The sequence below is a fragment of the Macaca nemestrina genome, chromosome 1 (genome assembly GCF_043159975.1).
Source record: "Macaca nemestrina isolate mMacNem1 chromosome 1, mMacNem.hap1, whole genome shotgun sequence".
Taxonomy (NCBI): Eukaryota; Metazoa; Chordata; class Mammalia; order Primates; family Cercopithecidae; genus Macaca; species Macaca nemestrina.
Genome location: NC_092125.1, coordinates 156,699,118 through 157,852,550, shown reverse-complemented (window position 1 = coordinate 157,852,550; position 1,153,433 = coordinate 156,699,118). Strand labels below are relative to the sequence as shown.

Genomic DNA, 1,153,433 nt, shown 5'->3' with positions numbered 1-1,153,433 from the left:
TGTAGATGATATGTAAACAAATAGGTGTGACTGTATTCCAATAAGGCTTTCTTTGTAAAACAGGCATTGCAGACTATACTTTGTTGATCCCTGTTTTAGGTAATTGCAGAAAGTCATGAAACAGTGATTAAAGCAAAAATTGATACTGGCTCAAAAAAAATTCCTTAAAATATACCAATTTTCTTATTAGGAATTAAACATGGGCCAGCGATGTTCAGATACTAGAGGAATTGTCTTCGAAGATGTGAAAGTGCCTAAAGAAAATGTTTTAATTGGTGACGGAGCTGGTTTCAAAATTGCAATGGGAGCTTTTGATAAAACCAGACCTATAGTAAGTAATATAAGTTGACAATCCTTATAGGATCTTTTATTTATTACATTAAATAAGTAGTTTTACTTTAAAATTGTATGTTTAGTGTGTTTCTCTTTTTAATATCTGCTTATTTTTTTAAGGATCTAGGAGAAATACTGTTACTTTTCTTTTTTTTTTTGAGACAGAGTCACACTCTGTAACCAGGCTGGAGTGCAGTGGTACAATCTCAGCTCATTGCAACCTTTGCGTCCTGGGTTCAAGAGATTCTCCTGCCTCAGCCTCATGAGTAGCTGGGACTACAGGCACCCGCCACACTGCCCAGCTAATTTTTGTATTTTTAGTAGAGATGGGTTTCATCATATTGGCCAGGATGGTCTCAATCTCTTGACCTCGGCCTCCCAAAGTGCTGGGATTACAGGTGGGAGTCACTGCACCTGACCATATTGGTACTTTTCTTAATTTTTTAAATAATTCTTCAACTTTTCTTACTATCCATTATAGAAATTATTTTAGCAACTACAAAATTACTGTAGTTGGTGCTAGATTTGGAGAGGCAGTCCACCCTAAATATGATCATCCTGTTAATATGTACTCACTTTCTGTTTTCACTCATTAAGAATATTTCCCCTAGTAATGTTTCTCTTGTTAAACAAAAGGAATGACTTTCTTCTAGAGTATGATACTATGCCTAACAAATGCCTCTTACTACCTTTAATTAACAAATAATATAAACTTACATGCCTATTCCCCGCTTCCCCCCAGTTTCTTGTTGCTGTACATCACCTTCTCTTTGTACACTCCCTAACTTAGACACTTAGGTAGGTATTATGTGTTTTAAAGATAACATGAACTTTTGCTTTATAATATGTTAAAATGCTAGGTATCTTCTGGTGCTGTTGGATTAGCACAAAGAGCTTTGGATGAAGCTACCAAGTATGCCCTGGAAAGGAAAACTTTTGGAAAGTTACTTATAGAGGTAATTTTAATACTGCTTGCTTTGTTCAAATGTAAAGACACTCATTATCATTTAATATTTAGAAATGATTTTTAAACCACAAACTAATCAATTTCTACTTTGATAGCAGGAAGATAATGTGCTTTTATCAAGATGAGTTTCAAAGACAAATTTCTTTTTAGATTGTGCCACTAACTGTTGGTTACTTCTGTATCTGACACTGTGCTATACGTTTTTTGTTTGTTTGTTTGTTTGTTTTGAGATGGAGTCTCGCTCTGTTGCTCAGGCTGGAGTGCAGTGGCACAATATCGGTTCACCACAACCTCCGCCTCCCGAGTTCAAGCAATTCTCCTGCCTCAGCCTCCCGAGTAGCGGGAACTACAGTTGTGCACCACTATGCCTGGCTAATTTTTGTATTTTTAGTAGAGATGGGGTTTCACTATGTTGACCAGGCTGGTCTTGATCCACCCACCTCAGCCTCCCAAAGTGCTGGGATTACAGGAATGAGCCACCAGGCCCGGCCTTGTGCTATGCATTTTAAATACATTTTCTAATTCTCTCAGTAACACTTTTTTGAGTAGTATTATCTCTTTTAAGGATCAAGAAACTGAAGCTCAGAGGTATCAAATGATTTGTCCAAGGCTACACAATTTATAAGTCACAGATCCAGAATTCTATTTTATACTTTTTTTTTTTTTTAGCGGTGGTGGGTGGGGGACAAAGTCTTGCTCTGTCGTCCAGGCTGAAGTACAGTGGCGTGATCTGGGCTCACTGAAACCCCCACCTCCCGTGTTCAAGTGATTCTCTTGCCTCAACCCCCGAGTCGCTGGGACTACAGACACACACCACCACACCCAGCTAATTTTGGTATTTTTAGTAGAGACAGGGTTCCCTTATGTTGGCTGGGCTGGTGTTGAACTCCTGGCCTCAAGTGATCTGCCTGCCTCGGCCTCCCAAAGTGCTAGGATTACAGGCCTGAACCACTGCACCTGTCCTATGTTATATTCTTAATTCTGTTACTTCCCATCTCTTCTCGAGTGTCACATAATTTTAGTACTATAAAGAGTTGTGTCTTCCATGAATTTCCAGGGTAATTCTTAAGTCTTACCCTTCAAATATTGATGCCCCCCCATTATCTGTATTCTCTCCTGCAACTCACTATGAGTTGTATAGTGAACCTCCTATTTCTTTCTCTGTTTTTCTTTTTTTGTTTTTTTTTTTTGAGACAGTGTCTTGGTTGCCCAAATGTGAGTGCAATGGTACAGTCATGGCTCATTGCAGCTTCTCAGGATCAAGCAATCCTCTCACTTCAACCTCCTAAATAACTGGAACTATAGGGGCACACCATCATGCCTGCCTAATCTTTTTATTTTTGTAGAGATGGGGTCTCACTGTGTTGCCCAGGCTGGTCTCAAACACCTGAGCTCAAGCAATCCTTCCACCTCCGCCCCTCATGAGCCTCCTATTCCTATCTCCATTTGTCAGTGGTTCTCTAACTATCTGTCGCGAAAGACCAGTTTGTTTTAATTTCCAGTTAAACCATTATTTTTGTAAAATATAAGAATGTCACAACAATATTAAATTGCTGTAAAAGTTTCTAAATGCTTATTCTCATCTTCTGTACCATCAACCAGTAACAGTTTGTGAATCGGCACTGTGGACAAACTTGTATTAGCACTGCTCTGTGTCCCTTAACCTTAGTTTCGTAATTTATCTTTCTGCACTATATTCTAGGTAATTTTTTCAGATCTGCTTTCTAGTTCGCTTATCTCGTGCCTAATCTATTTAATCTATCTATTGATTTTTTTATTAATGACTACTTTTCATTTCCAGATGTTATATTTGTTTTTTTCCATTATACTTTCTTTTCAACATGGTACCACCTTTTCCTTTTTTGTCATTAATCATGTAAAAATTCTTCATTTATAATCAATTTCAGATTTTTTTGTTATCTTCAATTCTTAGGGTGCTAATCTTCCAAGGTGTATTGTGTCTCCTAACTCTTTTATGGTCAGTTATTTTGCTTTTATTTTTTATTTGTAAACAACTTATCTGCAGGAAGTACTGTATTTCTCAGAGCATTATAGAAGCATATTAGAAACTGGCTTTTGTACTTTTTTGGCACTTTTACTAGGTACTCCAGAGATTTCACCATTCTAAGAGCTGTTATTTTACATTCATTTCTCGACTTGGGGACTCCTGTATCACAGAGGCCATGTACATTGATCCCACACATTGAGAAACTCCCTACATTCCAGTCTGGGCAACAGCGTGAGACCCTGTCTCAAAACAACAACAGTAACAAAAGACCTTTTTTTTCTTGTTCTTTTTTTAACCCTCCTGGGCAAGAGAAGTACAAGGGGTTGGAGAATTCCCTTTCCTAGCTAAAGGAAACCGTAACAGACGGGACCTGGAAAATCGGGACACTCCCACCCTAATACTGTGCTTTACCAACAGGCTTAGCAAATAACACACCAGGAGATTATACACTGTGCCTAGCTCGGAGGGTCCCACACCCACAGAGCCTCGCTTACTGCTAGCCCAGCAGTCTGAGATCGAACTGCAAGGTGGCAGCAAGGCTGGGGAAGGGGAATCCGCCATTGCTGAGGCTTGAGTAGGTAAAAAAGTGGCCAAGAAGTGTGAACTGGGTTGAGCCCACTGCAGCTTTGGGAGGCCTGCCTGTCTCTGTCGACTCCCCTCTGGGGGCAGGGCATAGCTGAAAAAAAGGCAGCAGAAACTTCTGCAGACTTAAATGTCCCTGTCTGACAGCTTGGAAGAGAGTAGTGGTCCTCCCAGTATGGATTTTGAGATCTGAGAACAGACGAATGGCCTCCTCAAGTGGGTCCCTGACCCCCGAGTAGCCCAACTGGGAGAGACCTCCACCAACTGACACCTCATACAGCCGGGTGCCCCTCCGAGACGAAGCTTCCACATGAATGATGAGGCAGCAACATTTGCCGTTCTGCATTATTTGCAGTTCTGCAGCCTCCGCTGGTGATACCCAGGCAAACAGGGTCTGGAGTGAACCTCCAGCAAACTCCAACAGACCTGCAACTGAGGGTCCTGACTGTTAGAAGGAAAACTAACAAACAAAAAGGACATCCACACCAAAACCCCATCTGTATGTCACCATCATCAAAGACCAAAGTTAGATAAAAGCCCAAAGATGGGGAGAAACCAGAGCAGAAAAGCTGAAAACTAAAAATCAGAGCACCTCTTCTCCAATGGAACGCAGCTCCTCACCAGCAACAGAACAAAGCTAGACAGAGAATGACTTTGACGAATTGAGAGAAGAAAGCTTCAGACAATCGGTAATAACAGACTTCTCCAAGCTAAAGGAGGATGTTCAAACCCATCGCAAAGAAGCTAAAAACCTTGAAAAAAGATTAGACGAATGGCTAACTAGAATAAACAACGTAGAGAAGACCTTAAATGATCTGATGGAGCTGAAAACCATGGCACGAGAAGTACGTGATGCATGCATAAGCTTCAGTAGCCGATTTGATCAAGTGAAAGAAAGGGTATCAGTGATTGAAGATCAAATGAATGAAATGAAGCGAGAAGAGAAGTTTAGAGAAAAAGAGTAAAAAGAAATGAACAAAGCCTCCAAGAAATGTAAGACTATGTAAAAAGACCAAATCTACGTCTGGTTGGTATACCTGAAAGTGATGGGGAGAATGGAACCAAGTTGGAAAACACTCTTCAAGATATTATCCAGGAGAACTTCCCCAACCTAGCAAGGCAGGCCAACATTCAAATTCAGAAAATACAGAGAATGTCACAAAGATACTCCTCGAGAAGAGCAGCCCCAAGAAACATAATTGTCAGATTCACCAAAGTTGAAATGAAGGAAAAAATGTTAAGTGCAGCCAGAGAGAAAGGTCGGGTTACCCACAAAGGGAAGCCCATCAGACTAACAGTGGATCTCTCAGCAGAAACCCTATAAGCTAGAAGAGATTGGGGGCCAGTAGTCAACATTCTTAAAGAATTTTTCAACCCAGAATTTCATAGCCAGCCAAACTAAGCTTCATAAGTGAAAGAGAAATAAAATTCTTTACAGACAAGCAAATGCTGAGAGATTTTGTCACCACCAGGCCTGCCTTACAAGAGCTCCTGAAGGAAGAACTAAACATGGAAAGGAACAAACGGCACCAGCCATTGCAAAAGCATGCCAAATTTTAAAGACCATCGATGCTAGGAATAAACTGCATCAACTAGTGGGCAAAATAACCAACTAACATCATAATGACAGGATCAAATTCACACATAACAATATTAACCTTAAATGTAAATGGGATAAATATTCCAGTTAAAAGACACACACTGGCAAGTTGGATAAAGAGTCAAGAACCATCAGTGTGCTGTATTCAGAAGACCCATCTCACGTGCAGAGACACACATAGGCTCAAAATAAAGGGATGGAGGAACTATCTACCAATCAAATGGAAAACAAACAAAAAAAGCAGAGGCTGCAATCCTAGTCTCTGATAAAACAGACTTTAAACCAACAAAGATCAAAAGAGGCAAGGCCATTACATAATGGTAAGGGGATCAATTCAATAAGAGCTAACTATCCTAAATATATATGCACCCAATACAGGAGCACCCAGATTCATAAAGCAAGTCCTTAGAGACCTACAAAGAGACTTAGACTCCCACACTATAATAATGGGAGATTTTAACACCCCATTGTCAACATTAGATCAACAAGACAGAGAGTTAACAAGGATATCCAGGAATTGAACTCAGCTCTGCAACAAGAGGACATAATAGACATCTACAGAACTCTCCATGCCAAATCAACAGAATATACATTCTTCTCAGCACCACATCACACTTATTCCAAAATTGAGCACATAGTTGGAAGTAAAGCACTCCTCAGCAAATGTACAAGAACAGAAATTATAACAAACTGTCTCTCAGACCACAGCGCAAGCAAACTAGAACTCAAGATTAAGAAACTCACTCAAAACCGCTCAACTACAAGGAAACTGAACAACCTGCTCCTGAATGACTGCTGGGTACATAATGAAATGAAGGTAGAAATAAAGGTGTTCTTTGAAACCAATGAGAACAAAGACACAACATACCAGAATCTCTGGGACACATTTAAAGCAGTGTGTAGAGGGAAATATATAGCACTAAATGCCCACAAGAGAAAGGAGGAAAGATCTAAAATTGACACCCTAACATCACAATTAAAAGAATTAGAGAAGCAAGAGCAGACACATTCAAAAACTAGCAGAAGGCAAGAAATAGCTAAGATCAGAGCAGAACTAAAGGAGATAGAGACACAAAAAACCCTTCAAAAAATCAATGAATCCAAGAGCTGTTTTTTTAAAGATCAGCAAAATTGATAGACCGCTAGCAAGACTAATACAGAAGAAAAGAGAGAAGAATCAAATAGAGAAGAATCAAAAATCAATAAAAAAAGATAAAGATCACCACCAATCCCACATAAATACAAACTACCACCAGAGAACACCACAAACACCTCTATGCAAATAAACTAGAAAATCTACAAGAAATGGATAAATTCCTGGACACATACACCCTCCCAAAACTAAACCAGGAAGAAGTTGAATCCCTGAATAGACAAATAACCGGCTGTGAAATTGAGGCAATAATTAAGAGCCTACCAACCACAAAAAGTCCAGGACCAGACGGATTCACAGCCGAATTCTACCAGAGGTACAAAGAGGAGCTGGTACCATTCCTTCTGAAACTATTCCAATCAACAGAAAAAGAGGGAATCCTCCCTCACTCATTTTATGAGGCCAGCGTCATCCTCATAGCAAAGTCTGGCAGAGACACAACAAAATAAAGAATTTTTAGACCAATATCCCTGATGAACATCGATGCAAAAATCCTCAATAAAATACTGGAAAACCAAATCCAGCAGCACATCAAAAAGCTTATCCACCATGATCAAGTTTGCTTCATCCCTGGGATGCAGGCTGGTTCAACATATGCAAATCAATAAAGGTAATCCATCCTATAAACAGAACCAAAGACAAAAACCACATGATTATCTCAATAGATGCAGAAAAGGTCTTCGACAAAATTCAACAGCCCTTCATGCTAAAAACTCTCGATAAATTAGGTATTGATGGAACGTATCTCAAAATAATAAGAGGTATTTATGACAAACCCACAGCCAATATCATACCGAATCGGCAAAAACTGGAAGCATTCCCTTTGAAAACTGGCACAAGACAGGGATGCCCTCTCTCACCACTCCTATTCAACACAGTGTTGGAAGTTCTGACCAGGGCAATCAGGCAGGAGAAAGAAATAAAGGGTATTCAATTTGGAAAAGAGGAAGTCAAATTGTCCCTGTTTCCAGATGACATGAGGGTATGTAAAATAAGACCTCTAACACTGATCCTGCCCTTATTTTTCAAAGTTATTATCACTACCCAACATTCTGTTATATCAGTATTTGTTTATTGTCTCCCCTCACAGTCTCACTAGAATGTAAGCTCCATATGAGCAGGAAATGTATGTTTTTAGAAACCTTTCTACTCCTAGCACTTAGATGTCTTGTGCTGTGAACTTCTATTTTATTCATAAAACAAACAGTGATTGAATACCTACTCTATTAAATACTAATAATCAGATGCTTTCCCTGTTCCAGGCACTATTCCAGGTGCTTAACATGTATTAACTCTAATCTTCATAATACTCTGGAATAGGTACTGTTATTTCCATTTATCACATGCAAAATGATTAGGCCCATCTAATAAATTATGGAACTAAGATTTGAACCAAAGTAGTCACTTGTATCAGGAAAAACTCTCTCAAACCATGTTTTTCTTCTGTTCTCAACACCACAAAAATGATCAACACAGAAGAAGACTTCTATGACCAAAGATGTGGGAGGATATTCCACACACACCAAGCAACAGACACTAGCTGGGTATCCTCTGACTTAGTTCCAACACTACCTACCCAGAGATAGCATCAGATCCCACAGGCTTAATCTCACAAGACTGCGCCTTCTTTTCCCCCAGTTGCAAGTCCTGGCCTCCAGAACTTCTGGCTGACTGGCTTCAAGTTGGGGTTCCCATGACCCCGTCTGTGAATTCCAGTAATTTGCTAAAGCAGCTCACAGAACTCAGGGAAACACATTTACCAGTTTATTAGGAAGGATATCTAATTTTTTAATTTTTATTTTATTTTATTTTTAATTTTTTTTTCAGACAGAGTCTCACTCTTGTTGCCCAGGCTAGAGTGCAATGGCGTGATCTCGGCTCACTGCAGTCTCTGCCTCCTTGGTTCAATTGATTCTTCTGCCTCAGCCTCCCAAGTAGCTGGCATTACAGGCACCTGCCACCATGCCTGGCCAATTTTTTATTTTTATTTTTAGTAGAGACAGGGTTTCACCATGTTGGCCAGGCTGGTCTCAAACTCCTGACCTCAGGTGATCTGCCCACCTTGGCCTCCCAAAGTGCTGGGATGACAGGTGTGAGCTACCACGCTCAGCCAGGAAGGATATTTTAAAGGATACAGATGAAGGAAGATGCATATGGCTTCCATGCCCTCCCTGGGAATTTCACCCTATAGGAACCTCTGGAAGTTCTCCAAACCATGTCCTCTTGAGAGGTGAAGCCAGCTGGACTTCCTGGGTCCAATGGGGACTTAGAGGACTTTTTTGTCTAGCTAGAGGATTATAAACACACCAATCAACACTCTGTAAAAATGCACCAATCAGCACTCTGTGTCTAGCTAAAGGATTGTAAACACACCAATCAGCACTCTGTAAAAATGCACCAATCAGTGCTCTGTGTCTAGCTAAGGATTGTAAATGCCCCAATCAGCACTCTGTGTCTAGCTAAAGGATTGTAAACACACCAATCAACACTCTGTAAAAATGCACCAATCAGCACTCTGTGTCTAGCTAAAGGATTGTAAACACACCAATCAGCACTCTGTAAAAATGCACCAATCAGTGCTCTGTGTCTAGCTAAAGGATTGTAAATGCCCCAGTCAGCACTCTGTGTCTAGCTAAAGGATTGTAAACACACCAATCAGCACTCTGTAAAAATGCACCAATCAGTGCTCTCTGTCTAGCTAAAGGATTGTAAATGCCCCAATCAGCACTCTGTGTCTAGCTAAAGGATTGTAAACACACCAATCAACACTCTGTGTCTAGCTAAAGGATTGTAAACATACCAATCAGCACTCTGTAAAAATGCACCAATCAGTGCTCTGTGTCTAGCTAAAGGATTGTAAATGCCCCAATCAGCACTCTGTGTCTAGCTAAAGGATTGTAAACACACCAATCAGCACTCTGTAAAAATGCACCAATCAGTGCTCTGTGTCTAGCTAAAGGATTGTAAATGCCCCAATCAGCACTCTGTGTCTAGCTAAAGGATTGTAAACACACCAATCAGCACTCTGTAAAAATGCACCAATCAGCGCTCTGTGTCTAGCTAAAGGATTATAAATTCACCAGTCAGCACTCTATAAAATGGACCAATCAGCACTCTGTAAAATGGACCAATCAGCACTCTGTAAAATGGACCAGTCAGCAGGATGTTGGCTGGGACAAATAAGGGAATAAAAGCTGGCCACCCCAGCCAGCAGTGGCAACCTGCTCCAGTCCCCTTCCACGCTGTGGAAGCTTTGTTCTTTCACTCTTCACAATAAATCTTGCTGCTGCTTACCCTTTGAGTCTGCACCACCTTTAAGAGCTGTAACACTTGCCACAAAGGTTCACGGCTTCATTCTTGAAGTCAGCAAGACCACGAACCCACTGGAAGAAAGAAACTCTGGACACATGTGAAGGAACAAACTCCAGACACACCATCTTTAAGAGCTGTTAAAGGTCTGCAGCTTCATTCTTGAAGTCAGTGAGACCAAGAACCCACTGGAAGGAACCAACTCTGGACACATTCTTGTGTGTTCATGGAGGCTTCATTACATAGGCATGATCAATTAAACCATTGGTCATTGATGATTTAACTTGACCTTTAGCCCCTCTCCCCTCCCTGGAGGTTGTGGGGGTGGGGCTGAAGGTCCTAACCCTCTAATCCTGCCATCGTCTTTGCAGTGACCAGCACCATGCTGAACCTATCAGACAATAGACAGCACTTTGGAGATCCCAAATAATTTAGGAGTTGTACGCCAGGAAACGGGAACATATTTCCATCCTATAATGTATCTTGACCATATAACTAACTCATAGAGCACTTACTGTCCCTTATTGAAAGTATTTATTTTATGTCTTCTATTCAATTCTGAGTCTGTACAGAGTCTAAGAAGCATCTTTTAGTTGTCCTTTCCTCTGTCTTGGTATCTGATACAATGCCACATGATTTTTCTCTATCTGTAGCAACTTTTTTTTTTTTTTTTTTTTTTTTGAGATGGAGTTTCTCTTTTGTTGCCCAAGCTGGAGTGCAATGGTGTGATCTCGGCTCACCACAACCTCCACCTCCCAGGTTTAAGCAATTCTTCTGCCTCAGCCTCCTGAATAGCTGGTATTACAGGCATGCGCCACCATGCCTGGCTAATTTTGTATTTTTAGTAGAGATGGGGTTTCTCCATATTGATCAGGCTGATCTCAAACTCCCAACCTCAGGTGATCCGCCCACCTCAGCCTCTCAAAGTGCTCTGATTACAGGTGTGAGCCACCGCACCCAGCCAGCAAATTTCTTTTAAAAAGTCCTAGCAGAGGCCGGGCATGGTGACTCACACCTGTAATCCTAGCATTTTGGGGGGCCGAAGTGGGTGGATTCCTTGAGCCCAGGAGTTTGAGAACAGCGTGGGCAACATAGGGTGACCAGGTCTCTATTTAAAAAAAAAAAAAAAAAAAAAAAGCCGGTTGTGGTGGCTCAGGCCTGTAATCCTAGCACTTTGGGAGGCTGAGGCGGGTGGATCACCTGTGATCAGGAGTTTGAGACCAGCCTGGCCAACATGGTGAAACCCTGTCTCTACTAAAAATACAAAAAAAAAAAAAAAAAAAAAAAAATTAGCCGGGCGTGGTGGCACATGTCCAGCTACTCGGGAGGCTGAGGCAGGAAAATCGCTTGAACCTGGGGGTCGGAGGTTGCAGTGTGCCGATATCGCACCACTTCACTCCAGCCTGAGCAACAGAGTGAAACTCAGTCTTGGAAAAAAAAAAAACAGTGCCAGCTAAAAAGTCCCAGCTACTCTGGGGGCTGAGGCGGGAGGGTCGTTGAGGCTGCAGTGATCTTAGATCATGCCATTGCATTCCAGCCTGGATGACAAAGTGAGACCCTGTCTCAAAAAAAAAAAAAAAAAAAAAAAAATAGGCAAACTGAAATTGAAGGACATTTTACATAAAATAACCAATCAACATTCTTCAGAAGTGCAAAGACATAAAAGGTAAGAAAGGATTGAGGAATTGTAATAGCCTGGGAAAGAATAAGAAGAAATAACTAAATTCAATGTATACTGGTGGAAAAAGAACATTAGTAGAAAACTTGACCAGATTTGAGTAAGGCTTATAGTTTAGTTGTTAATACTATACCAGTATTTCAGAAGAAATAACTAAATTCAATGTGTAATGGTGAAAAGAAAAAGAACGTTAGAAAACTTGACCAGATTTGAGTAAGGCTTATAGTTTAGTTAATACTATACCAGTGTTAATGTCCTGTTCTCAATCATAGCACTATGGTTTGGTAATATGTTAACATTAGAGGAAGCTGGGTGTAACTTCTATAAACCTAAAATTAGTTAATGAAAAGGTTTTTGTTTGTTTTTTTTTTAAAAAAAAAAAAAAAAGGTCAGGCGCAGTGACTCACGCCTATAATCTCAGTACTTTGGGAGGCCTGAGTAGGAGGATTGCTTGAGGCTAGGAGTTGCAGACCAGCCTGGGCAACATAGCAAGACCTCGTCACTATAAAAAAAAAAAAAAAAAAGCCCCAGGAAAAAACTTTTTTCTCAATAAATATCCTTTAACTTTTTTCTTTTTAATTCTAGCACCAAGCGATATCATTTATGCTGGCTGAAATGGCAATGAAAGTTGAACTAGCTAGAATGAGTTACCAGAGAGCAGCTTGGGAGATTGATTCTGGTCGTCGAAATACCTATTATGCTTCTATTGCAAAGGCATTTGCTGGAGATATTGCAAATCAGTTAGCTACTGATGCTGTGCAGATATTTGGAGGCAATGGATTTAATACAGAATATCCTGTAGAAAAACTAATGAGGGATGCCAAGATCTATCAGGTAAGGTTAAAGATGATTTTTTTGGTTTGCAAGGGAGAGAGAATATTCATAAATGACAAAGTAGATTTCTGATTATTTAGAAATTTTATGTCCCTAGTAGCAATAAATGACTGTCATATATGGCTGTGAGCCAGTTTTTGGAATTAATTAATAGAAAGAAGAATGTTATTTGTGATTAAGTATAAGTCTGAAGAGAGAATAGGCTAAAAAAACAAATGGTGCAGACATATATATTATGTTTGGATTAGATTTCTTTGAGTTTTAACATCTTAGCTAATTGTGTCCCAAACTTTTCTCTCCAAAAAGTATGCATGTCATTTAAAATTAATTATTTTGATTTGAATCTTGCCTGACAACTATTTAATTTATTGTAACTATACTTGGAGTCAAAAACCAACATGAAGAGACAGTGATGTAGATGAATTCCAAATTAAATTAGTAGTCAAAAAAACTTAGAAGGAATTTAGTAAAAGGAAATATAAATGTGCATGTTCTCTACATGTGGCTTAAGTAATTACTTAATAATTATCACATTCTTGCTCCTCGGTGTCTCTGCCCTTGCTCCCCCTACACCTAGCAAATTATTTGACTCATCCGGTCATTTGAAATATTGAGTTCGAATCAGAAGGCTAGAGTGAGAAGGAATGTTAGACATAGTGTGGCCTCTCCATGTAGACATGAAAAAACTGAGGTCCAGAATTTGTGCCTTATCCAAAGTCGCTGGTTTATGTGTTGATACTCTTCCTCTCCTAGAGCCTTTAATTATAATTATTACTATTATTATCATCAACCGTTTAGATTTTCTCTGCCATCTGAGAAGCTGAACTAATAAATGGCTAAAGTTAGAAGTTTAGAATGGAAATAAGGTCTGACTCTTGAAATCCTCCCAGCATTTTTTCTTTAGCAACTCTGTTCCATAGGCAGTGGGAGAAAAAAAAATTTAAGAATAAATGACTTAAGGAGACAGCTAGGTAAGTACAGTTCAGAAAAGTTGGACAAATATTTTGGCCATAATGAACTTCAGTTTTCCCAATTTTTCTGAAATGTAAATATATTTTCTTTTTTCTATGTTTTGAATACTCTTCTCCAAAATTTTGATACATGACTTTTTATAATAACTTAAACCCATCTTTAGAGAATTCCATATTTTCAGACTTTCACAAAATCAGGTTTTGGAATCTATAGGCTACAGACCCTATATATGTTTTGATTCAGTTTTATATTATAATGCAGCTTATACTACTATCTAAAATGTTGAATAAATCAAAGTATTTATGTACTAAAAATATTTAACCTACACTTATTTTTTTTTGCAGATTTATGAAGGTACTTCACAAATTCAAAGACTTATTATAGCCCGTGAACACATTGGCAAGTATAAAAATTAAAAAAATTACTGTAGAAACATTGAATAACTAGAACACAATCCACTGTTTCAGCTCCAGAAAAGAGAAAGGGCTTTAATGTTTTTTCCAGTGAAAATAAAAATAAATCCTCTTATATTAAATCTAAGCAACTGCTTATTATTAGTAGTTTATACTTTTGCTTAACTCTGTTATGTCTCTTAAGCAGGTTTGGTTTTTATTAAAATGATGTGTTTTCTTTAGTACTACTTTACTTGAATTACATTAACTTAGAAAAGTACATATGTTTTGTTATTTTGATCTCTTAAGATTAATGTCGCAGAAATTTCTTGGCATTTTATTTTTGTAATGACAGAAAAGTGGGCTTAGAAAGTATTCAAGATGTTACAAAATTTACATTTAGAAAATATTTTAGTATTTGAATACTATCAACTTGTCAGTGACTTTGCAGACTTAATGATATTATTAAAGTTCTTTTTACTGAAGTTTGGAAAGCATTTGCTTTCAGTTTGGCACAAAGAGTTAAAATTTTGACATTCATATTCTCCTAATTTACAGCTACAAGAACTTTCTTGAAAATCTTAATTCTGAACCCATATTTCACTTACCTTATTTAAAATAAATCAATGAAGCTTGCCTTAAATTATTTTTATATGGCTGTTGGTCTCTAGGTAGCCTTTGGTCTATTGTACACAATCTCATTTCATATGTTTGCATTTTGGCAAAGAACTTAATAAAATTGTTCAGTGCTTATTATCATACCTTTCTGTATTTTTTCCAGGAAATTTCATTACTTCATGTAATAGTCTATATTTTGTGTATTTACTATGATGAAAAAAAGTCGTTTTAATTTTGAATTGAATAAAGTTACTTGTTCATTTTTTATTAATTATATTTTTAAAGACCTCAGAAAATATAAATATGAAATAATATAAGAACTCAAATCTCTGAATTTAATATTTGTTTTTAATTCTCAATATCAAATAGTGCTAAACTGGTATTATTAAAGTTATACTAAATGGAGTGCTTTCTGACATCATATCTCATTCTCCATTTCTCTGACATCAACCATGTCCTACATTTTAATTCTGTTCTGACACTATGCAGCTGAATTAGGCTTAATCCCATAAGGCTGCCCTCACTTCAGAGGCCAGTCATAAGTCCTGAGTCCCCAAGCTACCCATACTCTGTCCAACATGGCTGGAAATTCAAGTATTCCCATGACCCTGCCCTCAGGTTTGATAATTTGCCACAATAGCTCACAGAACTCAGGAAAACACTTTACTTACATTTACCTGTTTATATCATAAAGGGTACAACTAGGAACAATTAATGAAGAGGTACATAGGGAAAGGTATGGAGGGAGAGGGGAGATGCAGAGCTTCCATGCCTTCTTCCATCTTATTACCTTCCCTGCATGTCTCTGTATTCCTCAACTTGGAAGCTCCCCAACTCTCATTCAATAGTTTCCATCGAGCTCAATCTCCAGTCCTTCACTTCTCCCTAGAGGTCCAAGGTGAAAGCTGGAAGTTCCCAACTGTATTAGTCTCCTAGGGCTGTCATAAAAAAACTAGAGACTTGGTGTCTTAAATAAATTTATTTTCTCACAGTTCTGGAAGCTAGAATTTCAAGATCAAGGTGCCATTTGGGTTGTTTCTAGTGAGGCCTCTCTTCCTGTCTTATAGACTACCACCTTCTGTGTCCTTACATATCCTCTTCTCTGTGCATCATGAAGGGTTGGGTTAGGGGGAGCTCCTGTGTCTTTTTCTCCTCTTCTAAGGACACTAGCCCTGTGAGATTAGAGCCCTATGCTCGCGACCTTAATTAACTCCCTAAAAGATCCTATTTTCAAGTACAATCACATTTGTACTTCACACAAATGTGTGAAGTTTCAACACAGAAATTTTGGAGGGACACAATTCAGTCCATAACATCACCCTCTAATGACTTAGTCCTTCTGGTGACCAGATTCTTCCTGAGATTATCTAGGAGCCCCACCCTAAGTCATCTCATATGCCAAATTCAGGTATGATTGAAAAGGTTTCTAAGGAATAACAGAAGATACTCCAAGCACTCAAGAAATTCCAAGGGTTTTAGGAGTTCTGTGCCAGGAACTGGGGACAAAGACCAAACAAATTTCTTATACCACACTGAATTACCAAAATAAAAATCTAATCTTTTACAAATATAAAATATTTAAATGACATTTCCTTCATGCTCAATGATGAAATTTTATTTAAATGATACAACTTGAGATTGGTAAGGAAATTTAGAGAATTCTTAATTGCTATTATGTAGAAATGAGAAATTAAATAGAATGTATATATTTCAAATGCAAATTTGAATTTGCAATACAGAGGTGCAACCATTTCTAAACATAAAGCTTCTAGACATGGGCTGGGCATAGTGGCTCGTGCCTATAATCCCAACATTTTGGGAGGCTGAGGTGGGAGGATCACTGAGGCCAGGAATTTGAGGCTTCAGTGAACTGTGATGGCACCATTTATACTTTATCCTGGGTGACAGAGTGAGACCCTGTCTAAAAAGAAAAAAAGGGCCAGACGCGATGGCTCATACCTGTAATGCCAGCACTTTGGGAGGCTGAGGTGGGCAGAGCACAAGGTCAGGAGTTTGAGACCAGCCTGACCAACATAGTGAAACCCTGTCTCTACTAAAAATACAAAAAATTAGCTGGGCATGGTGGTGGGCACCTGTAATTCCAGCTACTTAGGAGGCTGAGGCAGAAGAATCACTTGAACCTGGGAGGCCGAGGTTGCAGTGAGCTGAGATCATGCCATTGCACTCCAGCCTGGGCAACAAGAGTGAAACTCCATCAAAAAAGGAAGGAAGGAAGGGAGAGAGGGAGGGAGGGAGGAAAAAGAAAAGGTTTCTACACAAGATATAAATGTACTCCAAAAGAAGGGAGGGAGGGAGGGAGGAAGAGAGGAAGGGAGGGAAGGAGGGAGGGGAGGGAGGGAGGGAGGGAAGGAAGGAAGGAAGGAGGGAGGGAGGGAGGGAGGGAGGGAAGGAAGGAAGGAAGGAAGGAAGGGGAAGGAAGGAAGGAGAAAAGAAAAGGTTTTTACACAAGATATAAATGTACTCCAAAGCATTATGATGAGATTACAGTATCCTTGCTAACAAAGATTAAGCACTTACGTAATTTTGTACCATTTAAGCCTTTTTAGTCACAAGTAACAAATGAATTTAAGCTACTTTAAGCAAATATGTATTTTAAGTATGTGGAAATGACTCATAGATCTGAAAGGCAGGAAAGGAGTCAGTCTCAGGAAGAGACTAAAACCAGAATAGTCAGTCCTCAGGAATCCATGAAATATATGTAGTCTTTTGCTAACTCTCCACTTCTGTCATATTTTATTCATTGTTGCTCTATAGCCTAACTGTCTCTGCTTCTTTGATCCCACGATAGAATCAGACTTCGCTGTAGCATATTTCTATTTTGGATTGACCACCACATTTATAAGCTTGCTGACTAGGGCCATTATAAGAAGGAGGGTAGGTACAGTCATGGACTACAAACGTGACTGTTAGCTGCCTCCATTAGTGAATTGATGGTTCCTAGAGAAAACATAGTTTTACATGTGATCTGGTAGTTTTACCAAATTTTAATGAATGTTTAAGGAATCTACCAGAGTCATCAATTTGCATAGAGGGAGAAGAATTATTCAGTGACTCCTCTGGATTAAAAAAAAAAATCGTCATTGATATGACTTCTAGAATTACAGCCATTAATTTGAATACATTATCAAATAGTACAAAGGGTCTTTGGAGATTAAAGATTAAATTCCACTGGCAACAGTGTTTTTTCTTAATATGTGAAAGACTATATTTAACTCAATGGATGAGGGAACTAGTACGAAGTTAAAACTGGTATAAGGGAGAATTTGAAGAGCAGATAATAGGCAGTAATAAATGCTTAAAAGAATTTGCTAGGCTGGGTGCAGTGGCTCATGCCTGTAATTCCAGCACTTTGGGAGGCTGAGGCGGGCGGATCACCTGAGATGGGGAGTTCAAGACCAGCCTGACCAACATGGAGAAACCCTGTCTCTACTAAAAATACAAAATTAGCTGGGCATGGTGGTGCATGCCTGCAATCCCGGCTACTCGGGAGGCTGAGACAGGAGAATCACTTGAACCTGGGAGGCGGAGGTTGTGGTGAGCTGAGATTGTGCCACTGCACTCCAGCCTGGGCAACAAGAGCAAAACTCCGTCTAAAAAAAAAAAAGAATTTGCTAGTAGATTAACCATATCCTATAGGGCAGGGGTCCCCAACTCCCAGGCCACAAACCAGTAGCAGTCTCTGGGCCATTAGGAACTGTGCTGCACAGCAGGAGGTGAGTGTTAGGCGAGTAAGCATTACTGCCTGAGCTCCACCTCCTGTCAAATCAGTGGCAACATTAGATTCTCCTAGGAGCACGAACCCTATTGTGAACTGCACACGTGAGGGATCTAGGTTTCGTGCTTCTATGAGAATCTAATGCCTAATGATCTGAGAACATTTTTATCCCCAAACCATCTCCTCCCCCCCCCCGCCACCTTCTGAGTCTGTGGAAAAATTATCTTCTACAAAACCAGTCCCTGGTGCCAAAAAGGTTGGGGACCACTGGTATAGGGCAATAAAACCTAATGGGACCATCTTTTTTACAGAGCAGAAATTAGTTGTAGTTCAGGTTCAGTTGCATTACTTTCCATTTTTTTTTACAATTTAACATCTACATTTACAATTGTATAACAGTCTATCCAATAAAAAGACAATGGTACATATCCTATGAGATAATATGCAGAGGATCCATTAGATAATACCTAGCACACGACTAAAGGGATACCCAATAATTTATTGTATCCTTTTTCAAGGCTTTGACAGTGTTTCTTAACAGTCTCTTCCTTTTCATCAAAAGGAATTTGCCACAAATATTCCTGATCAGTAAAAAGCAAATTTCATTAGGTTTATCTGGATTATTTGCCTAGGTACAGCAAGAGAGTTCATTAGTCACGTAGATCTCCTCAAATTTACTTTGCAAATCCAGAACCATACAGTACTGAACAAATTACTAAGGCCACAGGATTAACTTCTGTCTGAAATTTTTCATCAGAAACCGAAAATTGAACTTTTAAAAGCCTCTATAGCTTGACATCCCAAGGCTGGGGAACCAAATCCAAGAAACTCTCCACTAGATTTCTCCTGTAGTACCTAAGAACTTGGGTGAATCTCTCTCCTTAACATCTTCAAAATTTGCTAGGGTTCCTGGCCTGCTGAGCATTGCTCTTCCTTACCACTGACAAGACAAACATTTAAGCCAGGCACTTTGCCAGTGTTATTGACCTACAGCTTTGTAGGCATTGATTCTACATATAGTCAACTTGTTTTCTAATAACAGGCTTATCATAACTGATTAAATTAGAATTATTTTCAAAAAGGACACTCTAGGTATGGCCCTCATGACCTAATCAATTATCCTGGTAAAAAGGAGGTCAGATTCCTTTTGAATATTGCTATGAAATAAAAGGAGATTCAGCACATTCCTGAATTCTGAGGCCTTAGAATCACATGCCATTTTAAAATGTCAGGGCTGGGCACAGTGGTTTATACCTGTAATCCCAGCACTTTGGGAGGCTAAGGTGGGAGGATTGCTTGAGTCTAGGAGTTCAAGACTAGCCTGGGTAAGATAGTGAGACCTCATCTCTACAAAAAATTAGAAAATTAACTAGATGTGGAGATGCACACCTGTGTTCCCAGCTACATAGGGGGCTGAGTCAGGAAGATCCCTTGGACCTAGGAAGTCGAGGCTGCAATGATCCATGTTCACACCACTACACCCTAACCTGGGTGACAGAGCAAGACCCTGTTGCAAAAAAAAAAAAAAAGAAAATTTCAGTTTACAAAAGCGGAGTACACGAAATTGAAATCAATAGCTTATGAAGAATTTTAAAGGGCTTCCTCATATACCATAAAAATAGAACACTACATCAACAATATTCCAATAAATAAATAACCATGATTAAATTTCTCTCATCAGTTCATTCAGTCCTGTGTAATTATTCTGCTGGAAATTGGGTTGGTGGACTGCTTTCATGAATCAGTCTGTTTCCAGAAGAGAGTCCTAGAAATGCAGACTCAGTTCACTGCTATGGCTTGAAAGTTGTCTAAGCTATATCTGCTCAGAAGCCTGTACCCATGAATCTATTTTTTGAAGAATTTATCAGTAGTCCAAAGCACCTGGTTCTTTCCATGAGGCTCTAAGACTGCCCTTTCTTTAAAACACAAATTTGGCTTCTAGTTTATAGCAGAGCCCTTGAGCAAGCATCAGAGTAGCACAGAAATTCTGTGTACATGGCCAAAGCTAAATGGTGTTTGATAAGGTTTGGCTCTGTGTCCCCACCCAAATCTCATCTTGAATTGTAATCCTGGGGGTGATTTCCCCCATAGTAGTCTCAAGATAGTGAGTTCTCACAAGATCTGACAGTTTTATAAGGGGCTCTTACCCCTTCGCTCTCTCCTCTTTCCTGACACCATGTGAAGAAGATCTTGTTTCCCCTTCATCTTCCGGCATCATTGAAAGTCTCCTGAGGACTCCCCAGTCGTGGAACTGTGAGTCAAATTAAGCCTCTTTCCTTTATATATTACCCAGTTGCAGGTATTTCTTTATAGCTGTGTGAAAATGGACTAATACAGTGTTAATTACTTAATATCAGAAAGAAAGAATACAATTCTTTATTATAGCATAGCTACTACATTTCTTTGGAGGGGGATCATTTTTATTTGAATAAATGTAATAGAATATTCAGTGAAAAGTAATCCTTTCTTAAAGGATTGGGTGGTAGAATTTAAGAAAGGATTACTTTTCACTGAGTATTTTCCTGTTAGGCAGCTGCTTTTTGTAATTCTGTGCATTCACAGATATATATTTTTTCCTTTGTTTCCCACATAAATAGCATACTGTACGGTTTGTTGCTTTCATTTTATGTCTGTTTCCACTTGGTATATTTTAAAGACCTTTCCATGTATGTAGAGTTTCTTCCTTCTCTTTAATAGCTGTGTAATGAATATACCATAGTTTATTTGACCATTTGATGGTCAATTAACTTTGTTTGTTTGTTTGTTTGATTTTTGAAATGCAGTCTTGCTCTGTCACCTAGGCTGGAGTACAGTGGTGTGATCTCAGATCTCAGCTCACTGCAACCTCTACCTTCTGGGTTCAAGCGATTCTCCTGTCTGAGCCTCTCAAGTAGCTGGGATTATAGGCGTGTACCACCACGCCCAGCTAATTTTTGGTTTTTTTTAGTGGAGACGGGGTTTCGCCATGTTGGCCAGGCTGGTCTCAAACTCCTGACCTCAGGTAATCTGCCTGCCTCAGTCTCCCAAAGTGCTGGGATTACAGGTGTGAGCCACTGTGCCCGGCCAATTGAATTTTTTAAATCTTTTACTATTACAAAGACCGCTCCTGTGGTTATTCTTGCACATAAGTCACTTCACAACAAAGGGGGTATATTCATAGGATAAATACCTAGGAATAGAATTTTCAAATGTAGTTCAAGAATTGGGCTAGGGTCGGGGGCTCACATTTGTAATTCCAGCACTTTGGGAGGCTGAGGCGGGAGGATGGAGGATTGCTTGGGCCCAGGAGTTTAAGACCAGCCTGGGCAACACAGGAAGACCCTACTTCTTAAAAAAAAAAAAAAAATAGCTGGGCTGTTGTTGATGCACAGTATGTTGATGCACACCTTTGGTCCCAGTTCTCTGGAGACTGAAGATGATCTCTTGAGCCCGGAAGTATGAGTCTGCAGAGAGTCCTGATCCCACCACTGCATTCCAGCCTGGAGAACAGAGTGAGACCCTGTCTCAAAAATAATAATAATAAAAATTAAAACTGAATTGTTAGAATGTATGCTTCCTACATATATTTCTATTTTGCTTACCACTGTACCCCCAGAGCTTAGAATAATATTGGCATATTCTAGGCATTCAATACATATTAGTTGAATGAATTTATACAGTAGGAAGTGAGGTTTATTTTTCATTCCTTCAGCAGTTATTAACAATCTGAATAATGTTACTTTTTGGGTCTGATGCTTACATTATTCTTATTTCAAGCCTTGCCTTTCCCAGGATATCTTATCAATCTCTGTGTCCCTCTGTTTTCCCCTCTACCACAACTCTCTCCCATCTGATTTACAGGCACATTTTCCATAGCATACTAAGCTTGCCTTTGTCAGAGAATTTGACGCAGATTATTTACCAACTATCTTTCCCACTAGGCTCCTTCAGGGTAGAAGCATTTCTTATAGGGCCAGCTATGTAGCACATGCTTAATACTTAATGCTTATGTTTACATAATGTAAATTTAGATGATTATCACTCTGTGGCTTTTGTCAGAGCAAATGCAAATGTTCTCCAGAAAAAAGAAACACCTTCCAATTAGGCCCTAATATGAGCTGACAACGAAAAATCTTCAAAATAAATAAAGAACCAATCAGCATGAAATAAAGTCAACAGAAAATTAAAAATAACACATTTAGGACCTTGATATGGTTTGGATCTGTGTCCCCACCCAAATCTCATGTTCAACTGTAATCCCAATGTTGAAGACGTGGCTGGTGGGAGGTGACTGGATCATGGGAATGGTTTCTAATGGTTTAACACCATCCCTCTGAACACTGTCCTTGTGATAATGAGTGAGTTTTCGCATGAGATCTGGTTGTTTAAAATTGTGTGATGCCTTTACCCTGCACCTTTTCCTCCTACTCTGGCCATGTAAGACTTGCCTGCTTCCCCTTCACCTTCTGCCATGATTGTACGTTTTCTGAGGCCTTTCCAGCTGTGCTTCCTATATAGCTTGCCGAACCATGAGCCAATTAAACCTATTTTCTTTATCAATTATCCAATCTAAGATATTTCTTTATATCAATGAGAGAACAGACTAACACAGACCTCAAGGCTCCAGATATTAGAATGATCAGATAAACAGTACAGTTGGCCGTACTGTGTTTCTGTGAGTTCATTATCTCTGGATTCAACCAACCTCAGATGATAAATACTCAGGGGAAAAAAAAATTCCACAAAGTTCCAAAAAGCAAAACTTGAATTTGCTACATGCAAGTACTACCTTAAATCCACACAAATAGAGTGATATGTAGGCATCTTATTAGATATTATAAGAAATCTAGAAATGATTTAAAGTAAATGGGAGGATGTGCATAGGTTATATGCAAATACTATGCTGTTTTATAGAAAGGACTTGAGTATCCTTGGAGTTTCATATCTCCAGGGGTTCCTGGTACCAGTACCCCTGCAGATAACAAGAGAAAACTGTATAAAATAACTCAACGTGAAAGATGTAAAGAAATTTGAAAAATCACATAATGGAAAACAATAGGAATCTATCAAAACAAACAGGCAGATCTGAAAAATAATCAATTGGAATCTGAAATAGTATTTCTCAAGTTTTAACATGCATAGGAGTCCTTGGGGAGCTTACCAAAATGCAGAATGCGATTTGGTACGTCTAGGATGTGACTCAGACTCTGCCTTTCTAATAGCTCTCAGAGTGATTTTGATGCTGCTAGCCCATGGACTTTAAGTAAGAAAATACCAGCATATAGATTGGAATAAATTACCCAGGATGCATCACAGAAAGACAAAAAGGTGAAAAATACAAGAGGTTAAGAAATGAGAAGGATGCAACAAGAAAGTGTAACATGTCAGCCAAGTTCAGTGGCTCATTCCTGTAATCCCATCACTTTGGGAGGCTGAGGTAGATGGATGACTTCAGGTCAGACGTTTGAGACCAGCCTGGCCAACATGGTGAAACCCTGTCTCTACTGAAAATACCAAAAAATTAGCCAGGCATAGTGGCACACGCCTGTAATCCCAGCTATTCAGGAGACTGAGGCAGGAGAATCACTTGAACCCATGAGGTGGAGGTTGCAGTGAGCTGAGATCACACCACTATATTCCAGCCTGGGCAACAGAGAGACTGAATCTCAAAAAAAAAAAAAAAAAAAAAGGAAGTCTAATATGTCAACTAAAGTCCCAGAAAGGGAGATGTTAAAAGAGAGAAAGCCCACTCCTTACATTTGCAGGGCCTGGAGCAAAATCACAAGTGCACACCCACATACCATATAAGAAACATTTAACAGTTAAAAGTTAATACCCAACCTAATCCACAGTTAAATAAAATATGCTCTGGGCGGGTCATGGTGGCTCACATATGTAATCCCAACACTTTGGGAGGCCAAGGTGGGTGGATTGCTTGAGGCCAGGAATTCTAAAACAGCCTGAGCAACATACTGAGACCTCCTGTCTCTACAAAACACACACACAAATTAGCTAGGTATGGTGGCACATACCTGTAGTCCTAGCTACTTGGGAGGCTGAGGTTGGAGGATCACTTGAGCCTGTGAGGTAGAGGATGCAGTGAGCTGTGATCACACCACTGCACTCCAGCTTAGGCAACAGAGCAAGACTCTGTCTTTTAAAAAAAAGGGCTGGGTGCGGTGGCTCATGCCTGTAATCCCAGCAGGTTGGGAGGCCAAGGTGGGCAAATCAGAAGGTCAGGAGTTCGAGACCAACTTGGCCAACATGGTGAAACCCTGTCTCTACTAAAAATACAAAAATTAGCCAGGCATGGTGGCGGGCACCTGTAATCCCAGCTACTTAGGAGGCTGAGGCAGGAGAATCACTTGAATCCGGGAGAGGGAGGTTGCATTGAGCCGAGATAGTGCCATTGCACTCCAGCCTGGGCGACAAGAGCAAGACTTCATCTCAAAAATAAATAAATAAATAAATAAATAAATAAATAAATAAATAAATAAATGTTCTGGCAAGGCACAGTGACTCAGGCCGGTAATCCCAGCACTTTGGGAGGCCAGGAAGAGAGGACTGCTTGCATCCAGGAGTTCAAGATCAGCCTGAGCAACATAGTAAAACCCATGTCTACAAAAAGTAAAAAATTAGCTGGACATGCTGGCATGCACCTGTATTCTCAGCTACTTAGGAGGCTGAGGTGGGAGGATCACTTGAGCCCAAAAGGTCCAGGATGCATTGAGTGGTGATTGTGCCACTGTACTCAGCCTGGGGACAGAGTGAGACCATGTCTCAAAAATCTATCTATCTGTCTCTCTCTCTCTCTCTCTCTCTCTCTCTCTCTCTCTTTCTGTCCTCCAGCTTTCATAATTATACCTTCATGACAACCCAGAATGCCAGGTTCAAATTTAGCCAGCTTGAACTTAGAGTCATGTGCTAGAAAATGACAGATTAGGAAAAGATCTCTCTTGGCCTGTTCCTTTCCTTATACCACTTCAGGGTCTTGCATCACAGTGCGTTTTGTACCTATGCATGTGGACATCCTAACCTAGACATCCAAGCTCCCTTCATACCCTGGTTACATCAATGCTTTGGCAACTCCTTGGGACATGTGGTGCACATGCCAGCAAATGATCTGCCCTTTAAGGCAAGAACCCAAGGAAGATACCCAAGTTGAATTTGGAAGTGGTCTGTGGGGCCATTTGGGTAGAAAAATCCAGGGAGGGTGACCTGAAATACCATCTAGTGGTGTAGAGGCTGATTCTGGGTGGGCATGTCCACTTGATTCCAGGGACTCCTTGCTGCATGTAAAGGTATGTGGCTGTAGGAGGACAAGAGCAGGACCCACCCTCTAAACATGGGCCACCAATCCACCTTACCTGTGTCTAACAGATCATGTTATTGTATCAGATCATGTTAGAAAATTTTTATGAGTGATACATTCTCAAATACAGAAAGTTCATCAAATACTAGGTAAAAGAAGTAAAAGTAAATCCACAATTCGAGGCATCTTCATGAAACTGCACAAAACAGAAGACCAAGAAAAGATCTTAAAAGCAGCAAAAGAGAATTACCCACAAAGTAACGGTTAGATTGACAAATCAACAGATATCTTCTCTTTTTCCTTTTTATGTATGTTTTAAATATATATATATTTAACAGTCCCATGTGTGGAGGGTTGACTTTCAGTAGATCACATCAAGCGAGCTGCTCTGCTCCAGAAGCAGTTCCTCCAAGTCTGGGTTAGCACCAGGGACCACACAAATGAGCATTGCCTTATGGGCAAGGGGGCTGTGATAATGGTTTGGCTTTCTGTCCCCACCCAAATCTCATCTTGAATTATAATATCCAGGTGTTCAGGGAGAGACCTGGTAGGAACTGATTGGATTAAGGGGGTGGTTTTCTTCATGTTGTTCTCCTGATAGTGAGTTCTCACGATATCTGATGATTTTATGTGTTTGACATTTCCTCCTGCACAACACTCTTCTCTCTCCTGCTGCCTTGTGAAGAAAGTGCCTACTTCCCCTTCATCTTCTGCCATGATTGTAAGTTTCCTGAGGCCTCCTAGGCATGCAGAACTGTGAGTCAATTGAACTTATTTCTTTTATAAATTGCCCAGTCTCAAGTTTTGTTTTTGTTTTTGTTTTTGTTTTGAGATAGAGTCTCACTCTGTCACCCAGGCTGGAGTGCAGTGGTGTGAGCTCAGATCACTGCAACCTCTACTTCCTGGGTTCAAGTGATTCACCTGCCTCAGTCTCCCCGGTAGCTGGGATTACAGGCGCCCACCACCATGCCTGGCTAATTTTTGTATTTTTAGTAGAGACAGGGTTTCACCATGTTGGCCAGGCTGGTCTTGAACTCCTAACCTCAAGTGATCCGCCCTCCTTCCCAAAGTGGTGGGATTACAGGTGTGAACCACCATACCCAGTATAGAATCTTTAACCCACAAAATTCTTTGAAGAGTCATCTGTGTGAAATAAAGCCATTTTCAGATAAACAAACTGACAGTTTTCTACCAACAGAAAATCTAGTGAAGTGAAATCATTAAAGGAAGAGAAGATCACTCCAGAAGGACAGTGTGCTATGCAAAAGGAAATAGTTAAATGAATTGTGACTATGTGGGTAAAAAATTGGCCTATATTAGGCTGTGCGCAGTGGCTCATGCCTGTAATCCCAGCACTTTGGGAGGCTGAGGCGGGCGGATTAAGAGGTTAGGAGATCAAGACCATCCTGGCTAAAACGGTGAAATCCCGTTTCTACTAAAAATACAAAAAAAAATTAGCCAGGCGTGGTGGCAATGTGCCTGTAGTCCCAGCTACTCTGGAGGCTGAGACAGGAGAATGACATGAACCTGGGAGGTGGAACTTGCACCTGAGTGAGCCGAGATCATGCCACTGCACTCCAGTCTGGGCGACAGAGTAAGACTCTGTCTTAAAACAAACAAACAAAAATTGCCTATATTAGATGATGATAAGATAGTATTTATGAAGTTAACAAAAAACATAACTAAAATACTAGAGAACAAGTCCAAGGAGGTTGAAACATTTGAAATGTCCTAAGGTTCTTGTACTATTGGGAGACAGTGTTAGGATATTAACTATACACATTTTTAATTATGCAAGGTAAATTTCAAAATAGCCACTAAATTATTAGAATTCATAACTTCTAAACCAGAAGAAAAGAAAAAATAGAATAAGAAAAAATTAAGATACTTTTTTCTTAAAGGCAAGAAAGGCCAAAACAAAACCATAGGAAAAGTGGAACAAATAGGAAGAAAAAATTTGGATAATAGGAACAAGCCCACAATAAACAAATAATTACATGTAAATGAACTGAGGTTACTGGTTGATGATGGACAAAAAAGTCAGCCATATTTCATTTACAAGACACACTAAAACATAAGGGCACAGAAAGGTTAAAGATAAAAAGTTGAAAAAAAACTCTTAGAGGTAACTATTAACTAAAAGAAATCTGTGGAAATTAACATTTAACAAAGACTTTTCAAGATAAAACATCTTATTAGGGCTAGATATGGTCATCATTTAATGATAAAAGGGTATGCCTTGTACAATAGCTGTCTGTTGCCTGTAATCCCAGCACTTTGGGAGGCTGAAGTTGGAGGATCGCTTGAACCCAGGAGTTCAAGAGAAGCCTGGGCAACATAGCGAGACCTTGTGTCTATAAATAATTAAAAAATTAGCTGGGGGTCGTGGTGCACTCCTGTGGTCACAACTACTTGGAGGCTGAGGTGGGAGAATCTCTTGAGCCCAGGCAGTTGAGCCTGCAGCGAGTGGAGATCCAGCCTGTGTGACAGAGCAAGACCCCATTTAAAAAAAAAAAAAATTGGCCAGGCATGGTGGTGCATCATGATGTAGTCCCAGCTACTAAGGAGGCTGACGTGGGAGAATCACTTGAGCCCAGGAGTTCCAGGTTACAATGAGCTATGATCCAGCCACTGCTTGCTAGCCTGAGTGACAGAGCAAACCCTGTTTCCTTTCCCTTTTTATTTTTTTTTAATTCCCTACAAATGAACAATAACAAAACAAAATGCTCAACTCAACAAAACTAGATCATTTTAAATTTACATGCAGGCCAGTGTGGTAATGGCCTGTAATCCCAACACTTTGGGAGGCCAAGGCAGGAGGACTGCTTGACTCCAGGTGTTGGAGACCACCCTGGCCAACACAGAAAGACCCCATCTCTAAAAAAGAAAAAAGTAAAAACAAACAAGCAAAACAACCTTACACACATTTAATAAAGTATCCAAAACTATAAATGGGAAAAATGAACAGAATTACAGGAAGAAATGAAGAAATCCATCATCATAGTACATTCAATACTGTTTCTCCCTCTCAACTATTGATAGCCAACACATGTCAGTATGTCAGGAATACTTCTCCAAATCCTTACTTAAAGCAGTCAATTTTAAGAGGACAAGGTGCCAATATTTTCTAATGAGTGTTCAAAAATGCTTGTTCAGTGCGAAAGACGAGAATGCACAAACCAAAATAGCTGTAATACACACAGCAAATCCTAATTCTGTGGAAAGCTAGTAAAAGGCACACAGGCCTTTCTTTTTTGAAAGTAACTTCCAGCCATTCCAAGATAGCTGAATAGGAATAACTCCGGTCTGCAGCTCCCAGCGTGATCGATGCAGAATATAAGTGATTTCTGCCTTTCCAACCGAGGTACCTGGTTCATCTCACTAGGACTGCTTTGACAGTGGGTGCAGCCCACAGTGGGTGAGCTGAAGTAGCGTGGGGCATCGCCTCACCAAGGAAGTGCAAGGGGTCAGGGGATTTCCATTTCCTAGCCAAGGGAAACTGAGACAGACTGTAAATGGGACACTTCCACCCAAATACTGTGCTTTTCCAATGGTCTTAGCAAATGGCACACCAGGAGATTATACCCTCCACCTGGCTCGGCAGGTCCCATGCCCACGGAGCCTTGCTCACTGCTAGTGCAGCAGCCTGAGATCAAACTGCAAAGCAGCAGCCTAGCAGGGGGAGGGGCATCCACCATTGCTGACGCTTGAGTAGGTAAACAAAGTGGACTGCAAAGCTCGAACTGGGTGGAGCCCACCGCAGCTCAGCAAGACCTGTTGCCTTTGTAGACTCCATCTCTGGAGGCAGGGCATAGCTGAACAAAAGGCAGCAGAAATATCTGCAGACTTAAACATCCCTGTCTGACAGCTCTGAAGAGAGCAGTGGTTCTCCCAGCATGGAGTTTGAGCTCTGAGAACAGACAGACTGCCTCCTCAAGTGGGTCCCTGACCCCTGCGTAGCCTAACTGGGAGAGACCTCCCAGTGGGGGCCGACTGACACCTCACACAGGCAGGCACCCGTCTGGGACGAAGTTTCCCCAGGAAGGATCAGGCAGCAATATTTGCTGTTCTGCAATGTTTGCTGTTCTGCAGCCTCTGCTGGTGATACCCAAGAAAACAGAGTCTGGAGTGGACCTCCAGCAAACTCCAACAATTCTGCAGCTGAGGGACCTGTTAGAAGGAAAACTAACAAACAGAAAGGAATAGCATCAACATCAACTAAAAGGACATCCATTCCAAAACCCCATCTGTAGGTCACCAACATCAAAGACCAAAGGTAGATAAAAACCACAAAGATTGGGAGAAACCAGAGCAGAAAAGCTGAAAATTCTAAAAACTGGAGTGTCTCTTCTCTAAAGGATCACAGCTCCTTGCCAGCAAGGGAACAAAGTTGGACAGAGAATGACTTTGACAAGCTGACAGAAGCAGGCTTCAGAAGATCTGGAATAACATACTTCTCTGAGCTAACGAAGGATGTTTGAACCCATCAAAAGGAAGCTAAAAACCTTGAAAAAAGATTAGAGGAATGACTAACCAAAATAAACAGTGTAGAGAAGACCTTAAATGACCTAATGGAGCTGAAAACCATGGCATGAGAACTACTTGACGTATGCACAAGCCTAAATAGCCTATTCGATCAAGTGGAAGAAAGGGTATCAGTGATTGAAGATCAAATTAATGAAATAAAGTGAGAAGAGAAGTTTAGAGAAAAAAGATTAAAAAGAAACGAACAAAGCCTCCAAGAAATATGGGACTATGTGAAAAGACCAAATCTACGTCTGATTGGTGTACCTGAAAGTGATGGGGAGAAGGGAACCAAGTTGGAAAACTTTCTTCAGGATATTATCCAGGAGAACTTCCCCAACCTAGCAGGCACGCCAACATTCAAATTCAGAAAATACAGAGAACACCACAAATATATTCCTCAAGAAGAGAAACGCCAAGACACATAATTGTCAGATTCACCTGAAATGAAGGAAAAAATGTTAAGCACAGCCAGAGGGAAAGGTCGGGTTACCCACAAAGGGAAGCCCATCAGACTAACAGAAGATCTCTCAGCAGAAACTACAAGCCAGAAGAGAGTGGAGCCAATATTCAACATTCTTAAAGGAAATAATTTTCAACCCAGAATTTCATATCCAGCCAAAAGCTTCATAAGTGAAGGAGAAATAGAATCCTTTACAGAAAAGCAAATGCTGAGAGATTCTGTCACCACCAGTCCTGCCTTACAAGAGCTCCTGAAGGAAGCACTAAACATGGAAAGGAACAACCAGTACCAGCCACTGCAAAAACATGCCAAATTGTAAAGACCATCAATGCTATGAAGAAATGGCATTAACTAATGGGCAAAATAACCAGCTAACATCATAATGACAGGATCAAATTCACAGATAACAATATTAACCTTAAATGTAAATGGGCTAAATGCCCCAATTAAAAGACACAGACTGGTAAGTTGGATACAGTCAAAACCCATCAGTGTGCTGTATTCAGGAGATCCATCTCATACATAGGCTGAAAATAAAGGGCTGGAGGAAGATCTACCAAGCAAATGGAAAGAAAAAAAGGAGGGGGGGGTTGCAATCCTAGTCTCTGATAAAACAGACTTTAAACCAACAAAGATCAAGAGAGACAAAGAAGGCCATTACATAATGGTAAAGGGATCAATTCAATAAGAAGATTTAACTATCCTAAATATATATGCACTCAACACAGGAACACCCAGATTCATAAAGCAAGTCTTTAGAGACCTACAAAGAGACTTAGACTCCCACACTATAAAAATGGGAGACTTTAACACCCCATTGTCAACATTTAGACAGATCAATGAGACAGAAGGTTAACAAGGATATCTAGGACTTGAACTCAGCTCTGCACCAAGCAGACCTAATAGACATCTTCCAGAGGTACAAAGACCGCTGGGACCATTCCTTCTGAAACTATTCCAATCAATACAAAAAGAAGGAATCCTCCTTAACTCATTTTATGAGGCCAGAATCATCCTGATACCAAAGCCTGGCAGAGACACAACAACAAAAAAAAAGAATTTTAGACCTGATGAACATCGATGCAAAAATCCTCAATAAAATACTGGCAAACCGGATCCAGCAGCACATCAAAAAGCTTATCCACCATGATCAAGTGGGTTTCATCCCTGGGATGCAAGGCTAGTTCAACATATGCAAATCAATAAACGTAATCCAGCATATAAACAGAACCAAAGACAAAAACCACATGATTATATCAATAGATGCAGAAAAGCCCTTTGACAAAATTCAACAGCCCTTCATGCTAAAAACTCTCAATAAACTAGGTATTGATGGAACACATCTCAAAATAATAAGACCTATTTATGACCAACCCACAACCAATATCATACTAAATGGGCAAAAGCTGGAAGCATTGCCTTTGAAAACTGGCACAAGACAGGGATGCCCTCTCTCACCACTCCTATTCAACATGGTGTTGGAAGTTCTGGCCAGGGCAATCAGGCAAAAGAAAGAAATAAAGAGTATTCAGTTAGGAAAAGAGGAAGTCAAATTGTCCCTGTTTGCAGATGACATGAGTGTATATTTAGAAAACCCCATCATCTCAGCCCAAAATCTCCTTAAACTGATAAGCAACTTCAGCAAAGTCTCAGGATACAAAATCAATGTGCAAAAATCACAAGCATTCCTATATATCAATAATAGACATACAGAGAGCCAAATCATGAGTAAAATCCCATTCACAATTGCTACAAGGAGAATAAAATACCTAGGAATCCAACTTACAAGGGATGTGAAGGACTTCTTCAAGGAGAACTACAACGACTGCTCAACGAAATAAAAGACACAAACAAATGGAAGAACATTCCATGCTCATGGATAGGAAGAATCAATATTGTGAAAATGGCCATACTGCCCAAGGTAATTTATAGATTCAATGCCATCCCCATCAAGCTACCAATGATTTTCTTCACAGAATTGGAAAAAAAAATACTGTAAAGTTCATATGGAACTAAAAAAGAGCCCACATTGCCAAGACAATCCAAAGCCAAAATAACAAAGCTGGAGGCATCACGCTACCTGACTTCAAACTATACTACAAGGCTACAGTAACCAAAACAGTATGGTACTAGTACCAAAACAGAGATACAGACCAATGGAACAGAACAGAGGCTTCAGAAATAACACCACACATCTACAACCATCTGATCTTTGACAAACCTGACAAAAACAAGACGTGGGGAAAGGATTCCCTATTTAATAAATGGTGTTGGGAAAACTGGTTAGCCGTATGTAGAAAGCTGAAACTGGATATCTTCCTTATACCTTATATAAAAATTAATTCAAGATGGATTAAAGACTTAAATGTTAGACCTAAACCCATAAAAACACTAGAAGAAAACCTAGGCAATACCATTCAGGACATATGCATGGGCAAGGACTTCATGACTAAAACACCAAAAGCAATGGCAACAAAAGCCAAAATAGACAAATGGGATCTAATTAAACTAAAGAGCTTCTGCACAGCAAAACAAACTACCATCAGAGTGAACAGGCAACTTATGGAATAGGAGAAAATTTTTGCAATCTACCCATCTGACAAAGGGCTAATATCCAGAATCTACAAAGAACTTAAATTTACAAGAAAAAAAAAATGCCATCAAAAATTGGGCAAAGTATATGTACAGACACTTCTCAGAAGAAGATATTTATGCAGCCAACCGACACGTGAAAAAATGCTCATCATCACTGGTCATTAGAGAAATGCACATCAAAACCACAATGAGATACCATCTGACACCAGTTAGAATGCCAATCATTAAAAAGTCAGGAAACAACAGATGCTGGAGAGGATGTGGAGAAATAGGAACACTTTTACACTGTTGGTGGGAGTGCAAAGTAGTTCAACCACTGTGGAAGACAGTGTGGCAATTCCTCAAGGATCTAGAACTAGAAATGGCATTTGACGCAGTGATCCCATTACAGGGCATATACCCAATAGATTATAAATCAAGCTACTATAAAGACACATGCACACATATGTTTATTGTGGCACTATTCCCAATAGCAAAGAATTGGATCCAACCCAAATGTCCACCAATGATAGACTGGATTAAGTAAATGTGGCACATATACACCATGGAATACTATGCAGCCATAAAAAGGATGAGTTCATGTCCTTTGCAGGGGCATGGATGAAGCTGGAAACCATCATTCTGAGCAACGTATCACAAGAATAGAAAACCAAACACCACATATTCTCACTCATAGGTGGGAATTGAACAATGAGAACACTTGGACACAGGGCGGGGAACATCACACACTGGGGCCTGTCATGGGGTGGGGGGCAGGGGGAGGGATAGCATTAGGAGAAATACCTAATGTAAATGATGAGTTAATGAGTGCAGCAATCCAACCTGGCACATGTATCCCCATGTAACAAACCTTCACGGTGTGCACATGTACCCTTAGAACTTAAAGTGCAATTTAAAAAAAAAAAGTAACTTCCAATATTTTTACTATCTCTGAAGAAGTGTTTGTGGTGGTCGTGGTGGTGGGGGGAGGGTGGTCTGTGTTTGTGGGGGGGGGCGGGTATAGGGCTGGACCTTGAGATGGACAAGACAAACAGGAAGGAAATGTGAACATTTCATTAATATTCATTTTAAAAAGATTCATTGAACACTTACTATGTGCAAACAGGCACTCTACTAATTAACAGCCATTTCAGATTTTCAGAGTGCAAAGGGCCTCAAGAACAAATTATTTATTTTTATTTTTTTGAGACAGGGTCTTGTTCTGTCTCACACCCTGCAGTGTAGTGGCATGATCACCGCTCACTGTAGCCTCCACCCCCCACTCCAGAGCTCAAGTAATTCTCTCACCTCAGCCTCCACAGTAGCTGAAACCACAGGCTTGGGCAACCACGTCTGGCTCATATTTTTATTAATTGTAGAGACCGGGGTCTTGCAACATTGCCCAGGCTGGTCTGGATCTCCTGAAACTGCCTTTGCAAAATTATAGCTGAGGAAACTATGGCAGTGAAAGAAATCAGACCTAACCGACTCCATTTTGCTTCTAACTTTTAAGCTGTCCTTGTTCATTCCTGAGCCTAGGCTGAACCAACTTAGGAAGGAATTCAGTTTATTGTTTGACTCTGAAACAAAATTGATAATATCCCTTTCCCAAAAAAACTGCTTGCTTGCCTGGGGACCAGTCTGCCTTTGCAGGACTAACAGATTAGCTACAAGATTAGAAATTACAGTTTAGAGGTCATGCAGCCTCTGGCTCCAAGTGTCTGAATCTCCCCAGATTGCTCCTGGGGATAACATCACTATTGTAAAATCTAAGATAAGTGCTTGACATATTTTGCAGACCCTGCTTTCCATGGATCAGCTGAAACCACTCAGATTGGTAATTTGGCCCAATCAGTTCTGCCATCCTACCCAGGAACAGAAAACAGCAAGAAAAACTCACTTCTACCCACTATGAGTCCATCTTTAACCTGACCCATCAGCACTCCCTACTTCCCAAGCCCCTACTCGCCAAATTATCTTTAAAAACTCTGATGACTAGTAGGGGAGACTGAGTAAGAATAAAACTCCAGTCTCCTGCACAGCCGGCTCTGCATGAATTACTCTTTCTCCATTGCAATTCCCCTGTCTTGATAAATGGGATCCCCGTCAGCAGCAGGCAGAGTGAACCCCAATATTGGGTGGTTACACTTCTAGGCTCAAGCAATCCTGCTGTCCGGCTTCCCAAAGTGCTGGGATTACAGGCGTGAGCCACCACGTCCAACAGGAACAAATGATTTCTTAAAAGCAACTCAAATATTTAAATATTATTTAAAACTGTTTCTGGACAAATCGGAGGGACTTTGGGACAAGAATATGGTCGCGGGACTTTGAACGCAGGCAGTGAAGACACCTATGAGCCATCAGTGGGGTCCTACGGCAGCCGTGGATCTGTTCTGCCTTGCAGGCGAAAGTGTGGTCAGCTATATCGGAGCGCCATGGGGGCCTGAGTGGCGCATCTGCGCAGGCGCCGGGCTCCTAAGTATACCCAGGAACTGACCCTGATCTCTCTTTTCCCTGTTAGACATGGTAAGTGCGAGTCAACCGCAGCTGTCCTGATGGGTTGGTAGCAGACAGGGTAGGGTAGGGTAGGGTTGAGTAGGGTTAAGCACACTGGTCACCTTAGGATTGGTTTCCTGGTGCTGGAGAATGATTAAGACACAGGCCTTGAAGATTTTTTGAGTGTGAAATATTACTCAGCATTTTTTGCAGACCTCGCGGGCAATGCCGCTTCTGATTTTATCCAGGCCTTCTGTAGGGAGGGCCTGTTAGAGTTGAGCAGCCCGATTTCTTAAACCCTCTAAAAAGCTGGGGCTGATTGGTGGCTTTTTGTTTTTTTTTTTTTTGGAGGGGGGATGTCAAAAATTTCTTTAAAATCGTTAGTGATGTGGTCTCGCTTTAAGATTTTTAGTGGGATCAGAGGAAAATTCGGTACTTAATCACTTCCGGTAATCTTCATGACCTATTATTATGACTACTGTGTACTCTCAATGAGGAAGATAAAGATACGAAAAGAACTAGAGCCACATCACATGGGGACTTCTGCAAATACAGATACTCGGATTAAAGGTGGAGAAGATGGAGCTAAAGGAACTACTTATTTAATACATTTGAACAACTTTTGGGGTATTTAGAAGGTGCTTTGAAACCTGCATTTGATAAGCAAAAATTCACTTGCAAATTAAGGGCCAGTTAGATAAAAAAATATGTATATATGCTCTCTGCCACATGTAAACCGTAAATTGTCCTGAAATGATAAGCTTTGATATTCTATGGTGTTTATTTTTTACTTACCTTTTTGAATGAAAAGTGAACAACAAGCAATGCTGGTGGTAATTTTTTGGGTCAATGATGAGCTGGCATGTATTCTGAATCTAAAGTTGATTATTAATACTTTAGCTCTAGAATTACTCTGAGACCTGAAAATTACCTGAATCGTGACTAAGATGGAGCTCGAATGACTTAAGTTCTTTTTTGTTAGATAGAATTTTTTTATGTTTGTTTTGTTTTTGAGTCAGGGTCTCCCGTCGCCCAGGATGGAGTGCAGTAGTACAACCTCAGTTCACTGCAGCCTTAATTTCCTGGCCTCAAGCGATCTTCTACCTCAGCCTCCCTAGTTACAATTTTTAAATGGAACATTTTCCTATTACAAGATTAAACGAAGTGAAAATTGAGATGTATGTTGAATCTGTGCTGTGGGGCAGAAGAACATTGTAGAGGTAAACATTGATGGATTACTGCTTTTTTATTTTGAAAGGGCACTCCACAGAAGGATGTTATTATCAAGTCAGATGCACCAGACACCCTATTATTGGAGAAACATGCAGATTATATCGCATCCTATGGCTCAAAGAAAGATGATTATGTATGTATGATTTTATGTTGGAAAGTTTATTTTAAAGAAGTGTGACAGTCATAAGCGGTGATACAGTATTTATATTTTATGTCTTAAAATGGCATCCAACTCCATGCAGAGAACTGAGGATTTCCTGTGCCTTTGAACTTCAGTTAAGTGTGCTTTGGACGTCTGAGATTGTGGGCTTATTAGAATCGCAGTATTCACCTATACTGAGAGGGCTTGCCAAAGTAGATAAGGGTTTGAGGTACAAAACGGGTTTCCCTTTTTGTAGTTAGAAGTAATACTTTCAAGGTCAATGATGTTTTGGCATGTATTATCTGAATCTATTGCTGATGTGTAATAACACTTTAGCTCTAGAATTACTCTGAGACCTTGAAAAGGTTTTACCTTAAATTTTTAAATTTCAAGGAAAACTCTCTGGGACGATCTTAGCAAAAAGTAGTAAACAACTTAGTTAAGAGTAAATGTTTTTCCCTGTAGTATCCAAACTCAGTTGTCTTAAGCTTATCTACCTATTTGTGGGATGTATGTATTAATTTTTTACTTAAGTGTTAGGTTCCCATAACCTTGAAAATACTCTAGTAGCAACGTTGAAAATACTCTAGTAGCAATCATGGAGTTAAGGCCATATGGATGGGGCTGGACTCGTTTCTGCCTTTATCTGCTATCTATGCCCTGAATTTGGGTTAGTAGCAAATTAAGATGTACCACCTGTTAAAAAAAACTTTTTTTTTTTCCTTTTGGGAGGTATAACCTCACTTTGTTGCCCAGACTGGAGGACAGTGGTGCGATCTGGGTTCACTGCAACCTCCACCTCCTGGGCTTAAGTCAGCCACCTGAATAGCTGGGATTACAGGCGCATTCTATCACGCCCAGCTAGTTTTTGTATTTTTGGTAGAGACAGAGTTTTGCTATGTTGACCAGAGTGGTCTCAAACTCCTGACCTCAAGTGATCTGTCTGCCCCAGCTTCCCAAAGTGCTGGGATTACAGGCAGGAGCCACCACCCAGCCACAAAACTTCTTAAAATGTAATGCATTGTTGAGTGTGGGAAAAATTTGTTTCTGGAATCCTAATACTAATTTTCATCTATCATTGATTAGCCACTGTTTTATCTGGGCGTAGACATCTTTAGAATGTTTACGGCATTTTGATTTTTCATGAAGTTATATAATTTCCTAATAGATAGTAAGTTTTGTACAGAGTCCACATTAAAATAGATGTCCGATAAATATGGTATAGGTACTCGGAAAGAAATACTGTCCCTGAACTTCACTGATGAAAAAGGTAGATGCTTTTCTGTCTTTGGCTCATGGGAGAAACTAAAGCCCTGTTTGTATTGTCAGCCATAGATGAACTAATCCTGTGCTTCTCAGATAATTGTTTTTTTTCTGATTAATAGTTGTGTCTGAAGATGGCCTCTAACGTTGAGCGGCACAAATTTTAAACTCAATACTGATTAGTGCCATTAAGGTCAGGAGAGGTAAAAATAGCAGCATGGCTAATAAGTTACCTTTGTGTTTGATCTCTTTATAACCTGTTTTCAGTTCAAACTGACACATTTAAGAATTGTGTATTATTTTAGGAATACTGTATGTCTGAGTATTTAAGAATGAGTGGCATCTATTGGGGTCTGACAGTAATGGATCTCATGGGACAACTTCATCGCATGAATAGAGAAGAGATTCTGGCATTTATTAAGTCTTGCCAACACGAATGTGGTGGAATAAGTGCTAGTATCGGACATGATCCTCATCTTTTATACACTCTTAGTGCTGTCCAGGTAAATACTAATTAAAATTGCAATGATCTTGATAGTGTGTTCTCTTACTTCAGAGTTGGAAATTGAAACTATTAGGATTTGGTCAAAAAGTTTTGTTACAAGTGAAGCTGTCCTACAAGGTCAATGATGTAATGGCATGTATTAGCTGAATCCAAAGTTGATGTGTTTCTAAAATCACACTGAGACCTTGCAGGGTAAAATTTTTATCTTCAGTATGTGTAAATACTGTTAAATAGCTAAGTGGATCTGTTTGATTTTGGTATTGGTGAACATCTACCTGGTTTAAAGTCTTTCTGGTGCTGGGTGCTGAGATGGGAAGATCAGGACTTTGTGTGTATGTGAGTTAGTACATTTGAGTATCTTGGAATGCCAAGTTAAAGTTTATATGTAGAAAAATTATACTTTAAAGATTTGGGTTTTGATAATATCTGTAATTTTATTGAATAATAGGAGAGTCTGCATATTTGAGAAAAGGCTATATACAGAGACAAAAGGAGCGCTTGGCAACTTAAAAAGAGTTGAGCATAAGATTAGAATAAACCTGAAAGGGGTATTTACCTAATACTTGTCTTTATTGCAGATTCTTACACTGTATGACAGTATTAATGTTATCGACGTAAATAAAGTTGTGGAATATGTTAAAGGTCTACAGAAAGAAGATGGTTCTTTTGCTGGAGATATTTGGGGTAATGTCAGATTTAGTCCATTCTACCCAAAATACCAATATTAAAGTGTACTGGTTTTGCTAGTAACCAGTTTATAAGTTTTTCATCTTTTCAGGTCCCACTAAGCAGCTGGTCTAACTGGAGTTAATGGTCTGCTGGAACTTCCAGCATGCACTGTGGTAGTTATATCAGCATACAGGAGCACTGGAACAGAGGGGGCCAGTCTAAAAGATAAGGTAGGTGGAATTTTTTTTCCCCAATATTTGGTGGCTTTGTAAAGTTTTTTAAAAACTACTTGCTGGAAAGGGAAAAAAATTTTAAAAAAACTTTACAAACTTGCTGAATATTTGAGTGGAGGGAGGGAATAGAATTGTATTTGATAAATGTAGATAATCTCTGCTTTAGGGATGAACACAGTGCAGGCCAGAGAGACCAGCTGCTTCATGGGATGTGAAAAATCTGCTTTTATAAGGTAGGGTAAGTTTATTGCATTATTAGAAATTGCCTAATACTTTTGGTTCTATTAGTTTTCTTCTCTTTCTGGGCATTCTTTAAGCAGCTTAAGATAATTTGCTGTGACTTTTTTGTGGCAGGGTCTTGCTCTGTCCAGGCTGGAGTGCAGTGGTGCAGTTACTGCCCACTGCAGCCTTGACAGTCCACGCTCATGATCCTCAGGCCTCAGCCTCCTGAGTAGCTGGGACTGTATAGGCTCATACCATCACAGGCAGCTATTTGTTTGTTTGTTTATTTATTTTTTGGTGGGAGGAGGCAGAGTTGCTGGGGTTGCAGAGCTTTGTTGCCCAGGCTGGAGTGCAGTGGTGCAATCTTGGCTCACTGCAACCTCCTCCTCCCAAGCTCAAGCAGTTCTCCTGCCTCAGCCTCCAGAGTAGCTGAGACATGCACCACAACACCTGGCTGGCTTTTGTATTTTTAGTAGAGATGGGGTCTTCTGGCCTCATGTGATCCTCCTGCCTCGGCCGCCAAAAGTGCTGGGATTTCAGGCCTGAGCCACAGTGCCCAGCCCCAGCTAATTTTTTAAAAAAGTTTTTTGTAGAGATGGGGTCCTGCTATGTTGCCTAGGCTAGTCTCAAACTCCTAGGCTCAAGTGATTCTCCCGCATCAGCCTCCCAAAGTGTTGGGATTATAGGCAAGAACTACTGTGCCTGGTCAATTTGCTGTTATTTTTGACAAAGGAATTTTCTTGGGAAGTAAAGGCACTTCAGATTTAGCTTTCTTCCTGACTACCCTAAAGTTTTTACTTTAGGGTAAAAAAAAGTAAAGCTTGAACTCAATTTAAAGTAGTAGTTGTGCAGAGTTTGTTTTTAGATGACTCATGTATGATTTGGTAACACCTGCCTTGATTTGATCTCTTTTTATTGTAGGAGAAATTGATACAAGATTCTCTTTTTGTGCGGTGGCAACTTTGGCTTTGTTGGTAAGCTTTGAATATTTGAAATGATTAAAGTTCATGAATGCTCTGGATTTTTTTTTTTTTTTTTTGTCTGATCTGCTGAATACTCTGGAATTTAACAGGTTTTTTTTTGTTTGTTTGTTTTTTTCTGTTTGTAGGGGAAGCTTGATGCTATTAATGTGGAAAAGGCAATTGAATTTGTTTTATCCTGTATGAACTTTGATGGTGGATTTGGTTGCAGACCAGGTTCTGAATCCCATGCTGGGCAGGTAATTTATTAACACAGATGAAAATTTATTGTCATTTTGGAAGCAAGTGTAGTAAAATAGGAAAATGGGTTATTTCGGTGTTTGTCAAATACACATAAAGTTAATGACTGTAATATGGCATCTTAAGAATTGCTTAGTTGCTTTCATTGCTTTGCTTTATATACTATATACCTTTCTCTGTCAGTGGATCCCTCTGACCTAAGCAAACATAAGTAGGTTTGTAAGCACCAAAACACATTTTTTTCCACTAATTTTTCACTAACCATACAGATAAAAAACACACACACACATTTTTCTTTCTGCCCTGAGATAAATGATGAACCTCCTTTCTTGTGTCAGAGAACATTGAATATGTGAATGGCTGCGATTTACTAACCATGAAGAAATTTTGACAGTAATATTTCAGTACAGAATTGCAAACTAGTAACACTATGCTTGGATTTGTTCAGATAAGTGGTATTAATACGTGTTTGGAATTTTAAGTGTCAGATCGAGAAGAAAACCTTAAAATATAAAGTGGTGTTTTAATAATTTGAGTAGTTTTATCACTTTTACTGTCAAGGAATTATTATACACATATACTTTATGTCTGTAATTTTAGATCTATTGTTGCACAGGATTTCTGGCTATTACAAGTCAGTTGCATCAAGTAAATTCTGATTTACTTGGCTGGTGGCTTTGTGAACGACAGTTACCTTCAGGCGGGCTCAATGGAAGGCCAGAGAAGGTATTGTTTGATAAGCTCTGTTCTGCTGACTTTAGAACCTTGAGTGAATGCTGCAGCTTTGTCTTGCCTATTTCAATATTGTAAATTGGCCATGAGCTTATTTATTAACTTTCCCTCTTGCAAATTTTCAGTAATGCGTCCTACTAAAAGACTCCCCTTGGCAAAAGTAGAGCCCCGTGAGTTGAAATACTCATTGATCCTGATGTCCATTTCCAGACAGTCTTGCACAGGAATCTCCATGTTTAAGGACAGTTGGTTTTGGCAAATTGGATTTTTAAAAAATTAGGCTACAGAATTTTTGTTTACAGTCTTCTTATTTAAGGAATACCCAGATAATTTAGTTTGGAGAGAGGATATTATTAAATTTTCCTCCACATGATAGGTCCCTATATCAGGTCTGTAAGGGACAAACAGTGAATACTCATTTGCAACTATGTGATTTTCCTGTAGAGCAAGTGCAGCCATAAGTGGTAAGAAATGAATGGGTATGACTGTGTTCCAATTAAAATTGTTATGGACAGATATACTTATATTTCATATGTCAGATTTTTTTTTTTTTTTTTTTTTTTTTTTTGAGATGGAATCTTGCTCTGTTGCTCAGGCTGGAGTGAAGTGGCGCCATCTCAGTTCACTGCAACCTCCGCCTCCCAGGTTCAAGCAGTTCTCCTGCCTCAGCCTCCCAAGCAGCTGGGACTACAGGCGCACAGCTAATTTTTGTACTTTTATTAGGGACAGGGTTTCACCATATTGGCCAGGCTGGTCTCGAACTCCTGACTTTGTGATCCGCCTGACTCAGCCTTCCAGAGTGCTGGGATTACAGGCGTGAGCCACTGCGCCTGACCCAGGACTATTTTTAAATGATTTACAAATGTAAAATGTGTTCCTACACTATAGTCTAGATTTGACTCAAGGATTGTAGCTTGCTGTGCCCTCTGAATGGGACGTGGTGGTACAGTAGCTGGGATTACAGGCGTGCGCCACCACGCCCATCTAATTTTGTATTTTTAGTAGAGATGGGGTTTCATCATGTTAGTCAGGCTGGTCTCAAACCCCTGACCTCAGGTGATCCACCCTCCAAAGCCTCCCAAAGTGCTGGGAGTACAGGCATGAGCCACAGTGCTCAGCCTGTATTTTTATTTTTAAACCTCAGTTTTTCTGAGTGACAATGGGCAGAGAAACACCCACAGTTGCTGTCTACAACAGAGTGGAATAAAAAACTTGAGGAACTGTCAACAGAAAAATGGGTGGCCGTGCCTGGGCCTGCATTTGCTCACAATCTAGGGCAGCTTCTAATGGGTCTATGCGTTATTCAAGGATCTCATTAAAATGCAGCCTTGGGTGGGATTTTCTTCCTTACAGACTTATGTCACCATAGTTTGAAGAGCTAGGGTTTAGTTGAATTTTAAGCAGGTGTGTACCCACCTGGACAGTGCTGGTAGAAAAACAGAACTGTACCCATGGATTTCATGATTATACTACTAGCTTCTTGGTTAAGGGGCTGAGTTAGGCATTTGTTGCAGATAGAAACAAGGTAGATGCACGCTTATCAGTGAGTACTGAGATATTTAGCATGGTTACCTATGAATTGGAGTTTGGTCTCTTCTTACCCATTAATTGATTATCTTTCATTCTAAGCAAGTATTTCATACCCTGCATGTCAGTATATCCCTGGATTTCGTCCCTCCACATGGTTTGACACTTAGAACATCAGATTACTTGAGAGTGAGACTTAATCCACTTTTAAATTGTTCTCAAAATTAGGGAAATAAAAGAGAATGAAATTGTGGCAACTTTTTTCCCTCCTAGTTACCAGATGTATGCTATTCATGGTGGGTCCTGGCTTCCCTAAAGATAATTGGAAGACTTCATTGGATTGATAGAGAGAAACTACGTAATTTCATTTTAGCATGTCAAGATGAAGAAACGGGGGGATTTGCAGACAGGCCAGGAGATATGGCAAGTAATATTTCTGACATATTTGTATAAATTATTTTAGTGTCGCATTCCTTCATGGTTCCATGGATTTCCAGGGTGGTATTCCAAGTGTTGCTTTGAAAGCAGTGTTTTTTTCTATTTCTCGTAGAATGTATGAAGGATATAGAACAATCTTACAGAAATGTCTTGTCGCCTGTTGCTAACAAAATTAGTATATGGTAAAGGTCAGGTATTAATGATTTGAAGTTAAAGAAGTTTTCATTTTGTAATCTGTATATAAATTCTTTTTTAAATAGGTGGATCCTTTTCATACCTTATTTGGAATTGCTGGATTGTCACTTTTGGGAGAAGAACAGATTAAACCTGTTAATCCTGTCTTTTGCATGCCTGAAGAAGTGCTTCAGAGAGTGAATGTTCAGCCTGAGCTAGTGAGCTAGATTCATTAAAGTGAAAGCTGCATAGTATAGTTTTGCCATTTTAACATTTCTGTATTTGAAGTGCTTATTAAATCTAAAAATGAATACTGTTAATATTTTGTACATTGTGTTAAATTAATTTTAATAAATTATATAATTATACATATTGTAAAATAAAGACCTGTATTTTATTTTCTGCTCTTTATTCTGAAGTCCTGTTATTCTGACTACAGTTTTTTGTGTATACTTTTGTGTCTGTTATTTATGTTCAATAACTGAGCTAATGTAGAAGAACTCTAGGTTTCTACTTGATTTTTCTCCCATGTATACCTTTCATGTGTTCTATAGCAAGTTGATGTAAAATGGTTTGTCAACAAGAATGTTAACTGATGAAAGTGGATAGAACCCATACATGAATTAAATGATGCACAAAATAAATGGTTGTTGAAATTTGGAAATGATTCATAGGTTTGAATATGGTTATTCTGAATTAGTCACAGACTTAGGTTAAATGGCAGTCTACCATCTTAAAATGGGGTTGTGATTCGGACTGTACATTTTTTTTAGCATTTTATATATCAGAATTACCCAAGGAAGGGGTTATCTTCAAATAAGGAAACACTAACAGTTGAGTTGATGGTCGCCACAGTATTTTTTTGCACCTATCTTTTTCTTAAAAAGCTAAAATGGGTACAATTCACTTTTTTTTTTTTTTTTTTGAGACAGTCTGTTGCGCAGGCTGGAGTGCAGCAGCATGATCTCGGCTCGCTGCAACCTCTCCCTGCCTGGTTCAAGCAATTCTGCCTCAGCCTCCCGAGTAGCTGGGACTACAGCCTCACACCACCATTTCCGGCTAATTTTTTTGTTATTTTAGTAGAGTTGGGGTTTCACCATGCTGGTCGGCTGGTCTCAATCTCCTGACTTCGTGATCCGCCCGCCTCGGCCTCCCTAAGTGCTGGGATTACAGGCATGAGCCACCACGCCCTGCCTAAAATGGGCACAATTACTCTTTAGGGGTTTACAGTTTTGGTGAAAATGAGGTATTCTCTGTTTTTAAATTTTATTTTTTAGAGACATGGTCTTCCTTTGTTCCCCAGGCTGGGGTGTAGTACAGTCACAGCTCACTGCAACCTTAAACTCCTGGGCTCAAGCAGTCCTTCCACCTCAACCTCTTGAGTACCAGGGACTACAGGCACCTGTCACCATGCCCACTATGTCCAGCTGATATTTTAATTTTGGGGGCAGGCAGTGTCTTCCCCAGGCTGGTCTCCTGAGGTGAAGTGATCCTCTGGCCTCAGTCTCCCAAAGTGCTGGGATTACAGGCAGGAGCCACCATTCCCAATCTGAAAATAAGGTTTTTTTATGGAAATTGAGATTTTCTCAAGTATGTTTGGAATACCCTGTGCAATAATTATTCCAAGAACAGAGACGTTCTTAAGGACTGTTGCCATTGCATGTGGGTAAACTGCTGTGCATAACTGGTTTATTGAGATACTCAACAGTGACAGGATTTCAGTAGTGGTGTAAATGTCTTCTAATAACTTCTATATGACAGTATCCAGATAATTGCATCATGGTTAATTCACGGATCTCTGGTAAGTTGGTACTGTTGGCCTTATTTAAGGAATTTTCTTTTTTTTTTTCTTTTTTTTTTTTTTTTTTTGAGACGGGGTCTCGCTCTGTCACCAGGCTGGAGTGCAGTGGCCGGATCTCAGCTCACTGCAAGCTCCGCCTCCCGGGTTCACGCCATTCTCCTGCCTCAGCCTCCCGAGTAGCTGGGACTACAGGCGCCCGCCACCTCGCCCGGCTAGTTTTTTGTATTTTTTAGTAGAGACGGGGTTTCACCGGGTTAGCCAGGATGGTCTCGATCTCCTGACCTTGTGATCCACCCGTCTCGGCCTCCCAAAGTGCTGGGATTACAGGCTTGAGCCACCGCGCCCGGCCTATTTAAGGAATTTTCTAAAGGTCACCATTGCAAAGCTGGAGTTTGAACTTCTAGTATGCTATTAACTGATTTATATGTTAGAAACCACAGTACTAGAAATTGGTGGATGGGGAACTGTTAACTGAGAGATCTTACCCAGTTAGTCTGTCCCTGTTTCCTACTCTACTATGCACACGGCCATGTGCACACTGTCTTGTGATAATATAACCAGATCTTTCCTATATTTGGTCACAAGATAAACTTTAGGTGAGTTATACTGTGTGAGCATTACACGTTCTCATTGTGTCAAAGGCACTGGGTGTACTGTGTTTGGTGGTTTCTACATTTCAAGATAAGCTAGTGTGCTTGGATGTGTGGGAAATGCCTGTATCATTTTGCAATAAGGGAGATTGGGTGCTGTGATAATAATGGGGCTAACAAATTGGGTGGTAATTCATGGGCCTTGCAGAGTTCTGGTCAGTCTGATACCTGCAGGCTGAGGAGGTTCCAGTGAGGTTCATGTGGAAAGGGATGGGTTTGGGAACTGCTGGAAGCAGGGTCGTAGACCTGAAGCACGTGAATCCATGTGGAAAGCTGAGGCTGCAGGCGCCTGCGCAGTGCAGCTTAGTTCGTCGGCGCGCAGTTCTCCCGCCCTTTCCAGCTGCGCATCTTCCGTAGTTGGGCTACGCGAGGGGGTGCTCAGAAACCTCACACTTCTCGGGTCAGGGAAGGTTTGGGAGGATGCTGAGGCCTGAGATCTCATCAGCCTCGCCTTCTGCCCCGGCGGTTTCCCCGTCGTCGGGAGAAACCCGCTCACCACAGGGTCCCCGCTACAATTTCAGACTCCAGGAGACTCCTCAGAGCCGCCCTTCAGGCCAGGTGGCCTCTGCATCCACCCCTCCCGGCACGTCAGGAGCCGCGGGCGACCGGAGCAGCAGCAGCAGCCTCCCCTGCCCGGCGCCAGGCTCCCGGCCTGCTCAAGGCAAGGAGTGGTTGGGTGGAGGAGTCTCCTTGAGGCTAGAGGCCGGCAGTTCATGGAGGCTCAGGGACACGTGCGTGGTGGTTACCACAGTGAAGTTCAGTTGTGGTTTGATTGGGGCGTGAGATCAGAGTGCCCTGGGAGTTTGGTCTGGGTGATTAGAAGCCTTGACTTTTCAAATTGGTTCTATTGCAAGACCTTGATTGTGGATGGCTCAGTTCTGAGGAAGGCTGAAGTATCCCACATAACGTCCCTCAGAGTGTCTGACAAATGACAGTTTGTGCGTGAGTTTGCTGATAGAAGTGGTGAGCTGATCTTTGACTGCTGAATTTAATTCTCCAAATCCTGCTAGGGTGGGATAAAATAGAATAAATTGAACATTTCATCTAATTCAGGAAAATAATACGTTTAGTATTAAAAGATGTGGGCTGGGCGGTGGCTGACGCCTGTAATCCCAACACTTTGGGAAGCCGAGGTGGACGGATCACTTGAGGCCGGGAGTTCTTTCTACACCAGCCTGGCCAACATGGTGAACCTTCCAACCCCATCCCCCATCTCTACTAAAAATACAAAAATTATCTGGGTGTGGTGGCGCATGACTGTGGTCCTAGCTACTCAGGAGGCCGAGGTGGGAGGATGGCGAGTCCAGGAAGTCGAGGCTGCCGTGAGCCGAGATCGCGCCACTGCATTTCAGCCTGGGTGACACAGTGAGACCCTGACTCAAAACAAACAAACAAAAAAGATGCATGTCCTTCAAATCATTTATTATTTTACTAGTCTCTATTCATGACAAAGCATCACCATTTTTCACACACGATTGCAACACAATGGTAAAGTAACAAATACCAACTCCAGTGGTCATTTTTCAGTTCATCTCATGTGACCTTTCTGCTGCATTTAATGTTCTTAATTTCTTTATTTTTAGAAACAGTCTCGCTATGTTGCCCAGGCTGGTCTCAAACTCCTGGCCTCAAGTGCTCCTCCTGCCTTGCTCTCCCCAAGCATCGGGATTACAGGCATGAGCCACCACTGCCTGGCCTATTTGACTGGTCTTCTCTTAAACTCTCTTAATTTGGCTTCCTTGATTCCACTTGCCCCTGTTTTTCTGCTACCTCCTAGAGAATTGCTATGCTCACCTTTGTTCCCAAATTATGGGCGTGTCATTAAAGCTTTTTTCTTCCTAGGCCACTTCTACCTAGATGTGAATAACTCCACAACTCAGATCTCATCTACACTCCAGACTTATTTCAGACTGTCTTCTGAAGTTTTTATTGATGGACTAATGGATACCTCAAACTCACTATACGATTAATGAAATTCCTCTCTGCTTTTTTTTTTTTTTTTTTTTTTTTTTGAGACAGAGTCTTGCTCTGTTGCACAGGCTGGAGTGCAGTGGCATGATCATGACTTACTGCAGCCTCAAATTCCTGGGCTTAAGTGATCCTCCCACCTCAGCCTCCCGAGTAGCTGGGACCAAGGTGTATGCCCCTACAGACGGCAATTTTTAAAATTTTTTTTATAGAGACAGTGTCTTCCTACATTGCCCAGACTGGTCTCGAACTTCTAGGCTCAAGCGATCCTCCTGCCTCAGCCTCCCAAAATGCTGGGATTACAGGCATGAGCCACTGCACCTAGCCCTCAAACTCCTAAGTGTTCTGCCGTCCTTCTAGCTTACTTACTGTACCACTTACTTATGTTGAAAATGATCTTCTCATGTCCCTTGCCACTTGAATCAGTAGACCTGTATCTGCAGGTAAAAGATCAAACTCTTTTGAAGGATAGCCAAAGCAATTAGGATCAGTGTCTCATCTTTACAGATTTATCCCCCATCATTTCTTAATATTTATCCTGCTTTCTAACAAAGCTGAGCTACTTGCAATTCCTCTAAAGCAACATGCATGTTCACATTGTCAATCTAATCCCTCTCTTCATCAGATGCTTTGTCACCCACTTATTTTATCAGTAATGATAACATTCACTAATTTATATATACCTTCTTTGTTCTGGCTTCTTACTAGGCAGATGGTATCTTTGATCCTCACAATAATTCTGCAGAGTAGATTTTTTTGTTCCTGTTTTACAGATAGAACCAAGGCCCAAATAGGTGAACAAAGGTCCAAATTATGTTAGCAGCTGGGGATAATAATCTGCGCTCTCAAGGAACTTAAGGTTCAGTAGAGAAGACAGACTTAAAAATCAACAAATACACATTTAAGAGATAACTGTATTTGAGGTATTTACAATTTTTGAGGTATTGATAATTAAAGTATGGGGACAAAAGTGGGAAAAGACGTTTAACAGAGTAAGTGCACCTTGAACTGGTCTTGAAGAATAAGTACAAAGAAGAATGCCAGCCAAAGGGAAAGAGGAGAGAAGCTGGAGTGCATTCTTGAGAAAAACACATGCAAAGGAAAAGAAGATTCATGTAAAACTGCAAATAATTTTGCTTGGCTAGAGCAGGAGAGTGATCTATGTAGATAAACTTGGATGTAGATATAGTTGTGAGAATTAGATCTGGGAGACAAATTTTGCCCAGAGACCCCCATGTTCAACACGAGGTCTCTGGTTTTGATGACTGGATAGATGGTAGTAGTAGTTTCTGATACTGGGAATTTTGTAGGCAAAGCAACTTTTAGAGGGAAGATGATGAGTTCTGCTATGGACATGCTGAGTGTGAAGAGCCTGTGGGATATCCATATATTTATATTAAAATAATTGAATATAGGAAACTAGGGCTAAGAAGAGAGAAACTTGAGGGAAATATGGATTTGAAAGTTACCAGTATGTTGGGACCAGAGCGGGGAATATGAAGATTATATAGCAAAATAGAGGTCAAGGAAGTAGGAGGAGAATTAAGACAAGTGAATGAGTTTCAAGAAAGGGCATATAGTCTAAAAGTAGTCTGAGAACAAGAAACAGCCTTCTCCATCTCCAGTTTCCCTATCTCCAGTTTCTGGCAACCACTCTTCCTTAGCTCCCTAAAGCCTAAGAATGCTAATGGAGCACATTTTATGCTGGTTCTTTATGATAACACCCCTACACCCTGTCCACACCTTTGCAAATATTCTCTTTATCAAATTATCCCAGTTTGAGTGTATCATTAATTCCTGCTGGAACCCATATAATGAAGTTATATTTTACCGTATGGTGAGTATGGGGAGACACATGGGAATTGTAAGAAAGAGAGATACTGATCAGATTTGTTTTTCAGAAAGATTACTGGTGATGATTCGAAGAATAGATTAGAGAGGTGTAATACTGGAAGCAAGGAGAAGAAGTAGGAGACTTGCACGAGGACCAAAGAAGATTCAGGCTTAAAATGGGCTGGGAGGAGTAGAGAGGGCTTTAAATTTTAGTGATGTTAAAAAAAAGAATTCTAGGACTCAGTCACTGAATGTTAGGGTTGATGAAGGAGGAGCTGAGAATGTCTCCTAAGCTTATGACTTGAGTGACAAGGGACAAGCTGGTACAACTGACCACACTGGTAATAAAGAATTAATTTTGAGGGAAAGATAGAGTTCACTTCTGGACATTTAGAATGCTGGGAAGATATCTAAAGGTTTATGCCCAAGAGATAGATATAGTGTTCTAGAGCTACATCATCTGATAGAATATTCTGTGATAATAGAAACGTTTCATACTAATGCTGTCCGATATGTTAACTAGTAGCCATATGTGGCTTTTGAGCATTTGAAAATGTTGCTAGTGTGACTGAGGAACAGAATTTAAATTGTGTTTAATTTTGATTTAGTTAAATACTCACATGTGCCACTTTATTGAACAATGCAGGTATAGAGCTGAGAATGGTTTTTGCACTTTTGAAGCATTAAAAAATCAAAAGAATATTTTGTGATATTAAAATTATATGAAATTTAGAATTCAGTATATAGAAATAAAGCCATTTTAATTGAAATATAGCCATTCTCATTTATTTATGTATTATCTATGACTGCTTTTCTATGATAGTGTCAGAGCTGAGTAATTGTTACAGTGATTATATGGCCCACAAAGCCTAAAATATTTGCCATCTGGCCTTTATTTAAAAGTTTATGGGCTGGGCATGGTGGCTTATGCCTGTAATCCCAGCACTTTGGGAGGCTAAGGTGGGCGGATCACCTGAGACCAGCCTGGCCAACATGACAAAACCCTGCCTCTATTAAAGATACAAAAAAAAAAGGAGAAAACCAGCCAAGTGTGGTTGTGCACACCTATAATACCAGTTACTTGGGAGGCTGAGGCAGGAGAATCGCTTGAATCTGGGAGGCAGAGGCTGCAGTGAGCTGAGATTGCGCCATTGCACTCCAGCCTGGGCAACAAGAGTGAAACTCCACCTAAAAAAAAAAAAAAAAAAAAAAAAAGTTTATGCTGAGGCATGGTGGCTCATGCTTGTAATCTCAGTGCTTTGGGAGGCTGAAGTGGGAGGATTGCTTGAGGCCAGGAGTTTGAGATCAGCCTGGGCAACGTAGCAAGACCCCATCTCTATTAAAAAAAAAAAAAATTAGCTGTGTGTGGTGAGGTGCATCTATAGTCCATAGTTCCTCAAGAGGCTGAGGCAGGAGGTTACTTGAGCCCATGAGCTTGAGGCTGCAGTGAGCTGTGATCACACTACTGCACTCCAGTCTGGGCGACAAAGTGAGACCTTGTCTTTATAAGACAGTAAAATAGACTGGGCACAGTGGCTCCCGATTATAATCCCAGCATTTTGCGAGGCTGAGGTGGGAAGATCACTTGAGCCCAGGAGTTTGAGACCAGCCTAGGAAACATGCCAAAACCCCATCTCTACAAAAATACAAAAAATTAGCCTGGCATGGTGGCATGAGCTTATAGTCCCAGCTACTTGGGAGGGTGAGGTAGGAGGATTGCTTGAGCCCAGCAGTTCAAGACTGCATTTAACCAAGATTGCACCACTGCATTTCAGCCTAAGCTATAGAACGAGAATCTCACACAGAGACAAAAAGGAAAAATTAAAAGTTTAGCAACCACTGGTTTACAGTTTAAGAGAGTAGTTACAGCTATATACGAAGGCTTGAGAGTTGTCAGAAAATAGATTTTAATACAAACAAAGAGGAGAGATATGTCTGGAGATGTATAATGTTGATTTGTGAGGGAAAGCTTAAAAGTATAGAGCCCTGGAGGCCAACAGTTAAGAGGCAGAGGAAAAAGGAGATGGCAAAAGAAACTAAAAGTGGTTTAAAGAGAATTCAAGATAGAGAGTTGTGGAAATCAAAGAGAATAGGAGAACAGAGCCCAAACATTTTAAATTTTATTTTAGAACTTCTGTGTGCCAAGAGGCTATGCTAGGTTGTTTATGTACATTATTTAAAAATTTTATGACAATCCTGTAAAACAGGTAATATCTTACATCAGTAGATAAGTACCTAAATAAGGAACTGAAGCCAGTTGAGTCTAAAACTCTACAATGCCATTTGCATGGGGGAGAGAATTTCAATGAAGACATTAACAAGAGAAGGTTAAAAGAGGTCTAATAATTATTATACAAATGAAACATATGTCTTAGTCTATTTTCTGTTGCTTTTAACAGAATACTTGAAACTGGGTGATTTATAAAGAAAGAAAACATATTTCTTGGAAGTCTGGAGGCTGGGAAGTCCAAGGTCAAAGGAGGCACATTTAGTGAGGGCCTTTGTGCTGTTGGAGTCTCTGTAGAGTCCTGCAGTGGTACAGGGCATCACATGGAGAGGGAGCTGAGCATGGTAACTCAGGTCTCTCTTCCTCTTCTTATAAAGCCACCAGTCCTACTCTCGTGATAACCCATTAATCTATTAACTCATGAATGGATTAATTCATTCATGAAGGCAGAGCCCTCATGTCCCATCACCTCTTAAAGGCCCCGCCTCTCTCCTGCCACACTGGGGATTAAATTTCAATGTGAGTTTTGGAGGGGACAGATATTCACACCTTAGCAACATATCTGGTATATTTGAAGATTAAAGGGTAATTTATGATTTTAGCCAGAGTGGTTGCAGTGAACTTGTAGAGGCAAAAGCTATATTAGCATATTTTCATATATTTATCAATAATGTCATTAATTTTGTTATAATCTGTTTATTTTTAAAAATCATTTTCACATGAAGTTTTATAGAAAGTGAACATAGTGGCTGGGTGCAGTGGCTCACGCCTCTAATCCCAGCACTTTGGGAGGCCGAGGCGGGCGGATCATGAGGTCAGGAATTTGAGACCAGCCCAGCCAACATGGTGAAACCCCGTCTCTACTAAAAATACAAAAATTAGCCAGGCATGGTGGCGGGTGCCTGTAATCCCAGCTACTCGGGAGGCTGAGGCAGGAGGATTGTTTGAACTCAGGAGGTGGAGGTTGCAGTGAGCCAAGATCATGCCACTATACTACAGCCTGGGCGACAAGAGCAAGACTGTCTCAAAAAAAAAAAAGGGGAAAAAGAAGAAAGTGAACATGGTATAAATTATAATGATTAATACATCACTGCATAATTCAAATATTTAAGAATTGACTGTTAATTTTTCAAATTTAGGTTCATACTTTGGAAACAAAAGAGCTTATGCAGAAAACACAGTTGCATCAAACTTTTCTTTTGGTGCAAGCTCATCTTCTGCACGAGATACTAATTATCCTCAAACACTTAAAACTCCATTGTCTACTGGAAATCCTCAGAGATCAAGTTATAAGAGCTGGACACCACAAATGGGATATTCAGGTAAAATAAGTGGAAGATGAACCTAGATGATCTTTTGAAACTTAAAAGTTTTGTAAATTATAAATTAGGGTTATCGAGTTCATTTGAATTTATCTATAACTGATATGAATGAAAAATAAATACATTAGTTTACCTCTATCCAAAATTTGAGTCTAGATTAATAAGGCAACATAGTGTCTGATATTGTTTGGTAATAAATGCAGGTCTACATTATTTTAACCATTCTGACAAAAAACACACAAGAAAGAGAAACCTCTCCCTTTTATACGTGATATCATTTAAATCTAAAAGTTGACCCTGATATTACTAGTGAGTGGTTTTTTTATACTTAAATTTTAATTTTTATCTAAATCTGTGAGATTTTCTTGAAGAGCAGATAGATAAAATAGGTTTCCATGTATAACAGTTTTCTAAGGTATATACAACAGAATTTCTTGGTTACAGGGTGTGTTATGTAAATGCATATATTTACAAGATAATGATAAATTACTTTTTAAAGTAGTTCTACCAATGTATAAATGGTGGTTAAGTTTATATTAGATCTACAGAAGTCAGTTTTAGCACTGTAGTAGAATATGACCTTCTGTTTTTTGTTTTTTTTTTTTAATTTTTTGAGACAGAATCTCGCTGTGTCACCCAGGCTGGAGTGCAATGGTGTGATCTCGGCTCACTGCAACGTCTGCCTCCCAGGTTCAAGTGATTCTTCTGCCTCAGCCTCCTGAGTAGCTGGGACTACAGGCGCTTGCCACCACGCCCGGCTAACTTTTGTATTTTTAACAGAGATGGGGTTTCATCATATTGGTCAGGCTGGTCTTGAACTCCTCACCTCATGATCCGCCCACCTTGGCCTCCCAAAGTGCTGGGATTACAGGTGTGAGCCACCGTGCCTGACCCTGACCTTTTTATTTTTAAGGAGAAAATAAATACCAAGTTCCAGTGGAAATTCAACAGACATACAAAAGACATCTCTAAAGTTCTAAAAATACGTTTATGCTGTTATCTCTCTGTTGTAAATAACATAATAATGAGCATCCTAATGCATAAAGCTTTTTTCTGAGTCTCTTATTATTTCCTTAAAGCGCACCCTTAGAAGTCAAATTACTGAAACATAGGGAAATTAGGGAAATTACCTTTTTTATTATTTTTTTTAATTACCATTTTTTGTTTTGTTTTTGAGACGAAGCCTCATTCTGTTGTCCAGGCTGGAGTGCAGTGGTGCCATCTCGGCTCGCTGCAACATCCACGTCCTGGATTCAAGTGATTCTCCTGCCTCAGCCTCCCAAGTAGCTGGGATTACAGGCGTGCATCACCATGCTCAGCTAATTTTTGTTTTTTTAGTAGAAATGGGGTTTTGCCATGTTGGCCAGGCTGATCTTGAACTTCTGACCACAAGTGATCTGCCCACCTCGGCCTCCTAAAGTACTGGGATTACAGTTGTGAGCCACCATGCCTGGCCAAAATTACCATGTTTTAAGGATCTCAGATATATTGCCAAATTTCTTTCGAGAACTGGGCCAATTTTTAATTCTATCAATAGTGTATAAGGAAAGCCAATCTTACTCTATCCTCATCATTACTAACTTCTAAAATTTATTATGATTATTGGCCAATTTAATGATCATCATCATCATAAGATTATTATTAGCCAATAATCATAATCATAATTTTATTGGTTAATTTATTGGTTATTATGGTATGCTCTATTAATAATGTGTAAGAGTCCACTTCAACATTTGATATTGTCAGACTCAGTATTTTTCAACCTAACAGTTAAATACTACCTATAGTCTGAGTTTGCATTTTCCTAATTACTAGTGAGATTATCTTTTTCTGTACTTTTGGGCTATATATCTTTAATAATATTCTGTGAAATTAATGTTCATGTGTTTTACTCATTTTTCTTTAGGCTTATTTTTCTGGATTTGTAGCAATACTCTATATATTCTGAATACTAAATTTTTTTTTTTTTTTTTTTTTTTTTGAGAAGGAGTCTCGCTTTGTCACCCAGGCTGGAGTGCAGTGGTGCGATCTCGGCTCACTGCAAGCTCCGCCTCCCAGGTTCACGCCATTTTCCTGGCTCTGTCTCCCAAGTAGCTGGGACTACAGGCACCTGCCACCATACCCGGCTAATTTTTTGTATTTTTAATAGAGATGGGGTTTCACCGTGTTAGCAAGGATAGTCTCGATTTCCTGGCCTTGTGATCCGCCCACCTCAGCCTTCCAAAGTGCTGGGATTACAAACATGAGCCACTGCGCCTGGCCTTTTCTGTTAATTTCTATGTTTCCAGTTCTTTTTTAACTCCGATGGGTCATTATGTCTAGCTGTGTGCCAATATCACACCATCTTTAGCTTTATTATAAGTCTTAATATTTTGTAGGACAGCCCTACCACCATTACCCTCCACAGGCTACCTTATTTTTCTTTAGAGTAGCCTTGGTTCTTCTTGGCCCTTTGCTTTTCCATATCAATTTTGGGCCAAGTTTTCAAGCTCCACCAAAAAACACATTGAGGTTTTGATTGAAATTATAGTTATACTGAACCAACAGATCCTTTAGGGAGAATTGAAATAAGAGGCTAACTGGTATCTATAGATTGCATTATTTTGTCCTCTTGATTAAGAATTTCCTCTACAATAGATGGTAGACATTCACATGGGATACAAATATTTTAAATTTTAAATTTAAGATTTATATTTTAAATCTTAGAGATCCATTTATATGCTCAAATGATCTTGTCACCAATCTGTCAATCATATTTCTTCCAAGTCCCAGCCATCTAGGTAAACCATTATCGACTGCTTATAAATGAATCTAAATCTGTACTTCTGGCCATCTCTCATTCCAGACATGGTAAACAACCAAATGTACTGCTGAAAATTCTGCCCAGATGAGAGATCAAAATGAACAGGCCGGACTTGGTGGCTCATGCCTATAATCCCAACACTGGGAAACTAAGATGGGAGAACTGCTTGAAGGCAGTCCAGCATGGTCAACAAGTGAGACCTCGTCTCTACAAAAAAAATTAAAATTTGCCAGGTGTGGTGGCATGACTGTCATTCTAGCTACTCAGAAGGCTAAGATGGGAAGACCACTTGACCTCAGGAGTTTGAGGCGCAGTGTGCCATGATTTCATGCCATTGCACTCCAGCCTGGGTGACAGAGCCAGACTGTTTAAAAAAAAAAAAAAAGTCAAAAAATATAAGAAAATAGTAATGAATATAGAATATCTCAAGCAAGGAAGGAGGAGTTTCTTAGCAGAAAAGCAGTGGAAGAAATTATACAGAGAAAGATTGTCTATGCAAAAATAGAAATTTTTGAGATAACGAAAGTATCAAGATTAGTAGCAACTGTAAATTACTGTCATTGATTTACACAGTTCCCATAAAAATATACTGGAAAACCTTAAGACCTAGTAAACATTGTATAAAATGATGTAAACATCTCTAAAAAGGAAACAATATAGATAACAATGGATATATTAAATTATGTTCAGTTTCAGTAGTACTTTTAAAAACACAGATTTAAGTGGCAGTCCATTAAATTAGCCAATAATCATAGTCATAATGAATTCTAGAAGTTAGTAATGACGAGGATACAGTAAGATTGGCTTTCCTCATACACTATTGATGGAATTAAAAATTAGTCTAGTTCTCAAAAGAAATTTGGCAATATATCTGAGATCCTTAAAAATATGCTTTGTTTCAGTAATTTGAGTTCTAAGGGTGCATTTTAAGGAAATAATAAGAAAACCAGAAAAAACCTTTATGCATTACGATGCTCATTATTGTATTATTTACAACAGAGAGATAACAGCATAAATGTACTTTTAAAACCTTCTAGGAAATGTCTTCTCTGTGTACTGAATTTCAACTGGTACTTGGTTTTTATTTTCTAATTAAAAATAGGAAGGTCATACTCTATTACAGAGCTTAAACTGACTTCTGTAGGTTTAATATAAACTTAATCACCATTTATAACATAACGTTCATGGGGAAAAGGTTTCTGAGACCTGAACACATAGATTTTTAAGTGAATCCCTAAGTTTACTGTTGACTCAGATAACATAAATACTTAAGTTTTTTGTGGGCATTGTAATAGAAGAATGGAAGAAGAAATGAATCCAGGTCAGGGAGGGAAAAGAGGGAGGAAAAGGAGTTAGTAAAAAGGTTGACAAGGGAACAAAAGACTAGTTTGCATCTTTGAAAATAAAATTTTAGAAATTTTTGGTCTGGAAAAAAAAAAAAGAAAAAATAAATTTTTAGTCTGACTTTTTTCATATGCTAATAATGCCCTATATTTGAGTAATTTCATATACTTTATAAAACACTTCTATATGATTACATTAATTCTTATAATAATCTTGTGAAAAAGTTTGGTATTTCTAGTTTATAGATGAAGAAATGGTAGTTTTAAAAGTTTAAAAAATTTACCTGAGCATTCATAGTTTGTAAGGCACAGATCTCAAAATCAGTAATGTATGTAATGGTTCATAGCACCAGCTCTGGAACTAGACTGCCTGGGTACAAATGCTGTCTCTACCAGTTACATTGATGCCTCAGTCTCCTTATAGCTAAGTGGAAAAAATGATGGTGTCTATTTAATAGGATTGTTGTAATAATTATGTGAGTTAAACTAATTAAAGAACTTAGAACATTCTTGACACTTAGTAAGCACTTAATAAATGTTGGATATGTTATTATAATTTTAATTTCCACATTACACAGGTATCTCATAATTGGAATTCATAGTTATATAATGCTTAATTTTTTTGTTTTTTTTTTTTGAGAAGTTCTTGCTCTGTCACCCAGGCTGGAGTGCAGTGGCATGAACGCAGCTCACTGCAGTCTCAACCTCCTGGGCTCAAGCAAGCCTCCCATCTCAGCCTCCTCAGTAACTGGGACCATGGAGATACATGCCACTACACTCAACTATTTTTCAGGGTTTTTTTTAGAGCTAACATCTTGTTATGTTGTCCAGGTTGGTCTCAAACTCCTGGGCTCAAGTAATCCTCCCACTTTGGCCTTCCTAAGTGCCAGGATTACAGGTGAGCTGCCATGCCCAGTCCCAAATAGCTTTTATTTTATTTTTTTATTTTTTGAGATGGAGTCTCACTCTGTCACCCAGGCTGGAGTGCAGTGGCACAATCTCAGCTCACTGCAAACTCCACCTCCCAGTTTCAAGCAATTCTCTTGCCTCATCCTCCCCAGTAGCTGGGATTACAGGCACACGCCACCACACCTGGCTAATTTTTGTATTTTTAGTAGAAATGGGGTTTTGCCATGTTGGGCAGGCTGATCTCAAACTCCTTACCTCAGGTGATCCACCCACCTCGGCTTCCCAAAGTACTGGGATTACAGGGTTGAGCCACCACACCCAGTCTCCAAATAGCTTTTAAATGACAGAATAAGGTAAATAATCTGTTTTCTGACCCAAGTCCTTTTATGACTCCATTCCAATAAAATAGAAAATAAGACAATTTAAAATTTGTTATTTCTAATTGTGAAGTCACTTTTTGGCAAAATGCTCTGAGAATTAACATTTTTATTTGGTCTAGTAATGAAAAGTTATTTTTTGATGAGAAAAAAATGGTTATTTCCTTGTCTGTTAATACAGTAGCCATGTCCTAGACTAGATATGCTTTAAGATCTTATGTGAAAGAATGAGAAATGATTATTATCAGGTTGGGTGTGGTGGCTCATGCCTGTAATCCCAGCACTTTGGGAAGCCGAGGCGGGTGGATTACCTGAGGTCAGAAGTTTGAGACCAGCCTGACTATCATGGCGAAACCCTGTCTCTACTGAAAATACAAAAATTAGCCGGGCATGGTGTTGCATGCCTGTAATCCCAGCCACTTGGAAGGCTGAGGCAGGAGAATCACTTGAATCCAGGAGGCGTAGGTTGTGGTGAGTCGACATCACGCCATTGCACTCCAGCCTAGGCAACAAGAGCAAAACTCCGTCTCAAAAAAATAAATAAATAAATAAAAAATAGAAATGATTATTATCGATGTTTATATCTTTTCTTTATTTAAAAATTTACAGCTTCATCCTCATCTGCGATTTCTGCACACTGCCCATCAGTTATTGTAGCTGTTGTAGAAGGGAGAGGACTTGCCAGAGGTGAAATAGGAATGGCAAGTATTGATTTAAAAAACCCCCAAATTATACTATCCCAGTTTGCAGACAACACAACATATGCAAAGGTAAGTATTAATAATCCTAGAAAATGGCTGCTCTGTTAGGCAATATCTAGATCTAGATTTTAAAGTCAGTGCCTTCCCAATTTGTTTACTTTTTGGTAGAATAAAGGTTATTCATTATGTCAATGTAAATACTCGGAATTAAAATAAAATTGTCTTGTATCTGATTTTTATTTTTTAAATATATTTTGTCCAAAAAGAATGTGCTTTACTGTTACTTGAATAAGCTATTGTTAGTATTAGTTTCTAAAATTAACATCTTCAAATTAATAATTTCTGGATTTATTCCAAAGGTAATACATGTGATAATGTGGTATTGATCATAATCCTTAAAGACACAATCCCAAATGCCATAATCCCAATGTTCAAATCTTGAAAGATCAAAATCCTTAATGCTGAAATCCTGAAAGCTTAATTCTAGGGAAGGGATTAATGTGTTTTTGGTTGTACACAAGATAGTTGCATCATGTTAGACGCATCATATTAGGCAGAACTACTACCTTGTTATTTTCTTTATTTGGAAATTAGGTATGGTTTAAGGAGATGCATAGGGGTGCTAAATTGGCAAGGGATGGACTTGTGGATTTAAGTATAGGTGACAACTTGACTTTAGTAAAAAATACCTAGTAAAGCATTATTTGGGCTATGTCTGTGAGGTTGTTTCCAGAGATTAGTGTGTGAGTCTGAGCGGACTAGGTGGTGAAAATCTGCCCTCAGTTTTGGTGACCACTTTGCAATTGGCCAGGGCCTAGAGAGAGCAAATGCAGAAGTTGAATTGGTCTCTCTCTGAGAGCTGGGACAGACGCTTCTGCTGCTGCCTTGGACATCAGAAATTTGACTCCACAGAAGTTCATTATCATAGCATTGACTGTGTATAAGCATTGTGTGTATGCATAAAAATGTTGAAATTTGTTTGATAAATGAAGACATGTCCTTTTTGTACATCATTTATTTGTGAAAGATAAAATTTATTTCTTGAAATCTCAGCTCTTCAGGCAACTGTGTATGTGGTGACCCCTAGAAGTTTTTGATCTAGCTCATCAAAAGACTTAGATTGTCCCTGGTGGTATTTCAGATGACTGTATTTATGAAGCTTGGTGCAGACAATTACCAACCACAGTGATATGCATTTATACATTTTGCTATTTGACTAATTTCTATGTTTTGACTAATGTTTTTGTGAATACAGTTTGTCTGCTCATAACTGTTATTATACCTGTGTGACTGTCATTAGTACACTTAAGTGTTTATGCTTTCAAAAATATATGTTATTATTGCCTATTTTATTGTGTAAAGTGGTCTATGAATTGTTCTGTTGTGTTTTTGTTTCTCAAATAAATCCCCTTTTAAAAATGCAACTCAATGTCTTTAAAATTGTTTTTGAAGTTATTTCTTCCAGAACTGTGTTTTTGGGATTTCTGTCTTTTGGTATTGGGATTTTGGCGATTTTTAGACTTCAAGGATTTTGCTCTTTTGGGATTTTGACATTCAGGATTATGCCTTTTGAGATTGTGTCTTTCAGGATTATGGCCCAAACCTGTCCTAATGCTAACTCCAAAGGGTTATTCCCACTAAACTGTATTTGAACTATATTTTTTCAGAGGCAACGAAAGCTAGTATCTTAGATCAGTCATAATTTAGCCTCTTAACTTCTTGCCTTCACTTCTTATTTTGCCTTCATTTTATATCACTCATCATTCATTTGGTCCGCTTGCCTATTGTCATGGGAATTTGCGTGATCTATCAGGTAGAGGTAGTTTACTCCTAATTTCTATGTTATTTAATCCAATTATTATTTTATTTTATTTTTAAAAGGTCTTGCTCTTTTGCCTAGGCTGAAGTGCAGTGGTATGATCATGACTCACTGCAGCCTCCCACATCAGCCTCTTGAGTAGCAGGGACCACAGGCATACACCATCACATACAGCTGATTTTTAAATTTCTTTTTTGTATAGATGAGGTCTTGCTCTCTTACCCAAGCTAGTCTCAAACTCCTAGACTCAAGTGATCCTGCCCCCTCAGAAGCTGAATTGCTTCTCAGGTTCCCAAAGTGCTAGAATTATAGGCATGAGCCATTGAGCCTAGTTAATTATTATTTTGAAGATGTGATCTAGTGTTTTATTTCTAGTGTTTCATTATTTTTTGTTTCTCTTCCCTTAGTTCCTCTTTATGGTCCTCCAGTATGTAGACTTCCCTTTCCTAATAATTAATTTTTTATTATTCTTAACAACCTTGATGATATTAGTATTGCGTACTAACTACATCTGTAGGTGTTTTATACTTTTATACAATTTCAAAAGAGTAGGAAAAAAGTTTTTAAAAAACAGGAATGTTAGACAAATTGAGAATTTCTGTGTTTAGAATAGTTCTAAGAAATACACCTTATTTTATGAAAAGCTAAGGCATAAGGCAGATGTTTCTCATCTGTGTTTACGTACTTTTCAACACTTAATCTGTACCAGTGTGGCCATACTGATTGTATTGCCATAGTTACCCTTTGTTTTTTGAGACAATGTCTCACTTTGTCGCCCAGGTTGAAGTGCAGTGGCACAATCTTGACTCACTGCAACCTCTGCCTCCTAGGTTCAAGCAATTCTCCTGCCTCAGCCTCCCAAGTAGCTGGGATTACAGGTGCACACCACCATGCCTGCCTAATTTTTGTATTTTTAGTAGAGACAGAGTTTCACCATGTTGGCCAAGCTGGTTGTGAACTCCTGACCTCTAGTGATCCACTCGCCTTGGCCTCCCAAAGTGCTGGGATTACAGGCGTGAGCCACCTTGCCCGGCCCATAGTTACCCTTATTGGATGTATGTATATTTTTCATGGAGATGGATAAAATACTAAGTATAAGTATTTATTTTAAAAAAATTTATTTTGGGAATACATATTTGATAAGTTCAGATTAATTTTTGAACTTAAGGCTGTTAGAAACTATTACGAGTAAAATATAGCCTATTTTATGACAGTATTTTATATTAGTAGTTGTATAGGAGATATATGTTTAATATACTACCATTAGAAATATATACATATATATTTTGTTGTTGTTGGTGGTGGTGGTGGTGTTTGTCTGTTTGTTTTTGAGACAGATTTTCCCTCTGCTGCCTAGGCTGGAATGCAATGGTGCCTAGTGCAATCTCAGCTCACTGCAACCTTTGCCTGCTGGGCTCAAACAATTCTCATGCCTCAGCCTCCTGAGTAGCTGGGATTACAGGCATGCACCACCATGCCTGGGTAATATTTGTATGTGTGTGTATATATATATATGTATTTTTTTTTTTTTTAATAGAGACAGGGTTTCACCCTGTTGGCCAAGTGAGTCTCGAACTCCTGGCCTCAAGTGATCTGTCCACCTCAGCCTCCCGAAGTGCTGGGATTACAGGTGTGAACCCACTTGGCTAGAAACATATTTTAATTGAAATATATCATTAGGACAGTTATAATTTTGTGTATCTATGAATTAATTTTAAATACTTATCTCAGAAAAATACGAACTTTTTTTTGTTTCCTAAGCTTTATTTAAGAAATTATTCAAATGATTTCAGGTGATCACTAAACTTAAAATTTTGTCACCTTTGGAAATAATAATGTCAAATACTGCTTGTGCTGTGGGGAATTCCACCAAGTTGTTCACTCTGATCACAGAAAATTTCAAGGTAAGTGATGTTTACTGTTTGTAACATTCAAGATCTAACCACTTATTTATTTATTTATTATTTATTTATTTTTTTGAGATGGAGTTTCACTCTGTCACCCAGGCTGGAGTGCAATGGCGTGATCTCATCTCACTGCAACCTCCAGCTCCCGAGTTCGAGCGATTCTCCTGCCTCTGCCTCCCGAGTAGCTGGGACTACAGGTGTGTGTCACCACACCCAGCTAATTTTAGGATTTTTAGTAGAAATGGGATTTCACCATGTTGACCAGGCTAGTCTCAAACTCCTGACCTCAAAAGATCTGCCCGCCTCGGCCTCCCAAAGTACTGGGATTACAGGCATGAGCCACTGTGCCCAGCCCTAATCACTTTATTTAAAATTTATTTAGTAATATCATTATAAAGAACAATAATTTTAGTAACTTTATATTTAGCATCCTAAAGTAGTCACTAAATACAAATCCTAATCTAAGGGACTATTAATACAGATAATAAAAATGATAAGGAATTTACTTATTTGATTTGGCATGCTTGATCTACTTTAAACAAAAGAAAAAATGTTTTAGGTAATAAGGAAGTTTCTCCCATTATACAAGAGGCAGACCCATAGAGAAAGCATAGGTTTCCCTTACACGTATTTTCCTGGAAACTACTTATTGTGCTGTCAGACTGGTTGAAATTGAAATTCTTAGGAGATAGCACCTATCAGCAAGTACCTTTTTCTATAGGGAATTTAATTTGTATTACAGAATTGTTTCAGCTTCCCCTGGTAACATGTGCTGCCTTACGATTAGCCTGCTACTCTAGTGTCCATCTGTAGGACTGTGGTGGATAACCACTGTGGAACCTTATCCAGCAAGAATGTGGACTGTGGCTCCAAACCAAGTAGACAGCATTGCAGTTGGAATAATTCCTTAGGAGTGCAAATTATTTTCAAAATATACTATATATATATATATATATTTTTTGAGACGGAGTCTTGCTCTGTCACCCGGGCTGGAGTGCAGTGGCTGGATCTCAGCTCACTGCAAGCTCCACCTCCTGGGTTTACGCCATTCTCTTGCCTCAGCCTCCCTAGTAGCTGGGACTACAGGCGCCTGCCACCTCGCCCGGCTAGTTTTTTGTATTTTTTAGTAGAGACGGGGTTTCACCGTGTTAGCCAGGATGGTCTCGATCTCCTGACCTCGTGATCCGCCCGTCTCGGCCTCCCAAAGAATATACTGTATTTTGTTATGTTTGTAGACTTATCTTTTACTTTAACATATTTGGAACCAAGCTGAGGTTTGGAGTCTAATGAGTTCCTTTCCCATTCCTAATATATTCAGCATCTGCAGTCATATAAGATTTGTCATAGTGCTCTTAGAGATCCTGTATAGATGAGCTGCCTTTGACTCATTGCCAGAGATAGTCCCTATTCTAAATCTATTGTCTCATTAGACAAATCACTTTATCTGTTCTTTTTCATTTATAACTTTACACTTCTTTTCATTATGCCTATTTATCCATACCTTTCCAACTTTCATGTTTTGTTGTTGTTGCTGTTGTTGTGATTAGGTCTTATAATTCTTTTGGTTGTAAGTAACAGAAATCTAATGCAAACTACCTTATGCAAAAAAGGAAATGTATTGGCTTATGTAACTGGGAAGTCAATGGTTGAATAGATCCTGTTCCTACTGTCAAAGGTAAACAAAGCCAAACACTAGCTAAATATTTTAATCAGTAATATGCTGTCACAACAGAGAAAAGAGTCCAGTGTGGACTGAATTGAACTTCAGTTTATACTGGGCATTTTAATGGGAGAATAAGGGAATAAGGAGGAGTAAGCACAAGCTCATTAGAGTCAGGGAAGTAAAAAATTATTACAACAAAAAGTAAGACCGGTTGCGGTGGCTCATGCCTGTAATCCCAGCACTTTTGGAGGCCAAGGCGGGAGGATCACGAGGTCAGGAGATTGAGACCATCCTGGCTAACGTGGTGAAACCCTATCTCTACTAAAAATACAAAAAATTTAGCCAGGCCTGGTGGCACGCGCCTGTAGTCCCAGCTACTTGGGAAGCTGAGGCAGGAGAATCACTTGAACCTGGGAGGCGGAGGTTGCAACGAGGCGAGATCGTGCCACGGCACTCCAGCCTGGGCAACGAGCAAGACTCCATCTCAAAAGAACAACAACAAAAAATCTGGGTTTGCTGACTGGCACTTACCGAAGTTAGGCTCCTACTCTCCCACAGAGAATAGGAGACAGGGACCCTATCTTTAGGTGTTAAGTGGAATACACAGTTCCTTTTTTTTTGGCAGCCTGAGTTTTCTTAGGCTGGCATTTTACAAGAGGTTAAGGTCATCCTAGGGATGTGACTTTGAACAGTTAGAAACACTGTTAGTGTTTCGTTCACGTCTTTATAGGCTGGATGGAGGGTAGTTGAGAAGAAGGCTCATAGTAGCCCAGGTAGAGTTTGGTCAAAGAGAGAATCTTTATCACTACTCTCATTCCCCATATCATCCTTTTTCTACTGCAGATAGTTTACTTCTATGAGATTTAAGAAGATGATTGCTAATGGCTCAAGGTTGATGTCGTCTCAGCTTAGCTAACCCAAAGGGAAAATAATTTCTTTATTCCAGTGTCCACGTATGAATTCCAGGGAAGGATACTGACTGATCCTGCTTTGTTCATTTTCTCACACATTAGAGTAATCACTATTTCTTGGGGTAGATACACTATGATTGACTAATCCTTTTGCTGTGGGATGCAGAATACTATGATAGCTAGGCCTTCCAGAATCACATGGAATGGGGGATAAGTCCTCCAAAGGCAAAAACAACATAATTTCAGTACATTTGAATAGTAAGGCAGTACAGCATAGTGCTTAAGAATAGAGAAGTCAGATTGTCCCAGTTTCAAATCTTGACTCTAAGTAACCTAGTACATGACACTTAGCTTCTTTGAGCTTCAGTTTTTTAATCAGTAAATTAGGAACAATAGGAGGTACCAACCTCCTAGAGAATTGATATTGTATATAGGGTAATCAGAGATGGCCTTGTTGATAAGGTTACATTTGGGCAAAGTTCTGAATGGAGTGAGGGAGCAAGCCATGGAGGTATTTGTAAAAGTATTCTAAGTAGAGGGAAAATTCAGTATTATTATTATCATTATTACTATTATGACTACACTTACCATAAGAAGACCTTCATTAACCAGGTGCAGTGGCATGTGCCTATCGTCCCAGGTACTTGGGAGGCCAGAGTGGGAGGATCACTTGAGCCCAGTAGTTCAAATCTAGCCTGGGCAACATAGTGAGACCCCACTCTTAAGAAAAAAAAAGGACCTGCATTAAATCAAAAGCAATATGAAGTAAAAGGAAAATGGACTTCAAAGAAATCTAAATTTGAGTCTCAGCTTTGGCACAGATCAACTGTATAATATCAGAAAAGTTACTTGACTTTTCAGAATTTTATTTATATGAAAACCAGAGTTAATAAGATATGTCCCTACTTGGTCATGATATTTTTTTCATTCTTAACAGCTCTTATGTAGTCCATTGATATAATATTACCTTTTCTTAACCATTAGTTTTATTCAAAGGAGGCAAACCTTTTACTTAACAACTTGACGCTTTTTAAAAGTTCCACACTGGTAATTCCAGCAATTTTGGAGGCCAATGTGAGAGAATCACTTGAGCCCAGGAGTTTGAGACTAGCCTGGGCAACATAGGGAGAACTTGTCTCTGCTTAAAAAAAAAAAAAAAAATTAGCCAGATGTAATGGTGTGTGCCTGTAGTCCCAGCTACTCAGGAGGATGAAGCAAGCAGATTGCTTGTATCCTGGAGTTCAAATTTGTAGTTAGCTATGATCATGCTGCTGTACTCCAGCCTAGGCAACAGAGTGAGACCCTGTCTCAAAAAGATTATAATTTTCTCTTTGTTCTAAATAAATTCAATTCACTTTATGTAAATAGTATATCATAAATAGGTAGAATTGGTGTTTTCATCTTTTCACCTAGGACATTATAAGAATCTACCCTTTCTCAATTATGATAGACTATGGAAAGATGAATACAAAACTGTGAAAAGTTATTTTCTATACAAAAAATTACTAAAAGGTATAGACTGTCACGTTTATTTTTATTATTGTATCTAACATATTCCCTTAAATCTCATAAGAGTAAGGTCTAATAAGAGATACAAACTGTACTATAATTCACTTAGCGAGGATAATCATTTTTATATAAATAAGAAAAGTTCTTATGTAAATGTTGAAATTTTTATACAATATTTAAGTCACTTACCTAGTTACGAGCATGTGTTTAAGAAAGCAGTTTTGGGCAAGCGCATGGTACTTCAAACTTTATTTTGAAGTTAAAACTTCTTTTCAGAATGTTAATTTCACTACTATCCAAAGGAAATACTTCAATGAAACAAAAGGATTAGAGTACATTGAACAGTTATGCATAGCAGAATTCAGCACTGTTCTAATGGAGGTTCAGTCCAAGTAAGTTATGTATTTATTTATTTTTTTACTAGCCCACAGCTACCAATATCATATCAAGTAAGTTATAACTTAAGGAAAGCAAATAAATCTCCAGTGTGAGTTCCACAAGGGCAGGGACTTTTGTCTGTTTTGTTCTCTGCTGCATTCCTACCACCTGGAAAATTCCCTGGTTCATAATAGACAGTAATTATTGAAATAGTGAAATAGTTAACTAAAATTTATACACAAGGCATATATTGCTAACTTAATTTATATAGAATTTTTCCAAATTAGTCATAATCTATTGGCCTAATTGTTGCTACTCACTTTGGAGTGAAAAGCTCAAGTAGCTATAGTAAACTGGAAATGTGAGGGCATAGAAGCGAAACACAGGTGAAGATGTGTTCCTGTTTCTTTCTATCTTTACTCCTAAAAGATTCAGCATGAGACAGAGAATGATATTTTTGGAACACATATTTCCTAGAACATACGAAATAGATACTTTCTTTGAGCCAGATTAGATTACCTGTTTACTTAGTTAATAACAATCATTCTCACTGAGATCATAACATACTTCTCTATACATTGAGACTTGATTCTACCGTTAAAGTACCAGATTTTTCCAGGCTGGGCACAGTGACTCATGCCTGAAATCCCAGCACTTCGGGAGGTCAAGGAGTTTGAGACCAGCCTCAGCAACATGGCAAAACCCCATCTCTACCAAAAATACAAAAATTACCTGGGTGTGGTGGTACATGGCTGTCATCCCAGCTACTTGGGAGGCTGAGGCAGGAGGATTGCTTGAGCCTGGGAGGTGGAGGTTGCAATGAGCCGAGATCATGCCACTGCAGCCCAGCCTGGATGACAGAACCAGACCCTGTCTCAAAATAAATAAATAAAGTATCAGACATTCCCAACATTATCTGAATACTTAGAATGGTACATCAAAAATTGATGCAAATTACCTTTGATTGAATGTTATCTCCTAAAACAGGATTTATCAGAATTTAAAGTCCCTTAAGTGTCAGACTTGAGCAAATTATTTATTTTCATTAATTTTTATGATTTAGAGGTTATTTACCTAGTTTTCAAAAATATGAAATACCTGGTGTACCTTTTCCTTTTGAGTTTAAGCAATGCTATGCAAATATTTATAATTTTTCTTAAATTAAGGGGAAATAGATAATTTTTTAATATTAATGACTTATAGTGATGTATTATTGGTCATCTTTTAGGTATTACTGCCTTGCAGCTGTTGCAGCTTTGTTAAAATATGTTGAATTTATTCAAAATTCAGTATATGCACCAAAATCGCTGAAGATTTGTTTCCAGGGTAGTGAACAGACAGCCATGATAGATTCATCATCAGCCCAAAACCTTGAATTGTTAATTAATAATCAAGACTGTAGGTAAGATCATCCATTTTTTTCTTATAAAATATATAGGTATATATTTTTTTTCTATAAATAGTTACTTTAAAGTTCTTTTTTTTTTTTTTTTTTTTTTTTTTTAAATTTTGAGATGGAGTTTCACTCTTGTTGCCCGGGCTAGAGTGCAGTGGTGCGATGTTGGTTCACTGCAACCTCTGCCTCCCAGGTTCAAGAAATTCTTCTGTCTCAGCCTCCCAAGTTGCTGGGACTACAGGCATGTGCCACCATGCCTAGCTAATTTTTGTATTTTTAGTAGAGATAGGGTTTCACCATATTGGCTGGGCTGGTCTCAAATTCTGGATCTCAAATTATCCACCTGCCTCGGCCTCCCAAAGTGCTGGGATTACAGCCATGAGCTGCTGCTCTCAGCCTAAACTTCTTTAAATTATTTGATGGAGAATTGTATTTAAGAGGTAGGGTCTTGCTATTTTGTCCAGGCTGGTCTCAAACTCCTGGGCTCAAATGATTCTCCTGCCTCAGCCTCCCAAGTAGCTGAAATTATGGGCACAAACTGTCATGCCCAGCTAATGGTGGAGAAATATTGAATAAGCATATTTTAAATCATTGTACTGTTATTGCTGAACTGGTCAGGTGTTTCACCAAAATCAAGTTTTAAAAAGATGTTTGTACTAAATAACAAAAAGCAACCCCATTCAGAACTGGGTAAAGGAACTTAATAGACACTTTTACAAAGAAGATAAATAAATGGCCAGTAAGTACTCAAATATTTGTTGAGTATTAAAATGAATCAGGTTTTTTATATGTATTATATGAAGTTGTTCCTTTATGAAAGGAACTTAATAGAGCATATGAAAATATGCTCAACTTTACTAGTCATTAAGGATCTACAAATCAAAACCACAGTTAGATACAACTTCACATCCATTAGGTTATAGGTTAAAATTACTCTGTCTTTGACTTTCTATGATATCCTATGTTATCATAGCATAGAAAATCAATGACCAAGCCTGGTAGTTATTACAAAGTGTTTTATATTCAGTTTTACCTTGTCATGTTTCATACTTTATCATTATTTGTCATTATCATTGTCAAACATTGTTTGACTTCCTGCTATGTATTAGGGATACAGATACTTAAATAATAGAATGTCTGATCTCCAGGAGTTAGTATTATAGTTGAAAGGAACAATTGAGAAGTCTTTTCACAGACTTAAATGAAAGAATCCTCAGGTTAAAAGATGGATATTCTACCTACTGAACTATCTGAATAGCTGCAATGCTTCCATAGGCTTACAGCCTGTTCAGTGCAGTCTTACATCCATTGATTTCTATAACAAATGGGAGGTTCATATGTGCCCCTTACTTCCTTTGTTCCCACAGAAATAAGTTCTCAAAAAAAAAAAAAAATTGTACATGTGATGGGAGACCCCCCGCCCCAGCCAGTTGGTATGAGTAGTTTCCTACAAATGTGTTTAAATTGGTATGACTAAAATCTGGTAGAATGATGACTAAATCTTAAAAGTCATTCTTGTTTCCTCTCCTTTCACACCTCAGATTTGATCCATCAGAAAATCCTCTTGATCTAGCCTTCAGAGTATATACCAGTGCTGGATCACTTCTCACCATTTCCAAGGCTACCACCCTAACCCAAACCTCTATCATCTTTAGCATAAACTACTATAATAGCCTCCTAACTTTTCTTTCTGCCCTCTTCTTACCTTCCTATAGTTTATTCTCAACATATTAATAGTAGTCAGACTGTGATATCCTTTTAATCCAGAAATCAGATCTTGTAACTCTTCTGCTGAAAACTTTCCAGTGGCTCTCCTTACATTTACAATAGAATCCAGACTCTTTGGCCTACAAGGACTTCTGTGTCCTGGCTTCTATCAACTTCTTCATTCATCTCCCTCTATTCTTACCCCCACTTGCAAAGCTCCACTAACCTTGATCTTCTTTTTTGTTCTGGAGCCAGACTTCCTGGGCTTAAATTACTGCCATGCTACTTACTTGGAAATCTTAGACAAGTTACCTAATTTCCTTGTATTTACGTTCCTTCTGTTGTAAAATGATGTGGCCAATAATAGTGTCTCTCTCATAACATGGTTATTAGAATAAACAAGTTAATACATTTAAAATGCTTAGAACAATTCTGGGTACATACTAAGTATCATTTTATGTTAGCTATCCTCATTATTGTTGTCATGATTCCCATCCCATCATCATCGTCTTTGCTGCCTTCTTTTTTAATCATTCAGTTCTCAACTCTACTGTCAAATTCATAGGGAAGTCTTTCTTAATCAACCTAACTAAAGCAACCATCCTGGTCCTTCTCTGTATATTCCTGTTTTTTTAAATTTTTTAAAATTTTTTGAGACGGAGTCTCACTGTGTATCCCAGGCTGGAGTGCAGTGGTGCAATCTCGGCTCACTGCAAGTTCCACCTCCCAGGTTCACGCCACTCTCCTGCCTCAGCCTCACAAGTAGCTGAGACTACAGGCGCCTGCCACCCAGGTCCAGCTAATTATTTTTTGTATTTTTAGTAGAGACGGGGTTTAACCGTGTTAGCCAGGATGGTCTCGATCTCCTGACCTCGTGATCCACCTGCCTCGGCCTCCCAAAGTTCTGGGATTACAGGCGTGAGCCACCACGCCTGGCCTGTTGTTGTTTTTGTTTTTTTAACAGTTTCTGTACCTGAAATTATTTTCTTGATATGATTATGTGTTTATTGTTTTTATTGTTTATTTCCCCTTCCTCTTTGTCTTGTCTTCAGTCATGGTCAGTAAACTGACAAAAGTTATTGGCAATGGCTGGGTGCCGTGGCTCATGCCTATAATCCCTGCTCCCTGGGGAGGCCAACGTGGGTGGATCACTTGAGGTCAGGAGTTCGAGGTCAGCCTGGTCGCCATGGTGAAACCCTGTCTTTACCAAAAATACAAAATTTAGCCGTCATAGTGGCACACCTGTAATCCCAGCTAGTCAGGAGGCTGAGGCAAGAGAATCATTTGAACCCTGGAGGCAGAGGTAGCAGTGAGCCTAGATAGTGCTACTGTACTCCAGCCTGGACAACAGGGCAAAACTCTGTCTCAAAAAAAAGAAAAAAGTTATTGGCAATCGCCATTCGGCTGTAAGGTCCATGAAGATAGGTATCATGTCCATCTTGTATGCCCAGTGTTTAGCATAGAGTTTTGAATACCATAAGGGCTCAAAAAATATTTGTTGAGTATTAAAATGAATCAGGTTTTTTATATGTATTATATGAAGTTGTCGAATAAATAGTTCAACTAAATGCATTTTTTTTTGTTTCTTTGTTTTTATTTGTTTTAGACAGAGTCTCACTTTGCAGGCCAGGCTGGAATGCAGTGGCACAATCTCGGCTCACTGTAACCTCTGCCTCCCAGGTTCAAGTGATTCTTATGGCTCAGCCTCCTGAGAAACTGGGATTACAGGTGCCTGCCACTATACATGGCTAATTTTTGTATTTTTTTTTTTTAATTTTTTTTTTTTTTAGTAGAGATGGGATTTCACCATGTTGACCAGGCTGGTCTTGAACTCCTAACCTCAAGTGATCCACCTGCCTCTGCCTCCCAAAGTGCTGGGATTACAAGCATGAGCCACCATGCCTGGCCAGCATTCTCTAGAATAGCTCATTTCTTTATAAATCACTTAGAAATTATGAAATTCTCTTGTACTTGTCATTAGAACTACATGATTATAGTAAATACTTATTTTAACAATATAAAATCCCTCCACCGTTAAGGATATATTATTGATATCTTGCTATTATGGATGGAATAAATAGACTAGAAAACTTTATATTAGTCTGAATATTGTAACTGATCTATAAAAGAAGTATAAAGTACAAGGAGATTCTATTCATCCTTGTTAAAGTGTAGTTCATTGACCAATAGCATATTTGGGAGCTTGTTCAAAATATATCTAAAAACATTTTTTTGAGACAAGATCTCACTCTGTTACCACACTGGAGTACAGTGGTGCAAGTATGGTTCATTGCAGCATCGACCTCCTGGGCTCAAACAATCCTCCCATCTCAGCCTCCTGAGTAACTGGGACTAAAGGCCTGTGCCACCATGTCCAGTTAATTTTTAGTTTTTTGTAGACACAGGTTCTCACTATATTGTCCATGCTGGTCTTAAACTCCTGGGTTCAAGCATTCCTCCTGTCTTGGCCTGCCAGAGTGTTGAGATTATGGGTGTGAGCCACCATGCCTGGCCCAAAATGTAGATCCTCATGCTTTTTCTTAGACCTACTGAATTAGAAACTCATGTAATTGTATGCACAGCAAAGTTTAAGAATCATTGCTGTCGATTATAGGATTGTTTAATTACAAAGTGAAATGAAATTTTCTTGCATTCTTCTTTGTATTCTTAATGACATTTCTTGTGTTTTGAAAGGAACAATCACACTCTCTTTGGTGTTCTAAATTATACTAAGACTCCTGGAGGGAGTAGACGACTTCGTTCTAATATATTAGAACCTCTAGTTGATGTTGAAACCATTAACATGAGATTAGATTGTGTTCAAGAACTACTTCAAGATGAGGAACTATTTTTTGGACTTCAATCAGGTAAATCAATATTATTTAATGTTATAAATACAAATTATTAAAAAATGCAATTGACTTAGTTATTTTTCCACTTTTCTGAAAGACAAGTAGTGGTGTAAATTCTTGTATTCTTTTATGAAAGCTATTTTCCTGAGATTTTCCACTGAATCCTGTAGTAAATAATTTCAGAGGTACATTATGTAATATATTTTGATTTCCTGTATGCTTTCCATTTTTTTCCATTTTTTTCCATTGATTTCCATTTTTTTCTGTTTTGTTGTTGTTGTTGTTGTTCATAGATACCTTATACTCTTTTTCTCCATGGTAATCCTCAAAGATGGGAAGATTTGTCCAGACTAGGTAATTATCAACAGATGGGATGTAGTAGTTTCCTAGGCTGCTCTAAAAACTAGTACATACTCCATGGTTTAAAACAACAGAAAGTTTTTGTCTTATAGTTCTGGAAGCTAGAAGCTGAAAATAAAATGTCAGAAAAGCCATGCTCCTTCTGAAACCTATAGGGGAGAATCCTTTGCCCCTTTCTAGCTTTTGATGGTCACTGTCAGTCCACGATGGGCCTTGGCTCACAGGCTTGTCATTGCAATCTCTGCTTCTATTGTCATGTGGTTTTCTCCCTGTGTGTCTTCACATTGTCTTCTTATAAAGACACTAGTCATGTTATATTAAGACCTACCTTAATAACCTCACATTAACTTGATTACATTTGCAAAGACGCAATTTCCAAATAAGGTCACACTTACAGATACCCGGAGTTAGGACTTCACAATGTCATTTGGGGGTCACAATTCAAGCTATAACATGGGATAAGAAAACTGCCCTTGCCTCAGGGTCTGTTTCTGGAGAACTCAACCTAACACAGTCACCAACAGGCATATTGCTAATTTTTTTTTCTTCACTTTAAGTTCTGGAATACATGTGCTGAAATGTTCTGAACATGCAGGTTTGTTACATAGTTATACATGTGCCATGGTAGTTTGCTGCACCTATCAACCCATCATCTAGGTTTTAACCCTTGCATGCATTAGGGATTTGTCCTAATGCTCTCCCTCCCCTTTCCCTCCACTCACTGACAGGCCCCAGTGTGTGATGTTCCCCTCCCTGTGTCCATGTGTTCTCATCGTTCAACTCCCACTTATGAGTGAAAACATGCAGTGTTTAGTTTTCTATTCCTGCATTAGTTTGCTGGGGATGATGGTTTCCAGCTTCATCCATGTCCCTGCAAAGGTCATGAACTCATTCTTTTTTATGGCTGCATAGTGTTCCATGGTGTATATGTGCCACATTTTCTTCATCTAATCTATCATTGATGGGCATTTGGGTTGGTTCCCAGCCTTTGCTATTGTAAATAGTGCTGCAGTAAACATATGTGTGCGTGTGTCTTTATAGTAGAATGATTTATAAATTTTGAGGTATATACCCAGTGATGGGATTGCTGGATCAAATAATATTTCTGGTTCTAGATCCTTGAGGAATCACCACACTGTCTTCCACAATGGTTAAACTAATTTACACTCCCACCAACAGTGTAAAAGTGTTCCTATTTCTCCACATCCTCTCCAGAAACTGTTGTTTTCTTACTTTTTAATGATGGACATTCTAATTGGTGTGAGCTGGTATCTCATTGTGGTTTTGATTTGCATTTCTCTAATGATCAGTGATGATGAGCTTTTTTTTCATGTTTGTTGGCCACGCAAATATCCTGTTTTGAGAAGTGTCTGTTCATATCCTTTGGCCACGTTTTGATGGGGTTGTTTTTTTCTTGTAAATTTGTTTAAGTTCCTTGTGGATTCTGGGTTTTAGAGCTTTGTCAGATGGGTAGATTGCAAAAATTTTCTCCCATTCTGTAGGTTGCCTGTTCACTCTGATGATAGTTTCTTTTGCTGAGCAGAAGCACTTTAGTTTAATTAGATCCTAATTCTCAATTTTGGCTTCTCTTGCCATTGCTTTTGGTGTTTTATTCATGAAGTTTTTGCCTATGCCTATGTCCTGAATGATATTGCCTAGGTTTTCTTCTAGGGTTTTTATGGTTTTAGGTCTTTCATTTAAGTCTTTAATCCATCTTGAGTTAATTTTTGTATAAGGTGTAAGGAAGGGATCCAGTTTCAGCTTTCTGCATATGTCTAGCCAGTTTTCCCAGCACCATTTATTAAACAGGGAATCTTTTCCCCATTGCTTGTTTTTGTCAGGTTTGTCGAACATCAGATGGTTCTAGATATGTGGTGTTATTTCTGAGGCCTCTGTTCTGTTCCATTGATCTCTATATCTGTTTTGTTACCAGTACCATGCTGTTTTGGTTACTGTAGACTTGTAGTAGTTTGAAGTCAGGTAGCATAATACCTTCAACTTTGTTTTCTTTGCTTTGGATTGTTTTGGCTATATGATCTCTTTTTTGGTTCCATATGAAATTTAAAGTAGTTTTTTCTAGTTCTGTGAAGAAAGTCACTGGTAGCTTGATGGGAATAATGTTGAATCTATAAATTACTTTGGGCAGTATGGCCATTTTCACAATATTGATTCTTCCTATCCATGAGCATGGAATGTCTTTCCATTTGTTTGTGTCCTCTCTTATTTCCTTGAATTCTTTTTGTAGTTTTCATTGAAGAGGTCCTTCAGTTCCCTTGTAAGTTGTGTTTCTAGGTATTTTATTTTCTTCATAGCAGTTGTGAATGGGAGTTCACTCATGATTTGGCTCTCTGCTTGTCTATTATTGGTGTATAGGAATACTTGTGATTTTTGCACATTCATTTTGTGTCCTGCGACTTTGCTGAAGTTGCTTATCAGCTTAAGGAGTTTTTTCGCTGAGACTATGGGGTTTTCTAAATATATAATCATGTCATCTGCAGACAGAGACAATTTGACTTCCTCTCTTCCTATTTGAATACCCTTTATTTCTTTCTTTTGCCTGATTTCCCTGGCTAGAACTTCCAATACTATGTTGAATAGGAGTGGTGAGAAAGGACATCCTTGTCTTGTGCCGGTTTTCAAAGGGAATGCTTCCAAGCTTTTGCCCATTCGGTGTGATATGGGCTGTGGGTTTGTCATAAATAGCTCTTATTATTTTGAGATAAGTCCCATCAATACCTAGTTTATTGACAGTTTTTTAACATGAAGGGGTGTTGAATTTTATCGAAGGCCTTTTCTGCATCTATTGAGATAATCATGTGGTTTTTGTCATTGGTTCTGTTTATGTGACAGATTACGTTTATTGATTTGCATATGTTGAACTAGCCTTCCATCCCAGGGATAAAGCCAACTTGATTGTGATGGATAAGCTTTTTGATATGCTGCTGGATTCAGTTTGCCAGTATTTTACTGAGGATTTTCACATCAATGTTCATCAGGGATATTGGCCTGAAATTTTCTTTTTTGTTGTGTCTCTGCCAGGTTTTGGAATGAGGATAATACTGGCCTCATAAAATGAGTTAGGGAGGAGTCCCTCTTATTCTATTGTTTGGAATAGTTTCAAAAGGAATGCTACCAGCTCCTCTTTGTACCTCTTGTAGAATTTGGCTGTACATCCATCTGGTCCTGGGCTTTTTTTGGTTGGTGGACTATTAATTACTCCCTCAATTTCAGAACTTGTTATTGATCTATTCGCAGATTCAATTTCTTCCTGGTTTAGTCTTGGGAGGGTGTATATGTCCAGGAATTTACCCATTTCTTCTATATTTTTCTAGTTTATTTGTGTAGAGGTGTTTTTAGTATTCTCTGATGTTAGTTTGTATTTCTGTGGGATCAGTGGTGATATCCCCTTTATCATTTTTTATTGTGTCTATTTGATTCTTCTCCCTTTTCTTTTTTGTTAGTCTGAATAGTGGTCTACTTTGTTAATCTTTTCAAAAAACCAGCTCCCAGGTTCATGGAGTTTTTGAAGGGTTTTTCATGTCTCTGTATCCTTCAGTTCTACTCTGATCTTCGTTATTTCTTGCCTTCTGCTAGCTTTTGAATTTGTTTGCTCTTGCTTCTCTTGTTCTTTTAATAGTGATGTCAGGGTGTCGATTTTAGATCTTTCCCCCTCTCTGATGTGGGCATTTAGTGCTATAAATTTCCCTCTTAACCCTGGTTTAGCTGTGTCCCAGAGATTCTGGTACATTGTCTCTTTGTTTTCATTGGTTTCAAAGTACTTTTTTATTTCTGCCTTAATTTTGTTATTTACCCAGTAGTCATTCAGGAGCAGGTTGTTCAGTTTCCAGGTAGTTGTGCAGTTTTGAGTGAGTTTCTTAATCCTGAGTTCTAATGTGATTACACTGTGGTCTGAGAGACTGTTTGATTTCTATTCTGTTCCATTTGCTGAAGAGTGTTTTGCTTCCAATTATGTGGTTAGATTTTAGAATAAGTGCTATGTGGTGCTGAGAAGAATGTATATCCTGTTTATTTGGGGTGGAGAGTTCTGTAGATGTCTATTAGGTCCGCTTGGTCCAGAGCTGAGTTCAAGTCCTGAATAACCTTGTTAGTTTTCTGTCTCATTGTCATCAGATTCACCAAGGTTGAAATGAAAGAAAAAAATGTTAAGGACAGCCAGCGAGAAAGGTCAGGTTATTTACAAACGGAAGCCCATGAGGCTAACAGCAGATCTCTCTGCAGAAACCCTACAAGCAAGAAGAGAGTGGGGGCCAATATTCAGTATTCTTAAAGAAAAGAATTTTCAACCCACAATTTCATCCAGCCTAACTTAACTTCATAAGTAAAGGAGAAATAAAATCCTCTATAGACAAGCAAATGCTGAGGGATTTTGTCACCACCAGGCCTGCCTTACAAGAACTCCTGAAGGAAGCATTAAATATGGAAAGGAAAAACCAGTACCAGCCACTGTAAAAACACACCATAATATAAAGACCAACAGCACTATGAAGAAACTGCAACTAATGTGCAAAATAACCAGCTAGCATCATGATGATAGGATCAAATTCACACATAACAATATTAACCTTAAATGTAAATGGGTTAAATGCCCCAATTAAAAGACACAGACTGGCAAATTGGATGAGTCAAGACCCATTGGTGTGCTGTATTCAGGAGACCCATCTCACGTGCAAAGACACACATAGGCTCAAAATAAAGGGATGGAGGAATATTTGCCAAGAAAATTGAAAGCAAAAAAAAAAAAAAAAAATACAGGGGTTGCAATCCTAGTCTCTGATAAAATGGACTTTAAACTGACAAAGATCAAAAGAGACAAAGAAGGCCATTACATAATGGTCAAGGGATCAATACAACAAGAAGAGCTAACTATCCTAAATATACTTGCACCCAATACAGGAGCACCCAGATCCATAAAGCAAGTCCTTGGAGACCTACAAAGAGACTTAGACTCCCACACAATAATAGTGGAAGACTTTAACATCCACTGTCCATATTGTTAAATTTAATGGACACCTTAGTTCCCTTATTTGAATAAGAAAATTGCCCTGGGCAAAATACATCAACAGAAGCTTCTCAAAAAGAAGACATACAACCGACCAATAAACATATGAAAAAATGCTCAATGTCACTAATCTTCAGAAAAGTACAAATCAAAACCACAGTGAGATACCATCTCACACCAGTTGGAATAGCTACTATTAAAAAGTCAAAAAATAACAGATATTGGCAAGTCTGCAGAGAGAAGGAAATGCTTATACATTGTTGTTAGGATTGTAAATTAGTTCGGCCTCTGTGGAAAGCAGTTTGGAGATTTCTCAGAGAACTAAAAATAGAATTACCATTCAACCCAGCAATCCCATTACTGGATATATACCCAAAGGTAAATAAATTGTTCTCCCAAAAAGACACCTGCACTCGTATATTTATTGCAACATTATTCGTGGTATCAAAGACATGGAATGAACCCAGGTGCCTATCAACAGTGGACTGGGTGAGGAAAGTTTGGTACATATACACCTTGGAATACTATGCTGTCATAAAAAGAATGAAAACATGTTCTTTTTGGCAGCATGGATGTAGCTGGGGGCCATTATTCTAAGTGAATGAATGCAGAAACAGAAAACCAAATATTGCATGTTCTCACTTATATGTGGGAGCTAAACATTGGGTACACATGGGGATATAAAGTTGGGAACAATAGATATTGGGGACTTCAAAAGTTGGAGAGGAGTGGGGCAAGGGTTCAAAAATATTGGGTACTATGTTTACTATCTGAGTGCTGGATTCAGTCAAAGCCCAAACTCAGCATCACACAATGTATCTATGCAACAAACCTGCACATGTACCCCATAAATCCAAAATAAATTTTTTTAAAAAAAGGAAAAGAGGGGAGGTTCCAAGATGGCCAAATAAGAACAGCTCCAGTCTGCAGCTCCCAGCATGAGTGACACAGAAGATGGGTGATTTCTGCATTTCCAACTGAGGTGCTGGGTTCATCTCACTGGGGCTTGTCAGACAGTGGGTGCAGCCCATGGAGCAGGGTGAGGCATCACCTCAACCAGGAAGTGCAAGGGGTCAGGAATTCCTTTTCCTAGCCAAGGGAAGCCGTGACAGACAGTACCTGGAAGATCGGGACACTCCTAATACTGCACTTTTCCACTGGTCTTAGCAAATGGCACACCAGGATATTATATCCTGTGCCTGGCTTGGAGGTTCCCACACCCACAGAGCCTTGCTCGCTGCTAGCACAGCAGTCTGAGATTGAACTGCAAGGCAGCAGTGAGCCTGGGGGAGGGGCATCTGCCATGGCTGAGGCTTGAGTAGGTAAACAAAGCGGCCCAGAAGCTCCAACTGGGTGGAGCCCACCACAGCTCAAGGAAGCCTACCTGCCTCTGAAGACTCCACCTCTGGGGGCAGGCCATAGCTGAACAAAAAGCAGCAGAAACTTCTGCAGACTTAAACGTCACTGTCTGACAGCTTTGAAGACAGTAGTGGTTCTCCCAGCATGGAGTTTGAGATCTGAGAATGGACAGACTGGCTCCTCAAGTGGGTCCCTGACCCCCGAGTAGCCTAATTGGGAGACATCTCCCAGTAGGGGCCGACTGACACCTCATACAGCCAGGTGCCCCTCTGAGATGAAGCTTCCAGAAGAAGGATCAGACAGTAGCATCTGCAGTTCTGCAGTATTTGCTGTTCTGCATCCTCTGCTGGTGATACCTAGGCAAACAGGACCTTTAGCAAACTCCAACACACCTGCAACTGAGAGTCCTGACTGATAGAAGGAAAACTAACAAACAGAAAGGACATCCACACCAAAACCCCAACTCTATGTCATCATCATCAAAGACCAAAGGTAGATAAAACCACAAAGATGGGGAGAAACCAGAGCAGAAAAGCTGAGAATTCTGAAAATCAGAGCGCCTCTTCTCCTCCAAAGTAATACAGCTCTTCACCAACAACAGAACAAAGCTGGACAGAGAATGACTTTTGACGAGTTGAGAGAAGAAGGCTGCAGAAGATTGGTAATAACAGACTTCTCCGAGCTAAGGAAGGATGTTCAAACCCATCATGAAGAAGCTAAAAACCTTGAAAAAAGATGAGACCAATGGCTAACTAGAATAAACAGTGTAGAGAAGTCCTTAAATGACCAGATGGAGCTGAAAACCATGGCACAAGAACTACGTGATGCATGCACAAGCTTCAGTAGCCGATTCAATCAAGTGGAAGAAAGGGTATCAGTGATTGAAGATCAAACGAATGAAATGAAGTGAGAAGAGAAGTGTAGAGAAAAAAGTAAAAAGAAATGAACAAAGCCTCCAAGAAATATGGGACTATGTGAAAAGACCAAATCTACGTCTGATTGGTGTCCCTGAAACTGACAGCGAGAATGGAACCAAGTTGGAAAACACTCTTCAAGATATTATCCAGGAGAACTTCCCCAACCTAGCAAGGCAGGCCAACATTCAAATTCAGGAAATACAGAGAATGCCACAAAGATACTCCTCGAGAAGAGCAACTCCAAGACATAATTGTCAGATTCACCAAAGTTGAAATGAGGGAAAATGTTAAGCGCAGCCAGAGAGAAAGGTCGGGTTACCCACAAAGGGAAGCCCATCAGACTAACAGCAGATCTCTCAGCAGAAACTTTACAAGCCAGAAGAGAGTGGGAGCCAATATTCAACATTCTTAAAGAAAATAATTTTCAACCCAGAATTTCATATCCAGTCAAACCAAGCTTCATAAGGGAAGGAGAAATAAAATCCTTTACAGAAAAGCAAATGCTGAGAGATTTTGTCACCATGAGGCCTGCCTTACAAGAGCTTCTGAAAGAAGCACTAAACATGGAAAGGAACAACCAGTACCAGCCACTGCAAAAACTTGCCAAATTTTAAGGACCATCGATGCTAGGAAGCAACTGAACCAACTAACGAGCAAAATAACCAGCTGACATCATAATGACAGGATCAAATTAACACATAACAATATTAACCTTAAATGTAAATGGGCCAAATGCTCCAACTAAAACACAGACTGGCAAATTGGATAAAGAGTCAAGACCCATCAGTGTGCTGTATTCAGGAGACCCACATAGGCTCAAAGACACACATAGGCTCAAAATAAACAGATGGAGGAAGATCTACCAAGTAAATGGAAAACAAACAAACAAGAAAAGCAGGGGTTGCAATCCTAGTCTCTGATAAAACAGACTTTAAACCAACAAAGATCAAAAGAGACAAAGAACGCCATTACATAATGGTAAAGGGATCAATTCAACAAGAAGAGCTAACTATCCTAAATATATATGCACCCAATACAGGAGCACCCAGATTCATAAAGCAAGTCCTTAGAGACCTACAAAGAGACTTAGAGTCACAATAATAATGGGAGACTTTAACACCCCACTGTCAACCTTAGACAGATCCACGAGACAGAAAGTTAACAAGGATATCCAGGACTTGAACTCAGCTCTGAACCAAGTGGACCTAATAGATATCTACAGAACTCTCCACCCCAAATAAACAGGATATATATTCTTCTCAGCACCACATCACACTATTCCAAAATTGACCACATAGTTAGAAGTAAAGCAATCCTCAGCAAATGTAAAACAACAGAAATTATAACAAACTAACACTCAGACCACAGTGCAATGAAACTAGAACTGAGGATTAAGAAACACACTCAAAACCACTCAACTACATGGAAACTGAACAAACCTGCTCCTGAATGACTATTGGGTACATAATGAAATGAAGGCAGAAATAAAGATGTTCTTTGAAATCAATGAGAACAAAGACATAACATACCAGAATCTCTGGGACACATTTAAAGCAGTGTGTAGAGGGAAATATATAGCACTAAATGCCCAGAAGCGAAGGCAGGAAAGATCTAAAATTGACATGCTAACATCTCAATTAAAAGAACTAGAGAAGCAAGAGCAAACACCTTCAAAAGCTAGCAGGAGGCAATAAATAACTAAGATCAGAGCAGAATGAAAGGAGAGACACAGAAAACCTTTCAAAAAAATCAATGAATCCAGGACCTGGTTTTTTGGAAAGATCAACAAAATTGATAGACTGCTAGCAAGACAAATAAAGATGAAAAGAGAGAAGAATAAAAAAGATGCAATAAAAACTGATAAAAGGGATATCACCACTGATCCCACAGAAATACAAACTACCATCAGAGAATACTATAAACACCTCTATGCAAATAAACTAGAAAATCTAGAAGAAATGGATAAACTCCTGGACACATACACCCTCCCAAGACTAAACCAGAAAGAAGGTGAATCCCTGAATAGACCAATAACAGGCTCTGAAATTGAGGCAATAACTAAGAGCCTACCAACCAAAAAAAGTCCAGGACCAGACAGATTCACAGCTGAATTCTACCAGAGGTACAAAGAGGCACTGGGACCATTCCTTCTGAAACTATTGCAATCAATAGAAAAAGACAGAACCCTCCCTAATTCATTTTATGAGGCCAGCATCATCCTGATACCAAAGCCTGGCAGAGACACAATAAAAAAAGAGAATTTTAGACCAATATTCCTGATGAACATCGATGCAAAAATCCTCAATAAAATACTGGCAAACTGAATCCAGCAACACATCAAATAGCTTATCCACCACACTCAAGTTGGCTTCATCCCTGGGTTGCAAGGCTGGTCCAACATATGCAAATCAATGAATGTCATCCATCATATAAACATAAACAAAGACAAAAACCACATGATTATCTCAATAGATGCAGAAAAGGCCTTCAACAAAGTTCAACAGCCCTTCATACTAAAAACTCTCAATAAACTAGGTATTGATGGGATGTATCTCAAAATAGTAAGAGCTATTTATGACAAACCCACAGCCAATATCATACTGAATGGGTAAAAACTGGAAGCATTCCCTTTGAAAACTGGCACAAGACAGGGTTGCCGTCTCTCACCACTCCTATTCAACATAGTGTTGGAAGTTCTGGCCAGGGTAATCAGGCAAGAGAAAGAAATAAAGGGTATTCAAATAGGAAAAGAGGAAGTCAAATTGTCCCTGTTTGCAGATGTCATGATTGTTTATTTAGAAAACCCCATCATCTCAGCCCAAAATCTCCTTAAGCTGATAAGCAACTTCAGCAAAGTCTCAGGACACAAAATGAATGTGCAGTAATCACAAACATTCCTATACACCAATAACAGACAAACAGAGAGCCAAATCACGAGTAACTCCCATTCACAATTGCTTCAAAGAGAATAAAATACCTAGGAATCCAACTTACAAGGGATGTGAAGGACCTCTTCAATGAGAACTACAAAGCACTACTCAACAAAATAAAAGAGAACACAAACAAATAGAAGAACATTCCATGCTCATGGATAGGAAGAATCAATTTTGTGAAAATGGCCATATTGCCGAAGGTAATTTATAGATTCAATGCCATCCCCTTCAAGCTAACAATGACTTTCTTTGCAGAATTGGTAAAAACTACTTTAAAATCCATATGGAACCCAAAAAAGCACCTGCATTGTCAAGACAATCCTAAGCCAAAAGAACAAAGCTGGAGGCATCACACTACCTGACTTCAAACTAAACTACAAGGTTACAGTAACCAAAACAGCTTGTTACTGGTACCAAAACAGAGATATAGACCAATGGAACAGAATAGAACCCTCAGAAATAATATCACACATCTACAACCATCTGATCTTCGACAAACCTGACAAAAACGAGAAATGGGGAAAGGATTCCCTATTTAATAAATGGTGCTGGGAAAACTGGCTAGCCATATGTAGAAAGCTGAAACTGGATCCCTTCCTTACACTTTATACAAAAATTAATTCAAGATGGATTAAAGACTTAAATGTTAGACCTAAACCCATAAAAACACTAGAAGAAAACCTAGGCAATACCATTCAGGCCATAGGCATGGGCACGGACTTCATGTCTAAAACACCAAAAGCAATGGCAACAAAAGCCAAAATTGTCAAATGGGATCTAATTAAACTAAAGAGCTTCTGCACAGCAAAAGAAACTACCATCAGAGTGAACAGGCCACCTACAGAATGGGAGAAAATTTTTACAATCTACCCATCTGACAAAGGGCTAATATCCAGAATCTACAAAAAACTTAAACAAATTTACAAGAAAAAATCAAACAACCCCATCAAAAGTGGACAAAGGATATGAACATACACTTCTCAAAAGAAGACATTTCTGCAGCCAACAGACACATGACAAAATGCTCATCGTCACTGGCTATCAGAGAAATGCACATCAAAATGACAATGAGATACCATCTCACACCAGTTAGAATGGCAGTCATTCAAAAGTCAGGAAACAACAGGTGCTGGAAAGGATGTGGAGAAATAGGAACACTTTTACACTTTTGGTGGGAATGTAAATGAGTTCAACCATCGTGGAAGACAGTGTGGCGATTCCTCAAGGATCTAGAACTAGAAATACCATTTGACCCAGCCATCCCATTACTGGGCATATACCCAAAGAATTATAAACCATGCTGCTATAAAGACACATGCACACGTATGTTTATTGTGGCACTATTCACAATAGAAAACACTTGGAACCAACCCAAATGTCCATCAGTGATAGACTGGATTAAGAAAATGTGGCACATATACACCATGGAATACTATGCAGCCATAAAAAAGGATGAGTTCATGTCCTTTGTAGGGACATGGATGAAGCTAGAAACCATCATTCTGAGCAAACTGTCACAAGGACAGAGAACCAAACACCACATGTTTTCACTTATAGGTGGGAATTGAACAATGAGAACACTTGGACACAGGGTAAGGAACATCACACACCAGGGGCTGTCATGGGGTAGGGGGAGTGGGGAGGGATAGCATTAGGAGATATACCTAATGTAAATGACAAGTTAACGGGTTCAGGACACCAACATGGCACATGTATACATATGTAACAAACCTGCATTTGTTCACATGTACCCTAGAACTAAAAGTATAATAATAATAAAAAAAAAAAATGAAAAAGAAAAAGGAAAAGAAGGTTGCCTTTGCAGCCTGGCTGTTTGTCCACTGTCATGGTGGTGCAGTTTTCTTCTGAAATCTGTAGGTGGAAGGATAGTTTATATGTACTACTCTTTATCCAGGTTTTGGTTGCTTGCAGCTTGGTCTGTCTTCCATACCTCCAGTTGCCTGTCTACCCCAGCTTGTGTTCTGGTAGTCTAAATGAAAGTGGTGCATTCAAATCTAGAAGGCATTTGCTACCTGAGTAGGTTTTCTTCAGTCCAATTCCAAATACCTTTTATTAGTGTAGTTCCTTCAAAATTCTGGTATTATATTGACTGTGACTCTGCCTGTCCAATGTTGTTCAGTATGTTCTTTTTTAAATATATATATATTCCTGTGTATTTAGTATTGGGAAAGGCAGAAAGAGGCCATTTTTAACTATCCTTTCTTTTCTTGTTAACAGCAACATCTTGTTGGTCTACCTGTACCTGCCATTTAGTGTAATACCTAAGTGCCAAGAATATGAAAAGTCATTTAATCATGTTACATTGGTCAAGCTGCAACCATTGTTATCTTTTTAAACTTTCTGCTACCAAATATGCATTTTTACTTATCTACTTTTCACTCCCTTTGTTTAAGCCAGAAGTGGTATTCTCTAGCTAATTCCTCCATCTGTGCCCTGGATCCCATATTGGCACTTATCTCCTATATCTTCATTATTTTTCTCAATATGGCCTTCTTCTAAGAGGATTTAAACTTCCTCATGTCTCTCCCATCTTTGTAAAAACTCTCCCTGGACTTCATCTTCTCCAGCTACCACTATATCACTTCTCTATTCATAGCCAAACCTGTTGAAAAACAAATTTCCTATGCTCACTATCTTCTCTTCATCAGCACATCTCAATGTGCTGCAGTCATTTCTGTGCCCAGTACTGCGCTGAGACTGCTCTTGTCAAGGTCACTGGAGCAGATCTTGTTGGTTCTCTGTACAGATCATCTTGGATCCCTTTTACCTTTCAGTGTGCACCTTTTGCTGTTCTGTGTGCCTAATGGCCCACACCTGGACTCTTTTCCTAGGCCTACCTTCAGACTGTTAGAGCCCTTTGTTCTTAATCGCAGAGTACCCAAAATGCCTGGTAGCCCTTAAATGACTGTATGGTGTGAAGGTATGAAAACCCAGCTCTTTCACATTGATTTGGCAAAAACTGGAATATAACTTAAACTCCAGAATTCCTTTGCAAGATTAGTTGAAGTTACCTTCCACATAACTTCGCCTGAAATCACACTGTTGGTTGGCTTAGTTTCCCTTCTCTGTCCTTTTTCACTGCTCTACTGGTTTCTTCTGGAAGCAGAGTCTTTTTCTCTTTCTTTCTTTTTCTTTTTTCTTTTTTTCTTTCTTTCTTTCTTTTTTTTGGGGGGGGGGAAGGTCTCACTCTGTTGCCTAGGCTGGAGTGTGGTAGTGTGATTTCAGCTCACTGCAACCTCTACCTCCTGGGTACAAGCAAGCCTCGCACCTCAGCCTCCCAAGTAGCTGGTACTACAGGCATGTGCCACCACACTTAGCTAATTTTTATGTTTTTGGTAGACACGGGGTTTCACTGTGTTGCCCAGGCTTGGAAGCACATTCTTAATAAGTTACTGGCACATAAGTCCTTGCCTCAGTGTCTGTTTCTGGAGAACCCAACCTAACACAGTCAACAACAGGCAAATTGTTAAATGTAATGGACACATTAGTTCTCTTATTTGAATAAGAGAAATATCCACAATTTATTTGATACTGCTGAATATCTGTCATTATTGAATTACTGCCTTTCTTTGCTTCTGTGATTACACAATCTCCTGATTTTCTTCCTACGTCTTTGTGGTTTCCTTCTGAGTCTTTTTAATATACTTATCTTCCTTTGTTTATTTCCTAAATGCTATGGCTCTTCAAAGATATGTTCTGGGTTGTCCTTTTATCCTGAATGTCCTTATTATATGACTTACCCAGTTTCATGGTTTTATGATTATTATTCACATAGTCATGACTTCCAAATTTACATCTGATACCCAAATATCTCTCCAGACCTTTGGACTCAAGTATCTTATCGCCTTCTGAGCATTTGCTGTGATCTGCACGTTGTGCTTCTCCAAAATTCATATGTTGAAGTCCTCACCTTCAAGGTGATAGTATTAGGAGGTGGGGCCTTTGGGAGGTGATTACATCAGGGCAGCAGAGACCTTATGAATGGGATCAGTGCCCTTATAAAAGAAGTTCAAGAGAGACTCCTTGCCCCTTCTACCATGTGAAGATACAGCGAGAAGGTGCCATCTATGAGCCAGAAAGTGGGCTCTTACCAGACACTGAATCTGCCCAGCACCTTGAGGTGAGAACTTCCCAGCCTCCAGAACTGTGAAAAATAAATTTCTCTTGTTTATAAGCCACTCAGCTTGTGGTAATATTTTATAGCAGCTTGAATGGAATCAGAGCATTTATTAGGTGTTACTAAATCACCTGAAACTTAATGTGCCCAAACTGTGCCTTTTTTTTTTTTTTTTTTTTTTTTTTTGAGACAGAGTCTTGCTGTCACCTATGCTGGAGTGCAATGGTGCAATCTCAGCTCACTGCAACCTCTGCCTCCAGGGTTCAAGTGATTCTCTTGCCTCAGCTTCCCGAGTAGCTAAGAGTACAGGCAGCCGCCACCACACCCGACTAATTTTTGTATTTTTAGTAGAGATGGGATTTTCTGCATGTTGCCCAGGCTGGTCTCGAACTCCTGACCTCAGGTGATCCACCCACCTAGGCCTCCCAAAGTGCTGGGATTACAGGCGTGAACCACTGCGCCCAGCCACCATCTTCTTTTCTAAATCAGTTCTTCCTGGTTTCAGTGAGTAGCTCCATATCCAACCTCTTTATGCAAGCTAGATACATGAAAGTCATTCTTAACTCTTACCTTCCTTCCATTCAGTCATCAAATCTGCCACGTCTCCTTCCTATAGACCTCTTGGATGTATCTGCTTCTTCTATCCCCATGGCTGCCACTGCAACCCAGGATACCTTAATTCTCTCATCTCATTTCTTATAAGAGCCTCCTATTTGGTCACCCTTCTTCAACCTTGCTGTTTCTAGCCTCTTCTTTACATTGTTGCCTGAGTGATTGTTTGAAAACATACATCTGAGCGTATCACTCTGTATTCATTTCTTAATGTGGATATAAAACATCACCACAAATTTAGGGGCTTAAAACAACACTAATGTATTATCTCACAGTTCTGTAGGTCTGAAATCAGTTTCACTGGGCTAAAATCAGTATGTCAGCAGGTCTACATTTTTCTGGAGGCTCTGGAGAGGGAGTACATTTCCTTGCTCTTTCCACTTTCTAGAGGCCGCCTACAGTTCTTGGCTCTTAGCCCTTCCTCTATCTTTAAAGCCAGAAGTAGAACATTTTCCCTTCCTCTGACTTCTGCTTTTGTACTTATATCTTCTCTCTCTGACTCTGATCCTCCTGCCACCCTCTTGTAAGAACTCTTACGATTACACTGGGGCCAAGAGACAATCCAGGATAATCTCTCTGTCTCAAGACCCTTAATTTAATCCCAACTAGAAACTTCCTTTTATCAGTTAACATATTCACAAATTCCAGGGATTAGGAAGCAGGTCTCTGTGGGGAACTGGGGAAGGGTGTTGGTTACTATACTCATCTGCATAAAATCCTTCAATCTTTTCTCTTTAGATTCTCTTCTCACAACTTTTAGATTAAAATGCAAACTCTTCCATATAGCTGTTTTCCTGTAATCTCCCACAGCATCTCTTGCTACTCCTCACTCTCCATTCTGTCTTCTAGTCTAAATGAACTTCTATAAGTTACTTGAACATATCTGCTGTCATTTTCTGGCCTTGGAACTCTATAATTTTTGCCTAGAATACCTCCTCCTCCTTCCCTGCAACTCCTTCTCCCAGGCTTCTGTAGCTACTGCAGTTCATCTTTTACCATTCCAGTTTAGATGTGACTTCTGCTACAGGCCTTTCTGATACCCCAAGTCAGTGTTAGGCATCTTTAGTACATGTTTCCTGTAGTATCTTATTATGAAACTTATTTTACTGTATTGTAAATGCATATTTTGTTGGATAATTCTCATATAAGGCTAGGACATAACAGTTTAACATATTTGTTAAACTATTGATTTGCTGTTGAATCTGTTGAAATTGTTTTCTGTTATTCCCAAGACAATACTGTTTGTATGATAAAATTTTGATGATAAACTTGGATTTTTTTAAACTTTAATTTTCATATATTTTAAGTTTTTAAATTCCTTATGACTGAAAATTTCAAATTGATATCTATAAATAAATGTTTCTCTGTTTTCTATATCTTTTTCTGTCCTTTTCTTTTTTTCTTTTTTGAGACAGAGTTTCACTCTGTCACCCAGGCTGGAGTGCCATGGTGCAATCTCAGCTCACTGCAACCCTGCTTCCTGGGTTCAAGTGATTTTCCAGCCTCAGCCTCCTAAGTAGCTAGGATTACAGGCACCCACCCCCACACCTGGCTAATTTTTGTGTGTTTAGTAGAGATGGGGTTTCACCATGTTGGCCAGGCTGGTCTCAAACTCCTGACCTCAAGTGATCCACCTGCCTTGACCTTCCAAAGTGTTGGGATTACAGGTGTGAGCCATGTTTTCTATGTCTTAATGGTTTGTAATTTATCTTAACACACAATAAAGTAGGGGAGCAGGGCATAGGGCAGAGTGGGAGGGTAATTTTTACAGTTTATTAAAATACGAGAATCTAAACCTTTAAAAAAAAAAAAAACCCAGTACCTCCTTTATTATAGACATTCTATAGGTGTTAGGGATAAAAAGATGAGGAACATTAAGCTATATCTGTCCTCAAGGACCTCACATCCATGTTAGGGCAATAGAACTCTAATTAAATAATTTTGATACAATGTGATAAATGCAATAGCAATTGAGTAGTTCATGGGAACACAGAGAAGGGAGTTGGGATAAAGACAGAATCCAGATGGGATTTGCAGGAATAATATTTCAGCTTTGTCTTAATCTTAAAAGAAGGAGTAGGATTTTAGCAACAGGAGAATCCTAGCAGTGATATTCGAGATGAAGGGAACATGCCTGTGCAATGTATGTTGATGTCCATAGGAGTAATGCAGATGTTTTTTGGATATAGTGGTTAGGATAAAGATCTGGTATGCATGCCATTGGCTATGATCTTGACCAGTCATTTCCTTCCCTCTCTCACTTCCTCACTCCCTCCCTCCCTCCCCCCTCCCCCCCCCCTCTCTCTCTTTTTTTTTTTTTTTTTTGTTCTCTCTTTCTTTCACAGGGTCTCCCTCTGTCACCCAGACTATAGTGCAGTGGCACTATCATAGCTTACTGTAATAAACCTCTGGGTTCAAGTGACCCTTTTGCTGCAGCCTCTTGAGAAGCTATGTCTACAGGCCTGCACCACCATGGCTGGCTAATTTTTACACTTTTTGTAGAGCCAGGGTCTTGCTCTGTTGCCCAGGCTGAACTTGAACTCCTGACTTCAAGCAATCCTGTCATCTCAACCTCCCAAAGTGCTAGGATTGCAGGCACAAGTCACCATGCCTGGCTGTACTTAGGTTAATATAAAAGAGCTAGCTGTATTTAAGGATTGACCAGTAGTTATTTATGACTTAAAGCCTTGGGGAATGGCAGGAAATGAGGATTGAGACTAGACTATGAAGGGCCTTTTTATAATGCTAAGAAGTTTAATTTTTTTCCTCAGGCAATATGGAGCTGACCATTCTGAACCTAGAGAGTACTGATCAAATCCTGTTTTAGAAACATTCTGGTTGTAATGATAGATTTGGGGAAAGGAAGAAAGAGGAGTCTGGAAAGAGAAAAAGCAACATAAATGAGGGTTTAAGAGAGTCTGACTAGTAGAATCACACGTAAAATGTCATAATAGTATTGTGCCATACTGAATATAATGAATATTATAACCACAATCTATTCAGCCTATTCTAATTTTTTAAACTTTTGGCGAAAAGAATCAAACTCTGTAAAATATTTGAAGAGATTTATTCTGAGCCAAATATGAGTGACCATGGCCCATGAAAACAGCCCTCAGGAGGTCCTGAGAACGTGTACCCAAGAGAGTCGGAGTACAGCTTGGTTTTATATATTTTAGGGAGGCATGAGACATCAATCAAATACATTTAAGAAGTACAATGGTTTGGTTCAGAAAGGCAGGACAACTCAAAGCAGGTGGTGGAACTTCCAGACTATAGATACATTTAAACATTTTCTAGTTGACAGTTGGTTGAGTTTATCTGAAGACTTGGGATTAATGGAAAGGAATGTTCAGGTTAAGTTAAAGGATTATGGGGACCAAGTTTTATTGTGCAGAGGAATCTCTCAGATAGCAGACTTCAGAGAGAGAGCAGGTTGTAAAATGTTTCTTACTGGACCTGAAAGGATGCCTGGCTCTTAGTTGATTATCTTCTGGATCTGCAAAGAAAGGAAGGAAAACAAAGGGGTAAGGGGATTCTCTATAGAATGTGAATTTTTCCCACAAGAGACTTTGCAGGGCAATTTCAAGGCATGGCAAGGAAGTATATTTGGGGGTTAAATATTGTATTCCTTGTTTCATAATGTTATGCCAGAGTCAGATTGAAAAGCAAGTCACAATATACAGGGCCAAATAAAACCCATCTGATGAGAATCTATGGTTTGTAGGGCATACCTCCCCAGACCCCTTAGGTAGGAATTTAGGCCAGATAGAAAATCAGAGCTTAGTCCTCAAAACACAGTTTTAACATAATGAATTACCATAGAAATGGAAAATTAGAAAGGGGACAGTTCTAGAGGTAGGCAAACTGAAAACTTTCAAAAGACGCCTGACAGTTTGAACAGGTAACAGATTAAATAAACATTTTCTTATTTTGTGGTTATCTTTTTTTTGAGGGGAGACAGAGTTTCACCCTTGTTGCCCAGGCCAGAGTGCAATGGTGCAATCTTGGCTCACTGCAACCTCCACCTCCTGGATTCAAGTGATTCTCCTACCTCAGCCTCCCAAAGTGCTGGGATTATAGGCATAAGCCACCACACCCGGCTCTTATTTTGTATTTTGAGGGATAACAGCATGACACCACTTTGAGAAAGTGTTAGTAACTCTACACAAAAACTTTTAAGGTTATATATTACAGTGATAATAACCATGAGTCCTTAAGAAACAGTTATCATTATTTACTGTATTTCAAGTATGGGGAAATAAGTACATTTTTAAACAGTCTCTGTTAAATGGTTACAGTTTATTACTTATTTATATTTATTTTTATTAATTTTTTTGAGACAGAGTCTGGCTCTGTTGCCCAGGCTGGAGTGCAGTGGCACAATCTTGGCTCACTGCAACTTCTACCTACCTGGCTCAAGCCATCCTCCCACCTCAGCCTCCTGAGTAGCTGGGACTACAGGTAGGCACCATCACACATGGCTAATTTTCATATTTTTTGGAGAGACAGGGTCTCACTGTGTTGCCAAGGCTGGTCTCAAACTCCTGAGCTCAAGTGATCTCCTGTCTTGGCCTGCCAAAGTACTGGGATTATAGGCATGAGCCACCACACCTGGGCTGAAATGGTTAAAAGTTTTTTTAAAAAATACCTGGGGATATTTAAAAGAGATGGATTACAGTTTTCTATAAGTTTATTTTTGTAGCACACTATAAGCTGGAAAATAAATTGAGAAGAATAAAATAAGTTTTTGAGTGGTGGTAAATGCAAGACACTTTACACATTGTCATAGTCTATTTGTGTTGCTGTAATAAAATACCTGAGACTGGGTAATTTATAAAGAACAGTGATTTATTTCTTACAGTTCTGAAGGCTGGAATCTGCAAGGTTAAGGGACCTGTATCCGGTGAGGGCCTTCTTGATGCATCACCCCATGCCAAAAGGCAGAAGGACAAGAGAGCACACGTACAAGAGAGAGAGGAAGGGGAGCAAACTCATCCTTTTATCTGGAATTTACTTCCAGAACCCACTTCTGTGATAATGGCATTAATCCATTCATAAGGGCAGAGCCCTCTTCACCTAATCACCCTTTAAAGGTCCTACCTCTCAACAAGGTTGCATTGAGATTAAGTTTCTAACGCATGAACTTTGGGGACACATTCAAACCATAGCATTCTGCTCTTGGCTCCCCCAAATTCATGTCATTCTCACATGCAAAATAGGCCTAAAGTCTTAACTCATTTCAACACTTACTCAAAAGTCTAGAATCTCATCTGAATCAGATATGTGAGACTCAAGGCATGATTCATCCTGAGGCAAATTCCCCACCAGCTATGAGCCTAAGAAATTAAACAAGTTATCTACTTCCAAAATGTTGGGACAGGCATAGGATAAACATTCCCATTACAAAAGGGAGAAATAGGCAATAAGAAAGGAGTAACAGACCCAAGGAAATCAGTTCAAACCTCACAAGGAAAATAACAGTAAGTCTTAAAGCTGAAGAATAATCTTTTTTGACTCCATATCCTGCATCAGGGGCACAGTGGGTTAGAAGTTGGACTCTCAAGGCCTCAGGCAGCCTCAGGGCTTAGTCCACTCAGCAGCTGTCATGGTTTGCAGTCTCATGCCTATGGCTTTCTCAGACTGGAATTACATGCTGGTGCACCCTATAGTTCTGTGGTCTCAGGGTAGGGAGGTGGGGGGTGATTACCCCACTCCCATGGCTTTACTAGGCATTGCCCTAGTGGGGACTCTGTGAATGATGGCCTCTGTCCTATGGCTCCACTAGGCATAGTAGGGGCTCTCTGTGGTAGGCTGTCTGTGGTGGCTTTGCCCCATGATAAGTCTCTGCCAGGGCCCCAGGCTATCCTCAACATCCTTTGAAATTTAGGCAGAAGCCACCATTGCTTCATACCTCTTGCATTCTGTGTGCTTGCAGAATTAGCACCACGTGGAGACTGCCAAGCTATACAGCTTATACCTTCTGGAGCAGTGAGTTGAGCTGCAGCTGGGCTCACTTGAGCTACAGCTGTGGTGGCTGAGCAGTGCTATGCCAGAATTGAGGGAGCAGAGTTCCAAGGTGCTGCAGGGCAGCAAATGCTGAGGTCTGACAAGCACGTCGCTAGAAACCTTGCCCTCAAGGTCCTAGCTTCCCTAGATCTCTGAAATGTTTTTGGAGTCATTTTCATTGTTTTCATGAATAGAACCTGGCTTCTTTCTATGCTAATATTTTTAGCAATCACTTGACCACACCCTTACTATCCTCTCCTGAACATATATTTATGTGGCCAGGCTGAGAGTTTTCCTTTTTTTTTCTTCTGCTTCTTTAAAAATTATAAATGTCATCTTTAAAGTATTTCTCTCTTCTCTCATTTTACTGTGAGTCACTGAAAGAAGTTATGCAACATCTTGAATTCTTTGCTGCCTAGGTAGCTCTTCTGCCAGATATCCTAGTTCATTCCTCTTAAGTTCTGCCTTCCACAATGTCCTAGGACATGGATACAGTTCTGCCAAGTTATTTGCAACTGTGTAACAAGGATGGCCTTTACTCCAGTTTCCAAGATTTTGTTTTTCAGTTCCACCTGAGTCCTCATCAGAATGGCCTTTACTGTCCATATTTCTACCAATGTTCTGATCATGACCCCTTAAGTAGTCTTTACAGCATTCCAGACTTTTCTTACATTTCTTTCCTTTTTCTGAGCCATCACTAGAATTGCCCTTAATGTTCTGTTCATGGCAATCTGCGTTTTTTTCTAACCTGCTCCTCCAAATCCTTCCAACCTCTACCCATTCCCATTACTCAATTCCTAAGCTGCTTGCACAGTTTCAGGTATTTGTTTTGGCAACAACCCCAGTCTTGGTACCAATTTTCTATCTTAGTTTGTTTTGTGCTGCTATAACAGAATATCTGAGACTGAGTAATTTATAAAGGACAGAGATTTATTTCTTACAGTTCTGCAGGTGGGGAAGATCAAAGTTGAGTGGCTCACATCTGGCGAGGACCTTCCTGCTGTGTCATAACATGGTGGAAGGGCAAGAGAGCATGCATGCATATGAGAGGAAGGGAGCTGAAATCATCCTTCTATCAGGAACTCACTCTCATGATAATAGCATTAATTCACTCACAGAGGCAGAGCCCTCGTGGCTTAACCATCTCTTAAAGATCCCACCTCTCAAGACTGTTGCATTGGGGATCAAGTTTCCAACACATGAACTTTGGGGGGCATATTCAAACCATAGCACAGGTATTGCCTCACTTAATTCTCACAACACACCCTGGGAGGTAGATGTTATCAGCATTTAAAAGATGAGAACAGCTATTGTTTACAGAAGTTAGGTAACTCTTGGGAAGGTTATGTGGTTAGTGGTTGAACTATACTTTTAAACCAAGCATCTTTTAAGTATCATGAAGAAAAGTAGAGATCAAAAAGGTGAGAATAAAATTATGATAGACAATCTCAAAACCAGAGAAGTAGAGTTTCAAGAAGGAAGGTAAGTCGTGTTGCTATAATGGAATACCTGAGGCTTGGTAATTTACAAAGAAACGAGTTTATTTGGGTCACAATTCCAGTGACTGGAAAGTCTAAGAGTATGGCATTGGCATCTACTCGGCCTCTGGTCAGGGCTTTCATCATGCATCATAACATGGAGGACAGTCAAGGAGGAAATAGACATATGCAGAGAGCAAAATGAGGGGCATCCTCACTTTATAACAACCTGTTCTTGTGTGGGAACTAGTCCCTTTCTGTGTAAACTAATCCAGTTTTATTAAGGGGTTAACTCACTCATCTCAGTAGGAATGGCACTAAGCTGCCTGTGAGAGTGGAGCCTCTGTGACCCAAATGTTTTTCCACTAGACCCCACCTATTAAATGTTTTATCTCCCAATATTGCCACACTAGGAATTAAAGTTTCAACATGAGTTTTGGTGGGGACAGGCAAACCACAGCAGAAGGGATGGTTAGCAGCATTAAATTTTGAGGTGAGATTGAGTACTCAAAATTAACAAAAGGACATTAGAATTTAGTTATATTCATTTTGCATGTAAGATAAAGAAGACAAGGCCGGGTGCGGTGGCTCAAGCCTGTAATCCCAGCACTTTGGGAGGCCGAGACGGGCGGATCACGAGGTCAGGAGATCGAGACCATCCTGGCTAACCCGGTGAAACCCCGTCTCTACTAAAAATACAAAAAACTAGCCGGGCGAGGTGGCGGGCGCCTGTAGTCCCAGCTACTCGGGAGGCTGAGGCCTGAGAATGGCGTGAACCCGGGAGGCGGAGCTTGCAGTGAGCTGAGATCCGGCCACTGCACTCCAACCTGGGCGGCAGAGCGAGACTCCGCCTCAAAAAAAAAAAATAAATAAATAAATAAATAAAAAATAAAAAAAAAAAGATAAAGAAGACAAAACAGGTAATATTTGCAGGTAGAACTGCTCTATTTTATTCTTTGAGGATAGTATTTTACATAGTCAGTATTTTCAACTGTACCATAAAGTTTAAATACTCACATTTGTTTGTTTGTTTCAGTTATATCAAGATTTCTTGATACAGAGCAGCTTCTTTCTGTTTTAGTCCAAATTCCAAAGCAAGACACGGTATGTTTTTGTATACATTTTGTATTATATTATTATACATTATATGATGAAACTTGTCTTAATGTAATGTAACAATTGGAAAATATCAAAATGTTTTGGGAAAGTCCTTCATTATTGATATCTGGAGTATTTTATGCCATTGTAGAGGAAACTTTTTTCCTAATGTATTTTCCTGTATGTTATAGTGAAATTTAAAATTTCAGTCAGGCATAGTGGCTCATGGCTATAATCCCAACACTTTGGGAGGTCAAGGCAGTTCAAGACAAGCCTGGGCAAGAAAATGAGACCCCATCTCTACAAAAAATCAAAAAATTGGCTGGGCATGATGTTGCATGCCTGTAGTCCCAGCTACTGGGGAGACTGAGGTGGGAGGATAACTTGAGCCTTGGGAGGTCAAGGCTACAATGAGCTGTGTTTGCATCACTGCACTCCAGCCTGGGCAACATAGTAAGGCCTCGTCTCAAAAAAAAAAAAAAGAATTGTTTTTTAGATAGTTAAGGAATTGGCCTATTTTTACTGATCAAATATTAAGGAGTTGTATATAATTTTCAAAAGTCTTAGACTATAATAATATTTGCCTAATAAATAACTAAAATATATTAAAGCTGAAGAGTTTCGATTCTTCTTAAAAGTGATCACTATGTGAAGTTTGATTAGTCTTCAAATACTATTATTATTATTATTATTTTTGAGATGGAGTTTCTCTCTGTCACCAACGCTGGAGTGCAGTGGTGTGATTTTGGTTCACTGCAACCTCTGTCTCTCAGGTTCAAACAATTCTCTTGCCTCAGCCTCCCAAGTAGCTGGGATTACAGGCACCCACCACCATGCCTGGCTAATTTTTGTATTTTTAGTAGAGATAGAGTTTCACCATGTTGGTCAGGCTGATCTTGAACTCCTGACCTCAAGTGATCTGCCCACCTCGGCCTCCCAAAGTGCTGGAATTACAGGTGTGAGCCACCATGCTTGACCAAGTCTTCAAATATTCTTAACCTTTAAGAATGAAACAAAACCTTTACTGGATATTTTTCAAATTTAAATAGTGCTTACGGGTACATTCTGTAAAGAAAGTAATAGCTTTCATTCTTCCGTTTATGATGAACGGAAGAATATTTACTATAATGAAATACAGGTATATTTTCGCCCATATGTGTAAAAAGAAAAGAAGTCTTGCACATCAATAAAATTTAATTTATAATTTGATGATATTTGTAAATCCATTGAAAGCTAATCTATGTTTGGGAAGCCTTTTTGTATTATAAAGAAAATACTCTTACAGTTCATTTATAATAAAAGCATCACTAGACTGAAAAGCTTTAGCTGTTGGGCAGGCACAGAACTGAGTTTCCTTAAATAATTGAAGCTGCTTATACTTCAATATTTACAAATGGAAAGTAACCTAAAACAACTGATGTTTGGAATTAAATTAGCAGCCCTCATAAAATAAGTTTGGAAGTATCCTTTCCTCTTTAATTTTCTGGTAGAGTTTACATAGAACTGGTATTATTTCTTCCTTACATATTTGGTGGAATTCACAAATGAAGCCATTAAAGCCTGAAATTTTTTTGGTAGGAAAGTTTTTAACTATAAATTCCACTTATTAAATAGGCATAGTGCTCTTCAGGTTATCAGTTTCTTCTTGAACGAGCTTTGGTAGCTTGTGTCTTTCAAATAATTTTTCATTTCACCCAACTTTTCAATTTATCAGCATAAACTGTCTCATAATACCCTTCTTATATCTGTAAAATTGGCAGTGATATACTCTCTCATTCCTGATGTTGATAACTTTAATATGTTCTCTGTTTTTCTTAATCAGCCTGGCTCGACGTTATCAATTTTATTGGTATTCTCAAGGAACCAACTTTCTATTTCATTGGTTTCTCTTTTTTCTCCTGTTCTCTATTTCACTGATTTCTGGTTTTATCACTCTTTTTTCTGCTTACTCTGTGCCTACTGTTCTTTTTTGAGGTTGTAAAGGAGGAAGCTGAAGTCATTGATTTGAGACCTGTTTTCCTTCTAATATAAATATTTTAGTACTATAAATTTCTCTCTGAGCAATGCTTTAGCTGTATTCCACAATGTTAGATATGTTGTGAATTCTTTTTCATTCGAAAAGGTCAAAACACGTTCTAATTTATTTTAAAAAATTCTTTGATGTACGGGTTTTTAGAGGTATGTTATTTTATTTACAGTATTTGGGGACTTTCCAAATACCTTTTTGTTACTGGTTTCTAACTTAATTCCCCAATGGTCACAGAACATGTATTAGATCCTTTTAGCTTTATTGACATTGTTTTTATGGCCCAAAATAGAGTTAATCTTAGTAAATGTTCCATGTGAACTTGAAAACCATGTGTATTTTACTGTTGTTTGTTGGAGCGTTCCATAAATGTCAGTTTGTTCGAGTTGTGTGGTAGTGTTCTTCAAATCTCCTATATCCCTAAGGTGTTTTACATTTTTGTTGTTGTTGTTGTTGTTCTTTTTGTTCTATCAGTTATTAAGAAAGGAGTGTCAAAATCTCTAAATGTAATTGTGGATTTGTCTATTTTTCCTTGCAGTTTTATCAGTTTTTATCTAATGCGTTTGGAATCTTTGTTATTAGGTTCATACACATTTAAGATTGCTATGTCCTCTATAAATTGAGACTGTTATCACTATGAAATGACCCTTTTTATCCCTAGTAATATTTTTGCTATGAAATCTACTGTGTCTAATATTAATATAGCCACTCTGGCTTTCTTTTGGTTAGTGTTGGCATGGCATATCTTTACCATCCTTTTGCTTTTAACTTATTTTTGTCTTTACATTTAAAGAAGGTTTCTTGTAGGTGAGATATAGTTAGATCTTAACTTTTTGCATGCAATCAGAGAATACCTTACTTTTAATTGAGGTATTTATTACATTTATTTATTACTTTTATTTATTGCTTAATAAGATTATTGATATGTTTTATTTAAATATGCCATTTTTTTCTCATCTGTTTGCTCCCTTTTTTCTTTTTTTCTGCCTTCTTTTGTATTATTTTTTATGATTCCATCTCATTTCCTTTGTTGGCTTATTAGATATAACTCATTGCCTTTATCAGCTTAATTATTGATTTAGGGTTTATAGAATACATCTTTAGGTGAATTCAGTCCATTTTTGTTTATTTTTTATTTTATTTTTTAAGACAGAGTCTTGCTCTGTCACCCAGGCTAGAGTGCAGTGGCGCCACCTCGGCTCACTGCCACCTCTGTCTCCCAGCTTCAAGTGATTCTTGTGCCTCAGCCTCCCTAGTAGCTGGGACTACAGGCATGTCACCATGCCATGCTAACTTTTGTATTTTTAGTAGAGATGGGGTTCCACCATGTTGGCCAGGCTGGTCTCAAACTCCTGACCCCAAGCAATCCACCTGCCTAGGCCTTCCAAAATGTTGGGATTATAGGTGTGAACCCATCAGACACAGCCTCAGTCCACTTTTAAATAATATTATAATACTTTACATATGATATAAGAGCCTTGCACTAGTATACCATCATTTCCCTCTTCCCTACAATTATGCTATTATTGTAATAGGTTTAACTTCTACATATATTTCACAATTCATTTTTAAAAATAAGACAGCTTTATTGAGATGGGATTACATAGATTACAATTCATGCATTCAAAGCCTACAATTTAATTGTCTTTAGTGCATTCACAGAGTTGTACAACCATCACCACAGTCAATTTTAGAACATTTTAATCATCCCCAGAAGCAATCCTGCACCTACTAGCAATAACTTCCCATTCCTTCTAACCCCCTTTCCCCAGCCTTAGATAACCACTAATCTATTGTCTGTCTCTACAGATTTACCTATCCTGTACATTTTATATAAATGGAACATTTAAAAATGTACAGGTAGTCTTTTGTGACTGGATTTTTTAACTTAGCATAACGTTTTCAAGTTTCATGTTGTAGCATTTATCAATACTTTATTCTCTTTATTGACAAATAATATTACATTGTATGGATATAACACATTTAGTTTATTGATTTATCAGTTGATGGATATTTAGGTTTTTTTCACTTTTGACTATTATGAATAATGCTATGAATATTTGTGTGCAAGTTTTTCTAGGTACATACATTTTCATTTGTCTTGATATATATCTAGGAATGGAATTGCTGTGTCATGTGATAACTCTGTTTAATAATTTGAGGAACTGCCAGATTGTTTTGCAAAGTCACTTTATCATTTTAGGTACCCACCAGCAGTGTTTGAGGGTTCTGATTTCTCCACATCTTTGCCAAGAGTTGTTATTATCTTAGTTTTTGATTCTAGTGAGCCTGTTGGGTGTCTCATGGTTTTGGTATGCATTTCCATGATGACTGACAATGTCGAGTATCTTTTTATATGCTTATTGGCCATTTGTACCTTCCTTGGAGAAATATTTATTCATATTATTTGCCCATTTTAACTTGGGTTGTTTGTATTTTTATTTCTGAGTTGTAAGAGTTCTTTATGTGTTTTGGATACCAATCCCTTATTGTATATATGATTTGCAGATATTTTCTCCCATTCTGTGGGTTGTCTTTTCACTTTCTTGATTATATTCATGTTAATCCCCTACCAGAAAAATGAATACTTAACTCTTTTTTCTTCCTTATCTCCCATAAACACAGATACTTACATCCCTACTTTTCATCACCCAGTATTATTATAACAGTTTTAGTTAGATAAAAATTATTATGAAAATTAGTATGTTATACAGAGCTGAGCCTGCATGACTTTTTGTGGGCTTTTCCCCAGAAATTAGTAACTACTTTTCTTTTCCTTTTTTGTTTTTTTTTTTTTTTTTGAGATGGAGTTTCACTCTGTCACTCAGGCTGGAATGCAGTGACGTAATCTCGGCTCACTGCAACCTCCGCCTCCCGGGTTCAAGTGATTCTCCTACCTCAGCTTCCCAAGTAGCTGGGGTTACAGGCACCCCCCCCATGCCCGGCTAATTTTTATATTTTTAGTAGAGATGGGTTTCACCATGTTGGTCAGGATGGTCTCAAACTCCTGACCTCATGTGATCTTCCTGCCTCGGCCTCCCAAAGTGCTGGGGTAACAGGCATGAGCCACCACACCTGGTCTGAATTTTTTTATTGTTAGATTCAAGTTACACAATATTGGCAGAAATATCACAGAAGTGATGACGTGTTCTTCTCATTGCATCTTCTTATATGGCACATAATTTTGATTTGTCTCATTATGATGATAAGTTTGTATACTTGGTTGAGATGGTGTAAAATTGCTGTACAATTATGATTTCCCCCATTTCATTAATAAGTACTTTGTGGGGAGGTAGCTTGAAACCATGTAACTATTTTGCTCTTCTTTCAATTTATCCAACTTTCGATTTATGTGTATATGTATTTAATCCATATGGACTGATGATTTTATATTCAATTGGTTATAGTCTATTACTGTCAATATTTATTTTGATTCTCACATTGTCTCAGATTTGACCTGTGCAAACCTCTTCTAATTTGCTTCTATGCTCTTTGGAAATGCATCCACAGTTCTTTGAGAACTTTATCATTTTCTGCCTCAAGAAAATAAGCCAGGCTTATCTTGTACTTTCCTTGGTAGCCTTTGAATCAACTATTTCTTCCAGGAGTCCTGGTTCATTTTAGTGAGGAATGGTATTAGAAATCAAGATATGAGCACCAGGTGTACTTATTGCTATTGGGGTATCACCGTTCTAAAACCCCTCATGGCTAGGGAATAAGTGTGTGTGTGTGTATGCGCATAAATATAGATATTGACCTCTATATTTATTTCTGTATTTATCTATACAAAATAAAATTATGTGTTTGTACCAATACTTCCTATTTCAATTTACCATCACAGGGTTCATACTAGTTTTCTCTCTTTCTGTATTAGTAACGCTCTTCTCTGTCAATGAAAAACCTGATGAGAAATCCTATTATCCAATGAGCAGTCCTCATTATTCTTAATATATTAATATATTTGATATATTCAGGAGAAATACCAATCTCCTACATCTGCCACTCCCTCCCCCATGCAGATACCATCTTCACTCTGCCTATGCTCTAGTACTCCCTGCTGAACGGTCTTCCTATGCAGAAATCCTTCTTACCTCTCTCGGGCTCAAGCTGCCCTTCTATGCAGCCTACTTGGAATCCAGAACTGTGTCAGAGTTTCCCTCTTCCATCAGGCGGTTAGCCTGATGTTCATATTCAGGCTCATATACCCTTGCTAGGTAGACCTTCAGTTTAGATGCCTTCCTGGCCTCCTGTGCTGTACCACCCCTCCGTCCTTTCTCTGCTCTGGCTTTACCTCCCCCACACCAACGATGCTCTCTTCTTCCTATTTGGGCCCTAACAACTAATACTACATCACATTGTTCGTATTAAAATAAAATGATTTTTCAGTATATATGGAGGGTTCTTCACTTTATTTTTGAAGATGTTGCTAGCCTAACCTTTTTATTCTTTGCATTTGTTTAACAGTATTGTTGGAATCAGTAAATGTTTTAGGATTTTCAGACACTTAAACATGAATAATCAATATAAATATAAACAAAGTACCACAGTTAACGTTTATGATCTTTTGCCAGATGTCACTGCTTTGGATGATATTTTTGAATGAAAAATATCTTAAATACTTAAAGAACAGTTTTTACTTATAAATAGCATATTTTACATAGAAAAATGCAATGCAGTTTGATAGAGCAAGAAATGGCTACTTTACATAGATAATTAGTATTTGTATTAGTTTAGTTTTTTTTCTTTCTTTCTTTTTTGAGACAGAGTCTCACTCTGTTGTCTAAGCTGGAGTACAGTGGTGTGATCATAGTTTACTTTAGCCTTGACCTCCCTGGCTTATGCGATCTTCCTACCTCAGCCTCCTGAGTAGCCAAGACCACAGGCATGTGCTACCACACCCAGCTAATTTTTAAGTGTTTTGTAGAGATGGGGTATTGCCTTTTTGCCAAGGCTTGTCTTGAACTCCTGGGCTCTAGCAATCCTCCCATCTTGGCCTCCCGAAGTGCTGAGTTTATGGGTGTGAGTCACTATGCCTGACCTGTATTAGTTTTCCAAGGCTGTGTAACAAAACACTATGAACTGCACATCTTAAAATAATAGAAATTTATTGTCTTACAGATTTAGAGGCTGATAATCTGAAATCAAGGTGTTTTAGGGCCATGCTGTCTCTGAGAAACCTGTAGGGGAATCCTTTCTTGCCTCCCCCTAGCTTTTGGTGATTTGTTTACAATTATTGCCATTTCTTGGCTCGAATCTTCTAAACTCCAATCTGTGTTTCCTCACCAAAGGGTGGTCTCCCTGTGTGTCCACATGTTCACATGGCTGTCTTTGTATGACATCAGTATTACTGGATTGGGGGCCTACCCCACTCCAGTATTACATCATTGTAACAATTACCAACTTCTGGAATGACCCTATTTCCAAATAAGACCACATTTTGAGGTACGGAGGGTTAGAACTTCAACAGAATTTTTTTGGGGGAAACATAATTCAACCTTTAACAGTGTATAAGCAAAGGCTGTGTTTCTATTTTACTATAAGAAAGAATTAATCTGATTGCTGTCAGATTATACCTCGCAGCAATCTCTTTATTGTCAATTTATATAACATATAGTATTATACAGTCACACAGTTTCATACACTGTCACTAGTTACAGGAATTAGTAATATACATCTTTTTGCACTAGACCATTTCTGGTTAAATTAGGAAAAAATATCACTTTGACCAACTAGTTTTCTGAGAAATATCTGTGAATAGCTTGCCTGCTTCTATACTCAGTTTGACTATCAGATTTTAGAAAAGTTCTCTGGTCTAGGTTTAAGGTAATTCAGCATACTAAGAATCTGGGACCTTTTTTTCTGTTCAGAAAAAAAAAAATATAATTGGTGCCATAAGGTTTTTAAGGGTCAATGTTACTTCACATCCTTTTTTTGTTTGTTTGTTTTTGTTTTGTTTTTTTTTATATACTTTAGGTTCTGGGTTACATGTGCAGAACGTGCAGTTTTGTTACATAGGTATACACATGCCATGGTGGTTTGCTGCACCTATCAACCCGTCACCTACATTAGGTATTTTTCCTAATGTCATCCCTCCCCTAGCCCCCCACCCCCCATAGGCCCCGGTGTGTGATGTTCCCCTCCCTGTGTCCATGTGTTCTTTGTTCAACTCCCACTTATGAGTGAGAACATGCGATGTTTGGTTTTCTAATCTTGTAATAGTTTGCTGAGAATAATGGTTTCCAGCTTCATCTGTGTCCCTACAAAGCACATGAACTCATCCTTTTTTATGGCTGCATAGTATTCCATGGTGTACATGTGCCACATTTTCTTAATGTGGACATTTGGGTTGATGGACATCTGGGTTGGTTCCAAGTCTTTGCTATTGTGAATAGTGCCGCAATAAACATACATTTACATGTGTCTTTATCACAGAATGATTTATAATCTTTTGGGTATATGCCCAGTAATGGGATTGCTGGGTCAAATGGTATTTCTTGTTCTAGATCCTTGAGGAATTGCCACACTGTCTTTCACAATGGTTGAACTCATTTACACTCTCACTAACAGTGTAAAAGCACTCCTATTTCTCCATATCCTCTCCAGCATCTGTTGTTTCCTTACTTTTTAATGATCACCATTCTAACTGGCATGAGATGGTATATAGTTGTGGTTTTGATTTGCATTTCTCTAATGACCAGTGATGATGAGCATTTTTTCATATGTCTGTTGGTTGCATAAATGTCTTCTTTTGAGAAGTGTCTGTTCATATCCTTTGCCCGTTTTTTGATGGGGTTGTTTGCTTTTTTCTTGTAAATTTGTTTAAGTTATTTGTAGATTCTTGATATTAGCCCTTTGTCAGATGGATAGATTGCAAAAATTTTCTCCCATTCTGTAGGTTGCCTATTCACTCTGATGATAGTTTCTTTTGCTGCACAGAATCTGTTCAGTTTAATTAGATCTCACTTGTCAATTTTGGCTTTTGTTGCCATTGCTTTCAGTGTTTTAGATGTGAAGTCTTAGGCCATGCCTATGTCCTGAATGGTATTGCCCAGGTTTTCTTCTAGGGTTTTCATGGTCCTAGGTCTTATGTTTAAGTCTTTGATCCATCTTGAGTTTATTTTTATATAAGGGTAAGGAAAGGGCCTAGTTTCAGTTTTCTGCATATGGCTAGCCAGTTTTCCCAACACCACTTATTAAATAAGGAATCTTTTCCCCGTTGCTTGCATGTGTCAGGTTTGTCAAAGATCAGATAGTCGTACATGTGTGGTGTTATTTCTGAGGCTTCCATTCTGTTCCATTGGTCTATATATCTGTTTTGGTACCAGTACCATGCTGTTTTGGTTACTGTATCTTTGTAGTAAAGTTTGAAGTCAGGTACTGTGATGCCTCCAGCTTTGTTTTTCTTGCCCAGCATTGTCTTGGCTATGAGGTTCAATATGAACTTTAAAGTAGTTTTTTCCAATTCTGTGCAGAAAGTCAGTAGTAGCTTGATAGGGATAGCATGGAATCTATAAATTACTTTAGGCAGTATGGCTATTTTCGTGATATTGATTCTTCCTATCCATGAGCATGGAATATTTCTCCATTTGTTTGTGTCCTCTCTTATTTCCTTGAGCAGTGGTTTGTAGTTCTCCTTGAAGAGGTCCTTCATATCCCTTGTAAGCTGGATTCCTAGGTATTTTATTCTCTTAGTAGTAATTGTAAATAGGAGTTCCTCTCTTCCTATTTGAATACCCTTTATTGCTTTCTCTTGCCTGATTGCCCTGGCCAGAACTTCCAATACTATGTTGAATAGGAGTGGTGAGAGAGGGCATCCTTATCTTGTGCCAGTTTTCAAAGGGAATGCTTTCAGTTTTTGCCTATTCAGTATGATATCGGCTGTGGGTTTGTCATAAATAGCTCTTATTATGTTGAAATACATTCCATTGATACCCACTTTATTGAGAGCTCTTAGCATGAAATGCTGTTGATTTTTGCTGAGGGCCTTTTCTGTATCTATTCAGATAATCATGTGGTTTTTGTCGTTGGTTCCGTTTTTGTGATGGATTACGTTTATTGATTTGTGTATGTTGAACCGGCCTTCCATCCCAGGGATGAAGCCGACTTGATCATGGTGGATAAGCTTTTTGATGTGCTGCTGGATTCGGTTTGCCAGTATTTAATTGAGGATTTTTGCATTGATGTTGATCAGGGATATTAGCCTAAAATTCTCTTTTTTTGTTGTGTCTTTGCCAGGCTTTGATATCAGGATGATGTTGACCTCATAAAATGAGCTAAGGAGGATTCCCTCTTTTTCTACTGATTGGAATAGTTTCAGAAGGAATGGTCCTAGCACCTCTTTGTACCTCTGGCAGAATTCAGCTATGAATCTGTCTGGTCCTGGACTTTTTTTGGTTGGTAGGCTATTAATTATTGCCTCAATTTCAGAACCTGCTATTGGTCTATTCACAGTTTCAACTTCTTCCTGGTTTAGTCTTAGGAGGGTGTAGGTGTCCAGGAATTTATCCTTCTAGATTTTTTTCTAGAATTTCTTCTAGATTTTCTAGTTTATTTGCATAGAGGTGTTTATAGTATTCTCTGATGATAGTTTGTATTTCTGTGGGATCAATGGTGATATCCACTTTATCATTTTTTATTGCATCTATTTGATTCTTCTCTCTTTTATTCTTTATTAGTCTTGCTATTGGGATATCTCTTTTGTTGATCTTTTCAAAAAACCAGCTCCTGGATTCATTGATTTTTCAAAGGATTTTTTGTGTCTCTTTGTGCTTCAGTTCTGCTCTGATTTTAGTTATTTCTTATCTTCTACTAGCTTTTGAATTTGATTGCTCTTACTTCTCTAGTTCTTTTAATTGTGATGTTAGGGTGTCAATTTTAGATCTTTCCTGCTTTCTCTTGTGGGCATTTAGTGCTATAAATTTCCCTCTACACACTGCTTTAAATGTGTCCCAGAGATTCTGGTATGTTGTGTCTTTGTTCTCATTGGTTTTGAAGAACATCTTTATTTCTGTCTTCATTTTGTTATTTACTCAGTAGTCATTCAGGTGCAGGTTGTTCAGTTTCCATGGAGTTGTGCAGTTTTGAGTGAGTCTCTTAATCCTGACTTCTAATTTATTGCACTGTTGTCTGAGAGGCAGTTTGTTGTGATTTCTATTCTTATACATTTGCTGAGGAGTGTTTTACTTCCAATTATGTGGTTGATTTTAGAATTAGTGTGATATGATGCTGAGAAGAATGTATATTCTGTTGATTTGGGGTGGAGAGTTCTGTAGATGTGTATTAGGTCTGCTTTGTTCAGAGCTGAGTTCAAGTTCTGGATATCCTTGTTAATTTTCTGTCTCGTTGATCTGTCTAATATTGACAGTGGGGTGTTAAAGTCTCCCATTGTTATTGTGCAGGAGTCCAAGTCTCTTTTTAGGTCTCTAAGGACTTGCTTTATGAATCCAGGTGCTCCTGTATTGGGTGCATCTATATTTAGGACAGTTAGCTCTTCTTGTTGAATTGATCCCTTTACCAATATGTAATGGCCTTCTTTGTCTCTTTTGATCTTTGTTGGTTTCAAGTCTGTTTTATCAGAGACCAGGACTGCAACACCTGCTTTATTTTGCTTTCCATTTGCTTGGTAGATCTTCCTCCATCCCTTTATTTTGAGCCTCTGTGTGTCTTTGCATGTGAGATGGGTCTCCTGAATACAGCACACCAATGGGTCTTGACTGTTTATCCAACTTGCCAGTCTGTGTCTTTTAATTGGGGCATTTAGCCCATTTACATTTAAGGTTAACATTGTTATATCTGAATTTGATCCTGTCATTATGATGCTAGCTGGTTATTTCACCCATTAATTGATGCAGTTTCTTCATAGCGTTGATGATCTTTACAATTTGGCATGTTTTTGCAGTGGTTGGTACCCCTTATTCCTCTCCATGTTTAGTGCTTCATGCAGGAGCTCTTATAAGGCAGGCCTGGTGGTGACAAAAATCTCTCAGCGTCTGCTTGTCAGTAAAGGATTTTATTTCTCCTTCACTTGGGAATCTTAGTTTGGCTGGATATGAAATTCTGGGTTGAAAATTCTTTAAGAATGTTGAATATTGGCCCCCACTCTCTTCTGGCTTGTAGGGTTTCTGCTGAGAGATCTGCTGTTAGTCTGATGGGCTTCCCTTTGTAGGTAACCTGACCTTTCTCTCTGGCTGCCCTTAACATGTTTTCCTTCATTTCAACCTTGGTGAATCTGACAATTATGTGTCTTGGAGTTGCTCTTCTTGAGGATTATCTTTGTGGTGTTCTCTGTATTTCTTGAATTTGAATGTTGGTCTATCTTGCTAGATTGGGGAAGTTCTCCTGGATAATATCCTGAAGAGTGTTTTCTAACTTGGGCCATTCTCCCCATCACTTTCAGGTACATCAATCAAATATAGATTTGGTCTTTTCACATAGTCCCATATTTCTTGAAGGTTTTGTTTGTTTCTTTCCACTCTTTCTTCTCTAACTTGTCTTCTCTTTTTATTTCATTAATCTGATCTCCATTCATTGATACCCTTTCTTCGCTTGATCGAATCAGCTATTGAAACTTGTGTATGCTTCATGAAGTTCTTGTACTGTGGTTTTCAGCTCCATCAGTACATTTAAGCTCTTCTCTACATGATTATTCAAGTTAGCCATTCGTCTAACCTTTTTTCAAGGTTTTTAGCTTCCTTTTGATGGGTTGGAACATGCTCCTTTAGCTCGGAGAAGTTTGTTATTACTGACCTTCTGAAGCCTACTTCTGTCAACTTGTCAAACTCATTCTCCATCCAGTTTTGTTCTCTTGCTGGTGAGGAGTTGTGTTCCTTTGGAGGAGAACAAGTGTTCTGGTTTTTGGAATGTTCAGCCTTTCTGCTCTGGCTTCTCCCCATCTTCATGGTTTTATCTGCCTTTGTTCTTTGGTGTTGGTGACCTACGGATGGGGTTTTGGTGTGGATGTCCTTTTTGTTGATTTTGATGCCACACCTTTCTCTTTGTTAGTTTTCTTTCTATCAGACAGGCCCCTCAGCTGCAAGTCTGTTGGAGTTTGCTGGAAGTCTACGCCAGACCCCATTTGCCTGGATATCACTAGTGGAGGCTGCAGAACAACAAATATTGCTGCTTGATCCTTCCTCTGGAAGCTTTGTCCCAGAGGGACACCCGCCTGTATGAGGTGTCTGTTGGCCCCTACTGGGAGGTGTCTCCCAGTTAGGCTATATGGGGATCAGCGACCCACTTGAGGAGGCAGTCTGTCTGTTATTGGAGCTTGAATGCCGTGCTGGGAGAATCACTGTTCTCTTCAGAGCTGTCAGGCAGGGATGTTTAAGTCTGGAGAAGCTGTCTGCTGTCTTTTTTTCAGATATGCCCTGACCCCAGAGGTGGAATCTAGAGAGACAGTAGGCCTTGCTGAGCTGCAGTCGGCTCCACCCAGCTGCAGCTTCCCTGCTGCTTTGTTTACACTGTGAGGGGAGAACCGCCTACTCAAGCCTCAGCAATGGCAGAGGACCCTCCGCCTGCCAAGCTCCCATGTCCCAAGTTGATCTCAGACTGCTGCGCTACCAAGGAGCAAGTCTCTGTGGGCGTGGGACCTGCTGAGTCAGGCATGGAAGGGGATCTCCTGGTCTGCCAGTTATGAAGACCATGGGAAAAGCACAGTATTTGGGCAGGAGTGCTCTTCCAGGTACAGTCACTCACAGCTTCCCTTGGCTAGGAAAGAGAAATCCCCTGACCCCTTGTGCGTCCCAGGTGAGGTGATGCCTCACCCTGTTTTGGCTTGCCCTCCATGGGCTGCACCCACTGTCCAAGCAGTCCCAGTGAGATCTACCAGATACCTCAGTTGGAAATGCAGAAATCACCTGTCTTCTGCATCAATCTCGCTGGAAACTGTAGACCAGAGCTGTTCCTATTTGGCTGTCTTGGAAGTGTGGTCCACTTACCATCCTTTAAACTAAGGAAAACTTTAGTTTTGGGAGAATCGGTCAGAATTGTAAATGTTTTTCTCACCATTGTATTTTTGTCCTTTGTGGAGGCTTTTTGTTAGACTTTACAGATCAGATTTAGTAACCTTTAGGAAAACTTAAGCAATATATTTAACTTTATACATGATTCATGGCTTTCATTATTTCTTATAATGTTTCTGTTATCATTTTTTTAACCGTCTGAAAATAGGTTTTAAAGGGCTCTTTTCTTATTTAATATAAGCACAAATCTCTTAATTAAATACAGTATTTACTGAGTTCAGACTTGTGCTGGTTAAACTGAATGATTTGCTAAAACTTGTGAATGAACTAAATGCTTTCAGATAATTTTCAGTAAGAAATTGTTTGCCTAAGATAAGTTCTTATTCTTTCTTTTTAAGAATATTGATTTCTAGAAAATGCATGTTTCTGATCATAAATGTTGACTAAAATTAAAGCTTAAATTTCTTATCTTAACACAATTTTCTTTCTATACAGTATCTATAACCATAGCACTTAATGTATTGCATTAAGAATATTTGTGTTTCCCACTATAAATGCTTAAAATACTTTCCCCAACATTTGAAAAATTTATATTAAACATATTTTTCTAAGTTTTATCATGAGTTTTTTGCATCATTTTGAGTAACTTTTTTTTAAATGATTTCAGACTGCCATATATAGAGTATCTGAAGTATATGACTCCTTTGATTTATTCTGTGATTCATTTTAATAAGTATTGTTATAAGTGCTAAAATACAGTAAGAATTATAGCTCTGATCCAGAAAAATTTATACTCTGATGTTATATTTGGGTAAAAATAAAATAAGCAATTACAGCATAGTATTATCTAGAACTGCAAGGGATCTGAGATTCTACCCTACTTGCAAACTAGCTAGTTGGCCTGCCATAGTTTCTTAGATGCTGACAGAAGGCACAAGATGCTTAAGTCAAAGAGAAATTCAAACATGCTGTTATCACTTCTTAAAAAAATACAAAATGGCTTTTTTTGCTTGTTTTTACTTCCCCCTCTACTTTTCTTCTGTTTCTCTGTAAAGCAATATTTTTCGGAAGGATTATCTATAACTGATATATCTAATTTTGCTTATTTTCTCTCCAAACCTATTCCAAACAAATCTTCGCCTCACCAGTCCACTGGAAGGATTATCTGTAATTGGTGTATCTAATTATGCTCCTTTTCTCAAAGCCACCCATGATTTCCATATTGCTGAATCCAGTGGTTAATGGCAGCGCTCATCATGCTTGACCTAGCAGCAAAATTTGACTCAGATGAACACACTCATTTCCCATTTTCTTCTTTTGCCTTCCATAAGAGTACTCTTTTCTTTCTACCTTCTTGTTTATTATTATTTTTAGCCTTTTTTAAAGTAACAAGAAATAATATATAGTACAGAAAACTGTACAAAATAAAAATGTAGTGCTACGTTGATTTATCACGAAGTGAACATTCATGTAACAACCACTCACGTAAAGAAATAGTTATCATCAATACCTCAAAAATTCCCCTTCTTCTCCTTGCCATCCGTTATTTTCTACCTGTCTCCAAAAGGAAACCACTTTTAGTAATCATTTCCTTTGCTTTATAATTTAGTTTGACCTGATCTATTAAAAACTTTATATATAAAGGAATTATTCAATGCATATTTTTTATGCCTGACTTCTTTGAGTCAACATTATATTTGTGAGATTTAACCATGTTGTTTCAGGTAGCTTTAGGTCATTTATTTTCACTGCTATATGATATTCCACTGTATATGAATATGCCATTATTTATCCATCTCATTATCCATTTATCCATTTATTATTCATTTATCCATTTCAACTCAACTTTTGAGTTGCTGACAGCTTTGCAATAAAAAATAATACTGCTAAGCAACCTTGTACCCATCTCTTAATGTAATTGTACATATGTTTTTATTTGGTATATAGTTAGGAGTGGAATTTCTGAGTCATGGCGTATGCATATATTCAACTTTGGTAGATAATGTCAAAATGTTTTTCAAAATGATTTATCAATTTATCCTCCCATCAGTGTATGAGAACTCCAATTTGTCTTCCCCAAACCAGATATTACTGATTTTAAAATTTTAGCCATAGCGTTTTGATAAACAGTGGTTTTAATTTGCATTTTCTTTTTTTTTTTTTAATTAATTTATTATTATTATACTTTAAGTTGTAGGGTACATGTGCATAACGTGCAGGTTTGTTACATATGTATACTTGTGCCATGTTGGTGTGCTGCACCCATCAACTCATCATTTACATCAGGTATAACTCCCAATGCAATCCCTCCCCCCTCCCCCCTCCCCATGATAGGCCCCTGTGTGTGATGTTCCCCTTCCTATTAATGAGGTTGAGCATCCTTTCACATGTATATTGACCATTTGAATATCTTCTTTTGTCAAAATATTGCTCGGGATTCTTACTTATTTTTCTATTGGGTGTATCTGCTTTTGTGTTTTGTGGAGCTTCTTTTCACATATTAGATATAAGCCCTTTTTTGGTTATGTGTGTTGCAAATATTTCTTCCCACTTTGTAGTTTAATTTGCACTGAGTATTGTGGGATAGATGCTGTTGCTATGCTACCCACGTTGCCTTGGTATTCACTTTTGTGCAGGAAGACTTCTTGCTTGAAGCAGCTGAGACTCTGCTTTTGGAAGACATTCTCTGGCCATAAGAGAGGCTGGAGGGTATTAGGGAATTGATGCCCTGGCAGCAGCTCTTAACCAACACTGAATAGGAGTTGATGAATAAATACCCCATTTTCCTTACCTCTGGAGATAGCTTCTGAAACTTACTCTATGCCATCTCTCAGATGTCTCCATTACATCTGAGAGATGGAGACAAATTGGTAACTTGATCATTAATGTCTCCTGTACTGGTATTCTTTCCTTCTCTGTCTTACTTCCCCACCCCCTTGCCTGTTTTTGCTGGAATTACTTTTTAAAATAAATTATTTGCTCTCAAATTCTAGTTTCTCAGAGTTGACTTTTGGAGAACCTAACTTGACTTAGTAATATCTTTTGATAAATAGAAATTTGTAATTTAAATGGATCTAGTTTATCAATTTTTTTTCCCTTCATAGTTAGTGTTTGCTATGTCCTGCATAAGAAGTCTTTACCTACTCTAATATCTTGATTGTACCCATGGAATTTTGATCTATGAAGGTGATTGAATGGTAACATGGAGATACTAATGCCATTGTTTATTACTTAAAGTTCCCAAGAGGAGAGGGCATGTCAGGCAGGACCACCTGGGGATGTACTAGGGTTGATTGAGAGGCAGAAGGAGCAAGGAGAAACATGGGCAAAACCCCTTATTACTACAGTACCAGGAAGTTGCTAGGTAGGGAAGTCGCCTATTGGTCAGGAAGTAAAACACAGATGTTGAAGTTTGTGATTGGGGGTTTCGTAATATGATTTTCACATGCCTGCAAAGGCCAGACTGCAAGGGAGATGTAAACAACTTTAGCTATTAGTTTCATCATGTGATTAATGGATGCCAAATCATCAATTACAAAATCTATAAAAGTTAATTAGAACACACAAGGCCATGAAGATATTCTTCTTTATTAATTCCAGATATTTTATTGTTTTACCTTTTATGCTTAGTTCTACAATCCTTCTGGAATTAATTTTTGTGTGTAGGTTGAGGGAAGGGCCATGTTTCCTTTTTTCCCATATGAATTCATAATTCTACTGGTACTGTTTATGGAAAAGACTCTCCTTTCCCCACTGTTCTGCAGTCAACCTTCGCCATAAATCAAGTGCCCATATATATGCTTAGCTCTGTTTCTAGACTCTTTATTCTGTTCCATTGGACTCTCTGTTTTTATGTCAATACCATCATTTCTTAATTACTGTAATTTTATTAGAAGTTGACATTCATTACAGTTAGTCTTTCCACCTTGTTCTTCTTCAATGGTGTGTTAGCTATTTTTGGAATTATCCCCCCGCCCTTTTTTGAGACAGGGTTTCACTTCATCACCCAGGCTGGAGTGCAGTGGTGTGATCACTGCTTACTGCAGGCTCAACTTCCTGGGCTCAGGTGGTCCTCCCACCTCACCCTTTGTGTAGCTGGACCACAGGCATGTGCCACCACACCCAGCTAATTTCTAATTTTTTTTTTTTTTTTTGTAGAGGCAGAGTTTTGCCATGTTGCACAGGCTGGTCTCAAACTCTTGAGCTCAAGTGATCCTCCTACCTCAGACTCCCAAAATGCTGGGATTACAGACATGAGCCATTACTCCTAGCATGAATTATTCTCCTTAGCGATAGTGATGATAGTTGTTTTCTGTAGCATATTTTATTTATTTTTAACCTTCCAGTTAGTTTCAGAGATCCATTGTAAGAGAACATGACATAACCCATTTGGGGCTAGCAACATTTATTATGGAATTTTTTCTAAATTGATACATATGGTCACAGAACAGTCCCAGTATTGTGCAGTGGGGCTATAAACCAGGATACTTCAAAAAGAAACATCTGGCTAGGCGTGGTGGCTCATGCTTGTAATCTCAGAACTTTGGGAGGCCAAGATGGGTGAATCACCTGAGGTCAGGAGTTTGAGACCAGCCTAGCCAACATGGTGAAACCCCGTCTCTATTAAAAAAGAAAAAAAAGGAAACATCTTCATATCAAGTACATTATGTCATAATTGTAGTATCCTAAAACTCTACTTCATCTGTCAGTATTAGTAAATTAGTCCAGACACAGGATCCTTCCTCATTCCTCCAGGTTGGGTAATACTGCTCAACTCTAGAGTGCAATTTAATTTATATAAAATTTATTAATAAAATTTGGAATGTCGATGTAGCTTTATTTTGGCAAACTATAATTCCTAGCAGATTTATGAAAATAGTTTTACTTGAATAAACAGGAACCAATGAGGGAAATCCATGTTGTTCTATAACTATCTGCGAGGTTTGGATTCAGCCTTTTAAAATATCATCTATCTACAAATACTCTTTGTGCCTTTTTCAGTTAATATTACTCTCTTGGTGCTGCTCAGGATTGGACTGCATCTCCTTTTGCTATTCAGTTTAAATTGAACCCAAGAGATTGAAATAGAAATGAAAATTGGATACAATGAGATAAACTCTTCTCATTTTCAGACTTTTGGGAAAATAGTGCACTAGGTTAATTATGGTGGGCCAATAATTTTTTTATCATTCTTTAGGCTTGCATTGTGGCTAGGCTGATATATAAAAATATATGGAATATGCGAAGAGTAAGAATGTTCAAGAGGAAAACCCATTATTCTATTAAATACTTACTTATGGTGTCCATCCAAATTTGGGTTTTTATCTTAACAGGTCAATGCTGCTGAATCAAAGATAACAAATTTAATATACTTGAAACATACCTTGGAACTTGTGGATCCTTTAAAGGTAATTTATATGTGTGTGTATCATACAAAACATGTCCAGCATTATTTTTTAACTTTTTGTTCAGAAAAAATTTCAAACTCAGGGAAAATTGCAAGAATAACATGGCGAATTCCCCATACTTTTTCTCCTTGTACATACTTTACACACACATACACATTATTAGCCTTATTACACTTACTGAACCATTTGAGAATAAATTGCAGTACCTAAGTACTAAAGTAGTAAGTACTTAGGAGACTAAAGTCTCCTAAAAAAAGATGTTCTCTTATATAATCATAATATTATTACAAATTCAGAATAATTAATATGATGTAATACTATTTTATAATATGTATCCCGTACTCAAATTTTTAAAATTGTTCTAATAATGTTCTTTATAGCATTTTTTCCTGATATAGGGTCCAATTCAGGATCATATCTTATATTTAATGCCATGTTTTTTAAAACTCCTTTGAAGTGGAAAACTTTCTCAACCTTTGTTCATGATACTGACATTTTGAAGCATAAGGGTCAATTTTTTAAGTAGAATTTCATTTCCTCAATTTATGTGATTGCTTTCTCCTGATTAAATTCATCTATGCATATTTGGCGTTAATACCCTATGATGTATCCTTTTTAGTACATCACATCAAGAGGCACATCAAGAGGATATCACCAATATCTTGGTGATATTAACTGATCAATTTCTTCACTATAAATTCAGATTTTCTTTTGTGATTAATAAGTTATTAATCTATGGAGAGTTATATTGAGAATGTGTAAATAACCCCATCCTCATCAAACTTCCACTAATTGATTGTAGAATAAATTGATGACTCTTACCTGAAGTAATTATTACTCTGATGGCTACAAGATGATTATTTTCTCATTAACTTTTAAATACTACACTCTGTAAAACTTGTTTTTGTTAAAGTGATAAAGGGAACTGATTTTGAAAGAGAAATAATGAAAAATATGGAATAATTTTATTATAGAAATTATTCTAATAAATATTAACATGGTTTGGCTGTGTCTCCACCCAAATCTCACCTTAAATTGTAAGAATCCCCACATTTCAAGGGCAGGGCCTAGTGGAGATGATTGAATCGTGGGAGTGGTTTCTCCCATACTGTTCTTTTGGTAGTGAATAAGTCTCACAAGTTCTGATGATTTTATAAAGCAGAGTTGCCCTGCACATGTTCTTCTTGCCTACTGCCATGTAAGATGTTACTTTGCTCCTCATTTGCTTTCTGCCATGATTGTGAGGCCTCCCCAGCTATGTGGAACTGTGAGTCAATTAAACCTTTTTCCTGTATAAATTACCCAGTAATGTGTATGTCTTTATTAGCAGCTGAGAACAGACTGATATAGTAAATTTTACCAGTAGAGTGGGGTGCTGCTGTAAAGGTACCTGAAAATATGGAAGTAACTTTGGAATTGGGTAACAGGCAGAGACTGGAACAGTTTGGAGGGCTCAGAAGACAGAAAGTTGTAGGAAAGTTTGAAACTTCCCAGAGACTTGTTGAATGGCTTTGACCAAAATGCTGATCGTGAGAGGGACAACAAAGTCCAGGCTGAGGTGGTCTCAGATGGAGATGAGGAACTTTTTGGGAACTGGAATAAAGGTCACTCTTGCTATGCAAAGAGACTGGCAGCATTTTCCCCTGCCCTGGAGATCTGTGGAACTTTGAACTTGAGAGAGAGGGTATCTGGGGAGAAGAAATTCCTAAGCAGTGAAGCATTCAAGAGGAAGCAGAGCTTAAAAGTTTGGAAAATTTGCAGCCTGAGGATACATAGAAAAGAAAATCCCATTTTCTGGGGAGAAGTTCAAACCAGCTGAAGAAATTCGCATAAGTAACAAGGAGGCAAAAGTTAATAATCACCAAGACAATGGGGAAAATGTCTCCAGGTCATATCAGAGACCTTTGTGGCAGCCCCTTCCATTACAGGTCCAGAGGCCTAGGAATAAAAAATGGTTTTCTGGGCCCCCTTGCTCTGTGCAGCCTAGGGACTTGGTGCTCTGCATCCCAGTTGCTCCAGCTATGGCTAAAAGTGGCCAACATACAGCTTGGGCCATGGCTTCAGAGAATGCAAGCCTCAAGCCTTGGCAGCTTCCATGTGGTGTTGAGCCTGCAGGTATATAGAAGTCAAGAATTGAGGTTTAGGAACCTCCACCTAGATTTCAGAGGATGTATGGAAATGCCTGGATGTCCAGGCAGAAGTTTGCTTCAGGGATGGGACCCTCATGGAGAGCTTCTTTCAGGACAGCACAGAAGGAAAATGTGGGGCAAAAGCCCCCATACAGAGTCCCAACTTGGGCATTGCCTAGTGGATCTGTGAGAAGAGGGCCACTATCCTCCAGACTCCAGAATGGTAGATCCACTGACAGATTGTACCATGCACCTGGAAAAGCCATAGACACTCAACACCAGCCTTAAAAGCAACTGTAGAGTTCACGGGGCTGTACCCTGCAAAGGCACAAGGGTGGAGCTGCTCAAGGCTGTGGGAGCCCACTTCTCGCATCAGTGTGACTTGTATGTGAGACATGGAGTCAAAGGAGATCATTTTGGAGCTTTAAGGTTTGACTGTCCCACTGGATTTTGGACTTACATGGGGCCTGTAGCCCCTTCATTTTGGCCATTTTCTCCTATTTGAAATGGGTGTATTTACCCAATGCCTGTACCCCAGTTGTATCTAGAAAGTAACTAACTTGCTTTTCAGTTTTACAGGCTCATAGGCAGAAGAGACTTGCCTTGTCTCAGATGAGACTTTGGACTGTGGACTTTTGAGTTAATGCCGAAATGAGTTAAGACTTTGGGAGACTCTTTGGAAGGAATGATTGGTTTTGAAATGTGAAGACACGAGATTTGGTAGGGGCCAGGGGCAGAATAATATGATTTGGCTGTGTCCCCACCCAAATTTCACCTTGAGTTATAATAATCCCCACATGTCAAGGACAGGGCCAGGTGGAGATCATTGAATCATAGGGCAGTTTCCCCCACCCTTTTCTCTGGTAGTGAATAAGTCTCACATGATCTGATGGTTGTTTAAATGGGGAGTTCCCCTGCACATGTTCTTCTTGCCTGCTGCCATGTAAGACATGACTTTGCTCCACATTCACCTTCTGCCATGGTTGTAAGGCCTCCCCAGTCATGTGGTATTGTGAGTCAATTAAACCTTTTTCCTTTATAAATTACCCAGTCTTGGGTATGTCTTTCTTAGCAGCATGAGAATGGACTAATACAAATATATATAGTTAAATAATGTGGCAAAAGACTTCAAAAATGTCATCACCTTTCTTGTAATGAAATAAATGGAATAAATCACCAGAAAAATATTGAGAGATTTCATGAAACACAAATTTTAAACTTTGGTATGTCAAAAGCAAAGTAAAAGGCAAAGATAGGAAAAATTTATAACAAATGACAGTGTATTAGTCTGTTTTCATACTGCTATAAAGAACTACCCAAGACTGGGTGATTCATAAAGGAAAGAGATTTAATTTACTCACAGTTCAGTATGGCTGGGTAAGCTTCAGGAAAGGTACAATCATGGCAAAAGGAGAAGGGGAAAGAAGGAAACTTTGTTACAAGGCAGCAGGAAAGAGAGGGAATGCAGGAGGAACTACCATACACTTATAAAACAATCAGATCTTGTGAGAACTCACTCACCATCATGAGAATAGCATGAGGGAAACTGCCCACATGATTCAATTACCTCCATCTGGTCTCTCCCTGGAAAAGCAGGGATTGTGGGAATTATAGGGATTATAATTTATGATGAGATTTGGGTGGGGAGACAAAGCCTAACCATATCAGACAGACAAAATACTAATTTCTGTCATCATAAAACTCATGTAATTTCATAAGAAACTATTGAAAAGCCAATGGAAATATGGAAAATGACCCGAAGAAGGAAATCAAGGTGATTAATAAATAGTACCAAAAATATTAACCTCATTATTAATCGAAGCAATACCAATTAAAACCATAGTTCTTATCTGTCAAAGAAGCAGACATTTTCGTTTATCTTAATGGATGTAACTCATTTCTAATTAGAGATCTATGAGATAGACAACTTATTAAATAGCTGATAAAAATACAAATTTCACGTACTTTACAGGAAATTGTACTGGAAATGTTTATGACATATATCTTTTGATCCCGTAATACTACTTCTAGAGATTTGTCTGAAAGAACTTTTCAGAAATGTTGGCCAGTATTTATGTCCAACAATGGTATTGTTTATTTATAATTGTTACAGTATTATTTATTTATGTCAGTGAGAAATTGTAAGTAGAGTAGAACTGCAATAATTACAGGAAGAGACTATTTTCTTTCCATAGACTGGAATATTATGAATTATTAAACATTTTTGCCTTGAAAAGTTTTTTATATGTATGATATAGTGTAAGTTGAGCATCCCTAACCGAAAAGTTAAAAATTTTAAATGCTCCAGATTCAGAAACATTTTGAGTACCAATGTGATGTCACAAGTGGAAAATTTTACATCTTGATCTTACATAATGGGTTGCAGGCAAAATGCAGGTACTCAACACAGTTTATTCAGCATCCTCAAGGGAAAAAAGACCCTCCCGGCTCCCTTCATCTGTAATATATCTTTTCTGTGCACTCCCAGATTATTCTCTGCAAACATGCCCACAAAGGGTGATACAATGACACAGTGGCAGGTCAGATGTGCCAATGGCAAGTTTCCATGATGTCCCACATAGGGCCAAGACTGATGTGCATTCCTGTTTTTTGCTTATTGCCTGCTTGGTCTAGTGGTTAAGATAAAAAAAAAACAAAAAACAAAACAAAGAAAATGTCATAAAGGCCTGCAGTAACAGTGATAAGAAAAAGAGGAATCACTTAAACGTTTATATATAACACAGAAAGTCAAGCTGTTGGAGAAACTGGATAATGGTATAAGTGTGAAAGGTCTTAAAGAAGTGTATGCTGTTCGAATGACTGCCAGATATGACCTAAAGAAACAAACAGATAAACTGTTTGAGTTCTATGCTGAAAGTGATGAATAGAAGCTAATGAAAAATAGAAAAACACTGCATAACATTTTTAAAAAAAAAAGAAAGAAAGAATGGGTCCATCTGCTTTGCAGTGAACACATGTCACTTAATGGTATACTGATCAGGAAACAAGTGAAGATGTATCACAATGAAATGAAAATTGAAAGGAACTGTCAATATTTAACAGGCTGGTTGCAGAAATTTAAGAAGAAAATGACATTAAATTTTTTAAGATTTATAGTAATTGAGCATCTGCTGATCATGAAGCATTGGAGAAATTCATTGATGAGTTTGCCAAGGTCATTGCTGATGAAAATCTGATGCCAGAACAAATCGATAATGCTGATTAAACATCATTGTTTTGGCATTATTGCCTCAGAAAGACACTGACTACAGGTGATGAAGCAGCCCCTGTGGGAATTAAGGATGCCAAGGACAGAAAACAACTATGCTGGGCTGTGCTAGTGCAGCAGGCGCATGTACGTGTAAATGTGCTGTCATAGGTAAAACCTTAGGTCCTCAGTTTTCAAGGAGTGAATTTCTTACCAGTTCATTATTATGCTAACAAAGAGGCCTGAATCACCAGGGACATTTTTTTTTTTTTTTTCCAATTGGTCTCACAAACATTTTACATCAGCAGCTCGTGCTCACTGCAGGGAATCCGGATTGGATGATGATTGAAATATCCTGTTACTCCTTGACAACTCTTCTGTTAATCCTCCAGCTGCAATTTTCGTCAAAAATAATGTTTATGCCATATAATTTCCTCTAAATGTGACTTCATTAATTCAGCCATGTGACTGCGATGAGAGTATCCTTAGATCAATGAAGAGTAAATATAAAAACACTTTTTAAAATATTTTTAATTTTTATTTTAGTTTTGGGGGTACATGTGCATGTTTGTTATGTGGGTAAACTTGTGTCTTGGGTGTTTGTTGTACAGATTATTTCACCACCAAGGTACTAAGCCTAGTACCCAATAGTTATTTTTTCTGCTCCTCTTCCTCCTCTCACCCTTCACCCTCAAGCAAACGCCATTATCTGTTGTTCCTATCTTTGTGTCCATGAGTTCTCATCATTTAACTCCCACTTCTAAGTGAAAACATGCAGTATTTGATTTTCCGTTCGTGTATCAATTAGCTAAGGATAATGGCCTCCAGCTCCATCCATGTCCCTGCAAAAGATGTGTGTGTGTATATATATATATATATATATATCTATATATATATATATATCTATCTCTGCATAGTATTCCATGATGTATATATATACCACATTTTCTTTATCCAATCTGTCACTCATGGGTATTTGGTTGATTCCATGTCTTTGCTATATTGTGAACAGTGCTGCACTGAACATTCATGTGCATTTGTCTTTATGGTAAAACGATTTATATTCCTCTGCGTATATACCCAGTAATGGGATTGCTGGGTCGAATGGTATCTCTGTTTTCAGTTCTTTGAGGAATTGCCACACTGCTTTCCACAATGGTTGAGCTAATTTACATTCATACACCAACAGTGTATAAATGTTCTTCTTTCTCTACAAGCTCACCAGCATCTGTTGTTTTTTGACTTTTTAATAATAGCCATTCTGACTGGTGTGATATGGTATCTCATTGTGGTTTTGATTCACATTTCTCTAATGATCAGTGATACTGAGCTTTATTTTCATGTTTGTTGTCCACATGTATGTCTTTAGAAAAGTGTCTGCTCATGTCCTTTGCTTACTTTTTAATGAAGTTGTTTGTTTTATTCTTGTAAATTTAAAAACACTTTCTTGAACAGCGTGCTAGCAGCAGTGAACAGAAGCATAGACGTGGAATTTTTTTTTACAGTTGCAGTCTTGCTCTGTGCCCAGGCTGGAGTACAGTGGCATAATCATGGCACACTGCATCCTTGAACTTCTAGGCTCAAGTAATCCTCCCACTTTTCCTGAGTAGCTGGGAGTACAGGCATATGTCACTATACCCACCTAATTAAAAAAAATTTTTTTATAGACAGGGGTCTCGCTATGTTGCCTAGGCTGGTCTTGAACTCCTGGCCTCAAGCAATCCACCTGCCTCATCCTTCTGAGTCACTGGGATTACAGATGGAAGGTTTTCAAAAGGAGTTTAGTATGAAGAATGCCGTATATGCTGTTGCCAGTGCTTGCAACATAGTTACTAAAGACATGGTTGTACATGCCTGGCACAACCTCTGGCCTGTGATGCTGTTCAATGATGATGATAAAACAAGGTGGTGACTTTGTAGGATTCCATATGTCAAGTGAGAAAAAATTATGTCTGACCTCCCAAAATATGCAAAATGTATACTTCCAGAGTCTGTCAGTAAGCTGGAAGAAGTGGGTGTTGAAGTTTGTATTTATTTATTTATTTATTTATTTATTTATTTATTTATTATTTGAGATGGGTCTCACTCTGTCACCCAGGCTGGAGAGCAGTGGTGCAATCTCAGCTCACTGCAACGTTTGCGTCCCAGACTCAAGCCATCCTGCCACCTCAGCCTCCTGAGTGGCTGGGACCACAGGCATGCACCACCATGACCAGCTAATTGTTTGTATTTTTGGTAAAGATGGGGTTTTGCCATGTGGACCAGGCTGATATTGAACTCCTGAGCTCAAGCAATTTGTCCACCTTGGCCCCCAAAGTGGTGGGATTACAGGTGTGAGCCATGGCACCAGGCCAATTGACATTTTTAACATCAATAATGAGGCTCCAGCTGTTCATTAATCAACAGATGATGAAATAGACAAAATGGTTCTGATTCAAGGTGATCATGACAGTAATGACGATGAAGATGGTGCTGTAACACTGCAGAAAAAATGCCTATATATATGGTAAAAATGTTTGATGGGCTTGTTGAAAATCTACAGTTTTTATTAAGCAAAATAAAATTCCTATTTTTACCGTATAAGAATGGAGCAGCACACATTCATAACAGAGCAAGAAATCATGTCAGTTATAAAATTAAAGAGAAATTTCTATGACAAAAACCATTATTAATGAAGCAGATGACTCTAGAGGAAACATTTTAAAAAGCTGGCCAGCAAAATGCCTCCGTATCCTTAGCATACCCACTTCCTGGTCCCTTAACTGTTTCTGATGTTTAATCTCACTTAGAAAAATAAAGTACAGCTTACTGTAACCTCTTAATCAAAATATAGCATCATAGGTGGATACTGAAAATTGTTAGTTGTTGCTGTTGTTTAAGAGCTAATGCAGGTACTCTGGGGGTGCTACCGTGCTGTTACCCTGAACACATTTTTTCACTGTATTAATGGTATGTCATTTTTTTTTTTTTTTACTGTTAAGTACTTATGGGTAAATAAATGTTAAAAAATGATTGCTTATTGGTAGCATATAAATTCAGAGTTGGGAATGATAGTGATGCCAAACAATCACAAATAAGTGACTGAAATAGTGACACATTTGCTTTCTGGTGGTTCCATGTACACAGACTTTTATGCACAAAATTATTTAAAGTGTTGTATAAAATTACCTCAGGCTATGTGTATAAGGTGTACATGAAACATAAATGATTTTCATGTTTAGACTCAGGTTTAATCTCCAAGATATCTCATTGTGTACATATGCAAATATTCCAAAATCTGAAAAAGATCCAGAATCTGAAACTTCTGATCCCAAGCATTTTGGGTAAGAAATACTCAACCTGGATTAAGTCAGGGGTTGGGGAAGGAGCATACAATGATATAAAATTATTTATTTTAGATACTGGCAGGAAATATACTGTAATATTTAGAATGTTTGTCTTTGGAATGATAGGTTTAATTTTTTTCTTTCAGTTTTGGTGAATTTTTTAGTTATCTGTCTGTGCATATTATTTTCTGTTCATAAGCAAAAAAAGTTATTACCATTGCTTCATATCAAACTAAAAACAGAGGTAATAGTTAAGCTACATGTACTTTCCCCTCTTCTTTTCTGTTTATTTAGTTAGTGACCCCTCATAGTTTTCATTAAGCAAAATAAAATTCCTATTTTTGCTATACAAGAATTGAGAAATTACTCTATTTATGAATATACAAAGCATTTTTTTGTTTAATGTATATCTAACCTAAATTTTGGAATTATATGTAGAGTACTCTAAATGTACAACAGTAGTTGTTTAAGTACCTATATCTATAAGTAGTCGGGTGTTAACAATTAGTAGGGAGGCAAGAAAAATAAAAATTATAATAAGCAGTGAATGGCACTTATTAGTCATGTACTCTTTATCTGGAAAAAGGGAAAGATACTGTCTATCCTCAGCTATATAGCTAAAAATATATTTTATGGGGATATAAATGAGGAAATGAAGAAAGCACTTGGTAAACTATAAAGTATTAAACAAATGTAAAATAATATGTTTGAATGATCTTGTAATTGATTATCCTTAACTTTTTTATTTTATTCTTTACTAGATTGCTATGAAGAACTGTAACACACCTTTATTAAGAGCTTACTATGGTTCCTTGGAAGACAAGAGGTCTTTGTCACTCAACTGTTATTAAAAAATAAGATTATTCTCCTCTTCCTGATCATAACCGATTTTAAATACTCTAGTTGTATTCTATGGAACAATTACTTGAGTTTTGGTTAACAGAATCTTTAACCTATTCATCAAAATTCTAATTGTACATTTCATGTTATAAGTACAATAAATAGGGTAACAACACATTGATTATTTGTGTTAAAAGACAATTAGAATAGCATGAGAACTTGAAATCCATGCACAATTTTAATATTTCTTTTTAAAGCCATTCTCCATGGAAAGACTTGCAAATAATAAAAATATATTTCTTCATTTTGTTAAATCATGAAGGGTCTAATGTAACAAAAAATAATAGATATAAATATTGAATACAATCTAAATACTGTTTAATTTTAACACTATTAAATTATTAGCAGTAGTTGTGGACTGAAGAACTACTGGTTCAGTCCAGACCTTGGTTCTGAACTTAAAAGATTTGTGATACCTAAGAACTATTCTTCTATTAATTGAAGAAATATACCCTGTGTGAGGTCACACATTGAAGTTAATAATAAAACTGGCTTAATTACAAATAAAATATAGAATGGAATGAAGGAAAAGTTGAGGAAAATATATGTTACCAGATTTCTGGTTTGCATAATCACTGCACTTTACCACTGATAATTGTGAGGTTCCTGTTACGCTGTCTACATATGTGTTTAGTGACCATTGCCTCTACTGAAGGCAGGGATCATATGTTATTCTTCTCTGAATCTCTTCACCTAGCGAAGTGCTTGATACATGGTGTAAGTTAATGTTTATTGAATGAATGAGCATGAAGCTAGAATTTTTATAACAGTTCTTTAGAGATATATTTTGTACCCACAGGCACATCAGTATATGTAATTTGTGAGCTCTATTAGCAGATGTAGAATTTGTTCTTGGGTTCCTGATGCTGTTTTAGACTAGTCCTGACTGATGAAACAGTTTAAATATGAAATAGTCACAGCTCTAACTTAAGTAAATTTAAATATTTGTTGCTTAATTAGTTATTTCAAAATAACTTTGAACAAAAATTTGCTATCATCAACTGTGATTCAAATTATAAATTAAAATAACTCTTTGACTTATTGTCTATAATGTTCTTCTTTTGGCCTTAATATTAGGTTTGGAATCATACTTGAAAAGATTAAAACAGTAATTAATGATGATGCAAGATACATGAAAGGATGCCTGAACATGAGGACTCAGAAGTGCTATGCAGTGAGGTCTAACATAAATGAATTTCTTGACATAGCAAGAAGAACATACACAGAGATTGTAGATGACATAGCAGGTAGTTTATTTATTTGATAATGTTTTTCTGTTTTGTAGGGATGAAACAGCCTTTTCAGGACATGCTGTCCTTTTTTGCTGCTGATGACTAGCCATACATATTTTACATTTATTTTTTGTTACCAAAACATAAGTTTAGCATGTAGTGCCATTTAAGGAAACAGCATATGTGGCAGCCTTCATACTAAACTCCTTTTGAAAACCTTCCATTGCCAGGTGTAGTAGCTCAAGCCTGTAATCCCAGCACTTTGGGAGGCCAAGGAGGGCTGATAGCTTGAGTCCAGGAGTTTGAAACTAGCCTTGGCAATACAGCTAGTCTTTTGTAGAGACAAAACGTTGTCTCTACAAAAACTGAAAAAATTTGCCAGTCATGGTGATGTATGTCTGTCGTCCTAGCTACTCAGGAGGTTGAGGTAGGAGGATCACTTGAGCCCAGGAGGTTGAGATTGCAGTAAGTTATGATTGTGCCACTGTGCTCAGGCTGGGCGACAGAGTGAGATCCTGTCTCAAAAAAAAAAAAAAAAATTATTAGAGTTTGAAAGAGCAACAAGACCTCTTATTTATGTATAAAACAATAAGAATTTAAAAACCATATGACTTTAAAACAGAGTGGTTTTCTCATTAAAATTTATTTATTTTGTTTTGTTTTTGTTTTTCTTGTCTCTGGTCACCAGGAATGATATCACAACTTGGAGAAAAATATAGTCTTCCTTTAAGGACAAGTTTTAGCTCTGCTCGAGGATTTTTCATCCAGATGACTACAGACTGTTTAGCCCTACCTAATGATCAACTTCCTTCAGAATTTATTAAGGTTCATTTTAGAGTGGTTAGGAAATTATTGTTGCTGATTTTATAGAATTACATCTACGTATTTTGGGGACTTCTTGAGTTTTACAAGCCAAATTTCTGAATGTTCGATATCTTCTCCTATTCCTACCCACCTACCTAATTAATATACTAATCTAAGAGTGGTTTATAAGCTTTTGCAGAAATATCAAACTCAGTGTTTTCCACAGTTCTGGGAGCCTAGTGTAAGAAAAAAAGGAAAATGAAGAAAGAACATCCAAAACCTGTTTATGAAAAAAGAAATTAGGAAAATACCACACCATTTGCCTGTTAAAGGTTTTAAAAGTCCTGAAGTAAAGAAATCTACTTAACTTTAAAAAAATCTAATATTTCCAAATCTTTGTACCACAGGAATATTTTTTCCTATATAGCTCCTTTACAATATACCAGTTTGGGAAAGTCTAACCCACTCTAACCTTTGTTCTGTCTGCTTCCTGGGGGTACTTTTTGATAAGAACAAACCATTTAGCTTTCAGGCTTTTAGAGCTTGAGTAAGATTAGAGATTTGAGTTGAGGTTCAGATATAGGACAAGAGCTGCAACAGGGGTCGGAGATGGAGTGAGGATCTCTGATGTCCATCATGCATGTTACTTGGTAATAAGATGTAGTGTTTTTAACATTTTAAGAACTATCAGAATAGTCATCCCAGATGAACTAGGTCAAAATATCCTGCTTTAAAAAAATGAATGTATGGGTTAAAAAATTTGGCTTTATCCTTTGAAGTGATCTTCCTTTTATGTTTCACAAATGTTATTTAGAACTTTCTTTGTGATACCGTATCTCAAAGATTAAAATGATTAACTTAAATATCCATATTTCTGTTCTTTAAAATCTTATGTTATGTTTCATAGTAGTGTGCACTTATCTTGACATTTGTTTTTTAATCTCCCAGCAGATTTCTAAAGTGAAAAATTCTTATAGCTTTACATCAGCAGATTTAATTAAAATGAATGAAAGATGCCAAGAATCTTTGAGAGAAATCTATCACATGACTTATATGTAAGAGCATTTGAAATATTTGAATATTGAATTAAATTGGTTTAATTTGAGAAACTGTTACAATTGTATTAGTTTAATTGTTATCTAATTACAGACAATTGTAGAATTAAGTATGTTAGCAAAGGAAGTCTGTCTTTGTGATTAGAATCACTGAGCCTCACGGAAGCTTCGGGGAAGATCTAATTGCAAACAAATACTATTATAATTGATATTTCTGTAATATGCATTCTACCATGATGTAGAACTTGGCACATCATGGGCTTACCTGGGCTTCATTCAGTTTATTCTTTTTCTATGGTCTGTAAGTCCTCAGCTCCTTATACCTTGATAGTAATAATTGAATAGCAGTATCACAATAGTGTCAGTTCTTTTGCTGGTCATGAAATAGCAATACAGCCAGAAAGAAGAAGTAGAAGATTTAGAACACTTATTAGGCTGAGGTAATAAAGAGAAAAGTTGGGCTTTCAAGACAATTTCAAGGCATGTACCACAAACATTTTAATATATAGTAAGTTTTGGGTACATATTTATCTTTACAAGAGAAAAACTTTTTGCACTATATCACAGTATAACTCTGCCTTATAAAAAAAATTATATTATTCAGATATTGTGTCTGTGTGCACGTGTGTGATGAGAGAACAAGTGTGAAACAGAAAGAAAAAATGGGTGAGAGAGAAAATGCATATAGCTTTTGTGTTGAACTTAACATTTGCAAATTCATAAAGTGATTAGCAAATGGGATACTTCCAAGTATAATGAGGGCTTGATTTGACCTATATCAAATATTTTAATAATAAAAACTTATTTTATTAATATCACATAAAAGCAGTTATTTCAAAAATGTGATGTTAATACACCAGAAGATAGATTCTTTGCCACTAAGTAGCTGTGATCTTGAGTAAAAACTTCAATTTCCTCATCTCTAAAATGAGACAGTCGAACAATAGGCTTTATGTATAGTGTATAACTCAGGTGTGAATATTATTTTACTTCAGGCAGTGAATTTAATATTATTTTACACTTACAATGTGTGTCCCTTTTGAAAAAACATTATTACATGTCTTACCAAACATGTGTTTTCAGGATAGTGTGCAAACTGCTTAGTGAGATTTATGAACATATTCATTGCTTATATAAACTATCTGACACTGTGTCAATGCTGGATATGCTACTGTCATTTGCTCATGCCTGCACTCTTTCTGACTATGGTAAGTTGCTTTCTTTGGAATAAACATATTGCATACTTAAATTTGTATTCCTTTCAAACAATTTGATATAATAGTTATGCCATTTAAAATTTTTAACTTGAAATAGAGTCTCTTGCCTCTGGTCCTAGACAAAGACACAAAATAAAGAAAGTGAGATTACCCTTAAAATTTTTTTTTGAAGTAAAAAATTTTTCTCTCAAAAATTGGCAAACCAAAAAGAAAAAATTGCAAGAAACTAAAGATTCCCTGAATAAGAAAGACTGCAAGAGCTGTCTCCTTGGTAAAAATGACTATGATCTAAATTTATAAAGTTCAAATCTGAATACTTATTAGAAGCAGTGTGATAAATATTAATAGAGAGAAATGCATCTCCAGAGTGAGCATTTTAATCCACTAGCTCCTTAGATGTGAACATACCAAAATTAGGAATTATGTAATTTATTTTTATATCCCAAATCTATACAAAGGCCATGAATATAAATGTTAAGTAATTTTCTCATGTTAAATGAATACTTGGAGTTAGTGCTTTGACATTTCTTATCTAACTTACCAGTTATTACCATACTCCAGTATGCAAATTTACTGGACTAGTATGTGATAATTATGGTTGAATAATTGTAGACTTCATTACATTAAAAACATTGAAATTTCTAATGTAAATCAGCAGTAAAATTCATAAAATGTTATGTTAATTTAGTTTTATGGGAAGTATCTAAAGATTTTTTCATATTTCTTATGGATATATTAACTTTTTCTATTGGTATTTTATAGGCCAAAACTTTTCAAACTTTTATATCTCCTTTGGGTCAAAACTGTACTTTAGGGGTCAGATATTCCAATGGTAGTTTTTTTTTTTTTAACTATTAAGAGATTTAGTATTGCTTCATTTTAGTTTGAGAAGGATCATTCTGAAACTCCATATCTATAAAGAATGAATTTTTGAAGATACTTAAAATTTTTTTTCTAACTTCACTTTTATGATGAATGTTTTCAAGTTTATCTATGCATTTTAGATAAAGGTATGTAACATTTTGGTTTTCACATATCCTTTCACCCTCTTCCTCCTCGCCTCACCTCAGGTGATATCCATAGAGACCTGATCCTTATTTGTTTCTATAAATTAGCAAATTATTTGTGTTGATCTTCTCTATTCTCTGAAATTTCCTTTTATACAACATTTCTACATAGGCTTATAAATAATTATTTTTATATTTGATTTTATTCTATAATCTTACCTCAACTTATAAGCTAGGTATTTGAAACCAGTCTGGGCAACATAGCAAGACCTCATCTCTTTAAAAAAGAGTGATGAGAAGTTGTGGCAGGTGCCTCTATTCCCAGCTACTTGGGAGGCTGAGGCAGGAGGATGGCTTGAACCCAGGAGTTTGAGGCTGCAATAAACTATGATTTTGCCACCGCTTTCCAGCCTGGGTAACAGACCAAGACCCTGTCTCTAATAAATACATAAATAAATGCTAAGTGTGCCAAATTTGAAATAATATTTAAAGTAGGGAAGTAGTGTTTAAGGTAGAGTAAGTAAATGTGCAACTCTATAGTACCAGTAACAAATTATGAATTTTTTTTTTTTTTTTTTTTTTTTTTTGAGACGGAGTCTCCCTCTGCTGCCCAGGCTGGAGTGCAGTGGCCGGATCTCAGCTCACTGCAAGCTCCGCCTCCCGGGTTCACGCCATTCTCCTGCCTCAGCCTCCCGAGTAGCTGGGACTACAGGCGCCCGCCACCTCGCCGGCTAGTTTTTTGTATTTTTTAGCAGAGACGGGGTTTCACCGTGTCAGCCAGGGTGGTCTCGATCTCCTGACCTCGTGATCCGCCCGTCTCGGCCTCCCAAAGTGCTGGGATTACAGGCTTGAGCCACCGCGCCCGGCCGCAAATTATGATTTTTAAAGTACAATCAATGAGTACTTGGTTCTTTTTTATTTTTATTTTTATTTTTTTGAGACAGGGACTCACTTTGTCACCCAGGCTGGAGTGCAGTGACACAGTCTCAGCTCACTGCAGTCTTCACCTCCCAGGCTCAAGAGATCCTCCTATCTCAGCCCCACAAGTAGCTGGGACTACAGGCATGAGCCATCACGCCTGGCTAATATATATATTTTGTAGAGATAGGGTTTGACCATGTTGCCTAGGCTGGTCTTGACCTCCTGAGCTCATGCAATCAAGCAGTCTGCCCTCCTCGACCTCCCAAAGTGCTGGGATTACCAGCATGAGCCACCATGCCTGATCTACTTGGTTCTTTTTAATTTACACAAAGCTGAAAATTTTATAAACTATTTTGGAGCTCAACAATGGTAAAGAACTAAATTCTAGAGTTCTCTAGAAAGTGAATAAAAGTTGTGATAGTGATTAGAGTGTGTCTATTATAATTTAGAAGAATTTGGGTGGGGATTTGGGATAATATAATACCTTAATGTTATTATTCCAAATTGACCAGTGTGAAAATCACTAAGATATAGAGAGTACATACACACTACAAAATCTTTGGATGCAAATATATTAATCTTTAAAAACCATTCTATTTTTTTTTTTTTTCTTAAGTTCGACCTGAATTTACTGATACTTTAGCAATCAAACAGGGATGGCATCCTATTCTTGAAAAAATATCTGCGGAAAAACCTATTGCCAACAATACCTATATTACAGAAGGGAGTAATTTTTTGATCATAACTGGACCAAACATGAGTGGAAAATCCACATATTTAAAACAGATTGCTCTTTGTCAGATTATGGCCCAGATTGGTAAGTTATAGCTTTATTTATAATGACCAGTTTGACACTCTTTTCAGAATGCTTTGTGCCTAATTTTTTTGGGTCCATGTGCCTAATTAACCCGAGAACAGTTTGGAGCAGATTCTGTTACCTAAAAATATTACAGTGTGTCTGTTGTGTACTATTCAATATTCATTAAACTTCATCCAATTTCAATTGCATTGCACTAAAATGTTTTTGGGATACTACAAAAGTGGGACCATTCTTACTATAACTATTAAAGTTTCATCAATTATTACTAAACTGAATCATGCAATTATTTCTGGTTCAAAAACAAACCTTGTGAGAAAAAGTGAAATGAGTAGGTTAAGCTGTTGCCTTTAATAACCCATGTGAGTTTTTTTCCAAAATTATTAAATATAATATTGAGCAGAGAAACATTTCCCTTAACTTGAGGGGTACCAATAACTTGACTATAGCAGTTGATATATTATACATACACATGTGCATATATTTATCTAAATGGCTGTCACTGAGCCAATATTGTCACCTATTTCTTAATATGGATGCACAGCTTAACTCCTATCTCTGAAAACTGGATTTCCTTGAGAACTGTATGAATCAGCGATGAGATACTTGGCCAAAATGAACTGGTTCTCAAGCAGGGGTGGTTTTGATCCCTTACCTCCCAACTCCCAGCATTTGGCAATATCTGGAAACATTTTTGGTTGTCACAACTGAAGGGAGTGTAGAGTCCAGGAATGCTGTTAAACATCCTACAATGCACAGAACAGCTCTCCCTCTCCACACTCCCCAGCCTTCCTCACCCCACCATACACACACACACAAGAAAGATTTATGGAGCCCAAGTTACTAGTAGTGTCATGGGTGAGAAACTTTGGTCTAATGTAATGATTTGTAAGGAGAACAAAGCAATAATAATATTGGTGATACAGTATAAATTCACCCTTAGTACTGGGACAATCAGAGATGCATGAGTTAATGAAGAGTAAATATTTTATTGATTTTGTAGGTTTATTGGAAATAAAAGGACATTTTAGCTAATTTCCCTCCCCTTATAAGAATACTGACTGCTTCATGTAAGACATAATACTTCTATTTGAATAGCTATGAGGAACTCTGTTCTATAAAAAAGCAGGCTGTCCAATTGCTGGACAGCCCTAATTTAATTAGAGTATTCATTACACTGAACTGAAACCCAATTTCTATAATTTCAACTCATTTATCCTTATTATTCTATATACTACAGAATAATCTAGTATTTATTCCCAATATTGGCTCTTCAAATACTTAAAGATAATGATACTTCTCTTGTCACTGACCATCTTAAACCTCTGAAACACCTGAAACATATATAATATCTCATATAGTCTGACCGTAAGACACAAGTGGGACTTGAAAGGCATGGAAGTTAGGACCATAGACTTGGAAGGTAGATCTAGCTTGTCAAGTTACTAGCTGTGTAACCTTAGGCAAATTGCTTAACCTCATTAAGCCTTGGTTTTCCTATCTGCAAATAAAAACTATGGTAACACTTACTTCTAATAATTTTTATAAGGACTGAGGTAATAAAAATAAAATGCTATGGATTTGAGGGGAAAGTATGAAAAAGAAGGAGACTTCCCAGGCAGAGGTAAGAGCATGTTCTAAAACTCAGAAGAAAAAAAAAAATACTATGATGTGCCCAAGGAACTACAAAAAAGTAGTCCAGAGGCTTTGTACTTCCTTTGCTTCATAGAGCAAAGAGTAACTGTAAGGAGTAGCAAGGTATAAAGTTGGAGAGATGGGCAGTAATTAGGTCATGGAGGGTTTTAGGTATTTACCTGAGAAGATTGAGCTTTATCCAGTAATCTGTAGGGAGCTATTGAAGACATTTAGTAAGAGAATAGTATGATCAGATTTAATTTTTAGATAGATCATTCTAGCTGGTGCATAGATGAGAGCTAGACTAGAAGCAAAAATACCAGCCAGGAGGCTTCTGTAATAATCTAGATAAGAAAGGTTGAGAAACTTTTTGATGGAGGTTAAGAGAGCAGAGAAAATACAAACATACCGCTTAATAATATATGCTATGTCTGTATATATATAAGGTATATATATAAAATACCTTCCATATGTAATATAAATATATATAATATACATTATATATATTATATATATATAAAATACCTTATATATACTACCCAGTATATATATACACTCACACTGGGTCCTGAGCCTCCACTTTTCATTTGTAAAATGAGAAAAATAATACGCAATTTATTGGGTTATTTTGAAAACTAGGAAGAGTGGATATAAAAGACCTAGTATGTCGAATGGTACAGGTGCAGTTATTATAATTTCGACTGTTATGATTATTACTTTTATTTTCATTAGTATTAGCCTGACTTTTGGTCTCTTTTCTTGCTACTCCTTATTCCTCAGAGTTAAGCCCTATTCTTTATCCTTATTTTTGTTTTCAATCTTGGAGTAATCTGGCTTTGTTTTTTTTTGCGCCTACTATTTCACAATTTTATCTATACAGAATTCTGTATATGTGGTACGTTTCCCATTCAACTACTTGTATGTTTTATCTTCTTATAATGTTAGAATGCCTTTTAGATTTTATTCTATATTGAGACGGGTGCATTAATCAGATTATTTGTTTTTAAGAAACGAATATTTTAGATGAGTTAGCTCAATAACTTCTTGGGCAGAAACAGTCTTGTGGGTGAAAATTCACTTTTTCTTTTTATTAAATGTTTTGCTTTTATTTTGCTTCTGAATGTTTCTGCATGTTTGTAATCACAGATATTTCTTTATATCTTTTTATAATGATTTTATTAACTTCAGCTTTATAGGCATTTGCTTCAGATTTTCATATTTCTTTTTAAAATTTATTTTATTTTTGACATAATAATTGCACACATTTAAGAGATACATAGTGATGTTTCAATGCATACCATGTATAATGAATAGATCAGTATAACTGGCATATTCATAAGCTTTATAAGCATTCCCTTCACATTTTAATATTTTAAATGTTCTTTATCATTCAAGTAAGTTATTTAAAAATTTTATTGAGTTTATAACAGTCTCTTTGTTATGTACTTGAATATTTACTGTCTTATTTGAACTTCCAGATAACTTTGTACAGTAGGTAGGGCAACTGTTTTTTGTTTTGTTTTGTTTTGTTTTTTGAGACATAGTCTCGCTCTGTCGCTTAGTCTGGAGTGCAGTGGTGCGATCTCGGCTCACTGCAAGCTCCGCCTCCCAGTTCACGTCATTCTCCTGCCTCAGCCTCCGGAGTAGCTGGGACCACAGTTTCCCGCCACCACTCCCGGCTAGAACTGGGAAAGTTTAAGTGCTGTTTAAGCTTGTATAATAAGGAATAGGGCTGGGGTCATGTCTTCTTTTTTTTTTTTTTTTTTTTTTTTGAGGCGGAGTCTTCACTTTGTCGCCCAGGCTGGAGTGCAGTGGCACCATCTCGGCTCACTGCAAGCTCCGCCTCCCGGGTTCGCGCCATTCTCCTGCCTCAGCCTCCCGAGTAGCTGGGACTACAGGCGCCAGCAAACGCGCCCGGCTAATTTTTTGTATTTTAGTAGAGACGGGGTTTCACCGTGTTAGCCAGGATGGTCTCGATCTCCTGACCTCGTGATCCGCCCGCCTCAGCCTCCCAAAGTGCAGGGATTACAGGCGTGAGCCACCGCGCCCGGCCGGGCTGGGGTCAAGTCTTCTAAGGCCATATCTAGTGTTCTTTCTACCATATAATCCTTGTAAATAATCTGATAAGTGCAAAATGTAATTAGTACTTATATTTTATAAACACATTTCAATTTATCTTGACCTTATATTTTACAGGATCATATGTTCCAGCAGAATATTCTTCCTTTAGAATTGCTAAACAAATTTTTACAAGACTCAGTACTGATGATGATATCGAAACAAATTCATCAACATTTATGAAAGAAATGAAAGAGGTACCCAAACAAAACTTTTCTTATGTTAAAAACATTAAATTATCTCACTAATGGTCAGTTACTACATAAAATATTTTTATACTAAAATATGCAAATGTGCCTATACCCTTTTCTAAGAGCCAGAGGGCAGTCAGAGACAGCCTCCTAATTTCCAATTTAAGTGGAAATGGAAGACAATGTTTTATTGAAAATACAATTTTAAAAGAAAGAGCTAGTGTTATTAAGTAATAAAAGCGTGCCTAAATGTTTTTATAGGGAATAAGTAAAAGGCTTCAGGAAATGATAACTGGTTCAGTACCATTTTGCATAGTATTTATTGTTCTTTATAGGCTCGATTTTAAAACAAAAGATTACAGTGTTAGAAGGCTTCCAAAAATCATCTTCTTTTTTGTCCTTATAGAAATTTCACTTCCTGTACCAAAGTATCACCTATTTCTGATTGAGCAAACATCAAGTAGCCTTTAGAACTAAAGGAATTAAGTGTAACTCTTGGGATATCTATATTAAGAATTTAGGATCACTGATAATTTTCTTCAAGTAAATAGGTGGTGACTAAAGTTATCATTTGTCCCACAATTTATGTAATTATTTATTGTGTATTGAATATCTATAACAGATTGTAGCAATATATCAGGCACTTAAGGTATATTTTTAAATCATCCTAGCCCTCAAAAAGCTTAGTGTCATAGAAAGGTAAAATGTCCATCAAAATTACTATTGTGTCATAATATAAGAAAGGTAAAATTCTGTTTTTGAGAAAGAAGTTAATAATCTTCAGTGGAAAAGAGCACTTCTGTCAATTTAAGTCTTGGTCTCCATTGGTCATGGATTTAAACTGATTTGTTAAACCAAGAATCAAGACTTAGGTGTTTTTTCTTAAATTTTTCTTTACTTCATCTTTACAGGATATAGAGTAATACTTAAATAAATTTGAGAGATGGTTTTGGATATTTTATAGCAGTAATTGATTAGTCATTTGTGGAGAAGAAAATGACCTTCTTTGTGCTTAAACATTTAATTTATTGCTTTTCTTCACTGTATCTAAAGCATCAATATTTTAGATAATCATTATTTACTCTATGTTGTCTCATATACATATGCATATGTGTATGTATACATCAGCTATTCTGGAATTATTAGTCATGATATTTTTAGAAAGGAAAACAATATATTATTTTCTGCTCAGCAGGACGTCTCTATAAAGATACATTTCAGATAAACTTATAAAGAGACTGCGTTTCTCCTCATTTTTTCCTGTGATATTGACAGCTGTTTGGTTACAATGAATAAATATTAAAATTATATATTTCAGATAGCATATATTCTACATAATGCTAATGACAAATCGCTCATATTAATTGATGAACTTGGCAGAGGTACTAATACAGAAGAAGGTATTGGCATTTGTTATGCTGTTTGTGAATATCTACTGAGCTTAAAGGTATTCTTTTATTTTAAGTATATTAATTTTGAGTCATTTTATGTATCCTTTTATTATTATTGAATTTTACGGACACCCACAAATAGCTTTTAAAACAATTTAGATAGTAAACACATATCATAGCATTTATATTTTTGTTCCTTCATTTCCAATGAAAGTGGGAATCATTAGTTTGATAGCCATGATATAGATAAGGAAAAGATGAAATTGAGAAATTCAAATAATGTGAAATTAGTCAGTTGGCTTTAATTTCATCAAGTTAAGTAGCAAAATATGAAGGTCTTTCAGTAATTGTCTCCATGTGCAATAATGTTGACTATGATGTTACAACAGGAAGGAAAGCACTAGGCAACTCAGGTAACTTTACAGAAAATCTATTTTACCTACCTAAAATTTTATTGCTTTAAAGAAAGTAGTTTTTCACATATCAACTATGTAAAACATGGATTTTTACTCTATTAAATTAATTTACAAAATATCTTTTTAAATGATCGCTCACAATATATACAGATATGAACAAAACTTAAATAAAAATACTTTTTCTTATTTAAGATACCTTAAAATGTCCCTAAGATGAAGTTATTTACCTTAAATGAAAGTCCATGATGATTTATTTATTTTTATTTTATTTATTTATTTTTTGAGATAGGGTCTCACTTTGTTGCCCATGCTGGAGTGCAGTGGCACAATCTTGACTCACTGCAACTTCCACCTTTCAGGCTCAAGCGATCCTCCTGCCTCAGCCTCCTGAGTAGCTGGGACTATAGCCATGCACCACCACGCTTAGCTAATTTTTGTATTTTAGCAGTGACGAGGTTTCACCATGTTACCCAGGCTGGTCTTGAATTCCTGGACTCAAGTGATCCACTCACTTCAGCCTCTCAAAGTGCTGTGATTGCAGGCTGAGCCATCATGCCCGGCTCATAATGATTTATTATATAGAATGAGAAAAATCTATTTTATACTTAAGGGTATGTGATAAATCAAAAGTAATGTTAATAAATAACATTAGTCTTTGTAATTTTGAATGTGTCAGTTACAATTTCTCATATAAATAAGGTGCATGTCTTACTTAAGATTAAAAGCTAATTAGTGCCTCTGATGGTTAATTTTACATGTCAGTTTGACTGGGCCACAGAGTGCCCAGATGTTTGGTCAAACATTGTTCTGGCTGAGTCTGTGAGGGTGTTTCTGGATGAGATTAGAATTGGTAGACTGAGTAAAGCAGATTGCCCTCCCTAATGTGGGTGGGTTCCACTCAATAAATGCAAGCCTGAATAGAACAAAAAGCCTTCCAAAGAGTAAGAGGAAACTCCTCCTTCTTGGCTGCCTACAATATGGAAGGCAGCCTTCTTTACTACCTTCAGACTCAAACTGAAACATTGGCTTTTTCTGGGTCTGGAACCTGCCAGCTTTGGACTGGAGTTGTACCATTGGCTCTCCTGGACTTATAGCTAGTCCCTTTTAGGCCTTGGTACTTGTTAGCCTTCATAAATCACGTGAGCCAGTTTCTCTCTCTCTCTCTCTCTCTCTCTCTCTCTCTTTCTTTCTCTGTCTCTGTCGCCTGCCCTGCCCCCCTCTCTATTGGTTCTCTTTCTCTGGAGAACCTTAATACAAATCTTGGTTCTGATATGATCTGACAATAGTGGTAAGTAAAATATCACTATCATATACTCTTAATCAACTGCTTGTAAGCAGCAGAGATCCAGGTGATTGTATATATGATACTTCTAAACATTTTTGGCAAACGAATGAATATAATGGCTGGTTGCTCCTAGTGTCATTAGACAAAATTGGGAAAGCAAAGGATGAACTCAAGGATTCAAATTGCCAGCTCAGGCTCCCACCTGAGGGACTTCCAGGCACCGCCCATCACATACCTGGTGAGGGCCTGCCTGTCACTACCTGGAAGAACCAGGCATCACATGTGTCCCTAGATCACAGCAGGGGGTCTGTAAGAAGGGCAGAGTTTCTTAACCTGGGATCCATGTATCCCCAGGGCTGCATGAATCTGAAAACTTGAGTTCAGGAGCCTCAACTTAGATGGGGAAAAAAGCCTCTTTATGGTCACTAACCTCTACTCAAAATTGAGCCTTTTCTCCCAGGTGAATGCAGGCAAGGAAGCACACCAGGGTTAGCAGTAACTGTGCTTTCCCTAACTAGTTCTGTGACAGTGGCTGTAGACACCAGGAAATGTGCATCACCTCCTCACTGCTTCCAAAAGCAGGACTTAATTAGCCTTGCTGCTATTTAATGCATTATTTAATGTGTTAACTTAGAAGCATGTGTGTTACTTATCTTTTTAACTAAAAAATTTTAAATAACAAAAAAGCACCAAATTGCCAGCTCATTGCTGCATAAATGACTTAAAAGCACCTAAATGTGCCCTGAAGGAAATTTTTATCTCCTATAGTCACCGGGTTGAGATTGCTGAAAATCAAACTCAGAATCTCATCCTGTCCCAGAATTACAACACAGGTTGAATTCCCAACTTTATAGGGTATCTACTGTTAAAGTGAGGGCATTAGTTGACAAGGAATGGGAGACTACCAGTTGGAATAGGAATGTGTAGGGAGACACTGATGAAGCTGGGGACATTTAGGCCCTAAATTCTGATGAATCATCTTTGCCAGTAGAAGAAACCACTTCACCCCATCTGAAGGGATTAACCTAGCATTACCTGAGGAAACTGTAATGGCATCCCAAGCAATGCTGAGTCTCCTCAAGACCCACTTCCACCACATTTCTTTGCTTCTAGACCTATAACTAGATCTCTAAAGGTGAGGTAAAAATGTGACTATACAGAAGTACATTACACTCTGAAAGAACTACTAGAATTTTCTACTTTATACAGACAGAAATCCAGGAAACATGCATGGGAATGTATTCTAAGGCTCTGGGATAAGGGTTGGATTAGGCCGAAGTTATTGATATGGGCTTACTAAGCCAGGTATGCATTTAATGTTGCAACTCAAAGAGTTGGAAAGGGATCTAACAGTTTGATTGATTGGCTGAAAAACAGACCAAAAGGTGGCCCACCATGAATGAGTTGCCTTGGTTTAATGTAGAGGAAGGGATTCAAAGCTTAGGGAGGTTGGAATGTTAGAGTGGGTTTGTCATTTAAGATCACTTACCCATCCTGGGAGAGTCCAGATGACATACCCTTTACCATGAGTATGAGAAATAAGTTTGTGAGAGGAGCCCTGGCAGCCTTGAAGAACTCTGTTATCACTCTTCTATGTAGGACAGACCTTACGGCCCACCGTAAGGCCTTCACTGCAGGCACTTAATTGGAAAACCCAAATGCAATAGGAATAATTGGATCCCAGGGTGGTAGGGGCCAAGTTGTGACACTCAGCCACCAAAGACAAGGTGGATAAGTTACTGTAATGGGAAGCAGAGTTAAAGCAGCAATCAGAATAATCTGACTTACACAGACCTATGGCATTGGATAGGAGTGCTACTAAATTCTGACTTGATCTGAATAAGCTTAAAAGTTCTAGGTTGAGGTTTCATGCATGAGATCAGCAACAGGAGCCTGCAGTCACCAAGACTGACCTGGATGTAGCCATTACTGCGTGCTCAGTCTGCTGGCAGCAGAAACCAACATTGAGTCCCCATTATGGCACCATTCCCTGGTAGCAGGTTGATTACACTAGACCACCTCCATTATATTCATATTGGAATAGCCACTTATTCTGGACATCAGTTTGCCTTCTGTATGTGTAATGCTTCTGCCAAAACTAACCTCCATGGACTTAAAGAATATCTTATCTGCCATTATGGTATTCCACACAGCATTTCTTCTGACCAAGGAGCTTACTTCACAGCAAATGCAGTGCTGCAAAGGGCCTGTGCTCATGGAATTCACTGTTTTGACTGTGTTCAACAACCATCTTGAAGTAGTTGGTTTGATAGACTGGTGGACTAGTCTTTTAAGGACTCAATTACAACACCAACTAAGTGGCAGTACCTTTCAGGACTAGGGAAAGGTTTTCCAGAAGGCTGTATATGCTTTGAATCAGCTTCCAATATATGATGCTGTTTCTCCCATTGCCAGGATTCATGGGTCCAGGAATCAAGAATTGGAAATGGAAGTAGCATCACTCACCATTACCCCTAGTAACTCAAGGGCAAAATATCTGCTTCCAGTTTCTATAACCTTGCTCTGATAACATAGAGGTCTTAATTCCAAAAGGAGTATGCTTCCACCAAGAGACATAGCAATAACTTTTTGACCTGGAAGTTAAGACTCCTGCCCAGCCACTTTGACTGTCTTATGCCTCTAAATCAGCTGGCAAAGAAGAGAGTTATTGTGCTGGCTGAAGTGATTGATCCTGATTAGCAAAGGGAAATTGGACTACTACTCCACAATGCAATAAAGAAAGAATATGTCTGGAATACAGAAGATTCCTTAGGGTATCTCAGTTCTGTCACGCTCTGTGTTAAAGGTCAGTGGAAAACTACAACCCAATCCAGGCAGGACTATGAATGGCCAAGACCTTTCAGGAATGAAGATTTGATTTACCCCACTAGTTAAAGAGCTCTGACTAGCTAGGGCTTGCTGAAGGCAAAGGAAATACAGAAGAGGTAGTAAAAGGAAAAGGTAGTTGTAATTACCAACTACAACTCTCTTACCAGTTACAGAAATAAGGACTGTCTGTAATTGTCATGATTATTTCCACCTTATTTTGTGTGATGTTTTGGTGTATATATACACATATATTGAACAAATATTTTCTTTCTTCTCTTATTCTCTTATAATGTAACATAAGATGCATTGACTTCACATCATATTATTTAAGTATTGCCAATTTCACATTATAGTATTTAAGTTATGAGATATCAAGAAGACCTAACATCACTCAAGGACGTTACCTCCTTTTCTGGAAAAGGGGTTAGTGCTTTCTCAGTTGTACTGAAGACAGTTGTATCATATTAGAGGGAAGTATGATCTAATTATTGTCTTCATTTGTAGATTAAGTGTGGTATAAGGAGATACCTATGGATGCCAAGCTTTCAAAGGGTGGATTTGTGATGGATAGTTTTATGTGTCAACTTGGCAAGGTCATGGGGTGCCCAGACATTTGGTCAAACATTCTGGGTTTATCTGTAAGGGTGTTTCTGGATGAGATTGGTAGACTGAATTAAGCATATTGCCTTCCCTAGGGTGGATGGGTCCCATCCAATAAATTGAAAGCCTGAATGGAAGAAAATGACTGATCCTTCTAAGAATAAGAGAGAACTGACTGCCTTCAGTCTGAAATACTGGTTCTTTCCTGCCTTCAGACTCAAACTGAAACATTGGCTCTTTCTGAGTCTAGAGCTTGCGGGCATTTGGACTGGAGTTATACCATCAACTCTCTTGGGTCTCCAGCTTGCTGACTGCAGATTTTTGATCTTGCCAGCCTCCATAATTGCATGAGCCAATTCCTTATAATAAATCTCTTTACACACATACACACACACACACACACACACACACACACACACACACACACACACACACACATATCCTATTGGTCTCTTTCTCTGGAGAACCCCATCTAATACAGTATCTGTTTTCTTTTTTTCTTTTTTTTTTTTTTTTTGAGATGGAGTTTTACTCTTGTTGCCCAGGCTGGAGTGCAGTGGCGTGATCTCAGCTCACTGTAGCTTCTGCCTCCCATGTTCAAGCATACAGTATCGTTTTCAAAGTATTCTACAATAGTTTAAAATAGTGCTTTTAGTATTACTTTACAATATTATTTTCTAATGTAAATAATTTAATAAAAATATAATATTGCTACTTACTTTTAAATTTAATTATTATTTTCTAACACAGTATCCTTAGTGCCTAGCACAATCCTTGCAATGTATAGGGTCTGAATAATTATATGCTAAATTGAATTACCCTGAAATAGAGTTTAAAAAGTTACTCTAATAGATTGGTTTGGCATATAACTTTTAAGGACATTATTGTTATTGAATATAGTCTCTACCTTTTAAATAGCTTACTATGTTCTATTTTCCTGTAGCTTTATAAATTTGGTATTGTTTTATACTCCTTTTGATTTGTTGAGTAGATATTTAAGAATTTTCATTTTTATGTCATATACAAAATTATTCCTTCCTTTGCTTTTCACCTTCCATAGTTGATAGCCATTTTGCCAATCAATTATTTTTACTGTCTTAATATTTAAATTTCCACTGACTACCTACCTAATTGGTCACTGATAATGTCTTAAAACATAACCAGTTATTCAGATCTCTATCTGCCTTAGTAAATTCTGGGCTGGAAATCTTGTGCTAGCTGTAAATCACTTGAACCACTTTCATCAAAATCACCTAAAGTACTTATGGAAAATGTCATTTCCTGGGGTCCCACATTAGAACTATTGATTGAGAATTTTTCAGGGGATATGTACCAAGAATTTGCATCTTTAACAGGCTCTCTAAGGGATTACTAATGTTTGAGAGCCGTTATCTTAATCGGTGCTGCCAATCTTTCTTTTTCCTCTGCCAGTACTAAACACAATGAAATCTAAAAACTAGAAACTTTTGGAATTTCACATACCTAAAACAATCTTTTGATTCCACTGCCAAAACCTACTTACAACTAGGGAGGCAACTTTTATAGTGAAGTTTTTTAAAAATTGAGGAAAATATTATTTTTTTGCATGTGAGTTACCTTCCTAATAAATGATTACCTCAATTCATAGCTTTGTTTCTGGTAAACTTCATCTTTTCAATATCTTCAGATGTATTTCTTAGGATTTTATTTTCAGTTTTGTTCTCTTTCCCATAATGTGGCACACATGTCTGTGTACAAACATAATAAACATATCTTCTTCATTTAATATAAACTCTCAAAACATTTTAAAATAGATTGATATTAGCCTCCAAATTATTAGTTTTATTCCTACATCTCTGCCAAGCTACTTAGAAAATTAAACTAAAATTTTATGTTCACATAGTTAAAATAGAATTTTCCAGTTAATTTTTAAAGTACTAATATTCACCATCTGTTATATATTCCAGGCATTTACATTGTTTGCTACACATTTCCTGGAACTGTGCCATATTGATGCCCTCTATCTTAATGTAGAAAACATGCATTTTGAAGTTCAACATGTAAAGAATACCTCAAGAAATAAAGAAGCAATTTTGTATACCTACAAACTTTCTAAGGGACTCACAGAAGAGAAAAATTATGGTACTGCATATAGAAATTATACCTATACATTCAAATACTATATATTCTCCTAAGACAAACTTTCATCTCTTCTTTACTTGGCTGTCAATCTAAGCAAATTTTCTCATTCTTTTGAGTGCTTCTATTCTCTTAGATTGTATTTTCTATGTCAAATTCATTATATCTAGATATAGATATATAAATCTTTTTAAATTTTTATGAGCCAGTAACTATGTAAAAATACAGTGACAACTGAAAACCCTAGAAGTATTAGTTTCCTTAGAAAATGTAATTTAGCTTATATTTGCAAGTTATATAATGAATTGAAAATTACATATTTTCTACACAATCTTTCAGTAGCAGGGTCCTTCCTCTGTTTTCTTCAGGTTCTGGGTACTTGAAAATTAAATCTAAAATCTTAAAAGGGTATGTATTACTAAACCATATATATATATATATATATATTTTTTTTTTTTTTTTTTTTTTTTGAGACAGAGTCTCGCTCTGTCGCCCAGGCTGGGATGCAGTGGTGCTATCTCTGCTCGCTGCAACCTCCACCCACTGGGCTCAAGTGATTCTTCTGCCTCAGCCTCCTGAGTAGCTGGGACTACAGGCATGCACCACCATGCCCAGCTAGATATTCTTAAACCTGGTTAGATACTTTCTATTTGAATCATTAACTCTCACAGATTCAGAGAATTTTCAATTGGTCTGTACATATAAGTTTCAAAAATTATTTTAGCTATGGATATGACCCTTTGAGGGAAAAAAACCATCTTTGTTTTGCTATCTGAAATGGGAAATCAACTGGATAACTTATTTGTATCAGATGTTTAAAATTTATAAGTCTCAATTTCATAATCTATGACATGGGAATAATTTTTAATATATGGAGAGTTGCAAAGATTCAATGAATTATCAAATATGAGCTGTGTGGCACAGTGCTTAGCAATTACTAACGTCTCAATAAATTTTGATGTTGCTTCTATCTCTAAAGCATTAAATACAGTAAGCTACTGGCATACAGTAGAAAGCCTGTATGGCATTTATACAATAAAATTAAGCTCTGAAAACATGAGAATTATAATTAATACTTTGAATTTGCATATAAATTACTCACCTACTGTTATATCTTCTGAAAAATTCCTGTCTCATTGATTTAGGTGGGTGAATGTTTAGCTGTAGTGTTATCTCTGTGACTAGCTATTATCTTCCCCTAGAAAACTCATATGCCTTTTGAAATTCTGTTAACCAACTATATTTGCAATTGGAATTTCAGTATTATTATTTTCTAACTATTTCTTTTGTTCCTGATATCTGAGCTATATTGAGAGGTAACTGATGTTCTAATTTGCCTTATGTGTCTTGGATAAGTAATTAAATCTAATAATTGGTAAGTTGTCATCCAGAATTTTAGAAAGCTTAATTCTGAGAATTATTGAGTAGTTCGGAAATGCCTCTAGAAGGGAAGTTTAAATCTGTGAATAAAAGATTAATACTAGTTAAAACAAGCATAAAAATGCCAGCAGTAATAATATCGAAGTCAATTTAAAACAAACAATTCTAGGATTAAAAGCTGCAGAGGTGTCATCACTTCCACCATCAATTGTCTTGGATGCCAAGGAAATCACAACTCAAATTACAAGGCAAATTTTGGTAAGAAACTTTGTTCTTATTTGTTCTTCAAATTAAAAAAATACTTTTAGTGTAGATTTTTATTATGACCTTTGATCTAAATATATAATAATTAATATAAAATTAAAATATTAAAAATTAAAACCTAATTTCTAAACAAAGAAAATTATTGTTACTTCTTAAAACTCTTTTGGTTTGGTCTATTATAATCCTCACAGCAAATCAGCTAACAAGCTAGGAGATAAAAGTTAAACAGCCCAGTTTCTAAAATAATTGTTGCTATACTAACTTTATGATGAGAAAATAAATCTATTTTAAGTGGACATTGAAAACGAAAATCACTCTGCACAATATTTGTATAATTATATATTTTTTATAGTTTTCAAAGCTTTTCTACTCATATGTAAGCCTCATAACTCTTCATGAAGTAGTCAGGTCTTTATAGTAAAAGATTAAAAATGGGTTACTTCTACTCTTAATTTTACAGGTTCACAGAGGTTCAGTGATTTGTTAGGAAGCAGTAGGTTCAACACTAAACTCACGGCCGGGCGCGGTGGCTCAAGCCTGTAATCCCAGCACTTTGGGAGGCCGAGACGGGCGGATCACGAGGTCAGGAGATCAAGACCATCCTGGCTAACACGGTGAAACCCCGTCTCTACTAAAAAAAAAAAACAAAAAACTAGCCGGGCGAGGTGGCGGGCGCCTGTAGTCCCAGCTACTCGGGAGGCTGAGGCAGGAGAATGGCGTAAACCCGGGAGGCGGAGCTTGCAGTGAGCTGAGATCCGGCCACTGCACTCCAGCCTGGGCGACAGAGCGAGACTCCGTCTCAAAAAAGAAAAAAAAAAAACACTAAACTCACATCTGTTGACTCGAAATTTGGAAAATTGTAGTTGGTTGCTTTATATAAGTGTTTTTTGGTTTTTGGGTTTTGTTTGTTTGTTTGAGATGGAGTTTTGCTCTTGTCACCCAGGCTGGAGTGCAATGGCACGATCTCAGCTCACTGCAACCTCTGCCTCCTGGGTTTAAGCGATTCTCCTGTCTCAGTCTCCTGAGTAGCTGGGATTACAAGTGCCCACCATCACATCCGGCTAATTTTTTTTGTAGTTTTCATAGAGATGGGGGATTTCGCCATGTTGGCCAGGTTGGTCTCAAACTCCTAACCTCAGGTGATCCACCAACCTCGGCCTCCCAAAGTGCTGGGATTACAGGTGTGAGCAACCACACCCAGCTGCTTTATAGTGTTTTGAAAATGCAATGTGTTCAGTAAACTGACCTAGGTGCAGTGTGATATTTCCTTAATAACAATTTTCTATGTCCATCACTCTTTCTTAACCTGTCTTCCATTTTTAATTCCTCTCTCCTTTAAGTTCCTCTACTGTCTATGACCTCACTTGCCTAATTATCTATTTGAATCTCTTCGTCAGAAATTTTAACTGTGCTGTACTCTGAAGAAGCTCTTATTACCTAACTCTTTAGAGTTCTTCTTACCACATTTCATTTATGGGCCACCTCTCCACTAGCCTTCTAGTAGGCTTTGGTTCTTCTAATGAAGTTTGAAAAGTATTCAAAACAAGCTAATTTTATCCACTGCAAATTAATATATTCTGATTTTAGTTGAATATTTTACAGGCTAATTATGATTTTTTTTCTTTTTTTAATTGATACTTAATAGTTGTACATATTTTGGGGGTACATGTGATATTTTGATACTTGCATGCAATGTGTAATGATCAAATCAGGGTAGTTGGGATAGCCATCACCCCAAACATTTTTCTTTAGTTCGTGTTGGAAATATCCCAATTCTTACCTTCTAGCTATTTTGAACTATACAACAAATATTAACTATAGTCACCCTACTGAACTATCGTACAGTAGACTTTATTTCTTCAGTCTAACTGTATTTTTGTACTCATTAACTGACCTCTATTCATCTCTTTCCTCCTCCGAACCTTTCCTAACCTCTAGTAACCATCAATGAGCTCTTCACCTCCATGAGATCAACTCTTTTAGCTCAGGCATATAAGTGAGAACATGTGGTATTTGTCTTTCTGGGCCTGGTTTATTTCATTTAGCATAGTGATTCTTTATCCATGTTGCTACAGTTGCAAGGATTTCATTTCTTTTTTGGCTGAATAATATTCCATTGTGTATATGTACCACATTTTCTTTATCCATTCATCTGTTGATGGACACTTAGCTTGATCCATATCTTGGCTATTGTGAATAGTGCTGCAGCAAATGTGGGAATATAAACATCTCTTTGATATACTTATTTTCTTTCTTTTGGATAGATGCCCAGCAATAGGACTGCTGGATCATATGATAGTGCTATTTTTAGTTTTTTGAGGACCCTCCATACTGTTTTTCATAGTGGCAATACTAATTTACATTCCCATCAACAGTGTATGCACATTGCCCTTTCTCTATCCTCACCAGCATTTGTTAATTGTCTGCCTTTTGGATAAAAGCCATTTTAACTAGGTGAGATGATATCTCATTGTGGTTTTAATATGTATTTCTTTAATGACTGATGATGTTGAACATTTTTTCATATACCTGTTGGCTATATGTTTGTTTTGTTTTTTAACCTCTTTTATTTCACTTATGTTGTTCCCTCTGCTAAGAATTTCATTCCTCTTCCTCCATCTACCTCATCCCTATAATTTTTATTTAACATTTTTACCTAGCTCAGATGTGAACTTCCCCCAAGAAACTTCCCTAGGTTTTTTTCCAGTGGAGCAATGAACTCAGTTCTTCTTCTTAAGGGCCCCTTTTCACAACAACTATGATGTAGTTACAATAATATACCCACATTGCCTATTTTTTGTTTATTTTTATTTTACTTTATTTTAGATTGAGGGGGTACATGTGCTAGCTTGTTACATAGGTATATTGCATACTGATGGGAGTTGGGCTCCTAGTGTACCCAATAGCCAAATAGTTAGCATTGTACCCAATAGGTAGTTTTTAACCCTTGCCACCTCCCACCTTTCCCCTTTTTATCCCCAGTGACAGTTATTTCCATCTGTGTACCCACTGTTTAGCTCTCACTTACAAGTGAGAACATGCAGTATTTGGTTTTCTGTTTCTGAGTTAGTTCATTTAGGATAATGGCCTCCAACTCCATCTATGTTGCTGTGAAGGACATGATTTCATTCTTGTTTATGGCTATATAGTGTTCCGTGGTTTTCTTTACGCAGTCAACTATTGATGGGTGTTTAAGTTGGTTTCATAACTTTGCTATTCTGAATAGTGCTGTGATGAACTAGGTACAGGTGTTATATATGTGTATATTTATATAGTTCTTTTAGTTCTTTGAGAAATCTCCGTAAGGTTGAACTAATTTGCATTCCCACCACCTGTTGGTTATTTGTATGTCTTCTTTTGAGAAATGTCTATTCAGATGTTTTGCCAATTTTTTAATTGGGTTTATTTGGTGGGATTTTTTGCTATTGAGTTGAGTTCCTTAGATGTTTTGGTTATTATTTGTTTGTTATTATTTTGCTTATTTGGTTGTTGGAAGGAGAGTTTGAAAATATTTCCTCCCCTTCTGTAGGCTGTCTCTTCACTTTGTTAAGTTTTTTTGCTATGCAGAAGCTTTTTAACATAATGTAATTTTATGTCTATTTTTGCTTTTGTTGCCTGCACTTTTGAGGTTTTACCCAAAATGTCTTTGCCCACATTAATATCCTAAAGCATTTCCCAATGTTTTCTTCAAGTAGTTTCATAGTTTCAGGTCTTACATTTAAGTCTTTAATTCTTTTAGATTAGATTTTTATATTTGGTAAGAAATATAAGTCTGCCTTCATTCTTCTGTATATAGTTATCTATTTTTCCCAGCACTATTTATTGAAGAGACTGTCTTCTTGGTGTCTTGTTGAAAATGAGTTGACTGTAAATGCTTGGACTTATTTCTGGGTTCTCTATTATGTTCCATTTTTCAATGTGTCTGTTTTTATGCCAGGACTCTGCTGTTTTGGTTACTATGGCTTTATAGTATATTTTGAAGTCAGATAGTATGATGTTTCCAGGTCTTTCTTTTGGTTCAGGGTTGCTTTGACTATTTGAAGTATTTTGTGGTTCCATATAAATTTTAGGATTTTTTTCCACTTCTGTGAAGAATGTCTGTGTTACTTTGATAGGGATTGTATTGAATCTATAGATTACTTTGAATAGTGTTGGCATTTTAGCAGTATTTATTCTTCCAATCTGTGAACACATTTTAGCAATATTTATTCTTCCAATCCATAAATGGGATTTCTTTTTGTATTTTTTCAGTTTGTTCATTATTGACATATACAAATGTCACTGATTTTTATGTTTTTGGTGGAGTCTTTAGGGTTTTCTAAGTATAATATATCATCTGCAAAAAGGATATTTTGACTTCTTCCTTTCCAGTTTGGATGCCCTTTGTTTCTTTTTCTTGCTTAATTGCTCTCGCTAGGACATCCAGTACTATGTTGAATAAAAGTGGTGAAAGTGGGTGTCCTTGTTTTGTTTCAGAAGTTAGAGGAAAGGCTTTCAATTTTTACTTCCATAGTATGATTTTGTTGTGGGTTTGTAATGTATGTCCCTTATTATTTTGAGGTGTGTTCCTTCTATACCCAGTTTGTTGAGAGTTTTTGTCATAAAGGAATGTTGAATTTTGTCAAATGCTTTTTCAGCATCTATTGAATTGATCATATGGTTTTTTTCCTTGATTCTGTTAATATGACATATCATATTTATTGATTTGCATATGTTATATCATTCTGGCATCCCTGGGATGAATTCCATGTAATCATGGTGAATGATCTTTTCAATATGTTGTTGTATTTGGTTTGCTAGTATTTTGTTGAGCTCTTCATTTATGTTTAGTAGGAATATTGGCATGTAGTTTTCTTTTTTTGTTGTTTCATAGTCTGATTTTGATATCAGGGTAATACTAACCTCATAGAATGAGTTTGGAAGTATTCCCTCCTCTGTAGTTAATTGAAATAATTTGAGTAGACTTGGTATTCATTCCTCTTTAAAAATATCTGGTATAATTCAGCAGTGAAATCATCAGGTACTGGCTTTTCTTCTCTTTTTCTTCTTCTTTCTTTTTCTTTTCTTCTTCCTTCCTTTTTTTCTTTTCTTTTTTTTTTTTTTTTTTAACAGGATCTTGCTCTGTTGCCTAGACTGGAGTGTGGTGGTGCAATCCCAGCCCACTGCTTACTTGACCTCCTGGCTCAAGCAATCCTCTTACCTCAGCCTTCCAAATAGCTGAGACCACAGGTACACACCACCACATCTGGCTAATTTTTAATTTTTTTTCTTTTCTTTTTTTCTTTTTTTTTTTTTTTTTTTTGCCGAGATGGGGGTCTCCTTATATTGTGGGGTTTTCTTTGATGGGAGATTTTTTATTATTACTTCAATGGCATTATTCATTATAGGTCTATTCTTGTTTTCTATTTCTTCATGCTTCAATCCTGGTAAGTTGTATGTCTCCAGGAATTTCTTTCTTTCTTTTAGGTTTTCCAATTTGTTGGCATATAGTTGTTTACAATAGTCTCTAATGATCCTTTGTACTTCTGTGGTATCAATTGTTATGTCTCCTTTTACATTTCTGATTTTGTTTGGGTCTTCTCTCTTTTTAGTTGGTCTACCTAAAGATTTGTTTGTCTTTTGTATTTATTTTGGTTTCAACTTCATTTATTTCTGCTCTGATCTCTATTATTTCTTTTCTTCTACCAATTTTAGGTTTGGCTTGTTTTTGCTTTCCCAGCTTCGAGAAGTACCTCATTAGGCATTTTCTTTTTTTTTTTTTTTTGGAAATGTTTCTACATTTTTGTTGTAGGTGTTTATTGCTATAAACATTTCTCTTAGCAATATGTTGCTGTATGTCATAGATTTTAGTATGTTGTGTATTTTTTTAAGAAGTTTAAAATTTTTCTTTTTAATATCTTTATTGACCCATTGATTGTTCAGGGGCATGTTATTTATTTTCCATGTGTTTATATAGTTTCCAAAAGTTCATTCTGTTATTGATTTCTAGTTTTATTCCATTGTGGAATAAAATATACTTCATATGATTTCAACATTTATGAATTTATTGACACTTGCTTTGTGGCCTAATGTATTGTTTATCCTGGAGAATGTTTCATGTGATGATGAGAAGAATTTGTATTCTGCAGCAGTTGGATGGAATGTTCTGCAAATGTCAATGAGGTCCAAGCAGTCTAGAGTGTAGTTTAACTTCAGTGCTTAATTGTTGATTTTCTGTTTGGATGATCTGGCCATTACTGAGAATGGAAGGTTGAAGACTCGTACTAGTATTGTATTGCAGTCTATATCTCTCTGTATATCTATGAATTTTTGTTTTGTATATTTGGATGGTCCAGTGTTGGGTGAATATATATTTATAATTCTTATGTCTTCTTGCTGAATTGACCCCTTTATTATTATAGAATAACATTTTTTGTCTTTTTTTACAATCTTTGACTTGAAATCTGTCTTATCTGATATAAACATAGCTACTCCTGTTCCTTTTTGGTTTTTATTTATCTGGAATATCTTCTTCCATCCCTTTACTTTTAATCTAGTATGACTTTATAGGTGAAGTGAGTTTCTAGTTAGCAGCATATAGTTAGGTCTTTTATTATTATTATTTTTTTTTTTTTCAGGCAGAGTTTTGCTCTGTCACCCAGACTGGAGTACAGTGGCTTGATCTCAGTTCACTGCAACCTCCACCTCCCAGGTTCAAGCGGTTCTTCTGCCTCAGCCTCCCAAGTAGCTGGGAATTACAGGCACCTGCCTGTACACCCGGCTAATTTTTGTATTTCTAGTACAGTCAGGGTTTCACCATGTTTTCCACGCTGTTCTTGAACTTCTGTAGGTCTTGTTTTTTAAATCCATTTGTGTGTTTTAATTGGAGAATTTGGAACATTTACATTCAATACTATTACTGATAAAGACTTACTACTACCATTTTGTTACTTGTTATCTGGTTGTTTAGTAAGTGCTCTCTCTCTTTCTTCCTTTTTGATTAAGTAATTTTTTCTGGTAGTATATTTTAATTCATTGCTTTATATTTTTAATATATATATTATAGGTTTTTAATTTATGATTATCATGAGGCTTATAAAATATCTTATAGCTATAACACATTATTTTAAACAGATAACTACTTAGTTTTGACCATAGAGGGAAGAAAAGTAACAAACAATGGAAAAACTAAAACACTCTATACTTTAACTTCATTCCCCTGACATTTTGATTTTTTCTTGTCTCTGTTTACACCTTCTTATGTTGTCTATTTCTTTAAAGGTTTCTGTAGTTACCATTTTTATAAATGTATCTTTTTCTTTTTCTTTTTTTTTTTTTTTTTTGAGATGGAGTCTCACTCTGTCGCCCAGGCTGGAGTGCAGCTCCATCTTGGCTCACTGCAAGCTCCGCCTCCCGGGTTAACACCATTTTCCTGCCTCAGCCTCCTGAGTAGCTGGGACTTCAGGTGCCTACCACCACGCCAGGCTAATAAATGTGTCTTATAGTCTTTATGTTAGAGATATGAGTAGATTACACATCACATTTATAGTATTAGAGTATTCTGAATTTAAGTACTTACATTTACCAGTGAGTTTCATACCTTCAAGTTTGTTTGTCTTTTGCATGTTAGCATTCTCTCCTTTCAGATTTAAGAGCTCTCTTTTAACATTTCTTATTATATGGGTCTAGTAATGATGCATTTCCTCAGCTTTTGTTTGTCTGGAAAAGACTTTTTCTCTCCTTCACGTTTGAAGGAAAGTTTTGCTAGGTATAGTATTCTCAGTTTGCAGCTCTTTTCCCCTCAACACTTTGAATCTGTTGTTCCACTCCCTCCTGATCTATATGGTTTTTATTGAGAGGTCTGTTGCCAGATGAATTGGACCTGCTTTATATGTTATTTGCTTCTTTTCTCTTGCTGCTTTTAGGATTCTCTTTCTCCTTGACTTTTGAGAGTTTGATTATTTTATCATTTGGGTTGTCTTATTTGAGATGAATATATTTGGTGTTCTGTGACCTCTTGTACCTGGATATTAACATTTTCTCTAGGTTTAATAGGTTTTCCATCATTATTATTTCTTTAAATAGGCATTCTACTCTTTGCTCTTTCTCAATTCTCTCTTGAACACCAGTGAATTTTAGATTTGTTTGTTCAAGGTATATGTATGTGTGTGTGTGTGTGTGTGTGTGTGTGTGTGTGTATCTCTTTCAGGCTCTCTTCATTCCTTTCATTCTGTTTTTTGTTTTAGTTTGGTTTTTTTTCCCCCTCTGACTATATCTTGGCTTACTGCAACCTCCACTTCTTGGATTCAAGTATTTCTTGTGCCTCAGCTACTCAAGTAGCTGGAATTACAGGCATGTGCTGCCATGCCTGGCTAATTTTTTAGTGAGAGAGGGTTTCACCATCTTGGCCAGGCTGGTCTCTAACTCCTAGGCTCAAGTGATCTAACTACCTCAGTCTCCCAAAGTGCTGGTATTATAGTCATGAGCCACCATGCCTGGCTCATCTCTCTGATTCTTTCTTCTGCGTGATCCATTTCTTTTTTGGAGAGCCTCTGTACTTTTTTTCAGTTCAACAAATGTATTTCTCAGTTCCCGGGTTTCAAATCTGTTTGCCATTTGATTTTTTTAAACTTTCATCTGTTTTTCTTTTTGTTGTTGTTGTTGTTTTCAGACAGAGTCTGGTTATGTCTCCCAGGCTGGAGTGCAGTGGTGCTATCTCAGCTCAGTGCAACCTCCGCCTCCTGGGTTCAAGCAATTCTCCTGCCTCAGCCTCCTGTGTAGCTGGGATAACAGGCACACACCACCATGCCTGGCTAATTTTTCTATTTTTAGTAGAGATGGGGTTTCACCGTGTTGGCCAGGCTGGTCTCAAACTCCTGACCTCAAATGATCTGCCCACCTTGGCCTTCCAAAGTATTGGGATTACAGGTGTGAGCCAATGTGCCCGGCCAAACTTTAATCTCTTTATTAAATTTCTCTGATAAATTTATCAATTGTTTTTTCCGTGCTGTTTTGGAGTTCATTAATTTCCTTAAAACTGCTATTTTGAATTCTTGATCTGAGGGCTCACGTATCACCATCTCATCACAGTGTTGATCACCAGCTCCTTGCTTTGTTCATTTGGGGAGGTCGTAGTTTCCTGATTGCTGTTGTTCCTTGTGGACACATATCTATGTTTTTGCAATGAAGGATTAGTTTATCTTCAGTATCTCACTTGTTGGACTTTCTAGGTTGTATGTTTGCTTGGAAGTTCTTTGCAATTGTCTGTGATTCCCCTTAATCTTAGATTGTTGCCTCCTTTTCAGCACTAGATGGCACCTTAAGCCCAGAATTTCCTCAGCTCTGGCAAATGTCTGCAGTACTGCCCATCTCAGATGGTAGCGTTCTTAGAGGGGATACCTCAGTTGTGTGGAAAGTCTGGCTAGGAGTTTATACCCGGATGACCTGTGGCATCTGCTTCCTCTAGCATGGTGCTGCTGAACAGCCACACTGATTTGGTGTCTCCTTTGACTGAAATGAAGAGTAGTTTTACAGGCTGGAGTTTCTAATTCCACTCCCCTCTTTGTCTCTAGCTGCCCTCAGGCAGTTTTCACTAGTGGTGCTTCCTGTGGGTTTAGGCAGGAATGATTTTTCTGCAAAGGAACCCAAGATGGTGGGGAAGCTGGCTATTCACCTCAATCTCACTTTTGCCAGAGTAGAACAAATGAGACTGGGAGGAATTTTCTGTGCATGATGCCTGGCAGATTGGGGCAGGGGCATTGCAGATAGAGAGCTTTCTTTCTTGTTATTGTCTGCTCAGAGTTTCTCACTTCTCTGTGTCCCAGTTATCATTTCAGCCTCAGATTTGGCTTCTCAGATGTTGCTGGTGTTAATCTGTGCTCCGGATATTTGCTTTTGATTCTCTGTGGGGAGAGCAAAGGCAGATTGCTTTTACTCTGCCATTTTGTTAATATCCAGAACTGTATTTTTTTCTTTTGTTTAATTATATACTTCAAGTTCTGGGATACACGTGCAGAACATACAGGTTTGCTGCACCCATCAACCCGTCATCTAGATTTTAAGCCCTGCATGTGTTAGATATTTGTCCTAATGCTATCCCTGCCTTTACCCCCCATCCCCCAATAGGCCATGGTATGTGATGAGAATTGTATTTTTTTTTCTTCTTTTTATTTATTATTTAGCTTCTTTTGCAATAACTCTTTTGAAACAGTTTCACTCTTCCTGAACTCTCAATCACCTCACTCTCTACAGATAATATGCCTCCTACTTTTTAACAAATTTGAGGTCATCGTTATGAGTTCTTGAACCTTCCCTCCTTCAAAATTTTGTTTTGAATATTTCTGTTTCTCTACCATCTCTCTTCCATCTTATCTCAGAGGAAGAGACTGACTTTCAGACAAAAGGTTAACTTTTCTACCATTTAAAAAAAAATCTCCACTAAGGTATTACTTCTCAGTTTCCTTTATTCTCTTTTGCATCTTTAATATTTTAGTCACAGGCTTTTCCTTTCTCTATGAGTATGCTTAGATTTCTCCCTAAAATTCTGCCTGTTTACTTTTGAAACTATTATTTCATTTTCTTTTTACTGCAAATTTATCAAAAGTTTACTTCTTTCATTTCTCATGTTTACACTGAGTCTTATTGTCATCACTCTACCTCAAGTTTTCTCTTAAATACCAATTTATTATAAAATCCTTTGTCCTTCTTTTCACTTCTGATCTTCCATGATCTCTCTATGGCACTTGACACTACCCTTGTTTTCTCTTTTCTTAATTCTGCCCTCTCTTGGCTATGTGGAATTATTCTCTCCTGGATGTTTTCATTCTCCTACCTGTTTGATTACTTCTTCTGTTCCTTCTTCACTAGTGCTTTTTCTTTTCTTTTTTTTTTTTTTTTGAAACAAGGTCTCACTATATTGCCCAGGCTGGTTTTGAACAAACTTCTGGGCTCAAGCATTCCGCCCACCTCTTCTTCCCAAAGTGCTGGGATTACAGGCATGAACCACTGCACCCAGCCATCATCATTACTTTTTCTTATTCATCATCATTACTTTTTCTTATTCCACTTACAAGTTTCTATTCCACTTAAAAGTTTTTATTCCACTTAAAACTTACAAGTTTTTATTCCACTTAAAAGTTTCTAAGATTTTTGCCCTTGTTTCCTTTCTTTTTAAAATCTGCACTTGGTGATCTCATCTTTTCTCACAGCATCCATCATCATTTCTGTTCAACTCTGAATCTATACATTTTTCTCCGTATTTCCCCTTCATATCTTAATCTATGTTTAAAAGCCAAAGTTAAATTTATCATCTTCTAAAAAAAATTCTCTTATCTCTTCACCTTTAAGTCTCTCAGTGACCCACCAAAGTCATATATGGATCCTTCCTCTTAATCACCTGTCCTTAGGACTATGCGTTAAGTTCTCTCTCTTTTTCAATCTATTTTTTACACTTCTACCAGATTGTCTCCTAATGCATGGTTTTTATTATGTAGTTTGCCTACTCAGAAACTTTTAATGATTTCTTACGAAGTAAAGTTGAACTCCTTTGTCTAGTGTAAAAAGTCCTCTGTAATTCTCAAAATATATTTTAGAATTACCTGCATTAGAATTGCCTGAGATATGGGGTACCATACTAGATTGTCAAGGATCTCCTGTGGCTCAGGGATTTGCCTTCTTAACCAGTCTTTATGTGATTGTAAACCTTGTTGGCTTCTGCTTTATGATTTTCCTTTGTTTTCTACGCCAAGCTTACATTTATATCACTCAGTTTCACATAATCTACATTTCTGCAATTTCAATCTTGTAAATTAAATTGCTTGTCATTACTACATTGAATTACTTGCCATTTCATCATATTGACCTGATTGTGTACCATGCTTTCCAATGTACCTGCTCTAACTGTTTCCTCTGTGGAATAACTTCTCATCTAAGCTCTTTTATCTATCAGGATTCATTCCAATACTCCATCCTATTCAAGCTTTTCTTGGCCTGAGCTGGAAGTGAGTTTCCCTTCCTCTGAGTATTTTGTGGCTGTTTTATGGGACTTTTTATAATTACCATAATCAGTTACTTATAAACAAGCCTTTTTTTTTTAACCATTAAGACTGTAAGCTCCTTGAGTTCTGTTGTCATGTAAGGTTTACATTTTTGTATCCCCCATAGATATATAAACATAAGCTTAGAGGCCTGGAACGTAGGTGATAGTAGATATTCAATAACTTTTTTAAAATAATAGACTAATTGGTAGCTGATCAGTGTACCAAATAGATAGATGGGTGAATATATGATAATCTTATTCTACCTCATAAAATCTTACTCATTTTTCCTATAGTGAAAAGTAAAAAAAAATCTGGAGTTGCTTGCTATTATGAGTTGAAGGGATTATATTTCAGGGAAACTCGCTAAGAGTTAAGATTAAAAAGTTAAGTTTAAAAATGCTGATTCCTCTATCTAGTTCAGGCAAAGAGGTGAAATGATAATTTTCTAGGTATATTTGCAGTCCCGAAGTTCAATTTAAGACCAAGTATCTAAAGAACTTCTACATTCCTGTTTTAAATATTATTTCTTGGGTATCCTGAAGTTTAGTTTATTAAAAATTAAGGCATAATTTTAAATAGCTATTCATATTATTTATTTTTAAAATGTAATTTACCCCTCAGGCAGTATTTTCTCTTAGGCTCCAGCAGTTTCTATATATGTACTCTCTTTAGGGGCAAGCAATTTTCTGATGACTCATTCTGTGTGCCAGTTTATCTGTTGGGGAATTAAAGTAAGGAGATATCAGAATAGTACTCTTTGGCATCATTTAAAAGTAGCAATGAGCAATGCTGTTCTCCCACACCTTTTTAATGAGAAAGTGTTTGTAGAACCTATCTCTGGTGGATTTTCTATTACTTTTTGGTATTATGTTGAGAAATCTGACCTATTTAGCAGAACTTTTTTCATTGACAAGTAATTTTCAAGAACATAAAATCTGTGATAAAGTAGCAGATACTCAGAAGAAATTATATTCTTTCAAATACAATATTTCTTTTATTTCTTCTTGTATATTCTTTCCTTGTTGGAGGAAACTGATTTATTCAAAGGAATTAGTTAACCCTTGAGTTCCATATGTCTATGGAAGGAGATAGAATATTGCCAACATGTGGTTTAAATAAAAATTATGATATTCATATATATATATACACACACACACACACACACACACATATATATATATATATATATATTTTTTTTTTTTTCAATGACAGCAAAACCAAAGGAGCACCCCTGAGATGGAAAGACAGAGAGCTGTGTACCATCTAGCCACTAGGCTTGTTCAAACTGCTCGAAACTCTCAATTGGATCCAGACAGTTTACGAATATATTTAAGTAACCTCAAGAAGAAGTACAAGGAAGATTTTCCCAAGACTGAACAAGTTCCAGGAAAGACTGAAGAATAATAACAATTCTAATGTAATAATATATCTTAATTCAAGGAACCTAGAATTTATTTTTCTTCTCAGATATAAGGAAAATAATATTTTCCAAATTTCATATTTTAACTGAAAATGACATTATATTAACGGCACAATTGTCATCTATATATTCTACATGAAAAATATTTATTGTAACTTAAATGAGAACTACTTAAAGGAATGGTTTTTATGTTAGGAAAAAATACAATATACCACTTTTTTCTCACAAAAATTCACATTAGTAAGACCTAAGTTTATTTATACTTACAAGTTATAATTTAAAATATTATTGTAAATACCCTAGTTTAATAAACACCTTTCTTTTTAGGTCTGGAAACTTTTTTGAGCTTTTCTTTTACATTCTATTCTGAAGTAATAATGCCCTATAACTCAACAGTTTATTAATTAGTACCCCCACATTCCAACACTGGAGGGTTCTGAAGTTCATCAGAGTAATTTTGGAATCACTCTGCTAAGTGAGTAATCTCAGCATAAAGGCCTAACATAGACAAGTTATTCTTTTCTCGGGCAACTAAGTGTCTGGAATTCAAGGTATACATTTGAATTATTTATTTAGTAAGCTACAGTATTCATAGTAATTTGACCCCCCAATATTATTCGCAGACCACTTAGGGCCATATTTTATTCTGTAACAATTAATATTAATGTTTGTTGACTTTATTAAACTCTCAGCATTCTAAGTAATTATTAGTAGTCAAGTATATCAAAAAAGTTATAATTTAAATGATACACATATTATTTTGGAAAAGTAAATGTAAATTATTGTTTGTTTTACATTCAATTCAATATATATTAAATGTCTTGTTAGATTACTTATATTCCCTATTGTCATGTTTTAGAGAAACTATCACAATATATTTGACTATTAGCTATGTTTTAATTCACAGCCTCTGAAATGAATTCTATTTTGTGTGGTCATTTCTTTTTGTTTATTTTTTTTTTCTTTTTGAGACAGAGTCTCACTCTTGTCCCCCAGACTGGAGTGCAATGGTGCGATCTCGACTCACTGCAACCTCCACTTCCCTGCTTCAAGCAATTCTATTGCATTAGTCTCCTGAGTATCTGGGACTACAGGCACTGACCACCATGACTGGCTTATTTTTGTATTTTTTGGTAGATATGAGGTTTCATAATGTTGGCCAGGCTAGTCTCGAACTCCTGACCTCAGGTGATCCACCTGCCTCGGCCTCCCAAAGTACTGGGATTACAGATGTGAGCCACTGCGCCTGGCCTTGTGTGTTCATTTCTTTTTTTTTTTTTTTTTTTTTTTTTTTGAGACGGAGTCTCTTTCTGTCACCCAGGCTGGAGTGCAGCAGCCGGATCTTGGCTCACTGCAAGCTCCGCCTGCCGGGTTCACTCCATTATCCTGCCTCAGCCTCCCCAGTAGCTGGGACTACAAGCGCCACCTTGCCCGGCTAGTTTTTTTGTATTTTTTTAGTAGAGACGGGGTTTCACCGTGTTAACCAGGATGGTCTTGATCTCCTGACCTCGTGATCCGCCCGTCTCGGCCTCCCAGAGTGCTGGGATTACAGCTTGAGCCACAGCGCCAGGCCTAGGTGGTCATTTCTAAAGGCTGTTAGGTAATTTAGGTTTGTGGCAAATTTCAAGAAGACACTGAGGAGGAAAAGGCATGGCAGATTGGGGTGGCAGGAAAGAAAGAGAGGAAAGCAATAAAAGGTGGAAAGGGAGTAGGCAGTGAGGAAAAAAAACAGGCAAGCAGAGACGAGTGCAACATATCAAATATGCTGAATATCATTTCCTCAAATACATTCGCTTCTTTTTAGATTTAACCTCAATGTGAAATTCCACCAAAGTTTTAAGACATTTTTCATCAATTAAAGCTTTTGATGCAAAAACTGCAGCCAAATGATTAATGTCTTTTATTCTAGAATTGAGATACTGAAATAAAAACAGGTTTATATCTTCTTAAAATTAAATTACTTCTTCTTAAACCATTTTGTGTGTAGCAGAAACATACAGAAAACCAAATCAAATAAAGATATAATTATTATGTCATGATACTATAAAATGAAGGTGAATACTAGGGAGACAATCCATTTCTTAATTTTAAGATCGATTTGCTCTACTCTTTCGTTCCTCTTTGCCTTTGCCTTTTTCTAATATTATAGATCATTATCTCATAATCCAGTCTTTCAAGGTAAATGCCCATAATGTGTTAGCAAACTCCTTTAATTTCCACCGTAAAGCCATTATTTTAGCCTGTTCCACTTTTCTCCTCACAGGATAAAATCCTACATAAGATAGTCTTTTTCAAGTTTAGGGGTTAAATATGTGGGGGGTGGAGAAGAAACATAGCTTATTCTCATGCCTAGGAAGTAATGCATTTATTTTTACATTTACATTCAATAAAATTAAATTTTTTGGTGTATGGTCCTATGAATTTTAGTACATTTATGGATTCACGTAACCACCAGCAAAAACCACCAGAACAGTTCCATCACCCCAAAAGACTTCCCTGGTGCTGTTCCTTTGTAGTCAAATCTTTCCCTGACCCTTAACTTTAACCCAGCAATCACAGGCCTGTTTTCTTTCTCTGTAGTTTTGTTTTTTCCCAGAATGTCCAACAAATGAAATCCATATAGCATGTAACCTTTTGAGACTGGCTTCTTTTGCATAATGCATTTGAAATGTATATGTGTTGCTGTGCCTTTTTATTGCTGACAAGTATTTCATTGTTTATATGTGCCAGAGTTTGTCATTCTTTCATTCATTGAGGGACATTTGGGTTTTTAGTTCTCAGTGATTATGAATAAAGCTACCATAAACCTTCCTATACAGGGTTTTTTTGGGAGCATAAGTTTTCATTTATCTAGATTAAATAGGAGTAAAATAGCTGTGTCATATGTTAAGTGTATGTTTTATTTCATAAGAAGCTGCCAGTCTTTTCCAGAGTGACTATACCACTTTTCATTCTCATCAGCTATGTGTGAGTTCCAGTTGCTCCTTATGTTGACTAGTACTTGGTATTGTCAGCTTTCTTTTATTTTTTTAATTGAGCCATTTTAATAGGTGTGCAGTGAGTAATGCTTTTCAAAAAATTTTTAAAGCTATTCTGATAATGTTTTTAGCCAGCAGTGATGTTTTATTTCTCTTTTTTCTGTTTTTTAACTACTTTTAGCCTCTCTGAAAGCACATTTTAAGATCTGTTCCTTCAAGCAAAAGTTTTAGAGTATTACTTTTAGAAATCTATAAAACAAATCTAATTCAATAAATATTTTCTATGAACCAGACAACATATTAGGTGTTAGAGGTACAAGAGATAGGATGTTTGACTTTGAGAACCTTGGGTGTAATAAAGAGAAAAAAACACATATATTAGGATTGGAGCACCATGTGATAAGTGCCATAATAGAGGAATGGTTAAAGTACTGGAACCAAGAGTATGTAATGCTTGTTGGTCAAAGGGAATTTAAAGGATAAAATATATTGGGTTTTTAGGAAGGAAAAGGCATTTTAGATAGATCAGCATATGTGTAAGTAAAGATATGTGAAGCAGGAAGCAGCTTAGTTTAGCTAGAGGATACAGTGCATATGAGAGAGAGTGAAGCTAGGTGCTTTCCATCAGTTTCTCCTATAAACCACTGTAGAGTTTTAAGGCATGTTTGCCCTTGGGGGATTGGCAAGGGATGGTGGTAGTAGTGATGGTAGTATAACATGATTAGATTTCCATCTTAATAAGATCATCTGGGTGTTAGCATGAATGATTTTGAAATGGGCAGTTGAAACCAGAGTCAAGGAGACCAAATAGTTTAAGAGACTGTTTTAGTAGAGTTGATGAGGGTTAAAGGTAGAAATGATGGGAATGGGACAGATGCGTGTGGGAGGAGAGAAGAGTTGAGTGGGCAGAGTGCCTGATGAGGGAGAGAAGACACTGATTTGAAAGATATGTCTTTTGAGGGAATATGGTTGGAGCTGGAGGTCATTATCCTCAGCAAATTAATGCAGGAACAGAAAACCAAACACCGCATGTTCTCACTTATAAGTGGGATCTAAATGATGAGAGCACATGGACACATGGAGGGGAACAACACACACCAGGGCCTGGAAGAGGGTGGAGACGGAAGAGGGAGGGCATCAGGAAGAACAGCTAATGGATGCTGGTCTTAATACCTAGGTGATGGGATGACCTGTGCAGCAAACCACCATGGCACACATTTACCTGTGTAACAAACCTGCACATCCTGCACATGTACCCCTGAACTTAAAAAAAAAGACAAAAATGTTTTAAATGTGAAAACAATAAAAAAGATAGGTGCGAGTGCTAACCCTCAATACCTCAGAATGTGATGTTTGGAAATGGGATTATTGTGAATGTAATCAGATAAGACATGACAGGTGTCCTTATAAGACCACATGAAGACAGAGGGGAACACCATATGAAGACAAAGGATTGAAGTGATGCAGCTACAAGCCAAGGAAGGGAAACCACCAGAAGCTAGAATGAGGTAAGGAAGAATTCTTGTAAAAGCTTTAGAGGGAGGAGGGCCCTGGTGACACCTTGATTTTGGACTTGTAGGATTCACAACTGTGAGATGAGAAATAAAGTACCCAGTGTGTGGCACTTTGTTACGGCAACTCTAGGAAACTATTACAGAAGGGAAGAGTTCAGTAAGATTCTGGGTGGTGTTGGATTTATCATGTTGAGAAATATGGAAGTAATCAGAATTCCAGTAGGAAGAAGTTCCTGAAACTTAGTTGCTGCTTATTGCCCACCCTTTAGAATACGTATGAGACATAGTCAATAAAAGTGAAGACTAGACCAAATTTATTAATCTTTCTTAGAGTTGAAGACATACGAAGAGAAGGATGGAAGAAAAGGATGAAAATTAGAGAATAAATGTCAAAAGATTTGCTGAGGTATTTGGCCAGATAAATTGCTTCATCTGGATCACCAATCTAGTGTTTCTTTATGTGCTAGACTAAAGGTAGCTTTTAGGCTTTCTTTATATTAACTTATTTTTAACCAAAATATATAACTATTTTACATGTTTCTAGTAAAGGAAATATTCATGTGAATAGCCCATCTATAATATGTACTTCTATATTTATGAGCTTAAAATATGCTGTTATAAACATTTTAATAAAGTATATAAGTAAGCATTTCTGTAATTCAATCCTATAATGTATTTTTACTTCACCTAAATGGAAGTAGAGGGAAAGAAAAAGCAAGTAATCTGGTTATATTTCTCCATGTCTTTGCTACTTTACTATTTACATTCTGTTCTTTAGACACTGTAATAATAATATTCACACAGTTTATGTTAGTACAAGACCAGAGTGAACACTCTTTCTGTGAATTGTCACACTTTGATAGTACCCAGACTGTGAGTGAACGGTGGAATCTGCTACTGTCCGCCATAATTTACTAAGACAGATCCTAAAATATATAGTAATAAGGTGGGAACAGATGCTTATTGTCAAGAACTGTGAAGAGTCTGACATTTTTACCCTAATTGCAAACAAGCAGTTTAGCCTGCCATAGCTTCATGCTTGCTGTCAGAAGACAAGAGATTCTTGGGTTAGAAATAAAGGACTTTATTACTAATGGCATTAGCAAGTAGCATAAGATTCATGCTTGTGTCGATTCCACTTAGATTCACCCTCCAAGATATGGAGTGGGCCAAGTAGATGTGGACACAGTAGATTTGTGTCACAGCTGAGGAGCTCTGAGCTTGGGAAATTCCAATCTTTTATAATGAATTTCAAGCAAACTTGCTCAACCTTTGCCTCAGAGGAAGAAATTACTTTTGTATAGTAGACAATAAACAAACCTGCTCTCTGCTCCAGTGGAAGACACTATCTCTATCTCCCAAACTGCTTACTATACAAACATTCTTGAAAAGCTAGCCCATAATGGAAATTAGTGCCTCTTCTCCTGACAGGAAAAACATGAGAGAGATCCATAGAGAACTGTCTTCCAAGTTTCATGTTTGCACATAGTTGTAGAGAAAAAAATCTAATACTTAGAAAGTAGCCAAAAAATTGTCTGAGAAAACTCTATTTTTTTTTAGATAAGTTTCTTCGTGATGAAAGAACATACAGATTGAACTGATATTTTCATTTTTGTGTAATTTGGATCAAAATAGTTCATTTTTCTTTGTGTAAAATGCATATAATTTATTACATTTAATGACGGTAATGGGCAGAGTCACATAATGATTAAAAAGTGATCCAATTAAGATGTTGTGTGAAAATATATTTTCTAAATGAATGTTCAGTGCAATAAAAACTTACATGAAGTTAATTTTTATTAACTTCTAAGCCATACATTGGTAAGCATTGTTAAGGAACTTAGGACATTGACGTATGTTAGATTTCTAAATTCAGATAGTTTTGTAGACGAGCAGGAATTAGAAGTGAAAATATTCCATCTGGGAGCATATTGTTGGTTAATAGTTGATTCCTGATGGTTAGTCTGCAAAGATGTAATAGTTCACATGGATCTTTGTATCTTGTTGAAGGAATGTAATCAAACCAATTTGAAATAATTGGACGTCTTCCTAAACTCAGCTGTGTCTGAAGAAAAGCAAAATATTTTACTTTTGTAATGTTTTGTAATTTGGATTGGTCCAAACTATTAACACTTGTTTTTAAATTTAGAAAATAGACAATAAATTTATAAAACCCTTATAACCTTTTTCCAAAGCATTTTTACTTGAGGCAAGTATTTTATTCCCATTTTTTTCACAAGGATAAACTTTAAATAATCTATATGTCTAAGGACACAAGGCAAAATTTTTTTACAACTATGAATCCGATCAAGTTTTTAATTTTAGTTGGATTGTACTTATATTTTATCAACTTCTTCCTGAAGAGTGGTTATGGTCAACTTTGCTATATAGAATTATCTGGGAGACTGTAAAAAATACCAGTGCTCAGGTCCTACTCCACAAATTCTGATTCAACTAGTCTGGGGTTGGACACAGACAATGAAGTCCTAAAAGTTTCCAAGGTGATATCAACTATTGTAGAGTAATGCTTCCTACACAAGAAAGTCTGACAGGAGGCCTGTCCAAATAAAAAGATGTCTTTTAAAGGTTTAGAAAGGCATCTTTTACAATATTTAATATTAGGGGTCAAATGTTAATAGATTGACTTAGGAGGAAAAAACATTGCTGTATTACAGAAATATTCTCCACTAGAACATATACTCCACAGGCTACATGATACTATTGTTTATCTATTACATATATAATGCATTCATTATTCAATTATTTAACTATTAAAGAATATATGCTTAGCATTGTGATAGGTGCTTGGGATAATTGCTAGTGTAGGTAAAACAGACACAGCCTCTGTGCTTACAAGACTCCTGGTATAGAGGTAGAAATATCTAAACATATATTTACAATAAAATATATGTGCTGCGATAGGGAAAACTAGTGAGAAGTGTGGAAATGCAGAACAGAGGCATTTAAAGTGTTCTTTAAGCAGTTTTAATGCTATTCTTTATCTTCTTGCTCAATGCTATTTTACTTTATTAAACTGCAATTGATTGGAACCCAGCTATACATTTTTCGCCACTTAGGCAGATGATTTTGGTAAACTCACTCTATCCTAGTGCTTTTCTACTAGGGTTGTATCTCAGGAATAGCATTCATGGAACTGGTTGAGAATTGATATGTTCTGTAACAATTATGCAGAATTAATACTGGACCAAGGACAAGCAAGTTTCTGAAAATGCAAAAAAAAAAATTGTTTTAAAAATGGGCTGCCAAAATAATTTGATAAATTTGCTTTGCTTACAGTTGGCTCAGGCATTCATATTCACTGCTGAGGCATTAAAGAAAAAAAATAGTAGAGTTATATCTCTTACGAGTTTATTTCTGATGTCACACCATTAAAGATTAGGGGAACTACTGGATTCCTTGCTGATTTTATTGGTTTAAATTTATAGGGGTAGCTTTCTCTCTATTAAACGGACTTATTTCTTGCTACTAATGGGCATAATTCAATTCGATGCTGACACTTGCAGTTCATTTTGACAGGGTACCCTATATGCTGTTAATTGTTTTCTCTAAATTTGATTTATTCCAGAAACCTTATTATTAAGAAGGTCTCCACATTTCTGAGGGATAGATATTTTCACTTGAACAAATATTTTAAGCCTTTATTTATATTTTTATAATACTTGATGTTGCTTTGAGAACTTGAATGGAAGAAATCTGTTTTTTTACATATGATTGTACTTGTGGGGAGAAATGTAACCCTTATTTTGAAATATTCTGTTGGAAAGGAGGTCTGTTAAATTTTTTTATTTAGTTTTTAAAGGACAGAGACATCTTAAACAGTTTTAAAAATATAATTAGGATATTATATATATCTACTTAATACTAAAATGAACTATACATACACTTAATTTTCTTTCATATTTCTAAAAACGTAAGAAGTAAAGGACTGTTTGAGATTTTCCCTATTATTTTTATTAATATATACTCAATGATCTGTCACTGGACATATTCTGTAAATTAAAAATTAACTGTATTCTTTCCTTTACAGTTTAATCTTAAGATTCACTAATATTTGAGCCCTTTTTTAAAAAAAGTAGTTTTCTTACCTTTATTTCTTTGACTGAAATGACAGAAAGCACTCTGGAACATAGTACCAAACATGTTTTGGCATCTTCATGGATGTCAGCCAATTCACGATCAACCATTACTCTTACTCTTGAAGGGTAGAGTACTATCGTTAAGACAATGTTGATAGGGTTTTTTTCTCTTTCTAAGATTCCATATTGCAGTAGTATTTTGAAGATATTAGACTGTCTTGTCTGAGCTACATAAAAGAGAGGTGTGATGCCACTTAATGGACTTGGACAGTATACTGGTGTGAAAGTTCTGTGAATTAAACAAAAAAAACTCATTGGATATAGAATTAAGAAATGTGACAAACACTTTATCTTGCTAGTAATGGGAAAATAATAGTATTATCTTAAGTGTTAAATGTCTTAAATGTAACTTTATATGTTTCTTTTTTTTTTTTTTTTTTTTTCGAGATAGAGTTTCCCTCTTGTTGCTCAGGCTGGAGTGCAATGGCATGATCTCCGCTCATCTCAACCTCTGCCTCCTGGGTTCAAGCGATTCTCCTGCCTCAGCCTCTTGAGTAGCTGGGATTACAGGCATATGCAACCATGCCCAGCTCATTTTGTATTTTTAGTAGAGACAGTGTTTTTTCATGTCGGTCAGTCTGGTCTCAAACTCCCAACCTCAGGTGATCTGCCTGCCTCAGCCTCCCAAAGTGCTGGGATTACAGGCGTGAGCCCCTGTCCCCAGCCTATATATTTCTTAAAAGGAGTTTTCCACTCTATGAATCTAGACCAAACTGAAGGTTAAAAGAAAACTCCTACCAAACACTTAAACCCCATTTATGTTGTAAAAATAAACAAAACCAATTTATAATATATGTAAAGTGTTTACTTTTAGTCATAGCAATTCTAGTTGAGAAATCTATACAGCTTAGGACAGTATTACAAAACTGATGTAGCTCTGGAAAAAATAAAATGGAAAAGAAGGACAGAACTTTTTGATTTAACTTTATTAATAGAAAGAATTATGTGATCATTTGCATATCTTTTTGTTTTTGTTCTTCTTGATTATGTACCAGACATGAGCTTGAATTGAGTTTGGAGATTAGGAAAGGAATAAATACAACTATCTTAATTCTACCTTTTTCACTCTAATAAAATTAGAGTTGGTTGGGCTTAGGAAATGTAAATTATAATGAGAACCATATCAGGTCCCTCAAGGGCAGAATTTTTCTTCTTGAGTAAAATTTTGAGTCTGCTCTGAAATCTTGTTTTCCCTAGAGTGTCACATGATGGCTAGACTTAAAAATTTCTCTTCCCTTATGATGGAAATGAAAACTTCATTTTTTAAAATGGTATATACTTCTTGCAGTTGTTTGATTTAATAGACTTTTATGCTGTTATTTTGGTCAGAGTAAATATTATTGTGGTGTCGTTGACCACAGGGGATTTTATGTTAGCAAGCCATAATTTTGCCAAGTAATATGGTTTTTAGGCTAATGAAAGGGAAATTTTATTAATGATTTTTGTCTGTAGAATTCTCTTGACTGGCCTAATAAAATACTGCAGGGCAGTACACGAAGCATAAATACTGCTTTTAGGCAACTACTCAGAGCAAGGAAAGTCTTATGCAAAAAGGGGAACTTTAAGACTACATATATAGTACTTAGGTAAAATGGGAGGCAGCATGGTATAATGGTATAAACAATAGAGACAAGTGTTCTAGGTTCCAAGGTTTGACTCTGAATTGGCTGTGTGATTGTTGGGCAAGTTGGCCTCTTTACATCCGTTTCCACAAGCATTTATATACTCATTTGCTCATTCCTTCATTACCTGATTTATTTAACACTTGCTTGCCTAGAGTGTACTAAGGAGTAGATACACAGAGATGAAAGATATAGTTCTTGACTATTACCATCTAGTAAGGAAAACACAAGAAATTGTATTAATACAATACAAGGTGATAATCACAATGATAGAAGCATGCTCAGGGTACTATAGAAGCACTGAGGAGGGGTACTTAACTCTATCTGAAATAGTCATTTCCTATAGGTTATCCAGAAACTAAGATTTGAAAGATTAGTAGGTGTTTTCCAATAAAAAGATTTGAAGGAATGTTTTAGGCACAAACATAAACCAGCATTGGAGGATTGCTATACCAGAACTAGCTATAGAAGATAAATGTTTTGTAATAGATGAGCTTTTTTCAAGTTGTTTTTGAAGAATCTGACAAAACTAAGAAAAAAGAGTTTTTCTGGTGGAAGTCCTAGAGCCCTTACCCCTACTAGTTCCTCATTCAGGTCTCCAAAAAGTGTAGTTGGAAAGTCACTGGACCAACTAGTTTATCTCCAAAGCTTCACCAAACTCTGAAATGCCAGGATTTTGTAATTTAAAAAATAGTGATGTGTAGTGCAAAGTAACATTTTAGAAATCAAGATGCAGGTTTTTGTCATAACTCTGTCACTGGCACTATACATACATATACATATATATACACACATATGCACACACATATAGAAAGAGAGAGAGGATATTTCTGTGTGTACGTATGTATAAATGTGGATATGTATTATTTCCTCTCTCTCTCGTGGAATCATCTCCAGACCAATAATGTCCTGGGCATCTCATCTTTTTTACAAATACTTCCAACACATGGAGAACTTCTAAACTACGTATCTTTCTATATTACCTATCATTGGTAAGCAGTTTCCCAAACTGCCACTGCATCCAGGTCTTTCCCATTTCTTTGCTTTGTATATGTTCTTCTCCCCCGCCTTTTTTTTTTTTTTTTCCAATTCTGCGATAAGTCTAACTCATCTTTATGAGACCTTGTCTAATAAACTCTTTTGTGAAGTCTTCTTTGATTACCCAGATATATCTCACACTCCTCAGGGCACTTTGTACCTAACTACATTAAATTTGATCTTTTGGAAAACTTACTTAACACCTCTAAACTTTTGTTTTCTCATCTTCAAAATAAATGGATAAGCAGAACAATTTACAAAATTGTAAGCTCCTGAAAGACAATAATTTCATCTTAGTTGACTACTACATATTTAAGTGCCTAGAACAATGCTTGGCCCATATTAGGCACTCAAATATTTGTTCATTGAACTTTTTTTACTGAAAATTTTGACTATATATGTGATAGTAAAAAATTCCTTGAATTTATCCTGTAGCTTTCAGACCTAACAAGATTTTTGTTGATGTGTAATCACTTAAACTTTTCAAAGGCAATTTAATGTATTCGTCTTGCTTGTTCTTAAGAAAATATTTGACTTAAGAACCTTATAAGTATGGGAATTCTGGAGACTCAGAGGCAAAATATACCATAAGTGGTCATTATTAAGATTTTGAGATATTAGTTGATTCTAAGATATTAAGATTGACATTACCTTTAGAAGATACTGAATGAATACTGAAAAATGTTGAAAACATGACTAAAACTCAAATAGGTTTAAAATGAGATTTAAAAGTCTAATCTGTACCCAAATGACATATGATTAATCCTCATGTTTAAAGAGTATATTACTGTAAACCAGAATTTGCTTAATCTGTACTGACAGTTAATTATAGCAGTACTTATATGGATGAAGTGCAGCAAGCAAAGCAAGAATTAGTTTTTAAATGTGAGGTTAATGAACTGAACCTTTGGTATCTGAAAACCTGTCATAATGCTTATGAAATGGGGCATAATATTTCCATATAGACATGCAGAGAATGATTCAGTTTTTAGCTATAATTATTTCTAATTTTTTCCCTTCTCATTCTCCTTCAATTTCTAACTGAAAAATTTGATAGGTGCTTCTCCAGAATAATTTTATGTGTGTGATATTTCACACAGTTGTCTTTCTTAAAACTATGTTTTCCTTTTACTCAGTTGGGCTAGTCTCTCCAAGTTACCCATTTATCTCTTTGGCTATTTCTCCTCAACTATCTTTCACTGGCTCCTCTTCCTCTGCCCTCGACATCTAAGTAAATATGCATGGCCTTTAGACCAATTTTATTTGACTATTCCCAGGCAATTTTATTTATGATCATAACTTCAGTCCCTGTCCATTTATTTATTTCAACAAATATTGAATGCATACTATATGCCAGGAACTGTTTTAGGTGCTTGGGATATATCCGGAAACAAAATGAAGATCCCTACTCTCTTGCTTATATTACAGTGATGATTAACAACAATATAGCATGAACATAGTAAACAAGCACATTTTATGTTAGAAGGTGATGAGTGCTTGGAAAAAAGAATAAGTCGAGCAGAATAAGAAATATGGATATGCTGTGGGTGGGTACAGTCAGGGCATCTTTAAATATTAAATAAGATGATGGAAGAGTACATCTTTGAAAAGTGGCATTTGAACAAAGACCAGAAGGAGGCGAGGAAGTTAAGCATTTGGATATTTCAGGGCCCTATGGCGGGAGAGTGTGCCTGGAGTGATGAAGGAAGAATAAGGGAACCAGTGTGGCTGAAAGAGGGCAGAGGTAATGGGATGCCACGTTATTTAGAGCCTTAAGGATCACTGTAAGAACCTCACCTTTTACTCTAAACCAAAATGACAAGTCATTGGAGGTTTTGAATAGAAGGGTAATGTGATCTGCCCTTTGTTGAGAATTTGTTAAAGAAGGAAGGAAATCACTTAGCTTGGAACACAGTAGTGGAGACAGCCAGATGCTTTATATTATTTGCAGGTAGAACCAACAGATATCCTAACATAGATGTGAGATGTAAGAGAAGATTAAGGATGGCACTGTATATCTAGCCATGTACTGCACATCTCTACCTCGATATCCATTAGGCAGTGCAAACTCATGTGTCCAAAACTGATTTTATAGGTTTTTAAAAAATATTTTACCTTGATAAGTTTGTGGTATGACCATTTTGGTGGGCTGAATAATGGCCCCTCAGTATGGCAAATAGGATTTTGCAGATATGATGAAGATCTTGAGGTGGGAGATTAACTAGGTGTGCCCAATGTAATTGCAAGAGTCCTTATAAGTACAGAGAATGCTGGAAGGAGAGTCAATGAATAAGATTATGACATTACAGTGTTAGCTTTGAAGATGAAGGGGCCATCAGTCAAGGAATGTAGATGGCCTCTGAAAACTGGCAAAGGCAAGGAAACAGATTCTTCCCTAAAACCTCCATAAGGGACCGGGCCTACTAACAATTTGATTTAGCTCTATAAGACTTATTTTGGACTTTTGAACTCTGGAACTATAAGAACTAAACTATAAATTTGTGTTGTTTTAAGACACTAAGCTTGTGGCAATTTGTTGCAGCAGCAACAGGAAACTAATACAACTTTCAACCACTCTCAAAATTTAGAAATCTGAAGTTTAACTCTTTCTTCTCTTAGATCTTCCAATTCTGATCACTTACCGTGTCTTGTTATTCTATCTAAAAATCTCTCTCCTTTCTCCCACTGCTACTGTTTTAGTTTAAGTTCTCATTATAATTTACCTGAACAGTTGTAGTATCAAAGGGCAACCAGAAGTTGGGAGGGATGTTGGCCGAGCAGAATTAGTTCTCCCCTCAAAACTATTATAAATACACATGCAAACTAAGTACACACACTTTGCATGTTATGCAAATTCAGCCTCAGGGATCTTCTCTAACCACTTCGTTTTAAAAAAATTAGATCACTTTCCCCCAACTCTTCCTGCATAGAACATTATACTTGGAGTGCTTGAGTAGTCTACTAACTGGTTTCCCGGCCATAGCTGCAGCCTATTTTCCCAAAATCCAGTGTTCAAATGGGGCTGATGAATCTTTTTAATTCCACAAGTTGACTTTCACTGGCCAGGCATTATTCATGGTGTAAATTTCATCTTCCTCAGTCTGGCCTACAAAATCCTTCCTTCTTTCAATTACAGTCTTCATTTCTCTTACTACCTGATTCCTATCTCACTCTCTAGCTATTACTAAACTGCTTTTAGTCATAGGATACAACAATATTGTTTGTATCTACCTTAGTTTCAGTCATCCTCCTTCTATATAGACTATGTGTCTTGTAGAGAAAGAAAGAAAAAACTCTTTGCTATCTTTTAAAAATCAGTTTAAGACATCATCTATTCTATTGAGCCTTCTCAGATACCTACTCCTCCCTAATGGTGTTAACAATTTCCTTCTCTGCTCTCTCTACCTGTACATGCTTCTATTTTTGTACCTAGAGTGTGTTTATAATTGCTGTTTACATTTATGCCTCACTTACTAGTATATGAGCTCTCTAAAATCAGAAAATATGTCTACTTTGTTTTTGTATCCCCAATAAATAACATAGTGTCTGGCACTTAGAAAATGCTTAATATTTATTATTGTTATTTGAATGGAATGATATCTTCTCCCTTTAGCCACCTACAATCTGTCACACTGTGGCGTTTAGATGATTTTTGCAGGTTTGTGGTGAAAATGAACAAACTTAAGTTTCTTTCCCTTGTTAATTCTATCTCCTCTCCTCCAGGGAGATATAATAGGGAAATTATCAAATTAGAGTGTAAACAAGGGAGGATGACCAAAGAATGATGTTGTCGAAGTAAAGAACAACAGATAATAGGAAATATGGGGTATTCATTATGAGGACATAATAGGTGTGTTCAAATATTTGAGAAGTTTTCATGTAGAAAAGAGTTAGCAGACTGATCTTTATAGCTACAGGGGCAGGGTTGGAGAAATGCAAGACTTCAGTGCAGTACAGGAAAGAAGAATCAAATAAAACTGTTTCAAAATTCACTTACTCACTCAACAAAATCCTGATTGAGCAGTTGCTATGTATCTGACATAGTTCTACACACTCTATCCGCGAGGATAGATCGTGAGCAAACCAATGAAAAAAGGAACAACAGTAGATAAACAGGTCAGTGATCAGCAGGTGCAGAACATTAAAGTAAAATAATATAATGACTGAGTGGTTTCTTTAGATTGTGTGAGTAGGAAAGGCCTCTTTGAGAAGATGATATTTATACTGTGACCTAGCTGATGAGGAGGAAGACCCAAGTGAATAGATTTTCGGACAGAGGGAGTGTATTATGAGGCCTTATGGCAGGAATGAACTTGAAGATGTTCAAGAAACAGAAAGGTTTGTGTGGCTGGAATATAGTGTTCAAAAGGGAGAGTAATATGAGATTGGGTTTCGGAGAAATACAGAGTGATCTTTCATATAGGGTTTTTGTAAAAGGGGGTATTGTTTGAATTCTATACCCCTTGTATAAAATCATTGTAGTGGAAAAACTGGAGGATTTTAACTATGGTTGATATGAGCCATTTTGTGTTTTTAAAAGGTCACTCAGGCTTCTGAGTCAATAACAGATTACAGGAGTTGACAGGGAAGAGTGGAAGCTGGATGACTCTTTAAAAGTCTATTCCAGTTTTCTATGCAAGAGGTGATGGTGGGTTCACCTAGATTTGGAATGGAAGAGATGAAAGGAGACGAAAAGAAATAGAAATGATTGGGATATATTTTGGAGATAAAAGGACTTACTGATGTGTTGAAGCAAAGGAAAGAATCAAGAATAAATCCTAGATTTCTGCCTTGAGCCACATGGTAGAGAAACAGGTACTGTTAATCGGGGGTTGGGGGGAATTCTGGGGAAGGAAAAGGTTGGCAGAAAGGGGGGTGCATTAGATCAGTATTCTGCTTTGTTTCTATTCAGTTTGAGATGCCATGTGGCAATGTCAATTAATTAAATATAGAAGGAGTTCAGAGCTCAGAGGCAAAGTCCACACTGGGGATAAAGATTTGAGAGTCATTGGCATATACATCATATTTAAAGTCATGTGACTACATATATTATATATATTCAAACAGTTATATATACAACTACTTATATAGTTATATAACTATTATGACTAGTTATATTTATATATTTATATAACTAGTTATATTTATATTAGTTTTAGTTATATATATAAAACATATATAACTATGTATAACATGTATATATATGTATGTATAACTATATATATAACTATATATATATAACTATATATATAACACTAGGAAAAACAAGGACCCCAAGGCAAAGGAATGGTTTACCTCAGGAAGTAGTTAACTCACGACTACTAGAATTGTTTAAGAAGAGACCAGTGAGCATCAACCAGTGATGCCCTACAGAGGGTTGCTGTCCAGGGTAAAGGTCTGCTAATGAATTCTTAGGCTGCATCCAAATTTAAAATTCTGTGATTCTGAAAAGTTCAAATGATGTTGCAATCCATAGAATTGGCTTGTAATGGATTTTACATTTATGCAAATGATGTTGCGATCCATAGAATTGGCCTGTAATGGGTTTTACACAGATACAATGGATGCATCTAAGTTGAAATTTATTAATTTTAAACCTGTCTTAAGACAGTTGTTAATAGCACTCTATCATGTTCCACTGTGTTTCTCTGTTTCATTTTCCTTACAGCTTTCTCCTCTCTGCTTCCATTTTTAATTTTAAAAAATTTATTCTCTCTCCCTCTGTTTGACTCAATTTTTCTTTCCCATGGGCCTTCCAGGGCTATAGACAGGCACTTTTTAGCCCAGCTAGTGACAGTTAGCTTTAGAAGATTTGCTGATTTCTGCTGTAATTACAAATATAATGGTTACTTAAAACACAAAGTACTGTGTGGTAGTTTTGTTTATTGTTGTTTCCAAACCACAGCTATCAGTTCATGTACTTTAGTAATCATTAAGTAATGAAATCTAGTGGTTCTCCAGTACCATAGGATACACAATCAGGGAAAAACTCTGCTTTAGGCAGAACCTAAATTGGTTTAGTCTTTAACTGATCTTGTCAATTTTGTTTTTTATTGCATACATGCATTTATCATTGCACCTAGTACAGAGCTGCATACATAATAATATGATTAATAAATATTTTGCTGAATGCATGAACACATGAATGTTTTATTCAGATGAATATCTAAAACCAAAGAATAAATTAAAGTTAGTGCAAACTAGGTAACTTTAAAATCTATATTACAGGCGCTACAAAGAGGATACACTGGAGATTTTATTTTCATAAGATCCTCAGTAGTATGCATTAGGTAGATTGACATGTGAAGACAATAAAAATTTGGTTCTATTATCGATAGCATCAGGTACTTGACCTTCATTGTGCTCAAATTTGGAGAATTTGGAGTCCAATTTATCAACGTTTAACACACAAATAGGGAACTATTGTGTTTAATAAGTATTACTATGTGAATATTTGTGCATATTCCCAATTGTACTTTGAAAGTCAGCTTATAAACATATACAAATATAAAACCTCAGGATTCTCAGAAATAGGAGATCATAGTATTACACAATATAGTGTCTCTGTTTAGTTAGAGAAACATGTTGTTTAGCACTAACATGTAAGCTGTGTAGAGCAGAATCACTAATGATGTATTGGTACATAATAATTTACATATAAATTAAAATGCAATACATAATGAAGGAGTGAAGGAGTGAACAACTGGTCAAGCAATTAGGTGAGAATTCCTTACTTCACATATAGCCACTATACATGTTAATTTTAGAAAAAAGAAGCACTCTACTCTCCTAAAGGTAAATTTTCTTGTTCTATAGTGAAAACGTATGAGATTATTACCTCCATATCAGTGCCAGGTTACAACTTCTGTCTTGAACATAGTCTTTTGTCTTCTTGAGAAGTAATTCCACAAAGTCAGGATTACCTTTTCTGGCAAAAACCCAGTACAGAATTGTATTCACACATATTTCAGTAAAGTCGAGGTTAAAACTTACTTCAAAACGGTATCCTGATTTTTCCACAAATGCAATGTAATCTGTGAGTAGTGCGTCAAAACCATCCAAATCCACATATCTCAGAATTTTGGCCAGTGATCTGTAAATCCTTGGTTCATAACAGTGATATCCCCACTGACCCAAAAACTGTAGGGAGGGTCTTTTAACAATTTTGTCAAGGAGATTGCAGAATATATTGCTCCTTGGACAAGAAGTCTTACGACATAATTTAGTAGATTTACTCATTGTTACTTATAGCAGCAGTATAGAAATAAAATCAGAGGTAAGCATACTGTAATCCTCCAGTTACATATTTTGATAATGTGGTAGGCTTTACTCCACAAACAGAAGTGCCCTTTAAACTGTAACCAGAAAAAATAAATATTACCACAAAGTACTGGATGACATCACAATAGGTGGAGATTCCTCCACAATAGGTAGAGGTCACCAGCATAAGTCAGAGGGGATATTATATGTAACTGGTAACATTTGAAAGAGACATATTGGACAGAAATGGCAAACGTGAAAGCTAAGATACAATATATTTAATTTTCTAAGAATTCAGTTGAGGGTAGTCTGCATTGTTTCTCAAGTTCTGCATGTTTCTTCAGTAGACTACATAATAGTAATAAACAGATTGATTATCCTTTGTAGGCTATTATGTAAGAAGACAACGATTGCTAGAGTGAATAAATTCAAGTGTTGTTCTCATGTTCTGCGTGAATACTGTATGCTCTCGCTTAATCCTCACCAGTTATTTCCCCTATCTTATAGTTGAGGAAATTGAGGCTTACACAGATAATTTTTTTGTTGTTTTTTGTTTTTTGAGACAGGGTCTCACCCTGTCACCCAGGCTGGAGTGCAGTGGTATGATCATGGCTCACTGCGGCCTTGACCTCCTGGGCCCAAGCTTTCTCTCACCTCAGCTTCCCAAACAACTGGGACTACAGGCATGCACCGCCATGCCCAGCTAATTTTTGTATTTTTTGTGGAAACAGAGTTATGCCATGGCCAGGCTGGTCTTGAATTCCCGAGCCTAAGTTATCCCCCTGCCTCAGCCTCCCAAAGTGCTAGGATTACAGACTTGAGGCACTGTGCCTAACTAAGGCTTACATAGGTTAAGTAACTTGCCAATATGTTCATTCCCAAAGAGAAAGAATGTCATGCAATATTAACCAAAATTTAAAAACTTTGTTTTAGATTTTTGTTGTTGTTGTTGATGTTGAGACGGTGTCTCACTCTATTGCCTCAGCTGGAGTGCAATGGTGTGATCTCGGCTTACTACAACCTTTGTCTCTCGGGTTCAAGCAATTCTCCTGCCTCAGCCTCCTGAGCAGCTTGGATTACAGGTGCGCACCACCACACCCAGATAATTTTTGTATTTTAGTAGAGACGGGGTTTCACCATGTTGGCCAGGCTGGCCTTGAACTCCTGACCTCGTGATCCGCCTGCCTTGGCCTCTCAAAGTGTTGGGATTAGAGACGTGAGCCACTGCATCAGGTCTTTTTTTAGAATTTTAAATTTTACAGAAATTGTTCCCTATAAACCAGGCAGAATGTATACAATTCAGGCATTAAAGGTACGTCAAGTTTGATATGGTGTCCTCACCCCACTACAATAAAGGGGAAAGATGTTATGGTTGTTTTTATCATTATTCTGTAGTTAATGTTTCAGCCACCTTTTTATACCATTCACAGAGTGATCAGTCTTAACAACCTTGGGTGTATGTATTAGCGTTTTTAAAGGTAATTAAATATATTATTTTTCCTTTTGCATGTTTTTCTTTAAATAGTGAATAATGTCTCTTTAGTAAGAAAAAATTATGCCTTTAGATTTACTATAATATGCGTCTACTAATATTACATTTTATTTTGTAAACTCTAAACTGTCTTTTCCCAGCTGGACAACCTAATTAAACTAACTACATATTGTCATCTTTCTAAACACCAAGTTTCGTTGTTTTCTTTCACTTTTTCTGTTTTTTTTTTTTTAATTAAACTGTTTTACTGATTTTTAATACAATACATAAAACTTATAAAAAGTTGAAACATTATAGAGCCAGCAACAATTCCTCTCCGAGATAATCATGCTAGCAGTTTTGTGTATAGCCTTTCAAATGTTTTTGCTTATGTGTGTATAAAATTTTGTCTTTTTTAAAAAAAGAATACAGATACCTAATCTGAAAAAAATTTGTCATTCTTATACAAATAGGATAACATTACACATGTCTTGCTCTATGAGTTACTTTTTATTTCTATAACAATGTAGTATTATTACCTTTGTATGACCATATATGGCCATACATGCTAACTCTGTGTCCTACTTGTTACATATCAGGTACTGTTTTAAGTGCTTTATATATTAACTCCTTTAATTTTTACTTCACAGATAAGGAAGCTGAAATGTACAGCTTAAGTGTCTTTCCCAAGATCATTTGTCTAGTAAGTGATAAAGCTGGAATTTGAACCCAAAGAAAATAGGGCTAGAGACTCTCTCTACTCTCCCCTGGTTCTCCAAAGTGAGCTACCTTTCCATTTTTATGGCTAGTTTATGAAGTGCAGTCATGAAACAAGAGCTCTACAATTGTATGTCAAAAAGCAGAAGATAGATAGTAGGTTAATCCTGCTTTTGGAAAAAAAGTATTCAGAATATACATTAAAGTAATATTAATGTAAATCTGTGGATATGAAAACTTGAGTGATTTTTTTTCTGTTTTTTCTTTATACTTTCTTGATAATTTGAATATCAGTGTGTTTTTTTTTTTAATTACGAGAAACAAGTCATGCTCACTTTGAAAATAATAACTATAACATAGTAAGTCAAAGCTGTTACTGCATTAGTTCTTTAAAATTCTTAAAAAGTTGGCCGGGCACAGTGGCTCACGCCTGCAATCCTAGCATTTTGGGAGGCCAAGACAGGCAGATCACTTGAGGTCAAGAGTTTGAGAACAGCCTGGCTAACATGATGAAACCCTGTCTCTATTAAAAATACAAAAAAAATTAGCTGGCTGTGGTGGTGTGCACCTGTAATCCCAGCTACTTGGGAGGCTGAGGCAGGAGAATGACTTGAAACTGGGATATAGAGGTTGCAGTGAGCCAAGATCATGCCATTGCATGCCAGCCCAGGTGACAGAGTGAGTGAGACTGCCTCAAAAAAAAAATATATTTTTAAAGTTATTTTCACTGCTAATATAAACATCAAAAATATATACAGTAGACAACCTACTAATTAATAACACTAGCTAACATGTACTGAGTTCTTGAGTACTTACATTGTACTAGGTGGGTGCTTTATATGCTTTTTTCTCATTTAATCATCATAATTTGTTTTATTTTACCCATTTTATGGTTGAGGAATCTGAAGTTTCGATTGGTTAAGCCACTTGCCCAAGGTTATGCAGCTAGTGAGTGGCAGTGATGTGAACCAAATTTGTATCCACAGTTCATGTTCTTTGCGTTCAGCTGCCTTCAAACTTTGGTATAGCTATAACATCTATACTAGAGTATATCTTATACATTTCATATTTCTAGAAAGCCCTCAGTAAAATAATTAGAAGTCTAATGGCACTGAAATATATTCCATGCTTTAATAAATGTCCTGACTTAAAGAAAGAAAAATGTTACATACATATTTCATACATTATATGCTAATTATTGAGAAAGAATGAGTTTCAACTAAATATCTTACCTGGGCTTTTCAGTACTTAAGATTGCATAACCTAAACATAGATTGAATGTTGGCCTTTATGTATTGTAAGTAGGCCAAAAGCTATATAGGTCCCAAATGCTGCCTGAAATTTCTACTCACTTATTCTTTTATGTTAGGGCATTTCAGACTTAGTTGTTATACTTGAAATCATTATTACTAACTAATGCTTGAAGTAATTTGTTTTTATTGTATTCCTAAGCCTATAACCTGGCTCGGTGCAGCTACATTTTGTTAATAAGAGGGAAGCATATCAGGAAAATCTGAGTGCATTGATTTACAAATTAGGAAAGCATAAAAGGTGTAGCACAACAGCACTAGACAACTGAAGTAGTCACCTACCTAAGGAGAGATGCCAAGGACAAAGTTGACCAGCTAAGCACTTTCTCCAGAAATGGGATTTATAGGTAAGTCATAGATGAGTGACAGGTTTGTATAGTCTCAGCAAACTACAAAACAAATGTCAGTTAAGAATGACTTTGATGGATTCAGTAGTACAGTTGTTACATAATTATATAAAATTAAGCTTGTAGAAGTTCTATTCTATCTACTCTATAAAGTTTACACAGGTTGAGCATCCCTAATCTGAAAATCCAAAACCCAAAATGCTCCAAGATTTGAAACTTTTGTGGCTCTGATATGACATCAAAAGTGGAAAATTCCACACCTGACATGTTTGCTTTCTGATGATTCAATGTACACAAACTTCGTTTCATGCATAAAATTATTTTAATATTGTATAAATTTAACTTAGGCTATATATATAAAATGTATATGGAACATAAATGAATTTCATGTTTAAACTTGGATCTCATTCCCAAGATATCTCATTATGTATATGTATGTAAAAATTCCAAAATTTGAAACAAATTCAAAATCTGAAACACTCTGATCACAAGCATTTTGGATTGGGATACTCAGCTTGTATTAGCCCTTTTACCAGGCTTGGCCATTCTCAATACCATTCATGTCTAGTATTGATTCATGTATTTAAAAGAAAATACAAAGCAAAAATATATTTGAGAGAAGAGGAATTTCCTGATTTTTGAAGTATGGGTAGGATCAGTGTGAATTTCCAAAGGCAGAGTATCCATGTCCATGTACATATTATATGATGCCTTGAATATATTTTAATACCTCAATGTCAGCTTTACAAAATATCTTAAGATACATGGCAACCTGGATTTTTACTGTTCTATTCATGAATTGAGACAACCCTCAGGAAACACTTGGACTCATAATTTTGGTTCCCTCAGAACTTTGGCTTGCACAGAGCTACAATGGGTAGACTTGTCTCCACCTCACAGTATCTACTCAAATTTGTAACACAATCTTTAAACTTAATTTTAACTCAATTTTTGAGTTAGAGTGTTTTAAGACATAGCCTTGGCCAACTTTTATGTGAGTTTTCCTTGGGACTATGTCTACCCCTCAGGTTAGTCAGTTGTGGCTTAAAAAGGCAGAAACCACAAAATATCTAGTATTACAGTTAAATTTTAAAAATAAACACACAGGTGACTCATATTGAGCATATTGGAAATATGATTACTTGCAGAAAATCGTAAGAACATATGTGAAATTTTGACCCTTTAAAAACAAAATCAAAGGTCTAATCTTTTTAATTTATACTTAAAAGTCTCACCATGCTAGATATCCTAGGATTATGAATTCCTAAAAGCTATTAACAGATTCTTTTATTGTTTGTCACTCTTCTATTGAGCTATGCAAATTTCTTTGAGATAAACACATTTAAGGTAGAAAATACCATCAGAAGTACATTAAAATCCAGACTTCACTTTATGTGTAGAAATCATGTGGTATTTTACCCAAGTAAGAATGGAAGGTTCTTACCTTCTCTCTTCCTCAGGAGAATGTCACCTCTGCCACTTAGGTGTCATTTTTCCGCTTATCTTGCATTGTGGTCAAAGAAACAAATAACATAAAATCTCCCCTCTTCCAAACTTTTAAGTGTAAGCAAATATCTAGGACTTTTTCATTTTGCATGACAAAAACTGTATGCTCATTGATTAGAAACTTCCCATTCCTCCCTCCCCAGCCCCTGGAAATCATCATTTTACTTTCTGCTTTGTTGAGTTTGACTACTTTAGCTACCTCCCATAAGTGGAATCATGCAGTATTTCTTCTTCTCTGGCTTATGTCACTTAGCATAATGTCCTTAAGGTTCATTTATGTTGTGGCATATGGCAGGATTTACTTCTTTTTTAAGGCTGAGTAATATTCTGTTGTATATATGTGGCACATTTTCTTTATCCATTCATCTGTAGGTGGATATTTAGGCTGTTTCTACCTCTTGACTATTGTAGACAATGCTGCCACAAACATGGGAGTGGAAATATCTCATTGAGAACCTCTTTTCAATTCTTTTATATAAATATCCAGAAGTAGAACTGCTGCTGGATCATATGGTACTACTCTTTTTAATTTTTTGAATCAATCATTTAAAATCAATCAATGATTTTAAGTGTTAAAATTACCCCTCTATTTGAATAATCATTTTACTATCCTGTTCTATTTTAATATGTGAATCTTCAGTTTGAGCAGTACATCATATAGATAGAGATTTAGAATCTATTCAGTCAAAGAAAGCTTGTGATATAAATTTTAATTCTTTCATCAGTCATCTCCCCCAGCCCTCCTTACTGTTTTCTATGATGGCTGCACAATTTTATATTTCTACCAATAGTGCACAAAGGCTCCAGTTTCTTTATATCCTCAGCAATGTTTGTTGTTCTCTGGTTGTTTTTTGTGTTTTGTTTTGTTTTTTTAAATAATGGCCCATCATAACAGGTATGAGGTGATAGCTCATTGTGGTTTTGAGCCTCTTAACTGGTTTCTGGATATCTAACAAAGATGAAGCACATAACATAGTAATCAGTATTTTAGGGAATTCAAGCATAAAATTATTAGAATCTAGCACTCAACCAGTGGTCAATTGACAGCTGACATTTGAGAGACAGAAAAATCTAAGGGACAAAATAATTACGCATTCTATAGCTTATCCTAACATTTCTGCACTCTTAGATTATCACAAATTAGTTTCCAGATATTTTGTTAAGCCACTGTCGTGTGGCTCCTTTTAATAATGGACACTACCTAGTATAATCAATTTTTAAATGAGATATAATTTACATGCTATAAAATTCACTCTTTTAAAGTGTAATGAGCAAAGTTTTTAACCAGAGTTTTATTGAAAAAGCTCCAAATTTTTTTGTTTTCTTTTGAGATACAGTCTCGCTCTGTCACCCAGGCTGGAGTGCAGTGGCATGACCTTGGCTCACTGCAACTTTTGCCTCCCGGATTCAAGAGATTCTCCTGTCTCAGCCTCCCGAGTAGCTGAGACTACAGGTGTGTGCCACCATGCCCAGTGAATTTTTGCACCATGTTGGCCAGACTGGTCTCCAACTCCTGACCTCAGGTGATCCACCTACCGCAGCTGAGATTATAAGTGTGAGCCATTGCGCCCAGCCCAAATTCTCCAGACTTTTAAATTAACGTGTCTTCTATAATTTGATTCCCTTCCATCTCCTAGAAAAAAAGGATTTGATATTTATTAATAATTCAATGAAGGCATTTCTGTAATAAGCTTAGACAACATTACCCAAGTACATATTTTTGCAATAAAACTGAGTAACTTGAAAATATTGGCAGTTGTCAAGAATTACTTTGGGACTCAGAACATTTTTTATAGCCTCTATGCTCCTGTGTCAGTAACACAATTGATTTTAAGTGTTAAAATTACTCCTTTATTTGAATAATCATTTTACCGTCATGTTCTATATTAATATATGAATCTTCAGTTTGAGCACTGCATCATATAGGTAGAGATTTAGAATCTATTCAGTCAAAGGAAGTTTGTGATATAAATTTTAATTATTTCATCCATCATCATTCTACTTTAGGTTTTAAACTTTGTAAATTTGTTTTACAATCAGTTTACATATACGTGTGTGTGTATAGATATACAGTCATGCATCACTTAACAATGGGGACAGATTCTGAGAAATGCATTGTTAGGCTATTTCATTGTTGTATGACTATCATACAATGTACTTACAAAAACCTCAATGGGGGCGGGGGGCATGCCCAAGATGGCCGAATAGGAACAGCTCCAGTCTTCAGCTCCCAGCGCGAGCGACACAGAAGACGGGTGATTTCTGCATTATCAACTGAGGTACTGGATTCATCTCACCAGGGAGTTCTGGACAATCGGTGCTGGTCAGCTGCTGCAGCCCGACCAGCGAGAGCTGAAGCAGGGCAAGGCATCGCCTCACCTGGGAAGCGCAAGGGGGAAGGGAATTCCTTTTCCTAGCCAAGGGAAACTGAGACAAACAACACCTGGAAAATCATGTAACTCCCACCCTAATACTGTGCTTCACCAAGGGTCTTAGCAAACGGCACACCAGGAGATTATATCCCACGCCTGGTCCGGAGGGTCCCACGCCCATGGAGCCTCCCTCATTGCTAGCACAGCAGTCTGAGATCTAACTGCAAGGCATCAGCGAGGCTGGGGAAGGGGCACCCGCCATTGCTGAGGCTTAAGTAGGTGCAGACTGACTCCTCACACCTCACACGGCTGGGTACACCTCTGAGACGAAGCTTCCAAAGCAAGAATCAGACAGCAACCCTTACTGTTCAGCAATATTTTATCTTCTGCAGCCTCTGCTGCTGATACCCAGGAAAACAGGGTCTGGAGTGGACCTCAAGCAAACTCCAACAGACCTGCAGCTGAGGGTCCTGACTGTTGGAAGGAAAACTAACAAACAGAAAGGACACCCACACCAAAACCCCATCAGTACAGCAGCATCATCAAAGACCAAAGGTAGATAAAACCACAAAGATGGGGAAAAAGCAGTGCAGAAAAGCTGGAAATTCAAAAAATCAGAGCAGATCTCCCCCTCCAAAGGAATGTAGCTCGTCACCAGCAACGAAACAAAGCTGGATGGAGCATGACTTTGACAAGTTGAGAGAGGAAGGCTTCAGTCAATCAAACTTCTCAGAGCTAAAGGAGGAACTATGTACCCGGCACAAAGAAACTAAAAACCTTGAAAAAAGAATGGAAGAATGGATAACTAGAATAATCAACGCAGAGAAGTCCATAAATGAACTGATAGAGATGAAAACCATGACATGAGAACTACATGACAAATGCACAAGCTTCAGTAACTGACTCAATCAACTGGAAGAAAGAGTATCAGTGATTGAAGATCAAATGAATGAAATGAAGCGAGAAGAGAAGTGTAGAGAAAAAAGAGTAAAAAGAAATTAATAAAGCCTCCAAGAAATATGGGATTATGTGAAAAGACCAAATCTATGTCTGACTGATGTCCCAGAAAGTGATGGGGAAAATGGAACCAAGTTGGAAAGCACTCTGCAGGATATTTTCCAGGAGAACTTCACCAACCTAGCAAGGCAGGCCAACATTCAAATTCAGGAAATACAGAGAATGCCACAAAGATACGCCTCAAGAAGAGCAACTCCAAGACACATAATAGTCAGATTCACCAAAGTTGTAATGAAGGAAAAAATGTTAAGGGCAGCCAGAGAGAAAGGTCGGGTTATCCACAAAGGGAAGCCCATCAGACTAACAGCAGATCTCTCAGCAGAAACTCTACAAGGCAGAAGAAAGTGGGGACCAATATTCAACATTCTTAAAGAAAAGAATTTTCAATCCAGAATTTCATATCCAGCCAAACTAAGTATCATAAGTGAAGGAGAAATAAAATCCTTTACAGACAAACAAATGCTTAGAGATTTTATCAACACCAGGTCTGCCCCACAAGAGATCCTGAAGGAAGAACTCAACATGGAAAGGAACAATGGGTACCAGCCATTACAAAAACATGCCAAAACGTAAAGACCATCAATGCTAGGAAGAAACTGCATCAACTAACGAGCAAAATAACGAGCTAATATCATAATGACAGGATCAAGTTCACGCATAACAATATTAACCTTAAATGTAAATGGACTAAATGGTCCAATTAAAAGACACAGACTGGCAAATTGGATAAAGAGTCAAGACCCATCAGTTTGCTGTATTCAGGAGACCCATCTCACAAGCAGAGACACACATAGGCTGAAAATAAAGGGATGGAGGAAGATCTACCAAGCAAATGGAGAACAAAAAAGGCAAGGGTTGCAATCCTAGTCTCTGATAAAACAGACTTTAAACCATCAAAGATCAAAAGAGACAAAGAAGGCCATTACATAATGGTAAAGGGATCAATTCAACAAGAAGAGCTATATCCTAAATATATGTGCACCCAATACAGGAGCACCCAGATTCATAAAGCAAGTCCTTAGAGACTTACAAAGAGACTTAGACTCCCATACAATAGTAATGGGAGACTTAAACACCCCACTGTCAACATTAGACAGATCAACGAGACAGAAAGTTAACAAAGATATCCAGGAATTGAACTCACCTCTGCACCAAGTGGACCTAATAGACATCTACAGAACTCTCCATGCCAAATCAACAGAATATACATTCTTCTCAGTACCACATCACACTTATTCCAAAATTGACCACATAGTTGGAAGTAAAGCACTCCTCAGCAAAAGTAAAAGAACAGAAATTATAACAAACTGTCTCTCAGACAACAGTACAATCAAACTAGAACTCAGGACTAAGAAACTCAATCAAAACCGCTCAACTACATGGAAACTGAACAACCTGCTCCTGAATGACTACTGGGTACATAACGAAATGAAGGCAGAAATAAAAGGTGTTCTTTGAAACCAATGAGAACAAAGATACAACATACCAGAATCTCTGGGACACATTTAAAGCAGTGTGTAGAGGGAAATTTATAGCACGAAATGCCCACAAGAGAAAGCAGGGAAGATCTAAAATTGACACCCTAACATCACAATTAAAAGAACTAGAGAAGCAAGAGCAAACACATTCAAATGCTAGCAGAAGGCAAGAAGTAACTAAGATCAGAGCAGAACTGAAGGAGATAGAAACACAAAAAACCCTTCAAAAAATCAATGAATCCAGGACCTGGTTTTTTGAAAAGAGCAACAAAACTGACAGACTGCTAGCAAGACTAATAAAGAAGAAAAGAGAGAAGAATCAAATAGATGCAATAAAAAATGATAAAGGGGATATCACCACTGACCCCACAGAAATACAAACTACCATCAGAGAATACTATAAACACCTCTACGCAAATAAATTAGAAAACCTAGAAGAAATGGACAAATTCCTGGACACATACACTCTCCCAAGACTCAACCAGGAAGGAGTTGAATCCCTGAATAGACCAATAGCAGGCTCTGAAATTGAGGCAATAATTAATAGTCTACCAACCAAAAAAAGTCCAGGACCAGACAGATTCACTGTCAAATTCTACCAGAGGTACAAGGAGGAGCTGGTACCATTTGTTCTGAAACTATTCCAATCAATAGAAAAAGAGGGAATCCTCCCTAACTCATTTTAGGAGGCCAACATCATCCTGATACGAAAGCCTGGCAGAGACACAACAAAAAAAGAGAATTTTAGAACAATATCCCTGATGAACATCAATGCAAAAATCCTCAATAAAATACTGGCAAACCAAATCCAGCAGCACATCAAAAAGCTTATCCAGCATGATCAAGTGGGCTTCATCCCTGGGATGCAAGGCTGGTTCAACATATACAAATCAATAAACGTAATCCAGCATATAAACAGAACCAAAGACAAAAACCACATGATTATCTAATTAGATGCAGAAAAGGCCTTTGACAAAATTCAACAGCCCTTCATGCTAAAAACTCTCAATAAATTCGGTATTGATGGAACGTATCTCAAAATAATAAGAACTATTTATGACAAACCCACAGCCAATATCATACTGAATGCGCAAAAACTGGAAGCATTCCCTTTGAAAACTGTCATAAGATAGGAATGCGCTCTCTCACCACTCCTATTCAACACAGTGTTGGAAGTTCTGGCCAGGGCAATCAGGCAAGAGAAAGAAATAAAGGGTATTCAATTAGGAAAAGAAGAAGTCAAATTTTCCCTGTTTGCAGATGACATGATTGTATATTTAGAAAACCCCATCATCTCAGACCAAAATCACCTAAAGCTGATAAGCAGCTTCAGCAAAGTCTCAGGATACAAAATCAATGTGCAAAAATCACAAGCATTCTTATAACCAATAACAGACAAACAGAGAGCCAAATCATGAATGAACTGCCATTCACAATTGCTTCAAAGAGAATAAAATACCTAGGAACCCAACTTATAAAGGATGTGAAGAACCTCTTCAAGGAGAACTACAAATCACTGCTCAGTGAAATAAAAGAGGACACAAACAAATGGAAGAACATACCATGCTCATGGATAGGAAGAATCAATGTCTTGAAAATGGCCATACTGCCCAAGGTAATTTATAGATTCAATGCCATTCCCATTAAGCTAACAATGACTTTCTTCAAAGAATTGGAAAAAAAAAAAACTACTTTAAAGCTCATATGGAACCAAAAAAGAGCCTGCATCGCCAAGACAATCCTAAGCCAAAAGAACAAAGTTGGAGGCATCACACTACCTGACTTCAACCTATACTACAAGGCTACAGTAACCAAAAGAGCATATTACTGGTACCAAAACAGAGATATAGACCAATGGAACAGAACAGAGCCCTCAGAAATAATACCACACATCTACAGTCATCTGATCTTTGACAAACCTGAGAAAAACATGAAATGGGGAAAGGATTCCCTATTTAATAAATGGTGCTGGGAAAATTGGCTAGCCATAAGTAGAAAGCTGAAACTGGATCCTTTCCTTACTCCTTATCCAAAAATTAATTCAAAATGAATTAGAGACTTAAATTTTAGACCTAAAACCATAAAAACCCTAGAAGAAAACGTAGGTAATACCATTCAGGACATAGGCATGGGCAAGGACTTCATGTCTAAAACACCAAAAGCAATGAAAACAAAGGCAAAATTGACAAATGGGATCTAATTAGACTAAAGAACTTCTGCACAGCAAAATAAACTACCATCAGAGTGATCAGGAAACCTACAGATTGGGAGAAAATTTTTGCAATCTACTCATCTGACAAAGGGCTAATATCCAGAACCTACAAAGAACTCAAACAAATTTACAAAAAAAAAAAAAAAAAAAAACAAAGAACCCTATCAAAAAGTGGGCAAAGGGTATGAACAGACACTTCTCAAAAGAAGACATTTATACAGCCAACAGACACACGAAAAAATGCTCATCATCACTCGCCATCAGAGAAATGCAAATCAAAACCACAAGGAGATACCATCTCACAGCAGTTAGAATGGCAATCATTAAAAAGTCAGGAAACAACAGGTGCTGGAGAGGATGTGGAGAAATAGGAACACTTTTACACTGTTGGTGGGACTATAAACTAGTTCAACCAGTGTGGAAAACAGTGTGGCAATTCCTCAAGGATCTAGAACTAGAAATACCATTTGACTCAGCCATCCCATTACTGGGGATATACCCAAAGGATTATAAATCATGCTGCTATAAAGACACATGCACATGTATGTTTATTGTGGCACAATTCACAATGGCAAAGACTTGGAATCAACCCAAATGTCCATCAGTGACAGACTGGATTAAGAAAATGTGGCACATATACACCATGGAATACTATGCAGCCATAAAAAATGATGAGTTAGTGTCCTTTGTAGGGACAAGGATGCAGCTAGAAACCATCATTCTCAGCAAACTATTGCAAGAACAGAAAACCAAACACTGCATGTTCTCACTCATAGGTGGGAATTGAACAACGAGAACACTTGGACACAGGAAGGACAACATCACACACCGGGGATCTATTGTGGGGAGGGGACGATAGCATTAGGAGATATACCTAATGCAATGACCTAATGCACACCAACATGGCACATGTATACATATGTAACAAACCTGCACGTTTTGCACATGTACCCTAGAATTTAAAGTATAATTTAAAAAAGGGGAAAAACAGGCCGGGCGCGGTGGCTCAAGCCTGTAATCCCAGCACTTTGGGAGGCCGAGGCGGGTGGATCACGAGGTCAGGAGATCGAGACTATCCTGGCTAACATGGTGAAACCCCGTCTCTACTAAAAATACAAAAAAAAAACTAGCCGGGCGTGGTGGCGGGCGCCTGTAGTCTCAGCTACTTGGGAGGCTGAGGCGGGAGAATGGCGTGAACCCGGGAGGCGGAGCTTGCAGTGAGCCGAGATCACGCCACTGCACTCCAGCCTGGGAGACACAGCGAGACTCCGTCTCAAAAAAAAAAAAAAAAAAAAAAAGGGGGAAAACAAAAACAAACAAACAAACAAAACAAAACAAAACCAAAAAACACCTCAATGGTTTAGCCTACTATACACATAAGCCATATGGTATAGCTTATTGATCCAAGGCTACAAACCTGTACAGCATGCTAAATAGTGTGGGCAAGTATAACACAAAGGTAAATGTTTTTGTATCTACACATAGAAAAGACACAGTAAAAACAGTATAAAAGGGCTGGGGGCAGTGGCTCACATCTGTAATCCCAGCACTTTGGGAGGCCAAGGCGGTTGGATCACGAGGTCATGAGATCAAGACCATTCTGACTAACACAGTGAAACCCTGTCTCTACTAAAAATACAAAAAATTATCCAGGTGTGGTGTTGGGCACCTGTAGTCCCAGCTACTCAGGACGCTGAGGCAGGAGAATGGCGTGAACCCGGGAGGCAGAGGCTGCAGTGAGCCAAGATAGTGCCACTGTACTCCAGCCTGTGCCGCAGAGAGAGACTCTGCCTCAAAAAAAATAAATAAATAAATAAATAAAGATTTTTAAAAAACGGCATACCTGTTAAGGTACTAACCATCAATGGAGCTTGCAGGACAGAAAATTGCTTTGGGTGGGTCAATCAGTGAGTTGTGAGTGAATATGAAGGCCTAGGACATAATTGTATACTATTGTAGACTTTATAAACACTGTACAAATTAACTACGCTAAATTTATTTAAAATTTTCTCTTCTTCAATAATAAATTCATCTTAATATAACTTTAAAAGATAAAAGAAATTTTGTGGATACACAATAGGTGTACATATTTATGGGGTACATAATATGTTTTGATACAGGCATGCAGTGTGAAATAAGGACATTATAGAAAATGATGCACCATGTGAAATAAGCACATCATGGAGTATTCATTTCCTCAAGCATTAATCTTTTGAGGTACAAACAATCCAACTACATTTTTAAGTTATTTTAAAATATACAATTATTATTGACTATAGTCACTTTATTGTGCTATCAAATAGTAGATCTTATTAATTCTTTCTATGTTTTTGTACCCATTAACCATACCCACCTCCCCACCAACCACCCCACTGCTATTCCCAGCTTCTGGTAACCATCCTTCTACTCTCTGTGTGCGTGAGTTCAATTCATTTGATTTTTTAGTTTCCACAAGTAAGCGAGAACATGTGATGTTTGTCTTTCTTTGCCTAGTTTATTTCATATAACATGATCTCCAGTTCCATAGGTGTTACAAATGACTGGATCTCATTTATTTTATGCCTGAATAGTACTCCATTATGTATATGTACAACATTTTCTTTATCCATTCACCTGTTAATGGACACTTAGGCGCTTCGAAATCTTAGCTATTGTAAACAGTGGTGCAGTAAACCTGGGAGTGCAGATATCTCTTCAGTATACTGATTTCCTTTCTTTTTCTTTCTTTTTTTTTTTTTTTTGAGATGGAATCTGGCTCTGTCGCCCGGGCTGAAGTGCAGTGGCCGGATCTCAGCTCACTGCAAGCTCTGCCTCCCGAGTTTACGCCATTCTCCTGCCTCAGCCTCCCGAGTAGCTGGGACTACAGGCTCCCGCCACCTCGCCCGGCTAGTTTTTTGTATTTTTTAGTAGAGATGGGGTTTCACCATATTAGCCAGGATGGTCTCGATCTCCTGACCTCGTGATCTGCCCATCTCGGCCTCCCAAAGTGCTGGGATTACAGGCTTGAGCCACCGCGCCCAGCCCTGATTTCCTTTCTTTTGGGTATATACCCAGCAGTAGGATTGCTGGAACATATAGTAGCTCAACTTTTAGTTTTTTGAAGAATCTCCAATCTGTTCTCCATAGTGGTTGTACTAATTTACATTCCCACCAACAGTGTAAAAGGGTTGCCCTTTCTCCACATCCTTGCCAGCATTTGTTATTGCCTGTCTTTTGGATACAAGCCATTTTAATAGGGGTGAGATGATATCTCACTGTAGTTTTGATTTGCATTTCTGTGATGGTCAGTGATGTTGCACACGTTTTCATTTGCCTGTTTGCCTTTTGTATGTCTTCTTTTGAGAAATGTCTATTCAAATCTTTTGCGCATGTTTTGATTGGATTATTAGATTTTTTTCTCTAGAGTTATTTGAGCTCCTGATATTCTTGTTATTAATCCCTTGTCAGAGGGGTAGTTTGCAAATATTTTCTCCCATTCTGTGAGTGATCTCTTCACTTTGTTGGTTGTATCCTTTGCTGTGCAGAAGGTTTTTCACTTGATGTGATCTCATTTGTTCCTGTTTGCTTTGGTTGCCCAGATCAATATCCTGGAGAATTTCCATATTTTTTTCTGGGTTTGTTTCTGGGTTCTCTATTCTGTTCTATTGGCCTATGTGTCTGTTTTTTGTTTTCATTTTTGCCAGTACCATGCTGTTTTGGTTACTATAGCTCTGTAGTATAATTTGAAGTCAGGCAACGTGATTCCTCCAGTTTTGTTCTTTTTGCTTAGGATAGCTTTGGCTATTGTGGGTATTTTGTGTTTCCATATAAATTTTAGGATTGCTTTTTATATCTCTGTGAAGAATGTCACTGGTATTTTGTTAGAGATTGTATTGAATCTGTAGATTGCTTTGGGCCGTTAAGACATTTTAACAATATTGATTCTTCCAATCCATGAACATGGAATAGTTTTGTTTTTGTTTTTGTTTTTTTTCATTTTTGATGTCCTCTTCAATTTCCTTCATCAATGTTTTATAGTTCTCATTATAGAGGTCTTTCTCTTCTTTGGTCAAGGTAATTCCTAGGTTTTAAATTTTATGTGTGGTTATTGCAAATGGGATTACTTTTCAAATTACTTTTCCACATTCTTCACTGTTGGCATATAGAAATGCTACTGATTTTTTTATGTGGATTTTGTATTTATCAATTCTAGTAATTTTCCTGTGGAGTGTAGAGTTTTCTAAATATAAGATTATATCATCAGCAAACAAGGATAATTTGACTTCTTCCTATCCAATTTGGATGCCCTTTATATTTTTCTCTTGTCTGATTGCCCTAACTAGGACTTCCAGTACTATGTTAAGTAACAGTGGTGACAGTGGGCATTCTTGTCATGTTCGAGATCTTAGAGGAAAGGCTTTCAACTTTTCCCCATAAAGGTACTGCCTTGATGGTCTTGGGCAAGAGCTAGGAGAATTCTCTGGATTACCAGGCAGATACTCTTCTTCCCTTCGTTTACTTTCTCTCCAACATACAGAGTCTCTTTCTCTCTCTGTTCTGAGCCACCTAAAGCTAGGGATGGAGTGGCATAAACACCCTGCTGTCACTACCTCTGTGATTGCACTGGGGAAGACCTGAAGCTAGCACAGAGCTAGTTCTTGTCCAGGGCCTTCCCTGTCCATTGCCTATGTTCACTCAAGGCCCTGGGGCTCTACTATCAGCAGGTAGAAAAGCCAGGCAATCCTATGTCCTTCCCTTTAGGGTAGTGAGGTTCCCCAAGCCCCAGGTGGGTTCAGAAGTGTTGTCCGAGAGTCAGGGACTAGAGTCAAAAAACTTAGAAGTCTACCTGGTATTCTATTATATTGTGGCTGAGCTGGCACTCAACCCACATGACACTGTCCTTCCCACTCTTCCTTACCCTTTCCAAAGGGAGAGGAGCCTCACGCTATAGACACTGCTACCACAGGCCATGAGGAATACTACCAGACTACCACTGATGTTCCCTAAGGCTCAAGGTATCTTAAGTCAGCTGTGTGAAAGCTCCCCAGCCTGGGACTCACCCTTAGTGATGTAAGTTCCCCTCTGGCCCAGGGCAAGTCCAGAAATGCCATCCAAGAGTAAAGTTCCGGAGTCGGGGATCCCAAGAACCCACTTGGTGCTCTACTCCCCTGTGACTGTACTGGCGTCTAAGGTGGAAGACAAAGTCTCCTTTACCTTTTCCTCTGCTTTTCTCAAGCAAACGGAGTTTTGCCCCATAGCCACCATAGCTGGTTATGTGCTGAGTCTCATCTGAAGCCAGCAAGTCTCAGAGGCTCACCCAAGGCCCTCAATGTAGTACCTGGGTATTGCTGTTAGTTATTCAAGGCTCAGGGGCTCTTCAGTTAGCAGGTAATGAATGCTGGCAGGACTGGGTCCTTTAAAGTAGTGGGTTTCCTTCCTGCCCAGGGTGTGTCTAGCAATGTTGTCTGGGAGCAAGGACCTGGAACAGGGGCCATAACTCTGATGGGTGCCCTATCCTGCTGTGGCTGGGCTAGTGTCTTAGGTGTAATACAGTCTTCCTCACCTTCCCTCTCCTCTCCTCTCCTCTCCTCTCCTCAAGCAGAAGGAAGAGGTCTCTTCTGGAGCCGAGAGCTGTGTAGCCTTGGGTTAGGGGAAGAGTGATGCTGTCACTCCCTTGCTGCCCAAGCTGGTGTCTCGGGATGCCATGTGACCACCCAGTCCGTTGTCTCTTGCCCTAATTCAGCACTAGGACTTGCCTACAGAGTTGCAGTTTTTACGTCCCAGATTGCCTTTCAAGTTTACTTACAGACAGAGTGCTATAGCCTTGGTGATGAGCTTCGTAGGCACTCAAATTTGGACCTCTGAGATAGGTGCTTTCCCTCTGGCTAGGGCTGGTTTAAATGCTCTCTTTGTGGGCAGGTATCAGTTGAGTTTGGTCTTTCTTCTTTAACAGAATAGCGCTGACTTCAATGTCTCACAATTGCTGTGTTCTCTCTCCCTTAGTTCCCAGAGATGCTATCAGCATCACATTACTGCTACCCAGGGAGGAAGAGGGATGGCAATGTTGATTCAGGATTGCTTATTCTATCTCTTCAGTGCCTCTTTCAGTGATATGAAGTTAAAATCTCACCTGATTTTTGGTTATTATGAAGGTGATTTTTTTTCTGAGTAGTTAGTTGTTAACTTGGTCTCCTTGCTGGGGGGGACAATGGGTGGAACTTTCTATTCCTCCACCTGACTCCACTTCTCCATAAATATTCAAAAGTCTAATATTCTAAGACAGTTACCAATCAAATTTCTGATTAGCAAGTTATGATATGTAGTTGAGCGGTCATTAGAGTTAGAACTACAGAGAGTGTTAAAAGTGGGAGAGACTTTAGAAATGGTTTAGCTTAACTCCCTTAGCATATGAAAAAACTTAGGCTCGGAGAAGGTAAAATTACTTTCCCATAGTCACATAGCCAGCACTCAGGCAAGCCTAGATGAAAATTCAGATCTGGCTTTTAGTCCAATGCTGCTTTTCACCATATGCTCTGAAATTAGCTCTGTTGTGATAAATGACATGGCAGATGAAGTGACAGAGGTCTTTCTTTTATCATTTGGAATGAGAGTATTGTTTCTGTGTATGTGTGTGCAGTTCCTTCAAACTTAATGTCGACTTTTGTGGAAGAAAGATTTTTCAGTTTTGCTTACTCATGCCTTAAGCCTCAACCTGAAACTGACATTTCTCTTTGTCAATAATCACTTGTTCCCATACATCATTGGGGTATCACTTCTTATAATATTTATCAAACTGCCTTGTAATTTCATGTTTACTTTCTTTCTCTGCTAGGCTAAATTTCATGCCTTGTTCACACTTGTACCTTCAATGGCAACTAGCACAGTGCCTTTCACTTAGTGTTCTACAATTATTTATGCAGGAAATAAATGAATAAATATTATCTGTTTTTAAAATAAAGCATTATGGAATAGGTATGGGGACCAGATATCTTATTTCAGCAAGAACAATCCCATATCTCACTTCAGTTTCCCATTAGGCCTGGTAACATGTTCCTAAAATGATTTTTCTTGATACATTTAAACAAACATCTTTCCGGAGCCTACCCCTTACTTTATTATTTTTTTTTTTCCAGACTTTGGGATCAGACAGTTATGTGTTCAAATCCCAACTATGTGATTTTGGGCAAGTTACTTAACCTCTGTGAACTTCACTCTTCTTATTTGAAAAATGGAGACAATATTATCTACCTTACAGGACTATTGGTGAGGATTAAATGACACAACAAATAGAAAAGTATAGTATGTTGTATGTAGCAGGTATTCAATAAATGCTCATTCCATTTCCCTCTTCTCCTTAACTCCATTCCTTCCTTTCTCCTGATTTCTTTTCCTTCCTTCCTTTCTTCCTTCCTTCCTTCCTTCCCTCCTTCCTTCTTTCTGTCTCCTACCTCTGCTTTTTTGGAAATGAAAGAAATGCAGCATAGTCAAAGCTGACTTTTTCTTACAGCAAAGGTGCTCTACTCAGTAAATTACCTTTAGCCTCAGCTTGCCTCTAGGACAGCCTCTGTTTTTCTACACTCCATTTTAACCCGGTTTGCCTTCTAGTCTTCCCCACTGGCTCGCAGAAATCCAGTTATTCTGCCATATACCTGGTGGTCAATAGGCATTCTATAGCAAGATAACAGTAAGAGAGAGAGAGAGTGAGAACAGGGGAACCTGCCAGTGTCAGAGACAGTAAAAACTCCAAGAGGTTGTATTGATTGCAGAAGGCTGTTCCAGAAGCAGCATCTTGGAATGCCATTTAAGGCGCAACTGAGAAGGAAAAGGGGAAGGCCACAGCTGTTTGTTTTTCTTGCTCTTGATTGTTAAGGTTGCCATTTCATTATCTTTCAATCAGGCTTTATTGTAAAATGTTTTTAGCCAATATTAGAATTAATATTTTTAAGAGGTCTAATGTGAAAAAGAAGAGCTGAGCTAAACCGCATTCTTGAACTAAATTAAAGAAAAGAAAATCATAAAAATAAAATTATTACCAAAACAATAACTGGAAGAAAGGGATCTCTTGACACAGATGATCTTGTCTAGGTTCAGAAATTGAGGTAAAATGAGAAAGCAGTGATGAGGCAGCTACTGATGAGGTTCAAAGTAAACGATGAATGAACTGGCCAGGAGTTCAGAAGAAGGTGTTCAGGAGTGTCCTATTCAATATAGTGTTGGAAGTCCTGGCCACGGCAATCAGGCAAGAGAAAGAAATAAAGTATTCAATTTGGAAAAGAGGAAGTCACATTATCTCTGTTTGCAGATGACATGATTGTATATTTAGAAAACCCCATCGTCTCAGCCCCAAATCTCCTTAAGCTGATAAGCAATTTCAGCAAAGTCTCAGGATACAAAGTCATTGTGCAAAAATCACAAGCATTTCTATACACCAATAACAGACATACAGAGAGTCAAATCATGAGTAAACTCCTATTCACAACTGGTACAAAGAGAATAAAATACCTAGGAATCGAACTTACAAAGGTTGTGAAGAACCTCTTCAAGGAGAACTACAAACCACTGCTCAAGAAAATAAAAGAGGACACAAACAAATGGAAGAACATACCATGTTCATGGACAGGAATAGTCAATACCGTGAAAATGGCCATAATGTCCAAGGTAATCTATAGATTCAATGCCATTCCCATCAAGCTACCAATGACTTTCTTCACAGAATTGGAAAAAACTACTTTAAAGTTCATATGGAACCAAAAAAGAGCCCTCATTGCCAAGGCAATCCTAAGCCAAAAGAACAAAGATGGAGGCATCACACTACCTGACTTCAACCTATACTACAAGGCTACAGTAACCAAAACAGCATGGTACTGGTACCAAAACAGAGATATAGACCAATGAATGAGAACAGAGACCTCGGAAATAACAGCACACATCTACAACCATCTGATCTTTGATAAACCTGAGTAAAACATGAAATGGGGAAAGGATTCCCTATTTAATAAATGGTGCTGGGAAAACTGGCTAGTCATATGTAGAAAGCTGAAACTGGATCCCTTCCTTACACTTTATACAAAAATTAATTCAAGATGGATTAAAGACTTAAATGTTAGACCTAAAACCATAAAAACCCTAGAAGTAAACCAAGGCAATACCATTCAGGACATAGGCATGGGCAAGGACTTCATGACTAAAACACCAAAAGCAATGACAACAAAAACCAAAATTGACAAATAGGATCTAATTAAACTAAAGAGCTTCTGCACAGCAAAAGAAACTACCATCAAAGTGAACAGGCAGCCTACAGAATGGGAGAAAATTTTTGCAATCTACTCATCTGACAAAGGGCTAATATCCAGCATCTACATAGAACTTAAACAAATTTACAAGAAAAAAAAAAAAACCCATCGAAAAGTGGGCAAAGGATATGAACAGACACTTCTCAAAAGAAGACACTTATGCAGCCAACAGACACATGACAAAATGCTCATCATCACTGGTCATCAGAGAAATGCAAATCAAAACCACAATGAGATACCATCCCACACCAGTTAAAATGACAATCATTAAAAAGTCAAGAAACAACAGATGCTGGAGAGGATGTGGAGAAACAGGAACACTTTTACACTGGTAGTGGGAGTGTAAATTAGTTCAACCATTGTGGAAGACAGTGTGGTGATTCCTCAAGGATCTAGAACTAGAAATACCATTTGACCCAACCATCCCATTCCTGGGTATATACCCAAAGGATTATAAATCATGCTACTATAAGGACACATGCACATGTATGTTTACTGTGGCACTATTCACAATTGCAAAGACTTCGAACCAACCCAAATGCCTAGGCGACAGAGTGAGGCACTGTCTCAAACAAAACAAAAATTACCACAAACTTTGTGATTTTAAACAATATAAATTTATGTTCTTTTTTATATTCTGCAATTTAAAGCTTTTAATTTAAGAGTAAACTTTAATGTCAAAAATGCAAACTTGGGGAGGGCAGAAAGATCACGCACAAGGCTGCCACTTCACACGTGAAGGGTTGATTGCACAGCGGCCGAGCAGAGGTGCTCCTCACTTCCCAGAGGGTAGGTGGCAGGGTGCAGGGCAGAGGCGCTCCTCACTTCCCAGATCGTGGGCCCGCCGGGCAGAGCTGCTCCTCACTTCCCAGACAGAGGTGGGGCCGGGCAGAGAAATTTACTTTCTTAACAGTTCTGTAGGTTAGCAGGGCTGCATTACTACTGGAGGCCCTAAGGGATAAATGGTTGATAAAAGGCCTGTGGAATACATTTTCATTCTTGCGTCATTATTCTCCTTTTGGTTTTTAGGTTCTAGTGGCAGCCTGCGTTTCTTGGTTTATAGTCCCTTCCTCCATCTTTAAAGACAATCGTGTAGCATCTTCAAATCTCTTTCCTTTCTCTCTTTCTCACCTCTGCTTCCTCCATCATTTCATCTCCCTGTCTAACTCTGACTTTCCTGCCTCCATCTTTCCTTTGTAAAGATCCTTGTGATTACATTGAGCCCACATTGATATGGCTAATCCAGGATAATCCCCTCATCTCACGAGTCTTAATCACATCAGCAAAATCCCCTTTGTCAAGTGATCAATATATTCATAGGGTCTGGAGATTAAGATGTGGATATTTTGGAGAAACATTATCCTGTCTAGTGAACCATCCAAAAAGATTTTTACCAATATATAATCCTATTAGCAATTTATGAGGGTACCTTTATGCTAAAACCTAACCAACTCTGGGCATTAAAATTTTCTTAAAACTTAACTAATGTGATAGGGAAAACGGTGAATTTCCTTCAGTGTTAATTTGAGTACTAGTGAAGCAATATTGTTCATATGTTTGTTGACAATTTAAATGTTTTGTTGCAAATCAAAGCCACAATGAGACACCACCTTTCTCCTGCAAGAATGGCCGTAATCAAAAAATAAAAATTAATAGATGTTGGTGTGCATGTGGTGAAAAGGGAACACTTACACTCGATGGTGGGGATGTAAACTAGCACAACCACTATGAAAATAGTGTGGAGATTCCTTAAAGAACTAAAAGTAGAACTACCATTTGATCCAGCAATCCCATTACTAGGTATCTACCCAGAGGAAAAGAAGTCATTATACAAAAAAGATACTTCCACACACATGTTTATAGCAGCATAATTCACAATTGCAAAGATATGTAATCCGTCCAAAAGCCCATCAATCAACGAGTGGATAAAGAAATTTTGGTATATATACCATGGAATACTACTCAGCTATAAAAAGGAATGAAATAGTGGCATTCACAGCAACCTAGATGGAACTGGAGACCGTTATTCTAAGTGGAGTAGCTCAGGAATGGAAAACCAAACATTGTATGTTCTCATTGTATGTGACCTCTGCTATGAGGATTCAAAGACATAAGAATGGTACAATGGACTTTGGGGACTCAGGGGAAAGGGTGGGAAGGGGGTGAGGGATAAAAGACTACACCTTGGGTACCGTGTACACTGCTTGGGTGATGAGTGCACCAAAATCTCATAAATTACCACTAAAGAACTTATTTATGTAACCAAACACCACCTGTTCCCCCAAAACTTATTGAAATAAAAATAAAAATAAAGAAATATAAATTTATTGTTTTGTGAATAAGTAACACCTACTATTACTCTTTCTTTTTTTATTAAAGTATTTGTCTTATCATTTTTTAAATCAATTTGTCAGGATGTCCATTCTGTGTTAGTCACATGTATTGTAAAATTTAGTTTAATTTAAAAAATTATTTTGAGATATATATGTGGACTGGGCAAGGTGACTCACGTCTGTAATCCCAGCACTTTGGGAGGCTGAGGCGAGTGAATCATCTGAGCTCAAGAGTTCAAGACCAGCCAGCCAACATGATAAAACCCCATTTCTATGAAAAATACAAAAACTATTAGTCGGGCATGGTGGCAGGTGCCTGTAGTCCCAGCTACTCGGGAGGCTGAGGCAGGAGAATCACTTGAAACTGGGAGGTGGAGGTTGCAGTGAGTTGAGATTGCACCACTGCACTCCAGCCTGGGTGACAGAACAAGACTCCATCTCAAAAAAAGAAAGAAAGAAAAAAGAGATACATATGTGTGTTTATATACTTGTTAAAGTGTTCTGAAGTTTAGTCCATCGTTGTTTCTCATTGTCATTTTTTTAATGCTTAGAAAGTCAATTCTTACCATCTCTCAAGATTGTATAAAATTAATCTGTATCAACACCTAGATTTGATATTTTTTCAGTTTACATATTTAGTTATTTTCAATGATTTTGCAATTAAGTTTTGGTTTTCCATGAAGAAGAGATCCAACTTTATATCCAACAAAATAACCTGTGTCATCCTTTGATCACAAAAACACTTCCTTTAGTATATACCATATATATCAATCTCAAAAATGAATGTTTCTGGGCTTTCTAATCATTACATTTATCTATTTATGTCTTTTTGGGTCAATACTTCACAAAACAATTTTCTAGTTTTCTGTTATCTTTTAATAATTGCCAGTTCAAGTTTATCCTCCTCGATGATTTAGATTTTTAAGTTGTGTTTATATCATGGTTGAGTTCTCCTATATTTGATAGGAACTGTACTTGTTTTATGAATTAATATGAGGAGAATAAACTCTTTTTAATATTGAAGCTTTTCATCTAGAAACTTGAGATGGTCATTCATTTATTTAAGTCCCTTTTTAGGTCACTCAAAGTTTCATTGTTTTCTTTATATAGGACCTCAATACATTTCATAATACACTTATTCCTATGTATTTTATATTTTTTGTTTTTATTCTGAGTGGGATTTTTCCATTATGTTTTCTAACTGGTTATTATAGAAATATAGGAAAACTCTTGAATTTTGAATACTTATTTTGTTATCAGAAATCTTACTGGGCTCTCTTATTAATCTTTTTAATTTCATTTTTTTCTATTTCATTTTTAGTTAGTAAGGAGTATCATCTAAAAATACAAATAATTTTGACACTATGTACAATAGTTACAGTTCACATTTTGTTTCCTACCTTATTATATTGTCTAAAAATTTCAAGTTGGTGTTAAATAATTGTTGCCAGGGGGCTTCTTTGCCTTGCTATTGCCTTTGAAGGAAATGTCTGCAGTGTACCAAAGGATCTTCCTTTTCCATGGCAGATGTTGATTGTGAGGCACTATTTCCTGCTGAGCATACAGTAAGCTTAAGAATTCTTCACAGAGTACTTTGGGTACCCACTATCAGCCAGCTGAAAACGGCATGCATACAGGGGCTTCTATGCCGTCTTCTTCTCTTGCTCTGTTTACTGTTAAGTATGAGCTTAGCGACTGGGCGTGGTGGCCCACGCCTGTCATCCCAGCACTTTGGGAAGCTGAGGAGGGCAGATCACGAGGTGAGGAGACAGAGACCATCCTGGCTAAGACAGTGAAACCCCATTTTCACTAAAAATACAAAAAATTAGCTGGACGTGGTGGCGGGTGCCTGTAGTCCCAGCTACTAGGGAGGCTGAGGCAGGAGAATGGCGTGAATCTGGGAGGCGGAGCTTGCAGTGAGCCAAGATCGCGCCACTGCACTCTAGCCTGGGCGACAGAGCGAGACTCTGTCTCAGAACAAACAAACAAACAAACAAACAAACAAAAAAGAGAGAGAGAGAGAGATTAACAAGAGAAAAGCATAGAAATTTACTTAATGTTATTATTATTTTTTTTCCAACTTTTAAGTTCAGGGGTACATGTGCAGGATGTGCAGGTTTGTTACATAGGTAAACGTGTGCCATTATGGATTACTGCACAGATCATCCCATCACCCAGGTATTAAGCCCAGCATCCATTAGCTATTCTTCTTGATGCTCTTCCTCCTCCCTCCACCCTGACAGGTGCCCAGCGTGTGTTGTTCCCCATCATGTGTTCATGTGATATCATTCAGCTCCTGCTTATAAGTGAGAACATATGGTTTTGGTTTTCTGTTCCTGTGTTAGTTTGCTGAGGATGATGGCTTCCAACTCCATCCATGTCCCTACAAAGGACAGGATCTTGTTCCTTTTTATGGCTGGCTGTGTAGTATTCCATGGTGTATATGTACCACATTTTCTTTATCCAGCCTATCATTGATGGGCATTTAGATTGATTCCATGACTTTGCTATAGTGAATAGTGCTGCAATGAACATACACGTGCATGTATCTTTATAATATAATGATTTATATTCCTTTGGGTATATACCCAGTAACGAGATTTCTGGGTCAAATGGTATTTCCGCCTCTGGGTCTCTGAGGAATCGCCACACTGTCTTCCACAATGGTTGAACTAATTTACACTCCCACCAACAGTGTAAAAGTGTCTTTTTTCTCCACAACCTTGCCAGCATCTGTTGCTTTTTGACTTTTTAATAATTGCCATTCTGATTGGCGTGAGGTGATATCTCATCGTGGTTTTGATTTGCATTTCTCTAATGATCTGTGATGTTGAACTTTTCTCATGTTTGTTGGTCGCATGTATGTCTACTTTTGAGAAGTGTCTGTTTATGTCCTTTGCCCACTTTTTAAAGGGGTTGTTTGCTTTTTTCTTGTAAATTTGTTTAAGTTCCTTGTAGATTCTGGTTATTTAATGTAAGTTTTATGTGACATGACAGCCTTCAGAAATAAAGATTCAGAGATGACTTAGGCTGCTGTTAATGCTAAAAAATAACTCAAATACTTTCAGAACAATAGTATCACCCAGCAGTTGGGATTATTTTCCTTTCTTATTTGCCTTCTGTCTTGACTTTTTTTTTTTTTTTTTTTAAGATACCTAGATTGCAAGTGGTCTTAAACCTTTGGAGTTCAAGACTTTTAAAAAATGGCTAAATAAATAATCTTTACATGTAAAAGGCCACTGATGCCTACCTCTATTTAGAGCAACTATTGAACTCAGCTGCTGAGGGGCTTCAAGACAACTGACCAGAGACATCTCCTACTCACCTCCTCCACAAAGGAGAACCTAAATAGTGAGTAGATAATCACACTTTGAATAGATCATCCAGGAGAGAGCACTGGAATTCAATGGAGAAGTGACAGGAAACACCTAAAGCAAGGAAGAATAAGAAAGAGAGGCAACCTGCTTGACCAGGATCAGCTGGGAGCCAGGAGAGACTCCCCAGTGCAAGGAAAGGTGAGAGACCCCCAGTGGGCCCCCTTTCCACCATGCACTCCTGCAATCTTAGCCATGGGAGAGGGCCTCAACTCTTACAGGCCTTGAAACTAACATAGAGAGCTTCCTGGAGACCACACAATGGCACTGCTCCTGGGTCCCACACACTCTCAGAGACCTAAGCAGCTACAGCAAGGTGCCATTATGAGAGCCCAATGCAAAGAGACTGCACGTCACCCTGGGGCTCAGCAGCACCTGCATTTACATATCCCTGGAGCCTCACTGACATCCTTTGCATGCAACCACTGCTGGAGCTAGCTCTGATGCTAGGGCCAAAGTGCAGGCCACAGGCTGCAACTGCCTTCAGCAGTGAAGCCACTGTGCACTTTCACATGCCTAGATAGTTTCCTGCCCGTGGCTGTTACTGCTGTGGACTGCTGCATGTGGATTAAAGCTTGTGTGGAACACAAGCTGCCACTACTGGAGATAAAGTGCAAGCCAAGCACAGGCTGATGCTGTTAGGGCTGAAGTGTGAGTGAAGCACGTTTCTCACTCCCCTGTGTACAGCTGATGCCACTGAAAGCAACCCTGGCCTCCTCAGTTTCAAGGCTGTAGTGCATCCCTGAGTACTCTGCCAGGGGCCTGGGAATCACCCTGCCCCTGCCCACCACAGTCAGTGTCTGTACACACCATTGAGAGGCCTGAAGACAAGTCTGCCTTGCATAGCTTCATACCCCACCCCTCAGTGCTAGAGCACACAGTCCTGAGACCTGGGGAATTATACAGCCCGGGTCACCACTGTTGGTACCTGAGTACTTCTCTAGAGCTGCTGAGGTTGGACCCACCCACCCTGCTGCTACCATCACAGCTGGAACTTATCTTCATGTGTCATTTGCGGACCTGGAAACTAGCCTGCCCCGCTCATTGCAGTCACCATTAAGACCAGTGTGTATCACTTGGTATGCAGAGGATTTTCCTGCTGCTGCTGCCACCATTGCTCATGCCATGCCTGCTACCCAGAGGCCTGAAAACCTATCCATTTGTTTGGCTCACTGCTGCTGCCACTGGCATCTGAGCAAGATGGCTATAGGCCTAAGAATCAGCCTGGCTGGACCTGCTATTACTGGTGCCAGCATACATCATACTGGGGCACCAAAGGCAGACATGCTTAACCCACTGCTGCCATCACTGAGACCTGAAGACTGGCCCACCTGGTATCCCTATTCCTAGCAAAACTTCATCACAGCCTCTACTAATAACCACACTCTAAGCCATAAAGGAAATCAGACTCAAATAATACTGTTTACATCCAAAGAATCACACCAAGACTGCAGTACTGCATGCACCCAGAATTATAGGCAAAGCACCCTACCCAACACTACAGATGCATTGTCAGGAAAAGGTCCTCCCCTACAAAAGCAAATTCAAAAAACTGGGAGAAGCAACCATTGGACTAGTTGCACAGATGTCAATATAAGGACACAGAAAACATTAAAAAGCAAGTAAATGTGACACCTCCAAAGGAACACAAGAATTCTCCAGCAACAAATTCCAGTCAAAAATAAATTTACAAACTCTCAGAAAAATTCAAAATATTGATTTTTAAGGAAGCTCAGTGGAATACAAGAGAGTACTGAAAAACAATAATAAAAAAAAAACAATTCAAGTCTGAATGAGAAATTTATCAAAGAGATAGATATCATTAAAAAAAGAGCCAAACAGAAATTCTGGAAATAAAGGACTCATTGAATGAAATACAAAATACATTTGAAAGCATCCAGAATAGACTAGATCAAACAAAATAAAAATCTCAAACTTGAAGACAGGTGTTTTGAAATAATCCAGTCAAATAAAAATAAAGAAAAAAAAAGAACAGGCAAAGACTTCCTGACATATGGAAGTCCATAAAGTGCCCAGTTAGTCAAAATTTTGGAGTCCCAGATGACAAAGAGAAAAACAAAAGGGACAGAAAACCTATTTAGGCCAGGTGTGGTAGCTCATACCTATAATCCCAGCACTTTGGGAGGCAAAGGTGGGTGGATTGCTTGAGCCCAGGAGTTTGAAGCCAACCTGGGCAACATGGAAAAACTCTATCTCTTAAAAGAAAGTTAGCTGGGCTTGGTGGCACACATCTGTAGTCCCAGCTACTCAGGAGGCTGAGATGGGAGGATTGCTTGAGCCTAGGTGATGTAGGTTGCAGTGAGTCAAGATCACACCACTGTACTCTAGCCTGAGTGACAAAGTGAGACCCTGTCTCAAAGAAAAAAATAAATAAAAAAGAAAAAGAAAATGTATTTAATTAAGTAATAGCTGAAAACTTCCCAAGTGTAGCAAGGCATTTACACGTGCAGATACAAGTTGCTCTGAGATTCTCCACTGCACATTATAGCCAAAATGTCTAAAGTCAAAACAAAGAGAGAATTATAAAACAGCAAGAGAAAAGCATCTAGTCACCTATGAAGGAACCCCCATCAGACTAACAGTAGATTTCTCAGCAGAAATCTGTAAGATTTTGAATATAATGATATATTCAAAATACTGAAATCTATGTTCTTCCAGGCACAGATATTATACTCAGCAAAGTTAGCCTTCATGAATGAAGGAGAAATAAAGTCTTCCCTAGACAAGCAAAAGCTGAGGGAATTCATCACCACTAGACAAGAACTACAAGAAATGCTTAAGGAATCCTACATTCCAGATGTAGGATAGCATATATCTATATGAAAGCATAATATCTATCATCATGGAAGCACATGAAAATATAAAACTTACTCACAGAGCAAACACACAAACAGGGAAAAGACTCAAATGTTGCCACTATATAAAACCACCAAACCACAACAATAAATAGTGAGAGAGAGAGAGAGACAGAATATACAAAACAATCAGAAATCAATTAATAACATGGCAGAAATAAGCCATATCAATAATAACCTTGAATGTAAACAGATTAAACTTTCCATTTAGAAAATATAGACTGGCTGAATGGATAATAAAACATGACCCGTCTGTATGCTGCCTACAGGGAAATCATTTCATCTGTAAAGATATGTAAAGACTGAAAGTAAAGGGATGGAATAGATTTTCCATGCAAATGGAAACCAAAGCAAGCACAAGTAGCTATACTTAGACAAAACAGAGTGTGAAAACAGTAAAAAGAGACAAAATGGGTCATTATATAATGATAAAGGGATTAATTCTACAAGAGGATATAATAATTATAAACATATATGCACCCAACACTGGGGCACCCAGACATATAAAGCAAATCTTATTAGATTTAAAGGGAGAGACAGACTTCAATAAAATAAAATTGGAGACTTCAACACCCAACTCTCAGCATTAGACAGATCATCTAGGCAGAAAATTAACAAAGAAACATTAGATTTAAACTGCACGTTAGACTAAATGGGCCTGACAGACTTTTACAGAACATTTCATCCACAGCTATAGAACATACATTCTCCTCATCAGTACATCAAACATTCTCCAAGATAGACCATATATTAGCACACAAAACAAGTCTCAACAAATTTTAAATAACTAAAATCATATTAACTATCTCCTTAGTCCACATGGAATAAAACTAGAAATCAATAACAAGACAAACAATGATGAAAGAAATTATAGAGGATGCAAACAAATGGAAAGACATCCCATGCTCATGGATCAAAAGAACTAATATCATTAAAATGACCATACTACTCAAAGCAATCTAAAAATTCAATGCAATCCCTATCAAAACACCAATTTCATTTTCACAGAATTAAAAAAAAAATCTTAAAATTTATATGGAACAACAACAAAAAAGCCCAAAAAGCCAAAGCAATCCTGAGTAAAAAGAACAAAGCTGGAGGCATCATAATATCTGACTTCAAAATATATTATAAGGGTACAGTAACCAAAACAGCATGGTACTGGTATAAAAACAGACACATAGACTAATGGAACAGAATAATCTAAAAATACATCCACATATTTATACCCAGCTGATTTCTTTTTTTTTTTTAATGCAGTCTTGCTCTGTCGCCAGGCTGAGTGCAGTGGTGTGATCTCAGCTCACTGCAACCTCTGCCTCCCAGGTTCAAGCAATTCTCCTGCCTCAGCCTCTCAAGTAGGTGGGACTATGGGTGAGCGCCACCACATCCAGCTAATTTTTGTATTTTTTAGTAGAGACGGGGTTTCACCATGTTGGCCAGAATGGTCTCGATCTCTTGACCTCTTGATCTGCCCACCTCAGCCTCCCAAAGTGCTGAGATTACAGGCATGAGCCACTGCTCCTGGCCATCCAGCTGATTGATTTCTTTTCCTTCCTTCCTTCCCTTCCTTCCTTCCTTCCTTCCCTCCCTCCCTCCCTCCCTCCCTCCCTCCCTCCCTCCCTCCCTCCCTCCTTCCTTCCTTCCTTCCTTCCTTCCTTCCTTCCTTCCTTCCTTCCTTCCTTCCTTCCTTCCTTCCTTCCTTCCTTCCTTCCTTCCTTCTACAGGGTCTTACTCTGTCACCCAGGCTGGAGTGCAGTGGTGTGATCTTGGCTCACTGCAACTTCTGCCTCTTGGGTTCGAGTGATTCTCCCAGCTTAGCCTCCCAAGTAGCTGGAATTACAGGCATGAGCCACCATGCCTGGCTAATGTTTTAGTATTTTTAGTAGAGATGGGGTTTTGCCATGTTGGCCAGGCTGGTCTTGAACTTCCAGCCTCAAGTGATCTGCCTGTCTTGGCCTCCCAATCAACTGATTTTAAATTAAAGCTGCAAGAACATACAACAGGGAAAGGACTCCTTCTTCAATAAATGATGCTGGGGAAATTGGATATCCATATGCAGAAAAATGAAACTGGACTCCAATCTTCTGTTGTATACAAAAATAAACTCAAGATAGATGAAAGACTGAAACATAAGACCTGAAGCTACAAAACTACTAGAAGAAAACATAGCATACTCACTTCAGGACATTAGCATAGGCAAAGATCTCATGGCTAAAACATCAAAAGCACAGATGAAACAAACAAACAAACAAAAACCAAAACAAGAAAAACTGATAGAACTGTATTAAGATATTAAGCTAAAAATCTTCTGCACAGCAAAGACAATAAACAGAGTAAAGGGATAACCTGTTGAATGGGAGAAAATATTTTTAAACCATTCATTTGACAATGAAATTATATCCGAATACACAAGAAACCCAAAACAACAATTAAAAAAATGAATTCAATTAAAAAGTGGGAAAAGGATGCAAATAGACATTTCCCAAAAGAAGATATACAAATGGCCAACTGTTGTATGTGGAAATTTTTACCATCACTAAAATGGTAAAAATTTTTTGCATCAGGGAAATGCAAATCAAAACCACAATAAGATAGCATGTTATTCTAGTTATAGAATGGCTACTATTAAAAAGATAAAACATAGCAGATACTGGCAAAGATGGAGAGAAAAGGGAACTCTCACATACTGTTGGTGGTATGTAAATTGGTACAGCCACTATGAAAAACATTATGGAAATTTTTTTTTTAAGTCTAAAAATAAAACCCCCATGGATCAGAAATCCCAATATTGGATATTTATCCAAAGGAAAAGAAATCAGTATGTCAAAGTGATACCTGTACTCCCATGTTTATTGTAGCACTATTCATAATAGGAAAGATTTAATCAGACTAAGTGTCCATCAAAGGATGAATGGTTAAAGAAAATGTGGTATATATACATACTTGAATACTATTTGACCATAAAAAATAATGAAATTATATCATTTGCAGCAATTTATATGGAACTCAAGGTCATTAGGTCAAGTGAAATTAGCCAGGCACAAAAAGACAAATACCATATGTTATCAATCATATATAGAAGCTAAAAAAGTTCATCTTATAGAGGCAGAGAATAGAATGATAGATACCAAAGGTGGGAAGGGTGTAGGGGTGGAGTGGAGAGGAGACAAAGAGAGGTTCAATCAGTACAAACACAGTTAATAGAAGATATAAATTCTAATGTTCAATTGCAGAGTAGGGTGACTATAGTTAGCAACAATGTATCAACAGTTAGAAAACAGGATTTGAAATGTTCTCAGCACATAGACATGATACTCAAGGTGATGGATACCCCAAATACATTTACTTGATCATTTCACATTCCATGCATGTAACAGATATTCACATGTACCCCATATATATGTAAAATTTTATGTATCAGTTTAAGAAATCTTTTGAAAAAGAAATAAAGACTCAAAGGAACAAGAAAATCTGTATTTTTATGGGCAGTAATGTAGAAGTATGATTGAAGGACAAAAAGTTATGTTATAATGGTGATAAATTAGGAGGAACTTGGCAAGGCTGTTTGTTCAGATTCTTCTTGGTGTCCCTGTGACATTCCTTCCCTCTGGGTATAGGACGAGACACTGATCACATAATGATATTCATGGGAGAAGGGAAGGAGAAGGCCAGAGAGTGACCCTCCCAGCTTTCATGGCCTGTTTCAGGGAAGAAGGGAATGGGAAAGGTGAGAGTAGTCTTCCTGCTTCTGCTGTTTTCTCAAATGCCTAAGTGCTATATTTTGGGAACACTATCAGTGCTAGAAAAATTTATGGTAAAAAGGTATTACTGGCCTAACCAGTAATAATGGATCTTTAACTTCAACCCAATATATGTTTTTCTTAATATAAAAAGTAAAATAGAGGTTCCTCTTCAAAGACTTTCCTCCCCAGTTAATTAGGAATAAATAGTAACTTCTCTTAGAAGCAAAGTTTATTCAAAGACTTGTGCTAACATTCTTAAATATCTGCTAGCCATGATAAAGAAATTGATGTACTTTTATGTTCTTAGCTCCCACAATTTAGCCTAAATATTTGCCCTGGCATGCTTTTTATGGTCCAAGCAAACATTAGGTCATAGCCTGTTCTTCTTCCTTATTTGAAGGTGTTTTTACCTTTTTCAGCATTCCACAAGTTACTTCCTCCTTCCTTTGTTCTCCTCTACCTTTGCCTCTTTTAAAAAGTTCTAAGTTGCTAGCCAATTGGGACAAATACAGAATGTGAGGTCCTGTTCCAGCCAATGGAAACTGGACACAGCAGTAGATTGGACACATCAGGTTGTAAGTGACCCCGTCTCCTTTGTTCAATGTACTCTCTTGGCAAAACTGCTGGGGAGTATACCCTTTCTGCAGGAAGTGAAAATGGCCTTGCTGAGTAAATTAAGTTTATGTTCAAGTGCTATTTCTTTATGGCACCAGGGAACAAGCATTTAAAACACTTAATCTCCTCAAATTCCTTTTACCAGAGAACTCCTTCTTTTAAAACTTTTTTTATGAGATGGCCTTACTTGTTTTTACAGTTTTATACTTCTAGACTTTAAAAAACTGTTTTCTTGTCCTCATCAGATAATCATTAACTACAAATTTTCATTGTTGCCAACTAAAACAATTACTGAATTGTCTCTACATTTTTATCACATCAATTCAATATACATTGATATTATATCAAATTATATCACTTATTAGGTAGCTTTATACGTTTTTTATTTTTCAGAGAAAAGTTGGTGTTATATAAGGGTAAAATTAGTAGGCTGTTATGTATCCATGAGCCATTATTCTCAATGTTAAATAATACTCAAATTACTTTCTTTTAGATGAAAAGAGATGACTTCAGTGACTTTTCTTTTATAATTCAGTGTGAAGCTAGCTTGAAGCTATCTTTAAATGCAACTCAATGTGATGTGCCTGCCTGAGGCAACTGACATTTCAGATTGTGATTCTCTTCACCCCAAAAGCAAGAAGGTCTGCTCTTTTCTGTAGTTAGAGCTATTTTAATGAAGTTAATTTAAGAGGTCAGAATCCAACTTGTGACTTCTCAGATTCTTTCATTTGCATTACAAATCATTTAAGGGAAAAAGGAGCAACTGACTAAAAGATATTGGTGAAGGACTAGAGTAAAACATTATTAATGTGAACTGTTATTTTGGAAAATCTGATCATCTAGACAGAGGTAATGAAAGCCATTGGACAAAATGCTTTGCAATGGAAATCAGTAAGAGTTCATTGGGGAGATTAAACTATTCACTGGAACAGAATTTTTAATCACTCTCAGTATCTGAGAATACCAGTTACATGATGCCCAAATCACATTATGAACAACCCCTTCCTGTTTTTCAGGCCATGAGGAAAAAGAAGTGATTCTTGATCATTTGGTCTTGTGCATCACTCTGTTGGCTAGCATAACTATGTGAATAGATGCTGGAAACCAAATACAGTAAGTCTTCATTTCATGTCCTTGATAAGCCTCTTGGAAACCTATGCAACTTTAGAAGAAACTACTTATAACAAAACTAATTTTACCATAGACATATAGATAGATAGATAGATAGATAGATAGATAGATAGATAGATAGATAGATGATAGATAGATATAGATAAAGAGTTAAGTTTCTAAGACATATTTCTGATCACAAAAACATCACTAAACTTTAATTTTTTTAATTTTTAATTTTTATTTTTGAGACAGGGGCTTCCTCAGTTGTCAGGGCCGGAGTGCAGTGGTGTGATCATAGCTCACTGTCACTTTGATCTCCCGAGCTCAAGTGATCCTCCCAACTCAGCCTCCTAAGTAACTAAGATTACAGTTGTGCACCACCACACTCAGCTAACTTTTTTTTTTTTTTTTTTTGTAGATATGGGGTCTCTCTATGTTTTCTAGGCTAATCTCAAACTCCTGGCCTCCCAAAGTCCTGGGATTACAGGCATGAACCAGCATATTGAGCCACTAAACTTTTAAATAAAGACATAAAATGCTTTTAATATTAAGCATTGAAATACATGTGAACTATTCATACATTTAGGATTAATAAATATAAACACAATAATTATTTTCCCAGTTTTTGGTGAATCAGTAAGTGATGGCAGTCATGGTTGTTAAATCAAGGAACATCTCCTATTATCATGCAGTTCAAAAACTGACAAACAGGGTGGGTGCTCTGTGCACTTTCGTAGCTCATCATTTATTGTCATGTGTCTGTATGATTACCACTTACTTTATGAATTTTTATTTGACAATAATTTATATTCATTCATTCATTTTTCAACTTGCTTATTAGAGTTCAGGGTCTTGGGTGGCCAGAGCCTATCCTGGCAGCTCAGGGCACAAGGTGGGAGCTAATCCTGACAGGATGTCTCTCCATCACAGGGTGCACTTACCCCCACGCTCATTCAGACTGACACCATTTAAATGCACCAATTCCACACACATGCACAGCTTTGGGATGTGGGAGGAAACTAGACAGCCCAAAGAAAACCTATGCAAACATGGGGAGAATGTGCAAACTTCACACAGACAGTGGCCCCAGCTTGGAACTGATTTTTTTTCTCATCAATGTTATAACAAAATGATGTTGAATGAACCATTATTGAAAGGTTTGCCATACCAATATTTATTGACTATCTAGGCAGTGTCTTGCAGAAGACATAAAGTAAAATCAATGTGTGGTATACTTTCTTAAAGCTAATTTTAGTTTAAAAATAAAGTATTTTGTCAAATGAAAAGATTATTTTGTTGTGGGATATCACTGAATTTTGTCAGTTGTCATTTCTGTGCTTAAATGGGTATTGATCATGTATGTGAATTTCTAACAATTTTCTTGTAAACAAATGGAGGAACAAAAGCTTATTCTCTCGCAAAACAGCGAGTAAGCAAACAAAACCGCAAGCCAATAACTAACAGACATGCATATCCGCAACTCCCATCAGCTTCCTGATAACATGAAAAGGAGTGAGAGATTTGTTTATGTTTGTTTTGTTTTGTTTTGTCTACTTATGTTTGGGTAAGACATACTATGGGTATGTAATCATACTATGGGTATGTATTCATGGACAAATGATCATTCTCTTGATAATCAAAAGGACTGAATATCAGCTGTGGAGGGAGATAGAAAGACAAAAATGGACCCAAGCCATGAAAGTTTTAAGTTTGTAAATACTGTACATCTTTTTTCTTGTTCCAGAATTTTATTACATTTGTATTTCTCTGGGAAGTGGCATACAATTTTATAATCAAGAGGAACAAGATAGAATCTTTTGTGCCTTCTGCTGTGGTTGCTCAGTTGTGGTTTTAATTGTTGCACCAGCAAGGAAATAGATGGCTTTAATTCTAAAGGATTAAGAAGACTTGAGCAATATATGTATGCAGAAGGTAGAGGCTGGAGCTCTTAGGAAAACTAGTCAGCCTTCACACATCCAGTAAGCAAGTTAATGAACTCCATTGGTAAAAGATAAATGAAAAGTGACATTTCTTTCCTTCTTTACTACATGGTTAGTTATTTTTATTTTCCTATGTAATAGGCATGATTTATGTAAATAGCACTTGTCTCTAATAGTGAAATGAGCATTGCATAGAGAATGAGAAGAACTGGATTTAAACATGACACTACGGTTAATTAAATGTATAATTGTATCCAAAATTCCACATTTAAACTCCATGGGTCTTCAGTTTTCTCTTTTGCAAAGTGAATCTATTTTAGCACATAATTTCTAAATTCTCCAGCTCTTCACTAAATTATCTAATATCTAGTCCAGATTCAACTTTCCCCAAATGTCCTAAGATGTGTTTTTAGAGTTTTTGTAAAAATATAAAACCAATAGAAATTCACAAATTGCATTCAATTTTTTGTCTTTTTGGAGTCTGAAACTGTTTTCAAACTCCTCTCATAATATTGACTCCATGATGATTATGGACTATCCTACATTCTGAATTTGTCTGATTATTTCCTCATACTGAGATTTAACTTCTACCTTTATCTGCTATACTTTCTTTCTTTTTTCTTTTTTTACTTTGTTTTTTTGAGACGGAGTCTCACTCTGTCGCCCAGGCTGCTGTCACCCAGGCTGGAGTGCAGTGGCAGCAATTATGGCTCACTACAACCTCTGCCTCTCAGGTTCAAGTGATCCTCCTGTTCACAGACCAAACTGAGGGTTGGGCTGCTATTTCTTATGGCCCAGAAACAAGATGCAGATGAACTGGGGAGGAAGAAAGTTTTTATTTCTGTAACCAGCTACAGGGAGAAGGCCTGGAAATTATCACCAGACCAACTCAAAATTACAAAATTTTCCAGAACTTATATACCTTATAAGCTATATGTCTACATGTAAGTGTGCATTAAATCTAAAGACATAAGTGGTTAACTTCTTTTAACCTATAACTAAGGTCTGAGTCCTGAAGACCTTCTTCTGGAGCCTCAATAAGTTTACTTAATCTAAATGGGTCTAGGTGCTGGGGTGATTACCTTTATCTTGTCGCCTGCTAAATCATAAAGGTTTGGGACATTCCTTTAGACCCTGTGGAGGCCTGGGGAGTTTCTTCAGACTCCCAATAAAACTTGTTTAATCCTAAAAGGGTTCTGTTAAGAATTCTTCTGTTATCTTGTCATGCTTCAAGGCCCAGGAAAAACCTAGGCAAAACTCTTGGTGGGCTCTTTGTTACATTCCAGCCTTTGTATAAGGGCACTGGCTCAATCACCTTTTAATGTTTAACCTAGCTACTCAGTCAGTGCTGGGACAGTTGTAATGGAGGCCTGAATTAATGAGAACTGGCCTGCCACACTCCCTCCTCAGCCTCCCAAGTAGCTGGGACTACAGGCACATGCCACCACTCCTGGCTGATGTTTGTATTTTTAGTAGAGATGGGGTTTCACCATGTTGGCCAGGCTGGTCTTCAACTCCTGACGTGAAGTGATCTGCCCACCGTGGCCTCCCAAAGTGCTGGGATTATAGGCGTGTGCCACCATGCCTGTTATATTTTTTGTAATCTAACTTCATTAAATTCAGTGTAGCATTTTTTATAAGATTACTTCATAGGTTATATTGAAGTACATTTTGCATCATACCAGAAGTTACATGACATCATACTGTCCCAGCATTAGTGAAACGAAGTTTGATCCTTGATTAAGGTGGTGACTACCAGATCACTCCATTTTTTTTCCATCCAATTCATATATTTTATACTTCCTTGATTTTCAATGTCATTTCAGGACGTTTTATTACTATACTCTTGGATTTCCTAAACATACATTCATCCTATCAATAGCTGCTGGCTAACCTTCTAATCATTTTCATTATCTCCTTGGAGCAGGTATTCCCAGTTGCCTATTAGTATCTAAAATCCTTACCTTGTTGTGGTAGTCCCACAACACCTTATATTTTGTGGTCTCTTACCAAGCCCCTTTCTATTCCAGCTAAATTAATTTGCTTTTTGTCTTCTACACATGGTCTTTTCATTCTCACCTCTGCCTTCAATATCTGATTGCTTCCTCTGTAATCTCCCCTGTGACTGCCCTGGCTTATCACCTCCTTTATGATTTATCCCAAACCACTAAAATCATTCTCAATATTCAGTTTTTCCCAGTGGTCAAATATTCAGTTTATGGCATATACTTTTATAATTTTCAATACAGTGTTTCTTTCAACTGGAAATAATAAGTTTTCAATATAAGGATTATATTTATTCAAAGCTACAGTAATTGAAAAAGTTGAAATAAGATTAAAATGTGATAAAACTATTTAAAGAATAACTTTTTTGTTTTTATATCCATAGCCACCATCTCTTACATAAGAATATGAGTCAGCATAATGATGATGAATGAAAGTACTGTTCTTTATAAAGTCAAGGAAGCCACCTTGTGAGACTAGGCTATCATTCAGCAGTGTTGTGAATTTTCCTTTCTAATTTCAGGTTAGGTGTGATTTTTATGTGGCCTATATTTCTGGAATTGGGCAGTTTGTTCCAGATGGAACTTTTATGACTATGGTTTGCTAGGAAATACTGCTGGGCTTGCAGATCATTCATTCACTGATAAACTGAATTGACTTTCCCATGTACTTAAGTCAGTTTTTCAGTGTGATGTAGTGAGAGAAAACTGGATTTGGAGTCAGGACAGGGGTTTAAGTACAGTCTCTGCTATTTACCTTATGTGTGACCTTGAGCAAATTCTTTAACCTATGAATTTTATTTACCTCACTACAAAACAAAAAATAATATCTTACCATGAATACTTCATTATGTTGTTGCAAAACACAAATTAGGTATCGTGAAAAATCCCTTGTGATTTATAAAGTGCCATCAAAATACACAGGGTGATTATTTATGTTTTTCAACTCAATAAGGAGATTAATAGCTGCTTTTTGGGAAAAATTTCTAGTTCAAAATAATAAAATATTTGTTTTTGTAAAGTGGGAAAGATAGATTTAATTGGGATTTTAAGAAAGCAATATGGTTGAAAATAAAGAGGAAAAAGGTAATTCATTTTTATCTGAATTCCCTTTTGCCATATATGTCACTCATTTTCTCTGCTGTCTTTATTCCTTCTACATTATAACATTGTGTGTTTTGTTTTGTTTTTGTTTTGGTTTGGTTTTGAAAGTTGTGCAATAACATCTTGGTAATTTTTTTTAAATACTGATCCACCTCCTAGTTTTCAGGCTAGCTTTACCCTGTTGAACAAACTTCTCTACCCTTCGCATCCTTTTTTTCTGACATTTTTGCTGTAAATCATGTTCAATCAGTTAATTACGTGATTAATATTTATGGCATACTTATCATAAAAAAGTCATTCTCTTATTAATGTAAAAATTTAAAAATTCATAATACCTTTCCTGGATTCCATTTATTTGGATAATAAACTATACTGATGACCTACTATATTCATGGTTATATAAAAACAGCTTCTATTCTCAAGAAGACTTCATGTGAGTCTGAGAGACAAACATAGAAAGATCTTAACAATAAAGTTATTGGTATGGAAATGAGAAATAAAGAAGAATTTATAGAGAACAAATCATTTATAAGTTGTTCCAAATGGAGAACCTATTCATTGTAAAATGTGGTAACTTTCAATTATACCAGGTGCTGAGTTTTATTTAGAGAATATTTAGGAATCGTATTGTGAGACTATTTGGAAAGGGATTCATGATCTATTGGTGTGTAACAAATTACCCTAATATGTAGTGGAAGTCACACTCTCTCTCTCCTGCCACATTTTATTGATTAGAAGTCACTAAGTTCAGCCCATATACAAAGAAAAGAGAATTAAATAATCCAGTTCATTAGTACATTTTATACTTTCCATGCAACATTGTCACTAAGCTTTCTGCCTCAACATAATGAGGAGCCCCTCTCCTCCAGTTTCCAATAATGTTTTTCTTATTTTTCTTTAAGTCCTCACCAGCAGCCTCCCCAAAGGCCATTAGGATTCTGTTTACACTCCCCTCAAAGTCCTTTCAGCTTCCTCTCAGTTCTTGGTTCTGAAACTTCTCCCACACTTTACGTTTTTATTACAGCATAGTACCATTTTCTGTGCTAAAATCTTCATTGATTATCTACTGCTGTAAAACAAATTGCCCAAAATGTAGTAGGTTAAAACAATAACAAACATTTTTTATCTTCACAATTTCTGTGGGTTAGGAATGCAAGAGTGGCTTAGCTAGGCATTTCTGCCTCAGCCTCCCTCTTGAGGTTGCAGTGAAGATGTTGGCCAAACTTACACTTATATGAAGGCTTGATGGAGGTGGGATAATCTGTTTCCAAGGTTTCTCACTCTCAGGGCTGCTGAGTATTGTTGGGAGGTTTCAGTTTCTTCCAATGTGGCTACTTGAATGTCCTCATAACATGATGGCTGATCTCCTCTAGAGCAGCCAATCCAAGAAAGCAAGGTGGAAGTGACAATGTCTTTTATGACCTAGTATTAGAAGTTACAAACCATCACTTCTGCCATATTCTATTCATTAGGAGAAAATAATTAAGTCCTACGTCCTGAATGGTATTACCTAGGTTTTCTTCTAGGGTTTTATGGTTTTAGGTCTAACACTTAAGTCTCTAATCCATCTTGAATTCATTTTTGTATAAGGTGTAAGGAAGGGATCCAGTTTCAGCTTTCTACATATGGCTAGCCAGTTTTCCCAGCATCATTTATTAAATAGGGAATCCTTTTCCCATTTCTTGTTTTTGTCAGGTTTGTCAAAGATCAGATGGTTGCAGACGTGAGGTATTATTTCTGAGGGTTCTATTATGTTCCATTGGTCTATATATCTGTTTTAGTACCAGTACCATGCTGTTTTGGTTACTGTAGCATTGTAGTGTAGTTTGAAGTCAGGTAGCGTGATGCCTCCAGCTTTGTTCTTTTGGCTTAGGATTGTCTTGGTGATATGGGCTCCTTTTTGGTTCCATATGAACTTTAAAGTAGTTTTTTCCAATTCTTTGAAGAAAGTCATTGCTAGCTTAATGGGGATGGCATTGAATCTATAAATTACCTTGGACAGTATGGCCATTTTCATATTGATTCTTCCTATCCATGAGCATGGAATGTTCTTCCATTTGTTTGTGTCCTCTTTTATTTTATTGAGCAGTGGTTTGTAGTTCTCCTTGAAGAGGTCCTTCGCATCCCTTGTAAGTTTGATTCGTAGGTATTTTATTCTATTTGAAGTAATTGTGAATGGGAGTTCACTCATGATTTGACTCTCTGTTTATCTGTTATTGGTGTATAAGAATGCTTGTGATTTTTGCACATTGATTTTGTATCCTGAGACTTTGCTGAAGTTGCTTATCAGCTTAAGGAGGTTTTGGGCTGAGACGATGGGGTTTTTAAAATATACAATCATGTCATCTGCAAACAGGGTCAATTTGACTTCCTCTTTTCCTAATTGAATACCCTTTATTTCTTTCTCCTGCCTGATTGCCCTGGCCAGAACTTCCAACACTATGTTGAATACGAGTGGTGAGAGAGGGCATCCCTGTCTTGTGCCAGTTTTCAAAGGGAGGGCTTCCAGTTTTTGCGCATTTAGTATGATATTGGCTGTGGGTTTGTCATAAATAGCTTTTATTATTTTGAGGTAAATTCCATCAATACCGAATTTATTGAGAATTTTTAGTATCAAAAGCTGTTGAATAGACTTCATGTCTAAAACACCAAAAGCAATGGCAACAAAAGCCAAAATTGACAAATGGGATCTAATTAAACTAAAGAGCTTCTGCACAGCAAAAGAAACTACCATCAGAGTGAACAGGCAACCTACACAATGGGAGAAAATTTTTGCAATCTACTCATCTGACAAAGGGCTAATATCCAGAACCTACAAAGAACCCAAACAAATTTACAAGAAAAAAGCAAACAACCCCATCAAAAAGTGGGCAAGGATATGAACAGACACTTCTCAAAAGAAGACATTTATGCAGCCAACAGACACATGAAAAAATGCTCATGATCACTGGTCATCAGAGAAATGCATAACAAAACCACAATGAGATACCATCTCACAGCAGTTAGAATGGCAATCATTAAAAAGTCAGGAAATAACAGGTGCTAGAGAGGATGTGAAGAAATAGGAACACTTTTACACTGTTGGTGGGACTGTAAACTAGTTCAACCATTGTGGAAGACAGTGTGGTGAGTCCTCAGGGATCTAGAACTAGAAATACCATTTGACCCAGCCATCCCATTACTGGGTATATACCCAAAGGATTATGAATCATGCTGCTATAAAGACACATGCACATGTATGTTTATTGTGGCACTATTCACAATAGCAAAGACTTGGAATCAACCCAAATGTCCATCAGTGGCAGACTGGATTAAGAAAATGTAGCACATAGACACCATGGAATACTATGCAGCCATTAAAAAGGATGAGTTCATGTCCTTTGGGGGGACATGGATGCAGCTGGAAACCATCATTCTCAGCAAACTATCACAAGAACAGAAAACCAAACACTGCATGTTCTCACTCGCAGGTGGGAATTGAACAATGAGAACACTTGGACACAGGAAGAGGAACATGACACACCGGGGCCTGTCGTGGGGTGGGGAGGAGTGGGGAGGGATAGCATTAGGAGATATACCTAATGTAGATGACGAGTTAATGGGTGCAGCACACCAACGTTGCACATGTATACATATGTAACAAACCTGTACATTGTGCACATGTACCCTAGAACTTAAAGTATAATAACAAAAAAAAAAGAAAGTAAATAAGTCGAATGCACAATCAAAGGGAGGGGAATTTGGCTTCTCCTTTTGAAATAAGAAGTGTCAGAGAATTTCCAGACACATTTTAAAACCACACAATCTAGATCCTGCTCTTATCCAGTAATCCCTCCAAAAAGATCTTGAAGAGAATGTGCATAAACACACACACACACACACACACACACACACACACACACACACGAGGAAGCAAGGCAAATCTGCAATTTGACCCCAAAGTCCAGCAGCATATAACTCCAGGTCTACAGAGAATTTTTTTACTGAAGCTAGATGGGTGTGAACAACATAAAAGCAGTCCAAAAGGCTCTTATGTGTTCTTCTCCTCCAAAGCTAACCATGCCAGGAAGGGAAAAGTGGAAGGAGCACCTGTGAGAGAAGATAGGAAAGCCAAGAGAGCAGACATGCAGAGCACATTTTCTTTAATGCCTAGAGTTGCTTGCCTCAGGTTTCTCCAAATAGGGTAGTAACTCCAGGGCTTCTTTTGTGTTGGGGAAAAAAAAGTCTGGAAAAGGGGTAACATAGATGATGGAATTTTCTTAGGGCAGCTGTAGTGTTCTTACCATTCCAGGCCTATGAATGAAAAGAGAAGAGGAGTGGCCCAACATATGCATTCTGTAATGTTTGATTAACAAAGAGACTCTACTCAGTAGCATAGTGGTCAGTATCATGTCCTGAAAACTTACCAGTTCATAGCAGCAGACATCTCCTATTTCAAAGCACAATAACCTGGGGACTAGGGTTCAAATTTCCCCAGTTTTTCATTTTTATCCTGTTAATCTAGTTGGCTTAACCATAATAATAATGGTCAATCTAAGTGTGATTGTGGCTCTTGTGGGGAAAATATCAGCAGCACATTGAATAAGTCCCATTGATTCCATTTGTGGGACTCCTTCAGAAATCTTTCCTACTACAGCAATTGAGATCTAATATATGGGCAGTCCAGGCCTTGAGTCCCTTTATGTATGTCCCTTGATATTGTCTCTAGAAGTTTCTGGAATAGATTAAGCCTGGAGACCAAGTTTATCCCATGATCACCATTTGCACTATGCTCACTTCATTCTTCAAGGAAACCTTTTTTTTCATTCCTGCCACCTAAATGATGTTCAACTGCATTGGCCAATAAAACAGGGTAATTAAAGTGAATGTGATTCTAAAGCAAAGCCCAAAACACAGTTACATATCATAAAAAGGCTCCAAATTTTTTGTCACCATATTAAATTTTAGAAATCTCTTCTCGTAATCAACTACTATTCCCACATTCCAGAGTGATTCTCAAACTCTGAGTGATGGTTCTCCTAAGACTTCCAGCTCTTTCTAGGGTGACAGAGGGAGGCAGGTGGAAAATCACGCCTTTCCTACACTGTCTTCCACCATCAGGAAATTGGTAAAATTGGATAAAAGACGAAGTGTCAAACTGTCTCTCCTTCACTAACCCTCTTTTTTTACTTCTTTTCTTTTCTAGCTCATTCTAAACAGATAAAGGAAGGGTTGTTATCAAACAGATTCTGCTGGAAGACCACAATGTAGCAAAGCATGTGGTGGAGAATCTAGCACTGATAGACTCATTAACTCTGAAAGGTGAAAGAAATACCTTGTTCTTAGCAATGAAGTGTTATCATAGTATTGACACAATCCTGTTGGATTAATACAAATGATTTATGTGACCCATCTAGATTCCTGTTCATGTCACTGAAGGTCCTCTTTAATACAAGCCCCATCTACCACTTCTGTGTTGCTCCCCTGACCTGTCCACTGCTTGGGTCATGGGAAACCACTGTCTTTTCCCCACACCTACTGCTGTTTCTATGCTCTGGTTTGTTTTTATATGCTTTCCTGCTCCCTAGGATTGCTCTTCCTTCCCTCTCTTTTTCCCCATCATAATGACCATGGTTGTTGTTTACTCCATCCTTAACTTCCAGATTGAGCAGACCACTTCTTCCTCGCATCCTCATTAAATTCTGGACTCCACATTGAACAGTACCTAGATTGTGATCTCGTTGAGAGCAGAGAGTACCTCTGAGTCTCACCGACCTTTCTGTGTCTAGTACCAAGCACAGTGCCTGGCAAAAATAAGTGTACAATACATAGTGATCTGAATTGAGGTTCTGAATGGAATTTCCTGTATCCAATTTGTTCATCACTCTGTGAGGATCTCTATATCTACTCTTCTATTTTTACTTGGAAGATGCATTTTGGGAACAGGTCATTGAAAACAACTTACATTATGTTTTCTCTGCATTCTCTGATTGCATGCCTTTTGTAAGAATATTTTGTAGACAGTACTTCTGTCACTCTTATGATGTAGGTTAATATCACTGTATTGAATGAATAGCTTATTTATTGAGCTGCTGTTTTTCTCATAGACTCTTTTTCTTTTAGAAAAATATAGCTTTGACAGATAAAGGACCTGGAATATCTATATATAAGAAAAAAGAAAAGATATACTTGGCCTCTAAATTCCTGACACTGTAATAAGCCAACTTTAATAACATTGATTTAATAACTAACCCAACATAGATCTTGAAATCACTCAATCTATAGTTTCTTTAAAGCAAATAATTCAGCCAACAGAGACACGTGAAATGAATGATAAGCAAGGATCATCAATACTATGATATATATTCCATGTCTTGAGTCCCAGAGAATAATGCTGGGATAGTTTCATTCTATAAAGAAGCCAAAACAATTTATGTATTTTGACTATTATGAGAAAAGCAATTGCATAGTAGTTTGTGCTACTGTGTGCTAGGTGCTGTACTTGGTAAATATTTTATTACTTCATTTAGACCTTACTACACTATTGTATGAATCAGCCTTCTCCAGGGAAAAGGGACCAATAAGATTTATCTATCTACATATCTTATTATACATACATACATACATATACATACACACGCATATACACATATATGAAGAGATTTACTAAAAGGAACTGATCTATATGATTATGGAGGCTGGCAAGTCTCAAGTATGCAAGTGGTCAGTAGGCCATAGACTCAAGACAACCAATGGTATAGTTCCAGTCTAAAGGCTGACAAGCTTGAGACCCAGGAATACTAAGACCCGTTCAAGTCCAAAGCAGGGAAAAAGCCAATGTGCATGTCAAAGGCAGTCAGGCAAGAGAAATTCTGTCTTACTTGGGGAATGGTCATCCTTTTTGTTCTATTCAGACCTTCAACTGATTGAATGAGGTCCACCCACATTAGGGTGGGAAATCTCCTTTACTCAGTCTACCAATTTTAATTTCATCCAAATATATCCTCCAAGAAACACCCAGAATAATGTTTGACTAAATATCTGGGCACCCAAGGCCCAGTCAAGTTACCATATAAAATCAATCATCATCACGCCTTAGTATAAGTTCCACGACTATACTATCCCTGCTTTTTAAACGAGAAACAGTGAGAGGTGCTATAATTACTTGTCACATACAACTGGTAAATGACAGAAACTTTGCTCCAACCCAGGTCTGACTGACCAAGGCACAGTGTTTAAAAAGAGATCAGCATCTGGAATTTAGACAGAACTGGGGTTTTTGTGAGAATTACATTTTTAAAAAAATGAACCACAAAAGAATGTATCACTGTGACTGGCACACAAGCTCATTGTAGCTAATATTATTATTAGCATTAAAAGCATTATTATTAATTTGTTAATATTATATAAACCTTTCTATCCTTAGAATAGTTGATAGTGAGAATACCAAAATGGACGTTAAATGAAAATATATGTGACCAATATTTTGTTTGATCATTATCAATCTCTATTCCTTTTCTTGCTTTTGTGATATAGAGATAAAAAATTGTGAGTCACCAGACAATTAATTTCTCCAACATATCTTCTTGTAAAGATAATATTACCTTTGGCAGAGATATACCTCATTCTTGCTGATGTCATTAGAAAATGACAAGGTCAACCAAAATGAGAAATTGACAGCGTTCCTCTCTTTCCAGTTTTTAATAAGTGTTGTCAAAAGAAATAATAATCAGATTTGAACTTGTTTGTCCTTGAAGTGTCTTTTTCTAAAGGCCTCCTAGGAAATCTATTGTAAGATCAAAAGCAGTTGGGAAAAAGTAAAAATCACTTATGTACACTTCCTTACTCTATTCTATGTGATAGAAATAAAATACTTATTCACTGTCAATGACCTGGGCACTGTGATATTTGCATTCTTTTTTCCTAAAGAGTAAAAGAATGTTAGTAAAGGAAGCTCTGATAAATTAATAAGTCATGTGTTCGTTCTACTGTGTAAATACAATACAGACTTTTAGGGAATAAATGGGGTTTTCAGACCTTCAGCCTCCTTTTTAGAGCAATACTTCAGGCAAAATTGTAAAATTAGTTTTTTGTGTGTGTGTATGTGTGTGTGTGTGTATATATATATATATATATTCTTCCTCTGCTATTGAGTCTCCTATCTTCCGTCACCCTCAGGGACCAAAATCTTCATGTTCTTTCATCTTCACATTTTGTGTTCTCAGCAAAGGATGTGGTATCACCTTTGAGATACCATGACATAAGAATTATTGTACTCTTTCCACATATCTCCTTTATAATTGAACAAACTTTGTAATTTAAAAAGCCTTAATTTTAGGCATCAATGGGATTGAGGAGGCATTTGCTAAAATTAGAGAAAACTTCCTTGAGTTGCTGAAATCACAGCGTATAGAAAACAGGCTAATTCTCTGCTTTTCCTAGACATTAAGGCCAGCCTGCTTGTTTCTCATTTTCTATCTAACACAGTCTCTCCATTTCAGCCACGTGGGTCACAGTACTAATCACCCTTACCTGATTTATATTAGGGCTTTCTTTATCTAGAAACCACTAGTACTGAAGAAGCCTAGTCTTCATAGGCAAAGACTTCATGTCTAAAACACCAAAAGCAATGGCAACAAAAGCCATTAGTGCTTTCTTTATCTAGAAACCACTAGTACTGAAGAAGCATAGAATCAATACTATTGTCGGCCGGGCGCGGTGGCTCAAGCCTGTAATCCCAGCACTTTGGGAGGCCGAGGCGGGCGGATCACAAGGTCAGGAGATCGAGACCACAGTGAAACCCCGTCTCTACTAAAAATACAAAAAATTAGCCGGGCGCGGTGGCGGGCGCCTGTAGTCCCAGCTACTCAGGAGGCTGAGGCAGGAGAATGGCGGGAACCCGGGAGGCGGAGCTTGCAGTGAGCCGAGATCGCGCCACTGCACTCCAGCCTGGGCAACAGCGTGACACTCCGTCTCAAAAAAAAAAAAAAAAAAAAAAAAGAATCAATACTATTGTCTTCACTATTGTCTTCACTCAAAATGCCTTCCACTCCTCTCTTGGGCAATCCATGCCCCTTACTTCATCTGAGTACAACTTAATCCAAATTCTCCTCTCTCTAGCACAAACAGTTTAATTGAGAAATGAACCATCCTCCAAAGAAACAACTATATCAGAGTATAATGTAATATATACAACAGTATCCATTTGTGCATGGGCTGGTGATAGATTCATTGTCCCAACCCCTAACAAGCTTATCTTCTTGTAAGGGACACAGAGAGATATACAGAAAAAATAACATAGTGAGGAAGATTCAACAGGAGCAAATGGCCCAGGGTATAATAGGAACATAGAGGAGGGATACCCATGTGTAAGGGTGTATTGTTGTTGGTTGGCTAGCCCTTAGAAACTGCATCATCTTGTTTCTCTAACTTTGCTAAGTAGCCAATGCATTATAGCTATAAAATATATTATTTTATTCTAATAGGACCAATTAAAATATATATCATAAACAATCTTTCCTGCAAAGGCAGTAGTAGTGAGATACATGAGCTCCATTAGATCTTGTTATCTCTTACTCTCAGCATCTCACGCTTAACAACAAAGAGACTGCTGGTTCATATGCAACCCAGCTTCCCTCTCCCTGGTGTGGAAAGGTGCTCACTGAAGTGAAGTCCTCACAGCCATACCAACAAGCAGTGTTTGACATGCGGTTGCCTGCAGAAACAGCCAGATGAAAGGTATTTAAATTTCTTTTTTTTTTCCTTTTTTTAAAATTATACTTTAAGTTCTAGGGTACATGTGCACAATGTGCAGGTTTGTTACATATGTATATTTGTGCCATGTTGGTGTGCTGCACCCATCAACTCGTCAGCACCCATCAACTCGTCCTTTACATCAGGTATAACTCCCAATGTAATCCCTCCCCCCTCCCCCCTCCCCCCTCCCCATAATAGGCCCTGGTGTGTGATGTTCCCCTTCCAGAGTCCAAGTGATCTCATTGTTCAATTCCCACCTGTGAGTGAGAAAATGTGGTACTTTGTTTACTGTTCTTGCGGTAGTTTGCTGAAAATGATGGTTTCCAGCTGCATCCATGTCCCTACAAAGGACACAAACTCATCCTTTTTTATGGCTGCATAGTATTCCATGGTGTACGTGTGCCACATTTTCTTAATCCAGTCTGTCACTGATGGATATTTGGGTTGATTCCAAGTCTTTGCCATTGTGAATTGTGCCACAATAAACATACGTGTGCATGTGTCTTTATAGCAGCATGATTTATAATCCTTTGGGTATATACCCAGTAATGGGATGGCTGAGTCAAATGGTATTTCTAGTTCTAGATCCTTGAGGAATTGCCACACTGTTTTCCACACTGGTTGAACTAGTTTACAGTCCCACCAACAGTGTAAAAGTGTTCCTATTTCTCCACATCCTCTCTAGCACCTGTTGTTTCCTGACTTTTTAATGATTGCCATTCTAACTGCTGTGAGATGGTATCTCCTTGTGGTTTTGATTTGCATTTCTCTGATGGCGAGTGATGATGAGCATTTTTTCGTGTGTCTGTTGGCTGTATAAATGTCTTCTTTTGAGAAGTGTCTGTTCATATCCTTTGCCCACTTTTTGATGGGGTTGTTTGCTTTTTTCTTGTAAATTTGTTTGGGTTCTTTGTAGGTTCTGGATATTAGCCCTTTGTCAGATGAGTAGATTGCAAAAATTTTTTCCCATTCTGTAGGTTGCCTGTTCACTCTGATGGTAGTTTCTTTTGCTGTGCAGAAGTTCTTTAGTTTAATTAGATCCCAATTGTCAATTATGGCTTTTGTTTCCGTTGCTTTTGGTGTTTTAGACATGAAGTCCTTGCCCGTGCCTATGTCCTGAATGGTATTACCCAGGTTTTCTTCTAGGGTTTTTATGGTATTAGGTCTATCATTTAAGTCTCTAATCCATCTTGAATTAATTTTCATATAAGGAGTAAGGAAAGGATCCAGTTTCAGCTTTCTACTTATGGCTAGCCAATTTTCCCAGCACCATTTATTAAATAGGGAATCCTTTCCCCATTTCTTGTTTTTGTCAGGTTTGTCAAAGATCAGATGGCTGTAGATGTGTGGTATTATTTCTGAGGGCTCTGTTCTGTTCCATTGGTCTACATCTCTGTTTTGGTACCAGTATACCATGTTGTTTTGGTTACTGTAGCCTTGTAGTACAGTTTGAAGTCAGGTAGCGTGATGCCTCCAGCTTTGTTCTTTTGACTTAGGATTGTTTTGGAAATGCGGGCTCTTTTTTGGTTCCATATGAACTTTAAAGCAGTTTTTTCCAATTCTGTGAAGAAAGTCATTGGTAGCTTAATGGGGATGGCATTGAATCTATAGATTACCTTGGGCAGTATGGCCATTTTCACAATATTGACTCTTCCATTTCTAAGGCACTAGGAGATTATAGAGAGCAATGATTGGCTTGCTTACCGGCACAGTGGCTCACGTCTGTAATCCCAGCCTGACCAACATGGAGAAACCCCATTTCTAATAAAAATACAAAATTAGCCAGGTGTGGTGGTTCATGCCCATAATCCCAGCCACTCAGGAGGCTGAAGCAGGAGAATCGCTTGAACCGGGAGGCAGAGGTTGCAGTGAGCCGAGATTGTGCCATTGCACTCCAGCCTGGGCAATAAGAATGAGACTCCACCAAAAAAAAAAAAAAAAAAAAATTGGCCTGCATAGATTTGAGTTTATCACTTACCAACAGTTTGACATGGGAAAGAGGATTAAACTCTTCATGGCTTGATTTTCTTATCTATAAAATGGAGTAATAGTACTACCTCATAGGATTGATATGAGAAAGAAATGAGATAAAGTTCTTCACACTGCACCTAACTTAGCATATTAGTTTTCTAAGCCTGCTGTATAAAATCAGCACAACTAAGTAGTTTAAAACAACAGAAATTTGCTGGGCATGGTGACTCATGCCTATAATCGCAGCACTTTGGGAGGCCAACGTGGGTGGATTACTTGAGGTCAGGAATTCTAGAACAGCCTGGCCAACATGGTGGAACCCTGTCTCTACTAAGAGTACAAAAATTAGCCAGGTGCGATGGTGCACACATGTAATCCCAGCTACTTGGGAGGCTGAGGAGAGAGGATCGCTTGAACCCAAGAAGCAGAGGTTACAGTGAGCTGAGATTACACCACTGCACTCCAGCCTGGGTGACAGAAAAGACTCCATCTCCATCTCTCACCACTCCTATTCAACATAGTGTTGGAAGTTCTGGCCAGGGCAATCAGGCAGGAGAAAGAAATAAAGGCTATTCAATTAGGAAAAGAGAAAGTCAAATTGTCCTTGTTTGCAGATGACATGATTGTATATTTAGAAAACTCCATCGTCCCAGCCCAAAATCTCCTTAAGCTGATAAGCAACTTCAGCAAAGCCTCAGGATACAAAATCAATGTGCAAAAGTCACTAGCATTCTTATACACCAATAACAGACAAACAGCCAAATCATGAGCAAACTCCCATTCACAATTGCTTCAAAGAGAATAAAATACCTAGGAATCCAACTTACAAGGGACGTGAAGGACCTCTTCAAGGAGAACTACAAATCACTGCTCAGTGAAATAAAAGAGGACACAAACAAATGGAAGAACATTCCATGCTCAGGATAGGAAGAATCAATATCGTGAAAATTATCATACTGTCCAAGGTAATTTATAGATTCAATGTCATCCCCATTAAGCTACCAACGACTTTCTTCAAAGAATCGGAAAAAACTGCTTTAAAGTTCATATGGAACCAAAAAAGAGCCCACATTGTCAAGACAATCCTAAGCCAAAAGAACAAAGTTGGAGGCATCTCGCTACCTGATTTCAAACTATACTACAAGGCTATAATAACCAAAACAGCATAGTACTGGTACCAAAACAGAGATATAGACCAATGGAACAGAACAGAGCCCTCAGAAATAATACCACACATCTACAACCATACGATTTTTGATAAACCTGACAAAAACAAGAACTGGGAAAAGGATTCCCTATTTAATAAATGGTGCTGGGAAAACTGGCTAGCCATATGTAGAAAGCTGAAACTGGATCCCTTCCTTACATCTTATACAACAATTAATTCAAGATGGATTAAAGACTTAAATGTTAGACTTAAAACAATAAAAACACTAGAAGAAAACTTAGGCAATACCTTTCAGAACATAGGTACAGGCAAAGACTTCATGTCTAAAACACCAAAAGCAATGGCAACAAAAGCCAAAACTGACAAATGGGATCTAATTAAACTAAAGAACTTCTGCACAGCAAAAGAAACTACCATCAGAGTAAACAGGCAACCTACATAATGGGAGAAAATTTTTGCAATCTACTCATCTGACAAAGGGCTAATATCTAGAATCTACAAAGAACTTAAATTTACAAGAAAAAAAAAAAACCATCGAAAAGTGGGCAAAGGATATGAACAGACACTTCTCAAAAGAGACATTTATGCAGCCAACAGACACTGAAAAAAATGCTCATCATCGCTGGGCATCAGAGAAATACAAATCAAAACCACAATGAGACACCATCTCACACCAGTTACAATGGTGATCATTAAAAAGTCAGGAGACAACAGGTGCTGGAGAGGATGTGGAGAAATAGGAACACTTTTACACTGTTGGTGGGACTGTAAACTAGTTCAAGCACTGTGGAAGACAGTGTGGTGATTCCTCAAAGATCTAGAACTAGAAATACCATTTGACCCAGCCATCCCACTACTGGGGATATACCCAAAGGATTATAAATCATGCTGCTATAAAGACACATGCACACGTATGTTTATTGCATCACTATTCACAATAGCAAAGACTTGGAACCAACCCAAATGTTCATCAATGATAGACTGGATTAAGAAAATGTAGCACATAGACACCATGGAATACTATGCAGCCATTAAAAAGGATGAGTTCATGTCCTTTGGGGGGACATGGATGCAGCTGGAAACCATCATTCTCAGCAAACTATCACAAGGACAAAAAACCACACACCTCATGTTCTCACTCGTAGGTGGGAATTGAACAATGAGAACACTTGGACACAGGAAGGGGAACATGACACACCGGGGCCTGTCGTGGGGTGGGGGGAGCGGGGAGGGATAGCATTAGGAGATATACCTAATGTAAATGTTGTGTTAATGGGTGCAGCACACAGACATGGCACATGCATATATATGTAACAAACCTGCATGTTGTTCATGTGTACCCTAGAACTTAAAGTATAATAAAATAAATAAATAAAATGATATAACAAATGTATGAAAAAAAAGAGGCTGGAGGGAACATGTTCGCCCCTTCTACCATGTGAGGACCCAACAAGAAGTGGCCATCTGTGAAGATGGGCCCTCAACAGCCACTATCTGCTGGCACCTTGATCTTGGACTTCCCAGCCTCCAGAACTATAAGCAATAAATTCCTGTTATTTATAAGTTAAAAATAAAAAAATTTAAAAAGAATCCATCTCAAATTAATAATAATAATAATAATAATAATAATAATAATAATAATAAACAGAAATTCATTGTCTCACAGTTCTAGAGGCTAGTATTCAGAAATCAGTGTGTCAGCAGGGCCATGCTTCCTCTGAAGGCTCTAGTGAAGAGTCTTTCCTTGCCTCTGTCAGCATCTGGTGGTTGCTGGCAATCCTTGGCGTTCCTACATTTGTGGACACATCTCTCCAACTTCTGTCTCTGCCATTATGTGGCTTTCCTTGTGTCTGTCAGTGACTTCATGGGGTCTTCTTTTGAAGTCACCAGTCTTTGGATTTAGGGCCCACTTCTATCCAGTATGGTCTCATCTTAATTTAATTAATTACAACTGCAAAGACCTTATTTCCAAAAGAAGTCACATTCACAGGTTCCAAGTGAACATGAATTTTGAGGGACACTATTCAGCTCAGTACATCTAATAGTCATGGAATAACTGTTAGTTAAAACACATTCACTTGTTTCACCACATAAAAAATCCCAAAGCATAAGTTCACCCACTCACACAGAGGGGATTTGGGGAAGATAGAGACTTAAACATGGCCTTACTTTTCTTCATCCCCCACTCCGCCTTATCCATTTCTGATTCTAAGAGCAGATGGGGCTTCCAGTAGAAGGCTTTAAGGGTGGGAATGAGGTTGTTCGAGGGAGTGGGTACAGGAACAACTTTTTTCTGGGTCACTCCCGGGGGAGAGTTGATATCAGAATGCATGGTTTCCCTGAATTTCAAGGAGCTTTGGAGTAGCTTAACAGGCAGGCTGAGTCCTTTCTTACCCAGAGAATGAGCAAATGGGATGAAATTGGGTACAGAGGTGATGGATGGGGCCCAACAGCCTCATTGCTACTATAGTGCTTCTTCCCCAAAAAACAGAGACCAGGTGTGCCTTCTTCCATTTGCCTTTGGTCATTCAAGGTGCCCTAGAAGCTGCATCCGAACTCCAATAAGCAGACAAAGGAAAATAACAAGCACATCATGGGTCCAGGTAGAGACTAAAGAAAGGAGCATGCCTCTTGGAATGGACTCTTATTGAAATGCAGCTGCTTAGAGAAGACAAAGGATAACCTGGATAAAAAAAACAAAAAGCAGACTTAAGGATATACAAGGAAAGCACAAAATAGATTGTCCAGAATTGAAAACATAATTTACAAATGAAACATCAGTAGATGAAGAAAGAAGAACATAGTTCCTGTCTAGAGCTATGTGCTGATTTGAGACATCAGATTTCTGAAGACACAGAGCAAATATTTACATTCAAAAAATGAAATCATGATGGAAAAGAGAACAGACTTAGAGAAAAGATCTATGGAGCCTAAAATGGAAAAAATAGAAATTCCAATTTAAAAAAAAGCAATAGATGGATGAGAGAGCTAAAAAAAAGACCTGACTACTGTTTGAAAGTGCATACCACATTTTAGGAAAGACTGAAAGGAAAAGACTTAACTAGGCATATCCTGGTAAAATTCCTAAATTCCAGTATAAAGAGAAAACCTCACAAAATTCCAGGCAGAAAGAAAAAGTGGTTAATTAGACAAAACAATCAGACTGTCTTTGAATTTCAGCAATACTTGAAGTGGTAGAATAACATCCACAGATGGCTTAGAGAAAAGGACTAAAACCTAATGATCCAATACAGAGGCAATATACAATTCATGGGTCATGCAAAAGGAAAGATGTTTTGGGCCCTGTGCTCTACCTAAGGAAAATACATGAGAAAGGACACCAAACAAATAAGTTGGAACAGAGACTTAAATGTAAGGGAAGATGAAGAAGAGAGGAAAACATGTTTAGAAACAAGAAAGGATGCTTAACTGAAGATATAAAAGGAGCCACAGATACAATATAGAGAATACTAAGTGTAACTTTTTAACAATAAATTTGAAGACCTAGAGGAAATAGATGTTTTCCTAGTAAAATGCAAATGATGAAAGTTGGCATAAGAAGAAATAGAAAACTTGATAGGCCAATTCATGTAGAAGACATTGAAAGTATAAAAAAGATCACTATTTAAGAAGGACAGCAGAATCAGAAAGTTTCTCAGCTGAATGTTATCTAACTTTTAAAAGAACAGTTAATTCTCGTGTTTTTTAAAACTATTTCATATATAGAAAAAGATGAGAAGTAACAAGATTCATTTTATAAACCCAATTCATTTTATGAGTTCAGCATTAATATGGAAGGTTGACAAATAGTGAAAAAAGGAAATTATAGCCAACTCCAATTATGAATATAGAGGTTGCCAATATGAGGGTCGGGAAGAGAAGGATAAGGAACTTTGAGAGTATCGAATCCTGAAAATAATAGTTTATTTCTGCCCTTCATCAATCAAAACTAGATTTGACATTGATATATGACAGAATAGCCAAAATTACAGTGGCTTAAATGTGACAAATTTAACTTTCCAATTCATAAAAAAAGTCAAGAGCCAGGTTGTCCATGACTGACACACTGACTCTTCAAAGTTATCAGGAACCCAGGCATTGTCTTTTGTCATCGCTAGACTTCATTCTCCTAGTCCAAGGTGGCTGCCAGAGCTCCAACACTCACACACATCTGCTACATCTGTAGCAGCAGGATAGAGAAAGGGATACAGGAAAAAGTTACAAAAGGCGTATACTAATTATATTTTAATGTGGGTTACCTGAAATTGCCAGTCAGCACTGCTGTTTATAGCTTGCTGGTAAGAATTTAGTCTATTTGCCACATCTAGTTGCAAAGAATGCTGGGAGTGTGTGTTCGTTTTTTTTTTTTTTTTTTTTTAATCACCTTGGCCATAGGCACCATTACAAATCAGAGCTTCTGTGACATAGGAAGTGGGAGAGATCAGATATTGAGATCCAAAACTAGCTACCTCTGTTCCATGTTTCCTGGGACAAAAGCAACTCCCTGTCTGCAGGAAAGAAGTACATTAAAGTAGGCAGTGTTGAAGAATGGCTTTCCTTCCATGTTTCCTTCCATGTTGTTCCTTTAAGATGCCAATGTTCCTAAAAAGGTTACCTCCCAACTCACATCCTAAATAGCATAGTCCAGAGGGCAATCCATCTCCACATGGATGTCAAAAAGGCATTTCAAACCTGACATTTATAAAATAGAGCACTTGCTCTATTGGCACCCCTGTCCAAACCTATTTCTTCTCCAGTCTCAGCTCTCATACAATACCATCACCTGGCCAAATGCTCAAACCAAAAACCTTGGAGTAATTTTTTATTCCACTCTTGTCTTCACTACTCCCCTACCCCCTTACCTTCATTGCATTAGTTCTACCTCCAAAATCTAACCCAAACCTACCCACTGCCCTCCATCACCACTATTTTCAACCCTTGTCCAAGCAACCATCAACTCTTGCCTTGTTGCCGAAATATCCTACCTAGTCTTTTCCTTTCCAACCTCAGCAACTAATGATCTGTTCTCCGCATTGGAGACTGAATGATATTTTTACAATCTTTTTTTATTTGATATTTAAAAATTAAAATAATAATTTTATTTCATCAGTTGAAACAACACAATCCAAATGTACATAAAGACAAATCTAGTCGTCTTCCCTGTTACCCACACCCCTCTGAGGTCACTTATTAACCTCCCGGTTTGTCTTTTTCCTCACCAATGTCTGTTTACACATGAACTTATACACTCAAACAGATACACGGATTTTACTTATGTTTTCTGAAAAACAGTGCTCATTATTCAGCTTGTTAGCTTGTATTTTTATTTTTTATGTACATTGTATCATGTCTTGAGGAGGGGAGTCTCTTATTTTCAATAGGGAGAGTTAAGCCTCTTTTAACTTGTATTTGCCCAGTTGGCATAGTCTGAGCTAGGTAGGAATTAAAGAAGTAAGTGGCTGAACTAGGAATTAGAAACCAGTGGGCTAGCAGTTTGCCACATCATCTCTTAAGCAAGCTATAGGTAAACAGGAAAATGTCAACTGCATTCAAATAACTTTTCTGAACCCAAGGTACATTCTTTAGAAATGCCACTGTATTTAAACAGCTACCTTGTGTGCATGCTCATGGTTGTCTAAGTGCCCACCCTAAAGGTTGTGCCAACTTACATTCCCGTCAGTATTTTGTGTTGCCCTTTTCCCGCCATCCCTGTTAAATTTGGGTGAAAGTGATCTATCCCTTTTAATAAATTACTCTTGTTTAAAAAGATAGGGAGCTGTGGACTGCCTACCTCATTATCGGGGTGCAGAGTAAACAGTTGAAGAAATATTTTTAGAATGTCAGACTTCTTCTTAGTAGTTTAATAAAACAACAACTGAAAAATCTACTTCCTGACATGACTTTCATTCACAGTTGAAGTCGGGAAGCAAGAACTGGTTTGAATAGGTTTCTGTTTTATTTGAACAACTTGGTTATTTCATATTGGAGTTCACTGGTAGGTCATATGCTGATAAACCATTTTCCAAACTTTAAAAATGATTGCTGATCTAGATTAGAAAATAAGTAGATTTGGAAATGCTCTGAAAGCCATTGGTGAGAAATACTCTGTGTCAGCTTTCAGATAAGCGTGACTGTCCATGAGCTCCCTGGTCATTTAGGGAAGCTGAGCTATTGCCTATGAAACTTCCTGTGCAGTGTCTATGGCGAAGTGAGCTGAAAGCTCCATATGGTTGAATGAACTGAAGAGCAGAATGCCCGTTGGCTACGTGTTCCAGGATCATCGGCAATGTCTGGGTTTCCAGTTGGCCACACAGAAAATGGGTTGCTTATAAATTATTGTTTTAGTGTCAGCAAATAAAGTTATCATGGGTCGTATTTCCTTTTATACTGGATAGAGTTTCACTTTTGAAAAGATCTTTGCATAGTGTGTTTCTTAGTTTTTTCTTTTTTTTTTTTTTTTTTTTCCAGTGAGTGCTGGGAGCTTAGAATTGCAACAGCCTCCCTCTGTTTAGCCTTTTTTTTTTTTTTTTAACATTTCCAATTTTTTGCTGCATTTCATGAGAGTTCTAATGTCCTAGTCACACTACAATGATTTTCATTTATAGGATAAAATGGCACCCACAGCATCAAATTAAACTTTTTAAATTAAATCAGTGGTTAAAAAATTAACCCTGTGAATAACAAACATGTATATTATATATATATATAACTAACATATATTTAACAAATTATAGTTTGCAATGCCTCTCAATGCATATTTTATTCAACCCTCGTGCCAATTATGTGAAGTTGGAATTACTGTCCTCCCTATTTTGCAAATAAGAGTTGGGTTACAGGAAGAATAAGTGACTTGCCCAAGTCATACACCAATAACTGGTGGAAGTAGAACTCATGCCCATTTTTTTTTCACATTCTAAGTCCTATATCTTGTCTCCTCCTTAGAAGCAGCAGTATTGATTCATTCACTGTTTATTTACTCAAATGTTTAACAAATGTAACAAAAACAGTGTTGGCACTGAGTTGGTTCTTAAAACACAGGAAACAATAGGACACAATCCCTGCTTTGATGAAGCTTGTAGTCAAATGGGGGAAGACAGTCAGGTAAACAGGAAGTGATAACACAGAAATGTCCATGCTTTGTTAGATAAACTACAGGGAATAATGGGAGCCGTAGAGAGGCACCTAACACAGTGGCACAGAGGGAATGATGGAGTGGTCAGCAAAAGCTTTCTGGAAGAAGTGATGTTTAAGATGAGACAGTAAATAAGAATTTGTGGTATGAAACAGAGAAGAATATTCTGGGCTGATTGAGCAGCATGTGCAAAGGCCCTGAGGCAGGACAAATCTTGCTTTGGAAGGGAAGTGCTTAATAGGCCAGCATGACTCAAATACTAAGTGGGGATCAGAGTCATAAGACAGTCAAGGGAAAGCTGAGCAAGCTGGGCCTTGAGACGATGTTAAGGAAAGCCCTTGCAAATCTCCTAGGTGGAGAATAATGTGTTGGCTATACTAACTTGTATTAGTCTGTTCAGGCTACCATGACAAAATACCATAGGCTGAGTGACTTAAACAACAGAAGTTTATTTTCTTACAGTTCTGGAGGCTAGAAATCTAAGATCAAAGTGCCAGCAGGGTTGGGATCTGGTGTTGCATCTCTTCCTAGCATGTATATTGCCACTGTCTCACTATCCTCACATGATCTTTTCTCTGTGTGTGTGCACAAAAAGAGAGATCTTTGAGAGCTCTTCCTTTTCTTATAAGGACCCCAGTCTTATCTGTTTATGGATCCAGCCTTATGTTCTCATTTAACGTTATGTTCTCATTTAATCATGAAGGCCCTATTCTAAATACAGTCACATTGGGGGTTAGGGCTTTAACAAAATGAATTGTAGGGATCAAAATCCAGTGTTATAGCACTACCTGAAGAAGGCTACTCTGGCATGAGTTTGGAATGAATGGGAGATGAAGTGAGACTAGAGTAAGGGAGGGCAGATAGGAGATTATAGTAATAAAAGAGGTGACGGATGACAGTGGCCTGTACTGATGCCTGGTGACTATATCTCATCACCCAAGTATCTGTGGCAATTTCATTTGGTGAACAAAAGGCAGACCTGCCTGAGCACTGTCTAAAGCTAGCAATGTGAAGAAAGGACTCCAGGTTCCTAAACTACCCCAACAACAACCATAGAGCCCCCAGTAATGCAAATTTCACTCAGCTGGCTGCCCAGTTAATGTGCCAAATCTTTGAATTGGTTTATAGTTTACCTTCTCCAGATACACAGAAACTTCTTCCTTGATGATAGTTTTTGCCTGCTTAGTCAAAAGCATGCAACTGACATGTAGTAGACATCACAGCCACTCTGACTGGTTTTATGTGATAAGAGTTGTAGTTGTCTGAGAATTAGATACTGATTCATGTCATGTTTCATGTATTAGATTCTCATCTAATCAAAACATTGCAAAAACATCATCTCCTAAATGTGAAATTACTCTGTGAATAAATCATAACGGGAAGCTTTCAGGCAAGCCATATTTAGGAAATGAAATTTAAGTAGGAGAAATTACAAAAGGGATAGGGCAAACAATTACAGTTCTGAAAATAATCATTTATACTCTCCTAGTACTTGGTGTTGGAGAAGCAATGTGGCGAATAGAAGAGAAATGCAAATTGAGAGAGTCTACTCAATTAAGCAGGATATCATCCTCTGCTACTTACAGAAAATAAAATCTAACCTCCTTAGCATGGCATACGAAGCCTTTCAGGGTGTTTCCTCACCAGGCTGTTCTGCCTTGTATTCTTCCCTCACATGTTTCCCCCTTCCTGGACTATCCTTTTCTTGTTTGCCTATTGGTCAAATTCCTATTTACTTCTCAAGTTTTTGCTTAAGCATGACTTCCTCTCTGACAGTTTTTCCATCTTCTGTGCTTCCCCACCCACTACATTAAGTTCTTTTTCCCTGCATTTCTATTGTACCCTGTTATGCTTCCATTACAGTACATTATGAATGCACATACAGTTAATCTTCATTTTTCACAGATTCCATATTTGTGAATTTTCCTAATGCTAAAATTTATTTGTAACCCCTAAATTGATATTTGCATCACTTTCCTAGTCATTGTGGACACATGCATGCATAATGGCAAAAATATTGCTTCACCTGACACACATTCCCATCTGAGATCAAGTTAAGGGACACTCTGCTTTCTTCCTTTACCTCTCATACTGTGAACATGTGTCCATTTTGCAGTCTGTTTGGTGCCATGTTGTCTCATTTTTGTGCTTTTCATTGGTGATTTCCCCATCTAGAATGGCCCCCAAAGATAGTGCTGAAGGACTGGCTGGTGTGCCTAACCACAAGAAGTCTCTGATGTGTCTTAAAAAGAAAATACGTCTGTTAGGTAGGCTTCACTTAGGCATGAAGTATAATGCTGTTGGCTAGCACTGTATTCAATGCCAATGAATCAACAATATTTATTAAATAAGGTATTTTTAAACAGAACGCCGCATAAAACAAGGTTACATATTGATGAGTGGACAAAAAAAATTTTGTGACCAGAGGTTCACAGGAACTTAACCCCATGTTTCCCCTTGGAGCAATGGTTCAATATTTGATAATTTAGCATTTGCAATGACTTTATAGAATATGATTCTCATGAATAATGAGAAACAACTATATTCATATATTTGTGTACCTATAAAATTCCTTGAGAAATGAAACCATCACCTTTGTGTACCTAACACTAGCATTATGGTTAATATAAGCACACGGTTGGTGCTTAATATTCTTGACAATAATACCAAGGGATATTTCAAATACTGATTTCATTGGCCATTACAGGTTCTTCCTTATGCCAGTCTACCAAGAATACCTGCTTAAAGGCCAGGCAATTACAAGTCCCTTTTAAATATTAGCTTGGGCATAAGCTCTTAAAAAATTGTTAATGGTCTTAAACATTTATTGATTTAAAGGGATTGTGGCATTACTGAGTTGGGAGTTGAATAACTCTAGGAAAATTCAAGACATTATCTAGTATACACAGACAGACAGAGGCCACTTAAAACAGATTTGCTACAGCAGTGGGTTTCAATGGTAGGGCCTAGGAATTTGTATCTTTAACAACGACCCTTCATATGTAAGATGTTAACAAAACACCATGAGAAACAGTGCTATCAGGTGTTCCTTACTTAGTTGTCTTCTCTGGGGATACCCAAAGGGATCTTTAACTCTGGTAATTTTTCAGAGAACTAAAGCATTTTTGTGATGCCATAAATTTTAAATATTTTACCATCTGTGTGCATTTACAAAAAACTCTTCTGGGTCTATTTCACCTTTTTTTCACTAAGGAGCAAGTGGTGATCAGTTTGACTAAGAGTTCAGCTTAATTCTACAATGTCTTTTAGTGTCTTTCACTGCTCTTGGCCCATGCAGTCCACTCTGAGCTGGGATATTAGCTTCAAATTTGGGTGCTCTCTTAAGGCTAAGTTTTAGGGTAGCATCAGGATAGGCTAGGTTACACTGTGTTAGCAAGCAACCCCCAAATTCTCTGAGTTTGAAAGATGAAAGTTTATTTTTTTCTAATACTACATGCTTAACTTGTGGTGGCAGGGACAGTGCCCACTAATGCTCATTCAGGCACCCAGGATGATGGAAGAATTATAATTTTACAACATTTCTATTTCAACACGGGGGTTCGGGGTTTGCTGTGACAGTGAAAATAAGCATGGAGGATAATGCGCTAGATCTTAAACGCACCTGTTCAGTAGTGGCACATCATTTCTGTTCTCATTCCATTGGCCAAAGCAAGCCACTGGCTATGCCTAACTCCAAGAGAACAGAGAAGTATAATCTTCAGTATTCCCAAAAGGAGAGAAGAGAAATATTGGGGAATATTTGTAATTCCTACTATAATCTAATAACTAAATACTAGATTATTCACCTTTTCCCCCACATCTAGAATACACTCCTTACCCTTGCTCCCTGCAAGAGAGAGAACTCCAAATCCCCATGAAACACTATGAACTAAAAAGAGGGACCCCTCCCTCCCTCCCTACCTTTCCTATAGAATAGGACAGGATAATGTCAATAAACGTTCACATTCTGTGAGAGGAAGAATGGTAGACATATAACAGTAACTGGTCTGGAGCAATTCTGAAAACTCACTAGGCATGTGTTGATTTCCTACATTGGAGGTAGAGAACATTCCTTGATTTAACTCCATTCAGATCTCTAGGAGAGTCTCCCAGTCCATTAATCCCTACAGCCCTTGGCTTGGCCTTCTAGGAGGTACTTTCTTCTCTATTATCATCCTTGGCCATGAAGTGTGCTTTGGGTGATGCTGCCATCTCAACATGGGTCTTCAGGCTTTGCTGTGTCAGAAGTGAAGAATCATACTCCGAATTTTAAATGCTTCTGCAATAAAGTGCATTGTGTCATTTTGTTGGCCAAAAACAGATGAAAACTAACTGAAATGGGTAGGGTCATGTAATCTTCCCATGTGCTCAGGAGAGAAGAACTCAAATACAGTGGTAAGCCTTGGTATTGTTTACCACACTTAGTTTCTATTTATGAGCTTACTTGCTTAAAGAGCAGAGTTCCAGCAGACAGACTAGGGCTCAGGGCTGGCTTTGCTATTTACTTTCCCTGAGAATTTAAATAAATTACTAACCTGTTAAATAAACCTCAGTTTCCTTATCTATAAAATAGAGATTATTAAGAGTACCTTCCTCCATGGGTAGCTCCAAGGATAAATGCATGTCAAGTATATAGCAGCAAAGTGTGTGGCAAAGTAAATTCTCTCAAATGTTAGCTATGGTGTTTACTACCCTCCTGATCACAGCATTCTGTGCTGGAAAATTCTGGAGACTACATTCTTTTCACAGAATAGGTCTTCTCAGCTGTGGGGTTTATAATCCACCCCCTGCTCCCACTGGATTATTGTTGAATGCAATGGAATAATGAAGAGGGATTTTTGTTGTTGTTATTGTTTGTTTATTTGTTTTTCTAAGACAGAGTCTCACTTTGTAGACCAGGCTGAAGTGCAGTGGCATGATCTGGGCTCAGTACAACCTCCACCTCCTTGGTTCAAGCAATTCTCCTGCCTCAGCCTCCCGAGAAGCTGGGATTACAGGTGCCCAACACCACACCCAGCTAATTTTTGTATTTTTAGTAGAGATGGGGTTTCACCATGTTGTTCAGGCTGGCCTCGAGCTCCTAACCTCAATTGATCTGCCAGCCTCAACCTCCCAAAGTGCTGGGATTACAGGCATGTTGAAGAGGGATTTTATGAGTCTTTTGTTGGGCAGGGCTTCTTTCTGAGAGCCCCCATTTTTGTAGCACCATGACACTTGCTGCACAGCATCGTTAATCATCTTTCTGGCACAGTAGTTAGGGAAATTTTATTTATTCACTTCATGCCCACCAGCCAAAGACTCCCTCTAAGACCATCTGTTTCATTGCTTGAGTCATTGAACACAATAGGACAATATACAAAGATTTCTGAGAAAAAGCTGAATTTCAGCAAATTCAGGATAAATTACAGGAAATCAATGAATGATAATACTGTGAGGTTAAAAAGTACTCTCTTAAGAATATGTCCTTTGAGCCTTCTGGGTACTGCTAATGACATCTCTTTTTTTCACTATCTTGAAGCAAGATTCATAAAGGATGTTGTCTAATTCCTCCGCACCAATGGAAAAATGCCCAGCTGACTCCCACAAAGCATTTTGGAAACTCATGATGTATCGGGAATTATAATTATCACCTGGAAGATGAAAATATGGGAGATTGCTTCTTGCCCTCAAGGAATTTCCAATCCAGTGGGAAGAATATGGATAGGTGAGCTGAAAATTCCATACAATGTGTTAAATACTCCAACCGAAGATTAAACAACATGAAATGGATTCTCAAACAAAAAAACAACTTAGGTCTACCTAACTTAGGTTTACCTGCAGTGTTAAGATTTAGTTTAGTTGCCATGGCATGTGGACTGAATTGATCATCAAAATGCAGTTGGTAATTTTGTACTGTGACATATCTAGACCACTAAATCATGTTCACTTTATTATCTTGGGATAATAAACCAGAGTTTTGGATCCTATGAGATCTCCCTTGGCCTTATTACATTTTATAACAGCCGGATAACCTGTTACATTCATTTTGTTTGTTTATTTTTATCCTGGCCTTGTTTGTAAAGAACTGTATATAAAATAAAACACTCCGTTGATTGACACATTGGCATCTGGCCATCCCTAATCAAAATTCATAACTTCACCTTTCTAGTGTCTCTTCCTCAGGAAACTCAGAGATAGATTGGTGAATATGATCTATCAATTTGCCTTTCTTTTCATTGGAAATGTGGAAATATATATTATTTTGGCATACTGAATTTGACCTTTTCCACACCAGTATTTTATCTGCCTGGGACAAAGGGAGTAAAACAGTCAGTAAAAGCAGGTCAGAGGGGAAGATTGCCGATGAGAAAGAAAGCTTGATTCAGAAGGGCAGTAGTGGCATTCACAGTGTTTTTGAAGTACTTAAGATATTGTACTCTCTCAAGAGAAACTATCTTCAACAAGTAAAGAAGAATGTCAGGAAATTGTGTAGCTCTTGGAAATAGCTCTCCATCAAAGAGTGATGAGAGAGCTTTTTGAAAGCATGAACCTTATGGAGTGGGGAGCCTAGGTAATACCTAGACGGTCATCTAACAAACTTTCTGAGAGTTTGGTCATTATCTCAAAATTGAGAAAAGATTGTTAAATAAGGAATTAAACACAAATGTGGGCTAGAGTCCAGCTGTCAAAAAGTAAGACAAATCTGACACCAGTATCTAGTTAGACAAATGCATAAACTAGCCCGGCTAGCCTAGGCCGAGCAGCCACACAGCGCTGTGCGGGTTGTCAGGTGCACAGCAGCACTCCACTAAAGGGAATGTTATCCACCATTGCAGATCTGTGCATTTATTATTTGGGGGCAGATGGCAGTAAAGTGTCTTGCTCTAATAATAAATCCATATGCTAGAACAATGTCCTCACAGGTGTCTCAAGGAGGGGACTCCTTTTCTAATTTGCACAGAGCAGTGTATGGAGTAGCAGCACCCTAACTCCTGCTCAAAAATAATGAGCTCAGACATTCGTCAGCATTTTTTGGTGTTTGAGTCCATTCTGACAGGATCGTGTCACCAAAGCTCATTCATTCATTTGGCAAACAACGACTTGAACATCTGCCGCATGCCAGCCACTGTTGTGGGCACTTGGACACAAGGGAGAAGAAAACAGACAAAACTTCCTGCCCTTAGAAATCTTTCCCTCCAAAGTGAACTTTTAACGAGGAGTAGGAATAACAGAGGACAGGGAAAGAGTGGTGCAGAGGACCATGATCAGGCTTTTAGGACAAAAAGATTCTGCATTTAATCCCAGTTCCAGAATGGCATGGCCTTGGGCAATTTGACTCTTAGACTATTTCTCTACAGAAAGGTTAATAATACTTTCCTCATTGGGCTTGTTGGAAAAGTTAAAGATAAGATTCTGGAAAAACCCTTTTCGTGTGGAGCTTATGACACAGAAAGTATAAAATTGATGGTGGTAATAGTTATTGTTGTAATTATTGTCTAAGTGAGGATAATAGCACAGACAATCCAATTCTGAATCTACTCCTGGACAGCAACATCTGCTAACCGAGGCTGCCCTGAAATGGAGGGAGGGTGTTAGAACTGGAAGTTTTATTTTACTTCTGTGTAAAACTTGTTCTCTAAACCTCACTGAAGAAGTCTAGGATAGTGAAAACAGGACAGACCTCATGACCTATGTGAGAAAAAAAGACTTTAAGAAATTAAGACCCTAATAATCTCTATGGAAATGGGGGTTAAAATGAGATTCATCTGAGATGGCAAGGCCATGCTTAGTTATGTTTCTGCGTGTTTCCAGAGGGCATGAGTTTGATAGGAAAGAGAGATTCAATTAGGAGGCTGTCATAGGTCAGCTCCAGGAGGCCAACTCTGAGACAGGGATTTGCATGCAGGAGGATTGTTGAATGTGCTACTAGGTTCAACAACTGTAGGAAGCAAGGAAAGCAGGATTGGGCAGAAGGGGAAATTAAACTGTGATGTATTGAAAGAGGCCTCACCTGAACTTATAGGAGCTCTGAAGCTGGTGGCTCTTCAGACCTAGCTAGAATTGGAAAGAGGGGGCCAGGCTTTTATTCTCATCTGTCATCACTGAACTGTTAGTGCATGGAGGGTGTCCTTGAGGAGAGTGACCTTGAATGAAGTGGCTCACTTCAGAGGAAGGCACATCCCATTGAGGGACTCAGCTGAGAGCTGCCAGCTGCCAACACACCCAGCAGCTGGGAAACAAGTGCTGCAACCCTGGAGGGAAAGAGCTGAGCAGAGCAACTATACAGAGGTGAAGTCCACCTCCAGGGCAAACCCATCCATAAAGAACCCTGCAGACAGATGGGTTAGCAGTGCTTCCTAATCTTATTCTCATTGTGGCATATCAAAAATAATAATATGTGTATGGTACACTGGGTTAAAAAAATTAGGCTGCTTTTTTTTCAGAGGCAACAGGCTCAGAGACTTCAGCTGCCTGCCACATGGCAACCAGACAGCCCTGAGGACTGAGGGGATCAAGGTTTCAGCAAACTCATTTAAATAACCTGAGCCTATGCACACTGCTTGGGAGGTGGTGAATTAAGGTCTTAAGGACAGGTTTTGGTGTGTGCAAAATGATAGGAATCTTTTGGGAAAGGCATGTGGTCACTAGTGTATAATAAGTAAACATAATTCCTCCTGTCACATTTGCGTAAGGTTCACTCTTTGAGTACCTTAATTTTTACAAAATTAAAGGCTAGGCTCCAACTGATGATGTGTCTTCACTTTGAATCTCTTCACCCTAACAAAAGGTTTGAGACCCATGAAACATCCCTAGGTCCAGAGACATGGATTTAGTTTCTCTGGGGCTGCCAATTACTTCGGAACCCAGAATTCAGTTCGTTATTATGTAGCCTAATTGAGGTGCCCCTAAAATAAATTATTGATTTCTTTTCTCTTTTTTTTCCATCTGTGCTGCTCATTACAAAATGATGAACAGTGGAGAGCCGTGCTATGTGCTATGTGCTATGGCTTGTGGTCTCTGTCTGACTGCTGTTGTCCATCACACATATGCAAGCCAATGCCCTGTTGACAATTCTGTTATTAAGCAACATGTCACACATTACAGCCTAGGGTTGAAAATGTGTTTTGTTTGGCCCTTGTATTAGGCCAATTTTGTGTTGCTATAAAGAAATACTTGTGGCTGGGTAATTTATAAAGAAAACAGGCTTAACTGGCTTGTAGTTCTGCAGGCTATATAAGCATGGCACCAACATCTGCTTGGCTTCAAGTGAGGGCCTCAGGAAGCTTACAATCACGGCAGATAGTGAAATGGGATCAAGCATGTCACATGGCAAGACTTGAAGCAAGAGAGAAGAGAGGCACCACATACTTTTAAACAATCAGATCTTACATGGTACAAGTATACGTATGTAAGAAACCTGCACGTTGTGCACATATACCCTAGAACTTAAAGTATAATAAAAAAGAAAGAAAAAAATCAGATCTTGCATGAACTCACCCATCACCATGGGGTTGACACTAGTCATTCATGAAGGATCCACCCCCATGATCCAAACATCTCCTACCAGGCCCCACCTCCAACACTGGAGATTACATTTCAACATGAGATTTGGAGGAAACAAATATCCTAGGCATATAAGCCCTCATAGTGTTAGTTCATACAGTATATATTTTTTAAATGTTAGTTTCCAACTTAAAAAGAAATTGAGAGATTTATGAAACACTCAAACGATCTGGAAAGGTAGGCTGTGATTTGACCTTCTTTTTTTTTTTTTTAGAGTTTTAGAGGGAATCTTGCTCTGTTGCCCAAGCTGGAATGCAGTAGCATGATCTCAGCTCACGACAACCTCCTTCTCCTGGGTTCATGCAATTCTCCTGCCTCAATCTCCCGTGTAGCTGGGATTACAGGCGTGTGCCATCATGCCTGGCTAATGTTTGTATTTTTAATAGAAATGGGGTTTCACCATGTTGGCCAGGCTGGTCTCAAACTCCTGACCTCAGGTAATCCACCTGCCTTGGCCTCCCAAAGTGCTAGGATTACAGGTGTGAGCCACCGCGCCCAGCCGAGTATACCTTCTTGAGATGGGATTTGGACTCGGGTTTGTCTCAGTCTCCACCATGTCCTAGTCTCTCCCTACCCAATTGCTTCAATCATTTTTGTTATTTGCTGAACCCTATAAGAGTTTGATGTTTCGTTTGTATAAAGTTTGGGGAGGCCTCGTGAGACTTCTAATAGGCATTATAGAAAATGATGAACATTAGTTTTGGGGACAAAATAGGTATTGTAATCGATTGGTATGACTTTGATTCATCAGGCTTGAAGTGTGGCCAAGGTCATGGGAGCCTATAGGTGGTATCCACCAGGGAAGAAAGCCAAGCAGCAGCTGCTGATGAGGAATGGCTGTGGAAATGGTGAGGTAGGGGAACCCTCCAATGAAACTTAGCAGTAAAGACCCATAGTCAGAAATAGGTTAATAACATGCAGCTACTGAAAAATATGGGTCAGAGAGTTCAGGGGATGAGTCAAAAAATGGGTTCCAGGAACGTAATAAGAGGAAGGAGTGAAACTGGAAAGATACCCACTTGCCTATGGTGGCCAAGGGTTCCCCGACATTGGTCTTGCCTCCTTTGTGTATCAGACTCTACCTGTGGTTTCTAAGGGTACATGGACTCAGCCTCTTGCACCTTGAGGGACTCATACAGCTGATAAACAGAAAAACACTTGACTGAAAACAAATATATTTGTTTCAGGTAGTATTCTGTTCCAGTCCAGTCCAAAATACTAATATACCGACTGTTAATGACCAAAGTAATGTATTATTTATGTAAACAGTATAAGCACAGGAAAAATTAAAATTTAAAATCAGGTAATATATGTTATTGGGTCACCGCTGTAGACCAGCTCCAGGTAAGATAATGGATCAAATCAGCCCTCTCCCAATAGATATTGCATAGCGTTATTGAACTCCCCAGGAAACTTGCTGCTCTTTTTCTCCTTCTGCACAGCTCCATACCTTTCACAAGCAGGAGGAGTTTTAAGTCACTTTTTAGGTACATGACTCACATATCTTGTCTTTTGTATGAGATTTTTGAATGCTCCTTGTATAACAATGGTCACAATGATCAATCTCAGACCCCTTCTCCGTCTCTTCTTCCCTTCCCTCTTGATCTCTTTCACTTGCCTGCCCTGCTTTCTCCTTCTGCCAACATCCACCTTGTCTGCCTCTCTTACTTTTCTTGCATTTCTCTTCTTGTTGTTTTCCTGTTTCTCTGATTGACAGATAACTAGTTTCTGTTTGCTTGCTGAACTTTAGAGTTCCTTCACATCCTGTGTGTGTCTCTCTCTGTTTTTATTTCTTTGATGAGAAAAGCAGACCCTTAAGTCTCCAAGGAGTTGGAGCTATAGAGGTTAGAGCTCTCACTTCAGCCTGAGGACAGCTTACCTCTTCCTTTGTCTTTTGTTGGGGATAGGGATCTCCCTCTTTCCTACGGTTTTGGTGGCCTTTGGCTGGAAGTTTGAGGAATTAGGTACAGCTACCAAATTAGTTATGTTTTGAGTCATTTTGGCTCATCATTCTTATATATGAATCAGCCCCAATGCCCTGTCAACAGGTGAAGCCATGGAGTCAGTAAGAGACCAGAGTGTAGGTGTCTGAGAATTATTCCACACAGCTGGGCCAATGAGACACATAGTTTGTTTAAGAATAAACAAACGAGACAAAAATAGCTTGAGAAAGACTGGGAAGAACTGTGAAGTTACTATAGCAAGAATCTATACAGAAAGAGAAAGGAATTTTATTTGAACATATTTTGTGGCCATCTGAGCAGAGGCTGCTCACATGTTCCTTCCAGTTGTGAACTAGAAGTGACCTTAATGACAGTTGATAGGAACAGCTCCTTATTCACAGAAATTAAAGAGAAGCTGTAAGTGTTCCAAGTGCAAACGTGTGGCTCAAATAAGCTCAAGCCTTAGCTGCCTGTGTGTTGAATGAGGTTGTATTAATATTGATTCCCAAATCTCACTGGTTCCACACTTGCCCCCACTGTGCATGATCATCTCTCTCCACCTCTCCTGTCCCCCAGACATATAAGGGTGTCCTCATGTCTTACATGGAACCAGGACCAAGGCAGCTACTAACTGTTGGCCTTGACAACTTAGCCACTTTCAGGTTGCCACTGAGTGTAACTGCCCACTTATAGCTGTAAGTGATGTATTTGTGAGCCACTATCTCTCTTGGAGCTGGGTCAGTGTTGACATGGTGGGTAGATCCAGGTGTTTTATCTTGGTGCTGCTTATGTTCCATCTTCAGTGAGGTAAGGGGGAAGCAACTCCTATCCTCTGTGATGTGATTGATATTGTGTGTTCGTGTGTGTGTTGGGGCACTCACAAAGCAGAGTTGTTTGGATCCAAGAATGTTACAAGATTTTGTGAAAGTACTCTTTCAGCTTATGCTCCAGCAAATTCTCCACCTGGGAAGTGGGCCTGCCAGGGCTATGCTGCTTTCAGACCCTCTTATTGCTTCATTTGAGGCCAAGCCAAATTCCTCACCATAGGAGAAATTCCCACTGAGGGTCTTTGCACTTCCCCCCACCTCTTCTGCCCCAGTCATGTGCATGCTATATTTGCCATGCTGTGAACAAGATTCAAGCATTTTTCACAAAGACCCTCAGTCTCTACAAAAATCAATGTGGACAAACATAAACTTGGAGGGCTACCCAAATATATCCAGATTTTATCTCAGGACTGGTCTTGAACAAAAGGGTCAGTGAACATCCTACTTAACAACCTCAAAGGACAACTTGAGGCCACTTCAAAATACTCATCCCCAAAATTTCAATCTACTTGTCTCTACCACTTTATCCCACTTTTACTCAAGCACTAGAATTGCAGACGGTTTTAAAATTCGTTTTTCACATTTCTATGCCTGGCTTATTTCATTTAACACAATGTCCTATAACTCCATCTATGTTGTTGCAAATGACAGAATTTTCTCCTTTTTTAAGGCTGAATAGAATTCCACTGTGTGTACATACCACATATTCTTTATCCATTTATCTGTTGATGGACACTTAGGTTGATTCCATAACTTGTCTATGACGAATAGTGCAACGATAAACATGGAAGTGCAGACATTTCTTCAATGAATTCATTTCAGGATTGCTGGTTTACATGATGACTCTGTTTTTAGTTTTTAAAGGAATTTTCACACAATTTTTCATAGACTTTACTACTTTATATTCCCACCAACAATGTAAAAGAGTTTTCTTTTCTCCACATCCTTGCCAGCACTTGTTATTTTTTGTCTTTTGATTATAGCCATTCTGAGAGGTGTGAGATGATATCTTATTGTGGTTTTAATTTGCATTTCCCTAATGGTTAACAATGTTGAGTATTTTTAAATATATCTATTGTCTATTTATATGTCTTATTTTTATAAATTTCTATTCATGTCTCTTGCCCATTTTTAATTAGTTTTAATTAGTTTTTTTGTTTTATTGCTATTGAGTTGTTTCTGTCTATATATTTTGAATATTAACCCTTTACTGAATGTAAATATTTATTTCTTGCATGTATTTCTCCTAATCTGTAGGTTGTTGCTTCACCTTGTTAATTGTTTTATTTGCTGTGCAAAAGCTTTTTAGTTTGATATAAATTCATTTGTCTATTTTTGCTTTTGTTGTCTGCACTTTTGGGGTCAAATCCAAAAACTCATTGCCTAGGCCAATGCTGTATAGTGTTTCCTCTGTGTTTTCTTCTTGTAAGTTTATGGCTTCTTATCTTACATTTGAGTATTTAATCAATTTTGAGAAGTTTTTTGTATATGATGTGAGATAAGAATCTAATTTCTTTTTTTTTCTTTTTCTTTTTTTTTTTTTTTTTGCATGTGGATATCCAGTTTTCCCAACACTATTTATTGGTGAGGTTATTTTTTGCATTGTGTGTTTTGTGTTAGTCCATTTTCACACTGCTATAAAGAACTGCCTGAGATTGGGTAATTTATGAGGGAAACAGGTTTAATTGACTCACAGTTCAGCATGGCTGGAGAGGCCCTTGGAAACTTACCATATGTAAGGTGAAGGTGAAGGGGAAGCAAGGCACTTTCTTTACAAGGCTACAGGAAGTAGAAGTGCTGAGCAAAGGGGGAAGAGCCTCTTACAAAACCATCATATCTTGTGGGAACCCACTATCGTGAGAATAGCATGGAGGAACCACCCCATGATTCAATTACCTTCACCTGGTCTCTCCCTTGACACATGGGCATTATGGCGATTACAATTTAAGATGAGATTTGGGTGGGGACACAGCCAAACCATATCATTCCACTCTGGCCCTTCCCAAATTTCATATCCCGTTCACATTTAAAAACCAATCATGCCTTCCCAACAGTCCCCCAAAGTCTTAACTCATTCCAACATTAACCCAAAAGCTCAATTCCAAAGTCTCATCTAAGACAAGGCAGGTCCCTTCCACCTATGAGCCTGTAATATCAAAAGCAAGTTAGTTACTTCATAGATACAATGGGGGTACAGGCACTGGGTAAATACACCCATTCTAAATGGGAGAAATTGGCCCAAATGAAAGGGCAACAGGCTCCATACAAGTCCAAAATCCAGTAGGGCCATAAAATCTTAAAGCTCTGAAATGCTCTCCTTTGACTCCATGTCTCACATCCAGGTCATGCTGATGTAAGAAGTGGGCTCCCACAGCCTTGGGCTGCTCTGCCCCTGTGACTTTGCAGGGTACAGCACCCCTCCCAGCTGCTTTCATGGGCTGGCTTTGAGAGTCTGTGGCTTTTCCAGGCACATGGTGCAAGCTGTCAGTGGAGCTACCATTCCAGGGTCTGGGGGCTCGTGGCCCTCTTCTCACAGTTCCACTAGGCAGTGCCCCAGTGGGGATTCTGTGTGGGGACACTGACCCGATATTTTCCTTTCACACTGCCTTAGCAGAGGTTCTCGATGAGGCCCCCTCCCCCTGGCCCCCACCTCCCGCTCCAGCAGCAAATTTCAGCCTAGATATCTAGGCATTTCCATACATGCTCTGAAATCTAGGCAGAGGTTCCCAAGCCTCAATTCTTGACATCTGTGCACCTACAGGCCCTACACTATGTGCAAGCTGCCAAGGTTTGGAGCTGGCACCCTCTGAAACAATGGCCTAAGCTTTACATTGGCCCCTTTTAGCCATGGCTGGGATGCAGGGCACCAAGTCCCAAAACTGCACAAAGCATCAAAGCCCTGGCCCTGGCCCAGGAAGCCATCTTTTACTCCTAGTCCTCCAGTCCTGTGATGGGAGGGGCTGCTGTGAAGACCTCTGACATGCCCTGGAGACATTTTCCCCATTTCTTGGGATTAACATCTGGCTCCTCATTACTTATGCAATTTTCTGCAGTCAACTTGAATTTCTCCTCAATCAGTTTTTCTTTTCCATCACATCCTCAGGTTGAAAATTTTCCAAACTTTTATGCTCCACTTCCTTTTTAAACACAAGTTCCATTCCAAACCATCTCTTTGTGAATGCATAAAACTAGATGCTTTCAAGAGCACTCAAGTCAGTTGTTGAACACTTTGCTGCTTAGAAATTTTTTCTGCCAGATATCCTTAATCATCTTTCTCAAGTTCAAAATTCCACAGATCTCTAAGGGAGGGGCAAATGCTGACAGTCTCTTTGCTAAAACATAGCAAGTGTCACCTTTATTCCAGTTCCCAAAGTTCCTCATCTCCATCTGAGACCACCTCAGCCTGATATTGTCCATATCACTATTAGCATTTTGGTCAAAGCCATTCAACAAGTCTTTAGGAAGTTCCAAGCTTTTCCATATTTTCCTGTCTTCTGAACCTTCCAAACTGTTCCAGCCTCTGCCCATTACCCAACTCCAAAGTTGCTTCCACATTCTAAGGTATCTTATAACAATGTCTCACTGCTTTGGTATCAATTTACTATATTAGTCGGTTTTCACACTACTAAAAGAATTGCCTTAGACTGGGTAATTTATAACGGAAAGAGGTTTAATTGACTCACAGTTAAGCTTAGCTGGAGAAGCCTCAGGAAATTTACAATCATGGCAGAAGGCAAAGGGGAAGCAAGGTACCTCCTTCTTCACAAGGTGACAAGAAGGAGAAGTGCTGAGTGAAGGGAGAAGAACCCCTTATAAAATCATCAGATCTAGTAAGAACTCACTATCATGAGAACAGCATGGGGGAAACTGCCCCCATGATTCAATTACCTCCAACTGGTCTCTCCCTTGACACGTGGTGGTTGTAGGGATTATGGGGTTTTTGGGGATTACAATTCAAGATGAGATTTGGGAGGGGACGCAAAGACTAACCATATCAGTATTTTCGGTACCTTTGTTGAAAATCAAATGACTGTACATGTGAGTGCATTTCTGGGCTCTCTATTCTTTTCCATTGGTCAATGTGTCTTTTTTTTTTTTTTTTTTTTTTTTTTTGCCAGGACCATGCTGTTTTAATTACTATAGCTTAGTAGTAATAATTTGAAATCAGGTAGTTAATCATGTTATCTTATGATCCATTTTAGTTCTGTGATATAAGCTGTAGTCTCCTTTTTCATTTTTGATTTTATTTATCTGAGGCTTCTCTATTTTTTTGTCTAGCTAAATATTTTTTAATTTTATTTTTTCAAAAAACTTACTGTTAGTTTTGTTGATCTTTTGTATTGTTTCTCTAGTTTCTATTTTATTTATTTCTACTCTGATCTTATTATTTATTTCCTTCTGCTAACTTCAGGCTTAGTTTGTTCTTCTTTTCCTAGTTTCTTGAGGAGTAATGTTAAATTGTTTATTTGAGATCTTCCTTTTCAATATATGCATTTATTGCTGTAAATTTTCCTCATAAAACTGCTTTTGTAGTTTCCCATAAGTTTGGGTATGTTGTCTTTCCATTTTTGTTTGTCTCAAGGTATTTAAATTTTTTCCTTTTGATTTCTTCATTGACTTATTAGTTGTTCAAGATCTTGTGGCTTAGTTTCCTTGTATTTGTAAATTTTCCAAAATTTCTCCTGTTACTAATTTCTATTTTCATAGCATTATAGTTGGGAAAAAATCATTGATATAATTTCAATCTTCTTAAATTTGCTAAGACTTGCTTTGTGCCCTAACATAGGATCTATCCTGGAGAATGTTCCATGTATGCTTGAGAAAAATGTGTATTCTGTTGCTTTTGGATGGAACGTTCTGTATATGTCTGTTAGGTTCATTTAATCTAAACTGTTCATATTTAATGTTTTATTGTTAATTTCTTGTTTGGATGATCTGTCCATTGTTGAAAGTGAGGTATAGAAGTCCTCCTATTATTATTAGATTACAATCTATCTCTCCCTCATATTCCTTAATATTTGTTTTATACGTTTAAGTGCTTTGATGTTATATATTTAAAATTGTTATATTCTCTTGAATAGTTGAGCCCTTTGTCATCCTTATCTGCCTCCTTTTACAGTTTTTGACTTAAAGTACTTCGTGTTTACTTTGTCTGATATAAATATAGATATCCCTGCTCTCTTTTTGTTTCCATTTGTGTCAAATATTTTTTACCCCTTCACTTTCCATTTACGTGTTTCCCTGAAAATGAGGAGTCTCTTGTAGGCAGCATATAGGTGTGCCTCCTCCTCCTCCTCCCCTTCCCCCTCCCCTCCCCATTCTCCCCTCCTCCATTCCCTCTCCCCCTCCCCCTTCCCTTCCCCATCCTCCCCTCTGTCTCCCTCCTTCTCCCCCTCCTCCTCTTGCTTCTCCTCCTCCTCCTCCTCCTCCTCCTCCTCCTCCTGCTGCTGCCGCTGCTGCTGCTGCTGCTGCTGCTGCTGCTTCTGCTGCTGCTGCTTCTTCTTCTTCTTCTTCTTCTTCTTCTTCTTCTTCTTCTTCTTCTTCTTCTTCTTCTTCTCCTTCTCCTTCTCCTTCTCCTTCTCCTTCTCCTTCTCCTTCTTCTCCTTCTCCTTCTCCTTCTTCTCCTTCTTCTCCTTCTTCTCCTTCTTCTTCTTTTTGTCCATTCAGTCACTCTATATCTTTTTACTGGAGAATGTAATTCATGTATATTCAAGATAATTATCAATAGGTAAGGACATATGATTGCCATCTTGTTCATTGTTTGCTGGTTATTTTGTAGATACTTTGTTTCTTTTTTCCTCTCTCGCTGTCTTCCTCTGTGGTTTAATGGTTTTCTACAGTGGTATGCTTTGAATCCTTTCTATTTTTATTTTGTTGTTCTACTAAAGATTTTTGCTTTGTGGGTGAGGCTTCTATAGAACATCGTATACTTAAAATATCCTATTTCAAGCTGATAACAACTTACATTTGACTGAATACAATAACTCTATACTTTTGTTCCCCTTTCCCCACATTATGTGTTTTTGATATCAGAATTTACATTATCTTGTAGGAGCATTCCTTGACAATTGGTTTCAGCTGTAGTTGTTATTAATAGCTTTGTCTTTTAATCTTCCTGCTAAGGTTAAAATTGCTTTACTCACCACCATTACAGTTCTAGGGTACACTGAATATGGCTCTGTTTTACTTATATCATTACGCTTTGTGTTTTCATGTATTTCATGTTATTAATTAGTAGCTTTTTGCTTTAGCTTAAAGCACTCCCTTAAGTAATTCCTATAAGGCGTGTTCAGTGGTAATGAACTTCCTTAGGTTTTGTTTGCTTGGGAAAGTTTTTATTTTTCCTTTTCTGAAAGACAGTTTTGCTGGGTAAAATATTCTGAGTTGACAGTTTCTTCTCCTTTAGCGCTTTGAATGTATCATTCCACTTTTTCTTGCTGGGTTTCTTCTAAGAAATCCACTGATGGTCATTTGGCACTCCTTTGTAATTGATGTATTTCTTATCTCTTGCTGCACTAAGAATTCTTTCTTTCTCTTTGTTTTGATATCTTGATTATTATCTGTCTCAATAAATTATACTTTGGGTTGAATTCAGTTAGATACCTTTGTGTTTCCTAACCTAGATCTTGGCATCTATCCCCATATTAGGTACATTTTGTGCCATTATTTCTTTAAATGTGCTTTCTGACCCTTCTTCCCTTTCTTCATCTGCAACTCTTATTATGGGAAAGGTTGGTCTCTTAATGGTGTCTTATGATTCCCATTGACTTACTTTATTCTTTTTCATATTTTTGTCTTTTTGTTCCTCTAAGAGGAATAATTTCAAGTGTTCTCTTTTAGCTCACTGATTATTTCTTCTGCTTCATCTGCTATTGAAGCTTTCTATTGAATTTTTCAATTCATTAGTTGTATTCTTTATCTCTGGAATTTCTATATGGTTCTTTTTTATTGATTCTCTTCTTTGTCAAACTTTTCACTTTGTTCATGTGTTATTTTCCAAATTGTGTTTAATTTCCTAACCATATTCTTGTAGTTCACTGAAATTCTTTAAGAAGATTATTCAGAATTATTTGTCAGTCATTTTGTAGAGCTTTATTAGTTTATTTTAGAGGTATCATTATTTTTTGATTCTTCATAATCCTTGCATCCTTACATTGTTGTCTGTGCATTTGAGGAGATAGCCTTTCTTATGGCCTTTAAAGGTGTTCTTTGGCAGGAATAGACCTTCACTATTCATTCTAGCCTGTGATTCTGAAAAGGACAAGTGGTAATAATTCCAAGCAGGCAGAGCTTGTTGTAACTTCTCTACAACTCAGTTTCTTGCAAGTTCTCAGCTGGGTTGCTACCTTTACTCTGATGTTGGGTGGGGCTGCTGGCTGGATTCTGCTGTCTGGCAAGATCACTGACTGGGCTCTGTTATCAGGTGGAGCTGCTGGCTGGATACTTGGGTGGCTTCTGGCCAAGTTGGTCACCAGATGTATTCCTGGCTGGGCAACTCTAATATTTGGAATATGCAGTTGAGCAGTGCTGCAGTCAGGGTTCTGAGATTAGGCAGAGTTGCTGCTTGGAACAGGTGGGACCAGAGGTTATGCTCTTTAGAAATCCCTGGTTGACTGGGAGGCAGAGGTTGCAGTGAGCTGAGATCATGCCACTGCACTCCAGCCTGGGTGACAGAGCGAGATTCCACCTAAAAAAAAAAAAAAAGCCTGGTTGAGGATTGCCTCCTTGTCAGGGTGGATCTGTGGGATGGGCTTTTGACTGAGTTGAGCAGCAGTTTGACTTCCTGGGCTAAGCAGGTATGGCCTCTATGCTTTTTCAAAATGTATGAAGATGAATATGATAGTTAATATTAGGTGTCAACTTGATTAGATTGAAGGATGCCTAGGTGGCTGGTAAAGTATTGTTTCTGGGTGTGTCTGTGAGGGTGTTGCCAGAGGAGATTGACATTTGAGTCGGTGAACTCGGAGAGAAAGACCCACCCTTCGTATGAGTGGGGACCATCCAATTGGCTGCCAGTGCAGCTACAGCAAAGCAGGCAGAAGAAGCTGGGATAAGCTTCCTTGCTGGATGTTATAGTTTTCCTTCTTTTCCCCATGCTGGATGCTTCCTCCAACTCCTCTTCCCCTTGGACCTCAGACTCCACATTCTTCAGACTTTCGACTCAGGGACTTGCACCAGTGGCTTGCTGGGGGCTCTTGGGCCTTTGGCCATGCAGTGAAGGCTGCACTATCAACTTCCCTAGTTTTGAGGCTTTCTGACTTGGACTCAGCCACTACTGGCTTCTCTTCCCCAGCTTGCAGACAGCCTATTGTGGGACTTCACCTTGTGATTGTGTGAGCCAATTCTCTCTAGTAAACTCCTTTTCACATATACATATATTTTATCAGTTTTGCCCCTCTGGAGAACCCTGACTAATACAATGAGAATCTCCCTGCTTGGGCAAGAACATTGGGCAGGCTTTTTGGATGAGTGGTGCCACTGCTTACTTCCATGGTCAAGTAGGCCTTGTCACTACACTTCTCCAAAATGGACAGAAGTGAGTATCATTGTGCCTGGGCAGGTTCACTGGGGAGGTCTCTGAGGCTGGGTATGGAGACTAGCTGTCACTCAAGCTAGATTAACTTCTTGTTATGCTTCTGAAGGTGACCAATTCAGCTTGCAGATAGGCTATGAAGTTGATTGATATCTCTGATTGGGCACCCCAGTTGGAAGGAACACAGAGGTATTACCAAGATCTGCATGCTAGTCACTATGACCTTCCTTTCTTTGTTTCTACTTGATCCTGGGTGGTCTAGCCATTATTGCTACCAACAGTGTATCCCATAAGGTGAGACCAGAATGGATTTCCTGGAATGCATCTCAGAATGTTAGGAAAGCTGGATGACTGCCTCTAGTCCTCTTTTCTCCCTGTATACATTGTGGGCCCAGGTCATCCTCTTAGTCTGGTGTTGTGTTGGAGGAGGGAAAGGGATATTATGCTCAATTTGAGGCCATTCTTTTTAAACTTCGATTTCAGTTTTCATGCAGTTATGTGAAACATGCGGGAATCTCAGGCTTGTATTCAAGTATTGGGGCTTTCAAAAAAGTATTCTGGTCTGTGGGTAGTTGCTAGTTAAACATTGGGTGGGGAAGAAATGGAGTCTAAGACCTCCTATTCTGTTTCTTGCTGATGTCACTAAGGAAACTTTAAATCACTTGCACTGACTATACCTTCTTCTCAGGATGTACATGAGAAAAGAGGGTAATTATTTTCAAAGAATGACAAGAAAATCATATTTATTTCCAATATTTATTATTTCCCATCCTACCATCAGCTTAGAAGTCCTTCCTTCATAAGAACAAAACAAGCCAAAGAAAAGACACTTAACTTCAATCATGACCTTTTTATGCAGCTGCAGCTCCTGTTCCACCTCCTTTCTTATACTGCTGAATATCCAGATAGTGGCATCGACATGCATGGTTTCCGATTCATTACTTCCTACTCCCTTCTCAATCTCTTGCATTATGATTTCACTCTCACTGATCTGGCGAAACTGCTCTTTGATCTTCAATTGATCTAATTGGCAAATCTACAAATCAGTTCTTATTCTTAGCTTCCTTGCAGTGTTATTGAACATTGTATCCTATTTAAAACTCCTTTTTAAAAATTTCTTCACAGCTCTTAAGCTTCTTTTCTTCATCTTGACTTTAGATAACCTCATGACTATATGCCTTGGTGATTTTTTTAATTTTTTTAAATTATATATATATTTTGAGATTGAATCTCGCTCTGTCACTGCGACTGGAGTCCAGTGATATGATGCTGGCTCACTGCAACCTCCGCCTCATGGGTTCAAGCAATTTTCCTGCCTCAGTCTCCCAAGTAGTTGGGACTACAGGTGTGTGCTACTATGCCAAGCTAATTTGTTTTTTGTATTTTTATTAGGGATGGGGTTTTACTGTGTTAGCCAGGATGGTCTCACTCTCCTTACCTCGTGATCCATCCTCCTTGGCTTCCCAAAGTGCTGGGATTACAGGCGTGAGCCACCGCACCTAGTCGGTGATGATCTTTTTATGATGAATTTACCAGGTGTTCTTTGAGCTTCTTGTGTTTGGATGTCTAGATCTCTAGCAGGACCAGGGAAGTTTTCCTTGACTATTCCCCCAAATAAGTTTTCCAAACATATAGATTTCTCTTCTTCCCCAGGAACATAAATTATTCTTAGGTTTGGTCATTTAACATAATCTCAAACTTTTTGGAGGTTTTGCTCATATTTTAAATTATTTTTTCATTGTCTTTGCCAGATTGGGTTAATTCAAAGGCCTTGTTTTTGAGGTCTGGAGTTCTTTTTTCTACTTGTTTGATTCTACTGTTGTAACTTTCCAGAGTATTTTGTGTCTTTCATTTCCAGAAGTTGTGACTATTTTATTTATACTGTCTATTTCTCTGGAGATTTTTTGGTCTATATTCTGTATTATTTTTTAAATTTTCTAAAGTTGTTTTTCATCTTTCTCTGATGCCTCCTTGAGTAGCTTAATAATCGACCTTCTGAATTATTTTCCTGGCAATTCAGAGATTTCTTCTTGGTTTGGATCCATTGCTGATGAGCTAGTGTGGTCTTTTGCAGGTGTTAAACAACGTTGCTTTGTCATATTACCAGAATTTTTTTCTGATTTCTTCTCATTTGGTTAGACTATGTCAGAGGAAAAATCTGGGGCTCAAGGGCTACTGTTTCAATTCTTTTGTCCCACAGGGTCAAAAGATGTGGTCCTCTCCCCCTTACCCCAGATGATGAAGATTCCTGAGAGCTGGACTGCAGTGATTATTATTGCTCTTCTGGGTCTATTGGTCTTCCACCCAGCAGAGCTACTGGGATCCAGGCTGGTAATGGGGAGTATCTGCAAACAGCCCTGTGATGTGATCTATCTCCAGGTCTCTTAGCTGTGGATACCAGCACCTGCTCGGGTGGAGGCAGCAGGGGAGTGAAGTGGGCTCTGTGAGGGTCCTTGGTTGTAGTTTTGTTTAGCAAGACCCATACAATTGGGTCTTGCTTCTTTATACAACTTGCCACTCTGAGCCTTTTAAGTGGGGCTTTTAGCCCATTTACATTCAAGGTTAATATTGATACGATATGTGGTTGTTATGTAGACTTGATTGTGTAGTTGCTTTACAGTGACAATGGCCTATGTACTTAAGTGTGTTTTTGTGGTGGTTGATAATAAATAGTCTTTCATTTCCTTATTTAGCACTCCCTTAAGGACCTCTTGTCAGGCGGGTGTGGTGGTAATGAATTTCCTTAGCATTTCTTTTCCTTAAAAGGATTTTATTTCTCCTTCACTTATGAAGTTTAATAAGGCTGGATATGAAATTCTTGGTTGGAATTTATTTTCTTTAAAGATGCTGAATATAGGCCAGGCATGGTGGCTCACGCCATAATCCCAACACTTTGGGAGGCTGACGCAGGCAGATCATGAGGTCAGGAGATCAAGACCATCCTGGCTAACATGGTGAAACCCTGTAACTACTAAAAACACAAAAAATTAGCCAGACATGGTGGCAGGCACCTGTAGTCCCAGCTACTCAGGAGGCTGAGGCAGGAGAATGGCATGAACCCAGGAGGCAAAGCTTGCAGTGAGCCAAGATCGCGCCACTACACTCCAGCCTGGGTGACAAAGTGAGACTCTGTCTCAAAAAAAAAAAAAAAAAAAAAGAGAGAGAGAGAGAAAGATGCTGAATATAGGCTTCCAATCTCTTCTGGCTTGTGAGTTTATTCTGAATAGTCAGCTGTCAGCCTGATGGAGCAGGTGACCTGCTCCTTCTCTTTAGCTGCCTTTAACATTTTTTTCTTTCATTTCCACCTGGGAGACTCTGATGACTATGTGTCTTGTGGATGGACATCTTGTTTAGTATGTCATATGGATTCTCTGAGTTTCTTAGATTTGCATGCCAATCTCTCTAGTGAGGTTGGGGAAATTTTCATGGACAATATCTTCAAATATGCTTTCCAAGTTGCTTGTTCACTCTTCCTCTCTTTTAAGGATACCAATTTGTAGATTTGTTCTCTTTAAATAATCCCATATTTCTCAGAGGTTTTGTTTATTCATTATTCTTTTTTCTTTACTTTTGTCTGACTGAGTTGATGTGAAAACTGATCTTCGAGCTCTCAAATTCTTTCTTCAGCTTGGTTTATTCTGCCATTAATACTTCTGATTGTATTATGAAATTCTTATAGTGATTTTTTTCAGTTCTATCAGATCATTTTGGTACTTTCTTTAAAATGGTTCTTTCATCTTTTAGCTCTTGTAATGTTTTACTAGATTCCTTAGATTTCTTGGATTGGTTTTCACCTTTCTCCTGAATCTCATGATCTTCACTGTCATTCTATCTGGAATTCTATGTCTGTCATTTCAGCCATTTCAACCTGGTTAAGAGCCATTCCTGGGGAGCTAGCATGGTCATTTGGAGGTAAGAAGACATTCTGGCTTTTAGAGTCACCAGAATTCTTTATATTCTCTGGTGCTCTTGAGGATTTGACTATGGTATAAGTTGGATTCAGTTGACTGGCTTTATTTCTGGACATTTTCAGGAGGCCAAGACTCAGCTCAGCACTCCTGTGCTGCATGCTCTACCTTTGGGAAGTTGAGACCAGGCCCATGGCTTTGTTCTCTGGCCACTTGAAGTTAAGCACCTGCTCGGCCTGAGGGGCTGAGATATTCCTGGTCCACTGCCAACAACAGTCCAATGGGTGGGAACGGGGGTGTCCTGGCAAAGCACTTGATTGGGATGGCAAGGTCTGCTCATGTGCATGCACTGCTAAGGCAATGCGGGGAGGTTGCAGATAGGTGCATGCCAAGGGTTGGGGGGGCACTGTCTGCAGGAGCTCTCTGATGGTTTGTGGAGTCTACCAGTGAAGAAGTTACATTAGTGGCTGCTGGGAAGTGTCCTGGTTGGACATTTGAGACTGTGTTGTAAGCAGGTATGGCCAGGCAGGGACCCAGGGAAATGTTGGCAGACAGGAGGATGCTCAGATCAGACTGACCGCATCCCAAGAGCAAGATAACTCTTTTCTGTCCAAGTCCAACAGTCAAAGAAGGCCAGAGCCATCTAGAGGAGTGTGGAAACCCTTGGGGATAAGTGTCCTTGACTGTGCTCCACTGTAGCCGTTCCCATGCAAAACCCTCTGGGCTTCACACTAGCTGCAGTTACGTCCCTGATAAATCTCCAAGCAGCACTCCTTGACATCTCAAATGTCCATGGGAGTTGTGGAGTCTCATGAAGCTAAGATTCTGGAGGTCTATAGCAAGACTGGGCCACTCCATACCTATTTAACTCACCTGTTCCTCTGGAGCCACCTGGGGCTAGAAGCAAGTATTGGTGCTAGGCCAAACTTCCTTTTTTTCTTTCTTTTTTTTTTTTTTTTTTTTGAGAAAGAAAACAGTTTTATTATTAAATAAATATTAAACCAGAATGGGATGCATATCACAAGCAATCCACTAAGAGCTTACAAAGACAGAAAGGAATCTCACCCTTTTATAAAGCTAAATAGATACAACCCATTACATTCATGTTTTCAAGATAAAATTGCTAACATTCTAGTATCTTTTTGAGTGGAAGTAGACTTTGCAATTTGGAATCAGGTGAGGGCTGACAAATTTCCACAATCCCCTACGGGACAATACTGTGCCCCCTGAGGTCCATACCCAGATGTGAAATTGATGGGTTGAAGCATGAGCTCACTTTCAACTTTGTTAGAAATAGCAGTGACTCTCCAAGTGACCCTGCTGACTTATAGACCCACTCACAGTGCATTCGCGGTCCAGTTGCTCAATATTTGTTATGTGAGCTACTGTTATTGGTTATTGGGTGTTCTTTTCTAGTATTGTCTGTTAGTATTGTTTGCTTAGTTTTCATTTGAGTTGTTTATCTTTTTTCTTTATCAATTTGTTCGAGTCTTTTAATGTCATGATATTATGGGCACTACAGTTTTGTAGATATATATGAGCAAAACATTTGTCCAGTTTATCTTTTCATTTTTATGGTATGTAATGAACTGAAAGTGCAAATTTTAATACCTTGGGTTTATTAATATTTTTCCTCATGGTTTTTGATTTTTGTGTTTTGTGTGAGAATCACAAATACCTGTGGTCAATATACCCTAATTTTTAAAATCTTGGGTTTTTACATTTAAGTTTTTAATCACCTGGGATTTATTTTGTTTATAATGTGAAGTAGGGGTATATGTTTATTTTTTCCACATTGAAAAAATTAATTATTTTAGTATGATTTTTTTTTTCATTTCACCAAGTTGTGATGGAATTAGAAGGTTTTTTTGAATACTTTATCCTCTACCCAATGACCTTTGATGCTGCATGTGTCCTGTATTAGGATTCTAGATATGCATGGGTCAGTTTCTGGGATCCCTATTGTTCCATTGGTCTTTTGTCTACCTCTTGCCAATCTCACACTGTCTTAATTACTACAGACAGAAAATAATACTTATGTTAAATAGGACAAATAGGAAAATAATACTGATGTTAAGTAGGACAAATCCCTCAATCCTTATGATATGTAATGAACTGAAAGTGCAAATGTTAATACCTTGGGTTTATTAATAGTTTTCCTCTTTAAAATTTTTATATTTGTTATTGGTCTTTTGTTCTCCCATATACATTTAAAAATCATATATATATATATATTTTTTTTTTGAGATGGAGTCTTGCTGTGTCGCCCAGGCTGGAGTGCAGTGGTGTGATCTCTGCTCATTGCAAACTCCGCCTCCTGGGTTCACACCATTCTCCTGTCTCAGCCTCCCGAGTAGCTGGGACTACAGGCACCCACCACCATGTCTGGCTAATTTTTTGTATTTTTAGTAGAGACGGAGTTTCACCATGTTAGCCAGGATGGTCTTGATCTCCTGACCTCCCCCCTCAGCCTCCCAAAGTGCTGGGATTACAGGCTTGAGCCACCATGCCTGGCCAAAAATCATATTAAATCCATGAAAACTTCTGGATTCTCAGGTGAAATTACATTGGATTGATGAATGAATTTTAGAAAAATTGACATTTTTATTATATTGAGTCTTTTTATTCATAAACATTGTGTATCTTTCCATTTGTTTGAGATATCTATAGTATCTTTTAATATTTACAAAGTTTTCTCCATAAAGGTCTTCTGTATCTTTGGTTTAATTTATTTCTGGTTACCTTTTATATATATATTTGCTACTATTATAACTGGTATCTTTTAAAAATACATTTTTCTGTTGAGGTTTAGAAATGCAGTTAAGTTTTATATATTCATCTTCTATTCACCAAATTTTCAGGGGAAATTATTATGAATTATTAATGATTTATTAACTGAGTAATTTATTAATTTTAAGTAATTTCTCTTTAGACCACATCATCTGATAATAATGTATCTGATTTTAAAATCTTACTGTCCTTTTATTTCTTTTTGTCTTCCTGTATTGGTTTGAACATCCATTGCAAAGTTGAATAGAAATATGATAGAGGATTTTTTTTTCTAGTTTCTGATTTTAAAGGAAAGACTCCTAATGTATAATGTATATCAGTGAGTATAAAGTTTGCCATAGATTTTGGTATACATTCCTTATTGTTTTAAGAAATCTTTCTTCTATTCCTAGTTTGCTAAGTTTTTTAAAATGTAACTAATGAATGTTGAATTCTTTCAAATGTTTTCTTCTGCATCCATTGAGATGGTTATTTTAAAAAATCATTTTAATTGGTAAAATCATGAATAGACTTTTTTTTTATTGTTAAGCCATTCTTGAACTCAGGGCATAAATCTTAATTGATCACAATAGCCTATTTATTTATCTTTTCATACACACAGATACATTATTAAATAAGATTTGCTTATACAGTAGGTCCTCAAATAATGTTTCATTCAATGTCATTTCTTTATAACATTGATGACAAGACAAAAAAGTTCTCTGGCTGGAGCCACTCTCTATGTGGAGTTTGCATGTTCTCCCCGTGCCTGTACAGATTTTCTCCCACATCCCAAAGCTGTGCACAGATTTTGTAGGTGCCCTAAATGAATTGACGTGTCTGAATGGTTCCAGTCTGAGTGAATGTAGAGGTGTGTGTGAGGGCACCTTGTGATGGAAGGTTGTGTTGTCCAGGACTGGTTCACAGAAGAGGATTCAGCTACCCATGATGCTGACTGGAATAAGCAGGTGGGAAAATAAATGAATAAATAAATATAATCTATTGTCAAATAAAAATTCATAAATCAGACCAAAATCATACAGATAAATGACAATAAGCAATGTGGTGTAAAAACACTCAGCAAGCCTGCCCTATTTGCCATATTTTTTAAACTGCATGGTAATAGGAGGTGCTCCTTACAATTTTTGCTTTGCAAACTTTTATCCTTGACTTAACCCATCACCATGAGAACTGCTAACACTCACTGATTCACCAAATTTGGGTAAATAGTGATCTTACTTGTTTTTATTTATCTTTCTTAATTGTAAATATAGCTCCCTTTTATTTCATTGTTTAATATTAGAAGTGTTTTGGGTCTTTATTTAGAAGTCTGGTAAGTTTTTGTTACCAGAAATATGCCATAGGAACTCTCTTGTTTATACCAATTAGCCTAAGATAAAAGTGAATGAAATAAGATAATAATGAAAACAATTATTGAAATAATTGTTCATTATAATGAAAGCAATTAGAAATTGTTTTCATTATAAATAAAATCAGTCTTGGACAAGACAACCTTCCATCACAAGGTGCCCTCACACACACCTTCACATTCACTTAGACTGGAACCATTACTTAAAGTTGCAGTTTCAAAGAACCTACTGACAACATTTAGTGAGGATATACTGTGTTATATTTAGGGTTTTCTCGATCTATCTCTCTGTCTTTCTTTTTCTTTTTTCCATATTCCAAATTGAGATTGGTAGTTAAGGCATTTTGTCTTCCACTCCCATAGCTCTCATCAGATGAATCTCAGCTCATTATCTCCAGCCCGACATTTCTCCTGAGCTCTGGGCCACACATTTTTACCTCAGTACTTCATTTGCACATGCTCAAAAAATTGTCTTCCACCAATGGCTGCTCTTTTCTCTGAATTATTTTAACCTAAAAATTACCTTTGATCTCTCCTCTTTGCTATATTTCATATCTGATTAATTTCCATAGTCTGTTAGTTCTGCTATGTGACATATCTTTACTTTCTCTCTTTTCATTTCCATCCTTACTATCATAATCCAAGTCCTCATTACTTTTTCCCTAGATTATTACAAGAACTATCTAACTAGTCTTTCTCGCTGCAGATTTGATTCTTACCCCCATTCTCCCATTCTAATCTACAGATTCTGCCAGGTAATCTTTAAAAAGTGTCTCTTTCATCATGTCAGTCTCAAGAGCATGCTGTGGCTCTTAGTTGTTTATGTAATAATTAAGTGCTTCCTGCTTGACATGTATCTCCAATCACAGTTTCCATCAGTCTCCTTCAGAACCTATTTTCCAGCCATACAAGTGGTTGTTCCTCAATATGTCCTAGCATTTTCATCATGTAAACTTCTTCTACATTGACCTTACAATGTCTCTGACTCAGAATCGTAAGCTATCATAGCTCATAGCTAGTGTTTATTGAGCACGTATAATATTCCAGGTAGTGAGCCATGATATCCTTTTCAGTGATCACCATGGTCCTGTGATGGTAAAGATTGCTGCATCGACTGCGTGCTTACATGGTCCAGGTACTGTTCTAGGTATTATTTCACTTAATTCTCACAACAACTCCACAGACAGGTGCTGTTATTATCCTTAGTTTTCAAAGGAGGAGATGAGATATAGAGAGGTGAAGTAGCTTTCACAGGACTATACAGCCAGGAAGTTGCAGATCCAGGATTTGAATGCAAGTAGTAAGGTTCTAGAATCTCCATGCCTTACCATTATGTGGGAGGAAGCTGATGCTTGGAGAAGTAGAAAAACTAACCCATGTGTGCAGAACTTCAGGGGCATTTGTTAATGACCCTGTCTCTGATTCTCTTATTTTCTTTTCTAGACATTCACTTCTCCAGATCCTCCCATGTTTACTGTAAAGTCTAATTCCCGTACTAAATCCTTTAATCCCCTAATACATGGCTCTGCTTTCCTAACTGAACCCTGACACACTCACAGTACTTTCCAGCTCAGATATAACTTTCATAGACATGATCTCATTTATTCCAAAGCTTTTCTGAGATTCAAATTATTATTATTATTTTTTCTTTATGAGTCTCCTTGAAAAAACCCTAAGCCTCTCAAGAGTGAAGATGGTAAAAGAAGAGAGAAATGCTCTTCCTGTAGCGCCCTCAAGTCTTAAGTGAGAAAATAGATACAAAATATAGGAGTCACAGTTCATGCATTTGCCAAAGGAAAGTAATTCTGTACTTCCAGATGCTTTTGCAAGAAGGTAGAGGTTTGCAAGTCTGGAGGACAGCTCCTGGAGATGAAAATAAATTCTACGAGTTTACTGGAGAGTTTTATTTCCTCCATATGTTTGTACATTTTTCTTTCCTTATGTTTGTGATTCATCTCTGGCTCAAGAGATGTGTGGTGCCGGGGGATTGATGGCCGGGAGGGCTGCAGAAATGGTGTGGACGGTTACTGCAGTGATGTGATGCAATTCTTGGCATTTGCACAAATATGAAGTGTTCAGACAGTCACAGGGTGGTGGAAGTAGCTCTGGGAACCCTGACTTTTACTGAAATCACCTGATTTTAGGTGAGGCCAGGAGATCACAGAAAAGAAGATCGATAGCAAACTTTTATAACAACTTTGAGATAGCCTTAGCTATGAGTAAACACTTTCACTATCAATCACAACATTGTTAGCTTTGATGAGGCCTTTGATGAGGCTTTCCAGTGCTTACTGTTCTCTGTCTTCTGCCTTCATGCTCCCTGGAATTTTATTGTCTCCCTGATAGGCTAGTTGAGATGTGGATGAAATAATCTATGTAGAGCATTTGGCACTTCCGCAGCTCCTCCCATGTTTGCTTGGCTCAAATACCTACTAAACGGCCTGCTGCGTAACAGACAATTTGCCTATTAGTTGGAAAACCAGAAATAATACCCAGAATGCCTGACTTCTATTCTGGTACCCCTTTTACATTAACTTTTTTTTTTTTTTATGTTATGTTACATAATGCTTACTCATATATTGCCTTCATATCCCACGTGGCAAAGCAGATACATGTGTTGTAACACCTTATTGGTTAGAGACTGCCTTCCTGGTTCTACTCATTACATTCCAATCATGGCATATCCTCTAAACTTTCTTTTCCCTTCATAAATTCTCTTTTTTTCCCTCACAGTTTTCCTTAGCAGGTTAACTATTAGTTGTGTCTGCTTGATGTGGACACCAGGTGGCGCTGGAAATCAGATTTGGAGAGGCAGTTGTCTAGGGAACCGGGCTCTGTGCCAGCGCAGGAGGCAGGCTGGCTCTCCTACTCCAGGGATGCTCATCCAGGAGGGAAAGATTGCATGCTGGACACACTAACCTTCAAGAAGTCTCTTCTCTCTCTCGTCATTTAGAAAGGAAAGAAATTGTTAATTTTTAAAAATAAGTCAAACTCGAATTTTACAAGAAAGTCCACCTCTAAACAAAGCTCTACCACACCCTGCTACGAAGTAATCCAAAATTGATAGTTTCTTAATGCTCATGCAAAGCCCTCCCTGAGAATGACTTTTCCATTTTCGTAGCAACAGAAAAAGGAGGCAGAACATAAGCTCTAATAAGAAAGGTAGTTACTCAGACAGGGATAAAGAGACTCCAGGGGGAACTGAATTGCAGCCTGGAATGAGAAATATTACCATACTTCATAAATGCTAAGATGTCATTGATTTTAAGTCTCCCTGCTGTTTCATTTGCGGTAAGGAAGAAAATAGTCCTGCCAACTAAATTGAATCGTTGATTGTAAGGCCCAATCTGATTTCAGAGATATTTAAATGGGAAAATCTTTCTGTCTTTGTATTAATAAATACAGTAACTCTAAGGAGAGTATTCAGTCAGTTGCCTTCTAGTTGTCACTTAGCCTCCCCCTCAACCTATCTCTACCCTGGAGCACCTAAGAGATGGCTTGAAAACAACCAAGTTTACAGGACTTCCAGGAGAATGGTTCTTGGTCTTACTGAGAGTAAATACAGACTGCTTCCTTCCACTTCTCCTTAGAGAGCTAAATGAACCCCTGTAGTCAATGATGACTCACTGCAGCCACTAGAACAGGGGTTGGCCAGCTATGGTCCTTGGGCCACATCTGCCCCAACACCTGTTTTTATACACTGCAGAAGTTAAGAATGGTTTTCACAGATGAACATTTGCAATTAATTTGATAATAGGGAGCATTAACTATGACTCCGATTAAGAGAAATGTTATGCCTTCTAAAAGTATTTAATCTTGTCATTAGTAGACTTGTATTATAAGAAATTATATTCAATTATTATTATTATTATTATTATATTTTGAATTTTGCCAATAATACATTTGTGGAAATTTATTTTACCTCTTGTTACATAAGTAGTTACATAATGTCATCAACATTGCCACTTGGGCTGAAAAGCGTAAAATATTTACTGCCTAGCCCTTTACAGAGAAAGTTCACAGACCCTTACTCTAGAGCAAAATGGAAATTATAGGTTAGTCTGTTTCAATCATCAGTAAGAGTGCCAAGATACCTGAACATAAGTCAGGCTGAATAAATCAGCTTGCTGTAAATGGCCAGATCCAATCAATAGATGCATAATAGAAATGTGGCTATTAAGTAATGAGATTTTTGAAAACACTAGATTTCCACATACAAAATTAAAATTATAAAATTCGTGCTATTCTACCCAAAGTAGACACCTAGAGAAATTCAATGGTTATTTTAAAACTCTCAGAATGGTCTTTAAAACTAGTTTATGAACCATGCAATGAAAATCTATTATCCATTTCTATTAGCATTTTTTGAGTATGTGCTAGGTAAAATGAAAGACATGGATGGGGTAAAAGATGAATTACATATTGTAGCTTGAACTTTATAATTATATTTTGTTTTGACCTCAAATAATGTTTACCTGATTTCAATCACTAGATTTAACTTTAAATTACTTTGAAAAAGTTTATAAAATATGCCCTCAATGTTTGAAGATGCATTTCAAACTAAAGATATTGGGCCTAGCATGGTGGCTCATTCCTGTAATTCCAGCATTTTGGGAGGCTGAGGCAGGAGGATTACTTTAGCTCAGGAGTTCAAGGTTGCAGTAAGCTATGATCATATGACTTCACTCCAGCCTGGGTGATGGAATGAGATCCTGTCTTTAAGCAATAAAAATAAAATATATTGATATGCTGCAATCACAAAAGAGAATTTGTAATAGAGTTTTTTAAATGTCCAGAGCAGTGGCACAATTGCACAGCCTCCTAACGTGATTGGGAAGAAATACTCTCTGGAAACTATCTAGCATACACAAGACTAATGTTTTTGATAAAAAGTTCATTCTGATATTTTATGATCACACTTCATATATTCACATACCACACTAGGCTACGACTTGGCAAGGAACCAATTCCTTATTTTAGTTGGAGGAAGGGCTATATATAAGGAAGTGGGAAATTTGATACAAAACTTTAACTTCTCATAGGGGAATCCCTAGGTGCTCTCCACTTGAAAAATCATACTGCCTCAGAATTAATGGTCCTGATAATGTTGAATCCCCTCTGCTTGAATCTTGGATTTACAGCTGATTTCCTTACTGAAATCTGTATCTGATATTGCTTTCCAAGGATGCTGGACAAGTTAATTCTGTCTAATTCAGACTGTATTTCTGAAAACAGGGAGAGAGATTGAGAATGGAGAGAGGGAGTGAAGAACAGAGACACATACACAGAGACAGCAAGAGACACAGAGACAGAGGAATTGAGAGATACTGAGAGAGAGGTAAAACAATGCAAGACAGCAAGTGTGGTCTGCATCTGCTTAGGCGTTAGGAATTGGATTTAAAGTTGAACAAAGAAAAATGGGAGGACCACTCTACCCTCCTGTTTGTCCTATTTATGTAACAATGTAATCGTTTATATCTCTATTAATGTAACTTGACCTGACGCACTCACTAGACTGATTTTATTTCTTTCAGTAATTTTCTGTTATTGGTTACTTTCAAAACTATGTCTCTGATTGGAACAAAGAGAACTGTATATTCAGGGACCTCTGTAAGTTCACTTTTATTAATTATCAGTTAGGATCTTATAGTCAGTGAATTTGGCTTATCGTGGCTTTAGCACAGATGGTAATGTACTTACTGGTCTCTGAAATTCCCGTTTTGGGGGCATGGAGGCAGGGATCTCTAGAAGATTTTCGCCAGGGCCACATCTATAAGAAATATTGGTATATTTATATCAAAATGTACAACTTCCTTTAAGCAACTTTTAAATTACATTTTATTATTTATGTCCTTAAGGCTGTTTGTGCCAATCTTTCCTTTCCTTAAAGAAATCAGCTCATATTAAGTACATTGTTTTACCTTGAAGCTTATGTTAACAGATGAAAAAGGGTTTGGGGAAAGGAGAAGAGTTAGGGTATGTCATCTTTGAACTAAAGAGCGTTCCAGAAGGAGAGATGCAGTGCCAGCCAGTCTTCCAATGTTTTGGGGAACCATGATGAGATGGATTATTTTCAAGGCTGTCAAGTCTCAAGCCTTCCTTGGATTTTCAGTATGGTAGTGTAATCAAGATGGGGATATAACCTTGCTGAAGCCCTTGCTGTCTCTTCCACCAAAATGGCAAAAGATCACCTTCAGCTTGCTTATAAAACACCCATGTTGAAATAACATTTGTAGTAAAGTCATGAACTCTTCTATACATTGGTCTTTCTTTTGTCTGAAGTGCATTCATGTGAATGTACAAAATCTCACCAGAAGCAGAATTCATGTCAGATAGCCCCCTAAAAGAATTTTCTCCTGGGAGGGAATGCTGAGTGTTTTGTTTTGTTGTGTTTTTGACTTGTATTACAAATATTCTGTGCATAGAGCTGTCTGGAACTGATTATTCACTGAAGACTGCCTTTGTATGTTTTTAATGTTCATCCAGAAGATTCAGCTCTGGCTCAACAGATAAAGGACTTCATATATTTGCACAGTCAAAATATTTTAATTATTACAAAATGAAGAGAGTTGAAATGCCTTTTTAAAATTCAGATGCCTGTCTGTTGTTTTTAAAGTCTTGGATACTTTGCTTTTTTACTTCTGCATAGGGTCTGCATGATGTGCCCTGTATCCACATGGTGCCTATGATAGCAGCCCCTGTGAATGGATAGCAGTGAGTATAAATATAACTGGGATTACCCCTTGAAGCATCCCTCTATAATAATATAAAGAAATATGATTCTAATAGATCTGACACTTCTTAGATAAAGTATTTATGCTTAAATTTGCACACACAAGCTTCAGGTGACACCTGCAAATGTTAACAGCTGTAAGAGAGATAGGGCTGGAAATACAGTGGTGGTCATGACTGCCAACTTAGAACACAAGATTATAACTTATTCTTTTGTAAACTTTCCATAACCTATCCTATTTAAATGTTTTCTTTAGTATCACTGGGTACGAGAAAGAGCTTCATAGTGCTTTAAGTTTCTTCCTCACTCATATTCTATGGACCACAGAACAGATTTCAATTCAATACTCCAAAACTACTCTGTGTGTGTGTGTGTGTGTGTGTGTGTGTGTGTGTGTGATCTGTCGACTACATAGAATTTGCAGACACTAACTACTTTTGATGTATTAATTTTTAATCCCAACAACCCAATGAGGTATATTTTATATTTTATTTTTTTTTCCAAAGGGATAGCTACTAACACCTAGCTCTATACTAGCTAGTAATCATACTAATAGGTAATCATACTACCTATTGGTTTATTCCCTCCAGGTTTCCTATTTTACCTTTGAGCAGAAGTAATCTGGCAAGGGATCTTTGGTTTCACTAAGGGCTATGAGGGGAGACATGGCGATGGTTATCCTGGCATCTCTGAAGTGTCATCTTCTTCCCTGTCTTATTGGCCATGCATACTGGCATGGTGGAGAGTTCCTGGAAGACTTTCACAGAGTCATGGGCCGTAGCTAACATGCTGCAAGTCAAGCATAGCATTTTCTTTGGTTCTCAAGCATTTTTTGTCACACTGCCTATTACAGGGATAACACTACATGGGGGAGATTATATTGTTTTATGAAATATTTTTTATAATATGTTTTGTAATATGTTTTATTATTATTTGGATTAAAAAACAGTGGAAGTGCAGTGTTAGAATTTTTGGTGACATATTAACTGTACATTTTATTGGGCTAGGGTCAGTGCTAATGTTTTATGTTTAGAAGTTTGCTATTATTGTTACTTAAATTTTCTACAGGCTGAAAGTAGTCTTAATGGAGACCTCATCTCCATTCATGTTTATAAGGCAAAAGTAATCTTACTCTTTGAGGTTCATTCGCAGATTTGAAAATCATATAGATTGGTCTTAGAAATCAATTTGCAGTGTTATTGTTTGAATATGGCATGTATTGGGTTTTTCAAAGGAAATATGAAATCTTCTTAAACTCATATCAACACCCTCAATCTGCCAGATGGGACGAACTTGATGAAAATCAAACAACTGCTAATTTAGCAAATTGGGAAGGTAAGAGCGGAGATGGAAAATCTATACTCAGAAGAACTTTTTTCTCAGCAGATTTATATTTAAATAAGCCAATCAAATGAGTTGCCTTAAAGGCCACAGTCATAAGCATAATTCACCTCTCTTTGGTTGTTGGAAATTGAGAATGTTTGTTGGAAATTGAGAATGTTTAGTGTTCTGAAGAAATAACTGTCTTTTTCTTTTATAAGATAGTGAATTACATTATCTTTAAAGGAAAATTCTGAAAGTAAGTTTTTTGGTGATTATAAAAACCCTGTGGTTATTAATTCAGCCGAATACTTTTGAAGTCTTTCTCCCTTTACATTTTGGACTTTTAGTTTTAATTCTTCCCTCCAAAATTTGCTGCTTCTCCTCTTGCCATTATCTTTGGAAAGGCAAATATTTGTCTTTTTCCAATATGAATGATCTTGCTTTTTCATTAAAAAAGTAACTGCTGATGGATAAAACAATGAAAATATGCAATGTTTTCCCTCAAGGCATTTAATTCACTTGCCTTTTCATCTTTGAGATTGTCAGTTCTGATAAAATTTTAGTGTAAATCAGCAAAACATTTGGCTTATTAAGAAGGGTCAAACTACACAGAATGCTAGTCCACAGAACTTCAGAGAATCCCTGAGAGAATTCTAAGGTAGTATTTTTGGCTACATTTTATAAGGTGAATGCCCTTGGAAATAGCTGTCAGGATGTTGATCTTTGAAGCTTTAATACCTTAATTTTCTTGTCATTTTATTTCCAACTTCTTTTGCATTATTTTACCTGGACAAAATTCACCCTTCAGTCAAGACACATTTAGGATAATAGCTGTCAGGGAATCAACTTGTTTTCAGGAGGTTTTTAAAGCATTTTGATTTCTTCAACTATTCTAAATTGATGTAAAATGGAGAGTTTTTCTCTCTAGAATGCAATTTATTAAAATACTATAACTTTGTCAATAAAAATGAGGAAGCCTTACCCTCTGTGGTTTTTCTTCTTTTTAAAGATATCTGACCATTGCTGAAAAGCCCATTGTATTGTATGTATTTGTTCATTTGACTATCATTCTAATAGATTATGAGCTACTCAAGGACAAGGGTTGTGTCTTAATCACCTTTGTATTCCCAGAGGTAGTGCAGGGCTTGGCACCCAGTGGATACTAAACACATGAAAACAAATGACTGTAAGTTAAGAGATGGTCCTGGATCATGCTTCTAATTCCCAACAAGACTGAACCAAAGGCATCCAAGGGGCATAGTTGTAGCATATCTTATATTTTAAGAGTCTTTAAAGAAGAATGGTCAGCAAAATTGTATGCAACATGTAGCATATTTACACAGTACACTTCCCAAAGTGCTTACATTATCACATCTATCCTAATAATTAAGTGATGTAGTATTGATCCTGGTTGGGTACTGCACATAGTAGACACTCAATAAATACCTGCTGAATGAGTGAAGGACTAAAAAATTTAGCAAATGAGGGGTTTAAAACACAAATCAACTGTGACTGACTTAAGCAAGTTAACATAAGAATTTGAACTAAACTCCTAGTTTCCTGAATTGGTAAATATATTGTGTTATCTCTTATTTCATCTCTGACTTTACATAATAAGGTGAACACTTCCAGATACTTGTGTTTTAAAGCTTACAACAGCTTAATTAGGGGGAAGGCCAATATGATGTAGTGTAAAATTAGAAGTATACAATATTTTTTAAAAATGGACTTTCACATCCTTCACTTGGTGATATGGTTTGGATGTTTGTCCCCTCCACATCTCATGTTGAAGAGTAATCCTCAGTGTTGGAGATGAGGCCCGGTGTGAGGTGTTTCAGTCATGGGGGTGGATCCCTCATGAGGCACCCTTCCTGAAGTAATGAACTCTCACTGTTAGGTCATGTGAGAGCTAGTGGTTTGAAAGAGCCTGGCAGCTCTTTTGCTCCCTCTCTTGCCATGTGGTATGCTGGCTCTCTCATCATCTTCTGCTATGATTGTAAGCTCTGAGGTCCTCACCAGAAGCTGAGCATATATTGGCACCATGTTTCTCATACAATCTGCAGAACCATGAGCCAAAATAAACCTCTTTTCCTTACAAATTACTCAGCCTCACATATTCTTTTATAGCAATGCAAAATGGACTAACACACTTGGTTTCCAGGATATGATATTCTGTTGGTTTTTCTTCTACCTGAGTAGCTGAGCCTTCTCAGCCTCTTAAATACCATCTATATGTTGATGACTCCTACATTCATATCTCCAGCACAGTCCTCCCTCCCAAACTACAGACTTGAACAATAAATTGCATACTTGACACCTCTACTTCAATGACTCACAGACCTCTTAAATTCGCCACATGCAAAACAGAGCTCCTGACTACCCTCCCACAACTTGTGCCACCTACAGCCTTCCCTATTTCAAAGGATCTTCATTGTTTCAGTTACTCAGCCCAAACACTTGGAGACATCCTTGACTCCTCTCTGTATCTCAAACTTAGAAAGTCTATATAATTTACTGTGCAAACAAGGTACTTTCAGAAGGAAAGAAACTGCTATAACCAGTTATGACCAGATGGCAATTTAAGCTGGGATTGTTCAGGGCAAAACAAATTCGTATCTCCCCACTCCTAACCCACATCTAAGCCATCAAGAAATGTTAGCTGAACCTTTAGAAATGATCCAAAATCCACCAACTTTTCACCACTGCCAACTGTTATAATCTTGCCTCGAGTTACTGTTAGTGTCTCTCCTGGATTCTCCAATAACTTCCTAACTGGTCTTCCTATTTCCACCATTCTCTCATCCTGTCCAAACTCAGTCCCAGGTTTGTCATCCTGTATGCCTACGCCTCTGTGGTAGGGCTTTTTCAATGTTTCTGCTTCCTCTCTTCTTTGCAACTGTTTTAGAATATTTTGTGTAGGTACAACAATACCACAAACTGAGTAATCTATAAAGAAAATACTTTTATTTCCTATAGTTCTGGAGGTTAGGGGGCTATATTTGGTGAGGGCCTCCTTCCTATGTCATCCCATGGCAGAAGGCAAATGAGCAAGAGAACATGTACATAAGAGAGAAGGAAGAGGACAGACTCATCCTTTATAAGGAACCCACTCCTGAAATTACTGAAATAACTGATCTACTCCTGCCATAATGGCAATATTCCATTCATAAGGACAGAGGCTTCATGACATAATCACCTCTTAAAAGTTCCACTTCTCAATACTGTTGTATTGGGAATTATGTTTCCAACAGATGAACTTTGAGACACACTTTCAAACCATAGCATTTCACTTCTGGTCCTCCCCAAAAGTTATGTTCTTCTTATGTGCAAAATGCATTAAGTCCATCCCAATAGTCCCTAAAATCTTAACTTGTTCTAGCACCAACTCAAAAGTCCAAAGTACAGTCTCATAGGAATCACGTATGGTTGAGACTCAAAGAACAATTCATCCTGAGGCAAATTACTCTCCATCTGTGAGCCTATGAAATTAAACAAGTTATGTACTTCCAAAATACAATGGTGGGAAAGGCATAGGCTAGACATTCCCTTTCCAAAGGGAAGTAACAGAAAAGAAGAAATGAGAAACAGAAACATGTCCCAAGTAATTCCAAAAGCCAATGGGGCTAACAACATTACATTTTAAGACTCCAGAATAATCTTTGACTCCCTTGGCCAACTTCTGGACACACTGTGTGGGGATTAGGCATCTAAGGCCTCAGGCAGCCCTGCTCCCACAACTTTGCTGGGCTCAGCCCACTCAGCACTCTCACAGGTTGGAGTCTTATGCCTACAGCTCCTCTAGGCTGGTTTTACACACTGGTAGGTCTACAGTTCTGGGGTCTCAGGCATGGTTCCATTCCCTCAGCTCCATTAGGCCTAGTGGGGACTCTCGGCAGTGGCCTTCCTCTCACAGCTTCACTAGGCATTGCTCTAGTGGGGACTCTCTGTGGTGATTCCAGCCTTGTAACAAGCCTTTGCCTGGGCTTGAGGCTGTCCACGACATCCTTTGAAATCCAGAGGAAGCTATGCACCAATAATTCTTGCATTCTGCGTATCTGTAGAATTAGCACATGGATGTCACCACGGCTCACTGCTTGTGCCCTCCAAAGTGGAGGATTGAGATGAACTTGGGCCTGCTTGAGCCATGTTGGAGAGGCTGAGGAGTGCTACACTAGAATATGGAGAGCAGAGACTGAGGCATCCTTGGGCAGTGAGCCCTAAGATAGAGAGGGTACCTGATATGGTTTGGCTGTATCCTCACTCAAATCTCATCTTGAATTCCCAGGTGTGCGGAAGGGACCCAGTGAGAGATGATTGAATCATGGGGTCAGGTCTTTCCTGTGCTGTTCTTGTGATGGTGAATAAATCTCACGAGATCTGATGATTATATAAGGGGGAGTTTCCCTGCACAAGCTCTCTTTGCCTACTGCCATCCATGTAAGATGTGACTTGCTCTTCCTTGCCTTCCATCATGATGGTGAGGCTTCCCCAGCCACATGGGAACTGTAAGTCCAGTTAAACCTCTTTCCTTTGTAAATTGCCCAGTCTTGGGTATGTCTTTATCAGCAGCATGAAAATGGACTAATACAGTACCCTAGGTCTCTCTTTTGACCTATTTTGTTCTCCTAGGGCATAGGCCTTTGCACTCTGGGCCATGGGCACTGGTAATTTTCAAAGGGCCTTCCAGGTTATTCTTCCATTGTTCTGATGAATAGCCCCAGGCATCATTCTACACATACTAATCCCTTTATCAAATGGTTGCTTGGCTCCATCTTTGATTTCCTCTTCTGAAAATGTCCTTAATTTCTTACCACACAGGCAGGCTGAGAAGCCTTCAAATCCCTTATACTGCTTCTCTTTTAATTATAAATTTTGTCTTTAAATTATTTCTCTCTTCTATTTTACTATATGCAGTTAAAAGAAGTCAATAACTCCTTTGATATTTTAATTAGAAATATTTTCCACTGGATATCCTAGTTTATTGCTCTTAAAGTCCCTCTTCCATAAAGGCCTAGGACACAGACACAATTCTGCAAGTCCTTTGCAACTGTGTAATAAGGATGGCCTTTACTCCAGTTCGTATTACCTTTTTCCTCAGTTCCATCTGAGACCTCATCAGAATGATCTTTGCTATCTATAGTCTATATTTTTATCAACATTCTGTCAAGACCACTTGAGTAATATCTCAGAAGGTGCAGGGTCTTGCTTCAACTCTTGTCTTCTGAGCCCTCACCAGAAGTTCCCGTAACACTTCATTCACACTTCATTCACAGCGATCTAGACATTCTCTAGCCTGCTCCTCCAAATTCTTCTAGCCTCTGCCCATTACCCAATTTCAGAGCCACTTCCACATTTGCAGGTATCTGCTATAACAACAGCCTCACTCTCAGTACCAATTTTCTATCTTAAAATGTTCTCACATCTGCCAGGCATGGTGGGCCACATCTATAATCCTAGTACTTTGGGAGACTGAGGTGAGAACACCATCTGAGGCTGAGATTTCAAGACCAGCCAGGGCAACATTGTGAGACCCTATCTCTACAAAAAAATTTAAAAATGTTCTCACATCTGGCAAGGAACTTCTGGATGAATTATTCCATGGCAGACGGTGGAAGGGAAAGAAAGCACGTATTGGGGCAGAGAGGGGAAACTCATTCTTTATTAGGGACACCAGTCCTGCAACAATTAACCCACTCCTACAATAATGGCATTAATTCACTCATGAGGGAGAGGCCTTGTGACCTAATCATCTCTTAAAGGCCCCACCTTTCAACACTATTGCATTGAACTCTTTGGGGGACACACTTAAACCATAACAGCAGCCAAATTGTCTTGTATTTGTGGCACATCTTGGGTGGAAGAAAACCCCTGCCCCTACCCCAGTGGTAGGAGACCTCAGTGGTGTAGTTCTTCTATGTCTTCCCCACAGGTGGAGGGTTTTCTCTCCCCCCTCCCTTTTTTTTTAGAGGCAGGGGCATTGAGTCTTGTGTCTTGTTTGGGGGTGGTGACATTAGGATTCACTGCTCTCCCCAGTGGTTTAAGATTTTTGCTCCATATGGGAGAAGGGACCTGGGAAGGAATTATACCCTCAGGTAGGGCTAATCCCATTCTACATTACCAGGGTGGGTCCTCTCCAGAATCCCATCTGTCCGTACTCTTCCTGTGGTGGTTTGAGAGAGCCTGCTGGAGTGCAAACTCCTCTGTGTCTATGGCTCCCAGGGCTCTTTCCTGTCACAGTAGCCCACACTTGGCCTTTAGCAGTGTATTAACATTTTATTTGATTTTGTCTTACCCGAGTGCACCGTGGCTGGTGCCTCCTTTGCCTGTGCTCTGCTGTAGGTGTACCAGTCTGTGCATCCCACTCTTGATAGGGCTTATTTCTAATTGGGATTTGGGTAATTTTGTAGCCTTGCCACTTCAGCTGTCTCTGTTAGAGTGAAAAAAATACTTTTTCCAGTTTTGTTACACTCAGGCAGAAGCAGAACTTGGCTCTTGTTTTAATGATGTACCTCTGACCCAAATTTTCTGGAATCTCTTTTTGAGAATTCTCTTCTACATTGAATATCCCTGCTTTGTAGCACGTTTTTACTCTTTAAAAGTGAATTTATTCTTTTAGGATAGTTTGAAGTAATTTTGAAATAAGTTTGATCAATAAATGTGTAAACATGCTGAATACTGTTGCTTTTATTAACCATAGACTCATACAAGATGAGGCTATATAGTAGTAATCAGAAAGGACTATAAGAAAGTGTGACTTAGCCCATCCAGGTTTGTTTCATCTTGGAATTGCTTTGATCTGATATTGAGACAGCTGCACTGGTTATTTGGAGGAACCATAGAGGCAGGAAAGAAAGGAAAGAAAAGGTGCTGTGTAAGCACTTTACGGGGGAAGCTCGACCCACTATCATCTATATCAACACTGCCAAACATTCACTAAATAATTATAACAACCTGACTTTAGGCAATTGGGCACATGCGTAGCTTCCTCTCTAGAGTATGGCATGATAGGAGAAATCAACTAAAATTCAAGGATCATCTCTGTTACTTAAAGCTACGCAAATTCCAGCATTTCATTCAACCATCCTGAGTTTAATTTTCCCATCTAAGAAAACAGATAAGCATAGCATTATCCTTGCAGGGTGGCTGTGAGGCTCTGTCAAAATAATGTATGGGAAGTGCTTTGTAAAGACCTAATCCAATGTTAGTTGTTAGTGATGAGGTTTTATTATTTTGTTTGTGAGAGATCTATCACTATCATAATTATTAACAATGATAAGTGTTTATTGAGTATTATATTACATTAATCTATGAGATTTGTAAAATTAATGACTGCTTAATAAGTAGAAAAAATTTACTTTTTTGAAAAAGAAAGTATAAGCTTACTCTTCATTAGATAAATCTGGGTCACTAAAAAAAATTCCTCTTTAAAAAATATTTTCCTTCACTCCTATATTATTTGTTAATATATTCCCTCTGACACATCGGCCTTAGGTCAGATGTTTTATGCAGTTTTATGTTTTTTCCTGTGTTGGGATATCTTTTATAATCAATGTGCATATTGCTTTACTACAAGTGATTTTAGAGAATGTGGTAGTTTTATTATATATATTTATTACACATATTTTTATCATATATAATATATTTTATTATAAAATTTATTTAGTTTTACTTAGCTTTTATATATTGCTGGAATATATGTTTTATACTGATATAAGTTGTTACATATATATTTATTCAGATTGATTTTAATTATCCTAAGCACTTTCCATATATAAACTAATTTAGTCCTCACGACAGCCCTCTGAGGTTGGTAGTAGTATTACTTCTACTTTACAGTTGGGGAAACTGAGGTATAGAGAGATTAAATAATTTGCCCAGGTCCTATGCCTACAGAGTGGAGAAGCTGGGTTTCACAGCTTGCTCTAGACTGTGTGCCTGTAACCAGTGTGTAAACTGCCCAGGGGCTTCCCTCTAGACAGGGACAAAATACCTTGCCTTACAGAGGAAGATGTGATGGATTACCCAGAATTTCTCTTGGGCTTCCAGTTATAGGCAGGTACCCTTTCTTCTCTCCTGTTTTCAGAATAAAAGTTAACAACTGCCCTCATTCTATATGGATACCTTCTACTCTTGTATCCATCACAGGCCTGATAGTGGGTGTTCAATAGAGGCTCAATACGTGAATAAAAAGAGACTTCCAGGCAAGGCCTTCCTAACCAAGCCAGGAGTAAAGTCAGATTTTGGCAATAAATTACTATTATTTTTCTCTTTGTCCCAATCACCAGGGCCCAGGTCCTTCCTGCTCCAGAATGGGTCTGTGTTCGAGCCAGAGGTGAAGGTGTGATGGGGTCAGAATGAGGTTCTCTCTTTTGATGTTAAATGAGTGGGAAAATAGTGAGTTGGCTTCAATAACAAACTTAGAGGCAAATTTCAAGTCTTGACATTTTTATTATTGAGGGGTATTTCAGACTGACAGATAGTAAGAGAAGGTAGGTTATGCTGACAAACAGTAATGAGATATTCATTTTTTTTGTTGAGTTTCTAAGTCAGCTTGGAAAACTATTGGCTTATCTCCTTTCAAGCCAGCTTGGACATCTGTCACAGATAGAAGAAACATGCTGTGTGATGATGCTGAATGATGCTTCTCCCTTTGGAATGTACTGCCTCATCTTGGAAAATGTCACCAGCTCTTATGCAAATGGCTTCTAATCCCCCTTTTGGCAACATTTTGCAAGTTGTAACTTCAGCTGATGGTGCAGAAACTTTGGTTAGCTCATCTTTAACAAATTTATTAGCAAACAGAATGATCCTGAATGACTGCCATGATCTTGGACAATGGCATTGACTTAAAAAAATTTCTCTGCAGCCCCTAATTATGTCCCAAGAAGGCCTTTTTTTCTGTTTTTATTAGCAAACTTTAAACTTGAAATAGGCAAGCAGCTACATTCTGTGGAATTTGGCCAGTTATGTTGTATTAATGGAGGCCTGGATGACAAGCAAATGTTCCTTGACTTCTTTCCAGTTGTGGCTTTGTGCAGTGGAAAGCCATCATTCAGGATCTTCCCCAAGCCTGCATCATGGTTCACCTGGGATCCTGTACTTTCAAATTGCTGTACATGAGATTTCACAGAGATGTTTACAGTGATGATTCACTTGATATTTAATAACATGGTCTGGTATCCAGTCACATGTTTACAGTGTCTTGAACAAATATTTGGATCAAGGAATGTCCAAAAAGCAATTCTCTAAAATCTGTATTGTGAAGAACTAACAGAACAAAATATCTGTAAAGTGGAACTTTTTTTCATGATGAAGCCATGACGAGGATATAAGTAACATCTTCTGCCTTTTTCTTGGTAAAAGAGGATGCTGGCAATGTGCAAGCTAAGATATTCATGGAGTTTTAAACTGATTGTCCCTAGCATTAGAAAAAGAACAGCAGGAGAGGCAAACAGCTTATATAAAATGCCCTGTTCATATGAGGGTGAGTATTAGATTTGAAAGAATCATCATCCTTCTGCAAAAGAAGAGAGTTACAAAGGCCTAAGAAGAACATTCTAGCAGACATGGAGGAACTCCTCATTGTGACTAGAAGCCCCTTGGAAATCCTGTTAGATTCGTTGATTTCTGTTGCAAGTATCTGTGTGTACCCAAGCAATGCCCAAGTGTGCCTGGAGTGGGGGCCTTCTAAAGGAAATCTCTACTCATCAGATGATTCCCTATGGGATGCTTCCAGGCCATCTCAGGCCTCTAAGGAGATGCTCTTGTGTCCAGCTCTTCCTCAGCATCTCGGAGGCTTTAAAGTATTTGGATGAACCAAGTAGATCCACATGGCAAATATCTGCTGAAGTACACATCTATACTAATAGGATAACATGAATTATGAATCGCCATTTTAAACCATGCCTGCGATAGAAGAAAATGACTGCAGTTTCAGCATCAAAGTGACAACATGCATTAACCCCCTGGAGTCACTTCATGACCCCTCTGGATGCACCAAGGTGAGTGAAGGTTCCCATGGTCAGGAGGATAAAGAATCAACACCACCACCTGTCATGGTCACTTCAGTAGCTGGTCAACTTTAACACATTAATTAATGCCTTCTTTCAGACAGCCATAGGGTTGAATGAAGATCTAGCCTCTCTTTTCTAAGACAAGAACTAGAGAATATCTTCCCACTGTTATTCACAAGTAAAGAGGGCATTGGTGGAGAGCAATAGTGAATCCAGATAAACTGGTACAAATAAAACAATTAAAGAAGCTGGCGCTGTTTACAGATCAGCAGTAGGAAGGCTCATCAATCAAAAGTTGTTTTGCTTTGTGGCGCTGAAGATAATTATAGTTATATAGCTAAGACTATAAAAGAAGTTCCAATACTGCCCTAACCTGGTGTGAGACAACAGAATCTCTGTAGTGGACACCATGATTGTTGCCCCAATTTCACTCTCCCCATTGTACTCCAGCCTTAAGGTTTGAGAGCTGACCCCCAGTCAGGGTGAGCTTATCCTCTTTCCCAAAACTAGAAGTTCAGAGCAATGAGACTCAAGGAAAGATTTGCTAGAGGCTTCTGGGAAAGAATATGTTACACTTAAGAGTTTCTGGAAGTGACTTTCTCTCTTGATGAATGTGAACAAAACAGCTGTGGTACTGATTGCTACCAGCAGCATTCCTATGTCCATGAGGAGAACCAGCCTTAGGAGTAAGTGACCTCTGTGGAAAGACAGTAGATACATGGAAAAAGAACCTGAGTTCTTAATGACATTGCTGGGCACCTGGGTAAACCAATGCTGAGGCACACTGTATTTCTGGACTTCTTAGCACATGTGCCATTGCCTATCCTTGTTTTCAGTTTGAGTTTGATTAACGAATCGCTGCTGAAAGTATTCTTATATACCCATTATTTTGGCAGACCTTTACACAGGCACCAAGAGAAATTATAGATCTCCCTGGTTAGTTCAACAATCAAGGGATGGCCACTCTGTGCAAAATTTCAATTGCAGTATGTGAGATTTCAGAGAGGGCAGTAGTACACATGGATGAATCACCTAGAGTTTAAACATGATCTAGTGTTCACTCATAATAAGTGTTTGGTTATAACTAATTTCTGTTGTGTTAGGATAGGTAGTCCAGGAATCAGACCCTACTAGATGGAATTGATGATGAAGAGAGTAGCAGAGGAAGTCTGATGAGATATTACTAGCTTTAAAATATCCTAACAGGCTTACTTTCAAACAGGACTTAGAGATAAAGATCAAGATTGTGACTAGCTTGGGGAGGTTTGTATGCAGTACAAGAAAATCTGTATAAATTGGGGGAAAGGGCACCACTTTGAAATCTTTCCATTATGAAATACCACTGAGACATGAGACTCAGCTCACCTCTGTTCTGAAGCAAATAGTACCAAAATGTCATCTAATATTTAGCGGTGACATGAATTTATGTGGTATTTCAGGCTATTTATTGCAAACATTTATATATTTATATTTTTTTCAAACACTGGGGAGTTTCAGTAAAGGCCTCATTCTCTCCCTTCCTCCCTCTCTCTTCCCACCCTCATTCCCTTTTTCTCTCACTCTGACTCTAGGTCCTTCTCTTGTTCATCTTTCAAATCCTTGGTTCTTATTCTAGCAACAACATGGGTGTGGGTAATGTGCACTGACATACTTCATCTTCATTTCTTTTTATGTTCATGGGAATTTTCATAGCACATTGATCTGTGCTTTCTATAAGTCTATTATAAAATGTTTATTGGATTTTTTGGGTCTTCCTGATACTAGACAGATCTTCTGAAATTCAGTTATTCTTTTTTGGTTTGTTTACAAGATAAAAACCATCTAAGTGTCTGGGGCCCAAGGCCTAAAATCCTCAACAGCAGGGAACTGTAGTAGTCACCGCTCACCATGTCGTTTTCTTCTTCTTGTCCTTGTTCTTCTTACTATTTTTTTTTTCCCAGCAAAAATTGGTTACTTTGCTTCTATAGCCTATTGAAAGAACTGACTCTTGGTAGTAGGAATGAACCAAAGAATCTTCTGACTGTTTTAAGACAAAAAGCCTTGAATGATTACAGCTAAGACTACAACAAAGTGAAAAGATTTTGCAAAGCCCAGATAAGATAACATTGAAATCAACATCACTAAACATTTTCAGTAATTCCCTCTATCACAAAGCTTTCTGTGAACCTCTCCACTGAAATAAATCCTTTTATTTTTAGTAGCTCTCTCACCTTACCTGTACCTCTCTTCTAAGATTGGCTTCATTCTGGTTGACTGTATAGGCTTTGGGCTGTGTTTTATTCATCTCCATATTCTGGTATAGAGCTATGAGGTACATAGCACATGTTAAGTTAGCACACAACTATAAAGTTTTAGAGGCATTAGGCCTCACGTACATAATAAATATTTATTGAGTATCTACTCAGTACCAAGCACTGTTCTGGGCACTGGGACATACCGTGATAAGTAGGACTGTCAAAGTCTCTGCTCTCATGGAGCTTTCACTCTAGTGAGAGACTGACAATACACAAATAATATGGAATATAATGTCAGGCAGTGAAATGACAATGGAGAAATAAAGAAGGATAAGAGGATAAAGAGGATGGGTGGGATGAAGTTAGAGCACTATATTGTGAGAACCCAGAGATGACAAAGGGGTAAATGAAGCAATGAAAATATCTGAGCACTCTAGGCAGAGGGAATAACATTAGTGGAACAGCAAGAAGGCCAATGTGACCAGCAGGAATGCTCAGAGAGGAGGTTGAGACCAGCAGAACGGGACCATGTGGGATCTTGTAGGCTATGCAGTAGTTTATTTTTAATATGGTGGGAAACCAATGGAGGGTTTGGACAAGCAATGGACAAGAAAAGAAGTTCATTTTTAAAAGGTTGTCCTGACTGTAATATTCAGAATGGATTATAGCGGGACACAAGTGGATGCAATGAAACAGATTTGGACAAAATAACTTCAGTCTAAGTAGACTAGAGTATAGGTGATAAGGGTGGTTAGCAGTGGTTAGATTCCCAATATAATTTGGAGTTCAAATTATCAGGGCTTGTTTTGAACTATTAAAATTCTCCTAGAATGCATGCACTTTACAGAAGTTACACTGAAGTGAAGGCTGATACTTGACTGCTCAGGCTATAATCTAACACGGTGGTTCTCAAATTTCTTGGTTCCAAGACTACACTCAAATGTTATTGAATACCCCAGAGAGTTTTTGTTTATGTGGATTACATCTATGGATAAATATGTATTTTTTAACATATTGGTTGATTCATTTAAAACCAACAATAATAAACTTGATACACAAATTATATGTTAACAGAAATAACACAATTTTGTGAAAACTATTTTTAAAACAAAAACATTAGTGAAAATAATGGCACTGCTTTACAGTTTTGCTAATTTCTTTAACATCAGAAGACAGCTGGCTTCTCATTTCTGCTTCTGCATTCAGTCTATTGTGATATAGCATATCACGTAACTTCTGAAAAACTTCGCTGTACACAGGTAAGAGAATTTTAAATCAAGTTTAGCCTAAAGCTGCCTCCTTACATATTTTAAGTTCGGCCTAAAGGCTTCTCTGTACATCATGAACTGTCACCTAAATAGAAGGAAGGAAGGAAGGAAGGAAGGAAGGAAGGAAGGAAGGAAGGAAGGAAGGAAGGAAGGAAGGAAGGAAGGAAGGAAGGAGAAAAAAATTAATAAAATAAACAGAAACAGGCTTATAGACCAATGATAAAGAGGTGACAAAAGAGAAAGGATTTCTGTAGCGGGAGTGGGAGACTAATGATAAAAATTGCCTTTGGATGGCTCAGTGGTTCTCATGTCCATTAGCCATTCTGATCTAACAAGTCAGTTTTGCTCAGGCAGCCTGGTTCTGAACTGTGTGCCCTAAGGCCTTCCCCACAGAGGGGGTCCAAGGAGGAGACATATACATCTGAAGCCATATGTTGGTCTAACATTACTCCATAGGTTGCAAAAATAATCACTGCCTAAGCTTTTCCATCTCCAATGCCAACACTTCATTTCTCCAAGTGTAATTCTGGCTTTAATACTATGTCATAAAATCCACCGTAGGTGAATGTGACCGAATATAACATAACCCAGTGCCCCATTTGCCTGGATCAGAAATCCAGGGAGTATACTCAGACAACCCCAGTAGTGAGGGAACAGGGAGAAACTTTATCCTCTCCAAACTAAGCATCAAGCAAAACTCAGCTTGTCTTTCCAGGAAACACAATGGGTCAGTACATGACATTCAAAACCAAAACTCTACTAACACTCAACTTTTGCCAAAAGGAACCACAGGAATCTACAACATCTTTACATGGCCTTAAATATCAAAGTAATGTGTAAGATATCAGAACAGGTATTTTTTGTTAATCTCTGTATTTATCTTTTTGTTATTATACTTTAAGTTCTAGGGTACATGTGCACAACGTGCAGGTTTGTTACATATGTATACATGTGCCATGTTGCTGTACTGCACCCATTAACTCATCATTTACATTAGGTATATCTCCTAATGCTAGCCCTCCTACCTCCCCCCACCCCATGACAGGCCCTGGTGTGTGATGTTCCCCTTCCTATGTCCAAGTGTTCTCATTGTTCAATTCTCACCTATGAGTGAGAACATGTGGTGTTTGGTTTTTTGTTCTTGTGATAGTTTGCTGAGAATAGTGGTTTCCAGCTGCAACCATGTCCCTAAAAAGGACATGAACTCATCCTTTCTTATGACTGCATAGTATTCCATGGTGTATATGTACCACATTTTCTTAATCCAGTCTGTCATTGATGGACATTTGGGTTGGTTCCAAGTCTTTGCAATTGTGAATAGTGCTGCAATAAACATATGTGTGCATGTGTCTTTATGGCAGCATGATTTATAATCCTTTGGGTATATACCCAGCAATGGGATGGGTGGGTCAAACGGTATCTCTAGTTCGAGATCCTTGAGGAATCGCCACACTGTCTTCCACAATGGTTGAACTAGTTTACAGTCCCACCAACAGTGTAAAAGTGTTCCTATTTCTCCACACCCTCTCCAGCACCTGTCGTTTCCTGACATTTTAATGATCGCCTTTCTAACTGGTATGAGCTGGTATCTCATTGTGGTTTTAATTTGCATTTCTCTGATGGCTAGTGATGATGAGCATCTTTTCATGTGTCTGTTGGCTGCATAAATGTATTCTTTTGAGAAGTATCTGTTCATATCCTTTGCCCACTTTTTGATGGGGTTATTTTATTTTTTTCTTGTAAATTTGTTTGAGTTCTTTGTAGGTTCTGGATATTAGCCCTTTGTCAGATGAGTAGATTGCAAAACTTTTCTCCCATTCTGTAGGTTGCCTGTTCACTCTGATGGTAGTTTCTTTTGCTGTGCAGAAGCTCTTTGGTTTAATTAGATCCCATTTGCCAATTTTGACTGTTGTTGCCATTGCTTTTGGTGTTTCAGACATGAAGTCCTTGCCATGCCTATGTCTTGAATGGTATTGCCTAGGTTTTCTTCTAGTGTTTTTACAGCTTTAGGTCTAACATTTAAGTCTCTAATCCATCCTGAATTATTTTTTGTGTAAAGTGTAAGGAAGGGATCCAATTTCAGCTTTCTACTTATGGCTAGCCAGTTTTCCCAGCACCGTTTATTGAATAGGGAATCCTTTTCCCATTTCTTGTTTTTGTCATGTTTGTCAAAGATCAGATGGTTGTAGATGTGTGGTATTATTTCTGAGGGCTCTGTTCTGTTCCATTGGTCTATATCTCTGTTTTGGTACCAGTATCATGCTGTTTTGGTTACTGTAGCCTTGTAGTATAGTTTGATGTCAGGTAGCGTGATGCCTCCAGCTTTGTTCTTTTGGGTTAGGATTGTCTTGGCAATGCGGGCTCTTTTTTGGTTCCATATGAACTTTAAAGTAGTTTTTTCCAATTTTGTGAAGAAAGTCATTGGTAGCTTAATGGGAATGGCATTGGATCTATAAATTACTTTGGACAGTATGGCCATTTTCATGATATTGATTCTTCTTCTCCGTTAGCATGGAATGTTCTTCCATTTGCTTGTGTCCTCTTTTATTTCATTGAGCAGTGGTTTCTAGTTCTCCTTGAAGAGGTCCTTTACGTCCCTTGTAAGTTGGATTCCTAGGTATTTTATTCTATTTGACGCAATTGTGAATGGGAATTCACTCATGATTTGGCTCTCTGTTTGTCTGTTATTGATGTATAAGAATGTTTGTGATTTTTGCACATTGATTTTGTATCCTGAGACTTTGCTAAAGTTGCTTATCAGCTTTAGGAGATTTCGGGCTGAGACAATGGGGTTTTCTAAATATACAATCATGTCATCTGCAAACAGGGACAATTTGATTTCCTTTTTTCCTAATTAAATACCCTTTATTTCTTTCTCCTGCCTGATTGCCCTGGCCAGAACTTCCAACACTATGTTGAATAGGAGTGATGAGAGAGGGCATCCCTGTCTTGTGCCAGTTTTCAAAGGGAATGCTTCCAGTTTTTGCGCATTCAGTATGATATTGGCTGTGGGTTTGTCATAAATAGCTCTTATTATTTTGAGATACGTTCCATCAATACCAAATTTATTGAGAGTTTTTAGTATGAAGGGCTGTTGAATTTTGTCAAAGGCCTTTTCTGCATCTTTTGCGACAATCATATGGTTTTTGTCTTTGGTTCTGTTTATATGCTGGATTATGTTTATTGATTTGCATATGTTGAACCAGCCTTGCATCCCAGGGATGAAGCCCACTTGATCATGGTGGATAAGCTTTTTGATGTGCTGCTGGATTTCGTTTGCCAGTATTTTACTGAGGATCTTCTCATTGATGTTCATCAGGGATATTGGTCTAATGAGCCAGGCACAAGCTTCCAAAGAAGTTCTCCTGAGTTCTACTCAGTCTTATAGAACATAAGCCCAGCTGCTGCTGAAAGTAAGACAGCTTGAAATTTCTGTACTGGGTGAAAGGTGGCCACAGCGTCAGTGACCTGCTTACTCCCCTTATGGAAATGGGACTTGGTACTCTGCTATGCATCTGACACCATTGAGAAGGGTTATTTGAACCCGGTGGAGCTGGTAGCAAAAGTCTAAATGCCTACTGGCTTACAACTAGAACACATGAACCCCATTGGATTGTCATAGTGTAGTGTAGAATTTATCTTTTTTTTTTTTTTTAATCTCCAAAACTTCTTCTTTTTCTTTCTCTTTTTAAAAATGCAAATGAGAATGGCACTGTTGTCTCAGGGTTTTAAAGAGCAGAGAGTACCTGTTGTGCAGTGATGTGTGACTGAATACAGCAAGGAGGTTAGAGACACATCGTCAAGAGCTAGGTGCAAATCCATGGGCTTAAGAAGGCCATGACTTATTTACAACTTCTTATTTGCCACTGGCATCATTTGAATTTTTATAGGTTTTACTGAAGAGCAATATACATATATTGTTCTCTTTTGGAAAACAACCGTGTCTGAAGTGTTCCTGAGATTCTTGTAACTGTTATCACTTTGTTTTCGCAGTTCCAATTTAGCACAGAATAAAATCTGGTATGTGTTTGTGAAGATTTTGTGTCTACATGGTCATCAGGTAAAATTCCTTTCTGTGTTGTGAAAAGAGGCAGACTGAAGTCATTAGTCACTGCCAATGTCGTATCAGTTCTTGCTGGCTTACTCTCGTAGCACTGGAGACATTAATAAAATGGGCTGCCAAGGCCCCTTGCAGGCAAACTTGTAACATAGGAAGCAATTATCTTTGGTTGATTCCCTCTCAAAGGCAGTGGGTGTTGTAGTGTCAGTGAAAAGAATTAAGATCATTGGCTTTGCAATCAGAGAGATCTATGATTGGATTCCGTTTCCTCATTTATTGGTTCAACAAATACTTAGTAAGTGCCTACTAAGTGCTGGCCTCTTTTCCAGGCATTGAGATGCAATAGTAGGAAGGAAACAAACATGGGTGCCTGCCTGTTAGTTGGGGAGGCAGCCACTAGCATCCAGGTGACAGGCTCCAGGCTCAGCCTTATGCTGAGCAGTTTTTTACCTTTCAGCTGCAAACCTTCCTTTCTATACAGTACTCCACAGGACTGGGCTAGGACTCTTTCTCCCTTGCCCACTGGCTTCCTGTATAGGTCTATATATCAGTCTGTCTGCATGCTGCTAATAATGACATACCCAAGACTGGGCAATTTACAAAAGAAAGAGGTTTATTGGACTTACTGTTCCACATGGCTGAGGAGGCCTCACAGTTATGGTAGAAGGCAAGGAGAAGTAAGTCACATCTTACGTGGATGGCAGCAGGCAAAGAGAGCTTGTGCAGGGAACTCCTGTTTTTAAAACCATCAGATCTTGTGAGACCCATTCCCTATCACAAGAACAGCATGGAAAAGATGCACCCCCATGATTCAATCATCTCCCACAACAGGTGGGAGTTACAAGATGAGATTTTGGTGGGGACATAGAACCAAACCACATCAGTCTGCAAATAGGGATGCTAGAGGGAGACTAGCATCTAGTGGGAGAAGGGGCTTTCTTCTTTTTTTTTGTTTTGTTTTGTTCTTGTTGTTCCTCTCAACATCATCCCAACAGTGACCTTGGCCTGACAGCACAGTTGGTTCCAGTCTCCAGCCTCTTTTGAAAACCTGAGAGCCAGCCTGTTGGTATGTTCTCAGAAGTAATAGCAAGAGCTGGGTCATGCTCCTCTTCAGAGGTCTAAGCCCCAGCTCTTTCTATGAGCTTCTGGGCTGTGATTATTCCAACCTCTTCCCTGAACAGCAGCTGCTCCTGCTATTGTACATCAGAGTTAGCTCTGTGATCCCTGTTGCCTATTCAGCCCTCCACCATCTGGAAAACCAAGTCCCTGCAGTAGATTTTATGTTAAAATGCTTCATGTGGTTTTTGTTTTCTTGACAGAATCCTGATATACTCATACCATACAAGCTTATCTTAAGATATTTGAACTTTGTAACAAAGATGCTGAGGAATAGTCAACTGGTTATGAAGCACATCATCCTGGTACATTCACCATTTTCAATAATGAAAAAAGAGCAAGAGAGTACATTTATGTAGTCACATATTTTGTATAATTTCAAAGAGGGTAAAGTAAAAATGCCCGTGCTTACTTTCAACAGATCAACATGACATTTTTGTGAAAATGAAACACATCAGGGGTAGCTTTCCTTACACATTTGTTTAGACCTACAAAAGAAATAATTTCATGACCTACCAAACCATAACTGGATAATATAAACCCATATTCTTCCAGTTTTGTTTATTGGGAACAAAGCTTCTGCTCACGGTCATTCTTCAACCTCTTTTCTGCAAATTCATTTTATTTCTATCATCTCCTTATATGATACAGATTAATTTAACCTGAATATGTGTGGATTCTATTGTAAATAATGCATTTAACAACAATCAATAATGCACTCATATCCACTTTTAAGCCCTGCCCTTACTACTTCTTGATGTTAATTTCTAAGTATAGAATGCGCTTTTCCCTAAATGCAATCTAGCATATAATGCACTGGATTTTGGAGAGCCAACTTTATTTAAATAGGATCAGTGACTCCCTCTCAGATATTGATATGCAATTTCAATCCTGTCAGATCTATAATTATACACTTAATAATCTTCTACTATGAAAGGAAAACAGTAATCTGTCTATCTGGCTAGCTAGCTAGCTACCTATCTAAATATCAAGCCTGCCTGTCTCTCTATTTGCCATGCCCTTTTAAAGTTGCTTTAACATGTTCCAATAGATGGAAGTCTGGCAAGAAGATATAGGTCTTTGTTCACAGACAATAGGAAAAAGTCTAAAATGTATAAGCTCAGTTTCACTTAATTTTAAAGATGAACAAACAAGGTGCCTCTAAGTGGAAGACTAGAATGAGTTTAATTAAGAATTAAATGTCCCTTGATGAGTCCTTGTACAGATTTTATAAGTTGCTATAGTTCCCAATAATTAAAAAGTGAATCACTATAATGACTCAGTAACATACCCTTTTATAAGTCAGATTTTACCCTTTCTTGTTAGTTTTTGATTGAGGAGGACTTCTTTAAATTGTCAGTTGAAAGATCATGAAAAAATAATCATTGATGATAGATCACTGTGTGATTTCTGGCATCTAACTCAGGAGATAAAAAACTGGTAAGTTAGAACTCTTCATTTCCATCAGATGATTACTCAGCACTTATATGCATTAAAAGATGGTAATAAAGATTGAACTGATGTTGAATCCTGTTTCATTTCACCATTAAATAATATTCATCCAAGCTTACCTTAACTGAGAAAGAAATATATTGCATTCAGAAGTGGATTTCCAATAGCATTTTACTTTGTACAATAATTACATTTCAAAATTTGAAACATTCATTTAATCAACCATGTACCACTAATAATTGTAACAATAACACAATACAGAAAAATAATTTAATACTTACAGCTTCATGTTTACAAAACAAAAAACCTTTTTTCTTATAATTTTCAGTTTCAAAATATATTTATAGCAGAGAAATATGATAGGGCTATATAAAATATTTCCAGGCATAACATCATATTACATTAGGGCAAAATTATGTGAAGGAAGTGGAAGGAAAAAACTTCACAAAGAGGCAAAATATTAGGTAAAATGTCCAGTCATCAAAGAGCATGGTCATTGATGTTGTTTGCCTCTGTGTCTCCACCCAAATCTCATCTCGAATTGTAATCTCCACATGTCAAGGGAGGGATGTGGTGATGATTGGATCATGGAGGCAGATTTCCCCCTTGCTGATCTTGTGATAGTGAGTTCTCACAAGATCTGGTTGTTTGATAAATGTCTGACACTTCCCCCTTCACACGCTCTCTCTCCTGCCCCCTTGTAAAGAAGGTGCTTGCTTCTCCTTTGCCTTCCATCATGACTGTAAGTTTCCTGAGGCCTCCCCAGCCATGCAGAACGGTGAGTCAATTAAATATCTTTTATTTATAAAGTACCCAGTCACAGGTAGTATCTTTATAGCAGTGTGAAAACGGACTCATATAATCATGTATCTTTTAAATAGATGATGATGGGTATAAAAACACTATGGCATTTAGATTTCTGGTTTTTTTTTTTTTCAGTATACTTTAAGTTCTAGGGTACATGTGCACAACGTGCAGGTTTGTTACATATGTATACATGTGCCATGTTGCTGTGATGCACCCATTGACTCGTCATTTACATTAGGTATATCTCCTAATGCTAGCCCTCCCCACTCCCCTCACCCCACAACAGGCCCCAGTGTGTGATGTTCCCCTTCCTGTGTCCAAGTGTTCTCATTGTTCAATTCCCACCTATGAGTGAGAACATGCGGTGTTTGGTTTTCTGTTCTTGTGATAGTTTGCTGAGAATAATGGTTTCCAGCTGCATCCATGTCCCTAAAAAGGACATGAACTCATCCTTTTTTATGGCTGCATAGTATTCCATGGTGTATATGCGCCACATTTTCTTAATCCAGTCTGTCATTGATGGACATTTGGGTTGGTTCCAAGTCTTTGCAATTGTGAATAGTGCCACAGTAAACATACATGTGCATGTGTCCTTATAGTAGCATGATTTATAATCCTTTGGGTATATACCCAGTAATGGGATGGGTGGGTCAAACGGTATTTCTAGTTCTAGATCCTTGAGGAATCGCCACACTGTCTTCCACAATGGTTGAACTAGTTTACCGTGCCACCAACGGTGTAAAAGTGTTCCTATTTCTCCACACCCTCTCCAGCACCTGTCGTTTCCTGACATTTTAATGATCGCCTTTCTAACTGGTGTGAGATGGTATCTCATTGTGGTTTTAATTTGCATTTCTCTGATGGCTAGTGATGATGAGCATCTTTTCATGTGTCTGTTGGCTGCATAAATGTATTCTTTTGAGAAGTATCTGTTCATATCCTTTGCCCACTTTTTGATGGGGTTATTTTATTTTTTTCTTGTAAATTTGTTTGAGTTCTCTCTAGGTTCTGGATATTAGCCTTTTGTCAGATGAGTAGATTGCAAAACTTTTCTCCCATTCTGTAGGTTGCCTGTTCACTCTGATGGTAGTTTCTTTTGCTGTGCAGAAGCTCTTTGGTTTAATTAGATCCCATTTGCCAATTTTGACTGTTGTTGCCATTGCTTTTGGTGTTTCAGACATGAAGTCCTTGCCCATGCCTATGTCCTGAATGGTATTGCCTAGGTTTTCTTCTAGTGTTTTTATGGTTTTAGGTCTAACATTTAAGTCTCTAATCCATCTTGAATTAATTTTTACATAAGGTGTAAGGAAGGGATCCAATCTCTTTCTACTTATGGCTAGCCAGTTTTCCCAGCACCATTTATTGAATAGGGAATCCTTTTCCCATTTCTTGTTTTTGTCATGTTTGTCAAAGATCAGATGGTTGTAGATATGTGGTATTATTTCTGAGGGCTCTGTTCTGTTCCATTGGTCTATATCTCTGTTTTGGTACCAGTATCATGCTTTTTTGGTTACTGTAGCCTTGTAGTATAGTTTGATGTCAGGTAGCGTGATGCCTCCAGCTTTGTTCTTTTGGGTTAGGATTGTCTTGGCAATGCGGGCTCTTTTTTGGTTCCATATGAACTTTAAAGTAGTTTTTTCCAATTCTGTGAAGAAAGTCATTGGTAGCTTAATGGGGATGGCATTGTTCATTGCATTTGTTTAAAAATGTAATGAAACACTTCATATTGCTGAACACGGTGGCTCATGCTTATAATCCCAGCACTTTGGGAGGCCAAAGTGGGCAGATCACGAGGTCAGGAGTTCGAGACCAACCTGATCAACATGGTGATATCTCATCTCTACTAAAAATACAAAAATTAGCCAGGTGTGTTGGCATGCACCGGTATTCCAGCTACTCAGGAGGCCAAGGCAGGAGAATCACTTAAACCTAGGAGGCAGAGGTTACAGTGAGCCGAGATCGTGCCACTGCACTCCAGCTTTGGTGACAGAGCAAGACTCTGAAAAGAAAGAAGAAAGGAAGAAGGAAGGAAGGAAGGAAGGAAGGAAGGAAGGAAGGAAGGAAGGAAGGAAGGAAGGAAGGAGGGAGGGAGGGAGGGAGGGAGGGAGGGAGGGAGGGAGGGAGGGAGGGAGGGAAGGAAGGAAGGAAGGAAGGAGGGAGGGAGGGAGGGAGGAAGGAAGACTTGATATTTATAAGTATTTATAATATGCTGAAATTATGTCTTTGCACCTACTTAAACTAATAGTGAAGTCTTTTAGGTAACAGCCTAAGGATATGTACAGGAGTATCTAGTCTTTCTTACTTATTTTAGGGGACAGAAGTGAGAAAATTTGAAGACCTCTAGCATACAGAGACCAGCAATTAGCCAGTTTAGAATACATAATTCAGGGTTTCTTAGTGATGGATGCTATCTCTGCATCAGTGAAGAGATTCCGCATTCAACAACAGAGGATATTTTACAGGATTCCCTGATGTTCTTGGACACAGGACACCATTTCTCAAAGGCTGATCACTGCATAATAATAACAACAATTATAAAACTGCATTCAGCAGCTGGGCACAGTGGTTTATGTCTATAATCCTAGCACTTTGGGTGGCCATGGTAGGAGAATCACTTGAGACCAGAAGTTTGAGACTAGCCTGGGCCACAAAGCAAGATCCTATCTCTCTCAAAAGAAGAAAGAAAAACATTGCATTTAGTATTTTTCTTAATCATACATTGAGGAAAAGGTTTTAGAACTAAAATATTGGGATTCCATTTTTAATATCAGACTCTATTTTTTTTCCTTGTGCACTGTAGTGTCACATGGCTTATCCTCTTAGTATACTGTTTTGGTGTAAATCATTTGTATATCTCTTACAGTTTGCTTAGCACATAGGAGACAACTAATAAATGTTGATTTTAATTAAAATTAAATAATATAAAGACCAATTGGTCTTCATGGTTCCTTTTTTTTTTTTTTTTTTTTTTTTTTTGAGACAGGATCTTGCTCTAATACCGAGACTGAAGTGCAGTGGTACAATCATGGCTCACTGCAGCCTCCACCTCCTATACTCAAATGATCCTCCCACTTTGGCCTCCCAAAGTGCTGGGATTTCAGGTGTGAGTTGCCATGTCCAGCTTAGACCTTTATGTTTTAAAAAAAGTAGGGCTTCAACTTCAATAAACCAATTTAACTCTAGATAAGTAGAGAGAACTGGTGCTTCATTCCGTAACTACCACAGCTTAGATAACATCTCCAACCCAGCCATGTTTCACTAGCCAATGGGGAAACACTGGTTACCTGTCACTTTTAATTGTATGCTAGGACTGAAAGTTCACAGACACTTATTTTTGAATAGGACTTTTCAAGTCTGCAGAGGTTATTAGTTGCCGAACTCTACAACTTTCAAACTCCTGACTCTGTAGGTTCCTGCCTGAATCTGTTGCCTGTAGACATAACTACAGATTGTAAAAACCATGATTATTCTGGGCAGATATAAAGCTCTTTGCATTGCACACAGCAGCAGTGGAAAAAACAAAATTAATCTTGCAAATGTTATTGAAATGTAAATGTCAACATATTCTCAATTGGATATGAGCATTCACAAACTTGTCTTCAGGCACCAGGGGTGCTCAGAGCACTTGAAAAGGAAAATCTCAACTCTGAAAGACAAAAGCAAAGATGCAAGCAGTTTCCTCATGTTCTCTGTTTGCAAATGTGCTTAGCATGGGCTCTGTCAAATCCTTGTTCACAGAACCCAAACTGAGTCATTCTATTTAAATAAGCTGTTAGTGTCCTCTCTCTTACTTTCTTCGAAAAAGTGACTATATCACTGAAACTGCTCTTATGCAAGATTTTCTCCATTTCCCGCCTCCAGCCTCGCAAGCTTTTGCCCTAAAATTGATTCCAAAAAGCAGCCAGGACACATACCCATGGAAAGGGTGTTCTGTGCCAATCCAACCTTCCTGAAGAGCAAGCAGTCTCTTTGCTTCTGCAATTTCACATGATCATACCATAAATAGTCTGCGGTCGATACTAGTACGCTTTTCATTTACATTTTACAAGGTTGGCAAGGCCACTCTCAAAATAATTTCACCAATCAGGTGACATGTCAAGGTGTCTCTGAGTTGTGTACCTAAAGTTAATTCTTTATTTTCTTAAAACAGCCAAGAAGGGATTTTGAAAATAGAAGAGGAGGCATCAACACCGTAAACTTCATGGCTGAGTTATTTTGTGAGAAGGATAAGCCTAAAGTAAAAATCTTGGATTTGCCTCTGTCCTTGAACATGCTATCTGGAAAGAGTTTTCTTAAAAGTATTGTTGTGAACACATCCATTTCCCCAGTATAGTTGAATGCAGGGTTTAATAAGTAGAATGAATCTAGTCTTAGTTCCTGTACTGCTTGTACTTTCAATAACCTCTATATTTGAATAACACATTTCAGTAGATACGTTTGTTAGTGTTGACCTTGTAAGTTGATGAAGAAAGGGTAGTACTACCAACCCTGAGAGGATAAAGAGAATTCTGTGTGTTTTACAAACATATATTTATCATTTTGAATTTATATATAGTCAAGGATGCAACTCCTCCTTCAATTTATATAAACTCTTGATGGTTTCTACAGGTATCCCTCCCTATAAATATTTTATTAGCCGAGACAGAGCGTTCACATACATTCTCAGTAAGAAGCGATTTTAAAGTCAGAAGTTCAGAACCATTAGCAAGTCTTCCTGCAATGCTGCAAAGTAATGGAAATTCTTAGACAGACTCAGCCAGTTTGGTCTTGTTTAGTGAGGGGATGCACTGAGTAACCCCATCTTCAGGTACCTGTAAAATAACAGTAAGATGTATCCCTGAGGGTCCCGGTCGCACTTGCACCCCACCCCATCAGGAGAATCAATCATGACCACAGCCCCTTGATACTCACTATCTTGGCTACATTGAGGCTCCAGGAGCAAACAGTTTAAAAGCTGCTCATCCACCATGATGAGTTTTGAGGTGCTTGGAACTTCTCAGAAAAGAGATACATTATGGGCATTAATCGTTGCATCAGTAAAGAGGAGCACGTGGCTGCAGAGGCGAGAACAATTAATAGTCTGCTCTGTTAAGAGGGGAAGGGATAATAGATTAGAGAGCACTTAACATTGGCACCACTGAAGGCAGTATGGGAATTGATAGGTCGGAGTGAGGGAAAATCTTGTGCCACTGCTAACAAACCTCCTAAACCCTTAAGCTCCCTTCAGAGAATGCTGCTTTCCTCTTAGGTCTTGCCTGAACCCTGGCCAAACCCCCAGTATAAGTCCATCCCTCCAGACCTGTTGAGTGGAGCTATTATTCTTGCATAATGTGCACACTACAGGTGGAAAGTTGGGGTATGTGTTTGCTAGTGTTCTCAGGTACCCACTGTCACTTCACACAGGCCTGCATTTACCCTGTGTAAAATTCATACTTTTGGGAGGCTGATCCCACTAAGCTATACCACAGTATATTTGGCACACTGTTGCTTATGGAGCCCTAATGTCATTTTATTTCATAGAAGTCTCTAGCTTTCACTATCACTCTCCGTTCCAACTACTGCCATAATTGTAGGATATTTCAGGATCCTGGAGGATAGAGTGAGCTTCCAAACCTCACAATTTCCCTGGACTTTCTAAATTCATTGCATTTCTATCACCTAGGATGAGACCTATGGGTTCTCCTTTACCTCTTCCTCTCTATATTAAGCCCTACCTAATTCTTGATTCTTGAATCCATCCCTACCACCATGCCCTAGTTCAGAATATTGTGTCTCTCCATTTCCTGATATCTTCATCCAATCTCTTTTCTGCGTAACCACCAATATGATATAGTTTATTTAAATATAGCCGTGTCAGCTGGGCATGGTGGCTCACACCCGTAATCCCAGGACTTTGAGAAGCCAAGGTGGGTGGATCACTTAATGTCAGAAGTTTGGGACTAGCCTGGCCAACATGGTGAAACCCCGTCTCTACTAAAAAAATACAAAAATTAGCTGGGCTTGGTTGTGCACGCCTGTAGTCCTAGATACTCAGGACTGAGGCTGAGGGAGGAGAATTGTTTAAACCCAGGAAGCGGAGGCTGCAGTGAGCTGTGATTGTGCCTCTACACTCCAGCCTGAATAAATATATAGCCAGGTCAAATCTTTATTTAAATACTTTACTTGCGTTTTCTATCAATTTTCTACCAGCTGGTATTCAGGATCCTTACCATGACATAGCTCCATGAGTTAACCCCATCAGTTGCTTCCCACTTATCTTTCTAGTTCATCTTTCCATGCTCACCACTCTCTGTCTTAGACTTTGTGGACAGCAAGATTGAATGGCTTGTAGCTCCTTGTACATACCATTCTATGCCTTGCTTCCATGGTTTTACTCACACTCTTCCCTGTGCCTGGACTGCCCTTCCATTCTCCCCATTCTACCTTAATGTACTCCTTAGGATCTACTGTGTGATACTCAGTGGGAAGGCTTCTCACACCCCATGAGTTCAGTAATCTTCCTTCAAGCTCCCCAACTAATCTGGGCACCTTTCCAGCAGTGTACTCATTACTTTCTACCACTTATTCATTGGAATTGTCTACTTATGTTTATCTTTCCTTATCTAGACTTAAACTATAAGTTCCTTGAAGTCTTAGAAGGCATCTTATTCAAATTCCTATTTCGATACTTGGCACAAAGTGGTTATAAGTGAAAATAATGATAAAAACAGAGACAAAATAATGAGACCCCCTTAAGCACAAGGCATTTAATAGACATTCACATATCATGTATCATTTAATCCTCACCACAGCTCTAAAAGCTGTTTACTGTTATGCCCATTTATATCAAGGCAACTCAGATTCAGAGAGATGGAACACCTTGTCCAAGGTCACCTGTCCAGGGAACGGCAGAATTAGGATTTGAATCCCATTTATTTGACTTCAGATCACACATTCTGTTTACCACAACCTTCACAACATGTGAAGGTCATCCTGAAAGGATGCTCTGCTTTCTGAATCATAATGAGTTGGAGGGGAATGAGAGCTGCTGATAAAGGTAGCACTTTAAGTGTCTAGCTAGTCACCACACTCCAGGGCAAGCACAGCATTTCATCATTGCCTGCATTTCTACATCCTTCACCCATGACAGTCCTGTGGTCGTGACATTCAAAGATATTTAATAGATAGACTTACTGGAAAATGTAACTGACTCATGGAGCAAAGAATGGCATAAAGAACATGCCATTCAGATTTTGGTTACATAAGTAAATTGAAGACATTACAGAAAAGGAGGACCCATAGACACTGTTTTACTTAGTGTTTTATCCCCATGATTCGTGGATTTACTTATATGCAGAATTCTTAAATATAAAATTAAAGTTATCAACGTAATTAACAAGTTTAGCATAGCTACAAACTTTATTTTGAAGATAATATAAGTATGTGGAGTCAGAGATATTCCAGAAAATAGAGAAAATATAGGTGTTATATCTTAAGAACCACCACAGTGTAGTTACAATATGTATTGCATAGATGAAAACTATGCATATTTCAAAACAAAATTTCTGTGACTTAGATTAGCATCTGTCATTATGGCAGCTGCAAACCATCCCCAAAGAGTCTCATCTTTGCGTGGGGTTCAAGCCAGCCCATTAGTCAATATTAGATCAAAATCCCTCTCCATGATGCTGGTAAATGGATCTCATCTAATAGAAATGCGACAAATATTTATTGAAAACCTGTTGTAAGACCTGAGCTAGGCTCTGTGGAGGATATGAAGATAGCACATCTCTCCCTTAAGACTCTTACAGAACAGTCACAGATTAAAAGTTAAATCAGAATACAAGGTGTTATATTGAAAGTGGGTCACACAGACAGTGGCTATTACCAGCTCCCCTTACCTTGGTTGATATTTCCTCATAGCACTATTTCCTGAAGTTGTAATATATAAATATATATGTAGATGTGTGTGTACATACATTATCTGTTACTTAATGATGGGGATACATTCTGAGAAATGCATCATTACCAATGTTGTCATTGTGGAAACATCATACAGCAGACTCACACAAATCTAGATGGCACCTAGGCTACACACCTAGGCTATATGATATAGCCTATTGCTCTGTTCCTAGGGTACAAACCTGTACAGAATGTTACTGAGCTTAACACCATAGGCAACTGTAACACAATGGTAAGTATTTATGTACCTAAACATATCTAAACATAGGAAAATAAAAATATACTATTATAATGGTATGTGACCACTGTAGTGGTCACATATATGTGGCCCTTCATTGACCAAAATGTTGTTATGTGTCGCATAACTGTATAGCTGTCTGTCTGTCTATCTATCTATCTATCTACTTACCTACCTACCTACCTATCTCTATCTATCTATTGATCTCTATCTCTGTATCTACATTTATCTGTATCTGTATATAATTTTTGTTGTTGCCCTAGTCTTCCTCACTAGAATTTTAAGTTTAGTAATGGCAGGGACTTTGTGTGTCTTGATAACCATTGTATTCACAGCAACTACAATTCCTGGCACATAGTAGGTGTTCAGTAAATATTTGTTGAAAGAATGAGTGAATTTGGAGAAGAGGGAAATTACTATAAACAGAACTAATTAAAGAGCAGGGGGCATTTCATTTAGTTCTTGATAAATGAAGATGATCTGGATAAAGGCAGGGAGCTATTTCAGGATGGACATTTAACAAGGGCAAAGGTGAGCTGCAGATAGACTTTCCTAGATGGACAGTATTTTTCTGTTGTACATTATTTAGCCATAGGATTGGTTGGACCAAGTAAGGAGTTTTCTCTAGAGTGTAGGCACTAGACCTATTTGAGAGACTAATTCACTTAGGTCAAAACAATTTCTGTTTCTCCAAGTTTGTGGCAGTCTGTCTATGCTTGTAATTGCGGTTTCTTAACACTACCTAGGACTGCATGTTCATTGCCTTGCCTGTAGTAAAGGTCTGTAACCAGGCCTGTTTTGAGCAGGCTGTCAGCACTGATGGGCTAAAATGTCAGCTAACCTGAAAATGACACCTCTTCACCAGTGTATTTTGCAGAAAAATCCTTCAGAGCAAGGGCATTGACTCTTTCAGTGTGTTTTAATTTTTGTACTTTCCCCCATATGCTAGAAGTTTTATCTATCTTGATTTTGCTCTCAAAGCACCCACAAAGATTGATAATCAGTGACTGAGAGCTCAGAACCCCATACATCCCTTATCAATCCTCCAGATATGTCTGCATGAAGACTCAGATGTGTGCCGGGCTGGGTGACTTTGTCATGGAGGTCATCCTCAGCAGGGATTAAGTTTGTATATCTCCACTTGAAATTCTAACTGGGTGATCCAAGTATTCTTATCTCAACTTGGAACATACGTAGAAGCTATAACATTATTAATTTGTTGAACTTTTAAACATTCTTCTTTGCTCTTGGAGTTTCATCAAATGTGCTTTGTGGCTCAAATTTTTGCTTCAAGTTTTAAAAATGAGCTGCAGGAAGCTTTTACATTTTACTTTTAAAGATAACATTAAAATGGCCAACATATATTAGGGCTTTGGTTAATTTTTAAAATTAACCAAAATGTTGATTGTTTGAATGGACCCTGTTGTTTGAATGGAATCTTCTAGGGATCCCCAGTATATAAAACAGATCAGAAGAGAATTGCTCTGGTTAGAGAAGGAGGCCCAGAGCACCCTGGGCTAGGTTCCTGCTCTTTTTCCTCCTACCCCACCCCTGTAGCAGGCAGTGTTCTTGAACTCCACCCAACACAACTTTAGAACCAGTGAATTAAAATGACAAAAAGCCAGGCATGGTGGCTCATGCCTATAATCCCAGCACTTTGGGAGGCCGAGGTGGGCAGATCACTTGAGGTCAGAAGTTCTAGACCAGCCTGGCCAACATGCAAAACCTGTGTCTCCTAAAAATACAAAAATTAGCCAGGCGTGGTGGCATGTGCCTGTAATCCCAGCTACTTGGGAGGCTGAGGCAGGAGAATCGCTTGAACCCAGGAGGCGGAGGTTGTAGTGAGTGGAGATCGCACCACTGCACTCCAGCCTGGGCAGCAGAGTGAGACTTTGTTTCAAAAAAAAAAAAAAAGACACACAAAAGAACATTTAGTTGCGTCACCATGAAGACCATAAAGATGGTCATTCATCCAGGGTTCACTCTGTAGTGTTATTACCCTAATTGCACTCTTCACTCCTGACAAATTATGCTACCAATAGTATGTTTATTCTTCTGAAAAATTCTCACTCCACATGTGCTGGGAATTTAAGGTAAAAGAGTATAGCCTGCATCATATTCTAGATAAGCATAAAGTATCCTGTCAACAGTATAAATGATTCTTGTGAAAAATGGAAACTTTCACTTGCAATATTATTTGTTTTGCCTAAACTCTTAACATTTCAGTCATTTAGTGTAAATCCATAGTTGGTGCACAGAACAGGTGACAGATCTGAGTTAGGAAATGTTAACATAGCACTTTCAATGCCACAAGGAGCTCAATGATTTATAACTTCTGTTAATCTTCAGGAGTGTCCCCCACAGATCCTACTGGTTAATGATGCTATTGCTACTCCTGCCCCGATGGTGCAACGTGGCTATGGAACTTGTTATAGGGAGATATAGTAGGTGCTGAATACATATTGAACTTTTCACAGGCATGGGATAGGTCAGAAATTAGGTTTGGCTTTCACCCTTTGATCCTCTTCAAGAGACATGCTCCTTTCATGTCACCTACAAATAGAAAATAGCCAGTGTTGCAAGCTATTAATTGAATTTAGAATCATAAACTGTAGTGTAAAAACATTTATTTAAAATAATTTTATAAAAATATACCAAGATATCATATAATTAATTAAATTTAGCAAAGGGTAACCTTTATGTTGTGAGGAGGGTCATACGTTAAAAGGGTATACAAGGTTACCCACTAGATGAGAGAAGAAGATATTAGAACATATTTAACTTTTATAGCATTTTACAAATTTTCTATTTTTGTATCTTTCATAATGTACATGTTATTATAGCATCACAAGTACATATTAATAATTTATGAACCCATACATTTATGTTTGAAAGATTTTACTAATAGTCTATGAGAACCACTTCATGTGGCTCTCACTGCACAAAATTGAGTTCCCTATTTTATTGCTCAGTGGTTTAGATGAATAAGAGCCAAAGAGAGAGGCAGAGGGATAGAATGAAGACTGGCACCCAACAGGCCTGTGTTTAAATCCTGGCTTGACCAGTTGCTACCCTGGCCATCTAGGACAAGTTTGCATCTCTGAATATCAATTTCCTCATCCATGAAAAAGGGATAATAATGTCATTATTTTACATTGGGTAATTTATTTACAGTGTATACTAGAGTATTTCACACAAAAATAATATCTATTATCATTTGTGAAATTCACTATTCAAGTTGTCCTCCAATTTGTCACATATTCAACTGTCAGTAAAACATGGTTACATTAAAAACATAAATAATGTCCAGTCCCTTGGGATAAAAAGAGGTCCAGATTTTCTCGTTCTTTTCAACTCTTTAGCCATGGAGGCTACATCCTGCACTTATTAATCTGTGTATTGAGGGAGGAGGACCCCTGATTCTTGTCTTTGATAAGCTCTGCTCAGCCATGGCTGGATTAATGCATGTCCACGTCCACATTACAGGATTCAGTAAGAAAAGAAAGTCAGCTCACACTATGTGGTTAAAGATAATGGAAATGTGCTTATTAGAAGTCTTCCAGAGAGAAAATTTCTTAATTACTTGCTTTTGATCAAAATGAAGGTAAACAGAAGCAATTCTGAAGCAAGCCTTGTTATTGTGTTTTTCTGAACACAGTATGCAAGTCTGACAATTAGGAAGTAGTTTTCCGCAGTTCTTTCACATTTGTTTGAGTCTCACAGAGTTTGCAACCAAACTAATAAATAAGGGAGCCAACTCACATAGTTTTTAGAAGAAAGTGATATATAATTAATGGAGTTTACCAAGAACAAATCTCATCAGAGTAGCTTAATTTTTTAAAAAAATGAGTTATTAGTCCAGTTAGTCAATAGACTGCGATAGACACAATGTGTGTGATTTCAGAAAAGCATTTGCAGGATATATCATGGCAATTTTATGGTCAACATGAGAAATGTGATCCTGACCATGCCAGGATTAGGTAGGAAAGATTGTAACCAGTCCATGCAGGACATGGAGTGATTAGGTTCGTAAGGCTTTGAATGATTGCTTGCGGGGGGATGGTTAATGATGTAATTTTTTGTGTGTGCAACAGTGATCCTTATGGTTTTAGTGTTTAAAATATTCCTCAAATAACTACAGGTTTCAGAAAAACCTGGTTGCTTTAGAAAGAATGTAGCCATGGTAGAAAATGCAGTCAGACAATCTACACAAAAAGAAACCTAGACCTCCGGTTCCAAAATGGCTGCATAAAAGCAAACTAGCTTTACTCCCTGCAACAGAAAATTAAAAAGCAAATATGCAGTGCCGAGATTACCACCAGCAGTATCCCAGAACTCATATGAGAGGAGACAGTTCCTGGACCACAGAGAAGTGAAACAACTTCCAGCACACAATAAGAGAATCAAACTTCCCTATCTGAGACATCGCTCTCCACAATCTGTATGGCACCTAGTATGTGAAAAATTTTCCCCAACTCACAGTTTCGACACTGGAAAGTGACACTGAGGTTAACACCCAGCTTCCCTCCATCTTGAGTTTTCTGGAGAGAGACCTGTCCCTGCCTCAACCCGCAGGAGGCATCAGGAGTTCTTGAAGGGAGAAATATCCCCAAGGACAAAGGGGGAGGCCAAAGACAAAGGGGAAAGACAGGACTACCATCCCCAGCCCTGGAAACTCTGCTCTGTAACTCAGCCAAAGGAGAAGCCAAATCAGAGTGGCTGTTCGGCTGCACCACACTGTAGAAGGTTTTTTTCCATACATCCCTTGGGCATGAACCCTAGCCAGCCTTCCCACACTACTGGGATATCCCCTCTGAGACCTCCACCATTTGAGGTGAGTGGCACTCTGATTGTTTACTACAATCAAGACAAACCTGGGCTTAAGGCAACATGTAGTGCCAAGAAGACAGTAACCTAGCAAGGGAGGGCGGGTGGTGGGAAAGAAAGAAAACCAACAGATAAATTACAAAGAATCTCTAAGCAAACATAACCAATTAAAACCTAAACAAATCAGACAGAGGACTGAAATAAATAACAAATCATTCAATAGAAAGACGTATTTATGTACATCCACAAGAAACAACAGCAAATGGGAAACTATGACTTCCTCATATGGAGAAAGCAAGGAACCAGTGACTGACCCCAATGAGACTGTGATGTGTTAACTCTTTGACCAAGAATTCAAAACAGCAGTTTTAAGGAAACTCAGTGATCTCCAAGATAATGCAGAAAAGCAATTCAGAAATTTATCAGATAGATCTAACAGAGATTAAAATAATAAAAAAAGATCTAAAATAAATAAACAGTGGTGCATCCAAACAATGGTGCTAAAACATGCTAAAAGGAAATGAACTATCAAGCCGTGAAGGGTGTGGAGGAACTTTAAAATGTATATTACTAAGTGAAATAAGTCATTTTGAAAAGTTTACATACTATATGATTCCAACTGTATGACATTCTGGAAAAGGCAAAATTGTAGAGACAGTAAAAAGATCAGTAGTTTCCAGGGATTAGATAGGAGGGAGGGGTGAGTAGGTGGGGCACAGAGGATTTTTAGGGCAGTGACATTACTCTATGTGATACTATAATGGTAGATACTTGTCATTGTACATTTATCCAAACTTTCAGAATGTACAACGCCAAGAGTGAAGCCTCCTGTAAGCTACAGACTTTGGTTGAAAAGGATGTGTCAATGTAGGTTCATTAACTGTAACAAATGTACCACTCTCATGGAGGATGTTGGTAATGGGTGAGGCTATGCACATGGGGATAGGAAGTAGATGGGAACTTTCCATACCTTCTTTTCAATTTTTCTGTGAACCCAAAACTGGCTTAAAATTAAAGTGTATTAAAAATCAAAATAAACAAAACAAGAGCTCCAAAGCTACATCATCACACAATCACTTTGTTTATAAGTATAGCAGTGGGTCAGATTCTTCCATAGTAATCTATTGATTAAAATGTTTACTATGGTCAAGACATGAACAAAGACTATTACCATGTTTCTGATTAGTAATGAAAGTCTTGAAGAGTGGTGGGTTGGTAAGTGTTTAACAACTAGCTCTTTAGGAAAAACAAACAAACAATGTATGCATATAGATACCATAGAAATAAATAACCTCAAGTACACAGATAATAAGATAAGTAATAAGAAAATAAATAGCAAATGATGGGTTTAGAGTGTTTTTTGCCTTTTTCAAAAATGCTTTTAAGCTTTTAAAATGTTTTATTTTGAAATAATTTGAGATTTACAGAGTTACAAGATGGTACAGAGTGTTTTCATATAACCCTCACCAACAAGCTTCCTCTAGCTTTAACTTATTACATAACCATGGTCATTTGTTAAAACTAGGAAATGAACATGGGTATAATATGGTTAAGTAATGTAAAAACTCCATTTAGATTTCACCAGTGTTTCCATTAGTATCTTTTTCCTATATTCCAGAATCCCATCCAGGATGTCATATTGTATTTAGTTGTCATGCCTCCTTGGTTTCCTTTGATTTATCAAAATTTCTCAGGCTTTTCTTCTTTTTTCATGACTTTAGTTTTTAGTATAACTTATTAATTGTATGTGTACTTTTGAGTTGTTGGCTTTATAGGTTTATAATTTATTAAAGCAGTTGCCCAAACAGTGTGGTTTTATGGATCGATGTCATATGGATAGAAGTTACTAGGGATAAGCCCACAAGAATCTGTCATTGGTCTTTTCTCCTCAACAGTTTTACTAATGACTTAGAAAAATCTATTGCTGTCATGAAAATCGTATTAGCAAGTGACACAGATGGGGAAGTGTAACAAATATGTTGGATAATACTTCAGAACTATGGGGACCACAACATGATAGGCAAATCTAACAGCATAAAGTATTACAGGGATGAATGTATTACCCAACAATTAAGTTAAGTAATGTGTGCCAAAAAAAAAAAAAAAAAAAAAAACCCTCTATTGCTGAGCCTAGAGAGATGTGATTTAAATGAAGTGCATGTTAAAAACATGTTTAGAGCTTTAAGATTATTCATGTTTCTTTTGTGGACAGAATGGCTACCCGAGGGACTGGTAAGAGGTAATGTGAATGCCTGGGTTCCAATCAGGAGCATGATCTCTCCTCCATATGAGGGAGATAAAAATATTTTCAGGAACATACTAGTCCAAAATTGGGTAGCTAGTCTAAAATGGTATGTGATAAGAATGATCTAATTTTCAAGGGAGAGTCCAGAATCGTAAATAGCTGTTGCCTAGGGAGGTATGAAGAAGGACCTGGAAAGGTGAGGCCAAGCAGAACTCTCTGCCAATGAACAGGTAGCCACAGAGGCTTTGTATTAGGTTTCTGTAACCAAGGGGAAGGAGGGTGTTCCTTGAGGTTAGAAGGTACCCTCTAAGTTAGGGAATGGATGATTGCAAGTAGAATATGCGCCCATGATGTCATTTTCCTGCCAAGAATCTATTTAGCTTGCTCTGCTTCCATAGAAATACAATGTCTATCCTAAAAGACCTGATAGTTGTATCTGTATTGATCAGCCAAATTCAGAGTATTATGGTGAATAATTCTAGATACCAAAACCCTGGCCATTTTAAAGGGAGGTAGGGTGAATGATTAGAGACTGTAAACAACGCCATGTGATAAGCATGTGAAAAATTGAAGGATGCTTAGCTTAGCAAAGAGAAGATAAAGGGGAAGGAAGATGGCCTTTCTGAGTATATGAAAAGCTGTGTCATGTGGAAACACAATTAGACTCAGACAAATGAATGGGCACTACAGAAAAATAAATTTTAGCTCAAAATACAGAAGAGCTTTTAATTATGAGGGCTGTCCAAAAATGGATGAGGCTATCTCAGGCAGAAGTGTTCCAGTAGAAGAGAATAAACATTTGGTAGCCATGCCGTCTGGATGATTGATTTAGATCTGTGATATCATGACATGTGTTTCTAAATGTGACAAAGTGCCTATCTAGCTGGTCGCTAGTGGAATAATATTAGTATAACATAGATGTTATGTTGGATCATTTTGGGCTCACATCAGCTCTTTAATCTTTGGCACTACTGAGCAACCCTCGCTGAATGTAACTTGCCCTCATGCTGCTGAAAACAGACAGCCATGTAGCACAATGCGGTATCCCATGTCTCTTCTGTCCAGGTTCATCTTAGCTTAGTTTAACCAGGTATTTTGACTTGGACGTGTTTGTGCAGTTCTTCCCAATATTTGTGGTTTTTAAAAACTCAGTACTTAACCTTTCTCACACTCTCTTCCATCAAACCAACTCCCCTCTTTCTTTCAAGGTTAAGTCTTATATTTACTATATCCATTTTTAAAGGCATTTAACCTTTTAAAAACCAAGCTGGTGTTTTTCTATTAGCAGTGTTTTTGTTAATGGCCTTCTTACCAAGTTACATGTAGTTTCGGTAGTCTGTTTTTGTGTCTATTTTGCCCATTAGCCCAGGAATTTTAGTTTGTGATTTGGAAGAATAAATGATGACAGAACAGAATTGCCTGTATTGAATGAAGTGTTGGACTTAGAGCAATGGTTCCCAATCCTGATGAGACATCATAATCACCAAGGGAACCTAAAAAAACTTCAAACCTGTAGGGCCCACTTCAGGACCTCCCAGGGGTGGGACCTGTAACATTGTGTTTTTAGCAAGTTCCTTTGCAGCCAGCCTGAAACTAGCTGTGAAGCTGTGATTTGGAATCACTAGACAGATGACCTCTAGCTTCACACTTTTAAGATGCTACCCACCTCCCCTGTCATCTATTACAATGAAACACACACTATCCTTGGAATAGTGAAGCAGCAAAACATACATCTCAATGTCTACATGGACAGCTGCCCCCACTGCACTGAATTTTATGTATCAAGCACAGTATGTTGAAACCCTGGACATTGTGCAAGATAAACATCTCCAGTTAAAATAGCCTTCAAGTCAGAAATGTCTTCATATCACTAAAATTTTAGCTCTCAAGAACATTGTGTTTATTGAGCAAATTTAAAAGGTGAGCTTGTCTTTCAGCTGAACAGCCAGAAATTTAAACAGATTAAGAATATTCTGAAGTTGGAATGCAAATTGACAATAGGACTCTAATTTGTGACTATTTTCATCCCAACCAACATGGTACATTTTGATATCATTGGAAATCTTTACTTGCAAGAGCTGTTATTAGAATAGGAAGGGTGGGGTGGTCAGGATGGAGGTATGTTTACTCTGCAGCTGGTCATTAGCCTGGAACTTGCTCAAGTCCATTTTATGGCCATTAATTTCAATGCTCCCATTAGAAAATTTACTTCGAAGGCCATTTGGATGACATCTGCTCTCCTTTCAATCTTGTCTTCTCCCCTCAGTAAATGTAATTTCCACAGTGACTGCTTAACTGACAATTTTAAGCAGGCAAATCTTGAACTTTCCACATTAAATAGGAATCTAACTTTTTAGAAAGTTATCTATAGCGATGAAACGTTTTCTTAGTCTTGTGCTGAAGTATAAATAGGCAGTTGAGCTATGGGCCTACTGCTGTCGAATCTTGATAAGAGAAATGACAAGAGGTTTGAAGAAGAAGAATAAGAAAAACCTGATATAAAGCTGTGCTTCAATACTTTCAACAAATTATGGGATATTAATAACCCATCCCTCGTTGTCTCGTGTGCAGGAGGCTTATTGCAGCAGAACAGAGATTATGCCCTCCCTTGCGTACCTTGGTTGTCTGGCAAAACAAATTTAAAACAGGAAGCTTAACTCACAAATCAAAGATAAAAAATATTCCTTTTAACATTTCCTTGAAATTCTAGAGCTGTTCAGCAACTGCTTTCGCTTGCTAATGAGTTAAGATCTCATTAGAGTGGCAAGTGATTCTGTAAGCCAGAAACCCTGCATTTTGCAGATACTGGTCTCAAAATTGTCACCACTTGCCTTGACTTCTTGGCCTTCTGTAGGTCTTTACAACAAAGAGAGAAACCAGAATTGCATTTCTTCAGTCCCTTTATAGAATTATTTGACTACGAAATCATACTTCATTGGATAAATTTCTGTAGGTAAGCAGAAGATATTTGAAATATTAATAACATGGGAAAGGTAAAGGGGTGAAAGCAAGTCCTTTGTGGAAACTAGAATCCTTGCTATCCACCATCCTAAGAAAGAGCGTGAGATAAAAGTGAGAATATTTTCTGAGCCCTAAATTCTCTTAAATGAGCAAGAGTGAATTGAAGCTTTCAGTGGTCTCCAAGCTACTTAAATGAGAGGCCCTAATCCAGAACAAGAAGAGTTACTGAAAATATAAGCAAGAAATAAGAGGAGAGAAATAATTAAGAAGGGAAAAGAGGAATAAAAGTAGACAAGGATGAAAAGAGAACAGAATACTTCATACCTCATATACTATGTTTGATACATTGTATACAGCAACATCTTAGAAATATCATTTGAAAACTACTGTTCACTTTCCCAGGAAATTAAATATTAAAACAGCTTGTTGTTCGTTTTGCTACTCTATTGTGAGTTCCCTCTATTGTGATTAATCTTCCTCCAGTACTACCATACACCTAGCACATAGTAGACATTCAATAAACTGGAGGAGGGGGAGGCAGCGGGATAATGTTTGCCTTTTTATTTTCAAACTCATTCCATTTTTTTGAGTAAGTATTATGTTCATGTTGTTATGAACTGAATTGTGTTGCCCCTCCTTGCTCCAACATGCATATTTTGAATCCCTAATCCTCAATATGACTCTATTTGGAGATAGGGCTTCTGAGAAGATAATTAAAGTTAAATGCGGTCGTAAGAGTGGGGCCCTAATCCAAAAGGACCAGTGTGCTTATAAGAAGAGGAGACTTGGGGAGCGCATGCATGCAGAGGAAAGACCATGTGAGGACACAGTGGGAAGGAGACCACCTACAAGTCAGGAAGAGAGGCCTCACGAACCTAAGCCTTCTGTCACCTTTGTCTTGGACTTTCAGCCTCCAGAACTGTAAGAAGATAACATTTCTGTTAAGCTACTCAGTCTGTGGTATTTGATTATGGCAGCCCGAGCTGACTAAAACAACATGGCCCTAAGATTAAAAGGTAACAGTGAAAAGTCTTTACCCTTGCCGCTTTCTCAAATGATTATATCCTTCCCTCCCTTTTAAACAGTATGCAGCATGTTAATGAATGACTTTCTGGTGGACCATGACTAATGTGTCCATCAGTAATACAGTGGAATCTAATAGGCTGTAGTAGAGTGATACCCTTATAACCAGGAGATATGCAGGACTTTGAACTATTACCCTTTTTGATTCTCACACTGTGGTAACTTTCCATTTTTGAATTTTTAGAAATAGTTTTTAAGATTTTTTTCTCCATCAGTTAACAGCTATTATTGGGGCTATAAATGTGCTTAACACTAGCATCTGCTCCACTTATTGCTGATTACCAAATTTGTTAAAATTGTTTCTTTTTTAAACAATCTTTATTTTATTTTAAGTTCCAGGATACATGTGCAGGATGTGCAGGTTTGTTACATGTGTAACATGTTTGTTACATGTGTAACATGTTTGTTACATGTGTACATGTTTGTTACATAGGTAAACATATGCCATGGTGGTTTGCTGCACCTACCAACCCATCACCCAGGTATTAAGCCCCAAATATGTTAGCTATTTATCCTGATGCTCTCCCTCCCCCTTGCCCCAGGCCCCACAAAAGACCCTAGTGTGTGTGTTGTTCTCCACTTTGTGTCCATTGTTCTCATTGTTCAGCTTCCACTTACAAGTGAGGACATGCAGTGTTTGGTTTGCTATTCTGCGTTAGTTTGCTGAGGATAATGGCTTCCAGCTCCATCTATGTCCTTGCAAAGGACATGATCTCATTCCTTTTTATGGCTGCATAGTATTCCATGGTGTATACGTATCACTTTCCTTTATTCAGTCTATCATTGATGGGCATTTGGGTTGATTCTTAAAATTGTTTCTAAAGTAGAAGTCAGTAATACCTAAGTGACAGCTAAGCTTTCCTGTATAAGGTAAGCACATGGGCTTTGATTTCTCTTTTACTGTTTCAGAAGTCAATTTTTTAAAAATGACTTAATTTATTATTTAATTTAAATTAAAATCATTTAATTTAATTAATTTAATTAAAATTATTATTTTCTAGTTCCTGCCTATGTTCTGGTAGTTGAGGTTGCCAGAGAAGTGATTTGCAGTTAGCATTTTGTATTCATAACTGACTGTTCCTCCTCTGTAATTTCACAGTCTAAAATGTCCTGGTTTTGCCAGGAGGTGGCATCAGTTTGCCTGGTAGCTTACAGTTATGAACCTTGCATTGTTTGCCTTTGAGAGTTTCAAAAATGTCCACCTATTCTCAACCGATCAGTTTCATATATCTGCCCAGATGATTTGATATACAAACAGAAAACTATTTGGAGCAATATACTTCAAATTAAACAAGAAGCCCTCTTACTTATATGTGAGCTTTTCCATTACACATGCATGTGATGCTCTCTGGAAAGGTGTATGGTGGGCAGTGCTCAGGCTGAGGACTAAACTGTGAACCACTGCTTGCTAAGCATCATCACTGCCATAGATTACAACTAGACAGATGAAGACCACTCTCTATTATTCTCTCCCGGTCCAGAAAAGGAGCAGCAGCTTTCTTGCTCCTTAGTCTAAACTTAACCATGCAATAAAACATGACCATTTCCCCATATTTTTATTCAATTTGGGAGAATCAGCCAGGCCTGGATGTACCTTTAGTTCTTTCACATGAGTCTGGAGTCTGAAAGATGTGAGTTCAAATCTTGATTCCAGCACTTACTGGCCACATGACTGTATCAAAGTTTCTTGATGTCTCTACACCTTGCTTTTTTATATGTAAAATAAGAATATTCTTAGTATCTATGTCATAGGGCTGTTGTTAGGATTAAATGAGGTGATATGTGTGAAGAATTTCTTGGAACCTTTTGGCATGAAGATCAGTTTATTAACTATTTATGGGCTACTTTAAAAATTGAGAGTTGGAATATATTTAATTCCCTTAGAAAGAATGTATATCCATACAAATTAAATTACCTACATTATTTAATAGAAGAATGTCAGTGAGAAAATGGCATGCTCATTATCCCCAGCGATTTTGCTATCAGGGCACAACTCTGATCTTTCATTGTGGAACTAACTTGTGAGTCAAAAGGGATCCACAGACCATGGGATGCTCAATGCTGGAACACAATACTAATAGCTGATGGATAATTTGACTGATTAGAATGACCTATCACTTATCATTATCAATAAATCATAGCATGTGAAACCATACTGCATACCTTGAATATTGTTGCTTCAACTCTCATTCTCCTCTCATAGCACAAAGCATTTTGCTTAACAACAGCCACATTCTTATTAAAGTGAGCCCACAGGAAATGTTTGAAAATGGTAGCCTAAGACCGGAATCACATGAAGGTTTGTTAAAATGCAGATTTCTGAGGCCGGGCTGATTCTGGGAGTAGGAATTAAGACTGCCAATGATAACAAATTTACAGAATTATTGCCCTGAAATGTACAAAGGTAGGCTTTTTAGTCTCTTTCTTGATTTTTCCGGTTTTTTTCTTGTGCATATTCTCCAACAAGAAAGCAGTTAATCTAGAACAGTGATTTCAAACCCCAGCTCCCACTTGCTTTGGAATTGCACATTGGGAGCTTGATTTCAAAGGTGTGTAGTGAAGCTTGGATCATTCTAATGTTTCTCCAGAAATCACAATTCTGACAATCCTAATTTTATCAAAGCTCTATGAGTGCTAAATAGTTTTTCTGAATAGAAGACAAATATCTTTCTCTTGTTAATTCTTTTATTAAAAGATACATAACAGTATATTTTATCCTACTCTAGCCTTACATGAAAACCTAACCCCAAGACTGTATATGATGTAGTATTTGACATTTTGAATAAATAATGGAACATCTGGAATCTTCAAAATCAACCTAGAAACTTCAGTTTTGCACAAATCTGTTAATACTCTAGGATCTGGATAAACAAATTACATTGCCTATGCTGAGTTAAACCAGATTAATGAAACATTATAAGTATCTCAGTGTAATACTCCAGATTTGATGTAATCCACCTCTGCAACATATAGCTTTAGAGAGGCACATTCCCCTTTGCCTCAGAGAAGCCATCTTTTTCCCAGACTGTCATCCTCCGTGGCTATCACAACTGGCTCACTTATTTTTTAAGTTAAATTATTTGTCTTCCATGTAGTTGGAGAAAGTCAATTATCTTAAAAACTTCAGTGTTTTCTTGTTGGTTATCTTCAAATGTGACACCCACATGAGAACAAAGAAAACTTTTTGAAAGGTCCTGATGAAGGTGGAGCAGTTTTAAAATTACCCAGGGCTCAGTACTCAACTTCTCAGTGGGGAGCAAATGTCCATCCTGTGAGAGGAAACTCCAATATTCAACAGGTGTAATGAGTCCAAAGTCCCAGGACTCAAGGAATACACTCAGCACTTTGCCTGAAGTCATGTATGGGCAACAAACACTTTAGTACCTGCAACATTATAGGATAAAGGCCATACTAGCAGGTGATGAATATCATGCCTTAGGAACTCCAAGCAGACAACGATTTTCTGTACTTTGCTTTAGAGGTGAGAGCAGCATTGGAGGCTCAGGGAAAGTGACATACAGAAGACAACAGCTGCATTTTGGTTGGAGGTAATTTGAAGATGTTTGTTATTTCATATGGTAGGGATGAGGGAAAATGGGTTGTGGAGAGAAAGGTCTACTTGTTTACTTTCCGTCTCCTGTGGAGTATTTGACATCTGGGAGTTCCAAGTAGCATTTTTAAAGCTGTGTTTCAGATCACCTTTATAATTTTCAATTGGCAATAATCTCAGATGCCCCAGATGATCTTTTACACTTTGGTTAGATATTGTGATGATGCCTTTATAACTACTTCAAAAGGCTGAACCACTGGCCAAATTTTGAAAAGTAGATCATCAATCCAGAAAGTGTGACACTGTGTTCACACACAACCAAGGATTGCAAATGATGCAATTTTAGCACCATATTCTTCATCTAAGACAACTTACCAGAATCCTTTGCATAAATTAATAGTTAAGATTCTCTTTATAGTTCTCCAGTGATCCAATAGTGCACCTTCTCTAGTGGTTGACTATGCGCAGACATCAGTATCTACACAGAGTCTAATCAAGTTGTCCAACTAATATGCTGAGATCCCTGAAAAAACCCAGGAATTTTCAGAAAAGCATTAGTTACCTCTAGAAGTGTTATTTCTTCCACTTTCTTTCTCATGTTACCAAATAGTTTCGCATTAGCTCTAAAGGAGGTAATCTACTTACTCTATCAGGTCCCTTATCTGTATTTTCTGTGGCAAATAATTCTGTTGACTTTGCTCTGAATAATTACCAAGAGCTCACTTAACAGGGCCATAATTCTCTCCCCATCTGACTGAGGAATGTTCTTAAACTCCCTTAATCATTCCAACCCACATTCTTTCAGTATAGCAACAGCGTGTCTGTAACTTTTGTTTCTTTTAATTCAGGATCATCAGAGTGGGTATAAAACAGTGACCACCTTTCATAGAGTGAACTATACTTATACTATACTTACAGTGTTTAATATATATTATCTCATTTGATCCTTAGGACAAAAAGTTATATACATATATGTGTATCTATAAATGTATGTATTTATTGCTTTTTATAGGTAGTACTGAAACTACAGTTCAAGGGCAGTAGCCCAAATTTACTCCACTAGTGAGCAATAAACTCGGGATTTTAAACAAGTCTTTGGTTTCAGAAGTCTATTTTGTTAAGGCTCATAAAATAATTCTTTGGTGTAGCAAAGCCCCTTGCTCATTTATATAGACCACTTTAAATGTATTGAGTATATTAGTTAGAAACATTTTGAATACTAGTGACAAAAAAAAAAAACAACAACTAACTCAAGCTAGCTTAGTAAAAAATGGAAACTTATCAGTTCAGTTGTCTGCAGGAGAAAGCAGGGGTGTGGCTGAGCACAGGCCCATGGAGATAGGAACTCTTGTTCTGTGAGGCCTCTCTTTCTCTCCCTCATTTTCTTTTCTTTTCTTTTTGCACACCACCTCCCGCAACACACACACCTTTTTTTTTTTTTTTTTTTTCCCAAACAAGCTTCTTTACATAATGAGAAGCAAAGCCTTCAACAACATCTCTAGCTGGTTTGGGTTAGATGCCCATCTCTGGACTCATCAATTGTGGCCAAAACAATGGAGCCCTGTCATGTGAAGCCCCCTTTAGAACCTCCACATGTCTAGAATCAGGAAGAGAGATTCCCCGAAGAGGGAGGTTAGCATTCCTGGGAGGAGGGAATTACATGATTTTCAACTTATATTTTCATATGGGTAGAAATGCATTTACCACACTCCTAATGTAAATCAGAATTTCTGATTTTCTGATGCTCTAACCACATTTCCTAATGCTACATTGCACCCAGCACAATGTCTGGCACCCAGCAGATGTTCAACTGCCATTCTTGAAAGTATAAATACATTTCACCCATTTTCACCTTCATTCTACTGCTTCATCAAAAATATTTTGTATTTTCTTACATTCCATCTGGAAGTCTATAACTTAGTACCCATGTAATAAGGGATTTGGCACTATCACCTCTCTAAAATAACATGTGAAAATGGTAAGCATTCTACGGTTTTCTTGGGGAGACTTTTTTTTTTTTTTTGAGATGGAGTCTTGCTCTGCTGCCCAGGCTGGAGTGCAGTGGCACAATCTCAGCTCACTGCAACCTCCACTTCCCTGGTTCAAGCAATTCCCCTGCCTCACCCTCCTGAGTAGCTGGGATTACAGGCGCACATCACACCACCTAATTTTTTTGTATTTTTGGTAGAGACGGGTCTTCACCATGTTGGCCACACATGAACTCCCGACCTCAGGCAATCCGCCCACCTCGGTCTCCCAAAGTGCTAGGATTACAGGTGTGAGCCACTGAGCCCAGCCAGGGAGACATTTATTTTTAAAAAGCAAGTGTATCTTGTCATTGAGATGCTCATCCACAACAGTAACAAACCCCATTCTAACACCAGCTTTGTGGTTTACCAAGTGATGTCAACTTCCCAATGTGGTAGATGACAAGGTGTGTGTATAACTCGCATAAAAGCCAGGGCAAAGAGTTGAAACCAGCCTCATTGTCTGGGTGTTACTGGAAGTCCTTGTTATCACGGCAGAGGAAATCAAGGATGCTGACACTCCAAAGATCAGGTTAGAGCAGAAGTTTAATAAGCGAAAGGAAGAAAGCTCTCGGGAACACAGAAGGATCCCAGAAAGATGGGTTGCCATTTTACAATGAAATGCAAGGGTTTTTGTAGACAAGCTGGTAGGGAGGGGTGTTTCATTTACATAAGACTCGAATTTCTGACAGTTCCCACCCCGCTTTTTCTAGTGCTCATGCGGGCTCCTTAGTCTTTTTTTTTTTTTTTTTTTTTTGAGACGGAGTCTCGCTCTGTCGCCCAGGCTGGAGTGCAGTGGCCGGATCTCAGCTCACTGCAAGCTCCGCCTCCCGGGTTTACGCCATTCTCCTGCCTCAGCCTCTCGAGTAGCTGGGACTACAGGCACCCGCCACCTCGCCCGGCTAGTTTTTTGTATTTTTTAGTAGAGACGGGGTTTCACCGTGTTGGCCAGGATGGTCTCGATCTCCTGACCTCGTGATCTGCCCGTCTCGGCCTCCCAAAGTGCTGGGATTACAGACTTGAGCCACCGCGCCAGGCCTCCTTAGTCTTAAATTACTCCACGTTGAGTATCTCTTCCCACTGCGCATGTGTGAAAAAGGCCAGGAGGCAGAATCCTCCACAGTGGACTCTCCTGGTCCAGGGTAGCTCTTCTTATCAGTGCTGCTGCAGGCACTCCCAGCTGTGCAAGCCTCCTTGTCTGAGTATTTCCAAGAAGGGAGAGGACTGTGCTTACTGGGGCCCACTGGATGGCTGTCTGTCACACAGGAGGCCCCTTTCTGTGTTAGAAGCTGCTTTTTGTTAGAAGGACCCTTGCCCTATCTGCCTAGTTGATTTCTTTCTCTCTCCTCTCACAGAGTGTCACAGAAAGAACTCCAATCCATCAAGCAAAAGTAATTAACAGCAATTCAAATCTTTATTGGACTCTTAGAAAATAAGGATATCTAATTTGTAGCTCCCACATAGATTTTTGTCTCCACTCCTGTTGTTTTTAATTAATTCAATAATATTTACTAAATGTCTCCTATGTGTCAGACGTGCTTCCACAGCCTATAGAGCCTGCATGTCTCCCCTCCCTGAGTTCCCCTCTTCACTCCTTGGATTCAACTCTCAACTTCAAACTGAGTTTTGAAGTCAGTCAGGGGTGGGGGAGGGTGGTTCGGTTTTTTTGTTTGTTTGTTTTTGAGCGGGAAGTTTTGCTCTTGGCGCCCAGGCTTGAGTGCAATGTCGTGATCTCAGCTCAGTGCAACCTCCCCTTCCCAGGTTCAAGGGATTCTCCTGCCTCAGCCTCCCAAGTAGCCGGGATTACAGGCACCCGCCACCACTCGTGGGTTAACTTTTTTTTTTTTTTTTTTTTGTATTTTTGGTAAGACGGGGTTTCGCCATGTTGGCCAGGCTGATCTTGAACTCCTGACCTCAGGTGATCCGCCTGCCTCGGCCTCCCAAAGTGCTGGGATTACAGGCGTGAGCCACTGCGCCTGGCTGGGAGGGTGGCTCTTGACTTACCGGGCCTCCTCTCCCTTCCAAGGTCTTCTTTAATTCTGTACATTATTTTACTTATTTCTCACAAGTACCTTGATCTTCATTTGTGAAATCTAGTGACCCAAATGCGGCTCCTAACCTCCCTGGGAGTTGATGGGGGTGGGGTTAGGAAGAGAGGGGAGAGAGGAAGAGCTGCTCTTCCCAAGAAGGGTTTTTGTTTTGTGTTGTGTTTATGTGTTTTGGCTTTTGGTTTTTAGTAGATGGGGGATGTGCACGTGGGAGGTGAGGGAGAGAGCAGACTGCAAACCCTGTAACTGATCCATTTATTATCTGTTCTTTCAACTGAGTAACATGCTTTTCAAAAGTGTTTTTCTATGTTTCAGAGACAGAAAAGGGGAGACAAAGAAGAAGAAAAAGGAGGGGAAAAGGTAAACGAAAGGAAGAGAATGAATTGCAGCTGAGGAAGTGGAAGAGCGAGAAGCGCTTCCAGATTCCAGGTAACCTCTTTCTTTGACTCCTGATTTGTCACTCATCTCCCTAAATGCCTTAATGACCTGTAACACAGGTGACTCACATGAAGGCCACATGGTGTATGTTTCTCTCACCACTGTCTGCTATTGAAGACATAGGATTTAGTTTTGGGAAGATGTGTGCTGGAAAAATAAAAAGCAGACACAGTGGTTGAATGCAAAATGAATCATAGGAATTATCCAGTAAAATGGCTTAAAATCATATTCCAGGCTCTGAAGTCATGGAAAGTCTGTCTTAATGCATTGGAACCTAATCTAGTAATTTCACCTGGGTTTCCCATCCAGGTATCTCTTCTCTAATTTGTTCAGAAGTAAACAAATTAACAGCTTTTAAACAGCCAATTGCCATGGACATTGATGAAATCTACAGGTTTCATTACTTGATGTCTAAAGACATTTCTTCCTATTTACATCAAAAACACTTTGGAATTCTTAAAGACAGCAAGCCTTTATTTGAAAGAAATACACGTTGAAGTTCTTTAAAGATGAAAGCAGAACTGTCTTGGAGCTGATGCTAAAGCAGAGTGAGAAGACCACATGTATTTTCAAATAAATCTTGAAAAACTCCTGAGACTTGGGAAAGGGTGTAATAGAACACTGCCTGTAGCTGAGACTCACAGAAGCTTATCACAGCATAGAAGAAATTGATGGAAAACTCACATGGGCATCAGAAGTTTCCTTTTATTGGAAACTTTTGCAGTTTTGGAGCCTCCTTATAAAGACGTGAGTTGTTAACAGGCATCTAAATCTGGCACTAGAAACAATTGAGATGATTTTACAGTGTATCTGCCCAGATCCTCACTACTAGATTTTCTGGGTATTTTCTTATTTTTGACAGTTGTCTCAATCAAATTCAGGCAGTCTTTTAAATTTCTGTCTAAAATTAACTGGCATTTTCAGGTATATTGGCATCATTTTAAAATCCACTTATTTTTAAGAACATTTGAATGTGAAAAGAGATGTATATGCAAACTGTTGGATCAGGCAAGTTTCCTTCAGGCTGTCTGGATGTGTCTATCTATAGCATTTGGCAAATACCTAGCTGTCACTCAAAAAAGATAGCTGTATGTTCAAAGTTAAATCTGAAGTACCTACTTGAAGTCTGCTTTATTTATTTTTTTAATTTGGCCAGTTCATTCTTGGGGAATGGAAAGAAAGGAAAATGGCCAGGCACAGTGGCTCATGCTTGTAATCCCATCACTTTGAGAGGCCGAGGTGGTTGGATTACTTGAGGTCAGGAGTTCAAGACCAGCCTGGCCAACATGGTGAAACCCCATCTCTACTAAAAATACAAAAATTAGCTGGGTGTAGTGGCACACGCCTGTAGTCCCAGCTACTGGGGAGGCTGAGGCAGGAGAATCACTTGAATCCGGGAGGCAGAGGTTGCAGTGAACCAAGATTGTACCATTGCACTCCAGCCTGGGCGACAGAGTGAGACTTTGTCTCAAAAAAAAAAGAAAAGAAAAAAAAAAAAGTGGAGGAAATGAAAGGAAATGTTTCCAGCTATTTAACTTAATTCCATATACTTTAAAATTTACATTGAACATTAGCGAGTTCTTCAAGTGAATGGCGAGTATTAGTCTGTCATTTTACATTAGAAGCAATGGGCTTAAGTCCTCAAACCACATTATAGCTAGACAACACAAAATGTTCTTCCTTAGTGTTAATTAACTCAAATACTCAGGTCAAAGGTCTTTATTTTGGCCTATGAATAACCAAATACTGATAATCCACTTTGCTGATTGAGATTGCAAATCTACAGATTTTGGGGGATTGAAGTAGGTTGTTTTTTGGGGGGTTGGATCTGGAGTTTGTAAAAATCTGTTATGCGGCTAAAACAACTGGAATTCACCTCTTTGTCTCTGAAATCTTAGAGATAAAGCCTATATCCTTAGTATATAGCCTGGGGTTTAAAGAGAATTGATGCTGATGGACTCTTGGTTGCCTATGCCGTATCCTTTCTTCTTTGTTTCTACCAGAACCTTGATTTTGTTTAGATATCTCCTCCTGTCTCACATAGTCATGCATTTCAGGGGAAGCTGACCCCAATCCCACCTCTAGGTGAGGACCTGATTGGCAGAAACATGACAATCTCATCCCCTTGCTCATGTTTAGTTCAGTGATAGGCATGGGGCATGGCTCTGGCCAGTGCAACTAGAGGCAAAGTTTGCTGGGTGGGGTCAGACGAGGAGTTTCAAGGACCGTTTCTGAGAGAGGATTATAAAGATATATTTCCCTTTTTCCTCTGAATGTTGTTGTATTTGGATGTGATGCCTGGAGCTGCTGCAGCTATGTTGCTACCAGCCTGAGGTTAATGTTGATATGAGGAAGGGAGAGCAGAGTAAAAAAGAATCTGGCTCTTCAAGGGCCATGATAAGCCACTGAATCAGCTAACTACTTCTAGACTTCTTTCTTTGTGAGACAATAAATTTCCCTATTGTTAACACCATTGGGTTTCTTTTATTGCCAGACAAATGGACCATAACTGATAAAGCTGTCTGCAGGGATTTGGAGCCTTGGTCGATTCGGTTGCTGAAATAGCTTTTCTAGTGCCACAACTTACAATAATGTGGGCTTTAACTATTCTATCAAAAATGAAAGCTGTATGAGACAGTTCAGTTGAAGATATGCCATTTTAGAGCAAGAATCAAAGCTAGTCTGTGTGATTTGGGGTGATCCAACAAACTTCAGTGTCACTTATTAAATTGGGCTGAAATTGCCTCTATTTCCCAGAAGTACTTTCAGGATAAATTCAATTATATAGTTTTAAAGTACTTTTAGAAGAAAGACATGTCATGAATTTGAATAATGATAGCCTTTTCTGACATGTCTTTATATCCATATAAGAACAAAGGCTTCTAGCATTTCCTCTCTCCTGAGTCGATGGAGTAATCATGCTTGTATGCCATTGTAATTTCAGTGGTAGCAAAGAAAAAAAATATTTAAGGATGTCCTAGAGAAAATCACTATAGAGATGAACTTCTCAGGTCCATTCCCAATATACACAGACCAAATAGCCACCCATAAGTGACACAGACGTATACAGAATCTCAGAACTAGACTTTTGACACCCCAGTGGAGTGCAGATTCTATAACATCATGCAGAAATGAACAGAATGTTTTTGAAGCAAGTTTAAAGACAAAATTAATATTCAGTTATTTTAAGAGGAGAAACATACTATGTGGATAGACTGATTCAAGCTGAAAAATGTTAAATTTTCATGAGCAAGAGAATGAATGAATACAATTGAATATTATGCAGCAGTGAAAATTAACAGACAGGATGTACCTACATTTACAACAATGAACCACACATGTATGACAATAAACAGAAAAAGTAAAGCGTAGAAGAATGTATACAATATGTTCATATTAGTATAAAATATAATACCATGTAAATTGAGACTGTTCTTTAGGGATATTACATTTATAGTGAGTATAAAGAAACTCATGATGATGATAATCAGTGCATTTAGAATACCTGCTACCTTTGAGTATTAGGAAAGGGAATGTGATCAGAGGGAGAAGCAAATGGGTACTTTACACTTTAAATTATATTGGAAATATTTTATTCTTTAAACTGAATAACAAATGCATGAATCTTCACTCTATTATTTTTACAGTTTTATTGTTTGTGTGAAATTTTATAAGATGTGTACAATAAAACAAAATAGGTCTCTCAGTTTTATCCCTGATGGGAGACACACTGGTACTGAAAATGTTCTCAGCTGTGTGAGAATGACAGTCTTACTTTTGACTTAGAAGATTCTAGGTTCACTGTTGACTGTAGTGTTTCTCTAACCATATAAAGAGGGAAGCTCCTTGATACTTATATAAAAGAGCCAGACAAACATGTGAGCCTAACTAGAGTCTCTGGTTAGTTTATTATTATTGTTTTTCTTTTAATCCATGTCGAATGTACTACACTGTACTCTAGCAGGCAGAATTATACTGCTCAGATACTCTTCCCCTTGCAAGGTAATTGTCATGGCTCTTTTTATGCGTCAATGTGACTGGCTCAGAAGATGCCCAGATATCTGGTTAAACATTATTTATAAGTGTGTCTATGAGAGTGATTCTAGAAGAGGTTAGAATTTGCATCGGTAGACTGAGTAAAGTAGATGGTTCTCCCCAGTGTGAGAGGGCATTATCCGACCTGCTGAGGACTCAAATAGAACAAAAAGGTAGAGGAAGTTTCACTTTACTCTCAGCATCTGGCTGCCTAGGCTAAGACATCTGTCTTCTTTCTTCCTTACACAGGGACTTATACCATCAGAGTTCCTGGTTCTCAGGCCTTCGGACTCAAACCAGAGTTTACAACACTGGCTTTCCTGGGTCTCTCCTTCTCAGCTTCTCCAAGTATGTGATTCTATATATATACACGTGTGTGTGTGTGTGCTTATTTATTTATTTGTAATCAATTCAATTAATATTTATTTTAATTCTTTTCATTAATATAATTTATATATTTATTTTAATTTTTATATTTTATATACATAAAATCTTCTGTTACTTTGACCCATTGTCCCACTGTCATCTCGCAATAACTTTTCATCACACATCTCTCCTTCATGGCATTTAAGGCACCTATATTTATATTTATTTGTGTAATTAATTGGTCAATGTCTGTTTTCCAGACAGATTGCAAACTCCAAAAAGGCAGACTATCCTGTTGTACTCACTATTATATTCCCAGAGCTTAAAAAAGTGTTCAGTGTATACTGGCTGAATTAATTGAATAAAATAAAATAGGATCACATCATGTTTTTTTCTTCACTGTAGCCTACTGACATAAAGACTTTAAATTTTTCTTAGTGACATACGAAAATGGGTTACTGTTTTCCTTCCCACCATGTCTTTCTGTTTCATTTTTCTTGATTATTCCTAACACTATTTGTCTATTTTATGTTAGGTTTCTCAAACTAAAGCCCGACTTGGGATAGGTGATACCAGGAAACATGAGGAAGGCAATGAGGAGAGTGACGCAGTAGAGGAGCCCAGCCAGGGAAGGAGACGGGAGCAAGATTCCGATCTGAGGGAAGAGGCACCGCATGTCCACACCCTCAGAAGACTGGCTGGTCTTCATTCTGTGGTATAACTAGAAGCGGGGAATTGAGTGGGGAGCTGGAAATTACGCATCTTGGAGGAAGGGCCAGTCAAATTAGTTGGCCACGGACTCATTGCTCATGTAGATTCTGGGGACGCAGTGTGGCATAGTGGTTGAGATGCAGGCTATAGAGTTAGACAGACGTGGTTCAGACCGAGGTAGGTTTGAGATCTGTTTCACCAGTGTACCTTATTTGGGAGCTTTGGGCTGTAATCAATAGAAAACCTAACCCAGATGAGCTTAAACAATAAGGAAATGTATTGACAGCTGGAAATTCAAGTTCGGGTAACCTTCAGGGTCAGCTTCATCCAGTGGCCCTTTTTTTTTTTGCCATATTTTCCTCCCTCAAAAAGTACATGTACTTTTCTGTGTCTGCTTTGTTCCCAGGCTGGCTCCTCCCTTGGTGATTGTGCATGCATGCCACCTTCCCAACATCAGCCTTTTTCCTCTTCTGGGAGATCCCAGATTTTTTTTTTTCTTATTGTAAAGACAATATATGTTCATTTTAAGAATTTGTAAAATAAAGAGAATAATACATAAAAATTAAAATGATCACTAATTCTTCTATTTTGAAAAATCTCTGATGAGCATATATATATATTTGACATATACTTGTGTATATCTTTAAGATATATCTGTGTATATGCATGTGTGTAAATATCTCATCATGTATGTTAAAACAGTTTGGCTTTCATTTATATTCTGTTTGCCAGATTTAATCTTCTCTTATTAGACATTTTGTTGGGTTTCAATAAACATGACATTACTTTTCCAGAAAGAAATTAATTTGGACTTTCTATAGTTGTTTAAATCTAAATGACCAAGTTGTGCCTTTTATGCAAAGGTATTAAACCTAATTTCCTTGCAGCAGGGTTTCTGTTGAGTTGATAGTACTTGTTTTTACTTAGAACACTTAGCCGATTTGAAATTGAGCATTAGTCTTCTGGTTTTGCCTTGTGTTGTTTGATGTTGGATTTGAGAATAATTTGCCTGGGGCCCTCTTAAACCCACATTGAAATAACTTCCTTGTCTGGTGATTTTTATGTCAGAAAAGTTCCGTGAACTTGTATCATATTTACTCCCTGGTGCAAGGTTACTGTGCTCTCTGGGGCGTTCCTGTACACATACGTTTATGAACATAAGGATAGTAAATTGATTGTGGAAAATTCCCTTTATACATATAGAGGAAATGCTTCTTAACAATATATACATTCTAAGTCTAACACTGCCAAGAATATAAAACCCCAAATCCCTAGCCTGTGAAACTAGATTTGTGTGTGTGTGTGTGTGTTTATATGTGTGTGTGTCAAGGCACAGAGCTTGGTCCCCATCACCTGTGGGTAATTAGCTGGAACTGCGGGGTGCATCTGGCTATCCTTGTAGATATCAGTCTCTGTTATGCAGAACCAATAATGGTTTCTCATTCTGGAAGCAAACCCCTGCTAATCTTGGTGAAATAGCAGTAGCACTCACAGCAGCTCTGCTTTGATTAAAAATTAATGGTGATGTGGGCACTGGGAATTAATTATGAGCTGTGAAATCTATGTCTGATATGTTTAAGAAAAAAGAAAACTATGACTGCTCAAAATAGACTATTTTCAGTGCATTTTGGATGTTCCCTTTCTACCACAAAAAAGGTTTAATTGATTTCAATAACTCCTTTTTTGCTCTTTTTATTAAAAAAATACACAGTTCTAAGTGCTTGTTTTGCTCTTCAATGATTAAAAAAAATCAAATAGTTCTTCCTTCCAAATAATTATTTCTAATAAAACTGGTAATACATTCTTAATTTTGCCGGCAATTTGGGTACAAGAATGTTTATATCTATTGCAAGCTTAGAACAATAGTAATGAAATCAGAAGAGATTTATTATTTGCTACTGTAACTTGTTTAATATTTGTTTCTGTTAATTATTTGAATTACATGAAATATATTTTGCATGAAATCTTTCAGTATGAAGGAACAGATGCTTGGGAAGATAGAAAAGAATCCTTTTGCTTTGGGAATGTTTTCTCCTATTTTTTTTATGATTTGGAATTTGGTGCTTTTCCAAGGTATTCTAGATGCTTAATGAGGTCTGGTAAGGATGATATGACAGGCTTATAGGAAGTGCTAATTTTTACAAATGAGTTCTTTCAGGATTTGCCCTCAAGATTTTGCTACCCTACGTTTTAAAAGAAAAAGCTCAAAGTAAGGTACTTATGTCCTGAAGTATCTGTAGGGCATGCTCTTTCCTTCCTTCTTCCCTCCCTCCCTGCTCCCTCACCTTTTCTTCCTTCTCATTCATTTATTCATTTAATGATTTCTTCATCCCCCATTTTTGATTACCTTAGGTGTTCACTGCACTTGGTTCTCTCTGAGACATGAAGATAAAACAAAGCCCTAATGAGCCTTTATTTAATCCTTATCACAACCCTATGGGTTAAGGTTAAACTATCATTTCCATTTAAGAAATCAAGGCTTAGAAAGTTAAGTCCTTGGTTGCTCAAGGTCGCTGAGTTAGTAAATAATAGGTTAGGGTCTTTTTTTTCTGTCTTTGCCTCCCTTGGAGCGAACCGTCTCCCTATGTGTCAGAGATGGCTCTGAACCCAGATCTGTGGGTTTCCAAAATGTAAGCTCATTACCCTACACCATTCTGCATTAACACATGAGATAGAAAAATGTGAGAACGATGAAGCATGATTTAAATAGACTCAACTAAAATGTAGATGAATTCATGGATGATAAAATCTTCAGGAAGTTAATTTAAAAAGATACCATTTATTGTGCACTATTATGTCCAAGAAGTATTTACATTAGTTATCACTCCTTTTTTTATTGTGTGTGTAGTTTTTTTTTAAATTGTTTAAATTACACTTTAAGTTCTGGGATACATGTGCAGAACGTGCAGGTTTGTTACATAGGTATACACGTGCCATGGTGGTTTGCTACAGCATCAACCCATCATCAACATTAGGTATTTCCCCTAATTCTATTCCTCCCCACAAGTCCCCCACCCTCCAACAGGCCCCTGTGTGATGTTCCTCTCCCTGTGTCCATGTGTTCTCATTGTTCAGCTCCCACTTAAAAGTGAGAACATGCGGTGTTTGGTTTTCTGTTTCTGTGTTAGTTTGCGAGAATGATGATTTCCAGCTTCATCCATATCCCTCCAAAGGACATGAACTCATCCTTTTTAATAGCTGCATAGTATTCCATTGTATATATGTGCCACATTTTCTTTATCCAGTCTATCATTAATGGGCATTTTGGTTGGTTCCAAGTCTTTGCTATTGTGAATAGTGATGCAATAAACATATGTGTGCATGTGTCTTTATTGTAGAATGATTTATAATCCTTTGGTTATATACCCAGTAATGGGATTGCTGGGTCAAATGGTGTTTCTGGTTCTAAATTCTTGAGAAATTGTCACACTGTCTTCTACAATGGTTGAACTAATTTACACTCCCACCAACAGTGTAAAAACATTTCTATTTCTCCACATCCTCTCCAGCATCTGTTGTTTCCTGAATTTTTAATGATCGTCATTCTAACTGGCATGAGATGGTATGTCAATGCGGTTTTGATTTGCATTTCTCTAATGATCAGTGATGTTGAGCTTGTTTTCATATGTTTGTTGACTGCATAAATGTCTTCTTTTGAGAAGTTTCTGTTCATATCCTCTGCCCACTTTTTGATGGTGGTGTTTTTTTCTTGTAAATTTGCTTAAAATCTTTATAGATTCTGGATATTAGCCCTTTGTCAGATGGATAGATTGCAAAAATTTTCTCCTATTCTGTAGGTTGCCTGTTCACTCTGATGATAATTTCTTTTGCTGTGCAGGAACTCTTTAGTTTAATTACATCCCATTTGTGAACTTTGGGTTTTGTTGCCATTGCTTTTGGTGTTTTAGTCATGAAGTCTTTGCGCATGTCCAGAATGGTATTGCTTAGGTTTTATTTAGGGTTTTACGGTTTTAGGTCTTACATTTAAGTCTTTAATCCATCTTGAGTTAATTTTTGTATAAGGTGTAAGGAAGGGGTCCAGTTTCAGTTTTCTGCATATGGCTAGCGAGTTTTCCCAACACCATTTATTAAATAGGGAATCCTTTCCCCACGTCTTGTTTTTGTCAGGTTTGTCAAAGATCAGATGGTTGTAGATATGTGGTGTTATTTCTGAGGCCTCTGTTCTGTTCCATTGGTCTATATATCTGTTTTGGTACCAGTGTTATTCTGTTTTGGTTACTATAGCCTTGTAGTATAGTTTGAAGTCAGGTAGCATGATGCCTCCAGCTTTGTTCTTTTTGCTTAGGATTGTCTTGACCATGCAGGCTCTTTTTTTGGTTCCATATGAAGTTTAAAGTAGTTTTTTCTAATTCTTTGAAGAAAGTCAATGCCCTAAGTAACTTATAGATTCAATACTATCCCTATCAAGCTACCATTGTTATCACTAACTCTTGCTGAAATCCTATAAGAGTTGCCCCATCTACAGATGGAAAACTGTGGCTGGCTTTAGAAAGATTATCTTGCTGAAGACCGTAGATCTAGTAAAAGTTTGGAGATTTAAAGCCAAGTGTGCTTGATTTAGGCTCTTCTCATGACACCACGTGATCTTTGGAGGATGAAGTCATAGAGAGCCACTTGCTATGACACAGAGGAATCAACTAGAAGTTTACATATTCTCTTATTGGGTGCTTAGCATATGCCAGCCTCTGTGCCAAGCACCTAAGCTACAGCAATTGTGGAGAGACAGATCCTTCCCTCTAAAACCTACTGTCTAGTCCTTCTGACACTGAAATCAAAGCTGCTTTTAGCCCACTGTCTATGAGAACATTTCTGACATAGCTATCTATTTTGACTAAAAGTGGTGCATAATAAAGCCATATTTCTGAAAATGTTAATTAGGAAATCAGTTTTCTGTTTTCATTAAGGACAAGTGTCTTTGGTGAGGAGAGGAAAGAATAAAAGTTAATATTTGGTGAAACACTGGGCCACACTAACCGTCACATTAACCACAGGAAGAAAGTCAGCTTTGGGGTTTTAACTGTTTAGAGGCCTCTTATTAAAAAAAAAAAAAGTCATTTGAAGTTGCTATGGCTACATTTTATTCATAAAGGTAAAACAATTGAAAAAGTGGCCTAGAGAAATAATAATAAAATCATGAGCCAACATTTGCCAGGTGCTCACTGCATGCTCGGCACCATACCACATGCCTACATGTGTCATTTAATGTAATCCTCATGACAACCCCAGCAGATAGCCTTATAATTCTCATTTTACAGAGCAGACTGAGGCACAGACAAGTACAGTTAATATGCCCAATGTCAAACAAAATAATGGGAATTTGAACCTAGGTAGTTTATGATCCAGGTTGATTAAATTCATTTAACAATTGCTCATTTGTCCATTTATTTTGCTCATATAAACACAGTATAGCACTCATTTCACTTAATTCAACAGAGAGTTTTGCTTCAAGCCTTTTAAAGTGTCATAATTACTCATTGTTATCACAAAACATTTATTTAGCACCAACCACATGCCAGGCCTCATACTAGGTGACCAATATACACAGTGTTTGGCAAAAGCTAAGGTAATGTTTATCTTTTAGGTTTGTGTTTTATGTAAGTCCCTACAATGTTATATCTTCTCATAATCTTTCTGTAGAAAATTGCAAGCTGGCTGCAGAATAGCAATGAGTTATTTTTTTCTATTCTTTCGTGTAAGACATAATTCAGGTTATGAAAAGGTCTGATTTCATAAACCTATGATTAGGCGAGGTAACATACAAACATGGAGATTCATTCAGGGTCTAGTTTTTACGGTTTTCTAAAGTCCATATGAGAACTCCAGTGTGTCTTCCTTTAAAAAATATATACCTTGTTTTTGCAAGATGATCTAGGGGGTAAGGTAAGATTGAGGTCACAGGAAACAAGGGTCCATGAAAATTCAGTGCAAGGCATTGGTTATTGTGGTTGTTGGCAGTCAGAGAGCGATTAAGTGAGGACCGTTGCAGCATCCTTCCTCCGGCAGCAGCAGGAGCGGGGTGACGCTAAGCTGCCTGTTTCCAGGCCACTCATTGTGGCTTTGATGTGCTGTGTCTGCACGTCATTCCCCAGTTCTGATCTCCAGCATTTCATTGTCAGCCACAGCCAGGGTACCCCGCTGCCTCTCACTTCCATCACATGGCCAGCCCCAGGGAGACTGGTTTTTAAAAAATAAGCCTGTCTTGCTTCTCTGCAGATGGAAAGTTTTACGTGAGAAATAATCCAGCTGAGTGTTTGCTCCACAGTTTGAATAAGAATGAACTGGCCGGTGGCTTAGTAGGGATTCGGGTCAGGAATGTGTTCTGCTGTCAGAAGGGAAAGTTAATGGTGGAAATTTGTAAACTGCTGGTGTTGAGTTGACATAATATGTATGGTCTAGTAGGATTAGGAATTGGTTCTAGAGTTACACACGGGTTCAAGTCCTGATGTTGCTCTTCACTAGCCACTCCTTGTGAGCCTCAGTTTTCCTTCCATGAAACTGAGGAAAAAGTTGATGCAAGAAGTGAAGAGAGAATGCAGGTACAGTGTTTAACATATTGAATGCAGGTACAGTGTTTAACATATTGAAGGCAGGTACAGTGTTTAACGTATGGAAGGCAGGTACAGTGTTCAACGTATGGAAGGCAGGTATAGTGTTTAACGTATTGAATGCAGGTACAGTGTTTAATGTATTGAATGCAGGTACAGTGTTTAACATATTGCCTGACACATGACAAGTGCTCAGTTAATGCTATTTTTTTTTGGTCATTTTGGTCTTTATTTTATGGTAAAGGGAAAGCGATCCAATGTTTTTAAATCTTCTGCAAAATCATGGTTACCAATGGCCTAGAAAATAATGAATAGTGTTAACTCCTTCATATCAATACCCTTTCCACTAATATTGTTTCTAGAAGAGCCAGCATGATTATGCTTTGATTTGCTAGCATGATTAAGCATATAACAGTGTTAACAGTCAACTAACTGATGACTTTATCAGGGAAGCCTCCATTCTTATTTTAAATTTCCTACCTTCTTTTCTTCCTTTTTTGAGACAGTATCTCACTCTATCACCCAGAATGGAGTGTAGTGGCGATTGTAGCTTACTGCAGCTTCAACCTCCTGGGCTCAAGCATCCTCCCATCTCAGCCTGGTACTTAGGCATGCACCACCATGCCTGGCTAATTTTTAAAAAATGTCTTGTAGAGACAGAGTCTCACTATGTTTCCCAGGCTGGTCTCAAACTCCAGGGCTTAAGCAATCCTCTTGCCTCAGCCTCCCAAAGTGCTAGGATGATAGGCATGAGCCACTGCACCTGGACTCTCTTTGTAATTTTATCAGATTTACTTTAAATGCTTTGTGGTTTTAGTGTCAGAAACATATACATTCATACTTATTTTACTCTTTTGGTGTAATTTTCTTATATACAACCCCTCTTTAGCCCTGATAGTACTTTCTGATTAAGTTTTCTTTTGTCTGGAATTAATATTGAAGCATCAGTTTTCTTTTCTGTGCAATGGAATAAACTAGTGATACACATAACATGGATGAATCGCAAAAAACATTAAGCAGAGTGAAAGAAGCCAGACACAAAGATTACATGCAGTCTAAAAGCATTTTTTAAAAAGACTCTTGAAAAAATAAATCTAATTTACAGTGACAGAAAGCAGGTCAGTGGTTACTTGGGGCCAAGCATGGGGTGGGGAAATTGACTGGGAAAGGGATGACGGAAACCTTTCGTGGTGACACAAATGTTCTGTATCTTGATTGTGGTGGTAGTTACAAGAGTATGATCAAACAGTGCTCTTAAAACGGCTGTACTTTATTGTATATAAAGCATGTTTCAGTAAAGTTAAATAACAAAATTCTGATCTGATGGATTTCTGTCTTTTTTACAACATGGGTTTATTTAGCCTTAATTATTAACAGCAATTGCATACTTCAAAGATTTCTAGATTGATAGTTATTTTTCCTCAACATTTAAAATACATTATTCTATTATCTACCTATTGTTGCTGAGAAAACAGTCAGTTCCATTGTTAGTATGTCTTATTTTCTTCTCCCTGGAGCTTTGTTTACTTCTTGTTTTGGATGTTGTGCATTTTCAGTAAGATGTGTCTAGTTGTATATTTGGATTTATTCTGCTTAAATTTTGCTGTGACTTATTACTAAATATAACAACGTTTTTCTTTAATTGTGGAAAGCTTTCAGCCACTATCTCTTTGGATATTGGTTCTCCATCCTCTCCATTCCTTCCTTTTGGAATTCCTATTAGATGTATGGATTAAACTCATATTTTAACTTTCTAGTATCTTAATATCCCTTAGATATTTTATGTTTTTAATATCTTTTTTATTTGTGCTGCACTTGTGCTAAAATAATTTCCTTAGGTCTATCTTACATTTCATTAATTCTTTGTCACCTGTGTTGGGATTTCTATTTCAATGAGTATACGTTTTGTCACTATAATTTCAATTTCATACTTTTCAAATATGCCTATGTGTTTTTTAATATTTTCTACCTTTAGCTCTTTGGACATGTTAATCATGTTTATTTCTAAATCTCTTTCATCTTCTTCCATTATTCCAAGTCACGGTGTGCCAGTTCTGCTCTCTGCTGTATTTGTGTCCTGTTTCCCTATGTGGTTTGTAATTTTTGATCACAAGCACATTTTCAACAAGGTTTGTGTACCATGGGACTCTCATGAGGCCTGAACTACAGAAGTGGTTTGGGGTTTGCCTCTGTCAGGTCCCTGGAGGTTTCATTGGCCCTAGATTAATTTCTGTTAACGTCTGTGGTAAATTGTGTTTCTGGAGAAGACCACAACAATAGACCCCCTCCCAATAGCTCTTTTGTCATGTGATCTTGCCACTCCTCCATCAAGAGGTGGAGTTTATGATCCCTTCCCCTGATTCTGAGCTGCCTGTGACTGACTTTGATTGATAGAATGTGACAGAAATGACACTGCATCACTTCCAAGACTGGCCTTATGAGACTCCTAACTGTTGCTTTCACTACTTGGAGAGCTCCCTCTTGGAGGCCAGTCATCATATTAAAAGCATAACTAACTGGAGACCACTATGTGGTGGAGAAGCCCATGCTGTCTACACATAGAGGGAAATGGCATATCAATGAATTAAACATGAATGTGAAAATTTCTTGGCCCTTTCCATCTTACTCAGCCCATTGGAGCCACCAGCTGAAACCTGGGGAGTGAATGAGCCCAATCCCGAGTGGAGCAGAAGACCCATCCAGTGAAGCCTGGCCTGAATTCCTGACTAACAGGTGATGAGGAAGTAGTTTGAATTCACCACCTAGCCTTGGGATTCTGATTCTTGTAGTCGATCCTTTTCCACTCATAGCGTAGGCAGTTGGGAACATGTCTTCTCATTTCATTAGTATAGTGGGTGAAACTTTTCAAGTGTTTCACTGGGGCCCTTTCTAGTCAGATTAGTTTACTGCAATGACTAGAAATGCATCTTCATTCATTATGGCCTAGGTTAATTCTTGACCCTTCTGGCAAAACTGTCTCTCATCATCATAAAGAAGCATAACATATACAACTATTCCCTCTCTCATGCCACCCCTCCTCTCAAAAACATGTAGTGGTTTCCAATTTTCTATGAAATAAAGCTCTTGTTTTTCAGTTCCAGATATTTTTATCTAACGAAAGGCCCACATTTCTTATTTATTTATTTATGTATTTATTTATTTATAAGAGATGGGTTCTCAACATGTTGCCCATCTGGTCTTGAACTCTTGGCCTCCAGTGATCCTCCCACCTAGGCGTCCTAAAGTGCTGGGATTACAGGTGTGTGCCATCGGATCCAGCAAAATCTCCACTTTTCTTATCTCACTGGTCTACATATCTGTTTCTCAGTCAACCTAAACTTTCTCTTCTTCCTCTACATACCCCCATTCCATATCCTCTCTCCATAATTTTACTCATATCATTCTTTTTGCATGAGATATCCAATGCTCTGGTGTTCACATTTAGATATAACCTATCTTTCAAACCCCACTAAATCACCTCCTCATCTATAAAGCCTTTTTTTGATAACCCAAGTTGTAATGTCTCCCTCCCTTGAAGCCAAATATTTTTTACCTGTCAATGTCTTATGATTTCTACCTTCTCAGATTTTTAAAGCATTGTGGTTTAGAATAGAAGTTGACAAATTACAGTCCAAATTACCAAATCCAGCCCACTATCTGTTTGGGGGAAATAAAGTTTTATTGGAACACAGTCACACTCATTCATTAAGATATTGTCTGTGGTTACTTTTGCACTACAATGGCAGAGTTGATTCTTTGTAAGGGAGACCAGCAAAACTTACAATATTTACTGTCTGGCCTTTTACAGAAAAAGGTTGCTGATCCCTGATTTAGAGCATGAAAATTGGATTTTGCATTACACTTTTACTGTAAGTTCTGGGATACGTGTGCAGAATGTTCAGGTTTGTTACATAGGTATGCAAGTGCCATAGTGGTTTGCTGCACCTATCAACCTGTCATCTAGGTTTTAAGTTCTGCATGCCGGTATTTGTCCTGATGCTCTCCCTCCCCTTGCTTCCCATCCCGTGACAGGCCCCGGTGTGTGATGTTCCCCTCCCTGTGTCCGTGTGTTCTCGTTGTTCAACTCCCACTTATGATTGAGAACATGCAGTGTTTGGTTTTCTGTTCCTGTGTTAGTTTGCTGAGAATGATGGCTTCCAGCTCATCTGTGTCCCTGCAAAGGACATGAACTCATTCTTTTTTTATGGCTGCATAGTATTCCATGGTGAATATGTGCCACATTTTGTTTATCCAGTCTAACATTGATGGGCATTTGGGATGGTTCCAAGTCTTTGCTATTGTAAATTGTGCTGCAATAAACATATGTGTTCATGTGTTTTTATAGTAGAATGATTTATAATCCTTTGGGTATATATCCAGTAATGTTACCCCTTAATATTTACCATCTGTATGATTCACAGCTTGCTGTGAAGGCCAAGTGACAGAATATGAATGTACTCTTTTGGAATCTATGAAGTATAAATGTAGAGTGTTACTGTTTCTATTACTTTTGCCTTAACTCAAAGTATGTTACGGTTTGCCTCTGAGTAAACAGTTCTTATAAGGAAATGGAAATAAAGTAGAAACAGGGTGGTGTCAATGAGATACCAACTTATTCCTGCAAGAATAACCATTATCAAAAAATAAAAACAGATGTTGACAGGGACGTGATGAAAAGGAAATGCTTTTACACTGCTGTGGGAATGTAAACTAGTACAACCACAGTGGGAAACAGTGTGGAGATTCCTTAAAGAACTACAAGTAGAACCACCATTTGATCCAGCAATCCCACCGCTAGGTAATTACCCAGAGGAAAATAAGTCATTATACAAAAAAGATACTTGCACACGCATGTTTATAGAAGCACAATTTGCAATTGCAAAAATATGGAACCAGCCCAAATGCCCATCAGTCAATGAGAGGATAAAGAAATTGTGATATATATATATATATATATACACACACACACACACACCCCCACACACCCCCCATAGAATACTACTCAGCCATAAAAAATAATAAAATAAGGGCATTTGCAGCAACTTGGACTAGAATTGGAGACCATTATTCTAAGTGAAGTAACTCAAGAATGGAAAACCAAATATCATATGTTCTCACTCACAAGTTGGAGCTAAGCCATGAGGATGTAAAGGCATGCGAATGATACAATGGACTTTGGGGACTTGGGGAAAAGGGTGGGAGGGAGTAAGGATAAAAGACTACACATTGGGTACAGTGTACACTGCTTGGGTGATGGGTGCACCAAAATCTCAGAAATCACCACTAAGGAACTTATTCACGTAACCAAACACCACCTGTTCACCGCAAAACCTATAGAAATGAAAAAGAAACAGGGTGGTGCTATGCTGGGTATTATTGCATTCTTTCTATAGCAGTGTATAGATATGTGTGCACAAGCAACGTGATCTAGATAGGAGCTTCAGTAAGCGGAGACCTATATTAAACTTAGAGAAACAGAGAAAAATTTTCCTTTGTAAGCTCTGATGCGGAACAATGTGACTGTAGAATAGACACAGGTTAATGCGTACCATCACATCTTTGGTACACATCTTTGCTGTGTAAAATGTCCACCTGAAGATGAGATTTCAAAAGTGAAAAAGTTGACATTGTCCTTTCTGTCTTGAAATAATCTCACAGCTTTTGTGTTTCTGTGGAGGCAGATTTTGAACATGGAATGTCAAAGATGATTTCTCAGTGTGGATAAAATAAATGAGATGCCATTGTTAAAAACAAAAAATGAGGCCAACTCCACACTGACAGCTCAGAGATGGTTAAGAAAGCCCTGTTTCTAACCAAATCACACAGCCAGTGGTAGTTTAAAAGAAGTAATGTATGTCCCATCAGGAAATTTTGCTTCTACATCTCTTCTGGGACGTTATTAGATTTTCTTCTAGGAAGGAGACCAGTAAGCTACAAATTGTTTTCTCTACTGTTTGTGCAGTGAAAACAGTGGGTGGGAGGGGAGCGTTTAAGGAGTCTGGCATTCTGTGGGGGCATCAGGGCCTCTTTAATTAGAGGGAAGCTGTCAGGGAAGATGGACAGTGTTCCCTTTGTTAGGGCAACACAGTGTCATTCAAAATCATATTTGTTTTTAAACTCAGTGTATTTGCACACAACCACAATGAGATACACAGTTTAGATGATGCATGAGAATCCTGATAGGAGATGTTTGCTTTCAAAAATAAAACAAATAGTGACACAGGCTTTTGAAAACCAAGAGTTGCAATGAGGGTGCTCTAAAAAGTTCACTGTAACTTTGAAATTTGCTGGTAAATGGGTTATATCAGCTTGAGGGGAACTATAATACACATGGGTACTTTGAATATGAAAATGGAATAAAAACTGTTCTGACAGTAGAAGTAAATTTTACAACACTGAATCCTTTTTTGCTTTTTTTCTTTCTTAGGCATCTTCAATTCTAAGTAAATTCATACAACAATAAAATGATATAAACTGTTAAAACTTTTCAATTTCTAGGACTTGCGTTAACTTGGGCAAGATTAAGAGGAGATATTAGTGTCTGCATAACTTAATGATGATATTCACATCATCCAATAAATTTTATTTTCTAGAACAAATTGCCTATTATGGCTAATCAATAGTGTACTGATACCTTAATGAAGCATTTCCTTTAAGAGAAGTGACCTAGGGTGGAACCTGTTGTTGACATTTGACCCAGGTCACTGTGTATATAAAATGCCCTGTGTTGTGCTTATTTTTTTATATTGTTTTATTGTATGCACTGCTGGATTACCCAGTAGGCAAGCCACACATTCCAAAAGTATCAATAAAATAGGGGCATGAAAAAAGAAACAACTAGAGATGGTCAAGAAATTGATGTATAAGCATCAAAGTAATTTTCATGAAAGACAAAAACCAGACTCTATTGGACTTTGTTACAGCTGCTACAGTCAGGCACCACATAATGATGTTTTGATCAGTGATGGGCCACATATACAACAGTGGCTCTGTAAGATTATAATGGAGCTGTACTGCATAGGTGTATCATTTTTCCTTTATACCATATTTTTTACTGTAACTTTTCTATGTTTAGATACACAAATACTTAAAATTGTGTTACAACTGCTTACAGTATTTGATAGAGTAACATTCCGTAGAGGTTTGTGACTAGGAGCAGTAAGCTGTACTATAAGCCTAGATGTGTAGTGAGCTATACCATCTATGTTTGTGCAAGTATACTTTATGATGTTTACACAATCATGAAATTGCCTAATGATGAATTTCTCAGAACATATCCCTGTTGGTAATGACGATATGAATTTTAGCAAGGTTTCTATGTTAAATTATACATTGGGGGAGGGAACACCACAAAATTTTCAATGCTTAGGCCTTTAAAAGTCATAATCAGGCCTGATTACATGTCACATCATAATTTTGTTGGATCATAGTAGGCTTTTTAGAGAAAATCAAAGAAAGAAAAGACATAGCCCCATAGGCTCCACAAGGAGCCTACACGAGCATGAGAAATATACCCAGGAAACAATTAGAGACCTAATCAGTGTATAATGTAGTTATAATTGTGTTTGTTTGATGTTTTATTTCATTTGACTATGTTGTTAACTCTCATGTTGAGAGAGGACTTTATTAAATTGTTAAATACCCATTTGTTTGAAATATGGGTAATTTGCAGTTACTGATTACATGTCATGAGACATGACCCACCACACTGCAGGTATCTCTCCATAGTTGAAGTTTGCCTGGCTATAGCCCAATAGACTAATGACTGTGGAAGTGAGCTACATGGAACTCAACTAACTGGAGCCTTCAAATAATTGGATTTTTACCTCTGGTACTATTTTTTCTGTTTACAAAAGAAGTAATGCCATGACAATAACCCAGAGAAATGTTTTTAAAGTGGGTTCCTAATTGTGGTTCTGAAGCAGTATATATTAAGCCCGATTTCCTGGCCCACTTCCAGCTATAGTTCTGCTCAGTGAAAACTATTATTGCTAAGGATGATGCTGGAAAACCCCAACTTTTAAAGAAGTATTACTTTTGTTTGCAATATTGAAATAAAGTAGGCAAACAGATTCAGAAACATTTTTTAACCATAAGAATTGAGGCAGAAATGTTCTGTGTAACTCTAGTTCATTTTACTGAAGCCACAGTTTTATTTATTCGGCTCTACTTCTATCATTGAGGTAATTAAGTTTCATTGTGTCTGGTCTGACATCTTTCTTAGAATATCCAAGGATGGCAGCATTTCAAAATAGGCCTACTAAAGACATTCACCCACAAAGCCATATATGTGCCCAAAAAGTGTTTTCTGAGGGGGAAATCTCTATTCCCTCTTTGGAAAATTTCATTGAGTTGAAATAACCCTGAGGCCAAATTGCTGGTCTAAGGAATAAAATGTGTGGAGAGAAACCAACATCTGGTGAGGACCTACTATTTGCCTATTGTTTTATCTATATTACTTCATTTAATTCAGTAAACCAAAAAGTATCTGAGACATGTGTCAATCAATTTAGAAGTTTATTTTGCCAAGGCTAAGGACATGCCCATGACACAGTCTCAGGAGGTCCTGATGACATGTGCCCAGGGTGGTTGGGCTACAGCTTGATTTTACACATTTTAGGGAGACATAAGAAATCAATCAGTACATGGAAGATATAAATTGATTAAGTCTGGAAAGGTGGGACAACTCAAAAGAGGGCTGTGGGCTCCAGGTCACAGATCGATTCAAAGATTTTCCAAATGCCAACCGGTTAAAAGAGTTAATCTAAAGATCTGGAATCCATAGAAAGGAGTGTCTGGGTTAAGATAAAGGGTTGTGGAGACCCAGGTTCTTATTATATAGATAAAGCTTCTTGGTAGCAGGCTTCAGAGAAAATAGATTGTGTAAATGTTTCTTATCAGACTTAAAAAGGTGCCAGACTCTTAATTAATTCTCTCCTAGATAAAGGAAAAGACCTGGAAAGGGAAAGGAGTTCTCTACAGAATGTAGACTTTCCCCATAAGAGACAGCTCTGCAGGGCATTTCAAAATATGTCAAAGAGGTGGGGCACGTTGGCTCACGCCTGTAGTCCCAGCACTTTGGGAGGCTGAGGTGGGCAGATCATCGGAGGTCAGGAGTTCTAGACCGAGCAACATGGTGGAACCCTGTTTCTACTAAAGACACAAAATTTAGCTGGGTGTGGAGGTGCATGCCTGCAGTTCCAGCTACTCAGGAGGCTGAGGCAGAAGAATCACTTGAACCTGGGAGGTAGGGGTTGCGGTGAGCCTAGATTGAGCCATTGCACTCCAGCCTGGGTGACAGAGCGAGACTCTGTCTCAAGAACAAACAAACAAACAAAATATGTCAAAGAAATGTATTTTAGGGTAAAATACTTGGACTTCTTTCAAGGTCTTCTATCTGTCATGTGATGCTATATTAGAGTCAGGCTGGAATTTACTGTTACTGCTACAAAACGTCTTAAGATCTCTGTTTTGGTGTTAATGCTGGTCAGCTATGCCTGGATCCCAAAGGGAGAAGGGTATAATGAGGCATGCCCAGCTCCCTCTTCCCATCATGGCTTGCACTAGTTTTTCAGGTTAATTAAGAAAGCCTTTGGCTAAGAGGAGGGGTGTATTCAATTGGTTGGGGGTGGGAGGGTTAGAATTTCATTTTAGGCTTACACTTCTCACAAAAAAACACTTCTAGAGATATTTGCATTCTTATAATCTTCATTTTTCAGATAAGAAAGCTTCAGCTGTATTTTTGCCAAAAATATTTAACCTGCATCGAATCATGAAGAAATAATCAGGCAAATCAAATTTGAGGAACATTCTGCAAAACAACTTTTCAAAATGACTGTTAAAAACCACTCTTCAACACTGTCAATGTCTTGAAAGACAAAATAGGAGAACTATTCTAGATTAAAGGAGATGAAAGACAAATGGTAAATCAAAAGCAATACGTGATCCCTGTTGCCTTCCTGACTGAAATCAACAATAGGGAACATTGTTGCTACAAAAGGGAACATTAAAATATGGTCTTAAATGTGATAATGATGGTGTAGTTATGTAAATGAATATTCTTGATATTATAAGAGACATGCTAAAGTCTTTAAAAGTGAAGTGTCTTAATGTCTGCAACTTACTATCAAATGTTGCAGGGGTGTGTGTGTGTATGCATACACATGGGGAGAAAAAGAAAGGGAGATAAAGGGGAAAAGTAAATGTGGCAAAATATTAACAAATGTTGAATTAGCCAGGAACAGTGATTTGAGCCTGTAGTCCCACCTACTCAGGAGGCTGAGGTGGGAGAATTTCTTGAGCCCAGGAGTTCGAGGCTACAGTGAACTATAATTGTGTCACTGAACTTCAGCCTGGGCAACGTGGACAGACTATCTCTTAAAAAAAAAAAAAAGGTAAAACAAATTGATGAATCTCTGTAATGTGCATATAGGTTGTTCTTTGTATTATTCAGTTTTTCTTCAGGCTTGAAATTTCTCCAAAAAAAAAGTTGGGGAAATCCGAAAGGATGCTGAGTTGCAGAGAGGTAAAATAATGATAGCAAAGTTGAGGTTTAAACCATGGTGTTTCTGCTTTAGCTCTGGTCCCAACTCCCTGCACACAAGTTACCTCTCATCTGGCTGGGAAAATGAGAGGTCACTCTTGAAAAATTGGCTCACAATACAAAGAAGTATATCCCAACTCACAAATGAGTCAGAGTTACAGTAAAGACTGTAGGAGTTTGGAAGAGGAGTTGATGCTGCCGTGCCCTAAGGCCAGGATTTGTATCTCTTTCTTCAGGGCTCCATGTCCAGGTTCTTGCATACAGTAGGCACTCAAATAAATTTATTGAATAAGTACTTCCTGTTAGTATTGGCCATCCTATGGATTGTGACTTTTGAATTAGACACTTAAAGATGAGTTAGATTTTGATTACTGAAAAGAAGGGAAGACTATCCAGGTAAATAAATGGCATGTGAAACACAATGCAGGGCAGGGAAGAAAAGTGGGGAGTGAGGGGTGGGGAAAAGCTGGATAAACTGATAAAATTATTTAATAGCTTATCCTTAGGTCTCATCACTTGCATAGACTTGATGAGATATTATTTTGTGTTCGTGTTTTTCTTCTTCTTCAGCATATTGTTCTTACTGCTTCCCCTGCCCCACACCCATTTTGGATTAGGAGAAGGAATATTGCTTATTGCGAGGGTCAGCCTGGGTTTTAGCCTTAAACATGCCAAAGAAAAATATCTGGGCACATTCACTCTGAGGGGCAGAGCTAGAAGAAAGCTTTTCAAGACGCCAAGAGTGTTTCATTTGACAGCACGTATTCGCTTTTATTCAAGATGAACCCCTATCTAAATCTCATTATTTTGCTATTTCTCATCCATGAAGAAGCCACTTGCGGTGCCCAAAGAACCCTAGCATGCCAACTGTTAGCATGGCTAGTGCGTGAGGTCTCTAGCACTATGTACCCTGCAGAAATGTCATCTCAGATGCATCATTTTGCTAAGTAAGTGCCCCTGCTCAGTGCCAACACTGGTTTGTCTTCTGAATGGGCATGCTTCCTAGAAATTACCCTTTAGCTGACCCCACAGCACAACACACATGACATGTTTAGTGATGTCACTCCCGTTCCCTGGTTGCAGACAAGAGACGCCAGAGAAGAGCAGGAAGTTTAGCAATGAGGGAAATAGAAAGTGTTTATTTTATATCTCTCATCAGAGGCTCAATGCCAGACACACACATTTCAGGGCTCAGCACACTGAACATGCAGACATACATGGAATCCGCAGTGAGAGTATGGAGAATACAAGTGGAATGCGGGACCATAAAGAGACGGGAAGATCAGAGTTATGTGTAATAAAAGAGCTTTAATACGTTGTAAGAAAAATTTCGGGTTTCAGGTAAAGGAGGATTTTGAAAAGATTAGAACTTTTGGAGCTGGGGAATTCTATAGAATGTTGTGAAATTCCCTCTTTAAATACTATGGATTCCTTTCTGAGATTCACTGAATTTGTACTATCTTGTCTGAAACAGAGGGTTAATTCAGAAGTCTACTTAAGACACTATTAACTTTTTTTTTTTTTTTTGAGATGGAGTCTCGCTCTGTCCCCCAGGCTGTAGTGCAGTGGCGTGACCTCGGCTCACTGCAAGCTCCGCCTTCCGGGTTCACACCATTCTCCTGCCTCAGCCTCCTGAGTAGCTGGGACTACAGGCGCTCACCACTACACCCAGCTAATTTTTGTTTTTGTAGTAGAGATGAGGTTTCACCATGTTGGCCAGGACGGTCTCAATCTCCTGACCTTGCGATCTGCCCACCTCCACCTCCCAAAGTGCTGGGATTACAGGCGTGAGCCACCGCGCCCGGTCAACACTATTAACTTTTATGCAGTAGTCAGATATGCATGACTGCTTCATATCATTAAAGAACAGAGCAGTTTTGCCAAAAAAAAAAGGTACTACTATATTAACTTTCTTTGGTTTTCCCTAGGCTTAACAAGTGGACTTTTGGGTTTGCTGAAGAAGAAAAAGAAGGAGAAGGAGAAGAAGAAGAGAAATGTAATTAACAAGAAAAAAAACTTATTTGAGGGCTATGAACACCTTGAATATTTAACAGAATATCAGCTACTCATCTGTAACTCATCTGTAACCATTCTCTACATGGCTAAACTTTTAGTAATAATGTAGGTATTTTCTGGCCAAGAGAAAGATAGGATATGTGTGTGTGTGTGTGTGTGTGTGTGTGTGTGTGTGTGTGTATAACAGAAGAAAATGAAAAGAAAATAAAATAAAGGATATTTTGGAGTCAGTGAGTAAATATTTACTTTTAGAGCATAGCAGGTTTTAATGGAATATGATGTCTAGGACTGGAGGAGAAATAACAAATTTACTTACTTATAATTACTTATTATTTTTACAAACTCTACTTACTAAAAATTATTTGAGACAGCTCACATTTATCCAACAAACAGTGCTGAACGCCTCATATATCCTTTGCCTAAATTCGTTGAGACTAGGTACACAGCACTACAGGAGTCAGAATTCATAGTGGCATGTACAAGGAATGTGATCATAGTAGGAGGCAATTCTCTATGGACTTCCTAAGTTTCTGTATGTCTTGTGATAAGAGCTAGAGAATGCCTTTGTTATAGATTATCTTTTCAAGGATATTTGCATTATTGACTAGCCTTGGGGGAGAAAAAGGGAGAGACAGAAAGACAGAAAGAATATTTCCCTCAAGAGCAGTGCACCAGCATGCTTACTGCCTATTATAAAGTATTTGAGTTCCCTAAGCTCAGGATTTTTTTCTTTTAAACAAAACCCACAGTGGCTTGGTTTTCTTCAAGTTACCATGTGGGAACTGGGGCTTGGGGAATGGGTGCAATTGCTGTAATAAGTAGTCCCATAACTGTAAGCAATAAATAGTTCTACATCTCTGGCCCAGGGGTCCTGTACCTTTATCCAACAGACATAAAAATGTGTAAATAATTTCTTAGTTTGCATGTGGGGTACATTTTCAGACCCTTCACAAATTTTGTTATTTGCTTTGAGTATTTGCATTTTATTCAGACAAATACTTGAGCCAAACTGGTACTTTCTCAAAGAAAAATATACCCTATCATATTTAATTTTCTTGTTAAATTTAAACTCAAAAACCTCCCCAGGGGAAAATGAGTAAAAGATGTTGTAAAAGAAAGAAGGGTCAAAATGGAGTGATAAGAGTACCAAAAATAGGCTGGGTGCAGTGGCCCATGCCTGTAATCTGAGCACTTTGGGAGACCAAGGTGGAAGAGTTGCTTGAGGCCAGGAGTTCAAGACCAGCATAAGCAACATAGCAAGACCCCCATCTCTATTTAAAAAAAAAAAAAAAAGTAAGCAAACAGACAAACAAAAAATACCAAAAATAATGAAAAACAAAAAACAAGTCAAAGAAAAGTAGTGCATAGGCATTAAACTTTTAAAAATGTGTTTAGACAAATGTTGTTTAAAAATATTTTAGATTCATCCCATGGTTATGCTAACAGACATACTTTTCCTGAAAATATGGACAAAGGCTAGTTTATAGGGAGAGAGGTGGTTGGCTATTCTTCGCCAATTTTTAAATGGCAAAGTTTTATTACCATTAAAGAATGGAAACAGACCTCTGTGAATAACTCATTTAAAATGTAAGCTGATGAAAGAATGAGATAGACATTTTTCTAGTGTTCAAATTATGCAGTGCTTGTCCTAAATACTGCTGAATTCACCACTTGGAAGGGAAAACTAATCTTATTTGGAACATGCCATTATTTAGTATGTAATTTCTTACTATTTCTTAATTATAAAGGTGTCAGTAAAAACCACAAACTCAGTTATTTAAATCTTTGATGCTTTTGAAAATCTTCATCTATTAGGCAGAACAGATTTATTTATGAATCTATTAATTACATTTTAATAAAAATGAAGATGAAATAAAGTGAAACAAACTGAAAAAGAAATCATAGGGTTAGTGAATCATTTTTAACTACACTAAATATTAAATAAACACAATGCACCATGGCTGATTAAAAAGTACTACATACAGTGATTTTTTAAAAATCATGATATAAATAAGGTAGCTTCCACTTAGAAGAAAAGTGTCACTGATTTCTCAATCAACTGAGAACACCCACAGGGATAATCACAGGCCACTCTTGTCGTTAAACATGAACTCAAAATCCGTCCAAATCAAGTAATCAGTCTGATGATTAAAAAGTAGAAAACGCCTTATAGAGAAATATAAGATGATCTGAGAATATCATATGTGATGAAGGAAGTAATAACACATCCAAAGTTTCTTACCTAAAACCTTTGAGCAGCATCCAGAATGGTAGGACAATCTGATTTTCAATTTCATACATTTATGGTTGCTAGCATCTTTCATCTGGAGTTCTTAGTTCTCTCTTCAGAGTTGAATGAATCGAATCAGATTAATCAGCATTTACTGAGTATGAAAGGTACTGTATTTCCTTGCTGGGGGCATAAAAAGGTGAAGGCTGCAAAGGAAAGAACAAATCAGTAAGCTTACAATCTATTAGGGAAGTAAGGCTAAAAATAATAACAAAAAAGATGTAGATAATAGGTCAAGTCAACACTAGAAAAAAATTCCACCAGATAGGATGTGACTCATTGCCAAAATAATTTTGCAAACAGTAATTGTTGGAATTCAAAGAGGAGAAGCTACACTAGACTAGGGTGGTCTGAAAAGGCATCAAGAGCCAAATGGGATTTGATCTGGGATTGAAGGAGGGTGAAATCTAGCTGAATAAAGAATGCGAAAGTCAAGACAGAGGTTGGCAGACTGCTGTTCGTGGGCCTCATTGGGTCTGCAGATTGTTTTTCTACATCTGCAGAACCAAAAATGGATTGTACATTTTTAAATAGTTAAAAAAACAAAGAATAATATTTCATAGCACTGAGAAGTATATGAAATAGAAATTTTAGTGTCCATTAAAAGGTTTTATTGGAACACAGTCACTGCCCATTGTTTATATCTATGGCTGCTTTTGTACTACAATGGCAGTGTTGAATAGTGGTGACAGAGACCAAATGGCTTGCAAAGGCTAATATTTACTGTGTGGCTCTTTGCTGACAAAGCTTGCCAACTGTTGGTGTAAGAGAATAACGGGCAATGATTATGGAAAGAATGTTGGCAGGCCTATAAATTTATCAAGAGGCCACTGAAAGTTTTGACTATAGGAGGAAGCCCATTCACAAATTGTTTCTGCTTCCTATACACATCACCTGGGCTTGCAGGGCTTGCAAATGTTTGTTAAACCAACAAATGAACCAGGATTTTCAGATTCCTAAGTCACTTGTTGCTTTATATCTGTTGCTCTTGAAAAGAATGAATGGCTTTCCCACAGGGGACATGCCCTTTACTCTCTCTGTTTGTCTGCTCCACCTTCACACAGGTGTGCTCGGAGCAGCTTGATACATATTGACATTGTTGGGCACAATAACAATACCTTGTGTTTCAGGGGTTCTGTAAAGAATGTACTTAGGTGACTTCTTTTTGGACCTTTTCTCTTTGCATTGGATGATGTTGTTCTTCTATCTTTCAGGCAATAGTTCAGAAATAGATACAAACAGGAGGGTTCAGGGAGATTCCTGGAAGGGGATGGTATTGACACGAAGAATTAGCAAAAATCGTAGCTCTCTCCAGAGGGTTTCTGAGGGCCAGACTATTCGAGAAAAAATGGTTCAGGCAAAATAAACTGCAGCAAAACCCAACTGTCGGGCCCTCTCCCCCGGGTGTTCCCATCAGTCCTGCATGGATGCACTTCAAATACCAACTTTCCACTCTAATCTTTTAGGGCAGCATGTAACTGGGCCTCACTGAGAGGAGATATACAAGAAGAGTGTAGAGAAACACACATGAGAGAAATCTCACAATAAAAGGAAACAAACTCTGGGAAACATGGTTAAGAAATATCAGACTCAATTAATAATGGAGCCCTCAACAGCCTTGGAGAGATCCAATACAAACTTAATTCAAACTACATGCCAATGCTTCCAGCCATATTTTCTTTTTTTTTTTCTTTTTTTTTTTTTTTGAGATGAAGTCTAGCTCTGTCAACCAGGCTGGAGTGCAGTGGCATGATGTTGGCTCACTGCAACCTCTGTCTTCTGGGTTCAAGCAATTCTCCTGCCTCAACCTCCCAAGTAGCTCAGACTACAGGCGTGCACCACCACACCCGACTAATTTTTGTAGTTTTAGGGGCTTCACCATGTTGGTCAGGCTGGTCTTGAACTCCTGACCTCAGGTGATAGGCCTGCCTGGGTCTCCCAAAGTTTTGGGATTACAGACATGAGCTACCATGCCTAGTCCATATTTGCTTTTAATTGATTATGTTTTTTAAGAAAAATCTTAGAGGGAAACTCTTTAAGAAAAACAAATCAGGTTAAAAACTACATTCTTCTAGGTAATGAAAAGTAGGTAAACAACATTAGTTGTGGATTTTTAAAAAATTAAAAACAGCTTTTTTTACTGGTCCATTTGAAAACAAACTTTGGGAAAAGATGGAATCTTCCAATAGCTGAGATGAAGTTAAGGGGGAACATTACTGAATATAATATTTAAAAAATGTAATTTTAAATCATGCATAACTTGTCTTGGAGTTCATCCCAGGTAAATATCAGTATAGTCAGGGATAATGACGAATTCTGGATTAGAACTGTGTAAAGGTTTGAAATAGCAGTAAGCTCAAGTCCTGGGAATGCAAACTGGATGACATTTTGAAATGTCCTACTATCAAAAAAGAGGGAAATGAAGCTTAACCCCATATGTCAGTGTATTCTCATAAACAGCTACCTAAAAGGGCATAGCCACAGATGCACTTAAACACAACTACAGACACACATGTGGACCTAGACACCTAGATGCCTACTTTAAGATATGAAAAATTTCCTAGGTCACAATTACAACAGTGCAATGGTTTCTAGAAAAAGAAGATCATTTCCTATCCTGGCTCAGAATGTTAAAAAAATGACTTTCCCATAACATTTTCTAATGGATCTTCCAGTCACAGTCTCCTATGGAGGCATAATTTATGTAGTGGATGACAAAAAGAGTTTTATGATATCTGGAATTCATTTAAAATCTTTAGATTGGAAAAATTGAGATCCAATTAAAATCTTAATAAATGACTCTGTGTTGCATATAAATATATTAAATTAATATATGTGCAGGCTGAAATTGGAGAAGTTATGAGAGTCAGCATGTTAATTCTATTTCTATCAGGGAACTAACTGTATGTTATAACTCTGAGAATTACGGGGTAATGGGGCTGTTTACATTGAAGCAAAACTGAATTTAATTTACATTGAAGCAAATTTTCACCCATGACTTGTCATAACTCACTAAGTCTTCACTTTGAGGCATGGTGAAATCTCACTAGTGAAAGGCCTCTGAGGAGACGGAAGATGGACCAGTTGGAACCAAGAAGAGCCCTAGGGAGGATGAGGTAGTGAAAGGGCCAGTCCCCAAGGATCTCTCCATGAAGGGAAGCAAAGGCTGGCAGGCTGCTCTGTGGCACCACCAGGTAGCAGGTGAGATACAGCAGTGAGAATCTTTGATTGGAAGTCATTCTCATGCACAGAAGGTGGTAACAGCTTGGTTGGTGAGAGACCAATGAGAAGTGCCGGGTCTTTGTTAAGGTGGGACCCAGGAGCTGAGGGTTGAAAAATACAGCGTGAGTGCATCTATCCGGTACACTCAGATTGATACTCACATTCTTGCCCTAGGTTTTGCATCCTAGTACGTATCCCAGGGAGGATTCATACTTACCCGAAGTTTTCCTATGGCTACACTAAGACAACAGGTGAAATCTGAAGAGTGACAAATGACAGAGATTGGGCTTCTAACATACTGGACAGCTGAATGTAGCAGTTAAGATAGCAAACCCACAAGTCCCTAGATTCAAACCCCTGTTCCCCTAGTTACCAGCTGGGGGTGATAACATCCATGTGGATGTTGTGAGGATCAAATGAGATATTTTATTTAATTGAAGGATGCTTCCATTTTGTTATGATTATTTTTGGAAATAGAAACTCTTGGCTTTAAGTCACAACGTTAGAGCTGGAAAATTATGGTACACCTATGGACTTGACTAAGCTGTTCCTGTAGTCTGGCCAGTTTTAAAACAAAAAAAATCCTGGCCACACACTCCTACCCTCCCAGCCCCAACAAACCTGGCTGTAACTGCATTCCCTGATAGGTTCAAAATCTGTTTTTATTTTCATCCAAAAGCTTTTTTTCTTTTCCAGACATCAAGAGTGGTCCATCTAAAACAGTGATTGTTAAGATTGTTTTGTAAACCTTCCAGTCCAGATTTATTCTAGAACTTGAGTTTGTTTTTAAGATTGTTATGATGAGATTTCTAGTTGTATTTAGACATAACTTTTGGATGCTAATAAAACATAACACCTTGGGAAGTATGGACATGGGTGGGTAGAAATTTAATGGAGAAAGCCATACCCAAGTAGATTGAGGGAGTTAGTAAAGGCCCCATCATGGCATACCCAAGACATAACATGTTAAATGTTTGCTCCGTTGGTGTTCATCCTCCTGAGACACCCAAGGTTGATGGCAATCATTCTACTCAGCTTCTCCCACAAATCTATCTTTAGTGGAAGATTTTCTTCTTTACATAAAGAGCTATCATTTAAAAAGTGCTCATAGTGCTAGAAATTGAGCTGAGTGCATTTGCAAACATTATTATCTCATTTAATTCTCTTGAGGATAGATACTATTAGATAAGGTAAGGATTAAAGAGAGGTTAAGAAACTTGATCAAGGATACCCTGCAGGGAAGTCCTTAGCGGGGCTGTTCACTAGGGCCTGCTGTTTCGCTTTCCGGATGTACAAACTTCCTGGAGAGAACGATGTGGTCTGCCCACCCTTGCCCCTTTGCCCTGCTGTTCTGCCAGGCCCAGACCCTCTTTCCTGAGAACTTTGCTTCCAATTTGGCTAAGGCCTTTTCCATGTTATAGTATCATGTATCTTTTATTCTTATCTTTCGCACTTAACTGTGAGCCCACGTTGATGTTAGATATCCTGAAAGTCATTCTCCTATCCCTGAAAGGTCCTCAATATTTTTCCTCCACTTAGTGGAAGGGGAATAAAGTTTATTCCTCCATTTAGTAGTAGCTCAATAAAAAAAAATTTGTGGAGTTAATCAAGGGATGAGTGAATGAATGAAATACTGAGTTTTCCTGGCCCATGAAGGACCGTGAGCTACAGCAGCAAAGTATATCGTTCCGAACAAGGAGTTCTTACTGAAAACACGCTGGATCTGTAAGGCAGAGGAGGGAGCGGCGGGAATAAGAAGTCGAAGATCAGGGTGGTACCCCAGGGAGACTGAAGACGGGAGCTTCCCATGGGACAGGCAGTTTATCCACAGGCTCAGCTTCTGCAACCTCCTTCCTGTGGTTACTCCTGCTCTCTGAGAATTTTGCAAGTTCTCATCAAAGAAAATACCAAATTCCTTGAAAGCCTGATTTCTGCCTTGTGGTTTGTGAGCCAATCTCATGACACCACCAGCCCACAGTGCTTTCTCCGATTCCATGGAGGCAAACTAGATGGGGCTTCTAGCAAGTGAAACTTCTTTTGGGTAAATATTTGGGGGTTGCTTTAACATTTTTCTGATAGACCAACTGGTAAAAATCTGTGTGTGTACACGGAATGCTTTCTCCCTTCTGCAATGCGCTTACTCTATTTGTAGAAATAACTGCTTCTCTTAGCCGGCTCTTGCTTGAAGCAGGGAAGAGCAAAGTCCTGTCATGTACACACACACACTTTATAAACATATATTGTACAATCAACATGTACATATCTAACACAATATACACGCGTGCATCCTGTATCTGTAGACTGTATATTATGCACATACGATTTCATAAACAAGCTTGTAGCAGGAAAAGGCAATAATCCATATATTGTACACACATATATGTATGTATAAAATACACACACACAAAATATACCATACACAGTGTGAGGTTCATGACGGCTTTCATTCGTTGATATTTGTGCTCCCTTATTAGTGGCAAATTATTAATTTTAGATAAGCCCATCACAGAGTGAAGGCTCAATCCTTGAACAGCCCAGGGAGAACTTCGTTGCTACTTTTGAAACACCCTTTGATGTGCCCAAAGTCTGTAGAAAGGCGATGCCACACGCACTTAAGTTTGACAAAGTGTGAAAGGTCTGTAAAAAGGAGTTCTCTGATGTGTGAGAGAAGACGGAAGCGAGAAGAAAAGACCGTTCTCTGGCCCCCCGCGGGACCCAGGTCCCTGCCTGCTGCGGAGCGCACTCGGTGCACGCCGAGCCGCGAAACATTCACAGAAGAAAACAAGAGAAAGAAGTAGCAGGCACCGAGGGGCCGCCGGCGCCGGCGCCCGGGACGGCACGTGACCCGGGGGCGGGGCCGCGCGGGCCGCGGGCCAGTGGATGGGGACGGGGGCGGGGCCGCGGCTCGGGGGGCGGGGTCTGTGGCGGCGCAGTTTGCCCCGCGGTCCCCTTATTTGGATCTGCGGGAATGTGGGCTGGAGCGGTCCTGCCGCGGTACCAGCCTCCATCCTGCCCCCGGGACTGCCCCTGACCCAGGCGCGCCCACTGCTCGGTGGCAGGAGGGCCGGCGGAGCGCCATGGCCTGCATCCTGAAGGTAACGACTCGGATCTGTGGCTCGGACGCGTGGTTGGCCAGCCCCTTGCTGCTCAGAGGCACGGAGTCAGCCGCGGTCCCACCGCATCCTCATCTCAGTTGTCTTTTCCTGGCATTGATTTTCTTTTTGTTCCTTTGGCAAATGCATATGGAGGGAGATTCTGAAACATGCAGCTGGCACAGCTTCTTTTCCCACCATTCCTGCCTGCTCGCGCCTGCATTGAAGGAGCTGCAGACTGTTGGCTCCAGGGAAGAGCAGGGCTGTGTGCCGAATAATGGGGATGGTAGGGAGAGGAGGGGTGTTCCCGCGGGTCCTGCGGCTCTGTGGAGCCTGAGGCCTTTCAGGGGCCACGGGGAGGGGTGGAGTGGCTAGGCGTGAGTTGCTGGTGGTGAGGGGCACAGCGCTTTTAATGGAGGGAAGAGTGGAGGTGGTCTCTACTGTGCATTTGATCATGTGAAGACAGAAACTTCTGAGTTTACAGGTAGTCCCTTAGGAATGAGTTTTCTATGAGATCTGCTAGCTCTGTGTGCCCTTAGCTCTACTTTGGAAAAGTTCACACGAGGATGTATATGTTAGTAGAGAACCTCTCCCTCTCCTTATGCTCATAAATTTGAATAGACAAAATGATTTTATACTCTGTCAAAGTGCGCTCAGCCACCCCTTCTTTGTTGAGTTTTCTTTCTCCAAGACCGGATTCTCAGCCTCAACTGAGCATCTTTCTGGGTTCACAGACTTGTGGCCTCAGGTGGGAGGACTTGGTGTGAGGAACTCACTTAAAAAGAACTTTCTATCCCACTGGTAGAGGCTTCCCCCACCCTCGATTTTTTTTTTTTTTTTTCCACTACTTTTCTACAAGTACATAACCTGGTTGCATGAATCAAAAACATGCACAGCATGAAAGTTTCCTGGGCCTTAACTGGAGAATGCAAAGACCTATTTGTCCAAGCATGGGGGAACTGTGTGACGAAGGAAAATACCAGGAAACAATTCGTTGTTGTTGTGTTATTGTGAAGTAGCATTTATTCGTCTATAAGATGATATGAAGTCATCTACTGCTGTTCTGGTTACCTGAATCATTTTCTAACGTGCCTAGTGTTAATGATGACAATAACAGACTAACCTCGTAGAACTTGTTTCCCCTTCTTTGCATAAAGGAGATCAGAAGTTTCCTGTGACCTTTCTGAACTTCCTCTTTTTGTTTCAGAACATTTTCCAGGACATAACAAATGGTAGCAAAATCATGAGAAAATAATACATCAGTATGACAATATGCGATATTTAACCTGGAGGCTCTTAGCACAAGGACTGAGATATGAGTATGAGTCATCTTTACTATTCATTGTGTTACTTGCTGAAAGGGACATTGAAGAGCATGATATTTATTGTTGGCCATCTTTTTCCCTTTTGATTTCTCCCCTGCCTTGTCCTATACATGTGGTAAACATCTTTAATGCACATCCCAACTACACATGAATCTGGTCCAATCTGTGTCTCTTCTAGCACTTCACACTGCTCTCAGACATTTGGGACATTTCTGTCCACCTTGTCTTCCCTCCACTGAAACTGATCTGGGCTTTAGACTCAGAAAGATATGTCTGGATGCTGGCTCTGCCCACTGCTACCTCTGTGATGTTGAACAAGTTACTTAAATGTCTCAGGGCCTTAGTTTCTTCAATATAAGATCAAAGTAGTGGCACCTGCTTCACAAGGTTGCTGTGAGGATGAAATAAGGTAGGGTATGAAAAATACTTTGTGTCACAAGGATTTAATATGTACCATTTTTTCCTGTAACATATAATAATAAGTGCAGTTTGGTTGATCCTTACTATATCCTCAGTCTGTTTCTCATAACTGTTATTTTTTATAAAATACAAAATGTCTTTTATTCTTTAATCTTTACATAAAACCCTAAAATATAAGTATCATTGTTTTAAACCCCATTTTACAGAGAAGAAGTCTGAAGCTCCCTAGTTTAAGAGATTTGCCCAAGGCCACACAGGGTTAATGACAGAGATCCTGGATTTAGACCCAGATATGTCAACCTTCCATATACTTTACTGCTGTTCCAATACTTTCCCAGGTGATGACTTTTTTTTTTTTTTTTTTGAGACGGAGTCTCGCTCTGTCGCATTCCAGGCTGGAATGCAGTGGCGCAATCTCCGCTCTCTGCAAGCTCCGCCTCCCGGGTTCTCCCAGGTGATGACTTTTAAGATGTCCTAATACCATTCAGTTCCTAACACCTTTGAGCAATCACTTTCTCTAGTCATGGTCTAGACAGTCTGGGCTGGGTCTTTTTTCTTTGTTGTCTTTGAAAAGCTACAAATGGAATAGTGCAGAATACAGGTTTCAGTCCAGAGACCTGAGTTCTGTGCAAGTTTGGCCTCTTGCATATGATTTTAGACAGCCACTGTAACTTGGAGCCTCAGTTTTCCCATGTTGAAGTGTTCATAGACTTATAACCATTGCGTTACAGGGTTGTTATGAGGATAAAACTATGGACTTTTTTTTTTTTTTTGAATGAAACATGTTCTGCCATTTGCTGGACCTGGACTTAGTGTTGGCATCTGTAGAAAAGGAAAGGTTTTCCTCTGCCCTCTTAGTTTCTGTGCCTGGTCCTGATAGCTAAACTGACAAAAGGCATACTAACAGAGGAAAAGCATACACATTTTATTTGATGTTAATGTTTTTATGTGTACCATAGAGGGCTTCCTATATAAGAAATAAAGACCCAAAGAAGGGGAGAGGCCTGAGAGTTTATAAAGCATTTTAATAAGGAAGCATAAATTGTGGAGATGTGACAAGACAAAGGGAAAAGGGAATTTGGACTGGGGCAGTCGATTGTGAGAAAGTGGGAAATGTATGGGGAAAACTAATGGAAAATAGGTGAGTGTTTTTAGTAGAGATTTATCTTGGTGTTGACTCTCCATCTTTGATCATAAGAATGTTCTCCTCTTCCTGGCACAGGGAAGGGACATTTCTCATGGGAAATTTTATGCCTTGCTTTTAGGTAGAAATGGGGAGGTCAGAAAGCCCTTCCTGTATCTGCTTTTTCTCAATTGCCTTTAGCTCAAAATAATCAATATGCCAAAGTGATATATTTTGGGGTGGCCTGTTTTGATTCCTTTTACATCACAAGATGCATAAACCATTGACCCCATTCGCAAATGGCTTACGGTTTAGTAAGGGTGATAGAAAAGTAAATGAGTGCTTAGGTTATAATGTGAAGAATGAAACTACATAGGTCCATGGAGGGCATAATAGAAGCCTGGAAGGAGAGAGCAATTGCCCCGTCACTGGGTAGTTCAGACAGGCTTCCCACTGATGATATTGGAGTTGTGTTTTGAAGACTAAATAGGATTTACTATGATGGAGCTTGTGTTTTAGAAAGATAACTTTTGAGGCAGTGCCAGCTTTCTTCTGTGGGCTAAGACTTTAATCTTCTCAACAGAATTTTGCAGTAGATTTTACTATCCATTTTTACAAATGAGAAAACTGAGATAGAGAGATATTGATTAAAGTATCATTACTGCCTACACAATAGTGGCCCTCACTCAGAAGAGACCCCCATGCTGTGGCAGCTAATTTTGGTCTTTTAGGGGATATGGAACGATCCCCTCAAGGTGCTGTGCATGCTGAGGGCCCATTCTGCCAATATATAGGGCTAGTTCTCAAACAGAATGATGATCACCTCATAATCGTTTAATTTTGGAATACAGACTTCACATTGCCTGGACTTTAAAGCCAGAAATATGTGAGCTTTAATTATGGCTCCACTCCTTGTTAATTATAGAGCCATAGCAAGTTTCTTGATTTCACTACCTCAGTTTCCAAAATGGGAATGATCATGCATTCCTCAATGGGTTATTCTAAAGGTTAAATGAGATAATCTGTATATTAGTTATATTGCAGGGGGAAGAAGAAATTCTGAATCTTAGCAGGTTTATTTCTTGCCATGCTCCTGGTTAGGCAGATCTCCTGTGTAGCTCTACCATTGAATAAAGAATCAACTCAAGGACCAGTCTCTTTATTATTATTATTTTGAAACGGAGTCTCACTCTGTTGCCCCGGCTGGAGTGCAGTGGCATGATCTTGGTTCGCTGCAACCTCTGCCTCCTGGATTCAAGCAATTCTCGTGCCTCAGCCTCCCAAGTAGCTGGGACTACAGGTATGTGCCCCCATGCCTGGCTAATTTTTTGTATTTTTAGTAGAGACGGGGTTTCGCCATGTTGGCTAGGCTGGTCTTGAACTCCTGGCCTCAAGTGATCTGTCTGACTTGGCCTCCCAAAGTGCTGGGATTACAGGCATGAGCCACCGTGCCTGGTCTAGGACCAGTCTCTTTTCATAGTAGCTCTGGTGTCTTCTTGGGCCCCAGAGCCCTTGTCAGATTCTCTGTTTTCAGCAGCTCCAGCAGACAGATTACAGGGAAGATCTTGTGGGGGTGTTTAAAAAGTCTCTCAAATTTGATAGACAGGAAAACTCTTAGATTCAATTTGTATTTATTTAATCATTAGTGAAGTTAAGCTTTTAAATTTGTATTAGTCATTTGTCTTTCTTCTTTTATAAATTATAGATACTTTAACATTTTATGCAATAAATCCTATCCATATTTTGTTTTATGATTTCTACCTTTGGTCAGCAGGTACATTTTTAGCACAGTGTCTTGTACACTTTTATTTTTTAAAAATATAGGTGAATTGTATTAACTTTTATATTGGAAGTGGACACTGAGTGGACATGTGGACACAAGAGCCTTGTGAATCATTTCTGCCGTCGAGAAGATTATGGTTTTACTAGGTGGATGAGGCTTATGAACATGAAGCGGTTAGCTGATACGATAGATGCATGACTAAGCCACAACTACCTTCTCTCCAGTTACCTGTCCTCATATATTTATCTTGATTGATAGGTAATTAGATGAATGATGATACCAAGTTACGAACTTGGTGTCTTCTAATTTCCTCTTCCTCCCCCTGCCCCCGATCTAATCCTTCTCTACAGTGCATCAATTCTGTCTCAGGAAAACCTCTCAGCTCTGCCCCTTCCTCTCCATCCTTACTCCCTCTGCCTTGTTCAACTCCTACTTTAGAGTCACATCTGTGGTCAAGCCGTCGCCTGCCTCAGCAGGCTTCCTCCATGCTCCTGTGGTCTAAGTTCTTGTCCCTGTAGTAGCAGGTATTACCATGTACTGTCAGTAAACTGCTTTCATGCCCAACTCTTTTTTTACTATTAACTGTTAGGGAGCCGCAGCCTTTCAGTGTTTACTGAGCATCTGTAAATGAATTCTGTTCTTACCCTAAGTGAGATTATAGACTTAGTGAGAAGGCAAATAATTAAACTAGGAATGAAAACTATGCAAATTACTTTGAAAGTTACACCTCATGGCATGGGAGTATATGGGTGGGGCGGTGATGGTTACTTACCTGAATGTGGAAGGCAGAAAAGGCTTTGTTGTATTCAACTTGGTGTTCCTAAGAACTAAGCTGGCTCTCAGTAGGTGCTCCTTAAGTGTTTGCTGAATGTATGACTGGTGTTACTAATATTTTTTGATGTCAGTTGTAGACACAGGTCCAGCTTGTTTTCTGAAAACAGCTGAGCTCTTCAAGGATGTGGCATGGATTTTTTAACTCTAATGTATAGCAGGCAGATTAGAGCTCGTCAGTTAATTTGCTCCTTAAATTTTTTCTTAGTATGTTTCTTGTAGGTAGGTCTGTTATCATTCCTCATATATAATCTGGGGCCAATTTAAAATTTGGGGTTGGGGGGGCGGGGAGATGGGAGAACTGGACTAGAAGGAGGAAAAAAGGGAAGTGTAGGTGTGGTTTAACTTTTGTCATGATCATTTTGGTTCCCCAGATGAACAGAAACAGATAAACCAAAAAAACCCAGAAAACAAAACAAAACAAAAAAAAAATCAAAACCCAAACACCCACAACCAAAAGATTGTGTGGTTCTCAAACGATGAGGTCTCAAAGCATTTGAAAACAGTGTGGCTTCACTGAGACTGGAAAGCCACAGGGACTTCGCAGGTACACAGATGATAAATCTGAAACCGTAGGATAACCCTGGCAAGTAGACAAGTCACTTCATTTAATAAATCTGCTATGACATTTCTTACTGCTGCCCAGGAAATGCTGAATTCTCAGCAGCTGCCTGGCCTAATTTCAAGTCTTACAGTGACTGAGCAGATGCTTTTGCTACGTTTATCAGCACACTGTGGGGAATGAGTGGTTTGGGTAAAAGTAGTGTTCTTTGGATGGACTGATAACAACGGCAACAATAGGTGCCATTTATTGAACAGCCAGAGTGCTCAGGCTGGGTTCTGTGCTAAGTAAACTTTTATTACAAATGAAGACACCGAAGTTCAGAAAACCTAAGTAAATTGTCCCATGTCCTGTTGTAAGTGTTGGAGGTGGGGTTCACCCTGGCTTTGTGTGGTTATTAAGCAGGGGTGTTCAAACTTTTGGCTTCCTTGGGTCACATTGGAAGAAGAATTGTCTTGGGCCACACATAGAATACGCTAACATGAATGACAGCTGGTGAGCTAAAAAAATTTTTAAAAAAGCAAATCGCAAAAATACTCTCATGATGTTTTAAGAACATTCACAAATTTGTTTTGGGCCACATTCAAAGCTGTCCTGGCTGCGGATTGGACAAGCTATAGAGTTTGTCTTTTACCTTCAGTGCCAATTAAGTAAATATTTATAGGGATTCTGAATTTATTTCACCATCTTCTACCCCAGGCAATATCCAGTCTAGACAACTTCCTAATCTGGTGGCCTGATGGGGATCACTTTTAGCTGTGTTGTTTTTATTTGTTCCTCTGAGTTTCCTTTGTGACAGAGGAACTAGAGGAACTAGAGGGGCTGCAAAGACTGAGGAGATAAGAAGGTTTTAATTCTGTTTAACTCTGTATAGATCTTTAACCCTGGGCAAGTTATGTGAACGTGTATGTCCTTTTTGCGGGTGGGAGTGAGGGAGAGTTGGACTTACCCTGAGCGCAAGCTTCAGGGCCCTTCCAAGGTTCTGGGAAGAGACCCTAGCATTTTGGTATTTATAATTTTATGTTCATTTTATCAAGGAATCCCACAAATTATATACATTTCAGGCTCTCCAACCTAGATCTGCCCCGGGGTGGTGTTGGAGACCAAAAGAGATAATGCTTGTGAATGCACTTTGCAAAGCAGAGTGCACCGCACAGGTATGAAGTGGAAATGGCAAAAAATATTATTAGTAGTATTAGTACTGGTAACAGCTGGAATCGAGGAAACCTTTGTTGAAGGACTAGTGGGAGAAAGAAGGGGTTTAGATCTGAGGAAAACAGAGGAAGCCTATTAAACTTTCTAGTAAACGACTGAGCAAAGTTAGGAAAGCTTCTCTCCAGGAGAAAAATTTCTGTTTGTGAGAATTTAACACACATTTATGCCTGAGGGCTAGGAGTTGAATGAGGTTCTTTTCTGTTTCCTTTTGTTAGGGAACAGTGGAGGAAGGCATTTTTCTAATTGGAGGGAGTAGATTTACAAGTGCTACCTGGATCCCATTACCAAAAGCTGCAGTTAGCTCCTGATTATTAAAAGGCTCATTATTCAGTTTATGGATTATCCAGACCCGTTTGCCTCCAGCCATTCTGATGTACACTTTTTATGCCTTTTACTGCCAATTAGCGACTTCACCTGCGCAGGCAAAAAAAAAAAACGGGTGCTAAACCCCAAATTGGTTCATTTCTCTCCTTGTTAGCAGCTCTGTAAAGGTTTGTCAGCAGGAGAGTGGGCCTGGGAAAAGGTTCAAATGAGGTGAAAGGATTATCTGCGCTTTCTCTATTGCTGTCTCTCTCTCTACTCAAAAATTGAGACTAGGCTCTGGTTCTGATTGTAAACTGATTTAAAGTCACTAAGTCAGAGACCTTGGCCTGCGATACTAAGAGAGTTTAATAAACAGCAGTCCTGGGGTAGGGTGACATTCTGTAAGGAGCCCCTTACCCCACACTCCATATCTCCAGGCCTCTCTTTCATTTCCTGGAGGGGTGGGGGCCAACAACATCTGGTACTTGAGAGAGTAAGGGAGAAGTTAACTCCTAAACAGATTTGTCGGAGGCCAAAAAAAGAGGATACTTGGGTCATTTTCGTGTTTTGTTTTTTTTTTTTTAAAGGTGTGTGTTTCTGTGGACACATAGTAAATATAAATGTACATCCACATTCATTCAATTTTATCTTAATATTTACTCAGATTTGAAAACTATCACACGTAAAATCCTTTTCTGGAAGGGACTTCTCTCTGATTTCAAAGGCTATTTGGTTTTTTAGTGAGTTTATTAGCTCTGCATTTACTAGACACAAAATAAAAACTTCTTTGGTCAGCTATGAAAGCTGTTTGCGTCTTGCTCTGAGAAGATCATGATCACAAGGGATTTGGAAGTAACATGTGTATGTTCTGGGTTGGAAATGAGTCCTGATCTGGGATTAAAACCTGGTTGCAATAGTCATCTTAGATTTTGAGAACTAGAATGAGCAAACGACTGTTGTGAGTTGATCCCCCTCCTTGGGACTAGTGGGATATATGCACTTGCAGCGAGCCGGGCTGTGATTCCTGGTGCTGTTTGCTGCGTGACTGGCTGCAACAATGGGCTGGACTCGAAAGAAAGAGAAGTGAAAGTCTCTCTTTGTGAAGCATTTGCCTCATCAGAGAAAGTGGTACCCAAGAAAAGACGCTGGAGCTGCTCTCTGGGGCGTGGGCAGTAGGAAGACTGTGGGGTGCGGAGGTCAGAGCTAGACCGACTCTAAGTCCCATTCTGGCTTTGTGATTAATATGAATAAAACAATAATACCCTTATTTCATGGTCTGTAGCAGTGCTGTCCAACAGAAATATAATGTAGGCTATTTATGCAATTGTACATTTCCTAATAGCCATATTTTAAAAAAGCAAAAAAGAAACGTAGAATTTAATAATGTGTTTTATTTAACTTGATATATCCAAAATACTTCCATTTCAAAATGTACTCACTATAAAAATTAATGAGATATTTATAGCTTTTTTTTTACAAACAGTTCTTAAAACTCGGTGTATGTTTTACACTTACAGCGTCTCTCAGTTTGAATTCTAAATTTTTCATCAGAAATACTTGATTTGTGTTTTGATTTGACTAATGTAAAGTAAAAAAGTAAGTTCACTCGTCTAAGTTGAATTGTGCTTAGACCTTTTCCAATAGCTGAATGGAACATTATTTTTTAAAGATAAATTAATTAAAATGAAATGAAATTTAAAAAATGTGGTTTGTTGGTTATGCCAGCCATGTTTCAATGCTCAAAAGCCACATGTGGCTAGTGGCTCACATGTATTGGACAGCATGCTCCTTCAGGTATTCATCTTCACCATCAGAAGAGACCACTAGACTCAGAGACAATGAGAGCAGTGTAAGGGGCTGCAGAAAGGATTGGCCCCCGGGTCAGGTTCAGATGGGGAGCACACACCTGTTGGATGGACTCCTAGCAGCCAAAGGCTGGCGACTGATGAGCGAGTAATGAGTGCCTGACTCAGGGACACATGCGATGAGCCTTTGATGAGCCCTTGAAATTTTATCTGAAAATGTAGTCCTCGGTTTCACCATGTCCTGAGCCTAATTTTCCCCCAGATGTTGTGCAGCTGTGAATTTTCCCAAGGGAGTGCTGCTTTGTGGGATGTGTGAGTTGGCTCTTTGGTCTCAGTGTGGTAGTGTGAACTCCTGGAGGCTTTGAGGGCAGAGACAGACTTGATGCACTTTTATTTGAGTTGTTTCATTGCTCCAGGAGGGTATTACACATATGGGAGCAATTTAAATGTCCAGAACAAACCACATGTCTTCTTTTAAGTCAAGAGAGCAAGGTGATTGCAGTTTCTTTGTTCGGTTTGCTTATTTTTTACTGCTTATTTCTGTGTGTATAAATTCAGCGACACGCTAATAGACATATGGCCAATGGTGCTTAGAGAAAATCTGTTTGTAAACCTGAATCTCTGTTTTGCCCACACATTTCCATTGTATTCCTGCCCTGCTCCAACTCATTGTCCTAGATCATCCAGTGTTAGCATTTTTTTCATGAGATGAACATTTCGTTATAATAATGACAGTAGCTGTCATTTGCTGAGAGCTTTCTCCATGTCAGGCAGCCTACTAGGTAGTTTACAGATATTTGTTGTCTCACAACAACCTTCAGCATAAGCAGGATTGGTTTCATCTGACACATGACAAAACTCTGGCTTGACAACTTTACCAGTATGAGGGTGCTAGACTAGGGTCAGCAAACTACTTTCTCTAGAACAAGCCTGGCTTGCTGCCTGTTTATATGCAGCTCCTGAGTAAGAATGGCTTTTGTGTTTTTAAATGGTTGAAAAAAAATCAAAAGAAGAATAAGAATTGACAGGTGAAAATGATATGAAATTCAAATTTTTTGTCCATAAATAAAGTTTTATTGAAACACAGCCATGCTTATTCACCATATCTGCTTTCATGGCACAAAGGCAGAGTTGAGAAGTTGAGATGGGTACTGTATGACCTATAAAGCCCAAAATATCTACTATCCATCTCTTTACAGATAAAGTTTGCCAACCCTTGTGCTAGGCTGTTGAGTTCTTTCAGTGGACTTTAAGAACCACGGTGAAGAGCAGTGTGGTTCTTTCATGTCTGGCCAGCGCCAGGCCTCATGCCTCACACTCTGAATGCTGCGGGTATTTACTGAGCATAGAGCTAAACACAGTGTGTGGAAGAGGAGACGAAGCTTAGAGAGGCAAGTGACTACCCAAAGTCTGAGCTCCTAACAGTTATGTTGACCTCAGTGCTGCAAAACTTGAACTACATCAGGACCACTGGAAGGGGCGGTTGTACTAGAGTTTGCTAGGCCTTATCACCAGTTTCTGATTCTTCCAGTCTGGGGTGTGACTCAAGAATTTGTATCTCTAACAAGCCATCAGGTGATACTAGCACTGCACATCTGGGAACCGCACTTTGATTAACCCTACCATGTGACATCCAGCTCAATGAACAGTTGTCGAGTTATGGAAATTGCAGAGCATGGATTCAAACCCATGCATTCCCCAAAATAAATTGACTAGAAATTTAAATCAATTTAGAAATTTAAGTGCAGTGTATTCCAGTCAACTTTCTTGGCATTGTAATAATGAATGCCTTCATTGTTTTCATTCAACTCAAGATTTCTGATGCTATGAGGCTCAGGCCACCGTACACATTGAAAAACTTTTTGCTTTTGCACGAGCTAGGGGCTGGGTCTAAAATTAACCCCTCGCTGATGGCATCACTTGTGTGTTTCTGGAAAAATCCGTTTATGATTATTTCTAAACCAAGGAATTTTGTTCCTGCTGATTGCATATCAAATCCTTTCTCATACTTTGGACCCCCCCACTTCTTTGCTGGCTAACAGGGAGAATTAGGGGTGCAGGAAATAGCTTTCACAGTTAGATTATGCTGGCTTTGGTTACAAAAGTTAATGCATTAGTGCTAGAGTTCACTATCTTAATTACTGGGTTAGTCTCATATTTAAAAAGTCATTATTTAAGGATTAGGAATGGGAAGATCGAAGACTGGTGAAAGATGATAGTTTTTTTTATGTTGATGATTCATAGCCTTGTTTTAGACTTTTATAAGTAATAAAAAGCACTGGATACTGCTGATTTAGTCTCTTCCTATAGGCTCATATTTGTGTAAAGAAGGAAATCGCTCTGTAAGTTTTCCCTTTTGCTTTCTCCTGGCTCTCTATTTCTGTGCCTTTATCTATAGTGCAGCCTATTTTTCTGATGTTCCTTCATCATCTACAGTTTTCATGCCCCTTCCCAATACAGGTGTTGTAGGGATCATTAGCTAGGATGTCTAAGGAACCATACTATCAGCCCAAAGGAAGGGAAGCTTGGTGAACTCTTAAAACCAAGTAGATGAAACCATCTTGCAGAGTCCCAGGATATAAGCCATTCCATTAGGAATCCTTCTCTGGGAAATATGAATCATTGCTGGGCCTGATGTAAAATCACTGGCATGGCATTCATGACAGCTCACCATGTCATCCCTCACACCTTTGCCATGGCCTGGAAGCTGACTTCACTACTACTTGTGTTTGTTCTTTTATTGCTGACCTTGTCAACCAGGTCATTCTTTCTCTCTTCCTATTTCTAAGAGAAAATTCATTCCCCAGAAACAGCAAGTACCTGAACTATTGCCACTTTATGTGTGCTGCCTTATTTATTTTTCCTCTCATTCTTTTGGCTGGGAGTAAGAGAACCTTTCTCTCCTACCTGGTTTATGTGGCCTGTTTATCTGTTCGTTGGCTGGTTTGATGTTTATTTAATTTTGCCATGCAGCTTAACCTCAGCAGCCTGGTTTTATGGCTTGATTTGAGCCGAGAGTTCTGCACATGACTTCTAACTTGTTGGTAAATTAAGGTTTGTTTTTCTCTCACCCATCTATGACCCATGATTAAAACCTTATTTGAAGAAAGGATATCCAACCCATATACCACTCTAGATTTCTGTGTTAGAACTATTGAAATCCACTATACATTATTTCAGATTTATGTAGGTTAAAGGGATCTGGGTTTGACCTTTTCCCCACTTATCTTCAGCAAATAGAGACATGTGAAGGGGAAGTTTATTTATCAAGCACTTATAGAGAATCTAAGTACTGTGGGTAAGAGGAGGGGTAGAGAGAATGGAGATAAAAGATTCACTGAAGATCTAATTTTTTTTCTAGGGAAATTTAGGGTGTGTATGAATAGTGATAAAAATTGCAACAATAGCTTACATTTACTGAGTGCTTACCTGTACTGTGTTGGGGCTTTATATTTGTGGATTATCTCTTTTTATCCTCACAGGCTTATGAGGTACATCCACCTAGGTGAGGAAATGAAGGCTTGGAGAGGCTGATTCACCTCTCAAAGGTCATACTACTAGTAAGAGAGGGGTTATGCTTTGAATCCAGGAGTTTGGCTGAAGTAAAATACATTTCCTAGAACATATTACTAAGATCATACACAGATAAACTTATTTGTAACTTGCCCATGATAATAATAACTTTAATGATACAGTAACATCAGCAAAGATTTTCTGGACACTGACTATATCATAGGCACTGTATTTAATCCATACACATGATTTCTTTTAATGTTTAACAATCCTATTAGAAATCTATTTTATCTGAGGAAACTGAGGCTCAGAGAGAACTTAAGTTCTTTGTCCGAGGTCACGTGGCCAGTGAGTGGAACACCTGTGGTGTCATATTATTTGTATAATTGTTATTGTTATTAGCTAGCAGTTACTAAATGCACTAAGAACTAGGCATTGTTCTCAGCACTTTACATTTATTAATTCATTTAATCCTCATTTTACAGGTAAGGAAACTGAGGCACAGAGTGGTTAAGGTTACAAAACTGTTACAGTGGTAAGATTTGAACCCAGGCAATTTGACCCTGGAGTCTGTAACAGACACACCTATGATCACAGACTTTGTTTCTTTTGCCACTTTGGTGGTCTATCTCCTAGAGCAGAGAATCACTAGTACTATTACAAACCATTCCAGTAACAAATTAACCTACTTAAAAGGAGCTTGTGGAAATGAAAATATAACTTGAATTTTGACTTGAAATAAACTGAATTCTAAAAATCCTTTGAGGCTTTTTAAAGAATGTATTTGAAGAAGTTCCAATCAGATCAACTTAGGAAGGCCCTCTTAGGTCAAATCAGACACGGAGGAATGAATTTTCTTGTGGTGTTGAGCATAAGTCCATCGTGCTGCTCAGGTGGGGAATGCCAGGCAGCTTTCCTTCTTTGCTCCCCCTGTTCTCCCCTCAATCACTCATCTTTCTAGATAAGGCCACAGAACACCCAGAGTGATCTTTTAAAAAGTAAATAAGATCATGGCAGCCTATTTGTTTGTTGACCTGTCAGTCAAAAAACTAAAAGGATCACAACAAAAACTAAAGGGATCACAACTGTTTTGTTTATCGCTCTGTATCTATCATCTAGCACAACGCAGTCAACAAAAGAATGATGAAATGAATTAATTTTAGGCAAAAAATTAGCACGTGCAAAGATATGGTGGCATGAAGGAAGAGGACATTTTGGCAAACAGTGAAAAGTTGTGGATGGCTGGCACTGAGCTGGTTTTGGGAGCTGGAAGAGATAACACAGTTGGGTCAGATCATAAGGATCATGTCGATTCTGTCAAGGAATGTGGATTTTATCCTCTAGAAATGGGGAAACACTAAAGGATTTTTTTTTTTTTTTTTGAGACGGAGTCTCGCTCTGTCGCCTAGGCTGGAGTGCAGTGGCGCAATCTCGGCTCACTGCAAGCCCCATCTCCTGAGTTCATGCCATTCTCCTGCCTCAGCCTCCTGAGTAGCTGGGACTATCGGCGTCCGCTACTAAGCCTGGCTAATTTTTTTTTTTTTTTTTTTTGATTTTTAGTAGAGGCGGGGTTTCACCGCGTTAGCCAGGATGGTCTTGATCTCCTGACCTTGTGATTCCCCTGCCTTGGCCTCCCAAAGTGCTGGGATTACAGGTGTGAGTCACCGCACCCAGCCACACTAACGGATTTTTAAACAGAGTTCTTGGGTTGGCTCTGTCCATTGTATTTTGTATTTGGAAATTACTTGTCTCAATGATAATTTTGCTACAATGATTGCACGTGGGCAATTTCAAAAAGAACTTTGAAAGTTAAAATATGCCAAAGATGTAAGTGTGCTTGTTTATGACGGAGCTTGGAGTTGCATGTATCAAATGGGTCAAGCCAATGACAACATCACTAAACGTTTTATACAAATAGGTTATTAGTTGTACAGCTTGTTAAATTTTCCATTTGATGAAGGGAATCAAGTTTGAGCATTATCTCTTGGGTCATTTAGACGATACATTGTGGATTTATGGCTCCTTTTGGTAGAGTCAACTCTTGACATTCAGTTGACAGTATTGTCCTTAGGGAGGATGCTAGGTGGTTCTTCCTTCAGAGTCACTATATAGCAGCTGTCTGTGAGTCCTGCCTTGGAAAGACAATATTATTCTTTCAGCAGCTACTATTTATTGAGAACCTACAGTGTGGCAGATGAACTAATCATGTTACCTTATGTAGGTAAACTTTATAGCATCTCTTTGAGGTAGATGTGTCCCCATTTTACAAATGGAGACCCTGGCTCAGAGAAGTTAAGAGTAACTTAGAGTTAGAGTGCACTTACATACACCTGGGTGTGCACCGAGAGTGTGCTCATATACACCTAGAAGTTAAGAATAACTTAACTTATCTGAGCCACGGTTTCTCCATTGTAAGTGCTAGTGGGGCCAGGGAGTAAAATTCAGAACTGTCTGACCCCAAATAGCTTGCTTTTAACCATCTGGTCTTCTACCTCTGTAGAGGAGAGAATCATTTAGGAAGCAGCTAATGGAAATAATTTTGATCTGAATTAAACTGATTATCTTTTGAAAGTCAAGAAATTCCTAGAACTTTTCTTTGATGTTAAGAACTTTTAAACTAGGTTATACTTAAGAAGACAGTTTATTTAACTGGCTTAGTTCAGGTCAGACCTGGTGGAATTAGTCTCACTGATAAGCAGATACTTGAACAGAATCTTGATGAATAAGCATGAGCGTTAACTTCAGGCTAACTGGCCGGGTGGCTGTGCCTCCTGGTCTACCCACCGACTGGTCTCCCTGCCACAAGTTCCTCTTCTTCATTTGTCACTCTTTTATCAGTTCTTGGCACAACCACCAGAAGGAATTTTTAAAAGATGCATATAAGATGATCTCATTCCCTTCCTTATCTGGTCAGTGGCTTCCTCTTTCATTTGGAATACATTATGGTCTTTGAATTATGACTCCACAGGCCTACATGATCCCTTTCCAGTCTCCTCCAAGGCACTCAGCCTCTTATTGTTTATTTTCTAGCTACTCTGGGGTCTTTTCAGGCCCTGAATCCGAAACATGACATTTGTGGAAAATGATGGGAAGTACTTTACGGCTAAAGCTTAGTCTGGACTCCGGGGGCTGGTGGGAGATTAGGTAGACTAAGGGGTTTGGACTCGACCTTGTAGGTAATGGAACACTTTTGAGACATTTTTAGCACAGAACTAAGTGTAATGGAGCCACTGAGCTGGGGAGTAGAATATTCTTCGTTGTCTTTTTGTCTTTTTAGAGTGCTCAGAATCCCTGCATTGCCACTGGTCATTGCCCTTTGTATGTGGAAATGACCTGTTCCAATTATGACAGCCTTGCAATTGCCTTGGCAGAATGTTTATCAGAAAGTTGTAAGTTAAAACATGGCAATGACATCTCTTTCCTTGTGTGTCATATTTAAGGCGCATGTTCTCTGAAATCAAGAAGCTGAGCTGGGATCTTGCACTGGCCCCAGACCACACTATGTTGTGACCATGCTTCAGTGAGAATGTGTCACCTGTAAAATGAAGATAAGCAAGAATATCAGTCTGTTTGAAAATGCTAATAAAAGTAAAATATTCTTGGCAAATAAAGCTATTAATGTAGGTGTTGAAATTTTCATTTAGTCAGGGCAGTCCTAAATTTAAATGTAACCTTTTGAGCCCTTAGATCATTGAGTTAAGACTCTTTCTCATGTGGATGAACAGTAAATGCTTGTGATCTGAAGATGTAAATTGGGAGGAGTAAGGGACTACTGGCCCATTATGCATTAATGCCCACTGTTTGTTTCCCTGACTTACAGTGTGGCTCCATATTATTGCCCTCAAGGCAGCTGTTGATGGAGTCATCCTATGCTCCAAACCTTGAGCTAAGCACCACATATAGTCATGGGCCGCATAACGATGTTTCAGTCCAGTCAACGACAGACTGCCTATCTGACAGTCTTCCCGTAAGATTATAATATCACATTTTTACTGTATCTTTTCTATGTTTAGATACACGGATACTTACCATTGTGTTACAGTTATTATACATACAGTGTACAGTACAGTGATGTGCTCTATGGGTTTGTAGCCTAGGAGCAATTGGCTATACCATGTAGCCTAGGTGTGTAGCAGGCTACACCATCTAGGTGTATGTAAGTGCACTCTATGATGTTCACACAACTACACCTAAGGATGCGTTTCTCAGAACATACCCTATCCTTGAGCCATTCATGACTGTATGTATATGTCAGTTAAAGCTTATAACAATCCTGTGAATCTGTTTTTTCATACTGCTGTGAGTTTGGATTGTTTTTGAAGAAATGCAGGCTTAGAGAAGTTAATTGCTTAAAGTCAGAGAGTTAGGAGATCCTTCAGTTTTGACGGATGTCAACATTCGTGCTCTTAACCCCAGCTCTGTCCAAGTCATAAGACCGTCCTATAGACAGGCCAGAATGGTACAGGTGGAAACACAGGAAGAGATCTCCTTTCCTATAGACCTTAAATGAAAATGTCTCTTGGACCATCTTGTCTGAAAGCCCATCTTTTTGGGTTTATTTCTCTGATTAGAGAGATACTTTGTTTTGCCTAATACATATTTTTAGCAAGTAGTACAGGCATCAGTCTTTTGTAAACTCTTTCAGATTTAAATAAGGAAGTTCGCTGTTTGAAGGACTTTGTGGCTAATCCCTTGGTAAAGAAGTATCTTATAATTGACTATGAATGTCTTAGTAGCTATTCTGTTTCATAACTTGACTTTCAAAAAATACTAACGGCAAAAGATAACATTTTTTTTGATAAGTACCAGGTGCTTTTAGAAGCAATTTTTCTGGGAGTTTCTAATGTAATCATCACAGCAACCCTTCAAGATGGGTGCTGTTATTGTGTCCATTTGACAGAGAAGTAAACTGAGGTGACAGAGGCTAGATGCAGGGATGGCTTCATGGCATGTGACCTGCATGATCACACAGGACCCCATATTTAGAAGGGGCATATGCTTGGTGTAATATTCTGCAATTATTGTCTTAAAAGACTTCATAATTTTGAACAAGGGCCCTGCATTTTTATTTTGCATGGAGCCTCATAAATTATGTGGTTGGTCCTGCCTAGCCAAATTGCCCAAGGCCATTCCTCGGGCAATTGAGCAGCAATGTTGAGGTTCAAACCCAGACTGCCTGGCCTCCAGCGTGACTGCCTGGCCTCCAGCATGTGCACTTTCATTGTGTCCTCCTGCTTCCCATATTCCCATGTTCTTCAAACACTGTCCTCCGTCTTCTTTTTCTCTGGACATGTCTTTAGAGGCAGAAGCAGGTGGTTTGACTCATGTCTGTTGAATTCTTCAGATTCAGAATTTATTTGTTGAACTGAATGTTTGATACATACAATTTCCTAATTAGGTTTGTGGGAGTGCAGTAGTAAAGATTTGAAGATATGGCAAGAATTGCATATCCTGGCTATAGTAAAACTCATAGTCTAAAAATAAATGAGAATAAAGTGGAAACATTGTAACATATTTTTTTTGTATAGCTTTAATGGAAAAAGGAAAGGAAAGAATACATATGAAAGGAAGGCAGTCCCTTGGCGCTCCCTGTCTCAGTGCTGTGCGCTGTGGACTGGGGACACTTAATTACTACATACAATTTTATAGACTGTTTATGAGAAGCTTCTATTTAACTTTTCATGGATTTCAGTAAAGGAAAATATAGAAAGATAGAGGAGGATTTTCATCACTTTGGCAAAAACTGTTCCTCCATGATCTATGGCTAGAGCCTGAAACTGCCCAAGTTCCATCTCTCAGCATTTTCTGAGAACTTTCTGTGAAGAGAAGTTCAGAGGCCAGTAAAACAAGTGTGGTCACGAAGAAAATCAGAACATGACTCCCCCAAATCTGCCTCTTTGATATAAAATTATTTTTGAGCTGAAGGCAATTAAGAAGCAGTAAACAGGGGAAAAGCTCTCTTTATCCTATCCATTTTCTGCCTAAAGACAGGATATAAATCCTCCTCTACTGGAGACAGCTCTAGACTCATCAACCCAGAGACAACGCCAGGGGAATCTGCAAACTAACCTCACTTCATCAGTTTCCTCCTATAGATTTACCTTCCCACAGTTTCCCATCGTTGGAAGCCCAAAACCTCACTTCTTTGTCCTTTTCTTGACAACTGTATTGTGCTTTGTTGAAGATGCCACATAAGCCAGAGTTCTAAGCCGCTGCTGTGGGTTACCTTTCATTGAAGTTTCTCTTGTGTGATGTACACTGCATGCATTCATAAGTTGTTTGTTTTACTTCTGTTAATCTGTCTTTTATTACTGGAGTTCATCCCAACTAAGAACTTATGGGACTTGGGGGAAAATTATTTTTCCTCCCTGACAGTCACTGCAGGGCAACTGAGGCTCTGACAGAGGGAGGCATCTGCCACAGGAACATGAGGAAAGCAGCTGATGGAGTCAGGAGGAGTCTAGAAGGGTCAGGGGAATTGTAGTTGTAGAGAAGAGGGAAAGAGTGTTCATCTATGGAGGGAACAGTAAGAGCAAAGTCACGGAGGCGAGGGAGATCACGGTCAAGATGAACTGCAGTATTTGGCCCTGGGGGAAGTGTAAGAAATGTAGGTGGGGACCAAATGTTAGTGTGCTAAGTTAAGGATTGTGGATTTATATATCTCAAGGCATTAGGGATGGTGATCATAACATCTAGCATTTATTGAGAGCTTCCCAAGTGCTAGGCATGATTTAATCCTATAATATCTTTATTCTCCAACACCCCTTTGGGGTCAGTTACTAGTCTCATTTAACAAAGAAGAAAACTGAGGCACAGAGACTTTTAATAACTTACCTAGGGTCACACAACTAGTATGTTTCAGAGCTGGGATTGTGAACCAGGAAGTCTGGCTCCAGAAACTGTGTTCCTGATGGCAAAGTTATACCGATTCCAGTGATGGAAGAAATTTAAGTAGAAGAAACATGGACATAATTTACATTTCCCAAGATTGTTCTAGTGGAAGTGTGGCCTGCTGGGTGCAGTGAGATGAGCATCTCTGGTTTTGCCACCACAGAAGCTATGAATACATGTTCTTTAAAAACGACTTCTCCTCTCTTCCCTTGGTATATGGGTGCAATCAATTCTGGCTTTAAATACCTTCTCCCCACTCTTTCTATCTCTGAACAGATTCCTCACTCCCGCCCTCCACCATTTCTTACTCACTGACCTTTATGTTACTTGATCATCACTCAACATCACTCATCAACCTAGCCTTCTTTCTTCTTCCTCTTGGTACTCCTCTCTACATTATAAACATCTATGTAGTTTCTGGTCACCTGTATGTATACCTATTAGGTGATATGATATGTACACTCAATGGTCATTATTAGTACATGAAATGACTGAGGACCCTGGAGGCAGGAATGGAGTTAGAGTCCTTTGTGTTATTATATCCCTGGAATCTGGGGGGCAGGCAGCAGACTTCTTTGGACCTCAGAGATAATCTGGGCATAGTAATCATACCTGCTCTACTGGTTGTTGTCAGAAACAAAATGAAATAAGATGATATACTTTGTATAAATAGTGTTCACTGGCTACATTGTCTCTAGTATAAGCAATTTTATTTGCAATTTGTACTCTGCTTGTTTTGATATCATTTATGGCAACTTTATGAATTATAGCATTTCAAACCTGGAGGGATCTACGCAGACAGTGGTTAATTAGTTGATATTTAGAAAGACTGGTTAATTCACTGCCAGAATGGAGGTGGGGTGGGTGGGGAGGATAACTGTGTTCTCCAGGCAGTGGGTCAGACTGTTCCCACAGTGTAATCTTACCCATATCACTTAACCTCTCTGGGCATCTGTTACCTCCTGGAAAATGAAGGCAAAGCTGCCTACTTGTAGGGCTGATCATGAAGAAGATTGAGATGTTTTATGTAAAGTGCTTGCACATAGCAAGTGTTCTATAAATACTATTATTATTTTCATTCCTGAAAACAAAGGAGTTAGTATTCTAGTGTTGAGTGTCGAAAGAGTGGGGGAAGGAGTGTGGGAGGGGTTTATACACTTTCCTTCCCATCCTCTCAGTTGTCCTCCCTCATCTCCACTCCCTCCATCTCCAATCTTTTCTCCCCTCAAGGCTGAATGAAATTGAATGTCTTGTAAACCTGTGCAGCCTTTGCCACGGGGCCCTCAGACATGCCCTTCTAACATTCTGACATAATGGATGAAAACGTGAACAGCTGACAGTCATTGATTAAATCTCCAAATGTTTCACTCCCTCACATGTGGGGATGGTGCCCTCTGCCTGGTGAACCCAGCCCAGGCAGAGATTGCAGGAGCTGGCTCTGTTGGTGGTGGGCCTGGTTACCTAGATAACGTTTACCTGTGCTGATGACAAAGGGCCTGTCACTGCCTCCTGATGCATGCAGAAGAATATTAAGTTTGCGGGGAGATGGAAGGAAACAATTTTCTCTTGAAATGAGGTAGATGCAGGTGTTAATTTCTTTGGAGTGAATTTTCTGTTTTCAGAGAGGCAGGGGTAGAGCTTAAACAACACAAACTTCCGGCTGAAAATACTTAATTTGTGAACCTGGCAAGCCTCTTAAGAAAAAAAACAATCCTGGTGCTGGGACTGTTAGGCTTCCTGTCTTTTCAGCAGCTTATTTCATTTATTTTACTGCTTTGAAGGATTGGAAGTCTCTGAAGGCCATTTCTTTAATGACTTGGAATATTAATGTAAAAACTTGCTTGTTGGACAATACAGTGAATACTATAGCTTTGTCTCTAATTGACTTTTCAGTCCTTCACTCTGTAAAGTCCCCTCCTTTTAAGACATTTTCTTTATTTTGAAATATAATGTATTTTATATTTATAAATTTTATTTATAAAATATGTTTATTTTATAAATAAATCAATAATGAAGGAAAGTGCACCAAACAATTAAATAGCCCAGTGATTTATCATGAAGTGAATACATTGGTGACTGCTGCTGTTAACAAGGTGAGGACAGAACATCGTAGGTGTCCCAGAAACAGCCCTTCTCCCCACTTCCAACCCTTCCCTTCTCTCACTCTCCCAAAGGAGATTGCTGTCTTGGCTTTCCAAAGCAAATAAACAAAGTTCTTACTAGAAGTTTGTTCCCTAAGCGTTCATTTCTAAACACTCTGGTTTAGTTTTGTCTCTTTTGAATTTCATGTAGATGAAGTCATAGAGCATTTTTTTTTTTTTTTTTTTTGAGACAGAGTCTCGCTCTGTCACCCAGACTGAAGCGCAGTGGCGCGATCTTGGATCACTGCAATCTCTGCCTCCTGGGTTCAAGAAATTCTACTGCCTCAGCTGCCCGAGTAGCTGGCACTTCAGGCACGTGCCACCACACCTGGCTAATTTTTGTATTTTTAGTAGAGACAGGGTTTCGTTATGTTGAATCAGGCTGGTCTTGAACTCCTGAACTCAGGTGATCCACCCACCTCGGCCTCCAAAAGTGCTGGGATTACAAGCGTGAGCCACTGCGCCCAGCCAGAGCATTGTTTTATGTATGGCTTCTGATATGGTTTGGCTGCGTCCTCACTCAAATCTCATCTTGAATTGTAGTTCCCATAATCCCCATGTGTCATAGGAGGGACCTGGTGGGAGGTGATTAAATCATGGGGGTGGTTACCTCCATGCTGTTCTCGCGATAGTGAGTGAGTTCTCATGAGATCTTATTGTTTTATAAGGGGCTTTCCCCTTACTTTGCGCTGCACTTCTCTTTGCGGCTGCCATGTGAAGAAGGACATGCTTCTTCCCCCTTGTGCCCTGATTGTAAGTTTCCTGAGGCTTCCCAAGTCATATTGAACTGTAAGTCAATTAAACCTCTTTCCTTTATAAATTACCCAGTCTTAGGTATGTCTTTATTAGCAGCATTAGAACTGACTAATACAGCTTCTTTTTTTCAGTGTTATGTTTATGAAGTTCATCCATGTTGTGGTGTATAGCTGTAGTTCATTCATCTTACTTTCTATATTTCATTATAGGAATATTCCACTATTTATCTATCCACTTGGCCACTGATGGATATTTGAGGTATTTCCAGTTTTTAGCTATAAATGCTGATGTTATGAACAGTCCTGTATCTTTCTCTTGGGGCACATGTGCGTGCATTTCTATTGGTTGTGTTCCTAGAAGTGGAATTGTTGGGGCATAAGATATATGTTATCTTTGGCCTTAGTAGTATAAAAAGGTTTCGTTGTTGCTTTTTAAAAAAAGCAAAATAATTGCTCTCATACAAATACAAAATGAACATGTGTCAAAGATGTTATTTAACTCATTAATTAATGAGGAAACCAGTAGATGTTAGCAGCTGGTTCAAAGGAGAATAGAAAGGTCCATGTATATGTGGGCAATAAGAGATGAGGAAATGAATTTATTAATAAAGGTGAAATGAATCTATCCACAAGGCAATAATTTGTTGCATTTCCACCATACATAATTCACTTGCATTTCTATGGACAGGAAGAATTTGTATCATTATCAGTTTTCTGCAACTTAAATAGTTGTAGAATAGCTGAAAGACATAGAGAGGCATAATAACACAGTAGGGTGCATTAGACTGCACACTCAGTATGCTTTTTTTTTTTCCTTCCCTTTTCTAAATCTTTCACAATTTTTCCTGAGGTAGATAATACCAACCTGTTTTCTAAAGTTAGTATATCAAATTACTCTTCCACCAGAAGTGTCACAGGAGTTCCTTTTGCTTCTAGCCAACAATTGGTTTAAACTTTTGCCATTCTGGTAGGTATGCAGTGGTATCTCTTTGTGGTTTTAATTTGCATTTCCTTGATTAAGAATGAGGTTGAACACCTTTTAGATATTTATTAGCTATTTGAATATCTTCTTTGTGAACTGCCTGTACTAGTCTTTTCCCCATTTAACAAAATGGGTTGTCTTTTACCTTTTTGGGGGGTAGGAGTATTTTATATATATTTTATGCATTAATATGTATTTTCCAATCATATGTGTTGCAAATATCTTCTTCCACATTTTAGCTTGTCTTTTCATTCCTTTACCGTGTCTTTGATAAACAAAACAATTATACTACAGCCCATTTTCTTAATTTTTTATTTTACGATTAATGATGGTTAAAATCCCTCCTTAATAAATCTTTCACCAGTTTGATTTCATGAAAATATTTTAGCATATTAATGTCTAGAAACTACATTATTTTGCCTTTCAAATTTAGATCTAAAATCTATTTCGATTTTAGTTTTCTGTATGATGTAAAATAGGGCATCATTTTTTACCCCAACGTGCTATCTAATTTTCCTGGCATCTTTCATTGAAAAGACTGTGCTTTCCCTACTGCTTGGCAGAGACACCCAAATGTTCATATGTTTGAGTCTTTTTCTGGATATGTTGCTAAATTCTATTGATTCATTGATCTATTTGTTCATTTTAATACCAATACCACACTGTAGTTTTTTATAATAAGTTTTATAATAAGTCTTTATTTCTGATAGAGCCAGACCTCCCACCTTGCTAATTCTCTTTGAGGCGATCCTGGCCCCTTTATACTTCCTTTGAATTTTAGAATTAGCTCATAAAGTTCCACAAAAACTGTGGATCTTATTCACTGAGTTTTTATTTAAGACTGCATTGAATCCTTAAAAATTCCACTTCTAAGTATTTATCCAAGTGAAATGAAAACATATGTCCACGGAAGAGTGGTACCTGCACATGTACATAGCCCCTTTATTTGTAATTGTTCCAAACTGGAAACAACCAATGTGTTTATAAAATGTAAAACTGCTAAGCAATAAGAAGGAATGAGCTGTTGATACATGCAACAATATAGATGAATCTCCAAAACATTACATTAAGCAAAAGAAGCCAGACATAAAAGAGTATGTAATACGTGATTCTATCTATATGAAGTTTATAACAGCCCCAACTCTACAACAAAAATCAATCAGTGGTTGACTGGAGTCAGGATGAAGTGGGGAGATTAGTGGGAAGAGCTTTACAGGGGCATGTGGGTACCAGCTGGGGTGATGATGACAGAGATCACCAAAACACATTCTAAAAATGTATATATTTTATTGTAAATAAATAATAATACTTTATTAAGTTTTTTTTAAAGATTCCATGAACTCTATAGATTTGTTTAGGAAGAACTAACATTTTTACAAATTGAGTCTTCCTAGGAATATGTTATATAACTCCAAGTACTATTGCATTTCAATTCTCGCAATAATATTCTTTTGTTTTTACATAGATATTTTTCATATTTTTCAAATAAATATTCACTTATTTTGAGGTATGGTTAAGTATTTATGATACAATGGAAATAAAAAAATTAAATTTAATTTTGCTTATAGCTGGTTTATAGACATGTAGTTTTTATTTACTGAAAATTATATCCAGAAATCTTGTTACATTGACTTATAATTTTTTTCTGTAGATTCTTTGGATTTCTACATCCACAATGATATCATTTGCTAAAAATGACACTTTTGCTTCTTCTTTTCTAGTTGTGTTATCTTTTATACCTTTTTTTTTTTTTACCTGATTGTACTGGTTACAAAAATTAATACAATGTTGATATCAAAGAGAAAGTTGTCAACATTTTATCAATGTGTTAGGTTTGCAGTAGCGTTTTTATAGATACATTTTAAAGGAATTTCCCTTCTATTCCTCCTTTGCTATGAAGTTTTATTCATTAATGGATGTTGAATTTTATCAAAGCTAATCTTGCATCTATTACAATTATTATATGTATTTTCTCCTTAATTCTAATAATGTAATGAATATTTGTAAAATGTTGAACAACCATGCATTTCTGGAAGCAACCCAATTGGGTCAAGATGGATTCACATTTTCCTATGATGTTATATTTGGTTTGCTAATATTTTGTTTAAGCTTTTTGCCTCTATGTTCATTAATGAGATAGACCTGAAATTTTCCTTTCTCATAAAGTCCATGTCAGGTTTTGATTATCGAGGTCATGCTTAAAGTTAGTTAGGAAATGTATTCTCTTATTGTTTGGAGGTTATTTGGGTATGATCAGTATTGCATCTTCTTTAAATTTCCGGTAGAATTATCTGGTGAAGTCATCAGAATCTGGTTGTTTTTTCTTTGTGAGAAGTTTTTAAATTATGCATTAAAATTTTTTGATGGACAATTTTTATGCCAGTTTTAGATTCACCAAAATATTGAGCAGAAGGTATAGAGATAACCCATATAACCCTTGCCCCGTCCCTGCACAGGCTTCCCCGTTACCAAGATCCCCCATCAGAGTGGGATATTTGTTACAATTGATGACCCTAAATTGACACATCGTTATCACCCAAAGTCCATAGTTTATGTTAGGATTCACTCTTGGTTTTGTACATCCTGTAGGTTTTGGACAAATATATCCACCATTGTGTCATGCAGAATAGTGGTACTGCCCTAAAAACACTCTGTGCCTGCCTATCCATCCCTCCCTTCTACTGTAACGCCTGGAAACCACGAACCTTTTTTTCTGTCTCTATAGTTTTGCCTTTTCCAGAATGTCATATAGTTGGAATCATACAGTATGTAGCCTTTTCAGATTGGCTTCTTTCACTTACTAATATGCATTTAAGTTTCCTCCATGTCTTTTCACAGCTTGACAGCTAATTTCTGTTTAGCACTGAATAATATTTCATTTTCTAGGTGTACCAGAATTTGCTTATCCATTCCTCTACTGAAGGCCAGCTTGGTTGCTCCAAGTTTTGGCAGTTATAAATACAGCTTCTGTATTCATAAACACAGAATAAACACCTATATGCAGGTTTTTGCATGTACATAAGTTTTCAACTCCTTTGGGTGAATGCCAAGGAGAGTGACTGCTAGACTGTGTGGTAAGAGTGTTTTCAACACTTCCTCATGTTGATCTTTTATATTGTATGTTTATTTTCAGTTCACTCACTTCTGCTCTTTATCCATTTCCTTTCTTCTATTTTCTTTTGTTTCAATTTACTGATTTTTAAAAATGATTTCTTGAAGTGGTTAGTAGATTCTCAAATTTTGTCCTAATGTATTTAAACAATGGGGTTCCCTTTAAGTACTGTTTTTGCTGTTTTAGATGAAATCATTTTATTATCATTCAGTTAAGAGTAGTTTCTAATTTGTACCAGCAATTTTCTAACCATCTTTTCATTATTGATTTTTGACTTCATTGCATTGTGAGCAAAGAACACACTTTGAATGATTTCAGTGCTTGAAATGTGTTGAGATGTGTTTGATTTCGTAACGTCTGGCATATTTTTATACGTGTTTGCTATGTGCTTGAAAATAAGGTATATCCTCTATTTGTTGAGTGCAATGTCCTATATGTTTATTTGGCCAACTTGGCTGGTTATGTTCTTCAGATTTTCTGTATCCTCACTGATTTCTTTTGTCTTTTTTTGTTTTATATGTTTCTGAGACAGATACATTAAAATTCCATAATATAATGCAGACTTGTCTTTCTGTCAATTGCAAAGGCTCTTCCATATACCTAGTAAGACTTTCTGCTTTATAGTCTATCTTATCTGATATTAGCAAAACCACACCAGTTTTCTTTCAGTTAGTATTTGCCTGGTGTGTGTGTGTGTGTGTGTGCGCGCGCCCATTTTAATACTTTTAGTTCCTGCATTTCTATAGCATTTGTTTTAGATGTGTCTCTTGTATACAGCATATGGTTGAGTTGGACAGAATTTGTCTTTTAATTGCAGCATTGAGTTTTCCTACTCTTAATGTAATAATACACGAATGGGTTGAAATTTACTATTTTATTAATTTGCTATCTTTCTTTTAGTCCTGCTGGTTCCTTCTTCCAGTTTCTCCTCTTTTTCTCCCTTCTTTTGAATTGAGGATTTGTTGTTGTTGCTTTTAACCATTCCACTTTTTAATGTCTATTACCTTGGAAGTTTTATATTCTTTCATTATTATTTTGGTGCTTACACTAGAGATTATAGTACGCATCTTGACTCAGGTCTTAGACAACTTTAATGGCATTTATCGCTGTCTAGACTTCTGTGTCATTGTTATGTATTATACTTCTATACCTTTCAGATGCCCAAGACATTATAATTATTATTGCTTTATTCAGTCATAATTCATTTTGATTAATCATGTATTTATTCTTTTCTTTGTTCTTCATTTTGTTTTCTTGTATTATTTATCTTTCATCTGGGAGCACTCTCTTTTTACCTGAAGAACATCCTTTAGTATTTCCTTTATTGTAGGTGTGTTGGTAACAAATTATTTTAGTTTTTATCTGAAGTGCTTTATTTTACTATCACTCTTAGGGATATTTCTTGTGGGCATAAAGTTCTAGGCTCTCAGTTATGTTCTTTCAATACTTAAGAGATATTTTATTTACTTCTGGCTTTCTTTATTTCTGTTGATAAGTTAGATGAAAATCCAATTTTCGTTTCTTTTTTCCCCTTCTACTGATTTTAGTTTTCTTTTTTTCTTTGTGGTTTTAGCAGTTTTATTGTAATTTGCCTAGGTGAAGTTTTCTTTTTACATTTCCTGCTTGGGGTTTCTAGGGTTCTTTGTCTTGGCTCCTTCTAAGACCTGATATCTTTCTTCAGTTTTGGAAAGTTCTTAGGCATCATTCGTCTTGTCAAATATTGCTTTTCCCCATTCAGTCTCTTCTTTTCCATGAGCTGTAATTACATATGTGTTATACGTCCTCACTGTGTCCTGTAGTGTCTTATCCTATATTTTCCATCCTTTTGTCTTTCTATACTTTATTCTAGTTATTTTCTTCTGGCTTCTAATTCCTGCTTCAGTTGTTTCTGATCTTCGTTTATTAAGTTATTAATTTTAGTTAATGTAGTTTTAGGCCTAAAAATTTCATTCGACTCTCTCTGTTTCTGAGTTTCTCATTTTTATGGAGACTGGGTAGCCTAAACAACAGAAATGTATTCGCTCACTGTTCAGGAGTCTGGAGGTCAAGGTGTCAGCAGCCATGCTCCCTCCAAAGGCTCTAGGGAAGAATCCACCCCTTGCCTCTTTTAGTTTCTAGTGGCTGTTGGCCTTCCTTTGCATGTAGCTATCTTGCTGTCTCTCCATTCCACACGGCCTTCTCCTCTTTGTGTCTGTCTTAAAATTTCTTCTGCCAATCTCTTATAAGAATATGTGTGATTGCATTCAGGGTTCATCTTGATAATTTAAGGTAAGTCCTCCTCTCAGCACCCTTAATTCAGTCACATCTTTTTCCATATAATGTATTATTTGCTCCTTTGAATAAGGTAATATTCACAAGTCTCAGAGATTAAAATGTGGACATATCTTTTTTGGGGCCACCTTTTAGCCTGCTATACCGTTGTATGTTGAAATTCTCAACTTTATAATTTTATCTTTCTATAAATAGGAATAGTTTTTACAAAAAGTCTGTTTCAGATAATTCTAGTATCTGGAGGCTTGTGGGTGGGTTTCTATTTCTGTTATTTCTTCTGGTTTTGTTTATGTCTTCTTATCTCCTTATGTGCTTGGTTATTTTTAATTGAGTGTGAGACAGTATATTCGTACAATTTTTTACAGATATAATTTGAGGTCAAGATTGAGGTTTCTCAACCCCAGAGGGATTTACATTTGCTTCTGCAAGCACTTGGGGGCATTAGAATTCTGGAAGCATCTGATTTTAGTTTCAGATATTGAGATGGCTTGAAGATGATCCATAGTCCTCTGCAAGGGCCTCTTAGCTCTCTATTCTCCCTTTCTGTGAAGACACAGCTCTTTGAGGAGCCCAGTCCAAAGCAAATGATATACCTGGTCAGTTCTCCCATCCTTAGCGGGACTTAAACACAAATCTTTATTTCCTTGGCTCCTCAGTACGTCGTTAGGGGAAAAATAGGTACAGAATGCCAGCCTCTTTTGTCTGGACTTCTTCCTTCCCTTGATCCTGGCCTGATGCTTTTTTTTTGAACTTTCAGATGTTTTAAAGCATTTAATAAATGCTTTTTCTCTCTTCTACTTGTCTTCAATGGGAAGGTGTATTAGTCTGTTTTTACACTACTGATAAAGACATACCTGAGACTGGGCAATTTACAAAAGAAAAAGGTTTATTGGACTCACAGTTCCACATGGCTAGGGAGGCCTCACAATCATGGTGGAAGGTGAAAGGCATGCCTCACCTGGTGGCAGACCGGAGAAGAGAGCTTGTGCAGAGAAAGTCCCCTTTTTAAAACCATCAGATCTTGTGAGACTTATTCACTATCATGAGAACAACACGGGAAAGACCTACTTCCATGATTCAGTTACCTCCCACTGGGTCCCTCCCACAACTTGTGGGAATTCAAGATGAGATTTGGGTGGGGACACAGCCAAATCATATCAAAAGGTTTATCTGGCATATCTAGAGGGTCATTATCAGAAACAGTAGTCTCTCTGAAGCTTTTCTCTTCAATCCACCTTAAATTTTTATGATTAAAAATTCCAAAAATTACAGAAGTTGAGAGAATAATACAAATATTCTCCCATCACTCAAATGCAACCATTATCAAGATTTTGTCACATTTGCATGGAAATGTTCACAACCTATAAGAAGAGAAAGTTACAAAGCAAGGCAATATCTCAACTCACAGCCATCCACTCACCTCTAATGGCCAGCATCAGAGACAGAGACTTCTGCCGTGGTTACTGCTGTTCTGAGCTTCTAGCACAGGTGTGCCCCTAGCTGATGTTCAGTGAGCTATTGTTAAATGAATGTGAATTCACAGAAGAACCATGGACTGTGGGAGCTGGAGAAGGTCTGGCTTGTCATAATGAACCACGGATTACAGATGGAGATGCTGACATCATGAGATTTGAGATGTGCTATAGGTCACACAGGTGCATGCGAGAGTTAGGCCAAAGTCTCAACTCAGGGCTCTCTCCACTTTTCCACACTTCCTCCTCACTTTGCTAGCTCATTTAACTACCACTTTTTCTTCCTTTCTGATAACACTGAAGTTTAAGAGCATTTCATTACAAGTGTGATGATACAATGTGGTATTAAGACATGACAAGGCAAGTTTTATTGGCCGTTACTATTTGCCTCAAGTGAGTGGCAAAGCCTTTGACCACTCGAGGCGTATATTAATAGCCCTATAAAATACATCCTGGATTGCTAGTGCTATTAGCGTCTGGCTATTACATTTTTTAAATATATTGTACAAATACCACTTCAAACAATTTTCTTACTCTTTTTTTTTAAACTGGAAAGATTAGCTTTTTTATGAGAGACAATTCTTCACATGCTGGAGAAAATAGAATTGTCAGGTAACACGGAAAGAGTATAAGCTCTGGAGTCGTACCAAACTGTGTGCAGGTATTTTCTCTACTATTTATCATCACTATGACATTAGGCACTTTTCTCTGTCAAATGACAACAAGAATGCTTGTCTTTTAGAATTCATATGTATATAAAACACCTGGCACATGGCCTTGAACATAATGAGTGGTCAATAAATCTCATATTTTTGTTGTTGTTGTTACAGTAATGATAATGAAATCCAATGGGAAATTTTTTCTTTTAATTAGTTGATTTATTTGTAAAACTAAAAATGTTGTTGTTACAACAGATCACTGTCTTGAAGGGCAATCTTTGTTTCCTCTCTAGCTCTCATCCCTTGGAAAAATGAGCTGAACCATGTTAGTTGGTACAAGAGGGGCTGACAGAACAGAGTTTTGATAAATGTACAAGATAATTCTGGAAACTCTTTGCCATTTCCCTCCTACTCAATGCTGCTGGGACTTTGAGCTCATTGAGGCAGTCTAAAGGCTGTGCTTTGACTTCAGCGCTGTGCCTTGTGCTTGGGATAATTGTGTTTTCCATTTGATGGCCCCCAATGCTTTGTGTGGGAATTGGATGGTGCACCCATGCTCCTCAAATGCTGATGCAGTCATGTCACTTGGTGGGGGGAGGTGGATCATCAGCAACAATGTACTTTTTTTTTCTTTTTGAATTAAGCACACAAAAATTCATAATCTAAACATGAGGGACATTAAGTTTTGGATGGAAGAGAGTGAATTTTACAACAATAACAACTAAAAGCCCAGGGCAGAGAACAATGATTGAAAACAGCTTGCTGAAGTATATAAATAAATAAAAGTATCATTTCCGAAGTATCTTTCCTTCCCTAGGCTCACTGCCATTGTCATGGGAAATGTGTGCATGGCAGCATTTACTCTGAAGTAATAACATGGATACATTACCGGTTGCTCAAGACTTGTACATAGAGTCTGAAGACAAATTCTTCCTATCTTGCTGAGAAATTAACTTCTGTTTTTCCCTTCCTGTGAGCCAGAAGGGTAATCATCACATGCTGTTCAGTCATGAGTTTATGGAAAGAAACACAGGCTTCATTCAGGGTCTTCACCAACTGGGTGGGGTTGGATTGGTCATGGAGGGAACTTTCACTATGGGTTTACAACTGTACTGCAAACATTTCTTCAAGTCTGGAGCAAACTCAGCCCCTCTTTCCTGACTAACTTCTTCCCTGACTAATCCAGTGAAGACAATGGTTGATGAGAATAATAGCAGTTATTGCATATTAAGTATTAATCAGACATGTTATTCTTTAAACACATTTTTGCTGTTTTTTTCATAATAATCAGGCATCCAATGAGATCTGCCCTCTTTTTATCCTCATTTCACTGAGGAAGAATGGTGGCTCTGAAGACTTAAATAACTTGCCTAAGCTCACAGTTTTAGAAGGTATGGCCAAGACTTAAACCCAGATTGGTCTGATTATCAAAGTTGTGTTATATTCTTAACCAGTTTTCTACTCTTTTATGTACCATGATTATATCCTTGCCTTATAAATATTCTTGTATGTGGTATTATCTTTGTCTTATTATTCATAGTACACAGGGGCTTTTTTTCTTCCTACTTGCGTTTCCAGTTCCTTACTTATTAATCCGTGTGAGCTTTTTGTGATTGCGCCCTCTTTTCTCTTGCCCCACCCGCCAGCCCACCTCCTGTTCAAATATACAGCCCTGCGAGTAAACACTATGGGCAGCCCATGTGTGTAGGCTCATAGGAAGATGCAATGTGGAGAAGAATGGAAGCTTCTATGGCAAATCTAGGTTCTTTTTTCTGTCCACTCCTTCTCTCTGCACCCAATGTACTTTATTTTTTGGCCCATTTATGCTCCTGTGTGCCCCTTCATCATCCTCAGAGTCTGTACCCTTGGCATTTTGTCTGCAGACATTTATATCTCCTGGCATTGAGGCTATGGATCTCTAATACTTGAATTGATTTCCAAAATTAGGGAAAAGAGCTGTGATTTAAGCTATATATTTGGGCTGTTTGAGTTGAAAATGATGAAGAGTAATGTTTGGTGTAAGAGGTGGGAGGCAGGACTGTGACGTGGTCAGCTGACTCTTCGATGTGTAGTAATGGTCTGGCACCGCCAGTCTCTCACTGTCTTCTTGAAATCACCTCTAAAGAAGAGTTTGATCTGGAAGGTTAAGCCTGGCAGTAGGCTGAAGCTGTTCTCCCTGAGTGCATTTATTCATTTATTCACAAAGCAGTTACTGGTCTATGTGCCTCAGGATTCCTAAATCTCATTGAATCACCAACCCTTTTATTGAAAGCTACAGGCTCTTTTTTTCACAAAAATTCACAGAATACATAACATGGTTTTGCGTGCAATTTGAAGGGATTCACAGATCCTTTGAAGCCCTTCTGAGGACTGCCAGCCAGGACCCCTAGCTTGGTGCACTACCTTTCTTGTTTAATCACATTCTAATCTCCAAATCAAGGCCTTTTCCTTTGTGAATAGAGATAGAAACTCAGCTCGGATTCTTTGATGGAACTGTATTCAGCCAAGTTGTGTTTGCTCATCACTGAAGCTTTAAGAGATGATTAAAGAAACCAAGTAACTGTGTGGAATTACTTATGATAAAAAAGGCATCTGTAGCAAAGGATCGATCTTCAGAGGAGTTGTCTTCTGAGCCTGGGTGTGAAGGGTCTCTAAACTATTTTATGGGAAATTTAAATCCCTCGATTGAAACAAATTATCATAGGAGGGAAGAAAAAGTAAATCTCAGTAATGGTTAGGTGTAGTGGGTTAAATATTTGCAAAAGTCTTGGTCATTTTGAAAACGGTAATACCAATGCAATGAGTTCTGAAATCTGTAGACATAGTTGTGTGTGTGTGTGTGTGTGTGAGCACGCGCGCGTGTGTGTGCATGTGTATGTGTGTCTGAAGAAAATAAAAATTTTCACATCTAAAATAAAGGCACAGTTTCCTTTGGGGTTCCTTAGTTCACAGCAGTATGACAGCTAATCAGAATGCTGCCACACTGTGATTCTGTTTTTATATTATTTAATTAGACGATTTAAAGATTCTCTGAAAAATCTGGTGCAGCCTTTGTGTTCCCGGGAAGAATCTTACATAACTTGGAGTCCTAGAATAGAGGAGGAGAACAGTGGTACCCAGGCCTCGTTTGCTGTTATGGTTTATGTCACAGACTTGCTATGTATGACTTCCATCCACACAGACAGAAGTTGACAGGTTGCAAAGGAGTGGATAAAATTTTTTGCTGACTTTTCTCCTGGCTACACTCTCCGTACTCCCTACCCATTAAGAGTAACGGGAGAGTTCCTGAACTAAAGTGGCATCGTGTTTCCATGCAGAAAACCAGAGACTCCCGTAAGCTGAGCTGAGGTAGGCAGGGCATGAAACCCAAGGGCTGCAGGTTTGTCATTTTTTGTTAAGAGCTGTGGCATAATTGGCTCATTGTCTAGAGCCTTCTGTAAGTTATTCTGCAATATTCCATTCAAAGGAAAAGCAGTCAAGTTCTGTTTCCACCTTTCTAAAGCCTTTGGTGGTTCCTGTCCATTGGGTGTGTGTCCTGCCCTTTGCCTCACTGTCTCGATATAGCATGTGAAGACCAGCTTCCTCTCTGGTCTGGCGGATCTGTTCTCAGGCTGAGCAGAGAATGGCAAAGGCTGCATCTGCATTGCTTAATCCTGGCGTTGTCTGCCTGACAGGGCACCATACAGAGCTGGGGCTTTCAGGCACACTTTGGGTGAAGTCATTCTTCCCTGAGGACGTGTCAAAACTGATGAAGAACGCTAAACAATGGCTAGCCCAGCATTGGTCTTGGGAGTGTGTTCTTTCAAGCACAGGTTTAGGTTTGCCCTTACTTCTATTGTTACCTCTATTAACACATTATGAAGGTAGATTTCCACTGGGAAAAAAAAAAAGACCAGAATTTGAAAATGTAATACAGTGCATATTCATTACTAAGATTATAAGAAAGCCTTTGAGAAGATCAGGCAGTAAGCTGAGAATTATCATTGAAGCTTAATTTGTTTGTTGGATATCTGGATGGAAACCAGCAGGACTGGCCATTCCCTGTTCCTCTTTCACAGCCCTTCTTCTGCCCAAAGGGCTCATTCAAATTCTTTTTCATTTTTTCAGCCCTCCACATATGTGGAGAACCCTCATATTCTCCACATACCTTTCTCCTCTGGAATCCTGCTCTAAAGAAAGAAATGGGTATCGGTCACCTATACCTTTTACACCTTACTGTGAATGTCAGGATAGTGTATAACCTGGATATTGATACTCCCAGGGCATTTAAGTGTTATCGTTTACTGTGAGTTAGAAGGCTTTGCCTTCTTTAAAAAGGAAGTAGAAGCCATGCTTAAATGCTTTCAGAAACAAACCTGCACACTTTGTGCTTTGCCCTATTTTTGAATCATTTGTCTTAATGCTGTGACTTTGTGAGCACAGTGTGTATGAGTCTTGGGAGAAGTGAGGACCTGCAAAGTTCTGGCTTGCCACTAACCTGCACTGTGGCTTTGGGAGTGTCAGCTCCCTGCATCATTGTAAAATGAGTCGGTTGTATTAGGTGATCGCTAGAGGCCCTTCTAGACCTGAGAGTCCGAGGATAAAGTTGAGTGCTAAAGGAGCACGCTGTGTAGACAGATTGAAAGTGTCCACCAGTGAATGGTCTTGAAGCAACAAGGCTGTCTCTTCATGGTCTTAGGTCCCAACAAGTTCAATATAAAATGGAGGAAATGTTACAATTTTAAACACTGGTACCAGCGTTTCCCTTAGGGGGAGAATTGCCTTTGCGTGGGAAAATACTGTGATAAGACATTTGGAGTAGATAGTGAAACACTGAAAACATTAGTATCTGGGAACCTAAACCAAAAAAGGATGATTAATCTCTTGTACACAAGAAAGTAAAAGGGATTTGCGCTTTGTTCAGCCTTATGCAGAGGTAGAAAAGAAAATAGAGGAGAAGAGACAAGAGGTGGAAGAGAGAGAAAATCTGGAAAGATGGCAGAAGACTGGATGCTGTGTGTCCTAAAAGCCAGTAAGAAAGGCTTAGAGATGTTAGGAACTGTAATGTCTAATGTAAGATAGTAATTTAGTTTACTGTGTGTTTTGCTCCCTAGTTTCTGTGACTTACCAATCTTTAGTTACTCACAAATGGTTTTTGAGTGAATTATTTTGTGAAGACTAGGGAAGGCATTGAGGTTTTTTGTTTGTTTGTCTGTTTTTTGTTGTTGTTGTTGTTTGTCTAGATTAATGTGGAAACAGCTGGTATGGAAATACATTATTGCAGGCAGAGGTGACTAGAGAACATAGCCCCACCTAGAAAATTGTAGATGTCTTAGTGAGAGGTTTGTATCTCCACTAGGCATGCAGTTTGGAGGTCTCTAGCCAATCTCATCTAGATCTTCCAGGGCTGGTCAGGTGGGAGGTTCCCAAATGGCATTATTATGGGGCCTTATCTGCAAGCGCAGAACTCTGTTATGTTCTAATGATGGATGAGCCATTTTGACAAATTTGCAAGACTTTATAAGAAAGAAGTCTTATGGAATGTGTTCTTACATACTTTTTTGGTTTATTTTTTCTGTTTTTTTTTTTTTTTTTTTTTTCCAAGATGGACACTCAGTCTGAGTGTTCTTATGTACTGTTGATTGTACCTCTAAGATGATGTAATGACCTCATCTCATCTAGCTCTCAACAATGGCCCCCTTTTGGCCAGAGGTTATTTGACTGCTTCAGAGAGATCTGGAAAACACAATTCCTTAGTTTTATCTGTGGCCAGTTGTTTCTCCATAATGACTGTTTTGTCCACCATTGTTTTCTGGGATTTCTGAGGAAAATTCTGAGACAAGTTACTCCTTTGTTTGTGGAAGTTAGTTTTGGAAATGACAAATGAAATGTCTTTCTTTTTCCTTTTTTTTTTTTTTTTTTTGGAGATAGAGTTTCGATCTTGTCACCCAACTGGAGTGCAATGGCATGATCTTGGCTCACTGCCTCCTGGGTTCAAGCAATTCTCCTGCCTCAACCTCCTGAGTAGCTGGGATTACAGGCACCCGCCACCACGCCCAGCTAATTTTTTTTTTTGGTATTTTTAGTAGAGACAGAATTTCACCATGTTGGCCAGGCTGGTCTTGAACTGCTGACTTCAGGTGATCCACCCGCCTTGGCTTCCCAAAGTGCTGGGATTACAGACATGAGCCACTGCGCCCAGCTGGACAAATGAAATTTCTATCCTAAAACAATATACATTACCTAATCCCAGGTGGGTAAAAAAATGTGTATATATTTAATGGTTGCTCTGAAAAAATATAGAAAGCATGGGTTCCAAAATATTAGCTATAGTAAGGAGTCCCATCATGGTTTTCATGGCATCCTATCCTGTACTTGTATGTTATCGCATTTGTAAAGATTGAAATTCATTACTAATGCAGTTGGTTATCAGTTTCTTTCCTAGAACAGGGAGCAGCTGTCCTGCACCAGGTCCAGGGTAGTGTAAATGACACCTCAGCAACAGAATGATTTTCTCTAGTTTTACAGTTTCTGCGGTGAACATATTATTTTTCCTAATTACAAAATATAAATCTCTTTAAAATGAAGCATGCATAATAAAGTACTCAATATTACTTTTAGGAAATTCTATTAGTGCAACTGAAGAAAAGGCCTACATGAAATAACTAGAATGGAAAGGAACAAGTTGAGGGATATATATAAATGGTAAGGTTCTCACTTTGAGAGGCCAAGGCGAGGGAATCACTTGAGGTCAGGAGTTCGAGACCAGCCTGGTCAACATGGTGAAACTCCCATCTCTACTAAAAATACAAAAATTAGCCAGGCATGGTGGCTCATGCCAGCACATGCCTGTGATCACAGCTACTTGGGAGGCTGAGGCGGGAGAAAAACTTTAACCTGGGAGGCAGAGATTGCAGTGAGCAGAGATTGCGCCACCACACCCCAGCGTGGGTGAGAGAGCGTGACCTTGTCTCAAAAAAAAAAAAAAAAAAAAAAAGTAGATTTCTGCTCTTGGATGTAAGTGCTCGATTGTAGAGAAGATATCCTAAAGAGAGTCCACAGTGTGAGTCCATACCCCAAATAGTCAGTAATTTACATGGCAACTTTGTTTTGCCTTCACTTAAAATACTGGCTTGGTGTATATTTTGTTGTCTGTCCTTCAGAATTGGATTTTGCGTTTTCAAGGAGAAAAATAAATGAGACTGCTACTATAGGATCACTTGTTAGATATATTACATTTCAGGATATATTTACAGGCACTTCATGGTGGAAATTTGGCTCTGGAAGCTTAGGCTTGGTTTTGGTATATTTTCTGCATGTCAGTATTTTTCAGTATGCCTCTAAGTAAACCAAGTAGCTCCTCCTCGCCCTCAACACCTGGCATGATTCATGACTGATTTGGGTAGCTGTAATTTTTCTAATGTCAGTTAGAAGGGAAATAATTTAAATTTACTACATGCCAATCATATTCCAAAGCCATACTTAGTATTAAAACCACAGAAGGAGTCATTTACATTTAACAGGAGCTGTGGGTCTTAAGCAATGATCATTTGGTAATGTATGTTTTGATTTTAGGTTAAAAAGAATCTTGATGTTGTGGGATTTCTGGTTTTCAGATGAGTGGCTAATAGCCTGTTTTTAGAAAGACATTGGGGACGGGAGCCTGTATTTGACTTCTTTGAGTACAGAAATTCTGCTTCTTGGTGGACCACAGTTTGACTTTGTTTTCAGGGTTACCTTGGTGTAACAAAGCATCCCTTATGCCTTCAGGGCTGTCCTTACCAGCCATCACCTGCCAATTGGTTCCTGTCTATGTCAGTGTTTTGAATCAGAAAATGAGGTGTGAGAAATACTTTATTTGGTTTTAGACCACTCCTACCTTTTGGGTGCTATTACATTTGAAAGTTTAGGATTTGACCTAGTTCATTTGTTTTTTTTTTTACTCTAAAATAGGTGTTAAATATATTTTGAGCATTTACTGCTGGAGGGCACTGTAGTAGGTACTATGGAATTACATACAAACTAGAGAGACAGGCTCTGCTCTCATTAAGCTTATTGTATGATAGGAAAGAAGGAAAACAGCAACCAAAAAGCTACGTAGCCCTTTCACTGCAGAGTGGTCAGTGCTATGGTGTGGACAGAGTGTCCTGAGGGAGTCTAAGTGGAAGATAAGTTGAGGGAGAAGTGGATAGAGAGTGTGTGTGACCTTATGCAAAGGCATTGGAGTAAAAAGGTGCATCTGTCATTGAAGAGAATGAAAAAAAAAAAAAAAATACAGGGACAGGAGCTCAATGAGGGAAGGTGAGTATGCCCAGACCATGAAGTCTCCTGGGCTGCAGTGAGGACTTTGCACTCTATGAACTAGGAGTGTTCTACCCACTTAAAAAAAGACATGGAGGGGACACACATTATTTTATTTGCCTGCAGCTTGACCAGCTCTCCTTTAGCTCCTTTCCCCATTCGGAAAATGCTTCTCCATTTCTCTAGCTCCCTGGTTACCATGGAGGCAGCCATGTTGTTTTAAGCTACTCTGTGTCCCAACCACAGGTGATTGATCCAGGGGTTTTATTTGATTCCTTGGGGGTATTGGAATTGGATTATAAAGTGAAGAGCTGTTGGAGGCCATGTTCTGTCAAGCAGCCTAAAGAGCAGAGATGGAAGAATGAAGCAAGACCACAGAGAGTATTTAAAGTAAAATCTGGCCGGGTGCGGTGACTCACACCTGTAATCCCAGAACTTTGGGAGGCCGAGGTGGGAGGATTACTTGAGAGCAGGAATTCAAGACCAGCCTTGCCAACATGGCAAAACGCCGTCTGTACTAAAAAATACAAAAATTAGCCCGACCTGGTGGCGTGCGCCTGTAATCCCAGCTATCAGGAGGCTGAGGCAGGAGAACTGCTTGAACCTGGGAAGCAGAGGTTGCAGTGAGCCAAGATCTTGCCACTGCACTCCAGCCTGGGTGGCAAAGTGAGACTGTCTAAAAAAATAAATAAATAAAATAAAATCAAGTAAAATCAAGGAGGGACTGCATATTCTTGGGCCCTCCACATGCTTCAGACGCTGGCTCCAGACCTTTCTGACATGTATCCTAGTCTTGGATTCTGTAATATAACAGTATTCCCCTAAAAAGTCTTCTTTCCCCACTTTCTGTTTATACTTGCCACAGTTAGTTTCTGTCACTAATGTAAAATTATTTTCTCTATATGTGCAGGTATTTGTAGATGTGTATAATAATTTTGCTTTAGGGCAATCTTCTGATTGTAAATGGGCCTTAAAGCTTCTTAATTCATGGAAAGTCAATTATCCTCTAGTTCAGTTTGAGGATACAAAGGGACAGGAGAAGTTAAGCTCATCTCATGTTTCCCAAGAATGTAAATGTGATGAAAGGGAACTTTGCAGTCTAAGCAAAAACAATTGGACAAGATAACTTATGGACTTGAGTGTAAAAACTTAATAAGAAGTGAACTTTTACTTGTAGCATTCTCTCTGATGTGAGTCTTTCTAGCCCACTCGGGTTTTATTTCTTTTTGAAGGTGATGCAAACAGCAATATTATTAGCATAAACCTAAAATGTGGTTTATTTAATATAACCGTGACCAACTGCATTTTCCTACTTCTGTCTTTGCTGCATTATCAACTCTTGGAGTGTGTAACTCTGCTAATGCAGGGTTGTTCATTCAACCTCTGAGCCTGCTAATTCAAATGAACAGTCCTTGCCAACCACTGCTGAGCTTTGAGAAGGTCTAGCCTAAAGATGGGCAAATTAATGACAATTCCACACTGTGGTAAGATCAACTAGTCTGGTTATCTGGTAACTAAGCTAATTGGGAAGCAGTGTAGTATATGGGATAAGAGCAGGCTGTGTGGATTCAGACCTGTGTGGGAATTCCACCTCCGCTATCTGCATGCTAGATGACTTCAAGCAAGTTCCCTGATCTTTCTGAATCTCAGTTTTCCTGTTGATAAAATGAGGTGATAATAGTACCTACTTCATGGGACTAATATGATTTGGTAAAATAATATTTATGAAACACAGTAAGTTTTTTTTTTATTATTTTAAGTTCTGGGATACATGTGCAGCACGTGCAGGTTTGTTACATAGGTGTACTTGTGCCATGGTGGTTTGCTGCACCTATCAGCCCATAGGGTTTTAAGCCCCACATGCATTATATATTTGTCCTAATGCTCTCCCTCCCCTTGCCCCCGACCCCCTGACAGGCCCGGGTGTGTGATGTTCCCCTCCCTGTGTCCATGTGTTCTCATTGTTCAACTTCCCCTTGTGAGTGAGAACATGCAGTGTTTGGTTTTCTGTTCCAAGACACAGTAAGTTCTTAAGTATTAGCATTATTATGGATATTATTTTGTAAAGCAGTACCATAATGCCTAGAATTTGATAAATGCTGTTTGCTCTTTTACCGTAAAAATGTACCTATCCATGGCCAGGCGCGGTGGCTCACACCTGTAATCCCAGCACTTTGAGAGGCCAAGGCGGGCAGATCACGAGGTCAGGAGATCGAGACCATCCTGGCTAACATGGTGAAACCCATCTCTACTAAAAATACAAAAAGTTGTAGCCAGTGCCACAGAGCCCAGAGCCACTGCTCTAAAATGTAAATAACCAAAAGGATAGAAGTCTTTTCAACCATTTTTGTAGCAGAATGAAAGCTTACCTTCAGCAAGTACCTGGTTTCAAACTGCTGAATTACCTCCTGTTATGAAGATGTGAAAAGTTTATTTGGCATTGAATATAAACAATTAGCATACACAGATAGCCTCTTCAATCTCCAGGTGATTTTAGGATGAACTATATATGATGTGGTACTGTAAATTCTTCTACTTATGGACTAATTTTGGTGACCATCTTTCTGTCTCTGCAGTCTCTTAAGCAGATTGACTATGATGCGTGTCACATTCAAGTTTGATTGTGTAATAAAACAGTTTTCTTTCTGTTCAAAAAAAAAAAAAAATACAAAAAGCCGAGTGTGGTGGCGGGCACCTGTAGTCCCAGCTACTCAGGAGGCTGAGGCAGGAGAATGGCGTGAACCCGGGAGGCGGAGCTTGCAGTGAGCCGAGATCGCGCCACTGCACTCCAGCCTGGGCGACAGAGCAAGACTCTGTCTCAAAAAAAAGAAAAAAAGTACCTATCCATATCTTTGAAACTTCAGTGAGTAAACATCTCCCCTGATTTACCTGTCTTTGGACAGCAGGTTAAGAATCCCTGACATAAACTGACCTTCTCACTTTGTAGACAGAAATTGAAACCCCAAAGAGTAGCAATTTTGCAGGGTCGGGCAGAGCTGGGTCTGGAGCTTAGGGGCCTGTCTCCTAATTCAGTGCTTTACCAACAACACTGCCTATTTCATGTGCAGATGCCCTAGGGCATTCTTGGGCTACATCAGTATGTATAAAGAGACACATGATGCTTGCAAAAGGTACAGTTAGAGACTTTCACAAACCCCCAAACTTGTGAATATGGAAATGCTTATATATTCCTTATTTTTCCCAAATCATATTTCTATAAGGATTCTCATTTCCTGTGCACATTCCTTTTTTATGTGAATACAGTTTTCCTGAAGTATCTTCCCTTGCTCGATGGCAATTTTTTTTTTTTTTTTTTTTTTGAGGCGGAGTCTCACTCTGTCACCCAGGCTGGAGTGCAGTGGTGCAATCTCAACTCACTGCAGCCTCCGCCTCCCGGGTTCAAGCGATTCTCTTGCCTCATCCTCCTGAGTAGTTGGGATTACAGGTGCAAGCCACCACGCCTGGCTAATTTTTGTATTTTTAGTAGAGACAGGGTTTCACCATGTTGGTCAGGCTGGTTTCAATCTCCTGACCTTGTGATCCACCTGCCTCGGCCTCCCAAAGTGCTGGGATTACTGGCATGAGCCACAGCCCCCGGCCGATGGCAATTTTTTACGAAGAACCTGAGTTTGTAGTCACTTCACAGGCATTACTGCACCCAAGGACAAGGGAGGAATCTCCAAGTTTTATTGCCAGAAAGTTGCTGGGCCCTTCGGACCTACATAGCTATTCTAAACACTGGGTGCATCAACCACAGGATCCAAGTTTGCATCTCACTGAAATTTCACACTGGAACATGTTCTTTGGAATTCCTCATGAATAACTGAAGCAATGATTGTTAAGTCCTTTAATGCTAAATATTTACTCCAGAATGGTCCCATTCTACTGGACATTGGTCAGACTGCCATGTTCCATTGAGGGTCATATTTAAGAGAGCTGTGGACAAACCCAAGTTCACATAAGAGCATGCAGTGAGGATGGGGAGGAGTTCTAGGAGTTGAGTTATGTGACGGATGGTGTATTTGACCTGCACGAGAGATGAAGAGGAGTAATAAAAGCCACCATCAAGTATTTTAAGGCTGTCAGAGGAGGAGGGATTTTACTTACTCTGTCATACTGGATTTTTCAGGGAGGCATATTTTAGACTGTTTATTTAAAAGAGTTCGGTGAAACTTGAACAACAATAGTAACTATAACAATTAAGTCTGCCAGTTATTGAGCATTTCGTGAGTATAGAGTCCTATGCTAGGTGCCCTCCAGGGATTGTAATCCCTGTTTTACAGATGATGAAACTGGGATTCGAATAGGTTTGGGAATTGGTCCTTCAGTGGCAGGTCCATAGGACTCTAAAGCCTCAGGAAGAGCAAATGCCTCCATCATAGAAGGCATGAGAGGCTGTAGGAAGAATAGGTTCTGTGAGCACAGGGCTGCCTTGTATTCCACCCCGGAGTGCCCAGCACGGGGCCTGGCCTCTGCCAGTGGTCGGCAAATGGATGTGCAATGGACACATGAACGGACTCCGCATTTGGTGGGAGCTTTGAATTCTCTGACTGGACTTGAAGGACCTTCCAAACTCACTAATCATTTAGGTGGAAATAAAATATACATCCCCATCACTTGGCTGTTAAATATAAACTCGTCACAGTTAAAGTCTGGCAAGGCTGGACTGGGGGAACAGTGGCAGTTCCTGAAAGTGCTGAGGGTGGGATTTTCCTTACACTTCTATTAATTGGATGTGTCCAGAGTGAGCTGGTGTTTCCTTGAGAATTGTGGCCACATACTGCCCTAAGTGCTGCTCTCTGCATTTTGTGGCACTTGATGGGATATGATGAGCTTTGTGGGAACAAAAGACTTTAAAAGGTCTCTGAGAAATGACTCCTATTGCCTTTGGGTGAGAGGCCGATTTATAGGAATAGCAAATGCCTTATGTTAGTGGCATACTTTGAACACTTGCCATAGAATGTCTCCTTTGATCTTTGATAGGTAAAGAAGATAAAACTCCCATTTTGCAGAAGACACTGAAGCTCAGAGATATTATAGGACTTGCTCAAGGTCACATGAAATTCCAATCTTTCTCTGAGCCCCAGGGTCAGTTATCATCTGTCTACTTGATACCTCCACTTGGATAGCTAATGGGCATCTCAAATCCAGCATGACCTAAACAGAGCTCCCGACTCCTGCTCTTTCTCTGAAGAGCACTGATGCTCTCTGTTTCAGTAAATGGCATCCCAGGGAATCCAGGTACATCAGTTTCCTATTGTTGCTGTAACAAATTACCACCAACATAAAAGCTGTACAGATTTATGATTTCACACTTCTGGAGGCCAGAAATCTAATGTGGGTCGGCTGGGCTACAGTGCTTCTGGAGTCTTCAGAGGAAACTGTTTCCTTGCCTTTTCCAGCTTCTAGGGGCTTCTGATATTCCTTGGCAAGTGACTTGCATTACTCTGACCTCTGCTTTCATCATCACATCTCCTTGTCCGACTCTGGCCCTCCTTTCTGACTCTGCCTCCACCTTTCCCTTATAAGGGATCTCTGGAATTACACTGAGGTTCACCCAGATATTCCAGGACAATCCCAGCCCCTCAAGATCTTTAATTTCATCACATCTGCAAAGTCCCTTTGGCATGGAAAGTAACATATGCACAGGTTTTGGAGATTAGGATATTGGAATTTGTGGGCCAATCTTTTGCTTACTACAAGGGATCACCCTTTGTTCTTTCATCCAGTCCATCAGCAAGCCCTGCTGGGCTCTCCACCACCACCACCTCACCTGCCACCCTCACTCACCTGGGATGTTTATGCCAAAACATCCCTTCTCATCTCCCTGCTTCCAGCCTTGCCTCCTCACTGTCTGTTCTCTGTATAGCAGCACATTTAAAATGTGGGTCAGATCACACCACTGCCCTGCACACAAACCCTCCTGGAGGTTTATATCATACTCAGAGAAAGGATACCCATATTCCTTGTAATAGTTCTGGGCCCTACTGTCTGCCCTTGTTGGCCTTACATTTCTGACCTCCTGTCTTCCACTCTCTGCCTCACTCACGCTGTTCCAGCCCTCTTGCCGTTTAACCATACCTGGAACATGCCTGGAATGTTCTTCCCTTAGATATCTGCGTGGCTCTCTGCCTCCCTTCTTTCATGTCTCTGCTTAAATTTTACCTCTGCAGGGCTATCTTCTGTGTCATCCCACCTGACCTGACACTGTCAGTGTATCCTGCTTTATTTTCCCATTCGAGCACTTGGCACGACTACCATATATTGCGTATACAGTGCTTGTAAGTGTATCGTCTACCTTTCTCCCTCAGAGGGTAGTTCCATGAGGGCAGACAATTTGCATTTTCTCAGAATCTGGAATGATTACTTGTGCATAGTAAGAGCTCAGTGAGTATATAGAGGAAACCTAAGGTTTAAATCTAGGTCTTCTGGTTCTGGATAGAATGTGCTCTTCCCTTCCCCATGCGTTATCTTCATAGGTGGTTAAAGAAAAGTATGATTTTGTAATATCAGCAAAGTGGTTGTTTTCCTAACACCTTCCCAAATATCAGTCAGCACAGGTCAAACATGCCCCTGTGTCTGCTCAGAGGCAGGCAGGTGAACGGGTGAACGGCTCTCTCTCTCTCAAGCCAATGAAGGGCTGTCTGCTCTCTGGCAAAGCACTGAGCTATTTACTGAGAATTTCCCAAGGTGAACTGAAGACTCCTTGAAAGCCTCCTTCACTGGCTATGCACCACTTGTAATTATGTGCACACATTTTGTAACCCTCTCATGAGAGGTGGGACCGTGCTTATAGTGTTTGCATACCCCAGAGTTACTCCCTGACCAGCACAACTTTTTGGGAGAGTTTAATATGGGGGTGATTATGGTTGAGAATGTTCACTGGACCCCAAAGCACCTCCCATATTCCGGATGTGTGCGTGAGCTGCAAAAGGGGTACGTGAGCTCCAGGAACAGGTGACATCATTTCCATCAGCTCAGCCAGACTGTATTGTGCATATACCACGTGCTGGGGACTGAGATGAGAGCTACAGACACAAAGCTCAAACAGCTCCAGCTGTTGCTCTGGAGGAGCTTGTAGTCTGTGTCAGTGCTACTTAGGGTGGGGTCTGTGGACCAGCAGTATCAACATCACCTGGACATTTATTAGAAACACAGAATCTCTGGACCCCCCCAGATTTCTTGAATCCAGATCTGCATTTTCACAAGATGTCCAGGTGATTCCTCTGCACATTAATGTTTAAGAAGTTTTGCTGGCTGGGCGCAGTGGCTCACGCCTGTAATCCCAGCACTTTGGGAGGCGGAGGCAGGTGTGTCACCTGAGGTCAGGAGTTCAAGAGCAGCCTGGCCAACATGGTGAGCCCCTATCTCTACTAAAAATACAAAAATTAGCTGGGCATGGTGGCAAATGCCTGGAATCCCAGCTACCAGCTACTTGGGAGACTGAGACAGGAGAATCACTTGGACCTGGGAGGCAGAGGTTGCAGTGAGCTGAGATTATGCCATTGCACTCCAGCCTGGGTGACAGAGCGAGACTCCATCTCAAAAAAAAAAAAAAGAAACTTTGCTATAGGGAAAGTGACAAACACATAAGCAGATAATTACCGCACACAATGAGATTGTGTTGTGTTAAGAAAGGGAAGAGCAGGAAGCTGCCCAGAGAGGAGCGTCCACTCTAAGTGAGTGTGTGAGTGCATTTTTTGTGTGTGGCCAGTAAGGGGTTAGGTATAGTGCTTGGTCAGGAATAGCTGGCAGAATGAGGTCATAGCTGAGGTAATGTTTGAAGGAAGGAGTAAATATTTTATTAATAATAATCATAGCTTTCACCTATTGAATACTGAATAATAGTATAACAAATAATAGTAAACACAAGTAGTTCTTAGCATGCTCCAGGCCCAGTTCTACTAATTTTATTTTATTTTTGTTTGAGAAATTAATTTTGTGGGCCAAAAACAAATTACTCTGTCACCCAGGCTGGAGTGCAGTGGCACGATCTCAGCTCACTGAAACCTCCACCTCCTGGGTTCAAGCAGTTCTCATTCCTCAGCCTCCCAAATAGCTGGGACTACAAGCACACACCATGACGCCTGGCTAATTTTTGTATTTTTTGGTAGAGATGGGGTTTCACCATGCTGGCCAGGCTGGTCTCCAACTCTTGACCTCAAGTGATCTGCCCACCTCAGCCTCCCAAAGTGTTGGGAGGCATGAGCCACCATGCCTGGCCTCATTTTAATTTTGAATGCATTTGTTTTAAAACATTAACTCATTTTAATCTTTACATGTCTTTGTGAAGTACACATGATTATTATCCCCATTTTCAAGGGAAGGAAACTCACTCACTGAGGCCAAGTAGTTTGCCCAAGTTGACACAGCTAGCAAATGTTAGCAGTGGAACTCGGGTTTGTCTTTAAAGCCTGGTGTATTAACTACATGAGCACAATTCTGTCTCTCTTCTTCGGTGTGTATGCATGTGTGTGCACAAGCATGTGCATGTATGTGTGCTTGCGTGCATGAGGGAGAGAGGGCGAGCACCTGCTAGCTGCATGGTGTTACTAAAGTACAAAACAGGAGGTGAGGAAGGTAAGGACATGTGGGAGATGAGGCTGGAGAGGTAAGCAGGAATCTGCTTTCATTTCATAGGCTTAGGTGCCAATGCTTTGACCTCTTCTTCTCTCAGGAGTGACAGTTTCTAATGAACAACTTTTGGGGTTATCAGAAGAGAAAAGAACACTTTTGGTTCCAGATGCGGCTGTGAGGGTCTCAAAAGCTGGAGAAAAGAGGCAAGCAGAGACTGGGTGCAGCGGCTCATGCCTGTAATCCCAGCACTTTGGGAGGCTGAGGCAGGTGGATCACCTGAGATCAGGATTTTGAGACTGGCCTGGCCAACATGGTGAAACCCCATCTCTACTAAATTAGACGGATGTGGTGGTGGGTGCTTGTAATCCCAGCTACTTGGGAGGCTGAGGCAGGAGAATGGCTTGAACCCGGAAGGCGGAAGTTGCAGTGAACCGAGATCACGCCATTGCACTCTAGCCTGGGCAACAAGAGTGAAACTGTGTCTTAAAAAGAAAAGAAAAAGAGGCAAGCAGAATTTAGTGGAGCTCCTGACTATGATTGCTGGAGTGCCAGGTGAGCCCCAGCTGGGCAATTCGATTCATTTCGTTCCTGCCCTTCCTCCTTGGGGAGCCTGCCTTGCTGCTGATGAGATGGAAGTAGAGAGCCGTGAAGCTGAGTCCCGTTAGCATCTCTGTGATGAAGAAATCATGTGCATTCTTTCGAGGTGATGTGAAGAGATGACTAAAAGGTTTTGAAAGGTTCCAGATAGAAATCTTCTTAGATGGCATTGACTGGGCTGGGGAGGGGCCCGTTTCTGTGGGTGAGTTGCAGTCCTCCCTACTTGACCTTGCATAATGTAGTCTGTCCCTGGCTGCAGACGTGCCGCTCTCCACCGACTGTGTATTAAAAACCTGTATTGACTGATTCCTAACAGGGAACCAGCTCTGATTTCCATTTCACAGCAGCTGTCATCTGTTCTACTCTTCAGCAACAAACACAGGGTCAGCCTGTCCCCAACTTTTTTCCCTCTTGTGATAGTGTTAAAAAGCTCCCTAATTGTCCCAGTCTTTCTTTACCTGGATTTGATATTCTGTCTGCTACCTAGGCCTTTCAGAGACCTCCTTTTGATCATCTACTTCTTCAGGGGTTTTTGTTGTTGAAATAAAATTTGGGGAAAGGTGAAATATTTGTATACAACTATTAATCTTCATTGTCCAATATGGTAGCTACTAGCTGCATGTGGCTCTACCGAGCACTTGAAATGTGGAGCATCTGAACCAGATGTGCTACAAGAGTAGGATACACACCAGATTACAAAAGACTTGATTAAATAATGTAAAATATCTCATTACTAACAAGAAGGTAAAATAGCTCATTGATAATTTTTATATTATCTAGTGAGTATTTTGGGTCTATTGGGTTAAGAAAATATATCAAAATTTCACTTATTTCTCTTTACTTTTTGTTAATGTAACTACTAGAAAATTTAAAGTTTCCTATATGGCATGTGTTTGTAGCTTGCATTACATGTCTCTGGGGCAGCCTCTCTCTAAACCCATTTGACCAGGAGCAGCCAACAAGGTTTCTGTCTGCTGGAATCTATATTTAGAGTCAAAGGTCAGTTAGTTTAATTCCACACATGGGATTTTTCCCTCACCCCTTCCTCGTTACCTGTTCCCCGGACCTCATTATCAGATCTTGTTCAGGTTTTGGGCACTGCACCTATTGATTGATCCCTCAGTGGCTGCTGGTTGGCTCTTTGTCCCACCTTCACCATCATCTGATCTTTCTGGGACTCCTCAGCAGGCTCCTCTGGGTGGGCTATAGCCCTAAATGTGAGTGATCCTCACAGTTCTGACCCCTCCTCCACCTCTCTCCCCTCTGCTCCTCTTCCCTGGTTTGGGACTCAGATTCACATTGAACCTTTTTAACTGGCAGGGCAAACCTCTGTGGTCCATCTGGAAAGAGCCGTAAAGCATCCTTCGTCACCCTGTTTTAGTACCTAGAATACACTCTGAAGATCAGAAGCAGTCTCTCTGTACAAGACATGTGTTTCCCATCAGCAGACAGCAGACTCTTTTGTAGCTGGGTTCAAAATCTTTGTTGTTGACCGCATCTGGCATCTTAGCTTTTGTGACTCTGGGGGTATACCTTTTGGTTTCCCTGCCTTTTCTTTAACACCAGATCTACTTCATCCTGATACATTTTTAAACACCAGTCAGGATATGCCATTTGTGTTCATGCTAAAGTCTTCACTGACACTCACCACACCAATCTCCTGCTTTTATTCCCAGTTACTATGTTAGAATCCTATTTAGATAGATGGAGCCAATTGAGCGGGCCCTGCAGAAAGCCATATTCAGTTAGTGTAAATCTTCCTGCTGGTGTTGGAGACAGCAAGGTCCCCTGGGATTCTGTCTGGAAATCTTATTGGATTTTCAAGACTTAAGTTAATACAGAGATCCTGCCCCCCCAGATAGTATAGGGCCTCGTTTCTTTGCCTTGAAAGATGTTTTTAGAGGTCTGTCTCGAGAGTCTCGCTGATAAGGAAGTTACTTCAAATATTTCAAGAGAAATGACCACAAAGAGTCTTCTATTTTCTCAACATTTTTTTTCTCTCCCTGCCCGTCCATCTTTTTAGTATTTTTTAAATGCCTGCCATCTACATTTATTTCCCTCTTTCTCTCATGCACTCATTAACCTTAGGCCCCTGTTTCAAATGGAATTAATTAGTAACCATAAAACTTGGTAAGTGATGGCCTTAAGGGAAAAGTCTTTCTTCTTTCCTTCTTTCTTTTCCCTCCCTCCCTCCTTCCCTCCCTCCCTCCCCTCCTTCTTTCCTTCCTTCCTCTCTCTCTCTGTCTCGCTGTCTTTCGTGAGGAATGAACATACCTTGTAGACATAACTGAATACATTTCATGATACTGTACTTTTTTCTTTTCTTAGTCAAGTGAACATCTTCCTTAGTGACATACAGGATACTGTCCCCTAACTCTTGCTCTGGGACGCAGCACTCAGCAGAACAAGAGTGTGGGCTGTGGATTCAGAGCCGTGAGTTTGAGTCCCAGCTCTCCCTTTATGCTGAGCAAACAGTGTCGCTGTTCTGCAGTTCCATTCCCATGTTTGTAATGGGGGCATGACCATATCTGCCTTGCCATATTGTGTTCAGAACTAAAGGTGATTGTGCATGTAAAGTGCCTCACTCCCAGTGGACTTTCAGGCAGCCCCAAGTGCTGCGATTTATTCAGTTAAAAAAGTCAAAGGAAGAGTCTAAATACCTCTCATCGGAATCTTTGATACACGTCTTGTCTCAGCCTTCTTGAGTCTAGCAAGGATGTGACCGTCATACCTTCAGTAAACTAGATTTTTTACTTCTAAAAGACGTTTATTAGGCACATAAGAAAATGATGCTAACAAAGTTCAAAATTGCTCAGTGTTGCAGTGATTTTTTAAAAGGGAAGTTTTGAGGTAGTTTTGAAGTAGATTTATCTTCTTCAGAACTTCTGTGAGCTCATTGTAATGTGCTCTGTGAAATGCATATCCTCAAAACATGGGTGGTTGTATAAATGAGGAAGCTGGCCTCATGGATCCAAAGCATCATGGAGAGGCCCAAACAACTTGCTGTGGGGAAGACTGACTGCCCCTGGGGTTTTTAATCAGCATGAAAAGCCACCTGGGGCCCCAAACCATTAGTAATGTTTTAATTGGCAGCACAGTAATACTGTATCTACTTTGGCTTAAAGATATAAATTTCCTGCTCTCTCATAACAGATGGTGATGAGGTGCATGGTAACTAAAGGAAGCATGGCAAGAACTGTGTTACTTAATGGCAAATTTGAAATGGAAATAAAGTGAAGGTTCTGTCTTTATTTACAATAAATTTCGTGTGTTAAATGGACTTGTCTATTCTTCTATTTTACTGTGCGATTGAATAATAAACATTTATTATGTGCTTCTGGCATGCACTGTGTTAAATATTTTACATGGATTGTGTCATGGATCCCTCACCATGATCCTGAGGAAAGTATTATTGCTGCTTTTAGTGGCATCAAATGTTGGAATAAAGTCTGCAAGGGCACCTGGTAATGTGTCAGCGATGTCTGTCTTCTGAGATGAGACAGTGATAAAAGGGCTGACTGCCCACCTAGGGAGGCAGTCTCATCTCCCATTACTGCCAGGAGCCATAGAAAGTGAGCCTGGAGGCTGTCACCACCAGGTAGGTGACCCTGTGCACACCCTCCCATTTCTCTCATCACATTAGAATAGTATCTGCAGTCTTTACTCTCACCTTTAAGGCCCTACATGACCCAGCTTCATCTTCTGTTATTCTCCCTATGTTCTTTTTTCTTCCTCTGCTTGATGTTCCTATGTAGCAGTTATTCCTACCTGACATTATGTTATGTGTCAGACAGGAAGATCAGGCTGCCAGTCCCAGGTGGGCATTGTCAACCTGTGGAGGATAGCAAAGAGTATAACACCACCAACCGCAGAAGTCGGAGCCCATTGACCTTGGCCCCTGCATCGCTAATGGGCTTGGAATCCCCAAGGAGACCTCAGCACACAAGGTGCTGGTTGGAACAATGCTTTCTTCACAGAAAGGAGAAAATGCACAGCAAGATCAGCATCTGCAGCATGTGCCAGTCTCCCATGGTTAGCAGTTCCCTCCAGATAAAGTAGAAGACTGTACACAGGCTGTTCTACTGCAGGAGATCATCCCATTCCCCCCTCAAGGGGAGCAGATATACAAGTGGACTGGCCAAATGCCATATGATGCATACACTTAAGCAGTACAAGAAAGGTTTGTCCCCAGAACAAGGAAAAACTTCTCCCAATGAGGAAGAAGAATCTGGGAGCCAGTGGCAGCTGCAGATGAGGGAAGGTTCCTGGTCCAGGGCACTGACTGGGCAATCCTGGGGAGGGATGACAGGCTGAGCAATGGCTGCTTCCCCCACAGCACATCCCCAGACCCTCATCAAGATGCCAGGACAAAAACCTCAAACATGTCACACCCAAGAGGACAAAGAGCAAATATGCAGTGCTTGCATAGTCACCACTGAAGATGGAGGTATTTTCAGCATGGTCCTAGAATGAGTCTCATGGCTCACAGCTTCCCTGCCCAACTGAGATAGCACTTTGTCAGGGCCACTAACAGGGCCAGTCCAAGGAAGATGATCAGTCCAAGGAAGATGGCCACTAACAGGGCCAGTCCAAGGAAGATCATCCCAACAGCCCTGGTTCTCAGCCCTGGTTCTCCCTGGTTCTCAGCCCTGAGCCCCAGGTGCTGGGATTTAGTCAGTTAAAAAAGTCAGAGGAAGAGTCTAGTGGATACACAGGTTTACAGACAACAATCATCCTGCTTGAAGGTAGATTGCTTTTCCTGAATACTTGATGTACACACAGCAAGATATGTTGGCAATAGCATGGACTCTGCCCTGGAGAATCACCCAGGCCATCTTTCCTAACCCAAGTGCTACCACCTCTGCAGGAACACATTGCTGTTGCTGTTTACCCAAACCTCTCTGCCCTGATCATCCAATCGAGGCAGTGAGGTTATGTCTTGGACAAATTTTGCATGTCCTATAACATCACCCACCTCTACAGGGGAGTTGGGAGTTCCTGATGCTACCAGGGGGATTTTGGTATTGTGGTGTTTTATGACCCTCTCCTTTCCTGTGGGGTCCCAAGGAGGTGAGAAAACTTGGGGAGGCATAACTTCCAAGTTAGAATAAGGGATGGGCGTCCCCGTCAGGCACTACCACTGCAGGGACCACAGACCACTCCAGGCACAGTGTTCCAGAAGGAGAAACTAAAGGAGTGATTGGGTGCACAGATTGAGATGCCTCAGTCACAGCCTAATCAGGTGACTGCCTGCTCCTCTACCCCTGCGAAACTCAGGATTCTCCAGTGTGCATTTCAGTGTTGTTTCCCTTTGGCTGGAGTGCAGTGTCAAGTGTCCAAATGGCCCCAGTGAAGTGAGGGTATCACCCTGTTAAGAATCCTTCTTTACATCCCTTCTTTAATTGTTGATTTAGTCTTCCATTCCACTGCTCCATGGCTCTCTTAGCTTATGGGTGGTGTGAATGTGGGAGGTGCAGCATATGCCATGGAATTGTGCCCATTGTTTTGTGACTTGTGCTATCAAAGAAGTGCCCTGATTTGATTGGAGTTCAGTAGGGTACCCAAACTCATGGCAACGATTTTTTTCCAGGGAAACTATTGTGGTACTGGCATTCACATGAAGCACAGAGATAACGTTCTAAACCTTAAGTAGGTGTCAGCTGCTGTGAGGCACCAGAAGAATCCACGGCTGGGTGTTAAAGATCCAGTATGATCCATCTGCCAAATGAGTCTGCCGATGCCCCTCACGATAGGTCATAATTCTCGTCATACTCTTTGGGCTGATTGGTGGGAATTGCACCACATTCTTGGCTTCTGTGTCTTCAAGGATTACACCCATGGATTTGGCCCATTCCTGCATTTGAAATGGGATTCCATGACTGGTTCATTGAAGCACCCAATGTGTGACCCTTCCAACTTGTTTTGGACAGGCTCTGATACCTTAGGAATTCCCCTTGTGTTCTTATTTAAGAGGCACTTTGCTGGGAGCATATACATGAGTGATAAAGATTTGCCCATTTCATGCAGCAAACTTGCCATAGTCCCTGTTGCCACACAGGTTTTTGATAGTTCAGTCATGTAGTTGCCAGTCTCCTGAAGAAATGGCTAGACCACCACCCAGTAATCGGCAAAGACGTAGCAAGGTGTGTGGGGTAGGGTGGCTTGTACACCATTACCACCACACAAAATTCAGCCCCATGGGCCAAGTGTTCTCTTCCAGTTTCAGGTAAGAATGGGTCTCCATGGTGTGGGTGGCTGTGGGGGGCACAGTGGACTCCATCAACTCATTTTGCAGAAGCCTGGGTAAACTAGGCCATGCCTTCAGCTGGAACCTCTTCATCATGGCCCACATGACCAGGGAAGGGACCAGCGCTGTGCTCCCTCTGGCAGGGTGGCCACCTGCTCATGTAGTTGACCCCTTGGGGTCCTGGCCTGGTTCAATCTTAGATGTAACATTTCCATTTGATGATGGAACCCTCCTGGGCTTGTTGGGTTTTATTAGTGAGATTGGTGAGAACCCAAGTAAGGATGAGCACTTCAGCCTCAGAATCACATAATGTGCTTTGGTAGTGAGATGTTCAGTCTCCACCAGAACCCAATAGCAAGCAAGAAGCTGCCTATAAAGGGTATGTATTGGGCAGCAGCTTCAGGCAGCTTGTGTGTCCAGAATCACAGAGTTTGCACCCCGCCCAGAGGTGGTTTCCTACTGCTACTGATTCAGCATGTTGGGTGCTGTGGACATCTGAAGTTTCATGGGGCTGGCAGGCTCCAAATCTCCCACTCAGAGCCAGGGCCTGGGCCATGGCTTGCTGAGCAGTTTTCATTGCTCATTGCTGAGAAGTGCCCCATTTGAAGGTTGCTGTCTTTTGTGCCACCTTGACAAGAGGGCCAGAAGGATACCCAGATGGGGTATGTGTTGTCTCCAATGTCTGAAGAGATCCACCAGCTGCTGTGCTTCTATTTTATCAGTGGGAGAGCCAAGGACTGTAACTTCTATTTAACCTTCTCCGTGATACTCTGTTGATTTTATGCCCAGATGGTCCTGAGAAATTGTACTTGTTGGGTAGGTCCTTGAATCTTATCTGGATTTATGGCCCAACTGGTGTTAGTCCTCGCATTGGTGATCGAGCAAAAAGCCAAGGCCACTTAGTTCTTCAGTGGGACTCACAAAGAAGATGCCATCTATTAAACCTGACTTGGGCTTGCTGTAAATCAAGCCCTACCCATTGCTGACGAATGGCAGGGTCATGAAGGGACCCCTAAGGGAAGACAGAAAAAGTGTATTACAAGCCATTCCACAGGATGCAAATTAATCCTGGTCTTCCTGCCCCTGGGAAATTGAGAAAAAGGCATTGGCCTAGTCTGTGACAGCATACCAGTCTCCAAATGAACTGCCACCGACCCAGAAAAACGGGATGATCGCCAGCACTCAGGGGTCAAGGCATTTGGCTGCAATAGTCCAAGCCAGCCTCTGGGGCACGGAGGCTGATGTAGCCTCTCAGCCTCCCTGTGTTGGAGGCCTTTTTGACCATGATATTAAATTGACAAAGTTGTTTGATGCACTCCTGCTTGCGCCAGGTAATTTATTCTTGTATTAAAAGAGTAATGTCTTTCTTTCCACAATGGATATGGGCTTGGGCAATTCTGGGAGGAGGAAGAGGAGGAGTGTATTTGGCTCACATGGCTCAAATATTGCTGTGGGGAGGTGCAGTGCATATTCCTGCAGGTGACCCTGGTTTTCAGTGTCATGGGCTATCAAACTGTCATTACCCATAACACATGATGCAAGGGGTACCATGATCATTGGCACCGAAATTGTCTTGCCCATAAGTACATGTTTGTTTTCTATGGGCTACCATGCCCTCCCCCAAAACACACAAAGCCACTCCTCCCCTTGTGGGGGCTTGTTGTAATAATCACTAAGCAACAGTGTCTAATAGCCCCATGCTTGTTTTCATACTCTCCCCCACCCCCATATTTCCCATCCACCCCCACAGGGTCACAGAGCTTCAGGTCTCTGTGGGAGCATGGAACCTTTGGCCCTACCCCAATCATGCTTTTTAAAAGGAGTCAAGATATAGGTAACACAGCTCCTCCTCTTTATCTGAGTCTAGCTCATAATTGGAACCACCATTTTCCTCACTATCTGAGCTGGGTATTGGGAAACTCCAGCAGCAGCTTGCCTTCCCTCCAGTGGGGAGGAGGAGGAGTATCTGAATCTTCAGGGTGGCAATCCAAGATTCTAAATCCTTCCAATTTGGTGAGCTCCCCTCTTTCTGTTTCTTAATGATCTGCATGAGGTCCTTCATCTCTAATTTAGGGGGTTCTCTTTTCCCTTTATGTCATGGAGAAAGTTCTTCAGTGGAGACTCCATCTCAGTCTTATTTATCCTTTGTTTAGAAGCTACAACCACATTGCACTGCACACGAGTCCTGCCCCTCTGATTGTCTCCCCTTTTGGCCCTTGGAGGACCACTTGTAGAGGTTTCTACTGCTCAGGTCTCAGCCACAGCTATAATGGCTTCCACCTTGCAGCTCCCTCCACCAGATGACAGGACATTGCAGAGATGTGTCTCCACCACCTCACTCATTGTCATCCCAGGGACAGAAGAAGGGAAAAGGAAGTCTTCTGTTACGGGGAATCTTCCCTGTTAAAGGCCTCTAGGGCTGTACAAGGTAGGACAGCTCCATCTACATCCCATCTGGGGGAGGGTCCTACAGCCATGTCTGTCAATGGCCTTTATCTTAATGGCCATAATGGTTTTCTGAACCATTTTCCAGGAAGCCTTGCTTCCAAGTAATTCCCCTGCAGTAGCATACACTGTGGTTATGCCTCCAGTCACCCAAAACTAATAGTGGCATCAGTTTGTCTCAGTCAAGTCCTGTTAGTTGTTGTCTGTGATGCAGGTGAAAATATGCTATAGTAGGGGGATGGGTTGTCAACTTCCTCAAACTACATCTTTCTGCTGGAGACACTTGGGTCTGCAAGGCCCCCTCATCCAACAGGCACACCAACCAGGTAGCTTGCGACTCTCCTGGCCTCTGCCCACATCTATTCTTTAATTTCCTCATCTTGCTGCCAGAAATTGAGCACATTTCCATGGTTTAATCTTCAGGGACACCATCAGTCTTTGGCATTGTGGGAAAATGGATCTCATCTGCCTGTGGCTGCAGAGCCTCATTGGTTGGAACTCTGTCCTAGGGACCTTCAGTCTGCATTAGAGCTCCTAATTGTCGAGCCATCGGTGTACAAGCAGCAAGGTGGCCAGCAGTCAAGGGATAGTTTTCCTGCTCCTCTTATATCTCCGCCATGGGTTCCACCCCCTGTCTCTCCACCATATGACCCATTGGCCAAAGTCATCCCGGTCTAAGGGGAGATTTGGTAAATCTCATTTGTCCACCTATATCCAGAGGGTGGGCAAAATTTCTGCCAGCTCGTTACTCCCTGGAGATCTGGGGACAGAAACATAAGCCGTTGCTTTTGGCAAGACCACAGTAAGCATCCTTGGCAAAACTGCTGACTTCCAGAAACTGTGCAGCAGGAAGATCCAGCTGCTGATCTCAGGGGAGGATTTCATTCATGTGGAGGACAGCAGAGAGCATATATTGTTGACTTTCAGGAGGAGGATCCCACAGACCTTTACTCACTGCATTTTCTACAGGTTTGGAGTCACCAAGGAAGACTCCATGCACAAGGGCTGGTTGGAAAAATGCTCTACTCACAGAATGACGTGAAGATGGGCCCCTCCCAATAACCAATGCAGGGCAATAGCCTGCGTGCAGCCCTTTAGGTTACAGGCAAAGACCCAATCCCAGCACTCCACCTAGTCATATAGACAAGTGGAGCTGTCCAGGAGCCATTGACACATATGCTTAAGCAGTACAAGGAAATTCACTGCATACCCAGAACGGAGAAATATTTACACAAATAAGGAAGAAGACTCTGACGCCAAGGAATAGCTGGAAACCTGGCCTCTAGATTAGGGAATGTCCCAGGCCCAGGGCACTGATTAGGCAATCCTGTGGAATGACAGACAGGTCACAAGACAGCCGCTTCCTCAGCATTATACATTGTATGTTTATTTCTTTTCCTCCCCTATACATTCTCCAGAAGGCAGGTACTTTGCTCACAGCTGTATCTCTACTCATTGAAACTGAGTAATGTCTGGCTTGTAGTTGGCACTTTGAATAGAAATTGCTGATTGAATTGAGAATGAGTAAATGCCCTTCAACTTTTCCAGGCCTGAAGCTCCTAGTCTATGAGATGAGGGCACTGGACAGATGACACCTGCGGTATCCTCCAGCTCTAACATTCTGTGACTGTCATGCTCTGGAGGGGTGTCCCACATCAGCCAGTGGTTTAACCATGGGTTGGGAGACAGGTCAGAGACAGTATTGGGCTTTTTCCTGCTCAGTTTTCAGACGTCCCTTTTCCCTCATCTTTTCTTCCCTGCGAGTCCCTTAGGTGCGAGCCCCTCCAGAGGTGGCCACTGCTTGTTTCCTGTTTGTGCCCTCCTGACCAAAGGTGCAGCATCTGAACTCCTGCATGGTTAGTGTTCTACCAGCTGCTGGGGCAATGGCTCTTGCCTTGTGTCTGTGTCATGAAAAGCACTGTCTTCAGACAAACTGTCTCTTTCAAGAACGCCAGGCTTAATAACTACCTGTTATTTATTTTTTTTTTTTTTGAGGCGGAGTCTCTCTCTGTCGCCCAGGCTGGAGTGCAGTGGCGCGATCTCGGCTCACTGCAAGCTCCGCCTCCCGGGTTCCCGCCATTCTCCTGCCTCAGCCTCCCGAGTAGCTGGGACTACAGGCGCCGCCACCACGCCCGGCTAATTTTTTTGTATTTTTAGTGGAGACGGGGTTTCATTGTGTTAGCCAGGATGGTCTCGATCTCCTGACCTCGTGATCCGCCCGCCTCGGCCTCCCAAAGTGCTGGGATTACAGGCTTGAGCCACCGCGCCCGGCCGCCATTATAAAAGTAATCCTTTCTGGCCAGGCATGGTGGCTCACGCCTGTAATCCCAACATTTTGGGAGGCCAAGGCAGGCAGATCACCTGAAGTCAGAAATTCGAGACCAGCCTGGCCAACATGGTAAATCCCCGTCTCTACTAAAAATACAAAATTAGCCAGGCGTGGTGAGACGTGCCTGTAATCCCAGATACTTGGGAGGCTGAGGCAGGAGAATCACTTGAACCCAGGAGGCGGAGGTTGCAGTTAGCCAAGATTGCGCCACTGAATTGCCTGGGCAATACAGTGAGACTCTGTCTCAAAAAAAAAAAAAAAAAAAAAAAAAAAAAAAAAAAAAAAAAGTAATATTTTCTTCTTAGAAGTAAATTTGGAAAATAATAAAAAAAAACTTGCTAATATGCCCTCCATACAAATATAGCATGGCTAAGATTTAGAGCATTTGCTCCTATTCTGTTTTATATGTTTGTTTGCTTGCTTTATTGCACAAAGTAGTGTTTTGCATTTGTGTTTATATATATATATATCTTTAACTTAGTATGTATGTTCCATGTTGTTGTGTGACTTGTTTTAAAAATGAACGAAATATTTGAACATCTACTGATATGATGAAAACTGAATTGGGTGTTTTTACATAAATTAGCTCATTTACTGCAGCACTCTAGTGAGTTGGACGTTATTATCGCTATTTTGCAGTGGAGGAAACTTAAGACTTACACTGTTTCACCTACTCAGATCAAATAGCCAATGAGGACCAAAGTCAAAATTCATTGGGCATTGAGCTGACTTGAAAAACCTGTGTTCTTTTGGGTATGCATTTTAATGGCTACCAAATATCCCATATATCATGCCATGCTGTGAAGCAAATTGAACATCAGGTGAGGGACCCCATAGTAGAGCCACCTGCCACCCAAGATTGGATTTCTCCTTTCAGGCAACTTCTTCAAGGCCCAATTCAGCACATAGACATACAGGTAGAAAGGTGATTATTTCCTGCTTGGATAGATTTCCACCCATGCGGCTCTGCTGTAATCTTAGGTGTATATTATTGATTCCGGGCATCATATGTGTGCCTATCTGTGTTGTGGGTAAGGAGCCCCAGTCTTTTCTCTTGAAAGACTTGGCTCTGGCTCAGCTGTGCCTTGAATCTGTGATTCAGTCACATACCCCAGGCTTTTCTGCTCAGGATGGGGCCCTTTTGAGACCAGGTCTTTTGTGCTTGCTCATGAGCAGTCTGGAATCAGCTGCACAGGGCTGGGAAGCTGCACTGCCCACCTCTAACAGGCTTACGGCAGAATTCTTAACACAGGTGCTTTATTTTAGAAGTTTATACTCTTCATTGTAAATAGCTAATAAAAAGTGACAGCTACAGCCCATTTATAAATGCACTTCCAGAAACCAAATTCAACGGGTTTACTAAATGGCAGGAACCTGGTCAACAGCTGTTTTAAATGCATTTATTTCTGTCGGGAGGCAAATGTTCTACAAAATAGCTTTGTTGTTAATAGTCTCTTTGTTCCTTGATGTACAGCTTACAAATAAATGCATTTATAGGACCTGCTGATGTGTGAGGGTTTTGATATTAGTGCTAAATTTGCAATCTGTAATATATCATCTAGTCATCTTTGACAAACTCAATTTTAATCTAATTAAGTGGTGTCTTCTGTGATTCTGAGTAGAGATCCCTAAGGCAATTTTATACTACTTGGTTTTCACAGGAGAAAAAAAAATCCCTAAGAGTACTGTTCAACGAAGTGTGTGTGTGTGTGTGTGTGTGTGCACGTGCCTGTGTGTGTGAGTGTGTGCATAACCATTCCTTTTAGATGAGCAAAGCCAAGAAGATGCCTAGTAAGAAATAGCTTTCACAGTTGGTTAAATATCAGAACTGGGGAGGCATTTGACCCCAAAATCATATGGCATCTCTAATGCATGGCAATTCTGGGAAACTGATTATTGCTTAAAGAAGGTTTAAAGTATTTGGGAAGTAATTTCTCTTTTATTTTCACTCCCTTAGGATGATTTGGATTTGCAGCCTTTATCACTAACTCCTTGATGACAAGTTTTTTTTTGTAAAGTTTGTCAAATTTATAGGCCTCAGAAATGGCAGTTCTCATACAAATCCCAGTAATGATGCTAACATCATTCATCCAATGTCAGTCAATCCTAGGTGCCTGAAAAACATCTCATTTAGTCTTTACAGTGGCTTATGAAGTTGATACTTTTGTCTCAGTCTTTAAAGCCAAAACTCAGAGTGGTTTAGTAATCTGGTCAAGATTACAGAGCCAGGAAGTAAGAGGAGGAATTGAAAACAAGGTCTGCCTGCCTGGGAGTCTGTGTTGTTTTAAGTCACTTTACTCTCCCCTACTCTGCCACACTGCCTGTGTTTTCAGAGAGGAGGCAACTACTAGGCTAAATGACTGTCAAAAATCTATGTGGAGTTGGTTCTTCCTATGATATTGTATCTGTCTGGGACACCTGAGTGTTTGCAGATATTCTTGCCCCGATTTTCAGCACCCTCAGCTGTTAGCTGTGCTATGGACCTGATGTTGGGGATTTCTAGGATTGAAGTGGCCAGTTGCATGTAGATGAGAAGACTGTCTTTAATTTGCCCTAAGTAGACATTCTGCACAGTCAGTTTGTTGTGGAAACACATTTCTTGGAGGCAGGTGATCCAAGGGATGGTGGTCAAGAAGCACAAAATATATAGAGCTGGGATAGAAACAAATGCAATGAAAGATCAGGACATTTTGTTCAAAGTAATTTCCAGTAGAGAATCTTCCTCCCACCTACCCTCATGAACTCCAAGGAGATTTTGATTTAATAATCCTTAGTCTTTATGGGTATTCTTCAGTATATGAGTGAAACATGTTACTGGTTTGTCTTCTCTATAAGTTGTAGTCATGTCCCTGTAAGGGAGCTAGTTTGTATTTATTGCTAGGGGCTGTTAAGACAGTGATTCTCCAGGGTAGAAACCCTTCCGAGAGATTCTATCACTTACCCAAAGCCAAAACACTTGTCCAGTTTAGCAGAAAATATCTATATGAATATGAATTTCTTGATTTCAGCCATTTTTGGCTCTGAATTCACTGTTGCCCCGGGGAAGCCATCTCTGACGCAAACACTCCTGGTTAAACCACTGGCATAGCTCAAGTGACTTGGAAACCTCACTGTAACTACTATCGCATAACTTCAACAACAAACCTTCATTCTGTTGTGGTAAAACTTCACTCTGTGTTCAGACACACATTAATTGGTACCTGTATTTTCTTAAAGATATGCTGTGCATCATGACATGTCCTCAGGATATGGAGATACTTCATTTTTGTTCTCAAAGACCCAACAGTCTAGTGAAGAAGACTACATTCTGAAGTCTCTGAATGTCAAAAAGTACTGGTTGAAAACATTTCATTTGTTGTTAAACATGAAAATAGGTAAAATCATTTTCAGAAGGGCTTATGGAGGGGAGACATCTGGTCCTTTAGAAAGACAAGGTCACTGAACCCTTAGTGCTTTTGTGAAGTGACAGAACACAGTATGATGTATTTCCTTGAAAGTTTTTTTCTTTGAGAACATAGGGCGGGGTTCTTCCTGAGGAAAATATTGAAATTGCCAGCCTACTCATGGTGAAATTGAGAAAAACCAGGAAATTTAAACAAAGGCATGATTCAAGACAAATATTTAGGAGGATGCACTCACCACAGGACCAGAACCTGACCCTTGGACCCTTGTACTCTGCATCACTGCAGTTCCCATGCTCTTCCCAGCACCTCTCTAAAATGGGTCATTCTATGCAAATCCCAACAGCCTTCCAAATAGAATGTCACTGCCCGGTTAGCAAGTATTTGTATACTTTTTCTCTAAAATGTCTACTTGACATATCAGATCTTCTTGTATGTTTCTTCTGGCTTCTATTTGTTCTTTAGAATTTCAGTACAGTGCCTTTTTCCATCTACCAGACAATGCAAAGGACTTCCAGGTAAGAGGACCCATAGTAAACTCTCCAGTGGGATAGATGCATAGCTTTGTAATGGTAGCCAAAAACAGTTTGTAAAGATCTCATTTTCCCCTTTTTTACCCCTGTGAATATAAGGAAGAGTTTTAAAAAATCTATGCACCTACACATACACACACAATCACACAAACATAAGCACACATATATGCACATTAAAGCACACAAATTCACACAAAGGGCCCGATACACACACACATTCACAACTCATACATACATGTGTATACCTATAGCACTCACATGCTCTTACAAATATACATATAAACATATACACATATAAACATACACATATAGAAACACATACACACATAGAAACACACACACACACTTGTACATGGACTGTTTCTTGGGAAGAAATGCTCATTTGGTGACAGTGGCTTGTTTTTCTCTCTTTGTGGATTTGCTCCTTGGCCTTTATCCCTATAGGAAGCCAAGCTGAAAGCTTTTAAACTGGTATAGCTTTTGTCCTGATACCTGTGTCTGGGTGACATAGATTCTCAGAGAGAGGGAGAGAGATTAAAGGAAAAAAGTCTCGGAGGAAACTATAATCTTTCCCGAAGAAGTTCTTGCCTAGTGCCAGGTTTCTGGGCTCAGAGCAGATGAGTGAAACAAGCACTCAACTAAGAGTCCAGAGCCTGGTTTCTAGTTCTGGTTTTGACCCTAATCAGCCGGGCAAGTCACTTATGTTCTCTGAGCCTCAAATTTCTCACTTGTGCAATGATGATCTTTCAGATTCTAACTCTAAAATTCTATGTATGTCTCTTTTCCAGTGACTGAGGAAGTTCAAAGTGGAATAGGATGGGGATAACACATGAATAAGCTCTGAATCCTCACCTGTCTTGAGGAGGAATAAATTCAATCCTAATGCCAAAACGACAGAATCTCTTTACTTCCTCACTGCTTTGTCAAAAGCTCATTTAGATGTATCTATCAATCACTGGTTGATTCATATGGTGCCTCTCACCATGAAATCTAGGTTCTGGAACAATATAATTGGTCTAATTTTGGTTTCCTGACTGCAGAAGTGGATGCTTCCTCTGCCCGTCTCTACTCTCAGCTCTTATTGATTTTGATGGTGAAAGAGATTAATCCAATGCTCTGTGGAAATAGATATCAAGATCTCTTGAGCAGAGAGATGTTTTGCATTCTGCCTGTTAGACATTTACAAGGTATTTCATTAACACTGCGGGTGATTCAAGCCCCTTTTATTTTTGGCTGCCCTTGCAGTGCCTCTGGAGGAAGGAAGGCCATTCTTTTGCCAGGTAAGGGGCAGGAAAATGTGTGGCTCCAAAGCTACCTGGAGCCTGATGGGGGTTAGGTTGTTCCTTGCTGCCCCTGCTGGTCACATGGTCCCTGCTTACTCTGCTTGCCTTCTGTCTTCCTCTTTGTGGACTCCCACTGATCCTTGTACTTCCTTTGGCAGATTGTTTATCAGATTATATTGAAATTGCCTGTTTATTTCTGCCTCTCCCACAGAACAGTAAAATCCTCAAAAAGGCTCTGTCTTCCTTCCTTCCTTCCTTCCTTCCCTCCATCCTTCCTTCCTTCCTTCCTTCCTTCCTTCCTTCCTTCCTTCCTTCCTTCCTTCCTTCCTTCCTTCCTTCCTTCCTTCCTTCTTTCCTTCCTTCCTTCTTTTTTAGACAGGTTCTCTCTCTGTTTTCCAAACTGGGGTGCAGTCGTGCAATCACAGCTCCTTGGACTCTTGGGTCAAGGGATCCTACCACACCAGCCTCCCAAGTGGCTGGGACTACAGGCATGCATCACCATGCCCAGCTAAATTTCAATTTTTTAGTTTTTATTTTTTTGGTAGAGAGGTAAGTTGCCAGGGTGGTCTCAAACTCCTGGCTTCACGTAATCCTCCCACCCAGCCTTCCAAAGTGCTGGGATTATAGGCATGATCCACTGTGCCCAGGCTTTTTTCTGATTGTTTACTTAGGGACTTGCCTATGGTAGGTATTCAGTAAATGTTTCTTGAAATAATTAATGTCTTGGGTTCATTTGGATGAAAGAAAGAATGGACGGAGGGCATTTTTAGTAGCCTGGAGACTTGGTTTCCATGCCCCATGCTGGGATGTCCCTGGCAGCCCATCTACTGAACTGGCACCAGGATGCTTACCAGTCCCCTTTGTGATAGGTCCAATGGATATTTTTACTGGCCAGTATGGTTTATTTCATAATGCTGAGTTGCAACACCTTTCATGGCTAGAGAATTTTGCTGTGGAGATAAGTTCTAAGAACAATCTCCATTTCCAGAAAAGGGAGGGTTTCTTTTGTCTGTAGCCCAGAAAATAAGTCAGTTTACATATGCATCTTCCCTGGATCAGGCTAAGAAGTGGTCCCAGCAGTGGCATGCTAGACTTAGAGAGTCTAACATTCTTCCAGCCAAACCCTGAAGCAAACCACACCTCCTAGGTCCTGCAAGTCCCCAGTAAGTGTGCTTAAGTCATTTGAACTCCTAGAGAATTCATGTCAGAGGAGGGGAGTCAGCATCCAACAAAAGATAGCATGTAGTTTTTTAAAAAAAGTTAAAAACTAAAGCTTACCTTTTCTATGGATCAACATGTTTACTTATAGCAGAAAAAGCGCGTACAGATGGATTTTTGCCATTTAAAGCATTCATTAAAACCCCTATTTGAAGCCAAGATTTATAACAAAGTTTTTGGGAAAATAACACATACATCCCCTCCCATCTGGAAATGAAAAGAACAAGCAAAATGGATGTAGCATCTTCATTATAATAGCACCTTAGCGTGGACTTCAGTCTCCTCATGACAACCATTATGTAAGGATAAGGAGAGGCTCTGCAAGCCACCCATTTCCACACTGCACTAGAGTTGAGATTCAACCAAAACCTCTGCTTCGGTTTAGGTTTCAATATACACGCAAAGACGGGAAGGAATATACTCACAAGACAAAGTCCTGTGCTCGTTGGCACCTGATCAAGTGCCAAAGCTTCAGATGGAAAGGGCAACAGAATCTCCAAGGCAAAGGGATCAGTTAGTGGAGGATTCTTTAGAGAGGAGGAAAGAGAACCCCTCCACCCCAGGCCTTGGGGGATGGAGCATTTAGTGAGGAAGATGACATCCCAGTAAGGGGAAGTTACCCCTAAAAGCAAAAGTGTGGAGATGGGAGGGAATGCGGAGACAGGTGGAGAAATTCCATCTTTGTTAGGACAGGAGTCAAGGATGAGTGAATTAGCCTCTTAAGGAAGAGGCTAAGCTGTTAGAATAAAGAGGTTTAAAACATCCGTGGCTTAAATCAAATAGAAGTGTGTTTCTCTTTCACATAACAGAGTAGATGTGGCCTGGCATCTAGAAAGGGTATTTGTCTGCTCCCCTGTGTCTCCCGGGCACCCATTCTTCTCTTGTCTTCATGCTCCACCATGTCCTAGGGTGTTGTCTACACCTACAGAGTCATAGCTCATTTTCCACTCTCAGCACCAACCAGGGGAAGAGGAGGAAAGGTAGCCTCCTTTTCATGATAGGTGTGAAGGTACGCAGGACACTCTCAGGGTGAAGGGACCACAGTGTGGCACCTGACTGGGCAGGGAGGAAGGATCTGCTTCTAGAGAAAGACGGGAAGACAGTCATCTTTGCCATCATGAGTTGCATAAGTGGGAATAAAAACTGAGAAAGACCTTAATCACCATATTAGAGAACTCTAGCCATTCTACAGACATTGAAGAATCCTGTTTGGACCTTTTCAGCAGTGAGGAGCGGCCAGCTGTGATTATCTGGAGAGTGCAATAGGCAGAACTTGCTGGTAGAGGCCCCTCTTCCCTGTCTTGAATGCCTGTTTTTTTTTTTTTTTCTTTTAAATTTTGCATCTGCTTCTGGATCACATTGCTGCGAGCCACACTGGGTCAATTCACATGGAGGATTAGATCTCGGCACACCGTATCTTTAATGTCTTTTATTTCTTTGACTTTATTCTGCTGGAAAGTGCTGGCCCACAGCCAGAACCGGGAGAGGGCAAAGGAGGGATTACTTTCTTATCACAAGGAAATTAGATGCCTAAGACAGCACTATAGTGATTTTTTTAAACAAATTTTTAGGAAAATTGAATTTACCCTGTTTACTTTTATGGAAGGCTTTTGGGCTGTGGGAAGGAACCTATTTTTGTACTTAATGAAATGGATCTTGGCAGTAAAGGGTTGAAAACTAACTTTGGATTTATTTAAAAAGCAATGTCCTTGCCACTAACTTGTCTTCTGTCTTTAAAGGAAAGAGAATTTTTACAGTGCCTATAGAACATGCCATTCCTCACCAGTCATTTGGCAGTCCTATTAGCAAACTCATTTGTCAAAGCCTTATTAGGTGATTGCAAAAGTACTCTCCCAGGACCAACTTTGGACTTCTTACCAAGTCGGGGTGTGTGTGTGTGTGTGTGTCCATCAGTGTGTGTGTGTATTTGAAATGGAAGTGTGAGAACATGACAGTGTAGACAAGCTTACAGCCCCCATTTTTCTTCAAGTGGCCCCCTCTGATAAAAGGTTATATCCTGGAAGAGGACTTAAAACATTTGAAAAATCAAATTCTCTTGGAATATAATACCAAAGTGATGTTGTTGTTTTTCTTGCATCTACACATTCCATAAATATTTTCCAAACAATTCAATACATTACTCTCCAGCCCACGCCCATGCTGACATCAAAAAGTTTTGGAAAGAAAAATTGTTACCGAATAGCAGTATCACACCAAGCAGGTGGGGTCACTGTGCCCCAGGATAAGGCATTTCTCATGTGCTTGAGAAGAAGACTGTGCATCTGAAAATATGATAAGGGTTGTGACTTATTGAAGCCTCACTATTGAGAGGGGGCGTGGAGTTATGGTGAAGAGTGGGCTCTAGTGCAGGACTGCTGGGGTCTTAAGCCCACTGGACCACTTCCTAGCTGGCCAGCCTTGGGCCAGTTGATAGCCTTTCTGGCCTCAGTCTTCTTATCTGTGAGATAGTGTAATGTCACCTCCCATATCATTGTTAGCAGTACATGAGTGGATATGTGTAAACGGCTTGAAGCATCATCCAGCCTGTGGAAATGCTCAGTAAATGAACCAGGTCGCTCAAACTCTAGGGCCCATATTTTCCCCCTTCATCACTAAGAAACTTCATGAGCAGCATGGGCTCAGGAATAGCAGGAGGTTTCTGGCACAGAATGAGAAGATGGGAAAGAGTGCTGCTTGGCCACAATGGAAAGAGGAGAAAGGTCAAGGAGCTTGGTCAGTAACCCTCACTCTGAGGCCGAGGGAAGAGGATGGAGGAAAGGGCAACCAGAACATCAAATGCCACATAAGCAAGAAATCATAAATTTCTTTCCAAACTAACAGTTAAGAAAGTGGACCTAACCACTTCTACTCAGGGACTACATCTTATTTGATTTTGTATCCATAGTGCCTGGCCTCTAGTTGAGCTTGACAAATATTGGAGTGTGTCAGCCTGTTTCTTGTTCATTCACTTGTTCAGTCATTCAACAAATATTTAAGTGCCTATCATGGAACAGCCACTGCTTTGAGAGCTTACAATCAACGCTGAAGAAAACAGACACGGAAGGATTCCCCCTGCCTTGGCTTCACCTAGGAGGGGAGATGGGCGGTGAGCCCGTGCTAGCTTCTAATGCGCTCACCACTTCTTTTAATAAATACAATACTCTTTCCACTTCCCCCGATGATTCTGTGAAGGAAACTAGTCTATAGTTCCTGGTATCTTCTTTTCTTGAAAAGTTGACATAGATGACAATTATTTCTTGAAGCCTGATAGCTTCTATGAATTCCTCAAACATTGGTTACCGACTGCTTTGGGGAGCACCTTGACAAACTGTGTAATTTAGAGGAGAGGGCCTCCTTTATTGGAGTCAGGAGACCTCCTGGGTTTGTATCTTCACTCTGTTATGAGTTTAGTGGCCTCGGGCATCTTCTGAGTTTCTCATTCCTTTACTGAAAATAATAATGCTTATCTCAAAGTAGCTTGTTCAGAACTTGCCTTGTCTCAAGAATCAGCCAGACATTTATAAACAAATCCAAATCCTGAACCTCAACCTAGGCTTGTCTAAGAATTCTCTTTATTATTTTTAGCTGCTTAGAGTAGAGAGCCTGTCACCAAACCTCACACTGTTATTACAGTTTCATGTTTCTCCTTAACATTTGTTCTACCACATTTTGCACATATAACTTTAGACCTTGAACTTTCACGTCTTTCTAGACCAAAGGCACAGCAATGCTTTCCAGAGAGTCCAGCAGGAATCACACTGGGCAAGCTAAAAAACCAACTCAGTCCTTTTCACCCAGCCTATTTCATCCAACCCCGCTGCCCTCCTCAAAACCTGGAAGGATGATCTATTGCCTTTCGACTCAAAGTGCGGGACACGTACCAGCAGCCTGGGCATCACCAGGGAGCTTGTTGGACACGTGGAGTCTCAGACTCTACCTTAGACCCACTGACTCAAAATCCGAATCTTGACAAGGTTCCTGTATATCATGCATGTTACTCTTTGAGAAGCACCAGCCTGTTGAATACCTCTGGGCCAAAATATTATTCCGATGTGTTGTTCTTTTTCAATTAGGAAAATAATTAGTGGCTTAAAACTCACTTCTGATTCAGGACTGCATGGCTGTTTAAGTCAATATATCTGCACTAATGCTGTTGTAATGACATCACAGAATTGAGACATTTATGAGATAGAGAGTAAATTCTATATGTGTTTAAAAATTAGATAAATAAGAATTTACATGACAGTTTAATAGGGGCTTTAAAATTTTAACACAGATAAGTCATCTTCTGGTTTTTCAGTGGATTTTCCTGAATAGTGGGATCACAAAAGAAATTTATGTGTTTTTCTAAGTTTCTTTTTCTTCTAATGTGGATATACAAGTGATTAATTTAAAAATTTGCTCTCTGATTAGCAGGTAACATTTATAATCTGGACCTGTACTTAAGATAGCTTGGCAAATAAACACAAATGGCTTACTAGGTCTTTGCTTTTGGAAACGTGTGACCATCTAAAAGTAGTAAAGGGAATTTAATAAATATAGACAACCTGCTAAGCAGCCAAGGAGAAAAGGTGCCTGAATTATATATGTCTGTATGAGTGGACGAGACGTGCTTTTCAAGATTAATGATTTAAGCTGTTCTTTACATTCCCAGACTGATTAAACAAGGCTTAATTCTAAACAACAGTTTCTCCTTTTCTTGCTTCTTCAAAATTCCCTGTCCTTCTCTATCCCTTCAGGATTGATTGCAGGGGTGATCCAGGGTGGTGTCTGTCTAAAGCCTTAACTTCTCTCTCTTTATAAAAGGAAGATTATCCCTTTTTTAATTCCTTGTTTTCATTGATGTCAGATGGGAGGCATTCAGAAGGAGTGAGTTAGCATTCACTGCACTTTCCCTGAAACTGGCTCAACTTTTGATTGAGATGTTCTAGAAGATTCTGTTAGTGACACCTTGGCATGCTCGTGTCCTCTGTGACTTTGACGGCTCCTCCCCTCCTCCTCCTTTTCTCCCTCACACTCCTGTCCACACTCCCAAAGTGCTTGCAGAGCCTGTCGTTCAGTTTCTTTTCTCTCTCCCAAATCCATCGTCTTTTCCCAATTTACAGGATTTTAGCTCTTTCCCTCTTGTTCAGCATTTCATAAAGTTAGTCTTGCCAGGTTTTAATAGGGGTTCTACCCCCGTCACCTCTAAAAAAATTGGTCAAGACAAAGTATAAAATATTAATTTAGACAGTTAAATATCATTTTGTTTGTTGGTTTAGCCTCAGGAAAAATTAGAACTTTTAGTATGCTGCCAGGAGGGGGTTGGGTTTTATTTCCCTGTAGAACCTTCTTTGGAAATATCTAGGAAGACCAGTGTTTGATGAAATGTACTTTGATATCTCTCCTACATGCTTCTCTCTATCTCATGCTATGTCTAATGACTCCATGTGCTACTGCACGTGTCACATCCTCAAATACATCCTAAATTAAACACTACCAACATTAGCTAACTTCTACTTCTACTGATCACTCCTCGCTTTTTTTTTTTTTTTTTTTTTTTTTTTTTTTTTTTGAGACTAGTCTTGCTCTGTCACCCAAGCGGGAGTACAATGGTACTATCTTGGCCCACTGCAACCTCTGCCTCCTGGTTCAAGTGATTCTTCTGCCTCAGCCTCCCAAGTAGCTGGGATTACACGCACCTGCCACCATGCCAGACTACGTTTTGTATTTTTAGTACAGATGGGGTTTCACCATGTTGGCCAGGCTGGTCTCGAACTCCTGACCTCAGGTGATCCAACTGCCTCAGCCTGCCAAAGTACTGGGATTACAGGTGTGAGCCACTCCTCCTGGCCTGATCACTCACTTTTACTGCTAAGGCTTTTACAAGCATTTTGGCTCTTTGGTTGTCTATGAAATCAAGTGCAGATACCTTAACCTGATATGCAAGACCGTGTGTGTTCTTGGACCAACCAACTTGCAATCAATCTTCCCCCTTCCCCAGCATTTGACATTCTTCTTCATGCTTGGTTTTTCTTTATGAGGGTGAACTTTACCCCTCCCAATATACGATACTGTTTACTTACATATTTTGTTTGTCATCTATTTTACCTCAACTAGAACGTAAGCTCCATGAGACTCGGATATTTGTTTGTTCATACTGTGTCCCAAGCACCTACAACAGCGTCCAGCAAATGGCAGGTGCTCAGCACGTGTTTGCAATACAGGCGGAATGAATGAGGGCACATCCTCAGTTTTATGTCCGGCCTGTACTTCGTCTTTATTCCCTACTCTTCCCTTGCCTTTTTTTTCACTCTCTTTTAGCCCTCAATCTCATCTGTCATCATCTCTCTTCACCCCTCAGAGCCTAACTCTCTAAGTAGCATTTCTTCCAAGGAGACTTCTGTAATCGTGACCCTTCTCTCTTTCTATGGGTCCCTGTCTTTGGAATGTTGTTGTTTATACCTGTTTTACCAGTCAGTTACATTCTGCCTTGTAGTAGAGTTACTTTTAAGCTGAAAAAGGATAATGGGGTATTCATGTTTGCCTCTTACATCACTGTGGAATATGCTCAGTAAATTCATAATGAATAGAACAAACCCAACATTGTGCTTCCAGGAAAGTAACCCCCATGTGTGCCCGAGTCTGTACCATGGAGACTGCTTGATGCATCTATTTCCTCAGTTGAGCCCTTAAGATGAATGCTTGATATCCTCAAGGGGCTATTAATGAGAATTTTTATTTCCCCAAAGTTTCTTTTTTCCTAAAAGGCATTTCTTTGATATATAACAAAGCTCTGTTATAAAAATTTCAACTGCTCATCCCAGTAGGAGAGAATGTTCTACGAATTCAGATATAGGAAGGTTTCAGGGGCTATATTTTCTTTTCTTTTTGGGTTTTCATGTTCATGTTTCATCTACATTTCCCCTCTTGGGCAAATAGTTTGCCCAATTTAGGGCAAATATGTTTGGTTTTCCTTTGGATATTTTTATTTATTTTTCTTTATTATTTGCTTCCTCTCCCTTCCCTCCAAGAGAGTTTGGATACTTACCACAATGGATAAACTTTTGCTGGAACATTGCAATGCTTTTCTTTTTTTGCAAAGTACAGACCTCACGTACATATGAAGGCTGCTGACACTAGCTTTCCATCTGACCACATCTCTTCCTTCCACGGCCTGTCTTCTGTCCTCAGGGGCCTCAGTGGAGGCCAGGCAGTAACTTGTCTGTCTTTCAAAAACTCACCCAAATCCCCAGGCCCTTTCTAATACAGCTTTCCCATGTATTCATGTATCACCACCTGAAACTTGTTCTTTTCTAAGTTAAGGATTAACTAAATGAGTGAAAATCGTATTTATTTGGGAGACAGAAGTAGCGAAGGCATAGAATCAGGCAGACTTGTGTTTCATCCTTGGATTCTCCTATTTACTCATTGCATAACCATAGTTCAGTCAACACCCTTTGCTGATCCTCAGTTTCTTTGTCTATCAAATGGGAATAACAATGCTTGCCTCATCATATTCTTGCAAATAAGGTCAGATAATTCATGTAAAGCTTGGAGCACAGTGTATGGCACTTGGTCATCGGTCTCTCTATGATGAATATTTGCTAATGATGCTGCTTACTTTTCTGGCTTATGGAACCTAGGTTCTCAACCTTTTAAATCTTTTTGTGCCTGCTGCATATGGTCAAATCATTTTTGTTTGATAGACAGACATGCGGGGTTTTTCCTTAACAAGCTATTCAGCCATGTATAGTGAAGAATTACTCATGGTTGGTCTATCTTCCATGTCTAGATATTAGAAGAGAAGGCTCAAACATGAGGTTACTCTCTGTAGTGCAGTGGGAAAGAGTATATTCCTGGGGAGCCTAGCATCCCCTATGCATCTATAAGCAGACCTATAAGCAAAGGAAGGGCTTTAGGATACCCCCTACTCCCCCGCCGCACCAGCTTTATTGAGGTATAACTGATGAATAAAAATTATATGTATTTCTGGTGTACAACATGATGTTTATATATATATATATATGCATTATGAAATGATTACCACAATCAAAGCAATTAATGTATCTATCAGCTCACATAGCTATCCCTCCAGGTTCATCCATGTTGGTGCAAATGACAGGATTTCCTTCTTCTTTAAGGTTAAGTAATATTCCATTGTGTATTTATATCACATTGTGTATTCATATTTCTTTATTCATTCATTAGTCCATGGATATCTAGGTTGTTTCCATATCTTGGCTTTTGTGGAGAATGATGTGATGACCACAGGGCTGTGGATATCTCTTTGAGATACTGATTTCATTCCTTTGGATATGTACCCAGAGGTGGGATTGCTGGCTCATAATGTTCTAGGAGTCGTTTTGCACGTTGCTAGATGTTTCCTGAATGATATGAGGAGATTCTTAAATACAGGGGACCTCCTTAGAGCCAGAGCTCACCTGGTTGATTCTTACTAGGAGGGACATGGTTGTGGAAAGAGCTCTGCTGGGGAGAATGGGGACTCAGTTCTTTGGCATGCAGCAGTGTGACTCAGGCAGACACTACACATTTCTGGGCTGCATTTCCTTCTCCTCAGGATGAGAAAGCAAACCTAGACTGTCTCTAATATCTTACAGCACTGCAGATCCTACCTCCCCCTTTTTTTTCAACCCCCATCTAAGAGCCTCTTTCTGTTTCTGGTAAGGGCATCTTCACCCGTCACTACCCTGGTGGGCTGGCTTTTACGTTGAGTGCTTTGGTGTGAAAGGCAGGCTTCATTCAAGTTGACTTCAACTTTCCTCTTTAACCTTTTCTCGTGTGTTCTTATTCATTCTCTCCCTTAATGGTGTCAAGTAAAGCCAGTAGGGATGGATCAGGTTCACTGTTCTTTTGGAGATGTGAAATCCCTGAATGGGGCTAGGTTTCATTATGTCTCCCTCTGGGTAGACTCAATTCCCTCCTAATTGCCTTTTTCCTGTTGATCATCCACATCTTCTGCCTTGGAATTTCTTTGAAGTTTTATCATGTTCTCCCTTCATCACGTCCTTCCCTTTGTGACTTCAGATTTTCTGTGGGTAGCTCTAATTTCCTGTGGAACAATGTCTACCAGATTCCCTCTGAGCGTGGCTGGTGCAGTGGTAGGATTCTGTGAAATGCTGTTAGACGTGTGAGCGTGCAGAATCATAAATAGTGTACACTCCCCGCTTTCTTCACACCTCTGTTTTATCTGGATGATGACAATTATAGCACCTCATATAGGTGCAGAGATTTCTCCTGCAGTGGTCTAATGGTGGCCTGTGTGCATGTGGACTGGGAACCAGAAGGTGGCTTTTTCTAGGAGATCTTGGCTGCAGGTGAGCCTATTTCTGCCAAGCTAGGGATTGTCTGGGTCTTGGTAGAGCTGGCTTCATTGTACCAGTTTTAGTAGCCAGGCTGTAATTCTGACATTTCAACTACTTGGACTCTGAAACGGTGTGGTCGGGTCCTAGATCATCAGCCAAAACTTCCACTCAGCCTGCTTCACAACCTGACGTGCTTAGCATTTGGGCCCCTTTCTAAGAGTGAAGTAACAAACTGATAGGGAAACAAGAAAGTGAAATAGTGGCCCCTTGGTTCTGAGGGGGAAGAGGGGAGATGTGTTTAGGGCCCCCCTGCCTTCATTGGTGGTTCCTAGGTGAGAATCACTGGGAATCAGGAGGATCCATCAGAACTGGGAATCAGGAGGAAACTTCAGATGTTGTGGGCAAACAGCGTGGACGGGGTGATGTTAAAACCAGGCTTTGTCGCTTTCAAAAGTCTGTATTACGGTCAGCCCTGGAGAAAATGGCCTACTTTCTACATCACAGGCATTGCTTAAAGATATAAGGCCAGGCCATTTAAAAAGGTTTAGTCCCTGGTAGAAAGGCATACAAATCACCCCTCCTAGTTTGGGTTCCCACAGAAGCAGGATTCCAGTGTACATAGTTTATGTGGGAGATGATCCCAGGAAACTTGGGAAGGGGAGTAGGGAATGAGAAGGGGAGGAAGGGAGCCAACGAAGGATGTGCTATCAAGTTCGCTATCCCTGTGGACAACTGGAGCTCAGTTCCACTGGGGAAAGTCTGGGAAAGAGTGCAGCACAGGTGCCTCTGAGTGATCACACCTGAAAGGGGACGTTCTGCTGGCCAGAGAACCTCTGGTAAGGAAGTGCAGGGGCTGTCAGTTGGAGTCAGGCCCGTGGGAACTGTTATAATGAAGGCTGAGGGAAAACAGGTGGGGCATCGATTGCTCTGCTGCAGGTCCCATCCCAGATTCACCTTCCGAGGGATCCTAGATGGGAGTCTAGACATTGTCTCTACAGAGAATGTATCTGGAATTCAGAAAGATGACAGAGGCCCACTGTGGAGGAGCCGGTTCTTGAGAGGTGGGTGAGAATCCAGGCTTCCTGACTCCTGCTGCAGTGCTCTTTCCACTTGGCTACTCAAGGCAGACATTCAAACTTGTGATGACTTATGAGGCATACTGTACCTGATTCATGGAATAATCTTGTCCTTCCCACCATGGGCTCTTTAGTCTTTCTTGGAGTGAAAAATTGTCAAAAGATTAAATCCTATTTGGGAGCCGGAGAAAAAGAAAAAGAATGGCTGACTGTATAAATAGTCTCCTAGGAAGATCATATTTTCGAAGGCATTTATTATTCATGTCTTTTTGTCATTGTCGTGTTGTAAGGGTTTACCCAGGCTTCTAGCGTTTTGCTTTTCCAAGGACACTGCTGATCCATTCTAGAAGAAACTAACAGCTATCACCTTAACACTGGCTTGTTGCTGTCCAGGTTATTTAAGATGAGGAGGAAATCTTATCACAGAGAAGCAGGCTCTAAATATGTCCTGTCAGGTGGGTGATGAGGTAAAGACTGCCCAGGCGGCCTCTGCACACCACATGCTTGTGGAGGCACTTTGAGGAAAGGGTCGGGATTATTTGCAAAGTCTTGTGCTAGGTGAAGGTGGGCTCTTTCTTAAATTCTGAAATGCCCACGGGCCTTTGGTAATGTTCATAGTGAAAGCACTTGAGCTGAGCCCGAGGCTTCCAAGGAGGCAGTGCCAACGACGAAACACACTGAGGATGTTGACCATGGCCTCCTGGCAGAAGGAAAGGCCCCCACAGTTTCAATTTTAACTGTAAACATTTAAATAGAAAATAAAGTCCTAGTGCATGACTCTGAACTTGTGAGACCAGCTGAAAACACCATTTTGACCTTTGGGCAGAGATTTCCCATCATGGGATCAGCCATAGACCATATCCACTGGGAACGTGGAGAAAAGGTTTAGAGATTCCACTAACACTTTCCCTAATTCTTGGATGCCTTTTGGTGGTTGAATTCTGTCTTTATTTTCTTACTTACCTGAAGCCCAAAGTATAAGCTCTATAATGTGGTCATTCATAAACCTTTAGAAAAGGGATATTCATATTGGAAAATGTTGTGCAAGTCTTATATTAGAGTTCCCAGAAAGGAATTACCAGACCTTAAGATATGCACATTTTTAAGATATTGGATACATCTGGTCTCCAAAAGTGGGAAGACCATTTTTACTCCTTTTAATAGTGGTTTCTGGTGTCTCTTTCCTTAGATATTCACTAATAGATATGTCATGCTTTTTCATTTTGCCCTTCTGATAGGTGGAAAATGATGTAACATCCTTAATTTAATTTACATTTTTTGAATTACATTGTGAATTTTTTTTCCCTACAGCTATTGCCTATTTGCATACCCTCTGAAGTTGCCTGTTCTTGAAGGACACTGATAATGTTCTCCTCCCCTGCCCTTTCCTTTTTGCTGCCAGAATAACCTAATCTAAACCAGACAGTCCATCTCTTCTTCCCCAGGGCTTCTATAGACCCACAGGCGGCTAGAGTGTACCTGTGAGCCTCTGGGAAGATGTCCCACCCCCAGAGAGCTGTCCCCAGATTTGCCTGTGTGTGCAAAATTACACCTGAGATGGAGTGGCTGTGTCCAGCTAACAAAGCCATTTGGGGAAGGGATTTCAAGTGCGCGTATTCCTTGTTCACTTTAATAAAACATGGCGTGAATTCAGGCAGAGGGGCTCACTTCTTACTCCCTCATGTCAAATTTTTCTGTGTTTTGCTGTTGGTATAACTTGTCCTGTGTTGCTAAGTTTTAAACATATCTATATTTTGTTTAAAACACTAACCATGGCTTTGTTTGACTTATTTTTGTATCCTAAGGAGGTGACCTAGACACGGGACAGTTAGTCATATTCTGTATGAGGCCAATGCCTCTGAGCCCCTTCCCTTCTCGTTTTTCTCTGTCTGAAATGATGCTCTTGGCTGCCCCATTTTGCTGTTTGTCCAAAGGGGCGCCCCTCAGCAATGGGCATCTTTCTCCATTTTGGTGTCTTCTCGAAGACCTTGCCCACTGGCTTTAAGAGTTGGCTTGGCGTTCCTTCACAGTGATGAGATGCCTGTCCTGCGGTCCGTAGTCGGGAGGACTTTTTCCGTGATGAGAATGAGCTACAAACCCAGGCACAGACTGATCAGAAGAGACAGGAAACCCAACCTGGCCCAGTCGGCTTGAACATAGTCCAATCATTTCTCCCGGGAATTTTCTCATACTTGTGTGGGTGGACAATTCTCTTGGAACACCACCAAGATCATGAGGAGGAGAAAACAGAGCAGGCACCCACCACATGAATCCAACTCAGGCTGACCCGTAGCCGGTGCATTGGCCCGCACAGGTTTGCACCCTGCATGCAGGGTCCTTTCTCCCCCACGAGAGGGCGCTCTCGTCACTCTTAAAGCAATCGTACTGGGGAACACTCAGGTTGTTTCTTAGTGAAGTCCCTGAAGAGCACTGCATTTAAGCTGCTACTTTGTGTCTCAGCTTCTACTTTTAAGGTTTGCTATGAATGTAAAGACATTCTCCAACCCAAGCAAGTGTGGGCAATGTTGGTGTCTGCAAACGCCTGTTGCAAATGAAGCACAGCCGCTGCTTACTTGTGTTTCGTTAGTGAAACGTGATTGTAACCCAGGGTTTTTGACGCTCACAGAAGCATCCGCCTTGGTAATGCTGTACATCCAGGCTACTCTTCTCCTTTGTCCCTAACCTGGTTGCAGTGTGGCTGTAGCATGCTTGTGTTGAGATCAGGAGATGAGGACTCGACCTCCTGGGCTGATCTTGCTCATTCTGGGGAGAGCAGGAGTGCCCATGGTTAGTGTGGATCAGCCTGACAGGAGATTTTTCTATTGAGGGAAGATTTAAGACTGCAGGCAAGGGAAATACAAGCCATATTTCACCAGCTCAATACACCAGGGAGCGCTACCATTTAACAAAACCCACCATTCTGACTTCTGGGTTTTTAGGTCATCTGGCGGCCACTGTGTGGGGTCAGTTCCTTGACCCTTGGTTAGAAGTTCCTTCTGATTACAAAACATCTCTTGATTGAAATCTTTGCATTTGCATTTCCACCAATCTTTTTTTTTTTTTTTTTTTTTTTGCCTTGGAGGATGTGCGTGTGTGAGGGTGACCTTCTCTTTATTTGTGGGAATCGGGAAGTGCCGTCCTCCCTACAAATTCACTGTAAAGCTACTTGGGCTGTGCTGTGCTTGGTCCAGGGTCTAGAAGTGGTTGTTGGGTGGTGACCAGCATAGTGACGTTTATTTCCTGGGCTTTTGAACCTAAATTCCCACAGGAAGAACATAAAGGACTCAGCAAATCTTGCTCTCCACCCCGTCTCCTTTATCCGCCTACACTGGAACCATGAGTACTACTGCCACCCTCACTACAGCCAAATAATTGTAGACAATTACTACGTGCCAGGCATGGGTAATTTTTGGTTGTTTTAATCAACCTTGTTTCAAACAGCTTCAGATTTGCAGAAAAACTATGAATATAGCAGAGTTCACACACTTTCTCCTTTTTTTTTTTTTTTTTGAGACGGAGTCTCGCTCTGTCACCCAGGCTGGAGTGCAATGGCGCGATCTCGGCTCACTGCAAGCTCCGCCTCCCGGGTTCACGCCATTCTCCTGCCTCAGCCTCCCGAGTAGCTGGGACTACAGGCGCCCGCCACCTCGCCCGGCTAGTTTTTTGTATTTTTAGTAGAGACGGGGTTTCACCGTGTTAGCCAGATGGTCTCCATCTCCTGACCTCGTGATCCGCCCGTCTCGGCCTCCCAAAGTGCTGGGATTACAGGCGTGAGCCACCGCACCCGGCCAGCCCTGGCTCCTTTTATTGGAGGGTGGTATTAGAAGCCAGGGTCTGGGCTCCAGGTGTGCTGGTGCTTCTGGTTGCTGCTGCTTTATAAGCTCTCAGCTGACAACAAGAAATGATGTGCATGTGAACCAATCTATAGACGCCTGTCTACTGATCTAAAAATATATCTGTACGTAACCATTGGTATCTGTATTACGCTAAACATGAGTTCACGCTGATGTTTCCAACTCTTAAGCTGTTACTTGTCTCCAGCTCTAAGTCATTATCACGTGGATTGTTCTAGCCTTCCCCGTTGCCTATCTGTAGCCTCCTACTCCAAAAATGATAAACTTGGCTCCCAGCATCTGCCACACATTTATTTAGTTGTTCAATTCCAGTATACATATGTGGCAGTATCAAAATTGTTAACTCATACCCCCATGGAAAATAGCCTCGTCAACTAGAGTACAGTGCTTGTGTACGGTTTATTTTGCCTTTAGTTTTACAGACTGCATACATTTCCAAAGCCACTGATATAGTAGCACCTTTTTCTTCCGTCCACTTTAGTGAGGGTTGTTCATATATTTGTACCACAGATTGCTCTGTCATATTCTGCATTTCATTCTGGGATTACCCTGACCTCCTAAATGATTTTTTTAAAGTTTATGTATGCTAAGATTTGCCCTTTGTGCTGTAAATTTCAATGAGTTTTCACAAATGCATAATATTATGTGCCCACCATTACAGTAATGTACAGAATAACTATACCACGTTAAAAATTCATCTATTCACCTGTTTAACCATCCTCCATCCCTGGAAACTATGGATTTTAAAAAACTGTCTATAGTTTTGTCTTTTCCAGAATGTCATATAATTGTAATAATATAGGATATAGCTTTTTCAGACTGGCTTCTTTCACTTAGCAATAAGCATTTAAGATCTATCTGTGTGTTTTCATGGCTTGATAGATCATTTCCTTATGTTGCTGAATAATTTTCTATTGTATAGACATACCTCAGTTTGTTTAAGCATTCACCTATTTAAGGACATCTTGGTTGCTTCTGGTTTTTAGCAAGTGTGAATAAAGCTGCTGTAACATTCACATGCAGGTTTTTGTGTGGACATAGTTCTCAGATTAGTTGGGTAAATGTCTAAGAGTGTGATTGCTGGATTGTATGGTAAGACTATATTTAGCTTTGTAAGAAACTACCAAGCTATATCCCAAAGCGGTTGTACCACTTTGCCTTCCCACCAGCAATGAGTAAGAGTTCCTGTTGCTCCCCTTCTTTGTCAATAATTGGCATTCTCATTTTGGATTTTAACCATTATAATAGGTGTGTAGTGGTATCTTGTTTTAGTTTAAAGTTCTCTAATGAAAGATGATTCTCAGCCTTTTTTCACATCTTAATTTGCCATTTATATATCTTTTTTGGTGAGGTTTCTGCTCAGATCTTTTGACCGTTTTTAATTGGAGTTGTTTTTTTTCTTTTCTTTTTTTTTTTTTTTTTTTGAGGTTTAGGAGTTCTTTGCATTCAAGTCCTTTATCAGATATGTGTTTGCAAGTATTTTCTCCCAGTCTGTGGCTTGTCTTTTCATTTTTTGAACACTGCCTTTTGTAGCACATAAGGTTTGAATTTTAATAACGTCTAACTTAACAATTTTTTCTTTCATGGATCATGCTTTTATGATGTTGTATCTAAAAACTCATCTCTAAACCCAAGGTCACCTAGATTTTCTTCTTTGTTCTCCTCTAAAAGTTTTAGAGTTGCATTTTACATTTAGGTCTATGATCCAGTTTGAATTAATTTTTGTGAGAGATGTTAAGGTCTGTGTTTAGGTTCTTTTTCTGCATACGGGCATCCAGTTGTTCAAGCACCTTTTGTTGAAAAGACTATCCTTTCTGCACTGAATTGCTTTTACTCCATTGTCAAAAGTTAGTTGACTTTATATCTGTGAATCTGTTCCTGTGCTCTCTATTCTGTTCCATTGATCTATGTGTCTATTCTTTTGCCAGTACAGTGCTGTTTTGATTACTATAGCTTCATTGTAAGTTTTGAAATCAGATAATGGTATTCCTTCAACCTCATTCTTCTTCAGTATTATGTTGCCTGTTCTAGGTCTTTTACTTCAGGCATGGTTTAAGTCCTTTACATGTATTAACTCAAAGAGGCCCAAAGAAGTAAAGCCACCTGTTCAAATCACATGGGTGAGAAGTGGAGGAGGTAAGATTCAAATACTGGCAGCGTGGCTGCAGAGGCTGACTCATTACCACCCCACAGATGGCTTTCGAAGGTAATGAAAGAGGCATGCTTGTTAATTTTTGACGACCTAGTGAAAATATTTATGAGATGGCTTCCTGGACCCATTTCATTGGAAAATAGGCAACATAGTGGGGAGTTTCAGAGCTCTTGTTCTAACATCAGAGACTTGGGTTGATGCTAGCTTCACCAGTTAGAACCCACAGAACCATGGGCAATCATGAGTTCCAAGATCAGAGTCCTCAACTAGAAAAGGGGGACCTAATAGCATTTTAATCCTGTCTTTCCTGGCTTACTAAACAATTCTTACTTTTTAGGAATATGTGGGATGGGGAATCTGTGCAATGCAGTTCTATGCCCTGGACATAGCAACTGATTGAGTCAGGCCAATTAACTTCTCTAGCTTAGCGATTTGAAACCCAGAGCCAGGGCCCTCTGACCTGAAGGCACCTTTATGTCTGCATTCTGGAGGGCAGGTCATAACACCTGCAGCCACGGTTCCTGGGATGGCTCCAAGTCTGGATGCTTAGGGATTTATTAATTTTTTGAGCAACTCCAGTATCTTAAAAAACATTCATCCTTCTCTTCCTTTTGTTGTTGTTGTTCTTCTTTTATTCTTATTTTTAAAATTTAAGCCAGGTAGAATCAGCCCCTCTTGGCTACAGGTACTTTAATTACTACAGGAGATCATGGTAGCTACCTCACTGCTCATAAGGGTTAAATAAGATAATGTATAAGGCAGTTGGCACAGGACATAAGGGAATTGTCAGGGAATAAGTACCTGGTAATTAGTAGCTTTTACTATTATCTAATAATAGTTCTTGATATTTACTTAGTGCTTTGTAATGTGAACCATACACTCCTGTGTGCTTATCTCCTTGACAACTGGGTGGAAATGGCATCCACATTTTATGGATGAGCAAATGGCCATGCATTGGGGTTTGCCCAGGGTCACAAAGCTGGCAAGGGACTGAGCGAGGATCCCCACTCAGGCCCTTCATCATGTCATGTATCCAGGGTTCTCTCCAATGTGCCAGGGTCCTGTGGCTTCCCGGGGGTGTGAGTGACGATGGAGAGGGAGGCAGCTTCCCTTTCCCAGTTTAGGGACAAGAGTGGAGATGGGGAAGCAATTTCCTGAGGATGGAGGGGAAGGTGGTGGATTTCTTTAGTTATGGGGAGTTAAGTTGGGAATGTTTGGCCTCCAGTCCTTTCCTTTTCTCTTTTCTTTTCTTTTCTTTTTTTGAGACAGAGTCTTGCTCTGTCACCCAGACTGGAGTGCAGTGGTGCAATCTTGGCTCACCACAATCTCTGCCTCCTGGGTTCAAGAGATTCTCATGCCTCAGCCTCCCAAGTAGCTGGAATTACAGGTGTATGTCACCATGCCCAGCTAATTTTTTGTATTTTTAGTAGACACAGGGTTTCACCGTGTTGGCCAGGCTGGTCTCAAACTCCTGTGATCTGCCCGCCTTGGCCTTCCAACATGCTGGTTTTAAAGGCATGAGCTGCCACACCCGGTCTGGGCCCTGAGTCAGTTTCTGACTGCCTTCTGAATTCTGGATGGTGCCTGCTTCTGGTCAGCCTGCTTCTGGCTTCACCACTCTCTATTCTACTGCATTTATTGTGCAAACAGTTGATTTAATGCCTGTTTATGTGCCAAACACTGTGCTAGGGATACAGATGAAAGGATAGATGAGACCCATTAAGGTCTGCATTTTAAAAGCTTTTAATATGTTGGAGAGACCAGACATGAAAACAACTAAGTATAATACAACATAATGTCAGAAAGATAAAAACAAGTGTTTTGGGAACACAGTAATTCACAGAATACCTACACATGCCATAAACTGTGCTAAGGGTTTTCCGTGGATTAGCTAATTTAATTTCCCCATCAACCCTACAAAGAAATTACTGTGGTTGTTCTCATTTCACAGATGGGGAAACTAAGCACAGAGATGTTAAATCACTTGCTCAATGTTATAAAGATAGGAATTGTAGAGTTAAGTTCCAGACCTGCCCCGTTAATGATGGCACTAACTGCCTTCCAGAGAAGGTCAGAATGCATAGCTCTTTGTAGGATCGTTGGTGAAACGTGCAGAGAGGGTATTTTCTGAACTGATATTCAAGGATGAGTAGGAATTTGTAGGTGACTAGAAAAGGAATTGTATTCCAAGTAGAGGAAGCAATGTGAGTGGACACACAGATGGATGAAAATACATAATGTGTTCAGGGAATGGCTAGTAATCCCAGAGGTTGAGAGTGGCAGACAGTGGTTGGCTATTACACTTCAAAGGTTAAAGCTAATGCCATAAGCACTGGGAGCTCTCAGAGGATTTTAAGAAGGGGAGTGAGTGTCTAGATACACTTCAAAAGGATGCCTGTAGTAGCAGTGTGAAGGCTGGTTTGGGCATGTGTCAGAATCATTTGAAAGCCGGGAGGGCCTGCTGGAAGGCCTCGCAATAGTCTAGGTGAGATCACGCATCGGCTTTGGGATGTGGCAGTAGAAGTGCCTGCTTCTTGTGGTTTTGGGGGTTGGTGCTTCACAGAGTGAAGACAGAGACGTCACAAGGGTCGTTAAAATCTCACTGGTGTGCCTGTTGATATAGGAAGCACGCATCTTACTCTCTAACGGTGCTCTACAAACTAGCCAGGCTGTGAACTGTTCATTACTGTTTGGGCCAAAATAAGCGGCTTGCACCAGAATATAAATCAATGCACTGCTTCCATCATTGAGAAAATCTTGGTGCACACACACACAGTCTACTGAAGCAAAAAGTGTGCTTAGTGACAAAGTTGGTTTGGATTCTAGTGCAAGCTCCTATTTCCTTGCAGCCTAGAAACAACATGTGGACTTTCACCAGTTCACAACCATAAAGAGAGTAACGTTGCTGTATAATCAACTTGTTTTATTTTATTTGTTATATACTTCAAATCTCGTCTCCTCTATAGCTGAACTTTGTAGGTGAAAAAATTATTTTAAAGTTTTACATTTTAAGAGGTTTCTTTTTACTCTACAGGCAAGCCACTTATGTCAAGGACCCATCTTTTAATTTTTGATTTTTGGAAACTTACATGAGTACTTAACCTTGATTAATAATTGATAACTCTTTCCATAGAGATGGGCCAGTGACCTCCTCCTACTCTCCAGTGTTGTTAAGTGCTATTGCCCTTCAGACTTCAGATTCTTTCTAACCTCTAACGCTTGCGCCATTATTCCTTCTCCAAGTTTCTCAGAAGTGATAGAGCACTGGAGAGGCAGTGAAATCAATGATTTCTCTCTCACTTGAGTGTAAAGTGTAAACTAAATTATCACTTAGCAGCCATGCTATTAAAGGGATTCAAACATTGGTAGAGTGTCTGGACTAACAGACTTTCAACATTCTTTGCAACCCTGAGGTGTTCGATTTGTTCGAGGTTATAGAATTGGTGAGCAGCAGAGTGCGGCAGCCCCTAGGTTTCCTGACCCTTGCTGCTTGCTTCCCTGCCGCTTCCCTCAGTCCTTCATCAAGAGCTGCAGAACAAGTGCCACGCTTCCTGGAGGACAGGTGCTGTGGTCTTCATTTAGTGATGGGACCTCTGGAGATTTTTCTATCTGTTAATCACCTAAGGATGCTTTACATACTCCATTGAGATCTACATTTATATTGTGGATGGGCTGATGCTGATGTCTTAAAGTACATGCTGGGAAGATAATACCCCATCTCTGGAGAAAATAGCTTTACATTTCTTTTTACTGAGGGCTTTCTGTAATTTGGCTCTCCTAACTCTGGCTTGCCCCAGCAATGAGCTACGTAATTGGCCTTAAAGGGCCACTCATTGATTTGGACAGGGTCTGTACATACACCAGTTAAACACAGTGCCTTATGCTGGGTCTGTGTATTTCTATTGGGCTTTCTTTTCTAAATGTTATTTAATTCCAGGGTTTCCATTAGTGTTTCAGTCAAATATTGTCAGGCTTTGGTAAAAAAAACCCTTAACTGAAGATCAGGGTTGGTCATAAAAAGTTGGAAATCGACATTTGCCATTGCCAGTTGGCAGACAGTTAGCACTCAAATTGGGGAACAGGGCCAGGCAAAAAAAAAAGGTCTTCAACAACTGTGCTCCCAAATCCTCCACAGTCTATTGCGATTGCATCATTGCCCAAACTTACAGCTTAGTATGTTGGCTTTGCTGCTTAACAGCTGTGTGAATGGGCATGTTACTTAGCCTCTGTGTTTCTTCATCATAAAATAGACATAATAAATTTAAACCCATGGGTTATTGTGAGAATAAATAAGATAATCCATGTAAAAGATGCTCATGCTCAGCCTAGTGCCCGGCATATGGCAGGTACTCAAGAAATATTTAATATGAATCTGTTGCCTATGCATTCTCCATTGTAGTCAGGTAAGTCTCTCTGCACCATGAAATGCCATTCTATCCCTGCCTTAATGCTTTTGTTTATGAGCAGAAGGAGACTATGACCTAATGGTTAACAACATGGCCTTTGGTGTCAGACACACCTGACTGAAGTTTTGCTTTCTCTGTTGCAGGAGTCGGGTGAGGTAATTAACTTCTTTAAGCCCCCATTTCTTCTCTGTATAATGGGGGAAATAATGGTACTGAGCTTACAGTGTTGTAGTGAGGGTTTAAATGAGATAAAGTTTGTGGATGCCTGGTTAAGAAAATCATGAGCCAGCTTATTGAGTTCCTATTATGAGTTGGTCCTGGAGGTAAAGTGGTGAGCACACCCAACTGGGTCTAATGGATGTATAACCATAAACAGTTATAAGCCTTCAAGTAAATACTTACAAATAATTACAAAGGGGCAATGTATGTAAGTGCCATGGGAGCTATTAGCAAGGGGACCCAGCTAGATCTAGGGGTCACATAAAACTTCTCGGTTACCTTTAATACTATACAGGATGTAGTATTAAAGGTTGATGTGAAGGACAAAGAGGAGGTGACCAGGCCCAGAGCTGGGGGAAGACTGTCCAAGGCAGGGGAATAGCATGTGTGTGGACTCAGAGGCCGGAGAGCATGTGCTGTTTTGAAGAGCTGAGAAAAGTCCAGCATGGGTCTCATAGCTATTCAATCAATGGCAACTGTCATTATTCTAGATTCCCTCTCAGGCTGCTGAATCCTAAAACAGCTTGAGTGCTTTCCTTAAGTCTTTTTCTCTTTTTAATGAAACTTCCTTTGACTCACTCAGAACTGATTCCAATCTGCTCTAAAACTTATAGTATTTTAGTCAGTGCTGTATAGATCAACACTTAGTTATATGATTTTAAAAGTTGTTCTTGAAGTTTTATGTATCTTTCATGAGTCATCAAATTGATTGAAAATTCACTGAAGAAAAAAGCCCTGATTTTATATTATGAGTCTCCAGAGGGCTTAGCACAATGCTGAGTCCACAGTGATTAACAAATATGTAATGCTTGTTGCAGAAATATATCTTCCACCTAAAACCTTATAGTGTACCCTGGGCAGTGTTGGGAGGATGTACACTTGGGATCCAGATTCGACGACTTCACTATTTTCTATGTGTGTAATCTTGGGCAAGTCATTCTTTTTAAGCCTCAGTTACCTTGAATAAAAAATGAGGATAATACCATAGTTCATTGACTGTAAAACTCATTTTCTTTTCTTCACATTTTAACATCTCTAAAACTTGAATGTGTCTTACAATAAATGGCATGTTATAGTTTAATTGGCAGTATGTTTTTCTGTGTTGGTGATTATAAAATAATGATGTGTCTTAAATTCAGTGGCATTTTAGGTTTGATGAAATCCAACTTTTACATTTTAGGATGGTTATGAAACTTCAAGCTAATTTACACAATTCATTTGTCCACAATTCATTTAGCTGATGTTGTCATGCCAGTGAAAAGGTAGCACAGACAATCAAAATCATTCCTGTGATCCAGTACAAGCTTTGCTAACTGCCAAAGTTAAAAACTGTTATGGCCCACATGTATGCCAGAACTCAAAGCCACTTATCCTTAGCCTCAATTCTACCCAATGTATTTTGCTACTTTTACACATTGTTAAGGTTCATGGCATAGTGCTTAAGATATTGGATTTGTTGAGAAGCTCCCACCCTCCCACCCTAGTTCTAAACCAATTGAGAAATAAGGTGAAAAACCAACAGATGAAGAATCAAAATGTCACTGAATTCTAGGTTGGAGTGTGTAGCTTATATCTGTGGTTAAGTGGGCTCTGTGGTACTGAGTCTCAGAATTACCTGTGCAATTAGGGATATGCTGATAGGCTGTTGCTGTGAGGGTGCAAAGGAGAATGAGGATTTCTGTGGGCAGCCCATTCCAAGGAGAGAGGGGGAAGAGCTAGGAGCTAGACTACACATGTGACTTACAGATCATGTAAGTCAGTCTTCAGGCCAGGAGAGAAACTCCAATAGGGCCCTGCCTAACTAAAGGAAACTTTCCTTTAGGTGGGGCAGCACCTGGCATAGAGTAGGTTTTTAGTAGATGGTAGCTATTAGGGAAAGTAATGGCAGCTTTTAAGAAGAAAAAGAAGTTATCCCAACGTTCAAAAATACTCTGTTTTTACATTATGTACCCCTTAAATAGACATTTAAGAATATGTATGTTTGTCTAGAATTCCTAAGCATTATTTTCATTAAATATTGTTAGTCCAGTGATTATTTGGTTGGTTATGCAATTCTCAAATCAGGTGGATTTCAAAATATTAACATCTCAGCAATCTTTAAATACACTATTCAAATTATGTACTTACAGTCAGTCCATAATAATAGGGTGTTGCAAATACAGGAATTGCTGTCATAATCTTAAAGATAAAAATAATTTGAGTAAATAAATTACAAAGGAGAAAGGCTGATATTAGTCAATGCCAAGGCTGATTTTATAGAGCCAGAACGAAAAAAATATATTTGATTGAAAAATGTGGGCATCTATCTGCAAGCCTTTCTAAAAAAAAATGCAGATAGTAGTAATAAACTGCATTGCTGGAGAGAGGGGACAAAAATGTGTGTGTATGTAACTTTTAAGTTCAGGGGTACCTGTGCATATTTGCTATATAGGTAAATTTGTCTCAAGGGGGTTTGTCATACAGATTATTTCATCACTCAGGTATTAAGCCTAGTATTATGTAGGTAAACTTGTGTCATGGGGTTTGTTGTACAGATTGCTTTGTTGACCAGGTATTAAGCCTAGTACCTGTTAGTTATTGTTCCTGATCCTCTCCTTCCTCTCATCTTCCTTCCTATGATAGGCCCCAGTGTGTGTTGTTCTCCTCTGTGTGTCTGTGTGTTCTCATCATTTAGTTCCTACTTATAACTGAGAGCTTGCAGTATTTGGTTTCCTATTACTGCCTTAGTTTGCTAAGGATAATGGCCTTCAGCTTCATTCATGTCCCTGCAAAAGACATGATCTTGTTCTTTTTAATGGTGCATAGTATTCCATGGTATATATGTACAACATTTTCTTTATCCAGTCTATCATTGATGAGCATTTAGATTGATTCAATGTCTTTGCAAGTGTGAACAGTGCTGTAATTAACATGCACGTGCATGTGTCTTTACAATAGAATGATTTATATTTCTTTGGGTATATACCCAGTGATGAGATTACTAGGTCAAATGGCATTTCTGTTTTTAGGTCTTTGAGGAGTCACCAGTGTCTTCCACAGTGGTTGCACTAATTTACACTCCCACCAACAGTGTATAACCATTCCTTTTTCTCCACAACCTCACCAACATCTGTTATTTTTGACTTTTTAATAATAGACATTCTGACTGGTGTGAGATGGCATCTCATTGTGGTTTTGATTTGCATTTCTCTAATAATCAGTGATGCTGAGCTTTTTTCATGTGATTATTGGCTGCATGTACGTCTTCTTTTGAAAAGTGTCTGTTCATGTCCTTTGCCCGCTTTTTAATGGAGTTGTTTTTTTCTTGTAAATTTGTTTATATTTCTTATAAATGCTAGATATTAGACCTTTGTTAGATGCATAGTTTGCAAAAATTTCCTCCCATTCTGTAGGTTGTCTGTTAACTTTGTTGAGAGTTTCTTTTGCTGTGCAGAAGCTCTTTAGTTTAAGTAGATCTCGATTGTCAATTTTTGCTTTTCTTGCAATTGCTTTTGGTGTCTTTGTCATGAAATCTTTCCCTGCTTCTATGGCCAGAATGGTGTTGCCTAAGTTGGAGTTTTTATAGTTTTGGGTTTTACATTTAAGTCTTTAATTCATCTTGAGTTGATTTTTGTATATGGTAGAAGGAATGGGTCCAGTTTAAGTATCCTGCATGTGGCCAGCCAATTATCCCAGAACAACTTATTGAATAGGGAATCCTCTCCCCATTGCTTGTTTTTGTCATGTTGAAGATCAGGTAGTTGTGGGTGTGTGGACTTCTTACTGGGTTCTCTAGTCTTTTCCATTGTTCTGTTTTCTCTTTTTGTACCAGTACCATACTGTTTTGGTTACTGTAGCTGTGTAATACAGTTTGAAGTCCAGTAGCATGATGCATCCAACTTTGTTCATTTTGCTTAAGATTGCCTTGACCATTCGGGCTCATTTTTTGCTTCCATATGAATTTTAAAATTGTCTTCTATAGTTCTGTGAAGAATGCCAATGCTAGTTTAACAGGAATAGCATTGAACCTATAAAATACTTTGGGCAGCATGGCCATTTTAACAATATTGATTCTTCCTATCCATGAGCATGGAATGTTTTTCCATTTATTCGTGTTATCTCTGGTTTCTTTTAGCAACGTTTTGTAGTTCTCCTTGTAGAGATCTTTCACTTCCCTGGTTAGCTGAGTATTCCTAAGTATTTTTTTATTTTTGTGGCAATTGTGAGTAGGATTGCATTCCTTATTCGACTCTAGGCTTCACTGTTGTTGGTGTACAGGAATGTTAGTGATTTTTGCGCATTGATTTTGTATCCTGAGACTTTGCTGAGGTTGTTTATCAGTTTAAGGAGCTTTTGGGCTGAGACTATGGGGTTTTATAGATATAGGATCATCTTGTCTGCAAACAGGGATAGTTTCACTTCCTCTCTCCAGGTTTTGATGACCTTTACTTCTTTCTCTTGCCTGATTGCTCTGGCCAGGACCCAATACTGTTGAATAAGAGTGATGAGAGAGGGCATCCTTGTCTTGTGCTGGTTTTCAAGGGAAATGCTTCCAGCTTTTACCCATTCATTATGATGTTGGCTGTGGGTTTTTCATAGATGGTTTTTATTATTTTGAGGTATATTCCTTTAATACCTAGTTTATTGAGAGTTTTTTACATGAAGGGATGTCGAATTTTATGGAAAGCCTTTTCTGCATCTATTGACATGATCATTGTTTTTTGTCTTTAGTTCTGTTTATATGATGGCTCACATTAATGATTTGCATGTGTTGAACCAAACATGCATCCCAGGGATAACAAACCTACTTGATTGTGGTAGATAAACTTTTTGATGTGTTGCTGGATTTGGTTTGCCAGTATTTTGTTGAGGATCTTTGCATTGATATTCATCCAGGCAGTTGGCTTGAAGATTCTTTTTGTTGTTGTGTGTCTGTCAGGTTTTGGTATCAGGATGATGCTGGCCTCATAGAATGAGTAAGGGAGGAGTCACTCTACCTCAACTTTTGGGAATTGTTTCAGCAGAAATGGTACCAGATCGTCTATGTACATCTGGTGGAATTCAGCTGTGAATCCATCTGGCCCTGGGCTTTTATTGGTTGGTAGACTATTTGTTGATTCAATTTTGGAACTCATTATTGTCTGTTCGGGGATTCAGTTTCTTCCTGGTTCAGTCTCAGGAGGGTGTATTTGTCCAGAAATGTATCAATTTCTTCTAGATTTTCTAGTTTATGTGCATAGAGGTGTTCATAATATTCTCTGATGGTTGATTGTATTTCTGTGAGGTCAGTGGTAACATTCCCCTTGCCATTTCTGATTGTGTTTATTGGAATCTTCTCTCTTTTCTTCTTTATTAGTCTAGCTAGTGGTATATCTGTTTTACTAATTTTTTTTCAAAAAACAGTTCCTGGATTCATTGGTCTTTTGAATGATTTTTCATGTCTTAATTTTCTTCTGCTCAGCTCTGATTTTGGTTATTTCTTGTCTTCTGCTAGCTTTGGGATTGTTTGCTCTTGATTCTCTAGTTCTTTAGTTGTGATGTTAGGTTGTTAACTGGAGATCTAACTTTTTGATGTGGTCATTTAGTGCTATAAATTTCCTTCTTAACACTGCCTTAGCTGTGTCTCAGAGATTATGTTACATTGTATCTTTGTTCTCATTAGTTTCAAAGAACTTCTTGATTTCTGCCTTAATTAATTTAGTTACCTCAAAGCCATTTAGGACTAAGTTATTCAATTTTCATGTAATTGTATGGTTTTGAGGGAATTTCTTAGTCTTGATTTTTAATTTGATTGTGCTGTGCCCTGAGAGATTGTTATGATTTCAGTTCTTTTGCATTTGCTGAGGAGTGTTTTATTTCTGATTATGTGATCAGTTTTAGAGTAAGTGCCATATGGCAATGAGAAGAATGTATATTCTGTTGTTTTTGCATGGAGAGTTCTGTAGATGTCTATCAGATCCATTTGATCCAATGCTGAGTTCTGGTCCTGAATATCTTTGTTAATTTTCTATCTCAGTGATCTGTCTAATATTGTCATTGGATGTTAAAGTCTCCTACAATTATTGCGTGGGAGTCTAAGTCTCTTTGAAGGTCTCTAAGAACTTGCTTTACGAATCTGAGTGTTCCTGTGTCAGGTGCATATATGTTTAGGACAGTTAGATCTTCTTGTCGAATTGAACCCTGTACCATTATGTAATGCCCTTCTTTGTCTTTTTCGATCTTTGTTGGTTTAAAGTCTGTTTTGTCTGAAATTGAGATTGCAACTCTTGCTTTCTTTCTGTTTTCCATTTGCTTGGTAGATTTTTCTACATCCCTTTATTTTGAGACTATGTGTGTCATTGCTTATGAGATGGTCTCTTCAAGACAGCATATCAATGAGTCTTGGTTTTCTAATCCGGCTTGCCACTCAGTGTCTTTTAACTGGGGCACTTAGCCCATTTACATTTAAGTTTAATATTGATATGTGAGGATTTGACACTGTCATCATAATGTTAACTGGTTATTTTGCAGACTTGTTTGTGTGATTGTTTTATAGTGTTACTGGTCTATGTACTTCAGTGTGTTTCTGTAGTGCTGGTAATACTTTCCTTTGCATGTTTAGTGTTTCCTTCATGAGCTGTTGTAAGGCAGGTCTGGTGGTAATGTATTCCCTCAGCATTTGCTTGTCTGTAAAAGATTTACTTCTCCTTTGCTTATGAAACTTAGTTAGGCTGGATATAAAATTCTGGGATGGAATTTCTTTTCTTTAAGAATGTTGAATATTGACCCCCAATCTCTTTTGGCTTGTAGAATTTCTGCTGAGAGGTCTGCTATTAGTCTGATGGGCTTTCCTTTGTAGGTGACCTGACCTTTCTCTCTAGCTACCTTTAACATTTTTCCCTTCATTTCAACCTTGGAGAATCTGATGATTATGTGGTGGGGGATGATCTTTAATATTAGTAAAAAGTATTTTACTGGGGTTCTCTGCATTTTCTGAATTTGAATGTTGCCCTCTCTAGCTAGGTTGAGGAAGTTCTCATGGGTGATGCCCTGAAATATGTTGTCCAGGTTGGTTGCATTCTCCCCATCTCTTTCAGGGACACAAATGAGTCACAGATCTGGTCTCTTTACATAATCCCATATTTCTCAGACATTTTGTTCATTCCTTTTCATTATTTTTCTCTCTTCTTGTCTAACTGTCTGATTTCAGAAAGCCAGTCTTCAAGCTCTGAGATTATTTTCTTTACTTGGTCTATTCTGCTATCAATACTTGTGTTTGCATTATGAAATTCATGTAGTGTGTTTTTTCAGCTCTGTCAAGTTGGTTAGTTTTTTAATATATATACACTGGCTATTTTGTCTTTCAGTGCCTGCATTATTTTATCATGATTTGGAGAGGTGATGCAGTCATTTGGAGGAATGAAAGCACACTGGCTTTTTGAAATTTTCAGGGTTCTGATTTGTTCTCATCTTTTGGGGCTTATCTACCTTCAATCTTTGAGTTTGCTGACCTTCAGATGGCTTTTTTTATCCTACTTGATTATGTTAAGGGTTTGATTGTGGTATAAGGTGGATTCAACTGACTGGCTTCATTTCTGGAAGATTTTAGAGGGCCAACATTCAGCTCCCAACTCCTGCACTGTGTGCTCTAACTCTGCTGGACTTCTATTGGGCCCCAGCTTTGTTCTTTGGCTCCCCAAGGTTAGGAATCCACTGAGCTGAACGGGCCCGAGGTGTGGCAGCTGTGGCAGAGTGCTAGCAGGTGTCGGGGTACCTGCCTCCATGTGGGTGTTCACCACAGTGGCAGAGACAATGCAGCTGTTGGGGGAGCCCCTGCTGGCAACTATTTGTATGGTTGTGCCGGACATGGTGTTGGCTTGGGGGTGGGGTACTGGCAGATGCAGGCCTGGGTGCCTTCTCTGTGTGCCATAAGCAGGAGTGATTGCTCAGTGTGGGGGAGGACTGTTGTTCTCTGCAGAAATGTTTTAAAAAGAAATTGTTTCAAAAATCTATAGAAAGCTTTGGATTCTGTAAATCCAAAATTCATTACTGGTTTATTACTTTACTGGCCAGGGATTATGGCACCAGAAGAGAGATCTGTGGTTCTGGCAATAAGCCATGAATGTGGTTAGCCCTGTACATGGTTTAGCTTTGTTTCTGTATCAGACACACTAGTTTAATTTACAAATGGAGTTTTGATATACTCAGGACTGTGAATAAGTATTGGGGGGTGGTGTCTGGTGAAAGGCAGACAAACCACAGTAGCTCATTTCCTTTTATTGATCTGTGCACAAAGCATTGTTGTTGCATCTTAGAAATTAAAATCCTTATTCACAGAATAGTCTGGTGCAATCTGGAAAGATGTTGTGGTCTCTCAGGAGTGAATAATATGAATTTTTAAACATTCTCCAATGTTTACATTGGAGAAATCATGTTTACATGATTTCAAACATTATAAAGCATCAGGACGTACGGTATTTCTTACAGTAGACGAAACTGCCAAATATTTCAGAAAAATATAAGAAAGGAACTGTACATTGGTAAGAATGCATTTTCAAAGACTATGTATTTATTTTGTTTGTTTTTAACTGAACAATTATTCATTGAGAAGTGTTTGTGTGTGTGTATGTGTGTGTGTGTGAGTGTGTGTGTGCTGCAGATAGTATTATCCCAAATAATCATATCACATAGAGGCTACAACTCAGACTTACAATCTGCTCGTACTTGCAACTGACAACTACCTCTCACACCCTCTTGGCATTTCTCTAGTGAAGCTATCGATGTAATTATTGCTTTTAGGGTTCTGTATTAAATTTAAAAAACAACTTCTTTTAATTTTGTGCTTAGCACAGAAATCCTAAAAAATCATAGAAAAACACAAAGGACAAAAAAATCCAGCATTAACCAGTAACTAAGTGGATAACTAAGATCAGAGAAGAAACTGAAACAAGTAACTAATAACTAAGATGAGGGAAGACCTGAAGGAGATAGAGATGTGAAAAATCCTCCAAAAAAATCAATGAATCCAGGAGCTGTTTTTTTTTTTTTGAAAAAATTAATGAATAGATATACTGTTAGCTAGACTAATGAGGAAGAAGAGGGAGAAGAATCAAATAGACACAATAAAAAAAATGATAAAGGGGATATCACCACTGACCCCACAGAAATACAGACTGCCATCAGAGAATACTATAAACACCTCGATGCAAATAAACTAGGAAATCTAGAAGAAATTGATAAATTCCTGGACACATACACCCTGCCAACACTAAACCAGGAAAAAGCTGAATCCCTGAATAGACCAATAACAAGCTCTCAAAAAAAAAAAAAACCAAAACAAAGCCAAAAAAACCCCAAAAAAACCACAAAAAACAACAACAACAACAACAAAAAAAAACAGGACCAGACAGATTCACTGCTGAATTCTACCAGAAATACAAAGAGGAGCTGGTGCCATTCCTTCTGAAACTATTCCAAACAGTTGAAAAGGAGGGACTCCTTCCTAACTCATTTTATGAAGCCAGCATCATCCTGATATCAAAACTGGGAAGAGACACAACAAAAAAGAAAACTACAGGCCAATAAGCCTAATGAACATTGATACAAAAACCCTCCATAAAATACTGGCAAACGAAATCCAGCAGCACATTAAAAAAAACTTACCCACCATGATCAAGTTGGCTTTATCCCTGGGATGCAAGGCTGGTTCAACATACATAAATCAATAAATGTAATCCATCACATAAACAGAACCAAAGACAAAAACCACATGATTATCTCAATAGATGCAGAAAAGGCCTTTGATAAAATTCAACATTCTTCATATTAAAAACTCTCAATAAACTAGGTGTTGATGGAATATATCTCAAAATAATCAGAGCTATTTATGACAAACCCACAGACAATATCATATTGAATGGGCAAAAGCTGGAAGCATTCCCTTTGAAAACCAGTACAAGACCAGGATGTCCTCTCTTACCACTCCTATTCAACATAGTATTGGAAGTTCTCGCGAGAGCAATCAGGCAAGAGAAAGAAATAAGGTATTAAAATAGGAAGAAAGGAAGTCAAGTTGTCTCTGTTTACAGATGACAAGATTTTATATTTAGAAAACCCCATCACCTCAGCCCAAAAACTTCTTGAACTGAAAAGCAACTTCAGCAAAATCTCAGGATATAAAATTAATGTGCAAAAATCACAAGTATTCCTTCACACCAACAATAGGCAAGGAGAGAGCCAAATCATGAATGAATTCCCATTTGCAATTGTTACAAAGTGAATAAAATACCTAGGAATACAACTAACAAGGGATGTGAAGACCTCTACAAACCACTGCTCAAGGAAATAAGAGAGGACACAAACATGGAAAAACATTCCATCCTCATGGATAGGAATAATTAATATCATGAAAATGGCCATACTGCCCAAAGTAATTTACAGATTCAATGTTATTCCCATCAACTACCATTGATATTCTTCACATAATTAGAAAAATCAATTTTAAATTTCGTGTGGAATCAAAGAAGACCCCATATAGCCAAGACAATCCTAAGCAAAAAGAACAAAGCTGGAGGCATCATGCCACCTGACTTCAAACTATACTACAAGCCTACAGTAACCAAAACAGCTTGGTACTGGTACCAAAACAGACATATTGACCAATGGAGCAGAGTAGAGACCTCAGAAATAACACCACACATCTACAACCATCTGATCTTCAACAAACCTGATAAAAATAAGCAATGGGAAAGAATCTCCTATTCAGTAAATAGTGCTGGGAAAACTGACTAGCCATATGCAGAAAACTGGAACTGGACCCCTTCCTTACACCTTATACAAAAATTAACTTAAGATGGGTTAAATACTTAAATGTAAAACCCAAAACCATAAAAACCCTAGAAGAAAACCTAGGCAGTACTATTCAAGACACAGGCATGGGCAAAGACTTCATGACTAAAATGCCAAAAGCAATTGGAAGAAAAACCAAAATTGACAAATAGGATCTAGTTAAATGAAAGAGCTTCTGCACAGCAAAAGAAACTATCATCAGAGTGAACAGGCAACCTACAGAATGGTAGAACGTTTTTGCAATTTACCCATCTGACAAAGGTCTAATATCCGGAATCTACAAGGAACTTAAACATATTTACAAGAAAGAAACAAACAACCCCATCAAAAAGTGGGCAAAAGATATGAACAGACACTTTTCAAAAGAAGACATTTATGTGGCCAACAAACATACGAAGAAAAGCTCAATATCACTGATCATTAGAGAAATGCAAATCAAAACCACAATAAGATACCATCTCACGCCAGTCAGAATGGTGATTATTAAAAAGTCAGGAAACAATAGATGCTGGCGAGGCTATGGAGAAATAGGAACACTTTTACACTCTTGGTGGGAATGTAAATTAGTTCAACCATTGTGGAAGACAGTGTGGTGATTCCTCAATGATCTAGAACCAGAAATACCATTTGACCCAGCAATCCCATTACTGGGTATATACCCAAAGAAATATAAATCATTCTACTATAAAGACACATGCACACATATGTTTATTGCAGCACTATTTACAATAGCAAAGACATGGAACCAACTCAAATGCCCATCAATGAAAGAATGGATAAAGAAAATGTGGTACATATACACCATGGAATACTATGCAGCCATAAAAAGGAATGAGATTATGTCTCTTGTAGGAACTTCATACTCAGCAAACTAAGACAGGAACAGAAAATCAAATACCACATGGTCTCACTCATAAGTGGGAGTTGAACATTGGGAATACATGGACACGGAGAGTGGAACAATGCACACTAGGGTCTGTTGTGGGGTAGGGGTGAGAGGAGGGAACTTACAGGATAGGTCAATAGTTGCAGCAAACTACTCTGGCACATGTATACCTAGGTAACAAACCTACACGTTCTGCACATGTATCCCATTGGTTTTTTATTTTATTTTTTAGAAGAAATAAAACAATTAAGTGTTAATGACTGTTTACATTTTCATCAATTTTTTCCAATATTTGATATTTATACATATATTATAAAATTATATCTACCTACCTATCTGTCTGTCTATGTATCTGCTTTCTGGTCTCCCTTTTTCTTTTACTTAGCTCAGATCATGAAGATTTTTTCCATATCAGTAAATATATTTATTTCTTTTCTTTTCTTTTCTTTTCTTTTTTCTTTTTTTTTTTTTTTTGTTGTTGTTTTTGAGACAGTCTCTCTCTGTTGCCCAGGCTGGAGTGCAGTGGTGCAGTCTCGGCTCACTGCAACATCCACGTCCCGATTTCAAGCGATTCTCCTGCCTCAGCCTCCCGAGTGGCTGGGATCACAGTTGTCTGCTACCATACCTGGCTAATTTTTTGTGTTTTTAGTAGAGATGAGGTTTCTCCATGTTGGCCAGGCTAGTCTTGAACTCCTGACCTCAAGTGATCCATCTGCCTCGGCCTCCCAAAGTGCTGGAATTACAGGCATGAGCCTCTGCACCCAGTCCAATAAATATGTTCTATGATATGCTACTTAATGGTACCTATTACATTCTATTGTATGGAAGTTCCATTATTTACTTAGTTTGTTCTTACTGGACCTCTGATTTTTCTTTATTGTAAAATGTGACATCTTAAACATCTTTACATATTCGTCTTCTTGCATGTCTTTGATTACATCCTTTGTATAGCTCTTGGTAGTGTTTTTGCTGGGTCAATGTTTTGTAAATAAAAAAAAATGTTAAAGACTTTAGACATGTATAACCAAAATGCCCCCACCCCAAGAGACTGTAATCAGCTTACACTGCCTCCAGGAGTTTTTTGGGAGTACTTGTTTTTTCCTACCCTCTCCCACCGGATAATATTATTATTTTTACCATTTTTAACCCGTTGGATAGGAATATATTTTCACGTTGTTATTTGCATTTCTTTGGCTTTTTGAGGCTAAGTATTGCAAAGCTGTTATTTTAAGGCATACCAGAGAACATGAAGTCTTATTTTATCCATATTTTGGTTTTATCCATTTGCTTTGAACCCCGTGAGTCAGCTGCCCTGATGGATAGTTTTTCTTTTTTTTTTTGGCATGCGCTTTGGTCACGATGGAGACTTTGTTGAAAGATGAGTGAAGTTAAGGCAGTTCAAGGGTGTCATACTTTTTAGAAGTACCAGACAATAAGAAACAAGTACAGAATAGGAGAAACAAAGAAATCAAATACTTAAAAAATATATTCCCACAGGTCAATGCTTTGTCACAAAAAGGAGGAAAGAACAGCTCTTTCTCTCCTCTAAGCTGCAATACCCCTTGGTCACTGTTCCAAAACTCAGGGCAGACAATTTGTCCTATACTATGGCTACATGTGGATGGAGTCATTTTTGTGTGTTCTTTTAAGAATGAAGGTACTAATCACAATTTTAACATTGCTTCTCCAGAAAAATACTTTCTAAGTTATGAACTTTGGGGACTCAAACCTATTGGTCATTTGGGGAACTAGTTACCCTTTTATTTTTCTAAATTAAACATTAAACAAGAATCTGAGCTTTGCCTTTTCTTCTTTTGGGTAAATTGATTTCCCAATTATGAATACTGATTATTTAATGTCTGTTAATTCTTTCACAGTTTAGGATGAATTCTAATTAGCCATCTTCCTAAGATGGGTGGTTTGTGGCTTGGAAGGTTTTCTAATACCTTCCCTCCCTAGAACTAATGACTCAGAACTGAGAAAGACTGACACAGAGCTTCATCTTCTGCTGGGGCTGCAAATGCTCTGGAGATTGCCCACGCCCTCTTGCAGCCACTGCTAGATGAAGACGAAAGCTCACTGCCCAGATGGCATCAGTATTTCACCTGCTCAGTATTGCACAGAAAAGTCTTGGTTTGACTTACAGCATGCTCATTGCTGGAAGGTCACAGCACTGTTTTTTGATGGTTTTGAGTAGTCATTTTTCCTAGTGCTTTAAAGAGATTAAAATGTGGTTTTATGGGTAGTCATTTCCTAGATCCTTGTGAAAACAATTCTAATCCTAATTGATGGTAGAAACTGATTCAGAGACTCAGTAAAGAAAGATGTCTGTGACCTTTAGTTCTAAATAGGTTAACTATTGATTGATCACCCATCAGCATTAGCTTATAGATTTATTTGAGGATTAGACATGACTTTCTGGAACAAAATAACTTTTTTCCCTAAACATAATGTACAAGCTGAGCTTAAGTGAGTAAAATTATAAAAGAAGATAGTCTCAATTTTGCCCTATATAAGAATAAAACATCAGTCAAAATATTTAAAGAATAGAGGTTTCTGTTTGGTGCAAATTTCTGGTTAAGAGATTAATGGAGGGACATGGAAAGTTATTGTTTTATGGATAAAGAATTTTAGTTTTATAAGACAAAAAGAGTTCTGGAAGTAGATGGTGGTAATGATTGCATAACAACGTGAATATATTTAATACCATTCAGCTGGACATTTAAAACTGGTTAATACCTGGTGCAGTGGCTTGAGTCTGAAATCCCAGCTCCTCAGGAGGCTGTGGTGGGAGAATCACTTGAGCCCAGGAGTTCAAGACAACGGTGAGCTCTGATTGTGCTACTGAACTCTAGCTTAGGCAACAGAGTAAGACTGTCTAGTAACAAAAAGAAAGAAGAAAAGAAGGTTACGATAGTAATTTTTATGATATGTGTATTTTACTACAATTTTTTTTAAAAAAAAGAGTTAAATGGAAACAAACCTCTTTTGGAGAGCCTTTTGGTCGGAGCTTTGACTTAATAAATACAATATTAAATGTAATTATGCATTTACTAAATATTTGAGAGACACTATTCTGGAAGCCAGTCTCATTTTCTAGGACTGGAGAAGACAGAATGTGTTTTGGACTCAGGATGTGTTCGTGAAAGAGCTTAAAATTTCTTTAGGTGATTGTGCATTCCTGTGATATGCATTTTCTCCAAAATGTACAGAAAGAAAAATACTTTGAATCCTAATTAATTGGGTTCTAATTGGTCTGTGTTTTGGGCTCTAAAGGATCTTAAAAGATCAGTTACCAATGCAGTATTTAATTGTAACTGATTTTTCTGCAACTGCACAGGAGAAGTGTTCAGGTGCAGCTTTCTTCACATCGTGCCTTCCCTAGGCCATTGTGCTTTGTGTTCTTAAGGCTCGGTGAATGTTTCTGAAGGTCAGCTAGAGTGCAGAGGAGAATTAATATTAAAATGCATTTAATAAATAAGCTGTCAGATGATTCCCGAAGATACCATAAGCAGCAGAAGGTCTTCTTTCCTCTTTCATTCAGATCGCTGTGTACAGAGGGAATAATGGTTAATATAGAGTCTCTGTTGGCATCTCCTAACGGGCTTTGGTAATCATTTCCAGCCCAGCCGTGCTCTACTGATTTCATCACTCTTGAGTGACGGGGCCATTTTCTCACAGAATATGGCCCCTCCCTGAAAAAGAGGGAACAGAAATAGTCATCTAGCAGTGTAACAGTTGGGGAGTAGAAAGAAAATGACGGATTTTGCAGAGAACACCTGTACAAACTGATCCGGCGTCCCTGGCAGTTTGAGTAGAGAGTGGGATTTTGGTCTTTACAATGAATTGTCGTAATTATTTAATGTTAAATCTGTGGAGTGTTATGAGGCTGTAAGATTTTGAGCTCTATGCCCTTCAGAGGCTCTGCCTCAGGCCACAAACACAGGAAGATTAAACATTAATTAAAGTAGCCACACAGGAGAATAAGCAATGTAAAGAAGTAGAAAAAGATCTAGAAAAAGATCTGGCTTCCCCACCAGGGTAAGCCATTTTAGAAAGAGAGCTCTTGTATTGAACTTAGGAGATGGATGAAATAGCCTTCACTAGACCCAAGGGCATGGAGTAATTTCTCAGGAAAGTATTCTGCCGTTGATTCCTGGAAGAAAAATTAGAAAAACTCAGTGGATGATGGACCAACCCAGAGGCCCTAATGGTACAGAGAGAAAGGAAACATGACTATGTTCAAGTTACAAGTTGTAGCTGACCTTGATGTTTATAGCCAGACCGTGGGAGGTTTTGGAACCTGACTGATGCCTTTCTCCCCTGTAGATTGTTATTCAGTGCCTCGGATGTGGGCCTAGGAACCTGTCTTTCCAAAGATTCTCTGATGTACAGCCAGGTATGAAAACTACTGATCAAGATCAATAGTTTTAATTAAAGTCAGGGTGGAGGGAATAGGAGGGAGGGAAAGACAGAGAGAGAAAGAAGGACAATGAATGAGCTTTGGATTCCTTTGTTCAGATATGATCATCTGAGAAAGAGAAATTCTGAACTGTCAGTCAGTTCAGAGCAGAGCTGTGCTGGCTGAATTGGAGGTGGGAGATTTTTCCTAGGTTCCCAGGGCCACAGAAAAGAAGCCCATGCTGAATAATCCAGATTTAAGCCTTACCCACTGGCCTTGGATGCCTATTTCTGTCTTCCCTGTCTGCTACTGTCACTGTCAGCCCCTTGTGGCTGTTGCATCCTCATGTGTCAGCTCTTTGTGGGCTGGTTTGCCCCTGGAACTATCGCTCTGGGTTCTTCTGTCCATTCCCTGCTTGGCTCAGTGGGCTCCTGGGTTAGCCTTCAACATGTCACCTTTCTGGCATCTCCATGGTACCAGAACTTTTACTTATCACATGGGCTCCATCCAGCAGCAGCTTCCCACTAGGAGTGTCTCAGCCTGGTGGAAAGGACTGGACACTCAAGATGGGTTGGAATTGAATATTAAATGAATTTCAATACTTGGTATACTTTTGTGAAGTAGCACAGTGATTTTGAGAGAGCATTGACTTTAAATCTGACAGATTTTTTTGCAAGCTTCTTTTCAGCAAATGACTTACTGTCCTTCCATTTGCTGAGGTCAAACTCCTTGCAGTCATTCTTAACTCCTTTCTGTTTTTCACACACCACGTCAAAATAGTGAATTCTTTAGCATATGTAAAGAAGCCATCTCTCTTCCATTGTCAACATCTGGGTCTGGGTCACCACCTTGTGTGGCCTGGATTATTGCCACAGCCTACTAATTGGTCCACCAGTTTCTGCCCTTGTTCCTTGAGGCTTTTTCTAACATAGTCATATAATGATCCTTTAAAGATATGACTCGGGTTCCTCCCTTTTATTCAGAACTCCTGTCTCTCAGAGTCAAAACCAAAGACTTTATAGTGTCCTACATAACCCTCCATGACATGGTGTTCCCCATCCGGATCTACCTTGATCTTAACCAAAAGCCCAAGAAGCGATCTCATCCTGATCTCACCTCATCTCCAACTTATTCGCCCCTCAGTCACTCTGCTCTGGCCATAATTTCCTCCTTGCTTTTACTCACTTGGCCAAGCATGCTCCTGCCTCTGGGCCCCTCCCGCATTTCCTCTGGTTGAAAGATGTTTTTGTAAGTTAGGTATTTGTATGGTTCCCTCATTTTTCTTCAAATCTGACCAATTTTGCCTTATTAGAGTCAGTTTCAGACCTGCCTATATTAAAACGGAACCCCTTTGTTAATTTCATATACTGTTTTCCCCTTATCCTGCTTTACTTTTCTTCACAGCACATCTCATCATCTGACATTCCATTTATTTATTTTATTGACTTATTATTTATAAAGTGCTAGTAAATACTTTAATCCAAACTATGTGAGGCCAGGGCCCACGTTTGGTTCACTGCAGACCCCCAGTGTTTAAAAAGAACCTAGCACATACTAGGTGTTCAGAAAGTGTTTCTTAAACAAATGTATTATTAGTAAATCTAAGTTGTAAATACAGTTTTGTCACTTCTTAATTATGTGACACTCAGCAAGTTATGTCTCAGATTCAAGTTTTCTAATGTTAAAAATAAAGATAACTTCCATTTCATGGAGTTGTTTTACAGAGAAGAACTAATACTTAAGCTTCCCAACTAAAGTGTGAGATCAAATTTGCACTAAAAATATAATGTTATTATTATTGCTGTTGATGCTGACAGGAGACAGGGAAATACTGGGTAGAAGGGGGTAGTTCCCTGACAAAGGCTCCACCCTCAAGCCTGGATATCTGTGGACCTAAGTGAGAACAGACATTCCTGTTTTCATGCCCAAAATGTTGCCTTTTGGCCCACCACACCCCCTATCCTATACCCGTATAAACCCTGAACCCCAGGCTCCAGAAGCAGATGAGGAGACGAACAGATGAGAAGAAGAGCAGATGAGCAGACGAATGGCAGAATGTTGCGGCAGAGAAGGAGAGAAGGAGAGAAGAGAAAGAGCGCCTGAACATCAGCAGGAGTTTGGCTGGAGATGGTCAGAAAATCATCTGCTGGGTGGCCAAACTCCAGGGGAAGATCATCTTCCCATCCCATCCCCTGTCTAGCTGCCCATCCATCCTGCTGAGAGCCACCTCCACCACCCAGTAAAACCCTGCATTCACCATCTTTCAACTCTGTGTGTGACCTGATTCTTCCAGGATGCTAGACAAGAGCTCAGGATATGAAAGCTGTCACACTGGCCCTCTGCCCTTGCAAAAACGCAGAGGGTCCACTGAGCCGGTTAACACTTAAGCCATGCATGGATGGCAAGGCTAAAAGAACACACTGTAACATACACCTAAGTGGGCTCCAGGAGTCACAGGCTCCCATCCCTGGACACTGCTGTGGGGCCAGAGCCCAGCGTCCCAGCTCCTGCACCTGTCCGTCTGCATGCTCCCACTCATGTAAGGGGTTTGAGCAATGGTGGTGACCGAACAGACAAGCCACACCCCTGTTGCACGTCCTGTGAGAGTCAGGGAACCCCCCTGTTTCACTGTTGTTAATATTGATAGAGCTTTAAGACTGAATTGATTCAGACATGGATAGAATTTCAATGGAAGTGGAATCCAGGAACTGGCTTTAATCCTGTGTGATTTTTCTAGAAGGAAAGTCTTGAATGCCTCTATTTTACTTCTAAAAAAGCGTAGGCTACCTGCTAATGGCTCCCGGATTTCTGCTTGAATGATCTTTGAATAAGTAAAGATGTTTTGGATGTAAATTCTCTCATTGTTCTTAAGCAAGTCATTAAAATTAAATGTAACTATAGAATGGAGAGTGTTTTATTCTTTCAATTACATAGGGTTTGTGAAGAGTCATTCTTTGTCTACTTATATTTAATCAATATACAATATTTTATGTGCTTTATTATCCATGTGTTAAGAAGGTAATATTCACGTTACCTAGCTATTTTTTACATTAGCGAAAAAATATGGTTATGTGCAAATATTGTGAAGAACATGCATGCAAGTAGTTTGCTTATTAACCAGATTTAGTGTCAGCCACACACTTATAAAGCTAATAATTGCTAGCTATTAATATTGTAACTTTAGTTCAAATATTATTGATGTCTGTTCTTCTAAGACTGAATGTTAAGATTAGAATTTAGAATTTAGTACAAGTATGTATAAATCATTTCAACAGAAAAAAAATGAATGCAAATCAGGAACCAGCTGGAGGCAGATTTGCATGATTATTTTAATGCTGTGACAGGACGTGAACACTCAGAAATTCGAATTAGAATGCTTATTTCTCATATCTACAATGGGCACTGAGTCTCTCTTATGATGTGGCCAACTATCACCCTCTGTTATCAGCAAACCCTACTGATAGAAATTTGAGAGTCTAATATCAAACTTACTCTTCCTATTTATTTTCTCTGAGCCCTAGGTTAGAAGACTGATATGAAATAAGCATTTTTACTATACTGAGCTACACTTATTATTTACATTATTGGTGTTGCTTAGAAATTACTCCACCACTTTTCAAAAGATAAATCATGCCATTTGATTATCAGCAATCATTTGTCCAATCAGCATCCAAATGCAGTGTCCTCTTTGCACTGGGCAGCCACTCTTAAGAGAGATTTAAGAAGTAACAAGCCCATTTTTGTGGATAAGTCTAGACAATAGTCTTTTCATGCTTTTCTGTAGCATGAAACTAATATCTGGTCTTATTGCATGATCATTTTTCATGCACATGCCAAATCCTTTAGTGCCATTCATAAAACTTTTCATAAGAATGACTTCATAGGAGTTTCTGTTCTTTTCAGAGACATGATTCTCTATCTGCTTTCAGTTTACACTATTGCAGTTGTGTGTGTGTGGTGGGGGGTATCCTCTGGTCTTTTACAATTATTTTCGTTTTAGTTACTCAAATGAATTGCTGATTAAAAAATAAACTTTGATGGTCATGTAAATTGGAGATGATTCTGGCTTAAAGGGATAGCTAGGCAGGTATTTTTGAAAATTAATAAGCAAGGCTATCACTCCACATAAACAAAGAGATTTTTTAAGGAACAGAACACTTGATATACTGATTGATGCTTCAGTCTGGTGTGGTATTTGAAGAGCATAAAGTCGTTACATAGATTTTCATTTTAATGGGAGTGTTGTAATACCCTCATAATTTTTTTTTTTTTACTTCTCATTAGTTTTTACAACCTATGAATTACCTAAAACAACTTTAGTCATGTGAATTTTGACTTGCCACTTATTTTACTATGTGCAGAATTGTCATTTGAGAAATGGAATCTGTATTTATGATATTGGTGTCTATGGCTAGACATTAGGACTATTACAGAGTTTGCAGATGTCACTATGTATAATGCAGTTCTAATGCAGATCTATTTGGGATTTTGCTCAATATACAGTTATGGAGAAGTCTAGAAACGAATGACAATGAAGTAGTAGTTACTGTAAATCTTGTGGTCACATAATGAAAATTTAGGAGACTTTCCTGTATACCAGTTTAGCTCTGCTCTTTGTAGATTGATTCATCTAGAGGAGTTTTTGTACAATTTTTTTCAGCTAATTTCTCCAGTTCATTTGTTTATTGATATAGTATTACATTATTATTTAGTTAAGAAAATGGTCTACACCACAAGACTTCAAGCCTCAATGTCTTCTTTTTTGTTGTTGATTTGTATACTAAATTTCAGAAATGGCTTTTTGTGGGGAAGGTTGGAGACAAATGATGACTATATACACATATATTTCACATATATACATTATTGAAACATATTAATATCATATATATGTAAGCGGATGGAGACAAGTAGTGAGTATGTATACATATACAGTCATGTGTCACTTAATAATAGGGATACATTCTGAAATGCATCATTAGGTGATTTTGTTATTGTGGGAACATCACAAGGTGTACTTACACAAACCTAGGTAGTAGAGCCTACTACGTCATACCTAGGCTATATGTTATAACCTATTGCCCCTAGGCTAGAAACCTGTACAACATGCCACTGTACTGGATACTATAGACAATTGTGACACAGTGGTAAGTATTTGTGTACCTAAACATATTTGAACCTAGAAAAGGTACAGTAAAATTATGGCATTATAGTCTTATGAGATCACCATTGTATATGTATTCTGTTGTTGACCAAAATGTAGTGCATGAACATATATGTGTTAATGACTATGTTATATATTTGTTATTGAATCCTACTTTTATTATTGTATATATACATATACATACATACATGGCCCTACTTCTGCAGTCATGTGAAGTTATGCCTACTGATATGTGTATTAGTCTCTCTATCTTGTTTCTTCTTGCCACTTCTCTCTGTACTCTGAGCCCATTCACATAACCCATTTTAACAACTACTTATAGATTATTTCATAATTTTCTCATTTTAGTTCATTTCTAATCATTAACTGTGTTATTGATTGCCCCTTATGTGAACCAAAAGCATCTCCATAGGGACATTTCTTTGAGAGGATCAGTTCTGCTTTATTATAGGTAAGTCAGCTTATCCAAGTCACCAGAACTGAGTTAAGAAACATATGGAGCCACGTGCAGTGGCTCACACCTGTAATCCCAGCACTTTGGGAACCCGAAGTAGGCAGATCATTTGAGATCAGGCGTTCGAGACTAGCCTGGCCAACATAGTGAAACCCTATCTCTACGGAAAATACAAAAATTAGCCGGGTGTGGTGACGCATGCCTGTAGTTGTAGCTGCTTGGGAGGCCGAGGCAGGAGAATCACTTGAACCCAGGAGGCGAAGGTTGCAGTGAGCCAAGATCGTGCCACTGCATTCCCGCCTGGGCAACACACACACACACACACACACACACACACACACACACACACACGAAACATATGGGCAGTCCAGGGGATTCTAGCTCTTCAGAGTTTGCCCAGGACTAAAAATGGCAGTACAAAATTGAGCATTGGCCCTTTGAGATCACTGGGAGCAAGCCAACTAATGAGGACCACCCATGGGAAAAGATGGAGTTCAGACCAGGGCTTTAAATTGGGGCTCACTCTACAGAGGGTATTGTGACTGATCAGAGGATGTTCGTCACATGAAAAGGAATCTGTTTGCCTGGGTCAGTGGGGAAGAGTTCTTGTGTGTCAGACTGTCTTATTTTGACTTAAAAGTTTTACAGGTGAGGATTTGCTGTAATTTTCTACTCACGTTGTCCAGTTGAGTATGGCCATGTGTGCGTCTGTCTCTGATGAGAAATAAAAATGATAAAGATCATGAAAGCAGCAGGTACCACTCTGACAACGAAGTGCCCTTATCTGTCCTAGTTATTTTAAAGGCAGCACATTTTTTTAATCCTCACCACAACCCTGTGAATTCATATTGCTTTCTTCCTTTTATAGATAAGGAAACTGAGGCTCAGAGAGGGAAAGCAACTTGCTTAAGGTCACCAGACTAGTTAGTGTTAGACCTGAGACTCAAGTCTAGGACTGCAGGACTTCGTATCCCAGGCCAACGTTGTCTAGTGCTTCTTGGCATTTTGAGATCAATTTAAATACTCCTTATTGTGCTTTTCTTGTGGGTCTGCAGGCACTGGCTCCGGCACTGAGGAATCAGCAATGACCAAGACTTGGTCCCTGCTTGGAGAGGTTCACATCACATGAACCATTTTATTGTAACATCACATTACATTATGTTTAATGTGATGTAATACGAGCTCCAGATGAGGAGGCCTTTTCTTTATTTTGTTCTTAAAACAGTGCCTGGAACATAGTCAGCACTCAATGAACATCTGGAAAACAAAATTTGTCATGAAGTCCTGTCATGGAGGGAAGCACTCTTTGCTTTGTCTGTGGTTTCATCTGTGCCTCACTCTGAATTTTACTCCTGGCTCCTCACTCCTGATGCATTTGCCCATGAGCTCCTGGCATGCCTTGCTGCCCTTAGCATTCATTCTGCAGAAACTTTATGGAGCGCATACTGTGTTCGACGCATATAGTGCCAATGTTGTGCTGGCACTAGGGACACAGAGATGGACAGACCAGACATGGTCCCTGCCCTCTTGGAGGAACACAGTTGCCTCTCTGTATCCATGGGTTCTGCATCCATGGATTCAACCAACCTTAGGTTGAAAGTACTCAGGGAAAAAAATATGTGTCTGTACTGAAAACATACAGACAATTTTTCCTTGTCATTATCTCTGAAACAATACAATATAATGACTATTTAGCATTTATACTGTATTAGGTATTATAAGTAATCTAGAGATGATTTAAAGTATACAGAAAGATGTGTGTAGGTTACATGAAAATACTCTGCCATTTTATAACAGGGACTTGAGCATCTGCAGATTTTTGTAGTTTTGGGAGGCCCTGGTACCAATCCTCCACAGATATGGAGCGACTACTCTTCTCTTATACCCAGTTCTCCTTCAGGCATTCAGAATTTAGCTCAGCTCTTTACCCGCACACATTACACTCTTCCACGCACTGCCCCATGTCATTAATAGGATTGATTCTTAAGTGTGTGAATGGCAGTCAGAGCCCATGCACCTCAACTCTGACTTGACCAGATGCCACACCCTGGAATTTCTCCGCAAGACCTCCTGCCATGGATTCTCATCCACTTCTTTGAGCATATGGAATGTCCATGGTGGAAAGAAGCAGACAGGTCAAAATAACCCATTGACTACTGGGAAAAGAATTAACATGTATGAGACCCCCGACTATGTCTCAGGCAATATTCTGGGACTTTTCCTCCTTCATTCCATTCTCATAGTAATCCTGAGAAAAACAAAAAGTAGTATTTTCTTCGTTTTTCTGGATGAGGTCCACTGAGGTTAGTGGGGTGTTCAAGCTTGGAGAGCTAGGGAGTGGTAGAGGGCTGAGATAAGGAATGCGGGTCGGTCTTTGTACAAACCTGCTTATCTCCATACAAACCTGCCATGTATTCTCAAGGCTATGAGAGAACCAGGGAGGGCTGGAGGCTGAGCTGCCTGGTGGTGCCTATTTATATCCATGCTCTGGAAATTGTACATGTAACTCATTACTATGGTCATCTGCTTTCTGCAGCCTCGTGAGGGGCCCTTCTCATGTTCCTCTGTAGATTTATGAGCTTGTACATGGTACCTCCATTCTACAGCAGTTTTAGAGTTCCCTGAGGATTCTTATAACAATCACAATTATTTAGGTTCTAAATTACCCTTGTCCAGTGTTAAGCAGATGAGCAGTGTTTTCACCTTCTAAACAATGATTCCTGAGGCGACTGCTGCCATAATATCACATTTTGTTTCCAAGGAAACTGCATATCCATCCCTTCCTCCCACCCTTCCCACTTCCTTAAGCATGAGATTTTTTAAAACTCAATATGTGCCATTTCAACCTCTTGTTATTGTGAAAGTTTTAGCTCCGGCATTGGTTCCTAGGAAATTACAGTTTTCCTTCTGATCTTCTTCTTAATGTTTTGGATGCTTTTCTGCAGAATAGCCGTGCATTCTAAATGGCATTGAAATAAATTACTGCCTTCATTATGACACACAATAGATGAATGTATTCTACTTCAGAGTCGCAGCTTCTTGAGCCAAAATACCTTGGTTGTTTTCCATCCTGAAGTTCTATAATTGCTTACTTGATATTCCATTGTGAGATCTCAGAATAAAATAAAGGTAGGCTGTGGTGTATATGTGTCTTTTACTCTCAGGCTGTACGTGCGTTCAAGTTAATTGACTGGATGGATTCAATAAGTTTGTACCCTCCAGATAAAGTAATTGCTGAATCTAAGCATCCATTTTCTATAGATTATGCTACTAGTGACTAAAAAAAAACCTTCAGATATTGCATAAATCATTGAATTCAGGCAGCCATGTTTACTACAAGTGACAGTGAGGTATTTACTTACTCCAGAGGAACTCTGGAGTACTTTGCAATCCTGCTGGAAGGCAGGGGAGATGTGGGTGGCCACACAGAGTCAGAGGATGTCAGCATGCAGACACCTGTGTAGGCATTTGAATTATGCTGATCGAAGACTCTCTCCTCACTCTTTAGTTTCCCCACTCCAAACACACACACACACACACACACACACACACACACACACACACACACACCCTCAGAAAACAGTGGTGAGCAGCCCTGTGTCTACAGAAGTCCATGCAGCTAACTTCCGGTCACCACGTCCGTCCCAGGATTGCCTTGAGCCTCTATACTTCCTTCCAGGCTCCGGCTTTTGATATAGAGACCTAGACATTCAGATTTTTGTTTTTGTTTTTCCAGAAAATCTCTCTGAGACTCAACTCTTAAGGAATGTGGAACTCAGAATTTGACTTTTTTTTTATTTTTCCAAGGAAAGGAGTAGTCATGAACAGCCTATGAGTAGATATAAGTAGATGCAAAAATAGTCTGTATGGGCCGGGTGCGGTGGCTCACGCCTGTAATCCCAGCACTTTGGGAAGCCGAGGCGGGCAGATCACGAGGTCAGGAGTTCGAGACCAGCCTCGCTAACATGGTGAAACCCGTCTCTCCTAAAAATACAAAAATTAGCTGGGTGTGGTGGTGGGCCTGTAATCCCAGCTACTCAGGAGGCCGAGGCAGGAGAATTGCTTGAACCTGGGAGGCGGAGGCTGCAGTAAGCCGAGATCACACCACTGCACTCCAGCCTGGGTGACAGAGCAAGACTCCATCTTGAAAAAAAAAATCTATATGTATTTAGTAGGTAAGGGTGAAAATGATTATTATGGTGTGTGTGGGAGTAGGAGGAAATTAGCCCATATACTATTAGACTGGTGAGGTTTCTAAGGGATTGTTGTATATGCAAAATCGATCTTCCATTTACCTAATCTTTTAAGCACTTGGGCCTGGTCAGTTGACCCTTGAACACTATGGGAGATAGGGGCGCTGACCCCTGTACAGCGGAAAATTTGTGTTTAACTTTTGACTCTCCTAACTCTCCCAGAAACCTAACTATAATAGACTACTATTGACTGGAAGCTTTACCAGTAACATAAACAATTGATTAATACATAAAAAATGTTATTAAGAAAACCATAAGGAAAATAAAATGAATTCATTACCTGCAAGTGAGTCATCATACAGGTCTTCATACTCATTGTCTTCATGTAGAGGAGGAGGAACAGAAAGAGGACAGTTGGTCTTGCTATCTCAGGGGTGTCAGAGGTGGAAGAAAATCCACATATTAGTAGGTCTTCACACTTCAAACCCATGCTACTCAAGGGTCCAAAGGAACTCTGGAGTACTTTGTAATCCTGCTGGAAGGCATGGGAGATGTGGGTGGCCACACAGGGTCAGAGGATGTCAACATGGAGACCCCTGTATAGGCAATTGAATTACGCTGTACTAACTTCTGGTGGGCAGCAGGCTGGGAGCCAGTCTCTCTGATAGAATTGGATGGGGCAAAGAGGGTATAACTCTTACTCCTTCTTCCCATAGGAGAATGGAAAGGGAGCTTCCTTAAGGGATCCTGGCCCTGCTGGGCTCTATGGTCCTACAGGCAAGTGTGCCTATCTGCTGGAAGAAAATGCTTTGTGTGCTCATATTCATGAAAGTAAGTTCTTAGATTCTTTTCTTACATAAAGTGATTTGTACCCTTTGCCTATGGTTACCACCACCACCCGTGTGATATAAGTCCATAGCTTCCCAAACTCCAGGCACATAGAACCTTTCTGCCTCTTTTGGATCCACCTCTGTATGCAGTGGCTCTGGGCTTCTTGGTGTCCCCACATTGGTCTGGGCTGAAGCTGACAGGCCAATAGACAAGGGAGTGAACTATGGATGTACTCAAGTTCATTAAGTCACATGTCATTGTGCTTAGTGAATGTTGCAATCTGAGACAAATACACCCTTTGATGAGCAGAGAGTAGATTAGTAGATTAGTAGACTAATAAGAGATCAGAAGCCAGCAAAGAGTAAATCCAGTAACAACAACAAGAATGTAGAGTTTGAAATTTCTTAAGTTTCAATGAGAATGTTAGCTTATTTTGCAAATAGCTTTGTCTTTTTCTGACCCCTCCTCCCACCCATGTGGAGGTATGGAGGAGAGAAAGGCTCTCGCAGAAAAGTATAAGCAGTGCAAGTGGAGAGTGCAAGTGGAGAGTGCTGAGAGATGGAGATGGAGGCGAGGTCTGCTGGTGAAGGGTCTTTTAGTCCAGGATAAGATGTTAGGCATCACCTTAGAGGCATGAAAGAATCTCTGAAGGCCATTAAGTGGGGACTGAAATTCTAAAAGCTCAATTCTTAGCTTGACTGGGAGATCAGTTTCTAGTTATTGGATCACACTAGACTGAATTCTGAGAGCTCAGTGTGTCAAATAAAGGAAAATTTGTCGGATGGATACTCTTTTCTTTATAAGAATCTTCTGACTTTTGGGGTAGAGTTTAACCCCTCATTTTAAAGCAACTCATTGTGTCTCCTTGGTATTTAATGAAACAAAAATAATGTAGTATGTGACACTCATGACATTTCACCTGTAATTTATGATAATTTGTCCTGGAGTGTTCTATCATAGGATGATAGGATTCAGGGACTATACACTTGTTTTCTACCCTAATAGATTGGAGGGTGGAGCAGGATGAGAGGGAGGCTCAGAGATAGGAAGAAAGGATTTTTTTCATAGCAATGCAAAACTCTTAGAACAGTGCATGCTACTCCAACCTTTCAGCCTAATGACTTCTTGCTGCCTTGAAATGGCTGCTGTTTCCTTCTTTGCAAGTTTGGAGCATACTCCCAGCTGCTGGAAGGATTTGGTTTACATGATATTGAAAAATAAAACAAGTCAAGTAAAACAAAACAACATTAGCAAATAAAACCCATAAGCAAACACAAATAAAATGATTTAGTGAGGTAATTTCTCACAGATTTCAGAATTTTCCACTATAGTACAGAAATGCTTCTTGCTTGTGGCTCACAAGGGCTTCAAGAATTTAATTTACCCATGTTGATCAGATGTGTAAAATAATGGTTCCATCATTGGTTGCAAAAACTTCAGGTGTTGGATTTTGGAAGTATTTACTTACAGAGATCTCATCATTGTAAGCTAAAGCTTTTTAGCTATCCAGGCCAAAGGGTGGGATTGAGATTCCATTTGCCATTGTTCTCATGGACATCTAAAAAGAGCAAGAAAGGGGTTTTTATATTTATTTGATATTTATACTCCCATCCCCAGAAGCCCATTTAAAAACTGACATTGGTTCTGGAAGCAGAAAAAGTGGAAGTGAAATTAGAGTATAGAAACTTACTTCTCAAAGTGTGGTCTGCAGACTGGCCACATCAGCATCATCTGGGAGCTTGTTAAAAATTCAGAGTTGCTGGCCCCACCCCATCTCACTGAACTAGAAACTGCATTTTACCATGATTCTCAGGTAATCTGTCTGCATATTAATGTTTGAGAACCACTGGTGGGGAATACCCTTTTAGGAAGCATGATCATGAAGAAAGTGGGGTGGTTGTAGAGAAGGTCCTAGCTAGAGATGGAGCATGAGGTCAGGGCATTTGTTTGTCTTTAAAAAATTTAGACAAGCCTTGAACATGTTTATACTTGTAGAGAAGGATACCTTTGGAGTAACCAGACACCAAAAGACAAATACCATATGACCTCACTCTTACGTGGATTGTAAAAAAAAAAAAAAAAAAAAAAAAAGAACTGATATCATAGAAACAGAGTAGAACCATGGTTACTAGGATACTAGGTATAGGGGAGGTAAGGGAAGAGAGGAGGACAGGGAGAGGATGGTCAACAGGTACAAAGTTACAATTAGGAGGACTGTGTTCTGGTGTTCTATTGCACAGAAGGGTGACAGTGGTTAACAGTTAAGATGTGGTATATTATAAAATAGCTAGAAGACAGACTTTTGAGAATGTCCCTACCACATATAAATGATAAATACATGAGGTGATGGTCATGCTAAATACCATAATCTGATCGTTATACAGCATATATATGTATCAAAACATCAAATTGTACCCCATAAATATGTATAATTACAATGTGTTGATAAAATAAGAAAAGAAACTGAAGAGAAAGAAGAGGTGGCTGAGGTCCCTGGGGAGCTAGAGGGCTGAGATGTGGTCATAGGAGGGAGAGTAGACTAAAGTGGATGAATGCACTTGTTCTGAAATGAGAGGGAAGAAAGAGTGGGTGGGCTGCATGTAAATTAGCTTGTGTACTGAGGAAACTGGAACATTGAGAGTAGTAAAAAGTAGTGACTTATTTTTACCAATGATGGAGGTGGAGTCATTTTTTGAGCATAAAGGGGCAGACCTGGTCATGGGATTTCAGAAAAGTTCAGGGCCCCTTGGAAAAACACACTGATGGGTGGGGGAAAGAACAGATGGGGGGAAGGGGACCTGAGTTCTAGGTTGCTTTGGTCTCCCCCTTGTACAATTCGAAACACCTTTCAGATATGTAGAATGGAAGAAGTCCTCAACATTGATGTATATTAAATTCCAGCCCTGAACATCATATAATTAAAGAAACTAATATAATACTGATATAAAATGTGGGACTGCTTTGCCTGTATTGGTACTTTCTTTTTCCCAAAAAGGCAGAGCTGCTTTTGCATATGAACTCATTTTCTTCAAAATCCATTATCCTCATGTGAGAGATGGAGAGTTTGGGGCATAGAAAACGTGACCAATTTTGCCTGTAGTCCTGAACTGAGATTGGTACCAGGCTCTGCTGGCTTCCAGCTAGAATTCCTTCCAGTAAGCTATTTCATTTCATGATTTATCAAGGGCTGCTCTCTACTCGACTTGGAAAAAGAGTTTTTGAAGAGTCCTGCTCTCACAGGACATCTGTGGGAATGCCGAAAGAGAAAGTAAAGAGAGTCACACTTCAATATTTTATTATTTCAACCCACAGCCTCAAAGGTTCCCTCGATTTTATCTGCCTACAGGAAGGCTCAGCTGCTTTTTATCATTCCGTTGGGGTGTTGTTTTAGGGGCTTGCGTTTTGGTAAGAAGATGTTTTGTTTCTGAGGATGGCTGGTTAAAATGCACTGCCTTAACTGGAATATTCACAGGTATGTTCTTCTCGGCACTGTGAATCATTTTTCAAAGATTTTCATGGCTTCTGCTCTTTGATCAGGATAAATCATGCCACAGTGAGGCTAGATTCCACTTTCATAGACTCCCAGGTGTCCTTGTTCTCACCCACTGGTCTTTACTTCTCTGAAGAGCCTGACCTTATGAATTAAATTCTTTCTGATTGTAACATTAGTCAGACGAATTGGGGAACTGGGGACTTTTGTTTATTGATCCTTTTATCTTCTGCTTTTTTGCCCAGAAAGGTCATTTTTCAATTTCCCCAGAAGGTAATTCTACTTCTCTTAGTAATTCTCAACAAACGCTAAGCTTAGGACATTTATATAAAAGCCAGAATAAACATTAAGTTTGGAAGTGTCATATGAAAACTAGAAACAAGCTTTTGTGCTTCTGAGTATAACTTAAATTAGGTAGAAAAAATATCTAATAATCGAAGTAGATTCTTCTACCCTGTGTAGGGTCCACAAAGGAAAAAATATGGCCTCCTCTTTTTAGGAGTCTAGATCCCACTTTCTCAAAGTGCCTTCCTTCATGTGTAACCACCCCACTTCCAGTCTACAATGGGGACCCCCACCATTAGAAAATGTCTTTATTTATTTATTTTTAATTGTCAAAAGATTGTATATATCTGTCACACACATGTTGAAGTGTGTACATTCTGGAATGGCTAATTGAGCTAATTAACATAAGTACCAACTCACATTAAGCCTCCCTTCTTTATCTTCTCTTAGCATCCTTGATTTCCTCCACAACATTTAACATAACTACAGTATATTTATTTGAATGATTATTGGTTTAACCGCCTCTTCCCTGCCACCCCAGACTCTGAGTCCCATGATGGCAAAAGCCTTGGTAGCTGTAGTAGACACTACATAAATCTTTGTGGAATGAATAATAATAATAGTGGAGAGTATTTGTTGTGCTTGTGATGCACCGGGGACTGTGCTAAGTGTGTTACTCATCCTATCTTACTGATCTCCTCTGTCTTAGCCTGCTTAAGTTGCCATAACAAAATACCATAGACTAGGTGGCTTAAACAATAGAAATGTGTTTTCTTGCAGTTCTGGAGGCTAGAAGTTCAATATCAAGGGTCCAGTGATTTGATTCCTCATGAGGGCTTTCTTCATGTCCTCCTTCTTGCTGTAGCCTCACGTGGTAGAGGGAGAGTGAACAGGTTGTCTGGTGTGTCTTCTTATAAGAACCTTAATCTTATAGCAACAGGTCCACACACTTGTGACTTCATTTAATTTTAATTACTTTCTTACTCCTAATATAGCCACACTGGAGGTCAGGACACCCTTAGATACATTTTGAGGGAACACATAGCAATCCCTAAAACCCACGTAACCACCCTAATGAAGTAGGCACTGTGATCATATCTGTTATATAGATGAGACCCTAAGGCTTAGAGCAGGGAGCTTTCTCAAGGTCACACGATAAGTGAACAAGCTGGGGCAAGGCTGTAGGTCTTGTTTACTCAAATGTGGGCTCATAAAGGTATACAGATCTGAACTGGTTACATATAGTTTCTCTTTGGAAGAAATGTAATCTGAGATATAGAGTAGGAGCTTAAAGAACTATTATATATGCATGGAGGAAAGTTTATAGGCTAAAAGAGTGGTTCTCAAACCTTGTGTTTTAGGACCCTTCTACATTCCTAAGAAAAGTATTAAGTATCTCAAAAAGCTTCCGTTTATGTAAATTGTATCTGTTGATATTTATAGATAGCATTAGAAATTAAAACTGGAAATATTTTTAAATATTTAAAGTAATAATAATAAAGCCATTACATGTATATATGTTAATACAAATAATATATATTTATGAAAAATAATTATATTTCCCAAAATAAAAAATGGTATGAATGATAGCATTTAAGACATTTTTTGCAAATCTCTCTCAGGTCTGCCTTAAGGGAAGACATAGATATGGATTCTCATATCTACTTCTGGATTTACTCTGTTGCAATATGTTGCATTGATAAAACAAGATGAAAATTCAGCCTCACACAAATGTTATTGGAAAAAGGAGGAGTATTTGATTAGCCTTTTCAGATAATTGTGGACATTCTGTTTTGTTACTACAGCAAAACTCCAATTGGTAGTTTTCTAAAGGTTAGTTGCAATGTGAAATCTGAAACGGAATCAATGAACTTTTCATATTCTGTTACTTTGAAATCCATTGGTCTAGCTTGCACTTTGAATGGATTTTTCACTCATGCATGATTTTGTAACATCTTGCATTGGTCATTTGAAAATATCAGTTCACTGAGTTAATACAAATCTTTCAAATGTTGACACATTTCATTATACAATATCCAAAAATCACATTCCTTAATATTACCACTCAAATATCTCATCAGAAAAGTCTTTATGTACTGGGAAGCTTTCAAGCCCATGATGGCAGATATGAGTTTTACAAAATCCTAATTTTTACTTGAAAACAAGGTTTTTATCATTGGCATCAATGACTATTAGTTGTTTTTCTTAAAGTGTTAAGATGATTTCATTCATTTTGAAGAAAACATCTGCCAATTGCCCACCTATAAATAACTTTACTTGGTTAATTTTCCTTTCAAGAAAAAATTATGTTCATGAAAAAAGCAATTATTTGAGTTTGCAACTCAAACAATTGCACAAGTGCTTTTCTTTGTGGCAACCACTGTATTTACGTGTGTAATAGAAGTGCTTTATACATTTTCCCATTTCATCACACAGAATATTAAAAGGAATGTGTACTCAAGGTTTAATAAAATTAATAATTCTTACTTCTCCTTCAAGGACATTCTTAATTGAAACTAGTATTTATTTTATTGAGAGTACATGACTGTGAAGGGTACATGGCTGTGTAGAACACATGGCTGCTAGCACAGTTTGGAGCCACTGCCTTAATTTGTGCTAAGGCGCTAGCAATTTTACTGACCATTGCTTTTGTATATTTGGTGCAAATGTCAACATGGGTAAAAAAAAAAAAAGGCAAATATACTTTAGTATTCTCGCAAAAACAGTTTTGACCTTGTGGTTCCCTAGTAAGGTCTTATGGAGCTCCTAACATACCCTACTCCCCAACATTCCTCCAGGATCAAGGGCTTCTTCCATGAGCATGCGTTCTGTAAGGGAAGTCAGGAACAAGCATGTGTTTGGTTTGATGGTACAGTTCAAGAATTAGGGAATCTGAAGAAGTATGGGGTGAGGAATAGGGAAGCCATTAACTGAGTTTGGTAAGAAGAAGAAAGGAGTCTTAGAGCTCAGAAGTTCAGAGTTGAGGTGATTTCTTTTTAAGGAAAATCAGGAATTTCTGTAATTTGTTGAGACAAAAATGACACTGTCCATGTGTTTCCTTATCTGTAAAGTGGAAATAGAGATTATTATTATTGTGATAATTAATGTGCAAACAGCTTTGAACAGAGCTTGGCACATAGTAGGTCCTATATAAACATTATTATTGTGAAAATGGAGTTTTGCTCTAGTTATATGATGAATTGGAGCAGCTGTTCTTACACTTCAGTCAGCAGCAGAATGCCTTGGTGGGATTGTTAAAACACATTGCTGGGCCTTGCCTTTGGAATTTCTGACTAAGGAAGTCAGAGATGGGGCCATGATTTTGCATTTTTATCAGGTTCCTGGGTGATACTGATGCTGCTCTTCTGGGTAGCACACTATAAGAAACTGAATCACAGGAATTCACACAATGAATACTATAAATATCAATAGATACAACTCATATAAACAAAAGCTGTTTGAGATTCTCAATACTTTTTTTTTTTTTTTTTTTTTTTTTTTTGAGATGGAGTTTTACTCTTGTCATCCAGGCTGGAGTGCAATGGTGGGATCTAGGCCCACTGCAACCTCCCCCTCCTGGGTTCAAACGATTCTCCCACCTCAGCCTCTTGAGTAGCTGGGATTACAGGAGTGTGCCACCATGTCTGGCTAATTTTTATATTTTTAGTAGAGATGGTGTTTCACCATGTTGGCCAGGCTGGTCTCGAACTCCTGACCTTAGGTGATCCGCCCACCTTGGCCTCCCAAAGTGCTGAGATTACAGGTGTCAGCCACTGTACCTGGCCTCTCAATACTTTTTTTAAACAGTGTAAAGGGGTCCTAAGATGCAAGGTTTGATGTCCTTTTCTTTCCTAGCTACTTAACAAGCCAATGCCTCTTATTCATATCCATCTGTGGAAAGTGATGTGTACTTATTCTTCCACTTGTTTTCATTTAACTTTGCTTAACAACTGAAATTTACCTCGTGTTTTTATTTTTATCTGAACAATAAGCTGGGACTGTAACTGCTTCAGTATTTATATTTTTTCTAGCATGTCCTATTTTGCTGCGCCTAATTGCTATTAAAGCCAGATGGCTGGGTTCCAAAAACTTGTCTGATTTGCCAACAGTTTTACTCACCTGCATAATTTTCACTGGCTCTCAGCTCCCTGACTTATGTCACAGGCCATCATTGCCACTTTTCTGAACCTGCCAAAGGGCTTAGAAGTGTAGACTAGTTGTTAAGATTGCTGATGAAGATGTGCTAAATGAAGAGTGTTAGTAGTTTGATGATTACCAATGATGTTGATTTTAAACCCTACATTCATTTAACAAATATGTGTGTGCCAACTGTATGCAAGGCTTTGTGCTGAATGCTGGGAACCAAACCGAGGAAAAGATATGCATGGACTCTGATTGTCAGTCTGGGAGACACTGAGTCAACAGGCAATTATAACACAGTACAATGTCAAGGGAAAGGCAGGAAGATAATTGGGCTGAAGGGGGCATCTAATCCATGGGGGGCAGGGAAGGCTTTCTAGGGTAAGTGATGCCTGAGCAGAAAACTTAGAGGAGGCTTTGCATTCATTAGGTAAAGAAAGCAGGCAGAAAGCCTGACAGTATCCCAGGCTAAAAGGGACAGAGTGTGGTAAGACCTGGAGGAGACACACCACTGTCTTTGAGAAGAAGTTTAATTTGGCTGGTTCACTGAGTATAAGTCAAGATGGGGATGTAGAAGGTAGGAAATGACCAGAAGGTACAAAGATTAGGCAGGACCCTCTAAGCCTTTGGGGTTTCTCGGCCTTAGCACTATCGACATTTTGGGCTGGATAATTCTTTGTTGATGTGGGGAGGGGGACTGTTCTATGCATTATAGGATGTTTAGTAACATCTCTGGCTTTTGTCCTAAATTCCAAGAGTGACTTCCATCCTTCCAGTTTTGACAACTAAAATGGTCTCCAGATATTTCCAAATGTACCTTGTGGAAGTAAAATTGCCCCTGGTTGAGAACAACTGTTACAGAGTTTTGCCTTTTTTATGTTTTTGTTGTTGCTGTTATTTGTTTGTTTGTTCTGAGACAGAGTCTCACTCTGTCGCCTAGGCTGGAGTGCATTGGCACAATCAGGGCTCGCTGCAGCCTTGACTTCCCAGGCTCAAGTGATCCTCCCACCTCAGCCCCCAAGTAACTGGGACTACAGGCATGTGCCACCACACCCAGCTAATTTAAAAAAAAAAATAGTAGATATGAAGTCTTGCTATGCTTCCCAGGCTGGTCTCAAACTCTTGACCTCAAGTGATCCTCCTGCCTTAGTTTCCCAAAGTGCTGGATTACAGGTGTGATCCACCATACCTGGCTTTGTCTTTATGTTGAGAACAGTGGTGGACAATTATAAGATTTTATTCAGGTGAGTGACCTAGCCAGATTTATACCTTTCGAACATTCATTTATAGTAACAGTATGGAAAATGAACAGAGGGTTGGCAGCATTTGAGGCAGGAAACAGGATGTCACTGTTGCAGCTTGGATATATCTAAAGAAGTGGCTGTAGGAATGGAGAAAACTATGTACACTTAAGATATAATTAGGAGATAGAGTCAACAGGGTTTGGTGGCTAATTGGACTTGAGTGGTGGAGGAGAGAGAGGAATCAAGTCTGCCTCAAGGTTTCTGGCCTGGGTCCTGAAGAAGGTGGTGGTGCTATTCACTGATGAAGGGAGCACAGGAGGAGGGACATACTTACTTGGAAAATCGGGAGAGGATTGGTGGTATTTTAGATATGTCGGATTTGAGGTGCCTTGTGACAGCTAAGTGGAGATTTTAATCTGTAGGTAGAGTTTTGTTTCTAGAACTTAGGAGATAGAACTGAGCCAATCAGCAACTAGACGGTAGTTGAAACTCTGGGCAAGGCTAATTAAGAAAGGCTGCACTGAATGGGAAGGGCTGGGAACTAAGAGCCAGTCCTGGCTTACACCAGGTAGATCATGGCAAGAGTTGGAGGGGCTGGTGAAGAGGAGATTTCAGAGGAGGAAATCTGGGATGTGGCAGTGTCAGGCAAGTTTGGAAGAGTTAGCTCTGTGAAGAGAAGCAAACTTTCCATCCATGGTTCAGATTCCTTCCTTTCCTTCAATGGATTCAAATTTCATGTGGTTCTAGATGCTCATTAGGGTTCTTCTGAAGCGACTGGATCCTCCAAGACATAGGTGGTTATGACTGGTTATAAAAATTGCCACATTTACCTCTGGTATCACCCAAATAGAAGCTCTGCATCATAAAATCTAGAGTTGCAGACAGATGCTGTACCTCGACAGGATTGATGCCGGGCCAGGCTGCTGAATTATGTAGAGGCTTTATAATGGAGACACATCTTTCCAGCCAGATATCACTTGTCACTTCCATAAGGAAAATTCCCTTGAGTTGATGAGTAGTAGAGCTGTGCTTCTGCTTTATAAAATCCACTTTTGATGAAAAATTAACATTTTAATTTAGAGATGTGTAGCTATCACCATTATGATACATCATACATATGATACACAATTATGATACATCATGATGTCATGTAACTAAGTCTCAGATGCCAACATTGTTCAATATCGTATAATTTTTTCCAGAGTGCTCCAGATATCTGACCTTTGAAAGTAGTAATGTATTATTTACATGAAACTGAAATCCAGTGCATTCTAAATGGCTGTGATTTATCATGACCATTTTGAAATTGGGTCCTGTGGCCATATGCTAATTTGACTCAAAGGAAATTCTGTGGTGTGTGCTTGGATTTCATGCTTAAAAATTTCAGCAATAGTTTCAATGCTCTTTTAATTAAAATAAGATGCTTCATAACATTTCCCACATAATGTGGAATGTACTCTGTAGCTCATATATGAATTAAAACCCTTAGAAGATTTACATTTTCTGGTCTGGCGACCTTCATTTTTCTAATTTATGTGTCCCGTTTGTCCTGAAGGAGTTGGGAAGTTGAGATTTACAGCCATCCCAAATGGGAGAGTTGAGATTGTTGATTAAATGAGAGCTTGTTTGTGTATTCAAATGGAAAAATATGGGTGGACAAAGTTAAATTTGTAGTGGGTTATCTCCTGAACAGTTTCCTCTTTCCTGGCAGTTTCACACTGCCCAACTATCCACATACTAAGTATGGGAAAAAACATTTTTTGTATAATAAAACTTTTTAGCAGTAACTGACTGGATTATGACTGGGCTTCTATTCCAAGTTATTCTAATCGGCACCTGCATCTGATACTTTGTAACTGGCTCTATCATATTCCCAATATGCCTTCTGTGTGTGGCCATTTTCTGCTATGTAAATAGGAAAACTGAGAAATCAGGTCTGCAGAAATTGAAGAATGAGTGGGGAGAAGCAAAGACAAGCAACAGAGATAAAGAATTCCCAGTCATTCCTGGTGTACTGCAGTCTCCAGTTTCTGTGGGTTCCCAAGACCCAGCTCATCCATGCCTTTGGGGTCTTTGAAAGATCCCTCTATCCTTCAGGGGTCTTTGGAAAATCCCTGTTTATTTCAGCCAGCTCAGATGGTTTCCTGCCTGTGGGAGCAAAGAAACAACCTATATTGCTTAGATTTTCTATTTTCTGATTAGATGGTGGCTACTATGCTATGTGTATATCCTTAAAACAAGCCCTTGTATATAAATTAGATAATATGGGATGGTTTTGGTTGAGTTAGTCTTTGGCTTAAATGTTATTGACATTTTTCTGAAAAAATATAATAAATATAGGACATGTATAATCTCACACAAGTTTGAAACTATTTAATAGATTCTTAAAACAAAGGAAGGGTATCTATGTAGATGTGCTGGTTGATTCCAGGTCTAGGAATCCAGGCCATTTGCAGTTTGATTTGCGAAGAAGGAAAAGGGAGTACAGTCTCCCAGTGGTGGTAAGGAGGCAGGATGGAGCGGGGACCAGAAACGCCCCTGAGATACAATGTCCCGAGGTCCAGTGTATTTATGATTGGGAAGAATACTGCTCTAAAACCTTTGACATTTGAAGATTATTAATAATAAATGTCCTCACTAAGTTCCTCTGTTCATAGGATAGTAAAACAAAACAAATTGTACCACAGTGCAGCAGTGTGAAAAACAAAGAAGGAAAAAAGTCCAAAATGATTAAATTCTTACGTTCAGACTGAGAACCAGAAAGCAAAAGAGAGTTACTCATTGAGTTGTGTATTAGTCTGTTCTCACACTGCTGACAAAGACATTCCTGAGACTGGGTAATTTGTAAAGGGAAGAGATTTCATTGACTCACAGTTCGATATGGCTGGCAAGGTCTCATAATCATGGTGGAAGGCAAAGGAGGAGCAAAGTCATGTCTTACATGGTGGCAGGCAAGAGAGAGCATATGCGGGGGAACTCCCCTTTATCAAACAATCACATCTTGTGAGAGTTATTCACTATCACAAGAACAGCATGAGAAAAACCCACCCCCATGATTCAATTACCTTCTACCAGGTTCCTCCCATGACACATGAGAATTATGGGAGCTACAGTTCAAGATGAGATTTGCGTGGGGACACAGCCAAACCATATCAGGTTGGAAACTGAATGTATAGGTGGTCATATGGCTAGATGGCACTGATGACAACTGTTTGCAGTCTTCTGTGTCTGGAAGAAAAATAACTTCCCTGCTTAGGAAGTCAGAATGCAGGCAGTAGGGAGAAAAAACTGTTCCAAAAAAACTTTAAAGACTGGAATAAACTACATTTTTGTAGTTTATTTTGTATTAAAATATAAGAGGAAAATTAAAAATAAGAGTTTATTTTGTAGTTTATTTTGTATTAAAATATAAGAGGAAAAAGAAGCGGAAAGGCTGGAGAGTAGGAATCACAGGCCTCTGCAGAAAGGAGATAAACAAGTGCCTTTGGGTGGGATCATTTGTGATTGTAACAGAAAGACAAACAAAAAGACAAGACTATGTCCTTAGAAGCAGAGTGGCAACTTCAAGTTTATAATTACTAAGAACCCCTGTGTACACAGCATTTGGCATGTCCAAAATATATTGGCAGATGCATTTGTAAAATCTAACTACCTAAAGCCTCTGGGAGCATTGACTTGGTCAAATAACGGAATCTCCATTAAAGCAAGAGTAATGAACTGACTCAGCACTCTTGAGTAAAGTGACCAGATGTCAGAGATACCCTGAAGGACACAGAGGACAATTCTGGTGAATTTTCTGGCTACAATCGGAAGGGTGGCACACAGAAACAAAACCATGAATACATCTTTGACTTCAGGTTTAACTCAAAGGCAGTGACATTTACCTGCAGAGCAGGGAAAACCATTGATACTTCCCAGCTGATTCTTTACAGAGGTGTGGGTGGAGAGAGAGAGAGAGAGAGAGAGAGAGAGAGAGAGAGAGAGAGAGAGAGAGAGAGAGTGTGTGTGTATACATATATACACACATATACAATTAGCTCCAAGGCTTTAAATAAATTCAACATAAGTATTTATTCAGACCTTTATTGTGTAAGGCCTCCACCAGGTCCTAGGAGGGAATACATACATGTGTGAAGCCCTAAGCCTTGTTTTAATAAAGCTAATGGTCAAATAAGAGTGAAGAGCACCCCACCTCCACCCCAAGCTCTCTCCCCCAGCCTCTTCTGGTCATGGCTCTTGGGAAACCCTGCAGTAGGAAAAGATGAATGTGTGTATAAGTTGTTGGAAAGGGAAGTAGAGATGATGCTTAGACAACATAAATGAGAGGAGAGAAGTGTGAAGTGTTTGCAATCAGAGAGTACCTATTCCCAATAGCCTGCTTCTCCTGCTGATAAAACCATTCAATCTTGGATGTTGAGATCAATTTTTTGTCAGTGAAAAATCTTCCCAGAGTCTTAAGAAATGCAAGCAAGTCATCTGTATATAGCCTCAGAGCATTGCATTTTCAATGTACTAATTTACTAGGTATATACTGAAGTGGTCTTTGGACCCTGAGTGTTAAATATGGAGATCTGAATGTTCTTCAGTTCATTTTAATTGTGAAGAAATCAACTATTGAGGAAGGACACACTTCCTGATATAATCACTCTGCAGCCTTATAGAGATCCAAGTATGTCACCTCTAGTATATAATTCAAATTTATTGGTTCTGATTAATTTATGGGGAGTTGCAGGATTGGAATTTAGAATATTTTAAGTGAAATTGTTGGATTATAGATTTAAAAAATTACAAAAGTCAATTATGCACAAGTTCTGGGCTAGGTCCTAGGGTACATGCCAAAGGAATGTGAGGATGTTCTCAGTCTTCATTTCAGCGCAGAGTTACCTGGAGCATTTTAGAAAACTCTTGAGACTCAGGTAGCACTCAGATCAGTGGAGGTGGCATTTAGCTCTATAGAGGCAGCACTCAGATCAATGGAGGGGGCACTTAGATCAAATAAATCAGAATCTGTGCAGGGGGTGCCCATGCATTACTCCATTGTAGAGCCCCCTCCCCGCTGGGTGATTCCAAGTGCAGCCATGTGTGAGAACTAGATCAACAGTCTGGAAAGCTTATAAAACTACTTAACATTAATTTAAATAGAAATCTCTGGGCATTAGTCTGCAGTTGGTAAGTTTTACAGGCTTTCCAGGCGATTCTGTTGCATGTGGAAGGTTTAGAATCAGTGGTATAGACCCTGCCCTACAGATGATTATGGTCAATGAGAGAAAAGGTGACTTGTATATTAAAATTTTTTTGGAAAATTACAAGAAAGTTTATGTTTAAATGCCAAAAAATGAATAAAAGACAATAAAGAGTGATAAGAAAATGCAAGAGGTAAATATTTAGTGAATAAATTAAAAATGATTTGTATTTAGCATGTTTATTCAGATGGAAATTGTGTTTTTAAAGTGTATAAATTTTTAGAAATACTTTTTTCATTATATATTTTCCCTGTGTGTTCTACTATATATATAAAATTACATAATAGGTATACATATTTTCAGGGTACCTGTGATAATTTAATACACACATATAATTTGTAAAGATCAAATCAGTGTAATTGGGGTATCCATCACCTTAAACATTTGTCTTTTCTTCATGCTAGAAACATTCAATTTATTATCTTGTAGCTATTTTGAAATATATGATAGATTATTGTAAACTGTTGTCACCCTACTGATCTATCAAACACTAGCTCTTATTTCTTCTATCAAACTGGGTAATCAACTTTTATCAACATTTTAATCAACTTTTGTTTATCCCCTTACCCCCACTGCTCTTTGTGGCCTCTGGTAACCACCAATCTACTCTCTATCTTCATGAAATCCACTTTTTTAAATTCCCACAGATTAGTGAGAACATGCAATGGTTGTCTTTCTGTGCTTGGCTTATTTCACCTAACACAATGACCTCCAGTTCCATCAATGTTGCTTCAAATGCCTTACTTATGACTGAATAATATTCCATTGTGTATATGTACCACACTTTGTTTACCCACTTACCCATTGATGGGCACTAGGGTTGATTCCATATTTTGACTATTATAAATAGTGTTGCCATAAATATGGGGGTAGAGATAGTATGTGAAAACTTATCCTCTTATCTGAAGAATTACTTAAAATTCTAAAGTAGAAGAATTGGAACTGAGAACTAGACAGATCATTTGGTCTCTGATGATCTATCTGTTTGCAGAGGGGAGTTGGGTGGAACTGGGTGCTCTGGGAGTACTCTGATGGTAGAAAGAGTCCTTTTTATTCCACTGTGGAGGCGGGGGTGTGTACTTGGGTGGGGTTTTGAGCCTGGATATCCAGGAGCGGTGTTTCTCAAATGGCACTATTCTGTATATTCCTTATTGCATGACGTGTATCTTCTTGCTAAAATCAGGCAGTATCACTATTTTTCTACAGGCTGTGGGGAATATTTGATAGAAATATTGGTAGAACTTTCTTATTTTAAGTTTTATTTCCATAATCTTCTCTTAGCCCTTTGGTAACTGTTACTGGTAGTCTCAAGAAAATTGAGTGAGAGAATATATGGGAGATTTCTTTAGATTTTCATAGCACTTCATCTGAGTACCGAGCCTTGGATTCTTATATTAATAACAGTACCCTACCTCATAGGGTTCTTTTGCAGACTTAGAAGAATTGATATATGCAAATGTGCTTAGGAAAATGCCAGGCACATAGTGAGCCCTCAGTAAATGTCAGCAATTTTATAACTTCCCTACCACTGCTATTATTCCCAACATCATTTGCTTCCTGAACTGTGGGACCCTTGAGGAGAGGCCAGATCTTTTATCTTTATATTCCCAGTCTCCTAGCACAAGGTTTGGTGCAGTATCAACACTCTTCAACATGTGCTGAATGAAGAATTGGCCAGCTTAGATCTGATTTAACCCTAGAGAACGTATGCGGTTTTTTTGAGTATTATATCAGTGTTTCAATGATTTTCTACCTGAGTGAAATGCTTCCAAATGCCCTGCTATGTTAACAGTGCAGAGAATGGCTGCTTTAGAAGTAAGAGCCCCTTGTACACTCAATAGTCCACAGCCTCCCCCTTTACCTTCCTGATGGTAGGCAGGTCACTACATCTCCCCATCTACTTCCCTGCTTGTTAGGGTTCCCCAACACACAGGTCAGCCCTGATTCATCATTCCCTACAGAAGACTGACCTTGGGGCTAAAAGATTGGTGAATATGATACAGGGGATGAGGAGAGGAAATGAGTCAGTGACATGCCAGCTGGACACCTGAGTCCCCTTTCAAAAGAGCATCTTGTTTTGTCCCATCAGGCATCCTCTAGGGGAAACTTAGCATGCACTTATGAATGAGACTGTTGCTGCTGCTTTGATGTTGTAAAGGATGAGGGAAATCTACAGTGGCATTGAGGAATAATGAAAGTGCATATATTTTTTCTCCCAAAGAACCCAAAAGCATTTTCACCTCTATATTATCCGATGCTGCTGATTTTATGCTTCAAAGAATTGAAAATGAATACCTGGCAGTAAGTACTAAATCTGTGTATGGTGACTGACAGATTAAGCACTAGGGATGTTAAAGGAGATTAGACCATGGATCCCCAAACAGTGAATGTCAGTGTTATTTTCCATCTTGAAATTGAATGAAGTTGCTTTCATGATTCTTACCATAGTCAGCACCGTTATATCCTCCCAATTTGGTTCTTACATTACTTCACTCTTTAGAACATCATTCATTAATTTAAATGGTATTTCTTGAGTTCCTTTCATGTTATGGCTTGATTCTAGCTACAGAGAAGGATATAACCAAAATGTGAGACGTGGTCTTTGGACCCAAGAAACTTCTATTTAAAGAAATGGAAAAATAAGGCCATAAAAGTCATGATTACATGATTAAGTTCTATGATTCCATGGTGAAAGGATATTTTGAAGTACAGAGAACAGCACAGAAAATAATTATACCTTTCAGGATGAGTCTAATTATACCTCTTTTGTTGTCAGCCTGTGAGGGCTGAGAGTTTGTGACTTTTAATTCTCCTTTAGGCTGTGGAAGGCAGTGGGGGGTATGGAAGGAGTGTGATCGTTACAGTCAGTTCTGGATTCAAATCCCAACTCTGCTGCTTTCCACTTGTAGAGATTTAGGCAGGTGACAGTATTCCCAAGCAGAACTAAATACATCCACATCTTTCCGAGATGTGAGGAGTTGCACTAATGATCACAGTTGGAAAAATGCTGTTGGAGGTGGGCAGATCATGAGGTCAGGAGATCGAGACCATCCTGGCCAACATGGTGAAACCCTATCTCTACTAAAAAATACAAAATTAGCCGGGCATGGTGGCAGATGCCTATAGTCCCAGCTACTCGGGAGGCTGAGGCAGGAGAATTGCTTCAGGAGAACCCGGGAGGCGGAGTTTGCAGTGAGCCGAGATTGCGCCACTGCACTCCAGCCTGGCGATAGAGTAAGACTCTGTCTAAAAAAAAAAAAAAAAAACCGTTGTTAAAAAGGCCTTCAATAGATGGTGATAGTTATTAACAATGATCACTAACAGTAAAGATATTGCAGATATTGCTTTTATGAAGGTCATGCTTAAATGATAACTTCCAGCAAAACAACTCCATTTAAGCTGTTTTTCTCTATACTGCAGAATTAGTACTTTTCGTCCCTCTAAATAGACAGACAACATATCATGGAGAGGTGTTTCCTTCCCTTGAGGAAGCAATATGCTATTTTATTTTTCATTCCATTGACATTTCTTAAGAATTCCCAAGGAAGGAAGTCTCAGCTGGCCTCCTTCCACACATTAAGAGAGAAATGTCACTCCATTATGTTGTACTTCTGATTCCTCTTTCTATAATTTTAATAATCACTGTGCTGAGTAGTTTGCACTATTTTTCTCATTTAACTATCCTCAGAGTTCCACAAAGTAGGTGTTAACCCCATTTTACAAATTAGAGCCCAAATTGCCCAGCCAGCTAGCAAGTCATTAGGTGGGATTTGAGCTCTGGCAGTCTGGCTCCAGAGCCTGTGTTTCTCGCCTGCCTGTGTGCCTGTCCTACCAAGCTCGGGACTGCACTGCCTCCACATCTGCTCCTTCTGCTCCTGCCTATATGGGCTTTAGTGCCATTTGTGAGAATACACAGTAAAGATAGTGTCTTAGTTAGCTTTCTGTGGCTATAATAACACAGATTGGGTAGTTTATCAAGACGACGTTTACTTAGCTCACAATTCTGGAGGCTTGGAAGTCTAAAAGCATGGCACTGGCATCTGGTGAGGTTCATCCCAAGGCAGAAGGCATCACATGGCAAACATGTGAGATAGAAATGGGACTGACCCCACTTCCTCGACACCTAACCCACTCTGGTGAACATGGCATTAACTCATTTACGAGGTCTCTGCTCTCATGAGCTAACCACCTCTTAAAGGCCCTGTTACTTAACAGCATTACTAAGGCCATTCAATTTTAACACCAGTTTTGGAGGGGGACATTCAAACCATACCAGGTGGACCCACAACCCCCATTCAAATTGATGGTAAAGAATGAATATTAAATTTATCTTCTCTTCAGTATTGATTCCCATGGTCCATATTATTCATTGGCTGTTAGATTTTCACCTTACATGCTCCAATGTGCCTAACATAAAATGATCTTAGAACCTACTTTGTGAAGACACTGCACTATCCTGAGATGGGACAAGAGGAACCAGGCCCTGAGTTCTGCTGCTGTGCTTCAGGGGGGACTGCATTAGCCATCTCTGGCTATTCCCACTCATGAGTGCCCCTTCTCCCCAGGGCCAAAAAAATACTTCACCCAGAACCCATGCTAGTCCTTTCATGCTGCAGGGACTCAATATCCTGTAGCTCCCCACTTAAACATCCCTTACCCCATCTCAGGGCCTACCAAGACCGATGGCCTGGGCCTGTTCTCCTGAGGTCTGCCTGGCACCACCAGTGGGAGCACCCCTAGACCCCAAGGATATAGGTGTCTATTGGGATGATGGTACTGCAGCAGGACGAGCCGCAGACAAAACTCCTCAGACACTGAGTTAAAGAGGGAAGGGGTTTATTCTGCTGGGGGCATCGGCAAGACTCCTGTCTCAAGAGCCGAGCTCCCCGAGTGAGCAATTCCTGTCCCTTTTAAGGGCTCACAAGTCTAAGGGGGTGCACGTGAGAGGGTTGTGATCAACTGAGCAAGCAGGGGGTACGTGACTGGGGGCTGCATGCACTGGTAATTAGATCAGAACAAAACAGGACAGGGATTTTCACAGTGCTTTTCTATATAATGTCTGTAATCTATAGATAACATAGCCAGTTAGGTCAGAGGTCGATCTTTACCAGGTCCAGGGTGCGGCGCCAGGCTGTCTGCTTGTGGATTTCATTTTTGCCTTTTAGTTTTTACTTTTTCTTTCTTTGGAGGCAGAAATTGGGCATAAGACAATATCAGGGGTAGTCTCCTCCCTTAATACAGCTTGCGGGCTGTCCTGATGATCATTAAAACAATGATTCAATATGAAAGTGCTTTGCACATGATGAGATGTCACACAAATTTAGCCACTGTTTGGTCATTTTCACTTTATCTGTGAAAGCTCATGTTTATAGCTAAACATTTGGTTAGAGGATTAAAGTCTATGAAAAGACTTGGATCCAGTAGGTCACAGCTTACTAGAAACAGAACAAAGACTTACACCATGTGCCTCTGTCTTCTGGAGTTGGCCTTTTACCATGAGGCTGCTTCTCTGGGTGAAATCTGAGGGCTTTTCAGTCTGACTTTCTGAAGGAGTCATTCAGGGAACGTTTTAGTGTCAAGCCATTAAATTACACCTCAAAAGGTTGGAAGTGGCCCAAATAGGAGTCCATATAGGTGGGTCTGGAAAGGTGGGGTGAGTTGCTTTAACTGCCTCTGTACTCAAACTCAGCTGAGACCTGTTGAGCAGAGCAGGAATCTCTTTCCATTATGATGATGGGGTTTCTAAAGTAATTATTGCTTTTAAAAAAATCTGCCTCTGCCATTTTCCAGTCACACTGTTCTTGGAGCAAGATACATCATAAATACTTTTCACATTAAACATTCTCTCCTATTGGATTTACCTGGATTCTAGGGGTATTTTTTTTCACATTTCTCTGGAGACAATTAGTTCTGATAAGGATTTTATAAGGTCTCTCTTGCTCTCGAGTTCGTTTTCCTTAATTTTTCTTGTCCCAGTTTCCAGTTTCTTTGGTCTCCAGAAAACTTCTAATCTTCATCTTTAATGATAAATTTATCTTTTGTAGTTTTCCTCTCAAAGCTTTTGTGTCTGGTGGCTCATTTTGCTTAATTGCTGGAGTTTTCTCTGGCCTTTTGTTATTTGGTCCTGCATATTTTCAAAGATTCCGTAGAATTTTCAGGCTGTTACTCTAATGTTTACTTGGTAGATTGATTGCTAAGTTGCATTGTCTTCAGAGGAGGTTTTTGAGGTTGTGTCTATTATAATGTCTGCTTCTACCTGCAGTCCATTGCACTTGGAGTGCTTCTTGAAGCCCCTGAGCTTGTGCTGTGATAAAAGCATGGATGTTTTACTGTGTCATAGCACTGTGGCTCATAAGGCTTCATAAGCTCTGGCTTTTACATCAGAGCATCTCATATGGTTGTGCAGATTGCATCCTGGTCAAGCATGCCAGGATGAGGGGCCAAGGATGTACTGAATGCCAGCCTGTGCTTCATTTGCCAAGCCTTGCATCTGATGCAGGACTGTATCCTCACAGGGGGCACCTTTTCCTAATACACACAAAGGTATCATGTGGGCTAGCAGCTGTTCTGCTATAACTTAGCTAGGTGTCTTTACGGGAGATGGTAGTGGAAGAGGTGGTGGTGTTTCTCCTGGGGAACTCAGATCAGCTTACTCAATGGGAATCTTGAAGTGTCCCAAGATGAAGCCATTAGTCTCCCCCCCTCTCAATTGTTTAAAAGTTGTTAAAGAACCAATTGACATTTGCTAGCATTTTAAATGCTCAGGATGATTTATGAAGCTATGTCAGTTATTCTTTACACAGTAGGGGATTTGGAGCTACAGATCTGATTTCAGCCTCTGTGCAACCCCCGGGCCACCCTTCTTGCTGAGTCTGAGCCCCACTCTCTTGAGAGGATTATCCTGGGGTTGATTTTGGCTCCTGGCTTTGAGTCAGAATTGCTGCCCTTCAAGTTATATTCAAACAGCTTTATTAAGATAACCTTGTCTCCAGGGGCTCTAACCAGCCAGTTTCATTTTCCAACTAGTTTGGTTGGTTGGTGCCCAGAACAGACCCACTTAAAATTAGAGCTGGATTTTTTTCTTTTCTTTTTTTCTTTTTATTATTTTACTTTAAGTTCCGGCATACATGTGCAGAACCTGCAGGTTTGCTACATAGGTAGATGTGTACCATTGTGGTTTGCTGCACCACCTATCAACCTGTCACCTAGGTTTTAAGCCCCACATGCATTAGCTAATTGTCCTGATTAGAGCTGCATTTTCTAGAAGTCAACAACATAGTGTCTGGAAAGTCTTCTTTGTCATATTGCAGTTGTGTCTGAGACCTTTATGTACCTTAGTTTTTTGGGGTTTTCTTTCTCCATGTGAACCACAGTTACCCTTTCTCTGACTAGTATGCTGAAGTGATAGTACATTTCTATTTAGTAGATGTTTCCTGTGGTTGCCCTGTGTTCTGAAATCTATGACTTGGACCTTATCTATATTGAACCAAATATAATATCTATTAGCCTGGACACCTGTACTAACATAATATGATTCTTTTTGTATTTACCCTTTATATTAATCTGGTAGGATTTCCATAACAAAATACTACAGGCTGGGTGGCATAAACAACAGAAATATATTTCTTGCAGTTCTGGAAGCTGGAAGTCTCCAATCAAGGTGTTGGCAGGTTTGCTTTCTCTTGAGGCCTCTCTCCTTGGCTTGCAGACAACTGCCTTCTCTCTGTGTCCTCACATGGACATGGACTTTTCTCTGTGCATATATTCCTAGTATCTCTTCCTCTTCTTTATTTTTTTTGAGACAGAGTCTTGCTCTGTTGCCGAGGCTGAAGTCCAGTGGGACAATCTCGGCTCACTGCAACCACCGCCTCCCAGGTTCAAGTGGTTCTCCTGCCTCAGCCTTCCAAGTAGCTGGGGTTACAGGCACCCACAGCCACACCTGGCTAATTTTTGTATTTTTAGTAGAGACAGGGTCTTGAACTCCTGACCTCAAGTGATCCACCTGCCTTAGCTTCCCAAAGTGCCGGGATTACAGGCATGAGCCATTGCATCTGGTCTCTCTTCCTCTTCTTATGAGGACACTGGTCTATTGGATTAGGGTCCCATGCTTATGACCTCACTTACTCTTAATTGCTTCTTTAAAGTCCCCATCTCCAACATAGTCATATTGGGGATTAATGCGGCAACATATGAATTTCGGGGGGCACAATTCAGTTCTTAACAATTTTCACTTGCTAGACTTTCTTATTTAAGCATATCCGGTAGATATTAGAACAAAAACAACATTTCATTTATACCTTTTCTGTCCATTTGGGCTCATGGAGCTATGTTAAAGACTTCATTTCCATCCTCAGAAAAACATTTCGTTTAGCAATAATTATACTTTGGATCTTGCCCCTTAGACAGCTTCCTAATTGTTATTTCCAACAATCTAAGCCTCATTTTTGGAAACTGCTCCCCTATGTTAAATATAGTGAAACGCTTCCAGACAACCTCATTTTGTTAAAATTAAATTGGTGTTTTCTGGACCATGTTTGTCCCATAAGCAGCATTCTCAAAGGGCTCGGCAGGCTGGGGCCCCCAGCCTGTGCTTGTAGAAATCATGTTGATTTTTAATCAAAAGCCTTATTTTGGCAGCTTCCATTTTTTTGATTGTTTGAAAAATACTTCCTGATGGCTTGGAGTTTAGATTCTCAGTTGTTGAATCCTGAAGAGGAGTTTGAGGCCTTAGTTTTTCAGGAAAAAGGCACCTGACCTGTGTATATTAAGCTGTTAAATATTTAGGGAGCATCAGGGCTTATTTCCACTTCTGACACACAATATTGAAGCAATTCAACAACTGGATTTTTTTCTCACGAGAAAAGAGGGTTTTTCCCCCACTCTGAAGTTCAGGTGGTTGATTTAAAAATGCAAATTCTTTGGGGATTAATCATGAAGTGTTTCAGGATTTTTATAAGGAAGTTCATCCACTCAGTGAAATAAGGGATGCTTTCTTGGCCATGAATTTTCTTTTTGTACTATTTTGTTAGTTACTTGGTGGGCTAGATAGTATTTTTGGGTGCCACTGGCAAGTCTAAGACAAAGGAAGGGAGAAAGAAAACAGCTGAGACTTATAAAGTCTGACCTGTTCTGTGATAGAAACATTTGGTAAATGGTTAAATTTACTGCATATGCTTGAAACAAGAGCTGAATAAATAAATGAATGACTTTATTAATTCAAGCTGTTCTATTTTTCAAATAATCCAAATTAGGGATAGTGGCAAAGACCATGTATACTATGTGATCATTTTCCTCCTTGGCCATAACGGGAATTGTGCAACTCACTCTCAAGTGTTGTTGGGTAGGGCCATGGGGTTGGATTCTGGCCAATGGGATTCTTTAGAAATGACATATGGTACTTCAAAACCTAAAAATCCTCCTGCATGATTCTCCACATTTTCTGTCTTCCTTTGTCTACTGACCAGAGGGTGCTAGGGGATGGTGGAGGCGTAAGGTAGAGGCATGTTGTGTCTTTGAAACACAACATGGAGCAGAGCCCCTGTCAATGCACATGAAGCCACAATGTGATTGAGCAAGAAATAAACATTTATTGCGTTTTAAGTCAAGGAAATTTGACTGTGGGTTGTTTGTTACAGTAGCTTGTGTTAATTTTTAAAAGTTTCATTATGGTTTAGTTTATTGGTATCATTATGCTGAAAAATATTTGACCTGAAAGTAACAAATACTACAACCAAAGCACCTATGCCAGTTTCTGTTCTATCAAAAACAAATTCCTCGTGCTCTATTACTACTAGAATCACAGAGATGTGCTAATTTACAGGCCAGCAGAGCGCTTGCCACAGGCACATTAAAACGGTAAACATGCAATCTTTCAGAGAGGGGAATAGTGGCAGGTGTCTATTCTTCCTCTGAACCCTGCCCAGGAGACTGCCTTGCCTGGGCATAGCCCAGCAGTTGAAGTCATCTACCTCTCCTGGCCACCATCATCTGGTTAAGGGAATAAACACTACATTCTTTAGATGGTCAACATCTCACAAAAGGGATATGTTATCAGAGATAAAGTGTATGAATTCCACTTATGACCACTGCATCATTTGTGAATGCTTACCATATATGACTGTATGAATAGGCCACCTGCATTTCAGAATGTTTTTAGAAAAAGGGATTAAATATAATTGAAAGAAACCCAAGAAAGAGCAAAGAGTGAAGACCATAAGGAATGAGTCTATATGGTTTTATTTTTTTCCTTCCCCTTTGAGAGGTAGTCAGTTTATAACCTAGAATCCTCCCGAGCTGCACAGCCCAGTATGGCAGCTACTACTCATATGTGACTATTTAAATTTAAGTTAAAATTAAATTAAAAAATTATTATCTCAGTCACACTAGCCACATTTCAAGAACACAATAGCCACATGAGTTAGTGGTTGCCATACTGGACAGCACAGATATAGGACATTTCTGTCATTTCTGAAAGCTCTTTCAGCACTGACCTAGAGCTAGCTTTGGTATTTTCATCTTTTCATGATGCAATCCAAATGCCAAATTTCTTACTTCTCATATACTCAAAGCAACCTCTTGATTTTTTTTTTTTTTGAGACGGAGTCTCACCTCTTGAAATGTTTGTAAGACTGTTACAATATAAATTCTAGAAAAGGTTCTAGAACAAATCACAAAAGGTTGATTTCTGAGTACACATTAAGGGAAACTGTGATAATTAGAAGCCACTAAGCATTACTAAAATTAAGTTACCACACCTTTACTTCAGTGACTGGAATAAAAACGTAAGCTTCAATGAAAGAAAGGAATTATTTGTTTTCATTGCCAAATATTTGCAGTTCTTGCACATAGTAGGTACTCAACAAATATCTTTTGAATGACTATTAGAGAAATAAAATTGATATAGTCAGTTTCAGTTTTCATCAAATTAAATTAGAAAAGTCCTTATGCTGTCACTGAAGAAATGGTTACTGGGTAGTAGGGCAGTTGGATGAGTTGCCAATGAGTTAACCAGTTATGAGAAGTAGCTGACGAAGAGAGCATGAGACTTGAAATTAGATATAGACCTACCTTCAATTCTTGGCTTTCACTTAACCTGTGTAATCCTGGGCAGCCATTTCACTTCTCTGAATCACTGTTTCTTCATCCTCAAATTGTGCATAGTAGGGTGCTCATATCGAATATGGAGATATTAAAAGCTAACACGAACATAGCCTGGAAGGTTTCTGGTAGAATGTTATGGAGTGATTCTTCACACTTAGCTAGCCAGTACTTATATCTCTGACTTCAGTAAGGATATACTAATTAAATTTGTGGATGACCCAAGATGGAGTAAGAATCATAATTCAGAGGGACCTTGGTAGACAAAAAGATAAACTGAATGTAATCCTTTAAAGTTTCCTGAGGGTAAATAATAATTCAGAAAACTGCAACAGTAATTGATAGAGGACACGTAGTTTAACCTCATTGTGCAACAGACTTGGGAATTAAAAAATAACTCATTCACTGTGTGATGTGGCTGCCAGAATTTAGATTTTAGCAATGGGAATAAGGTATGCAGAGTAGCACATTGGAATGCCTGGGAAGTTAAAAGTGCCAGTGGCTGGATTACTGCCAGAAATTAATTAATTGATATGGGATGCAGCTTTGGCATTGGGATAGTTCATGACCCTCCCCTGCCCCAGGTGATCCTAATTTAAGAACCACTGGTTTAGGCTGAGGGAGGTCTTGACTATTTTTGTTCACTCCACGTTTACATAGTCTATGAAGTTACTTGCATGGAAAAATGCATGCTGCATGTAGTTCCGAATGCCCCACCCAAAGCTTGGAGCCTATCAGGAAAAGTGTTGGGACTGTGAGTGGATGGCAATTATAAGAGAAATGTTGAAGAAAACGAAGAAGTTTGTCCTGAAGAAGAGTAGGAAGAGGTAACAGCTTTGAACATTGCCCTCTTGGTCTATCTTAGGAAGCTGGGTTCAGTTCTTCTTTCTGGCATTCTGGAGGGTAGAAAGTGGTCCACTGGGTGGCAGCTTCAGGAGATGGGTGTAGGGAAGCACTTGCTTACTATAATGCTTTCTAGAGATGGTGGACTTGCCAGGTGCTGGAGATTTACCGAGACCTCACCGATTTTGTTGAGAACTTAAAGGGTCGTAAACGTTTATTGGCAGATTCAACTTCCAGAAGTTTTCTTTTCATCCCTCTCCTCATCTCTTACTCTTTTGCTTTCATCCTCTGCCATGGCCACACTGGTCTCATGGATGTTATTTGAGCCCCACCATGCACCATCTCCGGGTCTTTGCACTTGCTGTTCTTCCTGGTTGAAATACTTCTCCTCCAGATATATCTGGACAATTTACTCTCCCCTCCTTCAGGTTTTTGCTCAGATTACAACCTTTCTCTGGACTCCTTTTCCTTCTTTCTTTTTAATGTTTCTCTATCCCCATCTCTCTTACACACACACACACACACACACACACACAAACACTCACACACACAAATATGCATATATGCATGTTTTCCTCTAACAAAATATAAGCCCCACATGGGCCAGGACTTTTTTTTTTTTTTTTTTTTTTTGAGACGGAGTCTCACGCTGTTGCCCAGGCTGGAGTGCAGTGGCGCGATCTCGGCTCACTGCAAGCTCCGCCTCCCGGGTTCCCGCCATTCTCCTGCCTCAGCCTCCTGAGTAGCTGGGACTACAGGCGCCCGCCACCGCGCCCGGCTAATTTTTGTATTTTTTTTAGTAGAGACGGGGTTTCACTGTGGTCTCGATCTCCTGACCTTGTGATCCGCCCGCCTCGGCCTCCCAAAGTGCTGGGATTACAGGCTTGAGCCACCGCGCCCGGCCGGGCCAGGACTTTTGTCTGATGTGTTTGCTGATGTATCCCCAGGGCTAGGATAGTGCCAGGCTTTTAGAAGTGCTCAAGAAATAATTTGTTGTTGAATAGATCTCTGGGATCTTCTAGTTCCCTGGAATTTCACCAGTAGTAGCTTGAATCTCCTATTCAGGCCTGGACAAACATCTTGTGAAGAAGGCCACCTAATTTGTGTCTTTGAAGGATGAATCCAATAATATATGGGTAGAGTGACCACTTTCAAGCTTTTCTTCTTTCCTCTTTTCTCCCCCTGCATCAAACAGGAACAGCATCTTCTAAAGACAAAACTTATTCGTTGGTCAGCAGTTTCACACAACCATTGAATGAAATCCAATGTGGAAGCGAAATCCAAAACTTTACTGCAGTGTAATTTGTTTCTTCTGTGTCGCTTTGTGTACAGTAAAGGTCAATAATGCACAGGAAAGCTAGGTTTAATTTCTTTGATGTGTAAAAATTAGTGCTTTGTCATCAGTTACAGTTGCAGGAGGACAAATCACTGGCACATAAAGTTGTTCCTGCTACATAAATTACAAATCTTGTTAGGAAAAAAAATATTCACATCATCCCTTGTTATTTTAAAAATGCCAACACTGATAAACAGTCAGCCTTGGGCATATATTAAAATCTTTGAATTGTACTAAAATAAATGTAGCCTTTTAAGATAACGCCTCGTTTTAATTTCATACATGATTAAATCCATCAATTCAAAGGTCTTTTAAAATGTAAGTTTTGAAATCATAATAGTACCCTTTAACTCCCTGTGAAAAACTTAAACCTCTCTGTACTTCATTAATAATGTTCTTGACAGACAAAACTTTTCAAGAAAACCCTCAGCTACTTTGTTTTGTGTTTTTGTGTGTTTTTCTTGAGAAGAGGAAATTAAATTATGATCATAAATCCCTTTCATTTTTAGAAGTAGATTTTTCTTTTAATCATAATCCAGAGTAAGTGGCAAAAGTTTTGTGAATCAAGTATTGTATTTCTAACATGATGACATAGTATAAATTATTGTCCAATGTTCAGCAAAATCTTTATTTCTATATGTGGCAGAACTGAATTTTTTAGTCTTAGCATAAATAGTACCTCCTCTTCCCTATCCAGGTTGATGACTGCTTCCTTGTGACTTTGCAAATACAACTTATTATTATTATTATTATTTCAATAGGATTTGGGAGAACCAGTGATGTTTAGTTACATGAATACCTTCTTTAGTGGTGATTTCTGAGATTTTAGTGCACCCATTACCTAAGCAGTGAACACTGGACCCAATGTGTAGTCTTTTATCCCTCACCCCCCTTCCACCCTTTCTCCTGAGTCCTCAAAGTCCATTGTATCATTCTTAAACTTTGCGTCCTCATAGCTTAGCTCCCATGTATGAGTGAGAACATACGGTGTTTGGTTTTCCACTCCTGAGTTACTTCCCTTAGAATAGTGGTCTCCAATTCTATCTAGGTTGCTGTGAATGCCATTATGTTATTCCTTTTTATGGCTGAGTAGTATTCTATGGTATATATGTACCACAGTTTCTTCATCCGCTTGTTGGTAGATGGACATTTGGGTTGGTTTTACATTTTGGCAATTGCAAATTATGCTGCTATAAACATACATGTGTAATTATCTTTTTTTTTGTATAATGACTTCTTTTCCTCTGGGTAGATAGCTAGGAATGGAATTGCTGGATCAAATGATAGTTCTACTTTTAGTTCTTTAGGGAATCTCCAATGTTTTCCATAGTTGTTGTATTAGTTTACATTCCCACCAAGAGTGTAAAAGTGTTCCCTTTTCACCGCATCCATGCCAACATTTATTTATTTATTTATTTATTTATTTATTTTTGGATTATGGCCATTCTGCAAACACAACTTTGAATAGACTATCTCAGGTTGGGGCTGCGTATGGATCTGATTACTCACCCTGGCTCCAGAGGCCACCTCCAGGCAAAGCAGTCCTGCAGCCTTTCCAGAGGAGGCAGCCTCCTGCCCATGTCAAAGACCTTGGAGGCTTGAGTATTTGTACTTCTGCTCTAATCAAGTTCTCCTTGGAAAGAAAGCTCAATCAGCAAATCTTTGTCGAGTACCTTCCATCAGATAGATTCTGTAGCCCCAAGCTGGTATGGTGAGGATAACTATATCTACTATAAAATATCTGACCTAAAGAAACAATGCAACATGTGCTTATACAATTTTAAAAGAAAAGCTGTTCACCATTTTCTGCAGGAAAAAATTACAGATATAATATATGTATTCACATATTTATTTTTATATATCAATATTTATCTGCTTTTTCTTTCCATGCCTCCCCTCTTTCCTTCCTTTCTTTCTTTTCCTCCTGGATACGTCCATTCCTGCAGCATAATTCTTATTAGCTGAGGGTTCTATTGCAGATGTATGAATTAAGAGCAAAGGTTTTAGAATCTGGCAGACCTATGTTTGAATCCCAGCTCTGCCACTTCACAAAAATATTGTTCTATTTGTTATTGTTACTGGCACTATTATTGCCATCATTTGTAGTATAGACAATAATTACTTGTGCTATTTATGTTTATTAGTTATTTACCATATCAGGCACTAAGGGATTTGCATGCATTTTGAATTTAATCCTTGTAACAATTATAAGGTGTAGGTAGTATTTTCCCCACTTTATGGCTAAGGAAACAGCTTTGAGATTTTAAGTAATATGTTGCCCAAGGTCACGTAGTAACTATGTAAAGGAACTGAAACTTGCTTTGTGTTTTGAACGTACTGAGATTCGCTTTGTCCTCTGTAAAATGGAGATACTGATTCCTGCCATGGTAGCTGGTTGGGATGATTCAATGAGCTGGAATATTTCGCATTTGCAGTTTGGTTCCCTGCATATAACATATGCTCACACAGGATATGGCTGTTCCTGCTCTGCTTCCGCTACCTGCTTTAAAGTTGAATAATCTTTCTTTCTTCTCTCTTAGCTATTTCCCAGTCCCTCACTTAAGGTTGTAACTTTATTCTTTTCATCAACCTAGAAAACCAAATGAAGCCTGAAGTATTGAGAACTCAGGAAATGTTTTTGAGGTCCCATGTGATTCAGTGGAAAGGCAGAGCAGGTGCAGATGCAAACCTCTGGGCTCTTAGATGTGAACCCTCTGCCTGGTGTTTTATCCTGGCTGGTCTCTGCAGCAAAGCAGGTGCTGGGGTCCAAGTGGGTCCTTGAGGCCAGCTTCCCCTGGGGACAGAAATGTGCTCTCCCTAGAACCATCACATGGCGATTTTCCTGGCAATCAGGGGCCCTAAAGGGTGAAAGGGTTTTGGCCATACATCACTAAAAGTGTGTTAGTAAGAGGCATGAGGCAGCTTGGGACTGGATGTGGTGGATGTGTCATATGACATATGAAGTGACATGATTTGATAGTGTGCCATTTTCTGTCTGTAAGTAAATCAAATTCTGTGGTTGAAAATGACTCATACATAACCTTAGTGTCCTTTAACACAGTAAGAGTTCTTGTTTAAAGAAGTTAGGATTGGAGAGTTGCATTTCTAGACCCCAGGGGAGCGGTTCTGGATCTTACTCTGGTTTCCTGAGTTGCTGCAGCATCCAACCCTGAGCAATTCCTGTGACTTGTGCTGGTCGTTATAGAGAAGGTACACAGTGGCGAATGAGAAGGAGGCTTATTATTGTTATCTGTAAGCACCATTTTTGCTTGAAAATGTGTAATGGCAAACTGCAAAAGTAGAAATACTTATTCCCAATTAATTGGCTTTTTCGTCACAACTTTCTTTTAAGTTTTTGAGGGTTCTTTGATTCAGATTTCACAAGATCTCACCTAATAAGCTGGTAAATTTCACCAGAAGTATGAAGACAGAGTAAACTTTCTTGAATTTTTTTTCCTGCAATGTAACAGTCTGATTCTAGATGACTTCTTGAAGAATGATCTACCCTAATTTGTATTTTTTAGGAGACATCAGAGACAGAAAAAAATTCACATTAAGGAAGATATGCATATTATATAAGTAAATCCTCTTTGCTTACAGTTGTTCTCTTTTAAAACAAGTATTTTATATGAAGTCAAATAACTTTAGCAGTTTGGTTCATTTTTAAAATATTTCATGCCTGCATGCATGATTAATTGAGACAATCATTCCATTTAACTAATATTCAAGTGCATACTATATGCCAGGAAACGGGGCTACTCAGGCCTTCACAGATCTTGTAATCTATAAACCAATGCAAACAAATAATCAGGCCATTATAATTTAGAGGACAGTGTTGTGGAAGCACATGGCAGGGTGATCTAATGCTGACTTGGTGGAGGGTGCAATGACCTCCTCCTGAATGAAGTAGGGTTTAAGCCAGGTCCTGAAGGAGCAGTGAGCGTTAAACCTGGTGAAGCTGTTGGGGCAGGCTAGGGGCTTTGGACTAGGGAATGGCTCATGTAAATGCCTGGAGTGAGCGGCAAGCCATGGTGTTATTGTGTTCTTCTTCTTCTCAGAGATATTTACATGGGCAAGAGCATCAGATTATACTTGATTGTGACATTTGCACTTTCAAAAAACATTGCAGCCGGGCGCGGTGGCTCAAGCCTGTAATCCCAGCACTTTGGGAGGCCAAGACAGGCGGATCACAAGGTCAGGAGATCGAGACCATCCTGGCTAACACGGTGAAACCCCGTCTCTACTAAAAAATACAAAAAACTAGCTGGGCGTGGTGGCGAGCACCTATAGTCCCAGCTACTAGGGAGGCTGAGGCAGGAGAATGGCGTGAACCAGAAAGGCGGAGCTTGCAGTGAGCTGAGATCCGGCCACTGCACTCCAGCCTGGGCGACAGAGCAAGACTCCGTCTCAAAAAAACAAAAAAACAAAAAAAAAATTGCAAAAGCTGCCTGGTGAAAACATCCCAACCTTGACAGGTGCATTATCTGATATGTCCAAAGGTAGCACTTGTTACACAGGTGGTCCTGTCCTGTTGAGACACAAGCCCATTAAGCAGTTTATTTTTACCCCATGGCCAGGTTGGCTTTGGAGCAATAAATGCAGCCTGATGCAGCCTGGAAAAGAGATCCTACTGGATAAGGTGAAACGCCTTTGTAAATTAAAGGTTCTAGGACTGCTCCTACTGGGAAGATAGAAGTGATGGGTGGAATGGATGGGTAAGTATAAAGAAATTCTTTTGGTTCTAGAGCCCTCAATGTAAAAAAACATTAGAGGCACATAAGTCATAATCATGTTGCATAATTTGATTAATTTCCTAAGAAACCTTAATACTACAAAGTCATATTGCATCATAAACTTATGTTTTATGGAGCAAAGAGCCCTGGGCTTGGGAAAGGTCCAAAGGGTCTGGGTTCTGGTTCCAACCACATGCCCTGGGGTTAATTATTTAATAACCTATAATGAAGCTGTCATATTCTATCACCACGACATGGATCTGGTTGTGCCAAGGTAGACATTTGAGATTAGATACCTTGAAATACCATGGAAAATAACTGTGGCTCTCACCAGCTCTGGCCTCTTTCTGGGCTTCATAGCTCCCCTTCCCCAGTGCTCTCTGAGAATGTATCATTCAGACCATCTTCTGTCCTTCATTCATAGTCATAGTCCCATGCCTCAGTGATTCAACAATCAGGCTCTCTTACCCTATTTTTGCTTACCCTTCTTCTTTCTTTCATTTCAGATGTTCAGTAACTGAAAACAAAAAAGGTTTAAGTATGACATGAATATTTTTCACACTCAAGAATATAAGCATTGGCAAGATTTGCCTCTTTATGCTCCCTCCAATGAGTGACAGGTTCTCACTTAATTTAACTTAAATGTAGAGATTATTGGCATAAGAATTATTAATATAAAAATTGTGGTTCAAAAAATATCTTCACTATGTAATATCCCCTGCAAAACTTTATTATTCAGGTCTTGGCATGAGCTTCGATTGTGTTGAAAGAACGAACTTGTGTTTTGGCCCTGTAATGTGAATGATGGACAGGGGAGTGATTTTTCTGTTACTGGGTGGTCATCCTCTTGAACAAGAGGATTCTGAAATTTTCTTTTCATATATGTATGTGTTTTGTTTTCTTTTCCCATTTTTGATTGTAGTGAAAGTTCCATCTCTAAGCATTAAAAATTAAACATTTAAAATGTGCTTTTACAATGGGGAAAGGACTCCCTATTTAATAAATAGTGCTGGGATAACTGGCTAGCCATAAGCAGAATAGTGAAGATAAGGACCACTTCCTTAGAAAAATCAACTCAAGATGGATTAAAGACTTAAATGTAAAACCTAAAACCATAAAAGCCTTGGAAGATAACCTAGGAAATACCATTCTGGACATAGGACCTGGCAAAGATTTCATGATGAAGATGCCAAAAACAATTGCAATAAAAACAAAAATTGACAAATGGGACCTAATTAAACCAAAGAGCTTCTGCACAGCAAAAGAAAGTATTAACAGAATAAAGAGACAATCTACAGGATGGGAGATAATATTTACAAACTAGGTGTCTGACAAATATCTAATACTCAGAATGTATAAGGAATTTAAAAAATTTACAAGCAAAAAGCAAACTACCCCTCTAGAAAGTGGGCAAAGAATATGAACATATACTTTTCAAAAGAAGACATACAAACAGCTGACCAGGAAATGAAAAAATGCTCAATATCATTAATCATTAGAGAATGCCAATCAAAACCACAATGAGATACCATCTTACACCAGTCAGAATGGCTATTATTAAAAAGCCAAAAAACCCAGATGCTGGCAAGGTTGCAGAGAAAAGGAAATATTTATACTTTGTTTGTGGGAGTGTAAATTAGTTCAGCCATTGTGGAAAGCAGTGGCGATTCCTGAAAGGACTTAAAACAGAATTACCATTTGCCCTAGGAATCCCATTATATACCCAAAGAAATATAAATAATTCTACCATAAAGACACATGCATGCATACGTTTATTGTAGCACTATTCAAAATAGCAAAGACATGGGATCCACCTAAATGCCCATCGATGGTAGGGTGGATAAAGAAATGTGGTACATGTAGACCATGGAATACTATGCAACCATAAAAAAGAACAAGATCATGTCGTTTGCAGCAACGTGGATGGATCTGTAAGCCATTATCCTAAGAAAGGAACTGATGAAGGAACAAAAAACCAAATACTGTATGTTCTCTCTTATAAGTGGCAGCTAAACAATAAGAACACATGGACATGGACACAAAGAAAAGAGCAACTGATACTGGGGCTTATTTCAGAGTGGAAGGTGGGAGGAGAGAGAGAATCAAAAAACGACCTATCAGGTGCCATTACTGTGCTTAATGCCTGGGTGATGAAATAATTTGTACACCAAAACCCTGTGACATACAGTTTACCTGTATACCAAACTTGCACATGTACCCCTGAACTTAAAATAAAAGTAAAAAAATAAAAATAAAAATAAAATGTGCTTTTAGAGGTACCCAGACCAGGCCAGAGCTTGTATAAATTCTTATTACTATCTTGCAGTTGGTCAAAGTAGTTAAGAACCTGTGTAATAGTATTTTCTGGGATGTTGCAACAACTTTCTATCTTTATTGCAAGGGCTTTCTGTCTTCCTGATTATACTAATTAATTCTTCCAGTCCTTCCTGATTATTGATGCCATGATTATTATTATTTTTTTAAGAATTTGATCCTGCAAACATTTATGCCTAAAATCTCTCTAGCTTTACTATTGCCTCCAGCGGGAATTTTTAACTTAAGTTCATAAATTGCAGTCAGGAAATTGGTGAACTCTGAGTCTTTCTGCAAACTTTTGTGTGTAGAGGATCCAGAGTTTGAGTCAGAACCTGAAAGATATCCTTGCTCGGATTTAGAATATCCTAACTCTCTAGTAAGAAATACGCCTGTCTAGCTTTACATGCAGCCACCGGCCATGACAGGAGACTCACCCCACACTGACCTATTATTCAGCATTTCCTGATGCATCCATACTTCTCTGCCTTTGAGCCTGAGGATCATTCTACTTGTAATGTCCTTTCCTCATCTTTAGCTTTGCCTGTTGAAATTCTGTTTCACCTTCAACATTTTACTCCAGAGCCACCTTCTCTGGAGAGATTTTATTTACTTTGTGAGGAACAAAATGTTGCTCTTTTATATTTTTGCCTTCTTTATAACACTCATCACATCTCCCCACTAGGTTGGTGGACAAGAAATGTATTCTGTTTATCTATGTATTCCCAGCCCAGAGGAAGGTACTGGCCCAGAGTAAAAGCTCATTAAATATTGTGAATAAATGGGCAAAAGGATAGAAGACACATTCTTTACTTAGATGGAGTTAAGATAAACTTAGTTAGTGCTAGAATCAACATTGCCTTCTTACAGGCAAATGATTTACATAATCTGGACATCAAGTTGCCTGTCCCCTGGATGAGATATCTCAGTCTCCTATGTTAAATAATAGTACATTGATTCTTTCTTCAACACAAACAGAGTATAACAAATACCTCTAAGTTTTATGAAACAAAAGATTTCTGGTGCTGGAGATTGATTTTGGTAGTTATAAGCTTCTCAGTATATCTCCAAAGAAACAAGGGGCCTAGGTGGATAGAAAGATTTCCCTTAAATCAGCAAAGTTCTCCATGGTAAGGTAGCCTTTGTCTTGTATTAAAATGCAGTTTTCTCACCAAGTGACTTTGGCAGATTGGTGAATCCTTTAAGAAAAAGAGATCTGGTCTGGAGTTGTGGTCCCCTGGAGGTTTAGTTGCTATTGTGATCATCTGATGACAGCAGAAAACCCAGGGGGATCAGCATGATTTATTTCAGACTGCATGGATGTCAACCTGGTATTATAGGAGTGGGAGCTACCTAGGCAGATGGCTGCTTCCTGATTTGTGGATTGGGAACACGAATTGAGCAGCAGCCAATGCAGTGACACTTGTAATACTCTTCTGAAGCCCTCTTTTTCTTTTTTTTTTTTTCTGTCTGCTGAGAAACAGTACCCACCTGCTAATCTACAAGGCAAAGCCATCCTTATTTCAAAGTATATTCAATACAACAAAATTCTTTATGCTGAAAGGCTTTAAAAGGCCTCTAAATTTCTTGAAATGAGATATAATCTGATATTTGAATCTTATGCCTTCTGTCCAAAGGATGATCTCTCCCTAGTCCCCATTTCTATATATAGATGCAGAAGTTTCATCATTGGAAACTTGTGACTTTGGCTTATGACTTGGTCCCTTGTGAAGAATGTATTGTGCTTTTTAAGTGATATGTGTATTTGTCTAAATTAGTCTATCAGAAGTTTCTTTGTTGAGACTAGCCATTGATGAGAAGATGAGAAAGACAGCTGGCAGGGACATGAGAAGGAAAACAGACCCATTAAAGAGAGGAAAGAACTCCCTGCCCCCACGCCAAATACATTTAAGGCCACCAAAGGTAACGTTTTCTGTGTTACTGTTTATTCAGGAGCTGGCTTGTAAACTGCCATATGCTTCACTGTATTAAGAGAGCCTAAGTAACGTTCTCTCATTGTGTAAGGAAATAATATTACTTACATAAGAGCTTGTACAAAAGTGGGGAAAATAGTTGGCTAATAAGTTACATGCATCTATGAATTGCACAACAGGGATGAAATGATGACAGATTGGGATGAGAGGCAATGAGTGTTGTATGGGAACTACAGGATTTAAGATTTGAAAAGAGCCATTTTAAGAGCCATTTTTTTTGTTTTTTCTGCTCAACTTAGGACCCCAATTATTACTTACTAGTCTCATTTCACTCGACTTCATCCATTCACATGCCTGTCACCCAAAATCCTACCAAATATTTTCTTTAATGTTATTTTTGCATTTAATCCTCATGAAGGTTAATAAAGTCTTCTCTCTCTATGTGGTATGAAAGCATAACTGATGACTTTATTGGTGCAGATATATTATGGCTGCTTTTGACATTTATGTTTTCAGTCCAGATAGATGAATGATTCCAGTGAAAGTAAATCAATTGCCCCCAGACTGTGGGTATAAAACACCATGCTCAGGGTTTTCCTTCTTGTCTGGCCGATAGTAGAGGGGATGAAATATTGAAATTTGACTTAATGCTGTATGTGTCTTCTGTAAAAGAGAATTCCCTTTGACTATCTCCTAAGGTACATCTGTGATTGATATTTGCCCTGGCATTTAGTGCCAATCCAGGGATGGGATGCCCCTTTTGTAGGGCCTGTTCTCTCTCCAAGGGAGCCTTCATGGCTTCCTTTGGTCTAGTTGGAGTAACTTATTTTTTCTTCTAGAGGATTGAATTCAGTTAACAGGGATTACAAATTCAGTTATTAGGTATTTATCAGTGATGGCAAATGGAATTTTTATGGTGTATTAGTCCATTCTTGCATTGCTATAAAGAAATACCTGAGAGTGGGAAATTTATAAAGAAAAGAGGTTTAATTGGCTCACTATTCTGCAGGCTGTACAGGAAGTAGAGTGGCTTGTGGTTCTGGGGAGGCCTCAGGAAACTTCAAATCATGTTGGAAGGCAAAGGGGGAACAGGCATCTTACATCGCTGGAGGAGGAGGAAGAGAGAGAGTTGGGGGTGGGGTGCCACACCTTCAAACAACCAGATCTCAGGAGAGAACTCACTCACTATCACAAGAACAGAACCAAGGGGATGGTGCTAAACTATTCATGAAGGATCCACCCCCCTACACACACCCATTTCCAATCACCTCCTCACCAACACTGGGGATTACAATTTGACGTGAGGTTTAGGTGGGGACATAGATTGAAACGTTATCAACTGGATTCCCAACAACTGGACACATGAGAGAGTAATTTCAATTTCTAGGATGGGTTTAACTGGCTTTCATGATAAAAAGAGAAATATTTCTTGGTTCACAAAAATACAGGTTTTTGTTGTTGTTGCTGCTGTTTTTTCCAAAAGTGATTTGCGTTCCTAGTGTAAATCAAAACCAGATGCAACTGTAATTGTCAATTGATGGTACAAATGGACAGGTAAATCCAAGAAGTGTATTTCAATTTTTAAAAAGTTCTGTACCCTGGAATTCCCTTCTTCAGCTTGCCTTCCACCTCTGCCTTCAGGAGTGCTATGGCCCTGATCCATCAAAATGAACACTGGCTGTAAACAGCCATTATGGTGGTGGTGCTATGCCTGAATGTCAGCCTTTTCTGGTCCTTCAAACAAGAATTAATTGCATTCTCATTAGGGGTCCTGGGAACTTCAGGATCAATCTTTCTTGTGGCATTGATCACATTGTTTTAAAGCTATTTGTTTATTTGTCCAGTTCAATTTCCTTCTAGACAGTGAAGCACTTGAAGGCAGGGACTGTATTTATCTACCTTTGTATCTTTATCACCAACTTGGTGCCTGGCACAGAGACAGTTCTCAGTGGATCTTTGCAAAATGAATTAAAATTGTAGAGGATATTTAGAATTTTTATTCTAAGATAAATGCAAATGTGTTGTTGTGTCAAGCACTCATCTGTATTTAAATCCCACTTACTGGAACGTATTTTAACAACAGTTTAGTCTGTACCCTAACATTGACTGTGCGAGTTTCTGTCCTATAGTTTAAAAGTCTCTAGGGAAGAAAATTTCAAAACTTCCTTGTTGCTCTTTTTAGAAGTTCAATTACAGTAATAATCAGCACCTACTATCTCACTGGGATATTTCTAGTATTATTTGCTCTCATGTGACCATATAGCATATATCTCAAGTGCTGCACAAGATTTGCAGCTGTGACTGTATGGAAAGCTTGGGAAATATGGTGCTGAGCTCCTTTTGTAAGGGATGTGGATTCTAGATTCTGTGTTCAGGGAAATAAAAAGTCTAAAACCTGCAAGTACTCATTTGTGGACCATTTAATTTCATTACTTTGTTAGCAAAGTGTGTATCTGGAGGTAAACACCAATCAGCTACAATTAGCTTCAGGCCCAGGAGAATTGAGGTTAGGAGTCAAGACGGAAAGATGGCTATTGTAGCAAAAGACATTTGCTCTAGACTAGGATAGATTTTCCTATTGAAATATGAGATAGACCATTACACAGAAGTTTGCCTACCATTTAAAATGTTTAAGAGCATTATAGTTCAAGGGTGCCAAATTGTAACCAGAGCCCTGTGGTTTCAGTGATACTATTATCAAATCATGACTCTTGTAAGAGCAATCTCTCCCACTGAAGTGTAGCTTTCTCTCAAACACTTATTTGTATATTTTGGCTGTCCTCCCTCTTCCACTAATCTGAGAAGTTTATGGCACAAATCTGATTCTTTTCCTTAAACACTTGTATTAACCAGGTTAATTCACAGGTGGCCCAGTAACCTTATGAAGAAAGGTCAGTTTGGTTCAAATCCATGTGAAGCCCCCTTTCAAATTCATTTCTGCCCTACTTTCTGTCTGCTTTAATCCGCCACATTTCCTTGTCTACTTTGTACTCTAGGTCAAACCACAGCAGCACATTTTAAAACCCAGTAGGAAGTGGGTCTCAGAGCTCTAGAGGAACTATTATGCCAGTCTTACAAATTATTTTTTAATTATCAATTTCTCAGACAACTCACTTGGTTTACTTTCAGGAAAAATGTTATCGCTGTAAATGAGTTGTACTTTCTTCTGTCAGAAAACATAAAATGTGTAACCCCGTTTATTTTAGCTGAGTGTAAATTTTTAGATTCAAATTGTTTGCCATGTATGTCTGAGTTTGTAAATTTGAAATGAAGCAACATAAACAATGGTTTCTGCCTGGAGAAGGCCATGCCAGTCAGGATCCTGTGCACTGATGGTCATCTTCAGATGATTAATGTTAATAGACCCCTGATCAGAGAATAGTGCAGGATGGAGAAGGAGCCATCCTCAGGCAGGGTTTAGCACATTCAGAGTAGACTCACCAGGCTAATGCTCACTGGGCCTGCTTCAGTTTCATTTAGGGCTGAGAGACTGATTATATGAATGGACAATGGCCAGACCCTATATGCAAATAGAACCCTGACCCACAACCTGCAGCAGCCTGCCCAGGAAACCGACTCCTTATTCACAGTAAAGAATCCAGAAAGCTAGCCTGCTATGAGTTAGACTTGCAGCGAGTCAGATTGCAATCTCCAGTAACCATCTAGGAAGCTAAACAATAACTTCAACAATTGACCCCAAGTGGCCAGGACTTGATCAATAACTGGCAGATTCCCTAATTTTTTGTCCTCCTTTTTAACTTAGGATGAACCAGAGAAAGCCAAATAACCCACCCCTAACAAATCAGACAGGATGCCCCACTTCCTGTTAGACCACCTACAGCTTCTCTGCACCCATAGCCTTTAATTAGGGCACATCTGAAACCTTCCTTTTTTTTCAGGATAAAGCTTTCCTATTTCTCTTCCTGCCTTTGTGTCTCCACCAAAATCCAAGTGACAGTGTGGCTGACTCCCTGCCTCTAGCAAGCTCAGAATAAATAGCCTTTGCTTGTTCTCATTTGGTTGGTCTTTGTTTATTTCCAGAGGGCCTAGCTGGGCAAGAAATGATATTGTCCAGGAGCACGTTTTAATTTCATGGTCTCTGTAGGTGGGTGATTCCATGTGGCTGTTGTTCCTTCGGGTACATTAGCATTTCCTAGCTTTGGGGTGGGGGCTGTGGCTGACCTGCAAGAGATGCAGCCTTGCTCCTGCTTGCTGTTCCATGTGTGGAAAGGGCAGAGCAGTAAAGCACGTTACTAAATGTCAGTGCATGCATTAGGTATTACCGTCTCACGGTGAACCCCATTCACATGGCGCCCAGTAGGGAGGAGCAGAGGGGCCTCTTTACAACAGAGATCAATGGCCAACAGCTTTTCTTTTTTTAAAATGTAAAACTATAAAGGAAAACCTTTTCAAACATTATCCTCAAAAGATTTGGAAATAGGAGATCTGAGCTTAGTGGGTCACTGAAGGGCTAGCACTTGCTTATAGATGACTTAGCTTAGAAACTCCAACTTCCTCATACTTTTGTTTCTGCTGATAATAGAATGCAGTACAACAGGAGTGAAAAACAAAGCCAAGTTATTTCTTTATCTTTTTCTAATGAAAATTCAATGACATTTCAGCAGTGACCTCTTCCCAAACCTTAAGGAGTACATACAAGCGTTAAGATGAGAAGTTAGACCAATTGCCTAAGAACAGTTTGAAAGCATATCACACCTTATTTTGTTATTATATTTGGTTTCTACTGCATAGAGTTCATTATTTGTGTTCTCTCTGTTATTACTATATTTGAGAATTGTAATTATGGAGCTTTAATAAGATAAAAGAAAAGAAGGATGCAAAAATACTTAAATACTGTTCATGATGAAAGATCTACATTATTTTCAAATTATCTTTTATTTTGTTAGCTGAGTTTTTAGGGTCCTATGGCAATATACTAGAGTCCAAGTATTTTTTCAAAATAATTTAATTTTATGTTGTTATGATTAGGTAAGCCTACTGAATTGAACCAGTTTATAGGAAAAGTATGAGATTAGTATTATTAAATTTCATATTGTAGTCTGGTTTGCTTTAATATACCTATATATGTATATGTGTGTGTATTTAATACTTTAGTTGTGAAATATAGACTCCTGTTAGTAACTGATACCTTTTCCTTTTCTCTTTGATTAGAAGAAATACATTAGAAAGGTGTCAGAATCAACTCATTTGCCAGTTGGCAAACATTCCTGGAATTTTAAGAATTTAACAACAATAAAACAATAACTGTTTATTAAGTGCTTACTATGTGCACTGTCCTTAGTGCTTTACTTCTGTTATGTTAAGTGTTAGATTATTTATAGGGATCACAGTAATAATCCTTTCATTGTTTATGCATGCACATTTGCAAAGTAAATTTGCTGTCTGCCCCACCTCCTTCTGTGAGAGAAGTCTATTTTCCCCTTTTCTGAATCTGGTCTGGCCTTTTGACTTTCTATGATGAATAAACTGTGGTGAAAGTGATATTTTACAAGACAAGGCCTTGAGAGACGCTGCCGCTTTCTCTCTCAGCTTCTTGGAACCCAGGGCTGGGATGAATGACCGTGGAGGGAAGAGCCCATCTGAATTCCACTCAGGTGGGACCAAGCCTGTGCTCTGGCCATCTGGTAGTAAGGGGTCCTTTTTCTAATTGAGCCTCCCTGAAAAGGCTCCTTTGTGCAATTCATCTGACTGGAGAAGGTCCTCTTCTTAAGTCCTTCTGTGTGTCCTGCTTCAGGACACTCCTCCCTCAGAGAGCAGGGCTGTTGTTGAACTCTGTCACGGCTCCCTGTCCTCCCTGTCACCAAGTCTCTGCCCCTTAGTGCTGGGTGACTGTTGTTTCTCCTCCATCAGGGTAACCTGTGTTGTAGAAGAAGCGACCAGTCAGAACTGTGGTTGAGCGATAATGAACTCTTGACTTGAGTGTTAAAGCAGGGCCCCAGTGGTTTGCAGGAGGCAGCCAAGTAGAGATAGACTGAGATGGAGATGAGCCACTCTCAGCTGAGTGTGTAATCCAGGAGGCTCTCTTGACACAGGCATTGGCTTTGAAGTTGGAGCAACTCCTGGCTTTACTGTCTAGGAACCATGTAACTTTGGTCACTGTACTTAACCTTGTCCAGTCTCTGAGACACAGGTACATGAGAAATGCCTGCCTTACAGGACTGCTATAGGCTCAAAAAACAAGGTCTCTAAAGGGACTGGAAGAGAGTCTATTAAATAGTCAGTGTTCGATACATGTTCATTGCTACCACACCCATTCTTCCTCATTACTTCCTTCCTTCACCTCCTCCAAAATTCCTCTCCAGTAATAATAATATTAATATTAAAACTATTATCACTAAAACCAGAAACCAGTTTAGTTAGATTTGGTATTATCTGATATGATTAACCTTAAGAGAGTTATAATAAAGACCTGCTTCTGATTGCAAAGGTTCACTTGTAAAGGGATAGGATGAATGGGACGTGGATTAGCAGCAGCATTATAAAAAGCTTTACAAGTTTCAGTTGAGAATAATCTAACATGCTTTGACCAAAACAAGCATACAAGTAAGCCCAAAAACAAAGAGTAGGGAAGGACATCCACCAACCACAAGGCCAAGGGAAGGCCTAGGTATCTCTACAGGAGAGTGAAGAATTGTGACCTATAGTTTAATCCATGACAAAGGGCATGCACTCGTATGGTTGGCCAGTTTTTAAAGCATCTATCCATCCTAAATGGGCAGTCCCAATGCTTGGTTAGTATGCCAGTGTAATGCCTATTGTTAAGTATTTTGGGTAGCATCCTCATTGCTAAGAACTTCATCTACAGTGTGTCATTTACTCCTTTTCTTTCTGCATTAGTCTTTATTATTAGATACTTACTCTATATATTTATATTTATTTAAATAAACTTAAGGGGTACAAGTGCAATTTTGTTACATGGATATATTACAGTAGTGGTGAAGTCTGGGAGGAAGTACCATTTACTTTTAACAATAACCATATACTTTTTGTATATATAAAGCACAGATATATGTGCAGTATATAAACAGATACACAGTATATTTGTGGTATTAAAATTCATTGTGGGGGAGCAATTAGAAAAAATGTCTAAAAAGTGTCCTTAGAGGGACAATAATGAAAAAATCTAAGAATTACTGCCAATTGATATTTTTATTAAATAAATGTGAAAATGTAGGTTGAGAGGTTAAATAATTGGTCCAAGAACATAAAATTATTGAGTGTGAGAGCTCTGACTTATAGCCAGGTTTGTGTGATAATGAAGTGTGTGCTTTTATCCACCTTACCACCTTGCCTCCTTGCCTTTCATTCAGCTTTCTGAGCTTCTGCTTCCCTGCAGGTGCGTTATTGCTTCCGGTCCTCCCAGATTTCTCTGTACCCTCCCCAAGTAGTGGCCTGAGTTCTCCTAAACTGCTCTGTCCCTCTTCTAGGATCAGAGACACCACCTCTTTGGTTTCATTGTTAGTGAAGGAGTGCTTCAAGGGAAATTTCTGCTCTTGGGTTGGAGGAATGAGTGTTTGCATTTTAATGCCCAGAGACATTTCTCAAAGGACTGGGTCTTTTCCAGTGGGACTTCAGGATCTCTCACATGCCAGCGGGAAGCAATTTGGAACTGTGTGCTTTGCAAACCCATGCAAATCATAGCAGGAAGGCCGATGCCTATCTCTAACTGAAGCCTTATGTGCTATATATCTTCATGTGACCGTCTGGACAAGAATCCCCTGCTGTTATGCTGTAACCTGGGCTCTACACCTGAGTTTCTCCATGTAGCAATTCCAAGAAAATTCAATCTTCAAAACACATTTTTTAAGTAAATAGAGGCAGCCATGAGAACATTTTGTTGTTGCTCTGAAAAGTTGTTGCTTTAGAAAATGGAATAGTCAATCTCAGCTTTCTAAACAGAGTTTCTAGGATCAATTTATCAGGAATAAGTGGATTCCTTTCTCTTCCTCCCAAAGGGTCTATGGAAGATGAAGAATACAAGCAATAATAGCAAATCAATCAAATTTACATTACAAAGAGTCCTTCACAAAAGTACCTTAGAGGGCTCTACCTAATCAGCTGCTAACATTACCTTTTTCCCAAATATAGTCCACCTCTGCAAAGAACAAGAAGGGTGGGCTTCAGCTTCTCTACAGAGTCGCTGGTGGTTAAACTCAAAGTAGCAGGACCTGACATGTGGGCATGGCTGCGTAGGGGGTACCAAGAGTCAGTCACTCAGCTGATGGCCTCTGGTTTCCAAAGGAAAAGCAAAAACTGTTCAGAGCTGTTGTTCAAAAGGGAAAAAAGGATTACTCCCCAAATTTTAGCACCCAAAAGCACACATGTGAGTATCAAGTGCTAACATTTTCCTGAGTCAGGTCCGGTGGCTCATGCCTGTAATCACAGCACTTTGGGAGGCTGAGACAGGAGGATTGCTTGAGCCCAAAAGTTCAAGTCTAGCCTGGGCAGTACAGTGAGAACCCATCTCTACAAAAAAATGAAAAATAATAGCCAGGCATGGTGGTGCATGCCTGTAGTCCAAGTTACTTGGGAAGCTAAGGTGGGAGGATCACCTGAGCCTGGGAGGTCGAGGCTGCAGTGATCCATAATGGTGCCACTGTACTCCAGCCTGGGCAACAGGGCAAGACCCTATCTCAAAATAAATAAGTAAAATAAAATACAATAAAATTTGCCTACATTGAATGCCTACAAAAGTCAAGGTTATTTCTTAGGTTATTTCTCTCATTTGATATAATGGATAAATTCATTCAGATGCCTCAGTTTCCCTATCTTTAAAATGGGAATTATAGGAATACCCACCTGCAATAGTTTACCAGGGCTGTGGTAACAAGGTACCACAAATTGGGTGACTTAAAGGAGAAACTTACTGTGTCACAATTCTGCAGGCTAGGCATCTGAGATCGAAGTGTCATAGCACTGTTTTCTTTCTCAGGGCCCCTGGCAGTGTGCTGGGAATCTTTGGTGTCCCTGATCTCTGCCTTCATCTTCACATGGTGTTCTCCCCTGTGTATGTCTGTGCTCAGTTTCCCCTTTTAACAATGATACCAGTCATGTTGGAACAGGGACCCATCCTACTCCAGTATGACCTCATTTTGTGTTTTGTTTGTTTGTTTGTTTGTTTGTTTTTAGACAGAGTCCCACTCTGTTGCCCAGGCTGGAGTGCAAGAGTGTGATCTCGGCTCACTGCAACCTCTGCCTCCCAGGTTGAAGTGATTCTCTTGCCTCAGCCTCCTGAGTAGCTGGGATTACAGATGTACACAACCACGCCTGGCTAATTTTTTTGTGTTTCTAGTAGAGATGGGGTTTCACCATGTTGGCCAGCCTGGTCCCGAACCCCTGACCTCAGATGATCTGCCCGCCTCAGTCTCCCAAAGTGCTAGGATTATAAGCATGAGCCACCATGCCCGGCCAAACTATTTTAATACCACAAATTATATCTACAATGGCTCTACATCTAAATAAGGCCAGACTCTGAGGTATTGGGGTCTAGGATTTCAACATATGAGTTTTGGAAGGATATAATTCAACCCGTGACACCACCTCACATGGTTTGGTGTGGATTAAATAAGTATATAAATTGCTATGTGAGGGTTTGCTCTAATTATTATTGGTAAGTAGATGTCTTCAAGGATAACAACATAAGCAATGATTACTACCTGAGAACATACTAAGTGTCAGACACTATATTGTCATAAACTTCTAATCCTCATAGAAACCTTCAAAGTGTGTTTTGTGTCTTCAGTATCTTCGGTTTACAAAGGGGTAATCTGAAACTTAGAGAGGTGAAAAGATTTTGATGTACCTGAGGCTTCACAACTTGTTTATGATTATAAACAAGACTATAATCTCTACCTAATGGTGAAACTCTTTGAATAATGGAAGAAGGTTTAAAAAATTCATACCTCCTTACTTTAGTTTTTGTGTGTAAATGCAATCCTCCATATAATGTATTGAGTTTGCATAATCAAGGTTCAGATAGTGGCAGGTACCTGATTTAGTTAACATTCAGTGAATAGAGTCCCTGAACCTGTGCTAGGAATCCCAGTCCAATAAAACCTTGCGCCCACCTTCAAAGAGCTCACAGTTGGTTTAGGGAATGTGCTAAGGGGATAGGCCACGGGGCCAGGCATACATCTGTGAGAGGATTAGAAGAGGCTGGGTGCAGTGGAGCTGGAGCACGGTAAGGAAGATTCCGGTTTATGGTGTCTGATGCGAGTGTGAAATAACTTACTTGGGATCAGTGAATCATTCAGGAATTCCGTTTTTTATATTTTCCCCACCCACGCAGGAGTGCAGTGGCACAATCTTTGCTCACTGCAACATCTGTCTCTTGGGTTCAGAGGATTCTCCTGCCTCAGCTTCCTGGGTAGCTGGGACTGCAGGCGCCCACCACCATGCCGGGCTAATTTTTGTGTTTTTAGTAAAGACAGTGTTTCACTGGGTTGGCCAGGCTGGTCTCAAACTCCTGACCTCAAGTGATTCACCCGCCTCAGCCTCAAAGTGCTGGGATTACAGGAGTGAGCCACCACGCCCAGCGTGGAATTCTTTAATGCAGTGAGAAGAGATGAAGGCCACTTTAGCTAAACCTTTAGGTTCATTGAAGGGGCCATTCAAAAAGATGAAAGGTTTGACATATACTTCCCTATATCATGCCATGCCTGATTTTTCAGAAATAAGGTGGAAGTTAAATGGATGTCATAGTCTAAAAATTTCTAGGGTAATCACTGTAAATAGAGGGAAACAAAAGCCAGTTATTTTATCTTAGGGCCATTTCTCATGGGAATTCAGACTTGAATAAAAATAACTAGAAGTTATTTACAGGATGTTTAATACCCAGTCCCCCACCAGGATTCTAGATAGAAAAAAAATATATTTCTGGAGATGGAAATGCTGGTTTCAGTGTCATGTGGAAAGTTTTGTTAAACACCCATCATGTGCAAAAAATGAATATGTTAGGGTCCTTGATTTAGAAGAGCATATAGTCTAGTGGAGGAAGATAGATACTTCAAACTCTCCACCTCACTTGCCTGGATATGAAATACTTCCTGCTTTTGAATGAATTATGTTGATGTTGATTAATGATAATGGAATAACATTACTTTGCATTTGGAGGATGCTTTTAACATTTCAAAGTGCTTTCGGAATTATTTCTCCTGTCAAACTGTCCAACAAACCCGGTGTGGATGGGGGCTGAGCTGACACTAGCACTGGCACAGGGCCCCCAGGAGCCCTGGAGCCTGGCCTGGCTGCTACTTTTCTGGCAACGGCTTTCCCTTGCAATTTCTTCCCAGCCTGCGCCTTCTACCTTTTCTCTCTAGTTCCCACACCGTGCTTCCTTTGTTTTGGTCTTCCTGGCTATTGCCTTGGATTCTCTACATATCCTGCCATGCTCTTTGAAGCAAAGCTATTACAGAAATGTAATAAATAATAAATTTCATCACTCAGACAGATCAATAAAATGCATGATAAGAAGAGGCCATTATGGAGAGTGAAAAATGCAGAAAAGGATGCCACAGCGTGAGTCAATCTTTAGCCAGGAGATGCCAAATACCAGCCAGGCCATTATGGGGTATTTTAAGCTTTTATTTGTTAGTACATCCCACAGACATTTGTTGAGGGTATGTTTCCTGCTATGCCCAGGGCTGGGCACTGGACATACCGAGACATGCTGTGTCCAGAAGCTCAACAATTTAGCTGAGGAGACGGATGATGCAGCCATAACTAATTGTAATGCAGTACCATTGCCTCTGTAGACAATAGGCAGAGAGCAGTGAGAGTTCAGAGGGGGAAGGAACCAGCTTTGGAGAGGAGGGGGAAAGGGAGCTTTTATTAAAGCAAGGAAATTGGACTTCAATTATACAGTATAAGCAGGATTTTTCTCAGGTGGAAGAGTTGAAGTAGGTGTGAGATAGAGTATTTTCCAAGGGCAGGAAATATCACATGCAAATATGATGGATCCTACACTTACTGACAATGTCTAGGGATTTTTTTGGTTCACAATTTTTATTCAGGTATTTAAAGTCCTTCTCAATCTGGGGCAGTTTAGATAAGCAGCCTTACTTTTCCGCTCAGCCTGATTCCCACTAATCATTTTTTTTTTAACTGTTTAAAAAAATAAGGCCCAGTAAGATAGATAGAAGTGAGCACAAAAGGAAGGGGCTGCTGGGCTCCACTGGCATAGAATACAGGCAGAGTGGGCTTGGGCCACCAGCTGTCCACTGGGGTTCTCAGGCCTGGAGTCCTGGGGGAGCCTCTTGTCCTTTTCACTTCTCTAGCCTCCTTGAAGGAAGAATCTGAAGGGAATGATCCAACCTTATTATCATCCTGGTCACATGAAGAGAAAAGATAGAAGGGTGATGCTCTTTCTTCTAACACCCCAGTTTTTGAATATGTGGCCCGAGTCAGCATCCTTGAACTGGACTAGTCAGTGACAATACTCCCCTTCCGTGGAGGAAGCAGGGAGGATGTGGAGAGAGGATGTATTAATCCATTTTGCATTGCTATAAAGAAATACCTGAAGTCAAGTAATTTGTTAAAAAAAAAAGAGTTTTATTTTGGCTCATGATTCTGCAGAGTGTACAAGAAACAATGGTGCCAGTGTGTGCTTTTGGTCAGGACCTCAGGAAGATTTTACTCATGGCAGAAGGCAAAGAGGGAGCAGGTGTGTCACCTGGTGAGAGAGGGAGCAAGGGGGAAGGGAGAAGATGTCAGACTCTTTAAACAAACAGCTCTTGCATGAACAAATAGAGCAGGATACTGCAAGGAGGCACCAAGCCATTCATGAGAGATCTGCCCCCATGACCCAGCACCTCCCACTAGGTCTACCTCCAACATCGTATTTCAACATGAGATTTGGAGGAGACAAACATTCCAACTGTATCAGAGGAGCTTTGAATTATATGTTGCGGAAACATCAACTTCCAACCACAACTTTGTTATGAAATTTGATGCAGGGCTGAGATGAGATGCAAAGAAGGCCCAATGCTAATAGAAGTTTCGTCTGTTACCTCCTTAATCTTTTTCTTCTGGATTATCCTCATTCATTTACTCTTCATTCTCACCTCCCAGGCACAACGCTTTAGCCTCTTTTTCATTTCTGCCTTTCACTATTAAGGTAGCCATTGATAAATTAATTCTGGAAAAGGAGTATGCACTTTGGAGTCAAAGGTGGGTTCAAATCCTAGAACTATTACTAGCTTAGCCTCAAGACCTTGAAAAAGTTGCTAGGAACATTAAATAAGATAACATAGGTATAATACGTAGTACAGTGTCTTGCAGTACAAGCATTTAATAAATAGCATATGTATATATATTCACTGTTAGTTTTTTACTAGTGATGTGGTATGCTGGAAAGAATAAAATATGTAGTATGACGTTTTACATAAAACTGCTTAAAAATGCCTGTCTCTTCTCTTTCAGGTCTCTGTAAAGTTTCTAACTTGTTTTACTTTTTACTAGCAATTCTATCTCACTTCCTGGAAGACTTATATTTAGTTCTCTAATGTTGAACACTAACTGCTAACTGTCCAGCCGAATCCATTCTCTTGTTCCCCTTTAGTCTGATCATGTCTTCTCCATTTCTCACCCTTTTTATAGTTAAGTGTGGCCATCAGACTAAGTGTTCACTGGTGTGGAATGTAAGTAGAAGTGATGTGTGCCATTTCCAGTCTTGGCCATTAACTTCCTACAAGCAATTCTCCGTGTTCTTATCTTCCTTCCAGACAGCTGGGATGGGGCTTCCCACAGCAACCTTGGAAGCCAGTCAGCTGGTCTGTCCCTCAGCTGAGTCCCTGAATGACTGTTGAGCCAATTGTCTCTAACAGCATACAGATACATTTGTGAGCATGCACGTGCACACACACAGAAACAAAATATTTGGGAATAAACTATTGCCTTTGAGCCATTTAATTTGGGGTCATTTTGTTCTGTCAGTTTATCCTACCTTAATACCCATTTTTATCTATCTCCAAGTTTGACTGAGATAGCTGGAAAAACCCAAATTGTAAGGTACTTTTGAAAGCACTGAACCTAGAAGTAGAACTAGGTTTAAGATAGTTTTGCACCTAACAGCTTTATAATCCTTTTATTTACCTATTCAACCTTTCTGTTTCTTACTGAAAAAATAAAAATTATAATAATCTCTATGACTTAGTTGAGCTATTTAACTTCCTGGTTACCAGGTTACTCACTTGCAAAATGTGTCATGGAATTATTGTGACAAATTATTAGGATAGTGCATGTCATAATTTTAAATTTGTAGAGTCCTCTAGAGCTTCACTGTCCAAAATAGTAGCCACTAGCCATAGGTTACTATTGAGTACCTGTCTTAGTCGATAGTTCATTTTTAAATTTTAATGAACCATTTGATACTCTTTTTTGTGTACTAGACCTGTGAAATACACTTTGTATTTTACACTTGCACTGTATCTTAATTCAGACTATCCACATTTCAGGTATGCTATAGTTTAGTAGCACTAGCCATAGGTTACTATCGAGTACCTGTCTTAGTCTGTTTTGTGTTGCTATAAAGCAATATATAAACTTGGTAATTTGTACAGAAGAAAAGGTGTCTTTGGCTCACAATTCTGATATCTAGGAAAGTTCAAGGTTGGGCATCTGATGAGGCCCACAAACTGCTGCTGCTCATGGTGGAAAGTGAAGCAGAACTAGTGTGAGCAGAGATCACATAGTGAGAGAGGAAGCAAGAGAGAAAGGTGGGAAGTGCTAAGCGCCCTTAGACAACCAGCTCTAGCAGGAATGAAAACAGTGAGAACTCAATCACCCTTTCCCTTCCCCAGGAATGGAATTAACCCATTCATGAGGGATTCTCCTCCATGACCCAAACACCTCCCATTAGTCTCCATCTCCAACACTGGAGATGAAATTTCAACAAGAGGTTTGAATGGGACAAATATCTAAACTATAGCATACCTGAAATGTGGATAGTCTGAATTAAGATACTATGTAAGTGTAAAATACAAAGTGTATTTCACAGGTCTAGTACACAAAAAAGAGTATCAGATGGTCCATTAAAATTTAAAAATATTGATTACATGTTGAAATGATAATATCTTGAGTCTGGTGGGTTAATAAAATACGTTATTAAAATGAATTCCCTTTTTTTCACTTTTAGTGTGACTACCAGAAAATTTAAGATTATGTATGTGACTCACATTACATTTCTGTTGGACAACCCTGCTCTAGACATAAAGTATTGTAATTTAGTGCAGGCAGACATCTCTAATACTTCTGAATGTGGGTCTTGAGTAGTAGGAGTTAGAAAGCAAGATTTCTTTAAATGGGATTGATCATCCTTACCTTGCAGGGCTGAAATTAGGATTAAAAATCTTATATGTATAGTGCCCGGTACATAGAAGTCACTCAGCCAATACTAGCTGTTGTTCTCTCACCTTTTCCTTTCATTCCAAAAGCAGTTTCCACAATCACAGGCTGTCTGGCTTTGAATTTTTCTCATTTAGGAACAAATTCTTTTGTTTCCTCTTTTAAAAATTCATTTTTTTTAAGGATTGGAAGAACATTTTTAATCACACAAAAGAAGAGTAGACCGAGGAAAATGAGATAAAGGAAAACATTGAGGGTGAGGGGTGCTGGTTCCTAGCTGGGATGAGCTACAGTTGGGGGGAAGATCTTGGTGGTCACTGCATGCTGAGTGCATCACGTCTGTAACAGAGCTGGGAGCAAGTGTTAGGGTGATGTTGCCAGATGCCTTCTTTTTCTTTTCTTTTTTTAAAAAAATTTTACTTTAAGTTCTGGGATACATGTGCAGAATGTGCAGGTTTGTTATACAGGTATATATTTGGCATGGCGGTTTGGTGCACCTATCAACCCATCATCTAGGTTTTAAGCCCTGCGTGTATTGGGTATTTGTCCTAATGCTCTCCCTCCCCTTTCTCTCCACCCTGCAACAGGCTCTTGTGTGTGATGTTCCCCTCCCTGTGTCCATGTATTCTCCTTGTTCAACTCCCACTTATGAGTGAGAACATGTGGTGTTTGGTTTTCTGTTCCAGTGTTAGTTTGCTGAGAATGATGGTTTCCAGCTTCATCCATGTCCCTCCAAAGGACATGAACTCATCCTTTTTAATGGCTGCATAGTATTCCATGGTGTGTATGTACCACATTTTTTTATCCAGTCCATCATCAATGGGCATTTGGATTGGTTCCAAGAATTTGCTATTGTAAGTAGTGCTGCAATAAACATACATGTGCATATGTCTTTATAGTAGAATGATTTATGATTCTTTGGGTATATACCCAGTAATGGGATTGCTGGGTCAAATGGTATTTCTCATTCTAGATTGCTGAGGAATCGTCACACTGTCTTCCACAATGGTTGAACTAATTTACACTCCCACCAACAGTGTAATAGCATTTGTATTTCTCCACATCCTCTCCAGCATCTGTTGTTTTCTGACTTTTTAATGATTGCCATTCTGACTGACGTGAGTTGGTATCTCATTGTGGTTTTGATTTGCATTTCTCTAATGACCATGATAATGAGCTTTTTTTCATATGTTTTTGGCCACATACATGTCTTCTTTTGAGAAATGTCTTTTCATATCCTTTGCCCACTTTTTGATGGGGTTGTTTGGTTTTTTTCTTGTAAATTTGTTTAAGTTCCTTGTAGATTCTGGATATTAGCCCTTTGTCAGATGGGTAGATTGCAAAAATTTTCTCCCATTCTGTAGGTTGCCTGTTCACACTGACAATAGTTTCTGTTGCTGTGCAGAAGCTCTTTAGTTTAATTAGATACCATTTGTCAATTCTGGCTGTTGTTGCCATTGCTTTTGGTGATTTAGTCATGAAGTCTTTGCCCATGCCTATGTCCTGAATGGTACTGCCTAGGTTTTCTTTTAGGGTTTTTATGGTTTGGGGTTTTACATTTAAGTCTTTAATTCATCTTGAGTTAATTTTTGTATAAGGTGTAAGGAAGGGGTCAAGTTTCTGTTTTCTGCATGTGGCTAGCTAGTTTTCCCAGCACTATTTATTAATTAGGAAATCCTTTCTCCATTGCTTGTTTCTGTCAGGTTTGTTGAAGATCAGATGGTTGTAGATGTGTGGTGTTATTTCTGAGGTCTCTGTTCTATTCCATTGGTCTATTCTATTTGGTACCAGTACCATGCTGTTTTGGTTACTGTAGCCTTATAGTATAGTTTGAAGTCAGGTAGCATGGTGCCTCCAGCTTTGCTCTTTTTGCTTAGGATTGTCTTGGCTATATGGGCTCCTTTTGGGTTCCATATGAAATCTAAAGTAGTTTTTTCTAATTCTGTGAAGAAAGTCAATGGTATCTTGATGGGGATGGCATTGAATCTATAAATTACTTTGGGCAGTATGGCCATTTTCACAATATTGATTCTTCCTATCTATGAGCATGAATTTTCTTTTTTTCATTTGTTTGTGTCCTTTCTTATTTCTTTAAGCAGTGGTTTGTAGTTCTCCTTGAAGAGGTCCTTCATGTTCCTTGTAAGTTGTATTCCTACATATTTTATTCTCTTTTTAGCAATTGTGAATGGGAGTTCATTCATGATTTGGTTCTCTACTTGTTTATTGTTGGTGTATAGGAATGCTTGTGATTTTTGCACATTGATTTTGTATCCTGAGACTTTGCTGAAGTTGCTTATCAGCTTAAGGAGTTTTTGGGGTGAGATGATGGGATTTTCTAAATATACAATCATGTCATCTGCAAACAGAGACAATTTGACTTCCTTTCTTCCTGTTTGAATATGCTTTATTTCTTTTTCTTGCCTGATTGCCCTGGCCAGAACTTCCAATACTATGTTGAATAGGATGGTGAGAGAGGGAATTCTTGTCTTGTGCCTGTTTTCAAAGGGAATGTTTCCAGCTTTTGTCCATTCAGTACGATATTGGTTATGGATTTGTTATAAATAGCTTTTATTATTTTGAGATACATTCCATCAATACCTAGTTTATTGAGATTTTTTAACATAAAGGGACGTTGAATTTTATCGAAGGTGTTTTCTGCATCTATTGAGATAATCATGTGGTTTTTGTCATTGGTTCTGTTTATGTGATGGATTATGTTTATTGATTAGTGCATGTTGAACCATCCTTGCATTCCAGGGACGAAGCTGACTTGATTGCAGTGAATAAGTTTTTTGGCATGCTACTGGATTCGATTTGCCAGTATTTTATTGAGGATTTTCACATCAATGTTCATCAGGCATATTGGCCTGAAATTTTCTTTTTTGGTTGTGTATCTGTCAGGTTTTGGTATTAGGATGCTGGCCTCATAAAATGTGTTAGGGTGGGGTCCCTCTTTTTCTGTTGTTTGGAATAGTTTCAGAAGGAACGATATCAGCTCCTCTTTGGACCTCTGATAGAATTCCTCTGTGAATCCATCTGGTCCTGGGCTTTTTTTGGTTGGTAAGCTATTAATTACTGCCTCAATTTCAGAACTTGTTATTGGTGTATTTAGAGATGTGACTTCTTCTTGGTTTAGTCTTGGGAGGGTGTACGTGTCCAGGAATTTATCCATTTCTTCTAGATTTTCTAGTTTATTTATATAGAGGCGTTTATAGTATTCTCTGATGGTAGTTTGCATTTCTGTGGGATCAGTGGGATATCCCCTTTATCATTTTTGATTGTGTCTATTTGATTCTTCTCTCTTTTCTTCTTTATTAGTCTAGCTAGTGGTCCATTTTTTGTTAATCTTTTCATAAAAACAGGTCCTGGATTCATTGATTTTTTTTTTTTGAAGGGTTTTTCGTATGTCTATCTCCTTCAGTTCTGCTCTGATCTTAGTTATTTCCTGTCTTCTGCTAGGTTTTGAATTCATTTGCCCTTACTTCTCTAGTTCTTTTAATTGTGATGTTAGGGTATAGCTTTGAGGCCTTTCCAGCTCTCTGATGTGGGCATTTAATGGTATAAATTTCCCTCTTAATACTTCTTTACCTGTGTCCGAGAGATTCTGGTACATTGTCTCTTTGTTCTCATTGGTTTCAAATAAATTCTTTATTTCTGCCTTAATTTTATTATTTACCCAGGAGTCATTCAGAAGCAGGTTGTTCACTTTCCATGTAGTTGTGTAGTTTTGAGTTCTAATTTGATTACATTGTGGTTGGAGAGACTGTTATGATTTCTGTTCTTTTGCTTTTGCTTAGAAGAGTTTTATTTCAAATTATGTGGTCGATTTTAGAATAAGTGCTGTGTGGTGCTGAGAAGAATGTTTATTCTGCTGATTTGGAGTGGAGAGTTCTGTAGTTGTTTATTAGGTCCACTTGCTCCAGAGCTGAGTTGAAGTCCTGAATATAGTTGTTAATTTTCTGTGTTGTTGATCTGTCTAATATTGACAGTGGGGTCTTAAAGTCTCCTACTATTATTGCATGGGAGTCTAAGTCTCTTTGTAGGTCTCTAAGAACTTGCTCAATGAATCTGAGTGCTCCTATGTTGGGTGCATGTATATTTAGGATAGTTAGCTTTTCTTGTTCCATTGATCCCTTTACCATTATGTAATGCCCTTCTTTGTCTTTTTTGATCTTTGTTGGTTTAAAGCTTGTTTCTTCATAGACTAGGATTGCAACTCCTGCTTTTTTTTTTTTTTTTTTTTTTTTTTTTTTGCTTTCCATTTGCTTGGTAAGTATTCCTCCATCCCTTTATTTTGAGCCTATGTGTGTCTTTGCCCATGAGATGGGTCTTCTGAATACAGCACACCAATGGGTCTTGAGTCTTTATGCAATTTGCCAGTCTGTGTCTTTTAATTGAGCCATTTGGCTCAATTATTTTAAGGTTAGTATTTTTATGTGTGAATTTGATCCTGTCATCTTGATGCTAGCTGCTTATTTTGCACAGTAGTTGATGAAGTTTCTTTATAGTGTCATTGGTCTTTGTATTTTGTGTATTTTTGCAGTGGCTGGTACCGATTTTCCCTTTCCATATTTAGTGCTTCCTTCAGGAGCTCTTGATTTGGCTGTTGATACTTGTGTATGCTTAATGAAGTTCTCATGCTGGGTTTTTCAGCTCCATCAGGTCATTTATGTTCCTCTCAAAACTGGTTATTCTAGTTAACAGTTCCTGTAACCTCTTATCAAGGTGCTTAGCTTGCTTGCATTGGGTTCAAACATGCTTTTTTAGCTCAGAGGATTTTGTTATTACCTACCTTCTGAAACCTACTTCTGTCAAATCATCAATCTTATTCTCTGTCCAGTTTTGTATCCTTGCTGGAGAGGAGTTGCGAATATTTAGAGGAGAAGAGGAATTGTGGTTTTTGGAATTTTCAGCGTTTTTGCACTGGCTTTTCCTCATCTTCATGGATTTATCTACCTTTGATCTTTGAGGCTGATGACTTTTGGGTGGGGTTTTTGTGGGGGGGTCTTTTTTGTTGATGTTGTTGTTTCTTTCTGTTCATTAGTTTTTCTTCTAACAGAGGCCCCTCTTCTGCAGGTCTCCTGCAGTTTGCTGGACGTCCACTCCAGACCTTGTTCACCTAGGTATCACCAGTGGAGGTTGCAGAACAGCAAAGTTTGCTTCTTACTCCTTCCTCTGGAAGCTTTGTCCCAGAGGGGCACCAGGCTAATGTCAGACGGGTCTCTCCTGTATGAGGTTTCTATCGACCCCTGTTGGTAGGTCTCTCACAGTCAGGAGGCACGTGGGTCAGAGACCCACTTGAGGAGGCAGTCTGTCCCTTAGCAGAGCTGTTGCACAACGTTGGGAAAATCCTCCCTGTAAGGATCAGCTGTTCTCTTTAAAGCCGGCAGGCAGGAGAGATTAAGTCCACAGAAACTGCGCCCACAGCCACCAGTCCCCCTAAGTGCTCTGTCCCAGGAAGATGAGAGTTTTATCTGTAAGCCCCTGACTGGGGCTGCTCCATTTCCTTCGAAGATGTCTTGCCCAGTGAGGAGGAATCTAGAGAAGCAGTCTGGCCACAGCTGCTTTGCCGTGCTGTGGTGAATTCAGCCCAGTCCAAACCTTCCAGTGTCCTTAGCACCATCAGAGGAACACAGCCCACTAACGCCTCAGTAATGGCCGACGCCCCTCCCCCCAGCAAGCTCAGTCGTCTCAGGTTGACTCTAGACTGCTGTGTTGGCAGGGAGAATTTCAAGCCAGTGGTTCTTAGCTTGCTGAGCTCTGTGGGAGTGGGACCTGCTGAGTGAGACCAGTTGGCTCCCTGGCTTCAGCCACCTTTCCAGGGGAGTGGACGGTTCTCCTGTCTCGCTGGGTTTCCAGATGCCACTGGGGTACAAAAAAACTCCTGCAGCTAGCTTGGTACCTGCCCAAACAGCCGCCCAGTTTTGTGCTTGGAATCCAGCACCCTGGTGGTGTAGGCTCACGAGGGGATCTCCTGATCTGCGGATTGCAAGAATCTGTGGGAAAAATGCAGTACCTAGGGCAGGTAGCACAGTCCTTCATGGCTTCTCTTGGCTGGGCGAGGGAGGTCCCCTGGCTCCTTGCATTTCCTGGGTGAAGTGAAGCCCCACCCTGCTTCTGCTCACTCTCTGTGGGTTGCACCCACTGCCTAACCAGACCCATTGAGATGAACTGGGAACCTTAATTGGAAATGCAGGAATCACCCACCTTCTGCACTGGTCTTGCTGGGTGCTGCAGACCAGAGCTGTTCCTATTTGACCATGTTGGCCCCTCCCTCGCCAGATGCCCTCTTTTAAAAATGCTTAAATGTATTTGCAGTATTAAAGTTGAGACTATTTTTGTTCTCCTTTACAGCCTTTTTAATATCACCATCTCCCTAAGTATGCAGTTACAACAGGTAAACTCTCTCTGTATCTAATGTAAGGAAACTGGGAGCAATTAGCTTCTTTGGTATGAGGAAAATGAGTTTGTCTAGCAGTTCCTACTTAAAGCCCTTTCCTTAGCTAATGCTTTTCTTTAAACAAATCACCGCCCCTTAGATTCTAAAGGAAACAACCATTATCCTAATTTCAGGAATGTTTCATTTTTCTTTGTTTTTGGCTGAAGATCCATAATTTTGGCTGTCTAATATGAAGCAGGTATTTTCCAATACTTCTCTCTCAGAACCAAATACTTGTTTTTTCCTCGTATCTCCTCTTGTCTTTTCTCCTTTTCCTTCCCTTTTGCCTCTTCCCTCCTCTCCCCTCTTTTCTTCTTTCTCTTTTTCTTTCTGTCCCATTTCTTCCTTTCCTTCTTCTCTCTTTGTTTTCCTTTGTTTGTTCACATGACAGAGGTGGAAATTGGATGACCCATTAGGAAGACTGAGAAACTGTACCATTTGTGGCCATCTAGAAACCAGAAGTTACTAAGATCTAGCACTAATAAATATCTTCTAAAAGTACTGATTTACCTTGTATTAACATAGCTTTCAAGATACTCTTGAGACTAGTGTTCCCCTCTTACTTCCTGAATGAAGACAATTTATGTTTTCACTTGAGGAGGTGACGCTGAGAGATTAGGGTACGTAGTCATAAGTTACTTTTTTAAAATTATAGCTTCATAGAGATATAATTCACTTACTATAACATTCACCAGTTTGTAGTATACAGTTCAATGGTTTTTAGTATACTCACAGCATTGTGCAAACATCTCCACTGTTTAATTGCTTTATTTCTTCAACCTTCCACAAACTAAGTATCTATTAGTAGACATTTCCCATTGCCGCCTTCTCCCAAAAACTGCTAATCTACTTTCTGTCTTTATAAATTTACCTACTCCAGACATACATTTTCTATAAGTAATAATACAATTGTGACTTTCGATTTTTGATTTTAATTTTGTGATTTTGTGACTGGGCTTTTGTGACTGGCTTCTTTCACTTAGCAAGATACTTTGAGGTTCATTCATATTGTAGCTTGTATCAATACTTCATTCTTTTTCTTGCCACATATATTGCATTCTATAAAGTTACCATGTCTTCTTTTTCTATTTATCAGTGATAGCCACTTTTAGGATATCATTAATAATGTTGCTATTAACATTTATATACAGGTTTTGTGTGGATATGTGTCTTTAATTCTCTTGGGTATATACTTAGGCTTAAAAGTATTGCATCATATGGTATGTCTATGTTTAATTGTCAAACTGTTTTCATAAGTGGCTGAATCATTTTACAATCCTACCAGAAATGTATGAGGGAAACAATTTCTCCACATCCTTGTCAACACTTACTATTGTCCATCTTTTTTATTTTAGCCATGTCAGTGACTATGAAGTGTGTCTTGTGGTTTTGATTTGCATTTCTCTGTTGATTAATAATGTTTAACATCTTTTCATGTGTTTGTTAGACATTTGTGTATAATCTTTGGATGAATGAATATTCAAACCTTTGTTCATTTTTGAGTTGTCTTTTTTAATTGTTGAGTTGTAAGAGTGCTCTGTAAGTTCTTTATTAGATATATTATTTGCAAGCATTTTCTTCCATTTTATGTTTGTCTTTTCACTTTCTTGATGGTATCTTTTGAAGCATGAAATTTTAATTTTGATGAAGCCCACTTTATCTATTTTTTTCTTTTGTCACTTGTACTTTGGGTGACACATCTAAGGAATCATAGCCTAATCCTTAGAAGTTTCTCTCATGTCTTTAAAAACACATATACATAAAATAAGATAGTTTGTAATTTCTAAGCAGTCCTTGTCAGGCTTCAATGGCTTCCAGACAAAGTTTTGGCTGTGCTAGCAAAGAAGTGTTAAAATCTTGTTTTCGTAGCTAGCCGGTGGTGTGAGGAGGGCACAGCTGCTAGGCATTTGGACACTGCAGCAATTGCTTTAATTGGACATTCCTCACCCCTCTAGTCTGACTTGTTAATGGCTTTTTAAGTGAGACACACCAGCCAAGTGAATTAGACTATTTGGCAAGTCAATTCCTGCTCACTTGGAAGCGTTAATCCATGGAAAATAAGCAGAGGCCTTCAGCCAGGAGGAAACCTGAATTTCATTTGCAGAGGTGAAAGAGAAAGAGCTGTTGTCTGCAGTCTCAGGAGTTTCCAAGTATACTTCCAAGGGCTGACTGGAAAAAAAGGTCTTCTTATCTAACTGGCTCTCTCTCTCTCAACCCCACTTTTTAAATTCGGAACATATTTATATTTGCCTTCAACATGGCTATGAGGCATCCAAGTGAAGTCCGTCGTCGTGCCTGCCCTGCCGAGCATCTATGCATGGGAAATGGGAGAAAAATACACACAAAAAATAAATAGCAATAATTTGCTAATAATGTAATCTATTTTCCATTCACTCCTTGACTTAGCATATTCTGACTTCAGTCAACCACTCTACTTAAATTGTTCTCTTAAAAAACAATGACACTCACCAGTAACTTCTTAGGTATCAAACTTGATGATTTTCAAAATCTGCATTTGTAGCTTTGACCTTTCTTCTGGGCTTCATCCTGAATTTCCCCTGACTGTCACACATCTTTACATAGAAATCCTAGGAGCACATCTTTCACACATTGAAAGTCAAACTTCTCCTACCCTTTTTTATCTCCTTTTCCACTTTCAACAATGTATTCTCCTCCTCTGATCACGACTAAACACCTAATTTAATTACCAAATTCTCCCATTATCACCTGTACATAACTAGTTTTAGTCCATTTGTGAGACTTCCTTTCTATTCCCATTCCTTAGTGTAAACTTTCTCTTTCCTCAATAATACAATATCAGGCTTCTTCCACACCCAACTTCTCCTCTAATCCTTTGTCTACATTTCGGCTAGAATAATTTTTCAAAAGCACAAAGCTTATCCTGCCGGTTCTTTTTTCACATATCTTCAGTTATTCTTCAGTGCCTGGAGAATAAGGTCAAAATCTTTGGGCAGCTTTTGTAGACCTCATTCTTGCCTCAATCTCTTTCTAGCCTTGTCTCACATAGCACTAAACCCTTCACTGTTCTCTCCTCACATCATGGTCCTCTGTACATCCACTCTCTTTCCTCTCCCTGAAATGCCCTTTCTTTTGTCTGTTTGGTAAAGTCTTAGTCATTCTATAAGTTCCCCAATCCAAAGTGAACTTGGAAAGTCTTCCTTGAGATCCATGGCAACTTGCGTAGACTTCTGTTTTGATTCTTATCGTATTTCTTTGTGCACAAATTTTTCTCTTGCTCCAATCCCTTACTCTTGTCTCCTCTGATGCATTTTTCAAGCTCTTGCTCATCTTTATTCCTCTCTCAAACTCCCTCTACACCATACCTCCATCTATAAACCGGTCTGCTCCTAGATAAGCGGGGACTGTCCTGCCTGAGCACCTTGCTTAATGCCTCACTCAGAAGATATGCTCCACAAAGGGCCTAAGGAATGAATTTGCTGAACTAATTATGATTAAAACTATGATTAAATCTCACCCATCTAAAGGCAAACATGCTCAGGTTTCAAATTAGTCTAAAGTATGGTTTAAGGGGCTTTTTTAATGTGATAGTTTTTGTTGTTGTTGTTGATAGATGGTGGGGAGCATTGGTATGGTAGGAACAAAACCCGGAAAAGCCAAATGTGAGGAATTTAGTGATGCAGAATTGCTGATGGAGGGCCAGAGGCCATCCCTGGAGTGGCTCATCTGACCCTGTATATGATGTTCATTTGGATGGGTGGCTGTAGTGTAATAGTCACTTGGACACCGGCTTTCGAGTCAGAAGAGATTTGATTCAAGGCTTTTATAATATGTCTCATTCCTGGTCATCTGCCTAACTTATCTGAACTTCAGAACCTATCACTGTGATATATATAAACAACCTCCCCACAACCTTGAGGGTTTTGTGGGAATAAATAGGATAATGCCTACGTTGTGTTTAGTCAAATTCTTTCATGTGGCAAGTGCTTATCAAGCGGGGGCTATTTCATGTTTACATTTAAAAGAGAGTGTATCTATTATTTAACCAGCCTGGAAAAATACAGATGATATTTCTATTATATTTTACCAGTTCCCTTGAGAATGCCCTCCCCGCCGCCCGCTTTTTAAAAAAAAATTTCTTGGGCTGGGGACCAAGCTCTCATTCCTGAATGCTGTGAGTACTGAGAGAGATGTGCTGTTAAAGCCAGTGAACGGCAGTGGCACACAGAGATATTTTTTCAGAATTGGTCCTTGGGGGTATTTAAGCAACAATGTCCAAGACTGTAAACACAGCTGAGAAATGCTATTTTTGCATTTAAGAATCTCTTTTCTGTAATATTAAGACATCTTGATTTAATTGGTAAGCCGCTCTGTGATAGTGTTCAATTTAAATGAGGTTTGTCGAGTGGAGAATCATAAGGCAATCGCTCATGGACCAAGGATTGCTGATGAAGTCTACCTTATTGCCATGTGTCAGAAATTAAATCACTGTCTATTATCATCAACCAGTCGATCAGATTCTCTTTTTGATTAGAATGTGCTAGTGGGGGAGGTAGAGAAGTGAGAATTTAAAATAGAATTTTACCACTTCTGTATTGTGTTGCTTACTTCATGTTATTAGAAATGCTCTTGGCTCACTATACTAGAGTGTTATCAACCAGTATTTTCATAGGAAACAAAAATATAGGCATACACACATATACACACTAAAAGAATGGAAATCTGAAGGAAATATATAGAGAGGAAAATATAATTTTGTCTTTAAAAAATGTCCGAAGCCTTAGACTCCCATGATTAGAATTATATTCAACTTGTACATTCTTCTGTGTCATTCTTCCTTCAGTAAATTGGGAACAACTAACATGCTCTACCTCCTTTCTGAATAAGGAAGTGTAAGTGAATGTTACTGAATTCCCTTAAGTCCTGGGCAAAGTACACTATCATAATGTCTTTGGTTTGCATGAAGATGGAGGCACTCATTTATAATGTGAAGCCTTTCACCATTAAAGCTTCACATAAACCTGAACTGACACAGAATCAAAGCGTTCATGAGAGCATGATGGAAAGAAGTTATGTCAACATACCCCATCTCAAAATGTTGTAAAGTGTCAGGCTTCTCAGGGTATTCCATGACACTGCTAGAATGTTTCTCATATTTGGTCACATAGATCATTCTTTTACTATTTATTTTATTTTAGATGAATTCAATTGGAGCCTGCCCTCTAAGGAAAATTATTGATGCAATTACATTAGTCCTGATCACCATGGTGATGTATAGTTATAAAATTGGCTTAAAATACAGTAAGGCAGGAAAACTAGGCAACCTTAACTCTTGTAGCACAGGTGGCCCTCTTTGCAGAGCATTCTGACTTTCTTAGTTTCCAGTATTCTAGCAGATGGCTTGGGTAGTTGGACACAATCAATTATCTTGCATTGCCTCACATCTTCCAGTGAGATTCCATGGAAGGATGGTGTGTGCACCACAGATCTTGGGATTATTCAAAGGATTCTCAAAGCTCCTCAATGGCCAATCAGCAGTGACGAGGGAAATGGTGGTAAATGAGGTAGAAGCCCTCTGTGAATGAAGTAATGTTCTGGAAGGGGCTATGCATTTGGATTTTCATTCTGGTAATTTTTTCTATGACCTTGGAAAATGACTTTATTTCTTTGCTTTTGCAGATGGAAAGAATTATAAAAATGGTTCTGTGAAACCTTGAAACCATAAAATGCTATAGAGATGCTAAATATATAGCATTTAGCATGTGATTTTCTTCTGTTCTTAGGACAGTTACTATTTCTAGGCCCAAGTGGATCGGGGAGAATAGTGCTCTAATGCTCTAAGAAGGAAACGAATATTAAGCTGGATACTGGTGTGCTTAGCTGCAATTAAGGAAGCTGCTGTGGAATTAGTGACTCACCCTTCATCAGGATGGAAAAACTGTCTCATGCTGTGTTTTTGATTCCTCTCCCCTATTCAGTTTGTTTGAAGTCTCTCTTTTGTGATAGGAGAAAATGACAATTATTCTCCTCTTGTGTTGTTTCCATTTTTGGTAAGCAGTGGGCAGAGTTTATATTGGATGAAATTTCAAAAGCTGTTTTTGTGAAAAAAATCACTTCTTCTGAACAATGGGAAAATGGTGAAAGACAGACGATAGTTGGCTTTTAGTTTACCAGGTTCAACCTCCTGCAAAGGCTAAATTCAAGACGGCCTTATAGACATTGGGAATCTAGTTAATGCCACTATCTGCCTGTGAATTTCCTGCCTTAAACTGTCTCGGATTATACATTAAGATTTTTTTCCCCTATAATGTGTTAGAAAACAAAATTTCAACAAATTGAGCTTAAAGATCTCATTGGCTTTTATTAGTGATTCATGAATCAGTTCGCATCCGGTCTGTGAAACAGCAAGGTGCTCTTCAGGGTGTGGCAGAAGAGTGGTTTTCCTAAGGCAACTTGAGCAGGAACAATGAAACAGCAAATGCAAAAAGTGGATTGGTTAACATCATATTACTTCAGGTTACTTTCCTTGTATAGGCTAAAGCACAGGAGGCCCCCTTATCCTGGTTCAACCAGCCTTCTGCGTGGTTTCCACAAATCTTTTTGTTTTGTTTTGTTTTTGTTTTTGTTTTTGTTTTTGTTTTTGAAAACTGGCCCATTTCTAAGTTCAATTGGATTATGTGGCACCTAGCACAAGTGACGCCATTCTGGTTTGGTCTGGTCTGTTAGAGCCAGGAGCCTAGTCCAAAACATTGGCCTCCCATAAATTTTATTCAACAAATGTTTCCTTTGCCCCTGTGTCAATTTCATCTCTGACATAAATCCAACACCCTCCCTTTCCCTGGCCCCTTATACTCACTGAGTTGTTTGTGCTTGGGAGAAATACCAAGTATTTTCAATACATGGTTAGCATGAACAAATTATAGTTAAATGATAAATTTTGTAGAACAAGCAATGCACACTGAGGTCATTTGCATGCAGATGTTAAATTATCTGCTTTTTTTGTGTTATTATATATGCTGTAGCACTTATCCACTGGTGTAAATAAGAAAGTCAATTGAACTCTGTCTTTCTGGAGAGAGATAAAATGAGATTGGGAATAAAGTCTTGCAGAGGTTGCAGAATGGCCCTGCAAGGCTGAATTCAGCCCTTGTATATATTTTGTTCAGTTGGTACAAAGTTAAATTTAAATGCAGTTAAGTGGCTTTCAGATGCACTTTGCTACAGTCCCCATTGCTCCTTCTTGTCTTATGCCCTGTTTGTTTCACTACTTTGTTGCCTACATAGTTTCTGAATGAATTTGAGCTTGCAACCCCTGGTTTAAAGACTTGTTCCTACTATGAAACTGTGGGTGCTTATGCTAAGGACTTAATCTTTCTCTCTTGCGTGAGAGGAAAGGATATCTATAACAGAACAATAATTGTAAACTAGAAGAGTAGAAGAAAGGATGAAAGAAAAGGGCAATATAAAAGTCAGGAAAAGTAGGGATATAAGAAAATAAAATAAAGGTCAAATACATTTATTACTATGAGACCTTCTATATGGGAAAAGGAAAAACAAAGTATAATAATACAAGGCAACCATATAATTAAAGAATTTTTTCAAAAGACTGTCAGTGGTCTCTCTCTCTCTCTCTCTCTCTCTCACACACACACACACACACACACACACACACACACACACACACACACACACTTAGGAAAAGCTACAAAAGGGTCCCGAGTCTAACTTGGCAAAATTGAAAGTGTGTGATTTTTTTTTTTTTTTTTTTGAGGCGGAGTCTTCACTCTGTCGCCCAGGCTGGAGTGCAGTGGCACCATCTCGGCTCACTGCAAGCTCCGCCTCCCAGGTTCGCGCCATTCTCCTGCCTCAGCCTCCCGAGTAGCTGGGACTACAGGCGCCCGCCACCGCGCCCGGCTAATTTTTTGTATTTTAGTAGAGACGGGGTTTCACCGTGTTAGCCAGGATGGTCTCGATCTCCTGACCTCGTGATCCGCCCGCCTCGGCCTCCCAAAGTGCAGGGATTACAGGCGTGAGCCACCGCGCCTGGCCCCAGTGTGTGATATTTTTTAAATAAAAGTTAAAGTACTTTAATCTAGCTTAAAAAATATATCTCTACTTCATGTATATATGCACTGTTTGACATGTTATAACAAGTGTTAAATTATCTTTATAATTTAAGAAGAAAATAAAAGTAATGGTCTTCCTTCTCTCCCTCCAATTCTAGTTCTTTGGAACAGTCATTTCTAATTAGATTGCAGATATGTTCACTTTTCAACATTACTCATATAAAAGAAGGCCAGGTATTTAGAATTTTCTTAATCATAACAAAAAGACACTGAAACTCAGAGGCAGCAAGAGGCCCCATTATGGGGGCAAAGAGTAGCAGTGGAAATGAAAGCGAGTTCCTGAACAAGTTGCTTTCAACAGGGTAGGTGTATTTTGAAGTGGCGTTATAAGTGGCACCCTACTGCTTCCATGAGTTTAAATTGCATCAACTGAATATAAAATATAAGCCAGTTTTTAAAATGAGGATTTGTAGAATTCATGTGATTAGATTAGAGATTTTTTAAAAGCAAGATTTGAATTTTACCATAGGGGTGGGGTGGGGGTATTTATTATGTGTTCATAGGATGACAGCAGGTTTCTTCGAGGAAGTGGTTTGGAGTACATTAAGTTCTGAGCACATGAAATTACTTTTTTTTTTTTCCTTTTTGATCTTCAGGAGACTTGAGAAAACAAGTGTTGTGTAAGTTATAAACAGGACACATGGAATGGTGATTTCACAGGAGTGAGAAAAATACTCCAGTCACAAAAGTTAAAATTAGAGTAATCTGAGGCATTCTCAGTACTTTGGATATCCTGCCCACATTCAGGGCTACTGATTATATTTCTAAGGAAACTTATAAAACCAGATGTCTAGCTGGCAATTGGTTTTGATGAATCTCCAAATCTCAGCAATGAGAAAATTTGACAGTTGTCAGAAAGCAGCTAGCTATTACGAGTGAGCCAGGGAATTTTCTTATCTGTTACAAGTGTAGAACTATTACAGGGAGATACTGCATCATAATGTCATGTTTATAAAGAAGGCTTCAGAGCACATGGTTTAATCCCCAAATTTCTAAGAATGACAGTTCATTTTCTTGGATGTTGAAAGATGCTTTAGTACCTATACTACATGAATATGGTTTTATTATCACCAATAAAAATGTCTTGGTATTTGTTAATTTAAAGAAATTCATTTTATAGGAATTACATTGCCAAGAATTCACACCATGACACTGATGGGGCTTATAATAGTGGTTCTAAAGTCTGCATGTGCATCAGAATAATTTGGGGATTTGAGGTGACTTATTAAATGTACAGTCACTGGGTAGCCCCCCATAAGATTCTGATTTAGTACATTTGGGGTGGAATCCAGACATCTACATTTTTAACAAGCACCATGGCCAACTCTGAATCATGGTTGGGTTTGAAAAGAACTAAGTTTGGGCAGGCCTGATTTATTTCAAAGAATTTTCAAGCATCTTTAGTTGTGCTGTTCAGTAATAGTAGCTTCTCTTATTACTGTGTGTATCCCAGTAAATCTCTTCCCCATTTACTCTTTCCTTGCCCCACTTTGAGTTCTTCTGCTCTGCCATCATCTATTTGACCTGGACCCACTATTCACTATGGCTTCTAAAATGGGCCGAGATTCACAGTTGATATAAGCTGAGAAAGTATCATTCTGCTGAATGATACTGGAAAAAAAGAATAGGATAGAGGGCTAATGATGTTACTTTATTTTTGTCCAGTATCTTTACACTCTTAGTTGCTTTTTCATTTGTCAAATGGAATCTCATGTAGAATCCCAGTCTATAAAGCAGATGAAAAAATGTGGAGCCAGTCTGGCTGCCAGTCCTGCGTACTTGGTTTCCCTCTGACTCAGACACTGGTGTCTCAGGCCCCTTTGTCTCATGTGCTCCTGGAAACTGCTGTGACATTTAAGCTTTTGTGTCTCACATAAAGGCAATAAGCATACTGCAAGGTTTTATTTTCTTCAGGTTTCAATTTTCTAACAGATATGTTCTCAAAGTAGAATTAGTCCTTGGTTAAAATGACTCACATGTAATCTAAAGTGTTTTTCCTCATAAACCCATCTCCAGCTTTTATAGTGAAATTCAATTGTAAAATAAGATGAAGTGTTAAGTTTAATTTTTTTGAAGAAGACGTTCATATAATAAATATTTATTAAGCACTCTCTAGATATGACACAATTCAGTTTCTAACGTACAGTACACCTCTTAAAAAATTGCATAATCTTTAAACTGAAAGGCCAAATATCTTCATCAAATACTGCTTCTTCAGATCTTTGCTTCCTTAGCTCTTTAAAGAAATGGGCACCTTTGGCATGGATGGGTTTATATCCAGATGATAATTCCAGAGTCATCAGGGTTTCAGGTTTTGCTAGCAAAGAAATCAATTTTATTGCTACTTGAAGGCTCCCCTGGGATGAAGCAATATTGGAGTAGGCAATGCATTCTGGAATGTCAACTTTCAGAGGTTTGGAGTTTGCTCAAAAAATAAATGATTTCTGACTTGATTAAACTTCTTTTGAGTTGCTACTATGTATAAGGGCCTGTGGAAGGGCTGGGTACCCTGGCATTGTAAGATGTGACTTCAACCCTCAAAGGGTTTGCAGTCTAGCTGGAAAGAAGGATCTGGCTATAAGAAAGCACAGTGAGCCCAAATGAAGGGTTCAGGTTCCACATACTACATGCAGAATGCATCATGTAATTGAAGAAATAGAAATCACCAGGTTACATGGCAGACCTAAAAAATTCAGCAAGTCTTTTTGAATGTACTTGTGACTGTCAACATTTACATTGTTCAAAATTTTATAGTCAGATGAGGGCATCAAAGAACTCTTAAATGCTTTCAAATGTGGTGGGAGCATCTTGCTTCTGTGACAAGATTTATATTCTCCCTGCCTTCTCAATTTTGTTTCCCTATCTTATATGTTATAAACAAAACCTCGCTCTGGAAAATAAAAGATGAATGCGTGTTCTGAAATAATACAGAATCATGACAGCTGAAATGGTCATGGTTTCTTTTAGAAGATGAAAAAATTAAATACGTAGGTGAAAAGCGTTAGACTGAAATTCTCTAGGTTACCATATGCTTACAAAAAAATCAAAAGGAGCTGCAGAAATGGAAATTTCTAATGACAGAAGAAATCAAATAACAGATACAGTAGAGACATTAGAGATAAATGGGTGGCAATATAGTGGTAAGAACACGGGTTCAGAGGAGATCCCATGTTCCATCTAAATCCTGGTTCCATCACTGAGTGGGAATGATTACTTGATCTTCCTGTGTCCCTGTTTCATGTGACAATATCTATCACATGAAATGTTGGGTAAAACACTTAGCATAATGTCTGGCACCCAGTCAGTGTTCAATAAATGTTGGCTATTATCATCATCACCACCTCCATCATCATCATTCTCCAGTAAAAGTTAAGCCCTCTCTCTCTTGAATAGGCCCATCAGTTAATACCAGTGGCTCCTTTAAAATAGCTTAAAAGCAACCAACATTCTGTAGATTGCAGTGGCGAAGATTGTAAGTGAAATGGGTGCTGTGACCTTTCTTGAAAATAACCCTTCTCTCTATTAGTGTATAAATGCTAGCGCTGAGTACACATACTCTGAAGTTGAACTTAATTAATTTGGGGCAGTAGCATTTTCACTGTTGATGAGCTTGTATTTATTTTTTCTGGTTTACAAAGCAGCTGGTGTTGTCCAAAAATTTAGAAACCCCTTTCCAAAATTTAACTGACCCCCTTCATTTACATTGTTGTTCTAGAACCTGGGATGACACTCTGCAGGGTGAACAGAGACTGGTCCTTCTGTCTTCTTTTCCATCTCTCTTGCTTTAGTTTTGCTTTCTTCTATTATTATTATTTTTTTTTCTGACTGAAGCATGGACTAACTGGCTGGTGTTCATTGAGCTAATTTCCTTACCTGCTTCAGGGCCTTTGAACCCAAAGACCTGTTGGTGATCTGTGACCATGGCAAGCAGGAAGCCTTGGGGACCACGCTGCACATTTGGAGTAGTCCTGGTTTGATAATGTGGGAGGGAAGCCACGCAGCCAGAGAGCACCATGTGTCTGCTGAGTTAGAAAATGCTGAAATGGAAAGATGCTGGAATAGAATATCAAATGCCATTTATTCATTGGCCTACACTTTCACAAGTACCTTCCTGGCAGCCTAAGCGCATTCTTTGTGGTGGTGGCCTTTTGAATGTCAATCTGTGGAAGGACTTCTGTTTTTAGAAAAGTGTGATCTTTAAGGCAATTAGATAACAGTTAAAGTAATAGCCCCAGTTATTGAAACTTGCTATGTACAGGGTACTGTGCTCAGCACTTTCCATTATTTCATTCAATCGCAACAACAGCCCTATGCAATAGGGTATTATTATCATCAGTTTGTAGTTGAGGAAATTGTGTTAAGGGATGAGTGACCTCCCCAAGGTCACAGGAAGTAAGTCATGGAGATGAGATATGAACCTGGTCTTTCTGATTTCAAAGCTTGTGCTGTTAATCACTTTGCTATACTTCCTCATGTGTGTTTAACAGGGTTCAGTTTCTACTGAAAGGATATGTTAGTTTTATGATAAATCAGGACAGGTCTAAATAATTAGGTGCAGAGTCTGAATACATTTAATATATCTACCCATCTCTCTTATTCCTCTTAGACTTGTTTAAAAAAAATCTCTTTTGAAAGGAGGTTTTCTTTTTAAACTTAACAATATACCATGGACATCCATCCAAGTTAATAAATATGTGCCTTTTTTAAAAAATTAAAGAAAATTTTAATTAACAAGTAAAAATTGTATATATTTATGGTATACAATGTGAGGTTTTGATGTGAGTCCATTGTGAAATGGTCAAATCAAGCTAATTAACATATGTATTAACTCAAGAATTAATTTTTTATATTATATCCTTAAAATCGAATTGCTTAGCTATTTTTGAGTATATAATGTTATTATTAACTATTATCTTCGTGATGCACAGTAGGCCTCTTGAATGTATTCTTCCTATCGAACTGAAGTTTAGTCCCCCTCCCCACTTTAAGTATCTGTCTTTTAATGGCTACATAATATGGTTTGGATACATTATAATTTATTCAATTAGCCTTTTGTTGATTTGGATGTGCCATAATATGCTCAACCATTCCTTTATTGATGGGCTTTCGAGTTACTTCCAGTTTGTTGCCAGTTAAGTAAATTTTTTACTTGAAAGCTTCCATTGTTTACATCTCTACCACTATGGGACCCATTTTGAATGTTGGTGATGCTTACACAACAAGGAGACACAAGCCCGGAGTTGAGCTCCTAGGTGAGAGAGCCATCCAGCAACCATTCTGGTCCAAGTCCTGGCCCTACCACTTACCTAACACGTGTCTCTGCACAAGCCATACAACCTCTTTTAAGTCTCAGTTTCTTCATATGAAAAATGAGAAAAACAGTGCTGCTCTCAAAGAATGACCATGAGGACAAACAGAATAATGTGCACACAGGGCTGAGCACAGAGCCTGGCATGAAGCAGGTGCTAAACAGCAGAGCAGCCGCATTGCTGGAACCCAGCAGAAACATCCTCTCACTGGAGCTTAGATGGGAGCTCTCTGAGGGTCCTAACTCCCTTCTTTTGGCCTAATGCATTGTAGAGACTCCATAAACATTTGTTAACCAAAAAATGTTTGGAAAACTACTGCCGTTCTGAGCAATATTTTTCTTTTCCTTTCTATATTTGTACTCTAACAGTCACTAAACCACCTTTTGAGAGTGTCTTGGATGGAGTTGTTTAAATAGTTTTACCAAGGAAATGTTTTTCACATGGCAAGAAGACTGGGATGAAACTTATAGAGACCTTGCCTTACCCTTTCATATGCCAGAACCATGTATTTTTGAATCTAGTGTCTGAGCTCTTAACCACTAAGTCATATTTCTTTAATAATGATGATGTGATAATAGGTACCATTTATTGAGCACTTACTGTGGCCCAGAAAAATGTGCTCAGCACACTTTACCAGTGATCCCTTAATCATCACAGTAATCCTGTGAGAAATATACCCTGATTATCTCCATATTCTATTTGGGGCTTAAAAAGATTTACCAAATTTTCCCCGGTTAGTGGAACCAGGACTCCAAACCAGCTCTGCCTGACACCAATGCCACTGTGCTAATTCCCTGGCAGGCTGTGGTGACTATGTATTTATTGGGCTGTGCTCATATGGAAAGTTGTATGCATACAGAAACTGGGAACATTTGCTGTAATACTTAAGGGAGTAAAAGAGGAATGTACAGAAGGCTAAAAGAGGAGAGTACTGCTTTGTCAATTTTAATGTCTTTCTTTGATGTTGATATTTGGATCATCTAAGTAAATGCTATGATGAAAATAATATTCAAGAGACTGGTCTGGCTGTCTGGGTAGAATGAGGTAGATGTTGTAAAAGCTAGAATGGAAGAACGCAGCTAAGAGGCTATTGCAGTCATTAGACATTGAGGTAAGGAATGTGGAGGAGAAAGATGGCAGTGGAATTAGAGACAAACTGACAAACAAGCGGGTAGTAATTAGACCTTCATCCAGTGGCTTTTGGGGAGTAGGGAACATGGTTCATCATCCTTCAGGATGGATCTGTCCCTGGAGATTGAAAACATGCATGCACACATTTCTTACTTTCACGTTCAAAGCTTTGGGGAGCATTCACAGGTGGTATTTCCCAACCTCTTGGATTCATGTTTATTATATCCTGGATGAAGAAGCACTTCCTTTCATTAGAGGCTCATTGAGCCCAGGGTTGTGTGGTGATCTAAAGGCTGTACCTAGGAGGATTCTGTGTAAGAGTACCTCAGGTAAAGGCTCTCAGGGACAGCATCTTAGCTGAACCATCATGCTCCAGATTTGATCTTTAATCTTATGACTATAGAGAATGAATATTTGCAGGTGACTCAGTTCAGTTTCTACCTCATGAAAATTAAACTGAAAGAACAATATAGAGATTATAGTTCAAGTCCTCTGCTACTGTTTAACTGCATAACCTTGGGCAAATGATTTAATCTCTGTCAGCTTCAGTTTCCTCATATTAGCATGGGATGGTCCTCATAAGATACTATGTTGGTTAAATGGGTCCATGCATGCAAAGCACTTATAGTGCTTGGAACACTGCCAATACCTAATAAATATGATATGCTAATACTTTTATAATTGATCTATAAATCATAACTACCTTATCATGTAATATTCTTTTTATATGGGTATCAAATCTAAAAACCTCCATATCAAGAGCTTTCTGATCCCTTTTTGTAACCTCATCTCTTTCCCCCACCCCAATTCTTGTGTTGGGGTTATTGGGAAACTGAACTGTTAATCAGAAGGTAGCTCAGTTAAGTGTGGACTCAACAAAGAAAGGAGGTCATTGAGATGTGTAATATTGAAGACCTGGAAAAGTGACACAATATTTATATCCTACAATAGCAGATACCTTTTTGTCAATGGAATTGATTTGGTTTCTCTGCTCCACTATCATTCTTTTGGAGACTTCTGGGTAAACACATTTTGCACCTCCGAACACTATATTTCTCTATTGTTCCTCCCTGGCAGTCGCCATATTCTTTCTGTTGATTTGTTAGAGTTACTTATTAAACCAAAGTCAGGGTCACCCCTTGTGGGACTTAGAAGTGCTTTTTTTAAAAAAAACAAAACAAAACAAAACAAAAAACAAAAAAAACCACCTTTTATCTGTTGATGAGCTTTCATTTCTGAACGTGAATGATATTTAGTCAAGGTAGGAAGAGGTTTGAACTAGAACAGCAACTAAAAGGCATTGGATGGACAAATCATATTAAATGTAACTGCTGTAATCAGGAAGTTGAAATAGGGAGATAAGAGAAGGTTATCCAAAGTTCTGTGTTAGTTGGATAAGACATTCACTGTTATTATTTTGTACAATATACAGAAACGATTGTCTACTCATACAGCTGGAAGGAGCCATGGAGATTACCTCTATTCCCCGCATTTTGCAGATGAGGAAACTTCTCAGCAAGTAGATAATAGCCTGAAATTCTATTACTTAGAGCAAGCAGGGAAAGTGTCAGGAGGGAGTTGGGGTTAGCTCTAGGCAGCCGCGTCAGCATAATAGTAGTAGCTTCAATTTTTCTTCATATTGCACTGAATTCATTTGTAGTAATGAACCTATCTGTCTATCTATATTATAGTCATCAAATGATCTTCAGTAACTATGTAGGTGTTATTAGTTTAAACCTTTAAGACCCATGAAAATACTTGGGTTCACCAAGCACGTCTGCCATATGCACTTAAGGAGATTCTTCACTGAATAGTAATTGTAGTAACTGCTGCCCTGCTCTTGTAATATCTTCTATAAAAATAATAATTTGCACTTCAAATGTCTCTTTCTGTGAGGTGCTCGGTGTACCCTGCAGGAATCGCTTACCTAAATCTATCCTTCAAGGTGGTATATGGAATAGCTTCCAGTGGAATAGTTCAGTAGAAGGAGGGGAAGAGTGCTGGGAGTTCCTAGAATGCAAACCTAAACCTGGTTTTGTTCAGACATAATACTTAGTTATCACATTAGAATAACACCTTATGTGTTCAAAGCTCTTTCATACTTATTGAATTAATAGAGCCATTAAACCCCTCTGAAATAGTAGTAGTGGATAGTGTGACAGGTGATTAAAACCAGATGGAGAAGTCTTTTTTGACCCTAACAACACCAACTGATTAGTGATAAAGCCATACTTCAAGACACTTGACTGTAACTCTAGTGCTTTTTTTTTTTTTTTAAAACTAGATTATATTAGTTAGAAATTTTTCTTGATAAGACAGTGGTACTTTTAAGGCCTTTATTCCTTTGGATCACAAAAAAGTAAGTTATCTATTCCTGATTATATGAAGGAAGTTAACTCTTTCAGGAACATCCAGAGACCATTTACCACATCACAATAGAACTCAAGGTCATTTAGCTCCAGGAGTACTTCCACAGGTGATATTTGATGGTGGTACCTACCTTGAAGAGAAAAAAGGCCATTTTGGCTAGGGTAAGCACAGATAAAGTTGGACATGGCAGCTTCCAATGAATCATGCCTCTTTTTATGGCACAATTAAATTTTTTGAGACCAACAGTGATTGTATCAGCTATCCAGGTCATCTGTAGGCAGGTTTTGATTGTTACATGCGGTGGTGATATTGGTACAAGGTCATGTCCTAAGCATGTTATAGAATAGTAACCCAGCATTGCTAATCATTTTAAATCAAGAGTACAAAATTCAACTGTAGCATTTAACTTCAGAGCAAAAGCATTGCATTTGCTTGTTCATGTTGCTATTTCCCTTCCCCTCCATGTGTTTCTCTCCCCAATTCTCTAACTTTGATAGGCTGTAAGAAGCTTCGTACCCACCAAATGCAACCATATTTCCTCTCAGCTCTTTATTACAAACATACACTTTTATCAAAATTTTTTTAAAATACTGAAAATGAGATTCAGAATCCTTTATTTATCACAGGGATGGACCGTGGCTCAGCTGTTTATTGACTGTGTAACCTTGTTTGAATCAGTTTCCCTACTTAGAAAATCAGGAAAGTAATACTTGCCTCATAGAGTAATTGTAAGGATTAAATGAATATATAAAATCTCAAGCTTAGGGTCTAGAAAGTAGTATTTTTTCGTAAATGTAAGTCTCTGTGTTTCTCAAATAGTTGTGTGCATAGGTATCACCTACATTGCTTGCGAAAGCTTCAGATTCTTGTGCTCATTCCTGCTTCCCGAGGATTTTGGTGCAGTAGATCTGCTCAGGGTCTAGGAGTCTGCAGTTGCACAGGTGGATGGTCTGAGGATCATAGTTAGAAGTGCCATGCTACAGGTTTGAAGCAAATGAGCTGTATAACACATTCTTCATAAATTTCTGGGTTATGCTCAAATTTCCTACATTTTACAGAGAAAGAAATTATAGTGCTCGGGGGTACTTAACTAACTGGAAATAGGTAGCAACAGAAAACTGGATGTTGTTGAATTTTTTGTTCATTCACCATATGTTATTGGGCACCGTCTCTCTGGCAAACTTTCCCATAGCTGCAGGGAACTCAGTGATAAACGAGGTAGGGATGGAGGCAGAGCACTACATGAGTAACTCCCTTTCCCAGGAACCCAGGGCTCTATTACCCAGGCTGTGCTGTCTTCTTCAGCATAAGGATGACTCTATCAAGTAGGTCGGTAGATACTTCCAAGTCTTTACTGCTGAAACTCTCGCCCTTGCCCTAGAAAGGTGTTGGGTCTCAAAGGGAGTTGTCTCTGAGGAAGGGCAACCTTCAGCCTTTATTTTGTTGGGACAAGACCCAGCATCCCTGGCTCAGATCCAAAGTCCTTATCATCAGATGTGGAGTAAAGGCTTCTGGAACAGCGGATGTGGTTTTCTATCTATGAAGATAACATTCTCTAAAGCCTAGAGGGTGGAACTTAATCTCTAGAGATAAAAGAGGAACAGTTGCTCTTAGGATCTTGTCTAACAATTGGCTTAGTAGGTGCTATCTCCAATTCTTGTCTACTTGATCCATCTTGATTTTAGCCACCCATCTAAGCTTCCAGTTGCCACCCTTCTTGTGATTATGCTAGCCACCGACTGTGCTCCCTTTGGTCGCACTTGGGGCAGAAACAATCCAGAATGTTGGGAATTACCTGAACTCTCATCTCATTTGTCTCTCCAGCCATGTGTTAGGTTCTGTGGCTACCCACAATCTCAGGCCCAACTGTTCTATAGGACCAACCCTAAGTGGCCCAGAGAAATATTTTCTTTGGATTATATCCAATAGAAGGATAGGCTTGGGTCTTGTTGAGAGGCAGTCTGGTAAATGGAGCGAAAACGGCTAGAAACAGGCAATGCCAACGCGAAGTCCCTCTGCTCCAGCCAGCTTCCCAACTTTGGCCAAGTGCCCACTTTCTCAGGAGAATCCTACCTCCCTTCCAGACCAGAAATGCTGTGGGGCTTGACAGCCAATTTGCGATCTCTTTCCTACATCCTGACCTCTTTGACTCAGGTCCTGGAACTTTTGATCCTCAATTATGAATCTCAATATACAACCCTTTGATCATGACTCCTTGCCTACTGGACTCATGGAACTCTCTGTCTCCTCTGTCTAGCCCCTGCTAAGCTTTGTGGACTTTGTCACTAATCTACCTCAGCTATGGTCTTGCCAAGTTGCTTCCTCTGTCACCTCCCTTCCCAGCCCACCCAAACCCTGTCCTGCTGCTGTCCAAAGTCAAAAGAGGCAGAATTGCCTTCCTTGCTTTATTTTCTTTCCCTTCTACTTTGCTCTTTCTTTCTCTCTACCAGAGCAGATCATCTGCAGCCACTCTCACTGCATTTTTAACCACCTTTTCTTCAGGGTCTACCTGAAAATGAAATACAGATTTTTTGATAAATATATTTTCGTACTGAGACTGAATAAGAATCTGATCTTTATGATTCTTAGACTTGAAAAAATATATATTTTCTGGAGGAAGTAGACAGTTACCTTCATTATCACCTCTGTAAGATTGCAAATGGTCAAAACCACAGAAAAAGGCTTTGCTTTATGTGTAATAGGCAAATGAAGGGAATTCATGGCAACTGAGACCCTTGCTTTAAAGTCAGCTCTTTGTGAATGGAAAGCAGCTGATATTCTGTAAATCCTCCCCAGACAGGGTTTCTTACAGAAATACTGGCAGACTCTCTAATGACTGTGACTGCTTTGATATGAGGATGTAGTCAATATCTCATGAAAAAAGATTGCAACTTTCTACCTTCTGCAGTATAGAGAGGAGAAAAGGAATTATATGATGTTCTCACGTCCATCTAACTTAGTGACCAAAATCCTCTATAATTTTTTAATTGATTCGTCTGGAAAGAGTCTGTTCTCTGTAGAACTCACAGATCTCCATTTATGTAGGGAAGAAAATTGTAGTCCTATCCCCATGGCTGCTTGAAATTCCATTATTGATGTGATGAGCTCTTTGTTCCTCATTTTGATACAGATAAAATATTGAACTGAAGAAAATGCACAAAATATATCTTTCTTCACTAATAAACCAGAAAGTGGTAGTGGCGCCGTTTGTTAATTTGGGATTTATTTTGCTTTGCCAAATGGATTTGCCATTAATTTCACTCAGGCCACACAAAACTCTATATCAGTGACATGCAGAAATAGAGGTGGGATTGTCCAGTAAGTAGTTGCCAGAATTTGTCTTGATGATGCTTGATGCAGATTTGACAGAGAGAAAGCAGAAGCAATCTATTTCACTGGGGCACCAGAGCCAGGGGGACTGAGACTGCCACAATGTGTGGGACCTTTCCTTTCTGAGCGCAGCCTGGTGGCAGTCAGCCTTTCCCTCCAGCCCCCACACAAAACAAGTCGGTCAAGCCATGCACGAGTGGTCTTGATTTGAAGAGAGAGATAGAAATTGGATCCCCAAGTCTCAGAGCTGAGGTACTTATGCACTGAACTCTAAGAGGCATTTCATTTCTAACTAGCTTAGAATTTCCCATAGTTTGACAGCAACCCAAATAAAGAAAATACTTGAGGAAGAAAAGTAGATGTGCTGGAAGTTAAGGGCATTACCTGATGGCTGAATGAATTTGACAGGCTTTTCTCCGGTTGTTTTGACACAATTGTGTTTTCCTCTACACCGCTGATAGAGTGCTCTACCTAACCACGACGTACCCATCTTCTGTAGCTGAGGGCCACTTTGTCAAATCTCTCCATCTTACTCATTCCTCGCCATTGTCCTCTCCCACTAGGGACCTCCCAGATCACTCTGTCACCCCCAAGACCACACATTTTGGCCCTTCATGCCACCTTGTCTTATCCTTTGTTTCACGTTTTATTGCTGCATGGCATTTAATGTTACTACTACAGCAAAATTGTATTTCACTAGAGGGAGGGAATTTGACTTGTTTTGGTCTCAGACTCTAAACTCCAGTCAGCTGTGAAGAAGCCTGGACCCAAATTTGCAGCCGATGTCCAGGAAAGTGTATAAAATTGTGTGGTGGATACTGTGGGTCATGACCCTATTCATGGCTCTATCTAATTGTTTTTTCTCCCTCTTCCCCCTTCCTCCTTGTTGTCTGTCTTTCTAAGTTTCTTTCAATCCTTTTAGGGATTATGTGGAGTATAAATATACACTAAGCCAGAATTTGCCAACATGGATGTTTCCTGACGCCAGGCAAGTAATGTAATATAATGACTCAGCCAAGGGAAGAGGGCATGGCTCATCCCTGCACATCTGCAGTCACTTGTGGCCATGCTGGAATGAGGGCCCTTTGTTGCCAAATTTTCAGACATTTCAAGAGAAGTTAGAAATATAGAGTCTTAGGCAAACTTCACAATATTTAAACATAGACAGTTAAAGTGTGGGAATATCTTTGGTGATTCCCCTAACCTGGAAAACATATTTGGGTGCCATATTCAGTGTGTGCACCACTGGTATGCACAACCTGCTTTAAAGTTTCATTTGGTAGGTATCCAGTTGTAATGGAACTGACTGTTCTACTGTGGCTTTCTTAGTATAAGGCCACATGCCATGTGCTGATCAGTAAAAGCTGTTGAAGGATTTTGAAAAGACTGGAAAAAAGGAAAACTGGTTGTCTAGTTATCTAAAGACCCTGGGTTGTGTCACATCCACTATGAATACACCCTCCAAAATCTGAGACCTTGTCAATGAGCCCTGTCTTCTCTCCCAGATTCTAACTGCTCTTCAGCGCTTTGACTTAGAGGGGATGCCATAATGTATGTGTGCCTGGAACCCAGAGAGGCAGAGGTCCTCTGTTTCCCCCTATTGTGAAGCGTGAATTTAGAGTCATCTCTGTGCTCCCCAATAAAGCCTCATGCAGAGCTGTTATCATTCTGGATAAGGGATTCAGGGACATTTGCATCCATACCCACCAAATAGTGGTTCCTGAGAACATTTCTCTGACATGCTGAGAAAAAATAAAGAATTCATAAAGTTGAAATTATTGAACTTATTTTGAGATTATGTACTTTTTTTCTCTGGTTGTCCCAAAATATCTCATTGGGTATATTTACTTGACAAAATGAAAAGCTGGCAACTGGCCGGGCATGGTGGCTCATGTCTGTAATCCTAGCACTTTGGGAGGCCAAGGCAGGTGAATCACCTGAGGTCAGGAGTTTAAGACCAGCTTGGCCAACATGGCGAAACCCCGTCTCTACTAAAAGTACAAAAATAAGCCAGGCATGGTGGCAGGTGCCTGTAATTCCAGCTACTCAGGAGGCTGAGGCAGGAGAATTGCTTGAACCTGGGAGGCGGAGGTTGCAGTGAGCCGAGATCGCACCACTGCACTCCAGCCTGGGTGACAAGAGCGAGACTCCATCAAAAAAAAAAAAAAAAAAAAAGTTGGCAACCTTAGAATGGTTCCTGTTGTCTCTCTCTATTGTTTCATTTCTAAATTATAGTTTCATTTGGTAGCTACCCAGTTATAATGAAACTGAAATCCATAGTGGTCCATGAAATCCAAGTCTGTGGCCAGATTTGAGCCACACCCTCAGTTAATGACATGCCCCGGAGAGGGAGGGGAAGGGTGGGAATGACTAGGAACACCAGGTATAGATAGAAAATGTCCATCCTCAGTAAGACAGGTCACCTCTGTGAGGGGTGCGTGTCCTCATTCAGTCCATACTCAAAAGAGATTTATCTGAAAGCTGTTGCAAGCAGCTCAGGTTTTGGGGGCAGGGGGCTGACCTTTTCTAGTCTTTGAAAGAGAATGTATTACTCTTGAGAAATGTAGGATTTTATTGTCAGTGTGTTTGAATTCAGCAAACAGACTTGCAGATGGCCCCAAGGGACAACAGGCTCAAAGAACATAGATGATACCATGGAACTTTGACCTATTTCATATGAGCATCCCTGAGCCTGCATTTGGGACGGGCTGCCTTGTTTGTTTTATAAATTGATCCTCATATTGATTCCTTATTTGATGGCTGTGGAAAAGAAGTCTCCTTCTTGTTTGAACTCGTGTCTTTGCGGGCTGCCTTTATGCTTATTACATAAAGTCTCCCCAATTCTTGTTGATTTGTCAAGGGACTTCCTTGCTGAGAATTTTGCAGGCTGTGGTATGGGTGTAAAGTGGTTTGCTGTAATGGGAGAGGTTCCAGAAGAGGATCCAATCTCCATTTTGAAATGCCACTTCTTGGAATCAGAAGAATTTATTCTAGGAGGGAGAAAAGAATTATTGATAAGTTCATAATTATTCACAATTATTTATTGAGTACCCACTCTGTGCCAGGTTTTTAGACACTAGGGCTATAGTAACCACTAAGCAAAATGGACAAAAATGCTTGTCGTCAGTGGTCTTATGCTTTATTGGGACAAAACAGATCAGAAACAAAACAAAACTCACAACATATAAGAACACATTATATAGTATGTGAGAAGGAGACAATTCTATCTGGAAAGTCTAGCAGAGCAAGTGTGATCAAGAGTTTAGAAGAAGGGATTGCTATTTAAAACACGGAAGTCAGATTAGGTGTCCTTGATTAAGTGATAGTTGAGTGACAGTGACCACTTTATTTATGCTTTAGAAAGACTACTCCGGCTGCTTTGGGAAGAGACTGCAGAAAAGCATGGAGAAGTGTTAGGAACCCATTGCAAAAGTCCGGGCAGGCAGCTTGGAGAAGGGTGGTGGCAGTAGAGGTGATGAGAAGAGGTTAGATTTGGGGTGTATTTTAAAAGCACAGCCAATGTGGATTTCCAATAAACTGGACCTTTTAATAAAGCTGAGAGAGATTTTACAGATCATTTAGACCTCTTCTGAGGCCAGGTAGGTAGCACAACTGAGTGAAACTAGCTGCATGACAATAGGGGCTCTTAGAAACAGGGTCCATTGTCTTATTACATTAAAAAAATTAAAGCCAGGCACGGCGGCTCATGCCTGTAATCCTAGCACTTTGGGAGGCTGAGGTGGGTGGATCACGAGGTCAAGAGATTGAGATCATCCTGGCTAACATGGTGAAATCCCGTCTCTATTAAAAATACAAAAATCAGCTGGGCGTGGTGGCATGCACCTGTAGTCCCAGCTACTCGAGAGACTGAGGCAGGAGAATCGCTTTAACCTGGGAGGTGGAGATTGCAGTGAGTTGAGATCACGCCACTGCACTTCAGCCTGGGTGACAGGGCAAGACTCCGTCTCGGGAAAAAAAAAGAAAAAAAATTAAAACACCATTCAAGACAAATTTTATCTGTACAATTGGCCTATGAACTTCTAAACTACATCCTGTAAGAATCAAGCCCATTCTTTTTACAGATGAGAGATATGGGGTCTTACAAAGTTTATCGACTTAGCCAAGGTCATTAGGGGCAGAATTAGGATCAAAGCCTCAGGCTTCCTTATTTGTAGTTCAGAGTTCATTCATTACATCTGTACTTGAACCGTGAACAGCGTTTCCACCTTGGTGCCGCTCTGAATGGATGCCACCCATGTAGAATCTTCTTTTATTTTCCCATTGGTGCAGCATGATGGGTCCATTTTATTCTTCTCTTCATCTATATCATCAGGTGTCATCTTTTAAAACTTGTGAGCCCTTGGCTGTCCCAGCCACCCCCAAAGAACACCCTTGGAATTTACTGATTGGCAGTTTGTGCTCTAGGAATTGTGAGCAATGAAAGAATAGGCTAACTTAGCCTCCTCCCTAGTTTGGTGGATCACAGCAGAGAGAGGAAGACTAACAAAGAAGGCCTATGTAAAATGGGAACTGAGGGCTGGCTATCTTTTGCTTTTGGCATTTTGATGGATACTTAAGGTGGATCAGTATTTATGTAACATAACAGGGGTACTTTACCTGTGGGGAGAGGAGTGACCATTTAAAACACTGTTCAAAGGGGTCACTCATAGTCCTGCATTTATAAATATTTTTAAAAATAGCTTCTTTTCTATTATAAAAGACATATATCTTGGTATATAGAATAATTTGATATATTTGATAAAGAAGGTATTGCCAGGGAAAGGATGTTGAGAAGATTAGCTATCCAGGGGAGCATTAAATTGTATTTTCATTTTACATTGTCGACAGAAATAAAAATCTACATGGATTAAAATTTAAACAGAAAATACTTTTTAAAAATCTAAGGAAATTTAGCCAATATTTATTTTATCTCTGATAGAGAAACTTTTCAAAACCTTAAAAGCAATGAAAAAATACGAAAAAAAAACCAAGTAAGATTTATCACGTGCAAATTAAAACAGGAACCAGAAAAATATTCACCATAAATATTGAATAAAAGGTTAACAACCTTACTGTGAAAAGTTATATTTTTCTTGGATAAAAATCCCTTAGCATCAAATAGAGCTGCGAGGAAGAGCTCACAATTCATGAAAGAGGAAATACAAATATGGCAAGTAAACTTCCAAGAAAAGGTAGAACTTCCTAGTAATCAAAGAAGACAAGTTAAACTAAAATGAAAACCTTTTTTTTGTTGTTGTTTGTCAGATTGGTAAAGACTAAATAAAATTTTTAATACGTAAAGTCAGTAAGTTAAGACAGACCTGTTTACATATTCCTGGTATTAACATCACATGGCATATCAGTCTGAAAAACAATATGGCAACATGCATTGAGAGCCTTAAGATGCTTATATTCATCCATCCATGAATCTCACTTTTGGGACTTCATTCTAAAAAATACAAAAGCTAAAGTTTGGGCAAAAATTTATATCATAGTCTTATTTATAATAGGAAAAGTTGGTAACAATCTAAATGTCCACTCATCAGATATGTAAGTAAATTTTGCTATAGTTATGTTTTGGAACGATGTATCTGGCAGTTTACTTCCCTCCACGCATACTCTCTGTGCCACTCCTGTGCTTTATATACTATGGGAGTCTATTGTTAAAAATCTCACTGCTTCATCCAGTGGTAACATGTTTTATGGCCCACAGGTGAGAGTCCCATTTATCACAGAAACTTTGGAGTATATATAAAACTAAAAGAGAGAAAAAGACTAGCCATAATCACAACATTCAAAGTCAGGCATCGTTAATATTTTCATATTTTCCTTTCTAATGTTTGCAAAGTACATTCATAGTTCAAGAGAGTTTTGCTTAGGTGTCATCTTAAAAAATCTTAATAATAAAAACTTCTTCAAACTATGGATCAATTATGCATGTGTGCACCTGTGGGTACATTATACGTATATATATATATATGATTATACATAAGCAAGTTTATGTCCTATTAGTCTTTGAACCTTTCCATCCCATCTTAAATTTTTAAAATTTTTATAAAAATTCTAATTTACCCTTTTAAAAACATACCTGCTGTGTGAAGGGATGTTAGAGGACCCAAATGTGTAACTATTTTAACAGCATGGTGGCTTATAGCAAGCTTGTGCAATCTTTTATGACTTTTCCCCCAATCTCTCCCAACCTCCTGTAATTCAGGCATTTCACTTTGCTCAATCTTATCTCTGATCAGCCTCCTTACCCATTACTCATCATTTCACATCAGGAATCTACAAGTAAGTAATTCAAGAACCTTGAGTGGAACATGAGTGAAAGCTATTTCTGCAGCCTAAACCCCTTCAATCAATACAAGAATGTCAGCAATTCTGTAGTCTAAACTTATTAAATTCTCATATTATTTTTTAAATGCTAGCCCCAGTCCTCTTTGTCTGATTTCTAATCTCTGCCAGAAACAGTAAATGCATACATAGGTATTTTAAAGGAATGGGGTGGAGTGGGGTGCTTTCCCAGGGTACTCTCTTACCGTTGTCCTGACAAACTTATGTGATTTAACAGTTACTGGTAAAACCTTTCACCAACAGTTTGTTACTGTGACAGCAGAAGCACTCAAATTCAGGGAATGTCGAAATTCATCTTGTGATTTCAGACCTGGCAGAAGGCCATTTCTTCACTGGAAGATGGAAAAATGTCACTGTCTGAGACTGCAATAAATGGAGCCCAGGGTTCTGCTTTGTGTACTGAGTGAGAGAATAACAGTGTGATGTCCCCGTAGACAGAGAAGCTGACTATGCTCTACGGAGACTGTGTTTTCCAAGATGTGTTAAGTGCAATTCCAGCTTCTCGGCTTCTGATAGATGTTTCTCTAGAAATGTTCATTGCTCAAAGGCATTTAGGAAAAGATTCATTGCAGGACTTTAATATGCTAAGGTGCAATATGAATCAATAAGCACAAGTTGTAGTACACAACATTTAAACCTATATGAGCATGAAACCCTCCTTCAAGGGACACTAGTGTCTTCCAAGGCCTGCTTTCGGAAATTCTTTGTTGGGCACTTTGCTTATGTAGCAGATTTGAATCTTAGTCCGTAAACTCAGATATGCAAGAAATAGAACATTTCACATTTTTGAAATATTGAACTCTGATTTTAATGTCCCCATCCCTCCCAGGTGGCAGGAAGCTTAACCTTGGCCCTTCTTGGAGCTCTGCACCGACCTGTTAGTACCATGCCAAAATTCTGGTCATTGTTCATCTGTCACACTTGGCTAGTTGCCCCTTGACTCAAACAGTACCCAGGATCTATCCTAAGGTCTTCCCTCAGGATGCTTTGTGGGCAATAATTGAGTCTCTACTGGTGGGGATGGGGTGTAAACCTTTTTTTCTATTTGTCTTCCTGATTCTCTCTCCCTCTACTACAGAAGTCTTCCTGAGTATACCTAGCATTAGGTTCTACTGTTTTATTTTCTTGATTGCTGGCTAGTATTTAAGAACATTATCTTCTTTCCCTATCATGTATTTTAAATAAGAGTATTTACTGTCTTGAGTATCTGAATGGGTCACATGTGGTACAAGCTTCAAGACTGGTTTGATTCAGCAGTTCAACAGTGTTATCAAAGTACTAGTTTCATTCTTCCTTAATGTTTTCTGACTGTGATATGACATTGAATCTGAGATCTATTCCTTTATGAAGGGGAAATAGCTAGCATTTCCAGGTTTTATATTTGCAACCCACATCTTCCAGTAGAGAGACACAATGGCTTTGGATAACTTTTCAGAATATTAAACAATCCTTCTTTCGTAATAACTTCCATCAAACCTCTACTAACATCTTATTAACCTTCATTGCATCACATAAGTAAATTAAAATTATTCTGAAATATTTTATATATGTAATATATATATATAAAAAACATGTAAGATATATAAATAAAAATATAATGCGATTTCATAGCCCCCTTTTAAACTTCCTTAGCCATGCCTCCTATATCCCCTGACAGGGATAAGGTTTATTTGTGTTTATCAGTATCTTGCTTTCCTGTATAATTTTACCTTTTATGTATACAATCCTAAACTGTGTATTTTTTAGTGTTGCATGATTTTAGATTTGCATTAATGATATAATCTATGTGTATTTCTTCTGCCACTTGCCTTTTTGATTCCACATGATTTCTGAAATTCGTCCATGCTGGTGGATGAATCTATTTCTTAGTTTGTACTGTGATATAGTATTCCATTGTGTGATTAAACCACAGTTCACTTGTCTATGTGTTGTTGGTGAACCATTAAGTCGACTCTAGTTCGGCAGTGTTAGGAATAATGCTGACAATCTTCTCTTATACATTGTTGTGCCTGCATGGAAGGGGTGCCCAAATGTACATACATACTTAAGAATGGCATTGCCTAATGAAACCATGAGCAGTCTTTAATGTTACTATATAATGCAAAATTATTTTCCAAAATAAAATAATATTTTCAATATAAGTAGAATACAAGAAGTCCTGTTTTTCCACATCTTTGCCAACACTTGTTTTTTCAGCATTTTTAAAAGTTGTCAAATTGGTGTGTATGAATTTATGCTTTACAGTTCAGTTTACCGTTTTGGCAAATCAGTTTGGCTGAGAATATTTGCATTTTTAATTGATATTTTTATTTCATCTTTTGTGAAATGTCTGTTTATGATTTTTACCCATTTTGATTTTGTGTTGTTTTCCCCTTCTTAATGGATTTGTAGTTCTTGTATGTTCTGCTTACTAATCCAGTGTCAGTTATACATGTTGTAATATCTTCTCCCAATTTGCAATGTACATTTTCACTTTTTGAAATAAATTATTTTAATAAACTAAAAAAATAAGGTGGCCAAATTATCAAACTATTCCTTATGGTTGATATTTTGGTGTCTTATTTTTAAAATTATTTTTTACTCCAACTTCATATATATTTGAGTATGCATGTGTGTGTGTGTGTATTTACATATGGGCTTATATATTTGGGCAATGTGGTACTGATATATTTGGGCAGTGTGGTACTGACACAAAGACAGACAGACCAATGAGACACAATGGAAAACCCAGAAATGAATCCATGCATATATGTAAATTTGGTAGATGACATTTCAGATCATTGGGAAAATATAAGTGGAAACAATTAATTTCTATATTCAAAAAAATAGATGGAATAAGACCCCCTCCTTCATAACAGGTCAGTTAAAGACATATATGTATATGTTTATATATATATATGCACATATATTTCTATATACCTGTGTATGCACAAATATACATATATATGTCTTTAACTTAACATGAAGGAGTCTTATTTCATCTATGTTTTAATATGGCTATTAATTGTCTCAGCATCATTTACCTTTCCCAATAATGTGTAATAATATCTCTGTCATCTACCAAATTTCCCCATATGCCTGGATTTATTTCTGGGCTGTCTGTGGTGTGCCTTTGTTCTGTTGTCTTTGAGTCAGTACCATACTGCCACTAGCTTCTATACCTTTACAATAAGCTTTAAGTCTGGTTACACAAGTCTCCTCCCACATTCTCACCCCTAGACCTTATTCTTCAGGAATGTCTTGGTCATTCTTGGCCTTTTGCATTTCTACAGAAATTTTATAACTGGCTTGGAAATTTTTAATATCTTTATTAAATTTCATTAAATTTATAGTTTTGGGGAAGAGTTGATATCTTTGTAACATTATAATGTTGAGTCTTTCTATCTATATTTCTATCCAAATCTACTTATTTAGATCATCAGTGTCTTTCGTTGCTAAAATAAATGATATCTTTCAGTATCATGTACTCTCATTATTGCTAGGCATTCTTTTTTTAATGGACTTCAGTCTTTACATAAGTCAGGAAGAGCCTTTGATATCTGGTTACCTCTACTTTTTGAGGAAACCAAATCCCTGATGCAGAGAATGAAAGAGATTTTGTCTGTCTGCTTGAATGGAGAAGAAAAGAAAAATAAACAGAAAATGTTGCAATTTAAAAGTAATTTTAGTAAATTTGCCTGCCACACCTACATAATCTTATTTAATCCTCACCACAACATCCCAAGTTAGGTGTTATTTGTCCTATTTTCATGACAAGGGAAACCAAGGTTTAGGAAAGTCAAGTAATTTGCTCAAAGTCACAGAGCTAATGTGTTTATGGTAAAGTCAGGATTTAAAATCAGGTGGATTTCACACCAAAATGGTTCTGTTCATTGCGTAGTACTTTCCCTCAGGCAAGACGAATGTTCAGAATTTTCTAAGCATTTGAGTACAATGCCCAGAATGGATAATCCTTTCTGTAGACAATTATGTGGCTCTGTCTCCCCTCACTAAGGTCAGCAGACATTTGATACAACTTTATCCATCTCTTCTTGTCACCATTGCTGACTGAGGAGGCCCCTTGGCTCCCAGGGAGATTTTGCACACCTGAGGAGAGAGACAGCAGACAGCACCAACATGCTTCCCCTAGACTGCATTTGGGCACACACAACCAGGCAGGGGAACTGAAATTGTAGAGCAGCAGTTTATGTGGAGTCATTTTAATATTTTCTTAAACAGTCAGTGATGGAAAACTCTGATAACAACTCAAGTGAAAGCTTATGGCTGCGAAAAGCCTCCTCTGTGGATCTGACTGGAAAGGATTCTCTGCTGAATATGGCTTAGATGCCTGAGCCCCGTGTTCTTTGGTAAGAAAATTACCGCAAGTCATTCGCCATCTGTGATCCTCAGGGGTGGAATCGTTTGCTGAAAGACACAGTTGTTATCAATCAACCTGCGCAAGCCAACAGGCCTCCAGAGTTTCGGGGGTGGGGGGAATGTTGTTACAGAAGAAACGGGAAAGAGGAGCCTTTGTGGGAAAGGATGATTAGTATTCTTGATGGCTTGTCAGAGGCAGTAGTGGCCATAATCAAGTGAGTGCAGCACTTGAGCTGGTTCAGAGCTGCAGTGCCTGGAGTCATGTCTGCCAGCAGCTGCCGGAGGCGGAAGTGGCGTCCATGGTAGCCACTTCCTCAGGAGGGCTCCTCAGGTTTTAGAGCCAGAGCTCAACTGTGACTCCTGTACCAGGCACACTGGACCTCAGGAGCGTTACTGGAATCTCCTCAGAATTCAGAAAAGAAATATGAAGCATTAGGAAGAAAGTTCACAAAACTTAGTAGAGATCCTCTTTTTAAAAGCAACTTGAGAAACAGCGCACAGATAGAGGTTAGTCGACTGGAGGAGTTCTGTGTGTTTTCCTATCATAAAGAGTTCGGGAGAAAGTGGGGTGCTTGCTAAACATTGGTTCTCTCTCCTGTGTTCTCTTCCTTTTCTCTCATCTTGCCCTTTTCTCTTTTGTGCTTGCTCCTTTTCTCAGTTTTCGTTCTCTTATTTGTTCTTCCCTTCTCCCTCCACTTCTCCTTCGCCGTTTCTCTCTTGCTTCTTTCTCAGCTTGACTTCATTCTCCCTATTCTGTTCTCTTTTCCAGTCGCCCCTTTCTCTACTCCACCCTTTGCTATGTTCTGAATTAGTGATTGCCTCAGTGGAAAGTTAGAGACAGTTTCAGAAATCCTATTTATTTTAGTTCATCAGTTGTTACTGCTTACTTTTTGTTTGAGTACATTTCGGGTATATTCTCAAAAATATGTTGATAATAGAGTACGGAAATTCTGGCGACTGTTACTCTCCAGTGTCTCTCTTTTCTTCCTAGAGCTAACTACTAGTCCTTTCCAGTTCGGGTAGATAGATTATATTTCTTGCATAGTACTTTCAGCATTTATCATTTTTGGTAAATGAATACCTAATGTGCCACTAGGGAAGCTAAATCCATACCTGTTTCAGCTGGGGTGAGCACTGTGACCTTCTGTTACACATACTTGTTACTGCCACCAGAGACAGAAGATTGAGTTGAGTTGAATGCACTATATGGGTAGAGACAAGGGCTGGTGCTACATACTTATCAGAAAGGATTCTTGTAAGAATTAAATGAAATAATGGGCATAGAATTTAGAATTAAATAATGTTACGTGCATAGTATGCTACAAAGATTTGGACTCAGACTTCTTTATAAATCCCATAGTCATTTACTAGCATGCAAACTTGGGCAAGTCACTTTATTCCACTTGAACCTTTTCTATAAAATAAGGTCAATAAATAATACTCATTTACAAATTGATCATAGAGGCAAATGAGATAATACATGAAATCTCCTAAAATAGAGTAGATGCTCACTGAATATCGCCTTACTTCCCTCCACCCAACTATGCATTTATTTATCAGTCAAACATTTATATTATGCTCACTTTATGCCATGCACTGTTCTAAGCACTTCATACATTTAACTCTTTAATATCATCATAACCCTTTGAGTAATTACTATTACTATCTCATTTTGCAGATTGGTAAGCTGAAGCACAGAGAGGTTTAATAACTTGTTTAAAGTCTCATGGATAGTAAGTAGCAGAGCCACTAACTGATATTTTTGTGCAGACACCTTAATTCAAACATTTTTCCCTTTTAACTGAAGATATTATTGCCCTGAGATATTGCCTTGAAATCGATATAGATTTTTTTCTTTGTTTGCAAATTTTCTCTCTTAAAGGCCTTAGGAAAAAATAACATTAAACAAATGCACACTTAATTATGAGTTCATTTTCTGTATTAATGTAGTAAAGAGGTGAATGAATGTCATAAAATATATTCTCATTTGGTTCCACCCTGAGAGAGCCATTGGATTGCAGCCCCAGCGCTTTTCAGCAGGGAAGCTGGCCAGAGATGCCTGCAGCCTGCTGGGGAGTGTGTGGGTAGCTCGTCCAGCAGTGTGCCTGCACTCCTCATCTGCACAGAGCATGCACAGTGTTCAAAGGCACACAGATGGGGACTCAAGTGGGGCCAAGATCACTGGGAAGAGTGTCGGAAAATGAAACCTGGCCAACAGACAGCACCCTTCTGTTTAATCAGAATGCTGGAGCCAGGTCCAGAGAATAATGACTACAAACTGGCTGTGGCTTGGGCCTATTCAGCATCTTGTTCTCATTTTCAAATGTCTGGTCCTTGGGAAGGTCTCAAACTTCACTTTGCTACTCAATTATACTGCCTATTGAGGAATTTTCAAAGTGAATTCATGTGGCCTGGATTCATTATTACTTAAGATCATTAACACATTTTTAGACCAAATTGGCAGTAAGGGAGGAAGGAAACATCTATTGAGGTCATACCAGGCGTTGGGTGCTGTAGTGGGCACTTCTATGCATGTTAGCTCAACTGACGATACCAGAGAAGTGGAAATTACTTCAGCTTGTCATGGAAAAGACAAATGGAGAAGGTGGGATGCATGAAAAATAGACTTTTAAAATTTCTAAATCAATGCCCTCAAGTCACCTAAAATGATTAGAAACAGTTTATAGTTGTCTTTTATGAGGAGACAAGAATTATATGTGTTTCTTATTTTTTCTCCTTCTGCTTGCTGAAGGGTTCTGGTTTCACCTGTTTAGTCCTTTTTCTTCCCTTTGTCCTACTTTGAGAGACTGGTTATATTAAGTGTTTGTGAGGAATTTCAGGTGAGAGGGAATGGAGGAAGAAAAAAGAGACTTAGGGAGACATATTCATATCCATGTATGTATGTGTATTTATGTGAGTTATGTATGATTTTATATGTGTGATAAATACATACACATTACAAATGCAATTATACTATACTTAATCTTTCATGATATGTTTTAAATCCTTCAAGTTTATTATGAACATCTCCCCATGTCAACACATTTAAAACCTAGTATCAATATTGCCTAAAACGCAATACTCAGTATACGTCAATACTTGATTATTGGATATTTAGGTAATTTCCAGTTTTAGTTTTATCAATAGTGCAGCAGTGACACCTGAACAAAGTTATTTAAAATGGCACTAATTACTCTTTCTCATGGATCAGCTTTATTGTGATTTTTCTGAAATTAGAGGAATCGCCTATATGTTCAAACTAATTTTTTAGAGTACTAGAAATATTCTTGTAACAATGTCTTATGGAGAACCCACTGTATAAAACCCATAGAAGTGTACTTCCCCGATCAGATGTGGTGGCTTACACTTGTAATCCCAGCAGTTTGGGAGGCCAAGGCACATGGATCATTTGAGGTCAGGAGTTCCAGACCAGCCTGGCCAACATGGTGACACTCCATCTCTACTAAAAGGAAAAAAAAATTAGTTGGGCATGTTGGCACACACCTGTAATCCCAGGTACTTGGGAGGCTGGGCAGGAGAATTGCTTGAACCCCAGAGGTGGAGTTTGCAGTAGGCTGAAATCAAGATCATGCCGTGCACTCCAGCCTGGGTGACAGAGCTAGACTCTGTCTCAAAAATTAAAAAAAAAAAAAAAAGATACTTTCCTCCATGGGTTGCCTCCTTCCCCTGAATGCCCCTATCCCTCAGTGACCTCTGAGCTTCCACAGTACCCAAGAGTGCTCTGGGATAATGGTAAGACCACTGAGCTAGGTACTAGTTTTGTTTTGTTTGTTTGTTTGCTTTTATATTATTATTTGTTGATGTTACAGAGTATTGAAAATTTGCATTTTTTTTCTTTAAAAGAAGAAACATTTTCTTTAAAAAAAAAAAAAAGCTCACATTGAGCTTCGATGTACTACTTTGTTACCTGAATTGATAATGATTTTTCTTTTTTTCTGTGTTATAATAGAATCTTTATATTTAAACAAACTTAAACACATTCAGGTGCTCTGGTCTAGAGCTCACTGTAAGTGTTATGTATACATGAGCAAGACCCTCAAGAACCAACCTGTGTTTTTTGTCTCATTAACTTGGAGGAAGGCATGAGGGGTCAGGACCTACCATATCACTTGGAAATAAGGAATATAAAGAAAATCTGGCCTGTTTGGTAAAACTGTGCTTCTCCACGTCTTGCCCCTTTTGATCTCTTGCCTAAGTTTTGTTTTGAAATGTTAATGCTATTCATCTTGTCGTGACTTTAAATAATCAGATTACTTTCCTATGCAACAATGCTCCGTTTTTCCTAAGTTTCCTATTTCTTCAGTGATTCTGGAGTGGGATGGAGAGTGAAATAGAAATACAGGCATCAACCTTAGTGTTTTCATTGCTATTGTTTTGTCTGTGCCCCTCAAGGTGAACCTCTGTGAATGAGTGTGATCATATATCTCACATACTTGGTATTTTTTTCTTCAGATTTTGTGATTCAAATTGTTTGGAAATTTCACATGTTGAACCTAACTTGGTGACATCATTTGACCATGTATAAGGGAACCTTTATGATTATGTTATTGGGAACCTGATCTCTTTGTCATTCATCTATTTTGTGTCCTGACTTGTTGGAAGATGAGAATCTTGGGATTGGATCAAACCAATGGAAATGCCGGAGAACCAAGTTAGAAATGCATAGGATGTTGAAAGAACAGAAATTTATGCTTTAAAGTATTACTACTATTAGATTTATAAGTTTATTTTTTTTTCCTCTAGTGTTAAATAAAGCGAATTGCTCAGAGATCTCTGACACCAGAAGGAAATTAGAAGGTAAATGTATGTTGATAACACAGAAGGATCAGAGAGGGAAATCCACTAGCAAATAAAAGAAAATAGGGAGAGTAGGTACATCATTGTAAGCAAAAACTGACAAAAAGGAAAGTTTGAAGCCAGAAACAGTCAAATAGTTCTTCTAAAAGTAAGATAATGTTTATGAGGTGCACATTGGACATATTTTCTATTCTACTGGGGTCTGGAGAAATAGATAGGCAAGTATGAACGAACAGGTGGAATTTAGTTGTTTTCCAAAACTTGAACAAATAAAAAAGGGTATTTTGGGGTCCAATTAGCAACATTAAGATAAATTTTATGTACTGGCTTCCTGGGATTTGTGCCTTCACTTTACAAGTTTTGCTGATAAAGAAGAAAATCAATTTTATTTTATTCTATTTCCCAGGGAGATAGCAAAATGCTTGAGGATTTTTTTTTTGCAAGAGACTTTTTAATTAGGACTATTATAGAAATGAGTTAAACAGTCAAATATCAAACCTGAAACAATCTCCTGAGGCAAGAGTGTGCATGATCATTAGGTTTGGAGGCAAACTATTGTTAAGGATTCTCATATAAGGTTTCTTAGTCTCCACAAGCAAAGGTAATCAAATTGAGTTGAACTTGCTTTACACCATATGTCATTGTCCTTCAGTCCCCCAAGCAGACAAATCAAGCTTGATTACATATGAGATACCAAGGCATCCAGAGAAATGATAGTGGGTGTAAGTCATGTCACAATGGGGTGTGGGTAGTTGTTTCTGAATAGGGAGATAGATGGCCACACAATCCTGCTGCCTTTACCTAGCCAGCTGTCATCTTAAGAGAGGCAGGAAATGAGGCAAGGAAAGGAAGATCTGAGCCCTTCCTGGAGCTCAGCTGCATCCTGAGGCAGATGTTTCGTGGACTAGAACTGACCACATAGAGAATTCCTTGTGTCTAACCTAGAACTAAAGCCTGTGAGAACACACTCTTAATTTATTTCCATCCTGAAGCTCTAACCAGAAGCTTAGATCTTTGCATTCCAATATAAGAAAGAGACAGGGGTTACCAACCTAATCTGTGAGAAGTAAAAGAATGTGGGAAAAAAATAACATGAGCCCCAGAGTCTAGAGCAGAAGTGGATAAGATGACCTAACCTACAGTCTTCTAATCTGAGACAACAGTAGGCCAGGCCCCTGGTCGGGAGGATTTTGTGTGTGTGTGTGTGTGTGTGTGTGTGTGTGTGTGTGTGTGTGTAATGTGACTTACCCATTAGGCACCATAGGTATGGTGCTGGGACCATGACAGTTTTAGGGCTCCACAAAGATGTTTTAATCTTTTTAAAAATCAATAAAAAATGAATCTAATAAAAATAATGAATATTTATTAGTGAATTCAGCATGGATTATATAAACTTGCCTTATGCCAGTGTAGTCCTAAAATATGTTTTCATTTTTTTTTTTTTTCTATAGGGGAAGGTGCTCATGAGGGCAGAAGTGACTAGGGCCAAAAAAGTCATTGTGCAGTTCTGACAGATTGAATGACCATGAGAGAGACACAGAATGACAGCCTCCTGATAGATGCAGAGAGATTGGCAGAGAGGAACAGAGACAGAACAGCGAGAAACAGAAGCAGGAAGATACATGCAGAGTGAGAAACAGGGACAGAGAGACAGAGGGAGATGAAAACAGACACACGCACACACACAAAGAGGAAGAAGGAAGGCACACCCCACTGCACCACCTCCCCCTCCCTGACCCGCCCCACCAACATCCTGACATACAGGAAGGCAGAGAGAATGAGACAGATGGAGAGACAGGAAAGACATACAGAACTAGACAGACAGCCATAAGCTGAGATATCACAGAGAACATTCTACTGGAAGGAGGCAGTCATCAGTTTGGTCTTACTTGTTTCAGCCTCCCAGGATCAAATATGTCTGAAGAGTAACAGGCCTTTCCATCCACTCTTTATTTCTAGCCACAGAGGAAACAGTAAGAGAGAAGAGGGCAGATGCTTCTGTTTACCAGGATTTTAATTGGCTACCTTTGGAGCCTGTGGGCCTAAGCTATGACTATTGTCTAGAAGCTTTGGGAGAAAGGTAAAATCACAGTGTAAAATCATAGTGGAAGCTTGGAGCTGAAATGATTATTGTATCTTCTCTAACCTTATACCCAGTAATGATGTGTTTGTAAGGCCAGTGGTCCAATTTTTTCCTGCAGAGTGAACAAAACAATGACTCCCCGACTCCCTCCACAGAGATGTTTTAACACAGACACATTCTGAACAGCAAAGTACATCAGACGCCAGTCTCCTATAAATGCCAGAGAGTAGGCCTCCTCCTGGCCTTTATTTTTCCATGCTCCTGGATACATGAGAGTCTCAAGAGGGAGGTTTGATGCCAATCTCTGCTCTCGACCTTGGGCAACATTCCTCCCCTTTGTGGGTGGAATGAGATGCCATGACTTGCTGCTTTTATTCACAAAGTGCCTCACTTGTTGATATGAAGCCACTGGCCTCCCTCCTGGCCATGCCTCAGCTGAACCAGCTGGGAATTGTGAATATTGGTTTGAGGTAGGAAGTGCCCTTGCTCTAGACCTAGGACAGCTGCTTTGTGGGTGCACCAGGAAAGTGGGACAATTGAAGCCTGAAGACTTTGTCACTTAATTGAAAGTCACAGAGTTCCTTTTCACCTGTATTGTCTCTGGAAAATTGGAGAGAGATGGTCTATACAAGACCCACACCATTTAAAATGTCCTACAAGAAGTCACAGTGAAACGAAATAATTTACACCAAAAGGTGTATGTTCTTCAATCTGCTCTGAATTCTGGTCTTCTGATCTTGCCAGAGATGGTTGTTAGAATAAATCGATAATAACTTTTTTTAAAAAGAAAGAAGTTTTAAAACTAGAACTAACTCAGCCTTCCCTTCATTCAAGGTTGGATAAGCAGTAGTCAGTGAGTACTTGGGAAAACAGTCTTGAAGAGAACCTGTGTTTACATGTCCTTAGCCATGAAAAGCATTTTTAGGTGAAGCGATTTCTCATTTTGCACAAATGATTATAGCGTGTGTGTGTTTGTGAATTTGGTCATAATTGCTGCCCAACATCGTTATTGCGATAATTTGTTTAGCTAAGAGAAAAAGGGCAGTTGAAGTTATTTTTAAGTTTGCATTTTGTCAGTTGTAGGTTTTCATTTTTTTGTTGTTGTTGCATTTATTGGCACCAGCTGAGTGTGGGATGGTGCACAAATCCCCTCAGAAATGGAGTTATTTGGTCACAGTAAACTGAAGCCTCTCCCCAACCCCCAAGATAACAGCAATTACTTTGGATTCATTTTAGTAGGTGTGAAAAGCTCATCTGTTTAAAAGATGAGTACTGTGGTTTATATAGGATCCTCTGGTAGCAGCAGGTTAATTAAAGAATGATTCTGTCATCTCTAGCCCAAATCGCAGGCATTATAAAAGCCAGCCTGCTTTATGACTGTCACGTGAGAAATGTGCACATTGATACCCCAGACTTTGAGCATTGTTAAAAGTTAGTCCATTGGGCGGGTTTGTTCTTCACATTATCCAGAGCATCTGCCAGTTTCTTCTTTCTTGATTATATGCACCTTTGCAAACAATAGTAGAGTTTGCAACACTCTTCTAAGTGTGCCGCATTTAATTTGGGGTGAGAATACAGCTTTAATCCCGTTTTCCCAGATAAAGAAATGGAGGTACAAAGTTGTTAAGTACCTTTGTCCAAGGTCCTAGAGTTTGTAAGCAGCAGAAGGGGTTTAGCAATCAGCCTGCCTTGGGAGCCATGTGCCTATTACCTACAATTCACTGTCCAGTTGAGAAGTGGCATGGGAGGTCACATCTCCTACTCATCTTTGAGATACTGATGCATTATTTGACTAAGAGGCCAGACTCTTCTGCTTACCAAGATTTTAATTGGCTACCTTTGGAGCCTGTGGGTCTAAGGTATGACTGTTGTCTAGAAGCTTTGGGAGAAAGGTAAAATCACGGTAAAATCACAGTGGAAGCTTGATGCTGAAATGATTGTTGTATCTTCTCCAACCTTATACCCAGTAATGATGTGTTTGTAAGGCCAGGGGTCCAATTTTTTTCCTGCAGAGTGAAAAAAACAATGTCTCCCCCACTACCTTGATATGAATGTTTTAACATGACACGTTCTAGGCAGCAAACTACATCAGACACCAGTCTCCTCATCCCTGCAGGCATCACACTGTGTGCTGGGCCCTGGACAAAGCAACTAGAAGTATAAGTTCTAAGCAGTCCTCACCACCCATGGAACTTGTGGTATAAGAGAAGGAATGGCACACATAGTTGTCAAGTGAACTCTTATTGCAAAGAAGTTCAGATGGGTGGTGCAAGCAGTAACTGCTGTGGAAGCTCAGATGAGGAAGAAAACAGGTCTGACTGAATGGTATGTGTCTCCGAGAAGGGGGCAGGATGTGTGCTTGTCTGAGTTTGGGGATAAGATTCAATTTTATTCTAAAAAAAAAATGCACTTAGATGAATGGAGAGAAGAACATGCTATCTGCAGAGATGTGAGCAGGACTCTGAATGTAAAACACGGGTGATGGTCAGAGTCAGAGGGGAGAGCTCTATTTTGGGAGTCCTGGATGAGAGGTTGAAAAGATGCCCACCGACCCATGCTCCACTATAGAGAGCAGAAAAATGAACACGTTGTGCTTTGCTCATTTCATATATGAAAGTGTGGGACTCAAAAATCTGATTACTGTGTGTGTCACGTAGAACCACACTCCCCCCTTCAAAGTACGTCTCATGCCATTGTATATTCTCATCTTGTCTAAGAAGAAGCTGTATCTCTAAGTGCCATAAACTCCAATAAAAGCAGGTTTGTTCTTTCCTCCTCCTTGTGTTCCTGAAACCTATGTTTATAGGACCTTATGTTACTTACACTTTGGTGTGTTACCTTTAATCTCAACCTCTATTTGCTACAAACACCACTGAAAGGTGACAGTTTCATGTGGGATAAACTCTATTGATCTCTCTCTGTGAGGCAAGATGTTTTTCTCAAGCATTTTTGGGCACATTTTCTCTGAGAGATAGCATAGGGCAGTGGTCATGAGCATAGATGGAAGTCAGACCATCTGGGTTCTGATCCCGGCCCTGGCACTTATTGCTGGGCAACCTATGGTATGTACTTAACTTTTCTGTGCTTCCAATTTTTCATGTTTTTAAAGATTAAATATGTTAATTCAGGCACCATGCTTTAAGAAGCACTTGGCACATAGTATGGAATAGTTAGCTTAAATCATGGGTTCCCAGCAGGGGTGACAGCACCCTCAAGGGGGCAAAAAGTTTAAATTCAGGAATGGTTTCATTAGGAAAAACATTTGCTTAGCGAGGCTTCTTGCAGGGTAAGGGGTAAGAGGGATCGGTGGAGGGGGAAAAAAGTAGTCCAGAAACCCTGGGTTGCACCAACCCCATCAAGTTGGACCCAATGAAGCATTGATAGAAAGAATCCCAAAAGAGGTTTACATGTTGTACTTAGAGGCCCATAGCCAATAGAGGGTTTAATCAACAGGCTTTTACCTAAGGCCCGATGTAGGCTCCGCCTTAATGTCTTCACGTTCACTGTTTGGTCATGTGCACAGGGAGGGAACCAATGGAAGCCCAACCCCCCTTCCACAGGGTTCTTGAAGCTAGTTGTGGAGGGAACAGAAGGAGGAGGGAATGAGTTGCTTTGCCTGCATTGCCTGAGGTGAAAATGGGTGGGATAGATGTGGTGTAATCTGGGCAGAGTGAATAGTAAAAGTTCACATCTACCCAGCATTTTCTGTTTTTCAGAGTAGTTTCACACTCATTATCTCATGAGCACTCTTTCTCTTTTGAAATAATTTTTAGTTACACATGTAGTAAAGAAATGCATTCTTTTATAAGAAATTGAAGTATTACTGATAAAAGTAAAAATGCCACATAAGCCACATCTGGTTCCAGTTCCCTGCTCTCTCCACAGGATTAACCCTTGTTAGCACTCTGTATGTCCAACACTTGTTTCTATTCATTTACACTCAGGTAAACCTACTTTAAAAAGTACACTATTGCTGTGTAGATCCTTTAACACTAAAGATATCAAACTATATGTAATTTTCTACTTCAAGCTTTTTCTAAAATCATAATATGTCTTGGAGATGGTTCCATAATAAAACATTCAGATCTACCTCACTCCTTTCAATGATTGCATACTCATGGAATAAATACCTCATTATTATTTAGCCATCTTACCTTCTGGTAAATACTGATATTGTTTCCGTGTTGATTTTTTACCACAGCTGCGATTGCTACCTCTTTGGGTATGTGGGTACCTGTCTACAGCTGCTCATTGAGGCAGATATTATCTTTACAGCAAGGAGCCTGAGGCCCAGAGAGGTGACATAGGCAGTGAATAGCATGTCCAGGACCAGAAGCCAGGTCTTTTTGTTTCAAATCCAGGTTTGATGGATTTTCTTCCCTCATACCATAACTACCTCCCACCATTATCCCATACAGGGACATTTGCATTTGGCAACTGATTTCCTAGCAGTAACATCCCCAGGGTGACCCTAAATTTCCTCCTTTTCGCACTATAGATGATGGATCAGCTGCTGTGTGTCCCTGAAGGAAGGCAGCTTCCAGGAGGTGGACAGCGGTGTGTGAATAAAACAGGGTAGGAGGGGATCCACACATACCTGTCCCGACCTATTTACCGAGCGGGCTGTTGAGCCAAAGCAGCACTGTGTTGTCTAACCGCAGCTAAATTTGAAAGGTCCAACTGAGAAATGTCAGGAGGAAGTAACACTTGAATTATTAAGGAAGTAGGTACTAACGGAGATGGAGAAGAATAACCTATGAGACCGGCTTGTTTTGAGCAGGAAAGGAAGAGATGGATGTTCTAAGTGACCGACATAACTTTAAAATAAAGTGGTTCCTGGGGCCTACTAAATGTTTAAATTTCAGAGAATATGAGCTTCTTTTTGATAGGCCTTCTTCAATATTTTACAACGGCCTATCGAAAGGGTTTCTTAATTAAAATCCCCAGCACGTTGGAGGGGCGGGCTGATTGAGGCTGCAGTGCCTGCAGGCAGGGTGCCCACCTCCATCAGCCACGCCAGCCGAGGGGGCATCCTGCAGCTCCTATGTCAGAGGGGTTCCTGCCGGAGCAGGAGCACCTCCTGGCAGAGAGCATGGGGCCTGGCCAATTCAATGTGGCCTCGCTGCCCCAGCCCAGCCGGGACACTCCCCAGGACCCAATTAGCAGATTGGAAATCGCATCCAAGTATGTTACAATCACCAAGTTAAAGAGGAATAACAGACATGAAAGAATCAAGTGGGAAAAGAACATTTTAGATCCCGAAAGAGCAGGCTGCTTGTCAGAGATCTAACGAACCGAAACAAAATAAGTAGCAGCTCCTTAAGCCGCTTTTCTAACACGGCTGGGATTGGTTAGTGTTGAGAAAAGCACTGAAATTGCAAAAGAAAAAAATACTTATTGTTCCTATGTTCAATTTGTTATTTAATATAACTTGTTTTTTTAAGAATTTAATAAAAAAAGGGAGGGCATCATTAATTTTACATTCTGCAAGAAAATGAAAAATGATCTGCTGATTAGTGATGTGCAATTTGTTCTTTGAACATCTCCAGTAATGTGTGAATGTCACATTACATAACACTTATAATGATTAAACCAGAAGATGAAATAAGATAGGATAGATCTTGTGTTCTTTCCTTGACTGGTGGACAACTCATCTCATTAATCTCTCTTGGGCTTGCAGCCTTAAATTGAATAAGCCGTGGTATTGGGGGAGATTTATGGCCAAAAGACTTAGCAACCTCACTGAGGAAATCTTATAGCACCATTTTGAGAGCTCTCCAAGATAATTCTTGGGATTTGTATTAATTGTAGCTTGTCATAAAACATTGCCCAAACCAGAAATGAGCAATGAACCTTCTCAGGAACTTAATATTACAGCAACACTGAAAATATGTACTTCTTGATGTTCCATCTCATGAGATGTTAAAACATTCTGAGTCCCAATTTAAAATTATTGTATTAGAAATGGTAGCTTCAGTATAGTGGGAAATGATACACTGATATACCTGGGCACCGAGGAATGTTTGTGAAACACCAGTGGGCTTTCAATATCACAAGGGCAGCCCTTCACAGAGCAGTGAGCAGGATGTCCTTATGAAATGTTTGTAGAAAGAATGAACCATCTGGTAACCATGACTCCTCTTTTTAAAATTCAAGTTCTCTTTGTGGCTGAATTTCTGACTTGGTGTATAAGTACCAGTAAGTAAGATTGGCTCACTGGATGCAATTTTTAAAGGAAGTGCCTTGCCACACCCAGAACCAGTAGCCTGGAATTAAAGTTGAAAAGAGGTTAGATTTAACAAGTCATCCAATATATACAAGATTTCCCTTTAGCAGTCATAAGTGAGCCTTGCTTGATGACTTATTCATTTGGGGTGTTCAATTCCTCTCACTGTAGCATGTTTATTACCAGACCCTGGGATCCTTGAATGCGATTCTGTGCCCTTTTCTATAGCCCCACATGTCAGTTATGCACAGAACACGCTAAATGCTCAAAAAACACTTTCTGATATATAAAACCAAAATTATTGTTTATATGAAGTCAAAATCTATCTCCTTGAACTTCCACATGGTGGACCTAGTCCTGTCTTCTGCACAAAAATAAACATATCAACTCCCTCTTGAGGAGTGACTTGAGGAGTGATTAAGCCTCAAAACACTCCTCAAGTCTTCTCTGTACCAGATTAATCCCTAGTTCCCTAAATTAATTATTTTCTTAAGCTGCCATGTCAATCATTTTGTGCTTCCTGGTCAACAAAAACCTCAGGTTTTTCTTCTCTTAAGTAACATAAAGGAAACATTTCCACTCATCTTTTATTGGAGTCATGTTTTCCTTTTAATCTTTTTAACTGAATCCTACTTACCATGGTAAATTTTAAAGATATTGTTTAACCAATCTTTCTACCTTACTGAGAGTTTTTCAAATGCCGATTTTGCCAATAATACTGTTGCCATGGTGTTGTATCTTTTGCAGACTTGATCAACAGAACTGGCATCAGAAAAACACAGATGCTTTGGTAGATGTCATGAGGGTCCTCATCTCTCCCTATGCTGGCATTGATCTATCACCTTATGTGATCTTTAGCCCCATACAAATTTTCATATGGCATTAGAAGTAACTTTAGAAAATATTAAATCCACTTGTCCTCTCTATTGATATTATACATGAGGAAACTGAGTCCCAAAGAGCCCATGGCCACATTACTGGTTAATAGAAAAACTCATATTAGAACCAAGGTCCAAGTGACACCAAAGGCAGGGGTCCTTTGCTGTTTATCATAACTGCCAGTCTTTTTATCATTCACAAGGTCAATGCAAGAAACATTTAAACATCTTATTGGAATCCCAACATATTGTGGTAGGTTTCCTATTACATGAGGGTTATGCACCACTGTCAATTAGAAGATAAAGCAAAGTGGTGGCCTTTTTTCTCTCTTGTTCTGAGATCTTCAGTAAAATTCCTTCTGTTTCTAAATATAAAGCTTTAAAACAGGCTATACTGATGTTGCAAAAGAACTGGTACATTATAAGTAGAAGTGTGTGTGTATGTGTGTGAGGGAGGGGTATATACATATGCATTCGCTTTATATCATAATTAAAGAGTGTAAGAAACAGGATTCTTTACTGGTCAATGAAAACTTTTCAGAGGAAGGCAAACTGGTAATTTATACAAAACCATCTGGGGAGCGTGTAGACTTCCTTTGCACTCACTAAGAACGCACTCTTTTTAACGAGGGACTATACATTTGTTCAATGAAAAGAAAATAGTTCTTTGTACCTTGCTAACTGAATTGCTAACTATTCTTCAGATACGAGTCTCATTGTTCCCACTATTCAGTATTTAAATACACATAATGTCATGTCTTTACTGCCATTAGTCAGTATTTTCAAAGAGCTCTTTTTGTTAAATTTCTGAAACCCAGGACCAAAGAACACTTTCCTCTTAGGTATATATTATTTGTTAGAATAGAAACAATCAATACATTTTCAGAGTCAAAAAGCACTGGGAAACAGTTTCTTTTTTGGTCTGAGAGTATTTTTTTTATTTAAAAAAAAAACCTTTAAAATATTTTGTTTTCTCAGAATTGTTTGTAGGGAAAATGTAAACCTCACTATTGTTTAACTGCAGTCCAAAGAGGACTATCATAGTGCACTTCTAATCAAAAAATAAATTGAACATGGTGGTAGGCTTGCAGAAAGAGAGAGAATTAGATTTGATTAGATTAGCTTTAACCTACCCGGAATAAAACTGTCTGCCTTTCCTGTTATTTGTCAGTGTTTATAGCAGGTTTCGTCTACAATGCTTTCACTATTATTTCTGGGCGGTAAAAGGCAGTCAAGCAGAAAAGACACTCATAAATGTCAGAAAACAGTAAGGTTTTTTTGCATTTCAAGGGCTTTGAAGGTCAAGTTCAACCCACTTAAGGGAAGCAGAGTGATGGGTATGTGGTAGCATGTTGTTAGCTGCTGTGTTTAGGCATATAATTTATGTGAAGTTAATGCACTTGTCCATCACTCTAAGAAAGCAAAAGGTCCTGGGAAGATTCTATTTATTTTATTCATTTTGTTCAACTTTTAGAAGGTAAAATAATTCAAATTTCCATAATTTGTGATGGGAAAGAAACATGTTTAACTTGCTAACAGCTGAGCAGCGTAGAGCACTGTAATACTTCCCTGACTCTTCCTGTTGTAATTTGTTTCTTCTTCCGAGCAGCTGCCCCACTCCACGCTGTGCAGAGGAAGTGCTCTGTTAAGAAATTTTGCAAACCAGTGAGCATTTTTTTTTCCTCTGGAAGCCTTTATTGAGATGTTTTCTTTTTCTTTTTCTCTGTGAGACTTTATTTTTTCCCACCAGGGAGCCTGAGCAATTATAGTTTAAAGCTACCGAAGATAGGTATGTTCTTTGATATCAAAGAGCTACTTGAAGATTTTTCAAACTAAAGAGACCCAAAGGTTGTATTTTAAGGTGCTACTAGCACGGCCCTTTGTAGTTGAAAACTCTCAGAATGTCTACCAAGTGAATTATGCTTTGTTTGGAAATGTTGGACCTCGGTACTATTGCATTTGGTAAAAGGCAGGGTGTTAGAATCTGTGTGTATGTGTGTTCCTACTGCTGCTCAGTGGAGTCTCTGTACTTGCAAATTGTTTCCCTAGTGATGTAGAATGACTAGAGAGAGAATAGGCACTAGGGAGTAAAATCGACATTTATTGAGCACTCACTATGTCCTAGAGGCATAATGTATGTAGGGGATAGAAAATCTTATCTCTATTCTTTTTTTTCTTTTTTCCCCCCACCTTGAATTGAATTGACATAGACAGATCAATGGGAGAAAAATTTATTTAATACAAATTTTAGGTGGCACTGGATCGTTCATGAGGAAATGAAGACCCAAAGACACAGTTATTGTTGAACACTTACATACTGAACTGGACAAAGAATAGTGAGTTGTGAAAAAGAAAATAATTATGTGGAGAGACTAGAAGATAAGACTTATTTTAAGAAGGTTAGTGCAGAATTCTTAGTCTCACCTTCCTGTCCTTGATGACAAGAATGTTGCTTTCTTTCTACTATAGAGAAGGGATATTTCACATGAAATCCATATGGGAATTTCACCTCCTGCTTTTAGGAAACAGATGGAGGGTCGGAGTGATCTTGCACCTCCTATTTTTTAAGTGCTTTTAGCTCAAAATAATTATGCCAAAGTAGCATATGCGGGGGTGCTGTGTTCTGAACGTTTTTATGCATCTTATTTCTTTCAATCCTCATTCACTCTGAGAAATGGCAGGTTACTATCCTCATGTTCCCGATTAGAGAATCAGAAAGGGAAAGTTTACTTCCCTTTGAGTCAAAACTGGTTTCTTTAACATCCATGGTTGCCTCACTAGAATAGTCTCCAGAGAGGAGGAAGTGGAGGAAAAAAAATGAAAACTAGGAAAGCAAAGCAAACTTCTTGGGGAAAGTGTGTGTCTATGTGAAAATACATTTTTTATGCAATGAAATGGTTTGAGTACTGTAACTCTGAGTTCTTTCGTAGCTTTGAGAACTTTCACCACTAAATGGTAGAAATTCAGATGTTCTCTTTTCTTTCCAAGGAAATGTCTTTGGATCACCCCATTGAGGTGCTGGCTTGCTGACTCTTTCCTGGACTTCTTTTCTCCCATCAACCCTTCTCTTCTTCTATTTGTCAGTTCTCAATCTGCAAATTTCTGTTGCTTTTCACATGTAGAAAATTCAGTTCTCTCTTTGTTTTTACTGTCCATTTCCAGACGATGCTTTATCTTAGAAACCACAAATGTCCATAGCGGTATTTTGCTAAATAATCAACCATGAATGTGTATTCAACCAATGAGTGTTGAGTGCCACCTGTATATCAGATATTATACTGGGATGACATAGTGGCAACCAAAACAGACACAGTTCCAGCCCTTGTAGAATTTCAACCCTGATGAGAAAGAAAGGCATTGCATTATTTTATAATAAATACATTCTAGTTTTTCCCCTTTATACTTTCTGCTGCCATCAACTTTATTATTTTGGGAGAAGAGATTGAATTTCAACCATATATCTTGTATGGTGCAGTTGCCCAATAAATGTGTATTGATTGATGGAAAACATCAAATCTCTTTAGCCCTCATATTTTCTTGTCACAAAAGTATTAATAATATTTTGTATTAAATGGTCATCGAAGAAAATCATCATGTGTAGTTGAGCATCAGCATCGGTCAGCATCTGCATAGAACTTGAAAGCCTATAAAGGGAGGATTTTTATAGATTTTATCAGAAGTAAGCTTCATAAATCTGTGGGGAAGGGGCTCTTCTCTCCATTTTGCAGTTGAGAAGGTAGATAGGAACTAATTTGTCCAAGATGGAGGTGAGAATCTCATCTCTCCTGTTTCTAAATCATCTTTTCTTTTGACTATATTGCCTCTTGACAATAATTTAAAAGTATCTCAGTATCCACTGCAATAACTATTTTTTTTTTTGGCCTGAAAATGAAAGGAGCAGATTATTTCATTCATTGAATGTATTGTTTCACCAACATTTCTTGCACATCTAATATGTGCCAAATAATAAGTTTCCAGAGCCAGGGGTATGTCATCCTTTTCCTCAAGGCATTGTATTATAACTTATTGGGGTAGACAGAAATATGACTAAATAAATACAGGATCCTTATTTAGGATCTATAAGGACACATGACATAAGTATAGAATAAGATATCCTTGTATGATGGAAAGATCATTAGCTTTTTAGGCGAGCCTGGTTTGAATCTTGACATCACCAGTTACTATCTGTTAATTTGAGCAAATCATTCATCTTTTTAATGAACAGTTGTCTCAACTATGAAGTGGGGGATAAAGGTATTTACATGCATTGTAGTTGTAAAGATCAGAGGCGATGTGTGTAAGAGACCTAGTATAATTTCAGAAACATAGTAGATGCTCAATTAATGGTACTGCAATTTTATCATGTATATATATACACACACAAATTATATTATATATACAAAATATATAATATATAAATATATAAAATATATAATACATAAATATATAAAATATATATTATATATATAAAATATATAATACATAAATATATAAAATATATATTATATTATATATATAATTTATACTGTATCTATTTGTTTTTATCTACATATCTAAACTATCTTCTCTATCTATCTGTCTATTCCTCAAGAATCAAGAGACTAGCTTCCTGAAGAGACAGAAGAATAGCTAGGAGAAGTATCAGAGAAGTAAAGATTTTAGGGTTGAAGACAGATTTTTTTTTCCCTAAAACTTAAGTTGTGTACAGAAAAAAAAACTATACTAATATATGTAGCAATTGAAAAGTATGGAATTTATCAAGAACCATAAAAAGCTGACCATGGATAAAGTATAGGGTATAAGTTTGGGAGGCTGAGAGATGAGGCTGGGTGAATAGTCAGAGGCCAGATTATGAAGGGGCTTTTATAACATGCTAAGACACTTGGACTTTATCTTGCCATACAGACAACTGCCTCTCACCTAAGTAGGAAATGACAAGCTGGCAATTAAAGAGATTTAAATAACATATCTTAGTTGGTGGAATTCTTAATTGTGTAGAAAGAGGAGAAGATCTATCTTAAAAACTTACCCAAAAAACCAACACATGATATATACTGAACAAGAATCCTTATGATTGATGGACAAAGGAGAGGTGAGACTTCTAGTGAAATCTACCATTAGAAAGTATCATAAACCAAATCCCAGAAGCAGCATGCAGTACTGAAATATTATAGGCCAAAGCACCCTCGGGCAAATTTTGTCCATTATGTACATGGTAAGTTCTAAAGCAGCAGGCACAGGGCTCAGAGTAACTAAACCCGGATGGTACACCTGCAGTTTTTCCCGAACATCAGCATAAATATTTGGCAATGTCTCCCTTTCTGTGAAGGGGCCCTGTCCCAGTGGGAGTGGTGTCTGGTATCCCTTAGCAGAAGTATTTGTTTTCTTAAGCTTTTCTTTATGTCCTAGAGGTGGATTCTAAAAGTCCCTAATGTATTTTGATTTTGAATTTTCACAAAAGTATTTTTTTCTTTCACAGTAATTCAGTATAAAAGGCAATAAAACTGATATATTCAGAAATATTCAGGACCCGCTATCAGCACCACATGGGAATAAACTATCTTGCCACTTGTACATCCCATGGGAAAAAAGAATCACAATCCATATATAGGAAATATATTGCATGTGTTTGCCTCCGTTTTGCTTGTACTGTCTGCTCTGCTGAAAGGCAGATTTTTTTGCAGATAAAAGCTGTCCTGTGTTGCTGAACTGCTCACCTATTTTACTCAGGAAGAAAAGGCTTTGTGAAAATCAAGAGCAAAGCCGGATTTGTAGAATACCACCTAAAAATAAAATGCATAAAAATGTCAAAATATGCTAAGAATATAGGGCCAGCTTCAGGTTTTGAAAAATTACCTAGCAAATTCAGCAAATGCTGTTTTTAAGTGAATGTAAATTATGTGTTCTGGAAGTATCATCTTGTGAATTGGTGGTTTGGTGCTGAAGGAGACATGAGGGTGTGGAGGTGGCCTTTCTCTTCTTGCTGCACTAGGCCAATAGATCTGTGGTTGAAACAGATGAACTGGGAAGCTCTTGATTGGGTCTACAAAATACCCAGATTCTTGTGTATTTTCTAGTTTGTGTGCACAAGGCTTCTGGCTTGGCTGGTCTTGCCAGCGGGGAAGCATTAGTGAACAACACAGATACAGCTTCTGGTTTTCAAGAGCACACAGTCTAGCAAGTCACTGCAACTTTAAAAAGGGGATGTATATGTGTGGTTTAAGGTATGGTGGGTAAAGCCTGTCAGGGGTTGTAGAAGTTCAGTCATTGGGACCTAATTCTGCAAAAGAGAAATTCTTCCCAAAGCTGGGATACATTGAGTGTCTTGGGCACCAGAGCAGAAGTTTTAGTTAGCATATTAAGATCCAGCACAAAGTTACCTCCCACCAATTGAATCTGTTTTCAAAATTTGGAGAAATGGCCTCTGTTTCTCCACAACTATGTATTGGTAATTCTTCCCTGGGGACTAGCTTTATATATATATATATATTTTTTTTTTTTTTTTCACAATAGTGCTTACTGAATAAATCTGAATATTTTGCTTATGGAATCAACAAATAATCTCCAGAGAAAGTTTCATTATGCAGTCATATATAAGATATGAAACAGATTTTTCCCTTTATTTTAAGAAATATGCATAGCATAAAAATTCTCAGGCTCTCTTTGCTTTGTGTAGCACCATTTCTGATAAGATGCTAGGTTTCAACAAACTAGCTCAGTGGACATTTAAAATTCCCATTGTGAGTGCCTTGGCTTAGTGGAAGATGTTCGACCATGTGCATTAACCTATCAGGGTCCATCTACATATTGGGAGACTGAACCTGATCTATTCTGCAAAACTGGGTGAAAAAATATGGAGGTGAGTTCTCAGCCAAGGGTTAAAAAAGGAAATAATCTCTTTTGCTGCAAACTTTTTCTCAGCAGGTGCAAAATAGCTGCAATCAGGTAGGCTTTGGTAAGTGGCAGTTGCTATCTGCCAAGTTGAAAGATCAGAAATTCTCACCCTATTTCTATTTCAATTATGTAGACAGTGGCTCCAATTTTCAAGTGTCTAAAGGCATGCCTAACTCTGTGATAAGAAATGGATGTGGGCCAGAGTGGGAGCCATGTGCAAAGCTGTGCTGCAAACCCCTTTTCTAGTGATACCAGCTCTAGACAATCAAGGTCCCTCGGTTATCATCATAGAGTCATTAAACCCAGGAGCCAGCAGAGATCACTAAAAAATGGATGTACAGATGAGGAAACTGAAACCTAGAGAGGTTAACAATCTGACTTGTGGTCAGACAGCTTGTACACTTATCTAGATATAGCCTCTGTCCTTAAGCTGCTCCCTGTTTAGTGCTAAGTGGTAAACTGATTAGTATCACAACCACCTGCAACATTATGTTGAGAGGATTCTGAAATTGCATCCTGATTCAGGCGGAAATAGTGCTATGATTGATTAGCAATGTCTGCTTGGGGAGACGGTGGGATATGATGTGGTATGTATTTGCTGAATTTGGTTGAATGATGACGGGTGCTTGGTAATCACATGATTGCTACAGGATATGAAGTGTGCTTCAGTCAGAACAAAGTGCTCTGAATCTTTTTGGAGGGGCAGGACAGTTTCACAGAGGAGACAACATTTGAATTTGATCTTGAAGGATCTTTCTCTCTCTTTCCTGAGAGAGAAAGAGGAAGGAAAGGAAAGAAGACATTGCATGAAGAAAGAATAGCTTATGTAGACAATCTGATATGTGGAGAAAAAAAGGAAATTGACGATCATTGATTGTCTGCTATGTAATGAGCACTAAGCTAGACCTTTTCTGTGCTATCTAAGTATTTCATTTTCATAATGACCCTTTGGTTTTACAGATGAGGAATCAGAGAAAAAGAAAATTAAGATGTCTGAGGTCATTCAGCTATTAAGTAGAGCTAAGATTTTAATTCTTGGGGCTCCAAAGTAACTTTAGTGGCAGCAACTCAGAGGAACAGTATAGGTAAGGAAGAGTGGATCAGAGAGGCAGAGATCATTAGTTTGGATTTGGACTATTGAACTTGAGTTGCTTCTGGGACATCCAGACTGGGATTGCTAATACTGTTGGAAATGTGGCACAGAGTAATCTGGTGATGATAAAAAGAAAAAAAGCAAAGGCTCTTTGATAACAGACCTTGTGCATTTTACATCTAGGTTCCTGCCTAATAGTGGAGATGTTTCTGCCTTTGCTGTTCTAGCAAGGGAGACTATATGTAATACATGAATATGCTTTGTATTGTTTTAGTGATTCAAATGACTGTCAATGCAATATTAAGTTCAGAATTGATAGGAAAACTGTCCTACTTAGAAATTCAAGTGTTCTTGGCACAATACTATTTATTATCACCATGAGACCTGTGCTCTAGCAAAACTCTACTTGTGTTTCAATGAAAGACTGTTTAATATGCATGTGTCGCTCTACCGAGGTTCAACTTTGACCTGTAAGAGGACGATGTATATTCCTTACAGAGATGCTAGGAGGTACCACAATTGATATCTATGTATGGGAAGAGGGTAGGATATGCCTGCATGAGCAACATAATGTAAACCAAGTTCAAAAAAAGAAGCGTTGTTTTTTTTTCACAGGTGCAATCTTGACAAGAAGAAAAAACTCAGAAAGGTATTTTGCATTGGTAAATTCTGATGTGTTGGGAAGCTCTAGGACTGTTAATCATCCTTTCTTTATGTACTTCTGGTTATGCCTCCTTAAGGGTGTGGGATGAGGGATATGCATTTAAAATAGTCCAGGCACCATTTCTGATTCTTTGTTCCCAAGGATGATGATGGTGGTGGTGACCACAGCAGCGACAACAATGATACCACCATATTTCTTTGATTTTTAAAATGTTTTCCCACATTTTCACATACCTAAGAATACTTGTACTCAGTACTTCCTTGCAGTCACTATCAGCCTGCAACAAAGTTAAATTTGTCCACATAGGATTGGCCTTATTTCACATGATCACCTGCGGGCACTACCAACATGAGACCATTTAAAATTATTTGCTGAGGTGTTTTTTTTTCCCCCCCACACTGTCAGTATGAACTTGTATCAGAAACCTGCATGAGTATCTGCTTGTGGTTCAAGTTCTCAGGGAAGATTATTTTTCCTCTTTCTCTTCTTGCTGTGCCTTTCTGAATGGAAGCTTTCTTTCTGGCATACTCTAGTGCTAAAAGGGAATCGCTGTTTGGTGTTTCAGCTTTTTGCAGAGGTCTCTTATTAGACTCCCCATCTTATTTTTCTTTCTTATTCTATTTAGAGTAACAGTGTGACTAACAATTGATGGTCTCTTATAGCTGATGAACCACTGTAACAATAAAAGCTAACATTTACTTAGTACTTCCCTTTTGCCAGGCAGTGCTCTAAGGGCTTTTTATATGTGATAACTCATTTAAACCTTCAATAATTATATTAGATAGGTACACTTATTTTCCCCAATTTTAGGTAAGAAAACATATACTGTGTGCCCAGGGTTGCACATATTGTCTCACTTGGTGTTACCGGTGGAGGGTGTCCAGGTTATGGGCGTTTTGAACAAAGAATTGCACAAAACACACAAACAAAGCAAGGAAAGAATGAAGTCACAAAAGCAGAGACTTATTGAAAATGAAAGTACACTCTGTAGGGTGGGAGTGGCCAGAGTGTAAGGGGCTCAAGGGCCTGGATGCAGAAGGTTCTCAGGTCTAAATACCCCCAGAGGTTTCCCATTGGCCACTTGGTGTTCACCTCATGTAAATGCAGTGGTGGTCTGCAACCACTCCGACTGGTTGCAGAAAGCAACCAATCAGAGGCTGGGTTACAAAGGTCACAGTCCTATGCAAGCTTTCTGCAACCAATCAGAGGCTAAAGTGACGTTACAAAGTTGCACTTCTATGCAAACGAAGACTTGGCCCACAATCAGTCGGATTGGTTGCAGACAGCAATTAATCAAAGGCTGAAGTGAAGTTTCATAGGTCACACTCCTATGCAAGCATCTGATTGGTTGCAAAAAGCAATCAGAGATACTTTCCATTTTCCATCTGCCACCTAGAAAAGGTGCGGTTTTGCAAAGGGAGTAGTCTCTGGTCCTTTTGTTACCTAGCTGTGGAAAGTTAGGGTTTTTATTTCAATTTAGTCCTAGGAAGTCAGTGTGAAACGGCCTTAGGTTCCTTGCCTCCAGACCCTATTCTCTTGCCTTATTAGTGTAACTTGACCACCTGAGTCTACAGGTACACCCCTGGTGAGAATCCACTTTTAGCTTTGTGAAGTACTTGGCATAATGCCTGATACTTGCTGAGTACATGGTGAGCTGTTGCAAGTCCCTTCCACTAAAAATATAGGCTATTGTCCTTATCAGAAGAATAGGATACTCTTTTGTTATCTATTTCTCATTCCATGATATGGGATTCTAGCTCTAAGTGCTGTCAATCTCAGACAAGAGTTGATTATCTAAAAAATATGGATTCTTGTAAGCCTTTTCATTATGTGCCATATAAAAAATGTTGCTCCAAGCAGGTTTACTAGTTTATCACCATTCAGATTTACAAGTTCTATCAGGAACTTCAAAGCAATTTCCTAGTAAAAAGTCCAGTTTAACAAATGTTTAAATTTTTCTCACTTCTCTTTATATTTCACACCCTAACCCTCTCCGTCTTCTTCCCACCACATTCACCTCAAATCTACACAGAAATCTTAAAGTGAGATGAATTAAGAAAAAAAAAGAAAAAAAAATTGCCTTTTTTCTTTTATGGGAAAACATTTTTATAATAATCTGAATGTGAAACTTTTGAAATAATTTAGGACTTATATTTAGAAAAAAAATCATTTAATGCCTCTATTCTTCCTTTTTTCTCTCTTTCATTCTTTCATGTCTTCCACAAATATTTACTGAATATTTTCTAAGTTAAAGACATTTTGCTTGATACTGCGTTATGAGAGATATTTCTCAGATTTTCTCCATGTCCTCAAGAAATTTTCAAAGAGAAAATTAAGGGGGAGCCTTTCTCTCCCTCCCTCCCTTCCTTTCTCCCTCCACTCTCCTTCTTCCCTCTTTTCCCCATCTTCTTTCTCCATCCACCCCATCCCACCCCACCCTTATCCATGAACTAGAAGCCAAGGAGGAATAAAGGCTTTATGGGGGAAACACTCTTTGAGCTGAGTTATATTGGCACTTGCAGAGATGGAGGTGGTAGAATACAGCAAGAGGGCCAGGAGGTGCAGCATGAAAAAGGTCACAGTAACTGGGTAGCAAAGGGGCTTTGGAGAAGGTTGAGAAGTCCAGCTTGAAACATGGAGGACAGGAAAGGGAGAGATGGGAGAGGAGACTTCCCTTCTTACTTCACTTTTTACAGAGAGATGCATGTGAGGTGTGAGGATAAATGCTATTTAATGTAAGGTCATGTAGATTCACAGAAAAATAAGAGGTTCTAGCTGATGTCATTATCATCATAGTCATTTTCATCATTGTCGGGAAGGCTCTGGCCTAGTGACACCAGGACCACCAGAATTTACACTTATGCTCTGCTTCTGTGTCCTGAACACCTTGGAGGTAAGAATGGATTCTAAGAGACAAACTCATCTCATTTGGAGTGAAAAAACGACAAGCAGAGGTTCGCAGAAGTCACATACAACCAACGAAGCCTATAAAGTAGCTGAGAATTAAACAAAAGCACCTGTTCTGATTACCTTCATTGTTCCTGGTTAGTTAGCACCTCCCTTTCCTCAACAGAATGCCGAGGGCACAGGGGGTGCGATCTGAGTGAGGGCAAGAGGTGGATTGGAGAACGCTCCTTCTCATCAGTAGTAGAATTTGATGGAAAAACAAGTAACTTAAGGGTAATAAAATGATGGAAAGTCCTGATGGGTCAAGTCCATATCTGGTCTTAAGAAGGGCAGCCTTAGGCAACATAGCGGGTACTAGAATAATTGATATCATTGAGAAAAGAGTAGTAATGTGAATTTCAAAGAAGATCACTTTGGGATAATGAACAACATGACAGAATCCAGGAGCCTCATGAAGAATATGTGATACGGTAAAAGAAATACGTTGAGAGGAGGCTTTGAATAGGGCAGAAGGAGTGGAACTAGAGAGGCAAGAAGAGATGTGATTATGATTGTATCTCATACCAAGGGTCTGTACTTACACTGTAGAGTCCAAAGGGATCTAAATGTAGGATAGACAGGATCAGGTTTGATTTTGGAAAGCTTAGTCTGGAGGTGGTGTGGCCAATGTTTGGGAAGTAGTAAAGACTCTTTCAGGAAAGACAATACCAAGAGCAAGCATGGACTACTTCATCAGGTATCACTAGCAGATATAAATTATCAGTATAAAAACCAGCAATTATTACTTTCAGATTGGCGTGTTTTCTCTTAGTTAGGAGAATATAGTCCAGATAGAGTGTAAATGCATGAATAATCATCATAGTCTTAACAGAGCATAAAGTTTAATGAGTGTTATCAGTTACAGAATTCTTTATAAAATCTCAATTTTCCAGACAAAGAAATAGAAGCATAGTGAGGTGAAGTGGCTTGCCCAAAGTCATAGATCAAGAAAATGGTAAAGATGACTTGAATTCTGATATTCTGCCTCGAGAGCCCATGTTTTAGTGTGTGAATTAACTAAGTTGTTAATTGTTATTCATACCAATGGGAACATTCTCATATAACTGGTTCAGAAATTTTAAAAACTGGTACCAGCCTTAGGTAGATTTTGTAATGCAGTTTGTCAATAAACAAAATACCTAATTCATATGGAAAATTAAGAGGCTGATGTGAAGCATGATAATTACATTTACTTTGAAATCAGCAATTTGTGGACAAATGTAATTCATTTTGCCCAACTCTGGCTTTATTCCCAGTATTAAAAAGACAACTACAGGGTACACTTGGTTAGCACTCAGGGAAAATAAAGCAATTATTTTTCCATTTCTGCTAGAGAACACTAGGTACCCTTTGTCAGTCAATTGTATAGACTCTTATTGTAGGCAGTTTGTATGAACCAACCTGATGGAATGGGTATGTCTTCCTCTTTCAGCTCCGCAACCCAATGACCCTTTTATTCAACAAAGACGCAACTAAACAACAAAATGTTGGTAGTTTAAAAAAAGTGTGAAAGTGATAGGTTGCCTTCAACATGGTAATCCACTTTAAGAATTTAGAGCACATATCAGTATGTCACCTTCAGACATGGTTATAGTCCAGTAAGAATTATAAATCCAACAAACAAAAATCAAGGCAATAGAGTTTTCATGAGTATCACTGTAATAAATTCTTCTGTGCAAAAAGCCAGTCCTAGAGAAAAATTATAGGTACCAACATTTCCTGAGGAACTTTTTTCCAAAGGAGTTTTTAAATTTTTTTTTTAATTTTTTTTTTAATTTTTTTAATTTTTATTTTTGGCTGCAGACATTATCGAGAATTTGAAGTTAACATGAGCATTATGAATGTATCAGATGACATAGTAAGAGGTTACATTGAACTTTCTAACACCTATTCTTAAATTATAGTAAAAAAAAAAACTGAGTTTTTAACATGTCTGCACATTTTCTTATTTTATTCAGGGAGTAGATTTAGGTTTTTCCTGGCCTGACTGGATTTTTAAACTGCTACAACATAACATAGAAATAATCGTGGCTATATTCACTGAGTTTGTTTCATTTTGTAAAATCATGAAAAACAAGTTTATCTCATTCGGTCTCTTTAGCATATTGATTCAGTATATCTCCCTTTATAGAGAAGAAAGAAAGCAACGATTTTCACAAGGTAGAACTGAAGACAGATATCGAGTACATAGAATGAAAAGCCCAGAAAGCAAAGTCTCTCAGTGTGGCTGGACAGATAGACACGTATAAATTTAATCCAAAGGGTTAGTTCTGATTATGAGAACATGGGAGCCTCTGGCTTTCTTTACTTACCCATACCCCTAACAAATTAGTGGGGTTTTTCCTAGAGTTCACTATAGTTTAACAAGAAGGATACACCCAGATTTTGGATTCAATGATGAAATAAAATGAATGAAGGTTTTATTTATATACTCTGTGCTTTGCTACTTCATCTTTGTGCAAATGGAAATAAGCTTTATTGCATTCAGAGAGAATTAGATTTGGAACTTGGTCAGTGGCGTAAAATAGAACTATAACATATTGATGACACAACTTTTTATATGGGAGAAGAATTAGCATTTGATAAAATCACAAAGAAGCAATGGGTAGGGACTCATCAATGTGTGAAGTGACTGAGCACTGATACACATAATACAGTTGACATTGTCCTTAATATTTATTTTTGAATAAATGACAGCATGTGAACAAAAGCATATGCCTTTTCACACTAGTGACTACTTGGTCATTAAACAATATTATTTAAATAAAAAACGCAACTTTATACCATTGGTTATAATTTAGGAAAAAGAAAACAAACAAACAAAAAATCTGGCGATAGACTGGATTAAAAGTTAAAGATTTTATTTTGTGGTTAAAGACTACTTCTACAGTAGAAAGAATAAAAACATATACATATTAATGTAGATTGCAAATTTGCTAGTTCCAGATCTTTGCACTTGTGTTCTCTCCCAAAATAATGGATTCTCTGTGGATTTTATTTTGGAATAGGTATTTCTGTTATGAAGTCTGATAAATGATATTCCCACTCTAAAGAGCAAGCAACTAGAATGCCACATTTTTTATGCATATTTTTGCAGCACAGAGGGGATTAAATTCTAAATGTCTCAGCTGTTAAAGGCCCCTTCAGACTTGCCCAAAATGAAGAACAAAGAAGGAGAAAGCTTTCCCTAAAGCAATTCATCAGATCTATTTGGGCACAGTGACATTTTCTCAGAACTTGTATGGATAAGTTATGCTGAACAGTTCAAGGGTTTGCAGCTGCTTAGAATATTTAAGAAAAAAAAATCTCTAGTTCTTATGCATTTCATATGGTCTGACCAGTGCTCAACACTGGCTAATGTTCACTGAGGCTGTGACAATCAGTAGTTACATCATTATAGCTTGTTTCTCGAGTGCTCATTATGTGCCTGGAACTGTGTTCTGCATTTTCCACCCATTGTATCACTTAATATTTATGCTTCTGATCTTAGGGGAATGACTGTTTATATTGCATACATGCCGTTTTTTTTGCAGTATGTAAAATTTGTTGAGCCGAGTGTTATACATTATAAACTGACATGTACTTAGTGTTGTTTAATCTAATTGGTGGTTGTTGAATCTAAAAGATGTTCTGACTACTTCAATATAGGCAGCAGCAATCACTTCCATAAATAAATCATTAGATGTGGAAGACATGTGTAAACAGGTAGAGTCTTCTAATTTGCTAAGTGTTGATGGACTCAAAACAGTTACTAGAACAAGCCATAGATGGAATACATTTATTGATGGAATAAGTCAAACAACTTGAAACAAGGCATTGTGGTGTGTTAAATGGTAATTCAGATAAAATGATGTGATTGATACATTTTTACTTGTTTGGAAAGTGGAGAATATTTTAGAATTACAAAACATTGCACTTTCATATACATTTATCCTTTCATTATCCCAATGTAGGGTAGATAGGACAGTTGATTGCATCCAACTTCATTTATTTGGCTTATTATCTTTTGTTTCATTATTTTAACTCTGTCTAGCATCATCTCCTACAACTTAGAGTCTATGTATTCTTCTGACCAAATGACTTGTAGGTTACTGACCAAATTAATGGCCTTTCAAACTGTTAATCCCTCTGCCTGGAATGCCCTTCACGTCTTCTCTTGGTGAGGCCCCTGCAGTCCTCAGGACTCTATTGGAATATCACCACCCCAGACAAACATTGCCTGAACTGTTCCTCCTATACCCACCCTTCCTCTGGCCTCCCATAGCACCCTGTGCATCCCCCATTAGCATCATTTGGTGCCTGGTATTATAGTGTTCTATTTACTGGCCAGCTGCACTAAGTTGTGACTCTTTGGAAGCATGGTGTGTCTTTTATGGTTTTATTTTGTTTTTTTCACTCTACACAGAGTATGGACTCAATGAGCAATTGTGGCTTGAATATGTAAATTCTTTAGTACGTATTGCATGATATACATGTAATACATGCATGGATATCATGCATATTAGTACTTTGTTCACTTCCCCACCTCCCACATCCCTACCACACACACACATTCTCATTGCATTCAGCGATGTGTAGGCTTCTGTCTCATCCATGGTTTTCATTGTAGTTGCTGAAGCTTGAGGTCACGATCTGGTGGAAGTGACTACTAGAAGAAGGCAAGTGTGCATTGTATTCTGTTGTACTTGTCATCTGGAGCACACAGTGTACTTGAAGGTATGCCTTTTCTAGTGGAATTTCAGAGTGGTTTCATACTAGCACTATGAGAACACTTTCATGCTATACAAGAAGAAGGGCAAAGAATCAAACCCAGGCAATGTAACAGAAATTGAGCTGGGGTCCTGAGCTGCAGAAGGAACCTCTGTCCACTGCAGAATACCACTCCCAGTGGTACACAGAGGAGTCGGTGTCTGGCTTCTGCTCTCTGGTTGCTCTCTTCACCCTTTCTGTGCTCATTACTTGGTTCCCTTTGATAGAACATGAGAGGCAGACATGGATTGCCAGAGAGCAGACTTTTACAACTGCTATTTCATCCTGTTTTGAAATTTCTCTCAAAATGGTTGATTTATTTTTCTCTCATGTATGCATTATGTATGTGTTGCTGCACACAACAGTGGATTCATAAAGGCTGTCCACATCTTTGTCCCCAAACTCCAAGTCATGCAATGCAATGCAATGCAGCAACCGAGAGAACCAGAGAGCCGTGCTGGGCTCTGAATAAACAAAAGCACAAATCCCATCTGGGTCTCCTTCAAAGCAAGCTGCTATTTTGCAACAAGCTACCAAATGACGATTAAGAAAAAGGTTCTTACCTGTTTACTTAATGGGTGACTGGCCTCTTTGCTTTTATTTAGCCATCTGTTCTGGTCTATGTCCCTTTAAACTTGTAAGATCCATCACTTCATTAAACTGTTACCTTGACACATTGCAATGTTGTGGACATAATGATTCCACAGAGGAGCAAATTAAAACAGTTTTTCATGATTAGAAGGTTAAATGAGGTAAGGCTGTGGTAGTTAGTGGTGAGATAAGGGGTGTTGAGGAGGCAGAGCTCAAGGGACTTTCAGGTGATTGGAAAATAAGGTTGGTGAGACAGAAGGCTGGGGCTTTTCCAAATTATGGGAGGTGAGCAAGAAGCAAGACTGTCTTTGGGTATCGCTGACTCCTGGGGGCTGATTCCACTGCCCATACAGAGGCTGTGACCCTGGCCCTGGGAGGATACAGGAACTGCCTTCAGGTTTCTTGACTTCCCTGGGAGAGTCTGGTAAGAGCAAAAAGAACTAATTCCACCAGGTAGTGGTAAGCTGAAAATGCAAAAACAATAAACATTTTGGTCTTTGTCAGACAGTTATGTGGCTTTCCTTAAGTTTGAAGAAGAATCAGGGGGCCTAGCCCAACTATATGAAAGAATATTTTATTGTGTCTTTACCCTGCACTTCATGGCTTCAGCTGTGCTCCTTCTTACTCTAGACTTGACCTTCCACCTGACTCCTTGACAGTCGCTGAAAACTACAAAGCCAAGGGCTTTATCTTTTTACTATCTTAAATCAGTTCCTGCTCTGACAACTCTGGTTTCTCCTGATATGACCCATAATATTGCAGTCACATGGACCCCAAATCTCAGGCATCTCTGAATTTTCCATCAGCCACTTCTGTCCTGTCAGTAGCCCAAGTTCTGTTTCTCCCACCTAAATCAAGTTTCTCACATCTTTATCCACCTTGTTACTTCTTCTGCTTCTGCCCTAGTTTCCATCCTTCATTACGTCTCTCCTAGGCAATTGGGATAGCCTCCTAACTAGTCACTACCTACCTATAGTCTCTCCCTTCTCCAAAGCATCTTAAACACTGATGTTTCATTATAATTCATAACTTTCTTCTTCTTTTCTTTTTTTAAATTATATTTTCAGTTCTGGGATACATGTACAGAACGTGCAGGTTTGTTACATAGGTATACACATGCCATAGTGGTTTGCTGCACCCATCAACTCATCACTTACATTAGGTATTTCTCCTAATGCTATACCTCCCCTAGCCCTCCAGCCCCCAACAGGCCCTGGTATGTGATGTTCCCCTTCCTGTGTCCATGTGTTCTCGGTGTTCAACTCCCATTTATGAGTGAGAACATGTGTTTGGTTTTCCATTCCTGTGTTAGTTTGCTGAGAATGATGGTTTCCAGCTTCATCCATGTCCCTGCAAAGGACATGAAATCTTCCTTTTTTATGGCTGCATAGTATTCCATGGTGTATATGTGCCACATGTTTTTTTTATCCAGTCTATCATTGATGGGCATTTGGGTTGGTTCCAAGTCTTCGCTATTGTGAATGGTGCTGCAATAAACGTACGTGTGCATGTGTCTTTATAGTAGAATGATTTATAATCCTTTGATTGTATACCCAGTAATGCTGGGTATTTGGTATTGCTGGTTCAAATGGTATTTCTGGGTCTAGATTCTTGAGGAACCACCACACTGTCTTCCACAATGGTTGAACTAATTTACACTCCCACCAACAGTGTAAAAGCATTCCTATTTCTCCGTGTCCTCTCCAGCATCTGTTGTTTCATGACTTTTTAATGATCGCCATTCTGACTGGTGTGAGATGGTATCTCATTGTAGTTTTGATTTGTACTTCTCTAATGACCAGTAATGATGAGCTTTTTTTCATACGTTTGTTGGCTTCGGCCAAAACAGAGATATAGACCAATGGAACGGAACAGAGGCCTCAGAAATAATGCCACACATCTACAAACATCTGATCTTTGACAAACCTGACAAAAACAAGCAATGGGGAAAGGATTCGCTATTTAACAAATAGTGTTGGGAAAACTGGCTACCCATATGCAGAAAACTGAAACTGGACCCCTTCCTTACTTACACCTTATACAAAAATTTACTCAACATGGATTGAAGACTTAAACGTAAGTCCTAAAACCATAAACACCCTAGAAGAAAACTAGGCAATACCATTCAGGACATAGGCATGGGCAAAGACTTCATGACTAAAACACCAAAAGCAATGGCAACGAAAGCCAAAATAGACAAATGGGATCTAATTAAACTAAAGAGCTTCTGCACAGAAAAGGAAACTATTATCAGAGTGAACAGGCAACCTACAGAATGGGAGAAAGTTTTTGCAATTTATCCATTGGATGAAGTGCTAATATCCAGAATCTACAAAGAACTTAAACAAATTTGCAAGAAAAAAAACAAATAGCCTCATCAAAAAGTGGGTGAACGATATGAACAGGCACTTCTCAGAGAAAGACATTTATGTGGCCAACTATCCCCTTTAACAAAACAAATAAGCAAACAAAAAAAATTTATTTTGGCTTTCCATCACCTAGCAAACTCAGTATAAATGTATTAGCTTGATATCTGAGGCAATTCAGCATGAAGTTATCATTTGTGTTTCTAGCTTTTACTCCTTCTTTGTGCTCCAGTAGGACAAACTACTGTATGCCTATGAGTAACTCTATGTATTCTCGTCTCCTTGCTGTTTCCTCTATCTGGAAAGCTCTGTTCACACACGTCTATCAGTTAAAACACAGGCATTTTATCAAGCTCAATTTCAAAGACATCTTTGCTTTCTCCCGTGTCAATCAGAGGCAGTTGTTCCTGCTTTTTTTCCATGGCAGCGTGTGTAGAGGAATGTTCTGCTCTTGGCATAATTTTTCCCCCCTCTTGTTAGTTTTTTGAATCTTACTTTTGCACATCCTATAGCACAGGCAGAGTTTCCTACTCATAGAGTGTGCTAGATACAGAAACAGAAGAATGAGTGATAATGATATTGTGTCTACAAGAATATGAACATCCATTCATTCATTTATTTATTCATTCATTTGTTTCACTCAAATGTTCTTTGAATGCCTGTAGTATGTAAGGTACCATATTAAGAGCCTGGGATACGGAGATCAAGAAGACACAGTACATTCCAGTTCTCTAAGAACTCACAAATCCATGTAGGAAAATCACATAAATAATTACACAGTGAAAAAGTACAGTAGAAATGTCTTTAAAGTATGGCAGTGATGGGACTCTACCTCTGTTAGAGTGGGTAGGTTGGGGGTCAAAGCATGGTGGTGAGGAGGGGATTGAGCAACTAGAAAAGATTTCCTGTAGTTGGAAATTTCTGATTTGGGTTTTGCAAACTGAATAGGAGTTTATAAGGAATATAGTGATATAAGGAAGGGTGGAGATGCAATGGAAAAGTTCAAGAAAGCAGCTCTGCTTTCTCTCAGCAGCCCAACACACTAGGACAATTTGGTCACCAAATAATTATTTTCCATTTCCAGGTAAAATATGCTGAATGACAGAATTGTTCAACCCCTGTGAAAGAAAAAGAGAGGAATAAAGGAACCTCCTTCTGTGACTGCCTTTGGTTGAAAGTCATTCATTCTTCTTTTTGTTTTTTTTTAAATGTTTTGTAGAGAAAGTCTGTGATTGCTGTGAGCTTCATAGCAGCGTTCCTTTTCCTGCTGGTCGTGCGTCTTGTAAATGAAGTGAATTTCCCTTTGCTACTAAACTGCTTTGGACAACCTGGTACAAAGTGGATACCATTCTCCTACACATACAGGCGGCCCCTTCGAACTCACTATGGATACATAAATGTGAAGACACAAGAGGTAAGATCTCAGAGGGTTACCTAGCAGTTGGAGAGTATCCATGGTAACGGCTTTTCTTTAGGAACCAGAGGGCTTCCAACTCACTGAACTTACTCTCTCTGCCCCGGAGAGCTTGCTTGGGTCCCTTACAACATCTTCTGTTTTATTATTATTAGACATTTACTGACACATGTCTAAATCTGCCACCCCTCCTACATTAAATCTTCTGATTCACTGGTTTCATATGGAGGCAAGGAAGCAATTACTTGTTTTCCTGGTGGTTTGTGGCATAACGTACATATCTCTCCATTTAGAAACTCTGATCAGCAGTTACCAGCTAGAGAACTGGCTAGCTTGATTTCCTGTAGGTCAACCGGTTGGGGAGAGCTCTTTATAGAACTTCAAAAATGCATTTATACTCCTTAAAACTCTGAAATCCTTAGACCTGGACCTAGAAAAGGCCAAGCTGATTTTAAAATTTGCAGTGGCTGCAGAGATAATGGGATTTAAAGAGTTTTCAAATTTAAAGGGGTTAAAATCATGTAAATCCTATAATCACTGAACTTTTAAATCTTTGTAGCCAATTGGTAGTACAGGAGAGGATGGAGGTATATTGACAACTAGAAAGTGCACACTATGCTAGCACTTTTGCAAGCAAGCATTTGTCTCATAAAGTAAAATAAAAATTGAACCTCATAAAATATGTGACATGTATAGAAGTGCTTAATAAAATTGTTTTCACTATTCATTTCTATGGAGTTGGATGAATGCGAGTTTAATATTCATAGACACAAAGTCCAAGCCTGTTTGAAATTGTTGGTAACAAAGATACAAGCTACCAGTGTGTCTACATCACCAGAGAGAGTCTTGGATCAGATCCCATTGAAAGGTCATTTTGTAAAGATAGTAGAGGGTAGAGTCATGCACGGAATGCTACTCCTGTCCTGAGAGTTATTCTTAGCATTCTGGAAGGATGCTAAGCTTGGTCTACCCCCTTTTGTAGGCAATCTCATATCTGTGTCATTGCTTCTGGTTAATTTGATTCTTCAAAAATTGTTTCTGTATCTGCAGGATTTACAGACTTTTATTAGAATTTTATAGTTGAAAAAAGCACCATTAATAACACATACATTCTTAGGATCTTTGATGTTTATCCTTTAATTGGTTTTAAATTAATTTTTTAAAGTGCCTATTGCTTGAATTTGTTGAGTGTCCTAATAAATTGATTACCTATATAAAAATGTATCTCTTTGAGGAGAGTTTGTCTCACTCTCGTCTTTTGTTACTTTTATTTCTGGCTGTCATTTAGTGTTCTATAACCTACTGTATGGTGTTAATCAATTCACAAGTGCCTGTCACAGGCTGAAAATGAAACATGTGACTAAAATGTCTCACGAAGTATTCTCATATGGGAAATCCTGTCAAATATCAAAGACTCTTTCATTTGTTTAAATATTAATGAATTTGATTTTGGAGTGTGAAAGGAAAAACTGACCTATAGATGCAGTTATTTAATTAGTTCTATTAACTGGACTATCTTTGAAATTATTTTGATGTAGTTTTTAATGCAGTGATTTTACAAAAGAATATTGAATATTATTTTGCTCTTGCAAAGGTTATTTCTTAGGAAGTTACTGGAAAGAATTTGGGCTTTGGAAGCATACAGGCCTGGTTTGAGAGTCAGTTCTAACACTTAACGAACTTAAGCAGTACATTTGCTTTTGGGTAACTTCCTTAACCTCAGAGCCTCAATTTCCTTATTTGCAAAATAAGAATAACAACACTAGCCTAGCAAAATTATTTTGAGGATAAAATAGGTCAAAGTATATGAGGTTCCCAGCTTCAAATTGCTATTCAATGAATGAATTTCTTTTGCTTTCTCTGTATGTTCCAGTATGGCATGAAGTGTTCAGTATGAATAATATCAAATTATCAAAATCCAGAGGACCAGAATTTATATGTACATTTTAAAGATCCTGGACTTGGGGGAATAAACACATGTAGGGGTTCTCAATCTCATTAGTAATCATGGTTTTACAAATTAAAACCACAGTGAGAAAGAAATTTAAAAATCACAAGGAGATACTAATACACACAAAATGCCAGATTGGCAAAAAATTAAGAAGTCTGACAATACCAAGTGTTGGTGAGGATGTGGAACAACAGATACTATTGTATACGTGTAGTGGGAGTAAAAATTGTAATACCCACTTTGGAAAAAAACATCTCCACTGTTGTATTGAGCAAAGTTGAAGATTTACATACTGCATGCCCAAGCATTTCTAGCTGTGGATATCTACACTAGAGGTGCTCATGAACCCGTGCGCCGGAAGGCATGGACAGAACATGTAGCAGCATTTTTCCTAGTAGCCAGAACCTAGAATATACTTAAATATTGATGAGTAGGAGAATGAGTTAAAGTCGTGCTGTATACACTGGAATACCATACAACAATGACGATGAAGAAACTGCAAATATATGTGACCACATGGAAGATAAAGCAAAGTACACAATATGATTCCATTTATGGGTCACAAGAAGAGACGAAACTAAATTATGTTGCTTAGGGACATATACAGCGGTAAACTAAAAAAAGGGAAAAAAAAGCAAGGAAATTATTATCATGAAAGGGGGTCTAGCAGTTACCTCTGAGAGGAGTGGGCAGTTTGTGATCAGAATGGGTTTCTGGGGATTTAGCAATATACTATTTCTTGATCCTGTCGGAGGTTACACAGATGTTTACGGTCCATTTATTAAGTATAAATTTATACTTTTTGGACTTGTATGTCTATTTTATTAAAAAATTAAAAATATATTCTGATCCCAGGAAGGATGTTTATTTACCATTTACCATGGGTAAGAAATCATATAAGGCAATTCACCTAATTCAGCAGCAGGAAATAACTAAAAAGAAGCAATGGGATATTAAGCTATCTAAAGCAAACTAGGAATATTTGAAATAAGCAATTTGATTTTATATAAAGACTAACAGACACATAGGCAACTTATTTCTCTAGTTCTGATCTATGCATGATAGACCCCATATTGCAACATGAATGTAGGTGCTGGGGCAGAAAATTTTGCATGAAAGTTGAAAATATTAGAACACTCAAAGAGAATGACAGATTTTCAAGTAGTTCTAGGCTAAATTGGGAAGAAATTAAAATTTTGTGACTTTTTACCACCCTTCTCATTGATTTCATCCTTTGTTCTGACAGTCCCACCCCTACCACCATGTCTGTGCCATGCTCTTACTCCCAAATGATTGTGCGTTTGTTCGCACCATAATGTCCTCAGGTGCAATCTGTTGCAGAAATGTTCCATTAAATAAGAGACACAGTTTGATAAAGCTTTCAAGAGCCAAAGTAATATAGCTGAAAAGATAGGTGGTGAGTTCAATGTTCTAGGGCAAATAGCTTAAATAGTGACCACAAAACCATGCTTCAGAGATTATCACACACTATGTCCCTATTCATTCTATTCTAATCCTGAGAAGGTCAATAGGTTTAGCTGAACTGAGTCAGGTGATCACCAAGCTGATCCACTTATTTCAAGATCTTGGGCCTTAAAGTTTTCTCAGAAGTTTCTTTCCCCTTAAATGCATATGCTTTCTGGAAATTACTAAACTTCTTAGTATTTTTTTTTAAATATGCAGGCACGCCAGCAGTGATTTCCAGACCTAGAGCATCTGCAAACAATGACTATTGATGATGGTTTTATTGACTGATGTTCCAGCTTGGCCAGAATTTGCTGTAACTAGACATAGATTTTATGAGCTAAAATGAGTACAAGAAAGAACGTCTCTTCACTACTGTCTAAAGAAAAGTGGAGCGGGAGGCAGCAGAATTAGGTTAAACATCTAGTGGACACTGTGGAGTGTAGGGTTGCTTAGGAGCAAAATCTGATTCTTTAGTTATCTTTTAAAAATAGATGATTCTGGTCCCTTTGGATTGGCACAACTGAAAATATAGGTGGTTTGTGAAGCTATGACAGCCTGTCCGGAAGGTCCCACATATAGTAAATTATACCCAGTTTAAGCTCTGCTTCATTTTATCAATTGATCTGGTTTTTTTTTTTTTTTTTTTTTTTAAATCATCTGTTCCCAGGGGAAATACAAAAATTAAAAGTAAAAGGAACACAGGAGAGATGTGGTTTTGCTTACATGTCAAGTTGTTTATTTTTTTCCCTGATATAGACCCATAAAAAGGAACAAGTGAAAACTGTGATGACTATTATAAAGGAGTTAAATAGAAAGATCAAAATATTCCTCCCACTGTAATAATGATGATCTAAATATAACAGAGTTGGTGATTGGCTTTAACTCTTTACCCAGTCTCCCCTTCACTTTCAACCAGTGCAAACTAAGGTTCTTTTCTATGGGGGAGGGGAAGTCTTGAGAAGCAGGAAGGAAAACTGAGTGCCAACTAACTGGGTGAGTGCTGAAATTCTGAAAGTCTTCGCTGGTCACAGAGCCCCAAATTCCTCATCAACACATGTTTAAGCTGATAGCAACCATGATGTCAAACCAAAGCTTGGATCAGAGTGATTTAGATTTTGCAACAGACCCTGCCCTCACCTCCCTGCTGTATCATTACTGTGTCTATAATGCAATTCTCCATTTTAAAAATGACAGTATGAAGATTCCAACTATAGCATTATGGCAGAATTACTGTATTATCAACTGACTTTGGATATGGTAAAAAGCATATGTCACCCATGTGTTTTTCCAGAAAAAAATTAGAAACATATTCATGCTTGACAATACCCTAAAACCCTATTTTCTCCTTGACATAAATACTATTTATTTTAAATTATTAATTGTAGCAGACAGAGAAAGTATAAAGGACTAAGGTAGTCTAGGGCTTGGTTCAAGGTAATCTTGCTTTCTCTTGTTGAGATCATGGCAGATTTTTGGGAAAAAGGAGAAAATGAACTTCAGGCTAGGTTCTATTTGTAGTTGCCTATCATGGACTCTGTCATTGTGTTGTCTTTTTTGTTGTGTGACCTGGTGTGAAGACGTTGCTCAGAGCAAGCAACCTGCAGTTTATTTGCAGTTACTGCTAGATGAAAGGATCCAGCTCGGGTGATCAATAGGATGCCAAGGCCAGATCTTTCTGGTAATCAGTGAGGGTGACAGATGTCTTCCTCAGATCTGATAGGATCTTCCCCTTAAGATGCTGGGGCTACAGAGGATTTCTGGTATTTGGGGAAGAGTGCCCTTTCCCTGGGTGCCTGAAATGTGCCAAGTGGAGAGGTACAAGATTTCCACAACACAGGAAGCAAGTGCAGGGCTGCTTACTGACTTACTCGACAATTTAATGAGGCTGAAGTATGCCTCTTTAAAAAATGAGAACGTTTTAAAACCTCGAGTAGACTAAATAGGAATATTTAGATCAGTTGCTGTGACAGACAGGCCGCACTAGCCTAATTAAAGATGTGCATAACATATTGATGTTGCAATAGAATTTCCCAAATTATGGTTATAGTAACAATTAAGGAAGAGAGCTGACTTTCTTGGCGATAAAAGCACACACTCCACACATTTAAATAAATGTACACATGTAACTAAAGCTGACATGAATAGGTTTTCTATATTTGGTAATAGAGGCTTTGGGTTTTACATAAGTATACTGAGAGCAATTATATGCAAATGTATGTTCCAAAAGTTTTAAACTGATCAGTTTAATTGTTAATTAAAATCCGAACATTCCCATTTATGTAATCGTAAAGCAAAATAAAATTTGACTATTAAATTGTTATAGAAAAGGAAACAGCTAAATTAATATATAATAAATCAAAACGTTGTGACTTTTTACCACCCTCCTCATTGATTTCATCCTTTGTTCTGACAGCCCCACCCCTACCACCATATCTGTGCCATGCTCTTACTCCCAAATGAATTTGACATGTCCATATTGGATTTGTCATTTTAAGGATAACTTATCATTTTTCCCAAGTATGAAAGGATGTATTTTTTGAGTGGAGAAGAGATGACTATGTTTCTCAGTCTGGTGGTGAAATAGCAACTCTCAATCAATGACCACGTCTCAAGACAATCTATGATTGAGTGCCAAATGAGGAGGACAGATGCCACTGTGGGTTGGAATAATTTCAGGAAGTTTTTGTGGGAGACGTGCTTTGGAGAAGGATTTGGATGGGACAGAGGAAGAAGAGAAAGTAGAGTTGGGTAAAAAAGCAAAGGTTCAGAATATGTATTGTGCATTTTCCTTCAGCCCCTGCAACTTCCAGTAGGCCAAGGACACTACATGGAAAGCTACAGTAAAACCCTAATGTCTATGCTGGTAATCATCATTGCCTTACACTTGGTGGATCCATTTCATACCTTTCTCTGGATTCAATACCTTTAGTCCTAATCATATGGCTCTTCTTTTTGTTTGGCTCGTTACCTAGTCTTGGAGTGCTATTACCTTGGTCCTACTGCCCTGCATACTATGTAGGGGGTCACTTCTAACAATGCTTCCCTCTGTGTACCCCTGACATGGACACAACTCAGCATTTCCAAGAGGCCCCTGAAGTAGTGCCCAGGCCTCTGTGATCCTCTGACTTCCAGAGAAGGAAATCAGGCACATGTACAGGGAATACATAGGGCAATCTGGCTGGAACTAACTTACTCTGGAGTACAGAAGAAGATAGAAAAGGCATTCATTGGGTAATTATCTAAAAATGTGAGTGGGATTATGGAAAGACTACACTCCTATGTAGACATAGGAGTAATACATACATGCAATATATATATCCATTCATAGTTATGAATCAGTATGTACAAATATATGGAAAATACATACTTGTATGCATGCATGCAACATACACATGCACACATGTTCACAGATCAAGTTCCAGCTGCTTAAATACAAACATACATAGAATATATACAATATACTATGTTACACATTAAAATGGTATGTAAAATGGTGTGTAAATGGTGTAAAATGGTATACACACACACACACCATTATATATATATATATAATTAGGTAGGTATATATTGTGCCTCTTGTGGTTGTCTACTCTCCACTTTCCCTTTATTAGAAAAGGTGGCCCTTTATTTTGACCACAAGAATGAGCAGAAAAGTCAGGCTAGTGATTGGTCAATCAAGTGATTGGTTGAGAGGTGGGCACATGGCCCAAGGTAAGCCATTCTGAAGCCTTCTCAAATGTTATTGTTTTTCTGGGGAACACTGGCAGGAAAGGCCCCCTTTTCTCTGGTGGTAAAGCTGTTGGGATGTGATTCTCTGGATGTCAGTAGCCGTGTTCCCAGGAGAGAATGAGACAAAGACACTGAGAGAAGCGGAAACAAGTTGCAAGGCTAATGTAAAGACCCAGACAACACTTCAGGTTCCAAGCTCAATTCTTGAAGGCAACCTCCCCTCCCAGCCCCCGTGGTTTGGGTGTATAAGCCAATATATTTGTCTGCTTTTTACTATTATTGGTTTGAACTGTTTTTGTCACTTGCAACCAAAAAAGTCCTAGCTGATATATTGTAGTTATTTTACAGCCACCACCACCAAATGTTCAGTAACTCATCTTTAAACAAGGTGCCACCTGAAGGAGGAGAGAAGTGGTCTTTCCAAATCTGCAGTCTCAAACCTGCTGAGGGGCCAAACACAAGTCACATCCATTAGTCAGTTCAGGTGTCTGCAAGGGGTGAACGCTGTCTGTCTTTCTGCTTAGGAACATATTGCTTAGTAAACTAGCTTATCCTTTTGTGGTAGAAAAATGAAGGTCAATTTCCCAAGGTTATAATTCCAGAAAATGGCTGGACAAGACTGATTGCTACCTGAATTGCTAGTCATACTCAACTGATAAATCATGTAGTTTTATTATAATTGTTAGTTGAAACTTTCTCTATTGCTGTGAGGCATCAGTAGTCAAACTAGATTGATTTTCACTTTACAAATCACATTTTTGATTGATGAAAAATCCATTATTATCATAGGTTTTCATGTAGTAATTAGTTCCCCAGGTAGGTAGAAAAGACCCCATTTGCCAACTATCTTGTTAACACACTTGAAAGGGGCCTATTAGAAATTCAAATATCAAATTACCTCATTTGTGACAAGCAAAGGAAAACAAAACAGTGTATCTGTCACAAATACCTTGATTTGAGGGTTGAAAAAGATGATAGAACTCATGTCCTGATGGAGAGAGTTTTTCTATAGCTCTTCTCAAGCTGATGGCCTGGCAGAGTGACCAGCGCAAAAAGCTTTCATCAAATGGCAATTAGTATTAACCGTAAATGTTAGTCAATCACCAAATATTTTAACAAGTGCTTATTCTGTTCCAGACATTGTGCTAAGGATCAGCAATGAACTGTAATTTAAAGAAGTGTTAAAATTGGGGTTCACCAAAGAAGAAAACAACATGGACCCAAGTTAGGAGTGTCCTGGAACAATACCACCTAGAAGGTGTTTGCATTGCAGCCTGTAATGATGATGGCTGAGTAACCATCTTACACAAGAGATTCATTTCACTGTTCTTAAGAATAGTGAACATTCAAGTAATTTCAATTAAACAGTTATATTCAATGTCTAAAAGGTAATTTATCACTAAGTAGATAGTATCAAATTATGAGTTCTCATTTTTCAGAGTAGCCTTACAAAGGCTTATTCACAAAAGAAAGAGAGCCATTCAAAAATAACTATATGCTTTTATATCAAATGTTATCTACCACCCCCCCAACTGCCCCAAGTTTAGGAAATGGTATATCTGGTTAACTGAGTCATCTAATAGGCATTTGCCTAATAGGCATTTGCCAAGTATTTAATAGATTATTTATTTGTTTATTTATTGAGATGGAGTCTCGCTCTGTCACTTAGGCTGGAGTTCAGTGGTGTGATCTTGGCTCACTGCAACCTCCGCCTCCTGGGCTCAAGCGATTCTCCTGCCTCAGCCTCCAGAGTAGCTGGGATTACAGGCACCTGCCACCACACCCAGCTAATTTTTGTATTTTTAGTAGAGATGGGATTTCACCATGTTGGTTAGGCTGGTCTCAGACTCTTGACCTCAGGTGATCTGCCTGCCTGGGTCTCCGAAAGTGCTGGGACTACATGAGCCACCATGCCCAACCTAGATTATTGATTTGAAAGGAAAATGAAACCAAGAGTTTTGGTCTGGCAATACATGGACTAAGATAACATGACAGCCCTCCTGTTGTAACACCATGACATGCTAGATAAAACTGGATGCATTATTTAATGCCCAGCTGGCCTTGATAGAATGGAGGAAAATCTTCACTTATCAGAAGCTGAGAAGGAATGGAAAGAGAAGTAAGCATGAAATCTGCAGGTGTGGCTTCCGTGGGGTTCATCAAATCAGTAACTGAGGGGATTGGGTAGCATTGGCCCTACTGGTCAGAAAGTGAGGCCTGGGCCCAGAAAAGGCAAAAAGTGAGACCTACTCTCACACATACCCACCCACAGCTGGGCCTTTAGAAGCTCTACTCTAGCAAAAGGATACACTAGGAAACACAAACACACACACATGTAAAAAATCAAACAGAAGAAAAAAAAAAAGCTTATTTATATATTTGGTCTTCGGGTAACAAAAAAATTATCCCTGGAAATTCATTTGGTCTTTGGGTAACAAGAAAATTATCCGTGGAAATTCGTGATGCTAGACTTGTACCCTAGTGGTCTTACAGTTTGAATTTTACTTCTTACATTTTCTAGGAACCCTGCAAACTGACAAATCTATCAAAGACTGATCTCCATTTAATGACCAGTCAGGGCTGGGGCATTAAAAACTCCTCTAGAGAGTATTCACACAATCTAGACACAAGATATTCTTAAAATGCACCATTTAGAATGGCGATCATTAAAAAGTCAGGAAACAACAGGTGCTGGAGAGGATGTGGAGAAATAGGAACGCTTTTACACTGTTGGTGGGATTGTAAACTAGTTCAACCATTATGGAAAACAGTATGGCGATTCCTCAAGGATCTAGAACTAGATGTACCATATGACCCAGCCATCCCATTACTGGGTATATACCCAAAGGATTATAAATTATGCTGCTATAAAGACACATGCACACGTATGTTTATTGCAGCACTATTCACAATAGCAAAGACTTGGAATCAACCCAAATGTCCATCAGTGACAGATTGGATTAAGAAAATGTGGCACATATACACCATGGAATACTATGCAGCCATCAAAAAGGATGAGTTTGTGTCCTTTGTAGGGACATGGATGCAGCTGGAAACCATCATTCTTAGCAAACTATCACAAGAACAGAAAACCAAACACCGCATGTTCTCACTCATAGGTGGGAACTGAACAATGAGATCACGTGGACTCAGGAAGGGGAACATCACACACAGGGGCCTATCATGGGGAGGGGGGAAGGGGGAGGGATTGCATTGGGAGTTATACCTGATGTAAATGACGAGTTGATGGGTGCAGCACACCAACATGGCACAAGTATACATATGTAACAAACCTGCATGTTATGCACATGTACCCTACAACTTAAAGTATAATAATAATAAATAAATTTTAAAAAAAAGAATTATAGAATGGACAAGGAAACAGCCTATTTATTGTAATTAGTCATGTTTTGCTACAAAAATATTACTGTTTGATTACAGTGTGTTTAGCTATACCCTGCTGTGGTGTTTCATAATATGTGTATTTGTGTATTTGCTCTGTTGGCTTCTTCAAATATGAACATTTACAAATCCCAAAGTATACCTGATTCAAATGATTTTGGATAAGCAATTGTGGGCCTGTGTCAAACACAGACTATAAAAATGATTAAGAATGAATAAAATATGTGGGAAGCAAAGTTCTAGCAAAAATAAAATATCTCTGAAAAAGAATTGAAGATAATGACTAGAAATAAATAAATAAAATTGTAATACCTCAGTGGTTAGGTTAAATGACAGTCACTGTGTTAAATATTTTATGTGCCATTTTCTCTTTTAGCTTTTATGGAGTACATACTATTTACTGATTTAACTAATTTTTCAAGACCCCAAAGTATTGATTCTATGCTAGTGTCTTTTATTGTCCTGTGTGGCGAAACAAGAACCTAAGATTATCCTAGTCAACAAATTCCTTTAAATGGTTTCACAGAGTGTCTGCCAATTCATGAAGTCAGTAAGTTCATGGGATCCCATTTGTTGAATTTACTACGTGTAACACATTGTGCTAGGCGCTGAAATTATGAAAAAGAAAACACTTTTTGCCTAGGAATAAATAAACTTTTTTGTAATATTAAATGCTAATAAGGAAGGTAGAATAACATGTAAAATATTATTTTAACTCTTCAAATGTAGGCATAGAAAGAAAGTTTGGAGATAATACTTCAAAATTTTAACATGATGGTCTATATCTGGGTTGTAAAGTTTAGAATTTTTTTAAAAAACATGTTTTTCAAATTTTCTACAATGAGTGTATATTGTATTTATTACTAGAATTTTTTTTATTTTTGGAGATGGAGTCTCATTCTGTAGCCCAAGCTGGAGTGCAGTGGCGTGATCTTGGCTGACTGCGACCTCCACCTCCCAGGCTCAAGTAATTCTCGTGCCTCAGTCTCCTGAGTAGTTGGGGACAAAGGTGTGCACTGCTATGCCCGGCTTACTTTTTGTGTTTTAGTAAAGACAGTTTCACCATGTTGCCCAAGGTGATCTTGAACTCTTGAATCTGATCCGCCCGCCTCGGCCTCCCAAAGTGCTGGAATTACAGGTGTGAGCCACCATGCTTGGCTGAAGAAGTATTTTTTAAGCAATGTATATCTGTGAAACACTCTAGAACTTTCACTATCATTTAAAAAATAGGACTTAAAATATCTAGATAAATATATTGTCTGGTATACTTTAAAAAGTGAATATTCTCCCATTCCTTAAATGTGGGTTTCTCCTAGTGACTCCCTTTAATAGGACCACAATATGGAAAGGAGAATAAATAGTAACTATGGTGGAAAGGCTGGCAAACACTATCTCAGCTAAGTGATCAAGGTTAACATCAATAGTGACAAATGGTGTTGGTAGTATGTGCCCTTGGTATGATGTGATGAAACTGACACTTTACCACTGAGGCTGTCTTCCCCAAATCCTGTAAGCCTGTTTAATCATGAGATAAATATCAGACAAATAAATATTGAGGGCCATTCTACAGAACACCTGAAGACAACTCCTCTAAACTGTGAAGGTTATCAAAAACGAGGAGAGTCTGAGAAACCCCCACAGCCAAGAGTGTCCTAAGGAAACATGACAACTAAATGCAATGTGGAATCCTGGATCGGCTCCTGAACAGAAAAAAGACATTAGATCAAAACTAAGTATGAATAAAGTATGGACTTGAGTTAATAATAATTGATTGTAACAAATGTATTATAGTATACGAGATGTTGATAATGGAGAAACCGGGTGTGGGCTATATGGTAACTATACTCAATTTTTAAATAAATCTGAAACTATTCCAAAATATAAGGTTTTAAAAAGGTATTTAGGTTTTTGACCTGTGCATCTGGAAGGTTGGAATTGTCATTGACTGAGATGGAGAAGACCATAGGAGAAAGTGAATTGAAAAAATTTTGAAATATATTAGTCTAGCTTCGTAGGGCAGGGATGTATAAGATACATGCATTGTGAATACATCACTGTTTTAATATTCTGTGTTTAATACAATAAATATTTTGTCAGGGAAAATAGTGAGTATTCTAGAAATAATTCCTGTACTCTTTAAGAAGTACAAGTTCTTCAAAGATTCCCCAAGAACAGCTGTGCAAGTCAGTGTAGCTTTCTAATGTCTTTCATCTATACTTACACACTATAACAGTTTTTTCTATTGCAATGCAACCCAAGTTTTTTGCAAGGTAAATTATTTGTGATATTCTTAGGAAGAAAAGGTAGAAAGTAGACAACTTTTTGGTGGCTTGGGTGGTGTTGTATTCTGCCAATAACTATTTCTTTCCAATAGTGTTTAATGATATTTATTGGATTGAAGAAACATAGCTATCTTTCAGGTATCTTTCCCAGAGCCCACAGGACATGCTGGAAATACTGTTCTGTGAGCTCTGACAATCTAGTGATTGTCACAAATAATGATTATTACAATTATTATTACTATTATTGTTATATTATTGCTACCATTGGTATACATACACACAAATATATATATATATATATATTTATATATTTGTTCTTTTTGTGCTCTTTTTTTTGTTTCATTGATCAACATTATTTGGTAAATGCTATTTTTATATAATTGTTGCTTGTAGTATTAGAACTACTTCTTTTTGCTCATCTTTTTTTCAGAATATCTTTAATAAATTCACCTCTATATGAATTTCAGCATCATTTTATTAAGTAGAGTGGGAAATCTTGGGTGTGTCAGACAACTATTTTCATAATATTGCTGTGTAACAAATCACCCAAACTCAGTGGCTTAAACAATTGTTTATTCTTGCCCATATTTTTGTGAACCAGTTGCCATCCAAGCTGAGATCAGCTGTGCCTAGTTCCAAAGCTGCAAGTTGGGCCCTGGTCTGTTTCATGTGTCTCTCTTCACCAATGACCATTGGGCCACCTGGGGCATATTCTTCTCATGGTGGAAAAAGCACAAAAGACTAGGTTCAATCTTGAAAGTACATTGCAAGCTTCTGGTGACCTCACATCTGTTAACATCCCATTGATCAAAGGGATGCCCAAAATGAAGGGGGAGTAAAGTGCACTTCACCCACCATGAGGTCAAGTCAAGTTACATGGGCAAGTCCAACATCAATGGAGTGGGAAGTATACTCCTCCTATGAAGGTGAGAGTAGAGAGAGGGACTATTTGTCAAAAATAATTTCATTCACCATTCTGGTGGAATATTTATGGGAATTGAATTAAATGTTAACTTGAAAACAGACACTATTATAACAATTGCTTTTTCTACTAAGAAGATCTTATCTACACAAGTAATTGTTAAGTAATTTGCTAAAAAGACCATGAATGTACATTTCAAGTAGACTTCCTGTGGTATCTAGTAGAAGCTCAAAAAATATTTGCTAAACTGTTATTCATGGATATTTTGTATTTTTCTTATCTTGAGTGCAAGCTCTTAAAATGATATGTGTACTATTTTGGCATGCAAAAATACTATTAATTTTATGTATTTTTTCTGCATTTGGTTGCTATACTGAACTCTTCTAATTAAGTTCTGGAAGTTTTTTTTTTTTTTTTTTGCATTGCTTAGGGATGCAATCTCAGTGTTTTTAAATAATCTTTTTCTCGTTTCTTTTCAATACTGATTGCATTGACTAGAGCTTATCAAACAAGAGTAAACAATACTGTAAGATTTTTAAAGACAGTACTTCTAATATTTGCTTACTTAGTATAAAGCTGACCTGACCTAGTTTTATTTACCATATTAAGGAAGAATTCAAATGTTTCTAAAATTATTTTTCTAAAATAATGCCTGTGTGTGTTGAGTTTTTATCAAATGACTTCCTGGCATCAATTGAAATGACTGGATGATTTTTCTCTTGGAACTTCTCAAGGCTGTATTTTCTTATTTTGAACCACCATTGCCAATTAGTTTCCTTTTTTTTCATATTAATCATGGTTCTCTAGAGAAAAAGGACCAACAGGATGTGTATGTATATATGCATATGTGTGCATGTTTGTGTGTCTGTGTGTACAGAGAGAGAGATATTGAGAAAGGGATATTTTAAAGAATCGCCTCCTGAGACTGTGGGGATAGACCAGTAGGCTGGAGACTCGGAAAGATTTGCAGTTTGACTCCAAAGGCTATCTGCTGACAGAATTCCTTTTTGCTCAGGGACACCAGTCTTTGTTCTACTAAAGCCTTCAACTGATTGTACAAGGCCTATCCAGTTTATGAAGGATAATCTGATTTACTCAGAGTCTACTGACATAAATATTAATCTCATCTACAAAATATCTTCACAGAGCATCCCAGTTTGAGACACAGCCTCATTGTGTTGCCCGGGTGGGAGTGCAGTGGGGCAATCTCAGCTCACTCCAACCTCCACCTCCTGGGTTAAAGCAATTCTCCTGCCTCAGCCACCTGAGTAGCTGGGATTACAGGCACCTGCCACCATGCCTGGCTAACGTTTGTGTTTTTAGTAGAAACAGGGTTTCACCATGTTGGCCACGCTGGTCTCAAACTCCTGACCTCAAGTGATCTGCACTCCTCGGCCTCTCAAAGTGTTGGGATTACAGGCATGAACCCCGGTGCCTGGCCCAGAATTATGTTTGACCAAATATTTGGGTACTATGATCCAGTCAAGTTGACACATAAAATAAACCATCACAATGTATAATTCTTTTAATGAATTGTTGAATTTGAATATTTCTCATAAACATTCTTTGGGTTATACAAAATTATTATCCCATATAAAAGATGAGCAATTGAGGCTAGGATAGGTAATACAACTCACCCAAAGTCACACATGCTCAAAGTGGCAGGACTGAGATTTGACTCTGGCTCTGAAGCCCCAGGTTTTAGTCATATACTCAAGTACACAGAAAGGGCATCCAATATGCTAACACATTATTCTTCAGATTGGCCTTACTTCCTTTGCTCAGGTTTCACCTGCCTATAACTCTCATGTGTGATTTAATCTTGATTGTTTTTGTTGAATTCGGGAACTTCACGAATGAGAAGTAGAGGAGCTGAGATTTTTACTTTCTGGCATGAGCTGCTGTTAAGCTGATTATCTTGCTGCAATCCACATCTGGACCAAGTACAAAAGTGAAGCCTGACTTTTTACTCTATGTTGCTGATAGGAATAACAGCCACAACACCACCATTTTTGCCATCTTGCTGATGAATTGACCTCATGTTTCTCTACCTACATTTTTCAAAATAGTGCTCTTTTATGAGTTACTCAAGCCCCATTTTAAAAGCAGTGTGGTTGGTAAGTATGTTTCATACCTGCTCATACTGAGCTTTTTTAACCTTGTGCTATTGAAATAATATGAGCTTTTGGACACGATGTATTCAGTACAGCCTTTCAGAGTGAAAATGTTGATTTTCCCAAATTAAAGAACTAGGGGATATGGTAATATATGCTCTCGATTTTGAAGTAGGTGGAAACTGACATTGTCAGAAATCTACTGAGGATAAAAATGAGGTAAAGTTTTAGGTGCTGAGCTATGTGCCAAATAGCCCTTGTGTTTCTTTCTCGAACACCTACTTCAAAGAAGCAGATTTGCCTTTGATATCCCTGGGAGCCACAAGAATATGAACTGACTCCAATTGCCCTCATCATCTCCAGAATTTATTTTTTATTTTTTTAGGGCACAAGTCTGTGGTCAATTTGCTTATTTGCTTCTCCAAACCAGCATGATCATTATAATTCTCCTTTTCATGAAATAACCAACTCTCAGCCTGTTGTTAATCCTACCTAGAGGTTGAGAGTGGAGTCACCTAACATGAGGGCATTCATCTCTTCAGTAAGTGGTGTGCTTGTGTCAGAAATTTTTAGGCAGGCAAAAACACAGGAATCATCATGGCAACAGAATAATATTCACCACCTGAGCCACCTTGACATTTCTCTGCTGGTAGGAAGCTTTCTTTTTTCTTTTGTGCTTTTAACATAGAAGAATGCCTCCTAAATTTTGCAGGCTACATAATCATGCCCATGAGCCTCCTCTTTTCAATGCATCTTGCCCCCATAACCATTTTTCTCTGTAAGTGATGTTAACTATGCAGAAAGCCAATTAGGAGATTCTACTTAGAATTCCTTCTCTTAACTGTTTTCTCAAAGCTTATGTGGTATAACTGCCAGAAAAAGATGTTTGAAAAATAGTAATATATTATATATTGGACATTCAATGTCTAACTTTCATGCCTTAGCTCAAACTGGCAAGCTTCTTAGTGCCATATTTACATGTAGAAAAGTCTACCTATTTTTTAAAATCCCATCCAAAGGCCATTTCCTCCGTGGTGGTTTGCCTGTTTCACCTCCTTAGCAGTCATGGCTGTCTCTCATGAGTCCTTTTAACACTTTAATGATAACTAATAATTATAAACACATGGGTCATTCTTTAGGTTTTTATAAAGTTTGTTGACACATCATTTCATTTAATAAATAATCTTGTGGCCTTGATTCTATTCTCCATTTTCATTCTCTCTCTTTTTGTGGAATGGAGTCATGCTCTGTCATTCAGGCTGGAGTACAGTGGCGCTATCTCTGCTCACTGCAACCTGCATCTCCCAGGTTGAAGCGATTCTCATGCCTCAGCCTCCCAAGTAGCTGGAATTACAGGCATGCACCACCATGCCCGGCTATTTTTGTATTTTCATTGGAGATGGGATTTCACCACGTTGGCCAGGCTGGTCTGAAACTCCTGACCTCAGGTAATTCGCCTGCCTCAACCTCCCAAAGTGTTGGGATTACAATCGTAAGCCACCACGCCCAGCCTATATTCTCCAACAATGGAGAACATTAAACAAATAAACACAGGAGGGTTAAGTAAGTTTTTTTTTTCTTTCTTTTTTCTTTTTCTTTTTTTTTTTTTTTTTTTTTTTTGAGACACAGCCTCACTCTGTCATCCAGGCTGGAGTGCAGTGGCATGATCTCAGCTCACTGCAACCTCTGTCTCCTAGGTTCAAGTGATTCACCTGCCTCAGCCTCCTGAGTAGCTGGGATTACAGGTGCACACCATGCCCAGCTAATTTTTGTATTTTTAGTAGAGACGGGGTTTACCATGTTGGTGAGGCTGGTCTCAAACTTCTGACCTCATGATCCGCCTACCTCAGCCTCCCAAAGTGTTGGGATTACAGGCGTGAGCCCATGCCCGGCCAAGTAATTTGTCAAGTGGCACACAGCTGTCCTCTGTCTTCTGACATCAAATGTCTTCCTGTGCTAGCTATATCCTGCTGGTCTCAAATTATCATTATCTTAGCCAACCCTTCTGGAGCACATCTTCTGTGCCAGGCATTCTTCTAAGTGGTTTATATGCAGCAGCAGTAATAGCTAACATCTTCTTGCCAGATATTCACTTAGTCTTCAAAGCAACTCTGTGTAATAGATACCATTATTATCCCACCATTTACAAATGAATAATCTAAGGGACAGGGAAGTTAAGTAACTTATTCAAGGTCAGATAACTACAGGATGCTGCTGGAAGTGTCAGTCTTTCCATATCCAAAATCTGGTGTCTAGTCAGTGAAAATGCTGCACAATCTCAAAATTGACAGAGGCCACCCTTTAGACATAATTGCTACAGGAATATTGATACAATATTGATACAATATTGATCCTCTTGTATTTCAAATCTTCAGAGTGCATTCCACAGGCTTCTGCCTGTGGTATACAAGACCACAGAGGCAAGAATGTCTGGGAAATGTAGGTGTTAGATTGCCAGCCTCTGCTGTGTAAGATGGCAGAAGAGCATAGAGGAAGGTAAAAATGAATACTGGGTACCAATAGACAATATCTAGCCTACCTGTGATGATGATGTGATAATGATGTAAGACTACTGCCATTTCTTTTGAATGCAGTCCTGGTAAGATGGCCAATGAATGTTGTCACTCAGATATGCAGTGGTGTCCCCCGACCACTAGGGGGAGATGAACAACCGGCATAGTTTGATGTCTTAAGAAAGATTATTTGTTAATGAGTAACGGGAAAAAAAAAAGACTGAGAAGGAAGTGGATGCTTTCTATGGTTTATGAGGAGAAGCTTATGCTGTCTTTAATGAAAAATTAATCGGGCAAACAAATGCCCAGAGGAATATATACAGATGTATTCCTATTTACAGTCACTTAGTGAATGTGCAAGCATCCAAATGCTTCCTTAATCCTTCAACCATCTAAATAATGATTGAATAGAACCTTTGCTCCCCCTTAATGTAAATGTAGGCATTTATTTGCGAAAAGAGTAGTAGCTCAAGAATTGCTAGCAATAATTACCCTACTTGCCAGTGTATTGTGTCTTTTTTGATTATTCCTCTCTTTCTATGTAGAGATCTGCCTAAAATATCTCATGAATTTTTCTCCCTCAAGTGTGCATTTGTGAAGTTTCTGGAAAGATTGATTGGAACACAAGGATTTCAGTTTGTGGCATCCTGTTAATCAGCTCAGATTTGTTAAAGTCATTAGTGTTATAAATTTCTTTGTGCTCACAATTCTCCTTACCCAGAGTTAGTTCTGTGGGCAGGGCATCTTTCATCAACTTAGTGTTTTTAATGGGGCTTACCAGAGTTAATGACAGTAGCAGTCCCCCCAGGGAAAACAAGGCATATGGCTCAGATGTCTTGTGGGAGCTGAACCTGCTAGAATGTTCTTCTGGGAGTTTCATCACTAATCTGCCAACAACTGGAGTCTGTATCCTATTAGTTTCTAGTCACTGAAATTGTGAGATGCCACGTACTTTCTTTTTTCATCATCTCATTTTTCTCATCCTCTAATTCGTGAAAGGGACACAGAAATGTTTAGAAAAATTAGGATTCTGCAAATTGTGAGGTTGATTTTCCTATGTTCATCTCATAGTGTTCAGATTGAGATAAGGTACCTAACTTCACTAAGCTCTTAAGTTGTCTACTGTAAGACAAAGTCAATACCACTTCCTTGGAAAGAAATAGGCCATGATGAGTTAGGTTTTCTCCATGTGTAGGTTATTCTAAGTGTTTCAGGACTAATGGCATCCCCTGAGGTAGTAGGTAGATAAGTTAGAGCCTGAGTTATGAATCAATTCATGTGTAGTCCTTACAACCATTCATTCTACAGATTCTGATATCTGCCCACCTCTCAGGTCCATCTCTTACTGCGCCCTGTACCCACAGTTCTCATGCTTTGCCCATTTTGAATCATTTTTAATTCTAAATTATACAGTATACTTTATATTTAATATATTTCTGAATTTTCAAGTGCCAGATTCTCCCCTCAATTACCTGGTAAACTCCTCACCTTCTAAGTCTTTTCTGATTGTCTTCTTCTTGTTGGTGTGCTCAGGTTCCTAGTGTAGCTTGTACCTGATTCAACCAGAGCACCTATAGCAATTTATTGCCATCGCTTATGTGCAGAGCTCCTCCTATATAACCATAGGCCCCTAAAGACTGGACCCTCTTTGCATCTCAAGTCTCTTCTTCCATTCCCTGCCTGCCATTAGTGGTGTCTCCATGCAGGAAGAAGCACATCCAAAAATATTTTAAATTATGTAAAGTTCAATAAAGTATTTATTTCAACCCCCAGAGAAAATGAGATCAGATTTGTACAGAGATGTGGTTCTCCTCAATTATGGTAAGTTTAATGGGTGAGAATGCTCAGCAAGATTTGCATTGCATAAAAAATCACAGGAATTAGGACCAGTGATGGGAAGATTCAAAGGAAGATTTAAGCTCAGTGTAAGTAATAACTTTCTGGGCATTAACACTGTTCAAAAATGGAATGTGCTATCTTTTCAACTAGTGAGGTCTCTATGACAGGAAGTATTTGTATCAAGACTCATAAGGATGCTATCATATATATTCTCATATTGGTTTGGAAGAGATGCTTGGCAATATCTTTTCTAATCTTAAGATTCTATTTTTATTTCTGTAATTCAGTGCAAATATTAACTTCTTATAATTGCCAATATGGCTTTTATATTCATCATTATTCATTTGATATTCATCATCAGTTAAAATTTTTCTATTAATCAAAGTCAATGAAAAAATTATCTTTTGCCTCACTCTTCATTGAATCTGGCAGTCCTTGCTTGTCCATGTTTCCTTTCACTTCTTTCTATAAACACTATAAAATTAATGAGACTTTAGAAAATCTTTCAATTTTGGTCAATAAATATTTGAATGTTGGGCCAGATGCAGTGGGAGGTACAAAGAAGATATAACACTGATTACGGTAGCTAGTGTTTATCAAGTGATTACTGGCATTTTACATATATGGACTCATTTGTTTCTCGCAATAATGCTATATGGTAGGTACTATTTTCCCATTTTATAGATGAGAATCCTGAGACACAGAGAGATTAATTAATTTTCCAAGATCATATTGCTCTTAGATGGAAGAACCATAAGCAATCTAATCTAAAGTCTGAAGGTGTAACCATTAAGCATTACTGCCTCTTGATGAATAAATTTAATAAGATACCACCTCTTGCCTTCAAAGGTGATTCCACCTGGTAGAATTACATGTATTTATTATTCACTGGATAAGGCTGTTTTTACTTTTACTTATTGTAAAAATATATTCTTTCAAACTTGTCTGCATTGTTATCACTTGATAGTGTTTTGGCATTGGCCAAACAAAAATCCATGTTTATCTATTTTACACCACTTATAACATTCTAAACTTGCTGTGTAACTATCTATCTCTAGTTTGAACTCAAAGTAATATGATTGTATCTCCATGATTATGTTAATTATCCTTCCCTGAGACTTCTCCATTTACCTTTTGCTTTTGTGGAAATCGCAACAGCGTAGAATAATCCAATGACAAATAGACCTTTTGTTTGGATATAGCCATCTTTCCACGTTATTAAATGCATACTACATGCATAATGTCTGAGAGAAAGTAGAAGATATATACGCCCAACAAAATATACCATGTTAGAAGTACAAATAAAGTGATGTTGGACAAATGAAGTGAAATGAGCAGTCACAGAAGTGAGATTTACCAATACGCCTTTCTGAGCATCTTCACTGGTGTTTGTTTTGGAGTGGTCATCATGTTGGTAATCTCACAGTTGGCAGGTAATAAGTTAGTGATTCTTCCCAATCTTTCCTGAACAGACTACTCCTGTTAGCACAGCTGAAACCCAAGAAAGTATAATTTAGAAAAGCAATTTTTAAATTTTAATATGCATCAGATTAAACTGAAAGATTAGGTAAAACACCAATTGATGGGCTCCAGAACCAGGGTTTCCAATTCAGTAGGTGTGAGGTCAGTTTCAAGAGTTTGCATTTGCACTTTGAAAGAGCTGGAACAATACTAAGAATATGCATAACTCCTGGGTATGCATTAGGATCACCTGAGAGTCTGGTCACAAAAACAATCACCAAACTTTTAAATAAAGACCAAAAGCTCTTCTAATAGTAAACCCTGAGATAAATATGAGCTGTATACATACTTTAAAAAGATGAATGAAATAAGTAAAGGAATCATTTACCCAATTTTTGATGAATAAGTGAGTGGCAGCAGTTGTGGTGGTAAGTTAAATCAGGGAATAAAAGTTTGCAAAGTGAAAATTATAAGAAGCAATTCCTCTTACCATGCAGTTCATAAACAATCACAAATAGGGCAGGCTTGCCGAGTTCTTTCATACCTAGCAGGTTATTGTCATGAAATTGTATGATTATTGTGTACTTTACAAAGTTTTATTTTACAATAATTTATATTTATTCATTCATTCATTTTCCAACCCATTTATTCCAGTTCAGCCCTGAGGATGGCTATCCCAGCTGCTCAGGGTCCAAGGTAGTAACCAGCCTGGGACAGGATGCCATCTCATCACAGGGAACACACACACACACAGACACACACACACTCAGACTGGGACCATTTAGACACACCGGTGAACCTCACATGCACAGCTTTGAGATGTGGGAAGAAACTGGAGTTCCAGAGAAAACCCACACAGACATGGGGAGAACGTGCAAACTCCACACAGACATTGGCCCTGGCAGGAAATTGATTTTTGTCTTCATAAACATTATAATGAAATGCTGTTAAATAAAACGATGTCATTCAAGGACTTGTTGTAATTAATTGAGGCTTTTAGTATCTCCTTTTCCAATTATGTTTTCCAATTACCAAACATTGCTCATCACATAATAGATGCTCAAATAATGTTTGTTAAGCAAATGAATATCTCTTATGATAAAAAATATTGCACCAGGCTAGGTTGACTGACCACATATTTCTAACTATGCTGGAATGACTTATTTCTGACAAATATTATTAATTTTATTGATCCAGAAGGAGCCATGTAAAATTGTTTTCCTCTTCTTGCTTGCTATTTTCAATTTTTCCAATTTGGGCTCAGCTAGCAGTGCCACAGCTGAACAAAGTGCATGGATTTTAATAAGGACTCCTATTGCTGAGAAGGATAATAAGTGAGTCTGGAGGGCAGGGTCATACTCTCAAAGCCTTTCTGACAGGAGCCAAGATTAAAATGCATGGCAGGCTGAGAGGGCTGGGAAGAAGCTATGATTTCTCACTGTGGATTTCCTCAGAGTGCCATTAGTGTACCAAGGAGAACACAGGGGAGATTGCATTTACATGAGGAAAGCAAGTTAGAGCTCAGTGATCTTGAATTTTTTGGCGTTATTTCAATTATTCGTTGGAATAATTTAACTTTGACCCAAAACATGTGTCTTAGTATTGTATAGATTTTCAGGGCACAGAATATTTCTGGCTTTCCCCTAATGATTGTCATGGAATACCCTTAAATTTAATGAATAAGTGAATCCCAAGACAGTGGTATCGAGGTCTCTAATTCCAAACAGTAATGTATTTTTGTGAAATAAACAAGGTTCAGTATTTCCATTCGATTCGGTGGCATTGATGGAACCTGAGCACATTGGGCAGTTCACAACACAGTCATATTCTTATTCAATCTTCGTTAGAAATTCATGAGATAATCATTGTGCTATTAACCTCATTATATAGGTGAGGAAACTAAGTCACTAAAAGTTTAAATGACTGGTCCACATTAAAACAGCTGATGAGTGTTGAAGGCTGTGAAGACATCTCAGGTTTTTTCTTCCCTGGCTCAATGCTGCTCTACCCAGCACCTCTGTGGACAGGAACTCCTTTTATCCCCCACTTGTTTGATGAGAAGTATATGAGGCCAGGGAAAGGAAGGGACTTGGTCAAGGGCAAAGGGCAAGGCATTGTGAGAGTCTGTTCAGGAATCTCATCTGAATCTAATCAGAAATCCACATTGCCTGCCATCCTAAAGGGATTCATTAGTTGCTCCCCCTCCTCATTGGGTCTGTGGTATATTTGTGAACAACAGCTGCATTTGCAAGTAGCCAGGACTTCCTCCAGATGACCTAATGCGCTGCCAGAGTGAAGACAAGCAGGGCTGACTTCACAGGCCAAAGAGGGCATCTGCATTTGCCACTCAGCCCCAATTATTCAAATCTGCTCCTGGCAGGAGGGATGGTGGGTCCCTTAGGCACAGAGGCCCACCTCTGATCTCCAGACTCTCTCATTTCTCCCAGATCTGCCGCCTCCTGTTGCTTAAGCAGAAGCCTGGCTGAGCCCCGCCCCTTGGAGGAGGAAACATCATTCCTGCATTCCCCAAGCACTCTCTGGCTGCTGTGTCAGCAACTGGATGCTCGCCCAGGCTCTGCAGGACTCTAGAGTCTAGAGCCTGCTGGCCCAGAGGCAAGAGGGCTGCCAGATGTGCGTGCTAGCAAACCGCAGGAGTTACTGTGCGATTACAGTGGCACAGAAATAGTCAGGAAATTACCCTTCCCACTGAGGTTGGAATCCAGGGTAACTGAGGCAGCAAACAAACTTCTGTGTGTGTGAGGTGTCCCAGTGTCCCAGTGTTCTTCATTCAGGGGTGTCTTCTTCTTGGAAGGAGGACTTTTTCTTTTAACTCCTAAAGGGTCAAGGTCTAAAAGCTGGTTGGCAATACTTGATGTCTAAATTGTGGCCTGGGGATCACCATCACCTGGGGGCTACTTAGAAATGGGGAATCCCCTGGCCCAGCCCAGACCTATGGAATCAAGATCTGTATTTTAACAAGATCCCAAGAAGGTTTATTTGCATATTTGAGAAGTCCTGCCCTAAACAACACTCATGAGCCTGGGGAGAATCTTAGGGGCTTGTGAGACACTTGAGGGTTGTGATACTTCCTAGGTACTTTTGTAGCCTAAATTGGTCCTATGTGATTGGGATCTACCTCTAGCACTGGGTCGGTGGTGATACTAACCTTCCTGTCCTTCCTGGCCCAGACTGACATTTCCAAAGGACTGCGTGAGGTGGTATATACTCAGGCAAGGCGTTAACAGTCACACAAGCACTCCAGGGCTTTCTGCTGGCAGTGCTTGAGCCACATGGCCCTCCGTGGAGCACCTACCTCTATCTTGAACCTTACCATTAGAAAGCCAACAGCTGCCCTGCGTGGGGGAACTGCACAGTATGCTAATGGAGGAGCAGCATACTGAAAATGATGTTGTGGCTATTAACATTTTTATGGGTGGACTGCTTTGCAAAGCATAGGGAAAGTATTACTCTTCTAGGATTAATATATTTAACAAAAAGTCTGCCAGGAGAGGAGGTTTTTGCTGATAAATATAATTCTGCTGTTGATTTATTTAGTAATGGAGACTTGAAATTACAGGAATCAATGTGTATATGGAAGCCATTGTCATTTGGTTAATTATGTTTTGCCAGCAGGATGGGGAAGCACTTTATGCTCGATGCTGCCAAATGTATTTCAGCCAGAATCCTGTGTTATAAATGACGAGCACATAAATGTAGATAAAGAGAAAGACTCCTATAATTCTAGATTCCTGGACACTTGATCCTCCAGAGGCTTGATGTCCCTGGCCCCCGGCCCTGGGGCTGTAACATGTAGCATAAGTAGTTCTGCTTCCTCTATAGCAATACACGTTAACTGGGCTGATTTTGCACCCATGGGATATTTATAGATGTCTGGAGACATTTTGGTTATCATAACTGGGCAGGGAGGATGCGCAACAAGTGGGTAGAGGCCAAGAATAATGCTGATGCTAAGTATCCTACAAAGCAAAAGATGGCCCCCACCCCCACCCCAATGAAGAATTATTTAGCTCAAAGTATCCATAGTTCTGAGGTTGAGAAGCCCTACTCTAGAGCATTCCTATTTGTGATTCTGACTCAAAGAAATGGGGTCAAGTCCATATTCTGTCTGTATTTTGACAAATAAAGAAAATAAGGTGGGGACATCACATCTGGTTATGTAGGATTATCTTCCAAGACATCCACCTGGGATGGAGTCAAGATGAGCGTATAGTAGGAGAGGCTGGAAAAGCTCTCCAGCCACTGCCACTTATCTGAAGAGGTCTAGCACTGTCATTGGTCACCATCCTGTCAGGAAGGTCATCCCCAACTTTCCTTTCCCTACATTCTGATGAACCAGCCGTGGGTTGGAAGGCATAAACTTTGCTACAGTCACAGCTCTACTATTTACTGAGTGACCTTGAGAGTGTTAGGCAGTGTAATGGCCCTCAAAGATGCTCACATCCTAATTCCTGGAAGCTGTGACCTTTCATGGCGAAGGGTGCTTGCAGATGTGATTTAGTCAAGGATCTTGAGAAGGGAAGATTCCCCTGGATTTTCTGAGGGGGTCCTTGTAAGTTGAAGATGAAGGCAGGGGAGTCAGATTCAGAGATTTAAAGATGCAGTGCAGCTGATCTTGAAGATGGAGTGAAGCTGAAGTAAGGCGCCATGAGTCAGGCATGTGAGAAGTTCCTAGAAACTGGAAAAGACAAAGAGTCAGATTCTTCCCTAGAGCATTCAAATGGAACACACTCCTGCTGATACTTTGATTTTAACCCCCAAAGACTCATCTTATACTCATGATCTCCATAACTGTAAGATAAAAGATGTTTGTGGTAATCTATTACAGCAGCAATGGGAAACCTGTGCATTAAGGAAGGCATTTTTCCTCTTGAATGTCGCACTATAAAATAGGGCTTCATCCACTGTAAAATAGGTGTTGGTCATTTATTTGTTCCTTCATTCACTCAACAATCATTTTTTGCGTGCCTACTATGTGTCCACTATTCTAGGCACTTGGGAGAGAGCAGTGGACAACAGAGACCGAGTAACTCCTCTAATCTAGTGACAGGAGACTGATAATAAACTTCCAAAAAATACAGAAATCTACAGTGATAAATGTTATGAATGCAAATGAAGCAAGGTAAGGCAACTGGAGTCCACATCTATTTCTTACAAAGCATTCAGAGCAGGTACTGTGATAAGGTGATATTTAGCAAAAACCTCAAGGAAGTGGGAGAGCCATGCAGATATTCAAACGAAGAGTATTTTTAGTAGAGGAAACTGCAAGAATACATCCCCTGAGCTAGGAGCTTGATTCCGAGATTCAAAGAACAAGGGAACCAGTGTTGATAATGATAATAATTGCCTCACAAGGTTGGCATGAGAATTTTGGGTAACATACATGAAACCCCCTGGTGAATTTCAAAACATTATGCAAGTATTTATTCATCATTGCCATGGCCCCTCAGAGTGCATTTTGGGAGCTGCCAAGGGATGTGTAGGGTGACTTTTATTTTTTGTATATATAAAAGTGAAGGGGAAGCAGCTATTGGCCTCGGGCCATGGAAATTATGCACAGAGGCCTAGAGATAGGAGTATTTTCCCAACATGGAGCTAATGATGATTCTATGTGTGTCCTTCATAGTGGCAAAGCTTCAAGGGGTGGGGACATCATTGCTGTTGTAGTCCTTAAACCCTGTGGTCCAGAAGGGTGCTCCCACAGTGCCAAAGGGGACCCAGAGCAGTCAGCTTGTCTGTCCTAGGGGCATACAAAGAGAGAGATCATCAAGGAATTCAAAGACCTCAACTCCTGCCCTGCCAGGGCCCAGAGAGAAGCAGTTAGGATAGCCTCTGATACCCAGCCTTGCCAGCAACTAATCTGCCGAAGGATGAAATTGAAATATTTGAAATATGGGTGGGCGCGGTGGCTCACGCCTGTAATCCCAGCACTTTGGGAGGCCGAGGCGGGTGGATCACGAAGTCAGGAGATCGAGACCATCCTGGCTAACACGGTGAAACGTCCTCTCTACTAAAACTGCAAAAAATTAGCCGGGCGTGGTGTCGGACGCCTGTAATCCCAGCTAGTTGGGAGGCTGAGGCAGGAGAATGGCTTGAACCCGGGAGGCAGAGCTTGCAGTGAGCCGAGATCACGCCACTGCACTCCAGCCTGGGCGACTGAGCGAGACTCCGTCTCGAAAAAAAAGAAATATTTGAAATATAATCCATATACTTCTTTTTCCAAGACAGGTGGTGAAATGGTCTAGTTTTTACAAAAGGCTGAGAAAATTAAAATACTAAAATGTTGCTCATCTTTGTGTTTGAGAGTAGGACTTCCCCTGGAAGCCAGGGTGGGGATTAGAGAAGGCTGAGTATGCGGCATCCAGACATGTCTCAGAATCTAGAGCTGGCCCATTAACACCTTAGGTTTAAGGAGCTTTCTCAGCCCATTTCGTATTTCTAATCTTAAAATGACCAAGGCAAGGCCACAGATAATGTGTGTGTATTTCATCCTTCTTTATGCTGAAGAATCCATTTGTAACTGAAAGGTATTTTGTGTATTAATTGGTTTATCAGGTTGGATTGTTTTTCCTCAATGAGTTTCTTTCGGCTGATTCTGCTTACTTTTAAAAAACTTTATCTTTAATTTTAGATTTAAATGGTACAGGTAGAGTTTTATTATATGGATACATTACGTGACACTGAGATTTGGGCTTCTAATGATCCTGTTGCCCAAGTGATGAATACAGAACCCTAGGTAATTTTTCAAGCCTTGCCCCCTTCCTCCCTCCTCTGTTTTGGTTGTTGACAGAGTCTGCGGTGTCTCATGTCCCTATCTTTGTGTGTGCGTGGACCCAGTATTCAGCTCCCGCTTGTAAGTGAGAATATGCAGTATTTAGTTTTCCATTTCTGTATTAATTCACTTAGAATAATGACCTCTAGCTTCATCCATATTGTTACAAATGACCTAATTTCATTTTTTGAAATGGCTGCATGGTATTTCATGGTGTGTATGTGACACATTTTCTTTGTCTAATCCACTGTTGATGGGCACCTGGGTGGATTCCATGTCTTTGTGAACAGTGCTGTGATGAACATACTAGTGCAGGTGTCTCTGGGTATACACTCAGTAATAGGATTGCCGGCTGAATGGTATTCCACTTTCAGTTGTTTCAGAAATCTCCAAACTGCTTTTCTTTCTCTTTTCTTCTTCTTTTTCTTTTCTTTTCTTTTCTTTTCTCTTTTCTTTTCTTTTTTTTTTTCCTTTCTTTCTTTTTTTCTTTTTTTCTTTCTTTTAATTATACTTTAAGTTCTGGGATACATGTGCAGAACGTACAGGTTTGTTACATAGGTATACAAGTGCTATGGTAGCTTGCTGCACCCATCAACCCGTCACCTACATTAGGTGTTTCTCCTAATGATATCCCTCCCCTATCCCCCAACTCCCTAACAGGCCCCAGTGTGTGATGTTCCCCTCCCTGTGTCCATGTGTTCTCATTGTTCAACTCCCACTTATGAGTGAGAACATGTGGTGTTTGGTTTTCGGTTCCCATGTGAGTTTGCTGAGAATGATGGTTTCCAGCTTTATCCATGTCCCTGCAAAGGACATGAACTCATCCTTTTAAATGGCTGCATAGTATTCCATGGTGTGTATGTACCACATTTTCTTTATCCAGTCTATCATTGATGGGCATTTGGGTTGGTTCCAAGTCTTTGCTATTGTGGAAAGTCCTGCAGTAAACATACGTGTGTATGTGTCTTTATAGTAGAATGATTTATAATCCTTTGGTTATATACCAAGTAATGGGATTACTGAGTAAAATGGTATTTCTGGTTCTAGATTCTTGAGGAATCACCACACTGTCTTCCACAATGGTTGAACTAATTTACACTCCCACCAACAGTGTATTTCTCCACATCCTCTCCAGCATCTGTTGTTTCCTGACTTTTTAATGATTGCCATTCTGACTGGTATGATATGGTGTCTCATTGCGATTTTGATTTGCATTTCTCTAATGACCACTGATGATGAGCTTTTTTTTTTTTTTTTTTGTATTTTTGTTGGCTGCTTAAATGTCTTCTTTTGAGAAGTGTCTGTTCATAACCTTTGCCCATTTTTTGATTTTTTTTTCTTGAAAATTTAAGTTTCTTGTAGATTCTGGATGTTAGCCCTTTGTCAGATGGATAGATTGCAGAAATTTTCTCCCATTCTGTAGGTTGCCGATTCACAGTGGCTGAACTAATTTGCATTCCCACCAACAGTGTATAAGCTTTCCCTTTTCTCTGCAACCTCACTAACATCTATTTTTTTTTATTTTTTAATAGTAGCCATTCTGATTGGTATGAGATGGTGTCTCATTGTAGTTTTGATTTGCATCTCTCTGATGATTAGAAATGTTGAGGTTCTTTTCATATATTTGTTGGCTACTTGTATGTCTTGTTTTGAGAAGTATCTGTTCAGTTTCTCTACCCACTTTTTAATGAGTTATTTGTGGTTTTTTTTTCTTGCTGATTTGTTTAAGTTTCTTATAGATTCTGGATATTAGCCCTTTGTCAGATGCAAAGATGTAAATATTTTCTCCCATTTTGTAGGTTGTCTGTTTACTCTGTTGATCGTTTCTTTTGCTGTGCAGAAGCCCGTCCATTTAATTCAGTCCCATTTGTCTATTTTTAATTTTGTTGCATTTGCTTTGGGGATCTTCATCATAACTTACTTGCCTAGGCCAATGTCTAGCAGAGTATTTATTAGGTTTTCTTCTAGTTGTTCTCCATTTTTTTGATAAAACAAATACCTACATTTTGCAGAACTGAAATATTAATGTGTACCTGTTATTGTCTGCGTGAGTAAACTTTGTTTTTTAAGACTCATAGTAACAAAAGGAAAATGCACATCTTTAACAACTCTTTCAGTAACAAAACATCTTTTATATAACCTGAACTTTTATATCAGTTGTCTCTGAAGTCTGGAGGGAATAGAAGAGGAAAATAAAGGAAGGCTTGGCAAGATAGGTAGCTCCCTATCAGGAGAAATGAAAATTAAAAGACCGTCAGATCAGTGTACACTCTGAGTTCTGTGGGAGCTGAGTCTGTATCCTAGAAAGCTGGGAAAAGTAGTCTAAGGCAGAAATAAACCGGGCATGCTGCCAGGATGAACAACTAGAAAAACCCTTTGGAACCATGGTCTGTCAAATGCTGATGTGTAGGCAGCTTCCTCTGTCCCCAAGGTCAGAAGAAATTCCTCTATCGCTACTTCTTTCTTCTCCTCAACATCTGAAGCAAAACCCTACAGAGTACAAAGGTAAAGTGAAGACAAAACAAGTCCTTCTAGCTTCGAAGTGCTTTGATATTCTTTGTCTTTTATTTTCATAAAGACTTGATAGCATGTTAATGCCACAGAATAGCTGGATTCCCTTCCATTATATGATAAACATGCTAGTGAAAAAGAATTATAAAAAATATTATTATTATTATATTTAACAGAGAAATTATGGCAACCAATGAGAATTGCTTCAAGTGGAATATTTATTCATGTATTCATCAAAGAGTTGTGGTATCCACTAGATGTCAGGCATTGAGCTAAGGATTGGACAAGGGGCAAGTTTGGGACAAGGCCCTATTCTGGGCTCCTGGAATTCACAGTATAAATGGTGGCATAGACAAATATGCAAATGAACAAATATGCAATTGAGTTACAAATTGTCAAAAGTGTTATGAAAGAAACATACATGGTATTCTGCTAGGGTTATGACTGACAGGTAAAGGGTGAGTATCCGGGGACGGCCTTGCTAAGATTTAATCTGAGACCTGAATGATGAGAGGAAGCCAAGTATATTGTTATAGGTCAGGAACAGAAACAATTTTTACTCTGGCTCTTCTGGGAAGACATGAAAGCCTGTGTTTACAAAAGAAGATTTTGATTTACCGAGTCACATGATCTAAAGAAACACTTTCACTCTTATGCTTCTAAAGAGATCTTTCCTGCTGCCCCACTCTCCTGACCACATTTCATCTTCTTTTCTCCTGCATTGTTTTTTTCTCCCTGGGTATTATAAATATCTGACATACTTTTTCATTTACTAATTTGTCTGGTTTAATGTCTGTCTCCACCACTAGAATGTAAGCTCTATAAGGAACTGGTTTTATCCATTTTGTTCATGATGACGTTTCTACTGCTTAGAAGAGTAACTGGCACATAGTAGATACTCAATGAATATGATTCCTGCTATACTAAGCTATTTCTTTTTGCCCCTGGAGAGGGAGATACAGAATTTTGAAAACTGCCAGGTCTGGAAGAATATGCTATACTTTCCAAAGTTGTTAGATTTGAATGAGAAAAATATACACTAAAATGAGTTCCATGCTGGTGTCTAGTAAAGGCCAAGTAAATATCATTCTTGGGTACTTACCTGTCTCTTTTTTCCTAAGCACACTCAGTGAGGTGGGAGCTGTGAAACGTTATGAGGTAGGAGAAGGTGATGTCTAATGTTTCTCTACTGCCCTGTTGGTGGCCCCCACCAAGTCTCTCTCAGTGCCTTTGCCCAGCCTTCCTCTGCACCCACTGCAGCTAGCTCTATCATTTCCTCATGCCCCATCAAGTCCTGCCTGTCTGTCTTCCCAGACTCTCAGGTCCTTGGTTCTGGCTTACAAGGGACATCTGATTAATCTGTAACCAATTCATGTCGATCCCCTAGCTGATTGCCTCTCTGTCTCCATGAGACCAGCTCCTTACCATGTGTGGGTGCAGAAAGCAGATACACCATTACCCTGCTTGTGGAATCAGGCTCCTTCTCCCCCAGACAGTGATGAGGAGACACTGTCATCATTTGCCTCTTTACTTTTCCCACTTTAAAGCTGTTGACTAACTTCAAAAAAAGTCTTTTTGAATTCCTTTTATTCATAGAAAACAGAACAATGGAATAGTAAGGAAGAAAAGAGAAATAAAGGCTGGAGAAGAGAAGACAGAGGCACAGGGAGAGCACAGAGTAGAGAGGAAGGGGCAAGAGAAGAGAAGACAGGAGATAAGACAATGAATAAAAGAACAAGGGAGAAGAGAAGCAGTGGGTAAACAGCCTGTTAGATGTTGGCATAGCTTTTACCCACTGAAAAGATGTTCACAGCAAGGTCTATCAAAACCCTACCACAGTATAGCAGCTCTACCTTGAAATAGTGTTTCTAATGATAAAAATAACACAACAAAGTTTAGTAAACAATATGCTAAGAGCTTTGCATATGTTTTCTCCTCCACATGATCCTTTTGGTTGAAGGCAAATTTTGTCATTCTACGCTCAAAATTCTTCAGTCACCTTTCATGTTACTCTGAGTAAAAGGATGGGGATCTGCTCCCCACCCTTTCCTCCAAGTAGGATCCATTCCTCAGCCCCAGATCAGACAGTATGTCCCTCCCACTCCCTCTCTTGCTCCCTCCATTCCACACACACTGGTCTCCTTGCTATTTTTGATTAAACCAATTGTCCTTCCTCAGGGCCTTTGCACCAGCTATTGTTTTGCCTGGAAGAGTCTTGTCTTAGATGTCCTCCTGACCCTCTCCCTTACATCCTGTGCCTTCTTCCTTTGCTTCTTAAGCAAAAGTCTCCCATGGCCACCCCGTATAAAATGTGAACCCCCACTACCATGTCTTCCTTCTGCTAGCTACTCCCTTACTTTGCTTTAATTGTCTCTATATTACTTATCACCACCAGGGGTATCATATTATTTTACGTCAATTGTTTGTCTTTTGCCTCCAAATTATGAGTACAGGGACTATGTCAGCTTTCTTCTTGATTCATACATAGTCGGAACTTACCCCTCGAAGGTGGATACTGTTTTTCCTTCCCTTGTAGAGGGGACAAAAATAAGCTCACACCAGATAAGTAAATTTTCCAAGGTTGCATACAGGAGGTGGTGAAGCCAGGCTTCCAACAGAGCTATGCCCATGTCCAAGGCCCATGCTTTAAACCACTGTGCTAGAGGATTCCCCAACAGATTTCCACACTGTTAGGACACCTGTCCCAAAGGATAGGTTGGCATTTCAGGAGATGCCTTTCTGTGCTCAGTCAAGGTCAATGAAGATGTAATTGTGTAAAGCAAGACAGGACTATAAGAAAGATGTAATTGTGTAAAACAAAACGTAGACTTATAAGGCAAGGGGCGTAGAAATGCACACGGCTAAAGCTTGACCTGTCTGATTTACTTTGGCTGCACTGCAGAGCTACAGAGGCAGTGGGGTATGGTGTGTGGTGGTTAAGGACATAAGTTTTGCGAGGTAGATGTGGCTTCTAATTCCTACTGTGCCGTTACTTAGTTTTGAGACCTTGGCCAAGTTACATAATGTTCCTGAGCACCCAGTTCCTTCTACATGAAATGGGGTTGGATAAATGGGAATAATGCCTACCCTTAGAGTAGACTTAAAAATTAAATAAGAGAATATATACACTGTTCTTAGCATAGTCCCTGGCTCATATAAAGATTCAATAAACACTAAATAAATTACTATTATTATAATTATTATGAAGTTTACTTAGTACCTAGATGTAGAGAAAGTTTTAGTTAAAATTGTATCTGTTAATACATTATTACTTTCTTTTAAGAATGAACATCTATATTTGGAAATAGGACATAAAGCTTACTGCATATCCTTTCACTGTCATGCCAGAGCATTGTCTAATGAGCCGTCCTAAGGGTCATCTCACTCTGTCAAACAATGTAATTTTGTTTGGCTTAAAATTACCACTGATTACAGTCTAGCTTCTGCATAGTTGATGTTAGCATGTAGAAAATTAATAAGATGCAAATCACTACTGTCCGATAGAGAGGCAAATGATTTCTAACAATAGAGAATAAAACAGTATAGGATAAAATTTTAGGGTTTTATTGCTCTTTAGACTATTAAGCAGTTTTGGATATATGACTTAAAAATGTTATTCCAGCAATCTTTTCCCCATCCATCCATTCATCCATCCACCACCCACTTACTTACCAATTTACCTATCTCAGTTTCTTGCATTCTCCTTGAATCCACTTTATTATTTTGTTGGTTCCTTTATTAATGATTTTAATATATCTTTGCTACATCTCCCCTATGTATTTGTATGAGAATAAGTTTATATATATAATAGAATACAATGCAATACTTATATAATATAGATGTTCTCCTATAAAGCAATTGGTAGTATCTAAGCAATTTAATCTTGGCAAACCGTATCAGATACCTAGTTTCAATGCTGCTACTCCTGATGATATTGCCTCCTTATAAGTTTTGCTGTACTTTTGCATACTAAATATCAGAAAGGTGTAACATGGTGTTTAAGATCAATGGCTCTGGAGTCAAATTTCCTGGGTTCAAACTCTTGCTCTATCACTTATTAGCTCTATGATCTTGGAAAGTTGCTTAACCTACCAACAAAATGAGGCCATATGAATACCTCTTATCTCAGAGAATATTCTGAGGAGTAAATGCCATGATGTGTATAAAAGTGCTTAGCATGGTGCCTGGTCCATGGTGTTTAATACATATTGGTTATTATGATTTATGATTGATTTTCATTTTAGGAACTTAATAAAGAAAATGAAACTTTGCGATTCTATTGTAAATGTTTGATTTTAATACTTCCTCAGCAAACTCTGGTAGTAATTGTATAATACGACAACTGTTTTTCCTAAAAGCCTACCAACTAGAAGTTCTGAAAGCAAGTGTTTACCACGAAGGGTATTTTATTCTTACAGAGCCCTACAAATTAAAATAACCTACACAGAATGCAACTGAAAAATGGCCTCTACTGTTTATTTTCTAACTTTCTACACTATGGTACGGAGATAACTTATTGTTTAGTAGTGACTGATCTAGTCTGTTTTATTGACTTGTACACTTTCTGACCCTGTCGATTTACCCTGAAAGGCTAATTTAGTGTAAGAGATCACCTGTGATTTTTGTATATTTCCAAATGTGTAAGTATCTTTCCCAGTAACTTGTACATTCTGATTTTCTTTGCACATGAGAATTGATGTGGAAAAGGCAGCTGAGCAGAGGTTGGCAAGGTTTCTGAAGTGCTATGCCAACTCCTCATTTATTCACTCTAATTTAAGGTTTTCCATGCCAGGATGAACCTCCTATCATCCAAACCACTGGAGACTGAGAACTTCCAAGACAGAGCAAGGCTACAGAAATTGAAATTATTATTGTATGATAGATTTTCTAACTTTTTTTCTTTCCTGAAAACCAAGAACTTTGAAAATGCTGATGCCAATTTTATGCAATCCAGACAGAATGATCTTATATGTGGGGAGGTGGTTGGTGGAGAAGATTGCAGTTCCAAAACCTCTTGAAGCTTTTCATACAACATCTATTCATTCATGCATGCATGCCTATATATATATATATATGAATTGTGCATTCATTAGCAATTCATTCATTAAATCAATGTTGCGCTTCTAACAATGTGCCAGCCACTCTGGTTATGTATTTATATATACAATACTTAACTTTTTTGAAGACTAGGTGAGAGAACATATTTAATGCACCTAGCAGAGTGCCTGGCTCATAGTACATATTCAGTAATGAAAACCATTAGTTTTAATCTTCTCTTTAAAATTTTACAAAAGTAATAAATGTACATAGTAAAGAATCTAATAGTGCCAAAGAGTTGAAATAAAAAGCAGCAATTCCCCATGCTGCTTCTGTTCTCTCCCAATCATATTCTCCAGAGCCTTAATTTAAAAAAAAATCAGTTCTTCAGATATTTACCTATGCAGCATTAAATAATGCAAGTACCAGTGGTGTGCATCCTCGCCTAGACTCTCACAGGGAAATTTTCTGCTTGTTCAGTCTGGATTCACCTTGGCCAGGGGTAGAGTTCCCTCTTATCATTTTTCTAGTGGGATTCTTAAAAGTGTCCATGACTGCTGAACACCAGACCTGTCGTCCAGGGGAGTAAATTGGCGTGGAGGAGACCACTCTGGAGGACAGTTCATCTTCTATGTCTCCCTTTGGCATGCACTGCTTTCCAGACCCGTGTGGAAACCAATATCCTTTTCATCCCTTCAGGATTTCTTCTCTTTTCTTTCACTCATTGCTTCTTGCTTTTTCTTATATGTTTCTCTATGTTCTGGGATCTCCAAGAAAAAAACACCCTGAAAGTCTCTTAGTCTGGCTTTTTGAATTTTTGTTTTCCCCCTTGGTAAGGACTGGGGGTGCTATGGCAGGAGGAAAATGACCCAAAAGATTTGGAGGGAAATGCACAGAAAACAACTGGATTAATGTTTCAAGATAGAACCATCCTGCCATATTTTCTTATTTTACTATTCTTTGATTATCAACTTCACACATTATTTATTACTCCTCTCTATAAAAAAAGGAGGATTTAGCTCATGCTTCTTTCTATCTGCTCCTCTCCTTCCCAAAGTTGGATCATTATGTTACTATTTGGTTCTTCTGTTGTTTCTCTTTCTAGGTTTAAATAACAAACTTAGCTCTCCCTTTTTCCATTACCTTGAGGCAGTGTCTCTTGTCTTTCCAGCAAGATGAGGGTATTTGCTCCCCTATGCTTTTCTCCCCTTTTTCATTATCAAGGTTGCTAGTGTTCTATTCTATAGATGTATTTAAAGTTTGTAAGTTTTAAATAGCTTGATTATAAAAGTTGAAAAATGGTATACAGGATTCATTTTATAATGTTGCTTACAAAAATTTGAAAATTGACTGTGTATTAGAAATTATTCACTCGAATGCATTATTCATGTAGCATTTCTGTTTATGTTTTTTTTCAACATAAAAATTTCAAGAGAAAACCTAGTTCATTTCAAAATCCAAATTTTAAAAATGTTATTTTTATTTCATTTTATTTTGTTTTATTTTATTTTAAAGCAACAGGGTCTCCCTATGTTGCACAGGCTGGACTTGAACTCCTGGGCTTGAGTGATCTTTCCTTCTGAGCCTCCTGAGTAGCTAAGATGACAGGCGCACATCACTGTTCCTGGCACAAAATCCAAATTTTCAAACACGTTTTAAAATAGGTAAACTTTATCATGCTTTTATCTCCCTCACAAGATTTACTAAGCATCAGATTCAAAAAGAAATATTTAAACTTTAATTTTTAAAGGAATAACTACTGACAATAATATTAAGAAAAAGAACATGAAAATGTCTTTTGAATGACACATTTTAAAAGCATTAGTTTGAATCTGATTTCTTCAGTTCAAGTGCAATTAATAGTCTAATAAAAGAATCATCAACAAGATGGGTAAATGTCTGAATCATGTCTTAGATTTTTAAACTAAGACAAGTTGAAAATAAACACATTTTCTGGCTTCAAGATAAGCCTTCTGTTATACCAACACTGTGACATAGATTAAAATTACAATAATGGATTAGAAGTATTATTTTATCTCATCTAAAACACGAAATATTAGTGCTGTAATGCATTTTAGTACTTACACTAATATATGGGCTGACAGTGGTGAAACAAATACTAGGTTACTGAAGCTTTCCTAAGCATTATAATTCTGATATATGATCATATTATTTTCAACACCACATCTCAATTTTCTGACACATTTTTCACTTTTATAATTCTAAGGATTTGCAGCATCACAATCTTCTCTAACTCCTTGCTTATGTGACTAAGAAAAGTGTTAAACTAAGTACAAAAGTTTAGAGTGTAACTTAGTATTAAGAAGTAAGCCAGATTTTGTCCCAGATCTTACATACTAATCAGCTTTCACTGAGAGATTAATTTACTATAATTTCTTTTGAGTGTGCATGTCTACATTCAGAGATTCAGAGATTGGGCTACAGTTTTCTTTTTTGTGTATTAGCTTTGTCAAGTTTGGCATTAGGCTTATGCTGGTTTTATAAAATGAATAACTTTCTATCTTTTTGTTCAGCTTGGGAACAAATTATGTAGCATAGTCATTATATGTTTTTTGAAGATTTCAAAGAACTTTTTTCAAAGAAATGTATGGGCCTAAATATCATTTTGGAAATATTTCATTGATAACATTTTCAAACATTTTCATAATTATCTATATTGTTTTAAACTCCTTCCCGAGTCAGTTTTGAATACTTGCACATTCCCAGAAAATTCTCTTTTTATCTAAATTTTCAACTTTTATAGTATAAAGACTGTATGGCGATCTGTGATATATTTTAAAACTACTATAACATTTTTTTTGTAGCTTCTAATTTGCTTTGTGCTTTCTCCTTTTTGTCTTTGTTAGATTCTCCATCTTTGCCCATTTTGTTCATTTTTCTGACAGTCTAGCTGTTGAATTTATTTTTCCACTTTAGAATTAAAATATTGCCAATTTTATTCTTATAATTGAAATTTTTTCAGAGTTTATAAGGAGTAGGATAATCATATATCCCAGTTGCCTGGCTTCAGAATAGTATACAGAATATACTATTCTGGTATATGCCTTCTATCCCAATGTAATTATTAGTAGTAATCTCTTTCCTCCCCAAAATATTTCAGTTGGATAATAAATTATGTGGCCACTCTAATGATGAGTGAAACATACATTTTCTTCTCAATACAATAGCAGACTATAATTACAATGCATAATTATAATTACAGATATTGTCTCCTCCCCTGGGATGTGAAAATTCATGTTGAGGAGGTTGGGGTGGGGGAAGGGCCAAAGGCTTTTGATACTATAAAGATTTGTGGCCACCCAAAGGGCCATAGTACCTGTAGATACCCATTTAACTGCAGTATCAAATTTCATGTGGGAGGGGGTGTAAGTAGGATAAAATTATCTCAACCAGGCTCCTTAGAGGGACAATAATGAGAAACAAGGTTGAGAAAAATGTTATATTGCTGTTTGAATACCACCATTGATTAGTTCATTTTATTTTTCTCCTTAATAGTTATTTGATATTTTGTAATTTGTAAGTAAATATAGTTTGTTTAAACAATAAGTTATTGTTTCAATACTGAAATACCCTTGTTGACGTCATCAGTGGTCAACATTGTCAACACAATTGTTCTATGTTTTTGGCTGACTCTGCTTTTCAATACCATCTGTCCAACTTGACTACTTCCTCCTTTCTTTATTGAGAATATTATTGGGCTCATGGGATTAAATGAAATAAGACATTGAGGCATTCAGAACTGTGCCTGTCCCTCCTGCTTTCCCTCTGTCTCACTGGTTATTTTCGAACTTGTTGGTTTGCTTTTTTTTTTTTTTTTTTTTCCTCCAGCTGATCTCTAATTGCTGGAGTGCTAAAGAGCTTGAGCCCTTTTTCTTCTCTATCTGCATTTTATTCCTGAGTGACCTAATCCAATTCTATTGTTTTAACTCCTTCTGCATAACTTTATACCTCCAGCCCTGACTCGTACCATGAGTTTCTGACTTGTATATTCCATTGCCTGCTTGATATTTCCATGTGGATGTATAATAGTTATCAGAATTAGGTATGAGCTCAAAATGGAATGTTTTCTTCACACCTGTTCTACATTCCTTCTCATTCCAGTAAATGGTACTGCCATTCACTCAATTGCTTAAGTCAGAAACCTAAGATGCATTCTAGACATTTTGCTATCTGCCTTCTTCCACATTCCATCTGCCATCATGCCAGCTGGTTATATCACCAAACCTATCCACTTCTCTTGATTTTCCTTGTTACTCTACTCCAAGACACCATCTGCTCTCACCTATATTCTCTACTGGTCTCCTGCTTCCACTCTCATCTCCCAGCCCTCACCCTCATCATCCGTTCTCCAAAGAGATCTCTTAAAAATACAAGTAGAATTGCTCCACTCCCCTTCTTAAATTCTCTATTGGCCTTTCATCACTGAACTCAGAATAAACACTGAACTCTTTATCGTGGCCAATAAAGAACCGTGCTCCCATCTCCCCTTCAGCCACTCTGGCCTTCTATTCCCTTAACGTGCCTAACCAGTTTCTGTGATGGGCTTGCTTGCTGTTTTCTCTACCTGGATGTTCTTCAGGCCCACGTGTTCCTGTGGCTGGACATTCTTGTCTGAGCAGTCTCAGCTCAGTTGTTACCCCCTCAGAGAGGCTTCCAACCTGGTACCATAACTAATGTCAGCTCCTTTCTACCAATGACTATTGAGTTGCCCTGTCCAGCTTTTTTTTTTTTTTTAATCATTTTTTGTTTGTTTTGAACTGGAGTGTTTATTGCAGAAATTTGGCCTAGGTTCCAACCGAGTGACTCCAGTTGAGGTTAGACTGGGGCCCCTTGCCCAGGGCTGGGCACAGGAAACAGTGAAGGCATCTGGGCCTCAGAGCTGTGAGATGGGACTGGGGACCAGACTACAGGTGAGGCCTGTATAGTCAGGCTCATGCAAGGCCTTCACCACACCATCCTCTTTCACCAGGAAGAAGCTCTCAAGCTCTCATCCCCAAAGAGTGGCAACAGCGAATCATCTAGTAACAAATCAGTCTCCTTCCCAGAGGTCCCAGGGCTACCACCCATGAGCCGGTCTTGGCCTTCTGCAGTGTGGCCTATCCCCACTCACCAGTCACAAAGACACAAAGACAGTGGAACTTAGACATGGATCTGGCCCCCCTTGACATTCAGAACCCCAGCCTACTCCCCAAACCCAAGCAGATGGGTTTTTGACATTTGGGGTGAAAGCCCCAGGGATTCTGAGCAGCACACCCTTCTTTCCCTGGCATAGTTCTGTCAGGTCCACCTTGTTCCCAGGCTCCCTTTCAAACACCACTAATGCCAGGATAGCAACTCCCACCATGACAGGCGCCATGGCTGCAAAGGTACTGCTGAAATCATGGGTCCCCAAGCATCCACTTTCCTTTTCTTTCTAGTAGTCATGCTGCTTCTGCTGCTGCTGCTGCCATTGCTCCTGCTGCTATGATTCTATCGTAGCAATCTCAGTGAGGACCAACCCAGTTCAATGTTTCAGGGCGCACAGTTGTGCCAGCTCCAGGCTGGGCCCTGTGGCTGTGACAGTCCTGTGTCTTTGGTTAGGTACCACCTATCCTATTCAGCCTTCTTAGGGTTATCTCAGTTTTTGGTATAGCTCCTTCTTTTCTGTTGTCCTCTCAGCGCTATCATGTCAGTTCCGTGAAAATTGGGACCTGTTTCTTCATTCACAATGCACGTGTTCTCAGTACCTAGAACAGCTCCTGTCCACAGTAGGTATTTGTGTGTATATTTTATGTAATAGATTTTTGGCTTAATTCTCATGGAGTCAAATGATGAATGTGAAATTCTTAATTTCTGAAGGTTTGCTGTATTTAGAGGTTTTTGTTGACTGATGGGTTGGTTGGTTGGCTTTAAAGTGAAGTAATCCATCAGGTTTTATGTATGTGAAATTTTATGGAATTTGGTGAAGTGTGTGCCTGTGTAGATGAGTATATAGGAGAGAAGTTTTTATTTCTTTTAAGATGATTAGTTATGCTTTGCCAGTATTTCCCCAGAACTTCTAAGAATGTTGGTTTTGGTGGTGGGGGGGATGTATTCAGTATTGACGATTCCACGTTTATCTACATTAAACTGTCAGGTTGGTTATTTAACCATTCCGAGGCTTTTCTTTTCTGTTGTGGCCACTTAAAACAAAGCAAAGCAAAATGAAACTAAACTGTCTTGGTAGGCTTTTATTGAAATAAGAGGGGAAAATGTAAGGAGTAAAAATTGCTAAATTATTTGAAATAATTTTTGGATGCAGAGGTTGACTTTATTGACTGAAACAGAATTTAAGAAGTATCTGTGCATTTAATTGACTCTACTTAGCATCTTATCTGGATCTTAAGAATTGCCTATCCTTTGATTGTTTCCAGAACAATCATGTAGGTTCCTTTTTGCTTAGACTGAAAATGATTTGGGATGAAGTAAAAAATTCACTCCCCCATGATGGATTAATTTTTTGTCTCAGTGGAGATGCCATGTTGTCAGAATTTCTTGAAAATGACCTGCAAGCTTATTACTAAGCAGCTTTGGGCCAATGAGCACTCTTTTAAAGAAAACATTTTATTCTTTTTCTAATTGGAGAATAATATATGTTCATTGTAAAGAAATAAAATAGAAATTATGTATATTCGTACCAAAGACAATTTCCATTTTGGTGTATTTCCTTTCAGTTCTTTTTCTGATATACTATCTTTTCCCTTCTGCTTTGAGATATGCATTGTGACTTCCCTTTGTGATAAAGAGGATAAATCTGCTGGCTCATTTCCTTTTATAGACTGCCACCTTCTCTACCAACCAAGAAAATGTGCATTTTGGATTTTGCTTGAGTTGAAACAATTTATGCTGGAACAATTATAAAAAGCAGCATCTGTAATGTGAATTTGGCCCGCTGTGTATCAGAAAAAAATAACTTCCACCATAGCCTGAGAGGAAACTTTAGGTATCTGTCTCCGATAGAGCCAAAGATTTTAATACATATTTCATGATCACAGCTGAGGTTTTTCCAGACTCAGAGTGCTGTATCATTCATTCACTCCTTTAAACTACAAGATTATTTTTGGCTCTTTGTGTTGGCACATAGGCCTTTCCATTGCTGATCTGCATGAACCATTTATCAAGTCAAGGGTTTAATCTATCAAAGTCAGAGTTTCTTTGTTCTGCCTGTCTCTGTTTCACCTTCCCAGATGGTATTGTCTCATATGTATACACTGTTGGCTTAAAAAGGCTATTTGGAATGCAAAGTTTATCAAGTTTCTCCATTTTTTAAAAATAATATATTATGGGGCAAAGTGATATTTTATAGGCAATAACAATTATAGTGTTGATCAGGTTCTAAAACATTGCATTAACTATTATGTCCCAAACCTCCTTCTTGGCTAGTATTCTGGTTCCGTTCTTGCCAGTAGCTCCTGCTTTCTCTAGTCACTCATTCTGAAAACTTGAATCATCTTTGATTTTCTTCTCTCCCCTTTCCAAACACTTATTGAATTGTCAAATTCTTTGGATTGTATCTCCTGGACATTTCTTGAATCCATCCTCCATTGCCTTTGTTTACTGGACTCATGATGCTGCCTGTTATCTTCAAAGAAGCAGGCAATTCATTTTGAATGCTTTTGATGGGATCCAAATATAAAGGCCAAAGCAAATTAACTAATTTATTTAAAACACTGACTTCTTGCCACATGCTAACCGCTGATCTAGGGTCTGGTGATACAGCAGTGAACAGAAGGGGGAAAAAAAAGCCTAATAGAATTTACATGTCAGTGCAGGAACAGGGGAGAAAGACAAAAATAACACAGGTAAGAAAATTATAGTATGTTGGATTTTTTTAATGTTGTTATGAGGAAAAGTAAAGGGATGAAAGGCTGCAAGTGAGAGCTGGGGTGGACAGGGAAAGGTTAGATCTAAAACAGGTGGTAGGGACGATAATGAAAGTTAACTAAAACATAAAGAGGCATCATAAACAAAGAGAATACATAAAAAAGCATTTTAATTCTGTCAGCTAGTGTCCTGTATCCCCTAGTCCTGATATCTAGGATGCACAGATGATGCACAGGGATCCTCTATGCCTTAGCATAACACAATAAAAACTATTACAATAGCCACCAAGCTGTTCTCCCTCTCTTTGAGCCATTCCCTTCCCAGGTCAGCACTTTCAGCAAAACTGTATTGTGATCTAAACATAGGAATTGTGCTTAAGAGAAAGTGCTAAAGTTGATTCAAAGAGGCATGTCCACAATAGGTAAGCCAAGGTCCGCAAGACGAGACTTCCAGGGGCCAGAGTAAGACTCAAATCAAAATCATGAATAATATTTAGTGAATCCTTACTGTCAAAGGAAAAAAGTCTAAGGTCTTTGGCCTAATATTCATGGCTCTCCAGCAAGTAGCTTAATGCTACTTTTCTTTTTTCCTTTTTTTTCATTTTTGAGACTGAGTCTTATCTGTTACCCAGAGTCGAGTGCAGTGGTGCAATCTCAACTCACTGCAACCTCCATCTCCTGAGTTCAAGTGATTTTCACAGTTCAGCCTCCCAAGTATCTGGGATTACAGGCATACATCACCATGCCCAGCTACTTTTTTGTATTTTTAGTAGAGACAGGGTTTTACCATGTTGGCCAGGCTGATCTCAAACTCCTGACCCCAGGTGATCCACACGCCTTGGCCTCCAAAAGACCATGCTAGTTTTTCAGCCTTATTTCCTAGCACTCATCTTCACATCCTTCCACACATCTTCCAATTTCCATCCTTGTTGTCTTTCTTTGGATGGAAGATCTTCTTCTACCACAGTTTTAGAGTCCGAATTCTATCCATCCAGTGGGACTCAGATGAGATGTTTCCTCTTCTATGAAAGCTTGACAGAAATCATCACCTCCTCTTTAGAATGTTAATATCAAACTCTTTTCTGGCACTTGGTATTATATTTACCATATATGTGTGTGTGCCTCAACATTTCTGTTAGACTAAAGCTCTTTGAGGGTAGCCATCTGGTCCGGCTGTTCTTTGATCCTTTCCCCATGGCCCACACAGTGTTCAGCATAGATTAGGGAATGATTAATAAAGTGCTCTGTGGCATTTCCAATGGCCTGTTTTTTCGGTGGCAATTCAAAAATATTGTTGCACTGGAGTGCCTCCAGATGAAGGTCCTAGAAATGGTAAAATGTCATGAAATACCTAATTAGTCAAAGACATGGAATGTTTAGCTTGGAGAGGAGAAAAGTAATAATAGGCAAATTTTTTTCAGTATTCAGCCCCCTACCCACCTCCCCGCCAACATACTATGCCTTTTTCAGTATTTTTATTAACCGACCTTCTGCCTATATTCATCAGTGTTCGCCACTTCTTTTTTTAAAAAAACATTTTCTCCCCTCAGTGCACATGGTATGTCTCGAATCTCTCCATCTCTTTTGCTGGCTTTTTTGCCCCTAACGAATCTTTAAATGTTAGAATCTAAGCTCAGTCTTGGATGCCCTATTCTTCTCAGTTCTGATTTATTGATGCTTGTGGCTTCAATTTTAACCTGCATGGTGGAGATTCACAAAAGCATACATTCAACCCAGGCAAGACCTCAGAACTTCCAACTGCCCACTCAACATCTCTCTGAAAATGCTTCAGAGGACCCAACATGTACATAGGAACTCACAAAAATTTTCCACATTTTCTAATTTTAATGAATGACTTTGCAAGCCTTCCGCGTACTAAGTCAAAATTCTAGAAGTCACCCTTGACAGCTTCTTCTCCCTTACTCCTTCTAAACAATCCATTTCCAAGCCTCTTGTTTTTACTTCCTAATGTATCTAAAATCTACTTAGAGATAGATCATTTCCTCATACAGGGCACCATTGTCCCTTGCTTACGTAGACTTCTCCAGTAACAGGGCTTCCCCCATCCACATTTGCCTCCTCAACTCTGTTCTTCACTCCTCTACAGTTACCACAGTGATTTTTTGAAATGTGGATTTTATTGCCTTATTTCCCTGGGTAAGAGTCTCAGAGATTCTTCTGTGCCATCCCTAAACTCCGTCTGTGCTTCATCTGGACCTCCCTGCCACTCCAACTTCATCTCATACCACTTTACTCTTATCTTCCTTTGGTTCATCCTTCAAACATAGAGGACAAACTGCGTCTTCTGTCTGGGATGTTCTTCTCTTCTGTTTCCACCTATTTAGATCTTTTACCTCTCAGATCAATCATCATTCCCTTGAAGAAGCACCTTCTGATCTTCCTGAATAGACCAAATCCACTATTAGAGTCTGTGCTGGCATCAGGTTATTAAAATACATATTGTAATTGTAATTTTACATTTATTGCTGAGTATTTCTAGGAGTGGGGTGGGAGAAGGAGAGCTACAAGACATGAAACAAGAGAGGACCTAAGGACCAGCATATGAAGCACTTAGTAAACCATGTTAAGACGTTTTGGACATTATCCTGAAGACAGTGGGGAACCATTTTAAGAGGAAATGACAGAATCATATTAACATTTAAAAAATACAGTAGTTAAATTATGTCCCTCCATAATTTTTATGTTGAAGTATCAACCCCGTTACCTGAGGATGTGAACCTATTTGGAAATTAGGTTATTGCAGATGTAAGATGTACTAAGATGAGTAAGATTAGTAAGATGAGGTCATACTGTAGCAGAGTGAGCCCCTAAACCAATAAGACTTGTGTCCTTATTTTTAAAAATATCATGTGGAAAGATAGAAATTCACACAGGAAGAATGCTATGTGAAGATTGGGGTTATGTTTCTGCAGATCACGGAACTACCAGAAGTTAGCAGAGAGGCCTGGAATAGATTCTTCCCTGGTACCTTCAGAGGTAGCACGGTTCTGCCAACACATTGATCTCAAACTGTATACTCCAGAACTGGGAGACAATAGAATGCAGTTATTTAAGCCACTCAGTTTCTACTACTTTGTTACAGCAGCCCTAGAAAACTGACATAGTAATGATAATTCTGGCTGCAGTATAGAGAATGTTTTGGAAGTAGGTAAAACTGAATACGGTGAGACAATTTGAAGCTACTAATATAAGAGATGAGAGTGACTGTGGGCAAGATTAGAGAACTAATTTGCAAGTAGAATCAATGAAAATAGGTGAATGATTAAACTTGCAGAGTGGAGAGAAGAATGGCTTGAGAAATGACGGAGAATTTTAAATCCCATTTATTGATTTGATGACTCCCAAACATACATTTTTAGCTAAGACTTCTCTTCAGTCTTCCAGATTCTCATATCCAAATGCCAGTTAAGCTACAGTTGGTTTTTCCACAGTCACTTTGATGAATGATTAAAGAAAGAAATTAATAACTAATAGTTAATAAGAACTACCTTCTACATTAGAAAGGAGAATTAATGTATTATTTATCCGAATAAGTGTATGTTAAAGAAAGATAAACTTTCATTCTACATGGGAAAGGGTTTTTAATCAACCATAGCTCCCCAAAATAGAACAGAAAACCTAACCTTGCGAGGTAGATTTCTATCTCTGATTACTTCATGCCAGGTCTAAATGGCCATAAGTCTACAACTTCAGCCTGTTTAACTTTCTTTTTTTCATTCATATGGTTCTTTGTTTATAGCTCTCATATTGTTCTCTTTACATTCAAGTTATATAGAGGCCTGGTGATGGTCCTCATATTATGGTAAGGTTTCTCACAGCAAAAACCAAGCTTTGTTAATTTTGTCAGCATATGGAGCCTAACACTAAGCTGTATTCCTAACCAGTTAATAACTGCTGCTCTTTTGAGAATGAAAAAGTTTAGGCCCCAATTTCAAATGTTTTCTACCATAACTATGTTATGCAACATATTAATACTAAATATGCAAGTCTATTTTCTTGCTTAATAATAAAAATACAATGTGTTGAGAGAAAATAGTTCTGGTAGCTAATCAATATTCCAGTTCTCAATTATCCATGCTAGATTATATTATGCATTAATTTGATTGCATGCTCTGCAGTATATTGTGTATGTGTTGTGCAAAGGCATAATTGCTCATGTTCATACATAATAAGTAGGCTTGGGAATTTGTCTGGAGGTATATCTTAGTTATTAATAGTGATTGTCAAGTGCACATTTCAAGTTTAGAACCTCATTGGCCTTCTGGGAGTCAGAGTCTCAATTTCAAGGAAAATTTAAACCTTTCCTTTCATGTATTCCTGTTCATTTAATCCTGTCGAAATAGAAGATTTTGTGTTTAAGAAGAAAGAGCTAGAGGCTAATTAAAGGAGTGAAGGCCAGGGTTTCATGGACCTCTGATTTCTCTCCAAATGAGTGATGAATTAAATTTAAATGAGTCAGAAACATACCTTAGGTTTTGCTTTTTTCTTAATTGTTATAAAAAATTAACATAAATTTATCATCTTAACCATTCTTAAGTGTATAGTTCAGTAGTATTAAGTATATTTGCATTGTTATAAAACAGATCTTCAGAAGTTTTTTCATCTTGCAGAACTAAAACTCTATACACATTAAACAACTCCCCACTCCCCTGTCCCCTCATTTCTCTCTTGGTAACTACCATTCTCCTTTCTATTTCCATGAAATTGACTACTTTAGATGCTTCATGTAAGTGGAACCATGCAGTACTTGTTTTTTTGGTGACTGGCTTATTTCATTTTATATAATGTTCTTAAGGATCATTCATGTTGTAGCATGTGACTTGATTTCCTTCCTGTTTCCTGTTTAATATTCCATTGTATGCATACACCACATTTTGTTTAACCATTCATCTGCCTATAAACATGTGGGTTGCTTCCACCTCTTGACTATTGTGAATTTCTTTTTTAACTAAGTGTATTTGAAAATATAAAGTTTCTATATCAGTTCCATTTTATATTCTCTCTGTATTAAAATGAAGGAAGAATATTTTTATACATTTGAAAACTTAAAACTCTTTGTCACTTAAGGCTTCTGTATGAGTACATTCTCACACTGCTATAAAGAAATACCTGAGGGCCGGGCATGGTGGCTTATGCCTGTAATCCAGGCACTTTGGGAGGCTGAGGCAGGTGGATCACCTGAGGTCAGGGGTTTGAGACCAGCCTGGCCAACTTGGTGAAACCCCATCTCTACTAAAAATACAAAAATTAGCCTGGCATGGTGGCACATGACTGTAATATCCCAGCTACTTGGGAGGCTGAAGCAGGAGAATAACGTGAACCCAGGAGGTGGAGGTTGCAGTGTGCTGAGATCCTGCCATTGCACTGTAGCCTGGGCAACAGAGTGAGACTCTGTATTAAAAAAAAAAAAAGAAAGAAAGAAAGATACCTGAAACTGGGTAATTTATAAAGAAAAGAGGTTTAATTGGCTCTGGGTTCCACAGGCTGTACAGGAAGCATGACACTGGCATCTACTCTGCTTCTGAGAAGGCCTTAGGAACTTTACAATAATGATGGAAGGCAAAAAAGGGGGAGCCAGCTCGTCACATGGCCAGAGCAGGAAGAAGAGAGAGAGGGGGAAGTGCTACACGTGTTTAAACAACCAGATCTCATGACAACTCACTTGTTATCACCAAGACAATACCAAGAGGGATGGTGTTAAACTATTCAGGAGAAACTGCTCCCATGGTCCAATTACCTCCCACCAGACCCCATCTGCAATATTAGGGATTACAGTTCAACATGAGATTGGTAGGGACATAGATCTAAACCATATCATTCTACCCCTGGCCCCCCAAATCTCATGTCCTTTTCACATTGAAAAATACAACCATCCTTTCTCAACAGTCCCCCAAAGTCTTAACTCATTTCAGCATTAACTCAACAGTCCAAAGTCCAAAGTCTCATCTGAGACAAGGCTCATACCTTCTGCCTATGAGCCTGTGAAATCAAAAACAAGTTACTTACTTCCAAGATACAATGGGGATATAGGCATTGGGTAAATACTCCCATTACAAAAGGGAGAAATTGGCCAAAACAAAAGGGCTACAGGCCCCATGCAAGTCCTAAACCCAACAGGGCAGTCATTAAATTTTAAAGCTTCAAAGTGATCTCCTTTGACTCCATGTCTCACATCTGGGGCACACTGATGCAAGGGGTGAGCCACCAAGGACTTGGACAGCTCTGTCCATGTGAATTTGCAGGGTTCAGCCCCCACGGCTGCTCTCTTGGGCTGGCACTGAGTTCCTGCAGCTTTTCCAGGTGCGGGGTGCAAGCTGTCAGTGGATCTGCCATTCTGGGGTCTGGAGGATTGTGGTTCTCTTCTCACAGCTACTCTAGGCAGTGCCCCAGTGGGGACTCTGTACATGGGCTCCAACTCCACATCTCTCCTCCACATTGCCCTAGCAAATGTTTTCTATGAGGGATCTGCAACTGCAACAGGCTTCTTCCTAGACATCCAGGCTTTTCTTTTCTACCACATGGCCAGGCTGAAAATTTTCCAAATTTTCTGCTGTGCTTCCCTTTTAAATATAAGTTCCAGTTTTAGGTAATTTCTTTGCTCACACATATGGGCATAGTTTGTTATTATTAACAGCCAGGCCACATATCATACACTTTGCTGTTTAGAAATTTCTCCCACTAGATCCTCTAAATCATCACTCTTATGTTCTAAGTTCCCCAGGTCCCTATAGCAGGGGTACAATGCAGCCAGGTTCTTTGCCAAGGCATTGCAAAAATGACATTTACTCCAGTTCTCAATAAGTTCCTCATTTCCATCTGAGACCTTCTCGGCCTGGACTTCATTGTTCACATCACTATGAGCACTTTGGTTGAAACCATTCAACAAGTCTGTCAGAAGTTCCGAGCTTTCCCTCATCTTCCTTTCTTCTTCTGAGCTCTCCAAACTGTTCCAATCTCTACCCATTACCCTGTTCTAAAGTTGTTTCATTTTCAGGTATCTTCATAGCAATGCCCCACTCGGTATTAATTTTCTGTATTAGTCAGTTCTTGTACTACTACAAAGAAATACCCAAGACTGGGTAATTTATAAAGAAAATAGGTTTAATTGATCCACAGTTCTACAGGCTATACAGGAAGCATGATGCTGGCATCTGCTCTGCTTCTGGGGAGGCCTCAGGAACATTACAATCATGGTGGAAAACAAAAAGGGGGAGTTGGCACTTCACATGGCTAAAGCAGGAAGAAGAGAGAGAGGGGAGAGGTGCTACACACTTTTAAACAACCAGATCTCCTTAGAACTCACTCATTGCCAAAAAAATGACAAGGGGGATGGCGTTAAACTATTCATGATAAACCTCCCCCCATGATTCAGTCACCTCCCACCCGGCCCCACCTCCTACATTAGGGATTACAATTCAACATGAGATTTATTGGAAATACAGACTCAAAGCACCTCAGCTTCTTATTGCAGATTGTTATTCTCTGATAAAATCTGGTACCAAATATTTTTAGACAGAATAATATTATGAAAGTCAGTACAAGGAACATATAAAACTCTGAAAACAGATATTAGATTTGTTTGGCAGATTGGTGAATAGGCAATGAAAGTGAATGACTCTTTATCTCCTGAAGGACCAAGGAGGCTTTGAATGAAGAGAATTACTAAAACATACTCATACCTTTTAAAAAGTAACTCTTGGTCAGGCATGGTGGCTCATGCCTATAATCCCAGCACTTTGGGAGGCTGAGGTGGGTGGATCACCTGAAGTCAGGAGTTCGAGACTAGCCTGGCCAACATGGCAAAAACCCCATCTCTACTTTAAAAAATACAAAAGTTAGCAGGATGTGGTGTCAGGTGCCTGTAATCCCAGCTACTTGAGAGGCTGAGTTAGAAGAGTCGCTTGAACCTAGGAGGTGGAGGTTGCAGTGAGCCGAGATGATGGCACTGCACTCCAGCCTGGGTGACACAGCGAGACTCCACCCAAACAAAATAAAATAAAATAAAATAAAATAAAGTAAAATAAAATAAAAAATAATTCTTCAAAATTCAATATTTTCGACACTTACTAGAATCTATAAGGAACTCAACAAGAAAAAAATAAAACCTTATTAAAAAGCAGGCAAAAGACATGAATAGACGTTTCTCCGAAGAAGACATACAAGTGGCCAAGAAACATGTGAAAAAAATGTTCAATATCACTAATTATGAGAGAAGTGCAAACTAAAACCACAATGAAATATCATTTCATACCAGTCAGAATGACTATTAAAAGTCAGAAAATAACAAATGTTGGTGGACGTAAATAAAAAGGTATGCTTATACACTATTGGTGGGAATGCAACTTAGTTCAGGCACTGTGGAAAGCAATTTGGAGGCTTCTCAAAGAACTAAAAACAGCAATACCATTTGACCCAGCAATCCCACTATTGGGTATACAGCCAAAGGAAACAAATCATTATATTAAAAAAAAAAAAAACACCTGCATTCATATATTTGTCACAGTACCATTCACAGTAGCAAAGTCATGAAATCAACCAAAGTGTTCATCAATAGTGGATTGGATAAAGAAAATGTGGTACATATATACCATGGAATACTATGCAACCATTGAAAAAAAATGAAATCATGTACTGTGCAGTAACATGGATGGAGCTGGAGGCCATTTTCCTAAGTGAAATACCTCAGAAACTGAAAATCAAATGCTGCATGTTCTTCCTCATAAGTGGGAGTTAAACAATGGGTACCCATGGACATATAGAAGGAAATAATAGACACTCGGGACTCTAAAAGGTGGAAATTGATTGGGTGTGAGGGTGGAAAAACAGCCTATTGGGTACAGTGTTCACTATTTGAATGGTGGGTACACAAGAAACCCAAACTCCAATATTATGCAATATATCCGTGTAACAAACCTGCACATTTACTTCCTGAATCTAAAATAAAATAATATTTTAGATTTAACTTCTTTTCCACCTTTATTAAAGGTAAAGCTATTACTTTTGTTTTAACACTATAATGAGTAGAATTTTCTGTGTTGTTTTAAATAATTCCATGATCTAAGTTTCTGGTACAGAGATCTTTACCAATGAACATCAATGGTTTTCCCACAACATTAAGATTTTTTCTGAGATGAATTCACAAGGGCTTTGAGTGTATGTGTAAAAATGAGTCATAGAATTCTTTTACAATAATGACAAGCATGGCCTTTCAATTTTTCAACATTCTGAAAATGGATAAACAAAGCCATTTACCCTGTCTCTAATTTTCTGAAGATTAGGTTCATTAGTTTAACTCATGGTTATAGTTCTTGTGTCAACTGTATTGATGTATACATCAATAAACACAATCTTTCACTTTCACTCACTCTTCAATCTCCTCCTTCTCCCTACAGTTCCTACATTATTCAGAATCCCTGGCAATTCATATGTGTTAGGTGTGAAGATATGGAACTGTCAGCATCAGGAAAAGCTATTACCTTGCTACTTCAGACAGAGTCCTTCTCTTTTCTTTGTTTACTTTAGATGATTTCCTTTTTTTAAAGACTGAGTTCTTGAATTCTTATTCTCTGACTTGCTTCATAATCTGTTTCAGAATTTCTTGCCCCTATACCTTGTTTCTTTATTAATCAATCTGTGCATGAAATATTCCATTTTCGACCCAGCTTAAATTTCTCCACTGTACCCTTGTTTTACTTTCAAGACAGTTAGAAACTCTGAATTCAAGCCTATGATCTTTTAGAAACCTGATCTAACTGACTCCTACAAAATTCTACCCTTTCTCCTGCCTCTTAACTTAGCTTTAAAAATGAAGCACATACTATTTATCCGGTTATAAACTTTAAAGTAGATTCTAAGTGCAAAAAATGTGCCTAGTCAATTCAATTTGACTTCTGATTTTTTGAAAAAACATCAAGAATTGAATAACAAGAATAAGAATAAATATAAGGCTACTGACTGAAATGTACCATGATCTTTCTCTTATTTAGAACATCTTATTTCACAAAGTTCTAAGTCCTTTTCTATTTGGCTTGACCTCTTCTATATGATCATGGATATAAAACGATTAAACAGAAAGTTCACATTCAGCAAATATCAAGGTGTTCTTAATATCATAACTTGAAATCAATGAAGAAGTCACATTTTCTGCTGTGTAGAAACTGCCCCACATGTCCCTGGTCTGGCAAAAAATACACACACAAGTACTGAAAACAGAAGATTATAACACCAGCTGAATCGCACCACTGCTAGGCATACGATTTGAAAGCCAGCACTTTGCAGGGCAAATTTGAGTAAACAACCTCTGTAGAAATACAGTTAATTAAATCTCTATTCTATAAACTATGAACCAAAGTTTATATAAAAGAGAGACTAAGAAGTCTTTGTTGTAAGTATTAAAAATTCTGACATAAGGAAGTGACCACTCTAGCCATATCAGTGTCAGAAGATGACAGTGTGGAACTCCAAGGCAGAAAATCAGTGAGGCTGCAAAATCTGGACAAAGAAAGGCAGAGCAAGACATAGACTACAGAAAAAAGAGCATTCTCTGAGCAACATCAGGCTAATCCCTTGGTGTGAAGAAAATAGGAGTTAATACCAAAAACATATGGCTCATTATTCATGTAATTATGCTTGTTAGCTATATAGTAAACTGTATATGAAATTTTCATTCCACAGTATAAATTCAGTCATTAGTTTTTCCTTTTCATATTTACATTAAGTAAATATGTACTGAGGACCCTAAAATGTCTCAGGCATGAACCTGTAATGGTGAAGGATTCAGCTTTGCCCTCAAGGATCTTACAGGAATGGGGCCGATGGCAAGAAAAGAAACAATACTGTGTGGTAAGCACAGGGCACTAGGGGAACAGGAAGTAGGGATATTTATCTGGATCCTTGTGGGCAGAGGAAATAAACATAACTAAGAACAATGAATGATAGGTTTACAGGAGGGTAGGGGAGAAGGTTCCAAGTTGAAGCATTGTACTAAATTTTGAGCAAAAGTTCAGTGAAACTTTTATTTTTATTATAAAACCAACAAAGTAAAAGTTCTCAGCTTATATATTATAGATAGCTCTCTGAACTGGATGAATGTCAGCTGTGATTGCAATCAAGCACTGATAATGTGGCCAGATGGAGTGTGCCACCTCCCTTCAGCATTTTGTCTTAAGAGGGTTTCTAATGTGGCTTGTCAGATGGTATGTGTATTCCGTGTGTTGCTGGAAATTTGAGGCTACTATCTAGAAACAAAGGTCTTGGTCTCAGCAGCATGCAGTGAGTTAGTGCCCCCCAGTACCTCAGATAAAAAAAAAATGTATTCTATAAAGGGCTCCATGAAGCACAAATGTAAAAACATGCTACAAAAGCATCTCTTCTTTTCATAGTGCCACAGGGGCTATCACTATGAGTCTGAATTGCAAAGTGCACAGAAAAGCGGACCTGTGGACTCACTACTTTGCTTTATACTACTGCCCACTCCAGCACCTGCATAATGCTGAAGGATGGAGAGAATGCTCATCACTTTGCCAACTGCCTCTGTGCTCTAGCCCAGGGTGGGCATTTTTTTTTTCTGTAAAGACCAACTGGCAAATATTCTAGGTTTTATGTACCTTACAGTCTCTGTGACAACTAACCAACTCTGCCATCGTAGAGAAAACCAGCACAAAACCATCTATAGGCAATAGTCAAATGAATGAACATGGCCGTGTTTCAATCAAACTGAATTTGCAGAAACATGCAGTGGTCCACAGGCCATAGTTTGCTGATCCCTGCTCGCAACAGTCCTTTAAGGTGTGGTATCTGGATCCTAGCATATGCTGTTTCTGTTGCATGAAACATTCTTCCTTCATCTCTCTGCCTAGCTAGATTTTAGTAATTCTTCAGCTAATAGCAGAGGTCATTTTTTGAGGGAAGATACCTCACTGATGCCCAAATCTGATGGTGTGTCCCTTCCTCTCCAGAGTACTGACTGATTTCTAGTTGTCTGGAGACTTGCTCTCTGCACTTCAGAGTATGAGCTTCATAAGGGTAGAAATCTGCTTCCCTTTCTCCCTGCTGAATCCCTGGCACATAACACACAATGCCTGGGACATATAAAAGACTAAATACATATTTGTTTAATGCTTAATGAATGAAATTACTTACCTCTTCCTTACTTTGTTAGGATCGTAAGTCTAGCAGGTGAAATTATTTATGGTCTTACAGTTTATGAGCCATGTCACCATGTTATCACATTGTAACAAAGCAAAGGTTTAACTATATCTCAGCTCCGGTGGTTTTCAGAGGGCTGTGGAAATCAATAGTTCTAGCTTCATTTAGCTAAGTGGAGAATGCCATTTGGGCCGTCTGTGTCCACTAACATCTTGGCCCACACCCGCTGCTCTGCTGTCTCCAGGTGGAGGATAACACCTCTCTGTCCCCATCAGTGTCTTCCACTCTTTTTAGAAGTACTGCTAGCACAATGCTGTCTGCACTCCAATGTTTAACAAAATTTTTAGGGAAATGTCACTTACCTTTTTGATATATCTTATTATCTTCCTAGAGCCCAGAGAAGTGCATTAGATTAACCTGGAGTCAGAATCCGATGTAACCAGAATAACTTCCCTCCACTAAGACTAATGCTTTGTTACTGGGTCTAAAATGTTGAGCTCAGTTCTTGGTAGGAATTACTTCCCAGGAGGCTCCTCTGTGCCTCTTAGGCTCACACTTCAAAGAGTCTGTTCACTAATTTTTCAACATGTTCAGATATCACTTTGAATCCTAGCCAGAGCAAGCTGGGACCTTGACTACTCTTTTTACCTCTTCCACTTGCAGGTAGAACAACTAGTAATAACAAATGTTTATATGTAGCTCACTATGTGCCAGGTATTCACCATCTGTAAGTGATTTACCAGTAGTAACTTAATTGACCCTTGTGGCGATTCTATTGCATTATCTTTATTTCACCAAAGAAGAAGCTGAAGCACAGAGATGTTAGTTACATTGCCTAAAGTCACACAGCTAGTAATGATGGAGCTAGGAATAGAACTCACACTCTGGTTCTGAGTCAATGCACTAAACGCATGCTGCTGGTGCTGTGATAGCTGAGTCTCAGCCTCTTCCTTTCTCCTACCCCCAAAGAATATACAGTCTTCATTCTATCCACTTCTCTCTCAGAATCTCAGAAACTGGGAACAGAGGAGGGATAAAAAACACATAACAGTGCATAACTTACAGTACAGACTGAGACCTGAGGGGAAATATTCAGAGACCACTTTAGATATTAGGCAATGCTAGCTCTATAGTAAGTAGAAAATTCCAAATTCAAGATATTCTGAGCCTTGAAAATCATGAGGGAATAAAAATGCCCTTGAATGGCTATGCTGCTTTCTCTATTCAAAGAGCTAGCTTGGAACACTAAAAGGATGTTCTTATTCACTAAGTGTTTTTTCACTGAGTCTGCAGTGGAGTTTTAGCCACAAATAAATGTTTTTCCTTAAATTGAAATCAATTTGTAAAATAATGTAGAAAATATAAAGCCTCTTGCTGTTTTTCTCAGTGATAAAGCAGCAGGACCGCAGCAGGAACCAACCATGAAAAATGTGGCCACCCCGTTGAGCTTTGCACTAGGAAGCCACTTCATTTCCACATACGAGGATTCTCCCTATTCCATGTTGCAAATAAAAATTAGTAAATTAGTAGCACTAAGTTTAATGAACTCTGCTGAACTCAGTGTGATACAGGAACTGCCGACTATGGGTTTGAAGATATTACATCCCTGTTGCTTTGTGAAAATTATCTTCATTCCAGACTTGACAGAATTAGCGTAAACAAATAACTCATCCATCTTTCAATTTAAAAACCTTCCTTTTCCTTCCATGTTTTTATCTTCAATGGTTAATTCTTATTTGAAAGGATCATTTCCTTCATAGACATATCCCCAGACTAAAACATGCTCTTTCTAACCTAAAGAAATGGTTTCTTCCTAAACTCATAGGCATTAACATATTTTTGTAAGGTCACCAAAAGTGACTTGTACAGGAGCACCTGAAAGTCAATATGGCGATAAACTGAAGAATCAGATTTTTTCTCCCCGATTTCTCTAAGATTATTGTGCGTAAGATGAACCATCGCTTTTTGGGCCCTAGAAACTGATTTATATAGAGACTAGAAAATGTTTTATATAGAGAAACTAATTTATATGCAGATTAGAAAATGTGTTAGGAGTTTATTTTCCCACTAGTAAAGCCAATTTTTTTTCTATGTAATGAATCTATTCACCTACCCATGTACCCATCAGTCTACCCATTAACACGTCCATCCATCCATCCATCCATCCATCCACCCACCCACCCACCCAATCCTATCTATAATTCTAACCATCTTGACCCTTTTTATATTGCTTCTCTGCTTCATTTTTATCTTTGCCCTTGTCATCTTTTACTATTTGACACAACTTTTAAATTTCATTTATTGTCTGCCTCACACTTTAGAATGTAAATTCCATTAAGTCAGAAATTCCAGTCTATTTTGTTCGTGGTGTATCCCCAGCACCTAGAACAACACTTGACAATAAATTATAATAAATGTGAGAAATGTTGCCAGAATTTTTATTAAATATTTATTTAGCATTTTCTACTTTTAAAGCACTGGATTGAGTGCCAGAAAGGATCTAAGATGAAGCAGATATGGGTCTCACTGTCAAGGAAATTCCAGGCCAAGAAGGCTATCACCAAAATACATTCTTTTAATGGAATCATCATATAGGGGCCAAAGTTGTTTTCATGAGAAAAATGAAGCAGATGTGCTATTTATACTCTGCCTGAGTGAAAGGCTTCCCCGAGGAAGTGACACATGACATTGAATAAGGGGAAGTATTTGAAAACGGAGAGTTGTAGTGGAAAGGCATCCTAGAAAAAAGTGACAACTGGAATTAACAAGTGGAAGTGGGAAATACAGGATATGTAGGAGACAGAAAAGCTATTGGTTCAGTTTAGAGGAAGCCTAGAGGCCAGAAAGATAATAATGGAAGAAGATCTATTTGGAAAGAGTGGTTGGGTCAGATTATGGAGGATTTTGATGTCACCTGTTGGCAGTGGTGAGTCCGAGATTCTCTCGTATCTGAACCTCTCTGTCTCCCCTATATTATAACTTTTGAATGATAATATTTTATGCTTCCTGTTGTGGTTTTCAAAGCAGCAATGTGATCATCCCAGTTTGCTAGAGCCTGGAAGGAATCTTGTATGAAATGCAGATTTAGTCTTGGATCTACATTTTGTAGGTCAACAACCTCGGTTTCTTGGTGATGATTACAGGGTTCACAAGGATGTCGTTCTTGAGTAATGTATCTAATATATTAGTCACAAAGCGTAAGCTTCTCACTTCCCCTACTCCTGCTTTTGGTTAAGGAGCTACAAATTCTCCCAATTCTTTGAGATTTCTTCCAGGTTCATCTGGAGCATGGATTTCTACCTTCGCAAACATTTAACTTGCAGCCCTAGAGCTGTGTAATAACAGATAGCATTTTCTACTTCTAGCCTTATTTGGGGAGGACACACAAAACAAGTGTTTTTTATTTTGGCATGTGAGACTGTTGAGTGTGTCCTTGTTCCATAAGTGTACTTTGGCACCAGGAAGCAGAGACAGCAGCTTTCAAATGATGGGAGAAACAGACTGATTAAGAGCTCTGCCTGGGCAGACTGTACTGAAATTGCATGTGTAGTCCTTGCCTCATCATTTCAGTTTTTTAATGTAAATTTTTATTTTTGATTGAAAAATAATAATGTATGTATTTATGGGGTACAATGTAATATTTTATTATACACACACACACACACACACACACACACACACACATTGTATTGCAGTATTATTCACAATAGCCAAAAACAGTTTGGGGGTTTTCATGAAAAAAAATTCCAATTTTGTGTCTTTTAGTATATTTTATCATTTCCCCCATTCTTAATTCTTTTTCCTCTAAATTCCTTTTCCTCTCAGTTAAGGCCACCACTGTCCTATCTTTCCATATACCCAGAATTAAAACTTCAGTGTCAATAGGAAAAACTGGTAATAACATCATCTATTTTAATTAAATTTAAGTAATTTATTTACTTAAAAAAAATCATGATGAAAATACCTAATTTAAATTAGCACTGAAGACTAGCATTCATTTCCATGGCATGGCCATTTATTTGTTCTTTGACTTCATCTTCTCCTATTATCATCACTCCTATCCATTGAATACATTCTGAAATGGGGGTAGTATCAAATGGTGATCATAGAGTGCTACTTCCACACTTTGCTGGATGGAGCAAACCTTTCTCCTCACAAAAGGGATAGAATTCAATTTGCAATGACTTCCCTGATCAGACCAGCCAGACATGCTCCTTGACTCTCTTCTTGCCTCCTCCTTTAATATTTAAAATATTTTTTAATTTTTTTGTTTTTATTTTACTTTTTGTAGAGATAGGGTTTTGCTATGTTGCCCAGGCTGGTCTCCAAGTCCTGGGCTCAAGCGATCCTCCTGCTTCAGCCTCCCAAAGTGCTGGGATTATAGGCATGAGCCACTGTGCCTGGCTTCTGCCTTTCTGTAATAACAGATGGTAACAGGAATGACGCCACACTTACTTGTACCACTGTCATGGCTCTAATGATTATGGCTTAGAAGTGGCATCATTTGTTTAAGGGGTTCAGGTTGATAACCCAGCAAACTTGGGTTCAAATTATGCCTCTAGTGCTGACTTAATGACCGGGGGCATGTCACTTGAGCTTGCTGGGCCTGTTTTCTCATCTGTAAGATGGAGATAACAAAAACTTTCAAGTCCTTGTGGGAAGTAAACAAGTTAATATATGTAAGGCACATGCAAATAGCCTGGGACCTGGTAAATAGGTGCCAAGGGTAGTTATTATTGTCATTGTTATTGTTATAGTTGTTGTTTTACTAGTGCTAAAACTGGAAGATTCCCTAGGACAGAAGCTTTGTCTTCTACACCTTGAAGGGTAATGTTTTTAGTAAGCAAAGGTGAGTGTGTGAGGTGTCAGGTATGAGCACTGAGCTGTGGAGGCTTTCTTGGTCTTTTCCTTTATATTTTAATATATTTCTTTTTTTAGTATCCTCCCTCCTGGTAATGAGAAAGGGGGTAAGGTTACTTACACATAAATTTGGTTCAGGTACGTCATTTTTGTCTCTAGATCATAGATACCTATTTGCAAGGATGCAATCTGTGATAGCTAAATGCTTGCTTTGTTTTCTAAAATCAAGCTAAGAAAAACAGATGTTAGGTTTCACATTAAAAAAAAAAAAGTTCTTTTAAGAAAGAGCAAGCTGTAAATATTTCCATTCTCCCAAGGCATTCTAAAGACTGAAAATGTGTTTTCTAACCCCTTCCCATCCCCACCATTCTTTTCTTTTGGTGCCTGGTGAAGAGTACATTAAAATAGGAGGGAACATTCCAGAGTGCCCAATTGCCTCTGTTCAGGGGCCACAGCTGAATTTCTAACTTCTTTCTCCTGTGGTTTATGCAGGTTGTACTTTGACTACTGCTAGTTAGAGAGAAGGAAAGCTCACACATTTTGCAGTGAGCCAAGGTAAAAGAGAACTCTTTTGTCAAGGTAATAATAACACTTAGCACTTATATAGGGCTTTTTATCTTCAAAAGGCCTTGCAAACATTAGCTAATTAAGAAGTCTGCTCGATGTGCAGCAGCTGTTGAAAAAATAAATGTGATGCTTGGGTGTATTAAAAAGAGGAACAAAAACGAGGACATCCTATATCAAGCAGCTGTTGTACTCTGTCTAATTTGTTTGCTTCACCTGATGGAATAGATCAGACACTAAAATAGTCCTGCCCCATAGAGTAATAATGGTTAGGGATAAGGCAGAGCTTGTACATGATGGAATATTGCAAGGGCTATTGGATGTTTACCGGAAGAGGAAAAACCAAAGATAAGCTGCATCGCCTAATTTTTATTAAACTTTTATAATCACAGGTACATGCCGCACTAATGAAACAGACATCTGACATGTCTAATGACCTGAACATAACATAGATTATTTAAGAAGAACCTATTTGCAAGAGCAAGCTTTCTCATTTATTCATTCAAATTTACTAACAAATCTGTATTGAGTACTTAGCAGACACTGGAGACATGCATTTAAAAATTACATGGAGACAGTTTTAAAACAGCTGTGGCTCTATCATCATACACATTATTTACCTACTGTACCTTAATTTTACATCAATATTGACACACATTCACCCAGAAACATATTAAATTCAATCAACATTTTTCTTTGTTGATTCTTTGGCAGAAATGAGCTAATACACCATTGCAAGAGCTGAGCTATTATTTTGGTAATGAAAACAAAATTTAGAAATAACTAAAAAGTGTTTTTGTTGTGGTTTTCTGCAATGGGCATTTGGATGTGGTCATCTTTTCTTTTTCTTGTTTTTTATAACAACATTCATTGAGCTATACCTGCTGTTCTGTTTTAAATACCTGTTTCAAGAGGTTGCAAATTCCAAAAACTTGCAAATTTCAAGAGGTTCCAAATTCCAAAGGAGGTGGTACATGAAAAGGGAGAGATATCATATAATGTCAAAATGTAAGTGCCTGCATCCCATTAGCATATACCCCATGTTATTTATCAGAGTTTACATACATGCAAGGCATATTAAAATACGTTACTTCCATTGTACAGAAGGAGACTGGGAAATTATACTTTGGATTGAGTTGATTGTCAAAATGGGGTTGTAAGAAAAATTATTTCCTCATTCAAGGAGGACAAATTATAAAAGAGATAGGAAGGAAGTGAATAAAGAAGAAAAGGTGTTCTAGGTATTGAGAAAAAAATGAAACAAAAAATGTTCCTAGACAGGAGAAAAATGTCTGAAGGAATTAGAAATAGGTTTATTTTTGCTAAGTAAAAGTTACAAGCCACCAAACACAGTAAAATAACAAGGAGAAGCCAAGTGATGCAAAGCCAAGGCTCTAATTACAAAGATAAAAAAGCATCTACTTGTCATTTCCCAAGTTCAGAGCATGGAACAGTGTGAAATGACTAGAAGCCCAGGACCAATGGTTGATTTTCAAAGGTAAATGGTTGGGGAGAGGCTGACTCGGTTAGAAAAAAAGTCAATTTCAGTGATCACAGGCTCATCCTGGAGCATTGCTTATAATAGGAAATATTTGGAAATAAATCAAATGTCTATTTTTTGTTTGATCATATTTTTCTGAGAAGAAAAGATTGATTCAATAAATCAGGATTTATTCATAAAATGGAATATTATGCAGCTATTAAAACAAGGAGCTCTGTCACTACTCAAAGCTCAAATATAAGTTGGTAAAGCAAGGTAGGGGAAAGTGTGTAGTGTTAAAACTTGTGGAAAAAATATAAATCCAAATGTGTGAGTGCATTCATGCATATTTATATATGAAGAGACTATAGACTAACTGTGGAAGGACATGTATGAAACTACTACAGTGGTTACCCCTAGTGAAGGGAATGGAGAAATTGGAAGACTAGGTAGATGCAAGGCTTACTTTTTAGTATATATTTCCTCCTTCTCCCCTAAACCTTTTTTTTTTAAACAAAAGAAAACATTTTATTTTGAGATAATTATAGATTCACATGCAGTTGTAAGAAATAATACAAAGAGATCCCATATGCCTTTCATCCAGTTTTCTCTAATGATAACATCTTACGTGAGGAGTTTAATGTCACAACTAGAAAGATGACATTAATATAATCCACTGACCTTATTCATATTTCGCCAATTTTACATGCATTTGTATTTTTGCATGTGTGTGCATGTTTAAAGCTATACAATTTTATCACATGTGTAGGTTAGTGTAACCAATACCGCAGTCAAGATATAGAACAGTTCTATCACAATTGGAATATCCCTTTACGGCCACAGCCAGCTCCCTCCTTCTCTCCCCTCCTTATTCCTGGCAACCACTAATCTGTTCTCCAAAGCCATAATGTTGCCATTTTAAGAATGTTGTATAAATGGAATCATGTAGTATGTAACCTTTTGAGATAGGATTTTTATATTCAGCATAATTCCCTTGAGAGTTATCCAAGTTGTTGGGTGTATCAATTCTTATGAAGGGCATATTGTTGGATTCTTGTTTTTATCCACTGTGCAATCCACAAATCTGATTTTTAATTAGTGTATTTACACCATTTACATGTGAAGTAATTATTGATATGCTAGGGCTTAAATTTGCTATTTAATTATTTTCTCTTTGTTTCTAGCATTTCTCATGTTTCTGTTTGTCTTATCTTCCTCAGGGTTACTTAAACATTTTCTGGATTTCATATTTACATATTTACAGTGATTTTGAATCTATCATTTTGAATAGTTCTCTTAGTGGTTACTCTAGGTATTATAATATACATATATAAAGCAGTAATGTCTATGTGAATTATACTCCTTTTTTACCTTTTGGGCTACTTTGTCTTACCTACAAGTTAAATTTAAAAATAAATAAAACTAGCAAACCAAAACACTCCTTCATGTATACCTACTTAAAACAAATAAAACTCACCTCGGTACAGAGAGATTATAGACAAGAAAAGAAGTGAAAACCAAAGCACTTCAGAAGTCATGCAAAGAAATCTTGAATAAGAAGAAAGGATTAAACCAAAACTTTTAGGGCATGACTGAGAAATTGAAAACTGGGGGCTGTCCAGGACATTAGAAGCCTGGGGCAGAGAAAACCATGTTGTTGAGTATGTAAGTTTGTTCTCACATTGTTGTAAAGAACTACCTGAGACTGGGTAATTTATGAAGAAAGAAGGTTTAATTGACTAATGGTTCCACAGGCCGTACAGGAAGCATGGCTGGGAGACCTCAGGAAACTTACAATTGTGGTGGAAGGGCAAAGGGGAAGGAAGCACATCTTCACATGGCAGAGAGAGAGAGAGAGAGAAGGGGGAAGTGCTACATACTTTCAATGGCAGAGAGAGAGAGAGAGAGAGAGAGAGAGAGAGAGAGAGAGAGGGAGAGAGAGAGAGAGAGAAGGGGGAAGTGCTACATACTTTGAAATAACCAAATCTTGTGAGAACTGTACCATGAGAACAGCAAGGGGGAAGTTCGCCTCCAATAGTTAAATCACCTCCCACCAGGACCCCCTCCAACCCTTGGAATTATAATTCAAAATGATATTTGAGTGGGGACATAGAGCCAAACTATATCATTGAGTATCCAGGCCTTGTTTTCTTATGACCTGCTGCTTACCACCTGGGGGACCTCATTTCATTTCTTAAACTCTCTAGGTCTCAAATATGAAAGGAAGTTAATAATGGAACCTACCTCGTAGAATTGTTGTGAAGATTCTTAACATGTATGTATGTATGTCTGACACATAGACAAACTCAAATAATTGCAATCATATAACTAAACTTTTTCTTGAGTGTCTACTGGGGTCCCAGGTGTTGCAGGTTACAATGATATGGTGCCATTCCTCAGAATGAGAAGCTAGTGCCCCAGACATGTTTATAGACCCTTTGATACTTCCCTCACTGGATGAAACCCTCTTTTCCGTTTCTTTCCACTAAGGATAGATTTCAGCATATCACTATGCTTGAAGTAAAAAGAGCTTACTCCAGGCCTCTTGGCTCATGTCCCTACCTTAGACTGATGGCCCTGGTATTTGGTGTATGAAGCAGCAGTTTGAATATGGAGTACAAACAGTGAAAAAAAGGTTGGATATGGATTTTTAGACTCTTACTTTGGGAGGATGAGAAAAAGTTCTCAGAATTGATAACATTGTCCCTAGTAGTAAGAAATATAATTTTTCCCATCTTTCTAGGCATCCTTGTTGATAGATCTTTGGATAGAATTTTTTGCAGAGAATGGGTGATGTTTACTTTTTTTTATACAGGCCCCAGAATGTATATAAATGATTCTAAAAGTTGCTTTTTTTAGGCTGGGCGTGGTGGCTCACACCTGTAATTCCAGCATGTTGGGAGGTCAAGGTGGGTAGATCACCTGAGGTCAGGAGTTCAAAACCAGCCTGACCAATATAAAGAAATGCCGTCTCTAATAAAAATACAAAAATTAGCTGGACGTGGTGGCATGCGCCTGTAATCCCAGCTACTCAGGAGACTGAGACAGCAGAATCGCTTGAACCCGGGAGGCAGAGGTTGCAGTGAGCCGAGATCATGCCACTGTACTCCAGCCTGGGCAACAAGAATGAAACTCTGTCTCAAAAAAAAATTAAAAATTTTCTTTTTTTAGTGTTTTTGTACAAAGGATCATCGTGGGCTGATGTCACTTGACACACGCAGAATGGTCATCTTAGGCTATTGCAACCATGTAGAGAGCAATTCCTTAAGATGGTCTTTTTATTTATTCATTTTAAATTTCCCTCATTCCCAACGTTTATGGTGTAGAGCTCTGGCTCCATTTCAAATCAGCGGAAAAATTATCATCAGACCTAATAATGTTTTCTTTTGAGATGGAGTCTCGCTCTGTCGCCAGACTGGAGTGCAGTGGCGCGATCTCGGCTCACTGCAACCTCTGCCACCCTAGCGGCAAGCGATTCTCCTGTCTCAACCTCCCCAGGAGCTGGGATTACAGGCTCCTGCCACCATGCCCATTTTTTGTATTTTTGTAGAGACGGGGTTTCACCGTGTTAGCCAGGATGTTCTCCATCTCCTGACCTCGTGATCCACCCACCTCGGCCTCCTAAAAGTGCTGGGATTACAGGCGTGAGCCACCGCGCCCGGCCAAGAATGTTTTTTATCTCCTTGTTTCTCTTCCTTTTATGGGTCCTAATCTTTTGTTTAACAATTTATTTCTACTTCATTTTGACTATATATTTTCTTTTCAAGGCTTTTTCTCCCTGCATCTTGCCAATATCCCTAACCCCATCCACTCTCAGCAAATTCGCCTAAATCTCCCACCATGAATTTTAGTCCCAGGTTAGACTTTTAGCCTTATCTCCCATTCTACTGAACAAACTGCAAAAAAATATTAATACTAAGGGCAGTTTAGAGTCAACAAGAACTGAGAACACTTGCAGCTGGTGGTACCATCTGTGCCTGTCAAACTCTGGCCAAGTAGTTTTCCATGGTGGAGAAAGAGAGAATCTGACAATGGCTTTTGGTTTGGGGTTACTGAGAACTGAGCCTGCACTGGAGGAAGATTAGGAGAGCTGGGAGGCAGCTCTTTCTGTTTGTAATGTGTGGCTCATCTCCCAGAAAAACAGGCCTCTCCCAGAAAGTGGTCAAATTTGGCATCTGAGACCTGAGAGTGGCCTCCTGTGGGTCCTTTCTCTCCTAGCCCATCTGCGAAAATCAATCTGTGCCAGGTGCCCCACATGGCAGAGGGGAGTGGTGGAGTCATGAAAAAGAATTAAACAAACAAACAAGCCTCACAGAGCACACAAGAAATTTCTGAAGAGAAGCTTCCTAGGCTTTTGGTGAGGCAGAAACAGGAGGACAGTAGAGAGTAGCAGCAGAGGAGGAGGAAGGGGAAGGATGTGGAGGTTACCTGATGGCCTAATTGGTTCTGACAAAGCACTCCTTTGTTGGAGAGAATCTGAATCATGCAAGAAGCAAATAAATAAGGAAAAATGTATGGCAGCTAGGTCATATCAGTCTACATTAAGAAAAATAAATGAGAGGATATTGGGGAGAAGATCCTGAGAGGAGAAAGGCAGACGGGAACTCTTAGGAAATATTCTTAAAATGAGCAGCAAATGTGCAAAGGGACTTTCAAAAGAGGATTGTGAGATGACCAATGAATAAGTAAAAGGGTACTTAACCTCATCACTTATCAGGGTAGTGCAAATTAAAACCACAATGAGTTAAAAATCCTACCAGAATAACTAAACAAAAAATGACTGACCAAATCAAGTGTTGTCAAAGATGTGCAGGAATTGAACTGCATGACAATGCCGGTGTGAGCGTAATTAGTGCAAACCCTATGGTAGACTATTTACTGCTATTGTTAGAATTGAACATATGCATATCCTACATCATAGCAGTGCTATTTCTAGGTGTATACCCAGGCACAGTGAGAACATATGACCACTGAACATCATGTACATAAATGTTTATAGCAGCTTTATTCACAATAGCCATATTTGGATATAATAATAAATGTCCATCAACAGTAGAAGAGATAAATATATTGTATATGTTATGGAACACTGTGTAGCCTGAAATGGATGAAATGAGAAAGAATGACATGTGGATGAGTCTCACAAAGATAATAACAGAAAAACATCAGATGACCTGGATGACAAAGAAGCATAGTGTTTGGGGTGTTACATGTATTTAGCACATTATGGAGAAAATAGAGTGATAACTTGAGTTCTAGTGAGCTCCAAAGGAATGGAATGATATGTAAAAATCACCAGAAATTTGTTTTAGCCATGCTGAACCTTTCTATAAAGAGACCTAAATAGAATAAAGTACTGGGTAATCAATGTTTCCCAAATTATTTTTGGCATGAATGTTTAAGGACTATTTCAAGAGATGCAGTGTCCAGAAATTGTCACTATGGTAGTAGTTTTTAAAATGCATTCCTCAGAGCTGATTGGCTCCAAGAGTGTGTAACTCAGAAGTGTTGTCTACCATCTGTTTATCTATCTAATTAACTATCTATTGTAGAGAAGATTTGATGGAGTAAACCAAACAGGCAGTTCGGGATTCATTTGTTGGGGATCTGCACAAGATACTGTTAGAAAATAGTTTAGGCTGCTAGGAAAAAAAAAAAAAAAAAAAAGAAAGAAAAAGAAAAAGAAAACAAAACACTTCCTTAGAGAACTGTTATTGTGGTGGTAAGAGATTATAGGGAACCAGGAAAATCTAGCAAATACAGCCATCTAACCAAAAGGCAATATTACCACCCTTGCTGTGCCAGGGGCAAGTGTTGATATAGACAACACTTGGAATTTGGAGTCTGGAGTGAGGACTCCTTGGAATATGACACTTAAAGAAGCCCCTGATAAAATCTAGCTAATAGGTAGCAATAATAATATTAGTAAACATTTATTGACTATTTACTATTATTTAGTGATGTCTGCTATTTTTATACATCATGTGATCCTCACAAGAGCACAGACTTTGTAGTCATGATGAAGTAGCTGCTCTCAGGCTAATCCTCCCACCAAGAAGCTGAGTAAATTACTGTTTGTGGGAATCAGAGTACACCAAAAGGGGCTAGCATTTGAGAGATCAATAATGCTCAAAGAAGAAAATGCATTGAGGTGAATGGGACTTCTGTGGGTTGTTTCCTGTGATGCATATGCAATACTTAGAAGAGGCATAGTGGCCTAGATCTTACAGGAATTGCAGTGGGATTGGTAGACAAAAATTAATGTTCAGGAATAATAAGACAGTCACAATATGAGGTACCAAGATCCTGGAGAGAAGGAACCACAGAGATCTGAGCCAGAATTCTGCACATGACTTTCCCTGAGGAATTTGCAGATTTCTACACCACACGAGCAGTGAGATACTGAGAAACCAAGAAGAATGCAGAAGTTTAAAAGGCCAAAGATCTAAGCAGAAATGTAAGCAATCCCACAGAACTGAAGAGACAGAAATTGTAGTTCAGAGCTTCCCAAGCAAGAAGGATATTGATAAACATGGCAGATTCTCAATTGAGACTCTGAAGAGCTAGATTCTAATAGTATGGGCAAACTGAACATAGACCACTCTCTACTGGATCAAGATAATCTGTGTATGTTCTGTCTTCCAGAAAAAAGTGGAATCCTCTCTGCAGGATTTCAGGGTCTAAATAATTATTTTACTTATCATGTAAGGTAGTCAATGGAAAATTACGAGGCATTATCAGGAAATGTAACCAGATAAATGAATTTCTTAGTGAAAACAAACTGTAGGTTATTGATATATTGGGATTATCAGACAGATTTCAATACAACTATGACTAATATGTTTAAGAAAATAGATATAAAATTGATTATTTCACAACTGGAATCTATAGACAAGAATACAGGGGAAATCCTAGAAGTGAAAAACTTAAGAATGTAAGAAATGTGTTTAATAGCAGATTATGCATAGTAGAAGAGTTGATTAGTAAAGCTAAAAATGTTTATAAAAATAACAGATCAAAGCATCAAGATTAAAAAGGTGAAAGATAAAGAAAAGAGCATAGCAGACACCCAGTGAAAAATAGTGCTTCTCAAAGTATGATCCTGAGACCACTTCTGGTGCTGGTCCCTGACAAGATAGAGTGTTCATACATGTTTATAGCAATTGATTTTGCCACAACGTTTTAATAGTGTATATTATGACAAAATTAGACTGTAAGGGATTATAAATAAACAGAAAAACATTCATCACAACTAGTTCAAGAAACATTGGTATAACATAAGTATGTTGGAGTCCCAGAAATTGGGGAGAGAAAGAATAGGGCAGAAGTAACATGTGAATCTCTATTGACTAAGAATTTTTCAAAACTTATAAAGCCTCAACACACAACTTCAAGAGGCTCCGTGGACCCTAAGCAGCATAACTACAAATAAAAACATACCTAGCTACATTAGAATGAAACTGCTGAAAACCTAAGAAGTAAAGAAAATCTTAAAGTCTCTCAGAAAACAAAACAAATAAAACACCAACCTTCAAAGGAACTATAGTTTCTGAAGCTGCTGCCTTTTCAATGGAAATGGTCTAGAATCCAGAAGTCGTTGAAATGGCATCTTCAAAGTAGTGAAAGGAAATAACCACCTACTTAATTCTATATCAAGTGAAAATATCTTTCAAAATAACAATAAAATTAAAATATTTGTGGATAAACAAAAGCAGATAATTTGTAAATAGCAAACGCACATTAAAATATTATTTGTCTATTTATTTCTTTTTAAAAAAGTTGTAGAGACAGAGTCTTGCTGTGTCACCCAGTCTAGAGTGCAGTGGCATGACCAAAGCTCATTGCAGCCTTGAATTCCTGGACTCCAGTGATCCTTCCACTTCAGACTCCTAAGTAGCTAGGATTACTATTGCATGCCACTATGCCTGGCTAATTATTATTATTATTATTTTTTTGTAGAGGCAGGGTCTCTCTATGTTGCCCAGGCTGGTCTTGATGGACTCAAAACAATTCTCTGAACTCAGCCTCCCAAAGTGCTGAGACTTCAGGCATTAGTCACTGCATTTGGCCCCCACACTAAAATATTAAAAGAAGCTGTTCAGGTAAAAGAACATGATCCTAGATGGAAGTACAGAAATGAAAGAAGCAATGAAGAGTAAGAGAAAGGTTTAATATAAAGGAACATACAGATAAATATAGTGCAAAACAGGTAATAATGTCTAGTGAAATGAAAATACTTTGCATTAATAGCCCAAATGCAGGAGCAGGGTAAATTATTAAAATGTTGTAAGGCTCTTGCAATGTTTCAGAATTTGTGAAGGCATATATTATATTATATTCTAGTAAGTCAAGAATTAATAATGCAAGTTTAGGATGATCACTAAAAGGAAGATAACAAAAGAATTTAGATGTGACTAACTAATAGGTAACAAATATGAAATTTTCTTAAGTACTTGATAAATTTTTTAAAAGCTAGGAGAAAAATATAGGACTAAAGAACAAATGAAATAGAGAACAACTGTGAATGTGGTAGATTTAAATTCAAATATGTCTGTATTTACATTAAATATAAATGGCCTAAATATTCTCATTAAATGACATATTACTTAACTATATAAAAAATAATTTTTGGCTACCTAAAGAGACATACTCTTAAATATCAGGGCACAGAAAGGTTAAAAATAAAATAATGGAAGAAGATATACTATGCAAACACCAATCATAAAGAAGCTAATATAGCTGTACTGATATTAGGCATTACAGATTTTAAGGAAGGAAGTCATGTTAAAAATGAAAGATGCCATGACATAGTGACAAAATGGGCAATTTGACAGGAATATTTAATAATCTGAAAATATATGTATTTAGTAACACAAAATATTTAAAGCAAAAACTGATGAAACTAAGAAGACAAGCAGATAATCTGACAATCATAGTTGGCGGTTTTAATACACCTTTCCCTCTTTAACTACTAGCATTAGCTGACAAAAATATGAGTAAAAATATAACAGTTTTAAATAACACAATTAACACATTTGACCTAAATGACATATAGAACTCTATATCCAAAAGCTACAGAATACATTATTTTCAAATCAACATAACACATTTAACAAAATTAATTACATACTGCTCAATAATGCAAGTCTTTAAGAAGTTCAATGAGTTGAACACACAGAATATTTCCTCTGATCGGAGTGTAAATAAACCATAAATTAATAACAAAAAGATAATGAGAACATACACATAATGCTATGACCAGTAATTCCATTCCTAGATACCTCACATTCATGGGTATATTTGGCATGAAAGGAAGTATACAACCATGTTCATGCAAACCAAAAATAACCCTGTGCTCGTCAATAGTGGAATGAAAAAATTATATATCAAAATGATGCATCATATATTCATATAATGAAATAGTGAATGAGCTAGTGGTATGCACAACATGTAGATATAATGGTAAGCAAACAAAGCCAGACGCAGAGAATGCATGCCATAATATTTCATTTATACAAGCCTAAATGGGTAAAATTAAGTGATAGTGATACAAGTTGGAATAGTGTTCTGTTTTCCTTGTGTACTTGTTATACTTCATTAACATATGTTTTTAAAAAACCCCAAATATCTCAAGATAAAAAATGCAGATTTTTTATCTTGGGTAAAGAAAGATGGGCAAACATTACAAACAGAAGGAAATTTGAGGGGTTCAAATTCCATATCAGTCATCAGTCATGAGTCTTCTTTCCTCCAAAAAACTTACCTTTGAACTTTTAAACTCTATTAACATTCTTATCTGTTATTTATTATGGAACTAGATAAACCCACTTATAGTATCATTTAATTGTCTCAAATCTGATTTCTTTCCATCTAGATTACTTGTAGGGTAGTACGATGTAGTGGTTAAGGACACAACTCTGGAGATAGACTGAGGTTAAATCCTAGTTCTAACATTTGGGCAAGTCACTTAAACTCTCTGCATCTCAGTTTCTTCACTGTAAAATAGAAGTAATAGCAATATCTATGTCAGCGAGCTGTTTTGAGAATTAAATGAATCAATATAATTAGTTACAACAGTATCTGGCATAAAAGTAAGCACTCCATAAATGTGTGTGATTGCTACTATAATTACCTTGGAGGATTGGATCATTCTTTATATTTGTTTTAAATCCCTCGAATACCTAGAACTATACTAAGCAATCAGGAAGATGGGCTTCTGGACAGCTAGAAGAGAATATATTTTGGAAACTGACTCTGTTTTCTCTCTGTGGGTGAGGATGAGCTTACATTGATGACAAGTTTGGCTTATGAACTAGGACCTTAAGTAGAGCTGCATAAATTAGTGTAAGTGTTATGAATAAGATGGGAAGAATTTGCTTTCTCAGCTCTGGCAGGAATTTATGACCCTGAGAGTCACTTTATGATCCTGAGTTTGCCATAAGTAGCCTAGTGTTCTGATAGGAAACCAAATGGTAAATGCCAAGACGCTGGAGCATTGGTCTCTTGTCTGCATCGTCACCTTACTTTCACTATGATCTTTATTCATGTTCTTTATTCAAATTAGGAACTTCTAGCAAGGTTATGTGTGTGTCATCTACAGATATGTAAGCAACCTGGACTCTGAAAGCCTATATATTGAAAAAAAGTCTATGGATTGAATTGAATTGAATCATACTGACCTGAACTGGAGTGAATCTTGAGAGATGGCTAAGAACCAGGAAGGCTTAGTGGCTTAACTTGTAGAAGTTAGATGGCTATGAGTTTGATTCACTAGATATGTAAATTTTCACAAGACCCTTAACTTCTCAGGCCCTTAGCTTACTCCTTTCTAATGTGTGGCTAATAATCATAGGAACCCCACAGAATTGTTGTAAGAACTAAATGAAAAATGTGTCTAGTACATGTATTAAGCATTCAGTAAATTATAGCAATTGCTATTATTGTGGTTTCTATTTTTATTTCTCTCAGCCAAGAGGCTCAAGCCAGGCTGAACTGAATTGTGAAGCTGCAAGGTTTTCAAATGTGCTCCTTCCTTATTTTAAAATCCCTTTTGTTTTTATTTTTCTGACAACCCTGAGAGCTTGGACAGGGTAGGGGCTATTATCTGCAGGTGGCATTTGAGATAATAACATAGAGAGATAAAGTGATTTGCCTAGCGATCTCCTAACTATGGGTGTTAGAGTTAAACCTAGAACCCAACATTCCCTAGTTCCAGCCTCGAGATTTTTATTAATTCCGGCTCTATCTATGTGCTTATGTCCTGATGACCAGCAAGAGATTATTCTTCACCTCTGTGCAGAAGATTTCTGAAAGAGGAGTATTATCCAAATTACCAGCAAAAGAAAGTCTTATCTTTTCAGATATGATAGATGACTGACATAGACCAGTAGAGGTTTCTAAGAGTTCTAAGAAGTTTAATATAGAAGTTTTCTTTTAGGGCCTGACATCCTCACTCACCCACATTGCGACTCATTTTACCCTTAACCTCTCTCCAGCATGGCCTTTCATCTTACTGCATTCTTCTTGCTCTGTAGTGGGCTTTTTCCAGTTCTCTGCCTAACTTAATGAAGAAGATTATCTCACGGTTCCCAAGATTGTTGCTTCTCATTTCAAGCTACCAGGAGAGACTCAGCAATAAATTTTATATTGGGGATTCAGTTTTCTTGAGAAATCTTTAAGTCAATAACCAAACCCTTTAATTTTCCTTAACAATGGTGACTCTAGGGCTGTGGGAGGTATTCTTTTACCTTCTGTCTCGGCACTAAATGCAAGCTCCCTGAGGACAAGGACTTTTTCTATCTTCCTGCAGAATTCCTCAGGGGACAGTACAGTGCCTGGCACATAGTAAGTGCTCCTTACATATTTGGCAAATGAAGGGATGATGTCCCAACTCCAAATTTTTTTATATTTTAATGTCATATCTTTGTTATCTTTTGCTATATGGATCGGATTTTTAGCTTAGATTCTGTTTAGATGCTTTTTGGTTTGATTCTGGTGTTGGCAGCTTGAGAAGGCTGTAGAATTACTTTGTGTTCTAGTTGGATTTTAAACGTACTAGTTCCTCAGTAGAGTTTGCTGCCTCTCCCTTGGCCCAAGTATTTAAGTCCACAAATTTACCTGCTTTTGAAGACGGGATTTTTTTTTTTTTCTTTTCTTTTCTTTTCCTTTTTTTTTTTTTTTTTTTGAGACGGAGTCTCGCTCTGTCGCCCAGGCTGGAGTGCAGTGGCGCGATCTCGGCTCACTGCAAGCTCTGCCTCTGGAGTTCATGCCATTCTCCTGCCTCCGCCTCCTGAGTAGCTGGGACTACAGGTGCTGGCCACCACGCCCGGCTAATTTTTTCTTTTTCTTTTTTTTTAAAAAATATATATTTTTAGTAGAAACAGGGTTTCACCATGTTAACCAGGATGGTCTTGATCTCCTGACCTCGTGATCCGCCCGCCTCGACCTCCCAAAGTGTTGGGATTACAGGCGTGAGCCACCGCGCCCGGCAGAGGACTGGATTTTGAATGTAAATAAATGAAAAATAATTATTTTGTCTTAATAATAATTAAATTATAGCACTAAGTTATTTAGGAAATTTTAGTTATAGGTAGGGTGTTCTGTTGACTGAGGTCATAGGATATTCTTAAAATTGGTTTTTTGATCTGAGATACTGCATTCTATTCTTGCCAGGTCATATAAAATAAAATTTGCTACTATTACTTGTATTTGATTTCCCCTGATAGGCTATTCAGCTAGGCCAGCCTTCTATGACCAAAAAAAAAAAAAAAAAAAAATTAACAAACAAAGCTGACAAAACAAAGTAGTAAATTGGCCTGCTTTGGGTTTCAAGGTGAATCTCTGGTGGACTCTGGAGCAGACATCATAAGTTTCTTCTGACTCCTTGGCCTGTCTGATGCCATAAGAGGGTGCAGGGGGAGATTTGCTCTGCTTCTCTTCTGTGTCAAGGCAGACTGAGAAGCTTTTAATCCACTATATTTCAAACAGTTGCAAGTTAAAAAAAAAAAAAAATCATGGGAATACCCAGATGTGGGCAGATAACAACCCTACTTTTTACATCCCACTTATTAATCCATAAGAAGGAAGGGGGTGAGAAATAGTCTTTGGACGGTCAGCTATCCATGCACAGTAGTTGGACGCTGAGCCCTTTTCAAATGTACTCAGAATAAAAATGAAACCCTACTACTTGTTTTGCCCATTAGATAGCATTATCTCCATGGAACGCCAATTCATATCTCTTTGTGCTGTGTGTGGTTCTCACATATGGGATTTTAATAACTTCCATGCTGTGCTATGAATTTATAAGCAGAGCCGATAGAGGAAAAGCACCACAGGACTTTATTTTTTCATTATTACTCTTTTGAAAAACAGGGTCTGCCTCCTTTCTGTAAGGTTCTGACAGCACCGGCAATGTTGCGGTCAGAGGTATCGTTGTTACTATGGAAAGGACTAAGCTCTTTATTTATTTGCTATCTATTTTTTTCCAGACTCCCTTTCCCACCACTGTCCTGCCTTTAGCCACCTTCGTAATATCCACTGGCATTGTACTTGAAGCTTCAGTGAACTGATTGCAAGGAAATAGGCCCCGTTTGTTCTCTAGCTCTGTGGTTTATCTTACATTCTGAATGTTTTTTCTGCCCATCCTTTTAACGTGGTCACATTTCTCCTCTGTATAATTCTGCAGGTCCAAGGAGCTTGTTTAGTGCAGTGGCAAACACAACAGGCTCTGTAGTCAGCTAGTCATGGATGTGCATGCTGACATTGCTCTCTGATCCTTGAGAAATTATTTGAATTTTGTACATTCATCTATATGATGGTAATATAAACCTTCCTCCTAAGGTTGGTGTGGTTGTTAGTTGGTATATTTCCTTTTTTTTTTTTGAGACAGAGTCTCCCTCTGTAACCCAGGCTGGAGTGCAATGCCACGATCTTGGCTCACTGCAACCTGCATTCTGTAAAAGGGATGAAAGGGGAGGATTTAGCCTGAGCTTGGTTGAGTGTTCAGGAAAAGGCTTCCAGAAGCTGAGCTCTGAGCTAGGTCCTGAATGAGGAAAAGGTATCTGCAAAATGGGAGGATGAGCAGAAGACAAATAATTTCAGGAAAAAGACAGAATAGTCTCAGTCCTGAGGCTGAGGCAAGAACATGGCATGGTTAAGAAATGTAAAGAAATTAAGTGTAGGGGCTGACCATGACTGAAATGGCCAGAGTCCAGGGCACGGAGCCATGTGAAGAGTTTTGAAGTTTATTCAACATGCAACAGAAGCCTTGTTGATTTGGGGGTTAACACAAGTAACGAAGCAGTTTCCTCCACGTTTCTTCTACCAAGGAATGCCAGAGAGCAGTGTCTTGCTTTGTGTGATTAGTGTTTTGATTCATTTACTTTTATGGGTTGATATGCCTTGTGAGAATATGAGATGTGGATTCCAGAGCTTAAAATCTGCACATTTATTTTGAATGCTAATTACCACAAATATGTTTTTAATTGATAACTGTGTTTAGACATACTTCATTACATTTGACCTTTAAGATCATTTTTAACTCATCCTCTTTAAAAAGGTTCTCTCTGAAGAAAATATAACATACATCAATGGCATTTTAATTATTTACTTTTGGAATGTTTTTGTGTTGGACACAATTTATCCGTCAAATAAAAAGTGAAAAAAAAATCATATTTTGAGAAAGTAACACAAAATAGGGCTAAGTGCCACACATCCTAATATATTTGTTTTCTGCATGATTTATTATTATGCTTTTGCAGAGTTTACACACTTAGCCTTAACTTTTTTGGTACCATTTACTAAGAATGTGTATGACTTAATTTTTCATAATAGCCAGGAATTTAAGGCAGCTACGTATTTGCTTTCTTTCATGGATGTAGTACCACCTATCATTATATCATACTGACCTTTAATCCAGCTCTTACACACAAAGTCAGTTATCTGTATACTTATTGTTTTAACGGGTTTTGATGGATTTCCCTATGCTCATTTAGTTATATAAACGATTTATTATTTATGTTGGTTTTATGGAAGTTTTTATGAATTTTGTTTTGTTTTGGTGAAGCCATTTTATAGTCTAGCAAATATTTCTTAATTGGGTATGCATGAATTTTGGATAAGTTGCTCCATATAAATAAATGTTTTGATTCCTTCTACTATTGTCTACAGCTGTTATCATCTTTAACCTCCAAGTTTACTTTCAAAAGGAATTTACTGAATTTATTCTGAGCCAATGAGATGGGCTTTGGTGTTAACTAATACAGATTAGTTGCCCATCTCTGATGTCTACATTACTGAGAAGTTATTAACTACCAAACTCCTGTGACACAGTATCCTTCAAATTCCAAAACTTAGCTACAATTTACCTTACTAAAAACTCTGCTGCTGGTAATCAGCCTTTTAGCTAATGCAGCATATATTCAGCTTTTGCCAGAAGATGGTTTGCTCCCAAGGGCTTTTGGCTCCAAAGACTAAGTGTTACTTGGTGGCTTTGGCAGGACTCAGAGGAGCATGGCTGCTGGGAACTGACATGCTCAGAGCTTGCCAACCCCAAACCATTGTGTACCTCACAGCTCTCTAGTGCCTGCCAGGAGTTTGTGTGCCAAGAAAACAGAAACCTGTCTAGAAAATAAACTGTTTTCTCTTGCATGTGTCCTCTAGGACAAGAAGAGGCTGAACCTATAAGTTGTTTTGTGGTTAGAAATGTTTTAGGTCTTTACATGGGAAATGTAATGCTATAACTTCGTATGTAAAACAAAATGGCACATTATTTATGCTCCTCAAATCATTTTACCTCCAGTTATCAAAATGCATATATATATATATATATATATATATATATATATATATATATTCTTTATGTTTTGAGACAGAGTCTTGCTCTGTTGCCCAGGCTGGAGTGCAGTGGCACGATCTCAGCTCACTGCAAGCTCTGCCTCCCAGGTTCATGCCATTCTCCTGCCTCAGCCTCCCGAGTAGCTGGCACTACAGGCACCCGCCACCGCACCCGGCTAATTTTATTGTATTTTTAGTAGAGATGGGGTTTCACCGTGTTAGCCAGCATGGTCTCGATCTCCTGACCTCGTGATCCGCCCATCTCCGCCTCCCAAAGGGCTGGGATTACAGGCATGAGCCACCGTGCCTGGCCAGAATGCTTATTAATCTTTTAAATGATCAATATAGTTGTTATTATGATGATAGTCATTTCAGCTTTTGCACTGAGGCAGTTCCTGTGTGTGAAAAGCTTCTAATGTGAGTGTGTGTTGTGGATGTATGGAGATCATCCCAGTTGAGTGGTTGTACATGACTAAATGTGGATTATGTGGGCAGGTAAAGCTGGAGAAGTCAGTGGAAGGTGAATTAGCCAGCTAAGAGAACATTTGCATAATTGAAGGTTCTTTAGAAACAAATTGTAAGCCTTTAGGAATGTCCGTCCTTCCTTCCTTCCTTCCTTCCTTCCTTCCTTCCTTCCTTCCTTCCTTCCTTCCTTCCTTCCTTCCTTCTTTCCTTCCTTCCTTCCTCCCGCTTCCCTTTCCCCTTCCCCTTCCCTTCCCTTCCCTTCCTTTTCTTTGCCTATAGCACATAACATTGGAATTGACTCTACTTTCAACTATCCCTACCTCTTCTTCCTACTTACCCTAGATTTTTATTTCTGTTTCTCTACCAGTACGTATTTTCCTCCATCTAGTTTTCATCAGAGAAAATTTTCTACTTCATCAAACACAAAACTGAGATATAAATGTGGGAGCATATGAAATTAGAGCTTGACCTACATTTAGTACAATTAGTATTATTCTAAGGAGGTAGACACTTGTGGAAAAATGAAACTTGGAACACAGAAAAGATTAAATTCATGGCACTTATGTAGCTTATTTTCATTAGACCTGTACCTAATTACTTATTAGAATTTCTTTATTTCTTTTAGACCTTAGTTTCTCAACCTTTGCACTACTGACAGTTTGAGTAGGATAATTCTTCGTTGTGGGTAGTGGGCTGTGCTGTTCTTTGCAGGATCTTTAGAAGCTTCTTGGCTTCCACTCACTAGATGACAGTAGTATCCCCCAATTGTAACAATTGAAAAATGTCTCTAGACATTGCCAAATGTTCCCTAGGGGACAAAATTGCTTCCTGGTGAGAGCTGATTTTTTTTTTTTTTTTTTTAGATCCAGGTGCTTAGACAAATGATGATATAAATCAGTACATTAAGTAGAGAGATTTTTTAAAAATTCAGTTTCTAAAGATTAGATTTCCCAACAACCTATTACATTATTTCCAACAGCATTCAAATTCAAAAGCTGATGCCCAATGCTAGCAAAGTATGAATAGATAGAAAGTAAACATCTTCCTTTGTATTAGATAAGATGTCCAGCAATGGAAATCCCTGGATTTAAAGAGCTTGTTAAGATGTATTATGTCAGATGAAAAGTGCTATTTTAATAACTCATTGTTATTCTTAGCATGGATCTTTTATTTTAGAAAAATGGATAATTAGCATTTTGGCTTATCACTTTCCCTCCATGAATACAAATAATTTGATAGACAGACAACCAAGAGAGACTTCATTAAATAATGGGATTAATCAGCCTGGGACTGGAGTAAATTAGAGGTTAGACTTCCAGCCTGAGAGATGGAACTCAGGGTTTGGTGGCAATGTCATCTAATTAATGCAGGATATTTTTCTTGATTGACCTAATGTTGCAGTAAAAAACCAGAGCAAGGGTCGACTGGCCAAAAATAAAAGTCAAAACTCATCTTGGGAAGTTGTAGGCTACACTGCATTTAATTTGCAACTGGATAATTGCAAGAACACATTCAAAGTATCACTACAAAGCCCTTGGTGTTTAGCCCTAGCTGCTTCAATTTCTACATAATGGCCCATTATTAATGTGAAAGTATTAGAAAGTTTTCCAGGGAAAAATATCAACCTGGATCCATTCCCCTTTGCATACATTATACACTTCACTGCCATCTGGTTATCCATAATATCCACAAACCCATACCAATTTTCCAAAAAGAACTACAAATAACACTTTGTATTTTTAGAACAGTCTTCCTAACACCCAGCCAGGAAATCTATTGTGAAGTTAATTTTCTTTTTCAAATGTTTTAAAGTAAACTATTCTTTATTTCTAAGAAGCAAAACCCAATGCTATGTTTATGCAATGATTTGGAACTGTCTTATTGTCACTCAGAGAAGACAGGTTAGTGGAATCTTTGAGGCCTTGACTGTCTTTTGAAGTTTTAATGTAGTCTTTAGAAAGTCTTAAGAAAAGATCATGATTCTTATGGTAGGTTGTTTCTGTGGGGCAGTGGGAGAACTTAGATCTGAGAAATCATTCTCATCATGAGTTAGAGGAATGATTTTATTTACAATTCATACTCTTCATTCATTATCCAACCTACATAGAAGCCTTAGTTCTGTGTATCCTTAAGCTGCATTTGACATTTTACCTCCTGATATTTTTCTAAGTAGCATTTTTCTACCAACAGTCTCACATGAAAAAGAAATGAAGGTATCAAGTATATGATGTGTACTGAAACACATTTAACTTTATTACTAGCATCTTCTAAGAAAAATAGCAAACAGAATGATTCTATAAGTCCTGAAGGGAATCCTTCTGTGATACAATACAAGCAATAGAAAGGCCTTATTTCCCCTTATAAAATGTGTGTAAATGTGCTTTTCCTTATTTAATCACATGATTTGTCTTTGATAAACCTCTACTGGCTCCTAAGAAGTGTGGATCCTGGTAACAAGAGAGTCTTTAGTGCACTGAAAGAGTGATGATTGTGAGAATACAAGAGTGAAGAAATGAGAAGAGATAAATTACTATACTAAGAAATGGAGAGAAACAAAGAGTCTAGGGTATGTGGCTTGGAAGAAATAAAGATTCAAGAGGGGAGGTTCTTCTTCCATATCCATAGAGCATCTTAAACAAAGTTTATATTGTCCACTGATGCTCTATGGGGTGGCTTTCCTCTTGTGGAGTATGAGTAGCAGTATTGAATTTTACCTCAAGTTACCATGGGGTAGATAGAAAGGCTGCTCTTGGATAACTAATAAATGGGTTGCAGAATTTAAGAAACAGATTCCAGAAGTTGAGAAATCTATGCAGAAGCATATAGCCAGAAAGTAGCAGAGTGGTAATTGAACACAAATCTGATGACAGAGCCAATGCTCCCTTTTATTCTAGCATCATGCTAGAAACTGGTTCTTTTATAATAGTCTTAAAACACCTTAAGTCTTTGAGATGAGATGAAAGTGAAATATGATGAAATGTTGAAGATTGTAATTGAAATTATACAATTACATATCTCTTTCATATTAAACTTTCAAAGTCCTAGTACTAATAGCCTGTATTTTAAATTATGTCTTTATTGTTTAATCCATATTGAAAATATGGTTTATGCAAAATTATATGCCTTGGATACCAAAAAGATATAGAAAAGATATGGCCACTGTATGATAAACTTCTTATCCTCTGTAACAAGAAATAAATATTTAGCTGAAATAAGTCCCAGGTCTTGAGGTGTTACCTATACTTTTTCAAGCCTAAAACTGTACACTTGAAAATTAGTGATAAATAGTTATTATAGGTAATAGGTATGTATCAACAAGCACTTGTTTGTTTAGATATGATACTAAATCGTTATTTATTTACTTTTTTGGTCAGGTTTCTCCATAATATATCCATTCATAATTCATTAGCTTGCTAAATAGGCTCTGTATTTCAGATATGTGGCTACAGATAGGAACCCGGGTGTGAGGCAGGGGGGCTGTGATGATGACCCTTGTTTCAGCATGACTCAAGGACAAGACTCCAAGGCTCAGAATTTCTCTTTTATTTTCTCTTTATGAGTGTTGTTGTCTGTCAGTAAACCTGTTTTGTGAAATGAAACAAAAAAAGTTTTGTTTACATTTTGGATTGCCTTTGCATTAGCATTTTATGGCAATTGATCTGGTTTGATTTAAAGGCCTCTTTTTTCATCTTTAAAGTGTGAGGTTGCTACAATATTCAGTGCTTAAGACATGCCACTACTGCTCTATCAAAATTATGCCATGCAGGTCATAAATTCGAGTTCCAAACAATTTATAGGAGGTCATCCTTTTGGACTGAGGTCCTTCACTAGGCCCCAACATACCAGACCTAACCAGAATGGATTCTCTCATGCTAAGTGCCATGTAATCGAACTGAACTTAGAAACTAGCCAGTTTCAAAAACAGGAGTTTCACAGCACCAAATCCAAAGGTGCCCCGTCAACCTGAGCTCTTCTACACTGTTGGTAGAAATGCAAATTAGTATAGTCATTATGGAAAGGGTATGGAGATTTTTTCAAAAACTATACATAGAACTGCCATATGATCCAGCAATCCCACTACTGGGTACTTCTCAAAAAGAAAGCAGATCAGTATATCGAAAGGATACCTGCATCCTATGTTTATTGCACCACAATGCACAATAGCAATGATATGGATTCAATATAAGTGTCACCAGTGACTGAATGGATAAAGAAAATGTTACGCGCATGCGTACACACACACACACACACACACACACACACACACACACACAGAGGAATATTATTCAGCCTTAAAAAAGAATGAGATCCTGTCATTTGCAGCAACATGAATGGAACTGGGGGTCATTCTGTTAAGTGAAATAAGCCAGCCATAGAATGACAAATAGCACATGTTCCTACCCATAGGTGGGTGCTAAAAAGTTTCTGTCATGGAAGTAGAGAATAGAATGATAGTTACCAGAGTTTTGGAAGGGTGTGGGATGAAGAGAGGCTGGTTAATGGGTACTAATATACAGTTAGAGGGAATAAGTTCTAATATTTGATAGCAGAGTAGGGTGAATATAGTTAAAAATAAGGTATTGTATTTTACAAAATGACTAGAAAAGAGGACATGAAATGTTCCCAACACATAGAAATGATAAATACTCAAGGTGATGGGTACCTTAAATACTAACTTGATCATTCCACGTTCTATGCATGCAACAAAATGTCACATGGATCCCATAACTATGCACAGATATTATGTATTAACAAAAATACTTAAAAAAGAAAAAAAGTCCCCTCTGCTTTAACCTTATAAGGAAAGTAACTTTGAAATGACCAATGTGGCCAGGCATGGTGGCTCATGCCTGTAGTTCTAGCATTTTGGAAGGCCAAGGTGGGAGGATTGCATGAGTCCAGGAGTTCGAGACACAGCCTGGGCAACATGGCAAAACCTTGTCTCTACAAAAAATATAAAAATTATCCAGGCATGGTGGCATGCACCTGTAGTTTCAGCTACTTGGGAGGCTAAGGTGGAAGGATCACTTGAGCCCAGGAGGTAGAGGCTGCAGTGAGCTGAGATGGGACCACTGCACTCCAACTTGGGCAACAGAGGGAGACCCTGTCTCAAGGGAAATAAATAAATAAATAACCAATCCACATGTTATTCCTTGTTTCTTCTTTCTACAGCCTTTTTCCCTGCTGTGAAAGCCCACCTCTGTCTGCTTAGCTCATTGGAGCACTTTTCTATTTCGTAGATGGGATGTTGCTCAATTTATGAATTGCTAATAAAAGCCAATTAGGTCTTTGAAACTAAATTTGTTGACATTTGCTTTTTTGAAGCCACTATTGCTCTTTATCAAAATGATCCCATAGATAGTCTATAGTCTTTTCTTAGTATTTTCTCCCAAATATGTTGGGGAAGATACTAAGAAAGTTCCCTAAGTCTGAAATCTGGCCTAAAACTGTCTGGTAGGTACCATTGTATTCAATATAGCATTTTGGTTTAATCTTAATCTTCTAAAGTCTGAGTAGTTTCTTTAGTTTGCCTGGTTTCTGCAGCCTTGCATACTAGAAGGATGGTAATTTTCAGTTCGCTAATTACTATGCTTTACATAGTCATAGGGACGAAGCATTTTAGAATGGCACTTCATTAAAGCAGTAAAAATACTGTGGGCTCAGTAATCTCATTTACTGGGTCAATAGCCCATAATATCTAGAAGAAGATTTAAAGTAGTTTAAAAATAATTATTCAAACAAGAAAGGGATTTCAAACTATAATTACCAAAGCAGTAAAGGAATGAATGACTCCAAAGCAAATATAAATATTATATTTAAATCTTAATAGCTGATTGCTATAACTCAAAGGGTTTAGCTCTCCAATACTAAAGATCACAAGATCTTAGACCTGAAATAAACTTCAGCACGCAGCTAGTCTTGGTGTAGAAATTAAAATTTTTCCTGAAAAACCACTTATAGTTAAATATCCAGACTGACAGACTTTTTGCAGCTCATTCTCCTATAAGACGCTCTTTTTTTTTTTTTTTTTTTTTTCTGTGTTGGAGTTTCACACTTGTTGCCCAGGCTGGAGTGCAATGGCAATCTCAGGTCACTGCAACCTCCACCTCCTCGGTTCCAGCGGTTCTCCTCCTCAGCCTCCTGAGTAACTGGGATTACAGGCGCCCACCACCACGCCCAGCTAATTGTTGTATTTTTTTTTTTTAGTAGAGATGGTGTTTCATCATTTTGGCTAGGTTGGTCTCAAATTCGTAACCTCAGGTAATCTGCCCGCCTTGGCCTCCCAAAGTGCTGGGATTACAGGCGTGAGCCACCATGCCCAGCCAAGGTGCTCATTTTTCTTAGAGCATTTGCATATCTCTTACTCTGTTTTTTCCCATGTATTTGCATTTTGGTTACTATTGCACATTAGATTTCTTCTACTGTGGTCTGCTTTTTGTTTTCTTTTGTTTCGTTTTATTTTGTTTTTGCTGATATACTGTTGGTGATTTTCTATATCCATGTTATAGCTGGTTACCATTTTTAATTTTCCTATTAGTTCTAATAGTTTTTCTCTGGTTGATGTGTTTGCAAGGAGAACTACTGTATCATCTGTAAATAATGATTTTTTTTCTTCTTTATTTCAGTATTAATACTTCCCTTTACCCTGCCTCTGGGTTTCTGTAATTACATGGAGTAGAGCTTCCAGAACAACATAAAATAAATATTAGTGGACATTCTTATTTTGGTTCCAGTCCTAGTAAGAATCTGTCTAGTTAAGAGTTTCTAGATTATGTTCCAAACCATTATTCCATGAGATGTTAATTGATTTCCTACAAAAATAAGAGTCTTAAATAATTTTCTAGAACTCTGAATTAACAAAAATGAGACAGATCTCTTTAGTGAATGGGCTTTTACAACCTTTACTGTTTAATATGCATTGACGATCTCCTAGAGATGGAGAAAGTATGTGACTTTTCCCGATATATTTGTCATAGAACACTGTTTTTGAAGAACATTTACTAACATCTTATAAAACAATACATCGGTGTTGTTCTGGTAGAGTACTGTTAATTGTGGTGTTTGGGGGTTTTGGTTTCAAAATGATGTTCTTTACCGTGTTAAGAAAATATCCTACTTTTAGCTTGCTTAGAGTGTTATATAAATCAAATCTTTTACTATATGCTTTACTCTATTGCATCTTATGCCAATTTTTTATTGTTTTGGCTGACTTTTATTATCTATGTATGGGAATTTGTTATATATTTTGTATATTAACCCTTTCTATGATTATGTTCTCCCTCTCCATAGCCTGCCTTTCATTCTTAATGTCTTTCAAAGGATAGTATAATTCATTTTATCAATCTTTTCTTTTACTGTGAGTGCTTTTCTATTTTGTTTAATAAAAATGTTTCCTACCTGATGGTATGAAAAGTTTCTCCTGCACTTTCATCTTAAAGCATTACTCTATTGTATTTCAGATACACATTTTCAATTCACCTGGAACTGAAATTTGTGTATAGGTAGGGTCTAGATTTACTTTTTTTTCCCATGAGGTTATTCAGTGTTTTTAAAAATGTCTAATTTCCTCCACCCAGTACTCTGTTTGGCACTTTCATCACAAATACTTGGGGTCTTTATTATGTTGCATGGGTCTATGTGACTGCCCCTGTGTCCACACCATCTTGTTCCTGTTCACCAAGGGCATTAGCTTTCTTGGCCCTTTGCATTTCTATAAAAATGTTGGGATCAACTTATAGAGTTCCATGGAAGAAATATTGTGGTATTTGGGGATTTTGATTGAGATTATCTTGAATCTATAGATTCATTTGAGGAGAACTTACCTCTTTACACCATTGAATTTTCTATTCCATGTGCATGTAGATCCTTTTTAATATTTCTCAGTAAAAAGGGGTTATTTTCTCCACAGAGGTCTTGCCCATCATTTATTAGACTTATTCCTAGGTATTTAATATTTTGAGGCAGTAACAAATGGTATCCTTTCTTAAATTTTTATTGTTGCTATATTGAAATACAACGTATTTGTATTCTGATTTGTATCTAGCAATCCTGCTAACTCTAATAAAAACTATAACAAATTATATATGAATTGTTAATACCATGATATAATCTGTAAATAATTATATTTTTGTTTCTTCTTCAATCTTCAAACTTTTTTTATTTTTTCATGACCTCAGTATAATATTAAATAGCAATGGTGATAGTGGAAATTATTGTTTTATTCCTCATTTCGAAGGGATAGCTTCCAAAAATTTAACGTTAAGTATTAAGTACAATGTCTGTTACAGAATTTTTGTTTTGTAAAAACATTTTATCAGACTAAGGAAGTTCCTTGTTATTTTCCTTAAATAACAGTTTTAAATTATTAGTCAACATTGAATTTTCTCAAATTCTTTTGCTGCATCTATTGAGATAAATGATTTTACTTTTGAGATGATCATTTGATTTTACTGTTAATATTTCAAATTACATTAATTTATTTTTCTCCCCAACTTTATTGTGAAGAATTGCAAAGAGTTGTAAGTTTCTGAACACCAATTTTACTTGAAAGAACAGCCAACAGACAAACTATGAATATTCAGATTTTGGCATTTGGCAAACATTTTCTCAAAAATGAATGAAGTGGGCCTGTCACTTCAGGAAAATAACAATGATTGTTAAGAATACAAGTGAGATTGGGGACCAAAAGTTTGAAAACTGCTGCTCTCTTAGAAAGTGTAACGTTAGGCCAGGTGCAGTGGCTCACACCTGAAATGCCAGCACTTCGGGAGGCTGAGGCAAGCAGATCACCTGAGGTCAGGAGTTTGAGACCAGCCTGGCCAACGTGGTGAAACCTCGTCTCTACCAAAAATAGAAAAATTAGCTGGGCGTGGTAGTGGGCACCTGTAATCCCAGCTACTCAGCTACTCAGGAGTCTGAGGCAGGAGAATCTCTTGAACCTGGGAGGCGGAGGTTGCAGTGAGCTGAGGTGGAGGTGCAGTGAGCCACTGCACTCCAGCCTGGGTGACAAGAGTGAAACTCCATCAAAAAAAGAAAAGAAAGTGTAATGTTATTTTTAGTACATTTACCCTCTTCGCATGACAATGGAAGATACTTAAAACACTTCTAACTTTATACCTCCTCTCAAGTTGTGTGCTATTTTATAATTTTAATTATAAAATTTCTTCTTTGTTTTTGTTTGATGAAGATTTACTATAATATGTTTACGTGTGGATTTATTTTATTTGAGAGTAATTGAGCCTTTTGGATTACTGAATTCTCATAAATTCTGAAAAATTTTCACTGACTTGCCTTTATCCATTTTATCTCTTCTCTCCCTCTGAGACTTCAAATAAATGTATAGTAGTCCTTCTCATTGTATTGAGTCTCTTACCTTAGTGTTTAAAATCTCATGTTTCATTCTGAGTACTTGCTTCTATTTTCTCTTACATTAATTCTTTCTTTAGCTTTATCTAATTTGCTGTTAAATTCATTTGAGTTCTTTATTTCATGTATTATATTTATCAATTCTCAAACTTCTAAGTAACTATTTTACACATCTGCTCCGTCACTTTTTATAGTTTTCAATTCTCTGCCAAATTTTTCACTTGATCCTATCTCCTTGAACATTGTAAACATGATTGTTTTAGTCTACATCCTGTAATTCCATTTGTGGAGCTTTTATGTATTTTTGTTGGTTTTCTTTAATGGTGGTTTGTTTCTTTTTATATCTGAAGTTTTTAATTGTGTTTTGGGCATTATGCTTAAAACTTTATTTGTAACAATGATTTGAGACCTAGGATGATATTATCTTCCTCCAGAGAAGATTTTTCTTTGGTTGTTCTAGGTGTGTAAAGTCAATAGAAGTTCAGGAACACACAATAAAATTTTCAAAACTGAGGTTATCAGACACAACAAATTGACATAAAATAGGTTGATGGATTTTATAAGACTGGTTTATTTCCAGTTCAGACTTAATCTTACAATACATCTAGTAATCCTAGTTCAAAGTGAATGTTTGTTTACCCTTGGGCTCTGGATTCTGATTTCTATTCTTCTAGGCCCAACATGCTTCCAGAAACAGAGCTCACCTATTCCTTCCAGAATCACTAATGCCCCTAGGGCAAAAGCAGACTTTACTGTTAGTGAGCTCTGGTCTTCTCCGGGCTGGTAATTTCTTACTATCTTGTTAAGTCTTTGATGGTTTAGAGATGAATTTTTATATTTTTTTCCCAGCTAAGTAATCTTCCATAGAAGGGCGCTCTGAATTTTGAAAGTTAACATTATTGAAGTCAAACTTCTCATGATGGTACTTTTTAACAATAATGAAGTTGAATATCTTCTGTACTTTGGGTTTTCCTCTTGAAACTATGAGGCACATCTTACAGTACAGCTTTCCTGGAGCCTATCCCAGTTGCAATCACAGACCTTTAACTCAAAGTTTATGCAAGCCACATTCTTCTCCTTATTCCTAAAATAAGCCTAGTCTTAGAATATACAATGTAAATATATCTCTCCTTGTCTCCAAGGAATGTACATAACCCCACTAAGACAGTCATGCTTCCCTATCTTTTCCATTCACTCATTTTGCCACCATTTTCTTCCACTTTCAGTGTGGAATCCAGGTTGCTAGTGCCCATGACTATTTCTCAGCTTCCAACGTTCAGCTTTCAGTACACTGTGCGCTGTACTGAATAATCTCCTGACTAGTGACTTTCTTCATTCTTGCCTCTGTGCTCCTGAATATTATGGAGGCAGAATACATACCTTACAGTAGGTTCATCGCATATCTATAGTTTGTAAATTCTAGCTGAAACATCATTTGCAGTCATTTTTATTCTCAACTCTCTTGCTCAAAGTATTCTCTTTCTCAAAAGTTCATCCTATTTTGAAGTCTGTTAACTGTACCTCTAAGTACCCTATCTCTCATCAATTAACACTTGCTTCCTTTTGGAAATATACGAGAACCTAGAGTGAATCTAGTTGAGTCCTTTCTTATAAAGTAACCTGTTTCTTCTCTCATTCTTGATTCATTCTTCCTGTTTCCAAGAAAGATGTATTTCTGCCCTTCCAAAGGGTATCAATCCAACTATATGCTTACATTTTTCAGTCTTATTTCCCATGTATTCTCACTCCATCAGTGCTCCTTCTCTTGTATTTTCAAGCACTCCATCTCTACCAACCTCCTCCTCTCAAACTATAAACTCTTAAAGTATACTCCAGCCCAGAAAGAAAAAAAAAAAAAATCTGTATCGAGTGAATGGCAATGACTGTTCGTTTACCACTAGCTTTATATGCTGGCAGGAATCACACATGAAAATTAAGAGAGTTTATTAGGTAGTATGATTTTCCTTATCTCCAAAGAAAATTCTAGCCAGAGCATTGATAAAGCCTCTAATGCTGTATAATTAACAATAACTCTGTAGGAAATAGAAGTTCTCATGCTTGGCACTACATGCAGACTTCCAGTATCCTCTCCATTTGCTCTTCAAAATGTCTGACTTCTAGGGCTGACTTCGTGTGTAAGTGCTTCTTGCCAATCTGGTGGTATTTGAAGGATACCTGGAAGGATTTCCTACCCCAGCATCTTCACCAGGGATTCAAATGTATTGTTTTGTTTTCATCCCTTTGATCAAACATTATTGTCTCCTCTCTTAATTGTTTTTAATTCTTCTAGGAGAAAGTTTCTCAAACCTAGGCATCTGTTGGAATCATATGTGGAACTTTAAAAAAAGTATTATGTGCAGGTGCCATCTTCAAAAATTGTGTGTCTTATTTGGTCAGGGGTGGACTCGAGCCATTGCCATTTTTAAAAGTTCTCCTGGTCATTGTAATGTATAGTCAGTTGAAAACTATATTCCTAGTTGAGTGACATTCTATTACACTAATACCATATAGCAAGAATCAGTTTTCTTACCTTCTTTACGTGACATTCCTGTATGGCATTTTAGCAGCAGGTCCTGAGGAGATCATCCTCCTGAAAGAAGAAAAAAATCTAGAGGTAAGTTGGCCATAAAATTATCCAAGTTTTACTGTGACCTAATAGTAATAATGGAATATGAATTATTACCATAATTCACATCCATATTAGAAAATTCTTTCTTGGTTGGAGAAAACGTGGTTTTTACCTCTCAGTCTGGAGAAAACAAGTTGTGTTCCTCTGGCACATCTACATGTTTATGCAGATCCATTCCCTAGAGGAACTTCCAAATAAAGGGAGCACGTTATATATGGCAACTGAGAAACATAGCTTTATGTTGCCTGTTGTAGGATTATTTCTTGACATTAACATTTTTATGCACCCCCATATTAAGTTTTATGCTTAGATTTAATGTCACCAGGTAGGAACCAAGGTAAATGCCACATCCCATATCCACAGAGAGTCAGAGCTAAACTGTCAGTTATCAAATCTGTCTTTTTATGTGCTGTGTGATTTATACACATTGCTTTAGAAAGCTGCATTAACTGGAAGGTGCTGGTTTGTGGAGGGGCAAGGAAGTACATTTACAGGTGAGCTTGGCTGCACTGTGTTGATTTCTCTCTAGAACAGTCTTCACAATTCTTTGCTCGCAGTTAGAGGTCTGCTGAAAGTGACTCAGTGTAGATGAAAACAGCTTGCTTAATCATTCCTGAAACACGGGAAAAATTAAAATACATTTTTTTCTTTGTCAAGCAATAAAAACAATGCCAGATTGTTAATGCCTCTTTTGTACCTTTCACTTAAAAGACCTCAAAAAGAACATCAAGGAGAATAAAGGCAAAATCTATTCCCCAATGGCGTCATTATACATGTTGAAGACTCTAAAACTAAAACTCTAAAGACATTCAGGAAGAGCAGAGGAATAAATGACAGCAAACTGAAGAGTGTGTCTCTGGAGCTTTGTTCAACCTGCTTTGTTCAAATTCATTCAAATTGGATAATGAAAAGCAAAGATCTTTTTTGTTTCAACATTAAAGTAGTAAATTAGTGAGTGGTGAGTTGCTAATTGTTCTGTAAAGTATTTAAGGTGTCAGGAGTGTCCCATCTCCAATTTTTAAAATGGCTCCTTATGGTTGAAATGAAAGGAACTATTAGAGTAGTGTAAAACAGTGTTTTTAATAATTTATGCTGGTTCAGTTGAAATGATTTTCATTTAGAAATACTCATTGAAGTTCTTGTTTTTACTTGAGATAAACAAGTTTTATTTTAGACTTCAAGATATCCAATAGAAATTCATTTTCTAGATGGGGCTACAGTAGAAAGATAGATTAGAGCTATCCAATGTTGTGTTTCAAATCTGGCTGTTTCTACTTGCTTTGAGGGTATAGAATTAGCAGGTTTGGTTAAATTTTACTTGAATTTTGGGTGACCTTTTCTAATCCTGACTGTTTCATAATTTAATGTCTTGACCTTCGTTTTCCATGGAGCCACCTTAGTGGTAAATGCAGAGATTTAATAACTAGAACTAGTTGACAGGTGACCTTTCGTACATGGCTGTTCCTTTTTGCTGTGGAAACCACTGTTTTGCAAGTTTTATTTCACAAATTTTAATTATCTATTCTATTGTCTATAAGCTTATTCAGAGAGAAGAAAGTAAAGGTTAAATATTACATTTTTCTTACTGATTAAAATGTAAAGTGCTTGGCAGTTGTCCCAATATATCATTCAGAAAGGATAGGGCAATTTGTCAGGTTCATATCCGAAGAAGAGAGAGGGATAGTTTTCCCAGGGTGGTTGGTAAGGATGAAACTGGCCTAGGAGAGTGAGCAATCACATCAGCTAAGTGAAGGTAACAGGTGTGTGTGTGTGCACGTGCATGTGTGTGTGGGGGGGTGTGAATTTAGAACAGAGGAACATAAGGGTTCTTTTACTGTATGTGTACTAATTTAAAGAGAAAAGTGACTCTGAGTCAACGAGAGGTGAAACTTGCCAGTCAGGGTGAATAACCTGTCAGTTTTGGCCCTCTCTCTCTCTCTCTCTCTCTCTCCCCCACCCCCTTCTCTCACTCTCACTCACTTTCTCTCTTAACCAGGAAAGAATTGGTTAAGCATATCATGGTAAATTGATTTCCGGAATCTATATCAATAAAATATATTGTTTACAAATGAGGAAATAAGGCTGAGTAATTATAAAAATGCTAGAGACTCTTAGAAAGAGTTAAGAATATCTACACTTTGCCCCCACTCTACAGTGTCAGAGAACATAGGACCTTCACAGGGAATTAATTCCTCTGTACTTAAATTCTTCAGTATTTTTAAAAGCAGAATTCATTTGCATGCCTCTCAAATACTCATGCTTATAATAAAATAAAAATAAAAACAGGCATGGTATAAAAAGACCCATCGTGTGAACATAGTACCCCAGCCAGCCGTTGTCCTGGATCCTCATAGAAGAGAAGAGTCATTCACGTGTTAGAGACCTCTTGACAGTCTTCAAAGAACACGGATTTCCAAGGGCTTGCAAATGGCCAGTGTGAGTTTCTAAAGTGAATTTCTGAAGGAAGCTTTTGGGCAGTGGGGAGGTATTATTCCCTTTAGTCCTGGAGACCACTTTAGAAAATAGTATCATCTGCCATGGTCTTTTTTCCCCGACATGGATGGTAATTATTTATTGCTTGAGAATCTTTCACTGCTGTTGTGAAAGAAACAGTTTGAAAAGCAAATTGAGTAAGCAGATGTGAAGGACCATTTAAAAACTAATAAAATTGGTCATGATTAGTTTCTCTTAGACTGAAATTTCAGCCATATTTCAAGCTGAAAATATCAAGAAAAACATTTTCAATAATTTTTTATGTCATGCTAGCCCTATTGCCAAAAAGGAAAGTTTATTTATGCTCACATGCAAATAATTTTGGTGAGATTATTGATTATAAGCATGTTTAAAGCATTAATCTATGATTTAATTAAAATAATTTAAATATAATAGTGAACAAGATTTGAGGTGTTTGCATATATGTATATTAAGAATAGTGAAAATCAGTAATAATTGTTTCTTTGATATTCCACATTTCCTAATGCTGCTGTGAGTGCATTTTCTGAAAGATAACATATGCTCTTCTTTTTAACCTGAAAGATATCTAATGTCCTTTGGACATCACGTTTATCTCAACTTCCTCAACTCAGTAATGGAAAATAAAATAAGGTAGCTTGAAAAATCTACCATGAAAATTATGTGGAATAATGTAATAAAGTACTGAGAAAGAGGACTGACCTGTAATAGGCATTCAATCATGTGTATATCAAAAAATCTACTACGCTATACTTGTAGGTCTCTCTGGTACTGTTTCTTCCCTTCCTCTTTCTCTCACCCTCTACCTGTGCCCCAGCCAATAATGAAGTCATATTTTCCTGTAAGGTGGCAAAATGTCATGATTCATTTTAGCAGAGAAATGACTTGTTTTACAAAGCCATCCCTTAGGCTTCTAAAACAGCATACGAATTGAGTCTAGTTGATCATGAAACTCCCCCACACAGCTTAGTGCTGTGTACTGAGATTAAGTTCACACTGATTAGAATTTTAAAATTATTTTACTCTTCACAATGCTTTGCACAGAATAGGTGCTAAATTAAAAACTATGTGGTTGTTCAATAGATATCACCAAATTCTTAACTCCTCCCAAGCTGATAGTTTTGAAACCAAATGTGCTGGTATAGAGTTAGTATACTTTTGCAGAGGAAGAAATTAGCCAAAACAAATATAGTGCTGTTACCATAAAAGAAAAATCAATATTTTAGACCTTAAATAAAAGGAAGTGTTTGACATGTGTGGACTTTTTTTAACAAGGACACAGGGACCCAGACAGGATTGGCTGAATATTTGTGTTGCTCTCAGTTTATAGACACAGCTGAAGCCCAGTGAAAGTATTTTGAATATACAAGATATTTTCAAAGATGTTTTGAGTGCACAAGAGACAAGATGAAGAAGACAAGTTTGTTTTTAATGAAAAAAGCAAAAAATAGATACAATTCAACTATAAAGGGAGAATTCAAAATTTAGATGTGGCTTAATAAAGTGGAACCAGATAAATCTTAACAAAGGTCTTGGAAAATCCAGGGCCTCAGTCTAGAAAGAAAGAATAACTGCTTACTGAAGCAGAACTGAGTAAGTGAAGACATATGGAATAAATTTCCAAGCAAAGCCCCCAAATCCGGTAATATAAATGAGTTCAAGAAATAACAGTACACTTTAACAAAGAAAGTTGAGATCAAAAGACGTAGCAATAAAGTTAATAAAAAAAAACTGAGATAACTAGATAAGAGCAGATTTTGGGTCAAATTGTCCATTTGTGCCTAGGTATTTCTTTATTTTTATTATAGCATACTGTAGTTTGAAGGTGCCTTCAGATATATAAATGAGACCCTTGGGCTTTGCAAGCAAACTTTTTGTGCTACCTGAAGCTCCTGATTGTGATTAGGAATGTTTCCTTCATCTGGCCCCCACACTCTTGTCATACTTAGAAAATGGTTCCTGCAAGTAAGTGGTAAAATAGAGCAATTATCATGTTCATCCATGTCTCCTGGTACCTTATTCAGGAAGGCAGATGGCTAGGCAAAACTATTACCCAGAAGTATAGACCAAGAAGTATAAACGTCTCTTAAGATGATGGCCATGGTGACAGTAGGGTCAAGTGAATAGTTAAACAAAAAAACAAAGTGGCAATTTTATAGATCACCATCTACCCTCAAAACCGTTGCATTCATAATATTCTGCCCAACGACATATTTGTCACATAAACAAAAGGCTGTTGTTCCCAATGTTTGCCCTCAAGTTGTTAGTTAGCTGCTGACCTCATAATCTGCACAGCTGTGGCATCCCAATATGTTGTCATGAAACAGATTGTGATGTCTTAATTGATCACTTTTAGAGGTTACAATTGTCAAGTGAGACCAGTATGCTGATTCTTATTAGTTAAATTAAGCCTTGTTACAGCAAAACTGGCTAATTCATTATAATGAATAGGAAATTCAGTGTAACTTACTGCATTTTATAGATTCGAACATATCCAAGGCTTTTTCTTTTTCTTCTTTTTGATTGTTTAAATTCGTGGAGGCTGTACCCCAACCATGCTTTTATTATACAATGAAGCAACTTAGAATAGTAAATGGAATGTAACCCCCCGCACCATATGCATCTTGGTGATAAGTTGGAGTATGCCATATGACACACACAATTTAAATCAGGCATTGATGTGCATGACTCTAAGTGAATTGGAGGACTCAGCTAAGAGTAATGGATGTCAGGCTCTGCTGCAAATCGTCTGGCAAGAAGAATATTATGTTCTTCTCTATTGTGTAAAAGAACGTAGGCTCCTAAGAGGATGAGGAAGGGTCTTAAATCAATGCCTGACCCCAAAGCACACCTCCTTGTGCCTCCATTTTGGTCATTGGTGAAGTCTTCGCTATGGCACTAATCTATAAAACTCTCTTTTCCAAGTGTCCCAATACACTCACTCACTTTGTATGGACTTATTCTCATCTGATGCCTGGACCACCTGCTACTCATATTAGTTGAGAAACCTTACTGTGACAGGGGTGATAAATAGTCCTTTTAATAGCAGAGTTTTAAGACAACTCATAAATGGGCCTTTGTGCATTCTGCAAGTCAAGTTTTTTTCAAAAGTTTTATCTTTGACATTTCAAATAAACAGACGCCTTTGTCAGTCTAGCACATTTTATAGCAGTACAAATAAAAATGAAATAAAAGAAACTAATTTAAGTTAATGTAATAACTGTTAGCATCCAAAATGCAGGAGGAAGCACAAGGATGTTTATCAAAGCACTTTTTTATAGTAGAAAAAAACAGATAATAGCTAAATGCCCAGCAGTAGACAAATTGGTACATATGGTATATCCATATAATGGAATCTTGAGCAGGCATTAAAACTATCTCTAAGGGCTGACATGGGAAAGGTTGATGATTTTCGATTAATGGTTTCTCATTAAGTAAGAAACCAAAGTGGCCAAATTATATAAAGGGCATTTCTCAACCTGTCTAAAATAATATCTGTAGAAAGGAAAAAAATGACAAAAATAGGTGTAGTGTTATTGAATGATGAGAATATGGAGAGTTTTTTTTTTTTATCATTTTATCCTTTTTATTTTTAGTGTTTTGAGTTTTCCATATTACTTTACTAATTAGGGGGAAAAAGTTCTTGAAGCAGTTTGAGTAGCTTGTTATAACATTTGACTTAAGAGTCTGTGTTCAGGCACCTCAAATCTAAATGGTCTGAAAATGAGCTCCTAATCTTCCTCCCAGATCCTGCTCTCCTAAAGGCTTCTTTCCTTCTCAGTTGAAGGACATTTCAGCCTTCCAGTTGCTTAGGCTGAAAACCTGGAGCTAACTGTCCATGACTCCTGTCTTTCTCTTACATCCCACCTTCAATCTATGGTCAATTCAATAGGCTGTATCTTCAGAATATTTCCAGAACATAAGCAGCTTCTCTCCATCTCCTTTGCTACTCAGTGTGGCCCACATCACTATCCTCTCTTGCTGGGATTGTAGCAGCAGCCTAATCCCCCGCTTCCACCCTGGCCTCCATTTTATCAACTTTCCACACAGCTGCCAAAGCTGTTACAGCTCAGTTCAGTCATTCCTCTGTCCAGAGCCCTTCAATGGCGCTTCATCTCACACAAAGTGAAAGGCCCTAAGTGATTTCTAACCTGCTATCTGTCTGGCCTCAGTACCTACTTGGCTCTCCCCACTGGCTCTGCCAGGCTACATTGCTCTTCCTAGTATTCCTTTCCTACCTCAGGGTATTTGCATTGGTTTTTGCATTTTCTCTGCAGGAATGCTTTTTTCCTAAATATGCTCATGACCAACTCTTTCACTTCATTCAAGTCTTTCCTCAAATATTATTTTCTCAGCAAGGTCTTTTTCTGATTACTCCACCAACTCTCTCTCTCTCTCTCTCTCTCTCTCTCTCTGTCACACACACACACACACACACACACACACTTGCACACACATACCTCCTAACGTCCTTTCCTGCTTTAATTTTCTCTATTTAGTACTTAGCCAAATTTAACATATTACATGGTATGATATTTATTTATTGCCTTTCTCCTGTGCCCAACTTGAATATAAGCTCTATGAGAACAGGAATTTTTGTTTATAGTTTTCACTGCTGAACTCTAACCCCTGGAACTGTACCTGAAACATCGTAGGTGCTCTGTGACTGCTGTGAGTGCCTACCATGGATAGGAACAATGATGTTACAGCTGTATGATGACTAACTGGTTGATTTTTATGCAGTAGCTTATCTCTCAATGTAATTATTTTAATTCAATTGCTTTCACTTCCTCACTTAACCAATTGAGCCTTTAATGTATTTCAGGGACTAATGGGGGAATGAGGTTAAAATGAAGAAGATAGACATTGTTCTGACATAGTTTACTGTCTAGTTGACAGACATAATCCAACACAATACATAAAACAAGGACAGTACCCAGTTGAGAGAGGCTACTCACCAACAGGCACAATAAAAATTCAAGATCGAATGTCAGATACAAAATGTGGAATCTCATAGAAGGGAGATGAGAAAGATGTATATCAACAAAGCACATTGCTTCTTTATTACTGTTTTAAAAGAAAGGGTGACTATGTGGGAAAGAAGCAGCAAAAGCAATTTATTTGGTTGTTTTAGGACAACTGAAAGCAAGCAATAATGGAAAGGGCAGTGGGCTTAGAGTTAGAGGATCTAGATTTGAATCTAACACTGCAGTTTTATCATCTCCAAGTCCTGAAAGCTGATGCTTAACTTCTACGAGTCTCTGTTATCTCCGTGGTTAAATAAAAAGGGAGTAAGGGACTTAGACTAGCTCTAGAGACTGCCTTTGTATATACCTTCTCATCTAAAAGGAAGCCTTTCCTTATCCATCTAGGATAAACATAAACACACAAGTCAATTAACATGATGACTTGAGGGAATCTCTAAAGGGTCTCTGTAATATTTCTGCTAGCCTGGGACTTATCTTAAGTAGTTACTGGTTCCAAAAATCTCTTTTGTAACCTCATTGCTTGCTGAACTCTTCATATTTTTATTAATTGCTCATAACCATTCATGCATACAAGCAAAATACATAATTGATCCCTGGATATGTTTCTTTTGCATTTCTTTTATAGCCACCAACCTTATTACAAAGATCAAATCTTTTCATATTTTCTTATTTCACCTGAAATTGCAGTTCTGAATAAAAATATTTATCATTTAGAGTGGAAAACAAATAACTATTTTTGCCTATAATTTTAAATCAGCCCATGGGGATTATAGGAATTAAAATTATTTTTTGACAGTATACGTTTTCTTTTTGAATGGAAGCATGCTGTTAACTTGATAATCTGTGGCAGAGGCTGTAGGTTTGGTATTTGTAGGCACTTTAGAGATACATCCATATTTGGTAATTATACAATATCTGAACTTTTGTTTTCCCAGAGGAACTTGTTTCACTAAGTGGAATTTATTAATTTACATACCTTCTTTCTCTATTTTTCAGCCTTTGCAACTGGACTGTGACCTTTGTGCCATAGTGTCAAACTCAGGTCAGATGGTTGGCCAGAAGGTAGGAAATGAGATAGATCGATCCTCCTGCATTTGGAGAATGAACAATGCCCCCACCAAGGGGTATGAAGAAGATGTTGGCCACATGACCATGATTCGAGTTGTGTCCCATACCAGCGTTCCTCTTTTGCTAAAAAACCCTGATTATTTTTTCAAGGAAGCGAATGCTACTATTTATGTTATTTGGGGCCCTTTCCGCAATATGAGGAAAGATGGCAATGGCATCGTTTACAACATGTTGAAAAAGACAGTTGATATCTATCCGAATGCTCAAATATATGTGACCACAGAGAAGCGCATGAGTTACTGTGATGGAGTTTTTAAGAAGGAAACTGGAAAAGACAGGTGAGTCTTCTCTGAAGCAGCTTTTTTGTCTTTTATTATCTTTTATGCTATATCTTTGCTGATTCCTTTTGCAAGATGTAAAATAAACAGTTATTTTTTAAGCCGATTGTTATATGTTCTGACTATTATGATTACTTGATAAGCCAGCCTGAGGTCTCATGTATTCCACCTATGCTACCTCCTGTTCTTTCCATTCTGATTGGTTTGAGTCTCCAAGAAATATTGGATACTTCCCCGAGGTATCTTTTGATTTTTTCTTATTTTGTTCCATTTCCTATTGATTAAGTTGGATTTCAGCTGAAAGAGGAAGCCTAAACATTTCTGTTTCAAAACCTAGTAATGGTAAGGAACTTTAGGATTATGCATTAGTCTAAACTCCTCTGGGAATTTTGCCAAAATTTTACCTGAGACCACAAACAGAACAGGCTATTGATTCTCCAATAAGATCGTGTAGCTTTTTGCATGCAAATAGGCACTGTGATCCTGAACATCATAACTTGGTGTCTGACTTGTTTAGCAGAATACCATATTGAAATTATATGTCACTTAAAATCATTAGCAGTGGAATTCTTTGAAATAAATGAGTTATAAATACCATTCATTCAATTATTCAAAAACCAATTTGCATTTTTTATTACATCCATATTTTTTGTGTAGCATTGTGTAAACTACACTTTCCACTTTGTTCCCTTGAAGCCTGATTGCTTCATTCTTTCCCCTCCCCTTCCTTGTCCTATGTCCTCTGTTTGCTCCATTTCCAGCTCCCTCATCTCTCCTGTAATTGGATTGTGTGCCATTTTTTCTTCCTTTTTAGAAAGATAACTACAAAATAGAGAAAACAGGAATTACAAATCAATCTTGATTCTTATATCTAGCACTAATAAAGAACTGCTAAAGGAAGATATTGAAACCAATAGCTAAAGTTTTAAATTATCTGTGAATTTTGCTTATTTGTGCAATATCATGGTTAAATTGAGCATCTGCTATAGTTCCAATATTAGCATTCCAATTTATTCAAAGTATATGTATTTCACTATACAATATTATCAAATCTAAGCTTTTAACTGTATTGAGATATGTGCTTAGGGGGGTGCAGTTTCTGATATCTCTGGATGTCATTTGAATGCTGATGATTATTTAAAAATCTTAGGTGGATCAACTCTCCTTTGGTAATGTGGGTTGATCTGAATTTAACATTTTGTACTTCTGAGCGCCAAAAATACACAGCTTCATATGAAATACAAGACAGAAATAGCCATGAAATACTAGTTCCTCCAACTATATGACTTAGTAAGAAGAATCCCAAAGGTGAGATTTGAGTCAATGTAGCATAAACTGTCCAAAATGACAGGCAGTAGAGATGAAAGGAATAGGTATGGCACTTCAAAGAAATATGGTCATATGTCACACTATTCTATATAAATATGAAGCGTATTCACAAAGGGCTTTGGAAATTTCTTGTCTCTCATCAGCCCAGAGCATTGCAATTAATGAGATGTATTTGGCTTTTCGTTAGAGTTAACCCTCAAGATATCACCCAGACATAACTATAAGTCCTAGAGTCATTTGGTGGTGGGGGGAGGGGTATCAGAGAAGAGCTTTGCATGCTGTTGGTTCATGTTTTTATGTGTTTATTTCACATTGACTTTTGTCATGAGCTTTCATGGAGACAACACCATCAATATTTGTAAATTGTAAAAAATGGGAGAGAATAGCTTTGGGAGATCATTTTCTTACTGGCCATGATGAAGAAAGCTGTATAGTAGGAAAATTACTGGTAATTTTACTCAGTTGATAAAGTTAATTTGCTGGGTGTCATTCGATTGGTAGAGTTACCAAAATGAGAGTTGAAGAAACCGAAATATGGTTTCAGTTTATGGTGCATTCTTATGTTTCTCACTGAGTCTATTTCTGTCTGGTTACTTCACTGAGTACTCCAACCAGACAAGAGAAGACAACTATGCTAGTGTTTTAGAAATGGACAGAACGGGTGATTTAAGTAGAGCCTGGTTGGATAACAAAATGTTGACCAAAATGACCTCAGAAGCTGCTGTTCCCAGTCTATATCCTAATGACACCTATGTTAAAGACTTTTCTTGTCTAAGAATTTCCCATGGCAATCTGATATTCATTGTCAAATTCCAAACTAGAATATATTATTCAACTTTTCATGAAGGAAAATGTCAAACTTATAAAGTAGAGACACTAGTGGTATAATGAGCCTCTGTATAACCACCACTTAGCTTGAATAATTATAAATCCATGACCAGTATGGTTTCATCTATACGCCTACACACTTTCTCTCTCACCAAAGATTATGTTGAAACAAATCTCAGATATCATATAATTTTATTTATAAATATTTTGGTGTATATCTCTAAAAGATAAAGATTCTTAAAATTAACACAATACCATTCCTCTACATAAAAATCAACAATTCTGCCATAATATCATTATATATTTAGTTTTCAAATTTCTCAATTGTCTCATTGGTATATTTTTCATAGTTTGTTTTAATTAGGATTAGCATAAGGTTCATACATACTAATTGATTGATATGTGTCTTATATTTCTCCTAACCTGTATAGCTACTTCCCTGTCTCTCCTTCTCTATTCTGTCTCCTTCTCTATCTGTTGTTGAAGAAACCTAGGCATTAGTTGTATAGAGTTTTCCACAATCTAGATTTGTTAATCACATTCCCATGTTTTTTCTTTTTCTTCTACACTGATATTTGTGTATTGAGGCTTGGTTGGGATCAGGTTTTTTTTTTTTTTTTTTTGCCATAACCATTAGGTGGTTCTTCTCTCAGGAGAAATACTCTCTAATTTTCTATTTTTTATGTTAGATACCATTAATGATTATTTGCCAGATAAAATAATTTATTAGGATTGCACAATGGTGCTATTTCATCATATCCTTTTTATTCATTAGCTGATATACTTTATTAAGAGTAATTTACCCTCTTATTCATTTGGTTACTAGGAGATAGAAACCAATACTCTTCTCCTCTTTCTTTACCAGTTTTAATGTACTAGTTTCCTCGCATTCTCTATAGGTGACCAGTATTATTGATATTTACATATTAACTTACAGACTTAAACATACTTGAAGTATTTTAATTTATTAAAATTTATTAAAATTATACCCTTATGCTCAGATTGTCCTATTTTGGCCTATGGGAACCTCTTCAAATTGGCTTTGAGTCCTTTTGACATGACTTAGTAGCCTTTGATAGCTTCTTTGTTTCCTAGTATTATGGGATGTTTCAGGCTTTTGTTGTACGTATTCCGAGGCAGACCTGCATTCAGACATTTCTCCAAAGAACGTCAGTTTCTTTTAGTAGTTAAGAGAGCGTAATATTAGCACCATGGCTGCTCATTGCTACTGGGTTGGTCTTTGTTTCTTGGGCTTTACAGTAGACAGAGCTAGCATATAAACAATATATACTGTGTATATTGTTTAAAGATAAAATCATTATGAGTTCAAACCGAAACTTTCAATTCAAATCCAGGGCTAATAGGTTTTAAGTTTACATCCTCTATTCTACATCTGTTCCTTCTTTTTACCATGCTGACAATCACAGGTCTCAGAGATTTCAATGTACTTATTCATCTGCTTTATTCCACAACACATACACACACACAGACACACACACACACACACACACACACACACACTAATCTTAGAGTAAGAATAACAGCACAACAAGCAATATAATTATGGTAAACACTTTAAGGATATTTTGCATCAAAGAACATTTGAATGGCAAGCATTTGTGTGGATCTGTGCTCACAAAGTATATGTTGGTTATAGTCTCCAAAAAAGTTTTTGGCATTTTTTTCCTAAGTAAATAGGAGTGAATTCAGTGGTATACATCACTGCAGGCATGAGGAAATGGAGAATAAGGGGTGTCCATTTAATTTTGCTTTAATTGTAAAGCTATTTTGTTTGATTTGCCTGTACTTATTAGAACTTTTTAGCAAGTACTTATTTTCATTATCAAGTTTTTAACATAGAGACAATGTCATCATTATTATATATAATTTATAGAATTAAAAAAATATGTCACTAGTAGTTAAAGTGATTCATGATAGGAAAATGATTACATGGAGTTCCTCAAAGAAAACTTTGCTTCTCAGCTTGCTTCTTAAAATTGTAAAAATACTTTAAATAAATATATAGCCTTTCCATTTAAGGTGGGCATGTTTTCACTTTTCCAAGTATTGTGGAGTTTTGTTTTGTTTTTTTTTTTGAGATGGAGTCTCACTCTGTCACCCAGGCTGGAGTGCAGTGGTGTGGTCTCTGCTCACTGCAACCTCTGCCTCCCAGGTTCAAGCGATTCCTCTGCCTCAACCTCCTGAGTACCTGGGACTACAGGCATGCACCACCATGCCTGGTTAATTTTTGTATTTTTAGTAGAGATAGAGTTTCACCATATTGGCCAGGCTAGTCCCGAACTCCTGACCTCGTGATCCACCTGCCTAGGGCTTCCAAAGTGTTGGGATTACAGGTGTGAGCCACCACGCCCAGCCAGCATTGTATTTTTTGTCTTAAGGAATTCCTCATTGAGGAAACATGAAGCAGTAGAAGAAATATGTATATCATTCAAATGTCTTAGAATAAGTTTAGGCCAACTCACAAGCATATTGGAATACCTTTTTTGAAGCAAATGGAATTTAATTTGCCTTTTTTTAAGTTACTGTCTAAAATTATTTGGCTTGTCAATTAGACCGGGTGACCTTGTGGGAAAGGCTAAGAGAGCAGAAAGAGAAGGCTGCTTTCCCTTTCTGTCTATATCTTCTGGGACCCAGTTTTTTTTTCTTTTTCTTTATTTTTTCTTTTTTAATTCTAGGTTCATTAGTTAGTGGTCACTTTTAGATTGTCACCTACCAAATATACTTCTGGAAAACAAGTATTGTGAATTCTACAGAACTTTCATTTCTTCCAGAAATCTTTGAAATTAATGGTTTTATATTCAAAACAATCTGGACCAAAATACCTCTTCCCCTTGAATGATTGGTATGCATAAATAATACTAGCCTACTGACATTTACACATTTGCATTAATACATCTTAAGACTGAAATATTATAGAAATGCTGTAGGGCTGACAGCGGCACATTGTGCCACACTTAACATTGAAGAATGTGATCATGTTCCTGGCACACACATATGCAAAAGGAATGTTAACTTTCTAGAGAAGCAGTTGAGAGCCAATGTGAGCTATTTTGCTTTCCTGTGGGTAGGTGGGCAATGGCAGCTTGGATTTCACTTTAGAAATATGCTTGCAAATATAGGCACATTATTTAATTAAGTAATAATTGAGAAAGCGATAGTCCCCATTAAAAGAGCAAAGCTAATTCTGGGCTGATAAAGGATTCTGAGCTGCCCTAAATAGGTCTTAATTAGCTGGTGCCAATGTGGCTCCACCTTCAGGGATGGATGAAATTAATGAAAGCTAGCAGCAAATAGAATCAATGTTTCAAGATGTTCCTGCCTCAGGCGAAGAGGATGAAAAGAAAGGGAGTCATTTTTAAAGACTGTTTAGGAAACAGAATGCACAAAATCAATTTCTAAAAACACAAAATGGGACACTGATTTGTAGATACAGTATCAAGATCTCTACCTGGCTCATCTTTGCCAGCCTGCTCCATCCATTCCCACTCAACCTTAAGGAGGGAAAAAGAAATCAGCGATATGTCATTCCTCGCTATCTTTGGGGGTGACAGTTTTATAAGCTAGCAAGGGTTTTAAGGGCAGCCCAGGTTTTGCTATTTCAGTTTGGCCATTTTGAAAGTTTCTTGTGTCATTGTGTGGTCAAGTATAGAGATGAAATTGGCTCTCATCCCTCAGGTTTGCAAACCTTTAGTAATATCTAGAGTGGAAAGGTGTTTCAAGTCTTCTTCCTTGAAAATTTGGAAATCCTCTTATAGGTCCCTCTGTCAACACAAAAGGAAGCTGCCTTCACACACACAGTGTAGCAGGAAGGTGGAGGGCAAAAACCAAAACCAAAATAAAACAACTATGCTAGCTTTATCTTAGAGTCAGCCATGGGGTACAGAAATGTGCATAGTTTGCCCAAAGAAATGCCATACCTAGATTCCACAAACAAAGATGTCTGGTTGTTCCTAACTCAGAATACATACCTGCTAACCCCAGGAAAACTTTGACCAAGAGAACATAGGCAAAGTATAACAATCTTATTTGAAAAACAGTATTAAAAACAGTATTTTCTCTTTTTTTGTTTTGTTTTTCATTTTGAAGATGGTCTTTGCAAATATAATTATCTCAGCACCTTTTTTGGGAGCAACGCTGACAAACCTCTGTTAAAATGAATTAATGTCCCCACCCCAGCTGGTGAATTTGGCAGAAACAAAAAGTTCATGCAGCAATCATGGGCAGATCCGTCGGACTCCTTAGTAAAAAAGCGTAATACTGCATCCAGGGTTGTGTTTTCATGCTAACAAGCATTATGAAACAGGGGAATTTCACTTTTACCATTATTTATGATGGCATTCAGTGACCTACATTAGGCCTCCTCTGTAATACATGTGTGCTGGAAATTAAAAATTCAAAAAAAAAAAGGAACGATCTATTTTAATAATGGGAGGTAGGGGGGCATTTGTAATTTATAAAGATATCAGTACAAACCTTTCATGTGTTTAAAAACACCCATGTGTGCACACTCACACACATATACGAATACACTGGATGAAACTCTGATATATTTGACAAGACAATTTAGGATTAAAACAGGAACAACATCTCAAGTTCAGTGATCATGTTTTAAAGCAAAAAGCTGTGCAGAACATCCGTGGTTGTGGAAATCAAGACTTGCAAGCAATCTACTGAGTGAAATAAAGTTCTCTGGGCCAGAGGGTGACTTGACAGAAGGCCAGATGCTCAGACAAATTATACTATATAGAAAAAAAATCCCAGTAGACAGGTATGCTCAACAGTTCTCTCGATGTAGTGGCTTTTAAACCCCCCAAAGGGTGTGAAACTCAAAGGCAAAAGTAGGCCTTAAATGAGAAGCTTCTTTAAAATATATCCAGACTTTTAAATTTTATACGGGCTTTAAAGGGTGTATTTATTTATGTATCATGGGATCTATCTCTGCAGTTGACTTACTTCCCTCTTACAATTATTTCTCCTCTCCTTAGATATTTTTTTGAACTATGCCTCATTCTCCAAGTTTAGTTCAAAATTAAGACAATTAGGGATAGTTACATTCTTGTCTTTAAAACATATGAGCCAGCAGCAATCTCTGTTTTTTCTCTATTCTTGGATGCTTGACTCTTCCTAAGACAGAGTTGGTTGTTTTGAGAATTTTCATCCTATACTACACCCATCTGTACTACTAAATTTTTAATTGCTTGGGCAAATATTTCAAAATACCTTTCACTGTGTCGGGGATGTTATAAGAGCTCTACAGATGTTTGCTGAATTGAATTTTTGCTTCTCTGTAAACAGACTTCTTATTAGATATGGTATTACTGACCTATGTAGACTCCTCTACTTAGCTCTTTTTCTTGCCTTCTTTTGTTCTTGTTTTTTTGTTTTCTTTTTTTCTTTTTTCTTTTTTTTTTTAGTTTCAAGGAGCAGAAAGTTTAATAGGCAAGAAAGAAGGAAAAAGCTCCCCATACAGAGACAGAGGGAGGGGTGCCCCGAGCGGACAGAGAAAAACCCCTTAGCTCCTTTTCTTAGTGAAGAGTAAGTCCTCTAGATCAGTACAGTGCTTTTCAAACTTCAATGTACATCAAGCCACCTGCTGACCCACATGATTTGAGGCAGGGCCTGAGAATTTTCATTTCTAACAAGTTTCCAGGCCTGGCCAATCCTGTTCATCCGCAGATGGCACTTTGAGTTGTGCTATTAACAAAGTAAAAGACATTCATTGTTTCTTGAACCAAATAAATACATAAGTCAAGAATATCTCTTTCCCAAATAGCTTGGTAATCTGCTTGGATCCTAATCCGTTGGATACTAACTTTGTGATCCTGCCCTTTTCCTCAGCAAATTAATAATGGGGCTCAGAGAAGTCCTTAAGAATTCAGCTAGAGACTTGTGTATCTGAATTATGTTTGTTCATTTCTTTCACTGAACAACACATTTCCTAAGGACAGGGACTACGCCCATCTCCATTTTATTCTTAGACCTAGCATAGCGGTGGTTTGCCATAAAATACAGTACCAAAAGAATGTATTATTTTCACTCTCTGTCTTTCGGTTAAAGGGCCCACAGATGTTTCAAGTGTCCTTGAATTGACTTCAGCAATAATTCCTTTTCTTTGTTCTATTATTGTCACTACCAGTGCTCGTTTAGGTCTTCTTTACCTCACACATACATGACTACTTATCTAGTCCTACCTCTATGTTTTGGCAGAGCTAGTTCCCTCTGCCTATATTGCACTTTCCCCCATCACCATACACACACATGCAGGCCATACTTTATGAACAAGTCAAATGTTACCTTTTCATGAAGCCTTTTGTAATATCCCTACAGAATTCATACTTCCCCTGAAAACCATAGGGTTATAGACTTCCTTTTTATAGAAATAATCACTTTCTACCATGGATTATTGCTATTTATGTTTAATCTCTTCAAGTGGTACATAAACTATTTGAGGGAACACCAGCCTTATTTTTCCAAGCACCTTGACATAATGCTTGACTTTAATAGGTATTGAGTAAACATTTAATGGGCGAATGAATAAATAAATGGATGAATAAAAGAAATAACACTTAATATATTTTTTAAACTTAAAAGTCCCTTTGCTGTTTGTTGAAATACTAGTGAATTTCAAAACACTTTTTTTCAGCATAGAAGGGTCACAGCAATGCCAAAGAGGCAAGTTCTAGGATTGAATTTTCATAGAAAAGTTTCTACAGTTCTATTTAGGGAGACCACCTCTTGCTTTATTTTACCCAAAGGCTGGCAAATCTATTACCTTCTCTAGGGTTTTTGTGGTTGGGCGCTGGGTTTTTAATAAGTAACTGGCAGAGCCATTCTTCAAACACAGGTTTCCATTTTAGTTTCACTTCAGTTGTGAGGCAAATTCCAAGGCTTCACTCCCAATGCTGTTAGCTGTCACTTGCCTCGTGAGAAAGCAAACCCTAGTACCCAAAGTCAAAGTTATAGTCTTGGGCTTCAGGAGGCAAATATAAGCACCACCACAGAAGCCAGAAAACAAAATACCCAAGTAAAGGAGAACTGAAAACTCTCATAAAACAACCTGAGCTTCTCTACCAAACTTTATCTTTAAATTGCCCTCCAGAAAATATTTTCTTCTTTGGTAACAAAGAAAATAAATTGCCTTGCTTTTTAATGCCTTCATGATGAACATAAAGAAAAGAAAAAATTGGTAGTGGTGTCTTTCAACCAACTGCATAAATGAAGAATAAATTTGTATATAGACTAAGAGGAAAATTAATGAAAGCATTTCTGGCATATTCAGATCATGTCACTCTCCTGCTCAAAATCCTGCAATAGTCCTCCATTTTCCTTAGAATAAAAACACATGTTTACAGTGACTCCCAATCACTTCTGATGAGTCTACCATGATAGCATTCAAAATTGAAATCCTTACCTCACATACCCAGCATTCCCAATTTTCTTTACTTTGTTCTATTTTGCTTTTTTCTCTCATAGCATTACCTTCTAACATTCTATATAATGTACTTACTTATTTTAATTTTTAATGTTTTCTGTGTATTTCTCCTACTGGGATATAAGTTCTCTAAGGTCAAGGATCATTGTTTTGTTCACTAATATAGCTCAAGCACCTAGAAGAATATATGTTGTGTAGTAGACACTCAATATTTGCTAAATAAATGACCTAGAGGTAGAAAAACAATTAAATAAAGGATTCAGCCAAACTTGCAAAAAGTTATCATGGAGGTCTTTAATCGCTTAAAGAAAAAAATACATCCACTCAAAAACAGTGCAATTAAGTTATAAGTTTAAGGCTGTTTTTTCTGCTGTTGATTTATAAAAAGGTGCTAGTATTAGAGCTGTCTTATCCAAGAGATCATCATTTCACTCAAGGAACTGGTCTGACTGATTTTTATTCTTCAGCACGTGGACCAGTTGTTTAAACAGAATTGATTTCTGATTTCTTTGGTGTCTGGGAGAAACAGCAAAAATCTCTCATTCTTATTTGGATTAGTAGAACAGCAGTTCTGAAACGTGAGCTTGCATGAGAATTACACAGGGTGCTGATTAAAACACAGATTGCTGGGCTCATTCCTGGACTTTCTGAGTTGGTGTTCTGGGATTGAGGCCCAGGAGTTTGCATTTCTAATGCAATTCCAGGTACTGTTACTGCTGGTCCTGGGATCACACTTTAAGAACCACCATGGTAGAGAATTCTAAGATATCAAGTCACATTCAATTATTTTGAACATTTGGTCCTATAATCTTTATTCTGTTGGCATATTGTTGCACAAACATCTACAGTTATTTTTGTTATGATATTTTTCATGGTGAAGAGTTTTTTAACCTCCTGTGAAAGTCCTACTGCAGCTCTGTCATTTTATTCTTCACTTTCTTAAGATCTTGCTCCTCTGTAATTATACCAGATGGTGCTGCTCATTAGCTTATAAGGGAGTGATGCTCCATCATTCTAGACAGAGAGACAAATCATTCTGGTCTCTGACTTTTGAGTCAAGAATCAACATTTGGGTGTATGTTCAACCTACTATTTGCTTTACAATTTTGCTCATTAGGTATTTATTACCCTGACAATGTATGAGCTAGTCATTTTCCTTCTGCCATGTAGTTCAGATTAGCACCGTTTGACAACTGCCATCATCACAGAATTACCTCCAGTAATATGTAATTTCTTTTTTGCCTATGTTATCTGGGTGAAGTATTTATCTAGGAAGTATATCTATAAATTGAAGATCACAAATAACATTCAATCCTCTAACTTACCGGGTTAGAAATGGATAACTAGGGCCATTTCCCTGGAGTTTCTAGCCCTGGTATTGGCATTGCTGGTTTATGAGAAACGGTGAAACCTGAGGACAAAAGAAAGGAATATTATGACCAAAGTCAAGCATTCTTTTTCATTTATTGTATGCTTTTTTATGAAGAAGGTGGAATGAAGGAAGCATATGATTTAATGAAAAGCATTGAAAAAGAACAGAAACATTTATTAAGCTCTACTGGCAAAATGGATGGGCAACCCTTTAGAGAAACATGGAAACCATGCAGAGCAGAGAACTGGTTAAAATTTAGAACCTGGAAAAAAGTTTTATCTGAGATATTCAACAATTGGAGCAAAAACATATTTTCTTTTTCTTTATAATCGTCACTAAAAGGACAACTAAAGTTATTACTAGATAACTCATGCAAAGGCACTATTACAGGCATGTAGTAACATTCTTCTGATGTGAATAGGTTGTTTGTTCTCTGCTAAAATACTTCTCTACACAGTTTTAATATTAAACTTATGAAATTATCTTGAACTTTTGTTGATTGGAGGGTAGTAGAGAGAGAAGGGGATATAGTTGGGAGCTTCTGGGAAGGATTGTCAATCTATCTTAACTTTTCTAGTTGATAGTAGATTTTTGACCATTAAATCTTTACTAACCAAGGTGCTAATATCCTTGTAATGAGATGAGTGTCCTACACTGTATCAGCTGTATCATTGTGGAGGCACAGAAGCTGTGAAGGTAAATGCAAAACAAAGAATGGTTGCTGTTCCAAGGTGACTTTTTCATGACATGTTCTATATTTCTGATATGTCTTCTAGTCTTAACCTGTGAGTTCATAGCAAACACAGTTGGTTTTATTTAGGAGTACATTAAATTTTACTCCATTGAGCAAATTTCACTTTTGCTTCATAGTGATTGTAATTAATTTGCTCTTTATTTTCTCTTTATCTTTACTTCACTCATTACTCATCTGACAGCTCGCCATCCCACCTTAATTAGGCGAGAAGACCCTTCCAAAAGTGAACCATTGGCAGTTCTGTCATCTGGAAAGAGATACATAAAATGTGTTAAAAAACAGCAATTACTATATAACTGGTTCATCATATTTCCTTAGCAGGTGGATTCTTGGTGGGCAAAGATCGTGTTTCTGGTGCTTTTGCTGCCAAGCACATTGTGGGTGTTCAATAAATATTAAATAATAAGAAGAGTTTCCTAATTAAGATGAACATTTTTCTCTATTAAGCAGATGGTGCTCAATAGGAGTAGCCCATTATTTATAAGTATGACACAAGGTGCTGGCAATTGTTGAGGAAATGTGGCTCTTGCTTCAGTTGCTGATTATATTATATAAAAGTTAAAGCAAACTTTTGTGACAAACAGCTTGGTCGATTTTAATGTTTGTGATTAAAACTGTCACTAGAGATGGACTTCTGTGTATAGGTCTGTAATTCTGCTGTTTTGATTATTAATATTGGCTTCACCTATTAAAGTATTTCTTGCTATTTGATGCAAGGCAAGTTTTGGCAAATCAGTGTATACCTGATTTTACCCCATAGGTTCACCATTTGATTTGAATTCTCATCCTTGTCTGATTTCTAAAGAGATTTTTCTTTTGAGTCCTTTGAGTCTCTTTGTGATTGCTAAAGCTAGATGTGAACACCTCCATGATATTTGCAATGCTTATATTCGTAGCTGAAACCTCAGTGGAACTAAGGAGAGTTAATTAGACATTCCCAAAAATACACATCATTTTATGATTTTGCAGATCACCCCGATGAAAATAACAGTTTAATTTTGTCAAGTCATGTAAATTATAGTGAGAGGGATGATGAGAGTTCTCAGCTCTTTGGAGAAGTTAATTTTGTTGTCAGCACATCCACATTTCAAAAATCACAAACTAGAGGCGGAACTTTTCAGTGCCAGTGAGATTTGGTGATCGGATACTGTTTTCATTTCTAATGTCTGCCTTCTGTATAGTGCCTATGCAAATAGGGGCTTTCAAGGATTCTAAAGTAGCAGCTTCCCCTATTAGGAGCATAGCTAGCAGCTGCTGCGTTTCTCATAAAAGATAGAAAACATCCTGTTTACTAACATACAACCATACGCCCTCACCCACGTACAGTCACACCAAGCTCTTCTATTTAGGCAGAGCTTTTATTTTGGTTTGAGATAGGCAGCACAGAAATGCAGTCTTTTACAAACATTCCTTGAGCACATATCCCCAGGGTGCTAACTAGGTGTCATTGTTCTAGATGTGGGGAATCCACTGATACCTGAAACACATTCTCTAATTTTACTGGGAACTTATCAGAACTTCTGGCATTTTTTTGGCAGGTTCTTTGCATCTGGTCTCACCTCCTTATTTTTAATATTTATAAACCATGCTCATCAGGATGTCAGTAGAGAAGAAATGAAAGTAACTGAGAAACCCTGCCAAGAGAGACCAAATTGCAAAGTGAACTAAAAATATCTTGACTACAAGGATAGAAAGTGAACTTGAGGTGTTCTTGAGGCAGCAAAAATAAGTATTGTGACAAAATCCAGGCTTTACCTCAGTGTCAGATAATCAATGGACTAGAGATTTCACTGTGTTCCCCACAACCCTGTTAAGAAATCAAGACCTTGTGCTTTGTCTATAATCCTGGAGTCTGCCCAGAACATGAGCTCATAAATATGTTAGCTTAAGTAAAGTTTATGATAATATAGACGATGAATCATCTTCCTCTTTGGAAAAGCATATACTCTATAACTCAGGATTTCTGGAGTCCCTCCAGAAATCTACATGACTTTTGCCCTATTTTCTTTAGGTCTTGATTCAAATGTCACCTTATAAGACAGCCCTTTTTTGACAACACTCTCCCACCCCCAACTATCCCTTTTCTGCTTCTCAAACTCTATTTTCCTTTATGTTACTTGTTATGGCCTGATATGTGTTTACTATTGTCTGTCTTCGTTATTAGACTGTAAGCACCATGAGGGCGTAACTTGTTGTTTACCTCTCTGCCCCCTCAAATAGCATCTGACACACATAGGTGACGCTACCCAGTTGTTGAGTGGGTAACATGAGGCTATCGGGTATTGTTAGTTCTTTATCCTAGGCTTACACAGGGTCAGCATCACCATTATCACTGTCTTCCACTTTCATATCTTGTCCTGCTGGAAATCTTCAGAGACAATAATGTGTATGGAAATGTCATCTCCTATGATAGCAATGCCTTCTTCTAGAATACTGCCTGAAAGACCTGCCTGCAGCTGTTTTACAGATATATATATATATATATATATATATATATATATATATATATATCACTCATATATATTTACAGAAATATATATATATATATACACACACACACACACACACACATCACTCTAAAATAATGATGAAGGAGCCTGAGGTGGGGGCACCCAAGATGGTTGAATAGGAACAGCTCCAGCCTCCAGCTCCCAGTGTGAGCAACACAGAAGATGGGTAATTTCTGCATTTTCAACTGAGGTACCCGGTTCCTCTCACTGGGGCGTATCTGACAGTCCATGCTGGTCCACGGGTGCAGCCCAACCAGCGAGAGCTGAAGCAGGCAAGGCATCACCTCACCTGGGAAGTGCAAGGGGGAAGGGAATTCCTTTTCCTAGCCAAGGGAAATGGAGACACAACACCTGGAAAATCTGGTAACTCCCACCCTAATACAGCACTTTCCCAAGGGTCTTAGCAAACGGCACACCAGGAGATTATATCCCACACCTGGCCTGGAGGGTCCCATGCCCACAGAGCCTCCTTCATTGCTAGCACAGCAGTCTGAGATCTAACTGCAAGGTGACAGCGAGGCTGGGGGAGGGGTGCTCCCCATTGCTGAGGCTTAAGTAGGCAAACAAAGCCGCCTGGAAGCTCCAATTGGGTGGAGCCCACCACCGCTCTAGAAGGCCTGCCTGCATCTGTAGACTCCACCTCTGGGGACAGGGCATAGCTAAACAAAAAGCAGCAGAAACCTCTGCAGATATAAAAGTCCCTGTCTGACAGCTTTGAAGAGAGCAGTGGTTCTCCCAACATGGAGGTTGAGATCTGAGAACAGACAGACTGCCTGCTCAAGTGGGTCCCTGATCCCTGAGTAGCCTAACTGGAAGACATCCCCCACTAGGTGCAGACCAACACCTCACACCTCACACCGCTGGGTACACCCCTGAGTCTAAGCTTCCAGAGCAAGAATCAGACAGCAACACTCACTGTTCAACAATATTCTATCTTCTGCAGCCTCCACAGCTGATACCCAAGCAAACAGGGTCTGGAGTGGACCTCAAGCAAACTCCAACAGACCTACAGCTGAGGGTCTTGACTGTTAGAAGGAAAACTAACAAACAGGAAGGACACCTACACCAAAACCCCATCAGTACATCACCATCATCGAAGACCAAAGGCACGTAAAACCACAAAGATGGGGAAAAAGCAGTGCAGAAAAGCTGGAAATTCAAAAAATCAGACTGCATCTCCCCCTCCAAAGGAACGCAGCTCATCACCAGCAACAGAACAAAGCCGAACGGAGAATGACTTTAACGAGTTGAGAAAAGAAGGCTTTGGGCGATCAGACTTCTCAGAGTTAAAGGAGGAACTATGTAACCAGCGCAAATAAACTAAAAACCTTGAAAAAAGAATGGATGAATGGATAACTAGAATAATCAATGAAGAGAAGACTTTAAAAGAACTGATAGAGATGAAAACCATGACACGAGAACTACATGACAAATGCACAAGCTTCAGTAACCAACTCGATCAACTAGAAGAAAGAGTAACAGTGATTGAAGATCAAATGAATGAAATGAAGCGAGAAGAGAAGTATAGAGAAAAAAGAGTAAAAAGAAATGAACAAAGCCTCCAAGAAATATGGGATTATGTGAAAAGACCAAATCTACGTCTGATTGGGGTGCCTGAAAGTGACGGAGAAAATGGAACCAATTTGGAAAACACTCTGCAGGATATCATCCAGGAGAACTTCCCCAACCTAGTAAGGCAGGCCAACATTCAAATTCAGGAAATACAGAGAACGCCACAAAGATACTCCTCGAGAAGAGCAACTCCAAGACACATCATTGTCAGATTCACCAAAGTTGAAATGAAGGAAAAAATCTTAAGGGCAGCCAGAGAGAGAGGTCAGGTTACCCACAAAGGGAAACCCATCAGACTAACAGCAGATCTGTCGGCAGAAACTCTACAAGCCAGAAGAGAGTGGGGGCCAATATTCAACATTCTTAAAGAAAAGAAATTTCAACCCAGAATTTCATATCCAGCCAAACTAAGTTTCATAAGCGAAGGAGAAATAAAATCCTTTACAGATAAGCAAATGCTTAGAGATTTTGTCACCACCAGGCCTGCCCTACAAGAGCTCCTGAAGGAAGCACTAAGCATGGAAAGGAACAACCGGTACCAGCCATTGCAAAAACATACCAAAATGTAAAGTCCATTGATGCTAGGAAGAAACTGCATCAACTAATGAGCAAAATAACCAGCTAATATCATAATGACAGGATCAAGTTCACATATAACAATATTAACCTTAAATGTAAATGGACTAAATGGTCTAATTAAGAGACACAGACAGGCAAATTGGATAAAGAGTGAAGACCCATCAGTTTGCTGTATTCAGGAGACCCATCTCACATGCAGAGACACATGCATGTGTCTCTCAACATAAAGACTGTAGATTGCTCAACATAAAGCAATCGACCAAGCAAGGAAAACAAGGAGGAAGATCTACCAAGCAAATGGAAAACAACAAAAAGCAGGAGTCGCAATCCTAGTCTCTGATAAAACAGACTTTAAGCCATCAAAGATCAAAAGAGACAAAGAAGGCCATTACGTAATGGTAAAGGGATCAATTCATCAGGAAGAGCTAACTATCCTAAATATATATGCACTCAATACAGGAGCACCCAGATTCATAAAGCAAGTCCTTAGAGACTTACAAAGAGACTTAGACTCCCATACAGTAATAACAGGAGACTTTAACACCCCACTGTCAACATTAGACAGAACAATGAGACAGAAAGTTAACAAGGATATCCAGGAATTGAACTCAACTCTGCACTAAGCGGACCTAATAGACATCTACAGAACTCTCCACCCCAAATCAACAGAATATACATTCTTCTCCAAACCACATCACACTTATTCCAAAATTGACCATATAGTTGGAAGTAAAGCACTCTTCAGCAAAGGTAAAAGAATAGAAATTATAACAAACTGTCTCTCAGACAACAGTGCAATTAAACTAGAACTCAAGACTAAGAAACTCAATCAAAACCGCTCAACTACATGGAAACTGAACAACCTTCTCCTGAATGACTACTGGGTACATAACAAAATGAAGGCAGAAGTAAAGATGTTCTTTGAAACCAATGAGAACAAAGATACAACATACCAGAATCTCTGGGACACATTTCAAGCAGAGTGTAGAGGGAAATTTATAGCACTAAATGCCCACAAGAGAAAGCAGGAAAGATCTAAAATTGACACCCTAACATCACAATTAAAAGAACTAGAGAAGCAAGAGCAAACACACTCAAAAGCTAGCAGAAGGCAAGAAATAACTAAGATCAGAGCAGAACTCAAGGAGATAGAGACACAAAAACCCCTCCAAAAAATCAATGAATCCAGGAGCTGGTTTTTTGAAAAGATCAACAAAATTGATAGACCGCTAGCAAGACTATTAAAGAAGAAAAGAGAGAAGAATCAAATAGACGCAATAAAAAATGATAAAGGGGATGTCACCACCAACCCCACAGAAATACAAACTACCATCAGAGAATACTATAAACACCTCTACGCAAATAAACTAGAAAACCTAGAAGAAATGGATAATTTCCTTGACACTTACACTCTCCCAAGACTAAACCAGGAAGAAATTGAATCCCTGAATAGACCAATACAGGCTCTGAAATTGAGGCAATAATTAATAGCCTACCAACCAAAAAAAAAGTCCAGGACCAAACAGATTCACAGCCAAATGCTACCAGAGATACAAGGAGGAACTAGTACCATTCCTTCTGAAACTATTCCAATCAACAGAAAAAGAGGGAATCCTCCCTGACTCATTTTATGATGCTAACATCATCCTGTTACCAAAGCCTGGCAGAGACACAACAAAAACAGAATTTTAGACCAATATCCCTGATCAGCATTGATGCAAAAATCCTCAATAAAATACTGGCAAACTGGATCCAGCAGCACATCCAAAAGCTTATCTGCCATGATGAAGTGGGCTTCCTCCCTGGGATGCAAGGCTGGTTCAACATACACAAATCAATAAACGTAATCCAGCGTATAAACACAACCAAAGACAAAAACCACATGATTATCTCAATAGATCAGAAAAGACCTTTGACAAAATTCGATAGCCCTTCATGCTAAAAACTCTCAGTAAATTCGGTATTGATGGAACGTATCTCAAAATAATAAGAACTATTTATGACAAACCCACAGCCAATATCATACTGAATGGGCAAAAACTGGAAGCATTCCCTTTGAAAACTGGCACAAGACAGGGATGCCCTCCCTCACCACTCCTATTCAACATAGTGTTGGAAGTTCTGGCTAGGGCAATTAGGCAAGTGGAAGAAATCAAGGGTATTCAGTTAGGAAAAGAAGAAGTCAAACTGTCCCTGTCTGCAGATGACATGATTGTATATTTAGAAAACCCCATCATCTCAGCCCAGAATCTCCTTAAGCTGATAAGCAACTTCAGCAAAGTCTCAGGATACAAAATCAATGTGCAAAAAACACAGGCATTCTTATATACCAGTAACAGACAAACAGAGAGCCAAATCATGACTGAACTCCCATTCACAATAGCTTCAAAGAAAATAAAATACCTAGGAATCCAACTTCCAAGGGATGTAAAGGACCTCTTCAAGGAGAACTACAAACCACTGCTCAGTGAAATAAAAGAGGACACAACCATATGGAAGAACATACCATGCTCATGGATAGGAAGAATCAATATTGTAAAAATGGCCATACTGCCCAAGGTAATTTATAGATTCAATGCCATCCCCATCAAGCTACCAATGACTTTCTTCACAGAATTGGAAAAAACTGCTTTAAAGTTCATATGGAAACAAAAAAGACCCCACATTGCCAAGACAATCCTAAGTCAAAAGAACAAAGCTGGAGGCATCATGCTACCTGACTTCAAACTATACTACAAGGCTACAGTAACCAAAACAGCATGGTACTGGTACCAAAACAGAGATATAGACCAATGGAACAGAACAGAGCCCTCAGAAATAATACCACACATCTACAGCCATCTGATCTTTGACAAACCTTACAAAAACAAGAAATGGGGAAAGGATTCCCTATTTAATAAATGGTGCTGGGAAAATTGGCTAGCCATAAGTAGAAAGCTGAAACTGGATCCTTTCCTTACTCCTTATTTGAAAATTAATTCAAGATGGATTAGAGACTTAAATGTTAGACCTAAAACCATAAAAACCCTAGAAGAAAACCTAGGTAATACCATTCAGGACATAAGCATGGGCAAGGACTTCATGTCTAAAACACCAAAAGCAATGGCAACAAAAGCCAAAATTGACAAATGAGATCTAATTAAACTAAAGAGCTTCTGCACAGCAAAAGAAACTACCATCAGAGTGAACAGGCAACCTACAGAACAGGAGAAAATTTTTGCAATCTACTCATCTGACAAAGGGCTAATATCCAGAACCTACAAAGAACTCAATCAAATTTACAAGAAAAAAACAAACAACCCCATCCAAAAGTGGGCAAAGGATATGAACAGACATTTCTCAAAAGAAGACATTCATACAGCCAACGGACACATGAAAAAATGCTCGTCATCACTCACCATCAGAGAAATGTAAATCAAAACCACAATAAGATACCATCTCACACCAGTTAGAATGGCAATTTAAAAAATCAGGAAACAACAGGTGCTGGAGAGGATGTGGAGAAACAGGAACACTTTTACACTGTTGGTGGGACTGTAAACTAGTTCAGCCATTGTGGAAAACAGTGTGGCAATTCCTCAAGGATCTAGAACTAGAAATACCATTTGACCCAGCCATCCCATTGCTGGGTATATACCCAAAGGATTATAAATCATGCTGCTATAATGACACATGCACACATATGTTTATTGCGACACTATTCACAATAGCAAAGACTTGGAATCAACCCAAATGTCCATCAGTGACAAACTGGATTAGGAAAATGTGGCACATATACACCATGAAATACTATGCAACCATATAAAAGATGAGTTTGTGTCCTTTGTAGGGACATGGATGCAGCTGGAAACCATCATTCTCAGCAAACTATCACAAGAACAGAAAACAAAACACCACATGTTCTCACTCATAGGTGGGAATTGAACAATGAGATCACTTGGACACAGGAAGGGGAACATCACACACTGGGGCCTAATGTGGGGAGGGGAGAGCGGGGAGTGATAGCATTAGGAGATATACCTAATGTAAATGACTAGTTAATGGGTGCAGCGCACCAACATGGCACATGTATACATATGTAACCAACCTGCACATTGTGCACATGTACCCTAGAACTTAAAGTATAATAAAAATAAATAAATAAATAAAATAATGATGAAAAGTACAGTAAATACATAAGCCCAGTAACATAGTTGTTTATTATCATTGTCAAGTATTATGTACTGTACATAATTGTATGTGTTATACTTTTATATGGCTGAATGTGCAGTAGGTTTACCTAAACCAGCATCACCACAAACACACGAGTAATGCGTTGTACTGTGATGCTATGACAGTTATGACATCAGTAGGCTATAGGAATTTTTCAGCTCTATTTATAATCCTCTGAAACCATAGTCATATATGCGGATCATCTCTGACTGAAACGTCGTTATGTGGCACCTGAATGTTTAACTTTCATGAGAGATTCTGATAACCAGGGGAACACTGAGGTGATATAATTTAATCCAAAAAAGTAGATGTTTCAAAGAAGATTTTGTATTGGGTAAACAAATGGTTACTGTTTGGCTTTTTGGAATTTCATACATAGCTCAAGAATCTCCATTGCCAATTTCATGGTCTCCTTAGTGGTACAGAGATCTCAGCAGGGAAACTCAGAAGTGAGCACAACACACTTATTTAATGGGTAAGGAAACCTAAGACCAGGGCTAATCGAGTGACTTTCTCAAGGTCCCACCTCTTGTGGTGAAACTTCATTCGGGTGGTCTTCTGAATCCTAGGCTAGTGTAATGTTTACTGGCTCACAAGGACCACCATCACTGAGTTGAGCACCAGGTTCAGTATTTCTCAAATGTGCTCTGGGGACCATCTGCTTCAGAATCTTCTGGAGGGTTCTGCTAGAAAGATAGCCTCTCAGCCCTGTGGATTCAGAACTTCTGAGAATGGCTCTGCATTTAAAGAGTTCCCCAAGTGTGTCTTACACATTCCTATCCCTGGAGAACCTATGACACAATAAGTGCAAGGATTCTTGATTCTCCTCCATGGAAAAAACAAAAAATTAGTCATATCTCCAAACTATATGAGTACATATCTATTGAGAACCTGGACCAACAGTTTTTCTCGGGGAGGGACACTGGTCAATATTAAAATCAGGTTAGTTTTACCATCAAGTTGGATGATATGAGCTATTTTGAACTTTTGGGCTTAAATCTAACTAGTTCATTAATTTCTGCCACAAAATTTTTACAGTGTAAGTTGCCAGGAATTCAGAGATAACTGAGACAACCCCATTGCAGTTGGGGGAGACAAATACATAGTTTCACAGGGCTACAAAAAGCCCCGAAGGGCCTGTCTTGTCTCCACGTGAGACTTCAGAACCACTTAATGCAACCAACTAAGGCCAGGTGTGTATAGTAAGCCACATTCCTAAATGTCTTTGAATAATTCTGGACATCTCTCTAAGTCCACCAAATAGTCTCAGTGTTCACACAAAGAATAGTGAGGAGATCTGTTTATTCTCAGAGTTAGTGGACAAAAGCAAATCCTCTATTAGATGTTGTTACTATTATTATTGTTATTATTTTCAGGACCTACACGCAGCCCCTTGTTGCCATAATCACTATCCAATCACACTGCCCTTTTCCTTTGTTATAATAAATTTCTCCCACTCTTCATCATCTTTGAGGATGAATCATACAGTTCATCAGCATCTTACTTCCTGACATACAACCCTGAAATTGAACAATTCAAAAAACTTCCCAGAAATGACTTTGTGGGATTTTAATCTAATTCTCTGAATGGTGAAAACTCTTTAAGACATTTTTCAAAGGCTAGGCTTTTGAATATTTTATATCATGGAAACTGTCTTAGGAAAGAGTTGGGGACTTAAGGTCACAAAAAATGAGAAAAATTATACTTGAGAAAACCTTGTAAACTAGAACTTCTTGGAAGAATATTAATATGTTATTTTTCTCCATCTTAAAGTTTCCTCAGGCATGTGCTGAATGAGCCTACTTCATGGTTGTAGTTTTGTTGTTCTTTCCACGTTGTTTTGCCGTTCTCCCTGTGGCCATCATATTGATTTTAACACTGTGGTCATCATTATAGGAAAATGGAGGCATTAATAACTTGGTCTCTATGGACAGATTGTAATAGAAAACCTTATAAATAATTGCCCACTAATGGGAAAATTGAAAATATGCACTGTATTATAATGGTCATAATGTAATCATTAAAATTATAATTATGTGACAATGAAAGAACTCATTATGCATTAGTTTATCTTTACATAATGCTAATAGCTAATGAAAGTGTGACAATTAGATCTAATTAAGTTTAACAACATTTCTGCACTTCTCGTAAATGGGCTATGTTTTGCTAGAAATTGTATATGTGGAGACATTAGTGATGCCGATGTCCATCTCATATGAGTTTTGAAATGTAACCATCAGTCCTATGAAGAACCTTAACTTTATAATGCCTTTTTGTTAAATGAACTGGAAGTATGAGTCCTTACTAAGAGTAGCTTTATAAAAAGGTTTCTTGGATTGTGTCATATTTTAGTTAAAAATAACAATTAGTCCTTCCTCTCCTACTAATCTTCGCATATATATTTGTGTGTGTGTTTGTGTGTGTGTGTATGTATGTATGTACTTGACTCATCTGTGTTTTGTTTTTAACAATAGAATTGTTATACTGAATTCTCAAGTTAGAGGTTTGATTGATTGATGACAATGAATGGAGTAGATGTTGGTTTCTTGTCATAGATTATAGTAGATAACGGTCCGCCATTTCCTATCTGTATGATCTAGGTCAAGTGTAAACTCTCTGTGCTTCAGTTTTCTCATGTATAAACTAGTATCTACTTTTTTAGAATTAAACTAGAAATTTATAAATCTCTTAGCCTGGGCATGGCATATGGTTCTAGTATTTACTATTATTATTAGGAATTATTTTATATCTATATTATAATATTGAGAATAATTCCAGCTAGTATCATTTTTCCTCCACTGACATTTTATTGCACATTTAGATAATCATCCAGACTTTTCTTTTTCCCTCATTTAGAGAAATCATCACATACATCATATTGAAAACAGTATAGGGGACTTCAATATGTGTTCAACACATTCTTCAGAAGAGAGTTTTAAGACTCTTGAGCACTGGAAGACATTGGCCAAGTCACCAGGGTTTCCAACTGCTCAGGTTTCACTTACAGAGTGATAGACTATGAGCTCAACTGTGAATGACTCTTGGCCACTGTCGTCAGTCTTGGATCATTAGGAAGCCTCAGAACACAGACAGTTCAAGTAAATACAGGTGGAAATTGGCAGATTCAGTCACTTGCTACTATGCTTCCAAAAAGCCATGATACTGGTCTTTACTTTTCTACCATTCCTTTTATTAATATATGTTCAGTATAAATGAACCATTCTCTCCCCAAGAGGACTCATTCACTTCCGTAAGTCAACCATCACTGCTACATCTTGTCTCCATCTTTGATATCACTTCTAAACATTGGTCTCTAAAGCTAGGTTGGCCTTTAGGCATTTTCTATGTGAAATTCAGTCTGTTTAAATCTGACTCATCTTTCCTAACTGAAATTTAATTGAGTTACCAAGTCCACAGTCACTTACTTCAAAATATTCTTTGTTTATATGCTTTATTTCTATCTCTAGGCTCTCATTGTCTCATGTCTAGACTATAAAAATAGTCTCCATCTATTCTCACTGCTTTCCATCTTTTGCCCTTCAATCTGCATTTTGTACTTCCACCAGATTAATCTTCCTAAATCACTTTGACATTCCATTCACCTACCCACAAAACTTTAATGGTTCTTCATTGCCTTTAGTTTCTTTTATCTGGCATTGTTGTCCTTCAAAGAATTTTGTCCAGCAATTTTTCTAAGTTTGTTGCCAACTAGTCCCTACAGATGTTCTCTAGCCCAACCAAACTGGTCTGCTCATTATCTCCAGATACACATTCTGAGCTTTGCATATTTGCTGACCCTGTTTCCCAGTTGAAATGCCATTCCTTTTCTACTCTTGTCATATAAATCATTTAAGGCATAGCTTAGGAGTTGACTTTTTCCATGCAACTCTCTCTGACAGCCCCATTTATCCCTCCCTCCTATGAATTCCTCAAGCATTTATTTTTCTTGCCCTGTATCTTGCACTTGTACAGGCTGGTTTGGCTGCTTCTTACCTTTTATGTATAGTTCTGGCTGGCCAATGGGATTGGCAATATTGGAAGCCCCTCAAGGCTGTTTTTTCATATCTCTGTGCAGAGTTCTCAGTGTATCTCAGGTTCTCAGAGTTCTCAGGTCCTTAACAAATACTTTTTGATGAAAATGTCAATTTCATAAGCACTTGAAGACAGTACTAAAAAGTCTTCTTGTCACTTGGTTCTGCCTGAAGCTGATTTCGTACTTACAAAGTAATGTTTTCTGAGCCTCCTGCTTATAGAAATCTTGTAAAGCCACTTGGTAGAATGAAGCATGATGCCCTCTACCCTGAACTCAAAGACCTTTTTAGGAAAGTATTATTTTAGCTGAGAGTTTAAGGGAGAGGACAGACACATTTCTGTGATGCAGAGATGAGCATCACAGCCCTGGCAGCCACCCTTCTCTTGCTGAGAACAGCTATTTCAAACACCTATTTTAGAAGGGCCCTTACTTTCCTTAGGGCTGCTAAGAGCAGGTTCTGGGTCACCTGTGGCTGCTGCTGCTTAGAGAACCCCAGAAACAAAAGCAGGTGAACACTGGGTATGCTTGCCTCAACTTTGCCACTAACTAGTTAAGTTTGGGAAGCCAGCTCACTTCCAACAGTCTCAGATGCTTTATCTCCTCTGCCCTAAAGTGGGTGAAGAGCTCCAGAATTAAAATTTGATAACTTTTATTTTATTTTTAAATCAAAGGTAGCTGAAAATTGAATTTTGATTAAAAAAATAAAATTCAAAACAAATCCACCTGAATTTTGTAGCTCTTCATTTCATAGATGCAAATCTATCACAAATTATCATTCTTTCTTTCTAGCTCTCAGTTCCTCTGTCTCTCTCATACACATGCACACATATACACAAAATATCCTATAAAATGAATTTTTACCAGAAATCTCTTTCATGCTGGTTCTCCTCTATATAGAAAGAGCTACAAATGAAATGGAACATGGGAATAGAACGAGAAGTCGATTCCCTTTTAAAATGCTTTATTTGTTTTTTATTTGTGAAGTCTGAAGTTTTGAAGACTTAATACACCCCTGCCCCCGCATACACTGTCTTCTGCATTATTAACATCCCCCCAACAAGAGTGGTACGTTTGTAGCAACTGATGAACCTGCACTGACACATCATTATCCCCCAGAGTCCACAACTTACATTAGACATCACTCTTGATGTTGTACATTCGATGGGTTTATACAAATGTATAAGGACATGTATCCACCATTATAATGCAGAGTAGTTTCACTGTCATAAATGTCTCCTCTGCTCTGTCTGTTCATCCCTCTCTCCCCCATAATCCCCGACAACCAAAGATCTTTTTACTATCCCATTGTTTTGCCTTTTCTAGAATGTCATATACTTGGAATCATACAGTATGAATCCTTTTCAGACTAGATTCTATTACTTAGTAATATTACACTCCTTTAAAGTTCTTACTTATTACACCCATTTAAAGTTCTTCCATGACGTTTCGTGTCTTGATAGCTCATTTGTTTTTAGTGCTGAATAATATTCCATTGTCTGAATTGTACCACAGTTTATTTATCCATTCATCTACTGAAGGACATCTTGGTTGTTTCCAAGTTTTGTCAGTTATGGATAGAGTTGCTATAAATATCTGTGTGCAGGTTTTTGTGTGCACGTAAGTTTTCAACTTGTTTGGGCAAAAAATTTTTATTTTATACACTGAAAAATTCTGACTGAAATATGGAGCTAAGTTGCCTTTATTGCCTTTTTTTTCTTTTTTTCTTTTTTTTTTTTTTGAGACAGAATCTCACTCTGTTGCCCAGGCTGGAATGCAGTGGCACAGTCACGGCTCACTGCAGCCTTGACCTCCTGGGCTCAAGGGATCCTCCCTCCTTAGCCATCCAAATAGCTGGAAATATAGGCGTGTGCCACCATGCCCAGCAAATTTTAAAATTTTTTTGTAGAGATGTTGCCTAGGCTGGTCTTGAACTTCTGGGCTTAAGTGATCCCCCCACGTCGACTTCCCAAGAGTGCTGGGATTACAGATGTGAGCCACCACGCCCAACCTACTTTTATATTCTCTTACAATGTTGAGTGACTTACCTTTTGGGAGTTAGGGATATTGGATATAACTTGAAGTCTTTTTCCTTCATTTGTACCATCAAAAGATGTTTTGGTGTTCAATGAAAATTGTTTCAAAAGGAATTTGGCAGTCCCCAAGGTTCTACAGGCGGTTTTGAGGATGAAATATGGGGGCATCTCCATTCTCATTATATTGGTTTCTCCTTATGACAAAAACCTTTTGCCACCCCGCCTGCTTCCCCCCTTGTGCTCTGTCTTTTCTCTCCTCTTTCTTTCTGCTGCCTACTCACTCCGTTTTCTCTGTATCTCTCTTTGTTCTTTCTCAGAGCTCTTGCCTCTGACACGCTTTTCAGTGCCATCATTTTTTGAGACAGCCTGATTTGATCACTGTCTTTTCTCTCTCCTTTGAAAGCTTTTTCTGTTCTGTGTATTTCCTAGATTGCTGGTGATACTTGTCATTCTGGTTAGATTTTGTTCCTGTTTTGATTTCATTTTTCCATAAGATTTTTGTTTGGTTGATTTTTTTAACTGTAAGGAAAAAGGAGATATTTTTTACTTGCATTCCACTTTTCTTTCTGTTGTGCTCTGTAATATGAGTGTGCAATATGTTCTAAAGTCCAAAAGGATAGTTAACACAGTGGGTGGTGGGGCTATGCATAATTTCTGCCTTCTTTCTTATAGCATTCTGTTTTCTGAAATTGTTTCATGGTGCATATGTACACATAATAAGAAAGAAAAAGCAATGAAACGATTTCTATTTTGACAAGGAAAAAAATCTTAATGAGAGTCTAGCTTTGGGTCTTGCCTCTAGCTCTCCATGAAACCTTTTTCTTGTCTGTCTTCACCACCAAGCGTAACCACAATGGCTGGCTGAGCTGGAGATGGACAGCAGTCTGTGGGGATTGTGGAAGTGATCCGATGGTTAGCTGGAACCTACCAAACTGCAAGTCATGGGTCACTTCTGTTGATTCCCCAAGGCTAGGCTCTTACTGTCAATTGTTACTAAAGGGAAAAAAATGCAGAGAAATAGCACTGACTGCCTTATGAAATCTAGTGCCCTTTGTTCAATATGACAATTAGTTTTGAAAGCTGCTGATGATAGCAGACAGGGGTGATACGTGATAATGCTTATTCATTATGGTAGCATCACACTGTGATTGCAGAGTTTACTTTTTATCTATTTATTCATTCATTTATTTATTTTAGCATTCTTATTGATTGCTCTTATTGATTACTGCATGCTCATTTAAGTTGCATGACAAATGCTGCTATTTGCTTACTCCTCACAGAAGGCTTTGAAAAGCAAACCATGGTGGGTCACCCAGAAACCAAGGTGGCAGGGCACTGAATAAAATGCAGGCCCCCATATTTCTTCCAACTGGTGTAATCGTAAACATGGGTTAGCTCCTTTCTAAGGTGGCAGGAATCAAAGACAAAGGTAATAAACTTTGGCCAGAGAGGAGGCCCATTTTTACATGCTTGTAAAGTTCTTTTTACATGCTTGTACAATAGAGTGTGTAAATTCATAGTCCATTGTGAACATAGGCATGGTATTTCATGACTGTAAACTGTCATGTTTTAAGCACTTTGGTCTGTCAGGCTAAACTAAATATAAGCCCCTGTCCTAAAGAATCAAGCTCACATAGTATGACAAATCAGCATTTTATTTATTTGTGCTAAAAGCATTTATTGAACAGCTGTGTGCTAAAAATCCTGCAATAAGGAGTAACATTGAAATTTCCTTAAAGAGCTTCTTCTATTGAGGAATGTAGACATATTAACAAATAAATACGAAGTCAGATTATAAAAAAGTATTTTAAAAGACGTAGCTATTTACAGGCTAGAGTAGAGGGAGAGGTTAAAGTTAAAAAGTTAAACTATTTTTTATTGTCACATGAACAAAAGTATCTTCATGTTGAATTAACTACAATTAGCTGATATATGTATGCAACTGCTTATTATGAGCTGTCACTAGAAGATGACTTTTTACAGCCATTTTTTTTTTTTTTTTTTTTTTTTGAGACAGGGTTTCACTTTGTCACCCAGGCTGGAATGCAGTGGCAGGATCTTGGGTCACTGCAACCTCCGCCTCCCAGATTCAAGCAATTATTCTGCCTCAGCCTCCTGAGTAGCTGGGACTATAGGCATGCATCACGAGGCCCAGCTTATTTTTGTGTGTTTAGCAGAGACGGGGTTTCACCATGTTGGCCAGGCTGGTCTCAAACCTCAGGTGATCCACCCACCTTTGCCTCCCAATGTGCTGGGATTATAAGCGTGAGCCACTGTGCCTGGCCACCATTTTATATTTTGATAATTCATATTTAGTACTCTCAGTCACTTAGTTCCTCAACATCTGAGTTTCTTTATCTATAAAGTTGACTTAAACATCTATGTATTCAATATTCAAAAAGTATATTGGTTAGGAATATTTTAAAATATACATCAAAGAAGTGACTGTGGAATCTAAAATCAGTTTGGGAATACATATAAAATTAAAGGTATTATAATTATTATTAGCTTATATGTGGGGAAAACAAATGATTAATATATGCATGTTATGAAAGAAAAATTGATGAAGTAAATATGTACATGTGGCAAATGGTGAGAATAATCCAGTGTCTCCTCTTTCAGAAATAAGGAATATTCTTTTTCATTGGCTAGAGCAAAGTAAAGAAAGTTTTAAAGACTTGATATTCCTGTATTTGATAGATCATAGATAATCAATGTCCCAAATGCTGAGTAAACAATTGAATAATACATCTAAAAATGTGACGTGTATTATGCTGAGACCCTGGTAGTGCTCTCCCTGAATAATGTTATTTGGGCAGAGCTAAAATGACTTAACTATAATTCCCCTAAAATTAATGTTTTTTTTCTTTCTGAAAAAGTGGTTTGCATAGGATTTAGACAATATTTCAGCGTGACTTCAAAATAATAATAAGTTTGGTGTATTCATGGTTGCATTGGTAAATTCGTTTCAGCTGATAAATATCTATGGCTCATAGAGAATAGCAATCAACAACAAACCTATTCCCTTATGCTTCAATCTTTTCGTTTTTAATTTTTTTTTAATTTTTTATTTCCATAGGTTTTTGGGGAACAGGTGGTATTTGGTTACATGAGTAAGTTCTTTAGTGGTGATTTGTGAGATTTTGGTGCACCCATTACCCAAACAGTACACGCTGCACCCAATTTGTAGCCTTTTATTCCTCACTCCCTTCCCACCCTTTCCCCCTGAGTTACTTCACTCTTTTCTAAAACTCTTTAATATGGAGTAAAAGTCAAAATTACTTTTTTCATTTTTAAAACATCTTTTAATAAAATTTGTGATCCAATCTCTTTTGTATTAAAGCATTCGAATGCAAAAAGTATACATTTTATGTCAACATGCAATTTCCTAAACTCACTTGAGCTCAAACTGCTAATAATCAAATGAGACCGAGTTCTAGGATAGATTAAAGGACAGCTGACTGAGGAAGGCAGTAATTCCTAAAGGACCTGAAAGTTCATCAGAATATCACATTTAGGAAACTGCTGGTCATTAAGGTGTTAGGTTGTGAATTTGAGCCTAAATGGATGCTACTTTCTTTTAGAATGAATTACCAGGTGGTTATTGAGGTATACTGAGTCAGAATTTTTTAATTTAATGAGCGCTGTGTAACACTTAAGAAATCAAGGCCAACATTTTTATTTTTTACCTGTTTGTGGTGCATCAGCCATTATTTCATACATTAAATATTGGAAATAAGATCTTAACCAAAAATACAGATCTTAACCAGAAACGTAAATGTTAGGGCTTTTTAAAAGCATTTAATGAATCCTCAGTTTTGTACCAGGTGCCATGCCAATTATTTTTCTTACATTATATAATTTAATTCTTACAATAATTTTTCCTTCATGAGGAAAAATATCCTCCCTCCCCTCACAAGGAATTGAGATATAGTGATGCTGTCTTGAATGCTGGGTAAATAACTGAATAAAGTCACATTATGTAGAGTCCAAACTTAGCTTCATTTAAGATAGATTCAACACATTTGGGGATTTTTTTTTAAGTTGTTCTCATTTTGAAAACTGACATAACTGTAATGTCATCATCATTTTTAGGAAATGAACCTTGGCATATCCTAGGAATTTTATTTTCAATCTCCAATCCAGGTGGCATTCTGGAAAGTAGACTGTTGCTCTGACCAGACATTCAGCCTGGGTGAGCTTTGCTGTACACTCAGCTGAGCTACTTGTTTAAGGGTTTTTAAAACTCCTGGGTTGACAATAATAAGCGTGACTCCCCTCTGTGTACCTGTGATCAACTGAATGTACAGTATTACAAAATAAGCAGCGTCTTCTTGGTTTCTTTATTCTATGTTTTTTTCCTTAAGTCTTCACATCCTTAAAGGAAATGTATTTTATAAAATTAAGTCTGAATGAGAAAGCAAAGCCCCATCTAACAGAAGAGATCGTGTTCTTGGAAGATGATTTCTTCATCTCAGCTTCCTCAGGTCTCTCGAGATGCTTATTCATAGCCCTCCTATGGAAACACAGGATTCTCAATGTGAGCAGCTCTGTTAGGTTTCATGTCACTGCCTCTCAGGAACCCTGTTCAGTAAGATTTTCAACGTCTGATTGTTCTTACAATCAAATGTGCTTTCCCGATTTCCAAGGTAAATTTGCTTTCTGATAAATATAACATTCGTTGGTGCCCAATGAAGTCTTTTTTTTTTTTTAACTTGTCAAATTACTTAGTACAGAAAAATAGCTATAATTCTTTTTTTTTTTTTTTTTTTTTTTTTTTTTTTTTGAGATGGAGTCTCGCTCTGTCACCAGGCTAGAGTGCAGTGACGCAATTTTGGCTCACTGCAACCTCCACCTCCTGAGTTCAAGCAATTCTCCTGCCTCAGCCTCCTGAGTACCTGGGACTACAGACACATGCCACTACGCCCAGCTGTTTTTAGTTTTAGTAGAATGTGGGTTTCACTATGTTGGCCAGGATGGTCTCGATCTGTTGACCTCGTGATCTGCCTTCCTCAGCCTCCCAAAGTTCTGAGATTACAGGCGTGAGCCACCGTGCCTGGCCAAAATAGCTATCATTCTATATTAATAATGATATTAATCATTTTCATTTGGAACTTTTTTCAATTTTGCATTTTCTCAATTTCTTAAGATTGATTCTAAGAAATTACTTGGTAAATAACAGGTTCTCAGCAAGTTTTGAAAATTAATGTCAAAATAAAAAGAACTCAACACTCCAGGTATACAGAAGGATTCATTTAAACTTGTTTTTTCTAAGATGATCGATCTTCTACATTTTTAGGTGAAATAAGATGCTATAAAACAACATATTCTGACTTTTTAATAAATTACTTAATTGTATTTAATTCCTAGAAACCTCTTCAACATCCTTGTATGAGATTCACATCTGTAGGCTCTGCCTTTCTTATATAAGGTAGGATAAAATCTTTTTATTCTTTCTCTTCCATTCTTTCTTCTCCTTTTATATCTTTTAGCACCTTGCGCTCTAATATAAGAACATTTTAAGCTTCTCTTCTTGCCTTTATGCTCCTGCATACGTTTTATTTTACCTATAATTCCAGTTCCCATCTCACCTCCTCAGTACCCCTCCACTGAGCCAAATCCAGTGTTTCCTTGATGCTCAGAAATGGCACCTCCTCCACAAACCCTCCCTGCTATGCCCACATCTAGGCAGAATACTTCCTTCTTTCCACAGGGCCATCACCTTTCTGGAGTACTGGACAGGATAGTTATGAAAACAAATGGTTTTTAAGTCAAATGGTTATTTGACCTCTTGACCAGCTAGAATGTGAGCTTTCTGAAGAGCAAGGGGCAGTTTTATTCTTTTTGTGTCTGTAACACCATGCTCAATACATACTAATTTGGAAGTGAGAAAAGTGATACTGTGATGAGTTAAAGTTCTCGTTGTTCACTTTTTCTTCTTTGAAATAAGGACTCAATTGTTCATTGCTGCATATCTTTCTTGAAGCCTGTGTAGATGTTGAGATGCTGTCTTTGAAAATGTCTGAAGATTTTTGCATGATAATGTGGAGACTCTCCACCTAAACTGTTGTCCAGGATAAGTGATCTCCAAGGGAGGGCATGAAATGCCACATATCACTGGCTTCCCTGTGACAGCTGCGGGAGGAACACCCTGGAGTAATGATGCAGTGAAGAGTCTTTGCCAAAGAGTTACTGTCAAAACTGAACTAAGCTTTTCCAAGAGGCTTTTAACTCTCCCTAATACATATGGCTTAAAATAAAACGTGATGTATACAAATGAAAAAAGGAAGTTTGTTCAAAAATATTTGGGGCTTTAAAAAGCTATGCTTTATGTTTTCAGTTTAGGAGTGTGTAAGGCCTTTGGCTATTGCTGCAGGTTGAAGAATGTGCTTTAACAAAAGTATACCAGCTCAGAAACCATTTCTGTCCTCTCATCTGCCCACTTTCCTTTCTGTTCAGGTGACACTCAACCCATTTTGGCAACCAACTAAAGATACAATAGCATACACCGTGTTAGGAAAATCTGTAGAAAATGTAGCTGCAGTTTTCTTATTTGGGTTCATGCAGTTAGTAAACATTAGTTAAGCACAGACTAAATGTAAAGTACAGTGCTGGGCAGTGAGGACTGAAGGGCAAATGAGATAAGGAGCTTGTCACACACCAGACTGAGCAAGTAGCAAAATGGCAGTATAAACAAGAGTCTACACTAGAAAAGACAGCAGAATTTGTTCTGACTGAGCAGAAGCAGCTTCCACTTACCATCAGTGTCACTTTGTACACATTAACCTCTATATGCCTCACTTTTCTCTTTCATCAGTAGAGATGATAATACTACCTCATAGGATTGTAGTAAAGATTAACTTAGTTTTTATATTGTTATAAACATGTTTACATATGTTACATGTAGTAAAGATTTAATTATTTTCTATGTTCAAACAGACCCTGACATCTAGCATGCGCACAAGAGAATATAATTATATTTCGCTTTAGAAAAGATATTGTGGAATTTTTGCAAGGCAAATGGGAAAGAACTTCCTAGGCAGAGGCCAATAGCCTGAGTAAAGACACAAAGCATGAAAGTATGAAGTGTGCTGAAGGAGTTCAGTGTTGGTAAAAATTTCTTTTAATGGAAAAGAGTGGAGAGATGTTCTGGAAATAGATTTAGGTGCCATCAGAAAGGGCATATGTGTCAGATCAAGAATTTGTGACCCTAATGTTTACATTTTCAAAAAGTGAGCCTTGTGGCCAAAAAAATGGAGTTTTGTGAAAGAATGTAGCCATGGAGCTCAGTTGCTAACTGCTTATTATAATAGCCCAAGTTGGAGATGGTGGGGCCAGAATGGAGACATACTGTCCATGGGGATAACAACATAAACTAGGATTTGAAAGCAGAGATTATGCCAAGGGCAAAACATCCACTGCAGGTGTATCCTTTCCCTTTTCTAGAAAATAGAATTGTATTTTGTAGAATCTTTTTGTTCTTCATCAAACTCTGTTTTTAGACTTTTACCTTAGAACCACCCAAGAACATTATAGCCTCATAAACTATAAATGACTAATTTTATGACTCACTATTTAAAGTAAATGGAAATTTTAAACTTGTTTTTATTATGAGAATCCCTGTCTGGCAATAATTGAACAGAGAAGACAAAATAAAAAACAGATTTTTCTTCAGGATGTACTAAGTAGAAACAACAACTTAGAGGCTGGGCGCGGTGACTCACGCCTATAATCTCAGCATTTTGGGAGGCCAAGGTGGGTGGATCACCTGAGGTCAGGAGTTCGAGAGCAGCCTGGCCAACATGGTAAAACCCTGTCTCTACTAAAAATACAAAAATTAGCTGGGCATGGTGACGCGTGCCTGTAGTCCCAGCTACTTGGGAGGCTGAAGCAGGAGAATCACTTGAACTTGGGAGGCAGTGGTTATGGTGAGCTGAGATCATGCCACTGCACTCCAGCCTGGATGACAGAGTGAGAGTACGTCTCAAAAAAAGAAAAAAAAATGCAACATAGACACTGAACTTTAAGGAAATGTGATATAATATGGACTTGCTCAACACAAACTATTGAAAAATGAAATGTGTGTAGTTATAATTGTTATTGTAATGATCATAAATATCATTTACCGAGCCCTTACTATATGTCAAGGATATATTACTTATGTAACATGTAGTTTATTACCTACATTATCTCATTTTGTCATCTCAATAATCCTATGAGGCAGGTATAATTATCGTCTTAATTTTACAGTAAGGCAAGTGAACCTCAGAAAGATTATGAGACTTGCTTAAGCTAGCAGAGGAAGGAACTATAGGAAAAAAATGTGATCAAGGCAGAATTCCAACCCAGATCTGATTTTTTTTTTCATTTTTAATTTTTATGGAGATATAGTAGATGTACATATTTATGGGGTACATGAGATGTTTTGATTCAGGAATGCAATGTAACATAATTACAGCATGATGAATAGGGTATCCATCCCCTCAAGCATTTATCCTTTGTGTTACAAATAATCCAATTACAATATTTTAGTTATTTTAATATGTATAATTAAATTACTGACTATAGTCACCCTTTATTCTATCAAATAGTAGGTCTTAATCATTATTTCTGTTTTTTTTGTACCCATTAACCATCCCCACCCCCCCACACACACACCCTTCCACCAGATCTGATTTTAGAGTCCACACACTTACCTGTCCTGCACTGAGAGCACCCAAAAACATTAGCATCAAATCTGGTTCTTTCTCTGGCCCAGCTCCCTGAGGACACATTTTAAAAGGATAAGCTCCTTTGATGTCAGTCGCAATCTTCAAAGCATTTTAATATCTCTAAACAATGTGTGGAAGGTCTGTCATGCAGGAATTTATCAGAGCCTTTGTGAGCTTATTTATATTCATCCACTGTAATAAATACTAGTGTGCAGGTGCATGGGGCAAGTAGTGCAACCGAGTGAGAAAAGAACTCAGAAACATATGAGAGGCTGAGACCTTGAATTGTGTGTCCTGAGTGAGGTAGATTTATCTCAGTTGCAGTTTCCCCTTCCAAAAAATGAGTTTATGTCCATTCCCCTTTATAATTCAGTGATTAGCCAACTCTAAATTTGCCACCTGAAGTGAATCTACAGAAATTCTCCATTCCAGATTGATTCATTCCTCTACCCCAGTTGTCTCCCCCATCATGTAAGGGCTACACACTAATTTTCACATTTCCACAAGCAAAACACAAAGGTAAACCTGATGCCTCCCAAGTAATACAATATCTGCTATCACCAAACATAAATGATTTTCTGATTTTGCACTCTTTGAGAATCTCTACATCACTGTTTGCTTTCATTAGCACAACAGTTCAGAGTTGATTATACTAATTTTACTTTGTACACATCCTAGTGGCAATGTATTTGTGCTGTGATATAATTCATTTCATGATTTAGTGAGTCATGATGTGAACTAAGGAAAAAAGTATTAGGTACTTCTTTTTCTCAATCAACCAAGAACACATCCTACTTTTTCCATCTGTTCCCAGCAACAGATGTGTTATTTGACAAGAACCCACTGATTTGTACCCCGCCTGGCATATTAGGCTCATACCACTGAACAACAAGGTACCTGACTTAGTGGGTACCTTGGCATAGTCCCTTTTAGGACCCTTCTTTTGGTTTTCATTAACAGAATGTTATTGCCAATCAGAATATGTATTTTGTAATGGAATTTAAGATTCAGAGATTTGAGTAGAAACAACTTAGCTATTCCTCCTCCATAAGACTCCTGCTGAATATAGCCCTCATATTCTCACACATAGGACTGATAAGGAAGATCAAAATGGTCTCCTACTGTGTTTAAAATCTTTACTTTTCACTCTTTAAATTGCTGGCTTTTTGTAACTTCCTTCTGTGGTTTCTGACATCTACAGTTTCACAATTATGATTCTTCAAAATTTGTCTTCCTTGAAGTCTCCATTTTTGAAGTCTGGGAAGAACACCAAACTTGGTTTTATTCCAGCACATTTAGTGATAGACTTCTTCTTCTGGCGTTTTGTTTTGTTTTGTTTCATTTTTTAAACACAGGGTCTCACTCTGTCACCTGAGCTGGAGTGCAGTTGTGGTGGATCATAGCTCACAGCAGCCTCAATCTCTTGAGCTTAAGCCACCCTTCTACTTAAGCCTCACAAGTAGCTGGGACTACAGACATGAGACAACGTGTTAGCTGTGGATACACTTTTCAATAAGAAGATCCCGGTATCTTGGCCAAACCAAAGCCAAAGACAGACCTTTAATGAATTCAAACAGTTCTAGGGACAGCTTAAGATAAACAGTGTGATCCTATTTGGCCTTAAGGGTGAAGACACTATCGGTTTATTCAGCCCAGAGCTGGGAGGGGTCTACTTCGTGTCTGCAAGATGCTATTGCAGGGTCCAAGGCAGGATTTCTCAGAAGTGTTGACTGGGGCAGGGAACTTGTGGCCCTTCGTAATTCCTAAGCATCTTCCTCTTTTCCTATCCTGCCCTCATTAAGAATCCTGCACCAAATGCATTTGGCTAAAGTATGAAGGAGACTGTGATTCTGCTTTCTTGAAATTTTTCAAGTTCTTAAAGCACACAATCTGAAGCTCTATAAAAGTTATTTTTATGATTTCAAAAGAAAATGATTTTAAAATTAAGATATTATGATAGAAAGTAACCTTCTAGTCTTGCCTTATGCATGACAAAGAACTCAAGTTCCCACCCGAGAGAGATGGTGAGAGTTGTACTTCACATAAATACAGTTTACTTTCACTGTCTAGAAGACTCTATAATGGGTACAATTTGGCATTCTAATAACTGTTAGTGCAAAAATTGTGTTTCCAATTATTTTTCAACCACATTTTCATTAGAGTGGTTGGAAGCAAGGTTTCAGTTAACTGGAACTGACCTCTTACTTCTCACAGAATTAGAAGCCAAGAAGTTGGCACCTTTCTAGAGATCAAGTTTTAATTTATGACAGATTTGGTCAACTACCTGGCTTCACTGTGTCTACACTCTGAATTTCTCCTCTCCCAGTGAGAAAATTGATAGCCACTAGCATGGCAGTCGATCTTCCACATTCATATCTCTAAAAGTGCACCAGACTATAGAGCCTCAGAGTTAGATTAAGGGATACTAGAAAATCTTTTCTCAATTTTCTGAGGCTGGAGTAAAGAAAATTTTTTGTGTACTCTACACGTGTTCTCGAATTCTCCCAGATGGCTCCGATAACACTTATCTAGCCATTCACTTAACAATTTTCACTCAGTACCAATTCTGGACCTGACACTGTGCTAGCCGCAGAGTCCAGTAAACGACAGACAAGTTCATGAAACACTGTAATGAAACTGGAGAACTCATTTTGGTTTTGTCCTTAAGAAGCAAATTAAAACGTGAAAAAGAATAAATGAGAAACTAACTGGCCAACATGTAAGTAGATATTAGTTTTTCTGATGCTTCCTTAACATCCTAAATACCTAGGGATGTCCTTTCCATTTCAAACACCATTAAGTACCTAGGACAGTGTCTGGACTCTGGTAGGGAGCCACTGATGTAAGTCCTTCTCCACTTTCCATGGTTGCTTCTTCTCTGGAGAAGGGAACAGAGGAACAGCTTCTAACAGTGAGAAGAGTAACATTAAGGAACCCTCTTGGCTCTCTTGTAGCCAGATTGCAACTGTATGTTCTCTCCTTGTTAGACTAAGCCAGGACTCCCTTCCAAGGGCCCCAGGCTTACTCTGTACCTTCCCAGCCACCCCTAGCTTGGAAGATTTTGGTCATCAATCTCATTTCATATGCAAAAACTTTCTCATTTGTCCATTTCCTTAGTCAAAAGCATATAAAAATGCCAAGCACAGTTGCTGATTTGTCTGAAATAACCAGTACTGACTAGAAAGTTCTAGTCTAAAGCAAGGAAACATTATGTTTGTGGTTAGTATATGCAACCTCATAATTGGTAAATCAAGAATTTCCATTAAGATTTGTCAGTAGTTTTACGACTTTGTGACAACTTCAGAGACTACTGAGAACCACTTACAATGCAACTTGGGAGCGTCTCTACTAAGAAGACTTCCCTGACTCCTATGCTGGGCCAAGTGTATCCAAACACTCTGTGTATAACAGTCTTAGTGCTCTTGGAAGTGTAGTCACAGATCAGCAGTGGCAGCATCTAGCATCTCCTGGGTACATGATAGATACACAAATCCTCAGGTCTCACCCCAAATCTGCTAAATCAGAAACTGGGATGCAGACCTAAAATCTTTAAATATACCCTCAAAGTGATTCTGATGCACACTCAAGTTTGAGAACCCCTGCATCCTATTAACAAATACATCATGTTGAAACTATTATGTATATATGTTGAATTGGAAGTTGTTTGAGAGCAGGGACCATGTATTCACAGTATAAAAACACTGTGTATGGGTGTGTGTTACAAAAACGGAACCAAACAATATGTACTGTGACATGCTTTTATTTTCTTCCAGCAATATTTTGTGAAAATTCTTTATTTTGCATGCATATATTTTGTGATATGGTATATGAAGGCTGCATAGTATCTTACTGTGCCAGTTACATCAAAATTTCTTTAATCTTCTAATACAGGACACCGTGAAGCTCTTTTTAAAACTAGCTTTTATTTTTTATGAAAATAATGCATGCATGTACTTAAAAATCTGTTTAAAGTAGCAGCCCACTCCACCCCTCATCACTTCTTATTCTTACTTCTAGCAGCAATCACTTCTTGTTCCTTTAGCTGATACTATTTATGCCCATGGTTCTAAATGACATACATATACTTCTGTGCCATTTCAATTTTAGACATTATCTATGAAATTCCTGTGATGGCAGTTGAGAATTTATCTTTCTTATGTCTCTCAACACCTTCTTCTTCAGTCTTCCCAATATAGCTTTATCAAATTTTTGGTTAAAGCAAAACTTCAGTGTTTATAACTGTATAAATATTATTCATTGTACAGCCAACAATATGGTATGGTTACATTTATTTTCTTGAAAATATTTTTTTCCAGATAATATTGTTCCTTTTTCTAAATAAGCTTCTTTTTTTAACAACAGTTTTAAGTTCACAGCAAAACTGAAAGGAAAGTACAGCATTATCCCATTTACACTTATCCGCACATATATAGCCTCCCCCATTATCAACATCCATTACTAGAGTAGTATATTTGCTACAATTGATGAACCTACGTTGACACATCCTTATCACCCAGCATGCAAAGTGTATGTAGGCATTTACTCTTGGTGGTGTACTTCTTAAGGATTTGGACAAATGTGTGATCACATGTATCAATATTATATAGCATCATAAAGAGTAGTTTCATTGTCCTAAAAAGTCTCTGTTCTGCCTATTCAGCCCTCCCTGTCACTAACCTCTGGCAACCACTGATCTTCTTACTATCTCCTTAGCTTTGCCTTTTCAAGAATGTCATACAGTTAGTTGGAGTCTGATATGGTTTGACTGTGTCCCCACCCAAATCTCATCTTGAATTCCCACGTGTTGTGGGAGGGACCCAGTGGGAGGTAATTGAATCATGGAAGCAGGTCTTTCCCATGCTGTTCTCATGATAGTAAACAAGTCTCATGAGATTTGATGGTTATAAAAATAGGAGTTTCCCTTCTCAAGCTTTTTCTTTGCCTGCTGCCATCCATGTAAGACTTGACTTGCTCCTCCTTGCCTTTCACCATGATTGTGAGGCCTCCCTAGCCACGTGGAACTATAAGTCCACTAAACCCTTTTTCCTGTATAAGTTACCTAGTCTTAAGTATGTCTTTATCAGCAACATGAAAATGAACTAATACAGTAAATTGGTACCAGTAGAGTGGGGCACTGCTGAAAAGATACCCAAAAATGTGGAAGCCACTTTGGAACTGGATAACAGGGAAGGCTGGATCAGTTTGGAGGGCTCAGAAGAAGACAGGAAAATGTCAGAAAATTTGGAACTTCCTAGAGACTTGTTGAATGGCTTTGACTAAAATGCTGATAAGTATATGGACAATTAAATCCAGGCTGAAGTGGGCTCAAATGGAGATGAGGAACTTGTTGGGAACTGGACTGAAACAAAGATTGCTCTTGTTACATTTTAGCAAAGAGAGACACTTTGCCCCTGTCCTAGAAATTCGTGGAACTTTGAACTTGAGGGAGATGATTTAGGGTATCTGGCAGAAGACATTTCTAAGCAGCAAAGCATTCAAGAGGTGACTTGTGTGCTGTTAAAAACATTCCATTTTTAAAAGGGAAACAGCATAAAAGTTTGGAAAATTTGCAGCCTGACAATGCTGAAAATTGTCAGAAAATCCCATTTTCTGAGGAGAAATTGAAGCCCTGCGGAAATTTGCATAAGTAACGAGGAGCTGAATATTAATACCCAAGACAATGGGGAGAATGTCTCCAGGGCTTGTCAGAGGTCTTCACAGCAGCCCCACCCATCACAGGCCCAGTACCCTAGGAGGAGGAGATGGTTTTGTGGGCCAGGCCCAGGATCCCCCTGCTGTGTGTAGCCTAGGGACATGGTACCCTGTGTTCCAGCTGCTCTAGCATGGCTAAAAAGGGCCAATGTACATCTTGGGCTGTTGATTCAGACAGTGGAAGCTGCAAGCCTTGGCAGCTTCCATGTGGTGTTGAGCCTGTGGGTGCACAGAAGTCAAGAATTGAGGTTTGGGAACCTCCACCTAGATTTCAGAGGATGCATGGAAACACCTGGATGCCCAGGCAGAAGTCTGCTGCAGGGGTGGGTCCCTCATGGAGAACCTCTGCTAGGGTAGTGTGAAAGAACAATGTGGAGTCGGAGCCCCCACAGAGAGTCCTTACTGGGGCACCATCTAGTGGAGCTCTGAGAAAAGCGCCACCATCCTCCAGACCCCAGAATGGTAGATCCACCTACAGTTTGCACCGTGTGCCTTGAAAAGCCACAGACACTTAATGCCAGCCAGTGCAAGCAGACGGGAGCGGGGCTATACCCTGCAAAGTCACAGGGTAGAGCTATCCAAGACCATGGGAACCCACCTCTTGCATCAGCATGACCTGGTAGATGTAAGACATGAAGTCAAAGGAGATCATTTGGAGCTTTAAGATTTCACTGCCCTGCCGGGGACTTCCAAGGGGCCTTTAGCCCCTTGGTTTTGGCCAATTTCTCCTTTTGAATGGCTGTATTTACCCAATGCCTGTACCTCCATTGTATCTAGGAAGTAACTAACTTGCTTTTGATTTTACAGGCTTGTAGGCAGATGGGACTTGCCTTGTCTCAGATGAGACGTTGGACTATGGACTTTTGAGTTAATGATGAAATAAGTTAAGACTTTGAGAGACTGTTGGGAAGGCACGATTAGTTTTGAAATGTGAGGATATGAAATTTGGGAGGGGCCAGAGGTGAAATGATATAGTTTGGCTCTGTGTCCCCACCCACATCTCATCTTGAATTACCACATGTTGTGGGAGGAACCTGGTGGGAGGTAATTGAATCATGGGTGCAGGTCTTTCCCTGTGGGAGCACAGTTTCCCATGCTGTTCTGGTGATATTAAATAAGTCTCACAAGATCCAATGGTTTTAAAAAGGGGGCTTCACCTACAGAATATCTCTTTTTGCCTGCCATCATTCACATAAGACTTGCTCCTCCTTGCCTTACATAATGGTTATAAGGCCTCCCCAGCCATGTGGAACTTGTGGAACTCGAAGTTCATTAAAAGCTTTTTCCTGTATAAATTAGCCAGTCTTGGGTATGTCCTTTTTTTTTTTTTTTTTTTTTTTTTTTTTTTTGATGGAGCCGCACTCTGTTGCTCAGGTTGGAGTGCAGTGATGCAATCTCAGCACCACAACCTTTGCCTCCTAGGTTCAAGGGATTCTCCTGCCTCAGCCTCCTGTGTAGCTGGAACTACAGGCATGTGGCACCATGCTTGGCTAATTTTTGTCTTTTCACTATGTTGGCCCGGCTGGTCTCAAACTCCTGACCTTGTCATCTGTCTTCCTCAACCACCCAAAATGCTGAGATTATAGGTGTGAGCCACCACACCTGGCGGGTATGTATTTATCAGCAGTGTGAAAATGGACTAATGCAAACACACATGGTATGTTCAGTCTTTTCAGTTAGCTTGTTTCACTTAGTAATATGCATTTATGGTTTATCCATGTCTTTTTATGCCTTGATTTATTGCTCATTTCTTTTTATCACTGAGCAATATTTCATTTTCTGAATGTACCAGCTTATCCATTCACATACTGAAGGACATCTTGGTTGCTTCCATGTTTTGGCAATTATGAATGCAGCTGCTTAAACATTCATGTGCAAAATTTTGTGTGGACATAGTTTTCAATTCATTTGGGTAAATACTAAAGAATACAATTGTTGGAGTATGTATAGCTTTAAAAGAAACCATCAGACTGTCTTTCAACATAGCTTTACAAGTTTGCATCCCTACCAGCAATGGATGAGAGTGCCTCTTGCTCCACATCTTCACAAACATTTGATGTTGTTGATCTTCTAGATTTAAACAATTTTGATAGGCATGTAGTGATATTTCATTGTTACTTTAAATTGCAATGTCCTAATGCCATATGATTTAGAACGTCTTTTCATATGCTTATTTTTTCATATGTTTTCATATGCTTTTCATACTTTTCATATGCTTATTGTCATCTGAAATATCTGTGTATCTTAATTGGGTTGTTAACTTTTTATCATTGAGTTTTAATAGTTCCTTCGTATATTTTGGGTAACAGTCTTTTGTCAGATGGCCTTATTTATTTATTTATTCATTTATTTTAATTAATTTATTTGTTTTAATTTCAATAGGTTTTGGGGGAACAGGTGGTGTTTGGTCACATGAATAAGTTCTTCAGTGGTGATATCTAAGCTTTTGGTGCACCCATCACCCAAACAGTGTACACTGAACCAATGTGTAGTCTTTTATCCCTCACCCTCCTCCCACTCTTTCCCCTGAGTCCGCAAAGTTCATTGTATCATTCTTAGGCCTTTGCATCCTGGCATCCTCATAGCTTAGTTCCCACTTTCGAGTGAGAACATATGATATTGCATTTTCCCTTCCTGAGTTACTTCACTTAGAATAATGGTCTTCAGTTCCATCCAGGTTGCAGCAATTGCCGTTATTTAATTCCTTTTTATGACTGACTAGTATTCTATTGTGTGTGTGTGTGTGTGTGTGTGTGTATCACAATTTCTTTATCCAATTATTGATTGATGGGCATTTGGGCAGGTTCCATATTTTTGCAACTGTGAATTGTGATGTTATAAACATGCATGTGCAAGTATCTTTTTCGTATAATGACTTCTTTTCCTCTGAGTACATATCCAGCAGTGGGATTGCTGGATCAAATGGTAGTTCTACTTTTAGTTCTTTAAGGAATTACCATACTGTTTTCCAGTGTTTGTACTAGTTTTCATTCCCACCAGTAGTGTAGAAGCCTTCCCTTTTGACCACATCCATGCCAACATGTAATATGTTTTGATTTTTTGATTACGGCCATTTTTGCAGGAGTAAGGTGGCATCGCAAAACCACACTGTGGTTTTGATTTGTATTTCCATGATCATTAGTGATTTTTAAAAATATGTTTGCTGTCCATTTACATATCTTCTTTTGAGAATTGTCTATTCATGTCTTTAGCCCACTTTTTGATGGGATTGTTTTTTTCTTGCTGATTTGAGTTCCTTGTAGATTCTGGATATTAGTCCCTTGTCAGATGTATAGATTGTGAAGATTTTCTCCCACTCTGCAGGTTGTCTGTTTACTGATTGTTTCTTTTTATGTGCCTTTTAGTTCAATTAAGTTGCATCTTTTTATCCTTGTTTTGTTGCATTTGCTTTGCGTTCTTGGTCATGAAGTCTTTGCCTAAGCCAATGTCTAGAAGGGGTTTTCCAATGTTATCTTCTAGAATTTTTATGGGTTCAGGTCTTAGATTTAAATCCTTGAGCCATCTTAGTTGATTTTTGTAAAGTAAGAGATGAAGATCCAGTTTCATTCTTCCACATGTGGATTGCCAATTATCCCAGCACCATTTGTTGAATAGGGTGTCCTTTTTCCACTTCATTTTTGTTTGCTGTGTCAAAGATCAGTTGGATATAAGTATTTGGCTTTATTTCTGGGTTCTATATTCTGTCCATTGGTCTATATGCCTATCTTTATACCAGTACTATGCTGTTTTGGTGACTATGGCCTTATAGTATAGTTTGAAGTCAGGTAATGTGATGTCTTCAGATTTGTTCTTTTTGCTTAGTCTTGCTTTGGCTATGAACAGCTCTTTTTGGGTTCCACATGAATTTTAGGATTGTTTTTTCTAGTTCTGTGAAGAATGATGGTGGTATTTTTATGGGAATTGCATTGAATTTGCAGATTGCTTTTAGCAATATGGTCATTTTCACAATATTAATTCTACCCATCTGTATTAGTCCATTCTCATGCTGCTAAGAAAGACATACCTGAGACTGGGTAATTTATAAAGGAAAGAGGTTTAATGGATTCACAGTTTCACATGGCTGGGGAGGCCTCTCAATCATGGTGGTAGGTGAAGGAAGAGCAAAGGCATTTCTTACATGGCAGCAGGTAAGAGAGTGTGTGCAAGGGAACTGTCCTTATAAAGCCATCAGTTCTCATGAGACTTACTATCACAAGAACAGCACGGCAGAAACCTGCCCCTGTGATACAGTTACCTCCCACTGGGTCCCTCCCAGGACACATGGGGATTATGGGCACTATAATTCAAGATAAGTTTTGGGTGGGGGCACATCCAAATCATATCACCATGCATCAGAATGGAATGTGTTTCCATTTGTTTGTGTCGTCTATAATTTTTTCCAGCAATGTGTTGTAGTTTTCTTTGAAGAGTTCTTTCACCTCGTTGGTTAAGTATATTCCTAAGTTTATCTATTTATTTGAAGCTATTGTAAAAGGGGTTGAGTTCTTAATTTGATTCTCAGCTTAGTCACTGTTTGTGTATAGCAGAGCTACTGATTTGTGTACATTAATTTTGTATCCTGAAGCTTTGCTGAATTCATTTACCAGTTGCAGGAGCTTTTTGGATAAGTCTGTAGGGTTTTCTAGGTATACAATAACATCAGCAAACAGTGACAGTTTGACTTCCACTTTGCCAATTTGGATGCCCTTTAATTCTTTCTCTTATCTGATTGCCCTGGCTATGACTTCCAGTACTATGTTGAATAGAAGTGGTAAGAGTGGACATCCTTGTCTTCTTCCACTTTTCAAGGGAAATGCTTTCAACTTCTCCTTGTTAAGTATGGTGTTTGCTGCAGGTTTGTCATAGATGGTGATATGGTTTGGCTGTGTCTCCATTCAGATCTCATCTTGAATTTCCAAGTGTTGTGGGAAGGACCCAGTGGGAGGTAATTGAATCATGAGGGCAGGTCTTTTACATGCTGGTCTCATGATAGTGAATAAGTGTCACAAGATCTGATGGCTTTATAAGGTGGAGTCTCCCTGCACAAGCTCTGTCTTTGACTGCTGTCATCCATGTAAGATGTGACTTGCTCCTCCTTGCCTTCTGCCATGATTGTGAGGCCTCCCCAGCCATGAAAAACTGTAAGTCCATTAAATTCTTTTTCCAGTATAAATTACCCAGTCTCAGTGAAAAAAACAAATACAGATGGCTTTCATTGCATTAAGTTATGTCCCTTCTATGCTGATTTTGCTGAGGATTTTAATTATAAAAGGATGGTGAATTTTGTCAAATGCTTTTTCTGCATCTATGGAGATGATCATGTGATTTTTGTTTTTATTTCTCAGTTTGTGGTGTATTACATTTATTAGCTTGTGGATGTTAAACCATCCCTGCATCACTGGTATGAAACCCACTTGATCATGGTGGATTATCTTTTTGATACGCTGTTGGATTCTGTTAGCTAGTATTTTGTTATTGATATTTGCACCTATGTTCATCAGAGATATTGGTCTGTGGTTTTCTTTTTTATTTGTCATGTCATTTCCTAGTTTTGGTATTAGGGTGATACTGGCTTCATAGAATAACTTAGGGAGGATTCTCTCTTTCTCTATCTTGTGGCATAGTGTCAGTAGGATTGGTACCAATTTTTCTTTGAGTGTCTGATAGAATTCAGCTGTGAATTCATCTGGTCCTGGACTCTATTTTGTTGCCAGTTGTTTGATTACCACTTCAATCTCACTGCCTATTATTTGTTCATTCAGAGTTTCCATTTATTCCTGGTTTAATCTAGAGGGCTTTTATCTTTCCAGAAATTTATCCTCTCCTCTAGGTTTTCTAGTTTATGCATATAAAAGTATTCATAGTAGCCTTGAATTATCTTTTGTATTTCCGTGGTGTCAGTTGTGATGTCTCCCATTCCATTTCTAATTGAGCTTATTTGGATTTTCTGTTTTCTTTTCTTGGTTAATCTTGCTAGTGGTCTATCAATTTTATTTATCTTTTCAAAGAACCAGCTTTTTGTTTCATTTATTTTGTGTATTTTTTAATTTGTTTCAATTTCATTTAGTTCTGTTCAGATCTTGGTTATTTCCTTTCTTCTGCTGGGTTTGGGTTTGGTTTGTTATTGTTTCTCTAGTTCCTTGAGGTGTGACCTTGTATTGTCTGTTTGTACTCTTTCAGACTTTTTGATGTAGGCATTTAGGGCTATGAATTTTCCTCTTGGCACCACCTTTACTATATCCCAGAGATTTTGACAGGTTTTGGCACTATTATCATTCAGTTCAAGGAATTTTTAAATTTCCATCTTGATTTCATTGTTGACCCAAAAATCATGTGGGAGCAGGTTATTTAATTCCAATGTATTTGCATGGTTCTGAGGGTTCCTTTTGGAGTTGATTTCCAGTTTTATTCCACTGTGGTCTGAGACAGTGCTTGACATAATTTCAATTTTCTTAATTTTATTTCTTAAATTTATTGAGACTTGTTTTGTGGCCTGTCATATGGTCTGTCTTGGAGAATGTTCCATGTACTGATAAATAGAATGTATATTCTGTAGTTCTTGGGTAGAATGTTCTGTAAATATCTGTTAAGTTCATTTGTTCTAGGGTGTACTTTAAATCCATTGTTTCTTTGTTCACTATCCATCTTGATGACCTGTCTAGTGCTGTCAGTGGAGTATTGAAGTCCCCCACTATTATTGTGTTACTGTCTATCTCGTTGCTTAGGTCTAGAAGTAACTGTTTTATAAATTTAGGAGCTCCAGTGTCAGGTGCATATATACTTGGGATTGTGATATTTTTCTGTTGGACAAGTCATTTTATCATTATATAATGCCTCTCTTTGTATTTTTTAACTTCTGTTGCTTTAATATTTGTTTTGTCTGATATAAAACCAGCTATTCCTGCTTGCTTTTGGTGTTCATTTGTTTGGAATATCTTTTTCCACCCCTTTACCTCAAGTTTATGTGAGTCCTATGTGTCAGGTGAGTCTCTTGAAGACAGCAGATACTTGGTTGGTGAATTCTTATCCATTCTGCCATTCTTTATCTTTTACGTGGAACATTTAGGCTGTTTATAGTCAATGTTAGTATTGAGATGTGAGATACTATTCTATTCATCTTGTTATTTGTTGTCTGAATATCTGGTGTTTTTTTAATTGAGTTTTTGTTTTATAGGTCCCATGAGATTTGTGCTTTAAGGAGGTTCTATTTTGGTGTGTTTTGAGGATTTGTTTCAAGATTTAGAGCTACTTTTAGCAGTCCTTATTGTGCTAGCTTGGTAGTACAAATTCTTTCAGCATTTGTTTGTCTGAAAAAGACTATATCTTTCCTTTATTTATGAAGCTTAGTTTCACAGGATGCAAAATTCTTGGCTGATAGTTGTTTTGTTTAAGGAGAGTGAAAATCGGGCCCCAATCCCTTCTAACTTGTAAGGATTCTGTTGAGAAATCTGTTGTTAATCTGATAGGCTTTCCTTTATAGGTTACCTTGTGCTTTTGCCTCACAGCTCTTAAGATTATTTCTTTCATCTTGACTTTAGATGTCCTGATGACTATGTGCCTAGACAATGATCTTTTTGTGATCAATTTCTCAGGTGTTCTTTTAAATTGGCCTTTTTAAATGAATTGTGCTAGTTTTCAGTGAGCAGTTTGAATGGAGTCTCTAATTCATTTTTAAGTTCTAGAAAGTTTTCTTGAATTATTTACTTGATAATATTCTCCTATGTATTTTTTTTCAGTTCGTTTCCTGGAACTACTGTTAGTTTTGTATTAAATAGGAATTTGTTCTCTAGATTTCTTCATTTTTACAAATGTTCATCTCATTGTCCTTTTATTCTGCTTTTTGGGAGATTTACTTCAATATATCTTCCAATTATTTCACTTTTTAATACTCGTCTGTTAATTTTTTATTTTCAACACTCCTTTTGCATGTTCAGATTGTTTCTTTTTTATAACAACCTGTTCTTATTTTATGGATAGAATATATTTTCTTATTTACATCTGTCATTATTTTCTCTTTTCTGCATATATTATGCACCCATTTTTTTTCTATTTCCTTGTTTTCTGTTTGTTTTGATATTTTGCTTTCATTTTGGATGTTTGCCTCAATTTATGATCATATTCTGTTGCTGATTCATACTTAAGAATAAAGCAAAAAATAAAGGCTGATTTTAAAATATGTTTGAGTGGAAGGTTTTATGTTCACTGCAGCTTGGTCTTGCTGAGCCAGCCCTTTTGGAGGATACCTAATTTAGTATATGTAGGTTTTTCTTTAGAGAGACATTGAATTTTTTTCAGAAAACACCTCATACTCCCGCTTGGGAACATAACCCTAGCTTCCAGGAGGCTGAGGATCTCACCATTTTGTGTATGGATTTGGGTCTTTCAGCTACAAGTTGAGAACTAATTCTCCATTGTGTCCATTGCTCTCTTTATTTCAAGTACTGACGGAAAAAATCTTCTGCCTTCTCTCTGGGAGAGGACTACAGTTGCATGACTATTCTCTAGGTATTGACTTTCAACCAGTACTCCATTCCTCTTTTAACCCAGCATTTTGTTGTGCTTTTAAAGATATCCTGTACTCTTAATCTGACTTACTACTTCTATAAATGAAAATTGCCTGAATTTTCAGGGCTTCTTTACCCTTATACGTAGAATGTCCACCTTCATAATGAAAAGAATTATTTATGTAAAAATACTTTATGGCTGGGTGTGGTGGTTCACACCTGTAATCCCAGCACTTTGGGAGGCTGAGGTAGGCAGATCACTTGCGGTCAGGAGTTTGAAACCAGCCTGGCCAACATGGCAAACCCCACCTCTACCAAAAATACAGAAGTTAGTCCACACCTGTAGTCCCAGGTACTCCAGAGACTGAGGCTGGAGAATTGCTTGAACACACGAGGATGAGGTTGCAGTGAGTCAAGATCACACCACTGCACTCCAGCCTGGGCGACAGAGCGAGACTCTATCCCAAAAAGAAAAAAAAACAAAAACAAAACTTTGTGAACTAACTGTAAACCACAGTACAATTCTGCTATATGACTGTGACTTCTTTCTATGCCATTAGATGAGAAACTCATATATGACAGCTACACTGCTGCAGATTTATATAGTCCTTTTTTTCATTTTTCTTTCATTCTTTTCTTTACGTTTTCTTTCTTTTTTTTTTTTAAGACAGAGTCTCACTCTGTTGCCCAGGCTGGAGTGCAGTGGTGCAATCTCGGCTCATTGTGACCTCCGCCTCCTGGGTTCAAGCGATTCTCCTGCCTCAGCATCCTAAGTAGCTAGGTTAACAGGCATGCGCCACCATGCTTGGCTAATAGATATTTCTTTTAAGTTTTATATAATCTTAAAAGTTCACATGAATCTTACATCTTGCTCCATAATTTACCTGTTTTAATGTAAAAATAATGTTCTTCAATCTTTTATCATGGAGCCAAACTGACAATTCAGGAACATATGTGTATTTCTTTTGGGATTTATGTGCCTCCCAGCATATTGGGAAATATCCTTAGCAGTTTATACACCCCTGTTTAAGTTTTATAGAAACAGTCTCTAAGCCATTAGTTCTGATAAATTTGGTTCCTTCCAATCCTTTGTTTTTAAACTTTCATTCAGGATAATCTGACAAATTAAATAGCACCCTTAAACAATAAGGCATCACTGCCTAGTATATAGAGAAATATGGAGATAGAATAGAATTGGCATGGTGGCTCATGCCTCTAATCCCAGCACTTTGGGAGGCTGAAGCAGGCGGATCACGAGGTCAGGAGATCGAGACCATCCTGGCTAACACAGTGAAACCCCGTCTCTACTAAAAATACAAAAAATTAGCCGGGCGTGGTGGTGGGCACCTGTAGTCCCAGCTACTCAGGATGCTGAGGTAGGAGAATGGCATGAACCTAAGAGGCGGAGCTTGCAGTGAGCCAAGATCGTGCCACTGCACTCCAGCCTGGACAACTGAGCAAGACTCCATCTCAAAAAAAAAAAAAAAAAGTAGAATTGACTATGGGCTGTTGAGGGAGTAGTTTATTACAAATGTGCAAATCTACTTGCGCCCTGTTACACAGAACAGTGAAAATTGCCAGGGGAATGGTGAAGAAAATTAGCAGTGTCTGCCTATTCTGGATATTTCACGTCAGTGGAATCATACAATAAGTGGACTTTGGGTCTAGATTCTTTCACTTAGCATGCATGATTTTTCAAAGTTTATTCGTGTTTTAGCAAATATCAGTACTTCATTCATTTTTATGACTGAATAATATTCCATTGTATGGATATAACTCATTTTGTTTTTTCAATCATCATTTAGTAGACGTTGGGATGATTTCTATCTTTTGGCTACTGTGAGTAGTGTTGTTATGCATATTCTTGTACAAGTTTTTACTTTAATACCTGTTTTCAGTTCTTTTGGGAATACCTAGGAGTAGAATTGATGGATCATATAGTAAGTCTATGTTTAATTTATTGAAGAGCTGTCAAATTGTTTCTGCAGTGATTGAATCATTTTATATTCCTACTAGCAACGTATGAAGGTTCAAATTTCTTCACATTCTTGCCAACCCTTGTTATTTTTCATTTTTTTAAATAGCTGTACTAATCAGTGAGAGGCAGGATCTCATTGTGGTTTTTGTTTTCATTTTCCTAATGACTAATGGCATTGAGCATTTTTTCATGTGCTTGTTGACCATTTATATATCTTTAGAGATATGTCAAGTCTTTTGCCCATGTTTAAATTGGGTCATTTGTCTTTGTGCCATGGTGTTTCAAGCATAAAACTATAGACAAAAGCTACTAGTTGGTCGTTTTATTGGAAATCACACAACTTGGGAAAGTCTCAAGGATAAACTTTGCTAAATTATTTGTCCACTATCACTGTTCACTAAGAGGGTCCCTTCCCCTGTCTTTTCCTTTGATCATTGGTTATCCGGTTTCACCTGTCAAGAAACAAGCTGCCTTTGATTGTGGATAATAAGTGAGACACTGCAGAATCAAGTCACACTGTTGCATCTGTAAAATTTCATCACTGTGTGTTTCCAGGAGTCAGCATTGCCATCAAAGTCAATTGCTGAATGACTCTGACTTCATTATTCTTTATTGGCTTTAACAATTGCTCTAAGCGGTAACATGATTATAACCCAAACCAGCAGCCTGTTATCTATCATGTATTTGATTTAATACATGGAAATAGATGTCTTTTTTTAAAGAGCATTTTTTTTTTGCCACATTCTTTTCCAAAGTCATTCTCAATGGAAACATTTAGCCTTATAACATGGAGGAATTCTTTTGTAAATCCAGTGACTATGTGGGAGACCAAGAATTTCTGATTTTAGTAAGTATTTTGGGTAAATGTGCAAAGAGAAGATGGTGGCAGATTTTACAATGGTTGGTTTAGGCTTCCGTAGGCCTTGAGTAAGGTAAGTAGGAATAATGTCCATGGTCATTTCATTTGAAGGGCCTATTTATTGAAGTAAATTCATAGTTCAAAAAGATCCAACTTAGAAAAGCCTGAGGCGGAAATGGAATCCTGGGAGTCCAGATTGGTCATTGTCTTATTTAATCTGATTCCACTTTATTCTCCTCACTGTGAAATTGTTCTTTATGATACTCTGTATCTACTGGTAGTTCATATCCTTCACAGAATCCTCTAACTGTGCAAAACACATAGTGATCAGTTATCATTTGAATCTTAGTACAACTTTAATAAGCTGTGTTTTATATTTGAGTAGTTTCTCCCCTGGTGGTTGCCCGTGGCAGACTTTGGAGTTTGATAGCTCTTCACTCCCCATTTTATACATCTCTAAGTAATTATACCCTGTGCCCCTAAGCCTCAAAAGCATCAAATTTTTTAAAAACACACAATTAAACACTTCAGATGACAGTGTTAAAACTTCAGAAGAAGACACTCACTCTGGAAGAATGATGCTTTGTGCTGGAGCCTTTATATCAGCTCCTTCTTCTCCAGAGACTTCGGGCTGAAGTTTCTGTCTCAGCATGGGCATCTGCCATGCTTGTTACAGACTCAGGATGACCCATCCTCAAAAAGTCTATTAACTTGGGATACAATTTGCAAGGGAATTCTTGTCATCAGCTTTGAGGGAGGGGAAACAGAATGATATACCTGATGTTGACAGTAAGTGTTGTAGTCACAGTGACCACGTGTTATACTCCTGATGGTGTGCTAGGCTCCCTAGGTACATTGTTTTACTTAATCCTATTGAAACCCCACAAGGTGATTGTTATTACCCTTTCATTTTACAGATGGAAAAATGGGCTTAAGAGGCTGTTTGGTTAGTGAGATAGTAAAAAGCGCAGTAAGGATCCAGACCTAGGTGAACTGACCACAGTTCTGAAAAAGCAAGCTGGGCAGGGTCTTGATGGTGCCTAGCATGTCTTCAGCATGGTCTCCTCTGGGCAGTGTATCTGACTTTCCTAGTCAGCCTGACTACATGGCCTCCTGTTTCCTCGGCACCCTGTACATGCTGCTTCTGCAGCTGTTGTCATCGATATGGCAACTCCCTCCAAACTTGTCTCCATCCTCCCAGCCTGTAAACTTCTTGAGAGCAATGATGCTGTGTTGTTTACCTCTATATCATCAAGACTCAACACAGAGCAGGAGTTCAAAGTTTGTGGAATGAATGGTGGAATTAATGGTAAAGAAAAAAATGTGTACATAAGTGAATTAATAAGTTGTTTCCTGCTCTCCCCCCCCAACTCTTAATATAAAATGGGCCCCGCCATTTTCATAAGTCCCTGGATAAATCATTCCATTGTTTCTCCCTTTACTTTGTTCAGTCCCCATAATTTCTTCTGTAGACTGCCTTGTGCATTCTTGTTTTCTACAGTTGGCACTTATCTATGATCCAAGCCACATACAGCCTTTTACAAGTGTAAGATCCCACCCATTAGTAGGTCTTGAAATTAATTTTGAAGGTGGCAGCCAGCGTTTGTTTTAAAAGAAGGAAGAGACTAGAAAAGAATACGTCTCAGCATGCATGGCACATAGAAAGACACAGTATTTGTTTCAGATGGATAGATACATAGAGGACATATATGTATCACTAGCATTTGTTTGACCACAAGTCACACACTGGGACGTCATTTAGGACAGTGAAAGACACTTAGGCACATAGACACAGTATTTGTTTAAGATGGATATACAGGGCCAGGCGCAGTGGCTCATCCCTGTAATCCCAGCACTTTGGGAGGCCGAGGCGGGCGGATCACGAGGTCAGGAGATCGAAACCATCCTAGCTAACATGGTGAAATGCTGTCTCTACTAAAAATACAAAAAATTAGCTGGGTATGGTGGCAGGAGCCTGTAGTCCCAGCTACTTGGGAGGCTGAGGCAAGAGAATGGTGTGAACCTGGGAGGCGGAGCTTGCAGTGAGCCGAGATGGTGCCACTGCACTCCAGCCTGGGTGAAAAAGCAAGACTCCATCTCAGAAAAAAAAAAAAAAAAAAGATGGATAGATAGAGGACATACAAGTATCACTAGCACTGATTAAATATCATACATGAAGGCATGTTTTAAGAAGGCCAAATGCCACAGGGATGCTCATTAGGGGAGCGTATTGCAACATGTTTGACCACTATCCACATTTTAAAAAATTGTACATTGTGACCAATTGCATATCCACTTGTGTACCAGATTGCACTCTGAAGTATATTCCTTATTGTTTGAAAAACACATCCTAAATGACATCCCAATATGTGACTTGTGGTCAAACACCCCTTGCCCTGCTAAAGCAGTTCCTAAAGTCTTATATTTTGTAAAAGCTATTATAAAACTATCACAAAGTTTAGAAAATTTAATCCCAGTGCAATTATTTTGATGATGTTAAAGTATAAATGGTGCAGAGAATTTTATAGAAAAAACACGTAGAAAGTTCTAAAAATTTGAATAGTGGGAGCTTCACTTTGAGTTTTGCAGAATTATTTTATTTTGTACTCGTCTTTAAATTTGCTTCTCCAAGTGTTCACCTAAAAGCCCTGCTGTTTTAGGTAAATTGTGGGGGCTCTATTTATATCAGTCAGTGGCATTCATGTAGGATTTCAACTTCAACTTGCTGTGAAGGAGCCAGACTTTGCTGTGGAACGCATTCATGTGCAGAGCTGCCTTGCACAGCTCATTGGAGATAAGACAGTTTTGACTTCACACGCCAAACTTTTGTCACTTTGTCTATTTTCATATTTCTCTATGACTCTGCAGAGCCAAGCATTTGATCGGTTGAGCAGCAAATTGAAAATGCTCTTCTTAAAAAATCTAATACTAAAGTGAATACCAAGCAATACTGCCTTTCCTGAAATAAATATTTGTTGAGTGCTTACTCTGAGCTATGCAATTGTTGTACCCCGGGGTTATAAAAAATGAATGAGATTCACTTTCTGCTCTCAAGAGTCTTCTGGTCGAGGAGCTTTCCTACCAAAGGGTTTAGATTCATCTTGCTTGGGTCTACAGGTAGACTGAAGATCCTTCATTTGCCCTCCCAACTCATTCTGGGCCTTTCCCCACCTTTGCCCTGCGAGGCTGGTCAATATGAGCTGCAATGGAGGGCTCCCTTGCTGTATGGCATCTGATTAGGTTTAACCAGTGAGAGCACTATCAAGAACTAGAGGGAAGGAGAATAGAGAGGTTAGCATATGTGTTCTCCCAACTCCCTCCTTGCAGGGTCACCCAGGTTGGCTCTGTCCCTCTATTAAAAGTCACAGCTCCTTTCAGGTATCCTCTCCACACTGTTGTTTCTGTTTCCATGTTCTAGTGGCTGCCCCCTCCCCCAGCTTGCCCTTCTTTCCCCTATAGGGTACTGTGCCATCCCTCATGGTTTTGCTACACCCTCCTAAATCACACTTTTGGCACTGACTTAGTACCTCACTGAACGCAACTTCACTCAACTTATTCTTTTAAGTTCTTTCAGAGCTCTTGACTTATGCCTTAGCTAATTTTCTGCCATGATTTCAAAAGACTTACGTATTTGTCCATGTTTCCAGGAAGCCATCTTATTAATCAATATAGAAAGTTATTTAAAACCACAACTTCTGGTTCCTACAAATATGTGTTAGCTCTATCAAACTGACACTCGGAAAGCTCAGTAACTATTTATGATTGTGGGTGATGTTGATCATGACCCATGAATAGGTCAAGCCTTCATTGTTAATTACCTAGTTCACTAGGCTTTGTTACAGGCTGGAGGTAGATATCCTGGGAGGAACAGTCTTGCAAAAGAGTAGGAGAACTTACCACTTTGCTGACAAGTTGACCACAGTCCCCAGTTTGTGAGTCCTATTTTAAGTGTTGCCGTCTGTTCTCAGAAAAGAATGAAAAAGGATGAGACAATCATTTAAGCCCCTGGCAGCGGCAATAGCTGAGTAGGTGGTCATTTATTCATTGCCTCTGTATATCAGGCATTCTACTTGACCAGCATCCCACTAGAATCGTTAAATTATCATTATATTTAACAATCACAATTACCCTACAAGGTCATTCTTAATTCCGTTTTATAGACAGAGAAGCTGGGGGTAAAAGAATGTAGATAACTTTCCTGGGGAAGCACAGCTGGTTATTTCCAGAGCTACAATTTGAACCCAGCTCCAACCAACTCAGAAGTGTTCCTCCCACTATTTCATCTCTCCAAATCTCTTTCTTTTTGCATTCAACGTTGCCAAAAGTCACATTTGGCATCAGGTTTGAGATTATTGAAACTTCATACTTCCTTTTTTCAAAATCAAGCATTCTATAAATTAAAAACAAAATCTGATTGGGATTCATCTCCTTCTCTGCCATTGGAAACAGAGTAGAGGGCATGGAATTTGAGGGAAAAGGAGGAAGAATAAATGAACAGCATATTAGCAAAGGGCCGGGGGAACCCCCAAGTGACTAACAATCAAAAATAGAATTTTCTGCATGTCAGATACTGAGTCATTCGCTGTATGGCCCAATTAACCTTTCTTCTGATTCCGGATTTCAAACTTGTGTCCTTGGAGAACAAAAGGCTTACCGATTGCCTTGGCTGAGTCACTTCTGTGCAGTTTTAGAATAACCCTGCTTGCACATTATTCTATTGGAAACAAGCATTTTCACACTAGGTTAAGAACTGGGATTAAAAGAAAAGAGAAAGCTAAGATGTCCATCTGAAAACTATCAGTGTCATCTCAATGAAAAGTTATGATGTTTTACTTCTCTGAAAAAGCTGAAGAAAGCAATCTGGCCAGTTATAAATTTAATTTATGAAAATAATACCACAGGCCTAAATCATCCAACACTGTAGCTACTGATTCTTCGTTCTAGTTCCTTGGGGAACAGTTACTGTATTTGAGGTGGTAGAACTACCGTTGTCTTACTTTATCATTTAAGTGTCATATTAGGCAAACACTGAGCACAGCTGAAGGGTTGCAAACTAACTAGGATAGAATGGGATAGTATTTTTCACTTATTTTTTTAAAATGTAATTGGTAGAAAGATTTTGCTGTTGGTGAGGGCTGATTTTTTTTCCTCATTATTTCTCCCTCCTTCTTTTATTTTCACCACAGTGTTGCATTTTCTTGGTTTTGTGTGAGGCATTAGGAAAGGATAAATCATGACGTTCTGGGTCTATGGTCTTTTTTAACCTCTGGGATTATTTTCTTTAACAGAATTGTTGGAAAGTTGGCTGTTACCTGACAGAAAATAAAACAACCAATTTTTCATCACGAGTTAAATAAACATTGAAAAATCAGCATTCTACAAGGACCATTAGCTTATGTATCACTGTAAAATGTTTTATGACTCTTGGTATAAAGGATGCTCATATAAAAATAAATTGTGTCATAACAAACATTTCTCCCAGTCATGGTTTGTAACAGCCTTAATCTCAAATAAATCTAGGTTGAACATTGTAGTCTCCAGAAAAACTGACCTTCAGTTTCAAATAGTTGGGTTAAATCATTGTGATGATGACACAGTCTCAGATATAAGGAGATACAAACTTGTATCAGCTCCCCAGATAATCTTTTATTTAGAAGAGGAGAGATGTCTCAATGAACTGAAATTGCTCTTGAGTGACCCATTTTATTTATATATCTGCTTATTCTGACTACCAGTTCACATACAGTGCCACAGAGAATCCTGCACATAGCTCCCTAGGGTTCCCGAGAGAGCAATCCATAGAAATACATAGATTAAAAACCATGAGCAATTGCCATTTTACATCTGTCAAATTAGAAAACATTTTTAAGTGCAATACTGCTGCTACAATGTTGTGAAGTGACTGGACTCATATACTACTGGTAGCAATGTAATTGCTTTGAAAAGTATTTTGGCAATACATCAAGTGTTAATATACTTTGATACTACAATTACACTTCTGAGAATTTTGTGCAAGGAATAATTTAGAAGAATTCAAAAAGCTAAGATGTTCACTGCAGAATTTTTTATACTAGTGAACAGTTAGAAACAACTATGTACTCAACAATGGCGACTCTTAGTCAATTTTGAAAGTCTGTAATGGGTTATACACATTAAGTCTAATTGGCAATGTTTAAAATTTTGTGATATAGAGCTCAGTAAAAAGTACTAATTATAAGCATATAAAATTATTGCATATAGATAAGAAGCAAACTTTGCTAAAATTGTTCAGGTTTAGCTGTTAAATTATATTTTAGCTTTATAATTTTTATATTTAACAATAATTAAGATCTAAAAACTACTTGACTGTGAAGATTAATATTAATGAAAAAAGTTTTTTATTGGAACTTTCCTTAAAATATTTTAGTTGTTCAAGTACAAACCTTTGAGACCTGAAATTGTCAAGGATTTGGAGAATTGACATTTATACGATCGAATTTACAAAAAAGAAAATAACACAAATAAATGAACAAAAGAGAGAGACATTCTTCCCGAATAATGAAACTTCCCATTCTTGTTCTTTTGGGGATTTTTAACGTTGGCACTTGGAGTAAGAAGATCTCATTAGATAATTTAGAGAGAAGTCATTCATTTAACATGATGAAGCAGTATAGCTTGTGGCCGTGAACCATGAAATGTCCTGATATGAGTGGAGTAAATAGGCTTTTTGGAAGGCGCTCTATCCCAAAGAACAATAGGACAGAAGAAAATGTGAATATAGGTGATCCATCCCTGCTACACTCGAATCAGATCTATAAACATCACATAGGGAAAAAAGAAAACCTTTGGAAATAACCTAAATGCCCAACAACTGGGGATTGGTTAAATAAAGCATGCTATGGTCAGATGATGAGTTATTAAGTAGGCATTGAGAGTAAAGTAGAAAAATATTAATATCAATCTGATTAAATGTCTACAGTAAAGTTAAATGAAAAAGGCAGATAGAAATCATGCATACAATATTATAATTTTTATATATGCATTCATAGAAAAAAATTAAAAAGTTGTAAACTTATCAATAGTGGTTATCTGGATGTTGGAATAATAGACAATTCTCTATTCCTGTCCGTATTCTTCAATTTTTTCTCCTATACTGTGCATTACTAAAATAATTGGGAGAAACTTTTTGCAATTTTTTTTCTTAAACTGTATGGGTACCCAAATACATAATCAATGAACTATTGTCTGAAGTAATTTTTAAAAATGGCAACATAGAAATTGCAATAAAATGAAATACTATTTTGACTATATAAATGGAATAAAAGTCTAAAGCAGTACTCAGGTAAGGATGTTTCATTTTAATGTAATTCCACCAGTGAGTAGCTTGCATTTAAGTGCCAAATATTGGTATTTATGTATATGAAAGCTCTTTTTTACTCTCTCTTATATTTTCTTTTTTTTGCTAAAATTAGGGTGTCACATATACCAAAATCAATCAATTCTTCCTTCCCTCCTTCTTTTCTTTCTTTCTTCCATCCCCCTACCTCTCAATTCCGTAAAGACAGGCAAGTGAGTGAGGGAGGGTTTAGCTTAGTGTTTGCCCATATGTAAAATGTTTTGAGTTCATAAAATCCTGAAAATATTAAAGTAGCATACAGAAAACAGAAAAGAGCCCCACTTAGGTACTGATTAGCAACTAGACACAAACATTTCCTCTAAATACTTCAGTGTTTGTGATTTAAGTAGCTACTTGGGACACATTGAAGAGTCTGTTGTTAGCTTTCTGCATTCATATGATAAGAAACAAAGAATTCTTTAGGCTTGACCTTTGTAAATAGAAAATCCTGAAAATGAGAAGGCTGTAATTTTTCTTTCTGAAGCTCAAGCATATATTGAAGGAGATTGGCCTCAATTCTGTCACCTTCTCATCACTAAATATGGCAGCCCTGAAGTTAATGAAATAATGCAAATGCTCAAGGCGGCCTTCACTCACTCCTTTCGATGCACTGATAAATGGAGGATTTTAGTTAGGGGTTTGTTCTTGTTCTTACTCATTTTTTACCAAAAGATTTTGTCTTTGCTTGTAATACTTGAGGATCTACACTCCTATTATCTCAATTGAGGCTAAGGTACTATGGGATTCCCTGTCCAGAGTGTGATGGGCCAGTGTAATCATTATAAGGGATTTCAAATCAATATAATTTGGCAATAGCAAAAACTATGGAAATTTCTCCTCAACTTTTTATTGGTTTGGGGTAAATACCTATGAAGTGGAGGAAAGAAGGTAGGACATGTGAATGGAAGAAAGGAGGGGAAGAGGAAAATACTCTGAAGTCATGCAGCAAAAAAGTAATTTCTTTCCTTGACCACTGCACCTGTTGATGTGGACTCATTTGTTTTTTCTCCCTTGGTAGTTTAAAAGAGAAAGCCTCACCAAAGGGTAACCAATTGATTATTATAATATTATTAGCTGGATTAAAATAATGTTATTTGTGTAGAAAACAATTATTGCATATGTTTGTTTTAAATTCCTCTGATTGTGTGTTGTAATGGCTTAGCCTAGGAGTTAGCAAAAAATGATTTTTTTCTAACACAAGTCTGTTGTTGAAAGACTTCTTTTTCCCTAATTATTTATTGCTATCCTAACACAACACACATCCTCTTGTTTCCTCCTTCATGCCATCATCATTTACATTTTTGTTACCTCCTTGTGGATTTGTGGAACAGTATCTAATAGTACAAAGCGTAGCATTGCTCCAGGACCTAGCACAATGTTTTGCATGGTGTAGGTGTTTAGTAAATATTGAATGAATTAAATTCAGAACCCTGAGGGAGAAAAGTCACAAATTTATCAAGTAATTCACAAAGAGACATATCCCTGACAGCTAATCCAGTTAAATGTATTAAGGTAAGCTGAATCCAGAATATGTTTCAAATCATTTCTTATAAGAGTTTTGTTACTGGCTGGAACACTTGTTTCTCAGTATGTTGATCGAACGTGACTTGAGCCAGAAAGATTCACAATAAATAACACCAGGAGGCTTATGAATGATGTATAAAGCTCACCAATCTAATGACAGGTAAGGCAGAGTTGAGCAGTTACTTTATTTCAGAGCAGCTAAAGTCTTGGCAATGTAATGCAATCATGGAAATAGTGAGTGGTTGTAACTGGTTTGTAGTAAACTTCTAGAATGAAACAAGCTTGAAATGTTCTGATGGATATTTGATCTTTTGTATTAATGGAGCCATCACTTCAGATGAGCACAAATGAAAATGACCCCTCTCGCTCCTCTAGTATTTGCCCAGTGGTTACAAGGATCAGCTAAGTGCTATGTAGAGGATTAATCACTTTTTACTTGCAGTGAAAGTATACTTTTTTTGGTAACTAGCAATTCTAATACGGTAAAACTTAACTACTAAATAAATATCATTAGTATTATGACTATAATTGAATATCAAGATGTCACCATCTTGAAGAAAAGGGTGAAAGTTTACTTTCTGTTCCATATTGATACACCAGGGCCAACACTGCTGACTTGTTAACAATAATGATACAATTTTTTAAAATTTTTCCTGAATTTTCTTTCTAAAACCTAGGTTCTGCAACAGATTAATCACAGGATCTATTGCTTTGCCATTGGGTGTCTAGCACTGTGATTCTCTAAACTAACTTGATAGAAACATAGGTCATAATATTGTTGGGTGGAAATGAATCATAGCTTATGGTTGCTAAATATTCCACATGAAGCTAACGGATTGTAGACATCTGGGAATGGAAATGATATTGTAGATTGGCTAGCCAAAGACTGGGCTCTACTCCCACTGCATGTGTTTCTGTATATAAAAGCAATCGCTCATGCTTCTGTTTATTTATTAAATGAAGCTCTTATTTTATCAGGCAGGCTCCTTTTCAGTGGCAAGTTAAAAGAAGTTAGAAGAACCAAGAAGTGATGTCACAAACATGAAATACATTTTCTCCTGTGTTGTCTCCCTTTTCCAACAGCTTTTTTTCTCGTGGCTCCCCAAATCCAATAGGGGAAAAAAATCAAGGACTTCTCTTCCCCAGGAGCTTGGATAAAAGCTCAAGGCTTGATCTCTTTAGTCCAAATTAGGTCACCTGTCCATCCCAAGAGGCCATCACTGAGGCCAGGAGTGTACCTGGGTCACAGTTCTGTACTGGAGGTAGGATTAGCTCCACATAAACTGGGTTGAGCACAGGGCAGGAATTCTTATGCAGAGGTGATTTTACCAGTAGAAATCGGATGTTGTAAGCACATGACAGATATTCACTGTGTTTACTGGTAGCCAGGTCCTTTACAAATTGTTGATACAAAGATAAACATGACTTGATCTCTTTCCCTCTCTGAATCTCACCACCTGATCTTTGTTAAGGATACCCTGTGGTCAATTTCTCTTAAGTCATATTTCTAATCCTATCCTACCCTTCTTCAAAAATGTTTCTGATTCTTTATCATCTATTGATTAAAATATTGACTCCTGGGTTAACCTTTCTTCCAATCTACCTCTCAATCCTGGCAAAAGTGACTGATTACATATCCTTGGATTTTCCTGCCTCTGCGACTACCCTGGAATGTCTTCCTCCATGCTAATCACTGATCATCTGAATACTGTTAAGGTGAAGTTCGGATACTGTATTCACAAAACACCCACTGATTTCCTTCATCTACTGTCTATAGCACTTAGCATGAACCTATCTTAAAGTACTTACTGTTTGTTTAACAAGTACTTGTCAAACGCTTACTATATTCTTATTGCTTTTCTAAGTGCTTAAAAATATGTTTTTCTACTTTGTATCATTGTTCATAGTGCTCTTGTCTTTTTTTCCCAGTAAGCAATAAGCTCACTGAAGCTGGGATTCTTAAAGGCAATGAGTTACCTACCCACAGTTGGCAAACAACATATTTCTAATGGATGAATATGTGTTAATCCAATTTGCACATTTATTGAACACTAGCACTTCAAACATAAGAGAGTAGGGCCCTATTTTCTTTCAAATCTCTCTCTGCACATAGTATGGTGAAATATATGTGTCGGGCAGTCAATAAACATTTGCTAGTCCTCTAAATGTGATAGAAATTTTAAATATCCAAATATTTAAAAATGAGCCTTTTCCTTTTGTTTTATATTCTTCAATCTTTAGGCGTCATTTTTGAAACATCTTGTCATTTTGCTCTTCCTAACAACTTTTACAAGAATGTCTAAGTTCTACTTTCTAACTTGAGTAGAATTTGGGTCACTTTTTTTTTTTTTTTTAACAACAGGGACTTTTTTCAGCAATTGCAAATGCCAATGCTGTTGAGCCATTGCTAAAATATTGGGTTTTATAAAGTGCTTCTAAGGGCCAAAGGGCTTTGCAGGCTCATGGTCTGTGCGGGTGGTCCTGAGTTGAAGCATCCAGTGGCCCTAGCAAACATGACATTTAAGGGGGTAAGCATTGATTTGTAGGGTCACTTGCAAGTACAATTGAGCATCTTGCCTTCATTTGTGAGTTTGTTATTTGAAATGACTGACATTTTAGGTGTTTCCCTGTAGAAATTTTGTCTAAAATATGTAAAGCATAAATGGGTAAAAGAAAAGATTCATTTACTTGATCTCATCCATGCTGGACAAGGATAAGGCTTCTCTGCTGTCTTTCTACTGTGAACAAGAGATGGGAAAGCTTTCTCTCTTTTTTTTCTTTTCTCTTCCTTTCTTTTCTTTTTTTCTTTCCTTTTCCGTTTTCTTCTTTTGTTGCTTCTCTTCCTGAATAACTTTCCAGCCAAGTTAGGTGAATGCCAATAGGTGTCAATTGCCACTGACAACAAGAATAGCCTTGGTGATCTGTGTGAGAACAGTGTTAGGGAAGTGGTGAAGGCAGAGCCAGACGACAGTGGATGAACAGCTGACTCAGTAGTCTGGTGAGTGAGATGTGAGCTCTGGAAAGGGAGCACCCAAGCTAAAACCCAAACTCTGCTACCCACTAGCTGCTGACAATAGGCATGTTACCAAAGCGCTCGGTCTCCCTGCCTCAATCTTTTCCTCTATAAAATGGAAATAAAAACAGAACTATCTCAAGGTTGTTGTGAGGAGTACATGAGTTCAAGCAGGTAGGATGCTTAGAACAATGCCAGTTTCATTACAATTCCTTGGTACAAATTAGCTGTTGTTTTTGGTGCATGTGCAAAGACAGCAAGTTGAGACTACTTTTGAGGCTGAATTATGAAAATTGGAGAGAAAAATGAGGCCATCGATAGATACAGGCCAGGAATTAGGTGAAAGGTGATTATTTTATATTCCGGGCAAAAAGAAGTGGCCCTCAGAGAGTGACAGATTAAAAATGTGGGAAGAAGGATTAATTGATGGAGTAATAGTGCTGAAAGGCGAGTGAGGATGGAATTCAGAGAAGAGGTGAATAGATGGATGGGTAAATCTTGGATAGAGGGGGCTTCTTGTTCTCTAAAGCTGAAGCTAAGGTGGAGGTAATAAGGAGGAAAGGCTCAGAATGCATGTCTTTGTGCGTGGGGAGTAGAGAGTTGAAAGGATTCAACCTTAATAGCTTACTGTCTTTGTGAAATAGAAACAAGCTCATCTAATGGGAGACAAGAGGTTTCAGGAGTGAGGAATAGAGTAGAACTCATAAATGAAGAAGAAGTTACACAGCAGTAACTCCTAGAGACATGATGACACTAGCCAGAATGTATAGTTTAACAAAAGGATTGAGAAGTCAGGTATGATAAGAAATTGTGCTCACACAGTGAGACACTGGCATTTGCTTCCATAGGTGGGACATTTCTAGGTGGTGACAAATCTGAGATGAACCATCTGAAAATTTTTGTGATCTGCGGTGTAAAGCGTGAACTTAAAATATAGTTTTACCAAAAATAAATGATTGATTATATTCATACCTTTCTTGAGTTATTAAATTATCTTCTGTTTCCTGTACATTTGCAATGCTATTGGGATGGTAGACTTTCAGAGTTGAATTAGATCCTGCCTCTATTCCACCCAATGCATCCTTGAGAATAGTTATAGATGGGAAGTCATATTTTATTGTCCTTATCATGTTATTTTTAGTAGACTGCATTCCATTAATGTAGAAATATACATGGTGTGATATGGATTTTATCTTGTGGTGATCAGATGAAAAGCCCTCCTTTCCTGCATACGCTTTTGCAATGTTATTTCATCACTCTTCCCATCAAGAGGTGGAGTCTACATTTCCTCCCTTTGAATCTGAGCCAGGCTTGGAATTAGTTTAACCAGGATAAGGCAAAAGCAGCACAGTGTGACTTCTGTGCCTAAACCTTAAGATACAATGCACTTTTCATTTTTGCCATGTTAGAACCCTGAGCTAACATGAACAAACAAAAAGGTTTCATTTCCCTGGTCTGCTGGAGAGAAAGGCCAAATTGACAGAGACCTAGGGGATGAAAAACCACAGAAAGAGACAGGGTGTGACAGCTGCAATGAGTTCAATCACCCCAACAGAGACACCGGACATGTTAGTAGTGCCAGCTTGCCTCAGTCAACACATGTGGCACAGAGAGAAACCGTTGCCACTGAGCCTCCCCACAATGCAGAATTGTGAGCAAATACATGGGACTGTCACTTTAAGCAGAATAGTTTTGAGAGCTTTATTATGCTGCAATAGGGCATGAAAAGAAAGAGTCTCAAAGCAGAGAGACAAATTACAAGACCACTGGCATAATCCAGATGTCAGGCAATGAACTGGAAAGTACAGAAAGAAAGGTAGAGGAAAATGTGGGAGAGCAGTAGGTGGCAAGGTTCAGCGGTACCTCGTTATTGGATCTGGGGCAAAGGAGAAAGAGAAATAAAGATTACTATGACACTCTATTTCTAGGAAAATAAGGTTGTGAACAGCAATATGGTCTAGATAAAGACCCGGATTTTGGAGGAAAATAAGTCCAATTGGCAGTTGATATTTCTTGATGTGATACCACAACTTCCATGTAAAACATTCCTCAGCAGCTGGAGATACAGACCAGAAGCAGAGGCTGGAGTCAGGTGATTAGAATAGCTATTAACTGTTTCTGTTTCAAATAAAAAGATGCAGCCAGCTCTACTTCCCTGTTGTTCCAGCCTAATGGGTGTGTTCTACTTTCCTTCTAATTCCTATATTGAGTAGGAAAGGTAGAGTTGTCAGGTGAAGGTGGAAGAGGGAAAGAGAGGAGAGGGAGAGGACTCTTGTGAAGGGAAAAAGCCAACCTTGCATCCTGTGGGATTGCACCTTATTTTAGTTGCACCTCTTGGAAGCTTTACTACTTATGTAAAAATAAGGAAAGCAACATACACACTCAATTAAAATTATCGTCATTCAAGAGTCCTCCCTTTAAATAGCAGCAAATGAAAATAAGAAACCTAACCTCAGCTTTTAAAATCACAAAGAAAGGATAAGAGATGCTTTCCATTTATGGATTCTCAGAACCTTCAAAATGGTCCTACATTTGTTCTATGTGTGCATAGGGAGGAAGCTGGGAGTGCTGAGGTGGCGAGGTTTCACCTGGCAGTCAGCATTGCTACTTCCCACTCACCAAGTTGTGCAATTTGCAAGAAGAGGAAAAATTAAAGATAGTGTCTCTTTAAAGGGAGACAGTGTCGTTTAGAGAGACTACAGCGTAGTGTAGCGGCTTATGCTCTGTGGTCAGCAAGAACTGAGTTTAGGTCCTTGTCCCATCACTTACTAACTGTGAGACGCTGAATACAATATCAACTCCTAAGAACTTCAGTCACTTCAGCTGTAAAATAGCGAGAATGCTGTATACTGGGGTTGTTTTGAAGAGTAAAGTAGAATATGCATGAAAAGCACTTAGCCTGGTAAGGGTGCAAGTTACTAAGTGGTAACTGTAGTCGTTGGAATTAGTAATTTGGGACTTTCACATATTTGGCTTATCACTGAGACTATTTTCCAGGAATGTTTACAGTAAGAAACTTGGGCCAACTGCATTTTAGTCAAGGATTAAAATGTAACAAATGTGTAATGTTATGTAACAACAGGTAATTTTACAATTTATAAATGTCATTAAGATTTCTCTCCTAGGGTACAAATGTTGTTGTTTCACAAAATTTTTAAAAATTATTTTATTTTATTTATTATACTTTTAGCTCTGGGTTACATGTGCAGAACTTGCAGGCCTGCCACATAGGCATACACATGCCATGGTGGTTTGCTGCACCCATCAACCCATCATCTACATTAGGTATTTCTCCTAATGCTATCCCTCCCCTAGCCCCCCACCCCCCAACAGGCCCCAGTGTGTGATGTTCCCCTCCCAGTGTCCATGTGTTCTCATTGTTCAACTCCCACTTATGGGTAAGAACATGTGGTGTTTGGTTTTCTGTTCTTGTGTTAGTTTGCTAAGAATGATGATTTCCAGCTTCATCCATGTCACTGCAAAGGAAATGAACACATCCTTTTTTAAGGCTGCATAGTATTCCCTGGTGTATATGTGCTACATTTTCTTTATCCAGTCTATCATTGATGGGCATTTGGGTTGGAATTTTAATAAACCTTCAGGTAAACCAAAACTGACATACTGGCTACTTACTGTTTTTCTTCATAATTCTGGATGTCAGAAAATGAACAATGTTCTAATACAGAGGGCAAACTTTCTATGAAGGACCAGAGAGTAAATATTTTAGCTTTGCAGGCCACATACTATCTCTATCGCATACTTCTTTGTTATTTGTTACAACCCTTTTAAATCTGTAAAAACTATTCTTAGCTCATAAAAAAACAGGCTATTGGTCGGATTTGCCACATAGACTGAAGTTTGCTGACCCCTGCTCTAGTATAAATTTGTCTTGTTTATTACTAGCGTGCTTGTGCCAATAAGTATTTTTTAAAAGAGAGAGAAAATGCATTAAGTAAATAACATTTAGGTGATTCTTTTTCTGATTCAGACATATTCTGGGATGAAATGAGACCATTGATCATTTTCTTTGATGGAATAGAACTGTTTTCATTGAAATGCAATGAGATTAGGCATGATTTTGAGGACTGGGGACCATTCAGCACATTAGTTCTGAACCATATCCTTGTGCTTTGCAGAATTTTTTTTCTCTTCCTCAGAGGAGCAGTTTGGATACAGGGCTTTATGGCATCAGGCATAAGCTGTCATTAAAACCTTCAACTGAAAATTCTGCTGCCCTTTATGAAAATGAGCAGCTGGTCAGCCGGACCATTGCCCGCCCTCAGCTCTGTTCATGTTGTGTACAAGTAGCTTGAATAGCCCTTCATGAGCAGGGCTTTTACAGACGTTTTCCTATCATTGTTGGGAGGGAATTCCAGACCAGCAGCTAGTGTCTCTTTCAGCCTGTGTTGTGCCTTGGCATCTATCTCTCTGTGGACCCAGGAGTGAAATACCCTCCTAGAAGCAGTGGTCCAGGATAGTCTTGTCTCTCTGACTCATGTCCCAAGTTGCTTCCCTGGAGATACCTGTGGCATCTTTCCCCCTTTTACTCTGTTTTCCTGCGTTTCCCTCTATTTTCCACTGACTACGAAGATAAAGACAAAGAAAAAATAATTTTAAAACATATAAAGTACTTCAAAATATCTATCATTGGATATCTGGAGACTAGATCACATTCTTATCTTTTCATCCAGCATATTTTTTGGTGAATACTATATTGTGTGTTTAAAAAGACAGGTGGAGACCTGACTCACGCTCTGAATCTTCCAATTTTGCCATCGACCACATTCTTAATGCCCTGAGAACACAAGGTCAGGCAAAGGAGCCTCTCAACTGAGGTTCTGGCCCCAGGCGCCAAACAGGTCCTCTGTGAGCTAGGCACACAGGATTCCTTTTGGTTGAGGTCAGCCTTAGCAGAATGTAGAGCCTAGAGCAAATTTGGTCAAGCAGCTTCCTTTGCTCCCAACACCCTAAGCCTGCACTGGGGCCTGACTTCTGGCATCTCACCAATCCAGTCATGAGGGATGCCTGGCTCAGAAAGAGCACCTTGTCAAGGAAGAAGCAGCTCCAGATCATGAAAGCCCAAGCACATTTGTCCCTGTGCCCAGAACAGAGCTAGACTGGTCTGCCTCTTCCTGCATTCTTGGGGCTCTTCACTCTGTGTATTCTCAGGGGAAGGGTTGTACCAAGGGAGAGCACACTCCAGCCTCCTCTCACTGATTCATTCAGTCATTCACCCACTCAATACAGATTTAGTGAGTATGTCATGTGCCAGACACAGTTCTAAGTACTGAAGACACAGCAGTCTGTGCTCATTTTACTCGGTAACTTGCTCTGAAGAGGTACCTCCAAGGATCTCACTCTTTCGTGGGATCTCTTCTCAATCACTTTTGTTCAGTATTGTGAAACCTATGGGCCTTCGATCAGGGAAAAATAATGTCCTTAAACCAGTCTAATCCATGGCAAGGTCCTCTTTGGAAGGGGAGTAGCAAGGACTGGTGAGAAGGGAGCTATGAGTGCTTTTTGAATTAGGACCTGCTCCTTACTGTGGAGAATAGCTCACTCATTCCTACCTTCCTCCAGGTCTCATGAACATGCACAATCTTGTGTGTTGCATCTCCTAACCTCATCTGATTCTCTTCTCTTTGCCTGGTCGTGGACTAATTTCCCTTTAGCCCACGTGATGATCTTTAAGTTAAGTCTCAGCCTATTTAGACTCAGGCTGCCTCACTCACCTTGAAGTTGCTGTCTTTATTATATTATGGCAGTCAAAGGTTGTTTTTTTTGGGCAGAGAAGTTACTCTACTGGATGGTGGACTACCTGTCCTGAACGTTCACAAACATATACTTTTGTTTTCTGGAGTTCCTCCTGGTTTGTTTTCTGATGGATTTCTGTTGACTCCCAGATTGAACCAATGCTTATCCTGTGTTTGGTGTATCAGGCTTTTCTGTTCTGATTGATTTACTGTAGTTAATTTCTAGGGAGACTTCAATTCCTCACTAAAGTCAAGTTCCTTGCCATACAGGTCCAGTATTTCTAACTCCCATTCAGACAGAGAATTTGTTTTTATTACCCACAAGAGAAAATGATCTGGCTTTCCTGCTCTAAAGATACCCCTAGTATTACTATTTTTTCCAGTCATGTGTTTTCAGATATTTTTCTTTAATTGACCTTCTCTATGGTCAGATTTGTGACTGTGTTCCTTCTCCTAGTTTATTAATTCTTAAGAGCCCTCCTAGAAGAGTGTAAGTGTGCTTAACCTGTTATTCTAGAGACATATAACAGAACTAAATACTTTCCACTCCACACAAGGAGAGGCTATTTTGAACTCCATGTATCTTCACACAGAGGTTACTCCAATAACTTGTGGCGGGGAGGCCCATTGGAATATGGAAACAGACAGAATAAAATTTGTTCCCTTTTCCCCAAATCTCACATAGCCTCATATAATTAAATGAGATCTTGGTTACCTCTCAGCCTGTAAAGATTCCCCTGAGTGAGTATGTGTCAGCCCCTGTCTTGGTTCATTTTATGCTGCTATAACAGAATACTGACTGGGTAATTTATAATGAATAGGCTGCATGATTTATAATGAACACAAATATATTTGGGTTATGGTTCTAGAGACTGAGAAGTCCAAGAGCATGGTGGTGGTATCTTGTGAGGGCCTTCTTCCCATGTCATAACATGGTGGAAGCCATCAAATGGAGTAGAGAGAACATGCTCAAGGGTGGAATAGCAGGGGGCCAAACTCATCCTTTTATCAGAAACTCACTCACATGGTAATTCATTTCCGCAGCAACGGTATTAATCCATTCATGAAGACAGAGCCCTTATGATTGAACTGCCCCTTAAAGGTCTCATCTCTCATCCCTGTTGCATTGAGAATTAAGTTTCCAACACATGAACTTTGGGGGACACATTCAAATCATAGCAACTCCTTATTACCCAAATTTATCCTTATACTGGCCAACCTACACATTACAAATTTACATTTAAAAAAAAGTTATTAAGATTTGCTAACTTAAAAGATTTGCATGTTGTAAAAAAAATCAAATAAAAAGCAAATAATCTTTAAAAAAATTTGCATTTTTAAAATACAATGTACTGACCGGAATGTAGTCAAGTTATCTATAGCTGCTGGTTGATAAAGGCGACAGAATTGACAGCTCCCACATCTGTAATTAAATGTGTGAAACTAACAAATGGAAATAATAGAGAAAGATTATTTTTCTTTACTGGTCATGTTGTGACATCAATTTGTTTTAAATGATGAGAAAAGAACTTAAAGGATTTGCGTTTTATTATAGTGCAAATTAACATTCAACTACTGAACTGAAATAGATTTGCATAAGAGTTATCACTATCAATGATCATTTGAAATTCATTTTGCCCGGATAAATTAGAATCTCCAGTGATAACAAGCAAGAGTTATCTCCTGCATTTTTGAAAAAAGGTTAAAATAATAGCTATTTCCTATAACTGGATCTTGAGATTGGACATAAACCTTGTACATGCAGCTTTCCTTATCTGATTTTAAGTTTCCTTTAACTGTAAACATGAGTTAATGCCATGTGAAACTAGGAAAATAAAATGGAATTTGAAAATGATGTTGGATAGATTAAAGTAAGGAAATCCTAGATTTGAATGATATGGAAATGTCACCTAGTTCAGTCTCATGGAGGGGTACATAGTGCCTCTAGCTGCTATCATCCATAATGATCTCCAAGGAAGAAAGTAGATAAAGATCCTTTCATCATCAATTGTAGGACTCCCCTCAACCCTGCCCCAAATATTAGACCTTCAAACTCTCTTTTAGTAGTAAATATTTGTAGGTATTAATATATATTTTAAATAACATATGACAGAGATGATAGAGGTGATAATAATAAGTAATCACTCTCCTTATTACTCTGAAAATATTGTATATAACAGTAATATCAACCACAATCAAAATGCCATATATTGAGTATTTAAATGGGCTAGACTCTCCTCTGATCCTTTTTTTAAAAGGATCATTCCACTAGTTTCCATTGCCATTATGAAGAAATAGGGACTTAGAGAAGTTAAGTAATTGGCTCATTTCCACAGTTTTTAAGGGACAGAGTTGTTATTCAGGAGCAGACCACATACTTCAAACCCTCCTGACCCTGCATCATCATACAGTAACTGTGTATCTACTGAAAATCTGTGGTTAGGTCTCTTGTGAGCTTGACCTCTGAATTATTTATTTTCCATTTCTAACATTTTTCCATAGTGTCATGTTCCAGCATTAGTCACTTACGAAGATGTAGGATGTGCTATTATTTTAAATCCACATTCATCAAGAAAAGAGGCCTAATTGGAGCGAATTAAGGTAGCTAGCTGCAGTTTCCTGATGATTAAGCACTAGAATATGTTGCTAGGAGAAATTGGAGAATTTTCTTTTTTGAAAGTCTGAAAGAAAAGCACAAATAAGGTTTCAACAAACTCTAACTGGAACCCTAGTTTCCTGATTTGTTAAATGAATGGTTTAGAGTAGGTGATCTCCCTTGGGTCTCGGATCAACCCTAACAACCCACAAGTCTGTAACTTTAAGTAGCAATTGGATGTTATAACCTCTCAAGGTCATTTTTAGACTTCTATTTTTATGCTTGAATGATTCTTGACTCTCTTTGGTTCAGCGCCACATTCTTGAGTTTCTTTCAAATGGAGATCTCCTAAGAGCTATTATTTAACAGTACCCAAATGTGCAATGTACAGAATTAAATACAACCATGCATTTAAGACTTTAACAATCATAGGTCATCAGCACTGTGTGTTCTTTCTCCTATTTGATTAAGGTTAAACAACAAGATGATGTTTCCTTATTGGGTAGCATTTGAAAGTGTATTGTGTATGTGACAGATGGGATCTTATAAATGCATTAGGCATGCTTATTTTAATATCTAAGCATATGCAAAAGTTCTAGAAATATTTTACATGCAAATGTCTGGAGCTCCACTAGGGCCCATAATAGAAATCCGTACTCTGTGACTTCAAAGCCCTAGTCTCGACAACTAATCACCTGGCTATTTCCAAATCAAATTTCTTCAACAAATCAAAGGCATTTGTCCTACCCAAGAATCAAGTTCTGTGGCAAGTTTGACATTTAAAAATCAAGCTGCTTATTGAGATATTCATGCACTGAAAAAGGCACATAGAATTTCTTTTAAGAGATGAGACACACCTTTTTTATGCTCCAATGAATTAGAAATTTCTCAAAAAGAATTTTAACAAATTTTCTACACACACACACACACACACACACACACACACACTCCTCATCTTTGTGGTAAGAGCCAAGATTCAGAATTTCAGCCCGAGAGATCTTTCATTTTCTGAAAGTTTATGAGCCTCTGCGATTTCACTCCTTTTAGAGTCATAATTACTGTGTTGCTTCCTAGTTGCTAACAGTAACCCTGATTAAAAGGAAGAGAAAAAAAGAAGAGATTGTCCACATACCAATATTAAGTGGCTTCACAAAGCGGGGCTGAGGAATATTTCTAACACATTTGTGGTAAGTACAACAAAGTGTGCAATTCACTGGGAAGCAGGACAGAAAAGATGGAAATGATAATGTCAAATAACTCACTTTACCCAGGGCTCCCTATGGGCAAGGCACATGCCAAGTCCTCCACAGGCATTATTGCATTTAATACAATAGCCCTCCAATGAGACACTTTTACTATAGCATTTTTACCCATGAAGAAACTGAGGTTCAGAGAAGTTGAATAACTTGACAAGAGTCACCTAGACTCCAAAGCCTCTGTTCTTAATGCTCAGCTATGCTGCTGCCTTTTCTAAGAGAAGAGTAAAACGAGAAGTCCTGGGAAGACGAGTGATATAGTCTGGATATTTGTCCCTGCCCAAACCTCATGCTGAAATATAATCCCCCATGTTGGAGCTAGGGCCTGGTGGAAGGTGTTTGGATGATAGAGACTGATCCCTCATGAATAGCTTGGGACATCCTCTTTGTGGTAAGCGAGATCTTGCTGAGTTCACATGAGATCTGGTCATTTAAAAGTGTGTGGCACCTCCACCCCCACTCTCTCTCACTTGCTCCTGCTTTTGCCACATGATGTGCCTGCTCCCCCTTCACCTTCTGTGTTGATTGTAAGCTTCATGAGGCCTCCCTAAAAGCCAACCAGGTGCACCATGCTTCCTGTAAAGCCCGCAGAACCATAAGCCAATTAAAACACTTCTCTTTATAAATTACCCAGTCTCAGGTATTTCTTTATAGCAATGGAAAAACAGCCTAATACAAAGCGGTGACTAACAACATGAAGACCAGAGTAAGCTTAGATCCACCCTGTGTTTATACAGGCTGGCCCAGAGCCAACACTTAATACATATTTGTTGAATAAATAAATGAATGGGTGAATTCAAGACAATGTAAAATAGTTTATGGGGCACACTGGCCCTTTGACCCCCACTAGTCATCCAGTCCATTCCAGCATCTATCAGTTGTCTATGATTCTCTAATAGAACAGGGCTTCCACTCCCAATGCACAAATTTGTGAAGAACAAAATGCCTACTTGACAGCCTCTGCCTTCTCTTGTTCTTTGCTGGGACTGCTATTTTCCAAGCCTGTGTTCTCTTCCATGCTGGCCATTGACTGTCCAGAACTGGCCACTGACAGTCCAGCAGGCCCAGGGCAAGCTCCGCTCATAAGATTTTTGTAATCATCTTTCTTCTTCCTTCCTTTTCTCTATTCCAGTCAGAATTTCAGCATTTCTAGAAGCAATTGCTTGTTTGCTTGTCCGCTGTCTTCTTCACACAGTAAGATATGTGAAGACAGGAGCTGCATCATTATTATATCTCCAGTGCCTGGCATCGTACCTGGAAAAAAGTAGTGGTTTAGTCAACATTTATTACTTAAATTAGTGAATGAATGCATGGATGGATGAGTGCTCTCCATTGCAAACATTGCTTATCAAGATTGCAGGTAATTGAGTACTATTACTATTAATTGTTATTATAATACTGAACTTATTTGGAAATGTTACTATTAGAAGAAACATATTTTCCAGGTGTGTGTGTGTGTGTATGTGTGTGTAAAACTATTATGTTCTTCATTTATTCAACAAATATTTATTGAGTATGTACTACGTGACAGGCACTAGGGTATATTATTATGTTATTGTTGACTATTATCTTTCACCTCCCCTTTAAATATTTTAGGAGAGTTCCCTCCCTCTCACCCTCTCTCTCTTCCCCTCTCTCTTTTTGCTTGTGGATGAAAATTCCAAAAGGCTCTATAATTTTCTGCATAATAGACATCCTGAAATGCCTTGAAGACATAAACATAGGCTCAATTAAGGAAATATGATTTGTAGTTCCATGGAATAATCAAAACTCTGAACTTGAGTTAATATTAAGCTTTCTCCACTTTCAAAGGTGGAGCCCTGCTTCAAGGAGGGGTCATAGGACTTAGGTGCATTCCCCGCCCTCTCCATGCTTGCCTCTTTTCTCACCTGATATGCCCAACTCAGGGCTGGACAAGAGGTGGGAGGGAAGAAAAGGGGATAGGACCTTAGTCTCACTAGTTCTTACTCGCTGTTGGTTCTCTGAGCCTGGCATATGGTTCCAGTTGTACCTGGTTGAAGAAGCTTTTATGTCCTCTTCAGAGATCTCCCACCAGACCCTTTCTTCTGAGGGTCCTTATCCTAAGCACATATTCTAGTCTAGGTGGTCTCTGGTGATTCTTCCCTAAGCCCCAAGTAGCTGGAGGGCACATACTCAGCCTTAGTGTAAATCTTCCAGACTTTCAGGCATGATGTAAGAAAATCCCACACTTGCTGTCTCACTCACATGGCTCTCATATGCTTCATGGGAAACAATTGATATCCCTGCCCCAACAGCCTCTGGGAGTTAGGGGTCAGTTAGGCATCAGTCCTCTCAATCTCCTGACCTGAAAATAGCCCACAGACCTTTCAATGACCCTCTTGCATATCCCCTCTCCAGACCTGGGGTAGAAATAGGAAGGTGGAGATGGCTAGAGAGGCGAGAGTTTTCTAATGAGATTCCTCACCTGGCCCTCCCGCTCACCACACTCTAGGCCTGCTTGGATTCTCAAAGCAGATAGTAAGTTCTAGGATCCAGAAACTTAAAAAAAATCTGCATTTGTTAGGTTGGCCTTGGAAATTTCCATTTTATTTTATAGTCTCCTTAGATCCTTCAATTTGGGGCATGTTATTTTGTATAGTATATGATATATACTTACATATCAGTATATATCATATATTATATATGTTATATTTGATATATATTTATATATCATATATTTTACATATAGTGTGTGTGTTTCTTTGTATCTCGAGTGTTTTGAACACAACTTGTGGAATGCAATGATAAAATTATTTTGCTATCTCTCCCTTTAAAATATATTCAGTTCTTTCTCTGCTCCTGGATGAATACTCAACTTGGGCATTCTCAGAGCTTTTCTAATATCTCTTAGATAATAAGAAGGATTCCGGTCACTTAAATAATAAAATACTGTCACAATTTGATACCTGAAGTGTCCAGTTCTACGTAGTAGTCAAACCTCCCATCTTCATTCAAAATTACACCTACTCCCCGTCCTCCCAGTGGGCCTGCAGTCTGGGAATATGATGCATCTAATTTTTTTTCTTTTTCTTTTTCTTTTCTTTTTTTTTTTTTTTTTTTTTTGAGGCAGAGTTTCACTCTTGTTGCCCAGGCTAGAGTGCAGTGGCATGATCTTGGCTCACCACAACATCCACCTGGGTGGATTCTCCTGCCTCAGCCTCCCGAGTAGCTGGGATTACAGACATGCACCACCACGCCTGGCTAATTTTGTACTATTAGTAGAGATGGGGTTTCTCCATGTTGGTCAGGCTGGTCTTGAACTCCCAACCTCAGATGATCCACCCACCTTGGCCTTCCAAAGTGCTGGGATTACAGGCGTGAGCCACCACGCCTGGCCAATTTGTTTTCTTTTTCTTGCTCCTCACTGCCCTAGCTAGCAGCTATTTATAGACAATTTTGAGTTGAAGCAAGAGGGTTGGAGGAGAGGCAAGATCTTACATCAACAGTTTTGCTGTAAGTTGGCCTCATGTTTTCTGGGTCTGGCCAATATTAAAGCTCTTTGTCTCATGGGATACTTTCAGAGGTTCTTTGAAATGCCCCCTCCCACTGCTGTGCTGGGAAACTTTCAGCAGCACAGTTCTCTTGATACACATCATGTATTTTCCTGACTTGTTTCCTACTTCTTCCACAGTCCCTAGGAATTGGGAGGTGGTGTTCACCCCTGGCTTCTGCATGCTGAGTTTTCGGTCTCCCATCTCAAAGGCCTCATTGAACAGGATGGAGTAAACACAACCTCATTCTGAGTGCCTTGTTTGTAGGGCCTGTGTTTATCTAAGGGAAACATAAAACTTCTACTCCTAGAAACTCTAGGAGACACATCTGCCATTGTTACCACTGGAAGTGAGATGCCAGTTCACTATATCACCCCAGTTACAGGGCACAGATACCAAATTTCCAAGTGATTTTGTCAGAATCTCTTTCACTAGTAGAAGTGAGGGGGCAAGCACACTTTTGGAAGAGGGACATCAAAGTACAGTTCTTGCTAAAGAAATAAGAAATCCCCCCTCAAATTCTTTCTGCTCTCAAACCTTTTATATCCTCAGTGTGCCTGAATTGTCTGCAAACCATGTAATTACTTTTTGTTATTTCTTTTTCAAGTCCTACAGGCTGGCCTGTTTCACAGATCATTTTCATCTCTGATAACTGTGAGAGCTGAGTGTTCAGCCAAAATTTCCAGTTGAACATCCGGATATGTGCACATTAGATACACACAACTGTCCTATGGTATCAGCAGCGTACATTGTTATTCCTATTTGACGTATGAGTAACCTAAAGTACAGACAAGTGAAGTAACCCGCACCATGACTAGTTGGGTTTTCTCACTCCATGTCTTCACTCTTTCCCTGACTATGAGTTAACACATTGTCCTTTTAAGAATGGACTGAAGGTCCAGCAAGTGGATGCACAGAAGTAATCTTATTGGTTACTTTAGATTTTGCATAGGGCTACAAAATTACTAAGAAGTACTTACAACAAATAAATATAACATGCATTTGATGGGAAGTAAAATAAAATAGTAGATTTAATGATGGTTTAGAATAAGTAGTATTAAGTAACAAAATAGGCTGACATAAAAAGGAACAAAAAAAGACCGAAAAATATATGCATAGTAAAAATTAAAAGAAAAACATTGTCTATTATTGAAAATTAAGCATCTGGTCATGTGATAATAACAGCTTAATGTAGTTTGCCAATATTTGAAAGAAAACTGATTGACAGTAGCTTATCACCAATAATGAACCCCACACTTGTGCCATAGAAAATGTCTTGGGACACCAAACCACCCCCTACCCAACCCCCATGTTGCATGTTGTAACATCACATTAATACAAGGAGGTGGATGCACAGACCTAATGTGAATGTGAAGTAGGCCATAGTATAGGACTACCCAGCATACATACAAGCCCACCCTGAGGGAAGTACTGAGCAAGAATCTAGGTGGGCTCAACAGAATGAATAAAGGAAGGAGAGCAGGGTTAAATAAATATGTGAGATGAAGCATATGGTTTGAGAATTTTTGGGGTCCTACAGATCTATTGTAGGGTACTATTGGTAATGACACTCATGAACCATACGTACCTTCACCTGTTCTACTAACTAGCTGATTTTCTTGAGTAAAGAGGTCATCTGCTGGTGCCTTGGGATTGGTACTGCTTAAGTCATTTCTAAACCTGCATTCTTACTTCCCTTTAGGGTTGGACCTAGAAGGAGAAAGAGGAAGGACATGAAACAAAGAGTTGACACCTTCTTTTTTTTTTTTTTTTTTCTTATTTTAAAGGTACCATTAGACCTATCTTATACTTCATTTGACTTTCCATCATGTTCAATTTCAGATTTTTTGTTCGATTGCTTATATCATTTAACAACCTTTCAAAATTGAATGCTGCCTTTGGAAGTAAAGAACATCTGCTATAAATCTAGTTGTGCTGGAGATTTTTCAAGAAGCTAGAGAGGCAGATGCTGCCATATAGAGTTGGCAAAGTCCAAAAGACATGACTTACAGGCACACCAAGCCTAGGGAAACTGATGAGAAGTAGTGCTGCAAAATAACCCTTAGAGGAGGACTTGTAAAACAAAGGAATTTAGAGGATACTGGAAGTAGAAATGTAATCCAAGTATGAAATAAAAACACAAAAGCTACAGCTATAATACCTTCGCCTCTAGTCTCTTTTCTCAAGCCTACTCTTCATTCCTGATTTTGCATCGTGATCTCAAAGTACTGATTCCTGATTTTGATTGGCCATTTCTCAAATTTCCCCTATTAATTTGGAATTTTCTAGTTTGCTACATATGGGCCTTCCTGAACCATACAAAGAGAATGCCTCTCTCTCTGCTTTAAATGGTATAACAGATATAGATGTGTTTTTAGCTCCTCAGAATAATAGAGAATACAAATGTTGGGTCTGATTTCTGTCTTATTATTCAGTTTGGTCTGAATTCAGGATCTGTTTAACATGTATTGATTTATCTGTTAGGCCCACTTTGTCATTTTAACATGCATATTGAAAAAAGAAGAGGTATTGAATTCAGTCATTCATATCTTTTTCAAATTGGAATCAACCTCAAAAATCTCCACAATCTGAAAATGTTCCTGTGGGTAGGGCCATTTCCTCAGGGGATATGAACAGGTTCATGAAGATGTCCCACACCTCCAGATTTGTTCCTCTTTTTCATCAGTGCTCCTTTCTGATCTTTGCCTGGGCCCTTAGGAGGGCTTTCTGCCATGTCAGTATCCTGTCAATTTCTACAACTCTATGAAGTTTTTCACATAGTAGAATATAGTGTCAAAATGTCTTGATGTCTTATTACAACCTTGACCCAATCTTGGCAGCAGGATTTCTGAACACACTCCTGGTGCCTTTTTCCTGATGCATTTATTATCCATTGTGAGAGCTAAATGATATCTCGACCACATCCTGTTCTTCCTAGAATCCATATCACCTTAAACATCTAGTAGTCTCATTTTTGACATTCTGGTGGGGAAACCTATTTTTAGGTAAAGTTGCTTAGTTTTGTTGGAGGAAAGTTTGATTTTACAAAGTCTCTTAAGTTTCTTGAATTAGGTTTTCTAATCTATTTGTTCATTCACAAATATTTATTGAGTGTATATTAGAGTTATTCAGGGGAATAGGACTCATAGGATGTGTGCGTGTGTGTGTGTATATATATGTATATATATGTATGTATATATATACACACACACATTTTCCCTACTTTCTTCCACTTATTACCCTTGGCTGAAGCATGAAAATATATTTCATGTACACACACACACACACGCGCGCGCGCGCGTAGGAAAAGATTTATTGTGAACTGGCTCATGTGATTATGGAAATTGACAAGTTCTAAGATTTGAAGTTGGCAAGTTGGAAACCCTGGAGAGCCAATGGTATAGTTCTCATTTGAAGGTTGGCAGCCTTGAGACTCTGGAAAAGCAGATGTTTCAGTTTGAGTCTGAAGGCTGAAAAACATGATGTCCAGCTCAAGGCAGTCAGGCAGGAGGAAATTCCCTCTTTCTCATGAGAAGGTCAGCCTTTTTATTCTATTTAGATCTTCAACAGATTGGATGAGGTATCCCTCATGTTAGGAAGGGCAATCTGCTTTACTCAGTCTACTGATTCAAATGTTTATCTCCTCCCAAAATACCCTCATAGACATGCCCAGGATAATGTTTGACCAAATACCTGGGTACCCCATGAGTCAGTCAAGTTAACACATAAATTAACCATAACATGTACATACTGTGTGTACTCCAGGTACTTACTTAACAGACCCTTTTTAATGTTAATTTTATTATTATAAATGTGGCTGAGAAAACAGTATACTCTTCATAATATTGTTGCAAATGAATTAGGCAGATGTTTAAGGGTAGGATTTCTTGTTCTGGTGAGAAGATACGTATGACTGCCTTTGTCATCTCAAACAAAGATGGAAAAAGTGTCATGACTTAGGGTAGCTAATGGTAAGTACCATGGCAATCACTCCCTAAATTTTCTAGTTTAATTAAAGAAAAACTTATTTCTAACTTACTTCACTGTCTGATGAAGGTCAGGAAACTCTCCTACGTGTCTTACCTCCAAGTTGTAGAATTCAGGCCCCTTTCATGTGTTTAAATATAACCTTTTTTTCTTCCCCTCCAACTCCCCTTCCTAAAGATAAGCTTTTAAATCAATAGGTATCTCACAGTACTTTGGGAAGGAAGGTAAAATAAAGTCAACTCCAAAATTGTATATTTAATTGATTACTGACCTCTGTAATTTAAAAGCTGCTTGATCTTGGACAAATAATTCTTTTTCATTGATGATCTTGGAACCCAGTGGGAAAGAACTACAGATCGAAGTAGTAAATTAAATATTGAAGATGTTTTGTTACTTGAGGAATCTTCTGTTAGGTTGGTATAGCGGAGGAAACCTTCCAATTGAGTTTTGAGTTTAAGTAACAAGTTTTGCTCATCAAACTGGGCAATCTGGGCAAACCAATTAACCACTCTGGGCTTTAGTTTCCTCATTTGAAACTTAGCATGTTAGCCACACTGATCTGCTAAGATCACTTCCAAATCAAAATTGCAATTATTCTAGTGGGATCATCTCTTTAGATCTGCATTAAGGATGAGGTCTACTTGGAGGTGAAGGAATCAAGTAGAAAGATGTGAAATGGTTCCTCCCTCCATATGGAAAAATCTGCCTGAGATTTAGACAGACACTATTCAAAACTGTAAGTCCACTGAGCACCAACTGCGGTACAAAAAGTTAAGTTCCCAAGTCTCATTTACGGAGTAGTAGCTGCTTGTTAGTTAGAAAATGCCAGTGATTCAGCTGGAGAAGCTGAGGCAGAAGGCAGTTATGCAACCATCACAAAAGGGTATAGGGGAAGCACTTGAACCCATATCAGGCATTCTGCTTCTGGTCAGATGTGACAGCTGGATTCAATATCATTTTAATCTTTATTCATTGTTTCAATCTGTTAGCACTGTTATAGTTCGGAGCTCCACACAGAATGCAGATTTGCTCAAATGACTTCCCAAGAACTTGTAGCAAGAGCACTTAGAGCCATCCTGGACAGACCCATGCTGTGCCTCACACATACACAACATCTTCAAGGGGTCATACAGAAAGTGCCTCCAAACCTCCCCACTCGCTTCCACTTTGCCACAACCCCAACAGAGGCCACCCATCTTGAAAAGGTTTGCTTTCCTGTGGAGTAGGAGGTATAATTAAATTGTGTCCCAGCAGTGAAGGTTCCTTAATGACGATGAGCCAAAACTAATTGTACTGATTTGTTTATCACTGGCTTAGGAGACCCATCAAACAAATGGACTGAGACTATTTCCATATTCTTATCTGTTGGATAAATGAGAAACAACCTCTCCATATGTCTGCATCCTGAAGTCACTGCCCTCTAAGGCTGAGTGCTCTATGGCTTCGGGTGGGAGCTTTCTCCAAAGCTGGGGCCATTCTGCCCTCTGGCTTCTTCAGATAGGTGAAGAAAGCTGAAAATTTTGGTGTTCATTCTTTTATTTTTCATTTATTTAGAAGGATTTGTTTTTAACAGTTACAATTTGGATCCTTGCCAAAGGTGCCAGATGGCCTGTTTTCTTTGGGAGACCTGGTCATGAGTATTAATAACCCTAATTTGGAATTCTCTGTGGAAGAAGGAGCCACAAGATTGGGAGTGGGAGGAAATGTAGAATCACTGATATCAAGTGAATTCAGAGAAAAAGACTCTTGAATCTTGGTCACGAGTGAGGCATAACAGTAGGCAGGCAGCTTTGGGGGGCCACAGAAGGAGAAGCCTGATGTACCTGCACCTACCCCTCTTAGTCTTGGGGAGCCTTCCCAATCTATTGCTCTGCAAATTAAGACAAATAGAGAGGATTAAAGGAGAGCTCTGGACAGAGCCATAGCAACGTCCAGAGTTAGGTTATTGGGCCCAAGTGGAAAAGGATAAAATAAATGGCTTCAAGAATGTGAAGAAATTAGCTGCAAGAATGTGAAACTAAACAGTGGATGGAGGCTTGATCTGTGACTATTCGCTTTCACTGAGATGAAGGAGCAAAGCTCAACCTAGTCTTTAGAAAAGATTTAGGGGAACATAGAAAGAAAGCCATCATTGAGTTCGTGTTCTGCTCCAGTTACTTGGCTAAAGAGTGGTCAGGAGTGAGCCTGACATATATCGTTTCTTTAATTCTTTTGCCTAGCCCAAGAGGTTGGTATTCATATCCCACTTTGGAGAGGAGGCAGCTATGAATCTCATAGTTTAAGTGTCCAGTTAATGTTTGCAAATTGAAAGCCACTATTATCTGCATCAAAGCCCATACTCTTAACGGCTGAAGACTGATCTCTCACTCTCCTTCCTCATCTTTCCCATAGAAAGCAAGGAGTTCCATTCAGGACCTCTATGTGGGCAATATTGAAGAGCATGAGCCTTTCTTCCTCTCTCACTTGCCCTTACACTCTTCCAAAGGAGGGCCTCATCTGAAAAGGGAGAGAGCCTGAAGCCCTTTGACTGAACTGGTCAGGGGCAGGACCACGATATTGATACACACCTAGGCCACCCTATGGCTGAGTTCTCTCTCGTGCCCTTTACACCAATCTGTGTCCTGCTCCAAGGGCCTTGCCCCTGTGACTCTATGCAGTAAACAGGCCACACAGCTGCTTCTGGTAGCCCAGGCAGAACTCTGAGCAGAACCCTGGTCTCTGTTTCGGTTTGTACCTGGTGGTTGAGTCAGAGATGTAAAGTCCCAAGATTTAAGTTTAGAGGAGGTGGTCAGAGATCCTTTCATATTCCCCAATTCCTTTTATCATAAATACAGCTGATGCTCTATTTTGATCACCAATTTGCTCTTTCTTTTTATCCTCAATTGATTAGATTCCCTAGGAAAAGAGGAGTGAGTGCATAGGTATTTTTTCTAAACACCAATCTCTACTATTGATGAGACACATGAGGAGCTTTCCAAATGCAAGGGTCATTCAGGTGACCTGATGGCTTATGGTGACTGGGATGGTTTAAGGAGAATTTTGATTAACAGGAGAAAGAATTTTTTAGGAAACCTCTAAACTTGTTTGAAGCTGATTTAGTTGATTCTGCAAAGCTGCATTATTTTTCACCTAATTGAAGAGTTTATTTTAGAGGTATTCATCTTCTAAAAATATTTCACCTTTAACCACCATTTTCAGATATAAACTACTTTATCATTTATGTGGACTTTGAGGAATTAAGAGCTTTTGATAAACCTTGCCTCATTCGATTCTCAACACAGCAGGAAAAAAAAAAAAAAAACAGAGGAAGAAGAGAAAATTTCCTCTTTGTAAAGGAAAATATTTACTTTTAAATGACTTGTCCAAGGTCACTTGGCTGGAAGGTGTCTGGGAAGAGACTCTGCTTTTCTGTGTTCTGGGTTGGCCTTAAATTATCGCAACACTTCACATACAAAAAAAAAAAAAAAAAAAAAAAAAAAAAAAAAACCTGATACATTTGATTATATAAGAATTTAAGTCTCCTGCACAGCCATAAATATTAATTAAACAATATAAGATAAATAACAAATGGGGGAGTAATTTACCCCACTAGACAACAGGGTTAACTGTCTTAATATATAACAAAATCTTTGAATATCAATAAAATATATAAAGAACCAAATATAAAATAGGCAAAGAAGGAAACATGCAATTAGTCAATGACCATGAAAAGATGCTTAAACTTATATAGTTAAAGAAATGCCACTGAGTTACCATTTTTCACTAACTGGCAATAATTAAAAAGCTTGATGTAATGTTGGTAAGAATATGGGGAAAAACTGTTGGTGGGAGTATAATTTGAGACAGCTTTTCTGGAAGGGAATTGGCAGTATTTATTGTAACTTATTAGTAATGTCTACAATATCTGGTAGGGTGTGAACGTTGAGTTCCGTTAACAGAAATAAAGTATTCCTGGAGTTACAGGATGAAGCACTTATCAAACCACACAGAGTCCAAATCATGCAAATCAGAAAGCTTCCTCTCCAATCACCCTTTTAATCCCCTCTCTTAGCTTCCTCCACAGCTGGTCTTTTATCTTTCAGATCTTTCCCAGGTTGGCAACTTCCAGGTTCTCAGCTCTACTCAGTTCTCCTTTGGTAGGAGCCTGTTTTGTTATGTGGACCTTGGGCTTTATTGGAGGGGAGAGGTCCTTAGGACCTTCACAGTGAACATGTATACAGTAATAAAACATTTCTCTTGCTGATTTTGACTACTACTTATAACTCAAATGTGCTATGCTAATAGAACCTCCCTCTTAGTGTGCAAGAGAGAAAATGAAGGAGGAATGAAAAATTATAATCAATTACAATATAAATTGGCCCAGAATTGACAGATGGGGGAATCTATTCCATGGATGTACTTGCAACAGTGTCTGAAGATACATCTGAGAAAGGAATTGGAACTTTGTAATTGCAGAACATAAAATGTAAATAGCCATCAATAGATAACCGACAAAATAAAGCATGGTGCCTTTCTACCATGGGATACTATGCGGTCCTTAAGAATGGGGTAGATCTTCCATTATGCTGTAATAGAAATTTACCTAGAATACAAAAGAATCTCATCTTCTTCAACATGGAGATTTAAAAAAAATGTCTTTGGCCAACTTAAATGTGCATACTTTTAGAATCATAAATGAAATTATTGAATGTTTGCTATATTTAATTTATTAATGTAGTTACACATTCACATTTAAGATTGCATATCATATAACCTTTTACTTCAGAAATATTTCTACATTTTGCATTTCTTGAATCAGTATTATTTGAATACTTCACATACATTTTTGACATTAGTCTTTTACAAACTGGAGCTGCTTTCTGAGTCATCTGATACATATTTTTTCAGAGTACATTTTCCTTATTTCCATCTGTTACTTGAGATACAGCATTTGTTGACCCACATATGATGCTATCACTGGAAATTTTATCACAAACTACAAGTACCCATTCATAGAACATCAGTAAAACTGTTTTATTAAGATTCATTCTGTAGGGCTGTGTGCTAGATCTCACAACACAACTACTTATTCTGTTGCTTGGCAAATAATCTTTGAAAGGCTTCTTTTTACAATTTTAAGCTTAAAGCTTTTTGTCTTACTCCAAGAAGTAAAGACTCATCTGTGATAAATTTCTTTGCCCCTTTTAATCAGTGTCACAGGTGACCATAATAGGTATCCAAACTCATGTTAACCAAGATTGTTTCAGGCTAATGTGTCTTTCCCAAACAATAATCTTTAGTTCAAAATTAAGTAACAAAGAAGGCTTCTCATAACCTCAGAGATTTTGCAAAGACCTGGTGATAATTATATTTCTTTTCTGAAAGATAATTTTAGCAGCGTAACCTCATCATTTACTCAGGCATTTATGGAATGTATATAGATGTACACTCAAGTATTCAAGATATATTCTGAAGTAAAAGAACAAATTATAGAATAGTATTTACAGTGAACCCATTTGTAGAAAATAAAAAGGCTATACCAGTAAATGTTATCTATAATTGTATGTAACTACATATTCATAAACCATTCCTGGAATAATACCTCGTGATTACTCCTAAGGTAGTTGGGGGAAGACCCCAGGAGGAGGAGGAAGACTGGTATGTTTTCTCTTTTTACCCTTGTTCCAATGTTGGCAGTGATGTATTAAATGAGAATTGGTTTTAAAATGCATGCCTTTCCTTTTCCTTTCTCCCCTCTCCCTCCCACTACAAGCTATTTCTCATTTGGAGTTTTGCTTGCTATTACCTTGAGCCAAATTAAACCAGCGATCTCCTGATGGAAAAGTCCAGAGCCTGTTCAATGACTCCAGCCCCTTTCCCATTCATTCTCCTCTGGAGCCATCACCAAAGCCCTGGTCACACTCTGTAATTTGTAAATCCTGAAATGGTGGTTTGCAAGGCAAATGATTCAGAGCAAGAGCTTTATCCCAGGAATTTATCCTCCTAGTTGCACAAAAACAAACACCAGGGACAAGAAAATTCCCCTCCTTCCTTCCTTCTTTCTTTCTTCTTCTTCTTTTTTTTTTTTCTTGGGTAAAGGGAGCTAAAAAGCAGGAGAGGAGGTCAGTTTGTGGAAAATGAACTGAAGGAAGTGAATTGTAAGAGATGGGTCAAAGAAAGAAAGAAAACACATCTGATAAGGGAGCTAACTGCACTTTTTCCAAATAAATTAAACCAAAGATAGAGAGGCAGGCTATCAAGGCAGCCTAAATGAGGACACCTCAAAAGGAAGAAGGAGGAACAAAGCTTCAGAAGCTTCAACATAAGAACAAAGAGGAAGAGGAAGCGGTGTTTAATGAGTGCACAGTATGAAGCCAGAGCCTGACTGCTTTGGTTTGCTGTGAGAATCTCTGGCTAACAGTGCCTAAACAATAGAAGTTTATTTTTTCTTAAGACAAGCCATCTGGATATAGGCAGTCACTGGAATTGATTCAACAAATCAATGAAATCAGAGCTCCTGATCAGTTCAGCAATTTCTGTGATACTTTTCACCTCTTCAATGTTCCCACATTCTGAGATGGCTGCAGCAGCATCAAGCATCACATCCTCCCACAATCCACTTCAAAGCCTTGAGACAAAGGACAACACAGGCCAGTGTTGCTCCTCCTGTGCGCCTCTTATCAGGAAAAAAATATCTTTCTCAGAGCCCCACAGCAGCCCCCCTTTATATCTCATGGGCTACAGCTCTGTCATAAGCTCACCCTGTTCCAGGGATTGCCTCCACCTATTTGAGATCAAGGGATCTCTTCCTGTTACCTAAAGAAGAATTAGAGCACTGTTAATGAGTAAGAAAAGGTGACATGTTGGAAAAAGCAGCCAACAACTTCTGCCACATTAAATAATCTCCATAAGCCACCTTTTGAGGTAACTATTATTATTGCCATTTGAATTAGTTTGCTAGGGCTGCCAAAGAAAAATACCACAAACTGGGTGCCTGAAACATCAGAACTTTATTGTCTCATTATTCTGAAGACTAGAAGTCCAAAATCTGGATGTCAGCAGAGTTGGTTCCTTCTGAGGGCTGTGAGGGGCAGATTTGTTCTAGACCTCTCTCTTTGGCTTGTTAATGATAGTCTTTTCGCTATATCTCTTCACATAATCTTCCTTCTCTGCAGGTCTGTGTCCAGATTTCCCCTTTTTATAGAGAGAGCAGTCAGACTGGATTAAGGCCCACCCTAACAACCAATGAAGTTAATAATTTTAACTTAATTACCTCTATACAGACCCTATCCCTACATTCTGAAGTTGTGGGGGTAAGTATTTAGACATATACATTTTAAAAGGGCACAATTCAACCTGTAACACCATTGTACAGAAGAAACAGGCTAGTAGAGATTAGATAACTTACCCAAGACCCCAGTAGCTCCAAACCTACACCTGCCTTACAACAAACTTGTGTTCTTTCCACCATAACACAAGAAAACAAAAGTTAGTACGTGAGAAATAGAGTGAATGAACAATATTAAAGTATTTCTAATGCATATGACAGAGGTGTAGGACTATTATAAGGATGTGTGGGCAAAAATACAGATTTTCAGCTAAAACATTTTCATTCATATCTCAGTGTAGATACAGTTTAAATTAAGAGTTGTAGACTAAATAACATGAAAGGGAACTTACAAGTTGGGTGCTTTAAGCGCTACACAGCAAAACCAATGAAGCCAAGAAAAGAATTTAAGGAAGGGGTCAGAGAGGATAACTGACTGGCCGGCACTATCAGCAAGCAGGATTTGCCAAAGGGAAAGTCATGCAATGGCAACACCTCTCTCAGAGCTCACTCTCTTACCTTCACTTGTTTTTCCTGAACGTGTGTCCCATTGATTCTCACATACCTACAGACTTGCATCCTGACTGCCCAACTCCCCTCCATTTGGCTTAGCTCTGCTCCAATCAGGCAGGAAGAACGCCCACTGGGGCCTGCTCATTTGCTTTTACAGTTTTACACCACTGCAACTTGCTATGCCTCTCTTTCCCACATCTAGGGCACCCTTTAGATAGGAACGCCGGGTTCATTCCTGCTGAGGTGTTACTGACTGGTAATAGCAAAATCTGTTCCTATCTTGCAGGATGAATGTGCACTTTTACAGAGAGTACAGTCTTAATTCAAAGAATTCTTAATATTTTTTTTCCCACAAAGTGGGTAGTCTAATAAGATGTAGGGGAGAAAGAGCTTTGAGAAAGCTGGAGAAGTCTTGAAATCTGGACAAGTGTGTTAGACACTGTTAGTGACTGCCTGCTCTAAACATTCTGTTCATTGCAGTAGCAATAGTAGTAGTCAGCAGAAATGTGTATTTAGTCCTAATCAGGACTGAATAATCTGGAAAGTCTTTACAAACTCGGTTCAACCATCCCCTCTTCCAGAAGGCTTCCCTGACTACCTCTCATTCACCTTGGTTGTCCTCCATGGCATCCTCACAGTTCCCTATCCATCCTAATGCATTGTCATTGCTGGTTTATTGGACATTCTTCCCCAGGCAACCACGAACTTTTCAGAGGAAGGAACTAGCTTTTCTCTATATGGCAAGTACCAAGCCCAGAACCTGGCATGTTGCTGGTATTTGTATTAGGTTCCTAGACTGCCATAGCAAATTCGGTGGCTTAAAACAACAGAAATTTATTCTCTCACAGTTCTGGAGACCAGAAATGAGAAATCAAGGTGTCAGCAATGTTGGTTTCTTCTGGAGGCTCTGAGAGGCAATGTGTCCTGTACCTTTCTACTAAATTCTATGGCTGCTGACTACACTTGGCATTCCTTGGCATAAAGCTGCGTAACTCCCATCTCTGCCTCCGTCTTCACATGGAATTTCCCTGTGTGTCTTTGTATCTGTTTCTTCTTCTCTCATAAGAACTTGTGATTGGATTTAAGGCCCACCCTAATCCAGGGTTATATCATCTAATGATCTTTACCTTAATTACATCTGCAAAGACCTTTATTCCATATAAGATCACATTCTCAGGTTCTGGGTGGACATATTTTGGGGAGCCACAATTCAACCTGATACAATATTGAATAAGTATCTGGGGAATAAATAAATGAACAGTCAACATGGTTCCAATATCTAGTGTGAAGAATTATACTTTCATACCACATGAAAGTAAACTGTATTTAAAGTATACAAGAAACCCAACTGATGTTTGAGGAACCTTTATATGCTTGTGTTAAATGATAAGACTAAATTACTTTGGGCTTTCACTGTATGGAGTCTTACATTTGAAATAACCTAATGTGTTCTTTGGCCTTGAAACATGATAGATCTTATTAAAGCGAAGTTTTATTATTGTAAGATTTATATTATTTTCTGTTTGAGCTTTTGTAAACTATTAAGTAGTATTATCTATTAGTTTCAATACTAGATATTCAGTTATTTTAACAAGAAGCATATTAATAGGATCACACCCACTGTCATTTTTTTTTCTATCATACTTCAGATGTGGCCTCATTCAAGGATAGAGTGTCAGAGGCTTCTAGTATTTCTCTCTCATACAGTACTTTCACACTTGGAACTCCACATACATAATGAGGAAATAGATATCTTTCCATCATAGTCCTGCTAAACAGAAAACAATTCTCTATTAGTTAATGTGGCCAAATATTTTCTGGTACCTAGTAGAAGCATTATTTTTAGTAGCGATATAAGCAGGAAATGGGCAGCCAAAGCTTTTTGTTTGTTTGTTTGTTTTTTGACACAGAGTCTCACTCTGTCACCCAGGCTGGAGTGCAGTGGTGCAATCTGGGCTCACTGCAGCCTCCGCCTCCCGGGTTCAAGCGATTTGTTGCCTCAGCCTCCTGAGTAGCTGGGACTACAGGCGCCTGCCAGCATGCCCAGCTAATTTTTTGTATTTTTACTAGAGACAGGGTTTCACCGTGTTAGCCAGGATGGTCTCGATCTCCTGACCTCGTGATCCACCCACTTTTGGCCTCCCAAAGTGCTGGGATTACAGGCATGAGCCACCGCACCCAGCTACCAGAACTATTTTTAAAATGTGGGTATATGTCAAATAACATTTAGACATTAATCAAACTACGGCTTGTCCTACATCATCAATTACTGACACCACAGGGAATGATTGTCATTCACTTATAAATAGGTCCAAGCAAAACCTAGACAGGGCCCAGACTGGCAAGAGTCAGTCTGACTTTAGAATGTTATTTCCAAAGAAGCAAAGATCTCAGTAAGTTTGGAAGTAGAATCACCTCAACATCCCTGGAGAAACAGATCTAGTCTCTCTGGCTGTGCATTGCTTGAAATGCAGTGTTGTATCATATATTAAAACACTGAAAATGGAGTTCAGCATGGAGGACCGTAGGCTGCACTATCATGAATCTTTCACCTTTGCTAATCTTAAAAGTCAGAAATAATTTTAAAATAGATGCACAGAGCAACGTGTGCGTGGGGAAAGTGGGTGCTGCTTAAATTTCAGTGCCAGGAACAGTGTCGATTTGGCCATTCATACCTGTCAATAGCTGCTGAGGGTAACCTTATTTAACTGCAGAGAAAAAAAGATGAAATATGTTCAGCTCCTACCTTGAGACATAATCATTATTTAATAAGGTACTATATATGAAACATGGCCTTTATTTGACACATGATATGCTAATAAGCTCCAGAATATTGCTAGCCTCTTTGAAATGGAGGCTGTGAGATCATGATAGTCAGTCACCTGCCTACAATACGTGTAGAACCCTTTAGTCTCCTGAATCTTGAGGCTTTTGCAAATTTATGTTAGCTGATGTCTACGTGGTGCAGGGAAAGCAACCATTTCTGGTACTACTGACATATGACAGAAGTGATATTGCAGTAAAACGGAAAAGAAAGAGAAGACTATTATTATCATGTGGTTATGAACATTCCTTTACAAGTCTTTGTGTAGACACAGGTTTTCCTTTCTCTTGGACAAATACCTAGAAGTGGAATTGTTAGGTCATACGGGAATTCTATGTGTAGGCCTTTGTGGGAGTGCTAGACTGTTTTTCAAAGCAGCTGCACCCTTGTACATTCTCACCAGCAGTGTATGAGGGTTCCAATTTCTCCACATTCTAACCAATATTTGTTATTACCTGTCTTTTTTATTATAGCCATCCAAGTGGATGTGAAGCGGCACCTCACTGTGGTTCTGATTTGGACTTTCCTGTTGGCTAATAATGTTGAGCATCTTCTCGTGCTTATTGGCTCCTTTTACTCCTTTACCTTGACTAGTAGGCTTGCCTTCGAGCAGCAGTTTCCAACCATTTTGGCACCAGGGACTGGTTTCACGGAAGACAAATTTTCCATGAGTGTGGTTGTGGGGGATGGCATTAGATTCTCATGAGGAGCGCACAACCTAGATCCCTCGCATGCACAGTTCACGATAGGATTCGTGCTCCTGATCTAATGCTGCTGCTGATCTAACAGGAGATGGAGTTCAGGTAGTAATGCTCGCTCACCTACTGCTGTGTTGCCCAGTTCCTAACAGGCCAGGGGCAGGTACAAGTCTGTGGCCCTAGGGTTAGGGACTCCTGCCTTGAAGGAATTTGGTCCACTACTGTAGTTATATAATCGCAGAAAAATTTCAACATTCTAATCCCTGTGGACAGGACAGCTCCCAGAGTCTCCGCAGAAAGAAGGCGGCATCATGTTTGAAGTTCGGCACCTGGGACCCAGTATTGCTGCAGCACAACCCCCAGGAGTCTACCCCTAGAGCCCCGGTGTTGCTGAGGAAGGCATGGAAAGAGACTCCGGGAAGGGTAGTCAGAGAATGGAGAGGGCTTCACAGCAAGCACCAGCCAGGGGCTTAGCTGGACCCCAGGTTTCTAGGTGATCATCTGGTAGCATATACCCTGTGATCTTCTTTCATCCTCCCCATTTATTCTCTACAGTTTTACAGCTGCTGGAACACACTGTCACTTTTACATTATGGAAAAGTTGAAAATATTCAGCTGATTTCTTAGAAACTGGGCATATTTCTCACTGAAGAACCAATAAGAAAGGTTTTTGTCACATCAAAGTAGATATAAATTTCCAGGATAAACCAGATGGTGAGTTTAGAGTGTCAACTTAGTAAGGACAATATGCATATAGAATAAATACCTTACCAAGTAGGACAGAATAGGCTAGGTATGGGATGCTTCTAATATGAGTCTAAGAGTTGAACAGCTTGTCATTTTTCAACTCAGTCAGTAAATGGGAATGGAATTATTTATTCTGGAAACACCAACAGAGTTATTCTGTTGATGTAGTGTAAAATGATTTTAATGCTTGTGGTCTAAGGAAGTATCTCTATCACTCAGTACAGTCTAGAACAAATAAACAGGCAAACAAACAGGGAAATACAAATTGGAAGATAAATAAAAGGGGCAGCAGGCAGTGAGTAGTTGTTACCTAATTTGCATTCAAAGAATGTTTAAAAAATATTGGCAGGAATCCAGTAAACTAGCTTGAGTCAGATGAACTTCATATTAACAATGGGTGGAAATTTGTAATATTGGGGTTTGGCTAATACTACAGGATTTTCTTGGTTAGAATCATGAAAAGATAGAGAAACCGTGCTAATTCTGACACTTTGAAATGTAAGAGCAGTTCTTGAGGTATTGAATCTACATCAAAGTGATGGAATAAACTGGAAATGATTTGTACCACCGAGATTTAAGTTAGGGGAATGTGTTAGTTTTCTATTGCTGCTGTAATAAATTATCACCAACTTAGTGGTTTAAAACAACACAAAGTTATTTTCATACAGTTCTGAAGTTAGAAGTCTAAAATGGGTTGTTAGGGCTGCATTCCTTCTGGAAGATCCAAGGGAGGATCTGTTTCTTTTTCCAGCAAAAAATGCAAGGCTGCCTACATTCCTTGGCTCATGGCCTCCCTCCACCGATTTCTGCTTCCATTCTCACATATCTGTTTCTCACATTGCTGTCTATTTCTCTTTTAAGGACCCCCTCGGTTACATTGGGCCAGAATAATCCTTCAAATTCAAGATCCTTAATTTAACTGCACCTATGAAGTCCTTTTTGGCATGTAAAGCAACATATTCACAGGTTTCAAGTATTAGAGTGGGGACATCTTTAGGGAGCTATTATTCTATCTAACACAGGGAAAAAAAGGATTTTCTCAGTCCTTTAAGTATCAGCCTGAAGGTGATAGAAAGTAAGTGTTTGTTTTGTGAGGGCTGAGGCTGATCCTGCAGGGCACAGTTAAAGCATAGTGGTTCTGCCCTGAAGTGTCATCTGCTGCTGGTGAAATCAAAGGCTTGGATGGCATAGCTTTTCCCTGCTAGAGTAAGTAATCACAGTATTAATAGGTAGGATATGATTTAACCCACAGCATACTAGGAGCTCTGGCCAACAACTTTAGAGTGGGTCTTCACCATTTGGAGGCATGATTATGAGCTAACAATACTACATGTAAGATATTGTGGCCTTTGATTTCTACCCTTCACCAAAAATATCTTGAGGACTTTGTGCCAGGTGGGTGCTAGGAAAAAAATAAAAATGAGACACAGGCTTTGCAGTCTAGAAGCCAGGAGCCAGTTATGTAAAACACAGGAATATATTGTATAGGAACAATAGAGTGAGGTATGGAACCAGAGAGAGGGAACCTAGAAGATGGTCCAAGAAGTAGAAGTGAAGACAGAGTATGGTGGACCCAAGAATAATAATAGCAGACAGTTATATGGTGTTTCCTCTATGCTATGCACTATCTAAGATCTTTACACAGATGTTCCTTGACTTATGATGGGGTTATATTTGGATAAACCCTTTGGAAGTTGAAAATAGTGGAAGTCAAAAATGCATTCAATAGTGTACACCTAAATAACCGAACATCATAGCTAAACCTGGCTTACCTGCAACATGCTCAGAACACTTAAATTAGGCTACAATTGGACAAGTCATTAAACACAATGTGCATTTTATGATGAAGTGATGAATATCTCATGTACTTTGTTGAATACTGTACAGGAAGTGAAAACCAGAATGGTTGTATGACTGCTCAAAGTACAGTTTCTACGGAATGCATGTTGCTTTTGCATAATCATAAAATTTTAAAAAGTGCAGGTCAAACTATCATAAATTGGGGACTATCTGTATATATTAACTCATTTAATCCTCATAACCCAAGCCTGGTAAATTGGCTTCCTAGATGGGGTTTCTCAAACACATCTCTATTTCCCCTCTCAACTGTTACCACTGTAGTTCAGGACATCAGGGTCTTTTGCCAAAGCTTCCTATCTAGTGTCCCTGCCCTCTACTCTTATCCCACACCAAAGTGATCCATTTATAAAGTAAATCTAACTGTGTGACTTAAAATCCTTCAAATCTTGCTCACAATAGAGCTGACGTTCTTTACCTCTCATTTGAAGCCCTCAAGTGTCTGACCTCGGTCCTCCTCTCTGACCTCACCTCCACCTTCTCTTTTCCACCTACTCTCATCAGTTACAATCCAGAAAGAGTGGATTCCGCCTCCTTGCAGGCAGCTGTGCTGTTTCAGGCCCGTGGACCTGCCTCCACCTTTTACCTTCCCCCACTCGCTAACTCCGGCTGCTATTGAGGCTGCTGCTCAGCTGCTAGCCTGTGTGCGGTGTCCCTCCCCTTTCCTCCCCTTTCCTCCCACAGTGACCTGAACACAGCTCAGGTATTTATGCCTCTGTTCTCCTTGGTAGGTTTAAAGATTCTTTAGAGCAAAGACACCGAATTTTCATCTTCCCTTCTCCAGCCCTTGTGCAGTACCTTGCACATAAAAGCCATTCAGCCAAAGTTTGTTAAATTCAACTAAACTGAGCAGGAAGCGTCTCCCTTGCGTGTGACTGTGACTTTTTGCCATTCAGAGAGAGGCAGTACAATCATGGTGATTTAAGGACACTTAAAAATGGAAAGAGCTCCACATCGAAGGCCTCTTGAATGTAGTGAAAATGAATATCAAAATCAATATGCTGTTCAGTTTAGGGATATGAATAAATGATTTCAAATGAATTGAATTTTCCTCTCAACATTAAGTGGTGAAGCAAAATGAATTATTAGATAACATATTGGAAGTAATAGCTCTCTTCTGACTGTTCCTACAATTTGTTGTTACTTGTCTTTGGACCTCTGTGTATCATGTGATACTGTGTGTCATGGCGATCTGAGAAGTATCTCCTCACCTTCTAAAGGTCAAAGACTGTATCTTAGGATCCAAATTTGGAATTATTTCCTGACATTAGTCTCTTCTTCCTCTGTGCTCCCATAACATAATTTCTTCTTTTTAACTGGTTGTTTAAAATAGAAAAATGTCATACTTGAATATTTTGATTTTGTGGGGGAAAAATTTACTACTGTGAAAAAAAATAGAATAAAACAATGTGAAAGAATGCCTCAATTTATCCTTCAAACCCACAGGTAACCCCTAATAAGAGTCTGTTCCTTTTTCTATGCATATATGCATCCATGCATGCACCATGTATTTATGTGTTATTTATTCTTTCTGTTGCTTCTTGTTGGTAGATAAAATTAAAATTATACTCTCTACCACTTGAGTTTTTTTAGCTGATACTTCTAAAACTATTTTATTGACACATTTTATAATTACACATATTTATGGTTTACAATATGATATTTTGATACACATATTTTGTATAATGATCAAATCAAGGTGTTTGGTGGATCCATCACTTCATAGTGGTGGAACATTCAAAAGCTTCTCTTCTAGATATTTTGTAATACACAATACCATCCTGTTAACAATGATCACCTATTGTGCAATAGAACACCAGGACTTACTCCTCCTGTCTAATTGTAACTTTGTATCCCGTTGACCAGCCTCACTCTATCCTCCCCCTAATATCTGGTAACCACTGTTTTGCTCTCTGCTTCTGTTATATCAACTCTTTATTTATATACATACAGACACACACACTTTTTTTCTTTTTGATAATATCCATTCTAAATGGAGTAAGGTGATGATATCTCATCATGGTTTTGATTTGCATTTCCCTGATGATTAATGATGTCGAGCATTTTTTCATGTGCCTATTGGTCATTTGTGTGTCTCACTTTTTCTTTTGAAAAATATCTGTTTAGGTATTTTGGGTTTTTTTTTTCTTTTGTTTAAATCCCTAATATATTTTGGATATTAACTCCTTGTTGAAAGTATAGTTTACAAATATTTTCTCCCATTCTACAGGTTGTCTCTTCTCTCTATTAATTGTTTTTCGTGCTGTGCAAAACCTTTTTAGTTTGACATAATCCCATTTGTCTACTTTTGCTTTTGTGTCCTATGCTTTTGAGGTCTTATTTTTAAAATCCCTGCCATTCCCAGTGTTGTGAAGCATCCCCCCCGCCTTTGTTTTCTTCTAGTAGTTTTTCAGTTACACACTTTACAATTAGCCTTTAATCCATTTTGGTTGAATTTTGTATATGGTGAGAAGTAAGGGTCTAGACTCATTCTTCTGCTCATGGACATCCTGTTTTTCCAGCACTGTTTATTGAAAACACTGTGTTTTCTATAATGTGTATTCTTGGCACCTGTGTTGAAAATAAATTGAATGTAAGTAGGTGAATTTATTTCTGGGCTCTCTATTGCGTTCTATTGATCTGTGTGTCTGCTTATATGCTAGTACCATAATGTCTTGGTACTTACAGCTTTGTAATCTATTTTAAAGTCAGGTAGTGTGATGCCTCCAGCTTTGTTCTTTTTGTTCAGCATTGCTTTAGCTATTTTGGGCCTTTTGTGGTTCCATGTAAATGTTAGGATTTTTTTTTCTATTTCTGTAAAGAATGTCATTTGGTATTTTGATAAGAATTGTATTACATCTGTGGATAACTTAAGATAGTATGGACATTTTAACAGTGTCAGTTCTTCTAATCTATGAATATGTGATATCTTTCCATTTACTTGTGTCTTCCTCAATTTCTTTGTGTCTTCCTCAATTTCTTTCCTCAGCGTTTTATAGTTTTCAGTGTAGAGATCTATCACTTCCTTAGTTAAGTTTATTCCTAGATATCTTAATTTTTGGAAACTATTGTAAATGGAATTGTTTTCCTGACTTCTTTTTCAGATAGTTGGCTTCTAGCATACAGAAATGCTACTGATTTTTTTGTATGTTGATTTAGTGTGCGGTGGCTTCACTGAATTCATTTATTAGTTTCAACAGTTTTGTTGTGAAATCTTTAGGGTTTTCTATACATAAAATCATGTCATTTGTAAATGGGAACAGTTTGACTTTCTCCTTTCCAAATTGCATGCCTTTTATTTCTTCCTCTTGCCTAGTTGCTCTGGCAAGCACTTTCAGTATTGTGCTGTGGGTTTGTCATATATGGCCTTTCCTGTGTTGAGGTACATACATTTTATACTTAATTTGTGGAGAGTTTTTATCATGAAGGGTGTTGAATATTATCAGAAGATTTTTCTCCATTTATTTAAATGATCGTATGGTTTTTATCTTCTAACTTGTTGTTAATGTGGTTGTATGGCTTGGATATGTTTTGTTTGTCCCCACCGAAGGTCATGTTGAAACTGTATCCCCAGTGTGGCAGCACTGGAAAGTGGGGCCTAGTGGTAGGTGTTTGGGTTATGGGACAGATCTCATGAATGACTTGGTTCTATTCTCAGTGAGTTCTCACTCTCTCATGACTGGATTGGTTCTTGCAAAAATGGATTAGTTCCAGTGAGAGTGGGTTGTCATAATGTCAGGATACCCCTCAGGTTTCCCTCTCTTCACACGCATATGCTTTTCCTTTGACTTTCTCTGCTGTTTTGTGATGCAGCAAAAGCCCTTGCAAAAGTCAAGCATGCTTTTGAACTTCTCAGCTTGCAGAACTATGAGCTAAATCAACCTTTTTCTTTATAAATTACCCAGTCTCTGGTATTCTTTTACTACAACACCAAATAAACTAAGACACTGGTGTATCACATTTGTTGATTTGCATATGTTGAACCATTCTTGCATCTCTGGGATAAATTCCACTTGATCACAGTAATTGATCTTTTTAATATGCTACTATATTCTGTTTGCAAGTTTCATGTTGAGAATTTTTATATCTATGTTTATCAGGGACTTTAGTTTTCTTTTTTTGTTATGTCCTTGTCTGGCTTTGGAAACAGGGTAATGCTGCCTCATAAAATTAGTTTGGAAGTATTTCCTAATCTTCTATTTTCTGTAATAGTGTGACAAGCATCAGTATTGTTCTTTAAATGTTTGATAGAATTCAGCAGTGAAGCCATCAGACTGGGCTTTTTATTTTATTTTTTGATGGAGGATATTTTATTATTGATTCAATTTCCTCACTCATTATTGATCTGTCCAGATTTTCAGTTTCTTCATAATTTAATCCTACAATCCTTCATATTTCTGTGATATCAGTTGTAGTGTCTCCTTTTTCATCTCTGACTTGAAGTTTTGGGATCTTATCATATTTTTTCATAGACTAGCTAAATGTTTGTTTATTTTATCTTTTCAAAAAACCAACTCTTGTGTTGATATTTTTTGAATTTTTTGTTTATTTCTGCTCTGAGCTTTATTACTTCCTTTCTTCTACCAATTCTGGCTTAGTTTTTTCTTGTTTTTCTATTTCCTTGAGGTGTTTGGTTAAGTTATTTATTAGGAATCTTCCTTATTTTTTGATGTAGGCATTTACGGCTATGAACTCTCCTCTTAGAACTGTTTTTGCTGTATTCCATAAGGTTTGGTATGATGTGTTTCCATTCTCATTTGTCTCAAGGAATTTTTAAATTCCCCTTTTGTCTATTTACCTCATTGGTTACTCTGGAGCATGTTATTTAATTTCCATGTATTTATAAGATTTCCGAAGTTTTTCTTGTTGTTGATTTCCAGGTTTGTACCATTATGGTCTGAAAAGATACTTGATACGATCTCTATCTTCGTAAATGTTTAAGCCTTGTTTTGTAGACTACAGTATCATTTATCCTGGATGTTCCATGTGCAGATGAGAAGAATGTGTGTTCTGCAGCTGTTGGATGGAATGTTTTGTAAATACCTCTTAAGTTCATTTAGTATGTAGTGTAGTTTAATATGATGTTTCTTTGTTGATTTTCTGTCTATATGATCTGTTTATTGTTGACAGTGGAGTGTTGAAGTCCAATACTATTATTGTGTCGCTGTCTATCTCTCCCTTTAGAACTAATAATACGTCGTTTATATATTTGAGTGCTCCAAGCTGGCTGTCCAACCATGGATGGGCATGCATGTGCTGGAAAACTGCACAGTGCCTCTCTCCAGTAATGTAGGGCTGACTTCAGGCCAGCTATTGTGCTGGAAATGGGTATGTGCAGGCCAAGAGACCTTTTTGATTTAAAATTCTTTGAGTTATTTTTTTAAATGTTACAGTATGTCTTGGAGATTATAGATATACATACATACATATATGTGTGTATACATATATTATATATTTCCTTCTTTTTTCTATTGTTTGCTTTTGATGAGCATATGGTTTTCTTGTTTGCTTTTGTTTGGTTTTGCTTAAACTTTTTAAGATAGGTTTTTATAACTGGCAATTTAAAAATATACTTTTTGCTATTAATGAGTATATATGTATTTCATATAAATGCAAGCTTATATTTTTAATGAGGTGTTTTACTTAATTCACATTTATTGTAATGATTGAAATATTTAATCATATATAACCTGGTTGTTTATTTTTCTTCTTCTTTTGTAGAAATACAAAAGATTTCTAGAAGTGAGCTTGCCATGTCAGAGGATATTTGCATTTTATATTTTGATAGCTACACTCTGACAGATAGCTTGAAAAAGAACTGTGCTTAGATAACATCTGAGCTTGCTCTTTTCACCACATCTCATGAGCAAAAAGTTAATGTCTTCTTATTTTAATTTTTATTCCCTGTGGTAGTGAGTTAACAAACACAGCATATATCTCTTAGTTCGTGTATATTTTCCTTGTAAATGGTCCTTTGTTCAGATTTCTATTAGTTTGTCTATATTTTTTTGAAAGAACTCTGTATAAAATGAATATTAACCCTTTGTATATTATAGATGTTATGGCTGTTTCCTCCTAGTTATCTTTTAACTTTGTTCATTGTAGCTTTTTCCATATGGAAAATTAAAATATATGTACAGTAAAATCTTTCAGTCTTATAAAAATTTTTTCTAAGTCCTTTTATCATTTTCTTTTTAAATTTGATATCTGTTGAGACAGATTCCAATTAATTATGGGATAATTTTAAAAATTTCTTTGGGATTCTTGCCTATTTTATTGTTCCATATAAACCAACAAATTATCTGTTTAAATTGATTAATAATCATTAGGATTTTGATTGAAATTTTAGATTTATATAGAATCAACACATTAAAATATAGACTCTTCCCACCCAAGAACACAATATATTGATTTATATGTTCAAGGCTTTTCAAATGTATTATCATAAATTTTTTCATTTTTAATATAGATTTTACACATTTTTGGTAGCTCTGTGTTTATGTGTTTTAATGTCTTATAGTTCTAGTGAATATGACTTTTTAGGTATGATTTTAATGTTTTATTTTTGTCATATAGTCAAGCTGATTTTTAAAATTTTATCTAACTTTTGTATAGTTTCTCATTAGACTTGTCAATTTTTTATAGATTTTATTTATTCTTGCAGAGTCGCTTTTTGCTGTGATTAATCAAGCCTACCTTGATTAATTAAACCTTTTAAATTTAAACCTTTTAAAGGCTTACTGTAAATTATTGCTGTGTTTATTTTCAACCTTTATTAATTCTTTCCTTCAACTTTCTTTTATTTTCTTTGTTGTTTGTTGACTAATTATTTTCAACATTTTTGCTATCAATTGGTACATTTTTAAGGCTACTTATTTTTCCTTTGAGTTTATCTTTGCGGTAGCCTATTTTGATATATATATTCACAGCTATTCACTCTTAAACAGATTATGATTTTAATTTTGAATTCCCCTTACAGTCAAGATTTATTAAAAGTGAGGTTTTAAATGTATACAATTGGAGAGTTTTCTTGTCGTTCTTTGTTTTTGCAGGAAGGAGGTGTTCATTTTTACTGTTTATTTATTTAGCCAGAAAATGTGGACCATAATTTCTGCTGTTCCAAATGTGTAAAATTATTTTGTGGCCTTATGTAGTCAATCTTTTTAAGTATTCTATGAATATTAAAAATAAGTTATTTTTGTTTGTTGGATATAACTTTCAACATTGAATAATCTATATTGCTGTTTATTTCTGACTACTTCATATCATTGATTTATAATTTGTGTCCAAATACAACAGTGGATTTTTTTATTTCTCCTTACAAAACTTAAAGTTGACCTTATATTTTTGATGCATGTTGCTAAATACCTATGATGTATTATCTTTTTTTTTTTTTTTTTTTGAGACGGAGTCTGGCTCTGTCGCCCGGGCTGAAGTGCAGTGGCCGGATCTCAACTCACTGCAAGCTCCGCCTCCCGGGTTTACGTCATTCTCCTGCCTCGGCCTCCCGAGTAGCTGGGACTACAGGCGCCCGCCACCTCGCCTGGCTAGTTTTTTGTATTTTTTAGTAGAGACGGGGTTTCACCGTGTTAGCCAGGATGGTCTCGCTCTCCTGACCTCAGGATCCGCCCATCTCGGCCTCCCAAAGTGCTAGGATTACAGGCTTGAGCCACCGCGCCCGGCCGTATTATCTTAATAATTTTTAATTCTTTTCATCTTATACTCAAGTATATTTATGATTGATAGGACCAGTCTTGATTTATTAGTGAATCTTCATGTTCAACCATTCTATGTCATTTTCATGTAGTTATGATTCTAGTAAACAGCATGTAGATAAAACTATTATGCATATCTGACATGACATATTTTTAATGAGGTGTTTTACTTAATTCACATTTATTGTAATGATTGAAATATTTAATCATATATAACCTGGCTGTTTATTTTTCTTCTTCTTTTGTATTAAGCTTATTTTATTATGGTTTTTTTTTCTTCATTCCTTCTTTAGTAATTATGCATTCCATTTTTCTCACATCGTGTATGTTCAAATACAGTATGTAAACTTACAGTTTCCAATTCTATGTTGACATTAAGTATGTCCTAAAATTACTCTTTCTGAATTAGATTCTTAGTAATTTTTCATTTTCCTTCTACTTCCCTGCCCCTTCCTGTGTTTTGTTAAAATGATCATCAATATATGTTCAGCTTATTTGTCCTTTAAAGCCATTTTCTTAGGAATTATTTCCTGGAAATTGCTGTTTAAAGTGTCATTTAGACGAGGCATGATGGCTCATGCCTGTAATCCCAGCACTTTGGGAGGCCAAGGCGGGCGGATTACTGGAGGTCAGGAGTTCGAGACCAGCCTGGCCAACATGGTGAAACCCTGTCTCTACTAAATATTCAAAAAAATTAGCCAGGCCTATACTCCTAGCTACTCAGGAGGCTGAGGCAGGAGAATCACTTGAACCCAGAAGGCAGAGGTTGCAGTAAGCCAAGATCATGCCACTGCACTCCAGCCTGGGTAAGAGAGCAAAACTCTATCTGGAGGGAAAAAAAAAAAAAAAAAAAAAAAAAGCGTCACTTAACTTTATTATCAATAATTTTTAGACTTAAAAACATACATTCTGGGTTGGGTGCGGTGGCTCAAGCCTGTAATCCCAGCACTTTGGGAGGCCGAGGCAGGCAGATCACGAGGTCAGAAACTCAAGACCATCCTGGCTAACATGGTGAAACCCCGTCTCTACTAAAAATACAAAAAAATTAGCCGGGCGTGGTGGTGGGCGCCTGTAGTCCCAGCTACTCGGGAGGCTGAGGCAGGAGAATGGTGTGAACCCGGGAGGCAGAGCTTGCAGTGAGTCAAGATTGCACCACTGCACTCCAGCCTGGGCGACAGAGCGAGACTCCGTCTCAAAAAAAAAAAAAAAAAAAAAAATTGCTGCATTGAACTTGCATATTTGAGCCTGGTTTGTTGTCTTTTGATGTCACCAATTTGACATCACCAGTGAATCCACCACTAATTTAGCATTTAATCCTGAATCTGGCCTGGCTGTGAAGGTTGCAGTCATTTGCTGTGAGTTTCTTTTGAATTAAGTTCTCTTCAAGGGTGGATCTATCTTGTGTGGCCTATATTACTGTTACTGAAGGGAGTAAGAATCTTTAAGAAAAAATAAAATTACAAATACAAAGTAGCTTTAAAAGTAAGTAGTTAGAATGAGAAAGTAGATCACCACAAATTATTAAAGACTTAGTAATTCAGTTTATTTTCTTCTGTAACCTCTTTACCTTCCACTGGGTCCATGCAAGGGAGAGGCTTTGACCATCTTTTCTTGTATCTCACAGTGTCATCTTTTTTTTAGATTTTTTTTGTTTTTCCTCGAATATATCCTCAAATATTTTCTTCAAAAGAATCCTATTAGATAAAGTTTCCTGAGACTTTGTGACTGAAAAATGTTACCTCAGCCTTCACACATTAGAGATAATTTCAATGTAAAATTCTAGGTTAAAAATTATGTTTTCTCAGAATTTCGAAGACATGCCTTTACAGTGTCTTTGCATCCACATTTTCTGATGAAGATAATGGTATCAATCAGTTCCTTGTTTCTTTGCAAGGAATTATTCACTGCACTGTCCAAAACAGCCACCTATCACATATGTCTCTTGAACCTTTCTTTGAAATGTGAGTAAGTAGACTGACTAACTGAATTTTAAAAGTTCTGAAATTTTAATTAATTTAAACTTAAATGTAAATAGCCACGTGTAGCTATTGACTGTTGATTAGCGCAGCTCTACATCATGAAGATACATATAGTTGGTTCATTAATCTTTATGGATATGCTGTATGGGCTTTCATTCTCAATGAGTTAACTCATTTTTCATACTTTTCAACCCTTTGTCATCTGTACTCTTTTCTAGGAGAATCCCTCATTTTAATCTTCTAGTTTATTATTCTAGTTTCAACTATTCAGCTGATTTATTAAGTTTATGGTAATTGTGCTTTTAATTTCCAAGGATTCTGCCCATTAATTTTTTATAGCAGCCAGTTGCTTTATCATAAATATTTATGAAAATTTTAAAAAGTATATAAATATATATAAATATATACATACATGCATGCACACACACACTGTATGTATATTTTCATATATATTTATACACTTATAAAAGTATATATTTTTACACTTATATACACTGAAGTGTATATATTTTTAAATATACACTTTAAAAAATTATATACATATTTCCATTTTATTCCTGTTTCCTCTATATTAACTCCCATTTTCTTAGTGGTTACTTTTTTGTTGTTGAGTCAGTGACTCTTTTTTCATACTGTGATTCTCTCAAATGTTTAGTAATTGATTATGTCGTGATGGAAAAGTATTGATAGTGTCATCTTATTTACTCAGCACAAATGAGAAGTAGTGGTAAATACAGGTACAAGTAACAGGAGCCTTCATTCTATGTACTAGGAAAGGGAAGAGAGACACATAAAGGGCCCTTGTATAAGGATAGGTCGTAGCCTGTTATCTTGGCACAGGAGACCATAAGTTATCAGAGGTACTTCTCAGAATTCCCACTTTATAAAGGTGTATTGACAGCGTAATCCTAGAAGCAAACACTGAAGTCAGCTGCTCTGAGGGCAGGGGATTGGCATAGTATACACGCACATACCATACACACACATACATACATACACACACGCACACAATGATAAATATACTGCTCCAACTGCCCATAGATTTCTACTTCTAGCCTTCACTACTACTTCTGATCTTGTGCTTAGTTGTGGTTCATCTGGCAAAAACTACTTACTTTGGAGGTTCTTTTATTTGCATGGCTAATAGATTTCAGAGACCTGCTAAGTTTTTTGTTTTTGTTTTTGTTTTTTAATTGGTTGCATTGAGATTTAGAATTGGTATATATTGTCCTGGTAGACTGACACCTTATCACCATGATATGACCTTGTTTATTCTTAGTAGTGCTTTCTGTTTGACTAATATCAATATAGCCATACCAGTTTTATTTGGTTTGTAATTACGTGGTACACAGTACCACTCTACTGTTGTAAGCACATATAAATTTTAAAAATCTAACTTGAACATATTAATCTTGTACTTGAATTATGTTGTTAGTTAATGTACTTATTGATGTATTTGGATTTACACCCACCTTATTATGTAGCCTACCTAATCTTTTTAAAATGCCTGTGCTTTTTCTTTCTTTTAGATTAATCAGGTGATTTGTCATTCAATAGTTTATTATCTTATTATTTTTACATTTTAAACAAGTCTTTTAATGCTTAAGCAATCAAAAATGTACCCATGACTTATTACAGCTTAATACAAATGATTGCTTTCACCTCTTCCACAATAAGGATACAAAGTTATAACACTTTAACTTCATTTATCCCTTTGGTATTATTGTCATGTATTTTAATTCTATATATATTTTAAATTCCCCAAACAAAACATTGTTATTTTGTGCCATATATATATATATATGTTATTTTGTGCCATATATATAGACATATATATACACACACACACGCATGCATACATACATATATGCACACACATACACATACACATACACACACAGAGGAAAAGAGAGAGGCAGAAAGGATGGGAGATTGATAGAGAGTTTCACTATGTTGCTCAGTGGGCAACTGAGCTTATCTCAAAACTTCTGGGCTCAAGCAGTCCCCCTGCCTTGGCCTCTTGAATAGCTGGGATTACAGTTGTGAGCCATGGCACCTGGCTTGTATTCACTCATATTTGCCCAAGTATTTATCTTTTTTATTGCTCTTCATTTTTTCCTTCATTTCTGCATTTTCCTCTATGATTGATTATGTTATTTATAAAGAAGAAGTTGACTTAATATTTCCTTTAATACAATCATACTGAGATGAATTGTCTTGATTTTTGTTTTTCTGAAAATATTAGTGTTTCATATTTCTTTTTAAGTATATTTTCATTGAGTGTACAATGCTAGTTGACATTTATTTTTAGCATTTAAAAAATATCATTCCAGGCCAGGCACGGTGACTCACGCTTGTAATCCTAGCACTTTGGGAGGCCAAGGCGGGTGGATTGCCTGAGCTCAGGAGTTTAAGACCAGCATGGGAAACATGTTGAAACCCCATCTCTGCTAAATACAAAAAATTAGCCGAACATGGTGGCATGCACCGCTAGTCCCAGCTACTTGGGAGGCTGAGGCAAGATAATTGCTTGAACTCAGGAGGCAGAGGTTGCAGTGATCCGGGATCGCACCACTGCACTCCAGTCTGGGTAACAAAGCGAGACTCTGTTTCAAAAAAAAAAAAAAAAAAAATACACCATACTGTTCTTCCGGCTTATATCATATCTACTGAGAAGTCAGCTATAATCTTATTTCTGCTCCTTCAAAGATACCATGTATTTTTTCCTTTTGCTTCTTTTATGATTTATTTTACTTCTGTACTTTTTAAAAATCAGTTTTTCTATGGTATGCCTTAGTGGTTTAAAAAGTATTTATTATGCTTTTAGTTTGCTGATTTGTTTGAATTTATGTATTGATGCTTTTCTTCAATTTGGAAATTTTTTTGCCATTATCTCTTCAAATATAGTTTCTTTCCAATTCTTTTCTTTCTTTCTGATATACAAGTTGCATACATGTGATACAATTTCTGTTTCGCTCTATTCTTGCCTCCTCCCTTTCTTTTTCTATCTGTGTTTCCACTTGAGTCTTTTCTATTGACTGTCTTTGAGTTCACTAATCTTGTTTTCAACTATGTCCAGCTTGGTACTATATGTATCCGTTTAGTTCTTATTTTAAGACATAACACTTTCTATTTCTAGAAATCCCGTCTAATTATTTTGTGTAGATTCTGTGGTGGCTTTATATTATGCCAATTACATTAGGGTGATCTACATTTCTCACAATTCTTTTTCTTCCATGTTTCCAGTTGAAGTGGGTCCTGAAAGACATTTCACGTGAAATTTGGAAGGCGGAATTAAAGCAGTGATCATATTAGTTTACACCTGGAAAGTCATGAACAGACTCAAATGCTGTTGCAGCTCACACATACTGTCATTGCTCTGTTGGTTCATATCATTGGTGTTAAGCAGCAGACAGGCCTTCGGCTACTCCTCTTTCAGCTTCTCTGAATCCTTAGCCAAAGGTGTGCCAACTGTATGATGAAGGCTTGTAACTTCTTGTGCACAACAATTCCCACTGAAGGTAGAAGTAGTGAGAAACTGGAAGGAGCTTAGGTCCATCCCCATGTGTTCCAGTTTATTCCTGTGGATTCCAGTTTATTCTCACTGACCCAACCTTGACATCCATTCTTTTTCCTCAAATGTTTAGCCTTGAGACATGAACTTCCAGTATCAGATACAAAAGCATCAACCTTAATGTGACTTCTAACCAACTAGGTAGAACATGATTGGTTCAGATTTTAATTATCTGATAAAATTCTCCAACATTTTATCTTTTTGCTGTATAATTTATCTGTTTTTCTTGTTCATGTTATTCAGTTATTTTATAATCTTTGTCTTAATATCTACATCATGTGTGGATTTGTTTCCGTTGCCCATTTCTTTTTCTCTTGGTGTTTAGACCCATGGCCCTGTCTCTTCCCATGCCCAAAAGGATTTTAATAAATGCAGAACACTGAGAATAAAGACTACAGAGGCTCCAGATGTTGTGATCTTGCATTAGAAAAGGGTTACCCTTTCTTCTGCCAAGCAGATGGAGAGGCTGTCACCTTATTTTATCCAGGAATAGGCTGACTTTATACATGCTAGAAGTTTTGATTAAGACTCAGTCTATCTTTAGTTTCCTTTGTCTGTAGTCTGGAGATCTCTGTGGCTTGCAATTAAGATACTGCTTTATTCACTCACTCATTCATCCTAGCAAGTTTTTGTCTTCTCAGCACTAGGAGAGTATGAAATGTCCCACTCCACCACTCAGGGTTTGTAGTTTAGTTCTTTAGCTCCACCCTGTATACCTTCAGTGTTTGACAAATATTTTGAGGGGAGAATCACTTGTGTCTTGAGGCTCTTCAATTGTCCAATTTTGTGACTCCAATCCTTGTAAATGCCAAAATGTCTAATGGTTTCTATGTCCTCAACAGTGCCCCCTTGCCATTTGAAAGCCTACTCTCCCAGTCTACCCATGCCAAGAATCATTACAGTCTTCCAGAAAAAAAATGCAGCTGAAGATCATTATTACACCTGTCCAATAGCCTTCCTTTCCAACGATTTTAGCCTCTCTAGTACTTATTATTTCTACAACTATCTATTGCATACTTTTAAACAGATGATTTTTGTGTTTATTTTGTTGTGGTTTTTTTTAAAATTATCAACAGGTAAATCAATCTACCGAAAACTAATCATGGAACAAAAATCCTGCCAATCTCTTCTTATTTATATCTAACTGAAATTTCTATTAGTATACTGCTCTGCTGTTAGGATATCCAGTTCCTTAGTCTTACCATGGCTTTTACAATCATATTATAAGGTCTTGTCAGTAGTAATTTGAGAGGGAAGATAGGTGAACATGTCCCTTCAATGAGCCATCTTGAACTAAAACCCCCAGGGCATTTTGAACTTTCTGCCTATATTACAGTTACCTGATTATATTTGTCTCTACTGCTATGTTATACATTTGTTAAAGGTAAAGACTATATGTTATATGTTATAGTTATCTGATTGTATCTGTCTCTACTACTATGTTGTACATTTCTTAAAGGTAAAGACTTTATGTTATTCATATTCATGCTTACCATAATACTTAGCATAAATAATCATATATAGTAGGTGTTCATCATTTATTTGTTAAAGAACTTGTGAATAGATGGCTGCATGAAGTTCAGAGTCAGTGGCTTTCTTGGTCTCTTTCACATGATGAATAGTATTGCTTTTAACAATCCAAAGATTGTGTATAATATTATAGAAATAGAGACAAATATTTCAGTTTTTTTTTTAACAAAACCTCATATATTCTATGCCCCTAACAAAACTCAAGCAACAATAAAAACAATTTGCCTCTAGCTTCTGGGATTTTTGAAAGAATTCTTTAAAAATGAAGGACTTTAATCATCTGGTCCCTCTAGATTTTACAGTAGTTGAGGAAATATATAAAAAATTTTGTGATATATATTTTGATTCTCTCCTAACATTTATATTTCCCTTTAGAAAAGAAAAAAAATCCCACATGAAAAGGGAAATTGAAGAGAAATATTACCTACCACATAAAAAGTCATACTTTTCTAAGATTATGTTTCCATTTCTACATAATATTCTCTCATTATGAAATCATCAGTGCATTTTTTAGTCATAAACAAGACAGTGAAAAGAAAATGAATAACAATATAAATGACTTTCTGGAAAATGAGGTCTATTCCAATTTCAGAAAAAAAAAATAACTCTGAAATATTAATCGATCATAATGAGGAGGCCAAACTTCAGATACACAGAGGAGCCATGGAACATTTCCCATAGGCCTGCAGCTTGTGGAGACGTCTAGGAACACTGGCTTGAATTTGAATTTAAAAGTAAATAAAAATAGATAAGACTATCAGACTGTCAACTTGAAAAACTTCAGCAAGGAATGCTATGCTCTGGTTTTTTGCAATTCAAATATACAGTAGGAAGAAACATAATCCCACTAAAAAATACAATTGCCATCATTCTTGACCACTAGAAAGGAATTTCAAAAAGGTCAGCCTCTGCTCCTTTCTTCCCTAAGAAGTGAATTGATGATATAGATCATCTCATGCGCCCATGAACAGATGCCCAGTTGTTTTGGCAGTATTTCAACCCTCGGAAGAGAATCTTAATCTAGTATCTTTCTCACTACTGGTACAAGAGGCACCACCACTTTCTACAAACTTCGCAACCCTGTTTAATCTTCGTATTTTGGTCTTCTCCTTTGACATTCCACCTGAATATTATATTTTTCATTAAACAGTTATATATATAAAACCTTTTTGCAGGGACTAAGACTACTCATTCAGTACAGCTCCTCCAAACACCAAATTTTTATTACCAAATGCTTCGAATGGACACCTCTCTAATATGTACGTGTCCTAAAAATGGAAACAGATTCTCAAGTTCCAAACTCAAGAGCAAATACCAAAAACAATGACAAACTCAGTAGCTGTGCAATACACTGACCATTCAGAAAGAGAGACTTGACCTTTCGTCGTCTTACATTGTCTTCTGAATTCACTACCATTAGATTTTGGAAGAGCATAAATTTAGAAGAATGAAGACTCACCTTCCCGGCTTCCTTTGCATCTCTCTCCAGGATGACGATAGAATTTTCCCTTCTCTCTGGCACTTACCCTGACTATATAATAGGCAACACTCCCAGATCTTCTCGATGGACTGGTGACCACATAACTTCCATTCCTAGCACTATTTATCAAATAGTGAGCTATGGTATCAAAGTTGAGAAAAACTTTTTAGAATCTGGTTTAAAGGCCAGGCGCGGTGGCTCAAGCCTGTAATCCCAGCACTTTGGGAGGCCGAGACGGGCGGATCACGAGGTCAGGAGATCGAGACCATCCTGGCTAACACGGTGAAACTCTACAAAAAACTAGCCGGCGAGGTGGCGGGCACCTGTAGTCCCAGCTACTCGGGAGGCTGAGGCAGGAGAATCGTTTGCATCCAGGAGGCGGAGGTTGCGGTGAGCTGAGATCCAGCCACTGCACTCCAGCCTGGGCAACAGAGTGAGACTCCGTCTCAAAAAAAAAAAAAAAAAAGAATCTGATTTAAAAAAACTAAATCCCTTGTGGTTACAACTGCAAGTTGTTTTATGCCCAGAGAATGAGCTGCAGTACTTTCCAGATATTCATGCATGAAGCTCATTAATAATTTTCTTCTCTCAGTAAGTGAAAATGAATCCTTTAATTTGAAGTGGCCTTCACACTAATGAGTCATGTCATTACTCTGGAACCCTTTAAGTTGATTTTTTTTATCTTGTTGACTCAGTGAGGTAGAAATTAAGGACAGCTCCCATTAACTTTGTGTATTTCTTGAAGCGTCTGCTCATGATGGCAAACTGATCCATCCTAAATATTTATTTGCCTATAAATGCCATGGAGTCAACACTTCACTTTCAACTACTTTCTTTCTTTTTTTAATCCAAACATAAAATTTCTTTAAAAGTTCTGTCAATAACATCACTTGCAATTTAAATGCTTTAAAAGTATGATCCTTTTTGCTGTGTTTTTGAATACTTCCTTCATATTTAATTGCTGTAGACACTTTAGTTCATAATTAAACTGTATTGTTTATGATGTTCGGTTATTAATAGACATGATAACAAAAAAAGCCAGTTGTAGAAAATTCCCTGACTGTTAATTCCAGTCTTAATCTTAATACTTTCTATAGCCAGTGAACTCATGGGGTTGAGAAGAGAATGGGTACAAAATGAGATACAAAGCAAATACATAGTTCATGTTTTTGAGGATTTACTAGATGTTCTGGAAGACAAGCTTGAATTAGACTTGAATTGAGTTAGACTCCATGATTTGTAGGGGAGATTAGCTTAGAAATAGTATCTCAAACACTTGCAAGATAAATATCCTCCTTTGTCAAGTTTCTTTCCAGCACATCCCCAGGTTTTGCATTGGTGACAGAGAGGAGCATATATTGCACACAGAAAGTTCGCTTCATCCTCAGAGCCCTAAAAGACTTTTATTGTGAAAGAATGGAGACACTTGATGAATCTGATGGCTTCTGGTCATGGAAACGTTTGCTATGAACCATTGCATCAAGGTTGAAATGCCCAAGAGGCTGACAAGCTTATTGTCCATTTCAGAGATTAAATAGTTTTGGAAAAATTTTCTCCCTGGCAGTTGTAATTGTGTCTGTGAAATAAGTGTTCATTCTGCTCAAGCACTGTGGTTTGAATGCTTCCTTCTATATTTCCTTCTAGTGGATTGATTCAAAAAAAGATTTACTTTTTTAGACAATGCAAATTAACCCTGTGAACCTGATAACACCTCCCCCAAGTCCTAACATCCTTGCTATGTCCCATGCTAATAGGCTATCAGAGATACTGTCAAGTCTCTTTATCATGGATTATCTTTGTATCTGTTTGAAGGGAGCAAAAGGAACTGAAAAATCATTCTTCCAGGTTAATAATGTGGTTCTAAGAAATGGACAAAAGCTACCATTAGTAACCTTGAGAGGCTTGTGCTGCCAGAATAGCACTCATGAGTTGGTAAAGTGGCCATTTAGTTGTGGGACTTTCAAGGCACCTGAAAAGGCCTTGATTGTACCACATAAAATAGAGTGAGGATAACATCTCCAAAAGAAGGAAGAGGGTATCAGCAGAAAAACACAGGCTCATCATAAAGCAATCAACAGTTCCCTGACTTTGCCCAGGGTCAAAATTACATGTTAGTATGCTACCTGCTGACAAGTATTTGACCTTTTGAATGACTTACAGCATTTCTGTTTCTAACCTGGTTAGATAAAGATCATTATGTGTTAACACAGACCACAACATATTTCTACTTCACAGGTAATTATATCTAGAATTCTAAAGTTTATCATTTTACAATAGCCTCAATATCATGCCTTAAAAATTGAATGTGAGAATATCAAAGAAACCTGGGAACAGTTAATAGTATTTACTTCTGAGCATTCACTATATCCCTGGCACTGGGCTAAGCCTGTGAGTAATTATTTTGTGTAATCCTCTAACAATTCTATGAGGTAAGCTCTGGGGCTAACCTGTAGAAACTGACACTGACGCTCAGAGAGATTGAGACGCTTGCCTAAGGTCACACAGTTAGTAATTCAGTGAATCAGTTTGAACCCAGGTCTTCTTCGGGATCCTAGAATTGGAGCTCATTCATAACTATTGTCCTGTACTACCTTCCTTTCAATCCTCAGTGTCCTGAGACAGCAGGATAAGCTTATGCTAGAAAGAAGATTCTTTACTAACCAGACACATACATAGTATGTTGACTCTGGTTGGATATGATTTTTGTGTCATTCTATTAATAGGAATAGCTTCTAACTAATTTTGAAAATGTCATTTGCGGCTCCAAAGCATCTTAGGATAGCTTTTGTAGCCCTTGTTCAGGTACCGTTCTCTCTCCACATTTTTGGGTCGTCAGAATGATCAGCATCCATGCCTGAAGTGAGGCAATGGTGGTCCACGTATATGAGTGAGAAAACAATGAGCAAGAATATCTTTGTTCAGGTGGCTGGTAAAATCACTCACCATTGTTCTCTAGAAACTATGAGCCAAATAACAAGGCAACATAAAGGAAGCTATTAATATATTGAACGTGACTGAAGCCATGCTAGATGTTAGCATCTAGCAGATTCTTTTCTGTGAAAAGTAGAAATAGCAGTGGGAAACAGGACTTGGAATGTAAGTATGCCAATATCATGAAAATTGACAACTAGAAGCACTTTTTAATTAATGGAAATGACCATTGATGAGATCCCAAGTAATCCGTGTGCAGCTATCACCTGTTGAAGATGAAGATGAAGGCTGATTGGTGTTTTCTTACATTTCCACCAGTCAGAAGTGAATAATTATTATTATATGAATATTGTATGCTGAAATGTATGTGTCAAAGACAAACCTCCACAGAGCCAGAGGATTTTCTTTCACCTTCACTGCCCACAAGTCTGTGTCATTCTTGGCCACACGTGTTTCCTTGCTTGATTTATCTAATTATTTTCTTCCTTCTTTAGTCAACCAAGTATTTAGATACCAGATGGTGGGGAGATCAGAGGCAGGTTCAGGAACCTTTTCTGTGTCACATGGATGTTGTTGGGATTAATGAACTAACATATTCTAAGATGATTGTAAAAGGTGAAGTGCTATATAAGTGTCAAGCATGATTAACTAGCAGCCAAGTTATTAGGCACCTGAATATTATGCATCTCTTCTGAATTTCAGAAAAATGGATGTACATATTAATTTTCAACAGCACTGTTATTTGAATGATATTCATACACTCAAATAAGAGTTTAGCCCAATCCCAATTATCTCTACTTTTCTCATACCAGTCATGTAGGCCTTAAGGGTGGAATATATATGCAACTTTGAGTAATACAGACACGATTACCAATCTTGTGGCGTTTTCAGTGCCTCAAGGAAAAGATACACAGTAAAATGCAAAATATTACAGGAAGATTGAGGGACAGCAATGAATACGAATATGAACTGTAGCCCAGACCCTCTGGTTCCAAACCCTGGTTTAACCACTAGTTCTATGACTTTGGGCAAATTGTTTTACCTCTCTTTGCATTAGTTATTTATGCAAACACTGGGGTGGATGATAGTACCTACTTCATAGTTCATACATATAAAATGCTCACAACAGCAGTTCCTCACATGCAGTGATTGCTCCTTAAATATTAACTATTATCATTGTAATTGTCACTAACACTGGCCTTGACTAGTTTCACCCTCTGAGAGTTAATCAATAAGATTTGTAGTTATTTGGCTAGGATTCATGTGTAACTTTTAGTAGTTTACAAAGCCCAGTTACTTATAATACTAACCTATGATCATTCAACACTTGCTTGTGCCAGAATCCACAAACCTTGGTGAAATAGGTTAGTAGAATGGTAGCTTTTATTTTTGCCTTATTTGCTCAGCAAGGTTTTTATTTCCCTTCTTCTGGTAATACACTCTAACCCACTACCTTTTATCCCAGGTACAGGGTTGGACACAACTTCATACTTGATTAATCATAGTACTTCTTAACCTAAGGCAAACATGTAAACCAGCAGGGCTGATCGGAGGCCCCCTCTGACATACTTAGTAAGGATTTGATTTGAAATAAATAAAAACAGCCTTGCCTACGGATTCATTATAATTGAAAAATGTGCGATTGGAGCTAAAACTGACCATGTTCATTGCTACATGAAGAAAGTCCAGCTATAGTAAAAAAGAATGAAGCCAAACAGTGCTGAGCTGAGAGATGGAAAAGGGAGTGAGTTCCCTTGGCTGTGAGTTTTGATCCTAGCAATTGAGACCTTGATCCCTATCCTTTGATTTGGGCAAATAGCACAGTATCCCTTCCAGCCATGTGAGCCAATGAATGTTTTCTTTTTGTTTACTTTAAAATAGTTTGAACTGGGTTTCTGTCTCTTGAAACATAAAGGATCCTTACAAAACAAATGCTATAATTCACCCATTTCATGGATAAGGGAATTGAGGCTTAGAGAGATTAAGTGACTTGCTCATGGTAACATAACCGGTGATTTTTCAGAGCCAGAACTTCATACCCTATTTAATGACTCCAAATGCTATATTCTAGTCAAGAGAACAAGGCCAGAGAGCTGGGAGATAGAGCTGGTCATTAATGAAAGGGGCAGGGAAGTTATAGGGCACCATCAAATTGTGGCTATCCTCATAGCTAATTCATTCACTGGTTCATCACATATTTGTTCCAGCACTAAGAAAAAAAAATCTAAGGCAAGTTGTTTAGATAGAGAAAGTGAGTGATCTGCAGGTACCCTCAACCCTCAAGGGTGGCTGTCTGCTGTCAGCTGCTGTCACCCAGCAAGGGGTGAGAAGCCACAGAGCCAGCCTACTCGTGTCTCCACATTGCTATTCCAGTGAATTCTATGTATGCAGAGCATGTCAAACTCTTGGGCCTCTCAGAAAATTGATTATGGAGCTTGCCCCTTCCTTAAAAAGCAAGCTTTTGTTTTTATTAGCATGTGTAAATACGGAATAACTTCTGAATGCAAATATGGATGACATTTTATTTTTCTGACATGTTTGGAAGCAGCCTGGGGCAAGGTGGCAGTGAATCAGTAAACATCACGGGAACTACACTGGGAATTTATCAACTGTGCATACTATTAATGGGTTTATGCCATATGTTCCATAATTACATGTTTGCTAACATGGGATTGGACTGCCTGGTTGTATGACAAAGCTGCCACGTCAGTTTTTTGATGTATAGAAACAGAGTCTGTTAGCCAGATATAGAAATCTAGCAAGGTCATTTTAGGAGTAATTTCCATTTTGTGTGCTTTTTTCCCCCTCATTGACTGTAAGAGAATGTGATTTGCTTCATTACAATACAATTCCAGGTGCAAAACACAATAATGACCTTTATGCCAAAGACTGAAGTTCACGTAATTGATAAAATAGACTCAATTCTGCAGTGTTGGAAACCATTAGCTGGAGGCAGGAACCGTGTTAACTTCATGACATGGGAGGTCAAAGGTCAAGGTAAAGGCCCAGGCTGCACCACTTCTGGACTCAGAAAGAGGAAAACCGGGCTGCCCAGCAACACTGGAGTTTGTGGCCCTCCCTAGGAGCATCAAAGACATGTTGGGGCATGTGGAAAGTGAAGGAAAGGCGTGTTATTAAGGTGAGGGTCAAAAAGAAAGCAGCCTATCACAGCTGCACAGTGACAGACTGAAACAATGGGCCTCATGGAGCAGGGATACTGGGATAGCCATCGCTCCATTTCTCTTTTCTTTACTGATTTCATCTGCTTCATATCTGACCCCAAATTATACTGCCTATATGGAGGCATTACTTCTTATTCCTCTCCTGGATTCTTGATTGTTGGTGCTCAAGGGAGAAACCAGAAATGTGTTATGAAATCTTTATAGTTACGTAGGAAACTTGAGGCTGCCGTTTTCACCCACCCAGGGAAGGTATTTGCCTCCCGAAACCGTAGGGTGGCCTGACATCTACCTTTTGCTGAAAGTAGCCAAACAAATCACGTTCCACCATGTGGTGATTATGACAAGTGTATTGATTGACATTTTAGAAACAAGCATTTACAAATGGCACCTGAATACCGAATGCCACTACAGACCTTAGGACCCTTCCTCAGGCAGCTTAGTTGGAGTGACACTTTGCCAGCATTCATTCTCCCCTTGACTCTGGTTCCACTCTGATTGAGAGTGCACTGCTCAATATTCCCTACAAACGACAACAACCCAAACCTAACATAGAAATGGGGAGTGAAAAGGGACAGTGAAGAGTCACATACTATATGAAACTTGCAGCTTATGAAGAAAGAATTAAGAAAGAACCAGACATGTATATATTTGGTCAGAAGGAAAGAGAAGTGTGAGCTTAAGGGTATTAAGCAGAGGAAAATGCCTAAAATGATAAGTAAAATGGTTAGTCCAGTTGTTTCTTTACATCCCTGGAGTTATAAGTATCTCCATCTGACCAGGAGTTAATGGTATTGTGTATGTTTACTATTGTTTGATTTTCAGAGCTTCTAGCCCAACCGGAGACAAAAGCTCTATGTTCTACCGATGCTCACCGATGAATAGTGCTTCTTAAAAAATATCACCAATTCAGCTGTCATTTCAGACCCCAGAGACTCTGCTTATTAGGATAGCAGGCTAGCAAAGAAATGAGGTAGGCATAGAGGTGGCAGGGGTTAATTTCATATTTATCATGAGATCTTGCATGATTTCCCTAAAAGATATTTAATTTCCACTGGGCATAATAACTTGCAGCTGCCAGAATGTGCTGTGTACCAGTGGCGAGTTCTTGTCTTTGGAGACTTACGCAAGTCATTATTTAAAAATAGAGATCCGGGAGTTACAGCTGGCTAATTAATCTACCACTAAGGAAAGCTAAGCAAGTGACCCACTTATTTGCTTTCAGGAACCATGGCTACTCTGAAGCAAACTTTTGAAAAAGTCCTGTACAAAGAACCAAACTGATGCATCCTCATGGCACTGTCATGGTCTTCTCAAGGAACATGTTCCTTCTCCACCTGCTCCTCATTCCCACAAGCACCACTAATTCAGACCCTCATCTGTACACATGTGAATGTCCACAATGTGGGTTCCTGGATGCTTTACCTTTTGGGTCCTTCTTTCTGAGGATGCTGCGAGGCTCTTATTCTTCTCTTTTTCCTACATCACCCATCTGCTCAGGAACCCCGCTTCAGTCCATGTTCCATATTACTTCCACTCTGAGGTTTCTGCCTGTCTTCTGAGGATTCCCCTAAGAGACCCACACCACATATTTACCCATATTTCTTCCATTCCCTCCACTGCACCTTTCCCTCCGGGCAGAACAGGTCTCTGCCCTCTCATCCTGTCCCCTTACCCTGACCACCTTTCCCATTCCTCTGTCAGCCCGAATATGGTCTGTACATCCTACAAAGCTCCACTGTATCTATCCCAGGATATTTTTCCTTGGACTTGATAGCAGAGGGTTGACATAATCAAATCATGACACACTTTCATCATTGGTCTGTGAGGACCCTGACCTTGTTCTTCAGTGAGTCTACTGATATATTTATTATTTTTCTTCCTACTCCTCTCCCCCTCCCTGCAAAGGCAGGCATTCTATTATATTTTATAGACACTTTTTTTTATTGCATACGCCATTGTCAAAAAATTATTGTCATATGTATATGTATTTTAATTTCCATAAATTACATATGTTAAATTTCATCTTTTTTTACTTTATTTACCCAGTCCTATACTTTTCTTTGTTATTTTTCGAGACAGAGTCTCACTCTATCGCCCAGGCTGTAGTGCAGTGCCGTGATCTTGACTCACTGCAACCTCTATCTCCTGGGTTCGAGTGATTCTCCTGCCTCAGCCTCCTGAGTAACTGGGACTACAGGCACTCACCACCACTGCTGGCTAAATTTTGTATTTTTAGTAGAGACAGGGTTTTACCATGTTGGCCAGACTAGTCTCAAACTCCTGACTTCAGGTGATCCACCCACCTCAGCCTCCCAAACTGCTGGGATTACAGGCTTGAGCCACTGTGCCTGACCCAGTCCTATACCTTTAGAGTCCATCCATGTCTCTAATACTCCATGGTAGGCAACCACTACCTTCAACTCTTCACTCCCTTCATAATGTACACATTGAGATCCCTCTCACCCCCTGTATCTCCCCTTCTCTAAAATCCCCTGGCCTTCATTTACTGTAAACTAGACTCTCAATTATATGCTGTTTCGTACTTTCCTAGGAAGGGTTTATGTTTCTTCCTTGTCTCTCATGTAATTCCTTTGAGATCAGAGACCACCTCCTATACTCTTTCCTTTCCTATACCATCCAACACTACTTTTGTAGATGTTCTTTGGAGCTCTGTGCATAATTGATATTCAATAAATCCTTGTTTATTCAGTGAACTGAATAGTGTGACTCCATGAAGGTAGGTATTTTTCTCCGTTCATAACCATATATCGAGTGTCTAAATTGTATATGGCATGTCATAGGTGATCAGGTAATAGGTTTGAAGAAAATGATTGTCTCACCTTTCACATAAGAAAGGATTATGGAGTAATAGATTATACAGGGGTCACGATACCTATGTTCTAGTTTTCTAGTTTGCTGCCAACTAGACTGTATGACACTGAGCACATCAGGTAGCTTCTCTGGATCTTGGTTTGACTGAATTATTCCTCATATCCTTTTCCAATCTAATTTGCTAAGACTGACTTTATTAACAATTTTTCAACATGAAATAAGATAATATTCAATATAAAAATCATCTCTAGAGATAGAATAATCATACTCAAGGCAGTAGGACATGGGAGAGGTAGTGTTAGGTAAAGAGATATGGTTCCAATCTTTGGCTCTCAGAATGGTTGGTAGAACAACATGAACTACTACCTATAAAGGGCTTAGAAAAGTGCCTGGCACACAGTAAGTCCTAAATAGCGTCTACTATTATTTTTATAAACTAAATAAATTCTACTAGCCTTTATGATAATATTTTACCTGGCATTTGGAAGTTGTCAAGGTTATGAACCAAACAGAATACCACAAATTCTAGTATCACTACTGAAATTAATAGGTTTCTTTGATAGGACAGTAATCACAAGACACATTCTGATTTCTTTAAGTATAAATATTTTTTTCACCTGGTAATGGACAAGTTCTAATTCTCATGATTTTCATAAAGTGAAGTAAAGGAATATTGTCCTTCAAGATCAGTTAGCAGCCAAGAATGATATTGGGACCAGAATCCTGAGTTCTGTATTTGGTATCTATTAAAAAATGACTATTTCTGCTATAGAGCAGTCACTTAAAAATGGAAACAGAATAGAGCTGTGAATTTATTAATATCACACGAGGATGCTATTTTTCCCTTCAGTAAGGAAGTAGTAACTAAATAACCTAATTTGGTTTCTCTTATCCTCAGGGAAGTGAATCCAAGTATTGGACAAACCATTATTAAAATTCTAAACAGCATTTAAAGCATGAGCTTGTTTGTTGCTATAAGGCTTTTTTTTTTTCTCTAGGTCAAGAGGTAAAGTTATTTGTCTTAAAGAAAAAAATCATTAAATGGTGTTGGTAATGGGCTGCAGGTTTTATAACTGAACTATATTTGCTTCACAAGCAAAAATAGCATTTGATGACTATTTTATTCTACTCTTCTTAGGCAAAAGAAATCTTAATCAAACATCATTTCAGTTTAATGCTTTTACATGCAAAATTCAATTTGTGAATTTATCTGCTATCTAAATATTAAGATAAAATAAGATAAAAATACAAAATAAGGACTGGAGACTCCATAGAGGCTAGAAATTTTGGAGAAAGGAAGGATTACAACTTCTACTCAAAGGGTTTGAGAAATAGGTAGATAAAATATTTAGTTATCATAACAACCTGGGTAAATGATCACAATTCAGTTGTTTTAGAGCTCAGAAACACTGAAGTAAATTGTAAGACTTACATGATGTCTTAGTCTGTTCTCACACTGCTATGAAGAAATACCTGAGGCTGGGTAATTTATAAAGGAAAGAGATTTAATTGACTCACAGTTCTTCATGGCTTGGGAGGCCTCAGGAAACTTACAATCACGGTGGAATGGGAAGCAAACATATCCTTCTTAACATGGCATCAAGAAGGAGAAGTGCCAAGCAAAAGCTCTGTATAAAACCATCAGATCTCATGAGACCTCACTCAACATCATGAGAACAGCATGTTGGAAACCTCCCCCATGATTCAATCATCTCCACATTGTCCCTCCCCCAACACGTGATGACCACAGTTCATATTACAATTCAAGATGAGATTTGGGTGGGGACACAGAGCCAGACCATATCACATGGTGAAATGGAAATGTGTTGGAAAGCAAAAAGAAAAACAAAAACGAAAACAAAAACAAAAAAAGCAGGGGTTGCCATCCTAGTCTCTGACAAAACAGACTGTAAACCAACAAAGATCAAAAAAGACAAAGAAGGGCATTACATAAAGGGAACAATTGAACAAGAAGAGCTAACTATTCTATGCACCCAATAGAGGAGCATCCAGATTCATAAAACAAGTTCTTAGAGACCTACAAAGAGACTTAGACTCCCACACACTAAATAGCGGGAGACTTTTACACCCCACTGTCAATATTAGACAATCAACGAGACAGAAAATTAACAAGGATATTCAGGACTTGAACTCAGCTCTGGATCAAGTGGACCCAATAGACATCTACAGAACTCTTCATGCCAAATTAACAGATTAAACATTCTTCTCAGTGCCACATGGCATTTATTTCAAAATCAACTACATAATTGGAAGTAAAACACTCTCTAGCAAATGCAAAAGAACTGAAATTATAACAAACAGTCTCTCAGACCACAGTGCAATCAAATTAGAACTCAGGAATAAGAAACTCACTCGAAACCACAAACTTACATGGAAATTTGAATGACTCCTGATTAAATAATAAAATTAAGACAGAGATAAATAATTTCTTTAAAACCAATAAAAACAAAGAGACAATGTACCAGAATCTCTGTGACACAGCTAAAGCACTGTTAAGTGGGAAATTTATAGTACTAAATGCCCATATCAGAAAGCTAAAAAGATCTCAAATTGACACCCTAAAGTCACAATTAAAAGAGCTAGAGAGGCAAGAGCAAACTAACCCAAAAGCTAGCAGAAGACAAGAAATAACTAAGATCAGAGCAGAATTGAATGAGATAAAGACATGAAAATCCCCGCAAAAATCAATGAATCCAGAAGCTGCTTTTTTGAAAAAATGAACAAAATAGACCAATAGATAAACTAATAAAGAAAAAAGAGAGAAGAATCAAATAAATAATGATACAATATTATGTATCATTATTTTACATTTCCACATAAAAGCATTAAACACAATAAGAAATGATAAAGAGGATATAACCACTGATCCCACAGAAATACAAACTGCCATCAGAGGATACTATAAACACTTCTGTGCAAATTAACTAGAAAATGCTGTAGAAAAGGCTAAATTCCTGGACACAAACACCCTCCCAAGACTAAGCCAGGAAGAAGTCAAATCTCTGAATAGACCAATAACAAGTTCTGAAATTGGGGCAGTAATTAATAGCCTACCAACCAAAAAAAGGCCATCACCAGATGGATTCACAGCCAAATTCTACCAGAAGTACAAAGAGGAACTGGTACCATTCCTTCTGAAACTATCCCAAACAGTTGAAAAGGAGGGACTCCTCCCTCATTCATTTTATGAAGCCAGCATCATCCTGATACCAAAACAGGGAAGAGACACAACAAAAAGAGAAAACTTCAGGCCAATATGTGTGATGAACATTGATGCAAAAATCCTCAATAAAATACCGGCAAACCAAATCCAGCAGTACATCAGAAAATGTATCTGCCATGATCAGCTCGGCTTCATCCCTGGGATGCAAGGCTGGTTCAACATACACAAATCGATAAGTGTAATCAATCACATAAACAGAACCAAAGACAGAAACCACATTATTATCTCAACAGATGCAGAAAAGGTACTTGAATAAAATTCGACATGCCTTCATGTTAAAAACTCTCAATAAACTAGGTACAGATGGAGCATATCTCAAAATAATAAGAGCTATTTATGACAAACTCAGAGCCAATCTCATATTGAATGGGCAAAAGCTGGAATCATTCCCTTTGCAAACCAGTACAAGACAAGGATGCCCTCTCTCACCACTCCTATTCAACATAGTATAGGAAGTTCTGGCCAAGACAATCAGGCAACAGAAAGAAATAAAGCATATTCAAATAGGAAGAGAGGAAGTCAAATTATCTCTGTTTGCAGACGACATGATTTTATGTTTAGAAAACTCCATCATATCAGCCCCAAAACTCTTTAAACTGATAAGCAACTTCAGCAGTCTCAGGATACAAAATAAATGTGCGAAAATCACATGCATTCCTTACACCAACAATAGACAACCAGAGTGCCAAATCATGAATGAACTTCCATTCACAGTCACTACAAAGAGGACCTCATCAAGGAGAGCTACAAACCACTGCTCAAGGAAATAAGAGAGGACACAAACAAATGGAAAAACATTCCATCCTCATGGGTAGGAAGAATCAATATCACAAAAAGGCCATACTGCCCAAAGTAATTTATAGATTCAATGCTATTCCCATTAAATTACCATTAACGTTCTTCATCGAATTAGAAAATACTACTTCAAATTTCATATGGAATCAAAGAAGATCCTATATAGCCACGACAATTTCAAGCAAAAAGAACAAAGCTGGAGGCATCATGCTACCTGACCTCAAACTATACTACAAGGCTACCATAACCCAAACAGCATGGTACTAGTACCAAAACAGACATATAGATCAATGGAACAGAATAGAGACCTCAGAAATAACACCACACATCTACAACCATCTGATCTTTGAAAAACACGATGAAAACAAGCAATGGGGAAATGATCACCTAGTCAATAAATGGTGATGGGAAGATTGGCTAGCCATATGCAGAAAACTGAAACTGGACTCCTTCATTACACTTTATACAAAAATTAACTCAAGATGGATTAAAGACTTCAATGTAAAACCCCAAACCATAAAAACCCTGGAAAAAAACCTACGCAGTACCATTCAGGACATAGGCATGGGCAAAGACTTCATGATAAAAATGCCAAAAGCAATGGCAACAAAAGCCACAATTGAGAAATAGGATCTAATTAAACTAAAGAGCTTCTGCACAGCAAAAGAAGCTATTGTCAGAGTGAACAGACAGCCTACACAGTGGGAGAAAATGTTTGCAATCTACCCATCTGACAAAGGTCTAATATCCAGAATTTACAAGGAACTTAAACAAATTTACAAGAAAAAAAACAACCACATCAAAAAGCGGGCAAATGATATGAACAGACACTTCTCAAAAGAAGACATTTATGCAGCCAACAAACATGAAAAAAAATCCCCACATCACTGATCATCAGAAAAATGCAAATCAAAACCACAGTGAGATACCATCTCACACCAGTCAGAATGGTGATTATTAAAAAGTCAAGAAACAATAGATGCTTGTGAGGCTGTGGAGAAATAAGAATGCTTTTACACAGTTGGTGGGAATATAAATTAGTTCAACCATTGTGGAAGACAGTATGGCGATTCCTCAAGGATCTAGAACCAGAAATACCATTTGACCTAGCAATCCCATTACTGGGTATATACCCAAAGGAATATAAATTATTCTACTATAAAGATGCATGCACATATATGTTTATTGCAGCACTATTTATAATAGCAAAGACATGGAACCAACCCAAATATCCATCAATGATAGACTGGATAGAGAAAATGTGGTACATATATGCCATGGAATACTATGCAGCCATAAAAAAGAATAAGATCATTTCCTTTGCAGGGACATGGATGAAGCTGGAAGCCTTCATCCCCAGCAAACTAACACAGGAACAGAAAACCAAACACCACATGTTCTCACTCAGAAGTGGGAGTTAAACAATGAGAACATATGGACACAGAGAGGGGAACAACATACACGAGGGCCTGTTGGGGAGTGGGGGGTGAGGGGAGGGAACTTAGAGGATGGATCAATGGGTGCAGCAAACCATCATGACACACTATACCTGTGTAACAAGACTGCATCTTCTGCACACGTATCCCATTTTTATTAGAAGAAATAAAGAAAAACAAACATTTTTTTAAAAATGGAAATTTGTTTTTACTCATAAATTTAGTTTTGGGGAGTACCATAGTCTTCTATTAAGATAAAAATGGGCTATATTCTAATATGTTATTCTGTGTTGTGGGACTGTATTATCACAATAGTTCTCAGCTGTAGCTGCCATTTTTTCTTATATGGTATAAATTGTGATAAAATAAGCATTTTGAACACCCATGGAGTGTTGCCATTAATTAAAGAAGATGATATTTAGAAAGGCAATTTGAAAAATCTCAAGTCCTATACACATTTGTTTCTGTTATTATTTGATTCAATACAAGTCACAGAAGTGCCTATTGTGTACCAGAAACTGCTTTAGGCACTTGAACATCTATGGAGAAATAATAATACTGACCTTTGCCCTTAAGGGTTTCATAATTATGTTGGGGAAACCAATATGTAAACAGAGAATGCCAATGTCATGTGGTAAATGTGATGACAGAGACATGCCAAGGTGCTTGGGAGCACAGAAAGGGACCCCTAAGTAAGGTGTTAGTCAGAGAGTTCAGAGGAGGTTGGGAAAAATCGAGGAAGGGAGTTTCAGAGGAGGAGGTGGCAAGAATGTAGCCTTCAGGTGAAAACTAGCACAGTATATTCTGAGCAGTAAAGAGATCAGCATTCCTAGAGCTTAAAATATTGAGCAGAGCATAGCAGAAGGTGAGTCTCTAGAAGTCGGATTACAGAAGGTCTGTCTATTATGTTAAAGGTTTAAAGCAGATTTATCTGCTTGGTGATGGAAAGTAAGGAAACAATGGGGTCCCTCTGGGGGAGTATGGAAGGCGGATCCAAGGGTCAGAGAGAACAGTGAGGAGGGAACTGCTGAAGTCTAGGGGAAAGAGCCTTCAGTTATTCATGTTTCCATGCTGTTTCTTAGAGGTTCAGCCCAACTATCTGATCTTTCCCACATCTCTGCATAAGTTTTCTCAAGCAGTGCTGGTGATCTCCACACCCCATCTTCCTCCTAAAATAGTTACTGATTATCTGCATTCAAGTATGTTATAAACTATTTTAATTTGAGATATAAATATTATTCATGCAGCTAACTGCACCCACCGTTCCAGGAGCATCTGCTTTTTGTGACAGACACTGTGGCTTTCAAGGGCCTTGCCTTATTACACCACATCCCACTATTCAACCTGTCTTCCTACTGCACTAATATGCATCCTTTGCTGCAGTCATACAGACGTCTTCACTATTCTAGAAAGTGAAGTACAAGGTGTGTGTATCACATGGCTGGAGTAATCATGAGGGCAGTGAAGATTTTCTGAGGTGTCCCCATCATCTCATCACACCTGTTGCGGACTGCCACAGGCAGCTCTGTGAGGGGTGCTGCTGCCTCTGAAATGGTGTATTCCTACACACATCACCTCATTCATTACAAGTTTTCAGCCACAGACTAGGAGTACCATTCACCCCTTCTGTCTTAGCAGAATGTTAGGAACATTTGAATCAGTGGTACTTTTTTAAAAAAAAATCAGGTTTTACTGCTGTTTGCTGTTTACCATTACAATCACAGAAGTAAAGGCTAAGCCATTTTCTTCTTAAAAAAAAAATAGTGTTTTCCAATGTGTTCAAACAATCTCCAAATGAATAGAAGAAAAAAATGCCCATAGAAGTTTATTAGACTCACTGCCATATCTGGATATTTTAATCTCAGAGATTCTGGCTCTTCTCAGGCTGAGAGGATGGCTGGGCTAATAATGCAAATACCTTAAGGGCTCTGTTCCCTACTGAGTCTGGACCTAGAATGTGCAGCTTTAGGATTAGCGGTACTAGTTTTAGAGTCAAACTGATTCGCTTCCTGATTACCACTTACAAACTGTGAGATGTCTTTAGGGTGGTTGTAGGGATTAAATGTGATCATCTCCATTGCTAGTTTATAGTAAGGGCTCAACAAATGAAGCCTGCTATGGAATTATGACTATTAATAATTCATGCTCTAATTTAAGAAATTGCCTGGTTTAACCAGCCTCCAGGCAGAGGCTGGGACTGCTTTCTCAGCAGGCCTCAGCTATATGGCTACAATATAGAGAGCTTCCTTTTCAGCTATGCACACACACTTGCTTCTCTCATCACTCATGATGCTTGCTGTCTCTAGTCAATTAATATGATCCACCTCTTAGGGTAATCATTTCCCTAAGGACCGAATGTGCTTACATTCAGTGGCACCCATTGTAATGCAATTAATTTTTTCCAATAACATCCATCTAATAGATAGGTACATTATAAATGAGAGCCATAATAATAAGCTACCTCCTGTTTGCTCATTTTGAAGAGACTCATTAGGGACAGTGGTCCTCAATGTTAATGAAGTGACACAATCCAATTAGAAGATTGCAGTTACACATGGTAGTGGTAAAATGAGAGGAACTGCTACCTAACAGGTAATGTCACTCTCTGTGACTTATTTTTGCCCTCCATGGGGTTGTTTCTGCTTTGGTTCAGATCTCACTCTGTCCTTAGGCCTGCTTTGGGACTCTGCCATCTTCTGAACGCTGGTAAATGCCTAAGCTGTAAACAGCTTGCTTTTCTGTGGAACAGCTCATGCCTGAAAAAGTTGATAATGATTTCAAAATTTCTTTTAATTGAGTTTTTAATTACAACACAGATAGCAAATATCCCTATCACATGTAATTTTGACAAAGATAACAAGCAATTTCATATTCTTTGGAGAATGTTTGACAGTGTGGGAGGCTACAGTTAACTACTGACTGCCTTGTTTTTAGACAGGAATATCTGACAACCACTCACTCAGGGAAGGTCAGGAACTGGAACATCTGGATCTCAATAAATTGTTCAATATAACAATCCAAGTGCTATAACACAAGCTGCTACTGGGAATGTAAATCTGACTAGCTGGCTTAGGATCTTGTCTTTCTAATTAATAGACCACATATTATGAATTGGGATACTGTAGAGCCAGTTGGTGTATGGGCATAGTTTCACCTAAAATAAATTTTTTTATCTTCAGATCTTATCACATCAGAAAAAAATATGCAAATAAATTATTCCAAAATGCAAAGCTTAAGTTTGAGATGGGTGCCATGTTTCTTTATTACTTTTCTTTTATTGGCATTTACTTAAGAGTTCAAGAGCCATGCCCAGAGTTCCAGAACTCCGGAGCTAAAATTAGACAAAGAAACTTCTCCATCTCAGAGAGCAGAGTACTCGCCCACATTAGCTGGTCTACTAGCACCTCCCACAGACTCACAAAGGCCATTTGCATAACCACCATGCCTCCTAGTAACATCCAAAGGCTCAAGCTGATGTGTCTTTTTCAACCACAGAGCAGTGATTATCAGACTTTCGCATTTCAAAAACCTGGAAAACAAAAATTCTTCTTAATTCAAGTCCTACAGAGTAGTCAGCTTCTTATTTTACTAAGTAAAGATCATTAATTTTTTCCTTTTCATTCATTTGTTAATTCAGTGAATATTTTTGAGCACATACTATCTGCAGCTACTAAAGTGTGTCTGGGAGTGCAATGAGAATCAAAGCTAGCCCATGACCTCAAGCATCATATAGTCTAGTGGGGGAGATAGTCATCATTAATTAATTACATTTTTATATATATATGAAATTTACATTGAACTACATACTCTACAGGAAATAGACATGGTTCTCTGCAAGCATGTAATATTATACATTAATTTTATATGGAAAGAGAGTATCAGGGAAATATTCCCCTTAAAATTAATGCTTCCACTGAACAAATCTCAGACTATACAAGCCATGGTAAGGATTTTGAGTTTTATGTTACAAGTAGTAAAAAGTAACTAAGGAATTTTAAGCAGGATTGATGTTTTTAAAGAATTCCTCTGGATGCTATTGGGGAATGGATTGGAAGGAAAGCAAGAGTGGAAGGAGTGAGATCAATTGGAATGACATTTCGGTGGCCTAGATATGACCGTGTGATGGACATGGTGCAAGTAATTAGTTGGATTTAAAACATATCTTGAAACTAGAATTTTTGAGACTCTGATGATAAAGAGAGAGGAGAGAAAGAGAGAAGTATCAAGGATGATTCTCATATTCCTGTCAAGAGCAACTTGCCATTTAATACACCATTTACTGAGTTCTAAAGACCAAGAAAGGAGCAAGTTAGGGAAGGAAGGGAGAATCAGAGGTTCCTTTCGGGGCTTGTGAAATTTAAGGTGCCTATGAGATATCCAAGGCAGGAAGATATAGGTGTCAGAAGATTAGAGGAGGATTTTGACACTAGATATACATTTAGGAGTTATCAGCATATCAATGGTATTTAAAGCTGTGGGAGTCAATAACATTTCACAGGAATAAGCATGATGAAAGTTATAACATTTTGAGGTCTGATACAGAAGGAGAAATCTTCAGAGCATCTTTCTATGAAAGGGATCACATTTTAACACCCACAAAGTAGAAAGAACATAATATCAGTTCTGTAAGGACATTTAGCTGCATGAAATCCTCTCTCCATTGTCCTTATCATTCTCATTTTGCTGCAGATCAGTGAGAACTTTGTTATAAAACAGCAGTGGCAAACCACTACCATAGTGTTTCTGCAACTGCCTTAGGCAGGAATGACCTCATTGTGGTAGCAGAAAGTCTTGTCCACACCCAGCCTCGCCTGACCTCTTAGATTTTCCGAGCTTAAAACACATCTAGAGTTTCTGAATCAATTTAGGAAGGACTGAAAGTCACAAAATAGCACAGATCCTACAATGTGACATCCGTTCTCTCCTATCCTACAATGCAAAATCTGTTTCTATGCATTTTGTAGCATTCCTAAGTCAGGGGAATACACTGCAAATTGTAATGATGTTAGTTATATATAGGGGTCAAAAACACACTTGCATAAACATCGCCTCTTCCTGCCGCTCACAGTACTGTCATTCGTCCTAGTATTCTTTCCTACTGAACCTAATTAAGTTTCTAGATCCTCCTGCTACAGTGTCCAAGACCATCCTGATCAACCAGATTGAATATGGGAGGTAATAGTAATAATAAAAATAATTTTATTATACTTATAGCTGTTATAATTAATAACATTTTTAGTACTTTTGTCTCATGCGCTGCACTAAGTGTTGTCTATGCCTCACCTTATGTAAACATTAACTGCAACTTAGAAGATTGCTACGAGATGAAGAAACTTCTTTTTTTTTGAGATGGAATTTCGCCCTTGTTGCCCAGGCTGGAGGTGATGGCGCACTCTCGGCTCGCCTCTACCTCTACCTCCCAGGTTCAAGCGATTCTCCTGCCTCAGCCTCCTGAGTAGCTGGGATTACAGGCACGCCCCACCACGTCCGGCTAATTTTTTTGTATTTTTAGTAGAGACAGGGTTTCTCCATGTTGGTCAGGCTGGTCGCAAACTCCTGACCTCAGGTGATCCACCTGCCTCAGCCTTCCAAAGTGCTGGGATTACTGGCATGAGCCACCGCACTTGGCAGAAGAAACATTTTACAGATGAAGAAACTGAGGTTGAAAAATGAGCATCCCAGGTGTACATTTCATTATTGTTTCTACATTGTGTTGTAATTATATGAAAAGTACAGACTGAGACTCTGTACTTTCCAATTTGGAATCTTAACACCTAACAGTGCTTGGCACATTTAAGGTACGTATTAAATGTTAAATTTTGGAAGACCTTATGTATGCTATAGTGATAGAAGCTTTTCAAAGGGCAGTGGTTATGTCCTGTGTGATTTGGACCCTCTTACAGCACCTAGCATAATACTCAATAAGTATTTGGAAGGTTGAGTGTATGAATTTAAAATTGGCTGGAAAAACTCCAGTAAACTCAGAGGTTTCAGAGTGATGATGGTGCTAGTAGAGAGATCACTACTGAAGAAAGATTACGAAGATGAACCTCCTAATATGCTCTTGCCACAGTTGTGGGTCTGACTCTTATTTAAGCATTCTTATTCATGACCTGGGTGGAAAAAAAGGAAGAAGCTGCTCATTTTTAGAATTCACTAATGATTCTAATTTGGAAAGTATCTTGAGCAGCTCGGGCAACAGAAATAAAATGCAAATGACCTTTGAGACTCGCGGTATGTAGGCTGGGAATAATAACTTTGTGAGCATTTGAAAAAGGCAAGGCAGTGAATACACCTGGGGAAAGACAATCCAAACACAGAGCTGTTCTGGGAAGCAGACGCCAGATCGCAGTGATGCCAAAGTAGGCCCAGGAGGCACAGTGGTTTGCAAATTAAATTCAGGCCAGCCATGCAGTCTGGCAGGATGAAAGGGAAGTCCAGGTTGAGGCTGCCTGTGCAGAAGGGCACGGAATAACAGTTCCTCTGTGGACAGTTGTAGCTGAGCAGCACCTGGCACCACACGTTGTGTTCCCACCACTTCATTACTAGGGAAGCGCAGGCAATTTGGAAGCGCAGAGAATAGCAATAAGAGTGAATGAATTCAAGAGCCCGAGGAAGGTGCGGATGACAGATTAAAAGGATTAGATAGCTATAGTTTAGCTATAGAAAGCTAAAGGAAGAGAAAGGAGAGGCCTGGAAACTAATAATAAATATCCAAGTCTGTTCTAAAATAGCCAAGTGGAAATTTGCAGAGTAACCATTAAATTAAGACCTTTCAGTTGTAAATGGACATTTTCTTCCAAGCCATAGGCTTCTTGCCTAAACCAGCACTCTGCCTACCCAGGTGCTCAGTAAATACTATCTTATAGAATAACTTTTGTTTGCCAAAAGAGTATAGGATCTGGGAACTAGACCAACCGAAAGCATATTTAAAAATCAGCCAACTCATTCCTTAGCACCTCGTGAGGACAAGAACTAGATTTTTGTTGTGTTGTTCAAGTCATACTCTTTTCAACAATGAAGTTACCTCTTCCCATTCAAACAAAGAACAAAATAGAAACCTTTGTAGCACAGGGAATGCCTAAGACACGGTTGACTAGGCTCTGGTTAAATCCCAGTATTGCAATTTACTTTATGTCAAAGGGAACAAGCAAAATGCTAACGCCCACCCCCTCAGACAAACCTTCCTAGGCAATGGAGGGGGTGTAGAAAAGGCTGTACTTCTGGACTAACGGTGAACTTGGTGGACTTCACTTTTAAATGATTAACCACTTGGGAGGCGGAGGCGAGTGGATCACAAAGTCAGTAATTTGAGACCAGCCTGGCCAACATAGTGGAACCCTGTCTCTACTAAAAATACAAAAAAGTAGCTGGGTGTGGTGGCAGGTGCCTGTATTCCCAGCTACTTGGGAGACTGAGGCAGGAGAATCACTTGAACCTGGGAGGAGGCAGAGGTTTCAGTGAGCCAAGATTGCGCCACTGCGCTCCAGCCCCGGCGACAATGCAAGATTCCATCTCAAAAAGAAAAAAAAAATCAACCGCAAATATCCAAGTAGATAAGTTAGAGGTAATTTCTTGTTTTATAGAAAGGAGTCTCTATAAACAGCCAACTCCCCTTGCTTTGAGCCATTCTTTGTTTACAGATCATTAACCACACCTGTCTTAACCTAGCGCCTGGGTAAGAAAATAAAGTATTCAACTTCCCAGCCAATTGCAAAGCCGTCATAGTGCCATTATTAAGCTCCAGGCTCAGAGGGATTCCTCAAACAAGCTAAGCCTTTGAAACATACTGCTCCTCCCTCTGCTGGTCTTGTCTATCCCCCCACTTCTCTGCCCCATTCTTGCTTTCTTCCTGGCTGGCTCCCTCTCCTTCTTTTCCTCTCAACTTAAATGTCCCCTCTTCTAAAAGGCCACCCTATGTGTGTTTATCTGCTTGGGATGATTTTGGCTGCAAATAAGAGGCCACTGTATTGATAGTGGCCCAAGCCAGTAGCTATTAATTCACTTGCTTGAAGTCCATAAGCACATAGTTCAGCTCTGGTACCATGCCTCAGCAATGCAGTAAAGGACCAAGCAGCCTTCTCGCTATCTGCTTCACTTCATACCATTAGCTTCCGTCTTCATTATTTCAAGATATCTGCTCCACCCCAGCATCACATCCGTGGACCAGGCGGGATGACATAGCAGGAGTTAAGGGAGCAAAAAGTCTTTCTTACAGTGAGGCACTGTTGCTTTTTTCAGGAAGGAGAATAGTCCCCAGAGACTCCTAACTATCTCTGATTGATTAGAACTGTGTCACATGCAAGGTAGTCTGAAATATCATGATTAGTTTTCCAACCTCTATAGTAAAGGAAGGCAAGGGCAAGGGGTCTGTGGATATCTTTTAGACAACCAAACTTCAGTGTCTGCCATGTATATGCCTCTCCCTCTCCTACCCCCATTTACCCTCGGTCGTGGTTCCGTAGTTTTTCTCTTCATGGCATTTACTATGATTTGTAGTTGTACATTTTAATCTCACTGGGATAGATATCTTGTATAGTTGGTTCTGCCGCCACTGTATCCCCAGCCCTTAGTGCCCTGTACCTGATAAATAGCGCGTACTTAATAAACATGGTTTGATTTGTGGCTTAGTTGGCTGCTAGATTAAAAGAGAAGAGAAATTATTTCTGAAGTTATCACACAATCACAACATCCTGGAAAAACAGGATTCTGGTTATCAAAATTTGATTTACACATACATACTTTGTATTTATTGTACCATGTTTCAAATATAAAGAGATGTATATATGAAATAAAATAATGAACACTCAAATTCCCACCATTCAGCTCTATCAAATTCACAGATTTTGCCATAGGCCCTTGAGGTCTGTTGATATTGTTATATTTTAAGAAACAAAACATCTCAAAGACAATTGAAGCCCCTGTGTCCCTTCCCTAGTTCTGTGCTCCTGCCTTTCTGTCTCTGGAAATAACCATTACCCTGAATTTGAGTCTACCAGTCTAATATGCATTTTTATACTATGACTATATATGTACATATTCATAGCAGTTACAGGGCACTATTTTTGCATGTTTTCAAGCTGTTATGTAAATATATTTTGTATAAAATTATATAAATACTAAAAATATTGTTACCTTTTTGGTCTATTTTGTTGTTGACGTTTAACTACATTTTTACATGTAGCTATGTAGTGTTTTGTTGTATAAATATACCACAATTTATTTTTCCATTTTTCTGTTGATAAACATTTTGATTGTTTACAGTATTCCCGTATATTTTTTTTGTCACACATGTGAGGGTTTCTTAGTCTAAGATATATACCTAGAAGTAAATTTGCAGGGGGAAGGAGGTAAGATTGCTTGTATTTTCTTTGATTTGGCCAAAGTGTTCTACAAAACAGTTGTGCCAACTGATGCTCCCACAAGCTGTGGATGAAAGAAGCTGTTTCAGGTTTCAGCAGTTGGTATCATCAGACAGATCTGTATCAATCTTTTGGGGTGAAATGGCATCACATCATTTTATTTTGTGTTTCCCTGACAATGAGGAAGGTTGAAGATCTTTAAATAGGTATCTTGGCCAATCAAGTTTTCTTTTATAAAAAGCACCTATTTTTGTCCATTTCCCTGTTAGAGGGAATGGGTTTTTTTTTTTTCTTATTGATTTATACAGTACTTTATATATTCTGGATAGCAATTCTTTCTTGTTAACATGCATTGCAAATGTCTTTTTCCACACTCTTGCTAGGCTTTTCATGTTGTTTATGATGTTGCTTTATTAATAGCAGTATTAAATTTTAATATAGTACAGTTTATCAACCTATTACTTTGTGGTTTGTGCTTTTTATGTCTCATATAAGAAATCCTTCTTGATCTCCAAAATTCTAAAGATATTCTACCATATTTACTTGTGAAAGCTTTACAGTTTGGCTTTCCTCAAGTAGTCCAGCTGGAATCATTGTTCTATAATATAATGGGCTCTGATTTTATTTTATTTTTTTCTGCAGAGATAACTAGTCATCTCAGCAACATTATTGAATGCTTCAATTTTTGGTCACTGATTGATACCAAGTTTGCATGTATATGTGGGTCTCTTTTTGGAGTCTGTATTATGCTTCAGTGTTTTATTTTTTTCCCCATGACAGTACTACTCCTTGATTATTCCTGTAGTTTTAGAGATATTATTGCACAGGGTTAGGTTCAGGGGCTTAGTAGCCACACTGCTTGAGTTTGAATCCTGACAATGCCACTGCTTAGCCATGGGACCCTGAAAGAGTTCCGTAATCTCTTTGTGTACCAGTTTCTTTTTTATCTGTACTTATCTGTAAAATGGTGACAATAATCATATCTAACTTATAATGGATAAAAAGCTTTTGCTTGGCTTTTTTTTTTTTTTTTTTTTTTTTTTTTGAGACGGAGTTTTGCTCTTGTCGCCCAGGCTGGAATGCAATGGCGCGATCTCGTTCCGGTTCACTGCAACCTCTGCCTCCCAGGTTCAAGCGATTCTCCTGCCTCAGCCTCCTGAGTAGCTGCGATTACAGGCACCTGCCACCACGCCCAACTAATTTAATTTTTTTAGTTTTAGTATAGACAGGGTTTCACCACCTTGGCCAAGCTGGTCTTGAACTCCTGACCTCAGGTGATCCGCACCCCCAGCCTGCACCCCACCCCCGCACCTGCCTGCCAAAGTGCTGGGATTACAGGCATGAGCCACTGCGCCTGGCCTTGCGTGGCATTTTAATAAACCTTAAAAGTTAGCAGTTTTAGTCGTAGTGTGAGTGCCAGTATTATTATTACTAATTGTGACATCTGATAGGTCAGGTCACTTCTACCATTTCTTCTTCAAAATAATCTTAAACATGGTTGACCTTTCGGTCTTTCACATGAATTTCAAGATCAGATTATAATGCTTCATGACAAAGTTGACTGAAAACACAAATGTCATTGCATTGACATATGGATTAATTGGATTCTTCTTATCCATAAACTTGGCATAACTTTGTTTATTCAGCTCTTTTATGCCAATTAGAAAGTAATTTTGTAATTTATTCCACAGAGGCCCACACATGTTTCTTAGAATTATTTTTAGCTACATTGAAGTTTGCTGTTGCTATTGTGAATACGATTTTTTTTTTCATTTTACTAATTATTATTATTACAGCTTGGATTCTGGTGTCAATGCCATGTTCTTTTTTATTGATACATATTTGCATATATTTATTCAGTCCGTGTGATATTTTGTTGCATTCATAGCATGTGCAACTATTAAGTCAGGGTATTTGGAGTATCCATCACCTTGAATTTATACTATTTCTGTGTGTTGGGAACATTTCAAGTCCTTTCTTCTAGGTGTTTTGAAATTTACAATACATTTTTGTGAACTATAGTCATCATACTCTGCTGTCAAATATTAGAGCTTATTTCTTCTATTTCACTGTATGCTTCTATTCATTAACCAACCTCTCTTCATACCCCTCCTGCCCCCCCCACCTCACATACACTTCACAGCCTCTGGTAACTATCATTCCACTCTGTACCTCCATGAGGTCAACCTTTTCAGTTACATGTCAGCTCCACTCTTGGGGGCAGTGTGGTCACTGCCAATGGTTCATGCTTTGGCCCTGGTGACAGTAACCAGGAGCAACAGCTGCTTCAGGTGGGGGATGTCAATGGGTCTTCAAGGGTGTGGAGATGCAGGGACTGTTGCACCCTAGGGCAAGATGCAGTCTAGCAGAGGCTAGGCTCTAAAAATGGACCTTGCTGTAGCTAGCTAGAACTTGGGGTATGTGTGGAACCCAGTGTGAGCTCCCTCTCTGGAGCAATGCTGTTGCGTGGACTCCAGGCAGCTCTCTATGTTAGTCTCAGGGCCCACAAGGGTCGAGGGACTCTCTCATGGCTAGGATTGCTGGAGACTGTGGTGGGAATGTGGATTCTTTTGGTTCCTCTTTGTGGAGGAGGTGAGCTCCAGATGCCTCTAGTCAGCCATCTTGAAGCCCCTCAGCGTTGTTATTCTTGAATGAGTTGTTACTGCTGTGTAGAAATTCCGTTGTTACCTTTATGTTGATCCTGTATCTGGCCACCTTGCTGAACACTGACTAATGTTTATGGTCTGTAGATTCCCATGAATTATTTATGTAAACAAACTGTTTACGCTTTAATATAATTTTGTTTCTGTCTTTCTAATATGTGCCTCATATTGATTTTTCTTTTCTTAAAGTGTTGACTGACACCTCCTAATAGCATTAAAGAGGAGTATTGATAGCAGGCATCCTTATCTTATTCTAACTCTAATGGTAACTTTAAGTTGCATTATTAGGTTTGATTCTTGCTTAGGTTTTTGGTAGATGATATTTATCAAGTTTAAAAAGTTTCCTTTTATTTCTAGTTTACTAAGATTTTTAGACATAAACGAATGTTAAATTTCATGAAATAATTTTTTGGAATCTATTGAGTTTATCATGGATTATCTATTTTTAATTTGTTAATATTGGGTAGTGCTTTAATAGATTTTCTAATGTTGAAACATCTTTTTATCCTAGGATAATAATACACATTGGTTATCAATAGTATTTCAAAGAAATGCGTGGATCTTTTCCCAAAGGACAAAAACCTGAAGATTTTAAGCAATTACTTTGATTTGATTTTACAGAAGTCATTTTTAGATCCTTGTAGGTACCATTCCTTTATCTCTGTCATCTTTTGGCATTTATTTATTTTTTCATATGGAGCATGTAAAATGTATATAATAGTAACAAAAAATATGAACAGTGGGAGATGAGGAAAGTGGAAGTGTTAACTCTACTTATTTTGGACCATGAAATGAAGGGTTGGTAGAATCTTTTCCGAAGTACTGGATTTGAAAATCAATCAGCCAAGAATTTCTGGAGTCACTCAGGCCAGTGCCATAATTACATTATTTGCTGAGGAGGTGAATCAGGCTGGCCATTTGTCTAAAGACCTGGTGACACCTATATCCAAAATTATTTTCAAAACGAGCCCTTAACTGCCCCATGTAACTAGGTCCTGCTTGTGAACTGCAAGGGCTTGACTTCCTAGGAGTTGTCCTGTGTGGCTCTGACTATACATGGTGAAGGAAAATGTGTCTGCTCTTATTCCTTTAGAGCCACTTTGTTTTCTCTCTGTTTTTATTCATCTTTAGTAATTGCATGATTTTTGAGACTAACATACATGTAAAACCTTTTGTAGATCTGAGGCTAAGCAAGGAAACGATGTTCTGCTCAATAAGTAGAGTTTCCATCTTACAAGTTTATTTCGATGTAATTGCTCTTGGTTTTTATGGCTTTTATGGTTTAAAATGCCAAGCATTGTAGAAATACGATTTTGATGGTGGTTGAGCAGTACTGTTTCTGTCTAATTACACTCACATATTCACATAATTACTGTGAAATTACCATACCAAAAGCACTATATACACATAGTAATAATAATGCAATGTTCTGATTGGCTGGCTTTTTAAAAGATTTCAGAAATTGATTAAAACATTTAGTGGTTCTTCTTTCAAGTATTTGTGAACCAAATTCCTTATTCCATTTGAAAATATGTTACAAAGAGAATATTCATTTCTCCTTCCCCCTTCATCATGTAGAACGTAGGGGGAAAGATACGGAACTCCTGGGAGTTATCTCCTTGATTAACTATGAAGTAATAAACATAAGAAAACAGCAACAATTCATGTAGTTGGGTACTAAATCTACACCTTTATGGCCTGCATTTGCCAACTGTCTCCATGTTCGACAGATAAAGTGCATCTGTGAATTTTAAGCCTCTCAGGTTATAGTTAAGATATGTAATTAGCGTTCCAGATATACATCTTACCTAAAAACTTCTGCTATGGGGAGGGGAGAAACTAATTAAGTCAGTTTTACTAAGCTTCAAAAAAGAAACCTTCAACCTGAAAATTGATGAAATAACTAATGAGGACACTTCATGTGGGGCATGTTATTTCTTGATAGAGAAAGTGTGTTCTGGGACAGAGGCTCTTCTTTCCCTGAAGGCTGGAGTCAGGAGATTTACTTGGTTAATAAAACCACCTCCTTTAGACATGTGACTTGATGTGTGTGTGTGGGGGGGGTCAAAACTAGTATTTTTGAATGTTTGTTATATATAGTTTCCTAAGCATTTATACTTATCAAAAGAAAGTTAGCTATCTGAGAAACTCTATTAACTTAAACAGGCCAATGAAGAGCTGCTTCAATGCACTGAAGCACAAATGCATTACAGTCCCCGGGCTGCTGAGGACTAATTCCAGACTAGAAACACTTCCAATAATTATAATGACTAAAATGATAAAAAGTAACTTATATTTCCTGAGCAGATAGTACAGGCAAGACTTACTAAATATTAAGTAAGTGTTAACTTATTTAATATTCAAGAAAAGCACATGGTAAGTAATAGGTCATTTACAGTTAGAAACTGAGGTTCAAAAGAGTTAACTAACTTACTCAAGGTACATAAATATCTCCTTTGATAGGTTAAATCATTTTTCTTCTGTAAAATAGAAACAGACCAGTTGATTATTGCCATTTATAAAATAGCCTTAATGACCTTAAAAATAAAAACTTCCTTGAATAATATATGAAGAGAAGGTAGGAAGGTGCTAGAAATGTCAGCTTATTAGAATAAGTATGTATTATATTGTTCATAGGCATCAAAAATTCATGTAGAAAGAAGTTACTAGAGATCTTCAGGAAGATTACAATCTAATTAGACAGATAAAACACATATACAATAAATTACTTGAAATAATTAAATAACAAAATGTCAATAAATGCAAAGTAGATAGATAATTGGAGTTGAATTCTAGTTTCTGTGGAATTAATATCATTAAATCAAATACAAAATTATGGGGCAGGAAGAGGGTGGGTGACTCCTTCTCTTAAAGGATTCTTCCTGCTTTCACACATAAGTTGGTGATTCCAATGAGTGCATGAGAACAAATCAATGTGAATGGCCCAGGAAATGCTGACTGGTCAAAACAAAGTGATCCTGGTCATTAGTGTTCTCCTAAAGGTGAGATTTGAGATCCAAAGGAGGTGAGACCCATTGATCAGTTCAGAGGAGCCAAGGGATATTCTGATTTGAGGATAAGGTGGGGAGAGCAGATTAGGCTATTGATAGACTGAAGAAATAGTGAAAAAGTAGCAGGTGTAAAGGAGGGAGACAGGAGTGACAGATGCAATAAATTTTTCTAAAGTAGCTGGGTCAGGAAAATTTGAAGAACTAGATAAAGAGCGTAGTAGAATTGCCAGGGTTCTATATTTTTAGAGGGGTTCTGGGTACCAGGAAAATTAAACAAGAAATTCTGGGGTTAGGACATAATTTTTATAAAAGATTTATTCAATATATTATTCATATACCATACAACTCACCCATTAAGACACAGGATCCTGTGTTTTTTAGTATATTCAGAGTTGTGCAACCATCACTGCAACCAATTTTAGAATATTTTTATCACCTCGAAATGAAACTATACCCATTAGCAGTCTGCTCCCCAGGCCTCCTAATAACCCCAGCTATAAGCAACCACTAATCTGCTGTCTCTATAGATTTGCCTATTCTGGATATTCCATACAAATGGAATCATAAAGTATGTGGCCTTTTGCATCCAGCTGCTTTCATTAAACATAATATTTTCCAGTTTCATCCATGCCATAGTATGTATCAGTACTTCATGATTTTTATGGCTGAATAATATTTTATTCTATGGACATATACACATACATTGTATTAATTAATTTATTAGTTCATGGACATTTGGGTTGTCCCTTTTTGGCCATTATGAATAATGCTGCTATCAATATTCATGTACAAGTTTTGGTGTGAAAATAAGTTTTTTTCTTTTGGATAAATACCTGCCTATGAGTGGAATTGCTGGTTCTTATACTAATTCAGTGTTCAACATTTTCAGGAACTACCAGACTATTTTTTTAGAGTAGCTGTACCAGTTTACATTTCTGCCAACAGGATATGAGGGTTCTGATTTTTCCATATCTTAGCCAACCCTTGTTATTTTCTATCATTCTGATAGTAGCCAAGATCATGGGTATATCTCATTGTGGTTTTGGTTGCACTTCCTAGTTGGTTAATGATATTGAGCATCTTTTCCTGTACTTATTGACTATGTATCTTCTTTGGAGAAATGTTTCTTTGAATCCTTTGACCATTTTCAATTGGGTTATTTATCTTTATCTTATTGAGCTTTAAAAATTCTTTATATATTCTCTATGCACATCCTTAATTATATGTATGTTGTGCAAATATTTTCTCTCACCTTGTGGGCTATCTTTTCACTTTCTTTTTTTTTTTTTTTTTTTTTTTGAGACGGAGTCTCACTCTGTCCCCCTTGCTGGAGTGCAGTGGCCGGATCTCAGCTCACTGCAAGCTCCGCCTCCCGGGTTCAGGCCATTCTCCTGCCTCAGCCTCCCGAGTAGCTGGGACTACAGGCGCCCGCCACCTCGCCCGGCTAGTTTTTTTGTATTTTTTAGTAGAGACGGGGTTTCACTGTGTTAGCCAGGATGGTCTCGATCTCCTGACCTCGTGATCCACCCATCTCGGCCTCCCAAAGTGCTGGCATTACAGGCTTGAGCCACCGCGCCCGGCCTATCTTTTCACTTTCTTGCCAGTGTCCTTTGAACACGAACGTTTTTAATTTTAATAAATCCAATTTATCTGTTTTTTCTTTTATGCTTTTAGTGTCGTATTTAAAAAGGCTTACCTAATCCAAAGTAAGGAGTATTTACTCCTACATTTTCTTTTGAGAGTAGTAGGCTTTTAGCTCTTATGCTTAGGTCTATTATCTATTTTGAGTTTAATTTTGTGAATGGTGTGAGGAAGATGTCTAACTTTACTTTTTTGCATGTGAATATACAGTTATCTCAGAACGAGATGTTGAAAAAATTACCCACCCCCCTACCCTCACCATTGAACTGTCTTGGCACACTTGTCAAAAATTAATTGGTCATAGATGTATATTCTTATTTTGGGACTCTCAAGTTTATTCCATTGATCTTCATGTATTTCCTTCTTCCGCTGCATGCAGTTTTGATTACCATAACCTTGTAGCAAATTTTGAAATCAGAAAGTGTGAATCCTCCAACTTTTTTATCCTTTCATAGGATTGCTTCTGGCTATGCTGGCTCCCTTGAATTTCCATTGAATTTTAGGATTAACTCATCAATGGGAAATTGGGATGTGGGCTTCTTCAAACTCTCCAGGCAAAACTAATGTTCCATCAGGATTGCAAACCACAGGTAAAGATCTGAGAGGAGGCAAATAACATTTAATGATTACTACTATGCATCTAACTTCTGCAGTGGGGAATTTATATGTCTTATTGTTTAATCCCCAGGTAGCATTGGACAAATCTTCAGGTGATAAATATGAGTCTAAGAAAGATTGTCTTGTCCATAGTTTATAAATAGTGATGTCAAGATTTATCTTAGGTTTCCACTTTAGTTATTCTACCTCTGTCCCCAAAGAAAAGTAGATTAGATAGACTGGAAACTAACCCTTCCACTCCTATGAATAACCTTTGCATCCCTAATATAACATTTATATTGTGTTAGAATTTATATGTATATTTCTCCCATTTGCAGAATGGCAATAGGTGGAGTCATTCCAGCCAAAAGCAGAAGAACAAAAGAAAATAAATCATACATTTTCAGTATGGCTGCATTGTAAAGTTACTTAAGAGGAAGAATGCAAAAGATGAAGCGTGTTAGTAAGAGGGAGCCATGGTGGTTCCCAAATGACAAACTGTGATAAATATTTCCCCAAAAGCAAAGCTACAATGAGACACTATCTCACAACAATCAGAATGGCTGTTACTACAAAGACAAAAAGTAACCAACATTGGAGAGGTTGTGGAGAAAAGGGAACACTTATACACTCTTAGAAGGAATGTAAATTAGTTCAGCCACTGTGGAAAGCAGTTTGGAGATTTCTGAAAGAATTTTTGAAACAGAATTACCTTTCAAACCAGCAATCTTATTACTGGGTATATACCCAGAGGGAAATAAATTGTTCTACCAGATGACACCTGCACTCATACGTTCATCACAGCACTATTCACAATAGCAAAGACAGGGAATTAACCTAGATGCCTATCAACAGTGGGTTGGATAAAGAAAATGTACATATACACTGTGGAATACTAAACAGCCATAAAAAATAATGAAATCATGCCCTTTGCAGCAACATGTTTGCCACTGTAGGCCGTAATCCTAATCAATTTAACTCAGGAACAGAAAATCAAATGCCACATGTTCTCACTTATCAGTGGGAGCTAAACATTGAGTACACGTGGACATATAGAAGAGAACAATAGACACTGGGGACCCCTAGAGTAGGAAGAATGGGAGGGGAGTGAGGGCTGAAAAACTGCCTGCTGGATACTATGCTCACTACCTGAGTAACAGGATTATTTGTACACCAAACTTTAGTGCTGCAACTTACCCATGTAATAAACCTGCACATGTACCCCTAAATCTAAAATAAAATTTGAAAATAAAGTAAAATGGCATAAAATGTTATAGATACATTTATCTATGCCAATGTTCCAAAGTTGATATTTTACGATAGTTATACAGTTATAGCTCTTGGGAAAAATTGAGTAAAGAGTACATGGGACCATTCTGTACTATATTTTCAACTTCCTGTAAATACACAACTATTTAATAATAAATTTTTTAAAAAGTAAAAAGGCGAGGCAATGTGCTGAGTTTTCAATAAAGCTAAAATTACTTAAATACTTGACTTCTGAGATGATTTTCCTTCCTGGTGTGTAACTATATATGAAAAAATCTTATTGAATAATACACAGAATGCATAGATGATATATCTTTTTCCTTTTTCTCTCTTTACTTGGAGTAATAAAAAGTTTGTAACCCTAGGTAAGTCTTCCAAAATTGTTAATTTGACACTTTGCTAGTTCAAGAAGGCCAAATCTAGAAACCACTGCCATAGATGACTGGAAGCTACTGAAGAATTTTGAATATAAAGTGCAATGAATCTTTAGACTTATGTGTAAGACAAATCGCCCTTCCAACAAATGATGTTAGGATGACGGCACATGCAAATGCAAAAGAGTGAAGTTGAACCCATAGCTCACACAACCCTCCAAAATTAGCAAAGTGAATTATAGGCTTAAATGGAGGATTTTAAAACTCCTACAGGAAAACAGAAGAGTAAATTTTCATGATCATGGATTAGGCAATTACTTTTTACATTTGACACCAGAAGCATAAGCAACAACAATAAAGAACAATAGATACGTTAGACTTTATCAAAATTAAAAACCTTTGTCCTTCAAAGGATACCAGCAAGAAAATGAAAAATCAGGACTTGGGGTGGAGCAAGGTGGAGTAGAAGTCTCCAATGATCATCCCAACACAAGGACACTAATTTAACAACTATGTACTCACAAAAAAGCACCTTCATAAGAACCAAAACTCAGGTGAGCATTCGCAGTACACAGTTCCTGGTTTTAACTTCATGTCAATTTCTAGAGGCACTGAAGAGGCAGGAAAAACAGCCTTGAATTGCTGATACCGCCTCTCTCCCATCCCCCAGCAGTGTCAGCATGGTGGAGAGTGCTACTGTGAGCTGGCGATAGGGAAATCACAGCAACTGTGACACATTTAATAATGTCTCAGGGCATTTAATAATCAAACTCCCAAAGGTCAAGGATAGCATAAGGATCCTAAAAGCAGCAAGGGAAAAGAAGTAAGTGACATGTAATGGAGCTTCAGTAAAGCATAGAGAACCCAGAAAAAAATCCACGCACCTACAGTGAACACATTTTTGACAAAGGAACCAAGATCATGCACTGGGGAAAAGACCATCTCTTCAATAAATGGTGCTGGGAAAACTGGATATCCATATGCAAAAGAATAAAACTAGACTCCCCTATCTCTCACCGTATACAAAAATCAAATCAAAATGGATTTAAGACTTAAGTCTAAGACCTCAAACTATAAAACTACTACAAGAAAACATTGGAGAAACTCTTCAGGACATTGGTTCAGGTGAAATTTTATTGAAATATCCCAAAATTAGAGGCAACCAAAGCAAAAGTAGACAAATGGGATCACATCAAGTTAAAAAGCTCTGCACAGCAAAAGAAACAATTAATGAAGTGAAGCAACAACCCACAGAATGGGAGAAAATACTTGCAAACTACCCATCTGACAAGAGATTAATAACCAAAATATATAAGGAGCTGAAACAATTCCATAGGAAAAAAATCTAATAATCCAATTAAAAAATGGGCAAAATATTTGAATAGATATTTCTCAAAAGAAGACATACAAATGGCAAACAGGAATATGAAGCGGTGCTCAGCATCACTGATCATCAGAAGAGTGCAAATCAAAACTACAATGAGATATCATGTCACCCCACTTAAAATGGCTTGTATCCAAAAGACAGGGAATTGCAAATGTTGGTGAAGATGTGGAGGGAAGGAAACCCTCGCACATTGTTGGTGGGAATGTAAATTAGTACAATCACTGTGGAGAACAGTTTGAACGTTCCTCAAAAAACTAAATATAGAGCTACTGTATGATCCAGCAATCCCACTTCTGGGTATATAACCAACAGAAAGGAAATCAGTAAATCAAAGAGATGACTGGTTTCCCGTGTTTGTTGCAGCAAAACCTTGGAAGCCAAAATTTGGAAGCCAAAACTTGGAAGCAACCTAAGTGTCCATCAATGGATGGATGGATAAAGAAAATGTGGTACTTATACACAATAGTGTACTGTTCAGCCATTCAAAAAAAATGAGATCCTGTCATTTGCAGCAACATGGATGGAACTGGAGGTCATTATGCTAAGCAAAATAAGCACAGAAAGACAAATATTGCCTGTTCTATCACTTATTTGTGAGATCTAGAAACCGAAGGCATAGAATTCATGGAGATAGAGAGTAGAAGGATTGTTACCAGAGGCTAGGAAGGATAGTGGGAGCGTTGTGGGGAAATGGGGATGTTTAACAGGTACCAAAAAAAAAAAAAAAAAATAGAAAGAATGAATAAGACATGGCATTTGCTAGCCCGATAGGCTACTGTAGTCAGTAATAGTTTAGTTGTGAATGTTTTAAAAAGACAATGGAAAATCAACTAACAGAATGGAAGAATATATTTGCAAATTATGTATCAGATAAAGGACTCATATATAGAATACATAAATAATTATTACAATGTAATTTAAAAATTTGTCTAAGGATTTTAGTAGACCCCTCTCCAAAGAAGATATATAAATAGCCAATAAATACATGAAAAGATGCTCAACACCATTAGAAATCTGAAAAGTGCAAATCAAACTACAATGAGATACCACTTCATACCCACTTGATGGCTACTGTCAAAATGGTAGATAATAAAAATTATTGGCAAAGATAGAGAAACTGGAATCCTCATACATTGCTGATAGGGAATCAAAATGGCACAGCTGTTTTGAAACATAGTCTAGCAGTTCCTTAAAATGTTAAACATAGAGGCCACATATGATTCAGTAATTTCACTCTGAGAAAAATAAAAACACATCCACATGAAAACTTTTACATGTATTTTCAAAGAAGCATTATTTTTATAATCAAAGCATGAAAGGAACCTACATGTCTGTCAACTGATTAATGGATTAAAAAATGTATGAGATCCATACAATATGATATTATTCAGCAATCATAAATACAGATACATGGTACAACATATATGAATCTTGGAAACATTCTAAGTGAAGCAAGCCAGTCACAAAAGATCAAATATTATATAATTCTATTTATATGAAATGTCCAGAATAGGCACATCTATGGAGGTAGTAGCTTAGTTGTTTCCTGGGACTGGGACAAGGGAGTAGGAGCAGGAATAAGAAATGACCATAAATGGGGACAGTGTTTCTCCTTGGGCTGAAGAAAATGTTCTAAAATTATATTGTGGTGATAAATGCACAATGCAGTGAATAATAACAAAATGCACTGAACTCACTTTAAATGGGTGAATTATATGGTATGTGAGTTTCATCGCAATAAAACTCTTATAAGAGGGGTAGGATCGCTCAGTGTCATAGTGGAGGACGGGATGTAAGAAGCTGAGATGATAGACAAGGATATAAGCAAAGACAATGTTTACATAGCTCAGGAAAATTAAAAGCAGGGCTTGAACTAGCATAGTGGCAATGGGAATGATATAGTGGGGAAAAATGCAGGATGACGTGGTGGTAACTAGGCACACTGTCTCTCTACATCGTCAACACCCACTTAATAGCCACTGTCACCCACTTGAGAGCTACTGTCTCTGACGGGTAGAAACCTCACTTTATTTAAAAAACCCAGAGCCAAACATCTGTCCACCGCCTCCTGAGTTGGTCTGCCTATGTGGAGAATCATTTAAATTATTTTTACTATTTGAGGCAAAATGTGCTTGTCTGCAACATCTACCCATTGTCTTTCATTGTGCCTTGTAAAAGTAAATATATTACTATGATAATGTTTGAAAACGTTTGTTTAATAGATGATCCAGATCTGTTGGAGATTATAGACTGTATCAATATTTGTACAATAAAGGTCAGAGAGACAATTCTCAAGTTAGAATTTTTGAAAAATCTAAACTGTTCATCAGATAGGCAGATGAAGAGACCAAGCCCTCATGTGGTGTCAGACCAGCTTTCTCGTCACAAATATTAATACACTTGGTCTGCACATAGAAGGAAGACATAGGAGCCCCATTGCTATGTGGGGCTTTTACTGATGGCATCTTTCTGGAATCCTGAGAAGGTACTATCCACACTCCTGTCATTCAGTTTAATTGAAATGTGACCCTTTCAGGCAACCTAACAATATGTTTACATTACACAGACAGAATTTTTCACTTAAGATTCCACTAAATATTTAACTAACACCACTAAAGAATAATACAACCGGCACTATAGCTGTATCAGAATGGGAAATCAGTCAGTTTTCAATCTTGTTTGGCAACCCTCTCACTAAACCAGGCAGACAGAGACCCGGGGAAAGGGAGGAAGGAATATTAGGCCTTGAGCCAGAGGTGAAATTAAATCTGCGTTGTATTTATTTCGAAATCTGCCTCACTTTACAAGTGCTAACAAAGGGACAAACTGGGAGAGGCAGGTGCCTGATGTGTCTTCTCTCTGTAGAATTGGGAGGTATCCCAAGAAGTCATGCTGATTGCTTGTGACACTTTCTTTAAAATGTTGCTCTTTTCACCCGTACAATTTTCTTCAGTATTTCTCAAAGGAAGATAATACTTGGAATTTCAAATCAGCAGCACCCTGATGGCAAAGTCAGGTATTTAGAAACCAGTTTAACTCTCATGCTCCCAAACAGTGGAAAAAAATAACAACAATAACAATAATAAAGTTATTTTACATTTATTTGGCATGGTACAGTTACAAAGTACTTCACATCTATTGTCTTAATTTACCCGGTGGAGAAAACTGTGTTGTTTTGCTGTTCCATAATATGTTTTGTTTGATTTTATTATGAAAATATATGAAGCACAAAGTCTTTCTCCATAGAAAAATCAAGTAAAGCCCATAGAATAGTTATTAGCCTAGCATATGTGAGAGTGCTCAGTGCAGGTTATTTCTCCCTTCTGCCCCTCTAAAGCTACTTTGGCTAATAGACAGTAAATGTTCCTAATACCTTTAGCAGTAGAGATTAGTTATCATTTCCCCCATTATGTACAAGAAAGATCCATTAAGCATCCCAAGTCCAGGGAGGGGAAAGGGATGCCAAGAAGTAGACAAGAGGTACGAGAGTGAGCTTATGATGAACTTGACCACGCTCCCTGTCTCCAACAAAAACAATCATGCCAAGACAGTAGGCCATGTTCTTCTGATCTACTAGTTTGCTCCTACTTAGGTCATAGACTTAACCTTGCAGTATTGGTTCTTGTGGAAAACAGGATGATCTATTGGAATAAACTGAGTACCTGAGATAGAACACAAAGCGGGTGAAGCTTGTGGCAGCGCCTCTCCCTTGCATGGACCCAGTGGGAGGTAAAAAGATTATAGAAGAAAAGAAACTGAATTAAAAAGTCTTTGATAAATTATGGTGATCTATTTTCTCATTCTAACTATTTACTTTTAAACCTACTTTGTATTTGTAATTTTATTTTTTCTTAAAGATTCTTACTCCCTTCAGTAATATAAGTCAAACAAGCTAGATACACCCTTGAAGGGAACTTAATTCAAAAGAACCCCACAGCAAATGACTGCAACCTTCACAGCCAGGCCAGATTTAGGATTAAATGCTAAATTAGTGGTGGATTCACTGGTGATGCCAAATTGGTCATATCAAAAGACAATAAACCAGGCTCAAATACACAAGTACAATGCAGCATTTATTTTTATTTATTTATTTATTTATTTATTTTATTTGTTTTTTGAGACGGAGTCTTGCTCTGTCGCCCAGGCTGGAGTGCAGTGGCGGGATCTCGGCTCACTGCAAGCTCCGCCTCCCAGGTTCACGCCATTCTCCTGCCTCAGCCTCCGGAGTAGGTGGGACTACAGGCGCCCACCACCACGCCCGGCTAATTTTTTGTTTTCTTAGTAGAGACAGGGTTTCACTGTTAGCCAGGATGGTCTTGATCTCCTGACCTCGTGATCCGCCCCCCACGGCCTCCCAAGGTACTGGGATTACAGGCGTGGCAGCATTTTTATTATTCTGAAACTGATCTAATTTTGATGAACTTTTACCTTCCCCTAGATGGCAGAAAAAGTTCAACTTGTCAGTTCTGTTTCTTATTTTTGATTCCACTTAAAATGCTCCCCTGCAAGAAAATTCTTGCCCTTTTCAGAATTCTTCCCCTCCCCGTTTCCGTTTCCAAAGATGATTGCTGGGTACAAGGGTGGGAGGATGTCTTTCAGTCCGGTGTCCAAGGGGAGGAGTCCGATCTCATGGATGGTGCCTGTGCCTTTTGCTGGGCTCCCATTGGGTCAGCATTAAGGGGGCTGGCTATGCTGACAACAGCTGAGGACACACCCCTTTAAGCTCACCAGACACTGTCCTCCTGTTATTGACTTCTAGAATGCAGAGGAAGCTCTGGATACCTTCTACACCACACAAGCTTTAAAGATTTTGGAGAGCTAACCTCAGGCTATTTTACTTTGGTGGAGCCACCACTGTGGTCTCCTTCCAGAGGACAATTGTCCCCCTCCCCCAGGAGGCATCAAGATGTGTCTTCTCTCTCCCCTAGGAAAATTCCATGTCTTCGTTTCTCCCCACAGGAAAATCCCTCTGGAAAATAGCAGGTCCTTCTGTTTTCTCTTCCTCTCTTGAATGGGCTTCCTCAAAGTCATCTCCTTTTTACTGGGGCGCTAAGCCTCCCAGCTCGGTAGACATGGAAGAAAAAGTGTCCTTCCTACATTATAGAAAAAGCACAGATATGCCAGATTTGTGCTTCAGGCCTGGTTCTTGTTGGGTTAATTGAGGCTAACAGGTTTTAGATGATTCATTTCTAACAGAACAAGTTGTTCAAAACTACTGTCTTGTTTCCAGTGCCAAAGCTGTGGATATTCAAAGATGTTTATCAACACTCCCTCTGCCTCTGCAGTCCTGCCCTGCACTGCTAATCCTCCCTGGGCAAATAGATGCCCCTGGAACAATAGGGGGGTGAGCACAAAGAAATTCAGGAGAAGAAAGCACATTCATATAATTCAAAATTATTATCTCTATCATAAGATTAGTAAAAAGCCTTTGTTCAGATATTTTTATTGTGAGCAGTCTTGTATTTCTTTTTGTTATTGTTTCAAGTGATAGATTGATATTTTGATATCACTTAGAACCGAGTCAGTAAACTACATATTTATATTTGACTAAGATTCTGTTTTTAAAGCAAAGGGGACATCTTTGATGAGTAAAGATTAGGTAACAGTGAATGGCAGGTGCCATATGGATCCCTGGAGCACAGACGGACATCAACCAGCAAGTATTTCTCAGATTCTACCCTAAAATAGTGACAGTATGTCAGGTATGGGCTAATATACATAGTAGCTTTGTAAAGGAACTGAACAACTAGCAGGTAAAGAGTAATTTATGTTAAAACATCCCAATAATAGATGGACTATGGTAAGAACCTCCAAGCTAGTCTCTCTGCTTCTACTCTCCCTCTCTAGAGTGTATTATCTGTACTGCAATCAAAATCTTCCTTCCAAATGTAAGTAACCATTCAATGGCTTCCCATGGGACTCAGAATAAAAGCTCACACTCTTTACAATGGCCCTGCAGGTTCCTCATCTCCTACCTCCAGCATCTTCACTGTCCCTCTGCTCCAGCCACACTGCCTCCTTCTTATTCCTCCAGACCTCCCAATACAGCTCTGCCCCAAGGCCCTTCCAATGACTCTGATCCTCTTCCCTGCGCTACTCAGTGTCTCACTCCATCAGTTCCTCCACATCCTGCCAAATGTCACCTAACCAGAAAGGCTTCGTTGAACCACCCCAGATAAAATAAAGTCCCCTGCCCTTACCCATCGCTCTCTCTTGCCCGGTTTAATTCTTTCTAGCACTTACATTGGGAGAATTTCTTTTCTGCCTCCTGTCTCTTCTCATTGGAAAGTATACTACATGAGAGGGTGTTTGCTTTATTCATTGCTGAATGTTCAGCACCTAGAATAATACCTGGCACAAAATAGGTCCTCAATTATTATACCCAATTCCTCCCAGTTCGCTTGGAAATTTCTCCATTTTACCACTGAAAATTCCACATCCTTGGGATTCACTTTGTCCCAGTGAATTCCAAACAGTTGGCCATCCTATCCTTAATAAATAGTTGTTGAATGAAGGAAAGGAATGAAGAAAAAAGAATGAGGACAGGGAAGGAGGGAGGAAGCTAGGACAGAAAAAAAGGGAGAGAGAAAAAAAGATGTTAATACTTTCCTGTTCTATATGTAGAAAGCAAAAGAGTATTTTTGTAATCTTTTTTCAGCAAATGCCTGGATCAAATTCAATATGATTTTAAAGCCATGAGACCCTCTTATTCTTGGTTTTGATGTTGCACAGTATCATAATACATCTGATCGGGATTTCAATACCAGGTTTAATATACTATGCAAGCTGGTATAGGCTTTGAAATTATGCATATTCATGAGAGCAATCACACCCTTACTTTTTATATAACTGGCAAAGTAAGGTACCACAAGAGAACAATAATCAAAGAAACAGGGAGGGGTACCAATTGTTATTTACTTATGACATTTTACTGGAAAACCTCAAGCAACATGAAAGACTATTTCTAAATGATGTATTAAAACTAACAAAACAATGTTATAAAGTGTCATATTTTCTTTCCTTTTATACAATAAAACATTGTAAAGCTGCATGACTATGCAGCCACTTCACCAGATGCAATAATATCCAAATGTGAAGGTAGTTAATAATATTGTAGTTTTAATCCCCTTGGTATTTCAGAGATAACCTTTGAACAGCCTAAATCAAATCATACTGGTACTTATGAGAAATAGATATCTCTTATGAGTCCTTATATTGTGCTTCCCAAGAACCTACAGTGTATTTCAGTTATTTACCTTGAAAATTCTTCAGCCTATCCAGAGTGGGTGTGGAAATTTGTAATCATTATGTGGAATGTGATAAGGGAGGACCTGCCTTCCTAAATTCCCAAGCTTGGAATTGTCAAGTCAGTGTCAGGACCATAGGCTCTCTAATGCATATATATTTGCCCTGAGAAAATAATTATTTATCTCTGTGCTTCAATAGTTGCCTCTGTATGTTAAAAATAAGATTATTGCTATGTTGATTTCTTATGACATGGGAGAAGAGGTTTTAAAAATTAAAGAAAAGAAGAAAACACTTTAAACTTAAGATGGGAATCCTATCTTATTCTTTCATATTCCCAGTGCCTAGCAGAATGCCTGTTAACTCACTGGGGGCATTAGCCAGTACCTTGTCTACTACGTCATTCCATCTTGTAAGCCACCCTTTGAAGCAGGTACTATTACACCCTATTTGTAAGGCTTAGAGAGGTCTAGTGGCTTGCCCGAGAACAGACCACAGGTACACAGCAGAGGCATGATTAGAACCCTGCCCTTCTAACTGCAGTCTGGTGCTCTTTCCTGGACACCTGCACATCTCTTCCAGTAATTGAACTGACCTGCATGTTAGGCATTTCACATTGCTTTAACACACCAAAGCCTATCTACAGAAATGTTCAGAAAGATTTGTTCCCAAGCCCGTTTCCATGTTATGTCTGCACTTTTTCCTGGCACCCTTTGCAGACCATCTCTCTCCCAGCATGAAAGTTGTCTATAAACCCTGTGTAGTTGAATTGTAATTTGGAATCTCTACAGGAGCCCGACTACATTAAACCACTGCATGGATTAACACCTACTTCAACACACACAACCATTCTCCACGTACATGGGCAGTTTTTACCCAACCAAACAATAGCAGACAGGTTCTACTCATAGAGAGGAGGCATTGAAAGGCACGGTAGAAACACAGACATGCAGTACAGTACTTCGTGTCCAGGTGCATTAATGAGCTGTGGCCTCAAATCCCATGTTTGCCAAGAGTGTTTCTGCTCATGTATCAAAGCAAAGTCATCCTGGGTGTGAGTGGAAATGCTAGTTGCATTCATGTCGGCACTAGACATTTCCTGGAACCCATTACACAAGATTCATTTTCCAAATGGATTTTGTTAATTTAATTTATTTATTTTTCCTTTTGTAGTTAGAAACCTAGGGGAAAATTGAGAAGAATAAATGTGGTTAAACTGCCCCAGGGGATGGCTTGTCTGTAGAAGCATCCCAGGCATACCGAATGGCATACAAAACAGACCTTAATGAGTACTGCTTGTCAAAGGATCTGATATGCATTTTGCAGAATAAACACAACTCCTTTTTCAGCAGTTGAGCCACTATTCTCTATGGAAATGAATGAAGGGCCATATACTGCTATCTTTGCTGCCCAAACATACACTTGTTTGAAGGGAAAGCAACAAAAACAAAACAAAACAAAAAATCCTGCTGGTCTCTCTATTTTCTAATTATGTTTTCTTTCCAAGACATATTTTGTTGTATTGGTACAAAATACGTTCAGTAAATTCAAGGAGGAGAAAGCATTCCAGTCTGAAATGGGTTTCAGCTTGGCAAAAATGAATTAATAAAAGCATGGCAGGTCACTTATTTAGCTAAGTACAGGGGCTGCCATATTAACCTTGTGTGAGCTCAGAGAACTAAAGAAAATTCTTTGTTTGTCCTGCTGCAAAATTGGCCAAGGCAAATCAAAACAAGATGCCTAGGCAAATCAAAAGACACATTCAAAATAAAATCATGTTAATGCTGGTTGCAAATGAAACTTTATTAGCAAGTCAACTTTAGTAGAAGTGCCGTCTGAATGTGAAAATCTGATTGCTTGAAAATAACACGCCCCCAATAATTAACTGTCCTAATAGGACTACAATTAAGATCTCGTAGGACAGCAGTTAGGAAATTTTTTCCTGCTTATTCTTACCGTATATATTTCTTATGGCTGCAGGTTATTTTATACCTCCAAATATCATATTTCTCACTAGAAACAGCACTGAGTAATTGGGTGCTGCAGGGCTTACTATTCAATACTGAGTCATTTTGATTAGACCCATATTTTATCACTTGTGCCATTAGCATCAGATTTTTTTTTAAGCCATGAAACTCCTATGTTCTTGGATTTGATGTTCATAAAATTAAGGAAATCAGTTTCTACCATCTATTTTTCTCTCCAAAAATCAAATTATGTGACATCTCATCCATGTCAAGGCAGTCTAAATCACTGATCATTTTCCATCTGAGGCTAGATGCGAAGCTAATCCATTTTCTGTAATGAAGCAGTAAAGTTAAAGAAGGGCTGAGCTATACTCTGAACTATGGAAATAATGGATCTAATTTAGATAGTTAATCCAGCCATTTCTGAATAGTGTGCACTCATGTTTGTTGAGCTAATAATGTCCATCTTAAATCAAGAAGACATTTAAACCTTCATGGAATATCTTTATAAAATATCAACCTTTATGGAATGTTATTAAAAATGTATGTATGATAATGGACAATTCTTCACCTGTACTTTGGATCTTCTGCCCTTAGACCAAAGATGCTTATTTTTCTTCCTTCCCTCTCTTCTTCCCTCTCTCCCTCCCTCTCCTCTTTCCTTTCTTTCTCTTACATCTTCAGTTGTTTCTCTGTACTCCATGCAGCATGTGCAGTTAATTCAATCCATCTTTTCTTTTAAAAAAATTTTCCAACCTTATACTTCCTCTATTTACTATGATAAAACTCGTCTATACTTCATAGGAAGCTACTTAAAAGATGTATGTACCTTTGATGTCTTTCTCCCTAAATTTTCACTTACTTCTAACTCAGTTACTTCTTTATACTACCAAATGAATAAACTTGCCAGTGACATCTTATGTTGCTAAGGCTTATGGGTGCTTTCTTGTGTTTGTTTTTACTCATTTTTCTAGAGCATTTGACATAGCTCCTTGTCAAAGTATTCTCTTCTCTTGCCTTGGGGGACACCACTCTGGTTGTTCTTTCTTCATTTCCTTTCTTGGATCTCCTTTTTCACCTAGAAATATCATTCTCTCCAAGGACTTTTTTCTTGGTTCTCTCCTAATTCTATTCTACACCTAATCTCTGAATGACTTCATACAGGCCCATGTCCGTAGGTGCCACTTTTCTGTTCACATTCCCAGCCTACTGAGACTCAAATATCAGTGCTCTCCTAGATGTCTCTACTTCAGTACCCTTTTAGACAACTAAAACCTCAAACTGTCCAAAATTAGCTCATCCTTTCCTCTCTCAAAATTGGTCTTTGACTTATTTTCCTAATGTTGGTAATGGATGAGGCTTCTATCCAGGCCTAAAGCCAAAATCTGAGTTATCCAAGTATCTTTTACATTTAATTTTACACCAGATATTATCTATTCTATCTCCTATCTGTGTACATCTTTCCATTCATAATGCCTTTTAATTGTCATTTCTTCAGTGAATTGCAAAGATATCTTCTGAAATATTATCCCTGCTTCTGGTATGGCTTCCCGCAAAATTCAATTCCAATGTCATGCTCTTGATTAAATTCTCTCAGTGGTCCCTCACTGTTTCTAGACCTTAGCTGGAACTCTTGGACCAAAAAATGTGAGCTACCTCTGTATCCACGTACTTTTTTAAAAAAGGCAACTTCCGCATTTATAAGGAACGATGATCCTTGTACCAGTTGAAATATTTTCACATCCATGTTTTTATCACAGATTGTAGGAAACAGATCCTCTTTCTTCTAGAAAGCATGTTTTTTTTAGGGAACTGTGTTGAATTTAAACCTTCTGAGCACCAGAAGTATTTGCCATCTTATATGATAAATGCAAATACTTTTTCCTGGATCAAATCATTGAAGAATAACTAGGATTATGAATGAGAAAGAAAGGTTCACTATGCCTGAGTGAGTTGAGTTGCTGTTTTTTGCTTATCATATATAAAGAGTGATTGAATTTATTATCATCCTGGTATGTACATGTTAACTCAAAATTATTGTGGTACTCACTGTACTTTGTACTGTTGGGTTCCAGTGGTTTGTAACGTAGTGATTTATGCAACATAAATCCTTAATTCTTAATTAAGAAAATTAAGAAATTTTAAAATTTAATACCCTATTAAGAAAAAAGGTGAATTTTACTATGCTGTCTTATAGCAATCATCTTATCAAAAATTATTGCCCTTTTGAGAAAAATACGTCATGATAACATCACTTTGTATCTTCCAGCTCTCTGATGTTCGGCATTTTTTCTTAAGCAAGTTAAATATTCCTCATGGGAAAATAGCCAATTCCTTAAATTTGACAAAAACGTCATTCAGAATTGTTGGTATCATTCCTTTTTTTTTCCTCTTTTTTTTTTTTTTTTTTTTTTGGATATTTTATGTCCAGGCAAATGGGGGAATGATTGACTTTATATTCTTTACATGAACTATCTTTTTTCCTGCCTATCCTAGTAATATCACAGCATCTGATTCATTTTCTGAACCATATAACATATCCTTTCCTCTTTTCTAATAAGAGAAGATGGTTAACTTAGGCAAATGAAGCAGTGCCTGACACGTATTAAGTGCTATTAAATGTTCAGTAAATGTTGCATGACTGAATAAACTCAAGGCCAGGTAAATGTAAGAATAGAGAAAAAATAAGAATGAAGCTGTGATCGATAGTTTTTTGTTTGTTTCATATCTATAACCTCTTGGTAGCTTCCCCAAGAATAGTTAATTGTCCATGTGACCAGGACTTTATATCCTTATGTCACCTACTTCTGCTTCCTTCCCCCACCAGTTTCTGGGAAGAATTTTGCCAGATCACCAGATGCACACAGTTAGCTACTGAAGAATCTCTTGTCTGTCTCTTTAGCTTCTCCATAAATACACACATTTCTTCATTTGTTTTTAAGGCAATGCTGTATGTGTAATCATGTGTGAATCTTTATTGAACACTTATGGAATAAGCCACCTGTTCTTACAAATTAGCTGAGTTCTCAAGAAGGCCCAAATTAGTGAATTAGTTGATGAAGGAAATTTGTTGCAGAGACAGCAGGCAGCTAAGAAATTTTTCAGCTTGTCAAAAGTATTGTTAGTCTCACAGCTTGGCAAGGAGACAAGAAGATACCATTTTGAAGAATTTTAGGTAGTGTCTTAATACCTTAAACTCACTAGAGAAGAAAATGAAATTGCTTGTCTTATCAGTTAAAGAGAAGCTTTGCTGATGTCAGACCATAGCCCAGAAAGTTAACTAAAAGTTTTGTAGAAGTAGATAATCTTTTCCCGGTGATCGATGTGGTGAGATTAGAAGTGAGTTGCCAGGGGAGTCAAGGGGAAATAGGTTTAATCATCTTAGTTGTATCTGTGCTGAAGGCAGTGCTGAACAAACCTCAGAAGTCACTTAGCCATGTCTTTTCCAGGGGGCATGCAAGGCGCCTGCTGATTGCTACAGACACTTTTTACGTGATTACCAGTGCTGGCAAGTGGAACTACCTTTTGGGTCCTCTTACAAGCATCCAGTCACTTGCTGAAATGTCATAAGCGATATAAACCTGCTGACAGGCCAGGGTCATTGCATGTCCTGCCTCTTCCTTCCACATAACAAATCTCATTGTTGATTGGCATATGGTAGCAAGCATCCCAAACATATAAACACCCAGAGGGGTGTCCTTATTTCTGAGAGAGCAGGGTCTGTGTGTGAATTGCACAGTAGGGAGCAATCCCCTGCCCTGATACAGGGAACCTGAGGGCATAGTGCCTTCTCTTCTCAGAACTCAGCGTGACCATGTGGCCAAGCTCACATTATTTGTGTTACACCTACACAGGAAAAAGGAAAAAACATCCTTTTGATTCCACGTTTATAGAGATGTTGGTCCAATTTGAATGAACATGTAGCCAAGGTAGTATCTTCCCCCTTTCTTCTCTTTTTTTTTTTTTTTTTTTTTTGTCTCATAGGTGTAATAACATTTCATTTTACAAATAAATATGAAAAATGGAAAAACATAAATAAAAATAAACACATTTGTGATTTTTTATGCAGATATAAACACTGTACTGTTAATATTTTAATTTTTATCCTCTAGCCTTGTACTTCTAGGAAGTAATGAGTGGTCTGGTTCTTTAAGTCCTTGGAGTCATTGTGGGTAGGAGTGGGGTTGGCAGGGACAGTAGAGAAGGATGCAAGGAAAATATTTGCTCTGGGTAGAAAACTTTGTCTTTTTCATCCAATCTTATGGGTAAGAAATGTTCAAAATTCAATAAATATTCATTGAACACCTACTATGTGCTAAGGACTGTTTAGATACTAGAAATGCTGCAATGAATAATGCAAAATGCCTTTGTGAAAGTTATAATCTATGGAAAATGGAAGAGAGAGAGTAGAAATAACCCAGTAGGAAACTTGACAATTCAATACAAAGTAGCCAAATTATTTAAATAAACACGTTAAGGGCCTGGTATATGGCACAGTTCTGAGTGATGATGTGTTAAATTCAAAGTCAGGAATTTTTATCTAAACTGTTTATCTAAAATAATGGATTATATAAAATGAGACAGTCTTATAAGCCTTATTTCTAGATATTTTATAGCCATTTGACAATCATTTAAGTCTGCACATAGAATTTATCACCACTTAAGTGGAATCTATTAAGACCATAGAATCTCAGAGATGAATTTAAACAATCTACCTTCTCTATTTCTACTATCTATACTACACTCCTACTTCCATGGCTGAATCCTCTCCCTGATACATTAAGCAGTAATTATCAGCCTATTTTTGAAATCTTCAGGCACAAAAAGCTCTCTACTTCCTGAAGCTGCCCATTCCACCAGCCAGTAGCTCCAATTTTCAAAACGATCTTCCTTATATTAATCTGAAATTCAAGGGTCCATAGTTTCTTCTGCTGAAAGCATGTGCAAGTCTCTGGGAACTATCTCAGGCAGTGGAGTTGAAGCCTGAGGATATTTCTTTTACAAGTTTCAAAGTTCAAACTGCCAGAAAGAGCCCTGAAAGGGTCTAAGGTGTTAAAGGCTTCCATAAAACTGGTGAAGAAAATAATAGATTGTATCAAAGAGCACCAGTAGCGTATGGAAGAACTGGTTGTTAGGTGATCTGGCTTTGATCTGCCACTCGTTTGTCAGCAGAGTTGATTAGCTCACTTGGCTAGTTGAGAAGGTGGCCCTTCCTCCATGTGTGGTCTTCCTCAAGCCCCATGCTAAGGCAAAGAAGTTGACCTAAGCTCTGTCTTCCATAGGTCAAAGGTACCTGAATAGTTGAGTTATTTCAGTAGAAACTCTGAATATGGAATTGCAGTTTGAAGCAGCCAAAATATCCATTTTTATAGCTGGGAAGAGACTCTAACATGCAGAACATGTTGTCATGGAGAAGCCAGTGATGAAATGTGTTGGTTTGAGCCATAGCAACGGTTCATCTTTATATGCAGAAGAAATGGAAATCCATTTTAATCATCAATGGAAAGATAACCATTCTTAAGTTCCTTTCCAACATCTATCATAAACATACTAAGTTTCCTTGTAAAAATAAAACAACTGAGTTTTCCCCCCATCTTGTGATTTACAATGGCACCTGAAAATTGGTGTCCTATCCTCTTGTGCCCTTAGTGGCCACTCAAAAGAGAACAGGTTTTATTCATTAATTATATCATTGATTTATTCACCAAACATGCATTGAGCACTCATGGTGTGTCAGACACAATCATTAGTACTAAAGGTAAGAAATCCTGAAATCTTCAAATAAAATAGTAGAGTGTGGGTGGATTGGAGTTGATTGGGTTAGAAGATATTGAGGAAGGTGATTTGATGGTAACTAAATATGAGAGTAGTGAATGCATCAAGATTAACTCTCAGATTTCTTATATGAGGAGTTGGGGAGATGGTGGTGAGTCCACAAACTTGGGTAAGGCACTCAATTTTGCAGGAGCAACATACTGAAGGAAATCTGTAGGGAAAAGGTGAATGGTGTATTTACCAATGATGATATTTGGGCATCAGGGTCTGGGGACTTTTCTTCAGATATGGAAGCCCAGGCTTGGTGGTGTAGTGGACTTTATGGTAGAGAACTAGCATCTTTTCTATAAAGAACCAGATTTTCTTTTTTAAATAAGAGCTCCTGGTTAAAAGCTGTGTGTCAGATCCCATATGGGGGCTCTAAGATCTAATTTTACTTAAGGGCTCCAAGGCACAGAGGCTAGCCAAGATTCTGAGAAGACATCAAATAAAAATCTTGGAACCAATAGAAAGCAATTTTCATAATTAGGAGAAACACAGCACCCCATATATCATCATTAGTCTGAGACAAGGAACAGAAGGTTGGGGAGGGGAAAGGATGGTTTCTCTAAACAGGGAACAGGTGGCCAGTGCAGTCAGGGCCAGCTAGGAAAACCTTAGGCAACTGTGCTCGAAAATTTCCCTGCTCCTCCCCTAGAGACTCTCAGATACAGAGGAAAACAGGATGATTAGTTATTGGCAATTAGTTATTAGTTATTGGCAATGGGTGTTTTCCTCTATGATAGTGTTTTATTCTTACAGAGACACAGAGAAAGGCCAAAGGATAGAATTTAATGGCACCCGTAGACACTGTGGAAAAATGAAGTGTTTTTGTATATCCTGATAAAGTGAAGTTTTGATGTTACAGAATGTCCAAAATGCGATTTGGCTTTCATTTGAATTGCTTCCTGCAAAGTTAATTGTTTGCTCCCAATCCATAATTGATGATAGCTTTTCCCCTGTTGCAGTTAGACCAAGGAATCTTGGCAGTCTAGTGCTATAGAAGCCAGACACATGCAGGTAATAACACCCCAAGAAGAGCTGAAATATTAGCCTTCTGAGACACAGGCTGTGCAAATTTCTCTGGCTTACAAAAGAGACATCAGTTATACCTTAGAGCTTGTCTTGTAGACTTAGTTTCATAAAAGTTGTATAATAATTTTGGAAACTACAGATGACATGTCAGAAAAAAATGCCAGAGGAAAAGCTCTGGGGAGCCTGATTAATCAGTTTCACAGTAAGTATAAGGAATGAGGGGGTTCTCATAGCTAAAGTCGTGATTTGCATGTCTAATTTTCATCTGCCATTGCTTCTCCATTCCGATGATGTCCAGTACAGAGTGACCATGCAGTGTTGGTTGATTGAACAGCAGCCACCACATACATGTCCTGCCCCACCACAAAAGGAAGGAAGGAAAAAAGAAAGGAAGAAACAAACAGACAAAACTAAGCCAGACAAAGCAAATACCCATGCAGTGGTTCAAAGATTAACCTCGTGGCTTTATGTAAAGTTCTTTCGCTTTGCAGACTTGCTGCATAATTATTCAGATATGAGGTTACAATTTTTAAAAAGGAAGGGAAATTGTGGTATGTAAATATTTTTAAATGTTGTTTCTCTGTTTTGATCAATTTTGCTTTATTCAATTTGCCTTTATTAAATCTTATCAAGGCAAAACTTGTTCTTCCCATTTCTCTTGTTTGATTACAGGACTACTGAATAGAGAGCTTTCTGATTTCTCCAAGGGAATTGTTTTGTAGAAAATGCCATGCTAGGTTTCCCTTGCCACTGCCTCTTTCTGCTGGGAAGGTAACCTTTACCAAGAGCTATAGCCTCTTAATCTTTTAGTGGAAATTGCTCTTGTGAAAACGAGCCCTGATAGTATCTTGGCTCACTAATTCATGCCATGAGGCCCAAAATTAAAGCATTAAAATTTCATAGATATAATACCATTTATAAATCATGTCATAAAAGCATTCATTTTCTTATAGACCTTGAAAACTGGGCATGTATTCTTCCTCCAGCTGTTGCTTAAAGTTCATTACAGCACACCAGTATTTGTCAAAAACAAAGCTCTGGTAAAGTGGGGAGACATTTAGCAGCAACACCCTCAGAGCATCAAGGCACTGTCCTCCCAGCATTGTGCACATGTTGCTCCCATTAGTGGTCATGGAAACTGTGAGCCCACCTCTGTGTAATCAGGGATTCCCGGCAGAATTGTATTAATGGAGCAAGTGGTTCTGGGAGGGCAGCTTTATCATTCTTTATGTCCTTATTCTGTTCACTTGGAGAAAGAGACTATTTACCATTTTCCCTAAATTTATCTCCTATAAAATTTCAATATGTTTAGTGGTTGAAGACAACAGACTAATTAAGTAGACGGCCAACATTTGCCACATTTCAAAAAATGACAATGACAGACGATTCTTTTTGCCATTTATTCTTAGGCAGCAGATGGGGACTTGATAATTGTTTAAGCAACAAATAACTTGCCCTAATTTACTATCTAGTTTTTTGTTTGTTTGTCTTTGACTATGCCTGAATAAAAACCCTTTTGTCCATTTGAAGTGGTGGAAATTAGAATATCCATGTTGAGGTGTTTCCGGGAGGTACATGCCACGTATTTGGCTTGCAGATGCTAATGAACATCTAATCACATTTGCCACCCATAAAATCCCTATTGGTAAAACACTTTCATCTGCAATAATCTGCTACTTTCTTGAAACATGCTAATTTTCTTAAATAATGTAGAGGCCTATAAGGACTTCTATTTTATGTAAACAACTCGATGTAGTAAACAATCAGATGCAAGAGGTCATTATATCATAATCTGGACTTCGTTACTTTTCAGGAGTTTGGGGATTTTGTTTGTTTGCTTGTGTTGCCTTGTTTTAATTTCATCAGGCTAGCATTTCATAGTAGAGTATTAAGATGGATTCTTTGACCTTTGGTATGAAAAGTAGCTGAACCATCTTTTTATTGCTTGATTTGTTGGATTGGAGAAGATTTTATCTATTCAGTATTAAAGATTAGCCCCAGGAAACTGGGAGCTACTCTAAAGTATGGAATTTCTAAGTCGAGTGCATTTTCTCCAGGCTAAAATCAACTTAGACACAGATATTTGATGGTGTAGAATTCCCTTAATCTTTGAGGCACAGCATCTGTATGCTCATTCACATGGACACGTTTTACATACACTACCTACCCATGCCACCAGGATCATTTATCTGGTATGTAATCTGATATGTGTTTTTGTGCTAATTGAAATCTTGGTTTATTTGTTGTCAGCCTGAGATGCCTACTCCAACAAGGCTAAAAACAATTTCAAGCAGAATATAAATAAGAAGCATCTGAGGATATACCTATGCATACACAAATTTGTGTGTGTGTGGACACACATATATTCTACACAAATGCACTGAGGGAGAGAGCAAGAGGGAGTTTCTATTTTCATTCTATCATGCTTACATATATTCATATGCTTTCACGTTGGGTATAGCTTTGGATCTGAGAAAACCAGACTATTAAATGTCTGGTAACTTCACTGGAAAATCTGAAAGAATCTAAATTAGCCAGTCCTGCGGATCTTTTGGATACATGAATTCATATGTCCATTAATTTGTTTTCTTTTTGCTTTTTATTGTGGAGAGGGGAGAAATCCAAACATACACAAGTATAAACAGAATAATATAAAAGAAACCTCTACACATCGATCACCAGCTCCAGAAAATACCAACTCATTGGACTCTGCAGCCCCATCTTCATTGTCAGTCACATCTTCCCAACCCTTCTCCCACCTGTGTTTTTTTGAGGCAAATCCAATATCATATTATTTCATTTCAAAATATTTTATTATGTACTTTTCTAAGATAAAAACATAGTTTTTATGTATGAGTAGAATACCAATCCCACAGTAAAACAATTCACCATCAGTCTTCATGTCATCAAATCCCCAGTCAATGCAATTATCTAATGCATCATACATTTTTTAAGAAATCATAATTCAAATAAAATACATACATTGCTTGTCCATAGATTGATTTATCTTGAGACTTTTTAAAATATATGGGTAATCCTCTCCTTTTATTTTTTTCTTCTTGCAGTTCATTTGTCAAACTGCAAGGAAAAAAATTGATTGTTTGTCCTGTACCTTCTCACAGTCTAGTTTTTGCTGATTGCATCCCACGATATAGCTTAATATGTTCTTTGGTCTCTTATTTACCGTACTTAGTAGTTGGTTCTAGAGGTTTTATTATATTAGATTTTTGTGGGTTTTGTTGATAAGACATTCATATATATGGTCTTTTCTACTTAATAAAAAGCACACTATATGCTTTATCTCTTTTTGAAGTGCTACCCATTAATGTTCAATGCCTAAATCCATTAGTTTATTAGAGATTACAAAATAGTGGTATTCTTATTTTCTCATGCCTTCATCATCATTTATTAGATGTGATATTTTTATAATAAAAATTTCCTCCTTTATATTCCTTGGTGACCAGTAGTACAACTAGTGTAGCCAAGGGAGGATAAACTCTTGATTCTTTTATTTACAGTTTTCAAAATTATCATTAGTTCCCTACAGTGTCGCTCGGTACTCAATAATTTTTTAGTATCATGAAGAACACAAGGATTTAAAATTTATTGAAGTATTTCAATCTATTGCACTTACATCATCCCTGTTGATGCTCAAATTGTCCCATCTTTGGCTTGTAGGAGGCTCTTACAGGTTGTTCTCACATTCTTTTGACAGATTCATGTCCACTCTCCACTTTGTTGGGGACATTGAATCCCAGGGAGTTTGGAAATTGCTGCTACCCTCTCCCTTTCACTAGACCTACCCTTTCTGCCTCTTGCTCTTTCTGGGTCTTCTGTCACATGCCTTTAACTTGGGGATAGCTCCTGAAGGAGCCAGTGTTTATGTGTAAATTATTGAGAAAAACAAAAGTGCTAGAATACATTAGTTTTCAACAACCTGTTTTATTCTTCTCACATTTTTATGTTATCTTAGGGAACCACATTCACCTGGTGTTTGGAATTCTAACTTTTTGGTAGCCCCTTAGCCCCAGGTTGCAAATTGCTGTACTCTTTTGTGTCTTCAGCACTGCGTGGCTTGTGGTAGTCACTTGGATACTTGTTGAATGAATCAATGACTGAAAGAACAAATAAACAAATAAGCTCAGGATCTCTTTTTACTTTAAGGCATAAATCTATTTTAGATATGGTGCCGTGAAACAGAACAATCTTAGCTGATAAGAGAGAGTTGATATTGCATGTGCAGGATGAGAGTACATTTCTCAGTCATTTGGGAGAGGGGCTTCGATAGGCAACTGTCCCTTGAATGGAAAACCGTTCTCTGTACAGTCTTTCAGACACTAATTTTGACAAGCACCAAAGCAAGACACATGCTTTGGAGTATTATGTTATGGGATTTTATGCCAAGAAGTTGAAATAATGTAATGGATCTGGAGGGGGTGGAGGTAGCATAGAATTATGGTTGCTTTATCCATTTTTTTCTGATCTGTTTAGGTGATTTATCGATTCTGATTTCCCTGAATTGTTTAGTGCTGAGATTCCATGGAAATAGGTGTTCTAAAACCCACTAAATATTGTTTTTTAATTACCTCACGGCCTCAAAGGAACAAGTAATCCTCATCTTCTTTTTATTGGCACTAAAATTCTCTATAACCACCAGCTCCCATAAAAATCATTCTTTTTAAAGCCTTGTTTTTTACTAAGGAATGTTGATTTTCTAGATACATCACTGCAGGATGGAGTCAGGCAAAGAATAATTATTGTCATTCAAGTCAGTGTTTCATAATCTATCTGGGTGCTAGGAGCCACCCCAATTGGAAAGAGTGCATGTGTTATAATAAAATTATCACCAGACAAGGAAAGCAATAATTTTATAATATGTCATGTGTCTGTGTTCACATATATACACAGCTGGGGAGCAAAGGTAAACAGTTTCCTAAGCACTCACTAAATTCATGGTTATCAAGTGTCTTATTCCTTAAACCAACAGTCTGCATGGACATTTTTACTGTACTCACTCCAAAGTAAATAATTTTTGAGCATTTAACTTCAACAAATTAGGTTGAACCATATGAAATTGACATGGGTCAAAAATACTTGAACATTGGCAATTTCATATTTTTCAACCTTCTAATTTTATTTATTAGTTACAAATATGTACATATGTACTATCATCATTAATTAATGTAACAAGCACAATAACTCTTTGGATAAGGGTCACTAATATATTGGGTGTAAATCTGCACTTCCAATAGTCTCCTGGGTAATTTCTAAATCATTGAGTTAGTTCTGATGAGATCAAATCATCACAGTTTTTACTCTGATACTGTGGCTAGCTAGAAACTTACCCTGTGAGATATGTCAGCTCTGACAGTTTCTTGTGTCTGTGTGCTTGCCTTGTTACTATTTTTTAGTCAGTCTATGGTTTCTTTGCAGAAATCTCTTTATGCCCCTTGTCCATTTTGAGAGGGCTAATTGATAAGTCGAAACTAAATAATACAATACATATATAAACCAGTTTGACTCGACCATTTAATTTAGAATATGTTTCACAGTACTCAAAGAGAAGGTTTCACATGTTGAGTCTGACATGCAGTTGAATGATGGTGCCGTAGACAATTAGGATATTAGATTTTAGTAGAACTTAATTTATTTCTAATTTTTCCAGCGACACAATGGATATAAATGAAAGTTCAAATCTAATTTGAGTCATGCCTCCCACATGCAGTCTTTCCATGTGGCTTGAATTTATCACAGCATGGTGGCTGGGTTCTGAGGCAGAGCATCTGAAAAGTAAGAATTCCAAGAAATTAGGTGGACATCATATAGACATTCATGACCCAGCCTTGGAAATCACATAGTGTCACTTCCTCATCCTTAGTTAATTAAAGCAATTACAATCCCACGTAGACTTAAGAGGAGGGTACATAGACATCTCTATAGAAGGAATGTCAAAGAACTTTTGGCCACTGTTTATAAACCACCACACTACTCAATGCATGAACCCCTTAACAAATGGCCATCCACATTTACTACCTCTACTGATAAGGAGTTCATTATCACAGAATGTAAACTATTCCTTTTTTGGGACAGCATTAAATGTTAAAAATATTTTCTCAAGTGGAACAAAAATATGCTTTCTTCTTACCCAGTTTTTGTTCCCCCTTCTGCCCTCTGGAACAATGTAAGTCAGCTTTCCTTTTTGCTTGGAAGTAGTTATCAAGTGAATTGTGTTTTCTTTTGGATGTTCGCACTCCTAGTTGCTTTGACTGTTTCCTATTTCTCTCATCACGTGGTTATCTTCTAAGCAGACAACACTTTATTTCTATTTCTCTTAAAGTGCTACTAAATTTGAACCCATATACCATTTAATACTACCCTTGCGGGCTGGGTTGTTACAATACTATTTGTGTGTGTAATAGTTTCTCAAAAGAATTATCTATAGAACAGTTCATTTGCACAAACTGTTAATATATAATTTTTCAGATACTCAAAGTGCCAGCATACTCTGAGCCAATGAGGAGCTGATATGGGAGACGGTACTGGATGCTGTCAGGTGGCAAACGTTTGTGCCCCATATGGCAAATGTTCTCAGCCACTGAATACTCTACTGTACCATATTCAGTTGAAAGCCTTCAGCAATGTTTGTTATGTACCCCTCAGGAGCCTTCCTTTCTGCCGTATATTTTTGTGTTCTAGTCAACTGTTTGAAACCATAATGGCCAACAAAATGTATGCAAGTGATAGTGCTGAGACTGAGGCGAAGAAACCCAGGAAGAATATTCCACTGGGTGTTAACATGCAGGGCTTCCAGCAGCTTGAGGAGCCTTTGATGAAAAGGTCAAAGTAACAGATGGTAAAGATCAGCAGGAAATTAGGGATTGGAATAAGTCCTTTTGACATTCTGAAGGGCATTATAAAACATCTCTGTAGGATTGCCCAACAGTTGTTTGAAAAATTCCTGGAAGAAACTAAGGCTGAAATATGTCATGACTTCTAGTGATTTAAAAAAAAACGAAAGAGTGCCTGCCACTGTATAATGATTTAACAAAAATGAAAGAGTGCCTGTGCTGTATAATGCCAGGAACTCATCTTTATAGGAACTATGTGCTTAGGACCCTGTATGATGCAGATATAATAGGTACTCTTTCTTTTTCAGAAATGAATGTCTCACACCAAAATCATATTTCTATATTCTAGGTTAATTTTGATCATAGAAGACTGAAGTAGAATTAATTTTCCTACAATATGACATTTTTCATCAACTACTTAAGGTGACTTTAGCTTTTTAAACAGCTACATAACACTGTTGACCCATCTTAAGCTTCTTCAACAAAGACCTCCACATTTTTTTCAGGTAAAATTCTACAAAGCCCAATTCTGTTCCTCACCACCACTCTAATATGTAATCTGATCATGGTGGTGATGAGGACCATGACTAATTTTTATTGGGCACTTACTTAGCTCCAGGCACAATTAAGTACTTTTCACTATTTCAGGAAATCCTCACCACAGACTTATGAGGTAATTGCTTTTATTATCTGTATCTTATGTATGGGGGGTATTATAGAAGCTGGATAACTTGCCCAAGGTCTTATAGTTAGTAAATGGTGGAGCTGGGATCAGTGGAGCAGTTGGGATGATGTCAGATGTTGAATATGTTATTTATGATGTCAAATATCTATCCCAGGTTGGAATGTATTTGTAAACTACATGACAGTAGGATTTGATCTGAAACAGTGCTTGCTTGGTTCAGAATAAATGCTGAATGAATGAATATGTTGTGAGCCTGTTGATCCATGAATTCACTAATAAGCATCTGTGATGCAAAGCCCAATTCCTCCTGCTGCAAATCATGTCTGTCAATCTTAATGTGTACCGCAAATGTTTTTTAAAGCCATGATTTCATAATTGTAGGGTTCCACAAAAACATCCTCTTGGGAGAGTCAGCAGCATTAAGGCATAGCAGTATTTTTGTTCAGGACACATTAGGTATCTCTGATTTTCCAATATCTTAAATGCTAGTAACAGCTTCAGATATGAAATTACTTAGTGAGCAATTCTAATAGGAGAAACAAGATCTAAAAGAGAAACATATAAGGCTCTCAATGGAAACTGGCATGAGTCATGCTAGCTCTAAAGAAATATGGTATCCATCACTGAAATCAGGCAGCAAAAGAAACTAAGCTGAAATGGTTGAATTGAGCTTTCTCAAAGACCAGTTGACCTATTTTGTCCAATGGTATGTGGGCAGAACTGATATACGCTACTTCCCAGCAGAAAATTTCAGAGGCCTTATGTAATATACTGCCACATGGGGCTTTTTCTCTGTCACCAGGCCAGCAATGTCCCAAATATGAGTGTTAGCCTGGGTCCCAGAGTGAAGAGGACATCTACTCAACCCATTATGATAATGCAGTACAAGCAAGAAATAAGCTAAGTCCTTGAGGACTTGGGATTGTTACCACAGCATGTGTAACCTAAGCTGACTAAGAAACTATAAATATGCTTGGCTGGGCATGGTGGCTCACGCCTGTATTCCCAGCATTTTGGGAGGTCAAGGCAGGCGGATCACCTGAGGTCAGATGGTTGAGACCATCTGGCCAACATGGTGAAACCCCATCTCTACTAAGAATACAAAAAAATTAGCTGGGTGTGGTGGCACACACCTGTCATCCCAGCTACTCGGGGGTCTGAGACAGGAGAATCTCTTGAACCTGGGTGGTGGAGGTTGTGGTGAGCCAAGATCGCACCCTTTGCACTCTAGCCTGGGCAACAGAGTGACACACCTTCTCAAAAAACAAAACAAAACTATAAATATGCTTAAGGAAATCAGGGCTAAATGTGGAGAAACACGTTAGGCACAAGAGGAAGAACAACACCTTGCAGTCCCGGGCACTTCCAGAGAGGTAAGAGCCTAAGTGCAGACACCACCGCCGAGGCATAGTTGGACAGACTGGGTGGAGGGGCAAACACAGAGTAGATGCACAGTTCATGCTGGAACCAGATCCACAGTTGAGGGCCCAGGAATAATATGAAAGAAAACAGTATCTTCATGTGGCAGAAAGTGAATAACATTTATTTTAGCATTCATTTCATCGAATCTTACTGCTCTTCCCTATCATAACCAACCCATTCCATAAGCCCTTCCTTTGAAACACATAGCTCGCTACCATCTGTTAGTACCCTAAAATCAATCAAATACCCAGTAGATTTTTATTTTACTTATTTATTGGTTAAAAGAATAGTTTTAGATTATGCATCTCAAAGTCTGTGGCATTGAGAAGTCACTGGCCTGGAATACCCTGCCTCCTGCAAAAATCAACTGACCTATCTCACTTCAGTCCATTTCAAATATTTAGTTTCTAATTAGATTTCATTTGTGCAAAGGGTTTTGCAACCAAAAATGCTTAAAATCACTGCCTCTGATGAGGCCATGGGCTCATTTCAACTATTTTGAAATGATTATCATCAAATTCTGTGGGCTCTGTTTTGGTCTGTCCTAATCTCAACCCTTCTTTTCAGAGCATGTGGCAGAAGCAGCTTCACTACAGAGATAAATATTCATGTGCATTGCATTTTGCTCACAGGCACTGTGTAAACTATATTTAGAACTCTGAATGTTGAGATGTACTGTGTCAACATTGAAATTTAATTACTGTGATGGACTTTAAATCCATGTACCTTCTTGCACTGCAGAGTGAATATTACCTCTTGTGTTTCTTCATTCTCCTTTACGCTCCTATAGAACAGGGTTGCAATCTGTTTAACCAGAACACCCACCTGCCCTTCTCCTCCAAGTGAATGAAATGAACTCTCAGTTTTACGACTGTTTTATCTTTGTATTGTGAAAAAGAAATATTGTCTTGCTAAACTCTTTGGACACTTCCCAATATGCACTATCTCTCTGCTACTCCTATTATCACTCATTCTGGTAATAAATGATAATGTTCGTGGCTAGGATTTGTAAAGCACTGTCAAGTTAGCCCATTATTTTAAACTCAGGTTAAAGTAAGGATTTTAGATTTATATAAGCCTGGTGCAGTTTCATTAAGAACCAAAGGCATTTTAATTTTTCTCCTTCTACCCAAGGGCCTTTACACTTCTTAATGTGACATTAATCAGTGTTTTAATATTTCTTCAAAATGTGTCTATTCTCTGTATGCTATTTACTGTCTTTGTCAAAGTCAATGAACAGGAATAAAAAGTAACTACATGATATAGAAACTACTGTCTTCTTGGCCCTTGTGTAATAGATAAGTGGATGCTGTTAAAAGTGAATCCATCCATGGTGCTTTTCCTATTTCTGTATAGGATTTTGGTTTCATTTTAAATGAATGTCATAAACCCCAGGTCTGCAAACTAATAGAATTTTTGCATTTACCTACTAATCCATAACCTTTAGGTTAGACTGTGTGTCCATTTGCAGTCAGTTCGTTGGATGATGCAATGCTTTAACACTGAATGAAAAGATTTCTGCTATATTCCAGACACCAGATATGAAGGCCATTTTGGGTGGATTATTCTTAGAATGACTTTATATTAGACCTGATGGGTAGTATAGAATAAGCTGTAGGAGCTAGCTACAGTCCCTTAAATGAGAGAAGACAAGGAAAGAGACATGTTTGATTACCTGACACTGACTCACTTTGGGAGATGGAAGGCTAATTAGGAGTCCAGGGATTGGCAGAACATATTGTCTGAGTCCTGGTCAGTACACAGTGAGTGTGTACACTGTTGCTGGCTGGCCCATGGAGACATTACTGCTCGATCAGTTCTCCTCAGCGCCTATGTGTCCAGAGCTGTGACTGTGGCTTTGAGATGCCTGGTTAAAGGGCAAAGTTCTCTAGATGCTGAGAGTCTGGCGAACATGTGGAGGAGCCTGCATTCTGCTGCCCATCATGGCCCTGGGCAGTATGATGCAGTATATGCTTGCACACAACGAATCAGGTCCAAATCCCACTTCTAGGCTTACTGGTTGAGTGACCTTGGGAAAATTATTTAATCTCTAAATTGGTCTCTTCATCTGTAACCTGATGTTGGTGTGAGGATTAAATGTGATAATCCAGGAAAAGTGTCCCGTCAAGTTCTGGGCACATAATGGGCTCTTAATAAATGGAAGTTAAAAGGAGAGCCTGTCCCTCAGGCAGTTCAAATCAGGTCTAATGACTTCCAATGGATCAAGAGACGTGGCACGTGTTTGGAAAAACCTGGAGGCTGGGATTGGTGAGTGGGAGGCTCAGGGTACCAACAGGTGCAGACAGGCCCTTCTACTGGCTGTGGCAGCACCAGCTCTCCATAAACATCCATCAGTTAGGATCCACCAGGCCTTGAGGAGAGTAAAGAGGACACTAGGGGAGCTCTCCCTGGGAAACCTGGCATAAACCCAAAGGAGAGGAAGGTAGGACACAGGGATGATGAACATAGAGAGCACATGTTTCTTCTTTTCCATTTTTACACACAGCCAGTCTGCTCCTGACTAGACCAGATCTCAGCCTAGATCCCATTCCTCTTTGTATTGCATATACCCCTAAAGACATATTAAAAGAGAATGATAGACCCAGTGAATGCTTAGTAGCCACAAGTAGTTTGTTTTTTGTTTTTTTAATAGGATCTGTCCAAAGAAATACAACTTAAAAAAACGAAACATTCTACCTAGTTTTTTTTTTTAATGTAGCCATATCCAAATAAAGTGTATGATCCCTTCCCCACCTATCTACTCCCTTTCATGTTTTCTTGGTTTCTGCTTTTCCACCACAGAAAACTTCAGGGTCTTTGTGCTACATAGAACACAAGGGATGGATCCATCAAAGTTACTCAGAAATATAAGCTAAGGAAAAGAAGAAATGAACTGAATGAACTTCAAAACTAATAGCACAAAAGTAATGCACTTGATATTCGCCATGGACAGGATACTGTAGGTCAGCACGTGCGCTAGTTGGCCATTTGCCTATGTAGACTTAAATCCATTTCCCTCCCTTCCTCTATGCTGCTGTCAATCACAGGAGACACCATTTGGGGGGCTCCCTTGACAACTAGCTTCCGGTAGTTTTGACAATCATGGGTACTAGCAGAAAACTGTAGGATGAGGAAAGGGGAGAAGTCCCCGTATTTCTCCCTCTGCCTTGGGGAGGCATTTCCAGCAGGAAGAAGCTGTATCTTCTGGGGCTCCACTCCCACTAGACATCCCTTTCCTTCATGGTCCCAGCTTCTGCCAGGCAGTCACTAGGCTCCACTTGTTCCAACCTGAGTAACTGGTTTCTGAAAAGAGCACATCCTAGAGGCAGTGGCTTCCTGTTCTTATATATCTTTGAATTGCCTCCCCTGTCCCCGATTAGCTTTTCAGGTCATGTATCATCTGTGTAACCAATTCCAAGTATTAAATTTTCTCTGTTTGAAGCACTTAGTGTAGTTTTTATTTCCTGTGTCGATGCTGACTGATACATTGGTGATTTGAATCTATTCTGCTCAGTGAATTAGTAGAATGGGAAAGTTAATGTCTTTAAGCAGCTATGTCTCTATGCAGCTCTGAATAAAAACAAAAATGCATAAATAATGTACTAAGGCATTTCATCCCCGCAAAACACTGCTTTGGTTTCTGATATTTCATGACATTTGCAAATATCTCCTTATTTGTTATTCTGGGGAGTTTTCATTAGGGCTAAACTCTTTCACATGACAAGTACTTTTCCAGCAGTTTGCAAGAATCATGCACTTTCCCAGGTTAAAAAAAAAATAACCCTGAACTAAATTTTCTCTTCACCTTGTGCCTCCTGACATAGGGTCCATTTCTAGCCAACAGACCTTCCCAGTGTCCTGATGTAAAGAAATCTCCCTGGCCCACAGGACAAACGTGCCCTGACCAGCTTTCCACGATCCCCTTCTGAGCTGGAAAAGCTGGAGATAATTTTATTAAGTGGTTAAAGAATAAAACTTGATAATTCTTGTAAGAGTTCAGACAATGAATGGCTTATAAAATGGGCCATTAAAATAATTCATGTCTGAAATTCAGCATTAATATGATGCAACATGTCAGGTGGGGGAATTGACTCCTCAGAGCTCTACTCCTAACTGGTTGGCTGCTTGAGTAATATTAAGAGAATCCATTTGAAAGAAAGGGAATAGAAATACTGACTCGTTCTAAGGATAGTTTAAGTGAGCTTTGAAAATAGCAAGATCCCACTACAAGTAGATGAACTGGGCATTCAGATACCTAATGAGTTAGAAAGCAATTCTTCCTTGATACCCAGCACCCCTTCATGCATCTAGTTTTTGTCCATACCCAACTTGAGAAGTAGGGAACAACAATAGTCCTTACTTTCTCCCTGAGAGGTGGGAGGAGGGCTCCAGTTCTCCTCTTGTAATCCATTTTTTATTCAGCATCACCTTCTCTTTCAATGGGCTAAGTATCATACAAACTGGGTATGCATCTTAATTAATTCTGGCCAGGTCCAATGGCAGTTTAGAGCAGGATCTGCAAGTGGCCTTGGAAAATGTGCTCAGTATAGCCAACTTGTACCCTTGAGGACCTCTATACTTAAGATCTACCTGTGTTTCTGCTCCCCATCAACTGGGATCCATAGATCTCTCTTTGTAATCAAGACCCATACTTTACTGAGGTTCTGAGAAGCTGCTCAACATGACCACGTTTCATTTGCCATTACTTTTTAGTTTCTTTTAATATGAAGGAATACATTCACTCTATAGAAAAATTGGATTAGGATTTTAGGAAGGCTCTCAAATAATGCAACAATAAAGTCTTCAATACCCAGTTGTCAGATGTTTCAGTAAATTGCAAATATCAGATTACTTTTTAAAAATTATTTCAAACACACACTGGGAATTAAACAAGAACCATATATTAGAAAAGGAAATAAGCTTACCTTTTCTGTTGCTAGACTCCAGGCACCCACATGGATCTTCGTGATGGAGATTTTAACAACACTGCTAATGCTGACTTATTTCCAAGCAGAGCTGAGAGATCAAAAAAGACAAACCCTCTATGGATATACTCATTTTTTTAAACCCATATTTAAAATTAATAATTTTCTTAGGCATTCAACAGTGAATAATAAAGCTGAACTCATTTATTTAAAGTTTTAAAATAGCTCTAAATTAGTTTTCTGTGATACAGGACGCCAGTATTCAGAAAGCCAGTAACTGTCTCACTGTTTCATCCCTGAGTGTGGAATCTTGGGCAAGTTACTTAATTGTACTCATGTCCATTTTCTCTGGAAAGTGCATATGATAACAGGGCTCACCTTGGTTGGTTATTATGAATATTAAAGTAGATGTTTCATTTGATTATTATTCAATAAATATGCATTGAGAGTCTCCTATGTAACATACATGGAGCTTGCCCTGTTGAACTTATGGTTTGGAAAAAGAAATAGAAATTAATCAAAGAATAATATAAATAAGTATAATTATAGCTAGATAAAAGCTACTAAAGGAAGATATTTGATGCTCTAAGAATACATGACAGGAGACTGCACTTAATCAGTGATGATAAAGGTTAGGAAAGGTTCCCTAAAGAAACACAAATGAGATATGAAAGATTGGTAAGAGTTAACTAGGCTGTGTGTGCGTATGTGTGTGTGCATGTGTGTGTGTGTGTGTAGGGGCTGGAGTGGACATTTCAGGCAAAGGGAATAGCTGGCATATATACCCAGGTTTCCTCTGGAAATTCACCACCCTGAGGCAACCACTGTTAACCTCCTTTCCAGTTATGTTTATCTTTTATTTTCAGCTAAATAAATTTTATTTTGATTCAGAAGTCTGGGGAATTACTTTGACATTAGGTGTGTGTGTGGTGGAGGGTCCTCTGATGATATGTGCCTGTATTTTTTCCAGAGTGCCCAGGGCAAGTGTGTATGATGCAGATTTATCCTGGACATACATCATGGGCACATATTACCATGCATTCAGAAAATATTTATATATTTATCAAGCATCTGCTTCATGCCTGGCATTACCCTAAACACTGAGAACAGAGATTAATAAGACACAGGCTCTGTCTAGGACTTTAACCCTCAGTTGAGTGAGGGAAAGAGATAAGAACATACATATTTGTATTATGCCACATCCGAGTTGTGTATGTGAGGTAATAAATTCTGGTAGCATGGAAAATGGCCTGGCTGCCTCTACCTGGGAGGGCCATGAAGACTACACAGAGGAGGTCATATGTGAGCAGAAATTAAAGGAAGCCTAGGAAGGACGTTCCAAAAGAACATGTACCGGGGCACCTCATCTATGTCCCTAGGACCTAGAAGAAGAGTGCCTGGCATGTCATGCTTCAATAATAATAAATATCTATCTAATTTATAACTGGCACAGAAAGAAGTTCTGTGAGTTATTCTGAGTGTATCAAACATAACATGCAAGTAAAGGGTCAGCCTGCAGACAAGAGGCCAGAAATGTCAACAGAGGTAAAATTGTGAAGATGTTCTTATGCAAGGTGAAGAATCCCAGATTTGATTCCCTAGTTTAAATGTTGGAAAGCAACTGAAGCCTTTTAATCAAGGAGAATGACATAATCAGCTTTGCTTTATAGAAAACTCACTGTGTCAGCACTTTAGGGGATGGAAAAGTGGGAGAAAAGACTGAAGGCAGGGAGACCGTCAAGAAGAGATTATACTTGTCCAGAACAGAGATGATGAGGTTTGGAGTGAAGGAAGATGAAAAGAATGCATTTCAGAAACATTATGAAGTAAAATCCTCAAGAATACACAGGATTAAGGAAGAACAAAGAGACGGGGTGATGAAGAAATGTCTCTGGCCTACATGACTGCTGACACCATTCCTTTTGAGATGGGAATACAGAAATGAGAAAAGGGTTGAGAGAATGCAAGATCACTTTGGGGCATGGTATGGATAAGGTGCATGGGTGTATGCATGAGGGAAATGTCCAGATGGAGAGACCATTGGGCCTCTTATACAGACTTGGGAATCATAAAATCGCTTTCCAGGAGAAAATAGAGAAGAGAAGGCACCCAGAGAACATCTGGAGCCCCTGACCCTGGCTCTATCACCACCCACTCCTCTTCACCTCAGACTTCCTGGTCACTCCTTCCTACTCACTAAGGACCCTGTGGACTGGCTCACATTTCCCACTGCCTAAATTCCTGCTCTTGCTCAGCTGTTCTCCCTTGGCAAATTAGCTATCATATCAGGTATCGACCCTTTCAGGACAAGAAAACCAGAACAAATGCCGAGAGGCATCTTACCTTCTCTAGCATAGCATCTGGGGACACAGAGGAGGAGAAGTGTGCCTTACGTAACTCGGAAGGGCGGGGAGTGAAAAATCTTACAGAGAAGCCAAAAACTATTTTATACAATTCTACTTTGTAAAGGGGGATTCTTTTCCACATACAAAGAACCAAAAATCCTCGTTTTGTCCTCCTTTTTTTTTTTTTTTTTTTTAATGTATGTGCACTCACGGTTGCTAAGAATTAATACTGACAACATGATTTTTTCTAAATAACTCCTTGGGAAAGCACTTAAAGCCTCCATTTGTTATCCAATTGTAATGTGAGGACAAGAACAGAAGAATTATTTCATAAAGAAAATAATCAATGAATCATTTATCAGTTTTCCTGCCCTTTGTATAACAAATTGTAATTAGTATGATGTCTTTGTTGGCAAGTGCTTATCAGACAAAATGCAGTATAGAAGCAAAGGAAGATTCTGTAAAGAACTGTGTTGTTTTGAAGACCTAATTGTGATGTTATCTCTGGAATTTTAGTGATTACATTGTTAATTTTTGATCTGGTATCCTTAAGAGCAACAAGGTTATTAGCACCTACCTAGAGTTCTGAATGCCCACATTAGATAACACAATCTTGGCATGGTGAACATTTGGAAATACACATTTGCCTAAGATAGAAAAGAGATTCAGAAAGCTCTGATGGCCTTGGACAGGGCACAATTTTGAGAAATTGAATGTGGCAGAATAAAAAGAGGTTTTATGAAGCATCTTTCTAAAGTGTTTTCATACATTTTCTCTTTGGTAAAGAATGTACCACACCCCATCAAGAGCATTAGAATGGCCTCTCAGACACTTCTTCTGAGACTCTTTGCTCTACTTTCCCCAAAGTTTGTTTTCACTCCAATAATTAATTTTTGAGTGCCTACTACTTATGATACTTGTTGGAAAATCAAAGATAAATGGGGCCCAGTCTCTGCTTTCAAAGCACTCACACTGGCATCTAGTGGGAACACAGGCCTGTCAACAAATGGTTTCAGTATGATGTAACAAGCATACTGATGTGGCGATCATAGGAACAGGGATGGCAGAGGAGGGAGACTTACTCATTTGAAATAAGCCAGCTATGCACTAATGGAATCTCTGAGGATTACTAAGATTCCCACAGAGCCCATCACAAGTATCATGAGAAATACCCCAGGGTGGAAGGGGGCCCTCGTGCTGCCCCTTCTCCCCTTATTTAATCAGCATGGGGCCCCTGGATTGGCTTTGAACATGGTTCTGAACAGGGCCTAGGGGTTAACTTTCAGTGACTGCTGAAATCCAGTCAGATGACTATGTGATTTTAGTCGTGGCTCATGGAAATAAATATGCTTTTTTAAGGAGTATAAACATAAAATTACTAACAAAAATGAAGATATTTCTACATATCCAGAACTATTTTTTTAATTAGAGAACTAGCAGTCTCATCAGTCAATATTACAAATATGATATTCCTTTATTCCCATCTGCAAACTGTTCATGAATAAACAGAAAAGAAGAATACACCTCATCTACCCAACTCTTTACAGGTTATGGCCTGCTCTTAGAAACATGTTTATCCCTTATCTCAATACTATATTGACTTTCCATAGCTTCTAAAGAACCAAAGATCTCTAATACACTCTTGTTCCTCTGTTTTCAGAGAATGTGTGTTACCAAATTTAACTGTGTAATAAGTTATTCTTAATTACATTCGGATATTGTCTCCTCATAAAGGAAAACTAAATAACAATAGATAAATGGATGGATGAATGGATGCATAGATTAATTAGCTAGCTAGGTGATACAATACATAGATGTAGATAGATAAATACATAGCCAATAGATAAAGCTGCTCCTTTGGGCTCTTTAACCTCTTCGATCAGCTTTCAATAAATTATAATACCACTTAATTAGCCTGAATGAGTACCTATTGCAACACTGATTCTTGAATTGATTTACGTGACCACTCAACAGATATGTCTAGATATATAAGAGAATGTAACACACCGTTCCTCATCTGTCTACAGCCTTTCCAAGGAGGTAATTGATCATAGTATAGTGTTACACTGCATCCCACATCCAGTTTTCCCTATTATTAGCATTTTACATGAATATTTTTCATTTGTCACATTGATATATTACATTATTATTAACCAAAGTTCAAACTTTATTGAAATTGTCTTAATTTTTCAAAAAAAAGGAGAGATGTTTTGCCAGGTATGTCCTGCAGACCCTGGCCAAACAATAGATGAAAGGAGGACTCAGACACAGATATGCGGTGTAAGAGCAGCTAGGGGACTGCCAAAGAGTGAGCAGTCTGGATAAGCTGGGGCTCCTTGCTTTTATTTAGTACAGACATAATGTCAAAAGCCTGAAGCCAACACAGTCTGTGGGTAATGAACATTATTGTTCCTCCTTTCAGGGAGCAGTCTCGTGCTGGCATGATCAAAGGTTGGTTCCTGGTTAATATAAGTAAACAATCCTGTTTACACTAAATTCACCTACACTTCCTTGTACTTCCTCCTTGCCCTCTGCTTCATGGTAAGAGAACAGCTGCCTTCAGCTTATTCTCCCCAGAGCTATGCAGAGACTTCCGACCTTTCAGAAGATTTGCACTCTTTCCCTGTAATTTCTCCCCCCACTCTGACTGATCTCCTACAGTGTTTAACTGGGATTATATTCTAAGCTCAATCCATTGCACACTTAAAGTGTTCAGAAAACACTCAGAATAGTGGACAAGAATCATTTCAAGTCCCTAAAACCTCAAAGTCTTTAGCATATACGAACCTTCAGGTCTACATACTGATGTGTAATTTTCAATGCCCTGTCAATAACTATAGATAACATCATACATGCGCACACACACACACACACACACACACACAAGGCCATTTTGGATTTGATTTTTACATTGCAGTTAGATGTATAAAAGTGAAGTTATGATTTTAAACATTTGCATATTTCTTAATCTCTCTTTTTAAGGATATATAGATCTGATCTGTCTTTTACCCTCCCCACCAAATAATGGTCCCCTTGACTTAGGGCAATGAGAGTGTCCTGTAGTTGTTTATTATGAAAAAGTTGTTCTCAGGCCTGCAGACATGATTAGAACCAGCTGGGGAAATTGTTTTTGAGTAGCAGTGACTGAGGTTTACTCAGGGGATGCAGCTTTAATTGATCTGTGTAGTCCCCCCATCCCATCTTTTTATAAGCTCCCCAGGTGACTGTATGTACGGCCAAGGCTGGGAACCACTGCATTGGAAAATGCAGAATTTATCTCTTTAATTCAGATCAGCATATGAAATGTGGACCTTGTGTATTAGCATGAAACCTGGAAGACTCCTAGAAAACTCTTCCAGGACCTCCTGCTTTAGCTTTGTTTCCCCTTTGCCACTCAGGCAGAATTAATTACTTCCTACCTAATAACGTATTCATGCCTCTTTTAATTTACTTACGTGGAATTATAATTATTTTTTCAGTGCCTATCTCTCCAGTTAGACAGTCAGTTTACGAGGCTGAGATCATGTCTTGTTTATGTGAAATAGCCTCAGCTTTTAACACAATTCTGGCACATAGTAGTTGTTCCATAGGTATCCTAGAAAGGGAAGGTGAGCATAAATCAGAAAAAATATATAAAGTATAGTTTAGTATTAACTGAAAAAAATACCTTCTTAGACAAGCACTCACTTCTAACTACAGGAAATTTAATGTAGACAAATTTGCATTTTCTTGTATTCCTATCTTCTTCAGAAATAATGGCAGCTATCCATTTTTTTAATTTAAAAAATTTAACCCAGCATCTCATTTTGGAAAATAGAGCAACATATATTGAGGTAGGGATTGCTAACAAGTGAATGGCTAGTTCTATTAAGCCCTAATAAAATTGAAGTAATATCAGCCTGGGACTTTTCTCTACATTTCCTATTTCAGAACATTTGGAGTAACTGTTGCTATCAATGGATCATACACTTGACCAACTGGGATTGTCCGAGTTTCCACATACAAAGAGATGGATGGGATGCTATTAGTCTCTTTAGACCTGAATTCAATTTTGATTGAACATGTTTATACTGGTGAGCTTATAATTATCCTTGAGTTCATTTTAAGAGATGGTTTTAAAGGTTTCTCTTTTCCCTTCTCACTAACTACTGCTGTGTTTTCAGAGAGATTTACTAGTGTAAAAGATTTCTGGGGACATTAATAAAAGGGAAGAAAATCCATAGTTTAGTCTGAGTCTAAAAGCATAAACCAGAGGGAATGCCAGGCATCTTTCTACTGAGTAGCTTCCCTGTTTATCAATGTTAGGAAGCCTGCTAATGACACTCCTATCCAGAACTTTTGGAGAGTAGGGAGAAACTAACAAAATAGCAGAGAACTGAGGAATTCTAATTTTACTAATTATTCCTTTTGATTCATCTCACTTATTTACTTGGTAAATATATGTTGCTTGCTTACCATATATTTATTTCAGTAAATATATGTCGCTTGCTGGATCCTGGTAATGACAGTGGTGAGTTTCCTTCCCTTGTTAGTGGAACCTACAGCCACCTATAACTTAAGATTCTCCCCCACACAGCCCAGACATACACACAATACTAAGATCTGAATGCCTGTGTCCCCCAAAACTCGTAAGTTGAAATCCTAACCCCCAAGGTGATGTGAAGAATGTACCAAACCCTGTTCAGAGTTTTGGAATTGCCTCCCAGATACTTTATCTAGAGGCTGTTTGTTCTACTTCCCCAGAAGTTTTCCATTCCAGTATTTAATCATTGAGTGTTTCTGCTTGTGATACTTGTTGCAAAGTCAATGATAGTCAAAGAAGTTCTAAAATTGGTTACTTTGGACTTAACAAGCAAATGGACTCTAGGTGGCTTTTGAAAACCAAAAGTACTACTAAGTAGAGGGCTTCTGTTTCTTTATAGTGATTATATGAAGAGTAATGGGCGAAAAGCATCAAAGCTGGAACTGGAGCTCTGGGGTCTACACTGTTTCCACTGAATCATTCCTAATGTGATGCTTTCACTCATGCTCTTGGCTTTGTCTGGGATGTCTCCTCTCCACCAGGCCCTGATTTCAGTCATCCAGGCTGAGTTTAATTACATATAACTATCTTCATTTATTTAGGGCACTAAAACAAAAATAACAAAAATACTATAGACTGGGTGTCTTAAACACCAAAAGTTTATTACTCACAGTTCTGCAAGCTGGGAATACCAAGATTAGGGTATCTGCAGATTCTCTGGTGAGGACCTGCTTCCTAGTTCACAGACAGCACCTTCTTGCTGTGCCTTTCCATGGCAGAAGGGGCAAGAGAGCTCCCTGGGGTCTGTTTAGAAGGGCACTAATCCTATTCATGAGGGCACCATTCTCATGGCCTAATCACCTCCCAAAGGGCCCAGCTCCAAATACCATCACAACAACATATGAATTTGTGGGAGATATAAATATTCAGCCTATAGCCATAACCAGATGCTTTTGCAACCAACATGGTGAATTCTTCCTGACCAGGTGCCAGTCAGACTCTAGGAGAGCAGGGATCCCATGCACTCATGTACTTCTATCCATCTCACAGCCTCCATGGCTTTCAGAAGGTTGAGCTGCCCCCAGGTACCAAAGCAAGGACTGCAATATAGCTGAGAGATAGAAATGTTTTGCAAAATGTTGCTTACATATTCAGAACTTAAACTGATTTTGATCTCTTGGGAAAGAAATAAGAATTCTAATCTGATTTCAATCTTTCTGGATCAAAAAACCTTTTGTATCTATCTTTTTTCAATGATGGGAAAAAGTAAAATACCTTTCAAGCCTCCACTAATCCTTCTACTGATGTCTTCTATACTCATGATTCAGATGTGCCTTGTAGACAAGCACATATCTTCACTGCTCACTTCTGCTGTAAATGCTTCACAAATTTAAAAAAATGGTAAGCCTCCATTAGACAGAAAGAAAATGATTCTTTTCACTGTGTTTAAGAGTCTGATTAGGGCATTTCTTCAGTAGTACTAATGTCTACCATATGTTTCTTCCTAAATTTATATAAAACTAAATTTCTGACAAAAATATGTAAAATCTAAACATGTATAACGAATTCTCACTGCATTTCTATGTTTTTCATGGAAAGAGAAAATAACGACGAAACTTAAGGGTATTAAAATACTTATTTTTCAAAAGTAATCTAATTTATTAATATTATTTGCTTTTTTTCTTTTTTTTAATTTATTTATTATTATTATACTTTAAGTTCTAGGGTACATGTGCATAATGTGCAAGTTTGTTACATATGTATATTTGTGCCATGTTGCTGTGCTGCCCCCATCAACTCGTCAGCACCCATCAATTCATCATTTACATCAGGTATAACTCCCAGTGCAATCCCTCCCCCCTCCCCCTTCCCCATGATAGGCCCCAGTGTGTGATGTTCCCCTTCCCGAGTCCAAGTGATCTCATTGTTCAGTTCCCACCTGTGAGTGAGAACATGTGGTGTTTGGTTTTCTGTTCTTGTGATAGTTTGCTAAGAATGATGGTTTCCAGCTGCATCCATGTCCCTACAAAGGACACAAACTCATCCTTTTTTATGGCTGCATAGTATTCCATGGTGTATATGTGCCACATTTTCTTAATCAATCTGTCACTGATGGACATTTGGGTTGATTCCAAGTCTTTGCTATTGTGAATAGTGCCACAATAAACATACGTGTGCATGTGTCTTTATAGCAGCATGATTTATAATCCTTTGGGTATATACCCAGTAATGGGATGGCTGGGTCATATGGTACATCTAGTTCTAGATCCTTGAGGAATCGCCATACTGTTTTCCATAATGGTTGAACTAGTTTACAATCCCACCAACAGTGTAAAAGTGTTCCTATTTCTCCACATCCTCTCCAGCACCTGTTGTTTCCTGACTTTTTAATGATCGCCATTCTAACTGGTGTGAGATGGTATCTCATTGTGGTTTTGATTTGCATTTCTCTGATGGCCAGTGATGATGAGCATTTTTTCATGTGTCTGTTGGCTGTATGAATGTCTTCTTTTAAGAAATGTCTGTTCATATCCTTTGCCCACTTTTTGATGGGGTTGTTTATTTTTTTCTTGTAAATTTCTTTGAGTTCTTTGTAGGTTCTGGATATTAGCCCTTTGTCAGATGAGTAGATTGCAAAAATTTTCTCCCATTCTGTAGGTTGCCTGTTCACTCTGTGGTAGTTTCTTTTGCTGTGCAGAAGCTCTTTAGTTTAATGAGATCCCATTTGTCAATTTTGGCTTTTGCTGCCATTGCTTTTGGTGTTTTAGACATGAAGTCTTTGCCCATGCCTATGTCCTGAATGGTACTACCTAGGTTTTCCTCTAGGATTTTTATGGTATTAGGTCTAACATTTAAGTCTCTAATCCATCTTGAATTAATTTTCATATACGGAGTAAGGAAAGGATCCAGTTTCAGCTTTCTACTTATGGCTAGCCAATTTTCCCAGCACATTTATTAAATAGGGAATCCTTTCCCCATTTCTTGTTTCTCTCAGGTTTGTCAAAGATCAGATGGCTGTAGATGTGTGGTATTATTTCTGAGGACTCTGTTCTGTTCCATTGGTCTATATCTCTGTTTTGGTACCGGTACCATGCTGTTTTGGTTACTGTAGCCTTGTAGTATAGTTTGAAGTCAGGTAGTGTGATGCCTCCAGCTTTGTTCTTTTGACTTAGGATTGTCTTTCAGATGCGGGGTCTTTTTTGGTTCCATGTGAACTTTAAAGCAGTTTTTTCCAATTCTGTGAAGAAACTCATTGGCAGCTTGATGGGGATGGCATTGAATCTATAAATTACCTTGGGCAGTATGGCCATTTTCACGATATTGATTCTTCCTATCCATGAGCATGGTATGTTCTTCCATTTGTTTGTGTCCTCTTTTATTTCACTGAGCAGTGGTTTGTAGTTCCCCTTGAAGAGGTCCTTTACATCCCTTGTACGTTGGATTCCTAGGTATTTTATTCTCTTTGAAGCAATTGTGAATGGAAGTTCATTCATGATTTGGCTCTCTGTTTGTCTGTTACTGGTGTATAAGAATGTTTGTGATTTTTGCACGTTAATTTTGTATCCTGAGACTTTGCTGAAGTTGCTTATCAGCTTAAGGAGATTTTGGGCTGAGACAATGGGGTTTCCTAAATTTACAATCATGTCATCTGCAAAGAGGGACAATTTGACTTCTTCTTTTCCTAACTGAATACCCTTGATTTCTTTCTCTTGCCTGATTGCCCTAGCCAGAACTTCCAACACTATGTTGAATAGGAGTGGTGAGAGAGGGCATCCCTGTCTTGTGCCAGTTTTCAAAGGGAATTTTTCCAGTTTTTGCCCATTCAGTATGATATTGGCTGTGGGTTTGTCATAAATAGCTCTTATTATTTTGAGGTATGTTCCATCAATACCGAATTTATTGAGCGTTTTTAGCATGAAGGGCTGTTGAATTTTGTCAAAAGCCTTTTCTGCATCTATTGAGATAATCATGTGGTTCTTGTCTTTGGTTCTGTTTATATGCTGGATTACGTTTATTGATTTGCGAATGTTGAACCAGCCTTGCATCCCAGGGATGAAGCCCACTTGATCATGGTGGATAAGCTTTTTGATGTGCTGCTGAATCCGGTTTGCCAGTATTTTATTGAGGATTTTTGCATCGATGTTCATCAGGGATATTGGTCTAAAATTCTCTTTTTGTGTTGTGTCTCTGCCAGGCTTTGGTATCAGGATGATGTTGGCCTCATAAAATGAGTTAGGGAGGATTCCCTCTTTTTCTATTGATTGGAATAGTTTCAGAAGGAATGGTACCAGCTCCTCCTTGTACCTCTGGTAGAATTCAGCTGTGAATCCATCAGGTCCTGGACTTTTTTTGGTTGGTAGGCTATTAATTATTGCCTCAATTTCAGAGCCTGCTATTGGTCTATTCAGGGATTCAACTTCTTCCTGGTTTAGTCTTGGAAGAGTGTAAGTGTCCAGGAAATTATCCATTTCTTCTAGATTTTCCATTTTATTTGCGTAGAGGTGTTTATAGTATTCTCTGATGGTAGTTAGTATTTCTGTGGGGTCGGTGGTGATATCCCCTTTATCATTTTTTATTGCGTCTATTTGATTCTTCTCTCTTTTCTTCTTTATTAGTCTTGCTAGCGGTCTGTCAATTTTGTTGATCTTTTCAAAAAACCAACTCCTGGATTCATTGATTTTTTTGGAGGGTTTTTTGTGTCTCTATCTCCTTCAGTTCTGCTCTGATCTTAGTTATTTCTTGCCTTCTGGTAGCTTTCGAATGTGTTTGCTCTTGCTTCTCTAGTTCTTTTAATTGCGATGTTAGAGTGTCAATTTTAGATCTTTCCTGCTTTCCCTTGTGGGCATTTAGTGCTATAAATTTCCCTCTACACACTGCTTTAAATGTGTCCCAGAGATTCTGGTATGTTGTATCTTTGTTCTCATTGGTTTCAAAGAACATCTTTATTTCTGCCTTCATTTCGTTATGTACCCAGTAGTCATTCAGGAGCAGGTTGTTCAGTTTCCATGTAGTTGAGCGGTTTTGATTGAGTTTCTTAGTCCTGAGTTCTAGTTTGATTGCACTGTGGTCTGAGAGACAGTTTGTTATAATTTCTGTTCTTGTACATTTGCTGAGGAGTGCTTTACTTCCAATTATGTGGTCAATTTTGGAATAAGTGGGATGTGGTGCTGAGAAGAATGTATATTCTGTTGATTTGGGGTGGAGAGTTCTATAGATGTCTATTAGGTCTGCTTGCTGCAGAGATGAGTTCAATTCCTGGATATCCTTGTTAACTTTCTGTCTCGTTGATCTGTCTAATGTTGACAGTGGAGTGTTGAAGTCTCCCATTATTATTGTATGGGAGTCTAGCTCTCTTTGTAAGTCTCTAAGGACTTGCTTTATGAATCTGGGTGCTCCTGTATTGGGTGCATGTATATTTAGGATAGTTAGCTCTTCCTGTTGAATTGATCCCTTTACCATTATGTAATGGCCTTCTTTGTCTCTTTTGATCTTTGATGGTTTAAAGTCTGTTTTATCAGAGACTAGTATTGCAACCCCTGCTTTTCTTTGTTCTCCATTTGCTTGGTAAATCTTCCTCCATCCCTTTATTTTGAGCCTATGTATGTCTCTGCATGTGAGATGGGTCTCCTGAATACAGCGGACTGATGGGTCTTGACTCTTTATCCAGTTTGCCAGTCTGTGTCTGTTAATTGGAGCATTTAGTCCATTTACATTTAAGGTTAATATTGTTATGTGTGAACTTGATCCTGCCATTATGATATTAACTAGTTATTTTGCTCGTTAGTTGATGCAGTTTCTTCCTAGCCTCAATGGTCTTTACATTTTGGCATGTTTTTGCAATGGCTGGTAGCGGTTGTTCCTTTCCATGTTTAGTGCTTCCTTCAGGGTCTCTTGTAAGGCAGGCCTAGTGGTGACAAAATCTCTAAGCATTTGCTTATCTGTAAAGGATTTTATTTCTCCTTCACTTATGAAACTTAGTTTGGCTGGATATGAAATTCTGGGTTGAAAATTCTTTTCTTTAAGAATGTTGAATATTGGCCCCCACTCTCTTCTGGCTTGGAGAGTTTCTGCCGAGAGATCTGCTGTTAGTCTGATGGGCTTCCCTTTGTGGGTAACGCGACCTTTCTCTCTGGCTGCCCTTAAGATTTTTTCCTTCATTTCAACTTTGGTGAATCTGGCAATTATGTGTCTTGGAGTTGCTCTTCTCGAGGAGTATCTTTGTGGCGTTCTCTGTATTTCCTGGATTTGAATGTTGGCCTGCCCTACTAGGTTGGGGAAGTTCTCCTGGATGATATCCTGAAGAGTGTTTTCCAACTTGGTTCCATTTTCCCCCTCACTTTCAGGCACCCCAATCAGACGTAGATTTGGTCTTTTTACATAATCCCATACTTCTTGCAGGCTTTGTTCATTTCTTTTTCTTCTTTTTTCTTTTGGTTTCTCTTCTCGCTTCATTTCATTCATTTGATCCTCAATCGCTGATACTCTTTCTTCCAGTTGATCGAGTCGGTTACTGAAGCTTGTGCATTTGTCACGTATTTCTCGTGTCATGGTTTTCATCTCTTTCATTTTGTTTATGACCTTCTCTGCATTAATTACTCTAGCCATCAATTCTTCCACTTTTTTTTCAAGATTTTGAGTTTCTTTGCGCTGGGTACGTAATTCCTCCTTTAGCTCTGAGAAGTTTGATGGACTGAAGCCTTCTTCTCTCATCTCTTTAAAGTCATTCTCCATCCAGCTTTGATCCGTTGCTGGCGATGAGCTGCGCTCCTTTGCCGGGGGAGATGCGCTCTTATTTTTTGAATTTCCAGCTTTTCTGCCCTGCTTTTTCCCCATCTTTGTGGTTTTATCTGCCTCTGGTCTTTGATGATGGTGACGTACTGATGGGGTTTTGGTGTAGGTGTCCTTCCTGTTTGATAGTTTTCCTTCTAACAGTCAGGATCCTCAGCTGTAGGTCTGTTGGAGATTGCTTGAGGTCCACTGCAGACCCTGTTTGCCTGGGTATCAGCAGCAGAGGCTGCAGAAGATAGAATATTTGCTGAACAGCGAGTGTACCTGTCTGATTCTTGCTTTGGAAGCTTCCTCTCAGGTGTGTACTCCACCCTGTGAAGTGTGGGGTGTCAGACTGCCCCTAGTGGGGGATGTCTCCCAGTTAGGCTACTCAGGGGTCAGGGACCCACTTGAGCAGGCAGTCTGTCCGTTCTCAGATCTCAACCTCCATGTTGGGAGATCCACTGCTCTCTTCAAAGCTGTCAGACAGAGTCGTTTGCATCTGCAGAGGTTTCTGCTGCTTTTGTTATTGTTTACTGTGCCCTGTCCCCAGAGGTGGAGTCTACAGAGACAGGCAGGTTTCCTTGAGCTGCTGTGAGCTCCACCCAGTTCGAGCTTCCCAGCAGCTTTGTTTACCTACTTAAGCCTCAGCAATGGCGGGCGCCCCTCCCCCAGCCTGGCTGCTGCCTTGCCAGTGGATCACAGACTGCTGTGCTAGCAATGAGGGAGGCTCTGTGGGCGTGGGACCCTCCCGACCAGGTGTGGGATATAATCTCCTGGTGTGCCTGTTTGCTTAAAGCGCAGTATTGGGGTGGGAGTTACCCGATTTTCCAGGTGTTGTGTGTCTCAGTTCCCTGGGCTAGGAAAAGGGATTCCCTTTCCCCTTGTGCTTCCCAGGTGAGGCAATGCCTCGCCCTGCTTCAGCTCTCGCTGGTCGGGCTGCAGCAGCTGACCAGCACCGATCGTCTGGCACTCCCCAGTGAGATGAACCCAGTACCTCAGTTGAAAATGTAGAAATCACTGGTCTTCTGTGTTGCTCGTGCTGGGAGTTGGAGACTGGAGCTGTTCCTATTCGGCCATCTTGCTCCGCCCCCCCTCTTATTTGCTTTTTTTCATGGTTGTAGGTTCATTGTATTGCTTTTTTCTTACAGACATTTTGATAATTGTTGATTTTCATAAGTTTGATAGAAGAAATGCCATTAATACTTCTCATTTATTTTTCATTATCTGTTCGCATTAAAATAAATTATCTCTTGTAATTATCTTATGAATACAAATAATTTGAGTATTTATGTAAGGTTTTGTGGGGTTTTTTTTTAGTTTTAGAGTATGAGATTATTGTAAAGGAACTGTTAGAATAAACTTTTTTTTATTATACTTTAAGTTCTGGGGTACATATGCAGAACATGCAGGTTTGTTACATAGGTATATGTTTGGCATGGTGGTTTTTTGCACCTATCCATCCATCATCTAGGTTTTAAGCCCCACATGCATTAGATATTTGTCCTAATGCTCTCCCTCCCCTTGCACCCTACCCACTGACAGGCCCCAGTGTTTGATGTCCCCCTCCCTGTGTCCATGTGTTCTCGTTGTTCAACTCCCCCTTATGAGTGAGAACATGCAGTGTTTGGTTTTCTGTTCCTGTGAGATTAAACATTTCATGGTGAAAGGAGCAAAGTGCTGTGTCTACATGTGAAAAATCAAGTATAATTCAATCTAGATGGATGAAATACCTGGCATATCCAAGTAATTCTAATAAAATTAGTTGTTTGATTATTTTATTCCTCCCACTATTATATCTTTTGTGTGTGTGTGTAATGTTGCTTAGAAACTATAGATAAATACTTCCTTTCTCCATCACAATTTATTGTTTTGAGTAATGCATATCAATGAGGTTATGATCATTAACACACAATTTTCAGAGTATACAATTTTATATTCTATGTGCTGTGTTTATTCTCTGCAGCTGGGAAGCTGACCTAGTGAGAAGAAAAATAGGTAGACCTTAAAATCTATTTTAGAACAAAAGTTATTTTAAGATGGATGTTATGGACTGAATGTTTGTGTACCCTTAACATTCTTATACTAAAATCTTACCTCCCTACTGTGGTGGTATCAGGAGGTGAGGCCTTTGGGAGGTAATTAGGATTGGATGAGTTCATAAGAGTGAGGTCCTCACGATTGGGATTAGTGCCCCTAGAATCATGAGAGAGCTTGCTTCTCCTCTCCGCTCTCTGCCGTGTGAGGATACAACAAGAGTCACAGTCTGTACACAGAAGAGGGCTCTCACCAGGACTCAACCATGCAGGCACCCTCATCTCAATCTTCCAGCCTCCAGAACTGTGGGAAATGAGTTTCTGTTGTTTCCAAGTCACCCAGTTTATGGTATTTTATTATAGCAACCCAAATTGACTAAGAAAGTTAGACTAGTCTGGAAATGGGACCGCCTTCACCTTTCCCAAGTGAAGAGTCAAATTTCAACTCCACCCCTATTATTCACTCCATCCAGCCTTCACTGAGTACTTACATTATTCTGGGGACTAGGGACACAAGAACTGTTAAGACAGGTCCCTGCTCATTGTCCTCTGCCCATTCCCCTCCAAAAAAGTCTTGGATCTGAATGCATGCCAGTCTCCACCTCATCCAGTGTATAAATCTGTTCCAACTGTTCCTGTGGTTATTTCATTGTGCTGAGAGTGCATTGTGCTATGTCTTGAAGACATCTGTCTGGTACATTTTAAAACATGTCAAGGTTATTATAAAATGAATGTATCAAAGCAATACTTTTGCCAGCTTTCAACTTATGAATATGGATTGGCTTTAATAACTAGATTAGGACACTGCTTCAGAAGCCATTTATCTAATGTATTTTTCCAAATGTTGTTTCATCAAAAAATTTCCTGGAAATGAACAAGATATATTGAGGCCAAGAAGCCACCTAAAAAGTATTCTCTTTTGGTGGGGCATGGTGACTCATGCCCGTAATCCCAACAGTTTGGGAGGCCGAGGTGGGTGGATGGCTTTAGCCCAGAGTTTGAGACCAGCCTGGGCAACATGGTGAGGTAAGACTCCATCTCTACAAAAATAAATAAATAAATACAAAAATTAGCCAGGCATGGTGGTGCTTGCCTGTAGTCCCAAATACTCAGGAGGTTAAGGTGAAAGGATCATTTGACCCGGGAGGTGGAGGTCTACGGTCAGCTGAGATCATGCCATTGCACTCCAGTCTGGGCTATAGAACAAGATTCTGTCAAAAACAAAGAAGGAAAGAGGGGGAGGGAGGGAGGGAGGGAGGGAGGGAGGGAGGGAGGAAAGGAAGGAAGGAAGGAAGGAAGGAAGGAAGGAAGGAAGGAAGGAAGGAAGGAAGGAAGTTAAGTATTCTGTTTCAGGAAAATAGCAAACTAAAGTTCACTAATTTTTGTTCTTTTTGCTCTTCCTTTTCTAGTATTTTTTAGAATGTAACTGGATAAATTAAATGAAATGAGTAATATAATTTGATGGAAGTATGTAGTTATTTTCAAATGAATAAAGGAATTAGGACTTGGGTGTTGGTTTCAAAAAAGAGAAAATTAAAGGGTAAAAGCATATAAATCATTAGCTCCAGAAGTAAAATAATTTATTTTTCAAAGTTGAAAGAGAGGATTAAAGAAGAAGAAATTAAATTGAAGGATAAAGAGAGAAAATGTAAACCTATGGAACTCCTACCAAGTGCTGGTCTGAAGCTCAGTTCCAAGTTCTATGCTGTATTTCATTAACCCTCACAACAACCTCATGAGGTAGGGATAGTAATTCCCATTTACAATGGGTAAACAACTAGTCAGTGGCCAAGCTAGGGTTCAAATGTAGATTTCTCACGGGAAACTGTTTGGAATCCATGATCCAGAGAAGCCTTTTGCACTGGAATGAGTAAGGAATGGAAAAGGAGATAAAGAGATTAGCACAGACAGTGCTGAATGTGACCAGTTGAAAGCAAGGAAAGGAGAGATTTCAAAGCAGTTAAGAGGAAGTCCAGCTAGAAGTAGACAGAGCAAAATCCAATACTGGGTCCTGGATGGCAAGGAAGGTATTCTTCTAACCAAATGAATGAAAACGTAGCAGATGCAGACAAGTTCAAGGAAGGAGGGGAAGACTGGGAGGAAGACATTTAGAGACTCTGAAATAGTCTCTAATTGCTTTGCAAAGTAAGGGATGAGATCACTGTGTGAGTGAGGGAGGATGTTAATGGGGCTTCAAGAATGAACAAAAGGATTTGACAAAACTGAGAGCCCTAACTACAGACAGCCCGGTTAAGGATTGCATGTACACATAGGAATGAGTGTCAGTGTGCAAGTCTGACAGGGTGGGTTCACCTGAGTTATGAATGGGGAATGTGTCAGTGAGGAGGCAGAACTGGTGATGTGGAGAGAGGAGAAAAGGGACAAGAACATGTGTGCATGCACACGCGTGTGTGTATGTGTGCGTATGCGTGTGCCTGTGCATGTAGAAGATCGTGAGTGTGGGTGGGTGAAAAAAGTGTTCAAGTGGATCAGTCTCAGGAGGGACCAGGAAGGGGAATAGGAGTAGGAAAGGAAGAAAAGTAAGCCTGAGAACTCCCAAACCATTTTGTTTGTAAGCTGTTAGTACAGTATAATACTACTAAATAATAGATTTTAATTCTAAGTTGTAAGACAAAGAAAATATGCTCATTTAAAAAAAATCTTAAATTTGATAGCAAGTTAGGGATTGATTTCTTAAAAACAGCCCCCAAAGCACAAATGGTAGGATAAAAGATGGATGCATTTGATTACTTTTATTAATTTATTTTTAATTTTATTAATTAATAAATTAATGTATTGGTTTTTATTTTTAAACATTTAACCAATGTGATTAATTCATTGATTTTAAGTTAAAATGTAATGTTTCTGAGATAAAAAGTAAACACACAAGCCACAGTGGGAGGAGATAATTATAACACATACAAACAAGAGTAGCATAAAGCGCACCTCAAGAAAAAATCAAACAAAAGACAAACAATCCATTGGAAAAAATATGCAATAACCTGAAGAGGCATTTCACAGAGTAAGAAACATGAATAGCTAATAAACATGTGAAAAGATGATCAACCTCATTAGTAATCAGAGCAATGCAAATTCAAAGCAAAATTAAATATCATTTTACACCCACCAGATTGGCAAAAATTTTAGTCTGAAAATATAAGTACTACCGAAGACGAAGAGCAGCAGGAGCTGTTATATGCTGTCAATAGGAGTATAAATTGGTCCCAATGCCTTGGAAAACAATTTGGAATTACTTTGTACTTGAACATTTGCTTACCTTTCTACCTAACAATTCTACTCCTAGATATTTCCCTAGAGAAGCACTAGTACAGGTGTGTGAATGTGCAGAGAGGTAATGTTTGCAAAAGGAAAAAGGAAACTGGAATCATCTCAAATATCCATTGACAGAAGGATAGCTAAATAAATTGTTATGAATGCATAAATGGATTTTACTATGGTAGTAAAATAATGAATGAACTGCAGCCATAAGCATTAACAGAGATGGATCTCACAAACAAAGTATTGAATGAAAACGACAGATCACAGGAATACATACAACATGATGCCATTTATGTAAAGGTGAAAAACTCACAAAACCAAATAATATTTTGTTCATGGACACATACATGTACAGTAAAATGACATTGAAAAAATATTGAGTAATCCAACGACTAAAGTAACAATTACTTCTGCCAGGGAGACAGAGAACTGGAATGTGTCTGAATGGGCAATGCTCTGTGTCTTTTATTTACTTATTTTTAAATTTTTTTAGAGACAAAGTCTCACTCTGTCACCCAGGCTAGAGTGCAGCAGCACAGTCACAGCTCACTACAGCCTGGAACTCCTGGGCTCAGGCAGTACTTCCACCTCAGTACCCTGATTAGCTGGGAATAAAGGCACAGCTGATCCTTTGTTTCTTAAGCTTGGTGGTTTATTATTCTATGGGCCTATGAACACATTACCTATAGTCCTTCATATGTACGAAATATATGATGATAATAGCAAATGCAAATCAAGGCAAAAATTTAAAAGGAAATGAAAAGCCAAGTATACAGAAGAAAACTTGGTGTTGGTATAAAACATACACATTTAGTTTAAATATATAAATCTTGTGACTTTCACTCTGAACTACAAACAGAATGGGCTGGGCCTTGCAAAGCCACAGTCCTTTGAAAGAATGGTTGAATATTTGAAAAATGGGGAAAAAAATCAAGTTAGTGTTTCATTTTTGATAGGTAAGAAGTACTTTATTATAATGAATCTGTCAGTTTAACCTTTGTACATAAAGAACACAAGATTACCAAAAGAATGTAGTAATCTCTAGAATATGTTCTGTGAAACACCAGACATTAAATGTTCTGTAATCAAATGTATTCAGGAATGCTAGATACTATACCCACTCTTAGAAATTCATAAGTAAGCACTTAATATGTCTGCTAGAGTATTTTTCCCAACTTGAAAACTCAAATATTAATGAAAACTTAAATATTCTCTATGAGAGATGTAGAGAGTCTATAAATGAAATCTTTTGCAAGGTCTAAGATTTCCTACATCAATGACATCTGACAATGTTCATCTCATTCTTTGGCTCTTTCCCCTCTGCTCACGCTTCAAATGTTATTGTTCCTTAGGCTCATTCCTGTTCCTCTTCTCTTCTCAATCTCTTTTCCTTCTCTGCAATCTATAATCTGATCATTTCAAGATCTCTCTATTCAGACCTGACTTTTCCAGACTCATATTCTAAATTTATGTTGGAATTTCTCAAGCTATGATCCCACAGACATCTCAGATTTAACACATCCAAACCAGACTCTGTTACTTCACATCCTAAAATAACTTGGTCTCTGGATTCTCCATTTTAATCATGGTGTCACCATCCCATCTAGTTTTCAAATTAGAAATCACTTCAATTGTACTCTTGCATCTTCTTGCATTTATTTTGTCATTTTTCAGGAGTGTTCCTTGGCTTAAAGATTAGAGGTCTTTATTTTCTCCAATCCTTTGTCACATCTTAGTCTCCAGTTTTATTATGTCTTAATTGGGCCATTCTGTCACCAATATTTCCCATATGCAGTTCATAATTCACATAGTATTATCATAAGCATCTAAACATGTTATTTCCTGTTAACATGAAATAACATGTTCTGTTATTTTTCCTGTATGGAAAATCTCCAGAGACTCTATACAGGTGATAGACAGCGTGTTAAGGTGATAGACAGTACAATGTGTTAGGTGATACATGGAGGGCCAACAGATTTTCGGTAGTTTAGAAAAGGAAGTGACCATCAGGTGTTGATAGAAGATGATATTTCTGGGTATTAAAGTATGACTAAGAGTTTGCTTGTTGGATGAAGAGGGACAGAGACAGCTGCAGAGTCTTGACAATTTCTCTTTGTCTCTGCCTCTGAACTAGTGATGAATTGACTATAGAAAGTCTTGATTATCATAAGGGCCAGTGCTATCATAACCCTAAACTTTGTGCACAATAGAAAAAGATGATTCTGCAAAAGAAACGATCATCAGAGCAAACAGACAACCTATAAAATGGGAGAAAATTTTTGCAATCTTTCCATCTGGCAAAGGGCTGATATCCAGTCTACAAGGAACTTAAACAAATTTACAAGAAAAAAAAACCCATTAAAAAGTGAACAAAGGGCTGGATGCGGTGGCTCACACCTGTAATCTCAGCACTTTCAGAGGCCAAGGCGGATGGATCACCTGAGGTCATGAGTTCGAGACCAGCCTGGCCAAAGTGACGAAACCCCTTTGCTACTAAAAATACAAAAGTTAGCTGGGCATGGTGATGGATGCCTGTAATCCCAGCTACTCAGGAGGCTGAGGCAGGAGAATCGCTTGAACCCAAGTGGTGGAGGTTGCAGTGAGTCGAGATTGTGCCACTGCACTCCAGCCTGGATGAGAGTGAGACTCCATCTCAAAAAAAAAAAAAAAAAAAAGTGGGCAAAGGACATGAACAGACATTTCTCAAAGGAAGACTTTTATGTGACCAAAAAGCATGTAAAAAACAGCTCAACATCACTGATCATTAGAGAAATGCAAATTAAAAACACAATGAGATACCACTATCTCATGCCAGTCAGAGGGGCAATTATTAAAACATCAAGAAACAACAGATGCTAGCGAGGCTGTGAAGAAATAGGAATGCTTTCATACTGTTGTTGGGAATGTAACTTAGTTCAACCATTGTGGAAGACAGTGGGTGATTCCTCAAAGACCTAGAACCAGAAATGCCATCTGACCCAGCAATCCCATTACTGGGTATATACCCAAATAAATATAAATCATTCTTTATAAAGATAGAGGCATGCATATGTTCATTGCAGCACTATTCACAATAGCAAAGACATGGAATCAGCTCAAATGCTCATCAATGACAGACTGGATAAGCAAAATGTGGTGGATATACACCATGGAATACTACACAGCCATAAAAAGGAACAATATCATGTCCCTTGCAAGGACATGAAGGGGGCTGGAAGCCATTATCCTCAGCAGACTAATGCAGGAACAGAAAACCAAATACCACATGTTCACACTTATAAGTGGGAGCTGAACAATGAGGACATGGACAAAGGGAGGGAAACAACCCATATTGGGGCCTCCTGTCGGAGGGTGGAGGGGGAGGAGGGAGAGCATCAGGAAAAATAGCTAACACATGCTGGGCTTAATACCTAGGTGATGGGTTGGTAGGTACAGTAAACCACCATGACACATGTTTACCTATGTAACAAACCTGCATGTCCTGCACATGTACCCTAGAACTTAAAGTAAAATAAAATGAGTAAAGAAAAAAAGAAAAGGAGATCCTTCTAGGTGAGGTATTACTAAAAGGCAACGGAAAGAAAAAATGTGTTTCTCTATGCTTAACAATTCTGGACACCAAATGTATGGGTTTTTTTTTTTCCCCCATGCCAACCAATTCTCCGACACCAGCTGGGTCTACTACAACTCAATTCAGTTCTGACACTAACTAACCAGAGTTAGCATAGATCACACAGGTAAAGGCCTCAGTCCCACAAGACTGCCCTACATTTCAAACGCCAGTTGCAAACCTGGGCATCTCATAATTTCTGACCAACCAGCAGTAAATCAGGGGTGCTTACCATTTCCTCCTTGGGTTGGATAATTTGCTAGAATGGCTCACAGCATTTAGGAAAGCAGTATATTTACCATTGCTGGTTTATTATAAAGGATACAACTCAGGAACAGCCAAATGGAAGAGATCCAAAGGGCAAAGGATGTGAGAAGGAGAGCTGCATGCCCTCTCCAGGTCCACTACCATTCCAGAACTTTCACAAGTTCACCAACCCAGCCCAGAAGTTCTTGGAACACCATTGTTTAGGGGTTTTATGGTGGTTCCATTCTGTAGGTAGAATTGATTAAATAAATGGCCATTGATGGTTGAGCTCAATCTTGAGCTCCTCTCCTATCCCCTTATGTTGGGGGATGAGACTGAAAATTCCAATACTCTAATCATATGATTGGTTTCCCTGGCAACTAGCCCTATCCTGAAGCTGTCTGGGGAGCCCACCCACCAGGCATTCATATTACTCTGGAGATTCCAAGGGTCTTAGAAGCGCTGTGTCAGAAACTAGGGACTAAGGCCCAAAACTGTAACAAAAGATGTTCCTATCATCCCTATGACTCAGGAAATTACAAGAATTTTAGGACCTCTGTGCCAGTGATTTGGAACAAAGATCAAATGTTTATTTCTTAGTACATCACAATATCATAGTATTTCTTCCTCTGGGTTGATGCAGACAGAACCAAGGTGCAAGTCTTATACAAGGAGGATTTCAGGCCCCACACACTTCCAGCCTCTACCCACCCCTAGCCCAGTACCTGTGTGTAGGAGACACGCTACACAGCCATAACCTGCAGCTCTGATTCTGACTTAACAGTCCTGTATGTTATATGGCCCATGATTGCCCCAACCAAATGTAGCATTTGCAGCTCTTATCTTTTGCAGCTATACTATCCTTGGCAGCCAGCCTGCTGCTAGGTGACAGTTTCTCTTAAACTACTGAGATGAGCCAATCAGTCCACACAAATGGGAGTTTTCATAGGTCTGTGACAGACTCCAACTAAAATGTGGTTTTCTACCCAAAGCTTTAGTGTCCTGCTTCATATGAAGTACAATTTAATTACAAAATAGCAAGTGCTTCCCAAGCCAATGAGATATCTCTAAATACACGACCTAAGGCATGAGCATGCTGATGTGAATGTAAACAACAGTGACACATAAAATAAATTAGTCAGTGTGCAATGAATTTAGAAAATACTTCAAATAAATAGAGGAGACTAAATGGTTTTTATTCATTTAATCAACAAATATTTATTGAGCCTCTATTATATGACAAGTATTACCCTAGATCCTGGGAAAACAGAGATTAACCAAATAAACAATACTCACAAAATTTGCATTCTAACGGGAGGAGAAAGACAACAAATTTAAAAATCTCTGCTATGTTGAGTGGTGATAAATGTTGTGGAGAAAAGTAAAGTTGGATGAGAAGACTAGGGAATGCCCTGGTGAGGCATGAGGGCATTTGATATTTGATGTAGGGTAGTCAAGAGAGAACCCTCTCAGAAGGAGCTGTTGTCAGGGGAAGATCAAAAGCCCTGAGCTAGAAATGTGTGTGTGCGTGTGTGTGTGTATGTACCTGGCCTGCTTCTTTTTCCTTCAGTGTTTGTCTTTTTACAATCAGTTCAAAAGAGCAATTTTTATATTAAAAACATCAACCCTTTGAATTCCATTTATGTTACCAACATTTTCCCCTCACTTTGTCAGTGTAGTTTTCTTTTGTGATTTTTTTGCACCAGTGGAATTTTGATCAGAATTGCACTCAAATATATTAATTATCTGGGGGGAATTTACACGTCTGCAGCCTTCAGTCCTCCCATTTAGTAAAACTAGTCTTGAAAGTCCCACAAATTTTTATTAAGGTGATTCTTTGGTTTTTAAAACTATTTTTGCTGTTATTATGAATGTAGGATCCATTGTACTTTCTAACTGTTGTTTCTGGTTATAAGAGAAAACTATTAGTTTTTGGAGCACAGTGGCTCACGCCTGTTATCCTGACACTTGAGAAAACTATTTGTTTTTAAGTGTATATGTTTCTGTATACAGCCATTTTCTCAAACTCCCTTATTTGAACAGTTTTTACTTTTTTCCCACTATTTATAAACAATTATTTCATCTAGGTATAATCTTTCTGTTTCTTCTCATTATCAACATTTCATGTCTTAATTCCACCCACTAAAATTTCCAGGACCTTAATGAAAAAAGATAACAGTAAAGTCATTTTTCTAGTTCCTGATTCTAATAACGTATATCGCTAGTATTTTTACAATCACTTGTGATGCCAGCCTTTAGTTTAACAGAGGTGTTCTTTATTAGGTGTTAAAAAAATATCCCTTTAGTCATAGATTAAAACATTCTTATTTGGACTGGATATTACATTTTATCAAATCCTTTTTGGTATCTGTCAAAGAAATGATGAGTTGCTTCTTGTTTAAATGGCTAATACCATAAATTAATTTAATATAGGGTCTATTAGAATGTTTTTTAGAGAACACCTTTTTCACAAGCTGGTCCATGAAAAAAAATTGGGGGTGGGGAGATTGTTGTCTGATCAAATAATTTGGGGGAAATACTACATAGTATATTTTCTTCTTAGAAATTAATTTGCTCATTAGCATATTAAAGATACTGAGAAGTCCAGTAGTCAAGAATTCCATTAACTTTGTTAAACCCTTCATTTCCAAACATTACCTGTTCCCCCTCCCTCATATAGCATTAATTAGCATCCCCTTGACTTGGGTTCAATCTAACACACTTGAGATGTGTTGTATGAATAGCTTTCCTTATATTAAATCATCTTTGCACGCCTGGAATAGAAACGCCTTGGCCATAGAGTGTGGTTTTTTAATCTGGTGCTAAGATCAGTTGGTTAGGTTTTAATTGAGGATTTTTGAGTCTGTAATTATAAATGGGATGGTACTGTCACTTTTTTTTGTCTCTGCCCCCTTTTGGCTGTTTCTCTGATTTTAGTATCAGTGTGATTCTGGATTGGTGATATGAATTGGGAAATGATCCACATTTTTCTGGGCTCTGGAACAATTTATGCTGCATGGAGAATTATCATAGGATTTTATTTTCTTAATTTGAAATATTTTCTACAAAATAGCCAAAAGAGAAATGAACCCAAACACAGTGCTAACTGGTTGTCAGTGAGATTGTAATTAAATCCCCTGTTAGCTTTATTTTCTTTACTGATGAGGCTTCAAGTGTCTTCATTTTTCCTCTTTGTGGGTAAACACGATTGCTCTTTGCCCCAGAGGGTTGACGGTTCGGACAGCCAACTCTGCTTAGAAGCAATCACTCCTTGCTCTTGTCACTCCAGATCACCGTAGAACAGGGAAGCATCAAAGTCAGGTCAGGGAAGCAGGAAATGATAGAATCCCAGGCAGGAGAACCAGACTTCTCCATGAGCATGTTGTCCCTGAGGCTGAGAACAAAGTAGGGTGACAAGTATGAAGGCCTGGAGGGAGGGAGGCAACAGAGATAGGTGAATTGTGAGGTCTAGAATCCCAAGAAGAAGTCGAAGAGTATTGATCCTGTTTTAAAAACACTTTCATTGAGGCCGTGTTGAGAGAATGTTGGACATTTACAGTCTGTAAATGGGGAGAGGGAGTGCTAAGTCCACTTCTGAGGCCAGTTCCTCCCCAAGTCACAGAACTCTTTATTCAGAGAAATGTCATATTATCATAGACAAAATACTTCACACAGCTAAGGTCTTAGGCATAAAAACACACAAAAATGGATATATACCTTCTTTCCTGGAATGGGGATTGCTCCACATTAAAAAGAAGAATACCTTAGCCATGCATTCCAGTCTCATAGCAGGTGCCTAGCTATGTGTTTGGTGTTTGTGAATAAGTACCTGGTGTTTGTTCAGTAAAGATGCGTGTTGTCTTTCCTTGCTTTTATGCAATAGATGTGTTTCTAAAAGGTGGGGCATACATTACAATTAAAGAATTAATCTTTTTTTCCAGGTGAGAGAGATATATATACACACATATATATCCTTAGGCACTAAATGTGTCTGTTTTTTAATCCATCTTTAGTCGGTGTTTCTGAGCATGGAAACTTTTTCACCTTTCCTTATGCTGGTACTCTTAAAGTATGATAATGGTCTCAGATACTTCAATATATTAAATTTTAAAAATTATTATATTAATATTCAAATTTTTTTTTCTAAATAAGTTGATAAGTTGCCAGTATTCTCTATTTATTTCTTCATATGCTGGGTAGCTTGTACCTCTGTCTAAAATACAAATTGCACATAATACAATTCTTCAACCAAATATAAGTTGTGTTTCTTTTGAGACAAAAAAAGAAACTGCTAAGATTACATGTCTCTGAGTTATTCTCTGTAATGTGATGAATGCCAAAAACAAGAAACATGCATAGTAGAGGAGAAGAGTGATGATCAACAGCAAAGTGGTTCCCTCCACCCCTCTCTATACCCCTCTCCTCCCTTCAGAGAAGCACATTCATCTAAGTGAATTGTTGGGAGAAACTTATAGTCCATTCATCTATCCAAGGATCCCTGCACAATGCAGGCATATGTTTAACACACTTATTAAATGCTATTTTTTTATCTAGTAGTGTACAGCAAAAATAATATTAATCAAAGGAAAATTTTGGTGGTCTATTGCAATATGAAATCAGGATTTGAATGCCTGTAATATTATAACCAACACTGAGTTCTTTGATGTTCCTTGATTCTCACAAAGCTAAAAATCATTCCTTACCCTGGATTAGAGAAAAATCTGATTTTCAGGGGGCGAATAGGAACAGCTCCAGTCTCCAACTCCCAGCGAGAGGGACACAGAAGACCAGTGATTTCTGCATTTTCAACTGAGGTACTGGGTTAATCTCACTAGGGAGTGCTGGACAATCGGTGCTGGTCAGCTGCTGCAGCCCGACCAGCGAGAGCTGAAGCAGGGCGAGGCATCACCTCACCTGGGAAGCGCAAGGGGAAAGGGAATCCCTTTTCCTAGCCAGGGGAACTGAGACACACAACACCTGGAAAATCGGGTAACTCTCACCCCAATACTGCGCTTTAAGCAAACAGGCACACCAGGAGATTATATCCCACACCTGGCCGGGAGGGTCCCACACCCACGGAGCCTCCCTCATTGCTAGCACAGCAGTCTGCGATCTCTCAGCAAGGCAGCAGCCAGGCTGGGGGAGGGGCGCCTGCCATTGCTAAGGCTTAAGTAGGTAAACAAAGCCGCTGGGAAGCTCGAACTGGGTGGAGCTCACAGCAGCTCAAGGAAACCTGCCTGTCTCTGTAGACTCCACCTCTGGGGACAGGGCACAGTAAACAACAACAAAAGCCAAAAGCAGCAGAAACCTCTGCAGACGCAAACGACTCTGACAGCTTTGAAGAGAGCAGTGGATCTCCCAACATGGAGGCTGAGATCTGAGAACGGACAGACTGCCTGCTCAAGTGGGTCCCTGACCCCTGAGTAGCCTAACTGGGAGACATTCCCTACTAGGGGCAGTCTGACATCCCACACCTCACAGGGTGGAGTACACCCCTGAGAGGAAGCCTCCAAAGCAAGAGTCAGACAGGTACACTCGCTGTTCAGCAAATATTCTATCTTCTGCAGCCTCTGCTGCTGACACCCAGGCAAACAGGGTCTGGAGTGGACCTCAAGCAATCTCCAACAGACCTACAGCTGAGGGTCCTGACTGTTAGGAGGAAAACTATCAAACAGGAAGGACACCTACACCAAAACCCCATCAGTACATCGCCATCATCATCAAAGACCAGAGGCAGATAAAACCACAAAGATGGGGAAAAAGCAGGGCAGAAAAGCTGGAAATTCAAAAAATAAGAGCGCATCTCCTCCCGGCAAAAGAGCGCAGCTCATCGCCAGCAACGGATCAAAGCTGGATGGAGAATGACTTTAACGAGATGAGAGAAGAAGGCTTCAGTCCATCAAACTTCTCAGAGCTAAAGGAGGAATTACGTACCCAGCGCAAAGAAACTCAAAATTTTGAAAAAAAAGTGGAAGAATTGATGGCTAGAGTAATTATTGCAGAGAAGGTGATAAACGAAATGAAAGAGATGAAAACCATGACACGAGAAATACGTGACAAATGCACAAGCTTCAGTAACCGACTCGATCAACTGGAAGAAAGAGTATCAGCGATTGAGGATCAAATGAACAAAATGAAGCGAGAAGAGAAACCAAAAGAAAAAAGAAGAAAAAGAAATGAACAAGGCCTGCAAGAAGTATGGGATTATGTAAAAAGACCAAATCTACGTCTGATTGGGGTGCCTGAAAGTGAGGGGGAAAATGGAACCAAGTTGGAAAACACTCTTCAGGATATCATCCAGGAGAACTTCCCCAACCTAGTAGGGCAGGCCAACATTCAAATCCAGGAAATACAGAGAACGCCACAAAGATACTCCTCGAGAAGAGCAACTCCAAGACACATAATTGCCAGATTCACCAAAGTTGAAATGAAGGAAAAAATCTTAAGGGCAGCCAGAGAGAAAGGTCGCGTTACCCACAAAGGGAAGCCCATCAGACTAACAGCAGATCTCTCGGCAGAAACTACAAGCCAGAAGAGAGTAGGGGCCAATATTCAACATTCTTGAAGAAAAGAATTTTAAACCCAGAATTTCATATCCAGCCAAACTAAGTTTCATAAGTGAAGGAGAAATAAAATCCTTTAAAGATAAGCAAATGCTTAGAGATTTTGTCACCACTAGGCCTGCCTTACAAGAGACCCTGAAGGAAGCACTAAACATGGAAAGGAACAACCGCTACCAGCCATTGCAAAAACATGCCAAAATGTAAAGACCATTGAGGCTTGGAAGAAACTGCATCAACTAATGAGCAAAATAACCAGTTAATATCATAATGGCAGGATCAAGTTCACACATAACAATATTAACCTTAAATGTAAATGGACTAAATGCTCCAATTAACAGACACAGACTGGCAAACTGGATAAAGAGTCAAGACCCATCAGTCCGCTGTATTCAGGAGACCCATCTCACATGCAGAGACATACATAGGCTCAAAATAAAGGGATGGAGGAAGATTTACCAAGCAAATGGAGAACAAAAAAAAGCAGGGGTTGCAATACTAGTCTCTGATAAAACAGACTTTAAACCATCAAAGATCAAAAGAGACAAAGAAGGCCATTACATAATGGTAAAGGGATCAATTCAACAGGAAGAGCTAACTATCCTAAATATATATGCACCCAATACAGGAGCACCCAGATTCATAAAGCAAGTCCTTAGAGACTTACAAAGAGACTTAGACTCCCATACAATAATAATGGGAGACTTCAACACTCCACTGTCAACATTAGACAGATCAACGAGACAGAAAGTTAACAAGGATATCCAGGAATTGAACTCATCTCTGCAGCAAGCAGACCTAATAGACATCTATAGAACTCTCCACCCCAAATCAACAGAATATACATTCTTCTCAGCACCACATCCCACTTATTCCAAAATTGACCACATAATTGGAAGTAAAGCACTCCTCAGCAAATGTACAAGAACAGAAATTATAACAAACTGTCTCTCAGACCACAGTGCAATCAAACTAGAACTCAGGACTAAGAAACTCAATCAAAACCGCTCAACTACATGGAAACTGAACAACCTGCTCCTGAATGACTACTGGGTACATAACGAAATGAAGGCAGACATAAAGATGTTCTTTGAAACCAATGAGAACAAAGATACAACATACCAGAATCTCTGGGACACATTTAAAGCAGTGTGTAGAGGGAAATTTATAGCACTAAATGCCCACAAGGGAAAGCAGGAAAGATCTAAAATTGACACTCTAACATCGCAATTAAAAGAACTAGAGAAGCAAGAGCAAACACATTCGAAAGCTACCAGAAGGCAAGAAATAACTAAGATCAGAGCAGAACTGAAGGAGATAGAGACACAAAAAACCCTCCAGAAAATCAATGAATCTAGGAGTTGGTTTTTTGAAAAGATCAACAAAATTGACAGAACGCTAGCAAGACTAATAAAGAAGAAATAGAGAAGAATCAAATAGACGCAATAAAAAATGATAAAGGGGATATCACCACCGACCCCACAGGAATACTAACTACCATCAGAGAATACTATAAACACCTCTATGCAAATAAACTAGAAAATCCAGAAGAAATGGATAATTTCCTGGACACATACACTCTTCCAAGACTAAACCAGGAAGAAGTTGAATCCCTGAATAGACCAATAGCAGGCTCTGAAATTGAGGCAATAATTAATAGCCTACCAACCAAAAAAAGTCCAGGACCAGATGGATTCACAGCTGAATTCTACCAGAGGTACAAGGAGGAGCTGGTACCATTCCTTCTGAAACTATTCCAATCAATAGAAAAAGAGGGAATCCTCCCTAACTCATTTTATGAGGCCAACATCATCCTGATACCAAAGCCTGGCAGAGACACAACAAAAAAAGAGAATTTTAGACCAATATCCCTGATGAACATCGATGCAAAAATCCTCAATAAAATACTGGCAAACCGGATTCAGCAGCACATCAAAAAGCTTATCCACCATGATCAAGTGGGCTTCATCCCTGGGATGCAAGGCTGGTTCAACATTCGCAAATCAATAAACATAATCCAGCATATAAACAGAAGCAAAGACAAGAACCACATGATTATCTCAATAGATGCAGAAAAGGCTTTTGACAAAATTCAACAGCCCTTCATGCTAAAAACGCTCAATAAATTCGGTATTGATGGAACGTACCTCAAAATAATAAGAGCTATTTATGACAAACCAACAGCCAATATCATACTGAATGGGCAAAAGCTGGAAAAATTCCCTTTGAAAACTGGCACAAGACAGGGATGCCCTCTCTCACCACTCCTATTCAACATAGTGTTGGAAGTTCTGGCTAGGGCAATCAGGCAAGAGAAAGAAATCAAGGGTATTCAGTTAGGAAAAGAAGAAGTCAAATTGTCCCTCTTTGCAGATGACATGATTGTATATTTAGAAAATCCCATTGTCTCAGCCCAAAATCTCCTTAAGCTGATAAGCAACTTCAGCAAAGTCTCAGGATACAAAATTAATGTGCAAAAATCACAAGCATTCTTATACACCAGTAACAGACAAACAGAGAGCCAAATCATGAATGAACTTCCATTCACAATTGCTTCAAAGAGAATCAAATACCTAGGAATCTAACATACAAGGGATGTAAAGGACCTCTTCAAGGAGAACTACAAACCACTGCCCAGTGAAATAAAAGAGGACACAAACAAATGGAAGAACATACCATGCTCATGGATAGGAAGAATCAATATCGTGAAAATGGCCATACTGCCCAAGGTAATTTATAGATTCAATGCCATCCCCATCAAGCTACCAACGAGTTTCTTCACAGAATTGGAAAAAACTGCTTTAAAGTTCATATGGAACCAAAAAAGACCCCGCATCTCCAAGACAATCCTAAGCCAAAAGAACAAAGCTGGAGGCATCACGCTACCTGACTTCAAACTATACTACAAGGCTACAGTAACCAAAACAGCATGGTACCAGTACCAAAACAGAGATATAGACCAATGGAACAGAACAGAGTCCTCAGAAATAATACCACACATCTATAGCCATCTGATCTTTGACAAACCTGAGAGAAACAAGACATGGGGAAAGGATTCCCTATTTAATAAATGGTGCTGGGAAAATTGGCTAGCCATAAGTAGAAAGCTGAAACTGGATCCTTTCCTTACTCCGTATACGAAAATTAATTCAAGATGGATTAGAGACTTAAATGTTAGACCTAATACCATAAAAACCCTAGAGGAAAACCTAGGTAGTACCATTCAGGACATAGGCATGGGCAAAGACTTCATGTCTAAAACACCAAAAGCAACGGCAGCAAAAGCCAAAATTGACAAATGGGATCTCATTAAACTAAAGAGCTTCTGCACTGCAAAAGAAACTACCATCAGAGTGAACAGGCAACCTACAGAATGGGAGAAAATTTTTGCAATCTACTCATCTGACAAAGGGCTAATATCCAGAACCTACAAAGAACTCAAACAAATTTACAAGAAAAAAACAAACAACCCCATCAAAAAGTGGGCAAAGGATATGAACAGACATTTCTCAAAAGAAGACATTCATACAGCCAACAGACACATGAAAAAATGCTCATCATCACTGGCCATCAGAGAAATGCAAATCAAAACCACAATGAGATACCATCTCACACCAGTTAAAATGGCGATCATTAAAAAGTCAGGAAACAACAGGTGGTGGAGAGGATGTGGAGAAATAGGAACATTTTTACACTGTTGGTGGGATTGTAAACTAGTTCAACCATTATGGAAAACAGTATGGCGATTCCTCAAGGATCTAGAACTAGATGTACCATATCACCCAGCCATCCCATTACTGGGTATATACTCAAAGGATTATAAATCATGCTGCTATAAAGACACATGCACACGTATGTTTATTGCGGCACTATTCACAATAGTGACATTCAACCCAAATGTGCATCAGTGACAGACTGGATTAAGAAAATGTGGCACATATACACCATGGAATACTATGCAGCCATAAAAAAGGATGAGTTTGTGTCCTTTGTAGGGACATGGATGCAGCTGGAAACCATCATTCTTAGCAAACTATCACAAGAACAGAAAATCAAACACCGCATGTTCTCACTCATAGGTGGGAACTGAACAATGAGATCACTTGGACTTGGGAAGGGGAACATCACACACTGGGGCCTTTCATGGGGAGGGGGTAGGGGGGAGGGATTGCATTGGGAGTTATACCTGATGTAAATGACGAGTTGATGGGTGCTGACGAGTTGATGGGTGCAGCACAGCAACATGGCACAAGTATACATATGTAACAAACCTGCACGTTATGCACATGTACCCTAGAACTTAAAGTATAATAATAAAAAATAATTTAAAAAAAAAAAGAAAAATCTGATTTTCCTGTTTCATTGCCTTCTTGAAAGAGATGATGTGGGAAAGTGTCACGATGAATTGTTGAGGCTGAATCAGATGATATTGATTTTGTGTCTAACCCAGCTGTACTTTCTCAGTTCCAACACCTCACAGGGAAATACATAGAGGCCATTTCCACAATAGACACCTGTGACTTAATAAAATTATTGGGTAGGGACATGGGAAAACATATTTTTCTCCATAGCCATGCTTACATGTTTTTCTTTTTTTTTATTTTACCCCTTTCCCTGCCTCCCTTTTTTGTGATTGTATAGAATATGCCAACATTGTGAAGGGACATCTTGGGAGGTGAGGCTGGTTCCCTGGGACTAGATTCTCCATTGTCGTGAGCCAGGTCACCACTTCATTCCCCTCTGTTAACAGTGACTGTAGAGTACGCAGATGTTCCACAGTGGGTGGAGGTACTAATCTGAGCCCCGTACCCAAGCCACCTTGTGGCCCGGGTTTTAAAGTCGTGTGGGAAGCGAAGAAACAGATGCAAAAGACAACATGCGGAAAGAATGAACACAACTCAGTGACTAATGGGGCATGCAGGATCAGGAAGAGCTAAAAGTTAAGAGTTACATTCATATCCTGGAGAATGTGGTGCCCCCATCAAATTAATCCATTAATTAATCAAACATTCAGGAGCTGGAGCCATTCACTCTCTGACATACTCTTTGGCTGTATTAATATGGGCATTCATTCCTGAACCACAAGCAGAAGGAAACAGTACTTAAAACCATGGTCGTGAGCACTTAGTTTTTCTTCTCTGACGATGTACAAATCGGTAGTCGCACTTTTAAAAAGCCTTTCATGTAAATCTGGGCACCATCCTGAATGCATCCGTTCTATTAACAGCATGCTAGTTTTGGAGAATTGCTACCAACCCAGCCTGAGGTGAATGGCAGCTGCTTTTCTCTGGGCAGGGCTACTTAAAGAAGTGGCAAGTCCAAAGCCATTTAAAAACTGAAAAGTGGCCTTGTGATAAATAAAATGACACTTCTGAGGCTGAACATCATTGAAAGAACTTTGTGCTGACAGAGAACTACAGAAGCTTTCCTATGGGAAGCTGGCATGCCGATGTCACCGTGGGGCTTTGTTGATTGTGAAACTGGAAGCCATAGCAGTAAGTGGGTGCGTGGGGGCAACCAAAAGCAGGAGGATGGCCTTGCCTGTGTCTGTAGGACGACTTGAGACAGTAGCTGCCGCCAGAGTCCCTTAGGTGTGTGCTTTACAACTGCAGGATGGTACAAATGACACTCTTAATTTTCTGAGAGTTTGCTTTACAGTGAAGATTTAAGACACCGAGATTAATTTAGTTAAATTGATATTTCCCCTCGTGATTTCAGGGATTTAACAGTGAATAAGCCTCTTGATGTTGATCTATCTCCTGGGGGGTCCAATAAATTACAGAAACATGTATTACCATTTTTTGGAGCTTCCTCTTCATTTATTCTCCTTTCTATGGCATACCGTATATGGCCAGGCCTTTGCTACAATTTGTTATTTATAAAAAGTACAGAGCACGTTTCAATCCTACCAGATGAAGTCAGAATTCTAACTGAGCTATGGGTCAACTGACTAGAAAAAAGAATTTAAGATCCCGATGACATGGCTGTCTGTGAGGGATACGGTTTGGATTTATATCCCTGCCCAAATCTCATGTTGAGTTGTAATCCCCAGTGTTGGAGGAGGGGCCTCGTGGGAGGTGACTGGATCATGGGAAAAGACATCCCCCTTGCTGTTCTTGGGGCAGTGAGTGAGTTCTCACAAGACCTGGTTGTTTAAAAGTGTGTAGCACCTCTTCCTTTTCTCTCTTCCTCCTGCTCTGGCCATGTAAGACGTGCCTCCTTCCTCTTTTACTTCTGCCTTGATTGTGGGTTTCCTGAGGCCTCCCCACCCATACTTCCTAGCTAGCCCATGGAACCATGAGCCAACTAAACCTCTTTTCTTTGTGGATTGGCCAGTCTCAGGTAGTTCTTTGTAGCAATGTGAGAATGGACTAATACAGTAAGGCTTGTGGAACCTCGAGTGGTGATTTGGGTTGGATTCCTGACATCTCCTTGGTATATCCTTAGACACATCATTGAGTCTCTGTGCTACATCATCATTGAGAAAACATCAGCAAAATGGGAAAAAAATATGTTAGCAGAGTCTTACTTAGGAACAGGCTGCATTCCAAAATTATTCAACTAATTTGGACAAATTGAGTGTCTACTACGTGCCAGACATAGTTGACTTAGATAGATAGGGCACCTTTGCCAACAAATAGCCCTTTACTGGCAAGTTTCCAGTTAGTTTGCAAGTCAGCTATGTATAAATTGGTATACATTTTCCTAAAGAGACAAATTTTGAAACAGTGCTTAGATTCTCAGGACAATTCTCAGAAGCTAAGTTAATTCATAATGAAGTGGAACTCAACTTCTAATGGAATTCTCAAACCTAACTACCATTTACACAGTGATTTTTAACCCTGGTTGCTGCATACCACATTATAACCACCTAGGAAGGCTTTAAAAATTTAGTAAATACCAGCTGGGCATGGTGGCTCATGCCTGTAATCCCAGCACTTCGGGAGGCCAAGGTGAGCAGATCATGAGGTCAGGAGATCGAGACCATCCTAGCTAACATGGTGAAACCCTATCTCTACTAAAAATGCAAAATTTAGCCAGGCATGGTGGCGGGCACCTGTGGTCCCAGCTACTCGGGAGGCTGAGGCAGGAGAATGGCATGAACCTGGGAGGTAGAGCTTGCAGTGAGCGCAGATCACGCCACTGCACTCCAACCTGGGCAACAGAGTGAGACCCTATCTCAAAAAAAAAAAAAAAATTTAATAAATACCAATACCCAAACTATGCCCACAGGACAATAAAATCAGAATCCATTACCAGTAACATTGGTGGAAAATAGAGCTTGAGAAAGAGTAGAAAGGAATGGGAAGCAATGCATCTAGGGAGATCAAGGCTGTGACTGGGGGATAGGGGCTAGGATTCCAGGGGGTGCAAGGTGTAGTCTGGGGTATTGTGGTGTTGGTGGCTAGAATAACAAGAGAAGATGCCTCTCTGGAAAAAGTAGTAGGACTGTGGGCTTGGACCCTATAGGAGATTTTTGTCTTTTGACAGTAAACCATTTTTCAGGAGTAAGAAGATGATGCAGGGGCCTAGAATATTCAGCTCCAGAAGCACAAGGATTGGTGCTTCAATGATAAGGAGGGAGCTGATAACCTAAGTGGTCAGCATTACTCATCACTTTCCTTTTGTCCGGTTCCTGAGGAATGAAAGAAGCTACCTTCAATCCACTGTCTTATTTTGGGGTGAGGCTTTCACAAAATGCAATGGCTTATGTTTCCCCTCTGAATATGTAGTTCTTTTTATCATCTTGGCCTAATTATGGGCCCTTAAGACTCAGCAGAGCTAAGGGGAAGGGAAGGGAATCAAGAGAACCACCAAGAGAGCTCCAAAAGCAAGAGCTGGCAGGTAATTCTGTTCATCTATGCCTGCTCTGTAACAGCTTTCAGAGCTCAGGAGCTCTTACTTTCAGTCACTTCCTTGCAACCCTTGCAGTCAGAATTTCAGGGTTCGGAAACATAGGCCTAAAATGTTATCACCAAGTGGTGAAAGCAGATTTGCTGAGTGGATGATCCCCTTGGCTGTTTTGCCAAGTTCTTCTCATTTTTATAGCTGGGCATGGAGATTTCCTTTTTTGACATTCTGTGACTCTTACAATGTAGGAAAATCTGTGGAGATACAACATTCTCACATTTCAAGTAGCTGCTCTCAAATAAGGGACATTTTCTACTGTTTATTTTTCCCTGGAATTTTCTAGTATATATTGCTTTGGCTCTGTTTTCTAGTTTTCTCTTTATGACATTTTGGCTACTCCCAGTCAACAAAAATAGTGCACTGGAAGAATTCCAGAGACACGTGAAAGTTATCTGTCCTGCTTCAAGGACAGAAATTACTACTGTTTTCTTCTCTCTCAGAGAGATGGCCCTTAAAAGTGTTGGAATGTATCTCTTTTCTTGACATTTTCTGATGTTCCTGATTCTGTTTTCCTGGTGAGGGCAAAATAAATTATTGTGAAAAAAGGAGGCGAGGCCCTGGTTCTACAGGTTTCTGGAGGTTCTGGTATGGGAAGGGCATGCACAGAAGAACTTCTTCTAGATACTGTTTTACTGCAAGCAACAAACAAACAGATCTTTTTTCTCATAGACTGCCAGCCAAACTGTGTAGCAACACTATGGAAAAGACCCCAACGACCTCCACAAAATAAATTCTTCCCTTCACTAAGCAAGGAGTTTAGCTCAGTTGGAAAATCTGGATGGACCTCAAAGGAAGAATTTTCTCCTTTCAAACCCAACCCGTTTCAATAATAGAGAGAAAACAGGTTTTTTTTAGAACTGAAATTCCTTAGCAAAATTTAATTGGAATAGCATTCTACCATAATGGGCATTCAGCTTGTTTAGTAGGTGAGACTCCATTAGCTTTGACTGTTTCAAGGAGATTGCATAACCAAGTCACTTGACTTCGGGTATTCTGACAGAGCAGATAGCTCCCCATTTAGGAATTTGCTTGTGCTGGAGTGGGAGAATGAGAGGAGCACCTGCCTTGATATGCTGATGATACCCTCTTATTTGGCAAAGGTATTATTCATAAGGTAGTCAATTAATGTCAGCCTATTGGAAAAATGACAGGCTTCAAAGCTTCCTCTTTAGATTAGAGACTCTAAAACTCTAAATGCCTGCAGATCCATATATCAGTTGTTGCTTCTGACCTTTCCTAATTGAATTAGCCTCCTTCTAGTGAGCCTGATTTAAAAAAAAAAATTTAATAGATGGGGTTGCTGGGGGTATTGCTTAGATTTTTCCTATTGAAAATAAGTATTCCCCTCCAAGTAATTTATTTGGCTTAATTATTAAGCCAAAGTCAGAAAAGTATCAATAGCTTCAAATAGACAGGAAGTGGCTGTAAAATTAGCCTTTCTTAACGAGAAGAAGGTCAGAGCTTCTTTATATTTTTTAAATTTCACTTTTATGTGTGGCTCATTGCTTAGGCTCTGGCTGAGGCTCATTTAACAATGATCCCAGTGGTACTGGAGCCCTAAGCAATAAGACTTGGAGACCTAGCCTCCTTCCCTGGGGTGAAATCACCTCAAATCACTCTTAAATACTTGTTAAAATTTTCAGTTGCTTAAGTTATTTTAAATGTAAATTTTCATTCTGAAAGCAAACAGGGACTCAGAAATGATTTTTGTCAGAATAAGTTTGGGTCTGATTCTCTCCTATAACCATTTCTAAAGGAAAAGCTCAGTTTAATTCAATCTCCAGTTAAGTCAAAAACCTAAAGAAAAGTGAGTCACTTCATTTCTACTCTAAATACTAAAGTGGCAGGAAAAGTTCTTTTATCTGTTTCAATATATTCCAACCTGATTACAATCTTTTTTTTTTTTTTTTAAGTCATAGGAACGTATACACAGAAGGAATGGCTGATAGGTGAACTAAAAGAGAAAGCCAAAATCTTTAATTATCTTTTTCAGGTTAACAGAGAAACAGGCACCTATGCCTTAGGTAGAGAAAGGTGATTAGCATTCAGAATACTGAAGCCCACATCAATTCAGAAAGGGCATGATTTTAAGATAAGTTGAAGGGTAAGTTAGAAAGAAGCAACTTTTTAAAGCTTAAGTATAAAACTAGGATGAGATCAAAGATGGATTGTTAATAAGAGTCAAGGATTAGTTGGAAGTAAAGTCCCTAATTATACCCAGAGTATTTAATAGACACAATTGTGTTAAAGAAGATCTTAGAGGTCAGCCAATCCAACTTCGATCTTTGGTTGCAAGGAACAGATGCCTCCTCCAGCTGACACTAGTCAAAGACGGGAATTTATTTAAAAGTTGTAGAAGCTAAGCACTGAAAGAAAGCCAGGCCTAGAGAATGAAGGAGATTCCAGAATTTGATCTTTATTTCATGACTTATATTTTTATTTCTTTGAAAATTAATGTATATATCCTCATCAGCAGCATAAAGCTATTGCTTGTACATGACTATGGCTGAAGTTCTAAAATGTGTTTGGAATCATGAAATTACAAGCACAGATCTATAAAATGGTAATAGAATAGTGTCTTTATATTAAAAATACAACTGCACATTTACAATTTCTCTAAAATGAACTATGTTACTATGTAATTGCAATTACAGAATTGCTGTTAATGATGAAAGACCCTAAGCCTACCTAGACCAATAATCTTATTCTACCATTAGAGAAACTGTAGCCTGGGAAGAAGTGATATGTTGATAATTCCCCAGAGGATTAATAGTAGAGCAAGTAGAAGAATGGAGATCCTTTGATGGCTGCTGTATCAGACGTAATGCTTTGTGCCATACTGGGAGCAGTGGCCAAGAAAGAACTTAGTTAAGAACCTGAGTTCTCTAGTGTCAGACTGTCCTTAGGCAAGTACTTTATACCTTCCTGAGCCTTCATTTGTGTAATATGGATATTAGTACTCCTCATAGGATGTGGTTGTTGTGAGGATTAAATGAGAGAACAAATGCACAGTTATTGACACAATGTCTAGTACATAGAAATGCTCTAAAAGCAATAGCAGCTATCAATTCAAAAATATTAGCTTTTTGCTGCATAACAAGCAACGCTGAAACTCAATGATTAACAAAAATATTTTTATTTCCTACTTATAAATCTGTGATCAGCTATAGCTCTGCTAAGCTTAGCTAGAGTTGGCTCCAGTTTTGGGCTCATGTTGGTCCCGTAAGTTTCCTCATCCCAGATCCAGGCAGAAGAAACAACCCCTACCTTGGATGTGTTGTTCTCACGATAAAGGGGAATAAAAGAAATGGGAACCATGTGATGCTTCTTAAAACCTCTACTGGACACTATCACAATGTTGCCTCTTCTCATATTCTACCAATCACAGCAAGTCATTTGGCCAAGCCCAAATTCAATGAGGCAGAAAAGTTAACTGCACCCACAGGCAAGCTATGTTCAAGGATGGAATGAGAAATATAATCTAGCACAGGAAGGTTGCAAGAAAATCTGTGGTCACTGAGACAAGCAGCTTGAATAATCTGAAACTATAAATTGCATAGACCATCTGTAGTAGCTCAAGTCTTCAAAATTATGGACTGTTTAGAAAAAAACAGAGATCTAGGGAAGGCAGCAAAGTTATTTTGGGTACAGACTGGATAAGAGGGTATATCATACCATTCCTTCTCCCAGAAGTTTCAATAGGTAGAGGATATACTGATTTAGAGGTCATTTATTTCAGTTTCCAGACCTGAAAGGTCTTTCAAAGGGTTCATATTCTTAAAGCAGCAGTGGTATGTGTTTGCATTTCCACTAATTTTTTAAAAACTCAATGCATTTAATGCTTATGTAAAAACTGTTTCCATTATAAATGGAACACATCGAGAGCCCCCAGGTGTATATGGAAGAAGCCTGCTTGGTGGTAAGTGGAAATTAGATGACTTTGCTCGTGATTTGTAACTTAGTTTATAACACAGATGAGCACTACTAGGTGCATTCTTTATCATCATATATTTTTAATTGTTTTATTCTTAGTCATAGGTTGTTTATGTTTCATTCTCAACTCTGAATTAATGAGGAATTTAATGAAGAAGTAAAACATAATTCTGTCAATTTTCTTCTGGATATTTTTCTCCAGATCCATAAATTTCTTTCATCTGAGAAAATAACTATATGGAACATCAAGATATCTCTAATATTTCAAAACGTAATGTAAAAAAGAAAAATAAATTGGTGCTGTTTATGCATCCTGTCTGTAACCAACAATCTACTGCAGAAATAAATACTGATGATGCTTTGAGATCTGTACCAGGTTAGGGGATAGATGAGAATGACTCTGTGGTCCTATTATTTTTACACCTCAGTACAACATCACAGGCCATTCCTTCTGCCTGAAAAGCCCTCCTCCTTTTCCTCCTCTGCCTAATGTTCCTACTCAGCCTTAATCCACAGCTCAGCCCTGACCTCCCAATGGAGAAGGAATTATCCTCTTCAATTCCCTCAGCTATATTTGTTGCTCTTTCCCCAGTAGTCCCATGTCACTTGCAGGGGAATTACCTCCTGAATAGCCTTGGCTTTGAAAATAGTCACTGAGTCTGTCTTTCTGACTTAACCCTGATTTGAGATCTGGGCAATTTGGTTTTCCAGTGCCCAGCAACATACCTCACACCTAGAAAGTACTCAACACATCTTTCTTGAGTAGATGAGAGTAAACAGAATTGCAGCTTGATAGATAAGATTGAAAACTGGAGAGGACATTGGAGAGAGCATTTCAGGAAGAAGAAAAGCACACAGAAGTAAGGAGTAAGAAGACGGAGGCTGAGATGCGCAAGTTCTGTTTAAGGAGCAATAAATGAGCCCACGTGACTAGACCAAAGAGTTTAAGAAAGGAAGTCCTGGAAAAAGCAGTGGGGAGTTTAGGTGTGTTGGGGAGGGTCTCGAGGGACACACATTGTCTTGGTCTGCCTTGGCTGTCATATGTCAAAATATCACATAGCTTAAACAGCAGAAGTTTATTTTCTCACAGTTTTGGGAGCTTGAAGTCTAAGATCAGAGTAACAGCATTACAGGTTTCTGGTGAGGGCTCTCTTCCTGGCTTGTATGGCTGCCCTCTGGCTGTGTTTTCACATGGTGGGAAGAGGGAGTGCTCTGGTGTCTCTTGCTTTTCTTATAAGGAAACTAATCTCATCCTCGTAATATCATCATATGACAACTCACCCTGCTAATCTCATGTAAAGCTAATTATCTCCCAAAGGCCCCATGACAAAATATAAAATACCACCAGACTGGGGATTAGGGCCTCAACATATGAATTTGCGGGGAACAAAATTCAGCCCATAGCACCGACCCATATTGAGTGGTTAAGGAACCGACCACTGGTAAATGAAGTGAACCCAAAAGATTGCCATCATCCTTTCCTGCCATTATTAGGGTTCCATTGTTCAGTTAAGAAAGTGAATGAAATCTAGAAAATCAGCAGTTCCAATTAAAAAGGCATTAAAGCCTAAGAAGAAAATAACCTTTTAATTTCTGCGATGAATGAATAAAGTAATTTTTGTGAGTGGTATTTTCTATTTCTACAGCAGCCATAAATCAGACCATTGGGAGCTGTACCATTTTACTTTTAAATGTACATTTTTGAAAAGAACACACTTGTTTCTTATTATTCTCCTTTTGTACAATTTCATTGCATTCATCACCAGTCAGAGGGTCCTGTTGATTCTCCAGCAGAAAAAACTATTTGTTATATTCACAGTCCAAGTGCCTACTGATTAGCACAGGTATTTTAAATTAGATGATTGGGCTGGAAGTACAGTCTTCCTCTAAGCTTTACTGCTTTCTCCATTTTCTGTTTTTTTGTTACTTTTCAGGCCTGAATTCCTTTCACTTGGTTCATTCTCTTAAGAATTACTAGCCACAGAATGATGTTTTTATTCATTTGAAAAGTTTATGTCCATTTGCAAATGATTCAAGACAAGACTGAGAATTCCACTGCCTGATTTGCAGAAAGTTGTTGCTGCCTGAAAATGTGCTGGGCATGTCCTGTTGATAGATAGTACAAATATACAGTGTTAATACAATGGGCAAACTCCAGAGCATTTCCATAGCTCCCGACTATTGAATGATATACAAAAATATATGACTTGGGGACAGCTGAAATTGTTTCCACACTTTGAGCTCTGCTTCCATTAGACTGGTTCACAATATTAGATTGAATCCCAAGGTGCTACTGATAATCATCAGCTGTTTTTCTTGCCAGGACTCTTTGTTTAAATGTATTCTTTCATTATCCGTGTGCTTTTGAAAAAAAATGAGGGAAAGAATGTTTTTAATTGAATAATCTGTATTCTGTCAGGTATTTCTTCTCCCTAGGAAGGTATCTGAAAACTTACTTTGCTGTTTTTATTTATCCTGCCAGTGTAGTATATTGATGAGAGAACTGAGGTCCAATAGTGTTAAAACAAGACATGAAATATTGATTAATTCTTCTTTTAAATTCTCTTTTTACCCCTGAGTATAGCAGGTTTCAGAAACTGCTGCCAATACTGTGCTCTCCAATAAACCTCCATTATTGGGAGGGGGGTCTTGATACCCTTCAGGCTTTGATAAATGATTATTATGCTTTTGAAATGTTAGCTTTGAGTGCCCGAGGCTTGACTTTCATCAGTTCATGAAAGAAACAGTAGAATTGAAGCTGCAAAGTTTGAGCCAAAGGCCCCCAAAGGAACCATTTCATGAAAGGAGTTAACCACAGATACTGAGGCTTCTGAACTCCTTGTCCTTGTTCCACCTGACACTTTTTCTCCATTCCTAATTGTACATTCCACCGTTGCAAGCTAAGACTTGCCCTTTGGGTCTAGGCCAACTGACTTTGCTGATTTCTACGGTTAAAATGTAAGAAGATGGGTTTAGATGGACTTGTAAAGAAGGGAGAAGGAAGTACAATGCTTGGTTGGATGAAGAAAATCAGGGGACAGTGAATGAGCAGAGTGGGATCTGGAGATTAAAGGAATCTGGCTGTTTAGGGTCAAGGACACCCTCAGAGCAGTCACCCTAAGGCAAGAATAGGCCATGGGGAGTCAAATCTACTGCCTCCTTAGGACCCAGATGAGTTTGGAACAGAGGGGAATCTGATAAAATGTATAAGAGAACTGCACAGGACAGCCACCCCACAACAAAGAATTATCTTGTCCAAAATGTTAATAGTGCTGAGATTGAGAAACTCTAATCTAGAGAAAGTGCTACAATTTTTTGTCATCAAAGTATGAGTTTCTTGTGTTCAGAACCCAACTCATCGAGCTATTGGTATTCAATAATTAGCAGAGCACCCTGTGAATAGATAATAAATCCAACATAATCCAGTTCTCTTTTGAAAAGTAGCCATTTCCATTTCCACAGTTCTGCCCCTGAAATTATCTGAAAGGGAAATGTCACTCAGTTAGAAGGCTCCAGCTTGCCGGATAACAGGAGGAAAATGCTTCACAATATCTTGCCAGAAATGAGAAGAGGACAGAGTGTACTCAGAAACAGAGGTGCAGGCAAATGAAGGTTACTGACAGCCAAAAACACTGAGACTGGTAAACATCATGATAGCTGGACAGACAAGGAATCCCTGTATCCATATGATGGCCTTTTGACATGAAGGAATAGGAGTAAACATCAAGGGTAAAGTAGCTTATATTTTATTGAAATAAACTAGATGAAAGATCATATCTTAAATGATATGTCTTCAAGCATGTGCTACATCAAGGTCTTGACAGCATCATTTTCCCAAGAGATGTGCCAGTAAATTTAAGTAGTTTCCAAGTTATAAGTATCTTGATTACCAAAGAGCAGCAGGATGCAGAGCCTGACCAGTAAAATCAAAGGATTGATGGCTTCCTCTTCACACTTCTGCCTTTATTTTCCCCTGCATGGCTCATTATTCTGCTGCATTAATTTAAGCTTCCTATTGCACTGAATTAAGGGCTTAGATTCTCTTATCATCCCTGTGGGAATCTTGATTGTTTATTTGTGGATGAGAATAATTGTTTTTATTGATCCCCAAATGTGGAAGGTAAAAAAAAAATGGTATGGTTGATGGCCAGCTCATACATAGTGCTGCGTGCATGAGTGACAAATTATGAAACAGTACTTGGCCCCAGAGGATACCCTTTAAGAATTTTTAAGGCATTTGATAGTTATCATTTTGAGGCATTTGATAGTTATCACTAAGTCTTTCCAAGCTGGAAATCATAAACAATTTCACATACATCAGGCAAAGTCTTTTTGTTGTAGTTTTCATTGAAAGTTAAAGGTCTAGTTGGGTGTAATTTATAACTTCTCATTTCTAGTATGTTCACACAGCAACCCAGTTGAGTTTGGAAATGGTGCAGCTACAAGATGTTCCAGAGCCAGTGTCATCAGGCCAGTGAGTTCCTCTAGGGACCTAGATTACTAGGCATTTATTTGAAAGAATTCCTGGATTCATCCAGAAGTTGTCATTATTCCACTGCAAACATCACTATATGGACATTGACTTCAAATAGTTAGAGAAAAAAAACTACTTTGCTAGCCCTAGCTTGTACTGTGGGTAGGAAACCCCACGCCATTTAACATCCCAAATATATCAGAGGCATCAGGGAAAGGAACTGCAACTGTCTAATTAAGTGCTATTTGTAGGACAGGGCACTTGGGCAGTATGAGCCTCCCCCATCTGAATCAAATGCAACACATCTTGTTTAAAGAGCTATTGAGCTAATTAGCATGGCCTGTCTACACAGAAATAAAACAAACCAGGTTAGGTCCTAAAGGAATCAAGGATCAGAAATGTGGTAAAGTTTCCTTATTAGGTGGTAAGAAGGAAAGATCTTTGACCAGATGCCAAACCCTGAAATTCTTGATCCTCTTTTCCTGTGGTAAAGAGAACACAGATATATAGAGAAGCCACTACGACCATTGCATCTTCTTTATTCTTTGAGGGCTCTGTTCTGAAAGCTTACTGTTGAACCTTCAGAAATGACTGTGTGGGCTGGACTGGAATGAGTCAGGAGAGCTTGTTTTGCAGAATAAGTGTCCATATGTCACAAAGAGGATCTTCCTCTTTTTCCTGGAGATATATTATCTTTGAGTTTGATAATTAACACATCTGTGAAGGGACCACATCAAAGGGAGGATGATTTTTCCTAATTATGATTTTTTTTTTCGCACTGAAATTCACCTTTACCCTTAGCGCTATGGTTCAGTTATGGCCTTGGCCTTGGTCAGCCATTGCAACACCTTCCATGAGTGGCAGTGTAAAGGAGTTCTCCCCATGAAAGTTTTGTGACCATTGTCACTACCATTGCAAGGTAAAAACTTTATACCCAGCTTATCTTTTTATATATGCTGCATACATTTAGTATCATGCCTGTCACACAAGGGAGCACGAAATGTGATCTGACCAATTCACGTGTTTGCTCATTACAATATCCGATATGCATGGAGCATGGTACTGCACAATGGTTAAAACTTAATTACAGACTGTTGAGGGTGATGATCACAGAATCATTTGATTTTTAAATTAGAAGAAACCTTGGTTATGACTTAGTTCAACCATCTCATTTTAGACACAAGGAAAATAAGACCCAAAGAGGCTAAATAAGTGTCCAAAGCCTCATGTTCGAGTAGTGGCAGAGCTGCAATATCAAACCAGATATCCTCACTCCAATTCTGACTGCACTCTGTGTTGACTCTGAAACACATGGCTGTGCTTTGTTGCACGGTATTGTGATCAATTGTTTTAACATGTGTGCCTCCCTCACTAGACCATGTACTCGTAAGAAAATATTCATCACCAGGCTCCTAGCACAGTCAGTGGCACATAATAGGATCCCAATAAATGTTGGTTGAAAAAGCGAATAAATGAGTAAATACATGAGACTTGTTTTTTTCCTCATCATGTAGAAACGAACAAATGCCGTAACTTTTAGTGATCTCTACGAGTGCTTGGTCAGCGTAATAATGAAGAATAGACAATATAGGGAGTGGAAGGTAGAAAAAATAGTATGAGAAAGAAGAGAAAAAAAAAAGAATACACAATTCCATAGGAATAATAACTAGACAAATTCAGTACATAGACAAAATGTTTAGATTCAATTTGGGAGCATTTTGTCAAGACTCGTGCCTCCTCTGATCTCTTCTCATTTTCAAATAAGGGCTTTTTAAGCAGATGGTGCTTTAAACAATTCCCATCATTGCTGCTTCTCCTCAGACCCCAGAATGCAGGATTGACTTCAGGTTAAGTTGTCTAAAAGGCAAAGTTGTTCGTTAGTGTATCTCACTTCCCTGAGATATGTCTTCCCACTCATTTTGCATCTATTGCTGCCCCATGTTGCTGCTACTATCACAGAGGAAAGTGCACATAACTCGCTGTGATCTGGTTTCTGGGATATTTTCCATACGTCAGAAGATATGAAGGAATGGCTACTTAAGCAGTGACATTTGAGACTCAGTGATAAGTATGCAGAGAGGAGGTATATGGGCTGAGTTTGTGTCTCCTTGTGAATCACCCAAAGTCAATGCAAGTAAAGGCTAAAAAATCCAATCATCTACCCCCACTGTGAGTTTGTGTTTTTCCTGAAATGCTGGCACGTTGTAAGTAATTTGACACTAAGTCGTGCCTGTTAAAAAGAAGCAGCAGCAGCAGCAGCAGCAGCAGCAGCAGCAGCAAAGGATTCAAGGCTCCTAATTATAGCACACTGATGGCTTGGTGCTGGGGTGTGCATCAACAATATTGAGCAAGTACTGGCTGGAGGGCTGAATCCAGACAGCGGTTATCAGTATCTAAGTGTCAGTTTCAACTGGCTGTGCTCCTGTAGGCCAAGAAGTCTACATGGAAGGTAGACCATTTAATCTTTTTCAGAGGTGTTGCTACACAGCCGTCAAACAAATTGGGCTAGTCCAAATGCCCCTGTGGAGAGAGTTTTAAGGAGATGGGCAGTCATCTGTTTTGAATGGATTGAGTCACTTTGGCTAAAGACAAATATGGAGATCCAGTTTTCACTGAAAATTCCTTTGAACCATTTGGAACTTGGCAGATGCCCAATCAGCACTGCATCTAAGTACATCCCCACCCTCCCACTCAGTTCCTGCATTTCCCAGATCTTCTTTGAACATACCAACCATACTTCCATATTTGTGATTTTGTCCTTGCCCTTCCCTCTTCCTGAAATACCTTTTCCTCATGTGGTCCACATAGCTTCTTCCTCCTTGACCCTCCCCTCTGTCTTTTTCAGATCTTTGTTCCCATGATCAAAGAAGCCTTTCCTGGCCAACTTTTATAACATAGCTACCTCCAAATCCAATCCACTGGCCTTCGCAAAGACAGAAGCTTTCGTTGTTTTGATCGTTATTGTATCCCCAGCCTCCAGAACAATGATTACCATGTCGCTTGTTCAATGGAAATACAATGAAGTTGATAATGTAGGTCTTAAAAAGGAAAAGTCTTGTCTTATAATGCCTGGAAAATAGTTAAGGAAATCTTTTCAGATGCTTTCATTTCAAGTTAATCACATACACTGCATGTAAGTTACACTTAGAAACCCAAGCAGCCTTTAAGAAAGTAGTAATATGTCCAGGTAAGCAAGATAGCACTATTATCATTCAGTACCCGTCCAGGCTCCAAGCAGCTTTAAGAGAACCTTTCCTCTGATAGACAGCACTAATTTGTGTCTTATGGAAAATTAAATAAATTATTTTTCACCTGAAGGGAGCAGGATTATTTGACTTCAGATATTTGCCATATGGCTTCTCTTGCACACAACATAGCTTTGAGGCTTAAGGTAGTAAGAGCAAGAGCATTCCTATAAATTATTCAGAGATAATTCAGAATAAGTGTGCATCTTTGACATATTGTCAAGTTTCTCAATGCTTTTTCCTGATAACAAGTGCTATGTTTTTGATGAAATGTTGCTTGTTTCTCACACACCTTATTGTTCTGTGTGTGTGTTCTGTGTTTTGTCCTGTTTGTTATTGTTTGTTTTAATTTCCCTCAGAGTCCAGTCTGGCTCGTATCTCAGCACAGGGTGGTTTACCTTCATTCTGGCCATGGACGCTTGTTATGGCATTCACGTCTACGGGATGATAAATGACACCTACTGCAAGTAAGATCACAGGAAATTATTTTTATGCAGCTCCAATTCTGAGATCTTGTCAAAATATCACAATTCATTTTAATACCATAAATCTAAGAAACAGATAAAGCAACAATTATTTCCCAGTGTTCTTTGCTGACATGACATTTTATTGTCAGTGCATCAAGTTGTGCCTTCTAGGGGTGATAAAAAGAAAAATATTTACCAGTCTAATGTCAAGTGTCAGGAGGAACACTTTTCCCTTAATCAGTGGCATAGCAGGAACTTGTGGCTTGAAAATATAGAAGTTTAGTGGTTGTTTAATTTGCAAAAGCAAGTTTGTCATTTCTGCTGCTCTGATGGCTTGATGGATAGCTATCTACTCAATGGTTAGTTAGATTTGATCATGAACGAAAAAATGTCCTGAAGCCTCAGAGAAACTGACAGCTTAACAAGAATTCCTGGAAATTATACTTCACTAATAAGTGAGTAATCTGCCAGATCCTTATTTAAAATGAGTGTGTTTACCCACAGTATATCCTCGCTGGTGGGATAGTTTCTAATTAGATAATAAAACAAACCCTCCATGCTTCATCAGGATAATGAAATCTATTTCCCTACCAACAATTGGCATAATATAATTCACAGACTGTTTTAATCATAATGTCAAAATGGTAACTCTCAGCCACAATCATCATGGACAAATATTTCTTCCCTAACTATAAGCATAATGGAGCTCAGATGAACCCAATATCTTACTGTGAAAAATCACAGTTTCTTCAGGTTCTGCAAGAGGCTATCTGAAGTTTCTTCCATTATACACCATTTCTTTTTTCAAAGAATAGCCATATGTTTGAATGTAATTGGCATGATATATAAATTTTATTTGATCTATTAAGCCACTAAGAACCTGGTACATCTTCCTAAAAGCTTTCATACATATAATAGCTTTTAACTGAGTTCATGGACAAGAATCATGTATGGGTTTGTGAGTAAATGCATTTACTGGGCACATAATGGATTCTTGTAAATGAGTGCTTCATTCTTCATCTCAATCTTTCTCTCCTTTTCTTTTTTTTTTTCTTTTCTAGGACAGAAGGGTATAGAAAAGTCCCCTACCATTACTATGAACAAGGAAGAGATGAGTGTGATGAATATTTTCTTCATGAACATGCCCCATATGGGGGTCATAGGTTTATCACTGAAAAGAAAGTGTTTGCTAAATGGGCCAAGAAGCACAGGATAATATTTACACATCCAAACTGGACATTGTCTTGATAATGGTTTTTCTGATCTTGCCACATCACTTAACGTGATCCCCATACTGCAACTGTGATGCTGATGATGCTAATGGAGATGATGGTAACGATAAAGACAACAACAATGATTATCAAGTTCCTGTACACTCTCAGATGTGGATGGTGACTCTGCTAGTAATTCAAACTCAGCATTTCATGGAGGATGGTTGTGCTCATGATGTTCTTTCTGGAGGTTCAACACTACATACCGCACTTTATAATTTAACTGGAATTGAGATGAAGGCCAGTGACATGACAACTGTGACCTAAGAAATGGGAAGATTATCCTTCAAGATAGCTGCCTAGAATTGTTCAACAGTGAGTAACTTCCAAAAGCCAAAAGAGTTTGGCCTCATGAGGCAAGGTGACTGACTCAATGGCTTCTTGAATCTCAGCAGCTCCGCCATCTTGAAGAATGATTGATTTTTCAAACACTGACCCAAGAACTGCTATCAGGGTGCAAGTATCTTACTAGTTAGCCTAAGGACGGGAAAATATCACTTCCTAATATGCCATCTTTCAACAGTATTTCCTACAGCTAAAGCCTCAGGCCATTGCCTAATTAACAATGAAGATTTCATGGACGTCCTACACTTCAGGATTACTTGACTATCCCAAACACATAAATCAAAATGGGCTAAGTAGCAAATCTTGATGAATTTCCACTCTTACCATCCATTCTTACTACAGACAATATAACTGAACATGTGATTAGAGTGACCTATATTAATGTTTAGTTATTTTTGGTTGAGTCCTAAATATTTCAGAAGGCTACTTAACATGTAAGATACCAACTTCAACACTGTAATAACATATACTGTGAAAACATTCCTAAAACATAACCAAAGGGTTTACTAACTCTGCTTCAACATCCAACAACACAAAACCGTCTGATTTTTAAAATCATGAAACAGAGAAAGCAAAGCATATTTTTACATCAATTTGTATCCTATCATACTTCATAATATACATTTGTATATTCAAATTGCTATTTTATAGGCCCAAGATGTGTTTCTCTAAACATTACATTCTCATTGCCAAGTGCCAACTGTTAGACATGGAGAGGAAATGATTCCTTATATTAAACCTGACCAGAGGTTTTGCCTTGTAGGAATTTATTTTTCCCATAGTGTGTCAGTTGTTATGCCACAATAACAACAATAATAATGACCTTAATGTCCAAGGTACTTCGTCATTTACAGTCCTTTAACATCTGTTATACCATGTGATGCCCCTGAACACCCCATTGGGCTATTGTCTGTGTATTCTGCTATCTCTTTAGCAGATGATCTGTAATTTGGTCATTGTTCTGTTACATTCCAGATTGCTCTACTTGCCAATATTTGTATAGAATAGAATTTATGTAAACTAGTAACCAGTTGATCTCTGTGCCAAATACATTATATCAGGATTACACAAAAATATCACAAAGGATGGTCTTGGCCATATGCTACGACCCCTGTGAAAATAAGTAGTTTCGAGTAGTTTTTCTATATACATATATATACGTGTGATTCTATTTAGGTGGGGAAAGATGAAAAAGCAGGGACAACAGGAGGAAATGAAGGCAGAGAAATATAGTTTCCTGTCCTAGGGTTGAGACAATTCTATTTTTCATATACTCATTGCTCATTAAATATTAAAGGGTTGATTTGCTGAGAGAGTAGCTGAGAGTTCAAAAACATCCTTGCAGAATGATTCAAAAGACAAAAGCCAGGCTCAACTTACAGAGTGTTTTGGAGACTGGAAGTAATGATACATTTCACTTCAGAAGCACTTGTAGGTATTTACTAGTGCTAAGTATTATGGTGAGCTATCATTAAAATGTGCCGTCTTCGATAAAGGCCTTTTGCCTGCTGTCTTCTGCCATTTTGATACCTCAATATTCACACCCATAAAAATTACTAAGCCCCAGTTCTATCCTCGGAAGGAGTTGTTATTCTGTTGTTGTTCCCTTATGCAATTTTTAATTCTATGAATGTTAAGTTTTTTTGAACTAATGATAGATAGAAATGCCTACTGAAAGAAAAATAAACAGAGACAAATGTTAAAATTGCCATACAGACTGTTTTTCCCCCTGTTGTTTCACCTTAAAATAAAAAGAAAACCTTGATTAATCAGAATGCCTTGGGACATGAACTTAATTTATTTAGTTTTCTAATAAACGAAGGGCCAACTCTTATTTGTTTTAACCCCTGCTGATGAGAAACATTTGAAAACTTGCTTGCTCTCCTGCCTCGTTGTAGCTTTCTCTGATGAAGACTTTTGCAGTATATTGTATCCTTCACTCTGGCGGAAGTTGTGTGTGGAATATGTAGACTCCAGTGTTTTCTTAGGAGGGGTGGAAAGGGGCTTTTTTTTCTCTCCTCTCCTCTTTCTTTCCTTTCTTTTTGCATCTAAACTGCTACTCTACATTTTTTATTGTTGTTTTCTTTGTCTTTTTCTTTCTACAAACAGGAAACAATCAAACAAAAAAGCACAGGTTTTTCTCAATTTGAAAACTCAATTGAATGATTTCCAGTATAATCAGCATTTTGGTAGAATCTCACAACTTATTTTTCTCTGCTTTTATTTCCTGTTTTTCTTTGTTCCATCTTTCTAATTCTAGTGAAAATGCAAAGTCTAATTTCTCCCATGTTGAGAATAAATTTTTCATCTATGATTTACTGATAGAGAAGAGTTTGGTAAGGGAGCAATTCAAGGAGACTGTTTTGCCATGCAAATTTCTGATCAATTCCCATAGATTCTGGTGAAATGAAAGATATTCTATCCAATATTTAAACATTGAAAAATTTAACTGAACTTACTTATCACTGATGTGTATTTATCCTAGAAACTAATATGTGAAAAATAAAAATATTTCAATACTACCCGTGGCTCTAGGAAAATGAAAATGAAAAATGGGTCACAATTTTTCTGAAATTGGCATGAAAACATTCAAGATAAAAATAATAGACTAGATATTATTTTTGATTCTGCATAATTCTATGAAAAAGCAAGGTAATTTTTTAAAAGTTTTAAAATAAGAATGTTTGAATCTTTTCCAATTTAACCAAGTGAGAAGTAGTAATGATTTACATTGTTATGATGATAATGTGAATAAGAAACCTTTTAGAGTATATGATTTTACATTGCTATCAAAGCTATCATAGAAAAAGGAATTGGGATTTGGAGGAATGTTTGTATATATGCACATAGAGTCCATTTGTGTGTGTGTGAACACACATATTTATACATTATATACTTATAACTATATATAAAGGCATTTGTATAATCCTATATTCTTCACTGGTGCATGTGAATCATAGAAAACCCTATTTTAGACCTCATCTGAAATTTGTTGGGTTACATTTTGAATCCTGATGAAAAAAGCAAAAATCCAAATTAAATGGACTGATTGCTAAGAGTACATAAAATCATATTCAAAAGCTGGCCAGAAGAATAAAGCTAGAGAAGCTGCTAAATCTAGAAAACACAATTAGATGCCACAGTTGTCACAAATCAGACTTGTAAGTATAGCAATCTGTATTGTGGGTTCTGCCGATTGCAGGCTTAGCTAAAGTCACATTGAAAAACATTGCATCAAGCTTCATTCACACTGAAGTAAATGAACATTGGTCCTCCTATTCAAATAAGCCAGTCTTTAGCATAAGCAAAATCCAGATTTGCATGATTTTTATTATATAGCTAGAGAACTGTGACCACTGTGAAAAAGGAAATTTATATAAGGAGATTGCTCTTGGAGGATTTGGTATGAATCAGCTGAGGTAGGAACAAGAGTCTGAATTGGGGACCTGCTAACCTTCCAAGAAGTAGAAGGCCATCAGAAGAGAAAGACTGTTACTTAGAAAAGAGACAGCACTAAAGTACTTCACCTGGTAGTGTTAATTGGATGTTAATTATGAGGTTGGTTTAATTTCAATAAGCAAGAAAATATAATCAGATGACTGATTTTAAAAAAGAACAAAAACAATGGGCCCATCTAGCCTTTAATGTGACATGTTAAATGCAAACAATAAATTATGTTATTCAGTGTCCGTTGTTTGCATGGCTTAGCACAACAAAGGATTTACAGTCTGGGGGCCAGGAGAGAAAAAATGCTTTTTTCTTAAAACAGCATATTTAAAAGACAAGACCTCATCATTTTGACAGTGTACATAGATTAGTGACTGAAGGAGCCAGTGCTAGCCTTTGTAAGTAGTGTAGGCTTTTAGAGCTGAAAGAGATTTTAAAGACCAGCCAATTCAACTCCTACACCTTGGAGCTGAGGAAACAGACAGAGGTGAAGTGATTTGCCTATAGTAATAAACTGGACTAATGGCAGTACTGAGACTCAAATTCTTGTCTCATGTTTTCTTCTCTAGTAATTTTTCCACTACACTTTTTAGACAGAAGAGTAGCTGGAAAAAAAAAATGCCTAACTGATTTTACTAAAGAGTCTATTCATGGAATCCAAGGGCTCCAAATTGTATTAATTCTGCTCAGGATGAGCACACTGACGTGGAGCAATATTTTCATAATTGAAGGAACATATCCCATTGATTGTCTACACTCTCTGTTCTCTCTGTTTGTTGCTATTGGTAAGGCTAGGCTATGTTCTGTTATCACAAAATTCTAGGACTTGTTTAAAGAACATAAAGTTGAGTTTCTTACTTTCTCTTTGTAACTGAGGATGAGCAAGCCATTGATACACCAAGAGCTGTTGAGTGTTGGAGGTTGCCTGGTGAAACTGGCAGGTCCTGTTGCTGACATTTCCCCAGAGCTAAAGTGTCCTCATATTCAAACCAACTCTGCTGCTCAAGTTAGTGAAATTATCCATCAGCACTAACACTACCCTTTGGGTTCATGCTCATCCCTGCACTATATGTGACCTTTGAGCCTACATACCCTTCTGGAAGGTGAATGAAAGCCCCAAATGTCCCGCAAGACTTAGTCTGCATAAAGCATTGAAAAGGATTTTTTTTTTCTCTACAGTATCATTTATATGATACTGTTAGAAGTGAAGAATTTTGAAACTACATACAATGGCCTCTGAAAATGGTTCCTGTGTCTCAGAAATAGTATATTGTTCTGTTGCTTGTTTTTGCTGAACTGTAGAGAAAACACCAGAGTAAAATTCCATGTAAATTGCTAAGGCATCAAATCAGAACTGTCCTTGGGCATTGTAACAGTGCAGAAAATCTCATTCAGTTTTTTTCTTTTTTTTAGTTAACTACTTTTTTGTTTCCTTTCAGAATAGGCACTTTTTTTTTTTTTTTTTTTTTTTTTTGAGTAGAAAAGCTCTTCTTTCTCCACAGATATGTCTCTTTTTGTTCACACCTTGGATTCTTCAGAAAATAGAAGCTCACTTCCTTCCATAAAGGTGAAGAACATCTTGATGAATAAACAGTCAACTACCAAGTTCACATATTTACCTATGTAGTGAAAGCTGTTTCTAAGAAACTTCAAAGGGATCAAAATGAGGCAATTTTATAGCTTTTTGTTACCTAATCTACAAAGTACTAATTTCCTTGTGTTTAGCTTTGTTGTCACTGTTACTGAGTAAATACCCATTTCTGTTACATACGGAACATTTTTTGCTTCACTCATTTTCCGGAGTTCCCATGATTTTTTCTGTAGTTTCTCATTCATTTTAAAACCTGTAATCTTCATCTATTTTTAGAAGAAGCTGTAAATTCACAGTTGTACATTTGTTGAGAGTTTTTATGACATTATAGTGCTTTATTTATAAGCATTGTGTCTTAGAATAAAGCTTACAAAATGGCAAAGGGCTATTGGCATATTTCAGTTTGTTTTACAACAGGACAAGTAAGGATACGTTAACAAAGCCAGAGGAAAAAGTGGGTATGGGATTTTTAATATACTTGATATCCAAGTCAGAAACATATCCAGGATACTACTACAAACAATAACGAGATAAAATGTTAGTCTGCCTCTGGAATTTGTTTTGTCCATATTAACTACCTGATGCTGACATGTATTTCTTTTTTTTGTTATGCCAGACATATTAACAGAGTTGAGTTAGCACATAAGCTGCATAAAACAAAGAAATCTTCCTTCGTTCCTCCCTTCCTTCCCTCTTCCTTACTTTCCTCCCCACTCTTCTCTTATTTTCTTTCCACAAAACTCAACACTCTTGCAGTTGAATGTCAAATTTGGATAATTTTTCTTTTAACAAATCAGCTTATCGTTATCTATCCAACTCTGTAAGAGATCCATATTTGGAAATGATCTCAAAATAAGAGTCATCTTTGGAAATAATGACTTCCAATAACTTATATGCCAGGCTTATTAAAGGGCTGTATATCTCATTCAGTTTCCCCAATACTTTATGAGGTACATAATGTTACCATCACCATCTCACATATAAGAAAATTGTAGCACTAGCGAGATTAAATAGCTTGCCCATGGTCACACAGCTTTTGATGAAATGAGATTGGAACCGAAGCAGTTTGGCCCAGAGTCCATACCCATTTGGGGAAGGCTAATAAATGTAATCAATAACACCCCAAATTTCAGTAGCTTAAGAGAATAAGATTTGTTTCTCAAACATAAATTCTACATAGATGCTCCTCTCCAACCAGCTTGTTTCCAAGGGTGACTCAGATACAAAGACACTTTCCATCATGTGGCTTTGCCCTCCTCCAGGTCCTTTGAGTCCTCTCTGTTTGGCCTACTAAAAAGGAAAGAGCAAAAGGGAGCTTGTGCTGGAAGGTTTTATGGGCAAGTCTGGAAGGGATGTATATCACTCCACCCACATTCTATTGGCCAGCCTTGCTCACATGGCTTGGTATGCACAATGCTGTCTAAATGTGTAGGAAAAGAATTTGATGAACATGTAGCTGTTTCTGCCAGATATTCTTAGTCACGATGACACAATAGCTGAAGAAGAAAACACTGAGTTTTGTGCAGCTCTATGGGTGAGTTGTTTGTTTTGATCATCCTTGTTCAAGCACTAGAAACACTTCAGAAAAAAATTTTTGTATATGGATATTAGTACCCACACCAGAACAAGAATAAAATAAGGAACAATATATTGCTCTAGGTTGTATTATACCAGGAAGAGAGAATATGGTTTCTTTTGCTCAAGGAAGCAAGAGAGAAACTGGTACACAACAAACACTTTTAAGTGACGGAACTCTACCCACAATAGAAGTAATGTGACTTTTAAAGTCTTAGTGATCCGTGGTTAAAGTAGGATAGATGCACCCTCACCTCTGATCAACCCCTTGTTTTTGTGCCTATTTCCCTTGCAAGATGTCACAGAGATTCGCCTTTTTTTCAGCTGTCCTTTGGTCTTCAGGTCTATGCAGCACTGTGATATTTTTTACTGCAGAAAATATAATTGCTATTTCTTGAATCGTAAATTTAGGAATTTCTCTCATTCATCTTTTTTATTTGTTAACATTGACATACGAACTTAATAAAGGTACTTACATGCCTTAAAAAGACTAGACACACCACAACATCACAGGGCATATTTCTATAAAGAGAGGACCTTACATGCATTCTCTACCTCACTCTTCTTCACTTCCCGAGACTTTCTACTCTTTGACATCATTTTCTTTAAGCTATCTAGGAATCCTTTTCCCTTAACACTAACAGAATTTTGCATCCTAGAGGGTTTTTTTTTTCGCCTAATAGGAAACTATTTGCTATCTTGGGGAAAGTACTTTGCATACTAGCATATAAATTTTTGTAGTTTGTCCATTGAGGGAGATTAGCTGGGACTCTAAAAGCAATATAATTAGAGAAGAGAATCTGCCAATATTTACCTTCTTTCAGATTAATGAGAAATTTCTTTTAAGGACAAGAAACTTTACTGTCTAGTTGGTAAATGACATAGGTTTGAATCTCTTTCTAAGAGTTGTAATTGATGATAATAATATTCTGTGGTGCTTTACAGGGATAAATTGTTTAGTTTAATCAGAGTGGTGGCTCTCACTGTCCATAAGTCCATGGGCAAACGTCTTGACTAATACAATCATGGAGTATACACCAGCAGAACCTTACACCATGCATTGTTGAGAGTTCTTGCTCTATATTTGATAACACTTTTCAAATATGCCATTTTCCATGATTACAAAATTGCTTAATCTTTCGAAATAATTTTCCTACAAATGTCTAAATTTCTCCAGAAGTAGAACATATACAATCAGATTTACTTGGAATGATCTTCCTTAGTCAGTGGTGTTTTCCTTCAAATTAAAATGGTTTGGACAACACATCTTTTGGTGATGCTGGTTATGATGACTTTCCTTCCTAGTAAAAATAAAAATAAAAAAAGGGGTGAGGGGAAATACTCCACAATCTTTGATGGATAAAAGGGCATTAATGTTGGATGAGGACACTAATGTCACGCAAATGTATCAGTGAAATATGCACAACTGTGCCTGGCTGTTCAATAAGGAACAGAAAAAAATTAAAACTTTCAACAGCACGACATATGGACTCAATAAAACCAAATGAAATTTGATAGGAACAAATGTAAAGCCAAACAAAAAGGCTTTTAGGTTCAGAAAATACAGGAGCATGACTTTATAACAGTAGTCATGGAAAATATTTGGAGGTATAGAGCACTGTAATAGAAGATATAGCAATGAAAAGGTCACTAGGACCCTGATACATACACAAAGAGTCTAAGAACAAAACAGCAAGGTTCAGGACTGGAAGTGTTTTTAAAACTTTTTTGTTTTCGTTTTTGAGGTGGAGTCTCATTCTGTGGCCCAGGCTGGAGTGCAATGGTGCAATCTCAGCTCACTGAAACCTCTGCCTCCCGGATTTAAGCAATTCTCCTGCCTCAGCCTCCCGTCTACCTGGAATTACAGGTGTGCCCCACCATGCCCAGCTAAGTTTTGTATTTTTGTAGAGATGGGGTTTCACCACGTTGGCCAGACTGCTCTTGAACTCCTGTCCTCAAGTGATACACCCACCTCACCCTCCCAAAGTGTTGGGATTACAGACCTGAGCCACCACGCCCAGCAAAACTTATTTTTATTCAATGTCTGATTGGACAGGTAATATATTTCCATTGTCAGAAACATTGAAGACAGAAAGGTATGATACCTATTATTGCACTTCCCAGGGTTCATTCAGTATTTTTCTATAGATATTATTGATAAAAAATATATATATAATGGTGTTTTATAGCCTGCTGTGTCTTATTAATAAGGAATTACAAGTATTTTCTCAAAGTCATTAAAGTATCCTAATATTCAGTAGCTACATTGTGCCCTAAACTATTTAACGATTTCCCCCAGTCACTTTTCTTTTTATGCTAAACAGTCTTGTTAATGAATTTTTGAACATTTCTCTGATTTTTTTTTAATTGCATCAGCATACAGTGGTGCCTGCTTCCCTGAACCCTTGCCAAAAATGATGGGATTCTTCAACCTTGCCGACTTTATGTATGCAAAACAAGGTTATCTTCTTTTAATTAGCATTTAATTGATTACTATGGAAATTTAAAATTTTGCATATTTATAGGAAACTAACGTGTCTTCTTACACGAATAAGCTCTTCCTATACTTTATCCATTCTTCTACTGCAGTAGAAGTCACCACAATATAAAGAAACCGACAATTGAGAATTCTTTCAAAAAAGAGGAAACAGGTTGAGATCAACCAGGATCATGTGGAAACTAGAAATTATATCACACCAGGAGTTGGAAACCCTTAGCCAGATTAATAGACTGTTTTAGAGAGAACAAAATTCAAATACTTAAAAGGCATCAATGCAGGTGCAAAATTAAAGTCTATGATTCTATTGGACATAATAGAGCCAATGAGTAAGATTTCAGACTTTATCTCAGGAGAGCATTTAGAAGAGTCTAAAATTAGAGTGTCGATTTTTAGGATGAATGAAATTGTGTTAAGTATTTGCAGATAGATCACCCCACTTTTCAATAATTCGTGTGTTTATGTAGCTAGTTGAACTCAGTGACCACCTAGGTCCCTTCCAAAGTACACGTTCTATGAAATAGGATGCAACTTTTATGCACCAAGGCCCGGTTTCACACTGAAACTCTGAAAAAAATAACACCCTAAAATGTTTACCCTTGTCTTAGCAGCAGCATATTCAGAAGCCATCTCTTAAAAAAGGTTATTTCTGATGATGACAAATTTCACCTAGTTCATATTCAGAACTGGTTCCCAAGTTCTGGAAGTGCATTCAATTAACGGTGGGTATAAGGACACACACACATACACTCCTCTCCTTGACAACCTCCCCCCACCGGCCCCCAGCTCTACTACTGCCAATCACTGATTTCATTGTCATAATGCCTCACAAAAAGGTGTAAGTTCCTTTGCTTCACAGTGCGAAAAATTCATTCACATTTTATACATCCATATTTTTATATACTTGCTATGTGATATGTATTTGAAATGTAATGACTCAAGAAAATTACATTTAGTATTACAGCATTTCTCATGTTGGTAATTTATGATAATGGATGTCACTGTAGATTTAAGAGTCATTTATATTGTCCACCTTTTCCTATTTCTGCTAGATTAAATAAATTCTTCATATCGAATTTTGTTGCATTTTTCAGTTTTCTTGTCTGTACCATTCACTTTCAGTATATTTATAACCCTTTTATCTGGTCTTTGTAGTTTCAAAATGATGCCTTGGATATTTTAAGTTTAGAGCAATCAATGTCCTTTTCAAATTGCCCTCTTAAGATTTTTGTAAAATAATATTCTCCATAATACAACTTTAAATTACCTACCTTTTCCTTTACTAGACTTAATCCAAGAAGGCTAATTGAACATTAAGCGTTTTAATCATCCCACACTGTCAAACCTGTCTTCTCATTACTGAGAATTGGATAGTTCATGAGCTTAATTGTGTTCCTGGCAACGTAACTAGAATGAAAGGTTGATAATATGATTTGTATATATCTAAGGAATTACTCCTGGTCTTTATTGATATCTATGCAAAAATATAATCTCAACAAATATACATTAAATATAATCAAATTCATGGTACTTCATTAAAGCTTCGGAGGATACAGAGATGAGTAGAATGCAGTATTTATATTTATGGAGTTTACTAAAGAATTTTTTAGAAAAACAAAACTTCCAAATAACCACAAGATGATTCAGAACAAGTTAATGGCCACAAAAGTGATGCAAACAAAAAATGTTAAATGTAATACAGAAGCATAAGAAGTACAAGGACACAATGATTCAGATATTAAAATTGTCATTGCATTATATGTGGAAGTAGTGTTCAAATGTACCTATACGGTGATTTAGACTCCCAGGATGACACAATGCACGCTGGATTTCAGGAAGTGCATTTTGAACTGCTATTAGTAATGGCTTATAGAAATGGTTAATACAGAAGACAGTGCCAAGACATAAAGACGCTTTTATCTAACACAACATGAGGATCCCTGACAGCAGTGTCTTGTAGAAGAGCAAGATTTGTTTGAAAATATAGGGCTTATTTTTGACAAATGAAATAAGAACTTTCATAGTATGGTAAAATGCTGAGAATTCTCCTATCTTCTCTGGAATCTGCTAGGGGGCTACAGGGTTCAGACAAAGCTCTAGCACTATTTTTAAATGTATTCATTGAACAAATAGCACCTTTCAAAGACATTTTAAAGTGAGCTGTGAATTCAAATAGCATATGATGTGAAACCAATGTAGGTGTAAATATGGATCCATTTTATCCCTTTTATCCATGTAGATCAATTAGTCTTGTATTATTATTCTTGATATGCATTCCCTCTCAGCTTTAGGAGTTACCATGAATGTGAATTACCCTGATTATGGTTTTTCTTATGACAATTTCATGTATACTTACCTAGAGTGCTTGAATGAAAATTTTCTAATGTAATGACAGCTATATGCATCTAATTGGAGACTTCAGCAGGGCCAAGAAACAGACTGTGAAAGCAAAAATCATAATATGCATCTGTCCCAACTTTTACCTGTCATCCAGAGAAAATGTAACAGAGGAACCACACTCTTTTATTTTATTACATAGATTGCATGTTCTAAATAATCTAGTTATGTCTTCCTGGAAGTTATCTATTAGGTCCCAGGAAAAAAATTTATGGTCTTACATAGTAGAGATTTACTCTAGGTAGGCAATAAGAGTAAAGGAAGAAAAGATGGCTAGTTGCAAGGTCATAAAGCAATACTCTTCCGTGTCTCTTTTCAATTTCTGCTGAAGTCTACTATTCGTTCCTAATGAGTCTCCTTCTCTATATATTAGCTGAATTGCTCATGTAGGTGATCTCATGAGCTCTGGTCATTTCTGTAACCTGAAGTCCAGAAATAGATCCATATTTGATAGATTTTTATGTTAACTGATTTTTTATAGAAATAACAAAATAATTCATTGGGAAAAACAGTCTTTTGACATGTGTTGCTGAAAAAAACTGGAATCTGTTTGAAAAGAAAAATGAAAAATTAATGTGAAATGGATAATTTACCTAAACAGAAAAGATGAACCTATAAGAAAACAAAGGATAAAATCTTCATAATTTGGGTTAGGCAAAGATTTCCTAGGACACAAAAAGGAAAAATCATGAAAGAAAACTATTAATAAATGAGATTTTATCAAATTTTTAAAATCCTTTTTGAAAGAGACTATTAGGAAAATGATAAGGCCAGCCACAGACTGGGAAAAATTTGCGATATGCATAGGAGATGAAGGACTCATATGGGATAGATAGATAGATAGATAGATAGATAGATAGATAGATAAACAGACAGATATTAAAACTCAATAATTAGAAGACAACACCTGAATTAAAAGTGCACAAAAAATTTGAACAGACACTTCACAAGACAAGATGCACAAATAGCTAATAAGCACATGAAAAGATACTCAACACCATAGTGAATAGGAAGTACAAATTAGAACTGAACATTCTTCTAGGTATAAGGGATTCACTGCCAAAACATTCCAACATAGTTCCTGCTTTTGTGGAGTTTGCAGTGTAATGAGAGATACAATTAAATAGGCATTTCTAAACAATGGAATAAGTGCTAGGATGGGAGAAATACAAGTGTTTGGGGGATATTGTCTGATGGAGGAAGTCTTAACATAGACAAGAGGTTGAGTAGTCAGGCAACCCAAGTTCACTGGGTAGGCACACAACTCGAGATTGCTAAAATAGGCTTCCTTGGCAAAGTTAATTTAAACTGAGATCAGCATAATGAGTGGAAATGAATACAGCAAAGGGGATGTGAAAAAGGCCAAGCATGGACAAAGAATAGAATAATAGAGGGAGTTACAATAAAGAAAGAAAACATGACAACTTCCAGAATTTGAAAGAAGTTTAGTATGACTGGTTGGAGGATGATATAGTTTGGATGGCCCCTCTAGATCTCATGATGAAATACAATCTCAGTGTTGGAGGTGGGGACTGGTGGGAGATGTTTTGGACCTGGGGGCAGATCCCTCATGGCCTGGTGCTGCCCTCACAACAGCAACTGAGTTCTCATGAGACCTGGCTGTTTAAGTGTGTGGCACCTTCCCCTCTCCCGCCAACTCTCTCTCTTGCTCTTACTCTGGACATGTGACATGAGTGCTCCTGCTTCACCTTCCACAAGGAGTAAAAGCTCCCTGAGGCCTCCACAGAAGCTGAACAGATGCTGTCACCATGCTTCCTGTACAACCTGCAGAACTGAGCCAATTAAACCTCTTTTCTTCATAAATTACCCAGTCTCAGGTAATTTTTATGGCAATGCAAAAATGGGCTAACAGAGGAAAACCACTGAGGTGAGAGGTGGAAGGTGGTGGTTAGAGATAAATAAGCAATTTAAATCTGAGGTCAGATCACCCAAGTCTTACAGGCTGTAATATGGAGTTTTAACTTTATTATAAGACCAGTAGAGCAAAAGTATGGAAAGGTTTTAAACAAAGGAGTATTATATTTGATTGCTGCTTAGAAGGAACATAGAAAAAGGAAAGGAACTAAGGACAATTCATATGTTTTTGGCTTGAATTGCTGGGCAGACATTGCTACTACTATCTGATAGAGAAAATATAGTAGAAGAAACAGTTGGAGATGAGTTAATTTTTAGACATAGTCAGTTTGAAGCACTCATAGGACATTGATTTACTTATAAAGCACAAAAAATAGGTTTATCTTAAACATTTAAACTTGGAGTCATCTACATAACGGAGAATAGGATATGATAAGTGGTATGATAGAAATATGTAAAGAAATGCCATAAAACCACAAAAGAAAAAGTAGCCATCTTTATTAGTTGTCTATTGCTGTGTAATAAACTAGCATAGATTTAGCAGCTTAAAATTATGTATTCATTATACCACAGTTTCTACAAGTCAGGAATACAGATATGGTTTATATGGGTTCTCTTCTTTGGGGTCTCTCACAAAGTTGCAAAGTGTCAACCAGGGCTGACATTTCATCTGAAAGCTCAACCATGGAAGGATTCACTTTTGAGCACATGTGCTTTCAGCCACATTCAGTTCCTTGATGGCTGTTAGCTGGAGGCTGTGATTAGTTCTTTGCTATGTGGGCCTCTCTGTTGGGGCAGCTCAAAATATAGCATCTGGCTTTATCAAAGTCACCAAAGAAGAGGATACTCCAGCAAGATAAAAATTACAACCTCTCGTAATCTAATCATGGACATGACATCCCTTCAATGTTTATTTATTTTATGAGTCAGAGCCAAGTTCTTCAAGGGGAGAGAATTACACAAGGCCAGAAGTCAGGATAGTTGGAGAGGGGGGACATCCCATAAGCTACCTACCTCTCTTAGTCTGTTTTCTCTGGCTATAACAGAATACACAAAACTGGGTCGATTTATAAAGAATAGAAGTTTATTTCACTTATAGTTTTGGAGGTTGGGAAATCCAAGAGCATGACCTAGGCCTCTGGTGAGAGTCATCCCATGGCAGAAAGCAGAAGCAGGAAGTGGGCATGCTAAAGAGAAAGCACGAGGAGCTGGCTCCCTTTTAAAACAACCCTCTCTCTCTGTAATTAACCTACTCCCTTAGAGATGATATTAATCTTCATGAAGGCTCTGCTTTCATGACCCAGTTACCTCCTATTAGGCCTCACCTCTGAGCATTGTTGCATTGGGGATTAAGTTTCCAACACATGGATTTGTGAGACACATAAAAATAGAATACTTCCCAGCACCCAAAATTTATGTCCTTCTCATAATGCAAAATACATTCATTCCATCCCAATAGCCCTCAAATCTGAACTCATTCAGTTTCAACTCAAAAGTCTAATGACTCATTCAAATCAGATATAGGTGAAACTGAAAGCATGATTCACCTTGAAGCAAGGACTCTCCAGCTGTGAGCGTATAGAATCAAAACAAGTTATCTACTTCCAAAATACAATACTGAGACAGGCACAGGACACACATTTCCATTCCAAAAGGGAGAAATGGGCCAGAAAAGAGGGATAATTCATTACCAAGTAAGTCTGAAATGCAGCAGGGAAAACAACATTAAATCTTAAAGCTGAAGAATAATCTCTTTTGATTCCATGTCCCACATCCTGGACACACTGAGGAGTTGGGGATTGGGTACCCAAAACCTCAGACAGTCTCGCCCTAAGGCTTCACTGGGCTCAGTCCACTCAGTAGCTCTCATCAGTTAGAGTTGTATGGTGGTGGCCCTACAGTTCTGTGGTTTTGGCAGTGGTGCTGACCCTACAGAACCTCTGGGCATTGCCCTAGTCGGGGACTCCTTGTGTCTGCTTTGCCCCTGTGGCATGTCTCTGCCTAGGCCCCCAGGCTATCTGCAACATTATTTGCAATCCAGATGGAGGAAGCTATGCCTACAGAATTAGTATCATATGAACACTGCCAAGGTTTACAGCTTGTATCTTCTTGAGCAGCAGGTTGAGCCACATCTAAGCCTGCTTGAGATGCAGCTAGAACAGCCAAAGAGTGCTTTATCAGAATGTGGGGAGCAAAGTCTTGAGATATCCCTGGCCAGCAAGCTCTTGAAGGTCTTCCTAGATGCATTTCCCAAAAGCATTCTACCCTCTTAGAGGTCTGAGCCTATAATGGAAGGGCAGCCTGGAAGATCTTAGAAATGCCTTCAGGATCTTTCTCTCCTTGTCTTTACAAATAGCACCTGACTTCCTTCCACCCATATTAATCTCTTCAACAGAAGGTCACTTGGTCATACAAAAGTTTTCCAAACTTTTCTGTTCTGCTTCTTTTTTAATTAAAAATTTGCCTTTATGTTATTTTTTTCTCTTGCATGTCACTGTATGTGGTCAAAAGTAACGATGCAGCAGTCAGAGTGCTTGGCTGATCTGGTATCTTTTCCACTAGATAGTCTAGCTCATCGTATTCCAGCTCTTAAGTTCTGTATTTCATGAAGTCTTAGGACACAGACACAATTCAGCCAAGTTCTTTGCTACTTTATAACAAGATGGCCTTTAATCTAGTTTCCAACACCTTGTTCCTCATTTCTGTCTGATACTTCATCAGAAAGACCTTTACTGTCCATAATAGTTCTACCAGCATTCTGGTCATAACCACTTAAATTATCTATAAGTAGATTCAGGCTCTCTCTAGTTCTAGTGTATTCTGAGCCCTCACCAGAATTGCCTTTAACACTTTATTCACTGCAGTATGGGTGTTTTCTAGCTTGTTCTTCCAAATTCTTTCATCCTCTACCCGTTATCCAGTTCCAAAGCCACCTAACATACTCAGGTATTTGTTAGAGTAACAACCCACTTGTAGATACCAAATGTTTTATTTTAGTCTGTTTTCTGTTCTATAACAGAATACCCAAGACAGGATAGTTTATAGAGAACAGACATTTCTTTGGCTCATGGTTTTGGAGGCTGGGAAGTCCAAGAGCATCTAGCAAGGGTCATCCATGGTGGAAGGGCTGAAGGTGGAAGTGAGCATGCAAAAGAAAAAGCATAGGCGGACCTCTTTTTATAACAACCCACTCTTTTTATAACTAGCCCACTACTTCAGTGACAATATTAATCCACTCATGAGGACTCCACCCTCCTGACACAATCACCTCTTGTTAGTCCCCGCTTCCCAATACTGTTACATTGAAAATCAAGCTTCCAAACCATGAATTTAGGGGACACATTCAAGCTGTAGCACCATCTCTACCTAGAAGATGTAAAAAAGTCTTCTCAATAAGACACTTAAATCTGAGAAAAGATATGTGAATTCTATACACTCAGTAAAAAGGATGGGATAGAATTCTGATGCCTTCACTTTCTACCTTGATGTTTATTAGCAAATCCATATTTACCTTATGTCAAGATTGATCATGTACCAAAATAACCAAAATACACAAAGTTGTAATAAATCAAGTATATAGTCTGAACAGAATGAATCCAGTTAGAAATAACCTTATGTAGTTGACTTTGCGAGGAAAATCGAAATCATTAAGGGGAAAGGGGGACTTTGAAAAGTGTGCAAATAACCTGTAAAAATAATACAAGTTAAGTATCCCTAATACAAAAATCTGAAATCTGAAATGCTCCAAAATCGGAAACTTTTTGAAAGTTGACATGATGATCAAAGAATATGCTCATTGGAGCATTTTGATTTCAGATATTCACATTTGGAGTGCTGCACCAGTAAGTAAAATGCAAATATTTAAAAATGTAAACTTTTAAACATTTTTGATCCCAAGCATTTTGGAGAGGGGATATTCAAATTGATTACACTTTTACAGTAGAGGTCACGGTGGTGAAAGGAAGTAAAGAAGAATGAGGAGGAATGAATAAAAGTGTATTAATTTAATCTTTATTGACAGTTAAAGAGTTAAAATCTGTTGCTAAATGTGAATTGTTTGTAATTTAGCTTCCCAAACAGGAACAAACACATTGTGAATTGAGAATCCCAGACACACTGGCACTGGATAGGTGCTGAGATGATGGAAAGACAGAAGGAATGAGAAATGCGTTCAAGTTTTAAAAATTGATATGATGTCAGTAATACTGTTTCCAGAAATGCATAACTCACAGGTTAGAAAAAAGAAGAAGAAAAAACTAAAATGGCATTTTAAACTTAGGTTGAAACGTGTACATCAATGTGTATAGAGAGGAAATTATAAGAACTCAAAAAAGACAAAATATCTTTTTGATATTTGATATTCTGAATTAATAATATTTATTAGACACCAACCATTCATTTACTTATTCAACAAATATTTACTAAATGACAGTTGAAAGTTTAAGTAAAAATAATTTGGGACTTTTTTTAAAGTAGGAAACCATATTTCAAATTAGTACTCAAGCCTAGTGCCAGGTTATCTGTATCACAGCTGGAATGTGGCAAAGGAATAGAGGAAAAAATAAAATAGCTTCAAATCTCCACCACCTACAGCTAAAATAAAGTTGAGATTTCCTTTCTGGCTTTAATGATAGAAAGTATTCCTGACTTATGGATACAAAGTGACAATTCAGAACTCTTGACAGAAAGAAGAAAGTTAAGTTTAGAATATATTATAAGTAACGATTTCAGAAACTTCTCTCATGACCTCTATCAAATGAAAAACTTGATGGAAAGCATAGGTATGAAACTGAATAAAAAATAAGAGACCCAACCAAAACAAAAGATAGGAAAATAACCTTAAGTGAATTATTTCTTATTGCACTTATTAATGTTGGGTAGCTGTTAGTTTACTTTCTCCATCCAACATACATTCTTTTCTTTTCTTTCTTTCTTTTTTTTCTTTTTTTTTTTTTTTTTGATGAAGTCTCACTCTTGTCGCCCAGGTTGGAGTGCAATGGCGTGATCTCGGCTCACTGCAACCTCTGTCTCCTGGGATCAAGCTATTTTCCTGCCTCAGCCTCCTGAGTAGCTGGGATTACAGGCACCTGCCACCACGCCCAGCTAAATTTGTATGTTTAGTAGAGACGAGGTTTCACCATGTTGGCCAGGCTGGTCTCAAACTCCTGGTCTCAGGTGATTTCCCCCACCCCCAGCCTCCCAAAGTGACGTTCTTTTCTTTCTCTGTTCATCTAGTAACAAAATATAGTCATAAAAGTGGTTCTATAATCCAGAAAGGGTTAAACTTACTATAGCATATTGACCATGGGGATCGGTTGGAATAGGCTTCTATCCCAAGCATGGACAGTCAGATCTCTTCCCTGTGATGGATGTATAGATTCTTGAAGGAAGAACTGGCTCTTCCCAGTGATATTACTATGAAGATATGTTAACAGTCTATCTGGCCAACAGCTATCTTACTCTAAATGGGAAAAACGCCTACGCTGCAAAGAAGTGAAGAGATGAAAGCTAGCTGGTGATCTTTTGAAACTCCCCCAACAAAAAATTGTGACTAATGTTTATTTAAAAATATTTTTCCCAATTATATGAGCCAATAAATGTCCCTTTTCTTTTTTGTTTCAAACAGTCTAAGAACTAAATTGGATTTTTATTATTTGGCTCTTTACTGCCAAAAGAATCTAGACTAAGAAAGTCTACCAATGATATGAGACTCCATGTTTTGAAAGTTATTGTCTACTATGTTGCATTTATTAAGAAACAAGTAATTTGTTTTTCACTTCTTATAACTGAGCAGTTTTACATCTATTCTAAACTTCTAATCAGAATGAGAAAATTAGAATTACTAATGGAATTAACAGAATTCTAGCCAAAAGGAAAGAAGTACAATGCTTTATTCACTTTTAGAATCCAATCAAAGGTAAAGCGTATGACATTTGTTATGTTTCTCAAAATATTACAATAGTTTTAGGACCTGCATGACTTCCCTTAAAGCATCCTAGATTCCAGACACTCCAGTGTAGAAACTATGCTCATAAGGACAAATGTCTCATATAGCACTTATAATATAGCAATGTAACAGATTATTTATATGTCTATCTTCTATATTAGACCTTGCAATTTTTGAAAGTAAGGATAGTGGTGCTAGCCATTCCCTAATATCTATTTTTCCCATTCTTCCATATGGCCAGAGCCTGCCTCTACTTTTTGGCTGAACATATGGTTATGCACCTGGCAAGTGGGTATGGTCCTATCATTAAGTTCTGTTCAATGAAGTGTAAGCATGAGTCTTGTGTAAGCATGAAGCTGGAATCTTGTTAAGGTTTAGCTGGCAGCCCAGGTGTTGTGGCTCACACCTGTAATCCCAGCGCTTGGGGAGGCTGAGGCAGGTGGATTGCCTGAGGTCAGGAGTTTGAGACCAGTCTGGCCAACATGGTGAAACCCTGTCTCTACTAAAAAAAAAAAAAAAAAAAAAAAAAAAAAAAAAAAAAAAAGCTGGGTATGGTGGTGTGCACCTGTAATCCCAGCTACTTGGGAGGCTGAGGCAGGAGAATTGCTTGAACCAGGGAGGTGCAGGTTGCAGTGAGCTGAGATTGTGCCACTGCACCCCAGCCTGGGCAACAGAGCAAGATCTGTCTCAAAAAAAAAAAAAAGAAAGAGATAGCAGTCCCATTTAAGAAGTTGGCACAATCCATCCTATCTCCTATTGATTACAGCAAAAATTCCTAGAAAAAAAATTAAAGGAACTATCTGATAACTGAAAAATAAATAATGACAGACAGTTAGAGCCTGTCCTGAATAAGTCAGGCATTATATCTGCGGACCAACCATATCAAATAATCCACTCAACTGTTGTAAAACCATTCAATCTAAGGCAGTAAGACTCTCTCCTGGATCAGATTTCTAGGACTGACTGGTTAACTGTGGGCTGAAGTACGGAGCTTTCCTTTCTGAACCTGGTTGCAGTCTCATGATCACCAGAAAGAGTTCCCTGCCCATATTTTCCTGGACTGTCCAACTTAGATTAAAATTGCTGTTTTAGAAACTGTGAGTTCCCGAATCTTCCTATCTGTTGGAATCTTAAAATCTCCTTCTGCATTGAAAAGAATAGGTCGAAATTTAGAGTTGCTTTTGTTTGGAAATAATCTTTGCCAAATCCTATAAGACTAATTTATCATCTTCTTGGGACTTCAACTGAAAGCAACTCAGACCTAAGCACTTTATGCAGCAAATTAGAAATTACACTCCACCAATTTTCTTGAAATCCATTTCTTCATTCAATAAACATATATATTCCACAGCAAGACTTCGATCTGGAATTTGGAAGTTGGCTCTGGTTTCCTTATGTCTAGGCTGTTGATTACTGTCTTCATCATATATATCATCTCTCTCTCTCTTTTTCTCTCTCTCTTTCACACACACACACACACACACACACACACACACACACACACACACACTCCTGAGAGAGACAGAGAGAGAGAGATGGAAGCAGGGGTTTTAACTTTTTTATATCCCTCTTTGCATCCACTCAGCCTTAGTATTTGCCTCGTAGTTAGTCCGTAATAAACACTACAAATATTTCTTAAATAAATAAGAATTTAAAACCTGTTATTAAGGCCGGGCGCGGTGGCTCACGCCTGTAATCCCAGCACTTTGGGAGGCCAAGGCGGGTGGATCATGAGGTCAGGAGATCGAGAATATCCTGGCTAACACGGTGAAACGCTGTCTCTACTAAAAATACAAAAAATTTAGCCAGGTGCGGTGGCAGGTGTCTGTAGTCCCAGCTACTCGGGAGGCTGAGGCAGGAGAATGGCGTGAACCTGGGAGGTGGAGCTTGCAGTGAGCCGAGATTGCGCCACTGCACTCCAGTCCTGGGGGACAGAGCAAGGCTCCATTTCAAAAAAAAAAAAAAAAAAGTTATTAAAAAGACTAGAAAAAAAGAAAAAAATATCATTATGCCAAGTAATCAAAGAAAAGGAAGAAGGAAGTAGCCAAACATTTGCAGCCATGCATTTATCAGTTGTTTACCCCTCACTGGGCCTTTGGTCTACACACGATGATTCCTCCGGCACCATGGCTACCACTGTACTCCAGAGATCAGGCCTCTTTTCTTTTTTTTTTTTTTTTTTTTTTTTTGAGACGGAGTCTCGCTCTGTCACCCAGGCTGGAGTGCAGTGGCCGGATCTCAGCTCACTGCAAGCTCCGCCTCCCGGGTTTACGCCATTCTCCTGCCTCAGCCTCCCGAGTAGCTGGGACTACAGGCGCCCGCCACCTCGCCCGGCTAGTTTTTTTGTATTTTTTAGTAGAGACGGGGTTTCACCGTGTTAGCCGGGATGGTCTCTCGATCTCCTGACCTCGTGATCCGCCCATCTCGGCCTCCCAAAGTGCTGGGATTACAGGCTTGAGCCACCGCGCCCGGCCAGGCCTCTTTTCTAAAATGGATCAAAACCTGATTATGGTTTTGGATAAAAATCAGAGGAGCACTTTGAGGCCTTAAGGCTTCTGAACTCTGACAACACGAGGATGTTGGATCAAAGTGTCACCAGGAGAACACCTATTTCATGTAGAATGAATTAATCCTGGGGAGTTAAAGGTTTTCAGAATTTCTGTATCTGACTCTTCTGACATTATTTTAAAGCTTTGATGTAGTTTAGCTGGTTCACTTTTCTGAGTCTGCATTCATTTATCTTGATTCTTCAATAGCATTTTATGTTAGAAATTTTAACTTCTGAAAAAATTGAGTTTAGCATTATTTCTTTTAATTGAAGACATCCAATAAAAATGTATTAATTCAGCCAGTAAATATATGTATATATTGTACGTAAGGCAAGGTGTTGCAAATAAAAAGTATACATACCTACCTTCTAGGAATTTACCACCTACTAGTAAAGATAGGATATATACATCAAAAGCTACAATTTGAAATGCACAATAAGAGTTTCTGATCCCAGTGATGGCTATTAACTTGTATAAGACTAGCCTTTACTGCCAAGAACACCTGAGAAGGCTGGATAAAATATGAACCAAAAAAAATCTGTTGGAAAACACCAGGGAGCCATCAAGAAACAAGGATATTAGGCGCCAAGGTTCTCAGAGAAGGGAAGTGCAAGGAGGTGGGCCTGACATTTAGTTCTGTGTTTCCCTTTGAAGCACTTGCTGATTTGTAGGCAGCCTCCAGAGCCTGGAAAGCTAACCAACGTTTTTAGCAGTCTCATAAAGATTGGGAGCAAAACGTTCAAGTTCAAGTCCAACAAAGAAAAGAGGCTCTGGGAAACATTCACAGCTTTCGCTTAAGACCCTTGAAGGACTACTCAATAGAAGAAAGGCTAACAAGATGTAAACTAGCCCACATGAATCAACATTCTAATCATCTCAATCTGAAATTGACCTGCCCCCAGCCTAACTGCCTGCCAAGAAAAATTAAACTCTCTCTGAAAGAAAATAATATCAGCCAGAACCAAATTATTTCTGCATTTTTTCATATATGAAAAAACCCACAAAATCTAAAAAATAAATACATAAAAATCGACTACACAAACTAGGAGAAGAAACAAAGTAAATAGCAGACAATAAGACAATGAGCATGAAGCTATGGGAAATATAAATATTGGAGTTATCATATATAAAACAAAAATTACTGTGTCTAGTACACTCAAGAAAAAAATACAGTAAGATAAACATTCAGCAGATAACTAAAAAATTAAATAGGAATTCTATAATTGAAAACTTCAAAAATTGAAAAAAAGAACCCAGTATATGAGTTGCATAGCCAACTAGACACAGCTAAAGAGAGGACTAAAGGGTGAACTAAAAGGAAGGTCAGTAGTGAATATCTAGGCTGAAGTATGAAAAAAAGACTAACATACTTGTTATTGAAGCCTTAGAAGAAGTAGACAGTAAGAATGCTTATATATAGCCAAGAAATTTTCTAAAACAAGAAAGAGACCAAGCCATAGATTCAAGAAGTACCTTAAATTCTAAGAAGGAAAAATATAAAGAAAACAACACTTAGACACTTCATACTACAACTGGAAAAAAACAAGTGCACAGAGAAAATCTCAAAAGCAACTAGAGGAAAAAAGATACATTAATTTCAAAGGAACAACTATTATACAGACAGCTGCCTTCTCAGCAGAAATGATTAAATCAGAAGATAATGTAACACTATCTCCAAAGTTGCCAACTTTGAATTTTATAACTAGCGATGATATGCTATAAATATGAAGTCAACACAAAGAAATTTTCACAGAAATTAATTTTTCTGGGTTGAAATAAATGTCACATAATATCATAAGGCATAAGGTAACATGCCACAACTGGAAACAATGAAATATAGGAAGCAGTAAAGAGTAATTGAAAGAATACATATGTAAGTAAATATTAATGGCATAAAACAATAGAAATGATAAATTGGTAGAGTTTTAAATATATGTTCAACAGAAATATGACATAGTAACTAGAAGGCATGAGTAGGGTAAACAAAGTTAAAGTTTTCCAAATTCCTTATATCATCCAGGAAATGGTAAAAGTACAAATTTATGCTAGATTTTAAAGTCAAACATTAATTGTAAACTTGAGGTAACCACTAAAAAATAAAATAAAAGATTAAACACCTAACAAGCTATCCAAAATGGTAAAATGTAATAATAGGTAGTAATACTTAATCCAAAGTAACTGTTAATCCAATGAAGTATAGATGAAGAAATGGACAATAAATGGGACAAATACTATCAAAACGGTAAGATGGCAGGTTCAAATATATATCACTATATCGAGGAAATAAATGAAATAGGCTACATGACAAATAATGACATACACAAAATATTCTTTTTATAGGAGATACACCTTAAAGATAAATATACAGAGTAGTTGAACATAGGAAAAAAAAAAAAAAAAAAAACAGATAAACCATGCAAACACCAGTCAAGAGACAGCTGATATATCTGGACAAATATCAAAGTAGACTTGAAGGCAAAAAAATAATTACTTTTTCATGATAAAATGGCCAGTCTATGAAACAGATATAACAGTTTTAAATTTGTATTCACCTAATAACAGAGCCTCAAAATAAATATGCAGAGTGAAAACTGACAGTAATAAAATGAGAGGTGAACAGGTTCACAATCCTACTGAGAGGTTTTAACAAACTATGCTCAGTAACATAGAAAATGCAATTGAAAAATCAACGTAGCCAAAAGTTGGTTATTTTAAAAAACAAATATCAATAGGCTGTTTTGATTTGTGAGTCTTATCAAGGAATAGAAGACACAAATTGCCAGCATCAAAGATTAAAAGTGGATGACACTGCAGATCTTACAGATAGTAAAAAGTTAATTAAAGACTTTTATGAGCAAATTAATTCCTATATATTAAACATTTAAGATTACATGGACAAATTTCCACCAAATGATAATTTACCAGGGATCTTGAGCCCCCTTACCCCCTCACCACAGAAAGAAAATATAAAAGAGCATTCAGAGGGTGAAGAGAGAATTTGGAGGAAAGATTGTGAAGAAATTTCTTTGGTGAAAACTATTGCCCTGTTTGAGTTCTACCTTCTAATCCTAACCTCAGTAAGAAACATCTTAGGAGAACTTTGACACTGATTTTCTGAAGTGGAGAAAAATGGAGAACGGGTGCCTGACTCCTATAGTGTGGATATTTGTCCCCACCCAAATCTCAGGTTGAAATATAGTCCCCATTGTTGGAGGTTGGGGCTAGCGGGAGGTGTTTGGATCATGGGGGCAGATCCCTCATGAATGGCTTGGGCCATCTCCTTGGTGCTAAGTGAGCTCTCTGAATTCCCAGGAGATTTGGTTGTTTAAAAGTGTGTGGTACATCCCTTCCCCCTAAACCCCTCTCTCTCTTGCTCCTGCTCTGGCCATGTGATGATCCTGCTCTGCTTCACCTTCTTTCATAAGTAAAAATTCCCTGGGACCTCCCCAGAAGCAGATGCCAGTGTTCTGCTTCCTGTACAGCCTGCAAAACTGTAAGCCAATTAAATCTCTTTTCTTATAAGTTATCCAGTCTCAGGTATTACTTTATAGCAATACAAGAACAGCCTTTACACTGACCCACCCAAGAAAAAAAGGTGTGGACTAGAGTCCAATTCCTACTGGAAAGATCTGGAGGATGAAAGAAAGACTCCCTGCCTTCTTTGGTGGCAGGACCATGAAAGCAAATTTCTACAGTGATATGGCTCCACTCCCACAGCTTCTCAGAGCAAGGGGCCCACATCAGCCAGGTCTGGAGAACTGCAGGAGAAAGGGATTGTCTTAGTCTGCTCTCATGCTGCTTATAAAAACCTACCTGAGACTGGATAATTTACAAAGAGATTTAATTGACTCACAGTTCATCATGTCTGGGGAGGCCTCAGGAAACTTAAAATCATGGTGGAAGGGACAGCAAAAAGGTCCTTCTCCACATAGCAGCAGCAAGGAGAAGTGCCAAGCAAAAGGGGGAAAAGAACCTTATAAAACCATCAGATCACATGAGAACTCACTCATTCTCATGAGAACAGCATGAGGATAACCACCCCATAATGAAATTACCTCCCACTGGGCCCCTCCCATAACATGTGGGGATTATGGGAACTTCAATTCAAGATTTGGGTGAAAATCCGTAACAGGGATTCTGTAGAGAACCTTTGAAGAGTTCCATAAGAAAGAGGGCCAGTTGGTTCACATCTCCGAAGCCAACAGACCCGGAAGTCATACACCCAAATAAGAACAGGTTTATTCCCTTACACTTCCTCCGTTCACACAGCCAACCGCAAGACCCCACTTGGAGTCAAATGGCAAGGAAAATGGGAGAGGAGGTTAGCTGAAGAACAGTAGTGAGTAGAAGGATCTAACCTGAAGCCAGGAAGAAGATCTGGGGAATCGGAGGAGATGTGATTGCTAAATAATATTTAGATCATTGACTGTTACATAAGACAAAATATTTTAATTTCTTAATTGAAGCTTATTTTTGACATAGGTGACCAGATTATATTACCTCAAAAAGAACAGAAAAGTTGGTGCCTGTCAAAGTCTTTATCTTGAGACAGAGGGAAAAATCACCTCCATTTAATAAAGTTTAAAGAGATTTTAGGAGACACAAGTGTGTGCTGATCATAATTTTAAATTGCTTGTTAAATATAATAGTCACAGAGGATGATGATGACAGATAGGATGGAAGAAAATGTAGAAACCTCAATGCTCTGTGCATGGTGAGTTACCTATAACAAATACGTAACAAAAATTAGAAGTAGTCAGGATAGTCAAATGACATGAACTTCACAGAAAGAATAAATTTTGCCAAAGTGTTGAAGAATAGTAGGGTGGTACCATATGAAGGCCAGCTCCACCTCCCAATCAAAAGTTCAGTGGAGAATAGTGGCAGGGGCACATAGAAAGGAGAGGGAAAATGAGCAGCATCTGGCAGCCCATGGCTATACTTATCCATCCAACCCTTTCTGTGGTTTTCAAAAGACCTTGCCCTTTAATCTAAAATTGGTATCTGCGCTGGAAGCCTGTGTGGGATGAAATTAGTAAGCTGAGAACCTACATGGGTTCCAGGTCTGAACTTTTCAGTCAGCCCCAAACTCTGTGGCCAATCTGTTGACCTGGCTTCAGGCCAAGTCCTGATTCCCACTCACTCATCCTGGGATTAGGTCCCTGTCCTAAAATGCTGCATGATTGCAAATTCCTCTCAAGACATTACCGTGGCACTACTGTCAGCCATCTTTATTTTCTTTGGAAGAACCCTCTGAAGTACAACTTAGATATCACCAGACACTAAGAGCTGGCACAGCCAGAAATCTTTACTACCAGGTTCTGAGTTCTTCACAGATGGAACTCCTTAGAAAATAATATGATCCCAAATTGGATTAGACTTGGCTTGGGACCAGGTGATTTGTGACCTTCCCTAAGGAAGGCTCTCTCTTGGATTGCTCAGTTTCCTTATCCTTCCCCTATGTCACCCTTAGCTCATAGTCCCCACTCCTTCCCCATGGGAATTGTTGCCATGCAAATAAATACCATGACTTCCCCCCAGAAAAACACAAGAAAATCTTTGTGGACAGGAGGAAGTGACCCTGCAGTTAATGTAAAAAATTGACAGGAGCTCTCTAAGGAAAGATGATGGATGAGTACAGGAGATTCTCAAGCACAAGTACCTAGGAGGTGTTAAACAGGTGTTTAATTTATAATTTATTAAACTTTACATTTATGTGCCCTGCACTTTTTGTATGGGTATTGTATTTAACAATAAAATATAGTTCATGGCGGAAAGGCAGATCAGGAGAAGAATAGTTGATGAAAGTAAGGGATGGGAAAGATAAGTGATGAGTTTAAGGGAGGAGAAGGTACTATTAATAAGTAAAGCAAATAAGAGGAGCAAGAACTTTAAAAGTGTCTATTATTTCAAGTATAAAGATTTCTGGGTCCTCTCTTTTAATCCTCATGTTAATTTTGTGCTGTAAGTGCTATTATTACCCATTTACAAATGAAGAAAATGAGGTTCAGAGAGGTTAAGTATGTTGCTCAAGGACACAATGCTAATAAGCAACTAAATAAAATTGTATTCCAGGCCTGGCTGACCCCAAAGGCTGAGCTCTTTTCAAGTTATCAGAAAGCTTAAAGTCTTCAGGGAGAAGTAAGAAGGCAGTTGGAGGGGCATAGGAAAATCAAGCTAGAACTTTGGCGCAAAGTTGTTTCAACAGCCCGGTCTACCACAGCCAGAGTCCAGAGTATCCTGTAGGCTTCTTATTTTCTCAGGTGCTGGTTCTCCTGCTTCAAATGCTCAGGCTTGCCAGAATCTGAGAGCTGTTACCACTGTATGATCACAAGAAGACTTGCAGTATGTAAAAGATGGGTGAAGCAGCAAAGGGAATGGGAATTGCAGACAACCTGAGAATAATGTTCAATAGGTAAGCAAAGCAGAGGGTCAAGAGGCAGGGACTAGTACTTAGGTATAAATCTAAAAAAACATGTTCAAGATCTATATGATGAAAACTGCACAACTCTGATTAAAGAAATCAAAGAAAGACTAAATTAACGAGAAATTATTCCATGTTCACAGATACGATGACCCAAAAGTGTCAAGATGTCTGTTCTTTCAACTTGATATATAGATTCAATGAAATCTCCCCAATTGATAGTTTGTGGATATCAACAGAATAATTCCAAAGTTTATATGAAGAAGCAAAAGACTTAGAATAGTCACCATGATATTGAGTTAAAGGAACAAAGTTGAAGCACTGACATTACCCAACTTCAATACTTACTATAAGGCTACAGTAATCAACATTGTCTAGTGTTGGTAAAAATAGACAAAGAGAAGAATAGAACAGAATAGAGAGTCCAGAAATAGGCCCACATAAATATATTCAACTGATTTTTGACAAAGGAACAAAGGCAACACAAAGAAGGAAAGAAAGTCCTTTCAACAAATGGTGCTGGAACAACTGGACATTTACATGCAAAAAAATCAATCTAGACACAAGCCTTACACGCTTCACATAAAATAACTCAAAATGAATCACAAGCCTAAATGTGGAATGAAAAACTATAAAACTCCTAGAACATAATATAGGAGAGAATCTAGATGACCTTGGATTTGGCAACGATCTTTTTGACATAACACCAAAGGTACACTTCATGAAAGGAAGAATGAATAAGATGGACTTTATTAAAGTTAAAATTTCTGCTCTGTGAAAGACACTTTCAAGAGAATAAAAAGACAAGGCACAGATTAGGAGAAAATATTTGTAAAAGACACATCTTCTAAAGGATTGTTATCTAAGATACAGAAAGAACTTTTAGAAGTCTACAAGAAGGAAACAAAAAACAAATGAAAAAAATGAACCAAAGCCCTTAACAGACACCTTGACAAAGAAGATATGCAGATGGTAAATAAGCATATGAAAATATGTTCCACATCTTATGCCATCTTGGAAAGGCAAATCAAAACAACAAGACACGACTCATAGTGGTACACTTATTAGAATGATCAAAATTCAGAAGACAGACACTAAATTCTGGGAAGGATTTTGAGCAACAGGAACTCTCATTCATTGCTGTTTGGAATGCAAAATAGTATAGCCACTTTGGAAGACAGTTTAGTGGTTTCTTACAAAGTAATATGCTTCTATCACACAATCCAGCAATCATGCTTCTTGGTATTTACCCAGGTTGAAAACTACGTCCACATAAAAACTTACACATGGATTTTTATAGCAGCTTTATGTATAATTGTCAAAACTTGGAAGAAGCCTAGACATCCTAGGTGAGTGGGATAAACTGTGGTACATCCATACAATGGAATTTTATTCAGCACTAAAAAGACATGAATTATCAAGCCATGAAAAGGCACGGAAGGACCTTAAATGCAAATTATTAAGTGAAAGAAACCAATCTGAAAAGTCTACATGACGTGTGATTCCAAATGTATGACGTTCTGGAAAAGGCAAAACTATGAAGACAGTAAAAAGATGAGTGGTTTCCAAGGGTTACGGAGAAAGAGGGACAAGTAAGTGGAGCACAAAGGATTTTTAGGGCAGTGAAGCTACTGTACATGATATTATAATAGTGAAGGCACGTCATGGTACATTAGTCCAAATCCACAAAATGTACACCACCAAGAGTGAATCCTAATGTAACCTATGGACTCTGGGTAATAATGATGTTAACAAATGTACCATTCTAGTAGGGAATGTTGATAATGGTAGAGGTTGTGCACTAGTGGGAGCAATGGGTATACGGGAAATCTCTGTACCTTCCACTCAATTTGCTGTGAACCTAAAACAGCACTAGAAAATAAAGTATATTTTAGAAGCAAAAGTAGCAGGGCATATCAAGCCAACTAGGTAAGTGGGAGGGAAGGCTCAGGTAATTCCTCAAGTAGCCCCCATGATGAGTGAGCTGGTTGTGATGAAAGGAGCAGTGTTAGAGCACAATAGCCACACTCACTGCTGTTCTGTTATTGCTACAGCATTTCTTTTTTCTCTCTTACTTCTTGGCTTGATGCTTTTTTTTTTTCAGAGTTGTGTATCTTTTATTTCCCTTTATTTTTCCTCTGATCCTTGAAGTCATCAGGACACTTTAAGGAACCCCATTCATGAATGGCGAAGTCCATGACCTTTCTGGTCACATCTCTCTTCTTGGTCTCACTGACCATCAGTTACTCACTAAACTGATTAGTTAGTAGTCATGAAAGACTACATGCAATATTCTGGTCATTACCTGCTTCCAATTTGACTGATATCCACAGGAATTTCTGATGGCACCCCTTACATTCCTCTTTGGTTGGCAAGTCTGCTGGTCTGCTCTTAGCACGCCATCTTGTCTCAGGTTCGGTGTTGCCAGAAAAACCTAGTGAGCGATTCATGAAGAAGCCTGCTCCTCTGGAAACAATGGATTCTCTTCTTCTACATTCTATTTTGCTTTTTTCTTTTAAACGTTGCTATTTGTCAGATATTTCTGCCAGGGATTAAAGCCATGCCTCTAATCACACCAAAGCCCACATAAAGTATATTATAACACCTTTAAAATTACAAGCAGGAGAGTAGTAGTTTAAAATCGAGGCTCCATAATCAGAAGACATGGATTTCAAATCCTGGCTCCCATTTACTGTGTGACCTTGTACAAAACACTGATGATAGTAAAGGTTGTGCTTGTCTATTATGTGATGGGTGCTTACTCTGTGCTAGGCATTGTAGCTAAAAAAAAAATCATTTTATTTCATTGAGCACCAATAAAAATCAGAGGGAACTCAGTAAAAACCCACATTTCTGGATGAGAAATCTGAGGCTTTTTAGATTCACTATTTTTAAAATGTATGACTTTGGGCAAGTTACTTAATCTTTCTAAGCCTCATCTACAAATAAAAATATCTCATTTCTGTAGCTACATGATTAAAGGACTTGATTCATGGAAAGAACTTAGTCCAAACTGAGCCAGTGTGTTTTATCTGCTAAAACTACTGTTACTACTTTTCACTCTCTCATATGTGAATTACTTATATCTGATCTACAAAAAAAAGAAAAAGAAAAAAAGTTACCTGGCCAATTAGATCCAAAAGGAACAACCAAATTGAACTGTTCAGACCAAAGTATCATTTTGGAGATAGTCAACAATATCCATCTCAACTTGCAGTATGAAAGCAGAATCCAACCAAGGCATAAAAATAGGTGTCAGGTTGGAAATAAGCAAACAACCTGGAATCACTTTAAAAATACTAGAAATTGCTGGGCGCGGTGGTTCACACCTGTAATCCAAGCATTTTGGGAGGCTGAGATGGGTGGATCACGAGGTCAAGAGATAGAGACCATCCTGGCCGATATGGTGAAACCCCATCTCTACTAAGAATACAAAACTTAGCTGGGCGTGGTGGTGCATGCCTGTAGTCCCAGCTACTTGGGAGGCTGACGCAGGAGAATTGCTTGAACCCAAGAGGGGGAAGTTGCAGTGAGCCGAGATTGTGCCACTGCATTCCAGCCTGGTACAGAGCGAGATTCCATCTCAAAAAAAAAAAAAAAATTACTAGAAATATCCCTGGGTCACTTAGTGATAGATAATTAGTCAGGCAGACAGATGTTCTTTCCCACTTGCTTCCTCATTCTTACTTCTACGTTCAACTATTTGAGGAAATTCCAGGTGCCATAGCCCTTAACCCAGTTCACAGTCTATACTATGGTACATCAAGCAACCCACGTTTAGCTTCCCCATTGAGAACCACATATATGTAGTTGCTCTTGCTTAGTCAAGTGTTTTGTTTATCAACCTGGTTTCACAGTTCCAGAGGAAAGAATCAATGTAGTCACTATTCATTTCCATTTAACATGACACCTCAAAGAGCTGCCTTCACAATGACACTATCTTCTTCTAATATTTTACACAATGTATTCTTTTGTCTCATTAACAATCTTACCGATAAAGGATGTCCTGAAATTCAACTAGCCCATCTGTGGTCCTGCTTTCCAATGATTCCAATTACATGCAGATGTTTCCCTGCCCTCTTCAACTTCAGACACTTGCAAAGAAAAACAAGAGGATTCTTTATTTTACTTCTTCTTGCTCATGGTGTGCTATTTACAAAAAATATTATTAGCTCTGTGTTTTTGTGTGGTTTCTGATTCTAATTTTTTAAATTTAGCATTCAAATAATAAAATACTATTGGTCAGCATACAAGCCAAAAGTAGATTTCCCCAACAGAAATAAGTCCAGGCCCTCTGGCCTTTATTGTGATACATACATACAGACTTTTAATAATTAAAAAAAAAAAAGAATAAAGACTTCATCTTCTGACCAAGACAAGAAAAGACTGGATTTACTTTTTTGCCTGAAACAACCAAAAAAGTAAACTAACTATATACAAAACATCAGTTTTTAAGACACTATATGCAGGGGAACAAAAGACAGCAATCTCTCAGAAATGGGAAGCACACAAGATGAGCCTTAAGATTGCCCCAGTTTATCATCTTGAAAGAGTTTCCAGGCCAAGTCTCTTGTAGGGAGAAGCTAGGCCAAGGCTGGTGGACACCCTGAGTAAAGAAGAGGAAACTGGATTCCAGAGAGACTAGGGCAACTAGTCTCTAGATAGCAGATGGAGTGCCAGACAGGAGAAAGAGCCACAGAGAGAAAACTTCAGAGATTTCAGAGGGTCCCTCTGGAGTCTTCAGTTGTATACTCATCAGCCCATGCATTTGAGACCAGTGGATTAACCACCCAAAGGATTAGAGAGAATAATTGCCAAGGCTCACACCAGGTTAGGAATAGTGCCCATTTTCACCAGCAGAACTAGAAAAATCTCATGATTCATAGGACATTCAACACATTATTCAGAAAGTTCTTAACTGAGTAATGGGGAATAATTAGACCTAGGCTTAATACTGTCCTGGTCCTACCTAAAAATTTTAAAAGCAAAACCCAAAAGGATAAAACTACTTCCAAGAAATTTAACTACCTCCCAAATTAAAGATCAATAATATTTAATAGACCTACAAACATGTATAATACCCCAATAAATGAAGTCCACAATGTCTGGCATTCAATAAATAATTACTAGGATGCAAAGCAACAAGAAAGTGTGAAGAAAAATCAATTAAAACTGATCGGGAATTGGCACAGATGTTAAAATTAGTGGATACAGAGATTATAACTATTGTTAGAAATATTTACCATATGTTCAAAAGCTAAGTAAAGACATCAAAGATAGTTTAAAAGACCCATATCACATTTCTAGAGATGAAACCTGCAATGTATGAGATTTAAAATACACTGGATAGAATTAACACTAGATTAGACTAATTGCAGAAGAAAAAAAACTAGTGAAGTTGAAGATTTGAAGGAGGCAGAGACATAGGCCTATGGATATCTGAAGGAAGCATGCCCTAGGCATTACTAGAAATTGTAAGTCCACAGATAATGATTTTAATATACTTAACATAGTATTTAGCGAGTAACCAGCACTCAAAAGACAAAAGTTTATACACACACAGACACACACACACACACACACACATATATATATATATATATATATATATATATATATATATAAAACCTCCTTTAATCTTCACAAGAACCCTGTAAGTTAGATAACCTCATTTTATTATTAAGAGAGCAGAGGTTCTAAGGGTCATTCAGAGACCAAAATAGACACACATTTTGACCTCAGATTAATCCCAGCCCTCAAGTCTGAAGTTCAGCTGATCTACACTGGGCATGGCTCCAACCTGAGGGCTGGGATCAGGTCAGCTCCATGAATATTCCTTGGATTAGCAGCTTCCTGGAACATGCTCTTCTCATGGTGAATGGTAGAAACATAAGAGAATGAGCACAAACACATGATGCCTTGAAAGCCTTGGCATTGAACTGGCCCACTTTCACTTCAGCTAACATTTTGTTTGCAGAAACAAGTTGTATGGCTAAGTCCCACATTAATGGAGCAGAGAAACAGACTCTGGAACTCTTGGGAGATGTATTTCCAAAAATCACATGCCAAAAGGTATGGTTGTAAAACTATAACATATGGAGAGGTAAAGAATTAAGAATAAGAATCTAATCTAACATACAGAAATAGAGATATACAGTTTCACAGAATTGGAAGAGCCAGCATCCTAACTTTAAATCTTCCAAACACTATAAATTATTTAAAAATGTAGAAAGATATGAGGAGGAATAACATTTCCAATTTCTTTTACTTTTGGTAAAAGTTTTAAAGTTTTTTCATTTGCTATTTTGCCGTTGTAGGTTTCCCCAGGTGAATTAGTCTATTCTCACACTGCTATAAAGAACTACCTAAGACTGGGTAATTTATGAAGAAAAGAGGTTTAATTGATTCACAGTTCTGCAGGCTATACAGGAGACATGGCTGGGGAAGCCTCAGGAAACTTACAATAATGGCAGAAGGTGAAGGGGAAGCAAGCATTGTTCTCACATGGTGGAGCAGGAGAGAGGAAGAGAGAGCGAGAGGGAGGAGGTGCTGCACACTTTCAAGCAATGAGATCTTATGAGAACTCTATCATGAGACAGCACGAGGGGAACAGTGCTAAACCATTAAATACCATGCTGGTGATCCAATCACCCCCCACCCCCCGGCACTCCTCCAATACTGGGAATCACAATTCAACATGAGATTTGGGTGGGGACACAGAGCCAAACCATATCACCAGGGATCAACAAAAATAATTGTGAACCTAAATTAACTGTACTACAAGAAACCTAGGCAGCAAACAAGGAACACTATGAATGGATGACTTTAACTTTCCAGAATACACAAAGATATATTAATCATTTTGAGAGAAATAATTTCCAAACTCTATATATCCTGTTAACAAAAGATAATGAAATCTTCAGAGGAAAAGGGAGAGCTTTATTTTTACACACACACACACACACACACACACACACACACACACAGAGGCACACAAAAAACACATCTGCAGACTTGGGGGGCATAGCCTTCAGTGCAAGTGAAAGTGTGCTCTCTGAAGAACAAATGGAGGATCTGGCTTAAAGTTCTCACCCCACTTTGCAGTTTGGTCCTTTCATGCAAATGAAGGATTCAAACTTGTTCTGTTTTGATTGGTCAAAATAGTCAAGCTTTGATTGAGTGTCTTCCAAACCCCAAACCAGAAGCCTTTGTCAGATTTTTCTTTCAAATGCCTGTTGGGGGTAGTGTGGAGGGCTTCTAACCATAGTTTATCTTAGCACTGACAACAGAAACTAGTTTAGCTTGATTGCAGAAAGGGAGGTCCTGTGACACTTTTACAACATCCTTCTGAGAATACAGAGCACATGACTGCTCCCTCACCCATCCATGACCAACTGGTTCTGTTTTAACTTTGAGCATCTCACTTAGCCACAGGGAGTCCATTTTGTCTGTCAGTCAGGGGCACACTTTAAGAGGCCCCAGATGAGATGGACCATGTAGAGAAAATGGGCTATATTTTCAGGAGATTCTAAAGCAACCCCAAATGAAAGGACTGAGCCTAACAACAACAAAAAAAAAGAATCAAGAAGGAGGTAAAAACATGACGTTTTCTGCTTAAGAGGAAGACTTTTATAAAATGCTTTTGTTTGCCCAAGGTCAAAAACAAAACAAAAGAGAATTTTAGATCTATTATATTCAGGCTAACCAAGAGCTTCTTCAAGCCTGAAATATTTATTTTCAACCTAGATTATCAGACAGCAAGAGTTAGAAATATAAATCTTGTGTCATCAGATAGCCATGTTGCTATTAAAATGCAATATAAAGTATTGATAAAATGAAATTCCAGTTTGGGAACTGCTAGGTGCCTAACCTTTGCCCTGAAGAGTATTTTGGGGAATAGTATCAGTTTATAATAGTGATGGTATAAACCCTTTATCTTCTAAATGTTTTGGACTCAAAGACCATGGGATTAATTATATACTGGGAGCAACAATTCATGAATATTTAACATCCTCATCTATACTTCATGAACAAATTTGCATTTTGACACTATTATTTAATGTGCTTTAAGGAAATACTGCTCATACCTTTCAATTTTGTAGATTAGTTGAATGTAATCAGAATGATAAGGCAGGAGAGATATAGTATTATTTAAATAACCTTGTTTTTTATGACTGCTTCTGTTTCCATGAGTTTGTTTCCCCCGTTTTCTTTTATGCAACTCGGTTTTTTTCATTTTATTCTGGTTGTTCTGTCTTAATCATTTTGTCTCTGTGGTTCTTGCAGAAGGGAGTTTCTTTAGATTCATGGAAAAACAATGCAAATTAAATAATCAGTGTTTTGCTTCCCTATGTGTGTTCTATAACAGGGCATTCTCTCACACAAAATATCCCAATGCAATTGGCAGTAATTGCGTCCTGAGCTGGCAGTCTCAGCAAGGCTGCCACAACTCGCACAGCAAGCTGGGAGAGCGGCAGAATCAATGGCAGTGAGCAAAGGTCTCTCAATTTCCCTACGAAAAATAGAACCGCAAGGAATCAGGGCTGAGAAAAACTGACAAGAATGTTGTGGAAGATAAGCTTTTGGGTTTGCTTGTTTGTTTTTTAACCTTTGGCTTATTGTGAGTGCTTTTTTTTTTTTTTTTAATTATACTTTGAGTTCTAGGGTACATGTGCATAACGTGCAGGTTTGTTACATATGTATACTTGTGCCATGTTGCTGTGCTGCACCCGTCAACTCATCAGCACCCATCAACTCGTCATTTACATCAGGTATAACTCTCAGTGCAATCCCTCCCCCCTCCCCCCTCCCCATGATAGGCCCCAGTGTGTGATGTCCCCCTTCCCAAGTCCAAGTGATCTCATTGTTCAGTTCCCACCTATGAGTGAGAACATGTGGTGTTTGGTTTTCTGTTCTTGTGATAGTTTGCTAAGAATGATGGTTTCCAGCTGCATCCATGTCCCTACAAAGGACACAAACTCATCCTTTTTTATGGCTGCATAGTATTCCATGGTGTATATGTGCCACATTTTCTTAATCCAGTCTGTCACTGATGGACATTTGGGTTGATTCCAAGTCTTTGCTATTTTGAATAGTGCCGCAATAAACATACGTGTGCATTTATATATAAATATATTATATATTTATATAATCCTATAAATCATGCTGCTATAAAGACACGTGAGTGCTTTTTTTTTTCACGAGCAATGAATTTTTTGTTTATGAGTTGGGCACCTAATATACATATCCACTTTAGGGAGTTTAGACACAAGAGCTTGCCTTTAGAAATCTGATTTTCATGAAGAGCCTATAATCTTTCCAAAAGGAAGGGGGCTTTGAGACCTGTGACCAAGCACTTGAAAGTCAGAATTAAGACTTGCCAACAAAGATGAAGGACAAAATTGGACAAGAACAAGAGGAAAGGGAAAGAAATGAAAATCCAGATGCCTGACACTGTGCCAAATGATTGCATATATAATCCTATTTAATCCTTTCCTGTGAGATCTCTATTATCGTTATCATCACCACTTTATAGAAGAGGAAACTGATGCTCAAACAAGTTAACTTCAATTGTAAAAATTCGGGCTAGAATTTGAATCCAGTTCTGTTGGAACCAAAAATTCATGTGCTCTCCACCGTTCTCAATTAATGGGTGCTTTAGAGGAGTTTGCCGTGAAATATACCAGATGCCTTAGTTCATTCAGTCTGCTATAACAGTACACCATAGACTGAGTGGCATATGAACAACTGAAATTTATTTCTCACATTTCTGGGGTCTGGCAAGTAGAAATGCACTCGCAGATTCAGTGTCTGGTGAGAGCTTGCTTCCTCATTCACAAATGGCTGGGTTTTCACTGTGTCCTCACAGGGTAGAAAGGATGAAGAAGGAGCTCTCTGGGGCCTATTTTATAGGGCTACTAATCCTATTTTATAAGGTTCTACCCTACTGACCTAAACACTTCCTAAAGGCTTCATCTTCGTCACGTTGAGGGTTAGGATTTCAGTACATAAATTTTGGGGGAACACAAACATTCTGACTACAGCACCAGGGTTTAGTGTGAAAATGCCACTTGCTCAGGAAAACACTTCCAGCACCCCTGTCCAGGGTCAGGTCCTATGTTGATCACCATGTGGGGATTATGTATGCCTCTGTGAGATATCTACTCCTTTCCTCCACACGCTTGACTATAACTTCCAAAAGGGGAGTGTATTAGCCTGTCCCTACATTGCTATAAAGAAATACCTGGGCCATTGCAGTGGTGCAAGCCTGTAATGCTAGCACTTTTGGAGGCTGAGGCAGGTAGATTACCTGAGGTCAGGAGTTCGAGATCACCCTGACTAACAGATGAAACCCTGTCTCTACTAAATACAAAAAATTAGCTGGGCATGGTTGTGGGCGCCTGTAATCCCAGCTACTTGGGAGGCTGAGATAGGAGAATCAATTGATCTGGGGAGGTGCAGGTTGCAGTGAGCTGAGATCGTGCCATTGCACTCCAGCCTGGGCAACAAGAGTGAAACTCCATCAAAAAAAAGAAAGAAGAGAAAGGAAAGAAAGGAAGAAAGGAAGAAAGAAAGGAAAGAAAGAAGAAAGGAAGAAAGGAAGGAAGAAAGGAAGGAAGGAAGGAAAGAAGGAAAGAAGGAAGGAAGGAAGGAGGAAGGAAGGAAGGAAGGAAAGAAGGAAGGAAGGAGAGGGAGGGAGGGAGAGAGAGAGAAAGAAAGAAAGAAAGAAAGAAAGAAAGAAAGAAAGAAAGAGAGAGAGAGAGAGAGAAAGAAAGAAAGAAAGAAAGAAAGAAAGAAAGAAAGAAAGAAAGAAAGAAAGAAAGAAAGAAAGAAAGAAAGAAAGAAAGAAAAGACCTGAGGCTGCATAATTTATAAAGAAAAGAGGTTTAATTGTCTCATGGTTCTACAGGCTGCACAGGAAGCATGATGCTGGTATCTGCTTCTGGCGAGGTCTCAGGAAACTTACAATCATGGCAGAAGGTGACAGGGAACCAGTATGTCACATGGGGAGAGTGGGAGCAAGAGAGAGCAAGGCGGGTGAGGTCCCAGACTTTTAAACAATCAGATCTGATCTCCAGTGACCTGAGTGATAATTCACTTATCACCAAGGGGATAGTGCTAAACCATTCATAAGGGATTTGCCCCATGATCCAGTCACCTCCCTCCAAGCCCCACCTCCAACCTTGGGAATCACATTTCAAGATGAGATTTGGAGGGGACAAATATCCAAACCATATTAGGCAGGAACCACTTTTGCTCACCATTCTATCCCCAGCACCCAGCAGAGTGCCTGACAGGAGGTATGTTTTCTGTGTGTATGTGTGTCTCAGTTTCTTCATCTTTAAAAATTTGGTGAAAAATATCTATTTCATGGTGTTTATGTGATAATTAAACAAGACAATTTATATAATGTGACTTTCACAGAGCCTGGAAAACAGAGTGCTCAATAGACGGTAGTTTCAAAAAGTAAAGATGTGTACACCCCTCTGGGCCCATGGAAAAGGGCCAAGGCCAGGTTTTGAGTTGGGTATCATACTTGAGGGGCTCTGAACCAAATACAGATACTCTTAATTATTCCCAAGACTGGTGTGACCTAGGAAACCAAGTAGAGAACTATAAAGAACATAGAAATAGCAGGTATAAGAATCAGCCTTACCCTTAGGGTAAGATGTGAACAGATTAGATAGCATAAAAGTCAATAATGACTAAATTTCAACCCTCTGTCTTCATGCAGCCTATCTAGTTACTCACCATGTTACCCAAACACAAATGTAATAGAAGTGGGGGAAAAATAACACCTTTGGCCGGGCGCGGTGGCTCAAGCCTGTAATCCCAGCACTTTGGGAGGCCGAGATGGGCGGATCACGAGGTCAGGAGATCGAGACCAGCCTGGCGAACACGGTGAAACCCCGTCTCTACTAAAAAGTACAAAAAAACTAGCTGGTCGAGGTGGCGGGCGCCTGTAGTCCCAGCTACTTGGGAGGCTGAGGCAGGAGAATGGCGTGAACCCGGGAGGCGGAGCTTGCAGTGAGCTGAGATCCGGCCACTGCACTCCAGCCTACGCGACAGAGCGAGACTCCGTCTCAAAAAAAAAAAAAGAAAAAAAAAAAAAAACACTTTTACAAGTTTCACCCCAGCCCACAATTCCACCACCCTTCTTTCCGATGGAAGGATTCTAGCCTTCTGGGTTAGCTTCAAGGTGTCATTTACAGTATTTCAGAGTTGAGGCTGACAAATTTGTGAGTAGAGATGCACAATCTAATCAAATGGCATTGAAATGACTTTAAAACATTGTGACTCATTCCCATAGAAATTCAGCATTCACTCAAGAATTGAAAGCTTTTGAGCAAATGGCTCCTGTTGCTTGCTACTCAAAGCAGATATCTAAGCACTTCTGTCCACTGCATCTTGGCATCAGAGTCATCATGAAAAACACAACACAATCAGGCACTGGACAGAACAAAACTTTGCTCACATAGAGAAGAGACAGAGCAAGATCAGCTTCAGCAGAGGGTGTCAGTCCTCTATGCCCAAGGGGGCCCTCCTGGCAGCAGATACCAGGCAATTGGCCTGCACTCACCCTTCTTGCTGCAGCAGAGGGACCGTCTTCTCACGCAGCCTAGTTGTGGTCAAAAGACTGCATGCATGGAATTGTCTTTCCCAGCAGAAGTTAACTGACATCTGAATAAAACTTTAAGATTCCTAGTACCCAAATCACATGAAATAATTAGGAAGAGTGTGACCTTTCAATAGACATCAGGACTATTTTTTTAAAAGGACTAACCGTATCCATATATGTTTCAGAAAGAATGACTTGAATGCATGTAGTCTGCATATCTCCTTTAGCCTACCCAAGGTGGTGATTGTAACCTGAGTATGAGCTGCAGATACAGTAACATTAGCTAAACAAACATAAGATTGTCCCATAGGTGGGTGTCTTTTCTACCCTGGAAAAGTTTGAAAATAAATACAGAAATGAATAAACAACTCAAAGCTACAGTATAAATATTGCTGTGTTATGTTCAAGCTAATCTATATTTCTTTATCTAAACTGCTTAAGATAACCCTGGCATATTGAAAAATCCAAAAATTAGCCTTCTGATGCCAAATCCAAATCAGTAATTGATTTTAGAGTTATGATTTAGGTTGAATGCTCTGAAAGAATTTGACTAAGTTTGTAAACACATTGAAATGCTTATGTGAACTTGAAATTTCCTATATTTATTTACTTACCTTGTTAGATATACAAACGTTGCTTAACTATTTGGGAAGATTTTGCTTTCTAAGACATTTAAGTTTGTCCTTGCAGGTATTTTGAGTGCTTAACGTGAAAATTAAATGTATTGGTTACCAATGTAAAATTTTAAAGTCTAAGCATATTGAATGAATTAGGTGCATAAATAAGGTTACTTGTTTAACCCATGTTGTATGATATGGTGTGCAAATGGGTGTCCAGATGCCACATCCTGTATGGCAATCAGCGTCCAATCAAGAGATAGAAATCGCACAGCCATTCCCCAGGGAAAGTTAGATACAGAGTTATTACCTATAATGGGGATTAGAATAATAAGGGACTCTCTAGTAAGAAGTAAAGAGAACCATAAAGACTATAGGAACAGCAGACATAAGAAGCTGTCTTGGCCGGGCATGGTGGCTCATGCCTGTAATCCCAGCACCTTGGGAGGCAGAGGTGGGTGGATCACGAAGTTAGGAGATTGAGACCATCCTGGCTAACACGGTGAAACCCTGTCTCTACTAAAAATACAAAAAAGAAAAAAAAAAGGTAGCCAAGCGTGGTGGTGGGCGCCTGTAGTCCCAGCTACTTGGGAGGCTGAGGCAGGAGAATGGTGTGAACCCGGGAGGTAGAGGTTGCAGTGAGCCGAGATTGCGCCACTGCACTCCAGCCTGGGCAACAGAGTGAGACTCCGTCCCAAAAAAAAAAAGAAAAAGAAAAAAAAAAGAAAAAGAAAAAAAAAAAGAAGCTGTTTTGCCTTTAAGTGAAATGTAGCACACAGGAAGAGGTCTACCCAGGGCTGTGATCCAGAGCTTGCTGGAGAGGGCATGATCATGGCTCACTGGATGGTAGAGAAGTCACTGTGGTGCTCTGTGGTGGGACTTTCTGGAAATCTATCCTCTGGAACTTCCATAAATCCACTCTCTAAGACACCAGTTGTTTATGGGAGTATGTTGCCAGAAGCATGCTGCTACAAAACCTCCTGAGAGGGTGCAGGGGAGGGAAGCTTCTGACTGTCAGGTGCTGCTGACTATGGGAGCCACCCAAGAGGAACACACTGGAATCAAGAAGAAAATCCCTGTCCCACTGAGCCCAGTGTCCACTACTGACAAAGCATAACATCAGGCCAGCTGGCAAAGAAAAAGATATTCAGAGGGCTCATTGAGGATGGACTTTCAAAGAGCAAATAATGAAGGATGGGGCATGTAACAGTTCAACTGATAACAGTCACAGGGAATTTAGTCTGTTCACGACAGACTAAATAGTTAATAGTTTTTATTTTATGCTACAATTACTAAATTCATAAATAGAATAACAAGACGAAGTTCAACTTAAAGGCTTAAAGAAAACTGAATTTTAAAATTATGACTGATTTACATAAACTAATATTAATTTAAAACCTAGGTAACTATAAGCAAAACCAAGTTCTTTCTACACTCCAAATCTATCCTTGGTTATTAATAGTTCATATTGACACTGGGGTCTTACTTATTCTGAAAAATTCTGTAAATGTGTAGAGTAAGAAAAAAGTGAAGTAAATATATAAAGCAATAAGAATGTAGCAAGGAAGAGAAAACAGAAAAGCAATTATGACAGTGGTAAGGAGACTCCGGCAGAGTTTTGAGCAAAAAGGCTTAGGAAGCAGCCAAGGGTGTGAAAAAACTGGAGAAGAACAAGGAGGATTTATAAATAAGTGCTTCTGTATTTTGAATTGGATTTCTTTTACTGTTTCTTAGGAGATGCAAGTAAAAATTGGAAGTGCAGTACTTTTTAGTCATTTTTTGTTGCTGAATTGTGTTTTGGTACATGACACATTATGGTGAAACCAAGTGATGTGAAATCCTGGAGCTTATTTGGATCTCACCTAAACAATGAAGGCTGACAAATAATCTATTTGAAAAGCAAAAACGCTGCCAAAGCCCTTCCAAGATGATGACATCACCAGTCTGGCTGAGAAGATGGCTGCGCCAGAGGGCCACATCACCTCCAGTCTGCCGTCCACGGTGTGGCCTCTGGCCCCTCACAGGTACACTGTATGGTACGGCTTGAGCTAAAGGAGTGAGAAAAAGCTTCACACCTTCACCTTTAAGTGTTTGAGAGCACTAATCCTTAACATCCCTCTACCTTTCCCACCCAATTTGTGAATCAGTAAAGAGAAAGACCCAAGAGTCTAATTACTGATGAAAGCTAATATTGAAGAGCGGGTGACTCAGGTCTACTGACCAAACAGGCCTGATAATACATTCCCCCTATTTAAACAGACTGACCCATTCACAGCTTTGGAAGTACTGAACAACCGTAGGCTACCCTGGAAGGGAAGTGCAAAGCAGAGCATAATTTACATTTTCTGTCGCTAACTGCCTCCAGAGATCCCCCAAGGAGAGGAAGGGGCTAAATCATGTGAATGAAATGCCCCTGAATCCATTAATTATTAGCGCTTCCTTCATAAGGTGACATGAAGCTGTAGAAATGAGGTTCTCCCTAGATATTCCCTAACCTAAGACTCAGTCAGGAATGTGGCTACTCTCTTGAGGGAGGAAATTGTCCTAACCACTAATGGGACTTTAGATCCTGCCCCCAACCCAAGAGTCTGAAGTGGGTCAGAAGAGTGCAGGACAGGATAAGACAGTGCAAGGTCATTCTACAATCAGGGTTGAAAACTCGCTCTGCTATTTGGCTCCCCACCCTAAATTATGTCCAGTCACAATGTCTGATTTTGCTCATCAGTGTTTTTGCAGTTAGATTGTATGCCAATTGCATGAGATTACAGACGAAAAGCGAATTACATGGAAATTTGCAACTCTTCTCTTTCTGCTTCTTGTTCAAATTCAGAAACTTTACAGCCCCCTTGCATCCATCCCCCACTCAATAATGGCTCCCATCCCCTGCTTTCCTTCTACCTAGGAATCCTGTATCTATATTGTCTTTGCCATCTCCATTCTGTGGATGAATTTAGATGTTAATTCATCAACTTCCTAGAGTCTCTCAATCTCATCACCCCACTACCAGATCTCAACTTCTAAAAAATGTGTGCAAAGATGCTACTTACAACTAGATGCTGTGAATTATGTTAAATATATAGTTTCTAAAATTTTATCAAAAAACAAAAATCCTTCAGTGATGAAGGAAAATACCAAAACCTATTTTAGCACAAAGTGCTACATTTTAATTTTTTTAAAAGTTTTTATCGTAAACAATAAACATTTTTATTTCTCTTTGGATAGACCTCCTTAGCAAGAGAAAAATTAAAAGGATTGGTCAACCAACTTCAGCGACTCTGGGTTCCATAACCCTGGATCACAGGGGCAGGACTATATTCTTAAATTCTTAGTTCCGGTGATGGTTTCAGAGGTAGTAGCTACCTGAAGGATCAGGAAAGAATGGTTTTGAGACTCTTTCTAGTGCCCTCCTAGCACCGAGTCCAGCAGTCCTTCTGACAACTTTGAAAGCAATCGAGTCCCCCATCTTAAATTCTTTATTGCTTTAAGTACTGAGAGTGGTTCTGTTTCCTGAATGAATTTCTGACTTATCATTATCATTTTCCTTAGCTCTAAAAGGCAGAAGATTTCCACGAGGTGAAGAGAGCCCAGAGTCTATCACTTCAGCTCTAAAACCACATAGATCAGCCAGCTGCTAACTCTCTCTGTGTGAATTCAACTACTCATTTTTTTCCTTAGAATTTCACTTTTCTTCTACTTTTGCACTTAATGCTCTGCATTACTTACCATCCAGGTTCACCTGGGGCCCTAGGACAGTAATTTTGCTGGGACAACCCTTATTTCATCTCAATGGAACTAGGGGAAAAAAATCTAGTGATTTTGCTGATTTAATATTCAAAGCAGGAGTGTGGTTTGAACCTTCGAAAGAGCCAGCATGGATCTGGAAACTGTTTTCCCCAGCAAAGATATTCAAAAACTGACCCTTAAAGAATGAATTTTCCAGGGAATAAATACACTTCAGCAAATGTTGATTACAAATTTTAAAAGACAAAGTAGTTGAATCCGTTTTAACAGAGCCAAAGGTGAAAACGAGTGTCTATCACAAATGAATGGATAAACAAAATGTGGTCTATGCATACAATGCAAAATTATTATTCAGCCATAAGAAGAACAAAGTTTCTATGCATGCTACAATATGGGTGAACCTTCCAAACATTATAGCAAGTGAAATAGGCTGGACACAAATGGACAGATATTATATAATTCCACTTATATGAAATATCTTGAATAGGCAAATTTGTAGAGACAGAAAGTAGGTTAGAGGTTACCAAGGACTGGAGAAGAGGAAACATGCTGAGCTAATGCTTAATGGTTACAATGATTCTATTCAGGGAAGTAAAAATTTTTGGAAATAGTAGTGATGGTTGTGTAACATCGTGAATATAATTAATGCCACTGAACTGAATGGCACAATTAAAAATGGCTAAAATAACAAATTTATACATATATTTATATAAAACTACAAGCACCACAAAAGATTAAGTAAATGGCAATTATATATAAAAACAGTGTTTAATTCTCTAAAGGTTTCTGGTAACAGTTCTGGGAAGCAATGATGATATGATGCAGTTTTCACAAACACGTGGGCTGTGCATCTGGAGACCATCTCTATAAAAGATGATTGCAGAAGTCAGTCTTATCATGTAAAAAGCACGCCACTAAAAAGTTTTTCCAAACTTATAATCAGCACCCAAAATAGCCTTCAAAAGTGTGGGAGAAGGACAATTCATTTAAACAAAAGGAACTTAGAAAAATTCTTTACCTTAGAAAATGTCTTTCAATCTCTCTCAGATCAAAATACAAAGCTTGATTTGCTTGCCCACCTACGTATTTTTTTCTTTTTGAAATCTTAATGTCAGGATAGGATAATAGCCCACAGACAAATAAATCTATCTCTGACAAAGCAGCTTTATCATTATATATGCCAGTGCTGGACCACACCGTGTCTCCTGTAAGATCAGAATCTCAAGGTTAAGTAGGATATTAGTCACTGCATTCTAAAAATAAAAATGGTATTTCTTGAAATTCATCATGCAGTTGAAGGTAATTTTCTCCAGATTTATAAGCTTCTCTAGATTGGTATTCTATTCACTGATCTTAAGCCCCCCAGGTGATTTTTTTGGCTGGAGGATTTGTTGTTTAATCTATGCAACTGGCTTTCACCAAGATAATATTTTTTCCACATGACCTATTAATGTGAGACATGGTTGAAAGTGTGTCACCCACAAGCTGTGGGGTTAATAGGGGTACTTCTGCCTGGTGCCTGGGGATTCTCATTTTCACCATCCCCAAGTTCATTTACCAAAGAAGACTACCTGCATGGGGCTAGTAAATCATCATTTTGGAGACTACATTTTATAAAATTGACTAAACTCCCCAAGTAGGAAAAATCATATGAAATGAGTCCCTTCCCAGAAGCATGTTTTTCTACTCTGTAACACTTATCATCCTTTATCTACCTTCACCCTCTTCAGAACCCCCTCCCTGCCCCTACAACCACAACCACAATCTACACTAATCAAGGAATTATTTTACACTATACTCCTTTGAAGTAACTGAGGGTTTTCCTATGACAAAGACACTATTAAATGTGAAATGTAGCAATGCTTATTCCATTTTTTTTTTTTTTTTTTTTTTTTTGAGACAGAGTCTCGCTCTGTCACCCAGGCTGGAGTGCAGTGGCCGGATCTCAGCTCACTGCAAGCTCCGCCTCCCGGGTTCATGCCATTCTCCTGCCTCAGCCTCCCGAGTAGCTGGGACTACAGGCGCCTGCCACCTCGCCCGGCTAAGTTTTTGTATTTTTAGTAGAGACGGGGTTTCACTGTGTTAGCCAGGATGGTCTCGATCTCCTGACCTCGTGATCCGCCCGTCTCGGCCTCCCAAAGTGCTGGGATTACAGGCTTGAGCCACCTCGCCCGGCCGCTTATTCCATTTTAAGTTACTAAAAGTTAGAGGAACCTTTAAGATAACAAATATATCCAAGGGAAAATCAGAGATAATGTGCTAGTGATGGGTACTAGGTGAAAAGAGTTATTAAGATCATAATACTTCAGACTCAATACCTTATTGCAGAGCTGGAGAGACCTTGGAGACTGTTTTTCATTTTAGATCAATTTCTCCCTTTTGAAAAGGAGGGACGCTGAGGCACAAGAGTTGGAAAATCTCTTAATTTGAGTCTAGCCAGACCACTGACTCTCTATGATGAGTCCCTTTATGGACTGGGGCTTGCTATGGATGATACAGCACTTGCTCCTGGCCCCCATCCATGTGCTGCCTAACGTTGCTTATGTGATAACATAATGAAAGGATGCCAGAGTGAGACAGAAGTAGAACAGAGGTGAGTCTGTCCCTCATACTTCGAGGATAAAGAGGCCACTTTAGAGGTGTGATGGCCTCTTGCAACCTACACAGTTTAATAAGGTTATTCTGGCTCAGGATGCAGAAAATGCAGATGCCAACCTTGACTCTGGCACTCATTGCACCTGCCTCTCCATATTTCCTCTGCAAGAGTTTTCCCAACCTCAATTCCCAACATCTATAGCAGGCAAGAAGGAGTCTAGATACCTAACTTGCCTTCACCAGGTAGATAGAAAAGCATTTGCTTGTCATTTAATAAGGTGTTATTTAATAGGATGATGAGAAGAAAGATTTCTGTTGGAGCAATGCAGAAAGGATAAGTTATTTTATACTAGGCACAATGGCTCCATTTGCTGCATCAAGAGTTGCATTAGAGAGAATTCCACTACCACAGTTACCATGAGTGAGAAATTTGCTGGAGTTTACAAATTTTATAGATCCACTGAGCTCGAGAAGAGGAAGAAGGAGTGGGAAGAAGGAAAGTGAAACACAGAGAATGAGGAGAAATTGTGTGTGAGAGAGAGACACAGAGAGAGAATTTCTGAGATTTTTAAATTCAAGAGAGACCTTATTAAGTCATTTTTCCCCTGTTAATTACTAAATGGAGTGCTCAACAAGTGCTGTCCCCACCCATGCTATGGCCTGCCTTGCTAGTGAAATCTCTCAGGATAAGTTCTTTTTGACCACTTGATTAAGATCACTCTCTCAGATAGGTTATACAACTTTACACTGAATTCCAAGCTGAGGCAGGTTGCATTGCAACAATATTCTGCAATGAGAATTTTTAACTGGCCTTTAAAACCTGAAGCAGTCCTGAATTAGCTTACCTGATGAATCTCAGGACTGGGCCCACTCAGGTCTTAGTAACTGTGCATCCACATTTGATCTGATTGCTCGGCTGCTGTCAGCAGAAGAGACTGACACCTGGGCCTGTACATCTTATTCATGGCAACACAGTCATCTCAAGAGGAATGCTTTTCTTCCACTATTCATTGAAACTGATTTGAGAGTCACTTGGTATTCTATTGCCAAACACAAAGGAAATGCCAGGAGACTGTGGCCTGCTGTTTACTTGTCACAAGGAGTATGGTCAGAATGACTAAATTCCTACCATCTTTATACTAGCATTGTTTGAATGTGATTATTCAATATCAAAATGAGGCAGATAGAGGGTGAGCTAAGATGGTGAGAGAGGTGGAACCCCTAAACATCTTGAGTCCAGGCCAAAGTTTCCACTTTTAAAAGTTAGTCATAAAGTCAACTGGGCTGGAGAAATTGGGAGTGAACTGATCCATGCATTTGTAAAACTCTCAAATGTCTGCACATTTAGCCTTAATAATCATGGAAACGTATCTCTCCAGTACTGAGGCCACTTACTATATACGTGACCCTGCCTAAGTCACTGAATGTCTGCAGGTACCTGTGGGGCTTATTGATGTCATCATCAGCATCTGTATTATCCTCATGGGACTTCCTGGGACAGAAAGAATGTCATTGGGAGATTCTACCTTCAGACTCTCCAGGACATCCTATCTGGGTAATCAAACTGCCAACAAGGGAGGTGTGAAACTTTATCTTTCTCTGATGGACCTCTCAAACATGGGAAGACTGCCTGCATGCCAGTTTATTTGTGTGAATGCCTCCTTGAACAAGTCCAGAAATTTAGGAATGAATGGGGGTCATAGCAACCTTACACAATCAGCCTTATTAATCAAACAGAACTAGAACTCCTCATTTTTCTTCTAAACAAAAGACAACTGGGCTGGTCCCTGGGCTTGACAAAGAAAGCCACAGGAGCCCCCACTTCAAGACTGTTCCAAAGGACTCAGTACTCTGGCTCTGATGGTGGGCGGTGGCATGAGGAATTCACTATACTTCACATCCTGGAATGAAACAGAGTAGCGTTCCAAGTCCCACTCTTGCTCTAACAAGACCTCTTGAGAGGCCACATAATTGTCCAATCCATGGGCCAGGTGGGCTCTCAGGCAGTGCAGTGCTGATAGCTTAGTGCCGACAGCAAGAGCATTTTCAGTTCCCACGTCTATGCTGATGACTCACAAAAATTCATTTCTCCAAAAAGATGGTACCCTGATGCCATCCTTTGCCCCTGAGCATTGCTGGTAACGGAGCAAGAAACCCTGACCTCCTCTGCCTGAGCAATAAAGCCTCCAGTTTGAATCCAACATGGAGGGTTATAGCATTTCTTCAGTTTCATTAAATGTTTGCTTGGGTTTGTACAACCAAAAGTATATTCAGGAAATATGAGGACATGACCTGATGTCCAGTTCTTACTGCTAGGAATCTCTTGGAGAATTGAGTCTGTGTTGGGTAGACGGGCATCAAAGGAGGGTGTAGTGTAGTAGGATCCAAGATTGTACTCCACGGGGAGGGAGCATCAAAGGAGGGTGTAGTGTAGTAGGATCCCAGGTTGTACTCCACTGGGAGGGTTCATATATTGGGCAGCCTAAGACTACTATAATAAAACTGTGTGTGGTAAAACAGCTCTTACAACTTAATGGGACTTGGTATCTACGCCCCCTTTTGGTATGTCAGAAACCTGTTTGTTAGCCTTGAAAATTAAGAAGGATGACAAAATATGTTAGATTAATAGATGAGATGAAAATAAAATAAAGGCCTCAAGTTGAAGATGTGGTGACCTAATGAACTTGTCTCTTTGGGTAATAGCCTGTACTTTCTAAGCATACAACATTTCTGGAAGAGACTAAAAGGGCAACCCACACACATAACATGCCCTCACCTTCTCAATGTATCATTTAAAATGTCTGCAACACCCAAACCCCTTCTTAGGAAATCTGTCCAAGTCTGCAGTCTCTGCCCACAGGCCCAGCCATGCTCTGCACCATCCGACCTCAATCTGGCCACAGCTGATTGCTTGTCCTGAGATGGGCATCTCTCTCAAGGGCAATCCAAAGTAAAGAGACCAATGATCCAAGATTTACACGGCCAGGCTCAAAATGCTTAAGCAAGCGGGGCCAGTGAGATTCCTCAATACATATTGGAACTGGGAAACTGAAAGGCTGTGGATAGTAGTCTGAGGCTACTGCAAATAGAGTAACAAGTTCAGGGTGATCCTGGTGGACCATGGATTGATGGAGCTAACAAAAACATGAGTAACAGAAACACGAGTAAACAGAGGAGAGCGATAGTGGAAAAAGGGGAATGGAGCCAGTAAAGGTACAAATAAAATGCTGCCAGATGGGAAAGATAAAAGAAAAGAGAGCCCTGAGCTATCCCTACTCCCCTGCTGTTCCTAGCTTTCACATCCTTCCAGGCAACTCGTCTCTTCTTGCATCTAACACACACAAAGTCTGTATCTAAAACACTACCTCTGGTCACTCTAGGGACAGGCTGGCATTTGGAGGTGCTTTGCGGGCATGTCTCTCAGTTCTCAGCTAGACAGGGATGTCTAGTTTCTTACACTACACGATTTATTTTATTTTCTATTCTTCACAAGCAAAAACTGCTTATGCTTGCACACTCTTGACATTAAGTATATAGTACATACGTCCAGGTCTGTTGGTGCAAAGTAGTGGCCTTTACCCCAAAAACTGATTGTTTGATCACAGACTTATTAGAGTTGGAAAATATCACTTTTGAAGTGATTCTTTACTAACTCTCAAAAACAATCTCATTTTTCTTCCTGAGGGACACATTTTAAAGAGCCAGATGGCGCATGGCTGTGGCACAGCTCTCTGTTCTCCCCGCAGCCCCATGGATTAGCCGCAAACACTTTCTTTTCATCCAGAGAAAATATTTATGTGCATTTGTTTAGCACTATTTCAAATATCTCACTTGGCCCTCAAGCAATGAGGCGATGGAAGTAGATGAAATAATATTTCTTACAAATTTAAGACTAGGACTCTAAGGTACAGAGAAATATAGTGACTTCTTGAAGGTCACACAGCGCTAATAAGTAGAATAGAGACTTGAACATTTTGATGCATAGCCAGTGTCCTTTCCAGTACAACGAAGAACATGTCAGGTTTTATTTTGTACAAAAGTTTTTCCATTAAATTTACAATCCTAAACAATGTGATTGGGTTGAACCAAAGGTCCTTGGCCTTTGAGTAGAATATATTTAGAGCACACACGTACATTGAATAGGAAGGTACACACTGGAGCACCTCACTACTCATCTCTAGAGGCCAAATAGAACTCAAACCCACGATCCCTAATTTCCAATATCTTTAAAAGCCTTAAAGTGTTCAGAGTGTTACTTGTAGTATTCTTTCAATTATTACTTCATTTAAAATGTATTTATTGTGTGTATTCTATGAGCCATAATTATTGTATGGGCTAGATGCAAACACGTGAATTAAATGAGGCAAAGTCCCTGTCTTCATGAAACTATCTTTCCTGGGGGAGACAGAGAGTTAAAAGAAAATACATCAAGTCAGGTAGTGATTACTACAATTAAAAGAAAAAAGAGTAAAGAAATAGAGGGTGACAGGGAGATCATAAGGTAGTCAAGCAAGGGCCAGGGAGGTGATTTTTAGGTAGAAACCTGAATGAAATGAGGAAGCAATGCATTCAAAAATTTGAAGAGAGTTCCAGATGGAAGGAACAGCAAGTGCAGAAGCCCAGGTTGGGAGAAGGCTTGGTGTGTTGGAGGAGGAGCAGGGGATCAGCGAGGCTGGAGCTGCATATTTGAGGAGACAGTAGTAGGAAATGAGAAAGGAGAGCTAGCCAGGCCGGATCTTACAGGTCACCATATGGGCTTTGGACAGGAAGAGATCATGACAGTATTTGACTTAAGAGATGCATACTCAGGGGATATTTGGAGAAAAGATTACAGGATGCAAGAATGGATGTAAGGAAACAGTGAGAAAGCCACTGCAGTGGTCCCTGCAAGAGAGGATGATGCTGTACATCTATCTCATTGCACTCAAACATGCTGTTACTTTTCCATTTATCTTGACCCCATGTTTCCCACAAGTTCCTGCCTTATTTTTCTGCTCCTCTTTGCAGCAAATCTCCTCCAAAAAGCAGTCTATATTCACTGCCTCCAATTTCTCTGCTCTCATTTCCTCTTAAACCCTTAACATTCATGGATTTGTGATACCTCTCTTCCAAAATGACTCCTGTCAAGATCAGTAATGACATCCACATTGCTAAATTTGGTGATCGAGTCTTGGTCCTTATCCTACTCATCAACAATGAGAGTCATCAGTTACTTTTAGGTGCCACTGTACAGGTTGTAACTGCCCAAGGGAACCTAAAAGAAGGGATCAGTGGCAAGGTGTGGGGGAATCTGATCCACATTTCAGTTGCTGACTTGCTGGTTAGAGGCAACACATTCCCAAGAAAGGGTGACTTTTCTACTTTATACAACGCACTATTTTGACTAATAGCAGTGATCCTGTTAACAGCAGTTGACATAGTTAACCAGATTTTCCTCTTTAATATATCTTCTTTATCTGGCTTCCAGTACCCCATTCATTTGCTTTTCCTCCCGACTCAGTCATGGCTCCTCTCAGTCTTTTTTGCTGATTCCTCATCGTCTGTTGGTGGGCATGTAGGTGTAGGAATGCCTTGGTGTTTTCTATGCTCCTTTGTTACCTACTCACTTATAATTACGTGATATCATCCAGTCCCTTGACTTTAATGCTACCTATTTATTCATAACTCCAAACTTTATGTCTCTAGTCAAGACTCATATTTCTAGGACTCTCCTAAAACTCCAAGCTCTCTTAAATCCAATTGCATCCTCAATATCTCTACTTGGATGTTTAATAGACGTCTCAAAATTAATGTGACCCAGACTGAATCCCAATCTCTTCCTCCTGAAATCTGCTCCTCCCACAGTCTTCTGGAGTTGACCTTTCACTCTTGTCTTTCTCTCACACACCACATCCATCCAACAGTATATATCAATGGATATATTAAAATCTACAATATATGCACCTACTATGTACCCACAAAAAATAAAAATTTAAATTAAAAAAATCTATGGATACCATCAAAATCATTGGGTACCTTCAAAATCTATCTAGAATTGAGTTTCTTACTACCTCCATTATCCTTTCCTGTGGGAGCCATTCTGACTGTTGTTTGCTTCACTGCAGTGGCCTCCCAACTGACCTCTTCTCTATGCTCCCACCTTTGCCCCTTACCTTCTATTTTTGACATAGAATTCAGGCAGATCTTGTAAAAATAGATGTCAGATCATATCACTCCTCTGCTCAGAACACTCCAGGGACTCCCAATTTCCCTCAGAGGAAAAGGCAAAGCTCTTTACAAGGTCTTATAAGTTCTCGTTTGACCTTCCCTCCTACTTTATGTGACCTTGTCCTACTTTTCTCATTCTACTTCACATGTCTGGCCAGCTTGCTATTCCTTGAACATGCCAATTACAGTTTGATTTGAGGGTCTTTGCCATAGCTGTTTCCTCTGCCAGAGACACTTTCTTCAAAATATCTGTATGGCTAAATCCTTCTTCTCCTTCAAGATTTTATTCAAATATCACCTTTTAAAATTACTGCCCTGTCCTCCTACTTTCCCGTTTCTCTTCTCTTTATTCAGCTTTATTTTCTTCCATGGTGCTTATCATCTTCAAACATTTATATATTATGCTTAAAATTTTGTGATCTGCCTTCCACTGCTACAAATGAAATCCTATGAAAGCAAAAATGTTTTCTGGTCCCCAATGGAGCCCAAGTGCCTAGAATAGATTCTGGCACATGGTTTAAGTGTTCAAAAAGTATGTACTGAATGAATGAACTAATAAGAATATGCTATTGGATGCTGTCTAATTTTTACTCTCAGTGTGTCTAAAATGAGTAGCTATGTCAAATTCTCATATAAAAATAGTTAATGACTTGGAAAGCAATTTACAATCTAGTGCTAAAAGTTTTACAATCAGGTTTCAGACAACTAGGTACAATATGGTTCACTTTTATTTTAAAAATGTATATATTGGCATTTAAAAAAGAATGGAAGGAAATATTTATTCAACAAATATTTCTCATGCACCAGGCACCCTGTGCAAGTTAACTCTCTCTAGTGTGAGATTATACATTACTTTTATTTATTCTCTTCGATTATTTGTCTTTTCGTATTTCTACACTAATTTTCTATTAATTTTATAATAAAAAATTAGAGTGCTTTTATTTGCTTATGTGCTTTTGAGTGGTCTATCTTTGGGAAGCACATTTTCAGGATATATGAATGGCCCTACCTACACACTAGTTTACCACAGTATTAGAAGCAGCAGCTACAAATGGAGTTATTCATCCCAAATCTCATTGCCCACTCAAGTAAATGCAGGAAGAGCTATGACATCAGAAATCAACACTCCTCCAGCAGCTAACAAGATATTCTAGGCAATTTATAAACTATGAGGATAGGAGGAGACATTTTTTTCATTGCCCACCCACCCCTGGTCTCTCAGCAGTTTAATTGCTTGTTAGAAAGACACTTAGCAAATCCTTGAGCATGAGAAAGACAACACACAGTAAATTTCAGTATAATTTTCTTGTGTTCATTAAATCACTGCCAACTTGAACATGATTTCCTCTGTACTGAGGTTCACTTATCATTTCTAAGAACAGTAAATTTTATGTACAGGTTTGAAGAATGAACTTAACGTAGAGTTTATTCCCTGGAAGTATTTCTATAACATGCTATTTGAAGATTCCTCTGTTTCAATTTTTTAAAACCTCCATCTGCAGATGCAGTCCTAGGCTGTGAAATTCTCAGGATTAGAGTGGGACAGATGTTTCCCGGTGCTGATTTTTTAATTTTTTTCTCATTGCCACTTTGTGCTTTGTTATATCAGTCAGATAATGAAATGCTTAATTAGCTCTTTCCTTTTGCCACAGGATCATTTTATAAAATGGTAAATTAAGAGTCTTCAAAATGAGAAATCTCCACTTAGCACTCAGGTATCTAAGTTCAGGTGTGCCTCCTAACCATCTTTGTCTAATTGAAATACCCAAGCAGGGTTGCTCATGGTTAGACATCAGACATCAGGCTTCTATATAGACATTGGTTGCTGGGTAGGGTATCCACACTAGCTCACACAAGGCTACTTAGAAGCTTTGCCTCTCAGATTATGTCGACCGAGAAAGTCTTCACCCATGTGGCTATCTGTGTGGAGCAATCCGGTGGAAGAATCAATAGCGCTTTCCCTAAGGGTTCTTCTGCCCCGACTACAATTCACATTGTCTGGTGTCCCTCAATTTCTCTAATCTTAAAAACAGAGAAGTTATTTTCCTTCTCTCTACTCCATCCGCCTTGTCACTCCATATGCCAGCCTTTTCAGTTTGCTCGTTATACAGGTGATGTGCTCAGCCAGATGCCTGTCCATGTTTCCTTTCCTGTTTAGCCTCTTTTCCCTGGGAATGAACAAAGGTATTTTCTGAATAGGAAATTATTTTCTCTGCAGTCAAACTGGAATTTCCAGTGTGAGCTTCCCCCGCCACCCTCCTTGAATGGCAGATATTTGCTCAGGGAAAAGCTACCAGGCAAATCAGCTGACATATCGCCTGAGGTGACCAGTCAAAAAATAAACATTCTCAGGATGTTGCTATAACTACTATTCTTGGCAAGTAGAGACATTCTCTCTGCTAGTAAGTATGGCAGTTTGGTTGGGTTAGGTAGCTCCACAGGAAACAAGAGCTCAACGCTGATCACTGTTAAGCAGACAGGGATGACGGTACATGCAGTGATCAGCTGATTACATTAATGCATCAGCACATTCGTTTAATGTAGTCAAGGTCAAGGAGGTCTTTGTCTCAGTGGTGCTAGACAGGAAACTCAAAATATTATGTATGCTGGCAACAAGTGCCATGATTGATTTTTGTTATGGAATTAATCTACCAAGAGTTGCAGTTTCAGGCTTGCTGCCATGAATTATATCTCCAGTTCAGGTAGAAGACACAGTGCCAGAGCAGAGGGCTAAGCCGTCTGTGGCTATTTGCCTTAGTCAGAACTTTGTGAAGTGCTGCTGCTGCTGTTTATAGGGAGGTAGGTGTGAGGGCTGGAGCTAAGCATTATTCCATTAAATTGTAATTTACAAAGACACCCACCCCTGTAATGACAGCCAGGCCAATGTGGATGAAATTGTGGGGTTGAGTTTCTTAATTTGTGGGTCCTAGCTTCAGAGATTCTGATTTAATACACCTGGGGGTGGAGATCAGGGACAAACATCACGAGTAGTCGGTGGCCTCACTTGGAAACAGGTGTAAGATGTTAGGACTTCACCGCAGTTGATGACGAATTATTAGAGAAAGAATTTATGTGTCATACTGTAGACTTGTGGGGAGTACTTGAGGGGTGTTAGGCAGGGGCGAATTGGCATTATAGAAGAAACACTCAGGCAAGAGTACACAAATGGATTGGAGACTAAGGAGACTAAGACGGGAGAATAGTGAGGAAGCTGTTTGCATTACGTCCCTGATGGAGACACTCATCAGATTGCCAACCTGACCCCTTAGGAAACTCAGTATTCACAATCAAGGGGCATGTTTACCATGGCCACAACAATTGTCCTTCATTATGTCCCCATCATACCACAGAGTCTTTTAATAGACTTCTCTTCTAAAATAGACTTAACTTTGACTCGCATCCTTCTCTCTTTTCTATCTCTACCTCTGCTGCTCATATATGCCCAAGTGCTGGTTTTGTGGGGAGCTGTTTTCTTTCGGAAGTCATAGAATAATTGTATGAATAATTGTTCAAACATTCTATTCATTACTATTCAGGAAAGGATGGTCAAAGATTTTTTCTTTTTAGAAAAATAATGATTTGTTGTTGTCACTTTGTTTTTGTTTTTCAAAAATGATTAAGCTGGTGCTCAACTGACAATTTTAATCTTTTAGTGGCAGAGCATATAGAAACATAGGATTATAGGATCTCAGAGGAGGAAGATCCTGTATGGGTCATCCAACCAATTCATGCAAAGCACAAATTCTTTCCACAACAACACCTCCAATAAATACTACCACTAATAAAGTCTAAGACTTACACAGCACTAATGCATTTTACATTTGTTAATTATAGGCATTGCTTTTATCTCCGTTTTTACAAGTAGGGAAACTGAGGCACAAAAAGACACAGCTTGAAAGGGGTAGAGCTGGGATTTCAACCCAGGCAGTCTGTTTCTAGAATGTGTGTGTGCTCTTAACCATTATGCTATACTACCTTCAGTGCAAGTTTCACTTGATTACTTCCAGGCATGGGTGTTAATTAGCTCCAGAAATGGCCCACATCATTCTTGCCAGTTCTGGCAATTTAGACATGTCTCCCAGTGACCTAAAATCTTCTCTATTTCTCCCCTATGAGTCCTCTGTAGTAAAAGTTTAATCTGTCACCAAAATTCTTTTTCTGGGAACACAAATTTGTCCTCCAATCCTTAATTCTCACGTCTTTTCCTCCACAAAGTTTGTGTGTGACAGTTTAAAGCCAATGTATTTTTTTCTTTCACATGAAGTTCCGTAAAGTTCACCCTCACTGAAGTTCACCCTCTCTAGGTGTGTGTGTAATTACTATGGCACTTGCATGCTTAGTGATGTAAGTTTCTTCAAACCATGAGTAGAATTTTATATATTTTCTTATTAAATTCCTTTTAAGACAGAGCCTATTTGCTGCAATCTATTGAGATCTCTTGGGATATATATATACCGGTATCTCAAACATTGTCCACTAGTTCTGGTTTCATGCTATTCAAAAACTTAGTGAAAATGAAGAAATTGAGGCTCAGAGAGGGTGAGTTGCCCGAGGTCTTAGTAAGAAGAATTCGCACCCAATTCTCTCTGATTTTAAAATGCACGCTAATCCCACTGCTTGCTCTTGCTGCCACATTTGCTCTTCACAGCCTCTGTTCGGGGCTTGCCTCAAGCTCCAGCCCTGGCCCCCAACAAGTGTGAAAGGGGCATGGTTCAGGCAGATCGCCTTGTCTCAGCAGCCACCTCACTCTCCATTCCTCATTTTTATTTGACTTGAATTGGGAGAAAACGTGTTGTCCTGATATATGGCCTAATCATAGTGTAGCTTTTGGCTTGATACTGACTCTTTTTAGCCATCTCGTCTGTATTATCTGTGATTATGTTTTCTGTTTTAAAAAAACTTTATTAGTCATAATGAAATTAATTAATGGATGTGCTAACGTTCAGAAAAATGTATTCCAAAGACCAATGTGAATTAGTAAGAGGGTTTTTAAATCTGTGTTCTTGGGCTAGGGGATAATACAGAGTCAAATGCCAGCATTATTTTCTCAAAGCAGAGGAGAGTGATGCTTAGGAAGTTACCTGCAAGTTGTATAAACTAGAGAGAAATATGTAACTGTCAAGCAGCTTGACAGCTTGGACTAAGTGGAAAGGGTGTAGTGACAGTGGAGACCACCTCAAAGATCACTTTGAATCCTAAAAATAAGGGAAGTAAAAAATAGAAATAGAATTCTCTCTTCAGAATCTTGAGATAATTTCCAGTCTTCTCCTACTTTACTCTCCTTTTGCCTTCACTGCAACACATCTGTGGACATATGGCATTCTTGACAATCATTTAGAAGTACTTGTCCCCATTTTCATTTTAAATCATTTTCTTCACATCCTTTCTCTCTAATCAAATTAAGATATGATTAGGAGCTAACTATTATCTCAAAACTATGCTAGTTACTCTGAAAGATTCATATAATGATAACTACAAGGTCCTTTATAGAATTTGAAATCTGTTGGTAAGACAGAATATACAGACAGCAAATAGCTCAACTGCTCATATTCAATATATCACTCAGGGCTAAACCCATCATGCTAGATACATGTTCTATGAGAATTGGGGAATTTATTCATTTTACCTGAAGGCATTTAGTGAATGCCTGCATGTGTGGGGTTCTGGGGCAGGCCTAAGGAAACAAAGATGACTCAGGTATTCCTTCTGACCTCAGGGGCTCATATGCTTCTGGGAGAGACAGAAACACAGACAGATGATCAGAAATCTCCATGAGCTGGTCTTTGTGTTAGGTCTGGGAAGAGAAGTAGGATTTTACTGTATGTGGAACAGAAGGGAGCTGGTAATATGACACATTTTAGTTCAGCAGAAGGACAAGAGAAACTCAGAAGGGTAGTAAGGCACACCACCCGGGTAAGGAAGGACTTTTTATTTGGAGAAGGATTATAGAGGAATGAGGAAGCCAACCTGGTTGGTAGGACCACCCATGGGTAAGGCAGTTAGGGTGGTTACTAGGGCCATTTGTTTTGGAAGGAGTGCAGCAAAATGCTGTGTCTTGCAAAAGCAACACCTAAAGTTCATTTTAAGAAATTAATTGTCTTTTGCATACATATGCATTGTTTTATGATAGTCTTTAATATGCATACCTGTCTTAATAGAGTCCCCCCATATTCTGTATTCCATCCCTGACATTCTGTAGGGCCCAGAGTAAGACATACAAAATAGTTTAAGTGTTTATAGTTTATAAATCAATCTAACAAAATGTCAGATGAAAACTATTTTATATTTCTACCTTAATAAATATACCTTCATAACAACCATGTATTAGCCTGTTCTCACACTGCTATAAAAAAATACCCAAGACTGGGTAATTTATTTTAAAAAGAGGTTTAATTGGCTCATGGTCCTGCAGGCTGTACAGGAAGCATAATGGCTTCAGCTTCTGGGGAGGCCCTAGGAATCTCCCAATCATGGTGAAGGCCAAAGGGGGAGTGAGACATCTCACATAGTGGGAGCAGGAGCAAGAGACAGCAAGTGGGGAAGGTGCTACACAATTTTAAACAACCAGATCTCATGAGAACTCACTCACTATCAGAAGAACAACACCAAAGGGATGGTGCTAAACCATTCATGAGAAACCCACCCTCATGATCCAACTGCCTCCCACGAGGCTCCACCTCTAACATTGCAGACTACAATTTGACATGAGATTTAGTGGGAATACAGATCCAAACTGTATCACTCCATTCCTGAACTCCAAAATCTCATATGGCTTTCACATTGCAAAATACAATAATCCGTTCTCAACAGTCCCCCAAAGTCTTAACTCCTTCCAATATTGACTCAAAAGTCCAAAATCCAAGGTCTCATCTGAGACATGGCTAGTTCCTTCTGCCTATAAGCCCATAAAATAAAAAACAAGTAAGTTACTTCCAAGATACAATGGGAGTATAAGCATTGGGTAAATACTTCCATCCCCAAAGGAAAAAATCAGCCAAAAAAAAAGGGCTACAGGCCCCACACAAGTTCAAAACCCAGCAGTGCAGTTTTTAAATCTTAAAGCTCCAGAATAATTATCCTTTGACTCCATGTCCCACATCTAGGGGATATTGATGCAAGGGGTGTGTTCCCAAGGTCTTGGGCAGCTCTGCCACTGCGGCTCTGCAAGGTTCAGCCCTTGCAGCTGCTTTCGAGGGCTATCATTGAGTTCCTATGGCTTTTCCAGGTACAGGCTGCATGCTGTCATTGCATCTACCACTCTGGGAGCTGAAGGATGGTGGCCCTCTTCTCATAGCTCCACAAGGCAGTGCCCCAGTGGATACTCTGTGTGGGAGCTCCAACACCACATTTACCCTCTGCACTGCCCTAGCAGAGGTTCTTCATGATGGCTCTGTCCCTGCTGCAGGCTTCTGCCTGGATATCTAGGCTTTTCCATACATCTTCTGAAATCTAGGCAGAGGATCCCAAGCCTCAACTCTTTCACTCTGTGCAATCACAGGCTTAGCACCACATAGAAGCTGCCAATGTTTATGGCTTGCAACTTCTGAGGCAGCAGCCCAAGCTGTACCTAGGCCCCTTTGAGCCATGGCTGGAACAGGAGTGACTGGGATGCAGGGAGCAATGTTCTGAGGCTGCACCAGGAAGCAGGGCCCTGGGCCTGGCACAGACGGCCATTCTGTCCTCTGGGCCGCTGGGCCTCTTATGGGAGGGGGGCTACTATGAAATGCCTTTGAGGTATTTTCCCCATTGCCTTGGTGATTAGCACTTGGTACCTTTTTACTTATGCAAATTTCTGCAGTCTGCTTGAATTATTCTCCTGAAAATGGGCTTTTCTTTTCTACCACATGACCAGGCTGCAAATTTTCCAAACTTTCACACTCTGCTTCCCCTTGTCATGTAAGTTCCAATTTTAGGTTATTTCTTTGCTCACCCATATGAGCAAAGGCTGTTAGAAGCATCCAGGCTAAATCTTGAATACTTTGCTGCGTAGAAATTTCTTCTGCCAGATACCCTAAATTATCACTCTCAAGTTCAAAGTTCCATAGGTCCCTAGGGTAGGGGTACAATGCAGTCAAGTTCTTTGCTAAGGCATAACAAAAGTGACCTTTACTCCAGTTCCAATAAGTTCATCATTTCCATCTGAGATCTTGTCAGTCTGGCCTTAGTTGTCCATGTCACTACCAGCATGTTGGTCATGAACATTCAACCAGTCTCTTAAAGTTCCAAACTTTCCCTCATCTTCCTGTTTTCTTCTGAGCCCTCCACACTCTTCCAACTTCTGCCCATTACCCAGTTCCAAAGTTGATTCCACATTTTCAGGTACCTTTCTAGCAATACACCACTCTTTGGTACCAATTTTCTGTATTAGTTTGTTATCATATTGTTATGAAGAAATACCTGAGACTGGGTAATTTATAAAGAAAAGAGGTTTAATTGGCTCATGGTTCCACATGCTGTACAGGAAGCATGATGCTGACATCTACTCAGCTTCTGGGGAGGCCTCAGGAAACTTCCAATCATGGCAGAAGGCAAAGGGGAAGAGAAGCATCTCACGTGGTGGGAGCAGGAGCAAGGGGTGGGAAGAGGTGCTATCTACTTTTAAACAACCAGATCTCACAAGAACTCACTATCAAGAGAACAGCACCAAGAGGATTGTGTTAAACCATTCAGGAGAAGACCACCCCACATGATCTAATCACCCCTCACCAGCCCTTACTCCCAACACTGGGCATTACAATTCAACATGAGATTTGATTGGGACACAGATTCAAACCACATCAATGTGGAGTATCAGTTTTGAATTTAAAAGCTCTTAGAATCATCCAAATTCCATGCTATCATATGGTGGTTTAGGGAAATATTATTGATAACCCACTGCCCACTCTTCCCACCCTGATTTCATCACACATTATAGGATGTTCAAATATATCTGTATACTCCTGTTCACTTACCACGTTCCATCACATCCCTCACTCCCACAAAGAGTCACTCCTTGGCCATACCTGGGGCCTATAGGGATGGTCATTTGAGGTATGGTATACCCTTGGGAAGATAGATTCAAAAGAAAGATGTGCACAAGCCCTTGTAACAGGCTTTCAGCCATGGGTCCTAGGTACCCAGATATGACCTAGAAGTTGGAGGTTGGGGGATGTTGAAGGTTCCTGGTGGGCCTGTTCCTTTGTTCCCAGCATGCCTACCCCAGTAAGGAGGGGTGTAGACAGAGAAGTGTTATATGAGGTGCCCTAAAGTATAGAATGCAGGGCAGGTGCATCTCTTATCCATGTCTAAGGGCAATACTTCCTCCAGCATCCTTGTACCGGTCACATTATCTTCAGACCTTTACCCTTCTAAGGGAAGCCCTGACTGTTAGAACTAAGGACTGTTTATGCTGATGTTCCCAAAGCTTCCAATAAGATGGCTCCCTCACTCAACTGTTACATTTTTAATCTCCCTCTAAAGGCCTGTCTCTTGTAGCCATCTTCCTCCAAGACATAACCAAGAGCCAGTTTACGCATGTGTGACAAGCAAGAGTGAGTTGGGTAATTTACCTTTCTTACAGGTTAAACATTATGAATTGTTAAACATCAAACATTAAACTATTTTCAAATTTCTTTAGGTTATATTTTACCATTGCTTCTCCACCAGTGTGAAAAATAATAACTTCTTTTGTCACTGAGGCTAGAAAAGGAATAAAATAATAGAATGTGGGCAAAGAAAAATAAAAACCCTGCTTCTTCTGGCTGCAAGGGAATGTTGGGCAGGAGTCCATCAGAGCATGCAAGAGGTAGTGGTGAGATCATTATGCTGTTAGCTCCATCCTGGGGAGAAGGAAAGTATTTGAATTATCAACCAGAACACTTTGACGGTACAAGGACTCTTACCCCACTCTCTTTATTGACTTCTGGAGAAGGCTACCTCACTGCCTTTTGCAAACCACAATGGGCACAGCTACCTCAAAGCAGAGGTGAATGTGTAGCAAGGTTAGCAGAGACAGACAGCCTGAGTACACTTATTAGACTTACCCTCCCCTTAGCTCTTTGATGGCAAAGCTAGGGCTCCAGCACCTTGAATTCTGGTAGATTCAGACTACTGGTAAGTAGTCTGGTACCACTAATATATAGACTTCTGCTGCCATCAATTAATATGCATGGCTACAAGGACCATTGGGTTTGTTCTATTTGTCATCTTGGTCATTCAGCAACATTTGACGCAGTCAACCACTTCCTGTTTCTTGAAACCCTTTCTTCACTTGACTTCCAGGATATCACTCTCTCTGGGTTTATCTCCTACTTTGCTAGCTTCTTTGAGTCTTTTTTTTGTCTGTTCCTTCCTATCTTCCCAACCTACAAACACTGTTGTGCCCATGGCTCACTCCTCAGGCTTCTTTCTTATTCTCGCTCTGTGTTATCTAATCTCTTGGCCTGAAAGATCATCTAAATGCAATGATTCCCAGGTTTGCTTTTCAACATCGGACCTCTTCTCTGAATGTCAGAATCATATATCTATCTGCTCACTCAAGAGTTTATCTGAAAGTCTGTTATTAATGTAAGATTGAATATTGGCCATCCACTAACATAATTGAGTACTCAAACATAAGGTTTTCAATGATCGATAGAATGAGCAGTCAAAATTGAGTAAGGATAGATGAAACAGCCCAATGAACAATTTATGAATACCAGGAATATTGTACCCCCAAACTTCAAAGCACACATTCTTTTATGAAACACATGGAATATTTAGGAAAATTAATGTTGTGCTAGGCCATTATGATAATTTCAATAAATTTCAAAGAATTAATACCAAGTGCAACTTATTTTTTGACCACGATGCATATAGTTAGCAATGAATTTAAAAAATATCTAGAAAACTCTAAATGTTTGCAAATTAAAATCATACTTTAGAACAACTCTGGCCAAAAAGTCACAATAGAAATAGGACATATTTACAACTGAACAATCATTGAAGCAGTATTTATCAAAACTTATGGTATATAGTCAATGCATTACAGCTGAAAATTAATGAATTAAGTATTCAACCTCTTTAGTTAGAAATAGAACCTAAATAAATCTTTAAAAGCAGAAGAAAGGAAATAATAGGAATAAGAGTAGAAATGATGAGCTACTATAAAGTGTATGAACAAATCAAATATAGTCTCTTTAAAAATGATATGTTTCTTCCAAATAGGCAAAATTCTGGAACAAAAAAAATCAGGGAAGAAAAGTCATAAATGAACAATTTTTAAGAAGGCAAAGTGTGGAATACCTACACATGGAGGACAGATTAAGAATATTATGATCAGTTTCATATCAAATAAACCCTAAAAACTGAGATGAGATGGGCAAATTCCTACACAATTATAACTTTCCAAAATTTACTCACAAATAAGTAAGAAAATTGAATAGCCCGTAGCCATTAATAAAATCAAACCAGAAAAAAAATGCTGGTTTTACTGGCTTTACTATGAAATATTCAAAAGCCATGTTATTCTAATCTTAAACTATTCCTAAAATAGCAAAAAAAGAGTAGACTCTCTTTTTTATTTATTGAGGCTGGCATAGCTTGTATACCAAAATCTGACAGTGGTAGTACACAAAGGAAAAGTTAGAGTCAAATATGTCTTATGAACATAAGCATAGAAATGCTAAATTATTAACCAGCCAATTCCAGACATGGTTAGATAATGTTTTCATGACCAATTTGCATTTATCTCAAATATTCAAAATTAGATTAACACTAGCAAATTAACAAATGTAATTCACTGCATTAACAGATGAAAGAGAAAAATATTTGGTCACCTTAATGACTTTTGAGAAAGCATTGATTTTCAACAAAGCAAGAAACAAAATTGTCATTATTTGCCAATTATATAATTATATACATAGACAACCCAAAAGATTCTACTGTTATTAAATGTGCATACTATTTCTACACATATGCAAAAATTACCTAGAAAATATCATTTTAAATATCTATTTGTAATGTCAAGAAATATATGAACTATCTAGTAATAAACTTAAGAAAACATATAAAAGACTTTTAAGGACAAAATTTTAAACTTTTATTGAAAAGTCTTAAAATATACAAATAAGTGAACTGTACCATTTTCATTGGTAGAATAACTCAATATCATAAAATTGCCTGTTTTTGATAAAGGGAAATTTGAGAAATTTGCCCTATAAGATATAAAAAAGTTATATAAAGCTATAGCAATTAACAACTTTGTATTGGCTCAGGAACAGATAAATAAACCAATAGAACAGCAAGACAGTCTAGAAATAAATCCATTTTATACAGAAACCTGACATATGAGAAAACTGACATTGCAGATTAGTGAGGCAATGACAGATTAGTTAATAAAAGGCACTGGGACAATTGGTTCTTCATGGAACGAAAAATGAAATTGGACCCTTACTTCATGCCCCACACAAAAATCGATTCCAGATAGTTTTAAAGCATGTGAAAAGAAAATTTAAAAACTTTAAAAACAGAAGATAGGAAAATTCCTTTATGACCTTGGGATAGTAAGAATTTCTTAAATAAGATATAGAAATTCAGTATGTGAACTAAAAATAATCAATTTGACTACATGGAATTTTTTTAAACTTATGTTTACCAAAATACACAATCAAGAGAGTAAAATTAGACTCTAGAAGCTGGCAAAAAAACCCATACTTGCTACATATAAATAAAACAATAAATTTAGTTCATTTGGAACAGTAGAAAAACATGTTGGTAATTATGGAAACAATGAGAACTCTTATAAACAGTTAAAACTGGCATTACATAGTGAATTTGAACATGCCCATTATTTATTACCCAGTATTTCCTCTCCTCTTAGATATATCCAAAGGAAATTTTGTACATGTATATGAGGAGGCATATACAAGAATATTTATAGTAACAAAACCTAGAAATAGTCCACTTTTCATTTACAGTAGAAAGGATAAATTGTGATGTATTCAAAATATGGAATAATACACAGCTATAAAAATGAATGAACAATAGAAATATACATTAACAGGAATGGTTGTCAAAGAAAAATTTTGAATTAAAAAAGAAGTCATTGAGATGGTATATAATTACATATATAAAAATGCATATAATTGTATATAATTACATATATAAAATTACATATATAAAATAAATGTATATAATTACATATATAAAAATTTATTTTCTTAAATAAGAAAATAAAACATATATTTTCAGGGATGTATATACATATAGTAAAATTATAAAGTAAGCAAAGGAAATGATTATCATAAAATTCAAGATGGTGGCTACCTCAGGAAGGTAAGAAGAGTAGGTAGCACAATGGACAGGGCAACACAGCCGGGCTTCTGTTATACAAGTCATGTTCTATTTCTAAACCTGAGTGAAAGGTACATTTTTAAACTGTAGATATACATTTGGATTTATGTTTCATCATAAAAGAAAAAAACATATATGAATGTCTTAGAAAATCTTGATCAAGATAAGTCATTTTATATCTGCACTCTTATATTCATTGCAACATTATCCACACTAGCCAAGATGTGGAATCAGAGTGTCCATTGGCAGATAAATGCATAAAGAAAATGTGTGTGTATATGTGTGTGTGTGTGTGTGTATTAATGTAATACTACTTAGCCTTAAAAAAGAAGAAAATACTGTCATTTGTAACAACATGGATGAACTTAGAGGACATTATATTAACTGAAATAAGCCAGGCACACAAAGACAAAAACTGCATGAGCTCACATATACTGTATATAGAACCTAACAAAGTTGAACTCAGAAACGGAGAGGAGAATGGTGGTTACCGAGGGCTGAGAGGAGGTGGAAGGTTGGGGAGATGCTGGCTAAAGAATACAAAATTTCTGGCTGGTACGGTGGCTCACACCTGTAATCCTAGCACTTTGGGAGGCCGAGGAGGGGGGATCACCTGAGGTCAGGAGTTCGAGACCAGTCTGACCAACATGGAGAAATCCCCGTCTCTACTAAAAACACAAAAATTAGCTGGGTGTGGTGGCCCATGCCTGTAATCCCAGCTACTCGGGACGCTGAGGCAGGAGAATAGCTTGAACTTGGGAGGCGGAGGTAGCGGTGAGACAAAATCGCGTCATTGAACTCCAGCCTGGGCAACAAGAGCAAAATTCTGTCTCAAAAAAAAAAAAGAATAAAAAATTTCTTTAGCTAGAGAGAATAAGTTTAAGAGAGCTATTGTACAACATGGTGAAAATAATAACATTAATAACGATGTATTATATTCTTGAAAGTCACAAGGAAAATAGATTTTAACAATTCTTATAACAAAAATGATTAAATGTAAGGTAATGTGTATGTGAATCAGCTGCACTTAACCATTTCACGATGTATACATATTTCAAAACATCATGTTGTATATGATAAATTATATATATGTTTTTATTTGTCAATTAAGAAAATAAATTTAAAAGAGGAAAATATCTAAACAAGAAAAACAGGATATAACCAGACAAATTGTTAAAAGCTTATGTGTCATATGTTTACTAGGGCCTTGTAGATAATTGTAAAAAATTGTAGAAACAACATAAACATTCAACATTAGAGATTTGATTAAAAGATAAGCAAATCCATAGAAACAGAAAGCAGAGCATAGATGAGTAGGAGCTGGGGGAAGGGAGAAATGGGAAATGACTGCTAATCAGTGCAGCATTTCTTTGGGGAATGATGAAAATATTTTAAAATTAGATTGTTGTGATAGTTGCACAATTGTGTGAATATATTAAAACCACTGAGTTGTACAAAATGACTATCAAATTGGGTGTGGAAGAGACAATTTTAAAAGATAGAGGGAGTTGGAAATTTGCTTCTTTAAGAAAAGTAAATCGTAAAATTGTAGAAAGCACATAGTTCATGTAGTTTATGCAGGAATGAAAGGTTGTAATTTAACCCAGCAGTCCCCAACCTTTTTGGTATTAAGGAGCTGGTTTCATGGAAGACAATTTTTTCATGGATGGGGGCGGGGGATGGGGAGTTTCGGGATGAAACTCTTCCACCTCACATCATCAGGCATTAGATTCTCATAAAAAGTGCACAACAAAAATCATTCACATGCACAGTTCACAATAGTGTTCTCTCTTTTCTGAGATTCTAATACCCCGGGCTTATCTGACCGCAGGTTCTCAGGAACTCCCGCCCACCGCTCCCTTACTGTTCTGCCGCCAGGTTCCTAACAGGCCACTGACCATATGGTCAGCGGCCCAGGGGTGAGGGGCCCCTGCTTTAATCAATGCATCCATATACAAATGAAAGTCTTTGAATTTATATTAAAAAGCTAGGCAAAATGATGTGCATGTATATGTTTTAAGTTAAAATCCCTAATATACTTAAAAGTCTGTTTCTATGATTTCCTGCCTCACTAAACTTTTTCAAGTAACCAACCAAATATTAATAATAATGAGCACATTAGATAAGAAGGCTTCTATGGTGTTGCCTCAGTCAGTTAAACAAAAATTTAGCTTCTTTTCTTTTTCTGTTACCCAATGAATGGCAGCTTGTGAAAAAAAAATGTGAATAGCTCGTAGAGAAGATGTCTGTGTATAGTGCGAGTAAAAATTTTAAGTCTGTTAACAAATTTCTTATGATTTTTGTGAATGAATACCTAGCTTTTGAATATCATGTCTATTTAATCGATGTTTACTATTGTGACAGAGACTGTTTCACTTTCCTCAGAATGATAGCTAGAAAACATTTTCCAGTTGCCCTGCAACTGGATATGGCCATATGACTAAATTTCGACCAGTGAAATATGATGCCACAACGTTTAGGCCTATTTAAAAAATACAAAAACAAAAAACACACATACACAAAAACTACCCTAAAATCCTCCTAGGTAAGACCTTCCATGATACACTCTCCATCCAGCTGACTCAAATAGAAATGACCCAAGTGGAACCTGAGAGGCAAGTTGAAGGCAGTGGAGCTCTGAAATGGAAGGAGCCTTAGTCACTGTAACACAAGTTGCAAAAGAACCTACGTGACCAGCTCACCAGTACTGGAGGATGCCATGAGTAATAAATAAACTTCGCTGGCATAAGATATTTTAGAGATGTTGGGGTTTACCTGTAACAGCCACTAGAATTTACCCTAACCAATATCAATAAAGCAATTTAAGAAAAGGGGAAAATGAGAGAGAGAGAAAGAGATTGAAAGAGAGAATAAGGCTACAATTGGGTGTATTTTCTTCCCCCTAGAGAACAGCTAATCCCACATACACCAAATGGCTGTACAGTGCCAAAGAAGGAAGAGGGCAACTCTGCCTATTTGTTCCCCCAAAATCTTTATAAGCTGTGGTACAGTCTGTGACAAAAGTTGTATTGTAACCAGTGGCCCCATCAACCAACAAGTAATAGGATAATAGGATATAAGGCTATTAGAGGCTTGAATTGAATCGGCATGCATTCATTGATTTAACAAATATTTAACGAGCAACTATTACATGTCAAAATTGTAAGATTCTGAGGATATGGTATTGTAAAAGTGCTTTCCAAAGTGGAAATACCCAGAATACAAATATTTCATTAGCATTAGTAATGCCAGAATTATTGATCGTATCGAGTCTAGAATTCATTAATCTAAAAAGCCCGCCACGCTCTTGGGAGAAAAGACGATTTCTTTGTTTTGTTTAGCTACATGTTGAATTTTGCTTTTCCCCCTTCTCATTAGAAACAGTTCTAATTTTTCTGAAATATGACTGAGAGTGTTCCTACTCGTAAAATACTCATGATCCTTACTGTATTTCTTACCCTCAGGCATCAAGGTGGGGTCATGTGGCTAATTCCTGCTAGTGGATATTTAAAGAAAGTCTACGTCTTTTCAAATCTGAGGCAAACAAGAGTGGATGTGCCTTCTCTATACACTCTCTTTCTTCTAGCCAAGAGGCTGGAAGCACTGGGAGTTATACCTGATGTAAATGACGAGCTGATGGGTGCTGACGAGTTGATGGGTGCTGACGAGTTGATGGGTGCAGCACACCAACATGGCACAAGTATACATATGTAACAAACCTGCACGTTATGCACATGTACCCTAGAACTTAAAGTATAATAATAATAAATAAATAAATAAAAAGATTTCTAAGTTGCAAGATGGAAATAGCCTTGTCCCCAAGTCACGGCTTAGATACGAGCCAGGTAGGATTGCTTCAAGACCCACATCAAACTGAGCCATGTGCAAGGAATTGATTCTATTAACCCAAGGAGAATGGATTTTATTTAATGTAGCAGTGTCCTGATAAATATATAAGACTGGGTGATATACTAAGACAAAGGAACAGTAAAAGGTGAACAAGATTTATTAAAATACTAGAAAAAAACTAAGAAAAAAATTACAATCTCAACCCTACTTGTATACTGCTGAAGAAGGCTTTAATTGAAATTGGCAAATCAAAGTGCAAACTCCAGACCCTTTAAACAACTCAGGAGCCTGCTCTTCCTTTCGTTATGGCTGATTACAAAATTGCTGCACATGGAAGCTGAAATAGAGAGGTTTAAATTGTCACATGTAAAGGCCTTATTTATTTACTAGGTTGCTGTGGAAGTTTGAAAATTCAGCCCTGAAATAATTGTAAAATTTTTGTGAGTTAATGTGGAATTACTAATGATTTCTTTTTATCACAAGGGAATTGACATAACTGCAAAGAGAATTAACATACTTTATTAATATTGCTAATATAACGATCATTAAATATTATCAACACACCAGCAGTGATATATGTAGTGATCCGTTACAAAGAGAGCCAATGAGAAAAAATAAAGGCCTTGTTCAATTTCTTAGATTTAAAAGGCTATAGCTATTCCCCAGTGTAGGAATTTTTGTATTATATTTGTAAGAGAAATCTGTTCTTTTCTCCAAGTCTGCTAAAGATGAAGGAAGCCACGAGAAGGTACATTGAATGCAAACAGCTACTTTCCTCACCAAGAACATTGAATGCTAGCAGAGAAAATGTTGAAAATATGATGCTGCATGTTAATAAAACAAGTTTCTCTGCTTTGCTTTTTTGTAAAACACCGTTTACCTAGAGCAGCATAGGCTTGAAGAGTTTCTTCTGAACTGTTTCTTCTTACTATTTCTTAAAATTTCTCTGTCAGTAATCAACAAAGCCTCACTACTTATTTGTAAAGAGCCATGTTTATTTTTTTAATTACATGCATTCTCTAAGAATTATGCTGATATCACTCTATTGATAGCTGCATTTATAAGCCAATTCAAAATCCAAAATATTTGCCTCAGATGTTAGCTACAAGGAGTACATATTTATAAAGATATGTTGCTGTGGCATAATCTTCTCTTTCTTATTAATCACATTTTTGAGCACCTTGTTTGCTAGACTTTAGTTTTATTTCTGTATTTTGTAATCAACAAAATATACTTCCTAAAGAAAATAGCTTGTGCCATTACTGCGTGGCTGAAAGTTCTAATGCAAGAAAGCGCAGCTGGTTGGTTCTTTCAACCAACTCCCACTGTGATATGATAAAATATATCTAAACATGTAATCATAATCTCCAGAGGTAGGCTAGGGTTGGCTTCAGACTTTTAAAAATCTCATCATGGCAACCTAGGAAAGGACTGATTTCAGTTGAGAAATTTGCATACATTTCTTAATAAACACAAGCAGTGCTGTTTTAATAGTCCCTAAGACCAAGTTCCTATTACTCTGCACTGACATGCCAAGTGAAAATAAGCTGTTGATGTATTCAGAGAAACAAGAAATCCACAGTTGTATCCTTAAATATTAATTCACCTTAGAAATGTAGATACAGTGTACCTAAACAACAAAATATATACCACTGAGGTTTGCATCATATGGTGTAAACAGCATCATAATGGACAATAATTTAAAAATCACAGAATTATAAACATTTCGATCTAAAAAAACATCTTTCATACCACCATAATTCAATGCCTTTATTTTCAGAGCAAGAAACAGAGCTCAGGAGGATTAAGTGACTTATTTAAGATTGATCACACAGCTAGTTCAAGACAGAGTTGGGAATAAAAACTCAGGTTTTTTGACTAGTCAAACATTTCTATTGTCTAGTGCACAAGGTTGAACAGATGAGTCATGGGTGAAAAGAAGCCAGTACACTACCCAAATGAACCATGAGGACACCTATAGCCAGAGCTATTTGCACGATTTGCTCTGGGTATTTGGAGAGGAACTTGAAAACGCACTACTTTGTCAAAACTGGCTGACTTACATTCAAAATGATGAACATTTATCAAGACTTTACTATGTAAAGTGACAGAATCAGGGAATTTAGGCACTTTATATCTCAGTATCCAATAAAACCCTTTGGGATATTCCCATGGGAACCACGCCATGTCCTCGGCATATTTTAATTTGCATATATTCTTCTGTATAATCAGCTGATAGAGACTAAAAACAAAAGGAGCATTTCAATTTCTGAGGGGGTGATGGAGGAGATGGCAAATGGATCGCAGGGAAAGAGACCAAATCTCTTCATCGGCACCTAAACCGAATGGCCTGTCCTTTTATGTTTTTTCCTCCTTTCTTTTCCCCTTTTCCTTTCCCCTACCTTCCTCCCTCCTTTCTTCCTGCAAGGCTTGTCAGAAAGAGATAGAGGTCTAGGGTACTTCAAAAAGAGACAGAGGTCTGGGATATTTCCTTTTTAATTTTTTTTCCTTTTTTCTTGAGGCTTCAAGTATATGAAAATAAAAAGATGACAAATCAGGATACATATATTAAATGTTTTCATTTAACAAACTGACAATTTTAATACACATACAAAGCAGTATAACTGTACTATTCATAAGATAATTATCATATTTTAAAAGAATTATTTCACTGCACAATAGACACCATCATGAAACAGTGCACACATCTGAAAGTGTAGAATGGATGCCTTCTTTCTAACCTCTTTCTAAACTCTTTCTAAACTATCTGTGTAATTGGATGGGAGAATCCAGAAATTTAAATTCGACTACTTCTGTGCACATGCTGACCAAGTACCTTTCTCTCCCTTGCTTTTATCTTTGCCTTTCTTCCATTGCAAAACCTCGGGGATGGCAGAATTGTAGGAGTCTCCAGAAGCACAAAATCAGGACCACCCTCAGACCCTCTATTTGGGTTTCAGTGTCAGCACAGCGTAGGGCTGGGCAGGATAGGGAACTGCAAACTAAAAAGGAGGGTTTGCTCAAGGAAGCATTAACGGCTGTTTCAAGGGAACAAAATCTAAGAGCAAACCAGGTCAGAAAGTAGAAGAGGTCCACAATACTTTATTTTCAAGGCCACACTCAAAGTTCAAGACAAAGCTTGAATGAAGGGTCAAGGAGTGTGAGTAGCAGGAAGGCAAGTCAGATGAGATACGAGGGGCACTGTGAAAACTCCACAAAGGGCCTGGCCTTTCCACTCATTGTTAGTGGCCCCTTTATTAGGCCATTCTTACATTGCTATAAAGAAATACCTGAGACTAGGTAATTTATAAAGAAAAGAGGTTTAACTGGCTCATCGTTCTGCAGGCTGTACAGGAAGCATAGCACTGGGCATCTACTTGACTTCTGATGAGGACTCAGGAAACTTACAAACATGGCAGAAGGCAAAGGGGCAGCTGGCACATCACATGGCAAAAGCGTGAGAGTTCAGAGGAGGTGCCACACACTTTTAAACGACCAGATCTCACAGCACCTCACTATCATGAAGACAGCCTTAAGCCATGAGGAATCTACCTCCATGACCCAAACACTTCCTACCAGTCCCCAGCTTCAGCATTGGAAATCTCACAAATAAATGTGAGATTTCTGTGGGGACATGTATCCAAACTATATCAGCCCCACTGGAATAAGGAGTTCTCATTACTTCCTATCATCCTGAACTTGGATAGAGAAAAGGTTGGTTCAGAGGGAAGGCCAGAGTTGGTAGAAAGTAAACGAACAAAATTATTATCTAATTTTTCATCTCTTCCCTCCCTCAAGACTAATAATAACATTTATTACTCAGGAGCTGATCACATAAAATCCTCTCTCTTTGGCCACTCACTGGACATTTGTTCTCCATTGTCCCTCTTCCAGAGTAAAATGGGAAGAAAGAGGGTGAAATCTAAACCAGTTAGAATCTGACTTGTTAGGAAGGCTAGGAAACTATTAGCTATAATCATTTTTTTAAATCATATGGATTTAATTTCACCACTATAATTGATCTTATTAATTCAAGTGTTTGAGAACTGACAGTTGCATACGTTTTTCTGAACAAAGAACTACAGTAGTCAATACTGGCCTCTTCTTACATAAGCCTCAGTCTTGGACTGCAGACTTCCTACTAGATTTCTAGCCCTGAAATGTCATGCAAAACCAGTAAGTATGTGCATTTCTCTCATTTTTTCTAGGATGGATGCCTGCAGGTTACACTACATCCTTAGAACAGGTTTGTGACCCCAAAACTATAAAAAACATCTTGCTTTATAGCCTCATCTATACTCTCTGCCCTAAACAACTTCCTTCCAGGTAAAAAAAGATAACTTACATTGCTTTTCATACATGTGTCATACATCAAAATGGTCCTAGACCAGACAGAAAGTACCATTAAAAATAGTGCCAGGCCGGGGGTGGTGACTCACACCTGTAATCCCAGCATTCTGGGAGGCCAAGGTGGGTGGATCACGAGGTCAGGAGTTCAAGACCAACCTGGCCAAGATGGTGAAACCCCGTCTCTACTAAAAATACAAAAAATTAGCCAGGCATGGTGGTGGGTGCCTGTAATCCCAGCTACTCGGAGGCTGAGGCAGAGAATTGCTTGAACCCGGGAGGTGGAGGCTGCAATGAGTCAACATTGCACCGCTGCACTCCAGCCTGGGTGACAGAGCGAGACTCTGTCTCAAAAAATAAAAATAAAAAACAAAAACAAATGAACAAGAAAAGTGCCATCCCACATAAGCTTGATATCCAGTGGGTACTGAGAACAGCTAGCTGAAAGCTCTGGGCAGGTGAGTGGATTGCTGCAAAATGCAGACAGGAGTGGGTAGGGCATCTGTACCCATCTTACCAGGCCTTTCCAGGCAAGCTGAGGTTCAAGTCCTGGTTACCATGCTTTAATCATGTCTTCTCAAACTGTAGGACAGTGATAGAAAAAGGGATCTGAGCTTGAGTTTTGGGTAGACTTTTCCCACAGAGAAGGAGGTACATAATTATTCTCTCATAAACACTGAGTCATCTTTGCTGAGAGACTCAAAATGGAGGAATTTTTTCCCTCTATTCTGGATGGCTTGAATATGGTCCTGCCAGAGGCAGAGGGATTGACAGAGGACTTCTCCAAAGATCTCTGAATTTCCAGCATTCTATGTAGTTTATAGCCCTATTTTATAGTCCTCCAACCTACCTTAAAAATGGCCAGAAATGACACCTTGTTGCAAGAATGCATCTTCCCCTCCAAAACCAATCTCCAGGCAGGTGCCGAGGCCTTGAGGAGCTAAGCCATCTCTCCATTCTGTCAAATCCACTTTGGTGGGACAATTTTTCTTACACTTCAACTGTTCTCCAATGCCTGACGCTTTGTCTAGATTATTGTTTTCAGCCAGTCTGGTGTTTGGCCGACTCCCAGGGTTCTGATAACTACATTTGAAAGGATAGATCTGAAAATGGAGAGGGCCATACAAATTGTACTTAGAAAGGTATACATTTGAAAATTTAATGGGACATATCCATCACTCCCAGACACCAAAATGATGATTTCATAGATCACGTAATTGTTCTGAACACCTTTTCTTGACAACCTTCATCTTTGAACCGTAGCTATTTCATTTATCGCAGCTATTTGGATCATTTAAAATTTAGCCCACTTTTCTCCAGGTGACTTATTTAGTGTTTATAAGTCCATCTTGACATCTTCTTTTATTTCTTCCACCAAAAAAATCCTCACCCTTATGGTCTTAGTGGAGACATCATTTACAGCTAGAGAAGCATATCTGAAAATGTATTACCTTTAAATAGTAGGATTCATCATATCTGAGTTCATATGTCTAATAGCCAAAAAGCACCATTTCATTTCAGAAGAAAAATTGCTTCTGTCAGTGTAAACAGAATGCATTACCCCTTTTTAATAACCATTCTTAAGTATGCTGCTGTATTACTTTTTCACAGCTGTATTCCAATAAGCCGCAGAGTAATTGCCAGTTCTCCTATCTAATAGGTTCATTATTCTTTTGCCATAATTGCAGCCATTAAATGTTCAATTGTTAAATTTCCACTCCTACGTTTACTTAGTGTTACATTTTATAATGGGGCATGTCATTACAGCACCCCAGTGGCCATGGCTGTTGTTCAAAGTATTTCTAAAAGTCAATGAGATCCCTGTGAAATTTGTCTTCATTTTTCATTTGTTTATCCACCTGCCCTCCCCAAAGTCTCTTCTTCCTATTTTTAGACTTTCTAGAAGTAGGCTCTTAGAAATTGTTACCTTTTACTAGAAGTTTAAGAACCTGACCTAGACTGGAAGACATAAAGCTGAGCCCTCAATGTCTCTGAGCAGTGCTTTCTCACTTTAATGTCATGATTCATATATAATAAGGTGATAGAGTGACAATTTCACTAAGGAAATTAACACTTAAGACTTAATGGTTTTTTCAAGAGCTCTGATTTATCTTTTATCTGTTAAATTTGTGGGGCTTTTTCCTCAAATGAAAGATCCATCGGTCAGGGGTTATGGAATCGCTAACCTTTGGTCTGCAATGCTTATGATAATAAAGTGAATGCCTTCCTTTTATTGCTTGACATTTCTGGATATGCCATTTCCTCGGGTCTGCGCTCACCTATTCTGACTGATGGAGTGGATTGTGTTATTTTGGGAGGATATATTAATAAAGATGAATAGGGAAATAAGAGATTTTAACTCACTCTACATAGTTGAGTATCTCTTGATTCGCTTGAGTTATTTTTTGTCTATTCGCTTGCTTTGGGGTTTCAATATAAAGCTAGAAGTTCTTTTTTAAGACAGAGAGTATTTCTTAAGTACTCAAATATTAGCCAAAAATTTTGATTTAGGTCATATTTCATTTTAAACAGTTTTCTAATCATCTATTCATCAGTTAATCATCACTTTCAAGGTTATTTTATTTCACTTCCATTCATTGCCTTAACTTTTATTTCCTTCTGCAACTGAAAATAACTTTTATATTCAATGGGTTAGTATTATAATTTTGTCCAACTCATTTCAGCTCTATTTGGGAATCTATTTCAGTTCTTTTTGGAACCTTCTATACTTTAGAGTAGCATTTTTTTTGTAAGCACAGTAGAAGTTTTTTATTTCATAACATGGTTCATGGTATCAGATGTGGCATAGATCAACTTGCATGCCTTATACTATAAACACTAGACACGGAGCCACGTCCCCTGTTCATTTTCCCTGATGTTAGTGACAATAATAGCTAACATTAGTTGAGTGTTTGCTCTCATCCTGTCTCTGTACCATGTGATTATATGTATTTTCTCATTTAATCTCTATGAGGTAGGTACACTTATTATTCCCACTTTACGGATGAGGAAACTGAGACTCACAAAGGTTAAGTAACTTGCACAAAGTCATAGCTAATAACTGTTGAGTCCAGAGCCCACACCCTTAATTTCTATTTGACACTGTTATGAAGGGGATACTTCTATAAACAGTTAAAGAAGCTAAAATATTTATAAGGCAGCAAATATTAAATAACCTAAGAACTCTGCCACTTGCCTGGGCAGACAGAGAGAAAAACAACTTGCCAAAGTTTACAGGGAAAAACTGACACTCAGCAGAGAATTCTTCCACTGTCATTTCCCCTTCACAATATTAGCCTGCCCACAAACTAGACCAACAGAAATCATTATAAAATTGACCTTAGACTTGTTTACAGTTTATTAGTGACATTCCTATAAAGAAAAAACTTGACTTTAAAATATTTAACATGTATATTTTAAATATTCATACACACACACGCATGCACACGCACACACACATACACACACATCATCCCAAAAACTCCATCAAAGTTTCCCACCCCCAAAATTCTACCATCCCCAAAACTATCCAAGTGTCAGAGTATTTTTGTCTTTCACATTTTGGCAAAATAAATTTTGTGTTAAGACCTTAGATATAATTTGCTGATAGTGAAAACTGAATGACACTTCCTTTTCTCTTCCTTGGCTATATTGGCTTTGCAACATTACTAGGAGTGAATATTTGTTGTCACTAAAGCAGTCAGCTGTGTCACTTGGGACAGGAAGATATATGGAATAGGATAGTGTTATTTTGACAACTACTTTCTTTCAAAGCAATGCAGTAAGTGTATCTTGTTTTGCTCATTTACTTACAACACAATGGCCAACATGGAAAAAGAAAGAGCACAGCATAGGTAGGGTCGATAAGAAAGCCATATTGTGTGATTAACTAAAAGAGGCACATTACCTGATGAAGTCAAAGGAATCACCCAGGGAGAATGTGACTACAATGGCTGCAGAAATAACTGCAAAAAGAATGAAAAGATAGGCATCCACATGCCTGAAAACAGATTTCCTACCTGTCCAATTAGGCAGGTGGTCTTTTGGTGGTAACATATTTTAGAAAATGGTCAGTGACCACAAAGACAATTAGTAAAAGATTTGTAAATCAAAAAGTGATTATCATTAGAGTTTATTTAGTGCAAGATAAAATTAGCTAATCAAGTCTTGGAAATTTTCTGAAAGAATTGAATATAAAGTAGTTCAAGAGAAAGGCATCTTTTCTGTTCAAATTCTCTTTAGATTTGAGGCATCAGAGATAACCGACACAATTGAAGAAAATATACACAAGATCCATTGTTCTAATGTGCTTAGTACATCCAAAAGCTTTTATTAGACCTTTAAGAGTTAGCTCTAATAACAAGTATTGTGATAATTTTTTTAAACTACTATTCTAAATTGCAGGGCGTGGACAAAATACTTATTTCAGATACATATCTATGAAGATTGCAAGTGGTAGAACAGAAAAAGAAATGGAATGTTGATTTTCCCCTATTCTATGGAAACATTGAATGACTTCAACCCTCATGTATCCTTGTTTCCTAAAAGAAAATAAATACACACATATTAAATACAGAGGACTCAAAAAGGTTGAGAAAAGTCTAAACTGAATCTTTCTATTAGGTGGAAAATTTAACATGGATATGATTCCATTCTCCAAGTCCAGTTCTGGAGAGATCCAAAGCCATGAGTTATGGTCCCCAGATGTGCCAAAAGCGAAGTAAGAAACCTCTGAAAAGACAGAGATAGGTGGTTCCGAGTGTGTGTGGTGGAGTGAGATGGAAGTGCTTTTCACCCAGGGTGAAAGAGGAGCCAGGAGGTGAGACAAAGTTTTCTCATAATGCGCTTAACTTCACCTTATATTGCCCCAAGTAAGGGAGAAAATCAGCAGCTCCAACCCAACGAACCGGATGTTCTGTCTATTGCTGGTAAAGAATTGCAATCTTTTTCTATATTGATCTTGTATCCTGCAAACTTGCTGGACTGCCACATATTTAAGCAGCTCTACTGTGTACCTTTTAATACATTTTAACATCTCTGAAATTAAAATGAATCTTCTAATCTAATTTATAATCATTATTTTCTAGGTAGCAATCATCATTGCTAGTGCATGAGTGAACTTGGTCATAGCTATCATTTCAATTGAATGGTGAATATAGTTAGTACTGCATGTGCTGAGTGTAACTGTCAATTAAAATGTCTTTACAATAATTACAATATTATTAAGTTTTGGAAAGAAAAGTTATTTAGCACATCAAAAGGCACAGAAACAGAGTAACAAAGCATAAATTAGATACCAACGGAGTAAATATTAATTATGGGAGGAATAATCGAAAAACATTATTTCCTTACAAAATAATAACTAAATGCTATATAGAAAGAAAATGTCCTCAAGTAGATGAAAGCTGTGTGATATGTTATTACTGCAATAAGTGGAAAATAATTATCCATTCTATGTCAAGTAATAAAACCAAGGGCCAGAGAACTTCTCTGATCACTGCAAAGACTGGGGAAAATGACAAATCTCTCTGTATAGTGAAAGACACTAATTCACATAGTAGGCAGGACTATTGTCAAGGCAGTTTCAGAATTTAATTGACACTGCTCTTTTTCTTAGTGGTAGAAAATAACGATGAGTCATAACAACTGATAAAAATTATAGACTCAGTGAAAATCTATGAATTCTAATAATGCTGATTATCATAGTTGAAAATGACAGCTGTGTTTCTTTATAATCCTTTTATTTTCTTTTCCTGCCTTACTGTGCTATCTGGGATCTCCAACAAATACTGAAAGAAGAGAAAATAGAAGCCTATTCCCTTTTGCAAATTTTAAAAGCAAAGCTTTTAATATTTCACTTTAAACAGGAGGTTTGGTTTTTTAAAAATTGTTTAAATACCTTGAGGGGTTAAGAGACCTCCCTGGTTTGCTCAGAGTAATATCATAAAGAGATGTTAAATTTTGTCAAATAATTTTAATGCATCTTTGGATATAATTATGTGAGTTTTTTTCTTTAATCCATTGATGTGAGTCATTACGTTAATTAATTTTTATAATGTTAAATCAATCTTCAATTGTTCAGTTAAACCCAAAGTGACCATGATGTATTTCCTTATATTTTGCTGCATTCGTTATGTTACTATTTTGCTTAGAGTTTTTGCATCTGTTTTTATAAGCATCCTGTCTTTTTCTTTTCTTGATTAATTCTCTTCAATCCTTAGTATCAACAGTAAGCTAGTCTCTTAAGGTAAATTTGAGAGCAGTCATTTTTCTTCATATATCTTGAATATTTTGTGATTGAAAGTAACATTTCCTTGAATACTGGATGAGGATTGCCTAAAATCATCTCGTCGTTGAATTTGCATTGTGGAAGTAATTTTGGCTGCTAATACAACTTTTTAAATGTGTTTATACTTCAGGTTTCCTATTTATTCCTAAGTCATATTTGGTGAGTTATATTTTTCTAGAACATTACCTACCTATTATATTTTTATATTATACTGTAACTTGTACTTTTAATAGAACATAACCTATCTCATCTATATTTTGTAATTTATTTTATGACACTACCACTAAATTAATAATTTTTATTATTTATTTCATGTCTGCAGCTTCTATATTTATGTCAGTTTTTTCCATTCTTAATACAGTTTGTGTCATTTCTTTTTTTTGCTTTTTCACTCTCACTCACAGGTTTGTCAATATACTAGACTTTTCAAAGAACATTTTGTCTTTTGTTATGCTGTATATTACAAATTTTAATTGTATTCATTATTTTCCACTCATATTTAATTTTTATTTTTTTGTTCTTCGACTTTATTTTGCAATTATTTTATAATTCTGATTTAGATGACTAGCTAATTAACATTTTTAGTTTTCCTACTTCTTAAATGTCAGCATTTTAACTTTAACGCAGTGTATTTCACTCAAAATCGTTTTTGTTGAATGTTACAATATTTGACATGTAGCATTTTCATAATTGTCAATTCAAAATATTTTCTAATTTCCAACGAGATTTATTTTTTGATCCATGGGTTTACTTTAGAAGCATATTTTTTAAAATTTCCAAATATATAATCTGTTTTGACTATTACATTTCTTATTAAAGTATAATTGACAAATAAAAATGTCTACATTTATGTATACAATATGGTGTTTTGATATATGTATACATTGTGAAATAGTTAAGCAAGCTAATTAATATAGCATCACCTCACCAAATATAACATTCTAAATTTATTGAGTCCTAGGTTTACTTTATTGTGGTCAGAGGATGTGTCTGATTCCAATCTTTAAATATTTGTAGAGATTTGTTTTATGAACCAGAAAATATTCAAATTTTGCTTTGAGAGAATGTAGTCTCTGTAGTTGTTGGATGCAGTGTTCTATATATGTCCATTGGATGAATTTTGTTAATCATATTGCTTAACTCCGGGAAAAACATCAATGAATGTGAGTGTGAGGCAATCGTCATTAATGATGAAACCATACAGCAAGGACTAAGTGGTTTAGAAATTACACACGTGTGACATTTTGTTCACACCTCCATTGGTGTGTCCAGTTTTCATCAGTAATGTTACAGAATTACTGATCATAAGCAGAATGATATTAAACTACTTCTAGGCCGGGCGCGGTGGCTCAAGCCTGTAATCCCAGCACTTTGGGAGGCCGAGGCGGGCGGATCACGAGGTCAGGAGATCGAGACCATCCTGGCTAACACGGTGAAACCCCGTCTCTCCTAAAAAATACAAAAAACTAGCCGGGCGAGGTGGCGGGCGCCTGTAGTTGCAGCTACTCGGAGGCTGAGGCAGGAGAATGGCGTGAACGCGGGAGGCGGAGCTTGCAGTGAGCTGAGATCCGGCCACTGCACTCCAGCCTGGGTGACAGAGCAAGACTCCGTCTCAAAAAATAAAAATAAATAAATAAATAAATAAATTACTTCTAGAATTCTCTCACCAAAGTCAGTCTCCATAGCACACAAGAGGTTTTGGAACAGCCTTACATTGTACTAACACAAGATGTGTTCTTAAATATCAGAAAAGCAGCTAATACATGGTAGTGGAAGAAATAACAACAGAAACTTTAATACCATACAGTGTGGTAAACAATATCAATAAAGCAGGATGTGCCAGCACACAATGAAATAATGTATTTGTTGGAAACTGCTGCAGAAGCACCCAAACTTGTATGCCTTGGGAATGCAAGTATTTCTTACCTGACACCTGCTGAAAATTTTTTTGCATTATTCTATTCCAATCAAGAATCTGAAATTATTGGATATGCAGTGAACGCTGAGATGCAGGTAAAAATTTCCATATAACTTATTTTCTTTTGTAAATCTTGAAAACCAATCATATTGTTGTAGTCTCATTTCTAAATCCAAGGTTTAAGGAAAATTTTTATCAGCTTGAAGGCATAGGAATATTAAAACCAAAAAATTAAAAATTTAAAAATATAAGTGAGTACATTAGCCTTTAGTTTACTTTTGAAAACAGTGAGACATAATCTTCAAGCAATATCCAAATCTTCCATTTGTTTCAATGGAATTACATCGTCACCATAAACCAAATTTTCAAGTCCATGAATTGAAGTAAAGTTGTATCTTTATAATAGCCCACTACTGCTAGAAAGAAGAAAAACACACCAATGATTTTGTGCCAACATTCTTATCAGAGAATTCCATACTGAAAGAGTGATACTTTACTTCTCCTCTGACCCTGATTCAAGGTATCTATTGCAAAACTGCAATATGGTACTCATAGCATCACTGAGAGAACTGAGAGTAGTCAATAGCACTGGAAAATTAGTATGCCATTTCAAATGTTTAAAATTTAATCACCACATGTTTTAATCATTAAATTGTGATTTACAAAAGTTCAGATGTTCTTCTTGTATAACAGAATTGATTCTATTATGACAGCATTTATGTTTGGTCTCAATTTGATTGAAATTTGATTTCAAAACCCTGCCAGAGTGTACATTTGGTATACCTTCAGAATATAACCTAGAGAAACTCCTGCACAGTGTACATCCAGAGGCATGTTTCAAATTGCTCATAACAACATTGTTCATAATTCTAAAAACTGGTAACACAAAGGCCAATCAACATGAAATAAAATAAATACATTATTGCATATTTCATATATAATCATATACTACTTATAGGTGAAAATAAACTATAGATATACCTATCAACAAGGATACATCTTATGAACATATTTAATAATTTTAGGGAATTTAAGGAATCATGCTGCCAAGTAATCTATATGGTATAATTTTATCCATGTAAATTCAAAACCAGACCAAATTAAACACATGTTGTCTGAAGACATATATGCAGTTGCTAACTATTTCTAAAAAGAGGAAGGAAAGAAAAATATACAATCAGGATCCTGGGTACCTCTGCAGGGGAGGCAGTGGAATGGTATAGTTGAGGAGCAAATAAGAAGTTACAATTTATTGGTAATGACCTAGTTCTTTGGTTAGGTGATAAATTCATTAGTTCATCATGTTATTATGAAATGAAATGAAATGAAAATAAAGGGCTATGCATAGGCCAATTATGACTGAGTGCCATGAACCAAGAATTATGATTAATACAGTTCTGTACGTCTAAAACCAATGAGGAAAAAGCAAACAAAGCAAGGGAATAATTATACCCCCCAAAATCAGGGTAGTGCTTCCTGATCGTGGCAACCACTAACAGGTGAGAGAAGGAGGGGTGATTGAAAGCTTCTAAGGTACTGGCAATACACCAGCTTCCAGTCTAGATGGCCTTTACACAAGGGTGCATGTTATAAATATTGGTTAAACTATGCTTATATATTTCAGACATTTTTCTGTATGTATATGGGTCCATACTTTTTGAATGGTAAAAGCATACACACACCAACATGCATACAGATACAAGGATACATATGTATTACATATTCAGTTGTATAAATTAAACACATGGTAATAAGTTTTGGTGGCAGTGGACGTGGTGGTAGTCAACGGGATGGGGGTCAGGAATCAGCAAATCTGTTCTATTCAATAAGCTTGTGACGTTGTCAGTTCTGCTTACACTCCATCTCTATAACTGAGGGTGACATGAAGAAAACATGCTAAGGCTTAGAACAGATCCACTGGACTCACATAACCCCGGTAACCATTTTTGTTATAAGACATAGTTTATATTACACAAACTTACAGTGATTTGCCCTCACTAAACTAAAACAACAAAATCTCCACAGGCATCAGATAGATTTGCACATATCCCCTTTGCGCTATTATTTACCTTTGTTATTAGGTTTGTGCAAAAGTAATTGTGGCTTTTGCCATTTTAATGGCCAAAATCTAACCTAATATTTCCCTTAACTAGTTCTGTTTCCATTGAATTTCATTAAAAATATATTTATAATTTATTAGCCACAATTTTGAAGAACGAAAGAAAATCACTCACAAGTCCTCCAAATTAACGTAGCTATATTCATCTCTGCCAATTTTCTTTCCACATAGGTTATTTTCAATAGATGCAGTCATAAGGTCATAGCATTTTAATTCCACTGCTTTATTTTGACATCTTAGTGTAAACATTTTTTTCTTATTTTTTATGGTCTTTATAATTACAATTTTAGTGGCTGAATAATATTTCCTAGACTTAATTTCTGTAATTTACTAAACTATCTCACAACTGTTTCATGCACGTGTTGTTTCTCAGAGAACTTTTTGCAGTTGTTATGAAAAGCTGAGAAAATGAATATTGTCTTGCATAGAGATTTTTTGCTTTTGTGAAATTATTTGCTTAGGATATATTCTCAGGGTGAGATTCCTGGGTGAAGGACTTCACCCACCCTCCAGTTCTTGCTTTGTGTTGCCATATCGCTTTCGAGAAGATCATACTACTTCATTGTTGTCACCAGCAACGTACAACATGTTTCAATAGAACCAGCTGGCATTTGTAAGATTAATCATTTCTGCTGTCCTAAATTATTTTTCCCAAGATAGAAATTCTTGACTCTGTTTTTCTCTCATTTTGAAAAATTAAAAACATCTTGAATCTGGCTTTTCCAAAGTTCCCAAGTTTCTTGAGCAATTAGATTGGTTGATAGCACAACAGTTTGGATTTGGCACAACTGAGACCCTGCAAGCCCCCGTCTCCACCAGGCACTGGTTCTTCTGTGGCAGGAGCTCATACTGGCTGTAAAGAGCATTTGCTATGAGGAATCAATGTTGCACGGAATTCCTACCTTGCCTAAGTGCATCTCAATCATTTCTTTAAAATGTTTTCTAAGATCTTCATTCCCAAGTGGACTTTCTTCAGCAGACATAACATGCAGATTTTTTTCTATAAAAATCTTGGACCTTTGCCTTCTTTCTACACCACCTTTAGCATGTCCTGTTGAAAAACATTTCTTTTCAAAGGAATCCTACTTGCCTACCAGTCTTTCAACATGAGCAGGGCTGTTTGAAGCTAGCACCCTAGCAATCGTCATTTTCTGCCTTTCTCATTTTGAAGCAAAAGAGCCCTGGACATCAGGGCAATGGTGCATTGACTAAGCCTAGGCTTTGGCTTCATTCCACAGGCAGTCTTCTGCACCAGTATTCCGGGGACATTGCCCACAGTTCCCTGGGTCTACTCAAAACACCCCAACACACACAGCTAGTGAAAACTCAGAGAAGGCAAAACTAATACCAGAAATTTGGAGGCAATTTTACCCTGTTTTCTAAGTTTAATTCCTAAATATGTATCTTCTTCTGTTTTCTACTTTATTCTCCCAATTACCTTTTGCATTTTCTCCCCTTCTAGGGTGTACAGTTAAACTCTGCAGCTCACTCAGAGCCCTTAAAGAAACAGAGCCCTTCATAGGCTCTTTCTAGGGCTCAAGACACACGGCATTGAAAATACTTTGTGCTGCAGCCATAGAAAGGGACACCAAGAAATATCGTTGTTTAACATGTTTAAATGAATGCTTCATTTTAAACAATACTAAAATCTCAAGAGAAGACGGCTTATTTCTTCTCACCTCATATGTTGGATCAAACATTTGTGAGAATGTGCTGCAATAAAATGATGTTGACACTTGCATTTCAGGAAACCATATTCTTACAAAAATCATCTGTCCTGAGTTATTTTCTGTCTTTTTTCTCTTTTCTGCTAAATATTTGGGAAAGGAATAGTCATTCCTTATGCTATATAACAGAAGACATACTAGATTTAAAAATGTACACACAAAGGCATTGCTGTTTTAACGGCTTTTAATCAACAGCTGTGGCCTTCCATAGAATGGTTTCAATTTTGATGGCATTACATAATTTGAGAACATTCGCAAAATGAAAATGGGCATTGTAATGTTCCGTTTGATACATTATGACCCTCTAATATGCTTTTGTGCCTATTTAAAGCTCAAATTAATTTTTATAGGCCATAGCATTTACCAGTTAGTATATGTCATCGTCATATTGGATCTTGGGTTTCTAGCCAATAGATTTTTCTTTCAGACCTAGCTGTAAAGTTGGTATCCAAATTTAGAACATTAGTGTACCTAATTGTGAAACCCTGTAAGTGATAGTAGACAACTCTCTGATTCTCTATTAAGGAAAATAAAACTTTCAGCTTATGTTTCTCTGCAGAGCACAAATGATCGCTAACTAAACAAGGAATATAGGCCTGGTTCATAGGGCTCAAGAGTCTACAAAAGTAGGGAAAAACCATTGTCAGACCGGATGAGGAAGTTCAAAGTAATGAGGAGGACATGAGCAGGAATACTGGGGACAAAGGCAGGCCTGAGGCATCAGAGGGAGCCTATGTGTGACAAGGAGTTCATAAATATCTGTGGGGGGAAAACTGTTTTTCACAGTTTTTTTCCATAATGCTTGATTTTAAAAATATCTTCCTGCATCCTCTTCCCATCAAAGCAAATGAGTTTTGGTTCATGAAACATACGCATTTCTGAATTCCAAGAAAAACAAAAAATTCTAAATGCTTCTGAAGAGGTAAAAACAGACTCTCAAGAAATTGCTATTAGAAATATTATATGAAACATTAAATTCTGGAAAACAATAGAGCAATGTCTTCAAAGTGTATCTGTTTTAAACATAGATTTGTTTGCCAAGCCAGCAAAAGAAGGAAAGATGGGATAGTTTTAGACATGCAAAGATTTGGAAAGCATATCACTGAAGAGCTACTTCTGCCAGAATATATTTCCACTAAATAAAAATAAATCCAAGCAGAAGGAACGCATGGGACAACAGAAAAAATGTTGACCAAAGGACCAATAAAACTAAGAGCTATCTATATCTATGTCACCTAAAGTGCGAAGGCTTCTGTTTCTGGCCATGACAGAGTATGAGGGACTGGAATAACAACTGGAAAAACACGCAAAATAGATGAAACATTAGTTTTCAGCCATGGAAAACTGACAGTACAGGATAGTTCTGCCTGAAAGTTCAAAAAAAAAAAAGATGAGTTCTATAATTTTCCCAGTTTACTTCTTGGGGTGACTTTCCAGGCCTCAGTGCAGGGAGACAGAAGCCAAATATCTCAGCAGTTTTTCTAAGTTGAGGAGATATATTTCATAATCTACAGATGCTAAATGGCAAGAATTTGTGGGGCAAAATACTAGAGATGAGAGAGTTGCACAAAAACACAGCTCTAGAGGTCTGCAGAGAGGTTCCTCAAATCTCATTCTGAGTACTAATGTGCACATGCATGATAAGAAATTTTTCAAATCTGGAAAAGCAGCACTGGAAAGGAGTAGATGGAATAATCACAAGAAATCACATAGGATTGGGAATGTTCCAGCCAGCCAAAGTGGAGACGTCTCTAATCCACAGGGCAGTGGCTGGAGTCCTCAGCAGGGTGTTACGCTCATAGTAGAGCCAAATCGGCTCCTGTTAAAGACTGCTCTAGAGCTCCCTTCACAAAGCATAAAAGTAAGACTTGAAAAAATCAAACTTATTCCAAGTAATTTAACTACGTCCCAAACAAAACCCCACAATATTTAAAGAAATACAGCAAAATCCAGTGCCTATTACACATTTCAAAATGGCTAGCTCTATTAAAAAATTAGGGTGCACACAAAGAATCCAGAAAATATAATCCTTGAGCAAGAGAAACACCAGTTAGAGAAATGACATCACTAAAAGTAATAAAGTAAGGAAATCCAAATTCTACCCCTCCATCAAAAAAAAAAAAAAATTGTAAAAACTTTTCGAATCAACTTCTGGAAATTAACCAAAGGCTTGCAGCAATCTGGTGCTGAGGTCAAGACTTCTCCTCCAGGCTCCACTTCTGGGCAATCCTGAAACTGACTGAGTCAGCCACAGCTTTCTGCTTCCCTGATGATTCAGTGTTTAGTTGTAATTAAAAGTGCACCTACCTTCTCTTAGCACCATCAGGAAGAAGGGTGAGATTTTTAAATACCCCTGTTCTTTAGCAAGACATCTCAGCATAGTACTTGGTGCTAACATAGCTCTTGGTATGTAATTACCTGTCACCTGGAGGAGCTATTAGTTTCCTTCTCCTTCCTCGAAGGACAAATATGAAACACAAAAGCGTCCATCAAGATGAAGGATTAAAAATATTTTAAATGGTGTCATTATTTACATAGTACATGGCCCTTAACCAGATTGACAGATCCAAAGTGGGGCCCAATGAGTTGACGGCTTGAAATCTCAAAGCTTTATCCACCAAAGAGTGGCAGCAGGATTTAGTGGACAGTAGGACAAGCAACAACTGAGAGTGACTTTTCAAAGTGTTTTAGTCTGTACATAATGTAAATGTGTCCACACAGAAATAGGCTTCAGGGAAGGAGTGTTATACTGGTTGTATAGACCAATGAATACAAAGCAATGAAGAGAAGGAAAAGAATGTTGGGTGTGAGGTGCTTTTGGCAATGCCCATGTCTGTCTTTCACAACACCCTGCAAGATGGGTAATCTCACCTCCCTTTTGCAGATGACACAACTGAGGCCCTGAGAAAGAGTGCAGACATTCACAAGGACACACAACAGATGTCAGACCCAGGATTCAAACCATATTTCTCTTTCCATAACTTTTGCTCTCTCTTATATCAAGCAATTATTCCATGAATACAAGACTTTCCCGACTACTATCTAAATATTTCAGCAAAACAAGATTTCCACACATGCCCCACTTAGAAGACATTTGTCTCAGTAAAAAGGCAGTCACTTACATTCTAAATCTCTCTCTCTCTCTCTCTCTCTCTCCCTCTCTCTCTCTCTCTCTCTCTCTCCCCCCCCTCCTCGTGCCTCACTGTGGAGAGGAATACTAGCCAACAACATATGAGGACAGATAAAGAGAGTGATTAGAAGAAAGGGTGTGAAAATGAACTGTAAGAAGGCATGAAAGTCAGGTTCTCTACTTATAATTGGCTTCAATTGAGAGTTAACTGCATGAAAGAGAGTCTAGACCAAGCCCTTTATGTGTAATTATCAGGAAAGTGATTTTGAAATGACATCTTGTTACTCTGTATAACTGTTCCAGCCTGAGACCCTGTGCTGCTTATTTTCATATTTTAATAAGATTCCACCACAGTTCAGACAGTATAGCCTTTACAGCTATGAATACTCACTGGATTTCATCCTTTTTTTTTTTTTTTTTTTTTTTACAGATTCTTAACAATTAGCTAATTTCTACTAATGACAGAATACTGGAGGAAGTAGCTGATTTTGTCAGAGGTGCCAGTCAGTAAAAATTTTTAATGGTCTTACCACTCACCACAACCACTTGACTTCTATTTTTCTTATTTATTCTCATGACTTTTTTTCCCCCTTTTCCTTGTTTTCTGCTCACGTTGTCTTTTTTAATCTTTCCTTGTAGCTAACAGAGTTTTTTTCTTTCCTGATTAAACTATCCAAAGTTTCATATGGGTTTTCTTCTTCCCCAGAGTCTATTGCTAGATTCTGCCTATACATTCGTTACCTTTGGAATAAGTTAATATTTCTAGATGATATGAATAAACTATTCCTAGAGAAATGGCCTCAACTCCCTGGTTCAAGCCATTATCATCTTTCTCAAGAACTTTAATGAACTCTTCAGTGGCATTCCTAGTTACACTCTGCAATTCCATTCTCACATTTTCATGCAGCAGCTAGAGTTTTTCCTTTTTTCTTTTTTTATACAAATCCATTCTTGTTATTCCCCTCTTTAAAACCCTCCAATGGCTTTGATCACACACAGAAAAAGGCTGTATAGGAACAGCTAGTCCTTTGCCTCCCTCTCCATCCTCATCTTATACTTCTCTTCCCTGTTTACTTTAGCTAGAAGGCCTCTCCCTGCTCCTACAGTCCAGCAGCCTGGTTTCCTCCATAAGCCTTTGCATAAGCTGGTTTCATTCTCTCTGTCAGGAATGCTCTTCCTGAGATCTTTCCACGGCCAGTTCATTTTGTTATTCAGCCACTGTTTAATGTCATGTTCTGAAGGGGCCCCCCTGCCCATGCAAACAAGAGTGTCTCTGAAGCTCTATCACATCAACTTGTTGTTTTCATCATATTTTCTTGTTCATTTATTTATTTTCTGTTCTCTCTACACACCCAAGAGAATCACTGCCTCCATGAAATCTGGAATTTGTCTTTTGTTCACAAATTGCCATGCTCAGAATGGCACCTGACACATAAAGGGTGCTTAATGAATACACGTGGATTAGCTTAATACATATTTACAGTATATTTTTGACTAGAAAAATATAGGCTATAAAATAGTACATCTCAATTTTTACTAGTGTATTTGTGTTACATGCCCGTGTGTGTGTGTGTGTGTGTGGCATACGTATATGTACAAAGTAAATATTAAAGTAGCAAAAAAAGTAACTGGTTATTTCTTGATGATTATGAATAATTTTTTGTCTTTTTATTCTGCTTTATAATGTCTATCATTTCTATGTGTTCTTCAGTTACTATGAATTTGCATGGGATCACCAGGTCAGACTTACTCCTCAGTATTTCTGATAAGTCTGCCCAACAGTGTAGAGTGAGGGCCAGCCCACCTCCCTATTGCCTCTGTAACACCTCCCGTACTGGAAGGTTATGGCACCTAGAATTTCAACTGTGAAATTGCTCCCCTCAGTCTATGGTTTGTGTGAGAGCGTAGATGACACAGTCATGCACAATGACAGTCATGGAGTCGAGCAGAAATCTAGCTGACAGTGAAATGCCTACCCCAGGAAACATCCCCATGGCACTGTCAAACACAAATGGAAGCAAGGCATATACAAATCACACAAACCTGCAGCTCCTAGCAGAGGGCTTGAGACATGCAAGCACTCAATAAATCATTACTGAATAGAATGGAATATTGCGGGGTTTATTGTTCACAGTAAAATAAGAGGCTGAATACACAGCTTGATGTCCCTATCCCAGAGCCGCCCTGAGGTCTGTGACCTTGGCCAAATGACCTCATCAACCCATATACTTTGAGGTTTGGAGAGGATGAGCATTGTGAAATGGAAGTAAAAGTAGTCATGGTCCTGGTGTCATTTTGATGTCGTTTCCAAGATATCTTCTTCTCACTTCACAATGAAGAGCTGGCAAAACTGCTCACCTGGAAAGGGGAATTAGATGTTTTTGAGTTTCGCCTTCCTTAACAGTTCTTTAGCGGTACGTAACATTCAGTTGCAACCACTGCCATTTTTCTTTGCACAGGAATGACAGCCAGATCAGCTTTGGCTATGTGGTTATATGGTTATGCAAGATCAATTGTTCAATACCGTAATTATCAGCTATACTGAAGAAATTGAATTTAGCCATGAGAGTCAGCAAGCCTGATGCATAGGATACATTGGGGAGAAAAGGATGAGTTGTTAACTGTTCAGTGAACATACTCGGGGCTCTGCAATTTTCATGATGATGAATTGTTGACCCAGGAGAGATTTTCTGGCCTGTCCTCTACCATATCGTTCTGCTAGAGCAATTCCATTGCAGGCAATGGTGGCTGTTACTGAAAGTTGAAGGGGGAAAATGAAGCTAAGCATTACCAGGCTGAGGCATAGCCTGTTTTCAGATCAATAATCAGCACTTGTGCAAGTGACGTTGGAATATATAGAATGAGTCTCTCTGGTTCATTTTTATTAAGGTGAAGTGAGTTTTATTGCAGCTGTTATGATCAATTGAAGGCAAATAAGGAGAGAGAAACCTACTCAGAGAAGAGGAGGGGCTCCTCTCAAGGGCAGCTAGAAATCCATCACAGCAGCCTCATCGCTCCCAACACACTGTGATTCTGGTGGTTCTTTCACAAAAAGGGTTTCCATCTGGACACAAGCAAAGGAAATGGTGCATGTTTCCTGCAAGCTAACCAACTGCAGAAAGTTCCCTGTAAACGTATCCATCCACAATCTTACTTAAAAGTGTTGTGTGAGATAACAAAAGGAACATTCTTACGGCTGAAGTTGGAATCATAATCACATGTTTTCTACTCAAGTTCTGCATAATTATGCACAACTCCACCCTATGGGGGAAAGAGGGTGGATCTGTAAACAAAACAAGCCAGATTCACAAAGTGAAATCAGAAAGCAGATGGGAAATGTATGATTGCTCCACAAACATGACAATGAGCTACCCATAAGGCACGTGACTCAAATTCTCTCTCCTTCAACATTTGTGCCAGCTCAGCTTTAACTTGTTTGTGGAGGGAGTAAGTGATCATGACAGCAACAGCTTAGCAGAGTAAAGCCTCATTAAGTCCATCGTCACTTATTTGAAATTTCCTAGGTCTGAGAGTGCTTTGTTTTTGACACTCTCTTCCCATCCTGGAGGACCTCCCTTTCTGGCACTGCCTCCCTCTCTCCTTCCTCACCTGTTGGCCCCACTCTTTTCTTAGACCTCAAGATGGCTCTTGTCAGCCCCTGAATCAGAGCTTCTTTCCACTCCCCTGTCCCCAGGTGGCACTTTGCTCTTGCTCCACGCTCGGGTTTCCCTCCAGGTCCTACTCTGCCACTCAAAAGCCATGCAGCCATGGAGCGACTTAAACTCTCAGTGCTTGAGTAAAGCAGGAATAATAATAGTATGGTCTTCATCAGGCTTTGTGAAAATTAAATAAAATAATGCATATTATTTAGCACTTAACACCATGACTTATGAATATTGTTTTTTAATAAACATTATTGTTGCTACCTTTTTTTATTATAACATAAAAATTTCTTTTAGAAAACCAAATTCCTCTGCTTAGGAAGTCATTTCCTCTGTGGCTCAGGTACAGCTGATAAACAACATTTAGGTTTCCCCTCCTCTTCCAGGGCACGTGACTGACATAAGCCAGGTCAAATCAGAGCACCCGTCTCTCTGGCTACAGTGATTTTTTCAAGGTTTGGTGCATCATCTCAAATTACGTGGGACTATTGGGAAAGAGAAGGCTTTTTTCCACCGGGTTTTCTGAGTGGTAAGATGTAAGTTTGGGACTGTTGTTGCCACCAGAAAAAGACATCCTTTCTGGAAATGAAGCCAACACAGTCGAAATCATTGAAAAAGAGAGAGACTTCATGGGAAGAAGACCAGATGACAGAGTTTGAGCATCTCAATGCAGTTGTGCCTGAAAATAATAACTTCAAGTGGTTGGCAATAGAGTCCCAATTAAACAAGCTCCTCTTATCCTTGTTCCTCTGGAATTTTGAGATACTAATGAACAAAAACCTATCCTGCCACACAATAGTGCCCACTACTATTAATTATGCAAAAGAGGAGCTCGGTATCTTTTGACCTAACTTGTTTTAAAATCACCCAAGCTCCAAGTGACCCAGTACCTGAAGCCACATGTCCTCACAGGCCCAGTCCTCATCCTCCAGGCTTGCCCTACAGCTGAGTCAGCCTCTTTTTGCAGGAGAGAGAGCAGTGGCTTGAAGGTCACATCTCCCGTTCCTAGTAAGCTGCCCCTCCACAGCCTCCACACTCATGGAACTGCCCTGGATGGAGAGCTGCCCTGCAGAGCCCCTTGGCCTTCCTCCAGGCCTACACCATTCCAAGTGATAGAAGTAAAGAGCTGCCTAGTGACTGAACCAGAAAGTTTCCACTGATTACTTTCTTTCCAGAAACAATGAGGACTGATCCCAGGAGACCTCACATCTCTGGTTTCTTCAGGCACCATTCGACAGCCAAGCCCATCATTTTATTTCATTGTTGCACCCCTCCCTGTTCTTCCAAAACTTCCAGACTGCCCTCTAGCATTCATTCTGTTACAGCAATCTCCCCATGCCCTCAATCTTTTCTCTGAAACTTCTGGCTCTAAGGTACTGATTTCTAAGAGTATATAGTCTGTGGACCAGCAGAATCAGCATCACCTGGGAACTTGTTAGAAATGCAGATTCTTAGGCCTACCCCAGGTCTACCAAATCGTAAACTCTGGGGATGGGGCCCAGCAATATGTGTTTTAATGAGTTCCCTGTAGGATTCTGATGCTCTCATGGGAACCAGGATTTCCCCTGAAAACACTGCTTTCCTAGCAACTCTCCTAAGATTGCGGCATTTCCTCCTCTATCTTCCCTTGGCCTGTATCTTGGGAGTAGAGGTGGGTTACGTCCTGCTTAGTCCACTTTGCTGCTCTCAAGCCAATTATCCTTCTTTCTTCTAGACCCTTTAAAGTGTAAGTCATCAAATTTGGTACCTCCCATCCTTCCTGGTTGCTGCTATCAATCAACACTCAGGTCCCTGCTCCTCAATCATGGCGGCTATAGAATCCTAGCATCTATCTTCATATCCACCTCTTTTCCTGCCATTATTCTGAGTGACTGTAACATCCCCCGGAAGGATCAATAGCAATTCCCTAACATATCCTCCACCCTCCGCCTCAGCACCTCCCTCCCATGCTCCTAACTTAGGCATCATTTTCACCAATGACAATCACAAATTCTCAATCGCCCTACTGTCTGAATATTCCTTCCACCATCCGCCTCTCCTACTCTGGTCCTCTCAACCTAACTCTCCTTTGATCCTATAGGAATAGTCAATCTACTGACCTGTTGCCTCCATTATTGATGACTTCCAAATCAGCATCTCCAATCCTAACACTGTCATGAGCTACAGACATATAATTATGACTACCTGTGAGATGCCTCTATTTGGATACCTAAAAATCTACCTCAAATTTAACATGTCTTCAAATAAGTTCTTGTGTTTTACCCCCTAAACTTGTTATTTTCCCAGGGTTTCCCCATCTCAGTAAATGGCACCACCACCCAGGAAGTTCAAACCAAAAATCCAACACTGTCATCTTTAATTTTTTTCTTTTTTACATATATTTCATTCAGTCATTCAGCAAGTACTGCAGACCCAGCTATCAATGCATAGTCCAACCCAACCACCTCCAACTGCTAAAGCTTCAGTCAGCTCTTGCTTATGCTATCACACAAGCTCCTAATTATTTTCCTGTTTCTTTTTTTTTTTTTTTTTGTCTCCCAAATTCCATGCTCCACACTGCGGCTAGAGCAATGTTTAATGCATATGTTAAATCACATCAGCCACCACTACCTCCCCATTGCAAGGGTCTTAGTAGAGGCTTAATCTCTTGCTAACCTCATCTCCTCCTCTTTCTCTCTCACTTAATATATTCTAGCCATACAGGCTTCTTTTCTCTCTCTTGGACACATCATTTTCTATCATGTCTCAGGTTTTTGCACATGTTCTACCCACTGCCTAGAGTCCTCTGCTTCCCCAATGTTAGTCTGACTGTGTTGCTGTATTCATTTCGATCTTCGATCCTTACATCAACTCAGAGATCTTTCCTGATGCTCTGAAGCAACCTCCATTTCCCCAGGCATTCCCTATTCTAAATTTCATATTTAGTATTTTTTACAATACTTAGTGATATAAAAATGTGTTGTTATAGTAACTCTTCTATCTCACCATCCGCATACACCAAAATAAATGAAAGCCCTATGAGGTCAGAAATTTAGGCTTATAGTTTATGCTTTATCTCTTAGTTGCCTAAAATAGTGCTGAACACAAAGCAGACCCTTGATAAGCGTGTGTTGAAAATGAAGTCACTAACATCAAATTGAGAAACAGCCTGCAATTTAACTTTGTACTAACAGAGATAAAGTAGTGTGCTTCCAGAACAATGAAATGTATAAACAAAATTTTGAGGAAGATATTGGCTGCATCATAGAGCAAAGCTTCTGAAAGCTTTGGAAGCACCCATTTTCATACAAACTGTGATTATCTAAATTCTTATGCTGATGCTTCCATTTAATAGCTATAGGTAATTTTTTATTTCTATATATTAGGTCAGAATAGCTATCCAGAATCATGTTAGCCAGCATAATTTCTGTCACAACACAGAGTGAACATAGTGATATTTATAATTGTTTTAAGAGCCCAGAGTTCAGACATTTTACCATGCATTCCAAACTGGAATTGTTTTTCCAGACCTGATCTTTGCACTGTATGCTAATGTGACAGGTGTATTGTGAGTACCCAACACAGGATGGTAAAAAGACTATTTCAAGGAGGCCCATCCCACCAAGGTGGTCAAGGAGAGCATGCTAAATACTGGTAGGCAGCCACCACACTTTTAATCTCTGTCGCTTTTTCAGCACGTGTCTATAGCAACACAGAAAAATGATTGATAAATTGTTGGAAATCATTAGCTAACAATTGACAGAGCTTGCCTGGAGCTGTGCATAGACTGGAATTGCACTGCCTTTCTAATCAATGTTTAAATTTACTCTGTACCAGGTGTGTTTAAGTAGTACTAAAACATGTTTGACAGTATCCATTTTGTTTGGAAACTGAAAAAAATTGTGAAAACATTGGGCAAAAGGCAAACTGCTACTTACAGTCAGTAAAAAAAGGTAGTTCTTATTTTAAAATATATCGTATTAAAATAGGATAATATTCTATTAGAACCTTCTCCTCTTTCTTCTCTTATGATTCCCTAGCTGTTAAGACTATTCGCCATCATCAAGTGACCCAAGATGAAACCTTGCTGTCATCAGAACTCATCTCTCTCCCTTCCTTTGATTGCCTCTTAAGCTGAAATTTCTTTGACTCCATTGGTTCCTACAAGTGTGTGTGTGTTTTTTTCCCTAGCATTGCAGAGATCACCTAATTAAATTACCTCTCTGCCTGCTGTAACCAATTCTCTGTATTCCAGGCATTGAAGATTGGGGAGCCGGGGGAGATAGGGGTTGGTGATGTGTTGCAGAGAAACAAGGCTGAGTCCCTAAAGGCATGCCTAACACCCTCACAGCCTCATTAAATTGTCAGGTCAGAGGACTCAATGAAAAGGGCCCTTGCTCTTGCCCTGTGAAATTCACTGTTGAATGATCAGATTATCCATGTCAGGTGATCTCCATTAAAGAAAAACTTCATGAAACAGAACAGAAGCTTTTCCTGACATGCTCTCCCCACTCCCAGGGAGATTAGGTACCACTCTTCTCTTCTATCTTAGCACCTAGGCACAAATTTGTTAAGGGCCTGCCTGCCACAGTTACGGAGCTTATACAATTAAAGCTTTGTCTGACCCACTTAAGTCAGAAAGCCAGGTACTTATCATCATTTTGTCCCTAGAACACAACACCTAACACATGACCAGAGCATAGAAAAGAACCTGGTATGTAATATGCATTCAATGGCTTTCTGGTTAATTAATGAATTAATTATTGCAGAATTAGTTAATCAGATTGCTCATGGGATGGGAGGAGATGACATTAGGCATTTAAAACTTACATTTTTGGATACACAAAAGATGTGACACTGACAGTTCCAAACAGAATTTGAGCAGCCAATGATCTGTGCTGTATTGTAAAATAAAAATACTAATGTTTTTAAGAGCTCCATTTTCATATGTCAGGTAATATACACTGTCTCAAGCATAGTCTTAATTCTCTGCATTTGCTCTATGCTTCTTCAGAGCTCAGTGAATGGTACTTTATGGTTGATTCAAGAAAATCGGTTTAAAACTCCAAGATTCTCTAATGAGTCAGAAAAAGAAAGATGTTACATTATCTACATTCTGACCACTTTCACCCATTGCTCATTTCTGAACACATATTTATTTATTTTTTTATAACTGCATGTAATTTTAATTTGTGCATCCTTTTCATTGGGTAGTGGAAACAGCATTAATTAATTCAGAGTGTCCTCTACCAATTTATTTTATTTTTTTTATTTTATTGTGGTAAAAACACAACATGAGATCCATATTTTGAACAAATGTTCAAGTGTATAATACATTACTTTTGTCTGTAGCTACAATGTTGTACAGAAGATCTCTACAGTTTATTCATCTTTCTTGACTGAGACTTCACGCCTGTCCCTGGTAACCACCATTTGACTCTTTTAGATACTTCACATAAGTGGAATCATGCAATATTTGTCATTCTGTGCCCAGCTTATTTACTCACCATAATGTCCCCAAAGTTCATCTATGTTGTCCCATGTTGCAGAATGTCCTTCTTTTTAAATGGCTGGAGAGTGTTCCATTGGTTATATTACTACATTTTCTTTCTCCATTCATCTATCTATAGAAATTTAGATTGTTTCCACGTCTTGGCAATTTTAAATCGTGCTGCAATGAACATAGTTCATTGCTAATATCTCTTTGAGATCCTGATTTCAATTAAAAAAAAAAAAATACCCAGAGGTGGTATTGCTGGATCATATGGTAATTCTACTTTTAACTTTTTAAGAAACATCCATACTGTTTTCCATAGTAGCTGCACCATTTCATATGTACATCCATAGTGTGAAAGGGTTACAACTTTCTGAACATCCTTGCCAACTTATTTTCTGCTATTTATTTTGTGCAATAACCATTCTAACAAGTGTGAAGTGATAGCTCATTATGGTTTGAATTGAATTTCCCTGATGATTAATGATACTGGGCATTTTTTCATATGTCTGTTGACCACTTGTATGTCTCCTTTGGAGAAATGTGTATTCAAGTTCTCAGTCCATTTTTAAGAGGGTCTTTTTACTACTATGAGTTTTTATTTTTTTTGGCGGGGGACAGTACTACTGAGTTACAGAAGTTCCTCAGATATCTTAGAAATTAATCCGTCGTCCGATAGATAGTTTGCAAATATTTTCTCTTCGTTCTATAGGCTATCTTTCACTTTGTTGATTGTCTCCTTTGCTATGCAAAAGCTTTTTAGTTTGGTGTAGTCCCACTTGTTTTATTTTTGTTTTTGCTACCTGTGCTTTCAGTGTTATATCCGTTAAATTATTGACAAGAGTAACATTACAAAGCTTTTCCCCTATGTTTTCTCCTAGGAGTTTTGTGGTTTCAGGTCTTAGGGTTAGCTCTTTAATCCAGTTTGAGGTGATTTTTGTGAATGGTTTAAGAGTCCAATTTCATTATTTCGCATGTGGATATCCAGTTGCTCCAACACTATTTGTTGATAAGCCTATCGTTTCCCCACTGTGTGTTCTTGGTACCTCTGTCAAACGTCAGTTAACTATATATGCATAGATTTATTTCTTGGCTCTCTATTCTGTTCCATTGGTCTATGTACTTGTCTTTATGTCAGTATCACACTCTTTTGATCACTGTAGATCTGTAACTTATTTTGAAATCAGGAAATGTGATGCCTCTAGCTTTGTTCTTTTTTCTCGAGACTGATTTGGCTACTTGTGAGTTTCTTTGGTGGTTCTATGTAAATTTAAGAATCGGTTTTTTATTTCTATTCCTAAAAAATAATTAGGATTTAATAAGAATCGTGTTGAATCTGTAAATTGCTTTGGGCAGTGTCTCAGTCCATTTGGACTGCTATAAAAAATAACATGGACTAGGCAGCTTATAAAAAACAAAAACTGGCTGGGCGTGGTGGCTCACGCCTGTAATCCCAGCACTTTGGGAGACTAAGGCAGGTAGATCAGGATGTCATGTTGTTCCCCTCCCTGTGTCCATGTGTTCTCATCATTCAGCTCCCACTTAGGAGTGAGAATATGTGGTATTTGGTTTTCTTTTCTTGTGTTAGTTTGCTGAGAATGGTGGTTTCCAGCTTCATCCATGTCCCTGCAAAGGACATGAACTCATCCTTTTTAATGGCTGCATAGTATTCCATGGTGCAAATGTGCCACCTTTTCTTTTCTTTTCTTTCCTTTTTTTTTTTTTTTTTTTGAGACAGAGTCTTGTTCTGTCACCCAGGCTGGAGTGCAGTGGCACGATCTCCACTCACTGCAAGCTCCGCCTCCCTGGTTCACGTCATTCTCCTGCCTCAGCCTCCCGAGTGGCTGGGACTACAGGCGTCCGCCACCACGCCTGGCTAATTTTTTTTGTTTTTAGTAGAGACAGGATTTCACTGTGTTAGCCAGGATGATCTCAATCTCCTGACCTCGTGATCTGCCTGTATGTTGGTCTGTATGTCTGTGTTGGTACCAGTACCATGCTGTTTCGGTTACTGTAGCCTCGTAGTAGAGTTTGAAGTCAGGTAGTGTGATGCCTCCAGCTTTGTTTTTTCCTTAGGATTGTCTTGGCTATACGGGCTCTTTTCTGTTTCCATATGAAATTTAAAGTAGTTTATTTCTAATTCTGTGAAGAAAGTCAATGGTAGCTTGATGGGGATAGCATTGAATCTATAAATTACTTTGGGGAGTATGGCCATTTTTACTATATTGATCTTCCTATCCATGAGCATGGAATGTTTTTCCATTTCTTTGTATCCTCTCTTATTTCCTTGAGCAGTGGTTTGTAGTTCTCCTTAAAGAAGTCCTTCACATCCTTTGCAAGTTGTATTCAAAGGTATTTTACTCTCTTTGTAGTAATTGTGAATGGAGTTCACTCATGATTTGGCTCTCTGTCTATTATTGGAGTATCGGAATGCTTGTGATTTTTGCACATTGATTTTGTATCCTGAGAATTTGCTGAAGTTGCTTATCAGCTTAAGGAAATTTGTGGCTGAGAAGATGGGTTTTTCTAAATATACAACCATGTCATCTGCAAACAGGGACAATTAGACTTCCTCTCTTCCTGTTTGAATACCCTTTATTTCATTCTCTTGCTTGATTGCCCTGGCCAGAACTTCCAATACTATGTTGAATAGGAGTGGTGAGAGAGGGCATCCTTGTCTTGTGCCAGTTTTTGGGAATGCTTCCAGCTGTTGCTCATTCAGTATGATATTGGGTGTGGGTTTGTCATACATAGCTCTTGTTATTTTGAGATATATTCCATTGATACCTAGTTTATTGAGAGTTTTTAGCATGAAGGGGTGTTATATGTTATTGAAAGCCTTTTCTGCATCTATTGAGATAATCATGTAGTTTTTGTTATTGGTTCTGTTTATTTGATGGATTATGTCTATTGATTTGCATATGTTGAACCAGACTTGTATCCCAGGAATGAAGCCGACTTGATTGCGGTGGATAAGCTTTTTGATGTGCTGCTGGATTCGATTTGCCAGTATTTTATTGAGGATTTTTGCATTGATGTTCATCAGGGATATTGGCCTGAAATTTTCTCTTTTTTGTTGTGTCTTTGCCAGGTTTTGGTGTCGGGATGATGTTGGCCTCATAAAATGAGTTAGGAAGGAGTTCCTCTTTTTCTGTTGCTTAGAATAGTTTCAGAAGGAATGGTACTAGCTCCTCTTTGTACCTCTGGTAGAACTTGGCTGGGAATCCTTCTGGTCCTTAGCCTTTTTTGGTTGGTAGGCTATTAATTACTGCCTCAATTTCAGAACTTGTTATTGGTCTATTCAGGGATTCGACTTCTTCCTGGTTTAGTCTTAGGAGAGTGTCTGTGTCCAGTAATTTATCCATTTCTTCTAGATTTCCTAATTTATTTGCATAGAGATGTTTATAGTATTCTCTGATGGTAGCTTGTATTTCTGTAGGATCAGTGGTGATATCCCCTTTATCATATTTTATTGTGTCTATTTTTTTCTTCTCTCTTTTTTCTCTATTAGTCTGGCTAGCAGTCTATCTATTTTGTTAATCTTTTCAAACAACCAGCTCCTGATTCATTGATTTTTTTTTTTTTGAAGAGTTTCTCGTGTCTCTATCTCCTTCAGTTCTGCTCTGATCTTAGTTATTTCTTGTCTTCTGCTAGCTTTTGAATTTGTTTGCTCTTGTTTCTCTAGTCCTTTTCATTGTGATGTTAGGGTGTCGATTTTAGATCTTTCCTGCTTTTGCTGTGGGCATTTAGTACTATAAATTTCCCTCTAAACACTGCTTTAGCTGTGTTCCAGAAATTCTGGTATTTTGTGTCTTTGTTCTCTTTGGTTTCAAAGAACGTATTTATTTCTGCCTTAATTTCATTGTTTACCCAGTAGCCATTCAGGAGCATGTTGTTCAGGTTCCATGTAGTTGTGCGGTTCTGAGTGAGTTTCTTAATCCTAAATTCTAATTTGATTGCACCGTGGTCTGACAGACAGTTTGTTATGATTTCCATTCTTTTGCATTTTCTGAGGAGTGTTTTACTTCCAGTTATGTGGTCAATTTTAGAAGAAGTGTGACATGGTGCTGAAAAGAATGTATATTCTCTTGATTGGGATGGAGAGTTCTGTAGATGCCTATTAGGTCCGCTTGGTCCAGAGTTGAGTTCAAGTCCTGAATATCCCTGTTAATTTTGTATCATTGATCTGTCTAATATTGACAGTGGGGTGTTAAAGTCTCCCACTATTATTGTGTGGGAGTCGAAGTCTCTTTTTAGGTCTCTAAGAACTTGCCTTATGAATCTGGATGCTCCTGTATTGGGTGCATACATATTTAGGATAATTAGCTCTTCTTGTTGCATTGATCCCTTCACCAATATGTAATGCACTTCTTTGCCTTTACCATTATGTAATGCCCTTCTTGCCTCTTTTGATCTTTGTTGGTTTAAAGTCTGTTTTATCAGAGACTAGGATTGCAACCCCTGCTTTTTTTTGGCTTCCTATTTGCTTGGTAAGTGTGCCTCCATCCTTTTATTTTGAGCCTACGTGTGTCTTTGCACGTGAGATGGACCTCCCGAATACAGAACAATGATGGGTCTTGACTGTTTATCCAATTTGCTAGTCTGTTTCTTTTAATTGGGGAATTTAGTGCATTTACATTTAAGGTTAATATTGTTATGTGTGAATTTGATCCTGTCATTGTGATGCTAACTGGTTATTTTGCCCATTAGTTGATGCAGTTTCTTAATAGTGTCAATGGTGTTTACAATTTGGTATGTTTTTGCAGTGGCTTGTACCATGTTTTTCTTTGCATATTTAGTGCTTCCTTCAGGAGCTCTTGTATGAGAGGCCAGTGGTGACAAAATTTCTCTGCATTTGCTTGTCTGTAAATGATTTTATTTCTCCTTCTCTTGTGAAGCTTAGTTTGGCTGAATATGAAATTCTGGGTTGAAAATTTTCTTTAAGAATGTTGAATATTGGCCCCCACTCTCTTCTGGATTGTAGGGTTTCTGCAGAGATATCTGCTGTTAGTCTGCTGGGCTTCCCTTTGTGGGTAACCCGACCTTTCTCTCTGGCTGCCCTTAACCTTTTTTCCTTCATTTCAACGTTGGTGAATCTGACAATTACATGTCTTGGGGTTGCTCTTCTCGAGGAGCATGTTTATGGTGTTCTCTGTATTTCCTGAATTTGAATGTTGGACTGTCTTGCTAGGTTGGGGAAGTTCTCCTGGATAGTATCCTGAAGAGTGTTTTCCAACTTGGTTCCATTCTTCCTGTCACTTTCAGGTACACCAATCAAACATAGGTTTGGCCTTTTCATGTAGTCCCATATTTCTTAGATACTTTGTTTGTTCCTTTTCATTCTTTTTTCTCTAATCTTGTCTTCATGCTTTGTTTCATTACACTGATCTTTAATCTCTGATATCCTTTCTTCCACTTGATCAATTTGGCTTTTGATACTTGTGTATGCTTCACGAAGTTCTCATGCTGTGTTTTTCAGCTCCATCAGGTCATTTATTTTCTTCTCTAAACTGTTTATTCTAGTTAGCAATTCCTCTAACCTTTTTTTTAGGTTCTTAGCTTCCTTCCATTGGATTAAAACATGCTCCTTTAGCTCAGAGGAGTTTGTTATTACCCACTTTCTGAAGCCTATTTCTGTCAATTCGTCAAACTCATTCTCTGTCCAGTTTTGTTCCCACACTGGCGAAGAGTTGTGATCCTTCGTCAGAGAAGAGGTGTTCTGGTTTTTGGAATTTTCAGGATTTTTGTGCTGGTTTTTCCTCATCTTTGTGGATTTATCTACCTTCGGTCTTTGATGTTGGTGACCTTCAGATGGGGTTTTTGTGTGGATGTCCTTTTTGTTGATGTTGATGCTATTCCTGTTTGTTAGTTTTTCTTCTAATAGTCAGGCCCCTCTGCTGCAGGTCTGCTGGAGTTTGCTGGAGGTCCACTCCAGATCCTGTTTGCCTGGGTATCACCAGTGGAGGCTGCAGAACAGCAAAGATTGCTACCTGTTGCTTCCTCTAGAAACTTCATCCCAGAGGGGCACCTGCCAGATGCCAGCCAGAGCTCTCCTGTATGAGGTGTCTGTTGTCCCCTTCTGGGAGATGTCTCCCAGTAGGAGGTACAGGTGTCAGGGACCCACTTGAGCAGGCAGTCTGTCCCTTAGCAGAGATTGAGCGCTGTGCTGGGAGATCCACTGCTCTCTTCAGAGCCAGCAGGCAGGAACATTTAAGTCTGCTGAAGCTGTGCTCACAGCCTCCCCTTCCCCAAGGGAGAGGGGAGTTTTATCTATAAGCCCCTTACTGGGGCTACTACCATTCTTTCAGAGATGTCTTGCCCAGAGAGGAGGAAGCTGGAGAGGCAGTCTGGCTACAGCGGCTTTAAGAGCTAAGGTGGTCTTCACCCAGTTCGAAATTCCCAGCAGCTTTGTTTACACTGTGAGGGGAAAACTGCCTACTCAAGCCTCAGTAATAGTGGACGCCCATCTGCCACTAAGCTCAAGTGTCCCAGGTCAACTTCAGACTGCTCTGCTGGCAACAAGAATTTCAAGCTCGTGGATCTTAGCTTGCTGGGTTTTGTAGGGGTGTAATCCATTGTGCCAGACCACTTGTCTCCCTGGCTTCATCCCCCTTTCCAGGGGAGTGAACGGTTTTGTCTCACTGGCATTCCAGGCACCACTGGGGTATGAATGAAAAACTCCTGCAGCTGGTTTGGCATCTTCCCAAACGGGCACCCAGTTTTGTGCTTGAAACCCAGAGCCCTGGTTGTGTAAGCACCCAAGGGAATCTCCTGGTCTGTGGGTTGCAAATACCATGGGAAAAGTGTAGTAGCTGGGCAGGCATGCACTGTTCCTCAAAACACAGTCCCTCACGGTTTCCCTTGGCTAGGAGAGGGAGTTCCCCGACTCTTTGCACCTCCTGGGTGAGGCAACATTCCACCCTGCTTCTACTCTCCCTTCATGGACTGCATCCACTGTCTAACCAGTCCCAGTAGATGAGCGAGTACCTCAGTTGGAAATGCAAAAATCACCTACCTTCTGCATTGATCTCGCTGGGAGCTGCAGGCCAGAGCTGTTCCTATTCCGTCATCTTGCCAGTCACCAGCCGTGGGCTTGTTATATGTGACATTTATTATGTTGGGATAATTTTTTTATTCTTAGTTTGTTAAGAGCTTTTATCATAAAAGGATGTTGAATTTTGTCAAAAGCTTTTTCTGCACCTATTGACATAATCATGTGATTTTTATCCTTTGTTCTGTCATTGTAGCAAATCACATTCTTTGATATTCACATGTTAAACATTCTTGCATCCCAGAGATAAATCCCATTTGGTCATGGTATATAAATCTTTTAATGTGCTGTTAGATTCAGTTTGCAACTATTTTATTGAGGATTTTGCATCTATGTTCATTAGAGATACTGGCCTATAGTTTTATTTTCTTGTGTTGCCTGCTTTTTTGGCTTTGGTATCAGGGTTACCCTGGCCTCATAATATGAGTTTGGAAGAATTCCCTCCTTTTCCATTTGTTGGAAGAGTTTGAGAAGAATCAGTGCTAGTTCTTCTTTAAATTATTGTTAGAATTTGCTAGGGAAGCCATCTTCTTGTGTTTTTCTTTGTTTAGAGGTGTTATTATTATTATTATTATTATTATCACTAATTCAATCTCTATACTAGATACAGGTCTTTGCAACTTTCTATTTCTTCCTGATTTAGTCTTAACAGGTTGTTTGTTTCTAGAAAAGTATTCATGTCTTCTAGTTTGTGTAGTTTGCTGGCATATAATTATTTAGAATAGTCTCTTATGATCCTTTATATTTCTGTGAAATCTGTTGTAATGCCTCCCCTTTCATTTCTGATTTTACTTATTTGAGTCTTCTCTCCTTTTTCTAAGTTTGTCTAGCTAAGGGTCAGTCAATTTTGTTTATATTTTCACAAAACCTATTCACAGTTTTATGATTTTTTTCTGTTACTTTTAAATTTTGTATTTCATTCATCTGCCTCTAGACTTTGCTTTTTTCCTTCTGCTAATTTTTGGCTGTTTTTTCTTCTTTCTCTGATTCCTTGAGGTGTAAAATTAGTTCGTTTATTTGAGATCTTTCTTCTTTTTTAATGTCAGCATTTATCACTATAAAATTCCCACTTGGTTCTGTTTATTTTGTGTCCCTTAAGTTTTGGTGTGGTGTGTTTTCAGTTTCATTTGTCTTGAGGTATTTTCTAATTTTCTTCTTTATTTCTTCTTTGACCCAATCATTGTTCAAAAGTGGGTGGTTTAATTTCCACATATTTGTGAATTTTATAAGTTTTCTTCTGCTATAGATTTCTAGTTTTATTCCATTGGGGTCAGAAGAGACACTTGGTATGATTTCAATCTTAAATTTGTTATGTCTTGTTTTGTGACTTAACATGTGATGTATCCTGGAGAAAAAGTCATGTTTGCTTCATAAGAATGTGTATTGTGTATTCTGTTGCTGTTATGTGAAATTTTCTGTATATGTCTGTTAGGTCCATTTGCTCTACAGTATTATTGAAATCTTTTGTTTCCTTTTTGGTCTTATGCCTGGGTATTCTATCCATTATTGAAAGTGGGGCACTGAAGTCTTCTACTATTATTGTGTTGCTATTTATCCCTTCAGTTCTGTCAATGTTTGCTTTATGCTTTGTATGTTTAGTAACTCTGATGTTGGGGGCATATATATTTATAATTATTCTATCTCCCTGGTTAATTGACTCTTTTATCACTATAAATTATCTTTCTTTGTCTCTTGTAACATTTTCTTATATTGGAAAAAGATAAATCAGTCATTTGTATAAATAGAGCCACTTCTGCTCTGTTTTGGTCACAATTTATTTGCATGGAACATCTTTTTTCATTTATTCACTGTAAGACTATATATGTTCTTAATTCTACAGTAAGTTTCTTGTAGACAGTCTGTAGCTAAGTCCTGGATCTTGTTTTGTTATCCACTCAGTCACTCTATGTCTTTTGATTGGGGATGTTAATCCATTTACATTTTTAAAAGTTATTGATATAAAAAAATTTAATATTGCCATTTTGTTCATTGTTTCCTGTTATTTTTGTAGCCCTTTTACATGCCTTTTCCTCTTTTGTTGTCTTCCTTTGTGTTTTGATTTTTCATATAGACTTTAATTCCTTTCTTTTTTTTCTTTTGTGTAAATTCTACAAGTTTCTGTGTGTGTGCCTGTGTGTGAGTGTGCATGGTTACCTTGGTGCTTTCTTAAAATATCTTATAGAAATAACACTCTATGTTAAGTTGATAACTAAAAGTCGATATCATACAAGAACTCTACACTTTAACTTATCCCCCCACTGTATTTTATTGTTATAAAAATTTCCATCTATTCATATTGTATAACTTTAAACATATTTTTAATTAGAGTTATTTTCAATACTTTGTCTTTTAGCCTTTATACTAGAATTAAAAGTGATTTAGCCACTGCTATTACAATAGTACAGTATTCTGTATTTGTTTACATATTTACCAGCAGCAACAAATTTCATATTTTCTTATGCCATTGTCTTGCTGTTTAGCATCCTTTCAATTCAACTTGAATAACTCACTTTAGCATTTCTTGTAAGGCAGATCTAGTGGTGATGAACTTTCTCAGCTTTTGTTTGTCTAAGAAAGTCTTTATCTGTCCTTCATTTTTGAAGGATAGTTTTGGGAACAGTATTCCCAGTTAGCAGTTGTTGTTGTTTTTTTTTTTCCAGCACTTCGAACATATCATTCCACTCCTTCTGTCTGCAAGGTTTCTGCTGAAAAATATGGGGCTTGTCCTAAGAAAGTTCTTTTGTATTTGACAAGTTGCTTCTTGCTTGCAGCTTTCAATATTCTCTTTGCCTTTAGATTTTGACAATTTGATTATATGGCTCAGTATGGACATTTTTCGGTTCAAATTATTTGGTGCCTTTTGGACTTCTTAAATCTAGATGTCCTTTTTCTTCCCCAAATTTGGGAAGATTTTAGCCATTATTTATTTGGATAAGCCTTCTATTCCTTCCATTTGTTTTCTTCTTCTGAGACTCTCATAATGTTTATATGTCTGCTTGATGGTGTCTCACAGTTCTTTTACATTTTCTTCACTTTTTACATTCTTTTTTTCTTTCTGCTATTTTGACTGAATTATTTCCAGTGACCTGTTTTTGCATTTGCTGATCCTTTCTTCTGCTGTTGTATCTCTCTAGCAAACTTTTCAGTTCAACTATTGTATTCTTCAGCTCCATGATTGCCATTTGGTATTTTTTAATATTTCCTATCGCTTTATTAAAATTTTCACTTTGTTCATGCATTATTGTCTTGATCTCAGTGAACATCTTTATGAGAATTATTTTTAATTCCCTGTCAGGTAAATCATATAATTTCATTCCATTAAGATCATTTTCTGGAGATTTTTCTTATTTCTTTGTTTGGAACACTTTTTCCTGGTTTTTCATTTTTCTTAAGTTTCTGTGTTGATGTCTGCACATTACACAAAGTCGGCACCTCTTCCAGTCTTCACAGACAGGCGTTATAGAGAAGAAAATTCCACCAAACAACATGGTCAGATTCTGGGGGCCTCCACCAACTCTTTTTCTCTCCAGGAAGAAGTAGGAAGTTGTGGTTTTGTCCATGTCCTCTGTTATGACCCAGAAGGGAAAGCTATGCCATCTACCAACCCAAGCTGCTGTCTCCATCCTACCCCATGTGGCTGGAATGTGCCAGATCTATTGGTGCTGCAGGGTTGGTGAGAAAGATGCTATTTCTTTGGGCAGCCCCAAAGAAGTTGGAGTGTGGGATCTATGAATCAGCTCTTCTGTCCGTGGGGAAAGGGAGAAGCTGAGAGCTGGGATTTTTTCATTCATTCATTCTGTATTGAGCAGTGGGGAGAATCAATGGCATTTACCAGGCCAAGCCACTGCCACTGTTCTCTTTCACTTGGCTATACTGTGCCAGACCCATCAGAGCTCCAAGACTGACAAGGCAGAGCCACTCCTCTAGGTAGTGGCTCATAAAATCAGAGTTCTGGATGTGTAAAACAACCCCTGCCTCCAATGAGTAAAGTTAACAGTGAGGATTCTCTTCTTGATCCTATGATGCTGCACTGGGGTCAGGGTCTCTGGTAAGAACATATCCCATATCTCCCTATTGGCTTCAGTGAGTTGCTATTGGTCCCTCCCAGGATGCAAGAACCTTTCAATTAGTTTCTGGTTTCTCACAAAGGGAATTTGCCTATGAATTATTGCTTAATTTATGTGTTTGTTGGAGGGAAGGAGGATCCAGGTCTTCCTACTCTACCTTGTTGATAACATCACTCTCTGAGACATTTATCATGAGGACATACTGCACACTAGGCTCTGTAGTCATCCCTTTAGATTTATCATAGCACTTAGTCATCACAACATTACCACAAGATAGGTTTTATGATCATCCAGATCTTACAGACAAAGAAACTGAGGTTTAAGAAAGTTGAATAAATTGTTCAAGATTACAAAGCTAGTAAGTGCAGGGCCAGAATTATAAACCAGATATGTCTAACTCCTAAAGCATGTCTTAAGCACCATGATATTCTGCCTTTGCACAGAAGATGAGAGGACATACAGAAGAGACAGGGGAGACAAGCCAACATTTTCTCAGAGGGAAGCAATGCTTTTAGGTAGTGCCAACATCGTCAGTCAGTCTAGGACTAATGCCAGTGTTGTCTACAGGAGAACAGCATGAACCCCTACACTGGGTAGGTCAATAGTGAATCATATATATGACACTTATGTATGCCTTGAATTGTGCTATGTGCTGGAAGGAACAAAATCAGTAAGACATGGTACCTGCCCTGGAGAATGCCTTAATGTGAAAATAAGATAAAGATATGTTTCAAATTCTCAGGAAACAGTAGACACAGTCATTTGGTCATTTCGTCCAGTCTGGAGTCTAAGAAGGCTTCCCAAAGAAGCTAATGCCTAGAAGTTAGGTATCAGAAGCTAAGTAAGAAAGGGTTTCCAGGTTGAAGAAACAGGATGTGCAAAATCTCAAAGACTTGAAATTATATGGTGGGTACAAAAACCTAAAAATACTTAAGTACTACTCAAGTGCTTAAAGTAGAAATTAGAGAGTGGGCAGATGAATACAGTGACCATATGCCCAGGTTTCCCTGGGATGGTACAGTTTTATACACATTGTACCAGCTAAGTTGTCAATTACACCCACACTTCACACTAAAAAATATTCTGCTTTGGGTGAAAAATTATATGGCCACCTTACAATCACCCTACGAGATAAGGCTACCCAGTGAAATAGAGGCCAAATCACAGAGTCCTTTACATCATGCTAAGAAGTTGACTTAGGGTAGTTGTGCGGGTTGGTTACATGAGTATACAGTGTGACATTTACAGACATGTTTACAATATTTTCAACTCATAATGAACTTATCTGGACATAACCTCATCATAAGTCGAGGACTATACTGAATATGTGTAGCTTTCACACTATTATAAAGTCAAAAGTCAAAACATCAAAAGTTGGGGACCATTTGCACTAGGTTTACCACTGGTAAAGGGGAGGTGACTTTAGGTAATAAACTTCTAAAAATTCATGGTTTTATATGTATTTTAATGTATGTTGAGGGAGAAATATATCTAGCACATTCAACGCATGGCTTCATGAATATTATTGCCCTGGATAAACTAAATATGTATTGCTCTGGTGATGCATCCTATTTAAATCCATGAATTTTAAACCCAGTGCTCTTGCATGAATGTTTCAAACATTGAACAACTGAAACTTCTCTCACAACTTTGGAAGGTTGAGAAAGCACATGATATGTGTTGGTCATATGGATTCTCTTATATTGAGTATCTATGGGTATCAATGTATTCTTTCCAGCAATACACTGAATATCACTTCCAGTGGTATAATACTATGGCAACAATATCAAAGAACTATGAAAATGGCTGAAATCTAAGATGCACTATTATGGGAGACTGGGGAGGGGGTGCTGTCAAAGGGCTCTAGGCCAGGGATTTCCATGGGAATCTCACCATTTTACTCTCCTGCTTAAAGCTCTACATTCTGGTTCCTGGTTGGACTTAAGGAAGTAATTGTGAAAGAAGGAAATTATTTTAGTAATCAGTTAAAAGGTGGTAAAGACTAAACTGAAAAAGTGATGGTGAGCTGGTGGGAAGAGAAATTTTTGAGATGTATTTAAAAGCTAAAATCAATGTGTCTTAATGATTGAGCAGAGGTAGGAAAGAAAAAGTAAATAGTCAAGCTTGAGTCCTAGGTCCCTGACTCAAGCAACTTGATAGAGAATGGTTCCACTAATCAAACTTGTACTGTAGTCCAGGACTATAGAAAAAGCATGTTTAAAGTGAAAGACGACAAATACATCAGCTCTCCAGCCACAGTGTAACCACACAGAAATGGGAGGGAGATAGGTTTTCCAGAAAAGAGCATCATATTTAGATTTAGAATAACTTGGCTCAAATTTTAGTTTTGTTAGTTGCTTCTTCTGGGAAATGTGTATAATATATTAGAAGGTTGTTGTGAGAATTAAATGAGAGGCTATGTGTGAAAGCACTTTGTAAATTGTAAAGTGTCAGTTGTTATTTTGAAGTAAATAAGCAGAAGTGATAATGAATTCTAAGACTTTAGAGATTATAAGGCTCAAAGGCACACTTTAGGAGGCAGACCACATGGTCTATTCTTAGCATGCTGTACTTAAACTACCTCCCACAGATAAGAATTTGTTTTTTAAAACTCCTAAAGTAACCTTATTAGCCCATTTTAGAGTTTTTGAACGCTCAGTATTTAACAGTACTTAACCTAATTTTATTATGCTCCAACTCCTTTTGTGCTATATCCATGGTTCCCTTACATTCTTGAAAACCCTCCATGAGGGTTTTCAATCTTTTCTTCAGTAGGCTAAATGATACTTTATCTTTTAAACTATCTATAAGCTATTGCATGCATGCGTTTCTCAGGGTAGCTAGATTAAAGTAATAACAACTTCTCATCTCCTTAAATCCTTTTTTGAAAAAAGCAGGCTATAAATAATGAAGGCTTATTGCATGCGGCTTTTTTTCAAACCTGAACATCAAGCTTTGCCACTTGTAATTTGTATGAGCTTAGATCAGTGACAAGACATCCAAGCTTTAGTCTCTTTATCAGAAGTCAATTCAGTGATGGCTGTTCTCTACTAGAGATGAGGGGTGGGACTAGAGTAATAATGGAGTAGTAAAGAGAAACTATGAGGACTAGAAAGTCAAGAGGGGCACTAGAACTGAGAGCACTTTGCAAACTGTAAATGCCTACACCTTGCAAAAACTATTTGTCATGCATTATCTTATTTGACCTTCTTTTCAGCCCCGTGAGGCATTGGCATGTAATGTCACCATTTCAGAGTTGGGGAAAAGCAGATATGAAAAAGTCAAGCCATGTGCTCAAGATCCTGTAGCCAATCAGTGATGAGGCCAAATCCCAGATCTACTGTCTTTGACTGCATTCATTCATCATTAAACGTGTTCTTCTCATGCCAGTAATCCCAGCACTTTGGGAGGCCAAGGCAGGTGGATCACAAGGTCAGGAGATCAAGACCATCCTGGCCAACATGGTGAAACTCCATCTTTACAAAAACACAAAAATTAGCTGGGTATGGTGGTGCACGTTTGTAATCCCAGCTACCTGGGAGGCTGAGGCAGAAGAACTGCTTGAACCTGGGAGGCGGAGGTTGCAGTGATCCGAGATCATGCCACTGCATACCAGCCTGGTGACAGAGCAAGATTCTGTCTAAAAAAAACAACAACAAAACAAAAAACAAAAACAAAACAAGAATATGTTCTTTTGATCTCTTACTATATATATGTGACACATTAGGTGCTTGAGAAAAAAGAAAACTACAGACCCTACCCTTCCTCACTGACTTCTCTACCATTCACCAGAGCTCACAGTCTAGTAGGGAAGAAAATAGATAAGGTCCTTGAGATCTAGGTCTAATATCCACGCCATCTCTGCACCAGCAAAAGTTTGATAGAATCTGGTTAGCTGTTTCCTTTATGTTACAGAAGCTTGAAATAACCTCTATGATGAATCATTTGGAGTATGAATTTGGGAAAATATTTATTCCATATGTTATAGCATGAGAAAAATATAAGCTGCCTAACCAATAACTTTACCAATAAGATATTAACTATATTTTTCACCAATAGGGTCCTGGAACTTTTACAACCTACTTTGCTAAGTGTGGCCATTTGCTCCTGTTCTGATCAAAGAAATGGAAGTAGAAATCGACACAGTTAAGATTTTAGGAAAAGCATTTTCCTGATAAAAAGGGACAGACTCAACCAGCTTATCTTGTTTGCTTTTTATCTTCCCTCTTCCCACACTCTCTGCTCTTTTTTCTTGGAATCGGATGTGATGCTCAAAAGAAAAAAAAAAAAAAAAAAAGCCGTCTTGGAAGAAAGCCATAAGGAAGAAAGTCAAGCAGTAAGGAAGTCAAAGCAGAAAGGTAGGGAGAGCCTGGGTTCTAGACAACATCATGGAGCTGCCCTAAAGAACTAGAATTTGTACGTTCATACTTGAGTACATAAGAAAAACAAAACCCTACTCTATTAAACCACTGAGGTCAAATTTCCATTACATGTAGTCTAACACAATTACCAATATAAATGCAGCCCGTATTTTATTAGCAATGAGGAATACTAGCTAGCACTCTCTGACATAAAAGGACATTGACAAATGTCACAGAGCCACCTGGACTTTGGTTTTGTTTCTGCACTCCACCAGCAATTTGGAAGTAATAAATGAGAATAATCTATAACAATGAGTGTTCTTAATTGAGATGTCTAAAATTTCTTTTAATATGGTTCCTAGATCACAATTTTTGGAGTAGTACAGATATCCCTCGGGTGATTGGATGGTGTCTGGTCAGAACTGTTTGCTGTGTGCCTTTACCCTATTTGTTTGATCGTCCACTGCCATGACACAAGGAGGTAGGTGTATATGAGATATCTGAGGCACAGTATCTTAGAACAGATGCTTGTATAGTCTGATGATGGAGATGCAAAATAGATTCTCTCCAAGATTAGTCTATTTACATGGAGTTATAGATTCACACCATCTGGATACAAACACAAGCAAGCATTAATGTCTTGGTCCTGCTGAAGTCTAGTGGAAAAGAGAATGAAGGATCCCTGGCAAAGAAGAGATGAACTCTTCAAATCTCAAACCACCCCAGGCAGAGTGTGGTGCAATTGTTCTGATAGCCACAGATCCTGTGAGATCTGGATCACTTTATCAGTGGGTCCCAACTGATACGAGAGCAGCAGCGTGGGCTAGCTGAGTGCCTCGCTGCCTCAGGCTGTGCTGGATAGCTAGTCATAGTACCATCCTCTAATAAGACTGGAGGAGATAGTCCTGACCCTTGTCAGAAGTAGCAGGGCAAGCAGAGATTGGGCTTCTAGCTTCACCAATGGTAACTAACTGTGCACATGTTGTACCGACAAGTATCAAAAGTGGCTAGGCATTCAAGAGCAAGAGACCTCAGACAAAAGTAACTCATTCTCCAGTCTTTTAAAAATGTATACCTAAGAGACAACACACATTGCTTTTGAAAAAAATTGATATATTAAGTTTTGGTTGCATGGTTGCAACAGCTGGTTTTATACCCAAGACCTAAAAGCTTTTTTTTTTTTTTTTTTTTTTTTAACTATTTCAGGGTCAGTCTGAAGAGTAATGAGAGGAAGATAAAAAGCACAGGAAGAGGGTCTTTGTGCCTTCTTCCCAAGACAGCATCCAGTAAAAATGCTGAATAAACCATATGCAGATGTCCAGTAAGATAAGAAATCCTTCCTTCAAATGCAAAGAAAAAATCTTTTTATTAATTCAACAAATATTTATTGAATGCTGATTCTACAGGCCTAGTGCCCTTATTTATATAATTTTTCATTGTGCATGCATGGGTTTACACCATACAGCTTACATGTGGCAAGCTTTTACCCTGGCCTGACTTTCCAGCCAGCCAACATGTTTCTCCGTTCCTTCTCTCTCCCCGTATACCTTGTCTTTCCTTTTCTCCTACTCTCCTTTCATTCAACTGCTGCCAAATATCTTCCAAATGCAGAATGACTACAAACTAATTTTACTATTAGCTTAAGCGAAGCAAATAAGATGTAAATCCTCTGCCAGAGAAGTCAAAGAGTGCATTCCAAAGTCCCATTTTTATAAGCAATTTTTAAATAATCTACTATGTGGTATGATTCATGACACTGTTCTTCTTCCATTAACTGAGAGTTAATTATGTGACCTCTTCTTTTTACCACCTGAGATTCTAGAATTAAATTCAGCATGCTAAGATTTCCTGTTACTTTCTGCTGTGGTGAACAGCCACTATTCTTATACTGAAATACACAGAGAGTCATCTCAGTTCATTGGCACCCCCACCCAATCCCACCAGCAGTTTGCTTGATGCTTGTATATGACCTTTGAGAGTTCCCATGGCACAGGCAACTTTCTCAATCACTAAGTCCATATGTCAGTACAAAATTTCATAGAAACCACAGGTGAGAAGATGGTGAAGTAGCTCTGAAAATAATATTGTAAGGATCCAAATTGATATCCAGAGATAGAGCATCTCATAACCCAAAACTTGTGCCGGGAAATTATTTTAGTCCATTTAACCTTTGCTGCCTCTCCAAGTCTCTCCCTCTCATTGAGATGTATCTGCTTGGTTGTCTAGAGTTAACTTTCCTAGGCGTTTGTTTTCACAAACCTTTAATTTGTATCTTTTTTTCCTCTTCTCTTTCTCCTCTTCCTCTTCTTCCTTCTTTCTGTTTTCTTCTTTTATTCTTCTGATTTCCAATTATTTTAAAAATCCCATGCCTTTATTTGCTCCAAATGACATTTGCTAATGCTCTCAAATGAAGTCCAAAACTAAATTTAATTTTCTGATTGCCACTGGAGATGTTATGCACACAATGCTGCCAGAGTGTCCTTCCAACATGTAAATATGATCTTATTACTCTGCTGCACAAAATTCTTCAACTGTCCTTATTAGGATCTCAAAGTTAAATCAAGCTTCTTTAGCAGGATCTTCATGTGTTCATCGGATCAAATGAATGTATTTTTACTGAGAGACTATTATGCATGATTCTAACACATAGAAATATAATATTAAACAAAATGTCATGCTTGTTTTGGCAGCACATAAACTAAACTGGAATGATACAGAGAAGATTAGCATGGCTCCTGCACGTGGATGACACGCAAATTCATGAAGCGTTCCATTAAAACAAAATGCCTTATATCCTATGGAGTTTACATTCTAGTACTGGGAGGGGTGGGGGGAGAGAGAGAGAAAGAGAGAGAGTGAAATACAATTTTTGATATAAAATGTGAAGAAAATAAAAAAGTTATAAGGGGGAAGAGTGACTAAAGGAGGGACCTCTTTAGCTAGGATGGTTAGGGAAGGCCTCTCTGAGGCAGTGACATTTGACCTGAGACCTGAATAACAAGAATAATAAACTCTTAAGATTAAATTGTTACTTACCTGTGAAATTCAGTTATATAAATGAATTTTTCCCTTATAATATGAATCTTACTTTGTAAGAAGTATTTTGAATAGCAATCTAATTTTGTCTATTTTTATATACTGCTTCCTTGCAGACTACATCTTTGTATTTGTGTGTGTCCTGTAAGTTAATAGAATTTTACAGTCCAAGAGAGCAAACTCCCTTCCAGTTAGTCCTACTGCTACTCAAAATATGGGTCTTATTGGGCTTGTAACTCCTAAGTATTGTGAGACCTTGGACAAATGGGTTTCCTTTTCAGGCAGAAAATGAAAACAGCTACTATCTAAGATCCCTTCCAAGTCTGAAATATCTAAAATGGCATGATTCCACTTTGAGTCATATGTTTATGATCTACAAAAAACTAGCACCTAAATTGACAAAAATCTACTCACCTATGAGACAATGTTTTAATGGAATAGAAGGTAATTAATAATGATTGGTGAATTTACTAAGTTTTAAAAATTAATTTGTCACTTAACATCTTCTAGATCTATTATGTATGCTAAGAGGTTTAATTCTTCAATGTTAGTGTCTTGGCTCCTTTTAAATTCTGATGGCTGTAGTTTTAGAAAACCTAATGAATGGCCTTATTTTTTCAGTTGCAAATAAGATAAACAAAAGGAAAATTGGACAATAATAGGTAACACTGATTGAGGTCTTATTACGAACCATGCTCGGTTCTAAGTCTCCATATGTGAAAATTAACTTACTCCTCACAACACTGAGATAGGTCATTATACTTTTTTCACAGATCAAGACATCAGGGGTGAGTACTTTAATAATTCAAAACTATTCAATGGTAAAGCTGGAATTTGATCACTAGCAGTCTGATATTAGGGGCTATATTTTAATTACTACATTATACTCTACTCTTAGGCACTATACTGAAGACCCTATTTACATGAAGGCAAATTTGCACTTAACGATAGGGTTATGAGAAACAGAGAAATTACAAAAGTTCTTACAGTTTTTTGAAGATAAATTTATCTCTCCGCCAAAAGAAATAGCAATCACTACTGGACAAAAATATTATATAATGCCCTTTGCTAAGTCATAATATACAGGTAAGAGGAAGAGTGGAAGTGAAATTCACATACTCCTTTAGACCTTTGTGCAGGCAAGGCATCAAGACCACAACTAAAACTGAGAAGCAAGTACATGCTAATACCGGTAATTAACTTCTTGAACTAGCATGAGTTATATCTATCATCAACATGAATTGCATTTCTTCCCCATTTACCACCTAGCTTAGGTTATATCTAGCCATAGATATAACTCAAGCTAATTCATAAGGTGTATCTCATAAGTTATACCTATGGTCAGTTTCAGGTTTCTTGATTGTAACTTAATAGAGATATGATCACTAGGCTCCTGCCAAATAGCAGTGAAATATGACTGCAGGTACCATATTACATACATGTTCAATAAGCATTATGTAAAATTAGGCTGGTGGGCATGTATGTATAAGAAATAGATGAGCCGGGCGCAGTGGCTCACGCCTGTAATCCCAGCACTTTGGGAGGCCGAGGTGGGTGGATCACCTGAGGTCGGGAGTTCAAGACCAGCCTGACCAACATGGAGAAGCCCTGTCTCTACTAAAAATACAAAATTAGCCAGGCATGGTGGCGCATGCCTGTAATCCCAGCTACTCGGGAGGCTGAGGCAGGAGAATCGCTTGAATCCAGGAGGCGGAGGTTGCGGTGAGCCGAGATCGCGCCATTGCACTCCAGCCTGGGCAACAAGAGCGAAACTCCGTCTCAAAAAAAAAAAAAAAGAAAAGAAAAGAAATAGATGCAAACTAAACACATGGTTTGTTTGTTTTGCATGTACATAAAAGAAAAGAGATTCACAGAAATAAGTCAACATGTTGCTGGTTCTAGGGACTACTTTTTTCTTTCTTTTTTTTTTTTTTTTTAAACGAGGAAAGAAGTTTCTGTCCATTTGGCTGAAAAGAGGAATCATGTTGGGTCCACTATCGTAACTCACCAGAAGACCCAGTAGGCACTGTAACGCAAACTATTATTGTTCAGTGAATGGACTCTGATGGGAGATTCTTAGAGGAGGGATTGCCACCATCACTGGCTATTACTGACCAGTGTCCTAGACCTAACAGACAAAGCCTCAGAAGGAACATGATAATGCCTAAGTCTTGATTGTGAGGATACCTGATCTTTCTAGGGTTTTTCACAGTTGTGCAGTCCACTGCCAGGGATGGGGGTTTAGCCCATGCAGCTATAAAGGTATATTTACATCCTGCTCAAGTCAATTTCATATATAACATTTACCATGTGCAAGGCATTTGGAATGAGGCACTAGCAGAGGGTACAAATGAATAAAATACAGTCTCTGTACTCAAAAATTTGCTTTTTAACAAAATATGTAGCTATAATGCAAGACAAAGTGAAATTCATTCTAATGACATTCTTGGAGAGGAGCTATAGGCGGACAGAACTTTGAGTTACTTAAAATTTAGTATATCACATGGAATTGGGATGGATCACTCAGTTGCAAGCAAAGACAACATCTCTAGCTAAAGTGAGCAGAGAATAGTTTTAATAGAAGGGTATTGGGTATCTTACAAAACCTCTAGAAGGGCCAGATATGGAAGCTTTGCAGACAAAAGCAGTGTCCAAAACCACATGCAGCAGAGCTGGTCTGATGAAGACACAGCTGCAGCAAGAGCTGGACACAAAGTCCACAATGTGTATTTCCAACTCATGGGCAATAGGCACACATTCGGTCCCCAGAGCCACTTTCTACTGCCTCAGAAAACTCGATGCTGCTGCTGCCATTCTCACCAGAACAGAGTCCATGCTGTCCTTCCTTTTCCATGTTATCAGCATTCAGCTTTGAACATGGAGTGGCTATCCCTCATTGTCGAGGTCTGGGTCACGTGCCCACTCCTTAGCTTCCAGGGTCTAGGCGAACAATTATGATGTTCTCAGCTTCTCTAGTAGGAGCCAGCTCTTTACAATGTAATGGAGGGTGGGGGACTCACAAACATATGAAGAGTGCTCAAATGCTGGGAGACCAAAATTCATTGCAACCATCCATTCCATGAAGGAAGCCACACCGGACACTCAGCTTAAAGACAGGAGATCTGTAGTCAGCCCATTTTGGCTTTCATGTCTTCTTTCCTTTGTTCAGTGAGATAATGCTTTGTATCTCTCATTACCATCCTGTATTTCTTTTCGTCTTAGAGCATTTTACAGTTTCCTTGTTGAGATAATCTGAGTTGGGACTCCTAAGATTTATTTAATCATGGTATTTTCATTTGTGCCTAGGATTATAAACAAGGCAATATTGAAGGGCCAACTGGTTAATTAAGGGAAAAAATGATAATTCTTTGAAATTAGAAGATGATGTAGAAGAAAAACAGATATTACGGCATATATTTTCAAAGAGACAGTGGTGATAATTCATAGAGGTGGATCGTTCATCTCACAATCAAGATAAGTTTGATACTACAGAAGTAGAGGTGACACCATCAGCTATTTGTTTCCAGACAATAAGCAACATGCAATACAATAAATTTAATGATGCAGAATGATTTTAGCAATGGAAAAATGCAATAAAGAGGAAAACCTCACCCAAGCATTTAACAGGATAATATGGAACAGGTTTCTCTAAGAGGCTCTGATTCACTAAAAGACACTCCCTTGATATCCTCTGATTATTAAGTGAAAAACTTTTACTAACTAAAAAGAACTTTAAATCAAATAATCACACAGCACAAATGGCCCTATAGAAGATTTAAGTCATTCCCTCGGAATTTCAGGCTCATTTATACAAATGTCCACTAGAAGTTCTACTTAGACACCCTTAAGTACATCCCCCTAACTGAACTCATTATCTTCTTGCCAATTCCTCTTCCCTTTCTAGAATTTCCTATTTAGTGAATGATGCCCCAGCACATCCAGGCAACCAACCAGGTACTAGAAAGTTGCCAGCAAGTCTTCCCTTGCCTAACGTCCTCCATCTAATCTATCTCAAAATTCCTCAAATTTTATGTTCTAAATATGTTCACAGTCTCTGCTTCTCTTTGTCCTTATCACCACATCAACATATCCCAGCTGAAATGACAGCATCTTGCACAGGAATTATGGCCATGTGCTCACACCTGCCTTTCCAGTGGGCCTGGTGTCCAGAGAACCACCCCTGCACTGCAGTCAGGAAGCTGCTGAAACACAGTGCTCTTCATAGTTCCTCCTTGGGGGGATTTTTTTTTTTTTTGATTCATATGAGTCTGGTTTCAAATTCTGACTTTTCCACTTATTAGTGAGATGGTCTTGGGCAAGTTACTCAATCTCTAAGCCTCAGTATCTACATTTTAAAAAATGAAAAGTAATGTTTTTTAAAATGGAGATTAGTCTGAGGATTAAATGAGAAAATGTGTTGAAAATTCCTAGCACAGTAGCCAGCATAAAATAAATCCTTCAGTGAAATTTTTCATAATCACTATAAGGAATTAAAATCTTTTTGATGTGGATTCCCAATCAGAGGAGAATTCTAATACAAAGCAGATTTCTTTTCTAAACTAAAGAAGCAGAAAGGACCATGGATAAAGAGTTATTTGCATGCCATAAGGAGCACCATGTAACATATGACACCCCTGGAATCTCATAAGGGAAAAGGCGAAAAGGAGGTTGTTTACTTCTCAGTGGGAATAGTGTTCAAATGCAAAATAGAATTCCACTGAGACGCATGAGAAGTGACAGAAGCAACAGCTGCTGTGCCATTAAATGTTTTACAGGTATTTATTCATTTATGTATTCATCAAACATTTATTAAGCACCTACCATGTGCTCTATGCTTTTTGCTGGAAATACCAACAATAGAATTCAAAATATGCTCTTAGAAAAATTCACAGAGAAAACCATAATTTCACATGCTTTATATGATAATACAAATACACCCCACATCCTTCGAGATCTATAAGACAAACATAGAGAGGGGAAGGAATTGAGAGGAGTGACCAGAGTAGGAAGAAAAGGAAGGGGGAAGGAAGGTCACCGGACTCAAAGAGCAGCACCTTGACAAACTCAGATATCGGAGTTCTGGTTGACAAGTCGGTGATGAGTCTAAGGTGAGTCTTTTGCTGTCACTGAAACATGCATCTGGTTGTGGCAGGCCCTTGCTTTGTAGTGGAACACCAATCTGAGGCAGTAACAAGTTTAGTACTATTGCCTCTGGAGCCCAGGTTCATCTGAGTGCCTCTAGATCATGCATCTCTCCAATATCCAAGCTTAGTTCATTCAAAAGACCAATATCTCTGTAGCTCCTTTACCACTAAGACACACAAGAGGGATTAAATCAGCCTTTCTTCAGGGCTACTCGGTGTGTCTACTTCTACCTGACCAAACTCTCATTTCTGATCTCTCTCTCTCTCTGTCCCTCTCTCCCTCTCCCTCTCCCTCTCTCTACCTCTATCTCTATGTGTCTCTGCCTTTCTCTCTCTCCCCTTCCCCTACCCTCTCTTCTCCACACCCCTTCATATCTCCATTTAGTCACCCAACTCCCCCTCATAAAATTTCCTCCAGTATCTTCTTGCCTCAATTACTCATGGCATTCTCTTCAGCCTGGTTATTGAGAGCTCCAGAGAAAGAAGAAGGAAATATGTCCCCCCAATTCCAATCTCACCCCCTTCTCAGTGCAAACTGCAGTTCCCCTAAATTATTTACTAATATTGAAGTCACATTACCTGAATTTTAATTCCAGACCTATCTTTACCTGTAAAACCTTCAGAAAGCTATTTAACCTCTGTGCCTCAGTTTCTTCATCTGTAAAATGGGGATAATCACAGTATCTTCTAATGCTGTTTAATGATTAAATGAATTAATACATATAAAGTCTTAGAATACCTGTTATATATTGAGTGATAAGTATTATTATCTCCTATGAAGTAAGAACACTTAAAAAATACTCATTATATTCATTAACATTTCTCAGGAAAAAAATCCATATCTTTGGAGGAAATAACATTTTGCCAGTAGACGCAGTGTTAGATTAACTCTTTAGGTTAACTATCTCGCCCCACCCCCCTGCTAGTACTGAGAAACACTTCACTGCTCCTGCCCGATGTGAGTCTCGCTGAGGTATAAGGCATGCCCACACCTTGGGATTCTCCCTGCTATCAAGGCGGAAGGCACCGGCTTTGATGCTGCAGCTCACATTAAATCCTTTGTTCTCTCAGAGCTGATTCAAAAGGCCTTAAGATCACCATGAGGGTTTGTCGATCATACTAGTGTGTTTGGATTTTAATTTCAAGGCAGTGGGGATGCACCAAGATTCTTGAAGGAGGAAAATGCTGATCAAATTTCCATTTTAGAAAAAGAAATCTGGCAGCAATTTATGTAGCTGTATTGAATTGGAGGTAAGAGAAGCTGGAGGCAGGAAAACAATGCAGTGCGCTGGTAGGAGGGGGTATAGCTCAGGGGTAAGCGTCTGACTGCGTAGAGGGCACAATTGAAATAGTACAGGTGTGAGATGCTGAGGCCTGGCCTCAAGCATGGCAAAAAGAAAGATGGATTTCTTCTGAAGAAGACATGCTAAAATTTAGATATGTAAGGGAAAGGTAGCAAGTTTTTAGCTTAGACAACTGGGTAGATGACAGTCCATTAATTGAGATGAAGTATAGAAAAATCTAGAGGGTGAATAATGAGCCCCCTTGGGCGATGCTGAGTATGGGGTATCTCTGCACAGAGCACAACACACTGTTGGAAATATGGATCTGCCCCTTGGGAGATAAAGACCTAAGAGACATCACCATGCAGGGAGAGCCTAGGCCACCAAAATGGATGAGGTTGCCCAAGAGCAAAATATAAAGCAGAAAAGAAAAAGGACCAAGAACAAAATCCTAAAATCCAAGGAGAATGAAGATCAAGTGCAAGCAAGAGAGGGCATGGTCAAGGAGGCAATAGGAGGACCAGAAAGAGTGGCGTCACAGATGCTAAGAGATGAGGGGCATTGAAACTCATTCAACCCTTAGAGTAGTGACCAAGAGCAGCTACACTTACAGAACATCTACTATATGCTAGACACTACTATGGCTGCCAGAAATATACTTGCAAAACAAAGAGGAAGAGTCCCTGACCTCATGGAATTATATTCTGGGGGATACAGAAAAAGAACAGGTAGGTAATGATACATGCTCTGAGAAAAACCTAAAGCAGGTAAGAGGATAGAAAGTGATGGCAAAGAGATGGGCAAAGGGGGTGCACTTTAGATAACAGTGTTCAGGGATGGCTTTGCTAAGAAGTGACACACACAGGTATCAGAATGAAGACGGAGGGAGCCATGCAAATGTCTGGAGAATCATGTTCTAGGGGCAAAGGCACCAACGCATGCCAAGGCTGTGAGATGGACTGCCGTTTGCAGAACAGTAGTATGCCACTGTAGCTGTGGTGTGGAAGCAAGGGGGATGTAACAGGAAATGAGGCAAGAGGCTTGGCCCCAGGCCAACCCATGCATGGTCTCGCTGAGAGGTCAAGTGTGATGACTGAGAAGATGCTATTGGATTTAACAATTAACAAGGCATTGATGACCACCGCGAGAGTAATTCAGTCAAGTGTTGTGGAAGGAAGCCAAATAGACTGCAGGAGTTGAGAAGTGGATTGCAAAAGAGAAAGAAGAGATGGCTAGTACAATTTCTCCTTCCAGATATGTGTCAATGATGGAAAGTAGAAAAGGCAGGTGCTTGATTAGATTGCAGGGTTGAGAGAGGATAGGTAAACTACCGTGCTAAGAGTGTGAGAATTGGACACATGTGGGAGCCTAGGTAAGGTGGAGAAAAGAGACGAGGAGAAGAAGTGGCCTGGAACCAGGAAAGGGGTTGGGAGAGTGGTGGCCCACACCTACGACAGGTACAAAGACAGAAAGCCTGCAAGACAGCTTGAGAGGCTCTGCATTCAGTGAGGGTCAGCGCAGGACCCTGGGGAGCGGAGGGAGGTGGGTCAGGCCAGAGAGGACACCAGAAGGTAAATGGGAAAAGACAAGAGAGAAATAAGAGTCACTGAGTAAGCTGATGCCCACACACAAGTGTCAACCCCTAGTGAAAGGAAATTGGTGGTTAAGAGGAAAATCCACGCTGTACAATCTCTATTCACAGCTAATTCAATTCATATACAAGTTGTCTATATCCAACTATTTCCTTTGTGTCTGAAGTTCTGATAAAGCATCTTCCATGTATGCTTGACTGACGAATATTTAAAATGGAACGTATTTCAATTTCAGTTATTGGGGTGCTATAGAGTAGTGACCAAGAACCTTGTCTCTGGCACCAGACTGCTTGGGTTTGAACCCCCTCTCTGACAGTTACCAGCTCTGTGATCTTAAACAAGCTATTTAACCTCTATGCCTCATTTTTCTCAACCATAAAATGGAAATAATACTCATATGTACCCTCACAGAGTTATTATGAACATTTATAAATCACTTAGAACAGGGTCTGTAAATGAACACTATATAAATATTTATTAAAATATAAAATCAGCAGTCAGGCAAGGTGGCTCACACCTGTAATCCCAGCATTTTGGGAGGCCGATCCAGGTGGATCACTTGAGCCTAGGAGTTCAAGACCAGCCTGGGCAACATGCTGAACCCTGTCTCTACAAAAAATATAAAAATTAGCCTGGTGTTGTGGCATGTGCCTGTAGTCCCAGTTGCTTAGGAGGCTGAGGTAGGAGGATTGCTTGAGCCTGGGGAGACAGAGGTTGCAGTGAAGTGAGACTGCATCCCTGCATTCCAGCCTGTATGACAGAGAGAAACTCTTTCTCAATGCAAAAGTAAATAAATAAATAATATAAAATTAGCTTTTGAGCAACACTACGGCTAATCATTACACATAAATTAGCCCAATCCTCACTAAAAAAAAAAAAAAAAAAAAATTATAAGATGGGCTATTGTTCTCATTTCACAAATGAGACAGGATAGCTAAGTGACTCCTGTCATCTGAAAGTCTGTGTCCTCCCAAAATCCATGTGTTGAAACCTGATCCCCATTAGGTTTTAAGAGATTAGGCCTTTTAGAGTTGATTGAGTCATGGAGGTAAAGCCCTCATAAATGGGATTGGTGCCCTTATAAAAGATCCCGGAGGACTGCCTTGCTCTTTCTACCATGTAGCGACACAGCGAGAAGGCACTATCTGTGAAGAACAAGCCCTCACCAGACACTGAATCTCATGGTACATTGATCTTGAACTTCCCAGCCTCCAGAACCATAAGAAATAAATGTCTGTTGGTTATAAGCCACCCAATTTATGGTATTTTGTTATAGCAGCCTGAATGAACTACAAAAGTGACTTATCCAAGATCACACAGCAAGGAAGAATAAGAACTGGGATTTGAACTTGTTTACCCGACCCTAAAGCATGTGCTCCTTTCACTAAATTGCTGCAAAGGTTTTCCCTTGCAAAGGTTACATTTACATGATAATTTCTAGGTATCGAATGTCATGTATGTACTTAATGGTATTCTTTTTTGAGTGGTTTGTGTGGTGTGCTTTCATATATACATCCCCGGCAATGGAATCCAAATCATCTCATACAACATCCACACATGTATGCACACACACACACACACACACACACGCACACATACAAACATACACACTCCAAACTGAACACTGAATCACACCCCAAGTTTTGAGGTTAAGTTTAAAGTGTATTTATTTTGGTTTGGTTGTTTTAAACCTTTAATGGCATTTGATACATTAACTTTCTGCCACCCTGAAGTATTTTGAAAATGTCAACTGAAATGATTGATTTGCACTCACCTTTTAGAAGGTTGCTCAAGCCCTACCACAAAATGTAGATGGCTTATTAAAGAAAAATGAGCTATTTCCTTTATCTGTCTTAGGGTTTCCCCCCATAAACAGCACAGGACATTTCCATTCTGGATCCCTTGCTGAGCTGCAGCCTGCAGCTGCAGTCTCGGGCTTCCTAAATTCCAGTCCAGACTGCTCTGTGATGGTATTATAACAGATCTGCAGCAAAATGAGAAAAAAAATAAAATAAAAATATCCACATGAACTCACCCCTAGAAACATCTGAGTATGTTTGCTGAGATTTCTATTTTTGGAAAGAATCATCTTATTAGAGATGCACGATCATATGATGCTCAAGATCCCACATCATACATTCCAGAGCCTGTCTTGTGGATTCAATTCCCAGCCTTACCATCTATCAGCAGATGACCCTAGTCAACTTCTCATCTCAGTGCCCAATTTCTTTTCCTATAAAATTAAGGTGTTAGTGTCTACCTTTTAGTCTTTTTGTGAGGATTAATAGAGTTTATGTATATAAAGCATTTGGAACATGCCTGGCACATAACACTCAAAACACATAACCCATTGGTATCATTATGACATGTTGTTCTTTCTGCTTTTTTGGTTTTAGAAATATCCTTTACTTTTATATATAATATCACTAGTTCATGGTTGTTACAGAGGTTGATTTTGTTTTTTGGTATGTTTAGGTGTTGGTTGTTTTAATATTCCTACTTGGTACAATTAAAAGGTTTAAACAATGTCACTAGCACACGGTGGTTGTTGATTCTTGTTCATTTTGTCAATTGTTGTTTTAATATACTTATTTGACAAAAGAAAAAGTTTGCAAACCTATGTCATCTTCAAATTATGTTTTAATGTTTACTAGCCTATGAATCCCTTAAATTTGGGCATCACTATTCATCCTTAGAAATTCTCTCAATAAAATAGCTGCACTACTAGTTCTTGCGCAACCATGAATTGTATCCAATTTTAATCCATCCATTTTAATCCAACCACATGGGATAAAGGAATACAATACAGACAGGCTAGTGTAACTCCTGGAACACTTTCACCAACCTATCTAATTAAAGGCTGCAGCAGTTATTCAGGCAAGGCAGAAAGATCGTGTTGGCTTAAGTAGTGAAACCAGGTTAATAATTTGAACATTTGAGGATGGAAGAAGGCAGTCTGTCCGTTTGCTTTACACAATATCTCATGTAATTGGCCCAATATTTTTCTTTTAAATGTGAAATAACATCAGTATAGTCAGAATTTACTCTGCCTGCAAATATACAGAAAATCCTAAATTGAGTCTAAAACTTCTTAAAATCTCAGAGTTCTGCAAATATATTGTTAGACCATTATATCTGTTATTGTGGTAAGCCTGTTAAGCAGCATTTCTCAAATTCCTCAAAACAGTGTTCCATTACATAGTGCATTAGTTCCCAGGGCTGCATGACAAAGTACCACAAACTGAGTGGCTCAAACAACAGATATTTATTGGGTCACAGTTCTGGAGGCTAGAAGTCTGAGGTCAATGTGTCATCATGGCCATGCTCCCTCTGAAGGATCTGTTCAGTCCTCTCTGGCAGCTTCCAGGGGTTTCTCGGCCTGTGGAAGCATAACTCCAATGTCCATATGGCATTCTTCTGTGTGCATTTGTCTCTGTGTCCAAATTTTCCCCTTCTCTAAGGATATCAGTCATCTGGATTAGTGGTTCAGCCTACTCTGGTACGACTGTATCTGTACTAACTATATCTGCGATGATCCTATTTTTATGATTCTTTCAAATATTTGAAAGAATTTTTAAAGAATGTTTTCAAAAATTCGAAATAATAGAAAAAAGGATTCTAAGTCCGAAAAGTTTGCAAAACTTTGCTGATTCTATTCACTATCCACATCCAAAAGGCACATCAGCATCTTAAAAATATTGAGCCACTTACAATACAGATACTTAATACAATTAGAAAACCCAATGTTTCTCAATTTAGGTGACCGAGGAATCTATTTCCATAAGTGACACCCATTTTCATCCCTCTAGTGTTCCATTAAATAACCCTTAGAAAATGCAACCAGATTTCAAACAGCCCAGTCGGAGAGCAGCCCAAGATTTAAACCCTGATCATTGTCTATAACAACAGTGAAAATAAATTTCAGGCAAGCCAGCAAGCCTATGACAGCCCATAACCCTCTCACCTCTTCTTGCCTCTTTGGGAGGAGAGTGGGAGTGTTACAAAGTCCTGAATAGAAGCTCTTCGCTGCAATTATAACAGACTCAAAATCAAGTGGCAAAAAGGAACGCCATCATTAAGCGAGGAGGGGAAAAACATGACGCTGACATTCTGCCAAAGCTCTTTAAATGAGGTCATGCACTCGAGCGCACAGACTATTGCTGATAACTGGCAGCGCAGGAAGAACTGGTAGGAAACAATAGAGCATGCACGGCGTGGCTGTTTTATGAGTGGGAAGGAAAGTGAGGGTGGGGCGAGCTCTGGAGCTGCCCTCGCTGCTGCCCATAGTCAAATTCACAGCTGGCTGACTTGGGCAAATGCATCGGCCCATCTCAGCGCCCAGGCACCCGCGGGCCAGAGCTCTGTTGCCACCCGGGCAGCCGCCGTGGTGTGGGTTGATGCTCTGCTAATCCCACTCCGCACATCCCCCTGCTTGATGGAACAGGAGAAAAGTCACTGTGCAGCGGCTGATGTGCTTTGCTTTTCAAGTAGATGCTGCTTTATTGGACGCCAGACTTTGCGATTAACTTTGGCTTATTTTTTGCCGTATGCCTTTCCCAAAGCTGCTTTAGTTCCGGGTGCAAGCTGAGTGTCTGTGATTTCATTAATCCGGTACTTTCTGCTCTCAGCAGCCTGGTTCACCACCGGGTCTGCAATTGGCACTTTGCTTGTCTCCTTTGGCCTGGCTACAACGATTGCTGGCCTATTTGTCTCAACAGGCTCATTATCGATTTGGCCCATGGACTCATCTCAGACACTGCACAGGCACCGACTTCATTCAGACCTGATAAAAAAATATGCTAACTATGACAACACCTTTGGAGTCTTCCTTAGGCCTGATATGGAAGGGGGAAATGAACAATTGTAGTGAAGAGAAGAGGACAGCCAACCAGAGGCATTTAATTGGAAAGCAAACTCGCCTCAGGTATGTGAAGATGTGGGAAGTGATACCCGAATGTTGATGAGAAACAAATATTGAATAAATCGTTGTAAAAGAGAAGAACACAAAATCTGTTTTGTTTTGTTTTGTTTTTAAAGAAAACCCACTCAACTGAGCTCTTCCAGGTATACATAAAGAGGGATATGATCTCATATAGAAGGCAATAGGCATCCTCTGGTTAAAAATGAGGCTTTGAAAGCAAACTTCCAGCACATTCAATTCCATCCTCTAAATCCCCAACATATCCACATGAAACAACGGCTAACCAGGTTAAATGATTAGCTGAGCAGGAGGATCAGAGATTGACATTCCAGTGCAACGTGTCATGAAACCCAAGCCAGTAGTGTCTGTAACATAAGCCTGAGCTCCCATTTGGTCATTATTTGAAGTCATACAAGAAGATTCCTGTTCTTCCCTTTTCCCACACTAAGGGACTCAAGTGCACACATACATGCACACACACACACACACGTACATGCACATACACACACACACATACGTACATGTACATACACACAGAAACATGGCTGAAGTTTCTGCTTCCTTATTTAGAAAAAAAAAAAAAAAGTAAAACCTCTGCTTTTAAGACCGTCTGTGAGAGGGGTCTATACGTTTACCTGCCTCCCCTCTCCATTCCATCTTAAGGGAGGGTATGGAATAAAATAAGCATGAAACACATTGGGGAAAATTGTGGGAAAATATTACTTGGTTCTTCTGGTGAGAAATTGAAACCCAAAAAGACTATTATATAAAATTCAGTTTTTCTTCAGTCAGCAACATATCATAAATTCTGCCTTAGAAACCAAACCAAAGGACTGCAGAAAGTTTGGAGATCTAGAAAGAAGACAAAACACCAGAGAGTGGTTAGTGATTCTCTCCAGGTGATCTAGAGTTTTCTTTAAAGCCGCATCATTATGGCAGGCTCCCTGCAGGGCTTTCTCTAAGCAGCCCCTTCTAAATGCCCTGAGAGTCTAAACATGTTTTAAGTTCAATGAAGAATGAATTTCTGAGATGGAATATGCAACCTCTTTGGGATCTATGAACCAGAGGGTGATGCAGGAGAGCATTTGATGCTAGGCATTAGAATTGCTGCAAGAGATAAAATAGGGTGGAATTCAACCTTGTTCCAGCAAAATTTGCAATATTTTGCAAAATTTTCACAAACAAAAAAATCAAAGCATTTTCTTTCTAGTTGCGTTTCTTTCTTTCCTACCCCAATGCTACCTAATTTTTGTTTCCACTAATAAACCACTTTAACAACAGTATAGATGTACCGAGATGATGAATTTCAATTCAAATACACTCTATTTTACTATTGAGACTAAATGTGAGCCAGGCATGCTACGGACCCCTCTGGACCCTCTCAGAAGAGAATATTCTCAACAAAGTGGTTCTTAATCTTGGCTGAACATTGGGATCACCTGGGAAGTATTTTTTAAATACTGTTGCCAGGATCCTCTCTCTTCAGAAATTTTGGTTCATAATTGGTCTGGGCTACAACATGGTTTTTAAATTTGCAACCAAGACAGAACCAGTGTAATAGTAACCTATATTATTTGAGTTTGTCATTTTTCAGATGTGTTTCTCTGGTTCTGGCCCTTTGGAGATTCTCCACAGACATCGCTCCTGAACCTGTACTGATATCATCAGTCCAAGCCATAGCCCAGTGAATGGACCTGATATCTTTTACAAGATGAACTAGGACGGCGCCCTCTCCCTGCTGCCTGACCTCTCAGTCTCCCTGAATGCACCAGGCTATATCAGACAGATTGAAAACAGAAGAGTTTGGGTAATATCAGAGAAGAGTTACAAATCTAGAAAACAATAGGAGGTTCTACTAAATTGGACTTTTCTGAGCCTCAAAAGGAAGGTATCCCTCATGGATATTTTCCCCACTGTTTACCAGGGTTCCCAGCCATCATGTAGCAAACTTTTTCCACCGAAGGGCCTCTGTGTAAAGTCTCTCTGTAGAAATCTCTCTTTCCTAGGAAAATTCCCCTCCTTCCCACTCCCAGATTCTCCCCATCCCCACCTCATACACCATTTTCCAAATTGGATTCCTGCCAGCTTAAGATACATCTGTATGTGTGTGCCAGATGAGCCTCCCAAGCCTCTCTACTTGCCAGGGGAGAAATGGGGTCCAATCTCATATGCAAGGGTGGTCCTGGATCCTCCAATTGAGATTTCTTTTTCTGTAGCTCACCACTAGAGCTGTAGTCCTATCAATGACTTCAACAAGAACATCTTAATTAGGCAATGTATCCCAAGGATAGATTAATTGTTCCTCCTAATTACCTATGCACACCGCTACAGTTCAGCTAGGGGTCTCAAACTTAAATGACCTCGGAGATCTGGGAGATAAGAAATGAGTTAATGGTCTCGGTACAAGACAGTAGAGAATGTTGGAAAGAGAAATCATTTAATACCATTTAATAATAAAAGCATAAAGTATAAAAAATAACTGTGGCATTCAAACAAAATACAGTTGAGGACCGAAGCCAATCCACTGGCCCATTTTTGAACTCTAAATTCTTATTGAGAAAAAAATATTTTCATTCAACTTTCAAGGCATATGCCCTAGACTTAGAAGCAATAGGAGTCACTGCGGAGCTCATAAAGGGGTTTTGCTTGTTCCTGCCCCTTGAGGAGGTAGGTCCACCTAAATCAATGAAGGCCTATATTGGCATTAGTGGAGACATTCTGTCCTCCTGCCCACCTGTGCCATATGTACTCCCACTTCTACACTTTCCATCAAGCTGCTCCCTTTAGCCCTACCACCCTTCCCACCTCCCTACACCTGGCTAATGCCCATTTATGCCTCAAGACTCAGCTTAGGTATTACTTCCACAAGGGATCCCTCTCTACCACACCTCCCATACTAGTTTGGACTTTCCTTACACATTCCCATAGCATCTTGTATTTGCTTGTTCACAGAACACATCATAACACTGAATATCTGCTCTGCACCCACTGGCCAGATTGGAAACAATTAAAAGCCAGATGGTATTGTTTGTTGATGAGGTTGTGTAGCAACATGAACTGTTTAACATTGCTGGTGGTAGTGAAAATTTAAACACGTAATAATACAGGAATTCAATTCTTAGGTACAAACTTCTAAAAATTTACTGCAAATATGTGCAAGGAGATACCAATGAGAATGTGCGTAATAGTATTGTTTGTAATGTCCATTATAAGGAAAATGGATATTTAAATTGTGTTAATGAAAGTTTATCCATGAAATGGACTATTACCCAGCAAGGAAAAGGGAATTATTAAAGCTACATGTACCAAAGGATGAATCTCATAAACATCATTCTCAGAGAAAAGTACTGATATCATAAGTCCGAGCCATAGCCCAGTGAATGGACCTGATATCTTTTACAAGATGAACTAGGACAGCGCCCTCTTTCTTTCCTACCCCAATGCTATCCAATTTTTGTTTCCACTAATAAACCACTTTAACAACAGTATAGATGTACCGAGATGATGAATTTCAATTCGAATACACTCTATTTTGCTACTGTAAAAGTACTCATGGAAGACTACCTGCAGCTTGGTATAACAATATAAAGCTTTAACATGTGTAAACAAAATTATGATTTGTTTAGGAACACATACAGGTATAATAAGTTGTGTTAGTTTACTGGGGCTGCTGTGACAAAGTACCACAAACTGAGTAGCTTCAACCACAGAAATGTATTATCTCACTGTTTTGTAGGCTAGAAATCTGAGATCAAGGTGTTGGCAGTGCTAGCTCCTTCTGAGGGCTTTGAGGGAAGGATCTGTTCAAGACCTCTCTCCTGCTTTGGGTGGTTTGTTGGCAATCTTTGGTGTTCCTTGGTTTCTAGATGCATCATCCTATGCCTTCTTTTATGTTCACCTGGCATTCTCCCTGTGTGCTCTATATCCAAATTTTCCTGATTTATAACAACACAGTCATATTGGATTAGGGCCCACCTTAATGATCTCTTCTTAATCTGCATGCATGCTGTTTCCAAATAAGGTCAAGTTCACAGGTACCACGGTTAGTACTTAAACATTTTTGGGGGAACACAAGTCAACTCATAACGTAAATATATAAAGAAATGCATGGTAATAATAAATGTCAAATTAAGGGAAATAATTATTTCAGGGTTGAAGGAGAAATCTGTGTTCAGGAAAGGGTTAACAAGGGTTTCAACTGCCATAGGAATATTTTATTTCTACAGCTGATTGTGAATACACAAGTGTTTCCTCTATTAGTCTCCATAGTTCTTTTTAAATCTAAAATACTTCATGGTAGTTACAAAATATATATTTTCTCATAATTAAAATAGATATTTTCTCCTGTATGTCTTCACATTACACTATGAAACATATGAGGGCAGTGCCGCTGTATCACAGGGGAGCACAGTGCTGATAACAGTAGGCATTCAACAAATCTTTGAATTAACTAATGAGGCTGACTTTATCACTATCTGGGTATGAGGAACTGAGAGGACACGGGTTTTGATTGCATTATCCTGTGGGTGATCAGCAGCATCAGGATTTTAACTTAAGTAATCTAACCTTCCAAATACCATCATCTCTCTTCCTTGATGTGGAGGAGGAAAACTGAGTACTACAGAAATCCAAAGAGTTGTTTTTGCTTCTTTATTCTTGTCATTGGATACTCAACAGTTAAGTTGGCAGAGACACTCAGATGTTACTAGGTCTCAACATATTTAATTACAAACCCACTATTCAAGGAATTCAGAGACCAAGATGTTAATATATAGAGATTCACAGACACTGTAATCTCAGCACTTGCCACCATATGAATATGGCCTGGGTGCAGATAGGTAGTCTTAAAGAATTACAGTGAACATACCTTCCTTATGACAAAAGCATGTAAGTAATGAACTAGAAAAATCTAGGAGAAAAAAAGAAGGGTATACAACAGCACATTGCTGGGGATAACAGTACCTGGTAAATTTGCCTAGTTCCCATTTGTCCCCCCTTATTTGGGAATTATCCCTTGGTCCGCAGAAATGGGTCTTTCCATCAAGTTATACTCTGTGTTTTCACCTCTTCAATTGCATTTGGTTGGAGCAGAGATCAGCACCAAACCAAAGCTTACCAATCAGATGCAGATGAGAAACTGGGACTGAGAAGTATTAGTCTCTGTAGCTGAATAGAATTGTAACATCTGAATTCAGGCACTGTGGGGTGGCCACATTCTACTTTTTGGAAAAAAAAAACTAGAAAGAGGGTCTGCAGAGGAGAGAAAGAGAGAGAGACAGAGAGAGAGAAAGAGAGAGAGAGAGAGAGAGAACCAGTGAATCATGAGAAGATAAGAGATGAAAACAGGAGAGACTCAAAGCCTTTCCAGGTGCTCATTCCAAATCCTTCCTGAAATCTACCTGTGTTCATGTCGAGTTCTATGAAGGTTCCCTGTATTGTTAAAAGAAATACCTATTTTATTTAAGTGAGGTCAAATTAGTTCCTGTTACTTGTAACCAAAGAGACCTGACTAATATAGCTTGGCAGATGGTGGGATAAAGCACAAAACAGAAAGGAACTGAATTTCTCAGCCTAACAGGTGGCAGGAATGATGCACCCAGTCCCATTCTTTTAGACCTGCCCACCCACTACCTTTCCATCCCACTCAGCAGACGAATTTCCATTTTTTTCAATCCAGAATGGGAAACAAATGAAAGAAACAAAACCTTCTAAATTATTAGCACAAGCCAAATGGAGCTGGACAGCCTCCAGCTACCCACTCAGCCGCCCTCAAGCAGCTGTCTCCAAGAGCTAAATGAGAACAACCATGACAATAAGAATTCAGCTTTGGAGCACATAGGAGCCTTTCCTGGAGCCAGTGAGGTAGAACACTGAGTCAGCCAAGGGAGTGGGAAAGGGTTTTGGGGATGAGAAGTTTGAGCAACAAAGGTGGGAACTGGAAAAAAAAAAAAAAGAGGCTGATGGGCAGAACGACCAAATACCTTCTTTAACCTCTTTAAGAGCTCTATTAGTCACTATTAAATGAGTCAGTGACAATTTGTAGCCAAGAAGAAAAAGAAAAATGCCAAACTCACTTATTGGTATATCTCCATGCCTACTAGCCGCCCCACACTGGCAACAGGCATATATTAGATGAACAACATCATCTTTAATGAATTACACAGAACTAAGCTGTATTTGGACTGTGAGCGCCTGTAATCATATCTTGTTCAACTTTGTATCACCAGTAACTAGCCTGATTCTTGGCTTAGAATTGGCACTGAATATATGCTTAGTAAATGTGATTACATTTACTTGAGTGCGCTGTCAAAATGCCCATTATTGGTGCCGGAGCTTAGGAATATCCTCTTGATTATTGCAACCAGAGGTGAATGCCTAATACTAATACATGGAACCCTTGTTTCTGCCCAAAAGAAGGAAAATTAAAAAGCTACTTTTCTACCAGGAAGGTTTAAAATGATGCCTCTATACTGCAGCATAACTAGGAAGACAAAACATAGAAAGAGGGCCTAAAGCATTCGGACTATAAAGAGATAAGAGTTTCAGTTCCAAGCCAAGTGAGACAATGAAGCATTCCCTACATAACTGGAATGCATTTCTCCAAAATGCCACCCTACCCATGTTTCCTTCCACACTGCCCATATGCCCATCAGCATCATAGGCTTTCATTGTTTGATTAAGAGAGCTTGTGAGTGTTCCACAAGGGTTGAACAATTGGAGAATGTCCATTTAAGACAGTTCAAATGGAGCACAGCAAAGCCACACTTCTGATGGACAACCCACCAATGACAGGTGGGCTAGAAGCCGTCACCAAAAGGATCTCACCAGGCACACAAAAGGGCTAATGTAACTTCCTAGCCCAGATACTGGGTATTGCTTCCTGGGATGTTGTTGGGTGGTCCGGAGGATTGCTCTGACTTCCAGGAGGATCCACTGCACTGCACTGGGAATCAGTGATCTTTGGTTGCTGACTTTATTCTTCTACCTGTGGTTCCTTTAGGGGGACCCCTCCTCCAGCTACTTCTCTTTTTTTTTTTTTTTTTTTTTTTTTTTTTGAGGCAGAGTCCCGCTCTGTCGCCCAGGCTGGAGTGCAGTGGCTGGATCTCGGCTCACTGCAAGCTCCGCCTGCCAGGTTTACGCCATTCTCCTGCCTCAGCCTCCCGAGTAGCTGGGACTACAGGCGCCCGCCACCTCGCTCAGCTAGTTTTTTGTATTTTTTTTTTTAGTAGAGATGGGGTTTCACTGTGTTAGCCAGGATGGTCTTGATCTCCTGACCTAGTGATCCGCCCGTCTCGGCCTCCCAAAGTGCTGGGATTACAGGCTTGAGCCACCGCGCCAGGCCCTCCAGCTACTTCTCTATGACCAAATTCCATTCCATTTTCTACTTCCCTCCAGGTCTCACTGACCCTCATTCCAATCTCCTAGGAGCAAGATCATCTGATCTTTTTGCTTCCCTTTCCAGCAGGTTATTCTGATATAATCTTTAGGTCCACTGTGCTCTAGGGCTGACCTTGGGATTCTCAGCCTTTCCTCTCTTAATTAGTCTCTTCTAACAAAAAAGCTTTTCCTTTTAAAATTTATTTCTCCTACAGACCCCAGTAGCCTATCTTGGAAATCAGAAAACCTCAATTTGAGTCTTTTTCCTCTTTACATTTCTGCTATACCAATTTTCATTCTTCTCAAGGTAGTGTTAATATTTCAACAGTCTAAGGAACATGTCACTCATCTACAAGTAGATGCTGAAGATAAATAGACTCATTTCTTGATATTATCTTCACAAACCATCTTAACAGGAACCAAGAGACCAGCATTTTGCAAAATCTTTTGCAGGAAGAAACCTTGGCAATATTATTTCTGAAGATGGTACCTAAAGGAATTCCAAGTAGGACCATAAAAAGAAATTTTAAACCACTTGTAGTCTTTTCTAAAGTTTTGTAGACAAAATCTGAAGTCCCCGAATCCTAGGTTGGAACGAGGCTTCTGATGCATAGACGCCCAAGAGACACCTCAGAAAAAGCAAACTCTTAGTCACTGGCGAGGCTTCGCCCCCTTCTTGCTCTCTCAAGTTTTCTGTCCTAGTGAAAGTAGCTGGTATGTATGAAAATTGCAAGAATAATATTTCAGGCTGAAGTCAAGGCTCGTTGTTGAGCGTCTACTCCCTCCTATCTTCACTTTGGAGCTCCCTTTGACTCCTCGGACTTCCAAATGATGATGAGTCTAATAACCCAGATGTCCTCCAACATCAATGCTATATGATGCGGAAAGAACAATGAAAGAGAGGAAAAGAGAAGAAGAGAGGGAAAAGACAGCCTTTTAACCCTCTTGTTTCTTCCAATCCAGTTACATCCCTCTCAGAGAAGTTCCACTGGGTATGACTCAAATATTCTATGTTTTCTTTCATCTAATCAAAGTTTCTTTTTCTGAATTTGCACTGTCTAGTGTGATAGCCACTAGCCACATGTTTAAATTTAAATTTCAACTAATTAAGATAAAATTACAAATTCAGTTCCTCAATCACTTTAGCCACATTTCAAGAAGTCTAGAGCCACAAATAATAGCTACTCTTTGGAGAGCACGATATAGAATATTTCCATCATTATGGAAAATCCTAATGGAGAGCACTGTAAGTGTGGACAGTGAGAGAGTGGGGAGTCCTTAGAATGCAGAGTTCCTTAGAACTTAATGAATGTGACCGATAATGCAGATTCAGCTAGTAATGGTACTAGTAGTAATAGCTTAACATTTATAGAACACCTCTCTAAGTTGTTACAAGGATTATTTTCACTTTACAGAAGGGATTAGGAAGACTATGGTGTTGTGGAGTTTGAATCCAGCAAGTCAGGTTCCAAGAGCCCATTTTCTTCACTATGCTTAGATATGCAATATAGAAAAAGTATCGACAGGACCTGAAAGAAGAGTCACCCACACCAAACCAAACAGAGCCTACTACAGTGATATTTGAAAACGAGTAAGTCTATGCTCTTGCAAATACTGGCTACAGGTTTCCATCTGCTACTTAGAGAAAGGGTTAGGACATCCATATCAGAATCCAGCAATGTATCCTTTGTATAGATGTCAGTTGTAAAGTGCATGTTCATTATTATTCCACAATCTCTAATTATACCTTAGCTGTCATCCTAGCCTTCCTAGATTCTAAGTTTCAAGGAGGTGGGGATTATGCCTATCTTTAACATGACTATATCCCCAATATTTAACACCAGTATTTAACGTAGTATAGAGTATGTAATAGTCTCTCAACACATATTTTTGCATGAATAATAAGAGAATAAAAAAATAATCTTTTTCTTTCCAAGACCTACCTGATCATAAAGTCAGGACTTTGGTGTGTACAGTAGGCAAAAAAAAGATACTCAGTACCCTTTTCAGAATGACTTTCTCATGTAATGGGCATTTGTTGATTTAGTAACTCAGACTACATTCTCTCTTCCTATGGTACAACACCCGAATTTCTATTTAGGGAATGAATAATTCCCATCGTGTGCAATCTTAGAGTATTATCAGTCAAGGATATCTGTATTCCTCTAGCCAAATGGCAAGCCAACGTAAACCAACTCTCCTTCCAGACAGAGACTGCTAAGTGGAGCTGCACAAACTTAAATGATCAGTTGGAACACATTCATTCAAAGTGTGATGCCCATATGATTGTCCTTTCATTTCTGTACCTGAATCCCTAGAACTCTCCTGATTTCTTTCTCTTCTGCATCTATTTTCTCAGCTTTTCCTTCAGGTCTATGAGTACCCTGCATCCTCCCCAAACAAAACAAAGTAAAACAAAATGTTGTTCATTAAGTTAGCCAAGTTAGTTTTTTCTTTCTTTAAACCCCCAAATTCATCTAAGAAATCTTTTTCCTACTTGCACCCTCATACAACCCAGGGTTGGCCACATAATTTGCGGAGCCCAGTGCACTATGAAAATTTGGAACCCCAGGTACAAAAACAGGGTAACAGTGTCATTAAAGGTACTAAAATATAAAGCTCTTTCCTTTCTTCTGTAGTCTCTCTCAGTGCTCATCATAAAGTTTGTTCTTTTATATATAATGCTTGAAGTAAAGAAATATTGTAATTTTAAATTATTATCATAAACTTTATCATTTATCTTCATTGTATAATGCCTGTGTTAAGTTTGCAGTAGCATACCATTTAACTGATATCCAGAATTGCCAAAATTACACAATTCTCATTTCATAGTTCATATACGTGTAGTATTTTGTTCTTACTAGAATAGTGATTAAACAAGAAAACTTACTCAAACTGATTTTATTTCACTTCTTGATACATATACATTACACTTTTGGACTTAGTGATGAGTAAAGAAAGAACTAAAAGGAATGAGAATTACAGAAACCTTCCCTTTTATGTCACCATTCCCAGCCTGAGTTTCAGGGATGTAACAGAAGTAAAAAAAGAATATCATAATGTTTTTTGGTCATTCATATTTATTGGAACATCATTGCTTTCCTTTTGCATTCAATACAAGTTCTGGGTAAAATAGAAAGTATAGGCTCTTAGGCTGTCAGTGCCCTTGTTTACTCAGTTGTAAGTGTACTACAGTTAACCTTATATAGGCTTTGAATCTCACTGAACTTCCACACAGTGTGGATCCACCAGAATTCTATCCTCACGGGGCGTCAGGAAGGCTATATATGGATGGGGTGTCAAGGAACAGCAGCAAATACACATTGCCTTTATCTCCTCTGCTTTCACACCTACTCTATTATTCCATTGAACTTGGCTTACGACATGTAAGTTCAAAAATAAAATTATTGAGAATGTCAGAATAATGACAGCAGACTACTAAACCACTTCTGGGCATGGGATCCCATGCAGCTGCCCAGTAAGATGCTACACCCTGACATCACAACTTGCATTTGGACCAACAGTAGTCAAGCTACCTATCCTTTCATCAGCTTACGCCCTCAATTCTGCTTGACCTGTGGATATCTCATTGCAAGAAGATGTCCCTGCATGATGGTTCACTCTGTCCTTTGTGTGAGAATCACTGAGAATAAGAGAAGATGGAGTTTCAAACAAGGGTTTGTGCTTTTCCTATTTAAATGAGTTTCAGAGAAGCCTCTATAGCCTCACTTAGGAAGGAACAAAGAAAAACTCCTGAACATTCTACTGCTTTCTATAAAGGTAAATGAAGGGACATTTCACTGGGCAGGAGAGGATCCAATAGTGACCATCTAGGAGAAGAGATTAGAACATTACAGGAAATATCCTCAGAGAGAAGACCAGAGAGTGACCCTCCTCATTCCCAAAACCTCCATTCTGTCCTCCTATGGCAATTCAGATGCTATAACATTTAAATCCCAAAATCATATGCTTTTGAATTGGAAGGGACCTTTGAAGTCATCAGATACAACTCTTTCATTTTACAGATGAGGGTAGGTGACTTTCCTGATGTCAACATGCCAGTTACTAGTAGCACCAGGCAAGGGTCTTAATTATTAACTTTTACTCCCATAATTAGCCAAAGTATTCATTCTCCTAAAGATGAAAATAAAGGGTATACTGTATTATTTTATTTTTATAGCATTCTTGAAATGACAAAATTATAAAAATTGAGAACAGATTAGTGATGACCGGGGGGTAGAGGTAAAAGAAGGTGGAGGGAAGTGAATGTGTCTATAAAAAAGAAGTGGAGGGTCTTTGTGGTGAATCTGTGTCTTGTTGTATCAACATTAATATCCTGGTTAAAATATTGTACTATAATACTAGAAGACACTCATTTGGGGTAACAGGGGAAAGAATACATGGGATCTCTGTATTATTTCTTACAATTACATGTATCTACAATTATCTCAAAATTAAAAGTTTAACGTAAAAAATTAATAAAAGACACATTTAAAGTTTGACTTTCTTCACTTAAATAATAAAGAATCCAAATACTTGGCTAAATTGATAATAATTGAACTATTGAAATGAATCCCATTCTCTTACATGAATGATTTGATGTTGTACCTGGATTTTTATTTTGTATGCCATTCCTGCTTTTTGTATCACTATTAGACCTTACTTTTCAGAGTCACCTCTTTCGTAGTCTATCTGACAACACTCATCCAAGAGGGCAAGAAGTCATAACCCCAGAATGCACACAATGGAGATGACATGGATGCCACTGGTGACCAAGACTGTTTAGAATCCAGACAGATGATGAGCATCAGGCAGCACATCTAGATGATGTTGTTTTGTCTCTCTGGGATGTCTCAATGCAGGAGAATAAAAATTTTAGAAAAAGATCTTCATTGAATGCAAACCTAACGAAGATTAGTAAGGCCATTTGGAGCTGTTAGAACCCATTTTGAAAGACCAGAGAAATAGAGTGTTCCAAATGTGTCAGCCTCATCTTAAACTAAATGAATCATTAAAGGATGGTGTCACTTCTCTGAGTAAACACACTCAGCCATCTGTACCAACTACCATCAAAGAATTATTCCTTCCTTGATCAGACATCCCCTCCATCATAGATGTTTTGGAATATAACTTTAAGGAAAGAGAGAGAGAATGGAAGCATTAAAATTCACAACAAGAATAATAAATTGGCTTCAAAGGAAGTTCTAAACAAGGAAGTTCTTTGTTCCACAGAATTCCCAGTGGGTCACCTTTGATTCTATTTGGAGGTACAGCTAAAGTACATTGAGGAAGAACCAGAGTATATTCAAGGGTGGATGTACAATGCCTTTTCACAGACATGATTGCTTTGTAAACAATCATGAAAAAGAGTTTACATATATTATTAGAGCAATTAGGTGTATAGATACATAAACAAAAAATATCAGCTCACCACTTTGGGTGTATCCATATTTTGATTTTATTCTAGAATTTGAGACAAAAGAAAGGTATTTTGGTAAATGTGGACTTATTGACTTAAGAAAAAAATCTTTTTCCTTCTACGAAAAAGAGGAAATACAACCTTTGTTTCTCTTATTTGTTCATTGATTCCTTTCATTCCCAACTCCTCTGCATATGCACTATATTAAGCTTTGGGGATACAGCTGTGAATAATAATAACAGCAACAGAAGTTTATATAGTTTACATAGGCATCAGACACTATTCTCACAAATATTAAATCACACAGTTTTTCTAATAGCCCTGTGAGGTAGATATTACTATCATCCTTGTTATATGGCTCAAAAGGCCTAACTTTCCCAAGGTTACAAAGCTAACGGATAGTGAAGCTGAGATTTGAACACAGTAATCCTAGCTCCAGAACCAAATTCTTAACTGCTCCACTTAGGTAAAGATTCACTGATACCGCTCCAATTTCATGGAGTTTTTGGTTTATCAGGGGAGACAGACATTAAACTAATAATGTTCATGAATATTAACAAATGGAAGTTTAGGGCATAGTGAGAATTAGCCAAGGAGAAATGGTCCTCTCATTCTCTTTTCCCAAAATATCTTACCCCTCCACCTTGTTGGGACAGACTCCTGTTCACTTTCATGGTTTTTCTCATTGGTTAAATCAAGCACGGAACAGGTACTTGCCTTGTGCTGGATCCTGGCTATCTTCAGCATAACACATCTGGAAACTTGTAAATTCTCCATAAGGAAAATTATCTCTGGTCCATGGTAAACAGCAAAGCTGTAAAACGTGCCTGGCAACCGGGTGTCAATTTCCAAGCTTCTTCTTATGGGCATTTAAAAAAATCTTGCTGCTAGTATTTTATACTTCTTGCTGCTGATATTTCCACTGAAAACGATTTTATTAATGCGAGGATTCAAAAGGACAACATGAAGTGAAATTTAAGTAACTTTTTCACATTACAATAAACCTTCATGTGGGAACTGATAGTTAGAGCTCAATCTTCTTTGCTCATTGAGGGCACCACAAGCCTAATTAACACTGGCTCACAATCAAGGTTATTATTTGGTGGCTACTCCCTCCACGGACCTGCCACCACAGCATTTCTGACCCTACATCTTGTTTTCAAGTTCACACAATAGATCTTTTCTAAAATGTCTCTCTTTCCCTTATGAGAATGAAACTAGTGGTATTAGCTCTCTCCCCTACTGCTTTTCTTTGCAGATTCCCTTTTTTTTATTCCTAGGGCTCTCTCTGGAATGAAAGTACTTTTTCTATTTTGCAAAGGCCTCCTTTCACACTGGAAAAATTGGAATTTGGTACTAAGTAAAGTGGAGGCCCTCTGACAGTAAAATGATTAGAAAGCACTTTGTTCAGAATTCTAATCCCCTGCCCCACTGTGAGAACAGGATTACTCCCCAGAACACGTTCAAGGGGCCCTGCAGGAAACTGGAAGAACACAGGCCTCAGAGTGAGACGAGTTTAATTTTAAATTCTAAATCCGATACTTTCTAGTGCATGACCTTGGACGAGTTAGCTGAACCCTCTAAGCCTAAGTTTCCTCACCTGCAAAATAGAGGTACTAAAGTCTACTTAGCAAAGTTGTTTTAAAGATTCAGCGAGTGCAAGACAGGGTCTACAAAAAACGTATGTGTTTTTTTTTTTTCTTGTTTGTGTTGGGGGAAGATGAAGATCAACGCCAGCAGGTAGAGCAATCAGACAGAGAGTGAAAGTAAGACCACTCTGTAAAGACCCAGGGTGTGGAGGTCTAGGAATTAGTGACAGCAAGAAACTCATGACCACAGCACAGGCACCTAGTCTGGACTGTAGTTGAGGGGGTCCATGATGAACATCACCTGCCAGTTCTGGAGACAGACCTGAGTTCAATGCAGTCTCTACCACTTTCTAGTTATATGATCAATCTTTCCTTCTCCTACAAGTTGGGGGAATTGATATCTGTTTCAAAAGGTCATTACAAAAATAGTAATAATAAATAGTAATAATAATAATAATAAAAGTCCAGGCACACCTGTAATCCCAGCACTTTGGGAGGCCGAGGCAGGCAGATCACCTGAGGTCAAGAGTTTGAGACCCGCCTGCCCAACATGGCGAAACCCTGTTTCTGCCAAAAAAAAAAAAAAAAAAGGGGGAAAGTCATTATAAGAGTTAAGTTAGACAATATTTGCAACATGCTTAACCCAATGCATGGCACATGGAACTCTCTTAATAACTGATAACTGTTTTTATTATTATTGGTAGCAATTAAATGCCAGTTTTACCTTAATTAAATTTTTAAATTTTTCCAGGCCTCAATTTTCTCACCTCTAAAATTAGATGTAATAGAAGCTACTTTGTTTGGTTATTGTTAGAATTGAGACAACCCACTTGAAAACAGATGTTAACATACTTGGCACCTAGTGGGTAATCAATAAATTGTTTCTTTTCTTGCCCATTCTGATTATTATAATCATAGCCAGTAATTGCCCCCTTGACTTCATGAAAATGTACCTCAATGAATGAATATTCTGTTACTTGCATCTACTTCTCACAGTTTCTTTGTATTTCTCTCCACCTCTTAGAGATCGTGGTGTTTTTTGTTTGTTTGTTCGTTTTCTGTCATTCTTAGAATGGGCCCTTAGTGTAGCAAAATTGCTGGTGACCTGGAAGATGTGTCTAAAGTTTCCCAGGAAGATCTTCCTTACAAAAAATGTCTCTGCCACAGATCCCACATTTTTACTATTAGTAATTTATTTCACCATGTTCTCTATGAAACAGAAATTCATTTTAACATTGCATTTGGAGTGAGTTTTATCAGAAAACTCTGCTTCTTGACAGGAAAGCTCAGGATCCTATAAGGGACTGGATGCTGGAGTAAATGAAGGGTGAGAACAGAGAAGAAAAAGCTTTACCAGGAAAGACAGGCAAAGGTGGCAGTTCTCAAAGGACACCAACTTCATATTTTTACAGTGTTTTAAGGAATAGATCAAGGCCGTCTAGAGTTACCCTCTGTTCTCTCCTCCCCCCCATCCCCCACTTCCTTTCCCTCTCTCCATCCATCTCTTTCTCCCTTCCTTCCTTTTCTGATTTATATTTATTTTGTACATTTAAATAACCGCAACTGATTTCTCTTTCTCTACCAGAGTACTGGAATTCACATTTCTTTCCATCTAAATAACTGTACCTGCTTTCTCTTTTTCTATCAGAGTGTTTTAAACTGGTTCCCATTTCCCCTTCTTAGTTTCAGACACCATTTTTATTTCATTTGCAATCTATATGCTGACACAGCACCATTCCCCTCCCTCTCTTTTCCCTTTTATATCAAACACTATGCAGAAAATTCATCCGTCTCAGTGTCAAATGCCAGATCCACTTTGGATATGCATTATTTTTGTTCAATGTAGGCTTTATTCCCACTCTTTCCCATAAACCACCACGCCACCTTCTCTCTCTCTCTCTCTCTCTCTCACACACACACACACACACAGGCTTGTTCCCTACCATTACCTGCCCAATAAATCAAGAAACTGTCTATTTTTTATACCATTTGGAGATGGGTGGAAATATTAGATGGTGAAAACTGGATCAGTTCAGAATGAATTAGTGCCCAAAAGCTAGAAAGCATGGAAGCTGGAAGCTTATCTAATCAGATTTCTTTTTTTCTTCCTCTGAAACTTATCCCAGCTTTTGAATTTGTAAAGTGAACGAATAATTTGGTGAGAAACAGATTTCTCGGAAGATTTGCATCATCTTCAGCTTCTCTTTAGGCTGAATTTTCAACTAAGAACACTCTTGTCTTCTAGCAGTTCGAGAAATTCAGGTCCAGGGAAACAGAATTGACTCACAACCAAAGGACACACAGCTGAAGGAAACACATGTGCTATCAGAAATATTAGGTGAGTCTGTAATTATCTCCATTTGAGTCCAGTTTAAGCCTAATACAGAGATCAATGTCTACTCTGGTGTTAACTTTCATTGGATTGAAGATTTGACACGTAATCTGTGACCAAAATTATTGGAGAGTTCAACTGAAGAAATGCCCCCAACCATGAATCCAAAAACAAATAATTCCTTGGGGACACAAATGTGAAGTGCTTTGGTATATGATAATTACATTCCTTTGTCTCACTATGCCCATTAGACTCCAGTCTCTTTGAAGGAAGGTTGTGTGTGTGTTACTAATAATCCTGACCATTGAGCCCCCAGCACAGTGCACATGGCAGGTTTGTGGTAAATGCTTTTTGTGGTGAACTGAATTGAACTTAGTGGATGTTTGCAAAGCCAATCTTAATGAATGATGCTCAAGATGAATAGATTAAGGTTCAAAATACAATAGCTAGCCTCTTGTCACCTTCTGCTATGTAGTCCCAGCCAGGTTCAACACACATCTAGACTCAATTTAAAGGCAGATACAGTGGCCAGAGAAAAATTGCCTTTCTCTCAGGTTATTTTCCATTTCTTTTTTCCTTTTGCAACAGTATTATGCATGTTATACTTATTTGGTTTGTTGCTTCACTGAATTGTGCAATGCAGTATCACCGGACTATAAGTTGAGACAGTCAATTTATGTGCAACCAGAAAGATCCTCGGAAGCAGTCATGTTGCACTGAAACAGCTTTGTCCTGACAGGAGGCTATTAGCAATGAGTTCCATCACTTCCAGGAAGATTTGCCTTTCTAAGACTGCAACATGGTTATCCTTTGGAGTATCATTTTTTATAGACACCTGGAGCTGGAATCAGGAATCCTGATTTCCATTTCTGCTTTTTCCCATACTTAGCTTTCAGAGTTTGAACAGGTCATTAAACCACTCTGGACCTCTCCAGAGACACTATAAATTTGTGCTTTTGCATGGATTATCTCATATTTTTTCCTTAATACAGTTGTTTAGGTTAAATGTTTCTATTCTTATACTATGGATTTTTTCAACAGCAAACATTTTTGAGCACCAGCCATGTGCCTTGCACTGTCACATCCTAGGAATGATCAATCTTAAGACTCACAGGAGTTTTGTAGTAAGGTCATCATTACCTGTAAATTTTTTCTGGTGATGGTGTTCTAGGTAATTTTAATCAACCCTCTCAACGAAGACAACAAAGGGAAGGGTTGAAGTATAAAAAGCACCTTTTTTAAAGTACCTAAAAGTTCACAGCATCTCAAGAATGACTCAGCCACAATCTAGGAGGAGCTGAGGATCCGGAAAGTAAGTGTAGCACTCAAAGCAGCATTTGTCCTCAGCATGGTTACCTACTTGGAAGAAATAGCTTCAAAACAAAGCTGTGGTTCTGGTGACCTTAAAAGATGAGGAGGGAAAAATAAAATCCCAGGACTTTCCCAGGCTGGGGGAGTCTGACAACCCCTGCACATTAAGTTGAGATCTCCAAAGGGCTCCAGTCTCAGGAGTAAACTAGTAATAAAACAACACTTGTTGAACTGGTAGCCCAGGTTCATAGCAACCAGGAGGTCCAGGGAACTTCAAAGAATATACTCTGATGAATGTTATCCAAGATTAGGATTACCCCCAAGCCCTTGGAAGAGGCCAACAAAAATCTTCTTTGGAGAAAAGTAGCTTTATCCTAGGCCTCCAGTTATTTATGTAAATATTTTTAAATATAATGTCCAGTACATAAATATAACCAGACAGCCAGGAAACATGATACCACAAGCAAGACAAGCAGAAAAAAACAGAAACACATGTATCATCTTAATGTTGGAATGACTAAGTCAAGGGTTTGCATGGAGGGAACCTATAAAGGAGTGGAGAAGGGACACATGGAAGGGAAGGCAGCCAATAAAAAGCATACATCCAGATAGTTACTGCTATGGGAGATTGGAGCTCAGTCCTGCTAGGGACCTCTGGGATCCAGCGAAGACACAAACTTCAGAGTTATCCACCTTAAGGTGAAGACAGCAGTGGCAAAGCTTCTCCCAGTCGATGTTAGTTGCCTAATACTTCTGACCTACGGGTTTGGACCACCATAGAAAGCCTCCAAACAAAGAGATGCAGAGTCTGGCACTGGGCCAGCATGCACTCAAATGGTAAGGTCTGAGGAACTAGGGGTGAGGCAACAAGGGTATTTTCTATACTCACAAAAACTTGATATCCTTAAGTTATCAGACATAAACAATAAAATAACACATTTTGCTTACCATGTTTAAAGAATAAAAGGCATGCTTAAAATATCTATAAGAAATAGGAAAGTTAAGAATTTACACAGCAAATTTGAAGAGGAACTTCTACAAAACTTCTAAAACTTAAATTGCAATAACTGAAATTAAGAACTAAATTACTATATTTAACTTTGTTAGACCCAGCTGAAGAGAGAATTGGTGAGCTGGAAAATAGTTCAGAAGATATTTTAGCAAATGTAGCACAAAGAAACCAAAATACAGAGTATATTTTTTAAAAAGTAAAGTATATAGAAGATACTACAAGACTTTCTAACACATATTTAAAGTAGATTACCAGAAGGAGAGGCGGAAAAGAATGGAATGGAAGCAGTATTTGAAAAGATAATGGCAGATGATTTCCAGAAATGGGAAATTAAATTCAAGGCTTACAGGTGCAAATTGTATGCTCTTTCACGGTGTTTGGAAGAGACTTGGATCCCTTTATCACAAACTTTATTCATTTAACATTTACCTTTATTTTCCCTTATTTATTCTTATTATATATACTTTCCCTGAAAAAGTCTGGTCCTCAGAAGAATGATGATGAGGTAGCTCCCCAATCTCTTATAGAAAGAAATAGGGTAGAGGACTTACTGAGTAATTCATAAGGAGTTCATTACAATGCCAACGGATTCATGCCACAGTGAAGTGTTTTTTTAAATAGTGCTATGAGAACACAGAGCAGGAAGCAACTAATTCTGCCACTGAAAGTTTGAAAATCCTTCACCAAGGAGATGACACTTCAATTGGGTCACAAAGAGTCTTGAGGGATGAGTGGGAGTTTGTCAGAATAATAAAGTGGAATGGGCATTGCAGGGAGAAGGAAGAAAATATGTGCAGTCACCAAGACATGGTAAGTCAGGGAATGGTAAGGAAAAGGAAGCAATGCATATGGCTGGAGGACAGATTATATGATAGGGAGGAAGAAAGGTCTGGTGAAAAATTAAGGTGACATGTAAATGGAATGGATATTCCTTTAAGGAATTTGGATTTTATCCTATAGGCCAATATTTCTCAAACTGAAGTCCATGGACCCTTTAGGCAGAGAAAGTGAGGGCACACTTTTGGGATGCATAGTTTCTCTGAGAAAAGCTTTTTTTCCCACTTAGTTTGAGGAGAATTTAAACAAAATGAAACAAAAACAAAAATCTTAAGATGAATACATATCTTTTCTGGATCATTTAATAACAAACATGTTTACTGCCCATGGTTACATTATAGTCACCTTGGATACAGTATGGGAATTGAATACTCAATGGGTTCCATTTTATAAATAAATGATCGTATACTAACTATAAAACTGTCAAGAGTGATAGAGTCCATTGTATATTAGAGATTTTCTGCCTCATTTTTTAAAGTATTCAAACATGATTTTAAAACTAATAACTCCATGCAGTCCAAGCAAAATACTGCACCACCAGTTTGCAACCCTGACCTAAAGTGATAGTTTTCAACTTTGAATGTGCTAGTAAGTGTATTTCATTGTATGGGGTTAGATCGGCACATCAAGTGACAAAATGACAATTGTCCTACAAAGAATTCACTGTAATTGTGTTGAATTATTTTACCAGTTATAATAACAAAACTGTTATTTCTGATTGATAATTGAAATAAAACACATTTTCCAAAAATATGACTTTTGTTTCTTAAGGTAGACAATAAATTGAAACTCATGTGAAATCATCATAATAATATTGCAGAGAGGAGTAATCCCCTCCCCCGCTTTAAGTGTTTCTGGCTTATAACAAATGAACAGAGACAGATTTATTAAGCAAATGCTTTGTTTATGCCAAGTAAAGGCCAAATAACATCATAGGACACTGTATAAAGGAGGCTTTTGCTGTAGTTTAAATAGGCTTTCTTCTAAATTTTAGACAAAATGGAAACAATGATAGAAAATTTGATTTATGGCTAAGCTACTTAAAAATGGTCTGAATGAGTCACTTCCATTATTTACTGATGTCTTTCCACTGGCTCTGTGCTGGGACTATGAATATTTTTTCAACAACTATAGGAAACCAAAAGTAACTTCAAATATTGTTTTCCTGTTCATGAGTCCAGTAATAATTGGATTAGGTAATTGTTTAATGCAGATTTAAATATGCCATAATGATAACCTTATCTTTAAGTCAACTAAGACAGATTCATAGGGATCAAGGAATGGCTCATTAAAATTGGCATTTGATGATGACTCCACAGGCAGAATTAGGATAAGTGGGTGATCTGAATACCCTAAAACAGTAACCAAAACTGTGATGCTACTTAATGTCGTTATGAACAACATTCTTCAGTAAACAGCATTGCCCACTTTACTACTTTTAAATTTAAGGTACAGAAGGAGATTAAAGATAGAACGTGGAATATAGAAAGATTTAGCTTTAGCTTTGTGCTATTAATCTTTCACATAATTAGAATTTTATTGATTTTTATCTTTTTTATGTTTAATTGTATTTCTGTTTCTGGATTTAGATTTGTATATTATCCATGAGGAAAAGAAGTCATTATACCTAGTCTTATGTGTCTGTAGGCTTTATTAATATTACAATAAATAATTTAAGTCAATGCTGGGAGTTTGAAAGAATTACTTTTTCCTTTAAAAGAGAACCATTATCTTAGGACCTAGGTTATTATTAGAAGATTTAAACAGGGGAGTAGGTAATCAGGTTTTTATTTTAAATTTACCCTTAGCCATCATATGAAGCTTAGGATGGGAAGAGGCAAGATCAGAGGCAGGCGTCCCACTAGGAAGCTCTTCCAGGAAGCCAGTCCAGAGGTGATGAGAAGTTTGACAAAAGATGTTGTTTTAGGGTGGTAGAGGAGGGGCTTGAAATGTAGCATGACAGGTAGATCCCTATGGCTCCCTTCCTTTTATGTACCATGATTTGAGATACATTCCACAAGGGTACATGGCAAGGGTTAAGGAACAGGCATCCGTGAGGAAGAGGGTAACTAACAAGCCTAATCAAGACACCAAGAAGGGGGCACCCAAGATGGCCAAATAGGAACAGCTAAAGCCTCCAGCTTCCAGCATGAGCGACACAGAAGATGGGTGATTTCTGCATTTTCAACTGAGGTACCAGGTTCATCTCACTGGGCGTGTCGGGCAGTCGGTGCTGGTCAGTGGGTGCAGCCCGACCAGCTAGAGCTGAAGCAGGGCGAGGCATCACCTCACCTGGGAAGTGCAAGGGGGAAGGGAATTCCTTTTCCTAGCCAAGGGAAACTGAGACACACAACACCTGGAAAATTGGGTAACTCCCACCCTAATACTGCGCTTTACCAAGGGTCTTAGCAAACGGCACACTAGGAGATTATATCCCACACCTGGCCCAGAGGGTCCCATGCCCACAGAGCCTCTTCATTGATAGCACAGCAGTCTGAGATATAACTGCAAGGCAGCAGTGAGGCTGGGGGAGGGGCGCCCACCAATGCTGAGGCTTAAGTAGGCATACAAAGCTTCCTGGAAGCTCAAACTGGGTGGAGCCCACCACAGCTCAAGAAGGCCTTCCTGCCTCTGTAGACTCCACCTCTGGGGAAAGGGCATAGCTGAACACAAAGCAGCAGAAACCTCTGCAGATGTAAAAGTCCGTCTGACAGCTTTGAAGAGAGCAGTGGTTCTCCCAGCACAGAGGTTGAGATCTGAGAACAGATAGACTGCCTGCTCAAGTGGGTCCCTGACGCCTGAGTAGCCCAACTGGGAGACATCTCGTACTAGGTGCAGACCAACACCTCACACCTCACACAGTGGGGTACACCCCTGAGACGAAGCTTCCAGAGCAAGAATCAGACAGCAACACTCGCTGTTCAGCAATATTCTATCTTCTGCAGCTTCTGCTGCTGATACCCAGGCAAACAGGGTCTGGAGTGGACCTCAACCCAATGCCAACGGACATGCAGCTGAGGGTCCTGACTGTTAGAAGGAAAACTAACAAGCAGAAAGGACACCCACACCAAAATCCCATCAGTACATCACCATCATCAAAGACCAAAGGCAGATAAAACCACAAAGATGGGGAAAAATCAGAGCAGAAAAGCTGGAAATTCAAAAAATCAGAACACATCTCCCCCTCCAAAGGAACGCAGCTCATTGCCAGCAATGGAACAAAGCTGGATGGAAAATGACTTTGACGAGTTGAGACAAGAAGGCTTCAGTCGATCAAACTTCTCAGAGCTAAATAGGAACTACATACCCAGCACAAAGAAACTAAAAACCTTGAAAAAAGAATGGATGAATGGATAACTAGAATAATCGATGCAAAGAAGGCCATAAAAGAACTGATAGAGATGAAAACCTTGACATGAGAACTACATAGCAAATGCACAAACTTCACTATCCGACTCGATCAACTGGAAGAAAGAGTATCAGTGATTGAAGATCAAATGAATGAAATGAAATGAGAAGAGAAGTGTAGGGAAAAAAGACTAAAATGAAATGAACAAAACCTCCAAGAAATATGGGATTATGTGAAGAGACCAAATCTACATCTGATTGGTGTGCCTGAAAGTGACGGGGGAAATGGAACTAAGTTGGAAAACACTCTGCAGGATATCATCAAGGAGAGCTTCCCCAACCTAGTAAGGCAGGCCAACATTCAAATTCAGGAAATACAGAGAATGCCACAAAGATACTCCATGAGAAGAGCAACTCCAAGACACATAATTGTCAGATTCACCAAAGCTGAAATGAAGGAAAAAATGTTAACGGCAGTCAGAGAGAAAGGTCGGGTTACCCACAAAGGGAAGCTCATCAAACTAACAGCAGATCTCTCGGTAGAAACTCTACAAGCCAAAAGAGAGTGGGGGCCAATATTCAACATTCTTAAAGAAAAGAATTTTAAACCCAGAATTTCATATCCAGCCAAACTAAGTTCCATAAGTGAAGGAGAAATTAAATCCTTTACAGACAAGCAAATGCTTAGAGATTTTGTCACCACCAGACCTGCCCTACAAGAGATCCTGAAGGAAGCACTAAACATGGAAAGGATCAACCGGTACCAGCCATTGCAAAAACATGCCAAAATGTAAAGACCATCGATGATAGGGAGAAACTGCATCAACTAACAAGCAAAATACCCAACTAATATCATAATGACAGGATCGAGTTCACACATAACAATATTAACATTAAATGTAAATGGACTAAATGGTCCAATTAAAAGACACAGACTGGCAAGCTGGATAAAGAGTCAAGACCCATCAGTCTGCTGTATTCAGGAGACCCACCTCACATGCAGAGACACATAAAGGCTCAAAATAAAGGGATAGAGGAAGATCTACCAAGCAAATGGAAAACAAAAAAAAGGAGGGGTTGCAATCCTAGTCTCTGATAAAACAGACTCCAAACCATCAAAGATCAAAAGAGACAAAGAAGGCCATTACATAATGGTAAAGGGATCAATACAACAGGAAGAGCTAACTATCCTAAATATATATGCACCCAATACAGGAGCACCCAGATTCATAAAGCAAGTCCTTAGACACTTACAAAGAGACTTAGACTTCCATACGATAATAATGGGAGACTTTAACACCCCACTGTCAACATTAAACAGATCAACGAGACAGAAAGTTAACAAGGATATCCAGGAATTGAACTCAACTCTGCACCAAGCAGACCTAATAGACATCTAAAGAACTCTCCACCCCAAGTTAACAGAATATACATTCTTCTCAGCACCACATCACACTTATTCCAAAATTGACCACATAGTTAGAAGTAAAGCACTCTACAGCAAATGTAAAAGAACAGAAATTATAACAAACTGTCCCTCAGACCACAGTACAATCAGACTACAACTCAGAACTATGAAACTCAATCAAAACCGCTCAACTACATGGAAACAACAGCCTGCTCCTGAATGACTACTGGGTACATAACAAAACGAAGGCAGAAATGAAGATGTTCTTTGAAACCAATGAGAACAAAGATACAACACACCAAAATCTCTGGGACACATTTAAAGCAGGGTGTAGAGGGAAATTTATAGCACTAAATGCCCACAAGAGAAAGCAGGAAAGATCTAAAATTGACACCCTAACATCACAATTGAAAGAACTAGAGAAGCAAGAGGAAACACATTCAAAAGCTAGCAGAAGGCAAGAAATAACTAAGATCAGAGCAGAACTGAAGGAGACAGAGACACAAAAAACTCTCCAAAAAATCAGTGAATCCAGGAGCTGGTTTTTTGAAAAGATCAACAAAATTGATAGACCACTAGCAAGACTAATAAAGAAGAAAGGAGAGAAGAATCAAATAGGCACAATAAAAAATGATAAAGGGGGTATCACCACTGACCCCACAGAAATACAAACTACCATCAGAGAACACTATAAACACCTCTATGCGAATAAACTAGAAAACCTAGAAGAAATGGATAATTTCCTGGACACTTACACTTTCCCAAGACTAAACCAGGAAGAAGTTGAATCCCTGAATAGACCAATAGCAGGCTCTGAAATTGAGGCAATAATTAATAGCTTACCAACCAAAACAAGTCCAGGACCAGACAGATTGTCAGCCAAATTCTACCAGAGGTACAAGGAGGAGCTGGTATCATTCCTTCTGAAACTATTTCAATCAATAGAAACAGAGGGAATCCTCCCTAACTCATTTTATGAGGCCAACATCATCCTGATACCAAAACCTGGCAGAGACACAACAAAAAAAGAGAATTTTAGACCAATATCCCTGATGAACATCAATGCAAAAATCCTCAATAAAAAACTGGCAAACCAATCCAGCAGCACATCAAAAAGTTTATCCACCATGATCAAGTGGGCTTCATCCCTGGGATGCAGGCTGGTTCAACATATGCAAATCAATAAACATAATCCAGCATATAAACAGAACCAAAGACAAAAACCACATGATTATCTCAATAGATGCAGAAAAGGCTTTTGACAAAATTCGACAAATTGCTAAAAACGATCAATAAATTTGGTATTGATGAACGTATCTCAAAATCATAAGAGCTATTTATGACAAGCCCACAGCTGATATCATACTGAATGGGCAAAAACTGGAAGCATTCCCTTTGAAGACTGGCACAAGACAGGGATGCCCTCTCTCACCACTCCTATTCAACATAGTGTTGGAAGTTCTGGCTAGGGCAATCAGGCAAGAGAAAGAAATCAAGGGTATTCAGTTAGGAAAAGAAGAAGTCAAATTGTCCCTGTTTGCAGATGACATGACTGTATATTTAGAAAACCCCACTGTCTCAGCCCAAAACCTCCTTAAGCTGATAAGCAACTTCAGCAAAGTCTCAGGATACAAAATCAATGTGCAAAAATCACAAGCATTCTTATACACCAGTAACAGACAAACAGAGAGTCAAATCATGAATGAACTCCCATTCACAATAGCTTCAAAGAGAATAAAATACCTAGGAATCCAACTTCCAAGGGATGTAAAGGATCTCTTCAAGGAGAACTACAAACCACTGCTCAGTGAAATAAAAGAGGACACAAACAAACAGAAGAACATACCATGCTCATGGATAGGAAGAATCAATATTGTGAAAATGGCCATACTGCCCAAGGTAATTTATAGATTCAATGCCATCCCCATTAAGCTACCAATGAGTTTCTTCACAGAATTGGAAAAAAAATGCTTTAAAGTTCATATGGAACCAAAAAAGACCCCGCATTGCCAAGACAATCCTAAGCCAAAAGAACAAAGCTGGAGGCATCACGCTACCTGACTTCAAACTATACTACAAGGCTACAGTAACCAAAACAGCATGGTACTGGCACCAAAACAGAGGTATAGACCAATGGAACAGAACCGAGTCCTCAGAAATAATTCCACACATCTATAGCCATCTGATCTTTGACAAACCTGAGAGAAACAAGAAATGGGGAAAGGATTCCCTATTTAATAAATGGTGCTGGGAAAATTGGCTAGCCATAAGTAGAAAGCTGAAACTGGATCCTTACCTTACTCCTTGTATGAAAATTAATTCAAGATGGATTAGAGACTTAAATGTTAGACCTAATACCATAAAAACCCTAGAAGAAAACCTAGGTAATACCATTCAGGACATAGGCATGGGCAAGGACTTCATGTCTAAAACACCAAAAGCAAAGGCAACAAAAGCCAAAATTGACAAATGGGATCTAATTAAACTAAAGAGCTTCTGCACAGCAAAAGAAACTACCATCAGAGTGAACAGGCAACCTACAGAATGGGAGAAAATTTTTGAAATCTGCTCATCTGACAAAGGGCTAATATCCAGAATCTACAAAGAACTCAAACAAATTTACAAGAAGAAAACAAACAACCCTATCAAAAAGTGGACAAAGGATGTGAACAGACACTTCTCAAAAGAAGACATTCATACAGCCAACAGACACATGAAAAAATGCTCATCATCACTCGCCATCAGAGAAATGCAAATCAAAACCACAATGAGATACCATCTCACACCAGTTAGAATGGCAATCATTAAAAAATCAGGAAACACCAAGTGCTGGAGAGGATGTAGAGAAATAGGAACACTTTTACACTTTTGGTGGGACTGTAAACTAGTTCAACCATTGTGGAAAACAGTGTGACAATTCCTCAAGGATCTAGAACTAGAAATACCATTTGACCCAGCCATCCCATTACTGGGTATATACCCAAAGGACTATAAATCATGCTGCTATAAAGACACATGCACATGTATGTTTACTGTAGCACTATTCACAATAGCAAAGACTTGGAATCAACCCAAATGTCCATCAGTGACAGACTGGATTAAGAAAATGTAGCACATATACACCATGGAATACTATGCAGCCCTAAAAATGGATGAGTTTGCCGGGCGCGGTGGCTCAAGCCTGTAATCCCAGCACTTTGGGAGGCCGAGACGGGCGGATTATGAGGCCAGGAGATCGAGACCATCCTGGCTAACACAGTGAAACCCCGTCTCTACTAAAAAAATACAAAAAACTAGCCGGGCGAGGTGGCGGGCCCCTGTAGTCCCAGCTACTCGGGAGGCTGAGGCAGGAGAATGACGTAAACCTGGGAGGCGGAGCTTGCAGTGAGCTGAGATCCGGCCACTGTACTCCAGCCCCGGCGACAGAGTGAGACTCCGTCTCAAAAAAAAAAAAAAAAAAAAAAAAAAAATGGATGAGTTTGTGTCCTTTGTAGGGACATGGATGCAGCTGGAAACCATCATTCTCAGCAAACTATGGCAAGAACAGAAAACCAAACACTGCATGTTCTCACCCATAGGTGGGAATTGAACAATGAGATCACTTGGACACAGGAAGGAGAACATCACACACCAGGGCCTATTGTGGGGAGGGGGAAGAGGGGAGGGATAGCATTATGAGATATACCTAATGTAAATGATGAGTTAATGGGTGCAGCACACCAACATGGCACATGTATACATATGTAACAAACCTGCACGTTATGCACATGTACCCTAGAACTTAAAGTATAATAATAAAAAAAGAAAGAAAGAAAAAAAAAAGGCACCAAGAAAAGGTCAGGGTCTCTGGATCTTGGGATTACTCCAGACGGGGTTATGCTGTGAAATATGCTCTACCAGACAGGTATTTTTAGTCTCTGTGCCAGTGGAAAGGAGATCTCCACTCAGCCATGGGTCTCTCTTTCTATGGGATCAGCTTGAGAAAATAGCCTTGCCACTGAAGTAATACATAGACTGCCTGGTACAGGACTGTCTGAATTTGAGATGCCAGCAATTTAGGAATTAACTAAGAATGTCGGCTCTTTAGAACTTAGGGCCATGAGATATTGCAGTTGACCCTGCTGGAAGGAGGAAACCTCTTGACCCATGGGAAGTAGAGCTTGGGTGCAGCCTTTCTCTCTGGAAGAAGAGTCCCTAGTTACTGCTGGCTCATTGGTCAACGAAGCTGAGGCCAGGCGCAGGGACTCATGCGTATTATCTCAGCAGTTTGGGAGGTTGAAGCAGGAGGATCACTTGAAGTCAGTAGTTATAGACCAGCCTGGGCAACAAAGTGAGACCCCCATCTCTAAAAATAAAATAAAATAGCCAGGTATGGTGGCACATGCCTGTAGTTTCAGCTACTCTGGAGGCTAAAGCAGAAGCATTGTTTGTGTCCAGAAGTTTGAGACCACTCCAGCTTGGGTGACAGAGCCAGACTCTGTCTCTAAAGAAAAAAAATAAAATGAAGGTGAGCTTCCAGCATCACTTTTCTGTTCATTACAACACAATTCAAAAGTTATTTTATAGATAAAATTAACCAGACTTCATGATGAAGTGGATTCAGAGGAGTATATGATACAAGGAAAGAGAAGTCAAGAACTACTCCGAGGACTATACCTTGGCTAATTGAAAGTATGATGATTTCATTAACTGAGATCAGCAATATAGGAGAAGAATAGACTTTACAGGAGGAGATGATACATTCACGTTTGGATATATTGAGTTTGAGGTATCTATGAGACATTCATCTGAAAGAAATGTAGGCTAGGGAATATTAATTTGAAAGTCAGATGTATTCATTATACTTGAAGCTTGGGAGGTGAATGACAATGACATTGTTCTATGTAGACTGAGAAGACAAGAGAAGGGAAGGGAATTTTAACATTTAAAAGGCAGTTCAGTACAGTTGGTCAGCTGCTGAGTGAGGATAATGCTGAGGATGGAAAGAAAACAAACATGATTTACATTTTAGAAAAAAAACATGACTTCAGATGATAATGAGCTGTCAACAACATGAACCATTCAGACAATGTGAGAATTTGTAGGAAAGTAGTGAAAGCATGTTTTTGCTTTTGTTTGAGAAATGACTAAGTTGAGAAAGGAGATGGCTTCTTTTCAAGAAGTTTGCTGATGAAGAGAAGAGAAAGAGAGAAGATAGGCTAGGAATCAAAGGAGTATCAAATAGGAGAAGATAATAGTATTTGTTTTGCCATAAAATCATATTAAAGAAATACCTTATAAAGCTTTGGGTTCGCATTCTATAATATACGTAGGATAAAGTTGGGATATATTTGCCTACCTCAAATTTTTTTTAAATGGTAATTATGTTTTAAGGCATTTACCAGAAGAGATTTTACTTTAAGTATAAAATGGATCTTCAAAATAGTTCCTTTATTTTAATGCCTTTCTATGGCTTTCCCTATCTTCATTTTTAATCCCTCTGAGTCAGCCCTCCCCTAATTCCCAAGACCATAATAATTGATCAAAAATAAAAATTTAGTTACATTGCTAGATGTTCATGCCTTCCATGATCTGTTTCTTGCCCAGATTCAAATATCATTTAGCATATATTTATTACTTACCTTTATGTGAGGTGTAGTGCGGAAGACAGAAAACTAAATGAACAACCATGATACAGCATGCTGCATGCTATAATAGGGAGAAGAATGGCAAACCAGATCTAGAGAGTCCTCCAGTGTGGTCATGGGTGAGCCAAGTCCTAAGGAAATGTCAGGAGTTGCCTTCATCTCCCACAAATGCCCCCGCTTTGCTATGGCCTTTCTGTTTCAGATTTCCATGTCTTCGTATGTGCTGTTCCTTCCAAATGAAATGCCTACCTTCACCCCCATCAGCCTGTGGAACTCCTATTTATTTTCAAGTCTACACATACATGTCACCTATCCTTAAAGCCTTCACTTATACCTAGGCTCCTAGGCTGGATTAGGTGTCCTGACTTTGTGGTCCCAAAGGATGCTACAGCTGCTTCTGCAGAGACATTTCTCTCCACATATACCTAAGAATGTGCTCTTCAAAGGCAGGGTATGTCTTTCATCTCCAATTCCTCTCTTCCAGCAAAGTGCCTGGCATATAATAAATGTTCAATAAATGTTTGTTAAATGGCTGAGTGAATACATGTTGTCTGTATTCTAGAACATTTTAGGATTTGAGGCAAGGCGGTGCTGTGACCCTTGAAAAACTTTTCTCTCTGATCTTCTCCAGCTCTGCATTTGGCTGTTAATTACTAAGGTCCTTTACCACAACAAAAGCCTGGGACTCCATTTGACTCTGTGTCTATAAACATATATAAGATTTGATTACTCAAACACGTCTGCAACTGGCAGAGTCTGATGAACTAATTCATTTGACTTTCAACCAATATTTATTAAATGTTTACTCTGTGCAAGGATCTGTACTTAGCATAACTATCAACCACGCAGACAGACAAAGACCTTGTCCTCATGGAATACATGATTAAGGAGGGAAACAGTAAAGAAATCAACTTTTATATAAATACAATTTGGGATACAAGTAATGGAAGAAAAATAATATAATGCACCAAGAGAGATTAACAGGGGAGGTCTAATTTAGATTATGGAGTCAGAGTAGGTCCACATGGTGAAGTGATTAAAACTAAGACATAATGGGGGTATAGGAGGTGAGGAGAGGGCAAGATCATTGCCTGCTGAGGGGAGGCATTTGATAAGGTCCTTTGTCAGGAAGGCTGGCATGACCAGAGACTGGTAAAGGAAAGGCAAGCCCCTCAAGATGAGGTTAAAGAGGTAGGCAGAGGATGCTGACTTTCGGGCCAGGCTATTGATTGTGCAATTATTTCTATGAGTAATAGGAAATTATTGAAGGACTTTGAATGAGAAAATCATATAATCATTTATGTCTATGGTATAAAAAGTGGATTTGAAGAGGCAAGAGGGAATATGAGAGCCCAATTAGGAGGTCTATTGGTTAGGAATTTGGATTTGGTTCCTTGTAATAGAAAATCTCAGAGAAAAATGGTTTTAGAAAGCTGGAAGCTTGCTCTCCTCTCATGTGAGCAGAAACCTAGAAGAGACAACTCAGGCTTGGAGTAGCTTGTCAGGGCTGAGACTTCTTTGATTGCCTGGGCCTTTCTCTCATGGGGTGGGAAGATAAAGCGTCCGCCAGCACATTCACATTTCAGGCAGAAAGAAGAGGAAAGCTTTAAGGGCAAAGACGGACCATGTCAACATCCATCTATCCCCTGAAGCCCCAGCTTTGAAAATACTTTTTTTTCCCAGAATTCCACCCAACAATTTTTACTCACATTTGTCTACCCAAAGCTGTGTCACATGGCCACCCTTATTTGCAAGATAACCTGGAAAATGTTGAATTTTTTTTTAAAAACCGGATCTGTTACCAGCCCAGACAAAATCAGGCTTAGTAAGGAAGAAGAGAAAAATGAATATTTGACAGGAAACACACTACCTCTGCCCTGTCCACCACTTTCCATCACTTAAAGGAAGAGTGAGTGTGGTTTGCTTGTATGAGGGATGGCTGTACCCTGTTAGGCAGAAGCAGACTGTTGTTTCTAAGTTTAATCATGGGAAGAGAAAAGTGCTAGAATGTAAGCACTGAAGAGGAGGCCTAGCAAATGACTATAAATTGGCTCACTCAAAACCCACCCTTCTAACTTACCTTCCTGAACTAGATTCCTTTGCAACTGAGATGCTGGTATATTATCTGGTTTACACCTTGCATACAGAGTCATCCAAATTTTGGATGCAGAAGTGAGCAATGTATAGTGGCATATCCATACTTATAGGGATATCAGCTTCTGTGGCAAGCAATTGGCAGATATATCTGGTCCACCTGGTGCTCCCACGTTCTAGGGTCTCAACCTTAAGCTTAATAGGTGCTAAACAGTCCAGGGGTGGGTGTGGTTGGGCACTGTTCCTGAGTGTGTTGTCTCTAACTGTGACGTTCATTGCTACAAAGTATCCAAAGGTAGTCCTCTAGCTCTATCATACATTATTTGAGTCAACTAAATTTCTGTAATAAATACTGTCCTGCTATGAATAACTAGAGCAGATTCACTTGTCTACAACTAAGAACCCTGAGCAGGATAGAAAGCACCAGCCTATGGCCCAGCATATAGGCAGTTTCTTGTATTGTTGTGAATATATAATGTTTATATATTATGAATACAGGTCATTTTATTAAAAGCTTACTATGTGCCAACTACCTATTGAACTCTCCTCTTGGATATCTCAAAGATACTCCACACTTCAGCAGACAAGGAACTCCTGATTTTTGCCATTCAGCATTGTTTTTATGGCTTTGGGTTGTGTAATCCAGAAATCCAGTAATTTGGGAGGCTTTGTAGAGATCCCTCTCAGTATACACATTTATTCCACAACCAAGTTCTATTTTGCCTCCTAAATACTGTATCTCTGGATTTCAGACACTTTTCTACATTTCCATCATCATCATCATCATCATCATTCTAATCCAAGCTACCATGATCTCTCACCTGAACTACTAAATTAGTTTCTTAACTGATATAAGTGCATCTTCTCTGCACTCCCTCATATCTAGATTTTATAATTTTGCCACAGTTTTTAACATGAAATAAGATCATGTCTCTAACTGGTTAAAATCCTCCAATGGTTTCACATTGCTTAGGGGATGCAGACAAATTCATGAACCCACCCAGAAGTCCCTGCACAGCCTGGCCCTTGCCCTCCTTTCCCACACTGCCCCTTGCTTTCTATCTGTCGGCATTCTTGTCACACTCCCAGCCCTTGAACATGTCACTTTCTCTTCTAGAATGTTCTTCCTTCCCCTCTTTTCCTAGGGAACTCTCACACATCCTTCAGATCTCAGCTTAAGCACAACTTCCTACTTAACTAGGCTCAGAAAACCACCCTTTACTGCATTAATCACAGTGGCAATTTTAAATGTATTTGTTATTATTTGGTCGATGCCTACCTACATCTACTAAACTGTAAGTTCTATGTAAAAACGAATAATATTAGGTTCCTTCTGTACCATATATTGTTTTAATTCATATTTCTTTGATCACTGAAGTTGAAAAAGCCAGAACTTTTGAATAGTGAATAGAAAAATGATCAAGCCAGGTAGTTGTATGCAAAATTGATAATTTTGATGTCAAACTTGCAAAGTAGGCATTATTTCCAAATCTATAGACAGGTCCCAAAAGCACTATGTGGCAGGAAAAGATGGGACATAAATCCAGGTCTGTCTGAATGAACCCTAAATCTGAATTCCTCCTACTTGACCATGCTGTCTTCCCCTCTTAAACCGCACAGAGTATGTGAGAGGACTTTGTGAAAAATATTATTGTTTGGTACTTTTTATCCTTATTATGTAAGCTGGGAGAATGAATGAAGGGCAGTACTGCTGCCCATCATCAACATAAAATACCAAATAACGAAGGGAAGTATCTAGCACACCCAGTTTGCACAGCACCACACTGGCAGCATCCTTGCATTTCAGTTTGGCTGGCAGTCTCAGGAATTTCATATTTTATTAGGTGTCTTGTGATAACAACCACTCAAAACACAATTCATCTTGATTATTAATGTCTTCAGTATTTCTATAATAAATATAGTGTTCTGATCTGAACCAGATAAAACTAAGACTTTATTCAACTCTCCACATCTCCGAAACCTATAAGTCATCAAGGATATAATGTGAGAGGCAAAGAACAACGGGGTAGAAAGATGAGGACAGAGAGAAACAACTCATCATTTTCTTATTTCTGAGGAATGTGCCCTCCCTGTATTTCTGACTAACTCCAGCCAATTACTTTGATTTGTAGCTGGGGGGATTGGTTTCCTCCAGGTAAACGCATGGTCTACTCCTTATACTTAGCAGAGTAGCAAGAGGGAAAGTGCATAGCTCCTTGCGGTCTTACGCTGACCCAAGTCCTGAGGGCAATAACAAAAAAGCAGACAGAATTTGGGAAACACTGCCAAGGGCAGGAGGAGTAGGGACTCTGAGGACTATAAATGTCAGGCTAACTGATGCCCAGCTACTCCAGTCCCCATCTTAAATTAGGAAAGGGAGGAAACAAAATCAGGACAGTTTTTCCAAGATACTCAACGTGACCAAAGTTACTCATTAAGTGGTGACAGATATTAAGAAGAATGCTCTGGTATATTGCTTTTAAAAAAAGTATTAGTTTTTTTTCTTTGAGTTGGGGTCTCACTCTCTTGCCCAAGTCAGGGTGCAGGAGCACAATCATGGCTCACTGCAGCCTCGACCTCCTGGGCTCAAATGATCCTCCTGCCTCAACCTCCTGAGTGCTGGGACTACAGATGCACACCACCCAGCCCAGCAAATTTTTGTATTTTTTTAGAAGTGGGGTTTCACCATGTTGCCCTGGCTGGTCTCAAACTCCTGGGCTCGAGTGATACGCCTGCCTTGGCCTCCCAAAGTGCTGGGATTACAGGTGTGAGCCACCACACCGGGCCAACATTTCATTATTTTTCTATTGAGGATTTGAAAGCTGACATATTATAAGAAGCAGAAAGATGTCCATTAAAAATCAGCCAATAATGGTGCCATAGAAATAGCCTCTGTTAAGTTTTGATCAGACATTTTACTTCCAGTGTTATGTGAATCTCTTCACATAGCTGTTAATAGCCTAAATATACAATTTTGCATCTTTTTTTATAAGATATAGTGGTATTATTTTACCAGTTCATTAAAAATTTTTCACAGACATAATTTGAATAGACAGCATAGTATTTAATTATACAGATACACATACTGTACTTAACCCTAGCCCTAATTTTAAGATGTTTTTCTTGTTTCCTTTTATAATATAGCACCATCATAAACATTTTTGTTGCTAAATCTTGTCTATATATGTCATTATTTCCTTAGGCCTGATTCTGTAAGGGAGTTTTTGCATCAAAGGATGTGAAAATTAAGGCTTCCAATACAAATTTCAAAATTCCTTTCCACTGCCAGCATGAGTTAATCTCACTTTAAATATTAGCAATTTAGAAAACTTTTAATATTCCAAAGAGTAGTAATAGTCTTATTTAATTTTCATTTGTTACTAATGAGAGTCAATGAGAATATTATATTTACAGTTTACATTTCTTATTTTAAAAAATACGTTTATGTATCCTTGGCCTGTTTTTCTACTGGACATTGTTCATTTTCTTAAAGATTTATGTAAGCCCCTTATATAGCTAGAATATATATAGCTTCATAAGACTAAGGCCTATGAGTAGCTGTGTTTCCTGAAAACAATAGAGTTTGACAATTCAGTCTGCTCTAATTCATCTAATTTACTATTAACATTTTAGAAGATGGCCAAAGAGAGTAAAGAGATAATCAAGACTAATCAAGTAACTTTAATTTTTTTATCTACCATAAGTGATCTTTATGTAACCAGGGCTCAAGTAAAACAAGCATATTCTTAGGAGGAAAGAGGAGTTCCAAAGACCCTCATGGTCTGAAGGGAATTCGTATTTGCATTTAAGGTAAGAATTTCATTTCCATTTGACTTCCTATCTAGGTGGTAACCAATTACATGTGTTTAAAATGCAAACTGATCAGCGAGTAAGAAAATTAAGATGAAAAGGCTTGAGCAGTTCCTTCTATATTGCTTTATATTGCTTAAATGATGTGTTCCTAGACAAGGTAAAATTAGTTATCCAAAAGTCAAACAATAAAAAAATACTTTAAAGGTGCAGAAAAAAATAAAGATCAAATTATTTTTATTTCCATCATTATGCTTTTTTACATTTGTTTTAGTAAGTATGTATACCACAAACATATTGTCAGAGAAAACAATAAAGCTATCAAAAAGTGCCTGAATTTTTGGCAAATTCAACAAATTTAATGGTTATTCCTCAAAGATCTAGAAGCAGAATACCATTTGACCCAGAAATCCCATTTCTGAGTGTATACCCAAAGGAATATAAATCATTCTATTATAAAGATATATGCACACATATGTTCATGGAAGCACTATTCACAACAGCAAAGACTGGGAATCAACCCAAATGTCCATCAAGGATAGACTGATAAAGAAAATGTGGCAGATATACACAATGGAGTACTATGCAGCCATAAAAAGGAACAAGATCATGTGCTTTGCAGGGATATGGATGGAGCTGGAAGTTGTTATCCTCAGCAAACTAACACAAGAACAGAAAACCAAACATTGCATGTTCTTACTTATAAGTGGGAGCTGAACGATGAGAACACATGGACATATAAGGGTAACAACACACACCAGGGCCTGTTGGCGGTGGAGAATATTAGGAAGAATAGCTGATGGATGCTGGGCTTAATACCTGGGCCATGGGTTCCCCCGTGCAGCAAATCACCATGGCATGCATTTATCTGTGTAACAAATGTGAACATCCCGCACTTGTACCCTGGAACTTAAAATAAAAGTTTATTTTTAAAAATCTAAAATAAAGAGAAAATGATACCACCAGAGCTGTAATATGTGATTATTAGTGGAGGGAAAGTTTGGAAGCAGCATTTCTACTAACACCAAAGAAGGGGCATGTATTCAGCGATAAGATAAATTCCCTTGTAGTTACCACGAGGAAAAACTAGAGAGTGTGATTTGGAGTCAGACAGACCTAGACTTACACCACTACTCATTAACTGGCTAATCTTAGAAAAGCCCCTTACTCTCTGATCCTCATCTTCCTTATCTGTAAAACAGGGGCTAGAATACCCACTTGTAGGATAACTGTGAAAATTAGCGCCAAGATATGCAACACATTTAGCATAGATGGACACAAAGTAGGTACTGAGTAAATGGATAAATATTATGTTTATTATAATTGTCACATGCTGATCACATGACTTGTCCTGACACAGTGAATCAGCAGAATACTCACTGACTTCCTGAAGGGAAATCCAAGATAGGTACCTAGCAACTAGTCCAGAGCCTAGGATATCTTTTTGTAGGTATTATTTAAAGCCACTACTTATTGAGTACTCATTATGTGCCAGGCATTGGCATAAGTGCTTTTTATGCAGCACCTTATTTTAATCCTCAAATAATCATTTGAGGTGCTTTCTATCCCCACTTTACAGATAAAGACACTGCTCAGAGAGGTTAAATAACTTGCCCAGGAGTTGGTAAGTCATGGAATGGGATTTGACCAACAGATACTTAGCTTCATAGTTGGCTCAGAACCACTAAGGTGCTCAATATATGATATTTGAGTGAATGAATAAATATTGAATATGATGATAATATCCCCAAAGCCAGTTATGCAATCAAGAGAAACCTGGATTCTATCCTGGGTGAGTCTGAAGTTCTAGCTAGGAAACAGAAGGACTTTGGAGCCTACATGCATTTAACTTTTTTTCCCAATAAATGTTTCTGACTCTGTATGAAAAAGGACTCCTTCTAGTCAAACCTCCATACAGGGTGTTAGATGAACCAGATTTAGCCTTTAGATAAAATTTGTGTCAAGAGATAAAATACATGTCACAAAAGCTGGGAAAAATATGTTTGGCAGAAGACACAGTAACCTGACCAAGAGGGTTTTAACCTGAGATGTGGACAAGAGAAAAGTAAATAAAGAAAACCACCAAGGCACATTCAATGGAGGACAGCAGGTATGACAAAGAAAATCACCATCATGAGGGTGCAGCTAACAATTCTCAAGGAAAGACTGTGAGAACTGGGTCAGTCACAGGCCTTGCAGCACCAGGCATGTTGGCATGGCCAAGGGAGAGAGGGAGGTGTTCCAGGAAAAACAAACAGTATGTGAAAGCACGCATGGGATGAAGAGGGGTGAGGACATGGCACAGTAAAGGGGCTGTAACAGTGTTAAAATGGTTGTATGGAAGGATGCCCATGGCAAATTATGAGAGGGAATCTAGAAAGACTGGCAGAATTCAAACTAGAAATATCTAGTATGGCATGCTATGAAGTTTGGGTTTTATCCTGATAAAGAAGAGGAGCCACTGTCATATTTTAAGATGGGCAATGATACTTTCAATTTTTTGTGTTTTTAATGGAGACTGGATGGAGAAAGTAATGACAGTTGGCCATACTGGTGGTTAGGATGAATATGAACTAATTAGGGCAAGAAAACATGAAGACCGAAATGCAACACTGTGCAGAGAAACTGGAAGGCATAAGGCTGGTTCAAGAGCTGTTTAGAAAATAGAAGCCATAGACCTGGCTGTGTGGGATGCAGGAGGATGAAGCATTGCAGATGACTCATCAAACGTGGAACATCTGCACTTGCTTCCTTTTTCTCCCGATGTCTCAGTTAAAATGTCATTTCATCAGAGAAGGAGTCTCTTACCACATTATTAAAAATAAATCTCTTTCCCATTTTCTGTCTATCACATCATCCTGTTAATGTTTTTCTTAATAGCAATCTCAATTGGCAATTATTTTACCTATTTATTTACTAGCTGTTGTTTGTGTCTCTCACTAAGTTGTAAATTCAATGAGAAGAAAGATATTTTTTGCCTTATTCATCACTACAGAGCCAGATACATACTAGGCAGTTGTGGTCATGCTTCTAACCTGGGCAACTGAGAGATAGTGCCAATGACAAAGTTAGGAAATACAGAAAAAATAACAGATTTTGGTGGGGGCAGAGGAGGAAGTTGAGAAATTCTGCTTTGGAAGTAAACAGTTTTAGGCATTTGTAGAAATTACAAATGGGGTATCTAGTGGCCAATTGATCAAACACCTATGAAACTCAGGGCACAGACATGGGCTGGAAATGGGGGTTGAAGAGCCAACTGTATTTAACAGCAGCATTGAAAGCATTCATATGATGAGGTTCTGTGCTCACAGGCACTGATCCAAAGGGATTAGTAGGGGCTGAAATCCAAGCCTGGGTCTGGCTTGCCAAGCCTTATGCCCTAGAGCAAATCTAAAGCCCCTGGAGGAAAGAATGTTTTGTTCTTCACCAAAAACTCCTGTTGGCCAGACAAGCCACATGCCCAAGAAACTGTGACACCTACCAAAGCAAAAAGGACCTCCTTTTTCTAATTTGACAAAATTAGTCTAGGCAAACTGCATGCCAGAATATGAATGAAGAATATTCTGAGCATAGAATGGACCACAAAGGACTTACCACAATTATCATTCTGTTGGGCTTAATTTTGATGTATGGGTGATTTCAGCTGAGAATCTATGGGAGGCTGGGTGCGGGCTCCTGGGTGTGAGTGATTCCATTCAAAGCCTAGCTCCTCTACTTACTACCTGTCACCCCAGAAAAGTCACTTTACCTTTCCTGGTTTCAATTTTCTTATTTTTACAATTGGGGAAACAGCAGTACTCATCCCACGGGATTCTAGAGAAGATGAGGTAAAATGATGTCAACAATGCATGTAGCACAGGGCTTGGCACAGACCAAGCCCTGGGAAATGCTGATTGTCATTATCAGAACTATGGGGGGGCCTGATGTGCCACCACACAGTCTCCTGTTCAGGAATAAAAGATTTTCCCCCCCAGTGAAGAGTGCTGCTAACAGAAAGCTCTTACAGCTTCTACAGAGATAGTCATGGTCCCAGAGAGCCATTTTACCCTAGGTCACACATCGTCCCCAGAGTAACCAGCATCCAATGGATAGTTCACCTGTAACACAGAAGCCAATCCCCTTCACCCACACTCAGAAAAGCTCTGAAGGCTTATCCCAGCTTTGGAACTCCTCTTAGGGTCATCTCAGCCTCCGTGGTGACTGTATTACAGCTCCAACTTCTCCTTCTGGACCCTTGGTTTTCCTTTCACAGTTGAAAACATCCCCAATAAAGATTATGCACATTAATCTCCATCTCAGAACCTGCTTCCCAGCAAAACCAAATCTGAAACAGTGCTGAGAGTGACTGGAGGAAGAGATGCTGCGACAAGATTTTGGAGCTTGCTTACTCACCATCTGATGGCAACGAAAACACAATCACTGGTGGCAGGTGGAGCACAGATAGTCCCTGATTCATGGTGAAATTGTTAAAACTTCTTGGCCGGGCGTGGTGGCTCACGCCTGTAATCCCAGCACTTTGGGAGGCCAAGGCGGGCGGATCACGAGGTCGGGAGATCGGGACCATCCTGGCTGACACGGTGAAACCCCGCCTCTACTAAAAATACAAAAAAAAAAAACTGGCCGGGCGTGGTGGCGGGCGCCTGTAGTCCCAGCTTCTCGCGAGACTGAGGCAGGAGAATGGTGTGAACCCGGGAGGCGGCGGAGCTTGCAGTGATCAGAGATCGCGCTACTGCACTCCAGCCTGGGCGACAGAGCCAGACTTCGAAGACTTCTGCCAGTGGTAAAAAGAGAAGGTACACTAGTGACTTCTGCCAGTGGTAAAAAGAGAAGGTACACTAGTGGAAGATAATGCATCAGCTGGTTGATGTATTAGGCTTTTATGAAATATGGAAGAAATAGTACCTATAAGTAGAATGGAATTGGGTGGCCATTGCTAAATCAAACTGACCTCTAGAAAAAGACAACAAGAAGTCAAGAGTGTTTAATAAATGACAAACTTACTATGAAAGCTAAAGGACTTCTTTGGAAGCATACAAAGATGCTCTGACCTCCTACAGTGTGAGGGCAGAGAAAGCTGAGGACCAAGGGTAGGACTTCCTTGGAAGAGTAGCATAAATCCAAAGGAAGTTAAATTCCTAACCAGGGAAGGTCAGCTATGTCAAGCTCATGGCCTTGGCAAGAAAGAATGTGATGCTGACACGTGGGGCATCTATGCTGATGCACCTGCAAAAACTAACTCCCAGATTCTCTGAACACTCTGAGCCTAAGGAAGCATCCCTTCTTTAAGAATCAGCATTTCTCCTTTGCTTGTTACAGAGGAAAGGGAGGATGACCCAGAGGCCTCTCTCTAAGATGAAATGTGTTCCTCTCTAGCAATGCCTCACCTTCCCTCCCAGTCACTACACAGATAATAAGGGTAAAATTACACCACAGCCCAGCTGGAGACGTACTGGGCTTGATAAACAGGAAAGAGAGTGTATCCCAAAGGAGCCACAAGACATAGCTAGCATGTAATGACAGGGGCTGGGATAATACACGTGGGACTGGATTTTGGGGATACTTTATCAAGGAAGTTGAACATAATGTTTGATAAGGAAGAGCTGATCAATTTGGGAGCGCTTTCTCGGGATATAAGATTTAACACCCTGGAAAGGATTTTGGAAGATGATGTGAGCATGCTACTAGAATAACACCTATAAGCATGGTAAAAATGATGATCCACACAACACGAACTGGAATAACTATGACATATGGTAAAAGGAAGGAATGAAAGACTCAAAAAAAAAAAAAAGCGGGCCATAATAAAGTGGATATACTATTTAAGGCCAAAAAAACAACTAGAGGACTATGTTCCATGGGGGAGTCCAAATGATACACCATTTACCAAAGTAATAAAGAATGCACTAGTGAGATGGGCACCACTGTCACTAAGCAGTTTAGTGGTGCCTCACCTCTGCAGGCCAGAGCTGACTGTTGGAGATTCCATTACAGGATTGGGCTCACAAATAATCAGGCAATAATAAAACCCTGAAACATTAAAGACCAGATGCCAGAAGACATATGGATTCAATTACGGTGAGTGACAAAGTCAGAAGAGCTGCCAGGGGACCTGACCTACAGAGAATATGGAGATGATTAATTGTGTATGACATTCCTGAGGGGGAAATAGATGAGTAGTCAAAAATAATACTAGTCAATATACCCAATCAAAAAAATGAAGGATAGATGAAGTGATATTTTGTGAAGATGAGAATGAAGGAACAGGGAAGTCACTCCAGTAAAAGGTTACAATTCCTTGCCCAGTTTCCCAGCCTAAGCTAGGTTTCAGACCCAGAATCCACTGACTAAAAGAGATGGTGAGTCACAAGAAGAAGGGCCCTGTAACCACACAAGTATACATAATAATGATTGCCCCTTAGGGACTGTTTTAACTCGCAACACTTCTGACACAAAACGTGTGGAATTCTTCATCCATGCCAACCAATTTAAAGACACTAGCTGGGTGTCCTGCAATTTAATTCAATTCTGACACTGTGTACCTGGAGTTAGCATCAAATCCTACAAGTTAAGGACTCAGTTTCACAAGATGGCCCTTACTTCAGATGCTAATCGCCAGTCCCATGCCTCCCATCACAAATTGGGGGTTCCCATGACTCTATATTCAGGTTTAATAATTTGCTATAACCACTCACAGAATTCAGGAAAATAATTTACTTGCTATTACTGATTTATTATAAAGGATACAACTCAAGAATTGCCAAATGGAAGTGATGCACAGTGCAAGATATGGGGAGGGGGAAAAGTGTGCAGAGCATTCATGCCCTCTCTGGATATGCTCCCTCCAAGCATCTCAATGTGTTTGCCAACTCAGAATCTCTCCTGAGTTTAAGGTTAAATCCTGTCATTTAAGGTTTCTATGGAGGTTCCATTACATAGGCACAATTGATTAAATCGTTGGCCATTGGTTATTGCACTCAATCTCCAACCCCTCTTCCCTCCCTGGAGGCTGGTGGATAGAGCTGACAGTTCCAACCCTATAATTACATGGTTGGTTCTTCTGGTCACCAGCGCCTGATCTGAAACTATCCCAGGGCCCAACGAGAGTCAGCTCATTGGCATAAACTCAGATATTGTTGAAAAGATCTTATTATTAATAACAGAGTCTCCTTTCACTCCTATCACTCAGGAAACTGTAAGGGTTTTAGGAGCTCTGTGGTGGGAACCAAACAGGAAAACCAAATATATATTTTTTTATATCACAATATCCCACCCCCAAACTGACCTGTAGCCATTTACTTGAGTGGCTGTACACTGAAGAAAGATTACTCAAACACTGAGAGGGCCCTTGGACACAGAGTCTGGGTTGACACCGATACCTAGAGACCCAAGGTCGCATTATAGTCCTCCACTAGCATGAGGATATAGAGGGACAAGGCAATAAATGTAGTCCTAGCCCAGTTTCAGGTCACAGTGGGTCCACTGAGTTCTTGGACCTACCTAATATTCATTTTCTCAGTCCCCACATGTACAATTAGTATGAACACACCTAGCAGTTCGCATAACTGACACAGAGAATGCTCCGCCTATAAGACAAGAGCTATTATGGTAGGGAAGGCCAAGTGAAAGTCTCTGAAATTGTTCCACACTCTAAGCCAACATAGAAAATTAAAAATAATATTACATCTCAGGGAGAATGGAAGAAATTCGTGTCACTCTTAGACCTAAGAGATGTAGAGATGGTGATCCCCATCTTAAAAGCATTTAATTTATAATTCTGACCTCTATGAAGAAGTAGATGAATCCTGGAGGATGATAGTGTGTTACTGCAAATTCAAAGAGTAGGAACCCTATTTGTAACTGCTATACTAGATACGTTATCTATACTAGAGCAGATTAACACAACCTCAGATATATGCTATGCAGCTATTGATCTGGCAAATAAATTCTTTTCCACCCCTATCAGAAAAGAGAATCAGAAATAGTTGTGCTCACTCGAACAGACAGCAATATATATTTGCAGACTTGCCCTAGGGTTTTGTGGAAGAGACAGAACACAGGACATCAAACGATCATGCAGCCCGAACTGTCCATCATGTCAGATTCACCAACTCATAAAATTGGATAGGCCCAGCAGCAATCCATCTTAAATTGGAAGTAGTACAGCCAAAATTGAGCATGAGCAATTCGGGAGTGCGCAAGCAGGCTACAGGAGGAGGTAGGACAGATCGATATGCCATCCACCCCGGTTTTTGCACCAGCAATTCTCCCTCACCCATTCTTCCACACCTATGGGCCCCTGGGCAATCCCTGACGACCCACTAATGCATGAAAAAAAGGCCACCAAATTTGGTTTATAGGTATGTCAGTTTGGCATCGAAGTGAAAGCTGAAAATAAAGAGTGACAGCAATATGACATCACTTGGTGGTGTCCCTGATAGTAATGAGGGGAAATCCTCTCAATAAGCAGAGTTTTGAACAGTTTACCAGGCCATCCAATTTGTGTCAAAAGTGAAGTGACTCAATGCAAGAGTATATGTGGACTCGTGGACAGTAGCAAATGGTGCCCCTAGTTAGCCAAAGGCCTGAAAAGAGAAAAATAAGAACATCAGAAACAAGGAATTGTAAAGAAGAGGGATTTGATAGTGAGCACTAAGTAACTGTAATCTACCAAGAGTATATTGCCACGTATTCTCTCTCTGCACAGTTCTTCCTTCTGCCCTTCATGCTCTTACATGGTAAACCCAAGAGCACAACCGAATACATCTTCAGCTCAGAGTCTGCTACCTAGGGAAGACAACCTACAAAAAATACCTCAAATATTTAAATCATAACTTCATTTTCTGCTGTATTCCCAGTGCCTGGTTCTGCCTGGCACATATTAGGTTCTTAATAAATACTTGTTAAATAAATTATTAAACCTCAAGGAAGGTGATTTGACAAGACCCATGACAGAACTACCTCTGAGCTCTGTACCCAAATGTAAATTCTTGCCTTCTTGGTCCTAATGTAGGTTCTAGCAGCCTGAGGAGGACATAAAATGGTAAGAGGATCATTCTTACTAAATTTTGTAGGTCCAAATGGTCATAACCACAAAGACACATACACATAGGCACAGACACATACACTCAAACAGACATACCGAAACGCACACTTTTGTCTGCATTTTGGACAGCTGTATTATATATTAATAACTTATAAAATCATTAATAACACAAAATATCATTATAAAATAATAGTTATTAAACTTCTTGATAAATTGTATTAGAGAAAAAAATAGTATTTTTGTACATCATTAGATCTTTTAAACCCACAAAAAAGAGTCACTTGGTTGTCATTCAATATTCCTGGCTTAAAATTTTTTCATGGGTACTCAAATGCAATGCATCAGTACAGTTGAAAATGTGTTACATATTGTAAAAATAATTTATGTTCACATATTCAAAATAACAGAGATATAAATTTTAAAATATATATATGTAGAGTTAGTTGAAGGCCAAACTGGAAGGGAGCTTGAGAAATGTTCTTGGTGATATTTGATGTTATGCATAATAGCATCTGCTGTGGTTTAAATGTGTCCCCCAAAGTTTATGTGTTGGAAACTCAATCCCAATGCAACAGTGCTGAGAGGTAGGACATTTAAGAAATGATTAGGTGATGAGAGCAGACCCCTCATGGACTAATGCTATTATCATGGGGTTGGGTTAGTTGATATAGGAGTGGGTTTCCAATAAAAGAATGAGAGTCAGCTTCCTCTCTCCCTCTTTCTCATGTGTGCACTCTCTTGCGCATATAATGCTTTTCTTCATGTTATAAGTTAACAAGAAAGCTCTCACCAAATGTGACCCCTTGATCTTGGACTTCCCAGCCTCCAGAATTATAAGCCAAATAACTCTCCATTCATTATAAATGTTGAAGTCTGTGATGTTCTGTTATAACAACATAAAACAGACTAAGACAGAAAATTGGTACCAAGAAATGGGGCTGTTATTATAACAAATACCTGAATATGTGGAAGTGGTTTTGGAACTGAGTGAGTGGGCAGAAGGCTGGGAGAGTTTGCAGGAGCAGCCTAGAAAAAGCCTAGATTTCTGTGAATGGATAGTTAAGGACATTTCTGGTGAGGGCTCAGAAGAAGACAAGAGCCATAGGGAGAGCTTAAATCATAGAGATGCCCTAAGTGGTCAGGATCAGAATGTTGGTAGAGACATAGGCAGTAAAGGCCATTCTAGTAAGGTCTCAGAGGGAAATGAGGAACAAGGTATTGGAAACTGGAGTAGAGGCCATCCTTGTTATGAAGTTGCAAAGTCCTTGGGCATGTCCTAGTACTTTGTGAAAGGCAGAACTTAAGAGTGATAAACTAAGATATCTGGTGGAAGAAATCCAAGCACTCTTAGATTTCTCTTCTATTTTTGAGATGGAGTCTTCCTCTCTTGCCCAGGCTGGACTGCGGTGGCACAATCTCAACTCACTACAACCTCCACCTTCTGGGTTCAAGCGATTCTCCTGCCTCAGCCTCCCAAGTATCTGGGATTACAGGCGCCCGCTGCCATGCCCTGCTAATTTCTGTATTTTTAGTAGAGATGGGATTTCACCGTATTGTCCAGGGTGGTCTCAAATTCCTGACCTCAAGTGATCCACCCACCTCAGCCTCCCAAAGTTCTGGGATTACAGGCATGAGCCACCACACCCAGCCACGTTCTTAGATTTCTCAGCAGCAAAGCACTCAAGGTGCTGCATAGCTTCTTTTGGCTGTTTAAAGTAAAATGAGTGAAGAGAGAAATGATTTAAAGATGGAATTAATAATTTAAAGGAAAGAAGAATGAAAAGATTTAGAAAACTCTTGGCCTGGCCTTGTAAAGATTAAAAAAGCATGTTTGAGAAAGAATACCAAGGGTGTGACCAAGCAATTGTTTGCTAAAGAGATGAATATGGATAGAAGGAAGCCAAGTTCTATTCACCAAGACAAGGAAATAATTACCCTGAAGGCATTTCAGAGATCTTTAAGGAGAGCTAAAACCTTGAGGGCAAGGTTTCCAGAGAGATGCCCAAGGGACCTCAGCATTTGTTGCCTTACACTGCTTCAGTAGTCTGTCTCCCTATATTCTAATACAGTGCCCCTCAGTCACCCCAGCTGTGATTCAGGTGTTTCCAGGTGTGGCTTAACATGCCACTCTGAGAGGTGCAAGCCTCGGCAGCATCCAAATGGTGCTAATTCTGCAGTTGTGCAGAATGCAATAGCTGTGGGGCCATGGCAGCCTCCATCTAGATTTCAAAGGATGTTTTGGACAGTGTGAGGACCTAGGCAGAGACTCATCACAGGGCAGAGTCACCACAGAGAATCCTCGCTAGACCAATTCCCAATGGAGCCATGAGAGAAGGCAACCTCCAAAACCTCAGAACTGTAGAGCTACCAGCATGCAACTCCACCCTGGGGAAGTTGCAGGCACAAGACTTCAACCCATTTGAGCTGTAGGGTGGAATGAGACTAGCAAAGCCAAAGAAATAGGGCTGCCTGAGACCCTGGGGGCCCAACTCCCACCCTAGTGTGTCCAGGATATGAGACATAAAGTCAAAGATTATTCTTCAGCTTTAAGGCTTAATATTGTTTTCTCTGTTGGTTTTTAAACTTGCTTGAGACCACTTTCCCCTTTCTTCTTGCCTTGTATCCCTTTTAAAATGGAAAAGTCTATCCTATGCCTATCCTCCACTGATTTTTTTTTTTTAACTTCACAAACTCACATCTGGAAAGGAATTCTCCTCAGGATGAGATTCACCCACATCTGATTCAGATTATACTCTGAACATTGGACTATTGAATTGGTGCTGGAATGAGGTAAGACTTCGGGGCTACTGGGATGGAATGAATGCATTTTGCATGTGAGAAGGACATAAATTTTGAGTGCCAGAAATGGAATGCTATGGGTGAAATTTGTGCCCCAAAGTTCATGTGTTAGAAACTTAATTCCCAATGCAAGATTGTTGAAAAGTAAGATCTTTAAGAGGCGATTAGGTCATGAGGGCTTGGCCCTCATGAATGGATTAATGCTGTTATCTCTAGAGTGGGTTAGACATCATAGGAGTGGGTTCCTGTAAAAGGATGAGTTCAGCTCCCCTCTTGCACACAAGTATGAACTTGTGCACTTGCTCTCTTGCCCTTCCACCTTCCTCCATGAGATGACACAGCACGAAAGCCCTCAACAGATGTGGACCCTTAGACCTTGGACTTCTTAGGTTCTAGAAGTGTAAGAAATAAATTCCTTTTCTTTATAAATCACCCAGTCTCAAGAATTCTGTTAGAGCAGCACAAAATGGAGTAAGACAGCATTCCTCCTAAAATGTGACAAATTAACTACTTGCTTTTTGTCAGGTTCCCTTCCCAACTTGCTCTCATATTCTACTTGCCTGAACAGAGAAAGAACTGAAAATTCTGCTTGCACCACTATTTGTGAGATAATACAAATTCTAATTCTAATCAAAATAATTTTCTTTGTAGATGGGCCAGAATAAGTTGATTGAATATGAAGCTTGGGATCTCATATAATTTAATAAAACTGTATTGACCCAGCCTGGGTGTAGGAAAGAGCTTCCACTTATCTGAAGGCTGTGCTGGTGACAGCAGCAGCAGCAGCCTGACATGGTCCTTTAACGTACAACATAGTTGTCTGGGACATTGAAGTAACAGCATTTTAATTACCAATTATAGATGGTAGTTAGAAATTCACGTATCTCAGTATTTTTGGGCCTGGATGATCACTAAAATGTTAGGTTAATCTTTATTGCTAATCCGTCTTTCATTTATTTATTTTTAAGTATTTGGTTATGTTTACTATATTTAAAAGTAATATTTACACACTATAAAAATGCTAAAGCTAAAGTTATGATCCTCCCCTTCCCTTCCCAATTCAATCCATATTTCATTATTATGAACAGGGAATGTGTGCATGTGGGGGGGGTGTGTATAAGAATTTTATATACATTCATTTTTATATAAATGAATTGTAGAATCATCCTATTGTTTATATTTTTTCAGTTATTTGCTAGATGGTCTATGATATGGCTTGGCTGTGTCCCCACCCAACTCTCATCTTGAATTGTAGTTCTCATAATCCTCACGTATCGTGGGAGGGACCTGCTGAGAGGTAATTGAATCGTGGGGGTAGGTTTTTCCCCTGCTGTTCTTGTGATAGTGAATAAGTCTCATGAGATCTGATGATTTTATAAAGGGAAGTTCCTCTGCACATGCTCTCTCTTCCCTGTGTCCATATAGGACATGCCTTTGCTACTCCTTCGACTTCTGCCATGATTGTGAGGCCTCACCAGCCATGTGGAACTGTGAGTCCATGAAACTTCTTTTTCTTTATAAATTACCCTGTCTCTGGTATGTCTTTATTAGCAGCATGAGAACGGACTAATATAATCTATATTTTGGTTTTATTTTGTTTTGTAAATTTTCATTTCTGACCTACCTTTAGTTCTTTCAGTGTTAATTTTATAACTACATAAAATACACAGATGTCTCTGTTTCTTAGTTTAACGATGTTATATTGAATCTGTTGTCTCTAATATGAAAGGTGAGAGCATTAGCATGTGTACCTCTCTCCTTGTTCTTCTCCAAATCTCCACCACCTCACAACCTCAGTTTTGTCAATGGTATTATTACGTTTTCACCTTGTCAATCATAACAACATTTATAATTTGGTTTGCAACCATAATTCTAATAGTTTGTTAACCCCTTCTCTTTTTGTAATAGCTTTCTAATGCCAGAGTTCTTCATTTCCCTTCTCATAATTGGCATAATTTCTTTACTAATTACAGCTCAAATGTTTGAGAATATATTACTCCTGTATTTTTTCATAAACAAATTGGCTTGATACAAATTTTTGGATTGCCCTTTATTATCTCCTCTCAGACTTCTAAAACTATTTTACAAATATCTCAAAAATTTGAGGCCAGTCTGATTTTTCCTTTCTGTATGGACTTACTCTTTCTACATGGATATCGATAGGGCTCTTTTTAATTTTTCCTGGGGTTCGCTGCCTCAGCACACCATGCCTTGGGGTTATTTTTGTATTTTTTTGTGTTGTGTTGTTCTTTCTGGAACAACCTGATGTAAGAGAACAACACACTCTCCTGGAGGTCAAAAGACCTAGGTACTAGAACTTGACATAAATGGATGATTTTGAATAAGTTATTGAAGCTCTCTGGGACTCAATTTCTATATAGTAATATAGGAGGAAAGATTACATTATCTCCAAGGATACTTGTAGCTCCCAAAGCCAATGATGCCCATTCAGACACATGACTTTATGCAATATTTATTAAGCTACTGCAATTCTTGATAAACTGATACTATCACAATAAATTTAAGTTAATTATAACAAAAAAGAGAATAGATGTGAGTATCTCTTTAGCTCTTCCTTCTTGCTACAGGTTCAGTTGGCTAACATTTAACATAAATGAAGGTTCATAAGTGATGCTATAAAGGATATGGGAGAATTAGTAGGAGAAAGAAACAAAAAACATTCAGAGCCCCAGGCTTTATTCTTAGGGTCAAGGTTCAATCTTGCTTGGAGGCATCGTATCAGTGGAAAAATCGCTGGGCCATGAGTCAGAAAATCTGTATTCTGGTCCTATTAATGCAACTGACTTATTGGTATGAACTTGGGCAACCGAGTCAGATAAACCCAGATTTGAATCCTGGCTTTTCCATTTCCAAGCTGTGTGATGTTGGACAAATTACAACATTTCTCTGAGCCCCAGTTCCCTCATATGTAAATAACAATAATTATTCCAATGTTCTAGTGATGTTGTGGGTATTAAAAGAAGCACATTTATTTAAATGGATGTTTGCTTCTCCACCTCCAAGCCACTTTCTGAGTGCTCTTCCCATTTTAACATTCTGTGAGTCTAATTAAAATTGGGACAATATATCATATTATTCATTCCCCCCATTTCTCTGTAATATTTTTGTAAAGCACTTGTCATTATAGTTTAGGTATAACATTTTTCTATTATTTGGAAATCTCATTTTTAATAAAATATTTACCGAAGACCCATTTATGGTCCCTAATTAGGCATGACTTATGGGCATCCTTGAGACCACCATTTAGTAACTGAAAAATAGATACCATAAAAATACATAAAGAGGAAGAAAACTGCATCATAGCAACCAGATTCTCTTCATTCCTCTATTTAACAGTTTCATTAGATCTGGGGAATTCTCTGAGGTCAAAAAGAAATTAGATGTGTGAACAAGAAACTTGACATTTTGTTTCTAAATAATCCATCTGCAGAATCTGAATTTGACATGAAATCTTGTTCAACTAAAGAAAAGAAGTTAAATATAGTATTTTGAAAACAGAAAACAGGTGCTGGTTAATATACTGTATTCTTGTTCTGTTAAAAATGCAAAAGAGAAATAAACTATATGCTTAACTGCTTTAACTCTCTTAATTTTGTTTCCTGAAGCCATACATCATCTGGCTAGGTGATGGATGGTATCATTTAAACTCAATTCTCAAAAAAAAAAAAAAAAAAAAAAAGTCCATTAGGTTGCAAATAAAAATGTCATATTTTTCATTGACAAAAAGAAAAGGTAAGAGATGAATAAATTAGTAATCTCGCATTCCTCCTCAGGGAATCTGGCATTAAATATTTTTGAAGTAATGAGCAGTGTGGTGGAATCAACACTAGGATGAGCTCTATTTACTAGTAAGGTGACCTCAGGAAATGGCTCCATCTCTTTGGGCCTCATTCTTTTCATCTATAAAGTGGTGGGGGGCGGGGAACTATTCCAAAGGTTGTTTTAAAGACGAGACTAAGATAGTAACCTAGAAAAGGCATTGTAAAATAAAATGGCATCATTAATAATGGCTAATAATTAAAATGAAATCTTGTCATCTCTTCATGCTTTTTATTTCATTTTCCTACAGCGCTAAATCTAGAAAATTTTTATTTCTTCCCTTTCTCTCAGTTTGTAGAAGAAAGTATAAATTTTAAGAAACTATCACATTCCTCTAGATTTTAGCTCCAAATTTAAAGCCTTAAGACATATCCATCTAATCAAATCAACACATCTTTGGGAAAGAAGGAATGCTGAGGCACATTAATTTATGGGATGTTATAAAACAGAATCACATTAAGCAAAACCTCTTCAGTAAAAACAAGGCTGAATATTAGAGTCCTCCTTTGAAAAGGGACTTACTCCAATCTCTTTTTTCTAACACCTTGAGTTAGATGTCTTCCTTTTGCTTCGCCTTCTTGTTTTCTGCCCTCAAAGGCTGATTTGTCTGCCTGTATCGGCAGTCTCCCCAGCCCTGGTTGATTTCAGTCAAAGAGGAGCCTCGCTGGTGACTGGAGGCAGGAAGGAGGTTGAAAATGAGATATTTCCGCAGCCCCTCCCATGGACTGGAAGTGACCTTCAGCTGAAGGTCACAGCTTCTTCTCTGCTTCCACTCTGGGGATGGCTCCTTCCTCCATCCTTGCTCATGTAGTGGCATGAATGGTGTCTGGGCACTGTACTGCCCTTTATGGTTTTCCTACACTCTGCCAAAGTTGTAAACAGGCTCTTTAATAAACTCTCCTCAAATTGCTCATTTTGGACACAACTCCACTTATTTTCAAGCCCCTAATGACTACACCCTTCTATTCTCAACCTTCCACCCAACTCTACCTAGCACCCATCCACTTCCAATTCTAGGTCTTTATAGGAGAGGGAATATTTCACCTTTATTCTGTTAGAATCTCTAGCTGGGCTTAAGAATTAAACTAACATAAGACAGAATAACTGGAGAAAAGTATACAAGTTTCCTTTTTTTTTTAAGGTTCATGTGAGTTTCACAAGAAAAATGAAGACCCAAAGAGGCAGAGTTGAAACCTTATATACTAAGTTGGACAGAGAGTAGTAAATTGAGAAATGTGACAAAGCAAAGGGAGCTGGGCTAGGGTAGTTAATCTTGAAGAAATAACTAGGAAGATAAAAGTTCCTTTGATAAAGTTTGTTTTGTGTAGATTTCTCTCAGCCTCAACTTTCCATTCTTAGTGATAAGAATGTTTCTTTCCTTCTGATATAGGAAAGGCATCCTTCTCAAAGTTGTTTCATCTCCTGATTTCAGGAAGAAAAAGAAAGTTTCAAGTGTCCTTCTTGCATCTGCTGATTTTCAAGTGCTTTCAACTCAAAATCATCAATATGCCAGAGCAGTATATTTGGGGGTGGTCATGAACTTGTTCATGCTGTTTAGTTTGGTGCCTGAACACCAGCGTTTCTCAGACTTAGGGATTTGAAGACCCCTGAGAATACATTTACGACATCTCGGGAGTCTATGGATACCAGTCGGGAAAGCATTGTTTTGTCTATTATTCCATCCTCACTCCCCAGCATGAGAGCCCCATGGACGAACTCTTTTTCTATTTAAAGGAAAATTACCTTACTGGGAAGAAATCAAAATAACAATTCTATGTTGTTGTTTTATTTTTATAACATTACATATTACAAAATCCAATAGTCTACATGACCTTAGATTTTTAGGATGAAGACAAAAACAGAGAATTTAATGCAATGTTTTTATTTTGCAAAATGAATGAACTGAGATTTAAAGAAGTGAAGTGATTTACTCAAGGCCCTACAGCTGTCATTGACCGAAGCTATAATCTGCTTCCTGGGTCCTAATCCAAAGCTATTTTCTGCCCAATACCATGCCCAGTGTACACTATCTTATATATAAGATAATGAAAAATATAATGTGTGCCCGAATAGGAAGATTTTTCTAAGAATCTATTACTAGGAGTGAAGAAATTATAAATTTGTGAGATATGGGAGCTAAATAAAAGATACTTTAGGACTCCCTGATTTTCTAGACAGGGAATCTGAGCCCCAGGAATGATCAATATCTTGTGCTCCCCACATTTCTTGGATGATTTCCATAGCATTTTCTCCATCACTTTCAGGATCTCTAGGGGAACTCTGAGTAATTTTACAACCCAAATGTCTCCATAAATCTGTCATTTTTCTTGATGGTAGGATTTTAAGGCTCAAAGAGGTAGAAAGATACAGAATGAAAAAGCAAAATATGCCCTCTGATAGTGAATATTACAAGAGCTGACCTGTAAATTGAAATATGAGTTAGTTAGCAGATCCCTTTATACTAGCTTGATGGCAACTGACAAAGGCTCTGTGAAAAGGACGTCCTTGACCAGTGAGCACACAGAGTCCGGGTATCCGTGGTAGTGCATGTTCTATTAGTATGTACTCTGGCACTAACAAATACAAGGAACGCTTTTGCCAGTGCAAGATATTCAAGATAAAGTTTTCAATCTCCATCTGAGGAAGGAGCAACTACCATTCAATCCACGGGAACACTTACTCAGCGTCAAAAGATGCTATTAACGCTCAGCTGGCATCGTTTTTCATCTTAAAGAGGGCACTAAATAAGCACAGTAAATTCATACCAGTGAACCTACATGTACTAGTCATAAAACAGCACATTGTTCAGGTTGAATTCCTTTATTAATGCTTATTCTTTGAGTCAATTGGCCAATAACTTTGCCAAATTGTTAATATCTATATTGAGGAAAGCCATGAAATTGAGGTCCAGGGCCCCCACTATGTTATAATCAGCTCCAGTTGTCCTTTTCTGCCATAATCAGTGGGCACACTGGAATTTGGAGAGAGACACCTGCGTTTTGTCCTTGGTGGTCCCTTTCAGACAATGCAGGGCTACTCATCACTGGTACCTGGTCATTACATGTTGCTCACCCTTAGAATAGAAAGACCTTTTGGAGCACAGGCATTTGCTCAGTCAGGTTAAAACTTCTCTATCAGAAAAAGAGACTGGAGGGGGGAAAAAGAAGTGAGATGTCTTCATGTCTGAAATCCTAGTGAGAAAATTCATAGATTAGGAAGGCAATTTGATTGGATAATCCTCAAGGTCCCTTCCAACTGTCTAATCCTCTGGTTAGGAACTACGATGTGCGCCTCTGCCATAGTCTACAGCTGAATTAATCCACCAAGGTTTGCCACAGAGTAACCTAGACTTCCATGTGTCTCACTGACATACCCTCCAGCCCCTTTCTCTACTCTGCCCTCCATCCAGAATGCAGTGCTATGACTCTCTGAGACTTACCTAACCAAAAGAGGGTCTTCTACAGCTGCAGAAGATTTCTCAGGCCCATCATTCTGTTTGAAATCTTTAAATTGTCTGCAAAAAAATGGAGTCCAGAGGTGCAGCCCACAAAGACCACTAGAATGCTTAACCCAGTTTATTGCAGAATGAGAGCCTCAAAATCCTAAGTTTGAGTCCTGGTATAACCTTAGTCCAGTTAATTACATTCTCTGAGGACCCCTGCTTTCATCTACAAAACTGAGCATAGATTTCTATCTAGTGGGGTGTATGAAAGAGTTAAAAGAGATCGTGTGTGAGGCTTGCACTGAAGTTCATCTCCAGGCCTAGGGTTTAGCCAAAATCTGGTATAGAGCTTCAGCTTTAGCCCTGATCTTTAAAAAGCATGATAGACAATTTACCTACTTCATCAGCATTTCTTGCATCCCTCACCTTGAGAGTGGTCAATGATTGTGTGCTCTCGTCAGTAACACAGGATCAATACAACACACAACAAGATTGGTAATGAGAACAAGGGACTCTATTCAGATTCATCATTAATATCTTTATATTCACTTTCTAGTAGACTGACATTCCTGACCCTGCTTTATTTTTCTGTCTAGTCCTCATCACTACCTGACTCAATAACATAATGATATTTGTGCTTTCTACATATTGTCCGTCTCCCTAACTAGTACATAAGCTACACCAGGGCAGAAATTTTGTGTCTCATTTATCGCAGTTTCCTAAATGCCTAAGCAGTGCCAGCCACTTCACAGGCACTCAATAAATTATTGTCAAACGAGGGAATAAATGAATGAATCAGCAGCAGGTCCTAATCTCTATCTTCACACTCAGACATGCAAGAACAATCTCTTTTTTACTCCCCTGTAACTGAACTGACCTGCTTTTCACCAGATTGGCAGTGTGGGATTCAGCCCCTTTTCTAAGGTGGGTCTATTATATATAAGGTCTGGACTTTACACAGTATCAAGGTATAGGGTGGCACCAAGACCTCAAAGTAACCTTTCACTTTACCATGCTGACACCCACTGTCTTTTTCCATACTGTTACCCACAGATATATTCATTCTAATAGCTGCTGTGTCATTTCTTCTATTCCACCAGACTTTTAGTAGCTCTCTTTTCCTGCTGTTTCTAGGCCACTCCTGGACACCCAGGAAACATTGTGCAACTCCCATGCCACATTAGAACTGAGGGGAATCCTGCATTTCTGAAGCCCAGTCTGCCTAGGCATCACACAGTCACTCCTCTTCTAGTGTTTATCACTTAACCAGGGCTCTAGCTAAGAGAGGTCCCAGAGACCCTCTATTTTCAGATTTGACAAGTCCATCTGAGTTTTCCAGTGGTCCAGAAAGCAGGACACACACAGCTTCTTCCTTAGGGACTCATGGGTGCTGTTCTCTAGCTCCTATCCCTAGTGAGAGAATTCTTAGGCAGTCTTTGTTGAGCAGTCTGGGAATCTTCTCAGAGTCTGTGCTTTTGAAACTCAAAAACCAGGAGAGCAACTCCCTTTTCTCTTTTCTATGTAGGCATTTTCTTCATCTAGGCCAGTGAACACGGACTAGTTTGTCAAATGTGGTAGAAGAGTCAGGCATAAGAGGAAATATAAGGAAGAAAACATGTATTAGCATTTCCAAAGTATCATCCCCACCCCACCAGCACACACACATACAAAACTGAGCAAATTTAAAAGTATCAGTTCAGCTGTTTCAGCCTCTCAATGAAAACTTGCATTCTCTCTTATTTGGGAAATAGCAGACCAATTTACGTAAGAACTCTCAAACCCTCCTTCTAATAAACTGGTCTAGGCATTGTCAACAACATCTATAAATAGATACTATGGTACCAAGCTCTCAACATCAAGGAACGCAAAGGAGGCTTATTCTCCCAGACCTGCTTTACTATCACCTCCTCTGAGAAGCCTTCCCTGTTGTCCCAATTAAAAGGTCACCAGTCCCTCCTTAGTGTCCTTCACTATATCCTACTGTGTTAACCAGATTAAGTTAGGCTGCAAGTTGCAGAAAATGCTAAAAAATAGTAGCTTAAACAAAATGTATGCTTATTTTTCTCTCATGTAAATGAAATTTGATGGTAAGACACCCAGGCTGGAGGCTGGCCTCATAGTCACCAAAGGATCTAGATTTGGCAGTAAATCTCCTTTGCTGCACAATATTGTCTCCCTGCAAGACATCCAGCTCAGAGAGAAGACGACTGCTGAAGCCCCAGCTATCACAGACAGCAAAGGAGAAAAAGCAAAAGAAAAGGAGACATTAAAGAAATATGTGTTTACCTTCAGGAAACATTCCAGATGTTGCACACAGATCTTGTGTTTATCTCTCATTGGCTATAAATTACTTGCAAGGCCATACCTAGCTATAAAATGGAGTTGGGGATATAGTATTGGAGCCAAAGGGCAATGTTCTCAACAAAAGTTTGGAATTCTTGTTTGTAGAAAAGAAGAAAAGATGGACACTAGAAGGCATCTCACACTTTCTTCCACCTCTTCTTGTATTTTTTGTTTGTTCTGTTGTTGTTGTTTTCACCCCTTCTTGTAAAATGGTCATCATGCTTATTTACCTATCTTCTGAGCCAGATAGTCAGTTTCTCAAAGAAAAAATAAAAGAAAATAACGTCTCATTTATTTTTCTTTCCCAGATTCTAGCATGGGGCCTGATTGGAGTAACACTCAGTAAATTCTTATCAGTAAAGGAGAATTTGAAATTCCTGCAATGTATCGGACACCTGATATATGTAATCTCCAGTTCCTAATTAAAATACAATACCAAAACCAAGAAAAGTCAGTTTAAAAAGAAGCTGTTTCTTTTTTTGTTTCTTTCTAAAAGAGAAAAAAATACTGGAACACTTTTTTCCTTCTCCTTTTCTAAAAGAATCCCATTTTAGGGGAAATGTAGAAAATAGACTTGAAAATATTAAGTCACTTACACAAGATTTCATGTCCTCTAAGTGGCAGAGGCCAGAATTAAATAAAGGACTGCCTGATTCCAAAGTCACACTCTTCCTACTATATGGGTGTCCCTATTCACTGCTTTTGGGCTTTTCTTCCATCCCACTATGGTGACAGTACCAGGGAGGTAATATGGGCTTCTGAACCTTGGTTTACTGAGTCCTGTGATCAGCCATATCGTGACCACTCTGGTGGGAAAAGCAGCTGGTGAGAGCAGTGCACCACTCCAGGCTCTTGAATGTGAAAACTTTTATTTACCAAGAAAACCCTTCCCCATTTAATCTCATACTTTACTGTCTACTCCAACCATTCCTTTACTCCATCCCAAGCCCTACTTTCAGGGCTGGATGATATGAGCCTGTTCTATTCTGCCTTGGTGACTTCATTTGCATGTAATTTTGCTCATCTTAGTATCGTGAGATAAGGAAAGGCTTTGTACTTGGACCACCAAGAGGGATGCCTGTCAAGTCCATGCTTACCCAAGATTTCTTCCCATTTAATGAGATGCTAATTGATGTTCTTGGCTCTCATTATTGCTATGGTCACAAAAACACAGAACCTCACAGCCTCATCCTCTCCATCTTAATAGTGCCTTAAAATAGCTAACTATCTAGAATCTATTCCCCCAAACTCACTGATTCATTATATTCTATTTCCATTAATACAGCACAAATTATTTCCAAGCATATGTAACCGCATAATTACATCTTTATAAACCCTCTAACCAAATACATTTTATATGCTTATTAATTAAACTAATCAAATTTCCAATAAAATTTTATACAGATCTACATTATACACCACACCACACTATGTTGTCTCTCAAACAGAGAAATTCTTAACCACTTTTAGCCTGTGACTACACAACTGAATTCAGTCACAGATCAGGATTAGAACGTGAGGTCTTTGGAGAAATTGACTATCTGTACATCTTCGATGCCTCTGTTCTCTGGCCCCCACCTTGCCATGCATCATATCAGCTCTCGCTTATTTCTCAGACTGATCCATATGGAATAACAAAGCCTTCAGCCAGTGATCAGGCCCGGCTCTAAATGTTCTTTGTCTTCTTACCAAATTAGAGCTTTCAAGAAACCAGTAATACTCAGGAAAAGAGAATTTTGTTCATGTTTGTGTCCTCTATTTTCTGACCAAGCCAGGTGGTAATAAAGAACATCTGAAGAAATGTTCGACCAGAATAGCAAACTGCCCAACCAAGGATGGGCATTCCTTATTTTCTTCAGGCAGTGTCTCTAAGGGTATTGCAGTCATCTCAGTGAGCCTTTGATTACAGCCAGGGAGGGATAAGTCAAATACTACTGGCATCTTCTAGGCACATATTTGAAACACAAATATCAGGAGCTTTCAAGGAACTAGAACCTGGAATAGGTATAGAAATCCTAATATATGTATATGCGTGTGTGTGTGTGTGTGTATATACTCAATATATGTATTGAGTGCTTAGTACATACCAAGGACAATACTAGGCACCATGGAGGGTCAGATCGATGAATAAAACACACTTTCCATCTTCAACAGGTTTACAGACTACAGAGAGGGATAGAAGTATGTATAATTAGTTGATTCATGGCACATTGTAGCACGCATTCTAATAGGGGTATAAGAATATGAATGAGAACATGAATAATAGTATAAATATAGATACAAATGCAAACATAAACATGGCAAATATTCGCTGAGTGCTTACTGTGAACTCTAAATGCATTATCTCTTTTATTCCTCGTGGTAACCTATAAGATAGATATCAGTCGTCTCCATATTGCAAACAAAGAAATGCTATTGGGATGAACAGAAGGGAGCAACAAATTCTGCCTTCAGGCATTGGGAAAGGCTTCACTGAGAAAGTAACATTTGTTGGTATCATCAAATCTTGTTCCTGGTACAGCCCCCAGCAGGCAGCAATGAAACTTCATAATAAAGTCACTAATAGAAATTACATACTGGGGGATTTCCAATGAAATTGCTAATGGGGAAACTGCCTATATTAGATGACCAAATATGCTGTTCTGGGTCATTAAAATTGTATTATGCATATGCTAAGGTTGGGATTGGCTACAGCATTACAGAGGGCTGCTAATCTGATCACTAGACCATGTTCAGTAAATTTGTTCAGGGATGAGCTAAAGATAAAAGTATAAATCCAGCTGTAAATAAGGAAATAATTGGACTGCCTGAATCAGTTGATGGGAGTCTCTGGCCAGCTGGAAACTTTTAAAAAATGTATTTTTCATAAAATATTTCATACATTCAAAAAAGGATGTGTAATGAATACCTAAGGTATAAAGAATAATTAAGTGAACATCCTTGTGCCCACAGCCAACTTAAGAAACAGAAAATTACTAATTTTGGTAAAGCCCTTGATATTCTTCTCCATTACTTTTTTATTTCCCTTCTTCCACCAGAATTACAGTTTTAAAAAATAGTAGTAATAACCCACCAAGTATTATCGTTTTTAAAAATAGTATTATTACATATGCATATAACCCAAAATTATAAACTACTCATTTTTGTACATCTAAATGTTATGTAAGTGAAATCATGTTCTGTGTATCTTTCATGATTTGTTTTCTTCACTCCAAATTATGTTTTTTATTCTTATCCATGTTGAAGCATGTAGTTGTATTCAATCATCTTTACTGCTGTATAGTATGCAATTTATTGATACATTCTTCTGTCAATGGACATTTGGGTAAACATAGTAGGAATATTATTATACAATGTACACAAAAGCAAGAACCTCTTTACCACACATACCTAAGAATGAAATTGCTAGGTAATAGGATATAATTTTCTTCAAATTTAAAAAAATGCCAAATAATTTTCCAAAGTGATTATAAATTTACAGTCCCACAAGTTCTAAGTGTCTCACATTCTCATCAAAAACTTGTCCAACTTTGCCAGTCTGATGAGTATAAGATGTTAATTTACAGTTGTATTAATTTGCATTCTTCTGATTACTAATTAGGCTGGATATTTTCTTCAGATATTTACTAGCATTAGGGTTTCTTGTTCTGTGAAATGTCTTTCACGTCTGTGCTTATTTTTCTCTTAGGTTTCTTTTTATTTTTCTGTCTTCTGATAAGCATGTAATTTTTTGTCAGTATGATCAAATGTATTGCTTTTTAAATTTATGATTTATGTTTCATGTGAGTTGTTTAAAAATACATCCCTACTCTGAGGTAAATGAAGATTTTTCTCCTATATTCTCTTTCAAAAGTTTAAAGATTTATTTCATTTTTAAACTTTTAATTCACCTGAAATAGATATGTTTAGAATATGAAGTAGAGTTTCAATTTCACTTGTTTCCACCCGAATAGTCAGTTGTCCCAGCACCATCAATTGTACAGTCCATTTCTTCCCCTTGGTGCGCAAAGAGCTCCCTGGGTAATAAGCTTCCGTAGATGGGTTAGCCTGTTCCTGCTCTGTATTCTGTTTAGGTGATCTCTTTATGTACCCACATAGGAAGCTAATATAAAGCTTTATCATAAGTCTCCATAGCTGGTAGGTCAAGTTCTCCACATTTTTCTCTTTTTGGGATGTGCTTTGCTATTTGTTTTGCCTTCCGTTTCATATACATATTAGATGGCATCTACCAAGTTTCATAAAGAATTCAATTTATATTTTAACATATCGGTTATGGGAGACCCGATCACTTTACCCAGGAACACTTCATGTCTCCATTTATTTAGGTCTTCTTTTCAGCAAAACTGTATACTTTTCTGACTGGTGTGAAATGGTATCTCATTGTGGTTTTGATTTGCATTTATCTAATGCTTAGCGATATTGAGCTTTTTTTTCATATGCTTGTTGAACACATGTATGTTTTCTTCTGAAAAGTGTCTGTTCATGTCCTTTACCCACTTTTTAAGGGGGTTGCTTGTTTTTGTTGTTGTTGTTAATTTGCTTAAGTTCCTTAAAGATGCTGAATATTAGACCTCTGTCAGATACATAATTTGCAAAAATCTTCTCCCATTCTGTAGGTCATCTGTTTACTCTGATGATAGTTCTTTGCTGTACAGAAGACCTTGCATTTAATTAGATCTCATGTGTCAATTTTGCTTTTGTTGCGATTGCTTTTGGTGTCTTTTTCATGAAATCTTTGTCTGTTCCTTTGTCCGGGATGGTATTGTCTAGGTTGTCTTCCAGGATTTTTGTAGTTTTGGGTTTTACATTTAATCCATCTTGAGTTGATTTTTGTATGTGGTGTAAGGAAAGGGTCTACCTCCAATCTTCTGCCTCGCCAGTTATCCCAGCACCATTGATTGAATAGGGAGTCTTTTCCCCCATTGCTTGTTTTTGTCAATAGCTATTATTAAAAAGTCAAAAAATAACAGATGCTGGTTAGGTTACAGAGAAAACAGAACTCTTCTACACTGTTGGTGGGAGTGTAAGTTAGTACCATTGTGAAAAACAGTATGGCAATTCCTCAAAGAGCTAAAAGCAGAACTACCAAATTTGACCCAGCAATTTTATTGCTGAGTCAGTATATTCCTCTGGTATATATTTAGAAGGATATAAATTATTCTGCCATAAAGACACATGCATGCAAATGTTCACTGCAGCCCTACTCACAACAGCAAAGACATAGAATCAACCTAAATACCCATCAATGATAAACTGGATAAAGAAAATGTGATACATATACACCATGGAATACTATGAAGCCATAAAAAAGAATTAGATTATGTCTTTTGCAGGAATATGGATGGAGCTGGAGGCTGTTATCCTTAACAAACTAACACAGAAACAGAAAACCAAACACCACATGTTCTCACTTGTAAGTGGGAGCTAAATGATGAGAACTCATGAGCACAAAGAAGGGAATAACAGACCTGGAGTCTACTTGAGAGTGGAGAATAGGAGGAGGGAGAGAAGCAGAAAAAATAACTGTCAAGTACTAGGCTTAATACCTGGTTGATAAAATAATCTGTACAACAAACCCCCATGACACAAGTTTACCTATATAACAAACTTACACACGTATATCAAAACCTAAAATATACATTTTTTAAAAATCTTTTAAAAAATAGTGTACTTTTCTACATGAATAACTTGGATATCTTTTGTTTAAATTTATTCCTTGATCATATTTTTTCTGCTATTTTGAAACATTCTATTTAAAATGAACACTTTGTGGCTATTGGCTGTTGTTGTACAGCTATGCAATTGACTTTTTAAAATTGATCATATATGTAGCAATCTTATTAAACTCTCTTAGTGTATTTATGCGTGCGTGTGTGTGTGTGTGTGTGTGTGTGTGTGTGTGTGTGTGTGTGGTATGTCTATAGTACACATTAGATTTTCTATGTGGACAATTGTTATATTGTCTCTGAATAACCAGTTTTCCAATCATGGCAATTTTTGTTTCTTTTTCTTGCCTTACACCAATGGCTGGATCCTCCAGTACAATGTTGAATAAAAATAATAACACTTGCCTTGAAAAAATTAGAATGTTTCAATAACATTCTTACACAGGAGTCATGCTAATATTCTCGGACTTACTCCATTGTTAGCACATGTGCTGCCAAAGGGAGACAGCCAAACTCTGCTCCCCTAGGTGGCAATTGACCCCTCCCAGGTGGACCTGCAGGGACCTGAGGAAATGACTGTGCAGGTGAGGTCTCTTTTCTGAAAAGAGAGAGACTGCCTCCAGGACAAGAAGTTCTAGCCCTTGGATTGGAATCATCCTTTTGACCATTATCTCCCTCTGGCCCATCCCCTTGAATATATTCTGCATCTTATAAGTAACCATGAGATTTGTCTTGTTCCCTTACTTTAACCAACTTGAAGAGTGAGCAACATTTCTGCCACACAATGAGCAGAGATCCCAGGAGAACAGATTCTCAATCCTCTAGAGGGCCACATTTGCAGTAGGTACTAACACACTTGATTATTTTGCAGCCCCAGATGTGTCATCTTTATCACCTAAGTAACCAAGTGAATGTACTTGGGCTTTCAGCATGCAGTGTTTTGCCTTTCTTTCTAAATCTCTATTACACAACTTGAAATTTCAGCAGCCAAAGGCAGGTTTTGGTCCATGCTACATTTTTCTAGTTTCTAAGATTGAAATTGAGCACATCAGTGTTAACTCTGCCGGCTATATAATTTAATGAACAAACTGGGACACTTTTGAGAGTGGAAAGAGGTGCTAAATGCATAAGGTGGCTGAGCATAGGTATAAACCGGGGCTCCCCTGAGCAAACCAGGGTGTGCAACCACTCCAGCTATAATACTTTCATAAGTCCTGTTTCTTTCCGTAGCTCCTCTCCCACATAGCATTTCTGCCTGTTATATTTCATCCCTAGTTCAAACATTCCTCAGTTCTATTTTGGGAGGGATTCACCCAACCACTGTCCAACCTATTAGTCCACTTGAAAACTGTGAAGCCACAAATGAGGTATAGCTCAAGTACCTCATGTAAAATGATTTCAAAGAACCTCTGATTGACCTCTAATGCTGTTCCACATCCTTTGTAGTATTACAAAGATAAGCCTCTAATCTTCTCAACTGCACTCTTCTTTCTAAATTGTACTATCTAAATGTCCTGTTACAGCAAACAGCCTACATTACTTAAACACACATACACATACATAAAATAAAACACAAATGATGCCTTTATCCCTGATCAGGGAAATTTGCTATAAGCAGCACCACATCAAAATGTTCTTTGGTCATGTTTTTTGTGCTTTATTGGTGACACTCAAAGTAAAGCATTTCAGTTCTTTTCAAAGAACATTTAGTTGGGTTTCTAGCTTATTCCACCAAAGTGACAGGCATGCTGGGCTGCTTGTCTCTGAACGCCTCTGCCACAAGCCAACATCATTCTATACCAGAGTTATTATTTATTAATTGCCTTTTAATTGGTCTAGCTATTGCCAGCTAATGAGGAGATGACTGTCAAGTGTGACAGATATGAACTTAAAAGAGTGGAGTAGGCACTACACAGAAATGGCCAATTTGAGAACTGGCTTCTCTGAAAAAGGCAATATAACTTCCAGAAGCCACATTTCCTAATACTCCAAAATGGTCTCCTGATGGTCTCCAGTTTTATATTTGCACAAGAAATTATGTTTATCTGCCAGAAGGATGGCTCCAAAGAGTCAGATTGAAGACTGGCACTCAGTCTAGTGTTTCACAGGTACACAGAGAATGACACACTCACAAAATAGCAAATGATAATAACAGTTAACATTTATTGAATTTTTACTATGTTCCCAACACTTATCATGTCAAGAGCTTAATATTTATTATGACATTTAATCCTCAGATGCCTGTGTTGTAGGAAATATTGTTAATCTTCAATTTACAGGTGGAAAACCTGAATAACTTGCTATGGTTGTATGGTAGAGTAGGAGAGATGGAGTTTGATGACAAAGCTGGTGCCTCAGTGTACAGTATGGCTTGTACTATGTTTGCATTAAGTGTCAAGCTATTGACGTTTGTCTTTACAGCCTTTTGCTATCTTATTCTGCAGACGCATCCAACATGCCGAAGAATATTTTTTACCCATGGCCCCATGAATATGGCAAGATACAAATTATTTACTTATTCACACATCCATTAATTCACCAAAAATATATATTGCTACAGCTTTACAAAGAAGGACAGTTTGCTTTCAGACTGCAATAATAAAGCAAGATTTCACAGGTGAGGTTAGAGTTAACCAATTTCTTTTAAAAGTTAGGATGGGAATCTTTCCAAGCAGAGGAAATAGAACGTACAAGACACAGAGTTAGGAAAGCACAAGAATTACTTAAGAAACGTGGTGGTTCAATGTGGACACAGCATAATACAATGTGATGGAAAATCCATTTGGAAAGGTGGGTTGAGCCAGATGACAGAATTTATTAGACTAAGCCAGGCATCCATGCTCACCCCAGAATGACTCAGAGTTCCTTGGGGTTAGGGATTATGATTATTCATCTTAGTGACTCCTTCTTCCCAGCAGGACATTGCATGATGTCTGGCTCATTACAGGCATTTATAGATATGTGTAACATATAAAGGAATGAAGTGTCAATCTTACCAAGACATTATGTTTTTTAAAAACATGGATCTAAACCATAAAGGAAATATGTTCAAGTGTTGTAGTCAGAGTATCATAAGAAGATAGAGAAAAATTTAAGAAGTTTTCAGCATCTCACTAGAATTCCTAAAATTGCACAAGCTAATAATAACTAACATTTTCTGTGCTTGTGCTGTGTGCTAGACAATGTCCTTGGTGTTTCATTTAGCATCACACTTAATCTTCACAAATCCTATGAGTACATACAATTATTATGACTAGTGTCCATTTAGGGATACGAGGGAACCATTAGTAATCTTTGTCACATTAAACTAAAATTATGTGTTATCAGCATTTACAGAGGCTTCTAATTTAGTATTCTATTAAGTCTGACCACTCTTCAAGGCTTGGCAACACTGGGAACATTCTACTGCCTGGATGTATAGTAGTTACAATTCCCACTATTTGTGAGATGAAAACATGTCATTAGAATATTACTAATGTTGTCTTGATTGACCAGGATTTTCCATGGGTGCTATCCTTGCTTTTAAATTAGCATTAGTTTAATTTCATTGTTTTTACTTCAATTTGTTATCGGTTAATTAACTCTAAAATTAATAATGGCATTTTTGGCTTATAATTTTTCAGTAACTAACCTGAAAGAGTTTGACTATGGTTTTTATTATTTTGTTCTTCTCCAATTTTTTGTCACCATGGAGTATTTTTTACACTTGAAATTGGAAATGGAGAAGATATATGAATCAAGGAATCTTTTGATCCACCTAAGAAGGCTTCAGTGAAAGATAAAAAAAGAAAAAAATGACCTAGAAGAAGGCTACTAAACGAATACCAGCTATAACCACCTCCTGTTCTCACAGCTGACATCTCTAATTAGTCATGGAACTCTTTTCACTGAGCTAAAATGCAGCTTCAGAATCCTCCTTAACTCAGCATTCCAGATAGCATGTGAGTGGAAGAGTGAAACCCTATTTCAGTTTCTGTCTTATAGCTATTACTCTAATCTTTGATTGGAAAAAATCTGCAACATAATTATTGCTTGTAAGTTATTGTTTTGCTTGGCACAGTTAGGACTATCCAGCATAATCAACATCATCATTCCCATAGCCATGTTTAGGCATCATGCGAAGGGCTTCACATGTTATCTCCTTTAGTTCTCACAATAGCCATATGAGGCAAGTACAACCAACAATCACTTTGTGATAGTTTCGTATTTTAATTCTCAGAAGTGAATCTTATTTCCAAGCTATTGACTTCACTGTAGTCTCCAGATCCTAACAACTAATGGCATCTCAGTCTTTGGGCAAAGGACGGAGACCCTGGAAGAATATTCTGGAAAAACTTCAAACAGCAAATGTCTAAGCAGCTCTGAAAAAAATATGAATACAAGTGCAGTGAGCAAAGCATATTTGTAAAAGATAAGAAGGCTGTGTAGTGGAAATGTTTTAAGAAAGACAAAGTTAGAGCTGAAATTAAGCCTCTGCTTATAATATAAATAAAAAACAAATATTCACACAAGTGTGCATTATATCGGGGAATATGACAAGTCGTTTCATCACACCTTATCGCCACAGCTATCTAGAAGGTAAGTACAGTTTGAGCATCATTTATCCAAAACATTTGGGATCAGCATTGGATTTCAGATTTTTTCAGATTTTGGAATATTTGTGTATAAGATATTTTGGGGATGAGAGCCAACTCTGACTGTGAAATTTATTTATGTTTCATATACAGCTAATACACATAGCCTGAAGGTAATTTGTTCAGTATTTTTAATAGTTTTGTGCCTGAAACAAAGTTTTGACTACATTTTGACTGCTACTCATGAGGTCGGATGTAGAATGTTTTACTTGCATTGTCATGTTGGTGCTCAAAAAGTTCTAGATTTTGAAACATTTTGGATTTTGGATTTTCTGATTAGGGAAACTCAAGTTGCATTATTAGCTCCTTCTACAAAGAAGAAAAACAAAATTCAGTGAGATTAAGTCACCTTTCAAAGTCTCACCACCAGGAAGCAGGATTCAAACCAGTTTGCCTTTCCCTACTCTGTTGAGTAACTAACATGGAAGAGCTTCAGTAAGGTTTTTCATTATTTTGTTGCCTGATGAGGCAACCTGAGGGAAAAAACAACAACAACAACAACAACAACAACGTCAGTCCTATGTAATTTTTTTACTGGGTTCAAATTTCACTGACATTAAAATTCAGATCCACTAGGTCCTACAGTTTAGGACTGACAGACTTGAGAGCAAGATCTAAGCAACTTGTAAGTGTTAAGTGTAGGGTTAAGTGATGAAAAGGAAAAAAGAGATCCATTCTTTGAGCACTTTTGTCCAATAGTTCTTTAATCAAATATTGCTCCTCTCTAATAAAAAAAAAAACTCTCATCCTTTCTCACCCAAAGTACAGATGCCAAGGGCCATGATCATTCATTTTTCCCCATTGTGTTGTCATCAGGCAAATAATGCTAGTGATTATTTTTGCTCAAGACTTGCCAGTGAAAAATGCATCAGGAAATGTCAGCCTTCCATTTCTCATCTTAAAGACGACAACATTAAATAAGAACAGAAATTCACACAGGTAAACCCATCTGTGCTGAGCATAAAGCCACACAGTCTTCAAGATGAATTATTTCAGTGTGTGAGCCTTTGAGTCAGATGGCCAACTTTGCCAAATTATTAATGTGTTGGGTGTTTTTATCTTCTCTTAGAAAGAGACTGAATTCAGAAGGAAGTTCTCACTCATACTCTCTTAGAATCTGAAATTTAAATCTTGGGTTTCAATGGCTAGATTTTTCTGACAATTTGAAAGCAATCTGGGTTTAGAGAGTCTCCATCCTTTTTCTTGTTGTGCTGCGTTCAAAATATGTCTCCTATCCGTCTCCCAACCAGTGGGTAGCTCCAGCATAATATGCTTCTTCATTTTCCCCCACCCTCTGCTATAATAACATTGGTCAAACTTCATTGACTCTCACTTGACACTACAGGCATTGCAGGGAAGTGTAAGATCACTATGAGGGTCAGGATTAGGAATCTGTTGATTTTTCCTATGGTGCACTTTGTCTTAATTTTTTTTTAATTGAGGACAAATATCCTTCCCTTCATAAAATATTTCTCTAAATGAAGTACAACTTATACAAAAATAAAATGTTTGTAAGTTCCTCCTCTAGCAAGCAAATTTTAAAAAATAATTACTTTTATACTTATTTAACAAGGAGAATGCTCAATTTTAGTATTATAGCCATTTTAAAAAGCACTCGTTTCAGAATTATTTGTCAAGTCTTCCATTTTATGCCATATATAATAAGAGTTAAAATTAGGAGCTTAAGCATAAAAATTAGTCTTAAACATAATTACCCAATTTCTTATCCACTAAATACTCTATTTAATTATTTTCCTATCACAAAAGTAATATATGCCTCTTGGAAAAGTTTTGCTTAAAAATAAAATTCACCCATAGTCCATCGTGTAGAGTTAAGCTCTACTGATATTTAAGTGTAGATGTCCCTCTCATTTTTCCCTAGGAATTAACATATAGATAATGTATTCACTGGATGTGGGCAGAAGAAACCTAATTGAAGTAATTAAAGCAAAAGGGAGATTTATGATAAGAATAGCAGAATGTCCCCCTGACCTCACAATAAAAAATGCACCAGGCCTTAGAAACAGACTTAAACACTGCTGGGAATTGGGAAAATACCTGTTCTCTGCATTCTTCACCTCTCTTTCCTCACCCTGTGGCAAATAATAATAATAATAATAATAACAATGGCTAGTAACAACATCTTGTGATTTTAAATCTCCCTCTGCTTAAGATAACTGCCAGACTGAGACCGGACATTCTTAGTCACAATTCCAAAACCCTCTGGGTAGAAAATGAGGATTGGTCGGAGAACCCTTCACAGATTTAGTCAGCTGTGGACAGAGCCATGCATATGTTCTATAAATATGACTACCTCCATTGAAAGTGTGTGTCTGGGCTGAAGAGGGACAGGAAACAGAAAGGAGGCATTACTCTGAGCTAGGGAGACAACCACAGATATTCACTAGTGGTGGATTTGACAACTTTATTTTGCAAAAGTGAAAATAACCACATATATTGTGTTGTAACTTTCTCCCCTCATTTAATACCAAATGGTTAATGTTCAAATGAGTTTCCTTCATTGCCCCTTTATTTTTGTTATTAATGAAACTTTCTCTGTATATTTGTTTCCCTAATGCAGTGCTTCCAAACTTCTTTTACATTATGACACACACACACACACGGAAAACAATACTTGTGTTGCACACTCAGTAAACTGGAGGAAATATGAGGGCATATATAGGGCTTGGTGCAAAATATATTTTCTTTGTATTGTAAAAGAAGTAAAATATATTTTCTTTATATTATAAAAAAGTAAAATAGTACAAACAGTAAAATTGAGGAACACATTAAATGTTAAATTACATAAAGCTTCTAATTAGAGTATTTTCAAGATGTTTGATGAAAAATTTGAGCTTGCTTCCACAACTCTTTTATTCATGTCAGATTTTATGCTTGAAATAACTACACAAAATTCCTGAAGAATTTTCCATGATGATATTTTCAAATTCTTTATAAGCACCATCATGAGAAACTTTGCACATGTAGGTGATAAAATAAAGTAAAGCATTTTTACAATTATTCCGAAATGGACACATTTAAATTATATTTAAAGAAACTAACAGCTCTTCCTTTTATCTATTAATGAAATATTGAAATTTCTTGTGATAATGTGAATGGCTTTTGAATCCATCGAATTTTTTCATATTAAGTATCTCAAAATAACGGTAATTTTCTCATTTTCAGAATGAGCATATATTCTTAGGCCATTCTGAAGCTAGCTAAGTTGCCACTAAAAAGACACTCTATCAGAAATGGACAGAAATTTCAGATACATGTGAAGGCAGATATTGAGGTTATCACAGGGAGCTGTACCCACATGGGCCCAATCCCACCTGGAGCTAGTGCTATACTCTCCCAAGAACATCAGGTTAACATTGGCTGCTGAGGGAGATCCAGATGATAGTAGTTCCTCCTTGTCAGTGCCATGCACATCATGGTGGTGCAGAGTGAAAATGAATGAAGACACATTGTCAGCCTGTGGGGATTGACAGCATACTATCAGACCACTGCACTCTTCAAGGTGCCCCGGATGAGGCAGCTCCAAGTCAAAGGCTATGGGACTCCAGCAGCCCCAGGCCTGCCCAGCTACCCCATGGTCAGAGATCAATATCTCATGGCAAGTTGTAATCCATTCATAGCAGATTGGCAAAAGTTGTAGTCTAACAAAATGGAAGTTTTATTGATTTTATCCTACTAGTGCAGTGTTTTCAAATTTTGTTCCATGAAGCAAAATCTATGCAGGATTTTGCTACAGGGCTCTGAAGCAAAATACAGGTGAAGAGAAAGCCCAGGGGTTAAAGTCCTGGGTTTGCTGCTCTGTCTCAACCAGCGCAGTCTTCACTGTTACTTTTTCTATATTCAGGTGTGTGGGTGCATGTATAGGAAGAGGGGTGGATTTTAACCGCTAAAAACAAAAAGGTTTAACCTGCCACGCTGATGTCCATCCTTAAAACTTTTTAAAAAAATAAATGATTATATATATGTATATATATTTCTATAAATATCAAATATGACACAGTAGTACTCCTTCATGTAAAATGTGAAATTTCACATACACATCTCAACACTCAGTTTTTGTTGAAATGATCTACAATTTTAGATCTCAGTTCTTTTAATACATTTTGACATTAGGTATCTCCTGTTTCCCTTTATTTTTGACATTTGCAGTAAGTTTCATAACTACATTAGCATTAGTAATCTAAATGTAATACTATTTCACTAGTTCCATCTTTCATTACATTTCCTTTGAAAAATCTTCCTGATTTCTAAATTCTTTATTATGATTAATTTCTTGGTTCATTGGAGCACTTATTCAAGTAATTTTTTCAGGAAGAATACACTGACAGTATGCTTTCTGAAGCTGTGCACGTTGGAACCTGTTTTTCCTCTACTCTACCATTTGAAGACTAATGTGGGCAGGACTAGAATTCTGGGAACATATTTTGCCCCTGGAAATTATGTGGACAATGTCTCATTGTTCTCTGACAGTGTTCATTTTAAGGAGAAAAGTTGTGATGTCACCTAGATTATTTTCCTTTACAATGAATCCATTTGTTTTCCTCAAATCTGCATTCGGGGATGCTTTGAAGGATTGAGAAGTCATTGAGATTTTAAAACTTTGGGATACAGTCATTTTAACTATTTCAACTCTAAGATTCAAGTTTTTCCTCCATTTAAATATATTTTCTTTGACTAGTTCTTTGGTTACTTCCCTCCACCTATCTTCTTCTAAAGGCATTTCAGTTATGTGATGTTAAATCACCAGGATCATGACCCACATCTCTTTTCTGTCATGATTTCCATTACTTTATCCTTTTCCTTCATGTCTTGTGACAAGTTATAAAGCTTATTTTTTATTCATTAATTGAATTTTCTACTATGTTTCACTTTTTGCCTGCTTCTTCCATTGTATGCATTGAGAGTTCATGTTTTTCGTCTCCAAGAAATGTTTTTTTACTTTCAAGAGACTCTTTTAAGGACTGCCTGCTTCTGTATTATAAATGAAATACTCTCTTATTAAAAATACAAATGAGTCATTATGTGGAAATTCCCTTCTTCCTGTGACTTGTAGGGTAACAGTTGCCCAGGTGTGTTAGCATATCTGCTGTCTTTTGAGCCAATGCCTCCTCTAAAATACCCAGTGAGTTTTCCATTTGCCTGCTCTGCAGAAAGACGGCTGTGTTTGCCCAGCATGAGGTACTCACTCAGATTCTGCCCCAGAGGATATGGGTCCCTGATCAAATATTTCAGGCTCAAGACAAATTAAAAAGGAAAGGATTTAGATTGACTGTAGTGTCACTTTGTGAGATGAGAAGTCTAGCTGCCCAGGGAAATTGGGAGGAAGCTACAGCCCCAGGGCTAACACTTCGGGAGCCTCATCTCTGTGCCCATGGTTCTGATTCTTTTCCATGCGTGATGTGGCAGCCAGAATGTGAGCTGGGGCTCTTGCTTTCCTTCTCCTCTAATAGGCACAACCACCTTTGTTAAGAGCCTCCACAATTTAACTGATCATCTGAGTCGATTACAAGCCCTTAAGTGAGTACTAGGAGGGAGTCCATTTTCTTATCTACACATGGGGATGGTAGTACTTACCTCATGATGGTGTTGTGATGATGGAAGGAGTTACTGCACATAAAGTCCATAGAACACTGCCTAGTGTGTAGTAAGCACCATGTTATAGTCTACTATTTTCATACCGGCCTGCACTCTGGGAATTCCAATAACAGCCGCCTTTCTCAGAGGTACAAGTGAATGAAGCTTCTCTCTCTCTCTCTCTCTCTCTCTCTCTCTCTCTCTCTCTCTCTCTCTGTCACACACACACACACACACACACACAGAGTCACACACCTGTCACATCATGTGTCCTGCTGTGTAAGCTGGTAGTGTGGTGGACTTTCACTGTGTCTCTTCTTCTCCACCCACACATTGGACTCTTCCTTCACATACAGCAATTTCAAAGCTGGGGAATGCTTCCCTTAACCTGGCCACACCATCTTTTCCAGTAACATTAATTTGCTCCTTTCAGTGAAAATTTGGCAAAGGGAGTAAGATTTTGCCCCATTCTGACAGTATTTGGCACATAGTCAGTTCTTAATTTAGTTCTGTTAAAGGAAAGGCTATCCGTAGCATCATTTCCCTTTGTGAATCTAAAACTTTCCTGTTTATAAGTGTGAGAAGTGACCTAATGTCATCTCTAGAATGTCAAGGCTTACTGAAAACAGTTTTATCACAGCTGGCAGCAGCTGACACCAATCAAAGTCCAATTAGTCGATGAGAATGTCAGAGAAATGATTTCAGTCTCCTTTAGGACTGGGAGTTGGAGCGGCAATTGGTCAGTTGTGTTAGACAAGAAGCTTGGAAACTTAATGAAGAGTTTTTAAAAGAGTTGGAACACCTAAGCGAACGTTCCTGATCAAAGACAGACTGAGCTGCTAAAATCTGTTCAAAGGCTTTTAGAGCTTCAGCACTGAGCTAATTTTAATTACCATCTTTAGATAAGGGAGAAGTAAACAGATCACTTTGGTATATTTAGAAATGCTATGTGAGTTTTGAGCACTTTGAGCAAGGAGGTAGAATCCTGGGTCTAAACCTTCCTCCCTCACACCAGGATTGCAGAGGCCCAAATAGCACTCTACATCTTGAGACCAATACTTCAGTGCAGTTCCTGGAATAAGTTCAAAAGAATATTGAATTTGGAAAGCAGGATAAAATTCATTTTGGACCAACCAAACTAATCCTTCTTTAATGATTAAAAACATGGTACATCCAAAATCAAAACAAATCTCAAAATGGCAAGAGTCAAACTATGTAAACAAGCTAAGAGGATCTGAAATACAAGAAAATAAAATAATAATTCAGACCTTCATGAGGTCCTGTCTCAGTGGATTTCGTTATGCATGATCCAAATAGAAGCTGGTCAGGTAAGTTCAAAGCCATAGATGTTCATGACAATTAATTTAGCAATGCCTAAAAGGAGACTATATCCTGGAGAAAATGGAACCCCATCTAGCCTTCCCTAAATGAGAACATTAAACTCTTTTATGCCAAACCACTGAGATTTTGGGATTTATTTATTACTGCAGTGTAGACTAAGAGTGTCAGCTTTCACTAAGTTATGCTGGAAAAACAACCACAAAATACCAGTGGCTTATAATACTATTAGATGTTCTCCCATCAGATATGGCTGTGGATTGGCTGTGTTTCTGCTGTATGAGTCATCTTTATTCACGGGTTCAGAGGGATGAAGCAGCTCTTGTCTTGAATATCATTATTCAAGACATGGAAGAGGCAGGAGAGCTGGTGGAACCACATGAAGGCTTTTGCACCTTCTGTTCAGAAGTGGTACACAATGCTTCTGCCTTCATTTCATTGTTCAAAACAAGCCTCGTGACCAAGCCTTGATACAATGGGGCAGAGAACTGTGATCTTTTCACAGGGAGGGGTAGCAAATAATTGGGAATAATAATACAATCTATCACATCGTCTTACCTTGATGAATACGTATATTGGGAAGAGAAGTGGTGAGCTACTACCAAATAACAAAGCAAAAACAAAAACATAAAGCTAAAATATGTGGCATTGGCCTAGCCATGAGTGTTGAGAAACCTGCTCTCTGAGGTTGGAGAGATGGAGATCTATGTAACGTATTTGGTGAAACCATCTTCAGAGGTAGCACAGGAAGCTGGTCATGTGTCTGCTGAGCAGGCATCTTAAGAAGAGAGGTTGGAAAACCGAAATTTAATAGTTGTTGTTGTTATTGGCTGTTTGGCAATATTACAAGATAAACAATATCTCAGGAAAGAATTTGGCAATTTCAGGCAGAAATGAAGTAAATGGAGAGTCCAGAAATGTGAGGTCTTGCAAGACCAGAAAAACTGATTGCTTTCAGGCTCCAAACAGTAGAGATGGAAAAAATGACCTTAAATGGCAGACTAAAATGGAATTTTTGTCTTTGGAACAGAACTGCCTACTCATGTTGGTCCTGTTACATGAAGAATAAACTTCTATCTATGGTGAGCTACCAAGTTTTGGGGTCTCCTTGTTACAGAAGCTTAGCTTGCACCTTTACTAACAGATAACTGTAAAGTCACTCTGAATACCAAGATTGCTTTCAAGATTGGTCTCTTGGAGTCTAGGACAACTGACTGGCCTTCTTTGGCAACTAACCTAACCTTGACTGACTTCTTGTTCATTTAGACTTTGCAACTCCCCAAAGACAGGATCTTGCCCAATATGAATGTCATTCTTAGGGAAATATATCAAGGAATTCAAAGCAAGTTCATTGCTCTGCAGAAAATTATTATCTAGTATATAATTTGCATTTAATTTAAAGAAAGCAGAAGATGCAACACCAAATGTAGGTGCAGTCAGGCACCACTGACCAGGATACATTCTAAGAAATGCATCTTTAGGTGATTTCATCATTGTGTGAACATCACAGAGTATACTTACACAAAACTAGATGGTGTAGCCTGCTACACACCTAAGCAATATGGTATAGTCTATTGTTCCTAGGCTACAAACCTGTCCAGCATACTAAATACCATATGCCTACTGAATAATTGCCTACTGTACTGAATACTGTAGGCAATTGTAACTCAATGGTGTTTGTGTATCTAAATATAGAAGAGGTAATGTAAAAATATGGTATGAAAATCTTATAGGACCACTGTCATATGTGCAGTCCACTGTTGATTAAAATGTCATAATTTGACACATGACTATACTGACATTCTTGCCAACCTAGTTCAGTTCCTCATTTATTGAAAAACAGAAAGAAAAAAAAAAAAAGAAAAACAGAGAGATAAAGAGATATGCAGTTTTTACCCTCAAGAAGGTGACAATTGATTTAGGGAAACTTATCTTACACATATAGCAGTGATACAGTGTGATAAATGGTATTACAGAGAAAAGTAAAAGGAATGCCGCCGTGGAAACACAGCTATAGATGCCTATCTCAGCTGGAGGCAAGGGCTCGGGGCAGGTTTTACAAAGAAGGAGGTGCCTTAACAGAGTCTTAAAGAAAAATAATGAAGAAATTATCCTGGTAAAGAGGGAGATAATCGTGTTCCCATCAGAGGGAGCCATGGGAGCTAAGTCAGGTATGCAACGGAGACATCTTTACTCCTACTCCAAGGTCTGTATTGAATACTGAATCCAGATCTGTCACTCTGTGAGTACCAGGTCGCTGAGACTCTGGAAGCTACTTGATATGCTTGCCTTTCCTTTCTTGAGGAAGCGTTCTTAGACAGGCAGTCTTAAAGAGTGCCCTTAGGTACATTTGGTCATGTGTGTAAACTTGCTAAAGGCTTAATATTCTTCTCTTAGGTGTCAGTTGACAATTCTCCATGGTGTTTCTGCATGTCACCTATCAGTTTTTGTTCCAGGCTACCTCGTCAAGGATGTTTGTTAAACAAGTAGCCTTGGAAGATAGAGATAGTGTCTCCCTTGAAAACAGAAAACATGTATGTTTCCTGACCTAGCATAATAAAGATAATGTCTCCAAGGTTGAGCAGGTTTACAAATAGCCTTTAAAAGATGTGGGTTTTTAAATTTGCAATGTATACCCACCACGTGCACATCATCACCTAGGTGTGCCACCAAATCTCCCCATTAGGATTTGACAGGTAAAGAGAACCAATGTAAACATGAAGTTCATGCTGATTGCTGGCTTGTTGTGCCTTCAATAATAAATAAAGTCCTTTGTCTCTGACCCGGGAGTTTCATATCTCCTGCCAGTATCTGTGAAATTGTGGCAGGGTAATTTGTTAGGTTCTGAGTGGGTAAAATCTCAGATTCCTCATCATTCTTCATATTCCAGAGATATTTTCATTTTGGAATGGAAAACATTCCCCTAAAACAAGGCGATGAATTTCCAATTTGTGTTTTAGAAGGATGAATTTTCTTTATTAAGAATTTCAGACATTAATGAATGATGTTTAAGCAATAGACCTTTCCATTGTGTCCCTTATCCAGCTGATAGGACAGCCTGAGTTGAGTGCTTTGGCACTAGCTCACCTCCTGAAAGTAAAGGACTGAGAAAGTCAGGGTGAGCAGAGCCTTTAGAAGACAACAGATGCATCTCAATATATTGTAAATAAAATGTTCTAGAAGCCCGGCAATATATTGCTAATATCTTTTCTATTGTTGAACGCATTGTGTCTGGCTCTGGAGTATGATCTGTGGTTCAGTCAACTTTATGGGAAACCATACATGTCAAGCTCCCTGCCTTCTGAGTGATAAGGGCTCTGTCATCTCCTAGGGAGTAGTCCTAGTCATATCACCAAAACTATCTCAGAAGCACAGTGCTCATTTCCAGCCAGTGGGAAAACAGAAAGTGAGTACCTGCCTGGAAGGCAACAAAATTTCTTTAAGGAAAATAATGGAAGTTGCATACTTCCCTTCCACTCATACTGTTTCAGGAAAATGTGGTCATACCTAGCTGCCAGGAGAACTAGGAAATGTTGCCTTTACTGAATGCCTCTAGCTGTGTGCCCTGCTAAAATCTGGTGGAGTTGAGTGAAGGCTCTATAACCACAGAAAGAAAGAGAGAAAGAATATTGGGAGACAGCTGTCTCTTTCACAGACTGAAAATATATTAATAATAACCCACTTTACAGTGCATCTTTGCAATAAACCCAATTATCAAAGGTATCCTGGATGAGATAGTTCCTTAAAACGTCCAACCAGTACATGTGTAGGACCTCGACAAATGCTTTTTAGTCAAACTGAAGGATTGAAGGGTTCCTTTACCTTTATACTATAAGCAGAGCAACTACAACAGAACTTGTGAGTGTTCATGATAGGCCCCAGGAGAGATCCAGAGCTGATGCCCACATAGAAATGAAAATCCCTTGTGTGGCCTGGCCAGCTGGACTTACTCAGCAGTGAGAAGTCAGTATCACTCACGCTGAAGGGTAGCAGACACTTCTCCCTCAGCATTACCCTATTAAAAGCCACTGGTGGTAGGCATGGTGGGGAGGATGGGGTTAATCGTCCCTTCTGATCTGAATGAGGCTGACTGGGGGAAGACATTGTGATAACAGGAAAGCATGGGGAAAAACTTTCTTCCTTGGATGCAGGTTGTTCTAGAATAAAAAAGAGAAGTGGTGTCCAGTTAAGACTGGTCTGTTTTCTTTCTCAGTAATTTATCTAAATAATTCAGCATCATATTTTCTTGCTTGATGCAGAGGATGCAGTTCAAAAGGTGCCAAGCAGCATTTTACTTGATATTTATAAGAATTTGAAAATGAGTTACTAAATTGGTTTGGATCCCAAGAGTGATTCGAATCTAAGTTTAAAAACAAAACAAAACTGGCCGGGCGCGGTGGCTCAAGCCTGTAATCCCAGCACTTTGGGAGGCCGAGATGGGCGGATCACGAGGTCAGGAGATCGAGACCATCCTGGCTAACACGGTGAAACCCCGTCTCTACTAAGAAATACAAAAAATAGCCGGGCGAGGTGGCAGGCGCCTGTAGTCCCAGCTACTCGGGAGGCTGAGGCAGGAGAATGGCGGGAACCCGGGAGGCGGAGCTTGCAGTGAGCTGAGATCCGGCCACTGCACTCCAGCCCGGGCTACAGAGAGAGACTCCGTCTCAAAAAAAAAAAAAAAAAAAAAAAAAACTAAAAAGACCAACAAGCCTTCCATCAGTATTTATGCATGTTAAGTGCAAACGCACTCTACTAAATGAAGACTAAGTTGGGAGCCTCATGTCATCAGCACAGTCCCCATTAGCAGCTTATAGCCTGAGGGAAAGACACCTCTACCAGCTTAACCCTTCCACAGGCAGCACAACTGCCACCAGCATCTGAAATAAGCCCCTTTCGCGGTGTGATTTTATTACGCCGCTTTAGGTTGTTGGCTGGTTTTGCTCTGTGCTGCCAGTTCTAAAATGACACTCTCCTCATCTCAGGCATCCTCTAGCTGTATGTTTCTCCTTCTTCTGAATTATCTACGTGGTGGCTGGAATAATCCTTCTAAAACACAAGTCTCATCATGCCGCTGCTCTACTTAATTTTCTTCAGTGGCTTCTCCTGGCCAAGGACAGTGGCTGTCAGTGCTCTTCCCCTGCAATACACAAAATAAATGTCATTTAGAAACAAGAATCCACCTATTGCCAAAGCCCACTCCCCTCATTTTGTGCACAAGCAGAGCAAATAGTATCGCGAATATTTATCAGAAGAACCTCATGGACATGATGTTCATCTCATTTCATAAGAAAAAATACTGCTAAATACTGCCAATTTTTATTTTTAAAGAGGGACTGGGCTTCCCCTCTTCCATTCCCCAGGACCATGAGGTTCTTCTCAGTTTCAAGGCCTTTGCAGCCTCTCACATCTTCACACAGTTTCCCACACACACTGGCGAAGGCAGATCTCCCCTCCTTCCAGTTTCTACTCTGTTGCCACTTCTTCAGGGACACCTTCCCTGACTGTTCCAGTCAACACCATCTGTTCCCTTAGGTACTTTAATTTTCTTCCGTGCATTTGTCACTCCCTGCAGTTTTATAATGCATTTATTCATTTGCTTATGTGTTTTCTCCTTCTGCTAACAGAATATAAGCTCTTTAAGGGCAAGACTTTTTCTTTTATGGCTATATCCCCAGTAACTACCAAAGAAAGTGAAAAATTATATTTGTTGAATAAATACATGTTCATACACTATTCACTGTCTCCCAAGCTAGCATTATTTTTATATCCAAACTTTTAATTAAAGTTTAATATACATACGTTAAAGTACATTTACAGATCCTAAACTTACAATGTAACGAGTTTCACAAGTTGAACACATCTGTGTAACCAGCATCCAGATCAGAAAATATGTTGTCAGCAACCCCAAAGCCCTCTCTGTACTTCCTTTCAGTCACCAACCCCCATCAAAGATAATTATTATCCGAACTTCTACAGCATAAATTAATTTATTCTGTTTTTGAATTTTATCTAAACAGGATTATATTAATAAGTACAGTCATCCCTCAGTATCCGTGAGGGACTAATTTCAAGACCTCCCTCAGATATCAAAATCCACAGATGCTTAAGTCTTTTTATGTAAAATGGCATAGTATTTGCATATAGCTTGCCACCTGCACACATCCTCCCACGTATTTTAAGTCATCTCTAGATTATTTATAATACCTAATACAATGTAAGTGCTGAGTAAATAGTTGTTATGCTGTATTGTTTAGGGAATAATAATAAGAAAAAAAATCTGTACATGTTCAGTACAGACACAATTTTTTTCAAATATGTTCCATTTGTGGTTGGTTGCATCCATGGATGCAGAACCCACGGATGTTGGGGGCTGACCACATACACTCGTTTGCATCTGACTTCTTTCATGAATTGTATTTGTGAAATTCATATATCTTGTTATATGTAGCTGTAGTTTGTTCTTTCTCTTTGCTGCATAGCTTTCCATCATATGAATGTGACATTATGTGTCTATCATTACCCAGTGTTGATGGCAATGTGGTAGTTTCCAGTTAGGGGCTAGTACACTCTGTGCTGCTCTGAACTATTCAAGGATGTGGTTTTGGTGCATATAACCAAGGTGTAACTTAGTAGTGAAATCCTAAGTCATAGAGTTTGCTATACATTCAGTCTTTTTGTTTGTTTATGTTTTTGTTTTTGTTTCTGTTTTTGTTTTTGTTTTTGAGACAGCGTTTCACTCTTGTCTCCCAGGCTGGAATGCAATGGCATGATCTCTGCTCACTGCAACCTCCACCTCCCTAGTGCAAGCAAATTCTCCTGCCTCAGCCGCCCGAGTAGCTGGGATTACAGGTGCACCCCACCATGCCTGGCTAATTTTTGTATTTTTAGCAGAGATGGGGTTTCACTATGTTGGCCAGGCTGGTCTTGAACTCCCAACCTCAGGTGATCCACCCGCCTCTGTCTCCCAAAGTGCTGGGATTACAGGTTTGAGCCACCGTGCTCGGCCACATTCACTTTTAATAGACACAACCAATCTTTCCAAGTATTTGTACCAATTTACATTCCCACTGAGACAGGTAGGCAGGCTGGTTTCCTGATTTGATGTTGTTTAGAGCAAAAGAACAAAAGCCACTTACTCAAGCTGTAGCTTACCTAACTTCCAGTCAATCAGCAACAAAGGAACCAAGCAGCTATTAACCACAGGTTCCTGTCTTAGTGGGGTAGGGACTTCCCTGAGGGCCCCGGCATGCACAGTTAGACTTAAACTTCATGCCTGGGGTGGAGACTTAAAATGCTAAGGTTACTTCCAATATATGAAGAAACATGTAAAGCCACTGTGCATGCGTTAAAGAAACCCTCCTCTACATGCCCTGATGAAACGCTTCCCTATGGAAATGTCCTATAAAACGAACCCACCACATACTACCATGGGGCCCAGCCCACCCTTTTCCTTTCATCGTGCTCGTTTTCTTGTGCACAAACTCAAAAAACTTTCACTTTCTCTTTGTTACTATGTCTGGTGATCTCTCTTGATTTTTCCATCCTGGGAGATTACAAGAACCCAGAGCGCAGTGCCAATAACATTACCATCAGTGTATGAGAGTTCTAGATGCTTTTAGCAATTCATAATTTCAATGATTATATATTTTTTCCTAAATATATCTGATTGTTTTTGATAGTCTCTTGTTTTTTGCTTTCTTTTCTTTGGCATTTCATACATAATTATCATACTGGTTTTTCCAGGACTGCCATAACAAAGTACCATAGACTGGGTGGCTTAAACATCAGAAATGTATTGTCCTAACAGGTTATACGTGCAAGATCAAAGTGTCTGCGGGGCTGATTCCCTCCGAGGGCTGTGAGTGGGATCTATTACAGGTCTCTCTCATTGCCTTGTAGATGGCTGTCTTCTGCCTCTGTCTTCACATCATCTCCCTTCTGTGCAAGACTGTGTTCAAATTTCCTCTTCTTATAAGGACACTAGTCATATTGGATTAGAGTTCACTCTAATGACCTCTTCCAACTTAATTACCTCTTTAAAGATGCTATCTCCAAATGTATTCACATACTGAGATATCAGGGCTCAGGATTTCAACATATGAATTTGGGGGAGAGACACATAATTCAGCCTGTAATAGGTATATTATATTATGTCTCTGATAACCCAAGTATCTGAAGCTCATAGGGCTCAAATCTTTGATTGGCTGTTTCTGTCGATTCTCAAACATATGTTTGCTAACATTGAATTAGTTAAAACCACGAGCTCATATAAGGTCTGGTTTTCTCCAGAGAAGTTCTGAAAAAGTTCTGGATGCCAGAACCTGTTGAATTTCATCTGTCAGGTTGCTATTTCATTGGCCACAGAGGTCATATAAATTTAAATTCCAAACGCCACTTGAGAGTAGGTCAATGGTAGCAAATTCCCAGAAGATACCTCTGTTTTTCCACCTGGCAGAGATAGGCCAGTTTCAGTGTCAATTTCTAGTCTACTCTTTCAGTGAGAGTGCATACACTTAGAGTGTCTCCAGTGAATGTGGGAGTGACCCATTCAGCTGTCTGCATTGCAGAGGGCTCAGTTTAGTATTCCTCATCCCTGTATGTGTCATTGATCTCCAAAGTTCTATTTTAACGGTAACTGCATTTCTTTCCCCTCCCCGACGCAGGACATCCCCAGGTTGCTGTGCCTCTGGATCCCTCTGGTTTCAGCTCCTAACGATTTAATTTTTAATATTCCTTTGTTTATTATGTTGTTGGGGTTTACTGGTCTTGGGACAATCCCCTTACTTTTTGCATATTTAGTAATGTATTTATAATTTTTTTGTTCGTTTGATGTTTTTTTTACCCATCATTGAGATGTTTGTCAGTGAGAGATCTTTTCAAAAATATGCAATCTATTGAGAAAAGAAGCGCTTCTTTCTTTTTTTTCTCCTCCTCTGCCTTCCCTTTTCCTTGGAAATGATGGCCTAGCTGGGACCAGGAAAGTGGTGAAGCTGAAAGACAGCAGGACCAAGGAGGGCTGGCTGCAGGGTGGGAGGTCCAAGGAGGCAGTGGTGCTGTGGAGAGGGCAGCGAGACCAGGAAGTGCAACAAGGCTAGAGAGGCAGCAACAAGGCTGAGGACCAAAGAGACAGCTGCATGACCTAAAGGTTGGTGCAGGAGGATTGAACAAATAAATAAGTGTATTGCAAATAATGGAAATAAGTTTCCCACTGTCAGAGAAAGGATTACAAGTATAGAAAGAGGGAAGACTAGAAAGAGCTCTAAGGTGTTAGAGTGGAATGGGAGAAATCAGTGTGAACTCATGGTTTTTAACGGATATTTAGATAAATATTGATGTATGTGTGTATAAATATATGTATATGTATGCATACATGAGTGATACCTTTTTAAAGGCTAAATATATGTATGTATATATATGCACCACTCTTTTTATTCATTCATCTTTCTACAGATACTAAGGTTGTTTCCATATGTCAACTATTGTGAATAACGCTGTAATAAACATGGAAGTGCAGACATCTCCATTTCCACTCAGTATCCTTGAGATACTGATTTCATTTACTTTGGCTGTACACCCAGAAGTGATTTCTAGATCACATGGTAGTTCTATTTTTAACTTTTGGAGGAACCACCATACAGTTTTCCATAATGGCTAAACCAATTTACACTCCTATCAACAGCAAATAAGGGTTCCCTTTTCTCCACATTCCCACCAACACTTATCTTTTGCCATTTCAGCAAACATGAGGTGATATCTCACTGTGGTTTTGATGATGATCAGAGATGTTGAGCACCTTTCCCTGATGATCAAAGATGTTGAGTACTTTTTCATATACCTGTTGTCCATTTACATGTCTTTGAGAAATTATCTATTCAGGTCCTTAGCCCATTTTGTAATCTGTTTTTTGTTTTGCTTTGTTTTGGTTTTTTTTTTTTTTTTTTTTTGCTATCAAGTTTTTTAATTCCTTATGGATTTTAACCCCTTATCAGATGTATGGTTTGTAAATATTTTCTCCCCTTTCCATATTGCCTTTTCATTCTACTGATAGTTTTCTCTGCTGACCATAATAAGCTTTTTAGTTTGGTGTAATCCCATTTGTGTATTTTTGCTTTTGCTGCCTGTACTTTTGGTGTCATATCCAAAAAAATCATTGCCCAGACCCTTGTCAAGAAGTTTTTTCCCTATGTTTTCTTCTAGTCGTTTATAGTTTCAGGTCTTATGTTTGAGCCTTTAATCTATTTTGAGTTGATTTTTGTATATGGTATGATAAGGATCCAATTTCATTCTGCATGTGGATATCCAGTTTTCCCAACATCAGATATTGAAGAGACTATCCCTTCCCTAGTGTGTGTTCTTGGTACTTCCGTCAAAGATCAAGTGACTTTATAGGCATAGATTTATTTTGGGGATCCATATTCTGTTCCATTTGGTTCATATGTCTTTTTTTTATAATGCCAGTATCATGCTGTTTTGATTAATGTAGTTTTGTAATATGTTTTAAAATCAGGGAGAGTGATGCTTTCAGCTTTATTCTTTTTGTTCAATATTACTTTGTCTATTCATGGCCATTTTGGGGTCTATATGAATTTTAGAAATTTTTTCTATGTATTTAAAGGTTGCCATTGGGATTTTGATAGGAATTATATAGAATCTGTAGATCACTTTGGTATGAACATTTTAACACTATTCTTTCTTAATCCATGAACTTGGATGTCTTTCCATTTATCTGTGTCTTCTTTAATTTCCTTCACTAATGTTGTACTTTCAGTATACAAATCATTCAACTCTCAGGTTAAATTTATTCCTAGTATTTTAATTTTGTATTGCTATTGTGAACAGGATTTCTTTCTTAACTTTCTTTTCAAATATTTCATTGTTAGTGTATAAAACTAAACTAATTTCATATTTTGATTTTTGTATCCTGCAACTTTATGAAATTGTTTATTATCTAACAGCTTTTTGTTGAGTCTTTAATATTTTCTTCATATACAATCATGTCTTCTGCAAACGGAATTTTTCTTGTTCCTTTCTTTCAGTTTGAAATAAACTATTATACAATGTAACTTCTTCCTTTCTGGTTCAGATGTTTTTTTCTATTTTTCTATTTTCAGATGTTTATTTCTATTTATTTTACCTAATTGCACTCTAGAACATCCAGTGCTTTGTTGAATATAAGTGGTGAGAGTGGGAATCCTTGCCTTGTGCTGGATCTTAGAGGGAAAGCTTTCAATTTTCCTTCACTGATAATGTTAGCCATGGGCTTTTCATATATGACCTTTCTTGTGTTGAGATAAGTTCTTTCTATTTTGTTGAGAGTTTTAATTATTAATAGATGTCAAACTTTGCCAAATGTTTTTCTGTGTCTATTTTTCTTTCATTTTATATTTTTCTTTCATTTTGTTAATGTGGTGTATCACATTGATTTATTCATGCATATTGAACCATCCCTGCATCCCAGGGATGAATCCTCCTTGGCCATGATGTATAATCCTTTTAATGTGCTATTTAATTTGGTTTTCTAGTGTTTTATTGAGAATATTTGCATCTATGTTCATCAGTAAGTTTTCTTCTGGTGTCTTTGTCTGCCTTTAGTATCAGTGATGCTAGTCTCATAAAATGAGTTTGAAAGTATTCCCTCTTCTATTTTTATAAAAAGTTGAAGAAGAATCGCTATTAATTCTTTAATGTTTAGGAGAATTCACTCATGAAGCCATCTGGTCCTGTGCTTTTTTTTGTTGGAAGGTTTTTGCTTCCTAATTCAATCTCCTTATTTGTTATTGGTCTGTTCAGACTTTCTATTTCTTCTTGATTTAGTTTTGTTAGAATGCATGTTTCTAGAAATTTATCCTTTTCTTCTAGGTTATCCAATTTGTTGGCATATAATTGTTCATAACAGTCCCTTATGTTCCTTTTTTATTTCTGAGTCATCTGTTGTAAAGTCTCCTCTATCATCTCTGATTCTATTTATCAGTCTTCTTTTTCTTAGTCTAGCTAAGAGATTGTTGATGTTGTTTATTTCTACAAAAAAAAATTGGTTTGTAGATTCTACATATATACACATATATTCATGTAGATTCTACAAATCAAGATTTTTTTTCTATTTTCTATTTTATTTATTTCCGCACTAATCTTTATTATTTTCTTTCTTCCGCTAACTTAGGGCTCAGTTTGTTCTTTCTTTTCTAGGTCATTGAGGTATAAAGTTAAGTTGTACATTGGCAATCTTTCTTCTGTTTTAATGTAAGCATTTAATGTTATAAATTTCCATCTTAGTGCTACTTACGCTGCACTGTATAACTTTTGGTATATTGTGTTTCATTTTTATTCCTCTTAAGATATTTTTAAAATTCTTTTTTGATTTTCTCTTTGATTCAATGATTGTTCAAGAGCGTGTTATTTAGTTGCCACATATTTATGAATGCTCTTATTTTCCTACTGTTGTTGATTTCTGGTTTCATTTCATTGTGGTTGAAAATAATACTTGGAGTGATTTCAATCTTTCTGAATTTGTTAAGACTCCTTTTGTGACCTAACATGTAGTTTATCTTGGAGAATATTTCTTCTGTGCTTGAGAAGAATGTGTATTCCTCTGCTGTTGACTGGAAAATTCTACATATATATATATGGTATGTTTGGGTGTGTATGTATATATACACCATATATACACATATATTTATATATGTACATCATATATAGATATATTTATAGATATATACCATGTGGTATATACACACCATATATACATATATACCATATATACCATATGTGTATATATGTGTATGTGTATCTGTATATGTTCTATATATGCCATATATGTACCATATATGTGTGCTATATATGTACCATCCATATATGTGTGCCATGTGTGATGCATATCTATACCATCTATATATACTGTATACATATATATACCATATATACATATATGGTACACATATACACCATATATACCATATATGTATATATGGTACACATATATGGCAAATATATTTGGTATATAAACCATATACCTATATACATACATATATGTCTATATGTCATATATATTTATACATATGGTATATATATGGTATATATGTATATATGTTGTGTATATATGGTATATATAAATATATAGTATACATATATGGTGTGTGTAGATATATGGTGCATATACACATATATTTTGAACATATATGGTGTGTATATATGGTGTCTGTGTACATATATGTACATATAGTCTATATGTATATATGTATATATACATCATATATTTATCTATACGGTATGGTGTATATGGTGTATAAATATATGGCATATATGGTTTCTCATGTATATACAAACACATAGGATGCCATATATATGTATATCTATATATACACATAGATGATGTTTCATATATGTGTGTATATACATGAGATACCATATATACATGTATACCATATACACTATATATACACAACATGTATCTATGTGGTGTGTGTGTGTATATATGTATATATCACTTATGAGAAAAGATTGGGTAAATGTGGTAAAATGTAAAATGTTAACAATTGGGAAATCTGAATAACGGGATTTTGAAAATTTTTTTTACTGTTCTGTTAGCTTTTGTATGTTTGAATTTTTTAATAATGTAAAAATGTACCCATGGATAAAATGAAAAATAAACATGAAGTGAAAATGAAACCGCAACTCACAAACACCATAACAATGCATTACCACTACAATCATCAACGTCACAACAGTACCGGTGGCTCATCCTGCTCTGTGACTGACATAGGATAGATGGTGATCTGTGTGCAATTCTTGGAGCCACAGTTAAAATTCTACTCCATTGTCTTCCGTTCAAGGAAACAAATCAGAATGCAAATAGACAAGATAGATTAAAGAAAAGTCAGCCTAGAATATGCTCTAATTCATAAAAGAAACAATGCACCTATAAACCTTGTCATTTCAACTAATATTAGTATCGAATTGTGACATGATAGACAAGCATGTTAACCATTTTACAGTTGAGAACTGCTGAGTTAGATTAAATGGTTCCCTACCATTTGAATGGTAAGACTTCTTGTACTTCAAATTTTTTCACAGAATGGTACATGAAAGTAATTCCATGGATTTTCATTCAAAAGTTTGACCATATAGGGATTCTTAGAAACTTTGTTTTTTAGACTGTCCAATACCCTTTGGATTCATCTCTCACATACTGGGAATTACCACACAAGGATAAAAACTCCTTTAGGATTAATTTTGCACTGATTCCTTGGTCTGATCTACTTGGAATTATCCAGACTCATCATGCTGTTTGAGACAGTCACCACTTTACTCGTGTCTTCCCTCTGTCAGGAGAACTTATCTCTCCTCTTCCTGCTTGCTTTAAAAGCTTTTCCATTCTTACATACTTAGGATTGTTAGATGCCAAATCTCTGATAAACACAAGACAAAATAAATTTTTTTGGGAGGCTATAGGATGGTTCCCAAGATTGAATGAATATCAGAAGAACCAGGCTCAGAAGGGGCAGGAACCAGGTCAGCTCCAGAGATCCTATTGGAAAAAAAGTGAACTATGAGTACTGCCACCATGGGGATGAGTCCACTTCTACTAGTCTTTGTTTTCACCTGTGCATCACTCTGCTCAAGCTCTTAAATTCTGGGGAGGGAAAGTGTGATTGGCCTAGGACATGTCTGCCCACTCACTGGCTAGAGGAGGGCAGGACCCTTTGATTAAGAATGCCATCTAGCTGACACGAATGTGAAAGAACTAATGCCCCAAAAGGAAACCAAGAGAATAGATTCTGGGCAGCAAGAAAACTAACAAAGCTTACCTCCAAAATGTTTAAGACTTAGTTCAAGCAGTATCTTTATCAGGTAAAATAAAAGCATATCAAACTAAAAATGTACTCACTTTCTCACCCCAAAATGAAGAATACAACAATGTAATATAATATGATTTTTTTTATTGACTTCTGTCCTCCACCCAGCTCCTATTCTAAAATTGGGCCAAACAGAAATTCGTATCTTCTTGAGAGGGGCAAGGGGAAAGGTCAAGTTAGAGAATGACTGCCTTATAATCATTTGGGACTTTCTTAGTTCAACTTATAGGACATATTTTGTTGGTAATTATTGGTGTATTTCCCACACAACTAATAATTTAGGATACTTTATTTCATAAGGATTGAAAGACCAACTGTTTGAGTTCATTTTTGCTACTCTAACAAAATAACCAAGACTAGATAACTTAGGAACAGAAATATATTGGCTCACAGCTTTGAAGGCAGTAAATTCCAAGATCTAGGGGCTGGCATATGGTAAAGGCCTTCTTGCTGCATCATCCTATGGCAGGAAGCAGAAGGGCAAGAGAAAACAAGAGGAGGATGAACTCATCCTGTCACAGTAGCTCCACGCCCATCTATCAGGGTGGAAGCCTCATGAACTAATCACCCCTTAAAGGTCCTACATCTTAATATTGTTACAATAGCAAGTATATTTCAATATGTGTTTGGGAGGGGACAAACATTCAAACCAGAGCACTAAGTAATAAATACTATTTCTTCACCAACCTCATAATAACATAACATTTTTCTTTAAGTTTCGGGCTCCACTTTTCATGTTATAGTGCTTTAATGTGTGTGTGTGTGTGTCTGTGTGTGTCTGTGTGTGTGGTGTGGTGTGTGGGTGTATCTATATGTATATAAAGACACATGCATACATACACAGATACATATACACATATGCATGCATATACAGAAATATATAGACATATGCATACATGTTCATATTTGTATTTGCACATATATATATCTGTGTATATATGCATATGTCTATATATAGAGAGTCAGATATATATATATAGACACATGCATATCTGTCTATCTATCTGTATATGTCTATCTACCTATCTACCATCTCTACAGAATAGCAAGGAGACGAATACAGGTCAAAGCTATACATTCTATGTTCCCTTACTTTGAATCATTGATTCAGTCATTGGGGTTCTCTGTCCAGTTAATTAATGCAGACTTTCATGATTTAGGGATTTGAACCCTTGGTGGATCTGCCTATGAAGGGTTGTAACAGTGTTCTGTTAAGATTCCATGCAGAGTCTACCGTTTCCATACTTTCTTCTCTCTATTCTCACTACATAACAGCAACCCTTGTTCAAGTTGCTACTCAAGTTCAACCAGCCCAGCTGAAATGCAACTTCTTTTTGTGTGATCGCCTCATGGCATAAAGAACCAGAAAGGCCAAGGGGGCACTGGCAACCTCCAATTTAAGGGAAGAATAATGTCTTCTGTAGAAATAAAACCCAGAGTCATAAGGACAAGCAGCACAAATATTGCTAGGAGGTCATTAGATGCAATAATGCAAAACATCACTCCCTTCCAGCTGTTGGTTCCCAAATGTCCTGTCCACATCTTACTCATGAAGAGTAGTAGCAGGAAAACAATATTTATCAATTTCTGATTTATTGCAGCATCTAGAAGAACAAACCAGCTTTACAAGATGTTGGCATCAATCAACAACAATAGTCTGCAATATTGCATTCCTCCACTGTGGAAGGGTAGCTGCTCGTGGGTGTTGAGGCATACAACGGTACCAGTGATTTCCAGGAGCATAATCCCATTGCCCTTTATTCTGCTATGATCTGCATTCTTTAGCCCAACATTGCATAGCCCATAATATTGCATATGGCATTGGTATGCCCAGAGTGGGTGCTGGCAGAGGCATGATGAGTGGGGAAACAAATCCAAATCTTCTTATCCATACTATGATACAGGCATTCTTATTATTTCCACTTTACATATGAGGCAGTTAAGACATAAGTTAAATAAAACTTGCCCAAGGTCACATAGTCAGTGGTAGAGACAGGATTCACATCGCTGTCTGGGTCCAGTGGAAGATCTTAACCACTGGGCCTCTTAGGAGAAATTAGGTGACTCAACCAATGCAATAACCAAGACACTGGTCCTCTAATTACTGCTTCATCACTGTGTACTCTCTGCTATACTACCTGCCTGCTTTGTGGGTGCAGGAAAAACACTAAGGATTTATAATCCCTAGGAGAGAAAGAGTAAACATTTTTTACATAACCATTGAAAGTGCTAAACATATCATGTTGTTTATCTTACAAATACGAAATGTGAAACCTCATTAATTTTTAAGTAGCATAGATTCAGTAACATAGGTTTTCACCAAACAGAAGTAAACTGAAATCATTGTCACCCTCCTATGTAAAACCCTGAAGCAATTCCCCGCTCACTTTAAAATAGTGTCCAAATTCCTTAGCCAGGTGAATTTCATGAATTGACTCCTGCCTACCCCACCACCCTACACCACCACTCCAGTCTTACAGCTCCTGTTGTATCCTCACTACAGGTTCCAAATATATTGAAACACAAACAAATTCTTCCACGTACCTGGGCATTTGTGTAAGATGAACCCTCCGCCCAGAAGGTTCTTCTATTTCTGGTTTAGGCCTCTGCTCTGGCCCCATATAGTTGTATCAACCATGTTTTTAAATTTTGTTTATTTTGACACTTTGAAATTTTAGGGCTTGCTGTCTCCCTGGAGGGATTGCCCCTCCAAGAGTTAGCTAATTCCTAGAGAGAGCACACAACTAGCTGAGAGTACGCCTTTGATATGCAAACTACCAATCCAGAGCCTGTACCCCCAACCACCATCTTTATCAGCTCTCATCTACCTGCCCGAATCACCCCAGGGCCAGGTACCAGAAAACTAGAAACAGCCCTTATGCCAGAGACTGCTGAAATTATTGAAACTAGCCAATCCTAAATCTGCTCGCTCTGCTTTCTCTAGTCACAAGAAAGGCTGTTGCCCACATTGCCCCGTCCATCCTCCTCCACCTCCACCTCCTGACTGACCCTGGTGCTTCCCCACACGGCCTCTCATAGCACATTGTACCCTCTCCTCTTGAAGATTCTGAGTGTAACTATTTTTTTCTATCTATTCATCTCCTGATCTGTTGGCCTCATCATACCTAAATAATAGCAAAAACTTTATTTTAAGATATGATGGGTTGATTGCTCCTGCTTTTTTGCTACCACCGTACCATAAAGATACTGCTGTTGTACTTTTCACACGCCACACTGCATTTCTTTATGGAACGGTCTCTGCTGATGGCCTATGAACTTTCTGAGAAACACTTCCATGCTTGTACTATCAGCACATAGCCTGTTGCCGGTCATAGCACAGGCTCTCAATAAATGCTTAATAGATTAATTAATTAATTATTCCTAAAAACCACAGCATGTCAAGTCACTTCTATTCAAATCTCACTTTTCAGCTGCCCTTTCCAAGTAACAATGCTTATAAATCCAGGCACCAAATTTATGCACGAAAAATTAGAACTCAACTCATTGGTGCATATAACCAGTTAATGTAAGTGTGAAACAATTCCAACCATGGTAGCAAATGTCCAAGTCAGAAATAGGCTTTACAACTGGAAAATATTATTATTAGCTACAAAAATGTGTGTGAAAGAAGTTCAGAGCAAAAGTACAGAATGTAGCTTTATTGCATTAATTTTAAACTCTTCATCCTAACCCCATGAATCTGAGGGTTCATAAATTCTATTTGATGATAACTTACAAAAGGAAGAAATGACCTCCATATATTTAAGCCCTAGATGTATAACAATACATAAATTGTAAATGAGCTCACAGTATTTCATTTCAGCTACCATGTTCCTAAAGAGGGGAAATCACATGTAACTGAGGGCCTACTATGTGCCGGGGCCTGTGCCAGGTGTTAAATGAGTTATTGAGGTTAGGCCTCATGATCATCTAGCAAATTCAGTGCTGTGGCAGCCCTCTCCCTTTGAAGACACCATGTTAAATGAGCTCCTATCCTTCTACCTGACTTGCAAAGAGAAATAAATTCACATGGGAAGTTAGTCCTGGTTGGAAGGCAGTGGGAGGGCAGGACTGAAAATAGAGAATGAAACAATGCATGCTTCTGCTGGAAGAGAAAACAGAAACACCACCGAACATATAAGGATACGTGGGGAAGGATGCCAGTATCTGGGTTGAGATGGTGCAGCAAAGAAGTAGTCATCCAAACTTCACACAGGAGGAAATAAGTAGGCAGGGTGGGTGGTGAGGGGACTTGCAAGTGCCAAGGTGACATAGAGGGAGGAGGTGTAAGGGTATATAGCTGGGTTTCTGCTTCGATATCTTCAGCCCACACTAGAATTGTGTCTGATTCATTATTTGCCCTCTCAATATTTGTTGAATGAATGAATGGATGAACCAATGAATTAACATTTTTCAAACAGTTTAAGTTGTCATTTAAGCACAACTTTTAATGCAAAACCCATCTGGTTGTGCCACTGACATACTTATGTGCGGATCTTATAAAAATGGGCCCCCCAAAAAACTGCTGTCATGGCTCTTGTCTGTCATCTTAAGAGATACAGCTGTCTGTTTGTGGAACAAAAGGAGACGTAGTTGCTTCTGAAGTATCCATAAGACACTACAAACAGAACATAATGTACAGGGATCCATCAGCCTGTTTTCACTTCTTTTTATTAATGTTTGCATTTCTCTCCCAGCATTAGGAAGTCTTGTTCTTTCCAAGCTATGCTTGTTTTCCAAGGAAGTGCCTCGGTGGCCATCTCAGTGGGGAGAAAGAGATCTGGGCTTCCTAATCCGATGTCAACCACAGCAGCTTCAATTTAAATTCATATCATGAGCCTCCAGGTCAGAGTTTTACGATAATAATTAATATGATTTGTTTTAAGTTAATTATGTGCCAAGGTCCAAATTCTGACACTACCACTTAGTAACTATGTGACCCTGAGCTTTAGTAACTATGTGACCTTGCGCAAGATGCTGATCTGTGACTCAGTTTTCTTATCTGTAAATGGGGGATAGTAACAATACCTACCGGAAAGAATTGTTATGAGGATTAAGTATATGGAAAATGCTATACCGTATACATATTAGTTACTCTTCTCATTGTCTCATTTAATCCTTAAAACAGTCCCTCTGAGGAAATATTGCCATCTCCCTAGAGAGATTTGGTATCTTATTCAAGGTCACAATCTATAAGTGGCAGGGCTGGGATTGAAACACAGACCTGGTCAACAGTGGAGCCTATACCTATAACCTTACGCAGAGGTAAAATGGAGGCACCACAGATAAAAAGACATTTGAAAATCACAAATTTACATCTTCTGATGAGGAGACAAGGTTCAAACTGACTCTTAACTGAATGTTGACTTTTTAAAGTTTAACATTGCAATGCTGCTTAAATAAAATCCGCTACTTTCAATGGCATATGCAACATTTCCAAACAAAAGTAAGGAGACACCAGGATGATATAAATTAACGTGTGAAAAGAGGCAGAAAAACACATGTAGATCAATCATGCCTTTTACATTAGCAGAAATATTGCAAGGCCACTCAAGAATGCACGTTTAAATTCATTTTGAAAACTCGAACTGGTTTTCCTTCCTGCAGCTGCTACCCCTTATGTTGCACGCTCTACTAAAAGCACAAAAGAGCCTGCCTTCCTCAGTGTGTGCCGTCATCTCCCTTGACTCTCTTGGTTAGCCAGGAGCGCAGGGAGTTGACAGCACAGCTTCTCATTCAGCTTCAGATTGTTACATTGGGTCCTGCAGGGATGGTCCCTTTTCTTTAATATTTAGAGGAAATATCTGTTTTCTTTTAGGGGGAGTCACAGTATTTGCCCCTATTTATCTTTCCCCATTTTACTTTGAGATACTATAAATAATAAAATGCAATATCTATTCCCAATGTGAAAAGCAGCTCTCCTTTCTGAAGTGTCCTGGTCTTCCTTCGTAGTTGTTGACCTGTCCTCATATATGCCACATTTAATATGCCATTGGGGTTTATGAATCCCCATACTTTCGAGAAGAAGGTGGAAGAGCTGAGTTCAAGCCCTGATGCCACTAATCGGGTGGGTAACTTTGGATACGTTGCTTAGCAATCTCAGTCCTAAGCTTAAAAAAAAAAAAAGTTATATGGTGATGACGATAATAATCATTTAGTTGTTCATTCACAATCACATTTTCTAAGCACCTACTTTTTGCGAGGCTCTGGAAAACAAAGATGAGTAATAAAAAAAATTTCTAAATGAAACTGCTCACAATCTAGATCAGGAGACAGGCATCTAAACAAATCAGTAATGAGAAAAAGAAGGGCTGTGACAAGAGATAGCTCTATTTGGAGCAGCAGCTGTGGAGGCAGGAGGAACTGACCATTAATAAGAGATACACAGCCTTAGTTGGAAACCACTCATTTTTCTACTTCACAAGGTTATTGGGAGGTTTGAGTGACATAATGAATTTGATTCCTTTGAGAACTTTACAGAGCAATTTCCATGTGCAGCAGATGCTGTTGATGCCCCGCCCTCATCCCTGTGCCTTTACCACTTCAGTGCAAACTGGGAATTTCAAACTTCCAGCACCTGCATGTCTGCCGGAGGGATTTTTCCAGCCTCCAGGACCCACCTGCTTTTCCACCTGTGCTGCCAAGGAATCAACGCCCACAGCCCCAAGCCCAGAGCAGTCCTTAACCAAATAAATATCACTACTCCCTCACCCCTCAGGTGGAATAACTGAGGCCTGAGTTCCACACTGGCTGCCAGGAGGTTCCCAGCAGGACTGAGCTCCAGTTGCCTATAGTAGTAACTTGCTTGATAATGCAGCATGTATTGGCCGCCTTCCCTTCCTGTGCCACTTCCCTACTCTCCCAATGGGGTTTCTTTCACCTGCCAAATATTACTCCATATGGATCCTTATCCTAGGGTATGCTTCTGAGAGAAGTCAAACTAAGATAAGATGTAAGCCATTTTTTCTTCTTATCCTGTATCATTCTGAAATGTGACCAGAATTATACACACCATTTTGCATGGAAAAAAAGCACGCTTTGTATTTATAAATCCTCTTCACAAAGTTAGGATTTAATCCACTTTAGCCATTGTAACATATACCTGCCTAAGAATTTCTCAAATCCATCCCAAGCCAACACTGCTCTGGCTGAAGCCTTCATCTCTCACTTGAATTTCTACAACAGTCTCTTAGTTGCTCTCTGACTCCACTCCTCCCCGCAACAAGTCCATCCTTCTCATCATCTATCTGCAGTGACACTCACCTAGAAAGCAACTCTGAGCAGACTACTCCTAGCCCAAATAATACTTTTATGCATATTTATATAGGTCCCTGTTATTTGCAACACTTTACTTTTATCTACTGGAAAATTGTTGTGACACTGATATCTGGTAAAGCAAAATGCTTAAGTGTCATCTTCAAGGAAACTGACAGAATAAATACACAAATCTACAACATGTATGATGAGTGATGCCCATTTAGATGTACATCCTCAGGCACTGCACAACCTGCGCAACTGTACAGAACCATCTTGGCTCTGACAACTCCCTGCCTCACTCATGAAGTGCTTGTCTGTTTCCAGCACGTATCACAAGGTTCCATGCCTCTGTTTATGCTGTCCCCTCTGCCTGGAAACACTGACTTCTCCTGGCCTGCTTCTGGTGTTCCTTAAAAACCAGCTGAGCAGTTCTCTTCAGCCAAAATTTATATCTGAACCGCTCTCACATGGCTACGTGTCCCTCTTCTGTGCCCCTTCCACTTCTTGGTTTGTAACTCAATCTTTACACTTAGCATATTGGGTTAGAACTATCTGCTTATGTGGGCTTAATACCTAGGTGATGGGTTGATCTGTGCAGCAAACCACCATGGCCCACGTTTACCTATGTAACAAACCTGTG

At 38.5% G+C, this 1,153,433-nt stretch overlaps 6 protein-coding genes, 3 long non-coding RNA genes and 4 other non-coding genes across 24 annotated transcripts in view; 10 read left to right on the top strand and 3 right to left on the bottom strand.

The window, feature by feature from the left end:
- Positions 1–14,589, top strand: part of LOC105482658 (acyl-CoA dehydrogenase medium chain) — a 41,949-nt gene extending 27,360 nt beyond the window's left edge. The window contains exons 9-12 of the mRNA XM_011742871.3: positions 191–331; positions 1,194–1,289; positions 12,216–12,464; positions 13,781–14,589. Of these exons, the coding sequence (XP_011741173.2) occupies positions 191–331; positions 1,194–1,289; positions 12,216–12,464; positions 13,781–13,852 (558 nt within the window). The 3' untranslated portion in view covers positions 13,853–14,589. The remainder of the gene's footprint in view (positions 1–190; positions 332–1,193; positions 1,290–12,215; positions 12,465–13,780) is intronic.
- Positions 14,590–35,460: 20,871 nt separating this feature from the next.
- Positions 35,461–44,555, top strand: LOC105482663 (Rab geranylgeranyltransferase subunit beta). The gene is made up of 9 exons (XM_011742881.2): positions 35,461–35,560; positions 36,789–36,896; positions 38,474–38,671; positions 39,252–39,357; positions 40,719–40,771; positions 40,906–41,016; positions 41,618–41,743; positions 43,550–43,699; positions 43,975–44,555. The coding sequence occupies exons 1-9, from the start codon at positions 35,558–35,560 to the stop codon at positions 44,113–44,115; spliced, it is 996 nt and encodes a 331-aa protein (XP_011741183.1). The 5' UTR covers positions 35,461–35,557; the 3' UTR covers positions 44,116–44,555.
- LOC112426895 (small nucleolar RNA SNORD45) lies at positions 36,375–36,453 on the top strand. Its single transcript, XR_003018287.1, has one exon. It is a non-coding gene; the product is annotated as a small nucleolar RNA SNORD45 (small nucleolar RNA).
- Positions 37,181–37,264, top strand: LOC112426894 (small nucleolar RNA SNORD45). Its single transcript, XR_003018286.1, has one exon. It is a non-coding gene; the product is annotated as a small nucleolar RNA SNORD45 (small nucleolar RNA).
- LOC112426896 (small nucleolar RNA SNORD45) lies at positions 38,790–38,860 on the top strand. The gene has a single exon (XR_003018288.2). It is a non-coding gene; the product is annotated as a small nucleolar RNA SNORD45 (small nucleolar RNA).
- Positions 44,556–46,666: 2,111 nt separating the features above from the next.
- LOC105482664 (mutS homolog 4) lies at positions 46,667–164,419 on the top strand. The gene is made up of 20 exons (XM_011742882.2): positions 46,667–47,000; positions 53,507–53,689; positions 59,731–59,891; positions 63,435–63,545; positions 67,908–68,023; positions 69,238–69,411; positions 73,807–73,979; positions 97,824–97,891; positions 117,205–117,279; positions 126,704–126,768; positions 127,920–128,089; positions 128,763–128,899; positions 129,830–129,933; positions 131,017–131,141; positions 133,695–133,895; positions 137,727–137,845; positions 139,158–139,286; positions 146,307–146,481; positions 148,028–148,116; positions 161,352–164,419. Exons 1-20 carry the CDS (start codon positions 46,760–46,762, stop codon positions 161,541–161,543), a joined length of 2,808 nt encoding a protein of 935 aa, XP_011741184.2. The 5' UTR covers positions 46,667–46,759; the 3' UTR covers positions 161,544–164,419.
- A 3,411-nt stretch (positions 164,420–167,830) lies between these two features.
- LOC105482666 (ankyrin repeat and SOCS box containing 17) lies at positions 167,831–180,236 on the bottom strand. The gene is made up of 3 exons (XM_011742884.2): positions 179,707–180,236; positions 170,158–170,437; positions 167,831–168,116 (listed from the first exon to the last, which is right to left on the bottom strand). The coding sequence occupies exons 1-3, from the start codon at positions 180,105–180,107 to the stop codon at positions 167,910–167,912; spliced, it is 888 nt and encodes a 295-aa protein (XP_011741186.1). The 5' UTR covers positions 180,108–180,236; the 3' UTR covers positions 167,831–167,909.
- Positions 180,237–182,166: 1,930 nt separating this feature from the next.
- On the top strand, positions 182,167–246,893 carry LOC105482665 (uncharacterized). Of its 6 annotated transcripts, none has more exons than XR_011619743.1 (7): positions 182,206–182,302; positions 183,769–183,973; positions 207,315–207,678; positions 215,791–215,887; positions 230,496–230,651; positions 243,116–243,207; positions 246,459–246,893. It is a non-coding gene; the product is annotated as an uncharacterized lncRNA (long non-coding RNA). The 6 variants fall into 6 exon arrangements; XR_987750.2 differs by lacking the exon at positions 243,116–243,207 and adding an exon at positions 226,120–226,235; XR_011619744.1 differs by lacking the exon at positions 243,116–243,207 and adding an exon at positions 215,268–215,415.
- Positions 246,894–275,095: 28,202 nt separating this feature from the next.
- On the top strand, positions 275,096–350,592 carry LOC105482669 (uncharacterized). Of its 3 annotated transcripts, none has more exons than XM_071071827.1 (7): positions 275,096–275,170; positions 276,482–276,546; positions 326,074–326,187; positions 330,481–330,579; positions 331,133–331,312; positions 347,594–347,797; positions 350,346–350,592. In XM_071071827.1, exons 2-5 carry the CDS (start codon positions 276,537–276,539, stop codon positions 331,144–331,146), a joined length of 237 nt encoding a protein of 78 aa, XP_070927928.1. In that variant the 5' UTR covers positions 275,096–275,170; positions 276,482–276,536; the 3' UTR covers positions 331,147–331,312; positions 347,594–347,797; positions 350,346–350,592. The 3 variants fall into 3 exon arrangements, with proteins under 3 accessions (XP_070927928.1, XP_070927930.1, XP_070927932.1); XM_071071829.1 differs by lacking the exons at positions 347,594–347,797; positions 350,346–350,592 and adding exons at positions 340,505–340,607; positions 341,683–341,742; XM_071071831.1 differs by lacking the exon at positions 347,594–347,797.
- Positions 350,593–358,859: 8,267 nt separating this feature from the next.
- On the top strand, positions 358,860–935,229 carry LOC105482673 (ST6 N-acetylgalactosaminide alpha-2,6-sialyltransferase 3). Of its 5 annotated transcripts, XM_011742887.3 has the most exons (6): positions 358,862–359,040; positions 472,741–472,855; positions 596,798–596,992; positions 696,695–697,104; positions 922,736–922,843; positions 923,905–935,226. In XM_011742887.3, exons 2-6 carry the CDS (start codon positions 472,790–472,792, stop codon positions 924,089–924,091), a joined length of 966 nt encoding a protein of 321 aa, XP_011741189.1. In that variant the 5' UTR covers positions 358,862–359,040; positions 472,741–472,789; the 3' UTR covers positions 924,092–935,226. The 5 variants fall into 5 exon arrangements, with proteins under 5 accessions (XP_070947075.1, XP_011741189.1, XP_024648887.1 ...); XM_071090974.1 differs by lacking the exon at positions 922,736–922,843 and having other exon boundaries at positions 358,860–359,040; positions 923,905–935,229; XM_011742888.3 differs by lacking the exon at positions 472,741–472,855 and having other exon boundaries at positions 358,864–359,040; positions 923,905–935,225.
- LOC105482672 (uncharacterized) lies at positions 640,092–688,326 on the bottom strand. The gene is made up of 3 exons (XR_987757.3): positions 688,293–688,326; positions 688,140–688,199; positions 640,092–642,195 (listed from the first exon to the last, which is right to left on the bottom strand). It is a non-coding gene; the product is annotated as an uncharacterized lncRNA (long non-coding RNA).
- LOC105482671 (uncharacterized) lies at positions 865,040–879,435 on the bottom strand. The gene is made up of 4 exons (XR_003018272.2): positions 879,248–879,435; positions 873,448–873,538; positions 868,447–868,615; positions 865,040–865,350 (listed from the first exon to the last, which is right to left on the bottom strand). It is a non-coding gene; the product is annotated as an uncharacterized lncRNA (long non-coding RNA).
- A 107,290-nt stretch (positions 935,230–1,042,519) lies between the features above and the next one.
- LOC112426891 (U6 spliceosomal RNA) lies at positions 1,042,520–1,042,624 on the top strand. Its single transcript, XR_003018283.1, has one exon. It is a non-coding gene; the product is annotated as a U6 spliceosomal RNA (small nuclear RNA).
- Positions 1,042,625–1,153,433: the final 110,809 nt, after the last annotated feature.

Excerpts from the sequence above, each read along its gene's own strand:
- LOC105482673 (XM_011742887.3), top strand. The coding sequence starts at position 472,790 with ATGGTCCTACAGGCAAGTGTGCCTATCTGCTGGAAGAAAATGCTTTGT. Across the intron at positions 472,856-596,797 it reads GTGTGCTCATATTCATGAAA|AGAAAGTCTGTGATTGCTGT; the intron begins GTAAGTTCTTAG and ends AATGTTTTGTAG. Across the intron at positions 596,993-696,694 it reads TAAATGTGAAGACACAAGAG|CCTTTGCAACTGGACTGTGA; the intron begins GTAAGATCTCAG and ends TCTATTTTTCAG.
- LOC105482669 (XM_071071831.1), top strand. Across the intron at positions 326,188-330,480 it reads GAAGCGCTTCCAGATTCCAG|GGACTTATACCATCAGAGTT; the intron begins GTAACCTCTTTC and ends TTCCTTACACAG.
- LOC105482666 (XM_011742884.2), bottom strand. The coding sequence starts at position 180,107 with ATGAGTAAATCTACTAAATTATGTCGTAAGACTTCTTGTCCAAGGAGC. Across the intron at positions 170,438-179,706 it reads AACCTGGCACTGATATGGAG|AACTTTCACACCAGTATACT; the intron begins GTAATAATCTCA and ends TTTAATTCACAG. Across the intron at positions 168,117-170,157 it reads TTTCAGTCAAAGAAATAAAG|ACACAGCTGAGTTTAGGAAG; the intron begins GTAAGAAAACTA and ends GCTTTTCTTCAG.
- LOC105482664 (XM_011742882.2), top strand. The coding sequence starts at position 46,760 with ATGCTGAGGCCTGAGATCTCATCAGCCTCGCCTTCTGCCCCGGCGGTT. Across the intron at positions 68,024-69,237 it reads CTAATGGAGGTTCAGTCCAA|GTATTACTGCCTTGCAGCTG; the intron begins GTAAGTTATGTA and ends GTCATCTTTTAG. Across the intron at positions 69,412-73,806 it reads ATTAATAATCAAGACTGTAG|GAACAATCACACTCTCTTTG; the intron begins GTAAGATCATCC and ends GTGTTTTGAAAG.
- LOC105482663 (XM_011742881.2), top strand. Across the intron at positions 40,772-40,905 it reads TGGCAACTTTGGCTTTGTTG|GGGAAGCTTGATGCTATTAA; the intron begins GTAAGCTTTGAA and ends TTCTGTTTGTAG. Across the intron at positions 41,017-41,617 it reads CTGAATCCCATGCTGGGCAG|ATCTATTGTTGCACAGGATT; the intron begins GTAATTTATTAA and ends CTGTAATTTTAG.